This window comes from Podarcis cretensis (genome assembly GCF_951804945.1).
Source record: "Podarcis cretensis genome assembly, chromosome: 6".
Lineage (NCBI taxonomy): Eukaryota > Metazoa > Chordata > Lepidosauria > Squamata > Lacertidae > Podarcis > Podarcis cretensis.
In genome coordinates this window covers 28470789-29325840 of record NC_137175.1, presented here as the reverse complement: position 1 = coordinate 29325840, position 855052 = coordinate 28470789, and the positions used below count along the sequence as shown (strand labels likewise).

Genomic DNA, 855052 nt, shown 5'->3' with positions numbered 1-855052 from the left:
GATTCACTGGGTACTATTTATTTTCATTGTTGCAGAAATCAATTTTGGGAGGGGGCATCCCACCAGAATAGGGCCTCTGTCCCTTTAAGTCTGCAGCTCTACAGCCCTGTGACACAGTCTGGTTGTGATGGGGAAACTACACCTCAAAGCTCTGAAAGGGCTGGAAGACCCGATCTGTTTAAAATGTGGATATCACCTCTTACTACCACTTAGTCTTACAAGCTGTAGGTGAAATTTATTCCCACCATCTATGCTTCATTGTCAGTGAATCATGATTTACATTGTAATTGAACTTTTGCAAAGAGAGACTTCTGAAAACACCTGTATTCCAAACAGTGGCTTCAAAGACTAGATGAGTTTGGAGCCTCTCCTTCCTTCTTTCCCCATGTCCTTAAGAATTCAAACTGTTTCATCTCTCCAAAGGAACGTTAGAAAGTCCATTTTTCTAAGTAAAAACTGGATTAGGTCACTTATTTACCTTTGCCTTCAATGCCCCTTTCTGTCCCCACCTCTGCAACATGTCCAAGAGGTTCTGACACCTTAACACAGAGATGGGGAACCAGTGTTGTTGGACTGTAGCTCTCATAATCCCTGAACACTGGCTACGTTGGCTAGAGTTGATGGAAGTTTGAGTCTTACAAGATCTGGAGGGCCACTGTTTCCCCATCCCTGCCTAAAACCAACACACCTAGAAAAAATTATATTGACTTCAATGGGATATTCTTGCAGGTGTTCTCGGGGAAGGGGGGCAGTCCCAGTGTTAGATTCCTTCTAGAGATGTTGCCCTCCTCTGGGGGTCAAAAATTATGGCAGTGTTTCACTCTGAGCAAAGGGGCCTGGCTTCTTACTTCGTGCCCCATTAAAATTAGCATCGTATCTTTGACTACAACCTTAAACATGCTACAGTAAGTTGCGTGATAACGTCCTCTGGTGATACCGTATAACTGGGTGACTTTATTATGTGAGCACTTGCACCTTTCGATTGTTTCTGCTGGTTTGGTGCCTTAGCAGTGCACACAAAGAAATGCAGACAGTGGTTAACAGGAAAAAGAAGTATTGTACTGGCACAATTTTGCAGGTCTTCCCACCATTTTTCAATTATACTTGAGCACTTGGCCTTCGAAAAGGCTCCTAGGGTAGTGGCACTCCTTTCACAATGAGTGTAAAATGATGATGATGATGATGATGATGATGATAAATACTTTAACAGCTCACAAGTTGTTGCCCATTAATGATACTCCAAATCAGCTGCTTGAAGCAGCCGCCTCACTCTGCCTAATTAATGGCAGTGTCAGCCCTAACAACAAGTCCTTATCCCATAATATTATTGCTTCCACTCTGAAGACTATTGCGAGCTCAGCCTGAGCTCAAAATATGCCCTGTGTAGTTTATGTTGACCACATTCGTGACACCATCCATGCCCCAGGCTTAGTTTTTAAAAATGCTGGAACAGGTTTTTAATGTTTTTAATATGCTGACAAGTGGAGCACTAGAGTTTCATCATGCTAAAGGCAAACGGGGCTATTGCATCATGTCCTGCCAGTGAGCTTCCCTGTGGGATTTTCCTGGCTAACATCAGAGACAGATCGGTGGGTTAGAAGGACTCTTGGTTTGATCCAGCAAGACAGTTCTTACAATGCAGGAGAAGCAAAAAAAAAAAAAAAAAGGCATTATGAGGCAACAATGCTACCTAGAAAAATAAATAGCTTTGCTGAAGGGCGAATAAAGAGCTGGATGACATCACCTGTCACCCTTTCAAAACTTGATCAGTTTCATAACAAAAACCATTCAACCATGTTTTCTCCTTCGCATGCTGGCCATGATCCAACATCACTAAGGGGGTAATCTCTCAAAGGTGCAGAAATGTAACCAATTTCTTAAGCTCGTAGAACAGTACCGATTTTGGGAAGGAAAAAAGGTGCAATGGTTGAGTGTGTGATAGCTGAAAACAGAAATTCAAGCTATTTTCTCTCTCTCAGATCACCTGGATCTAGTTCCCATCTGTGAAATGGGAGCCTCATAGCCATGTTCTGAGAATAAAACAGGATCTAGAGTTCTTATGGTAAACACAAAAACCTCCTTACTGCAGAGCGAATTCCAAAGTCTAATGATAAAATGTTAACCTGCTCTTTGTCTACATCCTATAAACACTGTAATTTAAAACACCTGTATAATGTCTGCATTGTTTTTGCTGTCACTAGCAGTTCAGGAAAGCCATCTTAACATTCTCATCCTGGCAAGTCAGTGATCAGTCCCAAGAACGGTGTTCAAAAATACAAACTACATAGTGCTCTCCTGTGTTAAGCCGAAGGAAAGGTGCTTAAAATATTAACTTCTATGAGTGTTTGTGTATGTGGGTGTGCATTCACATTTGTAAATATGTTACAACAATGAGAGGATGCAAGCATTTTTTTAAAAACTTCAACCATTTAAAAGTTGTGACTAGCTGTAATGCTCCTGAATGAATGGCTGGGAGAGTGTTGCAATGGCATTGTTTATGGGATAGGCCAGGGGCAGCCAATGTAGTGCTCTCCAGATGTTGCAGGATTGCAACTCCCATGATACCTGTCCATTGGCCATACTGACTCCAGTTCATGGGAGTTGTGGGCCAAAACATCTGGAAAGCACTGTGTTGGCTTGGCTACCCCTGGGATCAGTTGAGTTCTAACTTCTTTTTTATTTGTATAAGGAAAATTTACAGCATGGACTCAGGGACAAAACAAACAATGTTGTTACCTTAAAAACACATGTTTTGGAACTGTTAGATTTGGATGGGTATTTTGTCGTTGTATGTATGAGTCTGTTGATACAAATCTGCATGTCCTAAAGAAATTTACGAACTTGATAGAACTGCTTTTTTGTTTTTCTTAAAAAAGAAAGATATACCTTAGCATAATTTGTGAATCATACTCTGCAACTAGCTGCTGCCTTTTGGTCAAGGAAAAAGGACTTGATTGCCACTGGCTTGGCTATATAACAGAATTAAAGCCAGTCTTTGGGATGTGGCCGTTTTTAACAATGGCACGGCCATACTGCGATACTCCCACACAGCACGGTGTGGATGACAAGTTGGAAAAGTGAGAGTGGCCATTTGTAACTCACTTCCTCTTTTAGACCTGTTCTCTTGTAAATACTGTTACATACGTACAATTATATAATATAAATATATTTAAGCAATATTTTTTGTCAAAGTCCCCAAGTGTTTTGAGGGGCACAGAGGAGGCAAAGTGAGCCAAGGCCTGTGCTCTGGAGAAAACCATAGCCAAGCCTATCACTGAGCTACAAACCATGGGGGAGCTCTTGCCCACCACTGGAAGTCAATGAGAATGAGGTAGAATTTCACTGGCAGAGAATACTCTGGGATGTTTGCAATAAATGGCATAGGGAAGGGACACCTCGACATTCATTTGACTTGTTTAGTGATAATGTAATTAGTCAGTTGCACTTAAAAGCAAAAAGAAAAGCAAGGAAGGCTAAAGCGCTCGATGGCAATCATACATCATGACAGAGATTTATTTTCCCAGTCACATTTAAATGAGTTTTGTTTTTGTGTACTGCTAGCAGCTGTAGACCCTTCCTGACTAGGCAGTAAAGAAGAAACTGAAGTCAGATGCCTAAACACACTATCTAGAAAATAAGTCTCATTTAACTGAGAGAAACTTGTTTCTGTTTGGAATGGATGGTCAAGGCCATCTCAAACATTAAAGGGGGAAAAATAGGTCTCCACAGTGTTTCATTGATGTCTTTGCTGTACGATTTCAGAGACATGAGTAAGCCCCAATTTAAATAATAGGAAGAAAAGTTTAGTTTGATAGGCCAAACTACATATAATGGAAACCTCAGTTCTATTGACACAGTAAGCAGCCATCTTTACTGTGAGGAAACACAGTAGGATAACTAAATTTAAATATGTGGTTTTGTTATATCCATACATCTTTATTTCAAAATATACAATTGGTGATGCCTTTTAATAATCCAACAGAGTTCAAAGTTCCTACCTCAGAAAACCTTTTCTGTATTGATTTGTTTGATGCAGAACACGTGAGTGTTGCAGAAGATTCTGGAACACATTCTAGGGCCCACAATGGATGCCAGAGAAGCCTGTTGGGCCAGTCAACCTATGCAAACTAAGAGTAAATTCTAGACTATATCCAATAATCCCCACCTGTAGTTATACATTGCAGAGAAAGTTTGGTAACCTTGTCACAGAGCTCATAAGAAGCCTTCTGAAAAGAACAATCTTTATTTGACCATAATGTCACATAAACCATGACAACTGCCCTGTAAGGCCATTTGTTTCATCCCCCACCCCTTTAGAAACAAAATCACATTAATTTGCAGCCAGATGCACTAAATGGAAAAATGTAGTTTCCCCTTTCACTCTTATTTTCTGGCAGTTCCTAAATTCTTACAGAAGGGTGAATCTTACGTACTGCAGGCAGCCAGCCAATATCCAATTGCTGATTTCAGCACTGATTTGTAGGACACAAAAAAGCTAGAGCAGGTGGCTAGGGATACCATTCTTTTGATTACTTAAAGCTTAATACCCATTCATTTCAGGACAGATCCAAGAGAAGTGGATTGTGCTCATTTCAGCTCATGCATAGCTCAGGAGCAAACTGATAGAATACAAAGTAAAGCCAGAGCAATAAAAAACACACAGCCCTTTCCCATTTGCTGGAATAATTGGCTGGTTTTTGCTAGTGACATGATGCATGCTTCCATCTTGTTTTTCAGTCCTCTTTCCTTTGTTTTTAAGAGAAGGTGATTTATTTTATTTTATTTTAGTTCTTTACATTATTCAGGCCTCCATTTTGAACTGAAGTTATCCTCAAAATTGGTCATGGTCATTATATATATATATATATATATATATATATATATATATATATAATTATTATCCACATAATTTTCCATATCGCCCCTTTTACTATTTAAAGTGACATCTCACTGAAACTAAGAAATAAATCTTAATGTAAATAATAGACTAGAGATGGGAAATGTGGCACGTTGGACATTGTTGGACAACAACACCCATCATCCCTAGCAACTGGTCATGCTGTTTGCAGGATGATGGGAATCAGAGTTCAAAAATATCTGGTTCCTTATCCATGTAACAGTCTAAGGTAGATTGCACATGGCAAATCTCCAGCTACTAATTTTGCAGGGAAATCTTACACACCAGATTGAAACGGTTATGCTAGAGGAATGTGCCCAGAGTGTCTATAGTGTTGACATTACAGCACCTTTTGTGATATGCGATTATCATCACAATTGCTGTACCATGTGTAAACATGTAGCTGCATGTAACATGCTTTTGGATAAAGCATTCAGAGATTCAGAACCACCACTGCCATTAAAAACAACAGCCCTAGCCCAGCTCCCTCATAACTTTGTGTCCTGTATGGTGAGGACAGGAAACCTATGGACTCCGAGATGCTGTTGGACTCCAACTCTCATTATTTCTATTCAATGGCCATGCTCTCTGAGGCTGGTGGGAGTTGGGAACCCAACAGTTGCAGAGCCACAAGTTTCCTATCCTTGCTGTATGGACGTCCACATCAAAACACATTTTCATACTTCGTCTCTAATCTGGAACTAACAGCACACACTTCTGACACTGCATATGTCTTGGACAGTGTTGGGGATGCACACTTCCATCCTGAAGTGCAAGGAAACAAACTTCCTTAGTGATATACTGCATTTCTGATGCCAGTTGGAATGGATGTTTCAGATTCATTAATGTTAACAGGGGTAGAGGGGATGACTAACTTGGAGGCAAGGCCAAAGACAGGTGTGGAAGGTACCCAGAGGACTCAAAAAGGGTATTCTAGTCTAGGCCCTTTTCCTGAATTTACTAGGGAAATGTTAAGGCAGAGATGAGAGGCACTACTTTCCACATTTGGATTGTGGCTCCAAGTCTCCCAACTGCATTTTAACTCTTTCCTCAGTTGTTCTTCCTTATGATGAAAATATAGTTTATTCACCTAACAACCACATTCCTAGTCTTTTCCTATTATAGCCTAATTTGACCTGTCAAGTAGCATTTGAGTGGTACAATATTTCCTTATAATCAGCCCTGCTTTCTACTCATATTGCTTCACTTCTGCATTATACATCTTCACACTGTATTTATTATAGATTTGTGCATCTGTCTTTCATACACCCCTCACCCACTTTCCCATGATTTGGCTTCACTATTCTCTAAGGAACATATACATCAAAGAAATGACACAAATTGATTCAGGCCACCATAGTTAATGTCCTACTACACAAAGATGGCTGCAGATTAAATGCTACAAATATATGTATGGTGGTTTTAAAATTGTAGGCTTTTTTTAAAGCATACTAAGGGCTTGATTTGATAAATACTGTATTTTACCAAGCTAAGGGCCTTTGGGCAAGTTGCAGTTTTGTTCCTTTGTTCTCAGCATAAGTAATTTTCAGGATGAGAGTCACAAACATGAAATACAACACAACACAACACAACACAACACAACACAACACAACACAACACAACACAACACAACACAACACAACACAACAATACAATACAATACAATACAATACAATACAATACAATACAATACATGGCCAACCTTTCAACATGAGGTCATCTATACCTTTAGCAAGTACATAGGTGGGGATTTCAACAAGCGCAGGTTTTTAGACCCCTTCAGCACTGTGACATGACAATAAACTATACCTGCTGGAATTCCACTTCTACACGACCATGGAACATACATAAACCCAGATGCTGAAAGGTTAGGCCTCCTCCATTTGTACCCATGTTTTAATCATGCTTCCAGACAAAAGCACACTGTGAAACCAGGAAACTCCTGCATAAGTCACAGAAGAACATTGTGATTTTGGTTACAAAAACGAGTCATTTGACTGCTTTAAAAAAAAACAAAATGTAGAAAGCAGCCACCACTGATTTCCACAACCTGTCAATGGAGCTAGGGACATTTCTGCAGCATAGAACCATAAAGAATATGGATCCAGCCACCTTTCCCATGGAAAATCTTTGCTACATTCTCAAATTCTCACATTCTTACACCAAGCCAGGGCGTTGGGTCCACCTTGCTCAGTATAGTTTACACTGACGGCTCTCTGGGATTTCAGGTGGGGGTCTCTCCCAGCCCTACCTGGAGCTGCTGGGGAGTAACAGAGGGTCTTCTGTGTGCAAAGCAGAGGCTGTACCACTGAGCTACAGCCCTTTCCCTACCACCAGCTTTTTGTCAAAATCGTATTAGGGTAGCTACCTTTTGTTTCTTTTCCGAAGGCTTTTCGAACCAAAAAGTGCTGTTTGGTTTTAGTCTTAAAAACCCCATTAAAATGTATTAAAGCATTTATTTTATTTTAGACACACAAACACACTTACCCCCTTCTCTGCTGTTATAATGCCACTTCCAAAGGTGGGAGGGGGAACCTTTGCATTTCAAATGCACATGCTAGAGAGGCAAATTCATTTCTGGTTATTCTCTCTGTTTTGTTCTGCTGACGGGGAAGCAGGGGCATGGTTTTTAAGCAATGATCCTTATTGTATGCCTTACAATAAAGGGGTTGACTAGATGGAAGTCTGCCCACCAACCTTTTCCGCATCACTTATACGATAGAACAAATACCTTGTTTAAACAAAATGTGTCCTTATGTGTTTGTTACCTGCTGAAGAAGTATATGGAAGGAGGAAGCCCATTGCTTGTAGGGTACTGTTTAGGCATTTGCAAGGAGTTGACAGAGCAAAGGACACAACTGCCTCAAAGTGTTCTGTGGTGTGCCTGTGTGTATGTAATATGGTTTTGATTGTTAGACTGTAATGGTGTCCTCTTTTGGGGGGGTAGGGGTGGGACAAGAAATAAAAAATATATTTAAACCATAACCGATGTGTTTACTGGATTTCTTAAAATACATGACACAGTGATATAAGGCTTCTAATTAGTCAAATGCCCCACTTAAGAAAATTTGTTTAATAAAGCCTCCATTCTATCAGTGCTTATAGCAAACTCTCAAGATATCTGAAACCCTGCATGAATGAGACGTTATGTGGTTTTATAAATGGGATAAACTTGAGGAAACACTTCAATACAAGCCAATTTAGTCCTAGTGGCTACAGCTGGAATAAACCAGCTGACATTTCTCTTGTTGGTTTGGCAATTGGGCCATTTGGCAATTGAGACCCAGGAAGAGAAAGCAGATACATACTGGTTAATTTGCGCAGGATTTCACATGCCAACCAAATAGAGATCAAAATGAAATGAACCTTTCTGAATGGGTGGGCTACAGATCTAAAAATAATGGAACCTGAGCTAAAGCTTTCTCTGCATATTTACATGGCCAAGTCCTTGCACACCATTCTACTTCCACATTGCCTCCATTTTCCTTCCATTTGCATATGGGCCTCTGTTGCTTTGCTATCTTTTCCCATGTGTTGTGAGCTGCCTTGCCACGGAACAAAGAGTACTTTACCATGTGCCAAGCATGAAAATATTCATGAACATTCCTTGATAGTAGCAGATATATGCTAAGATTTCACTTTTTCCTTTTTAAAGACACTTCTATTCACAGTTTTAAGAATGCTTTGGGTGGGAAAGAGAGACTTTTTAACTTGCAATGATCACTGCTCAGCAGATGCTCACAACAACCACACACTTGAGTAGTACACATATACATTTCAAAAATGCTAGTTCTACTTCAGGGAATTTATTTCAGTTTCCCCTAGGAATTGCCTGAAGCACTACAAAATCCAGCAAAATGGGGTTTGACCCAACTGGGACAAGAGACAAGCAAAATTAATGTGACCGTGATAATCTACAATTCTGTTTCCAACTCTTGCAGAAGATATTATTTGTATAGAGTAAAGGAATAAAGCATAACACATCTACTGTGAGAGTTTAAGTTTGTTACATGCATGAGGACAGGAAGATCAGTGAGAGGAGCAGAGGCACATAGTCCTGAAGTGTACTTTTAAGGCATGGTGAGCTAAAGCGATGCCCTCTAGACTTTGTTGCACTATTTCTGACTACTGGCAATGCTGGCTGAGAATGATGGGTGTTGTAGTCCAACAACATGTGGAGAGTTCCACATTGGTTACTACTGCTTTAAATGTTCCCAGAAAGCAAGCATTCCTGAGAAGCAGCCTCCACTCTCAAAACACAGGATATAGCTCAGCTAGTGTTCCAACACTCAACAACCAACAGAAAATGGTCACGTATACAGTATTACTCTGAAGACCACTGGTCTTGCTAGCTAGGGATGATGGGAGCTGTAGTCCAAAAACAACTGGAGACCCAAGTTTGGGAAACATTGCTCTAGACCTATATCCTTGGTTCCACACATCACAAGCCTGGCTGGAAGTGAACCAAGTAAAGGAAGGAGTAACAAAGACAGTGAAGGACGAGAGATTTGAATAGATCTGCCCTATGATACCAAGGAGTTCGGCTGCTTCATATTTTTTAAAAACATGGCTTAACAAGTTATTGAGGTTCCAGAACTAGAAAGCACTTCTCCTACTGATGTTGTCCCTGAACTCCCCAGTAACCCATACCCAATGTAAAAGGATGCTGGTGTTAAATAACATACAATACAAATATAGATCGATGACATTTATTTAGAGCACTAGGTAATCCACATTTCACAAACTCTCTCATTTTTTTCCACTGGTCCTTTTCTACAACAAATACATCAAGCCTACTATATAATAAAACTATTTACATTTCCAAGATTGGGCCATATATAACCCTTTTAACTGCTATTCACATACAGTACTTGACCAACAGCACAATACATCATTTTTATATCTAAAAAAAACATGACAACCCTGTACTCTAGTTTCTCCTATGAAAAGTGAAAACGTAGATAAAAATTTACAATTATCTCCTCAGATTCTTTACAACACGCTAAATCTAGTGTGCTATGTATAGACTTTATAAAACCAGAGAATTTAACAAATAACCTGATTCCCCCAACTCATCATTTAGTCTTCAGAAAAAAGAAACTTTGCATTTACTGGGAACAGGATCATAGTAAAATTAATTACTGTACAGAATTTTAGAGTTTTTGTTTAGTTTTTGTTTTTTGTTTGTTTTTTATATATAGTGAGAAATCACAGCTCAGAACTGCTATCGGTAAAAAAATTCACACATGTACAAGCCTTGAATATCCACTCAGTACTTCATTTGGATTTTCTTCTTTTTGACTGCATAACACTTGCATTTGTTTCTGTTGGGGGGTGAAAGCAGTTTGGAAGATTATTAATTAAACAAATAAAAAATAAACTAGAGGGAGAAGGGGATCATGCTGTATTAACCATACTAATATTTTCTGTTTTAAGGTTTGTCCAGTCAGTCTACTAAGTTTTCAGAAAATGGTCTTACATCTTGCCTCACAGGTGGACCGGCCCTGTCTGGAGGGCACCAGGCTGGGGAACACCTGATGCAACAGCACAGTTTGCTTTCATGTATACAGTGGTGCCCTGCAAGACGAACGCCTCGCAAGACGGAAAACCCGCTAGACGAAAGGGTTTTCCGTTTTGGAGGCGCTTCGCAAAACGAATTTCCCTATGGGCTTGCTTCGCAAGACGAAAATTTCTTGCGAGTTCCTGTGGTTTTTTTCCCCCTTCCCCCCCCTTTTCCTAAGCCCTAAACTGCTTATCAGCTGATCCGCTGATAAGCCGCTTAACAGCTGATCGCTAAAAGCCGCTAAACCGCTAATAGCGCTAATCCGCTAAGCTGTCAATGGGCTTGCTTCGCAAGACGAAAAAACCGCTATACGAAGAGCCTCACGGAACGGATTAATTTCGTCTTGCGAGGCACCACTGTACTGATGTCTACAGACAAGCATGAACAGTATAAGTAAATTCATTCATCTGCAAAACCAATTTTGCAGAGAGAGGCAAGGTTTTGTCTTCTGCCTTTCATATTTTAGAGTGAAAATATTTTCTAATCCTTAAATATTCCATCTATTTAAGATTTGCAAAGTGACTTTTCAAGCTAATTGCTGTGTTAATGGGCACTGCATATAATATTTTAGAAGACCTTCAGAATGGAGAAGAGAAAGGTAAAAAAACAATAAAACTGGATGCAATAAAATTGTTTCCTTTTCATTCCTAGTTCTATAATTTTGACACCTCATTAAATTAACTCTAAGCCAAAGGGAACATACTGGGTGAACACAACTGAGCATCTTACCTTTTGCAGTGCTGGATGCCGATGCTGGTCTGGAGGACCTCTTGCGCTGCCCATTCTCTACAGTCTCCTGCACTGCTGAAGATTCCTCCGTCCTTGAATTTCTTCTGCTTGGAGTTTTAGCCTTTTCGCAGCTCTCCTTCGGCTCATTTCTGATAAAAGTGATACAAGAGCTGTGTGTTAACATACAATTCATGGTACAAGAAAAACAGGAAGATAGCCTTGCAACATCAGCACTAAAGTTTCTTGCTTTGTATGCTTCAAGAAATATTAGTAGGTGACAATACAAGGAACCAAGAACAGAGCTACTTTTATAAATAAAAACATAGGTCCGGTCATTTGAACATATGGAACACAGTGCCAGGACTAGTGTCCAGAAACTACATTCCTCTTTAAAATGAAGGGATGTCAAGTATCATTATTTGGAAGCAAAATGATCTTGCCACAGAAAAGCCACAGAAAAGCCAGGCAAGATGCATTTTGGTCTTTTGAGAAAAGAACCAAAGGGAGAACGTTCAGCCCTTAGTCCTAGATGGTTTGGTCCAGTCTAGGCGAAGACTGTATAGTTCAGTACATTTGACTGAAAGGTATAATTATGAGTGTTAGGTTATTTAACAGAATGGGTTCTATCTAGCTAAATTTTACTCGTAGACCTACTGAAATTAATGAACCTAAGAAAGGCATGCTTATTAACTTGAATGGATCTGCTCTGCGTAGGACTAACGTTGGATACAATTAGCACACCCTGGGAAGATGCATTCTTGCTTTCATAGGAGCCCTAACCTATGTCACTAACTGAAATAAATGCAGGATGCTAAATTAGGTTCACATGCAAGTCTTTGCAGGAATCAGCCACCAGTTTGCACTTTTCCTCTGTGTTAGGCAGATTTCTACAAGGCCAAGGAGAGAGAAATTACATAACGCTTTAAAGTTATGTAATACACATTTCTACATAAACCAAGAACAGAAATTATTTCTCCTTTACTATCATTCCATAGTGAATTACTTACGTAACCAGGCCAGAAATAATTGCAGAATTTGCTTCCAGTTCTGAAAAAGATAAATGGAGGGGTTATTCTACTGCTGAAGCATATAGAAAAGAAAAGAAAATGGGTATCATTAAGAAATCTAACTGCTCCTCTGAGAATAAGTGATAGGTAGGTGGCGCTGTGGGTTAAAGCCTCAGCGCCTAGGGCTTGCTGATCGAAAGGTCGGCGGTTCGAATCCCTGCGGCGGGGTGCGCTCCCGCTGCTCGGTCCCAGCGCCTGCCAACCTAGCAGTTCGAAAGCACCTCCGGGTGCAAGTAGATAAATAGGGACCGCTTACCAGCGGGAAGGTAAACGGCGTTTCCGTGTGCAGCTCTGGCTCTGGCTCTGGCTCTGGCTCTGGCCAGAGCAACGATGTCACGCTGGCCACGTGACCCGGAAGTGTCTCCGGACAGCGCTGGCCCCTGGCCTCTTAAGTGAGATGGGCGCACAACCCCAGAGTCTGTCAAGACTGGCCCGTACGGGCAGGGGTACCTTTACCTTTACCTTTATAATACTAGCAATATTTCATCATGAAAAATCTAAGTAGATATTAGTAGCCTCATCATGTATCACATAATTCTTGATCTAAGGAAATGGAGGTCACTTCAGACTTCAATGGGCCTGATATGCACAATTCACCAGATCATCTTTGCAACACTTCTGCCCCTACCAACTCCCATTCCCTGTCTAAGTAAGTGCTATAAACTAAGCAGAGATCAGATAAAGTGCAACCCTGTCAACTTTTAATCAAAGTGTAGTACAGTAAGCCTGCAACTTATGCAGGGGTTACGTTCCAGGGATCATACCTAAAGCCAAAATCATGTGTAGTATAGTCAAAACCCATTGGGTTCAAGGGGAGGTGGGACTGCCAAAGTCATTTTTCCTGAAACCCCACCCCCTTCCTGATGTTTTTATTTTTTATTTTTGCCCCACACTTAAAGCTGAATGTGCACTAGTTAAATGTGTGTTAAGCTGACGGTTCACTAGAATACATTTACCTACTTTTAAAGAAAAGAAAGCATGCTTTCAACTTGTAATGTTTTATCACTGTTACATTTAGCTTTGAATTTTGAGTATAACTGCAATGTCCATATTGCTAGATGCTGCCAGTTTTATTATGGAGCTTGATCACTTGAGATGAGATCAGATAGTGTTCCCCAGATCATCCTCTGAAAAACAGAATGTCTATCGCTCCTCACCCCAAACAGCAGACATAACCAACTTAATTCAGGTTCTTCTTTACCTTGTGATAAACTGCTTCTAATCTCATCCCCATAACTCCTAAATTTATTGCTCATTTTAAAATAATTTGTGCATAAACAATCCAAAACTAAAACAGCTGCAAACTATTGCAGTACACTCCCTTTGCTCTGACCAGTGTCAAAACAGTGTCCATGTGATACATTATTTTTGAACTCTTCAGTGTAATACTGTGACTACATACAGTATTTCTTTCAATATAAATTAAAACTCCATCTTGCAGGTAACATAAAATACAGGGAAGAGTTTTATGCACATATATATTTCCCTATAAACATATATGCTATTTAGTCTAAGGGAAAACATACCTGTTCTTTGAACACTACTTTCTGGTGTTGCAATTGGAGTCTGGGATAAAGAGGCTGAAACAAGATAGATAAGAAGCTACCAATGCACTTTTCAGTCTTAAGAAATACAAACAAGGAATACAAATATCTGGAAAATACAGACTGTTCTGTATCACACTGCAAGATATGAATGTCCCCAAAGTGGAAAACCCTATGCTAAGCAGAAAACTAAAGGTATATCATTGATAGCCCAATAAGTCAAGGAGACAAAAGTATCTGAAAACAATAAAACAAAATCCCCCCCCCAAAGCATTTAAGGCTTTCTTAGTATCTTGTTTAAGCAATGGGGGGGGGGGACTATTGTATAAACATGGATACTATGGAATGCCAATTCTATGCACTGATTTCACTTTGATCCATTATTATAGTGTTCGGTTTATTTACAAAATTTAGTATAAAAGCAGACATTTCCAATATCCCCAGTATCTATGGAACATTTGGATTAGCTTTCTTCATATGTTACTTTGTTCATCAGAGGTATGTCTTTTCAAATACACATCACATTATTTTACTTGTTACAGAGGACAAATGAACCTGAGACAAGTGAGAAACCAGAGGAGTCAGAGGCATTATATAAAGATCTTTCCACTATGCTGCAGAAGCAATAAATTTGGAAGGCTCTCAGATTACACTCTAGAACAGAATTCATCATTTGAATAGTGTTGTTCAATACGTTATACAAATGCTATTGCACTGCTATCATTACTAACGCTCGATCAGAGGGATTTGCAATACTTTGACTAAAATGCTTTTTAAAGCAATGTTTAAATATTGTATTGTTACATTAACTTGAGAAACAAAGCTTATTGTAAGAGATTCCTTCTTCCAGTTGTTCCAGTTCTACTGTTCTAGGCCTCAACACACACACACATGCCCACACACAACTCCTTCCTCGTCACCATGACCCATCCTTAATTCATATTTGCAGAATTGGATTCTTGGCGACAGAGTGAATGGAATAACAGCCCAATATGTTTATGAGTACATACCCTTATTCTGTGGCGATTCATGATGGTCTTCTGTTTTCTCATCTTCTGGTCCAATCCCAACCTGCTCCGCAGGTAAACTGCAGGTGTTACCATTAGTGCTTGGAATTGTGGTTAGGATGTCAGAGATCACTGGAGTGGTTACAACTGAAAGAACGTTAGTGGAAGGAGTGCTACCTGGTAAGCTTAGAGATACAGCGGCAGTAGTACTAGCACTTAAATGGCCAGTTCCGGAAGTGCTTTGTTTCAAAAGAGTGGGACCCGGAGAGGCCACCATATTGTCTTCTAGTTCTACTGGTAACTGTTCCATTTCCAGACTGTTGATGATTGAAATGTCTTGTCCTTGACCTTCCACTTCTCCTTCCACACCGTATTGATCATCCCCTTTGTCAACTGAGTCTGTGACTTTCTTGCAAGCTTTGGTCAGCAAAAACTGACCAATTCTGTCCACCTTCCCTTTTCCCTTTGTAGATGAAACTGGACTTCGTCTGTTGACGGAAGATCCAGGGCTCTGATCACCAGATGGGGAGGCCACAGCTCCAGGCTGTGAGGTTGCTTCAGCATTTGAATCAGATGTTGACGTCTGAGAACTTAACTCCTCTGGGTTGAAATCTTTGACTTGCTGAATGGAAGGATGCGGAGAAGTGCTTGAAGGAGCCATTAATGAGGGAGAAGGAAGCTGAATAGGAGATGGCAATGAATTAATAACCACTGGCCGACTTGTTGGTATACTTGAGATAGGAGTATTAGAAGACGAGCAAGGAGGAGCAGGCCCTGATGAGAATTTTATATTCTGGGACAAATGCAAAGGGCCAACAACTGCAACAGACTGTGGTATTAAATTAGAATTAGAAGTCATTGGGGTTGCAGGAATTGTACTTGGCTGGGATCCTTTCATAACCTGAATTATTGAGGATGAATTTATAAAAACTGGCGTAATGAACTGAGGCCGAGCATTGGACTGAACTGTTGTTTGTCCTTCAGAAGCAATAACTTTATTGCCAACACTAGGCATGGTGACGACAGCAGGCATTAATGTAGACTGTAGATGAGAGGGCAATGATGCAGGCGTGTTAGATGATGATGTAATAGGGTTGGAAGTTACAAATACTGTTATCTGATTGGGTGGGAGTGATGTAGAAATAGAAGCAGAGCTAACAGGCCTCTGTATTACTGGAGAAATATTCTGGGAAACACTTGAATTTATGTCACCCAGATCTTGTTGCACTTGAGTTGAACAGGCTTCAGTATTTGCAGGTAAACTTAGGGAACAGACAGAGTCTTTACTAGAAGGAGGCTCCTGTTGGGGAGGAGGAATGGCAGCAATCTTTTTGAATTCATCTGCATAAGTCACTGGTGGAGGCACTTCAAGGCTAGGGAGACCAGGAGGTTTAATGGTAACATTAGGAGCCCCAGAATTGTCAAGAAGTTGACTTAAGGATGTTGGTGCCTCCCGCATAGCTGGAGAGATAAGATTCTTGTTTTCTTCCAGACTGGGAAGCTTGTTGGATTCTATAGGAGGGACCTCCCTCTTCTGTTGCTCTTCATGGACCAGTATTTTAATTTCTTGGCTGGGAACGCCTTTCAGCTCAATGTTGCGCTGATCTTTGTTCACTGGGGCAACCTGCATATTCTGGCACACACTCTCTTGGGGGGCGCTAAAGCCATCTTTATTATCCTCAGGAATGCCACTCATGACTGATACAGGGATTGCAGGATTCTGGGCAGCTATCATACCATTATTCTGAAAACTTCCAGGCGTAGGCATTTGCAAAGAGGCTGGACCGACCATCATACTTCTTTGTAAATCTATGTTTTGCATGAGCCCTGGATTCTGCTGAGATGTCAAACCTAACTTGGTTGCTTTTGAGTTCTGCCTCCCAGGGCTTGGTGTTGTTTTCCTACTGGATCCAGGACTGGACCTTCTGCTGTTACTTGGACTGGCTCGCTTTGCCCCACAAGCATTGGTTTGCTTTCCTGAATTAATAGCCATGGAGTCCAACTTATGTGCTTGTGGTGAAACAAAACTTGATTGGCTATTCATTGCAAGATTTGAGGGTGCTTGCCCAATAGCCTTCAAAGTGGTTGGATTAAGACCCTGCTGATCAAATCCTCTATTAAGATGGGGCCTGGGAGGCAAAGGAATATTAATCTGAGGAGGAAAGAGGCCTGCAATAGAAGCATTGAGCCTCTCTGGAGACAAACTTATTTCTGATGGCTCTGTGCTTGGTGGACGGTTATTGGGAGTCTGTGGATAGTATGGTCTCGGACTTGCCCTGTTTGGAGTTTTGGGTCTCGATGTTTGTGATGTGGTAGGAACATTCTGAAAATGATGTGGGTGAGGGCCAGTAAGAGAATTAGACTGCTGCTGAGGGCTTGTGCCTTGGGGAGCTGACATTGGAGAAGGTCCAGGTTTTGGCCCTGCCATCATTAACTGGTTTTGTGAAACTACTAAGTGGGGTGCTATATTATTTTGAGGCCCAGATGCTAAAGGGACTTCAGGCCCATTTCCTTCTGAAACAGAGGGCACTGATGAAACTTCTCCCAGTGGAGAGCTGGTTGGATTCTGTGCATTATCTGGGTAAACCATCTTTCGTGCACTGTTCACAAGAGGCTGGTTGTTTGGCATTGGGATCCTTTGCTTGTCAGGAGATTGAGGCACTGAACCAGGACCTTGAAGATTAACCATCACCGACATGTTGCCCCCCTGCTGCATTGACATTCTTTGTGAGTCTACATTCAGAGGGCCTCTAGGTTGATGGACACCTTGGGAAACAGGAAGCCTGACAGATTTAGGGTCTTGCTGCATCATGAGCATCATCATCATCTGTTGCTGCTGAGACTGTGTCTGTTGAGGTGTGGGCGGCTGCTGCTGCTGCTGCTGCTGCTGTTGTCCATGCTGCAAAAGCTGAGGAGGTATTTGCTGAAGAGCTCTTTGTTCCATTGGCTGGGCTGGGTAGCCTATAGAGATAAATCGAAACATTCTTTTATCAAAAATCTGCAAGATGTCACTAAAACTGGCCTCTTTTGTATTGTCGAGTTATGGCAAATATGGAATGCAAGTTGTGATACTGGATAACAATGTAATGTTTGTTTTGTTGAAAAAAAACAATAAAATAAGTTTGAAGTGGGTGAAGATATGCTACATGGACCCGATTAACTAACATGTGATGCAGTCCCTGTCAGTGTACCTACAAGCAGTAGGAATACCAAATTTAAGTTCAGTCTTAATAAGCAATGAGTGAAGCACAGTAAATGATAATATTGTATATAAAGAGTACATTAAAAATAATGAAAACATGTTCATCACCTGGTGGCCTGTTTGTGAAGTCCGAAAGCTTATGTCCAGTGTTATCCAAATTTATACCTTGCTCTCCTGGTAATGGTGGCTGATCTGACTCTTCAAGGCCTGCCGGGCGTGGTTCTGAAGCACTAAAGACAGAAATGTGTATGACTAATGCAGTTTGAGTTCTTTTTTAAAGAAAAGAAAGTAAGCTGAAATTCATTACATTATACAATGGGGGAAGTATAGCACATTCATGGCATTTCTCTTATACCATACTTTTGATATTATAGCCAGCTGTGTGTAACCAGGGGCGGACTTTGGCTGAATATTTATTTGGTGCCTTCCCCACTCTTTCCTTCCATTCTGTGCATGTTCTCAAGTGCACTACACATAGTGGGAACTCAAGTGCCGCCTCGCCTCAGTGCCCTGTGTAGAGGAGTCACCTGCAGCACCCTAAATATGTTGCTGGTGTAACATACAACCACCTCTGGACACAAGTAGTATTAACAACCAAGGTCACTGCTTATTTTGTTCATTAGTTTAAGGCAGAGTTATTTTTCAGCCCTAGATCTCAAAATACTTATATCAGGTAAGAAGCAAAAAGGACTCTTTATCTACCTTGTAGCTACCTTTGCTCAGGATTCCCCTCAAGCCTCAACTGTGTCTCCCATTTTTAGGCCAAAGCACAAAAAATGTAATGCAGAATATGGCAAAAGCCTGCTCAAGTTTATTCAGAAGCAACTTCCAACATGTTCAATGGTGCTTACGCCCTGGTAAATGTGTTTAGGATTGCAGCCATAGTCGCTCAGGTGAAGCAGGGAGGCTAATACCACTTCAAATTAGAATTACTGAAATCTTTAAGAACCTTCCATCATGAGACAAATGACAATGATAAAAATATTTGGTTATCAAATATGACTGAAACAGACTCTGGACTAGAATCACCAAGTTTAGTCAGTCTTGAATCAGAAAATGGTCCATCTCGGCTAATATTGCCTATGAAGCCAGCAGCTGTCCAGTTTCAGGCAGAAATGTTTGGTGTTTTCCAGTTCTGCAACCCATGAGCATTTAAGATAGCTTTAAGCAATCCTTGGGTCCCTAGATGATGTTGGGACTACCATTCCGATCGTCTCTGCCCCTTGGCAACGCTGACTGGATTTGACAGGCATTTAGTTAAACATATGGGGACTCAAGGTTAGGGAAAGCTGCTTTTAAGAGATGTCAGATAAAGATAATAGACCTGGCACCTTGAAAAAACACAAGCTCTATCCACTGAGCTGTGGATCTTCCCTTTGAAGGCCATTCACCACATATGAAGCTGTTATTTTTAGATTTGGGAGTGAAGTAACAATACACACAACAGAATCACTGTAAGCCAGCCATCTCCTGTCTTGTACGCTACAGCAATACAGTTTCCGACCCAGTGTGATATGGCCTGCATAGGACATGATTAGTTTTTCCCAATTAGACTTTAAAAGCCAGTGAGACAGAACCACTGATATAGCCTTTGATCCAGGGGAAGGGTGAGGCCTGAGAATTCCCCACCTCTCACCATCAAATTTCCTGTTCACTCTAATCACTGCCTATTTCTCTGCAAATAAAACAGCTGCTGTTGAGCCCTGCCTCTCCGCAAACTGATCACAAGCCCTTTGATGTGGCAACAGGGATGCTGACTCGCATGTCAATGTTACACATTACAAGCTTTCTGTAAATTTCACTTTTAGCGCGTCTATTAAGAGAGCTAGCTCATGTATCCCCAACTTTCTACATCCTTTGTAGCTCTGCTTTAGAACTAGGAAATTGGATAAAGAAGTTACCCAGGGAAGTTACAATTGAGAAGTCTTATCTCTATGGACAACTTCCCTCCTCATTTCATGCAAAATACAAAAAAAGTGGGGGAAAAACCAGGAAATTTGTTATAGCAAGAAAAATGCTGAGCATTTCTAGGGTAAACACAATTACTGAGAGTGGCATATACTCTATGTCTTTTATACTCCTGCAACCTTGGAAATCAGTGGTAGAGATTAGCACTGAAATCCCTACTTGATACTAGCCCCAAAATTCCACATGACTACCCCAAGGCATGTGGAGGGACCAAGAGGAAGTGGTTTCAAAAGGAAAACCAGCTGAACCCCACTGAGAATGAACAGAGTTATCAGACACTCTGTGACATACAAACACAATTGCACAGAAATCTGCCCCATTTCCATATCCACCACGGATTCTTCCAGAGTGCCACTATTTTCAATCACAAACTGACTAGGAAATTTAGGTTGCACAATTAAAGTGGATATGTTGTTCTTGCACAACAAACCTGCTTTCTCACCCCCAAAACTGAACTTTTTGCAATAAGGAAAGTGATGGGAAAATGCACTGGGAATTGCGCGATAAGATTTGCTTGACATAACAGTATCTAACCTCCCTACCTGGGCTGGCCCAGGATGTTTTGCTCCTTGAGGCAAAACTGAATATGCCACCTGGCTCTTCCTCCTCCTCTGCCACCCCCTACGCTGAATGCAGTGGGGGAGTAAAAGGAGGCTGGAGAGGAATAGGTGGTGGCACACTGCAGTGACACACTCCTTGGAGGTCAGAACTGCTGCCTGAGGCAACTGCTTCACCTCATCTCATGGGTGGGTCGACCCTGCTCCCTGCAAACAAATCAGAATGAATGCTCAGTAGACAATTCTGAAACATGGGATAATCCAGGGCTAGCAAATGCAGTGACCACTAGATGTTGTGGGCTAAAACACCTATCAGCCTTAGCCAATTGTTGCAGTCCAAAATGAGTACCATGTAGGCTAGCCATGCATTAATAAATGTAACAGAAATGTATTGCCAGTTCTACATGAATTTATTGGATATAGTATCTTCCAAGTTTAAACCTGAACAAAATAAAGTATTTGTCTCAAAGGAAGGTTCCAGGAGACTAACCATATTAGTCTGCTGTAGCAGAGATTATAAACAGCCTTACTACACCAAAAGAGAGGCTCTTTTATTGCATCATCACAATATTTTATAAGCTGTTGAGAGCAAGTGTTTCTTCATCATGCCTCTGATGAAGTAATACTCTCACTTGCGAAAACTCCTGCTGCAATCTATTAGTTTTTTAAAATGCTTATTCACATATCATTTCCAGAAGCAAACAAAGCACAATACAAACATGAGATGTTTTAAGGTGTTGTTAGATTTAAAAGCAAGCAATGGGTGCTAATCTCTCAGCACAAGAGACTTGCACTTGTGTAACAGGACTTTTTTGCTCTTCTGCCTCTCGCACTTGGCACCACGATCCCCCAATATTTATTTGAGGATTGAGAGACCTTCCAGAACACATGGGAATGCAGAGCCATGGGGAAGCAGACATGCTGTCATGTGAGTGATGTTAGATGTCACCCAATGGATATTTTGTTTTGTCTTCCCCAAATTCCCTGCCCTAACATTAACTGCAGTGCTCACCTGTCCAAATTCCACATGGCTGTCAAGCATGTGCCATCTGAAAACTGAGTCTCAGTACTCTTTGCAACTTTGCATCGTACTGGGGCTGGCATTCACTCACGTTTATGCAGAGTTTGACATTAATACACCTAATTTAGTCATGGTTTAGTTTCAATGAGTCAACTCTGAATGAAAAAAATAGTTGAGTATCACCCCATATCTTTAAGGCTACTGTGCTGGACAATGTTCCTTGCTTTTTCACATTTAATCTGCCCTAATCCTTATGGGTTGTGTCTAACAATGCTCAAGAAATTTTTTTGCTCACACAATGGGACTTCTCCTTCCTCTCCCCACATGCACATCCTAAATCTGCTCCACAGGGTCCCCTAACCCATTGAATCAGATTTTGAGGGTGTACAAGGGGCTGCAGGAAAGCAAGGGGAAGTTCTGTTGAACACATGGAAGTCTGTTTCATGAATGGCTATAACCCTATACCTTTAATGAACTCTAGGTTTTTTACCGATGGATTTCTATACTCTGTCAGAGTCCTAAAATCACACACTTGCAAAATTCCAGTTAAGTGTTTTCAACTTATTTGTGGTTAAAACTGGACATCAAACCTGCTCTACTGTTCTATCTCTTACCATCTCCATTCATTGTTTTACTCAGTAATACATACCGGTAAATGCATTCTCCTTTCATTATTAGTGGGCTATACATCGGACATTTTTGGTCATGGCTTAGGATTTGCTTAAAAAACAAAAGAAGACATGCCTAATCAGTACATAGCCATGTGATCTTACTGAAACTTAACCTTGCTGGGTTTGAGGTTGCTTTAAAAAAAAAGTGGCAGAAAGGCCTTTGATTCTATGGATTGCCAAAAGGACAGGGATAGAAAAGGTCTAGAAGACAGGGTATGTCCATAATTTTCTCTTCCGCAGTCAGGAGGGAGGAAGAGTTAGTAAAAAGTTAGTGCCTCCATAAAACTCTTCGGCTAACATTTTTTTTGCTGAAGAAATCCTAAGCAGGCTGAAAAGGGAGAAGGGTGCAGAATTAGAAGTGGGTGTGCTGTATTTGCTAGTAAAATTAGTTTCTTCACATGCACACCATCCTATATCAACTGTAATCATACACTGAAACATACTGGTTGAGATATTCTCTCTCTTACTCTTTCACTTTCCTCTAGTGATTTTTTTTTCACTTCTGCCATACTCACCAAACAGAAAGTTGGCCAGCGGGGTGGGGATAGGGCACTTTCACTTTACATTTACCTATGTATATATCTGCACCATGTTTCCCGTAGTAGAAATCGCAGCCAGGTTTCTGACCAAATGGAAAAGTTTTGTTCTGGTAGTTTTCCTCCACAATCTAAAACACACTATTGACTTCTTAGGAAACATTAAACAAATAAAATCAAAAAAGGGATCATATGCTTCAAAATAGGTTTTTTAACTTTAAAACTAATTTAATCTCAATTCTGTGTATGGTAAGAACTCCAGTGAATGTGCTATCTTCTGTTCAGGTATATTTAAGTGTGGAAAGTATTAGGAACTGGAAATTGTCAACAGCTTTATACAAATGCTCTAGCTTTCACCTGTATCCACACAATCTTTTTTTCTGCCACCACCAAAATCATTGCCAATGAATTCCAGGGGGTTTTTTGGGGGGGGAGGGGATCAAATTAAATTCAGAACAAAGTGTGAAAATTTAACTTTATTCAAGTTTATGACCTCTTCTTTCGTTGCTCAGATCTTGTTGGGGTCACTCTCCGATTCTCTGTTGTCTCCCTCTCAGCCATTGTTCCCAGAAGCAGTAGAACCAATTCTGGACTGAAACCCATTAGGAGAGTAGGTGTAAGCTGCATGGCTGGAAGTAGAGGCTGTGTGTGCCTATATAAATGTGTGGTAATAGAATGTGGAGCAACTTGCTTGCTTATTTTTTTCAGTAATGTTTTACTTCGCTTCAAGTGTTATATTTATTTATTTTATAGTATTTCATCTGAAGCAGGTACAGTGGTGGTGGGAGAAATTTCTTTCCCCAAACAGCTATAATTTTTTGCCACTAATAGTCACTGTGCTACCCTCTCCAATCTAGAATACATGAAGGCTCCTTTTAGGGGAAGAACAGGATATATATTTAATAAACAAACAAATATGCTTATCTTAAAAACTCGGAAAAGAGACCTCTGACTGTTTTCTCATTCTGATTATGCTTATGTTGAAAGGGCAGCATACAACCTCTGAGATAATTGTTCAAATGTTGTCAAACTTGCTTATTTCAGGGAAACATTTGTGCATCTACAAAAGCAAACCTATCCAATAAGCTTTAGCAAGCAATGTCATCTACTGTTGCCATTACCAGTTTGCAGAGAGAGGCACAAAGCACTAAAGCTGTTAACAACCACAAATATATGTTCTAATGCTCTCATGATATATCAAAAATTCCAGTGTACCAGTGAAATAAGAAAGCAGAATCAGGAGACCCAGAATGTTAACAATCAGTTATAAGGTATGGGTTTCTTGGTTTAATGCATATTAATCAATAAATGAACTGCACAGAAGTCTCAACTGAAAGGAGAAATCACTCTGGAAGTTTCTTACTCCATCAACTGTACAGTGGTGCCTCGCAAGACGAAATTAATCCGTTCCGTGAGGCTCTTCGTATAGCGGTTTTTTCGTCTTGCGAAGCAAGCCCATTGACAGCTTAGCGGATTAGCGCTATTAGCGGTTTAGCGGCTTTTAGCGGATCAGCTGATAAGCAGCTAATCAGCGGATCAGCTGATAAGCGGCTTAGGGCTTAGGAAAAGGGGGGGGAGGGAAAAAACCCCGCAGGAACTCGCAAGACATTTTCGTCTTGCGAAGCAAGCCCATAGGGAAATTCGTTTTGCGAAGCGCCTCCAAAACGGAAAACCCTTTCGTCTAGCGGGTTTTCCGTCTTGCGAGGCGTTCGTCTTGCGGGGCACCACTGTACTTCTTTACCTCCAACAACATCATATCTCTGATGCCTGCCACAGATTATTGCTCTTTATCAAGTTATTTTAATAATCTCAATTACTTGTACCAGATTTTCCTTTTGTCTCAGAATCTACAAACTGCTAATCAATTCCCTCCCGATAACTGTTTTGCTATGTTCTGCTTCAAACAAGTTTCCTAAAGGAGTGAAAAAGCTTGATAAGCTACTTTTGTATTTCCACCCAGAGAGAAAGAACTTACACGACTGTTACATATATGCTACGCTAATTTCATTAGCACAGCGTATTAGCAATTAGCAACAGGATATTAAAACTACACAATTTCCGTATTGTTTACTATAAGCTTGATCCAGTGCTTTCACATTGGCGCTCACCTACGCTAGACTGCTACATGAAATAGGAGGCCTATGCATACCTTTCATATCTTTAGTGACTAAAAAACCTGCTTTTGCAGCTCATCTGTGACTGGGGTTTTTCTTGAGTGCAGTGATACCCATAAAATACTGAGATTGGCCTGTGGACTGAAGGTTCCTCACCCCTGCCTTAAGTATGTTCTTCTGCTGTGCTCCTATTCAGTCAAGGAACATGAGCTGCAAGTTTGCATTCTGTGATTAAGCAGAAGGGACTGATAGGGGATATGGGAAATGCATACAGAGGTCTCTGAGTGATATCTTAACACAGCTATGTAAGAAGTGCAACTTATATTGTTCTTGTGATGTCATTCTTGAGAAAGCAACGATTCCTTCCAGTGCTATAAGGTTTAGAAAGGCCTACTACTATCTAAACCATACTATACAATACAATACAATACAAGCCACTAAGTTTAACACATCACTGACTTTAGACTCTCTTTTCAAAAGCTACAGAGAATGTCAGGAACGTCATTAGTTGCATAAGGAAACTTTACAAAATCAAGCTCTTTGCACAACAAAGACAGCTCTCCCCCTCCATGTTCTTCAGCTTATTCCCTTTCTTGACCCCCAACTAAACACAACCTACACTAGAGGCTAACTTGAAAAATATTTGTAATCTATTTGGAAGTTTAAGTTGTACTGACATCACATAGCTGGGGACCCGTCTTGGTCAAGTACCTAATTTCTCATTGTTTGCCCCACAGTTTGCACAGTAAGAGCAATAATACTAGTGTATCTTACAAGTGCGCCAAGGTTTAGCAATACACAAAGCACTTCAAACACTGGAAGTTGCTGAGTGTTAGGGTGTTTTTGAAGGAGTCTGAAGGTGACAGAAGTTTGTAAAAGCCACAGTCAACTTAAAAGTCAGACAGCAGACAACAGTGTTATGATCACATGAACAGCTGTATTCATTGCCTGTATTGCAACAGACTAAGCTAGCCTACCCCAACCAAGTCCCTTTCGACTGTTTTGGCTTACAGACTATGCCGGCTTGGACTAATGGCAGCTGTAGTCCAAAACAGTTGTAGAGTACAAAGTTGGGGAAGGCTTGACTGTTTGACTATGGTCAAAATCTCAGAGGTCCATGTGGCCTTGTGGACTTAAAAGATACATTTAAAGATTGATGCTGTGCATTTCTCTGCCACCCATGAAAAAACCATGTGACCATCACCCATTTATAAAAACAGGCAACCTTGCTTTCCCCCCCAAGTCATAACAACAACAGAATTCAGAAAATAATATCTTTTCTTATAATTGTGTCGTTTCCTATTAATGTGTTATAATGAAAAGCCATACACTGCAATCTATTATTATATTCTGAAAATCTAAATGTATGTTCTCAATTTTTAATGATTGATACTTTCTATCACAACATTTTTCATTACATGTAATAAGGTAGAAAAGTGAACTATGGAACTGTGGCCTACTAAACACTGCATGCAGGAAATCATGTGACCAGGGCATCCACAGATACAGACATAAACTTGATCCCCACTTTCTCCTGTTCCTTTTAGGAGGAAAAATGCTGTTGAAATTAGGAAATTTGTGAAAATCCTGACTCACAAATTCACTCCTTTGTGCAGAGGCAGGTAGCACAATCCTGAGACCCACTTAAATGCCCTATGGCCTACTGTAAGTAGAATATTTCTGGGACAGCTACCATACAATTCAACACATTGTATGGAATGAGCATTTTGTTGTAGGAATTACTCTAATACTGGAATACTGTCTCCACTGAACAAATCCACTCATGAACATGTTAGTGTTATGTAACCAATTGTGAAAATGAGGTTTTATCATTTGTGTTACAGTCTAGACACTTTGTTTTTATATAGTTCTACCTAATGTAGTAACAGGGCAACAGTCATTTGTCCCATCAATGATCCAGCAAGTGTCATCAAGTGGTAGGCAAGGCTCAAGGCCTCCTTCCCATTAGCAGTGTGGCTTTCATGTGGCCTGGTCTGGCAATTTTTTTCCAGGTGAAATAGAGAAGGAAATAGTATACTATTTATCAATATAAGCATATTTTCTGGCCTGCAAAAATGGTGTGAAACACCATGGTAAGTGACAGGGAAAGGAGAGCTGGTATGTGCACTTAAGGAAAGAGGAGTGGGAGCAAAGTTAAGAGAGTGTACTAGCTGGCTGTGATCCAATTGTGTCTGGGGCATTTTGGCAGCAATGTCCATAGGCACAGCCCCATACAAAAAACTCCTCTTCCTATAGCCAGCCCTGATTTCTCATCATTCTGTAGACTGCACTGAAAGCCTCAGCAGTGACAAGCACACCATGTAGTAGCATGTCTGAAAGTGCTCTTCAATCATTTATTGTGCCTATAATTCAACTAAAAACCTGTCACTGAGGTTTCTTTCTGGTGCTGCTTTTCTGAGTTACTTCTACATCAGCCCTATTTTTAAAAAAAGAGTTTTCACCTGAAGAGTGACAACACTTGGGGTTCTAACTTAACAACTAACACAAACACAGAATGAATTGTTGGTAAAGTTACTTCTTTAATTATCTTCTCTTTATTTCTGCATGGGATGGAGGTGTAAATTGCAAAACTGGCATTGCTTTGTGAATTAAAAGTATTTACTTAAAAGAACTGCTAGCAAATGCAAACCTTATGTTCAACTGAAATAGAAACAAACTTGGTTCAGTTGTGTAGGAAACAAAAATGTTAAACCTACTTAATTTGTTCTACTTGCTGATTATTTTTCTTCTTCCTTGGAGGTTTCTTCTTCTTGGGTTTATTGGCATTTTGATTGTTCGGTTTGCTGTTCACACCAAAATGTCCTGCAGATATATCACTTTGCAGCAAGTTTACCAACAAAGGGCTTGTTATTGTGACATCCTTGTTGACAGGAAAACCTGGGTTTTGTCCACAGGAAATCTGATTCCCATTTTGAGCTCCACTAAAAGGAGTACTAAAAGGCATCCCATGCCCAGCAAAATGGCTCCCTGGTGTATTGTTGTTTCCCTGCATCCCTTGCAAGTGGGGAGGCACCATGTTTCCTTGTTGCATAGAAACATCAGGTAGCATTTGTGTCAAGTTCACATCACTGTTTGTAGTAGTGGTGGTATCACCCAGTTGCTGAGACATGTGAGGGTTAGTTCCTGTGGGTCTCAGAACTTGTCCTTGAATCCCCATAACCTGAGAAGGATTGCTGTTCACAGAGCCTTGCTGGGCCATCATCTGTCCTGTGAATTGCACCATGTTTCCCTGCATATTGGGGGTTGGTCCTCTCATTATTTGAGCTGGCCCCGTCATAACATTGGACTGGCTTTGAGCACCGAACGGCTGCTTATTTCCTTGCATCTGATTGGTCATCATCTGCTCCATCATTGAATTTTGCTGCAGCAACACCTGGCCTTGCGGTCCCATCATCTGATTATGTGCAGCCATCATCTGTTGGCCTTGCTGGGGAATCATCTGCTTGGGTGGTGTCATTCTTTGTTGTGATGGACCAAGATTTTGGTTCTGAGATGCTACCATCATCTGGCCTTGTGGCATGAGCTGAGCTCGAGAAAGTATCATCTGGTTTTGAGGATTTAGAGATCCCTGAGGCTGAATGTTCACCATCTGTCCTTGGGAGGACACTATTTGTTGGTGCATCCCCATTAGCTGAGATTGTGGTCCTTGTGGAGGTTGTCCCTGCATGTTGCCCATATTAACTTGTGGAACTCCACTGGTACCTGTCTGCTGGTTGCTCATATTTCCATGAAGACCCATTAAGTTGGTCTGCATCATATTTGATGGGCCATGTTGAACTTGCATCTGATTCTGAGGAGGACCATTTCCTTGACCACCTTAAAAATTTTAATAGTTCAGGTTAGACAATTGTAAACTGAATTGGTATAAGAGCATGTAAATTAATAAACTAGTCCAGAAAATTTTCTCTGTGTTTAACATTTACAATACTGTACTATCAAAATTCCAATATTTGAAACATGGTCTGAAAGTATTTGTGAATGTTGGAAATCCTAAGAATTATTCTCTAACAGCATTTCTGCCAATCATACATGATCAGAACATGCAAAAGAAAGAGGTAACAGATCAGTGGTAGACTAGAACAGGGGGGCAAAGCAAATAGAAGTTAACAGCATAATATATTATTCAGCAGAGTCATATATAGAATCTTTTACTGAAAGGCAAATAGGGTTTTATAATGTTTCCAGGGCACTGTCTATGAACAAAATATTTTTTACAAAAGGGTGAAAGGCTCTAATTGGTCTTCCCAGTGTTTCTCTCTCTAAACCCAAGGCCTCTATTGCACCTACTTTACCTAAGACAGCTGTTTACTGTCTCCACAACAGCAAACAGAAGAAGGCAATTTTTCAAAATGGCACTAAATTCATTGCACTATCCTTTCAGATAAACTTAACTTTTGATGTTGACGGTTGTGTCATTTAACACAGCAGTCACGTTTCTACACATACAAAAATTACTACTATTGAAAATACAACATCATTTGCCAAGTAATGTGGAATGTCTCTAATGATGGCTTTGTGCTTGCACAAGGTAAGGCACCAGATTTTCACCAATCCCTCCTATGTTCCCCACTACCACGCCCAAAAAAATTCCCTTGAAGGTTAGGGGCCACTCAAGATTGGATATGGCATAAAGTGCTATAATTAGTATGGGGGATTGGCAAAAACTGAGTGTGTCATCTTGTACTAGGGGAAGCAGTTCAGCTACTCCTAAACCACCGCTGGATACAACACTGTATTGTCATTTGAAGAGTGAGCTTCCATAAATGAGAAAAGCAGACCAATAATCTATTAAAATTCAGCTACCAGACCTGTGTGCTGCACACTCTGACTTGTTTGCAATTGGGGTGTTCCACTATTTGCAGGTGTCCCTGGTGCTGTAGAAGGCACCTGACTTTGCATGAAGTTCTGATTTGCCTGTCCTGCAGGAAAGCCAGGTGGGAGACGCTTGGGCATTCCTGGACAGAAAAATAACTTTGTTTATTAATTGCATTGTATATTAACATTGATTAATATATTCTTATCATGATACAGTTAAGAGGATAATAAAGCAGGAAAAATGGGAGGGGGGGGCTATGTTCCACCCTCCATCCCCAGTAGCCTTAATAAGTGAGCAGCAGCCAGAAGAAATGGAGTGGGGTGGTCTTGTCTTTTGACTCTATGTATGCAAAGGTTTTTTGGGATAGGGGTGTTAATAGTTACTACTACAGTGGTGCCCCGCAAGACGAATGCCTCGCAAGACGGAAAACTCGCTAGACGAAAGAGTTTTCCGTTTTGGAGGTGCTTCGCAAAACGAATTTCCTATGGGCTTGCTTTGCAAGCTGAAAATGTCTTGCGAGTTCCTGTGGGTTTTTTTTCCTTCCCCCCCCCCTTTTTCTAAGCCGCTAAGCCACTTATCCGCTTATCCGCTTAAATCCGCTAAAAGCCGATAAGCCGCTAATAGCGCTAATCCGCTAAGCCATCAATGGGCTTGCTTCGCAAGACGAAAAAACCGCTAGACGAAGAGAATCGCGGAACAGATTCTTTTCGTCTTGCGAGGCACCACTGTATTACAGTGGAACCTCGACTTGAGGACGTAATCCGTCCCGGAGGCACACCCGCAACTCGAAGCGTTTGTATCCAGAAGCGTGCGATTTAGCGCTTCTGCGCATGCGTGAGTGGCGTAACTTGGAAGTAACCATTCCGGTACTTCCGGGCTGCCACGGGACGCAACTTGAAAAGACGTAACCTGAAGCGGACGCAACATGAGGTATGACTGTATTAGCTTTAGAGATTCTATGGAATATTATTTAGTCTGTTAGTAAACTTTGTGCTAATTTAATTTAATTTGATAAATTTTAATAAATTAACTGTTGAAACGCAATAGGAATATTGTAATTTTAGTTATATATTGTAATTATCGTATTATTGCATTCGGACTGATTTTCGGCAAACCACTCTAAGCACAAATCTGTGAAAATTGTGATGTATAAAGAAACTGTCTATGGACTCAATGACTATGTCAAGTCATCAGAGGCTTGTTTGCCCAACCTAGAAAAAAAAAAGATTAGAAATGCTAATAATGTTTTTCACTATCAGAGAAAGAATAACCATGTTTGAACAATCATATCACTGCTTAATAACAAGCTTTTTAACTACACGTGCACCCTAAGGCATGAGCAAGAAAATAAACCAGGAAGACTTCAACAGACTATTTTTCCATTTTGTCCAAATTGGGAAATTATGGTTAACAACTTTAGAACAAGCTAGGATATAGTGTCAAAATTAAGCCCAGGGCTAAATATCCTGGCTTGTTCATTTGAAACAGAAAACTAGTTAACAAAAAAAATTCCTGGTTTGTTTGCTCTCAGTATGAAGGGAGGAGTAAAGCGGCTGCATACACAGCCAAAACGCTACATCTCAGCTTATTAACCCAGAAATGATAATCAAACTCTTCTACTGAGTAATTGTTTATTACTAATTATTAACTGAGGACACATGAGCAATAGATTTACATTACAGGGAAAGTTCCCATTTATAAAATTATTTCAGCAACTGTACAATTGGCTTAATAATGTTGCGGTGTCTCCTCCCTTGGAAGATTTCAAGCAAAACATGGCCTGTTAGGAAAGCAATAGAGATTTACAGTATTTTGTCTCAAAGCACTGGTTTGGGCAAGGTGATATTTCTTCCAATTCTTATGCTTTTATAGTAATAGCAAGGCAACACACAAAACATATAAACATGTGCAACCTGTCCAGGAAAAACAATGACAAACATTATTCAGCAGTTCAATTCTTTAATATATCAACAGGAAATTCACGTGGTGTTGCATATTAATTCAGTGTTCATAGGTAACTTATTAATTTGCTGTAAAGTCTAGGAACAAATATTTTGCAATAAAATGATTACTTACCTCCTAGCCCGGGATGTAAGCCCTGTGGACCCTGGTTTTGCTGTTGCATTACCATGAAGTTTGGAGGTACATTCCCCTGCTGTACCATAGGATTACGGCTAGGAGAATTAATAGGCTGTTGGAATCCTTGGGGGAGAGTATTATTCTGGGGAGGCCTTGGTCCCATCTGCTGCTGTGCTTGGTTAACTGTTGGGGAAGATGCAGGAGATCCTTGCTGAAAAGAGGAGGGAGAGGAGGCAGGAGATTTGTTGGTCAGGTGGGGTTGTTGTAGTGGTGTAGGGACCCGTGAAGGCCCTCCCTGAAGATTCTTCATCTGAGGAGCAGTAAATTGGCCAGAGTTGTTCATCTGAGGAAAGTTTGTGTGTGCCTGAGAAGCTTGTTGGCTTCCAAAAGGGTATGGGGGTGGAGGATGGGAGGGTGTTTGTACCGTTGCCAAAGATGGTCTGACTTGGAGTTGCTGTTGTATTTGTCCAGGCAAAGGGCCCTTTTTCCAGCCCTGGTTAACTGTCAATGTACCCATTGTGCCTTGCGACGGAGGAGGCTGAACTATTCCAGAAGGCACCTGGTTCCAACCAGGAGAAACTGGAACCTGAGTTGGGGTTGTGAACGAAGGACGAATACCCTGTTGTGGTTGCTGGTGCTGTTGAGGAGGCCGTGGCTGCAATTGTTGCTGTGGTTGCATCTGTTGAAAGTTGGCTGGGTTTATTTGCCTATTAACAGAAACTGGCTGTACTGAATGGAGCTGAGGCACTACAGATCCAGATGGATGATTTTGCTGTTGGATAGCTAGCCCTGACAAAAGTGGATCCACTGAATCTATAAAAAGAAATGGAGAAGAAAAAGAAATATCGTCTGTAGTTATTCTAGTAATATTCAGAGAAACAAGCATTCTCTTTCTGTCCCTCACAAGCAAGCGCACACACACACACACACGTGCGCACACACACAGCTCAGGATATTTCTCAATAATTTTTTACCACACTTCATATATTTTTGTGAAAATTGTTTTGCGAGAGATGGGGACTAGGCAATAACAACATGAAATCCGCAATAGTATTTGAATATTTTAAAAGTGCAGCTCATTCCATGCAAAGAGTTTGGGTAAATACTTTAGAATGCGTTTCCAGATTAATAAGCAGAAGCCAGGGGAAATAAAACACAAATTCACATTTCTCCAGATATATTTATCAAAGTAAGATCTAAGCTGATTACCTGACTGAGATGTTGGACAAGGTGTTCTAGGTTGCAACTCTGTGTTAGCTGCACTCGTCATCATAGATGATGATACATTCCCACTTTGCTGCATCATCACTGTTGCAGGATTGTTTATTCTTATTAACCCTAGAAACATAACCATATTTTTCATTGTGCAAAGATACAAATTGTCAAATTGCAAAGTACAGCATTGCACAGAATGAGAAAAGCTTCAAATCCTGCACTGAAATTTTGAAGTTGTTTTTGTGTGGTATATTTATTTATTTGATTTTTGGAAATATATACAAGAAAGCAGAAATTCTAACAAAACTGTTGTCTCTGTGGCAAAAGCCACTCCAATGTGGATCGATAAAGGAGAATGAATTGCTAAAGGAAACCATATTGTAGATATCTAGTGTGTTGTAGGGGCCAGAGGCTTGGAAGAGAAGCTGGGAGACCAGTGTTCAAATCCCTATGCTGCCATGTGGCTTGATAGGTAACCTTGGGCCAATCACTTTCTCAAAGGGTTGTTGTGGGGGAACAATGTATGCCACACTGGAACTCCTTGGAAGGGCGCGATACAAATGTAATGATAAAAAAATAAAATATGAATGCTAGATCATACAAATAGGAACACATTACAAATAAGAGTATCAAATGCATATGTTAAGATATGTATGGCCTTCATTGTTCTCTAAAAAGGGAGCATGGCCAACCTTGTTCCAGAACACCAATAAGCAATTTAAGAACCAAACCAAAAACAGCAACAAATCCACAGGTACTGACCCTTTGTCTTCTTCCATTTCTCTTCATGGCTTGTTAAGTTAGTATCATAAAAAAATTCTCCCAAGAAGTGTTTCTTTGTCTATATTATCTGCTTTGTTTTCCTGATTCTACTTTTAATTTTTCCATAGAATTTTACATATTATTTAGCTTTCTTTTTGTGTTTTTCATTATCACTATTATCAGCGGCAAAACAAAACCAATTTATTTACTTTTTTAACTGAGTCCAATGGGTGAAATCTGACATTGTGCAAACAGATTTCTTCTCAAGCAATGGGACATTCTCTTTCCCTATTTAAAAACATTCCTGTTTTTAAATAAAAATCAGGACCCTCAAGAAAGACACTTACACAGGCTTCTAAACACTGATTACAAAACTTCCTCATTAGAAGTTAAATTATGTATTATCTCTGTATGGTTATAAGAACAGCATCTATCCTTGAAGGGAACTTTGGAAAATCTGCCATGTAGGATCTTAGAGCAGGCTTTCTCAACCTTGGCCCTCCAAATGTTTTTGGCCTACAACTTTCATGATCTCTAACTAGCAGGACCAGTGGTCAGGGATGATGGGAATTGTAGTCTCAAAACATCTGGAGGGCCAAGGTTGAGGAAGCATGTCTTAGAAGATAAAACATCAAAACAGGCTTCAAAAACTATACTCTATACTTAGTTATAGTAAGAAAATTTGCACATGGCAATAAATTGTTAGCAGTCTATAAATGTTCCCCAAAAAAACCACAAACATGCCACAAACATGAAAAATCAAGAAGTGAAAAGTCTTTGGAGTTGTATGAAAGAACAGTTGCATATTTCACAAAGTAACTTATCACTAACTTTTAAAAAGCTGAACTTGCCTTGGTTTCCTGGTATGGGAAAGCCTGTCTCCATTCGTACTGAGTTGTTTTGTCCAATAGGCCCATTAATCCTCACACCTTGGCCTCGGTTTTGAGCCAATGACAAATTGATGGCACCTTCACCTGAAAGAAATTATTAACATTCAAGTCAGAGCATAAATACTGCTTCAATATGGCAGGGGAAAAACTACAAAGTAGCATTTAAAAAGGACTGTTGAAAAGTGACATATTGGATTCAGATCAACAACATGCATTTAAAACAAACAAATAAGAGGGAATAGAGCTTGCACACTTCTTGGCTTATTTAAAAAGTCACTTGAAAGCTTAATATTGAGAGTTCATCTGCCACCCTTGGCTCCTTTGGGAAGAAGTGTTGGATAAAAATTTAATAAATTAAAAACAAACAAATAAGGTTGTTTATTCTAGTTGCTCCAATCCAGCAATTTTTTGTGGGTGTAGATGCTATGATATGTATGTTGAGTTTTCCTATTCATTTTAAATGGAGAAAACAATCCACGCATGTATTTCTTCTGTGCAAGGATTTTCTTTCCTTCAAGCCAAGAATGAGACAGCTAGAAAGCAGAAATATTCTTATATTACCAAAGCAAAGCAGCTGTTATTCAAGTACAGCTTCATCTTATCATTCTTATCAATGAAGCAGTGGGAAAATATGCAAAATGTAAGCAATAATAATTTGGATCTGCCAGCAGACTGGCATTTTCAAGTGCATGTGAAAATGAGAAGCAGTATGTAAAAAGTCATAGGCTGCCATCATTTAATACCATTTATCAGACGAATTCTGGTTCTTATATTGCAGGTTTTACCCACTCTCTCTAGCAACCACAGATGACATGGAGAAGGGGCACGGAAGCTGGCTATTTGATGGCCAGAGTTCACGAGGCATGTGCTGCTAAAGGAAACAGCTGGGAGAAGGGTACACACATGAAGGGTACACATACAAAAGTGTAACATGTAGTCTATCCCTGAGGCAGAATATCAGGATGCCAGTGAAGAATACTATTATTTAGTACTCAAAAAGCTAATGGAAATATTTATTTTTCAAACACTGTGTTTCTCAAGTATACTATACAGTTCAGGAACAACTGCAAAAGTATTTTCAGCTACCTTCAATTTGAACTGAGAGGATTCCCAAGTCTCTAAGTTGTTGGTTGTTGTTCTGAGCCAGCAATCGTAGTCGCTCAGCTGCTTCACGAGGAATATTGAAAGTAACACGTACACTGTTCCAGGGTTCCACCTTTTTCAGTTTTAACTTTTCAGATTCTTGTTAAAAGGGGGGAAAAGAAGACAAACTTGTTGAACTACTACAGAGAATGTACATGGTTACTCAAGTACAATAACTGATATCAATATGTAATAGTAACTCGGAGCTACTTCACACAAGACATTTCAACCAGCAATTCAGATGTACACTGTAGACTTCAGGAAGAAGAGTGGGATATATATTTTTTCGCTAAAAATAACTAGTAAAAATCTGCAATATTCTAGAGCAATTTAACTTTAAATAAATGAATTGCAATTTTACATGTCTAATTCTAATATTTAAAAGTTAATTAAGAAATCTTTAACTAAAAAAATACAAAAGAGTGAAATACCCAGGTGTAAAAGGCCAGGAACATTGTTCAAAATGATGTCCAATTTCTGTTTGAAGTCATCATCATCAAGATTGCCTTTAAAAGCTACAAAGATTGTGGAATCTTCACAAGGGCTCTCATGTTTAATGTCATCTTCCTCCAGTCCAGAGTCAAGATCCACATCCAGGTCTTCCATGGTTGAAGAATACGATGAAGTGTGGTTATCTTTTAATTTAGGCATATCACCCCAAACCATGACTATGTAATTTGCTGAAGGAAGCTAATCAGGTATTAAGACAAACCTATAAAAGAAAATACGTTTAAACTATATTATTTATATATTTAAAATATATTGTTTATAAATACATGCATACATGCACAATTTTACATCTATACAAGCACAGCTTATTGTTAATACTATTTCTATTTTGTTCTTACCTTGTTTAGATCTCAAAACGTATTATGTTCATAAGCTGCTTACATACAAACTGAGGCTGAAATGAACCCCCCACCCCCTAAAATAAGAATAATCAAAATCACCACCTCAAAACTCTCCCAAAGGAGTCTGTGAGAGAGTCCCAATGACTTTCTCAAAACCCATTTCATCACTCTGCCCCCCCCCCCAAGGAAAGGAAATTATTTAGCATTTTTTAATGGTGGTGGGAAAGCATACTGTGGGGGGAACTGACACAGGATTTGTCTTCTTATGAAACCACAAGGGTTCTTTTAGCAAAGTCATTCCCCATTTTTCTTTTAGAAAATAATTATGGAATGCATGATAAAGTCATCTATTTATCCAGTTAGAGTGTAGTTTTGGTCTAGTACCTGGAAGACCAGGGTTCAATCACCACTCAGTCATAAAGTTCACTGGGTGATCTTGGGCAACTCACTGCCTCTCAGCCCACCCTACGTCACAGGGCTGTTGTGGGGATTAAAAGAGGAAGGAGAGAATCATGTATGCTACCTTGAGCTCCTTGGAGATTAAGGTAAAATGAAAATGCAATAACTAACAAATGAACTAAATATATATATAAATAAATGAAGTGTATTTGGCATTTATATACTGCTTGATTGTAAAAACAAAAACAAACAACTCCTCTGAGTGGTTTACAAAAATATGAAGTAAAACATTAAAAAATATCCATTAAAAACAGTTACAACTGAGTATATAAAATCTTTCAACGGTTTAATTAAAATCAAACTTCCTTAAAAAAAAGAAAGATAAAATACACATAACTTCTACATGTAAGGATAGGCTTGTCTAAACAGAAATGTTTTAAATAGGCACCAAAAAGAGTACAGCAAAGGTGCTTGCCTAATGTCAATAGGCAGGGAGTTCCACAGCTCTGACACAGCTTTAGCCAATAGTCACTGGCACATCGTCTGGCGCTCCTACAGCTGCTGTGAATCACTGCTCCCCAGCAATGGGGCTGCCAAATGCAACTGCTGTGAAACCTCTACCTTCACCACAATAAAAACTACTATACAGCTATACAATACTGAGCAACTACAGTACAATTATTATACAATAATACAACTATTAGGGAAAGCAGTGACATGAACATCTACTGGATGGTACCCATGACATCGCTGACATACATACCAAAGCTTTTCTACTTTCTTCAGACGCTGTGCATTTACTAATATAGTACTAAAGGAACAGGTTTTCCTCCCCAGAGAAGGCACCTATCTAGAAAGGCCTTAGCAGATATAAAGTAAATCCAAAAAAACTAATGTTTTCATTTATCATGTATTAATATATATTGCTAATAAAAAAATAGCTTACCTGGAGATCCTGTATCAGAGGCTGCATGACAATTTAAGCTGACCCAGAAAAATTGAGCCATAGGGGCATTCAGGTTGCTGGTCTGCTTTTGCAGACAGTGAGAGTCCAATCCTCTGAAAACTTCAGCTGTAACAAATCTGCAGATGTATCCAGTTAAAATTAATTAAGGGGTGGGGTTTTTTTTGCTCTGAACCAAATCAAGCATGGACATCATTATATTAGTTCCTAAGTGTTTCACCAAAAGTCAACATAATCCTCCAAATATTTTTTATCAACGATAAAAAGTAAAACCATCTTTTTTTAAAAAGGATATCCATTCATTGATTTAGTTGGATACATCCCTATATCTGGTAGGTAGAGTATAAAATGCGAGGAGTGATTTTTAAAAAGTTCTTCATTTACACAGGAAAGTCTCCATTAAATTTGCGTATATGGTAGAGGCATTTTTCCGTTTAGCGATTAACCATAGGGCTAACATACTTACATCTGTATTGTTTAATGTTAACTTAGTTATTAAGAAACATAGTAACAAATAATTTTAGAATGTTAAAAAATCAAATAAATAAATGTTTGTTTGTTTGATCTGCGCTGAGGAAGTCAGCATGTCATGTTTTATTTCCCTAATCCAGGGAGAGTTTGCAGAGGCAGAAGTTTACAGAAGGGGTTCTAGAAATCTATTAAATAAATAAATAAAGCTAACCAAAATCATTTTCTGATAATAAAGTAGTCTCTCCACCCATACCAAGATAAGACTTGGCAAATTATATATGAAATTGGTATACAAGTATTTATGCAGCATAGGAATTTTAAATATCTGAGGCCACTCCCACATACTGAACACACAACATTAAGGTTGAGTTTTTCCTTCTTTATGCTGATGACTTTATAGCTCACTTAGAACATGAGCCTATGCATGACTATTCACAAGTTAGTTCCACTGAGTTCAACAGGGCATATATGCTTAATGTTTCTTTATTAAATATTATAATTATTTTATAAGGTTTTATCCTATACAAGCATGCATGGCAGTAGGTTACACTTAGCTAAATGAGACTTATTTGCAAATTAATATGACTGGATTAGGCTACATATCTATTAAATTCTGAACATTTGACAATCTGCAACTGGCATTTGATAATTTCTGAAATACTAAAACCATTTCATTAGTGAATAATTTTATTTGTACATAGGTTATCTGTATTATTCTCGGCTATATCTGCATAGCAAAAGCTCACACTACAGACATCAATGGCTTGCTAACATTCTACTACTTGTTTTTCTAAGAGGTTGGATACCTGTTAGTCATAACTCCACAATTATCTTAAGTTGAATGACGATCACGTTATCCACAAAATCATACAACATGGTGCTGATCTGGATTAGATTCTGGGTGAGGTCCTGTTGCCCTTCCTAGATAACAATAAACCTAAAATAATTTTTTCAAGAAGAGGGGAAGAATAATTAACTATCCACAAGCCTCTATTTCTTAAAAAAAGAAAAGAAAATACATTAGCAAACTATATCTCCTTTCAGCTGTTTGTTGTATGCTATCACACTCTAGCTACTGGTAAACAAACAAGAGAATTGTGGAGAGCATTGAATTTAGACCTGTGAAACTTTGATTTGAATCCATGGGGGTGGATTCATGCCTGCTTGCACAATGGGGCTTTCCCCCTCTCCTCTCTGTCACATGCCCCCCAAGCTTGGCTAGAGCGGGTGAGCCCCCAGAACAGTGCACAGGGGAGAAGAGGGGGGATTGTTTCATCTGGCAATGCTTGCACAGACAAGATGTTTGCAAAACCTAGGGTTCACATATCTGGAATATTGCAATGTCCGGGCGGAAATTGGCAGAGTTGTTTTTTTCCGATTTTTCTCAGAAATAGCTCAACAACTTTGCCCTCCCAAAAAAGCTCAACAACCTTTTTGAATCCCACCCTATGTTCATGTGCTATCTACTCATTAAACTCCAATATATATAATTTGTTTAAAGAAAGTAAAACCATTTTAGTTTTAGAGTAGAGGAGCAAGATTTCCCTATCCATCATTTCCACACTACAAATTCTCTTCTAGTGGCTTTCCCTATAGTTTCTAAAAAGTACTTGCCTAAAACACACCTGTCAGTTTGGCATATAGCTATAGGAATTTTCACACAAACCCTCTCACATGTTCAAGAAGTAACAAGGGCATGACTGTAAGCTGTACCACAACTAATATGCTCACTAGCCATACCAACCAGCAGACCCTAGACTTTCTCCATACTAAAGAGAATGTCACTGAATTTGTGATGGGGTACTTCAACACCTCTTATAATAAAATTTCCAATTCCAACAGCTAGACCAACAGGGTCACCAAAACTATGGAACATAAAGTAAGGCATAAAGAAAAGTACATATGATTAGCAATACATGAAACCAAAAGAAACCCTTTTTACTTACCAAGATGAACTTTCAGAGGCTCTTCATTATATGTTGTTTAAAATGGCATTCATTAATCTCAACCTAACAAGCATTTTAGATGATCGTGTCAGCACACTTTGAGTTTAACCCTAAGAAGAAAAACACACACATGTATAATGTTGCTTATGAAAGTAACTTGCACAGTCAGACTACTTGATCAATCTAACCCTCAGACAGGTAGCAGCTCTCCAAGTCCTGCTATCTGAGGCCGAATCTGGAATATTATGCATGCAATGCATCCTATGTATTGCTGAGCTATGGCATCTATCCTTTACAAGCTATTTGTCCAGAAACTGAGTAAAATGTCCCAATTACACATGAAGTGTAATCTAATGTTTGCCCTTTTTTTGGATCCATATAAGGCCAGACGAACACACAAGCAGCTTGACATAATTTTATATAAGGTCATTAGTGCCATAAGCATATCAGACTATAATACTTCTGCCAACTACAAAAATAAAATAAAATAAAAGGTGTGCCCAAGTTTTCCCATAGGTGTACAGTTCAATCCAAATTGTCCACAACAGATGTCTAACTACCCCTTATCCAAGAAACATTATTCTCCTCCTCTTAGATTAATTATCAGGAAAGCCCAGTTCAGCTTACCAAATTTCCTTTATTAGAAAGGCCTGACAAACATATAGAACTTCTTGCATTCCGTGCCTTTGTATTAAAGTGGTGGTGTGGTCAGACTGGCATTGTGCCCAGCTCAAAGCCACTACAGATGGACTTGGGCCACTGTCAGAACCATTGGGTCTGGTCCTATGAGATCCTAAGCTGAAATACATAGCACCTCATAGGTTCAGGCAACCTCCACCATTTATTTTGACGGTGTCAATCTGCTAAGGGGGTCCAATATGATTTCATTTCAAAAGAACACCAAGCTAACATAAACAGTCTCTCTCTCTCTCTCTCTCTCTCTCTCTCTCACACACACACACACACACACACACACAAAACCTATTAGGGTACTTTGGACCTCTGTGACAGAGAATGACCTCTAACCATTCTGTCTCTTTATGAATTCCCAACTATGCCCTAAGACTCTTTCTTCCATGATAGTAAAACAATCCAATATGTCCCATACATGTTAAGTTGGCAACTACAAACAGGAAACAAAAAGAGCAGCTTTCTCCTACTATCACTCCCTAACTCTAACGGGCATTCAGAGACAGTATATATCTGGTCCTCCAGATATTGCTGAACTTCAACTCCCATCAGCCTTAGAAAACATGGCCAATTACCAGGGGTGGTGTGAGTTTCATTCAGCAACATATGGAGAGTCAAATGTTCCTGGCATGTAGCCATCAAGATATAAGGAACACAAATGATGTAACTCTAAGCAACATGCATAGAATTTCTAGACAGACTCCCTTCCAAATGCTTACCAGATCTAGAGCTGCTTAGCTTCCACAAAACTGCTACAACATGTGCCTTCACACCATGGGCTGGGACCAACATAGAATGCTTTCATGCTTATAGTTAACTAGAACTGGCAGATCCTTAAAAACCTGTCTATATAGCTGTGTTACCTGCCAAAACAGGTAGATGTAGGTGAGAATACTGTCTTGAGGTTCAGCTAAAAGCAGCAATACAGTAATGTTATAACTGCATCTGATTTATTTATTTTTACTTTTCTGCTTTATAAATATGAAACATTGTTTCATTAGACTGAGAAAACAGTAATGGGCATTGAAACTGTAACACTATTCTTGTCAGTGTTAGAAACTCAGATATATAGTCACAGGAAAAGAAAGCACGCCCTCTTTGAATTCTGTGGTTTTACATATCAAGACATAATAATAATCTATTCCTTACCAGGTCTTAAAATTGGGCAAAGTCAACCTCAAATGAACAACAGCACATGACATCACCCTCATAACTCAAAAATGGGAGGAGATAAAAAAATAAAATGTTGGATTTAAACTTAGTTTTGATTGTTCAATAAGTGCACAAAATTTTAAGAAAATTGGATGACATGAAGTAAAAAAAATCATTAAAAATTTGATCACTTGATATGGAATGACCCAGTAATATAACTGAGGCACCCAGCACTGTTAGTCAGGACTGCTTGATCACACTTCTCCAGTGGTGCAACAGTAAAACTGCTAGCACATTTTCAAAGCTCAGCAGGGTTAAGGATGATTTCAAATTGGATGTCGGATGGCGTGTACTAAAAGTCTCTAATTCTCTAATTCTATGATTCTATGTGTCTATGTATGGGGGTTGCATTTTAAATAATTAAAAAGGTTTAAAGTAATTTTTAATTAATTAAACTAATAGCCAAAATCTAATGCATGTTGACTTTAACATGTGAATCCCTGCTAAGTCTGAAAATAGTTGTTTTGCCCAATTTTTTGGAGTACATTAATGTATGTACATTAATGTATGTACATTAATGAAGGGACGCAGGTGGCGCTGTGAGTTAAACCACAGAGCCTAGGACTTGCTGATCAGAAGGTCGGCGGTTCGAATCCCTGTGACGGGGTGAGCTCCCGTTGCTCTGTCCCAGCTCCTGCCCACCTAGCAGTTCGAAAGCACGTCAAAGTGCAAGTCGATAAATAGGTACCGCTCCGGCAGGAAGGTAAACGGTGTTTCCGTGTGCTTCTCTGGTTCGCCAGAAGCGGCTTAGTCATGCTTGCCACATGACCTGGAAGCTGTACACTGGCTCCCTTGGCCAATAAAGCAAGATGAGCGCTGCAACCCCAGAGTCTGTCACGACTGGACCTAATGGTCAGGGGTCCCTTTACCTTTAATGTATATTAAGTGTTGATATTCAGTGATGTTTTTCTCAAGTTTTGACATGCACAATGTTTGTCTACCATTGTTGACACTTGCTAAATCTTAGACATCCATTGTAACACATGTCACAGTGCCAGACAAGTACATTAAACTTCAGGCTAATTTACTTAACTAGATGCTCATTTTAAGGATACAACAAATAAAAATATTCAGGATTTGTTCAGGAGGAGACTTTAAAAGTATCCAGGTCACAAACCATTTACAGTGCTGGATTAAACCCTGTGGAGGCCCCTAGGCACTCAAAATCGGGGGGAGGGCGGCTCACACATTATCTCAATACGTTTTTGTAATTTTCTCTCAAGATCAAATCAATTTTATTTTGATCCATTGTCATGGGGCCCCTAAAAGGAAAGGCCCATAGTCTGGTGCCTACTCTGCCCATTTGGTAATCCTGCACTGACCACGTAGGGCACAGGTGGACAACCTACATCATAGGGGAAATTTGACCAGACACATAGAAAGTAAGAAAAGGAAAGAAAGAAAACTGATAACAGGTAAGTGTGCAGAACATGAGAATGTGGGGGTTGGGAACTGAACAGCCTTAGCTCTAAGGACCAGAACCTGGTGTAGCAAAAGACAAGAAGTCAGTGCATGTCACATTTGTTTTTAGAGACCACAAAGCAAGTCTGGAGCAATAGTAGCAAGATGCAACTGCTGTAATATAAGATGTGGGTGAACAAATGTTTGGTCGAAGATGCAAAAAGTGAAAGGGACAGATCCTTTAGCTATGCAAAGCAGCAACCAGGATTTGGCAAAGACTGCAAAAGGTTAGAGAAAATAAAAAAGACGATAAGTAATCCCACTATGTATCTAAAATTTCTTTGTTCTAGGATAACAGTAGGGAATTATTGCAAACTGCTTCAGTCAGGTTTTTCTACACAAATTAGTACTGTACACAAAAATCCAAGCACTCAACAGGTAGACTGAAACATGCTACACCAACTTTTTCTAAACATGCAATTGTGGCCAATTACAGCTACACTATATGTATGGAGATGTGGAATCACCCCCAAATGAGCAGTATGAACATCAATGCTTTCCCTATAGGAAAACTTTAATATCTGAAGTGGCCCTACCAGGACCACTTTAGATGTTGTATTAAAGAATGCAAACTAGATCTGTGAGTGACCTATGCAGGTGGCACATATTTTACAAGCAAGTTCTTCTTCAGACTCAAGAGAGAAGGAAGAACAGAAGGTAGAAAGTTGGTTTCAAAAAGTGATTTGGAATTTCCAACAGACCACAGAGACAACATAAGGAACGGCATCAGTCACTTTTAAAGCCATCTTTTCGCCAGTTGGCTTTTTGTTCTCCTATTAGTATTATTGTTAGTTTATTCCTTGACTAAATTTTACCTTGTTTTGGTATACGGTTTTGTCATACTGTAAACTGCCTCAGGTGAGACCACCACAAAGGTGGGCTATACATTGAAGAAGGTCTTTTCTTTGATATATAAAGTCCGAAATGGTATTGATCCAACATACATGAAAGATCAACTTGTCCCAAACAGACCAAACTAAGAGGTGTTTTCACTGTGGGAGGCCTTGTTAGCATTTCTGTTGCCCTAGAAGACTCAAGGCATGGCAGCACATGGAAGAAACTTCTTTCTAGTGGCCTCCAAGGTCTGGAACTCCCTCTCCCAATGTGTGCCTGGCACCTATTTTGCACACATTTCAGAACCATGCCAAGGAGCATCTTTTTACCTGAACTTTTGGGGATGGCTGAATCTGTTTTCCCTTTTGTAACTGATACTCTACTTTTTTTTACTGTGAATTGGTGTTTTATGCATTTTTGTTTAGATCTTATCATATTTTTTGTTGCAGCCCAGTCCACAATGGGACACATTGTGTCCCACATTGTGAAGAATATGTAACATATATGGACAAATTACACAGTGTAATAAATAATATTTGCAAAAAGATGTGTGCATCTGCCAAGCCAAAACAAGGATCCTAGCAGTTTTACTCTTTCTCAGTTCAGCTGCTTGCATAATATGTCATAAGAGTCTCACCTTTTGAACTTTAAAAAACCTCTCATATACAGCAGCAGAGATACAGAATAGCAACAAGGGCATTTAAAATAAATTTATTTGGTATATTTGTATACCACCCTTTAGGCAAACAACTCCCATGATGGTTTACAACAAAATGTTTACAATACAGAAGAGTTACACCCATCATAACAGAACCAGAAAGAAGTCAGGAGTTGGATTAATTCATAGAAATGAAAAAACATTCTGTTGCAAAAATTTAAAACTTAACATATTAGGGAATGTATGAGTGGTGGAATATTTCACAACAAATAAATGGAAAACAGAGACCAGGCTAAGGGAGAAGCACCAACAAAAAGTACTCTGATGCCCGGTCAATTGGTGTACTATGAAAAAAGCACAATGAACAGTACAACACCACACATGACTACTCAGAAGTAAATCCCATGAAATTCAGTGAGTCTTATACCATGTGTGTATAGATTGCAGCCCAATACTTTTTTCGATTAGATTATGAAAAACAAAAACTTGCTCAGTAAGAAGATAACTGCTAGATAAAGTACCATATTTTATGTAGAAGACCAAAGGCTGCAATTCACAGTGATTTGTTATTCCAAAATATTTTGCTGTGTAATAAGTTACAATTCTTTTGTTTAAGAGCTAAGGCTACAACTCAGAAAGATAATTGTGTTGGTACATTCTTTTAGCATTTGTAGCCACACAGTTGCATTTCTCCAAGTTCCTACCCACTCACAATTATTTACCAGTGAACGGTAATTTTCAACAATCTCCAGAAGTTTATAGATTCAGCATATTTAAATACTGTATTAAATATTACGCTCTACATTACATACCTGTTACATTTTATCCAATATTGTTTAACAGAAATTTGTATTTCCCATTCACTGTTTGACTACAGTTGATGTTATTTTAACTTTGTACACTGCTATGAAATTTTATGTGAACAGTAGCATACACACACACACACACATTTATATATATATACTGAAGCACTGTAATACTAAAGTATATTCCAACAAAGTTGATCCCTTGTCTGTAAATACTACTACTTTCCACATCATATTCAATTCACTGGAAACTCCACTTAGAAAGGTTCTTTCAGTTCCCGCTCAAACCCATATATTTTGCGTCTTAACCCACAAAATACATCCAAGTACTTATGTGGGGGAATTGTTTTGTTTTGTTGTAACTATTTATTTGTGTTTTTATCTTGTATTTTTATCTTGTGAACTGCCCTGTCGATCTTCAGATTAAGGGCGGTATATAAATATAATAAATAATAATAATGAGCCTCTGCATTAATTAGAGAGAATGAGGGACCCTTTCTACCCTCCATTTTCCTTTAAAAAAAGAGTGCCAATAAAACAATTGCTCATATTAAACCAGTATTTTGCTCAAGTTGTTATTAGGGGTTGTATTTGCACCTATAAGGTAATTTCTTTAGACAAAGAGAAGGCATATCAAATTTAAATGCAAACAAAGTCCAAAGCTAGAATTCTCTTTCCTGTGTTAAATTTGGCAGCCATTTAAGTTACACTTTGCCACCTGCAAAACAACCCTCAAGAGTTAAGACTACAGGAACAAGGGCTGAACAAGCAGAATAATTAGCCAAACTTTAAACCACCAAAGAATCTCAAACCCCCAACAGTCCCAAGCAATTTGCAGAAGTTACCACTATTCACAGGTTACATCATTTGTTATTTCAGTGACATTTCCAGCCAGTAGTGATATGACTGAATTTTCTTGCATTTTAAATGGTAATGTGAGCGCTCTATGACCAAAACAAATGCTTACAATATGTATCGCTGATAGTTTTTGATCATTTGTTTTCAAACAAATATATAAACCCAAAGGAGTAAAATGTGCCATTCAAAATATTCTATAAAGAAGGAACCAATAAGCTTTAAAAACTAAAGTACTGATGTTCTTAGGGTTCTGGGTCCCTTAACTTAGGCCACAGGGTCACCCTCAGACAATGTTCTTTCCCGGGGTTATTCTAGGATAACTTTGCTGTGTGAACAGCCTCTAAGACCAAGTCGTTAAGTGCTACCAATTCCCATACTTAACAGTATATGACTTACTCTCCAGTTTTTAAGATTTCAAAAGGTTTCTTGGGATAAGGACCCCTTACTTGGAACATCAGGTAAGAGCCATCATCAAACAGGATACTAAAACTTCCATGGATACATCACATGTTATTTCATATCCAACCTATCCTGCTTATGTGACACCAGCAGGACCATTTGAGATTAGTAATTTTTGTCTACATATCATGTCAAAAAAGTACAGTATTGTGGTTCTAATGAGATTTGTTAACCCCAAAGGGCAGCCCACCTACACACAATGAGCCCATCCATATCAACTTTTTCCATTATCCCGATCAATCCAAGTTATAAACCAGCAGCACAACTCTTTGTCTATCTGATAATTCTGAAATAGACGTGTGTGAATAATTTAGTGAAAAAGTCAGGCTACAGATAAATTATTCAGCCTGAGCTCTTCAGGGCTTTAAGAGAAGCATAAAGCCCGACTACACATACCACTCCGGGCATCTTGAAAAGAGACGAATCCCACCTCAAAGAGCCTGGCACATTTGACAAGCGATTTAAAAACAAAACAATTGCTGGAAATGTAGTTTGGAGGCCCAGACCCAGCGAACCCCTGCTGCCAACTCCACGTGTGCACTACCAATAACCAAGGGAAACCAAACGAAGCAGGAGTTTTGTACCAAAAAAACAGGACTGCCTAAGAGATTGGGCGCTGCGAGGCAAAGGGGCGGCCATTGTGTTTTGTCCTGGAGGTCCCCCCACCTTGTGTCTAAACCTGGGCCATTCTCTCGTAGTCCAAGGGCATCTAGTAAGCCGGGGTGGGTGGGTTGCGGGTTGAGAGACCAGGCCCGAGTACGAGGACAACCCCCCCCCCAACACACACACTTTCCTCCTCCCAAGTCCGGGCTCAGCCAATAGGCTGCTTTTCCTGAAGCACATCCTCCCCCTGTTCCCAAAGACCTGGCACCGTCCGTCACTCGCCCTCGGTAGTGCCAGGCCTCCCCGGTCGCCACGCACGGCCCTTGGGAGGCCCCCGCCCCGCCCCCGCCCGCCTTCGTCCCGGGCGACCCTGACCAGGCCCGTCCCTCTCAACGGCTGTCACCAGAGCCCCTCCCACAGCCGGGCCCTGCTCCCCTCGCGCCTGCTGGGGCTGCCGGGCAACTGCTCCTCCGCTCGGCCCTCCCGCCCCCCCCCCCGCCGGGAAGCCACCCGCTCGGCCCCGCCTGGCACGCACACACCACACGGAATCCGGTCGCGCGCGCTCACCTGGTGGCGCTGCTGCTGCTGCTGCTCCCGCTTAACGCGCCCGCTCCCGGCCCCCGAAAGAAAGCAGCGGCTTCGGGCAACAACGCCGCCGCCACTCTCCTTCCGCCGCCGCCGCCGCCGGTTGCCCTGGCGGGAAAGGAGAAGCGGGCGGGGTGGTGGGGGGCGGAGGCTGAGGGTGGGGAGAGGTCAGCGCGAGCCCGAACCTCCAGGACACCGACCCTCCAGCCCGGCCGCGGCTCCGCCTCCTCCTCCTCCTCCTCCTCAGGGAGGCCACGTGACGGCCCGGCTGCGCGCGCGTCGCCTTGGACCGGGAACGCGCCTCCGGTTTGGGCGGCGGCGGCGGCGGGAGCGCGCTGTTCTATTTTTTTTCCCCTCCCCGCTTTCTCCTTTCCCTCACGGAGGGAGATTGGGGGGGGGGGCGGTTGGCGCGCGCGGCAGTAGTATCTTCTCTCGAGCGGCTCGGTTAACTTTACAAATCTCGGCGGCTCGGAAAAACAGCACAGAAATGGACTTGTTTCTCCTCTCGCGCGCTCTTAAAGCCAACTTCCTTGCTTGCCGCCTCAGAGAGCTAGGAAGCCTCCGTGTAAAAAAACGAGGTTCCTCAAAAAGAAAGATACTGAGGAGAGCTTTCTCCATCTCCGCTTGCCTCAGTTATGCTACAGTCCTGATTCTCTTCAGGGGATCCATGGCTCAGTCCCCTCGGAGCTGTTGTCTTTCAGGATCCCCCACCCTTGGTTCATCCAATATAACCCACATTAATCCTAGAGGGAAATTTTGTCACAGGCTATAAAACCGCTTTCTCTGTCTGGCAGTAGTCCAGTACATACTTAGCATGTGTTGCTGTTGTGTATGCAGCACCATCATGCATACCCTCCAATATTTCTCCCATGACAATAGGGATGTCTTATTCCATTATTATTATTATTATTATTATTATTATTATTACTACTACTACTATGGTTGGCTTCCAATATATATAGAAAACATAATAAAACATTTAACATTTAAAAACTATACAGGGCTGCCTTCATATGTTTTCTAAAGGTATGATTACCTACTTATCTCCTAGGCTTGGGGCTCGAATCCATACTTTCCAACATTTCTCCAATGAAAATAGGGACGTTCTAAGGAAAAGCATGAGGGACGCAGGTGGCGCTGTGGGTTAAAGCCTCAGCGCCTAGGGCTTGCCGATCGAAAGGTCGGCGGTTCGAATCCCTGCGGCGGGGTGCGCTCCCGCTGCTCGGTCCCAGCGCCTGCCAACCTAGCAGTTCGAAAGCACCTCCGGGTGCAAGTAGATAAATAGGGACCGCTTACCAGCGGGAAGGTAAACGGCGTTTTCGTGTGCGGCTCTGGCTCGCCAGAGCAGCGATGTCACGCTGGCCACATGACCCGGAAGTGTCTCCGGACAGCGCTGGCCCCTGGCCTCTTAAGTGAGATGGGCGCACAACCCCAGAGTCTGTCAAGACTGGCCCGTACGGGCAGGGGTACCTTTACCTTACCTTTAAGGAAAAGCAGGACATTCCAGGATCAGAAACCAGGATGGCTTCTGTAAATCTGGGACCGTCCCTGGAAAACAGGGACACTTAGAGGGTCTGCATCATGGGCTCCATGCGTTGTTTATGGGCATCAAGCATTATAGAGTAACGACAATTTTGCCCTGTCATAAGGCGTTTGCTGTTTATATAGTTGCTTGAAATAGAGGAGGCAACAGGAAAAGTAGAGGAAGTGGGTGCAAATGGGGAGAACGTGTGCAGTCAGTACTTGGGAGTAAGCCCCGGTTGAACTCTGCGGAAATCACATCAGCAAACATGCATAAACATGCACAAGGCGAGACAGGCTCCTATTTTTTGATCCTTCCATAAAATCCCCATCTCAGCCTTTTCCATTCTCATAATCATAGCATGAAGAAACATGAGCCTCTATACAACATTTCCTGTATAAGCCGTCATTTGCTTCCTTCCAACTGGCCACTATTGGAACCAGTATCCTGGACTAGACCAACCTTGGCTGATCCAGTAATGAGCCAGTGTGGTGTAGTGGTTAAAGTGTTGGACTAGGACCTGGTCTCTGCTCAGGCATGAAACGCGATAGGTGACTTCAGTCCAGTCTTTCAGCCTAACCTACCTCACAGGGTTGTTGTGAGGATAAAATGTAATTATTGGGTTACAATAATATGTAATATGGGCTACTGTAATAGAGGGTCAGAGCCAAAAGGGACCCACTCCCAGTATCTAGTTCCCAGTGTAGATAATCTACCAGGGGGCCTGAAGCCATTTCCAGTTCCAGCCAAGTTGTGGATTTTAAATCAACTGTGAGCCAACTAGTCTACGGCCATACTACCCTGAACATGCCCAATCTCGTCTGAACCTAGTAGATTTTTCAGATCAAAAAACAGGCTATGAATATACAAAATATATATTTAAACAATGGTTCAGACCTTGACATGCATAGGCCTCAACCTGCTTGTTTCTATGCTACATAATATCCTTGGGTGGGTGGTGATTTTGGAAAACTCTGAAATAAAAAAGGGAATCAGTCTTGATATTGACTCTGCTCTTGGTGGTGATAAGCACGCCTCATTACCTCACATGCTAAAGTGGTGACCGCAACCCAAGTGATTTACTAGTATTAGCCTTGCTCCTGTTCTTGTGTGCCAAATGACTGGGACTGGAGTGGCAAAGCTGCAAAACTTGAATCAGAACTACAGTATCTTGAATGGTGCAGTTCAAGACCTGCCCTCATGTTCAGCACCTACAGCATAGAAATAAGGTACAGTGGTACCTCGGGTTAAGTACTTAATTCGTTCTGTAGGTCTGTTCTCAGCCTGAAACTGTTCTTAACCTGAAGCACCACTTTAGCTAATGGGGCCTCCTGCTGCTGCTGCTGCGCCACCGCTATACGATTTCTGTTCTCATCCTGAAGCAAAATTCTTAACCCGAGGTAATATTTATGGATTAGCGGAGTCTGTAACCTGAAGCATATGTAACCTGAAGCGTATGTAACCCGAGGTACCACTGTATTTGGAATGTATTCTGTTGCATCCCATTACAGAGATGACCTGTTTTCAGTCTTTTCAGACCCAGAATGCACTTTCAACCCAAACATGCTTTTGGGGACCTATCTCTTAATCTTTTACCATATATTTACATGGTGGTAGTGCTCCTGTTGTGACCCACTTTGGATCAGGCCATGACCCACTAGTGGGTCCCGACCCACTGGCTGAACACCAATTTCCTAGATCCACAAGCACAAGGATTCACACTTGTGCAATGGATCTTACTCTTCCTCTCCTTTCCCCACATGCCCCACACACCCTCCCCCAATCAAGTCCAAATGGTTGAGGGAACCCTTAGAACATATTTAGTCTTTAAAATTATCACACACACATAACGCCAATGAATTATAGTAGCTTAATCATGTGAGCAATGGGTTTCAAAACTATAGCTGTAGTAAGAGAAAAGCTAAAGAGGATGCAATACCTTTGAGCGTATAATACAAAAAGAAAAGTGTTTTTATTTCTGCCTTTTTGTTATTGGTGGGAAAATGCATGAACATATTTCTTGTCTGTACAACCAAAGTCAAAGTTGTGATAACAATGCATTTTGTGTTACTTGTTTCAAAATAAAAATGATGCTATACAGTAAACATGTCAACTTTACAATTTGTATTCATGAACTCTGTTTTTCAAAGTATACATTGTGTTTTTTTAAAAAATCCCTCTTCTTGCAATTTACCTTCTGGTAAAATTAAACTTTAAGCATTTTGGTTCCCAGCAACAAAGTAAGTTTAGATGGTGCTTCAGACATTTTGCTCAGTGCCTAGAAGATAGGTGGGGAAGTCCGCTGAGTATTTTGCTCTTTACAATCCACATGTTGATCAATCTAACACACCACACTACAATTTGCTTAGAAAGACACTAAAACAATATGCAGTCAGTCACAGATTAGAAAAGGAGAGGCCAGTTCTTTAGTGCCCTCCTGCAGTAGGTGATCTAGAAAGGGATCCCTATTGCTGGAACAGAGCTACAGTAGAGTGACTGCACACAACTGAGGACCAGTGTCTGAAAGGATAACATTCACTATTTTATATCATATATGATATCACATCCTTCCCCCCACTGATTAACTTAAATAACTGCCATATCCCAGTGCTATAGCATACACACCATAATGAATTCAATTTTGAATCCTTGTTTCACCCTTAAGCAGGCACTGAGCAGATCATTAAATACTCTCTCTTCACTTGGGAAAGTTGTGGTCTTCTAGATGTTACTGAACTTAAAACTTCCATCATTCCTGTCCATTGGCCAACTTAGTTGAGACTGATGGAACGTGGGGCAGAACATCTGGAGGGTCACTTGTTTTGCACCCTTGTTCTAACCTCTCCAATTTACAGTGCAGTCCTATGCATGCTTACTCAGAAGTAAGCCCTCATTAAATTCAGTGCCCCTTACTGCCAGGTAAATGTATATCAGGAACAAGCATTGACCAAAAATTCAGAAGAACCCCAATCTGATACTTAAGAAAACTGTCCAGTTAGATCCAAAGCACTTTGGAGGTGGCCTGATTCAGTTTGGCTCCAAATCTCAGTTTGGAAAGAGTCAGCTTAAGACAAGCCCTGAATCTGTCCAAAGTATTCCACTTCACTTCAAGATATAGGATTCATCTAAATCATCTGCACACCCCTAGCTTGTATAGGGTTGCAGCTCTGTGAGCTCATCTTGACTTGGGGTCACCAACCCACAGGTGCACAAGTACCAAGTGAGGCCTTCCTCAGCACCCACAGCTTTCTCTCCCACCCCCCGCATCATCACCTTTCTCTTGTAGGAAAAGAAGGCTGTCTTCAAACCTAATTTGGGTGCAGGGGTGATGACAGCATTTGGAGGGGCCACAGCTACAAGAGAAGGCTCCTTTCAAGTCTAATTCAATGAAGGAAACTGATTGTCACAGCTGGGAAGGGGACAGTTAACATGGGGAACCATACTTGGCCAGAAAGCTGGATCAGATTGTGCAACATTTGACAGGGGGGCAGAGATACCAACCTGATGTCATAGGATGTCAGGTAGATCCAACCCCAGCAGAAAACAGCTCAGCTTACATTTGGTACCAAATTTAGTGCCGAATGCAAACTGTGCTTGCTAAGAAACAATTGAAATGCATTCTAAGGCTATGAATGCTCCTTTGCAAGCACAGCTCATCCCACTTTCTGAACCTTTGTAGTGGCTATGATAAACCTCTGTGTGAGTGTAAGTGTGTGTGTCAGTGTGTACATGTGCACTCTGTGTGCAGTATGTTGCCTCCTCAGAGCAAAAATATGGATATATCCCTTCATTTCATCTTATCTTCCCTCACTGCAGAAATCCACACAAGTGTTAACACATATATGTGGAAATAGCTCTAAGGGATCCATTGTAAAACTTCTGACTAATAATCTTCTATGGCTTTGTATTCATGGACAAGTTTCAAATTTTTCTCTTCTTAGCCCCCCTAAAATCCACTTCTGTTCCCATGAGGAAGAACAAATATGCCAGTTGCTCATTCCAGTTTAATAAGAGATTTAACAAAATGTCTTGTCATTAGGACAGGCAAGTGTATATGGAGGAAGGATCCTTATATCAGGGATCTCTAAAAATCTGTACAAAATCAGTTTCTGTGTACTCTGTGCACTAAGATGCACTGAACCTTGCTCTCCTGATATTGGAGGCTCGGACCTCAGTTTTGCCCTCACCAGACAGCTGTTCCCAAATGGAGCCCTACCCTTTCCCTGAAGAAAAGTGAACAACACTCAGGGACAGTAGCCGGGTGAAGACTCCATTATCTATGTCCAAGACTCTCACTCTGTACAGTCCCACTGCTTCATCTCAATCACTCTCTCCTAGCACCTGAAGAGTTCCCCAAAATGGCAGACCTGCCCTCCTCACCAGGGAAGAAGGGGTGAGGAAAGATCTACATCAGGAACAAGGGGAGGGGGGAGGCTGACATTGGGATCTGCTGCCTCTGTGAATCCTGCAGCCTCACTTTGCCTCATTCATGGACTGGCCCTGGACTTTGATACATAAGGCAGACTGTAAGCATATGTTGGTACATGCAGCCAGTGGCGTAGCGTGGGGGTGCCACAGGGGCTGTTGCCCCATGCACAGAATTCTTAGGGTGCAAAATTTCTGCTCCTCACTCACCTGAGGCCCTGAAGCCGCTGAATTGCAGTGCCCGCATGGTGTTTAAGGTGGTATGGATGAAATCCCCTCATTTTATTATTTCCTCTTCTTGCACCCTCTTGTGTAGGCAGGTCACCGATTCTCCCCAAGCCCTCCTCTCCCCGCACCCTCCAGCCACCCCTCTGCACTATGGCTAGAAAAGGCCGCATGCGCTTTTGCCGGAGAAGCACCACAACTCCTGAACTTCACGTGGGGTATTCGTTTATGTTTTCTGGGGTTTTTCCCCCTCTTTCTGAGGAGGGGGCACAATACTTGCCTTGCCCCGGAAGCTGGCAACCCACACTACACCACTGCTTGCAGCTTGGTTGATGTTGTCATACAAACATTAAAAAATCTCACATAGGCCATTTAGCAACTTATAACAGAACAACTGAATGAGCCCTTAACTAGTGAATGATTGTAAACCACATTGAGGTCATCAAAGGACAGTTAACATTCAAGCATAAAGCATGAGCAGTGATGGCTTCTGCAGTGTGTTTGTTCATTTATACCTCCAACATTAGGAGGGGCCATTCTTCGTATTAAGTTGGTTTTCTGTCATGTAAATGTGCACATGAACAAGACAGTATTCAGTCAATTCCAGTTCATGGGATATAAGATCTGGAGCACCAGCACAGCTATTAGCAGATATGCATACAGAATATGTACAGGAGCCATAGGTACAATAATATGATTGGGGAAAGCAATAAAAGTTATGCACTTTAATTTAATGAGAAATCAGTATAGGGGAGATATTTTTGTGGGTATGCATTTAATACGTCAAGTGCTGTGAAATTACATCTTGTTAGGGAGGGAAGTTGTTCAAAAGCTTAATGGAAGGATTCCGTATGCTGATATAATTTTTATTTATTGATGGAGCCAGAAGCAGAGTTTTTCTGTGGTTTATATGGTGTAGAACTGTGAATTTGCTTTCACATTCAGAAGAGGCCTTCATGCAATCAGTGAATACATGGCGGCGGGTGGGATCATTTATTCCATTCACTCCACCAATGTGCACATTTTTTAGTTGAAGCTGTGCCTGCAGCTGTATACACATTGGCTCTGTCAGCACACTCAGGGATCCAGGTTCCCACATCAGGCAGATAGAACTTACACCAATGCAGTCCCTGACATGTTGGGCTCCCTATGCATACCTTCCACTGAGCATGTAGAAACTGAGGGCAGAATGTGCTGCTGTGGCATGCGCCCTGCCTCCATGCGTTCACTGACTGTCTATTTCACAACAAAAGAATTGTTTTGATGTACCCACTATCATCTACACAGAGAACTGAAATATTTGTACATATCTCAAAGTGCTCCCGATGTGAGGTCACCTTGATTGATTTCTGACATAATAAACTGAGTGTGTCAGCACCCATGCCTAGAAATAATCTGGAACACTTGCCCATGTCTGTTTGTGTATTTGCCTCTAGTTTTAATAAGCAGCAGTTGTTCTTCTGCTTCAAAAATCAGCCTAAGACAGACTGATTTGGAGGATGTGTAAATGTAACTTTGGGTACATCCTCCTTGACACCAACGGCATCACTTGGGTAGGAGACTTTCAGTGTTATGCATAAACTACATTTCTATTGATGGTGTACCTTTTTATTGCCTAGAACTTTGTTTTTGTCCTGGATTCTATCGCATTTCAGTGAAACACTTTCTTTGTATCTCTTTAGCACTTTGTAGGCAATGTTGTTGGCAATTCAGATGAACAGGGTAAACTTTGCAAGAGCTAAGCAGCTGGGTCATATCTGTTTACAAAAAAACTCCACTTCGAATTTATGAAGGGAAGTGAGATAAACTTGGCAAGAAGTCAGCTATAAGTCGATTAAGATTAGAATTTACAATATTTTCCCCGCCCCATTAGTATTTACAGCCAAGCCTCAAAATGCATTAATATAAACTGTCTTAATATTTTTGTTCTTAGTTTACATTTGAGAACGACAATGGGGTGTGTGTGAGAGAGAGTAATATGCAATGTCTTGATCTAGTTTTATTATCTGTATTTTCAGCATAGATTAAGGAAGAAACGAGTACACTGGGCCAAGGTAGAAAGAGTGAATATGAATGCAAATGAGCCTAAATCTTCTTCTCCTCACCCCCATGTTTTGCCAGTTGTTTTTCAAAGTTAATGATTTGAAAATTTCAGTTAACATAACATTTAGGTGAGAAAGGATGGCCTTTTTGTTTATTTTGGTTATGCTGGGCCTTGCTTTATGATTGGGTTGCCGTGGTTTTGCCCAAGAAATGCAACAATAAGCTGAAATGGAACTGCAGCACTATGGAAAGCCAAGGTTTCAGTTAAATTATTCAGTAGAAGATTACACTGGATCTGCCTGAGTTCTTTCTGCATTAAAATTTGCAATGTTATTACGCTGGTAGGGCTACTTTGGACAGTAGCACGAGAAAACTGAAGCTCAGCTTTCTCCCCAGTATAGATGTACATAGCATTATAATCCAGATCCAAAGTAGAACTACATAAATGTATTGTGTCAAAACACAAGGGGGGGGGGACCTGCAACATGTTGAAATAACTGGCAAGATACCATAGCACTGATGCCACCAAGAGGACACCATTGGGGCAGAGAGGCAAAATCAGAATTATAAAATCTTTCATTAATATGTGCAGAGGAGCCAATATCCTATTAGAACATGTATGCTGGTACAAATCATTTGACTGACGGGGAACATCTGAGAATGCCCGGGGCTAACTTAACCCATTGTTCTTATTCTGTATTCATCTACTTGAGAAGGAATCGTTCAGAGTTGACTAGTACAGTATCAGAAATAAATGCACTGGACACAGAAATATCTTTGCCTCATCTTCTCAGGTGAATACAAAGGTACCATTTCAAGAGCACTCAGACCAGTATGTGTGGCCCTAGCACACAGTGAAGCTGAAACATCCATGACAAATATACATATTGGTAGGTGAAATGCTGGATCAGCCACTGTTTAACCTTTTTTAAATGAGTCAGGCAGCCTATCCACTTTTTTAAACAAGCAGCCTGTACACACACACACACACACACACACACACACACACACACACGCACCTCTCTCTGTGTTTATCCTTGCCTTACAAGGGGGAGAGGGGGACAGAAAACATTATTTTAAACTGCAGAACTGTTCCAGAGATTGGAGGAGACGGAGTAATGTCACATATATTAGCCAATAGGCACCCGCCACAGATAAGATTTTTCTCATTTATCCCATTCAGACTCAAACCTGTGAAACTGTGATTCTTTCTTTGCCTTTTTAGAGAACTTGTCTCAAAACAGAAGTATGTGTATTTACAGAGGAAGGAACCTGCCACCACTGCTCTCAGAACAGCACATTTGTACACAACCAGTGGTTTGCTTCCTGAATGTTCCCAGTGCTTAGTTTAGAAATATCTCTCTGTGCATTAAATGGCTGGAATCAACCATTGACAGGGTGCTGCTGAAATTAAACCTATTCCCTGTGCTCATATTATAATAATGCCTGAGATTCTTTTAACTCAAGTTCATAATAACAAAACAACAAAAAACTAAGGTCTGTATTGTGCCTTTGTCAGCCTTCATTGCTGCATTGGTTTTAGCATAGAAGTGCAGAGGGGTCTATTCAGCAGTGGAGAAACCAATAACAAACACTGTTTGTTCCGCCTCAGGGGGAATGATAAAGGGATTGTTTGGGAACATGCACAATGTGTTTTGGAAAAAGCCTTATTTCATGAAGAAACCCATCTGGGAGTTGCTATAATATTGTGGCTCCTGCTGCATCCTCACTTCTTGGGTCTTTCACACCAATTATGAAATTGTTGGTTCTTCTGGCTCCGTGAACGAGAGAAAGGACCTCGATTTTGCTCACCGGCTGACCCCTGCTTGTAAAGTACTTGATATCTTCTTCAGGAAACTCACCTGGTGGAGAATTTTAGAAAAGATTAGTTTTATTGAAAGGGTTGGCAGCAGTCCCGATCAAGGTGCTGATCCATGTGCCAACTGGTACACAAGGAAAGCAGATCCCTGGATCCACCCTTTCCCTCCTTATGCAGAGGAATCATGTGCAGTCTTGTGTATGTAGAACATCTGTGTCAACATGTTCACGTTTCCTAACTGTAGGATCAAGGCACAAGTGCTTTAAAGGAGTTGTGGGGCTTGGTGTATTAATAAGGGAAGAGAAAAGTTGCTTAGGTACCTAAGCTAAATAATAGGAAAATGGCACAATAAATATGCATTTGACTCCCTTGACCATACAGTTAGGGGTGGTCAGACACCAGCCCATGATTCTGATCTGGCCTGTCAAGTTTTTGCGGGGGGGGGGGGGCAGTCACAGCCCTATTTACTAGTTGCAACAGCACTGACTAATGAAGCACATTTTCTTTGTCACCTCCATTTAGCACCCAAGTGCCATGATGGGGAGGAAAATACCTTCCCTTATTCCTCTGTTGATTGTACCTGCCTTTCTGCTGTTGGAGAGCAGATCAAAATGCTTTACAAACATGAAAGAGAGCTTGGATCTCCCCCAAATTTCTTGAGTCAATGCTCAGGAAAACATGGTAGCAGACTGAAGAGCTCATTCCCATTTCCGGGGGAAAGGCCATAGCTCAGCGGTAAAGCCTTTGCTTTGCTTACAGAGGGTCGGTGTTATGTACTGAGTCAAATAGGATCCAAACTGCAGCAGTCTGATTGGTCCTAGAACAATAGGATCCAAAAGGCAGCAGTCTGATTGGTCCTAGAACAATAGGATTCAGAATGCAGCAGTCTGATTGGTCCTAGAACAATGCAGCAGTATGACTGGTTGGCAGGAACCACCCAGTCATGCTCCAGGTTGAAGTGAATCCACAACCTGATTGGCTTACAGTAGAATTCCGGAATTAGGCAATCATGTGCAGCACATTGTGTAAATAATGTATATAAAGCAGATACTTTGAGGGGACATTCATTCCTCCTCACCACTATGAGCTGAATAAAGAGCATGAAATCACTTTGCGACTCTGAGTATATTTCAGTCTGAGGCTCAATCCCTGGAATATCCAAGTAGGGCTTGGAGAGTCTTTTGCCTGAAATCCTGGAGAGCCGCTACCAGTCAGTTCCAAGTTAGATGGACCAGTGGCCTGACTCTGCATAAGGCAGATTCCTAGGTTCATTCTGCCAACATTGCAGAAGAGGAAAGGTGGCTAATGTTGCAGGTAACATAAGCAAAAGAGCAGAAGCATTGTTTCCACTTCACCAAAGCACTGGCATACAGTTTCCTTTTCAGCTTCTGCAATGTAAAGGTACCCCTGCCCGTACGGGCCAGTCGTGTCCGACTCTAGGGTTGTGCGCTCATCTCACTTAAGAGGCCGGGAGCCAGCGCTGTCCGCAGACACTTCTGGGTCACGTGGCCAGCGTGACGAAGGTGCTCTGGCGAGCCAGCACCTGTGCCGCACACGGAAACGCCGTTTACCTTCCCGCTATAAAGCGGTACCTATTTATCTACTTGCACTTAGGGGTGCTTTCAAACTGCTAGGTGGGCAGGAGCTGGGACCGAAAGACGGGAGCTCACCCCGCCGCAGGGATTCGAACTGCCGACCATACGATCGGCAAGTCCTAGGCACTGAGGTTTTACCCACAGCGCCACCCGCGTCCCCAATGTAGTCTGCAATGTAGTCAGATACAAAAAGATTCTCCCATCTTACTACAGCCATACGATGAGGTTCAACAAACCATGTCAAGATGAGGAAAAATTACAGAGTAATCTTAGATGTCTCAGGGGGAAACCCTCACCCTGTATCACTTGTGTCTGAAATCACAGAAGTGAAATAATAAAAGTCCAGACTTCAAAGATCAGTGATCCATACTTACTGTCAACTTCCAGGATATTAGACTGAAGTTGAGGATGAAGCCGGCCTAGCGAAAGACTCTCACTCAGGTTCTTGTTGTAGGTCAAAACGTTTACTAAAACCTGTTAAAAGAGCAGACGAAGCAGATGCTAAGGTTTTTGATGAATTGTTCGTGATGGAATCTTGAGTCTTGTTCAAATACTCAAAGTGAAGATGCAGGAGCATGGCTGACACACCTGCCTTCCACCTGTCTGTGGGTATGTCTGCATAGTGGCTGTCAGGGAACTGCCATCGGCTCAGGGGCGAGAGGGGAAAAGGCGGATGGATTACAGAGAGCTCCCAAAGATCGTGGGAAGCAGCACTTCTTCAGCGGAGGAAGGAAGCCACCCCTCTAGTGGGGAGGAGATGCAGGGCTCAGAGAATGCAAGGTGGTGCCAGGACACCTTGCCTGAGCAAAGCGGGGAAGAGGGAGGTCCCCCTTTACCCAAGCCGTCCTTGCGCAGTAGGCTTCTGCACAGAGAGGGGAGGTGCAGACTGGGGGTCAAGAAACTACTCTGCTGGGGAAGATTTAAGGACGGCCCACTCTCAGATTCTGCCAGTGAATGACCAAGACATGGAATAGAGGCGCTCTGCATTGCAAAGGTTTTTTTAGCACCAATAAGAAAGCTTTAGAACAGACTAGTGAGGCATCTTGCCTGATTGCTCTCGAGCAACCACCCGATACCCTTAACAGTGGCTTATGCTTCTGGACCTCTACCTATGTACGCATCAGTTATGTGATCTGTACACTAGAAGAAATAGGGTGTATGGATCACAATATTGGTTTCTGCACCAAATCATCTTTCAGGAACATAACAGCAGCCTGCTGGATCAGGCCAATGACCCATCTGGTCCAGCATCCTGTTTTCACAGGGGCCAACCATTCTGCAAACCTGTCCTCCAATGTCTGGGAGTCAGCTATCCTGAAGGGATAGCATTATATTCATGATCACACACTCCACTTATGCATCCACTATGAACTTATTCCCTCTCCCGCCCCAAAAAAGATAAGTACTTCTATGCAGTCAAAGACCTTAAGACCAGTGCTATTTTTCTAGAGAAGGAGGTGCCAGAATTCACCGCGAACACCTCCCTTGTTCTCTTATAATGGCAATGGCACCCATCTGAGAGGTGCCAGAGCTGAGTTCCAGTGAATTCCAGCTGGAAAAAAAGCCCTGCTTAAGACTAATATGGTGCTCACATGCTGACACTGAGTGACAGTATTAAGTAGCACAGTTCGAACCACTTTGCACAGTTCAAAGCCAGTTTACGACTTCAGTAAAAACTGGGCCCAAAAGAACTGTAGTGCCATCCCAAGGCATTTTACTGTCAGAAGCAGAATCAAGATGGCGCCTATACCACACGCAAACACACAGGTCAATGTTTTTTAAAAGTGTTTTTGCATCAGCTCAGACATTTGTTCTTGCCTTCATCTATCCCCTCCCCCCCCCCCCACCTGCCCCTGGCAGGGCTGGTCCTGGAAACCCAGTGCTTTCTCTTGGTAAGAAAGGATATTATATTGCAAGCATCCAGCAGTGCTCAGAAGACTGACCTGTGTTATGCTGCTCAAAGCTTTGTCGCCACCATTGGCTCCCAAACAAAGGTAAGTCCCACACATCCCTTCTGATGGCCGGACAACAGTGGGTAACAAGAAAGACAGCGGCCTTTTCCCAGGCTGAATAAAGTTCCTCTGCAGGAAACATAATTTTGCAAAGCATTGTTAAATATACCAATAGGAGCCTTTCCCCCTCAAGCTTGTTTCCTTGAATCTCTGAGGTAATAAATACCATTACCCCATTACCAGATAGGTTCAAATCATCTGAATGTCAGAAGCCTGTTTCAAAGAGCTGGGCAAGATAGCACTTTGAAATGGTATTTGGAAGACATCTTCAGAAACCTCTCTCAAAATGCTATTTTGCAAAGCACTTTGAAAGGGCCTTCTGAAGATCTGAATCAGCTGGCTGTTGGATTTTCAGAAGCCCCTTTCAAAGAGCCATTTTGCAGAGCTAAGAGGTTTTTACTTGCAGTACACCATGTTTTCAGTTGAGCCATATATGATGTCAGGTGTACAGCAAGTGGGAGTGGTTTGAGGGAGAAAGGTTGTTTTCTGCTGCTCCAGAGAAGCGGACACGGAGCAATGGATCCAAACTACAAGAAAGAAGATTCCACCTAAACATTAGGAAGAACTTCCTGACAGTAAGAGCTGTTCGACAGTGGAATTTGCTGCCAAGGAGTGTGGTGGAGTCTCCTTCTTTGGAGGTCTTTAAGCAGAGGCTTGACAACCATATGTCAGGAGTGCTCTGATGGTGTTTCCTGCTTGGCAGGGGGTTGGACTCGATGGCCCTTGTGGTCTCTTCCAACTCTATGATTCTATGATTCTATGGTCAAGATGGCCTCAGGAGCCAAATGGGGAAGCGAAGCAGCCCTAAATAGACTCATGGGCCAGAGTTTCCCCACTCCAGCAACAGGGTATCTTTCACAGCACACACCCAGATAATATCACATCACATTTATCTAACAACATTCACTGCAGGAAATCCAAGGCTCTTTATGGAAAAATATTTATAGTAGACACACATTGGAAAGTCAAGCGGCTCTGAAAACAGGTTAAGAGCTAAAATTGCCAGCCCAGCTGTAAAACCACACATATAGTGGCAAATAAAGGACTCCTAGATCTTAATTATCTGATGGATACATGCACTTCATCAATCATTGGTGCCATGCTCACATACACTTACTATTCATTTGACTATTCATGTCAGACAAATTCATAATTTATTACCAAGCCAGAAGATGAATGGCCTTCTGTTTCGTTCATCCAAGAAAAATCCAGCATCTGACTGTTTAGAAGGATTCCAGAAGAAGTCATTATTCCACTTCCAAATGGCCGGTTCAAGGAACTGGAAACGGACACACACAAAAGTTTGTGAGAATCCAAATCCACAAAGTGATTCACCTGCTGCCCCAGTGCTTATGGTTCTCAGGCTCCTTGTTCTTCCCAGTTCCCTGATACACCCTTGCTCATGTCTGAAACACCTTAGGCAATAAAGAGAGTCCTGCTGGATCAGACCAGAGCTCAGACTAGTCTGGCATCCTTTTTTTTCACCAGATGCCTATGGAAAATCCAGCAGTAGGGTATGAGGGCAGTAGCTCTCTCCTGCTGTTGCTTCCCAGCAACTGATATTTGATGTCATGTTGCCACTGGAAATTCATCCATCATGACTATGAGCCGTTGACAAACTGATCATCCATCATTTTGTCTTATCCTCCTTTAAAGCCATCTATGGCTGCATTCACACTGCAGTTTATTCAATTTTCCCAACGCTTCCCTAGCTACTAATTTTCACATCATATCCAAATTTCACATGACATAAAAACCACTTTCTGAAATATAGTGGAATATAGTGCTAGTTTTGTGCACCATGTTAGTTGCTTTTTAGAACAGAGCTCTCACTCCCAGGTGCTGAATTTTGCTAAAATCCACCTGATTATAAAGCATTTGTTTTTAAAAAATCTTACTCCCTCTTTCTAAGGGAATGTCCACAGCAGCATTTCATTCCAAACAGGGAAGCTTAGTGCAATTATTTGTGCCAAAAGAGAAATGTGCAAGATCTAAATGTGGATGTGCAAGATCTAAAAAACAAGTGGAGAAGGAGACAAAATGGTCGCCAACCCTTGAAAAACTATTGAAAAATAATCATGGAACAGACTGTGGACAAATGTACCATACAAATCCATATTGGCAACAACCAGGGAAAGAGCCCTTAAAATGTGCATGCCTGGAACTTAGCACCTAGACGCCTAGCATATATAAACTGAACATTTCTCCCATGTATTGGAAAGGATGTACTACTACAGGGACATATCAGAACATGTAGTGGGGGTGTCCAGAAATAGAAAAATTATGGGGGGGGGGGGGAGTATTTACAAAAATATATTGGATTACAAGGCAGACAGTCCTCATGACCCCAGGACTGGCTCTAGTTAACCTGTATAGTCACAATATATTGCAAACTAGAAATGAAATAGTCATAACACATATATTAACCGCTACAAGATCAACTATTGCGAGGGCATGGAAATCATTAAAATCATTAACTAAGGACCAATGGTATAATGCAATTTGGCAAACTGCATTATTGGAAAAACTGACACAAAAAATTAAAGGTAGCAGGAGGCCAAAAGAAACAAGATAATTTTTATGCAGTCTAGTGTGACTTTATTGATTACACAAATAATGAGGCATGTGGTAGAACAGAACCCATAGTTTGCAGCACAGTCTGATGTGCATCAAGTATATATTTTGTTTTATCCCCCCCCTCCCCTCACTCCCCCTTCCTGTAAATTATAATTGTTGTTGATACAAAATACCTTTTACGTATGGTCACCAATCTAAGCAGTACATCATTTCATATCTGTAATAACTTTAATAGTTTTGTTATATACACTTTGACACAATTGTGTTAATATGTTCAGAAACATTTATCTGAGTGTTTGTTTCATTTTTCATTTTATGTAATTGTTGCATGTCACATGCTGTAATGTCAACAAAGATATATCTCAATGCAAGCATGTTAAACTGTGTTGCCCGCCCCAAATGCTTTACCTTACAACTGCAACAATGTAGTCATCAGGTCCCATGACAAGGACCTGACTTGCAGAGGGTCCACTTTCCATGGAGAAATGTGGAATGCCATGATCAGAGGGGAACGACTGAGAGTCAATCTGTTGTCGCAGGAAATTTGCCTTGGATTTACTGCATTGACAAGGGAGGGGGGGAAAATAAATTTTAAAATCATACTGTGTTGGGGGAGCAGGGGATTAGAACTAGGGAAAAGAGGTATAAAAAATCTATCCCAAAAAATTATTTAACAACAAACCAATGAAACAGAAGAAGTATGTTTTATTCTGTTGTGCTTTTTGAATTTTAAATGTGTTTTGTCCCATCCGCCTCCTTCACAACTGGTGATGCTGTCCGGAGCTAATGGAAACTGTAGTCCAAAACATCTGGTGAGTACCAGTCTGGGAAAAGTTAGCATATAGCAACAACAACCTTATTCTCCCAAATATGGAAGAAGTAGGTAGCTAAAATGACACCACCACCCCATACAGAAGAGGGAGGCATCAGAAATGTCGAAGGGATCCCAAAATTTTGCAGAAGTACAAAAAAACTTTTTTTGGGGGGAGCAATAACCCCAGGGGGTGTGAAACTTGCCCCCAAAATCAGGTCAGCATGGCTTAGAATACTGGCTGGCAGCTAAGAAGAAAAACAGGGTAGGTGGGATGGAGCAACCTGGAAGATGAGATGGCTGACTGGCTGGAACCAGGAACAAGGACCCTTCATATGGCAACATCTTGTGGCAAGCCCCACTTCTCTCTCAGGATGCAGAATTCCTCAGCTTCATCCCCCAGTCAATGACATCATATTACCTGAGTGCTAGTTTTCTGTATCTGTGAAGCCTCTGTTGCCAGGCAACATCAGCTCTCCTAAAGTCTGGCCACCCACAGCAGGTCAGACGGTCTCGGCCTACTCCCCATTGCCCAGAGGACAGAATGACCCAGAAGAAGTCGGCTTCCTCTAAACTAAATGACACAGAATATGTCAACATAAAAAATGATTGTTCATTATGAATCTAGACTTACCTCATCATGTCTTCTACGCTGTGAGAAATGGACACATCGTAGAAAGGGTCCCCCAAGCTGCTAGCTAGTGCCAAGACAACTTTTAGTGTCTACATTGAATAGAAATGAAGACGAAAGGAGTCACGTTATGAAGTAGTCCACCTATTCCATCTCCACTTATCGCTCCGCTCTCTCTATTATACAGTAATGAGTCAGACTAGATGAGACATTAGCTACACATTTGGATCCCATGACTAGGATTCTTCCATTCCAGATCATACCCAGCATGGCTTCTGTTAGTTTCAAAAAGAAAGGGGCTGTGATTTGTGTGCTCACATGAACAACACACATTTAAAGCACATGGCTCCCCCCCCCCATACTTTATGCTTTTAGCATCTTAGGAATTGTAGTTCTTGGAGGGTAAACTGCTATTCACCAGATTCTTTGAAGGAAGCCAAGTGCTTTTATATACATATATTCCAAATTATTACTAATCAAACCAAACTACTTTAATTTAATACAATTTCTTAAAATCGGGTTTCCCGCTCCTGTTGCAAACCTATGTCAATCATTTCCTCCCATAGCTGCATCATTTCTTATTTAGTGTCCAGTGTTCATCCTTATAAATAAAAAATCCAGTTCACATGTGTAGTCCTTCATATACATTTTTGCTCCGGACCTGGTGTCTGGAGTTCGTTACTGTCTTCCATTGTTCAGTTCTTTGCAGTGCTTATCTGGAAGGTACAAGATCACATTCCATTCCTTCCGCTGTTTACAAACTAGCATAGGAGCCGCTGCCATAACTAACTAACAGTGTGCACTTCCAGCTTCTGCCATTAAAATTCCCCTCTGGAGTTCTTTCTTGGCACACAGTTAAAAGCAATATCTTTTCTCAAATTCAGCCTCTTTTCCACATCTGTTCGGGTGCAGCTCATTCTCCCACCCCACCCCCTCCATTCCTTCAACAACACTCCAGTCCAGATAGTCATAGATAAAATCCATTCAGCTTTGATCAAGGGGGGGGGCACAGCAAAACCAAATTAAATTCTTTATTGAGCATAAATCAAAAGCCTCCCCCCTCTTTTTTGAAGTTTCAGACAGAGTAACAAAGCAGGGGAGGAGAAGAAAATAAAATACAATTTGAAAACCATAAGAAAGCACAAAGCATCTTGTCCTCCCCTTTCCTTTCCCAGCTGTTGTAGGGATTCCCAAGTTTCAGAAAAGCATTAAAATGCCTTCAGAAAGCCAGGCCCGGTCCTTTCGGCAGCTGATTGATTGCAGGCCATTAGCATATGTCGGTCCAGGAGTGCCTCTTGATTAAAGCCAATAGTCCAGATGAAGGAGGAACCATCCACAAATTATGCCAGTAATGGAGGCTTGCCCATGGCAGGGACACACTCCCAGGTCACTCCCACTCTGCCATTGAAGTTGACAGACATGTGATTGCGTGGCACTGAGGGATGCAGTGAACTCCCTAGACCCCACTGGGGAGCATGCAAAGATTTATGCCTCATACCGGTAAATCCTCTTTTCCCCCTGCCTGAACTTCCTTGCAGCCCCCAGAGGGCTACGAAGAACAACCACCATTGATCATGGGCGTGACCGGAAACTGTAAGCCAAGTGCTTTTAATGTGCATTTAAATTTGTTTTAAATGTATGGTGTGGGTATGATTGTTGGGGGGGGGGGTGACTTAATCTTTGCCACAAACCCCTACCCTTAATAGTGAAGCTGCTGTTTTCTGCTATTTGTTAAACATAGCAGCTGGGGAGGGTGTGTGCGACATTTTCAACAGACATAGTCATATGGAGAAAATGTTTTTTTTCTAAAAAGCCTCTCATCCCTTCTGGATCAGAGCCACATCACCCAGAAGATCGCAGCCACAGAGATAAGAAAAGAAGAGTCGTTCCATTGTCTGGAGAGGTCACTTCCTGGTCTGCATAAAGAAACCATTTTCAATGTGGCCCAGTGATGGAAGTGCACGGCTATATTGAGGTAGCACCGGGTGCTGATATTTTGGCACCTCTAATAATTTTGCACCTGGGACAAGTGTCCCTGTGGCCCCCGCCACACTTCATCACTGGTTGCAGCAAAAACAAAGGGAGTCTTGTGGCAACTTAAAAGCAGATAGATTTGTTGTGGCATAAGCATAGGCCATATGTTAAGGTATTAATTAGTGTATAGCAGGCATAGGCAAACTCGCCCCTCCAGATGTTTTGGGACTACAACTCCCATCATCCCTGACCACTGGTCCTGTTAGCTAGGAATGATGGGAGTTGTAGTCCCCAAACATCTGGAGGGCCAAGTTTGCCTATGCCTGGTGTATAGTGAAAAACATGGAAAGCAATGGGCCCAAATGTCCATGAAATGCAAGAAGTCCCATCTGTGACAGTTCTATGCAAAGCTTAAAATTAGCACCTGTTCAAAACAGCAGTAATAGTTTACAGTTTTGCTATCCTAATTTGATGCCTGTTGTATGTAGTAGAAGAAACCACTGTCTCAAATAAGGACTGCACCAACAGAATCAAACTTACTGCTAAATTCTAGTTACAGATAGGTAGCCGTGTTGGTCTGCCATAGTCAAAACAAAATAAAAAAATTTCCTTCCAGTAGCACCTTAAAGACCAACTAAGTTAGTTCTTGGTATGAGCTTTCGTGTGCATGCACACTTCTTCAGATACACTGAAACAGAAGTCACCAGACCCTTCTATATAGTGAGAAGGTGGGGAGGGGTATTACTCAGAAGGGTGGTGGGATTGGGTGATTGGCAGATAGCTGTGATGAGCCTGTTGACGACTCTTAACGACTGCAATAGGTCTTACAGGAAAAAGCAAGGGGTGAGAAGGTGAAAAATGGCTTTGTCATGTATAATGAGATAAGAATCCAATGTCTTTGTTCAGACCAGGTCTCTCCATGGTTTTAAGTTTGGTAATAAGTTGCAATTCAGCAGCTTCTCTTTCCAGTCTATTTCTGAAATTCCTTTGTAATAGAACAGCTACTTTGAGATCTTGTATAGAATGTCCTGGGAGATTGAAGTGTTCTCCTACTGGTTTCTCTGTCTTGTGATTCCTGATGTCAGATTTATGCTAAATTCTAGTTCCACAGTTTTTAAGTTCCTTTGTTGAAAAATTGTCTGTTACTAGTTTCTAAAGTCTGCAATTCCTTGGTCAGATTTGGTTCCCTTTATTCTTTTAAAAAATATGGTTGCTGAGCTGCATGTAATACTTATCTATATCCACTTTATATAAAAACTGGTGCCCCTTTGAAAAGGTGTCACATTCAGAGGCCACTGAACCTGATCACTGATGTCTGTAATAATGTTTTATGCTACTGGCCAAATTTCCCATGATATGCAAGATGCATGGTTAAAAGATACGCCACAAGGAGGTGCTTTTAGCTAATACATGTCAACTATTTGCTATGTTTGCCTTGAGGAAGAGAGATACCAAAAAAATAGCAAACAGCTAGTTCATATTCTTTTCTCTTCCAAAAATCTTGTAGTTTGAATCAGCTGACTGAAGACTATAATGTCTTCATGCAAAGACCACTAGTTTAATTATTTTCTTTTAACAACAAGCATTAGAATGCAGCAAGCTTCTGGTATTTTTATGTTACTAAATCCATTCATGCAAATGTACAAAGCCACATTCACACCATACATTTAAAACACTGTGACATCACTTGAAACAGCCACGGCTTTTCCCAAAGAATTCTGGGATTTGTAGTTTGCTAAGGGTGCTGACAGTTGTTAGGAGAGGTATATTCTTCCCTGCGTCAAACTACAATCATCAAAGTTTCCTGTGAAGAAGGATTGATTGTTAAACCACTCTGTGGATTGTGAGGGTAATAAGGGTCTCCTAAAAACTCTCTGCACCCTTAACAAATTACAGCTCCCATAATTCTTTGGGGAAGCCATGGCTGTATATAGTGATATGATACAGATTTAAATGTATGATGTGAATGTGGCCCAGGGTGGTGATGACCACATTAAGTGCTGAGTATTGTTTTTACTACAGGATGCGGGTGGCACTGTGGGCTAAACCGCTAGGACTTGGTCGGTGGTTCGAATCCCTGCGACGGGGTGAGCTCCCATTGCTTGATCCCTGCTCCTGCCAACCTAGCAGTATGAAAGCACGTCAAAGTGCAAGTAGATAAATAGGTACCACTCCAGCAGGAAGGTAAACAGTGTTTCCGTGCGCTGCTCTGGTTTGCCAGAAATGGCTTAGTCATGCTGGACACATGACCTGGAAGCTGTCCGCCAGCTTCCTCGGCCAATAAAGCAAGATGAGCACCGCAACCCCAGAGTCGTCCGCTACTGGACCTAATGGTCAGGGGTCCCTTTACCTTTCTTGTTTTTACTAGAGGTGTTTCCATGGAAGGCTCACTAGAAGAAATTTTAACCAGCAAGTACAAAATAAGGCTTTTAGGACATAACAAATGAAATAAATTGGATTTCAGTTCCAATGAGCATTAACTCAAAGCCCATGATGACAGAAATTTTGTGTTGCATCCAATGCTAATCCTATTCAGAGATGATCCATCGAAATAAATTACCATGACTCTCTTAAGAGTATTAATTTCAGTGGATCTACTTTGAGTAAACCTTTGTTGGATTCAACCCTTTTTCACTACATAATAACCCATTCAAGTAACTGTGTTGGTTTATGCTGAATTACAACCATTTACAGTTTCTTTTCCTATATGACTATCCCAAAAGTTCTCAGAGAAGGCACAAGACCACATCACACCATTCCCAGAAACAAAATATTCTGTTAAATGAGTCATACCTCTGTTATCCAGTGGAGAATATTTTCTCTGGCTACCTGACTGGTGATATTGAAACCCTCAAGGATGTTCAGAGCTGTGATCAGGGCAGGACCTACGTGTGGAGGTGATGGACTGAGAACAAGGTGGCCTGTTACAGTAAAGGAAGAAGAAAGGTAGGTATTTCCACCTTTTGTCCAGAATCCATTGAAATGACAGTTCTATGAAGCCAAAGAGCACTTCATGTGCAACATCTACATGTCTACTCAGAAATAAGCCTCACTGGGTTCCGTAAGATGGCAACTTTGGACTTCATTTTCCCAGATTGCAGTGTGACAGTATCTGATGTGTGGAAAACTGTTTTGAAACAAGCGTTTGAAAAGCTGCTTGTGCAGTGGACCGGGATAGGGGCATAGCTGTCAACTTTTCCCTTTTCTTGTGAGGAATCCTATTCGGAATAAGGGAATTTCCCTTAAAAAAAGGAAAATGTTGACAGCTATGGATTGGGGCTTCAGATGAAACACTGTCTGGATCTGCAACGTGACCTGCTTCATTCAAAAGCAGGACACACAGGTTAAAAAAACTTGTCTGGGTTGCAACCCTAAAATAAACACAATGATAAAGGAATCCATAATGGCCAGGGATGATGGAAGCTGGATTCCAGAAACGTCCAGAGAGGATACCATCTTGGTCAGCTCTGTGCTAGAGAGTTTCATGCTATTCTATTCCTGTGGGATGTAGAAAAGCCAGATTGGATATACAAGGGTATGAGGCAGGGGAAAGTGAGATATTCACCAGGGATTACTTATTTACAATTCATGGTGTTTCACAGGTCTTAATTTCTGCCAGAAAGTTGGGCAGAAGAAAAATTAGTTATAAAACAAAAACACCCCAATCTATGCCAGATGTTTAGAAGGCTTGACTTAGCACCACAATTAGTATTTGCATTACAGCAGCACAGGTGAAGTCAAGCCTTGTTTCATTTTGTGAGGGTTTCATTAGCTACTGTTTTTTGAGGACTATGGGAGGCGGCAGCGGCAGGAGGGGTATACATTTTGATTAAACTTGGGGGAATCAGGGATTGGGCTTGTGGGTTTCATTAGGGCCTCCTCCTTTTAGCCTGTATTCCAAGCATGATACTAATTAGCAATAAAGTGCAGAAAAATGTATCTGCTTCCTAAACCTATTTTTTATAAACTTAAAATAGGGGGGACACTGGGAATCAATCACATGGCATAAAAGATGCCAACCTAGGTGTCATAGATGTACCATTTTACCTTGATATACTGTGTGGACTGGATTTTCCACCAAGACAGTGTAGTTACTGAAGTCTTCTTCAGACAAGGTGCCTCCAAAGTTAAGGACCTAGGCAGAAAAGGATCACAGCAATGTATTTTCATGCATTATGCTAGCAATATTTGAAATGGACATTTAAGCGTTTTTCAGCTGCCTAAAGAATTGCAGCTATTGATGGTTCCCGGTTTTGGGAGGGTCATGGGCAAGATACTCTCTGAGAGGGCCAACCTTTCCACCAATTTCACTGCCACTGTCACAAATTTGCTTGCCTTTTCCCTCTGACCCCAACCTGCACAACCAGAGGGAATGCAAAGCAAGTGGAAGAAGATACTCTCTCTTCTTGTTACTGCTTGCATGCTTGAAGAAGGCAGGACCATGGGTAGCAACAGGGCAAGGAGGAGAAACAGAATGGACTGTGAAGCTCCAAAAGTCATCTGTGGGCTTCTATAGAGATGTGGGTCTCAGAAGATTCCCAACAATGCTGACTCCTGGTCCTGGCCCCAATTTTTATTCTAGATCAGTGGTTTTCAAAGTCTCTATGTTCAATGAACTCTGTCCACACCAACCTATTTGTTGAAGAACACTGACTTTGCAGATAATTCTGGGGTCTAATCTACGGTCTATGTGTGGGATAATCAGTCTCAAATAACCAACATCCTTTATTTGATTATAATTAATGCATGAAGGGGTTAAGACCATAGAGTAAGCTGTCCTGCCAGGCTTAGCTATGGAACTCATCCCCACATAGAATCATAGAATCATAGAGTTGGAAGAGACCACAAGGACCATTGAGTCCAACCCCCTGCCAAGCAGGAAAACCCCCTGCCAAGCATAACAGCCTATATTTCCATGCTTTACTTTGCTGCATATTTTGAGATTTTAAATCTCTGCTGGGGCTTTCTCACCAAAGAGTACTTGCCCAAACCTGCAACTAGGCATCCAGGGAATTCTCATTTTTATTACCCCAAGTATTCTATTCTTTGACCAAAACGAAAATCAACAGTGCACACACTAGTTAGCCCTGCATGTTGGACCTTAGAATACAACCAGCATTCCCCACTGCTAGGGAAGATAAGCTGTGACTGTTTTTCCCTAGGAAATTTGGATGTCACCATTACTAATCTATAATCCTCATGAAGCTTACAAGGAATCTTGGCCAGAACACAGTTTGAAGCCCACCATTTTCAATTCATTTAAACTTGAATAAGAATCAAATCTTCTTGCATTTCCTTACTTACATCAGACTCTCTAGGACATATTCTGTGGACTACCATGAATATGCTTCATTTTCAGGATAGTTAAAACATTGTAAATATCAATGTGTTTGGCTTTTAAAATCCAAAATGATACTTGAATCCTGTGTTGTTTGGTACCATCCCTGCATTTTGCTTTTGTGTCTGCAAAGCTAATAGCTTGGGGGCTGGGGATTTAGAGCTGAAAAACTGTGCATGGGGGAAGGGGCTAAATATTCTGTTGCCCCTAACCAGAACAAAATCAGAATCTCGCCACAATCGTATCCATTTCAGCCTTTTGCTTCAATAATGCTATGGGATCAAGCATTCCCACACTATTTACCCTAGTGCAGTGCCACCTGCATGTCTTTGACTCGAATGCCCACCGCTTGGTTTCAATGCCAGGTTTTTTATGACACATTGCCTCATCTCAGTTCCTTGTGTTCTTACAAGCATTTGATCCCTAGCGTTTCTTTATTCTATGGCAGCCATTTTATACATTTCGAAAAGGACAGAGGTAGTAAAGCGGGGATTAGTGCAGATTAGTTAAATGTAGATATCTGAAGCTCTCTCTCTTGCAATGTCCCTTCGCCTTCCCAGGAAACAAAGAAGAGAGAGGGGAGGGGGAGATTTCCCCTGGGATTTGGCAACCTTCCAAAAAGCCGCTCTCTATGTTTAGTGCTGCTTAGAGTTTTCAGAAATGCTGGTTAAAAAACCTTATGAGGGGTGGTGTTTGTGTGTGTGTGTGTGTGTGTGTGTGTGAGAGAGAGAGAGAGAGAGAGAGAGAGAGAGAGAGAGAGAGAGATGCAATGCACTTTTTCCCATCGTGATTATTAAAAAAACAGGCTGAGGGGACCTGAAAAGTTGAAATCATGCTGCATCATCTAAATGCAGTATTTATGCCTTTGGTGTTCATAAGTGGGACCTGCACAATGAAGTACTCCTGTTCAGTGTCCTGTTACAGGGTACTCCATTCCATCGCCCCTCCTCCCCATTTTCTTTATAACCCGAGTCCAAGTCAGCCAGCCTTCTATGCCTACTGAATATGTTCAGATCTCGTTAAGTAGTTTTGGGATTCACCTTTTTAGGTATCCCTCCCTGTTCACATCCTTTGCAGAGGCACTTCAGGAACACAAGGTATATTGCCTCATACCAAACGATACCTTTGGTCCACCTCACTCTCTTTTCTTTCAATCTTTATAACCAGCTAGTATCTACTGATGTTTTTAATTATGTTTTGTGGATATTCATGGACTGAAAGCAGCATGTTGAGGACGAGCGTGAACAATTCTGGACTTAGAAAAAGTATACAGTGGTACCTCGGGTTAAGAACTTAATTAGTTTCGGAGGTCCGTTCTTAACCTGAAACTGTTCTTAACCTGAGGTACCACTTTAGCTAATGGGGCCTCCCACTGCCGCCACACAATTTTTGTTCTCATCCTGAAGCAAAGTTCTTAACTTGAGGTACTATTTCTGGGTTAGCGGAGTCTGTAACCTGAAGCGTCTGTAACCCGAGGTACCACTGTATTTCTGTACTACAAATGGGTTAGTGTGTCACTGAGACTAAGCTGGCAGCCAGTGCCACCTCTTGTAAGTAAATAGGGAGGCAGGCAGGCAGAGACTGGCTGAGATTAGTGGGACAGCACCCTATTCACCCAAATGGTCCAGCCCCCACTACTTTCTAGGACATTCTGTAATGAGAACAAATCAATCTGGTATCAATGCCTCTCTGGCATCAAATGCACATAACAATCCACACAGAGAAAAGAATCGGGTTGACTCACCTCTGAAATAATCTCTTGTGTTACATTTCCGCTGTAGAAAGCTGAGACCCCTGCCGACCCCAGCAAGTCGAGAAGAGCAGCCAGGTCTGGTCTTCTCACAAACATGCCAGGCAACAAGGGCTGGCCATCTGGAAGGAAGGTCTCTCTGAATTTATCTGAGTAGTTTTGCTCTTCCTTCATTTCTTTTATAGCCGTTGCTACAACAGTGAGAGAGACAACAGAAGGGTGAGTGGCAATTACCGCAAAAGATGCTCAGATCAACGTTTTGGGGGGAAAGGTCTAGGAAGACTGCCCACACAGAAAGGATCTATAGCCTGCATGTGTTGAACATGCCCATGATTAAGGTCTTCAGCAAATAAGGCCCTTCTTCAGAGGTAAAAACCTTGGTGGTGGTGGTGCCTCATTTGCTGAACGGCTTCTGCACATCTACCCCCTAATCACCTACTTTGCCAGCATTTATGTGCCAGGTGTTAAGACTGTTCTTTTTGCCAGGTCTTGACTGATAATTGACCAGCTGAACTACTGTACTTTTCTGTCTATAACATACCCCATGTATAAGACGCCCCCTATTTTTGGGGACTCAAATTTAAGAAAATGGGGGGAGATGGCACAGAGTTGTTGAGACAACCCAGGGTTGTTGAGCTTCTTTGAGGGGGTGTGTGTCAAAAATCGCTCACCAACACACATCGCAAAATCCGACTCCCATCTGTCCCATTGCCCGCCCAACTACCAGAGTGTCAGCCAATCAACAGCAGCCATTGAGGCAGCAACAAATAACACGCACAACACACAATAGCTGCTGACAGCCGCGGCAGCAACCAATCAAACGTCCACCCTATGCACTACCCATGTATAAGACGACCCCCACTTTTTGCCATGATTTTTACAGGAAAAAAACATAATCTTTTAAGGTAAAAGTACTGTATGTTGCTCTATGCTGCCTTCTGTTTAGCTGCATTTTGTGTGGTGGCAGTGTTTAGGATTCATCATTTTGCTTTATGATTATATTACTTTAAATGAGAAATGAATAGGCTGAAAAGAGTTTAAACATATATATTTGTGCATATGCATGAGTGAGAAAAAGAATGGAAATATGTGTGTGAGAGTGAGAGATTTTAAGTATATGAGGGTCTCTGCTGTATCCTATATTGCAGGCTACTATGGTATGGTTCATAAATACATTTAGAAATAAGGGCTTTTCCCTGGTCCCAGATGACTATAAGCAAACATTCCCCATCAGATTTTGCTACCATTGGATCAGGAAAGCAAATCATGGACCAGGTGCTGCCCAAACATTTTTGAGAACCGGACTGGCACAAGCAAATAATGTCTTCAGCCATTTTGTTTCTTAAAGCCCCCATATAAAAGCACCTGAAAACTACTTCAGTGAGGTGGAGCTTTATGGGGAGAAATGTAATGCTAGAACTTTCCTGTAGCATCCTTTCAGTCCAGTTGTGTGACATGACTCCACACTAGTGGTTGCCAAGGATGCTTCCAGACTGGCTATTTGGGGTTTGGATTCAATCACACACTGGCATCACATGGCACCCTAAATTGCACATCTGGAAAGCTGAGGTCACTACACAAGGAACCAGGGAGGGAAAGAATTGAGAACAAGATTCTTTGGGGCACTTCCACACAGTTGATATTTTCAGGTGGGATTCAATCACATCCTGGCAAATTCTCAGGTTGTACAATTATGGTTGACTGTGAGGTGTTCGGCAATAATCCTGCTTCCACAAAAAAATCAGCCTTTTGCAATGAGGGAAAGGGCGCTGGAAAGTGTGGAGTGACACTTGCTTGGACACAATATTGTCTAGCCTTCCCACAGTCGGAATGAATACACTTTCAACAGCCAAAGTCATCAAATCTACCAGCAAACAAATCAAGATTAATGTTCATTAAACAGATAACCTGGAAGCACCCTAAGAAAAGATGACATAGAAAAAGGTGGAAGGAGGAACACCTAGTACATTCCAGTTCTGAACATCATAGCTGAGAACGAACATTCATATTTTTCAATGGCACTTTAAAAAAAGAAAAAGAGGGGGGAAAGTATGCAGGTTTGAGCCTGTAGTCTCAGCCTGCAAAGACTGAGGAATTTTGCATTTTCTAAGATCAAATCATGTGAGACAACGTGTACATACAACCTTGCTTTGCACCTTTTGTTCCATAAATGCACTCACCTAAATCATGTGTGACATTGAATCCATCCTGGGCCACATCTGCAGCAAGGCCCAACAACTGTCTCCATGGCAGTCTGGCAAACACAGAAACATGCATGACATGGCAGCTGGCAGATAGCTATATAACAGTTAAAGATTGCTGCATGTGTTGCAGGTGAGCTGTCTTTGAAAACGGAATAAATTGCTGTGTGGTTGTAGCCCTTGAGTTCCTTACAGGAAAGGCAGGATATAAATGTAACAATAAATAGCACACCATTATTACATGCATGCATCAGTCCTCCAACTGGAGCTGAACAATAGAATGCCTGAGCATAGAAAATGTTCATACCTCCCATAAGACTGATGTGCTTCATGAAGTCCTTTGATCATGCCTGGAACACCAACCAGAAGACCTGGCTGGATAAAAGGAGGAACAAAGGGAAGCATAAAAAGAAAACCAAAAGTGCCAATTGCACTATTGAAGCCGAATCTCTTAAATAAATAACATTAAAATAAATAAATCTCCAGATGGAAAGCAAGAAGAGCAATGTATTGAGGAGATGAAAGTTTTTTAATAGTTGCAAGCCCTAATGGGCTCTGGAAGAGGAAAGTGAGGTTGAAGATACCAGAACAGGTAAGTTAAGGGAGAAGAAATTGAGATAGTTACCAACCAACTACCCCCCACAAACAACAGAGGCTCTCTCGCACCTTTGTTTCCCAAGCCTTCCTAAGGCTCTCTTCTTGGATGCTGAAAGGGGCCGTCTCTCGGAAATCAATCACCCGGCTCTCATTCTTCCTGATGTCATGGACCAGCATTACTCCTCCGCTGCAACAACAGAGTAATACCAGAGTGAAACACACATTGAAAATTGCTTCAGCAACTATGGAATGACTTCTTCCTAGGCTGTGCTCCAGTACAAACCATTGCTACAGCATCTTAAAGTAAGCACAATTTTAAGCCTCGGCCCAGTATACCTGCAGGAGCGTCTGTACCCCCATCGTTCAGCCCAGACATTGAAGTCCAGCTCTGAGGGCCTTCTGGCGGTTCCCTCATTGTGAGAAATGAAGCTACAGGGAGGCAGGCAGAGGGCCCCCCATCAGATGTCAAAGAGTTAAACAACTACATGACTTTCTGGAGACATCTGAAGACAGCCCTGTATAAGAAGTTTTTAATATCTGATGTTTTCTTGTATTTTTGCATTCTGTTGGAAGCTGCCCACAGTGGCTGGGGCAACCCAGTCAGATGGGCAGGGTACAAACAAACAAGCAAACAAACAACTGTTCCATCAGTACACTAAGCAGCTGGACTGTAGCCAGCTAAATAGTTCTGCTGGTGTAAAGCCTTTAAGCAGTGCAATAGAACTTCCCCACTGCAAAGCAATCATCTTTTAAAGCAGTTTTCATTAAAATGGGGGAAGAGATGGGGGGGTGGGGGTGGAGAGAGATCTGGGTCCCAGCACAAAAGATCTGGGGTTCAGTCCCCTGGCTACCCTCTAGCAACACCCCTCTTAATCTGTTTGTTAATCCTTTGTAATGGGTATTAGTGACAAAAAAAAATCAAGGACTTATTACACAGGTAAGTGGTGAGGAAGCCAACAATTAGGTGTGGGGAAACTTAGATCAATATTTTTAAAAAGAACTATGGAGAGGCTGTTTTGAATGCAACTGCACAAGTTGCATTAGGCAGTTTTGCAGAGAGAGGTACAAAAAGATTGTCTTTTATGCTTGTGCGAAACAATTCAGATATCTTGTTTGCTGGGACCTGTTGGTATAAGCCTGGCAAAGCGTAGAATCATTGGGTTGTAGCCAACAAGTTTTACTCAGTAAACCCATTTAAATTAATAGACCTAAGTTAGTCATGTTCATTAATTTCAGTAGGTCTACTCTGAGTAGGACTAGCCATGAATGCAACCCATTCATTCAACCACAACATGATGTAGATAGAAGCATTGTTGCTTTTTTAGAGGTTCTGTACCTTTAATAGGTGCAGGACAATGTTATCAGCTTTCCCAGTCTCTTCCTACTGAGAAAGCCCTTCCTCTCTGTGCAGCTGGTGGTGTAAATCAGTGCCTTGGCCTTAGGGGCTTTGTGTTCATCAACAAGTCCATCACAAAACCAGGTGTGATGCCAGCATAGAATTGTAACCAAAGAACTTTGCCCTTCTGAACCATGCAGTTCCCTTCCTCCAGAAGTACATATTTGTGTCGTCACTAGTTGTATAACCAAGGCATAAATCAATGATGCGGACATCCATCTCCACACCCAGTCACCAAAACAAAATGCTAACTTTGTGCCTGGGCGTTGTCAACTCAAGTAGACAACTATTTGTTGTGTGCTCATTGCAGCCTGCCTTGCGTCAACTGTAGACCTGGGAAGTGACTTATCCCTGTCATTAATTTTAAAAGCTGTTTCTTGATACTTGACCCTGAAATTTAAGGACCTTTTGAAATCTTTGGGCTACCTGGAATCGGATGAAACAAGTGTTTCTGCGAATAGGAAGTGCACTTCCCTTGTTGAGGAATCACCAGAGTTGGCCTGTATACTATAGCCAGAGGGCAACAATTACAGTTCAGAGACTCTCATTTCCAAACCATCAACAAGAGCCAAATTTCAACATCTGTTCTTTTACACCTTCCTATAGGGGACTCCTTTGCAAGCTGTCTTGGGGGGGGGGGTCTCTTGAACGAAAAGTGGCATAGAAATAAAATGGAAAATCCATGCTTCACTGCTGAATCGGAATGAATGGCAAATGGGACTGTGGATGAGCTTAGTCTTTAAGACCCTCTTCCTTGCAACTGCTTTAATAGACTAACCCTGTTACCCCTCTGAATGTTGTTATACAGGTCAAGCTTTCATCAGAGTACTGTAACTGGGAAACATGCCTAACAAGCACTTCTCTACTTAAACTGTTGGTGTTCACCTGATACTTTAATCCCTATTTAAAACAGAGCAACTCTATGCATTAAATCAGCCAGTACTTAACCTTCAACTAGCCTTACCGTTGTGATAATTTTGGTTGCTGTTCTTTTTTGCTTTTGTTTTTTGTCTTACTCCTGAACATATGTTTTGATTAAGCAGCTTGGGTGGCAAACTAGGGTTTCCAGTTTCAACAAAGGTTTTCTCAAATCCCATCTGATGGACTGTTATTGAGTGTCTCTGTTTATGTAATATGCTCAAGAACTTCCTGGTGTTCTGGCTATCAAAACACTTGAAATCTCTCTTGCATAAAACCTCTTTAAAACAAACATTCTGATGGCTGAAAGGAGGCCACAGCTATGGGCAGAGGGCCAGGTGTTGAGGAGGTAAAGGTTGATGAAATTTGCAGTTGAATCTGGCCTCTGGAATGCAGAAACTCCCCTGGCTTAAATAAATGGCAGGGATGAGCAAACTGTAACATGTTCCAGACGGACACATGCTTGTCTTTTGGAGGAAGATGCATGGCAGTCCTTCTATGACGCTATACCCAACTGACCTCCAAAGCCACTTTCAGATTCACAGAAATCTATCTCTGGTCGGCACAGCTTAGAATACCAGGAAGTACCAATAAAAACCTGACTGTGGAGATTATTTAATATATTATCATCCCAGGCCATTTTCCCAGGTGACCCTATCCTAAACTCAACATACATAGGAAGCCTCTGCCCTATGATCTGTTAGAACAATGGGTTGATCCACATGCCCTTTTTACAAAGGCGTACATAAGATCGGCCTCACTGACGGAAGCAAAGAATAGGTTGCCTCCTTTCAGTATAGAGCAGGATTGAGTAATCTTTTCCAGCCAAGCAGCCACATTCCCTTCTGGGCAACCTTCTAGGAGCCACATGTAAATGATAAGAAGAATCAAAGGCAAAACTGAGCAGAGCAACAGGTGTGCACTTTACTTTTGTACAGTAAACTAGTTTATGTACAAATTCAGAGATTCCTCTCTATCCTTCATCCAGGCAAGCAAAGGCACTGTCAACATTCAAGGAACCATTCAAGCCAGGCAAAGACACTCAAGGAAGGTGTAGAGCAGGGGAGGGTATGTGGTGCGGCAAGATTCCTGAGGGCCAGATAGAGTGACTTGGGGGCCGCATTTGGTCCTCAGACCTGAAGTTTCCCACCAGTGGCATAGAGTTGCCAGAGGTCACTCCCAGCACTCATTTTCTTCTGCAGTAGAAACAAATACAGTAGTGAAAGGAACTGGCAGCTGCCATTGCCTTTCACCAGCCATTGGAAGAAGGAATTGTGCTTCCTTTTCCCAGAGGACAATATAAACAACTGTGGGCATGATGTCACACATTTCCTCATTTAAGACGGCAATGTGTGAACCAGCTCTTGAAGCTTGCATTAATTATCATTCATTAGAACAGTTTATATGGCACAGTATCATTAGTGTACAGTTATTGGTTCAGTAGGGCACATTTACACAACTTCTTTCCTCCACAATCCACTGCAGAAGAGCCAGTCAAAACTTGCGGAAGGCTTCATTCAACTTTCAGGCTGCCACATGAGCCTGGATTTGCCACATGCAAATCTTAAAACCAGCATGGACTTCCTCACCACCACATCAGACAAATAAGGCCCGTGTGAGAACAACAAGACCAATATCACCGTGGAGCATTTGCAAAGGTCGCTTCCCCAACAGTCGTAGGAGTTTGCCCAGCAATGGCAACAGAACTCTCTTTTCTGATGAGGGCCAGGAGGCTTCCTAGGGTGACACAAAAGGATGACAAATGATAAGCAAAGGAGATCGTGGCGAACACCTACCCACCAATGCCGGCCGTGTGAGGGTTGATGATTCCTGAGCATAAGGCTGAGGTGATGGCTGCATCCACGGAGGAGCCTTGCTTGTTCAATACCTCGATCCCCAGTGCTGTGCAGCGAGCAGCGTCGGTGACTACGGCACCTTGATGGAATATCTGTGGGAAGTCACATTATGAGACAAAAGCTTCATGTGCTGAGGACTAGGTAGGTCCAGAAAGGTCCAGCCTCCATCATGTGTTTACGTTAAAGAAAGGATGGGGCCCTCCAGACATAGCTAGACACCAATTCCCATCAACCCAAGCCAACATGGCCAGTGATCAGAAATGATGGCCGTTGTGGTCCTACAACAGTTGGAGGGCAGTGCTTTTTTTTTCTTTCTAAAAAATGTTTAGGGGTACTCTCATTTTCCTACTCATATTGAAATACTGCCCCTCAATGAGGCCAAACTTAGATTCACAAAATGTTTAGGGGCATGCGTCCCCCTGCATCCCCCCAGAAAAAAAGCACTTCTGGAAGGTTTTTGTACCTGCTTTAATGCCCAAAGAGAGCAACTTACTTAGGACTTTAGATTGTTTTCACAGGTAATGCTGTTGACTGCTTTTGTCATGAATCATTACTGAGGAATCATTCAGACGGAGGCTGTATGTAGCAGATGGGTCATTCAGGTCATATCATAAACAAGTCACTGGCAACATTTTTTTGGGGGGGAGGGGAAGCTTGTCAGTTTTTCCTCAAGAAAGGTAAATCCAGATTAAATGGAGAGAGAAAAATAGGGAATGGCATTCTGATGCAGCACGGATCCCACAATAACCACCTGTCTGGAAGAACCCCGAATATTAACTGAGATACAGGAAGCGAAAGAGGTTCTCTTCTGAATCGAATGCATGTTTTGAGCCACGAGGCTTCAGTGAGGAAAGAGAGCCAGTGTGGTGTAATGGATGTTAGACTATGATCAAAGATACCAATCGTATAGTGAAGAGACAATAGCTCAGTGATAGAACACATTAGTTGAATGCAGAAGGTCCAGATTCAGTCCCTAGCATCTCCAGAAGAAAGGATCAGGTGGTAAAGAACACGAAAGATCTCCACCAGGGACCTTGGAGACTTCCTGCCAGTCACAGGCCTAGATGGACAAATTGTCTGACCTGGTATAACACAACTTCCTCTGGTACTAGTTCAGCTCCCTGTTTATCCATGAAGCTCTCTAGCTTTTCTTGGGTCAGTCATAAAGATGGGATAAAAATATAGGTGAAAAGGTTTCAGCTCTAGTACAAAAGCATTAGATGTTGCCTCTGCAGGAGCAGGAACAACAGAGTTGCAGTGGGACCATTCCATCTTGCGTAGAATATGCCCAGTTACATTTAGGGCTTATCCACACTTGCCTTTCCTCTATGCTTTCCAGGCACGGTCCACACTTTAAAGCTCTGTGTCCGGGTGCCTTTTTTTTTTCTTGCTCCAGAGCTTTCCCCACGAAAACACACTCTTTACAGCTGAATTGGCACAAACGGCAATCTGCGAAAAAGCTGTTTGTCGTGCTTCAGCTTTAAAGGGTGGGTTTTCATGGGAAAGCTCTGGGATGGGGAGAACACTTGTACACAGAGCTTTAAAGCACAGACCTGTGCCTAGAAAGAGCATGGCAAAAGGTAAGTGTGGATAAGACCTTACATGCTTAGAGCAGCGCATGACAGAGAGGAACCCGCACTGAGAAAGTGAGGTTCCGATGTGCGGCTCACCCTTTGACAAATGGTGCATTCAAAGTGCTTCATGCTCATGGTGAGTTCGCAACACTGAACGCTACTGGTAACTATAGTAACTATTACATTCACTATTATAAGCAAGTAGTTATGCAATTTGTAGTTGATCTTGAACTGACACAGTAAGAGAAGTGTGGCAGTTCCCAACACAGCACTTTGATTCCCGCTGCTACATGCAAGAATACATCATGATTAACTGTAGCAAGCAAAATTAGAAGCTACCATTATTCGTGAAAGGCAGGTTCTTCCTACTTCAATGCAAGCTTCCCTATCAAGAGAAAAACAGTCAAATACCTCTTCTTACCTGTGGGTCTCCAAAGTAGATCTGCATGATTAAGGCCACCGTGACTCCTGTAGCAAACGTTAGGCAGGCGGTGATGATCACAGTCAGACCGTCCTGGCGACAGCTGCAGTCCCCAGAGAATGGGTCCTTGCTGGTCTCCCGGAGAGGCGAGACGTCCTGGCTACCCATTTCCGATGAAGATGAAGGCAGGCGCTGAAGGCGAGCTGATTTTAAGAAGGAATCTGGATCTTCATTCACAAAGGAGAGAAAAGCAACGGACACAGGAGTGAGATGCTGAAAAATACTAACTCAGAATCAAAATCATACACAAAGACTCACTCACAAATACCTGTTCCTGCTCCAATGGTATTGTTTTTCTGCTCAGCCTGAGCATTCAGAAAGTTTTCTGGCTCTGGTTCCACTGTTATGGGATCACGTTACACATACTTCCCTTTAACTCTTGGAAGTTTAATGGCAGTATTAAATTATGAAGTGGGCCACTCTATACCTTGGAGACGACCAGTTTACCCATGCAGCTATGACTCATGGTCATTACTTCCACCCCACTTGTCATGCCTCCTTATGATACTGGGAGGGTCTACTTAGCATCAGGAAACATAGTACAGTAGTAGCTGCAGCGATGCCATTTCCCATTTCTTTAAGGAGACAGGGTATTCTCCACAAAAGTTAAAATACTGGTCTTTAATATTTACAAGATTAAACTGTGAGGAAGCACTTTGTATTAAGAACATTTGTCTTGGTACCTCATAATAACTATAGCTATGTTATCAATGCAAGAACGCAGGGGGTGTACACACAAAGCAGTTGGGAGTGGGTTTGATGCAACCCATGTGTGTATGTTTTTCACATCATCTGCATAACACCATCTTCATCCAAATGGCAAACCAAACTCCCCCACCCCACCCCATTTAATCCAATTTTTCAAATTTGTGGATAATCCAGTAAGGGGAAAGATCCAACATAATGTTATGGGTTAGAGGGGAAACAGGGATCCCGCAGATCTTCCCTTGGGAGTGAGGCATCTAATCATAGCCTGCATTTTTATTAAGGCTTGATCAGGGCCTGTATTTTAAAATGAGCTTAAAGATTTTCAAATGTTCATGCCAGGCAGAAGACCAGCTGCCTAAGAACCCTGGCAAGATGTTTATTCTCCTGGACAAGGGGGCCCCCTGATTTATAGCAGAAAACAATTCTCAAAGTCGTAAAAAGGGAATTACAGGCTGACAGCCAAGGTTACACTGACCCTACATATTACAGAAGATAAAAAAGCAGAGAAAAACATAATTAAGAGTGGGTAAATAGTAAAATAAAACCATGTGCCTCCCATTAAACTTGAGCCATATTTTCCTAAGGTTGAAAGGTCAAGAGCAGTGAAAAAGGCAACTGGCTTGGCTGGAGAAGAGGTTTTCTTTCTATCTTATTTTGAAGCTGGAAACTGTTCCTTCCTTTTTTACTTTGAAAAGGTTTATTCTTCTAAAAAGCTATCTATGTTATGTATTAAATATATTGGCTTAAATGTAATTATGCAAAGGAATTAGAAGCTAAGAAATGTTAAATCCTTATGCTAGATTCTTATTTCATATAGTTGGAAGAGATCACAGGGGCCATCAGCCACCAGCCCAGCCCCCCTGCCAAGCAGGAAACATCATTAGAGCACACATATGGTTATCTGTTTAAAGACCTTCAAGAGAAGGAGATCTTTCAATGATGATGTGAACTCAAGATCCTTGACATCTGTTTAAGATAAAAATTTAAGATTAAACCATTTGTTTTGGAGGGCAATAGGGCGAGGTGAGCTGGTAATTAAGGTTCCTTGTTGAGACACATGTAAGATATATTTCTACTTATTTGTCATTTATAGATAGAAGAATATATATCTTTTTGTTTCCCATAAAAGGACAAGAGGAAATGGGTGTATCTTTTGTGATTGGTTCTAGCAAACAGCCAATAGGAATTTCAACCAGGCTGATTGGACAGAGGCAGCCACAGGAGGAGCAAGGGGGCTGGATTAAGGAAATATAAGTGCTGGCCAGAATGGCAGGAGGCCAGGCCAGAGCTTGGTAACCATATACCACTGTGCCTCATATTTATTTGTCTGACAAATAAATTATTATTTTAATTTCTCTATTGCTGCGTTGAATATTTCATTCCAGCTAAGCGTTAACCACAAGCAGGGTGCTACAGGAGAAGGGAAGGAGTTGCTTAGCAAGAGGTTTTCTGGGAAGGAGAAATAGGAAATAAGTCAATGTGGGGCCTAAAGGTCAGAACCATCTTGGCAGGCTGGCTGAAGGCAGGCTGGGACAGAGACAGAGAGGTCTTAGAATCTGATGCTACGCTGCTGTGTGGAAAAAGCCTTCCTTGAGATGCAACGCTCTGAACTCTCTCCAAAGTAGACCCAGGTGACAATGTGTGCACAATAAACCATATTTTTTAGAAAACACACACACAACAGTCTCAGCTGCGCCTTGAATCCCAGCAAAATCGCCAACCCTAGATGAGCACCTGGAACACCCTGCAATCTTGCTACCGCTTGGAAAGATTGGGGCTGGCATGCAACCTTGGTAGCAATAAAATTGTGTGTGGATACACTGAAGTACATTATTTTGGTGGGTTGGGGTTTTTGTTTTTTAAAACATGCATGGCAATGTTTCACTGGGTGCTGTCTATTGCCACACACCATTACTTCCGTTTGCTGATCTCCTGAGCACAACATGGCCATTGTGCTTCCATCAGCTCAAAGGAAAGAATGCAGCATGCCTATTTACGCTGGCTATTGCTTTTTTTTTTTAAAAAAAACAAACCTCTCCCCGAAAGGCAGCTCTTTCCACCTTGCCTTGGCTGTGTGTGCTTGTGTGTGAAACATAATGTTTCTACTCTTCTCTAAGCCACACCACAGATTTCTGTGTTGGGTGGAGTGGGGAGTTCCGGAGATCAAAGGCACCTATGTCTCCACCTGCCTTAGAAATACACAGAGGTGTTTATGGCAGGCTCTGATGTTATTGCTCAAAGCTCTTCCCTCCAGAGGGAGTGGCAGAAGGAACTGCAAATCAGCTCACAAGATGGGTAATGGCAAAGATGTGAAGCCATGGAAGAAGCAGTCCTTCCATCGATCCACAGAGTGCTCCGGTCCCTGTCCAATCAAGACATTGTCCAGGTCTGAGGTTCTTGCCTTCAGAGAGGAGGAGGCAGAAGGAGCTACAGATCAGCATTGGATAGCTCAGTTGGTTAGAGTCTAGTGCTGATAACGCCAAGGTTGCAGGTTCCATCCCTGTCTGGGACAGCTATATAATCCTGCATTGCAGAGGGTTGGACTAGATTGTCGTCAGGGTCCCATTCAACTCTACAACTAGACTGCAACAACCACAGAAGCATCCCATTTGATGATCAGCATAGTATTTTGGTCCTTGTCAGTTGATGCTTCCCTCTGACCTTTTCAGTAAAGAAAGTGACAGGAAAATTGCACAGGTTTCTGTCAGATGGACCTGTGAGTTGGATCCAGTCCTTTGTTTCATGTCCCATTTATAATCACATAAAGTCCATAATACAGGGAGATTATTTTGGAAGGTCCTTTTTGGGGGGTCAGACAGCACAGACAAAATGGCAGGCTCATGCTTGTAACCAAATGATAACATTATTATTATCATTATTAAAACATTTAATGAAATGCTTTTCCACTGAGGTATAAATGCTCTTTATCACAGCCTACAGAAACTCATCATGTGTTTCTTACATGGCTATGGGCTTTCCCACACTTCCTCTTCTCCCACTGCTTTCCCCCAGGAAAGCTGTTGATAGAAATTTGTTACAATTCAGCAGTAAACAGTGGGTTTTCCCAGGGAAAGTGGTGGGACAAATGAAAATCCTCTCAGACCCCCATGCTTTCTAGGCACAGGACAAGTGGAAGCGTGGGCACGCCCTGAGAAACACAAATATTACTGACCACCATGTGAAATGGAGAACCAAAGCCCATTTTGGTGGACTGGAAATTTCCTTATTCTACATAGTTACCTAGCAGCAAAGAGTATAGAAAGTTCGGCATGTGTTAGGAAGACATCTGTGCTTCTCAGAATGTGAATTTTTGGGCATGCAATGTGTCTGTGCACCTGCTTCCATGCTCTCAGTTTGGCTCTTTTTCAGAAGCATGGGAAATCACCTATGGGAGAAGCCAAATGCCATTTATTCCCAGTTAATCCCATGCTAATACCACTGAAGTGATTTGGGGCTAAAGAAGACAGATTAACGTCTTCTAAACTCTTAGCTTGAACCTTGTAAGTCCTGACACTAGATCTTCATGCAAAATAAGGTAAACTTAGGCAATTTACTGCCTCAGGATATTATGCTACTCCCCATTTACACCGAGATTATGTGCTGAGGTGACGTGTGTATCAGCAGAACACACGTAAGCCCAGCCCACCCTGTTCTGCCCCTGTCTTGCCCATTTGCACTGCTGAAAATGGTACGCTTGTCAGCAATTACATGTGTGCCAGTCACATACAAATGGGAAGGTGCCAGTACTGCTTTTGGGCATAAAGGACACCGAAGTGGTGATCAGCAAATTAATACAAAATAACAAAATAATAAAAGTACAATAAGTAATTCAAAACAATACAAAACTACAAAGCACCCACCAGTCACATTGGATATTCATGCTCTCGCCACAGACACAACTTGCCAGCATTGCACCTCTCACTTGGAAGCCAAATTAACTCCTATCCTCCTGTCAGCTGCTCCAAACTTTCACCAAGGAGCAAGCACACTCAATTACCTGTGAGGAGCACCATCCCCTTTGTCATGCTCCAAAAGAAAGACTCAAAGGGATTATCTCCCCCTTGGTGTCTCCCCCTTCAGGACCACCGTACCAGGGCTGGCTACTGGCAGTGACCCATCTTCAATGGCAGCCGCAATATAAACAGGCTCCCTGCTCCCCACCCCCAACAAACCAGCTGTGGTAGTGGCAAAGTTCTTGTTCTTCATGGGCTGGGCTAGATGGCCAGGCCTTCTGGCTCCTCCAATATGCTATTTTCCAGATACAGGGGAAAGACGGCCACATCTTAGCCAGCAGCAGTCTTGCAACTTCTACCTGTCTCCTCCTGCTGTGATTGTCCTAGCTTAGATGGCTTTTACAAAGGGCTTAGGCAAAAGCTTCTGTGGAATTGATATATCAATAACTATTTGCAATGGCAGCTAAAATGGAAGCTGTGTATTCAGAGACAGTATAAATTCCTACATCAGGAAGCTGGTTGTGTTCACCGCATCATTCAAACTGGTTATGCAGTCTCCTTTTTGCTGTGTACAAATTATATATTGACTGCACATTTGGAGCACAGTCTTTCCCTCAAAGAATTCTGGGTGCTGTAGTTTAGCCTTCACAGAGTTACAATTCCCAATAGTCCTTAATAAACTACAGTGCCCAGAATTCCAGAATACTTTGCCTTCAGAGGAAGAAGCTGCTTCTCTGCTACGGGCAGGAGAGGGAGAAACTGAGCAATTACAATTGGAAGATATGGCCTCAGGAGCAACTGCTTCTATTTTAGAGAAAATTTATGAAAAATTGGAATCCCTGGATAAGAAAGTGGAATCTTTGGACAAGAAAGCTGATGAACAAACAGCTAAAATCGACCAAAATACAGAATGTTTAAATAGATTAACTGGACAAGTATCCCAGAACGCACAGGCAATTGGGCAGTTGACGGAGGCCACAGTAGAAAATCGGAAACTGGCTGAGGACACTAGCCAAAAACTAGAAAATTTAGAACAAGAGGTAAGACCACTCTGCAAACAAGTAGGGGAACATCAGACTTATTTATCTATGATAGAACTGCGGAACCGGGAGAGTAACTTAAGGATAAGGTCGATACCAGAAGTGGAAGAAGGCAATCTAGCTGAGTTTTTGACTAAAGAATTCTCCAAGTTTTGGAACCTAGAAGAAAAGGACTTTAAGATCGTCTCAGCTTTCAGACTTGGAAGACTAGTAAAGAAAGAGAAGCCCAGAGACTGTTTGATAACACTGAGATCAAAGGAGGAAAGGGATAAGATTTTGGGCCTACACTACGGAAAGTCACTGGACATTTTGGATAAAAGAATTGAAATTTACAAAGATATTCCTAAACAACTGTTGGACCTTAGATCTGACTATTTGGAACTGGTCAGACTGCTTAGGGGCAACTCAATTATCTTTAGGTGGGAATTTCCCCAAGGATTATCCTTTACTTTCATAGGGAAGAAGGTGAAAATTAGAACATTGGAAGATAGAGACAAATTCTTGACTGCATACGGAGAGGACCTCCAAAAAGGAATTGAACTACCCTTTGGGCCTGGAGCACCGGCGGTACCAGCACCCTCGGAACCTGAAGATCCAACGAATAAGATACCACCCCGGGAAGAATAACCAGACTATTTCAGGATGTCTCTGCAACTTTTGAGTTGGAATATAAATGGCTGCAACATCCCGGAAAAAAGGAGGAAAATATTTCACATATTAAAAAAAGAACAATTGGATATTATTTGCCTGCAAGAAACACATGTGACTAGGCTCCACAGAAAAGTGTTAATAAATAAAAGACTTGGCCAGGAATTTATATCTTCGGATAGAGTAAAGAAGAGAGGTGTGGTGATATATGCAAAAGAGAGCCTGTCACCCAAATTCTTATTCAAAGACGAACATGGAAGAATTTTGGCAATTGAGATACAATATCAAGGAGAGAAGCTTTTGATATTAGGAATCTATGCACCAAATGAGGGGAAATCGGAATTTTATAAGAAGTTGCACGAGACCATGCTGGATTATCTGGATTACAACAACATCATTATGATGGGAGATATGAACGGGGTCGTATCAACTAACATGGATAAGTCACAAAGCCAAAATGTTACAAAAGACGGCAGACTACCAAAGACTTTTTTTGAAATGACAGACAATATGGATTTGATTGATATCTGGAGGACAAAGAACCCCTTGGGAAGAGAAGGAACGTTTTTCTCTGAAGCCCAACTGACTTGGACAAGAATCGACCAAATATGGATATCTAGAGGTCTGGCACCGAAGGCCAGAAAGGTGGAAATCTGCCCAAAGACCTGCTCCGACCACAATGCGATTAAGATGGACATGACACTATTACCAACCGGCTCCTTTAGATGGAAGATGAATGACAATCTGTTTAGAGATCAGGAGATTTCTAAGAAGGCCCAAAAAGTTTTAAAGGATTATTTTGAGATAAATATGACCACTACGGTGGAAAAAAGAATCATCTGGGACGCAAGTAAGGCCGTGATGAGGGGGTTCTTGATACAACAAAATGCTGTAAAGAAAAGGTCACAAAATGAGAGGAAAGACAAAATCTTGGAGAAAATTAAAGAATTAGAGAAGAAGTTAAGATCAAATCCGAAGTCACAGCCGATTCTGAGAGAAATTAAACTTCATCAAGCACAATATTCTAAATTGATAAACCAGGAAATAGAGTGGAAGATTAAATTAATGAAACAAAAAACTTTTGAATCAGCGAATAAATGTGGAAAACTGCTAGCTTGGCAGTTGAAGAAGAGACAAAAGCTAAACACAGTCACAAATTTAGAGATTGAAGGAAGAAATATTCAGAACCCGGTGGATATTAGAAAGTGTTTCCAGAGATACTTTAAAAAGTTGTATACCCAAGGGCCGCAAAATGAGATTGGGATTAAACAATTTTTGGAAAAAAACGGTCTACCAAAATTGTCACAAGGAAATAGATCAATCCTGAACTGCAAAATAACACGACAAGAGATTGAACAAGCCATTCAGAACTTGAAATTGGGCAAATCTCCAGGGCCAGGTGGGCTGACCTCCAAGTACTATAAGACATTAAAAGACTATTTGATACAACCACTGATGGAGGTCAGCAATGAAATTATGGAGGGAAAGAGGGCGCCAGAATCGTGGAAGGAAGCCTTCATCACATTGATACCAAAAACGGAAGCTGAAAAGACACAACTTAAGAACTATCGTCCCATCTCTCTTTTAAATGTGGATTACAAAATATTTGCAGACATTTTGGCAACTAGATTTAAAAAAGTTCTAAATGAAGTAATTCACAAGGACCAGGCGGGCTTCTCCCAGGTAGACATTTGTTTGCCAATACAAGGAATATTACTGACATTCTAGAACTTTTGCAAACAGACATAAACACAAAAGCAGTGTTAATTTTTATTGATGCGGAGAAGGCCTTTGACAACATCTCCTGGAAATTTATGAAGGGAAATCTAAAAGAAATGGGAGTGGGACGGGGGTTTGAGAATGGGATTGATGCAATATATTCAGAACAAAAGGCTAAACTGATAGTTAACAATGTGGTTACAGAAGAGTTTAAAATCGAAAAAGGAACACGACAAGGCTGCCCTATTTCCCCATTGTTATTTATTTCGGTTCTGGAGGTGTTGCTGAATATGATCAGAGGGGACCGGTGGGTGGAAGGAATTCAGGTCGGAGCCAAACAATATAAACTCAAAGCTTTTGCAGATGACCTAGTTCTGACCCTGCAAAAGGGCGAAAGATTTATACGATCTGAAGAGAAACCAGAGTATATGGAATACTAGTTCTGACCCTGCAGGAGCCAGAATCTAGTACGAAAAGAGTATTACAATTGATTCATGACTTTGGTCGGGTGGCGGGATTTAAATTAAACAAACAGAAAACTAAGGTATTGGGAAAAAACTTGACGAATGCAGAGTCGGAACGGTTTCAGAGAGAGACAGAATTAAATGTGGTTAAAAAAGTAAAGTACCTAGGGGTAAACATAACAGCAAAAAATCTGAGTCTATTCAAGGATAATTATGAAAAATGTTGGTCAGAAATTAAGAGAGACTTAGATAGTTGGACAAAATTGAAACTTTCTTTGTTAGGCCGAATTGCTGCCATTAAGATGAATGTATTGCCAAAAATGTTGTTTTTGTTCCAAACACTACAGATTGTAGACAAGACGGAGTGCTTCCGGAAGTGGCAGAGAGATATCTCTAAGTTTGTCTGGCAGGGCAAAAAGCCCAGAATTAAGTTTAAGATATTAACCGATGCGAAAGAGAGAGGGGGCTTTGCCCTGCCGGACTTAAAGTTGTACTATGAGGCTGCAGCTTTCTGCTGGCTAAAAGATTGGCTACTTCTCGAGGACACTGACGTGTTGGACCTGGAAGGTTTTAATAATGCTTTTGGTTGGCATGCATACTTATGGTATGATAAGGTTAAAATCAATAAGGCCTTCAAAAACCATATTGTCAGGAAAGCAGTGTTTAATGTCTGGACAAAATATAAAGACTCATTGGAAAATAAAACTCCGAGGTGGCTATCGCCTCTGGAAGCTAAGGCCCGAAAAAGACTCAATATGGAGGCCAAATGGCCGAAACATTGGGAAATTCTAGAAAAAGACGGAGACAATTGGAAATTGCAGAGTTTGGAGAAAATGAAGGATAAAGTGCGAGACTGGTTACACTACGCTCAGATTAAGGAAGTTTTTAAAAATGATAAAAAGTTAGGGTTCCAGGTGGAGAAATCGAAATTGGAAACAGAATTGTTAGAACCTAAGACTAAGGTACTTTCAAGAATGTATAACTTGCTGTTAAAATGGAACACACAAGATGAAATGGTTAAATCGGCTATGATAAAGTGGGCACAGGACATTGGGCACAATATTATGTTTGAGGACTGGGTAAGGTTGTGGACCACTGGGCTGAACTTCACTGCATGTAATGCTTTGAAGGAAAATATAATGAAAATGATATATAGATGGTACATGACCCCAGTTAAACTTGCCAAAATATACCATTTGTCTGATAACAAATGCTGGAAATGTAAATGAAGGAACATTTTTTCACCTCTGGTGGACATGCCCTAGAGTGAAAGCCTTCTGGGAAATGATATATAATGAGTTGAAAAAGGTATTTAAGTATACTTTTCCCAAGAAACCGGAAGCCTTTCTCTTGGGTATGGTCGGCCAGATGGTGACAAAAAAGGATAGAACTTTTTTCCTGTATGCAACAACAGCAGCAAGGATACTCATCGCCAAGCATTGGAAAACTCAAGATTTACCCACACTGGAAGAATGGCAGATGCAACTGATAGACTATATGGAACTGGCTGAGATGACCGGCAGAATCCGAGACCTGGGAGAGGAGAGGGTTGAAGAAGACTGGAAGAAATTTAGGACTTATTTACAAAAATATTGTAATTTGGTTGAATGTTAAGAAGGATGCTAGATCATAAATAATTGACCACCACTAAACTAGATGGAATTAGGACGATAAGTAGATTGAGGAAAATATAAACCATTTGGAGAACTATTAGACCATATTTAAAAGAATGGGACCTAAGAATATAAACAAGATGACAATTTGCTGGTTAAAATTTAAGACGATGTAAGTGGGAGCGGGAGATGTGAGGGAGTCCAAAGAGGTTTTGAAAATATGTTATGATATATGCTATATTGTTGATTATTTTTGCATTTGTATTTTAAAAATCTTAATAAACATTTATAAAAAAAAACAAAAATAGAATTCTTTGAGGGAGGGAACATGCTTCGAATGTGCTTTAAAGGTATAGTGTGTCTTACGTTATCCATGTGGACATGGATCCATGAGGGATAGAGACCTCAAAGCATGTGGATTGGAGTGATCAAAGGTGAATTGCAGGAGTGCACCTGATCCCTTAAAACTCCCATGATTCCTGCATTGCAAGGGGTTGGACTAAATGACCCTTGGGTCCCTTCCAACTCTTTGTTGTTGTTGCTGTTTAGTCGTTTAGTCGTGTCTGACCCTTCGTGACCCCGTGGACCAGAGCACGCCAGGCACTCCTGTCTTCCACTGCCTCCTGCAGTTTGGTCAAACTCATGCTGGTAGCTTCGAGAACACTATCCAACCATCTCGTCCTCAGTCGTCCCCTTCTCCTTGTGCCCTCAATCTTTCCCAACATCAGGGTCTTTTCCAGGGAGTCTTCTCTTCTCATGAGGTGGCCAAAGTATTGGAGCCTCAGCTTCAGGATCTGTCCTTCCAGTTAGAACTCAGGGCTGATTTCCTTCAGAATGGATAGGTTTGATCTTCTTGCAGTCCATGCGACTCTCAAGAGTCTCCTCAAGCACCATAATTCAAAAGAATCAATTCTTCAGCGATCAGCCTTCTTTATGGTCCAGCTCTCACTTCACTACTGAGAAAACCATAGCTTTAACTATACGGACCTTTGTCGGCAAGGTGATGTCTCTGCTTTTGATTCTATTATTCAACTTGCCCAGACATAGCCATGCACAGTCAATTCCATCCCTGCACCCGCTTCCTTTTATTTTAAAGCCTCCCAAACATGAGTTGAGATACATAAAAGGTCATCTTTAAGCATCTGTGCAGATTTTTTTTAATCCAGTAATGTAAATTTACCCAACACTTGGCTGCACCAGAGCCAGTGATGCATTGTTTTATAGAATGAAATTAGTGTTACACAATAGGGGGCAGGAAGAAAGTGAAATTAATGTTGCATGCAAATGTATTTCAATGTAACAGTGATATACTTTTACTCTGTTCTCTTGACAGCCCCTGCTTGATGCCACAACAGGCAATGGTGTTAAAAATGTCACAAACGCCGCCGCTCTCATTTCAAGCAATAGTTTGATGCTTGAATATGGGTTTATCTACAATAAATTTATATACATACAATGTGCGCACACACAATTTCTTTTGAGCCTTAAATCATCAAATGCTGTTTGTGTGCCACAATTTACTGTTGAGAAATCAAGTAAGCTGTGTCCTAAAGGTATGTCTGTAAATTAAGTGTATACCTGAAGGAGCGTCTCCACCCCCATCATTCAGCCCGGACACTGAGGTCCAGCTCTGAGGGCCTTCTGGCGGTTCCCTCATTCCGAAAAGCAAAGCTACAGGGAACCAGGCAGAGGGCCTTCTTAGTAGTGGCGCCTGCCCTGTGGAACGCCCTCCCATCAGATGTCAAAGAGATAAACAACATTTAGAAGACATCTGAAGGCAGCCCTGTTTAGGGAAGTTTTTAATATTTAATGCTGTATTGTTTTTAACACTCGATTGGGAGCTGTCCAGAGTGGCTGGGGAAACTCAAGCCAGATGGAGTATAAATAATAAATTATTATTATTATTATCATCATTATTATTATTATTGCTTATGAATGGGCATAACCAAATTGTGACTTTTTTTCATGCTGTGAAGAGGTACAGTATCTACCAGCCTGGCATGTTGTAGCAGTTGGTGTGATGGGATGGCACTTCTCACCTGACCTCTGGTTAGTTGCATTGCTGCTACTTACTAGGAGATAGAGGGGGAGTTGGCAGCAAGGTCAGCATAGTGCAAACGTACTGGCAGAAGTACCAGATTGACTGTGTTTGATGCATTTGCGACAGTCCAGCCTCACTGCTGCCTTGACTTCCTCCCCTGTAAGCAGCAACATAACCAAACACAGGTCAGGTGAGTAGCAGCAGTCCACCACACTGTTCACTGCTGCTAAGAAGTAGTCATTTTCTCTAAGGATTCAATCCTACATACACTTACGTGGGAGTAAGTGCCATTGAACTCAATGGAACTTATCGTGATGTGAATCACAGGATTACACTATTAATATATTACACTGTTTGGTCCATGACATCCACTGCTGTCAGAATGAAAAAGTATTCCTAAAGCTCCTATGTGCTTGGGGTGGGGGGTGGGGCTTGACATCCAAACCAGTAATATATATTCTATTTCCCTAAATTTCCTCTTTATATGTAAAATTTATCACTCCAGTTGAGGGGTGTGAACGAGCTGCTCCTGCCAAACAGGTCGTCAGGGTACTGTCAGCTGACAGTGCTGAGCAGGTGTTCCTCTCCCTGCCCACTGAGTCAGGGAGAAGAGTGCCATCTCATCCCTCCAATCAGGATAATACAGGAAACTCTGTCCCACCCCTTGCGATGACCACCAGTGCAGGCAAGTAATGGGATCAACCCTGTTTCCTCTCAAATCAGCCCATACTTATTTGCTTCTTTCAAAGTCACTATCAACAAGAGACATTATGGCATAAGTGAAACACACCCAACTTTAACCTATCTCTGCTAAATAAAGATTTGTGTTTCCCTTCTGTTAAAAAGGGGGTGGTATTCAACTACTACTGAGAGCAGACCAACTAAAATTAATGGACCTAAGTTAGGAATAGCCATTAATTTGACCAAGGTTTTGGAGAAAAATCTGACACCTTTGGAAATAGATGGGTTTCAGAAAGAGACAGAGTTAAATGTTGTTAAAAAGGTAAAATATCTAGGGGTAAACTTGTCTGCCAAAAATTTGAATCTATTTAAAGATAATTATGAAAAATGCTGGTCAGAAATTAAGAAAGATTTAGAGATCTGGTCAAGATTGAAACTGTCCTTGTTGGGTCGAATTGCAGCTATAAAGATGAATGTATTGCCGAAGATGTTATTTTTGTTTCAGACCCTACAGATCGTGGACAGAGTGGAGTGTTTTGGGAAGTGGCAGAAAGATATCTCTAGGTTTGTCTGGCAGGGCAAAAAGCCCCGAATAAAATTTAAAATATTAACGGATGCAAAAGAGAGAGGGGGGTTTGCCCTGCCAGATTTAAGGTTATATTATGAAGCTGCGGCTTTCTGCTGGATGAAAGATTGGTTACTCCTTGAGAACACTGATGTCCTAGATCTGGAAGGGTATAATAATGTTTTTGGATGGCATGCATATTTGTGGTACGATAAGGTAAAGGTTCATAAAATGTTTAAAAACCATATTGTCAGGAAAGCTATATTTATGGTCTGGACAAAATACAAAGACTTATTGGAAGGTAAGACCCCGAGGTGGTTATCACCAGCGGAGGCCAAGGTTCGAAAAAAACCCAATATGGAGGCCGGATGGCCGAAATACTGGGAAATAATAGAAAAAATTGGAGATAATTGGAGGCTGCAGAGCTTTGAAAAATTAAAGAATAGGGTGCAAGACTGGTTTCATTATGCTCAAATTCAAGAGGTTTTTAAGTCAGACAAAAAAATAGGATTCCAGGTGGAAAAATCGAAATTAGAGACAGAACTGTTAGAACCTAAGACCAAGGCGCTTTCGAGAATGTATAACTTGCTGCTTAAATGGAACACCCAGGATGAGATAGTCAAATCAGCCATGATAAAATGGGCTCAGGATATTGGGTACAACATTATGTTAGAAGACTGGGAAAGGTTATGGACCACTGGAATGAAATTCACGGCATGTAATGCCCTGAAGGAAAATATTATGAAAATGACATATAGGTGGTACATGACCCCAGTCAAACTTGCAAAAATATATCATCGGTCTGATAATAAATGTTGGAAATGTAAGGAGGCTGAAGGGACATTCTTTCATCTCTGGCGGACTTGTCCAAAAGTGAAGGCCTTCTGGGAAATGATCTATAATGAGTTAAAAAAGGTGTTTAGATACACCTTCCCTAAGAAACCAGAGGCCTTCCTCCTGGGCATTGTGGACCAAAAGGTGTTAAAGAAGGATAGAACTTTTTTTATGTATGCAACTACAGCAGCAAGAATACTCATCGCAAAATATTGGAAGATACAAGACCTTCCCACGCTGGAAGAGTGGCAGACGCAGTTGATGGACTATATGGAACTGGCTGAAATGACTGGCAGAATCCGAGATCTGGGAGAAGAGACAATGGAAGAGGACTGGAAGAAATTTAAGGACTATTTACAAAAACATTATAAGTTGTATGAATGTTAAGAATCTGCATGACTTGGAAATTTTAGCTCCTGCAATTAGATTAGGAAAATAGAAAGTTAAGTTATAAGTAAGAAAAAGTTGAAATTTAAAGTTATTTTATGTATTATCTTAAGGTATAAATATTTGACAAAAGGTACTTTAAATTTAGAAGTAAAACACTCTGAAAGATATAAATAAGATACGAAACAAGGTAATAATTTGCTGATATGTTTATTGTAAAGAACGCAGGGTGAGGGAGATGTGGGGAAGTCCAGTTAGTAACCTAAAAATGTATTTTGAAAGTTGGATTATTTTTCTTTCTTTCTTTTTTCTGGTTTGTCCTTCTTTTTTTTCTGTAAACTGAAAATGTAATAAAAATTTTAATAATAATAAAAAAAGGAATAGCCATTAATTTGAATGGGTCTACTCTGAGTTGGTTGAACACACCCCAAATATTCTACTTAATAAAACGATACGGTAACTCAGACTCAAACTAATCTTTCTATGTATCCTTGGGGAAAACCACTTCCAACTGCATTTCATTTATAACAGAAGATAACATTTACTGCTTACATCCCCTCCTTCTCAATATAAAACAAATGCCTGAGAATGTGTTTTGATGTCCCACAGCATGGCAATCAATTGTTAATGATACAAAATAGTATCACCATGCTATTGGTGTAGCAGAAAACGTAGAAGTTATATTGTACACTGCAACTTCACGGCCAATACTTACAACTTTGTTGACATACACGTGTGTGTGTGTGTGTGTGTGTGTGTGTGTGTGTGTGTGTGCGCACACACACACACACACATATATAACATTAATATATAAATGTTGCTGAATTACAATGCCTGTAACCCCTGCCCTCTGCCCACACTTTCTGGTGCTAATAGGATGTGTAGTTCAGCAATATCTGGAGAACCAAAACAAACATAAACTGTGATAAAAGGTATATCTGGTGCTTCATGCTTGGTGGCTACCATTGGCAGGGAAGTTCAATGTCTGGCAGCATATTTAAACATGCATAAGGGAGACAAAAAATGAGGACTAGATCCCAACAGAGAAACAAAATATAGATCAACACAAATGCAACTTTGTCTATGAATTATAATGATTACTGAGATAAATTATGTTGAGGAGCTTTGAACATTTGAAATGCACAATATGAGCAAAAAAAAAGTATTATAATGAATAACTAATAACTAATGTAGTGAAATGCAAAGGTTTTATAGGCATAGATCATTTTATTAATATTTATGCAGAGGGACAGAAATAGCCCAAATATTTATTTAAAACTTTTTTTTGCAGTTGTTGTATTTTCATGCCAGCTACTAGTTTTGAGAGCTTGGAAGAACCTATCATGTAAAAGTGTCATGCTGGGCACAGAGGTTTGTAAAGATACTGGCAACAGATACCAGTTAGGAGAGTCAGTAGTTTAATGCACTGACAAACAATGAAACAAAATTCAAATGAGGAAACACTCAGGATTCTAACCAATGGATACATATGCATCTGAAAAGAGAATCAATAAACGATTGACATATAATCATGGGGGTGCCAAACTGAAACGTTTATTTAGATTTTGCAAATTTCAGAAGCTTGGAGTGAGCAGACCAAATGGAAATGAAAAATATGAAAACACAAGAGTGGTGGTGAGTCAGGATGGGACAATGAAATAAAAGTGAAGCACTTCTTTTACATATCGGTTTCAGTGTCCTGAATCTTCCAAGAGATCCTTCATATGCTACAAAGGGGGGGGGGGAGCCTGCTGCTTCCCTCCCCCCTTTGCTTCTATTTTAAAGTGGAGAGCAATAATTTTGTCTAGTAATGCAAGACCTGTAAAGTCCAGAAGAGTATTAGACTCCCAAGTCTCATTCAAGGAAAGATTTGTGTGTCTCACTTTCCACATTATAGTAGAGGTAGAGAAAGAAAAGCTCATGGTTCATGCTTTTGCTTTTACTACGTCATTGCTACACATGAAGCAACCCATAGCGAAAGGGAGTGGCGAAAACATCAAAACACTTATCTGAACTACTGGGGATCTGTATCAGAACCAATGAGTTCTGTTGACTTACCTCAGCATGTTTTAGATGGCATGTCTCTACAGATTCATATCAACATATTGGCTTTTTCATTCATTTTTAAATTGTTGAATTAGTGATTTGAATCCTCTAACATGTGTCCCAACTGAGGATTTCTCACAATGTGATGAGTCTGTAAGTTCACTGCAGGAGGATGTACCAAATTACAAATCTGATACCTGTTAGGTCTTTCAAAAATCTGGTTACAAAAAATATGCCAAGTATGGATCTTTCTTGCTTTCCTCTTGTGAGTTATCACCAGTATCTGAGATTCACAGTAGTTATCTCTGTAACATGGAGGTTCTATTTGGCTATTCTGACCTATCCACCATAAGTCTGTTTAAACCTTTTTAGAAAGCAATATAAGCTGATGGCAGTAAACTGCAAACATAACTGCACACTGAATGAAGGAGTACTTCCTTTTGTCAATCCTAAAGCTTCTGCCAATCAGTTTCAATGGGTGGCTCAGAGAGCTCCAATTATGAGACGAGGGCAGCAACCAGAAACTCTACTTTGCACATTGTTCCTGTACAATCGCAAGAACTAGTGGAATCCGCATTTAAGTTGGATACATCTTGGCTACATCTGCCAAATTTCACCTGGCTTTTGCAGTGCAGATCTGATACAAAAATAGTAAAAGTCTCCAAGGGCAGTCTTAATGCTTGCCAATAGCTGGTGAGAGAACAGAAAACTCTGCCCTTCCTTGCTATGTTTTCCAATATCTTCACAGAGATAAAGGGAAGGACCTCTGTCCCCCATCCCTCCCCATTTTTCAGGCATTACAGAACAAAAGGATGCCACATAAAGTCTCAGCATTATGTAGGATGGGAGTGACTAGGCTCGGTAATTAACTTGGCAGTACTGTGAAAATCAACATTTTGGGGAAAGCTCATCCAGTCACCCCCACCAAAAGGGGCGGAGGTAAAACCATGAGATGCTGATTTGGAGCTTTCAGAGGAGGTGGGAGAGTTGGGAAGATAATGAGGGTGGAGGAGGCTGCTTTAGCACAAAAGGGTATTCTGTAGAGCAGCAAACACAGGGTGGGTTGCAAGATCTGGAGGGGTGGAGGACTGGAAAGCCACTCACTTTCTTGTCCCGACAGGGGAAAGTAGCAGAGCAGAAAGGGAGAGGAAATGAAATGGGAGATGGGGATGAGAAAGGTGGAGAGCGGCAAAGACAGGAGGAAGGGAAATGGCAGGGATGTGCAAGGAGTTGGTACCCAGGCGGGAGAGCGATGCTCACGCAGCACCATCCTCCGCTATGGGTGGGTGGGGAGAGGAGGCTGAGGAGTCAAATATGGCCGCAGAGAAGTGGGGTCCCGATCCCCAGGACCGCTGGGCTGGGACGTTCAGAGGAGGTGAGGGATGGCTGCTGCGCCATCCAAATGGGGAAGGGGAGGAGGAAGGGATGGCGCAGCAGGGGGGCGAGATGCGGGAAGATGCTTGCTTAGGACTTGTGGACGAAGGCTGGAGGCAGCGGAGGTGGATGGGAGGATGGAGCATGGAGTCATGGTCGGATGGAGGGTGCAGGGAGCAGGCAGGCAGGCGGCTCCCGCTCTCACCCGTGTCCTGCTCGGCCAGGAACGCGTCTTCCTCCTTCCTGGAGCGCAGGCAGCTCTCGGGGGCGCCGCCGCCGCCGCCGGGCTCCTCCTCGGGCAAGCGGGGAAAGCTGGTGATGCTCATGTAGTCGACGGGCGAGTAGGCGCCCAGGCTGCTCTGCTGGCTCGCCTCCTTCTCGGAGGCACCGGCCGCAGACGACGCTGCAGACGCGGAGGCTGCTGATGCCGCCGCCGCCGCCATCCTGCCTGCCTGCCTGCTTGCCTGCGCCTCCCGGGCCGGGCAGCCGCCGCCTCCGAGCCAAGGACCCCGCTCCGGAAGTGGCGGAAGGGAAGCCGAGAGGGAGGAGGAGGGCTGGGCTGGGCTGGGCTGGGAGCCCAGGGACCGCCCACCTGAGCCAAGGGGACCGTCGGGCTGATGGCTGGTTATCTCTTTTCTATGCCGTTTAATAGATTGAAGACCATCTCTAAATGGTGTACAGGAAACAGATGCAACAACAGGCAACTTAATAATAATAATAATAATAATAATAATAATAATAATAATAATAATAATAATATTTATTTATACCTTCCCCAGCCAAGGCCGGGCACAGGGCGGCTAACAAGCAATAATAAAAACAAGTTAAATGAATACATCTTAAAAACGAGATTAAAATACAACATTATAATATTGAAACATTAAAATATTAAAATGCAGCCTCATCACAGGAGGAGAAAGGAAAAATGTTAAGCCAAACTTAAGCCAAATATTGCAAAAATGCACAGTTATACACAGTATAAAAATGAGGCATTAATACAAAATCATATATCTATAATCTAATCTATATCTGTCTATCTGTCTACACACACGCACACACCAGCTTCAGATAGAATGGGCCCCCTCCCAAGAAAAGTGGGGGGAAACAAGTTTTGGCAAGCACAGGTGTGGCAAAGACCATAATTACAGGTGCAGGGATGCTGATGGTTAAGAAAGATTTGTATACCACTCAATCATTAAATTATTCTTGAATATACAGCTTTTTTTTTAAGGACAAGTAGAGCATATAGGGATGTGGGTGGCACTAGAGATGCAGGTGGCGCTGTGGTCTAAACCACTGACCCTGTTGGGCTTGCGGATCAGAAGGTTGGCAGTTTGAATCGGTCCCTGCTCCTGCCAACCTAGCAGTTCAAAAGCACACCAAAAAGTGCAAGTAGATAAATAGGTATTGCTCTGGCGGGAAGGTAAACGGTGTTTCCATGCGCTGTTTTGGTTTTGCCAGAAGTGGCTTAGTCATGCTGGCCACATGACCCGGAAAAACTGTCTGCGGACAAACGTCTGCTCCCTTGGCCAGTAAAGTGAGATGAGCGCCAGTAAAGTGAGATGAACCCCAGAGTCATCTGCGACTTAACTGTCAGGGGTCTTTTACCTTTACCTTTTTAGAGCATACAGAAGATGATCATCTGTAAAACACAGATTAAAATTGGTGAAACGTTTAAAACAGACATAGATAACTAAATTATATTTGCATTATTTAATAACTTGTTAAGCCCACCTGTCATCAACAAGCAGACCCAAGGTGGGGGTAAAATAAAAATCATACAGTTCCATCAAATCATATGAGAGAAATCATTTTATTTTATTTTGATAAATGTATTTGGATAGGAGTGCTTCAATTTGAAGGGTTTCGTCCATGCTATATAAATTACATATACTGTGACTGCAGAGCCGGCCCTACCAGCAGGCAAAGTGAGACCACTATCTCAGGCCACAGGTACTGGGTGTGTGTGAGGGGGGGATGGTGGCAACATATTAGAGGACAGAGCTGCATATACCATGCAGCCTGCCCTGTGCCCACCCTCAGGGCTACCACTTGCTGAAAACCACAGGTGGGGAGAGTTATGTTCATGTCCTACTCGCAAGCTTCCCACTGGAACCTTATTGGCCACTGTGAGAGCAGGATGCTGGACAAGGTGGGCCATTGGCCAGATCAATCAGGCTCTTATTATGCTCTTATGTTCTTATTAGCACTGTAATTGAGCATGCCCCATCCATCACTCATGACACAATATTGTATCCCCAAGGAGCAGATGGACTGAAATGTTTCAAGGCAAGCTTTTTAAGTATACAGTGGTACCTCGGGTTAAGTACTTAATTCATTCCGGAGGTCCGTTCTTAACCTGAAACTGTTCTTAACCTGAAGCACCACTTTATCTAATGGGGCCTCCTGCTGCTGCTGCGCCGCCGGAGCACGATTTCTGTTCTTATCCTGAAGCAAAGTTCTTAACCCGAGGTAATATTTCTGGGTTAGCGGAGTCTGTAACCTGAAGCGTATGTAACCTGAAGCGTATGTAACCTGAAGTACCACTGTACTGTACAGTGGTACCTCGGGTTAAGAACTTAATTCGTTCTGGAGGTCCGTTCTTAACCTGAAACTGTTCTTAACCTGAAGCACCACTTTATCTAAAGGGGCCTCCCACTGCCACCGCGCTGCCACCGCATGATTTATGTTCTCATCCTGAAGCAAAGTTCTTAACCCGAGGTACTATTTTTGGGTTAGCGGAGTCTGTAACCTGAAGCGTCTGTAACCTGAGATACCACTGTAATGGGTTGCCTACACAAGTAGCAGTTATATGGCAGAATTGTTCCTGGCTTGTACCACTTTGAACTGCAGATGGGAGTGAGGAACTATCACATATCTGAGTGCTTCCCTGTTTTGGGGGGCAGGAAGGGATTATTTTGTGCGCGCGCACGCACACACACATGTGCACACACTACTAACATATCAAGGAAATGGGCAAGGTATTGCCTTTCTTTCTCTCATCTAGATTTCCATGCACCTAGGTGTGTGTGGGGGGGGGGAGGAGTTCTTGATGTTTGTGGTTGACTCTTCAATTAAGATTGGATGTGTGCTCCAGCAATGAAGAGGAAGAATGCACAGCATTAAAAGAACTAAATTTTAATGGTTCACCCAGTTGCCACAGTGGTAATGGACAGTCTTACCACTTTGGTTTTTTAAAGGGTTACTTGACTGCTCCTGCTTGAGTCCTATATCTAGTCAAATCAGTTCTTTAACTTTGTTGATCAATTAATTAACTATAGAACAAAAAGAACTGCATGTCCCCACTGGTTCCCCCTAATACTAAACAAATAGACAATAAAACAGTTCTGAGATATTAATCATATAATTACAAACATAGATGGGTTGATGTGTTATAAGAAAAATAATTTGGATCCTGGGTTTCTGTCACAGAAACTTTAGAGCATTTTCAAATGTAGGCACTTAGAATGCATTTGATATTTTGTAAAGTGCACAGTTGTCTTTGTCCATGGAAAACTCAGCAGTGGCCAGAAGATTGGAGAAGATCAGTCTACATCCCAATCCCAAAGAAGGGCAGTGCCAAAGAATGCTCCAACTATCGCACAATTGCACTAATTTCTCACGCTAGCAAGGTTATGCTTAAAATTCTACAAGGAAGGCTCAAGCAGTATGTGGACCGAGAACTCCCAGAAGTGCAAGCTGGATTTAGAAGAGGCAGAGGAACCAGAGACCAAATTGCAAACATGCGCTGGATTATGGAGAAAGCTAGAGAGTTCCAGAAAGACATTTACTTCTGCTTCATTGACTATGCAAAAGCCTTTGACTGTGTCGACCATGGCAAACTATGGCAAGTTCTTAAAGAAATGGGAGTGCCTGATCACCTCATCTATCTCCTGAGAAATCTCTATGTGGGACAAGAAGCTACAGTTAGAACTGGATATGGAACAACTGACTGGTTCAAAATTGGGAAAGGAGTACGACAAGGCTGCATTTTGTCTCCCTGCTTATTTAACTTATATGCAGAATTCATCATGCGAAAGGCTGGGCTGGATGAATCCCTAGCCGGAATTAAGATTGCCGGAAGAAATATCAACAACCTCAGATATGCAGATGACACAACCTTGATGGCAGAAAGTGAGGAGGAATTAAAGAACCTTTTATTGAGGGTGAAAGAGGAGAGTGCAAAATATGGTCTGAAGCTCAACATCAAAAAAACGAAGATCATGGCTACTGGTCCCATCACCTCCTGGCAAATAGAAGGGGAAGAAATGGAGGCAGTGAGAGATTTTACTTTCTTGGGCTCCATGATCACTGCAGATGGTGACAGCAGCCACGAAATTAAAAGACGCCTGCTTCTAGGGAGAAGGGCAATGACAGGCCTAGACAGCATCTTGAGAAGTAGAGACATCACCTTGCCAACAAAGGTCCGTATAGTTAAAGCTATGGTTTTCCCAGTAGTGATGTATGGAAGTGAGAGCTGGACCATAAAGAAGGCTGATCGCCGAAGAATTGATGCTTTTGAATTATGGTGCTGGAGGAGACTCTTGAGAGTCCCATGGACTGCAAGAAGATCAAACCTCTCCATTCTGAAAGAAATCAGCCCTGAGTGCTCACTGGAAGGACAGATTGTGAAGCTGAGGCTCCAGTACTTTGGCCACCTCATGAGAAGAGAAGACTCCCTGGAGAAGACCCTGATGTTGGGAAAGATGGAGGGCACAAGGAGAAGGGGGCGACAGAGGACGAGATGGTTGGATAGTGTTTTCGAGGTTACCAGCATGAGTCTGACCAAGCTGCGGGGGGCAGTGGAGGACAGGAGTGCCTGGTGTTCTCTGGTCCATGGGGTCACAAAGAGTCGGACACGACTAAACGACTAAACAACAACAACAAAGTGCACAGTGTTCTGGGTTTGTTTGTTTATTTATATTTCCTAGCTTGCTCTATCTCAGAGGTAGGATGCAATCGATTTAAAATATGCATCTTAGCTGCCCAATTAAAACCAGCTAATGTGATGTTGAAAGGTAAAATTCCACACCAACTTAATGCCAGGCCTTAACTGCTTGCCCAATTAAAGGTTTTCCTTTTTTAAAAAAGGGCAAGAACAAATGCCCCTAAATTTATTCTATAAGTTTCCCCAACTCTCTGGAGCACATTTGGGGAGAGTGTGAGGTACACATAGGGGGAGGAGAGTGGGAAAAACTTGTTGCACTAGTGGGAATCCTTGTGCTAAATTAGTGCAGGCATAGGCAAACTCCGGCCCTCCAGATGTTTGGGACTACAATTCCCATCATCCCTAGCTAACAGGACCAGTGGTCAGGGATGATGGGAATTGTAGTCCCAAACATCTGGAGGGTCAGAGTTTGCCTATGCCTGAGTTAGTGGAATACTGCCTCAAGTGCTTCCCACAGTACCCCACTATCCCAATGGCACAGGAGTGCATTGGGTGTGAGGCCATGAAACACAGGAGAAATGTCCATCAACATTTTTAAGGGGAAGCGTTTCACTATATATGTAAATACTCCACCCTTCAATGACCCAGTTCTCAATTTGTGACATGATTATGGGTTACTGTAGATGCACCCTGTAGAATATAACGCACCAGCTGTGGTGAATGAGGCAGAATAAGCCTATTGCAAATAATAATAATTAACTGAGCCAGCAACGTATGTGTGTGTGTTTAGGTTGCGTAACTGCAAATTCTGTGAGGTCACATCTATGTCAAGTTGACCTAGGAGTTCCTTGTTAGTCATAACTTTGTCTTGCAACTACGATCTTCTAATGGGGAAAAAATGTTAGTATCTCCTTTTTTAACATTTACAGTACACATACCTTTGAAATGAGGATTAGATGCATCAGAACTGGGGGGTGGGGGGGGACCAAAGGGTCAGGAGCCTAGGTCAAGTGGGATCAAGGAGAGAGAAAAATGCCCTCAAAGCTGTCCAGAAATGCCAGCTGCTGATTCCAGCCACAGTACAGATGGTCAATTTGTGGTTGCTTCTACATGACCTCATTATTGAGCATTCTCCCTGATTTGTTTGTGCAAGGTTTGTTAGATAACATTGGCTATTTATTGAGCATGCACTCTGATTAGTTTGCAGGGAGGTTGTTCAACATTGCATCAAGCAATTGTTATCCCACTTTGTCCCGGCCATTTCCCCATCTCTTTCATTATTGCACAAAGTCCAATTTTGTCATATATATATATATATATATATATATATATATATAGTTTAAAAATTACAAAAAGAGACTTCCGGAGGCGGCGCCATCGGTAATGGCGGATACCCTCTGAAACGGAGGGGGAAGCTCCGCAGAAATCGGGTCCACCGCTACAGCGAAGCGGAGGACCCTCAAAAAACCCGCAGGCGGGAGAAGCCTGGGGCCGTGGGGCTCAGTGGGCACGCTTTGCACCCCCCCGAACTGTCAAAGGAGCCCTGAAAAGAGCTCCGGAGCGGAGCGGGGGTGTAGCGCTGTGCTGGAGCCGATCGCTACTTCTGCGGAGTGAAGCTGCATAGCAGTTACCGGAGAGCGCTGGCCTTTTCCCTGTGAAACGTCGGATTAAAACAGCTATCCGTGAGTAAGAATTTGGAATCTGGAAAGATCAAAGTTAAGACCAAGTATTGGACTTTGAATTTGAACTTGAAACTTGAATCTTTGATCGGGACTTTGAACTTGAATTTAAATTCGGACCTGAAATCGGCAAAGTGCAAACAGGAAGTCCGCTTTGCTGATCTTGTAAATAGAATAAAAGCAAGGGACAAGGGAACTTTGAACCATTGACTTGTTTTTTATATAGAGCTAAATTTCACGGTCAGAGCAAAAGAAACCCCCCCCCCGAAGTAGGGAAGGGGGGGACAGAAAATCCACCACTTTATTTCTGACACTGATCTGCTGGTCTGTCTTAAACAATTGCAAGGCTACCGTGAAAGCACCGTTTATGGACATTGTAACTTTTGCTGCTGAATGCTGAGAAGGACTGGTAACAATTAAGGGAGCTTCCAAGTTTGTAACTCTTTTACTCTTTTACTCTTGCAACAAATTGGAAAGATAACTGGGGAGCTGATGAAGTTACTGTTTAACAACCATTGATGAAACAACTTGGCATTCTGCTCCCCTAAAAGGTAAAGGTACCCCTGCCCGTACGGGCCAGTCTTGACAGACTCTGGGGTTGTGCGCCCATCTCACTTAAGAGGCCAGGGGCCAGCGCTGTCCGGAGACACTTCCGGGTCACGTGGCCAGTGTGACATCGCTGCTCTGGCCAGAGCCAGAGCCAGAGCCAGAGCCGCACACGGAAACGCCGTTTACCTTCCCGCTGGTAAGCGGTCCCTATTTATCTACTTGCACCCGGAGGTGCTTTCGAGCTGCTAGGTTGGCAGGCGCTGGGACCGAGCAGCGGGAGCGCACCCCGCCGCAGGGATTCGAACCGCCGACCTTTCGATCGGCAAGCCCTAGGCGCTGAGGCTTAACCCACAGCGCCGAGCTAAAATTAAACAACAGCAGCAGCTGCAGGCACAGCAGCAACTCCTGCATAGAAGAACATCATCAGCAGGACTTTCTGTCCCACAAGCTACAGAGAGGGAAGAATCAAAAGGAACAGGATCGGATTCTGCAACATTAGACAAGATCTTATCGGCCCTACAAAATTTGACAGCTAAGATTGACCAAAATACTTCAACTATTAAGGACCTGGGGCAAAAAGGAAATGACTTGGGGATGAATGTGAATTCTAACACCCAGGCAATTGACAGACTGCTGCAGGAGTCTAAGGAGACAAAGAAGACAGCGGAGGAAGCTAAAGAGAGGGTACTGGCAGTAGAACAAAAGATACCACCAATAAATAAAAAATTGGACGAATACAAGGTACAATTCTCTTTGATTGAACTTAAAGAGAAACAGACCAACTTGAGAATCAGAGCGGTCCCAGAAACAGAAGAAGGAGACTTGATAGAACTGCTCACATCGGAATTTGAGGAGTGCTGGGACCTGGATCCAGAGAAAGAAGAATTTAAGATAGTGAGTGCTTTCTGATTGGGAAGGGTTAAAAGGAAAAATAGGCTGAGAGACTGCTTGATTGCCCTAAGGTCAAAAGAGGAAAGAGATAAAATACTGAGTCTACATTACCAGAAAGCACTCGATATCCAAGGGGTGAGAATTGAGATTTTTAAAGATATTCCGAAATACTTACTTGACCTTAGAACCAACTACGGAAATTTGGTGGACCTGCTAAAAAGAAACGGAATTTTGTTCAGGTGGGAATTTCCACAAGGCCTCTCGTTTACATTTAAAGGAAAGAAAATTAAGATAAGATCAGAGGAAGATAAAGTGAGTTTTTTGAGAAATTTTGGAGAAGAATTACAAAGAGAGGCCAGAACAAAAGACTCGGAAATATTAGGACTGGGACCACTTGACTTAGGAAGAGCCTCCTTGGGACTGGACCAACTAGAGAAAGAGACACCGCCGATAAACCAAGAGCAACTTCTAGGAGCAACTGGTGGAACATCAGAATAACAACAACATGTCTCTGCAGATGTTAACTTGGAATATTCGAGGTTTGAACTCCCCCAGCAAAAGGAAGAGGATTTTTCATATTTTGAAAAAGGAACAATTGGACCTAATTTGCCTACAAGAAACACATATAACAAGACTCCAAAGGAAATTATTGATAAATAAAAAGTTAGGCCAAGACTTCATTTCATCAGACAAAGTAAAAAAAAGAGGAGTTGTGATCTACGCAAAAGAGAAACTATTACCAAAGTTCCTCCTTAAAGATGAACATGGACGATTCGTGGCAATTGAAATACAATTCCAAGGAGAGAAATTAGTAATAATTGGAGTCTACGCACCTAACGAGGGGAAATCAGAGTTTTATAAGAAACTGCATGAGACGTTAATGGACTTCATAGACCAAAATATCATTTTGATGGGAGACATGAATGGCGTTGTCTCGACATATATGGATAAATCTGAAAGACAAGTAGTTACAAAAGATGGAAGACTACCAAAGACCTTTTTTGAACTGACAGACAATATGGACTTGATTGACATTTGGAGAACTAAAAATCCCCTAGGCAGAGAGGGGACCTTCTTCTCTGAAGCCAATTTGACTTGGACTAGAATAGACCAAATTTGGATTACAAGAGGGATGGCACCCAAGATCCGAAAGGTGGAAATCTGCCCAAAAATCTGCTCCGACCATAACCCAGTGAAGATGGATATGAAACTAACACCGACTGGTTCCTTTAGATGGAGAATGAATGACACCTTGTTTAGAGACTCTGAAATTGTGAAAAAGGCCCAAAAAACACTAAAAGACTACTTTGAAATAAATTTGAAGACTACTGTGGAGAAAAGAGTAATCTGGGATGCAAGTAAAGCTGTAATGAGGGGGGTTTTGATTCAGCAAAATGCCATAAAGAGGAAACTTCAAGAGGAGAAGAAAGAAAAGATTTTAGAGAAAATTAGAGAAGGCGAGAAGAGATTAAGGATTAAACCTAAGTCACAGGATATTCTACGAGAAATTAAATTACATCAGGCACAATATTTGAAAATGGTCAACCAGGACATAGAATGGAAAATTAAACAAATGAGACAAAAAACCTTTGAATCGGCCAATAAGTGTGGAAAGCTGCTAGCTTGGCAGCTGAAGAAAAGACAGAAATTAAATACTGTCACCAATCTTGAAGTAAATGGACGAAATATACAAAACCCACGGGAGATTCAAGACTGCTTCCAGAGATACTTTAAACAACTGTATTCACAAGGGCCACAGAATGAGATCAAAATCGAGAAATTTTTGGAAACAAATGGATTACAAAAAATATCTCAAGAGAATAAATTAACACTGAATGACAAAATTTCTGAACAGGAGGTTGAAGGTGCCATTAAGAACCTGCAACTAGGCAAGTCTCCAGGCCCGGATGGGCTAACCTCCAAATACTACAAAGACATGAAAGATTATTTAATTCAACCTCTAATGGAGGTTGGCAATGAAATTATGGAAGGGAAAAGAGCGCCGGAGTCGTGGAAAGAAGCTTACATCACACTTATACCGAAAAATGAGATAGAAAAGACACAACTAAAGAACTACCGCCCCATATCCCTACTTAATGTGGATTATAAAATTTTTGCTGATATTCTAGCTAGAAGATTGAAAAAAGTCTTAGCAACAATGATTCATAAAGACCAAGCTGGCTTTCTCCCAGGCAGACAATTGTCAAATAACACGAGAAACTTAATTGACATTTTGGAAAAGCTACAAGTTAATATAAACACAAAAGCTGTCTTGATATTTATTGATGCGGAGAAAGCCTTTGACAATATTTCTTGGAGTTTTATGAGGAAAAAATTGCAAGGGATGGGGGTTGGAGAAAGGTTTGGAAACGGTATAGGTGCGATTTACTCAGAACAGAAGGCGAAATTAATAGTGAATAATGCAGTTACGGAAGAAGTTAAGATAGAGAAAGGGACACGACAAGGCTGCCCAATTTCCCCTTTGCTTTTTATTTCAGTCCTGGAGGTCTTGCTGAACATGATTAGAAGGGACCAACAGATTCAGGGTATACAGGTCGGAGTTAAACACTACAAACTTAAAGCCTACGCAGATGACCTAGTATTGACACTACAGGAGCCAATCCCTAGTTCTAAAAGAGCACTGGAAATAATACAAGAATTTGGTCAGGTGGAAGGTTTTAAATTGAATAAATCTAAAACTATGGTTTTAGAGAAAAATTTGACAGCAGTAGAGAAGGAAAGGTTTCAGGAAGAAACAGGTTTAACATTGGTGAAAAAAGTGAAATACCTAGGGGTGAACTTGACTTCGAAGAATGTAAATTTATTTAAAGATAATTATGAGAAGTGTTGGTCAGAAGTGAAAAAAGATCTTGAAATTTGGACAAATTTGAAACTTTCCTTACTGGGTAGAATTGCTGTTATCAAAATGAATGTACTGCCAAGAATGTTGTTTTTGTTTCAGACGCTACAAATCATTGACAAAATGGACTGTTTTGAGAAGTGGCAAAAAGAAATTTCTAGATTTGTCTGGCAGGGCAAAAAGCCCAGAATAAAATACAAAATTCTTACTGACGCAAAGGAAAGAGGGGGGTTTGCCCTGCCGGACTTTAAGTTATATTATGAAGCAGCAGCCTTTTGCTGGTTGAAGAAGAAGAAGAAGAGTTTGGATTTGATATCCCGCCTTTCACTCCCTTTAAGGAGTCTCAAAGCGGCTAACATTCTCCTTTCCCTTCCTCCCCCACAACAAACACTCTGTGAGGTGAGTGGGGCTGAGAGACTTCACAGAAGTGTGACTGGCCCAAGGTCACCCAGCAGCTGCATGTGGAGGAGCGGAGACGCGAACCTGGTTCCCCAGATTACGAGACTACCGCTCTTAACCACTACACCACACTGGCTCTCACCAATTGGCTACTTCTTGAAAACACGGACATTTTAGATTTGGAAGGATATGATAACGTTTTTGGGTGGCATGCATACTTGTGGTACGGTAAGGCTAAAGTGTACAAGACATTTAAAAACCATATTGTCAGGAAAGCATTGTTTAATGTCTGGATGAAATACAAAGATTTATTGGAAAATAAAACCCCTAGGTGGCTCTCACCTATGGAAGCAAAGGCCTTGAAAAAGCTTAATATGGAATCTAATTGGCCAAAATATTGGGAAATTCTGGAGCAGGAGGGAGATAAAGTGAAATTGCAAAGCTATGAGAAACTTAAGGATAAGGTGCGAGACTGGTTACATTATTTTCAAGTAAGAGAGGCCTATCATTTGGACAGGAAAATTGGTTTCCAGGTGGAAAAATCAAAGTTGGAAACAGAATTGTTAGAACCCAATGCTAAGATATTGTCGAGAATGTATAACCTGCTGTTGAAGTGGAATACTGAGGATGAAACGGTAAAATCTGCTATGATAAAATGGGCACAAGACGTTGGTCATAACATTATGTTTGTTGACTGGGAACAGTTGTGGACCACCGGTATGAAATTCACGGCATGTAATGCCTTAAGAGAGAATATTATGAAAATGATATATAGGTGGTACATGACCCCAGTCAAACTTGCAAAAATCTACCATTTGCCCGATAATAAATGTTGGAAATGTAAAGAAACTGAAGGGACATTCTTTCACCTTTGGTGGACGTGCCCAAGGATTAAGGCTTTCTGGGAGATGATATATAATGAACTGAAAAAGGTATTTAAGTATACCTTCTTGAAGAAACCAGAGGCCTTTCTTCTGGGCATGGTCAGCCAATTGGTGCCAAAGAAGGACAGAACCTTTTTTATGTATGCTACAGCAGCAGCAAGAGTACTTATTGCAAAGCATTGGAAGACGCAAGAGCTACCCACTCTGGAAGAATGGCAGATGCAAGTAATAGACTATATGGAACTGGCTGAAATGACCGGCAGAATTCGAGATCAAGGAGAAGAGCAGGTGGAAGAGGACTGGAAGAAGTTTAAAGTCTATCTACAAAAACACTGTAAAATCTTTGAATGTTGAGGACATTGAAAAGGAAAAGAAGGGGTTCTAGTTACTGAGTTAAATAAGAGCACAAAGGGAGGGATCAAGAATCAAAATGAACAAAGATTGAGCTTGCTGAACTAATTATTACATAGAATACAAGATCGGGAGGCAGGTGGAAGTAAGGAAAATAAGGTTTTGAAGGTTATAATTGGAAAGTGAGTTTTTTTATGTTAAAATCTCTTTTTTTTCTCTTCTTATTTTTGTCTATGTTTTCTTTTCTTTTGTAATGTTTGTGAAAATTTGCTTTTTTGTTCTTTTTTGTGAAAAATGCAATAACAATTATTTTTTAAAAAATAAAAATTACAAAAAGAAAGAAAAATAATTAAACAAATCAATATAATACAAAACAAAAACAAAAACAAAAACACTACATAAAACATTGAATTAACAAAACAAAACAAGAACAATTAAAAACACTTCCAGTATTTTTAAGCTTAGCTTTCATTCACTTGTTTCATTGACTTCCTCACGCCTCCCTTTTTGTATTCCACTTCAATTAACTGTTTCAGCAACTCCTTTCCATCTTCCTCTGTTTTCTGTCCTGTAATTAATCTTAACATATTCTAACCTTGGTTTTTCCCTTTAATACATTAACAGTCTATCTGTACCTAGTTCCTTATAACATTTCTGCCAAAGCCATATAACTTCATTCCATCATTTTTCTTAAACTCATTAATATTTCTGTAAATAATCTTTAAATTTTTTCCAATCTTCTTCCACCGACTCTTCTCCCTGGTCTCGGATTCTGCCAGTCATTTCCGCCAATTCCATATAGTCCATCAACTTCATCTGACAGTCTTCCCGGGTGGGTAAATCTTGTGTCTTCCAATACTTCGCGATGAGTATTCTTGCTGCTGTTGTTGCATACATTACAAAGTCCAATTTTGTCAAGGTTAGGAGAGAAGGCTTGCTGTGCAAGAGCACCAAATCAACTTTTATTTACGCTACCTAAATCTGGCATTATTTGATTGAATCCCACCTGGAAATATAGTAGTAACAGCCCAGAAGCACCCTTTAATCCAACAGGGTGATTTCTGTTTTGATTTATGATGGCACTAATATTTATCTTGCAACAGGAGTGCAGTCACTGTACAATACTGGTGTAATAGTGAAGGCAGGTGGGAGCCTTGTAGTGAGATTAGACTTGCAGAAGACAAAATCCTGTTTACTCCTTTAAGGTTAAGGAGGGATAGATAGTGCATTGGTACGCACACACGCACACACATTGTTAAGCACTTTGCACATTGGAAGTGCTTATTTGTTGCCACACTTTAGAAAAGCTGTGGGTCTTCTTTCCAAGGGCGTGACCAGAAGTTAGATATGCCAATGTTGTTCTGTGTCTTAAAATCCACCCTGGAGGCTGTACTGTATTGCTACAGAAAAAGCAGGACACACCCTTGCTGCTATTTATAAAAAGAGCAAAGCCGGCTCTTTGCAGTGACTGACAAGCCAGGAATCAGATCCCTTCCAAGGTCAGGTAAGCAAAGCTGCGTTGTAGGGCTAGATGTAAAAGCGACTGACAGACTTTGTATGCAACAAATAAAAAATAATGAAGCTAGTAAATTGGTAACTTTCCACTTTCATGACTTTGTCTTTAGGTTGATTTGGATATAACAAAAGCTGGAGAGCCAGGTGTGAGGAAATAACATCCAGCCAGTATTTTCTATAATGTGTAAATGAAAGTTTGCATTCAAAATGTCAGACAAAAATCTTTCCCCTCTAAACATTGGATTGTTGTTGTTTAGTCGTTTAGTCGTGTCCGACTCTTCGTGACCCCATGGACCAGAGCATGCCAGGCACTTCTGTCTTCCACTGCCTCCTGCAGTTTGGTCAAACTCATGCTGGTAGCTTCGAGAACACTGTCCAACCATCTCGTCCTCTGTCATCCCCTTCTCCTTGTGCCCTCAATCTTTCCCAACATCAGGGTCTTTTCCAGGGAGTCTTCTCTTCTCATGAGGTGGCCAAAGTATTGGAGCCTCAGCTTCACGATCTATCCTTCCAGTGAGCACTCAGGGCTGATTTCCTTAAGTGTCTCCTCCAGCACCATAATTCAAAAGGATCAATTCTTCGGCGAAACATTGGATACACTGAAATAAATGCATTGTTTTACAATGCCATTCAAACCCAATGGTGATCTTCATTTCAGTTATTTCAGAAAGGGGGAACCTGAAGCACACTTTCAGCCTCCCCCCAAGTGTCCCTATTTTCCAGGGACATTACTGTTTTAGAGAAACCATCCCGGTTTCTGATTTGATCCCGGAATGTCCCGCTTTTCCTTAGGATGTCCCGCTTTTCATTGGAGAAATGTTGGATGGTATGGAGTTATCCGACCCTCAAGCTTTCTGAAGGCAATCCTGTATAGGGAAGGTTTTTTTAATGTTGAATGTTTTATTATGTTGGAAGCTGCTCAGAGTGACTGGGGCTCCCCAGTAAGATGTGTGGGGTTTAAATAGTAAAATGATTATTATGGAATGGGACGTCCCTATTTCCATCAGAAAAATGTTGGAGGGTATGCAGTTTTCCACATTCAGCATTTGGATTTTTTTTCAAGTGTACAATTCCCCCTTTCTGCAGTTATATAAATAATATAATGATATCTCCCATCTTACCATGTGATGAGTTCAAAAATTAGGAAATAGCAGATTTGAAAGAGTCAGTGTAACTTTAATCTGTACTATTAACTTACATCTGGCAAAAGTTTTGTGGGTAAAGTTAGCTTTTCAGAAGGCTGTAAAAACGCAGGTGTATAGCACTTCTGAGCTAAGGGTGCATTGATTGATTGAGCTGGGGCAGAGAGGGTCACTAACATAGCCTTAAGGTCCCTGAGAAAGAGAAAAAGAACATGAATAGGGGCTTTCTTATTGTTCATTCTGTTCATTGAGCACACTGCCTCTAATATGTGCAGCTGGGAGGTGGCGGTGATGGGAGGTGAGTGAGCTCTCTTGGGCTGCATGTAGGAAAAGAAGTGCATCGTGTCAACCATCACGTTTTTTATCTTAGAGAAGCAGCTGTCCCTGGCCAGAAATCTGAGCTGAAATCCTGCAGTTCAAAACTAAGCTCAGCAGGCAATCAACTGTTGTTTCTGTTTCCCATTTGTCAATATGGAGAAGATATTGGTCAAATTTACAGATTCTTGTAAGGGTGAGGAGCCTGAGACCCTCCAGTTTGGATGGACTAAAACACCCATCATTCCTGACCATTGCCACTGGTCAGAGTTGTGGTCCAACAACATCTTTAGGACAACACAGGCGCTCTATCCCTGGACTACTGAAATATTGTATATGACGTTTGAGCACTTAGGAAATGTGCTATAGAAATGCCAGGTCATTATAATATGTACAACTGCATTGCTTAATTGACTAAAGCTGCATTCCTAAGAATACCTACTTACCTGGGAGTAAAGCCCAGTGAACCCAATGGAACTTAAATCTAAGTAGAAATGGCCTTTGACAATTAAGGTATTTTGTTTTGGAGGACCCATCTATTTTGCTGAATCTATATTGTTCTATTTTGGTAAGAATAGTTTGTGTTACTCATTTTAAATAATTGCAACTGTCCTACATGTTTTTATAGCTGTATATTGTATTATTGGAACTAACCTAAGATTGTAAAGGGCAAGTAGGAAACCTTATAAATAAATTATTGTAACTGATTAAAACATTTTTGATAAATTAAAATTATATTCTAAACTAACAGGGCAATAGATTATTTAAAAATATAATTTTAATATAAAAACTAGATAAAAAGTGATTTCCTAAAAGAGTCTTCTTTTGTCCCACACACAAAAAAATGGATCTAAGGCAAAACTTGCAACACACTTGCATGATTTAAAAATAATGGAAGTATTCATTCTGTTTCCAAACTACTGCTTTTACTTATATACAACTGTATGCAAATCAAGTCAATTAGTCTGCAACTATAATTAATGAACATTAATTTCTTCAGTTGAGCAACAGCCCTGGTCACACTATAAAACCCCACCAACTATTTATGACCCGAGTTTGTCTCTTGCAAGCCTCTAAGGCAATCATCTCCTATCCTGATTTTTTCTTTTTTTTAAATAATTTTTATTAACAGGCCAATCAAATCACATTATTTCCAAATCACATTAGTTCCAAATTATACAGCCAGATTTTTAAATTTTGTTGGGGGTACCCATACTTCAAGCTCCGAACAGGGGTCCAAGCATCACTTATATTGCTGCTTTAATTAGACAATTCTATCCAGTTCTGTCCAGATAGTCTCTTTATTACTTTCTTCATCTTCTTGTTGTTATCTTATATTCCTTTCTTTGCGATCTCTGATAATCTTCACAAGTGGGTTGGAAACAAGCATCCTCTGTGTGGGTTTTAGACTCTTCCAAAAATCATATCACGTAGGGACAGATGCCATTCCACACTTCCGTAAAGAATTTATCCTCGGTCTGTCCTTTAATTTTCCCAGGCTTGCCAAGTATATCACAAAGGGCTCTGTCAGGTTTAGATCACATTCCAATCATCATTCACATTCTGATGATCCTGGTCCTCCGCCCCCCGTCTTTCTTAGACAAGCCTGTCTTAGCGAGACGCCATTTAAAACTGCGTCATAAAAACTTTCCTATGTTATCCAATGTTTACCAGTCCTCTCTTTTGATCAATAATTCACTCCACACAGTTCTTGAATTCCTGCTTGTGATTAATAAAATGCAACGATCTTCTTTCTGGGGTGGAGGGTTATTAATACTCACATAAGGCAAAGAAAAGAAAAGTTTTTTCCTCCACCCCCCTTCTGTTTCACTCCAAACATACCAGTCTCTTAATGGTGATTCATCACTTGATTTATTTGTCCCGTCCGTCGCTCCGGTCACAGAGATCCATTAATCAGCAGTCTTATCTCCCGAACTTCGCGTGATGTATGTGCTTTAGCTTCTTTCCAATTATATGTTTCCAATTATATTTTCGAGCTAAAGCGAACCCGGGCGCTGATTGGAGACAGCGTCAGGAAGAGCCAACTTCACCAAGGGCTTGTGCCAAGTGACCTGGCACCCCCTTCTTTCGAGTCTGGGGGTGCATTATGGACACCGCTGGCAAGGCAGTCCCCCCCCCCCATCTCCTTGGGAGGGCGGGAAGGCTGCATACTTCCCATAGCAGCCTCTTAATTACCTCGTGTGGGTCAGAGAGATGTTATTGTCAGCCATCTTCCAATGCGCCACCTGGTGGCCCCCCTCCTATCCTGATTTTTTCATGTTTACAGGTTGTATTCGCTGCCATGGATTTTGCTCCAGAGAAGAAAGAGGCCTTCATCGTAACTCGAGAGATCTGTGCCGGCAGGAAGAAGATCCCCTTGGGGTCCATAGGATGCTTTGTGGAGGGCAAGCACAGCAAAGGTCGTATAGTTGACATGAAGTCCAGGCCTGTCATAGCCCTGATGAGCAGCCACATAAGACCTCTCAGTCAACACCAGGCTGCCCTGTTGCTCACCATTGAGAGCCCACAAAAGAGGCATAGCCTGTTCTGCAACGAACAGCTCTTCTCTTCCATTTGCTGCCTGAGGATCCACGATGTGCTTCAACTAAGATATGGCAGAGTGGCGACTGTTGGTATTGTGAGGGGCTTCTGGGAACGGCGCAGGAAACCGGGCAGTGGAGAGCTGAGGATGGTCCTCATTGAGGTGGAGTTGCTGGTGAGGCCATAGCAGGGCTTAGCTTCAGGGTATTCTGGTACTGTTCTGCTCCTGTTAATGGCCAAGCTTTTAGTTGCTGTGGAGCAAAGCCTTCAAATTCCCCATTTTTCATCACAGGTCCTTCTCTGAATCCCCTAATCCTTTAGCCTCTTAGATAGATGCATCTTTGCATCCCTTACTCTTTATCACCTATCCTTAAATACATACTTTATGAGACCCCCTATATGACCATTCTTAAACGCATAAGGCATTACCTTCGGCAAATGGAATTGTCCCTAAAATAAACTGGTACTGCCATTGCAGCAACAAGTTTGGGAGGGAAAATATAGATCAGGGGTGTGGTAGCTCCCATCAGCTCTATCCAGCATGGCCAGTGATCAAGAATGATAGGAGATGTAGTCCAACTGATACATGTTCCCCATCCTTGGTATGGATTATTGCTTCAAAAAAGCAGTATTCTCAACACCAATTATTATTTTCTTTGCTTCTTAAACCAGGATCCAGGAATTATTGCCCTTGGTAACAGCTCCTCCAGGCTGAAAATCGATGCAAGCAAGATTGTCGCTGTTAGCTCCAGCATTACCAACCCCGTTTGGTGCAAAGAGATTGGCCAAAGATCCCTTAAGAAAGGTAAGAGTAGGTGATGAAGTTGCAAGACCTCAGCCCCCTAAAATTTCCAGTTTGTTTGCACAATATTCCTTATTAAAGAGATTCATGGTTTTGAGATCATTGTCCCCTAATTTCTTAGTTCTTGTGATATCCGGGAAGATCACAAACAAATGAGTTCTGCTTTCATAGAATCATAGAATCATAGAGTTGGAAGAGACCACAAGGGCCATCGAGTCTTTGTGCTTTGCAATCTTGTTGTGGCTGGTAGTGTGTTTATGCACCTGTAAGAGACGTGCCTGTTATGTAATAGAAGTGCCCTTCCCGTCTCTGGGTGTGGCTCCCAACATAACTCAATGGGAAGGAGCTGGAACCTTGGTCTTGCCTGGGCAGTGAGTCCTAGCTAGTTGCTGTTAAAAATAAATACAACTACTGAAGTTCCCCTGACCTCCTGCTGCCCTCCTGCCACTTTCTGTCATTAGGGCAGACCCACTGCAAATTTTCTTTCCCAAACTTACAGGGCAAGAGCAAGCAGCAATACCATGTGATCTGAAAGGGACTTCACAAGATCTCTTCCAGTGCCACAGAGAATGCTGGGATGCAACTCAAAATCTGGCCACCCCAGGCAATTGCTTGGGTTGCTTGGCAGTTGGGCCTTACAGTCCTCAGGGATCTGAAATTCTGATCACAGGGAGGAGAGCAAGAACGTTACTTTCAGGTTTCCCTGGGGGTCTGCAGGCCCTCAATGTTAAGGTTGCCATATTTTGAAAGGTAAAAACCAAGACACCCCAAAAGTTGTTGAGCTTTTTTTAGTTTACTTGCCAAAGATCCAGGACAAATTGCCCCCCTGGACATCACTTCTGCCTTTGAAATCCCCATAATGTCCAGGAAAATCTGGACATATGGCAACCCTACTCCTTGTTGTAGTTGTGGGACTACAACTATCATCATCCCTGACCATTGATCATGCTGGCTGGGGTTGAGGGGAATTGGAGTTCAGCAGCAACATCTGGAGAGCCGTGTGTTCCCCATATGTCTTGCTTTAGGTATTTTGGCTCTCGTGGTGAAGGTAGGGTTAATAACAGGACCATCATTTACCATACCCCAACTGTTCTTCTAGCGGGCAGTTACATAATGGAGCACTTGGCAGAGGATGATGCTGAGGCAGCATGGGAACATGACGTCCTGCAGAAGATGGAAGGCATCATGAAGGGCATCCAGGGGCATTGCAACTCCTGCTACCTAGACACTACCCTCTACAGGTCTGTTCAGTGTTGGCTCTAGTTGGGGTCCAGCTCTGTGGTCTCTCCATCATTCCACACTGCCCCCTGCATTCAGCAATGCATTCAGCAAACCCTTCTCCCCTTTATTTTGCTGCCTTTCTCTGATCATAGTGCTTTGGTCTTTTTTGCAATCTTCATGGTCCCGTCCTTCCTGCAAAATTGCCAGCTAGACCAGGAGTAACCAACATGGGCCCTATAGATGGACTCCACATTTGGAAGCTGTATACCTCCGAATGCCAGTTGCTGGGAATGGCCAGGGCGGGGAGATTGCTGTTGCGCTCATGTTCTGCTTTCATGCTTCCCATTATGGCACACTGGAGAACAGAATGTTGGACTAGATGACCCATTGGCCTGATCCAACATGGTTCTTTTTAGGATTGCGATTTCCATCATCATCACCACCACTGACCATGCCTGATGGAGCTGATGGAAGCTGTAGTTTAGCAGCATATGATGAGCTGCTACACATTGACTACTAGACGAAGCCAAAATGGTACCCAGCCCTTGGAGGGCCAGTTCCATCAGCAGCTACACTAGGAAGTAGCAGGCCATGGTACCCATTTTGCACAAGGGTGATGACCTCCCTTTCTATTTCAGTTCATGTGTTTTATGTGCACATTTTTTTGCAGTTTATTCAGCTTCTCCTCTGCCTTGGATGGCATCCTCTATTCATCTGAGGTGCGCGATGCAACAGTGCAGCAAATCCTGAGGCAGCAGATTGTGCTGCCTTTGAGACAGTAAGTTCCATTGCATGTTCAAAGTGTTTGTACTCTATCTGTGGTATTCATGTGCTCAGTGATGGACTATAATTTATTATAGGTATAAGGGAACTTTGGACTGGACTTTTCATCCTGCCTAATTAAGCAGGTCAATAATAGAAAATACCATACTGTAAAGGTAGGGGACAGCTAATGGGGCCAGATCCTGTTCTCCCCACTCCCATGGACCATGTTGATTACACGATAGCATTTCAAGGATCTCTCTAGTGCTTGAGATCCTATCTGGGCTCGCTGTCACCACTGATAAGCCAGTTGGCACTGCAGCAAGCCTCACTTGTCAAGTAACAATTGTGAGTGCACTTAAAGGCTCCCAGCGGTTTCTTTGCAGCCGTGTCTCTACCTGCCCCACACCTGATGTCACCTGTTACCTTTGGGGGCAATGGCCTTCTGGGCCAAACTGGAACCTATGCCAGGCCTGATTTAGCCCACAGGCCAGAACTGCCGCCTTATTTGTTTTAGGAAATGCACAAAGAGCAAGAACTCCTTCCCCTGGCCAGTGAAAATTAGTATGCAGAGTGGTTGAAAGAACTGATCAAAATGTCCACAGAAGTAATTATTGGTGTGATTACGACAGCTGCTCTAAGAGCAAATTGCTGGCCTGTGTTAATTAGTACAGAGCAGGGGGTTGGGAAGTGAATCAGGCTAAACTCCAAGAGATGATATTGTCGCAGCATGCCCACTTGCCCCACCGCTGCTGGAGAAGTAGCACTGGCATAAACGCTGACTTCTGGTGACATCTCACCAGAACTGCTGCTGCTGCTTTGCACCAGAGAGGCACAACCTAGGTGAGGGGTGCAGCAGGGGTGCAGCATAATAGCAGCAGCTGGGTGGGGCAGCACTTCCCATTTCCCCCCAAGCCGTGAAACAGGATGCACCACCCCATCTTTAGATGCTGCTGCAGTATCACTCCTCTCACCCCTGACCAACAGCTATGATGAATTGCAGCTTCCACCAGCACCAGGCAACATCTGGACAGCCACATATTCCCCACCCATGCTTTCTAGTGAAGTCGTGCATTTCATTGCATTATATACATTTCATGGAATTCATAAAACACCTTACTGTCAAGAGAAAATAGAGCTATAACCTTAATTTTTTCAGGTAGCCCTTGAAGGAAATATCCTTTTTCTCATGCAAACACCAGCACATCTGCTTCCAGGTGCAGATTTTAAGGATCTTCTTTGCACCATTGAATGAACCGGCTTTTCAGGAAGGCATGAGCTGATGTTTAATGGCTCATCTAGTATTTTCCCTTTATACTTTCCACTTCCCCAAGTGATAGGAATTTGCAGGGCTGTCTATTACAAGGTCAGTTTCATGGAGAGAATGCAGGCTGTTTTGTGTTGTAGTTGGTCAAAGAGACTAAACAACATGTTTAGCTTTTTTAAAAAATGTAATTATACACATTGAACATGGACAAGACACAGCAGGATTAACCTTGAAACAGCACCAGTTTCTGCCAAAGCAGCTGCATTCCCTTGCAGCTCCCTGGGGCTGGTTTTTTCCCCAGGCAGTCCCAACAGCACACCTTTCTTTCTCTGGCTAAAGACAAAATTGTGAGCAGGCATGTGCAACCATCATTCCTAGATGATCTGGGTTGCCCATTAATGAGCATTCATTGTAAGCAGGCGAGCACATAGTTCATGCAAGTATTGCTCTTTCCCAGGCATGGCTATGTGGGAGCTGAGAATGTGATGAACTTGAGGAGGTCGCTGCGATGTGACAGCTTTGTTACAGAAGAGAAAGGTAAGGGACAATGTCATCATAGTCTATTCAATGCACTTCTGGGGGCACAGGGAGGTCACTTTGCCACTGCTTGCTTCCCTCCTCCCCTAAAAAATACACTCAGACACTTTGAAGTATCTGGAATATGTCCACAAATGAAGAGTGTGCAAACTAGGAGTATAGTTCTGCACATTGCTGCAGGCCTTTTGCTATCCTAATGGAGACTCCTGTTGACAGATCCAGAGGAGTTTCTGAATGTCCTTCTCAGAGAGGTCTTGGCTGTAGAACCCTTGCTCAAAATCAGGTATGGCTTTGATCTGTTGATCTTTTTTTTAAATCTTGGCTCTGAGGGCCAGTCACCAAGGCTGTATATCTACCATGTGACTAGGGATGCCAACTCTCGGATTCATAAAATCTGGTGACTAGGCAAGGCCTGGGATTGGAGCCCATTTCATTGCAGCACTGGGTGTGGGTGGGAGCCTAGCTGTGTCACATGGATGAGGACAGACGGCATAGAGTTGAGATAGGTTGGGAGGTGAAGTTTTTCAGTAGGAAGGAGCCCAACACAAAAGCTGTTAATTTGCCTAAGAGGTACAGCTTCTATAAATTGGCTGAAAATGAGAGGGCAGGGAAAACAACTTGAAAGCAAGAAAACAACGGCCTGGTCAATATTATACCCCAATAATGACATTTTTTAAAAAACATGGTGGTAGTAGTCAAGCCATACACAGCTACTTGTGCTGTTTTGATTGGGAAGGTATGGCTTGACCCAGATTCTTTGCCTCCAGGCAAACACTGGAGAAAAAAAGCTATGGGTTGCACACAGCCACCTCCACAGTTAAGCCTCCAGAGGTAGTATTTGTTGCTCTCTCTTGTAATGCAGTGAATATATTCCTGCAGTAAATCTTGGTGCTGACAAATGTGTGTGGTTTTGCTGGCCTTAGAGTAAGTGATTCATCCTCCATGCCACTTTTGTACAGACTTTTACTAGACAGTGCACTTGTGATAGTGGGTTAACATTGGTATACATCTACACGTACATAATATGCTTTGAAACAACTGAGCTTCAAAACTTCTCCCCCCCCCCCCGAAAATTTAGGTCAGACAATGAAGTGCTAGAATATAATTGCTACCAGATCCTTGCAGAGAAAGATGCTACAATCAAAGTGCCCACTGTGCAGCAGCTACTGGAAAAATCCCTGCTCTCATATGGCTTAAAGCTGGATGAGGTATGCAACTGGCTTTAGGTAGCACTGTGTATATTTCAAGGTTAAAATATTGGAGTCTTGGTATTCTAAAGACCTAACAACAACCAAGAACGATCTATTCAGGAGCAGTTCTATTTGGACCACTCTGTCTTGAGCCAACTTACAGCAAAACACATACAAACACTCTTCAAAAAGGTCCATTTCTTCCAGATTCCTTCATGCCTCATCTTACAGATGCCTAGGTTTGGGAAGAGCTATAAGAAGTTTTCATCAGTGTATCCCTCTCTCGAGCTTGACCTCACAGATATGGTGGAGCAAGGTAAATCAAAGATTTGATACTGGTTGGTTTTGATGTTACTAAAAACCGATTGAAGACTACTGTAACAAACCTGGGTTCTTTTTCTATGATTGTAGCTCCACGGGTGTGTTGTGTTTGCGGAGGAGAGGCAGCCCACGGATGCTCACGGTGCCAACTGGATTCCCTCCTGCATCCTAAACTCATTAAACTATTTGAGAACCTTTCTAAGGTACAAAGGAGCAATGAATGATTATTTCATGATAGGTCAGTGGGAGGGTTCTGTAATGACATTGGCAAGAGTTGCTAGCAGGTAGCCAAATGGTCCATGTGAACAATGAGCCTTTGTCCTTAGGTTTTTTATTAAATTTTCATAACTTTAACCAATTAATTTCAAATCTGTTACACATTTCTGTTACAATTTGACTTACCACCTTTCATTCCATGCTTTTTTACACCCACCCCTTTCACCTACTGCGTAATATCACACATTTCGACTAATACATAGTCCTCTATTTCATATATTATCATTTTCTTCCTCTTGCTCAAATTTCAAATCCTGCTCACAATTTCATTTGGTCATCACATTTTTTCAAATAACCCAAAAAAGGCTTCTACTCTTCCATAAATTGTCCATCATATCGATCTCTTACTTTCACTTCTAGCTTCCCCAGTACCGCTTAGTAACTATGAGCCTCTGCCTTCATCTTCAGGGATTTATTGCTACAGCTTCTTGCACACTTACATGTGGAGTTACCCACCCACCAGGCAAGCATGCAAAAATTAGGCTTGCCAGCTTTGGCACAATTTCAACAAACAACATTCTCCCTGTAGGTAGAGATGTGCATAGTTTTCTCTGCTAGATTTCTGCTGGTTGTGCAGCTGAAAAAGGCACGGCACCCTCCCTGAAAAAGTTTGTAAATTTACCTCAAGGACCCTTCCTTCAGAACTCTGTAACCTGCATATTCTCCTTCCTCCTCCATAACATGATAACTTGTATTCTAGGAAATAACATATTCTCCCTATTGGGAAACCCAAAAGTATGTCCCAACTGGTTAGCCTCCCAGAATCCTCTTTGCACAATAAACATTCCAGGTACCTCAGGCAATTTCTTGGCCAAGATTTCCAGTTACAGTGAAAAACCAGCTACGCAAATGGCACAGTCTGTACCAGGCTGTCAGCTAGGGGTTTATTATTATTAATTCATTTACAAATTTGCCTTTTACGTTTTTATGTCTCAAGGCTATTTACATAGACATGGCTAAAATGGTTTTTTAAAACAGTACAAAGAAACCTGAAAATAGGTTTCAAAACAATGCAAAGTGAACACCTGAAGCAGCGAGGTCTTTTCATGCAGTTGGAGAAGCCTGCCAAAACAAAAATGTCTTCAATTGTGTCTGGAAAATACAGGTGGTGGCCTCCTGCTGTAGTTCAACAGGTTTGCAAAGATCAAGCCTACATTGCTGGACTGCACTGAAGGGTGACACAGTCAAAGTGTGACACCCAGGATTAGCACAAGGAAACAGAACATTATAATCACCACTTTAAGATGCGGAAAAGCCCGAAAAACAGTATCGAGTTCTGACTAGCATTCATCTGTTTCTTTCATCCAGCCACCATCTCATCGAATTGGACCGAAGCATCTTTACAAAGGACTAGGACCCAACAGCCTTCCCACAAAGCAGCACACCTTGGATCTCTTCGCTGTCCTTTGCATAGAAAGCAGCCATTACGTGGCTTTTGTTAAATACGGCCCATTGAGACACTCCTGGCTTTTCTTCGACAGCATGGCTGGCACACTGCGTAAGCAAGGATCTTGGGCCTTATTTGTGGGGGTTATTCTAAAAACCAGAGCTCCGCCAGCTTCAACACGTGTTTCCAAGGTTTTCTTTCCCTTTCCCATTAGTTCTTACTTCCTCGCTATTTTCACTTGGACATAGCTTTCTTCAGCACTGCTGAATCATGGCAACAAATATAATTACTGTCTTGCTCTTCACAAGCTCACACAATGCTTAACTACAGGCATCCACCCCCACCACTTACGCAGGGGTCACATTTTGGGCCCCCCGTGAGCCTAAGTGAAATTGCGTAAAGTGGGGGGCACCCTCTAAAAAGCCTCTAAATGCCCATTTCCCGCCTGCTCTCCAGCTCTCTCTCCACACACAACTCTCTCTCCAACTAGAGTTGAAGTTCTGGGGCCAGCTGGAGGAGGCACAGAAAAGCAGCAGCAACATGCAGCAGCTGCGCTACCCCAGGCGTCAGCTGCTAGGTGAGGAGGCTGAGCAACCTAAACAAAGCCTTGCTGTGCCTCCAGTCTCTTTGGGGCTCCCTCTGTCCTCACCGACGTCTTTTGGGGGCTCTGGGGAGGGTCTCCTCGTGTGTCACAAGGACTCTTCAGCTCTCTTCTGCCATTTCCTGGTATGATTCTATAAATAAAAAATGCAGATGCTATATGTACTTCTCCATGTTTCTTTGTTTGTTTTGTAACACAATACAATCTCTACTGAAAACTAATAATAATAATAATCTTTAGCTGACTCCTTTTAAACTGTCCCTGTTTTTCTTTAGAAAATGAGAAAGGAACTAACATTCCTGTGGTCAAGGTCTGCCCTCAGATTGGAGACTATCTGGCTATGACACCCGAGGAATTTGCTACTGTGGACACCAAGCAGATGGATGCTTTTTCCAGAAGATTTTTCTGCGATGCTTACACATTTATGTACCAAAAGCCACAGCACGCTTCTTACAAGTATTGGTTCAGAAACTGAGCTCCCTCTGAGCCAGATCTTGGAGAGAGAATTTAAAAGCTCACAAGGACCACCATCTTTCTATTGGGAGACAGAAGCATGAATGCTGGAACTGCCAGGTTATAGGCTTCTAATAAACCCCACCTCCAACATAACAGCATTGGTCTGTGTTATAGCAAGCCATTGCTTTCAAAGCCATATTTTCTGGACAATCATTTTCTGGAATTATCTTCCGGCTTACACACTGGTGTAAAGGTGGAAACCCCTCTCCACTTTGCAAGATGCCAAGGAAGACTGCCCAAGTGATTGTGGTGTGTTTCATCTCTACAACACCTGCAAAGTGAGAAGAGATATTTTCCTGAAGGAACATCCCAACCTACCTTGAGGATGCTATACCTGTGCGCCAGGTGGGCATCAGCCTTGTTCACTGAAGGCTTCTGAAGCTGCTTTCATCAGGCACTGAAAATGAGCTCTTACTCATACATACAATTTATTTGTTGAACATTCATCCTGATTTGCATCTATAAAGCTTACATGGAGGTTAGATTATATTCTTTATTGAGCTTTTATTCCAATTTCTTTGTGGGGAGGTTATAGGACAACTGGCATTCATCTCATTTTATTTGTGGAGTGTTTATACATCTTCTTGTTAATTGTTCACTCATTCTACACTTTACAATGCATTTTCTCACCACCTTCCTCACAGCTACGGTAGTGACAAGAGCACCTTAATTGCTTGGATCCCACCTGCAAAATACTGACAATCTAGAGGTGCCCAAGGTCAGTTCATTTGCAACCATTACCCATCTCCCACCCTGAGACCTTTCCTGTCCAGCACCCTGCATATGACTTCATTTAGATCCTGCTGTTTTAGCTCTTATTGTTTTGTAGTTTTTATATAAATGTTGTTTTTAAATATTCTTTTTGTATGGTGTTGTCTTGGCTCTATGACTGTAAGGGTGGTTTATAAATAACATAACAAAATGAAAACACATAAATTCCCACACAGCCCTACAAGCCACTTTTAGAGAGCTTTTGCTTTCACCTATAATTCCTGCCAACCATAACTTTTCTGAGTGAAGAAAAATTTAGATTTTTAGTGAATGAGTTGGACTGGTAGTGTGGGAAGGGTGAGAGAGGTGAGAGTCAAGGATTGGTCCTCAGAAAGGTGGGTGATAGCTTCAAGTGTTCAGCTGTGCTAGAGAGGATGGTTTGACAAACTTGTCAGCTGGTAAGAGTTTATTTTACATAGCCATGTTCTTTTCCAAGACAAAGATGGATTTGCTCAGTGGGAATAGAACTGGAAGCAATCTCCCTTGGGATATGTGGCTGGAAGCTAGGATATAGTGATTACTGAAGATAGGGGTATGAGATTTCCCTTAAAGCTGCTACAGGATGGTTAACCTATCTGAAAGAGAAACCTTCACATATTCTGAACAAATTTTATTAACAGCTGATTAAGGTTGCAGTCTGAAGTTTGCAGCAAGATATTTTGTTTCAGAGGGTTGGAAGGAAAGGCTTAATAAATAATGGCAACAAACTTCTGTGGGGGGGGGGGTGTGACAGGTGGAAGAATGTTTTGATACTGTGCTTGGCTCAGGGTGTGTGTTCAGACAGAGGCTGTGTGTTCCCTGTTATGCTTCTGGAACTGCCCAATGGAAAGATGTTCAGGGTATTACCAAGGTATGTGCAGGGAGGGCAAACCAATATCAGATGAAGCATACCACCAGGTGAGCCTATCCTAACTTGTTCAACAAATCCTAGTTAAAACAAAGCATGGATGCATTTGGATAAAATGCTAAGCCATTAAGTGTTATCTTCAGTGTTCTTGGTCAAACACTTTAGAAATGGTTGCTGGTTTGGTCTCCTGTTCATATTTGTATTAACAGGCATTGATTTGGAAAAATAATAATCAGGCACAGCATCAAGGATCGTGTTCTTAGCACACCAATGAGTAAAATCCACATCAAGCTGACTCATAGATAGATGTCTTCAAAAGTCTGGGCTGAAGTTGGTCATTCCACTTCAGTAGACTGAAGCACAGATGAAACTGTGGCACCACATTTCTGAGGGCAACGGAAGAACGATTTCCCAGTAACAAGTTATTGTTTCCTGACTGTGAAACCTCAGTGCCCAACCAGTATGAAATAAAGTCAATGGAATTACACAGAGTGCATAACATAAAGCAAGAGTAATGATCATCCCCTCATGATCTGTAAATTATAACACAAAACCAAGATACTCTAGTGAGCGACTTTGGGTAGATACAAAGGCTCACATATGCAAATGGAAGTTTTGCTTTTTGTTGCCTTGAAGGCTGCTTCTGAAACTCCCCAATTTTCATTTGGGCAGAGATGAGGAACCTGTGGCTATCCAAATAATGTTGGACTCAAAGTCCTACCATCTCCAGCCAGCACAGACAACGATCAGGGATGATTGCAGTTATACTCCAATATTAGAGAGGGCCACAAATCCCCCACCTCTGTTTTAGAAGTAGCTTGCCAAGTGGTGGCAGGGCTGTTTGTAAATCGCCTGGATGCTTCCAAACCCAGCATCATACCTGTACTGAGAGCGCCTGCCACAGGCAGTATGCATCCAATGCAAAATGTTTATGCAAAATCAATGTATTGTGGGAGTCAGGCATGAGAAATCACACTGCAAAAGACCAAACACTCATAGCACAACAACAGATTACTTCAAAGAAAACAGGAGAACTTCATTCACTACATGATGAGAACCAATTTTTAAGATCACATAGGCTAGTAATACTAGTCATCCTTTTTAATCCAGTAAGCAAGTATTAAGGGAGAAGTCAGCCCTCAATATTTAAGCCATTGTCTGAAATAAGAGCATGCCAGTACAAATGAAAAAGCAACATACCAGCTTCTTAATCATGTGACATTTATTAGAGAGCTTTCATGTATAAAATGATGTACTGTATTTGGTAGGTGACTGAAAGTGTAAGTAAACAAAATCAGATGCTGACTGAGAAACGGAATTTTAAACCCAGCAGAGATGAAAATTCTGAGGAGAAAAAGTGACTCCTTCTGGTTGATGAGGCGAATGAGAGATTAAATCCACAAACCAGATAAGCAGAGGCTGTTAGTTGGCAACGAAGCCTGCAAGAGCAGCACCTGCCATGGCTCTCAGCACATACAGTACTTCAGGCTTTCATTTCTTTTGGCAGAATTCTAACAACTAACCAACGAAGAAGAAAATAGCAGTTTAAGGACAGTACATTGAAAGTGACCTTGCTAAGTCAAAAATGCAAAAATGAGGGCTTAACAGAAGACTAAGAAGAACTAGGAATTAATCCACAGTGTGTTAAGACTCAAGTCAGGTTGTCACCATAAGGCAGTCTTAGTGCAAAGCTCTTCTCTCTGCCCATTCATCTGAGATTATGATGAGAACAGACAGGTATGGTCCTAGAAGAGACTACTTCCTAAATATATCCATGGAGACTGTAATGCATATTTTAGAAAAGATCTACAGTTAAAAATCGTAAGTGACCTAAACTAATGTACAGCCACCAACATGGTTATATTTAATGTCTTTATTTAATAATCAGAAACATCGAAATTGAAATTGTAGATCAATCCACTCCCACCCTGAAAGTGTTAATTTTGTGTACAGGACTTTAGCTGCTTTAATTATTCCGCGTGTTGTGTTTCAACTTCAAAATCCTAGAAAGATCCTGAAGTAACTGAGTTCTGAAATACGTCTTAATTGTTTTGTGCATTTAGACCACTGAACTCTGAGGTAGGCTCTGAGAACTGAATTAATTTGTTAACTGAACCATTATTGTGTTCCTAAACCATGGTTACTGTTTGTGAAAGTTCAGTAATTAAGCCAGGTAAATCCAGCACTTGCTCCATAAGTAATTAATGACAAAGTTTTAGGAAATAATCTGAAGATTCTGGTTATAACACTGTTAAGCAACCAAAATTTAAGTAACCCTGAATGAACCAGTTAAAGACATTAATACTTAATACAATCAATTATCAGATCAGATCTTTAATTTTCTTAAAACAAGCCGAGGACAACCATTAAACTCTATGCTCTTGTAATCATTTCTGTAGAGTTCGCCTCCAACCAAATGCCTCATGATGTTTATGGTTTTAAAAACATACGTCTAGCGAACGGAAGACAAGTCACAAACTGATTCGATCTCATTCAGAGAGGGCAAGATAATGGACACAAATTAATTAATAAGGTCACCCTTTTAGAATACAGAAGTTTGCCGTCACTGTACCAGGCAAAATCACAGAGAAGGTTGAAAGGTCGAACAGTCTTGTATTGTTTGCAAAACATTGTGATGGCTTTTTAAAAAGTTCTGCAAAAGCAACATTTCTTTAAATAATCAGACAGGCTCAATTTCTCTTCTTAGAAGCCATTTGGCTTGTCCCATCTCCTTGGACCACGGGTATAAAAATGGGCTTATTTTACCTCCCCCCAGTTCATCAGAGGCTGCTTCTTAAAGTATTATTCAACTTATGAATACAACTGATTTGGCCGACTTCATCAATCATAATGGATGGCAGTGTAGAAGATTATCCAGACAACCTGAAAGGAAGTACAAACAAGATGACATCAGCAGCGAAGAACCTGATTTTTGGATTCAGTATTTTGCTTCCCTCTTTTTGAATAAGACTGAAACAATACAGGTCATAAAAAGCTTTATAATTAGCTCTGTACTATAATCTGTACATTACCCTTTTAAATTATTGCGCTCTTAAGTAATTTATACTGTTTGTTCCCTCACTCTGATTCCTTCCCATCTAGTTAAATATATTTATGCTTCTTAGGTGGTGATCTGTCACTTGTTTTACAATATGTGCTCAGGGCCAACAGTCAACAAATAAGGAGTATAGATTACCAAAAACAATGCAAAAGATGTCATGAACCCTTCTTTCGTTAGTTCCCAAGTTCCACCATACTCTTCTTCATCTATCTGCTGGAAGCTACTAAAATAGAGGTACAGGACACCAGCATTTATCAGGCAGAATCTGGAAGGGAGAAAGAAGCATATTGGAAACCATCACTTTCAACTTGCACAATGTAAAGACATCAGATGTGTCAGCCACACTCCACCAGGGTGTTTTCTTGTGCAAGCTGCACTGAAATCAATGGAAGATGCAGAAGAGCACTACTATGCTCTTATGTAGCTCTTATTCCTTTCAATAGAGCATTAGCAGGACAGCCTCTGGTGGTGTGTGGTTCATTGGTCAGTTTCATTTCTTCTACTCTGCCCTTTTCATGGCAGGGCTACCTGTGAGGACACAGTATATTTTTATACTAATTAATATATTAAATATACAATATTAATATTAAATTTACAAGACTGACAAAATATATTTATCTTATTTTAAAAATTGTATGCTACCTTTCTGTCTCAAACAGAAGGGTTCAAGATGGCTAACACCAAAAAGTTAATATTTTTAAAAAAACATTCATACACACACAAGACAGCAAATGATAAAAACAAATTCTCAGGTGGTGCAATGGGTCACTGTGTCTGGCTGTTAACCAGAAGGTTGGTAGTTTCAGTGTTAGAAACTGGAATAGGAAAGATAGGAGCCATGTGGGACCTGGGTTGTTGGCACTAAAATAAAATATGCCGCCTAGACATTTTGTTTTATTTTATGCTGCCATGCTACCCAGCAGACCACCTGATTCACCTGGCAGCAAAAAAAAAAAAAAAAAAAAGATGCATCTTGTGCTGCTGCGCTGCCACACAAATCAGCTGGTCTGCAGGGTAGTGCAGCAGCAAAAGATGTGCATCTTTTGCTGCCGCACAGCCAGGCAGGTGGAGATGCTAGGCACCAAAGGTGGTGCCTGGACATCTCCATCCATTTGCAAAAGGACGGCTAGTTTCAAATGCTGGGTGGTTCAAGCCCACCTACAGATGACTGTGGACAGGATTCCTGCATTACAGGGCGTTTGACTAGATGACCCTCGAGTCCCTTCCAAATCTATAGTTCTATGATTCTATGAAATGGCATCAAGAAAAAAAAGATCTGAGTCAAACACCCAGTAAGCCAAAGGCCTCCAAGGGGTGGGGGGACAGAGACTTTAAACATCAAGGACAAGGGTAGGCAACCTAAGGCCCATGGGCCACAAGCGGCCCACGGGGGTTGTTTAACCGGCCCACGAGCTGCCCCCGAACTGAGCCGCCCACTCGGCAAGTCCCTACACGCTGCACTAAACCAGCGCAGCGCGGCGCAGTGCGGGGACTTGCTTCCGCGGTGCTGGAAATTGTGTCTGTGCAGATGCCAGAAATCGAGGCCGCGTATGCGCAATCCGGCCCACGGAGGGATCTCCGCTGGAGTGAACTGGCCCAGGCGAGATAAACCTTTCTGACCAGAGCAAGGAGATTGAAATATCCCAGATAAGGTGTTTCTTAATCTAGGCTTGGCAACAAAGAATATTAAAGATTCCCACCGACTGAACTTCAGGTGGAAGAGCACAAACAACAGGGGCTCATCCTGATCTCAGAAAGCAGGCATACCCAACAAGCAAAATATCCTAAATCGGATAAAGGCAATAATTGGCAATACTGAACTGAGCTTAGAAACAAACCAGAAATCATTACAAAAATCACGTCGGATGTTGCAAATAGCCAGCTCTAGTCAACAATCTTGCCAGGTGAAATTTCTAGGTCCTTTTCAAAGTCACCTAATATGAACTTCATGACTGAGCAGAGATTTAAATCTTCGGTTCTTTAAGATCAGTATGCCAATAATTACACCACAATGGCATTCAAGCTAAGCTAAACTGATGAAGCAACTGAATTTCCCCACACTGAATTTCTTTCTCCCTGACATTTTCTACCCTAATGCCCTGAAGTTAAATGTGGTTATGAATTTGCAAGCAAGGCCACAACAAGCACTAGTCTGAAATCGCCAACCTCCCTCCCAGCACTCCAACAAAGACCTCAGAGTTTACAAAAATGGATGACTAAGACATGTTCAAGAACTTTAAATGGTATATTGTTTACTAACTTTATATTCCTTTGTCACAGCTAAGATGATACAGCACATTCTTACCAACCAACTTCACAGACAAAAACATTTCTAGGCGCTATTCATGTACAGAACTGAAACATTTCAAATATCAAAGCAACTATATTAAGGTCTACCTGCCTTTGGACATCTTTGGGAGAAGTAAAGGCTAAGGGCTAAACCGTACAGAAATTCAGAGTGGAGTCCCTAAGACAGTTCAATAGCATCTTGTAACACCTCCTTTGGCAGCTCAGCTGGTGCCAAATGTATTGCTCTGCTTTCCTCTGGACCACAGTGAAGCCAAGAGGGAGGTCTTGTCATTTGGGCAGCCCAGAACCTCCATACACCCTACCCAGGCTTGTGCCCTGGAATGGTCACTTTGGTGCTGCTAAGGCAGCAAAAACAATGTAGGATGCTGCAGTTACGAGTTACTGGTTTCTGCAGCCACAGCAGCCACTGTGATTCTCTGGTGGTTTGACTTACCCCAGAAATATATTCCATTGTCTCTTGAGACAGAGAGATGCCAAATATATGTAGGTCTCTGAGTTGCTAGTGTTACTGTACGTTGACTGCATAAAGCACTACATATAAAAAACCCCCACTTGTTTTCCTCTAGACATTTCTGGGTATGTGTGTCCAACTCCCCCCCCCCTTTCCCCCCTCTATCCAGTGAAAGAAAGACATTGTTCTCTATTTTCCCACAAAATACACTGCAAAAAAATTGCAGGCTCACAATCTGGGAGTTGCCAACTCACAACGATTTATAATGCAATGTGTATGGGAAATGAATTTCAGATCTAGGGTTTAGAATTATCCATCTTGTCATTTCAGCTGTTTCCAATTTCTTTTGACAACTTTTCCAATATATAACAACAAAAACAAGAAGAAACAAAAACTTACATTGCTATGCCCACAAATCCTTTCAATGGAACAATGCCCCAGATCACTCCCAAAATAACAGCAATGATCTGCCGGAACCAGTAAATCACATCTAGAAATTCATCCTGTGGAGAAGAGACAAAAATCAAAGTTCATATGGATCTGTAATTCATGTATCTTACAAAATGTCCCTTTGGACAAGAAGAAGCAGCTCTGAAGATACATTTTGGGCTAGATGAGATGGAGATAATAAATAACTGTACTTCCCACTTAATAAAGGATAAGTCTTAAGTTTCTTCTAATGTATTAAGGAAATATTCTAACATGAAGTAGTAGGATCCTGAACTGAATCACTAAGACCAACACTGTAAATGTCAAACGCTGTGCATTTCGTACTTGGTTCTGTTCTATGATATTTTTATAAAAGGAAGATAAGCCACTCAACGGGCATCAGGAGACAACAGAAGAACCAAAGCCAAAGGACCCTACCAGGCACCCTACTTTTGGAGGAAAAACGGTAGTGTTTTGGGATGATAAAAATTTAACACCACTGGTGCTACTCACTGTCAAATTTAAAACACTTTCATATGTGTTGCCCAACCCTATTTATTTAAAAGACCATCCCACAGAATTCAGTGGGTTTTGCTCCCAGGCGTGCTATACTGTCAAAGCTCACTGACTACGAAGTAGTTTGTCAGAGGACTTCCTACAAGGCAACAGCAGAGCCAGAATCCAGATCAAGTATTTCCAGTTCCACAGCCTGCCTCCAGCAGGCGGGGGCGAGGGGGTGGTCAACAAAATAACGTAAGAGCAATCTGAAATTGACAGGAAAGGATTTCCAACGCCCAACTGTTTAACCACCACAGACTTTGAGCCCTGACAGTCAAGTGTTGGAACTAGGAAGAGACGTGCCTTTGGCTCCCCCCACTTTTACTATTCTGCACGCTGTGTTTATTATAAGCCGCCTGGTAGTGATATTTACTAGGAAAGCCACTTGAAAAAATATATATATTCTAGTAGTGGATAAATTGTATTTCTGAAATGACAGGTGGTGGTGATGGGGGGAGTAACCAGCCGTGGCTTTGGGGGCGTAAGGACTCAGGACGGGAGTCAGGATCCTTCCCCCTTCGCACTGGACTCCGGGGGGCGGACCTCGGGAGTCCCGTCGGGAAGGAAGCAGAGAAGGTCCCACTACGACCCCGGGAGGCCGCAGGTGCCCCTCGAGTCGCCGCCGCAGCCGAGGCTCCGGCCAACGCAGCCCCTCCAGGCCAGGGGGCTCCCCGTCGCCGAGGCAGCGCGGCCCGGCCTAGGCCTCACCTTGTCCTCCCAGGCGGAGTCGCTCCGCAGCGCTTTGCCCCACAGCGAGCCCTTCAAGGCGCCGCCGCCGTTGGCCACCAGGTGCTGCTGCGGGTGCGACGTCGGCTCCTCCTTCCGCCGGCCGCCGCTCATCGTCCTCTGCCGCCGCCGCCGCCGCCGCCCGCCGCCCTCCCTCCCTCCCTCCCCGCCGGGCCGCCCTCCCCCCGCAACACTCGGCGCTCTCTCGCAGCACCGAAGGCACCCCGCGCGGCCACGTGAGCGCCGGACCGGCGCCCAACCAATCGCGTTGCCCCGCTCGGGCCCACGCGGCTCCGGTCACGTGGCCGGAGCGCGCTACGGCGATAGAGAGAGGCCATATCGCGGCTCCTTCTGGGCTCCGCCGGCGGAGGCAGCGCAGACTGGAGGAGGGAGGAGCACGTGGCTGCTGAGTCGCACGGTTGGAAAGGGGACCCCTGAGGGTCATCTAGTCCGACCCGCTGCAGTGCAGGAATAACTGAGGGGAGTAACACTGGCAAAAGGGGCGGAGCAAGGCTACTTATATATAAAAGACTGTGTGTGTGTGTGTGTGTGTGTGTGTGTGTGTGTGTGTGCTAGTTACAATGTGCTTTTATTAATTCTTTCCCAACCACCAGGGCTAACCCAGGACATTTTGGCACCAGAGGTGAACCACAAAATGGTGCTCTCCTCCGTGCCAGGGAAGAAAGGAGGTGTGAAGATCTACATCAGGATCTGCCACCCCTGTGGATCCTTTTGCCTGAGGCGTTGCCTCACCTTGCCTTCTAGGTGGCCCTGACAACCAGAACCCGTTTGAATGGCCTTGAACATATTCTTCCAAGCTTCAGACATCTTTTTAAAAATTAAATAAATAAAAACTGTGCATTCATGATGACTTGCACTGCTGATGCCATGTAGGTTGGCCATAGGGCATCCATAGGTGCAAAGAGCCCACACAGCTTTGTTTCCCCATCAGCGCATCTCCCATAACTTTGTACTAAAATCCTGCAGCTTTTTTATACCACAAATGTATTATGTTTGGTAATACACACTGGGCTCAGGTAGGATGAGAGAAGGGAACTGGAAATGGGTCTGAAGTATGAAATGTTTGCAAAATAGTAACTTAATACGTAGAACAATCCTATGCTTGTCTGCTCAAGAAATCCCATTTTACAAAAAACAAAAAAACCCACCAAAAATAAAATATAAATACAAAAAACTAAAATAAGTTAAAAGCCAAAACATCATAAAAGCACTATAACACTGTCACAGGATTAAACATCTACGTCTTCCCCAGCATCAAAATATACATGGGATTGTGCCAAGTCTCCAGTACAGTATTCTGTTTCAATTTTTTTATATAAAAAGGGAGTTACAAAGGCTGAGCAGTTCTCTTCATACACATTTGATTCTTTAACAATTTTAAAGAAGACACCCCAAATTATCAAGGCTGAAAGTGACACAAACAGGTGTTTTGAAACAATGTATCATATAGGTACACTTGTTGCAGAAAGGCTACAGGATCTTTTTGAGTGTACACTCAACCCATGCGATATGTGAAATGGTCATATAATATTGCTCATGTAACAAGTGAAATGGCCCTCTGGGAAAGGGAAGCCCTACTCCAGCCCTAGTTATACATAAGTAGACAAGGTAAATGCATGTGCCCAGTGGCGTAGCATGGGGGGTGCAGGGGGGGCCGGCCGCACCGGCCGCAACATCTGGGGGTTAGGGTTAGGGGGCGCAAATCTACGGGTTAGGGGGTGCAAATTACTTGCCTTGCCCCGGGTGCTGACAACCCACGCTACGCCACTGCATGTGCCTTGTGCATCGAAAGCTGAAACCAGCCAATTCAGCGGGGCCTCAGTGCATATATGTGTTTGCATCTATACCTACCATATGCAGTAAGTAGGCTGCCTTCTCACTTGGGTGGATTTCCCTTTCTGGCTCAAGATTCAAGACTGCTTTCAAATAGGATCCTAATACTATGTTCACTGGCCGCAAGGTGGCAGAAAGTTATTGTCTTCCACAGCTTTCACGTGGGATCTTCTTTCCCATGGGATCACAAATATAGCCATGAAAGCTAAAAGGCACTTGGGAATTTACACTACAGTGGTACCTTGGGTTAAGTACTTAATTCATTCCGGAGGTCCATTCTTAACCTGAAACTGTTCTTAACCTGAAGCACCACTTTAGCTAATGGGGCCTCCTGCTGCTGCCACACCGCCGCTGCACGATTTCTGTTCTCATCCTGAAGCAAAGTTCTTAACCTGAGGTACTATTTCTGGGTTAGCGGAGTCTGTAACCTGAAGCGTATGTAACCTGATGCGTATGTAATCCAAGGTACCACTGTATTTGCTTAACTCATTGCTCTCACAGTGGGAATATGGCTCCTAAAACTGCACTGCAATATAACAAAAACTATTAAACACATAACCATAGCTGCAAAGCATCAAAGCCAAACCCAGTGGGCTTACTTAAATTTAAAAAAAACAAAACCCTTCTGGGTCACAAATTGGTGAAGAGTCAGAACAAAAGAAGAGAGAGTACCTGTTTATCATACTGGCAACTTGGCAGGAGCCTCCAGAACATACCTCTGGAAGTATGTAGTTCTTTATTGTGCTTTCAGGTCATGGTATTTATTGACTTTGTGCCCATTATTGCAAGTTTCCTACATACAGTGATGCCTTGGGTTAAGAACTTAATTCATTCTGGAGGTCCGTTCTTAACCTGAAATTGTTCTTAACCTGAAGCACCACTTTAGCTAATGGGGCCTCCCGCTGTTGTTGCGCCGCCGCTGCGTGATTTCTGTTCTCATCTGTTCTTAACCTCAGGTACTATTTCTGGGTTAGCGGAGTCTGTAACCTGAAGCGTCTGTAACCTGAGGTACCACTGTATTACTACCAGTGCAATCTCAAGCATGTTTCGTGAATATGTTTAGGATAATGGCTAAGAACATAGTTTTGCTGGCTTAATTCAAGAATTGAATTATTATTATTATTATTATTACGTTTCTATCCCACCTTTCTTCCAAGGAGCTCAAGGAGTTCTTCCCGCCTCTCCATTTTACCCTCACAACAACCTGTGAGGGATTAGGTTGAGACATGGTAACTGGCCCAAGGCCATCCAGTGAACTTAATGGATGAGCAGGGATTTCAACTCTGGTCCCCAAGGTCTTAGCTTGATAATCTAACCACTATGCCACACTGGTTCAGAGAGCAGGACTAGTGCAGTGGGACTGCCACCCAAGTAAAGAAATATTAGGCTGCAATCCTAACCCAGTTCATCCAGGAGTAAATAATAACTGGTTTTTACTTTTTGCATTGTATTCTTGTAAACCGCTTAGAGACTATTGTATTTAAGCGGTACATATATAAGCTCTTTAAATAAATTAATCGATCAATTATCTTCCCCAGTCAAGTAATTAACTAATAAATTGTCTAGCACGTGTGCTTGTCCAAAAGTAAAACTCATTCATATGCAGTGGGGCTTTCTCCAGGCTAGTATGCAACCTAAATTCTGCAGCCCTAGTTAAGTGGGTGAGTGGTAAAGCTAAAATCCCTAAAATTTGATTAGTCATAAACTCCCTAAGGCTGCAATCCTATACACGTTTAGCTGGGAGTAAGTCCCACTGAACTAAGTGAGGCTTACGTCTCCATATAAGTGCATACAATTGCACTGTAAGTGGTGCAAGCCTGTCCGACTCAGCTCCCTCTCTGTAATAGGAAGCTAATAATGCCAACCTACTGTGCAGAGTTGGTGCGAAGATTGAGTAGATAATGTATGTGAAGTGGTGATGGGGATATTCCAAAGCAAGTGTGAGCAGACTTCAGGCTTGGGGGATCTGTTTTGCTTTTTACTGGAACCCTGAGATTCACAAAACAAACTGGGTGCAAAATATTGGCAGTGGGTGGAGACAGATTGGAAAAGCTGGTTTGGGGGCAAAGTCAGTTATCTACCACAGGAGGCATACACTGACTGGTAAATAGACATACAAGTCTACATCCGAGTTACTGTAAATCAGATATTCTAAAACACGATATCTTCTTATTGCTGCTATTGTAAACAATTGCTATTCAGAACCCTTCATCAATCTACAACAAATCATCCAGCAATCTGCCAGGAGATCCCAATCAATATTTGCCCAGCTGTGCTGTAGACAGTTCTATAAATGTTAAAACTATAATTATGATCTCACACCGTTACAATGAATTTTGAAGTCCTGCAAATATATATTCCTGAGGAAATGGTTAGGAAGCAATTGCCATTTATTTGTTGTAAAAAATAAATAATTGTAAGTCTTGCCTTTCAGCTTTGAACATATTTCAAGGCAATTTGACAAAGCGTGACATACATGTGTAGAAATGATAATATTTCAGTGCAAAGGCGTTCTGTCTGGGTTTTATGGAAATGTAATGATTTGAAGTTGTTGTTTCCAAAACACTTTGCATTGTATTTCATCAAACTTGCTCACTACAGCATGACAGGCCTATTACTTGCAGTGCATTCCTCTGCGTGTCCGTGCAGAAGTAAAGACCGCTGAGTTCAGTGGGATTTGCTCCCAGATAAAGTGTTACAGAATTTCTGCCTGGACAAAGTGCCCTTTGCATTGGAAGCCAGCAAAGGTGGCGAGGAACCTGAATATCCAATCCTACGAAGAAAAGCTGAAGGAGTTGCAGGTGATTTTTAACCTGAAAAAGAGATTAGTAAGCAGTATGCGAAAAGCCATCTTCAGCTATTTGAAGGGCTGCCTTATGGCTGATGAGGCACATTTGTTTTTGGTTGCTCTGGATAACAGGTTCCACCTCCAGGACTGAAGGTGGCATGCCTCTTGAATTCCAGTTGCTGAAAATAACAAGCAAGAAGAGCGATGGTGCACTCATCTTGTCAGCCCCTGTGAGAACAGGATGCTGCGCTAGATGAACCTTGAACTTGATCCAGATGGGACTTCTTAATCTAATTCTTAATGGAGGGGAAAGGTAAAGGGACCCCTGACCATTAGGTCCAGTTGTGACCGACTCTGGGGTTGCGGCGCTCATCTCGCTTTATTGGCCGAGGGAGCCGGCATACAGCTTCCGGGTCATGTGGCCAGCATGACTAAGCCGCTTCTGGCGAACCAGAGCAGTGCACGGAAACGCCGTTTACCTTCCCGCCGGAGCGGTACCTATTTATCTACTTGCGCTTTGATGTGCTTTCGAACTGCTAGGTTGGCAGGAGCAGGGACTGAGCAACGGGTGCTCACCCCGTCGCGGGGATTCGAACCACCGACCTTCTGATCGGCAAGTCCTAGGCTCTGTGGTTTAACCCACAGTGGCACCAGGTTCCCTACTGGAGGGTAAGGCAGCCTCTAATTTCAAAATTTAAAAGTACCCAATGGATGGAAATACCGCAACAAGAAGCGTGCTGCAAAACATCAGCGTCATACAATTCTCCTCTTCGGAGCTCCTGCATGTTTGATTAGCAAGTGAATAATCCCCCCAACCAAAAAAAGAAAAGAAAAGTTCAGCGTCCCTCGACTGGGCGGAAGCAGCCCGAGGTCATCGCGGCTGCGATACCAGCCTGCGCCACAAGGGGGCGGGGCCGAGACTGGTGTTTGCTTTAACTGCGGAGGGAGGGATAGAGTGGAAGAGGAAACTTAAAATTAAAAGAAAAGTCGGGGTGGGGGAGATTTTCCTGTGTCTATGCTTTTATTTCGTACGAGGAGAAAACAGAAATGCTGGAATTCTGCGCAGGGAAAAGCTGTGCGTTGGGGAAAGAAAAAAATGCCAATGATCCCTGCGCCCAGGAAGTTTCTGGCTTTTAAAAGTTTCTTTAATAGCTTTGTTTAAACTCCTGCACCCAACCAGCATGGAAGGGCGTCCTTTGCAGCCTTAAAAAGGAAGCTGCGTCTCCATCCTCTCCATCGGCTGCTCCCGGCACCGCGAAGCCTCTGTTGCTTCTCCCGGTTCTCCTCCTCCCCAGCCCGGACATCATTTCATCTATATAAGGCAGAATCCTCGCTTGCCGTCCTCTTCTCTCCGTCCCCAGCCCCGCGTCCCCCGGCCGGGCTGCTGCCACCCGCACAGCTCGGCATTCTTTCGCCTTGTATGGCCAAATCCTTTGGGGTGGGAGGGAACCGTTTGGGCAAAGTCTCGGCTCCATTGGCCGCCTCGTCCGCCCGATCCCGCTCTTTCCAGACCAGGGCGATTGAAAACAACACAGCTAGAAGTCGCATCTTCTCTGCGGGGATCGTGGGGGAAGCGCTTTTCTCTGCCGGCTTGGAAGAAGTTTCTGTGTGACAGGTAAGCGCCCTTCTTTGGATTCCCCTTTGTTCCGTGAGGACGGGGCTGGTGGGTGGTCAAGACCAGGGTAGGGGAGAGAATGCGGGATAACTTGCTGCATATGACCCAGCCACTCATTAATCCGAAGTAACTAGTCCCTGTTGTCTTTGCTGCGGCAAAAGTAACTAGTCCCTGTTGTTTTTCGCTGTAAGAAACTAGCTGGCCTCCCCTGGTAATTTACTGCCTACTGGTTTCAAGACGCATGAGGTGTATGAGGAATAGTGACTCTAGGAAGGGAAGGTTTCTGGTTATTTATTTCAGCCTTCCCCAAGCTGGTGCCCCCCTGGAGATGTTTTGAACTACAACTCCCAGCAGCCCCCTTGCCGTACTTCCATGGGAGCTGTGGCCCAATGCATCAGCAGTGCTCCAGACTGAGGAAGTTTGATTTCCTTATTGTTCAAGGCAGCATACACAGTCCTCGCCCTCCATTACACCACTGCAACAATCCAGTCAGTTAGGTTAAGCTGGAAAAGAGAGAGGAGATGGGAGGAGAAACTGGTCCCGAGCCACACAGTGAGCATCATGGCTGAGCAGGGATTTGATTTTGAGTTTCTGCAGCGCAGGTTCAACACATTAACCACTGCACCTCACTGTCTGAGGATGAGATAGTTGGACAGTGTTCTTGAAGCTACCAGCATGAGTTTGACCAAACTGCAGGAGGCAGTGGAAGACAGGAGTGCCTGGCGTGCTCTGGTTCATGGGGTCACGAAGAGTCGGACACGACTAAATGACTAAACAACAACAACCTCACTGCCTCTTAGTGGTGGGGTGGGGTCCACTTTTGCCACTCCTTAAGCACCTTGCTTTGAGCATAGCAGCGTTGTCCCACAATGCAGAGCCCTCCTGATGTTTCGGACTACAATTCTTTCAACTCCAAACAACTAGAAGTATGGGAAGACGGTTGAAGTTTACCCAAGAAGTGCACAAGCTGTGGGATGTGATGTGGCCATCTCTTGATTTTTTGAAAGGTTCCCCTAACTTCCAGCATTACCCCCCCCCACCCTGGGCAGGAGAGCAAAGCAATGTCTTGTAGCCTATCTGTTCACCTTCTCAATACAAGAAATCTGGAGTTAGAGCATCCCCAAAACATAGCACCCCATCCTCTGCAAGCGACAGCCCCCCTCCGTACCCCAACACGGGAAAATGTGTTTCAGAGAAAGAAATGCCAACTGATACTGGAACAAGCGAGAGTCAAGCTCACTGGGGTTGCACAGGACCCATTTGCTTGTCTCCAGAATCTGTCACCCAGCCTAGCAGCAGGAAGCCTCACAGGTCAGTGACAGAGCAACTGCTTGGCCTGCAGAAGGTTGCAGGTTCAGTTCCCGGCAGCTGCAGTGCAGGGCTGGGAATGCCAGTCAGTGTAGCTCTGCTGCAAGTCAGCAGTCAGTTACATGGACCAGTGGTCTGACTTGCTACTGTATGTTCTAGTGATAAGCACAATCAGTGTTTCACGTTGAACTGATATACCTGACATTAAACAAATAATCTTCTAGCGGAGGGCACCCTTAAAAGAGTCCTCAGGTACACCCCTGGAAGACCTCATCACTAGTCCTCCCCTAAGTGTAGAATCTTGGCTGGCTGTGAGGGATGTCTGCTTACTCATGCACTCTGCCCATGCTCAGAAGGGCCCTTTTTATTACTACTTTGCATGTTCAAAAGTCAAGAGAAACACTGAAAAGCAATTCCAGGGCTGATCCCCAGAAGCAACTGAGCTCTGTTGACAGTGATCTGTGCAGTGCACACAGCTGGCTTTGTGGGTCTGGAGCAGAAATGAAACGGCTCTCTTCTGGCCTCTACCCCATCCTCCCATTGCAGGCCAAACAAAAAGCAAGGAAAGACATTGATCTGAAGAATTATGACACACCACTGCCATACTATGAGGTTTTCTCTGTCCATCATCAGAGGGGAAGGGGCATACCTCAGTGGCAGAACATCTGCTCTGCATGCACAAGGTTCCAGGTTCAATCCCTGGCATCTCCAGGTAGGGGTGGGAGAGACTCCTATCTTGCTGGAGGTTGGGCTTGATGACCCTTGGGGTCTGTCCCAACTCTATGACTCTATGACTCCTTGTATGAAACCCTGCAGGCTTGCTGCGAGTCAGTATTGAGCTAGATGGACCAATGGTATGACTCAGAATAAGGCACTTCCTATCTGGGCAGGTAAGCGACGCAGGTGGCGCTGTGGGTTAAACCACAGAGCCTAGATCTTTCTGATCAGAAGGTCGGCGGTTCGAATCCCCGCGACGGGGTGAGCTCCCGTTGCTCGCTCCCTGCTCCTGCCAACCTAGCAGTTCGAAAGCATGTCAAAGTGCAAGTAGATAAATAGGTGCCGCTCCGGCGGGAAGGTAAACGGCATTTCCGTGCGCTGCTCTGGTTCGCCAGCAGTGGCTTAGTCATGCTGGCCACATGACCCGGAAGCTGTACGCCGGCTCCCTCAGCCAATAAAGCGAGATGAGCACCACAACCCCAGAGTCGGTCACGACTGGACCTAATGGTCAGGGGTCCTTTATCTGGGCAGGTGGCAGGGAAGGGGGCATTTACTGAATGAATGCATACAGCAAACATGGGATGTTACCAATAATAATAAGAATAATTGCCTGGTGTGCAATGGGATACCCAGGGGGTGGGGATGAAGTGTCCTAACTCCACAGAAGCAGATTTTTAAACAATTTCCAATTAAACTTTTTATTGCACTAGCCATAGGCCATGGCATCATTCAGAAGGAGAACAAAAAAGAAACAGAAAAAAAGAACAATAACCATAACCATAAAAATCATCGGGCACAGACATACAATAAAACCACAGTCACGGCTACTAAAATTATTTGTTGCATTGAACAGAATAGAATAGCAGAAGATTCTCAGGTAAGATGTGCCAAATTAAATATCTGAATCCCCTTTGCAGTTTTTCGCTATTTTGTCTAGTTCCTTCCTCCTGATCTTCTTAGTTGCCAGCGCACAGTGTGCTACTTTATAAGTAACAAAGTCGTCGGTGTCGCTCAGCAGCCATTTCACCCTTTCCACCCTATTCAAATGTGTTCCATTCGTAAACAAGGGTTTTATAAATCAGTCTCTTGGGTCTATGTATAATGGGCGCTGCAATAAAGAATGGCGCAGTCCTCGACGCAGGGTTGTCCACACAGACAGAGTCTCTCTTCATAATGTACTTTGCCGTATAGTGTATATCTGGAGGGATGGTGTGGTGAACAGCATGTCTGATGGAGGTTCAAATCTCTAGGACACAGGAGGGCAGCTCACAGCCCAAAGGCTATATGCAGCCCATGCAGACCCTCTCTGCTGCCCACCACAAGTTCACTATCCCTCCCCTGTCACCCCCTTCTGCTGAGTGACACCATTGGTTGATTCAGCCCAGTGTTGTGTACATTGGCCACAGGTCTCTGGGATTTCAGACAGGGCTCTCTCACAGCCTGGAGATGCTGGAGATTGAAGCTGGGACTGCCTGCATGCAGAAAATGTGCTCTGCCATTGAGTGAAGTGTACAGATGGGTCAAGGGAAGGGAAGGGAAAGGAAAGGAAAGGAAGGAAAGAGAGTGGCCGCAGCAGTGAATGGCCAATTCAGTGTCATTTTGAGTTTGCAACCTCACATGGTGCTCTTGACCTGCTCGTGTGGGTATACCAAAATCCTGCTGCAAAATAATATTCTTTGGCTCACCGTGGATTTATTTTTGTCTCAGCTGCAAAAGCAACAGGTCAAATTCCTAACATCCCAGGCCTATGACTTCAGTCCAACAAAGGCAGAACAAAACAGTGGCTTGCAACACCACTGCAAAATCAGCATCTAACCTGGGGGGGCGGGGAGCCCAGTATACTGATACCGTCAGGGCCATGCAAGTTCTTTTGGGTGCCAGCACAGGACATTTTACTCCCTGAAGCCAAGTCCTAATGGGGCCACCTGCCCTGCTGCAGTCACTATTCTTTTTTAAAAAAAGAATAAAGCATTGATACACTATTCAGGTGCCAATTCCTGTCTTCATCTATCCCTCCTCCACCTCAGCTATTGTCTGTAAATTCACCCTACTGCATGCTAAGGCTGGTCCAGGTCTTCTCGATGGGTAGAAGCAAATGAGCACTCTCAGTAGCGTAGGAAGGGGGGTGCGGTGGGTGCGGATCGCCCCGGGTGTCATCACTGAGGGGGATGACAAAATGGCAAAAAAATGTGTTTTTGAAAAAATAACTCCCGCACCCACCACACGCCCCTTCCTACGCCAAAGCAGGAACACTCTCCCCTCGAGTGATTTCCAGAAAGCAGAAGCATTGCTGCCTCCAACTTTGCAGGCAGAGCATAGCCTTTATGGCTAGTAGCCTTCAACAGCCCTCTCCTCCATGAATCTGCCTAATCCAGAGGCATAGCTAGGTGAGGTGGGGGTACTGGGCCTGCAGCATGCCTGAGCCACATGTCTCTCCTGATTAGGGAGGCAGTGGGTAGACTGCCTGCAAGCTCCACGGTGCTTTTTCAAGCAGCTCGGGCTTGTGTCTGCCCACCGCCTCAGCCGCCCTACAGCTGAGGGGGAGGCTGCAGAGAGGCTCCACACAGCGTGCCCTGCCCTGGCTCACCCTGCCCTATGGGTGGTTTGTGCTGCCCCCAGCTGCAGGGCGCGCACGCCACCCCAAGCACCCGATCAGCTAGCTATGCTGCTGCTCTCATGCAGCCAGTGTTTTTTATCAGGGAGATGTATCATTTATATTCTCCATTTGACAGAAGAAAATACTTGTCCTGTAGCCAGGAGCAGGTCATTTAGAATAGGTCAAGCTGAGTTGAGATACCTGCTTATATGGAGTATTGACGAAAGATATTATTTTATTTTTTGGAAACGTTTTACTTTATTTTGAACGTTATGCACACGAAGTATTGAGAGCTAGTGGAGACCTGATTAGAATCTCATCTTTAGCACAAACTTGTTTTGATCCAAGGATAGATAGGGGAACATGCAGGCCTCTGGATATGGTTGGACAATAGCTCCCATAGGCCCCAGCCTGTTGGATGGGATCTGTGTCACCTGCGATTCAGTAGGAAATATCCAGGGATACTGGAGAGCTGGAGACAAATCAAGGTAGTGATACAAAAACAAAATGTGTTTCTGGGTGCTTCCCAGACAGAAGCTTAATAAAGTACAGTGGTACCTCGGGTTACATACGCTTCAGGTTACATACGCTTCAGGTTACAGACTCCGCTAACCCAGAAATAGTACCTCGGGTTAAGAACTTTGCTTCAGGATGAGAACAGATATTGTGCTCCTGTGGCACGGCAGCAGCAGGAGGCCCCATTAGCTAAAGTGGTGCTTCAGGTTAAGAACAGTTTCAGGTTAAGAACGGACCTCCGGAACAAATTAAATACTTAACCCAAGGTACCACTGTACTGTAAATGAACCATTCAGATGTTGCAAACTGGTTGTTGGCAACTTAAATGCATTTTTCCTGGAATGGGTGAAATCCAGATTAAAAGTGTGAGGGAAGAATATGGGGTGGCATTTTGATGCTGCGTTTTTTTTTAAAAAAAATCCATGCCTGAGGGGGACCACCAATCCTACAACTGACACCCAATCTGACTGCACCCTGAGTTCCCTCTGTGACTGATGGGAGAAAGATGTCTGCACGTGGTCCCAGATGCACTCTGATCAACTGCCTCCATGGCACCTGTTTGTGCCTATGGAACCTCTGCCTGAGTGTGTTTCTGAAGGAGGAACCTGCTTCTCAAGAGGGACTGCAGTAATGCAGGTCCCCCAAACACAGCCCCTAAGGAATGCAGGAAGGGTTCCCATCGCTCTTGGCTTCTGCTCCCTGCAAGTTCCTCTGTGATACGGCTAATGGAAAGGAGGCAGCTGGTGACAAATGTAATGTTGGGTAAAGTCCCACTCCAGGCAGGAGGACAAAAAGGCTTTTATCCTCTTTGTAGTGGGAGGTGTATCGAAGCCTTGAACTAATCATCTTGCCCCCCTTGTCTTCCTGGGGCTGGCAGAAAAGAGCTCCTCTCCTAGCCTGCGCTAACAAGCTAGCCTTTGAGCTCGGCAATCATTGTCTGGGGGCAGGGCTGCTCTCCCTCTCTCCCTTCATCTACCCTTCTCAGGATTGCTAAACAGCAACGCACTCCCAGCGTAACTGCTGGGCATGCTCTTATCAGCTACCTAAATGCATGGTGTTGTTGTTTTATAAAAAAAAAATTAATTCCCTGGAGTTAGAGAAGAACAAGGAGCTGGGCATTTTTTAGTCCTTGAATGTGTGTGCCTCTTTAGCAGGTACACACACACACACACACACACACACACACACACACACGGAGGAAGAGAGAGAGTGAGAGTTTCCCACAAAGGACTGCATTGCACAGAAAGTAGCATCAGGCCTGTACTAAGACTCTGACCTAGCATCCCTTTCCACTAGGAAGGGATTTACACACACACACACACACACACACACACACACACACACACACACACTACTAAGCTTCTCTGGCAGCATGGAACTGGGCATAAGCAGACCTGAATTTAGTTTGCCATGGCAGTTTCTGGAGAGCGAAGGAAATTGTTGTGTCATGCCTTCTAGACACTGACTAAGCTTGAGAGCAGGGCTGGCCCTACCATTAGGCAGAGTGAGGCAACTGCCTCAGCCAGCAAACGCTTGGGGAAGGAGGCAGCAGCCTCCTGGCTGTTTCTCCTGAACCCCTTGGCTGGAACCCCCTGCCTGCACCCACTGGCCTTAACTGGCTTCCTGCCAGTATTTATATAAGATACAATTGCTGGTCCAGTCTGCATTTGGACTGAGGTGCCATCTTGCCCTTCAAGCAGCAAAATGTGCCTTGAACCAGTCCTGCCTGAGAATTACAGAATCGCAGAGTTGGAAGGGATCACGAGGGTTATCTAGTCCAACTAGTGCAATGCAGGAATCGTTTGCCTGATGTGGGACTTGAACCCACAACCCTGAGATTAAGAGGCTCATGCTCTACCAACTGAGCTATCCCAGGAATGGAGCAAGCTAGTCCAAGCCCTGAGTGGAGAAAGGCTGCAGCTAGTGGCAGACCTTTGCACACAGAAGGTTCAATCCCTGTAGCTTCAGCTAAGGTTAGGAATGTTACCTGCCTGAAACCCTGGATAGCCATTGCAAGTCAGTGTAGACAATTACTGAGTTAAATGTTGCCAGTGGTCTGCCTTGGTAAGTGGTCTGCCTATGTTCCTGTGAGGTCTAAAGTGTGTGTGTGTGTGTGTGTGTGTGTGTGTGAGAGAGAGAGAGAGAGAGAGAGAGAGAGAGAGAGAGAGAGAGAGAAAGAAAGAAACATGGCATACGTACATATATACAATACAGATATAGATATTTTAAAATTCCTGCCCGTTCTTCTGATGAACTGGGAGGGAGCCTCTAATCCTTATTAACAAGCTCTAGCTGTAGGAAAGAGCACAGATCCACATGCCACACTCTGCCTGGCTAGACAGAGCGGGTGGGGAATGGAATGCTAAGAATCTGCTGGGAACAGATAATTTCCTGCTTATTCCGGAATAGGCCCAGCGCCTGCATCTTACTTGCAAGCCTGTCCTTATGAAAGGAGAATCAAAGAAAGACAATTTAGCTAAGGGTTGGTTCTTTAGAGGGAAGGATCTCCTGGTGAAAATTGCCCCAAGTTTCTGAAGGTATTGCTTCTGTCTCCCTAAGAAATCAGACACCAGCAGTGTAATGCTCTACACATCTGCTTAGAAGTAAGTCCCACTGAGTTCAATGGGGCTTACTCCCAGGTAGATGTGTGTACTAGGACTGGAACCTAAATGAGTAGCAAGTAGCATTGCCATTTCTCTTTCCCTTATCTGCCCCCCCCCATGGGTTTGTGTATCTTTAACAGCTGATTGTCAGGCAGATATTGAACAACAAAGGCTTTCACTATCCCCTATAGCTGCATATGTTGAATTTCCTGGGTAACTCTCAGGCATTAGGCTAGATGGGAACAATGTATATGCATGCACAGGGTAGCTCTCCCCACTCTAGCAATGGTGAGTTCTGGTGCAGTGAGCTGTCCGAAGAATGGGAAGTGGTCTTCATCACAGGTTTGTTGCAAGGCTGGACACAGTTTACGCTGGTGATTGCAATGGGCCACCATTTGTGTGCAGGCATGCTTTTTCTGTTGCTTTCAAATGTCTCAAATGTGTCATCATGATGCAAACCTCCCCATCCCACCGAAGGCAGCCCTGTTGAGGGAAGTTTTTTATATTTAATGCTGTATTGTGTTTTTAATATTTGGTTGGTAGCCGCCCAGAGTGGCTGGGGAAACCCAGCCAGATGGCGGGGTATAAATAAATTATTATTATTATTATTATTATTATTATTATTATTATTATTATTATTGCAGAAGCTCAGAAATGGATTCCCAGCTTGCCTTGGATGGTATTCGCAATACAAAGATTTGAATAGTTTACCAAAACTCTTCAAGATGCCATTTGAAGATGGTTGTTTTAGTCATGAGATTCAGAATGCAGCATTTGCTGAAGGCAGGGAAGCGGGGGGAGGGGGGCAGTATTGTGGCATCAGATCTTAAATCCTTCAGATAACATCTCCAAAATGTGAAATGATTAAACATTAGGGCAACCAGATGGAATGGAGGAAAGGGCTTCTATCATGAATACAGAAGGAGTGGTGTATTGGAACAGGGATGAAGCACTCTCACTTATTACACAGCCAGGACAATGGTGGCATCTCTTGGGGCTAAACTGCCTTGGTCCGGTATACCTGAAGGAGCGTCTCCACCCCCATTGTTCTGCCCGGACACTGAGTTCCAGCACAGAGGGCCTTCTGGCGGTTCCCTCACTGAGAAGCCAAGTTACAGGGAACCAGGCAGAGGGCCTTTTCGGTAGTAGCACCCACACTGTGGAACACAGTGCACACAATAAATAACTGCACACAATAAATAACTGGATGTACACACAATAAATAACTGGATGTACAAATGAACCCATTAACATGAATCCATTTTTTAAAGATACAAGACCAGAACGTCACAATTTTGTCAGGGGTTTGTTAACTGCTGCTAAAACATTAATTGCTGCTAAACGTGTGCTCCAATAATTCCAATGAACTGAAAATGGTTTATTAAAATAACGAAATTAATGTTTAAAGGAAAGTAGGCACAAAAGTGATAGCAGTGAGTGATTTGAGAATTGGCAATCTACCTTATTTCGTACATGAAATCAGAACATGTTAGAATTAATAATTATATATATTGTTATTGAAAGCCTTTTCACTGCTATCAAAAGTAATTATCTGATTACTTACTTACTTACAAGATAGAAATGATATAATATTTCTAAAATGAGGTAATAGTATTTTAAAGAACATATTATCTGTATTTGTGCTATATAATAGTGAAGATACAAATTTAATGTAGAATGCTCTGGTAGTAAATTAGTGAACATTCAACTGTAATATGTATTATGTCATCCATAGTCTGTAAACTTTGTATATTTAAAAAGGCTAAAAGAAGAAGTATTGTAAGCAAACAGTCTGTTTTGTTTTTCCTAGTCCCCTTCCAAAAACTCCACCAAGATGTCGAGCAAACGGGCCAAGGCGAAGACTACCAAGAAGCGCCCTCAGCGTGCGACTTCCAATGTCTTCGCCATGTTTGACCAGTCGCAGATCCAGGAGTTCAAGGAGGCTTTCAATATGATCGACCAAAACCGTGACGGATTCATAGACAAGGAAGATCTGCATGACATGCTGGCATCTCTCGGTAACAAAGCAGCATTGAGTCAAATGCAATTTCATTGTGAGCTGGCGTGGCTCCAGGGCTATTAGTGTGAGCTGTGAACCAGAAAGCCCTCCCTTTCAATCTCACCTCGGTCAAGAACTTAGTAGATAATCTTAAGGCAGGGATGGGGACCCTCTGTCTCTCCAGAGGTTGCTGCGCTACAGCTCCCATGATTCCCAACCATTGACCAGGCTGGTTAAATAGTTAGTTTGCTTGTTTTATTAAGCCTATATTTAAATTGAATTGGGGGAAGTGGTTTTACTGTTGCTGTTGCTTAAACAACCGGGTGTCAGAAACCTTTGCAAAGCTACTGCCAAGCAGCCAGACATCTACCAAAGATCTTCATCTGCTCAAAGCAACTAGAGATGTTGGTTCCTCATCTTGTAATGATGGTGCCAATACCTTTACATTAGTGATGAGGCTCCTGTGGCCCCTGCTTTAATCTCATGTTGCCCTAGAGGCACCTTAGACCCATTCTTGCTCTCTGGATCACAGTAGAGGATGGTCCATTGGGGTGTCAGGCACTTTCCTACCAACTCCATTCTGCCCCCAGATAGCCTGCACTTGCTTGCCTTCTTACTTTCAGCCATTCCAGGCACTGCCTGTCATTTTACGTGCCCTTGTGGAATGGATTTAGCGCAGCGCAACCAGTTCTACTCCACTGGGCGCTGAGCCTAGGAGGAGCCACAGGGTGTCATGACTATGACTGAAATATACTCGGAGTTGAGTGTGGATTTCATGTTCTTTATTCAGCTCATAGTAGCGAGGAATGAAAGTTCCCCCACAATATCTGCTTTATATACATTATATAATTCCGGGATTCTCCTGTAAGCCAATCAGGTTGCGGATTCACTTCCACCTGGAGCTGGATTGGGTGGCTCCGGCAGACCAATCATACTGCTGCATTGTTCTAGGACCAATCAGACTGCTGCATTCTGAATCCTATTGTTCTAGGACCAATCAGACTGCTGCATTTGGGATCCTATTCAACTCAGTACATAACACTGACATAGTGAAATGAGCAGAATGGAAGGTGAGAGACGGGGGCATGCACCAAATTTGGGGTTCTCACAGGGTATAGCTGAAATTCAAAAGACCAAAGTCTGCCCCTGATTAACAGGGCGGAGGATGGGGACAAAACTAGAATTACTTGGCTCTGTTGGTTATTGGCTGTGGCTCCACCTACTGCCTTTTGCCAGTGGCCAGCACTGATAGACAATCCCTCTGGGAATTGCTTCACCTCCTCCATTGTGTGTGAGAGAGGGGGAGAGAGAAAGAGCCATGGCTTTTATGCAGTGAATCAGGAGGTAGGGTGGGAGTTTTGCAGCAGAGGCAGATTTAGGGCAGCGTGACCGGTTCACCCACACTGGGTACTGAGCTGAGGGGGGCGCTGCAGGGCATTGCAACTGTGATGTAATGCACACACAGAAAGGAAGGTGAGAGGTGGGGCAGGGGGAAAGCCACCAAATTTTGGCCTCACACAGGGTGCTGCTGAAATTTGAAAGATCAAAGAACATCCCTGCTTGCAATAAGCCATGGAATATGAGGCAATGTTGGATTATTCAGCATCGACAAAAGAAAGTTCTTCGCACATAGTGAAACTATGAAATCTGATCCCACAAGTGGCAGTGATCCACATCTTGAAACTAAGATTTTAACAAGCCGAAAGAAGTCTGATGGCCAGGCCTAGCCTCTTATTCCCAGAAACTCCCCCTGCCCCAGATACCCAGGTCAGTTGCTAAATCAGGCAGGGCAGGGCTGACCTCAAATGTCACTCGGAAGCCTGAAGCCCTTGACCAACTCTGCAAAGCAAATCTTGCTCAAATGGCCAAGGGTGAGAGATGATGGGAGCTGCAGCCTAGCAACATTTGGGGAGCTACGGGACCCTCATCCCCCTTGCTCAAGGCTTCAGACAGTTCTGGGTAACTGTTGGACTTCGTGGTTTGCAAAATAGGGGTCAGCCATTGCTTCTTCGTCCCAGAATCCTAGGTGCAACCTGAGGCCAGCAGCATTTAGCAGACACTAATCCAATCCAATCCAATCCAATCCATATTCAAATTAAGGTTGTACGCACAGCATCCGTTTAAAGCACATTTAAAATATATGACTTTTCCTCAAAGAATCATGGGAACTATAGTTCGCTAAGGCTGCTGGAAACTGTTGCTGTATGAGGCTTAAACTGTCTTTTTGTGGGGTGGGGATGTGCTTTAAATGTATAGTATGTACACAGCCTGAGTCTAGTTGCGATCTTATGGGTGCCATGTTGTTTATTTATTTTGTTCTCCTCTTTAACCCCTGCTTTGCATAATCCAGCCTGTGAAAGAATTAGGAAGAACTCAAAATTATGGTCACTATTTTGTGACTTTCTGGTTGGTCCTAAAAAAGGGATTGTCCAAATTGTGGATTTTGAGACAAACAAGAACAGATTTGGCTTCTGGCAGACAGGCTTATAGTCACCCCAGGCAGACTCAGTCTCAGTGTGGTGACAGTTGTGGGATGAAAGGGTCCTCTATGAATATCCAGATCACAAAGGCCAGCCTGCATTCTGCACACTCACTGAACCATTGTCAAGCTCATTTCAAGGCCAGTAAATTCATCCTGAGTAGAGAGGTTGTGGAGACTATAAATCAAGGAAATAAAATGGTTGAGAGAACACCTGAATGCATGGAGAGGAATCAGGAAGTAGTCATCAGATTAGTACAGTTCAGAGTTTTAAATTATTTTAAGCATTGTATTTGTACTGATGACCACTAGAGGGCACTTAGGTAGATAAAAGTACATCTTGGTTTAATGTAGAGACTGATGAGCAATCCAGGAGAACTAAGTCATCCTGACTTGGCAGTTTTTCTCTCCTCCCAGGGTATTTTTCCCCTTTCAGACAGCCGTTCCTTTTGACTCATCATGCTTGTCTCCTAACTAAGCCATAACCCCAGGACCTGGTTTTATAGGCCATTTCCAGGGAAGCTCCTAGGAAACGTGTCTTCTTCGTGAGCAAAGGGCCCTTTCACCTTTGAGGATAAGGTCACAGGGGTGTTTTATTGCCCTGGTTTAGTTACGCCACTAAGAAATGTTTATATTCAGGTTTCTGTTACGAATCCCTTGCAGAGAAGGAGCAAACTTCACACTGCTAGGATACAGTCAAGGCAGCTGACCTGGACTGAGCATACTGTTAACACTTTTGGACACTTCCCATCATTATGATTCCTTCTATCATCCACATCTTGTACACGAGTACAAACTGAGGTTGCAATCCTATGCCCACTTACCTAAAAGCAAGTTCCGTTGAACTCAGTGGAACATACTTTTGAATAGGATTGCACTGCAGCTCATATCATCCTTGACCCCTGGGCCTGATGGAAATAGCAGTCCAACTCATCTGGGTGGCAAGAGGTTCCCCATTCCTGGTGTAAAGACAAATGCTTACCAAAAAAAAGCATTGTTGTACAGCCAGAACGAGAATTAATCTTGAAGAGACAAGTGCAAGGATGGAGGATTCCAATATATTTACATTCTCCTCCTCCTCCTTGTTTTTGTTGCTGCTTTGCTAGGTGAATCCAGTTCCAACCCCTCAATTTTTCTCTCCTCTGGTCACAGACAGAGAAGGCAATGCAGTGGCCACATCTTGTGGGGCTCAAGCAGTGAGCTTGAATTGCTCTGCTGGGCCAGGGCCTTTCAAACGTGGACTAATCTCTCATCCGACTTGTACCTTTCAGGGAAGAATCCTACGGATGAGTACCTGGAGGGCATGATGAGTGAGGCACCTGGGCCCATCAACTTCACCATGTTCCTCACCATGTTTGGAGAGAAGCTGAATGGAACTGATCCGGAAGATGTCATCCGCAATGCTTTTGCTTGCTTTGATGAGGAAGCCACAGGTATGTTCCATGCAGACCACCTCTCCATTGCAAACTGGATAGTCTAAGATAGGTTGTGGCAGCAGTTAGAGCCAAACAAACATGCTGCTGTGTGTCAGTAGAAATCTTCACACATATCTGAGGCCAAGGAAGGATACAGCTGGCTCTCCCTTCTTTCATTCTGCTCACTTGCCTCCTCCACAATCAGTTCAGACTGTAAACTCCTGGAGGCTGGGATCTGTGCCTTTGGATTGTACTACTCGGTGAAGCACTATGTACACTGTTGTTGCCAGCAAAATAACAATAGTGATTCAACCCTTAATAAGTGAGGAGGTATGCTTATTGGATGGGACGCAGGTGGTGCTGTGGGTTAAAGCCTCAGCGCCTAGGACTTGCCGATCGAAAGGTTGGCGGTTCGAATCCCTGCGGCGGGGTGCGCTCCCGCTGCTCGGTCCCAGCGCCTGCCAACCTAGCAGTTCGAAAGCACCTCCGGGTGCAAGTAGATAAATAGGGACCGCTTACCAGCGGGAAGGTAAACGGCGTTTCCGTGTGCGGCTCTGGCTCGCCAGAGCAGCGATGTCACGCTGGCCACGTGACCCGGAAGTGTCTCCGGACAGCGCTGGCCCCTGGCCTCTTAAGTGAGATGGGCGCACAACCCCAGAGTCTGTCAAGACTGGCCCGTATGGGCAGGGGTACCTTTACCTTTTACCTTTTATGCTTATTGGAACGGAGGCTGTAATGAGACGGAAGCTTACTGGCCTCCCTTTGCTTGGAAATGAATTAAATAAAATAAACCCTAAATATTAGGCAGGAAATAGCTATGGCCCGGTGTGGATTATTTTAGTTCAAATAAAATTTGTCTGCCCAGTGGGACATAGGCCCACAAACCCTTGAGAAACACTCAGTAGTAGCCAAAGCCAAAACATTATTTATCTTAGAGGGCCACCTCAGAAGTGACCTTCCACTAATCTCAGATTTGGTTCTCCACCCCCACCCAATCGTCTCCGCCATTCATACAGGTTTCATTCATGAAGACCACCTGCGGGAACTGCTCACCACCATGGGTGACCGGTTCACGGACGAAGAAGTTGATGAGATGTATCGAGAGGCCCCCATTGACAAGAAAGGCAACTTCAACTATGTGGAGTTCACCCGTATCCTGAAGCATGGAGCCAAAGACAAAGATGATTAAAACTAAGAGATTCCGATATGCAGTTGCCCCTGTTTAAGTCCCATTCCCCTTACTCTTCCTCAAAGATTCCCTGCTGCCATGGTCAAGTGTCAGAGTGGGCTAACCCTGAAATATTTCAACAGAATTAGCCCTACCTCTAAATAAAGAATAAGATTTTTGCATGTACACCCCCACCCACTTCTCAATTTGGAGGTCTCATTGAGTAAGGTACTTGTGAAATTTGTCTTTTCAAAGGAGTCTAATTGGAAACATTTTTGAAGAGGAAGGTAGAAGGGATTCTGAAGATGCAGCTCCCTGTCTGGCTGTGTTCAGCACATCTGTTGGGGGGGGACCCACCCCCACCCCCACCCCCACCCAGCACTGGATCTAATATAAGTTAAGGAGGCCTGATTAAATTGCCCTTTGAGTCTTTACCTAGAAAACTGATGCTTCTATTATTACCACTATTTATCACTTATACAGCACTTTAAACTTGTAGAGTGACTTCCCATCTGCCACCACAACTCTGTGGGGTAAGACACTGTTATTCCCAGCTGAGGCAGACATGTACCCAGAGCCGCACACAATACCTACAGAGGTGAGACTTGAACCCAGCTCTTCCAGATTCTAAATTGAACTTTATTATGCTAGACCATATCAGCCTTCCTCGCTGTTTATCTTGCACCCATTCAAAACCCACTGGGCATCAATCCAGCCTTGGGGTTGTTGTCTATCCTGATTTAGATGGCCTGGTCTGTTTTGCCCTTGTGATCCTTTGTGCACAACTAACACCTTTTCATTTGAAGATTGGCAGAGCACATTCCACACACCCCACACCTGTGGAACAGAGATTCACTTGACTTTCCCTTTGTTTTCCATTTCATCCCAAATTTGTGTTGCCTGTTGGGTTGTGGCACTGGTTAAAATTAAAATGACTGCTTCACCAAGTCATCCTCTCTTTGATCTCAAATCCAGCATTTTGTGATTTCTTGCCGGCTACCTGAAAAAGTTGAGCAGGAAGAGCACAAAAATTAAAAGCTCACCTATCCACTCTACATCTACCTTGATTTTGGAAGAACTTGCTATCATTAGTCCTTTCCATTATGAAAAAGTATATTTTTTTGAATATAGCAGAAGACCATCTATAACCCATCCTGGCTAACTTCCCAGTCAATAAAATAAGGATGTAGCCTGTACAGTTGTTTGTTGACAATCAGACCAAAGATTTTGAAACTGAAGGGGGGAAAGGAAATTGCCTATAAAGAGTATAATACGAATATGTTCTGGCTCATTATTTGGTTTTCTACTTTTATTGGATGTGTTTGAAAACAGATGTATTAATTATATACACTTATTATATCTAAAGAATGGAACAAGAACTCCTTTTAGCCTTTCATGCAGCCTTCAATTTACATGCCTGAACTGAATATAGCCTAAAACTAGAAGCCAATATTATTGGGTGGTTGTGCACAAATTTGCATGATCACCTAACTCAAGGAAACTCAGACTATGCAAACACTCACACCTACTAATTTGCTGAAATTAGTAGGACTAAAACCTCAAACCTATATATGCATATTCAGGAGGAGATCACATTTGAATTCAATAGCGCTTTGCTCAGATAAGTGTGCACAGAACTGCAGGCCACAGTGAACCGCCAAACACTTAAACACCATTGGCTTTGATGGTACACCCAGCTTTCTCTAAGCATGGTCAATGTCTTTAGAATCAGGAGGTAAGTCTAACATTTTCTGTGAAAAGCAGAAAGCTGTCTACAACAGTTAGGTCAATAACTAAACTTTTAAACATATTTTGCATTAGAGCAAAGGTCGAAGGGCCTCATGGCGCTCTCAGCTCTGCCTATTGACTGGCTCTCATTGGAGCTAGAATACAGGCAAAAAAAGCTTGTTAACCCAGTCCTCCTTACTGTGAATGCCAGCAGAGGCTTATGCACCCACTAGGCATTCACAACAGAAAAGGATTATTGAATTCCTGCCAACAGCGTGAGCTGCAGCAAAGGTTCTATCTGTTACATCCTTGAACCCACCTCCTTATGCAATGTAGCACCTCCTTTAGGCCAGTGCCTTGACTCTTACGGGGTGTGAGTAAGTGACCGGTATGATAAGGGGAGAATCCTTAGGGGATTTCAAGGAGGGTGGGCAGGTGGGACTCTCGGGCTGCTAGTTGCCTATCCCTGTTTCCCCAATTTCCCCTATGGCTGTGTTCTGTCACCTAGCAACTCAATAGCATGTTAAGCATACAGAGGTTCCTCTCTCCATCTTCTTACTCCAATGTCCAGTGTATTTTACCACACTAACTACAACAGTCACCTCTAACCTTGCCCACATATATTAGAAATGACAATATATGTAGAGTTATAGAATTGTAGACTTAGAAGGCATCTAGTTCAACCCCCTGCAATGCAGGAATATGTAGCTGTCCCATACAAGGATTAAACCAGCAACCTTGGCCTTATCAGCACCATGCTCTAACCAATTTAGCTGGAGTTTGCCATAATGTGTGCAGAACAGGTTGGGTGTTGTTTTTTTTGGTGGAAGAGAATCTCTGGCTTTTGTCTGACAGGAATGTAGCCTATAATGTTAAGTCTACATCCATTGCTCCACTCAGTTTTTTTGTCTCTGACCCTGCCCATCTGTGGTACAACACCTTAAGAAGGTAGTCCATGTAGAAAAGTGAACTTTGGGTTGAAAATAATGTTTCCTCATCCATGAAGATTATGGAGGAGGCTCTCCACAAAAGGCGATCTAGCTATCTGTTTGAGGACAGAAGGGGTGTCATTTCCCACCCATTCTGTCTGCACCTTCAGCTAAAATAGGTAAAGGGACCCCTGACCGTTAGGCCCAGTCATGGCCAACTCTGGGGTTGCGGTGCTCATCTCGCTTTATTGGCCAAGGGAGCCGGCATACAGCTTCCGGGTCATGTGGCCAGCATGACTAAGCCGCTTCTGGTGAACCAGAGCAGTGCACAGAAACGCCGTTTACCTTCCCGCTGGAGCGATACCTACTTATCTACTTGAACTGTGAGCTTTCAAACTGCTAGGTTGGCAGGAGCAGGGACCGAGTAATGGGAGCTCACTCCGTCGTGGGGATTCGAACTGGCAACATTCTGATCAGCAAGCCCTAGGGCTCTGTGGTTTAACCCACAGCACCACCCGCATCCCTCATGCACCGTCAGCTACTTCTGGTTAAATGCGAACTACACAATAAATAGTCCAGGCATTTTTCAGGCTGCAGAAACTTCAACACCACTCAAATGTACAATACACAAGTGGGGCATCACTCCTGAGTCTCCCGCAGCCAACACTGTGAAATGCCACATAATTCAATTTACATGGCACTCAACCCTGCCGTGAGGAAAGGTTACAACATTGCAGGCATTTTGTCTTGGAAGAAAAGGTTGAGGTGGGGACATGAAGGAAGTTTATAAATTTATGTGGAGAAAGCGGTGAGGAGAAGTTTTTCCTCCCACTTTCATAACACTAGAACTCAGCGTCATCCAATGAAGCTGAATGGAGAAAAGGTCAGGGCAATCAAAATGAAATGCTTCACCACACGGCGTGGAGTGAAACCTATATAATTTCCTCCTATTTATTTACTGTATTATATTTCTTTCCCACTTTTCCTCAAAGGGAGCTTATAGTAGTGTACATTGTTCTCTCTTCCCCACCCCCCACCCTGGCTGTTTTGGGTTTCAAGCATCTCATTTGTGAAGTGCTGATGTTCTGAATATGGCAATATGTACAAAGTGATCTCCACCCCCACAAGTATGCATTCCCGCAAGGATGCATCCCTATCTTTTAAACAAGGCTGGATTAGAAGCGATAGACAGGGCCGGCCCTACCATTAGACAGCGTGAGGTGGCCATCTTAGGCAGCTGATTTTCAGGGTCCTAAAAGGGCAGCAATCATTTACTTACTATTTTTATTTAGTGTGAGGGTGGGGTAGAATATTCAGGCACAAGGGCTGAATGTGGCCCTCCATGCCTCTCAATGTGGCCTTCAGAACAACGTCTTCTTCTTACCCCACCCATCCTAGGCCACACCCCTCACTGGCCCTGTTTTTGCCTATCTGTAATGTGTCCTTAAACTCTGATGATGCCTCTTGCTTGTCTGAATGGAAGACAGAGGTGGGTGGGTGGGTGAGTAACTAGCCTACTGTACAAAGATAATTTTTTACATTAATTGCTCTGTGGCCCTTGGAATGTTGCCTAGAAGGGAATGAGGCCCTAGGGCTGCAAAAGATTTCCACCACCCTGCTGAAGTACAGGGAGATGCTTTGACAAGCAGAGAGAGGGACAAGCAGAGAGTTCTGTTTGTGGGAAGTTTCATGCCAGAAGGTGCAAAGGGGAAAGTAAGAAAAACAAAGGGTTGCCACCTTCATTGTCCTGGCAGATGTCCTGTACCTTTAGCAGCTGAGTGACAGGCAGAAACACAACAGCGGCACCTTTCCCTCATTTTCCGCCAGAGTAAAAGACGGATCTCTTGGATTTCTGACTGTCATGAAGTCAGAGTTCTCCTGGGAGTACAGAGAAGGGCTAGACGTTAGAGCAAACATCCTACTAACTTGAGTTACACTGAAGAACAATGGGCTTAACTGAAACTACTGACTTATCCCCCATAGCGTAGGGGGATGGGAAGAGAACTGTGCCTGAGGGGAATTTTTGAAAGGGATTTGTGGTGTAGAAAGCCAAGGATGTGTCCTAATTGTGATGCATGGATTTTTTTTACATTAATTCAGAGATTTTCTAGTTTATGTTTAAATCCTGAATACTCAATCCAATATGTATTAAAGGGAACTATGTCTCCTGAAGGAGCCTTAGCTGCTATCTAGATTCTAGAATATATACTGAGGATCACCTTCTTTGCTGGTTAAGAAGATTTGGCCAGGAACTTCTAGAACTGAGAGATTTTTTACAGCAATGCATTTAGATTTTAACACCCTCAGAGTTCATTGACCATGAATGTATGAAGAAAAACAAGAGGAAGTCAAGGTAAGCAATTGATAGTTTCAGAACTACTTCCCTACTTTTGAACTTTGAAAATTGTGTTGCTTGGGGGGGGGGAGGCGGGGAAAGCCTGGTAACTTGAGTTCAATGAGTTATTTATTTATAGGAATGGTGTTAATTTGAAGTGATTTCCCCTCCCACCTTGCTTGTAAAAAGTTTGTTTTTTTCCTAAATGAATTTTATTCTGAACATTCTAACCATTGGAGGCAGTTAGATTTAGAAGTATTGTTTACATGTGGCAAGCTGCTGATACTTACAATAAAAAATTCCCCTGTATGAGATTTAAGACTTAATTTTAGAAAGGTATTTCTCAATTTATTATTCAGAAGCAAAACTGAAACTTCATAAATTCAAATGGTGAAGTCTTGCCATATTACAAAATTTTGGATAGCAAAATTTTGGATCTGCCTTTATTGCTGCTGGATTTATTTTGTTGTTGCTGTGTTTTAATGGATTTTATTGTAAACTGCCTCAGGTGGTATGTAAATTCATTTAAGAAATCTCTATAAAACTCCTGGAGCACCGCACCACTTCTGCATTAGTTTTCAAATGTTCATTTGTGTATGAAATACTGTTATGACAACAGCAAATGAAGCATTAACTTAATGCAATCATTGAGTCCCAAGGTGCTACTGGAAGGAATTTTTTTTGTTTTGAGTCCCATGAGTGAGTGTTTTCATTTCTACCTGGTTTTATCCACTGCAACTAAAATCTGAATAGCTAATTTGCTAAAGGGAGCTAAAATCAATTGAATCCAGATGTAAATCCACTCATGTCCTCTATGCAAAGATTAACAAAAGAAGCTATCTATTGAAGCAGCTCAGGTGACTAGGAATTTGAGATAAGGAATTTGAAGACTGTTCAAATTCATTGAATTAAAATGGGTGTGTTGAGGCAAAAGAAAAAAGTTTCAAAGCTTGCTCAAAGGAAATCAAGGAGTGTTAGAAACATTTCCAGTGTGTTTGGAATGTTATGTTTGTATTCTTATATTGAGTAAAGACAGCAAAACTGATTGTGTTTACCATTTTCCACTGTTGTGAGTGGTCACTTGGCTTATCTTCAGAAATGTCACAGGCTATTATTCTTTTTCCTTTCATTCACATTTGGCCTCATTTCCCACCCTCTATACTTGTTACCTGGAGATAATTGCTTAATGCATCTGATGAGGTGATTCAGCAAAGGTTTATGCTGCAATTAAATCTGTCAAGATTTTAAAGTGACAGTAACACTCCCTATTCTTTTGGGGCAAGTTATGGTGATTACCTGGGGCTACAGAAAACTTTTAAGGATGCTGGAAATGGTTTGACAGCAGCATCACTACCTGTGATGAAGGTACACACATTTTGTTCCTTTATCATCTGATTGGATAAGTTTTGTTTACAATGAAAAAAACGTGTAGGCAACAGTGGGTTGTTGAAATTACAGCAAACTACCTTAAACACTCTGAAATACATGATGTCTTGATGCCTTGCTCTACCAAAAGATATTATAAGAATAAATGAGGTCTTGGAAGGCTAAAGGTTACCCACATCTGCCCATAGCTGTCAACTTTCCCTTTTTTTGTGGAAAATTCCCTTATTCCAGCACCGTTTCCCACTGCTTCCCGCTGCTATCCCTGATTGTTAGATATCCCGTAGACAGTCCCCGGGACAGGTGAGGCTGCCGATCCCTTATTTTCGTGGCTGCTGATCCCTTATTTTCAAAGTTAACAGCTATGCATCTGCCCTGCCTTATTTTACAGATTCAAATAAAGTAGGGCAAGTGTGGGTAATCTTTGGCCCTCCTGGTGTTGCTGGACTGCAACCCCCATCACCACTGGCCATCGGCCATTCTTGGTGGTTTCAGTGATGTCTAGAAGGCCCAAAGTTGTATTCTTATATTGCCCTCCAGATGTTGTTGGACCCCCAATGCCCATCAGCTCCCACTGGTATGGGCAATAGTCAGGGATGATGGGAGTTGCACTTCAGCAACGTCTGGAGGGCTGTAGGTTCTCCACTGCTGCTGCTGAAGATCAGTCCCATTAATTTACTTTTACTGCTGCTCTCCCTCCAAAGAACCTAGGGTGGCATACGCCTTCCCCCATTTTATCCTTGCAACAACCCTGTGAGGAACACAGGAAGACAGGAAGCTGCCTTGTACCAAGCCAGACCATTGGTCCACCTTACTCAGGGTTGTATACTGGCAGCAGCTCTTCAAGGTTTCAGATAGGAGGTCTTTCTTAGCCTTATCTGAAGATGCGAGGGATTCAACCTGGGATCTTTTGCATGCAAAGCAGATGGTTTAGTACTGAACTAAGGCACTTGCCCCCAATCAATCAGGAAGCTTTCTGTTTGGGTCTCCCTTGTCCAAGAAACTATGCCACACTAACCCTATCTGTTAACTGCCAATTGAATTGCAGAACTTTATGCAGAGTCCTTACCGCATTTACCTGCCTTCAGAGTCTTTATATTTTTATTCATGCAACCATCACATGCAAGCACCATCTTCTGAATCAAACTGAGCGGTCATTTCTTGTTATCTCTCTTCAAAGGTTGTTTAAAATTAACTGCTTCGAAATATCAGGTAGCCTTAGCATGGTCTTCTCAAATCCATTCATAGTCTCTCTAAACAATTTATATTGCCACCGTTTTGGTTGCTGTTCACACCATAACCTTAAAGTACCCCACAAAGAATCCTCACAAGGGTACAATTCCCAGCAATTCTTAACAATCTAAAATTCAGAGGTTCTTTTGGGGGTGGGAAATGTGCTTTAAAGGTATGGTATGTACACAGCCTTTGCTATATAGTGGACGCTTGGGTTGCGAACGTGATCCGTGCGGGATGCACGTTCACAACCCGCAGTGGCGTGTCTGTGCACGCGCGGGTTGTGATTCGGCGCTTCTGCGCATGTGCGACCGCTGAAACCTGGAAGTCACCCATTCCAGTACTTCTGGGTTTTGGCGGTTTGTAACCCGAAAAAACGCAACCTGAAGCATTTGTAGCCTGAGGTATGACTGTAGTTGTCAATTTTAAGCAAACATTGCTAACCAATTATTTCATTTCTGATCTTGAATACTTCATTCTTGCTGGATTTACCTTCCTATCATCTTTGTTCAAGACATTGGCTATGATAATGGGAAGATGCATCAAAAGGAGGGTTTTTTTGTTATTAATTTTATTCAAGATTTATTCTGATTCTGCATTGAGAAGATGCTGAAAAACTGTGATGTATCAAAATTTTATGTTGTTGTTATATATTATACCCTCCCCATCTGGCCGGGCCTCCCCAGCCACTCTGGGCAGCTGCCAACAGGATATTAAGAACACAATAAAACATCAAACATTTAAAACTTCCCTAAATAGGCTGCCTTCTGATGTCTTCTAAAATCAGATAGATGTTTATTTCCTTGACATCTGGTGGGAGGGCATTCCATTAGGTGGGCGCCACTACTGAGAAGGCCCTCTGCCTGGTTTTATATCACTTTGATAAAATAAATCTTATTTTAAACTTTTATATCTGTTTCATTTTAAGGCTGCAATCCTACATGTACATACATGTAACCCCTGCTCCCCTTAAACTAAATGGAGCTTCCCCTCTGAGTAAACATGCATAGGATTAGACTGTGAGCCAGTGTGACAAAATGGCTTTTGCTGGATTAGGACAATTGAGGCTGAGGTTCAAATCCCTATTCAGCCACGAGACTCTCAGGGTGATGATAAACCTGTTACCATTGCTCCACCTAACCTACCTCACAGGGTTGTTGTGTTGATTCTCCTCTTCCCCCATTTTATGACATCTTCTATTCTTTGAGAGTAAATGGATAAAAATGTAAGAAAGAAATTGTTTTTTTAAAAAATCTTTCAAAACATACATAAGAAAGGTTCTGCTAGACAAGGCCCAAAGTCCACCAGATTTATTTAGCATAAAGTGGCATGCTCAACATGCAAGCCCAGGAGATCTTCATCCTGGTATTTCTTGTGAGCAATACCATCACATTCTCCCATATAAATAATATATTATTATTATTATTATTATTATTATTATTATTATTATTATTACCCTTTTGGAGAGGTGAGCCACAGCTGCCTTGCAAATACACTTGCCCAGCTCAGCATTGATGGAGGGGTTGTGGGTTATAGTGGAGCCCAGGTCGACAAAATCTTCTACCACTTCACAAATGTGGTCACCAGTGCTGATGCGTAGAGCGCTGGTGACATCTTGACCCAGGATGTTGGTCTTTGTCAGGTTGGTGGTAAGGTCAAACTCCATGCAGACTTGGGCAAGACAGTTGATGAGACTCTGTAGAGCTTCCTAAATTAAGCTGAATGCTGGAAGATTTATGATGGAGAAAAGGACACAGTGAAAGTATGAATTTTGCTACTACTGAATGGTCAACAACTCAGATGGATTGAAAAGGGAATTAAACAAATTCATGATGGATAAGGTTATTATTAGCCATGGTGGCTGTGCACTACCTCCAACACTGGAGGCAGTAACGACCCTGAATGTGGAAATCGATCAAGAGAGTGCCACTGTGCTCATGTGATTCTAGTGGACGTCTCTCTTGCAGGTGGTTGTGAGAGAAGGATGCTGAGCCTTGGATTTGATCCAGCAGGCAGGGCTTTTCTTGTTAGGCTGCCACTTCTTACTATCAACTTGCTTCAGATGGGCTTTGTTAGATCCCAAGCCTATGTCTTCGTTTTTCCATTCGTTAGATTTCCTCTTAAAAATAATTACCCCATTCAGCCTCTCTCTGCATGTATACTGAGGCATCATGGGATCTCTTGCCTGGCTTGGGTGAAATCTTCATCAGCCCAGCCTTTCTCTTTTACCGCTTGCCCTTCCATCTTCAGCCCAGAGTCACTGATTAACTGGTAACTCTGCTATCTCTGTCACCCTGTATCCCCTCAGCCCCAAGAGGTCAGAAAACAAACAGGGAGCTTGCAGGCAATGATTTCTCTACCAGCTTGACTGGAGACAAAAAACCAAATGAGCAAACACAAGATGGTGGTGGAGCCACCATTGCTCTGTGAATAGCAGTGTCACAACTAACCATAACTGTGCCCAATGTGGGATACATATGGTGTCGCCCCTCATGTTATTGCTATATACGTAGATATCTATTTAAATTAGATCCACAGATTTTAAAGTAAATAAGAAAAGTTATTATCAGTGCTGGCTGGTAGCATTTTGACTTGATAGGGTTGCAATTGTTTAACCTTGCTGTTTTCAGCACGGTAGGAGTTGTACAGCATTTATTTATGAAAGTGTGTCATCAGGTGTGTAAAGTGCCACTGTCCCCTCACTAACCCCACCCCTGTATTCTGTGAAAATCTATCGTCAGGGGAAGAGTCTCCATTTAAGAGGACCCAAGTGTGATTTTCAGACAAGATTTAACTCCATTGCTCTTATTTAGAAATTAAGCCATACCACATGACATAAGATTCTGTATTCATGTATTGACTACTCTTACATATCCATTGCCAAACCTCATCACAAACACACAAATGGTTTTTTAAATGTGAGCAGCACTTGCTTCCAGTTTCATGCAGTTTTCCTTCCCTCAAAAAACAACGTTGTAATTTTTCCTTATCCAAAACACATTTTTCCTCTAAATTAAAAGCATCATTTTTTTAAAAAAAAAATGATTGTTTGAGCCAGGGCACATGAGAGCACATCACAATATAGTGGAAATGCGTGGCTCAGTCCTCAAAATGTCTCTGCTCAGGGGTAGAGTACATCACACCAGTGTAATCATAACCAGCCTTTAAAGTCTGAGAGTAGGGTGAATATCTTCCAGCTTTGGGGGATATGGAGTCTGTCAGTGTGATACTCAGACAGGGCTAGACACCAATTTTTTCCTTTTAGAAATTCATTGAAAAAACTCATCAGATTACAGGGGGTTGGATTAGATGACCCTTAGAGTTCCTCCCAACTCTACAATTGTATGATTCTAAATAGTAACACCATTTCTCTTCCTTTTGCATTCAATGTATTCTGAAGTTAGACAAGAGGAGGGGTTTGTTGGAAGCAGAACCACACACATTTTGTGGAAATACTCTAAAAAATATTCCGGAATTGCACATGGCTTAGAATCAGTCACCCTGTTACCACTCAGTTAGGTACTGCAGCTTTTAATGAGTGTATGCAGGAAAAAGTTAATACAGAATGTGTTGCAATACATACACAAGTCATCCAATATTCTCCTCAACAATCCAGTTCACAAAAATAAATATAAAATGAATAAGTAGCAAAATAGATATTTACTGTAGAAAGAAACATACACTTTGCCCACTGTTGCTTGCTTGTGCGTTCTCTCTCTCTCTCTCTCTCTCTCTCTCTCTCTCTCTCACACACACACACACACACACACACAAGTTTTACAAAGAAAATACCAAAACCAAATAAAAGCTCCTCAAAGCAGGAAACACTCTTTGCTGCTTCTCTGGTTACCAGAACTGGCCAAAAGCTATGAGGAGATATGGCCTTCAAGAAACAGCATGCTCAGAGCATGCTCAGAACAGATTAAGGAGTCTGATAGGCTACCATATGATGCAGGGATAAGCTCCAAGGCTTTGAAGCAGTCCTCCCTAATTTGACATAGTGGCTGGTGGCTAGCCTTTGTCACAGCAGAGTGGGAGCCTGCTCAGCACTGGCTGAATGGTCCCAGTCACATTTTTTCCGCCTGCCCAAAGACACATGGGAAGGCCATAGTTTTGGTTTAGGACTGGCTGAGTGATTCAGAGTGCTGATTGACAGAAACGCCTCCACAAGCATTTGTAAGTTCAAGGATTCTCTGAGTGGTGCAAAGAGCTGATTGGCCAGAGAACAGGAGATTGGCAGAAATGCCTCCACAAGCCAATGCAAGTTCATGCAAGTACAAAATTGGGGGCGGGGGCAGGAAATATTGTGTGTGTGTGTGTGTGTGTGTGTGTGTGTGATTTGGCAGGGTGGGGGGTGGGGAAGGACTTTTATTTTATTTTAAGGCTTGATACACTATTGGGAGGGCTGTGCCTCAGTAACTATAATGGATTGCAATAATGGTTACAGTACCAGACTATTGTTTTATAAAAATGAGGAGCTTGTTAAGGCTGCTTGGAATTGTAGCTCAAGGAGGGGTAAAATACAGTTCCCATAATTATTTTTTTTTGTGGGGGGGGGACATAGTGTGCTCTAAATGTATAGTGTGTATGCAGCCTGAGTCTATTTGCCAATAAGCAGAATAGAGAGGTCACATTACATATAATCACTTATGAGCACCTCACCATCCCTTGATTACATTTTCTCTGCTGTATTGTTCCTTAAGTTCAAACTGGAGTCCAATTGTTAGCATTTGAATGAAGGCTGTGTTATACTGTAATGAGCTCAAACAGCTCCTGGAAAACGGGTGTGGAAGGTGTTCTCATGTAGCCAGAGGCCGTTCTCTTTAGACAGCCACAGGCATTAATAGTTTCAAAACTCCTGAAAGAAACAGGCACATCACTGGAGCTGGCAAATTTGTTTTCCATGCAATTTCCTCCTCTTTCAAGGTGAAGCTTCTATGACGAAGATTATCAGTTTTCTTCCATAGTTGTGGTTGCAAGAAGCACACTAGGAAAGAGGCTAGGGTTGGGTTTTTTTGTTTTTTGTTTTACATTTCTGCCCCTTTGTGTTTTTGTGGAATTTGCATGGATGAATATTTTTTAAATCTATTTTAAACTGATGTAATGATACTAAAAGGGGCTTATTTCTGAGGACTAATTAGTGCTTTGTAGTTCAGTGCTAGTTAGAATAGTTTTACTGCATAGGATGGGCCCCTGAAGCTGTTTTCTGATGTCTCAAATCATTGGCCCATCTAACACAGTAGCACCTCTAACAGGCCTCTGGGAGGACCATCTTTCTGGGTTCAGCTACTAAGATTTTTTAAAAAGAAAGATTGGCTGGAGATACAGGGATTGAACTAGAATGTGAATTCTGGGCCCTTTTCCTAATAAAGTCAGCCAGTGAGGAGAGTATCCATGCAGCAATCTCTGGTTCTCCAAATGTTTTTGGACTCCAACTCCCATCAGTTTAAGTCAGCGTGATCAGTGGGAATGGATGATGGGAGGTTAGAGTTACACAAGATCTGGAAGATCACACAGTCATCTTAAGCATGGTAGCTATTGTAAAGCAGTTGGCTGAATGGTTCATCCCAAACACTGATCACTGGCAAATCCATGTACTGCAGAGCCATTTTAAAAATGCAGTAGTTCTGTTTGCATGGACTTGCTGTGCATTTGACAAGTCATTGTTAGGAACAGCTAGCTCCATCAAGCAAATGGCCCATCTAGTCCAGCTTCCTGTTCTCTTGGTAGTTAACCAGGTGCTTATTATTATTCTTCCCAGTTGTGATTCCCAGCAACTAATATTCAGATGCCTCTGACAGTGGGGGTAGAACATACGTAGAAGCATAGCTAGGTATCTGAAAAAGTGTGCAAGAACAAGCTTAAACCAAGAACAAACTTAGTTGGTCTCTAAGGTGCTACTGGACAATTTATTTATTTATTTTGACTGCATCAGACCAACACGGCTACCTACCTGAATCTAGAAGCATAGCTAGGAGAAATTGACAACCACATCCTCCGTTAATCCTTTGAAACCATCCAAGTTGGTGGCCATTACTGCCTCCTGTGGGAGTGAGTTCCACTGTTTAACTATGCACTATGTGAAAAGTATGGGGTGCGGGTGGTGCTGTGGTCTAAACCACGGAGCCTAGGGCTTGCTGATCAGAAGGTTGCCAGTTAGAATCCCCGCAATGGGGTGAGCTCCCGTTGCTTGGTCCCTGCTCCTGCCAACCTAGCAGTTCGAAAGCATGTCAAAGTGCAAGTAGATAAATAGGTACCTCTGTGGCAGGATGGTAAACGGCATTTCTGTGCGCTGCTCTGGTTCGCCAGAAGCGGCTTAGTCATGCTGGCCACATGACCCGGAAGCTCCCTCGGCCAATAAAGTGAGATGAGTGCCGCAACCCCAGAGTCGTCCACGACTGGACCTAATGGTCAGGGGTTCCTTCATCTTTATGTGAAAAGTAAATTATTTGCAGCAAATCTTCCAGACGATTGCTCTGAGCATAACAAAGCCAGATTCTACAGCACCAAAGTTGAACTGATCCACATGGCAAAATATCCACAGCTTGACTCTAAATTACCGCACTGCACTAAAAGGGAGGCTAGAAGCTCTGTGTAAAGACTCCTGCAACTGAAGCTGTAGATCTGGTAGGTTAACCTGATGCTATTAAATACCATAGCAAGCAATAACTATAAAATGCACACACACTTTAATGACTGAAAATATGCTATTGAATCTCCATCAGGAAATGGGAATAATTGCTGTGATGAGGAAAGGAAGGCCGACTGAGGTTTGGCAACAGTGCCATTTATTTATTTATTTTTATGTAATGTTATTAATCTAGATTTCCAAGACAGCCTACAAAAGAGAGCCATAAAACAAATATAAAACAGATCAAAAACATCAGAAACAAAAGCAATTATCGTTGCACAAGTAAAAATACAAAAAGCAGTACATATAAAATCAGTTTAAATCCTGGGCAATTTTTTATTTTTAAAAAATATCAAAACATTTATTTATGACATGTACATCCCAGCGTTTCTCCAAGGAGCTCAATGTGGTGTACATAGGTCATCTCCTCCCCATTTTATCCCCACAAGAACCCTGTGAGGTAGTTAGGAGTGAGTGACTGGCCCAAGGTGACCCAGTGAGCTTCAGTGCCAAGTGGGAATTCGAACCCTGGTCTCCCAGGTCCTAGATGGACACTCTAACCCCTATACCACACTGGCTCCAATGCTCCACACAGATGTTTCAGGCCTAGCCATACCTACATTTTGCCTTGCAGCCCTCTATTTGTGGTTGAATTAGCTCAATAATGTTAGTCAACAAATTTGTGCATGTCAGGGTCCCCTGATTCTCTACTTCATCTCAGAAAAGATGTTGAAATGTTTTAGCTTGTTAATGTTCGTGGGATTGAATTATCTCCACCCTTTTCTGTCCCTTAGGGGGATAGAACAGCTGTTTTTAGAATCAAGATAATAGAACTTGTGGGTGGGGGCTCAAGAAACATTTGCAGCCTAGTTCTGTGCATGGCATTGTGACCTGTTGAGGGAATACCAGAGCCTTTCAGTGCAGCAAACATATGCAGGATCAGTGCTGCGCACCAGCTACCCGGTTTCAGGGACTGCTGGCGATAGAATGGTGCCACAGCTACATTTCTAATTAGTACATTTATTTCTGTCTGGGGCTCTTGAATCTCTTTAGGTCACTTGTTTTTGAAAAGGCGGAGTGCCTAAGATCTACTTCACCTCTGCTATGCATTGTCCCTTCAGTTCAGTTCTCCTTACCAAAAAGAAAAGAGGGGTTGCGAGGAAGGGGGGGGGCGTCTTCTCTTCTGTATTCCTCTTAGTTCAATCCTTTGCTAGCCTCTTGCTTCTAGCTAATTGCACACCATCCTCCACACACACACACACACACACACACACACACACGTATATTTTTATATATATGTTTAGTGTCAGAACTAGATCAACAGCACAATTTACCATATTTTTTGCTCTATAAAACTCACTTTTTCCCTTCTAAAAAGTAAGGGGAAATGTGCGTGTGTGTTATGGAGCGAATGCACGCTGTGCAGCTATCCCAGAAGCCAGAACAGCAAGAGGGATCGCTGCTTTCACTGCGCAGCGATCCCTCTTGCTGTTCTGGCTTCTGGGATTCAGAATATATTTTTTTTCTTGTTTTCCTCCTCCAAAAACTAGGTGCATCTTATGGTCTAGTGTGTCTTATAGAGCGAAAAATACGGTACATAGTAATGATAATAATAATAATAATAATAATAATAATAATAATAATAATAATAATTTATTATTTGTACCCCGCCCATCTGGCTGGGTTTCCCCAGCCACTCTGGGCGGCTTCCAACAAAGATGAAAAATACACTAAAATGTCACATATTAAAAACTTCCCTGAACAGGGCTGCCTTCAGATGTCTTCTGAATGTCAGGTAGCTGTTTATCGCTTTGACATCTGATGGGAGGGCATTCCACAGGGTGGGTGCCACTACCGAGAAGGCCCTCTGCCTGGTTCCCTGTAACTTGGCCTCTCGCAGTGAGGGAACCACCAGAAGGCCCTCGGAGCTGGACCTCAGTGTCCGGGCAGAACGATGGGGGAGGAGACGCTCCTTCAGATATACTGGACCGAGGCCATTTAGGGCTTTAAAGCTCAGCACCAACACTTTGAATTGTGCTCGGAAACGTACTGGGAGCCAATGTAGGTCTTTCAAGACCGGTGTTGTATGGTCTCGGTGGCCGCTCCCAGTCACCAGTCTAGCTGCCGCATTCTGGATTAGTTGTAGTTTCCGGGTCACCTTCAAAGGTAGCCCCACGTAGAGCGCATTGCAGTAGTCCAAGCGGGAGATAACCAGAGCATGTACCACTCTGGCGAGACAGTCTGCAGGCAGATAGGGTCTCAGCCTACGTACCAGATGGAGCTGGTAAACAGCTGCCCTGGATACAGATTTGACCTGTGCCTCCATGGACAGCTGTGGGTCCAAAATGACTCCCAGGCTGCGCACCTGGTCCTTCAGGGGCACAGTTACCCCATTCAGGACCAGGGAATCCTCCACACCTGCCCGCCTCCTGTCCCCCAAAAACAGTACTTCTGTCTTGTCAGGATTCAACCTCAATCTGAAGGTCTGAAGTGGGAGATATTTGTGGGTTGACCTTGGGCCATTCATAGAGCCTCAGGCTCTCCTACTTCACAAGGTCATTACGATGATAAAAATAGGGAGGAGAACCCCATAGTGTCACTCTGATCTCCTTCAGGTGGGATATAAATGTAATCATGCATTTTTTTTGCATCAAAACAATGGACTAGAAAGCTCACTTCAGGTGGAGGAGGAGTCGTCTGGATTTGATATCCCGCTTTATCACTACCCAAAGGAGTCTCAAAGCGGCTAACATTCTCCTTTCCCTTCCTCCCCCACAACAAACACTCTGTGAGGTGAGTGGGGCTGAGAGACTTCAAAGAAGGGTGACTAGCCCAAGGTCACCCAGCAGCTGCATGTGGAGGAGCGGGGACGCGAACCCAGTTCACCAGATTACGAGTCTACCGCTCTTAACCACTACTGCTACGTAACCATGTAAGGAGGGACTATGGGGACAAGCACCAGATCTCTGTCTCCAACCTCATTTCTTGGAGGACAAGCCTCTGTAGCTCACGGAGAGTATGATAAATGCTGCTCATAAGAAGAAGCTCATTTAGCATAAGGAAGCAAGCAACTGTGCTTATTCACAGAGATGGCTTCACTTGTCAGTTTCTGCCCAATATGCAACTTTAAATCAGGGATGGGGAATCCGTAGCCATCCAGATGTTGTACCAGCTCCCATCAGCTCCAGCCAACAGGCCAACAATAGCCCTTGTAGTCCAAAAACATCTGGAGGGCCACATCCCTATCCCTCTCTCAGAGACACAGGGCCTCTGCATAATATAGGGGCAAGACTGATTTGTGATATCTGCCATCACTGACAAGAAAGCTACCTGTGTGTGTTGGAAATTAAATTAATGGAACTTCCTCCTAAAGCAAATAGGATTAAGATCTTATTTCCATACTTCTCTGTTCTTTTTATGGAAATTCAAAATTCTACATGGTAGCAAGTAACTGGAATTCACACACACACACATATATCACGGCAAGTGAGCGTGCATGAGATCGCACATGAGAGGCTGAACTCTGAGCTGGGAATAAGAACCACTAAACTCAGTCATGCTTACTTCTGGGTAAACAAGTATAAACTGAATCTGCATGTCTTTTCAAAATGCAGGGTGCAAGCTTTTAAGACACACAGGAACCTTTTTCAGAACCTGAGTCCCTTTTTCTCCAAAAGATTGCTAGCCTGATTTTTAATTCTAATAACCGATACAAATGTACAGTTCGGTTACATTTGTTGTGAGAGATTAGTGTTGAGTACAGTATAAGGGCAGGAAAGAAAAGGAAAAAAGGCAGGGAGAGGAGGGGGGTGAAACTTATTTTCTTTCTTATAGTGTACATGTGGTGTTTGTCAACTGGATAGGTTCTCTTTCTATTTGCTTGTTACATTTCCTTGGCTGGGGACTGCATTCTGATTGGTGGATGACAATCCCATGCTGGTTTCACTAATTTGCAATCTGACCTATCACAACAATTGTGAAGTTTGACCACTCTGATCTCCTTGGAGGAAGGTAGGATACAAATGCAAACAGATATATAGCTATAGATAGATGACAGTGAAGGCCTAAATACCACTGATTAAAAAAACCTAGTTAAAACAAAACCTCAAAATGCATTTAATAAACAATGGAAAACAATTTTGGTAGGAGGAGGTTTGAAGCAGGTGAACTTAACCCCTTTTGACACCTGCTAATATTTCACACACAGGCTCCATGATGTAGTGCAGAATTAGATACCGTATTTTTTGCTCTATAACACGCACCCAACCATAACACGCACGTAGTTTTTAGAGGAGGAAAATCCGTAGGCATGCCACCTGTAGGCATTCCCTCCATAACACACACAGACATTTCCCCTTACTTTTTAGGAGGAAAAGAGTGTGTGTTATGGTGCAAAAAATACGGTATATGTTTTTTAAGCCCCACTGCTTTCAACTGAACTTAAGGCTACAGTCCCAAATCCTAGGAAGTCCTTTGGAATTCTGTGGCACAGTAAACATTTCAAGGGGTCAGCATCACTGTGCACTAGATTGTAGCTATGATATGTCTTAGCAGCAGGGGCCATAATTATTTCCCTTTTAAAATTTGTCCTTTTGTTTAGTTGGTGTTGTTTATGAATGCATTTTTTTAAAAAAATGATTATTATTTATTTATTGCATTTATATCCCACTTTTTTCACCAAGGAGTGCAAGGTGACATACAATGCTTCTCCCCCACCCTCATTTAATCCCCACAACAACCCTGTGAGGTAGGTGATGCTGTTTCCACACAAGCATTCTAGTATTGCTTTTTGTTGTTGTTGAATCAGACAGAGCCTGTCTTACCTAGTTACTGGACGAAAAATCAGGAATGAACAGTGCAGTCCTACGCATGTCTACTCAGAATTAAATCCAATTGTTTTAAATGGGGCTTACTCCCAGGTAAACGTGCAGAGGATTCCGTCAGCACTGTGTGTGCTATGCATGCCTACTCAGAAGTAAGCCCCATTGATTTCAGTGGGATTTACTCATAGGTAAACGTGTATAGGATTAAGGTGCCAAGAGTCTCTGTTTGCAGCCTTGGAACTAAGGGATGGCAACTTTAAAAATTAAATGTTGCAACCATAACTTTTTTCCCCCAATGTCAGCAACTGAACACCGTAAACGAGATTAGATTTTCTTGTTCATTTAATGAAGAAAACGCTGATTTTGTTATAGGTCTTTGATCAGAACTCCCCCTCCCCAAAGAGTGTTAATAAAAGCAAACAGTGGCATGTAAGCGTGGGCTTTTTCTTATCTTTTCGGGAAACTGCTTTAAAAGTTTCACTGGAGTTTTATTTGAAAGCAGAAGTTTCTCTGGTCTGCAAGTTGCCCCTTTTTTCCGGGAGTTGTAATTTTGTTTTGTTTTCGTCCCGGCTGGTACCACCCACCTTCCGCCTGTGCCCCCTCCCCCACCTTTTCAAATTATCTTGGTGGGTGGGTGGGTGGGGGAGGGAGGGAGGCGAGCGCAGAGCCTTCCTTTAAGGGCGGACTGGGTTGGATGGATGAGCAGAGCGGAGGAGCGGACCCTGGGAGCGGGGATCTGACGTCAGCGCAGAGGTAGTTTCCCTCGCGAGCTGTCAGACCGTGTGGCAGGTTAGGTATTAAAGGCACTTCGAGCAGCGCCGAGACCCCTCCTCTTGAGCGGCCGCCGCGCGCGCACACAAAGAGAAGTCCCCATCGCTGCGTCCGGCAAGGATCCACCACCAGCTGCGTCAACGCTCCCTTTTCTTGCCAAGGCGTGGATTGAAACACCGCCGGGAGCGGAGCCAGGAGCTTGAAAGGGGCGGGTGGGAGTCGCTGCGAGAGGAAGAAAATGAAACCGACCGGGAAAAGTAAGTCTGGGAAGTTGCTCGGGGTGCATATGCGCCCCCCCCCCAGTTTCTTTTTGCTCGGCAAAACTTTGGAGTTCTCCTTTTTCTTTTTTGCAAAAGCGCGTGGGGCATTCTGAAGACTGGAAGAACTTGCAAAGGGGGCTCGGGGGTTTGGTTTTTCTTTCCTTTTGCAAAACCGCTGTCTGTTTTCTCAAAGGCAAACCGCAGGCAGGAGAGGGGGGCGGTGGAGGAGGAGGAGGAGGAAAGAGTTTTCGTGGGCGTCCAGAGAATGGAGCGCCCTCGTGGAGAACCGGGTGGTTTGTGTGTGTGTGTGTGTGTGTGTGCGCGCACGGAGAGTATCCGATCGGTGTTTGCAAAAACTCTTCAACTTTGCAAAAAAAAAAAAGTCTAGTGGGCGGGAGAGAAGAGGGACAAAAAAAGCACCACGAGGAACGAGGAGCGAGGGGGGGACGGACGAACGAGAAATGCCTTCCAGGCACTCAGCTATGCAAAAGCGAGCGAGAGGCGAGGGAGTCGGGGAAGAGGATCTTTTGTTCGGTAACGTTCAATGCAACATTGCGCGAGAGATCCAACTTCTTTCCTGCCTTTTCTCTCTGAATGGAGGGTCTTCTGTTGCCCCCCCCCCGTCCAGCTTTCTTTAAAGGAAACAAACACAAACCCTTTTTTTTTAAAAAAAAAAAAGATTTCGAAGGTTTCTCCTCCCAAAGCTGCTTTCTTTTACTTTTACGTGCTTCTGTTCCCTCTTGATCCCAAAATGGCAACTTTCCCAATTTTTTTTTCTTTTGCAAACTCCTCCCCACATCTGCTGCCCCCCCCCCACCCGCAAAGAAACAAACCCCTGGCGATTTTGGACTCTGCAAATTTAGGTTTCTCTTAAAAAACAAACAAAAGCAAAACCTGATTTCAAGTGCTTGTAAAATGACAGCTTTTGGGGGGAGGGGGTGGATTTGTTTGGAGCAAAGCCGGGGTAACGCGTGCTCCTGTGGGGGGGGGGCGAGTTCCTGTTTCTTTTGGAACAAAGAGAACTCTGTCTAGGCATCTGTCACTCAGGGAAAGAGACACAAGAAAAACTTTTTGCGAGAGCGTTTCTCGTCTTCCGATTGCTTTCGGCGCTTGGGTGCTGGGGACCCCTCTTTTTTTTCGGGGGGTGGGGAGGAGAGGAGGTCTCTGCTTATTTCGACCTTGCCTCTTGGTCACCCCCCATGGAAGGGATTCGGAGGAGGCGGTTTTGGGGGTGAGAGCGGCGATGCAACTGGCAGAAAACATGGAGTCCAGGCTTGTTTTGTGTGAAGTGGGATGGAAGGGATTTAAAGAAAGAGGTTGGCCGGGGGTGGGGGGTTGAAGCGAGGTTAGCTTCGCTCTCCCACGTTACTTTTCCCTTTGAAACTCCAGACCTGAGTTCATTATCAAACCAGCGCCGGTGGGAGTAATCCGCGAGGTATTTTCGTGTGTGTGTATATGTATTTTAATTGCTGCTTTACTAAGTAGCAAACTTCTGACACGTGATTTGTCTCGCTTGAATTCAAACGGAAGAAAATGAAATGTTTGATCTGCCTTTTCTCCTCCCTCCCCCTTTTCCGCCCCGGTTCGGATCTATTTCCAATTGCATTCTCTTTGTGTAGGAATGGACACGGCCGAGGAGGCAGCTTGTTGCTATTTTAACTTCCTTTTGCTTGCATTTTGAGGTTTGGGGTGGGTAGGTGTTTTGATAAAGTGGACGATACGCGGGGCAAACGTAGCTGACCAACCCCCCCCCCAAAGCAAACCAAAAACAACCCGTGCTTTTAGCCTGACTCTCCACCGACCTTCCTGAATTGTTTGCATTTAAAAAATTTTAAATTATTATTTCGCTCTGGGCTGGATTTTGTCGTTCCCATGTGCAGCTGGCGGTGTCGGCAGTTCAGGGCCAGGAGGAAACGGCAGCAAAAAAAATAAAAAAAATGCTCCTCCTCCTTCTCCATCCCTGATGAGATGCAGACTTGAAACAGGAGAGAGAGAGACTCCCTCACATAGCCAGCAGCTCCCCCCTAGCCCTTCTGCACTCGGCGTTGCCTGGAGGAATAGGAGGACGAGGATCCATTTGCTTTTGCAGCTTGCTTTTTTTTTAACAGGCACAAAGTTTTGCCCTTTTCTCTTCCTCGCGGGTGGGTGGGTGGGTGGGGGGCCGCGTAGAGGAGAAGCGAATGCGCGCTTGCATTTCAATGCACTTGAATTTGCCTGGCGTTTTTCTGTGTGTGCGCGCTTGCTGGGGGTGGATGCGGACGTGTTGATCTCCGAGTGCCTCCCTCCAAACAAACTCGACCGCATGTCTGGAAAAAAGGGCATTGAGCTAACCTTAAGCAAACTTGGAAGTCTTGGCGACTGCTTGGCCCACCAGTTTTATATAAAAGTTACCTCTGTCGTCCTCCCTCCCCCCCACCCCTTTTTGGGGGGAATGCAGGGAGAAAAAGTCTCTACATGTAAAGGGCGTTGGAGATAAACTTTTAAGAGCTGTAAGGCTGCAGCCCCCTGGGAGTCTTTAATAGTGGACACTTGCTTTTTCAGTCTGATCCCCCTGCAAAGTAAAATGCATCTTAATTTCCTAACATTTTGTGCAATGCACTTTTAACATGTATTGGACTTGGCTCAAAAACATATTGATGAATGAATTTTAGTTGTTGTTTTTTTAAAATAATTCTGGTGTAGGTTGGGGGATTGAGGTCCAAAACAATTTTTTTCATTTGGAAGGGGAAGCCATAAAAATACCCCTTTGTCAGAACTGGGCAAAATTGTTAGAAGTGTCAGGAGTTTCACAGTAAAGAAAGGAGCCATATTAGGAAAAAATAGTTATGGGTTTTCTAATGAAAACAGTGTCATTAATGTTCTTTACAAGAACTCTATAGTTCTGTGATTTTAATACCAGCAGTCTCCTTCTATAGAGCTTATGGCACAGCTTCAATTTTAAAATATTGTAGCTGTGTAGGGTATGTAGAACACAACTCTGTAGAGTTGAATGCCAAGCACTGCTTTGAATTTGACCATAATGCAGAGTATGGATGAGGAACCTGTGAACCTCCAGTTGTTGTGGTTTGATTACCGCTCCCATCTCCCCAGGCTGCATAGTCAAAGAATCATAGAATTGTAGAGTTGGAACAGACCTCAAGGGTCATCTAGTCCAACCTTCTGCAAAGCAGGAATCTCTGCTAAAGCATCAATGACAGATGGCCATCTAACCTCTGCTTAAAAACCTGCAAGGAAGGAGAGTCCACAAGCTCCCTAGGGAGACCGTTCCACTGTCTGTTTAGTTGGAATCTCCTTTCTTGTAACTTGAGTAGTCAGTGGTCAGGAGTGACAAGAGTTGGAATCCAGTGTCCTTTGGAGAGTCAAATGTTCCCCATCCCTGCTGTTGAGGTTGGCCTTTGCACAGTTGACCATCTTCTGCCTCAAGTTACCCATGTGAAAAGGAAGATGAGCAAGATGCAATCAGTAAAGGGATTTCCACCTTGTTAGGTACACCTGCAGTGACTGTTGAACACAACATGCCTTCTTGCAGCTCTTTCACACCTGTGTAATTCCACCTGTGACCCATTATGTCTTGCATTGTTTCCCACATCCCAGGCTTGAACCAAGACAGATCTGCCAGCAGTTCCACCATGTCTGATAGTGACTTTGGGGAGGATGATGGGAGCGTATCTCAGGATCCGTTGCAGCCCGGCAAGAGAAAACGAAGGGGCAACCTTCCTAAGGAGTCTGTGAAAATTCTCCGGGAGTGGCTCTACGAGCACAGGTTCAATGCATATCCGTCTGAGCAAGAGAAACTCAGCCTTTCTGGGCAAACAAGCCTCTCTGTTCTTCAGGTATGAACTTCTGTATAATCCTTTCCTAGCAGGTTGCCCAGTTATGATTTCTTGCATACACAGGATTGCCAGGTGCAAAAAAGGAGAAGGCTTTGGTACCTTTAATAGCACTGCAGAGGAAGGGATTTTGGCAGGTGTAGGTTGAAAGCTGAAATTCCTTCTGCTCAATTGCTGTTCAAGGGTACTGGAGTCTTCACCTCTTGTGCCTATGTATAAGAAGTTGCAGATTTTTTAAAAAATTAAAAAACCTGTTAGCAAAAACAAATCCAAAAAGTAAAAACGAACCAGCTTTTATTAGGCTCAACTAAAATGTCAAAGTAATTATCAAGCTTTCCTGTTCCTTGGAGCTGTTCTTCAGGCCGATTAAATCTCTTCACCCCCCAACACAAAAGGAAGGAGAAGCTGGGCATGATGGGAAGAAGTCTCAGGGTCTTAATCTTGTGTTGGCCTCCGCCCTCCAACCACTAGGTAATACTATCCAATTCGGCCTCTCTTGACTCTTCCCCCCCCCCCGCCAGTGCACAAAAATTAACCTCCAGCATTGTTAACGTAAGGACTATCTTGTTTTTCGTTACTTCTGTTCTCTGTCTTCCAAGGGACATGCACATTCTGCTTAGTGATGGGAGCAGATGCAGGTAATTGCTACTTTTCATACCTTTAAAGGGGTGGGGGACCATGATCATTCTGTGTGTCCCTGTAGCTGCATCTTGGAATCTGTTTTATTCCCTGCATGTTAACTAATTAAGTCTGAAGAATGCCTCATGTACTTCATCTTAAGGTTGTTGGATAATGCAGATTTTGAAGAGTTTCCACCATTCATCTGCCCTCTTCCTCCCTCTTTGTTTTGTCTGATATCCACCCTGAAGAAGAATTCTGAGGAGATCGAAAGCTTACTTGCTTTCCTTCGGCATTTTAGTTTTTCCTAATAAGGTTATCAGTTGCATTCTGTAGCTAATGTTCAGCTCCACCTTTTGCTCTGAATTTGAGTTAGATGTTCTTAATGATGTTCTTAATAAATGTAACAGGAATCGTAACTTCTCACCCCCTTTTACAAAGAAACAAGTTGGGTGTCCCTTTTCACCTGTGTTAAAGATCAGTAATCTTAAACCTGCTTTCACAAGTTAGCTGAGTTTAATTAGTACATAAACAGATACACAAAATGATTTTGCACCAAAGAAGTCTGAAGGACTGGGCAGATCTGCAATAAGTTATGAATTTAAGAATGCCTTATGGGCCAATATCTGTAGCTATTTATTTCTATTGGGTTGATTTTGTTTGGTGTGCAATCTGAAGCACATTTTATAAATATATGTGCACGTGAATCCACTGAAATAAGTAGTGCTTAACTTGCAAGTAGAATTGGGGTGCCAAAATACTCTAGGCTGATTTGCAATCCTATGCTATTGTAGTAATGCCACTACGTGAATTAATTCCAGTCTTTTGCATGTATTGGGAAGAATCATAGAGTTGGGAGAATGTCTTGTAGGCCATCTGGTAACCTAAACCGTTAGACCTAGTTCTGTCCTCTGGGGCAGTGGAGAACAAATCTGCCCTTTTCTATGGACTGGTCTCTCCAGGTAGCTTATGCATAGCTGAGTGTGAATTTTAACATACCAAGAAAGATCTCCTTAACAGCACAAAATTAAGTTACATTCTGCAACAGCAGATAATTTGTATGGGAAAGTGAGACAATAAACTATTTAGTGATTGTCAATCTGGAATAAATTATTACTGGGGGTATTAGGGTGTGCATGACTCTTAAAAATGATGGCTAATCTTTTTTTGGGGGGGGCCTATAAATGCCCCTTAAGTGGACTCTTAAGACAAGTTTCTAGTCTGGCTTGCTGTAAACCATCATTTAAAATAAACAATGGTTTAAAACAAACGTGTGTGTTTCTCCTACGGGGATGAAGATTACAAACCGGAGATTGGCTTGTTAACATGCAGGGTAGCACTTGTGGCTTGTTTGTCTCCTCACAAACTACTGTGGCAAGTCAAGAACACACTTGGCTTACCACCGTGGCTTGTTAGGACACAAAAGAAATGCAAGTGGTGGCTCTCATGTAACAGTTTGTTTGCTTTCTGGCATGTTGAAGAAAAGTGTGAAGCATTGTCTTGTGAGCAGTGTGCACCAGGACATTGCTCACTCATGTAAATCCATAGTTTATTTCATGCTAAAGTATGGTTTAACACGGCATGTTAATGGGGCCTATATGGTTCTAGTCAGGATTCCAGAAGACCTCCATTCTTGGATGGTCCATCCCTGGTCTTCTACTGGATTAGTAGGGCAGAAGGCACTGAGGGTTGAAGAATTGGGCTGCAATCCATCTGTATTGATGGAATCAAAGCATTTTAAATTTATCCATTTTGTGCTTGCCTTATAAGTGTACAGATTTTCTAAGGACCCCAGTGTACTGCAACACTGCACAGGGTTTTGAGTGGGAATCTGTTTATGACCAGCAGATCCTTGCAAGGTCTCAAGGAATGTTGGGCAGATAGGCCTTTGGGAACCTATATTAATACTGTTGTTATTACTGTTGTTTATCTACTGCTTTCATTTCAAAAATAAATACCAAGGTGGTTCACAAAAAAAAAAAAAACAGCAGCAAAATAGCAAAAACAAAAAAGCCAATGATAAAAATAAAGCTATTTGGTAATTAAAATAAATAGTAGAAGCTAAACATGTATTAGAAATTAGAGGTTTATGCGAAGCCTGTATAATCCTCAGCGACTTCCCTAGGGTGAAGTAGTATTAATAGAAGGGTAAGATTTCTCCATTAAGTGTCTGGGCTTTGCTTTTCACTTCCTCATCCTTCACTTTAAGGCATTTCTTGGCAAGTGTGTGTGCCTTGAGGGGGAGTGAAAAGCAGGATATGAGCCTAAATGAACAGTTGACTTGGTTTTGGGAACAAAATACCCAACTGCCCCAAAGGTGTTCCCGTCTCTTTCCTCCTCACAAATGCTTTTTGTCTGTGGTTGTACTGGGGGAGGGGGAAGGAAGCATAATTTAGAAATTAAGAGAGAAAACACTAAACAAATCTAACCCAGTCCTTAACAGTTTTAGCTGAACTGTGTTCTGTGCCACCCACTCAACACCTGATGTGAATTTAGCCATTTACTATTTGCATGGAATCAAGTACAGCTGAGGGGTTCCTTTCTGTGTGTATTTGGTTGTTGGCCTCAACTTTGGGCAAGGTGTGCTTGCCCTTGAAGGCTTGTGAAACACACCTAGCTTCCCTATCTGTCAAATCCTTTCCAAGGATTTGAAGGAGAGGCCAAGGTTTTCGGAAATAACTAAATAAATAAAAGATATTCTGCTGGGTCAGTCTAGTGTCAGGAGGGTAACGAGACTTCTGCTTCACCTGGCAAGAGATGCAGGAGCTAGGAAAGGAATAGAGGTGTGGCTGAGGCCAAGAGTGGGGTTTCCCCTGCCCTGATTCATCCTTGGCTACAGAGTTTGTTTTTGGAAAACAGCATCTATCTTCAAAGAGCAAGCGTCAGATTTCTACCTGTGCCCTGCAGAGACTTTTAGAAACACAGATGTTTCTATGCCAATGTTAGGTGCTTGTCACCAGGTACCTGGAAATTTTTTATTTTCTGGGTCTGCTTTGGGAGTAAGGGTCTTGCCCTAATACTGAAAACCATTGGCCTGTTCCATGGTGTGAAACCAGGGCTTGCTGTGTTTGACAAGTACCTTAAAAACAATGGTTGGAATTCAGTGTTGTATTAGTAGAACAATTCTGTCTGATCTCCCCTCCTCATTCACTGCTCTGGGGGTTCTGCTGACTCCCCTCTGAGCCAGCTTTAAGGGGGCACTGGGGATAGAGAGGGGGAAAGCCCTTGCATAGGACTTCTATTGACAGGGTTCAGTGTTAAGCTGGTTTAGGACCCAGAATTGTTTATAGAAAGAGCTTCTCATGCAACCTGGTTTAATATACCATAGGAATACTTGGGTGATGTGTGTGTGTGTGTGTTTATGTTGGTGAGGGAATCAATTTAAAATATTGTTAGATATATGAGGACAGTAGGCTAGCTTAGATGGTGCAGGGCAAGGCCTGTGTGGCACATGCAGCTCTGTTTTCCAACATATCACAACCCACTACCTTTTCCTCAACATCTGCTATGTCTAATGGTAGGACCGGCCCTGTCAGTTCTGTGAGAAACACCTCCAGGGCATGCATATTGGTTGCTTCATGTAAAAGGAAGCTTCTTAAAAAGTAGTGTTCTAAAGTAAAAACCAGTTTCTTTCAGGTGAGAAAATCTATCTTGTATTTTTAGACCTTCCTTACTGTAACACTGTTCTATCAGTGCATGCCACATTCCAGTGGATTGGGTTTAATTTGGTTAAACATTCAAATTGTGATTGCATGAAATAAGAGACTAAATTGTGCACGTTGTACAAAGCGAAATGGCCGAAATGTTAGCTGTATGCACTTTACATCCTGAAAGCTTAGTGATGCTCAAATACATGTTTGGTTGGTTGTTTCTAACAGGTAGGTATAGTAGCGAACAACCTTATGGTTCAGCAAAGAAACCAAAACAAAATTCAGACTGCTAGGGCAATGCCACGTTAGTTCCCTTCACTTGAAGGGAATGTTTTGATTGTGGAGATGAAGGGCCTCTCATATGTAGGCTGCTTCCCGATAAACAACCTTGCTGGGTCCTGGATATCTGTAGGTGGGGCCAGGAGCAAGTAAACGGTGAAGTGGGCTGTTATGCGGTGGCCTTTATCCGTTCTGTTGTGTTTTGCAAAGTCTTTCTTTATGTGGTTTGCCTCCCCACAAATCACATTTGTTTACAGTTTAAATACAAAAATGAGAGGAAGAAAAAGGATGAAAGGGGGGCTGTTGGTGGTTTCTTTAAGAGCCTCTGGCATGAGTTCCGGCCTTTTGGGTTTCTCTTTTGCCTTCCCCGCTCAGGACAGAGGTCCTAAGTCACTGGGAAGACAGGGGAGAGGCTGTCCCAGCTGGACTCTCTTAAAGGAGCTTATAACAGCCCAAGTCTCCCTGTTTCTAAGGAAATACCTCCAGGTGTCATGATTTAAATGAATCTTACAGGAAGCCCACTATCAGGGCTATAGCCCTGACCTGTGGCTTCCCCCTCTCACCCTTCCAGCTTGGAGCAGATGGCCTTAACCCCAGTTGCGTACATGTTGTGGCCTTTGGTACTGGCAACAGAGTACAAAACCAGTCATCAGGCTTGTTGCCATTCACACAAACGCTGCTTAAGCTCTCAGAAATGAGGTGAGCATACCACTTTTGCTCATGCTGACAAGAATTATTCATTGTCTTCACTTTAGTTACTGGAATTGCAGTCTTAACCAGCTGCTCAGCCTATCTAGAATGCACACTTGATTTCTGAATCTGAAAATTCTCCAGCTACAACACTTATATTTGCTAAACAAGCAAATTTAACGCCAGCAAACTAGCTGAGCAGTGCTGCACGGATCCAGACAGCCCAAATAGAAATCTAATACAATGGATAGATAGATTTCTGTTTGGGCTGTCTGGATCTGTGGAGCTCAGCTAGTTTTGCTGGTGGACCCACTGACAAGATTGCATGAGGGTAAGCCTCCCAATCTAGCTTGTTGCCAAGCAATATCACTTTGGGTTTGGGAGGTCTGCATGGTGCCACCCAGATTTGTTCTGGGGGGTGACCAGTTGCTTGTGGCATTAGAGCTGGCATAGTTCATTGTGTGTGTCCCGGGGGGGAGGGGCGGAATAAACAAGCATGGATTTGGATGTAATATAAGGACATGGAAACCTAAGGAGTGTTGTTGTGGTTGATCCAAAATATTCAGATTGTTTGATCGATGCTGCTTAGTCTTGTGAAAAGGACAAAAGTGCTTTTTAGAACTGACTATTCGTGATCAGTGCATTTTGGCCTCTCTTTCTCTGTAGCAGAGAACTGTCCCCACATAACTGGGGTCACTTGGGTGCCTGACTCACTGAACAGCTAGTAGTATCCCTTGCAAAGTTCTGAGCTTCCTTTGATAGTTCCCATCTCTCTCTCTACTGACCAAGCTTGGTGCTCTTAGCTGGGATCTGACTGCACAAGAATGCTTAGTCTGTTCTGCTTGGCTTGCTGTGAGCACAAATATTCCGATAACAAGTTGCAGCTCTTGCTTGTATGCAGAGAAGGAGTTGGCTTGCTGAAGACCATCTAGATATTCAAGGTCACCTTTTGTATTTCTAAAAGCAACATAAATTGCACCTTTTTCTGGTACAGTGTACTTGTGCACAAATGTAGCTGAACATAAAAGTGGCTGTGAGATTTCTGCATGCAAATGTTTACTGGGACTTAATGATTGGTTGCTTGTTTTATGCAGTTAGAATTTGTGTGCAGCGGTGCCTCAGTTTTTCTCTGCATATGGGGCATAAAAGGTGTACAGCTCATTGAACCTGGAGTCTTCTAATCAGTAACTGGTAGGATCCCTTTTCTCCTTGCTTAAGGGGCTTTTAAATTTGTTTTTTTAGCAGTAAGACTATGGTAGGGTTGAGAGCTGGGTAATTTCCATTGTGTTAAGCATCAAGAATAGTGTCAAGACTTTCAGAGCATCTTTTTTACCCATGATGGCTATGCCCTGCCTCTGTGGTCAGAGCCAATATGCTTCTGAATACCAGTTACTGAAAATCGCAGGAGGAGAGTGCGTTATTTGTGCTCAAGGCCTGCTTGCAGGTTTCCCAGGTTTGGCCACTGAGAGACCAGGATGTTGGATGAGATAGACATTTAGACTGATCTAGCAGGTCTTCTTCTGTTCTTACCTCTGAGGCATTGTACAACATTGGGGGGGGGAGACCCTACCTTTCTTCTGTTATGGAGAGTCTTCACACTTGTTCAGGCATAGAAGAGGGGCAGAAGGGTCTCCTTGGTGGTTCTGTGCTCTTACCAGGGCAAGACGGGGGAAGTCCACATTGTGAATATGCCTGCAGATGTCTTCAACCTAGAAGTGTTTTAAATGTAAGCTGTGTTGAGCTGCCAGCTTCTGTTTTTAAGTCTTGTAAGTCATGTGCAAGGAAACCCCCAACTTCTTGCTCCACACGAATGGAAAAAACTATGTATACTTGTGAAAGGAGACCAGTTTGAGGCTTTGGAAACATGGTGATTGTTTTCTTGAGGCGGGTGGGGAGGGGATTAAAAACAGGGAAATTATTGAGTTTGTGTTAACACGTATCCCCAGGGAAAATATTTTACAGAGCTGCTGATTTGCAGAAGATACATCAGTCTACTTGATTTATTTACCCATAATTGTTCTCTTTGAAGCACTCTTTCATTTTGGTTTGGCTTTCAAGAAGGAAAAATTCTTCTACACCCTTGTGTGTGACGTGAAACAAATTGCACAGGCAGCAGCTGTGCTTCCCAAGGTCTTGTAACCAGCTCCTCATGGTGTTGCGCTAAGATTCCTAGCGGGCTTCTTTGGCAATGCATCCAGAACTTTTGCTAATTTGCCAAATGGAAACGTGATCGTCCCTCTCTCTTCCAAAGAGTGCAGTTGCACATGTTCGTACTGTGCAATCCAAGCTGGTGCCCTCCAGCTGTTCTAGACTGCAACGCTAATCAGCATGGCCACGCTAGCTGGGGCTGATGGGACTTGTAGTCCAAAACAACTGGAGAGTACCAGGCTGGCAAAGGCTGCTCTAATATCCTAATTTGTTCCTTTACAACTGTAACCAATCACTGTGCTATTGTGCAGTGTGGCTGCTTCATGAGCAGTTGCATAATGCTGTTGTAGGTAGAGGACGGAAGAAGGCTAATAATAATGATAGGCCTCGAGACCTGAGAGACTTAGTCTACAGAATGGTCCAGAATTGCACAATACATTTCTGCTGGAGTGAAGTACTACCTTAGTGGGAAATAGGATGGATAAACATGGTTAGTTCTTTAAATGGTGAGTTCATTGTTTGCAATAATTGAGCTTAGGTAGGTAAAGGACCCCTGGACGGTAAGGTCCAGTCGATAATGGCTTTAAATGAAATCTTTTGTTGTTGTTCAGTCGCTTAGTTGTGTCCGACTCTTCGTGACCCCATGGACCAGAGCACGCCAGGCACTCCTGTCTTCCACTGCCTCCCGCAGTTTGGTCAGACTCATGCTGGTAGCTTCGAGAACACTGTCCAACCATCTCGTCCTCTGTCGTCCCCTTCTCCTTGTGCCCTCCATCATTCCCAACATCAGGGTCTTTTACAGGGAGTCTTCTCTTCTCATGAGGTGGCCAAAGTATTGAAGCCTCAGCTTCACGATCTGTCCTTCCAGTGAGCACTCAGGGCTGATTTCCTTAAGAATGCAGAGGCTTGATCTTCTTGCAGTCCACGGGACTCTCAAGAGTCTCCTCCAGCACCATAATTCAAAAGCATCAATTCTTCAGCGATCAGCCTTCTTTATGGTCCAGCTCTCACTTCCATACATCACTACTGGGAAAACCAATGAAATCTTAGCTTTATTACAAGTATGTTTTCCCCTTTTGTGACCCTCATAGAAAACTCATTCATATTAAAAGATGAGGTGCACGCAGCAAGAACGGTGGAGAGAAAAAGGGAGAGAAGGAAAAGAGGTTGGGCAGTTCTAGAAGGAGTACAGTGGGTGAATTGTAAACAGGAATTTAATATCCAGTTTACTTTCTTGAAACATTTCTACACATTCTCCCACATCAGTCTTGTGGAGGCACACAGCAACTTTAAAATGAAGGGATGAAAGCAGCTGGTAACCCAGTGCAGAATTTTTTAAAAGTATAAGAACGTGCTGGGGCCAGAATGATCTCCTATTCCCAGTGGTCTTTCTTGGAAAGAGGTGTAGCAACTGACCCAACAGCCAGGGATGGGGAACATTTTCAGTTGGAGGCCATGTTCCCTCTCTGGCTGCAGGCCAATGGAAGGGGCCAGTGTGTGTTCCTGTCTTGTATTTATTTATCGTGAGCATCTTACTGCACCCAGGTACTAAGCATTCATGGCAGGTATGAAGACAGTAGAGATGTTGTCCTGCATCTAGGCAAGCTCGTCTTGTGTGCTCTTCTTGGTGGTCATACTGTTGTTGCTTTTATTATTCTGAGTCCTCTAATCTACATAACCTCTGCAAAATATTTCCATGTCTCAAATTATGAATATTTATGACTCAACCAACCAGCTTGGAAACTTCAGTTTCCATTTCATGGAGAGTTGGTGTTCTGCCCAGTAAGTACCAGCCTTCGCTTCTGGAAAGTTTTGGACTTGCTTTAAAATTACGTGAACTTGCTCGGATACCTTGCAATGTATCTTAGCAGAGGCCCAACCAGATACCCAATAATTTTCTGGTTTTCCTTGCCCACTTGTGTTTAACCAGATGCAATTCTGTAGTGTGAGAGGAATGTAGACTGCACCGCTGAGAAGTTTTTGAAATAAGTTGCCAATTAATTTGCGAACTGCTTGATCACAGCCGATTGGTATGCACATTTGTTCACGAATCTGTGAAATGGGAAAATTTCATTTAAATCAGCAGGCTATTCTTTCTATGCCAACCTACGCAACTTGTTGTCTTTTGTGTTTAAATTTCACAGAAAACAATTGCACTTATTTTAGTGGGGGATCACTTACCCTGTTTCCTGGGGATTATCTTTTGCTGGATCAAGGTTCTTGTCTATAGAAGAGTTTTCCACTCTTGATTACCATGTACACATGCATGTATGTGATTGGTTTTCACTAGCTATATGCCTAATCAAACTATACATTTTTTTTGAAAAACGATGGGGGCGGGAAACAGCCATTGCTGTTTCTTTGCAGTCCCTGGCGTCAGTTTTGCCCCATGCAAGCTCTTCATCATGTAATGACAAAGGGAGCCAATCCCAAGCTCCTGGAAAACGTGGCTGAGGGATTGGCCTTTGGGTCCAGCAGATCTGCTTCTCTGCAGGCAGAGTGGGAGCTTCACCCCCAAAGGCCTCTTAGCTGCAGTGGCAAGCTCTGCCACCAGCGTGCCTCTGCAGATGGTGATCTGTCAGTAGGGGCAAAAATGGGTGTGTTGGGGGAGCCTTTGGATCCTCAGGACCCAACAACTCCCACTCCCTTTACAAGGGAGAGCCCTGGAGCTGGCATAGTTCTCCACTCCCATTGCCTTTGAAACCAATGCATTGGATATTTTCTGTCTTGGCTAGTATGGGCTTGACTTGGGTTTAGGAAGGGGCAGTTCCTTCTCCCTCAAACCCCCCCCCAAAACCTCTGTCAGGTTGCTCTGCCCATCTCCATGAGACTTTTTGTGCCGTATCTTAGACTTGTTACAAAGTGTACACCAGACTTTCTCAGCTTGGTGCCCTCCAGATAGCTTGGACTACAGCTCCCATCACCCCACAGCTGGAGGGCACTAGGCTGGGAAAGGCTGCTGTTGCTCTTTCAGTTTTTACCTTTGACATCCAGCTCCGAGAAGAGTTCTGGGAAATTGGAAAGTTTGCATACCAGTTTGTTATATTTTTGTTGGTTGAAATAAAGGTATTGTCCGGTTAATACTTTTTGGTCTTAAACCTCAACTGCTCGTACTTCTGAGCATAAGGGACAGGAAATGCTCTGGTACAAATAATTCAGTAGATCAGTCTTTGGGTACTGTATTCATGAAAATAAAAATAGTTGCTGAATTATAACTGACCAGAACTGGAGTGAAACTTGAGAGAGGTGCACATTTCTCTATATTGGCTTTTTAATTTTTAAGCCCTAGATTGCAATGTATAAAGGAAACATCCTACATACTTTCTGTTCACTCCTGGACAGATCTGGCAGGAGAAAAGGCATGTCAGGAATCTTGGAATAAATGGTCTGTGCTTTACCCTACACTGGCTGGGCAGATCCCAGCTTGTAACACTGTGAAACAGAAATTCAGGTGGCAAGAGAATAGCTGTCTTCTCCTGGCTTCTCAAAGTGACAACAGGTGGCAAGGATAGGATGCTGGAGGCAGAGAATGAGCCACTGCCCCTCCCCAACCTTTTAAAAAACCTGTGGGAAGTGCAGTAATGTTCGATTTGCAACCATGATGCTGTTAAACCTATTTCCTATTAAAAAAAAGGGCTACATGTAACTCAGCGGCAAAGCACCTAGTTTGCATGGAGAAGTCTCAGGTTCAGTCTCAGGGAGTTTGTGAGAATAAAAGGAGTTTGTGAGAAGAAAGGAAAGAGCCACAAATGCTTTTTTTAAAAAGATAATTTTCATTATAACCATTTCCAGAATCACATTCAGATATACATTTCCATCGATTTCCCTTCTTCCCTTCCCCGATTGCTTTAATTTCCCCACCATTCCTGCATATTCTTATATATCCATTCAGATGACTCCCCCCCCCTTATTCTTCCTTTATTATATATTCCCAGTACTCTTTTTAACTATTTTGCATGCCCTTGGAGAAATGGCTGTATAGGAGCAGAAGAGGAGTCTTGTTCTTCTTGCCAGCGGCCCATCTAGTCCACAGCGGCCAACCAGCTGCTTCTGGGAAGCCAGCAAGCAAAACCAACAGCACTTGCCCTAGTTGTGATTCCTAGCACTTGGCATATTGCTTCCAACAGTGGAAGCAGAACATTGCTGTTCCGGCTGGTAGTCACGGACAACCTTATCAGTTATGAAAAAATACAATTGGCTATTGAAGCCTCTGCATTTCTCTCTCTTGCTCACTCACCTCTTCTTAGAAAAATGTGCCCCTCAACTTCCAGTGTAGCAAATGGGCAGCCTCAACTCTGCTCTTCCCTGAGAGTCTTAAGTCTAGCACCATAGCTGCTGCGCACCCCCAAGTCCTTGTTCCCTGGCATCTAACCGAGCCCTGTGCATTTCTCCCTTAGATCTGCAACTGGTTCATCAACGCCAGGCGCAGGCTCCTCCCAGACATGCTGCTTAAGGATGGCAAGGATCCCAACCAGTTCACCATTTCTCGCCGCGGTGCCAAATCTGCTGATGTGACACTGACCCATGCAGCCGCCGCCACAGGGTCCGGACTCCTCATGGTGCCTCCGGCCTCCTCCGCCTCCTCCAAGGTGCTCTCCATGTCGGTCTGCTCTCCCATGCCCTGCCACCCTGCCCGGTCTCTGGCCGGCAGCTTGACTGTGGTGACGAGTGAGCAGGAGAGCCCTCGCCCCACTTTCCAGCGGGTCAAGCTCGAGCCTCACCCCAAGCAGCCGCAGTTGAGCGCGACGGGCAGCACTCTGGCTCTCCTGACCAGGGCAGATGCCGCCAGTCCCACCAGCGGACTCTTCAACACGCCGCCGCCGACTCCGCCTGAGCTCTTCGGAGAGGACTTCAGCAGTTTCCAGTTGCTGGTGGAAGTGGCTTTGCAAAGGGCAGCTGAGCTAGACTCGCAGAAGCTGAGCGGGCAGCTGCCTCCGTCGCTGCAGAGAGAGGCCACTGCGCCAGCCCTCTCCAGAAAAACCAAGTAGCTTTCTCCAGCCACTAGCTCCTTTTGGAGGCTTTGGGGGTTCCCCTGCTCCTTCTCCCGAGTTTTTCTGTTGGCCTCTGCACTGAGGGTCCTCCCTGCCAGATGTTAACGCTGTGATATGGCTACCCCTCAACCAAGAGCAAAACAAGCCGAGGCTTCCTTGGCCGTTTTGACGCTGTGCTGCCAGCTCACCTCGGCTTCTAGAACGAAACTGTCTCCGCCGCAACGCAGGAGGACAACACATTCTTTGGCTAGCGTTTCACTTTTTCTGGACCTTGGCAGCATCCTTTCCTCCTGTTGAAGCTGCGTGGAGGACACTGTCTGACTAGGGGGGTCCCTGAACCACGCACAACCTGCTCTTGAAAGGACCGAGAGGCCTTAACGTGCTCTGAGAGAACATGGCTGGTGTTCTGTTACTGTGACTTTGCGATTTATTTTTTTGCTGTGGAGGATCCTTGTGCAGAGGTCCTTCTCTTCTCCCACTTTTTTTGAAGCCTGCTGACATGGAAGAGAACAGAAAAAGGGTCCAATACATAACGGAGGAGAGATAATTAAAAAACAAAAAAACCCAAGTACCTTAAAAATACGAATTATGGCGGGGAGGCGAAATGAGTGATTTCACCTCTGCCCAGAGAATCCTAACGTGTGTCCTTTTTGGGGGCGGGTGGGTGGGCAGGGGTTGTTTCTGTTTTGCTGTTTCTGTAGCATATCTTCTTTGACGTACTCTCGGTCTGGTGTGCATGAGTGGCTGGCCCCTGCATGTGGCCTAACGGGAGTCCCTGGCATGAGCAGATTTAACTGGAAATGCTAACGTTTGTGGCATCCCTCTCTCTTTCCACTGGGAGGTGGAGAGGGGGAACAATCAACGACCACCCTTCGAATACTGGTGCCAGTTAAAAAAAAGTATGGTGCTGTTTGAGCAATTTTATTATTATTATTATTTTAGGTGCTGGCTTTTCGTGACTTCATCCATTCCTCTCCCTGTGTTTTCCCCCATGTCATGTTTGAAGATGTGCAGATGTGATCAAAGTGGCAGGGAAGGATGCTCTGCTGGCAGGATGCTGGCTGAGACACAGCAATAGGGCATTTCAGAGGTTGGGGAGGAGGGATAGGATCCGAAACAAGACTCTTTGACTGTGAAGTTGCTTTAAAGAACCCTTTCTTCTTCGTTTTTCATTTTGAATTTTGTTGGTCGTGGACTGTAACTCGGGAAATCTAAGGTGTCTTTATGGATGTGCTGACAAAACTACCTATAGAGGGGGGTGGAAAACACCAACCTCCTGACTTTGTTTTGGATCCTTGCTCTCATCATGCTGAATGTAGTTTCTCTTTTGCTGATGGAGCACAGGTGCCCTCTTGTGGCCAGGAAGGGAGGTTGAACAGAGTAGGGTCTTCCATAGTGAATTACCTCTCCTGCAGACTACAAGCTGTGTATGACCCTGAAATTGCCTCCCTACATGATTTGATGTGTACCCATGTACTTGGCAGCCTTGGCAGAAATGTAGACCCACCTGATAGTATCTGATCCCCCTTGAGCAGCATTTTCCAAACTTGGGTCTCTAGCTGTTTTTGAACTACGACTCCCATTATCCCTGACCTGATCCAGCTAGCTAGAGATGATGGGAGTTGTAGCCCCAAAACAACTAGAGACCTACGTTTGGGAAACCCTGCCCAAGAGAGAGGGTGTGTGGAAGCCTGTGGCCCCAGCAGATGTTGCTGGAGTTCCAACTCTCATCATCCCTGACCAGTAGCTGGGGGGCATGCTGGTTTGGATGGGAGGGAGTTGGGAGCCCCAGCAGCATACGCAGGGCCATATATTCTTCATCTGTGGTCCATGCCCTGGATTTAAGGGGGTGGGAAGCTGGGGGTTTGCAAGACTGAACTGCCAAGACATGCATATATTTTTCATTGAGTTACGCCTCCCTCCCCCCTTTGGCCTGAGACCAGGAACTTGCAAAAAACAGAGTGCCCTGGGTGATATGAACATCCACCTTTTTTTATTTTAATAGTGCTGTTTCACTGTAAATGTAAGTTAAATAGTGATCTATTATATACACCTATATATCTTGAAAAACACTAATTTTTAGAAGGTGTTAGCCTAATTATTACGTTGCATGAATAGTAAAGCTAAAAAGCCCAGCAGGATGCAACTTTTCACATTTTTGTTCTCAAACTAGGTGTGCAAACCTGGTGTCGAAAAATGACAAGGACGGCAGTGAGTGCATTGGAGAACTGGAACTAATAGGGTGGGAATTGTTATGGCCTTAATGGAACATTGTGGTGTGCCTCCCCCCTTTTGCAAATTACAGATTTAGGGCTAAGATTGGTACAACCTGTAATTGCTGCTGCACAAATAATTGCCTGCTTTCCTTTTGTTGGTACTTTTTGATCTTTGGTGATCCTATATCAATCAGCAGGGTTAACTCTTGTCTAGAGAGCTGCTGTTTTGACATATTGATCCAGAAATTTGAAAAAGCAAATACATTGCCAAATTGTGCTGCTTTCTGTTTTGAAAAGCCTGAAGAGCTGCCTTGTAAACATACTTGGTTTTTTGTTTGTTTGCTTAATTCTAAAATCTTGTGGATTACTTTGACTGTTTGCATTGAATCTTTGGAAGGTGGCTCCTTCCATCTCCTTCTCAAGCTTGGTTCCTGTATTGTTTTCTGGATTGTGGAAGCAAAACTTGACCTTGCTTTCCCCCCCTCCAATTTTTTTTATTGATTTTCCAAAAATTTTTAGATAGACAAACGAACATAAATCTTAACTGTACTTAATCCAATCTTAGTAACATTTTTAAGTGACTTCCTCGAATCCCCCTGGCTCAATTTCAGTGTGTATTATTATAACAGTTTTCTAAAATTGACCTTGCTTTTTATGGGTTTTCAAGAATTATGTATCCCTTCAAAGTGTCACTGAAATTGGCGAGATACTTTTAAGCAGCAGCATCCCAACTCCAACTGAAGATACTTAGTCATGTTCACAATCTTAATTAAAAATGTTTGAGTAGTTTCCCCTCCTCTACCCTCAATTAGGCCCCCTTGACTTGGATTGGCAGCCGTTTGATTAGAATTGTGCCTCCATTAAATGAAGCAGTTTGAACCTTCTTTCCTGGCATTGCAGGAAACTTAAGCAGAAATTGCTGCACAGGGTAACAAGAGCAACATTTCAGTTCCTACAATGCACTGACTGTTCTTGCTGTATCTTATTTGTCCAAACAATATGGAGACCTTGTTTTTGATGGGATGGGAAGTTAAAAGAGGACGAAAAAATAAAGAGAGAATATTCTTTTGTCTGATGTTTATGAAGCAAAAAACTACTGTAAATAACTGTTTTGGATTTTTTTAATCAATAAAGTTTTTTTAAAAAACACACCACACCTAGTTTGTATGGTCTCCGTGCGTAAGAACTCTGACCTTCCCCTCTGGCTCTTTGCATCCAGTGTTGTGTGAATGTACGTACAGATGCATATAGTGACTGCCCTTACCCTAGGCAGAGGGTCATAAAAGCAGACAGCAGAATTCTGTAATGTAGAAGCTTGATTGGTGAAGGAGTTTGGCATATACAGAACACAACTTAGTCATTTCTTCTTAGCGGCAGGTGTGCTAGCATATTGAAAAGGGGAGCTCTCACTGACAGAATCAGAGCAACAATCCTTGATATTTCTAAAGGAGGCCACGTACGGTTTTTGTACAAAATACTTTATCCTTTCAGTGCCCTCTTTTTTTAAAAAAAGTCACATTGGCACTTGGTCCCCTGCTTCCTGAACAAATCAGTAGCAAGAGGGTTGTGCCCCTACTTTGGGAGAGGGGGTTGAATTTTTTTAAGTGTGATATACATATTAGGAGAAGAGCAGGCAGGCAAATGCTGCACTGCTAGATAGAGCTCTGCCTTCTCTGCATCCATGGCTACTAGTTCTTCCTTCATGTTCACAATTACGACTAGTTGCTGGAAATCACAGGAGTGGGAAGAACAGAAGGGACTCCTGTGCTCGGATCCCGCTTCCCAGTTTCCCACAGGCTTATGGCCACTGTGAGAACATTTGCAAATAACTCCTCTGGGAATAAAAACAAACCACCTGGTGGCAGGCTAAAGGCCTGTCAAAATGAAAAAGTGGTGGAAACCATCATGGTGGTATGCAAGCTGGACTTGCAAAAGGCTGGCTATAGACCAAAGCAGAGGAGGTTAGTCACTGCCAGCCTTTAGGAGTAAGTTTCCTGCTCTGATGGTCTGAAGGGCATTGCAGAGGGACCTGGGTGCACCCCTGGACCCAGCTAAATTGGGTGAAATCTGGACCATTGACCCCAGTCTCTCATAACAAGAGTTTTCTTAGACTCTTGGATTCACAGCCCAGTTAGACTGGCCAATACACACTGGACTGAGCAGCCACTTGATGTTCGAAGGCTGCCCTGGAAAAGGTACTTACCAGCACCTATTCCAGGAATGTGGTCTAGGTAAAGGTAAAGGGACCCCTGACCATTAGGTCCAGTCGTGGCCGACTCTGGGGTTGCGGCGCTCATCTCGCTTTATTGGCAGAGGGAGCCGGCGTACAGCTTCCAGGTCATGTGGCCAGCATGACCACTTCTGGCGAACCAGAGCAGCACACGGAAATGCCGTTTACCTTCCCGCTGGAGCGGAACCTATTTACTTGCACTTTGACGTGCTTTCGAACTGCTAGGTTGGCAGGAGCAGGGACAGAGCAACGGGAGCTCACTCCGTCGCGGGGATTCGAACCGCCAACCTTCTGATTGGCAAGTCCTAGGCTCTGGTTTAACCCACAGCGCCACCCACGTCCCTCCAGGAATGTGGTCTAGTTTGTCCAAAAAAACCAAAGTGTTGAGAGACATTTGTTCTATATTAGGCAAGAGATTGATAAAAGATCCCAAATCATGTCTGCAAAAATAATGAAGATTAAAATAATCCTAGGTTCTCTCAAAGACAAACTTGGATGGGTTTTTTTCCCCGGGTGGGGGAAGCCTATGCAAATTCATGCACATTCAGGAGGATCTATTTTCGCTGTAGTGTATCTTAACTCCTTGGTAAAAACAAAGCATCTGTGTGTGTGTGTGTGTGTGTGTGTGTTTCGGGGAAAGGGGCAGAGAAGAAACCAGGGATGATTCCTAACATTCTAAACAAGCCCATGGGCTGGTAAGGGTTGGCAACCCTTATTACAGAAGCATGCTGGAAAAAGCCTGCATCAAAAATTAATCTGAGCATCCTCATTCCACACATCAGACAATAGTTAATTGTAGGTGGCCAACATGAACTTTTGCAGAAATCAAAACAATTCTGCTCTGCAATCTCAGGACTATCACTCAGGGTCTCCCGTTACTTCCTATTCCTCTTACATTTGATCTTAAAGATCACCGCTCTTTGAAGAAGAGCAACAAACTAAATCGCCATCCTTTGTGAACTAAGCAGCTCTTCTGAGTGTGTTCTGGGACGGTGGCCAGATATGGACCCATGCCTCATTGGAAATGCTACATTCAGCCAATAAAATGATCTCAAAGTCAGAGTAGGGGAAAAGTTATAATTACATTTGAGAAGATTGCTTCAGCACTTCTTACCTGGCTTCCTTTGTTTCAAGTGAGTAATATGCAGAACCAAACTGAGTTTACACTCTGGTATTACAATATCCATAGGAAAAAAGGAGAAAAAGAACACCCACCTGTGTTAGATTACCATGAAAGTCAATAAACATGAGTTTATAAAATGCTCTGACCAAGGTTATTTTTATTTTTATTTTATTATTAATGATTGATTTGGTCATGCCCTCACGGGTGACAAAAACATTCCCTAATCTAACTAAAACCCTTGGTTGTTTTAGAAACATGATTTCCCGACCCCCACTTTACTTGTTGTATCTGGTTGCCTGCTCTAGAATGGAGTTCAGAGAGTAAAGATCACAAACTGCAAGAGACTGAGGTGTAAGGGCACAAAAGAGGCACCTTTCTTTGTTTTACTGTCGTTTACAATGGCAGCAAGGTTTCCATTACAAGACGTTGGGCCGCTGGGTCTAGATACAAGTTTTTTTGTTTCATTTCCTTTAAAAAATATTGCCACAAAGTTAACCACTATGGGGCTAAGCAATTCTTTCTTCCTGCTTTCCCCCCTGCTATAAAACTAAGGGAAGCAGGTGAAATCACTTTGGGGGGGGGGGGCGGAAGGGTCAGCTTTTTTGTTTTCATAGTTGGAAAAACAAAATCATGTTATCGATCAAAGCACTATGGACATTGATTTTTACATCCTCAGAATTATTAGATAATAACTATAAAAGCATTTTTGGAGCAGTTTCACCAAACAGGGGCATCTCAGTGATGGTTCTTTTTGGGTTGTTTCTTGAGGGGAAAACACCCCACTGACCCATAATCTTTCTCCAGAACTATTGCTACAACGGATGAGTAAATAAGTCACAACAATCTTCCTAGCCTTGTTACTGGGAACAAATCTGTTTCTTTTTATGCCTTGGAACAGCATGGTGCGGGGAGAGAAGACTGGACCAATATAAGGACAGCTGAAACAAATGAATTTTGCAATCTACTTAACAGGCCTCACCTGGTTGAGGGCAGGCATTGGCTGCATCCTCCTTACACCCATGCAGAAGTCTTAAAAGCTCCATTTAACCAAGCTGCTAACTTTCATGGCATACAGAGGCACAAATGAAATTTAACAGGTTTGGAAGTTTTGTTCCAGAAGCAAGGTTGCTGTCTCCCCCCCCCCCACCTACTGGGCCCCCTGCTGAGACTGTAGAGCTCTGGGTGTCTGGAAAGACAATTGTTTCATCCCTGGATGCAAAAGTTTCTGTCACGAAGAGGGTAGTATTGGTGAACTACCAAATGTAGGCCATTTGCTACCTTATCACCCTATTAGGTAAAACTAATTTGTACATAAAGCACTTTCCTCAGACTGGGCGAAGAAGTCTTCTGCAGAGGTGGGAGGTCTATCAAAGCAAAGGACAATTGACAGTTACACTGATCCAGCCACTGCAATAATCTTTATGCTTCTATGTCATTTCATGCAAGTGATATCCGTCTTTCAGTGCTGTCTTGCAGCTCAAGAAGCAGTGACTACTAATTACACTACTTAAAAAAAAACGCAGAAGAAAGAATGCTCAGAGCTATAAAATGAGGTGAAGGTTTATTGAAATCCAGTCACTTGTAAAACCAGCCAACTGCTTTTGCTTTGATCTCACCCCACCAACTAGATGAAAGCCCACACCTATTTCCTACCTATGGTTAGCAAAGCTGAAGACCTCCGGAGAGATCTCTGTTCATGACTCAAGCTTCCTTCACAGTGTCTTTTGAATCCAGTACCACTTCTATTCTTATTGCGACAGACTGAAGCCACTTCACACACCTTTTTTAGGTGTACACATTAAACACTTTTTGAATACACCTAAGATATAAAAAGGACAAATGTGGTAAATACATGGGTTGTGTGGGTAGACATGCCAGAGAACAGGGAATCAGTCGTGTTCTCTTCTATGTATACATGTGTGTGTGGGGGGGAAACATTTGTTTGCTGCTACATAATTAGAAGCAGCAGCACTGAGGCAGGGGAAGTGAAAGGTTGCTTAGGCTGCTGTCCATAAAAACCAATTAAGGTGGATGTACGTAGATTTAACGTTTAATCCCATTGACTTCAAGCGGGAATCTCCGAGCTAAAAGACACTCACCAGCAACTGAGTCCATCAAGCAATTACCTGCCTAATTCCCAAGATTGCTGCCTTTGGAAACGTGAGTAAAACAAGTAGCATTCCACACATTTCAAATTTTAATACAAAGAACTGTGAAAGTCAGCCATTTGTTTCAAAAGTCAGTCAAGGACTGTCTACCATTGTTATAAAGACATTTGAGGTAGGGGAAGGGAAAAGAGGGGAATAAATCAAGCTTGATTTGAAGCCACGGTCTATATGGCCAAGCTTCCACAGGTTACAAAAATGCACATTATGTGGGCAGCTGGAGAAATCTGTAACACTCTCTATGCATAGACACTGTACACAGCATTCACTGACATGATTTAAGTTGTAGCGTTTTATCATCACCTCCTTAAATTACTAATGCACCAGAATAAAATTCCTTTGGAGTTTTGACCACCTGAACAACTTCTATCATCTTCCACAATGGTAGTGCACAGCTTTCAGACAAATGCACACTTTTTTGTGGGGGGGGGGGGAGGAGGGGTCGCAAGGTGGTGGGCAGAGGAGAATGTTGGAATTGGCTATTTGACTCCTGGCTCCACAAAATGAGGCCAAAATGGGAGAGGAGAAAGAGAGGAGGGTCAAACTGAAGGTTGATGACAGCATCCCCAAATAAGATGGGACACAGAGGGGTGGGATGGGCAAGAGGAACCTGAAAATATGCAGGGTATATATTTTTGCACACACTTTTACACACATCTAGCTATAGTACATGTAAAAATATATGCTATACATACACCCACCCTCACCGAGGTGCTTTTTAAAGACACCCTCTGAATGCGTGCATGTGTGAATGGGTACGCATGTGTGTGTGTGTGTGTGTGTGTGTACGAGTTAAATATACAGATCCTACTAAGTGTATATGTGCATATGTACACATACATACAGGTGGGCAGGCAAACTGCCAAGTCTCCATCAGCTACCTCCTCTTTGATTTTCTGTACAAAAGCCATTGTCCTCCACTGGAGAATATTACACACCCCTTTGATACAAGTCCCTCCCCTTGTGTAGCAGCTGCTTTCTTATACACAGATCTTTGCACACACAAAAAAACACACATAAAAATTGCAGGGAGGGGGGGATTGTAGGAATGAGAACAGAAGAGTGTGGGGGGACGGGACCTATGAATCCATGCTGTATTTCTGACTGAGCACCCTGTGCGGGAAATCTTTCTGTTGCAGCACCATTCAAGGGAGTGTGCACAGGCCACAACAACTATCTTATTGCACTTGTTTTGCTTCCAGGCTGTGTTAACATCCCACTCCATTTACATCCCACAGATCTCACCCTCGCTTTACATAATTAAACCAAAGCCACCCACTGCCACCCACCCCACCCCGGGCCACCTACTCCCAAACCCACCTCTAAGGGAAAACAATACATAATAAAATCAAAAGGCTGCTCGCTAGCAGAGTGCAACAACAGCACACACTGAACAGGGTGTTTTCTTCTGGAGCTCTGTGGAAGATTTTACTTCTAACACAGTAAACGACACCATGCAGAAAAAGGATGACAAAGAAAGGGGAGCTAAGAACTATAGAACAGGAGAAAAACTAGGAGCAGGAGTAGAACAAGAGCAGAGAGGGGGAAAAGAAAGACTTTGTGGAGGGGAAGACAGAAAGAATACAGTGAGGAGAAAAAAGCGCAGCATGGCAAGTGCCCAAGGCTTTGTTTCAATTTTTGTCCATTTCATGTAAACAAGCTAATAATTCTCCTTAGATAGAACAAGTAAAAAGGTTGCAGTTCCAAGTCTGAAGGGCTGTGTTTCCAAGAGTCTGTTCCACCACACCACAGCCAGTGTGAAACAGGGTGGGAGAGAGAGAGAAAAACCCAAACCACAGAACCAGGAAGGGATTCTCCTTCAAAATTTTCATTACTTAAAGCTGGAGAGGGGAAAAAAGAAGAAGAGAGAGACAGACAGAGAGATAGCCAAATTGGGAGCCCTTTGTACGATTGGCTCTGTGTCTCTAGACCAAATAAATCGCACTAAATTTAGTGAACCTTATTTTTCCTTTTTAATGGCATGAAAAAGAGTGTGTTTTCTTCCTCTTCCCCTTGCTCAAAGACGGGTCTGTGCCTCAGGAACGTAGATTTCAATGCTGTCCGCGCTCTCGGTGGCAGAGTTCTGCCGGACTGAGGCAGCGCGCTTGGCTGCCATGAGGCGCTTGCGGGCTTCCTGGCGCTGTTTATCCACCGAGTCAGAGGCCTTGTCCCGGTTCAGCTGGGATTTAGGTTTGGCTGGCTTCTTTGGCACAGGAGGGGGCGGCTTCTTCTCTTCCTTCAGGGAAAAAAGAACAGCAAAACATTAAAAGGAACTGCAGGCAGATCTGTTCTCTTCCTCAACAGTTTTGCCTGTAATCAAAGTTCTGCGCCAAAAATTTAGGCTGTTATTCAGCACATAGGCTTAGGGGTTTTTTTTTAAAAAAAAATGCTGGTATCCCCGCGACGGGGTGAGCTCCTGTTGCTCGGTCCCTGCTCCTGCCAACCTAGCAGTTTGAAAGCATGTCAAAGTGCAAGTAGATAAATAGGCACCACTCCGGCGGGAAGGTAAACGGCGTTTCTGTGCGTTGCTCTGGTTCGCCAGAAGCAGCTTAGTCATGCTGGCCACATGACCCGGAAGCTGTACGCCAGCTCCCTTGGCTAGTAAAGCTAGATGAGTGCCGCAACCCCAGAGTTGGCCATGACTGGACCTAACGGTCAGGGGTCCCTTTACCTTTAAGTAATGTGAACACATTCAGTATTGGTATTAGAACCACTGGAATTCACAAAGTAAGGTACCCTTGACTCACAACTGTGAGAAAATACAGTTGGGGCTTAAATAGACTATTTGCAGTAAAGCAGCATCAATTTATATCATTCCCTAGTGCTACAATTATTCCTTGTGCACCCTATAGGAGCACAGATCAGAAGTGAGATGGGAAACATGGGGAGGGAGATTTGGACAGGAGGATCTGACTTTTAATCTAGCATTTTTACACCAATTTTCTTATACTATTTCAGAATGGTCTAAACACTTTCTACCATTCCCCCCCCCCTTGTCAGGGGAAAACACAGACTCCTGCAGTCCGTGTTTTTAACAGCAAACAGGGAATGTATCAAAACTTTCTACAACCACCTCTAAATTTTGCAAGATGCCTGAGGACCCCAATATATGCAACATTATTATTTTTTGTATTTAGTCTCATTTTTGTAAAGTGCCTTGGAAGCATGTGCTCTGTGTGTGTGTGTGTGTGTGTGTGTGTGTGTGTATTTTGAAAATCAAACAATAAATCAAACAAAAACTGATCAGGCACATTTACTGGAAGCAAATCCCATTGGTTAGAGCAGCAGGTTTAACTTCCAAGAAACCTCTTAGGATTATGCTGTAAATTAAGCTACCTAGCACAGACCAAGCCACTTTTCTTCTCTTTTCAAATGCTCCAACTGAACTTGTGCTGCTAAGCACCATTTCTTTATAAACTCCATGCTCACCTTCTTCTCCGGTGGCTCCGTTAACTGCCAGCCATTAGCCTTTAGGTGGTACAGCTCATCAAATTTCATGCTGATGTCTTCGATGGACAATTGTAAGAGATCCCAAAAACCAGCAAGGTCTTGTGCTGTGGGCCTGGGATTGGAATTGGGGTTCTGACAGAAAGAGAATGTGAGTTAATTCAGAGTTAATGTTGAAGATGAGACTTGAAGGTCGTTTTTAAGTTCACGTGGAAACATCTGAATCTCCTGACTGCATTCAACATAGCACTAAAGCCGGAAACTTATCTTCTCTCTCCCCCCGCCCCTCCGCTGCACTGCAACATTGAAAACTCTTAATTGCCTGCTGCAGATCCGTATACTTTTCAAGTACAATTTAACATACCGTATTTTTCGCCCTATAGGACACACTTTTCCCCCTCCAAAAATGAATGGGAAATGTGTGTGCATCCTATGGGGACGCGCCGGGCTCCGGAGGGTTGCGCAGAGCTTCCTGAAGCCGGCGCGGCTCCCTAGGCTTGCGGATAGCAGGCTGTTCTGGGGGCTGGGGTCGGGGGAAGCTCGGGCTTCCCCCGCGCCAGCCCCATGCCTGGGGGGGGGATATTTTTTTCCCTTTATTTCCCCCCCAAAAAACCTAGTTGCGTCCTATAGGGCGGTGCGTCCTATGGGGCGAAAAATACGGTAATTTGTTTCTCCTGGTTTACTTGGTCAAATCTGTGGCTGCCTCAATCACAGCTATGTCCTCACATATCCTCTTTGATCTACATTACCATATGGTTTTAAGTTTTGTTTTTTTAAAAAATCCCATTTAACACTGTGGTTGTATGTGGATTGGTACTGGGGAAGAGACAACTCATCCAGGAGTCTCTCTGGGATGGGAACATGGCTGAGTTAAAAAACTGCACTGAGGTACTTGGCAGAAGAGAACTGTAGGCACACTGCCACATTTTTTACTTCCTATGCAAAAGCCTAATAAGTGACCAAATACTCCCCCCGCTTAGACACAATTTATAGCAATTGCAGAGATTTCCACACTCACCAAGTTTTGGTCACAGAGGCCACGGAATTGCTGGAACTTCTGTGACATTAGTAACTGTGCACTGCCCACTGCACTGAGGACTTTGCCTAAGACTGAATTAGAAAGGTATATTTTAGAAGATGAAGTGCTTTGAAAAATAGAACATATAAGGATATTTGAGGTGAGAGTGGCTCCCTTTGTCCTTCAGATTTATCTTCCTTTCCCTTCAATAACCAAAGTGTTTTTCATTCGGAGCCATTAATGACAAGCCATTAGAAATGACTCATGGCTCCTTTGTGAGGGCATGTTTTGTTAGCCCTTGTTCTACTGCCAACAGCAATACCCTGTACAGCAGCCACCATCGGGAATGGCAGACAGCCATACTGCTGCCAGTTTCTTTGTTTGTAATACAGTGCTAGTGAAGTCTAGCAGGGATAGCGAGAAGCCTTATTTAATATTCTCCCAAAGGCCCCTCCATAGCATTTGAGGACACAACGCCATCAAAGAGCCCAAGATCTCTGAGTGCAATTTACCCTCATCACAGATTTGTGAGCAACAGCTATTTGCTAGCCTATCTCCACCCAACACTGACTTCATTTCAGTTTTACCAGGTGCAGTGTTTTAGTTGTTTTTTTTAAGTCACACATAAAAATGTGGTTTTTGAATACATCCCTGATGTGTTCCAAAAAAATGACGCTGAAGTCCTCTGTCTACCCACTCTGCAGCCACATTTAAAGGTCTCAAGAGAGCATTCTCATTCAGGCTCCATTTACACTTTAATTTCCTCAGAATAGGGAATGGAGTGACATAGCTAAATGTGATCTCAAGGAAAATTAGGTAGCAGATTCTCTCCATAGTAGCACTGAAAACAATGAAGTGGAAAACACATCGGAAGAAACTATGGATTGTTGCCACTGTCCCTACAATATTGAAGAAGAAAAGAATTTGAACAAGGCTCTCCACTTCCTTTCTCTACAAGATCCCCAGTAAAAAAATACGAAGTGTTCCTTTCAGTAAGTTCCTATTTGGGCCCAGCCTCACACTCATTCATGAACACTGTGCCAGGAAAAGATTTCACCATTTCAGACTGAAATCTCCTTTACCACCAGAGTCAGTTTATTATCCATACCAACCTTCTTCAGAGAGATTATTCTCTTTGGTCTCTTGGTCCATCTGACGACACCATCCTTCTAACCTTTCAGTCTCTGCCTGCAGCAGCTTCTGAAACCAATACCCGTCCCTTCGGCAAGCTCCCGGCTGTGTTGGTTCTGATGGAGTGTTGGTGGATGTTTCAAGCCAGGGGTCCGGAGGAGGAAGAGAGGAAGGCTCTAGGGCTGGGTCATTGCTATCTCCATAGGAGAGGTTTCTCTTGATCTGGGAGGGCATGGCTGTTTGCCTCGTACTGGCATCAAGGCTGTTGGAGTTGTTGCATGGGGGGCAATCAGCAAGGCTTCTCTCAGGTGATTTACAGGTAGAGTTGTTCGGTTCTTGTGAATCAGAATCTGTATCCTGCTTGGCTGACATGCTGTGAGAGTGGCTGTTGCTACAAAGAGAAGGAGGGAAAGAGAGAGAATCAGAGGAAGCAGCCCTTGAGGAGGGCCGATTCGTTACTTGGCACACAGACACAACGATCTGCATCTGTTCGGGGCACCTGCAGCTGAACTGCGTTTCCTTGCCCCGTTCCTCTCTGCACACAGACACACACGCACACATGCAGACAGACAAAATTATAAGGTTGCCTGCTCACTGCAATAGGCCATCCAAACAAAAAGACTGGCACACATCTATAATTACATTTCCAGTTCTATTTGTATTTTATTTTTTTATTCCAGGTTTCCAATGATTCACCTACATTACTAAGCCAACATGCTACTACTGGGAGAGGTTCTGCAACCCATCAATGCTCAGTGATTTGAGGCAGGAAAAAAGAAAGAGGGAACTAAACTATAAAATGGGAAACTGCAGCTGGACGAGGTTTTTTTTCAAAAAAGCCTGCGTCTTCCACTTACCGCCACTCGTCCTCTACCTGTACCCCGATGGACTGGAATTTGGTGGCTGATGGAGGGGGCTCCTCTTTTGCCACTGGCTGAAGGCAGTCAACCTTATTAACAAAAAGATACAAACAAAAAAAACAAAAACACAAAAACTTGCTGCTAGAATTCACATTTGAAGGAAGGAGGCATGCACGCACACAAACACACACACATGCACTGGTCATGCAGACACCACACATCAAAAGGCAGCACATTTTCTTTTCTTTCTTTTTCGCTATGGAGATGGGGAGAGAGAGAGGGAGGGAAACGAGGCTGCTGGCACCATAAACCAGGCCAATGCCATCCTATCTAAAGCTAATTTCAAGGCTGTTGCCATTCACAGTAGATTTTTGTTTAGTCAGGGATTTTTAACTGAATAGTTATGCATCTGCGATGTGAAATTTTAAACTGCTTTAATTTTTTTTATAAAAAAAAATATACTTTCTTGGTGAGATGATCCTAGAGGGAACTTTAGAAGCACTGGGATGGGGCAAAACAGAACTCTTAATAGGAATATTGGCTTTATTACACAGTTATTTGTTTATTCATACCCTGCCTTCTTCCCTGATGGGACTCAAGGCAGCTTATGGATAAAAACAAGAATCACTAATGTTCTTGTATAGACACCAGGTGAACTTGCTATTAGGAAGAAGGCACAAAGATGCCATATTTATCCTATCCTTCTGCTGCATATTATTTAGACTGTTTTAAGTGGCTGGAGTATAATAAAGGAAAGGTTTTAATATTTTGATATTATACTTACAGCTGCTCTTAAAAGGACATTTTAAAGATGGCGTTTCTCTGTAATTCCCCACCTATTCACCAAGTATTTGGGAATGGGATGGGAAAAAACAAACAACCCAGAGGGAACACAAGTTATTGCTTGCATAGGGAAGAATCAGTGTCAAGGTAGTACTCAGAACTGCTGTAGACCTCAGCAATGCAACAATTTATAGCTCCGTTTGAAGACTTTTGGTGAAGGCGAAGTGACTGCATCAAAAGCTCCCAGCAGGCAAAGCAATGCAAATAAAGTGTAAAAAAGACAGTATAGCACAGACTGGTGTTATGCCTTGTAGGAGGAGATAACTTCCTAGCTTCAAAGATGCCAGCAGCTTTAGCCAATATGAATTTGCATAACCTTTGGCTATCTAAACCCAAGACAGTTTTCCTTTAGTGCTTATATTTGCGCCAGTGCACTTCTAGGAGCACAAAACTGTATTCCCATGTGTACTGTAAATAGGCAGAGGGTGGGATAAAGAGGAAAGGAGAGTTGGTACAGCATGTCTCAGAGGGATGTGACTGATGCAGGATAGAGGAAGTACACAGTTTCAAGCTTCCAACGTGAAATGTGAAGAAAAGGTAACTAATAATAATGGTGGAGTGTTTTACAGAGTGTGGGAAAGAAGCAGCTTTGCTAGCGCCCTGTTGTAAAGAGCTACACAAGTGCTTTTGCAGTTGTGATTCAGCAATTGTACTATTACATAAGCTATTTTAAATTATTCTTTAAAAAGCCAACTAAGTGTTAACATAAAATGGAGTGGGGACATAGGACAGTTCTATTATGTCGCAGGCATTATCCAATGGGTGCCTGTGATACCAGTATCTTCACAACCAACATCTCAGTATCTTCACAACAGAAGCACTAACTTGTCTTTCTGCTGCTAGATTTGGTGAGATTTCATCGATTTGTGGAGTTGGAAGGGCCCCTGTGGATCATCTGGCCTAACCCTCTGCAATGCAACAATATGCAGCTGTCCCGTAAAGGGACTGAACCTGTGTTTTCATTCACTGTTGTTTCATGCTTGCGTTTTAATATTTGCTTTTTTATTTTAATACTATTGTTAACCTTCTCTTGAAGGCTCCTTTTAGGTGGATGAAGCAGGGTACAAATTATCTCATGAATAAACAAGCCTGGAGGTAATGTGCCTGGATCCTTTGCAACAAGTGAACAACTGTATGCTTTCTCTGCTTTAAGAAGCATTTACTCTATGGAAAACGTATTTTAAAAAGAAGAATACTCTTTCCTCCTATAATGAGACATGCACAAACTGTGTTTTCAGCCTCTGCTTATAACGTTTCCATTCATCCCGGACATTTCTAGCATGTCACTGGCCACTGTGTAATTCTGCCAGATCTGTTTTATTTGTATTTGTTGCTGTGTAAGAATTTCATATTTGTATCTTGTTGTACACTGCTGTAGTTAGTTTTTTTTTTAATGAATCAGATGATAAATATTCTGAATAAATAAATAAGTTGGGTAACCTAGAAATACTCATTGTTCGAAGACCAACACACAAAAGGTTTTGTGCAGTAAAGAACATGTATTTGTTCCTGCTAACAACAATTAGATTTGCACTCAGGTACTTTCTTACTTGGGTGAGCACAAGTCTTTGGAAGCAACTGCAAAGCTTCCAGTAAGGAAGGAATGCGTAGCTGTTCTGGAAATCTGACAGCAGAAGGCAGAACATTACTTATTATTTAAATGTTCCCCAAAGTAGCTTTCTTTTCTGCATCATGTACAGCACTGCATGCATTCCTGACTATATTTTAACATTGCCATTGGATTCCCTGTGAATTTACAGGAAACCCAGGAACCAAAGAATCATTATTTGACAGAAAGCCAATGAAATTGTATGTTTAAGTACTTAGTATGCCACTTCCACAATATTTGAACTTGCATGTGTTTTTGCAGAATTCTGCAATCAGAACATTTGCCATGCAATAGTCGAAATCTTACTGAATAACAGCCAAGGTTTACTACACTGTGTGTGGCATATAGGAAATTGATTTTTTTTTTAATATGGTAAACGTCTCTTGATTTAGAACTGGGTTGATTCAATTGTACAATGCACATCTTAGGATAGGGCTGAACCCTGTGATTCTTTAGCATGTCTGCCCTGTAAACACCTCTCTCTTATGGGCTTCAACAAGTGGACTTGTGGTGCTACCAATACGTGGGGGTTATCAAAGAAGAATTTTCCTAGAGGCCTGTTTGCTATATATGCCTTAATTAATTTCTTCTCAAGTGCCCCTGGACTTTTATAAAGTCAAAGTTCAGCAGAGGCACACCAAGCGGGCACAGATGCCAGAGCAGTGAAACAAGGATGCACATGTAAAAATGGTTACATTAAGAACATCTTCTAGTGCTAATGAGAACAAACAATTCCATACTTGTATTCCTATAGATGACAGCTTCCTTTTGGGGATATTCTCCACCTTTGGCTCCTCACTTGTCAGGGTCCCCTTGTCGCTCTTCAAGGTTGCATTTTTCTGGGGTAACTCAGGAGGCTCCCTGGCTGGAGGCACAATGCTCCCTCTTGTCACGCTGGGTGGTCTGGTGCTGTCTAAGCTATCCGAGGAATTGCTCAGTCCCGACTGGCTGTTGACCTCGCTCTTGTGGTCCTGGTTGTCCAGGTAGTTGTCTTGTGCCGATTCGGTGCTGCTCTGCACGGTGACAGAGATGAACGGCTTTGAGGTGGTCCGAGGTGGGACTGGTGGCGGTGTCTTTTTATAGCCCACTAGGCATGCCGAACCTGCGACAGCGGCAGCGAGAAAGTGTGGAGGGAGAGAAGGGAAGCAGCAAAAACCCAGTGAGTTGAGAGGAAAAGCAAATTGGTAACAATGTTTAGAGAAGCTAACAAGCATAGATGCAGAATAGGTCAGCCTATGCACGGAGCAGCCCAAAGCACATTAATAGCCAGCACTACCCTGCTGTGAAATTCAAAAGGAACACGATAACACAGACTGGAAGATAATGGAAAAAGTGAGGAAGAACCCTCCAAAAAGCTATAAAGCAAGCCACACTTGAAAGGGGCTACACAGTAGTGGGGTTGAAGCCTGCAATTTTGCTTTATATAGAAGGTCCTGATAAAACCACCTCTTGGTGTTTGAACCCATCAGTGGAAAGTTTCAGTATCTTGACCAACCTGGCACTTGGACCTAGAAAATGAGAAATGCCACAGAAAGATGCTGTGAGACACCAGCCATGCTCACTTTTGTTGAAAAACAATATTTTTGAGAAATAAAGCTCCAGGCTTACTAATAGCCACGCAAATTTTGGAGCTAGAACAATGGGGCATTCCACAATTTTCTTGATGTGGAACTAAAACTTCATATAATAAACTTGCTATATAGTTTCAGTAAATAACAAAGCATTTGTAGCAGCTTAAAGACAAAAGAGCCTAATTGTGTGAGCGGAATGACTTCCATTTACTCAATAGGACTTTCCTCCCTCTCCTCCCTCCTGCGTGCCCCATGACCTCCTCAAATTTGCTCCAGAGGGTTGAGGGAACCTCTAAAACAGATTTAGGGGGCACATGGGTGAAGAGAGGAGGTGAAGCTTCCATTATGCAAGGAGAAACCCTTTCAGTGATGGAAAGCTCACCACAGAGCTACAATGAATACAACTCGAATCCATTTTGATGAGGCCCAAGCTTTCATGGGCTAGAGTCAACTTCGTCAGGTGCCAGCTTTCTTTAGCAGTAACTACAGAATCTCTAGTATAGACATCTGATGAAGTGGAATTATAGTTCTTGAAAGCTTATACTTTAATAAAATTCCTAGTTTGAAGGTGTCACAATAATTCATTTTTTTTTCTATAAAAAGGCAGCTCCTGTCAGAAAGCGATCTCACAAATAAGATGAACTTAAAAATAAATAAATAATGCCACCGACACATCCATATTCTGCCAGTTTTACAAGGACCTGGATCTAAGCTAACTGAAAAGTGATGCACATGTGCTGAAATTTGAGAGTTTAGTGCATACTTGTAGGTGGGTGTCGCTACAAGAGCTTATAAGGTGGATTCCAACTTCCTTTGGCAACAGTTACAGAATAGTTGGCATATAAAGTTAACCTAACAATAAAAGTCTTTACTCCTATCTAGGGACTATATTAAAATTACCTATATATTTTAAGCATGAAAACCTGTTTTTATTGTAAACCAGCTTCTTTGATTTTAATATTTTATGGTTTCAAATATGTATTTTGTATATTTTAAACAGGCTATGTGTATTTGAAATTATTTTAATCTTACTTTGTAAGTCAGCTCAAGCATTTTATATAGAAAAATGTAGGGTAAGCTACTGTTTTGCTTGTTTACTTCACAACTCTTCAGCCACTCAGTGGCCAACTCATTATGTATAATTATGTCAGAAGGCAGCTAACCAATGGTTTTTGTTGTTGCTGACTTGTTTCAATAAGCCACAGTTAAGATTAACCATAGTTTTTCCAGGTTCAGACGTAAGGCTAAACTATGGTTAGATGAAAACCGTTTCCTTCTTTGGCTACACTGGAGAAAAAATAGGAGACGTGGATCATTCAAGCACAAGCCTTGCCTTTTCAACAATAGCCCATAATTTATCATTATGTCCAAACACAACCTCCTAATCCAGTTGATATGAAATACTAGCCCCAAAGTTGTTTCTCTCTGAAGTAGTACCAGAAGACAGAGATGAATAAAAGAAGAACATACTTGATATTGTTTGTAAGAAAGGTTTGAGTGTAGGCAGTTGTACACTCTGTGCTTCAGTCCACTGAAATATGTGCATTGCATGTGCATTGCATCCTGATTCTCCCTCTTAACAGTTAACTAAAGCAGTCAGTACTGACAGAAACAGAGTCAAAACAGGACTACAGAGAAACAAGAGGGAGTAAACTGTATACCTGGGGGAACCCCAAGACATACATTAAATTTATTGACCAATCCTGCCCCTACCCAAAGCCAGTCCAATGAGCATGCTCAGTAGCCACAGAATGTTGCGTGTCCATTGTAAAAGCAAAGGTGGAAAGGAAAGAACAGAATTATTTGCTAGGTGCAGCCATGGCTGCCTAGAAGGAATTCTGAATAGGACACACCTGTGAGAAGAACACACACTGCAATATTTTGTTGCAAGCCATACCTACTTGAAGCCCTCATCTTTTCCCTGGTCTGTTTTCAGCATTCATTAAAAAGCGACCTTGCATTACTCAAAGGGCACTTATTACAAGGACTTTCCCAGGCATTACATAATGAATACTGATTTTCCTCCTCATAATTAACTCTGAATAAATACTGTTTGTGGATGGTATTGAATATAAACTAGAAGAGGAGGAGGGAAATACACCTCAAAAGACGAAGGGAATTCTCACATTGGAAAATGGCTTTTGATAGTTTTGTTATGGATGTAAAGCATACACAACACATCTGCATTGGAAATATTTCTCCTTCCTGGGATGTTAACATAAATAGCCTCCCAATCATTCCTGCTCTTTAAGCCCCAAATGAGCACCTAAAGAGGAAAAATACTAAATTTAGGAAGCCAGAAGTGATTATCCTTCCTCTCCTCACAGAGCCATCTATCTTTCCTCAGAATAATCTGCTTCAGAGCCCCAGAGGACATGAGGCCACAAACCTGTGACAGAACAGCAAGAAAAGCATCTCAAACTTTTCATCAAAACATTAATGCCTAGCAAGTGTTTAGCTCAATACACAAGAGTCTGGTAAAATATGGTGTTCAAACTGAAACCTTGGAAATAATCACCCCTACAGTTTGTACATACCATAGTATGGACAAATAATGGCTAATCTAATTAGTTTTATTTGTTAGCTATTCTCTAGCATTTAGTAGCTCAGAGGAGCACCTGTCTTATCCTCTATTTCATCTCTAAGTTCCAGAAGGTATCACCACAAGAAGTCAGTTATTGAGTAAACCTATGGTCTACTGCATGCAGTAATAGTCCATCTAGCTTTCTTTCAGGCAGCGGCGTTCCAACTTCTTAGGTAAAGGTCATGTGGAGTCTTCCTACCCAATATCCAGGAACTGGAGCTGCAGCATCAAACCTGGGATATTTTGCATGCAAAGCAGGTGATCTATTCTGCAATATGAAGTGTACTTTTAGCTGGAAACTGGGTGAAACATTACAGGCTCATGGAACGTTTAAAACTCACAGATTTCCTTCATCAGCACTTGGGGCCATAATGTCAGAAGCAACAGACATGAAGAATTAGTAATTCTGAATTCTTACTTTCTCTTAAGTATAGATAAGCACAACACTAGACTTATTCCAGTCAAATGAAATTTCTTTTAAACCTATATAAACAGGTTGCTTACTTTTGATATATATGCTGCTTAGCTATTTGTCATTTTTCTGGCAACAGCTATTTTCAGAAAATAGCATTTCAGAAGTTGGTACCATCTATTTCGATTAATTATTTCCAGGCATTCTTGGTTGCCTCCAGTCTTGGCCAACATTCAAAAGATTGCTGGCAGCTGGCCAAGATTATTTGAATTTGTGTGTGAAGATGTTAAAAAATGGTTTAATCTTTAAATAGCAGCGACTTCATATTAAACAAGTCAGCACAAGAATGCAGAACTAGTATGTATGTACCACACACCTTTTTTAAACAACAACAACAACCATAACCAAAGTTAAATTTGCACGGTTCTTATTTTTTAAAGTGTTTTACTGTAGCAGAGAACAAACTGGCAGTAGAACTTGACTTTACATCTAAAAGACTTGTTTGTTGCAAAGCTGGCAAAAACAATGCTGCAGAGAAAGAAATGGGCTTTTTATCTGGAGCCAAGAGCATCAGTCAGCTTATTGAGGAACATTTGTTTACTTGGGCAAGAACTCAGTCACTCACAATCCAGGAAGACAGACACAGTTATGTGTGATGCTCAGTGCAATGAATGAACAAATAAGGAACCATAATTGTTTCAAAACAATTGCTGACTTGCATTATTCTGTTCTACCCAGTATCACAAACCCTTTGAGTTTGTAATGGTGGATCACCAATATATTAAAAAGTAGAATACCTGCGATTTAAACCAATCTAGTCCCATGGTGGAAGTGGGATAAAATCAATACATGGTTGACTATTCCAGCATTACTGGATGATTAATTATGATACCAGTTGAGTTCACTAGGTAGTGTCTACACTCTCATCCTTTATAAAGGAGGGACAGATACATGTTGCAAATGGGGGAAAGAGGAATTCAAAACGAGCAATCCAAATAATCATAGGGATAGATTAATAGTTTAATCTTAAGCAGTCACCATCACACACAAAATGCAAACCAAGAAAGCACAAGCTACTCATTACTCCTGTGTAGTATGTGGAATGATAACATGGACATCTTGCAAAAGCTAATTTACTGATATCTCCTAACAGCAGTTTGATAACATGCAGTTGACTTTGTAAAATTCCTCAATCCAAAAGGGTATTGCAGTTTGATAATGAACTCTGTATCGTGCATTACACTTGAGACACAAGAATTTCAAGATATTCTGTCTCCACATGTGCATAGTTTACAAAGCCATGTACTATTTTACACTATTTTACAGAGGACCCACTCACCTCTCCCCAAAAAGCCACACTGAAAGGAAACAAACTATCTAGTTTAAAGATGATCGTAGATACAAGAACAAACATGGCTACAAAATAAACTCTAATACATTTGGGTTATATGGTACTTCAAAAGGCGAAAATGTAAATTTCAGGATGTATGACATTCCAGAATAATTTCTCAGGGAACACATTGGGTATACATTATTGTATATTGGGTAATGAAATTAGTAAAAAAGATGTGAAATTAGTTTTGTATGCAGTTACAGCAGCCAGAATTTTGCTGGCGCAGAAGTGGAAACAGGAAGAAATGCCCACAAGAGAAGAATGGAGAATGAAATTGATGGAATACGCAGAAATGGACAGACTAACGGGGAGAATCAGGAATCAAAGAGACCAGAAATTCACCGAGGACTGGAAGAAATTTACAGAGTATATCAAAACTGTTTGTGATGATCAATTGCTAATTGTTGGTTTTCAAGAAGCTCTGTGAAAAACATTGATAGAAATATTGCTTTAAAAATATGTTATGATTAAGATTGGTAAAGTGCAATATAAAATTGAGAAATGTGAGATAAAGAGATAATATGGAGAATTGTCAGACATGCTGATGGAAGTCTAAAAGAATAATTAAGTGAGTATTGGATGGTTAATTTGGTATAAATTTATCCTGGAAAATTAATAAAAATATTAATAAAAAAAACAAAATAACTTTTTTATTGGGTTCATATCAAAATCTGACATATTCAAGAAGGATGTTGTGAGTTTTAGGGCTGGACTTCCAACTTAATTCTACAAAATGGTCCATGCTTGATTGAATTGGCAAAAGTCTATTTAACAAGTTAAATGTAGCCCTTGGGCATATTCAGATTTAACAATGTGAAACCCATTGACCTAAACATATCACCTGCAAAAATACCAAATTTAGACTTTTCCATTTGAAGGGCCTGGGTGTCTTTTTTCCAGTGTTCCGTCTGTTCCACCCTAAGAATTACAGTGGTGCCCTGCAAGACAAACGCCTCGCAAGACGGAAAACCCGCTAGATGAAAGGGTTTTCCGTTTTGGAGGCGCTTCGCAAAACGAATTTCCCTATGGGCTTGCTTCGCAAGACGAAATGTCTTGCGAGTTCCTGCGGGTTCCCCCCCCCTTTTCCCCTTTCCCTAAGCCGCTTATCAGCTGATCCGCTGATAAGCCGCTTATCAGCTGTTCCGCTAAAAGCCGCTAAACCGCTAATAGCGCTAATCCACTAAGCTGTCAATGGGCTTGCTTCACAAGACGAAAAAACCGCTATACGAAGAGCCTCACGGAATGGATTAATTTTGTCTTGCGAAGCACCACTGTATGTCTGCTCTCCATTAGACACAGCAAAAACACTGCAGAGTATGCTGCACAATGGATTTCAAGCAAATTATTACCATAATGGCAATTCCCTCAGTACTCACACAGGTAATATTAAGCTATTTTGCAATATTTGCCTCTTAATGCCCTCATCTGTAGAGTTGTACAGTGTTTCACTAAGGCTGTGATCCTAAACACAGCTACTTGACAATAAATTCCATCAAGATTTGCTTCTGACAGGTGTGCAAACCAGTGACAAATCTGGTATAAGGTATTTGATTTCCAGTGATGAGCTGCCCTTTGCTAAACCTGCTATTACAAGTTAAGATAACATAATGTGCAAGTAATGAGAGACTATTAAGAAGGTCACATTTCACATGGATAATTTGCTCATATTCAAGGAAAATGATAGCCTTCATTCTGATGGGACTGATTTCAGGGAATCCAAATGCTTGCTTGAGCTTGGAACAAACCCATGTACCTTTTAACCCCATGCCACCTTGCAGGCACTTTACTAATTTTTGCTGCAATGGCTTAGGTAAAGGTAAAGGTACCCCTGCCCGTACGGGCCAGTCTTGACAGACTCTGGGGTTGTGCGCCCATCTCACTTAAGAGGCCAGGGGCCAGCGCTGTCCGGAGACACTTCCGGGTCACGTGGCCAGCGTGACAAAGCTGCATCTGGCGAGCCAGAGCCGCACACGGAAACGCCGTTTACCTTCCCGCTGGTAAGCGGTCCCTATTTATCTACTTGCACCCGGAGGTGCTTTCGAACTGCTAGGTTGGCAGGCGCTGGGACCGAGCAGCGGGAGCGCACCCCGCCGCAGGGATTCGAACCGCCGACCTTTCAATCGGCAAGTCCTAGGCGCTGAGGCTTTAACCCACAGCGCCACCTGCATCCCCTCTGCAATGGCTTGGTATCCCTTTAATCAGATGCAGATTATTCTAAGATTTGGCTCTGCCTGCAAGTCAAACAAACAGGGTGCACCCTAAGCATTCTTGATTCCATTCATCTTTCAGTGAAATGGATTGTTAGGCAACTGGTACAGAGGCTGGGAGACTTAATAGAACATTAGAATGCAAAGGTCCTCTTTATAATACAATGTGTTCCTTGTAGCAACCACCCACAGAGATGGATACAAGGTGGCAAGTGCTTAAAAGGTGTGCTGGTTTGTTGTGTGGTCTAAACAAGCTAGTGCTATATTGAATGTACACTGAGTTTTTCTTTCCATGTTCTTTCATGCACCATGGCAGAAACATTCATTTGAGCCTTGCCCATGAAACACCCAATGCAAGTATGGTACATCTGTACTAGAGAACAGCAATTCATTAATCAAAAATGATTTCTAAAAACTATTTTGGAAGGCACACACAAAATTGGGTTTAGATTTAAATAAATGTTTCTATGGCAATAGCTACTCTCTCAAAATAGAATTTTATTGCTCACTCTGAAACACAGGAATGATTGCAGCTTTCTAAATTTAGACAGGGGACTAAGATAATCAATTCCATTTTAGAATAATCCATATTTTTTCAGTGATTAAAAGATCTCTGCTTGTTCAGCCTTTGAATGCCTGAGCCTATACTGAGAAGACTGGCTGAAAAGTCTTTAAATATATTTTAAATTCATTAATTATCTGCAATATGCAGCACCTTAAAAAAAAAACTGTTCCCCAAAGCACATAAATGAGATGCAGAACTGGTGGCGTTTGCCTTTGTATAGGGCAAAGCTGCAAAAATTGTTTGCTTCTGTTGCTACAACATCAAAGGAGGAATAGCAATCAGTATGTAGCCCGAGACACCTCTATTCCCAATTAGTGATGACAGCAGTTCTAGAAATTGTGATGACAGCACAGAGCATAGCTAACAAGAGTCTGCGAGAAGCAAAGAAACTGGGAATATATAGATGAAATACTGGGTTGGATTCCAAAATCCAGTCAGTGGAGTTGTGCTGATGTAAAAGGCACCACTGGTGTCTGTAATGCAAATGGAAAGGAGGCATTGTACTGACAATTCACCCCCTCCATTACAGCCCCCCCCATCACCTCTTAAGCTGTGCTGGAGGGTCCACCAACCTTTCAAAGCAGATGGGTTCAAGGGGTGGTGTTGATAAAATCAGTGAGAAATAGCACCTAGCACCTTCCATTAGTTGATCCTCCACTGGATCAAAGACAAGTCATGGAAGGAGTCCTGTGAATGAAAGGGCAGCTTTGGATCCATTCTACTATATAACCTTATCCTTCCCCCACTGCAGCCCACCATCTCATAAGTTCCAAATGGATGGGAAGATTCAACAATCCCAAGCAGCAGCTGCTACTACGAATACAAGTCAGTTTCTTTAAATCCACCCCCCCCCCATTTTGTTCCATAATGTTGGATAATGGCTACGTTTCACCTTAAGGCAATTAGCAACATCTCCTCATTTTTGGAACAGAAGATCAATAAATTCTAATACTTATAAAAGTTTCTCTTCTTCTATCTTTACAGGCAACATATTTTATTTTCCTCTGGGAGCTCCCACAATAATTTCATCAGCCTACAAAAGGCACTGACCTACATTCTGCCTCTCCCGTTGCTAGGGCCTATATCAGGTTTCTTAACAGCTAACTCTTATTTCGGCTACCTTGATTTCTTTTTCTGGAATGTCTATTTGTCATTGTTTAAAAAAAGAGAAACAAGCCAGCACTTATGAATTATTCCCAAGGAAGCTGGCTGCAAGCTAAGGAATATTCATAGTAAATCTTTGTTTCTATTATCAACACACCTATTTTCATCACTTTGGAAGAAATGCCATATCAGTATTATTTGGGGATGGAGGTTATACCTTGGAGTAGATGGTGGGCGGTGCAAGTGAAATTTCTGTATGAAGAGGGATGCGTGTAAAGAAAACCAGTGTGGTGTAGTATTTAACAAGTGGGACTAGGGGTGAGGAGACCCAGATTCAAATCCTCTCTCAACCATGAGTGACTCACTGGGTGCCTTTCGGACCAGCTGTTCTCCATAACATTCCTTGGAGGCTGGTCAGGCCGGGAAAACAACACAGAGTAGGAGGTGGGGAGAAGAAGAAAAGGCAGCATGCTACACCTTGAGCTCTTTAGAGGAAGGGCAGCATAAAAATGTAATTAAGTAAAATACTACAGTAAAATGGGCTGGAAAAGAAGAAAGGAAAGAACTGGGAGCTCGCTTAAGAGTGTGCTCTTGATTCTTTCATTTTATGTTGGGTAACCTGATATCATGGTCATGTCATGCGACTGACAGGTGGATGGTGCCACCCACTTGTCAAAATAGCCACAGGGGTGGAGGAGCCCTTCTGGCTCACCGGCCAAATCCTGTTCCCCACTGCTGATCTAGCTCTTCCTCCATCAGTGCTAACACACACCAATGTGATCTTTTAATGCATAATAGCAGTGAGCTGGCTCTGTCCCAACCATGAGTCACTCTAAACACAGGATGAAAGAAGCTTCACTTGGATGCCCTGAAAGGAAAAGAAAAGCTGCTGGAGGGAGCTGATGTTTTGAGCAGTTACTTACAGGATATCATAATTCGCTCAATGAACTCTACTCAGCTGATTTCAATGTCCTCTACAGCAGGTATCTTTGACCTTTTTAGACTCATGGCCCACTTTTAACCCAAACATACATTTGGGAACCTATTTCTTTATATTTTACCATATATTTGCATGATAGTAGTACCACTGTTGTGACCCACCTTGGATCAGGCTATGACCCACCAGTCAAAGACCATTTCAATCAGGACAGTGTACATTTTGTATTGACACCCCCCCCCGCCAACAAACCCCCCATGTGAATACAGCTGTGTGGTGGTGTTGAAACCTGTAGCAGCAAAACCAGAAGCCTTTATCTGCTCCAACTGCAGTAAAAAATATCTCTTCTATATCTGTCTCTACAACCACAGCAGGTGCTGAAACTCTCCAAATGTTTGACTTTACCCACAAAGGTGCACTCTTCCATAGTCTCCCAGGTAAGACGTACGCCAACAAAGATTGTCCCAATTTGCTTTACCAGCATTTTAATTGTTCCTGTATTTTCCTTTTATGCATTTTTCCTTCTGGGAAGAGAAGTCTTTTCTTATGGAAGGCCAATATAGAAATTTGAAATAAATATTTAAAAAAAATTTTTGCCCTAACTAGCAGAAGTTAAGAGTTATGCAGAGTAATGACACCACAACTCCCTCCCCCCAAGAAGTATGCTTATCACCCAGTCAAATTTGAAAGCTGTGAGTGGCTCAAGGTCACCAAATGTGCTTTGTAAACTTGAGTGAGGGTTTGCACCCTGGTTTCCCAACACTCTAACCACTACACCACATTGGCTCCTAGGCCAGTGGCAAGCATCCCCTTCCTAGGTAAGGTGCCCAGGAAAGTTGTCGCTAACAAGCTTGTTACTTTTGGATGAAACTGATTTTTCAACCATCTCAGTTAAGGCTTCAGGTTTGAGTTTGGGACAGAAACTGCCTTGATCACTCTAGGAAGGAGAAAGCAGGAATAAAACACTGTTGATTTCCTTGGACCTCCAAGTGGCTTTTGATGCACTGGCCACAGTACCTTTCTGGGAAGGCTATCTAAGTTGAGCGTTGGAAGCACCACTTAGTGGTGGGTCCCATTCCTATTTGGATAATTGATGCCAGAGGGTAGTGCTAGAGGAGCATTTATTGACCCCTTGGCAGTTTTACTTTGGCATCCTGCAGGGTTCTGTTCTCTACTCCTTGCTGTTCAACACCTACACAAAACTGCTGAGAGAGGTCCAGAGATATGCAAATGACACTCAGCTTTCTCAAATTCAGGTGCAGCTGCTGGTGTCCTAAACCAGTGCCTGGGCATGGTAATGGACTGTATGAAGGCAAATGAACTGAAACTCAATCCAGACACAATTGAGATAATGTTGGTGGGTGATTCATCACCTGGGTTTTAGACCTATTTTGAAGGGGGCTGTACTGCGCGCTAAAGAATATCAGATAACACAGTTTATATGTGCTCATTCATCCAGCATTGCCATTAGAGTCCTGAGTGGCCTCTGTTGCCTGGAATATCTTTTATCAGCTATTACCATATGTAAATTGAGATAATGTAGTTACAATTAACTATGCACTGACAACCCATCTATATTGCAGTGAGTTGTACAAATGGCTGCTTCTGTTGTATACAAGGGGCTGCTTTTGAAAATAATTTGGAAACTGCACTTGATCCAAAATAGGCCTGTATGATTGTTAACTGTATGATTGTTAACTGGACAATTAGATCATATTATGCTAGTGCTTCATTAGCAGCCCCAATTGCCAAGTCTGTCCAGACGCAGTTTAAAGTGTTGGGCAACTGAAACCTCAAGATCTGCTCCAGGTGGCTGTCAAGCAGTGGGCCTTCTTAGTGCTAAGATTCCTGTTCTATAACACCCTTCCCACAGAAGCTCATCCAGCACCTTCTTTAAGTGCATGCAGGTGAAGACTTTTCTCCCAGGGTTTAAAATCCAATTTTAAAGTGTTTAACTAAAAATGTACAGCACATAAACAGTGGTTAACTGTTTCTATTATCCTCTCTGTTGGAAAATGTTTATGCTGCAGACTGTTGATTTTTATACTTTGTGTTTACAGTATTTTATCATTTGAATTGTGAGCTAAGGAAAGAAAAAAGTGTTATTGGGTAATGTTATATAATCATAGGAATAAATGCTCTCTGAATAAACACTCTGAACAAACATTGCATAGAGTGGAAACATTGTAGACCACAGCTGAAAAATCATGCCACCAGCATATTAAGATAGCAAGTGAACAATTTTCGCAGAAGAGAGCAGATAAAACTCTTAAATCATATGCCATTAACCTTCAGGGGGCTTGCTTCTTCGTTCTGGACTAAGTGTTTAAACTCTGCTTAATAAGGAACCCAAAGAATGACTATGCTGGGACAATTTTCTCCTTGGGAAGGAGTGTCACAATTAATAAGAAACTATTTCGACATCCAAGCTACCAAGCCATCACCTGGAACACAGTTATTCAAAGAACAAACACAAAATTTTATTTTTCTAATATTGGAAGCCCTTTTGCACCCACCCTATTAATTTACAGCAGGTTTACAATCTGCAAGCTGTTCTGAAGACTGTGGTTCTCACTTGGAACCCTAGTTTAAGTTAGCATTTCACATGAAACAGCAGAAGCGGATGTTGCAAATACCAAAGGAGCTGACTCAGCATTGCCTTTGTTAAATTAAATGCAAAGTTTCCCTTGCTTGCCACAGTTTGAGTGATCACCCATTATATGCCCTGTACAAAACCAAGGAGTGTAATTGTATCCGATGTGGCTTTTGCTCATGAAAAACTATCAAGGGTGAAGAATTTTGTATCAAGGCCAGAGCTTCCTTTCCCTAATCTCCAGAAAGGAAAACTACAGACAGATGGGTCCAGTCAACAGCAGGAAAGCATGAGTCAGTTTCTAGGAAACCACATTAAATTTAATTAGCCATTGCTTCCCTATAATTGGGGAGAAAGTAGAGAAGTTTTAGATCCCTGCATTCCATATACTCTCAGTTGATAGATATTACAATTTATAGAGAGATCAGCAAGGGAACTTTTTCCTCTGCAAGGAAAAAAATACTGACTTTTGCATTCTTTAAGAAATCAGCATTAACAGTTTACATTGGGAGTTATGATGAAATTTCCTTTTGCTACGATTTTGATCTTTATTGTGGTGCTCATGTTTTGGTGGGGAGAGGCAGAATTTGTTATTTTTAAAGTATTGTTGGATGAGCACTTTTAGGAACTTTATTATTCTCTAGGTTATTTATTTCTGATTTTAGCTTTTTTCATTTTATGTAGTTGCTGATTTGCTTTAAGGCATCTTTTTGTATAAAGCAACTAATACAATAAATAATAATTATCCTTGCTTCAGACATGCAGGAAAAAACCTTCTAATACTATAGAATGTTTTGAAACAGTCATAGACCAGCATTGTTTTGCAGTAAATGCCCCCTACTCCATTCCCAATGACACAAAGATACTGAAAGCTTTGTAAGTTGAGCAATCTCCAGCAAATTTACGGTACTATGTGAGCCAGACATATTAGAAATGTGCAGTTTAAAGCAACACATATCTGGGTAAGAAATATGAATGTCAGATTCTGACTGCAGAGACACATTTTTCCACTACCCAGCATTATTCTAAGCATTCTACACTGGACAACAGAACATGAAAGGGAGGTATTTTTTTGAGTGTTTTATTTGTGCCCCAGGAAAAGTTTTGATATATTTTTTAAATAACAAGGTTTAATGTACAATCCAAGTTTCAACTAACAAAAGACAAGCATCAGATAAAAGCCTTTCCCAAGCATACCTAAGACTATGACTATATCCCAAATGGCAACAAGCCAAATCTTTTTACAGCCCAATTTCTCCTTTACATGTGACTAGTACAAAACGTTTCCCTAGATTCAAAACATTAAGACTCTCTGCTTCAAAGTTTCAGACAGGAGAATCTTACAGACGTTTAGCCAAGTAATTAGAAATGCTTTACATATGTGCCTATGGAAGATGCTCAAACATGTTTAGTGCACCCCCAATCAAAGCAACAAACTCCTCATTTGCACACTGCACAAGCCTGAGCTACAGCTGTTTTTGAAGATATAACACTAAACAGCAAAAGGCTGGCAGTAAGCAAACGCTAACAAATGTTTCTACTGCCTCAGTCAATTTAGGGGATCCAGCTAAGTAGGAAATTAGACTGAAAGGTCATTTCCTCAATGTGACATTCCTGAGACTATTATGTGTCTACTTTTTTCATTCCAATGGTCGAGTCAGATCCTCCCCCCTTCCTTTTCTGGTAATGGGCTTTCATCCTGCCATTATGAATTTGGAGTCTGTTCCTTGAGTTACTAATTTTTTAGACTTTCATAAAGAGCAAGTAGCTTCTAAGAAGTTTTGCCAACACTGCCATTTAACCTTCAACATAAAAGGAGCTTTTAAATCCAGAGTGAATCAAGCAATACCACTGCCTCAAACATTCTCAAACATTAAGTCAGAAAGGCTAAACTAGTGCCTACAGTTATTCACAAATCTTGTTTACAGAGGCATATACATAGCAAAAAAGAACAAAGCATTGCAGTTAACTTCAGAATGAACAAAGAACTTGCTGCAAACCATTTTGAAAGCCAACACGACCTGTTTCTTCATGTGTAAACGTTAAAATTTTTGAGAGTAGCTCCCTCTTTTCTCATTTAGTTAAGAAAACTCAGACAAAACAGGTTTATTTTCAATATTCATAGAATCACAGAATTGCAGTATTGCAAGGGACCCAAAGGGAGCTCAACAGCTTTCAGAATGCTAGTCTGGTGATTTATTTATCCTCCACCACTGTAGCTTTCCTTTTGGTACTATAAACTATCAAGACATCTATCTAAATGTCTATGCATTTCCACACAAAGCTATCAAACCAAAATAAAACACAAAAGAAGGTTTTTTCTTAACCTGAACATACAGGCACACAACACAAAGCAAAACGAAAAGAGGCAATGTATAGGATAGGTCTGCCTCAAGACTCAGCTTGATACATGGATAGTTAAGAAACTCTGAACATAGCACCACAAAGCTGTAGCGATTGAAAATGTAGGCTCACCTAAACTTGGAACTTACCAGTGTCACTCGGGATGAGAAACTAGCAAGAAAGCAACAGAAAACCTCAGCCCTATAAACAGCTACACTGCTATCTCCAAGGAGACCATCAGCAACATAATAATGAGACTACAGTGACCAACAGCTGTGATGTATCCTTTATTTTCTTTCTAAAAAGAAGAAGAAGAAAGGAGATGGCTATTTGCTTCTTGCCCGTGACTTCCCTTCCTCTTCCCACCCCACTGAAATTATCTTGCAGTCACCTAGCTACAGAAATAAATGTAGACACCACCACCCCAAAATCAGAAATAGGAATTGTACTTCATCCAGCACCTTCCACAAAGAAAAGTACATGAATGTTTCTTTTGAAACAAGTTATCACACTTAGCTATACATAGGAGCAGAGTGGTTCATTTCCAAATGGCTTTACTTAATATCATATCAACCATTTTAAAGATTTGTTGCCAAATGCTTTTTCAGCCAGGCAACAGCATATCACAATGGTTTGCAAGCCGTGGCTCTTATGCCAAGAGCTGTTCCTCCAAGGCAATAGATAAGGATAAAGCAGACAGACATTACCTACTATGTGCTCATCATACCTTCCCCTCCACCCATTTAAGTGCTGCCTTATGTTCTGTGTGACACAACACTATCTAAATGTGGTTTCACTAACCTGGTGCCTGCCATATGCTTTGAACTACAACTCTTACAGCACAGCTGGGCTGATAAGAATTGTAGTCCAAAACACATGGAGGGCACCAGGTTGGCAAAGACTGATCTGAATGCTAACAGATGTTTCTTGGCATTAAGATACAAAATGTTGTGCAGGAATCAAACTCTGAGTCTGGTCATACCATGGCACAGTAGTCAGAGCCCAAACATTCCGTTTCTGGCACAATTCATAGATCACTTGAAGATTCTATTAATAGTTTAGACAAGAATGTTATATGCAAGTTATGCTTGCAGAGAACCAACATCCCAAATAACTTGACTTTTAAACATTCAGTACAAAAAGCTTCTGGGAGATACCAATTGCTTCCATACAGGAATCTCTCCCTCTGTTTATGGATATAATTGGGGGGGGGGTGTGGTTAGAGGCACTAAAATATTGCCAGTTTTCACAACGGTTAAGAATGGTGCTTATTAAATGCAAATGAGAGATACTTTTTATGGAGACACCCTTAAATACTGTATACAAATCTAAACAGTTACTGACTGGATCATTCCTTTTTCCAAAATACTACTTTTCAGTACCTGTGTACTTAATAAATATAAGGAAGTGAACAGGAGATGGGTGAAGTAGAGAGATACATCTTGTAAACTAAAACCTGTATCTCCAGGAGAGTTTGAAAGATGCATTAGGAAAAACATACATCAAATTTGTTTTATTGGGTATGTGCCTGCACATTACAGACATGCACTTTGAACAGTTTTCTAGACTCTTCCCTGTAGTCACCTAAAGAATTAAACACAGAGGAATGTAACATGATAAAGTCACTAAGCAGCTTGTGAAAAGCGATTGAAAGACAAAATACTGCCAAGCATACTTTTGGAAACACAGGATATTTGGAATTCAAAAGACAAGAGGAAAGATGTCGTTTTAGGGCTGGTGGAATGAGCACCATTTCACTTGGGCTTTCCAATTCTTGCGGGTTTCAGAATGACATAAAACTGCTGAAATCCCTTGAAGTGTCTTTGTTCCCAGCTACAACTATATGCTATCTCTTGGCCAACCAAATGGTTGGTACATTCCAAGAAATACAAACTAGGTTCCAGATGGCTGTTGCTTAGCAGCAGCCCACATGCTTAGTTGCTCAGGGAACAGGTTCCTTGCATTCTCATTAGACAGCTGCCTACTGAAACTGCTACGTAGTCCTGTCTGGGAAGATTTCTCATACTCAGCTACAAGCTGAGACAAGGATTTCAGTTAGAGCTACAGAATATGAAGAATACAAGTTAAAAACAGGACTCCAAAGCAATCATCTGACCTCAAAATGGTTTTAAAGCTTGGACATGCATCTTATTTCATCTTACAAAGCAAAATGGAACAATGTTGCCACCAACATCTATTAAACACTCCAGACTGGAGACTGTGTGATAGAATTTGCCTGTAACAACGCATTATTCATCCAAACAAAAAACCAAAATAGCAACATGTTTGCCTGGAGATATAAGCACTGATGATCAAAATGTTTTCAAAATATGGGAGCATCATCATAAGGAGACTCGGAAGACAAAGCGCTCCTAGGATTATTTGGCATCAAGATTCAGTGTATTACTCACCCATAGGATTACTTGGTTAAATAAAAAACCCTAGAATTCCTTTTATTTTCTGTCATATATATGAGATACAGGGTTAATACCTTTTAAATTATCTTAACAATTATTTCCATAATGGGTCTTTAAACCAAGTTACTCAGTATTTGTTAAAAAACCTTTATTTGCATGAAATACCCTCAGTTCATCAACAGCAGCATCTGAGTTTTTCACACTGGTGTCCAATGAAGCACCCCATACTTTGAATTACGTGTCAAGTTTTCATGTCCCATTACACTACTGAGGATAACACAACTGAATACTAGGAAACCAGGTTTACAGATTTAAGACTCACAGCGAGAAGAGAAAGGAAAACACTGCAATTTGATCTTGGATGCCTTCATGCAGTTTCCTTACCACGTAAAGTTCTCATGAAAGTTAACTTTAGGCGACAACACTACCCACAGTTACATGGGAGTAAGCCTCAATGAATTTAAATAGGAGTTACCTCCAGGTACATAATGCATTAGATTGCAGGTGTAATCAATAAGAAGAACTCCAAAAGTGCTTAGTAGTCTTCTGCTTTTAGAGCAAATATCGAAAAAGAAATATTGCTGCTTGGTGCATTCAGTGGGTTTCTGTCCAGCCTTCAGTACAATCATTGTTCCCTTTCTCCAACAACCTGGTGTATGCCCACTGCATGTTTGGAGGTGCATGTCTCCCCTCTACATTTTACATACTGACCACAGCAAATGCTGGTGGACACACAATGTCCATTACACATAAGCGTAAAACTAATGGAAACAAGTTATTTAGAACTACACTGGATACAACCCAAAGTTTCCAAATATAGAAAAAGCGTGGAGATAGTCTACGCCTAGCCTGAAAATGATGGTATTATTTCTAATGGACAGTGCTTACGACTAAGCGCCAGTCAACCGCCCAATGGATTTAGAGCCTGAAATTGCAGAAAAAGGTATGTCTTACCTTTTAAGCATCAAGCAATAGGAAAAAACTGTACACTTACTTGAGATGCAACTAATCCTACTATCACACTGAATGACATCCAGCAGATTTGCAAAATATCTTCAACTGGAAGTAATACTTATGAGAGTTCTTCATGCAAGAACACATCAAAGAGCTTTGCCAGAGAAATAGCATTGCAAGGTCCTTGAGAATGAACATGAAACCCATTTGTCCGCTAATTTTACGTAGCATTTGTTCATTCTGAGAATGCAAACAAATTAAAAATACAATCTCATCCAAGGGAATACAAGTTAGAATTGAAGAGACTTGAACTATGGATTCTTTCATAGTGTGGGAAGGCAGAGGTGGGCATGATTCATGTAAAGGGCTTTTTAATCAGTTCCCACTCTGGATGGTTTTTAGAAACAGCATTCTTTTAAAAATAAAAAGAATAAGCAGGAGTTTCTTTATGTTATTATTAGGGAAGCCCATCAAAAGCGATTTCCTTTTGTTTGGGGCTTGCTTCCTGTCTCACCTCTGATCCTTGTTTGTGAGAAGTGCTAAGAGGTTGGGAACCCCAGATTAGATCAAGACCACATGGTGCAGGCTTTTAAAAAACGCTTCTCTCCTGTGCCATTTTCCTTATCTAACTTGCTCTCCCTCTTGAAGCAAAGGCACATGTTCCTCGCCCCACCCCAGGCAACTTCTAGCATGGGAGAAAGCAACTTATATTGTGAAAATACAAGAAGATAGATTTAAAACCTTGCCAGTACTACAGCCTCAATCCAATGGGGATGGGGGCTTCCCCATGGCTGCATTTTAACTCAAATCACAAGAGAAGTTGTTGATAAATGGCAACTATACTATCTCTTAATTTTCCTAGTATGTGGATACTGTTTCTTATTGTAACTTCTTTTTTTCTATTTATAATTTGTGTTTAGAAAATTCAATAAATGTGTTTGTGGAGGGAAGCACAGAGGAAGTCTGATTGTGGATCTCCCACTGCCTTGAGTAGTTTGGTCTTTGCAACGCCTTTTCATCTTATTGAAAATGATATGAACCAATATTATTTAATAATCTTTTGAACATATGACCACGTCACACAATTTGGAATGCAGAGTTTTCCATGTTAGACTGGAATAACAGGAATGTAAAGTGATGACAGCATCAAAGTAAAATTGCTCTAAGCTCCTATGTATGCATGCGCCCCAACTATGCTAGATTGTTTCTGAAGTTGGTTCCCAGCCAAAATGTGCCAAATTCAAGTTCAAACTAGCTGAGAGGGGGGAAACAGAGTGGTGTGATGTATGCATCACTTTGCAAAGGCATAATACCTGTTATTCTTAAGGAGGAGGTAAAGTAACACCCTGGACCCAGGGTATTTGACAGCTACTGTCTGATTGCCGATACACCCTTTTGGGGGATAGTGACTGAGAGGGCAGTGGCAAGCCAACCCAAGTACTTAGAAGAAACCAGTTATCCGGATTCATTTCACTCTGAGTTCAGACCTGGTTTTGGAAGTGAATCAGCATTGGTTACCCTGACAGGGGCATGGTAGTGCAACCCTGGCATTTTGCTTGAGCTCTCAGTAGCTTTTGATAACGTAGTCACTGTATCATGCTGGACTTGCTCAGTGGGTTGGAAGTAGGAAACACTGTGTTACAGTGGTTCTGCTCCTACTTGTAGGGTTGGTATCAGAGTAGCACTGGAGGATTGTACCTTGGGCAGCTCGGCTACGGAGTAAAGCAGAGTCCCATATCATCTTCAGTGCTGTTTAGCGTCCATAGGAAACTGCTAAAAGCAGTCTTTAGAGGATCTGAAGCAGAACAACATCATTATAGTGATAATACTCAGCTTGATTTCTCCATTTGAATCAGGCATGGCCATACAAGTTCTGGATCGGTGTCTGGATGTGGATTGGTGTTTGGGCACAGCAATAGGCTAGATAAGGGTCAATAAGCTGACGTTGAATACTGGCAAGGGTTCTGAAGGAGTAGGTATGTAGTCTGGGGGTGCTCCTGGAACCATTTTCGACTTGGAAAGCCCAAGAGGCTGTAGTGGATAAAAGCATCTTTTACCAGCTTAGTGAACTATGCATACACAACCTCAAGACTTGATTACTATAATGCATTTTATGTGAGGCTGCCTGTCAGGGAACTGACATCAGAGCGAAAAGCAGAGGCAGGGCTCCAGAGCGATGCCGGAGAGGGAACCAGTCAGGGGGAAGGAATTCAGCGTGACACCAATAGAGAGGAGATGGAGGAATCGGTGTCAGGGCTCCAAGACCCTTCAACCGAAACCAGCGGAGAGAGCGCTGGCACGCCCTTGCCATCCCCTTACTTGCGCAGACGCGTTCCGCGCAGGGAACATAGGCGGAGACTTGGGGTCAAGCAGCTTTTATGCTGGAAGAGATTCAAGAAACGCCCACTGGCAGATTCTGCAAGTGACTAACAGGTCACGGAGGGCGAGCTCTAACCCTGAACATGTTTGAACAAACCATCTAATCGAAGTGGAGGCAGTTTACGCACGAGTAACCACACTATACCATCACAGCAATCTGCCAGTCACTTGCTGTTACTCGTGAGTAAGCAGTGGAAACATGAGCCAGACAGGAGGCGCCGGGGCAGCGGAGGCAGCTGCGGGGGCGCAGGACCTGGTGAAGAGGAACCAGGAGCTGGAACGGCATGTAGCACTGCTGATGGCGCGGCTGGACGAGAGGCGCACCCAGGACGCGCAGGTGAGACCCACCCCAGTGGCAAAGAAGGTGCCCGGACTGGTACACAAGTTTGGGGGAAAACCCCAAGAATATAATGGATTCCGGACAGAAATAGAGTACGCACTGCAGCTGCAGCATGATGATTTTGCTGACGAGGCGGCGCAAGTGGCTTATATCGTGGGGCATCTTGAGGGCAGCGCGAGGGAATGGGTTAGACCCCTAATGGCCGCGCATAACCCCGCCATGAAGGACGTCCGGAAGTTTTTTCAGGCGATGGACGCTATGTATTCCAGCCAATTGGGGGAGAGTGTGACCCAACGGGAGCTGATGAGATGTAAGCAGGGGGACCTTTCCGTTAGAGACTATTGGTCCCGCTTTGCGATGCTAATACACAGGCTCGAATGGGATATGGACAGCCCGCCCATACGAATGCTGTTTGAGGAGGGGTTGTCCCCAGCCGTTAAAGATGAGCTCTCCCGCGCGCCCCGCCCGGAGACTATGGATCAGCTGACAAAATCTGCGCTGGCGATAGGCTCTCGCCAGGAAGCGCGCGCTTTGGAAAGGCGGGAAGGGAGAGGGGAGCGTTGCCCTGACTACCGCATTCCTGAGATGCCAAGGCAGCCTTCCAATGACGTGATGCCAATGGAAATTGATGGGGCGCGCGCACGCGAGGTGCCGAGCGCCCACCAAATAGTCAAAAGGGAGGCAAAGGCTGGGAGAAACTCCAAGAAATGTTTCCTCTGCCAACGGCCAGGACACTTTGCCAGGGTCTGCCCACAAAGAAAGGCTTGGCAAGGGATGGTGGGGGCCGCTGGAAATGAGGGGGAGGGGGCAGAAGACAAGGTGCAGGAAAACGCCAGCGCTTGACTGCCCACAGGGGGGCGCAGCAGCCAAGCGAGCAACTAATTGAAGTGCCCCAACCGGACCCACCCAAGGTTTCTATAGCGATAGAGGTGACGCTAGAACTCCCAAATGGACACCCAGTCAAGGTGAAGGCAATGTTGGACTCAGGGAGCTCCTGTAATTTTTTTAGTAAGGAGTTTGCGCTGGAGCACCAGATCCACTTGCTGCCACTGGATTTCCCACTCCAAGTCACCACGATAGATGGCAGAGAGTTGCTAGGGGGAGAGGTGACACATCAAACCCCGCCAATGAGAATGAGTGTGTCCAGGCACACAGAAACCATAGCCTTTCATGTGGCCACACTGGCGGGACCCCCAATAATACTGGGGATGAGCTGGCTAGCGCTACATGATCCAGTGGTGGCGTGGCACCAACGCACGGTCACCTTCGGGTCAGCCCACTGTTTGGAACACTGTCTAGGAGGGAAGAAGCCCAGGGTGAGGTTGGCCAGAGCAGCAGCAACCACGCTGGAGCAGAAAGGGAAGGTGCCGCCACAGTACGCAGACTTACAAGAGGTCTTCAGCGAGAGGGAAGCGGACAGGCTGCCGCCACATAGGCCCTTCGACTGCCAAATCAACCTTCTCCCTGGGGCACAGCTGCCGGTGGGTAAGCTGTATGCCATGTCCGACAGAGAGATGCAGGAGTTGCGAGACTTTATAGACAAGAACTTGAAAAGGGGGTTTATAAGAGAATCTAAGGCAGTGGGGGGCAGCCCTGTGTTTTTTGTGGATAAGAAAAACACGGATCAGCCGAGGCTCATCGTGGACTATCGAAGATTAAACCTGGTATCAGAACCCGTGACCTTCCCAATGCCCAGAATTGATGATATTCTGACCAGGGTAAGGAAGGGTAAGATTTTTACCAAGCTGGACCTTAGGGGGGCCTACAATCTGATTCGAATGAGAGAGGGGGACGAATGGAAAACCACCATGTTCACCCCCCTGGGGGCCTTTGAATATTTAGTTATGCCATTTGGATTACAGTCAAGCTCTGCCTGTTTTCAAAGCTTCATGCACCATGTGCTGGGTCCCCTGCTGTACAAGAACTGCGTAGCATTTCTGGACGACGTCCTGATCTATTCGGACAATGAAAAACAGCATGTCCAGGACGTCAGGGAAGTGCTGAAAAGGCTACGAGAGCACCAACTGTGGGTCAAGCTGGAAAAGTGCCAGTTTCACGCCAAGGAAGTGGAATTTCTGGGATACAGGTTGTCAGACAGAGGCCTAGCCATGGACCCCGGCAAGGTGCAGGCAGTGCTGGAATGGAAGGCTCCCAAAACCCGGAAGGATGTGCAGAGGTTCCTTGGGTTCAGCAACTTCTACCGGAAGTTCATCAAGAACTTCGCCCACTTAACCGCACCCATCACGGATTGTCTCAGTAGCAAAAAGAAGTTCGTCTGGACGGAAGGGGCCCAACGTGCCTTCGAGGGGCTAAAGCAGGCGTTCGCCTCGGAGGAACAGCTCCTGCACGTGGATCTGCAGAAACCGATGAGGCTAGAGACCGACGCGTTGGACAGAGCGATAGGAGTGGTGTTGCTCCAGCCGGGACCGGCCCAAGACACATGGAGGCCGTGCGCCTTCTTCTCAAGGAAGCTGAATGAATCGGAACAGAACTACACGGTGTATGATCGTGAACTGTTAGCTATTTATGCCGCGTTTCGCCAGTGGAGACATCTCCTGATAGGGGCTCAGCACAAGATCCAGGTTTGCACTGACCACAAGAACTTGGAATACTGGAGGACAGCGCGAGTGCTCAACCAGCGACAGATTCGGTGGGCACAGGAGTTCTCCAAGTTCTTCTTTGAGATCAAGTACGTGCCAGGGCAAGAGAACGTGAGAGCAGACGCGCTTTCACGGAAACCGGAGTACACGGAAGGAGGAAGACCACCGGACGCTCGACATGTGTTCCCTGAGGAACGATGGGTTTGTGGGGGGGCATTGGTTGGGAAACGAGAACTAACCGAGTTGATTCGCCAGGATGAATTTGCCCAAACCAGAATCAGGGAACTAAGGGAAAATGGGAGAGACCGGGGGGACTTCGAGGTAAGGGAAGGGTTACTGTATTACAAGGGAGCAATGTATGTGCCCGGGGGGGCCTTACGGGAAAGGGTGCTCCGACAACTTCACGACAACCCTACAGCGGGACACTTTGGGCAACACAAGACCATGTTACTGGTCACTAGGGAGTTTTGGTGGCCGAAGGTGAGGGAAGAGGTACGAGAGTATGTACGAGGGTGTGACCGCTGCCAAAGAGCCAAGGGGGAGCGGGCAGCCCCGGCAGGGTTACTAGAACCCTTGCCCACGCCGGGGAGACCCTGGGAGGTGGTATCAATAGATTTCATGACAGATTTGCCCAAATCCAGAGGTAAGACAGCAGTCATGGTAGTAGTAGATCTGCTAACCAAGATGTGCCATTTTATAGCATGCTCTCATGCGGTGACAGCCGAGGAAACCGCACAACTGTTTGTTCCTCACATCTTCAGGTTGCATGGAGCTCCTTCAAGGGTTATCTCTGATCGAGGGAAACAATTTACCTCGAGGTTCTGGAGGAAGCTTATGAGCTTATTGCAGGTGGAGGTGGGATTCTCGACGGCGAGGCACCCGGAAACTAACGGGCAGGCAGAGAGGGCGAACAGCATATTGCAGCAATATCTCCGCTGTTACGTCAACGAGAGGCAGAACGACTGGGTAGATAAGCTAGCACTGGCCGAGTTTGCGTATAACAATGCGGAGCAGGTGTCCACAGGGATGAGCCCATTCTTGGCTAATTATGGGTGTCACCCCAGGGCCTTTCCCGGGAGGGGGAAGGAAGAGTGGAGCGTGCCCACCGCAGAGCAGTTCGTGGAAGAAATGGAAGCACTGCACCAGCAGCTTAAGATGAATCTGGAAAGGGCCAAGGAAGAGTACAAGAGGCAAGCGGATAAACGTCGCCGGGAAGGAGAGACCATTAGGGTGGGGGACCGGGTGTGGTTATCCACTCAAGGATTGCCCTTCAAGGGTGGGTGTAAGAAACTCCGGCCGAAGCGGCTGGGGCCTTTCGAGGTGATACACCAAGTCAACCCGGTGGCATTCAGGCTCAAGTTGCCAGACAACATGAAAATCCACCCGGTATTTCATAGGTCACTGCTCTCGCCGTACCGAGGGGAGCGGAGAGTCCGGGAGGTAGGAGGAGAAGGGCTCAGACACCCACCACTGGAAGAGAAGGAACACCACCAGCAGATAATGGAGATCCTGGATTCGCGGTGGCGGGGGCGGCAGGTGGAATACCTAGTAGCGTGGGAGGGGGAGCCCGAGTCAGAAAACACGTGGGTTCCAGAAGGGGAAATAGATGGTGGGTATCTAGTGGAAGAGTTCCACAACAGGTATCCGAGGAAGCCCAAACCTCTGGAGAGATTCTGGGAGGAGCAATTTGCCACCACCGATGATGAGGAGGAGGATTTTGTGGGTTTTCCAGCGTCGCCAGAGGAAGGAGGGGAGTCGTCAGGAGAGGAGGAATCAGATTGGGAAGCCCCTCCCATCAGAAACCGGGGCGGGTGGGAAGCGGGGTTTGAGTCCTCGGACGATGACGACAGCTCCTTTCGAGGGTTCCCTGCATCGTCGGCTGAAGGTGGGGACAAGGTCACGTCACCGGGTCAGGCCGGGGGTGGAGGGGGTCCTGGGGGGGAGGTGGATGTCAGGGAACTGACATCAGAGCGAAAAGCGGAGGCAGGGCTCCAGAGCGATGCCGGAGAGGGAACCAGTCAGGGGGAAGGAATTCAGCGTGACACCAATAGAGAGGAGATGGAGGAATCGGTGTCTGGGCTCCAAGACCCTTCAACCGAAACCAGCGGAGAGAGCGCTGGCACGCCCTTGCCATCCCCTTACTTGCGCAGACGCGTTCCGCGCAGGGAACATAGGCGGAGACTTGGGGTCAAGCAGCTTTTATGCTGGAAGAGATTCAAGAAACGCCCACTGGCAGATTCTGCAAGTGACTAACAGGTCACGGAGGGCGAGCTCTAACCCTGAACGTGTTTGAACAAACCATCTAATCGAAGTGGAGGCAGTTTATGCACGAGTAACCACACTATACCATCACACTGCCCTTAAGCTTAGTCCAGGAGCTGCTGTTAGTACAGAATGTAGCTACTAGGTTGTCAAGTGGAATATACAATACCACTATTAAAAGAGCTACACTGGCTTCCAGTTTGCTAATCGGCCAGGTTTAAGGTTTGGTATCAACCTACAAAGCCCTAAATAATTGGGGACTAGGAATCCAAAGGAATGCCTTCTCCTGTACAGACCTTCCTGGTCATTAGGGCCATCTGCTGAGGTCTTCATGGTTATGTGGAAGCTCATCTTGCAGCAACCAGGAAGAGGGCTTTTTCTGTGCATTTACAGTGCATGCTGAAACTATATGTCTTTACTGAAGGCTTTGCTGGCTATTGACAGCAGTCATTTGTCATAACATTTATGTTATATTTTGAACTGCCTACCAAAGCTGTTAAGTTTATTTTTCTGTTATTGTATTTTAATGGATTTTATTGTAAGCTGCCATGAGATGTTTTTATGATATGTGGTATGCAAATAGATTAATGGATGCAAGGTCAGAAAATGGGGAATATCCTGATGTCAGCTTCTTGGGCTCTTCATCAGATCCCCCCCCCCACACACACATCCAGAAGTACAGGAAGACACCTGGTCAAATCAGGGACTTTAACTCCCAAGACACTCCCGCAGGGACCCTGGGAAGCCAGCTGTGGATGTTATACAACCCATGACACCTTCCAGCCCTTCTGTGACCTATATGGATAAGAAGAAAACCAGCACAGGCTGAAGAATCTGGTACATGTAGGGTGGATAGATTTGATGCACTGCACCAGTGTCACAGACCCCTAAGACAAACACGGATGCAGTTTATTTAAATCCCTTCTAGCTCTCTAACAAAAGGGTATTAATAGGCCAATTATTCCCTATAACTCACTTTTCTAGCTTCGTTACCCAAGACTGAAAAAATGCATAAGCCAGTTTTTACAACCACACTAGCTCATCCTTTACGACATGCAGCAAGTCAAATCGCATTAGTGTCTGTGACCTCATCACATTACACAGGTCTTGGCAGAGAGTCCAATTCATCATGTGAGTAAACATGACGGCTGCCGACTCTGAGATACTTATACAAGGACTGTTGAAAGGAAGCGAATCGGAAGTGCTTCTACCGTGTCCTACGCTCTTCAACAAGTGAAAATGAAAACTTGGAAGAGCTCAGCAAGTCTGCTACTAGTTTGTACAGAGGCCAAAGTCAATCATGTATCAAATGCTGCCAATGGAACTCAGCCTAACAGAAATTTAAGACAGTGCACAAACAAATGTTTGTTAACAGAGCTTCAGTCAATAAACAGCAGCTGAAGGTTTTTGAGCTTCTGCCACCTTCAGTAAGCATAGCCGCAAAAATAGAGGACATCTAATATTTGCCAAAGTGTGTAAGGCCTCCACCCAGCCCAAAAGTGTATAAGTGCCTCCACCCAGCGCAAATTCCAGAGTTTGGGAAGAGAACTGCAACTTGGCTAGATACCATATTTAATTCCATTGAACCCACTGAACCATTTCTGCAATTTTGCAAAACCAGTCTAAAATGAGAAAAAGCTTAGATGCAGAACCAGACACCTCCTGTTCTACACATTCAATGATACCACAAGTTTGTGACATGACATCACTAACTGTTTCTGTAGCAACTGTTTCCGACAGAAATGAATCAGTCAAACAGGAGGTGGCCAATTAGAGAGCAGTAGAACAGGCTTTATGGGCACACAAAGACTTTGTAACTGACAAAAATAGGAAAGCAAATTATAGAACGTACAAATAACTTAATGAGCTCAATCTAATGGGTTTCAGGAATGCCTTCTATATTTAGATCTGCCCAACTGTATCTTAAAAAGCAAAACAAAAACAGTGTTCCATAATGGAAATGGTAAAAGCTTTAAAATACATTACTAGTTCCTGTAAGCTCTCTCTCTGTGTGTGTACACACACACACACACAAAATAAATACACAGAATACATGGAAATCTCTATAGTCTTTGTGGGGGAAAATCCCCTGGCCAGGAGAGCAAGAAACAACCTCCTTTTCTCTGAATTCTGATTTCAAAGAATTTTTTAAAATTAAAAACTACATACTTCCTAAATTCGTTTCCTTGGGGTTTTGGGGGTGAGGAGGGAAGGGAACAATGCCAATATATTAATCAGTACTGTTCTATGCCAAGTGAGCAAATAGCAGGTCCAAGCATTTCAAAGCATGAGAATAGAAATTAAAGTAGTATTTTCTTGTGCACAAGAGTTGCCTGCCACAGTGTCCTCTTTACAGCTACAGGCTGGGACCTACAAGCCAGAGAAAAAGCCACAGCAGTAGAACAGTAGGATGCTCCACAGGATTGGAGAAGGGCTGAGTGGGAGAAGACGAATGTGCTGCTCAAGTGAGCTGATGATGAGCCAGGCATAGGCCACTAAATCCGGATTCTGATATGCAGCTCTTAAGCTTAAGAATCTGGGGAACCACAACAAAAATCAACCCATAATAAAATACCCAACAAGAATACAATCCCCAAGATATACTACTGAAATAGTTTTGGGGAAGGCAGAATAAAGAGGTAGACTGAACCAGTGGGCTGCACTATCATAACTTATACCACACTGACTCTCCTCAAATCCACAAACTCTGTATTGCTCTGTCTTTAGTAGATGAGATTGCTTAACCTACTCAGTGTTCCATGGACACATGCAGGTGAGCAAAGCGTTTTTGGGGATGGTAATGTCCTTAAAAGCAACAACACAACAGACTTCAATAGTACTGCAGCACCTCAAAAGTGTCACCGATGAAGGCTTCTGATAAAATGCTAAAGCCCTCTAAAGCTGAGAAACACCATGCAAATCTTATTTTATAATAAGAGTGTGTATTGAATGAGAGAGTTCACCCTCAAGAACCCAAGATCCAGTAGAGAAAAGACAGAAACAGGACTACGCTCCTGTTTAGTTTTAGTAGCTCTAGCCAAAAGCTATACCTCACAACAAGTAATTAGGATGTTAAGACCGCAGGGTGGAGTAGCAACTTTGCAGCTGCAAAATTAAGTGGCGCTGCACAGGGTTGGGCAAGGAAAAAACCCATTTCATGTATTGGCTATAAAGGACATACTTTGCAGCTAAAATTCAAGTTCATACAATGCTAATTTCAGATTGTCTGGAAGTTTAGCTCACATAACTGTAGGCTCTAACTTGTTCAGTTCTCAAGAGCTCTGGACTACAAGGCAGACTTATTTCAACAGCATCAAACATACCTGAAAGTATCTGCAGGAAAGGGTTATGGGTATGAGAAATCCCATTAGGAATGGTGTTGGTCTACATAGGAAATTTATTTTGAGTTATCACAACCTAAACTTTGGAGACAACATCCTGTAGTACAGAAGTTTCACAGTGCAAGGGGGAGCAGTTAAGGCAGTGTATAAAAGTAACAGAAGAAAAGCTGGAGCGAATTAATGCAAAAGGTACAGTGTTAATGCTCCTTTTATAAGCCTATGACTTTTTTGTCCTATCCAATGATGAGAAGGTAGAAAGAACTGAAGGAATACAGAAACACTTACCTTATTTAATGATCTGTTCACAGACACTCAATCAAAGGGAGTGTAGCTAGAAATAGAAACTGCAGAAGAAAGCAGCCTCCATACCTGAGATTGACAAAAATTACTTAAAAGCAAACTCAGCCGTCATAAAGGACTAGCCCAGTTCTGTCTTTGGACTCAAAAATATACCTCAAAGCTTGTGCTAATGAATAATGAGACACTACTGCATGCAGTTATTTCACTAGAAATCATGACTTCAGTATAAAGAACAAGACAGTTTGAACCACATTTGAGATAACATGAAATTCAGTAGGCATTAAATACAAAGTATATTAACAACTGACAGCACTGTGGTCAGTAAACACCCATGATGAACTGAGTTCAAAGGAGTTTTATCCCCATGCTCTACATGATGAATTCAAGAAGCACATAACATCCTATTCTGTAATGCATCCTGTAACGGAACGTAAGCAAATATAACTGAAATAGCCACGTATTCTTCCTTGCTCACCCCTGCTTTTGCTTCCCCATGTCAAATGTTAGATCTAGCTCCAGGGGCAGGGACCTGCCCCCTGACTTGCTGTCAAGTGCCATGTATACCAAAGGAGGTAAGACAGGGCTGCAATCTGAAGTACACTAAATTGAAAGTGCACCCCACTGAACACAGGAGCAAACACAAAGTGTTGGAATGAGTAAAATACTGCTGCATAGTTATATGCAACTGAAATGCCTGCCAATGCCACTTTCCACTGCCACCTATACAAAAGAAAAGCTATATATTTATCTAAGTAAATTCTGTATTTACAAACTGCAGGGCGGGGGGGGGGGAGCTCATGTAAAAGACAAACTTGGATGGGATACAACTCAGAAGGTGCTAGAATACTGAGAGTTACCTAAATACCAAGTTGCCAAGACCGCTTGAAGCAGCTAGTTTAAAGATGGGGACACAGGATCAAAGAACACAAAAATCTTCTTGAAATAATATAGAGCTACCGTAGGTTGAAGTTTGACTCAATGTACATGCAACATATGTTTGGCAGGTAATCACTATCCAGTAGCATGAGTCAACTTTCCCTTTAAATTGTCTCAGTATCATAAGACTGGAAATGATGAAGGAGTATGCTAGAGGGATGGAGTGTGATTTTAGCCCAGTTTTTGCTAACCTAGTACTGTATCCTTCAGATGTTTTAGACTACAACTCCCATCAACCCCAGCCAGCACACGCACTACTAATACTCTAGAGATGAAGCAGATGATTGCTTTCACTTTTTTGCTTTCAGTTTTTGACATAGTCACAACCCTTGGGAGTCAAGCTCCTTTCACTCCTCCTAAGCTACCACACTTATTAAGAACACATGGTTAGCTCACCGGTAATTACATTGCAACACAGAGACACCATTAAAACACACCCTCTCCAAAACATTAAAAGCCTGAAAATGGCAAACTAGGAAAGTGACTTTACAGGTTTTTGAAGAATGAAAACAGAATTCTACATGCAATCATTTAAGGCTTAAAATGACATGTCAAAACTGGCAATTCTGAAATATTTTCACTTTTTAAAAAAGGCAGTCCTATATTGTAAAATAAGATCTCCCCCCCCCCACCCGATCTTATAGGGGCTGTGGCTACAGTTTAAAGGTATCCTAGTAACAGCAGCAGCGACCAAGAAATGCCATTACTTTCCTGTGGTCTACCCCGGAAGTTTGTTTTTATTAATTATAATTATATACGCTCCCATCAATACACATCCCTTGGGAGCCGATCACCAAAATTAAACCTAATTAAAAATCAAAAGTAAGAGAGAGAGAGAGAGAGAAAACAAACCCCAACATACCCAAACGACCTCATTTCCCCTTCCACAAAGGCAGCCCAAAACAGTCCAGATGCAACTACAGCGGCGACTTCCAACTACCGGGTGGCGGAATTTAAAAGGCCCCACTCCCAAATTTCTCTCACAACCCGCGTGCTTCTTCTTACCCTCGTGGGATTGAGGCCCAGAGTGGCGCTTCCCGGCTGAGAAGTTTCCATAGAGAGAGAGAGGAGAGGAGAGGAGGGCAGGGTGGCCTTGCCTGGCTGCCCGCCGGCCCACGGGTGGCGAAGAAGAGAGGCAGGGCAGGCACCGCACCGCCAGAGGCTGGGGAGAAACTTCCCTTCGCCCTCCTCTGTTGAGTCAGACGCGCCGCCTCACCCCAAGGAGGGACAGAGGGAGGCGCTGCTCACCAGAGCCCTTCCTCCCCCCATTCACCTCCGCCGGCCTCCACGCTCGCTTCCCCGACGCGCCCCGCCCGGGCCCTGCCTCCCTCAGCCGGCGCCGAGGCGCTACTACGCCGGGGAGGAGAGGCTTCTTCCTCGCCCGGCCTGGCCTGGCTGGAAGCGGCGCCGGGGCCGGCCGCGAGCCCTGCGTTGGCAAGGCGGGAAGCCCCGTTTCTCCGCGGGACACAAGCGCCTACCTCGCCGCCGCTGCTTCGCGGCCTTGCTGCAAAGCCGCCCCTCAGCCCCTCCGAGTCCGGGGCGAGGCCTGTGCTGGCGAAACGCGGTTGGGGCCCAGCCCGGAGAGCAGCTTCACGCTTCCGACCCACGAGTGGGTGGGGAAGCGCTCAGGGACTCCACGGAGGGTCCCCCCCCCCCGGCCGCCTCTTCGGAGTGCGGTGGGAACGCTGCCATTCAGGCCTTTAATTACCCAATCTATGGCCTTTAAAACTGTGTAGGGGAGGGCGGTTACTGTTTTTGTTTGTTGCTACGGCTTGCATTTTCGTTTAATTATATTGTCTACCGCCCTGTGATCCTCAGAGGAAGGCTAGTATGGAAATTTAAGGATTCTGTCCCAGCAGAATCTGTTTCACTGCTGGTGAGAAAGAAGGGGTCAGCATCTATTGGTAGGGTTGCAGTTAAGATCATCAAGGTTTTCTGACTTCCATTTTTTTTTTCTGTTTTTGCCCTCCAAATAGGCTGCCAGAATGAAGAAAGCTTGCGGGGGAGGAGGGCACCAGGAATGGCGTTCTGATTCTGAAAATGAATTCCTGGGCCAAAATGTTTATGTTCAAAAAGTCCTTGGTGGTTTTGACCTTGTTTCCAGCTGACTGGCCTCAAGGTGGCAAGGGGAGAGGGGTGTTGATCCCACCTTCATACACCCCTGGGTTAGGGGGTAGGCCCTGCTGCAGTAGCCCATTTCTGGCAGACCTCTTTCTAGTGGTTTCTGGGATTTCCCAAAAATCCTGAGCCAGGCGGACCTTGGTTGATCCTTCATTTAAGATGCATTTACTGCTTTAATGCTCATTATTTGCTACCCTGGACTTCTTTGGGAGGAAGGGTGGGATATAAATTAAATAATAATAATACTATGCATTACATGTTTAAAACCTAATCTACACATGCAGAATGAGATGTTAAATTAGAAGGCCACCACAGGCTTTTGAACACTCTGATGCAAAAAACACAAATCCACCAACTCAAGCTAGCATATCAGGGAGAATGGACTGTAGTCTCACCCACTTCTCACCATGTTAGTTCTATCTCAGAAAGCTCTTAGCACACGTTGTGTGCTGCACTGGAGACCAAGACCAAGCAAGAAAGCATACACAGGATAATTTAGCACAGATTAATTATGCTGCAACAAGCAAGCAATTCCAACTAAGTCCTATTGCTTTCTGACAGAGCAATTCAAACCCCATCTGGGCAAAGGCAGGGTGTGATGAAGCAGCAATCACCACTACAACTGCAGCCTTGTTCATTGCTTACACCTGCTGGGGCAGAAGGTGGAAGGACAGGCAGAGTGATCACACCTGATGCCATCAGATTATGCCAGTTGGAATGGCTCCAGTGGATTGTAGTCTGTTCAGTCCTTCCCTGCTGCCACAGCACCCTATTTTAGAGCTTTCCAGGTGATATTCTGCACTTCTAGTAGGCAGAACGGAGTGCTCCAGGCCAGCAGACTGACACAAGTCAGGAGACTGACACCAGCTTTACTGGTCTCCACACCATCCAGCACCCACCTCCCAGTGCAGCAGATCAGGAGTTTGGACTGTACCCTAAGTTTATCATGTAACTGGTGGTGCAAGAGTTTTAGTTTTAAGTAGATGGTACATGTCAACCCACTCCTGTCATAAGATACAGTGACAAAAATACTTTTGAGAATATAGTTACTATTCCTTCACCACTGACAATATCCTGAACCTCACCCCTACTTGAATTTTGACACTTTTAGTATTTTAAGTTTGCTTTAGCACATGTGTACCTTGCCTTTCCTTCAAGGTACTCAGGGTAGTGTGTGGGGACTTATTCCATTTTATCATCATCTGCAAGGAAGGCGTTATTTATTTGATAGATTTCTATTGTACCCTTTCTCTAAAATGGAGCATAGGTAGCTTACAGCAATAATAAAATACCATAATCAAAAGAAAATACTCAAATAAAAACAAGGAACATGTGATAAAACTGTAGAACCTCACCACAAATACTACTTCAACATCTGAATGCCTGGACAAGTTCAACTCCTTTTACTTCTTCTTCTTCTTATTATTATTATTTTGCAGTGGCTGAATATCAAATGCCATTTGGGAGGGAATTTCAGAGGTGAAGGGCCACCACTAAAGAAGCCCTGCCTTATGTCACTTGTCCTTTCAAATAACAGTCAGTTACTCAACGCCACCCAAGAGAGGACACTTTTCTCAGATATCTTGGTCCAAGTCCAAAATAATCCATACAGATTCCCCAATGAACTGAATAGGCCAAGTAGGCCATGGTTAATCCTTTGTAGTGCTGCTATGCAGTCCAAACAAGCTGGTATTTTTAATTCCAAAAGTAAGTAGTAAGGCATTTGCGAGCCTCAATTTTGAAAGTATTTGAGAGAATAGGTTGACAAGCAGAAGCACAGCTGCTACATTCTTGTTCACTGCTGTCATTAGGGCACCTTATGGAAACCTAGAATCTTTAAAAAGCACTTGTTTTATAAGGATTTTAAACAAGCTAGTAATAAATCAAAACAGGGTGTTAAATTTTGACTACAGGGATGTTCCTACAGCCTTAAAAGGACTTGAGGCAGGACCATGACACACATTTACATACAAGTTTGTTAATGCAAATGTATAGTGCAAATTAGGCTGACTCAGAGGGAAAGCTGCCCTGTAAGTAGATTCAAATATGAAATAAAGGGGAGATACGGGGATGGATGGACACCAGATCTAGGGTCTACTGCAAAAGATCCAGGGCCCAGCCCCCCCATAGCCCCTCCCAACACCACTGCTTGACCACCGTATTTTGTATTGTTACAAATAATGAGACCCCGAAAAGTCATTATATCCAGAAATAACAGGTGGGAAAATAAGAGACAAGGTTTCAAGTGCAGCACTTTTTAGGTGTGTCACATTTTAGGGCAAATTGGACAGGTGTCTTCTACACAAACAAACCTGAAACCTACTTCATTATCTCAGTCAGAACATATTGTAACTAGGGCTGGGCAATGTTAGATTTTCAACATCGTGATGTATCACCAGCTAGACATTGCAGTTTGGCGATATACTGCGATGGTGAAACAAAATCCATTGGCCCCAGCCAGCTAGAGGCAGGGTGAAATTGCCACAGCTCTTGACGCCGGAGCTGGAACCCTTTCACCTCAATGTCTTGCAGGAGGGCCAATGCAGCTGACCTAGGCCACTGCTCAGCTGGGGGGCAAGAGGGCTCCCCCCCCCCAGCTGAGCGAATCCGGACGCCTCAGCAGCATTGGGCTTTGCTCAGCTGTGGCGTAGAAGCCTCCCCCAATCCCATCTGCAGCATCGGATCACTCGGATGGGGTGGGGGTGGGGAGGCTTCTTTCACTCTGCATCTGAGCGATCCAACACCGCAACAGCATTGGGCTTTGTGCAGCTGGGGCGAAGAAGCCCCCCCCCCCAGTGATCCAATGCTGCTGGGGTGTCGGGGGTCGCCAGTTTCACATAGCCCCCACCCCGCTGCCAACTTGGGCAAGCCAGCACTGGACAGGGGGCACCATTAAATGCTTGGCTGAAGGGAGTGGCAACCGGGTGCCCCTCGGCCGAGCCGTTTAAAGATGTGGAGGGAGGAACAAGCTGTACAGGCACCTTGCCAATGCAGCTTGTTTCTCCCTCTGTGCTGTATGTGGGCAGACCGCAATGTCAGTTTCACTCAGCAGTATATCGCTGGTGAAACAGCTGCACTTCAGAGTCCCTCTGCTAGCAGCAACCCCTGGACGAAGTTACGCTGCTAGCTGAGGGACAAAGGAGCGTGGCCGTTTCATCAGTGATATACCGCTGAGTGAAGCCAACATCACGGTCTGCTCCTCACACCAGTCCTGGGCGGTATATTGATATACTGCCCAGGCCTAATTGTGACCTACAGCAAACTAAGTACTTAGGCTGTGCTCCACTTGTTTCTAGACACGAGTGCTTTTGAAGTTCAAGCACATTGTTCACGCAGAATGGAGAAAATTTATACCACCACTGTGAATATGGCACCTGCCACAAAGTGGAATGCTCGGGCAGTGTATAAAAGCTTGTTTTGAAGGTATGCAATTTTTACAGCCCATTCATAGTTAAGAGAACCAGAGTGACACCTACTGTACAATGGTTGGGTTGTAAGCAGAGGCTGCAACAAAAGGCTTTTAGCAAATCGGGAATATTTTCCAGCACTTAGAGTTTCTAGTAAGCATATTGGCGCAGCATCAATAAGCATTCTATAGTACATTATACCTACAATTAGCTGTGGAAATAATGAATGAAATGATTAATTTCCATGTTCCAGGTCTAGGTTTCCAGCTAAAGTAGAATCCAGTGCCATAAAGGTCCTCTTCCACTCTACTTGTTTACTGTACTATGTTTGTATTTGCTGATGCAACAAGCAGTAGTAGTCATTGTAGACACGTCTTCTACAGCACAATCCTATACATGTCTAATATTAAGTTCCCTTGATTTCACTGGGGCTTACTCCCAGGTAAGAAGATAAGAGTGATGCCTTTGTCTGCCATTTGGCAGATGACGTTGTTGTTGTTGGCATCTGTCTGTTTTGAGGGACAATGGAGTGTGCTTCTGAGGCACAGAAGTGACCACAATTACATTCATACTATTTAGTCTTTTGAATGGAATCAGATTTTTATTACATTTCCATTACAGCAAATCAGGGGGAAATCTGGCTAACAACAAGATCCAAATGTATTAAAAACAGGCTAAAGCCCAAAATTTATAATCTCAAACCGAAACCATGACCCTTTTCACACAGTCATAGAATTGTAGAGTTGAAAGGGACTATGTGGGTCATCTAGTCCAACCCCTGCAATTCAGGAATATTTTGGCCAATCTTGAATCCACAACCCTGAGAGTGAGTCCTATGCTCAACCAACTGAGCTATAGCTATATCCTACAAACTGAGTTAATGCCTGACTTTTGTGTGTGTAAGAGAAGAAAGAGAAATCTGACTTTTCAAGGTCCTTAATAAAGGATATAATGAATCATGCACTTATTGTGGGCTTCCTACTAGAACCAGGGACTGGCCAAACATGGGCACTAGGATCTATGAGACTCCATCCTGCATCACCCCAGAGTCTTCTGCTAACTCCACCAGAGTGAATGGTATATTCATTTAATGACCTCTAAATTTCCTAGCAATTCATCCAGTTCTGCATTTCTGAATATTTATGACTTTAAAAATAAATGTGCTTATTAACAGTAATCTTCTAGAGCAAGGCTGGGGACCTTTTGACAACGCAGGTGTAGTTGGAACTACAACTGCTATCCTCCCTGACCATGCTAATGGGAATCGAAGAACATCTGGAGGGTCATAAGATCGCCAGCCCTATTATAAAGAAAACACTGTTCTGCCCAGTAACTTTCCATCATTTCTGTTAAGTTCAATGCTGTTTGATAGGGTTAAGTCACCTTGGCAGCATGGGAGTGGCAGGAGTGCTGTTCCTTCCTGTATCAGCAGCATAGTGCAAGCACTTCTGGACTACATGCTGAAGCTCTTCCCAATGCCAGCATTAGCACAGCTTTTAGACAATAAACGCTGGTGTGGAGAGGAGCCAGTGTGGACTCCTCCCATAGAGCATTATGCTGTGGCTCAGGGAGCAGCAGCACTGTTTTTGCAATGTACAGACTTCCAAGCAGAAATCAGCTACATGGTTGCCTCCCTTTGTCACGAAGAAACAGGCATAACTATGATATTAAAGGCATATAGGCTGCATTATCAAAGCTTTTGCATAACAGGTAGTTTTTGCATACCAGTGATGGGCGTGATCAACTCGCACTTTCTCACACAGGCCAACAATTCTGACCCTCCTCAGCTGGTATATGCAGCCACTAGAGAAGGGAAGTCATCACATGCTCTCTGCTCATAAGATACGAGGGGGCAGGATGTATCCTTCTCAGGACAGTGGGCTCCACCTTCTCCAGCACAGTGTCTACTTCAATATTTTTCTCTTTCTGCAGCTATTAAAATTAGGTTGGGGGACAATAATATGCCTGGGGGGCCAGATCAGGCCCCATAACTGTGGTTACCTATGCCTGCTCTATTTAGCTGTAAATTATATTTTAATCGTTACCTCGACCAATGTAGGCATATATGTTTAGGAAGTATGTTAATTTTACAATGTGAAGCATGAAATAAATTGTCCCTTGTTTTTAGTTTTGTTTTGCAATCCACTCATATAGTATGAAGTTGTTGGGTTTATTTTCCTGTGCAGGCTGAGAAAGTCTGCTCTTTCTGTCCCTTGTTCACTCCTCTTTCCCCCAACCAAAATCAATCTGTCTGGAGTGACTTCTTTTGCTATCTTTCTAGTGACATAAAGGGAACTGACAGGCTTAGCCCAGAGTGTGCCAGCAGGGTTATAAGTGTAACTGTTCTTGTATGCACGGCTTGATATGAAGAAACGGCAACAGGGCAGGCCAAGGCACTTTGACTGACACAGGTACAGCAATTCCTCCTCCTGCTTCACAGCACGGACCACGGCAAGACTCCACAAATCAAAGCCCATTACTGCTTCATTGCTGCAGCACATCAGAGGGCAAACTTGAAAGCTAGCTTGCAGGAGAACAGAAGTTCTCTCAGGTTATTCCTCCTGATAAAAGACACTGAATTATTTAGCATGCATTATGGAAAAATTAAGAAACAGAGCTGCAGTATGAAAGATCAAGGCAGTTTCAGAAGCACTTATCCCAGGCAACCAAACCTACTCATGGCTACAACACACACTTTTTTTTACCTTGAGGGAGTACTTAATACAGTTGCTTTCTTCAGACTGCGTTGTCAGTGGCATTTCATACTTCTAGTATTTTGGGGGGTCAATCACCCAGAGAGAGTGGGGTGGCCTAACTAGAAGACAGTAGGGCAATAACACGCCACCCACCCTGTAACTTAAGCATGACATAATCCAAGAATAGCACACGTTTGCATGTTACTCTCTCCAGTTGCACCTTCCTTAAGGGTTTTGCCTGGCTGCAATATGTCTTTAAACTCTGATAATATTTCCTTAGATGGAAAGCAGCTAGTGTTCAAAATCAATTGCTCTGCCTACTTTTGCCCTTGGACCTATCCGACACTGGCATATTCCCCCCTCAGGGAATATTCATGTGATCCATATGCGTTAAAGTAAGTAGTTAGGAGCTGGGTTATTTACCCTGCCCTGCATGGTTTCACAGGGATTCTGTCCCTTTCAGGATACATTTGAAGTCTGGATTAGTCTTTTAAACAAAGGGTAATCTGGCATCACCACCCTAGAACCTTTAATCCAAATTTCCCCAAGATTATTGTAAATGGTGCTGCTATTTTTTATTTTCCATTTTTTCTTAAAGAAATGTTGCAAATCTAGCAATACAGTACATAATAGTTAGCCCCATGTTATTGGCTTTCATCACAACCAGTTTTCTTGCAACAAGGCTGGTTTTGCCTTTTGAAAGGCTTCCTAGTCCCATTTTCTCTGCTGCTGTCATACTGGGGCCCTGCCCAAAATTACTAACTCAATCAAAACACACCTCCAACTTTGTATCTGCTGTCCTTCCTCCCCAAGAGAGACTACTGTTGCACACCCTACACTCCCATTTAAATAGGACTGCAGATTGATTTAATATGCTGCTCATCAGAGACAAAGTGCCCATCATTCATTAAAAATGCATGACTAGTGGATCAGGCAAAATTCCCAGTCTCCTCGTTAAACCAGCACATTTACAAACACTGTTTAAGAACACATTTAAACAAACGGACACTAATGGCACATAATGTTTTCTGCCACATAGCGGTGTCAATATCCGCACAATCCGCAATTTTTAGGTAAACCACTCCTCCAGTACTCCCGCTAGAAAGGTTTTTATGCCACTAATCGAAGTTGGAGACCTTGATCATTGTGCCTTGAAAAACCATCTTCACTTTGTCCTCTTTCCAGACAGCAAGTCTGTTTTCAGAGAAAGATTCCAGCAAGGTTTTTTCTTTTCTTTTTTGCTTCCTGGAAATTGCAATTGTAGGCAAATTCACCAAATATCTTCATGACCAAATGTGGACTTATGAAACAAGGCCACACACTGTCTAAACTTCATCCTTTCAGCTCACATATTTGCAGCGATTTGCACCGCACTGAATCCAATTATGCTGCTTCAGCCCATGGAAGCAAAAAAATAATAAATAAATAAATAAATGCTAAGCTGCTACCATGAAGACATAAAGAACAGAAGTGGGAGGGACAACAACCAGAAGAAGTCTTTCTGCAGTTTGGTTCAAAAATGTTGCCTCTGGGGACAGGAATGTGTGAACCATCATTAAAAGATTTATTCAGCACTATGTCACAGCCACATGGAATGCCTCCCTTTTTTACTAACAGTGGCTTGGTGAATATAAGCACAAACATCAGTCCCCCCCTTTTAAAAAAGGTTCGTCTGTAAATGCCTCATAACAACAACAACAACAGTGAAATCTCAGCCCAAAGGCTTGGCTGCAAGAGATGCAAATGGGGGGAAATGGGATTGCTTAGAGTCTCTCATTAGAGACAATGAGTTAAACTGCTAGTGCACAAAGTCAGGTAGTTTATGTCCTTGCACATTATGAAGTATTTGAGCAGGAGTGAAAGACAGTATAAGGAGAGGAACAGGTGCACTGGCAAACTGAGGACAGCTGCAAGTTCTTTCATGACTGAGTCAAGGAACTGCAGTTTACTCAGAGGCCTCACCCATTTATCCACAAGCCAATCCCTATAAACAGACTTTCCGCAGGCTGAATTCTCACAAGCAGAGAAGCCAGTGCTGGGAACCCTGTGTCTGGGCTGTACCACATCAGGCGGCAGGTGGCGACTCAAAACATGGCTGTTTACCTAAGCCTTTTGAAATGGCTATGTCCATCTTGGAATTTTTATAGGTGGGCTTGGCAATTTCACATTTATTTTATTTTACCTGGTTGCATATTTTGTTTGATCTGTAATAATTCTTAATTGTGCCTTGCTCCAGGCTCTTATGATGAAAGGCAGAATATAAATAAATCAGTGCTCCTTGGCACAAATGGATTATCTGCTTAACACATACACAAGAGGGAGAAGGGATATAATCTTAAATTTCCCCCTAACATGGCTTTTCACATGCAGGGATATATTTTTAAAATCAGCCCAGCGCAAGCTTATGATTTTGACTGGGAGAACCAAGCCCCATTTCCACCTTGCAAATCATGATTTGCCCTGCAGAGACATTATCCTCAAATGGTTTTCCTTGGCTTGGTTGTGATATGGCTAAACATATAGTAGTCATTCCAACTGATATCTACCGAAGGGCCACAAAAATGGGGGGTGGCGGCTTTCAGATATGATTCATTACCACTAGACAACTCTGCCTTTGGGCTACCATATAAAACAGACCCTCTTCTATGCATGAATCAGGGCCTTGGTAACTTTTAAAGTAAATTTCTAGGCTTTAGGGTTATTTGAAGGTGTGATAGCAAAAGTTTACAACATTGTCGACAGTATCAAACAAGCTGCCATCTCCTGGCCTCAATGCAAACAAACAAACAAACAACAACAACAACACACTTTAGAGAAATCAAAGCACTTCACATAATCTCTAAAGCAAATTTTTCAACGGGCCTGGGAAATAAGCCAGCATTTATATTTCCACATAATGGAATAGGTGGTGTGCCTAAGGATATCCATGGGTTTATTAGATAAAGTGAGTTTTTAAACGAGGAATCAAGCAGACCCCTCTTTACAACACTTTTCACCTTCTCATCTTTTAGCACGAAACAGGTGAGGTGAACCAGTGGTAAAGTGAACCAGTGCACCTTTTACTGTTACAACAAGCCCTTTCAAAGTACAGTAGAACCAAGAACATAGTTGCAGAGTCTGTAACTAATGTGACTAGGATAGCAATATTGATATTTTATTTCAGGGTTTTTAAAGGTAATCTGACAGCATGTTCAGAGACCCCTTTCCAGCTTCATGGAGCTTTTATCTGGTCATGCCTGTATCTTATTTGCCACAGGTTGTGTGGCTTTTTGTGGGGGAAGGGGAACAGGTAATTCTGAACCTTTTTGAACAAAATTCTGCTCAGACATAAGAGATACAGTATATTGCACTAAACTTGTTGGTAATCACCCTTGCAAAAATTAAGTGTGTGGGTGGGGGGGGGGGAGAGAAGGAGAGTCCATTAACTCTTGCATCTTGTCTGTTAGTTGAATTAGGAATACAATTTGGAGCTCTCTTTTCCTATCTGGTTTCAACGTTAATGCCTCAAATCTGCAGTGTGTTTTAGGTAGCCACATGTAAAGTAGTTTCTAACAGAAATTATTTTTTATTGTATTAGTTTGAGGGGGTGAGCTGGCTAAGATTTCCTACCAGAAATGAATACTGCATTTGCTAAAGACAGAAATTATTTATTGAAAATTAATTGGCTGCACCAGTGTTGTGGAATACCATGCTCTGCGAAGTGCAGATGGGTTCCTCTACCAGCCAGCAAAAGCCACAGACGTTTTTTCATATTGGAAAGCAGTATTATTTGTGACGGTCATTTTTACCTGTGCTCTCCAACACAGCTGCCTTTTAACGTGCTTAAATGTTTAACGTGTTTAAATGTTTAATTTGTGTATTTTTATTGCTGTATTACATTTTTTATTGCACTGTGATTTTAAATTTTGCAAGCCAATTTAAATGGTTCATGAGCTTTAAAAAGACAAATGTTTATATGGGTAACAACTAATACAGAATTGGTAAGCTAAATTAGAAAACAGTTCACATAGCAAGATGAACCAGCCTTTGAAAATCTACAACAAGCCTTCTTGCCTTCTCTGTTGCCCCGCATGACGACAATTTGCTAAAATAAACATGGGTACAGACTTCAGTACTGTATAAGCAAAGGGCTCTCGTAAAAGCCTCCCCCCTCCCATTGCTGCTGTATCCACACAACACAAGTTAGGGCAACATAGAACCAGTTTTCCCAGGAGTTCACTGTTGTGTCCTTCCCCAACTTTACCAAATTTTTCTCAGCCAGAAAAAGTTGCAGGACACCACCAGCTGAAGAATACCAACACCAAAATTTAGAAGAGGAATGGAATACAATGCATGAGACCATGGGTCGGTTTTTTAAAAATAATATGTATTACATATGCTAGCCAGAACTTAGTTTTACTCAAAACTGACTCAATGAAATGAATGAACATGACTTTGGTTCATTAATTTCAATGGGTCCACTCTGAGTAAAACTTGAATACTGTACTGCTTTAAGTATCCTGAACTTTTGCATAAACTTATCACTCAATGTCACCAATTTAGTTTCAGGCAAAAGTAGTAACTCTACCTGCAGAGTGGCACAACACACCAATATCACTTTATGACTCTGCAACAGTCTCCTCAAAGTATCTATTTACCAAAATATATAAATCAGCCTTTTATTGCTTAGGAATCACCAGGCAGTTTCCAACATAGTGTGGAATTCAATATCATGCTCTTCCAACCATTTTGACTGTGCATGGAATTATCCCCCCTCTTTCCCTCCTGCATGCTGTTCTGAGGGTTCTCTCAACTCCCCTCAAATCCAATTGCAGGGTAGGAGAGTGCAGAAAGACCCACTGCAAAAGCTGAAGTCAGACAGAGCTTCTTTGGCGAACTCTGCCCATTATATCTCAACACATGATGCAATCAAACACAATGTACAGCAGCAATGAGATAACTACTAACCCCCATTCAAATGCTGACCTAGCTTGACTCCACTTAGTTTACAAGGCTGACAAAGTTTTAAGTTTAGCTTCAATTGTACCATTTCTATAGTATTTCTGCTAAGTGTTCAGATTCTCAACAAGGGATGACTATTCAACCATGTGTGAGCAGACTTCCTCTCCTCCTCTTTACAGCCCTTCTGAAATTTGCTCCAGAGGGTTACCCAACTCTCCGGAGATGTGGAGAGTGCACAGAGGCTGCACGAACACCCAAGTGGCTTGAGAAGCAGGGGTAAAATGAGGGCCCCAGCATGGAATCACAGAATTGTCAAGCTGGAAGGGACCACAAGGGTCACCAAATCCAAACCCCTGCAATGCAGGAATCTTTTGCCCAATGTGGCACTCAAACTCATGACCCTGAAATTAAGAGTCTCATGCTACATATCTTTCTGCTAATTTTTCCTGGTCCTCAGGCATTCTCTTGCACATAAGGTGTCAGTGCAAAGACGATTTCAGCTTTTGTCAGATTTAACATTTATGATATAAGGGGCTTTCTGAAATTGCCTCTACTGACATAAGGGACATCCAGTCCATTACACATGGCAATTACCGTATGCCACAAGGATTATTTGCCTATTCAGGCACACCACCTGGCTTCCTTACAGTAAGAACACACTCAGGTCCTTGAATTACTTTGCTTTGCATTCTTACACAACAATAAAACCATTCTGCAAGCCCAGCGTTGCTTTAGCAATTCTCTATTTCCGGTGAGCATCTCATGAAGAAAAGCCAGGCCAGGGATTACCAAGCAATAAAGTATTCTGGCCAATTAAGGACTCATTAGTTCAAAATAAGCAGCACTCCAGGCATACTTTCCTCTATAAACACAGTATGTCATTGCAACACCTTCTGCTGCCGTTGTCAAGAGGCTATTTTCTTTTGGGAACCAGTTCACATAGGCAAGCCCCAGGGATGGAAAGGGCTGACTTCAAAGCAAGGACAGGTTTCCCTTCAGTAAAAGGGAGAAAATAGTTCACTAAGGAGAGAAAGAGAGAAGAAGCTCTAGATCTTTTTATGTCCCTCTATGCAGCTGTATACTGATGACAGGACAAGCAGTTTAATTTTAGCATCACTTTATGTACCCAGGAATTTGTTTCATAATGAATAAAGATCTGGCAGGGTGGAAGATGTGTTCACGATAGGAGAGGAAAAATAAGCAAACCATATTTGGAAACTGAATTCCAAGGTGTGTTAGGGCTGTAAAAACTTTACTCATATATCTACCCACAAGTCTACATGCATTCATTAATTCTGTCATATTATCATCATTTAAAGCTTTTTTTTTTTTAAGTACTCTCTAATTTTGCAATGCCTGAGCCACATGCTTAAGGGCAAAATCACACACTTTCAGATAACTGGGCATCTCAATGGAAAATTTCTTGTTTTATCAGCCACTGGTTTTTATATCTGTAATATATCCTTATATTTGCTTAGGGCTCCTTAAGAAATCCCTAATGAGTTCATTTCTTGTAAGTTCTTTCAGTTCTACAAGGGAAAGAGGGTGTCCTTTCATGTCACCTTTCCTACTACTTTGTGGCTTTCGGCAATATGTGATGTGAAGAAGCCTTAAATCAGCAGTTTTCCCCCAACCCATTAAGAACACCCTGTTTCCTAGCAGCCTTCAGGAGCAATCTGTGACAGGATACATCTCAATCACAACTGTACAGGTTTGCACAGTTTGTGCCCAGACAATTTTTATGTCACACACATGGAAAATATTAGAACTTTTAGTACCATTTTTTAAAAAAATATTAATAAGATAACACAAATGCTCAACTAACAGCAGTGCTATTAAGGAAAAAACTAGATGATTAACCCCCAATCTGTGTCTTTTCATTACTCAAGCAGACACAAATGTGCATATGGCTCACGTTTAGTCTGGGATGGCATAAATATAGGAAAGTGATTTCATATCCTGTCATGATCTGGAATGCCACGAGTAGACTAAATATATCTCAGCAAAAGTGACAACAATTTCTGATCAAGCACAGAGCCATGCAGTGGGGAGAACCGGGCATATGTGCCATCAACCTCGCCTCCCCCCCCCCCCCATTAATACAAGCCAGTCAAGCTCAGGATTTAGCTGAAAATGCAACCGGATAGGCAGGAAAAAAGGGAAGCGGGTAAGCCATTGAAAAAACCAAAGCCTTTCCCACATCCAAGCAGGCTACCCTCAGCACCCGCCCACTTACTCGGAGCACTTCTGTATCCGAAAGCAATTCGCTCACAACAGGAAATGGGAATGATTTTTCCCCCTTTTTGCATTTAAAGGTCTACCAGCTAGAACATTATGCGATATATGCACAGAACGGATGCATTCAAAATGACAGCCCGACAAACTGAAAACAATACAGTATATATATATATATATATGAAGCACAACCTTGAGCGGCCGCTTGCAAAGCCTTCCCGAGATTTGCATGCCATAATGGAAAAAATCCCACACGCAATTCAGTACACTCACATTGTTTAAATAGCTCCAGACACAAAGCCATGACACAAGATGGGGGGTGGGGGGGGGGCTAAAAAGGGAGAAAGAAGGGAAAGAGAGAAAGAGAAAAGAGGAGAGAAGACTGTTCTTCCTTTCGCCTTGAAAGCGAAGAGAAGGAATCGCACTACGGCAGAAGGGCAGAGCCGGGTTTCGCCCTGTTCATTGAGAAAAAACACACGACAACAACAACAGCAGCAGCAGCAGCGAGCAGCTCCCGGGCGAAGAAGGAGGAGTGGACGACGGGCGAGAGACCAGAGCCGGGCCGGGCCTGCCCTGCGGAGATCCGGGCAGCGGCTGCTGGGCGACGCTGGAACCGGCGCTGGAAAAAGACACAAAGTAACCGAGCCGCGCAAGCGAGCTTTGGCCGCGCACACTCACCCTCCTCCCTCACTCAGCCAGCCCCATCCGCTCCCGTTATGTACTTCCAAGGGGAGGAGCGTCGGGGGGCTGCGAAAGCCCCGGGTTCGCCACGCCCACCTTCGCCGGGCCGCGCCCGGAGACCGGAGGAGGCAGGCCCCGAAGGCGGCCAAGGGCTGCGGGCGGCGCGGCGCAAGGGCTGAGAAGACCGAGGAGGCCGGGCTGGAGGAGGAGGAAGAAGAGGAGAACACCCTGCCGCTCCCGACGGCGGGGGAAGGAAGCCTGGCCGGGGCTGCCAATGGCAGGAGAGGGGAGGGCGCTGCTGCGCCGCCCGGAGCCTCGTCGGCTGTGGCGAGGCGCGCAGGACGAGCCAGCCGCTCCTTGCAGCTCACAAGCGCCCTCCGCGAAACCAGTTCCAGCTAGTATTCCGCACATGCTCACAAGGCGCCCATTCGCGCGCTCCCTGTCCCCCCCCTTTTTTGTGGGGAGGAGTATGTGTGTGCTGTGGGGGGCAGAGATGTGGAGAGCGCGTGAAGGAGGTGGGGGCCTCGCGAGAGGCTCCTTCCCCCGCCGCCGCGGTAGGTGTGGCGCCCGGGTGGGCACCCACCCGCGCCCCGCTACACGCGCGCCAGCTTCGCGAGGCTTCCTTTCCGCGGGGGCGGGGATGGGCGGGAAGGACGAGCAGACGGGCGACAGGTGTATCTGCGCGCGCGCTCCCGGGGAGGGGAAGGGAGGGGGCGCTTCCTGGCAGCGCGGCGAAGATGCCGATGGCGGGAAGAATCGGGGCGGAGGGAAGAACCATGCGCGACTCCGAAGCAGCCCTGAAATAGCTCCGGATCTCGCCGACGGATGCTTTCCATCTTTGGTTGCTTCCAGGACAGCCGCCCAGAGCAGGCGCCCTCCTTCCCACCTGCAGCTCCCACGCCATTTGTTTTCATCCTAGGAGCCAACTCGTGGGAGCTGAGATCCCATTGACCCCCCCAATAAAGTATTTGAGGGGCCAGCCCCCCACCCCGAGTTTATAGGTAAAGGGACCCCTGACCATTAGGTCCAGTCGTGGCCGACTCTGGGGTTGCGGCGCTCATCTCACTTTATTGGCCAAGGTACAGCTTCCGGGTCATGTGGCCAGCATGACTAAGCCGCTTCTGGCGAACCAGAGCAGCGCACGGAAACGCCGTTTACCTTCCCGCCGGAGCGGTACCTATTTATCTACTTGCACTTCGACGTGCTTTCGAACTGCCAGGTTGGCAGGAGCAGGGACCGAGCAACGGGAGCTCACCCTGTCTCGGGGATTCGAACCGCCGACCTTCTGATCGGCAAGTCCTAGGCTCTGTGGTTTAACCCACAGCGCCACTGGCTATTGCCATTCAAATGGTGTGTGCACACCACATTTTGTGATTGATCATACAGGGTGGGGCTTATCTGCCCCCCCCATATTTTATTCAAGTCGGTACCCCAATTTACCATCAAAACCAAGGGCGGAGGATGGTGCCAGCTTCATTGTCCCCAATGCCGGTGAGTCTAATTGGCCTCATCTCTGTGTGGATTAAATTTCAGGCACAGTTTTGTGCCCTGTGGCTGCCCCTTCCATGGGATAGCCTGAGGCTATCATTATTAAAATACTTTTATACTAGCAGTTTATCTCTGGAGTTTATGGCAGGAGTAGGGAGCCTGTGACCCTCCAGATCATTGGACCACAAAGCCCTGCTGGATCAGGCCAAAGGCCCATGTGGGCCAGCATCCTATTCTCACATTGGTGAGCAAGTTACCTATAGGAAACCATCAAGCAGGAATGGGAGTGAAATAGAGTGCTCCTCACTTGATGAGACTCCCACTTCCATCAGCCTCAGCCAGCAAGGCCAATGGTTAGGGAGGGTGGCAGTTGTAGTCCAGCAACATCTAGCTGCCACGTTGGCAACCCCTGTTTTACCAACCAGGCACAAGAATACTTCTGGCTTCTTTTTGCAAACTGCTTTGAGGGCTCTTTTTTAAAAACAACCCCCCCCCCAAAAAAAACACACAAACCAAGTCAAGCCGTGTATACATTTTAAGAAATGAAATATTGTGGGGGGAGGTATACAAATCTGGCCTCTAAAAAGTCAGAGCATTCAGTATGACCTTGGGAAGTCAACATCTACTGCACAGGGCTATTACAGTGAGTTAAGGGAAGCCACACAGGCACCTTGACCTCCGTGGAGAAAGGGAGAGTTAAAAATAGAATGAATGAACAAGAAACCTTCAGTCCCTGCTGCCTTAACAATGCCAGGCATCTCTTCAGACAGTTCGTGAGTAAACATGCTGGATACACACCATAGTAGGGCTGGGAGGCTTACCCACTGAATTTTCAGCTCCCATCAGCATAGCCTGTGGCCACAAATGATGGACAACAGCTGGGAGGGCCACAGGTTAGCCATCTCTCTGCTAAGGAAAGGAAGAATTGAGGGGAGTGGGGAGTAAGCCAGACCCTGAAAACCTACAGCAGTTCACTTAATGAGCATCCAGAGGCACTGAGTTAGTTTCAGCTAGACACAAAAATGCTTTTCTAGGTGACCCTCCAAATAAGCAAGGCAATAAGAGGAAGAAAATACAAATTGCCTTGCTCTGTCCAAGGACCACCAAGTACACAGCGTTTTGTTTCCAGCTGAAGTCAATCCAATGGCTCTGGATGCTTTCAAATTGAGCACAGTCTCTGTTGTTTGTTTCTGCATCTGACATTCATATATACCTATACTGCCTCTGTACATGGAGGTTCCTCTTTCAAGGCTTAGAAAGGCACTTAGCTATCATGAGAATTCTGCCCGCATTTCCCCTGTCTTTGTAACCATAACAACAAAAACTTGGAAAGAATAATGGCCTTTTATAAGCAGTTTATAGTCTGATCCAAAATTCCATGCTTGCACAGTGAACTATAGAACATTCACAAAAGCTGACTTATTTTTCAATGGAACCGTAGTGCCTTAGCATCCAGAACAGACACATTGAAAGCAGAATCAAGCACAAGTTTCTAGACTGGATATTTCTTCAGCTCTCTGGTACAGCTTGATCTTATGCATGTTTACTCAGAAGCAAGTCCTACAGTTTTCAGTCGAACTTGTGTCCAAGTAGGTGTACATAGGATTCCACATTTGCTTTGAAAGCACAGACTCCTTGACTTTGGAAAAGGGGAGGGGTTGTTTTCCAAACGCTCTTGTGTATCAAGAAGATCTCCATGGAGGAAACATTACAATAATAAATTTAAAATAATGGGCATGTTATCAAAATGGAAAGAGTTATATAAGAGGAATGTGGCTAGTGGTCATTGAACTGTCAGCAATTGGTTTGCACTGTAGGTTTCAAGTAAAGTACTCTATATGCAAGTAAAATGATAGGTGGTTTTATATGTATAACTAAAAGGCCCATTAAGATAAATTTAGAGCTGCTTGCAGTATAAAACGTACTTTATATTGTGCTGCAGAAATAAAATGCAACATATCCCGATAATGTTCTGCTTTTAGATTATTTGTTTCAGCTATGTCTTCTTGTTTAAATCAGAGATAAGCATACATTTTTCACTATGGCTGCAATATATTTTACATAAATTAGTCCATTGTTGTGAGTGTACTTCAATGTATTTTAAATTTTTATTTCAAGAGATGAAGCCTGTCATCTTTCAGCATGTTATAGGTGGAGTGGTTCTCCTGCAAGGACAAGACTTTTCTATTTTGGGGTGGATAAAATAGAAACCACTTAACCTCTCCATGCGTTTTATGGGCAATAATAGGCTGGCAATGAGCTTTAAGGGACAAGCAGGCTTACTTGAGTGGGGAAAGAGCACCAAACTTAAAAGCGGGAGAAAATTTTAATAAAAAAATATTAATACCGGACAGCAATGATTCAACACAGTGAAATTACAGGTACCCTAAAATGAAAAGAGGAGTATAAAACTTTGAACAAGTAAGTTAAAACTGGGGGTGAGGGTGGAAAGAAAAACACAAGCACACAAAGAGATGTGAGGACTCGCGAGAAGTTTTCACAAACTAACCTAAGGAAAAATAAGAGAAAACAAATGGCATGAAAAATGAAATAGGTGTTTGTTGGAAAACAGAAAGTGATTAGAATAAAAAGAAACTAATTACACAAAAAGCTCTACAACTGAACTGAGGGAGAGGGAAAGTGGGGTGACCCTATGCTGAGCTCTCCTAAAAGTCTGCAGACTAAGAACCAGATTAACACAAATGGGGGAGAAAATATAAGCAGTGTAAAAACAAGGTGATTGAACTGATTTTAATTGTTTGGGGGGAAAGTGATTTGAGAAGGATGCCAGTAGTCCACTGCTCTTCTGCACACCCTGCTTTTCCCAGGCAGAACATCTATTTCCCAAATCATGGTAATTGGCATGCCACGGGGAAACAATTCACTGCAATGAAAACCTAGAGCTGTCCATCAAAACAAAAGATCTCTCCACTCAATCTCAGCATTTCATTCACCGGCTTGGTTTTGTTTTAAAAAAAATATGTGCAGCTTTATTCTAAGTGACAAAATTCAGGATTTTTTTGGACGCCAGAGACCACAGAACAACTTGAGACTTGAGGGAGTCCCTGAACTGACTTGAGGCATCCTGCTGAAAGGCACACTTTGACTCAGGCAGGTGGAAATGTCCTCCAATCAGCCCATTTGCCTTGTAATTCAGAGTGCACACAGAGCAAATGTGCACCTCTCATAAATACTCTTGCCATTCTTGTGGTTTCTACTACATTTATTTAATCCATGGGCTGGCACAGTCCTCTTGCTGACCTTGGAAGTCACATCTAACCTTCTGATGAAACTTGATAGGAGCGAGGTATCCAATGGGTGAAATGACCTCGTAATCAAGCATATACCAATAGCCTTCTTCAAACGGCTGATGGAGCAGAACTGAACATCTCAGACAGAAACATGACCAATGAAGATGGTTTTTCCAGATGCTGTCAAGTGGGCTTGACAATCAATCTCGTTCCTTGAACTGGATTAGGGAGGAAGCATATGCATTACCTAAACTGCATGCTCTTCAAAAATAGCTAGTTAGTTCTGTAATTTATTTATGATTCACTGATGCACTACTGCTCTGCAGAGATGTGTGAGGGCTGACTTTTAAAGGGAAGGAGATCAGCACACAGTGGAGAGACTATCGAGTCTCTTCCAAGACAAGCACTCAGAATTTGTTCCTTGGACTATCTCAAGATTCCATCCATGCGTCTAATACACATTAATCAATCTGACCTCATGTTGAAAAATTAAATAGCAAGATATAAATCCTTGGTTGGGATCCAATAATCCTATTATTGTTATGGACGAGAATATATCAGTTTGGAGCATGGGCTAAGCCATCTAGAATGATTATACTGTCTTTTGAGCCTCTGAAGAAAATGCAAAAACATGAATTCCATTCTTTTCTGCCTATGTAAAAATGTTTAATAATCTCAGGAGCTGTACAAATACGTATTGTACAGATATTTAAAGGGGAAGGCATTTAGAGAAGAATAGTATCAGTGATTCTTGTTGATATCTTTTGTGTAAACTAATTCTTTGTGGAAGGGCTGTAGCTCAGTAGCAGTTTGTCTGCCTTGCATGTGGAAGATTCCAGCTTCCATGCCCAGCGTCTCCAGCTATGGCCAGGAATGTCCCTCTCTCAAACTATAGGGACCTAGGGTCAGTCAATGAGAACAATATCGTGCTCAAGGACCAATGGTCTTAACTCTGCAAGAGGCAGCTTCCCAAATTCCTAAATGCTCAGAATAATCATGTTCTTCTTTACAGACTGTGTGGGTTATTGTAACTATTCTGAGCACAGAGTGGGCAGCTTGTTCCCTATGGCTTGCATGCCATTGTGCTGGCCAATTCACATGAGGACGTAGCTGACTTAAGTCATATTCAGGGTACATCCATTGAGATCAATGGGCTTGACTAACTTAAGTCTATCAATTACAGTGGGTCTATTCAGACTATGGCTTAGTCAGTTACAGTCAACCGAGTCCTATCCACGCAGTCTCCTGCTTCCTTTCCCCACATGTAGTGCAATAGGTCAGTGTGTCTGGTTGTTAACCAGAAGATTGGTGGCTTGAGCCCATCCAGGGATGGCTCTGGGCAGGATTCCTGCATTGCAGGGGTTGGACTATTTGACACTCCAGGTCCCTTCCAACTCTACAATTTCATGATTCCATGTTCTTTGGCTAACCGTGCAAATGCCACCAGTTTGAGGTATCCAAGGTCACTGCCAAATAGCTCTGCCATTCTTGAGACATGACCCCTTTCAAACAGGATAGAGCTCACCAGCTTCGATAGCTAGAGCAAGCAGAAAGACAGTGGAAATGCATAAAGGTGGTGGTAAGCTGGATGCAACTTTCTGAACATGTATTGTCAAACCGGGACACATCAGAAATGATGCTATTAGAATATCAGCCTTGGTGAGGACAGACTTTCATGGGATTTGCTGGGGTTATGATTTCTCCATCAAAACAGGTTCAGATCTAGCCTGCTCTTTGCAGCATGTGCTTTTACGTCTCAGCTCCATTTGCTATGCAAGGCTTCTGCCTGCTCTTGTACCCTAACAATAATGTAATCAACAAAAATCAATAATCAATATTTTAACCAACAGGGGAAGTCCTGTTGGTTAAAATATTTTTATCTCAAATTCCATCCTCTTGGCTTATGGGTACTTTTAAGCATAACAATTTTTCCTGACTCCATGGTAGATGAACATATACTGCCTCTCCCATTGCTGTTATGCCAATATTATCTCTGAAATTGTACATTCCCCCCCCCCCCCCCTCATGCCAGTATGGAAGATAATGGATGTTCAACATTTTATTTCTTGCCTTGTGTGATCAGTTTTAGGTTTGGCCCACATGCTTGGAAGTATATCAGAGACACTTTTCATGCTTTTATTACAGTGCAATATCCTTGCATGCCCTGAAGACAAAGCACGCATGTTCTAGATTTTGCTGTCCGAGCATCTGTGGTGAATCACTGCTCACTTTTTACATCACAATGTGGGAAAGGATCTGAAGATGAGTTGGAAACTCTGTTGTGTTTCCGTGGGTGACACCATTCTGTGATCAATATAGACAGTTGTACGGTGTAAGACACTCTGTGATCATGACTCATAATAAGAGTAGGCTGTAATACATCGATCCAAGTTAGAGAAAGTTATATTTAACAGGGAAACTCAAGTTGAATAGGAGTGTGAGTGCTTTCATGGATCAGAGAACTTTCCAGACCGAGATTCATCACCAGTGCTTCTGTCCAATGAAGAATTATGTGGAACTTAAGAGTACAGTTAAACCCTTATTCAGCACAGCAACCACTGTCTCTAGTGCTGACTCCAGGGCTTGGGGAGGAAGGGGTAGCACATCCTGTTTTGCCGCCTGAGGTGCTACTGCCTCCACCTCCCTTACCTGGGTTACATGGCAGTGCCTGTGAAGCAGTGGTGGTGGGTTCTGGCAAGATCTTTTGCTGGAACCTAGTGCTGCTGCTGCTGCTACCCCACCAGTGGTAGGGCAGATGGGTTGTCTGTGGGTGCACCACTTCCAGGGCCTCTGCTGCCTGAGGTGACTACCTCACCCCAACTCATGGGCCAGCTGGCCATGTTGGGAGGCATCCTTGAGCAAGGTGTCCTTGATAGAAGCCTCCTCTTCTGTAGCAGTAGCCAGGGTTTTCCCCCCAGCTAGAACTCATTAGAACTTAGTTCTGGCATTTTTCAATTGGGTGCCATTGCCATTATAAGAGAACGATGGAGGCATTCATGGTGAATTCTGGCACCTCTTTTTCTAGAAAAATAGCACTTCTTCTGAACTATGTGTTCACACAGCGCATAGTTAAACTATGGAATTGGTTCCCACAAGACGACCACCAAACTGGATAGCTTTCAAAGAGGATTGGACAAATTCCTAGCCACTATTAGCCAAGATTGCTGCATTCTACCTCCACTGTCATAGGCAGTATGCCTCTGAGTAAGAGTTGCTGGGAATTGCTTTTGGAGAGAGTGCTGTTGCACTCTGGTCCTGGTTTTTTTTATTGGCTTCCTATAGGTTGGCCACTGTGAGAACAGGATGCTGGGCCAGATGAGCCTTTTTGGCCTGATCCAACAGGCTCTTCTTATGTTAAAAGCTTTGGGCAGAACTCAATGTTGTGCTTTTCCAAACATTCCATCTGTGTAAGCACTGCAGCCTGCCAGGTAGAATGACTCCTCTACACGCTGTTCTGGGGGTCCTCCAGACCCCCCTCCCTAAACCAATTCCAGGGGGTGCATAGGGAAAGGAGAGAGGAAGAAGCCCCTTTGTGCAAGTGGAAGTCCTTGTGCAGGGTTTCCACTAAGGGGGTTGGTTAGGTGAGTCTCACCCTTTAGTAGATATAGCAAGACTTCAGTAGCTGTAGCAAGATCATCATATAATTCCATTGATACATGTCATCATTTCATTTCCCACCTTCACAAAAGAATGAATTGATGTAAGAAAAGCCTCACCTGACTTTAATCCAAGATATATTGTTAATTTTTAAAAAAATCTCAGAACAAACTGAATACAAATTTGGGACATACAATTTACATTTAAGTTCTACTATACCCCAAGGCATCATCTTAAACACAAAATTAATACAGGCATCTTTAGAAAGGGCTGCCAGTCCTGCCAGTATTTCTTAGGATATTTCTGCTCCCACCTCTTCAAATATCAGGCAGATGAAGGAAAACTCAATTTGCTGTGTACAGTAGAGAACACTGAGTCGCTCTTTAAAAACAAAACAAAACCTTACACTACAATGCTATGCAGGTCTGCTCAGAAGCGAGTAACACCAGGTTCTATGAGACTTACACCCAGGACCACAACTTTAATGGTTCAAAGAGAACAGCAAATACCCAGATGCATGTGATTCTTAGGCTGGGGCCAGCTCCTAAATCTGATCTATACGGGTTGGGAGATTTCTAGTTACTTCAAAGACATTTGGTACCACCAGGGTAACGTAACAGACCAATTGAGTAACATTAGGCAACCAGATGGTCAGAAGGCAGCGCAGGCTGGAGACAAGAGATTGGAACGCATATGAGATAATTTCACAGCAAAACAGAAGATGCATGCCAAAGCAACTGCTAAGAAACAGCTGACGTGCCAGAATTAGAATAAGTCAACACAAGTCAATATTAAGTGTCTGTGCAACCCTTTTGCTTGTGGAACCCATACATTACTCTAAAAAAACAAAACAAAAAACAAAAACAAAAAACAAAACCCACCTCTGACAAAATGTGAGAACACAAAACATTTTTGGAGTGTTGGGTTTTTAACTTCGGCTCAGGATTTTGGAGATCTGGCACATAGACTTTGAATGCCAGAACTGACATATGCATGAAGTGCTCTACAAAGCCTCTGGGTGCATCCGGGAATTTTATTGCTTTATTTATTGTATAACAAGCAAGTCTTGCCTAACTTAGGTGTCCTATCATGGGTGTGGCCAAGGGGAGACAGGGGACGGGCAGCTGCCCTCCTAAATAAATAAAAACCAATCCAAATCAATACAAATCTGAGGTTCTACCCTCGTAACAAAAGCCTGCCCCCCCCAACAAAAATCCTGGCTATGCCCATGTGTCCTATCTAATGCTATTTTACAGGAGAAGCCTCTGCCTTATGTGTGGATAGAAGTGATTACAACAAAAACCAGCCAACCATAAGAACATGCTCTTTTGAATCAGGACACAATTTCCCCCACTGTTGTCCTTACCTCCCACCTTAGTAGAATTATTGGCCACTATATCAACCACAATCAGGCAGGCTTCATCCCAGAACAACAAGACATCATCATCATCATCATTTCATCATTTATGCAGGTATTTAGATTTGCACAAAATGCTTTACAATCCTTGCCAAAGCTGGAAGTTTCCATTGGTTCGAACTAGTCCTATGAGCACAATAGATATTGTTGTCTGTAAATTACTGTTTTCATAAGGCACAGTAGGAAACCTGTTTCAGCACACGGGGTCACCTTCTGGTGTCTGCGTGCCAGTGATGGGCAGGGCTAGAGACAAATTGGGAGTGGCCAGAGCAAAGGGTGTGACCCTTCTTAACACTGTAGACTAAGCTAATTTCTAGCCATGCAAAAGCCAGAAGTTTGTACACACACAAGCCAATGCACCATCCTCCTCCATCTGCGCAAGCAAGAGACATTACCATCGTTCACATTCCAGCCATGCAAAAGTACTCAAGGAGGGTGAAGAGCAGGGCTGTTGTGCCTAGTGGCCTGGGCAGAAGGCTGAGGGCTGTGTAAAGAAGCCTGGAGGGGCACATTTGGTCCTGAGGTTCCCCACCCCTTTCCTAAAGGGTTCTGTGTACTTTAAATGGTACACAGAAAAGGCATTGCCAAAGCATAGAAATATTTAGGCTACATTACAGCAGAAGCATTCCTAGGCAGGGACTACTGATTTGCAGCCTTCACTCACTAACAAATCACAGCTTGCCTCTGTTTATCGACCCAGATGTGGGGAAACTTGTCTGACTAAATTATACAATAAACCCCTTGGTCCGGAGAAATAAATTTGATGCATGTAGAGAACATAGGCTGAATATACATCTTGCTCTCACAGGTACATAGCTATAATAGAACCAGCTCTTCTTTATCTATACCAATATACACTATGTGTTAATACTCCCTGCCTTCCTTTCTCCCACACAAATACTGGAGACAGAATTAATCAAAAAGGTCGCCTTGCAAATGAGTGCTCACCTACCCACAAACCACACATGTCAACTGCACAATCCCCTGCCTACTTCCAGAGAAATCTATTTCTGGAAATGGAATCTAGGGCAAAAGAAGTAGAAAGTCTTACAGGGGAAAAATAATTATTACAGACACGGAAGGTGATGTGGGGTCAGAGCTGGTTGATATGATTAGTAATGGGCCTCTCTGTTGAACTTTAGCATCTCATGGATAACCACTGAGCTGTGCTCTGTCAGTGGCAAGTTATTCTTTGTCTATGAAGTTACATTATAATTTATAATAAATAAATCAAGCCAAAAAATCAAGCCAAAAAAACCCCCTCCGGTGGGGGGTGGGTGGGAATTAATGTACAGAATGGCAATTTATAAGAACTATCTCAGTCCAAGTACTTGCATCCAGTTATGTGGGATCAACATCTTCTGCCTAAGCTATTTTGATAGGATCCCCCAAATCCCACCACATACATCTATTTGTTCTGAGGAAAGAAAATCAAAACTATTCTTCATTCCCCCACTCCAAAATGCAGAAGTGCAGAGAACTCTGGATGTCTTTATTAAAGCCGGAGATACAAATAGGCTGACAGCAGAACGCCTGCCAAGTAGATGAGTAGATTTGACTGGCTGTATTCCCCTTCCCAGTCCCAGTCCCAGTCCCAGTCCCCCCCCCTTAATTTGCCAAGGTACAAAAGCTTTGTTTAAGGCACTATCCAGGGCAGGCAGTAATCTCTGCAGCTGTCAATCCTGGTGCTAACTTTCATGTAATATGTAACCCGAGCTTGAATTTGCAGAAAGAACAGGAATGTTGGGCTGCTTATTATGATTGCTGTCAGATTCTGCCCCTTCAGTGTGTGTGTGTGTGCGCGCGCACACACAAACATATCTTAGTTCACAGCAAACAGGAGGCACAGTCCTCAAAAGAAAGATGCTAAGCCAGGGGAGACAGACCGACAGAGAAACTCAAATGAACCAATGAGAAATTCAGCAAGAACAAAAGTCACAGCAGGAGTGAAGAATTCTAGCATTTGTTGTTGGAATGCAAAAGCCACCTTGATTAGCCCCCCCCTCCCATGGCTCTATTTGAGTGATCAGTGGTTCTCAAATTCTCTACGCACAAGATCCAATTGAAATGGCTGAAAATTACTTAAGGCCCGCCAGTCACAAAGTGGTGATTCAAGGGCTAAGCCAGTGACAAGATGGAGGCAGAGACTGGCATAATCATCTGGCAATTACTGATAACAGCTTCTCCTGATATCTAATCCATCTTTGGAAATTGCTAAAGTTCCTTCCTTGTGGCAAGGAATTCCATAGCTCAGCTTTCATCATGCTAAGTACCGACATTTGCTCTGGAGATGTTGAGACTCAGCCTCCCCATTTTAGGCAGAATTTGCTGATTCAGGGCCTCAACGCGGAAATGAATGACCTTTCCCTTCCACATGCCTCTCAAAGTATTTTTACCCATATCCTGTAATTTCTCCTCCCCTTCTCACTGCTTGTACCTTATGTTCTCCCCCTCTCCAACCCCTTATCCATGACTACAATGGTACCTTGGTTGTTGAACTTAATCCATTCCGGGAGTCTATTAGACTCTTGGAACTGTTCGAAAACCAAGGTGTGGCTTCTGATTGGCTGCAGGAGCTTCCTGCACTCAATAGGAAGCCATGGAAGCTGAGTGAGACATTCAGCTTCCAAAAAACGTTTGCAAACACTTCCGGGAGCCGATTTGTTCGGGAGCCAAGCCGTTCGACAAGTATCACTGTACTAGCCATAGTGGCCATGTTCTAGCTCCACTGTCAGAGGCAATATGCTTCTGAATACCAGTTGCTGGAAAATGCAGGAGGGAAGACTGCTGTTGTGTTCAGATCCTGCTTGGAGGCTTCCCACAGGTATCTGGTTGGCTGCTGCAAGAGCAGGATGCTGGACTAGATGGGCCTTTGGCTCGATCCAGCAGGCGCTTCTTATATCCTTAACCTTAAGAGCCAGTGTGGTGTAGTGGTTAAGAGTGGTAGACTCGTAATCTGGTGAACTGGGTTCGCGTCTCCGCTCCTCCACATGCAGCTGCTGGGTGACCTTGGGCTAGTCACACTTCTCTGAAGTCTCTCACCCCCACTCACCTCACAGAGTGTTTGTTGTGGGGGAGGAAGGGAAAGGAGAATGTTAGCCGCTTTGAGACTCCTACGGGTAGTGATAAAGCGGGATATCAAATCCAAACTACTACTACTACTACTACTACTATTCTTCTTCTTCTTCTTCTTCTTCTTCTTCTTCTTCTTCTTCTTCTTCTTCTTCACTTTCTTTCCTTCACCCTGGTTCTTTTATAGTCACTTGTCCCTCTTATAATAGCTTTCCACTTATCTCCTCTTTTTCTGTTCCCATTTTATTTATTTAACAACATCAGCAACAATAACGAATGGTGATCTCGTTTCTCACTTTCTAATTTCCTTCCACATGTCCTTTGGCTTCTCTACTGCAGAGGAGGGAAACTTCCCTTCCCTCTTCCCCCTGCCTGAACTTGGCCCCCTTTACTCAACATGTAAGGATTTGCTGGTGCTACCACTGGTCTAAACAAACTGTTATGGCACAGGGATAACAGTGGGGGTTGGGGGTAAGGAGGAGGAATCTGTGGTGCTAAGGCCCATCTGAAAGTACCCCCAAGCCCACTGTCACTGCCTGAGAAGCACTGGGATAGGTGTAATCATGTGTCAATCCCTTTTAGGTATAATATAAAGCTTTCCAAACTTTCCAAATCTGACCAAACTGCAGGAGGCAGTGGAAGACAGGAGTGCCTGACGTGCTCTGGTCCATGGGGTCACGAAGAGTCGAAGAGTCGGACAGGACTAAACAACAACAACAAAGCTTTCCAGCAGACTTTTAGAAAGGTTAACCCTTTAGCTGAACTTTGCCTGTTATGCAGCTCTCAAAGGCCAGAGTCATTGCCTGCAAACGACAGAAATCTCAGCCTACAAAAAGCTGTCATTGTAGCTGAAAAAATAAAAAAATGCTGAAAGTGTAATTGTAGAGCAATCTGCGAGCTTGTTAACGCAGCCCAATGTTTAATATATGCCAAGAGAGTCTATTCAGATGTCGGGGGCACATGAGGCTGATGTCTTCAGCCAACAGGAATTTAAATCCTTTTCCTATTCCGTCAAAAGGAAAGAGCAGAACAGTGTCTTAACAGCATCAGAATTTATATCTCACTGCCAAGTGCAATTTATTTTTCACGAGACAAGCCATAAATCCCCAAAAGCCACAAATCCCATGCTGATTGCAGCCTGAGCAGCTTTCTTTTCAGTGCACAACATCACAAATTATATGCTCTACAATTTTAATGCAGTCGTCCAAACACGCAAGCACAGTGACAATTGCAACCGTCGTATTACATATGCAGGAAGAAAAATATTTCAGGTTAAGCTGTCTTCTGAAGAACAGCAGGGAGACGTAGGAAGGATGCCATCCTGTCAAAGTATTTGAAAGGCTAAACACACCTTTGAGTTTAGGAGAACTAGATTTGAGGAACACTCATATAATAGAATCCTTGGACTAATCTAGTGTCATTTACATGGACTGTACTGGGCAGAGTGGGTGCTGAACAGGAAATATGTAATTAACAGCTTGATCCTTTTGCATTTTTACACAGAAGTTCTTCGCTAGAGCTAATTCCAAAGTAAATGTGTGTAAGATTGCAGCATTTGCCTGGAGTCCTAGGAATATTTCCCACAGGACAAAATGAACTAGATAAACAAGACTAGAGATAGGACTGTAATTCTGATAGTGTTTAGACCAGCCTTCCACAGCCTTGTGCCCACCAAAATGTTTTGGACTATAACTCCCATTATCCTGGACCACTGGCCATGCTGTCTGTGGCTCATGGGAGTTCAAGTCTAAGACACCTGGAGGGCACCAGGTTGGGGAAGGGTAATGACAGACTAATAATATGGGCTCCTCTGTGTATATACCGTATATATTTAATGTCAGCAAAGTACCAGTCTGCTATCTTTCCTTTACAAACAGTGTTTAATGCAAAGAGGCTTCAAAATGTCATCGTCTTTAAAGAAATTGTTTGTAACAGTCCCTCCTTATGACACATCTTGGCCATGTTTTGACATTTTGCTAAGTGAGACAGATTCACACTCATAGCTAAGTCTCTTTCTAGACATCTAAGGTGGGATGTTGAGAGAAGTCCATTAGCACTGACTTCTCGGTGATGTTCCAAATGAAATCAGTGGAAAAGCACACCCACCCAACCCAACTATTGTCTGGAGAGACAAAATGAAGCAAGGACTGGGCTCTTAGCTTGCTGTGTGTGTGGCCCCACCCCATCTGTGGGGAAAAAAAAGAATCCTTTGCTGTGAGTAAGAGGATTACGGGTGGAAAGAGAGACCTCTTGGCATCGTATAGTACTTGACCAGCTGTTTCACGAACATTTAAAGTCACGTGCCGTTGCTAGCTTAGCTACGTGATGAAGTTTCATCAGCATCCAATAAGTGGTGATTAAAATCTTCGGCAGACCCTGTATTAACAGCAAGTCAGTTTCCAAGATTGTTTTAAACTTGTCATGCCTAGGAAACCAGCCCTTGATGGTGGACAAGATAAGATTTGAAACCACTGCTGGTTTCAAGCATGGTGCTCATAATGCCAAGGTCACAGGTTCAATCCCTGTATGGAACAGGTGCATATTCCTGCATTGCAAGGGGTCAAATTAGATGATCCTCAGGGTCCCTTCCAACTCCATAGTTCTATGATTCTCCCAAATACATGAGGAGGAGTTATTATATATACTCCTTTAGTATATCACTACAATCAAACAATCCCATTTAGATATATTCATACTAGGGTATGGAAAAGAAACATTTCTATGCCATACTGAAACAGAAAGTGCCTAGCAATGTGGCATAAAGGGAATACAGAGGTACCTCTGGTCACGAACTTAATCCGTTCCAGAGGTCCATTCGTAACCGGAAATGGCTTGTAACATGAGGCGCGTTTTTGCTAATGACGCCTCTCGCTGCTGCCGCACAGCCGGAGTGTGACTTCCGCTCGCATCCTGGGGCAAAGATTGCAGCAAGGGGCATCTACTTCCGGGTTAGTGGAGCACATAACCTGAAGCATTCATAAGGGCGATTCATAAGGGCATTCATAACACGAGGTACCACTATAGAGGAGAAAGACTCCTCCATAATACTTAACTTTGGCTGGATTGCACTCTATGATTTTTGAGTCAAATCATTCTCTGTAGTGCTGATACATAAATAGAATATAAGATATAGATAGATAGATAGATATAGATATAGATATAGATAGATAGATGATAGATAGATAGATACATGCATACATACATAGGTCAACTTCTACATGCTTACGTTAATTGAAACCAGATCCAAATCCCCCATTTAGTGTGTATGGAAAAACCCAGTCACTGCTTCTTTGAAGCAACACCGACCTGGAAATTTATGTTGTGCTCAAAACTCTCTTTACAATGTTCATCACACTCTAGCCAAGCCATGTCTGGCTACCTCCTCCAGTTCCCGCTTCCCCTCCACTCCAGCCCCATATGGCCAGACTTACTGCTGTTGCTGGGAAGCGTCCGACTGCCACTGATGCTGTTGGCTGGGGGTGGAGAGAGAGATCGCACCGAGATGGTGTCCTCCTCTTGGGAGCAGCCTGCCTGGATTGCTCGGAGGTAGCTGTGGCTCCGGGAGCGAAAGTAACTGGGAAGAGGCAGGTCCAGGACTTCTACAGTGGCCGATTCTGCTTCGCTGTAGGCTGATTCGCACATCCCCTCATATTGGTCGTTCAGCTCTGGTTCTCTTGCCTGCAAGAACAAAGCTGGTCATTCTCCTGCCAAAAGAACTTCCCAGATATGATATCATGGGTTCCCCCTCCCTTTTTGCTTGAATGCATTTATTGTGTTGGTAAAATGTATGAATTTATAAGTGAGTATGTGGAATGAAGTGGTTGAAGGCTCTTCTCTACAAATCAGAAATGGGGAACATATGGCCCTCTAGATGTTGGTGGATGACAGCTTCCACTATCCCTGGCCTTTGGGCCCTGCCAGCAGGAGCCAGTGGGAGTTATTGTCCAACAAGATCTGGAGAGCCACAGGTTCCCCATTCCTGCCTTAAATAATGTACTGTTGGCTTTTAACACAGGTCCATTTTTTCTTGACTTCAAAGCAGAAGAAGCACAACTTGTAGCCGAGATAGCGACACAGGCCACCAGCTCTGCTGCATTCTTGTTTGTGAGGTGCTTGTCTGTACCTGTGCTTTGGCATTGCCAATCAGGCAGCAGAAGAGCCAGGAGGTTCACCAAGCCTCTGATGGACCACCACCATACATTGCTTCTGGGTTGTACTCAAGCTTGGTGCATCACAAGCTGGGCAAGGATGCCGTGAGACTAGCTTAATGGTGATTTAAAGTTATTTGAGATCCTCAAAAGATGGGGACATGGAATTTCTGTGAATGAGGATGTTACAATGCCCAGGTAAGCTCATGGAGAAAGAACCCAAAAGCGGATTAATCACTCTGTGATGCTCAGCAACTCTTAAGCTTCCACTTATGTCCCCAAATCTAATAATCTATTCCTGGGTCATGTTTATAATTGGGAAGAATTGATTCTATTCATTTCACCAAAGCCTATCATATTTACATCCAGTTCTAGGCTAAAAGATTCTTCTCAGATTATGCAGAGGAACACAGCAGGGGCTAATGTTTTCCATCCTATTCCAGCTGTTCCTACATAGCATTTGTCCTAAAGCCTTTTCAATATGATGCTGATGCTTTCTCATGTTTGTTAAGCCCAGTTTCCGCCACTAACCTTGGTGTGGCTGACACCAGTTGAACAAGATATCCATATATTTAAACCTTCGTAGGGAATCAATGCATAATAAACAACAATTTAAACTGAAGCAGTAAGGGCCACTTGTTTTCTTAACCTAACCCAGTTTATTTTTTGTCCTTTTTCCTGATCCCTCCATACAGGGCATAAATCTTTAAGATGGGTTCCTTCTCTGATTTCCAAAGGTATCCTTCATATCTACTGATTTTGAGCCAGGTCAGACCCTGTCACAAGAAGATTTAGCTTGAGCCTCACTCCAGCACTGAAGGGCAACAGGGAACATCTGCCACCACCAATCCAGACTCTCTGCTACTTCACTCAGCTCACCCCAGTTTCTCTTACCTCCTCTCAACAGGCAGCCCAGCCTCAAATATTGTGCAATGGTCTCCAAAAGGCAGCACAACTATTCAGAAAGTTTGATACCCAGTAAGCACATTAAAGTGCTGGGAGAGAATCCTGCCTGGGACTTTGGAGAGCTGATGCCAGCCACTGCAGCCAGTGCTTAGGTAGGTGGATCACTGGCCTGGATGTATAAGGTAACTTCCTTTGTGCATGTAAGGGGCAGTAGAAGATTTGTCAGATGACAGTACCTGCTCTCCTTGTGTAAATATCTGTGGGATAAATGAGGGTTGTCCAAACATCTGGAAGAAAGAGTTGGAGAAGATTAAAGCGTGAGGGATGGGGATTTCACTGCTTCTGTACAGAAGCACTCTACAGGGATCAAAGAGTGACAGTGGTGACCATGTAACAGTTTTGGTCCATGACGTCCAAGCCAAAGGCTCATGAGGAAGCTAACCAAACACAGTGAAACAAAAATCAACACAAACAAAACAGACAAGAAGATCAGCCCCTGGTTACAGTGAACACTTTGACAAAAACTAATTTTAATACAAGGGTGATCAGCCAACCTTTCACAGTTTGCAACAAAAGCCTACTCCCCAACTGCCATGAATAATACAAAATCTTGAAGTCCAAATAATAGGAATTGTCTGGGAACTGGAAAAGAGTTTCCAGTTACAGAGCTCCACAATGTTGGTACTTAGTTTCTGTTGCCCAATTTGAATCGTTACAGATCTTAGCATTCTATATGCTCTTCTAACAAGATCATCCAAAAATCATGAGCACAATTCCTACACCCAGAACAGCTGTGTTTGTATATTGATTAGTTCTTCTCACCACCAATAGACTGGTCCTCATCAAGCTACCACTGATACTAGTATTTTCAATTTAATCTACTAGGATACACATAGTGCAGGTATTACATTGATTGCTTCGTCAGGCCCTTACCACCACATTATGAAGATCTAGTCAAAAAACAGCAAAACACCTGAACCCATTGTAGGCAAGATGCTCCTTTATCATAGCTATGATACCCTGTTTAATGATAAACTCCTCACCTGAGTTATTTGTCTCAGCAAGTAACACACTCCCCAACAGACTGGTTGCTGCCAACACATTACATTTCTCTCATTCTTTCCCTTTCCATTCCTACCGGCCATTCAGATCTGTATAGAGTTAACCTACAAGTCTGTGGAGAATGATTATGCTAGTAAAGCATAATCTAAGTAGAAGAGCTTGGATTCAGAATTCTTAATAAAAGGACTGAGCCTGTGTATATTTACTTTGGAGGAACTTCTGCTGAGTTCAGTGGGACTTATTCCCAAAGAAGTTTGTGTAGGGTTGGAGCCTTAGATGGGGTTGTACATCCCACCTGGACTCAGCAGGAATAGCTGTGTGGTCCAATTTGAGAACTCTTAAGACTAGGTGCATGGGGTAGTTACTCTTCATTAAAATGGAATTGATGAAGTAGATTCCAGAACTTCTCATTTCCCTCATGCTGGAAAAAATCTAGGAAAGATAATCCAAACTGAGCCATTGAGAAATGTATTCAGAACAAAGGAAGTTCCTTTGCAATTTTATTGGTGCTGAATTAATCAGATTTGGATAGGAAAATACACCCATTCTCATTTTTTCTTGTTGTGGAAAAAAGGCCACATAAGCCATTTCTAAGTGCTTGCTAGAGAGATAATACTGTTCAGAAATGAAAGCAGGTTTGTGCATATGGTAGGAAATGAAGACCTTTTGAAAATTTGAAAATTAGCATTTGGTTTAAAACGACAATCTAAGAACCTGCTTGCTACAAATGGCAAAGGTTAATGTTGGTATATTGTATAGATGCCTATCTCTTATCATATGCATATCAATTTTCATGTAATTTGGGTTTAACAGCTCATGAGTAATTGTATTTCCTTCTTTCTCGTCAGGCATTAGCAGAATCGCTAGGATGCAGCTTCTTTATGGAAAGCCCTGAAGAAATAAAATCTCACAGATTGCCTCACAGCAAGAATAAAATTCACAATGTTTCAACTACAGCAGAAGCACATGACCATGAGCAAAATTTGAGGGCTGGGCTCATGGATTACTGGTAGACTGGCTCAGTGGTCAATTGTATCAATAGAGAATCATATCATAGTGATCTCCTTTCAACAATGCTGGCAGATTTCAAACAAAACTCCCCACAAAACACTACTACAATTGTGAATCAGGGCTGGCTCCAGGTTTGAGAGGGTGGGCCTATGGATAGTATTCAACTGCTTAGAGTAGACCCATTGAAATTAATGAACCATAAATTAGTTATGTTTGTTAACTTCAGTGGGTTTACTATGAGTAGGATTACCATTGAATGCTACCCTATGCTTTCGATAGCTTGTGCATTTTCATTACCCTGTTTTTGCTCTGGCTGTAAATTGCTTTGGGTGTGTGTGTGTGTGTGTTGGGAAGTGACAAACCCAAACCTTTCTGCTACCTGAGCCTTAGAAGAATAATGTGCTTGCTACTCTTAAAGGAGTGATTAAAGGAAGTAGTAATTTAGCAAAATGAGTTTGACGTGCTTGATTTGCAACATCCAAGACATGGTTGCTGATTGTTTCTTATTGGACAAATATAATATAGCCTCTTTCCTGAGGATCTCAAACAGCTTCACAAAGTATTTTTTTTATAAAGGGAGAGACACCAGACAAATGGAAGGTATAGACAAATATCACAAAAGCAAATATTGTGCCTGTATTTGAATCTCACATGTGATCCATCCCTTGTGGTACAGAGTCAATGCTGGTCTTCCAGCAAAATGTATTAATAACTTCTGCTTGGTGATGTGTTTACTCAGTATACATGAACACAGGATTTTGATGTCATTCTTGGTCTTGTGAAAGTTTTGACCAGCCGGCTAAACCCAGTTTTCAAAGACTTCACATACATACACACACATCAGACACAAAAGAAGACAAGGCTCCTGTGCTTTGAAGAGCTGGCTAGAAGAGGGATACCTGCCCCCCCCCCAGCACCTGCTGGGACCCACCCCCTTCTACACAACTATGAAAGGTGCAGGCCCCTCTTTTTCACTTAATTGCCTCAGTCACTCTTTCAACATGTGTTCAAGTAGTGTAAAGCTAATCACCATGCCACAAGATCCAACCCTTGGTGCTAATGATTCTAGAACAGCTAAAGAGTGTGTGGGATAGCCCTTTGCATTCCTCTGTGCAAGAGTGTCTGTGAGAGATATACACAGTGTGTGAAAGAAAGATGTGCGGCATGTATGCATGTGTGAGATAGATGTGGGTGTAGTGTTCATGCAAGTGTGTGAGGGAGTGTGGAGTAGCTCCATCCACTGCCAGCTTTGACCTCACCCACTTTAGTTTTGTTCCCACACAGACAAATTCAGGAAGTTAAGTCAATAAGTGGCTGTTAGCTACAGGGAACCTCCAGCTTCAGGGGCCAGTTGCCGGGGGACAAGCAAACAGAAGGGGAAGGTTGTCACCTCCATACCTTGCTGGCTTCCTAGAGGCATCAGTTTGTCCATTGTCTGATCCAAGACACTGGATTAGATGGAACTTTATTCTGATCCAGCAAGGTTCATCTTATCATCCTATATACTAGTATGAACTGATTCTCTCTGTGATAATCCTTATGCAGGCCAAACAGCACAATCCACACACACACACACACACACACACACACACACACACACACACACATGTAATAGCCAGCTTGGGGAAATACCAAGGTTTGCAGAAGAAGCAGGGGCAACTCTAAAGGGAAAGGAAGGACCCTAAAACAACCCAATGAAGACTGAGAATGCTCAGTGGCCACAGAATGCTGAGTATTTATTGGGGAGGATAGAGTCAGTATAATAATAATAATAATAATAATAATAATAATAATAAAATAAATAATAATAATAATAATATAAACAACACATATTGTCTTTGAACCTCTTCTGAGATATTTGTGCTCAAGTACTGTATTTACAGCAATCGGAAGCAGAAGAGATTGACTTCACATTCTGGCCAATGTGGGAAATGCAAAATTTGTTTTGAGCTGCAATGTGAGCAAATGATCTTATATAAAGCCACCTCCCCCCACCTTACTGCTCCTTCCCCACTCTCAGGCTGGTCCTCCTTGGTGCTGTGAACTGCTGGCTCTTACCTGGTTGATGCAACTGGACTCATTAAGGTTGTCTGCGATCTGGTTGTATTCTTCCTCCCAGCTTGGGAATTTTGGAGGCAAAAGGATCTCCACTGAATCAAGGCGGTCCAGACTCCTGTGGAATGAGGACAGAGAGTCTGAGATGATGATCACATGAACAACAGGAGAGGCAAAATCAGTTGTGGCTCTCGGTGACAATCGGGTATTGCCAGAGCTCCCTGCACACTGCAGATTTGTCAGAGTTACCAACTAATGCATCTCAAGCCTTGCCTAACACAAATCATCCTCTGCTCTACTTAACACTAGGCTGTTTTAGAAGACATGGGAGCAAAAACAAATAGAGCATTTAAAGATTAATCAATACACTTCAGCCATGTGACATTAGGAAGGCATCCTCCCAAATCAGCCATCTAGGGCCTTCCGGCATGACCATTTTTGGTGCTATAAATACACATTTGTTGCAGACAGTCTGCAGGCAGATAGTCCCCCCCTGTTTTTTTTGCTTGGTTATTGTAGTGTCCAAGCACTCAGAGTGCAATATTTTGTACCTAGGGAAAATGCTGCACTTTCCCAGAACAGTAAATCACTATGTAGAATACAGTTGCGCAGGTCTATTAGAGGTTGTAATTAGTAATCAGCTCCTCCTCTTTCAACATATGGATGTTGTTGATTAATAGTTTTGCTTTGTTTACCATTTCCCCTCAGATCTGCTCTTTTTTCATTGTCCTGCCCTTGTGCAAGAACAAGCAAGTTGTCAGATGTTTAAAGGGGAACAAACAGCAGCATGGCCAACTTGCCAGAAGCAAGGCTATCCCTTCCAGGATGTACCAACAGCATATTGTGCTAGGTCCCTGGAAAAGACCCTGATGTTGGGAAAGATTGAGGGCACAAGGAGAAGGGGATGACAGAGTACAAGATGGTTGGACAGTGTTCTCGAAGCTACCAGCATGAGTCTGACCAAACTGCAGGAGGCAGTGGAAGACAGGAGTGCCTGGCATGCTCTGGTTCATGGGGTCATGAAGAGTCGGACACGACTAAACGACTAAACAACAACAACAAAAGGTAAAGGGACCCATGACCATTAGGTCCAGTCACGGCCGACTCTGGGGTTGCAGCACTCATCTTGCTTTACTGGCCAAGGGAGCCGGCGTATAGCTTCCAGGTCATGTGGCCAGCATGACTAAGCCACTTCTGGCGAACCAGAGCAGCGCATGGAAACGCCATTTACCTTCCTGCCGGAGCAGTACCTAGTTATCTACTTGCACTTTTTGGCATGCTTTCAAACTGCTAGGTTGGTAGGAGCTGGGACCAAGCAACAGGAGCTCACCCCGTTGCGGGGATTCGAACCGCCGACCTTCTGATCGGCAAGTCCTAGGCTCTGTGGTTTAAGCCACAGCGCCACCCGCTTATTGTGCGTATTGTGCTACTGTCACCTAAAATCTTGGTTATGGAAATAAATCACACAATGGATAAAATGTACTTATGGAACCAGTGGTGGGATTTTCTTCAGAAGCAAACAGCAGTGTCAAAGGGGCAATTTTGATCAGGACTGCAGCATGAGAGACAATGGTTAATCTCCCCCTTCTCATCTGCTGCAACGCCAGTGGCTGCTACTGGTATTTTTTTTTTAAGCAGGCTGGTGCATTAAGGCAAATGGGGGCACTATCACACCAATTTCAGCCTGCCTGTGGCTATTCTCCACCTTCCTGCCTTCTTTCTTATAGCCAGTCAGAGGGTGGCGCTGCCTGCCATTGGCTCTGGCTCCAGTACCCATCAGTACCCATGGCCACCAGTCCTTGCTAAATACACATTTAACACTGCATCTTGTTTGGCCCTCAGTTGTCGCAAGGAAAGGCTTACAAGAACAGACACACAAACTAGGCAGAAGAAGAAGCACAAAATGGCCACTGGGTGACAGCCACGCTCCACATACAGCCAGAGCACATCACATAATAGCTTGTACTTGTCATGCTGAAGAATGAAGCTGCAGGGGAGCTCTTGCTCTCTCAAACTCATTTTGCTAAGCACATCTCCAAGACTCCAACAGGCTGCATTTAAAACAAAACTCATTGTTGTTGCTAGAAAACTGATAGCTGAGCAGGGCCGTAGCTTGGTGGTGCAGTGCGTGATCCGATTGCAGACAGTCTCAGCTTCTGTCCTGAGTCTTTCCATGCAGATGTGGGAAAGACTGTGTGAAATTCTGGAGAGTGCTGCTAGTCGCTGTCCATCATTCCCTAACCTAGTGCCCTCCTGATATTTTGGATTATAGCAAGGCCAAGAGTCAGAGATGACAGGAGTTCAGAACATTCTGAAGGCATCAAGCTGGGGAAGGGGATAGTGGGATATATAGACTAATGGCCCATCTCTTTGCAAGGCCGATATATGAGAATTGTTTACTAATAAGTGTGCTTAGGACTGAAGTGTTTACATTATTATCGTTATTATTATTAGTGTGATCCTAAACGTATGTGGCACTGTGGTCTAAAACCACTGAGCCTCTTGGGTTTGCTGATCAGAAGGTTGGTGGTTTGAATCTGCGTGACGGAGTGAGCTCCCGTTGCTTTGTCCCAGCTTCTGTCAACCTAGCAGTTCGAAAGCATACCAGTGCAAGTAAATAAATAGTTACCACTGCGGCGGGAAGGTAAACAACATTTCTGACTTACATCATGGTGCTCTGTTGTGCCAGAAGCGGTTTAGTCATGCTGGCCACATTACCTGGAAAACTGTCTGTGGACAAATGCCGGCTCCCTTGGCCTGAAAGTGAGATGAGCGCCGCAACCCCATAGTTGACTTTGACTGGACTTAACCATCCAGGGGTCCTTTACCTTTACCTATTATTATTAAAGGTAAAGGTAAAGGTACCCCTGCCCGTAAGGGCCAGTCTTGACAGACTCTGGGGTTGTGCGCCCATCTCACTTAAGAGGCCAGGGGCCAGCGCTGTCCGGAGACACTTCCGGGTCACGTGGCCAGCGTGACATCGCTGCTCTGGCGAGCCAGAGCCGCACACGGATACGCCGTTTACCTTCCCGCTGGTAAGCGGTCCCTATTTATCTACTTGCACCCGGAGGTGCTTTCGAACTGCTAGGTTGGCAGGCGCTGGGACCGAGCAGCGGGAGCGCACCCCGCCGCAGGGATTCGAACCGCCGACCTTTCGATCGGCAAGTCCTAGGCGCTGAGGCTTTAACCCACAGCGCCACCTGCGTTATTAGTGTGATCCTAAACATGTTTATTCAGAAGTATTTTATTTATTTAGTATTGGCCTATTTGCCCAATCCTCTAGGTCAGCAGTTCTCAACCTGTGGGTCCCCAGATGTTGTTGGACTACAATTCCCATCATCCCCGAGCTCTGGCCTTGCTAGATAGGGGTGATGGGAGTTGTAGTTCAACAACATCTGGGGACCCACAGGTTGAGAAAGGCTGCTCTAGGTGATACACGACACAAATCAAGCAATCCAATAAACTATTAAATTGGAAGAAATAACATCATCACACACACACACACACACACACACACACACACACACAGAATAACCCCATAGGACAAAAATAGAATGCTATGGTCAAAGTAGAGACTAAGCTAATAATATGAGATTTAAGAGATAAAAAAAAATACAGTGTTTAAAAAGCCAGGGTGAACATAAAGGTTTTTGCTTATGCCTAGGTACTTGTGCATTAGATTGCAGCTGTAAACACATTGTATGTGACTTCTGTCATTGGCAGATATAACTCAGTCAATCTACCATTGTTCTTTTCAAGGAAGCTTTTTGACTCCTTAGACTTTTGGAACCAAAAGGAAAATAAGAATTGCATGGCCAAAATTATTGGCTTTTTTTGTAAATGGCAGGACTCTTATGTGCACACAGACCTCCATACATGCAGGTGTTGCCCTATCAATTTAGAATTGATACCTACAGAACTGATACCTTTATACCTACAGTACTGTTAGTCAAAGCCGTAAAAGTTTTAGGAAAGGGCAACCAAAACAAACAAGGGGATGGAGTGACTACCCTGTGAGGAAAGGTTGCAGCATCTGGGATGTTTTAGATTGGGGAAGAGGCAAGGGCTCATCCAGACTTCACTTGGTGCTATGATTTCCAGGCACGAGTCTGAGTGGTTCTTCTTTAATCCCCGCCACTTTCCCTTGGAAAACCCACTGTTTTTCGCTGAATCTGAACAAACATGAATCCGCTGAAAACCCACCTCCCGTTCATTCCAATTCAGCAGTAAACAGTGGCTTTTCCTGGGGAAAGTGGAGGGACTAATAAAAACCACTCAAACTTGTGCCTGGTAATCACGGCACAAACAGAATCTGGATGAGGTGACATGACAGAAGCAGGGCTGTCTTAAGCATATCTGGCGCTGTGGTGCAAAGATCCCTCCGGCACCCCACCCCCGTTTCCCAGAGTTGTCGACCTTTTCCCAAGCCTCTGCACCAATTGCTCTCCTCCCGTGGAGGCAGCCATATGGTTGACAGGCTGCAGCTGGTAGCGTGCAGGAGGGAAAGGGGAGGATACCAGTAAAGCCGCACAGCTCCCCTACTCGCTGGGGCGCCCCTGAGAGGCCCTGGCGCAACATGCAAGTAAACCCAAAGGGAAAGACAGCTCTGGATAGAAGTTTATCAAATAATACAAGGCATGGCGAAGTGGATGGAGAAAAGTTTTTCTTCTTTCCTAACCTGGGGACATATGGACATCTGAATGCTGGAAGATTCAGGACAGATAAAATAAAGTACTTCTCCATGCAGCACATAGATAAGCTATGGAACTCATTCCCCCAAGATGTAGTGATGGCCACTGTGGCATTTGCCCTCCTAGGTGACATCATGCTGGGTCATAAGGAAAGGGTTAAATGAGTGGGAAGTCATTGGCCAGTGGGAACCCAAGGGGAGGAGTTAGAGTTAGAGTTGTTAAGGAGTCAGTCGGGTGTTAGAGAACAGAGAGGGAGGATAAGTCTGTGGGTTGGGATAGTTTGATGTGAGAGAGTGAGAGAATCTGTTAAGAGGAGTCAGTCAAACAGTTGAGATAATCAGTTAGAAGTTATTAGGAAGGTATAGGCCAGTAAAGAAACTAAGAAACTGACAAGAAAAATTCCCTGAAACCATAAACTTGTTAATGCTTATAAAAGAAACTTGTTTATTTGGTTTAATGTTAACAACTGTCTGGACTCCGTGTGTACCCGAGAGAAACGGGTTGGTGGCAGCGGGGAAGTGAGCACAGTGGTGGCAATAGCCCGTCAAACGTCCGGGGACCCTGTGTGATCGCCACAGCCACCAACTTGGATGACTTTAAAAGAGGATTAGACAAATTAATGGAGGAGAAGACTGTCAATGGCTACTAACCACAATGGTTATATTCTATCTCCTCTGTCAAAGGAAGCATGCCTCTGAATACCAACTGCTAGGAATCAGAAGTGGGGAGAGTGCTGTTGTCTTCAGGTCCTGCTTTCAGGCTCCCCAGAGGCATCTGGCTGCCCACTGTGAGAGCAGGATGCTGGTCTAGTCGGTCCTTTCCCCCTGACCCACCAGCTTCTTTTTATGTTCTTATGCCCTCAAAGTTGCATCTATCCAAGCCGGTCAGTCTGGGTACATAGAACCTTAAGTACTTCTCTTAATTTAGTTAATGTATTTGTGATTTTATAAACACCCATTCCCACAACATCCTGGGCAACGTGGTCCTCTTCGTGCTGGTATCTTGGCAGCTTGAACTGGGCTTCACAAAACCAGTACTGTACTTAAAACACAGAAGCAACATTTATTTCTCAGTGGCCAGCAGATGGCACTAGGTCTTGCATTTTTACAAACTAGCAAGACAGGTGACTTCCTTTATTGGCCATTTACTAAAGCTATCAACAATTCTGCTGGAGCCTTCGCTACTACAGTGTACCTCAGGTTAAGTACTTAATTCGTTCCGGAGGTCCGTACTTAACCTGAAACTGTTCTTAACCTGAAGCACCACTTTAGCTAATGAGGCCTCCTGCTGCTGCTGTGTCGCCAGAGTACGATTTCTGTTCTCATCCTGAAGCAAAGTTCTTAACCTGAAGCACTATTTCTGGGTTAGCGGAGTCTGTAACCTGAAGCGTATGTAACCTGAGGTACCACTGTACATTTCGCATATGCAGGTTCTTTTTGAACTGAGATCCCCTCTGCCCTCTTGGGGTGAATGAGTAGGGTACAGACAGGAGAAGGATGGGAAGGAAAGTGTAGGACTTTAGACCTGCCTGTGGACTGTCTCGCCAGAGTGGTGCATGCTCTAGTTATCTCCCGCTTGGACTACTGCAATGCCCTCTATGTGGGGCTACCTTTGAAGGTGACCTGGAAACTACAACTAATCCAGAATGCGGCAGCTAGACTGGTGACTAGGAGTGGCCGCCGAGACCATATAACACCGGTCCTGAAAGACCTACGTTGGCTCCCAGTACATTTCCGAGCACAATTCAAAGTGTTGGTGCTGACCTTTAAAGCCCTAAACGGCCTCAGCCCAGTATACCTGAAGGGGCGTCTCCACCCCCCATCGTTCTGCCCGGACACTGAGGTCCAGCGCTGAGGGCCTTCTGGTGGTTCTCTCACTGCGAAAAGCAAAGCTGCAGGGAACCAGGCAGAGGGACTTCTTGGTAGTGGCACCCGCCCTGTGGAACACCCACCAGATGTCAAGGAAATAAACAACTATCAGACTTTTAGAAGAGATCTGAAGAGTTCAGGGAAGTTTTTAATGTGTGACATTTTAATGTATTTTTAATCTTTGTTGGAAGCCACCCAGAGTGGCTGGGGAAGCCCATCCAGATGGGCGGGGTACAAATAATGAATTATTATTATTATTATTATTATTATTAATCTCTTCTATTTATCTACATGGAGAATAAAGTTCAGTCGTAGTCACCTTCCAGTCCAACCCACAGGAAACTGTCAAGGGCCACTTTGCGTGAAGGAGGTTGTTCACAGGGATGCAGGTGAAATAAAATACTGGAAATAGGAGGGGCACTAAAGTATTTTTTTATACTAGTCCCCATGCTGACAGCAGGGCATGGAAACTTGTAGAATTCTATATATACTGGTTGTTGGAAACCAAAGGAAGGGAGAGCGCTCTTGTGCTTGCCACCTTTCCACGGGCATCTGGCCTGATCTAGCAGGTTCTTCTTATGTTTTTATGATGTCATTTTACACATTACAGCTGTGCTGGGAATCACAGCATGGAAGCTATTTCCAGGACCTCTCATGTGGTGAATATAACTTATAGACTGGCTCTCAGTTTGTTTATTTTTGTCTGAGGTCTTGCAATCCCTCTGTCCTAGCAGCATAGCTGTCAACGTTTCCTTTTTTAAAAGGGAAATTCCCTTATTCCAAATAGGATTCCTCGCAAGAAAAGGGAAAAGTTGACAGCTATGCCTAGCAGGGAGTAGGCACACATCAACATCTTGTTCTAATAATTTTGTGGAAGTTCCACCTCAACATCTTTTGCACCCTCATGCTTCTAACCATGACCAGGAAAATCAGCTGTGAAATCATCTCAGCCCTAGCTTAAGTGTACAAATGCACTTTAATCAAAGGTTCTGCGGGACCCACTATCGGGTACTAAATATGTGAATGGAACAATATATAATGTGAAAAGCTTGGTCCTTAGGGTTGTGAACAAATGAGTCACAGTTCTAGGTCGGCTTCAGAATACTATTCATGTGACAATGCCATTCTATCACCCACTGGTTTCAAATGGTCATATGGTCTCCTTCTTCCCTACAGCCCTTTAAGCATCCCTGAGAAGGAAGAAGATGGATATAGCTCATACTAATTTCATTGATTTGGATTAAATTGTGATAAACCTTTATATATATATATAAAAAACCAAAAACTAATCAAACTCATTACATATGTTAACTGACTCACCAATGCCAGGATTTTTGTACTATCAACAACTGTTTTTGTGAATGAACACCATTAATGATGCAATTATCGCCCTCTCTGTCCCTTCTGCATTTCTTTTCCCTCTGAGCCCACTGTTTAATCTCAGCTCTACCCTCCACCATGTGCCTGTAACCCAGTAATAACCCATCATGCATTGGACAAACTGAGCAGTGAAATCTAGGAATGCCACAGTAGATGTCAGTCTTTGAGGCACCCAAGGCATTACCAGCGTGCCAAAGATGCACGTATTCACAGAGTACCAGGTAGCACTGAAATAAGAAGGCAGTACCTATGGGTGGTGCTCTGCTCGCTCAGTGACTGTTGAGTGGCCTTGAGGTAACTCTGCCTCCGTGCTGCAGTTTTGGGGGATGGCTTGGGGCTGGTTTCCGAGTCTTCGCTGTCATCGTCCCCCATGGCTTTGATATAACTCCCACTCCGCATGCGCCGGCATGGGATTTCATTGTCCTTGTCCCTAGTCAAGGTATTATTCCAGTCTCCCTGAGGCACCTGCAAAAAAGCAACAGAACACAGACATAGCATTTGGTAAGGAAAGGAAAAAAGCAGGCGATGGAGGGACCATCTACAGAAGAGCAGGTCATCAACTCATCCAGTCCAGCCTCCCGTACCTATTTAACAGTGACAGGTTCCTGGCGAGGCAGACTGATGCAGGTAGGGAAGCCTTTGTAAACAACATGCATGTTACTACTAATGCTAAATGGAGTAAGCACAAAGCAATTTCTTCTTGGTCAGCTTAGGCTGTGAAGCCTGACTTTTAGTCACCTCTTAGCCTATATTATCTGTCTTAACCTTTATAATGCCAGCTGTTAGTTAGTTAATCCTTAGCCTTAGCACGAAGTACTTGAAGTGAAGCATTTTGTGTTTTTGTTTTTTACTGATCCTAAAGTCTCTGGTCCATGATGAAATGACAGAGCTGTCTTTCCTAGCACATGGTCATGGGGGAGAAAAGTAGTTTTATTTTCCCATCATGTGCTAGCTAGCAAATGTCATCCTTGCTATATGTAGTTGGGGAACTCCCTGCTGACCTGACCAAAGGCTGATATGAGACAAAAGCAAAGAGAAGGACAATGCATTGTTTGAGGGGTTGCAGTTTTCCGTTCATTTACCTGGGAACAAAAAATATTGAACTTAGCAGGACTTATGTCTGAATAGACATGTAAAGCATTGTGCTGTAAGTGTCCAAATGAATTTTCCTTTTCTAATGTTGTTCCAGTGCATAATAATGACCTTGTCCCCCACCCTTTTAAACAGATTAAGAAGAGTTGTGCTGGATTGGACTAAGCATCCATCTCATGTAGTATGTTAGAAATGCAGAAAGCTGTCCTGCCAGCTTTTTATGGCTGCATTCACATCCATCCAACATTTCCCTAAACTGTTAATTTCCACATTATATTTGAGCTTTCATATGACATAAAATGGACTTCCAGAAAATTAATGGAAATTAATACATGTTTAGTGCTCATTTCAGATTATTATTATTATTATTATTATTATTATTATTATTCCAGCAAAATTCCATTTGCAGCTCCTTTAACCTGGAAAATCACTGGAGTAAAGTGATGGAATCTGGGGCAGTATACCCACATACAGTTCTTTCATGTTGTTGTCATTTGTTAATGACGGGGGAACAGAAATACACAGGTGCAGAAAGAGTAGGGGAGCAATGACATTACCCAATGGTGTGAATGAAATTTAGCATGACATGCCACAGTTCCATAACACAACTGGTACTGCAGTATGAAAGGAACTTTAGAAAATGGAACAGAAGCACTAGCTTTATAATCAGAAAAAAACCTAACATAATATTCCCCATATTTCAATGCACACTCTTTGTCCAACTAGCCCAGTTCTTAGGCGTGGCTGGTGTGATGAACCTGCACAATTCTAACCTCACTGCCTCCATACCCTACCCCTACCCTGTTCCAGTAAGTGGCACAGCTGCAACACTGCCCTCAAATTAAAGGGATGTCCACTATAAATCAGGACACACACATAAAACATTGACATTTATTTTTAAAAAGTTCAAAGAAACATAAATATGATTCTTTAAAATCTATTGCAAGGCACATGCCCATCCTGATCACAGATGAAAGTCGTAGTCTTATATGATACGGATGGAGAACATGTGGTCCTACAGAGGTTGTTTGATGACAACTCTCCTTCCTCACCATGTTGGCTAAGACTGATGGGAGCTGGTGCTTAACAGCATCCAAAGGGCCCCAGGCTCCTCATTCTTGACATATGAGATCTGTGCAGTCTCAGCACACAGAAAATATCACAAGGTTGCCTATTTGCATTCATTTCTTGTGCATCCTCCAGGGCCACCAACCACCTGCCTCTACAGAGGATGGGAAAGTGGCAGCAAAAGAAGTCCATGATGGGCTTGTGGATGTTGCATTCTTCTGCCTGTTCTTGTAGAAAGCAAAAAGGCTCCAGTGACAGATCTCCGTAATAAGACTCCTGTATCTTGTTCTCCTCAAACTACCGCTGGGGTGATTGGCTTTGACCTTTCCTAATGAAGGAGACACAAACCTTCTGAAAGCACTTTACCACTAGCTGCCTTGGAGTCATGTCTGACTGGAGATTAGACCATTTTTTTGGGGGGTGGGGCGGAGATTTCCGACCTGCCTTTGCTTCAACTTGTTAATTTCACACCGGGAGGGGAAAAAAAGAAGAAGAACTGCCTGCCTGGAGATGAAAAGCAGCTCTCCCAAGTGGCAGTACGCACTGCTGCATGACCAATGTAAGGCTGGGGGAGGGAAAGCGCCGTCAGGTGTAATCAGGAAACATCCGAGACCAGAGAGAAGCAGGCAGAAGGAAACCGAGGAATCTCTTTTGCCAGCTGCTCGCAGTCGAGTTGGAAGCTGCTTCTCACATTACACGTTTAGGTGAACACTTCCCAAATCTGAAATAAATAAGCGTCAAGTGTGAAGGAGAGAGCCGCATGTTTAGGAAACACGTGCATTTCTTTCCAGAGGGGTAGCCAACTTAGGCTGTGTACACATTACCGGATGAAAACGCAGCAAGGTTGTGTTTTTTCTCTCCATTAGAATCAAAGCTGGTTCGAGGGGGAAATGCATCAAAATCTGGCAATTCATAGGAAACAACAGGATGAATACATGATGGATGTGGATTGTGGTTAACACTGTGTGGATGCTGTTTTCCTGTGTGGCAGGAGTGCACTGGATGCAGAGGAAGCAGGATGCTCCACTGTCAAACAGCTCTCACCATCAGAAAGTCATTTTGACCAAACTCTCTCTCTCTCTTTCTTTCTTTCTTTCTTTCTTTCTTTCTTTCTTTCTTTCTTTCTTTCTCCCCCCTTTTCTTCCTCACTTTTTCATGTCTAATTTTACCCTGTGCACTATAGATATAGATATATTTCAGTAAAGGTAAAGGTAAAGGGACCCCTGACCATTAGGTCCAGTCGTGGCCCTCCCTCGCTTCATTGGCCGAGGGAGCCGGCATACAACTTCTGGGTCATGTCACCACTAAGCCACTTCTGGCGAACCAGAGCAGTGCACGGAAATGGCATTTACCTTCCCGCCGGAGCGGTACCTATTTATCTACTTGCACTTTGACGTGCTTTTGAACTGCTAGGTTGCCAGGAGCAGGGACCGAGCAACGAGAGCTCACCCTGTCACGGGGATTTGAACCGCCAACCTTCTGATCGGCAAGTCCTAGGCTCTGTGGTTTAACCCACAGCACCACCCGTGTTCCTCTATTTCAGTATATATCAATAAATAATAAAAAGGAAAGGAGAGCAGAGCTCTTGAACTGGGGCACTAGACTTTCCCACTATGGCGAGATGTATTTCTGCTTCAGTCTTAGTAATTCTTTCTAAACTTGCATCTGTAGATATAAATTAGCATGTACTAATCTGTCTCCTTTCCCCCCCCAGTGATGCATTTCCTCTTTGTTAGTGATGTGTGTATAACCATCATAAGTGGTCTTCCATTCTTCCAAACCATGTTTCTGAAGGGCTTTCCTGAACTGAATGTGTGACTTTGCTTTCTAGGAATGCATGTAACATATATCTATGTACATATATTTAAGTGTGTGTGCACAGACTTTGCAGACTCTCTGAAAGAGAAAAATTAAATCATAAGCTTTATCAGGGGGAGAAAAATTCAACAGCCATTCCTTTCTCACAGTACTCTCTGATGTTCTCTACCAATTAGGCACAGTTCCTGATGGATGAAGAGGGAGGAAACTGAGCTGGAAAAGGACCAAATATATTTTGAGTGTGCAGCAGCAAGGAAGTGAGTGAAAAATGGAGAGATGGGAGACCAGCATGGGCATATCAAGGTCAGAAAGCTCTTCTACTAGAAACTAGATCAACTCCATGCATATGGAAGGGAGCAAATGGTGCGGTTTGCTGAAGACTGTGACACAGAGAGCCAGTGGGATCTCCCAGGAGCACAGTTTGGGTCTCTATTCTCAGCAAGGGAAGTGAGTCTCATTTAGTGGGACTGGTGCATAGAACACTGACCTCAGTTTTTATTTTCATCATCTGGGATTCTGCACACTGAAGAGAACCACCCTGCTATAGATACCTTAATGTTATGCAGCCTTGTATTTAAGGACAAGCCTTGCAGTCATAGGTGAGAAGGGACTGAAGGCAGGCAGGCAGGTAAATGTCAGAATCTCATGCTGGTGAGTGTACAGGCTGGCAGAGAAGGGCTCTGATCCTCCTTTCTGCCTGGTAGAGAAACCAAGCAGGCTACCAGAGAGGGAAAAGCCCCTCCCATATGAAATTGCTATCTCCAGCAGGTGGCACAAAGAAAATGAACACTAAGGGATTGGGGATCCATACTTGGAATCATTTACATGAAGCACATACCCAGTGCCACATACACCTGCCAGTTTTATTCTGTATCGACTTAAATTGTATTTTTTTAAAATACCCTCCCATAAAAGAAATTCAAAAAGAGAAAAGGAAAGGCCAGTCCCCCACATCCAGCTAAAAAAGGCAGTGGGCTGTTGGAGGAAGGAGAAATCTCTCCATCCCTCCTTTTCCAGCTGCCAGCAGGATAGTATTTTATTTATCTGTACATTTTGCTGACTAGTGCCTTTCAGTGTTTCAGAGCAATTTCAGACGGTTGCTGTTTTGGGGTGGGGTTCAATCACATGCTGGCAAATGCAAGTTGTGCAATCAACGTTGATTTAGATATTGAGCAACAAAGCCACCCACAATCCCCAAATCAGATTTTTTTGCAATAAGGAAAGTGATGGGAAAATGCACTGCAAAGTGTGGGATAACATTTGTTTGATGCAACATCATCTCCCAGCAATCAAATCATAATGAATGTTCAGTCAATACCCTATGCCGTCTGATCTCCCTGCAAATAAATCAGGACAAATGCTCCATAAGCAGGTTGTCTGGAAGCAACCTTATTTACAAGGCTGCCTTGAAACCAGCTGTAACATGGACAAAGGAGAGGGAAGAGGATTCTGTTGCTGAGGATATGCACCTCTGTTGTAATTTTTTTATTTATTATTACACTTTTGACAACTTCTCTTTTCATGGTGCAAAGAATAGTTCCAATGATCTTAAATGCACTCAGGCTTCACATCAGAGCATATATTCTGGAGCTTCTCAAAAACATCCCTGCTCACTTCTCTTAATTCACACACTCTGCCCTGCTAGCATTCACACAGAAATGCAGAAACCTATAGGCAGAGACATACTCTTTGAAATGTGCCACAAAATGATTACTGTAGATGCAATCAGCAAACAGGGCTCCTGCCTCTTTAATATTACACTGAACAGAGATTTCCCCAGCTATAGCTTCTTTCACTCTGGTAGCACAACGCTATAAAAAGCTGTCTCTGATGAAATTCCTTCTTCTAAACTACTGCAAAAACTCGACCCTCTCTTGTAGCTGCTCACCCTACTGCAAAGGCTTGAGTCATTCTGCCCATGGCACTGGCTTAACTATCATGATGTAGTTGGCTATGATAATTGAAACCAGGGCTACCACTCCATGCTGGAAGCGCTGTTATGGTCATTCATAAATGCTTTCAAATCCTGCCATTCTATTGTCAAGAATGGGGTAAAAATAAAAAACTAAAATAAAAAAGTCAAATTATCTTCCGAATTGTAATTTTGAACCACAGTCTGAACCTTGAAGCATATTTATATCTCAGTCCTGCCTCTCATCAATATTTCCATATTTCCATATCTTGATTTTATCTCTCCAAACTTCTTTGTCTCTGGGTCTGCGATCCTCAATCATGTCAGAAATCAGATAACCTTTTGTCCGTCGATTTTTATTGGATTATGATTTGATATGTTAATTGGATGTCTTTTATTGGAAAATTAATAAACGTTCTAACAACAACAACAAAAAGAATGGGATAGACAACTCTCCCCCACTCCGCATTGAGGACCACATTCTACCTGCAGTAGATTTTTTTTGGGTCACATACTGATTGTGGGCAAAACTGAAGCCCGCAATCACTGGGCCAGAACCATAAGTGCATGGAGTTACCATTTTCTCACTTTCTCTGCTAATCTCAATTCTCTCTTTCTTTCTGCTACCTAGCAGCAGTCAGTGGAATGATGGTGCTTACATGACCTCCCATCACCTGGCATTACTGTGGCTTACTGGGAGGGAGAATGGCAATATGGCAGTGGGGTCAGCGTGGTGCAAACACATTGGCATGTTTCCACTGCACTGACCTCACCACCAACTTGCCCTTTCCCCTCTTCCTCCTGGTAAGTTGCAGTGATGCTGGTGACAGGAGGTCAAGTGAGTACTGCTGTCTCACGGCCTGCTAGTGCTGCCACCCGCTATTCCTTATCTCTTTTGTCTTTTTGATACCTTCTTCTCCCCTCCCCTATTTCCCCATGGGCCGCCAGTGGAGGAATAGGTCACCCTTGCCAGAAGTGTGAAGCAATTGCTTGCAGAGGGCTTTTGACAGTGGGCCACAGGTTGCACATCCTTGGCTTAGATTAACAATGCAAATGATGGAATTCCATTGAGTTTCAAGGTGGGCATAATCTAGATTTATGAATAGTTTTATGAATAAGGGCCATGTTCCTTAAAGAGACAGACCATTCTCTTTCACATAAACCAGAATCTATTTTTTAAGCTAGAAAATAAAGGCTTTTTTCAGTTTATAAACAACAGCCACCTAGCTAATCCCTTTGAGATTTTCAGTTTGTGACTAATTTTCAGATTTCTATTCATCTCTCCCTGGAAAACATCTATATTAAAAAAAACCAAAACCCTGCCTTGATTGTTTACCTGGGAATATGAATGATGGTGTGTGACATCATACAATGGCTCTTTCAGCTGAACAGAATTTGCATATAAAATAGGCATGCATTCATTTTAGCCTGATCGATTAATACTTTTTCTTGATTTGTCATTCATCAAACTCCTATGGAACCTTTTGCTTACAGTCAAAGAACGCTTCATTGGGAAGGTGAGTTCATGAAAATTGGGAACCTGCCTCAATAAGTGCAGTCCCAATCCAGGAATATGATTAGTAGAGTTGCTAGTCAGCTAGGCATGCGCCAGCACTCTCAAGGAGAGGGAGGCTCATTGGGGAAATAGTGAGAAGACTCAAGGAAGAACACAAGGCACAGAAATGGCAACACAAAAGGCAAGGCAACAAGAACTGCAGAGTTCACCCAGTACATTCTGTTCCACTACATGGCTCTATCATGCTACTGGGAAGTAGACAAATGGGGGGAAGGCTTGAATGCAAGTGGAGAAGAACTCCAGGTGAATCAGCCAAAAAACCCAAAATACAACCAAAAACGAAGTACTTTGCTGCCTCCATTGTATCCTCACTATGCCATCCAGGGGAGCTTTTCTGGGTAGTACAGGGCCTTTTATACTTTGGCCCAAAAGAGGTGGAGGAAGTGACAGTGGCCCACTGTGACTTGCTTATGAAGCCATTCAGTTAAACTGTATGAGAAGTTATGAACTTTACTGCAGATATTTTGTTCCAATTTAGTTTTGTGGCTACATCCTAGGAGAAGGAAAGAAATGTTGTTGTTGACATGCCCAAGTTTTTGAACCTAAGCATGCCAACCGAGTTTTCTACTGTATACTTTGCTCCCCCCCCCCATTCCAAAACCCTTCTTGGTGCACTAAGGATGCTATGCCTTCAGCGCATGCCTAACTGACCAATCATCTCTGTGGAAGCTCGGCACCAAGAGGATTATTAGGCTCAGGAAATGTATGCTTCTCGAGAAGTTATTAATTACCTATTATTTCTATCCTAGGATAATGAGTGGGTTGGAGAAAGGGGGGGGGGGAGAGAGAGGAGGAAGCTTTGAGCACTGCAGCGAATCTCCCATTGCCACAAATGTGCCAGGAGCATCCCCTGATCACCCAAAGAAACAGAGCGTAAACAGAAAGAGAGAAGCAGCTGAGTGGAAAATCCACCTTCCAATCTGAGGGCTTTTGCAACAGAGAGACTCTCTGGAGTCAGCTAGTGAAGAAAATTTAAGGATAGGATTCTCTATTTATTATACAAAGAACATGTATCTGGATTCCCACAGATACATGTTATGGAGAATATAAGTTGAGTGTTTAATTTGCATAACAACCAGCCATTATGCACATTCACCAGACCTCATGGAGAATGTGTATATAATCTATCCATGAAGAGGAAATTGTACACATTCTCCAGATTCTTGGAAATTATGCAGAATTCCCAATAAGCTTTGGTGGATGTGAACATCTCAGTTGAATTTTGTACATTATCAGGCTAATATGCATAATCTCCAACAGATCTTGGGGGGGATGAGCATATGTCAAAGCTATGGTTTTCCCAGTAGTGATGTGTGGAAGTGAGAGCTGGACTATAAAGAAGGCTGATCGCCGAAAAATTGATGCTTTTGAATTATGGTGCTGGAGGAGACTCTTGAGAGTCCCATGGACTGCAAGAAGATCAAACCTATCCATTCTGAAGGAAATCAGCCCTGAGTGCTGACTGGAAGGACAGATCCCGAAGCTGAGGCTCCAATACTTTGGCCACCTCATGAGAAGAGAAGACTCCCTGGAAAAGACCCTGATGTTGGGAAAGATTGAGGGCATAAGGAGAAGGGGACGACAGTAGACAGAGGACGAGATGGTTGGACAGTGTTCTCAAAGCTACCAACATGAGTTTGACCAAACTGCGGGAGGCAGTGGAAGACAGAAGTGCCTGGCGTGCTCTGGTCCATGGGGTCACAAAGAGTCAGACACGACTAAACGACTAAACAACAACAACTGCACTTGGTACATTCTCCTGGCAATATGGACACCCTCAATTTAGTATGCATAATCTCCAAGAAACACATTTCCCCCCTATCTCTTGTTCAGAAGTATGCACTCTGTGAGGTCAGAAGGAAAGGAAATTCAGAAAAGTATAGAAGGTAATAATTATGTTTTGAACAATGGTCATTCACAAAATGACAACACAGACATTTGGTCATTAGCACATTTAGTGCTATAACCTCCTCCAACCTATGTACCTGCAATATGCCTCATGCATCTGATGTAGTGGACTGTGGTCCAAAGAAAGCTTATGCCATAATAAATTTGTTAGTCTTAAAGGTGCCACAAACCTCTTAGCTGTAATTTGACAGTGACAGTGAGAGTGAGCAGACAAACTGTCTCAGTTAAAAAAGAAAGCGAGCAATAACCCAGATTGCTTCAGGTTCTAAATTCAGTGAAGGATTTGCTCCCCCCCTCAATTGTATTGCCATGTAGCTGCATTGGTTGAGTATATGATGTCAATCACTATATTGATGAGGTGATCCTTGGTTGGTTGGTATCACACAAGAGAGAAGCCTTTCACAGATAAAACAATGGGAGACGAAGCAGCCACAGACTGAGATTGCAAATTGGCAGAAAAATATTAAACTGCTACTTGTCCATCTCAGGCTTTATTCTGGATTGACAGGACAGAGGGCATTCTCAGATGATCTCAGGTGGGTCCCCCCCCCCCCCCGTATGCATGTATGAAACCCAAGACATTTGATTCTGGGATGTTCTGTCCCTTAAACATCAAGCCTCTTATTTCCTAGGCTCCCAATACACCAGGGCCCAACATACATATATTCCTTCAGATGAAGATCAGCATCAAGGTGAAAAGAGGAGGGAATCTTGCTAAAGGCAAGGCTGAATAGCTAACAGCACTGGCAATGCAAAAGGTCAAAACCTGGGACCTGGAGCTGTGATGTTGCGTCTCTGGAATACCAGTGCCTCATAGTTAATTGGAATGTCCACTAGAGTTTTTATGATGCTGACTAAGGATGATCCCTTAAAATGGGAACTGTCTCTTGAAGCAAGACAATATTAAAAGCTAGTTTGGGTCACTTTCAGGTAGTGCTCAGAGGCACAGCCTGCCCAATGCCCCCCAACCTGCTTACCCCATCCCCTAGCTGCACCCTAGGCTTCTAACTGGGTCAATGCCAGTAGCAGCAACTCCTTGCATGCTGAGTAAAGGAGCAAATGTCTGTACTTAGTTTGAGAAAAGCTAAACTATGGAACTCCTTGGTGCAAGGAAAACACTGGGTCAAAGAATTTAGCAGTTTCCAAAGAAGAAATAGGTATCAGTAGAAAGTGATGCCAGCAATTGCCAACTAATTATGCCAAACTCTGCCTCCATCTGCTTCCATTTTGAGACTGGCTCTGTTCCTGCACCACCATTCTGTAACTGGTGAGCTTCAGTAATTTTCAGCCGTCTCAAGTGGGCCCTAGTTTAAAAAGTCAGAACCACTGCTGTAGTCTAAAGGCATATCCACAGTCCACACTATAGACTTCAACCTGGCTGATCAGTCATCCCCTCTTTCCAGGAAGCATTAGAAGCTGTAGTTTTATAAGGCCCTCAGGATGTTGTTGGACTTCAACTCTCATCAGCCCCAGACATCATGGTCAGGGATGATGGGAGTTGTAGTCCAGCAACACCTGCACATCACTAGTTCTCTACCCCTGATGTGAAGTGTCTAGGTTCTCCAACAGAATTCTGAAAACCTCAGATAAAGTCTCACACAACTTAGGTTCTTGGACTTTCCCTGTCCAGAAAGGTTCTGTTTCATTGCATAAGCTCACGTTTCTGTCTCATAAAGCAACAACTGGGACTTCATTCAAAAAAAGAATGCCTAAGGATTCTGAAATACACTAATGTGCGCTGCTGAGAGCACGAGAAAATTATCTCTGTTACCAGTATGTGAATGCAAATAGGTTAAAGCATATTCACTGTATACAGGAGTATTAATCTCTCATAAGTAGCTGTGATTGATGTACCCTTAGGTCTATACTTGAATCTTGCATGCATTCGAGGACATTGATATGAGAATGTATAGTGACTGCAGAACAACTGCGGCTCTTATATGAAAAGAGTGAAATGAACTTTCCAGAGAAAGTATGTGGTCAGACAGTGACAGATTAAGAAGCACAGAGGAAGGAATTTACCAAGTCATTTCCTGAGGCTCTTTGGGTGGAATCCAGTTGGTGCTTTTGCAACTGCAGAAGGGTTTTTTCACCTACAAAAATCCATTTCAGAGAGTTGGCAGACTCTCCAGAACACGATGGAAGACAGCGCTGGGTGTGTGTATGCTTTCTATAGTTGTAAGGAGGATTTAGCAAAAAATCCCCTCCCTTCCCCTCCATTAGCGGACACCTCCACTGGATCAATAGAAACACAGGCCATTGGTCAATCTAGCTCAGCACTGCATGCACTTAATGGCAGTTGCTATCCAGTTTCTCTCCTTGCCCTACCGGGATATGCTGGGGATGGAATCTGAGACCTTTTGCATGCAAAGTATGTACTTTAACATTGAGCTAAGGCCCTCTCCCAGCTGTGAGCACAAGAGCTTCAAATGGAATCCAATTGGATCCCATCTTCTGCCTTGAAACATGCAGCCTCACATCTACCACCATTTGCTCATAAAAGCCCAGGCAATTGTATACATTGTCCATCACACATATGATCACATGCAGAAGCCCAAAAAGTTCTGCTCCATGTATTCTTCCCTGTCCTGAAAATTAGTATTTTGCACGACAGAGAATCCTCTACTCGCCATGGCGGTCAGGCTACCGTTGGTTTACATTTGCCTCAAGCTGGGGAGATGCTTAATGCTGCCCTGCTTTATGATGAAAGAACAGCAGTGCATTCTCAGCTGCAAGGAATTTGAAAGAAACCTGGTCTGGGAGCAAAATGAACATGCTTTTCACATTGGGGAACCCTAAATAATTAAACCACAGCAGCGGGGGCCCTAATTGGGCTGGGTCCCTGCTCTGTGGTGTGCTTAGCAATATGGTTAATGAAGCCCTGTTGTTAAGCAAGGAAATGGCTGCCTCCATGAAAGAAGTGAAGGCAAGGGAAGGAATGAAAAGAATCTGACAGGCAGCTCTCTGGCTGGCCCGTTTCACAAGATGGCTCCGCAGAGCATTATAACAGTGGCCTGGCCAAAATCAAGAGTTGAAACAAGAGACAAGATGGCAGCCATGGAGAATGTAAGCGATCTGTTGTTACCATGCAGGTGCATTGCCGAGGGGCCATCTTTATTGCTAATGCCTTGACCCCTGATGTTACTTTCCAGCCAATTCTGGATGATGCCCAGTTTCTGATTCATTCTTTTTTTGAAAAAGGCCACAAATCAGCCATTTGGAAGGCATAGCAAATGGAACACGTGCTGATACTGCCATCCTCAAAGGAATGAGGGAGCCGAGGGAAGGGGCGTGGCCTGAGTGAAAGGGGGTATGGCCTGCATGAGAGAGGCATGGCCTCCATAAAGATCATGTTCTGATTTGCCTCACTGGGATGTTGGAGGGTGTGGTCTCTCAGCAGCTGACAGGTGTTTTTACTGGTAGATGTTGGAGGAAAGATTCTGCTCCAACCTTCCTCAGTCCAGTGTCCTCCAGATGGTTTGGACTACAGTTCCCTTGCTGATGGGGGCTGCTGGGAGTTCTGGTCCAAAACATCTGGAAGACACAATGCTGTTTCTACTCCTTATGTGACCAATGCAACATCCATGCAGAAGCCTACCCTACAATCTAAATGTGGTCATTTCTTTTTCAGATTGGCAGCCTGACCATGGAAGAGAGTCATAAGGAAAAGGGACTCATCTGGCCCAGTTATAAGCCTTCTAAGGGGAGCACGCCAGGCTGAAAGAGGATGCCTGGATCACCTTGTGGGAATCTTCCTGCTGATTCAGTTACTAGTCAGAAGAGACGGGCGGTCTAACACTTCCCTCCTCCTGCCCATGGTACCTGTACAGTTAGAGGCTCCGAATGAGATAAAACAGTGTTTTGATAACATCTCACTTCTGTTTAATATCAAGCCTTGGAGATTTCATAAATAAAACAAGTGCTGGCTGGGAGTTCTCATTGGCTCGAGAGCTCACAGCTTTTTGTCAGTCCCTGTCACTGCTATCTTGTCCCCAGAGGACGCAGAGAGATGTGGACACTTGCTAATCAACCGGCACTTCTGCATCACCCGAACCCCACAGTGAAAATCCGTTGCCCGTTCCTTGCAATACTTGTATGAAATATTTTGTGCTTGTTTGACAAAGTAATAGCACCTAACACCTCTGGTTGCAATAAAGATTCTGGGCTTTTGACTTATTTCCCACATCCCTCACTAACCTAGCACACAAAATGCTTGTGAGCTGGGTCTGTGTGTCACTTTCTTTCAACCATAATAAAGAGCTGCTGGATAGACAGGCTGTTGTTATGCAGCCTGGAACGGTCCACCAGTCTATAGGCTCCCTGCAAAAGCCACCAGTGGTGGCTGGTGCCCATTGGAACTGATGCAGTGTAAGGCAGGAGGCCAACACTAGGTGGAGCCAGAGCCAGAGCCAGAAACAAGCACAACCACAGCCATTGAAAGGCCTGCTTAGGCTGCCATGAGAGAGTCTGGAAGGCGTCACTGTAGGTACTTGTTGATACTAAAGTGGTTTGAAACGCAAGAATTATTTTATTAAAACCGTTTAAATAGTTTTTATTGGCAGTGTTTTAAATAGTATTTTACTTGGTGCTCGGGGGGATTGGTAGGGTGGAAGGCAGGGAGCCCAACAGTAGGTGGCGCCAGAGCCAATGAGAGACAGAGCTAATTCATTTTAGTCCTTGCTCCCATCTTCCTCCTTGCTGAGACTAAGGATGGGGAAGCTGGCAGCCAGTGCCTGGATCAGAGGCACATAAGAAGGCAGGCAAGTGCCCCATTTGCTCTAATAATAGACCAGCCTCCCCCAGTGTTTTGGAAATTGCCCTTGATGATTGAATGAAGGGCTGTTTAAAAGTTGAATAAATGCTTCACTTAAACCTCTTCTCTGTACTTAGGAACAACAGACCAGTGGGCCATCTAGTCCAGTAGCAGATCTTCAGCATTCTCTCCCAGTCCCACTTGGAGATGCCAGGGATGGATCCTGGGAATTTCTGCATGCAAAGTGAATGCTCTACCACTGAGCCATAACCCTTCCTTGAATAATGAAGAGGTGTGCAGCCATGGGACACTGAGTCTTTCCTCTTCCTGAGGAGTGTTGGTTCCTTTCTCCTCCCTGGCCATGTGCTGCCACTTTCTCCCAGTCCAGCTCACACCCAGTGGCAGTTTCTGCACAGCTCTTTGAAACCTAGCACTTCAAGCTAAGCCTAGAAATCGTCGAATGAAGATTTCATAAATCCTCAGTTCTCTTTTTCTATATTGAATTGAAGCAAATCCCACATTTCCCACAGAGACCATTGTTCCACGATTATTTTCCCAGCTGCAAATATACTTAAAACACACACACACAGCTTCCACTTTGAATGTTTCTATTCTATATGACTGCACGGGGAAAGGTAGAAGAAGCTTATCCACCCAAGGCAAATAGGGGGCAAGTATAGATTTGGATATTTTTATCTTGAATTTTTCATACCGCTGCAATAAGCTTGCAAGACCTGGTTCATAGTTTTGAACCTATTACGTTTGCAAAACTTAAAACCCCATTGACCTCTGGAACGGGGAGGCCGAGCTCTAAGCCTTGATCTCAGCAATGCTCCTCATCATATCCATTTCTAGTTTTAATCAATAACCCTGAAATGCACAACTGTGGCACTGTGCTCCTGTCTAGTGGTTTCCAGCTGACTGCTCAGGGCACAGAAGTCTCTTGTGAGGCAAGGTTAGGTCATTTCAGTCACTGCACTGTTTCCCCAGCTTCTAGAGTGGTGTGTGTGGCACTGGAAACAAATTTAAAAGCAACGTAAAATGTAAGAACAGACACAAAGTCAATGCGCCTACTTTGTTTTTGTGCATGTCCTTGGTAGAGATGATTAGTCAACAGAGGGCATGACCTCTCTCTGTGCCCATTTTATCCCACAGTATCCAAACTTGGAGGATGTCCAGGCTTAGAAGCTTCAGTTCCCTGGGAGGAAATCCTTCTGGACTCAAGGGAGCTTATCTCCGCATAGAAACGTAGACAACTGTGCTGTGAATTACCAGTTACTGGGGAACAATAGTAAGTTAAGGACGTTGCATGCTTCTCCTGCTAGTAGCCTTTCCATAGAGCACTACTGGAAAGAGGATGCTGGACTAGATAGGCAATGGGTCTGATCCTTCAGGGCTCTTATCTTCTTAAGTCATTTTAATTCTTAATGGGAGGAGTTCAATCCTGCACTCTTCTGATCCTTCTGTTCTGTTTCCCAGACAGAATGATTCTTCCTCTTCTCTGCCTGTGCATTGTTCTGTGGGGTGGTGGGATCACTTGACCTTTCAGAGAGGATTTGGGGGAGAAACAGGGGACATGGGGGGGACCCATTGCACTAGTGTGAGCTCTAGTGTTGGCTTCTGCTAGCACGATGGGTTAGTTGAATCTGGGGCTTTTAAAATCATTAATCACTTTGAGGTAATTTCATGGGAAGTGATTAATAATACTAATATTAATATTATTAATAATAATAGTCTTCTCATCACTATTGTTTCAATGCTTTTTCAGCTTTACCATCTAGATTTGCTAGATGTGACTTTCTATAAGGGTTCTATAACAATGCAGCTCTGCATAAAACAAATGCCCCTCAAAAACCACATGGTAATAACATGGTTATGTTATTACCATGGGGACGCAGGTGGCGCTGTGGGTTAAAGCCTCAGCGCCTAGGGCTTGCCGATTGAAAGGTCGGCGGTTTGAATCCCTGCGGCGGGGTGCGCTCCCGCTGCTCGGTCCCAGCGCCTGCCAACCTAGCAGTTCGAAAGCACCTCCGGGTGCAAGTAGATAAATAGGGACCGCTTACCAGCGGGAAGGTAAATGGCGTTTCCGTGTGCGGCTCTGGCTCTGGCCAGAGCAGCGATGTCACGCTGGCCACGTGACCCGGAAGTGTCTCCGGACAGCGCTGGCCCCTGGCCTCTTAAGTGAGATGGGCGCACAACCCCAGAGTCTGTCAAGACTGGCCCGTACGGGCAGGGGTACCTTTACCTTTAATAACATGGTACAGTATTCCTGGGACTGTGCCAATTTAGATTATAGGTGGAGGAATCACATTAAATTATTCCATTTTTTAAAAACCTGCCTAATATAAAGGATGTGCATTCTCATTTTCATGTTCCCGAAATGGATAATGTACCCCAGCAAGACATTACCCCACCCACAATCCATTCCACAGGGACTGCTTATCGTGCTATGAAGGATTCCCATAAGGGCAATGCAAAGGAAAATGATAGCTCAGTCATATTTTAAAGAATTGTGCTGACTAACCCAAAGATAAACCCATGGAAGATAGAAATGTGCCTCTCAGTACAAAAGCTAAGATTCTTATGTGTCAAACATCTGAAAGAGTTCAGCAAAGTGCAAAAATCACAAAACCTGGTGAGGCAACAAAGCTGGAGGGCTTGGGAAATATATGGTAATGATCAAGTTATGTTTGTAAGTAATAACATCTCCCTGGAGCAAGGTGGGTTGAGAAGAATCATTCATACGAATAGGCCAATTCACTGTAATCAAGGATCTGCTCGGATGATTGGAATTCAAAGGTTTTTCTTAAAGGACAAAAGCTTTACATAAGTGTCTTGGAAAAAAGAATATATTTGCAGTGAAGGTGTGTGTGTGTGTGTGTGTGTGTGTGTGTGTGTGTGTGTGAATTTAGGCTTGTGTACTTACAGCTCATAGTACTTTGAAGCCAAGTAATAGTAGCAAAGCTACTATAAGCAGCCAAGACTAAGGAGGCAGGCCCAAACAAGCCAATGGTATCCTATTAGCTCCTCTGGTCATGAGCTCCAGCTCAAATGAAACTGCAGTATACTCTCTGGCCATCTTCAGTGGTGGTGCTGGAGAACAGCAGAGATCAGGCCAGCAGTAGACTCCCTCTGCTTGCAAGCCGCTGATCTTGTACATCAGGGAATAAGGAGGGTAGACCTCTTGATGCCCAGATCCTTAGCTCCAGACACCTGGGATCTTGTGCCCTAAAACAGCTTCTTAACGCACATGTAAGGTGGTTCACAAATTGTTATAAACATGCCCGGAGTTTCTTTTAAAGGAAACCAATTCTGCAAAGGCTTCTTTGCACTTCTTGTGGCTTGGGGAAGGCAGAATAACACCACCTGCCACCCTCTGCCTTATCACAAATATTTCCACCCAATACCTTAACAGTGTGTCAAACTCACATCAAACTAAAAAAAGCCACTGATTTTTTTTTTTTGGGGGGGCGTATTTTAGGGAGACCCATTGTGCAGTGGTGAATTGAAGTTACTGTATCTTATGGCAGATCCGATTTCCATTGCAAACAGCAGCAGCAACAATCACAGCAATAAATAGAGGCAACATCCATAGCTGCCTCTATGTGTGCCTGTATTGAAGCAGATGCTGTTTGGGGTTTAGGGATGCATGAAACTCTCCTATACTGTATGAAACAGGGATTGTCGGGCTAAGTAAAGGTAAAGGTAAGGGGACCCCTGACCATTAGGTCCAGTCGTGGCTGACTCTGGGGTTGCGGCGCTCAGCTCGCTTTATTGGCCGAAGGAGCCGGCGTACAGCTTCCGGGTCATGTGGCCAGCATGACTAAGCCGCTTCTGGCGAACCAGAGCAGCACACGGAAACGCTGTTTACCTTCCCACCAGAGTGGTACCTATTTATCTACTTGCACTTTGACGTGCTTTCGAGCTGCTAGGTTGGCAGGAGCAGGGACCGAACAACGGGAGCTCACCCCGTCACGGGGATTCGAACCGCCAACCTTCTGATCGGCAAGTCCTAGGCTCTGTGGTTTAACCCACAGTGCCACCGTTAATTTCCTAACTATACATCAATGCAATTAAGAGGAACATGGACTTTGTTATGTAAATAGCAGCAGAGGGAAAGACTGAGCTGCCTCTGGATTGTGGGGGATGAGGAGAGGAAGCTTAACTCTTTCCCTCCCTGGCACAATCCTAACAAAAAATTCCACTCTGAAGCTGCTATATGCAATTCAGAAGACTCCACAAGTGTGATTTGCAAGTTTCCCTTGAAAAGCAATGGTAGGTTTGGAAAATGGAGAGAAAGAGTTAAACCTCTCCTCTCCTCACCCATGCTCTGCTGTCATTTAAACAGTGACTGTTAATTGCACTTAGCTTTGTGTCTTGTATGACTTAATTGTGTTGGAGAATGAGACGGGATCCTGAGCTGCTTTATACTGATGCCCAATATAACATAACTAAGTATAGTGGCTTTTTTTGTGGGGGTGTTAGGGGACTCAGGATCTGCAGAAACTGGAATCACACCCGGAATTATCCAATTTAGCATCAATGCATTTGGATCAGAAGCCCTTTCTTCCAAGACAAACTCATATGCAAGATCCAATTATGGTATGTTATTCAAGCACGTCTCACAAGAAAGGAAACAAGGGCCATTGAGAAATAAGGAACTTATTTCACACTTCAAGGATCTGGCCAATTGATGTCAGTAGCAGGGCAGAGTGAGGAGGTTCACAGGGCTTCTGTTGAATTATTTTTAAGCAGCTTTGATATCCTGCTTATATCTTTCATTTAATGTCAATCAGTTGGGAGTTTTCTGCACTTGCCTATAATTGTAATGTTTTGACACAAATGGAATAGAAAATACAAATGAACGTACTTTTCCTAGTAGGTCTTCAATTGAGTAAAGTCTCTCCCTAGTTTTTATTTGCAAGAACTGCAGGAGGGGGAACTCAACTCAACCATTTAGGAACAAAAGCTGGGTTAACTTATGTCCAGGGCAGCTTTTTACATTATACTGTCAATAATGTGCTTTTATGTCTCAAGGACAACATTCAGTCAATATTTTTGTATTACAGAAGGCAACCATTTTAGGAGAGTCCACCTGATGCATGACCACTGCTGCACAGATCCTTTTGTATTCAGAAGAGGGAAGAATGGGAGCGGAATGGGTGTAATGGGGGCAGGGTGTGATGGTGTTGGGTGGGTTTATGAAACATGCTTTGACCTGGAATGCAAGCCCCTCGGAAATGGGGAGTTGCCCGAACTCTATAGGCGTGTATCTTATGCCACCTAGTACTTTATTCAAATAATGCTTTTGTGTTCATAAAGATGATTCCTTTTATTCCTTTCCCACAACTGATCCCTGATAAGTAAAAAAAAAAAACCTTTCCAACTATAGTGGTACCACGGGTTAAGTACTTAATTCATTCCGGAGTTCCGTACTTAACCTGAAACTGTTCTTAACCTGAAGCACCACTTTAGCTAATGGAGCCTCCTGCTGCCACTGCGCCGCTGCTGCACAATTTCTTTTCTCATCCTGAAGCAAAGTTCTTAACCTGAAGCACTACTTCTGGGTTAGGGGAGTCTGTTACCCGATGCGTATGTAACCTGAAGCGTATGTAACCTGAGGTACCACTGTATGTGTATGCGAGTGAGGACACTCTCATCATGAATCATGGCCTTTTGATTTTTAATAAATAAATTTTCACTGGAATTGGGAGGGGGGAAAATGTCAAGTAACGTGCATGTAACTTGGTAAGAAACTTTGTGTGCCTCGTGTCAAAGGTCCATAAGGGATTCTATAGGTACAAATAACTGCTCCAATATCTTTGGTAGAAAAAGGCTTCAGAGGCTTGTTAAACGTTTTCTCCCTGTCATGTACTTCTGTCTTGTTATTTAACACAGTTTCAGACACTGAAACTCTCCAATAAAATCACACTGACAGACAAAGTTAATGGAGATGTTCTAGGGAGTTATTTCCAGTTGCCACAGGTTCATTGTCTCTTAGACTGAGAAATAGGCCTCCCTTAAGAGGACACAAATTTGATAGGGTAAAGACACAGAACCTTTTCTTCTTCAGATCAAGCACAGTTCCTACGTATATTTTTATTAACACAGAAGAAAATTTGCCCCTTTCTAATCAGTGAAATGTCTGAGAGCAGCCAAGGATAACATGGTCCCTTGCTTGATTTTAAACTTCTGTATTTTATACTCTCACGGGGACGCAGGTGGCACTGTGGGTTAAAGCCTCAGCGCCTAGGGCTTGCCGATCGAAAGGTCGGCGGTTCGAATCCCCGCGGCGGGGTGCGCTCCCGCTGCTCGGTCCCAGCGCCTGCCAACCTAGCAGTTCGAAAGCACCTCCGGGTGCAAGTTGATAAATAGGGACCGCTTACCAGCGGGAAGGTAAACGGCGTTTCCGTGTGCAGCTCTGGCTCGCCAGAGCAGCGATGTCACGCTGGCCACGTGACCCGTAGTGTCTCTGGACAGCGCTGGCCCCTGGCCTCTTAAGTGAGATGGGCGCACAACCCCAGAGTCTGTCAAGACTGGCCCGTACGGGCAGGGGTACCTTTACCTTTACCTTTATTTTATACTCTCATGGTGTTCGTCCAAATGAGTTCACAGGATTGCATCTAACCCTTCAGTGACTCTGACTGTAAGAATGCTAAAATGGCCAAAATGATTGGATGAGTTTAGTGGAGTCCCTTATGTAAGAGAGAATAGCTGATAGTGGGCTTTATAAGTGGCGAGCAAAAGTCTTAATGGGATGCTTTTCCCCACCTAAGGAGAGCAAGCTGTTCAGATCTTGTCCAGGCATATCTCTACATTACCTAAATAGTTATCCACCTTGTGTAGTCCTTTATGGTTCACACTTTAAATGTGCAAATCTAAGGTTCTGGTATGGGCTTGAATCTGTCTTGCAAGATACCGACAGTCTGAAGGGACCCTGAGTTATTACTTTTGTCATAACTGGGGAGTTCAGACTAGAATATTTCTTCACGAGTCTAACCTGAATAGGAAAGCCTCCATTGTAACTTTCCCATCAAGCTCTATTTGTGACCATGCAAAAATAGGGTAGGATGGCTTGAATGGATGGAAACACAGAATGAATTATTTATTTTGCTGCAACCCTGTTACTTCTCTGCAAACCAGACTGCTGGCCACAGTGAATCAGAGTGCCCTTTATGAAACATTCATGCAATGAGCACAGCACCCACCTGCAAGTACTGATAGGCTAAATCTTGATGGCAGGACTTGGATTTCAGCAAAGCTCTATCGATGGTAGCGGAAGCCTTTTGGCACATTTCCCGTGCATGGCTGAGTGTGAGCGTGGACCAGGAGCCTCTCTTGATGTAGTTGGACTCGCTGCTGATGGGGATGTTGGCACAGGGGGTGACCTTGAGGTCATTATTGCTCTTGGAGGATTTCAGCATATGTTCGCTGATGGTGTTGTAAGCATGCATGAAGTACCTAGGCTGGCTGTGATCAGGTTGTCTGCCTAGGGTCATGAGGCCCATAGGGTTGCGATAGTTGCAGGTGTCGCTGTCTAGATTGTCATCTGAGCTCCACCAGCCCGATATGTTGGATCTGGTCCTGCGTTTCGTCTCAGTGGTTTTTGCCCGGTCCTTACTTTTGCTCCTGCGGTTCTGCTTTGAGTCCTCAGTGCCTTTCTTGCCATTCATGCTGCCTTTGGACGCACCTTCCAGGGATTGGGACTTGGCAAAAAGCTTTTGGACCGAGTGAACCAAGTGCCGGATCCTCCCGGGGCTCTCGCTCCGGTGTTTGGCGTCAGAGGTTCTCTGGAACTGGAGGGTGCTGAAGCCATCTCTGTGGACAGGCAGCTGCTTCTCAAACTGGTCCAGGAGGTTGGCAGGGAGCCTGTTGATCTTGGTGGCTTGGGCATGGCTTGGAAAGGGATTCTCATCGGGCACTTCAAAGTGAGAGTTGTAATGGATCCGTGGAAATGTGCTGCTGTTGGAAATCTGGTTGTTAAGTGGAAGGAGGCAATCGCTGTGGAGAGAGTTGGGCGTGGGGAATCGAGGGTCCATTGTGTAGGAGTCTGTGGGGCTGAGGAGATAGGGATTCCTGTCTTGGGTGGCATAAAGAGAGTCTTGGGGGGAGTCCAGGTTATCAGAGAGATGGCGGCTTCTGTTATCTCCTAACCCCTTCATGGTGCAAAGGTTTCCTAGAGCATTGCTTCTGGAGGATGGTGTTGTGGATAGTTCAGCTCTGTTCCTTGGTCACGCTCTCTCCTTTGGGAGATTGCCCTAGAGTCAAAGAAAGACAAACAGACAGGTTGTAACTGATGGAACATGTTTTCTTTCCAATGTTTAGGCAGAAGTGTTCTTGTTTATGTAGCCAAAACGTGCACCAGCGAACAAGAGACAGCCATCTGTAGGCTTGAGAGGAACCCCAAGCTTTGCAGAAGTTAAAAATAAATAAACAGAAAGAGGATAAGGCGGGGGGAGAACTTAACACAACAACACTGAGCATGCTCAGTGCCTATAGAATACCTATTGGCTGTCTTAGGGGGTGTCAGGCAGAAAACCATGGCTGGAGGGGGCCAGAATGGCTGGAATCCCGAAGAAGGTGTACTTCATGTTGCACCATTGTTTAACAGGTCCCAGATGTAAACATAAACACCATTGGCAGATCAAATGGACATTATGGCATCCAGGATACATATAAACTGGGACAGTCAAAGCAGAATAGGTTTAAACTGCTCTCTTTTGATTATTCCCCTCCTCTCACAATCTGAGAAGAAAATCTGCTTGGTTTCATAGATGAATCTGTAGATCTCCCAGCCTATTAAGCTGACTCCCATGAAATATGTTTCCAGTTGTTCTCATCTAGCACCATCAACTCATTCTAATTAGCTGGGAATTTCAAAATATCTTGCTGCTTGCTTGAGGGCATATGAAGTCATAGATCCAAAGGAGTGAAAAATCTATGCTCTCTTCATTCAGTCACTTCACCCCAACTTTATAAATGGGAGAGAGCTCTAGAATCACCTAGAAAACCCATAGATTAATCATTCTTTAAAGAAAACCTCGGTGATCAATATTAAGAGCCAGTTTGGGTTAGAGGTGCAAGAAGGATTTCAGTAGCATGATTCATACCCAATTAAACCAGAAGCACTAAGATTTAAGCTGATTTAATCTAACTGAAATCAATGGGACTAAACAAGCTTAGATCCAAGAATCAAGCTGTAAGAAAAACATGTATAAAGGGATCAAGTAACTTTCTTCCCTTCCCTTATGAATTTGTTCCCGATAATGTTGTCTATGAGTTTTATGAGGATGGATCTAGCCTCATATCACAGTCGGAACTACTGGAGCATGAAAGAGCTGTGACTTGATAAGTGCTTGCGGAAATATATGAAAGGCAACGTTATTCTTTTATTCTTTTCCTCCCTTACAAATCCCGGCTTGCCAAGGGCTTTGGCTTGGCTCCTTTTCCATTCCTCATCATGCTATTGTGCATTAGGCACTCCAGAGTTTAGAAGCAAGCAGCTGCGAGGCACTCTCCAGCTCCCTGCGATTGCAATGATAAGGCCGTGAATGAGGAAGTCGCCGAGAGAAGATGCAAGCGACTTGAAGGGTGTAGGCAGTTGGGGCAGCATAGCAATGGGCCATGATTCCGTCTCCCCCCACCCCCTCAGCAAAGCTAATTGGACAAGCAGAAAGGTCAAGGACAATTCAGGAGCATCAGTCATGCTTCTGTGCTCTGGAACATCCATATGGATCTGCCCATAAATATGTATATAGGAGAGGAGGAACACAGAGTCCTCTGCACACAATCCCACATTAGTAAGAGCATTTGCAGCTATTCATGCTAAGATAATAGCCATCAAATCTTCCTTCCTGATTGCTGCAAGCAATTAGCTCCTACCCCAGAGCAAAGAGATGCTTTCATCCTTGCAGAAATAGCTGGGGTAGGCAGGTGCATTACTGCATTTTCATGCCTGCTTTCTTTAGAATTGCTAGGTATTTGGGCCACCATCATTAGAAGTGGGAAATGATATTGATGGGCCATCTGGTCAGGCTTGGCTGGTTTACAGGATCTCAAGTTTTAATGTCCCGATGTAGGATAAGGCATATGCTTTACGCACTCCTCTACATGCCACAGGTGGAAAGCCTATTCTTCACACAGTATTGAAAGCCATTCCATGCCTCCCACTACCTGATAGAAGGGACAATTAACCAGGATGTTCCTTTCCCCAACAAGCCTCATTAGGAGAAATAACAGATGTGCAAAAGCATTGTGTTCCTTTCCATGGAGCTTGCTGGGTAGAAGAACGTCCAAGCAGATTGTGACCAGATTCATTGCTTGCCTTCTTTAGCAACCCCTCTTCATCTGAAAAGAGTGACAAGATGTCTCATTCTGCTTTACTGATGGAATCTTTTGGCTGCTGTCAGGCCAGGTCATTGCTCATGGGGACTAGGCTTTGGCTTGTGATGGCCTGGTTCTAGACATCAGGTCCACATAACTTGCAACCCTGTAAAGTAGTCTAAGGCTTGCAGCTGGAGGAGGTCACTATTTCGGGTGGTAGATCAGCGCTATGCCTTTTAAGAGCTGCCATTTGAAAGATTTGAGCCATGCCATGGAAACACTCCTCCCAAAGCAGCTTGGTGAGGCTGCATGAGAAGAACACAACAGCCATGGGCCCTGGATCCCAGCCTTTTCATGCCGCCCTCCCCAAACCACTTTGCGAGGCTGGGATCTGATCAGATCCCAGCCTCACAAAGCGGTGCAGGGCTGGCTCAGGGAGGGCAACATGAGCAGCATGCCCCTTCCCAATGCACCTGGGGCAATAGCCCCAGAAGCCCCCATGCTACACCCCTGCCCTGACATACATACATTCATTTGAAGTTCTCCATAAGGTCTATGCATGTGAAGCTGTACGTGAAGAGAAGAAGAAGAAGAAGAGCTTGGATTTGATATCCCGCTTTATCACTACCCAAAGGAGTCTCAAAGTGGCTAACATTCTCCTTTCGCTTCCTCCCCCACAACAAACACTCTGTGAGGTGAGTGGGGCTGAGAGGCTTCAGAGAAGCGTGACTGGCCCAAGGTCACCCAGCAGCTGCATGTGGAGGAGCGGGGAATTGAACCCGGTTCACCAGATTACGAGTCCACCGCTCTTAACCACTACACCACGCTGGCTATATACTAAGGTGCTGTCTCAATGTTGTTGGACTACAACTCCCATCAGTCCCAGCCAGCATGACCAATCAACAGGGATAATGGGAGCTGTAGTCCAATGACATCTGGAGACCATCACGTTGGCCATTCTTGCTCTAGACAGACCTTCAAGTTAATGGTAGTGGGATTCCCAGTTGGAGGCAGGGACTGCTGCTGTGGCGCTCTCTCTCTCTCCCACACCACCTGGGATTAATTTGGGGAAATCTCAATAGGTGTTAATTATGATAAGCATTAGTTTACACATAAATAGGCCTATATGTTGAGTTACAATAGCTACACATTCTCTGTATTTTCCAGAAACAACTCAAGCCATTTTTGTTTTGGAAAGACTTTCCTGCTAGACGTTCATTTTGCATTGGTTTCTAAATTTAGCTTCAGTTCTTTTTTGTACCGACTATTTCTAGCTGTTTTTATGACATTTTTTACATGTAAAAGGTGAAAATTAAATATAATAATAATAATAATAATAATAATAATAATAATAATAATAATAATATAGAGCACTTGGCTAATGTTTTTCTCTTTGCAAAAGTATAATTCAGCTAGACTGTCAAGCAGTCCAGCTCTCTGTTGTGGGGATGTTTTGGGGTGGGAAGGCAAAGCTCATAGGAAAAGCACTTTGCCTATTTCTCTCCTTTCAGCCATATCATGCTTCCAAAATCGACCAAGTGTTTTCCTCACAGAGCAGGCAAAGAACTCTGCAAACTAAGCAAGCAGCCATTAAAGTGGGGCTAATGAGACAGAGCTGGCAGAAAGCCAGTAGCACGCTGCAGATTGGGGGATCTTTAGCTGACATCTTGTCTATTCTTGAGTCCTTGGCTCAGTAGGTGACTTGACCTTGGCCAAAGGCTTAAGATCTGTGGGTGCCTGTCAAACTGAGCTGCATGGTTGGGTGGAAACAGGAGCCCCACTGAGAAGCAGCAGCTGCCTCTGAATTGAGCTTCCCCAAAGGCATGAATCACACACACACTTGAGGAAAGGGCGATGGGGAGGGCGGGGGAAAACATGCACACACACACCAGAAATCTATAATAAACAGAAGCAGAAACTTTGATCAGCATGAGGTGAAGTACACAGTCTTAAGCAGCCAAGTCCAGTACTCAAGAGGTGCTGCGTCAGGTATGCAACAGAAATGTCAGGCTGTAAGCTTTGAAACAGAGGGCTTGGGGCTTGTTGTTTTCCTTTTATCGGGAGCAAGTAGGACTAGCAAGAAAATGTTGCAGTGCTGCTGTCAGGATTCCAGCCATGCCATTCCTATCTCCCTCACTTCCCCAACAATTAGCCATCATCACTGAGTACCTCGGTCCTTGTCGGGCTGTTCTGGGCTTCCTGTTCCCCCCTGCCCTGGCCTTCTGTGTTGATACCTCCCTCTTGGGTGGGTGGTCTTGTTACGGCCACATAAATGATGACACTCAAAGCCTGAGCACCAGCAAGGTGGCCATGTGTCCTACTTTACAGAGGACAGTACTCTGATTGAAGGCATGCTTGGTTTTCAGGGCTGTCCAGTCCAGATCCAGTTTAAAGATAAAAGAACCATTAGAAGGGAGGAAGAAGAAGAAGAGTTTGGATTTGATATCCCGCTTTATCACTACCCGAAGGAGTCTCAAAGCGGCTAACATTCTCCTTTCCCTTCCTCCCCCACAAGAAACACTCTGTGAGGTGAGTGGGGCTGAGAGACTTCAAAGAAGGGTGACTGGCCCAAGGTCACCCAGCAGCTGCATGTGGAGGAGCGGAGACGCGAACCCGGTTCCCCAGATTACGGGTCTATCGCTCTTAACCACTACACCACACTGGCTCTCTGGAAAGCAGGAGGGTCTTCCAATACTTAACCTGGGAGCGGGCACAGAGGTCACTTGGTTACAGTCTTCTCCACAATGGTGAGATGTATTGCATTGCCACCTGAAGTACAGTAATTAATTACAAATTTGCATCTTTCTATATATGAACTGGCATATGAAAATGTTACATAGATCTGCGGACTCTTTCTTGGTGGCACATTTCCTCTATTTTGGTGATGTGTAAGAGGCCATCCTTAAGATCAGAATCAGAGGGTACAATGATGGCATTTCAAAAGACCCAGAAGGCGAGGGTTCAAATCCCCATACAGTCATACCTCTGTTTACGTCCGCTTCATGTTACGTTCTTTCAGGATACACCCCGCGGTGACCCTGAAGTACTGGAAAGGTTCCTTCCGGGTTTTGCCGCTCACGCATGCGCAGACGCGCAAAATGATGTCACGCACATGTGAAGAAGCAGCAAATCATGACCAGCGCATGCGCATATGCGGGTTGTGTTCTGCTCATGTTGCGAACGGGGCTCCAGAACGGATCCCGTTCGCAACCAGAGGTACCACTGTACACACATAAAGCTCACTGGGTGACCTTGGGCCAATCACTATTTCTCAGTCCAACCTACCTCACTAGGTTGTTGTGAGGATACACTGGAGAAAGAGAGAGCTATGTACACCCCCTTGAGCTCCTTGGAGGATAGGTGGTATTACACACACACAAAAATGCACACAAAATTAAGTCTTTGTAGAGAGCATCAGCAGCACAGTTCTGGAATTGTTACTGGTCATGTTGTTTCCCAACTAGCATAAATAACTTTTGCTTTCAGTTTTAAAAGTGTAAATCTTTAGTGTTCAACTGGCACATAATATCCCACAATAGAATATACCCCATCCTAAGGAGTGCTGTGCTGTTTTCTATTAAAAAATGCTTTTAAAAATTAAGAATGGGGAGGGCAGAAGAGAGGGATTATTAAAAAGAGGAAATACGGACAAAGATAGTAAAAGTGAAATACTGAAGTAGTTTCCATGCTGCAGGCTTACAGTTGAAAGCTGGGTGTGAAATAGTTGGACTACTGGTTTTGATAACTACATGGAGGGCAAATCTATTAGTGAAATCATCCATTTTCAGAGCCATTACTTCTGACTGCTAGATGCTGAGCGTTAGCAACAGGGGGTCAACATTGCTCCATTGCACTGCTTGCCAACTTCCTTGAGACATCAGCCACCTAATGTGGTCTGTGTGGGTAGACAGAATGCTGAGCTGGACGGATCATTGAGATGGCCAGCGTACGAGCTTGTCTTATGTAGCAAGATATTACAGTACTTTGGGGAGCGCTGTGCTGCATATTCTTCCGCTGTTTCGGGAAGCAACAAATGTGCATCAACGCATGGCAGCCTCAACTCTGCAGCAGTGAAAAAGATGCTAGCAGACACTCTGCTTTAACGTAGGACAGAAGCTCAGACAACTTGTGCTTTGCCTTGCTTTTTCTTAATGTATGTCCAAATTGGACCTCACACGTGGCTCCAACAAACTAGGTATAAAGAATATAAATTTAAATTTAATTGGAAGATGAAAAGATAAATTGTGGATAAGTAATATTTTAGGATCAAGCTTCAATAAGAGTATGTTAAATCCCAAAATTTGAGATATTAAATATTGGAAAATTATATTATATGAATTAAACTAAGTTAATAATTTGCTGGTAAAATTTATGAGTTTAGAAAGCAGGAACAAGGGGTGTGAGGAAGTCCAAAGATGAATATGAAATGTGGATATTGAAAAAGACTGTGTTATTATCTATGTATTTTATTGTTAAACTAAAATTTAATAAATATTATAAAAAAAACATACAAATTGGACCTCACACGCCCCCTGCCTCTCCCTGCCCAGTGTGGTGAAATGTGCACGGGGGCAGGGAATATCTCAGACACTACAAAGAAGAGCACAAGGGGAGGAGTAGTTCTCATAGCCTCTCTGTAACATAAGAAGCTGATCTCTGCGTGCAAAATGAGCTGTATCTTCCTGTTCTTGTCCTTTTATAGTTTGAAAATAAAAAAGTGCCTTGGCACAGCAGCAATTAACTCATTTATTGCTGCTTACACAGGAAGCTGCCTTATACTGAGTCATATCATTGGTCCATCTAGCTCACTACTGTCTACATGGACTGACTGCAACTCTCCCTAGATCATAGGGTTGGGAGTTTCAAACAGGGCCCCCTCTCTGCTGTACCTGGAGATGTTGGGGAATTGAACCTGGGGTAGGTGGGCATGGTTTGGGGGGAATGGTCTCACAGGCCCAATGCTGGTGGGCCAAATTTGGCCCATGGGCTGGAGGTTCCCCAATGCTGGTATGGGGTTTCTTATGACTTGGCAAATTCAGGTTCCATATCCTCCTTTTCACAGCCCCCTTAGGACACCCCTTTCAGCTCTTGAGTGCTACACTACTGCAGTCAAAGTTCTGGCTAGCAATTACAAGCCTCTTAGGTTTATTTGAGCATACAGGTCCAAAAGCCCTTCAGTTTTTTCTTTCTTAAGCGGTATAGCATCACTTGCCAATGGCAGTGTTTTATAACATTCCCAGGGTGGGGGGTGAGGGGTTAGGACCTTGAGATCTTTGGCAGATTATCTTTTCCAATCTGGATACTTAAGGTTGTTGTTTGTTTTAAAATGGAGAAGGCACAGATTAACCCTGGACTTTTTGCATAACACAATTTCTTTTCTAAGTAATTGATTGAGAATGGCAAAAAACCCAAAAATAAAACAGAGGATAAATGCCCAGTTAAAGTGTTTAATAATCTGGGAAACTGTGGGTTTTTATTTAATGCTCTTGAATGTCTTTCCACATTTCACTAGGAAAGTCATTTATAATTCACAAGAACAGCTTTCCAATTTCAGAGAAGAGGTCATTCAGGAAAACCTTCATTTTCTTCATTGGTATAATAGCAATAAGTGCAAGAATGCTTAACATGGGATGGTTCCAGGTGTTACTGGGCTACAACACCCATCATACTTGGCCATTGATCATGCAAACTGGGACTGATGGGAGTTGGAGTCCAAGAACATATGGAGGACTACTGATGAATCTGAAATAGTCCAGGCAAGGCCACTGATTAGCTACTCCTGGCACTTTTGTACAGATTTACGCTTATATGCACATTTTTGTATGCAATTTTGCCCAACGTGCCTATTTCTGCAAAGCAATATCCTTTAATATTTCCTTTTTTGTATGTTGTTTTCACTCACATGTATTTTTATGCACACTTTCCCCTATTATATGCATTTTTGTACATAATACTTGGTTGGAGAACTGCATTGCAAAATTCAAGAAGTGAGGATTCCTAAGGACGGTTGTGTTTTAGTTTGCACATTGTTTTGTAATGGATTTGCCTTTAAATGGGAACTGAATCAAAGATGTTTCCCTTCACTGCTCCTGGCTTACCACAATCAAGTAAAACCAGTGTTAGCCGTTGGTCTGCATGAGCACCTACACCTGTCTTCAGCCATTCAATGTTTACTGACTAGTTTCTAATCTCTGGGCCAATTTATATGCTAAATGGTGAAACTTTGTTGGACTGCACCACTTCAGGCAGCAGGTCAGGGGTGGCTAATATGCTCCTCTCCAGGTGTTATTGGACCACATATCCCATCAGCCCCAGCCAACATGGCCAGTAGCCAGAGTATGTAGAAAACTACCCCATCAAAGATAAGTATTCTCATGATTTTTCTTTGTGCAGGAAGGTGGACCTGTACTCTGTTGTTGTTTTCTTTTGGCTTGAGACATGCAGTTTCCCACTCCTACAGCTTGTAGTGGTACAGCCAAGGAAAATATTTCCTACTGGTTTCTGCAGAACGTTTTAACTTGAGCTGAGACATACCTAGCACATTGTCTGCACACACTTTTGCACATCACCTCTGGATTCTGTGCAGTCCCTTTGTCACAGAGGGCGAAGGACAGCGAAACAAGTTAAAATTGCCTTCACTGGTATACCAATGACCCAGGCAACAGGAGCATATCAAGAGAAGTAGCCTACAGGAAAGTGTTAAGCTGTGAGCTAAAATACTCTCTCCCATTCAATTTGCACTTTCTACTGGTTTCCCAGCATGCATGTTTTGGCTTTTCCAACACCCTCACACAATGAGTGTGAAGAAGGAGTCTTGCCACTGGGGAGGAAAGATGGGCTTACATCACCTTTCACTTTGGCTCTTGGGTGGGGTATAAGTGTTCTGGAACACTCCAAGGCTAAAAATAACTCTATCAAAATCTATTCTAATCTTTGCAAGCAAATCTCATCTCTTTGTTACAGAACACCACCACCTCCTGATTCACTAAACCTTGTGCCAAAAAGGTACTTGTCTGTTTTATGCAGTTTGTGGGCAGGTGGGATCTCCTCCTTGTCCTGTTTCAGTATTAAACACAACTTCTGTAAATGTCTGAAGCTTTGTGGCAATTTAGTTTTGTTCCTCCATTCTTTGGTTCAATCACCCAACAATACATGTGCGTTTATCACATATATCCCTAGCTGCTAATAAAGGATTACAGAAGATGCTGCATTTGAAACAGGAAACGATTCAATAGGTACTCTTTCAAATGACTTTCTGTGAAGTCTCTTGAAAGATGTTTCCTCTAGGATGCTGCTCGAAATTGCTGCCAGATCTTTGACTGGCAATGAAATAAGGACATTTTCAGTGGTGGATCCATCAGGAAATGAAATTGTTCGCGTGAATGCAGGTTATGTGTGGGGCTTCCTAAAGTTATGCCACCAGAAGAGATATCCAGCTTTTAAGCCAGAAGAGATATCCAGCTTTTAATGTATTAGTCATTACACTATCTATGGCAGGCTCCACAGCACATTCATTAACCATATCTAAGGCCTCAGAATGACTGTTAAACCACTCTGGGAACTGTAGTTCTGTGAAGGGAATGGGGCGGGGGGTTTGTCTCCTAATAACTCTCAGAACTATAATAATATAATAATATTAATTTATTAATTATACCCCACCCATCTGGCTGGGTTTCCCCAGCCACTCTGGGAGGCTTCCCTAAACAGGGCTGCCTTCAGATGTCTTCTAAAAGTCTGGTAGCTGTTTTTCTCTTTGACATCTGGTGGGAGGGCATTCCGCAGGGCGGGTGCCACTACTGAGAAGGCCCTCTACCCGGTTCCCTGTAACTTGGCTTCTCGCAGCGAGGAAACCGCCAGAAGGCCCTTGGCACTGAACCTCAGTGTCCGGGCAGAACAATGGGGGTGGAGACGCTCCTTCAGGTATGCTGGGCCGAGGCCGTCTAGGGCTTTAAAGGTCAGAACCAACACTTTGAATTGTTCTCGGAAACGTACTGTTAACAAGCCTTTCCCTTTATGAACCAACCCAGACTCTGTGATCACCATCTGAGGCCCTTCTTCATGTGCCTCCTTCAGGAGACATCCAGAGGGTGGCAACACAAGAAAGGGCCTTTTCTGCAGTGGCTCCCCACTAATGGAATGCTGTCCTCAGGGAAGTTCACCTGGTGCCTTGTTACATATCTCTAGGTGCTAGGCAGAAACATTCTCCTTCTCCTAGGCCTCCCACTAATTAAACAATCCATGGCCTTTTAAACTGTGTTATTAGGATTTGAACCAAAAACAGGGTCACAGAGAAACAAGAGAAACAGAGAAACAAGAAACCTCAATCAGAATTGGGGAACCTTTGACCCTCCGAATGCTGCTGAGCTAAAACTCCCATCAGCCCCAGCAAGCATGGCCAATGGAAAGAACAGCAACCTATGGAGGGGCAAAGGTTTTCCATGCCTGCCCTAAAGTATAGAGAAGTATGAAACATATTTTAAAAACAAAACCAAAGAGGGCAAACTCCCCCATCCGAACAGTCTAGTGATGACTGACCATGCCTGGCAGCCCTGCAATGTTGACTATTGGAAAAGAAATATGGGGAAGAGGAAATGGAATGGAGTTTCCTGGAGGAGAGCAAGGCAGGCTGGAATTACTATTTGGAGATGAGAGGGATACATTGCAGATCCCACCTGTACATGTATCTCTGTGTATGTATATGTGTGTCTCTATACACATAAATACAGACACAGGCATGCCACTCCTCTAGAAATCAGGAGTGCCAGGTTTCTACTAACTGAGCTCAGTGACAGTGGTGATTTAGAGGTATTAAAAGGTATCATAAATAGGGGCATGGGCATTCTTCCAAATAAGCTGCCATCTTTTACTTTGGAAATTAAACATCGACTCCACACACTTGGATCATAAATCCTGAAATATTTCTAGATCCCAGTATTTGGGGCATGTCGGCAGGTGGCTGTTGATGTGCAATGACTGATGCAGTGGGGCAAGTACTTGAATTAAGTACTTGGGGACTGTTTGCACTCAGATAGTCAAGACCATCTAGCCTCTTGCTTAATGGGATGGAGTCTGGAAGTCTTGGCTGTCTTCTCCTTGTCCTTTCCCTACCCTTTTGGCAGCCACCCCAGTAGGGCAGAAGGGGAAGCAGGCTTTTCACAAAGCAGACCCCCCCCCCGAGACAGATTATGTTGTTTTCATTACATTTCAATTCCGTTTTGCAATCTATGATGCATTCCAGAGAGGCACAAAGGAGAAAAATCATTTTCTTCCATTTTCTTTTTTTAAAAAAATTTGGGAGGATGAAAAGCATAAAATTAATTTTCTCAAATCCATGATCCCTACAGCTTGCAAATTCATCAAGGTTTGTGAGCGAAGGTTTAAGTCACACACTGGTTATTTCTGATAAAAGGGCTTTGTGTGTGTTTAATTTCAATCTTACTGGGTGCCAATTTCTCCCCTGATGAAGAAGAAAACTGTTGAAATAAGCCCTGAAGTCTTTCAATTTATGTACATCTTAGTCCTTCCTTTTGCCTTCTTAATTTTGCTCCTGAGAGGTAGGTATCTGGCATTATCACATATTTAATTGGCATGTTTTTCAGGGAGCAATCCTAAGCTCCCAGGAAGGACAACTGGGATCTATCCCTTTGTTTGCTGCAGACCTTCATCTCCATGATTGGAGAATGATGTTCCTGGCTATAGCTAGAAGTCAGAGGTCTCCCTGGCATGGATAAGAAAGCTCCACCATTGCTGCTGATCCTCAGTGTTCTGAAAGACGCTAGAACAAAAAAGGGTGTTTCTGGGGTGTGTCAAGACAGCCTAAAGCTCACATATTCTCTAGGCAGGTTCAGCCCTGGACCAGCCATTTTCAGAGGTAATGTATTTCTAGTTAAAACAACACTTGATGTAGTTATAACAGAGAAAGCACCTCTTTTATTGCTTTGTTTTACAGTGTGTATGTGTGTGTGTACACACATACTCTCTCTTTAAAAGAACCTGTTAGGAAAAATAGAAAAAACAAACCAACAAACCCAGCAGAATTGTGGAAGCGTGGGTTCTCCAGTATGGATTCCCACCCCACATTGGGTTGTTCTGCCCAGTATCTGCCTATGTTATGGTCCCAGTCTCTGTCTGGTTCAGCCCTGCTAACACTCATTTCCATTTAAAATGCCATTTGGAATTATGGGCTATAATACATTCTACATTCAACTTCTACACACCTGCCACCCCCAATTTCAGGATGAAAACTCTCCTAGGACAGACATAGGGAACCTGTGACTTTCCAGATGTTGGACTCAAACTCTCATCATCCCTGACTATTGACCATGTTGGCTGAGGCTGATGGGAACTGGAGTCCAACAACACCTGGAGGGCCACAGGTGCCTTCCCCCTCCCCCTGTCCTAGCAGAAGCTTTGCTTCTGCTTTTTTTTTTTAAAAAAAACACACACATAAAAAACACATCTTTTCTCTAAATGCAGCGTGTTATTGCTTATCCACATTGGTGAGCATTTTCTGAATTTGATGAAGAAGGCTCTGACCCATGAAAGCTTGTAACATAATAAATCTGTTGTGCTTTTAAGGCGCTACAAGACTCTTTGTTGCTTTCACTGCCATGGACTAACACAGATACCCCACCAGAATTGGTCACAGATAAAATGGCTCTTCTGCAAGCTAAACTCGGCTCATTTTCAAACAAGGTTGCAGAATGTCAGTGTGAGCTCTTTCAAAGAGGCAGCGTTCAGGGCAAATAAAAAAGGATGGGGCAGGGACCAGGAGCGAAACTCAACTCTCAGCACACTTTCAACATACTGCATGAAAGCAGCTATTTAATTTGCAACAGAAAGGCTTTGGAAGATAGTATGTTTTTTGAGAAAGGAAAAATGTATGTTCCTAGCTTTATTAAGTATGAGAGAATCTTTTATAGTAAAGAGTCCCCACGGGTGCAGTTCTATATACGTGTACTTACAACTTCCAATAAATGCAATGGGGTTTACTTCTGAGTTGGTGATTGCACAGATCTGCACTGTTGCTGGCTCTGCCTGTCATTGGCTCTGGCTCCACCTACTGTTGGTCTTTCTGCTTCCCCCCCCTGCCAGTGGGCACCAGTCACCACTAAACCTCACAAGTTTCTACACCAGACACTCCAGCTGTGCCCAAAAGCACAATGTTTTGAATCCTGAGAGAAAGAGGGATGCAGCAGGATATATACTATGTGCAAATCCTAAACACAACATGCAAATCAGCGCAGGTGATAGTCACAGACTGATCCACTGAACTGGCATGATATTCCCTTACCGCAACACCTCATTGCACTCTCCAAATCAGCTGCCTTGAGAATTCAAGATGTGGATAATCTGATTACAGTAGGCTTTGCTGTTTTTGCAGCCTCCGCCTGCGGCATGTTGTGTTCCTTTCCTAGTAGACAAACTGGCCTCTGTGTCCTTTGCTCTCTGTCCTCCAGATGTTGTGGACTCCAGTTCCCATTGCCAGCACAGCCTGTCACCAGTGGTGATCGGAACTTGGAGTCCAAAACATCTGGAAGGCACGTTCCCTAATATAGCAGCCCATGCATACCACTGGTCTCCTTTCTCTTCTTTCCTTTCCTCCTGTGATTCTGAGGAACCAAAATAACAGAGAAATGAGAAAAGGAGAGAATCCATAAACCATTCCCATTACACAATACAAAAAGAAGATTCCTGACACAGATGTGGATGACTGTTTTAAAAGAAGCGAAAGAGCAGGAAGTTAGGGTGTAGTATGGGCGATTCGGCCCTCCAAAATTTGATTTGGCAGAGAGACCAATGATCTGACTCAACATAAGGCAGCTTCTTATGTTTCTATGCTATGCAGTACCAAAAAAGAGTTAATGCATCAGCAAAAAGAGAACAAAGGTTGGTACAGATCTGCGTACAATTTGCACATAATTAATATGTATAGATGCAAATTCAGAAATAATTGCTTTAGTTTAAAGAGAAACATAATACACTGAATTACAAAATATCTGGTCCATTGTGATGCTGATCAACCTCAACCTCCCATAAGCAAACACATGTAAATCAGCCCCATAAGTTTATGGAGAGATGGATGTTTTTTTCTGATCTAACACGTACAATGACAATGTACAACCATATGCTGTCTTCGATTTATTGTAAGGCTTTTAATTTATTGTAATGTTATTCGTTGGAATTTTTGTTCTTGATATGTTAACATAAAAAAATTACACACAGTATTTAAAAAATGCATCTCATCATGGTGAGGAAGGCCATAGTGACCAAGTGACCATTGTGTCTGTTCAGACTGCTGTCCAGGTGCTGATGATGGACAGCTTCCAGGCTGTCCTTTTTAAAGGCTCTTTATCTTTAAATCTGAAGCATCCCTTCAAACAAAAGGGACGCAGGTGGCGCTGTGGGTTAAAGCCTCAGCGCCTAGGACTTGCCGATCGAAAGGTCGGCGGTTCGAATCCCTGCGGCGGGGTGCGCTCCCGCTGCTCGGTCCCAGCGCCTGCCAACCTAGCAGTTCGAAAGCACCTCCGGGTGCAAGTAGATAAATAGGGACCGCTTACCAGCGGGAAGGTAAACGGCGTTTCCGTGTGCGGCTCTGGCTCGCCAGAGCAGCGATGTCACGCTGGCCACGTGACCCGGAAGTGTCTCCGGACAGCGCTGGCCCCTGGCCTCTTAAGTGAGATGGGCGCACAACCCCAGAGTCTGTCAAGACTGGCCCGTACGGGCAGGGGTACCTTTACCTTTACCTTTATCCCTTCAAACAGAGACTGTCCACTGCAGCCTTTCAAATCCTGTAAAGTGGAACACATTCCACCCTACAGAACACATTTTGCAGCTGCACCGTTAGACAGAGTAAGGCAGCTGATTTTGGGTGCCACGAGAGAGCAGCAAATTTGATTTATTATTGTTGTATATTTACTTCCAGGGGATGGTGCTTTTTGGGGATTTTCTGTTTTAGGTGCACAGATAAATTGACCATCCTTGGGTACTATGCAGCTTGATTTGGCAGAGAGGAGTCACTGCTGTTCAATCTCAGGCAGCAAAATGTCTTGTCTTGCCCTCTTGCCTTAAGAGGACAAGGAGTCCATAGGGCATTTGAGTTAAGTCCTGCCACATCCTGAATCTTTTATTCCATGCCCATTGCTGCCTAATGTAAAAGAAGAATAAAGGCCCAGGCAACTGCAAATATCTAAGGAGCCAAGTCAAACATGAAAGTTGCCTGTGCATATTGAGAGAGAAAAATCCCAGGAGCACAGCAATCTTTAATTATCTCTAAGATTCCAACATCTCCATCTGGTGGCCTGGACAAATGTGTGCACGTGCAATGTAACAGTATGAAAGAGCCACTACAAGATGCAGCCTGGTTCTGTTGTGCTTCCTGAGAGCAACACCCACCACCTCCTCTGACTGCAGAATGAGAAAGCTTTATAAATACTGTTAAGTTTAGAAAGTGGCTTTAGTGAGAAGTGGTAAGCAATGTTACATTCTTAGAACTTGAGCACCAAACTAGCTATTCTAGTTTGCTTCTGCCCTGGTAACTTCAAACAACAACAACAAAACCCCCACCAAAACCAAAACTTCAGTGCTAAACACTGCCCAGTGATCCTACAAAAAGCTAGTTCATAGCTGCTCTGTCCAGATGAATGGAATGGAACTTAGATTTCAACTGATTTTAATAGGATTTATACAGACCTGCTGATATACAAGGCAGAACAAGATGGCAGAATTCAGTTCAGACTCAAGTAGGGGCAGGTGATATCTCTGAATGATCTTCCCCATTAAAAACAACAACCTTGTGACTATTCAGTAAGTTAGCACACCAGGAGAAAGGTTTGGCAGAGTTCTCTATCTGACATGGTTTTAGTGCAGTGAGTTCTTTCACATGAGGAGCATTCAGAAATATCACCATCCCCCACTTGCAGACTTAAGTAGCATAGTCCAGAATTTTACCACCTTGTTCCAAGTCATGCATAGACCAGTTCTCAGGCCCATCTGCATTGTACATTTAAAGCACCATGGTGATATTTTAAACAGGCATGGCTTCCCCCAAAGAATTCTGGGCATTGTAGTTTATTAGGATGCTGAGAACTGTTAAGAGAATTGTTAACCCCACTCCCCTCACAGAGCTACAATTCCCACAGTGACTGAAAAGTGTATCCCTCTTTCCAGTGACCTCTGAGAATTGCAGCTCTGTGGTGGGAACAGGGATTTCCTATCAACTGTCAATGCCCTTAACAAACTATGCTTTCCAGAATTATTTTTTTTTTTTTTGGGGGGGGGGGTAGAGCCATGACTGCTTAAAATGGTTTGATGTTGCTTTAAATGTAGTGCCAATGGGGATTTAGTCCTGATGTAAGTTTTTGGATTGTGTCAGGTTTGATACAAATATATCCGTATCTATAAATACATAATAGTCAGCTAAGATTAGCTAGATCAGTCAACATTGCAATATATTAATAAATTGTCAGATAAGGAGCAAAGGATGTGATGATAACAAAACGGGCAATTCTTCTCATTTCAGAAGTTAAAAAAGAATTACAACCGTGGCATGTCTGACGTAGGTCTGCCTACACACATGATTTCAAATACTCCCCAAATTAGCCAGGAACACTTAATGCAGCATTCAGCTGAGGCTGTAGCTTGCTTCTAGGGTGTTACATTAATGATGATTCAAAGAGTTCAGAATCTAATCACAGGGATAAAAATAGAAAAAAAAAACTCTACTTATAACAATTCATTGTACAACAGGTCTTCCTCCAGCTTTCTCATTATCTCCCTGTGCAGTTCCTCTCAGCATCAGGGGTATTTTCTCTTGATTGCAAAGGAAGACATCAGTCTTCTGGGGTTTCTCTATCCCCTCCTCATTTCAGGGATTGCTGTTGATACTGCTGCTCTGTGATCTCATTCCATTTCTCCTTCTGGGTGGTTTCAGGCTTGGTGCAGTGTAGCTCAAATGTGCTCTTGTGCTCAGGTCCTACTTGCAATTTTTTCATGGGCACCTGTCTGGCTACCGTAAGAACAGGATGCTGGACTAGATGGACTACTGGCCTGATCCAGTAGGCCCTTCTTATGCTCTTTGGTGTTTTGCATAGGCCCATTGTTGGCATGGTTGGGCAAATCCTGGGAGTTCTGGGCTCCAGAAGGCCCGCTGTAGCTGGCACCAGAATCCCCCCATATATATATATATATATATATATATATATAGCAAAGCTCAGGGGTATAGCATACGCTTTGCATGCAGAAGATACCAGGCTCAATCCCTGGCATCTTCCAGACTCCTATATGTAAGCTCAGAGAGCTGCTGCCAGTCAAAGCAGACAGTACTGAGTTGATGGACGTGTGGAGGAAGAAGGAAGAACTCAAGAAGGATTAGGGACCCTGTTGCATTCCTTTTCTGGCTGCAATGGTCCAACAGCATCCCCCTTCCATCCTCCCCACCTGTTGAGACTTGCTACTCCCCCCCCCCTTGGAGAAAAATGGCAGGGCATGTCTATGTCCCTTATTGAGGATGACAGAATAGCTGCAGCTTCCCTTGCAATCAGTGGTGGCACCAGAAAGAATATTCAGGCAGAGGGATATAGAAGTATATTTCTAGATGGGAGAACTGTGTCCTACAGGTGCAATGTAGTGGTGAACAAAAGAATATGGTCTTTAAAACCCCCCAATTAAGCATCACTTAATTGTGCAAAAACTTAACCACCTTTAATTTTCTGAGTTTCTGTGCATGTTTGCAACACCGTGTTAGATGCTTTGTGTGTGTGTATTTGTTTGCCATCACTGTCCTACACATTGCAGGTTCCGTCTCCATCAGCCTTTGGGGAGAAACTGTGCTTGAAAACATTGGGATGAACCTGCTCTGCTTTGCCTGGGACCCTTGTAATGAGCTGCTGTCTGAAAAGTGGCTGCTCATGAGTGTCTGCCTCAGGTACAGTAACCCTTTGGGAAGATTTTTGTGCTCTGTTTTGCCATTTTGCTGGGGAATGGGCAGACTAGTTTCTGCTTTCAGGCATGGGAAAGGATGTTTTTGTGTTTAGGTTCTTTGTGCTAATGTTGTTGTTGAGATCCTGCTGATTTATATTTGGGCTAAGTTGTATTTTGTTTGAAAGAACGTTGACTTCGTGTGTTAACCTTTGTGAGCTGCTTTGAAGGCCTTTTTGGCCAGAAGGCAGCATAGAAATAAACTACAATGTAGGATTTGTTTTGCCTTTGCCGGGTGCTTCTAAGGAGTCAAGGCCTTTCTCTCACCCTCCCCCCGACATTGTATCTGTCCTTCTTCTCCCCCCTTTATCTCTTGTGTTAGTGAAATTCTCAACAGCAGAACTGATTGGGCAAAGTGAGGCAACCATTCAGACAACAGATGCTTGGGACCACAAAGAAGCAGCAAAGCGTTGGAGGAATATATGAAGCTGCCTTATATTGAGTGAGACCATTGGCCCATTACTATTGTCTACAGTGTCCGGCAGATGCTCTCTAGGATTTCAGGGAGTCTTTCCCCAGCCCTTCCTGGCAATGTCAGGGATTAAAACTGGGACTTCAGCATGCAAAGCATATGTTCGGCCACTGAGCCACAACTTTTCCTTGCAGGTGTTTGTGCTGTGCAGCCAGCCTTGCACCCCCACAGAGTCTTTTGGCCTTGGGTGCTGTCCTATTGCCAGTGCTGAATTAAGATTCAGCTGCAAGTCTGTTTGGCTTCTGCACACGGAATGCGTGCTCAAAGAATTGTAGAATTGCAGAGTTAGAAGGGATCCCATGGGTCATCTGGTCCAGACACAGGCAAACTCAGCCCTCCAGATGTTTTGAGACTACATTTCCCATCATCCCTGACCACTGGTCCTGTTAGCTAGAGATGATGTAGTCCCAAAACATCTGGAGGGCCGAGTTTGCCTATGCCTGATCTAGTCCAACCTCCTGCAATGCGGAAATCTCAACATGTGCCCCTAAGCATGAAGTGGGCAAGGGTCTAAGGGCTGCAACTGACTAGCATGTGCTGCCAAGTGTTTAGGGCAGTCTTGCCAACCTGGAGCTCTCCACATGTTTTTGAGTACAGCACCCATCTACCCCAGCTTGCACAGCTAGGGTGCATGGGAATTGTAGTTCAGAACTTCTGAAGGGCACCAGGTTGGAGGAGGCTGGCTTAGGATCCTGTGACTGCCCTTCACACTCTACATATTTACTGTAGGACATGCAGATATGACCTTAAACTGGAGACAAGATTGCTGTTTAAAGTGTGAAGCAGCTTTCGGCTAGGTCATATCCCGGTCATCTGTAGTAACTGACGCATAACAAATGCTTTTGAATTCAATTTCTCCGCAAAGTTTTCTCAGGTGAAGTGGGGAAGGAGGAGGAAAGAGCCTCCCAATTCTTTAATTTGTTTCTGTATATCTGCTTGTGATGCTTATCACCTGCCAGATGCCATCAAGCCCTTTTGTGTATGTGCAGCTGGCTGCTGGGTTGGGGGGGGTAAGTGGTTGAAATGTGACAGAGGCTTTTTGACTTCAGGTGTTGAGTAAGCTGCAGAAGCAGATGAACCCTTCTGAAAGAGAGAAGAACCTATTTTAATGCAAATGTCTCCGGGAATAAAATGAAATCCTGTGGGAACAAAAAAAACCTTCGGAATCTGCAGAAGCTGCACAATCTATTTGATTGTCCCTAAATAGATATATTCTTTCCCTCCTCTCCCACCCCGCTGCTGCCAAAGTTATCCAAGAGATGTCATCTGTTCAGTAAAGAGAACGCTCACATGCAAAGTAGGTCAAATCAGAACACATACACACAATGTGAAAAACAGGGAAACACTAAGCTCAAAGATGGCAGGGTGGGGAGCTCACAAAGAACTGCATGAAATATTAACATTTCACTTACAAATCTGCATAGGCCCTCATAAACAATGGAAATGGCTGAGGGAACAGGTAAATATTTGAGTGGAATGAGGTGCTTTTGTCTGGTGTGATGGGCGTAAATCGACATTTTTCATAATATTAAGGCTAGCCTGTTTAAATGGGTAGTAACCAGGTTTTTTTTTTAAAGCCAGAACTCGCTGGAACTCAATTCTGGCACCTCTCAGGTTGGTGCCATTGTCATTCTAAGAGAATGAAGGAGGTGTTCACGGTGAGTTCTGGCACCTCTTTTTCTAGAAAAACAGCAGTGGTAGTAACTGAACAGAATCAGTCCCACCTCCAGCACATTCAGTAATTAGAGGACTCAGGGAAGGTTTACAGCTTTGGGGCTTTACAGTGAGAAGGGAGGCGGAGATACGACCTATGCATACAATTGTTATCGTAGAGAAGGAGAAAGGGCTCCTGACAAAAGCAATGCATGCTGTGGTTAGTCTGAAGTAGGCAAGGGCCACATTCACACACTGAAAACACTACCATACCACTTTAAACGGTCACAGCTTCCCCCCAAAGAATCCTGGGAGCTGTAGTTTGTTAAGAGTGCCAAGAGTTGTTAGTAGTTTTGCTCCAAGAGCTCTAATTCCCAGAGCGGTTTAACAATCAATCCCCCTTCAAAGAAATCTCTGGGAATTGTCACTCTCTGAGGGGAATGGGCATCTCCTAACAACGCCCTCAAATCACATCTCCCAGCATTCTTTAGGGGAAGCCATGACTGTTTAAAGCACCACTTTAAATGCACGCTGTGGATGTGGCCAAGTCCTTTCTTTAAAGGAGGCCTTCCATTGGATCAGGCGAGAGGGCTCAAGTCTCTCAGCATTTTCTTCCTAGCCAGACACAAGAGCAGTACAGAACAGATTGTAAGATTAAGAACACTTGGTGTCTGTGCTTGTCTCAGTGGCATTGTTCTGAAGGACAGTTCTTACACCAGCAAACTGTTCAGGACAGCTGGTGTGATTTTCTTCCTTTGCACTGTCAGGATGTCCTTGGCAATGTCACGTGGCGATTTTGTAGCAATTTGGCTTTCTCATTGGGATTGGCTCTACCGTCATTGTCATGTGATGTGCCTTCTGGTTTTCTGATGGGCTGAGCACACCTGCTACAATGCAGCGGGATGCTTTATCCAACTCCCCCTCCCCCATTTTCTACAATGAAACTTTTAATCTAAAGGAGAGGTTGAGAACGTGGTGGCCCTCCAGATGTTGCTGGACTTCAGCTCCCATTATCTCTGATCATTAGCCATGCTGGCTGGGGATGAGGGAGTTGCATTCCAGCAAGCTCCCAAGCTTCGCACCCCAATATAAAATAACAAACGTGCTGAGTCATGCTTTCCTTCAGGTCAGTTGCTTGAATTCAGTGCTGTCTGAAGCGGTGACTTATCTGTTCTGCTCCTGTGGTGTCATATGGCATTAGGGAATAGACAGGTGGGTATAAAGGTAAAGGTAAAGGGACCCCTGACTGTTAGGTCCAGTCGTGACTGACTCTGGGGTTGCAGCGCTCATCTTGCTTTACTGGCCAAGGGAGCCGGCGTACAGCTTCCTAGTCATGTGGCCAGCATGACTAAGCCACTTCTGGTGAACCAGAGCAGTGCACGGAAATGCCGTTTACCTTCCCGCCAAAGTGGTACCTATTTATCTACTTGCACTTTGACGTGCTTTTGAACTGCTAGGTTGGCAGGAACAGGGACCGAGCAACGGGAGCTCACTCCATCGCGGGGATTCAAACCACCGACCTTCTGATCGGCAAGTCCTAGGCTCTGTGGTTTAACCCACAGCACCACCCGCATCACATTGGGTATATGTTGGCTCAAATAGCCAAGTGGGGAGGTTTGGCAGATCTAATTAGCTCCATGGGCTAGAATTCCCCATCTCTGCTCTATAGTGTATGACAGCCCACAGGCACACACTGGCTGAAAAAATGCACTGAACAAATCCATTCATTCTCTCTCTCTCTCTCTCTCTCTCTCTCTCTCTCTCTCTCACACACACACACACACACACACACACACACTATAGGCTAGACCAGAATAAATAAGCCATCCACAAGAACAGTGGAAAACTATATCAGCTTAGCATAACACAGGGCAGGAGGTGATAGATCTGCTTGCTACTGAGATTAACCCATCACAGTATCGTGAAAGCCCCTCTGAGGATAAAGCTCCGGGTGACAAAACCTGGAAAGCATTTTCTTCCCTCCCTAGCTAATCAAACTAAATCACTGTAAACAAAGCAAAAAAATGCCTCTAGACAGCTATGAAAGATTTCAGTCTACAATGCATTTAGGTATTAGGGGACCCTTCCTTTGTCCCAAACTAGGTCAGTTATAGACGAGATGTTGCTATAGTAATTTTCATACTATTTTATCATTCTCACTCCCCCCTCTTGCAATTTACATGGATTGTAGGCTACAGTGAAGGCTGTTATCCTGTCCTTTGAAGATCAGCTTTAGCCCAAATTTAACATGGTATCTTCTTCAGTTGTTCCTTGGCCTGCTTTCCTTTGTACCATGAGAACAGAGAACAAATGTGCACCATTAGCACAACACCCACTCCTCACCTTTGTCCTAATTTCACACAGAATATTTGTCCAGCTAGCCCAGCAGCTGACACGAACTGCAGGGCCCCAGATAAGCATCACTTGCCTTTTTTTCTTTTGTTTTGTTCACATATCTGGAAATGCCAGGTATTCAATAATTTGGAACTAGGGATAGGGTAAAAATTTGGCAAAAGTTTGCATTTAAAGGCAAACCTACCAAATCCAGACTTTTCAAAAGAATGCACAAATCGAGACACAGACACCCTTCAAAATTTGCACCCAAATGTGCAATACAGCTCTCCAGCCAAGTTATGGGTGAAACCCCCCTGTCCAGTAAATAGTAGGGTAAAATGTGTGTGTGTGTGTGTGTGTGTAATTTGTAAGAACGACATACAAAGATGTGTCATATTAGAGATCACTTGCAAAAATTGCATACAAAAAGGTCTACACTAGGATAAATTTGTGCTAAAATGCTAATGAATTTTCATGAGGCTATTTTTTTCAATTACAAATTGCTGCAGGAATGAGAACTGGACTTTAGACTAAAAAAGAAGAAATAGAGAGAACCAACATTAACCAATCAACTCATCCCTACTTGGAACCTTCTGCATCCAAATTGTGTTCTCTACCACTGAGCTACACTCCTCGGTCACAACTGTGCAGTTGCAGAAAGAACAGCTGAAAATGCAGACCTGGGCCATGCTGTATCTCTCATGCCTCCCTGTAGCTCAGGGCTGAGTCATTTCTGTCCCTCTGAATTCCAGGCTTGGTCCTCATGAAGATCTAGAATTTCAAGATGAAAAAAGGGTTTAAATTATCTTATTCTCTTTTTCGCCTGATAATTGGGGGGGGGGGTGAGCGAGGGAGAGAGGGAGGAGGAAGTTTTATGTGTTGATGGAAAACTGTGGTCCAACTGGAAAACAGAGCTATCCAACAAGGCGTTCTCCAGATGTTGCTGACTAAAACTCCCACCAGCCCTCACAAATTTAGCCAATAGTTAGGGATGCTAGGATAGGGGCTGTAGTACACCAGATCTGGAGGGCACTTTGTTGACTTCTTTGTATCTTAGCAAATTTGCACAAGTCACAGAAGGATTGAAGCTCCCCCCCCCTTTCTTCTTCTTAGGGACACTGCAGAATTCCTTGGGGAAAGTTTGTTGCAGGGCTTAATTATTGTGCTGAACTCCAAGTTGCAGGGCTTTGAATTTTTGCTTATATGCAAACTTATTTGCTGTCTAGTTCTATGCACATTATTCCTTAAGGGAAAACAATGTCCTGCTGACATCAGCTGTATTCTTTGTGCTAAGTCACTGCACTTCAGCTTACAAATAACTTTCTGCCCATGTTCTCTTATCTGTTATCTGACCAACCTACATCTTGCCCTCAGGGGGGAAGAGAGAGAAGGTGGAACAACCTGGTGGGATGCCCACCATGTAAGTTCCTCGTATTCTAGCTGAGATGTCCTCTCTCCCTCCCAAAAGCTGCTGCCATTGAGCTCGTACTCCAGAGCCATCTTGCCCTGACAAGAGGAGAGATCTGGCTTTCCAAAAGTTCCCTTTCTTTGCAGCTTGTTTTTGCTACTTCCTTATATTGGTTTAATAATTTTGTGTAAATCTCTTTGTGAGGTTTGCCTGAAAAGTCGTATAGGTAATATATTAAATAAATATCATGCTCATTGATTTTATTGGACACTGAGAACAAAGAAGTATCCAGAAACAAAAGCTTTAATGCTAATACATTGGGGGAGGGATTGGCAACCCGTCATAGCAGTTGGTGGGGATTTGGAATTCTACTTCTTGACTCCCCCATTTTGTGGATCCAAAGAAGAAGTCACCAGAGCATGGAGTACAGTAGCCAAGTCATCTCAATCTAAAAGGGCTACTGAGTCATTGAGGTCACCTGAGCCTCCAGTGACAATGTTGGATCCAGAAGTATCCCCCAAGCTATGAATCTGCTTCTTCCAGGGCATAGCAAGCCTGTCCAGAGCAGGCCATCTCCCCATCTCTTTGATCCAAGAATTCAGAACACATAACACCTCTGTCTTATCAAGATTTGGCTTGAATGTATTGGCACACATCCATAGTCTCAGAGGCTGCAAAAGGAGAGTCCAGTCTGCAGTGTCTTCCTTCCCCGTTGACTCCCTTGGATTACATAAGGAATAAACAGAAAACAGCAAGTGCCTAAGAAGTTGTTCTATTGATTTTCATGTATAATGTTACTTCTTTTTCCGGCTTTTTTCTGCACTTTGCTCTGCTACTGGTTACAGCTTTCTCTTTGTTTTTGGCATTACTTTGGCTCCAGTTTATGATTTATTTACTGTTTTATTTTAGAAGATTTATATCCCACCTTTTGCTCTCCCCTTCCCCCTCCCCCAAACCCACACAGTCAAGTGGTCCTCTGTTCCCTTATCAATTTGTGAAGTCTAGTGCACATTTTCCCCAACAGTTCAGCAATTTTTATGTAGTGAAATATACTTGGGCCTGGCTTCACCCATTACTGAAAACCTATGTAGACATTTCCTCTGTGTAGCAAACTGTAAAGTGTGAAGTTAGCCAAAAGGTGACTCACTGCAGATGCAACAGTAGTGCAAAGATAATGGTCTTTTGTTATAGGAATGGAAGAATATTAATCCTTGACATTGATTACTGGTGCTCCTAGTCACAGTCTGCAAAAGCATCACTTCCTCCTTCTAAAGTTCCCAACTTTTTAGAACAGAACCCCAACATCCATTGCTAATCATGTCAGAATGTATCCTTGGCCAATGCTATCAGCATCCTTTAACATTACTCCTCAGATTTGTCACTGTTGCCATTAAGTATTCATGGGTACTTTCATTCATACTACCAGCATCCATCAGCCACAGTTCCGGCACTCATCAGTAATGCTGTTACTCACCATCTATTAGCAACACAACCATTGACCCTCACCAAGGCTACCAACATTGTTTATCAACAGCACTGGCATTCATCATTAACATTACCCACTTCCATTAGCAGAGCTATGGCCATCTATCACTGTTCTTTCCCCATCTTCCCTCAATACCAGTACTCACTAATACTGCAGCATCTTTTATCAGTGCCAGCAACACATGTCACCAACATCTATCAATACTGGCATTAGCATCTATCTCTTGTGCCACCCATATCCATCACTGATACTGCTGGCATCCATCAATAAGGCCACCAGCATCAATTGCCAGCACAGTTAGAAGATGTTGCCAATGCCCTCCAGCATCCTGTCAGCAACAGCATCCCATGTGGATGCTGTTGGCAGAACTCAGCTACCTTCTAAAGAGGGAGAGCCTGGGGCTCCATCCTTCTACTCACCTTGGAGCTTTCTCAATTTAAAATGCCCCACTGAGACAGTGGAGGAACAAGCCTATTGTTTGTAATTCTGCTTTTGTCTATGCATGCTACAGCAGCTCAAATATAGCTGTGCTATAATTAACTTTAATTAATAATCATCAAGGCAGTGCATACGAGCAATTGTGTCTGGGTTACGCTGACTGCTAAATGGCATTGTTTCCCTTAACTCCACTCCTTGGGAAGTTAGATTTCTGCGTAGGCTCACCCAGTTGCATGGATTCAGCTGGCATGTGATGAAGACAACAAAGGTAAGTATGATATTACAGGTGTCAGATTAGCCTTGGCTGGAAGAATTTGCACCAATGAAATGAAAAAGAGTTCTGTGCATCTCTAGGCTCCCTAGGTCTCATGAGTCCCATGTAAATGCCCAGTGAATAACACTGATACCATCTAATAGAGAGCTGACCTTTTCACACAGACGGTCAGGTTAGTGCAATGTTACAATAACAATGCCTGAAATTTACCAGGGAGACATTGTTAGTGTACATTAATTCTCTTACATTTATATCCCACCTTTCTTCTCTCTATAAGACCATAAGAAGAGCCTACTGAGTCTAGGATCCTGTTCCTACAGTGGCCAACCAGATGCCTATGAGAAGCTTGCAAGCAGGACCTGAGCACAACAGCACTTTTATTATGTGCTTTCCTGCAACTGTGGTTTCCAGCAACCAGTATTAATTAACTTTATCACAGAACCCAATGCAGTATACATATGAGTCTCAGGCAGCCAGCCACTCAGGTACTGACCACACCCAGGCCTCCATAGCCTCAGCAATAAACAACAGTATTTAATGACAAAATTTGTTGAGGAAAAGATACCTGTCATGTGACCAGCAATCATTACAGTGGTACCTCGGGTTACAGACGCTTCAGGTTACAGACTCTGCAAACCCAGAAATAGTGCCTCGGGTTAAGAACTTTGCTTCAGGATGAGAAGAGAAATCGTGCAGTGGCAGCATGGCAGCAGCGGGAGGCCCCATTAGCTAAAATGGTACCTCAGGTTAAGAACGGTTTCAGGTTAAGAACGAACCTTGAGAAGGAATTAAGTTCTTAACCCAAGGTACCACTGTATTATTAGTTTGCTTCCATGTTATTTAATGTTATTTAAATAGCTGTTTGAAACCTAACCCCCACCCTATTCCAAGAGAATCAAAGGAGTCTGGAGGACTGCCCAGACATTACATCCACTTTTGGCTTGAATGCACTTATACAGGGAGAAGAGCAGCGAACCTGCTTCAGTCACAAGCTGAGCCACCTCCTGATGCACAGTGAGTATAACATCTGAAGAACTTATGCACTTGCAAAATGACCACAGACCATGTGCGCATAGCCTATGCATGCGCAGTCTGTATGTGCACAGATGTCCTGTTTCACCGCTTGAGATGAGACAGGAAGTGCTGGCCCCACCATACTGCTTAGACTCATCTCATGGGTGGGCTGGGCCTGGTGTACAGAATCTTTCTGAATTTATGCCGAATGCATATGTGGAGGGGGTCTGGACCAAAAGGCATTTACACATACACCTATATGCATTCAGTCAGGATGGGTCCTAACATCTTCCCAGTTCCTAGACATAAGAACAGCCTGCTGGATCAGGCCAATGGCCCATCTAGCACAGCATCCCAGTCTCACAGTGGCCAACCAGATGCCCCTCACAGCAACTTGTTCTTGTGGGTATGTGCTACACATTGTGCCACACTTCCCATAATGGGGGGAAGAGACATGAAGGTAAAGCCAAGTGAACCTGGGCAGTAGCAGCTGAAAGAAAGATTGAGGAGTTATAAAAGAACTCTGAATGTGTCAGCACCTTCAAGCCACATGGCGAAACTAGGATTCACCTAGTAGCTGACCAAAAGCCCAAGACACCACCTACCCATACAGCCCATACACATCACTAGTCATTGCTATACTCCCTTCCTTCCTTTGACATGACTGACAACTGCCCACTCATATACACCTTCATATGCAGGTAGAAGCAAAAGTCACCTCACTGTGACTGCGTGGCAACATTTAGCACAGCCCAAGGTAGGAAGGGAAGTGCACTGCTCTCCTCTGAACAATCCAACGGCCAAGGATGCTCATGGCCTCTAAATAACCTAAACCTTTGCTTTGCTTGAAGATTCCCCTCCTTTTCTCTCTATTTCAGTCTCCTCCCTCCTTGGGACTTTGATATTGTGGAGGTCCCCTCCCTTTGCTTCAAATCCTTCAGTTCCGCAGTTGGAACAGCTAAATTGTGAGCCCCTGAAGCACAGGATGCAGTAAGTATAGCCAGGAGGGTGTTTAAGTAGCTGGATCCTTCCCCTGGATAATATCCACTAGCAGAAGTTTGATGGGGAGAATGTGTTTCTTGGCTTGATGAGTCCATTTAGTGTTCAGAAACTAATGACAGAAAATACTTCCATTAGAGCAAGGAATGCCCTCAACAACTGACAGAAAAACAAGGCAGATGTGTCAATTACAGAATGATTTGTTACCAAAGACTCTAGATGCTGATGTTTTGGATTAGCTGGAAAAAAAAATATTTTTGAAGCTTTATTAATTGTTACCAGCCTTTAGACTCATTAATAAATGCAATAAAATGTGATTAATAGCATATGCTGTATAAATTAGGGAAGAAAACTTGGGGTCATCACAGAAAACCATTTCCTAAGTGGGAAGTTGGCATGGTGCATGTGTAACTACTTGGTAAGCCAGTAACTTGTGTGGCCCTGTTAATTAGGGAGTCGACTCCTAACATTTTGCGGCTTTTCTGGATGAGCAAGCAGACACAAGCTGCCAAACAGTTGCACGGGAAACTTTATCATCCCATGATAGATTCATTGTCTGTATCATACTGCAAAGTTGTGTGGTGATTTCCCAAGACATCAGGTGTGGCAAAATGCTTGTCTGTATGGGCTTGGTTTCTGGTAAGGTGGAGGTGTGGCAAGATTCTCCTCACCATTTGACAGGGCACTATGGATAACAGACTTACCATGTAGCTGTGCACACTGGGATATGTTAACCACTTGGTAAATGATAATCTGTGTGAACTGTATTGGCTTCAGATAGTTCAAAATATGGCAGCCAGATCACTGACTAAGGTAAAGGGACCCCTGACCATTAGGTCCAGTCATAACCGATTCTGGGGTTGCGGCGCTCATCTCGCTTTATTGGCCAAGGGAGCCGGTGTACAGCTTCCGGGTCATGTGGCCAGCATGACTAAGCTGCTTCTGGTGAACCAGAGCAGCGCACGGAAACGCCGTTTACCTTCCTGCCGGAGTGGTACCTATTTATCTACTTGCACTTTGACATGCTTTTGAACTGCTAGGTTGGCAGGAGGAGAGACCAAACAATGGGAGCTCACCCCGTCACAGGGATTTGAACCACCGACCTTTTGATCGGCAAGTCCTAGGCTCTGTGGTTTAACCCACAGCGCCACCCGCATCCCCCGATCACTGGCTAGAACAGTCCAAATTACATTGAGGCACATATTGCTGGTAGTGAAATGTCTCTACCAGCTACCAGTTTATTTCTAGGCACAATACAAGCTGCTGGTCTTGACATTTAAAGCTCTGTTACACCTTGGTATCTGAACAGTGGCACTGGTGAAAGCAGCCCCTGCCAAGGGAACAGGCCTCCCACAATACCTGGAGCCCCCCTGGCTAAGCACTCCAGTTATCTGCTTTGCCTGCAGAAGGAATCAGCAGGATGGAAAGGGATATTCAAAGTGGCTTCCAGGCAGAGAGCTCTGTGGGTGCCCCACAAGGTGTGATCCTCCTGTCCAGACAACCTCACCTGCTTATCAGATTTTTTTCTGGTGAGCCCTCCCCCTCCATACAGCTCCTTGCCAAGGGTGCAAGGGACCCTAGGTATGCCTCTGTATCTGGATGACTTCTTGCTCCCATATGAGCCTACTGGCTCTTTAAGAGCTACAGCAGAGATCTTATTCTGGGTCCTGCCCCTTTCAGATGCAAGGTCTAGAGTGACTGGAGGCAGGATATTTTTAGTGATGGCCTCCTGGCTGTAGAATACTGTTCTCACTTACACTAAGCTACTGCCTATTTTAATAGCTTTTAGATACCAGATGAAAGCATTATTCTGAGATGTTAATTTTTGTGATTTCTCAGCTTTATAAGTGCTTTTACTAGTGTTACATATACACAGCCTTTATTGCTTCAATCCAACAGTAGGCAGAAGATAGATCAGGATCTACTCATAGATCTCTGAATTGTTAAACAAGTGGAATAATTTTTGACTTCCAATTGTTTCAGAATTGCAACATCTACCCAAAATTGATTGCTGAAAGAAAGCAAGGAAAGCTTGGAAGAAAAGCAGGAATGGATGTTTTGTGTAACAGGACAGTAAGCTCAGTTCTGGTACTGAAAAATCAAATTATTGAGCTGAGATACACTCAGATGCTTCGTTTCACAATTATAAGTGCACATTTGCTCCTAAGCCTAAGTTTTGCCCTAGGTATCTGGGTTCCAGGAGGGGAAAAACCAAAATAGATCCTGCAGGATTAAAGCCACTCTGCTTTAATCTAATGTTTATTGTTAAATTGTGAATGTTTGCTCATTGCATTTGACATTTTTGCAGAAAGGTGGGATATAAATGGTTTAAATAAAGAATACAATAAATTAATAAACCCACTCATTATTAGGGAGGGGGGAATGCCAGGAATGTTCAGATTATTCACACAAACATCAATGTATGGAATAAAAATAAATGATTGGTTTTTCTGAAGAGCTTCCAAACTAGCCATATCTTTGCTAGCTTGTGTCCCCTCTTTAATATGACCCTAGTGAAGAAAGCTGATTCTTCCTCTAAACTCTCTTAAGTGTCAAACATTTGGAAATTAAACAAGTAAGCTGGTGAAAGTATCATGAAACTTTAATGACCCAGAAGGCACATTTCAATTCAGGGAATCCAGAGGAAATAACACACAAACAACAACAACAGCCCTGGACTAAAGACTTCCAGTTGACAAACACTTTAATTGGTCACCATGGGCACATTTGGATTTCTCAGCAAGTGCCATGGGTGCTACACATCTCCCCACTTCCCCTGATCAGTCGCCTCACCCTGCCCTGAGACAGAAAGGGAGAAAGCACACAGGCTTACATTTTGCTTTTCTAAGAGCCCTGAGTAAAAGTCAGATCCAGGAGAATTAACCTGAGCTTTGGAAAACCCACAGAGTTGAAAAAGGAAATGGGAAAGAGTGCCACTCTTCCAACTTCCTCTCTTAGTTCTATGTACCTTACAGGGTCAAAAACGTAAACATCCTTACTGCCTCATGACAAAGGGAGCAGTGAATGGGGTATGTGTGTGCTCTGAGGTTTTGTGGGCACCAGGGGAAAACCTCAAAGATGCCATCGCACTCACAGGTGCAATGTGGGTGACCCCATCGTTAGGAAATCCTGGCCTTTCAAAAGGGTGCTCACAACTTCTTTTTGTCTCCGCTCCTCTTAGATGGCTCATTTGACTGTAGGACTGCAAACAAATTGACCTGCTCTTCTTCAATATTTCACAATTAGAACCGCTCTAGCTGGCCATGGCAGGTAATAAATTAGAGAGAAAGCATCTGTATTACCTGACCAATATTAAACTGTGGCATGCCTGAGTAGCACCAGCTCAAGAGTGCTGTGATTTTTAGGATGAAGTACTGTGGGCAAAAAGCCAGTTAGCCTTATGGCATCTAAAAAGCTAACACCATGATTATAGTGTTTGCATTTGTGAGCCACTGTCCACTTCATCATGCACCTGATGTTTTTTGTTTTTTTTATAATAATTTTTATTAGTTTTCCAATTTTAAAACAAAACAATAACAACGACATAAAAACATCCACCAATACAAACAAACACACAAATATAAATTCTTAACCTCATTTTCATAAGCCTCCTTTCTCGGACTTCCCCATACCTCACCTTTTTTGCATCCTTATTTTACAGTTTTTCAGCAACCCTTTTAGCCAATTAAATTTAAATTTGTTATCTTTCTCAATTTCACCTTAAATAACATTTTCAGCTGCAATTCTGCATCTTCCTTCCCCTTGACATTTTAGCACTCATTAATATTATAACAGTTCTTAAGATAAGCTTTGAACTTCTTCCAGTCTTCCTCCACCGTCTCCTTCTCTTGGTCACGGATTCTGCCAGTCATTTCTGCCAATCCCATAAAGTCAATCACTTTCATCTGCCATTCTTCCAGTGTGGGGAGTTCTTGTGTCTTCCAATACTTTGCTAGAAGGATCCTTGCTGCTGTAGTGGCGTACATAAAAAAAGTCCTATCCTTCCTTAACACCAATTGGCCGACCATGCCCAAGAGGAATGCCTCTGGTTTCTTGTGAAAAGTACATTTAAGTACCTTCTTAATTTCATTATAAATCATTTCCCAAAAGGCTTTAATCTTTGGGCAGGTCCACCAAAGGTGAAAGAAGGTACCTTCAGTCTCATTACATTTCCAACATTTATTATTGGGCAGATGATAAATCTTCGCAAGCTTAACTGGGGTCATGTACCACCTGTAAATCATTTTCATAATATTTTCTCTTAGGGCATTACATGCCGTGAATTTAATACCGGTGGTCCATAACTGTTCCCAGTCAGCAAACATAATGTCATGTCCAACGTCCTGTGCCCATTTAATCATGGCTGATTTAACTGTCTCATCTATTGTATTCCACTTCAGCAACAAATTATACTTTCTTGATACATTCTTAGTATTGGGTTCTAGCAATTCTGTTTCCAATTTCGATTTCTCCACCTGGAAGCCAATTTTCCTGTCTTGTTTAAAAGTTTCCATTATTTGATAATAATGAAGCCAATCTCGCACCTTGGGCTTTAATTTCTCAAAACTCTGTAGTTTAAATTCACCGCTTTCTTGTTCTAAAATTTCAGAGTATTTTGGCCATTTGGATTCCATATTAAGTTTCTTCACCTCCTTAGCCTCCATAGGTGATAACCACCTAGGAGTTTTATTTTCCAACAAATCCTTGTACCGAATCCAAACATTATATAATGCTTTCCTAACAATATGGTTTTTAAAACCCTTATGAACTTTAACCTTGTCGTACCATAAATATGCATGCCAACCAAACCTATTATCAAATCCTTCCAAATCCAGAATCTCTGCATTCTCAAGAAGTAGCCAATCTTTCAACCAGCAGAAAGCTGCCGATTCATAGTACAGTCTCAAATCCGGCAGGGCAAACCCCCCTCTTTCTTTAACCATCATGCACCTGATGAAGTGGATTGCATCATAATAATATCATGGCTTATGCCAGCACTTCCCAAACCTTTTTGCCCATGGATCACTTCAATATTTATGAGAGTCTTGGTGGACCACTTAATGCTATAGAAATTGTAAAGTGCTGTGCTAGATTCTGTATTATTCCAAACGGTCTTTTTACAGGCATACTGCAGACAACCTGAATGAAGTTCATGGACCATTGGTGGTCCATGGACCAGTTTCTGCTTATACCATAACAAGTGTCTCAGTTGCTGGGAATCAAAAGTGGGAGAGTGCTGTTGTGCTCAGGTTCTGTTTGTGAGCTTCTCATGGGCATATGGTTGGCCACTGTGAATTCAGGATGCTGGACTAGATGGGGCCTTCTTATGTATTTAAATTTGTTAGTCTTTTAAGTTTCCACAAGACTCTTTGTTGTTTTTAAACAAAAGCACTGAGTCTGGCTAGAGCCACACAAAAAAATATAGCCAACAACCCAACAGCTTGTGTGCTTACATACTATTCCCCACTCCCCAGTTGTAACACAGTTGCTTGGACACCCATCATCCATAGAAATGAGGAATATTTATCCCAGCCTTCTGCAATCATGCTGGGGTTGATGAGAGTTGCAGTCCAAAATATCTGGAGAGCACCAGGTTGGAGAAGGCTGCTTTATATCCCATGGCATGGGTACTATAAACAGCACAAGCCACAGGGATTTATGCACTACTGGACTGGAGCAGGAGTCATGCAGGGCTCCTGACTGCTGCTGGCACAGCTGCTGCCTGCTCCTTGGTTCAGTAGGCAAGAAGAAAATCCACACAAAGGCACAGAAGGCTTCAGATGTGCTACACTGCACACTACAGCTGCACTACCTAATACTTTGGACTTGACCTGTGGCACGATTGTCAAAAAAGTTGGCTGACAAACGCTGTTATATAGAGACAAGTTTTTTTCCATCTGACACACAGTCCTACCACCCAGAGGCGTGAAACTCTGCTGATTCTGTATTGGAAGATAAATGGCTGATTGGAATGATTTGATCTGATGACCTGCTGTAATGTAATGGCTAAGAAGCTGCACTGTGATCCAAGGGGTTGCTGTAATTAATTAATTAATTAATTAATTAATTAATTTTGTAGACAGTCCTTCATCTGAAGATCACAGGGCGGTTCAAAACATAAAAAATAATAATGAGAACACAGAATACATAATAAAACAAAAACAAATCAATAATCCCCTTCCCACAAAAATAGAATGTTAAGGCCTTGCTAAATAGTCATGTTTTTGCCTGGCAGCTAAAGCTATGTAATGAAGGCACCAGGTAAGCTTCCTTGGGAAGAGCATTCCCCAAACAGGAGCCACTGAAGAAAAGGTCTGTTCTCATGTTGTCACCTTCCAGACCTCTTGAGGAGGAGGCACATGAAGAAGGGCTTCAGATGATGATTGCAGGGTCTGAGTCAGTTCATATGGAGAGAGGCGGTCCTTGAAGTACAGCAGTCCTGAGCCATTTAAAGCTTTATGGGTAAAAACCAGCACCAATTGGCAGCCAGTGCAGTCAGGCTAGGATTAGTGTAATATCTCCAATGTCTTGCTCCAGTGAGCAACCTGGCAACTGAATGCTTGCACCAGCTGAAGTTTCCAAACCAACTTCAGAGGCAGCCCTACGTATAACGTTTTGCAATAATCTTACACAGAGGGTACCAGAGCACAGATAACAGAGGTTAGACTATCCCAGTCCAGTTAATAGGGCAGCTGGGCCACAAGCCAAAGCTGATGGAAGGCACTCTGCATCACTGAGGCCACCTGAGCCTCAAGCGACAGCAAATGACCCAGAACTACCCCTAAGCTACATACCCACCAAGTATCCCCATCAAGAGCAGGCCTCCTCCCATTAATCTAGCCTAGGGAACTACCCACTAACAGAACCTCAGTTTGGATTGAGCTTCAGTTTGTTGGATCTCATCTATTACCAAGGCAATACAACAGTGCTGCACATCCACCGCCACACCTGCAGATGTAATGGAAAAATAGAGCTGTGTGTCATCAGCATATTGCTGACAATGTGTAACTCCAGATAACCCCACTCAGTGGTTTCATGCAGATCAGGCTTGCTCAAACTCAGCCCTCCAGATGTTTTGAGACTACGATTCCCATCATTCCTGACCACTGGTCCTGCTAGCTATGGATCATGGGAGTTGTAGGCCAAAAACATCTGGAAGGCCAAGTTTGAGGAAGCCTGAGGTAGATACTAAACAGAATAGTGGATAAAACTGAACCCTGAGGAACCCCACATTGAAGACTTCATGGGGCTGAAGAGCACACCCAAAGCATCAACATCTGAAAATGACCATTCAAGTAGGACCAGAACCACAGCAAAGCAGTACCTCCCACTTCTAACTCAGACAGCTGTTTCAGAGGGATACCATGGTCGAGGATCTCAAAAGCCACTGAGAGGTTGAAGATAATTAATCCTTTCTTGGCACAGGTCATAGTACTGGGTGACCAAAGCAGTTTCTGTGACAAAACTGGGCCTAAACTCCAATTGAAATGGATCTAGTTTCCTCCAAGACCTTCTTCCACCTTAAGAACCTTGCCCAAGAAGGGGAGATTGGCAACTGGCTGGTAGTTACTAAGATTTCCTGAATCCAGGGAGGATTCCTTGCCTCAGCCATGAACACACCAGGTGGTCTTAGGCAAGCCCTTCATCTACAATACAGGAGTAAAACTTTACAGGGCTGTTCTAAGGGTTAGGTGATAATGTCTGTGAAATGCTCTGAAAGCACCATATAAATGTTTAAATACACCAGTCATGTTCATTTAAGTATAAATAACCACATAAATGTTTAAATTCTTAAATGCTGCTTAAACACTTGAGGTTGCATCTGTCTAAATCATACTCATAGCAGACCCACTGAAATTAATGGACATAAGTTAGTCATGAGATGCAACCTTTAAATGCTAAGTGTTACCAGCATAATTGTATGGAGGCCTGGTGTCAGTTCATTGTTACCAGCTGAGAAGATCTGGGCAAAGTCTGGAGGCAAAGGGAGCAGACAAAGTTTCCTGCATCCCTCCTATGAAGACAGTGTACAAGCCTAGGTTGTAGGATGCTTGGTCCTTGTGACTGTCAAGGAATTTGGGAGACAAATTCTAAGGTCAGGATTACTTAAAGCACCCACCACCACATCCTCCCACTCACCACCCAACAGCTATGCACTCATGAATGGGCTTATCTAGCCGTGCTGTTACAGGAGAAGAGCTGAAGGGACATGAGGCTTATGTTTGGAATCAAAATTGCCTAAAACTATGAATGGGTGTTCCCCACTGGCTGAAAATGTGCTTTGCTGCTGAATTTTTTATTTTAAAAGATTAGTTGATTGATCGACTGATTAAAGGCTGCTGCCCTACTGGAAAGCCATAAACGCAAGCAGAATTCCAGAAAAACTGAACATGTGAGATATCCATCCACCTATCTATCTAATGAAAGCAGGAATCAGAAGCCCTGTTCACATCGCCAGCTGGGTACACTGAAATGCATAGGATAGCTTTACCCAGCCTTGGGTCTCCCAATGCTGTTGGACCACAATCTCTATCATCCCTGACTCCTGGCCATGCTGGGGATGATGTAGGCCAAGCCAACAACATCTGGCCATTCAAAGTTAGAGAAGGCTAGTCTAAGGGATGGGGCAGTGGCAGTAAGTCCTGCATTGCCTTACATTTATTTATGAGCAACATGGTTAAGGTTTCTGTGCAGAAGAAGTGGCAGACGCAATTGATAGACTATATGGAATTGGCTGAAATGACTGGCAGAATCCGAGACTTGGGAGAAGAAACAATGGAAGAGGACTGGAAGAAGTTTAAAGATTATCTACAAAAATATTATAAGTTGTATGAATGTTAAGTATTTGCACGATTTAGAAAATACCAGCTCCAGCAAATAGGCTTTGTAAGATAGAAAATTAAGTTATAAGTAAGAAAAGGTTAAAATTTAAGGCAACATTTTGTTTAATTTTAAGGTATGAGTAACTGATAAAAATTACTTTAAATTTAGAAGTATAATATTTGGAAAGTATAAAATAAGGTATGAAATAAGGTAATAATTTGCTGATATTTTGATTATAAATAACGCAGGGTAAGGAGATGTGAGGAAGTCCAGTTAGTTATATAAGAAAAGCTTTATTGAATGGTTGGTTATATTTTTCTCTTTTTTCTGTTTTATTATGTATTTTGAAAATTTAATAAAATATTTATTAAAAAAAAAAAAAGGTTTCTGTGCAGAAGAGGCAAGGAAAACACTGAAGCAGGGATGGTGCCTGCCACTTCAGTCTCACTGGAAATAAAACTGCTGATATCATCAGGCTGTTATACAAATCTATGGTGCAAACACATTTGGAATACTGTGTACAGTTCGGCTCGCCTCACCTCAAATAGCGTATTTTAGAACTGGAAAAGGTTTGGAAAAGGGCAACCAAAATGATCAAGGGGACTCTGCGAAGAAAGGATGCAGTGCGTGGGACATTTTAGTTTAGAGAAAATGTGAATAGAAGTTTATAAAAATTATGCATGGCATGGAAGAAGAGGGAGGGAAATCTCCCTCTGTCATAGCACTAGAACTTGTGTACACCCAATGAAGTTGAATGATGGAAGGCTCAGGACAGATAAAAGGAAGTACTTCATGCAGCACATAGTTAAACTACGGAGCATATCCTCACAGGAGGCAGTGATAGTCACCAAGCTAAAAGGGTAAAGGGACCCCTGACCATTAGGTCCAGTCATAACCGACTCTGGGGTTGCGGTGCTCATCTTGCTTTACTGGCCGAGGGAGCCGGCGTACAGTTTCCGGGTCATGTAGCCAGCATGACTAAGCCGCTTCTGGTGAACCAGAGCAGCACACGGAAACGCCATTTACCTTCCCGCTAGAGCAGTACCTATTTATCTACTTGCACTTTGATGTGCCTTTGAACTGCTAGGTTGGCAGGAGCTGGGACCGAACAACGGGAGCTCACCCTGTTGCAGGGATTCGAACCACCAACCTTCTGATTGGCAAGTCCTAGGCTCCGTGGTTTAACCCACAGCGCCACCTGCGTCCCACGGTCACCAAGCTAGATGGCTTTAAAAGAGGCTTAGATAAATTAATGGAGGAAAGGGCTACTGAAGGCTGCTACCAAGATGGCAATGCTCTGTCTCCACAAATGGATTCAGGAATGCTTTTGAACACCAATTTCTGGAGACCACAGGAGGGGAGAATGCTACCATGCTCAAAAACTGTTTGCAGGTTTCCCATAGGCATCTGATTGTCCATTGTGAAAACAAGATGCTGGACTAGATGGGCCATTAGCCTGATCCAGCAGCTTCTTCTCATGTTTCCATGTTCACATGCTCCTTCACTTTTCTGTGTACTCTGTTGGTTGTGTGAACATGGCTTTAGTGGTGGTCAAACAGGAATTCTGCTGTAGAGAAGACAAGTAAGATCTAAAAAGGCTGCCTTCCATCCCAGAATCTCCTTGGAGGAATCACAACAGGGCAGGCTGCCGAAGTTGTCATTGCAGAAAGGTCGCCACTGATCCTGTCCTTGGCTCTCCCACAGGGAGTCATTAGAGCGATAAAGTGTAGCACCATTTACTAAATCTGCTATAAAACAAATATTGTCCCCTCTAGAATGACTTCACTATTGATCACGAAAGGAAAAAGAATAAAGCACAGATATAAGGCAGCACTTCTGTGCCCGAGCTGTGAAAAACTGGCATTTGCTTCCTCCAGTGTTCCTTGCCGATGAGTTGCATCACAAGGAGGTCACCAGGGACAGCTTTGGAGGTCTGTACTAACAAAACAATGCTGATAAAATCCAAGTTCAGGCCAATATTGAATTATAGGATTCTTCCTGGAACACTGAACTACACAGATCAGTACAGCCAGACGCCTCTCTCTCTCTGCCTTACAGAGGGAGGAGAAACAGCCAAGTCCTTCAGGGGTTCTGAAGCTATAATTGTTCTCTTCTCTGCAAGGACAGGATCACGATTCCCAATTAATAGTGAATAGTGAAGACCCCTCTGTTTCTTGGCTACACCTTCCAGGAGGCATTCCAGAATCACAGCATCCAAAGACACGATTGGATTCATTTACAGAAAAATCATTCACAGGGTTCCACAGCTACAAACAAAAGCAAAACAAAAACATCTGTACTCCCAGGCCAGACAAAGAGAAGGCGACTTTAGGAACAGAGATATGATAGATTCTGGCGAGTCATGTTAATATCCTTCCTGACTTATGTGCAGCCATACTATGCCATATTAAGCTTACCAAAGATTAAAACTGTGCCATCTTGATTGGGACGTGTGTATGGCTAGCCTTTCGTAACTAAACTGTTTCTAGTAATCTGCCCATAGCCAGTATCAGCAAGGCCAAACAGTGAGGATAAGCGACTAGTTTTGAGGTAAATTGAGGACCCTCCTCCACTAAACCCCTTCTAAGTTCCAACCCATAGCTGAAGAACATGGATCTCATAAGGCAAACTTGCTGGCCTGAAGATGAGCAGTTCTTTGCCTTTATGTGGCCTGGAGCACTCAGGTAGATATGGTAGTGCAGGAGGCTATGAACCAGTGGCTTCAGGTCCTGATACCGCCTTAGGCATCAGGAGCTTGGTCCAATTCCAGTTTACAGGGAAGGGCCTAAGCTCAGTGACAAAGCACATGGTTTATTTAATTAGCCAAAGAGCTAGGAAAAGAGGAATGTTTTTTTTTTTGCCTGTGCAAAATGTGCCAGAGAAAAGTATGTTGTTAATATTTATAGCAATATTAATTTGGGGCACCATATTTTAAACAGAGAACTGATATATGGATTTTCTACCAGTGCCCACATACTCAACATTTCTGTATTCCCAAAAATCAGTTTATTATTATTATTAATAATAACAATAATAATAATAATACACATTGCAAGTAATAACATAGGCCTCTGAGCTACATTCATTCACACTGAACTTCCTCACCATTCTCTTATAGCCCGAAGGAACAACAGTTCCCTAAGAATTAGGGCATCTTAGGAAACAATAATCAAAACCCAGCAATTCTCCTAAGAAGAGTTGCATGTTCTTGCTATCTCTTCTTGTCTTTTGCTGGGACGTTTTGTACGGTTAAAAGGAAAAGTAGCTCAATAGTCTGTGAAGGAAGCTATGGCGCTTTCAGAAATCTGAGTGAAATACAGCATAATCCTTTCACCTCAAATAAGAGAGATGTTTGCATTTGGGAATATAGCTGATGCTTTGAAACATCTTTTTGGATGGAGATTCTTGTCCATTTGTTGATCTTATGAAAGGATTAGCAGCTTCAGTCCTATCAAGCAGACTACAATTGACCTCGAGGCAGATGGCCATTCAAGGCTATCAGTGTGAAGCTGGAATCAAATATAGAACTGAAGGATCTCTTACTCTGTCACAACCCTGCCATTCTTGTCATGTTTGGAGGCACCCCCTCTAAGTTCCCCTGCTGCCTAAGGTGAGCTGAGTGGCAACTGGATAGAGGACCTCCTTAGGTTGTGGTGTCCTATTTATGGAATATTTTCCCAAAGTGGGTTCAGCAGGCACCAACTTGCATGTCTTTCTAGTGCCAGGTAAAAAAGCTTTTCATTTTCCCTGGCTTTTCAGTGACACTGTTCTAATTGCCACTTCTATCCTCTTTAATTACTGCTTTTATCTGTTTTCATAGTGTTGCTTGCTACTGTTTATTGTTCTATTGTTTATATGTGATTTTATTTTTTATTTTTTTATAATATTTATTAAGTTTTTTTTAACAAACAGAAGAAAAAGAATAAGCAGTTAACAAAAATCACATAAAGAAAATCTAAATACAATACAAAAAACAAGATTTAAACATAAAAAGAAAAAAAGAAAAAAAAAGAAATAAAAATCCCTCTTTCTGATGTCTTCCAATCATTTACTTATTTTCCTGACTTCCTCACACCTCCCTTTTTTGTATTCCATTTAAAAAATTATTCAGCAAATTCATACCCTCTTAATTTAACCTTAATTATTTATCTTCACATATTCTAATTTCAAATTTTCATCTTATATCAATCCCTTCATACATATTCTTATTTTTCCTTATTGCTAGAACCACTTCCTTTCATTCCAACGTCATTAGCATTCAATAATTTTACAATGTTTCTTTAGATATATTTTAAGTTTATATGTGATTTTAATGGGCGAGATCCAATATTGCAGCAGTGGACTCATTCCCCCATGCTCTCACTACGCTCTGGAGGATTCTGCAACTTTCCAGATCACACTTTGGGGACACATGGTCAGAGGGGGCCTGCAGAAGGAAAGAGAGGAAGGGCAAGTCCCGTCCCCCGTCCCCCGCACAAGCAGAAGTCCATCATGCAAGTGAGACACCACAACCATCCATTCTTTTCATCTGATGGGCAGATACCCTGGGAGTAGTGATAATAAAAAGCAGGACAGAAATATGTTAATTCATTAAATAGAGACCTGTCAGTTTTCAGCTGCTGCTGAATCGAAGGGCTTTGTTGAGTAAGCGGTATCAGATATTACAAACATTAGAAATAGGTAAATTTAACTTTAAAGCTAAATGGGAAATTGTTTTGAATCTCTGCAACAGAGTGACCTTAAATGAATGAGAATGTAACAAATGTTATATCAGCCAACCTTAAATAAAACTTTCATAAAATGCAATAATAATGCTAAATTATAGAATAATAAGTATTGGTGGTGTCAAGCACAATGGGCAGATTTAATGCATGTATTTTGGGTCTTCTCAAAGCATTCTGGCAAGAGGTTATGAATATAATAAAACAAAACTTATACATTACCGTATAAGAGATTTAAAGAAGGATGATTACCTCTTCTTTATGGAAAAGTGTTTTTTATATATACAAGTCACCAGAATATGAAATCCCAAGATAATATTGAATCAATTAATAAATTTATTTTTTCATTGCTATAAATCTGACCTGTATTGTTCTTGTTGTAGAGTCCATGTACAATATGAACTTTATTATATGCTATACATTTTTTTGATTAAAGGATACAATGATTGATTGGTTTCATTTTTTTGTATGTATGTATAATAGTAATGAAAAGATTTCGTAAAAAAGAAAAGCATTAGATAACCTGTGGGGGAACCTTTAATCAGTGGGAATTAGTTGTCAGGATCTTGGAGCCGGAGAAAAGCATTGCACTATGTAAGGAAGGATTCATATCCTGAAAGATGGAACATGAATTGTAATAAACAGTGCAGTGAGGATCCTCCATCTAAATCTGTTTTGTGTTGTTTTTTTTGCAGAGAAATGCTGTGAAAAGGGTGAGGAAACAACCTTGGGAACTCATAATGATTTGCACTATATTGACTTTTGGATTGATAGTGTGCGGTTGCCTCTTAACTCCTACTATTATATTGTGTTGATTCTGCATTGTGTTGTTTGTATTGGTGTGATGTGACGAGTTGCACTGATTGCACTGAACCACAATTATTTCTATATTGTATTTGCACTGGATATTTATTCTGCTGAGCTGGTACAGTTGTATGGGAAGCCCTCTGTCTTGCAGCAATAGATCTCTCCAGGTATCTATGTTTAACAAGATGAGTAATACCCTTTCACTCCTTTAGCCAGCCTCTTTTCATTAGTGTAACAATTGTCTTCTTTAGAGAATCACTCTTTCAAGGAGGACTTTATACTGCTTTTGCTGTTATGGAATGAAAACAGGTGTCCTGCAGATTTTGTTTTCACTTTCTTAACAGGCTTATACTGAGGTGGGCTTTGTGGGACACCAGGAAATTGCTGAAGACATACACTTCAATTGAGGCATATGAGGCAGCCTGCTGAGCCCTTACTTTGGGGGCCATGATTCTGCAAGAGAAAAGTTAAAGAGAGAGGAGGCGGTTTTGGGGTAGTGCAACTGATTTGGCCACACTACATAAATGGGCTCATCAGGTTCATTTTTTGAGAGGCTTGGTAAAAACTGACACCTTCTGTGTTGTCTAGTATCCCTTTATATCACATATTCATAAGAAACATTTTCTTCCTAGACTCCGCTTAGTCTATTAATCTTTTTGAAAAGACACAGTTGGCTAAACTCATTTTTATGTGCTTACTGTTTAGTCTACATGATAACCTTCATCTATTTGAGAATATGATGTGCTTGTATCTGGTGGATGTGATCTCTTCATGAATTTATGCTGATCTTTTGTATTCCTTTCACTTTGTAGATAAATTCATTTTAAAAAGGAAAGGAAAGGAAAGGAAAAAGCTTTAGCAGCTATGACCAGAACCCTATCCAGTCTTTCTCTCTGCCACCCCAACTGTTGTTGTTTAGTCATTTGGTCATGTCCGACTCTTCATGACCCCATGGACCAGAGCAAGCCAGGCACTCCTGTCTTCCACTGCCTCCCGCAGTTTGGTCAAACTCATGTTCGTAGCTTCGAGAACACTGTCCAACCATCTCGTCCTCTGTCTTCCCCTTCTCCTTGTGCTCTCCATCTTTCCCAACATCAGGGTCTTTTCCAGGGAGTCTTCTCTTCTCATGAGGTGGCCAAAGTATTGGAGCCTCAGCTTCATGATCTGTCCTTCCAGTCAGCACTCAGGGCTGATTTCCTTCAGAATGGATAGGTTTGATCTTCTCGCAGTCCATGGGACTCTCAAGAGTCTCCTCCAGCACCATAATTCAAAAGCATCAATTCTTCAGTGATCAGCCTTCTTTATGGTCCAGCTCTCACTTCCATACATCACTACTGGGAAAACCATAGCCACCCCATTCACCACAGTTCAAAGTGGGTGTGGACAGGACATGCCTGTTCATGAGATGAGGTGGTAGTCTCAGGTGGCAGATCGACCCTCCTCTGCCACCACTTCCCGCTGTGCCTGTCTCCTCTACCCTCTACTCCATGCCCCCATCCACCTCCTTCACTGTGCTTGCCTGCTGCCATGGATGCCTCTTCCACAGATGGGCATGGAGGAGGTGGGCATGGTGGGTGGTGGGTGGGTAGGTAGAGGCAGCACATGAGACAGCTGGGCATGGAGGAGGTGGCCACAGTGGCAGGTAGAAGCAGCAGTGGCAGGCAGGTGCGGAAGAGGCGGTGGCAGTGTGGTGGTGGCATTTTCTGTCTTGCTGAAGCAACAAAATGTCCTAGACCAGCCCTATGCGCCCCTTGTCCTCCTCCACCAAACATCTCTGTCTCTGTCCCTGCAGCCACATGTTTGGGGCAGAACATCAAGGATTCTAAATCACACGCAAAACCCACTCCATTAAATAAAGCTTCCTGCTGCAGACATTCAGCCTCCAACACAAGGAGGGGAGGGGGTTCAGGAAGTTTGATGGGGATGTGCAGGAAAGAGCAGAGGCAATGATTTTATTCTCTCTTCCTCACATGATGTTAAATGACTGAACTAGGATATGTGTGGGAAACCTTTGGGTAGTCAGATGTTGTTGACTGCAACTCCCATGACCCTAGTAAGCATGGCAATGACCAGAGATGATGGGAGTTGTGGTTCAGCAACATTTGAAGATTGGAAGGTTCCCCACACCTGGGATAGAGCTTCAGTAGAACTACAGCACATAATAACTGTGATTATTGAGTCAGACCATTGGTCCATCTAGCTCAGTGTTGCATTCACTGAATGGAACTAGCTCTCCAGGGTTTCAGGCAGGAGTCCTTCCCAACCCCAACGGGAGATGCCAGGGATTGAACCTGGGACTTTCCAAATGCAAGGCAGATGCTCTCCCAAAGGAACATCCAGCACAATGATAGCCTCAGTTTCACCTAGGAAAGAGAACTGCTTGGAGTGGTAATGCTGCTGAATATTTTGCTTCTTTCCAGGGCATTAGCTAAATCACAGACAGAGAAATTATCCACAGAAGCATCAGTATTAGTTTAAATCTGTTCTTGTTCTTGTGAGCTCCACTGCTGGCTGAAATTCACAGGAGAGATCTTGGTGTGCCAGAGGAGACTCCTTTTACCCACTGACCCAAGACATCCACTTCTCTTATGGACAATTCTCTCCCACATTTACTTATTTATTGCCAATTTTGGATGTCTGATCAGAACCATAGCTACATGCTTTCCAAAGGATCAGTAAGCTGACCTATGCAAATCCCTGCTACTGTCTTCATCCACATGAGGAAAAAGTAAATAAGCTATGTAATCAAATTGTTCTCTTTGCAAATATCCTTCCTGTTACTTCTATTCAGCATGCTGATTTTGTGCAGGCGTTAACTGTTCATACCATTCATCACATTTTGATCCAGTTTAGTCTTTCTCTTTAGTTTGTTCATTCAAACTTTGAGAAATGGTGAGCTGATCGGTTCGCAGCTTGTTTGGTAACTAAGCGTTGTAGCAGAACATTCTGGGTGGAATGTCTTTAAACTGGTATCTCTCTAACATGCAGATACAAAAACATTTACTTGGGAGAAAAGTTCAACTCACACTTTAGCCTCTAAATGAGGCACCATATGTACAAAGCCACCATATACCTGTAATAGTGATATATTTTGACAGCTGCTACAGGCACCTGTAGCTGAAGAGTCTCTTTCCAGAGTCTCTTTCCAGCCTTCTCCATAGCCCATTCTCCTGTTAAGGAGAAGGTTGCTGCCAGTGTTGCTCACTTACATTCCAAGAGGCACCCCATTTTAATGAGCAGCTTTGGAGGAAGGAGGACAATTTTGCTTCCATTTTCCTTTTTGCTCTGCTTCAGATCTTGGTCTTGAAACTGACAAGCCCTGTATGCTACTTGGGATCTGCAGTTTGTTGGTCACTGCGGACATCAAACCCACAAGCTAATCTCCTGTGACAGTATATGATAATCATGTTTGGACAAACTGAAATTAGTTACCTTCAACATTTCACTAGTTTTAAAAGTCACATTTGTCTAGCTTAGCCTCTTCCAACTTGGTAATCTCTAAATGTTTTGGACTACAATTCCCATCAGGAGGGCACCTGGCTGGAGAATTCTGGGCTAACCGTTTGAGTACAATGAAGTGTGGGTGTTTACTTTTGCTCTGTGATGTCTATTTCTTTTGACACATTTGGAACTAATCTCTCTTCTGGTGTATGAGCGTAAAATCTTCCAGGGCTATCAAACATATTCTGTACAAGTGCTGAGACTTAATTAGTTTAGAAAACAGATGTCCAAAAAGGGACATGACCAATTGGAGATGGGGAACCTGTGGTCCTCCAGATGTTGTTGGACTCCAGGTCCCCAGCAAGCATGGCCAATGGTCAGGGATAATAGAGGATGTCGACCAATAACATTTAGAGGGCCCCAGGTTTCCCATCCCTATGAGAGAGGTTTATCCAAGTATGAATGGTGTAGATATAGTTGATAGAATGTTTCCCCTCCTTTCTTCAAAATACAAGAATGCATAACCAAATGAAAAGGATGAACAACAGAATCAGAAAAACAAAAGAAAGTACTTCTTCAAACAACACATAAGTCACTAACATAATCTGTGGTGATGATGTGATTATGACCATTTGCCTGACTTTAATGGAGGATTAGACAACTTTATGTAGGCCTATCAATGGCAAGTCATTATAACAGCAAATACAGCCTTCATGTTCAGAGCCACAATGGGTAGGATCTAGATGGAGTTAGCTGAACTTTATTCCTATTGAAATCAGTGGGACTTAAGTCAAGACAAAATAGTCCCATGGATTTCAATGGAACCATCATCCATCTGATATGCAGTGTGCTCATATATACACCCAATCAGAAGCAAACCCAAATGTTTTCAATTAGGCTTGCTCCTGTTGGGTATAGGATTGTAGCCCCCATTTGGATCCAGCCATCTGGAGCTGAATACCAATTGTTGGAGGCAAACAACAAAGAAGGACTGTTGCCTATGGGACATTGCAGTCAACATAGGTTCTTCTGATATGTATGGATAACTGTGAAAGTTATCTGAGTGCACCAGCATGAAAACATACCCTCTTCCCTGCTCAGTGTTTCAGCACCAAAATGGAAATTCAGGAAATGCTTCCTCCCAAGCTTGGCGGCATCACAACATGGATCTTGTAGTAGGTATACATGGGAACATAGGAAGCTGCCTTTTACTGAGTCATACTACTGGTTGATCTAGCTCTCAGTTTGTCTACATGACTGGCAGCAGCTCTTCAGGATACAGGATCCCCCCCCAGCCCCACCTAGAGATACCAGGTATTGAACTGAGGACCTTCTGCATGCAGAGCTGATGCTCTAGCACTGAACTATGACTATTCACCAGTGTATGACTAACCATGGCATTGCTGTAGTCCACTTATGCCATGAATGCAAGTGTGGGCTCTTGTGTGGGATTAGTGAGGATTGGAGGCACTAAATGAGGGCATCAAAGTTCTTCACAAAGCCCTGTGTATAGCTAATCTAGGCATACAAACAGAAGCACTATGTACTTTTATAGTGGTGGGATTTTCCTTTTCCTGGAACAAGACAGTCACTTTCCACCAGAGCACCTCTGAGATGATGGCTTGCAAAGGGAGCCAGGCAGCAAAGGGTTAACACCCTCCAACAAAGCAGAAATGCTCCTGGTTCCATTCCTTGCTCTGCATCCAGCCTGGAAGCATCAGCAATGCCGCAGTCCAAGTCAGCTTGCTGAATTCAGGAGCAGATGGAGAGTGTAGCTCTCCATGCTAGGCCAGACATTGTGTAAATTCCCCCGGTCCTCTCCCAAACAGCTGCTGATTCTAGCTGAGGCTCAGCTCCTCTCCCTTCTTTTTTGCATAACTTGTTTGCCTCACTCTTCCTATGATTTGGATCATGGAGGACAAAGGGGGCAAGGGGGCAGTGGTTAGTCCAGAGCTCACAACAGCGTGGTTGGTACCACTGCTTAGATGACCTGTAGTCTTGGAAAATAGCTATCTGAAAGAGAGAGACAGCTCACTTGAATTAGCTTTATGAGTCGATTATGCATAGGACAGGGAAGTTGTCCAAAAGCTACTGAAAGTTATATATTTAGTGCCAGGTGGATGAAAGGAATGTAGGTCAGAAAAACAGAGAGAAACAGTGAATCAAGAAAGAAGGAAGAACATGGCTTATCCCCCTGCACTCCTATAACACATTGTTGTCACCTATTCATCATTTTTGTGCATTTTCATATTTCACGAGTTCTCTCCCTATTAAATGTGGGAGAGAATTGTCCATAAGAGGGGTGGAGACAGACAGTGTGGTTCTGATTCCTTTCTTACTCTGCACATGTACAGATACTTATAGGACTGTGGAACATGTTTTTCCAAAGAGCTCTTGTGCAAGGCACTGGTTTAAAGAAAAGAGGCAGGCAGCACTTAGCAAGTTCAATTCCTGTGTGACCTAGAGTGGTTGGGTGGCCAAAGTATGCTAACTGCAGGCCATTAGTGGCCTCTTTTCTAACCCTGTATTTAATAATCAAGGCTGTGCACCACAATTACACCAAAGTCCCCATAAGCCCCTTGACAATTTTGCCCCACTGTCCATAATTTCTCAAGTAAAAAGGTGCCAACTGTAGGTAGCTAACAAGGAAATTAATAATAGTAATTTCAGCCCATGTGTTTTGTGCAGTTCTTCAGTTGGCACAATTTGGTTTTTAATTGAAGAGGGAAACTTTTCATTTTTATTTGCATTATAGCCAGTTTTCCTAGAAAGGTTTTCAGAGCTGAAGGCCTTCTGATTTGGGTTCTTTGTTCACCTCTATCTGTTTTATCGATGTTCAGCTTGCTGTATTAGTGTAGAACTGTAGTTTGTTATGTAATCTTGAATCTGACATTTAAAACGTCAAGCCATTACCAAGAGTGTCCTTCTAATACTTATACAACTGCTGCTATCGGGCTAGAAAAATGGAATCATTTTATGATTTTCTCCAATGAAGAGGAATATGCCAGTTCCCTGTAAGTGGGAGGCTCAGCCCTTTATCAGGAACTGCTTATCTCCGCTCCATGTGGAGGAGCACATGAGTGCAGCCTCCTGGGGAAGAACACTCTCCAGACCTCCTCTGGCTTTACCAGGGAGAGAGGCAAGGAGGCAACATTGTTGGCGTGGTGCAAATGGACCTGCAGGAGTTCCAGACTGGCTCTGCCAGGGTGTTTGTACCACACATACCTCTCTGTCTCCCTCCCAGTAAGCAACAGCGACTCAGCTATTGAGAGATCAGGTGAGTACTGCTGCCCTACCATTCTATCTGCTATTGCCTGTCCAGTAGCTGGCCATCTGCATCTCCTATGCAGGAATGGGTGTTAAGAGGGCTTCCTGTGCTCATGGTGCTTCATTTGAACAACAAGGTCTACTTCAGTACTGGTGTGCCTTGTGGTTTTGTTCTTTGGTGCTACCACCTGGTTTGCCCTCTACAGTAATCATGATTTGTTTTTGGTCCTGGGCTTGCACTTCCTAGCTACTGACGTGCTGCAGACTGCAAGCACAGCCCTGATGCAGAGAAACGTGATGCAGGGGGGCTAAGATGATGATGGAATCTTGTCCTGTCTTTTGGACAGGAACCAGTAATGTACAGAAAAGTGTCCATTGTGGAAACAGAAAAGGAGAAACACATAGGAGACTAGGTTGATACAGGATAATGGGAAAGAATAAAAGAGGACTTGTGCCCATTCCCAGAAAGGAAAGCAGGAAAGGTTGGATTTTCATCTCTGCTGGAAAAGAGCAGAAATGACCTTTCTAAGCTAATTGGGCGGCTCCCGGCAGAACACTAAAAACAGAATAAAACTTCAAACATTAAAAACTTCCCTAAACAGGGCTGCCTTCAGATGTCTTCTAAAAGTCAGATAGTTGTTTATTTCCTTGACATCTGATGGGAGGGTGTTCCACAGGGCAGGCGCCACTACCGAGAAGGCCCTCTGCCTGGTTCCCTGTAACCTCACTTCTTGCAGGGAGGGAACCGCCAGAAGGCCCTCGGTGCTGGACCTCAGTGTCTGGGCTCAACAATGGGGGTGGAGACGCTCCTTCAGGTATACTGGACTGAGGCTGTTAAAGGTCAGCACCAACACTTTGAATTGTGCTCGGAAATGTAAACTGAGATACATGCCTGAGAACAGAAGCCAAGGAAACCTGGGTCTACATCCCTGTTCTGTAATGGAACTCACAACATTACTTTAAGGCAGTCACTCTCTTCCTTCCCCCCTTAACCTGAAACTCCCATTTGGAAATCTAAGAAACTATTGTGGGGACCACAAAATACACATTTCACAGAAGGAAAACTGGTGTTGCTCGGTATCCTCCTCTAAACAGCTAAAACATCTACAGAAATGACCAAAACGAATAAAACACTGACAAACAGCAGACATCCCCTCACAAAACAGGCAACACCCAAACCAAACAAAGGAAACCAAACAAACTCAAATCTGTCATTAAAAAAATTAAACTTGTGAGTGGCCTTGGAGAGCAATGAGTGTGTGTGTCTTGAGGGCACAATGAGCACTTTTATATCCCACTGATCTACAATCAATCAATCAATCAATCAATCAATAGATCAGTTGGCTTAGTTATGTCAAGAATAATACTTTTGTTTCAAAGAATGGTAGTGAACTAGGAACTAGATTGTGGAACAGCCCCCTGCAGCCACAGGTTAACTGAAAGAAATCCCAATATCCCATATCCAATCAGAAATAAGATCAGTTCTATAAAATGGGGCTTATTCTCAGCTAAATGGGTACTGGAGTGCAGCTTTAATTTCTTTTATCATCTTGCCTCTCATTGGTTTTAAGTCTTCAGATCAGGTTACCAGTGCAATCCCACCCATGTTTACTCAAAAGCCCTATTGAATTCAGTAGGGCTCACTCCCAGGTAAGTGGGGTTAGGATTGCAGTCTTAATCATTACGTTCATTCCCAACATGTGAACAACTGGATCCCCATCATACAGGAATGTGTGGAGAAAAACACCTGTTCCAAGAGGGCATTATGGGCTAAGCCTTCCATGTAATCTAAGGTGAAGTCCAGCACAGAGCTCTTGCCAGGTCATTAAAGCAGGTTGGTACAGTAATTAATGATCATTTCGGAGCTGTGTGTGAACAAGGAGGTCAATTTCCAATTTCCCAACTGTGTTAAGCCAGTTTTAAGGAAACCAACTGTGAATAAATCTCTGTCAACCTGATTAGTCCTTAATTAATATTGCTAGGAATGATACATGTATTCCTTCACCCCAATGGGGCGAGGACTCAGCTAGCATTGATTCTCTCCTTTGGAAGAGTGGAGCAAAAACATTCTTAACCCATTCATAGCTAGATTTTTTCTGATCTCCTGTATAATGGCAGAAGCTCAGTTTGTCCGGAGTCAAATAGAAGATATTTTAAGATGGTTTTAAAATTCTGGGTTCACTCACCACTCCTTTCCAATTCTCCAAAGTTCCCCGAGAAGGAGGATTGATTCTTCATCCACTCTGAGAACTGCAGTTTGGTATAAGGGCCTTCTAACAACTCTCACCACCCTTAACAAACTACACTCTCCATGATTATTTGGAGGAAGTCACCACTATTACAAGTGGTACAACACTGTTTTAAATGCTTAGTGCAGGGGGGGGGGTAATTAAGACATACTGAGTAGCTAACCCATGCCAAGTTAAAAAGGATTACCCATAGAATTACCCCAAAAGTGTATTATTCTAACAGAAAGGATAATGAAATCAGGAATAATAAAGTTTTATATTTGCATATATACTGCAGTACATAAGGGAGCATGCAACTGAAAAATAATCTAACTAGAACATTTATCTTGCAATAAATATATTTACATATGAAATATCTTGAAAATATTTTGATTTCTTGCTTAGCCTATATAGAAATGTTCAATGTACAGCAACACAAGAACAGTTGCACACACAGTTTAGCACTAACTAAATGGAAGAGAAAAATACAACATGCATACCCTGCAAGTGTCCTGGGAAAACCGGGATGTCCTGCTTTCCCTTGCAAGAAAACGGTGCCTCAAGAGCACGGCCCTGAGAAAAAGCATGTATTTTGGGCTCTGTGATCTCACACAGTTCATCTCTAGATTTTCCGCACATCTGATAAGATCCAATTCAACAGGTAGGATTCATTCCCCTGGGTGAAACCACAGCGATTTCTTTTAAGGCTGAAGTCTAGGGTGTGTGTGTATTCATTCATTCATATATATATATATATATATATATATATATATATATATATATGAATGAAGCAGGAAATAACAGTCACCTAAGCAACACATGCAGTTACTCAGAATGGCCAGATGATTGCTAGTGTAAGAAGTGCAACAGTGTAATATTGACTAGCATAATGGGCCCAATAGAAGCTTGACTATAAAATTCTGCTATGAAGCATCCATTCCTTTGGAGCTATAAGCATTTATCCTGAATTGAAGACACATAGATTATAGGCGTTATAAAATAGCCCAGAAGCAAGCTCATCTCTGTATAACCTCAGTGCACCCTCACACCCTGTCGTGTTTTATTCTCTGCTCACTCCATCCATGAATTTAGACTCAAACTGAGTTTCTATTTAATCTGGCTTTCTGATCCACTCGGGTGCACTGATGTGTCTATATCAATCAGGCAGGCAGTATATCAAGTTCTGGGAGAGCATCCCTGTTTATTCAAAACTGGGTACTCCCATGTAGCTCACCTGCTACTATTTGATATGTGTTAGATACAATAGCCAGGGTTTCACTGTTAGAAACTCTCAGAGGATAACACTGAACATACTCCTAAAGTACTCCAGTGGCACAATGGGTCAGTGTGTCTGGCTCTTAACCAGAAAGTTGGTGGTTCAAGCCCACCCAGGGATGGGTATGGGCAGGATTCCTGCATTGCCGGGGGTTGGACTAGATGACCCCTGGGTTCCCTTCCAACTCTACAATTCTATGATTCTATTAACTATGTGCATGTGCGCATGCATTTGTGTGTGCCTGTGTGCACATTTTCCAGCCATTGGAATGAAGGAAAGAAATGGCAGCAGACAGCCAGTGCTCACTTCTCAGTGCAATAATGCTCATGCTTATAATGTAAGCTTCAAAGCAGTGTGTGGACATTAGCGAATTCATTACTTCCGTACAAGAGAAGCAAATTTACCACTTGCAATTTATGCTCCTTACAAATAAGAAAGGCTTGCCTATAAGTGATGATTGCCTATAAGAAGAGGAGAGATGATTGCTTTTCTCCAGGCCTTGGTACTGGAAGGTTTTCACCAACACTGTAAAAGCTGCCTCAAACAACACATGTCTGCTGTTATTTATTTCCATTTATAGTGGTTTCTAAATTAAAAATTCTGCAATTTTATTCTAGCCATCCCATACAATCCCTAGAACAGTCATCAGGCCGCATATGACTAATAAGTAGCATTATTAAAAACGACACTTAAGTGAGGTAGCGCAAGATGAGTTTTAATTTGTTGTCTCTGAGCTGTTTTTCATATTAAAAGCACTTTTGTGGATCTCTGCCAGGTGTTAAAAATATGCATGTGTAATGTGGGAGCATCAGCACACAATGCTGTTGTTCTGAGTTTCAAGGGTAGAAATTATTCACTGATATATGTTTGTGGATACATCTCCTCCCTGAGGATGAAAATCTCTCTCCATCCATTTTTGACCTATCCCCCATCTGTCTTGCCCATCTGGAGTGGCTTGTAAGCTCACTGGAACTGTTTCTTCTGTGCTCTATACAAACACCTAGAACAAATGGTGCTGAATAAATGTGTGGTAGTAGTTGGTAGAAGAATAGCCTCACCATGAATACTAGAATCTAAAACTTAAATCACACTTTGCTTCAAAATTCTTCCGGTGGGAGGGGGTGTGTGAATGTCTGACTCGGAAAATTGGGGGAATTTTGAATATTTGTGAATATGCATTTTAGCTCAGCATAGAACCACCCACTCTACACAGTCCTGATACCTGTGGCTTGCAAAGATGGGGCAAATGCACAAGGAAAAACCATATGTTCAGAGCAATTTGCTACAGACAGCTTGAGCTAGGAAATGAAGGCCACATTCACATACTTTTAAAGCATTAAGATACCACTTTAAATAGTTGTGACTTCCCCCAAAGAATTATCGGAACTGTGGTTTGTTAAGGGTGCTGGAAGTTGTTAGGAAACCCCCTTGCCTCCTCCCAGAGCTACAGTTGCAAGAGTGGCGAAACAGCCGATCCTTTTTCCAAAGGAACTCTGGGAATTCTTTGGGAGAAGCCATGACTGTTTAAAGTGGTGCCCTTGTGCTTTAAATACATGGTGTGAACGTGCCCTAAGCCACATGACAGGGAAGCAATGGCTCAATTCCCAGTTGTCACAACAGTAATTTTTTTTGCTGCTGTACTCCTTCAGATTTGCAACACTCATTTTGCAGGCCATGGATGATTAGTAGGACAGAAGGTATAAAATTATTACCGGTTTTCTATGCATATGTAGGTACATGCCCAAGAAGAGAGTGCGTGCTATATGACTGATTCTCTATATCTACTTCCTGCATGTTGATCCCCAGTAAATCTAAACACCCCCTGGAGTACGTTACTTACTCCAGATTCAAGACTGAGCTAGTCGTGGAATTGTTTGAAGTTCTACGTTTTTCCACCCGAGCAGTATAAAGGAGATGAAAACACTTCCCAATGAATGCCCCCTTTTGTTGGGGTGGGCCAGCCCTTCCATGGAGGAGTTAAAAAGAACTAAATGCCTGCAGCACATCACATTGTACAGGAGAAATTAGCACTATACAGTTGCAATAAAGCGTATTAGATGAAATGAATGAAGGTTATGATCCTATTGAATAGTAGATCTCAGAAAGCAGTTGGAAACAGTCACTTCTCATCAAATGGGGCTGGTAAAATGGGGATCACTACAGAAGCTCATTAACCAACACTTCATTCATTAAGTTCCAAAATTTTGCTAAATGTTTGCCCAATATTAGGGATATCAAGGTGGTTGTCCCCATCAGATGGTAACTACTGTGAGTCTATACAAGCATTTTTCATGCACATCCAAATGATCCTAATTTTAGGGATTGCTTTTTAGTGTCTCCAATCCCCATAACCCAAATATACAGAGCGTTTGCCCTGCGGTTGTTCACGTGCTGGGTCATACAGCTCTACAAGATTATTGCTGGCTAGGAGGTCTAAAAGGTTGACTTCTTGAGCTGTGTGTGGGCATGTCCTGAGTATTGGGGTGGGGGAGCTTCCTGAAGCATAGTGCATGGGATGGTGACGGGCAGCCTGTGGCAATTTTTGCCATGTACATACTTTAAGAACAGCTGGGTGGGTGTGTGCTCCTGGACTCAGCCCTGAGTCTAGATGCCCAGGTCTCTGCAGTGGCAGTTGCAGAGTTAAATAATGACGACAACAATTTATTTATACCCCACCCATCTGGCTGGGTTTCCCCAGCCACTCTGGACGGCTTCCAACAAAATATTAAAATATAATAGTCTGTTAAACATTAAAAGCTTTCCTAAAGCTAGTGCACCAGCATTGCCAATTCCTTGAGATGTTTGATTTGACCACAGTGACACATGCCATAGCTACATCCCGTTTGGATTACTATAATGTGCTCTATGTGGAACTTGTCTTTGAAAAGTGCTCAGAAATTTTGAAGAGCTGCAGCCAGATGGTTGACTGGGACTGGTTATAGGGAGCATACAACTGACTTTTTACAACAGCTCCACTGGCTGCCAATCTATTTCCAGGCACAATTCAAAGTGTTGGCTATGACCTATAAAGTTGTATTAGGCTTAAGACTGGATTCCCTCATACAAACAGGCTCTGAGATCTTTGAGGGTGTTTGTGTGTCTATGTCTTGGTCTTGTCACCCTCACAGGCATGCTTGGTAGGTGGGAGAGGGTCTTCTCAGTGGCTGTTCCCAGACTTTGAAACCCCCTCCCTAGATTATCCATTTATTTATTGCATTTATATCCCACCTTTTTCTCCAAGATGCACTAGGTGGTGTGCATGGTTCTCCCTCGTCTTCATTTAATCCCCATAATAACTCTGTGAGGTAGATGAGTCTCAGGGGCAGTGACTGGCCCAAGGCTACCCAGTGAGCTTCATGAATGAGCAGGGATTTGAACCCTGGTATCCCAGGTCCTAGTCTGACACACTAACTACTACACCACACATTGTTTTGTACTTCTGCCTACAGGTGAATACTTTCTTGTTCCAACTGGCTTTTGGAAACTGACTATTTTTAAGGAAAGGGCTGGTGCACGAGTAATTTTCCTTCACACTACTAGGGTATGAGTAGTTTCCCCTCACTCCAGCAATGGTTTCTTTTCTACTTTGTTAAATACCAGGAATCCTCTTAATTTTGGAAATTTATATGGCTTTACCACCAGACTGAAAGAGAATCTGCAATACTAGGGCATGTCATACTTTGTTTCTCCAAATTGTATGATTAGGGTTAAAAAAACACCCCTGCATGTTAAATATATCAGGCCAGAACATACAGCAACCAGTGCCACCTCATCAATATATAAATAAACCCACAGAGTTTGCCATGAACTGAGTGCTGCAGTTAGCAAGCTCCTTCTGGCAGAATGCCGGCAGAACCTCCACTTCTTCTTGTGTTCACTTGAGTAACCTGCGAGGCGCTAAGATGCCACAATGATATTTGTTGTGCAGCAAGATAGGAGGAGAGGAATGGCCAGTGGCCATTTGCTGACCTTGCAATCCAAGCAGTAAATGAAGAAAAAGCCTCCAAGTGGCTGACAATGACCTTGGCAGGCAAGACGTTTGATATACCAGGCATACTGTTAAGTTCCTATTAAGGGTGGTTATACTAGACAAATAAGGGATGCGGGTGGCGCTGTGATCTAAACCACAGAGCCTAGGGCTTGCCGATCAGAAGGTCGGTGGTTCGAATCCCCGTGACGGGGTGAACTCCCGTTGCTCGGTCCCTGCTCCTGCCAACCTAGCAGTTCAAAAGCACATCAAAATGCAAGTAGATAAATAGGCGGGAAGGTAAACGGGGTTTCCGTGCACTGCTCTGGTTTGCCAGAAGCAGCTTAGTCATGCTGGCCACATGACCTGGAAGCTGTACGCCAGCTCCCTTGGCCAATAAAGCGAGATGAGCTCCACAACCCCAGTCGGTCACGACTGGACCTAATGGTCAGGGGTGCCTTTACCTTTACCTTACTAGACAAAAAAATATATAAAAGCCATTGAGGACAGTTGGGAAAAATGAAGAATTGCATGAATGGAACAGCTGGGTTTTAGCCCCACCCCTTATAGAGCACCCATATAGTACAATACTTTAGGCGCATGTGGTGGGTAAATGCCTGCTGTTCCTACTACGTGTGCATGCTTAATAAGCAAGTAATATCAAACTCTGCACCAAGAAAAGTCCAGTTTATGCTGCATACATGCTATATCTTTAAAGAATATATTCAAAACATATTTTCCCCCGAAAGAATTCTGGGCACTCCAACAGTTTGACTTCACCCTCAAAGGCGCACTCCTCCATTGTCTCCTGCGACAGATGGATGCCAGCTTTGTAGTCCCCAACCCCTTGTTACAACTCCCATCAACCTTTAACAAACTACAGTGCCTGGAATTCTTCTGGGGATGGGGGTGGGATGCACTTCACATGTGCTTTGAATGGTTAATGTGTACAGTACTTTGCTTATGTCTTCCTGTTGCTGGCTGGAGCCTGTATATAAAGGGGAAGAAGAGTACAGTACCCTGCACAGGAGAATCAGAACCGTGGAGAGCTCCCTGGGGAAAATTAGGCCAGACCTTTTTTATTTTGCAGTTAGCAGGGGATGTTAAAATTTAACTCTCTCTGGATTTCTATAAGGACTGCATCTTGTGGGGAAGTTTTAACCTTTCCTTCCTCAGCCACAATCCTGATGAGAATGCCCCTTCACAGCAATTAGTATTGGGGGGGGGGGACTCCCATTGCTACCAATAAGGAAATAAATAACACATGTTACCTGATTGATCAGGGGCACATTTTTTCATAAATAAAAATCATTTCCAAGGATTAACCTAACCCAGTGGTTTTCAACCTGTGTGCCATGGCACCCTGGGGTCAGGGGTGCTGTGGGCAACACTGGCCTCTGTCCCTCTTTCTTTCCCTCTCTCCTCTGATGCCTTCACGCGTCTCTGCCTCCCAAAGGCTTGCACACCTGTTTGTTCCAGCGGCCCTGGCTACAAGCTCCCCAGGCAAATAGTGCCTCTGGGACTGGCCAGGGGGTGCTTCCCAGGCCCTGTGGGGCAGTGTGAAGAGGCACCTCTCTTTGGGGCAGGGGGGACAGTTTAGAGACCAGGGGTGGCAGCAGCAGCTGCCTAGAGGACTCCCAAAGGAGAGGGGAGAGAAGAGGAGGCTGAGGGAACTCTCTACAAGGGAAGGTGTTCAAAAAGGGTGAGAGGCTGCCAGCTCTTCAGGCAAGGGGTGACATTACTGGGCTCCTGAGTGCCACGGGGTGCCGCAGAAAGATTGCAGTTGTTCAAGGGAACCTTGGACTCAAAAAGGTTGAAAACCTCTGACCTAACCAATTAAGCAACCGGATGTTGCAGTCTCTCTAATTCCTTTGAACCCCTCCTGAAAATCCCTGTTCTCCATCCTTGTACAATCCTCCACTTCCTTTACCCGACAGCAGAGGTAGCTAGCATGGACCCTCCAGCGGCAGACTAGAACTTCATCCCTGACCATTTGCTGTGCTGGATGGGACTAATGGGAGTTGGCTATCCCTTGCTTACTGTAACTAAGCCTGCATCTAAGCCTATGGTCTCAATTCTATACACCTTTTCACCTGCAATGCCCAAGGTGGCTATTTCCCCCCAGGCTACTTTTGCCTGCATGTCTTCTGTTATCTTCCTTGCACTGAATTTGGGTTCCTTGAGACAGGAGCCTGTCCTCTTATACTTTGGAAAGTGCCTTGCATGCTAATATTGCTAAACAAAGGCACACATGGACACACCCTTCTTGAAATAGCTGAAAGTACAGGAAACAGAAGGGATGCGGGTAGCGCTGTGGGTTAAACCACAGAGCCTAGGACTTGCTGATCAGAAGGTTGGCGGTTCGAATCCCCGAGACAGGGTGAGCTCCCATTGCTCGGTCCCTGCTCCTGCCAATTGAAAGCACGTCAAAGTGCAAGTAGATAAATAGGTACCGCTCCGGCGGGAAGGTAAACAGCGTTTCTGTGTGCTGCTCTGGTTCGCCAGAAGCAGCTTAGTCATACTGGCCACATGACCCGGAAGCTGTACGCCAGATCCCTCGGCCAGTAAAGCGAGATGAGCGCCACAACCCCAGTCGGTCACGACTGGACCTAATGGTCAGGGGTCCCTTTACCTTTACCTTACAGGAAACAGAGTAGTCAGGTGGTGGTGATCCTGCTAGAGTTTGGCTGTTGCAAGGTTAATAAACCAAAGATGATCAGAATTCTGAGGGGCCCAAAAGCATCCCAGGTAAAGCTGAGGTGGCCTTTCCCTCTGCAATCCCATATTTGTACCTAGATCACAGGAAACAGGCTTATACCAAGTCAGACCACTGCCCATCTAGCTCAGTACTGTCTACACTGACCTGCAGTGGCTTTCCAGGATTTCAGACAGGGGACAGTCCCAGGCCTACCATGCAGATGATCTCCCATGGAGCTACAACATTTACCCAGGCTCCTTTTGCCTGAACTTCATTTCAGAACGAAGCACAAAGACTCTGGGAATTAATCCACCAGCACTATTAGCAGCCCGTCCCCACTGCCATTTTATAACAAACATTATAATTATAAAGCAATAATCATAACTGTAATTACATCTCATTATTACTCAAATTTATTACGGCACTATCACAATTGCAATGTCACTGACAAGATTCATGCTGCAATAAGCTAACACGGTCTCTTGAGCCTCGCAAACTGGGGCACACCCCTTCCGACTATGGGCTGGCTGCACAAGAGCAGATCAGTGGTCCATTTCACCTCAGCATCCTCCTCTCTGGCTCTGGCGGTGGCCAATGCCTCCTGTTTTTGAGGAAGGCATAAAGCTCCTGTAATCACCTAACCGCAGAGCCCCAAGCTGTGTGCATGGAGCAGATTTCTTCCTGGCGCAGCTGGTTATCGTCTTATGACCTGAAGCATGAGGATTAATAAGCCTTTTAATTTTCATTCTAGTAGCAAGTGTAGCTGCAGCTTCTGCTGATAGCTGCAGAAATATCTAATCATTATCGGCAGCCCCCTGCATGAACTCTGAATCAAAAGCACCACATCTCATGACAAAGGAGTCCCCATTTGGGGACCTGGAGCCTCACACACTTTCAGCTACTTCAAAAGGGACGGTTGCTGCACTTGGGAACGTTCCCTGAGGTACCATGAAAAAGTGTTTCAGACTTCTGTGGTGCTGAGATAGCAGAAGAGAAGAACAAGAGTCATAGAAGGCTCAGAGGCCTGTTCTTAGAAATTGTCAAAAAGCAGTGCATGTTTTGTTGTTGTTGTTGAGACCATTGGGGTTTTTTTTTTTTGGGGGGGGGTACTTTTTAAGGATTGTAATAAGCACAGATATAAGTGTCTGTGAGAAGCATTTGCATTGCATGCATGTGGAGCTTGAAATAATCTTTACCAGGTGAGATATTGGCAAAGGACTGATCCAAGAGATACTTGAAAAGTTGGATTTGGGAGGGAAGCTGCCACCAGTGAGAGATGTGTGGCTGCCACCCCATGTGTGTAGATTAATTGTGGAGAAAGTGATGTTGCCTTTGTGAAGTGGTCATACTTGGCCTTGTATGAAACCTATTTGTTGTTTCTCCTGCTAGGCTTCATTCTCAGTCTTGTTTATTTCAAGCTGTTGGATTGGGTCTATTTATTTTATATGAAGCTGCACAGATAGATCCTTTGTTATTATGCATTTACTTATTGACACTATGGGTGATATTCAATAATATTCCTGCATTGCAGGGGTTGGACTCGATGACCCTCATGGTCTCCACTATACAAATTCTATGATTCTATATAATTATTATATAAATTATGTAAATTGCATAAGTTACATTGTCATGATATTATTCCACCCCAAAATGCAAAGGAAATGCACATGCATGAGGGATGTAACAGATTATGTATTGTTTGCAGACTGAAAGCAGCAACTGTGAATACTGGCCAGATTCTCTTGAATCATTTCCCCATTCAGGTCATAGGATGAATAAGCGAATTGGCAATTTTTCTCCAGTTTCTGTTTTCATGGAAATTCTCTGACATCCCAACCTATAGGTTGCAGGTTTGATCCTCTTAAAAATTGATCTCCTGCAATTCTGGGGGTTGGACTAGATGATCCTCAGGGTCCCTTCTAACTCCATGATTCTATGAGATGAATCTTCTATTGTAAATTCTACAGCTGCATATTCCTGTGTGGTAGTGGAGCAGGAGCGACTGGAGGGGAGACTCTGAAGATAATGGAAGAACCACATTCTCAGACCAGAGCAGTGTAGAAAGGGGTGCTGAGGGGGCCCCCTTCAGTCAGGTAACTGGTGCTTCCCCTGAATCAGTTCTCCTCAGGCCAATATTGGGACCCTGAGGCAGGAGATATGATACCTTCTTCCTAAGAAATACACAAACATGCCAGCAAAACTGAGCACTGACTGAGGCCAAGACAAGAGGAAGGAGGGCACTCTTTGCCAACCATTTTGTCAGTGGCAAAAAGCATTCCTTTATTTGGGTGAAAGTGAGAAAAAGCATTTGTCCATGCAGAGACAGAAGACAAATTATCCAATTATCTTGGATCACCAGTCCAGAATTAATTGTCCTCACTTTCAGTTGGATTTGTTTGTCCACCACACAGTCACATCTGATTGGCTACGTGACACTGTAATGTCATGGAATTCACTATGTGGTCTTTCATTCTCTCTGATCACTCCAGGAAGGAGAGAGAAGCCCTTATCAGACAAAAAAGGGCACTAAAGCAGAGGAAGAGAGGGCAAAACAAACAGCAACAAAACAGACTCACAAATAAGAGAATATGAGCATTAAGAGATTTGGAGGAAATAAACCCCCACCCTATTTCCCCAGCTATGTTTTGGGCTCCAAAATCAAAGTGGCTTCATTCTTTGCTCTGACTTCTTCTCATTTCATGTTGGGCTGTTGCAACAAGCCACTCTGGCAGAATTCTGCATTCCTGCTGGGCAATGTCCTCTGCCTACATCGAGGTTCAGTGGTAGATACGATGCTATCTCTTGCTCTGTCATTGCACTGATTCAAACACTTCATCATCACTGCAGTTTTCTGTTCAGCCTGTGCTTTGGCAAAACCATTTGTTGTCAGGACACAGCTCCTCCCTCTGTTTTTTAGCTTGCCCTTCTTTGGCAGCAAGTAAGTTTCCAGTGGGGATTTTTTTGCCCTCATCTATAGTTTACTTTCTGTGGCTGGATCACTTGAGGGAAAGAAACAACTCAATTTTCTCTTTTTCTCACGGAACATCACAGAAGTTAGCTCTGCAATGAATAGGAAATTGTATTTCCCTGTCAACTCTATTTAGCATCTGACGCCACCAGAACTACCCTTTAGATTTATAGCTCTGGTTCTTGAAGGCATTGGCTCTTTCACTCTCTGAAGTGGCTGTTTCAAAAGTTGAGCACCTCCCGCTCTGATTCATCCCCCTATCTCTGCAAGATTTTCAGCTGGACATCATATATTCTGCACGCCAGAGAATGTTCTACTGAGCACATCCTTAGCTGGTCTTGAACAATGAATCATAAAGGTAAACGTGAGGCAAGTTCCATAGGTGGAATTAAAAGCCTGCCCCGTGTTAGCAGTACAGTCCTTCACAACCTGGAGAAAGGACATTCTGATGCAGCAGACAGCTATTTTTTCTGCAATAAGCATTGTTTAGCATTTATTTAACTAAGCCCAGCAGAGGAACACAAATGTATGCAGCGTAACAGCAAGTCAGACATACCTTGGGATCCATAGCGATGCCTTCAGTGACAACCTCCTACTCTCTCTCTTTTTCTCTTGTTCTCTCTCTACCCCCTTGCTTCTTTCTTCTGTTGCTAGGAAAGGACTGTTGCCAGGTGATGAGATGCTAGATCCAGCATGTACACATAGAGAATCCAGAGTGATCTCAAATACGAAAGGGGACTCCCTTCACCTCCATGCTCCCAGAGAATGTGAGGTTCCGGAAAACAGAGGCTCAGAGTTGGCTGACTGATTGGCAGACAAGCTGCCGACCCAGACAGAGTGAAACCATCAAACTTCAGGCCGTAGAAGACTGCTGCCCAGCCACCATTGGTTTCAGTAACTGCAGCATGATGGCACCTCCCATTGAGAAATGAATAAATGAAAAGATGCACACCCAGCAGGTGATGGGTAGCTGCAGTAATGAGCAGCACTGCAAAAGAATTTTTATATTTCTCTTGACTCAGCAAAGCAAGGTCATCCAAAGTTCCCCTGGAAATGTAACCAGTGTTCATTGAGAAGGGTTTGGCTTGACTTAACCACATGGTTGGATCTGATGTGCATGCAGGTCTCCTTCCAACAGTGGGTTTACTTATCAACCTTTCATTCAATGCATGCATGTGTAGGGTGCCAATGGGGTTCTCAAGACTCAACTATGCTGATTGTGCATCTCAGGGTAAGGGCTTGCCACTGCATTCTTAAGGGACTCTCCATGCATACAGTACATACCCTGGATATAGAACGCAAGTCACACACTGTAGTTATAAAATGCTATAGAATCAAAACATTCACACAGTAAACATCTGCAAGATTGGACTCTTTACTATCCGTAGCCATAAGAAACTGCTTTACAGACCCATGGTCTGTAGGTAGTGCTCTTAATCCACAAGCAGAGGTGTTGTTGTTGTTTAGTCGTTTAGTCGTGTCCGACTCTTTGTGACCCCATGGACCAGAGCACGCCAGGCACTCCTGTCTTCCACTGCCTCCCGCAGTTTGGTCAAACTTATGCTGGTAGCTCCGAGAACACTGTCCAACCATCTCATCCTTTGTCGTCCCCTTCTCCTTGTGCCCTCCAAGCAGAGGTATTTCTTGTCAAACGAGATGCCGCAAAGGAAACATCAGGATCCCAACCTGCATTTCTCTTGTCATACCAGTGTGGGGTGGCAATGAGGATGAATTTTGCTGCAGGGATCTTATGGGTAGGAGAGAGTGCTTAACCCTTTCTCCATCTTCTGATTCTCCTCTGCAACGTTCCCCACAGGTAGTTTTGAATCGTCCCCCAAGCTAGATCACAAACCAGAAGTCATTTAGGAGGACATTTATAGAAGATAATTGGTAGGTGCAGGAGGGGGTCAAGTACTCCCCTCACTCTTGCACATTGAACTATCTCACCCTCCAAGTCACAACTTAACAGCCTTGCAATTCTTTAATTTAGAGGTTGCTAACACCAGGTAGAGGGCCTGATCTGACTCCCTGAGCTCCCCAATTTTGAAAGTGGCGACTAAAAAAAAAAGTTACCCCAGCACTGTGGTGGGCAGAGCCCAATGCCCTGATGGAGATGCAAATCACCAGAATGATCATTTTGATGAGCAGAGAGTGACAGCCCCACTCCTTAGCTGATCTACACAGATCAGCCACAGATGGAATTTCTCTCTCTCTCTCTCTCTCTCTCTCTCTCTCTCTCTCTGTGTGTGTGTGTGCATGCAAGGATGTGTATGCAACTGTGGGACATGCAGACGCCGGAAGGTTGGTCACGGGTGAACGTGCCCCATGACCCCAGAAAAGTTAGCTACCTCTGCTTTAATTGTTGGTGCTAGGGAATGAATCTACTGCTATAGGGGGAAAAGTTGTGTTATACAGAGGTGGGAACAATTAATAGAATCATAAACATAAGCCTTGAGATTCAGAGGGAACCAAGAGAGCAGAACTGAACATTACATGAACTCCCCCATCCTATTTTGGGATTCCAAAAAGGGCTTTCATAAATGTCTGCTCCTGTTAAACCATCTCTACTCAGCAGATGAGGCAATGGCTTCTCTTTGAGTGACCATGCCTAATAGTATGTCAAAGAGCTTCAGCAGATGAGAAAGTGAAAATTTGTTACATGGGCAGGGAGAACACCCTCCTCCAACTGTTAGCAAAATTCTCTTTGTAGCCGTCTATAGCAATGATTAATTATGTCCTGAATATTCCCTCTCTGTGCAGATGCATAAAATTATAATCACTTACATGGACATTATACAAGTCGCTGTACTCAAATCTTATTATGCATTTTATTTACTGGAAATACATGTGAGCAACATTTGTTTGTGAGCTCATCTTATTTTTTTCTGATGACCTTTTGAACTGTGTGAATTCAAGCCGCTACCAGCACTCTCCTATCCATTATTCAGGGCCAATTTCCTTATTTATACAAACTCACTGGTCCATGCCTAGTCCTACTTGGGCAGCAGGGGTGTAAACAAACCACAATTGTCTCTAGGCCATTTTAGGACAGAGATCCCCTCAGAGAAGAGCCAGGCATATCTTGCTGACTGTGCCCTTTTCTCTGCATGTGGTTAGAGCAGCTTCTGAAGGGGACGACCTGTCACTTCAGCCTACATCTCTCATCCTCCCCCCAGTTGTTCATAAGGCCTGGATAGAAAAGACACATTCAATAGCCTTCAGCCTGGAAAACTCATTCCCAGGCATTTATTTCTATCTCTCATTGCTAAGACACGATGTAGGAGAAAAGGACATCTGATCTGCTCTTCCCATGCCCTTTGGGCACCTTGAGGGAGCCCAGCAAATTTTGCAGCTGTAAGATTCTTCCAAGAAAAGTGCCATTTCCTATGCCTAAGGCCCCGTAGCTCAGCATAGGAAGGGTTAAGCGCTATGTGACCCTCCACAACCCAACTCTGAGATGCCTGTGAGACATCTTCTTGCCAGAACTCCTGGTTCCCACTTTTCAATACTTAGATTTTAACTATGTGGGACAGCAGCGCTCCAAAATGATGAATGATCCAATGTGACTGTTCAAGTCTTCCTAAATGCAAGGCAAACAGAGATTTCAGTTGGAGAAAAGGGATGGTGTAGCAGGGTGGACCTAGGACCGTAAGAGAGTGCAAAGAGATGAATGGCTTTGGGAGAAGAATGATGGTCAGTCTTGTTGATTCTTAGCATTCTGAAAGCTACAATGTAATGGTTTTTCTTCTTGTATAAAGCCCAGTAAGAAAGTTGTGTGTGCACTTCTGTAAAGTGTCAAATTTGAAAAGGAGGGAAATGTTTATTTTGCAATAATTACGTGCTTGGAAGCTGTGCACTTTCAAACCTATGCAGTCCCACCACATCTGAGATTATTTCAATGAAGGAAGAAAAGTAATGTGCAAAGAAACCAAGGCCACATCCACACCATACATTTAAAGCACTATGATACCATTTTAAACAGTCATGGCTTCCCCTAAAGAATTGCGGGAGCTGTAGTTTGTTAAGGGTTCCAAGAGTTGTTAGGAGACTGGTATTCCTCTCCCAGAGCTACAATTCCCAGAGCGGTTTAACAATCAATTCCCATCCACAGGGGGCCCTAGGAGGGGAATACGGGGCTCCTAACATCTCTACATATAGTGGACTGAAACAATCAAAAGTCACAATAGAAATACAGGACGCTATCCAACTAACTCATCTTGTCAGTGTAAGGATTTGTATGTGACTTCCCTCTCAGTCTTATATTTTCTATCACAAAGGAGCATCCCCAGGACATTGGCAGCCTCTCTCATTGGTGTGTTGTGTGGATCATCTGCACACTGATGCGCAAATAGGAAATGGAGACTTGTACTATGCATTATATGGCCACTATGCGGTAAGTCAGCTCCTAGAAGGTATTTCCAAAGATAAATAGACCAGCTCTTAGGTGCATACCAGGAGAGTTCATGAAGAGGCTTCAGTCTCACCTGCTAACAGTGTTCCTCATCACCTGAGAGCAGCTGTTTGAGTTAGTGTTGTCATGAAGTAGTGATCCTGCGAGAAAGTACTGCTGGGTGGGGCCCCTCAGGCAGGTGGTAACAATTACAGTGGTACCTCGGGTTACATATGCTTCAGGTTACATACGCTTCAGGTTACAGACTCCGCTAACCCAGAAATAGTGCTTCAGGTTAAGAACTTTGCTTCAGGATAGAACAGAACTCGTGCTCTGGTGGCGCGGCGGCAGCAGGAGGCCTCATTAGCTAAAGTGGTGCTTCAGGTTAAGAACAGTTTCAGGTTAAGAACGGACCTCTGGAACAAATTAAGTACTTAACCCGAGATACCACTGTAGTCTCCCAAAGTGAGAGCATGTGATGTGTCTGGGTGGTTGCCAGCACCTCCCCAACTCGTATAAATATGCGAGTTAACCTGCCAGGGGAGAGAGAGAGAACATGCCGTGTTGATGTTCTGTAGCTGGTGCCAGAAAAGAAGCCCATAAAGCCTGGTAACCCATTTGGTGCCTGCGTGTGATTGATTAGCAGCTTAGAGGGAGGACTCGGGAAAGCGACCCCCTCTTGACAAGTGTCTCATTCCTCTCCCTGCTCAAGTCATTTTCCTAAGACATTTTTGCCAAGCCTTAAATGTCTCTTCCTTTAACCTTTTTCATATCCTCACCCTGCACTATGTCGTCAAGCTCAGATTGGGTGGCATGTCTACAGGGGGGCTGATAACACTTGGCACTGTCTATGCTTCTGTTGATTCCTACAGCAGAATTTCCATTGACCTCAGTGGAGGGAATGGCTCTTAGGTGCTGCAGAACACTATTTGGGGTCAGGGAGCCACTGAACTGTAGTTAACAGAGTGTTGTACATGGACTAGAAAAACCTGAGTTCCAATCTTTGCTTAGACAAGAGTCTCACTCTGCATACTAGGACCTGGGAGTCAGGGAAGCCGGAGGCCATTCCAACTGGGCCAGAAGGAGGTGTGTTGCCAAACGAAACAAAAACCGAGTTCCAGAAGAGCAACTTGACCGAGCAGCACAAGAGCTTAATCAGGCAGTTCCTGTTCCCATGAGATGCTGCTCAGAGAGGGGAGCACTGAGGCCAGGGCTTTATAGGGTCTGCGGAGCCGGGATTGGCCCTTAGGAGCAACTGGATGAGTGCCTAGGCTGGCTGATACTGCAGCCTGGATAGCACTTTTGAAGAATAGGGATAAATCTACCAGTATATACTTGCAGAGAACAAGGGATATTAAAGCAAAGCAAAGGTCCTGCTAAAACAAACCCCAGGCAGTAAACTTCAAGATTCTAGCATAAGACAGAGCTATTCTGCCTGGCCTTTAATTTGAATTCAGCCTGATCTTTTATTTCCCTTCTCTTCCCTCCCCTTTTATGAAGATCACCCACTCTGAGACCCCACAGCTAATTCTCCCCTGGCCTCCTCGCTGGCCCAAGTAGGACCAATCCAGCCAACTAGCCCTGGGGATTATCTAATTGATTTTTGATTTTTGATTTTTATTGTTATTCATGTTTTTATACTGTATTTTGTGCTGCTTTTAAAATTAAGTGTTTTAAAGTGTTTTAAATTTGTTGTTAGCCACCCTGAGCCCAGTTTTTGAACCGGGAAGGGCGGGGTATATAAAAAAAAATATTATTATTAAGAAGGTTATCAATGCCTATTAGCCATTGTGGTCATATTCTACCTCCACATACCAGTTGCTGGAACCTACAGGAGGGGAAAGTGCTGTTACAGTCAGTTTCTGCTTGCTAGCTTCCCATGGGCATCTGGTTGGTGACTGTGAGATGCAGGACCAGATGGGCCTAATCCTGCAGGGCTGTTGCTTTGTTCTTATGCTCTTAAACGAACCCAGCAACTTCCATGGGTGACAGTGAGTTAGTCACTCACCACTCTCTCAGCCCAACCTACCTCAAAGGGTTGTTGTGCTGATAAAATGGGACAGCCTCATGTAGATGCAAAGATGGCCAACATGTTTTTAAGAATCTGCAATATTTCATGATATTGAGGGGCAGGGAAGAGACCATGAGCATCCACCTGGAGGTCTGACTGGAGAAGCAGCCGGATGAATAACAGAATCCTCCAGCCAAATCTGAGAACTGTTTTAAAATTATAGTATTTTGTATTTCTAGATAGGAACAAAGCCAAACAATCGCATACAGCAAAGGAAATACAGCAATAAAAGGGGGATTATCGCAAGCAAGGCTAAATTCTATGAGAACAAGAGACCTTAGAGTCTGTTAAGGCAAACATTAGATTCTGTTAAAACAAACCCAAGGCGGTAAACTCCAAGATTATAGCATAAGAAGATTATAGAAATACAATATATCCATCCTATTTCTCCCCGACTTCGTAAACCTATTTAGCACTTTCCCTTTCAGATAGCACTCCAGTGACAGGGATATTGCATTTTCACAGCATGTAAAACCCAGTATTCACTTGCTAGAAAAATGTGATCCTTATAACTGGTAGCACATCCTTTACTTGCTGTGCAGTTGCGTGGACTGCAGCTGCGCCGGTGTAATGGACAAACATTGGATAGTGCATGCAAGATCATAATAGCAAACGTCACCCAACTCCCTCGCCATGCTTGCATAAGTAAGTGATAGAATGGCAATAGTATCAATAACAACAATAATGGTAATACTAAGGTTGTGATGAGCACTACTCCAGGCAGGACTGAGAATGATTCCTGCCTGAAGCCATGGATGGCTGCTGTCAATAAGTGTAGACCAGCTTTTCTCAACCTTGGGTCCCCAGATGTTGTTGGACTACAACTCCTATACAGTGGTACCTCGGGTTACATACACTTCAGGTTACATACGCTTCAGGTTACAGACTCCGCTAACCCAGAAATAGTACCTCGGGTTAAGAACTTTGCTTCAGGATGAGAACAGAAATTGTGCTCCGGCGGTGCGGCAGCAGCAGGAGGCCTCATTAGCTAAAGTGGTGCTTCAGGTTAAGAACAGTTTCAGGTTAAGAACGCACTTCCAGAGTACTTAAACTGAGGTAATCCAAACCAGCAGGGGCAACATCTGGGAAACCAACATCTGAGAACCCAAGGTTGAGAAAGGCTAGTAAAGACAACACAGTGGTACCTCGGGTTACAGACGCTTCGGCTTACGTGTTTTCAGGTTAGGGACGTGCTGAAACCTGGAAGTATCAGAATGGGTTACTTCCGGATTTCAGCACTCACGCATGTGCAGAAGCGCTAAATTGCACTTTACGCATGCGCAGATGTGGCGCTGTGGGTTGCGAACGTGACTCCCGCACAGATCACGTTTGCAACCTGAGGTTCCACTGTACCAAGCTACATGGACCAATCTAAGGCTCAGTGTAAGGCAGCTATGTTTCAGCACTCTTCACAACATTCAAAATGATGGGAAATGCTGGCAAAGCTACGTCCCGCTCACAACATAATCCCATCGTTTTCTCAGGGAGTCCATCAGATGTAGGCAATTCAAAAGACCCTCCTTATGTGTGCCTCAGTTCACAGCCACTATGGATAAATTTGGTAAAAGCTTTCCTATATGGCTGCTCTGGCTCCATGAACAAAAATAAGAGAAAAGGCCAATTGTAGGTGGGTGGCAGGTCTAAAGGGAACAATTGAGGTGCAGTCCCTTGAATGTGCAGAGAAGAACCAAAACTGGCCTGCAAGTTCTCAGAGGACTGACAGTGACCCCCAAATTTCTGGTAGCTGTTGCACACCTGTTGTTTTATCTTCCTTAAATTAAAATTGGAGGCATACTTTCCCTTCACATTTACTTTTAGATTGTGGAAAAGTAAAAATTGCCTGCTGCCAGGGGAAGCCCGTGGCTAGTGCTTCTGCATAGGTGACTGTTTTGAGCAACCTTGATTGGAAATACATTGGGCACATCCCTCTGAAAGCAGGTAATATTACAGTGTATTTGCACCTGGAGTGTTGGAACGATGCAATCACACCTGATTTGGAGACACTACAGAATTACCCACCTGCCAGCAGAGGCTATTTGGAAGGGGAAGAGCAGAGCAGTATATCATGCAGAATTACAATAGGCAGCCTCATCAGAAGTAGTGCAGTATAATTGCATTGAGATTGACTGAAAGTGGAGTCACATCTGATCCAGAGACTCATTGGAGACTTACAATAGCAGTTAACCATACAGAGGCCCTGCAGCCGGCATTGTGTAGAATAGGTGTCTTTTGATCTGAATTAATTGTTTGCCTTTGGGAATTAGTGGAATTGGACTTCTCACATGACCTACTGATGGATCCTAAATGTTTGGCTTGTATTCTTGAAATGTACCTGCCCTTTGGCCATCCTGAGCTCAGGGATGAAGCAAAAGTTATATTTTGCTTGACCTCCCCACCTCCCGCTGGTTCCCAACTTAAGACTCTGCAGGCCATTATTTGTCTTTTTGCCATCACTTTAATTATGGCAGAGCTCTGAAGTTTTCAATAGCTAGCAACACTCTGAACTGAGCCACGGTTGTGATTGGCTCTGGGAGGCATTATTGACTACACATCAACACAGTTCTCTCCATTACTCAGAGATAACTGGATAACTAAAAGTAGGTGAAACTTCAAATCTGTGGTCACTATGTCAGTAGGTCCATGTTCTTTGGGCAGCTCCTCAGTTAAAGAATGACAATCCTTCTCTCTTGGGAAAAGGAACAAGTTTCCTCTTCTAAGGAGTATAGCATCTGATCAGGCCAGGATTTTATAAAATGATTTTTATTTTTTGCATTTGCAAAGGTACCTCCTATGCTACTTTGGTGCGTTAGAAATCCAAAATGGAGTCACAATGGCCAAGCAAACAGTGAGAAGTAAAAGGGCATGCTAGCTAAAAAGCTCTGTGTCAAACAAGGCTTCAAAGCCAAACTTTAATAAAGCCATATGCACTCCTCTTTGTTCGCTCATATAGGTACTGCACAAAATCATCCAGGGACAGAAATTCTGTCAGTAAAATTTCCCATGTACGCAAGTATTTACAAAACCAGCACGAAATTGCCAGGGGCATTTGTTTCAACCAGGGACATTTGTAGCATCCTCGGGAATCTGCCAAGGTGAAACTACTACAGGCGCATTTATCTACCCACACAAATGAATATTGCAATAAAGCTCAGTAGTAAAAGTTGAAGCCAAGTTACAGCTCTGGCAGGATGGCCCAGGAAACATTGCCAGGAAAGCAGATTTTGGCACCTGATGTTATATGTTAATGGGCTTAACATAGTGATGATCATCAATCTTTCCTCACCTAGCCCTGGGTTGTTGCTTTTAAAAAATAATAATCGTAACTTATTAAGGCAACTTGTGCTGGGGACAAGGTGTCTTTAACAGCCAAGAGGCTCTTGGGCCATATTATTAGAGAGCAAAGGACATCAGAAAAGCAAGCAGTGCTGACTGCTATACAATGCATTTCTTAAATTTGCCTGGTCACAGAATGTCAAAAGGGTTAGAGGCTTTAGCCTAGTACCGAAATAGATTTTTCTTTGTGTGTCTCCCTAACACATTAGCTAATATTATCTTGATGAGCTTTGTAAACTAACAATAAGGAGAGAGGTGTAAACATCCCATCAGAATTATCTTGGAGAAAATATTAATATTACAGGAAAGACTAAGTGCAGGAGAAATCAAAATTGACAGATTCCTTAACCTGGAGAGGTCTTCCTTCCTGATTCTCAGTGGTGTGAGTACTTAGATCCTAAGCATCGAAACAGAATATTTCTGGAACATGCCTAGATTATCTCTGTGCTTCCTGTGGCAACTTTTGATGCTTTAAAGATAGAGTAAAAACCTTGTTTGAAAGGGGAGAGGCCTTTCTAACAGAAAGAAAGAGCACTACCGAGTCATTATGGTGAATTAAATACTCATTAGCCATCTTCAGGCATTAGAAAGCTGGGAAAGTAAACATGTGTTTGCATGGGGAGGGGACAAGCATGCAGACATCACCTTGTTCTGCTGCCATTTCTGCTGCCTTCCAGCTCATGGAAAGTGAGAATTTGAAGTAGGGAGACTTTCATAACCAGGGAGAAGCCTGCATAATTGGGGTTCTAAAACACATTAATAGGTGTCTCCACAAGTCTGGGAGGCTCCCCAAATGTCATTTTCCATGAGTTGCAGACCACTGGCGAGATGGTTTGCAGAATGAAATAAAAGATACTGCTAAATACCCCTTTGTCACTGCAAAAATAAAGTAGTGATGACAAAAACCCTGTACTCCACCCATGATAATTTCACTGACATTTTCTTTCCCCTTTAATATTGTTTGAATGCAATTTCTTTTCATGGAGAACAGTAAAAGCAAAGTAAAAGTACATATGAGAACTATTCATCACAACATTAGAACAGATAGTTTCTAATTTCTACAAACAAACAAAAAGTGTTTGCCTTGCATGGCAGAGAGAAGGGGGAAAGGTAGAGATGTACATTAAAAACCATTTCTGTCCCTTCCATTTGGACAGCACACTGAATTGTTGCAAAAATTATGTGATGACTGATCAAGCAATAACTGCAGACACTATCTGTTCTTTCCATTGGATTCCTCATCTTTGGATACAGTGTAGTTTGGAGGCTAGCAGAGCAACCCAACCTCCCTTTTTGCTGGGCTGTGAGGGATATCAGATTGGGAAGAGGTGTCTCTCCACCCAGCCCTGCCATTCTTCATCAGCATTATTTAACTGGCATGGAGATGTTCCTTCTGCCCACTGAACTTGACAGCAGAAGTGCTGAAAGTAGGTTCTTTCCTAACGACCGCCAGCCAAAAGCCATGACATGGGCTATTGTATTTTTTTTTTATAAAATTTTTTATTGAGTTTTCACATTTTATAAACACAGACAAACACACACAGACAAAGACAACACATATAAAGTTTCATATCCTTACTTTCCTAACCCCAGTTCTTGACCTCCCCCCACCCCCCCTTCATACATCCTAATTCAATTAAATTAGCTCAGCAAGTTCATATCTCTCATCCTTTACATATTATTATTATATATATATATATATATATTTAAAGAAATACTTGATTCTTATTACTTGGCCAAATTTTGCTTATCCAATTTTCTTATAAATATTAAATCCTTTTCTAAGGTCGACTCAAATTCCTTCCACGAATTTCCCTTTTATCTTAAAAATAGGTCATAATAATCAAACACAAAGGTCATAAACATTTTTTAAAAAATTCTTTCTCCCCCCCCGCCCCGGTTTCTGTCCCTTCCCAATGTCCCCATGTCCACAAAAACAGTTTTTAGCCTGGATTCCTCACATCTGAGGCCTTTAAGTCTCTATCAGTCTCTCTCTGCCGATTTTGTTGGTAGCCCTCTTTGTTGGTCATCAGGTCTCGAAGGAGTTCTAGCTCAGTCTCATCAAATTTTCTTCCATCCAAAGTACTTAGTACCAGCTGCTGCGAAAGGTCAGCTAATCTTCCATACTCGAAGAGGAAGCCCCAATCATATTTCTTGTTTCTTTTAAATTCAAATATTCCAAGTGTTCCAGGGGCTTCCTCCCTCCTCTTTCGCATCTTTCGCAGATTTGTAATCCAAAGGTCTTCTTCTTTATGTTCTGACAATGTAGGCTTCTGGTTGGTACTCTCCATCTGTACTGGCTCCACTCCTTGTTCCCTCTCCTCCTGTTCCGAAGTTATCTCTTCTAATTCAGCTGCAGATTTTTCCCCGGTCAAGTCCATTGTGCATTCAGCAGAGTCACTTATTTTAGAGTTCAAGGTTATAAGTTGTTTATTCATAGCCGTAGTCTGCTCCTGCAACTTACTTTCCCACGAGAAAAAACATTCTTTCTATCTCTGCCTGTAGTTTTCCATCTGCAGCCATTGTAGTGTTTCAATGTTTCCCCTAGGGGGATTCTGGTTACTTAATAGTCTTTTTCCAACAGTCCGTTACTTTGTTATTTCACTACTTTGTTCCCAACAACTTTAATTCAAATATAACAAATTTAGTCCAGAAAGGTGTTAAATAATAAAATTTTTAACTTTCACTGCCCGTTTGACAGCTCCTTTGACAGTTGTCAAACTCCTTGTTCCTTTTTCTCCAGCTCACATACAGGACACTCCCGGGTCTGGGGGGGGGGGGTTTAGACAAAGGCTTCTAAAATTCCACTCTTACTCTCCAGCACAAATCTTCTTCTGTCAAATTCATGAGAATATCATCTTTTAAAAAACACCAAAAAGAAAAAACTCTCCACCTTAGTTCTCCGATCCTTGCTTTAGATCTTCTGTAAATAGAGGGGGTGCGGACTTCCCTTTAGCACATCCCCCGGTCGTACCGAATTCAAAGGTAGAAATTTTAAAGTCCAAATTCCATTCTACTCAAGGATTAATTAAAGTCCAAATTTCAGGGAAGAAAGTCAGCGGTCTCCGGCCATGGCTCGCGGCTTCGCTCCACTCACAGCACCACGCCGCTCCCCGTACCCTCTCCGCAGCCTTTAAAAAGGCTCTTCGTGGGTCGAGTCACCAAGTCCGCAGGCTTCAGCGCCTGCGGTTTCTGAGGGTCCCCGCGTCGCCGTCGCGGTAGAACCCTTCTCCAGCGGAGCCGATTTCCTCCGGAGCTCGGAGGGAATCCGCCATTAACCAGATCGCGCTAACCCGGAAGTCCTGACATGGGCTATTGTAGGAGTGGGGCTCAACTTTTCTGGGATTCATTAGATCCCGGACTTACCCCACTACCAACTCAAGGCAACATTGGTCTCCATCCAGGCTTGATTGCTGTACCAGCTCTGCCTAGTCCCTACATCCACACTGGCTAGCATATTTGGCAGGGCTGTGGATGCGGTGGTGGTTCTGCTGCTCCATTAAGCCCTACTGGGAAGTGGCTGGGATTAGGATTGCATCCTTGGTCTGTAAACCTCCCCTCTCATTCTGAATAGCAGGTTCATTAACCAAATGTGGAACACTCAAGCCGATTGGATTCAAAAACTGAGTGTTGCCAGCACAACACCAAGACCAGTTCCCTCAACTTCTCCTACCATCCCAGGCCTTTCCATTTGGCCCCCCAGATGTTGCTGCTCATCCTTGGCCATGCTTTCTGGGGCTGATGGGAGTTTTAGTTCAACCACAGCTAGTGGGCCAAGGGTTCCCCATGTCTGCACTAGAACAGATTGTGGTTGACTGAGAGGAAGCTTCCTTACCATGAGCCATCCCTGTCAATGTCACAGAGCTGTTTCAGAACAGGCTGCCATTAAGACACTAGAGCTTGTTTAGTGCTGATTAGAAAGACCAACAGAGTGGAAGGGGTGGGCTGTTGGTCCAGCTTGGGAATGAGTTTCTGCATCAGTTCTTGGCAATTTTTCTGGGCATCTGTGCCTGTAAGCTTTCATCTGTTAGCTGCCCAGAGTGTGCAATTGAAATCCGATGTACAGGCAGATGTTTGCTCAAAGGGCACAGAAAGGAGGGAGGAAGGAAAGGACGAGGTCCAGGTCAAGTCAGTTCTGGGAAAGCTACATTGAGGAGAGGTGAGATCAGATCATTGTTGGCCAGTGAGCATCAGCTTGCTCATGATGTCATGTCTAGACAGATGCATTCAGGGCTTCTCAAACTTTGTTACAGTGAGCTGATCTAAGTCAATGGAGTGGGGGGAGTATTTGAGCCTCTAAAGATTTGTAAAGATGGGCAGTTTCAGCATCTCTTTCACTTACATCTAAGGGTTACAGAAGAAGAAGAAAAAAGGAGGAGAACGAGCTCTATCTACTGTATAGTTCCATAGTATTCAGCTCCGCTGTGGAGGTATACATGAAAACAAAAAACCATGACAATAAATACAGCTTGTTTATTGACAACATCATCTATCAGAACTGCAGGAAGCAAAAGATACACATAGAGCTAGTGTTATGAAGTGGTTAGACCTAGGTTCTATTTACCACTCAGCGATGAAGCTTCTAGAGGATCTTGGGGAAGTCATTATCAGCTGCACTATAGTTAAAATAGACTTCCTTGACAATGCCACATAGTGAATCAGATGCACTTCCTGACGTCACTTTGAATGAATGAGCATTGTTTGTCCCATTTCTCAGGCTGGCTTAAAAAACAGCCAAAATGTGTATGATTCATAGAAAGTGATTTCTATATTTTTGAAGGGGGCATTTTTTAAAAACCGTATTTTAAAAGCAAATTTCACCTCCTATATTGGCTTAGCTTCAGAAAGGAGATCAGGATCACACATCCTAAGCTAGCAACCCTGCTCCAAACCTGACATACTAATCCATAGGAAAGCAGGGTGACCTACTCAGTCTTCAAAAGCATTTCCTGCTGCATCTTCATTGCAAATTCCATGAATAATAATATGCAGCTTCATGGCCTAGAGGGCTTTACATTTACATCTGAACTGTTAAGATGGCATCTAAGGAATGTCAATTTCAAATTTATCCCAGCTAGTAATGTACTCACCATTGCAACTTTGAAACAACACTGTTCATTCTGGGTGCTTTATGTTATGGGTGGTCATTTCCTATCCCAAACATTTAAGGAAAGCAGAGAATTAAAAGTGTGTCCTTGTCTCCATGACTTTTTCTGCCCTGGTTATTTATCTCTATCCATCTCGGTTGTAAGCCCAGAAGGGGATCTTCTTCCATTTTCATACCCAACCAGATTCTGGGCCTTGTGGCTATAGAATGGGTAAGGAAAGGCTGAGAGGATCCTATCCATACTGAGTTGTGGAGTCAGCTGGCTGGATTGTATTCTTATGCATCTGTGCTTATAAAAGTCTGCTAATGTATCCAAATGCCAGAACTAGAAATGCAAGAAAAGAATGAATATGCATGTTATACAGAGAAAGAGATAGCACAGCATCTTCTCCCTAACTACCTCGTATTTTGCCTCTCCAACAATTTCTGTACAAAGACAAAGTACCAACACAAAGGCACCTTTCCTCCACCCCCCTGCCCCCAGACTGAGCGCATCTCCAAATCAATGGGATCTGTATATATGCACATCTTTATAAACAACAGTGCAGAAAGCAGCAGAGACAAATTCCCTAAACGGATCTGATTTGACATCCAGATAGGGGAAAGGCAAAGGGAGGTCGAGAACTGAAGGCAGTGGCTGGGGTCAGAAAATAGACAAAATAGCAGGCCCAGGGCTGCTGGAAAAAACAGCAGCCTCGTGCCTCTTTCTCCCCCTCTTGCTGGTAACACCTAGGGATACAAAACATGTGGTTTAATGCTATTGCTCTGTGAGTTTGTTTTCACCCACAAACAGCAGCCAATGAAGTGAGGCGGAGTGAGGAAAACTCGCAGCACAATCATGTCACATTTTGTATCACTGGATGTTACGGAGGAGACAGGTGGAAAAGCAGCTGTGTAGATACCGTTGTTGTTGGCTGCAGTCGCATGTCTGCTACAATATCTAGGCTGTGCACGCGTTACCAGTTTCAAAAGCAGGAAGGACATATTGTCCGCTGTGCTTCAAATCACATTTGCAAGTCATTGTACAAATTAGTCCAGTTGGGTATGTTTCCAAATCTCCCACTGTCTGACCACGCAAGTGGGCATGGATGTCTTCACAGGGCTTATGTATTGAAATCTGACTGAAGTTGATTTGTGTGCAGGGGAGGAATACATCAAAACACAGTATTGCTCAAGGAACTTCAGAATAGATGTGGATTGTAGCTAACGCCATGGGTACAGAAGCCAGCACTGGGAGTGCAATGGGAGTTCTGCCCTAAGCCCTCTGATGTGCTGAACCATGTTGACATCACTTGCCCCGCTTGGATTTGTAGTCTCATGGCTTTCTGCGTAAAATTGCTCAGTATCTCTGCCAGGATACCGTGTTTACAAGCTCCTCCCTTCTGCAATTGGTAAAAACATCCAGGGGCAGTACCAGAAGAGTTAGTTTCATTTAGAAGAGAGAGAAACACTAGAAATCTGAAATACTTTTGTAGTGCCTTCTATTTACACACATACAAGCATGGCAAACCAGAAACAAACACCAAAAGCACAACCACTAATGCTGCTTTAGGGGCTAAAAAATGCAGCATATGTCACATGCACACCACACATTTGAAACACTATGATACCACTTTAAATAGTCATGGCTTCCCTCCAAGTATTATGGGTGCAGTAGTTTATTAAGGGGGCTGAGAGTTGTCAGTACACCAGAGCTCCCTGTGAAGAAGGATTGGTTGCGAATTGTTGCTCTGGAAAGGAATGGAGTCACCTAATAATTCTCAGCACTTTTAACAAACCACATTTCCCAGAATTCTTTGGGGGAAGCCATGGATGCCTAAAGCAGTATCATAATGCTGTAAAAGGATGATGTGAATGGTGCCTTAGTCGATTCCAGCTAAAAACTCCCAGCTCACACCTTTTGTGCCTCTGTCCAATTAAAACTGCAGCCACAACTATTATTTCAGTTCTTCTATTCCTTCTTCAGACCCTCAGGAATGCCACATTCCAAAGAATGGCTCCAGGCCATTAAGGGCCATACAGTTCCTTTTTTCCAGCCTCCAACCACCTATTAGGCTAGTCAGGCAAAAACCATAGTAATAATTTCTATAGTGATTTGGTACAAGATAAATTTGTAGAGCATCAAATAGGACTAGGCTCACAACCACTAGGACTACCAGTTATGGGGGGGATATCATATGGTGGCATTTTCCAACTTGGGGGGGCAACCACACCTGTATCTCTTTTTGAGGGGACCAAGGGGGTGGATAGGATACATCTCAAACATCCTCCATCCAACAAATTTTGGTGGGGGAAGAAGATACAGACACACATACAGGAAGAAATTTAGATAGCAGCTCACTTTCTTATAACTTCATTTTTGCCTGATTTACTCTTCTGAATACTAGTATAGGGGGAAAAGAAACAGGTTGCAACACTGTGGAGTCCCACTGCTTCCTGACCTGTGGAAGGAAGGAAGAAAAGTGGACAGTCTAACCATTCTGTAATTTGCTGTTGACAAACCCAGACTGTGATAACATTATCATCTACCTGACTTTTCATTAGTGCTTGGGTGCAGATGTTGCTGTTACAGCTTTGACGTAACAGTGTTCATTTATCTTCATCAAGAAAATAAGCAAGCTGCCCACAGACCCAGGCTGGCATTTGGTACTGTATGTCTCTGCAAAGCAACACCAACAGCTGACATTTAAAGGTTAGCTTTCCCAGCTAGTGGATGGAGGAAGAGAAAGGTACCGTAAATTGCACCCAGCACCTCCGATACACGTCCCCTTTTGTTATCATGTTATCAGACACAACCTGGCCAATACTATTAGGCCCTTCTTACACCTGCCAGCATGACAATGGCTTTATAAAATTTAATGGTGTATGCGATGTGCCTTAACAGTGTCACAACACAAGTAAGGGTCCCTACTTGCACTATATAAAACCCTACTCAACAGAAAGAAGTATGATTTAGAATATGATAGACAAAAATGGAGTGAAGAGTTAGGGGTACAGATAACAAATGACATATGGTAGTCAAGTATAAAATCAAGTATAAAATCATAGCTTCTATGGATCTAAGACTTACGTATTCAGCAGAAAATAATATTCAGAGTCCATTGGGCTCCAGCAAAACTTTACCAGAAGAAAATAGCAAATGCAGACAACTGCTGGAGATGTGGAAGTAAAAATGCAAACTTAGTACGTATGATGATTAACTGCCCGATCATAAGATCATTTTGGTGCGAGGTAAGGATATATATAGCAAGAGTAATAAAAAGAAATTGTTATTTAGGGGATTTGAATTTAATTCTAAATTATATACCGGAAACGTGGGAGATTACAAGGGGTCAAAAAAATGTACCGTGCCATATTAGAAGCAAAAAAAATTGATGGGCTTACCTCCAAATATTATAAGGTACTGAAAGACTACTTGATACAGCCACTAATGGAGGTTTGCAATGAGATTATGGAGGGGAAGAAAGCACCGGAAACGTGGAAAGAAGCCTTCATCACATTGATACCTAAATCAGAATTGGAAAAGACACAACTTAAGAATTACCGCCCCATTTCCCTTTTAAATGTGGATTACAAAATTTTTGCAGACATTTTAGCAAACAGATTTAAAAAAGTTTTAAGCGAAGTGATCCATAAAGATCAGGCAGGCTTTCTCCCAGGGAGACATTTGTTTGCCAATACAAGGAATATTATTGACATTTTGGAACTTTTGCAAACAAACATCAATACAAGAGCAGTGTTAATATTTATAGATGCGGAGAAGGCCTTTGATAATATTTCTTGGAAATTTATGAAGAAAAATCTGGAAGGGATGGGAGTGGGACGGGGATTTGAAAATGGGATAGATGCAATCTATTCAGAACAAAAGGCTAAATTGATAGTTAACAATGTGGTGACAGAAGAGTTTAAGATTGAAAAAGGAACACGACAAGGTTGCCCTATTTCCCCTCTGTTATTTATTTTGGTCCTGGAGGTGCTCTTGAATATGATTAGAGGGGACCGGTTGGTGGAAGGAATTCAGGTCGGAGCGAAACAGTACAAACTTAAGGCTTTTGCAGATGACCTAGTTTTGACTCTACAGGAGCCAGAATCTAGCACGAAAAGGGCACTACAATTGATCCAAGACTTTGGTCGGGTGGCGGGTTTTAAACTAAACAAACAAAAAACTAAGGTATTGGAAAAAAAACTTGACAGCTTCAGAGTCAGAAAGGTTTCAGAAAGAGATAGAGTTAAACGTGGTTAAAAAAGTAAAATATCTAGGGGTGAACATAACAGCAAAAAATTTAAATCTATTTAAAGACAATTATGAAAAGTGCTGGTCAGAAATTAAGAGAGATTTAGAAAGTTGGTCAAGACTGAAACTTTCCTTGTTGGGCCGAATTGCTGCTATAAAAATGAATGTATTGCCAAGGATGCTGTTTCTATTTCAGACTTTACAGATTGTGGATAAAATGGAGTGTTTCGGGAGGTGGCAAAGAGATATTTCTAAATTTGTCTGGCAGGGCAAAAAGCCCAGAATTAAGTTTAAAATATTAACTGATGCTAAAGAAAGAGGGGGGTTTGCCCTGCCAGACTTAAGGTTGTACTATGAATCAGCAGCTTTTTGCTGGCTGAAAGATTGGCTGCTTCTTGAAAACGCTGATGTTTTAGATTTGGAAGGATTTAATAATGCTTTTGGGTGGCATGCATATCTGTGGTATGACAAGGTTAAGATTCACAAGAATTTTAAGAACCATATTGTAAGGAAAGCAGTGTTTAATGTCTGGACAAAATATAAAGACTTATTAGAAAACAAGACCCCAAGGTGGCTTTCACCTATGGAAGCCAAAGCTGTGAAAAGACCCAATATGGAGGTCAAATGGCCGAAGTACTGGGAAATATTAGAAAGAGATGGAGACAATTGGAGATTGCAGAGTATGGAGAAACTAAAAGATAAAGTGTGAGACTGGTTACATTATGCTCAGATTAAAGAGGCTTTTAAATTGGATAAAAAGTTAGGATTCCAGGTGGATAAATCGAAACTGGAAACAGAACTGTTAGAACCTAAGACTAAGGTACTTTCAAGAATGTATAACTTGTTGCTGAGGTGGAATACACAGGATGAAACGGTTAATCAGCTATGATAAAGTGGGCACAGGACATTGGGTATAACATCATGTTTGCTGACTGGGAAAAGTTATGGACCACCGGTATGAAGTTTACGGCATGTAATGCCTTGAAAGAAAACATTATGAAAATGATATACAGGTGGTACATGACCCCAGTCAAGCTAGCAAAAATATATCACCTGTCAGACAATAAGTGTTGGAAATGTAAGGAAACTGAAGGAACGTTCTTCCACCTCTGGTGGACTTGCCCTAGGGTTAAGGTCTTCTGGGAAATGATATATAATGAGTTGAAAAAGGTATTTAAGTATACCTTCCCTAAGAAACCAGAGGCCTTCCTTTTGGGCATTGTTGGCCAGAGGGTGTTAAAGAATGATCGAACATTTTTTATGTATGCAACAACAGCAGCAAGGATACTCGTAGCTAAATATTGGAAAACTCAAGATTTGCCCACCCTGGAAGAATGGCAGATGCAACTGATGGACTACATGGAGCTGGCAGAAATGACTGGCAGAATCCGGGACCTGGGAGAAGAAGCAGTGGAGGAGGATTGGAAGAAATTTAAGGACTATTTACAAAAACATTGTAAACTATATGAGTGTTAAGAAGGATGAGAGATTCGAAAACAACAGGGCACTATAAAGATAGTTGAAAAGACTACGAGAATGAGTGAATTGTATGAGAGTAAAAATTTTTGAATAACTACTATTTTAAAATTTGGCATTTAGGATTTTGACAAAAATATTCAAAGTTATGGATAAAATATTGGAATTCTGTATAATAAGAATGAAAATAAGGTGATAAGTTGCTGGCTAAAGTTTTATTAACCTGGAAAGTAGGAGCGAGAGACGTGAGGAAGTCCAAAAGGAAAAAAAAATGAAGAAAATATGGCTATTACAAGATGTATAATTTCATGTTTGTTTTATTCTTTGTTTCTTTTTTGTTTATTCTGTCTTTTCTTTTTTCTTTCTTTATTGTATTAACAAAATTCTTAATAATTTTTTTTTAAAAAAAATAGAAGCAAAAAAATTTGATTTGATGAATTGGAAGAGCTGCAAAAAGATTCCATTGAGCACATGGATTGACAATATGGACAGACTAGTAACACACAAATGACTTGCATATCGACGCAAATTAAGAATGGATATATATGAAGAAATCTGGAAGGAATACTTAAGTGATAAGGCGGAAAGTGGTGGGAAGTAGGGGGAGGAGAGGTGGGGAAATATTGTTAAAAAGGTGTAGTTATAGGTATATCAGTACTCAAATCTGAATTGTTAAATTGTGTTATTAGTGTTATTGTGGTTTTTGTTGTATGTGTTTTTTGTGGTTGCTGTTTGTATTGAAAAAATGATTAAATAAAAAAACCACAAAAAAACCCCCAACAGAAGTAAGGGTCCCATTACGCTCACATGTCCAAGCTCATTTTTTTTTTTTTTTGTCAGTCAAGCTTGATGGACCTTTTTGAAAACCATCTGCTAACTAATCAATAGGGCACAGCTGGAACAGCTCTTTAGACGTAATGGTAACCCTGAAGCACAGATGCAGTTCAAGTCAAATGCACAGTTTTCACAGTTGCTTATGGTACATTCACTCACATTATGGCCACAATTTCCCGGAAAGACTCTTCACCTGGGGGGGAAAAAAAGCCAGCTTACTTCCCAGATCTGGATGCATCACAAACAGAGAGGGCAGGGACTGGGATCTAATAGTTGGTTTATCTATAGGTTAAGAAAACAGTTAAAACCAGTGGGATCTGCAACATGGTGTCCTCTTGTTCAGGGCTTAAGCCAGCCAGTAAGTCTGTCAGTGTTCTGAAAATGCATAGGCATCACTTGGTAGTTTTAGTGGTTCTCTCCCTAAGGGCTTTTTTTTAAGTATCTCTATAAACTTTGGGTCCCCCTGATTCTCCTCATACCTTATGAATGGTGCCTTTTGGATACATAAGGAGTCAAACTCAGAGAGCCGAGTTTGCTATCAGGATAAATGAGGATTGCTCAGGCCATTCAAGAAAGTGAACTATGTTTCAGAAGTGACACAAAAAGCAGAATTCAATTCTCAAAGAAGTAGTCATGGGGCTCAATCCTTCCTAACAGAAGCATTCTTAGTTCTGAAAGCTCTATAGTTTTAAGAGAAAGATACTCTGCTCATACCTGGAGGCACTGACCCTCAGTTGCATATTATTATTTCACTTACAGCAGAATTGAACCCAGATACTTAAGGTAAGTTCCAGGCAAGATACCACCAGATGAAAACTGGTACAAGTTCATCCCTGGTAACACCACAGAGGAGCAAAGGTCCAAGGTACTCATTGGATTTGAATGCATCTGCCCCATGTGGTAAATCACCAAATTGCAAGTTGCAGCATCTGTTTGTATCCTACACTGACTCCACCCAGCCAGGTGTCCATTGGTCACACCTGAACAAGGAGGAGTACAAAAGGTTTTCCTGTTCCAGTTAAGCCCTGCCTGAATAACACAGACTTCTGGAGCTTTTGGTGTGTTCTTTCATTGTTGCTTAATCCATTGGTGCAACTGGTTTCTGACTCATCTGAATTTAGCTCTGACAAAAGCACACTGATTACAATTCTGGGTATAGCAAGTACTTTTTTTCAGAAGCTTGTTGTGATATGGAAAAGTGTAAAGCAGTGAGAGAATTCACAATCACTTCTAATAGTAAGGGTGCAAACAGATGGCCAGTAATCATTTCACTGCTGCTTTAAAATGCATCACATGGGTAACTGAACTGTGTGTACAGATGGACATCATGTGGTCTCTCCAATATTACCACCTCATTTAATTACTACAAGATGTGAGGATAGGCACCAAGTCAGATGGTTTTGATGAAACGCTATGGGAGAAATATATTAAATCTGAAGTTGGAATTTGCTGTGATGATGTGATATTACTTTCAAGCACCATCATTTCATGTGCAGCTTGGGAGGAGGGGGAAAAAGATCAATAGCTGCAGGTTTGTAATCTCACCCTATCAACTTTTTCTCCCCATCTGTTCAGTAGCATAGAAAAGGTGTCATTTCTGCAGTTCTGATTGAGGCCTTTTGGCTTTCAGTCAATATATTTCAATAACCACTGAGAGGGAGGGATAGGAAGATGATAGATAGGTAGATGATAGATAGATAGATAGATAGATATAGATATAGATATAGATATAGATATAGATATAGATATAGATATAGATATAGATATAGATATAGATATAGATATAGATAGATAGAATGTCAGACAGACAGATGAGCAAGCATTGATGCAGACATTAAGAGATGAAGCAGCAGCTGGATGTAGATGTTACAGCAGATGTAGAGTTGTTGCATGTATATATACATTGGAGAGAGGAGAAGATAGGGGCCTACTCCTTTGGGCAGGAGTCCCAGGCCTTTTTTCAGCCTAATAGCAGTGGGATAAAAATATGCTCCAGCTTCACACTGAATAGGCAGCTGAGCACACAGTGGTGTCACAGCTCCCTTAGGAAAAGAAGCATCAAAGTTTAAGGAAGGAGATTCTTAAGAGACCCTTTAGTTCTGTAAACAATTCATTGTGCACGCATGGTGGCATCGCCAACCCTAATGAAGTGATTTGGCTTTAATAGCACATCCATGGAGGCTTCTATATCTGAACTCAGCAGCATTGTGCCTAGACACACAGACCTTGAAATTAACAAAGAAGGGCAGCCTGGGCTGAATATGTAGGTCGTATTCTGCTCACTGGTGTTGGTTACAGGCACTTCCATCAACATCATTTGTGTTACTCCACTGCAACATGTTACAAACCTGGGCCCCAAACAAAAAAAAATTTCCTGGGCAAGCTTAGAAAGCATATAATTGAGTCATTTCCTTGGGATGCTAGGACTTCACTTTACCTCTAAAAGGTGTACAGGGTGCAAAGGACATTTGGATACTATTTGCATATAAAGAGATGTTTTAACATTAGACGACAGGAAACATTCAGAGGACAATCTTCTAAACCCAAGGAAGGGCAAGAAAAGAAAATCAACACTTAGGAGAAGACCCACATAGAGGACCTTGACAGGGCTTGAAAGTATATCTGTTGATTTTCCCAAACCCTGTTGTATGCCTGTAAAGCAGTAGTGTCCTCTTCCTAGGCTTCCCCCTACCTTAGATGTTAGACAGGGATCTGCACTGGCTGTGAAATCTGTACAGTGGGCTTCATAGTTTGAAGTGAAGATGAAGTCCTAAAGGATATTTCATTTAGTGCAGGAATGGGGAACCCCAGGCCTATAGCCAAATATGCCCCCCCTCCATCCTCACCAGTCACACCCTTCACCAGCCCCAATTCACACCCTCCTTGAGTGTCCTTCAACTCTATTCATGCTTCTCACTTGCCTAGGAGGAGAAAGATCCGGAGATCAGGCATAGACAAACTCGGCCCTCCAGATGTTCTGGGACTACAACTCCCACCATCCCTAGCTAACAGGACCAGTGGTCAGGGATGATGGGAGTTGTAATCCCAAAACTTCTGGAGGGCCGAGTTTGCCTATGCCTGTGCTATATGGCTGCACTCATAAATAACCCAACCAGTTATCAGCCAGGATGGGGTGCAGGTGAGAATCCAATTCTCCAGACTCATCTCATTCCTGCTCACCTTCTGACTAGCCCTGGCAAGACATCTCCAAGGGGCTCATGACGATGTTTGCTTTTAAATCTAGTCACTTAAAAGACCACGTCATTATCCTTTTGAGTGCCTGGGTTTTACATTTTTCACATTTTGTCTTAACAGTGCCTGGGGAAAAAATGTCAGAATGATTGCAGCATGCCCACCAGCTGTGATCTGGCCATCCACAATGCTAGTGCAAATGGCATGCAAGGCATGCCAGATTCTCACAATCAAATTATGCACATCAGATACAGCAATCAAGCATATGGGGAATGTTTGCAGCACTGTCCTGGGTGCTGAACCAGTTGTCCACTCTTGCCTTCAGTGGTCTCAGCATGATACTCTTCACTGAAGACTTTATATTCTACTGTCCACCAAACTTATGAGGGGGATAGATGAAAAGTGCTATTTGCATTAATGTCAGTACCAAGCACTAATAATGTTTTAATTCCACCACGTGTAACTGGCCTTTCTTTCTGTATCAGCAACTGATACTACAACTGATACCACACAATAGGGGAAGCTGAGTGGTGAATTCACCTCTCTAAAAGGTAACATAGTTCAGGTTTGGGTTGATGATCACTCTGGGGCATCTTTGCAACATGCTACAGAAATGCTGGCATGTTTTATAACCATTATGGTTCATTGCAAAAACTGAGTTCTTTAATAACATTTCTCTGCCCCTCCATTTTTCCTACCTTAATCCAGTCAACTTTTTACAGTCTGTTTCAGAGTCATTGAAATTCAAGACTATTGTTCAGTCCTCTACCTAGAATAATCATTCCTGGGTTCACAGATACACTCTATTCTACTTTATCTTTTGTGTCTGGGAAACTGCTTTAATGACGTGAAGCTCTCAAAACAAACAAACAAACAAACAAACAAACAAACACACCCATCAGTGCCAAGACAGAAGCTCTGTAGGATATCTTTGTGCACTTTTAGGCTAGTTTCACTGCTGCTATATAAAATTCTAAGAAAGCTGGAGACAGAATGCAGAGCATGCTTTGATGGTTTGGTGGCGTTGGCTTATTTTGGCACCCATGGAAATAGGAATATTTTATATATTTATTCCAGCTGTGTGTTTTTTTTAAAGCATCCCAGAATCTATTAAAAGTGATTTAGTTATGATTATATTGTACAACAGAGAAATAGAAATAATAAACATTGTAGCATATCACCACAGGCCCCATCCTAGAGTCATTGTCATTCTGGCTGCATGCTATTGCTTCTAGTGGTTTGCTCTCACATGTTGGAAGTTTGATCTGGAAATAGCCTCAGTAGTAATAGGTTTAATGAAGCAAAACCAGCCCTGCAATGGATCAAGGCATATGACATATGTGGTCAATCTTCTCCATCCATGTAATAAATTGAAAATGGAAACTGGGCAGTAGATACTGAGACAGGAAAAGCCTTGTGTTGGGTTAATATATGGCCAATTTCAGCTATGATGAAAATATTTCAATAGATTTTATTTACACTCTAATAATAGATTGAGAGATTGCTCGTACAACATGCTTTTTCAGCTTCTCAGTTGTTCCATCATTTGAATGCTGGTTATTATGTATGTCAAGTGAGTACATCACTAGGTATCATGTTCAGTGCAACCACATTTTGGAAAGAAGCCATAGAAAGAGTTATTTATTATGTCTGAAACCAATTTCTGGTTCAGAGACTTAGAACTCTCCATTTTCTCTCTCTCTGTGTATCACTGTAAAGATAACGCTAATGGTTTTGTGCCCCACGTTTCACTCTATTAAAATGTTCATTTTTATTCACTCTAATATTAACTTTCCACAAGCATTTCTCTACTTATTTTCCAGCTTTTGGGTTCCCAACGCCTGAACTATTTCTTCCTCAACGCTAAAGGAATCATTTGAGGAGCAAGCGCCTTGCTCAATTACTCCACCTTTTCAATTACTTTTTGTCTGTCTCTTCCAATGGTACTAAAGTCGTTGTTTCATTCTTATCAACGCATATAACCTTTGTCAGGGACTGGCTGGCCACTGAAGAGTTGTGGCTGGATACTGACGAGTGGGCACTGCGAGAAGGGGGTATGGATGCTGACTTGGAAGAGGGGATCAGTGATCTGGGGAAGCCTGAACCAGCCATGAGATGAGAGGAAGAAGTGAGAGAAGAGAAGTGAGAGTGAAGAATACATGCAGGAGGGGGAAAAGATTGGTCAGGCTGGTGCAGAGTCAAGGGCTTTCACACTTTCTCCTCCTGCCCCCACCTCTTCTGCTTCACTGTCTCCCATGACCAGGAGAGGAATGAAGTGGGAGGAGCAGAAACAAGTTACATGCCGGCATAGTCTTCACCTGCTTGTGCGCTTCTCGGCTGGGGGGAGATACATAAGATGAGATTGGGACTGGGGCTCTCTTGCTGCAACAGCCTCATCAGGTGCACACCCAGGAGTAGCTGAGAGATGTAAGTGTGGCTTTGAAAATAAAGAATTAATTCCTCGCTGTGGACATTCCTTGCCTGACAGTGCCATGACAACCCTCTAGCAAAAAGCGTTCCAGCAGCCTTGTGAGACTGACCCCATACTTCATGTACTTTCTCCTGGAACAATTGTATTTGGCTATCTACTTTCTGAGCAATTTATAAATCTTCAGTGGTTGTACCCGGAGCATGACTTAGTTGCAATACACACCACAATCAGAAATCAAACATCCTTTTAATTGAATTAGGACCATGAAATCCAGCTCTTATAAAACCTACATTCAAATATGCAAGTTTTTTCGCTGCTTAATTACTGGCTCACTTCTGTGCAAAGCAGCATGTAGCCCTAGGGTTGTATAATATCTGTTTACTAACTGTCTTTCATATAGCCACACAGATGACTTCTCAAAACCACCCTAAATATTTTATAAATCTTGATGTAGGATATTAATCTTGAATATACTGTATGTATGGTGTAAATATCACATTCAATCCCCCCCCATAAACAACAATACCGCAGTCATGTCACACTGATGATATTTGCCACAGAACTAATGGGATTGCATGCACAGAGCATTGCCTAATGGCGAAGAGAGATGGGTAATCTTTGTTCAAACAGAACTTGGGTTTATTAATTATTATTATTATTATAGATCCATGAAGCTTTCAGTTATGGCCTGTACCTTTAACAAGATGTAAATATCATTGCAGCAGGATATCAATGTACCATTCTACCATCAATGGAGGTGTTAAGGTTAATGTGAGATCTTCTGTATTTAACATGGCTGCTAGCAGTGGCAGCAGGACATTTCACAATATTGTGCAGTATTAGAATAAATGATGTGTGTTATTGCTGTATGTTTCCAAATAATCCTATATTTCACAGCTAATAACTCTCCTGTGATTCAGAATATGCCCCTCTTGTCTTTGCATCTACCAGGATCTCATGTTTAGTTGGTTCTTTTCCTCCTTATAGCACTGATTAGGCACTCTTTATTAGCTTTCCAAAGAAGAGAAGCAGCAAAAATACAACATTATTTCCAGGTTGCTGAGTGAAATATTGCGGAGTGTAAGGAGCAAGCAAAATTCCATAAAATATGACCTTGGCCATGCCTTTGTTATCAGATAGTTCTTGAGAGGCTGACTGTAATTCTACACTATAGACACAAACATTAGCAAAACAGTAAAAATTGGGAAAAACATAAAATGGCTGAATAGGTGTTTGAAGTACGTTTTAACTCTGTAACCTTAAATTGTATATTACACAGTGCTTTGACAATAACCTATATCTGAGAATTCTGGATGTGTGCGCACAATCATGAACCCTGGAACAGGAGCATTTAAAGAACAAATTATTAGGTACTGCACCAGTGAAATAAAAATTAATTAGGAAATCAACATGCTGTTATTAAATATGGGTTTTTATAGGTTTTTATGCATAAAAACTCAGGTTTCATAACCTCTAAACCCAAGCTCTGAGCCTGAAATCCAAATTTCACATGGCATTCATTATTTTAAGGATGTTACTGTTGTAATCAGTTATTCCTATAAACAAAAGATTGCAAGCCATAGAAAATAATTTCTGCTTGACTAAGTTACTTGACTATTTTTAGCATGACTAATTTTCTCGGGATTGGGGTGAAAGTGCCTTGCTGTTCTTATCACAGCTACCTTAATAACAATCCTGTGCAGCAGGTCAACTGAGAAATATCATCTTATCCATGACAGCCCAATAAGTTTAATTGCTGCTCAAAAATTACTTGCACCTTCATTAAACGAATGAAAATGTTCAGCAATAATCAGTTCGCACATACCATGTCTACTGTGTTTTCAGTAGTGATTGTGCCTGAACTCTGTCCTCCAATTTCTCAAAAGCTTTCCCCTCTGCAAAAGAGACTTCATTGTTTTCTGCTTCATTCTCAGGGCACCTTAGAATTTCAGTGGGAATTTAGAGCTCATGAGGTGGCCAAGGAGGTTTGGGTCTTCCTTTCCTTTCCTTTCCTCTCCTTCCTTCCATTCCCTTCCCTCTTTCCTTCTTTCCATGCCTGTATTACTTTCCAACAAACATTTCTCCAGAAATCTGCATCCTTCCTGACTACCCAAGCTTCCTGATATAAAAAAAATCCCATAAGAGGAAATCACCTCATGATGCCCTTGACTGAACTTCCATTGAAGTGTGGGCACCAGGAAGGCTGCAGAGTACAGATCACTGATGAGATGATTTGGCACAGAAGTGAAAGGGCATGCATGATAAACCCCATTATCCCCCACTCATAAGAATCTCACCAACTGCTTCTCTCTGCTTTGATCATTTTCTGTTATGGAAAAATCTAGGTGTGAAGCTGCTCAGTCACCCAACTCATCAGGCAGAGCCTGCAGGTCCCTGCAGAATAAAGGAAGGAGTACAGCCACCAACCAGACCAAATAGCTGTAGACCAAAGTTTATTCTGCAACAGGTTCAAAGAGGAATTTTGAACCCAGAGGATGGGGTGACCATGACTTTTAAAACTTTCCCACCATATCCCAGAATGCAGTTCGTACAGCATCATTGATACATCATTGCTACATCACTGACATGTCACAAAAGGGGAGGGGTAGACAGGGGTTACACTAGTTTAACCTTGGCAAACATGCCCAGACAAGTCCTTGGTACATGTCAGGGCAAGACCCAGGTATAAGATTAGCATAAGCAAACACCTCTGAAGTCCCACCACCCAAAGTACAATAGAACTTCCTTTGCATGTCTGGGCCCCTTGGCAAGTTTGGTGATGGGATTAGGCTTTCCTTGGCCAACAATCAGCTCAGCAATTGTCATCTCTGGGAACTTCCTGGAGTCCCTTTTCAAGGGGGAAATAGCTTTGGAATGGAGGAAACTGGCAAAGGAGTTAATTTTATATTATTTTTAAAGCTAGGTAACTTCCCTGAGCTGTCAAGTTGAAAGGATACATTCAGGCATAATATTTGTAACATTTAACAACTTTAAAGATGTGCCCCCCCCCGTAATTTCCATAACATTTTCAAATGTAGTTTTTTCCTCATTCATTGATGGAGAATGATTTTTTGGGGGGGAGGGAGGACCAGGAGAAATTCTTATCACAGCATTAGTTTTTAGCAGAAAGTTTAATATAAGGAAGTACAGTGGTACTTCAGGTTAAGTACTTAATTCATTCCGGAGGTCCATACTTAACCTGAAACTGTTCTTAACCTGAAGCACCACTTTAGCTAATGGGGCCTCCTGCTGCTGACGTGCCGCCAGAGCCTGATTTCTGTTCTTATCCTGAAGCAAAGTTCTTAACCTGAATCACTATTTCTGGGTTAGCGGAGTGTGTAACCTGAAGCGTATGTAACCTGAAGCATATGTAACTCGAGGTACCAATGTAACTTTGTTCTGGTCACCAATTTACATCTGAAGTTGAGTGCCTGTTTTTCAGCACTTTGGACAGGTCTCAGTGCATCGTTAAAGGACTGCAAATATTTGAGCCTACTATTCAATGCAGGATGATAGAAGATGCTTTTATATATTTGTCTTCATCATAAATGCAAATACTTCTCAGGATTTGTTATGCAAATAGTTGCCAATAAGTAAACAGAACAGGTGAGACACAATGAGAAGAGTTCAAGAATTCTTCACATTGCTACCCCATTTTGTCATTTACATATTATGATTCTGGTATTTAAAGGTAAAGGTACCCCTGCCCGTACGGGCCAGTCTTGACAGACTCTGGGGTTGTGCGCCCATCTCACTTAAGAGGCCAGGGGCCAGCGCTGTCCGGAGACACTTCCGGGTCACGTGGCCAGTGTGACATCGCTGCTCTGGCGAGCCAGAGCCGCACACGGAAACGCCGTTTACCTTCCCACTAGTAAGTGGTCCCTATTTATCTACTTGCACCCGGAGGTGCTTTCGAACTGCTAGGTTGGCAGGCGCTGGGACCGAGCAGCGGGAGCGCACCCCTCCACAGGGATTCGAACCGCCGACCTTTCGATCGGCAAGTCCTAGGCGCTGAGGCTTTAACCCACAGCGCCACCTGCGTCCCTTGGTATTTAAGTATATGTAAACTGAATGCAGGGTCACTGGCCAAGCCTCTGAATGCAGACTCAAAAGAAAAATAAAGCAAATTTCATTATTCTTAATTATATATTTATTTAGGTTGTAATTCAACAAGGTGCTCTTCCAATCAATCAGTCTATGCAAGTATTCCTGCTTGCCAGACAGTTCAACCCCCCTCCCTTTTGGGGGTTCTCCTAACCCCCCGAGTCCATTTCGTGGGCACGGGGTGGTGGTGGTGGAAGCTCCATACTGCATGCAGAAGTCCTTATGCAAGGCTTCTGCTCATGGGACTGCTTAGGTGAATCCCATCCAATATATATAATTATATAAAGCATTCCTAAGTATAAGTGGAGCCCAGCACTATTTAGAGAGCTTTTCAGCTTTTCTATCCCACCTGTCTGTAGTAGAGCAAAAAGGCAATATGGCTTCTTAATGTCTGATCTGTTTTCATTTTAATGCAGTTCATAGCATTAAGTATACTGTTGTGTAAGTTCTAGAGCCATAATAAATGCACACATATAGTTTTCATGGTCCTCTTACCTCCCCACCATGCACACATTTTTATGGAGGATTTGAAATGCTTTAATCGTTGCCATTATTGTAATTTCATATTATCTTTTATATAGTTTTAAATTGTTTGAATATTGTAAGCTGCCATGGGAAGATTGTATTTTGAATGGCTAATAAATCTCTTAAATCAATCAATATTAAATTAAATAAAGGTGGCAAGCTATGGGAGATCTGGAACCTTATTACTAAGCAGTATGGAAACCAATGGGATAAATGAATTGGTTTCCATGGGGATGAGCTTGAGACAGAGATGGCAAACCATCTAAAGCTCAGTAGAACAAAGACACTCCTCCCTATAGCAGGAGACACGCAAACAAACAAAAAAAAGGCAAACTTCCCAAACAAATGCATGTAAACACAGTTGTTTGAAATTGTATCTCTATATGAGGATGGTACCGCCCTTTGTCCATTACTGCTCTCAGTACACAGGTGCAAATAAATAAATAAATAAATAAATAAATAAATAAATAAATAATATTTTTATATTTATATCCCACCCATCTTGCTGAGATTCCCCAGCCACTCTGGGTGGCTTACAACATATATTTCAATTCAATTCAATTCAAAATCCTTTATTAGGCATAGGGCATCACACATTGACAAACAACATATACAAACTGTATAAAACACGGGTACAGCAAACACAATTTATCCTAGTCCTATTCTTAACTCCCAGAAATTAATCAATTTACATGAATAATTTAATACAATTTAATATAAAATAATAATACAACACAGCAACATATATAAAAACACAAAAAGCACCAAACATTAAAAAACTAAATATCCTATATGAGCAACAAACCAATAAATAAATAAATAGAATAAATAAATAGATAGAAACCAATAATAACGACGATAATACAGTGGTACCTCGGGTTACATACGCTTCAGGTTACATATGCTTCAGGTTACAGACTCTGCTAACCCAGAAATAGTGCTTCAGGTTAAGTACTTTGCTTCAGGATGAGAACAGAAATCGTGCTCTGGCGGCGCGGCGGCAGCAGGAGACCCCATTAGCTAAAGTGGTGCTTCAGGTTAAGAAGAGTTTCAGGTTAAGTACGGACCTTCGGAACGAATTAAGTACTTAACCCGAAGTACCACTGTAATAAGCATTTTGCAGTTATACTCAAATTAAAACAACTGCCAACTCCAACTAAATATTTAACCAACATCAACCCAACAAAAACAAAACAGAGGAAACAAAATTAGAACTGTTTAAAACATTTAAAAACATTTTAGCCAGTTGCCCCAACCCAAGAGTTGTTTCAGCAATGTCCCTCCAGCCTCCCAGGAGCCTCTTTTAGGAAGGACACAAAGTGACTTCAAATCAGTGTGAGGGTAAGTAAAAATATGCACCCATAAATACAAAGAAATAATACAAAAATGACATTAAAACAACAGCGACAATGTAAATTTTAAAAAATATATTGCGTATTTTGGGTCTATGGACTGCAATAAAGTTGTGCATGTGTAAATTGCATGAGCTTGCAGGGCAGCAGCTGAAGAAGGAGCAAAAAGGGTTTTCTTGTGTGTGTTTCTTGTGGCTGATTAGTTGCTCTCCCAGTGCAAAGGTCAGAGGGGGCAGGGTTTCTGTTGAGGTAGGTGATTAGCTGTGGGAGGAGCTTATCAGAGCTTGCAGGGCAGCAGCTGAAGAAGGAGCAAAAAGGGTTTTCTTGTGTGTGTTTCTTGTGGCTGATTAGTTGCTCTCCCAGTGCAAAGGTCAGAGGGGGCAGGGTTTCTGTTGAGGTAGGTGATTAGCTGTGGGAGGAGCTTATCACAGCTTGCAGGGCAGCGGCTGAAGAAGGAGCAAAAAGGGTTTTCTCCTGTGTGTGTTTCTTGTGGCTGATTAGCTGTTCTCCCTGTGCAAAGGTCAGAGGGGGCAGGGTTTCTGTTGAGGTAGGTGATTAGCTGTGGGAGGAGCTTATCAGAGCTTGCAGGGCAGCGGCTGAAGAAGGAGCAAAAAGGGTTTTCTCCTGTGTGTGTTTCTTGTGGCTGATTAGCTGTTCTCCCTGTGCAAAGGTCAGAGGGGGCAGGGTTTCTGTTGAGGTAGGTGATTAGCTGTGGGAGGAGCTTATCAGAGCTTGCAGGGCAGCGGCGCGCGCCTAGCGGCGCACGCAGTTTAATCCATCTCTTAGATTTAAGGGAGCTAGTCTCAAACGTTTGTTGGGGGAGACCTAGGGTTTTTTGGGGGGAGTTATTTGTCCTTTCTGCACGCTTCTTATGATGGAGGACCGCTGTAGCCACCCCCAACGACGCATTCTCAAGATGGAGAGTGAGGGAACAGCTGCAGTCGCCTGTGGTTCCTGCGCAATGTTTGCCATCTTGCCAAAGGTTGCAGGCAGCTTTACCTGCAGCAATTGCATGTTGGTTGCCCTCTTAAAAGACAAAGTCCAGCAACTGGAGGAACGTGTAGCTACGCTCCAAAGAATTAGAGAGCTGGAGCTCTTTTTGGAAGCAACAGAGCACACCGTCTCCACCAAAGAGGAGACAGGGGACTCCCCTGAGAAGGAGGCTAGTTCACCAACACAGGAACCAGATATATGGAGAAACGTGACTCAAAGAAGTAGGAGGCCCAGGGTTCGCTCTGATTGTTTAGAAATACACAATCGCTTTGAGGTCCTCTCCCCTAGCATGGAAGACGAAGAGCAGACTCCATTTGAGGATCTCTCCCTCATTACAGTCGATCAGGTATATGAAGACAAGCAGCAAAGTCAGTCCTCAGGGAATGTGCAGGCGACCTTGGAACGGACAGCTCACGGAAGAACCCCGACCAAACCTAAGAAGAGGTGTGTAGTGGTGATAGGGGATTCCCTACTGAGGGGAACAGAAGCAGTGATCTGTGGGCCTGACAAGATGTCTCGGGAAGTGTGCTGTCTCCCCGGGGCTAAGATCCAAGATGTAACTGAACCCACTGACAAATACCCCTTCCTCTTGGTTCATGTGGGAACCAATGACACTGCAAGCAATAGCCTCCAGAAGATCAAAAGAGACTATGAGGCTCTGGGCAGGAAATTGAAGCAATTAAATGCACAAATTGTCATCTCATCTGTCCTCCCAGTTGAACGACGTGGCCCAGGGAGAGAGGGAAAAATAGTGGAAGTGAACAGCTGGCTTCGCAAATGGTGTAAACAGGAACGGTTTGGATTCTTAGATCACGGACTGCAGTTTCTTGAAGATGGACTTCTGGCAAGCGATGGGCTGCACCTCACAACGGTTGGGAGGAATGTTTTTGCCAAAAATCTCGGAAACCTCATCAGGAGGGCTTTAAACTGACTAATGTGGGGGAGGGAGACAGTGCTCCTGAAGGCAGGAGTCTATCAATTGATGAAGATGATCATCCAAATGTCATAGACCGAATGGAGCAAACAGCACGCAGACCTAGTGGTGGGAGGAAAAAATCCTTAAATAAGAGACACGGGGGAATGATTAATGGACTTCAATGTCTGTACACTAATGCGCAAAGCATGGGTAATAAACAAGATGAGCTTGAGCTCTTGGTACAGCAAACTAAATATGACATAATAGGCATCACTGAAACTTGGTGGGATAACTCCCACGACTGGAATGTAATAATGGAGGGATACAATCTATTTCAGAGAAACAGACCAGACAAGAAAGGAGGAGGAGTGGTGTTATATGTCAGGGATGTGTATACCTGTGAAGAGATCCAAGATTTAGAACCTCAAAGTCAAAGTGAGAGCATTTGGGTCAAAATTAAGGGACAGAAGAATAACAGGGATCTCATTGTGGGAGATTACTATAGATCCCCAAGCCAAACGGAGGACATAGATGATGCCTTCCTGGAACAGATGGCCAAGCATGTGAAAGGAAGGGAGATAGTAGTAATGGGGGACTTCAATTACCCGGATATTTGTTGGATGTCAAACTCAGCCAAGAGCATAAGGTCAAACAGATTCCTCACTGGCCTTGCAGACAATTTCATTGTCCAGAAAGTGGGAGAAGCAACAAGAGGAACAGCCATTTTAGATCTGGTCCTAACCAATGTTGATGACCTGGTTAGTGGGGTAGAAGTGGAAGGATCATTAGGCGCGAGTGATCATGCTCTTCTGAAGTTTACTATATAGCGGAAAGGAGCAGCCAAGCATACTAGGACTCAATTTCTTGACTTTAAGAAAGCCGACTTCATAAAACTTAGGGAAGTGCTGGGTGAGATCCCATGGACAGTAATACTAAAAGGAAAGGGAGTTCATGATGGCTGGGAGTTTGTTAAGAGGGAGATAGTAAAAGCACAACTTCAGGCAATACCAATGAGACGGAAACATAGAAGGTGCCTAAAGAAGCCAGGGTGGCTATCTAAAGAACTTTTAACTGAGTTAAGATTAAAAAAGGATGTGTACAAAAAATGGAAAAGGGGGGAAAGCACCAAAGAAGAATTCAAACAAATAGCCAGCACGTGTAGACACAAAGTCAAAAAAGCTAAAGCACAGAATGAACTCAGGCTTGCTAGAGAGGTTAAAAGCAACAAAAAAGGCTTTTATGGGTATGTTCGTAGCAAAAGGAAGAACAAAGAAACCGTGGGGTCACTCAGAGGAGAAGATGGTGAAATGCAAACAGGGGACACAGAAAGGGCTGAACTCCTCAATGCCTTCTTTGCCTCAGTCTTCTCCGATAAAGAAAACAATGCCCGACCTGAAGAATTTGGAGCAAATGATTCAGCAGAGGAAACACAGCCCAGAATAACTAAGGAGATAGTACAAGAATACTTGGCTAGTTTAGATGTATTCAAGTCTCCAGGGCCAGATGAACTGCATCCAAGAGTATTAAAAGAACTGGCAGATGTGATCTCAGAACCACTGGCAGTCATCTTTGAGAATTCCTGGAGAACAGGCGAAGTCCCGGCAGACTGGAGGAGGGCAAATGTTGTCCCTATTTTCAAAAAGGGGAAAAGAGAGGACCCAAATAATTACCGCCCAGTCAGTCTGACATCAATACCAGGGAAGATTCTGGAGCAGATCATTAAGCAAACAGTCTGTGAGCACCTAGAAAGGAATACTGTGATCACCAATAGTCAGCATGGATTTCTGAAAAATAAGTCATGTCAGACTAACCTGATCTCGTTTTTTGACAGAATTACAAGCCTGGTAGATGAAGGGAACGCAGTGGATGTAGCCTACCTTGATTTCAGCAAGGCATTTGACAAGGTGCCCCATGATATTCTTGTAAAGAAGCTGGTAAAATGCGGACTTGACTATGCTACCACTCAGTGGATTTGTAACTGGCTGTCTGACCGAACCCAAAGGGTGCTCATCAATGGTTCCTCTTCATCCTGGAGAAGAGTGACTAGTGGAGTGCCATAGGGATCTGTCTTGGGCCCGGTCTTATTCAACATCTTTATCAACGACTTGGATGATGGACTCAAGGGCATCCTGATCAAATTTGCAGATGACACCAAACTGGGAGGGGTGGCTAACACCCCAGAGGACAGGATCACACTTCAAAACGACCTTGACAGATTAGAGAACTGGGCCAAAACAAACAAGATGAATTTTAACAGGGAGAAATGTAAAGTATTGCACTTGGGCAAAAAAAATGAGAGGCACAAATACAAGATGGGTGACACCTGGCTTGAGAGCAGTACATGTGAAAAGGATCTAGGAGTCTTGGTTGACCACAAACTTGACATGAGCCAACAGTGTGACGCGGCAGCTAAAAAAGCCAATGCAATTCTGGGCTGCATCAATAGGAGTATAGCATCTAGATCAAGGGAAGTAATAGTGCCACTGTATTCTGCTCTGGTCAGACCTCACCTGGAGTACTGTGTCCAGTTCTGGGCACCACAGTTCAAGAAGGACACTGACAAACTGGAACGTGTCCAGAGGAGGGCAACCAAAATGGTCAAAGGCCTGGAAACGATGCCTTATGAGGAACGGCTAAGGGAGCTGGGCATGTTTAGCCTGGAGAAGAGGAGGTTAAGGGGTGATATGATAGCCATGTTCAAATATATAAAAGGATGTCACATAGAGGAGGGAGAAAGGTTGTTTTCTGCTGCTCCAGAGAAGCAGACACGGAGCAATGGATCCAAACTACAAGAAAGAAGATTCCACCTAAACATTAGGAAGAACTTCCTGACAGTAAGAGCTGTTCGACAGTGGAATTTGCTGCCAAGGAGTGTGATGGAGTCTCCTTCTTTGGAGGTCTTTAAGCAGAGGCTTGACAACCATATGTCAGGAGTGCTCTGATGGTGTTTCCTGCTTGGCAGGGGGTTGGACTCGATGGCCCTTGTGGTCTCTTCCAACTCTATGATTCTATGATTCTATGAAATAAAAAAAAATACATGCTATGCATCCCGAATTCTAGCAACATAGGTGTTACGCTGGTGTTTCTGTCAGCAAACAGGGAAATGTGGATGACAAGCCTGCCTTTTCAAACACCTGTATAGTCATTCTGGGGATTCCTACGCCAATTAGGGTTCCAGGCTCATGTACACAGGTGTTTAAAGACATAATTATGACTTTGGGCATTTGATTCAAGAAATGGTGCACTTGCTGCAGTCATGTCTGCCACAGAAAGTGTGGAACTGTCCTGAGTATATTTATGCCAAATGCCTGCTGCTTTTGGTATAATTTGACTTTTACACTATTAACTTAAATAAATTCTGTTCAAACAGAATGTCCTGACAATTAGCATTCATGCCGGTGAATGCAGTCAGCATTTAGACAACTTTTATTTTAAGAAAGAAGCAATAAAGCTGAACCCAGATTATCCAAAATCTCCCTCCCCGAGAATGTGATTAAGCCATAGGTGTCCAGAAATGGAAGAATATCCTCCTCCATGAGAATGTATAAGTAACTAATGACCATGTATTAAAAATGTTATTGTCCTGTGGATTATTATGCTGGTGATCTAACAGCTTACTATAATAACTTACTATAATAGCTGCTATTTAACATTTTCCTCTAGCATCAAGCCAGCCAACCCCATCGATCATTGCATTGTTTGAGCATACTCTTCCATTTGAATAATATTGCTGTAACAGGTGCATCTTCAGTACTTGAGATGCAAATGGTGTGTAAGTATTTGAAGAGACATACCGTATTTTTCTGTCTATAAGATTTTTTCTGTCTATTTTGGGGACTGAAATTTCAGAAAATGGGGGGAGATGGGATGGCAAAAAGTTGTTGAGCTTTTTTGGGGGAGGATTGCCCAGAGTTGTTGGGGGGGGGGTTTACTGGGGGTTGTTGAGTTTTTTTAGGAGGGGTTGACAAAAATCGCTCACCAGCACGTGTCGCAAAATCCACCTCCTTTCTGTCCCCTTGCCGGCTGAAGCTGCCAATCACCCGCCCTGTGGCCGCAGCATCAGCCAATCAACACCACCCATTGACACAGCAACCAATCACACACACAATAGCCGCTGACAGCCGCAGCAGCAACCAATCAAACGTCCACCCTATGCACTACCCATGTATAAGACAACACACCATAGATCCTAAGCCCAACAATAGTTTCTGAAAATGACATGCATATCAGATACACTACTGGTTTAGGAAAGAATCAGGCACTTCACTAGCGTGGCAATGAAATACTCCAAGTACTGGTGCCATTCTGTAGATATATGTTGCAGTCTTACTATCAACTAGATGTAATGTCTCCTGCATTTTATTTAACACATTAATTTGTATCATGCCACCTCCCTACCATCAAAGCGGCTCACAGCAACAAATGCCTGAAAGAAGCGGGGAGATGATCAAAGTTAAATGATAAAAACTGCAGCTACTAAGGGCTTATCCACACTTCCTCTCATCCCACTGTTTTCCCTTGGGGAAAACCATTCTTTAGTGCGCATTTGGAGCAAATGGCAATTCAGGTTTTCTCCAGGTTGACGTTTGCTCTGATTTAGAGCTAAAAAGTGAGTTTTCCCAGGGAAAGGAGCAGGGCAAGAGGGAAATCACTCAGACCCATGATTTCTTGGAACAGGACAAGTAGAAGTGTGGACAAGCCCTTATATCAACAACAGAACTTTGTGGCAGCTGTGGAATCCCCTCCCCACAGAGGTGAGAGGTGTGTCTTGCTTCTTCACTATGCAGCTTCAAGTGAATCCTGAAGACATGTCTCTATACCTTTGACACCTGAAAGGCATGTTTTCAGGGTCCACCCTATTCCTTTGATTGTAATCTGCTCTAACTGCTTTTGATTTTTAATTGTTGTAACATGCCCTGAGTCCTGCTGGATGTGTAATAAATGTACTATTACCAAGCCTTTCCATTTGCACTCTGTTGGACTGTGACACTCTGCATCAGGTTCTGCTTCCACGCTGCCCTGAAATGTAGCCCCGTGCAAAGTTTGCCAAGGTGAGGTGCCATGCCTAATTCTTTTCAAGGAAGGAAGTTCTTGGTATCCATGCCTTGTCAACAGTGTGAGAGTTTACATCTGCTGGTAGCAGTCACTATGATTACGGGTGTTAATGGAAGCCAGCATTTCAAAGGACTCTGTGGCAGCTTCCTGAATCACGGCAACAACTGAGAGTCAGAATTCAATTTGACTGCAGAAATTGACTTGGATCAGGTCAGGACCTCATCTACTTAATACCCTCAGAAAAAAAAATGCCAGTGCCCCTCCTTGTTCCCAACTGTTTCATTTGAGAACTGAAGAAGCTTAGCACTTGCACAACCACAGCCTCTGAAATGAACTCTTAAACTGTTGCTTTTAAAAGGTAATGATTTGAGTGACAGAAAGAGAGCAAGGGGGACCTGCTATAAAACGTTGCCGTGTGAAATGCTTTTGGTCAGTCAGCCACAATGTTCTCCAGCAAACTTCAGTCTGTTCCCCTTCCCACTGAGTTTCCCATTCTCTTGCATTAGCAGTCAGCATTCTGTTTTGAGTCCCACCACTATATTTTTTGTCTAATTTTGCAAATGTTGTTGTTTTCCCCAAACCTGCTGTGTGCGTGCACACGTGCTGTATGAGCAATGGCACTCAGCTCCGATAACTGAAAACAGGAAATAACTTCCGTATTTTTTAAAAAACCAAAGTTTACCATTTAGGCCTTTTCTGCTCATCAGATCCCAGAAAGAGTGCTTCTCAAATAAACTCTCTGTCCTTGCATGTGCTCCAGCCTGGTAGGCCACTTATAACATCCTTTCAGTATGAAGTAATTCCATGCTGCTAATGCAGATGGATCTGTTTATCTTTGAGGGGTGGGTGAAGTGTTCCTCCAGGCTTTCGCAGCTGAACCAGAAACCTTACATTCATTTTAATCATTTAAAGCTTGAAACACTTTGCTTAGACTACCATTGGAGATTTGAAATACTCTGCTCCAATTTCCATTTAACCAGTGGGTTTATGCATTTTTTGCAGGCCACGGATGAAAGCTTCCCCACAAGCTCCTCAGCATACCTTGATGCCATTTCCCATATACATCATCCCCCAAGTTCTCTCTCTTTTCTCTCTATTTGAATATGAGTCCCTGGTTCCCATTATGACTGTCTTGTTAGAATCAAAAGCTCTTTAGTACTTATGTGTGGTAATCAAGTCTTAACCTCTTCACCTCCTTTTGATCAGCTAAACCAGCTGATTTGCTTAAGACTCTCATGGCAAGGCATTCTTCCTCAGCTTCCAAATCATTCTTGTGTTTCTTCTTTTGCACAGTTGAATTACTATACCCAACAGCGATCACTGCTAGGATATTTCAATTTCCAAGAAACTCTTAATTTCATATTCTTCCAAAAGAGGAGGGGTGGGGAATCAAGCCACCCTCTGCTTATGTGTGCCAATGTTTGCTGTCAGGAGGGTACAGTTTTAACATCGAAGTTACATAAGCTCTGTGGAAACCAGTGTCCTTGGAGATGTCTCGATAGCAAAAAGATCATTTTGCAAAAGTACTCTTGACAAGTCAAGCAGTCCTCTGCAGACTCCGCAAAGCTTGTTTTCCAATGGGTAGAGAGGATCCATAGCTCAGTGGTAGAACACGTTACACATGCAGAAAACACACACGCCATTCAAATGGCAGTGCCCATCAACTTAGGGCAGGTGGTCCCCACAAATATTTTATTGAGAGGACTGAAGGGACCTTGGTCCCTAGGAGTTGGCTCCTATGGTGTTATTTAAATAGCTTTGCTAACATGCAGCTTGGTCTAGGGTGAATGTGGCCCTTAGGCCAAAAAAGAAAAAGAAAAAAATGCCCTCATACCCCACTCTATACAAAATAACAATGCCTATGCAAGTCTGGTAGCTAAGCTGTGTGCACTGGTCAGGAAGGATGAGCCTAGAATAGCTAGTCTATTTCCTTTCCTAATGCGTAATTAAATATGCTTACTTTTCCAGCAGGGAGACAGCTTTGTAAATACTAATAAGAGAAATAAATGGAGAGCAGTGATGAAATGAGATTTCTATTTGAGAGATGAAGGGCCAAGCAGTCAGGATTGCCAGAGCTATTTGTGTTTTAGAAACAGCTAATGGCTAAAATGAATTCCAATGAAAAAGAGAGAGCGAAAGAAAAAGAAAAAGCCTCTCTGTGTTAACCAGATCAGTAGGTAGCAGTTTCCTCAGCCATAATGGCGGAATATAGATACAATCTACATGTTTTTGTTATCAGCCAGCCACCACCCACCCCCAAATTACTGTAGGAATGTTTTTGATTTATTTATGCTGTCTGATGGCAGCTCTGGAACAGTTGGAATTTTATGCTGTTCTAATCCTTTTGAAACTATAAAAAACAATTTATGTCTTTTCGCAGCATATGGTTCCCCACTTACGACAACAGACACCAGAACTTTCAATTAACTTTTTGGATACAGTGGTGAGATGCACATGACTCATTTCAAAAGTACATTAGCTAGTGAAATGATCCCCATTTGATAAATTTTTCACATTGAGAGACAAACAGTATTTGGCTCCTTTCCCCTCTTCCTCTTGCCATCTTTCACATTGATGAAAACAACAGCACTCCCTCTCCATCTCATTCCTGAGCAGAACTTGTCCAGCTAAGTATTGTAATATTATATAATGATCCTGCCAACACTGAGTTGACTAATTTGACGTAATGTGCCATTCTTCAAAGATTGCTTTTCAATCTACCCAAACGTTTTGGGAATGTGTTCCTCTCAGCTTGAGAATGGCATCCATTTCAGACAGTACCACATACTTTCCCATAATGAATTTGATGTCATTCTCTTGACACAAATGAATGTGTGTACACACAGAATACAAACACAAAATGTCATGTAAACATCTTGTTAAGATGACACACATCTAATTATTCCTTAATAGTTATTCATCCAGTGCTGTCACAGTCTTGGCAACTGCATCCAAGTACATGCTCCCTTGGAAAGGGGGTAAGATCACAGTGGTGGTCCTCCATTTAAGGTGAATTGGCTGAATTGCACCCCATTATTATAAAGAGAAATCTGGGGGTGGGAGAGTAGGCTCTATGGCTTATAGTTAGAAAAGGGTTCAATGTATAATGGTCCATGCTGCATTTGGGGTAGAACAAATAAAAGGTTGACAAGTTGTGCGCACAAGCACTCTGGGCTTTGCTGGGATGCTTTCCCCAGAATGTTTTCTCTTTGGGGAAATAGGTTGTTGTGTTGCTTCTTATGGCTGCTACAAGCAGCCATGCAGCTCTCCTAGGAGCAGCAGCAAACATGGAAGTTGTGGAGAATGGCAAGTAGTTGCTAATTCTGCTGCTGCTTTTCAAAGCAGCAGCATTGTCAGAGGACAAGTGAATGAACAAACAGGTGAGGGATGAAAAGGTGAGTGGCTGTAGCAGCTGTCTAATAGATGCTACTGTCACCTGGAGGCTTCTGACATTCCAGAGGTTACTGAACTAAAACTTCCCTCATTCCCAACTTTTGTCCATGTTGCCTGGAGGGCACTACACTGACTATTCCTGACACAGAGCTTCTGTTTAGTGCTGAGGTGCGAACCTGGGCTTAATAAGCTAAAATATTTCCCCTTCCAATTCTAATTTCCACAAATTAAACTTCTAACTGCCACTGTCTGCTATGCTGCTATGCAGTGATCAGCATGAGGTTTTGGAAATAAGCTTTCTAAAGTTTAAACTCTGAGCAGAGCAGAAGAGAAGTTGTCAACTAAGCAGACTCTGCACAGTGGGCCATCAATAGTACAAACACATTTGCAAAATGACCAGATAAAGTAGGAGCTGTTTTGATCTGTGGAGACAGAGTTTTTAAAAAGAACAACCATGACCTTCTCATCCATGTTTCTCCCCTTCAAACATGTCAGCACCCAATAAAGCTCTTTCCCTGTACATGGAAGCAATTTTGACAAATTGCACAAAAAGGCACATTGAAGAGAGAAAGCTGCTGTCTGGTTTTGTGGTCTTGCTAGCAGGGCTAATGTAAGAGAAAGAGCCAGAACTGCACTTGCATGTGTTTGAGTGAAACGAACGAAGGTCGCTGTTCTCCTTAATTTATTCCAAACCATCACTAGCCTGGCTGAGAAATAAAATATTTATGAGACCTATGATTTTTGCAAAGGACATTAAAGATGAATTAAATTGTTAGATGGCTGTAAAATTTAACTGGTTTCAGCATGTCATTTGCATCTGTGAAGGAAAAAAATTTTTTACTAGCCAATACAATCAGGGATATTAAATGTTCTGGTTCAAGCCCTGCTGTGGCTGTGTATGACAACATACATACCCCACAGATCAAAGGCTGACTAGGTGGACTTTCAAATATTATTCTTTGCTCTCTCCCAACTATTGTTGGAAGATCTTCCAGAATACATCAGAACAATAAGTTAATATAGTGGCTTTTGACATAATGGGTGGGATCCAAATAAGTTGTTGCACAAACAAAATAAGAACTTCCCCCACTCCCTCCTGCATGACCCCAAAGTTCCTAAATCTCCTCTGGAGAATTGAAGGAACTCCAAGAATATGTTTAGGTATGAGGGAAAGTCCCACTGCATGAATGGACCCAATTCTGCTCCAAATAACTCCATTTAAGCACTCTTAAGTTTATAACTCTGGCAAGAGCAATCTGTTGGAGCTGTGTTGGGAGTATAAGGGAGTGAAAGGGGGGCAGAAAGAAAGGCACACACACACACACACACACACACAGAGAGAGAGAGAGAGAGAGAGAGAGAGAGAGAGAGAAAATGTTATCTGAAAGAGGATGTCAAAGAGAGGTATTAGAAAGAGAGAGAGGTGTGTGTGTGGCCAAACTCCCTTTGGCTCCAGCCTCACCCGCTACCAGCAAGAATTCCCCCAAACAGAATACCTCAGAGAATGTAGCCCTTGACAGAAAGCATATTGCCCATTCCTAATTAATCTTAAATGTCTATGTATGAGCAGGCTACTCCTGCTTCATTAAAGCTGTGTCTGGGCTGTACCACCTCAGGCCCCAGACAGAGGCACACATGAATGAATTTTTGGAAAATATACTGCACTTCAAGAATGCCATGGGCTAAGCAATACTAGAACTATTCTCCTGCACATCTCCTTTTCATTGTGAAGGGGATTTTGTTATTTAACAGAGGAGCATTCATCGCTTGCCTGCAGCTTGAAGTGGTACAATGCAGACACACTGACAGACAATACCTCTGTGAGGGGAAAAAAAAGAGGCCTCTCTATTTGTTCTCCTCTCATATACAGGGCTCAGAATGATTCAGACAGCTTCCATAGGCAAGTAAATGTCAACCAAGCTCAGTATCAAAATAATGGTAAAAAACACACAGAGAATATCACCTGAAAAAATATATAACTAAAATTATATGTAGGAATGCAAAAGCACCAAGAGGCAAGCTACACCATATCAACTGGCCAAGTTGGAAAAGGAGCAATTTATCATGAAACTGCAAAAATAAAAAATAAAAAAATGCCTTCATCTACCAGCATGTTTCCAGCATCAACCAGCCAGATGCCCCTGGGAGCCCATAACCAGATCTAGCTCAGCAATAGAGTACCTACTTTGCATGAAGGATGTCCTGAACCCCTGGCCTACCTGGCAGCAAGTCAGAATGTCAAGTCCAAAGTCTGGTGGTCAAGCCACACAAGTAAAAAACAAATTCCAAAGGCCAGAACATGGAGTCCAGGGTCAATCCAAGTAGCCAAGTCTGAGGTCTTGCAGTCAGGATACAGTCCAGAGTCAAACCCAAAGAACAGTCCCATAGAGGTCCAAGGTCCATCAACATGGGCAGTTGAACAGACAGCTCCTCAGCTCCGCTTCCCTTTTGTACTTTGCATGCTGATTGCAGAATCTGGGCTTGATGAGGCATGTGACCCTCAAATGTTCCAAGCCAACTCCAGCTGAAGAATCATACCCCTCCTCCCAGAGCTAGCATACCCCACCTGGCCAGCTAGGGAGTTGGGCTGTGGGCCCTTGCCTGCTTCAGTCCCTTAGAGCACCCCTCCTGCTGCTCCTTATGCCCTCTGTTTGTGGGGACGGGGGCCTCTCTGGCTCTGATGATGGGTCCTGTTGCTCTGGTTCCTGTGTATTGACCTCCATCCCCTCACCACCCTCCATCAACCTGTGAGTACTTCCTTCCCCATCCCCTGCTTGCCCTGGCATGTCACAGCCCCAGCTAAACCCCTTGCCAGGTTCCTCTTCATCCTCTCCATTGTCCTGCCAGTTCATGACACAGGCGTTTCCAGCTTCAATCCTCAGCATCTCCAGGTAGGGCTGGAAAAGGTTCTTGCCTGAAACATTGGAGACTTCCTGTCCATTACTGCTGAGCAACTTTGCATATGACAGCCTCCTGTGTTGCCTAAATTGATATCCATGCCCTTGCTAATGAGCCCAACACCTGATATTCAGAGGCAGACTGACTCTGAAAGCAGAAATACTATTTATTTAATTATCACCATTAATTACAGTTGGTTAGGAAAACAACTGGAATTAGAAGTTATCCTGCCCTGTGAATCTGTGAGGCTGCCCAGTTGTAGGTGCTGCTAACATTATATTTCACATTATATTGTTTTCCTGATAGAAACCAGCTGTGTAGCTCTTTAGTAAAAGTGCCCATTATCTTCCTCACTCAAAAGACACTTAATACTTCACAAGGCCCAGTAGGAATAGAAAGAGGGCAATTTCTACTAATCACAACCTTATTACCTGCCTGATTCTAATCAGTTCGTACATGTGTTTGGATGTTATGAAGTATGGAGAATGGATAGTAATTCCAGTAGACTCCAGATTTGATTTTAGGTGTATGTCAGATAACAGAGCTCCTCTGACGCATCCTCTGCTGTTGGCTCAGATAATGGATTTCTACAGAGCCATATGGTAATACATATACAACACCTCTTCTAAAAACATTAGATACCGCTTATCCTAGGTTAGCATTCTAGTACCCTCCATATATTTTGGACCACAATTCCCATCATCTCTGAACACTGGGGAAATTGTAGTTCAAAGTATTTGGAGGACACCAGGTTGGCAAAAGCTGGTCTTTGCTGAATGGCAGAGGCTCTCCACGGTTTCAGGGAGACATCTCTCCCAGGTGTGGCTGAAGATGCCAGGGATTGAACTTGGCGCTGGGATCTTCTGCATGCAAAGCATAATCTCTGATTGGGAACAATGTAAGAGCAGAATAGCCCTCATTCATTTCAATAGGGATTGTGCAGGAGAACCTCTTTGTGGAGTGTACACCTGGTCTCTAACAGCTGTTTCTTCTTCAAGTACATAGTTCAAAAGTTTCCAACAGAGAGACATCACAAGAATGAAGAGTGAAAACACCTTCATCATCTAATCTGTCTGTCTCACTCCTTGTATAACTGGGCCTTCCCTTCCTTAATTAATCCAAGCACAGCCTCTTCCTTACCACCCATCCACAGGTACACAAATTAAGAGGTGCAGACATGGTGTATACACACGTTGAGACTGGAACATTCAAAAAATCTGTAATTGTTCAAAGAGCAGGCAGTATTGAGGAATACTGGTTATAGAAACTAGGTTCCTAATTATTTTGTGCCAGTGCTACAGATAGGGATAGATGAGTCAATCAATGTTGGTTTCTTATATTCCCCATTTTAAGTTCAATTCCACATATTTCCACATCTGTTTTTGAACTGCTTATCTAAAGTCCTCCTGAGACTTCATCAGCATTTTAGTGTGCATTTTTCCTAATGCATTCATTTTCTATGCAATTTTGCCTGCACACATTATTCCAACCACTTTCCCCTGACATAATGCATATTTTTATGTTATTTTAACAAATACATGCATTTTTATGTGCACTTTCTTTTAATGTACACATTTTTTGTACACATTAGTTACTTGGAGGGAGAAGCACAAATTTCAGATAGCTACGCTTCCGTTTGTTCATTGTTTCAGGGAGTGCGAGTGAGGTAGGGTCACGTCAAATGCAAACTGAATTTCTCCCTAATCTCTACTTACAGAAAATCACATCTTTCCACCTTCTCATTTAAGAGTATGCATTATCCTTCTTTCATGGATTCCCTGAGGTCTGAATAAACTGGAAGTTATGGGCAATGGTGCCATTCTAACCTCCAGAAAAGCAATTGTTGTGTTTTGGTCCTTCAGGCATGGTATTTGCTGACGGTGTATTTGTCAGAAAGTCCTTGGCAGAAAGTCTGGGGCTAGACATTATTCTCAGTTTGTCAGTGTAGAATACAGAGAGGGACTGAGCTTTGTTGACCTTCAACCCAGTTGATCTCAGAATGTGCATTTCTGCCTGTGAGCATTGTTGGGTGAACAGAAATATCTCCTTATTCTCTAAGAGAAGCTGAACAGCTGTCAAATAAACACCTATGTATGTGTTATCCTACCAAGTTCTTCCAAAGCCTATGGAATGGGCTGCTGCCTCCCTCAACAGCTGGGTTCCTGAGGCTTTACAGATTTCCTTTTTCATCCAATCTTGTCAATAAAAACTGACCGGTTTTGCTTTATGATGAATCTCTTTTATTTTCATTCTGCCTTGGAGATTTCAGTAAACATCAAAGAGACAACTCTTTGTTTTCCAGCAGTCCAAAACTTCTCCAAGTAATTGAATAACAAAAGACATCAGGACAGTATGTCAAATTAAATCTGACCAAATGACTAGTAGATGTAGGGAGGAGGTTCAGAAAGCTCTTCCTGCAATTGAAATTATCTGCTTTTAAACGTTAGATCTCTGTTAAGCTCTTGGATCTGATTCATAAGATACAATATGGGGGGGGGGGGGAATGGAGCAAAGACATGACCGAGATACGAGCAACTGGACAGGTTCAGCTCTCCCACCCCAGTTAAATGACTTAATATGGCAACCTACCCACCATTTGATCATAGCATGGACCACTTTGTCAACATGAGCAAATATTTCTAAAAGCCTACAAATAAAAAAAATAAAACGACAAAACAATTGCAAAGGGCAGCATTTTGGCTGTAAGTTGCTTTGGGCAAGATAAAGTTATTAATGAATGAAATAAATAATAATAAAAGACAAGACTGGATCTGTTAAAAAAATTCTACTTATGTGAATTTCAAGCATGAGGATCTCTAAAAGATAAGTCTGGGAGCTACATGGGAGTGTTTTAATTAATTTGCACTTAATTAACCATTTGGTCCCCCCTGGAAAATGCACATCAAAGGAAACAATCTATTTGTGTCACTACAGAACCACACATGCTTACGAAAAAAGCAACCACATTCTTGAAGGGAATGTTGCAAGTACATCATATTATTATCTTGTCTTCTGTAACCCTCTGTCATGCTTGGTGAGATGTCTTTTGATATCAGGCTTTGTGAAATGAAATGTATGCAGGTGCCAGTCATGAAAGGAGAGAGCAATTTACCAGACAACTCTTGAGTGCATGACATTAGACAGATCTAATGTAAGCGAATGGGAAAGGAAATTCTGGGAGAAGAAGGTGAAGGTGAATAGGAGGTGTTGAAAGTACTTTTTTCCTGTTGCAATGGGACCTGGGTTTGCTATTTCTTTGGAGATAAGTTGCAAACTCATCAACTGCCCACGCACTCTCTGCACATATTTTGTCATTATCATGTGATCAGCACGGTTGTGTGAACCAGTCTCTAAAGATCCCTTTCACGTAACAAAACAGCCTCTGATTTGGAGAGTCGGTAGAAAGGTCATAGCTTAGTTTGGCTTACAAAAGGTCTCATGTTCAATCCTTGGCATCTCCAGGCAGCACTGGGAAAGTCTGAAAACCTGGAAAGCCACCAAAAATTAGTGTGTAGACAATGCTGAGCTAAATCACTAATGGTGTGATTCTGTTGTTGTTGTTTAGTTGTTTAGTCGTGTCTGACTCTTCATGACCCCATGGACCAGAGCACGCCAGGCACTCCTGTCTTCCACTGCCTCCCGCAGTTTAGTCAAACTCATGCTGGTAGCTTCAAGAGCACTGTCCAACCATCTCGTCCTCTGTCGTCCCCTTCTCCTTGTGCCCTCAATCTTTTCCAACATTAGGGTCTTTTCCAGGGAGTCTTCTCTTCTCATGAGGTGGCCAAAGTACTGGAGCCTCAGCTTCAGGATCTGTCCTTCCAGTGAGCACTCAGGGTTGATTTCCTTAAGAACAGATAGGTTTGGTCTTCTTGCAGTCCATGGGACTTTCAAGAGTCTCCTTCAGCACCATAATTCAAAAGCATCAATTCTTCGGCGATCAGCCTTCTTTATGGTCCATCTTTCATTTCCTTACATCATAGAATCATAGAGTTGGAAGAGACCACAAGGGCCATCGAGTCCATCACTACTGGGAAAACCATAGCTTTAACTATACGGACCTTTATTGGCAAGGTGATGTCTCTGCTTTTTAAGATGCTGTCTAGGTTTGATTCTATGTACGGTGTGATTCTATGTAAGGCAATTTTCTAAGAGACATAGCTGCCGTTCAGATATGGAGGGGTGTGGGATAGCGGGGAAGGGGGCATGTTGAATCCCCCTTGGTCCATGGGTTCCATGTAATGTTCCTCTGGATCTGCACCAAGAGAAACCTGGAGGTAGACAGATCATTTTTGCATCAGCAACATCCAGACTGTGAGAGGGTCCAATTTAAATTGAGTTGTGTTTTCCCTTTTTATTTCTTTGAAAAAGTTCATCAAATAATGTACCATCAAATACCATTACCCAATCAAAATGGGAGGGCAAACTCATATAATAGTTTCCCTCTTTGAGCTCTGTACTCCGGTGGCTCCTGTTTTGACTATTTCCCCCTGGATTTCTGTGCTGCTTTGTGCCCATTATTCTCTTCTCTCTGTCTCTCTTCTCCTACCCTTTTGTTCCCATCTCTCCATGCCAGCTGCACATTTCTCCCTGGGTGAGCTGGTGTGCAGATATGAGAAGAAAATGTTTACAGAGAAAACTTATTCCAGCCTAGTGTTGAGATATCAAATTCATCACAATGTAAGAAAATGGACTGCAGAAATGATTCTGTATCAAAGAACTTTTTCTTTTGTAGCAAACCTCTATGAATTGCAAATTCCAAAGCTCAGCTCTTTCCTCAGAGACATATTTAGTAGAAAATGCATCAGTGTAGCCAGGGGCAACATATTTGTTTTCAGAGCTATCTGCCCCCTGCTTCCCAAGCCTGCAGAATCACAGAGAAAGATCCTATTAATATGAATCTTTCGTTGGCCTTATATTTTTGCAGTGGGGGAAAAAAGCCATGCAGAACATAAGCCAGGGTTTAATTTTATAAGACAAATATCAATAAACCAAAATTTAATCATTCAATGTATCAATTTCTTCTCTGTGGGAGGCTTTTTATTGTGGTAAATAAAATGTACCCCACAGCAGCAGTAATTTCATACATGCTCTAAGAGGGAACTAGGGGCATTAATATATTTTAGTACAAATACGTTGATTGGCCACTAACCATTAACAGTTAAACTATTGAGCAAATGTATCATAAACAGTATGGATGCTTGTGGTGGCAGGCAAAAAACACATTGTTACATTTAACCAGTGGCAGCCCATGAAGTGGGCTGGATGGCAGGAGCCTCAGAATAGCAGTGAACATATTGGGACCTGGATAGCTCAGTTGGTTAGAGCATGGTGCTGATAATGCCAAGGTTGCAAGTTCGACTCCTGTATAGGACAGCTGTGTATTCCTGCATTGCAGGGTGGGTGGACTAGATGGTCCTCAGGATCCCCTCCAATTCTATGATTCTATGAATGCTTCTGAAGTAAGAATGAACACACCCCGGACATTTATTGTGGATTTGCCATGCTTTGCCTGCTTACTTTTTACGGAATATCTGCATGGTGCAGTGATCAAAATATGTTTCACCCATGTTTTTCCTAGTCTGCTTCTGGTATCGGCCCGTCACCCCAGCTCAGAAAATCAAACTTTTTTTTAACACAATAGAACACCTGCACAATTTCTCTTGGGGTACAAGGCAAGCCAGTGATGGTCTAGAAAGCCAAGAGAAATTACATTTGGACAAGCCAAGAGAATATTTCCTTATTCCAACATTCATTTGCAGATTGAGGGCTGTGTCTTGAAAGCAACATCAATATTAGGCACATTTGGAAGGGATCATAAACAGCTGTAAAAACACTGCTGAAGAACACACACGGAAAGGCTGCAGTCCGAAATCTAGTTGCCTGTCAAATAAACATGATTTAATTCAATGGGACTTGCTTCTGAGTAGACATGACCCCTTTCCACACTTTCCATTTATAGTGACATTGTTGTTTGATCCAACATTTTAAAGAATGATTTTGTAGCTGATTGTCTGCATCTTTGGTCACATGCCACTATTACTAGAAAGTGAGTGCATGTGAGATTTTCCTTTCCATGCTAATGGTGAACTGTGCCCAAATTGAGAAAAGGTTCCTGGCAAAACTGACATACAAGCTACGGGACAAGGATAACTGTGACTTTAAGGATGAATGGGAACCCTTTACAACCCTTTACTTTACAAAGTATCTGAAGATGCAACAAAGCGAACTGGACTCCTTGGCAGGTTTTGAATAAACATTCACAAACTTTTTATTGATAATAATCAGCTAAATAGTTTGAGGATCTATACAACTTTGTAACATGCAGAAAAGAGCATTCTTAGAGAAACCAAAGACTGGAACTGAGGAAAGTCGGGGGGTGGGTGGGTTTTTTTTTGGGGGGGGAGGAAAAATGGGGGGGGGGGAACAAGGATGATATGTTTTTGGATAATATGTCTTGTTATAATTTTGAATTAAAAAAAAGAGAGAAATAGTTAAAAGGCTGTAGTGACACAGCTTACATACTCCTGTGTTCCTCCAGCCCGTAAATGTCAGAGTTATGAGTATGAGCATGGAGATAGCCATTTCACAAGTGGTTTTTATTATTATTTAATGCCTGTTATTCTGGAATCTTAATCTTGTGGGAACACAGCAGACTAGAATAGCATCTACGTGTCTGCCTAAGCTATGGCAAACCCAGTTATCATGATGAAATTATGTCTGCAGATAATGATTGCTGTCATGGGCAGTACTTTGACTCAGTATCATCACCTCTGCCTACCAAATATCTGCTCTGCAAACTCACAGCTGGCAGCAGCCAGAGGGAAGTAGTACAAGACAGATGTCTCCAAAACCACACCCACTAACCCCAACTCCTCCACACAGAAACCAGGACAATGCTTATACATATGCCACACATATGAAAATATTGAGGATCCATTCTGGATCTTTCACAAAGGTCAGACTTTTTGCAGTGTAGTTTTTAAAGTAAATGATTCCGGAATACTGGCTCAATAATGATGACATTATTACGCGGGTGGCGCAAGGGACGTGGGTGGCGCTGTGGGTTAAACCACAGAGCCTAGGACTTGCCGATCAGAAGGTCGGCGGTTCGAATCCCCACGATGGGGTGAGCTCCTATTGCTCGGTCCCTGCTCCTGCCAACCTAGCAGTTCGAAAGCATGTCAAAGTGCAAGTAGATAAATAGGTACTGCTCCGGCGGGACGGTAAATGGTGTTTCCGTGTGCTGCTCTGGTTCGCCAGAAGCGGCTTAGTCATGCTGGCCACATGAACCGGAAGCTGTCTGTGGACAAACGCCGGCTCCCTCAGCCTATAGAGCGAGATGAGTGCACAACCCCAGAGTCAGTCACGACTGGACCTAATGGTCAGGGGTCCCTTTACCTTTACCTTAATGATGACATTGTATAGCAGCATTCCAAACCCTCCTCACCCCTGAAATAAACCAATAGCTTTTGGTATACATGTCAAGTGCAGAAAGGCCCATGGTTAGGACTGCACTATAGGGGACTGGAACATTTTAACCTGCTGGTGGAAGACTACATGTCTGAATGCTTCTCCACTAAAAATAATAATAATACAAAACTCCCCATGGCATAGAGAATAGGGCCCACACATACAAAATTAGAATGTCACCTTTGTACCTACAAAGAGTTAACTTTTCATGAGATAGCACTCAAAGATGTAGCTGTCCAGTAATTGCATGAAGTGACACAGTGCAGTTTACCAGTGCATTCTGTATAATTTATATATACCCCACAAGAAGGATCAACCACAGTGATATGAGGAAATCCCAGAAACAAACAAGCAAAAAGGAGGAGATCAAAAACAGCTGTAAAACACTGCAGAAGAACATATACAAAAGGCAACTGCAAGAATTGGTAAGTTTCCAACTCATTTCAGCCATATTGTTATCAAGGGAAAATATCCATGCATGAAAACAATCAGAATAGACAAGAAAACATTAGATACATATTAGAAGATCAATCAAATGGCTTAACTTGATAAGAAAACATTGTCATGAAGGAGTAATGTCATTTTAGTTTCTTGTGAACTTTACATGGGTTCTCCATGGATTCTATGGAGGAGGGTCTATTTTTCTAGTTTATGAAAAATCTTACTTTTTTATTATGATAAAAATTTTTAGTGGGGTTATTTTCTAATGAGTTTTGGATGAATTTATTGCACATTTTAAAGCACACTGAGTTGGCTTGAGAATAATTATTCATGTGGATTTTTCTGTAGCTCATTTAGGATGTAAGGCTATTTGCATGTAAATTATAATATGCATGCTATGCTTTATTTATATATTCTACTTATTTTGACAGAGGAATATTTTCCCTTGATGAAGACATTACTCAGATGTTTGGGGAGCTTACCATTCATTGCAATTGGCTTATTTTGCGAGTGATATCCCAGAAAGCATTACTCTGGATTCCTCCACAATTCCTTGCAAGCAACTTCATGAATATTATTCCTTGCAAGAGGTTCATGAATATCATTTATTTAGATATTAAATTAATATACCATCCATTAAATCAGACCTCTGGGCAGTTTAAAACATTATTTTTTTTTAAAAAAAATCCTCAACATACATAATACACTACAGTTGAAAGAGCTATAACAGAAAGCTGCTTCTGAGATAAGTAATCATTATGCTGGAAGGCGGAATACTATGGGAAGGGCTACAGTGAATCCTGCTGTTGTAATTATGTTCTTACATACACACAAAATAGTTACAGATTAGGCGTACTTCGTTCTTTTGCAAGATGAGCAGATATCCTTCCTTTTCTCCACAGAATATGTGCTATAGAATGTTACGGGTGCCTTACTCATCTCAAAAAACTATTTGTGAGTTCAGACTCTGTGTAAACATAGATGTCTTCAGTGTAAGCAAACTTGTTCCAAAAAATGTCATGATCTAGACACTCAGCAGCATCTTGGCCAGTGACTCAGCAGGAGAGGGGCCAGTTGAATCAGGATGTTGGTAGCACAACCCAGAGGTGCTGGATCATGACCCACTGAGCTTTGACTCCAACAATCAAGAGCCTTAAGCCTCCCAAACCAGACACCCCCCCCCGAATGTAGCCTCTGAGCTAGACTGAGGGGACAGTATGCTTGACTCCAAGAGCATCTTGTCTGAGTCTGCATTTGACCACAGGCAATGTGTCTAATGGAACTCAGCAAAGAGGCAACGAAGTGCCAGGTTTCAGGCCAGGGGGCTGTGCCTTTGAGATCTCCATTCTCCAGCAACAGGGAAGAACATGGAACAGGTAATCAGGCAGAGGGATAATATAAGAGCCCCATGAGCACCAAGCTCTTGTCAGAACAAATCTTCTCCCTGGGACCTGTCTAGGGTTCTAACTAATCTGTCATTCACCACTGTTGTTCCATAACTCTGGGTCTTGCCCTCTGTAGTTAAGTTGCTACACAACCACCTTTGATTGTTCTGTACTTCACAATGCTAATTTGTTTGGTACAGTACCCGGTATGTTCTTTGCAACCAATCAGTTTACTAGGTAGCACTTGGAAAGGAAACAAGTGCAGACATGTTAAGCTGTCCTCCCACTGCAGAACAACCACAATAGCCGGGGTTGTCTTTTGAAATCCTGAGCGTCAATGGAAATGGCATGCCCATGCTGGTTGTTTCAAGGGAATCCAACATTTGGCGCAGCGCTGAAGCCTTCTGACTAAATGATGCTTGCATTATCTGCAGGGCTTAAAAATGGAATGTGTCTAGATTGGAACATTTTTCTTTACTCCTGTAATTACCCATGTTACAAGTGCTAGATTAATGCAAGAGCACTGACACTTCATTGAAGTGTGTTGCCCTTTAATTCCTTCCTAGCCAGCTGTGGGGGTTGTCATGGAGACGTTACATCTGTCGCCCATTTTTCCAGAGCCTATTAAAATTAGCCAAGGCTGGAGGAGCTTTTCTCTTCCCAGTGTGTGTGTGTGTGTGTTTGTCCTGGATTTAGTCATCCCCCTCCCGCTGCCGGCCTATCTCCGTCCCCAATTTCTATTATGCAGGGAAAGTTAATAATCTTCCTGATGAGCCTCTCCAGCTGGGGTAAAGCAGAACTCAAGCCCACATTGCAAACTCATGTATTAAGTTTGACCCACACCTTGAACCTTTGCTTGGCTATCTATTGGATACTGAATTGAAACATCCATTCACTTCACTGTACGGCAGCCTTGTCTGGGGTGATGATGACTTGGATAATCTAGGAAAGTTACTTGCTGCTTTAAGTAAAAAAACAAAAAAAAAGCAGGAAAGCAATTTATTCTTAAACCTCTTAGGGAAAGACTTTTCCCCAAATACACTCATTCTGCCCTCATTTGTAGTGGAGTCAATTAAAATGCTTCGGACCTCATATTGGAATAGATGAGAACACAACTGTGCAGCCCCCCCCCCAGTCTTCAATAACTCAAAAATCCTGCTGATCAAGGATTATTCCTTCATCACCCAAAGATTTTATGCTCTCCTCTTCCTTCGTTCATCTCATATCTCTCTCTCTCTCTCTCTCTCTCTCTCTCTCTCTCATACACACAGAGACACACACATCCATCCTGACATTGTATTGTTGAAAGACCTGAACACTCACAAAATACCATTAAGTTTTCAAGCAGGGAAAACTGGTGCTGAGCCCATGAAAAAGTTAAGGAGACCTGAAGAAGAAGAAGAAGAAGAAGAAGAAGAAGAAGAAGAAGAAGAGGAGGAGGAGGAGGAGGAGGAGGAGGAGAAGGAGCCAACATTAGAATCTTGGACCTAAACTATTTTTTAAGCAATTTATTTTGGGGAGAATGGGGTATTGGACCCCCCCCCTCAAAAATCCTTTAAGAGGACAGATACAGTTTGTGGACCATGAGTTACTCTCAATAAACTATGATATACCAAGGTCTATAAGAAGCTATCAAACTGTTCTTTGGACTCTACATTTCCTAGTAAATATGAAGGATCTCATACATGTGGGAGTGTAGCCTAATTATATTTGTAAGAAAATAAACAAGAGTCAATTCCGCTTCCCTCCCAGTTTCTCCCCTGAAAAATGAATAGGAGTAATATTAAATAAAATAATATGGTGTGCATCCACATAACATAAAAACTGTATATATTTTTAAAAGTTTTAAATTACTCATTCCCTTGTAAGACAAACATACCTCTTCCTGATGGGTTTATAAATCAGGAATATGGCAACCATGGGCAAATAAATGCATTGCCTTTCTATAAAAGATAATCAACTATCCTACTTTTAAAAGACACCTGAAGGCAGCCCTGTTTAGGGAAGTTTTTAATGTTTAATGCTGTATTGTGTTTTTTAATATTCAATTGGGAGCTGCCCAGAGTGGCTGGGGAAACCCAGCCAGATGGGTTGGATATAAATAATAATATCTTGTTGTTGTTGTTGTTGTTGTTGTTGTTGTTGTTGTTGTTCCAGCAAAATTCCATTTGCAGCTCCTTTAACCTAGAAAATCACTGGAGTAAAGTGATGGAATTTGGGGCAATATACCCACATACAGTTCTATAATCAACCCTACTAAGCATCTTCTAATGCAGGAGTAGGATACAGTTGATCTTTCAGATGTCATTGGACTCAAGCTCCAATCAGCCTCAGCAAACATGGCCAGTGGTCAGAGATGATGGGAACTGTAGTCCAGCAACATATGGAGGACAACGGTTTTCCCACCCATGCTCTGAAGACATAATTTCTGGACCATTCTGAATGACCATCCCAAGACTATCAGGAAGTTGCCTTACACCATGTCAGACAGGCCATTGCTCTATCCAGTTCAGTATTATCAACAATAGTTGGCAGTGGCTTTCCAGGGTTTTTAAAGCAAAGTTCTTTGTCAGCCTGACCTGGAGGTGGCAGGAATAGAAGTTGGGTGCACTCTTCCACTCAGCAACAGCCCTTCCATTCTGACCAATGAACCCTCTGATGAACACAGTGGGAGAGGTGACTTCGAAACCTGGTCCCAAACATCACAGCTCTTTAGCAATTAAACTCAACCTCTTGAATTGCTCCAGGCATCAAACTGGAAATCAATGCAGACTGCAGAAAAACGGTGTGATACGATTTTCTGGCATCCACGTTCTTTGACTGCAAAGCAGCTGGATGCTGTAGCAGGCAGCTGAATTTTCCAAATAATGGAAATAATAACGGCAGTGAAAATAATGATAGATGATGGGAAGTTTAACACATGGGGGTCCTTTTTAGATCTTTCTACTGAAAGTGGTTGAATGTGTGCCACATGTCACAAAGCAAAGTGGTAGTGATCCAACAGTGGTGGTTTACAATGCAACTAAACAAGATGCAGCAAAAGAACAAGGGAAAGGGATCTGATCCTACTGGAATCAGTTCTCAAATCAAGGCAAAACTACTTATTATTGCAGATGTGTAGCTACAGTCAAAAACAACAACTCTGCATCTTGTTTCTCCCTTGTAACATGTATTAATGTGAGATGTGTGATGCACCTATGATTTTTGTTGTTTTTGAAATGTTGATGTGTGTGTTGCCCTAAGCTCATTTGGGAGGAAGGGTGGGATATACATTCAACTAACAACAACAACAACAACAACAAGTTTTGGAGGAGGAGAAGTGGTGCTGAAGATTTTGTAGCAGCTACCCATCTCCTGTAAGACCCACTATTTCAAACCTCACTGTGCTGTCTGCTTCTGTATCTATGGGGAGATCTCCCTCAATGCCTCTGCCCTGGCAAAATAAGGATGATTACATTAGAAGCTGACACCGAAGGCTTCGTATTTATGAAGCCTTCTGAAGTGTCTGAATGGGAGATGAGGGGCACTGTTTAAATGCAAAATATTCATTTCTTTCCACAGCAGCCTTTCCAGATACACTTCAGGGCCAGTAGCAAAAAGAGACCCCCTCACCCACTGTTGAACAGCAGAAACAATTATAGTCCAGCACGCAAAAGAACTATGGTGTCAAAAACAGGTCCCTGGAAAGTCTCTCTCTTTAGTTAATCTCAATGGATCTATAGTAGCCAAGTGGTGAATAAACAAGGACCACCAGCTTATTTCCTTGAACTCTACTCAGACATCAGGGGTTTGAAAACTGGCAATGATTTCCACTTAACCTTATTTTCCAGCTCCTAAAATAGTAAGGAAAGTTATGAAGCCCCTTTACAGTTCTATTCACACTAGTGATGGAGACCTTGACCATTCATGGTACAATTTCCATCACTCTTTGCTCCCATTTAGTTTATGCAGTGCCTGAAATGAATGGAAATTGAATGGAATCATATTTTTAAAGAAACTACAGTACACACAAATGCTAGCCACTTACTCCAGGTCCCCTTGAATAAGTTTGTCAAATCATAACTCAAAATTCATGCTATTTATTCCCTTTAAATCGCCAATGAAGTACAGCCACAGTTTCTCCTTCTTGTTCCTTTCCAGTCCATTCTATGTCCAGTCTTTTTAATCTACCCCATTCTTACCCATTTTTTACTACAGCTAGAATCCAGTAGAAGAGATGGGTGAAAGGTCCTGAGGTGGAATGGGCAACGGAAGTCCCAGTGACCTCATCTCCTGCTCATTAATAATCAAGAACTGTAAAGATTTACAGATTAGAGAACTGGGCCAAAACAAACAAGATGAATTTTAATAGGGAGAAATGTAAAGTATTGCACTTGGGCAAAAAAAATGAGAGGCACAAATACAAGATGGGTGACACCTGGCTTGAGAGCAGTACATGTGAAAAGGATCTAGGAGTCTTGGTTGACCACAAACTTGACATGAGCCAACAGTGTGATGCGGCAGCTAAAAAAGCCAATGCAATTCTGGGCTGCATCAATAGGAGTATAGCATCTAGATCAAGGGAAGTAATAGTGCCACTGTATTCTGCTCTGGTCAGACCTCACCTGGAGTACTGTGTCCAGTTCTGGGCACCACAGTTCAAGAAGGACACTGACAAACTGGAACGTGTCCAGAGGAGGGCAACCAAAATGGTCAAAGGCCTGGAAACGATGCCTTATGAAGAACGGCTAAGGGAGCTGGGCATGTTTAGCCTGGAGAAGAGGAGGTTAAGGGGTGATATGATAGCCATGTTCAAATATATAAAAGGATGTCACATAGAGGAGGGAGAAAGGTTGTTTTCTGCTGCTCCAGAGAAGCGGACACGGAGCAATGGTTCCAAACTACAAGAAAAAAGATTCCACCTAAACATTGGGAAGAACTTCCTGACAGTAAGAGCTGTTTGACAGTGGAATTTGCTGCCAAGGAGTGTGGTGGAGTCTCCTTCTTTGGAGGTCTTTAAGCAGAGGCTTGACAACCATATGTCAGGAGTGCTCTGATGGTGTTTCCTGCTTGGCAGGGGGTTGGACTCGATGGCCCTTGTGGTCTCTTCCAGCTCTATGATTCTATGATTCTATGATTCTATGATTTGTCATGAATATCTAGGTTGCAACCTAGGTACGCTACTCATAAACCCAACACCTTCCTAGATGTGTAGAGCCTATGAGAATATTGTTATGTGCTCCTCAATGACCCAAGCAGTGAACATTCCAGGAGCAATACTACTACAGTGGTACCTCAGGTTAAGTACTTAATTCGTTCCGGAGGTCCGTCCTTAACCTGAAACTATTCTTAACCTTAGCTAATGGGGCCTCCTGCTGCTGCCGCGCCGCCGGAGCCCGAATTCTGTTCTTATCCTGAAGCAAAGTTCTTAACCTGAAGCACTATTTCTGGGTTAGTGGAGTGTGTAACCTGAAGCGTATGTAACCTGAAGCGTATATAACCCGAAGTACCACTGTACTCGGGTTGCCTCCAGACAATCACTATTTTGTGGGGATGGGATTCAAGCGCATACCAGAAATACTTACAGTGGATTAAAGCTCTCTGTCACCTTAGCACAACAAAGGCACTTTAAAAAACAACAGACTGTTTGTAGTTAGGAACATGGTGGGGAAATGGAGTGAGAAGTGTGAGATGAACAAGTCACTACTGGGAAGGCATAAACGCCTCACAAGCAAATCAGAACTGGGGAGCCTGTAGGACCACTAGCAATTCACTTTCCCAAAGACTGTAATGATTGAGAAGAGATGTAACAGAGCAGTAACCTGAGGCATCTTGCACCCAAGATGTTAAGAGCTTTGTAAATTCATATAAGAACTTTGTACCTGGCCCAGTAGCATACAGGCAGCCAGTGCAAGCTTTTGAGCACCAGAGACATGTGCTGGCAATAGTCTGCCCCCATCAACAGTCAAGCCACAGCATCTTGAACCAGTTGGAGCCTTCATACCATGCCCAAGGCAAAAGAGCACAATGCAATGACTGAGTCTTGAGGTTAGCAATGCTCAGACTTCTGATGAGGTAGCACATGGAGGTGGTAACCTTTGAGTATTAGTGTGTTGTTCACACATCTAGGTGGTTTTGAATTGTGTTAAGGACATTACAGATACCACCTCTGCACTGCTGTACCCCTGCATTACAATCAAGATGTTTTATACATATTGACAAATACATCTCAATTATTATTTATTTGTGAACAGAGGGTCTACCAGATTAGTGAAGTAGTTTTTCCAAGTGTGGGCAGGTTAAATCAACATCCCTTATAGTCTACTGGCTTCTTATAGAGCTTCCCTCTGCCTGCCACATTCTGAGAATAGCCTTTGGTCTTGGAATTATCATAGTAGAGTGGCACTGCCAAAGTGTTTTTGCCAAAATTTTAACACAGGTGCATTCTGTCCTTGGAGATGAATTGTGCCTATGATTGGATCTATCGTTCGCTCTCTTCTGAAGCCTGCTCTTTAAAATTAGATTCTAAAGACAAGCAGCTTAATGAAAAATTCAATAGATATAGTAAAATGAAATGTCAGGAAGGAAAGCATGGTTTGTTATATATCCCCAATCAGTGTTTAATTGAGTTGTTTCTGCACTGTGAACATTCTCTGCTCCTTGGTGTGATGGATTCACCAGTCACTCCACCAGGGTCAACTAGGGTGACCATCTGCACCACTTTACAGAAGAGAGCTCTGTATTTGAAGGTGAGTCCTATTTGAAATAGTGTCTGGTCCAACTCTAGTTTAAAGTTAAAGAAGCATCTGAAGGAAGAGCAGGGGTCTTGAAGTTGTCCACCAGCAGTTAGTACCTGGACAGTAGACTGAGCAGGCACCAGGTCACTGGTCACAGTATTCCCTATGATGGCAAGGTATATGGTGTTTCTACTATACACTATTCTACTTATTTGCATCTATATATAAATCAGTATATGCAAATATGTCCCCTCTTTTTTAGGTGATGCATTTCGTCTTTGGGGAGGACTGCAGAAGTGGTTAGCCTAGGACTAACCATTGCTTTATATCTGTAAGTATTTGGTTGAAGAGCAAAAACACTTTACCCTGTGCATTCATTATATAGAGCAAAGTTGGCACCTCATTTATGCCAGAGAGTTTATGCACACCTAGACAATGGCAGGTTCTTGTTGTTGTCCCCATGATCCCATTGCCATCTATAACCAATGATTACAAGCTGTCCTTTTATAGATCATTATCCATAGTAATGAAGTATAGTTCAGCAGTTACCTACACATGGCAATTATTATGTCGTTCTGTAAGGTACTTTGTACATTGATGGTGCTACATAAATAATGCATGGCAATAATGCTCTTAAGTACTTTGCCAATGTATTCTTTTTATAAGTACTCCCTTAGTAGTTTTTATTATCATGGCAACGTGTCTGCTGCAATTCCATGTTGCATTGTTATAAAGAAGACAGACTGTCAGATTCTTTCTGGTGGATGGGGATGTTGGGAAATGATTGTCTTTAGCACTGGAATATTCAATAATGCAAACATAGCAGTATCAAGCAGTATATGTTGAATTACTGGAAATTACATGTTGCATTTTTTAACAGCAACAAGAGAATAACTACAGTATCAAAAAAGAGACCTTATCCTATGGAACTCTGCAAGTACTGGTCATACACTGTTGTCACACACAGAGAGCTAAAATCAGTTAGTCTTCAAAATGGAATGCTGCTTACATTTGGCTTTAATGTCCTTTGGCAGCTCCTGCTGCTGTTGCTTTCTTCCTGTGACTAAACTCAACTGCATTTAACTCTTTTAGAAGAGAAGCCAATGCTCTGATATGGAAATTACAAACCATTATGTATAATACACAAAATCCATACTTCAGAAAGATATTCCTCCAGAGCAAATGCCAAAATAGCTACAATATAGTGCCCTGAAGAACATTTGCTAAAACAAATTGTCAGGCAGAATGGGGAAAGGCAACAGCTTCTTTTGTTATCTTGCACGATGATTTGGAAACGAAGTTGGGGATACTAAGCACTCAAAGTTTTATGGATTTTCTTTCAGTAGTGCCCAAACTAAGACCCCCCAAGTGTGTAGCCCAATGCCCCCTTTAAATGAGGAAAATGTGTTTCCTATAGAGCTGAACTTAGATGTCCAAACAGATAGGGGGCAAACATTGTTTTATTACATTTATATCCAGGTTTCTTCAGTGAAACCCATACAATTGGGTCCCCAGTCCATTTCTCATCTGGGTGCTAATCAGATCAGAACCAGTCAATTAATCTGTTGCGCCATGTGCCATGCCATGCCATGCCACAACCTATTAGCACTCTTAATTGTTCTCTCTCTGCAATGTGGAGTCTTTTACAGCACAGGAGATCCATGCACAGATCTGATGAGCACCTGCATTGCAATGGCGACCCAGAGGCTAGCCATCCAATGTGACCCACACCCATTCTATCGATGCAAATATGCTTTCTCAATGATTTTGCAGTGCACATGGGAATCTGTATCACCATCCACAGTCTTGGCAAACTGATCACCTGACCTTCTTATTCCCCATCACTTTCTCTGAAGTGGGTCTACAATATGTGTAGTCCTGTAAACAAGCACAACTCTGTTGATTGGGGGAAGGGTAGGGGGCATTCCATGTACTTGGAGATCCAGGTGGTCTTAATGTGGTATTCTAAGCTTTACTTATGAATGTTGTAACTCTCTCTCTCACACACACACACATGCACACACGGAATGGATGGGATTTTTTTGGTCCATTTCTTGAAAAACCACTCTTAAGAGACATCAAGCTGAGCATTTAAAAATGGCTTGAAAGCATATGGTAGGATTAGCATTTTATTTCTGCCTTCCAGCTTTACATGTGTTCTTGTGCTGTCTGTGCCATTCGCTTTGTTAGATAACCGAAAGTGATGGATTAAATCCAGTGAGTTGTGGAATGAACCTCCTTGCTGGAGTCAGTTTTAAGGATTATTGAGAATTATGTAGATAGGAATCAAGCGGCAATCTCTGACAAGATCCAGGGTCTCCAGGGGGAAATGCTGCTGTAACTGTGTTATTCAGAAAGTTTACTCTGATCTAATTGGATGTTCAAACAGAGGCTTGTTAGCCTCCCAGCTATTTCACTACACAACACCCATATTTACCTTTCCCTTCTGTTAAATCAGGTTTGCATTGACTATGTAAACAACCAGTACAGGATTAGGGGAAGCAGCCTGGATGTGTCGTATTCATTGCTATGCTCTACTAGGCCAATACCAAAAAGAAAAGAAAAGAAAAGAAAAGAAAAGAAAAGAAAAGAAAAGAAAAGAAAAGAAGAATGCTGTATCATGAAAACACTACTTGAAGTGACTTCAATGGAAAGTCATAGGCACATCTCTGTGCCAAGACTAAAGTGTGGTGGATACGCTCTCTTATCAGACAGATGTTTGCAGATGACACAGCCTTGACAGCATACTCCGAAGAAGCTCTACAGAGATTCATCAACCATTTTGCCCAAGCCTGCAGGGAGTTCGGCCTTACCATCAGCCTGCAGAAGACAAACATATTGGGTCAAGATGTCGCCAGCACTACATGCATCAGCGTTGGTGAACACACGCTTGAGGTGGTAGACAGTTTTGTCTACCTGGGTTCCACCATAACCAGCCATCTCTTCCTCAATTCTGAGCTGGACAAGTGTATTGGCAAGGCAACTACAGCAATGGCTTGCCTGTATGGGTATGGGAGAAAGTGATGCTAATGTCCGATACCATCAGTGAGCATGAAAGCCTATCCATCTGTAATAATGCGTTTCCCTTCACATATACGAAGTATATGCCCTGATGTTGTAGAGACTGCCTGGTCTATGGCATTGCGTCTTCCCACTTGCAAATATTGCATCATGCTGTCAGGATGCTGGTCCATCCAGTTCAGGATTATTTGCACTGAATGGGGACAAGTCCCCAGAATTTTAGACAGGAGTCTTTCCCCAGCTCTTCCTCAAAGCAGAGCTTCTATTCTCATACCAGTAGCTTATTCCCAGTCATTCAGTAGTATGGGAATCATGCAGTTTTTACAAATTCATGCTCTAAAGTAGAAACAGCATGGTGGGCAGCACTCCATCTAAAATGTCTGCAGCTTAAAAACAAATTACTGGCAAACTTCCCAGGTTACAGAAAGCTCCCAAAATCTCTGGAAGAGACAGTCAGAAAAAAATATGAATTGAAATTTAGAATAGAGATCTGAGATCCATTCTCAATATCCATAGCAAACTCTATTTAATTAAAGTTGTGTGCTCAAACAATGCCAATATTAATTTGATGAATTGTCAGATGGGGAAGGTTGTGGCCTTTATGCTTTGCTTGTAGGCTTCCTGGAGGCATAAAGTTGGGATAGCTAGAGATGATGGACTAGATCAGAGGTAGGTGACCTGTGATATGTTGTCCAACTCCCAACAGTTCCAGGCAGCAATGGCCAATGGTCAGGATATTGCAGCACCAACATCTGAAGACTCCACTGGATTCTCCAGTCAGAACTAGATAGCAGGAATCTTCTTAAGATTTTACAATGAGCTTTGCTAATTTGGAGGAAATGGTGAGGTAATAAAGATACTTTAACAGAGAGAGGCTAATACAGTGACGAAGGTTTCGGAAGCATAAGAAGTTTAGGTAGCATGCACCCCTTTCATAGGAAACTTGTGGAAAGGGGTGTATTATTGTGAAGGTGGCTCCAAAAATACATATCTGCCCTACTTTGGGGTTGCAAGCAATATTTAGATGCTTAATGAGATTTTTCAGTCAAAAACCTTTTGAGCAACTGCAAATATGCTCCCAATTGGTCAGGCAAACCATTTTTTAATACATATACTTGCATAAACTGAGATCCACTTTCTGAAAGAGTTATTCTGCTCTTCTTTTCCCCACAGGAGAGAACGCCTCTTCTAAGATGGTGGCTGCAGTCACATGTCCACAAATCATATGAAAATGTTCTTTCCCCCCTCTACTATTTGAACACATCTACAAATGTTTGCAGATTTAACTAACTACAGTACAGTGGTACCTTGGGTTAAGTACTTAATTCGTTCCGGAGGTCCGTTCTTAACCTGAAACTGTTCTTAACCTGAAGCACCACTTTAGCTAATGGGGCCTCCTGCTGCTGCTGCACTGCCGGAGCACGATTTCTGTTCTCATCCTGAAGCAAAGTTCTTAACCTGAAGCACTATTTCTGGGTTAGCGGAGTCTGTAACCTGAAGCGTATGTAACCCGAGGTACCACTGTATTCATCGATGTAAACTCATAAACTGACTTCAATTTCTTTAACTGTCCAATGCCTCAATGCCACCATTATCCCATTTAATTCCAGAATGACCAATGGATGGAATGCCTTTAATCAAGGCTAGTCAGTGCATGGCAAGGAGCTGCGTTCCCCAAGGCATGTGACATCAACTTGCAACAGGGGTAGCCAAGTGATGCCCTCCAAATGTGGGACTCCAACTTCCATCAACCCCAGCCATTATGGGCAATGGTCAGGGATGATGGGAGCTGTAGTCCAGCAACATCAGGCGGGCACCACAATGGCTGCCAATATCCTACAACTTCATCCTCTCATTAATGATCCTGCCTTAAAAAATCAACACAGAGGCAAAAATACAGGAAGTAGATACAGGATCTTTTCTCTGGCTCACAGTGTGATGAGTAAAATGTTACTCTTCCTCTCCCAATTCCATATTATAATTTCAGCTCTAATATATTCATAAAATAAACTGCTCTCAGTAAACAGCTCCAGGGGCTGCTTCTGAATCTTCCCAAGGCAGGGAATTCTGCAGACTGATGCTGCCTTTTTCGCTTCTCTCCATATGAATCTTTCCCCTCCCCGCTCTGTTGTTTTCTGCCTTCCACTTAAGTTTACTGGGATATAAAATAATCAGTGGCAAGAAAATGTGCCAGCAGGCAGAGCTAATTTGTGCATGGCTGCAGATGGCACATGGCAGCAGCCGCCCCCCTCACACACACGTCAAACAAGGGAGCCTTCTCATTTATGTTTAACCTCACCTGAATCTTCTTCCACCACAACCGCTGCAGGTCTCTCAAAAAAAAGTAAAAGGATTTTTTTCCTAATCCACAGAAAGCAAAACTGCTTTGCTTTTGTGATTAAGAATAATGCTAAAACTACGTACAAAAACAGAAGGCAAAGTATCCTCTATTAGGTTTGTGCATATGATTATCATCTTTCTTTCTTTCTTTCTTTCTTTCTTTCTTTCTTTCTTTCTTTCTTTCTTTCGATTTGTTTACATGGGACTGCCCTGGTAAAGTGTTCAGAAACTGCACCTAATGCAAAATGCATTCTGCCAGAGTACTGACTGGAAAAAGGCCACCAAAATAGATTATATACATTTTGTTTCTTTCTGAACCCAATTAAAGATGCTAGTTTTAACGTTTAAATATCCAAATGACTTGGGATCAGGATACCTTAATGACTGTGTTCTTTCATTTCTTCTGCTCTGCATGGTCCTTTCCTCATCGTATGCCCTGTTCTGGATTCCTCAGCCATGGCTCCTGGTAAGAAGTAGTCCCTTGAGAAAGTAGTAAGAACTTTTCGGTGGTGGCGCTGACCCTGTGAAATGCCCTCCCAGGTGAGATTTACCAAGCCCCAACCCATAATGATGCAGGTGGGCAACCCCCAGTCCAGAAACTACATGCAACTCAAACCTTATTTTGTATCTATGTGTATATATATATTTACTGGATATTGTTCTACTGCTATTTCTCTAGTGTAAATGAAAAAATATTGTTTTAAAAATAGTTTGGCTAATGCAACACACATACAAACAGTTCCTCTTGTACCTAATAGATTTCTTGATACCTGCCATACTGCATTTAGAATTAGGAAAATGCACCTGATAGTCTTATATAGAAACATCAAAAACACGCCACATATAGGGACATTAATAAAGGGAGGTGTTATATTCAGTCTCTCAAGAATCAAGAGGCCATGACGAATTTATTTCCAAAATCTATTTCTAAGAGTTTATTCATCCTTCTCTTTGGAAATGTCAGCTCAGAGGTTGGAGCAAAAAAGATTCCATAAAATCAAAACATATGGAAAGAAGATGACATTAGCTTCTTGCTGCCAGATTTCCTGTATGAAGCTAAAACTCTCTCCTGAGTTTCTAAGTTCAGAGTTTCCTTGAGTGGAGTTGCCTGAACTTTACCTTTTACATTAGCCGATATAGTTAATATATGCATTTTCACACTTGTAATTGATATCCAGCTCCCAACTGAAAGGGTGATGGGAGTGCTGCTGCTCTGGCTTGCTTCACATGTAATGATTCCACACCACGTTTTACCATTACATGGACAAACTATAGCACACCTTGGGTTCATATGTTCCCCGCTTCTTTCTCTGAATAGCTACAATTTAGTGTTACAGTTAAACCCTAAACTGCAGTTAATCTGACTAGAGTTTCCTGGGAAAAGCCAGTTTACGAAACCACAGTTTGACCATGGTTTGAAGCTGGATTGTTTTCACATACCATAGTTAAGATTAACCATAGTTTGTCAGTTTCGGACAAAGGGCTCATCTGGTCCAACATCCTGTATCCCACTGAGGCCAAACCAGATACCTATGAGAAGTCCTCAGGCAGGAATCATGAAGGCAATATCTCTTTCTTCTTGTTACTGTTCCGAGCAACTGGTATTCAGAGGCAGTATATAGCCACCTCATGAGAAGAGAAGACTCCCTGGAAAAGACCCTGATGTTGAGAAAGATGGAGGGCACAAGGAGAAGGGGATGACAGAGGACAAGATGGTTGGATAGTGTTCTCGAAGCTACCAGCATGAGTTTGACCAAACTGTGGGAGGCAGTGGAAGACAGAAGCGCCTGGTGTGCTCTGGTCCATGGGGTCATGAAGAGTCGGACACGACTAAACAACAACAACAAATATAGCCATAATGGCTAATAGTCATTGATAGCCTTATCCTCAATAAATATGTCTAATCCCCTTTTCAAGCCATCTAAGTTGGTGGTTGTCACCACTTCTTATGGAAGCAAATTCCATACTTTAACTGTCTGCTGTGTGAAGAAGTACTTCCTTTATTCTGTCCTGAATCTCTCACCATTCAGCTTCATTAGATGACACTGAGCTCTAGTATTATGAAAGAGCGAGGAAACACCTTCCACTTTCTCCATGTGTATTTGCATATACCACTGTCATTTTATTGGTAAACTCATTTTATTGGTAAACCAAGTAGCCACAACCCTATCCTTTTAGGGGAATTGCTCCTAGCTCATTTTGGTTGTCTAGGCTCATTATCATGACATTAAACTGTGGTTTAGTGTTAGATCCACACTAACTCTATATGTGCAAATATGCAGAAACATGTGCACACACCACAGATCCTAGCAACACACTTAAGTACCTCCACAAGTACATAAAGATAATCTACCAGAATAATGGGAACGAGCATGTCGAAGTATTTAAAGGAAGACAAAGTTTTGCAGCAGGGACAAATCCCTTCCCGTTGCCATGGTTACTGACTACATTACATTCCTGAGCACTGACCAGACCATCCTTCAGCTGTAAACCTGCCTTGAAAAAATTGAGAGGACAGGGTAATGGAAGGGTCCTGGACAGGCTCAAAAAGTAGGAAGTTAAAGCAGCCCATTTTTGGAAACACTTTTACATATGTTGAGGGTGCATATTTTCCTGCACTTTAAGTGACCATATCGTTCTTTCTTACCCAAATCATGAATCACCACAGGCAGAACTTTCATATCATTTAGCAGCAGGGCAGAACCACTGAATTTTATGAGTCCATCCCTGGGTTCTATGTAGGTTCAGGCTCAAAATCTTTTAGAGGTTTGGATTCCTTCCTGACAACACTGGAGCCATCCCCAGTACTTTGCTCTTCAACCAATTCAAGGCAGGGAGCAGCAGTAGAGGTGGCTTCAGAAACAGTTCCATCAGGCTGTAGATGCTTCTGCAAATGTAAGTAGCAAAATCTTGGGCCAGTGGAACCACAGCAAATATAATCTCCATGGTTCCTAACATCCCTAGATGTTCCTGCAACAATGGGTGGGTGCAGCAATGCCTCAGGATATCAGGAACCATGAGAATTATAATTCCCATGGTTCCTAGTGCAGTGTATGTTCATAACAGAACTGAGGGCCAAATAGAGCCTCTGCTTTGGCACTTACCATAAACCACCCACACCGCTACTGCATTAAGGTAAGTGAGGATTATGTTGCCAGACATTTGGAGGATGTTTTGCAGTGTGATCTGGAATCATTTCTGATGTTGAATGGTAGTGAGGGCCTGCCCTTCATTAATATTGCCCAATGTCAATTGAAATATGCTTACTTATTCGGCCACATGGCAGCCAGTGCTAAAAGACAAAGTGATGTATATGAATGTGTGAGCCACCTCTGGCATTTAGGGGGTTACGCTAGATGATCCTTTGGGTCCTTCCAACTCTATGATTTTATAACTCTATGATTCTGAGAGACTTCCCCAGTTTTATACCCCAATCACATTGGCCATGGTGGCTGGGGCTGGTGAAGTCCAACAACATCTGGAGGGCCACAGGACCCCCATCCCCAAATCTGAACAACAAGGCATTATTAGAGATTCTTCAATTTTCTCCCTCTTGAGCCTTACCAGAGTTCAAGCTTCTTTTAGAATTGGGGAGAGGGAAAGAGGGACAGGGAGAGAGAGAGAATCTATTCCCCTAAGATTTAATGGCATGCATCATTATTGTGTCATAATTCCTAATTTTTAATATTTTGTGTGTGTGTGGGGGGTTGTAACCCACATCTCTGAATAGGCAGGTTATACTTAGATAAATAAATGAAATTTACCCATGGCAGACACACTGTGATATGCTTTAGTGATGAAGACAGCATGAAGACATTAAACTGGGCACAATGCATTTTTTTTAAGGGATCAGAGAAAGTGCCAGTTGGGCTTTGGTTCCCTGTGCGATTGTAGGAAAGCTACTTCTCCATAGCAATAAATCTCTTTTTATTTGAGCTGATATTACTATATTGAGAAGCAATGTACACACAGAAAGAAAGAAATGCAGCACAGAATTCTATGCAGTGGGAGAAAAGGTATTACAGAGAAGCTTAGGCTTGGATTATGAGGTTTTTTACATTGTTCTGACTCCTCCTGGCTTTTTGTATCATTGCAGAGTGGATCCTCTGAATGCAGAGTAGATCCTCTGAACTAGCCAAAAATCAGGACACACTGATTTACTGTTAGCTAAACTGTGCAGATGTTATGGAGTGCTGCAAAGCTATCCTATAGCTTTCTCACTGGCTTCCATATTTATTTATTCTTGTGTAGCTACACGCTACCAGCCAAACCTATTGAGGTGGCTTACCAATATATTTAAAGGAAGGGAGGCCTTGTGCATGCTTAAATGTTTCCTCAGAATCTGGAATCCTAAATAATCAAGGTTCCAGATTCTGGAAACGCCTTCATGGGCTCAACTATATGCATGTAGCTCCCTCCCCACCTACATTCATGCTGCATGTGCAGTTATCAGGGTAGGAGCATACACTAATGGGGGCAAGGGCTACTTGATACAGCAATACTCCCATGTATTGGCTAATAACACCAAATACGGATATGACCTAGGAAAGCCAAGGACAAGAGAGCAGAAGGTTTTGCCTTTTGATTTCTGCCTGTTTGGCCAGATGTGATTGGTCTCAGTTGGAGGAGTGACCACACTCTCCATGCAGCACAGAAGCATTGAGAGGGGGGATAGTACTTAGCTTTTGATTTTTCAGTGCTCACATGCAGTGTCATCCTATGCATGTTTACTCCAAAGTAAGTCCTAGAACATTTTCTCTAAGCAAGTGTGACTCAGACTGAAGCTTTAGAATGCTTTTAGCTGGGCATATGTAATCTTTGCTGCACCAACAGCACACTCAGGGCTTTTTTCAGCCAGAACTCTCCAGAACTCAGTTCCGGCACCTCTCAGGTGGGAGCACTGCCATTCTAAGAGAACAAGGGAGGTGTTCATGGTGAGTTCCAGCACCTCTTTTTCTATAAAAATGGCACTGAGCACACTAAATTCAGAGCAATACTGGAAGCTGACTAGATGAGCCACACAAATGCTGCTTACCATAAAAAGTTGTCTTATACTGAGCCAAACTATTGGTCCATCTAGCTCAGACTGGCCATGGCTCTCCAGGGTTTTCAGACTGGAGACAATTCCAGCCTTATTTGGAATTGCCAAGGACTGAGCCTAGGATCACATCCACAGCATATCTTTAGAGCACATTTATGCTACTTTGACACTCATGGCTCCCCCCACCAAAGAATTCTGGGAATTGTAGTTTACCCCTCACAAAAAACCCCAGTTACCATCCTCCTTAAGAAATGGCAGTTCACATAATTCTTTGAAGGAAGCCATGACCTTAAAAGTGGCATAAGGGTGCTTTAAAATGTATGGGATGGATGCGACCTTCTGCATTCAAAACAAATGAGCTATGATCATTCCTCTTCCTTGAAGTACAAAGGATCATGACCAAGGCATGAAACTTCTAGAAATGGAAATCATAAGACAACCTAGTCTGATGATTCACAAGAACAAGATCTAAGGAATGAGGATAACTCAGGCTTTGTAGATTCCGGATCTGATTTCCTGTTCCTCTCAGTCTTTGGAAAGTACACCAAGCCAACTGTGCTGAATTATGAAGGTGAGACTTTGCTTATGTCATTGCCAGAAGATTCTAAGCCAAGAACATCATGACTACCATGTGGAAAACAAATGTAGCGTATGAAAGGGCAACATTCCCCCCCTCCCCGATCTGTGCTAATGGTGCATTCCTTCATTGTCAATTAGAGAGTGGCACTAATAAACACACCTGGTTTTAATGCAGCTTTTCTTCCCAACAGATGCTCTCGCCAGAAGCTTGGTATTGGCCTGTCTTGGCAGGATAAGCACAGGGCAAGGCATAGAGCCATACAGAGGCAAGGAAGGAGGCAACAAGCAGCAATCAGGGTAGGGAAACATCTGTTCCGGAGCTGGCATGGTGAAACCAGGCTGCACAAAGCAATGCAAGGTAAGGCAGTCAGCCAGACCCAAGGTCTGCAGAACTTGGACAACTCCCAGGCAGAGAACTTACGGTATTTCAGTGAACTGAATCCTATACATTCCAGCAGGCTCTGAAGAGAGCCTAAAGCAGGGGTCAGCAAGGTTTACCTCGCCTGGCTCGGTTCACTCCAGCAAAGATCCCTCCGTGGGCCGGATCACTCGCACACATGAATGCGCGTGGCTGTGATTTCCGGCGTCTGCGTTTGTACAGACACAATTTCCGGCATCTGAGCATGTGCAGACGTGATTTCCAGCACCATGGAAGCGAGGCCCTGTGTCGCACTGCGCTGCTTTAGCACAGCATGTGGGGACTCTCTAAGTGGGTGGCTCAATTTGGGGGTGACTCGTGGGCCGGTTAAACAACCCCCATGGGCTGCTTGTGGCCCATGGGCCTTAGGTTGCCTACCCCTGGCCTAAAGCCCTGCCAGCAAAGAATGAAGCACACACTGCTTTGGAGTCTAGCATTCCTTTGACAATCTGTATTCTCTCGGTAGACATCTTGATATATCAGGTGGGAAAGGATAGGTCTTTGGAGGGCCATCTGGCTAGGCTAGATGTTCCAGGGTCCACCACAGTTCTTCTGTGCAAATTTCCAGTTGCTGCTTCAGATCCTGTAAGATCCAAAGACCCCAGGTATGTCTGTGGATCACTAACCAGGTCTAGTAACATTGTTTTCTGATTTTGACTCTGGCTGAGGTGATGACAGGCATGGCCTTCCACGTTACAAAGAATATATCTGATCCATTTTGCCTCATCTGAGCCAGCCAGAATGTACACCTTTTCTACAAAATCTATCTTGAAATTCCTCCAACTCTATCTCCCCCACCCTACACCACCCATCCATCTCTATATTTATCAGAATCTATCCTGCCCATTTCATTTGGGGTTGAAAACATCCATCCATCAAGTCCTTTATATGCAGTTCAAACCTTTCCACCTGTCTAAATCATTATTTATCACAAAGAATAGCAAGCAACTAGGGAATGAACCCATCGATCAGCTCAGATTTTTTTTATTGGGATCTGAGATTCTTCACAGGAATAAGAATATGCTATGACACTGGATTCCAACTTAACTGGAGATGTAACAGGCTACATATTGCCAAGCATGTTCTTATTATTGGCTTTAATATAAGCCTGATTTCCCCCACATGTCTAAAATGCGACTTGCCAGACTATTAGCTCATAGAATTGCAGAGTTGGAAGAGACCCTGAGGGTCATCTAGTCCAATCTCCTGCAATGCAGGAATCTCAAGTAAAGCATCTATGACAGATGGCCATCCAATCTCTGCTTCAAAACTTCCAATGAAGGGAGTCCATTTCACTGTCACACAGCTCTTATTGTCAAAAAGCTTTTTCTGACATTTAGTTGGAATCTCCTTTCTTGTAATTTGAAGCCACTGGTTCAGGTCCTACCCTTTGGAGGAGAAGAAAGCAAGCTTGCTCCATCTTCCATGTGAGTGTCATTGAGATATTTAAAGATGGCTATCTTATCTCCTCTTAGTCTCCTCTTTTTCACCTAAACATACCCAACTACCTCAACCGTTCCTCATAAGGTTTGGTTTCCAGACCCTTGATCATCTTGGTCACCCTCCTCTGCACAAATTCTAGCTTGTTGATATCCTTTTTTAATTTTGGCACCCAGAACTGGACACAGAACTCCAGGTGTGGGCTGACCAAGGCAGAATAGAGAGGGACTAATACTTCCCTTCATGTGGACTAATACTTCCCTTCATGAGGCAGTCTATAATAGCATTAGCTCAACACATATATGGTCCATTGACTGGTGTGGTTAAGGCATGCAGGTTTGCCTGCTTTTCAGTTCTGTGCTGCTAAGATAACCCACCTTAGTAGAATATGATGCAAGGTCAAATGACAATCTCACCTGTCTTTTAGATAGAAATACATCTGTGATGTAATTACACAGCCAACAGAGATCTTTCAAATGTTTATGTATATGTGGAACAAGAGACTGGATTCCTTTTATTATAGCCTCTTCACCAAATAGATTCATCTATGCAGTCTTTGGAATCTTGGCCTGAAGTGCCTTTTATTAGGTTCCAATGTTATGACAACACTGCCTTTTCCTAAGAAAACCAGATCTGTTAAAAACTGGATCTGGCAGCTCTGCTCTGCTATTGTCAAGCGTAGATTGCTGCAATGTATTAATTATACATAGGGCTACATTCAGGACTGTTTGGAAACTTCAGCTTGTTCAAAATGCAATCACTTGCTGTTAGCTGTATCTTGTAAACAGGACCATGTTAATCCAGTGCCTAAAGTTCTACGGAGGCAGGCAGAAACATCAAGATTTAACAAGAAGTTTGTTTTTACTTGGCTGGCTGTGTACATGTACAGTAATTTTAAGAGGGCTGCTTTTGCTCTGTTGAAAAATGGTGGGCATCAACATTGCTGAGCGTTGTGAATAATGATGAGCCATGTAAAAAAAAAATCTGCTTCTAGATTAAGGTCTTGTGACTGCTAGTCACGCTAACAAGCCCGGTACTGACAAGTTATATGGGGACTGATTGCTCCTGTGTTGGATGCTGTGAGTTCTAAGACATTATAGGATTGGTGTTGGTGCAACATCCCAAATCAGCAAGTGTAGCACTAAAACTAGTTCAAGTTGACACTACTTTTTGGTACGGGTACCTTCCCATCACTTCTTGTTTAGTAGTCGTAGTAATAATAATAATAATAATAATAATAATAATAATAATTTATACCCTGCCCTCCCCAGCCAAGACCGGGCTCAGGGCAGCTAACACCAGGTATAAAAACAATTGACTGAAATACAACTTAAAAACAAGATTAAAATACAACATTAAAATGCAGCCTCATTTCAGTAGGAACTCAAATCAAAAACTAGTGTGATGGTTGCTGGAGGAAGGACCTTTTGAAAGAACCATAGAGCTGCCATTTGCATACAAGATACTTAAATCCTATTGACTAAAATAGATTTCAATGGGATTTCAGTGTCTTAGCTATGTGCAGGATCTGCGTGGGCACAGAGACACACAAACCAGTGGAATTTACAGTAAGTGATGCCTATTCCAGCTTTTCAGCAGTTTTGGAATGGCTGATTCATTGAATGTGACATCCTTAGCACAGTTAATGACATACATTTTCTTGCATGTCTTTGTTCACTTCTGCACACAGGATTTTACACACACACACACACACACACACACACACGGTAAATATAATGGGCTGTATCCAAAGAGTAACACTAAGTAACTTATTCCATCATCCCAAGGATTTCTGCTTGCTTAATGGAACTTTCTACTTCTACTTCCATGCTCCCCTAATCTGTTCTGAGTTCCCCCAACCCTTCAGAACAGATTTGGGGGGAGAGGGAAGGAGAGGAGAGGGGCACAGTTCTGTTGTGGAAGTATAAATCCTTAGGCTAATGGACTGAGTGCATTAGATACTGCCCAATGCTCTAGATTTCATGGATGTGCATGTACACACACTCACACCAAAAAAAGGGAGGCACACAACCCCATAAGAAGAAGACAACAGGGACATGTGAACAGTGATGTGTCACTGGTAAAATGCTGGATATCTTGGGGAGCAATATATCTGGACATAACATTTTACACCTCTCTGAAAATATGTTTTGTTGATTATTGCTCTTTTAGCTTATTAGCTGTGAATTAAAAAATAGCTGATCATAAAGAAGGCTGATCGCTGAAGAATTGATGCTTTTGAATTATGGTGCTGGAGGAGACTCTTGAGAGTCCCATGGACTGCAAGAAGATCAAATGTATCCATTCTTAAGGAAATCAGCCCTGAGTGCTCACTGGAAGGACAGATCGTGAAGCTGAGGCTCCAATACTTTGGCCACCTCATGAGAAGACTCCTTGGAAAAGACCCTGATGTTGGGAAAGATGGAGGGCACAAGGAGGAGGGGACGACAGAGGATGAGATGGTTGGACAGTGTTCTCGAAGCTCCAAACACGAGTCTGACCAAACTGCGGGAGGCAGTGGAAGACAGGAGTGCCTGGCATGCTCTGGTCCATGGGGTCATGAAGAGCTGGACACGACTAAACAACAACAACAACAACAAAAAAATAGCCAGACTGTGAGCCACCTAACCATGCTTTCCTATCATGTAGGAAATATCTCATAGTAACCTACACAGACTCCCAAAAGTTAAATTGCACTCTGCCAAAAACAACTTTCCTTAAAACTGGAAACAGAGTTTCTTTTTCCATCTTTTCTTTTGCAATGAACACATAATTAACCTGTGGAAATGGTGGCCTCGAGATATCATTGAGACCAAGGGCTTAATAGGATTTCATAGACAGCAGCAGTGGCAGGAGATGTGACAAGTTATCCCTGGTGAAAAGTCTAATTGAGAAATGATACAGCTTTGATCTCAGTTGGTGCTCCTCAGTGCTGCTGTATAATATTAATAATAACTGTGACTCCAGTGCTGTCAAGAGAGTTACGCCTGATTTACATTCAAGTTAGAAAGGAATTAGGCCAGAATCTTTATCCTTTCAAAAGGACAATCCCAAATAAACAGAAACGTAACACTGCAGGTCCCTACCCCACTCAGTCTCATTGGTTTCACTGCCATCTACCACCCAGCTCACATATAGATTCTTTAGGTTTCAGTTCCTGGGACGTCTCTTTCTCCTCATTTCTGCATAAAGCAGCAGTTACTGTGAATCAATACTACTAACCCCTAGGCTACTGGAGCTTTATGTGTCTTTCAGGAACAAGGAACATGGGACACTGGGCCAGGTCTAAACATCTTCCCCAACTCATGAATTCACTACTCCAGGACAGAAATGGTAGGTTAGTGAAATCCGGCAAGTTTCATTGTAATTACAAAGGCATTGTTCTCATATAGCATGGCCACAAGCCATACTTTACACTAAACTATTTGAAGGCCTGTCTAGTCCAAGTCCAGTTTAAGAAGGAAGAGCAGGGGGTCTTGAAGCTGCCTGCCCACAGGAGTACCTGGAGAGCAGACTGAATGTGTTTGGGAAAAGGTGATTTGGTCACTGTATTCCTCACCATGGTGAGATGTGCTGTATTTCTATTGACATTACAGAATTACTTATAAATTCAAATCTATACACATAAATTAGCATATGCTAATTGTATTCAAATCAATGTCTTTTTGGCGATACATCTTTTTCTCTCTCTTCGGTGACTTGTAGACACCCTATTGTCATAGTAGGCCTCTACACAAGGTTAGTTAGGCCTTCAGAAATGATGGTGCTTTGGGGCCTCCTGAAGCTGGCACCCAAAATTACTAAATGGATCACAGCATGGATTCCAGAAGTTTGGCAGAAGCCGATCTGCCAAATTTCACTTACAGCAGGACCTTCTATACTTATCCTTAGTTACACCTTCAGGAACAGTATAGCAATGCAAGTTTAGGCTTTAGGGCCTTAGGCCTTGTCCACAACAGAACAAAATGTGGGTTCACACATGCTTGTCTCTTCATTAAGCTAGGGGCATCCACATGACATCCCCCACAACCCAGTGTTGTCTCAGACTTTAAATGCAGGGTTTTTCCAATGTATGGAAAGTATGAAACAGAAAGGATAAAAAACACATTTAAGAGGTGGGGTCCAGGATGACACTGTGGTGATAAGGACATCATGTGGCCCACACTTATGTTAATGGGGAGGCAGGCAAATGCGGTCCACATTTTACTCTGGTGTGGACACATCCCAAGTTCAAGTACATGCTGCATACAGAGTAGCCTTGAGCAAGTTGCTATGTGTCTCAGCTTTAATCCCCAATCACTAGAAAGGAGGGAGCATTAATAACTTGCCTCGCAGGGTTGCTATGGGAATGAATGTAATTAAAAGTTCAAAGAACTTAGCGTACTTTATCTGTGCTACAGACATGATCAATAACATTGTTTCCTAAATAAGTAAAGGAGTTATGTGCTCAGTCCTAACAAAACTGCTGAGAGGATTGAAATAAAGCAGAGGGGGTTTTTCACCCAAGAGTTCAGACTTAGCATACAGATGTGTAAACTTTTATTGCACTGCAGGTTTCCCCATTCCTATGAGGCGACATTCTTTTCTTCCACCTGCCATCACACAGTGAATGCAATATATTGAAAAAGACGTCCCCAAGTTAGCTTAAGTGCAAATAAGGCTTGGCAACCCCAGGTCATAGGATGGAATTGGGGAAAATACACGTTAAATATTTTAGATGCTCCCCTAAAAATATAAAGCGTACACCGGAAACCAAAATGTGAATGGAACAAACATAAGTTTTCAAATATCCATAACAGAAGTACAGTCATCAAAGAATCACAATTGGCTGAAGTTACCGTATTTTTCACCCTATATGACGCACTTTTCCCCCTCCAAAAATGAAGGGGAAATCTGGGTGCGTCCTATGGGGCGAATGCAGGCTTTCGCTGAAGCTTGGAGAGCGAGAGGGGTCGGTGCGCACCGACCCCTCTCGCTCTCCAGGCTTCAGGAAGACATCCGCAGCGTGGGGAGCCCTGCAGTAGTTCCCCGCAGGGCTCCCCACGCTGCGGATAGCAGCCTGCCGCCTGAGGCAGACATCGGCCAGCCCCACAAGCTCGGGGGACAGCAGGGAGGCGCAGCGCCATTCCTCGACCTGGTTCGGTTTCCCTGACTTGCTTTTGGGGGGGAAATAAAGGAAATTCCCCCCTTTATTTTCCCCCAAAAAACTAGGTGCGTCCTATGGGACGGAGCATCCCATGGGACGAAAAATACAGTACCTATTTAAGTGTACCCCTTACCTGGTGTCATATCCAGGTTTGCCCTTGAATAGCGTGTGAAATGGCTCTAGTGGATACAGGTGAATTGAATTTCAAGGTGTGTGTGGGGGACACTGGAATGTAATTAGAAGATCAGGCCTCTGAAACTGTGGTCAAGCATTCAATTCAGGTTGAAAGGTTAAGTAGAGAGCTTGGAGTAGGCTAGCCCACAGTTTACAGATAAGGATAGCCAAGATAGTGTCCTTGAGTTGTTTCAAACTACAGATCCCATCTGCCACAGCAAGCATGGCCAATGGTAGAAGTTGGCTCTGCCTGATTCAGAGGCTGTTATTAATGCATATGGAGATTTTTAGATACAAACAAATATAAATAATACTGAAGACATAAAAATATATAAATAATATTGCTACATAACCTTTGTTTTCTGTGTTGTTCTCCCTGTGTTGTACACCCCCTGTATTTTTTTAATAAAAACCTGATTTGTAGGTTTTTGGTTTTTGGTTTTTTTGTTTTGCAGTAAAAGTCAATTGTCTAACCAGCTCAATGTGGACTGGCAAACAGCTATTCAGACTTTAAGGGCTACTGTTACCATTAAATGTTTCCTGTTTGCAGGTTCTGCCCATTTTATTGCTTTCTGTTACCGGTATGTACTGGCTGGGGAATTAGTGATAAATTCCCCTTTAATTATTTAGCTTCTGTTTGCTACAAGGAAACTAGTTTCCTGGCATTGCCTTCCTTCCTTCTTTTGTAGCAAAACAGTGCTATTGCACTGCATAAGAAAGAAAAGGGAAAATGCAAGTAAATCAGTAATTAAAGCCTCTTGTGGAGAACAGAAGCTGAATAAATAAGGCGCAATTCACCACTCATCAGCCATATTGAACAGGAAGCAATAAAATGAAGGGACCTGCAAACAGTAAACTTTTAATTAATATTGCGGGGACCTCTGTTGAACAGAACTTGCTTGTAAGTAGGCATTATGTACAGCATGAAGAGCCAACTGGTAATCCAAGGCTCAAATCCAGATCCTACCCACAAACCCAAAACTGTTTTGCATATTAAGAAGGCAGTTCATGTGCAGGATTAAGCAACTATGGTCCAGACTCCACTACTATTGCTACCACAATTACGGAGATACCTGCTTAAGAGGATCAGTTAGTTTTAAATACGACCTCCTTTCACCTTTTGTCAATAGAGAGCAATGGCAGCTCACAGAAATCATCTTATACTGGATGGACTCATTTTTCACCAGTACACCTGGAATGGAAGACTCTTCTGGTGAAGTAGTGTTGCTGGTGGAAGAAGGGCCAAAACAGGATGAATGGCTATTGGACAGTCTTAAGAAAAGCTGTATTTTTAGGCATTCAGTTCACACTCTGCATACTCATATGTTATTGCCATACAATGGGAACTGCTGGGTGCTCAGCACTGCCAAATGTAGAGCTCCCATTTTGGGTGCTAAGCCTTTGGGTTGTTTTTTTTTAAAAAAACAAACAAACCCAAGTTTGCTATCATTTGAAAATCTAGCCATATAAACTCAAAGACAAAAACCAAACCAAACCAAACCAAAACAAAACAAAACACGCTGCCTTAGAGAAATGAAAAGAACCCCATTAGTGTTTTTGGTAGAATTCTCAGTTGTATCTTTTCAAGTTATTTTGGTACTTGAATCAGCATGATTCAGTCCATTTACTTACAAAAGCCTTATAAATCGTTGGCGATTCACACCTCCAAGGCATCTTTCTGACTCTACTGGAAAGACATGTCATCGTTTGTGTCTCCTGTTTCTTTTAACTCCTATCCCATTCAAGACAAGTCTCACTTTTATTTATCTCCAAACTAATATGGCTGAGCTTATGAATTATCAGTGACTGTCCCTGAATGCAGCATGTTACAGAGGCAGGGTCTGCAACAAAAGTGATGAGATGGGCAGAGATTTCTTTTGCTTCATGCTTGCCAGCCACCCTTATCCATTCAATTAATTCAAGTCATGCCCCCCCTCCCCAAAATCAATTGACACTGAGAGACAGAAGCACCATTATGAAACCACAGAAACAATTTCCCCAGCGGGATCTCCTTTTTGTGACAATTCCTTGGGCAGACATTCAATTCACGCACACACATGCACAAGAGATCTATCACAAGGATGGGTTAACCACTTTGCTCAGTATGCTACAGAGTAGGGTCCCTAACCGAAGAAGTGAGAGTGAAATGTGAAAGGAACACCTGCTTTGTTCAATATGCTGAATGTTCCATTATTTAGTATATGGGACAAAGTAAGAATAAGTTTGTGTCAGGAGAGTCAACTGCGTGCTCTTGGAGTGTTTCAGCGAGCTCTGGCTATAGGCCAGAGGTAATGTAACCCTCCAAATATTGTTGGACTGTAACTCTCATCAGCCCTGCCTGTTAAGCAGAGCGATTTAATTTACTAAAATTGGAAATGCTTAAATGTATTACTGTGTGTTTAATTCTGGAATGTTCCCCAGTAACTCTTGTGTGATTGGTTAACTCTGGCCACATGGGAGGTATCTTATTACATTCTCAATTTTGCTTTGCTTGTGAGTGACTTGATTGTAATGGCTGCATCTCCATGAATGCTAAAGAAGAGACGGTGTTAGATAATGCTCTCTCTAAGCACAATAGAAGAGTGCTGATGTTTCTGTGTGAATGTATGTGACAGAAAGTAGTACAGAAGTCGATGTTCTCCCAAAGAAGCAATAAGGAGAAGTCTGCTGGAAGGAGAAAGTGGAAGCCGCTCAGAAGGAACTGCAAGACTGAGTGCAAGTACTGGAAAGAGAGAAAGACACAGTTTGTTTGAATGTTTAAGGAAGAAGCAGAAATCTTCAACTAAGAAAAAGTAAGCCTATGCTTGGATAAGCACCTGAATGTAAATACTTTGCATATATTCTTCTTTGGTTATATGTTCTGCAAGTAAAAGCTTTTGAATATTTTAACAAGTTTTAATTTCAAGAAAAGAGCCAGTACTGCACATGATTTGGTTTCCTAGCTGCAATTTAGCTACTCTGCCAACACTGCCCAGCCTTGGATCCCCTTCCAACCCTAAGCGTTGGCCATGCTGGCTGGAGAGTTCACCAACTCAGGGACGATGGACGTTGCACTCCAACAACAGCTGGAGGACCACACATTTCCAATTCCTGGCATAAGCCCACTCAGTGAGGCATTTCAATAGCAGACTTCAACCCTCCCATTACTGAATGGAATTCTCACCACCATTTAACTGCCTTGACATGTACTTAACTGCCTGCACTTTTCCAGAATGATGATTTAGCTTGAGATGAAGGACGCTCAGTGTCAAGACCTCTCCATCCATATGGGCTGAATTGAGCTGCTTCAGATGACAGGGCATGCTAGCTGGCATCCTCCGCCCCCATCTTGCAGCAAAGAAACAGACTAAAAAGACGTGGAAGCTATTGGTGCAGAGGTAAATGGCAGCATTTCTGATTCTGTAGCAGGAGTGCCACAGGGAGAAAGAGGGAGGGGAAGAAATACAACGTGGCAGGGAAAGGCACCCTCAAGTCTCTGATAAATGTAAACGCCTCCCGGGGATTCGGTAGATAATTCACTCCCAAACTGATCTAAATGCTTGCCCAGGGCTCCCAATCCTTTCCATTTATTCTTGCTGAATAATCAACTTTAAAAGCTGCTGCAAGCATTTGCTTTGATTTCTGTCACAGATCAAGGGATGATATTTGTGAGCTCTGGAAAAGGGAGGAGGGATAGAAGAGATGTATACTAGGCATTGCTGGGAAATGTGAGCTGCAGCAAAGGAGCCAAAATGGTGCAGCGCTGGTGTTAGATGGGGCCTTCACCTGGATGCTATGGGAGGTTGCTTGGAAATTAACAAATTACCATTGTGGACAGGAGTGCCAACTTGGCCCCACGACCATGGGTGCCCGTGGGTTCCATGCAGCGTGCATGGCCCTGGCACTGAAATTTTGTGGGTGCCTGACCCCTTCATGGGGAATTTTGTGGGTGCTTGGGCCCCTAGGGCCCCAGGGAGTTGTCATCTATGATTGTGGAGAAGGGCTGTAGAATAAAATGCCTGTTTCTAAAACTTCCTCAGCCCTGGAGCCCCATCTTCCCTGACCACTGGCCATGGTGGGTGGAGACAGTACACAAACAACAGCTGCAGGTGCAAGGCTGGGGAAGGCTGCTTTAAAAAAATAAACATGGTGTACTGGAAACACTAGCTCAGTTGGTTAGAACGTGGAGTTGATAACGCCAAGGCTGCAGGTTCAATCCCTGTATGGGACAGCTGTATATTTCTGCATTGCAGGGAATTGGAGTATAGATGTGGCGTTTGCCCATTCCTTGTGATTATGTTTGTACAGGGGGGATGGAAATGGTTAATGTAGGATGACCAATGAGAAAGCTCAGAGGCGGAGCCTACCTGGTTTTGAGGCTCAGCCCAGGGGTTTACCATTGGGAGTTAGAGGAGTGAGGGTCAGACAGAGGCAGAAAAAGTCGAACATAGTGGTTGTGACAGAGTGAGAGACAGGGATAGAACAGGGAGAAGAGTGTGACAGTGTGAGATAGTGCTGAGGGCGCACATTTGAGAAACCATTCTGAACATATTTAAAACCTGTTTGTTCTTCAATAAACTTTAATCTTCGTTGTTGACTTTACAACCTGACTGAGACTCAGTATTTCACCAGAAGAAACCTGGTTGGTGGCAGTGGAAGAATAAAGCAGTGGTGTACAGGTCAATAGTCCGTGAAATGACCGGGGGCTCTGTATGAACACCACAATATTACTCTCAGGGTCTTTTCCAACTCTACAATTCCATAATTCCCCATTATATAGCAACCTATCCAACATATTTCAAACATCCTCCATGCTCATACAGGCTAGAAGTCCTCCCCTCCCCCTGGCGGTTCTTTCTACGAAGAGTGGATGGGAATATCTCCCCACTCACACGTTTCCATTCCACCTTCCTGGATTGTTGGAAGATGCCAAAGGAGTATCTGGATGTATGCTGGACACACCATGTCCCATGTATCAACACCTTGTGCCCAAGGTGAGCCCAAGTTAGGAATTTTAGTTCCTCTCTGGTTCTCATTTTTTCCTATTTCCTCAAGTTCAGTTCTCCACTTAAAAAGAAGAAGAAAATTCATTAGCATCTTAGTGGAAATTTCTCTTCACATACATGCTTTATGCAACTTTGCTTAATATTCACCAATCCACAGAGAAGTATTATCACTTGATTCTCCTGACTGCAGCTGAGGTTGGGAACAGGGGAGAGATAAATGCAGACTGATGAATCCAGAGAAATTCCAATCCAGACCTGAATTTGCCTAATTCCTGACTTTTTCCCTGCCCATTTCCCTCCTCCTCCTCCTCTCTGGCTCTCCCACTCTTAGTTGCCAGTTGAGTCACACAATGGAACATAAGGTGACAAAGCAGCATGAGGAGTGCTCTCCCTGTTTTTTGTGGGCTACCTGCTGTCGTTCAGGCATGTGGCACAGCTGCCCTTCCTCGAACAGGATGAAGGTGGGACAGAACAGGATTTGCCAGCTCCATCCATGAGAAACAGCAGGATTCTGCAAGCCTTGTGCCAGAGCACTTGGCACCTGCCTTGAGGATTCCACGTGGCTTTCTGTTCTCAAGTCAGCAGCGCACACACTTGGCTCAAACCAGTGACACGATTTACCTTCCAATTTTCAAGGAGCTTCTGTCAGCCAAACAAATGAACCCTAACAATACCCTGCAACCTTTTTTCAGTGTGGCACCAGAGCATCCAAGCGGACAAACAATAACAGAAGCTACAACTCAGGAGGAGCAGGTTGGCAGATCTTAACAAGTTGGGATCATTAGTTTTGATATTATTTTTTAATGCGAAAGCATGGAGAAATAAAGCAAACCAACGGCTCCAGGATCTGCGTTAATGAATAAATGAAATGCATCTCGGGAGGATAATTAAGTGCTTGGAACAAAAAAATGTGCCACCTAAATAGTAATAGAGAAACCGTAAGAGAGAGGGAGAGAGAACACAGAAAAACAAATCAAGCAATTGTAATTAAGAGGAAAATATACACGTGTAATTATTTTAAAAGGCATCTGAGGTCCCTAGGAAGGAGGAACAGTTTGAGGAACGAGGTTCCTTCTTGCTGGGGAACACCCCAGTACTAATCAAGGAACCATTACAATGATAACTGCAATCAGGAGCTACAGCAACACCTATCAAAACCCCAGCCTTGAAAATGAGGAGCAATTTCATTCAGAGCATGAAACAAGATGGCATGTGCCACCTCTAGCGTGTTTAGCAATTTCCAATCAGCCCTTTTGATTTTCTTTTAAGCAAAACACACATCCCAACAAGTGAAGAAAGAGAGAGGCGGTGTTATGTGTGACTATTAAAAGCAAAAAGGAAGAACAATACTTTCTAAATTTTATCTGTGCAGAAACGTAATTCATTTACATGCAGAGTTATTTTAAATGGGTCTTACATAAGTTGCAAGCACTTGCTACTTTCGAAATGCTATATTTATAGTGGTACACAGAGCTATATTCAGTTTGGTCTCTTTGCATCAGCTTCGAAATACACACAAACAGGCATGCGTATTAGTTGCAGGTGCTTAACATTGTTAACAAGGTCTATTAAAAATCCCAACTGTTATTTAGGGTGCCTGATAATTATATTCTTCATGCACCAAAGAATTTTTTCCAAAAAAATCAAACCCTCAGACAATCTCCTTTTATCCAGGCAGACTATGATTGGAGTGGATGAGGGGAAAAGTCTCTCTTGGGTCTGGGCTGAGGATTAACAGTTATTTAATATTAGGAAGGGTAAAAATGCAAAGGAAGCACTGGAGTTAGGGAACGAAGAGAGACAGAGAATGTGACTTCTGGCTCAAGTGTTCCAAGCATGCAAACAGACAGATAAATCAATGTTGAAAGGCTAGTGTTTGCAAATATGCAGATCATATGGTAACGTGTCAGGGAAATGCGGCTCGTTGTAGCTTGCTGTTGAGTGTACTCATTATAAACTTAGGTTTTCCCCCTTTGCAATGTGAGAAATGGCCTTGAGAGGGTTCAAGGTGTAAAATGTGCCTGAATACATAAGCAGAACTCTGTTGCGTTTGGGAAATAAACACTCAGGAGTCAGGCACATCTGCAGAAGGTATGCTCAGCACAAAAGCTAGCATCTAGCAGTTTGAGGAGTGGCTGGTCCCAGTAACAGGCATGGTATCTGGGCTTGCCCTCTCTCTTTCTCTCACACATAGAAAACCACACTGGGCAACAATTTGTTACTTTTTGAATGTTGTCTAGATTTCTACAACTGATTTAGGGTATTTTTGCACTGCTGAATCAGGAAATGGCATCCGTTTCTTTCCATCAGGTCAGGTTTTCTGTAAACTGAATGGTGGGCATTGATAAAGGTAAGTACACGTAAATTGCATGTTGCTTCACCATTTTTCAAACTTCAGGGCTTGAACTTCTGTTTCTTGGAACTCCTGGAATGCTCAGCAGCACGGAGGTCTCTTTTCAGATTCCAACAGTAGTCAGCCATCATGACTGCGTCCCAGCGACCCTGATACCTGGTCTCCATCTCTTTCATGTCCTGATGGAATCTCTCCCCCTGCTCATCACTCATTGAACCCAGGTTCTCAGGAAACCGGTCCATATGTGAAAATAGGTAGTGCATCTTGACGCTCATGTTGCAGCCCAGGTTTCTGAAAGCAGTCAGCATGTTGTTGACAAGTTCTGCGTAGTTTTGGTCTTATTGTTGCCAAGAAAGTTCTTCACTACCAGAACAAATGCCTTCCAAGCTTCCAGTTCCACTTCGTTCACTGAGTTTCAGAACTCTGGATCTCTGATGAGCTGACGGATCTGAGGACCGTCAAAGATGCCAGCTTTCAACTTCTCCATGGTCAATCCTGGAAAAGCCTGGCACAAGTAAATGAAGCAGTCACCATCCTTGTCCAGAGCCTTGGTGAACTGCTTGATTAAGCCGAGCTTGATGTGCAGCGGTGGGAAGAGTATTCTGTCTCTGTCCACCAGAGGGTCATTGATGACGTTCCTTTCTTTGCAAGGCACCAATTCCTCCCGCACAGGCCAGTCCTTCTTCATGTAATGCTGAGCACGGTCCTTACTATCCCACATGCACAGAAATCATGGGTACTTGGTGAAGCCAGACTGTTGTCCCAACAAAAAGTTCACCATCTTCAGGTCAACACAAATAAACCACTTATGCTGATCATAACCAATTTTCTCCAGCACATACTTCACCGCTTCATAGTTCTCCTTCAGTGTACTCGAGTGAGCCAGGGGTATAGAGGCAAACTGGTTGCCGTTGTGTAGCAGAACACATTTCAGTGATCGCTTGCTGCTGTCAATAAACAGTCTCCAATCTTTGGGTTCGTACTGTGGCACTCCAAGCTTGAGCAGAAGCTGCGCAATATCTGCACAGTACACCAAGTCCTTCTCTTCCGAGAAAAAACGGAGGTACTCTTGATGCCTGTTGCGCAAGAAGCTGATGTGAGCACTGTCAGAGAGGAGGTTTTTTTCCTTCAATCTGGATGCCAACAGTTCGGCAGAGTCCTTTGACAAGCTGAGGTCGTGAACTAGATCATTCAACTCCTTTTGGGAAAATGGATGTAGAGCATCATCTTCAAGAACCACTTCTTCTTCTTCATGTCCTTCAACACTGGAGGCATCTTCGTCACTAATGTCAGGAAGTTCTCCGAAGATAGGCACTGAAATTTCATCACAATGAGCTACAGGACGACGTGCTGATTGAAGATCAGGATACTTCGTGGGGCGGCTGCCCCATTAACTTAGTTTTGATCCCCCAACTTTATGCTTTGCTGGACCAATTTATGGAAGATTTCGAGGTTTTATGACTTCAAACTGATCCCTTTTCGACATAATCACCCAGAACTATCGGACCTGAATACTTCTTGTCATTAAAATAATCATTTCCAATCAAAACAATTATTTGACAAGGCATTTTACCCCCACCAACTTCTTCTAAAAGGCTCCACACAAGCGTACATGTGAACAAAAACGTAAAAAAAGACATGTGGCCATAGCTCAAAAACTTGACCTGATTGAGCAAAACCAATGTGATTTTTGGATTCAGCGCATCAGATTCATCCTAAATCAGCTGAAAAAACGCAGACAACAAATTTGTTGTTGACCAGTGCCATTTTTGTGTGTGGCAGCAGTGGTTTCAAATCAATTCTATACCAACTTCCAGCTATGGCAGCCATTCATTTAGGACAGGGGTCCCCAAACTAAGGCCCGCAGGCCAGATAAGGCCCGAGGGACTTGTTTATCCAGCTCGCTGTGACCCCCGCTGCCCACTGCCATTGCCCGCTCTTACCGGCACTGTGCTGTGCAGCTGCCCACTTCCGGGTCAGAGGAGTACCAGAAATAGCTTGTGCGCACGCACTAGCGTTATTTGCGCATGCGCAAGCGTAATTTCCAGTGCACATCCAGGTCAGAGGAGGCCTGTGCACATGCGCACAAGCTATTTCCGGTGCTCCTCCGACCAGGAAGTGCGCCGGAAATAGCGTGTCTGCACGCGTATGGGTACGCGCTCCCCCGCCCTCCGGCCTGCGCTGGAGACACTGGCCTGAGGCACGGTAAGTTTGCTGACCCCTGATTTAGAATGTCTCACTCATGCAAACAATGCATGCAGAACTCAAGACACATTGGCTTCTTGTATCCTGCTGTAGAGCAGCTTCTTGGTGAATCAGCCCAGCAGTATGCAGAACATCCCAAACTCACTGATTTCTGCAGGCCCCAGTGACATTCACACAATGGCCTCTTCCCACACATGTAGTTTGTGGCCCAGAACTTGAGTCAACAAATATTGACTCAAAAACCCTAGCTGCCACAAGTAGAGAGGATCATGAGAATGGGCCTTACTTGGTTCATTTTATGAACAGTGCTATTTAATTAAAGAGGTACTGACTTGCAATTTCCTCGTTTATTAGGGACAATAATCTTAGGACTCTTGGCTGCCAACAACAGGATGAAGCATACCACTTATAAGAAGGGACATGTGTCAATTCCCAACTTGTTGATTGTCAGAAACACCAATTGCAAATTTGCTCTGGTGCATGATATAGTGTCAGTTGGGGTGATGCGTGTTGAGCAAGTTATCTGTTTCTGTACTGCAAGTTTATATTACATCTCATATGTCATACCTGGGACAGGATTGTAGCAGCCCCTCACAGTATCTTTGGGTTAGAAGTTGGACTAATGCAGGCATAGGCAAACTTGGCCCTTCAGATATTTTTGGGACCAAAATTCCCATCATCCCTGACCACTGGTCCTGTTAGCTAAGGATCATGGGAGTTGTAGTCCCCAAACAACTGGAGGGCCGAATTTGCCTATGCCTGGACTAATGCTTCATAGGCAGTGCCCACTTTTCCAGTACGTCCTTCTGAAGGGGGAAGAGCATGACAGAAGATTATGCAAATACTAACGTCTATAAATCCACCATCTGCATAATTCAAGACAGAAGAAAACAAAGTTGTCTTTCATTCAAGACAGAGTTAACTTATATTATTCAACACCACAAGATGTGGCAATGGCCATTACCTTAGATAGCTCTCCTGACATTTTGTACCCTTGATCAGTACAATGAAAACCTCTCAGACAACCTCTCAGTCAGAATGCAACAAATTCCTATATTTCTTGCACTTAAGAGACAGAGACTGCAGCTATGAGCTGTGACAGACCCACATTTACTCTATGAATCAGGCACAGAGGAGGATGTGTAATACAACACCTACATATTTTGTTCCCATCTATAATGGCATGCAGAAGAAGCAAAGGAGCCGAATGCAACATGCTGGATAGAATAATCCAGGCGACAAATCAGACACTTGATTCTACATATTTTGTTTCCATGACATACTCTTATTTCACTCTCTTTTGTTCCTAGTCCCGCCCTTGACTGTGATGAATGTCCATCTTCTAAACAACTCATCATAAAAATGAAAAACTGTCTTCTATGCCGAGTGTACATGCTCAGATATCATTCATTTCATGTTGTGTTTCCTCCACAGCTGTAAAACTCATAGTATTTTTAATACCGCAATACATCTCACATGAATCACAAGGTGATCCGAGAATCCCCTTGTTTTGCTGATTCACAAGGTTTTCTTTGCCTTTGTTATTCAGTGGTACCTCGGGTTAAGTGCTTAATTCATTCCGGAGGTCCATTCTTAACCAGAAACTGTTCTTAACCTGAAGCACCACTTTAGCTAATGGGGCCTCCTGCTGCCACCGCGCCGCCGGAGCACAATTTCTGTTCTCATCCTGAGGCAAAGTTCTTAACCCAAGGTACTATTTCTAGGTTAGTGGAGTCTGTAACCTTAAGCATATGTAACCTGAGGTACCACTGTAGTTAAAATAACAATAAATGGTTCTGAAAAATAGATGGTGAATGAAAGGAACATAACTGTTATTTTCCATTAATTTAAACAGTTTTAAAGAAATTAATTTTGTTATTCCTTGCCCAAGGAAGAAATTCCTACTCTGTATTAACAGCCCCCCTCTACTCAACCTGAATTTCAAAAGGGTAGCTGTGTTAATATCTCTTGGAGCAAACCCAATGGAGTACTCCAGCACTTTAAAAATTGGACAAATTCATTGATCAGAAGCCAAAGAATTACTTTACATGTGCCCAAGGAGCTGGCAAGCTGGCGGGATTTTTGAATTGTATGTGGAGGAAGCGGGGCAATGTTTAAGTGTGCCTGAAAAACGTAGAGGGGCTCTTTATAGCTTTGTCAGGCTTGCAGCTGCAATTTTTTCAGACTGTTCTAGTCTCAGGGGATATGTGTGTATGTGAGAGAGGGAGAGAGGAAGCAGAAATGTTCGCCACCACTTTTTTGTGATGGCTGACATTCCATTTCCATCTAGGAAATTTAAAAGTGCAGCCACCAGCTCAAAAAGGTTTTAAAGAACGCCAGTAAATTTCCCCTGCGATGATATTCCCCCAACACCCCAAAAGATGAAAAAAGAGAGACATATTTACTCCTTAGAATACAGTTTAAGATGAAGCCCTGCAGCATAAGGCCAAAGGTCTATCTAGTCCAGCAGCCTCTTTTCACAGTGGCCATCCAGAAACCTATGGGAAGCTCACAAACAGGACCTAAGAGCAACAGCAGCCTCTTCTCCTGGGGTTTCCAGCAACATATTCTGAAGCTTGCTGCTGCCAACAGTGAAGATAGGTGTGCATCTGACTTAGTAGCCTTCTTTGATATTGAACTCTACACGCACACAACATTTGTGCTGACCTTTCATCCCGTGATAAGTTCTGCCCAGCGATATCACACATGTAGTGGGAGAGGGGGCAGTCTAGCCAAAGCAGCTTAGCCTACTCTTCAAGTGGAAAAGGCTCCCAGAGTAGCTTGCAAATGGCCAATGGAAACAATATCAGAGTGCGGGGGGGGGGGTTTGCTGTTCAAGAAGCACGTACCTCAGCACTTTCTGGGGAATGCAAGACATATTGGGCATTTGCTTGGATTGCAGCGCTAGCTTTTTTGTGCTAGCATGAACATATGTATGTGTGTTTCTGTGTGTGCGTGAACACAGATCTACTTTATGCAACTATCTGGTAGAGCGCATTCTAGTTCAAGAAACTATATCTGAAAACATTTTGTTTGTGTTACGGTGCCATAGGCCTCAATTCTAGTACTGCATGCAGGGATTTTTATAATATATATTTTTATTAGCAACAGCATAAAACAATACAAACAACAAATAATGGGTATTCATCATCAGGTAAAAAGCAAAATTCAGGCATGCCATGTATAAGACAGAAAATAATACAGCATATTAAGTTAAATAACCAAGCCCAAAAGATGTATGCATTACAGGGGGTTTAGGTTCCCCTGGGGTGAGGGTTAATAAAGGAAATAAATATAAACCAATCAGCATCAAAAGTATTTTTTTTTTGTCACCACTTTCTTTTTTGTGGCAAGGCAAGGCAAGGTTAAAGAGAACATGAGCAACGATAAAGGGTTTGAAATGAATAATGTACCGAGCAAGGTTGAAAGCATGGCAAACTAGACAAATGGGCAAAGGCATGCCAGCAAATGTTAAATCTCCTGGAGGTGGACAGGAAAAGGAAAGGGAACTTTTGTCAGTGCCATTCAAAGATGCTTAAGAAGCTGAGAAATCAGTTTTTGGAGAACAGATTTAGGATTGGAGGGAAGTCCTCCAAGCTGTAAGAAAGTTTAGACAATGAAACAAATGCACCAAATGTGGATGGAGTCGTGCCCCCGCCCCTTCTAAAAGTGTTTAAAAGAGGAAACTATTTGAGCATGGAAAAGGGATTTTACATGAAGGAGAGCCTATGAGATGACTCTCAAGGGTGGGACTTAAACATTCTTACATTTAGCCCTACAAAAAAATGAAACAGGAGCTGCAAAAAAAGAGAGGGCTTATACAATGGATTGTGCCCCCTATTCCTATCATCACTCTGGTTAAGTAAATCTCTCTCATACTTTTAACTCTGGAAGTTAGTGGAGGCTGATCCATTAGGGAGAATGGGGCACCGCTCTATCAAGCTCAGTCCACCCTAAGCTGGGTCCCATTTATCTACCTCCATCCTTATCAATAATTTAGAGGGAGGGCACTGGCTCTCAGCTTCCTCCTCATTAGTGACAGATTCAAACTCGTAGAACTCTGTAGGGAGGAAGCTGGAATTAGTTGGTTTGGCCTATCAGTGTCTCTGGCTCCATCTACTGTTGGCCTCCCACCCTACTGATCCAATGAGGACCACCTGCCACTGCTAGAGAGGAATTTTACATAGAAAGCAAGGAAGGAAACCTGCTTCTGAATACTAGTAACATGTTTCCTGAAAACACATGTTTTCTTAAAAACACATGTTTTGTATCTACAGCATCAGATTCCCAGGCAATGAAAGTGATAAAAACAAAGAAAAGCTGCTGCACCCCAAAGTGATAGCATGGGAAAAAAATATTACTGGATGTTACAGCTTTCGAAAAAGACTCTGTGCTGCAAGGGATATCAATTTAAAAGAGTCTCACCAAAAAGCAATTGAGCATATCACTATAACAGGCAGTCAAGGAGGAATTCTGATACAGCCATTTCCCCTCTTTCTAGAAGCTTGCTTCTTTAATACCCTTTTCTTCTCCTTTCATCAGCCTTTAAGGAGTGTGGCTGAACCATGCTCACCAACATTCCAGCTCCTTATCTTATGGGTCTATTGATCCATAAAACGACAAGAGACCTCTGTATGGCGCTCAGAATCTTTGAGACATTATATTTTGTTATTGAGATTTCATGTGTGCTTCTTGAAACTTTGCTCTGCACAGAATTGCTCTATTGATCTGAGGGTAATGAGACAAGAACTTTCAAAACGGGCAGCTTTTCTGTAACATTGAGAATACTTAGTGCCCTGCACTCATTACAAGTGCATAGAGACTTCCATCATGGCATCTGCCAACAAATCAAAGCAAGGTTCCCACTTTGGATTTGAAACGCTTCTGGGCTGTCACTATTTTCAGGTGGGACTCAATTACTTACCAACAATTATTTATTTATTTATTTATTTATTTATTTATTTATTGTTTAGATTTATATACCACCCTTTGTCATAAGATCTTAGGGCAGTTCACAAAATAAAATACAGAATAAAAACAAGTAAAGAAGTAAAACAAAACAGCAAAACAATTCAGGTTGGGCAAGCAAAGTTGATTTCCTTGTGCTACTATCTCCCATTCCCTTCCCTCCAAAAGTGTGGGACAGCACTTCCTAGATGCAATGTCAGCTAACCTCCCTGCAAATAGACCAGGATGAGTGCACAATAAACTTCTGACATTGTCTAACCTCCCTTCAAACAGCCAGGATGTGATCAACAAAACAGGAAGCAACCTCCATCCTCAGGCCTATCTGCCAAGTTTATATTTCAATGTAGACATGACCTAGGAGTACCCAGCTATTAACAGTATTGCAAATCCAGTGATCCCAACCATTATTTTGTGCCATGTGAATGCAGTTTTTCCAGTTCCACTAGAAGGCACCTGAAGCTCACACTAACACCAGACTTACTAGCCCTGTCCATGTGGGCCAAACAAAAGATAATGAATGCATTGGGAGGCAGGAATGAATATACAGCAGTAGGCACCACCACTGACCTCCCTGTGTTTATGGGCTCTTCTATACAGCATCAACATGTGTGTGGTCTGGAGGCACATGAGGCTGCTGCCTTGCCATAGCTAAGCAGATCTAGGTCTGGTCAGTACCTGAGCACCCAGGAATCACATTGTATGTCCAACAGCAAATGGCATGGTGGGATTCTGCCACTCGCACCACCTCTGTGTGCATGTGTGTGTGTGTGCATGCTCTCTCTCTCTCTCTCTCTCTCTCTCTCTCTCTCTCTCCCACACCCACCTACCCACCCATACACCTGCCATGTACTTCCATATGGCGTACGCAGCCTAAGCCTTCCCTCATTATGGTCAGAGGTTTTCTCTGCAATGGGTTATTACCATCTGGATCACCAGAATGCAATATTATACAGAAACAAAAGACAGAAGGTTTTGCCACTTCTTCATAGAAAACCTTGCTTCACATTGCTCTAAGTGGAAACAAGTCAACCATGGAATACAGAACAGACAAATGCCCTCATTTGTGTAATTATAATAGCTCATTGAATCAGAGATCATCATAGCGACCATCCTAACTTCTCAAATCAAACCCCAAAAATTCAATTCCACATAACTATTTTTCCTTGTGTTATTCCTGTTTCTAGGGTGCATTAAGGAGAAAGAACATTTCCCCCCTTTGTGTACACTCTTCTAATATATATTTTTAGGCTAATAAAAATGCACTGCAGAGTTACTTAAATACGTAATTATCCAATTTATCCAGATCATAATGATGGTACCAGTACAAAAGTTGAACAATGTTATATACCCCTATGAAAAAGCACACACCATTGCATGGTACTCACCATAAGAATGGTCATCCAGGGATTCAGTTTTTCTTCAGGAACAATCCTGCTTGTAACAGGAACCCCGTCGGTTCTGCACACACAACTGCTTGCTGTGTGGAGACTTGGTTGGATAAAAGGAGGAAACGGTTGTGGTTTGTTGGTGATGGTCACACAAGAGCTGGCTGAATAGACTCTTTGGTCTGGAGAAGAAATGAAAAACACAGGTTAGAAAACTTAATAGCACAGAGGTGGTCTACCAACAGGCCTAGCTCCCCATAGAGCAAATCCTTGCCACCTTCCATTTTGTGTACATGACTGAAGGTGGGTAAAAAGGGATATGAAGCAGTCCACCAGTGTTGAAAGATGGTGGCAGTAATCTCAGGATACAATAATGGGTTAGGGTGTGTGGCTCATCCCACACCACAAACCCAGAGAGCTCACAATGTGGATGAAGGGCAGTTTTTCTATGCATTTAAAGGCCAGTTTACCCAGTAACAAGATTAGAAAGGGCACACTGTACCTAAAGAAAATGGAAATGAAAGCAAACTGCTGGACTAAAACTGCCTTGAGCCCTGAAGATAAAATGCCACAAACAGGGAAGAAATAAGACTGTGCTGCTGAGCAGTTCACAATTCTTCTAGCTACATGTTTGATAACTTTCAAGGCCAATATGCACCACCACCTTTGAGCCTATATTCCTTCTGTGGTGACTTTCTGTCAGACTGGGCAGATAGCAAAGCAATTGTCTGAGTGCTCCACTGGGAGCCCAGGTGTTGATTAAGTGCTTCATCACCCATGATTATGAGTTTGTACTGATGTGTTAAATTGGCACATGGATCCTTTGTGGTATGTTCAGGAAATGGCTATGCCAAAAATGGAAAACAGGTCTCAAAAAGTTGTCAAGAGAATCAGCTCTGAAAGTTGCTGGAGATAAGAAACTAACTGCAAATTACATGCAGACCTATGTGCAGTTTTTGGAGAAAGATTAGGAGCAAAGAAGTGGTTGAAGAGATGCTTAACTCTTTCCACATCTAAAAGTCCATTACAAATCATGTCCCAACATCACTGCCCCCCCCCCGAATTCCAAACACACATTTCATTCTCCAAACCTAGTGTTATGAGTTTGGTGGTGGTAAGCTGTATGCCTGAGCCCACTTCAAATTCCTTGATCCAGCTCAGATTCAATTCCTGGAAGTAAGGGCTATCAAGGTAACAAAGGAAGTGGCTCTGTGCCAGACTGAAAATGGGTGGGCTACCCTCCCTCATCTTGCTGGTAGGTAGAAAGACAGAGGCCAGAGTTGAGTTATGTGAGCTAGAATGTAGAAGCAAGGCTGCAGGCTGGGTGGTTGGGAGACAGAACCGTGCCTGAAATACAAGACTGTGGATATGGGAGAAGGAAGACCCTCTAGGGGTGTTAATGCTTCTTTGTTGTAAGCTTGGGTTGTATATATGTGCAAATAAACCATATATTATACACACTCCACAGTCCCCACTGCTTCTCATTCCAAAGGAAACACAAACCCTGGGTAAGCGCCTGGAACCCCTGGAATCTCACACCGCTCAGAGATTGGGGTAGCATGCAACAATATGTTTGGTGCTCCATAGGGCAAAAGCAGATAGGGGAATCAATTTAGAGCAGATCTCTGATATGGAAGAAGAATTAGGCACTACCCCCTTGCCCCTTTCTCCACTCAAAATCTGCCTTTCCTCGTTTTTCTTACGTTTTTGCAGTACTCATCTCCGTGCAATGTATAGTTCTGCTCGAAATGTGAAGATACACAATACATTTTTAAAAAGAGGGATGTAGCAAGATAGATGCATCAGTGCCCATAGGGCAAATACATCTATTTTGTTTCACTCTAATCTCTGGTCAAGGATGGTTTTGAAGCACTGACAAAGTACCTGGAACCTGTGAGCAAAAGATAATAGTGGGATGAATGTACACACCATGAGCAATGATGCCGTCAACTCTGCAGAAAAACTATCAAGTCTGCAGTCAAATCAATTGAAATAGTTGTGGGCTATTTACAAGCACAGGTTTTTTCTGTTCTATTGAAGAATTCTTGATGGGTTTTACCCCCCCCCATATCCTTCAGTGTTGTGGACCCACTTCTATGGAATGCCCTCTTAACTGAGATTGGACAGCTCTCCTTCCTGTTGAACTCTAGGAGCTTAACAAAGACTTTTCATCCTCAGCAGGTGTTTTAAGGGAGCTATCCTGTTTTTGTGATTAATTGTATTTGGTTTTAGCCATTGTATGTTGGGGGGATAAAGTTTTATTGACTTTAGCCATTGTGTGCTTTTAAAAAAAGAATTATGTACACGGCTTAGAAATTCCTGGCCATTTAGTAGTATATAAATAGTTCAAATAAATAAAATAATCAAGGCAAGGGAGGCATAGGAAGCTGGCTTAAACCAACTGACTACACTGACTGATAGTAGCTCTCCAGGATTTTGGACAAGGGTGTCTGCAAGATCTTTGGCAGATCTTTGAACCCAGCACTCTTTTGCAAACCATGAATGTGATCTGCCATGGAGTTACAGTTCTTCCCTTCACAACTCCCTTCCCCATGTTTTCTGTCTTACTTCACGCCCACCCCATACACTTAAAGCAACCTGGGTATTGTAGCACCGTGTGGGGTGTTCTAACAACTCTCACCACCCTTAAACAACAGTTCCCTTAATTCATTGGGGGTACACCGTGACTGGTATATGTAATGAATTCTGCTCATATTGATCCAGAGCAGATTCCAACATATAGTTAGCAGAGTAAAAACATAAACATTGCAGGATTACCAAAAATAAACCATTCTGGAAATGCATAGCCGGACCTCCTCAGCACTCTGCTCTGCCTCACAAACCCATCGGTGCAGCAAAAAAATTCTGAGCGCATAACCTGTCATGAATTTTGCTGCATAAGAGTGCTTTAAATGTATGGTGTGTGTTATGTACTAACCTTGGATCCTAGAACAATAGGCAAGTAGGAGCCTAGAATGCAACAACTGATTGGCCTGCAGGAAAAGACCAATCAGGCTCCAGGAGGGAAGCAGAATCAGCCAATCAGACAGGACTCATTATGTAAATAATGTATATAAAAAGCCTGAGGTTTGGGAGGCAATTCAATCACTGTTTTACAAGCTGCAATAAAGAGCATAAAATCACTACAGGACTCTGAGTATATTTCAGTGTGGGTGAGACATTAGTGCAAAATACCCACCACAAGTTCTCACTGTATCCATTTGCTTAAAGTTATCTGGCCACCTCCAAGTTAGGCTTGGACAAATTTGTCCTCCTCTGCAGAAGTGGATGTTGAGGGATGAGGGGAGAAATTAGATGCAGTTCACATTTAAAGGCAAAATAGTAAAATATAAGTTCTGAAACAGCTGTCCATTGAAATTTGCGTTTCTTCTAATACTGCAGTGCAGTTCTAAGTAATGTGTGCAAAAATACATACACTAGGGTATAATGTGCATAAAAATGCATGTATTGGTGAAAATAGCATACAAAAAGGCATTAAATTATGGAAAACAGATTTGCAAAAATGTGTATATTAGGCAAAATGGCATATGAAGATGTGAATATTGAGAGAATTTTGCACCAAAATGCAAAATTTCCATGGGGATTTTTTAAAAATCACAAACTAATGTTGCAGAAAGGGGGTGGGATGAGAAACTGTGTTAAATAAAAATTAACAGATTCACCCATGGCTGGCTAGGGGTTACTGCAAGTCTCTGTCACAGTTCCTGAGAATAACGTTGCAGCCATAAGAAGATTCTGTTGCACATTCAGGAAGAGGCAAAAAGCTGGTTGCTTTCTGAGCCAGCTCCTGCACAGAGAAAGGGGGAGAAAGCAGGGAAAACCTCCTGGGCATGGTTTTATTTGCTTTTAATCATCACGTGCTTGAGTGTGCAGCTTTAGACCCGCTATCACTCTCTGACAGTGAATGGAATAAAGCCTGCACAGTTTATGTAAGTAATTTGTAAAGCAAGAGACAGCTGGATTAGAAAGGTGAAGGCAAAGAAGCAGATGAAAAGAGAATTGTTTGTGATGGATGGGAAAGCACAAACTACAGCCCTTTCTTCTTCCTGGAAGGAGGGAGAAGAGCTCCCCTATAGAGATAATTCAAGGATGGCCGAGATCAAATGCGAGTAAAGTCAACTAAGGGGAAAGGCGGCAAAGGAAAGAGCCAGGCAGGGCTTGACAAGGCAGCATGTCAAGGGCACAACTTGGAGCAAGTGAAAGCACCAAGAAGAAAAGGAGCTGATTAGCAGTGCATACATACTCCTCCGCAAAAAAAGTGAGAGCAAGAAAGGGGAACTGTAGCCATCAATCCTGTAGGAAACTTTGCCTTATCACCTGCAAGTCTTGCATAAAGTATTTTTTTTACAAAAGATGTCCTGCTGGCCTTTCATTATCGACAGAGAGGGTAGACTATTTTATTTGAGGGGGGGGGGATAGAAGAGTGAAAGTGTATTGCATCTTTCCTCTGATAAAAGAGGTCCATGTTAACCCCAAAGCTTGCATATTCCAGGACTAACAGAAGTTGGCTCTGTGCCAATGGCTGAGTGGTCTCTCAGCTCAGTTGCTGCCTTTCGTTCATCATGGTTTATATACCTAAGATTTCCAGGTGGTATCTGATCCAGGCACTGACCACACCCAGAGCAGCTTCTTTCCATCCACATTCATGTTTCATGTATCTTCAGATCACACCCTCATCACAAACAATGGGTGATATCCAGCTGAATATATCTGCTAGCTCAAGGCCTTTAGGTTGCACAGAGGATCTTCTCCTGCTATTCCCTCCTCATCATGACCCCCTAAATCTGTTCTGAGGGGTCCCTCAATCCTCCTGAGCAAAACTGGGAATGGCCCAGGGGACACACAAGGGGAGAGAGGGGTAGTTCAATTGTGCAAGTGGAAATCCTTGTGATAGCAGATTTATTTGGATACATCTCATTATCCCAGCACAATGCAACTCCCCCCCCCCATGGAGCAATGCTTTAAGGCCAACTCTGTGCCTGCTTCCACCAAAGCCTTTGCTCATGCAACCTTGAAAGTGTGGGTTAATGTCACATGCGCTGTGGTTCAGCATGCAGTGAAGCGATGGTGTGGTTGCCTTGCATACACATCCCTTTCTGCCGCCATGTGGCTCGCTTAATTTGCTGACTCACCTGAAGGCATTTGATCTGCAGATGTCTTTCTGCAGTCCACCTGCTTTCTGCTGTGCCACACTGTGATATGCATTGCATCAACTGATAAGTGCATAAATGTTCTTGTCTTTGGGCAGGTGACTGAACTCTAGGGGAAGGTATCCAACAGTGTTGCTCAGCTGGTGGTAAGACTTCCATCAGCAGAATGTGGAGGGAAGCAAACCTCAATGATGTTCTTTCTTCCCTGCAGCTCCCAACATCCCCTCTAAAACTGTTCAAGAGGGTTGTGGGGAAAGGGCCCCATTGTAGGTTTAGGAGGGTGCAGGACTGGGAAGTCCTATCAGAGAAAACTGCCTCCCTTCCTGCTCTGCTGCCAGAACTGGTGAGTAAAAGCATTGGAAACAGCCATTGGCAATATGTCCTTTCTGGTTGGAACTTTTACCAAGACATCAATGGTCATTTATTTGAAGACTTTGCAGTGGCAAGGGAAAGCATCAATATGCAATGAGTTATGAAGACTTTGGTGTGACCTACAGTATTTTTTGTTGCCATCATTAAAAACAAAATAATTAACTTTTAAAGAACATGCACAAGGTGATATAAACAAAAGACTTCACTTTGAAATAAAACAGGAAACCCACCAGCTACTTTTATCACACAACTTACAGATCACTTTTCAATAGCTTCTTAGGTCCGTGTGACTCAAGAGAACCTATCAGAATAGATTTTATCTGGATATTGGTGAAAATAGGAAAGATAGCATAATTTCAAGTGAAGATCTTGATCAGAGATGGCAGCTCTGGAATTATGTCGCAGAATACAGGTTGTTTCCTAATACAGCAGTGGGAGCTTGAGGAGAGGCATTTTGCGCTTACTCTGCAACAAGATGCTGATAATTGCTTCAGATTGTTTGATTGTGCCTTCCACTTTGCTTACACAGCATGCTGGAGCACCTGAATGTGCAAGTTGTTGGTTTGCACTGATTAATGACCACATTGATAGCAAGACTAGAATCAGGGAGATGGAGGGATAAAAGATGGGAGGGAGCAACTGTGCAACGAGAGCTTTTGCGGGCTAAAAATATAGTAAAGGTACTTGCACCATTTGATGGTCTTTAGTATTGAAGTCTGATGAGACAAACCCTATCTGTACATTTGCTTTCACCTTCTGTTGGGATAACTGGTCCAATTACCTATTGAAGTCCTTTAGGAAACAGAGAAAGTAACATCAGGCTGGCTTGAGAGAAGACCCCACCCGTTACACACAGAGATGTGCTTGTGGGCAATGCATGACTTAGACTAGAATTAGAAACCATTTTTATCCAACTAGTCTAGAGTGGAACAAGGCAGCTACGCTTGCTCCTTCATTCTCTCAGAGAATAGATCCAAGGCGATCTCTCAAGGCTTAGAAAGAAGTGGAAGGAGAGCTGTGAACAGAATACAACCTAAGACATAGCAGTCCAAACAATATAGAGAGAGGGAAGTAAGCCAAGAGGTTAAAGTTACAGGAATAGACTGTGAATCTCTGTCTTAACCCCCTACAAGTCCCTCTTCTGCAAGCTAAGGTGCCCCCCAAACTCCCAACTATTTCCAGGTAAGCAAACTTTAAGGGAAAATAGTCCACTGAATGAGGTGTGCTTCCTTGCCTGCGCTTACCCTCTTCAGGATAGCTCCTTTCTTTACATGAGGCCTGCAGCTGGTGGGGCACCCAGGCTGCACCTGCAGATGTTTTGTCTCTGGCTCAATAGGGACCACAGTGCATTCCTCTTGTTTTACTTATCTCCCTTCCTACACCTCTCCTTTTATAGAAGAACCTTAAGCATTTTCAGCATCACCACAGCTGTATCTAACTCCAGTGGTTTGCCATCTGAGTCGCTAAACATCCTCTGTGGAATTTGGCCCTGATTCTGCCTTCAAGCAGGTAGGAAATGTAATGTGCCGCAGTGAGGTTCTTAGATGTCCCTCTTAGATACATTTAGAATTGTGTCGCTGGAATATTGACACTCACAGACTACTCCACCTTGACTGAGACTGCTACTAGCATATCAGTGAAATTTTGAAGGCCCAGAGTTTTTCTTAGCTCCAGGTAGGTTTTTGTCACTTTTCAGCTACTGGCTTCATTCACTTTTATGGCTCCCACACCTCCCTACAACAACCTAATTAAGAGAAATGATCAAAGCCCTAAAGCAAACATTGACAAGAAGGATGTGCTCTGTTAGCATGAAGTGGAGGGGCAAGGCAAATAGATTTAAGATGAAACAGGAGCTAAGAAACAGCTAAAAAGAACAGAAACATTTTGTTTGGCGGGGGGGGGGGGAAGGAAATTTCTGTTCCTTTCTTACTTGGTCATCTTCACAACCACTGCAATTTCTCTTTTAGCTCCAAGGTGTTAAACATTTCATGGAGTTCTTGGAACACTTTGAAAACTAACGAAATGTCAAAGTTTCAGTTCAGCCGAGCAAAGGATGCAAGCAAATGGTTTGAGCTCTACTTATAATAGGGATTGACTGTGATGACCTTCAGGGAAATTAAGGCTGCTCTTACCTGGGAAGAACCACAATGGACTCCAGAGGATTTATTTCAGATGGGGGGTGTTCAGTAGGATTTTTATTAGAACCAATGCACAAATAAAAATGCCAGAGAGGGCCCAGGCCAGCAAGGGGAGGATACTTTATCTGGGCCTGGAAGTCCAGAATTTCAGCCTTAGTTGCAGGCCCTAGCCATAAACAAGGGCAAAATATGCACCACACATTTAAAGCACTGTTATAACACTTTGACTGTCATGGCTTCCTCCAAAGAACCCTGGGAGGTGTCATTTGTTAAGGGTGCTGAGAGCTGTTAGGATACCCCCTATCCCTCTTCCTCCCTCCCTCCTAAGCTCGAATTCCCAGAGTGGTTTAACAGTCAATCCCTCTTCTGAGGGAATTCTGAGGATTGTAGCTCTGTGTTACTGGACCCTTAAAACCAGCACCCTTAAAAAACCAGAGTTACTGGAATTCTTTGGGGAAAGCTATGGCAGAGTGGTATAATAGTGCTTATGTAGGGACGCGGGTGGCGCTGTGGGTTAAACCACAGAGCCTAGGACTTGCCGATCAGAAGGTCGGCGGTTCGAATCCACATGAGAGGGTGAGCTCCCGTTGCTCAGTCCCTGCTCCTGCCAACCTAGCAATTCGAAAGCATGTCAAAGTGCAAGTAGATAAATAGGTACCGCTCTGGCGGGAAGGTAAACGGTGTTTCCGTGCGCTGCTCTGGTTCGCCAGAAGCGGCTTAGTCATGCTGCCACATGACCTGGAAGCTGTACACTGGCTCCCTTGGCCAATAAAGCGAGATGAGCACCGCAACCCCAGAGTCAGCCACGACTGGACCTAATGGTCAGGGGTCCTTTTACCTTTCTATGGTGTGGATGTGGCGATTGAGGCTAAATTGTAGATCATACTTGACAATGTTTCTCCAAATTTATTTCTCTGTATCTGTATGGAGTTTCCAGGACTTGTAAGAGTTGCTGGAGCGTTTCAGAAGCAGCATTAAAATAAGGAACATCCTGAATCTGCCTTTTAGACAGAAAATCCCTCTTTGTGCACTGACCAATCACATGGAGATGACTGGGGAACAGAGACAACATTTAGATGCCCATTGGTTTGCCATCCATGCTACAGGGGAAAGGGTTTTAGGAAGGGCTTCAGACAGCGCTGCTCAAGAAAAAGTGGAAAAGTTGACAAGTGTGATCAAAAACCAGGTGCTCAGAAAATAATGGTTAAGGAGACTCGGTTGCATTCTTTGCAAGCTCTTTGATTTTAGGTTGTCTTTATTGCCCAGATGCTATTGCAAGTCAGATTCTAAGTCAGGGAGGCTCACCTGGTGCCTTTGTTGCATATCTTTAGGCACCAGGCAAAAGCATTCCTCTTTGACCAATTAAACAATTTATCACCTTTTAATCTGTAGGGGTGGGGGGTATTGTTTTTATTTGTTACTGTGTTGCATATTTTTGTGTTTTCATATTGTAAACTACCTTGTAATCTTCAGATGAAGGGTGGCATCAAATTTTAACAACAACAACAACAACAAATTACAGAATCTCACTGCTAAAAGCTAGGTGTATGTTTGTTTTTCATTCCAACCTCACAGGTCTGATTTCTGCATATCAGCCTGATACGTGCTCTCTCACATTGCAAAGGATGAGAGACAAGTGAAATATTTTCACACAATTTGCTACAGAAATCAGGCAAACATATGTCCCAGTCTCTACCACATTCCATTGTCTGTATCCCTTTGCTCCTATTTAGATTCCCCTTCCTGGTTTTCTCTGATGAAAGCTCCTGCCAGGTTAAAGTGGTACAAATCTTCTTCTCACTGTTCATACAGTCCCTATTTCTGTCCAATAGTTACCATTGCATTCATGCACCTCTTTACCCAGACACCGTAATAACTTTCCCTGCCAATTTCTTTTCAGCAGAAATAAAACCAGGCATCTCCACTATCCTGAAACTCAGATACATCATCTGGGGTCAAATGCTATGGCCATGCTGCTGAAGCTAAGAAGACCTGGACCTGGGCAATGCCTTGTTAAGAGTCTGCTTGGGTACCCAATGCACACCCACCCAACCCTTGAATTGCATGTTGGAAGAAAGGGGAGAGAAAAATAAATAAATACAGTCAAGTTTGCATACACACCACTTGTAGTACAAATATTGAGGTTAGAACAGTGCAACCCCACACAGGTTAACATTTTGTTTTAAGTTAAAACTGATTTTAATATTTTATTTTTAAATGGTTTTAACATGCTCTGGAAACCTCAAGGCAAAGGGCAAGTAAGAAATCCAATTGATTAATTAACTAAGATGATGGTGATGGTAATGGTGATGATGATGATAAGTTGTTGATGATGACAGTGATAAACACACACACACACACACACACACACCAATCAAGAGGAAAAATCACATGTGATGTATACAGGTCCTCGGACAACCAGGAAGAAACACACAATGAAATATGATGACAATTGGCGCTGATGCCTCCCAAAGACTGGCGTGGGGAGGGGAGAGAAGAATCTTCTTATGTTGAGAAACTACCAACCCCAGCCATAGATGCCAACGCCCTGGGTGCTCGAGCACCCACAAAATTCCCCATGAAGGGGCTGGGCATGCACAAATTCCAGTACCAGGGCCAATCATGCTGCATGACACCCACAGCCCCAGGGCACCCACAGTCAGGGGCCAAGCTGGCTCTCCTGACCCCAGCTCATTATTCTTTTTGCCTACTAATTTTAGCACTTTCCCACAGAACAGGGCAATCCTAAGGACTGCTCAAGCAAACAGCTATTACATACATTGATCCAGAAGGTGCTAAAGTGTCTCTTCTTTTGCTGGACTTAATAGGAGATAATGAAGTTCAATATTTCACAAACCCAGGGCCAAGTTAGTTCATTATACTCCCAGAGGCACAAGTGTATTTTTAGCATCTCACTTATGTGAGATCAAGGGCCTGGGTCAAATACAGGGCTTACTTGTAAGCAAATCCAACATAAATTGTTGCTCCAGTTGCATCTGCTATATGACCTTCACCCTCTAATAACACGGAAGGAACCCAGCATTAAATGGTCCCATCTAGAGTGGTGGAAAGCGCATTTATTTTAATGGCACATTACTCCACCTACTCAGTTTCAGACACACAGGACAGGAAAGATCATACCCTTCAGTACAATTTATTCCTCTCCAATCTGACAAAAGTAAAATATGTGTAAATAATAGTTGATTGTCCGCATGTTCTGTTTTTTAAAAAAGCAAAAACAAACAACTTAAATCATGATAACTAGCAACATCCGAGTTTCTTCTTCGAACACATTCACATGGAGATAGTTGCTAAATAACTGCAGGGAGCGGAAGTACGCAAATTACAATTGCAATGCTTCCTATGCAGTGGAAGAACATCATCCAGAAAGCACAGCATCTCACGATGCTCTGAGACAAAGGGATATTCCTAGGAACAGCAGAAGGGTGTTGCTTTGCTTCTTTCTCTGCTGCAACTACGTTATATTGAAGCTGCCTTAAACTGAGATGACTGGTTCATATATATCAGTATTTTGAAAACTGACTGGCAGCAGCTCACCGGGATTTCAAGCAGGGGTCTTCCCCAGTCATACCAGGAGATGTAGGGACTCAATCTGAGACATATGAGCCATGTGTTCTACCACTAGGCTGCTGAGCTGTTCCTGAGAAGCTGGGCATGCATGTGCTTATGTGTGTGAGTGTGCAAGATGGCCATTCTCACTGTCGGCTCTGGCCCCAATCTCTGCTGGCATGCAGTCGTCAGAAGACTCCTCACCCCAAAATTGAGCTCGATGGTTTGACTTGGTATAAGGCAAGCCCCCTATTGCTCCATATCAGGAAGTCCCTAGCACCAGTCTTGTTCAGGAGCAATACTACAGGCTATGTAACATCTGGGTGTGCCAGTCTGATGCCTCCTACGTAACAAGTGTAGTAAGCACACATATTCTAGCAGTCCTCTGGTTGCCTGAGGCAGAGAGTTATGCTATGAGAAGGAAGGCAAATTAAAAGGGAACCTGTTGCCTTATACCAGTAAAAGTCTAGCCTGACCCCCTTCTTCAAATAAAGTCCACTATCCACATTAGCTTCCCAGTAAAGTGCTGTAGCCTTCCACTTGGTTCAAGTACAGACCTCATTCTAAAGTCCCTTGTTATATCAAGAGCAGGTCTAGCCATCATTTCCTGCTCTGCCCTGGTGTCGCAGAAGAATGTCCCATACAGAAGGGCCTCATGAAAAAGCCAAAGAGTTTTATATTAATTGAATTAATACAACATTCTAGGCAGTCTAGCAACCCCTGACCTAGATTTTCTGTACAAGACTGGCAGGTAATGTCGACGGGGTCTTATCAGCAAATCTGAAAGCGCACCTTGCCTCTACTGCACAAATTGCTTTTTCTAATAGTGCACGGCCGAGCTGGCGACAATTGCTAATCATCCAGATGGGAATTTGGCTGTTTACATGCTCAGAATGCTGAGGTTGGACAAGCAGCTCAGGAGAGGAGGAAGAACTGGACTTGGAATCAGAAGCTGCCAAGCAGCTGTTCAGGGTGCTGGCTGTGGGTGCCTGCCATTATCCGGATGCTGTACCAGGCTGTTCGCTCCATCTGGTGATCCTGGCAAGTTTATTTTTGTACTTCCAAGTTTGTTCAAATCAACTCTTCCATTTAAAACTAATGGGAGCACTGGGCTGAAACAAACACAATCTGTGCAACAAAAGGAGTTGGGAATGATAAACGAGAAGAGGGCTTTTTGGGGGGAGGGGGCAGCCCAAAAACCTATTGGAGGTTTGCAGCTTCCTCAGGGATGCCAAAAGGGAGCATCACAACAATAAAAGCAAACAGCAAAAAGAAAGCTTGCCTCATGCTAAGGGATTGTTGATGAGGCATATCACCCATTAGGGAGAGGAAGTGGGTAGCAACATTGCAAGAATGTGCGGCAAGGGAGGCAGGAACAGCATTACTTTGGTGATAATAGGTAGCATCTTGGCTTGCCCTTGATTAGCCTTCTTTTCACATGACCTCACTTGACCTAGACATTGCCTGGCCTACCTGAACCCTGCTCTTTGCAGTCCTCATATTTTACTCTGCCTCTACTTCACAGAAGGACACTTTCTTCCCCCAATAACACTTCCTCCATGATGTCTGCCAAGCATCTGGCTATATAGAACATGCAGTCTTTATCCAGAATTTATAAAACAGCAAGACTTTGCCCTCCTGCTCTGTTTCTTCCCACTTGTTTGATTTCTGTACATGCCCTCTTCCCTTGCCACTTCATCTCCAGAGTCCAGGATGATTGATGAACCAGACTGATGGCAATAAGGGACTAGCAGTAAGGGAATGTTCATTTCTTTCAGCTAACCCAGAGGAATAATGGCCAGAAATCCTGAGCATTAACTAGAAATAGGCCTGAACAATAAGACATACAGCATTATTTGCACTTCTTCTGAGTTGGTGCTGCATGCAACCTGGGGGGGGGGGGTTGTGCCTGTCTACTTTGAGAAATCATACATTAATATTTATTTGCATCCTTCACTGAAGGGCTGTAGTTCAGTAGTAGAGCATCTGCTTTGCAGGCAGAAGAACCCAGGTCCAATCCGCAGCACCTCCAGGTTGGACTCAGACAGACCCATTTGAAACCCTGGAGAGTTTCCGCCGGTCGGTGCAGATAATATTGAGAAAGGGGGACCGACAGTATGACCCGGTCATACTATGTTGCTATATATCATATTTTGCACAAAACTGCAGCAGGAGAAAACTTTCATCAAGCAGCAGGATTCTGCATGTGTTGGGGAAGGTGGCAAATCAGAATAATTTCTGGTGACTCAGTGCTGACAAAACAGTTTGCATTTGTCTTAACTAGCACGAGAAACCTAAGATGAATTGCAGATTCCCTTCTGCCATATCATGCACAAAGCAAGCTGATAAGATGAGGGAGGGAGCCTGTTTACCAGTTTGTTTCCAGATTCAATTCAGGGTGTGATTTCTATTTTTAAAGCTCTAAACATGGGGTCCCCAACATGGTGCCATCAGACATCCTTTAACACCTTCTGAGATGCCCTGCCATCCCCCGGTTTTTCGATGAATGGTGTGTTTTTATTTGGGGGGGGGGAGTTGCTTGATTAGGAGGGATTGCCTGTTGTTTGGGAGCATTGGTGGCTTGGGGGGGGGTCTATGTTGTGTTTATTTTCTTTTTGGTATTGTGTAATTGGTTTTTTTTGGGGGGGTGTACTCTGAGCATCGCTAGCTTTTCTTCTGTGAAATGAGGTATCTTGTAGTGCCCATGATAGTCTAATGGATTTCCAAATGTGCACATGGGAACAGAAAGTTTGGGGGCCTGTCCCTAAACAGGCTGGAGACTGGATATCCCACATAAGTCTCCATAAAGATTGGCTGGTGAGATCATGCTTGCAAGACAGACAGACTGGGTTGCATGAGGAGCACAATATTCCCAGAGCTCTAGAGATGCCAGGCTTATTCACTGGCATCTCCAGGCAGGGTTGAGAGAGCCACTGCCAGTGAGTACAGACAATATTGAACTAATGGTCTGACATCCTGTAACACAGCTGACAAAAAGCAGCTTCCTGTGTTCCTAAGGATAGGTTAGGAAAGCCTTCACATGCTTTCTGAATGCAAGTAAAGGTGGGCAACTGCCTGATTTCCCCTGGGAGGAAGTTCCACAGCTGAGGTGCCACCACCAAGAATGTCCTGTGGTGGGACATCATATTTGTTAGGGGCTTCATGCATTAGCCATTCAATAGTATCTCCACATCAGTACCTGCCACTGCCAGGGATGTTTGGTGCTGATGTGTGTAGACATTTACACAGCTGGGCAATCATACGGTAAGCTCAGCACAAAAGTTATGCGCCAACATGCAGGGCATTGCTACTAAAATGTGGGGGTAGGGGTTGGGGGAGTTTCCATATGTGTATTATGCAGGAAAGGCCGTACATTTTTATTGGCTGTATCAAGTGCATGTTATTGCTGCAACAGGCTCCAATGAATGAGGGATATAAGCGGAAATGTTTTAATGATCAGCATTAATTGATGCGAATCTGTTGGGTTGGTGTGTTTTTTTTAAAAAAGAACAAACAAACCTCTATCCATGCATAAAATGAACCAGATGGGAAAGGCAGGTAAGGCAAGAACTGAGCTTCAGCTGCTGGTTCTTCCTGCCGCTAATGAAATGAGATATGCCAGTGGCATTGCCTCAATCTTGAAGACGCAGGATGCTAAGATAATATTTACCTTTTTACTATGGAATTTTCACAACATGGTCTGTTTGTGTTTTGGGCTCTCATGGCCCTTCAGCTCTGCATCCTGCCATGGTTTGGATCCTGCCTGTGACTCTGGGGTGGGGGGGTTGCCCCAGTGACAGTTGCCAGGACAATGGTCACTGGGAGCTCCCTGCTGACAGCTCATCTTGCTGGCAGCCACTCAGCTGCTTCTTCGGCTGAATGGTCCATTTGGTCTGCAGCCACCAAAGAGTGAACAGCCTGTTAGAGGAACATGCTGCTTGCATTAGAGCAGCTGATACAGCAGGGGAGTTGGTAACAGTAGCAGTGGCTACATATTTCTGCAATTTCAGGTTCCCAGGTGAGGTCAAGAGGAGAAGGGCAAGAGAAGACTCTATAACGGCCTGTTGATGTATTTTGATCCCCAGTGGGCAAGGAGAAAATAAGTGCATGTCCGTATTAAAAAGTTAAAGGAGCTTCAGATCTGTTCAACCATCATGGGGATACAACCTGTACAATTGTTTCAGAAAATAGTCTTTGAAGAAGTTTCTTCTGTTGCAGGAGAGGCGATGCAACTAGATTTGAGGCTAACTTTATTAAATCTGTTTATAGATAACCATAAGAATTTATAGTTTATATACCTACTTTTCATGTCTGCAACCAGAAATAGAACACCACAGTACTGGAAAACAGCTACTAACGTAACTCTCAAAGCATGGTGGGATAGACTGTGGGATATAGACCTTATAGAAAAACTAACAAAGCATATCAGAGTGCTCAGGAACAAAGATGACTTTGAAACTATGTTGTACATGTCTGGGACAATCTATTAAGATGGAGAGTATAATACACCTAAGTGATGTAATCAGGTTCTATACTATTTCCAAACTTACTTAATAACTGGCCGTATTATTTACATTGTTTATGAACTAAAGGTTTCTTGGGGAGGGGGTATATGGGGATCATTTGTTTTGTGTATTTTTAGAAATTGAAAAATAAATTTAAGAAGAAGGAGGGCACCACCATGGTTTGCACACTATAGATTCTACAAGCATGTATTAGCCTGTGTCCATAACTCCTTCTTACAATGATCATCCACATCATGGTCGGGACCAATGGAAGGGTCTCCCAACTCCCATCATTTAGAAGAGGCCAGGTTCCCTGGTGTAGACCATGCATTTTGATCTTGCCCTGCTTTTCCCTGATATGAAACAAAAACAAAGCACGCTTAGCTTGTCATTTGCCTTTCATAATATATGTGAAATTGAAAACAGAAAAGGATCAGGGACCCTGCTTTTGTGTCCTTTGTCACAACTGATGTGATATACTTGCACTTTGTGCACAGGGAGTAGTTGCTGAGTACTAAACATATGTGTTAAAAAGCCCTCAGAGAGCCAGGGCACGCAGTCATCCTTGAGGTGACAATTCTATGAATATTGCAGCTGTGGTTTCACTAGGAAGGTGTGCCTGTCTCCATCATTATTAACTTTCAAAGGGAATTTGAAAACTTTCCTGCTTACCCAGTCATTGGGTGGATGAAGAATATTATTCCTGGCAACTCTGAGATGAATGGATCTGTAACTTGTTTTAGAATGTGGATCTGTTTGCCATTGTGGGCTCCTTCGGGAGGAAGTAGGTGGGGTATAAATTCAACAATGAATAATATTTCATTTCTGCTATGCCACCTTTTGAATGTGAATGTCTCCTATGAGCATTAGTATCTAAGGAATGGCAAAATGCCCTGCAAGAGAGTCTATGCAAGGATCAAATTGGCTTGCTACCTTCCATATGCACATTAACACTGTCTGTCCAGTCTTATGAAGTTCTCCCCATCAGCCTTGTTATGTTGCTTCAGGAGGCAAGTTTCCTGCTGTTTCTTCATCATAATAATAATAATAATAATAATAATAATAATAAATTTTATTTCTATCCCGCCCTCCCCAGCCGAAACCGGGCTCAGGGCGGCTAACAACACTGAAATAGTGCAACATTATAAAAATTAATTAAAATCAAAATTGATGGCAACCATAAACCAAAGTTTTGTAAAGATTGCCAAAGGAGGGAGTCAGGCTGCGCCCTGACCAAAGGCCTGGCGGAACAGCTCTGTCTTGCAGGCCCTGTGGAAAGATGTCAAATCCTGCAGGGCCCTAGTCTCTTGTGACAGAGCATTCCACCAGGTTGGAGCCGCAGCCGAAAATGCCCTGGCTCTAGTTGAGGCCAGCCTAACCTCTCTGTGGCCTGGGACCTTCAAGATGTTTTTATTTGAAGACCGTAAGTTCCTCTGTGGGGCATACCAGGAGAGGCGGTCCCGTAGGTACGAGGGTCCTAGGCCGTATAGGGCTTTGAAGGTTAAAACCAGCACCTTAAACCTGATCCTATACTCCACCGGGAGCCAGTGCAGCTGGTATAGCACCGGATGAATGTGATCTCGCAGCGGAGACCCCGTAAGGAGTCTTGCTGCGGCATTCTGCACCCGCTGGAGTTTCTGGGTCAGTCTCAAGGGCAGCCCCACATAGAGCGAGTTACAATAATCCAGTCTGGAGGTGACCGTCGCGTGGATCACAGTGGCTAGGTCAGGGCGAGAGAGGTAAGGAGCCAACTGCTTAGCTTGGCGGAGATGAAAAAATGCCGCCTTTGTAATAACTGCAATCTGCGCCTCCAGAATGATATTTAGTTGAGAATACGTGGGTTCAAACGCTTAACAACCCCAATGCCAACAGCAATCCACGCTTCAAGTTAGGTGATCAAGAGAAACCATCTCTTTATAGACTGCGACAAGGAGATTTAGTCCAAGGAGTGTGTCATTACTGTAGACTGCTTTTCCATTTTTTACCTTTTCCTCTTCCATTAAATTTGCAGGAGTAATTCATAATTTATGAGAGCTCATGAAATCTGCCAGCAGCTTAAAGCAGTTGGGCTAGATGGATGAAGAGACAAATCAGGGCTTGTTCGCAAGAGAATTCTGATACAGAGAAAATGCTTGTTCTGGATTCACATCTTGTTCTGGACACATCTCCCGATAAGCACCAGGTCTGCAGCTTATGAGTGATCCTGGACACAGCATTGTCTCTGAATCTCCAGGCAATAGCTGCGGCCAGGGATGAATTTTCTTTTCAGCTTCAGCTGAAAACTGTGTTCTTTTCGGGAAAATTAGGACCTGCCGATCACTGACTGACAAGGCCTAATAATCTCCAGTTGGTTACTATAAAGTGTAGTATGTACGACTGCCAAAGGCAGGCTCAAGACTTGAGGTGGCCCTGGGAAAGGTGTCCTTTGATCTCCTCCATGGATGGGCCTTGACAGCACACTACCAGTAGCACTGAATGGTCTCGCCACCATTTAAACTTATCGGTGTTCTGGATTGCTCCTATGTCACATTGTGAGAAATTAAGATGGTGGTCACATGCAGCTGCCCAAGGCACTCAGTTTATTTATTTGGAGCAGAGGGGCATTGCAGGCATCAGTGCTGGTCCCTTTAGCAGACTGCCAGTTGCCCAAGCATGCCAGCCCTGAAAATGAAAGATGCAGCAGGTCTGGAACAATCACCTTCAACCTTTTCAGAACCAGGGCCTCTTTAATTTAAATTTATTGATTTTTTAAAATTATGTATTTGTTAGGTGGTAGTGCCGCTATTGTGACCCACTTTAGATCAAGCTGTGGCCTATTTGTGGGACCCGACCCACCCATTGAAGAGAGAGGTAGCACAGCTACATAATGCCAGTCCTTTCCCCCTTTTTTTCTTTTGAGAATTATAGGTTACATATTTGTGTCCAGGTTAAGTTCAAGATACTTGGGGTTTTTTTATTTGCAAAACCCTAAAGTCTGGGGTACATTAGCAAATGCCTTATTTGGTATGTACTACAACCCTCTATGGACGCAGGTGGCGCTGTGGGTAAAACCTCAGTGCCTAGGACCTGCCGATCGTATGGTCGGCGGTTCGAATCCCCGCGGCGGGGTGAGCTCCCGTTGCTCGGTCCCTGCTCCTGCCCACCTAGCAGTTCAAAAGCACCCTTAAGTGCAAGTAGATAAATAGGTACCGCTTTATAGCGGGAAGGTAAATGGCGTTTCCATGTGCTGCGCTGGTGCTGGCTCGCCAGAGCAGCTTTGTCACGCTGGCCACGTGACCTGGATGTGTCTCCGGACAGTGCTGGCCCCCGGCCTCTTAAGTGAGATGGGCGCACAACCCTAGAGTCGGACACAACTGGCCCGTACGGGCAGGGGTACCTTTACCTTTACCTTTTTACAACCCTCTATGAGACATGTGGGACTCCACTGCCTTCAATGATGGAGTGATGTAGAAGATAGGGCTTAGTCTGTAGAGACACCTGTTTCTGGGATCTCCCTCCCTAGGCTCAGCACCATCAAAATTTTTAAAGATTGATGAGAACTCACATCTCTTGCCAGGATTATTGAAGTTTCAAGGAAGGAAGGAAGGAAGGAAGGAAGGAAGGAAGGAAGGAAGGAAGGAAGGAAGGAAGACCTGCTGCAATTTCAATCCTTTTCGAGTTATATCATAGCAAACTGATTTCTTTAAATTTCTTTATTTTTTCTTTTAATTTATTTAAGGATAAGGAGCTTTGTGGGATCTTTCTTTGCAGAACACTGCCCTATTGATTCAGATATAAATACATAAATGCTTTCCATCTACGGAAATAAATAAAAAAGAACTAGGGCATCTGCATTCATTTCTGTGATGATTAAAAAAAAATGTTTTAAAAAAGCAAGTGGGTGAACTCCAGCAGATGTGGACTAAATATAGCCATGTCAGAATATAGATGCCATGGGTTTTGCTCCATACTGAGCTGGTGAATCCAGAATAAGTTATCTTAAAGCAAAACCACTCTGGGAGGCAGTGATTCACTTCTATGGGAAGGGCTTGCAATCCAGCCAAGGTGCCCCCTAACAGAAGGGTGGGTGATTTTGCCAGCCCCCCTCTTCCAACAGCCTCCATTTCTGGAGGGTTCCTCAATTGGAGAAGCTCTTTAGGATTCACTAAGGGGTGCAGGGAGAGGGGAAACTGGCAAAAAATCCCTCACTATTCAATGAATGAATGAATGAACGAACGAACGAATCTGCTTTATTGGCAAAGAAGAAGTGCATTGTATACATGGATCAGAACAGAACACAATTAACAAAACATAGTAGGAGATACTTTAGGATAAAACGGTTCCGACATCATGAGGTACAAAAATGGCTCTTAGGACCTTTGGTGACATAATTTCATGGCATCACTAAAAAATCTTGCCACATTCTCCATAACGTCATTACAGTGGACCCTCCGGATATGCATTAAATTCGTTCTGGGGGTCCGTCCGCAACCCAAAAAGTCCGTAGGCAGAGGCGCCGCTTCTGTGCATGCACATGGTGCGATTGAGCACTTCTGCGCATGCACGTGTGGCAAAACTCGGAGGTATACACTTCCGGGTTTGCCACGCTGGTAACCCGAAAGTTACATATCCAGAGCAGTACGTAACTAGAGGGTCCACTGTACTACAATTGTTCAGCAGAGTCAGTGCAATAAATCCCCTCCTTCAATAAGGGGACCAAATACTTATCATATATTTGTGCATAAAATGGGCAACAAAACAAAATGTGTGGCCTCACTATTCATTAGTGGCTACCTCTGGTCCAGGCCCTCTCAGAGGTTCAGAGAGGTCTGGACCACTTCCAACTTTTGAGGCCCACAGCTGCCATAATAATTATAATAGTCATAAAAAATTTAAACTGAGGCATGCCTCCTGACAGCCCTTGCAGGAGATGACTGTAAAGGAGGAGGTGTGGGCAACCTTGGGAAAACTCAGTTCCAGTTCAAATGAAGGCCTTCTGAGAGGTGATGTCCTTCACTGAAAAGCACTTAGCCACAATGAAACAATTTGACCTCTATTCCTGTGGCCATAGCAATGCATTTGTTTACTACTGACAGTAGCCTTGGGATTTTTTATTGTGTCATGCTCAGTGCACAAACATGAGAGGAGTTTGAGGGTCTGAAGAAAAGTTGAATGCTGGGGAATTTCCACCTTGTTATGTGATTAAGGTTTGATTCAGCTCAGCCTCCTACAGGATTGCCATAGAAACAACACTTGAAAGTATTTTGTTCTTCTCAGAGAAACATCTCCAGCTCTTGAAAGGCAATTTATAGTTACTGATCTTGTCCCCAACTCATTTCCTTTTGGTTTAGTCATGCTGCTAAATCCATGGAAAGTTTTTTTGCACTAGTAGTTTTGCTTTCTGAACATGCTGTGCTACAAAATATTGCAGCCTAATCTCCATCTAATTATTAAGCTGAAGTCTGTCATAGACATGACTGAAATTGTGATGGAGCACATGAATAAAGGGGGTGGGAGGTGAAGGTTATGCCCTATGGAGGGGGGAATTTTCCCATATTGTTCAGCTAGCACAACCTGGATTGACTTCAGTAAGTAACTAGGCTTAAAAGAGATGCATTGAATAAGGTTAAAATTAGATATGCATTTAATATGTGTGTCGCAGCTGATCCTGCATTAGGTCTGTGAGCAACTTCATAGGAGAGGCTACTGCCAGGAAATGTAATGTTGTTAATGCAAATCTTGTTATATATGTAGCACTGAAATGTTGTGGTTTTGTATGTTGTCGTATTTGCTATGATGTTGCTGCTTTATTTATATATTATTAATTACTTGTGTGTGTGTGTGTGTATGCATACATAGTCTCTGTTGGCAGGACCTCAGTTGCACAGGGTTCCTGACTGTGTCCCATTGTCCAATACCCATTGCTTTGTCATAGCGTTTGAGAGGAAAGCTTGCAACGCTTCTGCATCTGGGATTCCCAACTGAGTGAAGAACCTATGTATGCATAAAGGTAAAGGTAAAGGGACCCCTGACCATTAGGTCCAGTCGTGACCGACTCTGGGGTTGCGGCACTCATCTCGCTTTACTGGCCGAGGGAGCTGGCGTACAGTTTCCGGCTCATGTGGCCAGCATGACTAAGCCGCTTCTGGCGAACCGTTTACCTTCCCGCCAGAACGGTACCTATTTATCTACTTGCACTTTGATGTGTTTTCGAACTGCTAGGTTGGCAGGAGCAGGGACAGAGCAACGGGAGCTCACCCCGTTGCGGGGATTCAAACCGCCGACCTTCTGATCGGCAAGTCCTAGGCTCTGTGGTTTAACTCACAGCGCCACCCACATCCCCTATGCAACTATGTGTGCATAAAGGTAAAGGTAAAGGTACCCCTGCCCGTACGGGCCAGTCTTGACAGACTCTGGGGTTGTGCGCCCATCTCACTTAAGAGGCCAGGGGCCAGCGCTGTCCGGAGACACTTCCGGGTCACGTGACCAGCGTGACATCGCTGCTCTGGCCAGAGCCAGAGCCAGAGCCAGAGCCGCACACGGAAACGCCGTTTACCTTCCCGCTGGTAAGCGGTCCCTATTTATCTACTTGCACCCGGAGGTGCTTTCGAACTGCTAGGTTGGCAGGCGCTGGGACCGAGCAGCGGGAGCGCACCCCGTCGCAGGGATTCGAACCGCCGACCTTTCGATCGGCAAGCCCTAGGCGCTGAGGCTTTAACCCACAGCGCCACCTGCGTCCCACTTATGTGTGCATAGTTCCTCTTTAATATGTCATATGGACACCAGGAGGAGGGCAGCAGAGTGCACAGTGTTATGGGCAGGGCTGGTGAGCACACCCCTGCTCCCCGTTCCATGCACTGAATGCACTTGTGGATATAAGGTTATTTCACCATTTACCTCACTGTGCCAAGGGTTAGGATCTGGTACAACACTTATCATCCTGCCAAGATGCCACAAGAGTTTTACAACACATCAGGTACAAATGTGGTAAATTGTGGAGCAAAATGGTTGTGTCTTTCTACCAAAATCACCCCTTTCCCCTTCTTTTTCCTATTATTCTACTTTTTTTAAATTTTGCAAATTACAACAGGAGACAAAAAAACTCCCCACAATGGCTGTGCTCTGCCTCCACGGTTGGAGGCAACAATGCTTATGAATACCAGTTGCTGCAAATTACAGGAGAGAGCACTCAAATCCTACTTTCCCAGAGGTATCTGGTCAGCCACTGTGAGAACAGGATGCTGGTCTAGATGGGCCACAGGCTGGATCCAGCAGGCTCTTACGTTTGCAAGCAAACAACAACAACAAAAGCACTAAAACTGTATGGAACACAAAATCTAGCAAAAGACAAAACAATTACAATATTTAATTTTTTTCATTTGACAAGTCCGTACAATAATTCCTTAGTTTAAGGAAATGCCTCATTGCATAGGAAATATTTCAAAATACCCTTCTGTTCTATCCCTGAGCCTTTGTAACTATTCCTGTTACAACAGCTCATTCCCAAACCCACAAATGTAAAATCCCTGGTAGACAAATCGCTGACTGAGAATAGAATTCAATGTCTGCAAAGGGCTTTGAGAGTCCCTTCCAAGTCAGTTTCATTTTTTTGCTTGAGCAGAGACTGCTGCAGAGAGCCCTGCCTTATTTAAATAGGAAATTAAAAGTCGCTATGGATCTTCACAGAACATGTGACTGTTCTGTGTGCCTTCTGCGTAAGTTTCTTGCATGGACACGCAGGACAATTTTGTCCTTTCCAAGCACTACAATTCTCACATAATCCAATAATCAACACTGGAGACAGTCACTGCTTCTTGGCTGTTGGTTTTATGCTTCTGCTGGCTGGTTGTTTGCCTTGGTTAATTGAGAAAAGTGACTCTGCTGGGCTTGTCTGCATTTTCTGTGCAGCTGTGCACAAAAAAGTGTAATGCACTGGAAGGAAAGGAAAGGACTGGGTTGATATTTGCAGCCACTGATATGGTATTTTCCTCCCTGCTCAAGCAGACAATCATTTTTGAATATTCACGGCAGCTTAAGAACCCAATAGCAACCACAACCACATCTGCTAGTACTTGGTTGAAAGGTTAGGAAAGAGCTCGTCATTTCTGTGCAGAGAATTCTGACCCACCTCTTAAAACATTATCCCAGTCCAACCAAAAACTTCATATGCTCAGAATGTAAAACCCATTAAGAATTTCACAACAATTCCGTTGCCATCAAGGCAGTGATTTTTCATGGACCCTACTTACAAAGTACAGGGGAGGGGGTGGCTAAACACATTTACCTGGGATTACGTACTAGTTGTGCACTTTAAAAGCACAAACCCCTTTGCTTAAAAGGAGGCAAAAAGAGTTTGTCATGCATGCTTTAATTGAGATTCCTGACCCTCGGATTCCTTTCCAACTCTAAAATCCAATGATTCTAACCCTTTACACACCATACCACCACCACCCCCGCTCTAGACCAGAGATATAACAGCAGAGCTATGCGTCATCTCCCGAGCTACTGAATTACACACAGTTGTCCACTGCAGTACAAATTCTCCACTGTCTCTTAAATTTAAAAATAAAGCATTTCCCTTGAGCGCTCTTGGCCCAATTCAGATGGGCTCTCTTCTATGGTCTCATTATCAGGAAAAAAGACTCTGAAGTGCCCCTGGGCTGGTGTTTGCAGTGCATCCTCAGGAGGCATGACAAGCGATACTTTCTGAAAGGAACTGAGATAGGAAGGACATAATAAAGCCAGCACTTACAGCAATTACAAGACACAAAAGAAAGGGCACATAGAAATAAAGTGGATTAAGAAGAAAAATGGATTCTTGTAAATTACCCCCGGGTATTCATAATACAACTGGAAACTAAGTTGTAAAAGGCGAAATGACTATAAACATCAATACAGAACACAATCACAGTGTCTATGAGGAACCTCATCTGGTCTTTGAGCAATGCCTCATTGGCACAACAGTCTGGGAAGCATCAGATGACCTAACGCATGATACCTGGATCATCACCCTGTTGTGGTGAGTGGGCTTGCATGTTCCTATGACCCTTGTGAGCAAACCATTAGGAATCTCACACTCCCAGCAGGGTCACCCAAGGTGGTAAGGTCAAAGGGAAGGAGTTAGACAAATAATGATCCAAGAAGTCCTCAGCGGCAGAGCAGGTGGATGATAACAAGTGGTATGTTACAACAGCTGTGAAGGTGGATGAAGGCTGCAGCAGATAGGAGTCTACTGGTTTGATGTGACTACTTCATGGCATCGGAACAGAGCCCTACTGCGAAGACTGTGCGTTGGTCAGCGTGCACTGATCTACACACATAAAACAAATTCACACACAGGCATCTTCCAAAAACCCAACCCAAACCCCAAAAGTCCCATGGCAATCGGCAATTCATAAAGGGGGCAGGATCATGAACCAGCACATGGGCGGTGGATACAGATTCAGTCGTTCTGACTCAAGGAACGAGGCAGTTGAGCAGCTTGGCAGCTGTATCCATGACTGAGCAGCCCTTTTTAGGATCCACTCTGCTCACCCCGAAAAGGCGTGGGGGCTAGAAAAGGTGCCCTAAACATAGTCTGCTTCCCTTTTTCCCTGACTGGATTACTGCCCAGTGGGATCACCACCTAGCAGCCGTAAAAGACAAATGAACTTTGGAACATGGAAAATACGAACTTTGTCAGATAACACAGACAGTGAGCATCCTGAACACAGAACTGCCATCATTGCAAGAGAGCTGCGACGTTTTAATATTGATATTGCAGCGCTTCAAGAGACTCAAAGAGCAGGCAAGGAACAACTGAAGGAAGAAAAAGGAGGCTACACATTCTTCTGGAAAGGTCTATCTGAACAAGAACATCAAATACATGGGGTAGGCTTCCCTATCAAAAACGTCCTTGTGAAGCTCCTGTCAGAAGTCCCTACTGGCATTAATGAGCGACTCTCAACCCTTCGAATAAAGCTCACCAAAAATCAACAGGCCACTATTATAAGTGCTTATGCACCAACACTGAATGCCAATGAAAACATTAAAGAAAAAATTTACTCTCAGCTGGATACCGTCCTATCAGAGACACCTAAGGAAGATAAAATTATCCTCCTGGGTGATTTTAATGCAAGAGTTGAGTGAGATTTCGATCTGTGGCCTGGGACTACTGGAAAAGAAGGAGTTGGCAGCAGTAACCAGAACGAAATCTTACTTTTGACGATATGTGCAGAGCACACCCTTGCTATTACCAACACACTCTTTCAACAGAAAAATAAATTAAAATTTTCATGGAGGCATCCTCGGTGAAACCACTGGCACCTCTTAGACTATGTTATTGTCCGTGCTAAAGATCGCCGTGATGTGCTCCTTACCAGAGCTATGACGAGCCTGACGACTGCTGGACAGATAACTGACTAATATGCTCCACGATGGCTATCAAGATTATACCTCCACACAGGCTTCAAGGAAGGAAACCAAGGTGCAAAATGAACACTCAAGCCCTTCAAGATCCCATTAAGCGGGATTGCTTCCAAACGACTCTTAAGGACCATCTGCTTTCAGAATTCCCTGATAATATCGAGGAACACTGGACAAAGCTATAAACATCCATTATTGCAGCCTGTGAACAGTGGACATGATTTCCACCGCTTGACAGCTTCAAGAAAAATGCAGAGAGCAAAACTAACCCTTGTATATGGCGTTTATTGGCCTGACTAAGGCTTTTGACACTGTAAATTGTAATGCCCTGTGGACTGTCCTTCTGAAAATTGGCTGCCCAGATAAGTTTGTAAACATCATTTGGCTCCTCCATGATAATATGACAGCAACAATCGCAGATAACAATGGCTCTCAAAGTGAACCATTCACAGTGGGATCAGGTGTTAAACAGGGTTGTGTTATTGCCCCAACTCTAATCATTATTTTCATTGCCGTGATCCTACATTTTGTCAAAGGGAAACTCCCCACCAGAGTAGAAATCATATATTGAACAGATGGAAAGCTCTTCAATCTGAGCAGGCTGAAAGCAAAGAGTAAGGTTACCGTAACCTCCGTCATAGAGCTTCAGCATGCTGATGACAATGTAGTGTGCGCACGCGCAGAGGATGACCTCCAAACCATCCTAAACATCTTTGCAGAAGCTTACGAAAAGCTTGTCCTATCACTCAACATCCAAAAAACCAAAGTGCTGCACCAAGAAGTACAAAATAATCCCTCTGCAGCACCAGAAATCAAAACTCAATGGTGTAAGGTTGGAAAACATCAATCACTTGTCCTACCTAGGCAGTTATCTTTCCACAAGGGCCAACATTGATGCCAAAATCCAGCATTGCCTGAGCTCTGCAAGGGATGGGGAGGGGCAAACTGGTAGTGAGATCAACATGGTACAAGCCCAACAGTGGAATCAATCTGGTGCTGCTGCCAGTGTGTTCACAATGCTGCTGCATGTTTCAAATGTATGGACCAGTGCCGTGCCAAAAAACCTGTTCTTGCCAGTTTTCTTCACCTGCAAAAGAGGCTCTGGATTTTCTGCCTCTTTCCCAAGGTGCTTTAGAATTTTGTTGAATGTAGGACTGGGCTTTCTTTACAACTGCAAGGTGGCTGCGGGTGGTGTGTGTCATTTTTCTTCCTATTACACACTTCTTCAGCACTCTGCAGCCTACCCATCTGCCTGTGCTTCCCAGTCTCAAAAAGGCTGATGGCCCATGATGTCTTTCTCAGGGTTTTAACTGAAGTATGGGAGAAAGCTGTTAGACACCTGAGCAGTGCACTCACCTACTTTTAAAGGTAAAGGTAAAGGTACCCCTGCCCGTAAGGGCCAGTCTTGCCAGACTCTGGGGTTGGTGCGCCCATCTCACTTAAGAGGCCAGGGGCCAGCGCTGTCCGGAGACACTTCCGGGTCACGTGGCCAGCGTGACATCGCTGCTCTGGCCAGGGCCAGAGCCAGAGCCAGAGCCGCACATGGAAACGCCGTTTACCTTCCCGCTTGTAAGCGGTCCCTATTTATCTACTTGCACCTGGGGGTGCTTTCGAACTGCTAGGTTGGCAGGCGCTGGGACCGAACAACGGGAGCGCACCCCGCCGCAGGGATTCGAACCGCCGACCTTTCGATCGGCAAGCCCTAGACACTGAGGCTTTTACCCACAGCGCCACCTGTGCCCCCACCTACTTTTACTCCCCCCCTAAATGATACTGCAGATTTATTTCCAACTAAAAAAGTTCACTTAAAAAACAACAACCAATGAGCAACTGGTCAGGCACATAGCAGGCAGCACAGCTACGTTTTGCATTTACAAGAAACTCCAGACAAGCATAGTTTGTGGTTTACAGGAAGTGTAGGCACCTAGTGCAGAGTGCCAGAGAGATGATTTAAAGAATGAATATGGGACAAAGATGGGGTGCTGTCCCTCTCTCCCTACGGTGTGTAGACAAAATGCTGGGCAGTGGCTGTATGAAATGCTTGCAACTATTTGTATCCAATGCTATTCCTGCTCAGAGTAGACACATTCCAATTAATAGACATGAGGTAGTTCTGTTATTGAGCAGGATTTAGTCGGCCATAGGCCATTGACTCTGCTGTATGATTAGAGGTATCTGTTGTTGCTGTTGTTTAATCCTGAAGATGTCCAAGATGTCCACTTTCAACCTTTCTGTAAGTGTTCTCACCCACGGCAAATATCACTGCATGCTTAGGAAAAGTGAACCCTAATTGTATCAAAGTGGGGTATATATATTTTTAAAAGCACAATGGTGGATACAGTTTACTCAGAAAGAGAAAGAGAAACTGCAATGATGCCAAGTGCCACCCTCTTCTCTCTAGAAAAAAAAAGGCCGTGTCTGGCATGTCCTTTTCATGCCCTATGATTCACTCTCTCAGGAACTGGTGCCCAAGAGAACAGCCAATGCTTCTGCACCTGCACAGTTCACATCCAGAGCAATTTACAACAGTAGACATTGAAATATTCCTATTCCAGGGGATTACAAATTACTGTCTGATCCACTAATTAGGAGCAGGAGACTAGAGCATCTTTTGACAGCAACTGCTAACAGCCATTCAGAAATCACTCAGAAGTGATTTAGATATTTAGCACACACTGGTGTAGCTGTTCATATGCTTCTTGAGACAAGATGAGCTGTGAACACACAAGGTTCCCCATTTGTCCCAGTACCCCAGCGTTAAGTTTTCAGTCCTGAGCCTATTCAAATGTATAGTTTATTTGGAGGGGTGTGTGTGTCTGTGGAGCATTTGCAGAGAAGTTAGCCACGTCTACTGAGCTGAGTGTTCTCCTAGGATGCCGAGAGGCATCTTGGCTCCCATCTCTGCTGCTGTTACATTATATTTATTTAACAAAATTAAAAACTGCTTAGCCGGGCAATCTGAGGCACAAGAGACAAATTGAATCTTCATGCTGCTTCCAGAGTGAGGAAATATTGTACCGAGACAGATAAGATGTTTGCCTGTAACCAGCCACATGATCCTCCCACAAGGGGAGTTGGAAAGGCGCCATCCCCTGCTTTACAGTATTTATCTAATTGCACAATTACAGATTCTCCCCAATGCCTTCTGCAGCGGTCAGATCAAACACTTGGTTATGTGTAATTAGGTTGAGGAACTCATTTCCACAGGATGTCGCCAAGACAAAGAATTAACGGACCGCATGGTTGACAAGAGCATCTTAAACCCTGATAATAATAATAATAATAAATTTTATTTATATCCCGCCCTCCCCGGCTGAAGCCGGGCTCAGGGCGGCTAACAACACTAAAACAGTGCAACATTATAAAAACATTATAAAAATTAATTAAAATCAAAATTGATGGCAACCATAAACTAAAGTTTTGTAAAGATTGCCAAGGAGGGAGTCAGGCTACGCCCTGACCAAAGGCCTGGTGGAACAGCTCTGTCTTGCAGGCCCTGCAAGCAACATCTGCATTGGAAAAGTTCAGCATTGGAAAAGTTACAACAACATGACTCTTGGCTCATCATTCTTAAACTGTTAGGGATTTGGACAGGATCTTCATTTAGATTGGAGTGAATTATTTGCCCTTAATATAGGTTTCTGTACTTGAGGGCTGGAAAGGCTCCAAGATAACCTTTTTTAAAAAAAAAAAAAACAATGCCTCCCCCATGCCTGCCTGCCTTCTCTTCCATGCTGCTACTTTTATTTACAGTACTGATCAGCTTCCAAATCAACAAGGACACAGCCACTTCACTTTGCTTTTAGAATGAACAATAGTCATGGAGGCATGATGACACATCAACCACCTCCTTTCTCGAATGGGCTTGGGAATCATACAAGGGGGTTATCTTATTTGAACCCCATCACAACCCTCAGAAATTAGGCTGAAAGATAGTGACTCACCCAAGCTAAGCTTCATAGCTGAGTGGGTATTTGAACTTATGCCTTCCCTACCCCCACTGGCTCACTTTCATGATGTCTACTTTCTATTAGTTTGTAAAGGGCCGTAGCTCAGTGGCCGAGCATCTGCTTTGCATGCAGAAGGTCCCAGGTTCAATCCCTAGCATCTCCAGGTATGAAATCCTGCATAATCTCTACCAGTCAACAGAGGTGATCCTGAGCTAGATGAACCAGGTCTGACTCCTAAATCTGCATGTGATGTGGAGCAATAGGGGAAGCAGGAATGCTTGGGCTAGCTTGGAACCAAAGACTAAGGTACTTTCGAGAATGTATAACTTGCTGCTTAAATGGAACACACAGGATGAGACTGTTAAATCAGCCATGATAAAATGGGCTCAGGATGTTGGGTATAACATTATGTTTGAGGACTGGGAAAGGTTATGGACCACCGGAATAAAATTCACGGCATGTAATGCCTTGAAGGAGAATATTATGAAAATGATATATAGGTGGTACATGACCCCAGTCAAGCTTGCAAAAATATATCACCTGTCTGATAATAAATGTTGGAAATGTAGAGAGGCTGAGGGGACATTTTTTCACCTCTGGTGGACATGCCCAAAAGTGAGGGTCTTCTGGGAAATGATCTATAATGAACTAAAAAAGGTATTTAAATATACCTTTGTTAAGAAACCGGAGGCCTTCCTCTTGGGCATTGTCGGCCAGAAAGTGTCAAAGAAGGACAGAAGTTTCTTTATGTATGCGACAACAGCAGCAAGAATACTTATTGCAAAGTATTGGAAGACACAAGACTTGCCCACACTGGAAGAGTGGCAGACGCAATTGATGGATTATATGGAATTGGCTGAAATGACTGGCAGAATCCGAGACTTGGGAGAAGAAACAACGGAAGAGGACTGGAAGAAGTTTAAGGACTATTTACAAAAACAATATAAGTTGTATGAATGTTAAGTATCTGCACGATTTAGAAAATCTCAGTTCCAGCAAATAGATTTTGTAAAATAGAAAATTAAGTTATAAGTAAGAAAAGGTCGAAATTTAAGGCAACAATATGTTTAAATTTAAGGTATGAGTAAATGATAAAAATTATCTTAAATTTAGAAGTATAATATTTGGAAAGTACAAAATAAGGTATGAAACAAGGTAATAATTTGCTGATATTTTTAATATAAATAATGCAGGGTAAAGGAGATGTGAGGAAGTCCAGTTAGTTATATATAAAAAAAATTGTATTGAATGGTTGGTTTTTTTCTTTTTCTTTTTTCTTTTTTATTTCTTTCTTTCGATATGGTTTTTTGGTGTATTTGTTTTGGCTTTTTTGTGTACTATTTTTTGGTGAAGGGATCTTGTATGAAAATTTAATAAAATATTAAAAAAAAAAAAAGGAATGCTTGGGCTAGCTAGACACATACTCATCTCCACAGTGCTGAGTGCCGCAGGTAGAAATTCTTGGAAAATGTAACAGCTAGGAGAAGGGAAAGAGATTTAGCAGCCATTTCTTTGCTTAGTGTTACCTTCATATCTTGGTTTCTAGAAAACACTATCTAGCAGTTTGGTCTTTTTTAAAACACTTTTTTTAAAAATAGACTTTTCACATTAACAGCTTTGAGAAATATTTCCACTTGAGAGGTCTAGATGTAAAAATGTGTAATGGCAATAAAACAGATCTAAAACATTTCCTTCTAAAGACGATAAGTCTCTCTTTGCATTTTAGCAGGAGGGAGATCAGAACCTCATAGGCCAAGGGTGATGGAAGCATCTTGACACTGTAGCTTTTCCTTCAGTTCACGGGAGTATAATGTTACCCTCCATCCCAGTCCAGGCTTAAACAAAGCAGCATGAATCTCCCTCCCCACCCCCCAAAAAAGTTTGAAACTTGATTGAATGAAATTAAGCAAAACACAACAAATGAAGGACAGAAACAAAATAAAAAAGCATCATAGTATTACATCTGCAGTGTTAAGGGGAACGGAAGGAAGAGATAAAGTCTACAGATAAAAAACAAAAACAAAATATTTTCCATAATGGGAATTTTTACCAATGAAACTAAACATATAATACTCACAAATGTTGTCAAGTAAAATCATACTTAGAAGGAATGTGCCATTCATGAGATTGAATAGTCAAGTAAGTCGCAAACAGCCAACAAATGGGTGCAAAGTCCAAAGGGTCAAGCATTGCCCTTTGACAGCATGCAGGTTCTGAGTCAATATTTCAGAGATGGCAATAAACACAACTTTCTTGAATCAAATGAAAAACATGACACACCATCCATCCTTGGGAAATCACTAAAAGGGCAGCAACCAGTAAATATGAAATTAACTGTTTATAAATGAGTTTATACTTTGGCTATGCCCATAACTGGCATAGGAAGCTTTTAATGTTTAATAGGTTATTGTATTTTAGTGTTCTGTTGGAAGCTGCCCAGAGTGGCTGGGGAAACCCAGCCAGATGGGCGGGGTATAAATAATAAATTATTATTATTATTAATATTAGGCCCTCAAACAGGTAGCTTACTGTCAATGTCACCTTTGGGCTGTAAAAGTTTAGCTATCCCTGCTGTAAAGTACCACCCAAGAGCTGAAGGTAAGCCTGGGGAAGAGAACAATGGAATTCTAGCTTCAAGATCCATATTCCAATCACTGGGCAATACCTGCTCCTTACTCCTGAGTAGGCCTTCTGAATCTATTTCCTTCAAGTGCCTTAGACTGAAGGAGGATGAAAATCCAGTGAGTACTGTATATCTGCAAATGTCACTTTGCAGCAAGGCTTCAAATCCATTTTAAGAGGGGCAAAGGAATTGGTTCATCTCACTCAAACCACAGAAAAGGTGGGGAGGGGAAACATTAATGTGATCTGAAAAGTTATTGGAGATCAAAGAAGCTCCTCATAATTGAGCAGAACAGGATGAACCACAAGTCAGGGACCTGCTTTTGTATAGTTTGATGTGAAGAAAATAGAGTTAGATCTTATCTTCTCTTGCTCAATGAGGGAGAGACCGAAATAGTCACCTTTGTGACAGCCAGCATCAAAGTCAAAGCTCATCTGCAACATCCTTGCCTGCATGGAAAGAGCAATATTGCTTTGATTGTTAGTAGTCCAATACTTTCCCTACCAAGCTCTTTTGGCACTGAAGTTCCTGAAGAAGAAAATGACATGTTAGAGTGAGAGGGGTTTCCTCCAAACTTTCCTCTCTTCTTTGAAGGACAAGTCCTACAGTAATAAAGAAGAGCAAATGGCCATCTTTGAGAGCCCATCACCATCGTTCTGTGGCATAAAACAAAACCGCCCAGTAACTAGCATTTTAAAGGACTTGCTTCCTTCTCTATTTTCTATTTTTGGCCCTTCTTAACTGTTCACTATGTATACTGTAATTTCCCAAGATACCCATGTCACAGAATCTATCAGAACTGCAATTTCTGAAGAAGCATGAAAGTGAAACCTGATTATGTGAACAATATAAAATAATTTTGGCATTTTCCATGTATTAATAAGATCACCTGTTTCTCATGGGAGACACAAATGGATTGTGAGCAGGGCAGAAACAGCAAAATATAAGGCATCAGGATGCATATATGTTGTAGAAGGTGTTATGAAGAGGATTTGGGTGGGGAAAGGACATAGGGTAGTTGTCACTTTCAGTAGTAGGTGGTTTATCGAAATATTTTGTTTCACCCCAAGTTTTAAAGTTTAGCCAAACTTCTTTAGAAGTAAAATTGGCTATATTTACCTAGCAGTTATAGGGAATGTTCTGATTGGCTTCTATTACCACCACCCCCTTTCTTAACCTAGTACATAACCTAAAACCCTAAACCTAAAATTGAACTCTGCCTCTCCTTATATAAGGACTGCCTGGTTACTCTTTAGTCCTGTTCTCTACCTGCTAAAGAAACTTCTCAAGGATGGAAGCAGAACTGAGTAACAGCTGGTTGCTGTATCCATAGTTAGAGAATGGGCCAGTATGAGTTTCTTCTTCCCAGGAGACTTGGATAAAACCTGAAACCTGCAAAGCAGCTGAAAGGGTTTCATTTGATATAGACCAGATTACCAGATATAGACACAGATAGTTTAAAAAACATTTTCTCTCTTCCTACTTTTTTTTTTTAACCACCTAGCCAGATGAAGAGTTCTGGAGAACTCAAAAGGCTTGCACACCATTTTATGGCATTTTGGTTTACCTAACAAAGGGTTTGTAATATAATGATTCTGGAGTTTTTCTTATAGGCCAATATGTTACCTTTATTTTGAGGTTTCTAAACGTTTGTTATTCAGTTGTTATCAGTATCATGAGGTATAAGGAATGAATAAAGGTTTTGGAAACCCTAGATTTCTATTGGTACTACCCAACTGCATTAAAAGAATATCAGCACATTCACATTAAGGAGGTGGCTAACCTGTGTCCCTAACAGATGTTGCTGCATTACAACTCCCATCGGCCCGAGCCAGCATAGCCAACAGGGATGATAAGAACAATAGCCCAGAGGTTAGCCACCTGTGCATTAAGGTTTCAGTCTTAAACCTGTTTATTAATAAACAAGTCCTATTAAACACTGTGGGATTTATTTTCAAGCAAACATGTTGAGGATTGAACTGTAAACTATTTACTAGTCCTGTTTACAAAAAGAGAAAAAAGAAAAGACAGAGTGCCCAACTTATAAAATACTTCTGCCAGCCAGTGATGTAACATCTGGCGCCAAAAAGAGACGCAGCCATCTGGTACCTTCTATCTATGCTAAGCCACTTCCAGAACTCTAGGATCCAGGTGTCTTCATTTGCTATTTTTTAACTGTGGTGTTTCTATTGGACAATTTTCTTCCTGTTGTATAGACTCCTTAATCTCGTCAATCGGTTAAACTGCACACAGCTTCAAGCCATTGCAGATCTTCCAGTCATTGGTTAAACACTGCATCTCTCTTTATTATCTAATTTGTAATAGAAAGGTCTGAAGGTTCCCCCCCCCCCGCTGCTGCAACGTATGAGTTTTTCTTTTTTATTCTGCAGTGATCAGTCATGATCACATTTTTATCCCCTCTACAGTAGGAATGCAATTTCTAACCCCCCCCCTCACTTGCTGGCTTTACTCCAACCTACAAAAAGGTGTTCTGTCCCCTGTAAGCCTAACAACAGTCTGCTTCCTTTCACACTTAATAGGTCTGCAAAGTGAGGCTGCATCTTCCAAATTTGTACACAAAGAGGATGTTTGCTTTCAGGGCAGTACACTGCATGCTTGGTAGTAGTTTATTGGTCAGGCAGCTCTGGAGTCAGGCCAGGAGTCTACTGATTGCAAGACCCTTGTCCACTTGGTATTAACATCACGTAAGATAGAAAGAGTGCTTGCAGTTGTTGTCTGCATTAACAACGCTTTGCCACTGCAGCTGACCCTTGAATATACTTACAGGGTTTTCTTCATCCCCACCTTGATTAGCAACATGATTGAGAGCCATAGCAAATGCTGCTTGAATGCTAGACTGAGTGTCATTCCTCCAATTATTCTTTAAACAGCTAGACTGGCTAGATGTTACAATGTCCTCTACTCTCACCTGCACTCTGTGGATCTTTCTAGATGATCAATTTATGGTGCAATAAATGCACAGTTACTAGACGTTTGTTGCACATGGTCTAGATACCATGATTTGAGGGGTTTATTTATTTTTTACTTTTATCTTACTCTTTAACCAAAAAGTTCCTGAAACCAAGATACTACCATTTTTTATGCTCCCGCATTAAACAGTATCTCCTCCCTGAACTTCTGGTGGTATAATCCAAGAAGGACTTTAGCATGTGAAGAAGAAGAAGAAGAAGAAGAAGAAGAAGAAGAAGAAGAAGAAGAAGAAGAGTTCGGATTTGATATCCCACTTTATCACTACCCGAAGGAGTCTCAAAGTGGCTAACATTCTCCTTTCCCTTCCTCCCCCACAACAAACACTCTGTGAGGTGAGTGGGGCTGAGAGACTTCAAAGAAGTGTGACTAGCCCAAGGTCACCCAGCAGCTGCATGTGGAGGAGCAGAGACGCGAACCCGGTTCACCAGATTACGAGTCTACTGCTCTTAACCACTACACCACACTGTGACCTTGATGAGCACATAGATCGAGGTAGCCAAAATGTTGTCCTCCATATGTTGCTAAACACCAGCTCCCATCAGCCCCAGACAGCATGGATGGTGGTCACAGATCATAGGAGCTGTAGTCTAACCAATTCTGGAGGGCCACAAGCTAGTCATTCCTGATGTAGCAGAAGTATTGGAAAGAAACATACTAATTTCTGATCTGTTCCACTGGGATAATTATAGGGCTCTAAGTTAAGGGTGAGCTGGCTAACTTCTGCCATTATAATGAGAAATTGAGGGGAGGGGGTTATACAGTTTGTGCTTAGAAAGAGATTCAGTGGACTGAAACTTGGCAGTGTAGGAGAGGTAGGTCTGAGGACGGCCCATGCCAAATTTGGATTAGAAAGGGTAAGAAATGGCTTGTTTTGAATGAGTTAAACATTGGACGGGTGACTTTGAGAAGTTGACAAGTGATGTGCATTTTTCTTCCTTTGTTGGGATGGTTTTGAGTGACGTATCCACATGTACTGCATCATTTGGTAAGGCTTGCAATCTAAAATGCATAACACGCATGAACCCAGGGGCCAGGGAGGGAAGACGAGACGGGGAAACAAACTTAGGAACTAATTCTTAAAGTTACATAGTAGTTCTTACAATGACCAGCTGGAAACAGTTAAGGGGCAGGTGATGCCTCTCGGAACTGGTCTTTAAGCAGAGCTGATGGAATACAGTAAGCCTTGCTTCCCATCTCTCCCACTGAAGGCACTTGCTGGAACAGATGCTACAATGGGACCACTGAGGGAGAGGAGGCCTGATGGAGCTGACCCTGATGCAGTGAGCCCTGCTCCTCATCTCTCCCACTGAGTTTTCCACCCAGTGTCTCGTTTTCAATTTCAAGTTCGCCTGATGAGAGAGTGGTTGGCATAGCCTTCTCAAAACATGATCTCTTCCCACTCTGTCATTTTGCATAGATGGTATTGGTATTGGTTGCCAGTTGTGTACTTGCAATGTGGAATGACAGCGTCATTTGCATAGTTTCCATGCATCTATTCAAATTAAGAAACAAATTTGGGACTTAGACCCACCACTCTGCCATTAACAGCCATCCAGCTCCAAGGTAGTGTTGAAAATGGACCTAATCATAGGATAGTACATCCTGTCATATCAATATTGCCTTTTTAAAAAATGCCTGTTAACAGCATGGTCCTTAACTGCTATAATTTCCTTGCATTTTGTAAGGCTCCCTACAAAATTCTTGTTTTTATCTGTAAGTTGCCTTGAGTCCCATCAGGGGAAAAGGTGGCGTATAGCTAAATATATTATAATAATAATCTGGAGTATCTGAAAACAACACACACAGCATGGAATGCGAAGAACTGTATCACTTATCAGCAAAGCAAATCTTCCTGTAAACAGAAATATTTGAATTTCTGCAGAAAGCAAAGGTGGGAGCTGAGGAAGCTGGGAGGCATCAAGCAGGGATCAAAAGGAGAGAGATGCAGCTAAATAAATGGCATGTTAGGCCTCACTCAGGCAGCTTGCAGGATAAAGCACTCACCCTGAAGGATACAACATAAGTGATTTGGAACAGAGCTTGCTTGGAGCAAGCCCAGGGGCTGCCCTTCCTGGCACCAGAGAATCCTCTCTTCAGGAGGGGAATCAAATTACCTAAAGGATAGGTTATGAGAAGCACAGGAGTAGCAAAGAGGGGAGGATCCTTTCCTGTGTAACTGTAATCGTTTTCCCAAGGAAGGGTTTAGTTTTGCCACCTAATCAGTTCCAAACCTCCTTGGGCAAGCACTTGCTTGGATAAATCTGTCACATCTGTATCATGCCCTGCAAATTGTCCCATTTTTTTTATTCTCATAACAACCCTGTGAGGGAGTGTAGACCGACAGAAATTGATCAGCCCATTCATGGCTGCGGCTGAATTTGAACCCTCTCCAAGCCTAACTCTCTGTTAATTAGAGACCTCACTGGTTGCAACCCATGAACGGATATGGCTGACAGAAATTCTGATAACTGGAACAGCTGGAAAACATTGACACCATAAATCATGGGAATGGTTGCCAGCCATGTTTATGAATGCCTGGTTAACTTTCCATGGTATGTTTTTCCAGAAGCAGTGGAGGCTCTAATGTGGAGTAAAAGGAGAACGTATTGTTTTGAACAGGCTTTTTGGAAAGACAACAAGATGGATTCTGGCCTTTGGAAAATGTTGAGTGTGAGGGCTCCTCCCCGCATCACCCTTTCTTTTCTGAAGCAAATTAACTAGAAGTTAAGTGTGGAAAAGCCCATAAACATGGAACAAAACACAAAAGAAGCCCAATGTGAAAACGCAAGCACTTCAGGGTACACAGAAAGGTTTTGGGAAGAAATCGATAGGCTGTCACTTAGTGCCTAGATTTATGAATGGATTACTATGTGGCCATTAATCAATTCACACATTAGCAATCAGCAGTTGCACTGTGTATGTGTGCGAGAGTTTTCTAAACAGCCTGGCACAGATGCAAAAAATGCCAAAATCTAAGCACAAGCCTGTTGAGCATTTTCTTTGCCCTATGCAAGGCAAGGCAAGGCAAGGCTGTTGTTATAATCATCAGCATCTCCTCTCAGAGAAAATTAAAGAACATCAAGGGCTGAACTAGGTTAGAATAAACTTTGCAATGTTTCATTCTGAGAGATGTGACAGTCAGCTATGTAGAAGAATTGCATCATAAAACTGCACCTCTGATAGTTATCTCAAAAGATCATATTGCCCCCCCCCATAACTGCACAAGATGCAAAAAACCATGATAATCCCAGAGAACATGGGTAAGCAAACTAAGGCCCAGGGGGCCGGACGCGGCCTAATCACCTTCTCAATCCGGCCCACAGACGTTCCGGGAATCAGCGTGTTTTTACCTGAGTAGAATGTGTCCTTTTATTTAAAATGCATCTCTGGGTTATTTGTGGGGCACAGGAATTCGTTCATTCCCCCCCCCAAAAAAAAAATATAGTCCGCCCCCCCCCCCACAAGATCTGAGGGACAGTGGACTGGCCCCCTGCTGAAAAAGATTGCTAACCCTGCCATAGAATAACTACGATATTATAATGATACAAAATGACATTACAAACAAAAGGAGCTTTGAGTTCGGACTTAGAGATGCCTGCAGAACAAGCAATTCAATGCTGCTATTGCTATCAGGCAGAAACCCTCCTCTGGCACCAGTGAAAGCTTTACTCCAGATGCAGATAGCACTGTGTGTGTGTGTGATGTTTGATGGGGCTGTGGCAGGGAGCGAGGGTTACATTCCCCCTCTCTGCCTCTACAGTCCTGATCCAACTCCCCCCCACCATCAGGGACCCCTGACCATTAGGTCCAGTCATGACCAACTCTAGGGTTGTGGCACTCATCTCACTTTATTGGCTGAGGGAGCCGGCGTACAGCTTCCGGGTCATGTGGCCAGCATGACTAAGCTGCTTCTGGCGAACCAGAGCAGCGCACGGAAACGCCGTTTACCTTCCCGCTGGAGCAGTTCCTATTTATCTACTTAAACTTTGACGTGCTTTTAGGTTGGCAGGAGCAGGGACTGAGCAACGGAGCTCACCCCGTCTCGGGGATTCGAACCGCCGACCTTCTGATCAGCAAGTCCTAGGCTCTGTGGTTTAACTAGATGTATTCAAGTCTCCAGGGCCAGATGAACTGCAGATGAACATTAGGAAGAACTTCCTGACAGTAAGAGCTGTTCAACAGTGGAATTTGCTGCCAAGGAGTGTGGTGGAGTCTCCTTCTTTGGAGGTCTTTAAGCAGAGGCTTGACAACCATATGTCAGGAGTGCTCTGATGGTGTTTCCTGCTTGGCAGGGGGTTGTACTCGATGGCCCTTGTGGTCTCTTCCAACTCTATGATTCTATGATTCTATGATTCTAACCCACAGCGCCACCCGCGTCCCTAGATGCAATTAATGCCATGCAATTAACACCACCCAATTAACACTCGGTTTACCCCTGAGAGTAGTAAACACTCAATATTCCCAAAGCACTGAGTTATTCCCCTTGCCAAAAAGGGGATCCTTCTGTTACTAGGTGCAAAAAAAATCAGACCAAAAAGTTTGATGGGATTGTCTGAGATGAACCCCTGGTATTCAGCAAATTCAGATGCACAGGGAAGCTGATTAAGACTGAGCATTCAGTCTAACTTGGGGGCTTCATGTTATCTGGCTACTCATTCATATTTAGTCTCATTTAAGCACTGCCCTCCTGTTCAAGTTCTGTCCATTGATTTATTCATCCTTCTTCCACCACGGGCTTCCTGCAAACAATGGACCGTGGTTATATATATATAATATCACAATTCTATTAATTTTACTCAGAAAATTTTACTGATCAAAATGGGACTTAGTAGTAAATGTGCTGAAGATTGTAACCCAAGAAGTTCTGTTAGTAGACTGATGGCATTTAAAACAAAGAATTAATAATTAAATTTATTTGAAATAAATTTGATTACTAAAGGTCAGGATAAGTATCATTTTGAGATGCGTTAAGGCAACAGTTGTTCATTAAAGTGTAGGTTATCATTCATTGTTAAAAATGACATTTTAATGTGTTTTTATGCCCTGTTACAGTAACACAAGAACAGAAATAGTCTGAAAACATAAACAAGGGTTTTATAAACCCATGACAGTTTCTAATATATCCAAATATGCCCCCAGCCCAAAATGTTTGGGGATCCCTATTCTAAAAGGATGGGTAGATCGATTAGCAATCCTAATCCAGTCATTTAATTTTTTTGATTAAATTTTATTTATTTCTTGACAAATGATACAGAAAATAAAAGTAAAATAAAGAAAAACTGACACAAAATTGACCAAAAGAAGAAAAACATATACACCATACACTACAAAAATAAACCCTAACCCCCCCCAGTCATTTTATTTATGATTCTCTGTTGCTTTTAAGGGTTTCTTATGCCCTTAAAGGGTTTCTTATGCTGTGCTGATGTTCTTAAGCTGATCTGAGAGTGGTTGGTGTGTGTGGCTTTCTCCCGATTGAAGTGCAGAGTGTTTGAGGACCAGGAGATCCGCAGGGAAACCAAAATGCTTGTTTACAAAGCTATTGTACTACCAACCTTACTATATACATGGACCACTTATACACGCCACCTCCAGCTCCTCGAAAGATTCTATCAACAGTGTCTCTGAAAAGTTTTATACATCACTTGGGAAGACAGGCGAACTGATATCAGTGTACTGGAAAAAGCAAAGATCACCAGTGTTGAAGCAATTATCCTTCAACATCAACTTCGTTGGTCATGTTGTGCAGATGCCTGATTATCGTCTTCCAAAGCAACTACTCTATTCCGAACTTAAAAATGGAAAGCGTAATGCTGGTAGTCAACAAAAGAGGTTTAAAGACTTCTCATGGCAAATCTTAAAAAATGTAGTATAAACACTGACAACTGGGAAACACTGGCCTGTGAGTGCTCCAGTTGGAGAACAGCCTTTACCAAAGGTGTCATGGGCTTTGAAGATACAGTGGTCCCTTGGGTTACATACACTTCAGGTTACAGACTCCACTAACCCAGAAATAGTACCTCGGGTTAAGAACTTTGCTTCAGGATGGGAACAGAAATCGTGCTCTGGTGGCGCGGCAGCAGCAGGAGGCCCCATTAGCTAAAGTGGTGCTTCAGGTTAAGAACAGTTTCAGGTTAAGAACGGACCTCCGGAGCTAATTAAGTACTTAACCCGAGGTACCACTGTACTCAAACTCAGGATGCAAGGGAGAAACATGGTAAGAGGAAGGCATGCTTGGCAAATCCACACCGTGAACAACAACTGCTCAGAAACCAATATCCTCACTGTGTAAGGACGTGTGGTTCTAGAACTGGCCTCTACAGTCACTTACGGACTCATTGTTAAAACCGTGTTTATGGAAGACAATCTTACTCAGCTATGAAGAAGTGTGTATCCCTTATGCCCCCTCTACTTGTCAAACAACTATCATTCTCAGGGGTTTTTGGTTGGACCACATGACAGTTAAACCTTGGGTGAAAGTAGTTTACATCCATGGCATTGCTTAGTTTCAAGCATTTACAAGTTGCAACACTTCTCCATCCCTCAGGAATTCCTGTCTGAGTCTTTATTGGGTAGCAGTGGCTGAAACAGGGAGAGAAATGGCCTTTGGCATTTATTCAGAGTAAAGTGTTCAAGGAGCTTCTGTTTAATATGATAGTTTTCGTACTGTTTGTTTCTGGTATTTAAAGGTTTGAAATTTCGTGAAGAATAAGCTTTGGAATATGAGTTACATTTCTTTGTGGTTTTAGTTCCTCTGTCTTCTTTTAGTCCAGCTGTTATGATGTTTAGTCACTTTATTAAAAAGCAGGTGGCCTATCTCTGCTTTGAAACTTTAAAATAGTTTATTTTCTGAGGCCTGCCAAAGCCATTATTCACCTTCCTGCCCCCCCCCCAAGGGACAAAATTAAGTTAAAAAATACAATAGCCTGACTTTAACTGCTGTTCACCCAGGAGTTTTATGCACAAGCTTGTCATATGGAAAGGAAACTCAGATGAGGTGTCAGCTATTAAATATGTGAGTGACATTGCATACATCCCCCTCAGCCAGCAAACTTTCTTAGGTGTGCAAGTGCATTAATATCAACTGACAAATAAACCTTTTAGAGCTCTGTGAGTTTTACTCCCAGTTAAGGGTGCAATAAACTCATAGCCACCACAGAGAAAGTTTGGGAGGAGGGGCAGGTTGATTGGGACTTCTCCAGGGATAGTTTTTAAAAATTCTGTAATATACTATTTGAAGTATAGGCAGTTGAATTGGGAATCAAACCGAGATAGGAGAAAAAGCAAATGTTCTTTTTAAAAAAATATGTATATACTCTACTACCCTTTCACACAGATATTAGAGTGCTGCACAACAAAAGGTCAACTATATTAAAATTCCACTAAAAATACAATTAAACAGCAAAGGGGGACCACTGAGCAGAAAAAGAAATTAGAATCCAGTAAATGCTTGAGTGAATATAAATGTTTTTAATTGCTGGCAAAAGCATACTACCAAAGATGCTTCTAGATCTCTGGGAGGACACTCCCATTATATAGGCACTACCACTGAGAACTATAAATGGATTATGGTTGTTTGACACTTAAGTTGTATATAAAGTTTTTCAATGTAGGTGGGTGCTAAGCTTATGTTTTTGATGAACTTTGTAGAGATGTTCTGTTTTTTGGTGAATGTCAATTCAAATTCTGTAATTATTAATAGTTAATTTTTAGAAGCACTTTCATCCTGGTTAAAACATTTTTAATGTCAATGTGCCCTGAGCCTTATTTCTCGTATTCAGGGATCCCCCTCCACAACCCCATCACATAAGTTCCACCTCCACAGAGTTGTCTGTTGGCTTCCATTACAACTTTTTCCTCACCTCTCATAGACTAGCAGCTAGAAGCCATTTTAGACATTACAGGGGTCTATACATACATATGAACAAGATGTGGTAGAACAGATTGCATCACTTTAGACTGGAGGTGGGGAGGAGTTCTAATTTTGAAGCTCCTCAACATTTAAAACTAACCCCAACACCTGCAAATAGAAAATGATCACATTAAGGAGGAAGGTGCTATCACAGGCCTTTCCTAGCTGTTCTGGATTTCCATCTGCAAAGAGTTTTTAATGTAGGAGAGCATTCAAAAATGCAATCATCTTCTGCAATAGCACAGACCTAAGAAGAAGAGCCTACTGGATCAGGCCAATGGCCCATCTAGTCCAGCATCCTGTGACTGACCTGTGAGGAAAACACAAGCAGGATGGGAACGACAGGGCACGCTTCCTCCCACAGTTTCTAGGGACTAGTAATTCTGCTGCATGTGTAGATCAGGCCATCGTGGACTCAAGAATTAGAATTCTGGACTGTTTCACTTAAGAACACAGGTGAGGGGTTCAGAAGTGGCTGGTGCCCATTGAGAATGGTAAGAAGGAAGGCAGGGAGACTGTCAGGAATGAGCCAGCTCCTAGAGAAGGTTTGCAGCCAACTGCAGAAAGCAGCCAGGAACACAGAGGCTTTGATGATGGGAAGGGGGGAGCCGGCAGCTGCAGAATTTGGCTCTTCCTGACCTTGACAGGGAAGCTAATAAGGCAGTAGCTGAGAGCGGGCTAGAATGCAGTCAAAGTTTGCTGGAAGCACAATCAGGTGTGAAAGAACTCAGAGATAGCCTCTCAGAAAAGGAAGAGGTGGGGGCTAATCCACTCAGTCTGAGGAGTCAGCAAATGGGAGGGCTGCAAGACAGGAAGTAAAACAAGAGACGTAAGGTTCATAAGTTCAATTACTTCTGGCCATGGCGGAAGAAATCTTCAGAAGGGTCATCTTGTGTGATGATGCTAGAGGCTTTGTTAGAGCCGTCCGGAGCTATCTGTTTGTTTTTGTAATAAATCCTCCTTTTTAAGGAGCTACGCTTACTGTGTTATCAAGCTGGGAACCTGGACTCCTGACAGAGACCCAACAGCAGTTGAAGCCAGAGCCAATGAGAAGCAGGGCCAACTAATTCTAATTTTGTTCCCATCCTTCTCTCAGTTTTACAAAGGTAATACTAGGAGGAAGCTGACAGGCAATGCCTTCCCCTGGACTGGTTGCAAGCAATAAGGCAGGAAGTGGGAACTGGCTGACGACAGACTGAATCTGGTGGAGCAGCACCCTGTCACCCTAATGGGCAAGCACTGGAAGCATCAGGACTGCCTGCTGAGCCTGAAGGGTCCTGTCTGCCTCTTTCCACCTGGCTTGGGGGGGGGGCCTGGAGGACCTATAACGGACTGCTGCTGCTCGACAGAGATGGCTCCTTTTTTTAAAAAAAAAATGTTTTTATTATCTGTCATTTTAAATTGTTATTGATATCAATGTTGTATTTTTTAGTTTTAGATTTTATGATTTATGTGGAAATTGTTTTGCATTTGGTTGTGTACCTTTTGATGTGCTTTATTTATTGTTTATGACTTATGTTGTTCCACCAGGCCTTTGGTCAGGGCGCAGCCTGACTCCCTCCTTTGGCAATCTGCACAGAATTTTTGCTTAATGGTTGCCATCAATTTGATTTTAATTAATTTTTATAATGAAATGTTTTTAGAATGTTGCATTATTTGATTGTTGTTAGCCGCCCTGAGCCCGGCTTCAGCTGGGGAGGGCGGGATATAAATAAAATTATTATTTATTTTTATTATTATTATGTTAGTAATTATGTAAATCTTGTCATGTTGTAAGCCGCCTTGGGCATAGTTTCAGCTATGGAAAGGCGGCATACAAATAAAATGGTGATGATGATGATGATGATGCAACACTGCTTTGACTTACCTTGGCATGAAATAAATTAGCAGACATAGGAGAGGACTACACTGAACAGGTTCCACCCATGTGCAAGTTTACCACATGGAGCCAGTGTTTTTATATGGAGTAATATTCAAAAACGCAATGCCCCCTCTTGCAATCTGAGATGGTTCTGAATTCTACCATGTGTAAACTGTCTGTAATGTGACAACAGAAAACCTGTGACTGGGACTGAAAAGGGTATCTTGTTAATCAGTGAAATCATATCTTTGGTAGCAAGCTGTTCTGTGATCATGTCCTGGATAAGCAGCTGAGCCTGCAGATCTACGAAGGACATCTCCATGACACCACTTTCCTATTAAAATGCTGTTTGCACTATAAATATATTAGGGAGTCTCTGCAACTGAAGGACCATCTGGACCAGTCCAAACTTTCACCATTGGTTCTACAACCACCTTCTGTTATCACTTGGAACCATCTGGATTTCATTTTTTTCCTCCTAGCAATGTCTAAAATGCCAGTACATATTTTCTGAAATACATGTGCTGCTGGATGTGAGAAGGCAGGCCAGGACTATGTGGGAAGAGCATTTTTCTTTAGCATGTTTTCCATTTTTTTGTCCTGAGCTACTTAAAACGAAGAACTTAAGATCCTTGCTGGTTCAGACCAATGTCCTTTGTGAGTTACCCAGAGAATTCCTGCTAGGGAGTGGCTATATAAATGCAGTATATGAATGGATACATTTAGTCTAACATCAAGTTATTTGCTGCAATCTCAAGTTCTCCTTCTAGGACAGCCATAGTCAGTTTACAACCCATCAACGTAGGTCTGAAATTGGGAGATTTCACTTTACACTTATGTCGAAGCTCTTTTGCTGTTTGGTTGCCCATTCACCCAGCTGGGAAAGGTCCTTCCAGGAACTTGTTATGGTCTGCTTCAGTTGGTTTTTCACCATGCTGAACAATTTGATGTAACCCACAATTGTTCATGACTAACCTTATGACTACTACATTGTTCATCACAGTTCTATAAAATTTAATAAATTCACTAGCATTGTTTCCTTGGTGGACTCCACTACTTGCTCCCCTCTACTGTGAAAACTGTCTTGTTTATTTCTACTTCCTGGCCTTTGATCAGTTACCAGCCCACAAGATGACTTCTTCCACTAATGGGATGACTGCTAAGTATACTCAGAGTTCTCTGGTGAGGAAATCTGTTGAAGGGTTCCTGAAGTCCAAGTATATAGCATCTACTAGATCAGACTTCCTCAACCTCAGCCCTCCAGATGTTTTGAGACTCCAATTCCCATCATCCCTGACCACTGGTCCTGCTAGCTAGGGATCATGGGAGTGGTAGGCCAAAAACATCTGGAGGGCCGAGGTTGAGGAAGCCTGTACTAGATCATCTATGTGTATCTTTGACATTCACATAGAATTCTAAAGGGTTTGCAAGACAGGACTTAAAGTTCTCAGATGCTATGCTGATCATTCTTGAGCAAGGTTAGTTTTGTATTTGCTGGGACGCATCAGTGGGAGTGGTTGGTGGTCTTTAATCTCTGCTTGATGGCTTCCCTGAGGCACAGCGCTGGCCATGATGGGAAGCACTATGTTGGACTATATCATAAATGGGGAATATGTTGGAATACAACTCCAACCATTCCTGATCATTGAACATGGTGGCTAGAGCTGATGCAGGACCAGAGCTAGATGGACCTTTGGTGCGATCCAGCACTAATGTTTTTGCTTAATTCTATCTTTAGCAATGCATTCAATCAAGATACCTGGGAAAGAAATTGAGCTAGCAAAACTCTAGAATACCCTGTCTAAAGACTATTTTGGATAGTTTTCACAAAAGTTGCCTATTATTATTTGATTCAGTCATTTGTTCAGTTGATAGCTTTTTAATAGAATTTTAATGGGGTTGTTTCCTTTTATTTATGTATTGTTTATTTTATGCGTTGTTATTTGCTTTGAGCTGTGGTTTATAATATAAGTACATAAATAAATATATTTTCTTCAGTGATGACCCACTTTACAGATTCATGTCAGATTGGCTCCTTTCCCATCCCTGACATGAAGGTGTTATGGAGTTTTAGTAAGGTGCATTCTTTTGTTCAAATAATTCAACTGTGAAATTGTTGGTCATTTAAGAGCTCTCACATAGCATTCTGTTCTGCTGAGCCGTCGATTTGTCACTTAGTACTAGAACAGGGGTCCTCAAACTTTTTAAACAGGGGGCTGGTTCACTTTCCCTCAGACACTGTTAGGGGCCGGACTATATAGTTTGAAAAAAATATGAACGAATTCCTGTGCACACTGCACATATTTTATTTGTAGTGCACCAAAAACAGGAAAAACAATACAATATTAAAAATGAAGAACAATTTTAATTTTATGTTAATTAATGACATACATATTTAGGGAAGTTTTTAATGTCTGATGCTGTATTGTTTTTAATATTTGGTTGGAAGCCGCGGGGTATAAATAATAAATTATTATTATAAATTATTATATGCACAAACATAGTGTGTGTGTGTGTGTGTGTGTAGAAAAAATAATTTTACAAAATATTTGTAATGCACATAAACAAAGAGCAGGCTAGTGTATGCTTTTGGAGGTTACTTTTAATGCGTGGGAGGTGATCCTGGAAGGTGCTGCGCCTGTTAACAACTTCCCCAAACTAAAGCCTATGTTGCTGTTCATATTTAAGTCATATTCCAAGCTTTATCTCACAAAAGTAAATCAGGGTTCCCACATGAACAGTGCCAGCAACAAGAGGGAAAAGCCAGACAGAAAGCAGACCTGAATAAGCAAAGGAAGGGAGAGAGGAAGGAAGGAAGAAATGAGAGAGGGAGGAGGAGAAAGCAGAAACAGGGGATGGGAAAAAAGGGAAGGGGCTCTCAGGTGGTGGGAAAAAGAGCAAGAAGAGGCAGGAGGGGGACAGGGTGTCCTGCAAGCCAGGATCTGATCCCACGAGTGGAAGGGATGATGCAGGGCATGAGGGGGAGGGGGGAGGAACAGGGTCCTGGCACAGACCGCCAACATTCAAAAAGCCAACATCTTCCGCATGGAGGGCTGGATCTCCTTCTGCACACACCAGAAATAGGAGACCCGGGGGCTATAGTGCTCTTCCTGACTCAGGAGGTTCTGTAGGACCCAGTGGTACCTTAGCAGCTGCAGATCCCACTTGGCCCAGTTTCTGAGCAGGGAGGGAGGAAGGCAGAGCGCGGGGCTCACCGTCTGGCCCCCTGTTTAACTGCCACCATGCTTCGTCCCCAGCTGATGCTGACTCGGGCCCAGGCGTTGCATGGCTGCTGCTGCTCCTTGCAGCTCTGCCCCGGTACTCCAGGAAGCCAAGAGTGGCTGGGGTAGGGCGTCCACTGAGACCACAGCAGGAGAGGGGAGAGGAGGAGGAGGAGGTGTCGGCCGGAGTTGCAACTTGGAGGGGCACTGGTCTGCTCTCCTCCCTGGCCAAGGGATGCTGAGCATGTGCTGGTCCAGCTGAGCGTGCTCAGTAAGCGGCACTGAAGTCGCCTGCCCACTTCATTGCCCTTCCTCGGACTTCAAGGAAGGGAGTCAGCAGCGGGTTCTGCAACTGGCAGGTGGGCCGGATCCAGAACCTTGGTGGGCCGGATGCGGCCCTCGGACCGTAGTTTGAGGGCCCCTGTTAGAATTTCATTTCTTGTTACCTTCTGCCTTGGTCACTCCACACCTGGAATACTGTGTCCAATTCTGGGCAACACAATTTAAGAAGGATATTGATAAGCTGAAATGTGTGCACAGGAGGGTGACTAAGATGATCAAGGGTTGGGAAACCAAGCTTTAGGAGGAATGATTTTGATCCAGAAGGCTCTTATATTCTTAAGTACTTAATGAATATAATTCAGTACAATTAATCTGAATTATCTCCCACAAGATGTATAGATGGCCACCAATATGCGATAGCTTCAAAAAGGCGTTAACAGATTCATGGAGAATAAAGCTATCAAGTATCAGAGGTAGTTTACCTCTAAACACCACTTGCTGGAGAGTTGGACATTCTGAGAATGCAGGAATAGATGGGCCTTTGGTTATGTTCCTGTTGACCATGCTAGCATCCTCTTAGAAGTTCGTTCTCTCTCTGTCCTTTCCCAAGTTTGTGACATACATTCTAGCTGAGCTTCTATTATCTCATCATGTCTTTAAATAACCTCCAAGCATCTTGAAGAGATTTTACCCTCTTGACTCTTCCTTTCATCTAATCTCCTTTACCTAATCTCCTCAATTTTGAGAATCATTTGAAATTAACTGTTTCTGTGTTGCTAGGCAGCATTCCATTTACATATCTGGTGACTCTGATAGATGTGGTCAATATTCCCCACCAAGTCAACAACACTTACACCTCTAACCGGTTTCCAGGTTGAATTAAAGATTAAGTCCAGGGTTGCCCCACCTCTAGTTGGTTCTTTGCACAACTGTTCCAAGGTGTTGTTGTTTAGTCGTTTAGTCGTGTCCGACTCTTCGTGACCCCATGGACCAGAGAACGCCAGGCACTCCTGTCCTCCACTGCCCCCCGCAGCTTGGTCAGACTCATGCTGGTAACCTCGAAAACACTATCCAACCATCTCGTCCTCTGTCGCCCCCTTCTCCTTGTGCCCTCCATCTTTCCCAACATCAGGGTCTTCTCCAGGGAGTCTTCTCTTCTCATGAGGTGGCCAAAGTACTGGAGCCTCAGCTTCACAATCTGTCCTTCCAGTGAGCACTCAGGGCTGATTTCCTTCAGAATGGAGAGGTTTGATCTTCTTGCAGTCCATGGGACTCTCAAGAGTCTCCTCCAGCACCATAATTCAAAAGCATCAATTCTTCGGCGATCAGCCTTCTTTATGGTCCAGCTCTCACTTCCATACATCACTACTGGGAAAACCATAGCTTTAACTATACGGACCTTTGTTGGCAAGGTGATGTCTCTACTTCTCAAGATGCTGTCTAGGCCTGTCATTGCCCTTCTCCCAAGAAGCAGGCGTCTTTTAATTTCGTGGCTGCTGTCACCATCTGCAGTGATCATGGAGCCCAAGAAAGTAAAATCTCTCACTGCCTCCATTTCTTCCCCTTCTATTTGCCAGGAGGTGATGGGACCAGTAGCCATGATCTTCGTTTTTTTGAAGTTGAGCTTCAGACCATATTTTGCACTCTCCTCTTTCACCCTCAATAAAAGGTTCTTTAATTCCTCCTCACTTTCTGCCATCAAGGTTGTGTCATCTGCATATCTGAGGTTGTTGATATTTCTTCCGGCAATCTTAATTCCGGCTAGGGATTCATCCAGCCCAGCCTTTCGCATGATGAATTCTGCATATAAGTTAAGTAAGCAGGGAGACAAAATGCAGCCTTGTCGTACTCCTTTCCCAATTTTGAACCAGTCAGTTGTTCCATATCCAGTTCTAACTGTAGCTTCTTGTCCCACATAGAGATTTCTCAGGAGACAGATGAGGTGATCAGGCACTCCCATTTCTTTAAGAACTTGCCATAGTTTGCCATGGTCAACACAGTCAAAGGCTTTTGCATAGTCAATGAAGCAGAAGTAAATGTCTTTCTGGAACTCTCTAGCTTTCTCCATAATCCAGCGCATGTTTGCAATTTGGTCTCTGGTTCCTCTGCCTCTTCTAAATCCAGCTTGCACTTCTGGGAGTTCTCGGTCCACATACTGCTTGAGCCTTCCTTGTAGAATCTTAAGCATAACCTTGCTAGCGTGAGAAATTAGTGCAATTGTGCGATAGTTGGAGCATTCTTTGGCACTGCCCTTCTTTGGGATTGGGATGTAGACTGATCTTCTCCAATCTTCTGGCCACTGCTGAGTTTTCCAAACTTGCTGGCATATTGAGTGTAGCACCTTAACAGCATCATCTTTTAAAATTTTAAATAGTTCAGCTGGAATACCATCACTTCCACTGGCCTTGTTATTTGCAGTGCTTTCTAAGGCCCATTTGACTTCACTCTCCAGGATGTCTGGCTCAAGGTCAGCAACCACACTACCTGGGGTATATGAGACATCCGTTTCTTTCTGGTATAATTCCTCTGTGTATTCTTGCCACCTCTTCTTGATGTCTTCTGCTTCTGTTAGGTCCTTTCCACTTTTGTCCTTTATTATGGAAATCTTTGTCCGAAATGTTCCTTTCATATCTCCAATTTTCTTGAACAGATCTCTGGTTCTTCCCATTCTATTGCTTTCCTCTATTTCTTTGCATTGCTTGTTTAAGAAGGTCTTCTTGTCTCTCCTTGCTATTCTTTGGAAATCTGCATTCAATTTCCTGTATGTTTCACGATCTCCCTTGCATTTTGCTTGCCTTCTCTCCCCCGCTATTTGTAAGGCCTCATTGGACAGCCACTTTGCTTTCTTGCATTTCCTTTTCATTGGGATGGTTTTCGTTGCTGCCTCCTGTATAATGTTACGAGCCTCCATCCATAGTTCTTCAGGCACTCTGTCCACCAAATCTAAATCCTTAAACCTGTTCCTCACTTCCACTGTGTATTCATAAGGGATTTGACTTAGATTGTATCTTACCGGCCCAGTGGTTTTTCCTACTTTCTTCAGTTTAAGCTTGAATTTTGCTATAAGAAGCTGATGATCTGAGCCACAGTCAGCTCCAGGTCTTGTTTTTGCTGACTGTATAGAGCTTCTCCATCTTTGGCTGCAGAGAATATAATCAATCTGATTTCGATGCTGCCCATCTGGTGATGTCCATGTGTAGAGTCGTCTCTTGTGTTGTTGGAAAAGCGTGTTTGTGATGACCAGCTTGTTCTCTTGACAGAACTCTATTAGCCTTTGCCCTGCTTCGTTTTGATCTCCAAGGCCAAACTTGCCAGTTGTTCCTTTTATCTCTTGACTCCCTACTTTAGCATTCCAATCCCCTATAATGAGAAGAACATCCTTCTTTGGTGTCATTTCTATAAGGTGTTGTAAGTCTTCATAGAATTGGTCAATTTCAGTTTCTTCAGCACCAGTAGTTGGTGCATAAACTTGGATTACTGTGATGTTAAAAGGTCTGCCTTGGATTCGTATCGAGATCATTCTATCATTTTTGAGATTGCATCCCAGTACAGCTTTTGGCACTCTTTTGTTGACTATGAGGGCCACTCCATTTCTTTTACGGGTTTCTTGCCCACAGTAGTAGATATGATGGTCATCCGAACTGAATTCACCCATTCCCATCCATTTTAGTTCACTGATGCCCAGGATGTCTATATTTATTCTTGCCATCTCATTTTTGACCACCTCCAACTTACCCATGTTCATGGTTCTTACATTCCAGGTTCCTATGCAATATTTTTCTTTACAGCATTGGACTTTCCTTTCGCTTCCAGGCATATCCGCAACTGAGCGTCCTTTCGGCTTTGGCCCAGCCGCTTCATCAGCTCTGGATCTACTTGCACTTGCCCTCCGCTCTTCCCCAGTAGCATGTTGGACGCCTTCCGACCTGAGGGGCTCATCTTCCAGCGTCATAACTTTTATATGCCTGTTGTCTTTGTCCATGGAGTTTTCTTGGCAGGGATACTGGAGTGGCTTGCCGGTTCCTCCTCCAGGTGGATCACGTTTGGTCAAAACTCTCCACTATGACCTGTTCATCTTGGGTGCCCTGCTCGGCATAGTTCATAGCTTCTCTGAGTTCTTCAAGCCCCTTCGCCACGGCAAGGCAGTGATCCATGAAGGGGGTTCCAAGGTAGTGTCATGTATTGCCCATAAATGTAGTTTATGAATACTGGGTACTTCAGTTACCCTCACTTTGACTGAGTGCATGTTCGGATTGCAGCAAACAGGAAAAAATACATGTTCCAAGGTAGTGTCATGTATTTTTTCCTGTTTGCTGCAATCCGAACATGCACTCAGTCAAAGTGAGGGTAACTGAAGTACCCAGTATTCATAAACTACATTTATGGGCATTGTGAAATATAGAAAGATTGTAACTAAGAGGTCCCATTGTCTGAAGTCTACCCTGAATTAGACTATCTAAGAGAGAGGTATGGATGCTGTGGTTCTCTAGATATTGCTGGACTACAACTCCCATCATCCCTGACCGTTTGCTTTGCTGGCTGAAATTGATGGGAGTCTAACAATGATTATAGGGCCACAGTTCCCCATGCATGCTCTATGACCTGGATGCAGAGAGAGGGGATTAAGCCAACAGCGGTCAACTGGGAGGGAGGGAGTGTATGTCTATGTACCCAAAGAAGGCTGACTCATCACAACAAGACAGATTAAATATCCAAAGCAAGTACCGTAATAAGGCATTGCTTTCTCAGAAAAAAAGGAGGAGGATGGCCTTTCAGCATCTCTTAGCAACAGGAACAATAAAATGGAGCAGTCAAAATATGAGGTGTCAGCGGGATCTGTCACGCAAACAGCATGTGCAGGTTAGCCCCCACCAAACCAACTGAAGGGGCAGAGCTATGATGACAAAAGGGGAAGATTGAGAATGCCAAGTGTTCTGTTGTTTCATCACCTTATGGGATGCAGTGACCTTTGCATTACATAAAGGTGTGGGATGGTGCTCAGAAAAGGGCAGGAAATGGAACACATTTCCAACTAAGGAAGTTCTCATATAAGAGGCTTAAATCATGAATGTAAACCCAACTTGGCAAAAACAGAATTCAGATTCTGATCCACATTCCCTCACACATTATCAGCATACTGTTATGAATTGTTGGTGCCAGACACCTATAATCCTAGCAAGTGTGAAAAGCTAATTAAGCTAGCTTCTTGACAAGGTTGACAGGCCATTAAAAGAACAAAGGAAAGGTGATGGGACACTACGAGAACCAAGGAAAGGGGGATCTGTGACAGATGACAAATGAGTGGGACCCCTCCTCCAGCTCTCAAAAAGTTAGAAGGACAAAGCCTGAGTTTGAGGGCAGAGTTTGCTGTGATGTGACCTACAGTGGTCTTATGCCTGCTATTATCATGGACTTTCTTCCCACAAGGTAGCCTTCTTTCCATACTCTCCTACCATGCATCCAACCAGGTTGCAGAGCCAAAACCAGTGTCTCAGGGTAGTGCTGGTGACCACTGAAGTGTCAACCCCAAGGGGATTTCCACTGCAGGAATACTCCCACCAAACCAACCACCGCCTCTGTAGTCTTAACAGAGCTCATTATAAGAGTTCTCACCAAACATTCTCACCGGGATACATAAGATTTCTCTTCCAGCAACAAGTTTTCTTAGCCATTACACTATAGTAGCTCAAACTTTTTCAGCTGCAGTTGCCCCCGTCCCCCATCATCTATTCTTCCTTTTACTATTCCATATTTATTAAATGCCACTAAGAGTGCACATGGGGCTATAAAGAGCACAGAAGTAATAATGTCCATGTCTTCAAGGCTTAGAATCCAAATAAAACAGAGATGACAAACCTGAAGGAGAGGTAGTTAAGCACTGATAAACAAGATTTAAGAATAGAGCAGCCTTTTCTTTCTATTACAATTGCATTAAAAAAACCTATCCCCCACCCCCTTAAGTAAAGTAGTCTTGTAGCCTAGAATCAATCTGCTTCTCTTCTGGTCCCTTGGTGTTCATGCTAGCCCTCAAGGAAGAGGAGCCCCTTCCTTTGTCATCAGCACTGAAAGCAAACAGGCTGATAGTGGAACAACAGATTGCTCCATCCCTTCACCAATCTTTTTTTTATTATTATTATTAGCCTGCTAAGACTCTAGTAGTCTGCATTTCCATGTTGACTATTAGTAGATAAATAGGTACTGCTCTGGCGGGAAGGTAAATGGCATTTCTGTGTGCTGCTCTGGTTCGCCAGAAGTGGCTAAGTCATGCTGGCCACATGACCTGGAAGCTGTCTGCGGACAAACGCTGGCTCCCTTGGCCTATAGAGCGAGATGAGCGCTGCAACCCCAGAGTCGTCTGCGACTGGACTTAACGGTCAGGGGTACCTTTACCTTTACCCTGCAGGCTAGCAAGTTGTGTGAGCTTATTTCCAAGCCCGTATGAAAGAATTCATAATTTTCTCTTATTCCTGGGCACTGTATGACTATCTGCTAGCTGAATTTAAACTCTGATCTGGCCAGGTCCCCGAATAAGGTAGAGGGACATCATTGCTGCATCAATGCATCATGGCTGTATTGAAAGACAAGTCTCTCAGGCATTTCACATGCTCAAAATGATTTGAGACACCTTTATTGCAGTTCACCTTTATTGCACACTCACACTTGGACTCATCTCCACTGTATCCTTCAAATTCCCCAAACAGTCCTTCTGGAAGATCCTTCAGCCTACTGTCTTCTGACTTCTTTTCACGAAAGCATTTGTGGGGGAATAATTGGAGGAAGGTGTTGCAAAGGAAAATAAGTGGTGGGTGGGGCAAGGGTTAGGCTCACACATTTGCCCACACTTGCTGAAAAGCAAAGACAGGGTCGGAAATCTGTCAAACACAAAGTTCCAGCCTAAGTCTCATTTGGTTTGGTTCACTGCCAAACACGTAATTCCAGCCTAAGTCTCATTTCTGGTGCCAGCTTGGTCAAAATATTAATTGGATGAAGTAACTCATTAGCAAGGAAATGTAGCTTCCAAATCTTATGGTTAAAAACAAGAAGCCAAAAGCAACAACAACACATTGCCATTAAAATCTCTTCTCCTATGATATACTTATAGCCTATTTCCGTAATAGCTTGGCAAGGGAATAACATTATGGAAGCTATAAATATCTCCCAGGGTGCTGCTTTGTTTCTTGCTAATGCTGCTCTGCTGGACAATAAATCCAGGAAGGGTGATGCCTGCTAGTGTAGCAGGTTGGTCCAACAACAACCACTGCCACAAGTGCAGCTGAGTCTATATCTATCAGTGGAGCATATAAGGGATGGAACCTGGGAAATTTGAATGGTCAGTCATCATGATGGCTGATTCTAAGAACTGGCAGAGCCATGTTGGGAGGAGCCATTAAGTCAACCAACCACGCCTTTTCAACTCTGCTGAGACAGAAAACAACAACAACTAGCCATTAGGTAGACAACATCGTACCTCCCTCCACAGATGTTGCTGGACTACAACTCCCATCATCCACAGACATCATAGCCAATGGTCAGGGATGATGGAAATCATTGCCCAACAACTTCTGGAAAGCACCTCATTGGCTACCCCTGAATTAACAAGAAGAGCATTTATTTTTGAAAAACATTTAAATATCATCTCTCACCGAAATGAGGTGCTGTACATGATGCATAGATAGATTTGATAAATACAACACTCACACATACATACAATAAAGCACAGCTGCAATCAGATAACTGACTAAAATTTTTTTTAGGAAGGTGGCAGAATGCCAGCAAGGATGATACCTAACTAAGTTTTGGTTCCATACAAAAGGTGCTACAACCAAAAATGCTCACCCCTAGTGGCTGCCAGTCAAACTTTTATTACCTGTGGCACCACCAGGAGGGTCTCACTAGATGACTGTAGTGGAAAAAACCAAAAATGATCCTACAAAAATCAGAACAGATGGACATTTCAGCCAGGCCTGTCAAAACAGCAGCACTTAAGTGGCGACTGAGATGAGTGGTTTTATCCTCAAAATGCCTGGGAGATTTGTCGCAGCAGGTTCAAAGGGTTGCCAAGTCCCGTTTTTGGCTTTGATGTTACTAAGGCCTATACTATTTTGGAAAGTTCCTGCAGAGACCTACTTGAGGCCACAATGACACCAGCATCATGTCCCTGGATCAAGTCAAAGTTTCCCTTCTGCTAGTCCCTTCCATTTGCTCAAAACAATTAGCTATTCTCCATGTATACAGAGGGTGCTTGTGAGAGTTCAACATTGCAGAATTCCAGTTTTCTCATTGTTTTCACCATGTTCCACCTCATCTCACTCTGGATCCATTTATGCGGTCTCATATTTATTTATTTTTAAAGGAAGGGTGAGCCTTTTAAAATGATATGGACCTACAGAATCTATATTACATCAATAATCTTATTTGGTATCCTGGACTTTTAATTGTACGTTCCAAGGTTCATGGACAAGCACTACTAAATTAAGCAACCTAAGTTATGACTTTACACCAACATTTTCCATTTGACAGCTAGTTAGAGTTAGTAATTTTGAACTTTATTGCTGAGGTGTGGGATGGACAGGCCTTCTCATAAGGTGATATAATTATTAATCATTATAATTATGATTAGCTTTCAATGATACTCAGATCAAAGACATGCAAGTTCCCCACATACTACTGAAAAAAGTAAAGAGATTAGCACTGATGCTGCTCTGTTATTTTGTCTAGATGCTCAGGTTGGTAATGCCATACAACAACTGTTCTGTACACTTTGTCCTTCTCAATACAGACTACAGAGGTATAGAATTCATACACATCCTTCTGTTCACCATACCCCAGAGGGGTGTAATTCATTGCTTTCATTCAGCTCTACATAAATGTCAAGGCAACATTATCACATGTGGGAATATAAATGTAATTGCTTTGAACTCCTGGGCTATAGCTTCGTCACCGGAAGAGGAGTACAGATATGACCTGGATACTAATCCAGTACGCCAGAGATTTGCCCTGGTGCTGGAAGTTGATCATAACTAGATCCTTAATTATTTCAAACATGGAGGGTATTGGAAGAAAGAGGTTATAAGGCAAATAAAAGATTCTTTCCATAAATATTGTTTCACCAACATGTCCCTGAGCTAAGAATATGAAATTGTACAATATGCATAACCAGAGTTGCTTCCAATATTATTCAATATTTGCAACACGGTGATAGGAGATAATGCATCTCACTGCTTGGAAAAGCATAAGACAGTATCTGTTGTAGTATTAATAGCTGCTAAGCAAGTCTTGAACTGATCAATACAGACCAGTCATGTTCAGTGGTAGAGCATCTGCTTTGCATGCAGAAGGTCCTGAGTTCCATCCCTGGCATCTCCAGGTAGGGCTGTGAGAGACCTCTCTGAAATCCTAGAGAGCAGCTGAAATCCTAGAGACCAGTTAGTGAAAGCGACCCTTTGCTAGAAGGACCAATGGTCTGACTCATGCTCCAGTATCTGAATAAGAGTTCCAGTCCTAATTGTTCAAGTCCAGGGGTCAGCAAAAATTTTCATCAGGGGGCCGGTCCACTGTCCCTCAGACCTTGGGGGGGCGGACTATATTGGGGGGGGATGAATGGATTCCTATGCCCCACAAATAACCCAGAGATGCATTTTTAATAAATGACACATTCTACTCATGTAAAAACACACAGATTCCCGGACTGTCTGCGGGCCAGATTTAGAAGGCAACTGGGCTGGATCCGGGCCCCGGGCCTTAGTTTGCCTACCCATGTTTAAGTCTTTTCACAAAAATGGATGAGCTACTAAACGTAGTCCAACTTTCCCCAAGCTGAGAGGAGCATGCCTAAGTAAGAACTCAATAAGAAACATAACTTTTGGTCCACTCTGAGCTCTTCCTCTATAAGGTTTGGAACTTGGGCCCTCTAATTGTTTTCTTTGATGCACTGTGCAAACCTAGACATGACATTCATGAGAAATACATATCCTTTCAGTTCCAGCAAGAAGAGATGTTATCTGTGGAGGCATCCAGCCGAGTTAAAAAATAAAACCCTGAAACAGCAGTTACAAAGCATAAAATGCAAATAACACGCTGCAAAATGACAACATTTCGTTGCAGGAGGGACTGAATTCCTAGAAACAACTAGCCAAATATGAATTTTATATCAATGGGCCATTGCAAAATTGGCATTTAAGTAAAAATCCAGGCTCATAGGTGTTGGTAGTATCAGAGGATGAAATGGTAAAATTGAACACTATGGGAGTATTAGGTTGCAACTAGGAATGCTGTTGACTTCTGATAAAAAGGGAAACAGGAGCGTAAATTGCTGATGTTTGCTTATTTCATGTCTAGAACTATTTTCAGTTCACAAATATGTAATTGATGACATTTGCCCCCAGTTGCATTGGAAATTGTTTCCAGTCATTGGAAAGTGTTTCCTTTACATTGAAATGAATGGAGCCAGTGTGGTGTAGCAGTTAGAGTGCTGGACTAGGACCTGGGAGACAAGGGATTGAATCCCCACACAACCCCGAAGTTTGCTGGGTGACTTTGGACCAGTCACTCACTCTCAGCCTAACCTACCTCACAGGGTTGTTACGAGAATAAAATAGAGAGCAGGAGATGTATATATGCCACCTTGAATTCATTGGAGGTGGCATATAAATGAAATTAATAAAATGCTGTGGAATAATGTAACAACACAATTAACTGTCTTTAATTACATAAAATTCCTACATAGTGGACAGCTAGACAAATATTGTAGTTTTTGATGGAAGCCAAACTGCAGCAGAATGGAAACTGCGCTGCATGTGACAAATATGGGGTGGAATGAAGAAAGAGGTCTTCTTACATCTCTAACTGCAACTATACTTAGCGTTATACAGCTATCAGTGGGATTTCTCTATAAGCAGACATAGGATCAGAATGTTAGGCTGTTTCCAGGCAGAAGATTTTGTTATCAGGCACATTAAATATGTGTATCCAACACATTATAGGTTATTTCTGAATGCCTTTAGTTGCTGCTGACCCATTCTATTTCATATTTTCTGTGTTAAGGTCCACCCCAGAAACCTGAGAGAGAGCCATAGTTTAGTGGTAAAGCACACACTGTGAATGCATAAGGTTCCAGTTTCAATCCCTTCCACTGCCCAGCAAGGGCATTATGATCGGCAGTTTTGCCATGGCTTGATGATTATTGGTGTGTGGTAACATGGTGGTGGCACCAATGTTGTGGAATGTGCTCCCTGCTGAAATATGAGTCGCACCATCACTATTGGCATTCTGCTGGCTCTTGAAGACCAATTCCCTCCACTTGAACTTGCACTTATGATCCAGTTGTTTTATTTGCTTTTAAAACTAGTTAATTGTTATGCTTTTTAATAAGCTTATTTTATTGCATATTTTAAATATGGATGCTTTTAATGTTTTGATGGCATTGCTTTATTGTGTGTTTTAATTATGCATGGGTTTTATAATTGAGTTTAAGCTTGCAAACAGAAGCCATTACGACATATAAGTGGAATATCAGTGTTTTTCAAAACTTGGACTACAACTCCCATAATTGCCGACCATTTTTCTGGCTAGCTAGGGATGCTGGGCATTGTAGTCCAAATGCAGATAGAGACCCAAGTTTGAGAAATACTGTTCTATAAATCAGTAATGATAATCTCTGGTATTTCCAGGTATAACTGTGAAAGACTCCTGTTATGGAGACTTTCCCCGAGTCCTTTTAGATCATCTTTTCCCAACATGCTGCCCTTCAGAAGTTTTAAACTACAAGTCTCATCAGCCCTAGTTCAAAACAGGGGGGCTCCAGGTTGGGGGAGCCTAGTATAGATGATACAGTGTTATCAGTGACTCTCTAGAAGACATTGGATTCTGTTCTAGAAAGTAAGATTCCTCACTTTGACTTTCAGTGAACAAAGGTCCCTTTTCCACAAGTCTGTCATAAGTCCAGAATTAAATGCATGCTATAGGGAACATTGTGTCCCTCCAACACCTTGGTATTTTTATCTAGGGAAAGTGGATGGAATGGCCTTTGCTGACTACAACTACAGTGAATAATTTACTCAAAGCCAGCAAGAACAGAATCCATACAAGGTAGATAAAAGGCAGCACTTTGAATTGGATCCAAAAAGTAAATGTGAGCACAATTTTAAGAGAACTATTGTGCTATATTACCTGCAATAAAGGACTTCTGAGTTAAGTTCACATAGATACCAAGGATGACCTGCTTTCCACTGGTTCCTTACTGGATTAGGAAAGTGCTCCAGCAATTCCACCTCAATATCATTTCATGCATGTTGAGACAGCAAAACAACACACATGCACACAAACTGAACTTTGGCTATTTGTCCTTGAGAAAAACAAGCTAAAAATCAGTGCTCAGTAGATGCCTGATTGCAGGCAATTTACAGAGTACATAGAGTGCTTACTTCTAAACCTGCCGCACAATTGTCTTTGACTGAAAAATAAAGCAATTTTATTGTTCTTGGTATCTGGAAGAATACGCCAAGATATAAGAAAAATTAACTTTTGCTAACATCCATCAGATTGATCAGACTAGGGTTTTGTTTGGACAGTCCTTAAAAGGGAAAACGATCACTGCTGCTGCTTATTGGGCTAAACATTTTTCAAACAGCAAGGCTACTCTGATTTTATGAATCACTACACTGACTGATAATAAGGATTTGGGATGGATCATAATGGCGGCTGCATGCCCAGAGTAATGGAATGAATCCAAAGCAGCATAAGCGGAGGGAGAGCAGCTGCTAGCACTGTCCCATAAAATGCTTGCACAGATGCTAAGTGGAATGTCCTGTTCTGGTCTTGCAGAGGCCAAAGGACAAGGCGGCAAGGCAGGTTGGTTGTTGCAGCACCATGGAGAGTTCCCAGTTGAAAGTGATCTGAAGCTTCTAAAGCCTCAGTTTCCTGCCCACCTCCACAAGGCTCTACCCAGTTCCAGAGAACTCAGTTTTCTATGGGTCAACCCCTGAAGTCAGGCACTTCTCCTGAGATCTGTGGCCTCCCTGAGATCTGTGGCCTCCCACCTGGTGCACTTCTACGGTTGGACAGATGAGGTTATGGAATGACTTGTCGAGCAAGACTGCCCATTGCTAAGGCTACATCCTCAAAACATTGTGTACATGCACAGTGAGGAGCCCATTACTGGAGCAGCCATTCTCACCAGATGTGGCACAGTGATAATGCACAAAGCAACTGTAAGGCGCAAAGTGAGTTGAAGAGGTTATGTAATAGGAAAAGAGATAGAAATGAGACACCCACATTCCATTTCGGAAGAACAGCAAGCAGACACATACCTCAACCCTCCTGCTTAAAACCACACACAACTGTTACTCAGAAGCTCCAGTATCTGGCCATCACATTGGTACTACAAGTAAAGTGAATGTGTTACAAACAATTAACTGGACCCAGATACCAGATGAGCAGGCAAGAGATACAGATCTATTTGCTTTTTAAGAAAATGGTGAACTTTCCCCCCTGTGCTGATTGCACTGTGCTAGCTATTATGAGATTTAAAAATTATTTTAATTATTTGTGTAAGGGTGGTACCTAACTAAACAGTGAGATGAGCACAATGACTTTGAGCTGCATAGTGTAAGTTCCTCCTCTCCTCTCCCAAGACCTGTAACCCCACTGCAAGTCCTCTAAATCTGCTCCAGTGGTTCCCCCTAACCCTGTAGAGCAGATATAGGGCAATGTGTGGAGTGTGGAAAGGGCAGGGGAGTTATGTTACACAGATAAAAAAATGCTGCACTGTCTTAACCGCTGGATAGCACCCAAAACATTTTTTTAATATATCAAGGGAGCTTACATAGAAGACCCAGATGTCTTCAATTAAGACTCAACCTACCCAGCTAGGTCACTGCATTACATGCTTTCAGACTGTGGCCTGGAATGTGCTGCTTTTTAAAAATGAACATATTATTCCCTCTAATAGCAAACTCCAGTGGTAAGTGGCAACTTTTTGTTGCAAGTCTCCCTTGTGCTATTTAAACCTGCATCCATTTAACCTTGCATCCAAGGGCCTTGAGACATCTTTCCCTCCTCTGCACTGAAATCTTTTGTGGGTCTCGCATCCTACAGCCAAAATCCTAAATGGAATCCCTGCCTTCCTCTATGCTTTTCAAACACCATGTGCCTAAGATTTTAAGGAAGAACTGAAATAGTTTTCTACCCAATGGCAGCAGACATGCAATGAGACAGGATGAGATGGACCAGGCCAACTTGCCTCAAGTAAGATGCCGTTTTAATTACGTCTCTGTCAACACCAAGTATCCTACCATAGCTAGAGTAAATTTGTAATACTGGGGCTTGAGCCTGGACAGAGAAGATAAAATAATTAAATAATATGGGTTACTTTAGTCTGGGATGCGGGTGGCACTGTGGGTTAAACCACAGAGCCTAGGACTTGCCAATCCGAAGGTTGGTGGTTCGAATCCCCACGATGGGGTGAGTTCCCGTTGCTCGGTCCCTGCTCCTGCCAACCTAGCAGTTTGAAAGGACCTCAAAGTGCGAGTAGATAAATAGGTACTGCACCAGCGGGAAGGTAAATGGTGTTTCCGTGCGCTGCTCTGGTTTGCCAGAAGCGGCTTAGTCATGCTGGCCACATGACCCAGAAGCTGTACGCTGGCTCCCTCGGCCAATAAAGCAAGATGAGCGCCGCAATCCCAGAGTCAGTCACGACTGGACCTAATGGTCAGGGGTCCATTACCTTTACTTTAGTCTACATTTTGCAGTAGATATCTCGGATTAAAGCTAAATAATTTCTTGTCCAACCCGTAATTGTCTAATGACTGGGAGATTTCTCATCATTAGTATTTCAAAAAAGCAACTGTTGAGTCATCATGTGCTCCTCTTACCTGGAAAATGTTTATAAGAGGAGAAGGCAAGCAAAACTTAATATCTGCAATCACTGAGTATTTTTATTTTTAAGAACATGAACCCCGATGTAAACAAACCTGAAATAAAATTCAATCAGAACCCATTCAAGAGCAGCCTCAAGTGTTATGATTTGTCACTGAAGAAGACCAAACAGTCAAAACACATTTGGCAGTCTGAATTGTAATCTGCTTAAGCTGTGGCTGGCTAGTTAAATCATTCTCCAGCTTATAACAAGCATATGTATTTTATTAGTGTGTTGGAAGATTTCATATGTTTTGTATACTGCATTTTTATATGTTTTATGTATGATAAACGAATTGAGTAAAATTTTCTGGATTTTTATGGTTCCTGGTTATTTTTGTGTGTGTCTTAGATTTGAGCTTGATCCATCAGCCAAATGCTTTTGATATGCAGGTTCTGTTTTTGCTCCTTCACTCTGTACAGCTTGCCAAACACTCCCTATTTTGGAGAGGTGCCTCTTATTTTAAACAGGTTTCACCCCTTTATTTTTAGATCATTACAAGGCCATAGAAGGAAAAAAGAACAGACAGCAAAGTGCCACAGCATCCCTCATTTCTGAAATGCCATTCTGGCACCCTGAACCCTGCAGAGGCACACAAGGCTCGCAACACAAGGCACTCTGCGCAAGAAACGAGTTTCGCTTAAAGCTCCTCTGCCAATTTGTTCATTTTAAAGACTACATTTCAGAGACATGAAGGGCTTGGTATGTTCCGCACAAAATGTACCCGTGGAGTTAGAGGACAAATGATCTATCTTTTGTATACCTGCATAAATCCCCTGAAGTTAATGGAACGTTGCTAATTTACAGCAGCTGGTTCCAGATGTGGAAAAGATCTCATGCTTCACACAGTCCGGATCATTATCAAGGAGACCAAGACAGGAGACACTCTGTTCCCAAACTGCCAACCATTATCATCTGAAGTATCTCTTTCTCTCTCTCACACACAGCATGCCATACATTTTGCTTTATCCGTTTTCAAAGGGATCTGCAAATACATGCAGTTCATCCCCCTAGGATCGTGTTTTATGAAGGGTGGTATATAAAACTCCCTAAAAAACAGAATAAATAAATACTTGGTAAGGGATGGTGTGTGTGTGTGTGGGGAGAGAGAGAGAGAGAGAGAGAGAGAGAGAGAGAGAGAGAGAGAGAGTGCGCCTGCCTTCTGAACTATCGCAATCTCATTCCTACATTTTCTCTGTAGTGCCTGGCAAAGTACCGGTGATAAGTAAATAATCCAGAGTGGCAACTGGAGTAAAGATAAACCTATTGCCTTCACTTGCATGTATGCATATTGAGATTTGCATTATGATACTATAGGCTAACTATATATATATATATTTTAAAATCAATTGAAGGATTTTTGTTTGGGGCTGGGTGAGTCTTGATTTTTAATCCCAGGGGTGGTGGAGGAGAATTCACCCAACGAACTGCAGGACTTAATTATATGTGGAACATGAAATCAGACATGGGGAGTGAATCATATGTTGGTGGGGTAAATTAGGTGCTCTATTGTAGCACACTTCGGACCCATGTTACTCATGTGCAGGCCTACTGATAAGTTGGATATGATATTACTATTTGACTATTAGAGGAAGAGTTGTAGCTCAATGGTAGAACATCTGCTTTATATGCAGAAGGTCCAGGGTTCAATCCATAGCTGTCAACTTTTCCCTTTCCTTGCAAGGAGTCCTATTCAGAATAAGGGAATTTCCCTTAAAAAGGGGGAAAAGTTGACAGCTATGGTTCAATTCCTGCTGTCTCCAGGTAGGGCTAGGAGAAACTCCGACCTGAAACCCTGGAAAGCTGTAAAAATCAGCATAGATCATAGTGAACTAGACGGACCAACGGTCTGACACATTTTTAAAAAATAAAACAAAATAAATAAATGAATGAATGAATTGTATTAATATTATGTTGTGACAATATGTAGCAAAAACAATTATACATCAAATACCCTGGTTTCTCATACAAAAAAGGAGAAAACAAATGAAATAAGAGAAAAGGAAATGACATTTGAAGAGAAAAGAAAGGCCACATAACAATCTCCCTACAATAACACCAATAAAATTTAAAGGAAAAATATTGTCATTTACTTTGTCATTCCATGAAATGGAAAAAAACAAGGCCAACCTCTCCATAAATTTATTTCCTTGATTATTTAGTATGTGTTTCCATCATGTGTAAGTTTTATCATTAAGATAGTTTGCCAAGTTTTCCTTAATCAGTTATTATACTGGGATCATTATTTTTGTGCAACACACTGGTCACACTCAAGGCAGCTTCCTATGATTCCCCAACTGAGGGAGATCCTAGGGGGATCGTATTACTTTGAGGGTCAAGCTCAAACCCATTTCTGGACCAGAATGCCAGTGTGGTACAGTGGACAGAGTGTGGAATTTAGATGTTGCAAGCCAAGTTCAAATCCCCACTCAGCTCTGAATCTCACTGGGTCACCACAAACAATTCAATCAGCCTAACCTAAGCCCCAGGGCTGTTGTAAAATGCTACTGAGTGCTGGGAAAGGAGTTTGTAACAAAATAATGAAAAAGCCATTGTTGCAAGGCAGTGAATGGGGGCTCCTTCCTTCACCGTGTGCCAAATCCAGGCCACATACTTCATTCAGGCCACATGTTTACAATAGTTGTGTGAACTGACTCAGTGTAACCTTGGATAAATTGCTTCTCTGTTCTCCCCTGTGCATCTTTTACCCCCCATGGAGGACATGAGAAGGGAACCTGTGGCCTTCCAGATGTTGCTGAACTACAACTCCCATCATCCTTGGCCATTAGTCAACTTTGCTGTGGCTGATGGGAGTTGTAGTTCAGCAGCATCTGGAGGACCAAAAGTTCTCAAACCCTGCTCTAGAATGAAGTAATAGAGGCACCATTTTAAATACACATTTCCCACAAATTTGCAATGTTTCCATATTGGTTGAGTTTGGCTTTTTGTCAAGGTATGATCTTTGTTCACCAGCAAAGGGATCACCTGTCTTTTCTTACAGAGATACCACCCACCTGCTTGTACAGTAATACAAGAAAACAGAGACAACAAAGAACAGGAACCATAGATCTAGAATCATAGAATCATAGAATCATAGAGTTGGAAGAGACCACAAGGGCCATCGAGTCCAACCCCCTGCCAAGCAGGAAACACCATCAGAGCATTCCTGACATATGGTTGTCAAGCCTCTGCTTAAAGACCTCCAAAGAAGGAGACTCCACCACACTCCTTGGCAACAAATTCCACTGTTGAACAGCTCTTACTGTCAGGAAGTTCTTCCTAATGTTTAGGTGGAATCTTTTTTCTTGTAGTTTGGAACCATTTCTCCGTGTCCGCTTCTCTGGAGCAGCAGAAAACAACCTTTCTCCCTCCTCTATGTGACATCCTTTTATATATTTGAACATGGCTATCATATCACCCCTTAACCTCCTCTTCTCCAGGCTAAACATGCCCAGCTCCCTTAGCCGTTCCTCATAAGGCATTGTTTCCAGGCCTTTGACCATTTTGGTTGCCCTCCTCTGGACACGTTCCAGTTTCTCAGTGTCCTTCTTGAACTGTGGTGCCCAGAACTGGACACAGTACTCCAGGTGAGGTCTGACCAGAGCAGAATACAGTGGCACTATTACTTCCCTTGATCTAGATGCTATACTCCTATTGATGCAGCCCAGAATTGCATTGGCTTTTTTAGCTGCCGCGTCACACTGTTGGCTCATGTCAAGTTTGTGGTCAACCAAGACTCCTAGATCCTTTTCACATGTACTGCTCTCAAGCCAGGTGTCACCCATCTTGTATTTGTGCCTCTCATTTTTTTTGCCCAAGTGCAATACTTTACATTTCATCTATGTGGACCAAGATGTGGACCAAGATGCTAAGAGATTATCCAACATAGATTTATACTCACATCTACCCACATCTACAAGACACTCTATGTCTCTCAGTCATCAGAATACTTTCAATCTCTTTTTGATGAGATTAGCACTTTACCCCACAGCACCCCCTGCTGATCTCCTAGTCCCCCAGCATGCATTCCCTGTTGCTGCAGATTCTCAGAGAAAATCCAATGGAAGCTGTAACCGGAAACGTAATCCAAAAAAATAAAAGGGGGAAATAGATGAGTGATATAATGCTGTCCCTGTTAGTTGCTTCAGCATGCAAACTGGGACTCTGCAGGCAACAAGTACCATGATCACACATTTTGCAGTGCAGAGAGGGCTGCAATCTGTACTGAAACATGAGCCCCGTAGTATGGGAGAAAAACAGAGAGATCCGGAAAATGGAATGTCAACAGAGAAACTCCACAGTTAATTGCCTCAAATCTGACCTGGACCCCTCTCTGTTAACCCTTGAAGGAAACTCCTTCCCTTAGTGAATTTACACTTCTGCCCTGCTCTGCCTTTCCAGCCCCACATTTGCCTTCCATATCACCTCCTGAAGCCCCACTTAAGGCTGCATGATTGGCATGTGCTTCCAAGGTCACAGCTAGAATGGAAGCACAAGGATGCACCCGCCCCCTCCGATCTTTCCCAATTTCTTATCAATGTCTACTTTTACCAGCAGAACACCTGAAGTGGGAGTTAGTAAAACAGTAGCATTTCCTCCCTCCTTTTGGAAAGCAGCCCTCCCTTCCCCACCTTCCCACCTGCGTGCTAAATTTAAAGGAAACATTTGTGAAACGTATTGATGAGAACCGCCATCTACCATTATTCCACAGCCCGGCTTTATACCCTCCCACTCCACACTGCTACAAGGTGTGGAACTGCCGCCGGCTGACAAAGGTCTGCTCGACACAGGTGGCACACTCCCCCACTGCAACTCCCGTGCGTGCACACAAAAACACACACGCATAGAACATGCAGCATTGCTCATCACATTTCAGCACACGAGTAAGTCACCACATGCTCAGCTAGTCATCATGTAGACACACACACAGAGACATGCATCCAGGAATATTACATGTCACAGATGTCAAGTGCCACCATCCTGTTTGCATGCACACCCCCCCTCAATGTTTGTTTTTAGACACATAACACAGATATATGCTCGATAGTTTATGCAAAACACTAATATACAGTGCTTAAGAGCACAACGTCTTCCTGGAGTGTGCTTCAGGAAGACTGCAGAGTACAACCGAGGAAATCGGAACAAGGCTTCGAACATGAGTCTCAGCCATGTGAGTTGGCAAATATCCTAAGTTTTCTCCAGCTACGCAGCACATCTCCTCCCAGCCCCCAGAAACAAATGCTTCTACATTCAGGCAGGTTATTGACCTGGCTTTTTATTCATTTTTCTGTCTAGAAATGGTTAGTTTTAAGTGATTTCACCCACAGCCTTTGTTCCTCGTTATCATGTTTGGTTGGATTTCACATCATTGTTAACCACCTTGGACACCTTCACGGCAATGCAGGATATAAATCTCTTCAACAAACCTATAAATCCATCATTAGGTCTCCTCCAAAAGGACTCTCTCCCACCCTATTCCTTATGATGTCAAAACACAGCTCGGGCTATTCAGACACTCTCTACCATCTCCCGACAGCAGAATGAAACCAGTTGTCCTCAGTCATGCCTGCCCGTCTTTTTGGGATGTTACCGGGGGCTAACTTAGTGGGCCCAAATATGAACCACCCACCCACCTCGCTGCTGCCCATCACCATGGTATCTGACTCCGTGACGCATAAAATCAATAGCAACACAGAACACTCAAATCCTGCTGCCAAGTACAATCACATTCAATGGCTCCCTTTTCCTCAACACTATATGTAATCTCTACAAAAACACACACACACTGTTGATGGCAATTAACATTCTCTTCCCCCAGCCCTCATATCAGGAACCAGGTACCAGGTACCAAAAGCACGAGCAGGTACATTTCAAGGTCTTAAGAACTGTGGAGTAACCAAGAGAATTGCCAAGGCTGGCTGGGGCTCTGTATTGACAGAAGCAAAACAATCACTGGCATTTGGGGGTGTTGCACAAAAGAGGTAAATAAGAGGGAAGACGACTCCTCCGCATACACACACACACACACACACAAAACACAAACAAACATCCTATCCATCTCACTTGAAATAGCGAGTACAGTAAATAACTGTAGCGTCTCTCCATTTCACACTTCATTGTTGAAAGCCAACACTCCCCAAGGCACTTGTGCCATTGGTTAAGGCCCTATACAGCTGCTTTTTCTTCCACCGGCACAATGCTGGACTCACCTGGGTGTCAATGGAAGGGACAACAGCTGATGCCCTGGCAGACGCTCCCCCTTGCCATGGAGTACTTGTCCAAAGAAAGCTTTGCGATGAAGCCTGGCTTAATTGCTGTGGCAGGTCTTTCTTCTTTCCCTTGTCTTCTTCCCTTTCCCACCCACCCCCCTCCTTTAAAATAAAAAAAGGAAAGAAAGAAAATCCTCTTTATGCAGCAGCCACCGTTCTCCCCATAATGATCACTGATGCGATGCCCATTCATTCAGCTTTTCCTCCCCCTTCCGCCTCTCTTTCCCGGTCTCCTGGATTGAGGTTGTTAGTGATGCTGCAGCAGTGCTGAGTGAGATCCCCCTGAGAGTACAGTGAAGAGAGGTTGGGAGGGAGAGAGGGGGGGGGAGAGAAAAAGGCAGAGATGCAAGAGAGAGAGAGAGAGAGAAGAAGAAGAAGAAGAAGAAGAAGAAGGCAGGCCCCAAAACCAGATCTGGATTTGTAGGAGCCTGGAATACTACAAACACACACACACACACACACACACATTGATATAATGGAAACTAGGGCAGGAAAAGAGCTGGGCCAAAGCTGCCGCTGCACATCGTATTATTGTGCCTCTGGCAACCTGAATCATGCATAAGGTCAACACACCAGAAAATCTGAGGCACTCAATAAGTTATTAGCAAGAAGATGCAGGCAATATAAAGAGGCAGGCGACAGACAGACCCTGCTCGGTTGGAGGCTTAGTCAGTGCTTTCACAGCACGCCTTGATTTTTAGAGATGGGTAGAGCTCCCCGGCTGGAATAAAATAGCCACAGCTCAGCAGCAGGTGAAATCCGGCACGATAGTAATAATAAAAAGCCAATCCGCAAGCAATTGCCGTTTCCTTTCTTTTGAGGCATGTATTTTAAAAAAGAACAAGAGGGTGGGGAGCCGCTTGCTATTGTTGTGACTGTTCCACAGGCCAGAGAATGACAGCCTGACAAATTAGCAATAATGACCATGACAATAACTCCTTGCATTTCCCAGCCCTTCTGTTTGCAAGCTGCACAGCAGAAAAGGGCAATTAGAGGCACAGTCCTCAAGTTTTTTTTGGTTTCTGAGGAGCTTCATTGAAGGCTATGGGATTTTGCAGTAGACGGTGATTGAGTCATGGCATGGTCTGCTTATGCACAATGTCATATAAAATTCCACTGTTAGCAGCAGTGAAAAGGTGTGTTTTGGGAGGTTGGAGGGGGTTGTGCTATTTTGCTAACCCACTTAATTTTACATGTGCAGCATATACTGTAGTCCACCATGCCCCCCATGCCCACTGTGTTTTCATCCAGAAGTTTATAAGCAATCGGAATTTCATTTGCATACAACCAAGGCTGCAGATAGTAAAGGCATATGTTGTACAATCAAAATGCTCATAAGCGGAGTTCAGACATGCAGACAAACAGTTAGAAAATAAGGGCTGGCCAGCCCAGCCCCTCTCATTCTTCCATTGCCCATTCAGAGTGGCAGTTCTAGGTTGATATTTTAGGTCAGTCACTAACTTGCCCTAGTTTTTGAGCTGAAACAATAGTAAAATAGATCCAAAGCTCTCAAAAAGTAAGTTGCAACGTGAGCTATTGATTGGTTCAACTACTTCTTGTGGCACATCACTGGCATAAATGAGATTTAAACATACTTTCTAATCCATTGCTTTCATCAATATTTATTTGTAAGATTTATACATTGCTTAATCAAAGAGCTCTCTGAGCAGTGTATAATGTATATTTTTATATTTATGTATGCTGTTGTTGATATGGAGTTTGGGGCACATCCTAACTGCTGCTGATTTTGTGTCGGGCTCAATCGGCAAATTCTATTATAGTTGTTTGGGAGGTGAGTTGCAACAAACCTGCTTCCCTAAAAGATCAGGCTTCTTGTGATAAGGAAAGTGACATAAAAATGCCTTGAAAAGTGTGGGATAACACTTGACACAGTGTCATCTAACCTCTTCACAAACAGATCAAACATTAAACAGACAGCAACATCCTGCTTCCCTGCAAAAAAAATAAAATCAGGATGAATGTTCAGTGAACAGGTTGTCTGGAAGCACTGATAAAGCAAAAGTAGAGGCTAAATTTAGAATAACCTGTGAAAAGAAGCTTTTAATACACATTTTTGAGAGCTATTCCAGTCAGACTACATTTTGGCCTGTATTGATTTATTCACCATTTTATAGATTGCACTCTAGCCATTTCCTGCTCTGCGGTCCATCTCACCTCCCTAGAAATCAACTCTGTCATTTTAACACTTCTCTTTCCAACTAATACAATATTAACTTTATATCTGTTTCTCTTTTGGAGTGGGGACACTTGTGGCCTAGCCTAATGCTGGATGCCATGAAAAAAGTACCCAGACCATGGATAGCTCCATGTGAGTAACAGACTCTGACAAAGGATGGGAACAGACTGCAGCTTTTTAAGCCTCTATTTTCAGATTACTTTGTCCAGATTCCACCCCCTTGCAGAGAACTTCAGATCTTCAAAGGACCAGCCCTCAGGTCTAAGGATGGGCACTCCTCCAGCATTCTGCAGACTGGTGATGTACAGTGAGAGGCATCTGGTTCTTCAGGCTGAAGGGAAGGTTCCTGTGAGGACCTGAGCTCTGGCCTTATAGAGCCTGCAGGTCCCCCCTTATAGAGCCTGCAGCTCTGAGCTCTGAACCTGACCCATCTGATACTGCAGCAGCCTCTGAGTCAGTGTCCAGACCACTGCTAGATTCAGGATGCCTGATTTGGAGTGTGTGTGAGGCACCCAGGGCAAACCCCACCCACAATGTAGAGGGGAACATACATTATTGTTTGTTGTCACCTGGCACCTTCTTACACATGACAACATCTGTCTGGAGACCACAGGCAGGTTACCACAAAATCAGTGCCTTTCAGCGACTGCTCCAATTAAGATGCACCTAATCTGTGATTAATGATATAATAAACTAATCACACCTATTAATTGGGTAACTTTTATAATTCAACCCAGTTAAAGTTTGCCAACTACTCCAGCATCCTCATCAGTATTGACTCATATGTACACTGTTTCAATGATTTTGGAAGCTTCAGTCTCAGAAAAAATGGAAACAGACTGCCGTTTGCCTTTCTATTGTGGATATAGGTTTGATTCCAGAAAAGTGCAGGTATATTTGCCGAACTAATATCTGAAACAGGGGTGGCTAACCTGTGGCTCTCCATCAGCGGCAACCAGCAATGATGCAGAATCATAAAATTGTACAGTTGGAAGGGACCCTGAGGATAATCTATCCCAACCCCCCCCCCCCCCCCGCAATGCAGGAATCAAACTTGCAACCTTGGCACCACACTCTGACCAACTGAGCTAGTTCAGCAATAGCTGGAAGGCCACAAGTCAGACATGTCTGATCTAAACAGATAGTCATTTGCAATGGGGCAGCAAAGCTGGAGAGAGACAACAAATAAAGCTCCATATCCATATTATAAGTAATCATTTCAAGAAGGAAACTCTCTCCCTATTCCCAGTTTTGTGATGAAGTTTTTATCTTTCAACCCAGCGAATTATGGACAGCCAGGTAATTTGTTGCTTAAGTAGAAACCATGATACCCTCAATGATATTCTGTGAGAGGAGATGCTTAAGGCTGTGTGGTCTACTTATAGGAGTGGGACTTGCATTCACTGTGCTCTGCTCATATATCTGAATAAGAAACATAGGAAGCTGTCATATACTGAGGCAAATCATTGTTCCGTCTAGCTCAATATAATTACACTGACTGGTAGCAGCTCTCCAGGATTTTGGATGGGAGTCCCCACACCCCAAGCCCTGTCTGGAGATGCTGGGGACTGGGTTTTCTTCATACAGGGCAAATGTTCTACCACTGAGCTATGGCCCTTCCCCCAAAGTGTCAAAGACATCTTAAGTTTGCAGTGCCCTCTTATCCAAAGGATGCTAAACCTGTGGCTCTGCCCCTGGCACTTCCCACCACTCAGTAACAATACCCTCCCTACCTATTATGGACAGAGTTCCTAAAATATAAGCAGTTTGATACAGTTGTGAACTGATGGCAACACTAGATCTGTAGGATGGCTGAAGTCTTTTTGCAGAATCATAAAGAAGAAATGCTGCCACAACAGTTATGAGGCCTGTTATATCTAAAGTAGCTTTTGTTTTTAGGCTGAAATTTGCAGGTTTTTTGTCAGCAACCAAGGTTGGGGCCTTGAGGAATAGTGGGCAAAGGCAAATCCGATTTAATGGATTTCTTCCAAAGGTAACTATCAGCATGGCTGCAAGGTACATTAATGCCTTGGCAAAATGCTACAGGAAGAATTCTAACTTTCTGGTCTAACAGTAGCTGAGAGGACTTTATAGATTCTGCAGAGCTGGGTTTTCTATTCATAAGATTCTTCTGAAGTTTGATGTGTTATTCACAAATAGGTGTGGGGATATGAAGATAATACCATTCACTAGGTATATTTTGAACCTGCTGGCCAGGTTGAAGGAGAACCTGCTGGGCTTTCCACACTTGACCCTGGCATTTATAGGCAGAAGAAACCCAGTACAGCTGCCTAGCTGCATATTAGACAGGCATTCTCAGGTGGATAAATTGGCCTTTACCACCAATGTCTGCTTGTTAGGATTTTAGTCTCATTTCAAATGCATTTGTTGTTTTTATCCTTTTAACTATTTTTAGTTGTTTTATGTGTAAATTGCCTTGGGGCAGTGGTTATAAGACGGTTAATAAATAGGTATTGTTGTTGTTTAAGATGATGATGCCGATATCCCTCGGGTCAGAAATACAAGTAGGCTTCAAATAGCTGTTAAATGGAAAGACAGCAGGAGCAGCAGAGCAAAAGACCAGACAGAAAAAGAACATAGAAATGCCACAGTCTGAGCTCCACACTTGTGAAAATGGCTTTTGTTACAGGAAGGCACTTCAATTTTAGCCTCTTTATGATAAACTGGCGGGGGGGACAAGAGGGGAGAAAGGTCATTGTCCATTTTGCTGACACTTTGTTCTGGGCATTTCCGACTTCCTTTAAGAAGTTACCTCTTCTTCCACAGAGTTGCTTTCTCCTAGGCCCAATCATGATGCAACTGCTCCCGGAGTCTCAGACCCCTTACCAAGTAGATGATGAGAGAACAGAGTAGCTGCCAAGGCAAAGAAAAGGAGCGTCTCCACCCCCATCATTCTACCCGGACACTGAGGTCCAGCACTGTGGGCCTTCTGGCGGTTCCCTCACTGCGAGAAGCCAAGTTACAGGGAACCAGGCAGAGGGCCTTCTCGGTAGTGGCGCCCTCCATGTGGAAAGCCCTCCCACCAGATATCAAAGAGAACAACAACTACCAGACTTTTAGAAGACATCTGAAGGCAGCCCTGTTTAGGGAAGCTTTTAATGTTTGATGTATTACAGTATTTTAATATTTTTTTGGAAGCCCCCTAGAGTGGCTTGGGAAGCCCAGCCAGATGGGCGGGGTATAAATAATATATTATTATTATTATTATTATTATTATTATTATTATTATTACTTTGGGAGCAGTTTCATCATGATTGGGATGGGTAAATACATCAATTCTACTGAGCAATTTCCACATTTACAACAAGATGTGAGAGAGAGAGAGAGAGAGAGAGAGAGAGAGAACAGCAACAACCCTGCCAACAAAAAAATCCCAAACAATACCCCAGCTCAAGAGCAGCATCCTCAGCTTTTGTAGCTGGAGTCAGCCAGGGCCTTGCCCTCCCAGGCCAGGTGGGAAAAAGCCTGCAAGGCAGGGAGCGAGTCTTCCAGGACTCACAGCCAAGACAATTATGTTGAAGAAGCAATGCAAAAATATCAAATGCTTGGACATGTCAATTGCTGCAAATTTAAGGTACGTTCATGAGGTGGCTAAAAGCAGCAGGTAAACTCTCAATGAGCCCAGTGAACAGTGCAGATAAGGACAATTCAGGGGCTCAGGTGGCTCTTGACTGGCATTATATACCTTAGGGCATTTATACAGCATAGATTAGAAATTAGAGGGACATGAGAAAGCTGGTGCTTTAATCACAAGGGCTTTTTAATTACCTAGATATTGACTGGGAGGTCTGCCAAAGCAAGATGCATCTACTGATAATGCCAGATATGACTCTCACATGGAAGCAGCGAAGCTGGCTGCCCAGCAAGGAGCCATAACAAAGCTCCACTTAAACCTGTTATGTTATGCTATAAGAGGGATAAGCAAGCAGTAAAGGGGCAGAGATTTCCTGCTGATCTAGAGGTTGCACCAACACTCAGTTCATAAGATGCAGGAAGAAGCACCAAGCAGCATATCCAAGCTGAGCTGAACTCATTGTGCTGATCCTTTGGAAACACGTTTGAAGTTTTGTGGCAGCTCCTTGCTCATCTTTTGGGAGCCATATCAGTTTGGCAAGTCTAGAATGAATCAGCTGCCTTTTGCTGCAATCCTAAAGCATAGATTGGAAAATTTGCAATGAAGTAAACACCATCAAGAACCTTAAGACGTGCCTCCATTGTGAACATGGTTTGAAGTGTGGTGTATATTAAAGGTAAAGGTACCCCTGCCCGTACGGGCCAGTCTTGACAGACTCTGGGGTTGTGCGCCCATCTCACTTAAGAGGCCAGGGGCCAGCGCTGTCCGGAGACACTTCCGGGTCACGTGGCCAGCGTGACATCGCTGCTCTGGCAAGCCAGAGCCGCACACGGAAACGCCGTTTACCTTCCCGCTGGTAAGCGGTCCCTATTTATCTACTTGCACCCGGAGGTGCTTTCGAACTGCTAGGTTGGCAGGCGCTGGGACCGAGCAGCGGGAGCGCACCCCGCCGCAGGGATTCGAACCGCCGACCTTTCGATCGGCAAGTCCTAGGCGCTGAGGCTTTAACCCACAGCGCCACCTGCGTCCCTTGTGGTGTATATTAGCCACCTCAAATGTCTCTCTTAAGATGTGGCACAAGTATACTCACCAATATCCTATCAGACAAGGACAGATCACAAACAATCTGTCCATGTAATAAAGGTAAAGGTAAAGGGACCCCTGACCATTAGATCCAGTCGTGACCGACTCTGGGGTTGCGGCGCTCATCTTGCTTTATTGGCCGAGGGAGCCGACGTACAGCTTCCGGTTCATCTCACTTTATTGGCCGAGGGAGCTGGCGTACAGCTTCCGGGTCATGTGGCCAGCATGACTAAGCCACTTCTGACAAACCAGAGCAGCGCACAGAAATGCCGTTTACCTTCCCACCGGAGCGGTACCTATTTATCTACTTGCACTTTGACGTGCTTTCAAACTGCTAGGTTGGCAGGAGCAGGAACCGAGCAACGGGAGCTCACCCGGTCATGGGGATTTGAACCGCCGACCTTCTGATCGGAAAGTCCTAGGCTCTGTGGTATAACCCACAGCGCTACCCGTGCCCATGTAATACTTGCCACTAAATATGTGATGGAGAACTGTGATGAAGAAACTGCTTTCTAGATACATTTTGATACCCAAGTTATGCAAATGGTACCCAATGTTTCCATGTGTCCATTTGATGTCTGAACAACTGGCACACTTGTTCCAAGGAGGGAAGGCTGCTTTCTCACATCCCAGTCACAACATGTGACCTTCCAGACAGACAGACAGTAGTGGTAGCCACCAACTTGGATGCATTTAAAAATGAATTACAAAATAAAAAATAAAATAAAAAATCATGGAGGACAAAGCCATCAATGCATACAGGTCATGATGGCTATATATTATCTCCAGTCTGAGAGGAATTATATTCTGAATAACCAGTTGCTGGGGGAACAATTGGGAAAGTTATTGTACACAAGCCCTGCTTAAGGGCTTCACACAGGGATCTGCATGGCCAATGTGGTAGACCAGAAGGGGCTTTGCTCTAATCCAGCAGGGCTTTACTCACAGTCTTAAACTTAAAGCTCACTTCCTTTTTGTCAGCTCCTGAATTCACAAGTGACAAAGCCAAACCCACTGGACCCAGCTTCAACAGGCAAAATGCCAAAAATCAATCTCTGTCTCAAGATGTTTTTGTTTGTTTGCTCTACAAGTTTTTCCATCTTAGGGGATAGATCAGAAAGTACCCCTCTAGGGAATATGCCGTCCACCATGGCTTCAACACTGTTAAGAGGGTATGAACTGAGACTCAGCTAAGCAATTTTCTAAAGTACTTTCAAAATGAAAGCAGAGAAGTTAGAAAATATTCTGTTATTTTATTTGATAAATTTCCCTTTTCTCTCTGGGTTAGATTCATGCTTAGAATAGACCTAGTGATTTCAAGAATCTACTCTAAGCCTGGATGCAATCCTCTGTGTTCAACAACAAAAAAGGATTTCTACTGATAAACTGTTCTTGCATTGTGTAACTCTGCAAGTTCAATAGAAACTCACTTCCTTAGACTCTTATGTCACTACATAAAATAGAATTGGATACTGGGCTGGATGAGACTGGGCAGACCCACACCATAAATTTAAAACACACCCAATGTGCATTTAAAACATGTGACTTTCCCCAAATAATCCTGGGAACTGTACTTTAAGGAGAGGGATTCATAGCTCTAAGTAGGAAACAATGGTTCCCTGTGCTTTAAATGTATGGTGTGGATCTGCCATGGAAAGACCACACCTGCAGACAGTAAAAGATAATAGGGGTAATAGATTTTCTACCCACAATCCTTAGCAATAACTCCAAGGACAAAACAGTCATTTAGGGGGTTTGATGGCCGCTCTTTGCCTCTGTGGTATACTCCAAGGGAGGAGATTTTAAGCTCCACATAAAAGGATGCGCTCAAATGCTCGTGACACCTTTCAGAAGTAATTTTCCTCTTACTAGTTGCCATTCACAATCCAGTTACATTTGACACAGCATTTTTCTGTATCCAACCAGTAGCTTAGCAACCTTCACAGAAATCCTCAGAAGCATCCATTCATACTAAGAAATCATTCTGGATCAATGAGAGCGGTTATTTCTACCTACATAGAAATCTTGGTAGGTAACACAGGAGAGGCTTCTTAAGCAACTTCATCATTACAGCGGTATACTTGCTATTGTTTAGCACAGGATTAATGTGTTCCTCGCTTTCACACAAAACCTTATGAGCCATTTAGCAACATTTAGGGGGTAGAGGCAGGCCTGTGCAGATCTGAAAGGGGGGTGTATATCAGAGTGATGATAATGCATAGTCAACCCAGACACTCTACTTAACATGCACCACACCTGGGTGCTATCACTCAGACAAGGAACTGCTAGTGCACACACAGCCTTGGAAACTGTCATACAAAAATGATAGGAGCAGGAAAGGAAGTAGGAGGCACGGTGGCTGTACCAGTAGAGAAACCAGCAACTTAGGATCTTGAGGTAACAGTATGGCAAGATTATCTCACACCTTGTCCTGAGCCCCTGGCTTACCTGGCAGTAATTCAGCATGCAAAGTCCAAAGTTCAAAGTCAATCCACACAAGCAAGGTCCAAAGGTCAGGAAACACAGTTCAGGGTCAAACCAAGCAGCCAAGTTTGAAGTTCAGCAGTCAGGATACAGTCCAGAGTCAAACCCAAAGCACAGTCCTACAGAAATCTAGGAGCATCCAAGCCAAAGTCCATCAACATGGGCAGTTCAGCAGACACTGTACCTCAGATCTGCTTCCCTTTTGTACTTTGCACTCTGGGCTTGATGAGGCATATGACCCTCAAATGTTCCAAGCCTACTCCAGCTGAGGAATCACACATCTTCTCTCAGAGCTAGTGAGTCCCACCTGGTCAACTAGGGAGCTGGGCTGTGGGCCCTTGCCTGCCTCAGCCTCCTAGAATGCCCCTCCCACTGCTCCAGAACCTGCTGTGTTTGTGGAGTCAGAGTCCCTCTGGCTCTGGGTCCTGCTGCTCTGGTTCCTACGCACTGACCCCCATCCCTTTGCCATCCTCCATCACCCTATGAGCAAGACTCTCAAGACAAATCTAAAAAAAATGTAGTATGAACACCAACAATTGGGAAACACTGGCTTGTGAGCACTCAAACTGGAGAACAGCCTTGACCAAAGGTGATGTGGACTTTGAAGACACTCAAACTCAGGACGAAAGGGAGAAACAAGCTAAGAGGAAGGCACCTTTGGCAAACCCTCACCATGATCAACTCCCACCTGGAAACCTATGTCCCCACTGTGGAAGGACGTGTGGATTCAGAACTGGCCTCCACAGTCACCTACAGACACACTGTTAAGACCGTGTTCATGGAAGGCAATCTTATTGAGCGATGAGTGATCACCAAAGAAGAAGAAGAAAGCTTTCCTTCCCCATCCCCTTCTTGTCCCAATGTGTCCCAGTCTTTTCCTGGCTACACCCCTCACCAGAATCCTCTTCCTCCTCCCCTTGCTCCTGCCAATTCATGACACACCTCGAAAAGGAAACTAGAGAGCTGGAAAAGGTGCAAAAAATGGGAATCAAAATCACTCTCTCAACATTCCAACTTCCATACAAGGAAAAGTTACAGAAAACATTTGGAATTTTTATGATTGGGGGGGGGCGGGAGTCAAGTAGGAGGGACATGTTGGAGGTGCATAAAATTATGCACGGTGCAAAGAAAGTGGCTACTTTTAAAAGAGGATTGGCAAATTTGTAGAGGATAGGGCTACTGGGCTACTAGCCATGATGGCCGTACTCTGCCTCCATGGTCTAAGGTGGTAATACTTCTTGAATACCAGTTGCTGAGAACAGCAGGAGGGGAGAGAGTTCTTGTGCTCAGATTCTGCTTGCTGGCTTTCCATGGTCATCTGGCCAGCCACTGTGAGAACAGGATGCTGGACTAGATGGGTCACTGGCTACTCTAACAATCCCTGTGGCCCTCCAGATGTTGCTGAATAACAACTCCCATCACCCCTTGGCTATTCCCTTCCTGATATAAAAAGAGACAGGACCGCGAAATGGTCCACCCCACAGCAGCCATTTTGTGATTAGAACCCATGGCACTCTCTCAACATTCCAGATGTATTCATTTGCCCCAAAAGGTTAGCAACCCCTTTACTTCTACTGTATATAGTTGACTTGTGTTTCCTTTTATAAATGCAGAGTAGTTTTAATGGGATTGTTATACTGCATATTTTAATTATGGATGTTGGTGTGTTTCTTTTCCAAATAAAAGGTGGTATGTAAATTTTTCATAATAATAATAAGTTTGTGTTTAATAGAATTATTTTATTATGCATTTTAATTATGCATGTTTCTGGGCAGCTTCCAACAAAGCACTTAGAAGCCTATTTTGGCATTAAGTGGTATATAAATTAAATAATAATAGTGTAAGGTATAATACTCCAAGACACACTGTGACACTGAGCTAAATATCTCATGAGAATCGGTGTGGCGTAGTGGTTAGAGTATTGAATTAGGACCTAGGAGACCAGGGTTCAAATCCAGAGTTTGCAAGTATAAAATGGAAGGTGTGTGTGTGTGTGTGCACTACCTTGAGCTCCTTTGAGAAAAGTTGGGATATAAATGTAATGATAAAATTAAAATGTAGTAATAAAGATTACATGTGTCAGTTGAGTATGCAAGTACACATACATGTTCATATCTCAAGGACCACCTCTCCTCATATGAACCAACCCAGACCCTGCAACCATTTGAGGTGGCTCCCCACTTGTGGAATGCTCCCCCCAGGAAGACTCGCCTTCATTATACATCTTTAGGCATCAGGCAAAAACTTTCCTCTATAACCAGGCCTTTGGCCTTTAACTATCAACAACAACAAAGTTGAGGAGATATAGCTACAACTGCAGAACCTCCGGCATACAACAAGACAGATAATTCCACCGATTCCCTTGCAAGGGAGGCACAGTTCCTAAATGAAGTTCCCAGCTGGCCATTCAGAATTCAGACAAATAGCTGGTAGAATACGCAGGACTCATCTACTTGATTTGCATAAATGCAGATTAGGCTGCCTGGATTCAGGGACCTGGAATTTTGCAATTTGATTTCCTACCGACATACTTGTAGCCAGGTACCCAAGGCTCAACATACAGCCTGGGGCAACATATGTGCAAATTACAGAAGAAACGCAATTGCACACACAGTTTAATTTTAATCTTTCTTGGATGCTCTTGTTTTACAAAGTCACCAGGGCCTGGAAAGGATCCAAGTGAAAATAGGGAAGCTTAATAATAATAATAATAATAATAATAATAATAATAAAAATAATAAAATTTATTTATATCCCGCCCTCCCCAGCCGAAGCCGGGCTCAGGGCAGCTAACAACACTAAAACAGTGCAACATTACAAAAACATTATAAAAATTAATTAAAATCAAAATTGATGGCAACCATAAACTAAAGTTTTGTAAAGATTGCCAAAGGAGGGAGTCAGGCTGCACCCTGACCAAAGGCCTGGTGGAACAGCTCTGTCTTGCAGGCCCTGTGGAAAGATGTCAAGTCCTGCAGGGCCCTTGTCTCTTGTGACAGAGCATTCCACCAGGTTGGAGCTGCAGCTGAAAAAGCCCTGGCTCTAGTTGAGGCCAGCCTAACCTCTCTGTGGCCTGGGACCTTCAAGATGTTTTTATTTGAAGACCGTAAGTTCCTCTGTGGGGCATACCAGGAGAGGCGGTCCCGTAGGTACGAGGGTCCTAGGCCATATAGGGCTTTGAAGGTTAAAACCAGCACCTTAAACCTGATCCTGTACTCCACCGGGAGCCAGTGCAGCTGGTATAGCACCGGATGAATGTGATCTCGCAGCGAAGACCCCGTAAGGAGTCTCGCTGCGGCATTCTGCACCCGCTGGAGTTTCTGGGTCAGTCTCAAGAGCAGCCTCACGTAGAGCGAGTTACAATAATCCAGTCTGGAGGTGACCGTCGCGTGGATCACAGTGGCTAGGTCAGGGCGAGAGAGCCAACTGCTTAGCTTGGCGGAGATGAAAAAATGCCGCCTTTGTTATAGCTGCAATCTGCGCCTCCATGGAGAGGGAGGTATCGAAGATTACACCCAAACTCTTAACGGACGGTGCTGGCACTAATTGCACCCCCGCAAGAGATGGGAGTTGCCCCCTCAATCCCATATCGTCCCGTCCCAGCCAGAGGACCTCTGTCTTCGAAGGATTTAACTTCAACCGGCTCCCACGTAACCATCCAGCCACAGCTTCCAAGCATCTGATCAGTGTGTCTGGGGCCGAGTCAGGATGGCCATCCATCAACAGATAGAGTTGGGTGTCTTCAGCATACTGATGGCAGCCCAGCCCAAAACTCCGGACAAGCTGGGCGAGGGGGTGCATATAGATGTTAAAAAGCATTGGGGAGAGTATCGCACCCTGGGACACTCCACACACCAAGGAGTGGCGGGATGACAATTCCCCCCCAAGCGCCACCCTCTGTCCCCGACCAGAGAGAAACGAGCGCAGCCATTGAAGGACTGTGCCCTGGATCCCCACGTCGGCAAGGCGGTGGTCCAGGAGTTCATGATCGACCATGTCGAAGGCTGCTGACAGGTCTAGAAGAATCAGCAGCCCCGACCCGCCTCGATCCAGCTGCCTGCGGAGATCATCTGTTAGGGCGACCAGAGCCGTCTCGGTCCCATGACCAGTGCGGAAGCCGGACTGGCATGGATCCAGAGCCAATGTTTCATCCAGAAACCTACCAAGCTGTTCAGCAACCGCTCTCTCAATCACCTTACCCAGGAATGGAAGATTCGAAACCGGGCAGTAATTGGATAGATCTAAGGGATCTAATGATGTTTTCTTTAAAAGCGGGCGCACCACTGCCTCCTTCAGTTCCCCTGGGAATGTCCCAGTGCCAAGGGACAAATTGATGATATCCCCCAGGGGGGCCCGCACCTCATCTGGACACACTCTAATCAGCCAGGACGGGCATGGGTCGAGAGGACAAGTGGTGGGCTTTCCAGCTCGGAGGAGTCTGTCCACATTGGCTGGGGATATCTGGTCAAAGTGGTCCAATACCGGACCCGAGGACAGTCGAGGGGCCTCCAGTTCCTTTATTGTATCCAAATTGGCAGGGAGGTCATGGTGGAGCAACAGGACCTTCTCCGCAAAAAAGCTCGCAAATGCCTCACAGCTGTGTGTCTAATTGTTATTTAAATTTGGCTGTCCTTCAAGGGACGTTAAAGACCGAATTATACTAAATAATTGCGCCAGGTGAGAGCTAGCGGATACAATGGAGGCCGAGAAGTAGGACTTCTTAGCGGCCTTCACTGCCATCTCATAGGTTTTCATAAAAACCCTATAAGATGTTCTTGAAGCTCCGTCACGGGCACCCCGCCATACTCGCTCTAGCCATCTGAGGTCCCGCTTCATTTTCCGGAGCTCCTCGGTAAACCAGGGAGCCTGGTTTCTGCGGGGTGGCAGAGGGTGCTTAGGTGCAATCTCATTGATGGCTGCCAGGAACTGGGTATTCCAGTCCTCAACAAGCTCAGTCAATGAGTCGCCAGGGGGAGAAAGGTCCCGCAAGGCTTGACGGAATCTATCAGGGTCCATCAGCCTCTGCGGGTGAGCCCAAATCGGCTCGCCACCTAAGCAGGGTGGGGGTGGAACATCAATCCTGGCTTTCAGAACGTAGTGATCAGACCATGGCACCTTCATCGAAGGAAACATGATCACATCTATACCGACGCCAAAGATCAAATCCAGCGTGTGGCCTGCTTGATGTGTGGGGCCCGAAACAAACTGGGAGAGCCCTAGTGTCGCCTTGGAAGACACCAGGTCCAGAGCCTGTGAGGAGGGAGTGGCATCAGCATGGTTGAAGTCCCCCAATACCAATAGGTTAGGGAACTCCAAGGCCCAGCCGGCCACCGCCTCCAGAAGGCCTGACAGGGTGGCTGCTGGTGTGCTAGGTGGCCGGTACACCAGCCAGACAGCCAAGCTCACCTCGGAGCCCCACACTAAGCCAACACATTCAATGCTGGGGATCGATGGCGATGGTAGAGCCCTGAAAGAACAATCTTCCCGGATTAATAATGCCACCCCTACCCCCAGGCCCACAGTCCGCGACTGGTAGAGGACGGAGAAACCCGGGGGCACCATCTCTCGTAAGGTAACAGTATCCCCTTCGCGCACCCAGGTCTCTGTCACACAAGCCAGGTCGACCCCCTGCGAGATGAAGAAATCTCGCAGGGTGGCGGTTTTATTGCCTATAGACCTGGCATTGCACAACACCAGTGACGGAGGCGAGTAATCCTTGCTCACCCTACCCTCGTCTCTCGGGATGGGGCGCAGATTGGAAGGGGTACGAGCATATCCGTATCTCGATCCCCTTTGCCTATGACATCTGCCCCCACCGCCATACCTCCCTCGCCCCTCCACAGTAGGAATCCCAAGCCTCATACTCGCCTCCATTTACAAAATATAAAAGCAAACAAACAAAAAACAATTACACCAAAACAAAACCAATCCCCACCCCACTCAACAACCATCCCACCCCAACCCAAAATAAAACAAAACAAAACAAAAATACATGGATAAAAACCACCGTTTATGGTGGTACAACAAAGTAAAACGTAAAAACACTTTTAGAACACTTTAAAATATATAAAAACATTTTAAACATTTGCTGCAGCAGCACCAGTGTCCTTAAAGTTGTGGCGGTGGTGAGTGTGGGCCCTGCCCCCCGGGCCTGGTGGAGAATGGGCTTGCAGGGGGAAGAGCCCTCCCCACAAACTCACGGCAGAGCGGCAGCAGCAATGTCCCGAGGCCTCCTTGGAGCCTTATATGCTGAGGTGGAGTCTGGGGCCCGCCCCCAGGCCCAAGGTGGAGAATGGGCTTGCAGGGGGAGCGGTCCTCCCCAAGACCCACCGGCAAAGTGGCAGCAGCAATGTCCCGAGGCCTCCTTGGAGCCTTATATCCTGAGGTGGAGTATGGGGCCCGGCCCCAGGCCCAAGATGGAGAATGGGCTTCCAGGGGGAGCGGTCCTCTCCACAAACTCACGGTAAAGTGACAGCAGCAATGTCCCGAGGCCTCCTTGGAGCCTTATATGCTGAGATGGAGTATGGGGCCCACCCCCAGGCCCAAGGTGGAGAATGGGCTTGCAGGGGGAAGAGCCCTCCCCACAAACTCACTGGATGAAATAATTGAGTGGAATAAATAAATTGGGCAGCACGACGAGCCTCACATTTGCATTGTGCTGAGGCAGCGGAACAACTGACAAGATGAGGTGGGGTCATTACCACAATCTACAGCCATTTCAAATGATTATGGGCACTGGGAGGAGGTGGTGTAAGAGATTAACACACAATACCTTAGTAAGATTCACACGCACAAAATAAAGGATTACTAGGGATTTGTACAGAATTGGCAGGAATCAGCTAAGGCAAAACACAGCACTGGGGATCCCACTTCATATCGTGAAGAGACTTGTTGGATTGGCATAAGGATAAGGCATCCCAAGGGACCAGCGACCAGAGCAGCAACATCAAAGAGTTAGAGAGTTGGCATTTTAAATCAGGAAAAGGGAAACCTTTATGTGTTGTTGGACTACATCTCCCATCAGTCCAAACGTGCATGGCCAATGGTCTAGGATGATGAGAGCTTAAGTCCAGCATCTTCCAAAGGGTGACAAATTCCCCATCCTTATTTTGCATCATCCCATGCATTCACCAGACAGTGCTACACACACTCACAAATCTTATGTTTTATTACGTTTTAACTTTATTACACTGCCACCTGCCTTTGAAATATACTGCCAGGCATCAAGGCAACATATAAATATTTAAAGTAAATACCAGCAATACCCTCTCTCCTTCCTTTCTTTTTCTTGAAGTTTGTTGGCACAGGAAAGCACGACAAGAATACTTCACAGGCAGAAAGTGTCCTGCTCATGCACTTATGAAGAAACCACCTGGATCAGACCAAAGTCCTATACAGTCCAGAAACCTGCCCAGAAGCAGGACATGAGCACACCTACATTCTCTCTGCTCTGTATGCCTCTGATACTGGAGGTAATATACACAGACATCATAGACAGTAGCCATTGATAGTCTTCTCCACTGATTTTCTAGTCCTCTTTTAAAGCCATCCATATTGGTGGCAATTAGTACAGCTTGTGGCAGTGAATTCCATAGTTTAACAATGCATAAGGCAGGGACGGCGAACCTGCGGCCTTCCAGCTGTTATTGGACTACAAATCCCATCATCCTTCATCCCTTACCATTGACCATGATAGCTGAGGCTGAGATGAACAGGAATCTGGCAACTTTTGGAGAGTCACATGACTCCCTTCTCTGGTATAAAGTATTACTTCCATGTAGAAAATTTCACACTGGTATAAAACAGCCTTAAGCACATTACTGTATGAAGAGAGGACAGTTATATAATTATACTGTGGCTAAGCTGTAGAAAGCAAAGGAGACTAATGCTAAGGTGGGGGGGGGGGGAATCTAGAATAACATCTATGCATAACATAGGGATGGAAGAAACTCCCAATTTCATTTTTCTTAATTTCTCAATTTTTCAATCTTAAATTCAGTTCTGCACATTTCTATAGTCATTAAAATTGCCATTAAAATTATTCTGCATTTTAATGTGAATGTCTTCAAATAAAAACATGTTTGTATGCAGTTTTGACTAATGTACACATTTTTGCAAGCAATATATCCTAATATAATACATTTTTGTATGTTGATTTCACCAATATATTCATTTTTACACACATTTCCTCCTAATATAAACATTTTTGCTTGGCTGGAGAACAGCATCGCAAAATTCAGGTAAGTGTGAATTTTGGAGGCTAGCTGTGTTTCAGTTCTCATATTGCAAATTTGACATATTTGGCTTTACAATGAGAATTGAATTGAATCTTCACCCCCCCCCCCCCCGCCACAATATGAAAACATGAAGAGTATAATGGGAGTTATTGACATTTAGTTTATCCATAGCATTACAAGAAGAAAAAATAGCCAGAAAAACCAGCATGGTTCTGTAAATCTGCCATGATTTATCTTAGATGGGATTTGAAGAGCACTTCACTGATAAAGACTCTTGACACTTTGATGGGTTAGGATCAGAGTACAGTACAAAGGAAACCCCTGAGGCTTTGATTATTCCTCCCACCCCATGCAACATATTTCAGAAAGTTAAACAATACTCACCCACTCCAGAAGATCAGGGCTTCCAGGGCAACTTCCAATTCCAACCAATGGAATCAACTTTTCCAGGTTCGCATTACAATTCAATGGGATTTCAGTGCTTAAGACCTTTGGGGATCCCCTGAAATGCCAAATCTATAAACAGAGGGAGATAAACAGTGGAATGAGTTCAGGCAAATTACAGTAAAATTAATGCAGAATCAATTAGCAGCTTTAAAATTATTTAATTTTATTTATTAGATGTATATATCGCCCTTCCTCAAAAGATCTCAGGGTGGTTCACAAGATAAAAACATGAGATAAAAGCACAAATAGTTAAAACAGAAACAAAAAACAATACCCCCACACACATTTAAAAGGCTGTAGAATATTAATCAGCCAAAGGCCTGGTTAAAGAAGAGCAACAGATGTGATTCATACCTTTCTACAATAGGCAACATTTCAACTACATAAAGGGCAGGGGGTTCAACACACACATCTTCATCCTCCCTCCAGGTTAGCAAAGGCATTATCCAGGGCTTTTTTATCAGCCGGAACTCAACAGAACTCAGTTCTGGCACCTCTCAGGTGGGCACCATTGCCATTATAGGAGAACAAGGTTGCCAGAGACGGGGGCACATAATGGTGCAGAGCGATTGTTCTCATACATGGCTTGTAGGTCTCTGTGAAACACTGGGCTTGCCATTGCTGGAAAAGTATGTTGAACTAGATCAGGGGTCTGCAAACTAAGGTGCGCAGGCCGGATCAGGCCCAATGGCCTTCAGGATCTGGACTGCAGACTGTCCCTGAATCGGCGTGGAGATTCTGTTCTTTCCGGCTGCCATTTTTTTCTGCACCATTCCATTCCCCCCCCTCTCCCTCAAACACACCATGGCGGCGCCTCCTCCCTCCTTCCTCCTGGCTTCTCCCTGCCCTGCCTAGAGGAGGAAGGGGGCTGCACTGAGCTGGCTGAGCACCATTTTAAGCAGCCCCTCTCCAGAGCCAGCCCTTTTGTGCCGCTCATCTTCCCTCCACTGCCAATGCCCCCCCCCCAGTGCTCCTGTGGGTCAGATAGCGGAGCGGACGAACTCACTCTACCTACCCACGGGAAGCAATGACAGTGGCGGTGGCAGTGGCAGCAGCAGCCTCTGGGAAGGTAAGCACAGCAGCTAGGGCTGGGGAGAAGGACTATTTGCCCCCCCCGCCTCTTCTTCCAGCTTCCCCTCCCCAGTGCTGCTTCTCCGGGCCGCCACAAGGTCTGAGGAACAATGGATTGGCCTGCGGCTAAAAAAATTTGCCAACCCCTGAACTAGATAGTGTTCTGGTATTATCCACTGGGGGCTCTTAAGTTCCTTTGTTGCTTTACCCAGTGTGAATCTTGCGTGTGTGTTTTCCTGATTGCTTTGTTTCCAAGGTATCCCTTGCTTCTGTTTCCCCCCATACAGTCCCTGAAAACAAACATGAGATGGAGTCCAGTTCAGTTTGTTGTCTTTTTAGATAATTTGTAAAAAGCTCCCATTTTTCTCCGTAGCAGGTTTTGAATAAACATACACAAATTTATTGGTTGATAACATGGTAGACAGATAATGTAAGGATATGTATGATTTTATAACATGCAGAGAATAATATGTGCTGAGAAATGAGAGATAGAAGCTGAGGGAAGTCTGAGGGGTGGATTGGGGGGGAGGGGAAAATAATGAATATGATATGTCTTGATATTTTGTTATGCTGAAATTGTTAAAATCTTGAAAAAAAGAAAAAGAAAACAAACATGAGATAAAGTAACACACATACAAAAAGGAGATGAAGTAAACTGATAGGGCAAGGCATTATGCCTCTCTAATCAGTGCACTCATAGACCACAGTCCAAGAGGAATCACTAGCTTACTAGGTCCCCCTCCTTTTTAGCATCCACAGAAAACAGATGCTAATAATATGGCAGCCAACACTGTCATTAGCACATAGGAACATGTCAGACCATTATTCCACTGATGTCACAGATCTCCAGGGTCTGAGATGGGAATCTTTCCTAGCCTGGGATCTTCTATCTGCAATGCAGATGTTCTGCCATTGTGTTATGGCCCTTCTCTAGTAGCATGCCCATGTGTCCTGTTTACAGCAGATAGTCCTCTATTTGAAGGGTTGTCTGGTTTAAGTCTGATTTAATGGTAAAGAATCCTTTGGAAGGGTCATCAGGGGCCTTGAAGCTGTCCGTCAACAGTTAGCACCAGGGCTGAGTAGACACAAAGGTCACCTGATCACAGTGTTCCCCACCAAAGTGAGATGTATTTATATTATTTAAATCAGGGTGATTATCCCTAAATATGTATCTACACATGTAAATTAGCACACACAAAGTTTATGCAAATCCGCCCTCTTTCAGTGGGAATGTGTAAATTGAGCACTCCAGTCACCAGATATAATTTGGAGTGTTGTTTTCCAGTGTCTTATTGGGAGCGTGCATTTCCGGCACTTTTTTCACAGTAGGAGGGATAGGATAATCTTCAGGAGCTATACTTACCAGTGCCAGGTGGGGATGGGGGTTAGAATACAGGGTCTGAAGAGTAGGGTACAAATATTTCAAATTAAGAATTAATTAAAATGAGTGCTAAACATCTGCTAGATTCCACTAGATTTCCAAAAGCAGCTTTTACATTATATGAAAAAATGCATAAAACAGGAAAATCAACAGGTAAGGGAATGTTAGGATTACAGAAAAAGGTGCTGTCTGAATGCAGCCTGTGATTGGTCCAGCGAACTGGTCCAGTGAACTTTCTAGCTAATCAGGAATGTGAACTCAGTTCCCTCCAGCCAAACTCCATGGATCAACATAGCATCTTGAGAGCCCACCTGAGATGGCTGTCATGGACAGCTGCAGCATTTTGGAATTTACTGCTATGTCACTGCTGTTTTCCCTTGTGAATTTCCTTTGCTGGTTTGTCTCCTGCTTCTTTGAGGCAAAGCAAAGATTCAGAGACTATGTAGATGAGTTCAAATCCCATTTTAATGCCATCCCATCATCCAGAAGAGCCTTACTATAATAAACAGTAAAATCCTCCTTCTGGCTGCCTTTAAAATCAGTAATAAAACAGGATGGAGAACAGTAGCTAATGGCCCCAAATGATGTCACTTTCTAGAAATATCAAGCTTTGACAGTCAATAAGGGGCTTAGGAATATCAATTGGTACTTTTAAAAGCCTTTTTATTTTGAATTAGAGTTCTCTGTTGCTTCAGGAAAAGTGAGGTTTCCCAGCAGCTGCTTTCCCCGCCTCCTGAAGGGGTTCTGATTAAGAATAAAATGTAAAAGAGTAGATAAGAAACTGATCATACAGAATGTGCTATAAAAGAAATGGCTATAACAAACATCTCTCTCAGGGCAAGGAGCATAGGCCATTTTCATTAAGGAAGTAAGGGTGGGGAACCTCAGTTCCAGGGGTCTCTGTCTGGCCCTTAGGACTCTCCCAAGACCAAACCACCTCCTCGAAATGTTGACTGCTGTTTTGGGGGTAGGGCACTTCTGGGCACCACTAGTTTTTCTGCTGTGAAATTGGCACTTGGTGGTTCCATCAGTTTCTTCATTTTCCAAATGTGCCCCAGGAGCAAAAAAAATGAGGACCCCTGGGAGGAATTCAACATTGTACCATGTTGATGGTTGCATCTGGGCAAGCATTTCTTCTCCCCCCTCCACATGCTGTTGTGTGGGTTCTCTTGACCCCCCGTCACAAGTCAATCTGGGGGGATGGGGGCATGTGGTGCAGGAAAGGAGGAAAGCCCAATTTTGCAAGTGGAAATTCTTAAGTGAGCATATGCTGATGAGACTCTTGAACTGAATACCACCTGTGGTCTATAACACCTCAAATTACTGAAACAGCACAAAATCAACATCAGAGGAAGTACTAGTACTAGTTACATATACTTCATAGAATCATAGAAACGTAGAGTTAGAAAGGACTCTGAGGGCCAACCCACTACAATACAGGAATCTCAACTAATAATTAGAAGAAGAAGAGGAGGAGGAGGAGTTTGGATTTGATATCCCGCTTTATCACTACCCGAAGGAGTCTCAAAGTGGCTAACATTCTCCTTTCCCTTCCTGCCCCACAACAAACACTCTGTGAGGTGAGTGGGGCTGAGAGACTTTAAAGAAGTGTGACTAGCCCAAAGTCACCCAGCAGCTGCATGCGGAGGAGCGGAGACACGAACTCGGTCCCCCAGATTACGGGTCTATTGCTCTTAACCACTACACCACACTGGCTCTATAATTTGTTATTTATACCCCGCCTATCCGGCTGAGTTTCCCAGCCACTCTGGGTAGCTCCTAACAGATTAAAAACAGAATAAAACACTAAAGCAGATGGCCATCCACCTCTGTTTAAAAGCCTCCAAGGAAGGAGAGACCACCACTTTCTGAAGGAGTCCGTTCCACAGTCAAACAGCTCTTACTGTCAGAAAGTTCTTCCTGATGTTTAGTCAGAATTTCCTTTCTTGTAACTTGAATGCATTGGTAAGCCAACAACTTCCTGTTATAACTTCCGATTATAAGATTAAGCTATGATGATCTGTAAGGAAGTTTTGGTTCTGTTTGGTAACTCTACGTTGACCAGCATTTTTCCCCCCACAAGTGAAAACACAATAGGAGGTGGATTTTTGGCTGAAAAGTAGCCACTTTTCCCTTTTCTTGCGAGGAATCCTATTTGGAATAAGGGAATTCCCCTTAAAAAAGGGAAACACTGACAGCTATGCACAGAAGATGGGTCAAGCAGCCTCTCCTCACACCATCTTGCTATTTATTAATTTTTTTAAAGAAACTGGGACAATAATGTAACTCAACTCAAGGATAACATTTGCTTTGTTGTCTGAGAGTAACAAAGGCAACCTGCAAGCAGACTACATCACAATTACCAATACTGATTGCTAGAAGTTATCAGATAATGCAGAAAACAGAGGCGGGGGCAGTCTTCAATAGAAGTAACAAGAATTCATGGGAACCCTATTAAGAATTACATAAATACGAACATATACAAGTCAAGGCCACTGAGTAATAATCATCAGAGGCTGTTATGTGAACCACACTCCATTTTTCCAGCCACTGCAGCACTTGTAGACAATTAAAGAATTCTCTGAACAATACAGGAAGAGGTCTCCAGGATTGAACCTCATTTTGTACTTCAACAAATGGAGAATATGAATGGATGGCAGCTATTAATCCCTTCTTTTTCTATGCCTCTAAATACTGTTGTGCATTGAGGGTAGGGTGTGGGGTAGGATGTATGCTTGAGCCCCGTCTAATTTCTGGATCCAGGAAGGGTTAAAATCCAAGGAAGGAATCAATTGTTGGAGTATCCAGCCCAGCATCTTGGTGAGATAATGACCCACCACGGTCTCTGTTGTAGTCTCATTCCAAGGAAACTGAACCCTGGGTTAGCGTTTGGAACACCGCTTGGAGAGGGGGGTGGCATGCAACAATAGCAACTGCTGGGAATCACAGGTGGGTAGAGTGCTGTTGCATTCATGTCCTGCTTCCGGGTGACCCAGAAACTACAACTAATCCAGAATGCAGAAGCTAGACTGGTGACGTGGGAGCAGCCGCCAAGACCACATAACACCGGTCTTGAAAGACCTACATTGGCTCCCAGTACGTTTCCGAGCACAATTCACAGTGTTGGTGCTGACCTTTAAAGCCCTAAATGGCCTCGGTCCAGTATATCTGAAGGAGCATCCCCACCCCCATTGTTCTACCCGGACACTGAGGTCCAGTGCCGAGGGCCTTCTGGCGGTTCCCTCGCTGCGAGAAGCCAAGTTACAGGGAACCAGACAGAGGGCCTTTTCGGTAGTGGCGCCCACCCTGTGGAATGCCCTCCCACCAGATGTCAAAGAGAACAACAACCACCAGACTTTTAGAAGACATCTGAAGGCAGCCCTGTTTAGGGAAGCTTTTAATGTTTGATGCATTACTGTATTTTAATATTTTGTTGGAAGCCACCCAGAGTGGCTGGGGAAGCCCAGCCAGATGGGCGGGGTATAAATAATAAATTATTATTATTATTACAGGCTTTCCATAAGCATTGGTTGGCCACTGTGATGCTGTGCTATTTGGGCCACTGGTCTGATCCAGCAGGTTAATCTTTTGGTCTTATGTCTTAAAAATGCCAGAGTCTTGACTACCAATTAGGCTGTGTTGCCAATTTCCAGGAAAAGGGGCCACAAACCTTTCATTATGGGGCTGCAAAATAAGACACACGGTTGTTTCCTTCATCCTGTGACAGTTAGACAAGAAAAGTATGAAATAGAGGAAGCAAGCATTATTTTTTACAAGATCCCAAACGAGGTGGGCTTCCTCAGAATGGCAATGCAGTAAACACAACCGTGCCTGGGATCACTGAGCCATCACAGAGCAATTAGCTTAACATCAGTGTGGAGGAAACTCAGGAAACATTAGAAGCTATTTTGGTAAATGGTCTCAGAGAAGGGTGCCTTGAGAGCCATAAATTAATTAGAGTCTGCTGCCAGGGTGGATTCTGGAGAACATGGCATGCAGCGAAAGGACAGCACCAATGTCAGTTTGAACTAGATCTGAAATGTTGCTTATTTTTCAAAACAGCAGTTTAAATCCCTGCTGTCATGTGCTGCTTTAACAAAGGAGCCACCAGGTATGGCTGCAAAATCCAGAGGTGTCTGAATACCCATACCCACATGCATATCCTCCATCCAGGCATGGTCAAAGTTCAAGGGCATATTCCAGCCAGGCCAAACCACTCAAGGAGGATGCAGAGCAGAGCCAATGAAGGGTGAAGTCTACAGGAAAGGAGGTCAGGTTGGGGAGAGCCCCAAAGGCTACAAAGAGACCTGGAGAGCCACATTTGCCCTCCAGACTGAGGTTCCCCACCCTGATCTAAGGGTCTATCATAAGGAAATATTTGACACTGTTGAAAACAGATGGTAAGGCAGGCAAGATGGAAAAAATCAATACATCCATCATTAGATCAGGTAGGTTAGCACATTGTTCAGATTGTGCTGGGCATTTTTTTATGTGACACTCTTTCTTTTTTATGCAGAACCAACTTCTATGTAGGACAAAAATGACCAGGTTTAGAATCCAGTAGCCAGATTGCTCACGAGAGAAAGGCAGTTTGAGCATGTCACACCAATCCTGGTCCGACTACACAGGCTGTCAATTAGTTACCAGACCCAATTCAAAGTGCTGGTTTTGACCTATAAAGCCTATAAAGTGCTGTAATTTTATTTTGTTTGATTGCTTATGTGAAGACTATTGTGTTGTTTTATAAATTGTATTTTTAAAAACTACTATATTGCACCCTGCAATCAAATTTATGAAGGCTGGTTCAGGAAATATCTGAAGAAATAAATATCACAAAGCAATCAAACTGCAATCATATCAAATTACCCAAAGATGCCAAGTTTCCAGAAGATGAGGTGCTCTTATTTTAAATGAACATGACCATAGCCAGGAATGAGATGTGGCAATACAGGCCTTAAACATTTTTACACCTGAAGCAAAAGAGTCAGAATGAAACACGTCAGTGCAAATGCCCCATTCATATTTGTTAAGTAGCAGATTCCAAAAGAGGTTGCGGGTTGCAAAAATAATACCTCTTCCACAATTTGCCACCCAAAGTGACTGATTTATGTTGTCGGAAATCTTTGCTTCAAGGCTACAGAGAGAAAGAGTTTCCAGGTTGCAGTGAAATGAAAGTGTGAGAACTAGAGAATGACATTCTCAGAAAAATTGAACTGGGAGGTATACATTGTTGTCCCAAACTGATATTTATAGCCTGCTAGTGAGCTTTCACTTGATTAGAGTTTAAGCTTTTCTCTATGTGACATATGTCAAAAAGGAGTACTGCCTCACAGGTGTGTTTTCCGCCTCCTAGGCTCTGGCAGAACACCAGTCATTAGCCTTCAGTTCCATCAAAACCTTTTTAGCAAGGCCAGCCTTGGTATTTAAATAACAGAGCAAGATGACATTAATTCTAATTCACATGTTGCCTCAGGTGAAAACCACCTCTGGGATAGCGTGAGAGACCTGGCCAGTTAATTGAATTAACTGGATTTAACGGTAGCCAGCTAAGGGATATACCGATCACAAATACATTTATTTAGATAAAGTCTCACATCAATGGACCAAATTGCAAAGTGTGCTTATGATTGCATTTAGCGGACATAATATCAAATTTAAGAGCCGTACTAACAGCAAAATTGGGGAAATCAAACTGACTTCAAGAAATGCTGTATCAAATCAAGGTTCAGCAAGAAGATGTTATATCTATAGTGTAGCCAAGGCAACAGTGAGGTTGTACAGCTCCAGTACATATCTATAAAATCTTCTTTTTTATGATATCCATAATGTCAACTCTAAAGAATATAAAAAATACCCATAAAATGTCTGTATTGAAACACATCTCACCCATCTTTTTCTTTTTTGTATTTATTCTTTATTAAAATTTTCAGAACTTCAAAAACGAAAGCATAGTCACATACAGAATTGTGGCCTTGTTGATGTATTGTATATCTTCTTTTTTCAGTCTTCCAGAGAAGTATAACAGAGATGGGGATATTACAATACTGAATTCTGTCAAAATTGTCCTTTTGCCGTAATGAAGTCCAAATCCTTTTATCTGCTCCCTGAACCTTCTTGTTGCTACTTGACTTGTTTGTGCATACAATAGGGTTGCCATACATCCGTTTGCAGATTTTCCAAAAAAATAGCTCAAAATAGCTTTTTTTTGGACGTGGGCAAAAAAATATATTTAAAAAATGTCAACCCTAGCATATAATAAAGTTATCACAGTCCGCAATGAAATTGCTTGTGTGTTTCTTTCTTTTTAATAAGGAAATATATTCATTTAAGGCAGTCTGCCATAATTTAGCATACCAGTATCCCATTTACTCCTTTCTATAAGTATCACAGTACCAGCATATTTGGGCCCAAACTATAAAGCTAATGAGCTTAGAGACTTCAGCAGTGCTTAAGCTGTATTCCCTCTTTTCTTCTAATCATGCAAGAGCAAAGAGAAGAGGGGTGAAAAATATTCTCCCCATCAGGAGTACCAACTTGGCCCCATGACCATGAGTGCCCAGGGCTGTGGTTGCATGCAGTGTGCATGGACCTGGCATCAGAATTTGTGGGTGCCTGGCTCCTTCATGGGGAATTTTGTGGCACCCCGGGCCCCAGGGAGGTGGCACCTATGCTCCCCATAAAGTCGTTATGGTGTTTCCCCTTCCTCAGGTACATGAGAGATTGAAGCAAATACAGGCTTGGCAGCCAGGAAATGTTTCTGTTCACAAAACCGAGTAAATGAAGTTTTGCTCTATGCTGTTTCAACAATCTGAATTCTGTTACTAAATAATTCCTTGAACCATACAAGGTCTAGTGGCACAAACCACATAACCAGATTTGTACCCCAATTTGGTGCTTTGTAAAAGAGCCTAGTTTGATCCCCATTCAGTATTATGGAGATTTTTAAAAACAAACAAACAGAAAACTTTTTTGTTTGTTAAAAACAAACAAACAGATTTATATTTTTTTTTACAAAAATGGACGAAATTAGCAGACTTAGTAGTATCTCTTGATTGGAGAAAGCTAACTTCCAGGCAAATAGGTTGAGATGCTTTGTTTTGTTTTGGACACCTGTAAAGCTTAATTTGTAAAAAAGGGACTGTTTATAATCAGGGCAGCTAACCTTTTTTGGGGGCAGGAGTCACAATGACACATATTCCACCCTCCAGCGAGTGCTTGTCAAAGTGGGCATGGCCAAAGTCTAAGAGTTGGCACAACCAACTTATTTCTTGCACAGTACAATGCACAGTATGGTGCAGAGTTTTAAGGTATAAATGTAGGCAGGTGCTTTGGTAGTCTCGCCTTAAGCAGGGATTGATAACGGTGAACTTCACACACCCTGTTCTCTCTCTGTGTGTGTTTTTTAATTATATAGAGTACTTGTTGATTCTTTTTGCATTTACACTCACAGCAGCTCTGCAAGGTCAATTAGTGGTCATTTCTGATTCACACAAGTCAAAAAGAAGTATTACTGTGTTATATAGTCACAGATGTATCTTTAACATGGGTACAGATAATGCAACATTCTTATAAAGGTAAAGGTAAAGAGACCCCTGACCATTAGGTCCAGTCGTGACCGACGCTGGGGTTGCGGTGCTCATCTCGCTTTATTGGTCGAGGGAGCCGGCGTACAGCTTCCGGGTCATGTGGCCAGCAGGACTAAGCCGCTTCTGGCGAAATGCCGTTTACCTTCCTGCTGGAGCAGTACCTATTTGTCTACTTGCACTTTGACATGCTTTCGAATTGCTAGGTTGGTAGGAGCAGGGACCAAACAATGGGAACTCACCCCATCAAGGGGATTCGAACCGCCGACCTTCTGATCGGCAAGTCCTAGGCTCTGTGGTTTAACCCACAGCGCCACCCGCATCCCTCCAGCATTCATATACTTACACGTATTAACCTTTATGAAGCCTGTAGGATGACACTGTATGGTGTTACAGTGTAGATGTGTGATATGCCTGATGGCTACTATACATTATGCTGGATTGGCAGGGGACTATTTATGAAACAGAGGTCTATTTGTTGTGCATCCATGTTTTAATTGCTACACGTATTTATAGTGCAGTTCTTATGGATTTTAGCATATCAGCACTTCATAGTTCCAGGCATAGACTGAAAGCATTGGCACCGTCACATGCGAACAATAGAAGGGGATAGATTGCTATCCAGCCACGAGGTAAGATGAATGGCCTATGCATTTCAGCCAGGCATTGTCTGCTTAGCATATATATGAGAAAGCCAGCTGAACAGGAAATGGCACACTTCCCTCCAGCCTCCATCCTTGTCATGAAGTGAAGGTTCTTGTATCTATGCTACAGAGTGCTCTATAGGGAGCCAGGCATGTAACCCTCTAGCAAGATCTTCATCTAGGTGGCAGCTCAGCTGTCTGGGCATCACTCAGTAAGGAGAGAAATGGATAGTACAGAACCTTTGCTGTAGGAAAGAAGGGGTATCTGCAACATAGTAATGTGGAGGGGGTGAGGGAAGGACACCTACCAAAATTCTTCACAGTGCCTTGGAAAATAAAGACATGATTATCAATATCCCACAGCATACAGCAGCCCATGTGGGAGTGTTTTTCCAAACTTTTTTGAATTTGTCCCCAACCCCTGAACTTACTGAGTCGACACAACCAGATACCAACCATGTGTTCCAAAGCTGAATGTTTTCTTTGAACGTCGTCTCATGCAGACAATCTGCTCCATTAGAAAAAAGGAATCACTCTAATCGCCACCTAAAGCCACCAAAAAGGAAGCATCAGAATAAAGTAGCAGCCCATGCCAAATCCCATTCTTCCCAAATCCCATTGGGATAATGGGACCTTAAGGATGCAGTTGCTTCACAAGGTGGATCAGAGAGGGACCACCATCAGGGGATGTTCACTCTGTCCGAATATTGACTGGGCCAGGGAGTTGCCACCTGTTCCACCATGTGATCATCCCTGAAAACTTCACACGGCCTCCTCCCACAGTTTAAGAATCATTGCTAGGATGTGGAAAGAATATGCCCTTTCTGTGTTGGGTATTTTAGCTCTACAAAGATTTTTCTTTTATTCACATACACCTGGATTACATGCTAGAATATGGCTGGTCCAGCTATGCAGGCAGATAGATAGATAGATAGATAGATAGATAGATAGATAGATAGATAGATGATGATAGATAGATGATGATAGATAGATGATAGATAGTTAGATAGATAGATGATAGATAGATAGATGATAGATAGATAGATAGATAGATAGATAGATAGATAGATAGATAGATGATGATAGATAGATGATGATAGATAGATGATAGATAGATAGATAGATGATAGATAGATAGATGATAGATAGATAGATAGACAGATAGATAGATAGATAGATAGATAGATAGATTTGTTAATCTTTACGGTGCTCAAGGCTTTTTGCTTATTTTGATGTTGTTGTTGTTTTTGTATGTTGTTGGGGGTTTTTTTTGCTGAAATGGAGTAACATGGCCCCCCTCTGAATCCTTTATGTACTTAGAAGTTCCCCATAGCTCTTTGAAGGCCCTTCCATACCAGAAAGACGTTGCCTAGAGGTACCATGTGAGACTTCAGCTGTTGAAGATGAGATATGAAGAAAAATATAGCCTCAATCAACATGCTAGAAAGGGATTTAGGAATACTGTAAGTAGCTGGGACTTCCAATTCCTTTGGAAACAGAGCAGAAATTGCCTCAATTCACATTTTCATCACTGTAAATCCATCCAGCAAATATTATCAGGATTCACTCAAACCATTCTTGGTTTTTTGTTTTGAAGGCCTAAACTGATACATAATTAATTATGTGTGTTTTTAACATTGTTTTGACATTTCTTGTAAATTAAAATGAACGGTCTGGAAATAATCACACCTTTAATTACTTTTAAATCATAACTTATGTAAATTATGTAACCTATGATGTAAATTATGTTAGATAGCAGATAGCAAAACATATAATGTAACATTTGGTGGGAACTGGACTGCAGCAGTATGGAAACAGCAGTGATTGCGACCATGGCTGGTTGACATGGAAATTGCTGCCTTCACTTCCTTATAGTGAAGTCTAGGGCGGGGGCAAAACTAGGCTTTATTTCATCCGGGTCGAAGACCCAGTTTGGCACCACCGCTACGCGCATTTGCGTACATACACACACACACACACACACACACACACACACACACAGAGGCTGGGAGCCTCAGTGGTGCCCCTCTGGAGGCTTCAACAGGAGCAAACTCCCCACCCCACCCCGGTAGCTATTTTTCATCATCAAGAACAATTCTTTTAATACTATATTAAATAGTATAATGAATACAATTCTCTATTTAAGCAAAGGCTTGGATAAGTCAGTTGGCACTACAAGCTACAAGAATTTGCTGAAATGGCGCAGTTAACAAATACCCTGAGAGGCAATTCAAAACAAAAATTTACGGAAAAGTGGGATAGATATAAAACATATGTTCAAAAATACAGTAAAGGTTCGCTATCTATGCTAGCATTTGGTTGACGTTGGAGTGAGACTAAGTTGAGAAATAAGACTAAGAGCACATATTGATATAGAAATGTATTAGATAAAATATAAAGAAATATTCAATAATAAGAGTACATTCATTTGTAAAAAAGGAATATACAACGGGATAGACAGGAAGTCTAGTGTGTTGGTATGTATATGATTTGGGGGGGTTGTTTTTGTTTTTCCTCTTTGTTCTTTCTTTCTTTTGTTTCATTTTCTTTCTAGGTATATAAAATTTGTATATAATTTTTGCATACATGTTGGAAATTATATTATAGTAAGTGCTGTAATGTAATATGACGTTTCCCTAGGTAATCTAAGAATGTTAACAAATAAATAAAATGCAAATTCAAAAAAAAAAAAAAGGATAACTCAGTTGGTTAGAGTGTGGTCAAGGTTTGTTTTTTTTTAAGTAATTTTTATTGGGTTTTCACATTTTTAAAAAAACACACAGATCAAAACAAAAACAAAACATGTATAATTTCATAACCTTACTTTCTTTACCCCACTCCCTGACTTCCCCCCACCCCCCCTTCATACATCCCAAATCCAATAATTAGCTCAGCAGGTTCTTATCTCTCTTCTTTAACATATTATTGTTATTTTTAAAATTAATTCTTATTACTTGGCCAAATTTTACTTATCCAATTTTCTTATAAATATTAAGTCCTTTTCTAAGGTCGACCCAAATTCCCTTCCACGAATTTCCCCCTTTTTATATTGAATGTAGGTCATAATAGCCAAACACAAAAGTCATAAAAGTTTTAAAATTCTGTTCTCCCCTCCCTCCCTACCCCGGTTTCTGTCCCTTCCCAAATAAGTGTCCACAAAACAGTTCTTAGCCTGGATAATGTCAAGGTTTGGTCCTCATATGGGGCAGCTGCATATTCTTGCATTGCAAGCGGTTGGACTACTAGATGATCCCTCAGGGTCTCTTCCAACTCTAAAGCCCATGATTCTCATATACACTTTTTAACCATTGAGAGTCAGTCCTGGTTGCTAAAACACACTTTCTTTTTGTTTTCTTCTTCTTCTTAAAAAAAAAAAGGGAGTTTTAAATCACTCCATCAAAAAAAGCTGCTTGCAAAATATGTTTTAAATAGATCTCAGTTCCCAGAGTTCCCAAATAATAAAGCATCACACCAACCTGCTTTGGTAAATAAGGCAGATACAGTACACATAATGAGAAAACCAATACTATTAAGCTGGCACATTAAGCATGAAGACATGAGTTTAACAAGATATTAGATTATCTACAGACTGCATTGTAGAAGATGCATGTCTATGCATCAGTTCATTTTTTCTAAGCTCTGAATAAAGCTGAGTTGAGGAACATGGTTCCTCATGAACCATGTTCGTTCTTCCATTACTCCTCCCCACACACGTTCACAGCACACATTAAGCTGAATTCTTTTACAACAAGCATATCAGTACCAAGGAACAGGTCCAGTTTTATTGTTTCAAGAAATATACAGTAGTACCTCGAGTTACAAACGCCTCAAGTTACAAATGCTTCAGGTTACAAACTCTGCTAACCTGGAAGAGTTACCTCGAGTTGAAAACTTTGCCCCAGGATGAGAACGGAAATCGTTTGCCGGTGGCGCAGCTGCAGCAAGGGGCCCCATTAGCGAAAGCATGCCTCTAGTTAAGAACAGTTTCAGGTTAAGAACGTATTCCCAATAATTTCCATACCAGTTAATTGTAACAAAAACCCACCACTAAGCAGCTTAAAAAGGTAAAGGGACCCCTGACCATTAGGTCCAGTCGTGACCGACTCTGGGGTTGCGGCGCTCATCTCGCTTTATTGACTGAGGGAGCCGGCGTACAGCTTCTGGGTCATGTGGCCAGCATGACTAAGCCGCTTCTGGCGAACCAGAGCAGTGCACGGAAACACCGTTTACCTTCCCGCTGGAGTGGTACCTATTTATCTACTTGCACTTTGATGTGCTTTTGAACTGCTAGGTTGGCAGGAGCAGGGACCGAGCAACGGGAGCTCACCCTGTCGCGGGGATTCGAACCGCTGACCTTCTGATCGGCAAGTCCTAGGCTCTGTGGTTTAACCCACAGTGTCACCCGCTTCCCTTAAGCAGTTTATATAATATAATATCTATATATTAAAATTACCAATGAAAAATAAGAAATTAAAAACATGTAGACCAAACAACATTTATGTACTTAGAACTGAGGCTGAAAAAGAGGACTGCTGGAATGGTCAACTGTTTCTTTTGTTCAGTAAACTGCCCTATCCAGGTGGCAACCAAATGCCTATGGGAAGACTTAAAGAAAGCCATGGGCACAAGGGCACTATCCCCTCTGGCATTCAGAGGCGTACTGCCTCCAACTGAGGACGACAAACATGTGGATATAAACTTTATCTGCCTTTACTATTTCGCCCAAGACCTGTCAGCTCAAACAAAATCCAAACCAATACAGCACCTAAAAATTATTACACAGGCTTGGGCAAGTTTTAGTTGGGACAGCGTATCTGTGGCAAGTAGGGATTGGGAGAAATTCAATTCAGGATGCATTTGAAGCCAGAACTATCAAATCTGCGCTTTCCAAACCAATATGCAAAGCGAAACACAGCTCACCTTTGAAATTTACACTTATCCAAGTTTTGCAATGCACTTTCCCAATTAAATTATGTTTACAAAAAATGCATATATTAGGGGAAACTGCTTGCAAGAATGCATGCATTAGTCAAAACTGCATGTAAAAATGGGTTTAGTTGGAGAAAGTCACACTAAAATGCTAAGAAAGTTTTATGGCGATTTAAAAAACAAGCAAACTATGAATTGCAGCAAAATGTGGAGAATTAAATTTAAGACTGGAAAAATGAAGAAGTGAGAGAACTGAAATGGACAGATCCTTCAATTTCTAGAGGCCAACAATGACTATGAATATACTCCCAGTCGCAGAAATCCTAGATCACTATTTCTCCTGTGTGGAGGCAGCTGTGGTCATAACAAATCTGTGTGCAAGATGATGTGAACAAGAATTTTAAAAAGAGCGAGCTATAAAACCAATGTGATTTTGGGTCCCTACCAGCACAACAATCTGGCACAGTGACATCTAGCAGTCGGGGAACATTATGGGCAGCTGCAAAAGTAAAGTGCTTTGGAATGGTCCAATGTCTGTAAACGCTGTTGATGAAACAATACAGTACTGAAGGCCAAATGCCACTTGGCAGTGGGACAAAAAGCCTGGGAGCAAGTACATGATGCTGACAACTCACAGCAGCATGTGTGTGTTGTTACCTACTTTGCTAGACAAATGACAAAGACAATGCCATGCCCAAACCCCTGCCAGTCTTCCAGCTGCTCACACATGAAGGAGGCCTCGTGCATCCAGGGCAGAGACACATGGAACACATGCTTGGAGAGAGGACTTCAACATTATCTTCAACACCCTGCTGTGCTTGGAAGCTTAGGGAGAACAGTAAGTGCCTATTATTAGTCATGTTAGGTTAAGTACAAAGAAGCTAATAGATTCTGTGCCAGTGGAATCCTCCTATATGTATGCTAAAGAAGAACAGAGCTAAAGTTACTGAGAACATGTCTCCAAAGCAAGGGTGGTGAATCTGAGGCCCTCCAGATCTTGTTGGACTACAACTCCCAGCATCCCTGAGCACTGACCATGCTGGCTTGGGCTGATGAGAGTTGGGAATCCAACAACACCTGGAATGCCATCAGTCCCCTATCCTTGGTAAAGCTTCAGACTTCAGCTATTGCATCCTACTTCAAGTGTTTAGATGTTCTCAGGAGCATGAGAGGATTTCAAGGCGAGTGAGGCTTAGGCATGACATCTGGGCACTTTTCCCATCATCAGTATCTATTTCTTTTAATAACTATATTCCCCACAGGCCACAGGGATGGTTTTCAGCATGTTATATTAATATAATTTTAGAACCTACCATTTTTCTTCATGGTAATAAACAAATCTAGTGTGTGCAGTGATCTGATCATTCATTCCATAATTTATTTATATCAAAGATGTTCAGCATCTGAAGCAGTCACAAAACCTCTTCACCTTTACTGGAGTACACCTGTACTGAGAATCAAAGATTTCTTCCACATCGCCTCACTATTATAAACACTTTTTGGTTGGAAAGTAAGCCATAAAATCTAATTCCTTGAATCTAACAATCCTTGAGCATCCTAGGAGAGTCGCTCAGCAAACATAACCCAAGGTAGTCATGGCTTTTTTCCAGCGGCTTTTGATTTGTAGAGGCAAATGCCCTTGACAAATGACAGTATAATTTACCAATTCATATGATCAGATTTGGCATCTACAAACCTCCCCTGGTACACCTAGGCTGGCTTGCATTTCTATAGCTCACTTGACTTGTTCTGATTGTGAATATTCTTTACATTGTAAGGAAACAGACTGTGGCACTGAAAAGCTTTGTTGGAACATAAACCTATGGAAATTATGGCCAAGAGCACTTAAGTGGGATGCAGACTCTGAATTTTGAAGAGGATGTTCAGAATCTGTGTTAGATATAGAAGCATTGGACTTGGGAGGTCACAAGTATCACAAACTCATTAGCAGCACAATCTACTCAGAAATAAGTGCCAGTAAATTCATGTGTCTGAGGAGAAACAGCTCCACTGGTGTTTATGGACAAGGTTATAGCCAATAGTGGACTACAACTCTAATAATCCATGACCACTGCTCATGCTGACTGAGGCTACTGGGAATTGGACTCCAGTAACATCTGCAGGGTACCCCACTGGCTACCCATGTTGGTTAGGAATGGTAGCCCTTTCAGGTCTTAGCCAACTGCTTCATATATATATCAGTATGTACATTTTACTGTCCCAATAGCTTGATTGTTTGTAGGGAGAAATATTGTAGGTGATGTATGGTTTGGGATGGACTATTTTCTCACAATAGCATCGTTTTCCTTTGCCATGATCCAGGAGGTTGATCCAGCCATTTTTTTCTAACGCCTCCAACATTAAGTCCCATAAAGAATTAAATGGGAATGTCAAACAGCCTGGTAACAGAAGACACAGGAAAAGTAGGACTATGGAAGTTCAACAGATGTTCAGTAAAATTCCAGGATATGCACAAAAAAAGCCATGCAATTACTTGCCATATGACAATTTGCTCTCTGCTAAATGTCATGATAAAGTCAGAATTTCAAACATTCAAAAGGCTGGGCAAAATGGTTGGAAAGAAATGTTTACAAGCTCATGATAACTATACCCTCAGCTCCATGGAGCTTCCTTTCTTTCTGTGCCTGTGATACTATCTCCATTTATAATGGCCAAGATCAAGAGATAAAATGTAGTGGCTTTATTAATGAAGGGTTGCACTCGGAGTGCACTCTTCCAAAGATCCATCATTCATGTTCCAGAGCCAACAAAGGGAGAAACTCATTTCCCTCTTGGTGAAATCCACTTTTGCTTTAGCTGCAGATGAGACATGAAAAGATCCCTGGTGTTTTTTCCGCCTACCTTTTAGCTTTTGTACTGATCAATCCTAGCAGAGCTTGTAGCTCTGTATCAGGTGCCTGTCAGTACTGGCACTATATCTGCCTAAGTAATGATATGACTTTCTGTCAATTTACCCAGACATTTGTGTTATTGCCACTTGCCCATCAGCTAACATGTGGTTTCTCTAATGTATGTAGGAGATTGAGTGGGAGAGAAACTGTACTAAGGGCTAAAAACACACTGTTCCATTATTCATCACTTCCTTGGCTTGCTATCAAGCTTATGTAGAAATGGACGGTATGTAGAAACATCTAGCAGTTAAGCACTGGGAACAGTCAGGGAGCAATTCTGTGCTCTATCCTAATTTGTTGCCTCCCATGATGCATTGTCTAATTTGGATCCATTTGGAGGCATTTTGTCCAAACAGCTGCTGTACAATCCAGGGCTGTGCTGCTTGGATTCAAACCTCAAGGGGGGCAGAAGGGATGTACCCAAATAGCATGAGGATCTGGAAGACAGGCAATGCACATTGCATGTGCAGAGACACAAGAATGAACCTGGTGGGGGGAAAGGTCATTTTGCTGAAGTCCTAGTGAAAAGTCAAAGCAGCAAATGCCACTCAAAGCCAAGCTTACTATATTCTGCAAGTGTAATACCTTCCAGACAAATGAGTCACCAACAGCTAAAATCTGCTGCATGGGCAGGCCATACTATTCAGTAGCATCAAGAATGGAAAGGGATATATGAAGATCTAAGGATGGGCCAACCAGACTACTTATTTGCCAAGTCACAGACCTGAAAAGGGTCTATGGGTGCCTGTTTAATAAAAATGCATTGTTGAGCTGAAATTCAATCTAGTTCAGCCTAAGGTAGGTTCTATCCATATTAGTCTTCCTCTAGATTAATGCATGCTGGACATAAGCCCGCATACCTTATGGAAATGAGGCACTTCTTATTTTTAACTGAAACTCAACTTCAGGAGTTTTTAATTACCGGTATGCTGTGGAATTCATTTTCCTTTTCCTTTTCCTTACTCTCTCAACTCTTTAATCTCTTTGTGATCTCTTTCTCACTGTATCGCACTAAAATGTCAATCAACTTACATGTCTGTACCTATGCGTGAGCCCTACACGCGAGAAACTATTGGAAAATTTCTTCTTTTGTGGCAATGCCCAAGAGGTCATTTGTGCACAGTGCTACTTTCAGAAACCCATATTAGTTTAACAACAGATATGCTCAGAGTTTCTAGCAAACTTAATTGTAGCATAAAAGGGAGGAAATGATGAAAAACCATATTTACATTAGCTCCCCATTCTTAACTCACCCAGATGGTAATCTTAGCTGCAAGGGTTATATAGCTGATGTTTCCAAGATTACTTATAAATCCATTCCTTGAGCATTAAGCAAAAGATACATAAATTCCTAGGACAATTTCTACCAGCATCCCTCCTTCCACTTAGCTAATCTCTCTCATGCAGCCTTCAAAGGCTGTTCATGCTTATGAGAAGCTGGGTACTTCACAAAACATTCAGTTTTCTGAACCAATGTTGATCCAATTCAGATGCGTCATAGGATGAATTTCCCCAGGAACTAAATCAAATTAATATATAGAACTCAAAACACAGGAACTAACAGAATCTAGCTAGCAGTATCTCGTTAGCAGGAAGTAGCAGGGGAGAAACAGATGGGAAATAAGCATAGGCATGGTGGTGCTTCCACAAGGAAGTCATTTGCTTTTTATCCACATTGTGGTATCCAAGACACAACGGCTAGTAATGACACTGCATCTACATTGCCTAGGACAAACTGAAATTTCTACAATTAGAGCACTTTTCTTTCATCTTCAAAATTAAAAGATCAGGTATTATTATTATTATATATATATATATATATATATATATATATATATATATAATATTAGGGTATCAAACACCCCAACATGTCTAACAGATTTTGAGCTAAAAATCTTAAAAGAGAAAAATATTTTAAACAATTTATTCAGTACTGCTATCAGTGCTAAATCCTTGGAGTAGACTAAGACTGCAATTCTATGCCAAATTTCCTGTTAGGAAGCCCCTTGGGATTAAATGGGAGTAACTTTTGAATAGTTTTCTATAAAATTGTACAATTGAATGCTAAATAAATAAAAGGGATGTTCTTTGGGTTGAAGATTATCCATACGTGGGCTGATCTCCTACACATTGCTGATAATTTGCTATAGAAAATGAATGACTATATGAACTCAAACCCAGAATCCCTTCTTCCTATCAGATCTGAACAGCATGGAACTTTGTTACATTCTGTTTCCACTGTTTTGTTGCCCTGTGACCAAATTAAACTGACATCCATAACACCTTTAATTCTGCATTGCAATACGCTAGTACCTTGTATTTCACATTCTGAGTCTCTGCTTCTATTTGGTTTTCCAGCACATTTACGTTGTACTCGTATGTAATGTTCATAGTTCTCAGCATTCACTGCCATTTATGTTAAATGCGTAGTTTCACTTTGTGCTTTATCTCTGAGCGTAATCTCATTTTATGCTGTTTCTGCTTTAATACTTCAGCGTTTCATTTCACGCATCTTGGATTTGCCATCGCTCAAGCCAATAAAGCTTTTGGAATGCTCTTAAATCTCATTGTCTCAATCAGCCTCCACACAGTTTAAAATTAAGTAACTACAGCATGGTCTTGGGACCAAGGGAATTATACCCATTGTACTTGTACTTGTAAGCTTCACTTGACAAAATACCTCTTGGATAAGGGAGCTTTTCTCACTTCTTTCCTGCAGGACAGTTGCTCATAGATTGCCATGCAGAGGGAGGAAGACCTTGTAGATGGAGGAAGCGTCTTCTTCACCTGCTTCTCTATCATGAATGCCAGCACAGGAAAGGCATTTCCAAAGACTTCACATGAACATCTTACATTTGTAGGTGCACACATAAAAACATAACCAGAGGCTGGCAGCCCAAGATTTGGCTGGTAAATCCCACTCAGAATGTGAGAAATCACTCAGGATTCAAGGAGACAAAGAAAGGTCATGAAATGACAAATTATTGCTTTGTGGGGGACGGATCCCTTTGATGTTAACCTTGTAATCTCTTTTCGAAGGGCTGCATGTAACTCTGTAGTAGAGCAGCTGCTGTGCATGCAGAAGGCCTCAGGTTCAATTCCTCACACCTCCAGGTAGGGGTAGCAAAAACTCTGCTCTGAAACCCTAGACCAGGCATAGGCAAACTCGGCCCTCCAGATGTTTTGGGACTGCAACTCCCATCATCCCTGACCACTGGTCCTGTTAGCTAGGGATGATCAGAGTTGTAGTCCCAAAACATCTGGAGGGCCGAGTTTGCCTATGCCCGCCCTAGACAGCCATTGCTAGTCAATGCAGACAATAATGGACTAGTGCTCTATCTCAGAATAAAGCAGCCTCCTGTGTTCCTAAGCTACAGCAGGAGGTGTACATACCCTCCAACCATCCTCAGCTGAAAATAGGGACATTCATAACTCCCCACCACCAAATGACCCTCCTCAACCCCTATTTTTTGTCTGCCCCCCTGCCCTGCCCTGCAAAGCTTTTCGTTTCAGAAGAAGGGTGAGTCCCAAAGGAGGAGGCTGGCAGCGATGGCGGTGGAGAGGTGGTAGGGTGCTTCTGGTCATTCAGGACTAGTACCAGCTCATCCTCCCTGGGCTCAGCATCAGTTGCACTTGTAGGGGAAATAGGGACATTCTGTTATCAAATCAGAAGCCAAGTATTCACCCTGATTTCTTTGCACCACCTTTGAAGGGTGGTGAAACAACATTGGCTGTTTATTGATCATTCATTCTGATTAAATTGCAACATTCATCAAGCAATTGTTACCCCATACTTCCCAGTGCATTTTCCCATTGCATTTCTCAAGTCTGAGCAATTTGTTTTGCAGGAGTCTAAGAGTGCCATGGTCACTTTAACGGCGCAACCTGAATGTGATCCGAGCTTAAATGTGATCCGATCACACCTGCAAAATACCAAAAGTCTGGAAGCAACCATTATTGCAACTGATGTGTTAGCTTACAAGAAAATCTACATTCTCCCAAGCAATAATTGTTGTTGCTGCTGCTGTGGCGGCAGCCACTATGGGAAACAAACAGCACTACCTTGGAGGGAAAAGAAGTGCATGATCTGCAACAACTGAGTAAAAACTGTGCCTTTAATGTGCCGCGAAATGATCATCTGGGTAACGTTCTCAGACAGGGCATGGCCTTCTTCACTGCCTGACCTGCATTTCTCCCTGAGACCTGACAAGGAACGCATGCTTCTCCCCCCGCTCCAAACAGTACCACCCACTGCAAATATTCTAGCAGCATGAGGGGGATGTGCAAGGCATAATAGAACAGAGTGTAGTTCTTCCTCACACAGTAATGACAGCCATAAATAAGCTTTGCCATCAGTTCACTGGAATAAAGGTAACATGTCAAGAACAGAAAAAGGCATGTACAATACCAATTTTGCAGTCAAATATCTGATTGTGACTTTGTTGTTACTGCTGTTAACATCTCTCCACTGTTCACAGATCAGAGGTCGATCTGATAAATGAAGATGTTAAGTGATTTCCTTTCCATAAAAATGTTTTACTGACCAGCCATTACTAATCTTTTTTAAAAATATATATTATTATAGCTCCTAATTCCCAAATTATTGATTGCCACCTACAACAGCATATGCCAATGATCTACTAAAACAAAAACAAGAACATACAAACACAGGGAGAGACGTATTAGCCAGCATTAGGTTGGGATTCAGGAGACCTGCAGGATCATATCTACGCTGCCATTAGGTTACTGATGAACACCAAGTTTTCATCTTACTGTTTCTTCCTCCTTCTGTATAGCCAGATCTTAACGGTTTCTTGTCCTTCTATATGACTTAGCTGTGTCTCTCCAAAATAGACTTTGAGGGACCCCTGGGTGTACTGTAGTTGATAAATATCCCTAGAACTGGAGAGCAGGAGGGAAGCATTCTGACTTGGATTGGGACTGCAACACTAGGGAAGGGATGTTAAAAATTTAAATAGTATAATATTGTACTTCCATGTTTTCCACACTTAAAACTGCTCCCCCAACCTGCAATTTTTACCACTGGGAGAAAAACGTAAAAATACTCAACTGTACATCTGCACTAGATCTCCAAACTTGACCATGCCTAAATTGCTGCATTTTGCTGTTAGGGGTTTAACCACTGCATTGTGGTGATGCAACCCTCTACGTGCCAGAAATCCAAGGATGACTTGGAAAAGTTCCCCTTTTTACCTGAGAAATGTATACAAAGCCTCCCCTTAGTGAAATGCTCATGAAGGGAAGTGTGCCAAGAATTTGATTTCATACCCTCCAGCATTTCTCCAATGAAAATAGGGATGTCCTAAATAATAATAATGATGATGATGATGATGTCACCCAGTAAACTTTTTAAAACCTCGATATACAGGGCTGCCCTCAAATGCCTTCTTCTAAAGGTTGTATGGTTACTTATCTCCTTTTCTCGGGGGTCGCAAAACTCCATACCCTCCAACAATTCTCCAATGAAAATAGGGAAATACTACCATACCCTCCAACATTTATCTGATGAAAATAGTGATGTCCTAAAGAAAAGTGGGTCATTCTGGGATCACATCTGAAACCAGGATGGCTTCTATAAATCTGGGACTGTCCCTGGAAAATAGGGACACTTGGAGGATCTGCGATTGAGGTATTAAATTATCTTCCCTGAGTGAAAATTCAAATATTGTTTCTTTTAAAATTTTGACATCCTGCCTTTCTATTTGCTGAAGGGAGCATTTAACATAAATTTTAACACAATGAAGTTTTAAGAAAACAACCCACTCGTATCAAATGGGAAGTGCTGGACCAAAAGAGAGACAAAGTGGACATACTTTTTTATGTCATGCACTTACTCTGGTGTTTGGCTCAAAACAGATTTTAGAGGCCCCCTTCAGCAAAATGTTTCTAGAACTTGGTGATATAACAGCTTAATAGCTCTTGTTTCCTTCCTCCCTGCAGGGCAAGATGCAGGCCTATATGACACGAGGTCAGAGAAGTGAAATGAATTTGAGGAAATGAAGCCATTCCAAACAATAAATGTTTGTCAGTATCAAAAGAGCTATTTCACAACATGCGATGAAAATAATTGCTCAGGGAAACCTGCACACTTGAATAAAACTTGGAAAGGAGGGAGTGATGTGTAGGTCAGGTAGCAGTAGATGGATGCTGCTATATTTTTCTGTTTACATAAATGGATAATATTGAGCAGACTGCCCAGACACAGTGGGAGCCAATTACAATGTTTGCTTAACAGCTTCCAGTGCCTTCCTTTACACATTCGCATCCGTTTTGAAATGTAGGTTGCTTGACACAAGGGTTTCAAGCAATTAAAGGAATATTACTTTATTTCTGCATAGCATCCCAAGGCAGAACGGAATAGCGAGAGCCTGAACGCTTTAAGGAGAGTTTGATAGCTTATTTGCAGAGAATGGGAAAGACTCAAAGGAAACTGCAGCGTGTGCTGAAAACTTTGGATGAACGTGAAAGATTTAGTTCCTAGGTCCTGCTGCCTATGTGGACATCAGCTCCTGGAACATCAAATACTGAATGGTATTCTGAAGGAACGACTATGAATGTTGAAGGATTTACTTATCAAATACAGGAGAGTGAATATGTGATCTGTAGTAGAAAAACCTGACTTGCCTGCTCATAAAAACAGTATTTGTCATTGGCCAATTCTCAAATCTGCTAGTAACATATTTGGTACAAGATAAATAAAATTACACTAAGAGATCTATAGCCATTAGTTTGGCTATATTCGTTTGGAATCGAGGACTTCCATGTTAGCGCCATCAGTTAATGGCGGATTCCCTCCGATCCGGAGGGACTAGCTCTGTGGAAATTGGGTCTATACCGCTACGGCGAAGCGGGGACCCTACAGAAATCATAGGCGGGGGAAGCCTGTGAACGTGGGACTCGGCGGGCACCCTTTGCGCCCCCCCAACTTGCAAGGAGACCCGTTTACGGGCATCGGAGCAGAGCGGGGTGAGCGGCGCGGTGCTGTGAGTCAACTGCTTTTTTCGCGGAGCGAAGCCGCATAGCCGTTGCTGGAGAGCGCTGACTTTTTCTTGTGGACAATTGGATTTTAAACAACAACCCGTGAGTAGAACGGAAATTGGGCTTTTAAAGTATTTTTAAATTGGCACCGATCGGGGAAGGTCTAAACAGGAAGTCCAACTCCCCTTTCTGTAAATAAACTGAAGCAAAGAATTTGTTAACCAAGGTCGTGGAGAGTCTTACGTAAAGGATTTAAATTCCACTGATTGAAACTACTATTAATATTTTTTTTTAGAAGCAGGGAAGCCTGCAGGCGAGGGTTAAAATTTGGGAACTGAAGCGCCACTTCCCTAAACCCGGGAGCGGTCTGTGAGAGCCCGTTGATGGATAAATCTGACAGCTGTCAAGCTAGCTGTCAAGATACAAGCTAGCTATCAAGATACAAAAGAAGGACTTTGTTTCTACTGTCCGTCTCTGTATTTAAAAAGAAGGAAGGAATTGTTACAATCTTACGTTTGGGACCTTTGGGACTCTGCTGGAAGGAGTGATAAAAGGAACTTGTGTCCCTCTAGAGGGAGCTTTGGGATATTGTCGTAAGGATGCAGCTGGGAAATTGCTTTTAAAGATAAAAGCTCTGAGAAACTAGTTTTGACCTTGGACTTTTTAAGGATGGCGGTCGGGAAGGAAGCTGAGTGTGAATTGAATAGAACATTTTATCTGTTGGGAAAGCTGCAAGACCAGATAAATGTTATGGCTACCAATGTTGTAATCTTGGAAACAAAAGTGGGCATTAGTAAAGAAGTTGACAAGAACCCGGCACAGGAATCTTTTCCAACTGAACAAATTGAAGAATCTGAGAAGGAGAAATTTGTTGTGATTAAAGTGATGAAAGGGGGAGCCGTAACCCCACAGAGGCAAATGGTGGATTATAATTCGAGGCCTTACATGATGGCAACTAGGAGGAGCCAGTTTTTGGAGATGGAAGCCTGGCTTGGTTTGGAAAATGAAAGATGGAGAGATCACCCTATGTGGAGATCAAATGACTTCTGGGATACAAATCTGAGTCAGGTGGAGGCTGGAGCTTTTGGGATCTCTGGATTTGAAAGGAGTGTGAAACAAGATTTGGAATATCCTATAGGCCCTACTTTTAACTACGGAAGTCTGGCATACCTGCTAAGAAGGAATATGACTACCGATGGGTTGGAGCTTCCCCAAGATCTGTTCTTTAACACCAAAGACTATCAAAAAGACCGGCAGAGGGGACATGAAAGAGATTTAAGAGCCTCAGACTTAAGATCTCTGGGTTGATGGTTTTCCAAGATTGATGGAGCTATTGCTAGGGGCCGAAACCGGGGAGGGGAGTTGGTGAAAGAAAATTGGGAATTTAAAATGTATATATTATAATTTGTTTTTTTCTTTTTCTTTTAATGAGAGATGGGGAAATCGTGGAATAGAATTTCTTCTGACCCTAGGGGAAACGTTTCAAGAATAAGTTTAGATATATAAGTTTTAATGAGTAATAAGATTAAATAAAGTAAAAGTGGATGGTTAATTGGTGAAAGAAAGAATGGAAAACTACAGTATAATAAGATAAGATATACGGATAAAAATAAGGTGAAGGATTTGCTGAAATATCTATATGAATTAGAATACAAAGAGGGGAGGTGTGAGGAGGTCAAGGAGATAAGTTAAGAAAGGGAGTTATATTAAGGTTTAATTTGTTCTTTTTCTTTTTTTTCTTTTTTGGATTGTATCTTTTTTCCCCTTTTTAGCTGTTTTTGCTTTATCTATTTTCCTATTTTTATTTTTTTTCTTGGATATGGTTTGTCTTTATATATTGTGTTCTTTTTTGTAACCTTTTAAAATTTGAATATTATATATATATATATATATATATATTCATTTGGAATCAAAATAACGATGCTAATATTATAGCTGGTTAGAGTATTACCTGAATGCTTTCAATAATGGAAATATTTTGTACATATGGGAAGCTGCCAGTTCCAGGGTTAAAAAAAATCTGTTGGAATGGTTTCTTCAATGGTCTTGCTACTTACCAATGAAGTAATTCATACATCTACTTTGTATGCACCAGGGGAAGTCATAGGGCCATAACATCAAGATTATTGCAAGCCTTTGATGTAGTATCATATAAAGTATTATATTACAAACAGAGTAGAAACCATTCTCCCATACACTATTTGTGATGTTAGAAATCAAAGGATTAATTTAGCATCATGGTAGCCTTAGCTGATGAAGGTATCCCATTCTTATACAGTGGTACCTCTGGATACGAACTACCCCCCTGTGCAAATGCTTCGGGCTACGCACACGGCAAACCCGGAAGTAAAGGAAAGGTTTCCGCCACCCGCACCTACCCAGAACAGCATGCCTCTGGATACGAATGTTTTGGGGTAAGAACGGACTCCCAAAATGAATTAAGTTCGTATCCAGAGGTACCACTGTATCTAGTGACCAATGCAATTTCATTCCACAAAACAACTCAAGTCACTTGCAGTATTCCAAGACAGAATGTGAACACACCAACTCTTTAATGTTTGATGTTTGGTTGTATTCTTTTATAGTTTGCTGCAAGCTACCCAGAGTGGCTGAGGCAACTCGGTCAGATGGGTGGGGTACAAGAAATAAAAAAAATAAACTTAATAATAATAATATCGTCATCTTTGGGGAAGGGGGTCACTAGGCTTACTTAGGGGGCAATCCTATTCCTGTAAATGGCAGCACGGAGGAAGAACATGTCTACATTCTTACCTCCCCCCCCCCACTTGAATACAACAGGCACCTATTCCAGGACAGGACCCAGTGTAAGTAGTTCCCCTCTCATTTACTCCAACAGGCACTAACAGGGTAAAACAGAGCTCCTTCCTCCCCCCACACAATTCCTGTTTCCCTCCACCCCACCCAAGCTGGGGTGTGGTGTGCCACCTGTGGGGGTGTGGTGCCCAGCACGGTGAAGGGGCTTGAATAACTCAGAGAAGCTATGAGCTATGCCATGCAGGGCCACCCAAGATGGACAGGTCATAGTGGAGAGTTTTGACCAAACGTGATCCACCTGGAGCAGGAACCGGCAAGCCACTCCAGTATCCCTGCCAAGAAAACTCCATGGACAAAGACAACTCTGGAGATACTCACAATCTAATGATGGGGGAGTATTCCAAAAAGGGCATTTTTACTTGGTACTAAATCTGCCAGTTAAAGCTTGTGTCTCAGACAGGGATGGCAAAGTGTTAGAAAAGCTAGAGATTCTTTAAGTCACCCAAACTTTCTGTCTTCACCGCCCACCATCTACAGTTCTGTCTGATCGTATAAACTTAGCATTTGACTAACTCAAGCAAAACAAGGCCAACAGATGGCCAAAGGAAACCTCACACACAGTTAGCTCAAGGAACATGTCTATGCAGTCCCTCTAGTTCATTAATTGAACAGCCAGCCTCATTCAGGGAAGCTTAGAGACAGGCAAAGAGCCACAGGGCAAACCTAGCCTGTTCTTCGAAGCCTGGCAATTCAACACACAGCTCAAGCAGGAATAATGCAAAGTGAGTGACCCCATAAAACACAGCATACTGCTACTAACTCAGCAGCAGCAACAGACCTAATGGGAAACACTGAGAGTATTTGGCCTTGAATAAGTGATGAAAACTCATGTATAAAAAATTGGCTGCTTCTCATAGTTGCTTCTAATATTATTATTTTGCAAAGTTACTATGGGTTTTGTTTGGTGTGGATTAAGTTTATATATATATATCACAAAGCTCAAAGGTGGCTAAACAACAGTTTCAGGATTATATATCAAACTGAAGCATTTCAGTTTTCAAAACTGCTTTTTTTCCAGCAAAGCCTTTAATTATAGGAGAATTCAGCATAGGAGATCAACATGATTTTTTACCCTTCCCCGCTCCCCTCATTCCAAAACCTATGGTTCACATGATGTTGCAGAAAAAGGAAGCATTCTTCATCTTTGCTCTTTTAGAGTCCAATGCTGAATTTATTTATGCAAATGTAAGTCCCACCAAGTTTGATAGGGATTACTTGCAAGTAAGCATGCTGAAGCCTGCTCAGATATGTCATTAGTTTGGACATCTCTTCTGTTCCTTGTAGGCTGCTTCCCATTTTCCTAGTTTGTTTCCAATAACTTTTGCAGGAAACTTTCAAAACCCAACTCTGCAATACAACTAATGTGTTTGATTTCAATGGGTGACTGATTTCAGCTGATTTTCTCTGAACCAAGGCAGTCAACTCTGTTCTCTAGCTCTCCTGCCATGGGCATTTTTAAGCGTTTTCATCCACAACTCAGTGCTGAATTTGGTGCACTTCAGCTGATTAAAATTGTTAGACCAAACAGTGCCTAACTCAGAGTGGTATCTTCACACATTTACTCTTTTATTTTGAATGTGGAAAGGTATAGGGAATTCTGACTGGGGGCCCCTCCAGACTCGCTTTTTATTGCGGACATATTCTGCAGCATGTTCTTGACACAATAATGCTCAGTGGTAGATTTGTTTTGCTTTAGTTAGTTCTGCAATGCTTCCCCAATACTGTCACATTATTGCTGCCCTGGGGGACTATAGCACAACATAAGTGGAACAATAAACAAAAACATTTGTGGTACTGTATAAGAATTACAGCAGGAAGTTATGAGATGTGCACTGATTGGAAATGAAGCTGGACGACCATCCCAAAACTGTTGCAGGCACAAGCAATACTGAAAGCGGGATAGTATGTGATGACCCCTATTGCAAAAAAATATGAAAGCACAATAAAAAGGATGCCTTGAAAAGCCACACATCTCTCTGTGCCACTACGATCAAATGTCAAATAAGGCAATGTGCTGGTCTTATCCGGAATTGGAATTAATGTACACTGGGCCAATTGACCTGAGAATTATGCACAGATTAGTACACCCAAATGCCGAAATGAGAATGTCCAAAAATTTGGATAATGGGTCTCTGAGATCAAATGAAAACCATACAGCATTTGAACAAGTAATCACTGTTTTTGCTGCAGCTAGTGTTTTAATTATAACAGTGTCTCCGGTCTTCAGCACAAACTTAATTATACCTTAATTATCAAACGGTGCTTCCATTTATTGTGTTTCTTCCCCTATAAGTAGTGCCTAGCATCACCTCTGGTTTTCTCTGTATCAGGGAGAATGTGTATTTTCCTCTGTAAAAGCCACACACACTTAGAGATAGCATTACAAACGGAATATGAGTAAAGACAGAAAAGAGCATGTTTACCTTAAGGATCAGAAGATTAAGGAAGGACATGATCGATTGCTCTGTAGGCTTCATATATTTTAAAAGGAAGCCACGAGGAAAATAATATATGCTTACAGGGACTAATAAGGGAATAACTAGAAAATGTAGGTTCATGTTGATCTGACTGCAGGAAAGCTGGTCTACATATCATGAAACATTTCCTTAGGGCCTTTCCAGATTTTGTCCTGATTATTTTTTAAAAGCAGATGTTATTGTTATTGTCATACTCTTGGTCGCTCAATTCAGCACCAGCAATGCAGTGTAGCTTTAACAAATAATGGGGGCAGGGGGAGAGCTCTTGCTCCAAGAATGATGGCCATATTGGTGTGTCCTGTTTACTTATTGTTGTTTTAAATCTGGGAATTGTTCATTGAAGTTTTAGAATGAAGGTGCAGAAACACCTGTGTATATATGCCCAGAATGGAAAAAGGCAGTGATGCACTGGCAGGAAATGACTCAGGAGAGGGACCACGCCAAAAATCCCACCTTCAAAATCATTCCAGCATATTCCACCCAGTGGCATGGACAGCAATTAATATCCATGACAAAAGAGATTTATTGTGAACATGCAAAAAAAGAAAAAGAAAAGAAAATAGGATCTGAATGACCTGTTTACGATACAAATTCCCCACCAGAAAGAACCCACAGTCTCAGATGTGTGCATTTACGAGACATTTAAATGTATGTGTTTTTTTAAAGACACCATGGATGGGTAGGTGTGAATGAAAGCAAATGCCACAGAAATGTAGCTCTGAAGAGAAACATAAGTTTAATTTCCACTTTTAAAAACAGAACAGAAATTGCATAGCCACAGGGCAAAACTGGCAACAGCAGCCTTTTCTTGGTTAGCTACTTGTCCTATCTGGACTTACACCTTTTTCTTTCCATGGCCCAAATCATTTTTTAAAATCATTTTTCAAGAAGCCAGATATAAACATAAACATAAGCATAACATTATCCAAACAATTGGTTTCCTCCCTTCCACCCCTCCCCCAGAACAGAAGACTAATACAGCAAATTTTCCCATAGATCTATAGGTGTAGTTGGTGGGTGTCAGTCATCGGGGTGTTCATTTGAATACTTTATGAAGGGATACTATATTTTAGCAAAATTGTCCATATCCGTTGTATCATTCAGGGTGTGCACTCTTAGTTTCTCAGATAACGCAATTGTCCATACTTCCTGTTTCTATTGTGTGATATGTTGATGATCAAGTCCTTTCCCATTTTTATTTTTATTTTTTGCTATGAGCAATTGTGCTGCTACAAGAAGAAAGGGGATAAGTTCCTTGTGCAATGATTTAAGCTGAGTATCTTTAAAAATTGTTAATAAACCAGCCCAAATCATATTTCATGGCATGTCCACCCCAAAGGTCATTCTCAGGTCCACATCTCCCAAGATGGAATGTCAATCCTGACAAGCAGTATCAGACCAGAAGAACACTCTCCCTTCCTGTGGCTTCCAGCAGCTGTCCTACACGGAAATCTGTAGAAACCATCTTGAATCCCATCTAGAGTTTGTGATGAATGTATACTCTATTGCACTGAGCACACACATGGTGAGATGTCACTGCAAAACAGCTGGGGAAAAGTAAATAAGCATGACAGTTGATTTGCGGGAGCTGGAAAGCTTCTTACCCAGAAGTATCTTTCACATCAGAAATGCATGTTGAGCAAACACACCCTAACTCATAAGCTCAGTAGCCAAGCCTGCACTTATCGTCAGGAGCAGAAGATACAAACAGCCCCTATTCCAGAATGCTAAATTGGCATCACATTGTTGTGTTTTACTAGGAGTTGCGTCCATGAACGGGAAAGAAAACCTGCACCCCTGAATGGTTTCAACAGCAACAAAGCCAAATGCAAAGATTATCTCCTTCCCTGCCATTTTTGAAAATAATTTCATTTACTTTTTTAAAAAAATGTATACCACTTAATTATCAAAGCCTCTAAGTGGTTTACATTGAACTTTAAATATACATTAAAATTATCAATAAAAGTCAAAAGTTAAAAACAAGTTGACAGAGGAGAGGAATTCCAAGTATACATAAAATCAGAAGAGATATATAGATATATAGAAAATTGCCTATTAAAATGCATGTCAACTTTACATATAAGGAAGAAGGGTGAATGGATAGAAAACAAATCTGGGGTGAATCTGTTGCAGAGTGAGCTGTTTGTCTTATTCCAAGGAAGACAAACACAGCTATAAGATTTAACTAGCTTTGTTTTACTGAAGTTGATCAGCAATTAAATGATAGAAACAGAAATAAGGAAGAAAGGCAATACTGAAATGCACAACTTAGGAAAATCTCTCCTCACCCCAATACATTAACACGTTAGTGCATTTTTCTTCTCAATACAATGGGTATTAATTAAAGACTGTTGCCTGTTCCAACAAAATCTAGGATGCAGCACTTCCAGTTCAGTGCATCCATTCACTCTGCAAACTGTTCTCTCTCTCTCTCTCTCTCTCTCTCTCTCTCTCTCTCTCTCTCTCTAAAACTCATTTACCTCTATGCAAAGTGTCATCTCATTCCACCTCCTTTTAAATTATTGATCTTGACACTGAGGCTGTAATTGCCACATGGAGCTCAGCGAGCTATTCTTGTCTGTCTTGAACTCCTTCATTAGAGAGAAGCCCCTTGTGTCTCATGCTAGGAATTGGGGTGTGTGTGTGTTCTGGATGGGATCAGGGAAGAGGAGTTTGCACAGTTAAGGGCTACAGAAGATGGATCATCCTAGAAGTATTAAAACACCCCCGACAATTATTGTGATCAGCAACACCTGACTAAATTCCTTGATGAGCAAAGCAACCTTTAACCCATCTCCAAAATCTTTTGTACCAAAAGCTGCATTTATAGAGCTTAGTCTCTGACCCCACATTTGCTTCTAAAAGGCGATTTCTACTTGCTTTGCATAGTAGCTTGGGATATGAAGGGACCAGTGACAGCTACAGAGAAGAATTGATACAAACCAGCCTAGTGATTCAGCCCAGGGAGCACCACCTGGGTACCGAAGCCAAACTGACTTCTGGCGTAAGAGAAAATACACATAATAGCTTTGTGCGGCAGAATAAGGTAATAGGGGCTGAGCAGACTATTGTGCATAGGGAAATTGGAACTGCAAGGATGAGCCGTCATTTGCATGTGCTAGTGAATCTTGAATGGTGTCAAGAGAGAGGGGAGAGGGAACCTTCCCCCTCTCTCTTATAATACTGTTACTCAAGGTCACCTTATGAATTTGTGCAGGACTGAGAAAAGGAAATACTTCCTCATACAATGAATTCTTAACTCTGGAATCACCAGCATGGCACCTGCATGTGCAATATGCTCTTGAGACTTTACCTGGTGCCTCTGGTGCCTGTGAGCACTCACACACTCATGCCTGCTTTTTCCTGGGGTGGGGAAGCACTTGGAGCAGAAGAAGGAAGTTGGAAGAATGGCATTGTTTCCCACTTCCTCTTTCAGCTCTATGTGCCTTGCAAGGCACACACTGGCCAGCTGAGCAGAAAGCTGAGTGATCAAGTTGAAAACAGAGACCAGAGGGAGGCAGGGATTCATGTGTTTCTCGTGCTGGAAAGCATCAGATCTGAGATTCTTACAATGCAATCTAGTGATGTAGTGTTTAATCTGATGGTGGTAGGGAGATCTTCCACATGTGGAAAGCGCAAGATTGCAAGATTTTCATCACATGAGTTGCTTTTAAAGAAGTATCATAGGCCAAAAGTGATTTTGCAAAGAGAGGAAGCAGCAGTTTCTGTTTACCAAAGTAGTTTTCAGATAGGATTTGTGGTTCTCTGTTCTACCCCGTTCCTTGCTAAGGTAAAAAAGATCAATCAAGAGATAACAGTAAGGGTGCCATCTAGAAGCCTAAAGCCAGCCTTACCTTTAAGCTCAGGTGGCAGATGTTTGAAGGCAGTGGCAGAAGCTCTGGGCTGTTCTTTTCGAGCTGCCTAGCCATTGGGGATTTTAGTTAGCCAGAACTTGCTGGAACTCAGTTCCAGCACCTCTCACGTGAGTGCCATTGTTATTATAAGAGAACAAGGGAGGTGTTCGTGGTGAGTTCTGGCACCTCTTTTTCTAGAAAAATAGCATTGCTGGCCATTCCTCTCTGTTGTGGAACTGAGGTGCAGGTGATGCAATCCCACGGACAGAATTCAAAGAAAATTCAACCACCAGCCCACTCAGATTATGCATGTGGAATGGTGAGGAAGCACCATCTTTTCCTTCAGCAAAATGTTTTGGAGCAACCCTATAAAAACCCACCTACAGCTATATGGGGGTGAATGAATTTCTATTACTCACCTCGCTCAATTATGCCCCAAAGACCACAACTTTTTAGGGTAGTGCAATACTGAATGCTGCAATAATATAAAGATACCCTGGGGATGTTGAAGTGACTCAGAACTGAATAAGCTAAAAGCAAAATACTCTGAAGGACAAATACCTTCTAAATGTTGGGCCTTTGAACTAATATCTCTTTGAACTCAAAACCTCAGAGATTAATACAGGAGTTCTGTGATCAAGGCTATTTTTAGAGGGCAACCCAGCCTCTTTTTGCAGAGTTCCCCCCAAAATACAACACAAAGAATCCATAGAATGATACAGAAGATGGAACCCAAAGTAGCCCTTCATCTATAAAGAAATAGACAAATCTTCAATCACATCACCTCTGATACATATTCTGTGAAATACAAGTATATTATGGTTTGTTACAAGGCAATAAATAAAAAAGAACTACAGTGGTACCTCGGGTTACAGACGCTTCAGGTTACAGATGCTTCAGGTTACAGACTCCGCTAACCCAGAAATAGTACCTCGGGTTAAGAACTTTGCTTCAGGATGAGAACAGAAATCGTGCTCTGGCTGCGTAGCGACAGCAGGAGGCCCCATTAGCTAAAGTGGTGCTTCAGGTTAAGTACAGTTTCAGGTTAAGAACGAACCTCCAGAATGAATTAAGTTCTTAACCCGAGGTACCACTGTATATTATATTTATTTAAAGGTGTTGCATTTCATAGTAATTTTTACTGTAAGAGTACTATCAATTTCCCAACAGAAAATTTGTTAGAAATATGTGTACCCCATCTTTCCACTTACCTGAGTAGTGCTAGAGGCAGCTAAAGTTGAATGCTGAATGGAAGACAGCAACATTGCAGCTGACGTTTGGGGTTGGTGGTCGTACGACAGACCACAGAATGTAACAAGGACTGAGAGATTGAGGGGGGGGAGCTCGTTTAATCTCACTGTAAACAAGTGGTACAGTGACAAAGTATTTCTATTTCTATCATTAAAACTTAAAAAAAAAAAACAGAAAGAGCATAGCATTGAAGCAGTGGAGTTGGCTGAAATAACAAACATTAATAATAAAAAGCCACCTAAACAAAATTATTTTCACTTGGCAGAAAAAAGCTTTTAAAAAGAGGGGGTGTCAATGTAGTTCCTGTGGAAGACAGTTCCATAGCCCCACTAAACTAACATGCACCAGGTCAGGGTTCAGATCTTAAGGTGTAGGTAGGTGATATGAGATGATGCAGTCTTGCAGGTACCCTGTACTCAAGTCATTGAGGGCTTTATGGGTAATAACCAAACACTGGGCCCAGAATCATTTTGGTAACCAGTACACATGAAATGGGTCTAGTAGGCTTATTCATTCAACCATGTTTCTGTGAACATCTTTGTTGATTCATTCTGGACCAACTGATGTAACAGAGGTATTTGTAACTGTGGGCATAGCATGGGCATAGCCAGGATTTTTGTTGCGGGGCAGGTCTCTTGTTGGGGGGGGGGACCTTAGTTAGCTATGCATTTTTATTGATTTGGCTACGCCCATGGTGGCTGGGTTCAGCCTCCCCCAAAGTAGGTGCAGTTGGTGTACCAGCCCATGCCCAATGCATTTTTCTGAGCATCCAACAGCAAGGCCAGGTCCAAGAGGATTGTCAATCTGCAAACCTTGTATTTTAAGCAGAGCATTACCTCTTAGAAACAGACTGAAACAGCCCTGCTACCAAACCAAAGAATCATCAGATTTTGTGAAGATGCAACAATTCATCTCTTTTATGCCCCATCCTCAGTAATGATTTGCTGGACCAATGTATTCTAAGATTGGTTTTTTAGTCGATGGCTTTAAGCTCATTACAGACAAATGATCTAAACAGTTCAGGTTTTCCTGTAAACTCATGTGTGTTCATAATTAAAGTCCTGCTTTAAAAGGTTTTATTCAGATTGTCACCATGTTAATATAGACAAATGTCTTCTTTGTAAGAAAAGGCTATTTAAAAAAAGAAAGAAAGAAAGAAAGAAAAGCCAGTGTGTCACGTTTTCAACATGCTGAGGCTTTCTCATTCCGACACCTTTGCAGAAGCAAAGCAGGGTAATTTTATATGCATGGCATAAACTAAGTTTGCTAAACTATTTCATCTCTTTCTCTCTTGGAATCCTGCCTCTAATCCCACCAAGAGGCTATCAAGGTCAAACATTTCCCTTTTCTAATTTGTTTGCAACAATCCCCGCCTAGCATCAGAACAAAAATATGAATGCAGGTGCGTGTCTACGTTTTTATAGCCTTAGCAGATTTGCTGCATATTTGTTGATGAATATTGCTTCGTAGCTATCTGCATATACTACTAGATTGGAATAAAGCAGCACAAGCAGGTCGAATCTCAGCTGCGACTGTTTATTCTCAATTTGAATAATCTATTTAGGAAAGGCCGAAAATAAAGCAAGAAGTTTGTTGTATAGAGTTTTCTTTGCCAACAGCTTGTTTGCTCAGATTCTAAGAGTAATATTGTATCAAATGAACTAAATTTCCGTGACAGATACAAAGCGAGTCTTCATTAGTTTTAATTACTTCTAGAAATAAACTAACCCCAGGTACTCTAACCTAAATCATTAATGTTCACTCATCCATACACTGTGCTATGCAACTACCAAAGGTGAGTTACAGCAACTATTGGATAAGCTAATCTCACATTAACCAGTATGTGTTCATCAGAAGAACAAATATAAAATGTCGAATTATCAGTTTATTCATTCAATATTCATTAATTCATTAATGAAAACAATCCCTTTGCTAACATCATCTCCCAAGCCTAGAAGCTGAATGTAGATTCTGGACCTGAATTAGCAAATAAGAATCCAAAAATGCAATAAATATTTGATTTGATTTGAATGTTTATCTTAGTTATTCACCAAGTATTTGCACAAGCTTATGCTGAGCACCAGCATATAAAATTTGGAGAGACGGAAAACCATTTTTGAAAAATTGTGCTTGCCAAACTACATGTTTTGCATCATCTAGCTATTTCTTCATCCAAGCCATGAGTTCAGATTGATTAAAATTATTTATTAATATTTGGGTGTGTTTTTTTTAATTCATTCCAGATAGCTCAGTTCCTACACAAGACCTCACTACTTCAACATTTCCTTAAGAATGAATCAAATTATCAGAAGTATGTCCCATTGAATTCAGTAGAGTGTACTCCCAGGAGAGGGGGTGGGGGTTAGAAATGCAACCTGAGTCATACTTAGAGTAGACCCTACTATTATTCTATGCTGCTTTTCATTCAGATGAATCCCAAAGCAGCTTACAAATAACAAATAACATGATAGAACATAATATTATAGAATAATATAGAATAATTAACAAATCATCAGTGGACAAGGAATTGGCTTCACTCCTTCATTGCTGACTACAAGTAAGGTCTAAATCTCCCTCTCCCTCTCCTCCAACCAAGTAGGTTTACTCGTGAATCAGCACCCCCAGCGTGTGTAGAATCTTCACGCATGCAGCCATCACTAATGAGAATTTCACTTTGGATAGCCACCAGTTTTAAGCAGGAAATGGATTCAATGAATGAACGAGACCTCTAATAAATATTCAAAAGCGGCAAAGCAGATTGCCTTCAGCTAAATATGATTACAGTACAGTGATGGTAAAATTAAGCTGCAGGTTTAATGCATAAGAGAACAAGGAATTAAGAACACACAGTACAGAGACAGCTAGGTTTAGACAAACCTAACAGTGTACACCACACTAAAATAAAGTTCCTTCCGTAGAAGGAATGATGAGGAACACTGGATCTTAGATCTCAGTAAGGTTTCTATGGAAACACTATCTTTTAATTTTTTTTTAAGAGATGGCAAACGCCTTTGAGATAACAGATATATTGAAGATCTAATAGTATGAAAAAGGTTATAATGAGCAAAGGAAATATGATCTTGTGTTGAGGCAAGGACAAATTTATTCAGAAGAAAAACCTCTACAGTACTCATGATGTCTTGGAGCCCAGATTTTTACAACTGTGACCAAAGTCTGATATTTGTTGAATACACCCGCAAGGACTGAGACCAGATGTGGTAGGACAGAGGTTCTAGCTTCTCTTTACTGAAGTTTTTTTAATGTTGTAGGAAATGTGGTTTCTTTATATACATTTGTTCCTAGCTGTACTTTATCAACACATCAACACCGTTAGTCTAGCAGTTTTTATTTCTACCCTGTATTATTTATTCACATGGGAGATATGCCAGGAGCATATTGTTAGATGAACTATGAAGAGATTCAGATCATACTCACACAACTTGAAAGGAAAAAATCCCCACCTACAGGTTGGGATCAAAAGTGTAAAGTGATTCTCCAAAAATGTATCTTCAGGGTGCCACAATTATTTGCTGGATTGTGGTGGGTAGGATGGCCAACATTTTTATTAGGCCTTATTCTTGTGCATCGAAGAACAGTATGATCTGCAGTCAGTTGCAGGTGGAATCCCCATGCCATGAAACAGCAAACTAAGTGGCTATTTAAAAAGTATAGGAAGAGGGGTGGGTGGGTGTTTTGGATCAGGTTAGCCATATTGATTTGTATGCTGTTGGTGGGTTATTGTAATTGTCTTGTTGGGCTGTGTATGTGATAAAGGGGAGCCATACCGGGGTAAAGGTGTCTTCTTCTGTTTGTCCCTGTGTCAGTTTCAGTTTATCGGTTAATTTTTCTGGTAAGGCTGTCTCCCATACTGTTTGGTACCATTGGTCCATGCTTACTCCTGACAGGTCTCTCCAGTGTCTGGTTATGGTGTTTCTGGCTGCTGAAAGTAGGTGGGTTATGAGTTCTACACGAAAACAAAGATCACCACAGCCAATCACAAACAAACAACCACACCCTAGGCCAACCCCAACCTCTCTCACCACCAAAGAAACACAAATGAATAGCAGAGAACCAGCACAAGCAACACTGACACGAAACCCTACATACATTAAGCAAAACAGAAACATCGCCACCTGACCCCACCCCCATCCACCTTCCCCCCTCCACCCCTTTCCCCCCCCCCACTAATGTCTCAACAAATGAAACTGATTTGTAAAAATGTTACATGGGAAAAATACGAGAGACATTAAACATACTTCTGTAAAACAAGAAAATCTTTAATAATAAAAAAATAAAAATAAAAAGTATAGGAAGCAGGAGCCAGGAAAACGGTGGCAACCCTATAAAGGACAACAGATATAACTACTGTATTTTGTTTCACAAAACCACTGGCACTTCAGTGCTGTTTTTGTATGGATATTCAGACTCTATATTTGAGGAGAGGGGAAGAAAGGTTGTTGTGAGAATAAAATGGGCAAAGGGATCATCATATGATTGAAATCCTGGAAGAAAAGCAACAAGTAACTTTTGGGTTGTATCCAAAGCAGCGTCAGCGGAGTTCCACTGGTGTACCAGCACTTATGCTACCTCTCTTTCCCCCAGCCCCTAAAAATTTTCTCAGGAGGGTCTCCCACCCTCCCCACAACTGATTTTGAGTGTGTACTGTGGACGTCAGGAAGACGGAGGGGAAAGTTCCATTCTGCTAGAGCAAATCTCTTCTGCTAGTGGAACAGGAGTGCTGGATAATACCCAACAAATGATAATCTAGATGAAATGTTTATAGTGGCAGCGGTTGTTGAATAATAAATGTAGAATATGGAAACAACTTATGTCCACCCTACTCGAGACTCAAATCTGCTGTCTGCAACCTTGTTCATGCAATCATGCAATATTTGTGGATGCAGTCACAGTGAATCTGAGGTTGCCGGGGGATGGGGACAGGAAGTAATAAATGACATGACAACATTTTGGGATTGAAATGGCCACAACTTTGTTGATCATAGATGTCAGTAGGCTTTGGCATAGGGTATGTAACTCGAAACAACCAACACAATTGCTGGCTGATTACTTCATCAGGGTCAATCTTGGGTTAAGGATACCATATGACACACATAAATACGAGTCACCCACCCAGGATGCAATTTGGGGATTCTATGGCCCATCAGCCCCCATCTGGGCATACAGACATAATCCTTTCCCTTGGACCCCTTTACCAGGGTATCCTACTTTGATCCAGGTGGTAGTGGTTAAAAACTCCTTTCCATGCCACAAAAACAGTAAGTGGTCTTTATTATATTTGTTAATCCCATCTTGACAAAATTATCAAAGTGATGTATAATAAATCTAAACCAAGATAGATTTTATTCTGGCCATAGACTAATAAAAGCAGATACACACAGGAAACTTAATTAGTGTAGTAAAATAACAGATACATTTCACAGAGGAGCCAAAGGGAATTTCATACTTTACCATCTGCTTCCTAATTTGTATTGAGGACAAAAAGGAAAAAAAAGTTACCTGCTTGCTAATGTAAGAAGAGTAATCACTTAAAGAGTATCAGGATTTCAGAGGGTTTTCCAAGTAGAGTTCTTGAGAAATGAAAAATCAGCCTCCCTCAAGGTTCCTACCAACTACAATATAAAAGAACATGATCCACAGATTCTGTTTCTCTGATTCCACAGAGACAGAAACATTCATTAAGCAGTATTAAGCATATTAAGTTGGTCAGTTAGCAAAGCAAAAAGGAGAACATCAAAATGAGTGAGCATAAATGAAATAAAGAGATAAATCCTACAAGAAGCACTACAAACTGAAGTGAGGGACAGGGAAAGTAGAAGGAAGGAACCTGTACCAGGATCTCCTAAAAGTTTGCAAAATAAAACAACCAAACCAGCACAAAGTGAGGGCAAAGAAAAACATGCAAGCAAGCAGAGAGAGAACAAATTAGTTGAAATATTGATTTTTAATTTGTTAGGAAACAGAAAATGATTGGGGAGGATACCAATTGTCCACTGCCTTTCCTAGGCAGACCTCACAGAAGATGATGAACCTAATGGAAAACAAGCATCACTACAACATTCCTCCCCTGTGGAGTGCCCTGGAAGGGAAAAAATGCCTAGATTTATATGTCAACATGAAAGATCCACCCACCTATCTCTCCACTCCCTTCCTGCTGTAGCTTATGGCATTTCCCAAAAATGCAGCAGTCACTTTAAATGACAAGGTGGTCTCATCTTCAATCCAGCCCCACAGTAAGTTGTCTGTGACCCTGAACATTTGCTGTCTGACCAGCCAGGGCAGGTTCCAATAATTTTTTTAAATAATATGTTACGTGCCACTTTTCCATGGTGCACTATTCCCAAATGACCTCACATTGTATTAAAATGCAGTATCATACACATAAGAACATAAGAGCCTGGTGGATCAGGACTGGCCCATCTAGTCCAGAGACCTGTACTCACAGAGGCCAACCAGAAGCTAGTAGTGGCTAATTGTTAAGTTGTGGGTGAACATATCAGATGACACAGCGATTCTTCAAACAGCTCTTGTTTATTCACAGACCAAAACAGAACTGAACTGAAGGGTTCAGCCAGCCTGCTTATATAGAGCTCCACTAGAACACAACAGTAACCATTTTCTGTAACTATCCAATCACTGAACGTCACTTTCGATCTCTTATTTGCATAAGTGAACCTAAGTGAAAACTATCTACAGTATCCCCCCTGCTGGCCCAGGGTGAGAACCTCAGTACATAACACTAATAGCCATTGACAGACTTATCCTCCATGAATTTGTCTAACCCTCTTTTAAAGACATCCAAATTGATGGTTCACCTGTGGGAGCAAGTGTGATAGTTTATGCACTGTGTGAAGTACTTTCTTTTCACTTTCCTGAATCTGCGAGTTGAGCCCACGTTGAGAAATGTGCCTTGGCTGTAGCCACCACGCCCCTTGAATATCCTCATAAACATGGATAGCCTTTTCGTGGCTTTGGAATGGTGGTAGAGATTTATTTATTATTGCATGTATATACCACCTTTTTCTCCAAGGAGCTCAAGATGGAGCACATGGCTCTTCCCCTCTGCAATTCCCACAACAATCCTACATTAGGCTGAGAGGGAAGATTAACCCAAGGTCACCCGGTGAGCTTCATGGCCAAGTGGAGATTGGAAAGCTGGTCTCCCAGTCCTAGTCCAACATTCTAACCACTACATTACACCGGATCTTAATGCCTCGTGTTCTGGGATTCTAATCTTTTAGAAGGGTAGGAGATTAGAAGAGGAGCTATACTTTTATCTGATCCATGGCAAACCTGGTTATTGTGATCAAGATTTCGTCTGCACCTGATGGTGGCTCTCATGGGCAGTACTTTGACTGAGTACCATTGTTCCTCTCTGCCATATCTCTCCTACGAACTGAGTTTGCAGACTGACTGCTCAGAGGGAAGTGGTGTGAAATAGCCTCCCAAACCCAACCACCCCCGAACCACCCCTCCTCACAGAAACTGGAACAATGCTTGTTCGCATGCAACACAAATGAAAAAAATGAAGTTGGTTGGGGGTTTTTTTTGCTGTAGAAGAAAAAGCAGGCTTTTGAGTACACTATTCCAGAATCATGGCTGAATAATAGCAGCATGCCCTCCCAACACCCCAAACCTAGCAACTGTACAATTAGAAATGGTATATATGTTTGCAGGTGTATATATGTTTGCAGGTGTATATGTGTAAAGGGGACCCCTGACCGTTAGGTCCAGTCATGGACGACTCTAGGGTTGTGGCACTCATCTCACTTTACTGGCTGAGGGGCTGGCATACAGCTTCCGGGTCATGTGGCCAGCATGACTAAGCCACTTCTGGCGAACCAGAGCAGCACACGAAAACACTGTTGACCTTCCCGCCAGAGCGGTACCTATTTATCTACTTGCACTTTGACGTGCTTTAGAACTGCTAGGTGGGCAGGAGCTGGGACCGAGCAACAGGAGCTCACCCCGTCGCGGGGATTCAAACTGCCAACCTTTGGATCAGCAAGTCCTAGGCTCAGTGGTTTAGACCACAGTGCCATCCATGTGCATGAGTGTATATGTTGGCAGATGTATATGTGCCTGGATGCGTTCCATCTGCATTTTATCTGTCTGTATCTGCTCTGTTCATGTTTTTTTCCCTTTTTCCATGCAAACGTATCTCAGTTTATCCTAATACAAGGGGGCGGGGGAGAACCTAATGACCATCATCTGGTGGACCTTGGGAATCAGAGCTGAGTGCAAACATTTGTTAATTTGATGCCAAATTTTCACATTTCAAATATTAACCCATTGCACCAACCATTCCTACTACCATCACTTTGCATTTCCTCAAGAGACATAGTAGTATCTCTGAAGTGTCACAACACCCGATATTTTTAACAACCTATTCTTTCTCTTAAGTGCAAGTTTGCAAAGGGGGAAACTGAAATATGTTAATTGCATTTTTTTTCCTGGGAGCTCATTACTACCAGGGGAAGCAAAAGAAGACCAAGACAATTTAGCAGGAGTACTGCCTGCTGTCTCCTCTATTTTGAGAAATCCTTTCTGGCTCATTTCCATTTATCTCTACTTAGCAATTCCTTTCTCAATCAACACCTTTGCTGACTGGAGAAACACTCAGGAGTACTGCCTCTCTCTCTTTTTACTAGAGTTATTGCTTCTTTATCATCTTATAAGTCTATTCACTGCTCTAACCTCAGAGTGATTTTCACTCACACCTAGGCCGTAAGATAAAGTTCAGGAAGAATTTCTTAAAATATAGTAGTACAGCAGCCTTACACCCAGCCTTCTTTGGGAATTCTAATAATACCTCACCCCCAAGAAAAGTGTCCTTTTGAAACCATTGGTTAAAATATGTGCAGTTTTGAAAATCATACACAGCTGCAGAGAAAGCAGATATGGAGATGCTTTCTATCCCTATCTTGAATACCAGAACCTGGGATCATCCAGTGAAGCTAAATGGTGGGAGATTCAGAACAAAGAAAAGACAGCACTTCTTCATACAATAGCTCTGGTCTACATCACTTGCTATAGCAAGATGCAGTAATGTCCACCAATCTAAATTGCCTTAAAAGGAGGTTAGACAAACGTATGAAGAATAAGGCTATCAATGGCTGTTAACCATGATAGCTGTGTTCTATGCCCCATGTTGGAGAAAGGAATGCTCCTGAACACCAGTTGCTGGAAATGGTAGGAGGGGAAAGTGCTGTTGCACTCATGTCCTGCTTATGAGTTTTCCATAGGTAACTGGCTAGCCATTGTGGGACCAAAATGCTAAACCAGGTGGGCTTTTGGTCTGACCCAGCATCAGCAGGGCTCTTTTGTTCTTCTGCCAGTCTGCGCATGCTTTATGGATTTGGCCATTTATCAGCCAGTGGACTGTATCAAAATAATAGAATTTTTGAGATGGAAATAATCTTGGAGGCAACTTAGTGTAGCACCCTGCTCAGTGCAGGACCTGCAAGGCAGGATGCAGCTACAGCATCCTCAAAAGATGGCCACCCAACCTCTGATTCAATGCTATCAGTGATGGAGAGCCCACCACCTCTCCAAGCAGCCTGCTTCAATTAGCTCTTACAGTGCTACAATTTCCAACGTAGGTTTGTCACTTGTCAGAATTAAAGCTGTCACGTGCTTCTTTGAGAAAAGGAACATTTCACATCCATTCAGAAGTCCCAAAATTTGCCTGCTAGGGAAGCCATTGTCAACAACTGATGAGCTGAGGATTCATAAGCATTTGAGAGCTTTAGTTGCAGCAGAGTTAATAGTGCTTTGAGCTGCTGGAGCAAAAAGGCATTTTCAATGCCTGGAAAGCAGGCCAGAGCTGCTCAGCTCTTCTTTCCTTGCTTGCTTGCTTGCCAAGCAACCCACTCCTACAGGAACATTACAACAACAAAACCCAAAATCAACAGGAACCATCTGAACAAAGGATTCTCAACCCCAGTCACTCAGTTGCTTCAGAAGATGTTTGTTTTGCTTTCTGTTGATGACACCTCACACTTCTTCCATCATGAAGGCATGCATGGAGCTCTCAGGCAATCTCCCATATAGGCATTTACCAGATCTAGGCCTACTTGGTTTCACAGAGGTCAAACAAAGTCTTGGGTCTTAAACTATTCCAACCCCTGCAGCATTTGACTGTTGGGTAGTGCCTCACTGCAGCTCAGTGGAGCTCTGATGGGGTCTCCTGTGCTTCGGTGAGCATTTAATGTACGCATTTATTTCCAGTTCTGTCAATTTGCCAGCAAAGGAGACCTCCTGCCCAAGCCTGGGAGTATAGCAGCACTTCAAACAATTGAGTCATAAAGCATTTCTTGTGACAACCTGTTTATTGAATCATTTCTGTTTGAACTGGCCTTCAAATCACTGCATGTTTTAATTCAGCTTCTCAGGATCAATTCCTGCAATGGAAAATAGGACCTTCAGCATCCAGTGAATCACTTTGCATGCTGCAAGTAGCCATGTGGCGAGGAAGTCAGTGCTCCACCATGATCATAGTTTATTCTTAAGTGACTGGTGAATGAGAGTTGCTGCCTGAGACAAGGTATAAAGGGCCATAGCTTAACAACAGGGAAGAGTTGTAACTTCCTGTGCTTTGCATGCAAGAGGTGCTAGGTTCAGCCCCCAGGATCTCCATGTAGAACTGGGAGAAATACCCTGTCTGAAACCCTGGACAGCTGCTGCAAGTCAATGTACACAGTACTGAGCAAGATTAACCAATAGTCCGACTCAGTATAAAGCAGCTTACTTCCAGCATTCGAAACTCCCATTGTTCTAGGTGCGTTTTGTGACTGGGAATTTCATTAATGCAAGCAGTTTCTGAACTCTGGGAGCAGTACTGAGCCTAAGATTTCAGGTGAAAGCTGCAGAGTGGAATGAAAGGAGGACCTTTTTCTGTCTCCCCACTTCCAACCACTCTCTTAGGCCTGGAGAAGGGACCCTCATATGAATATTAGGGGGACAGGCAGGGGAAGTATGGCTTTGTTTTTTGCAGTCTTCAGATGAGGACTAGACCATGTGAAAAATGAATACAGTGGTGCCCCGCAAGACGAACGCCTCGCAAGACGGAAAACCCGCTAGATGAAAGGGTTTTCCGTTTTGGAGGCGCTTCGCAAAACGAATTTCCCTATGGGCTTGCTTCGCAATACAAAAATGTCTTGCGAGTTCCTGCGGGGTTTTTCCTTTCCTCCCCCCCTTTTCCTAAGCCCTAAGCCGCTTATCAGCTGATCCGCTGATAAGCCGCTTATCAGCTGATCCGCTAAAAGCCGCTAAACCGCTAATAGCGCTAATCCGCTAAGCTGTCAATGGGCTTGCTTCGCAAGACGAAAAAACCGCTATACGAAGAGCCTCACGGAACGGATTAATTTCGTCTTGCGAGGCACCACTGTATATGGTTTGAGCTGCAATTCACTTATTTTCAGCTTTTTATTCTTGTTATTAAAAAGTGCACCTAGACACTTCATTGCAGTGCCCATAACCTAGGTTTAAGGTGCCATTTAGCTCCTAGCTTTCATATCTCAGCTTCTAACACTGCTTCCTTCCTATGTGCTTTCATTTAAAGTTTAATTCAACATATATTGTTGGTATCCATCTATCTCAAGAAACAATGGAGTTCACCTCTCTTGGCTCTTTAAAATAGCACTACATAACTTAACAGCTGTGCTTGCTACTGCCTGTCATCTCTTCCCCAAACACTGAGTTGGATCCAGAGTACATAGGAGCTAGGTTCAACTAATGCTATTGACATTAATGGAACTTAAGTGAAGTCATGACTAACCTGTCCCATTTCTTTTAACACAAATACAGTAAGGTAAAAGGTAAAGGACCTCTGGACGGTTAAGTCCAGTCAAAGGCAACTATGGGGTTGCGGCACTCATCTCGCTTTCAGGCCGAGGGAGCCAGTGTTTGTCCACAGACAGCTTTCCGGGTCATGTGGCCAGCATAACTAAACCACTTCTGGTGAAACGGGACACCGTGACAGAAACCAGAGCGCACAGAAACACCATTTACCTTCCTGCCACAGCAGTACCTATTTATGTACTTGCACTGGCCTGCTTTCAAACTGCTAGCTTGGCAGGAGCTGGGACAGAGCAACAGGAGCTCACTCCGTTGCGGGGATTTGAACCACTGGCCTTCTGATCGGCAAGCCCAAGAGGCTCCGTGGTTTAGACCACAGCGCTACCCGTGTCCCTGCAAATACAGTAACTAACAGGCACAAGGCAGAATAGCAAAGATTGCTAAATGAGATCACACCGTGACAGAAACCAGAGCGCACAGAAACACCATTTACCTTCCTGCCACAGTAGTACCTATTTATGTACTTGCACTGGCCTGCTTTCAAACTAACAGGCACAAGGCAGAATAGCAAAGATTGCTAAATAAGATCACCATAGTCAGGGACATGCCTTTATTAGATGTTGGAGACAAACAGAGACTAATCATCATTAACATGTGTGCCCCTTTCCACCAGAGCTCTGGAATATGCCTGTGGCTGTCTTGTGTTGCAAAGTACTGAACTGTAGGTTGCATTCGTCTTAGTGATGGCTCTACTCGTCCAGGCTCACTTCTAGATTTGTCTGGGTAGGAAAGAGTGCAAAGGGTTTCCTTTTCCAGCCAAGCCTTGCTTGAACAACGACGTCTTCCTAGGCTCTGGTGTGTTCCTGTGTTCTTGGTTGTTCATTGGTCCCAACTCCTGACTTCAGTCCTGCATCCTGGTTTCATCACCAGTTCTGATTTGTTATTCAGTCTTCTTTCCTGGTTTGGCCCTGACTTGCTGTCTGGTTCTTCGTCTGACTCCTGGCTTGGTCCTCAACCTTCTCTCCTGTTTTGTCCTTTGGCCTTGCCTTGCTCATTGGCCCTGACTACTGTCTCCTGATTCCTGACTACTGGGCTCACCTCAGGCTGGTATCAACATCCCAGTCCTCAGAGAGCGATACAGGAGATCACAAGCTGCAGGAGGAAGTACTAAGCAGGGAGCTTGAACCAGCCAGGAAACTGTCCAGCAAGAGCATAATGTTACTTAGGAAGCCTGGTCCAGCATGATTCCAGCAGAATAAAAACAGGTGGAGCTAAGCCTGCAAAACTGTGCAAATCATTTCCCAACAGAGCTATTGCACCAGCACTTAGCATCTAGAAGTTGGTTTTATTGTGAACCTGGTGGCTCTGTTACTTTCAGGGCTCTGATTTAGTACACAAATGAGGATTGCCTCCCCCTCCAAATAGGCTAGATGAAGAGGGAATATTAAGCTTCAAAAAAGAACTTGCTGCACCAGATTTGAGTTTTGATGTGGGCCTATTGTTTCTGACACTCCTGAGATAATGAAGGAGGGCTCAGAGCTGGGGTCAGTTTTGGGAGGGTGGGGTCTAGCTGGGAAGTGGGTGACGACTCCTTGGGGTTCCTGTCTGTGCTGGAAACTTCCATAGTAACATTCACCTCCTTTTTGTTTGCCTTTGCTGTTTCTTTTGTTCCTCTTGTTTATACAGACTATATATTAAAATAAATTGTCTTCTTAAGACATTTTAGATAGATCAAGTTGGGAACCAGAGCATAGATGAACTTGAGAATCAGGTCCCAGGCCTGAGCACTAGTAAAACTTGACAGCTTTGGTAGAACAGAAGTTGGAACTGGACTTTGGTTTGAAAGCAGTTATTATGTTCTCATTAGACAAGTCTTTCTACAAATGTCAGCCAATAGCATGAACTTATGGCTACAGATGTGACTGGGTAACCCAGGAAAAGTAATTGTTACTTCAAGGGAAATGATGAAAGCCAAAGATGTCACTATCTGAAATGACCAAGCTACAAAGCAGGAAAGAAAAACCATTTCAGCCACATAATTCCCCATGCCTTCACAACTGGGATACTTGCCCTGTCTGGGACTAACCCAAAGATCAAGGGGACTGGTAACATTGTTGATTCCTAAGGGATGGGAATTAACGAGGTCCGCCTCTATGTGTTGTCAAGGGAATGAATGGAGCCTTTAATCATGAAAACACAATTGAACAGACTTATCTCTGCAGAGGGAAAGGTGGCTGGGTTCCTGGCACAGCTTGGGATAATTACACAAGTCACAAAAAAATGCAACAAATGAACCTATAAATCTCACAACCTGAGTCATTGGCCCTGAAAGAATAGAAGACTGGAGAGCAACTCCAGAGCAAAAGGCTTAGTGTATCACAATGTCTCTGTAGAAATGAATGGGCTGACGGGAGAAAAGGACAAAGTTTCTGGAATGTCTTCTTTTTATATTTTGATTGTAGAGAAGAGCCCTGAAGAATCCATCTATGTTAATTTAATACCTTATACCAGAATCTTAGGGGTTCCTTTGAAAAGAGTTGTATTCATTCATTGCACTTGCAAGGTTCAGTCTCATCTAACAACATGCTGAGAGGTTTAGTAATTTATTTCAAGTGTATTGACAAAGCATGGCCTGAAAAAGATGCATTTGAACAACCAAACAGGTGGCCTGGTGGAGACCTGCAGTCATGAAATGGTAGGAACAAGGCATACAAGGAGTCTGATAGAAAAGTATCATCTCTTGGGATTTGCTGCCTTTTACAGTCAAGATACCCAATTCCATTCGGTAAGCTTAATAAAGGAGCTGCCTGTGCGACCAGCTTCAGAGGTTGTTCACAGGTCCTTGTTGTCATCAGTTGACATACTGAGGAGGTCTGAGGAAGCTTCACTACATATTATTCAAGAAGAGCGTGACTTTGTATCAAGGCTACTCTCAGAAACATGGCAGGCGCCAAGTCAAAGACAAAGCCAGGAGACAGAGCCAATAAATATGTCAAAACTATGAAGACCTTGTGCTCAGGTAAGAGAGAGACTTGGAGGCCTGTACCCAATCCCTCCACCCCAGGCCTGAATTTCCTCAACCCTGAGTTAAAAGAACATATGTTGAAATCCTGCATATTTTATATCTTCTTCTTTCTTTGGCAATCACTTGTAGCCGAGTAAGATTGTCTTCCATAAACATGGTTTTAGGAGTGCTTGCAGGCAAGTGTTTCCCAATTGCTGGTGTTTATACTACATTTTTTTAGATTAGCCTTGAGACAGTCTTTAAACATCTTTTGTTGACCACCAGCATTACGCTTTCCATTTTAAAGTTTGGAATAGAGTTTGGAAAACAATCAGGCATCTGCACAACATGACCAGTCCAGTGAAGTTGATATTGAAGAATCATTGCTTCAACACTGGTGAGCTTTGCTTTTTCCAGTACACTGGTATTAGTTCACCTGTCTTCCCAAGTGATGTGTAACATTTTTTGGAGACACTGTTGATGGAATCTTTCAAGGAGTTGAAGATGGCATTTATAAGTGGTCCATGTTTCACAAGCATACAGTAAAGTTGGTAGTACAATAGCTTTGTAAACAAGCATTTTGGTTTCCCTGCAAATGTCCAGGTCCTCAAGCACTCACATTGATGATCTTTCTTCCATAGAACTCAAAACAGCATCCCTAAGAGTTCCCAGACAGTCTCCCATCCAGATCCAAACCTGCTTAGCTTCAGTGGTTACTGAATCACGTGCCTTCAGAACATGCCATGGTATGATAAGCACCAAGAAAAGAATATCACATCAGAACGTGGCTTGACTTGCTTGCATGCATCTTGGTAGAAGGTGCTGGAATGGCTCTTCAGTGTGCATGTTGGACACCTGCTCTTTGCCTTATGGATCAAAGAGGATCATTGAAGGTTTCTTGTCCAGGGACCATTTGAACTTGTGGATGCTTCACATTTAGGCCTGACAGGGCTCTATTTATTCAGGAGAGATGGCAACACCACCCTCTGCAGCGGGAGAGCAGCCGCATGAAAATGTAGCAATTCATTGTCACATAAGCCAATTGAGTTCCTCTTTAGCCAGCTAATTGTTTTGCATATGCAAATGAGAAGTTAGCTTGTACAGTGCTGGAGTTCGTTTGTTCATCTCCTACCCAATCTTAGGGGAACGTGCAGGGTTTGATCCTCATCTCCAAAACCACACATTGCTTTCTTGGCCACAAATGCTTATTAAATATCACTTACTGGCACCTGGTGGTGTGCTTGAAGCTTAGACAACATTTTCTGAAATGATGATTAGCCAGCATGTGCTTTGATTCCATGGGATGACAAAGTCATCAGTGGTAGAACTCCATTTAAACTTATGCCATTGCACCATCTACCACTGCGATTTTCAGAGAATGATTTGTGATTCATCTGCCTGCATTTACTCTCCTGTGGCACAAAGTTGTAAGAAACAATACAGATCCTGCAGTTAACATGTTGGCAGCTGAAACAAAGGATTTCGATTGTATGGTGGTCAAAATGCTTCCAACTGGGGGGAGACTTTTTTATAATAAACTAAACTGGGATTGTTAGTGTGAACTTTTTAAACTGTAAAACAAATCTGCCACATTTTCAGTTAAAAAGTAAAACCAAAATGCCCCCCCCCCAAAAAAAATTATTTGATTTTTAAAACATAGTAGGTCTCTTCACAAGTTATGTTCAGAGCAGGTAAAATTGTTTATACAGATCCTACACATGCAGTGCCAGATTTACATATAAGCTAAACAAGCTTAGCTTAGGGCCCCACTCTCTCAGGGGCCCCCCCAAAAAATTAAAAGAAAAATAAAACTGAATGTACATTTCCAAAATATAAGATAAAAAACAAATAAAATAAAACCTACATACAGCAACAGTGTTTTGTGTTGTGTAGACTCCTATGATGTAAGTAATGGGCCGCGCCTGCTATATAAAGGGCCCCATTACTTTCAGTAGCTTAGGGCCTCATCAAACCTAAATCTGGTCCTGTACACATGTACACCTTTAGCTGCTGTTGTTATATTTATATCCTGTCTTTTCCCCTGACAGGGACTAAATGTGGCTTACAGATAAAATAATAACCACTGAAAACATTGGTGGAGGACAATAATTTAAAAATAGCATTTATAGAATTAATGCTTCAAAATCTATTGAAAACATACAACCACAACAAAAACAACATGGCACTAGCCTCCTGATTAAAAGCAGTCACTTTCCAAAAGGAAGGTCTTCACCTGCCAGTGGAAGGACAACAAGGAGGAAGCCAGTCTAGCTTCTCTAGGGAGGAAGTTCCAAAGTCTGGGATCAACCAATAAGTGGGTCAACTCCTACATCCCTACCAAGCATGCATGTGAGGGTGGTGGGACCCTTTCATAGGCACAGGCTCTTTCACACTGGCTTGGCCAGATGAATATAGGAATGCTTTGTTAAAATGGATTGTAATGATTTATTTTGTGGAATATTAAGTATCTATTTGTATGTTTGCAATGTCCCTTTGAGCATTTTATCCTTAACTCTGTTTTCTCTTTGATAAGGAGACAACAATCTTTCCCCTCTTGCTAAATGAGCCACTGGCCTGATCTTACAGTCTCTTCTGATATTCTGAGGCAACAAGAGTAAGACGAGCAATGATGTCAGCAACGGAGTTCAAATTGTAAACATCGAAGGAACGATAATAAACAGTAGTGACATTTTAATTGAATTTTAAAACCTTAAAAGCCGAAACTTGGTCATAAATATAAGCACCAATTCTGTGAATTGGCTATATTTTTACTGTTATTTGTAGCTCAATACTACTTATAATGTCATATTTTTATAAACTGTTTTCTGGTCATTGACAGTATTAAAGATATTTGATTTGGTATTCTGAGGGAAGGAAGGAGACTCTGTTTTCAAAGTCCCATTCAATGACACATTTCAAGTCAAAACTAAATTCTGAGCAAAGGAATGCTACAGTAGATGAGCCTTTGGTCTGAACCGGCAAGGCTCTTCTTACAGTCTTAAGTAAAGACACAGTTTCCATTGTAATTACTTTCTGTGTTTCAGAGATGAGCCTGGAATCAGGCTCTGGGTCTACAAAATGAAGGCCCTTAACATAAACTTGAGGATTTGTCAAAGTTTCCTTTTCTGTATGACATTTACCTATCAATTGCATGTATAACCCAACCTGCTTGCAAGCCATTCAGGAGAGTTGTTTCTCCTCCTTTTAGCTGGACAATAACTTTGGGAGGGAAGTTAGTGAATCGCTCAAGACTACCTAGCCTGCTTCACAGTTGCATGGGAATTTGAACCCAAGCCACTGCACCACACTTGCTCTCATTGGATCAATATTGTCAGCACAACACATTTTGTATTGTAATGGCCATTGACATCATTGTTATTTTTCTTTTTAGAAGATGACAGCAAAGCCTGGACTTTTCCCAAAAAATGTTATTTTTCACATTCCATTTTATTCTGGAATGGAGATTTGGTGCTCCAACAAGTCACAAAACAATAGAGGCTCTGAAAACTGAAAAAGCATGATTTTAATAGCTATGGAACTTGGCAGTCAATGTCAGAGGTGATCCACAGAAAGGCTCAGGTAAATCTCAGGCTTGCATGTCCTTAATAATAACTTTATCTAATCTGATTTTTTTACCCTGGGAAAAGTGTGACACTTTTCAGTCTGACATTTGTGTTTAACATTCCTATTAAGCCTGTGGCAATCTGGAAATAGCTACTCAAGGGTTGAGGTGTGAATGAATCAGTCGATATAGGAATGCTATGTTTTTCTCATAATAAGAAGGACTGAAGGATATAACCACAGCCCTAGGAATAAGCCCTAGTGACTCAGCAGACAATTGAATTTACAAGAACATGTTTGTGGGCATATTTATTGTCTACGAAGAAAGCATTTAAACCCTGTCTTAGGTCATGAAGAACACCACAAGTGGGTGGTCTTCTGCTCCTTTTTATTTATTTTTAAATGTTCTATTCCCCACACACATATTTTCCAAAAAAGATTCCAGGTGGCTTAAAAACAGGAATAAAAACAATAAAATACAATTCCCTCCCTCCAAAAACTGCCAATACCAATTAAAAATAATAACCTGATATGTGCTGCGATTAAAGAAAATTATATGAAAATGATGCATAGATGGTATCTAACACCAGTTAAATTAGCAAAAATGTATAAAACTAAGGAAAGCAAGTGTTGGAAATGTAAAATAACAGAAGGGACATTTTTCCATATGTGGTGGGAGTGTAAAATTATAAAGGAATATTGGGAAATGATTAAAATGAAATGAAGAAAATGTTTAAAATAACCTTTGTCAAAAAACCAGAAGCTTTCCTACTAGGCATCACAGGAGTGGACTTATCAAAACTACAAAATAATTTATTTATGTATGCAACTACAGCCACACGGACTTTACTAGCACAACATTGGAAAGAAGGTGTCCCAGCTAAAGAAGATTGGCAAGTCAAATTAATGGAATATGCTGAAATGGCAAAATTGACAATGAAATTAAGAGGAAGAGATGACAACAAATTTAAGGAAGAATGGAAGATGTTTATTGCCTATATACAGAAGTATTGTACTCAGGTTAATACATTAGCAGGGTTTAAGATTACTTGTAATTTTGTTATGAATGTATAATAGGCAATTTAAATAGATTTTAAATTTAATAATGGACATGCAGCAAGTTGATAAATAATAGAACCAAAGAAGGGACTAGAGGGAAGTCATTTTGTTGTGTTTTGTTTTGTTTTGTTATGGTATTATTGTTGTTTTTATTTTTGTTATTTTTTGAAAAATCAATAAAATGTTATCTAACAACAACAACAACAACAACCTGATAATTTAACAAATCACAGCAGCACAAGAATAAACAGAAAGCAATAGCTTGGTTCTCACCCAAGAGATATCATGCAAAAGTGAGGAGTATGTTTCATGATCTTCCCAGCATTTCATGATATAAAGAATAAGACACAAGAAAACTACAGATTGGAGCTTTTTACATCTACAGTCCCTTAAACAGTCTTAATGACATTGCTACAGAGCAGTTGAAAAATCCAGTGAGGCAATATCTCCTTCTCAGCCTCTAACCTCACAAACATCCTTTCCTACTTGACCCCAAGGTGGCTTTCACCTATGGAAGCGAAAGCTTTGAAAAAACTTAAGATGGAGGCTAAATGGCCAAAATATTGGGAAATTTTGGAACAGGAAGGTGACAAATTGAAATTGCAGAGTTATGAGAAGCTTAAAGATAAGGTGCGAGACTGGTTACATTATTTTCAAATAAGAGAGGCCTATAACCAGGATAAAAAAGTGCGTTTCCAGGTGGAAAAATCAAAGTTAGAGACAGAATTGTTAGAACCCAATGCTAAGATATTATCAAGAATGTACAATTTGCTGTTGAAGTGGAACACTGAGGAAGAAACGGTAAAATCTGCTATGATAAAATGGGCACAAGATATAGGATATAACATTATGTTTGCTGACTGGGAGAAGTTGTGGACCACCGGGATTAAATTTACGGCATGTAATGCCTTAAGAGAGAATATTATGAAAATGATGTACAGGTGGTACATGACCCCAGTCAAGCTTGCAAAAATATATCATTTGCCCGATAACAAATGTTGGAAATGCAAAGAAACAGAAGGTACATTCTTTCACCTTTGGTGGACGTGCCCAAGGATTAAGGCTTTCTGGGAGATGATATATAATGAACTAAAAAAGGTACTTAAGTACACCTTCCCTAAGAAACCAGAGGCCTTTCTCCTGGGCATAGTCGGCCAATTGGTGTTAAAGAAGGATAGAACCTTTTTTATGTATGCAACAGCAGCAGCAAGAATACTCATTGCAAAGCATTGGAAGACACAAGATCTACCCACTCTGGAAGAATGGCAGATGCAAGTAATGGAATATATGGAGATGGCGGAAATGACTGGCAGAATCCGAGACCAGGGAGAAGAGTCGGTGGAAGAAGATTGGAAGAAATTTAAAATTTACTTACAGAAATATTGTAAAATTTTTGAATGCTAATGGCATTGAAATGAATTGAAGGGGTTCTAGCAACGAGGCTAAAAATAAGATTGGATGGATAATTAGACAAATTAATTGGATATGAATTTGCTGAATAAATTTATAACAGGGATACAAAAAAGGGAGATGTGCAGAAGTCAAGAAAATAAGTGAATCAAAGATGAGAAGTAAAAAGAGGGATTTTTGTGGGTTTTTTTCTTTTTAAATGTGTTTTTTCTTTTCTTTTTTGAAATTATTTTTCTTTCTTATGTATTTTATAACTTTGTATTTTTGTGTACTTGTTTTTCTTTTTTTTGTTTGTTGTCATCTTTAAAACTTAATAAAAAATATTTATAAAAAAAAAAAACATCCTTTCCTACTTGGTGCCCTTTAGTGGTGTGGGATCAGCTTATCTGGCATGTTTGTACAAATCTCACCTAGACAGCTTAGCTAGATCCTACATGCTGCATCAGCACATTTTGCCACAGCAGAATTAGATTCCCAGTCACCAATGAGTTTTTAATTGCAGATTACAAAGTCAGCAATTATGAGAAGTCAAGTCAACATCTGCTAAGGCATTCTGAGGTTTACATTCCATTAGAATATTTGTTGAAAGAAACTGAATAGTGAAAGCAAATGCAATAAGCAGCAGCCCCGTTGCCCACACCTCCTTTATTCAAAACTCCCCCCCATGCATAACCATGCAAGCACCACACCCACAGTACATTGAACAAATGGCTCTGTGTTGCTTTCAGCTCTTTACCTGGTAAAGAGCAAGCTGGGTACAGAGGAATGCAAGAAGGTATCTTGTCCAAAGGCGACATATATGAATGAACATGTATTGATTGCTTCATTCATGCATTCATACACAGAATCATATTTTGAGCTGGCCATTTGCTCACTCTTTTGTTGGAAAGGTCAGACTGGCCATTTTACAATCTCAGAGAAAAACCAGATTGGCTGCATCTGTCTGTAACATGCCAGGTCATTGCTTCACATCACCTCTGATATCTTCCTTTGAAAGACTTCGGGGTTTTGAGAAATGAGAGGTTAAATAAAACTGGCATTTGGAATTACAAGAGCAAGAGCATCTGTGTGCAATGCTTACATTTGGGTTTGGTCCGTCCCCTAACTTGACAATTCCATGAGTTGATGCAGGACAGTTCCAGACCATAGGATCAGCTCCAGACCATAAGAGTTACATGTATGAAGGACCAATTCTAAAGAAAAGTTCGCATGCTTTCATGCAAAATGTAGATGCAAGAGAACCAGGAGGACCACTAGAAATTAAAATAATAATAATAAATAATAATAATAATTTATACCCTGCCCATCTGGCTGGGTTTCCCCAGCCACTCTGGGTGGGTTCCAACAAAATATTAAAAATACAATAAAAGACCCAGCCCAAATAGGAAGCCTTTTGTAGCTCTCTTTGCCTAAGAAGGCCCAATGGCTGGTGCAGGTTGACGTGATCAGTCCACAGCCGGAAGCTGCAGACACAACATACATTTAAAGCACATGACTCCCCCCCCCCCAATCTTGGGAATTGCAATTTGCCCCCAACACAGCTACAGTTCCTAGAACCCTTCAGCTACAGTTCCCAGGATTCTTTTAGAGAAGTTGTGTACTTTCAATGTATGGTGTTCATGCAGCCTGAAAACATCTTACTGCCCAGGAGGACAGTCCATACGGTCATCCTTGCTGCTCACCAAACAGGGGAGCTGTTCACAGCGCAAGTTCCAGCTCCAGTGGCTCCTGGGAGGTTGTTGTGGTGGGGCTCTACCATTGCAGAAATCACAGCAAGCAAAATCTCCCAGCACGGGGTTTCATTTGCTGAGTTTGCAACAGTAAATGTAGTAAGAGTATGCAACACCAGGAATATTCCAACCTGCTTTTGTCTTTGGACTAACAAAATGCTTTGACAATGCTCAGTGAAGTGGTTTCATTCCTCATTCTTTTGCAAAGGGTTAGGCTGGGTTAGCCATTAATATAAATGCCCTGTGAGTGATGAAGTCTGCTTTCCTCAGCACCGCATGGCTTGTGCATGCAGCAGAGCAGTGCGCAGTATTGTTACTCTCATCCGTCTTCTCCCTTTCTCACACGATCGATGGCCATATGTCTAAATGTTCCATCTTGTTAAGAAAACAAACCCAAAGCCAAAATACAAACAACATCTTGCGGGTAGGAGAATGGGTCCTCTCTCTCTCTCTCTCTCCCCCCCCCCCCCCATGAATGTGAACAACTCAGGAGCTGGAGAGTGGGGAATGAAGGCAGGATTTAGGCATTGCATTCGACATATCAGCAGCGGGCAGTTCTGGAGTTCAGCCACCAAAGCAGATCATACTGCTGGTAGATTTGTCTCTGCAGCTGGTGAGAGATACTGTATATACTCGTTTATAAGCTGACTTTTTCAGCACATTTTTTATGCTGAAAAAGCCCCCCTTGGCTTATACTCGAGTCAATACGTTTTCCCAGTTTTTTGTGGTAAAATTAGGTGCCTCAGCTTATATTTGGGTCGGCTTATACTTGAGTATATACGGTACTTTGCAGCAAGAGAAAGGAAAAGTGTCGTGGTTGAAGGTGATAAGGTATACATTGCCTCCCTGTTTCAGCTAAAACTGAAAGCCAGTTCCCTCATCAAGCCACCATTTTACCCTCAAACAGAAAATAAATTCTCCCTTCAATTTAATTTCTAAAATGTGCACTGTGCAATTTTATACCTCCAGTGTTGCACATTTCCCATTTCAATACATGATGAGAAGTTTCAAGGGGTGTGCTACATGGGTTTGGTTTCCTTCAGATGAGAGAGTCTTTAAAAAATAAAAATAAAGCTTTACTTGCAAGGACAGCATAAGCCCAAAGCAAGCTGCAGATACTCCTGCACAGTGGTAGATCTGCTACTTCACATCATACCATGGTCAGCAGCAGCGGCTAGCATCCTCAGGCATCTGCAAAGGTTCAGCAGGAGCTACTACTGGTCCTGGGACCTTTGCATCAAGTGTCTGAGTCTGCAAGCTGCCCACTGTTTTAATTTCCAACAATGCCCCAGAAGTATATCAGAGGCATTGTGGGTAATTAACCTAGCAGGTTCGTCACAGCTGCTGCTGTACTGCCCAGCCTCACCTCCACTAGCAGGTAAGTCCACCAGAGAGGTCCACTGATGTAGGAGGGAGGATATTCAAAGACCAGGCTGCTTAAAACCTGGAAGTGGCACTACATCAGAATCACAGAGAGAGAGACACTCAACAGCCCAGGATGCCTTCAGACAGTTGTCAGGTGTATCTCTCTCCTAAACTGCTATTTCTACACACACACACACACACACACATGGGGGGGGGAGCTCTATTTGCTTCCTCCCCTTAGCTGGAGGGTGTCACTTTCTCTAAGCTCTGATGGACATCTCATTCAAACACAGAGATTCAGAGCTATCATATCTAGCCATTAACTCTTATCAGCCAACCATACAGAAACCTGCCTAACAAAGGAATAATACTGTAGTGCCACATTACAAGACCTTAGGCTCTCTAATATCTTGAGAGTGAAATGCTGTGTAGCAAGAAGAAAAGGAAAGTATGGTGCTTTCTGGATCACCGAAAGAAATGTACAATTGGAATTCGGTATCGTCAACCTTCTCCGCGGGTATGGCAAGAGCTATAATTTGGGGGCCCTCTGTTCATATTTTTGGGTAGGAAAGGGAAACATTGTGGTGGGGAGCATCTGAACCTTGAGGTGGAAATCCCGATTGCTGCTCTATAGAAGGGATGGGGAACATTTTTGACTTGGCAGGCCAGATCTTTCCCCACCGCCGACATGTCTATTTGACCAGTGGGTGGGACAAAGTAAGTCATCAGGGTTGGAACTCCAGGTCACTGTTGATTTGTAGCAGTGTCCAGTGCACAGCGGAATGATGAGGAATACGTGCCAACATGCTCTAAATTGCTTTATTTACATTTCAAAGCTGGTAGATTACAGAAAAACATTTTTCCTCTGCCGGAGCAGAAAAGGCATCCTCTCTCCTCTGAAGCACAGAGAGAATCACACTCAGAGAACTGTGAAAAACAGGAAACCAGTGTACGTCACATCCAGTCGCCCTTTCCCGTGGGAAACACAACAGCAATGCTGTCTGTGGAATGTAAACATTGTCTTGTGACAAGCCTTTCGCTGCACAGTGAAGAGAGCAGAAACCAACATCCTCCCCCTTTCTGTGAACATCACTGGGCAGCGTGTTCGTACAATATCAGTACAAACCCAACTTCTGCACATAGGTACAGTGTTGATCCCTTGATACAATCTTGGACAATACATCAGCAGGAATTTCATTACCTGGCATATAGGACACCGTTACGAGTCCCTTCTCAGTACGTTCCCTAGCATGTTGCACCTTCAATTGCAAGTGCTTCGTGCTTTGCTTACAACCTTCAGAATTCAGCAAAGCCAAACATGCTTTGTTGTCCTGGTAAACCTGGATTGGACATTTGACAGGAATTTTCATGTCTTTGCACAATTGTAACAACCATTCACAATCCTTAAGTGAATAAGACAGTGCATTCAGTTCAGCTTCACGAGTCCTTAAGCTAACTGTTGTTTCCTTCTTGCATGACCAATCAAATAGAGCCTGATTGTACATATAGCAAACTCCAGACGTACTTTTCCTGTCTGTTGTGTCACTTCCAAAACTTGCATCTGCAAATATCTCAAGACCACCAGACTTCTGATTGTTAAATCTCAGTCTGTAATGCATAGTGCCTTTCAAATAGCGCGCTATACGTTTCAGAGCTTTCCAATCCTTAACAGTAGGATTGTTGACTTGTCTGCTTAGCAAATTACAGCTAACAGCAATGTCCGGTCTTGAACATCTGGCAATGAAGTTTAGCTTGCCTAGCACACTTCTGTAGAGTGTAGTGTCAGAAAATGCTTCTTCAGTGTCATCTACCTGATAACCTGTTATCAACGGTGTGTCTACAGGGTTAGCATCCATCAGGTTTAGTTTGTTTAACACATCAGCAATTTTCCGTGACTGGTGTACTAGAATGTTACCATCTTGATCTCTCTCTATTTCCAGAGATAGGTAGTTGTTTACCTCACCAAGATCTTTCATGTCAAAGTGTTCTTTCAGTTGAGCTAGGGCGTTATTGTACATTGTGACATCGTCCCAAAAGAATAATAAATCATCAACATAAAACAAACAATACAGTTTCTTTTGCCCCTCCTCTTTGACAAATACACAAGGATCAGCTTTCCCTTGCTGAAAACCTAGAGAAAACAATACCTCAGTGAGTTTTGTGTGCCAACACCGTGCACTTTGTTTGAGACCATAAAGGGACTTTTTCAGAGCACAAACAAATCCCTGTTTTACCTGTACGCCATCAGGTGGAAGCATATAAAGTGATTCATTTAGAGATCCGTACAGAAAAGCTGTATTTACATCGTGGTGACTAATGTGTAGATTCTCCTCTGCAGCTAGCTTGAGCATAAGCCTAATGCTCTCATACCTCACTGTGGGTGAGTAGGTCTCGTGATAGTCTTCACCTGGTACTTGTGCAAAACCTCTGGCTACCAATCTGGCTTTGCCATTTTGATCAGTCTTCGCTTTGAAGACCCATTTGCTTCCAAGCAGTTTCATTCCTGGAACTATTGGAACAAGTTCCCATGTTTTGTTCCTTTCCAAGGAATCAAGCTCAGCCTTCATGGCATTTAACCATGGTTCAGCTTCCTTTGAATCCAAATCCTGGATTTCTTGCAAACTTGAAGGTTCAAATACCCTCTTGGAGCTTTTAACAGCTGTTACTGCTATCTTGGCAAACTCATCAGCAAATCTCTTTGGAGGTCTGCCTTTTGTGGCTCTTTGTGACCTGCGAATTAGCCTTAGGTCTTCAACACTCTCCTCTTCCTTCTTAGGAGAAAAGCGACCTATTGTGAACAATGGTTCCTCCAATTCCTGATCAGAGCTTTCAGAGGGTCGCATAGAGGCTTTCGCACTCTTGAAATCCTCTGAATCACCTGATTCAGTTTCAGACACAGAATCAGAACTTTCATCAGTGGGTGTGGGTTGCTGTGGTTGCTTTTGACTATCCTCAGTCTCATCACTGTCATCAGGATAACATTGGAAAATTCCCACATTCTCCCCCCACTTGGCATTGTACTCAACACTTCTTGTGAGCTTAATGGTCTTAGAGTCGGTCATCCTTATTCTGTAAGAACCTTTCTCATAACCTAGAAAGATACCATGCAAACCACGCTTGTCTAACTTGGAGTTTTGCGGTGAGTAAACCCACATGTCAGAACCAAAAATTCTCATGTGTTTGATGTATGGCTTCTTGCCAAACATCTTCTCATAGGGGGTACAACCAATCGCTGAAGATAACCTGCGATTATAACTGTAAGTGAAACATGAGAGAGCTTCGGCCCAATAACTCTCTGGAAGATTTGCATCATGTAGCAAGGTTTTTAACCCTTGAAGCAATCTCTGATTTGCTCGTTCCGCAAGTCCATTCTGCCATGGCGAGCGAGGACTAGACAAATCGTGTTGAATTCCTTTCTCAGACAGAAAAGCTTCAAACTGCTGAGAAGTGAATTCTCCCCCGCGATCACTGAAAAGAGTCTTTACCTTCTTACCATGCACATTTTCCAACCAAGCACAGAATTCCTTGAACCTAGGAAAAGCCTCTGATTTCTGCTTGAGATTGTACACATAAATATACCTGGAAAATGCATCAATGAGAACCATGAAGTACCTATTTCCACCCAAAGAGGGCGCTAGTGGTCCAACCAAATCAGCATGAATAATTTGGTATGGTTCTGTAGCTTGCCTACTAGACACCTTACCTTTCGCAGCCATTTTCACCTTGTTTGCTGCGCATGCCTTGCACTTCATGTGGTACCTGCAGGGTTTAATAGTCATACCTTCAACCAAGGCAGGCATTTTAGATACTGCCTCAAAATTCAAATGACCAAATTTTCGATGAAAATCATGAATACATTCTGCATGCAAACTTTCGTTAGAACCTGCAATGCAACAAGTGTCATCCTGCACAACATCATCATAATACAAAACATATAAACGATCAACATATTCAGCATACAATACATAATCATTTTTCTTTGTGATGATGCACCTTTTGTTCTTAAAGGAAACGTCAATGTTCTGCTCATTCAGCTGTCCAACGCTGAGCAGATTATGTTTGGCATCCGGAACATAAAGTACATTCTGTATTGATAAGTTCAAACTGTGAAGAACAACAGTTCCGTAGCCTTTACTGGGAATTGTGTGGTCATCCGCCTGGTGAATCGCACCTTCCTGCGGTGTAAAAGACACGAACAGTCGCTTATCGTTGCACATGTGGTGCGTAGCCGCTGAATCAACAACGAAGAAAGATCTAGACGTCTTCTGGACCTCTGCAACTTTTGGAGTGAAGCGTGAGACCATTGCTTTGTGCTGCGTTGTCCTGGACACCGGACCTTTGCCTTTGCTCTGGCCTTTTCCACGCGATGAGCTTTCGCTGCGCTGCTCTGTCTTGGCCCTGGGATATTTGCATTCCCTCTTCATATGGCCTAGACGTCCACAGGAATAGCATTTCACTGCCTTCAAAGCTTTGGCGCCATCTGGTGGTTCCACTGCACTATGGGATGACGACTGTGAAGTCTCCCCCTTTCCCATGCAGCTATCACCCTGGCGGTGTGCTTTTTTCTCAATCACGGCAGTATCACAGGCTACTCTGAGCTGAGCATGTGGCTGATTGGCTTCAGATTCCCCACTTGCATCAGCCAGCCTTCTGCAGCTAGCCATCTTATGCAGCTTGTTAAAATAAAACATGGTAGATCCAGCTTCTGTCCTCAAGTGGGCCTCTCTCAAAGCGTCCCAAATTTCTCTGGCTGAGGTCTTATCACGCAATAGACAGAGCTCTTCTGGGGATACTATCAATGTAAGAGTTCCCCTTGCTTTGGAATCTTTAGCTTCCCATGCATCTGTAACTGGAGCTGGGGGGGTGTCTGTAATAACTTCAAACAGACCCTCTTTCCGCAGAATAGCCTCTGCATAGAGAACCCAGTCCACATAGTTGTTCTTATTGAGCTTGGGAATCCCACAAGCATCCTGAAGGGCCATCATGACTCTGGCATTAGCCTTCTGTGTCATCTCTGCTGCTTTAAACAAGCTGCTTTATACAAGCTGCGTCTCTGCTGCTTCAAGCCTCATTCCAAAGGCAAGTTCAAAAGTGCTTTCTCTCTGCTGCCCTAAATCATGCTGCGTCACTTCTGCAGCTGCTTCAGCCCTTTTAAAAGTTACTTTCGATTTCCCCAGCATAGCCGCTGCCTGTTCCCGGCAAACGGACATAAAAGTTCAAAGTCCAGCCATAAAGCCATTAATTAGATGCTGGCAGGCTGCCCGGAGCAGTAGCACATACCTCATCAATCATCTTGACGCGCAGAGCAGATACCGTCCGATCCGTCCCTTTGCATTCCGATCCTTTTGCCGGCATCAGATGACTGCGTCCTTCTTCTGGGCCGATAACCAAAATGTTGATTTGTAGCAGTGTCCAGTGCACAGCGGAATGATGAGGAATACGTGCCAACATGCTCTAAATTGCTTTATTTACATTTCAAAGCTGGTAGATTACAGAAAAACATTTTTCCTCTGCCGGAGCAGAAAAGGCATCCTCTCTCCTCTGAAGCACAGAGAGAATCACACTCAGAGAACTGTGAAAAACAGGAAACCAGTGTACGTCACATCCTGTCGCCCTTTCCCGTGGGAAACACAACAGCAATGCTGTCTGTGGAATGTAAACATTGTCTTGTGACAAGCCATTCGCTGCACAGTGAAGAGAGCAGAAACCAACAGTCACTACATTATTTATGGAGAAGAGGGAGGATCAAATGCTTCAGGAACAATCTGCACCTCTCCAAAGGTGCATGCTGATAGTCCTCAAGAGTGTGGTGTTATTGAATTTACACTGTATCATAAATCACTTGCTCCTATTCAGTATTAAATAATAATCTCATTTTCTTCCAACTCATAAATTAAAGACTGTAGCCTTATTGGAGTTCACCGATTGGGTCTGTGTTGCTCCGGGACAGGAGGAAGGAAGTCAAATGACACCGAGGTTGATTCAAAGAAAGAGTTTATTCTACTCTCCGGATAGCAGGAGGCACTTGCGTGATCAAGTCCACAGTAAGTCCAAAGAAATGACAAGTTTCATGCAGTATATATATCCTCCAGGCACTCTCTCCCTCCTTCCAACCACGTCAGCCTATGTACACAGGTTGACATCACATACGTTCTTGCTCTGGTATTCTTAACCATAAAAGGGAATTCCTTCCTGTACTTCTGACCATAAAAGGATCTTCCTCTCTTCACTCTTCTTGGATGAAGAGGTAGTCATCTCCGAGAACACGCTCTTGGTGTTGTTCCGGACTTAGGTCTGTGTGTCTTTTGTGGTCAGCACATAAGATAAGGCACGGACGTGTCTTCTCTGTTCTGCTGGTGCAGTCAGGGTCATCCCTGCGGTCACAAACTGATAAAGGAGAAGGCTCTGAGCACAGCCGGGTTTTTGTTTATACATTGTCTCAGAGCTCAAGTTAATGGATTTTAGCTAAGGAAAAATAGGGATTTTGGTGCAGTTTCAAACTGCCTTCACAGTTAGTTTTGGGTTTGGGAAACCCATTCCTTCAAGGCAAGTCATCTCCACACCATTATTGTGCCAAAACCCCACGTTACCCCCATCTCACCAAGGTGATAAAGGCCTCTCCTGTTCATTTTCTTTTTGTGGCTCCCACTTCTCCAAGAAGAAAAAAAGCCTGCTCTTTCCCCCCCTATATCTCATTCACATGTATGAAAATGTCAACGCATTTTGGTGACAGAAAATTCACTAAGGAAGCACCAAAGAAAGCAAAAATAAATGTCAGGTCGATCAAAATCCCAAATGCATCACATTTGCTTTCCACCTCAGTCCCATAGGAGACTAGTTGTTGCCCCTAATCCACCTTACTGCTTCACTGAGGCAATATTTAATCATGTTCTCTCAGTCTTGCTAGCTTAAAGAGCAACACCTCCCTTATGCCCTTGCATCACATAGCCCATGCTTCCTCCTTGATAAAGCTGTATCATCAGATGATTATCAAACCTGCACCTGATTTTCTGGAACACTGTGTCCTCATCAAGAGGTAGCTCAGCACTTGGTTTGTTGGAACTCAGACAAATTTTATTACAGTGAGCAGCATAATGTAATCGCTCTATCCATCATCTGAGGTGGGCTCACAAATGCACAGCTGCCTGCTTAGGTATTGCTTTCAGCTTTGTGATTGACAGTCTATTCTCTCTCTTTCTTTCCCTCTCCCTCCCTCCTTCCTCCACTCTCCGGCTTGCATCACTTTCCCAACCTTCCAACTCATAGTCTGAAGCACTGGAAGGTAACATCTGAATCAAGCCTACAAGTGCCCCTCACTTTTTTGGGAGGGGGCAGATTAGAATTACTTTTGTCTTTGAATTCCAAGCCATCTGATTCCTTAAGAATAAGCCTATTTTTAATCAAGTGTGGTGGAGTCTCCTTCTTTGGAGGTCTTTAAGCAGAGGCTTGACAACCATATGTCAGGAGTGCTCTGATGGTGTTTCCTGCTTGGCAGGGGGTTGGACTCGATGGCCCTTGTGGTCTCTTCCAACTCTATGAGTCTATGATTCTAACCCTTTCTCACAAGAACATATGGAGAGCCTGTCAATGGCCCATCTAGTCTAGCATCTCACAGTGGCCAAACAGATGCCTATGGGAAAGCTGCAAGCAGGATCCAAGCACAGAAGCACTGTCCCTTCATATGAATTCCAGCAACTGGTGTTCACAAGCAATGTTGCCTCCAACTGTGGCAGCAGAGCAGAGCCATCCTTGCTAATAGCCATCAATTGCCCTCTCCTCCATGAGCTTGTCCAATCCTTTTTTAAAAGACATCTAGCTTGGTGGCCATTGCTGCCTCCTGTGGGAGAGAGTTCCATAACGTAACAATGCACTGAGAAGAAGAAGAAGAAGAAGAAGAAGAAGAAGAAGAAGAAGAGTAGTAGTAGTAGTAGTAGTAGTAGTTTGGATTTGATATCCCACCTTTCACTCCCCTTAAGGAGTCTCAAAGCAGCTAACATTCTCCTTTCCCTTCCTCCCCCACAACAAACACTCTGTGAGGTGAGTGGGGCTGGGAGACTTCAGAGAAGTGTGACTGGCCCAAGGTCACCCAGCAGCTGCATGTGGAGGAGCAGAGACACGAACCCAGTTCCCCAGATTGCGAGTCCACCGCTCTTAACCACTACACCACACTGAGTGAAGAAGTAGAAGTGATTTCTTTTTATCTGTCCCAAATCTTCTAACATTCAGCTTTCCTGGATGTCCACAAGTTTCAGTGTTATGAGAGCAAAAGAAGAAATTTTCTCTGGCCACTTTCTCCGTGCCATGAATGATTTTATAAACTTCTATCACGTTGCCTCTTGCATTTGTGTAAATAAGGCCTTTGTGTCTCTCTCACACTCTAATCGTTCAGAAATAAATCATGTTATGTTCAATCTAGTACTATGTAACCTGTTTGTATCTCAGGTAGTATATACACTATACCTTTAAAGCACATTTGGAAATAGTTCTTTCCCTCAAATAATTCTGCGCACTTTAATTTACCTCCACAGTGAGAATTCCCAGCAACCCTTAACTAGCCACAGTGCCCAGAATTCTTTGAGGGAGAGAACGTGTTTCGAATGCGCTTTAAAGGTTTAGTGTGTACGCATCCTCAGTGTCCAGAACTACGCCAATCATTTCCGCTATATATTTCAGTAGTCCCGATGAAACCTATCATTTCATGAAATTTCTGAACTATCTATAATTATACCCATCTTATTTTGTAGTCTTCTTGCATTCATGTTAAAAACATCTACATTTTGTTCACATTAGTTCCAGACCATTATGCATATCTTTTAACCTTCTCGGAGTTCCTCAGCTTTCTTCTGTAAGGCTCAAAATGACACTTGTAGACAAATGAAATCTGTTCATTTAGGCATACAAATCCAGTTGGGGCCTTAGACTCAGTCTAATAGATGTTTCTACCAAAGTACTAGCCACATATCCCACAATATATTTAAAATGGGGGGGGGGAGAGACACCAAAATTGTAGTAATTGATTGCCACCATTCCAAATGAACACTCTCATATATTTTTTGTTTGACCATCAGGCATTTGGACATGCCTCAGCTTTTCGTATAGTATCAAAGTAGCCATTTACCAGTAGTATAGCAAAAGAAAATTCAGAGGCAGAGTGTGGCTGCTGTGAAAAAGGCAAATTTCACGCCAGGGATCATTAGGAGAACTTAAAATTGCTGTTATCATAATGCAAAGACAAATATATGGTGCTACTGTATTTGGACTTCTGTGTCTGGTTATGGTTGCTTCGCCCCTCCAAAAAGTATATTGTAGAAGTGGAAAAGGTTCAGAAAAAGGCAACCAAAATGAACACGATAGAAGTCTATAAAATCACGCATAGGATGGAGAAAGAATACTTTTTCTCCCTCTTTCATAACTAGATCTCACGGACATCCATTGAAGCTGAATCTTGGAACATTCAGAACATTCTTATGTTCTTAAATAGTCGATGAACAAGTGAATCTGCTCCTGGACTTCAAATCACAGGTGATGAATTGGTGGTTGACTGCTTCCTTGCGAAAGGGGAGGAGGACCACAACACAGCACACCCCAAAATGATGGCAAATGATCAGGAATAATGGGCTTTGGAGCCCAATGGATCTGGAGGTCCTCAGATTTCCCATCTCTTTCCTAGGGACACAGGGGAGACTGCTGGTGTGGGCAGATGGCTGGCTGTATGTGCCAAAACATCTGCCAATGTGTTACCAGGCCAGGTTCAAGCTACTCATAATCATATACAAAGCCCTGAACAACTTGGGTTCAGAATACCTACCACCTGGGCCCTTATATCCCAGCTCAGTCACTAAGATCATCCAGAGAAGTGCCGTGAGCTGTCCATGTCTCAGATGCCCACCAGGTTTCAGCGAGAAGCAGGACATTTAGTGCTGCCCATCTCATGGTGTGAAATACTCTGAGATTCAGTTGGCATCCTCACTGCTAACTTTAAAGCATCTCTTGAAGACTTTTTATTGCTGATAGTTCAGCTGTTTGAATCTTTTTTCCAAGTTCCATGGTCTTAAGGTTAATTACAGCTGAGGATGGCATAGGGTCATCAAAGTATGGAAGGACATTATTTTACCTATGTGGTCTCCTAGCAATTACTCTCTTTCAAAACTGTCCCCTATCCCCCCCCAAAAAATGAACAATTAAAATGTTTTGTTAATAACTGTCAATGGGCCAAAACCTGCTCATCGTGTACCAGCTGCTGTTCCTTCTGCTGGAGTTGAGCATGTGAATCCAAGAGCAGAATCTAGGATGATACACAAAACCCGTTTTAGTCACATATTAAGTAACGGAGCTGATCTGCCAGTGGAGGGATCTGAAATGCCAAGAGGAGGCGAAATGAAGATGAGAGACAAGCAATGATGGAGAACGCCAGTTATGGCTGTTCTTCAGGCGGCAAGCAAGAGAGTCAGGCTGGTGGGGGGAATGGGATGCAGGGAGAGAAATGAAGATGACAACTGCTGCCCTCTTAAGCAGCTCTGAGCAGGATAATGTCATTCCACATCTAATTGCTCATTTCCTTTCACCAAAAGTGAACTGGAGGGATTTCCAATCCTCTATCCGCATGTGCAGATGGTCCTTTTCCATGGCCCATGGAAGGGAAGGAGAATGAGTATGCCGGGAAGAAAGCTATTTATGTAGGATGCGTAGGTGGAACAATACAGCAGGGGTTTTTTTCTTCTACAGGAGAGTCTGTTCTTTACAGAAGTATTTCTTCCTTTTTAAAGTGTGAGAATTAATGTCTCTGTAATCCCTCTTTTCCCTCACCCCTGCCGTTGTCTCAGATGAGGAAAATGGGCTTGTCTCCCCAGCAGAAGCCCTAATCAGATGCATCAGTGGAGATAAGGTCCAAGTGACAGGGCAGTGTTCCAGCTGTGCTTTCTACAGTGAAGTCCACAGGCATGATACTCCCCACAATTCACATGCATGTTCAAAGCAGTTATTTCTACCAGCATGCTTAGCTTTACACATAATACACTAGAGCCTCATACCTGCTTTTCAGTGGCATGTTATTAGAGCCACATTGCATTATGTATCCAGGTGCGCCCACAAAGCACCAATTTCTGGCACTCTGTGTGGGGTTTTCTTTGCACTTGATCCAGTTAGTGCAGAGTGTGGTGGCACAATTGCTCACAGGAATGAGCATATAACACCTCCCCTAAGAAACCCAGGCTGGATCTAGACACGTCAAAGAAGCAATTCAGTTAATAATAATAATAATAATAATAATAATAATAATAATAATAATTTATTATTTATACCCCGCCCATCTGGCTGGGCCTCCCCAGCTACTCTGGGCGGCTTACATAAAAACCAAAAATACAGTAACATATCACACGTTAAAAACTTCCCTGAACAGGGCTGCCTTAAGATGTCTTCTGAATGTCAGGTAGTTGTTTATCACTTTGACATCTGCTGGAAGGGCGTTCCACAGGGCGGGCGCCACTACCGAGAAGGCCCTCTGCCTGGTTCCCTGTAACTTTGCTTCTCGCAATGAGGGAACCGCCAGAAGGCCCTCGGCGCTGGACCTCAGCGTCCGGGTAGAATGATGGGGGTGGAGACGCGCCTTCAGGTATACTGGACCGAGGCCGTTTAGGGCTTTAAAGGTCAGCACCAACACTTTGAATTGTGCTCGGAAACATACTGGGAGCCAATGTAGATCTTTCAAGACCGGTGTTATATGGTCTCGGTGGCCGCTCCCAGTCACCAGTCTAGCTGCCGCATTCTGGATTAGTTGTAGTTTCCAAGTCACCTTCAAAGGTAGCCCCACGTAGAGTGCATTGCAGTAGTCCAAGCGGGAGATAACCAGAGCATGCACCACTCTGGCGAGACAGTCCACAGGCAGATAGGGTCTCAACCTACGTACCAGATGGAGCTGGTAAACAGCTGCCCTGGACACAGATTTGACCTGTGCTTCCATGGACAGCTGTGAGTCCAAAATGACTCCCAGGCTGCGCACCTGGTCCTTCAGGGGCACAGTTACCCCATTCAGGACCAGGGAATCCTCCACACCTGCCCGCCTCCTGTCCCCCAAATACAGTACTTCTGTCTGTGTCAGGATTCAACCTCAATCTGTTAGCCGCCATCCATCCTCCAACCGCCTCCAGACACTCACACAGGACCTTCACCGCCTTCACTGGTTCTGATTTAAAAGAGAGGTAGAGCTGGGTATCATCTGCATACTGATGAACACCCAGCCCAAACCTCCTGATGATCTCTCCCAGCGGCTGCATGTAGATGTTGAAAAGCATGGGGGAGAGGACAGAACCCTGAGGCACCCCACAAGTGAGAGCCCAGGGGTCTGAACACTCATCCCCCACCACCACTTTCTGAACACGGCCCAGGAGGAAGGAGCGGAACCACTGTATGACAGTGCCCCCCGCTCCCAGCCCCTCAAGACGGTCCAGAAGGATGTTATGGTCGATGGTATCAAACGCTGCTGAGAGATCCAGCAGAACTAGGAAACAGCTCTCACCTTTGTCCCTAGCCCGCCGGAGATCATCAACCAGTGCGACCAAGGCAGTTTCAGTCCCATGATGAGGCCTGAATCCCGACTGGAAGGGATCCAAATGGTCCGCTTCTTCCAGGCGTGCCTGGAGTTGTTCGGCAACCGCTCGCTCAATCACCTTGCCCAAGAATGGAAGATTTGAGACTGGGCGATAGTTGGCCATCGTGGCCGCATCTAAAGATGGTTTTTTAAGAAGCGGTTTAATAACCGCCTCTTTCAGCGGGTCTGGGAAGGCTCCCTCATGGAGGGAAGCATTCACCACCCCACGAAGCCCATCGCCCAGTCCTTCCCGGCTAGCTTTTATAAGCCAGGATGGACAAGGATCCAGGAGACAGGTGGTTGGTTTCACTCATCCAAGCAGCCTGTCCACATCCTCGGGGGTAACAGATTGGAATTGATCCCACTCAACTTGACTAGACAGAACTCTAGCACTCTCCCGCCCTGGTCCTGCTCCCACGGTGGAGTCTACTTCTTCCCGAATCTGAGCGATTTTATCTGCAAAAAACTTTGCAAAATCATTGCAGGAGAACATGTTGTAAATGCGTTGTAAACTCATACAGGGAAATCTGGTAGGGAAAGATGGGACTCCACAGCACTATCTGGTGTCACAGTGTTATATCGCATATACAACAATCGTGGTAAAGATTGCTCTTTACCAGTCTAGCCGAGTCCCTGTACTGGTTCCAGTTTGTTTCTGAGCCAGGTTCAAGGTAGCAGAATATAAAGCCCTTAACAGCTTGGGACCAGTTTACTTTCAAGATCGCCTTACCTCAGAATTTCCCACTTGACCATTTCGATCTACAGAACTGCCACTGCTAGAGGTGCCACATAATACTTGTTCTGCATTTGTAAGAGATGGATCCTTTAGTGTGGCAGCACACAAACTTTGGAACTCCCTGACTATTGACATCAGACAAGCACATTCACTGTCCTCTTTTTGGTGCCTGCTAAAAACATCTTGTTTAGGCAAGCATATTCAGACACGCAGAATGTTGACATGTGTTTTAATCTGGGTTTAAGATGATCATTGATTTTAAGTATTTTCTGGATCTTTTTAATAGTTGATTTAAACTGTTTTCACTGACAGTTCCGTTGCTTTTTTGTTGCTTTTTTGGTAAACTGCTTTGAGGCTTTATTACAGTTAATGAATAAAATAATTTTCTCTCCCCCCCCCACCCTTTCCTGGGAGCCACTGCTTGCTGCGAAACAAGTGGTCTATACAATTATGGAGACACATGTACAAATGCATATATGCTCCCAGGGCCACTGGTTCAAATACTGCAAGATAAAAATGCATTCCACCATGGCAGCCAAGATGGTGTCCTCCAGCTGTTGCTGGAATACAGCGCCAGTCATTTACCATGTTGGTTGGGCATGGTTGGATTTGTAGCCCTTGAGGGCACCACGATGGCTCTCCCTGCATTTCACAAACCCTTCGCCCAGATATTGGCTGGGAAGATCTGGGGCAGGATGATCCTGAGGCCTCACTGGTCACTGAGAAAGAGCCAGCATCCACCTGGCATCATGGCCTGTAAATGAGTCATCAAGGTCTTCACCAATGTCTGAGGGTAAGCACACAACAACAAGGAGTGAGGCTGTAAACCATGATATTAAACTATGTCTGAACTGCATCTGACCATGGAAGCAGAGTCTAGCCATCCAATATTGCTGCCCAACCCCTCTCTCTCCAATGGCACTGGCTTCTCCTGGTCCAATTGACATAGGAGCATAGGAAACTGCCTTATGTGGAGTGAGACTATTGGTCCATCCAGCTCAGTATTGTTTAAACTGCCTGGTAGTGAGACTCCAGGAGTTCCAGGTAGGATTTTCTTCCTGTCACACCTGGAGATGTCGGGGATTGAACCCAAGACCTTCTGCATGCTCTACCACTGAGCCATGGCCAGATGTTCCTTCCGACATTTTCTGGCTATCGTTTGCAATGTTACAAAATGAGCAGCATGCAAGGTTATCAACTGCATATAGGAAGAACACAGTCCTCTCTCCCACTTCTGCCAGCCATTTCAGTTAAGTTGCTGGTAAATGTGTATGTACAAAAAAAATCCCATCAGAATCCTTCCCCCCACCCCCTGCTGCCTGAACCTGCTGCCTCACCTTGCTTATGAAGTCAGGCCAGCTGGAAAATGCCATGTGTGTCTTTGCTTTTTGCAAGATAACCTTCTGAAATTAACTTGCTATGCACATTTTAAGAATAAGGAGGCAGTGGGCGGCTTTGATGCATTTACTATCAGAAAAAAATAGGACTTAGAGCAATAGGAGAAACTATTTTTGAAACAGAAATCCTCCCCCTAACACATACTGCATCAGCAGCATATGAATCAGGGCTAAATAAAGTGCAGGAGTCAATTCCTTCAATAATAGGCCAAATCTTGCTTTCAAATGATGTTTGCTCCCAAATGGTGGTAGATCTCTGGTTGGAAATCCAACAGCGTTTCTGACAAAGCTGGAAGCTGAAAAATTTAACTGAGTAATCAGACAGTTGGAAGAGACTTTGGAGGTCATCTTGTCCAAAGTTGTGTTGGCAGGATGCAGCCACAGCAGCCTTGTCAGATGACCAGCCTCTACTTAAATACTTCCAGTAAGAAAAGCCTACCGCCTCCCAAATCAGTGTGCTCTGCTGTCGAATAGCTTTTACCATTCAGAAGTCCCTCCTGATGGTCATTCAAAAACAGCTACCCTCCAATTCCCATATGTAGGTTCTACTCCTGTCCTCTTAAGTCACATAGAACAAATCTGCTCCATTTGTTCCATCTTTTGCATGACAGTTCTTCAAATACTGTATTTCAGGACTACTATCCTGTCTCTCCTGAATCTTCATTTCTCCCAACCAGTTGTGTAGCGGAGCAGGGAGAGGCAGGGATTAAGTGCTGCTACATTTCTCAGCAAGGACAACAACAATGCCATCTCCTGACACACTAGTTGCAAATACTTTGCATACCAAATAATAAGGCAGGTTACCTTAGCATGAATGGTTATTCTTTAAAATACCAAAGCCCTTCTGTGATTACCAGGCAAAGTGTCACAAAACAGTGAGCAAACATATGAGTCCACCAGAGCTCATCAGGTTAGATGCTCAGCAAAGTAGAAGGTTAAGGGGGGAAAAACTGTCTTGGTATTGAAGCTATAATGTCTGCACTGGTCAAGACTTTGACAGTGGTTGTATAGGCTGCTTAGAACCATGTGAGGCTATGGTGATTCTCATGATGAGGGCCTACACTTCAGAATTTACCACTACACTGCTGCTCCCATGTTAATATGCCCAGCTCTTTGAACCATAGGGTAGCTCCTCAGCATCCTGATCACCCACCTCTGGAGTCTGGACTGGTGCTCCAGTTTGTCAAGAGTTCCTCTTGAAATGTGCTGCTCAGATCCACAGTCTGCTGAGCACAGAATAGAGCAGGCATAGGCAAACTCGGCCCTCCAGATGTTTTGGGACTACAACTCCCATCATCCCCAGCTAACAGGATCAGTGGTCAGGGATGATGGAAATTCTAGTCTCAAAACATCTGGAGGGCCGAGTTTGCCTATGCCTGGAACAGAGTGAATTTGTCACTTGCAATCTGGGCACAATGCTTCTATTTATGCAGCTGAAGATTGCTTTAGCTTTCTGAGCAGCTGCAGCACATTGCTGGCTCATATTCCTCTTCAGACCAGCTAAGAGTGGGGTCCTGTTCTCAAGTACTGCTGCCAAGATAGGCCTCCCCCATTCTAAACTTGTGCTGTTGATTCTTTGTACCAAAAAGTAGGACTTAACATTTGGCTTTGTTGAATCTCATCATCTGAAGCCCACTTCTGTTATGTCAGTCACTTATTTACATGTATTGTGTGGGAGGGAGCAGTAAGTGACAGGCTCATGCTAGGATGCAGATTGCAGATGCTAACTGAATGCAACACTGTTTAGATCATATATATGCAACTTTCCCTCACTTCCTAACACAAATATGCTCGCTGCACCTGAGATGAGGAACCTGTGGCCCTCCCTATGCTGTTGGACTATGATTCCCATCAGCTCCAGACAACTTGGCCAACGATCAGGGCCACAGGTTCTACACAAATGACTCTGAAAACAGTGTTTTACATGCTTATCTTGGAGTAAGTCCCATTGAACTCGAAACTTTTGAGTATACTTGTGTGTGATTGTGCCATTAGTCTACTAAAAAGGCATCCCTAATTAAAGGCTGCAACCTTAATATTTATACTTTGTCTTTCCCATCCAAAGGAGACCCTTAAGGCATATTACAGTCAACATAAAACTAAGACTACAGTAAAACAAGCACAACAAGCAGCAAGAGAGGCAATGAAAGGGATAGAAAGAGCCACAATACTTAAAATGATCAATGAACTCCTGGAGTTTTCTCTGCCATCAGAGAAAAATGTGTATTTTTATCTGTTGTGTTTGGATTTATTAGAACTAATAATTTGGTTTTCTATTCTCCCAGAGTGTGGGCATAGCCAGGAGAAACACCCACACAGTAGGTTGGACAGCCTAAGAAAATCACATGTCTCATCGTTGCCAAGCTGACTCCTTTGTCCAGTTGCCCCATGTTTAAAGGTCAGGCTGATTTTCAGAGAAGTGCGTAATACTAGACTAAGAGGTTTTACCCACTATACTACTTCATAGATACTGCTAAACTCCAGCACTTCAGATGCTACTTTGCTATTGAAGCCCTGCCTGCACCAAGGAAGAGAGATCATTATATTGCAATTGAGAGAGCTGACACTCGGCAGACTTGTCAATTGTCAGAGGCTTGACCTCAACCTGAAGTTCACCTTCTCAGGGAGGATCATCCATCATCTGTAGGCCGAGTGCAAAATGTAACCACGTTCTCCCCGAGGTGGGCCAGGACCGCTCAAGACAGCTGTATTTAAGGCTTGCTTTGATACCTCCAGTGGATGGGGAGCAGCAGAAGGACAGTTATGCAGAGACAGAGATGACATTCAGAGTCTCGTTTGTTTTTTCAATTGGCACCAGCTGCCCAAGAGCTATTTCTGCCTTTGGAAACCTATCCCCTGTTTTTAAACGAATGCATAAAATTGTGGTGCAGGTAACATTTATAGAGCAAACGGGAAGATCGATAGGACAGCGAGGTGCAAAAAGGCTAGAATGTTTGGATTTGAAGAGCACCTTGTAATTTCTTTTCTCCCACAGATCCAGGGTGGCTTATACAACCTTATTTTTTCAACATAAAGTTAAACATAAAGGTCTCAGGGTGTGGCCTGAGAGTATGTGAGGCTTCCAACTTGCTTAAGCTAAGCAGGTCAGTGCTTGGATGGGTGACTGCCTAAGAACCACATATACACTGCCTTTTGTTCCATGATGGAAATAAGGAAATAAATAAATAAAACATTCCTATCAGTGATTACAGGAAATGCAGGAATTCCCACAAGGATAACACAAGGTCAGTGTTACTCTTCGACATAAAATGAGAAAAGCATGACTTGAAAACACATTACTTGATAGGAATACAACACTGATAAGGAACCTCAGGCCTAAGGTGATGAATGTGGCCCTCCAGACCTCTCTACCTGGCCCTCTGCTGCTAGGGGTTATTAATTATTAAAATTGTTCACTTTTTCTTAAAGTCTTTTTGTCAGAAACTTTTTAACTTGTTGCCTTACAAAGCCTTAAGTAAGAGCATAGGGGGGGTTTTTTGGAGGGGGAGTTTCTGGGTCATTGCAATTAACCACTTGCCTGTGTCCCATACTCAACCCATCATTGCAAGTGGATTGGGCTGTTTAGTCTAGGCAACCCAAGAAAAATAAAGATAGGCATGTGGAGACAGCAGTGAAATTAACCGCGGGGGGGGGGGGGGGGGGCTTGATTTGGTTACCTCCCCTCACTCTCACTGCCCAGCATTGCCCAATCTTGTATCCTTCAAATGTCTTGGACTGCAGCTCCCATCATCCTTGACCATTCCCTGGCTTGAGAAGATGTGGTCCAAAGAATCTGTGGGTGGCGGGTGTAGGCTATAGCCCATGCCCTCAAGGCATGCTACAGAGCAAGATACTGTATCAGCAAGGAGCAACTGCCATTGTGCAGACATCCAGCCATTATTTGGATATAGACAAAAAGTTAATAGGGAGCCCCAGGACTATGATTCAGATCAATTAAGAATGCAGTCCTAAATATACTTACTATGGAGTAAGACCCTTTGAACAGAACAAGAATCGCTTTGGGGTATATATGCACAGAATTGCATTGTAAATAATGCACACCACCAAATCTGAACCCATTTGTTTGCTTGTTGGCTTGCTTAGGGCTGATGGACCCGCTGCATCTCAACACATCCATATTTCCTACTCTGTTTTCAGCAGCAGCATCAGCATCAATTTCTTTGTTACTTCAGAATCAGAAGGAAACTCACCTGACTCTCATTCCTTCCGTTCCTTGCATATTTCCTGAGCTTCCCCAGAAAGCTCTCCCCTCCCTGTTCTCCAATAAGTCACACAATTATCTCCATCAGTGAATCACTATATAAAGCAGTCACTCATCACAATAAACTTTCCATTGTTCCCAGAGGAAGTGACATTTAGAGCACACATAGACAGCTACCTGACTTGAGCTAACCTCTCACAGGCATCCCGTCACTCATTTACAGAGAGGTGATGTTTTTGTTACCATCACAGAGGGCAATGAAGCTCATCAGACATCACTGCGCATCTGAGACCTTCATAGGCTGTGTCACATGTGTGACACATACAAGAAGGCTTTTACCACGGTGGTTTTCTTTAAATTCAATGCAGTCCATCAGGTAGACCCTCTTGATGGATCCCCTACCCTTAGAGAAGGGGGGGGGCGGAGAAGCCACTGGAAAATTAAATCCCAACAGGAAGTTATCTCACGAGGACAAGGGAATAAAGTTGTAGCATCCTCAGACACAGATCACCTTCTTTTAGGGTTGCCATATTCCAAAAGGCAAAAAAAAAGAGGACACATTTGTAGGGGGGGCAGGGGCAGAGAGGAAGATAAATGTTAGTAATAGTGCAAAATATTGAATAATGGTACAGTGGTAGCTCGGGTTAAGTACTTAATTTGTTCCGGAGGTCCGTTCTTAACCTGAAACTGTTCTTAACCTGAAGCACCACTTTAGCTAATGGGGCCTCCTGTTGCTGCCGCGCCGCCAGAACACGATTTCTATTCTCATCCTGAAGCAAAGTTCTTAACCTGAAGCACTATTTCTGGGTTAGTGGAGTCTGTACCCTGAAGCGTATGTAGCCTGAAGCGTATGTAACCCGAGGTACCACTGTAATTAAAAAAGAAAATGCCATACCCTCTTAACATATTGTGAGTTCGTCCCGCATCCATAGATGTCAACCTTCCCTTTTTTTGCAGGAAATTCCCTTATTCCAGCGCCCTTTCCCGCTGCTTCCCCCTGCTATCCCTGATTGTTAGATATCCCATAGACTGTCCCCGGAACAGGTGAGGCTGCTGATCCCTGATTTTCGATTCTGGAAGTTGACAGCTATGCCCACATCTGTGAACCGCCCTGAGACCTCCAGGTATAGGGCAGTATATGAATTCAAAACATAATAAAATAATAATCTCTGTCGTTCACCCCTCCCTGCCGCTGACCTCTTCCTTGTGTCCTCCTTCTTTCCTCCCTCTTACCTTTGCTGTCTTCAGCCTCCTGCTCACGAGATGCTGCTTCTCCAGACGGAGGCAGTGCAAGATCTCTGGAAGGCTGTGCCAGGCCTGGCGGCCCCCGGAAACCCCACAAGGCCTAGAGCGGCCTGGGGGCGTGGTGTGCCACTCCCCCTGCACGCCTCTTCCTCCACCAGTGGAAGGATGTGTAAATTGTTGGGGCATGCACCCATCCTAATGCCAGCAGAGTGTGCCGAAAGGAACACTAGTTCTAGGAGGAGTCAGTTGCTTTACTGACAATAATGCAGTTTTCAGTTATACCCAGTTGTAGATACAGTCTCCTTACATCATACAGATTATGCTCCTGCCAAGGGCAGGGGAAAGTAGCAAACTTGCCTTAAACACAACAGTATTTATACTGTAGATTGTGCTGAATCACTTTCACATGCTTGCTGACTCATTCACACATGGTTAACTAGCTGCAGGTGCAGGACAAAACACACCCAAAATAAACAGCAGAACCAACTTAAACCTTTCTTCTCCTTTTTCTCTGCATGCATAAGCCCTTATACATTGACTCGACATTCTTGGGGCTGAAATGTAGGCTAATGGAACCTATGAAAGAGAGAGCTATGTTTGTCAGCCGTGATTATAAGTTATTTTATTTCTAAGAAGCTGAGCCTGTGCTAAACACGCACGTGATCTTATGGAACTGTTTGGATGCATCATTTACTGTTTTTTCGCTCTGTTTTAAAGAAAGTTCTGCAAGTAAAGCCTTGAATCAAACTTATGGACCTGGACAATGTTGTATTCCAAAAGGAGTCAGTTTTTATGCATCCAGTTGCTTCAAGCTGCGCAATATTAAGATCTGCAATATCTTCAGCACCCATGCTTCTGATCCTTGTTATGGTTTCCTGTGGCAAAAGTTTGGGTCTAAAACAGATGGTATTAGTGATCCTTAGTATTAGCAGAGAATACACCAGGGGTGAGGAACTGGATCTGAGTAGAGGGCCTGATCCTTAATTTCCCCATCTGCTGGACAGCCCCACCCACCTGTCAAAATTCAAAGACATTCATTACAGCAAGTCCCTTCAAAGCCCATTTTTTAAAATGCAGCTTGGATTCAAACTGTGCCTGCCAAAGGGCAAAACAAGGCTCGTTTTTGACAAATGACTGGCACTGACAGCAAGGTGCACTATATCAGGGCTTGCCAGTGAAAAACCAGGAGCTCACTTTAAGCCTCCGATTGTTCTACTGTAAGCACATCCTTACCTGTCCTACACCTGACAACCGATATGACCTCAGGTGTGAAGCAGCACAGGAAAACGGCATCAAGTGCCAAATTTGGGCCAGTGCCTAGTGTAATTAGCTGTAGATTCCCCTTTTCTGGTATACAGTTTACTGTGCTCCCTAACAACATAAGCACTTATTTAGGAAAGCTCTATCTGATATATCAGGTTAATGCATTAGGAATTTTTTTTTCATTTCTCAGAAACTCTCCCAGGTGCAAGAAGAGAACCTGGGCTGGAGACCCTGGCTATAAATAGACCTTTTGCTGGAGTTTGGCATATGTTTCCCTCCTCAGCCTTGCAACAGCAAGGGTATTACCCAATCACTTTCAGTGTTCTGCCTTCTATATTTATTTGTTATTACGAGTTAGTTCCTTCCCAAGTGAATTTACAGCCCACTTCAGCTGAGTGCGGCTGGATCCAAGCTGGGACATGCAGCATGAAAATGGAAACTGACAGCAGTAAAATCACTTCCAGCAAACTCATTTTGTATTTATTTCGCACATCTGAATTTCCGATAAACAGTTACCCTTCCACTCCCTCTGCCCAGGAAGGGTGTTTTAGCAAGGGCCTACTATTAATGACATTAAATAATGAAGGGTGTCACATCGATGGAAGGTAAAACTCGCCACCCTTGGTGTGATAACAACACTGCGCGGAGACGGGGTGATGAGTTTTCCAGAAAAGCATATTAAGTCAAGCCCACAGGCTTCCAAGTGGGCATCAGGGAACAGCGGAAGCAGAGGGATGTGCTGCCACCTGCTTACATTTCTTTGTCAATGCATGGAAGAGAGCAAAGGCAGAAATCTGATGGAGGATGGCAGCTTGAGATTCTCCACAAAAGTCAGAGAGCAAAGGTAGGGTGGATTGTGGGCTACTTTTCAGAGGAGACAATGTGTGCTTGAAGGTATGCACACTGTTTGAAGGTTCGCCTGATCTAGGTCTGGTGTGAAAATAAAGAACCATCAGAAGAGAGAGCGGGGGCTTGACAAAGGGCCTGGAAACCAAGCCTTATTATGAGGAATGGTGGAGGGATCTGGGTATGTTCGGCCTGGAGAAGAGGAGACCAAGAGGTGACATGCTAGGCCTCTTCAAATATCTGAAGGGCTGCCACATGGAAGATGGAGCTAGCTTGTTTTCTGTTGCTCCAGAAGGTAAGACACTGACCAAAGGAAGCCAGTTATAAGAAAGGAGAGCCTGGCTAAATTTTAGGAAGTAATTCTGATGGTAAGAGCTGTTCAGGTTATGGACTCTCCTTCACTGGAAGTTTTCAAACAACAGGTTGGATGGCTACCTGTTCTTTAGCTGTGATTCCTGCATTGCAGGGGCTTGGACTAGATCAGTGGTGGCCAACTCTCAAGAGACTGTGATCTACTTATTAAAAGCTGGCAGTGATCTACCCCCATTTGGGGGGGGGGTTCAGCTCAAAGCTGTTGAGCTGTTTTGGGGGGAACTGCCGTTTTTGGAGGGGTTAAAGGCAAGGGACAAAGGGGTAAAGTCACTCACAAAAAGATTGCTATGGATGAAAACAGCAGCACAGAGAAAGCTCCCTCTTCCCTTCCAGAGATCAAACAACAATGGAGGGCAGAGCGAGGGGGTGGGGCAGGATGATAAGGAAAGGGAGCCAGAGATTGACTGTGATCTACCAAAACCTCACGGGGATCTACCAGTAGATTGTGATCGACCTGTTGGACATCCCTGGACTAGATTATTCCTGGAGTCCCTTCCAAATCTATGATTCTGTACCCATCAGTCAGTGGAAGCTGATCGATTAAGAGAGGGTTGGGGAACCTTTAGCCCTCCAGAAGTTGCTACAACTCCCACCAGCCCTGACAAGCATGGCTGGAGGGATGGCAGGAGTTGTAGTACAGCAATATCTGGAGGGCCAAATGCTCCCCAAGCCAGCATTAAAGCAAATGCAGCAGTGCCCCAGTAGTCTGAGCTCAACCATCCACCACTTGCTCGCCTTCCTACATACAAGTATTCAGCAAATTCTGTCATTGGTTCTGACTCCGACTGTGGGTCTCCCTTGCCTTACACCCTTCATCTTGACTGTGGATACCAGCCACCAGTGCCATCTACACTTAGCACCTGGCAGCAGACTGAGCAGACATCTTCTGTAGTCATGGCCTTTACTGTTGTAGTGAGACGTCTTGCATTTCTTAGATATTTTGAAAATATTCAGTGATACATAAAAGCTTTTTATTTAAATAATTTTATATTTGAATTATAGGGTGGGATTCAATATAGCCCCAAGGGGGGCATGCAGGAGTGGAGCAAGGTCCACCAGCATGGCCGTACTCTGCACCCTGTGTGCCCCCTGCAATCCCCCAAAACCTGTTCTGGGCCCTCCACCCACTCTCCATTGCATGAGTGAACCTCATTCCCCTTACACAGCAGCTTAGTTGAATTCTGTCCACAGTACTTATTTCTAAATGTGCATCTATACAAATGTAGGTCCTTTGTCCTTTCTAGGGCCTCCATTTGCTCTTTATTGGCGACGTGTAAGGGCTACAACGGAAGAAATAATTGACAATAAGCACTTATTGATAACTAGCCCCAGCCAATTCATGGGTAAGGCGTGAAGGTCCTGCACAGCCTTGATAAACTGAAGGCACCCCAGGCCATCATCCATCTACTCCTAGATTCATTCACCATCTCATTCATTTATGGAGCAGATTAAGACACAGGGGGAGGGCAGAGAGGTACACAACAGCAGCAAAGATCTCCCAGCTTCCTCCTTATTGGATCAATAAATCAGAATGATTCAGACTTGAAGAGATAGAATCAACAACAGTCTTTTTCTTTGTGTCCCTCCCCTGCCCATGAAGGAGAATGTGGCCTTGTAGCATTGAATACAGGGCTAGGAATGAAAAGCTGCGTGTGCCTTTTTAGAGAGGGCAATATTAGTTTATGAAACAGTGTGGAGCTCCAGGAAAATGTGTGGTGGGGAGCAATTGCTGTGTAATCATCGAGAAGCTCTGATACGGGGAGAGTGTCTCATCCCATGCCTTCTGCTGGGTTCCCCACACTTCTGAATGCTGCAGCTGGTACCTTGAGATGGCAGTAGAGCTGTCCCCATATTTCAAGGTGGGTGAGATCAAAGCCATAGCGAGGTGATCTTGCACCCCTGGCAGAACCGTCCAGATTGCACCCCCTAGCCACGGACAAATTAGCTCTTCTTTCCACATCTCCTCCAACTCCCCCCCTCCACCCATTCAATTCACCTTCTATTTCTTATGAGGCAATAATCGATATTTAATAATAATAATAATAATAATAATAATAATAATAATAATTTATTTGTACCCCGCCCATCTGACTGGGCTTCCCCAGCCACTCTGGGCGGCTTCCAAGAAAAAAAATTAAAATACTCTAATACATCAAACATTAAAAGCTTCCCTGAACAGGGCTGCCTTCAGATGTCTTCTAAAAGTCTGGTAGTTGTTCTCTTTGACATCTGGTGGGAGGGCGTTCCGCAGGGAGAAGGCCCTCCCTTATAATTATGGACATATTTTTAGCCGATTTTGCACTCCCCAATTGCCTGCACCCCTGGTGGGGGCCCACCTCACCACCCCCTAGCTATGGCCCTGGGTGAGATTCCAGAAATATGAGCAGTCCGGGCAGCCTGTGGATTAGAATCCTTCCTAGATTGCAGGATGTTAAAATCTCTATTTTATTTTTTTTATTTTTTTGTCTATGTTCTCTTTTTCTTTTGTAATGTTTGTGAAAATCTGCTTTTTTGTTCTTTTTTGTGAAAAATGCAATAAAAAATTATTATAAAAAACAAAAGCAGGACAAAGTACCGTAGCTTGAGAACTTCTCTAGGCCTGGCCAAACTATTAGGCAGAGTGTGGCAACTGACTCAGGGATCAGATGCTGAGAGTGGCACAAGTAGGATTGAGGAGGTGAAGACCATTTGGTTTGACCTGTACCAAGTGACAGTGGAGCAAAGAGGGCAGTCCCCGGGCGCGCCTGGCCTTAAATGGGCTAGGCCACGCCTCCCCCACCCGCCAATTGGCGGGCAGGGTCGCAGGCACACCCGGGGATTCCCTTGTTCTTGCGGGGGCAGAAGGCCAGCCCCCGCGTGTGTGGGAGGGGGTGGCCCGCAACCCCCTCTCATCTCAAGTTCGGAAATGGCTTTATAGAAACGTCTATCATGTCGCCTCTTACTCTTCTTTAAAAGTCCCAAATGCTACAACCTTTCCTTATACTTTGAAATGCATTTCCTGTTGAACCTGTTGCAACCCTATTTGAAACGGACTACTTCCCTTTCCCAGGGATATGGAAGTACTTTTCTCTTGTCTGGATATCTAGAAATCTTATATACAGCCACTGTTTCCCACAGGATGTCTGTGAAACACATTTTTTCACAGAGTCAGTTAATAGCCATTCAGTTTGACGGATCAGGCTGGAAGATATTTTATAGGTCATCCTTTGAAATTCCATCCTGTAATTGGCTCAGCCTGCATTTACACTTAAATAATGTAGATCAGGTTTATTTATTTACCGGGGCAGCAGAACCTCACATATAATTAGTGGTCCATTGGGGCAAATGGGGCACTGCCCACCAAGCTCTGTGTGCCCTCAGCCAGCCCCCACCTGCTTCTTTCGTTACTTACAAACAGACTAATAGGTGCTACTGGCTGCCAGCTTCCTGCCTGCCTTCTCCTTAGTGTTGCTTTTGATTCAGCAGGGAGGACAGGGACAAAAGCAGAATTACCGTAGTTGGCTCTACTTATCATTGGCTCCATGGGCTGTTTCATTACCTGAGGTGAAAGAAGAGAAGAAGAGGAGGAGTTTGGATTTGATATCCCCCTTTATCACTACCCTAAAGAGTCTCAAAGCGGCTAACAATCTCCTTTCCCTTCCTCCCCCACAACAAACACTCTGTGAGGTGAGTGAGGCTGAGAGACTTCAGAGAAGTGTGACTAGCCCAAGGTTACCCAGCAGCTGCATGTGGAGGAGCGGGGACGCGAACCCACTTCACCAGATTACGAGTCCACTACTCTTAACCACTACACCAGTGCCCCTGCCCTGGCAGAAGCCTTGCTTACAGGGGCTGTGCAGCAGTGGTAAGCTCAGCTTCATATAACTCTCGCAAGATCTTGCAGAACTCCCACAAGCTCCACAAGAGCTCACAAGATCTCACTGGAAGAAGCTGCTGCACAACCCTGGCAGGGGTTGCACCCATGAGGGCACCACTTTGTGGGATTCTGGCACCCAAGGCTGCCGCTTCATCCCACCTCATGGGTGGGCCGGTCCTGGCTCTGGTCTCACTGCTTCTGGCCTCCTTGCCTTCCCTTCTAACAGCCCCAGTGAGCAGCAGCCCCCACTGCTTATAATATCACGACAGTGGCAAAAGGGACTTCCAGAAGTTGTTGCGTTCCAACTCTCCCATCAGTCCCAGCCAGCATGGCCAATGACCAAGAATGACAGGAGTTCTAGGATACCAATATCAGGAGGTCAACAAGTTCCCCACCCCTACTTTGAGGAGATGAAAACATTTATGGCCATTTCATAAAGCTATCTCTGCATTTGCTATTTCATTCACGTCCTCTTCCTGTAACTTCAGCTCTCATTGGAAGTATTTTTGTTTACATGGGGACTTCTCTCAGTGTCTTGCTGTTTACATGATCCACCCCATAGAGAATATCTTAGAAAGGGAAGAGAAAAACTGGCACAGCCTCTTGGACAATTGCCGCAATACAGCAGACTCCTCATTACATTTACTTACACACACACACACACACAGCCTCCTTGTTAGGTAAAGTGAATTAAAGCCTCTTGGGAAACATGCCATAATAGTAACTAAACTTAAGAAAATGAACTGGATAAATGAATAAATCTGTTTAGCAAGAGCATCTTCCCGTTAATGTGATGCACGTTGGGCCACGCAGGAATGAAATAAAGCTATTAAAAGTCAGAGCTGAGAGTACACCAAAGGGGGATTTGTGTTTAAGAGGTCCCCGTTGAATTGCAAATAGAAAGTGTTTTAAATGTCAGTAACATGGACACCGAGCAGCTTTCACAATCCATCTATAATTTTTAAAGCGCTGGTTCAAATTTAAAATGGGGACTACAACATTTTGTGCAAAAATTAAAATTAAAAAATAAATCACTTTGTGAACCAACCATGAAACTATGCAGAGGATAGTAGCTCAGTATTTTTTCAGATCTGGAATGCAGAAAGCTGCTTTATACGGTTACAAAAGTTGAGCACCACCCCCACTCTGCCAAGCAGAAGCCAGACTTCAGGCACTAACCCAGGCGTTGGGCTTCTTTGGAGAATTGAAGATGCGGTGGGGACTGTCGTAGCTTTAAGAAATATGATTTATTCACATATTTACACCTTCAGTCTGTTGTACCTCATTCCGAAACATGAATCCTGGGTAAACGCTTGGAATCCCTGGAATTTCACACGGCTTGAGGACTGGGGCAAAGTGCAACAAAGCCCCAGTTCTATCTCATACTTTAAAATCTTATTTTTCCTATATTGTTTTACGATGCCTTCCTAATACAGCAAAAACCTTCTTTGCTTTTTACATTAGCTGGATTGGAAGGAAGGCGCTAGGAAAATAATTGCTTTCTTAGACTTCATTTTTCACTTATAATTTCTTGTTATACCTTTTAGCAGCTAATGCAAATAGCTCTATATTTCTTCCACATGGTGCTTGTAGTAGCCTCATTGTAACTGCTTCATTTATTCGTGTAATCATTTCTTATAAAATTTACTGTTTTAGCACTTCTGCATCATTTACTGTTTGTTGCATAAATGAATATTTATGATTTTTCATCATTTGTCAGTTGTTATTTTTTAAATACATTTTAAATGTACTCTTTTTTGTTGTGGTTCTGGCTCTTTAATCACTATCAATATGTTCACTGTAGCAAATTAATATAGTCTGAATTTAGAACCCATTTTTCAGAGCCAAGCTCAGTTTCTCCCTGTATGGGCGCATACTGGGTCTTTGCTAGTCACATCAATTCCCACCGAGAAGTGAGAAGCGAGGCTAAGCCAGACTCTCATTAATGTCCAAAACTGCTCTGTTTGCTGCTAGAGGGAAAGAGAGTTGCCTTACCACCTGTCCTAGAGGAAAGAAAAAGGTGACTCCCCATTAGCCTTATGTCCTCCTTTAAATATATGCAGATTTGAAATGCTGATTTGGCTAGCAATGAGAAAGAGGAGGAGGAGAAAAATTGGATCATAGGAGGCTCCCTTACACAAAGTCAAGCCATTGGTCTATCTAGCTCAGTATTGTCTCATCCCCTCCAACATTGCTCTGATGAAAATATCGAGACATCCTAAGGAAAAGCGGGGCATTCCAGGATCAAAGCAGAAACCGGGATGGATTCTGTAAATCTGGGACTTTCCCCTGGAAAAGAGGGACACTTGGAGGGTCTGTTTCTGACTGGCTGCAGTCCTCTAGGGTTTCAGACGGGTGTGTTTTACCAGTCCAATTTAGAGATTTAACCCAGGACTTTCTCCTTGAGTAAGTTAGTTAAAAACCTGTCTGGTGGCAATTCCAGAGAAGGAAAATAATTTTGCAATTTTGCAATTTTCTTTTTCCTATTTCCTATTTTCCTATTACTTTCAGGGGTTTTTTGTTTTTGTTTTTCTTGTGTTGAAATGTACAGTCATACCTCGGGATAAATACACTTCAGGATAAGTATTTTTGGGTTGCACTCCGCGGCAACTCGGAAGTAACAGAGTGCGTTACTTCCGGGTTTCGCCGCTCGCGCATGAGCAGACGGTCAAAATGACATCAGGCGCATGCGCAGAAGCGGCAAAATGTGACCCACGCACGTGCAGACGTGCAGTCATGTCTTACATTCTGTTCAGGATGCGAACAGGGCTCCGGAACAGATCCCGTTCGCATCCCAAGGTACCGCTGTATCAGAAATACAAAAAGGGAAGGAAAAAGAATTATGCCTTTTAACTCAGCAGCCAAGGAACAGGCCAGCTCATTTGCCATGGACTGGTTAAAAATAATCTCAGGAGCAGCAATTCAAAAAAACAATGTTTTATCAGCACATCTGTTTTAGAAATGTATGCTGTAGCATCACCCAATTCACAAGCACTTACACATTACCGGAGGCGGTCGTTTCAAAACCAAATGTACCTTTTGTTCATTAGTGCTTCTGACCCGCTACTTTTAAATGTGCAGAGCCAAGATTTAGAACCTCAAAGCCAAAGTGAGAGCATTTGGGTCAAAATTAAGGGAGAGAAGAATAACAGTGACCTCATTGTGGGAGTTTACTATAGATCCCCAAGCCAAACAGAGGACATAGATGATGCCTTCCTGGAACAGATGGCCAAGCATGTAAAAGGAAGGGAAATAGTAGTAATGGGGGACTTCAATTACCCAGATATTTGTTGGATGTCAAACTCAGCCAAGAGCATAAGGTCAAACAGATTCCTCACTGGCCTTGCAGACAACTTCATTGTCCAGAAAGTGGGAGAAGCAACAAGAGGAACAGCCATTTTAGATCTGGTCCTAACCAATGTTGATGACCTGGTTAGTGGGGTAGAAGTGGAAGGATCATTAGGCGCGAGTGATCATGCTCTTCTGAAGTTTACTATACAGCGGAAAGGAGCAGCCAAGCATACTAGGACTCAATTTCTTGACTTTAAGAAAGCCGACTTCATAAAACTTAGGGAAGTGCTGGGTGAGATCCCATGGACAGTAATACTAAAAGGAAAGGGAGTTCATGATGGCTGGGAGTTTGTTAAGAGGGAGATAGTAAAAGCACAACTTCAGGCAATACCAATGAGACAGAAACATGGAAGGTGCCTAAAGAAGCCAGGGTGGCTATCTAAAGAACTTTTAACTGAGTTAAGATTAAAAAAGAATGTGTACAAAAAATGGAAAAGGGGGGAAACCACCAAAGAGGAATTCAAACAGCACGTGTAGACACAAAGTCAGAAAAGCTAAAGCACAGAATGAACTCAGGCTTGCTAGAGAGGTTAAAAGCAACAAAAAAGGCTTTTATGGGTATGTTCGTAGCAAAAGGAAGAACAAAGAAACCGTGGGGTCACTCAGAGGAGAAGATGGTGAAATGCAAACAGGGGACACAGAAAGGGCTGAACTCCTCAATGCCTTCTTTGCCTCAGTCTTCTCCGATAAAGAAAACAATGCCCGACCTGAAGAATTTGGAGCAAATGATTCAGCAGAGGAAACACAGCCCAGAATAACTAAGGAGATAGTACAAGAATACTTGGCTAGTTTAGATGTATTCAAGTCTCCAGGGCCAGATGAACTGCATCCAAGAGTATTAAAAGAACTGGCAGATGTGATCTCAGAACCACTGGCAGTCATCTTTGAGAATTCCTGGAGAACAGGCGAAGTCCCGGCAGACTGGAGGAGGGCAAATGTTGTCCCTATTTTCAAAAAGGGGAAAAGAGAGGACCCAAATAATTACCGCCCAGTCAGTCTGACATCAATACCAGGGAAGATTCTGGAGCAGATCATTAAGCAAACAGTCTGTGAGCACCTAGAAAGGAATGCTGTGATCACCAATAGTCAGCATGGATTTCTGAAAAATAAGTCATGTCAGACTAACCTGATCTCGTTTTTTGACAGAATTACAAGCCTGGTAGATGAAGGGAATGCAGTGGATGTAGCCTACCCTGATTTCAGCAAGGCATTTGACAAGGTGCCCCATGATATTCTTGTAAAGAAGCTGGTAAAATGCGGTCTTGGCTATGCCACCACTCAGTGGATTTGTAACTGGCTGACTGACCGAACCCAAAGGGTGCTCATCAATGGTTCCTCTTCATCCTGGAGAAGAGTGACTAATGGGGTGCCACAGGGTTCTGTCTTGGGCCTGGTCTTATTCAACATCTTTATCAACGACTTGGATGATGGACTCAAGGGCATCCTGATCAAATTTGCAGATGACACCAAACTGGGAGGGGTGGCTAACACCCCAGAGGACAGGATCACACTTCAAAACGACCTTGACAGATTAGAGAACTGGGCCAAAACAAACAAGATGAATTTTAACAGGGAGAAATGTAAAGTATTGCACTTGGGCAAAAAAAATGAGAGGCACAAATACAAGATGGGTGACACCTGGCTTGAGAGCAGTACATGTGAAAAGGATCTAGGAGTCTTGGTTGACCACAAACTTGACATGAGCCAACAGTGTAATGCGGCAGCTAAAAAAGCCAATGCAATTCTGGGCTGCATCAATAGGAGTATAGCATCTAGATCAAGGGAAGTAATAGTGCCACTGTATTCTGCTCTGGTCAGACCTCACCTGGAGTACTGTGTCCAGTTCTGGGCACCACAGTTCAAGAAGGACACTGACAAACTGGAACGTGTCCAGAGGAGGGCAACCAAAATGGTCAAAGGCCTGGAAACGATGCCTTATGAGGAACGGCTAAGGGAGCTGGGCATGTTTAGCCTGGAGAAGAGGAGGTTAAGGGGTGATATGATAGCCATGTTCAAATATATAAAAGGATGTCACATAGAGGAGGGAGAAAGGTTGTTTTCTGCTGCTCCAGAGAAGCGGACACGGAGCAATGGTTCCAAACTACAAGAAAGAAGATTCCACCTAAACATTAGGAAGAACTTCCTGACAGTAAGAGCTGTTCGACAGTGGAATTTGCTGCCAAGGAGTGTGGTGGAGTCTTCTTCTTTGGAGGTCTTTAAGCAGAGGCTTGACAACCATATGTCAGGAGTGCTCTGATGGTGTTTCCTGCTTGGCAGGGGGTTGGACTCGATGGCCCTTGTGGTCTCTTCCAACTCTATGATTCTATGATTCTATGATTCTTTATGAAGAACACAAAATGACAAAATGTTACTTCAGAGTTGGGTTAAACCCCCTTAAGGGCATATGGATGGGAAAAGGTGTCACTCAATCAGGCAAAAGCTGTTCACAACTATTCTGCAAAACATATTGTCATATTTTGCTCTTTCGATGAAAACAGCACCTTGCCCTTGACCCGTTGTCTTCAAAATGTCCAACATGAGATAAATAGCTTCATTCCCTTTTCTTCCTCCCCATTTTATCAAATTTGTTTCCATCTACATCCCTACCTACCGCAAGCTTTTGCTTTTAAGGGGGGGGGGGCAAAAACAATGGGCTTAGCTGTCATCTGCCTCCTTAACTTGCATCTGAAAGAGACACACATATTCCAATAAATACAGACTTTCAACCTTTCAGACACAGAAAGTGGAAGAGGTACTACTTTAGCTATTATTGTGTCTATGACTTTGACCACACACACCCCAATTTGTGCCTGTCACCATGGTAACAAGCAATTTCCTGTTGCTGGATCCTTCATAAGGCCATTCTGGCACCAGCGAGGAAACAATTGTTGAAAAGACAGACTTCTTGCAATTAATGCTTAGAAGGAAGGTGGCTGAAAAGTTTACTGGTAGTGAAAGACTGACACTGCAATGAGCAATAGGGGAGCCCATCACCAAATCACTCCATTCCCTCTGGCAGAACAGCTTCTGTGATGAATTGCTGTGGTAAATCAATGATAATTATATCATCTATCTATCTATCTATCTATCTATCTATCTATCTATCTATCAATCATCTCAGCTAGTCTATCAAGACATTTTGTGCAGGATTCGGCTAAGTGGTTGTGAGCAACAAACAAGGTCCTCTCATACAATGGGACCTCCCGTTCTCCTTTCCTGGATGCTCCCCGCATGCCCTAAACCTGCTCTGGAAGGCTGAGGACACTCCCAGAGCAGGTGGTTCTTCTCCCCTCCCCCTAAATATGTGTTGGAGAGCCCTCCAGATCATAGTGGGGCAGTGCTGGAGGAGAGTATCTACAGAGTGGAGGAAGCAGCACCAAAAGGCTAGAGCAGGCATAGGCAAACTCCGGCCCTCCAGATGTTTTGGAACTACAATTCCCATCATCCCTAGCTTACAGGACCAGTGATCAGGGATGATGGGAATTGTAGTCTCAAAACATCTGAAGGGCCGGAGTTTGCCTATGCCTGGGCTAGAGGCAGCGCCCCCAATCTGGGCACCAATGAGCACCAAGAACCTGTAAGCATTGGATTGGTGATCCCTAACCCATAGGTTCTGTTCTGACCTTCAAATCAGGAACACAAATAGGTGGGAGGTGAGGTCTACTATGAACGGGGTGTGAACTTGGTACACTGAATTCAAACTGAGGACACGTTTTACTCCTGCCCCCCAAAGTGTTTGCCTTTAGACTGTATTAGAGTGAGTGGAAGCTGGTCTATTAAGGCAAATGGGCCACTGGGCCACCAATCTCAGCTGGTCCTTAGCCAGCCCCCATGTTTCTACCTTCTTATTTAAAGCCACTCCAAGGGGTGGCACTGTCAGCTTCATCTCAGTCCTGCCCTCCCAGAACTTGAGAGGGGACAAAACCAAAATAAGTTGGCTCTAGTGGTCATTAGCTGTTTTGATGCCCGACCTCTTCTCTGTATTATGCAGCATGTGGGCGCTTTGAAGACTTGAGCACACTTTATTGTGTGGAAATATTAAATGTTTAAACAGATCTCCAAGGATGTTAAGGTATCTGGAAGGCTGGTTTCATAAAAAAACAACACAAAAAGCTTTCCCCACATTTGAGACAGGGACTGCCAGCTCATTCAGCCTTTAAAATAATTGCTGGGAAAGTACCTTTTAATTTTTGTGTGCTTAAATTGGCCTATTGAAACAGCTGTCACATTCAGATGAGCGTCCTCGGCTGCTATAAATTAACCCTCCATCCGAGGCACCTCTGTTCCTTCTTTCCCCCTTGCCTAGAGAAATTTCAGAGATGTCAGTCGCCCATTCAACTTGGGAGGATTCGGTGACACAAGCGAGTGCAGGCTCTTTGTTCCCAAGCCCCAGGGGGCCACAAAGCCCTTCAAGCTGAAGTTGATGAACGCCACTGGAAGCTGGAGATAAGCTCCACTGGGAAGCCAGCATGCTCAGCCCTGGCACCTGAATAGCAATGCCTCGGTGGGTCGACCTATTTCTGCAAGCTCCTGAGCCCCGCTGCCAGTCTTTGCAGCTCATATTTATGCAAAACCGTCCATGCAAATTAATCAGTCGGTCCCCCTGCAGGGACAAGGAGAAGGAGCACACAGCAGAGAAATCCAAAACTATCGTTTTGGGAATTTGAACATATATCAGCTTCCCATATTGACCAAGCTATCCCGTTTAGAAATACTCTAGGTAACTGCCGCATGACTCCTTTACCAATTCTTAATGAGGTCTCTGTGGTCAACAACATGCTAATTATGTCATAGGATGAGCTTGGATGGAAGATCCCCCAGGCATGCTCTGTTAACTAATTTCCTAGTAAAAAAACAAAACAAAACCCATATCTGTAGGAAAGAGCAAAGGCTAGCTTTAATCGTCCTAAAGGCTGCAAAGGGCTAATGTTAATTATCAATAAAAGAGAAAAAGAACAAGGATCAACAAGAGCCAAGGTAAAATGCTTACACCCGAAATTAAAATTAGAGAAGGCTAAAATGCATAGTGCTTTTAACGCAAAGGGCCTATTTTAAATGAGCTTTTAAATGCATATTTTGACGGTTTCAGGATTAGTACAGTGGTACCTCGGGTTACAGATGCTTCAGGTTACAGACTCCGCTAACTCAGAAATAGTACCTCGGGTTAAGAACTTTGCTTCAGGATGAAATGAGAACAGAAATTGTGTGGTGGCGGCAGCAGGAGGCCCCATTAGCTAAAGTGGTACCTCAGGTTAAGAACAGCTTCAGGTTAAGAACGGACCTCCAGAACGAATTAAGTTCTTAACCCAAGGTACCACTGTATTTGCAACTCCACAACTGCTTCTTTTTAAGATTGTACAATTTTTCAGGATTTGAATAGTACATTTGGATTGGCTGTTACTGAATACAGTGAGAAAATAAGGCATCAGAGAATGTACCTGGAAATGGTAACAATGGACAGGAAAATGGTTTGTTGTTGTTTAGTCGTGTCCAACTCTTCATGACCCCATGGACCAGAGCACGCCAGGCACTCCTGTCTTCTACTGCCTCCCGCAGTTTGGTCAGACTCATGTTTGTAGCTTCGAGAACAGTGTCCAACCATCTCGTCCTCTGTCGTCCCCTTCTCCTTGTGCCCTCAATCTTTCCCTGCACCAGGGTCTTTTCCAGGGAGTCTTCTCTTCTCATGAGGTGGCCAAAGTATTGGAGCCTCAGCTTCATGATCTGTCCTTCCAGTGAGCACTCAGGGCTGATTTCCTTAAGAATGGATAGGTTTGATCTTCTTGCAGTCCATGGGACTCTCAAGAGTCTCCTCCAGCACCATAATTCAAAAGCATCAATTCTTCGGCGATCAGCCTTCTTTATGGTCCAGCTCTCGTAGCCCTACTGTTAGAATTCAGTGGAATATAGTTCCAAGTAAAGCATACCTAAGTGCTGAATAGATGGACTCAGGACCTTACCAGATGAGACAAAGGAGACCCGTAATCCCATCTTCCATCTCTGGTTGTGTGTGTGTTGAAGGGTGGGGGGCTGTCTGCACAAGATAACAGAATCATAGCATCATAGAATTGTAAAATTGGAAGGGATCCCAAGGGTCATCTCGTCTAACCCCATGCAAAGCAGGAATCTCATGGCTCTGGGGGAATAGGTGCTTAACTCTTTCCTCTTGGGCTATTTTCCTGATCACCCTCACCCCATTTCTAGCTGTCACATCAAGCCAAGAGAGATAGACATTGTGTACATATAAGTACCTTCTAATGGGCCTAATAGCAGTTTTGACAGGAAGGGGCAATTAAAAAATAAATAAAAAATAAATCGAGAGAACAGCCCAAACCTAAATTACACCTCCTTGCCACAACCACCACTTGAAAATGTTCATTAAAAAAAATCCGTAGCAGCTGTTTTGGCAAGCAAGCAAATAAAACTGCATTAAAAAATAGAATATTTGAGACTCAAAGGAAAAATATGAAGAACAGAGGTTTTGACGAATGGACTACCAAAAACGCATGAGGCAAAAGGTGGACGTCTTTTAAAAATATTTTAATTTAGATAAGGATATGATGAAAATACATAATTGAACATAAATATAGATTGGAAATGGCTGTGTATAGTGAATACTTATCTACTTTTAAAATTCTCATTCTTGATCTTATTTCATCATTTTCTTTATCTTCTTCTTGTTCTCTTCTTTTATATTATACCTTTCATTTCTTTTCTTTATTGTGACTATTGTTTTGTAGAGGTGTAAATAATTGTAAAAATGAGAAGAGCTAAAATGTTTTCTAATTTTCTCTTGGTTACATGTACTTTCCTTTTTTGTATATTTGTATTTTTTTCTAATTTTTACTCAATAAAATTATACTATATAAAAAATAGAATATTTGATCAGAGTTCTGCCAACTCATCTAGTTAGCATAATTCAAATAGCACGTTATGGCTCAAAGGGGAAAACACTCTAGTGTTCAGATTCTGTTTGTGGGTTTCCCACATGCATTTCTGGTTGGCCACTGTGAGAACAGGATGGTGGACTCGGCCTGATCCAGTAGACTCTTCTTATGCTCTCAGAGCAAAACAGGAATAAATTGTTAAGGAAAAGCCAGATGGAGAAATAAGACTTTGTCTGGTGGTTGAAGCTGTAAATCACTCGGAAGGCTTCATGCAAGAGGCAGCAAAATTAGCAATTTACATTTCTGTCCAATTGCATGTCTGACAAAAGTTGATTGATTCAAAATCTGACAGGGAAAATAGAAATGAATGCCCCCCCCCCCCCCGCTTCTTCACACTTCCCTAACTGTGAGATGTCATCACATCACTGTGACAGAGAGGCATTTTCATTATGGGGGGGGGGGCCTAAACCCACCTGACTTTTATCTTTACATTGGCAGGATCGTGAGGTGAAAAGCAGTTTTCCTTTTTAATAAAAAATGCAAGATTAACATGTCAAACCATTTTGGTAAATTGACAGAAATAACATATTTCTACTCCTGCAGCAACAAAAATGTATGAAGAAAATTGTCCCATATTAGGGTTCCTTTACGCCATCTGTGTTCGCCACTTAGCTTGCATCCTAGAACTCTATGTGCTGTATACAGTTTCTAGGCAGCCCTGTTTAGGGAAGTTTGTAATGTTTGAAGTTTTATACAGTTTTTAGTGTTGTGTTGGGAGCCACCCAGAGTGGCTGGGAAAACCCAGCCAGATGGGCAGGGTATTTAGTTATTTATAATAAAATAAAATAAAATAATTCCATCTAGGCACTGGCTATATCAATCTTCCCCAGGCTGCTGCCTTCAATTTTGGACCACAGCTGATGCTTACTCACAGGCATGTATAGGGCTGCTGCATTACCTGCCCACACTCAGACATTGCAGTTTCAATATGGATCTCAAAGTTCAGCCCTGGTCATTCAGCAGACCACTTCAAGCACCTGAAACAGCTTCAATCCCACCACTGATTGAACTCTACACGCATGCCTTTTTGAGTCCTGTCACTCAGGAGAAGGCAGGTTTGTGCACCACCCTGATGTTTTATATTATGATTGTGGTGATTATAATTATTGTTATTTTGGCAGAAGGAAGAATACAAATGAGACTGATAATAAAAGTGTCCATAAGAGGCTTCATGAATCATATCTGTAAGACAAGACAAAGAGTTACTCATATCCAAAGGGTTCTCTAGCCCCTAAACTATTGAAAAATCCCCTTTTCTTTGGGCTTTAAGATCTTTTATTATTAAATGTTTCCCATAATACAATAAGATTACAACTACCAAAGATACGAACTGAAGAAAGGAAGAAAAGGGCGATAGAAATAAAGGAAAGAGAAATAATAATAATAAAAAAACAATTAGCAAAAGATACAAAAGAACTTCCTATTTTCCATCTGCCAGTTACATTAAAAAAAAGTTTATTAAAAACCTTTGGTCCATACAAACATCATCTTCTCCACTTTCTGTTAACCTTTTTTTATTTTTTTAGTCAAGGGGTCTCAGAATAATTTTTCTACAAGAAGTCCCAACTGTGATCACACATTATGGGAAAAACCCTTTTTCATAGTGATAGCAGGTCTTAAGGCTTAGCGTTTTATTTTGTCAAACCCCTGCTCACTGGCTGTAGGACATTGGGAATGGCTGGATCCTCCTTCTGACTTCTTGGTTGTTCAGTGCCTGCAAGGATTAGGACTGGAAATACTACACAAGCAGGAACTGCTGAGCCACTGAAGGGTGTGCAGCAAGAGCATGCAAACAGACACTCTGCATACATGCATGCAGCCAAGCCTTTGCCGTATCTTGATGGCAGTAGTGCCATCAGATCAGAATGCTAGCACATGGGCCCACTAAGCTGAGTGAGCCAGAGGACCCCCTCATATAACCATCAAGCCCAGAGTCTAAAATGGAAATATTTAGTCCTACTTTCTGCTAAGCACATTTTGTCACCATGGCGGAACTGTGACATGTGCCTTAACTATGGTTTATCCAAACAAGGCAGGATTTTAAACTGGTTTGACGTTGACTTGTTCACACAAACCTTAGTTACTGATAGCGACAGTTTGCCCTGGGTCAGACACAAAAACAAATTATAGTTGGGGTGCTACATGCGAATCCAGATGACAAAAGCCACCCAACAGTGGTGGAGTTAGGTAAAGCTTTTCCGCCCAGCCGTGCAGGAGAGTAGGTGAGCAGTCATGGGTATTTAATGAAAAATTATGGCTTAAAATCTAAGCCTCAGGTTTACATCTGAACAAGGCTGTTATGTGTAATTATAGAGGTGAGTCATCCTGGATTAAGTTAGACTTGCCTTCTTATAGCCAATTTCTGTGACTACTTTTATACATATGAAGGGACAGAAACTCAGGGCTTTGCAGACCATGAATGTTAACTTATATTAATACTAAAACATAGCACTTGAAAACTAGCTACACTTGGGTATGAAACAGACAAGGTGGTAAGCAAGATAAAGAACATTTCATCGCCATCACAGCCATGTCAGCAACCACCCAGAGCACACCTTTGCTAAAATATTTCACACAGAGAAGACTTTAGGGACATTTTGTAGGAATACCTAACGCAGGAACATTCATTGTGTGCTGAACGCTAACACACAGGTTATCTTGTCAGATACACACACCAACTCTTGACGGAGCCTGACACGGTAGGGATTCTTATTTGAAAAATGTACCAACATCCCTGCACCTCAGAGAAAGCATTAAAAGATAACAGGCAGCATGCTTGCTGCAGGCTGTTTTATAGCATTTTCATTGCTCTGAAGTAACAACAGGAAGTGCTTGTCTGTCCTGAGAGAGGATATAAGTAAAAAGAAATAAGAACATTCCATGGAGCTTTTTAGTAAAGGCTCAGACAGGAAAGTGCCATTGATTAAATATGAAATTTCTCTTTCATTTCACATTTGCTCCCCCTGGACACTTCTATTGCTCTGGAAAGTGGTAAGGAAATCCTCCGCCAGGCTAAAGAAAGGTAGGGACAGAGTATAAAAGTGATGGAATGAAGAAGAACGATAGGAATAATTCTAGTAACACCACAGTAAAAGCAAAAGCTTGGAGATTTACAATGAATGACAACCCAAGTTGTGTAGGCTAACTCCATTTGAAGTGTTTATGAAATATCTCTACACAGCATTGTTCAGTTCTGGCATGTATTAGAAGATGATGCACAAAGTCTCCTGAACACGGCCATCTGGCTTACCAGTTATGGAACTAAAGCAGCATGGAACTAAAGAATAAACAAGTCAAGACTTAAATACCACTATGTCACATGTGGTTCTTCAACAAAGGAAAGTGTGTTAATCAACAATCAAACATTGCAATCCTGCACATGTTAACAAAGAAGTACACTCTATTGTTTTCAATGGAGCTTACTTCCAGGTAAGGGTACAAGGGTCCAGGTTAGTGACAAAAGAACTGAGTCACAGCAAGCGTTGGAGGTCAAAATGATTCAATCCGGCATAGAATCTAGACATAATCTAGTCTGTATCTCCCAGAACTTTTATTTCCAGCAGGAAGGAAGTTGGTAGACTTTCTGGATTTCACAGTTCTGTCTCCGTGAAGGGAGGAGAAAATAGAAGTGTAGAACACAGAATCAAGTATGGTACAACAGTTCAAAATACTGCTTTAAAAACAAAACAGGAAAAGGGAAATTGCCATTCAGTCCACAAGTGCCCCTTCTGGAAGCTCAACTACTATGGGGGCATCGTCTTCAGGCTCAGCCTCAAAGTCCCACTTGAACTTCTTGGTTAGGTGGACTTTAAACCTCTCTGCCTTCTTTCTCAGAGTCCTGTCAACAGTTGGGCTGCAGGTATAGGAGAAGAAGACCTAGAAAAAATGCAGTACAGTCCGTTAGTAGAATAGTATAGAAGACATACTGGGTTGTATCCAATGCTAGCCCTACCTAGAGTAGACTCACCAAAGTTAATGAACATGACTAACTAGGGTACATCAATTTCAATGGGCCTACTCTGAGTAAAACAGCATTGGGCACAGAGAGAGGAGAAACGTGACCGGACTGCATACATATAATACTAATAATATAATAATAATTTTAAGGAAAAAATGTCAAAGGTCAAATCCCAACCTAATATGCTCCTGCATCACAGAGGCACACACATAAACCTGATACAAACCTAAGCACAATTCACTTGAAAGGTTTAGAGTTGTGACTTAAAGAAGCAATGAAGTCAAGCCATGTTCAGTTATCCATAATACTCTGTTTTGGATATTGAGAAGAAACAGAATTCTGACATTCTTGTACAGAAAAAAAAGATCTCAAACCATATCAGTTATAGCAATTCCTGGATAAATGGGAACTGTTACAGGATACAAGACACCTTAGTCCATTAATCATTTCAGATTTACCCAATTTACTGGTGATCAATTAAGCCTCCAAAAATCTGTATATGAAAACATTTCTGAAGGGGGAAATGCTTTAGATCGTGCAGACATGCAGCCTTGCAAAGAAGCCCACAAACGTTGTTAGGCTGCTACAAGGTAAGTAATGTTATTTCATATTGGCCCTCTCCATGGCCAGCATAGAAGTGCAGATTAGTTTTTTAAAAAGCAAAAGCAAACTCTACTTTCTATCAAACAGGGTGTGAATGTGCAGGTGAGTCCAAGCTAGAACCTTCCTCCACAGAAAGGAAATCAAGTAGGCTGGAAACGTGATAGAGCAATCCATCCCTCCTCTGCCACCCTGATCCGTCTCCCTTGTGTCACCTATGCCAAGCAGGCAACTATGAGGTTGCCCATATGCCACAACAGGCACAATCTTAAAAGCCACATTCATAGAATCATGGAATTGTACAGTTGGATGGGACGAGGGTCATCTAGTCCAATCCCCTGCAATGCAGGAATCTTTTGCCCAGAATGAAGAAGAAGAAGAGTTTGGATTTGATATCCCGCCTTTCACTCCCTTTAAGGAGTCTCAAAGTGGCTCACATTCTCCTTTCCCTTCCTCCCCCACAACAAACACTCTGTGAGGTGAGTGGGGCTGAGAGACTTCAAAGAAGTGTGACTGGCCCAAGGTCACCCAGCAGCTGCATGTGGAGGAGCGGAGACGCGAACCCGGTTCCACAGATTACGAGATTACGAGACTACCGCTCTTAACCACTACACCATACAGTGGTGCCTCGCAAGACGAAAAGAATCCGTTCATCTCTTTGTCTAGCGGTTTTTTTGTCTTGCGAAGCAAGCCCATTGACAGCTTAGCGGATTAGCGCTATTAGCGGTCTAGCGGCTTTTAGCGATCAGCTGTTAAGTGGCTTATCAGCGGAACAGCTGATAAGCGGCTTAGCGGCTTAGGAAAGGGGGGGGAGCGAAAAAAACCCGCGGGAACTCGCAAGATTTTTTCGTCTTGCGAAGCAACCCCATAGAGAAATTCGTTTAGCGAAGCGCCTCCAAAACGGAAAACCCTTTTGTCTAGCGGGTTTTCCGTCTTGCGAGGCGTTCGTCTTGCGGGGCACCACTGTACTGGCTCCCAGAATGGGGCGGGATGCCACAACCCTGAGATTAAGAGCCTCCAACTGAGCTTCCCTGTTGTGGAAAACAAGAGGAGGAATGCCTCTAACACCTGCTGCCCACAATTTTTAAGAAAGTAACCGTTACTTCCAAATTATCTGGGTGAGACCATTTTCTTTTAAAATAAAAGTATTCAAAAGGTTTTATAATCAGGTAATATGATTCATTCTATTTATGAATAACTTGAGCCTTAGAATTAACCATAATTTTGAAAGGGCCACGCTCTCTCAAATTTAAATCTCTTAACTTTTCACACACAAGGGGATATTTCCTGTTACTTTTGACCCATCACATGTGTGTTCGATTAGAAATCTCATCTCTAAGCTCATCTCTTCTGCCACTGTGCTAAATTTGTTGCACATAATTAATTTCCAAGGCAACCGACTGATAGCCAAAAGCAAAGACATTTCCATTGCAGGAACACACAAAGGAGAAACTTTGTAATGCAGGAGGAAAGCTTGTGCTGTTGTTGCTGCTTTTTAAAATTAAAAAAGACCTACAGACAGCAGGGAAAAGCACAAAAAGATCAAGGTGTGGTTCATTGCTTTGTGTCATTTCGCACCTTGTTTGTCATAGTGTGAAGTGCCTTCTCCTGCTAAACTAATTACAAAGTAATCCAGGCATTAGAAAACGAAAACCCTTATTTTTGTTTTGTTTTACTCCCTTCACCAGCACAGTAACATCCACATGAAAAATGAAGTGTCCAGTCACTGCATTTTGAAAAAAATCATCCAGGTCCTGCTGGGATACCAAAAGCTTAGCAAATATTAAAAGGTGGTCCGGTAAGAAAAAAGGTAATAAAAAAAATCTACCTTAAAGCAATGCCGTTGCAAGGCCAACCAAAATGTTACAAAATAGTTTTGAGTTCCCCAGAAGTCTTCATCAGGCTAGATGGCAAGAAAAAGGGAGAGCAGAGGCGAGAGAGCTTTGGGCCAGTGTTCAAGCCATCCACACAGCTGCACCTGGTTTGGGAGGTAAAGGTAAGGGGACCCCTGACTGTTAGATCCAGTCGCGGACAACTCTGGGATTACGGCACTCATCTCACTTTACTGGCCGAGGGAGCCAGCGTACAGCTTCCGGGTCGTGTGGCCACCATGACTAAGTGGCTTCTGGCGAACCAGAGCAGCGCACAGAAACGCCGTTTACCTTCCCGCCGGAGCGGTACCTATTTATCTACTTGCACTTTGTGAGGTAGCAGGTATTTAAATGACCCCCACCTTTTTTATGCGCTATGCTGGGCAGGAATCAAGTTGCCTTGTGGCCTCTTGAGAAGGAGAAACAAAGCAACCTGCTGCTACTCAGTTCAGCTCATTTAATGATTAAGCAATAATCTTTCTGTCTGCTAGGCAGCGCGAACAGGTTATTTTTTGCATGTGAAGAAGGGTTTGGCTTGTGACACAGAATCTGACTACTTATCTATCTATCTATCTATCTAAAATAAATCAAAATTTCTAGCCCACATGACTGTGGAGACATGTTTAAAAACACTTCCAGATTCCAATGTTCAAAGGCCCTATTTGACATGCTTCTCTTCCACAAACTAAACAGATTCTGTCCCGCACAAAGAACCCCACAGTGCCTCAAATGCTTATCTTCCCCTCTCTTGCCATTCTAATTTATATGGCCTCACACAAGACATAGTCTTTATTTTCTTTATCTGTCGTTCATGTAAGAATTTCTTTTTTTAAAAAGCCAATGTTAATGCATTTCCATTTTTTTTTTAAGCCAATGTTAATGCATTTCCAGTTTAGTAACACAGTTTTCAGTCTCAACTGGCATTACCTTCTTTGGCCAGAATTTCTAATTTCAGCCCAAACTAAAGCACTATTATTAAGAAGAATGCTGCACCTAAAGCTCAGAGGTACAAGATGATCTATTTCCCAGTTATAATAACAAGAGTGGAAAAGGCTTGCCTAACAAGGTGAAAAGACACAAAACCTGACATTGTTACTTGACATTCATGCTTTCAACAAGTTCTCTGACATCCAGAAAGCTCTATGTTTGGGCCAGCCATAAAAGTGATAAGAGGGAAGCACAGCATACATGCCACTAAAATAAGGAAATGGTTCTGCCAGAATTCAGTTTGAGAAAAATTTGCTATTAACATTTATGAATGTAACACCTCCCAACCATCAGTGAGCACTGAAAGTCTGAGATAAATGAGTAAATGCATATTGCACAGCTGCGTTCTAAGTCATGGGAATGCTCTACAAATAATTCCTGTATCTGACATTGCAGTCAAAGTAAAATTGTACATATGTCCCCATAAGGAGGAGGAAGTAAATTAAAGCCTCACTAGTTGTGTGGGGACAATGTGCATACAAAACAGTACAAGAACAGCGTCACACTTCTTGCTTGCAAATAAGCACACAGAAATCCTTTCCACCTTGGAATTTTATTGCCTATATACCTTTCCCTGGTGATTTCAGAGTTATCCATCATATTCAGACAATACTCCTGCAACATAAGTTAGGCCAAGAAACGGTGAATGACCAGGGTGACCCAGGGAGCTTTATGGCTGAGCAAGGATCTGAAGCCTTAGGGTGGTATTGAGCTAAGTTTTACTCACAGAAGACTCATTGAATAAATTGACTTAACTTAGCCATGCTCATTCATTATAATGAGTCAGCTTAGTTGAATAGCACCTCTGATGTCCAATGCAGCATACTGTTCTAGACATAGATAGAAAAATGATGACATGAAAACTCAAACTGTCTTCTGCAAGGTTAGCTTCCCTGAAGGCCCTCAAAGCAAGCTTTCATCAGGAAGCAGCAGCACAATGTAATTTTCTTAGGTCTTGCAGACAAACATACACAAATTAGCTAATGGGTTACTTGAATATCGGGAACTGCCACCTGCTGTCAACAACTCTTGTTTACAACTATCATAAAGCAACTAGGAGATGCTTCCTCCAGCTGCCTCGTGTGTGTTTTTTAAAAAATGTACTGCTTCTGTTCAGCTTCAAAGCTGGAAAGAAACAATTATCATTATTATACAGCCTGATTGAATTTCAATTTGTTGACAAGAGTGTTGTCAGTCCTCCAGAATGAATGACACACAACAGCTAAATTCTATGGCCGGGATCCAAGAGGCCATGCTCAATCTTTCATGCACAGATGCAGGCTTTCAGCTCTCTTTGCTACAGCAGCGCCTCCTGCCCTGCACAAAAAGCTGATCCCAAATGCCTACAAGCCTTCTGCAGTAGCAATGGTTGAGACATGGAGGGATGCTGATAGATGGGAAGGGTGACTGCCACCCTTCTGTGATCACATAGAGAGGAATTGTGCATGTACTTTGGCATCCTGGTCCTCTGGAACAAATGCAGCACTCACTCGCATAGCCCATCTTGCTTTATTTTATTGCTGTTCTGGGTAAATTTGCCAGAACAAAGTCTAAAAGGAGTCTGCCAGGACAAAGCCGGAAAGGCGAAAGGCAGAAATCAGAGAAAGCTGTGGTATCTCCTTCACTGGAGATGCTCAGGCAAAGGCTAGACAGGCACCTGAAATGGATGCCTTAGGCATGGAGTTTTCTTTCTTTCTTAGGGTTAGATCCTTCCTTTGCATTATATTCAAAGTGGCTGGCAAAATCACCACTAGGTGAGCAATACGAATGCATAGAGTATTGGAAAGCAAGAAGAACTTGAGCTCTTAATGAAGGATGGCAAATATAACCTAATATGCGTTACTGAAACCTGGTGAGATGTGACTCATGACTGGAAGGTAGAAATTGTGGGGTACAACCTACTAAAGAAGGAACAGTTCAAACAGGGAGGAGCAGTAGCATCTTCAAATATACTTGGAGGATGGAGCAAGCTTCTTTTCTCCTGCTCCAGAGGCAAGGACCCAAACCAACGGATTCAAGTTACAAGAAAGGAGATTCTGACTAACATCAGTAAGAACTTTCTAACATTAAGAGTTGTTTGACAGTGGAACAGACTCACACAAGAGGTGGTGGACTCTCCTTCCTTGGAGCTTTATAAGCAGAGGTTCGATGTCCATCTGTCAGGAATTTAGCTGCTGTTCCTGCATTGCAGGGCGGTTGACTAGATAACCTCAGAGTCCCTTCCAACTCTACAATACTATGATTCTAGGTCTCCACTAATTTCAGTATTGTATCATTCACAACCTGTGGCTTTAATTCTGGGATAGCAGCAAAAGTTTAGTTTGATCTATTGAAAAAAGGAAAATCTCTCTCTTATGTAAATATCTCGAAAAGGAACCCTGAATCAACCATACAGTTTCTGTATCCCTACAATTACATCACTTTCTCAGTCAGATTCACCAAACAAGTACCCACTCACTTTGTTTGAATCAATCACAGAAGCTACTACATCTTTGGCTAGAGAGATGACTTCATCTACTTATAACATCCTCCAAAGCCCAATCTATCCTATGCATGGCCATGGGAGAAACACTTTCTTTGGAAGAAAGGGATTGACAGAGTGGGTAGAATTCAACACAGAGTGGGGTATGCATGAGCAGAACAGGGTCTACTTAAGCAACAAGACTCTCTCTCCCCCCCCCCCCAACCTCTTCTGCAGCCCTTTTGCAAATTTAGCAATTAATACCAATATAAAGAAAGATAAAGAAAAAGTTCTCAGTAAGTGGTATATTATCCCTGTAAGGCTTTCTATTCAAACATATCAGCATTGTTGGAAGGGATGAACTCGCATTGCTTAATGCTTTCACCTTTAGTGGGAACGCCCAATAGTGCAGGAGTTTTGGGACATGGTTGCTGTTTACCGCACACTAAACCACAGCTATCTCCGAAATCTATCCTCCATCATCATTTTGAATGAACTACCATAGATTCCGGGGGGACGCAGGTGGGGCTGTGGGTTAAAGCCTCAGCGCCTAGGGCTTGCCGATCGAAAGGTCGGCGGTTCGAATCCCTGCGGCGGGGTGCGCTCCCGCTGCTCGGTCCCAGCGCCTGCCAACCTAGCAGTTCGAAAGCACCCCCGGGTGCAAGTAGATAAATAGGGACCGCTTACCGGCGGGAAGGTAAACGGCGTTTCCGTGTGCGGCTCTGGCTCGCCAGAGCAGCGATGTCACGCTGGCCACGTGACCTGGAAGTGTCTCCGGACAGCGCTGGCCCCTGGCCTCTTAAGTGAGATGGGCGCACAACCCCAGAGTCTGTCAAGACTGGCCCCTACGGGCAGGGGTATTAAAAAAAAAAAAAAAAACCATAGATTCCAGCACAAAGACTTTCTTAAGCAATTGTATACAGCTGGGATAACAACAACAATTGTGCCCAAGCCACTCTGGGGTAATTAAAATCTAGAGACTATGCTTATATACAAACTTACTCAGCAAAATCCTTCAAAAAGGTATTATGATATCATGGTTTCTGTTTATTTCCTATGTGGAAGGCCTCCAAACTTCTCAGATAACACCAGAGAAACAGCCTGGTGACCTGCCACCACCCAGCTCTCAGGGGTGGCCCCTCTCTCTCCCAACTGCTACCATACAGCTTTTGGAAAAACCATCTTGCCCTGATGGAAGTGGGGAAAATTATAATTCACTCTAAACAAGCAGTTTTTTCTCTCTTTTGTTTTAACTCTTTTTAAAAAGTGATGATGATAATAATTTATTATTATTTCTACTCCGCCCATCTTGGCTGGGTTTCCTCAGACACTCTGGGCGGCTTTCAATGGAACATTTACAACAGAATAAAACTTCAAACATTAAAAACTTTCCTAAACAGGGCTGCCTTCAGATGTCTTCTAAAAGCCGGATAGTTGTTTATTTCCTTGACATCTGACGGGAGGGCGTTCCACAGGGCGGGCGCCACTACCGAGAAGGCCCTCTGCCTTGTTCCCTCCCTAAATTATGCTTACTGCTGCAATGTTTCCCCTCCCTAAATTATGCTTACTGCTGCAATGTTTCTTTTGTAAGATTCACATATAAAGTAGTATATAAATACAACAATAAAAACTGAGTTGTATGTGAGAGTGTATGCATGTTCTGTGGCCAGTATTTTTAACTCCATTTCAAAATAAAATAAAATTTTCATTATTTAAAGAAAAGGAACAGGGTCAGAAAAATACATGTAACAATGTTACATCGGACATTTTAACAGCACATTATGGGAAGAGAAAGGATTGTAACATAGGTTTTCAATATGGGGAGGCAAACCTCATGATAGCTTGCCATAGTAGTTTCGTCTCAAGACAAAAACTGGATTTTAGTTTGATTGGCTGGAGAGTGGGGAGCTTTCTTACTTTTTAAAAATTTTAATGGTATCAACATTCAAGCAAAAACCATTCAATTTCACATTGTGAGAACTGCCTCTCATTATGACGCTGCATTATGCACATGCATGCAGTTCTTGGGGAAATTCTCCCCACTACTGCTTCCCAACCTCTACAGTACCAAAACCAGCTCCCTTACCTGCAAGGTGCTGGTTAAAAAGTTGTCCTGGGAAACAATGTCCACAAAGAAGTCTGCTGGGATTTCACTGAGCTGATGGTACAGGACCGAAATGAGGTTAACGAACAGGGCCTGATGCTTCACTATGGCATCCTCTGACCTGCATAAGAGATTCAGGAGTTTCTTCCAGTGCTCAAAGGCATCATATACATTCCCAATCAAGAAGCAGATGAAGGCAAACTGCAGTTCCCCTGAAAAGGTCACACACACACACACACACACACACACACAAGAAAAAACAAGAAGGTGTTTGTTTAGCTTCAATTCTGGTAGCATAACAAAAGGGTACACTGCTTTTATTATTTATTTAACTATTTTTATAACACCATTCATACTTCAAGGAAAATTTACAAACACAATAATACAGTTAAAAAGTAAATACAAAAAAACCCCATAATAAACTAAAAGCCACAATATCGTAAAAGCACCATGAAGGAGTCATCAGGATTGAAATGGTGTCTAAAAATACCAGGAAATATTTTTTTTTTTCAGGCATCAAAAGGACAATAAGGTAGGTGCCAGCGAATATCTCTGAAAAGAGCATTTCACAACTGGGATACCACCACCATGAAGTTCCTCTCTCTACAGCCAGCCACCCAACAGCAAGGGCATTAGAGCCTCTCTAATTAAGATCTTTACATGGAAGCCTTGGCTATAATATAAAGCAGATCTGAATAACTTGTGAACACAGCCCAACAGCAATGTAAGGTGGCCCACTAGGGCCTCCGTAAACCTGCTTTGGGTGCATGCCTAGAACTTCAAAGAAAAAGAGGGCTATATATTTGGCATTCCCACAAGTAAGCTCCACAGTGGTATTCTGCCTGCCTCCTCCCTGGCAGAGAAAGCTTGTGATAAAACCACATTAAGGTACAGGGGGCTATATAGCTACTGAACTAGGCACTAGAGCAGAGTTCTCTCATGGTTTGGATTTGACATGAGCCACATTTGGCAAAAAGATTAGCCATCACTGTTTACCTACCCTTCCTCATGTAACGGCATTGCCTGATTAAGTTTCTATACGGCTTAATGGCTTGCATACTTATACTCCAATGCTCTGCATAATTTCTATTATTGGCAATTACTGGTCCAGGGCTCAGAATGAGTTCCAGCATTTAAACATAGGTCCACAAATATTGCTTAGCTGCTGTTTGTACCCAACCCCTTCCCTCTCTAAGGCCTCCAGCATGTGCAGAATGCTTGAGGGACAGGGATTTCTCCCACTTCTGCTGAGATGAATGGAGAAGGTAAGAAAGAGCAGAAGAGGCTTCTTAGCTTTGAGATGTCAGGAACTGTGGTCACTTTTATCACTAAAGGGTCAGGGCCACTTAAGCTCTGCAAGTGGATCTGTAGATGCCAACATGTAATGCAGATAAATCAGTAATGAAGGAAAAACTTAAACCTTGCAATGCATGAAAATCTTAATTATTTGCAGAAGTGGTTAAATTGCGTTCCTGTGGATAGTTTCAATACCAAATGTTATATTCTGTGAAAATTAGATCTAAACAGAGGATTTTATTATAATTACTAAACTAATCTTGAGAAGGCTACTGTCATCCCAGCTTGATTTCATGGTTCTCTCCCCATGATATCTATAGGATTTATTCAAGAACACGCTCCCTAGGGTAGCAGACGTCTACAGCTTTCCTTTGTTCCAAGGGTGAGAGCTGATAATTAAGGTACCACTACTGAGAGACAGCAGCCAATTGTCTCTAATAAGTTATTAAATAACAAATGCCTTACTTCTGAAATCTGTCAAAGCAGAACCCTAGCTTTACCACTAGAGGTCACCAATATCACACATGAAGTTTTTGGTTTCTCAATTAACCTACTGTCTTTTCTATGCAAACATGGTTGTTTAGTGAGAAGGGGGTGAGGGAGACTGCACCCTACCCAAATTTATCACTTAGCCAGATATAAATGTTATAAGTGAAGTCAGATTTGTTATCACAAAAGGCTACTTTTCGGGTTACTTCTGAACAGTATAGAAGCATTCATGAGTGGAACTGAACTGTTACCGTATTTTTCGTCCCATAGGACGCTCCGTCCCATAGGACGCACCTACTTTTTTTGGGGGGGGGGGAATAAAGGAAAAAAAATTTCCCTTTATTTCCCCCCCCCAAACCAGGTCGGGGAACAGTGGGATGGCGGCGCTGCGCCTCCCCGCTGTCCCCCGAGCTTGTGGGGCTGGCCGATGTCTGTCCGGCACGCGGGGCGCTCTGCTTCAGGGCGCCATGCGCGCCGGGCGGCAGGCTGCTATCCGCAGCGTGGGGAGCCCTGCGGGGAACTCCTGCAGGGCTCCCCACGCTGCGGATGTCTGTCCGGCGCGCGGGGCGCTCTGCTTCACGGCGCCCCGCCCACCGGGCAGCAAGCTGCAGACATCTGCGCGAAGCACGGGGCGTCCTCCAAAGGGCGCCCCGTGCTCCCGCCCGCAAGCCCTGCGCGCCATGGGGAGTTCCCCCGGGCGCGCAAGGCTTGCGGACACCTGCGTAAAGCACGGGGCGTCCTCCGGAGGGCGCCCCATGCTCCCCGCTGCCGCCCGCAAGCTGTGCGCGCCCGGGGGGAGTTCCGGAGGGCACCCCGTGCTCCGCGCTGCCGACTGCCGCCCGCAAGCCGTACGCGCCCAGGGGGGAGTTCCCCCGGGCGCGCAAGGCTTGCGGACACCTGCGCGAAGCACGGGGCGTCCTCCAAAGGGCGCCCTGAGCTCCGCTCGGCCGCCCACAAGCCCTGCGTGCCGGGGGGAGTTCCCCCGGACGCGCAAGGCTTGCGGACACCTGCGCGAAGCACGGGGCGTCCTCCAAAGGGCGCCCCGTGCTCTGCGCTGCCGGCTGCCGCCCGCAAGCCCTGCGCGCCGGGGGGAGTTCCCCCGGGCACGCAAGGCTTGCGGATAGCTTCCTGGAGCCTGGAGAGTGAGAGGTGTCAGTGCGCACCAACGCCTCTCGCTCTCCAGGCTTCAGCGAAAGCCTGCATTCGCCCCATAGGACGCACACACATTTCCCCTTCATTTTTGGAGGGGAAAAAGTGTGTCCTATAGGGCGAAAAATACGGTATATTGATGACAGATGCAAGCACTGAAAAAAGCCCTACATACCTCTTCAAAACAGAAGTATGCATTACAGTTCAGAAATTTTGTTTCCAGACACATTTTGGCATGCAAATGACACCTGAGGGATACTTTGATAGCAACAAGAAAAGCAATTTCTGTAAAAGCAGGCTAACTCACCAAGCACATCCTGGGAATTGCTGGCATACTGTTTACTGATCACCGTCTCCAGGGCATAGCTAAGGTCCATGCTATGCCTAGTAACTTCTTCAGGGGTAGCACCTTCAGGGTACATTTGCTTAGGTATTTCTGTAAACCTGATCTCAGTGCCAGCTTTCAGCTGCATTTTGGGCAGCCGGGCCAACCCCTCTGCATAGCTTTTGCACTCTGTGTCATACCGGGGCAGGTTCTGTTCAACTCGATCTTTAGTAAACCTCCCAGGCAAAATAGGAAGCACTTCTGAAAAGGCACATATCTGTCCACTTTCTGGCTGTAGTTTTTGCATCACAAATTCATTAATGAAATTAGTGAGGGAAATCCATTTTTTAAGAGTGTCATATGGGTAAGGACCCAGAAATTGGTCCATCTCCTGGAGGTTAGTCCTCATTGCTTCAGTCTCATTTTCAGAAGCTGGGGTAAGGTCTACTTCTTCCCTGACGGGATCCCAGTGTAGCACTCGCAGATCACGCGGCTGCAAGTTCATGAAGAAGCCGGTGCGAGGGCCACTCTCTTTGCGATTGTTCTTATCAACAGAGCTGTAGTGAAGGAAATGAATTCCAGGGGGTATCATCTTGACTCCACGGAACTTGGGGCCCACTTGCCAAGTGTTGTAGTCAATGCCAAACTCTGTTCCTTCTGGCACATTCAAAATGATGACTGTAGCGCCCTCAAAAAAGAGCCGCTTTGCCAGGTCTTGATCTATCTGCATTTCTGCTTCTCCCTTGGTCACACTACAACCTTATGAGAAATCTAGAAGAGAGCAAACAAATCTCATCTGAATACACTTTACAAGCATGATACATATATGACTAGGCTCTTGCTAGACTAGTCAGTGCCAAGCTTGATGGGCCACATTCCTGACTCATTCTATAGAAGCCAGGCAAAATAATTTTCCAACTGAATTTATCTTCACTGTCCATGGGACAGAAGTTACAACTACCTCCATCAGGAAACAAGATTCAAGTCCCAAAGTAAATAGGATTTAAACAACTTACATGTACAGGCTTTCTGACTAATGTAGGCTTGAAGAGAAACTAGGAAGCTGCATTATAATGAGTCAGACCATTGGTCCAGCTAGCTCAGTGCTGCAAGGAGACTGTGTCAGGCATAGTTCACCAATAAAAAACACAGTGACGTTAACTCATTACAGTGGTACCTCAGGTTACATATGCTTCAGGTTACATACACTTCAGGTTACAGACTCCGCTAACCCAGAAATAGTGCTTCAGGTTAAGAACTTTGCTTCCAGATGAGAACAGAAATCGTGTTCTGGCGGCGCAGTGGCAGCAGGAGGCCCCATTACCTAAAGTGGTGCTTCTGGTTAAGAACAGTTTCAGGTTAAGTACGGACCTCTGGAACGAATTAAGTACTTAACCTGAGGTACCACTGTATTCAAGAAACCAAAACAGCACAGGCCTAGTGATCCCAGCAACTCTTCCCAGTAGGTCTTGCTCCAATGAGGCAACTGCAAGGACTGGAGGTCCTCACTTTTCCCCTGCTCTCTAAAGCTCCTTCTCTCCAGGGTCTTTCCCAAGCAGTTGAAAACGGCATCAGCCCACAATCAATCTCTGCTCTTTGCTCTTTTCCTTTTCTCCTGTGTGTTTTTTTACGAGTCTGGAGGTGGGGGCTGGGGTGGTCACAGCGGGAGGGGGCTACTCCCTGGATTCTTCAGCAGCCTGCCTCAACTCTGCCTCTTAGCCAACCTCCTCTCTAGCATCTGCTTCAATCTCTGCCACAGCCTCTTTCTGCTCACTAAACCGTTACCTCTTCTGCTTCTGACACCACCACCTCCCAGGCATCTACCTCTGACCACTCCGCCACCACCCTAATTCTGAGTCTTCTTCCCCTAGGGTTCCTTGGGGGATTCCTCAGCTAGTGCCTCCCACCACTCCTATGCATCCAGGCAGTCCATGACATTCACACAGGCAGGAGGAGCCTCTCCCAGCTCTACGTGGGGAGATGCTATGAGTTGAACATGGGACCTTCCGCATGCAAAGCACGTGCTCCAGAACTACATACAGTGGTACCTTGGGTTAAGAACTTAATTCGTTCTGGAGGTCTGTTCTTAACCTAAACTGTTCTTAACCTGAGGTACCACTTTAGCTAATGGGGCCTCTGGCTGCTGCTGCTGCTGCAGCCCAATTTCTGTTCTCATCCTGAAGCAAAGTTCTTAACCCGAGGTACTATTTCTGGGTTAGCAGAGTCTGTAACCTGAAGCGTCTGTAACCCGAGGTACCACTGTACTTGCCTCTGCGGCCAACAAGGGGGGGGGGGGAACAAAAGGGAAATGAAAAGGAATAGTGGTAGAAGAGTTTCTGGCAACAGGAATTTAGTCGCATGAGATTCTCCATCTCAGAGTCGTGGGCTCACGCCCCACGTTGGGGAAAAGATCCCTGCGTTACAAAGGGTTGGACTAGATGGCCCTCGTGGTCCTTTCCAGATCATGTCTCTCAATTCACTTCTATGACCCTTCTCTCCGACCGCAACTCCTGTACCTTGAACTCCGGCTGCCCAAGGAGCACAAGTTCCACAGGTGACGCTTTATTGCCTTTATTGCTGCACCTGCGGGCTTCTAGACTCCTCGCGCAGCTCTGTTAAAGTGAGAGCAGAGGCCCTGCCCGGGTGGGAGGGAATAGAGAAGAGCAGCCTCAAGGGAAGATACTGGGGAAGTTTAGCCCGGGCCCACCGTGGGAAAGGCGAAGGGCAGGGGATGCCACGCCCGCCCGACGCAGCCTTCGCCCACTTCTCACCTCCCTTCCGCGCCCCGAGGAAGGGAAGCGCAGCCGCCAAACTCGAGGAACTCTCGCCCCAGCAAGCCCCTGGAAACACTTGTCGGCAACTTCCGGCAACGGCGTTGGATATCCGGCGACCCTAGAGATAGGGGAAAGCGAACGACGTCCGGTCCCTCTCAAAAAGCAGTCCGGGTAGGTCCCGCGGCAGCGCCTCAAGACGTTCCGCTCTGGATGCTGAAAAGTAGCCTTTGCCGGTTGAGAGACAAGTTGGGTAAGAGGCGGCGGCGCGACGTGTTTGCTTGCTTGCTTGGAAAGTTGGCGGGATTGCGGATGTTTAATCCTCCGTCCTTTCTCCGTACCGAGAGGCTCGGCACTGTGCCAGCAGCTGCACCAAAGAAAACGCGGTGACTCCTGTGCAGGTTTCTCCGGCGCTGCGATGAGGTGTCCCTGCACACCTGCGGGCGGAGAGGAAGGTTTCCGCGAGAGAAGATAATCAGTCAAACAGAGCATAAGGGATCTACTGGCCGATCTCTGGGTTATTCGCCATGGACTAGAGCAACAAAGCGTTTCTGACTCCCCGGTGGTTTTAGAATAGCAACGTCCTCCCATCAGTTTAGGCAGCTGGGGTTTAGAAAGCATGGGATAACCAGGTATGGTCTCTTGTGTGAAATGGCTTTGCGCCTTGTTCAGTTCTGGTCCTGGAACCCCTTTCCTAGGTCCAGATTGTGGTCGGTCAGAGGCGCCTTGTTTAATTCAAACTATTGTTTTTTGCACCTGGCTCTGGTTGGAAGATCTTAGGGTTTTTCTAGTGTGAAACCATATCTATCTGACACCAGTTTGAAGGTTTTAAACTAAGGTTACCAGATGTCCCTGGATTTACAAAGCAGCCCCCATACAAAATTCTATCATTCCTACTGAAGTTGAAAAGTGTGCCCAGATTCATTAAAAAAAATCTGGTAACTTTATTTTAAACAAGAATTCATGAAGGCTATTGGTGACTACTAACCCTAATGGCTACGTTCTGCCTCCACTGTTGCAAGCAGTGTGCTTCTGAATAATAACAACAAAGTAAAATACCAGCAGCTGGAAACAGTAGGAAGGAAGAGTACTGTTGTGCGATGGTGGATGTTGTAATTTTCTCAAGGGCCACAGGTTTCCTGCTCCTGCTATAAGGTCTTGAAGTTATAGGTTTTTAAGAGGGTCAGATACATCTGCGTAGCAAACACCAAAACAATAAAAACATGAAGTCTTTTAAAGTGATAGAGAACTCTTACTTTAGGCTCCAAGCAAGGTCCTCTGCCCCCTTCATAAAAGCTCCGTTGACTGCTCAGAAGTTTTCCTTCCAAGGACTTGGGCAAGGTTGTTTCCCAGCCCTGATATGCAAGCTTCTTTTAATTAAAGTTAAGGTAGAGACACTGTGCTGGCCATCAGGCAATGGCTTTTCCCACCTGCCTTGCCCCACCCTCCAGGCCTAGAAGCCTTTCCCAGACCATGACTTTGAGAACAGCAGAAGCATCTGGGAAGAGAGGAGTTCAGGGATATTTAAAAAATAATAATTTCGTAAGTTGTGAGTCCTTGTTTCTCAGTTTAATCCTTTTTCATCGTTTTTCATGTTTTGTGGTATTTGTGTGTTTTTGTGGTATTTTATGCATTGTGTCTTGCTGATATTTTTATTGATTATAGTTTAGTAATTCTTTACTGTATTTACTGTATCAGCCTGAATATAAGCCTCATCCCCCCCCCCAAAAAAAATTCTGACCGTGAAAAGTTAAAGTGTGGCTTATATTCGCAACCTTGCGGTATGTAGCCAGGAGCATGGGGCAAACAGCTCTAGGGGCACAGCAAAGTGGTGTCCTCTTCCCCAAGGCTGGGAAGGGGAAAGGCCGCCAACAATGCAGCGCCCCCCCCCCCATGCAGCCAGGAGCAGCGAGGAATGGAGTGGTTTATATTCGGGGTTTTTTGTTTTGTTTTTCTCCCCCCCCCCCCAATTTTAAAGGAGTGGGTTATACAGTGGTACCTCGGGTTAAGTACTTAATTAGTTCTGAAGGTCCGTTCTTAACCTGAAGCACCACTTTAGCTAATGGGGCCTCCCGCTGCCACCGCGCCGCTGGAGCCTGATTTTTGTTCTTATCCTGAAGCATTATTTCTGGGTTAGTGGAGTCTGTAACCTGAAGCGTATGTAACCTAAAGCGTATGTAACCTGAGGTACCACTGTATTTAATTTTACTTTTTACTATTCTAATGCATTATTGGATAATTCTTTATTTGATATAAGTTGTTTCTTTTAAAGTTATGTTTTTATTGTGACTTTTCTGTATTGATTCAAATTGTTATTAGGTGTGTGATCTTTGCTGTATATTTTGTTGTTTCTTTGGCTTGTAAGCTGCCTTGTGTATAGTAATATAGAAAGGTGGTGTGCAAATTAAACTAATTTTTCATTTCATCTCACTTTTAGCTAAAGCCCTTTCCACAAGCTTTCCCATTCATTCATTCATTCATTAATACATGGAAGAGGAGTGGAGCCATGCCTGCTGGTCCTGTCCCCAGCATGAGTGTACCCACTTATCTCACCACCATGTGCAAAGTCTGGACAAGGGACCCTACATGTGTACAGCTATACAGGTGCAGGTTCCTCTACATGAATAGAACTCTGTACAGTTTCCCTAATCCCATGGTGGTATCTTAGGGGTCATTCCACGTCATTTCAACGCGGTTATGCCACCCACTGTCTTGGATTTTGATGAAACTTGGTGTACACCCTTCCCTTATGGTTGAAATATACTTTTGTTGGGGGGGGGACCTGTAATAACCAATATTATTTTAGATTTTAAGAGGAACAACTTTGTTTCATTAATTTTTTCTATTACAGCTATGGATTGTAGGAAAGTTGTATCCAGTAGCCATTCCCCCCCCCCCATGATGTCCAAAAAATGTAAAATGTTGTTACAAGACATAAGAGACCATTAAATTTTATTCTTTGTTGAGAAAGAGCATGTCTTTGCAATAATTTTCACCAAAACTTTAGATTCCATCGTGCCCACATGCTGAAAATTAAGGTTTTCTAGTTTTCCACCAAAAAACTACATTTATACATTTTTTAAGGCATTTATGAAATCTTTTGAGTGCCGGTGTATTTTTTCCTGAAATCCTCATCATGTTATTGAGCTTTGTGTAAAATTTCAAAGAGATCTGATCATTGATTATGGAGAGGAAAAAAACGTACACAAGGCCGAGGATCTCAAGAGGGACAGAAACACAGATATCATGAAACTCTGAAGTGCTATAAAATCAAAACTGTGATAGAGGGAAAAATTAAAGGGGGTTTCTTTCAACCATAAGGGAAGGATGTACACCAAGTTTCATCAAAATCTGAGACAGTGGGTGGCAAAACCCTTGTCTTTTGCATTGATTTGATGTGGAATGATGTTTAGGTTTTAAAGCTGGATGTGTAGGCTCAGCCTGGGTAAATTTGTGGCCCTTGCTGGGCATGCCTGAGCAGCAGGAAAGCCAAACTCATCGCTTTACAAGATGGCCTTAAAAGAAGTCGTCAGGTAGGATTTTACTCGAGTAGAATTAAATACTTAGTCCTTGCCCAGTTGTTTTCATCTCACACAAGAAAATCAAGTATATGTCCTGTGGCAACTGAGCTTCCAGAATAGTAAACTGTCCCTGTAGAACATGTATTTTAGAGTACTTATGCTTAATTAACACTTGCTGCACTTTTATAATCTACTATCAAGGGGTCTAAAAAGGGTGTGGTTGTTATTTCACTTTCAGTGCCTGCTTACTGACTGAATTGAAATTCCAATCCCATTCTGTTTTAATGGCTGTAACTGCAACTAGGATTTGGAAGGTCCTATTGTGGATTAATTCATCCAGTGTGAGAATATTTGGTGCCTGTGAGACGCCTGGTTGTTTCCATCCTCACATACCAAATTCTTGCTCTATCCTCTTTACCACAGACGGCTGTTTTCCAGTTTATGGGGGTTAAGCTCATGTGGGATTCCTTGATGAGATAAATGATGACAAGTAAATTTGTCTACTGCTTCTGGTCTTGCTCAGTGCAGCCACTGGGGAACCTAGAGATAGTGCTTAATTCAGGGGTAGCCCATGTGGTCCTCCGGAGCTACAGCTCCCGTGAGCTCTGACCTCTGACCATCCTGGATGGGGATATTGCGAGTTGAAGCCTCACACCTGGAGACACTACACTGGCTATCTCTGGCTTGGATAAATTTCAAGGAGGTAGGAAGAAGTATTTTCTTGAGTTACTTATTGTCTTTTTATTCTGTACTTCCTCCAATGAGCTCAGGAAGAAGGGTAAACATTTCCCTCCGTTTTATTCTCGCAGCAACTCTGTGAAGTAGGTTAGATTATTTGAAGAAAAAAAACATGCGCAGGATACCATAGTCATCAGGTTAGGGAGGGTTTCTTTGTCTAACACCACTCTCCTAAACATGGATTGCATATTTCTCTTATTGCAGTAGACCTTATGGCAAAGTAAATGCATTTGGGATCAAAGCCTAGGTGCATATACACACATCCAGCAATAGCATGAAAAGAATAAATCGACAGACTGAAGGAAATGTTTCTAACAGATGTGCCCTGTTACTTCCTTATATGAAGCAAGATGAAATAACATGTATATGTTGCGTATAAACAGTGCTTTTTTTCTAAAAAAAATGTTTAGGGGTACTTTCATTTTCCTACTCATATTGAAATACTGCCCCTCAACGAGGCCAAACTTTGATTCACAAAATGTTTAGGGGTATGCGTACCCCTGCGCCCCCTCCCCCCCAAAAGCACTCTGTATACATTTGTTGTTGTGGCAACAGTAATCTCTAATCCTGTTAATTATTTAATTTAAATTGTTCATATTTGATCCTTCTTAACCTTGGCTAGTGACGGCGAAGTTCCTAACCTTGGCTAGTGACGGCGAAGTTTTAAGCTAAAGGTGTCACAAGACTCTGTTGCTCTTGCTGCAATAGATTTAACACAGCTACCCCCCCCCCCCCCGGGGTGGGGGGCAGAAAACAGGAGTCACCCCTTGTTGGACAGTACACTTTGTTGTGTCACTCATAGAAGCTTCACTCATGGAACAAACTCAAGGAGAACCAGTTGTGAGAGTTTGAAGCAGAAGAGGCTGTGCTGAGCAATGATTGGCTGGGTACCTGTGATGTCACAAAGTACTCTTCCCCAGAGCAGTTTTTCATCTTACAGCAAATTTTCTTAAACAAACAAAAGGAGATTAGGGGTGCATTCTTGTTCAGATGTGTCATTGAACAAACAGTGCTTTAAGCCAAGGATGGGGAAACATGTAACCTTTTAGATTTTGCTAAATTACAAGCCCCATCACCCCTGACCAACAGATCCCCCACCCATGCTTTTAAAAAAAATAGATCACCTCTGCCAGCCTGAAATTGGCATTTGCTGTACAGGCATGTGTTATTTGAAGAGTGAAGTCAGGATCAATATACAGGGTGAAACAACCCCTCGCCCCCCCCCATACTGTCTCATTTTTATGTAGCTATGTATGCACCCTAGATTTTGTTGTTGGTTTCAGATGCAGGCCTGATGAAATAGTTCATACTGAAAAGCCCATACAATACATACAGCATAACCTTCCCACCACAGAGATCTTTTTTAAAAATGTAATAATTGGAATGGCAGGAAAACTGGAATAACGTATCCCTTAGAAATACGACAGACAAATGGGAATAATAGCAGCAGAATTGAGCATGAGCAACTGAGGACAAAGAATAGGCATGGGGAAGAGGTGAGCTCAGAAATGGGAGCTGGAAAACTGGAGACTTAGTGCAAGAGTGCAGACATATAGGGCAAGACTATCTTACGGTGTCCTCACAATCTGGTGCTCTGTCGTCGTTGTCGTCCAAGCAGCTCTTCCCATTTAAGTCTGCACCCTTCTGAAGAATGTCCGAACCATCTCTCAAAATCACTGGGACAACAGTTCGTGCCAGAACGTAGGGTCCTGAATTCCCAAGCTAACCCCCTTGAGTCTCTCCACTGCCCTTCTACTTAGGAGTAAAGTGCAAGCCACAAAGTGGTTGAGCATCAAACACATTTATTTCACTTTTATTGAATACAAGAACAGTGAGCACACACGCATACACCACCAAGCACTGAAAGAGGATATGATTGAAGGGGGGGGGGGGACAAAAAGAGGAATGGGGTGCAAGATGGCCAGAGGAATTAGTGAGGAAGGAATGACAGAGCGTTGCAGTTGGTTGGTAAAGTGCTTCTCAAATTAAAAAGAAAGAAAGAATATAATTAGTAATATTATTCATGCAATTGCAGGGCAGTTTCGGAATCAACTTAAGGGATTTGGCGCAAACAATCAGTTTCGTCTCCCACGCCCTTCAGAAGGAAATGCCCAAAGAAAAGAAAAAAGAGTGGTCAGCTGCGTCTGATGGAAGCAGTAGTGAAGATTAAGGTAAGAGGAAGCCATAAATTTAAAAATTATGCATGGCTTCAACACTACCACAGATAATAAATATTATATATATTTATATATATTTATATAGATGTCTATATATAAGCCACATCCTGCTAGGTGAACCAAAAAAACCTATTTTTTTTGTTAATGGCTACCCATCGGACAAGCTGCAGGAAGAATCCGAAGGAACAAGTCTATTTTAGCTTTCCTCTGATTGCCCAGTTGGATTTTGATCTTGAGCATGTTGGGCTTGATGCTGTTTACCTCCACAGATTTGAGTGGCTGACTCACTTATCCCAATGTATACCAGTGTAAGTGGGATTGTGCTTTCCATCTAGCTACTCAACAGTGACTTTTGAGCTGACGTTATTTTCTTTTTTTGAAAGTCAAAATCAAAATGCAAAGTTTGAGAAGGGAGGGTTACCTCTACCCCCAAATTCCCTGTAACAATGTCACCAGGATCCCCCTGTGTCTTGGTTATTTTTAAAATTAAGAGCACAAGCTTTTTTGTGTTCTGTTAAGATCAATTTAGAGTTCTATGTATTTCACATCCATATGTGCTATTTCTTTGCTTTTCAGTTCTGGGGTATTACATGTTCCCTATCAGCAACAGGAAGTGAACAAATTAGTAACAGTCCTGAAATAAAACTCAGGGAGAGAAGCATATAGTTGGATACAGAAGTGGCAATGACTTCTACATCAAAGAAAGAAGTCTGATTATGTTCTCAGTGCTTTACGTAGGACATGTCTGCATGCCAGAAGCAGATCCAGTTTTAGGGAACTGTAAAGACCAACGACCCAATGCTTTCTATTGTAGCAGTTTACTGTATAGGAAACATCCACTTGACTATATTCAAGGAGCCCCTTTACCCTAAGATCTCTAGATCCCAATCACAGACACTAATTAAATGTCCTTCTCTAGCTATCATGTGTGTTGAGGAGGGAAGATGTAAAAAGGCAAGCATGGTGCAATATCTGTTGGTCTTTCTCTAATGTCTGGAGCCACCGGCTGCTTCACTTGGAAACTGGTTCATTTTGGTTTGTTCCCCTTAACATTATGCATCTGCTGTCTTTCCCCCCTCAAACAATGGATGAAGGCAATTTGTGGAAAGCAGAGAAGGAAACCTTCCAAGTACCAGGTTCCATTTGTAGCAGAGCAAGTTACATTTGATGCCTTCCTCATCCACGAGCAGCGCCTGCCCTTATGTTGTGCACTGGTTGTCCCCTTACTGTAACTGAATGGATGTACTTTCAAAGAGCCAGTGCTTCACTTGTCCTCTGGTTCTAGGTTGACAGTGCTTAGAAGGAAGCCATGATGTTTCACACTGGTTCCCCACCTGCCGGATACTCTCTACAAAAGCTTGTGTCACCCTGGCCAAACATGCAGCATACAGCAAGCAGCATGGGGATGCCTCCTTGTTTGACCTGGACACTCCCTTTGGAGGGCTATCAAGATCCATTGCAGATATAGGTCTGGAGGAACCACTTAAACTGACACACAGGGCATCTTTGCTACAGGTAAATATTTAGGTCCAAGAGATCAAAGCCTACTAGATACTGAAAGGCTGTGAATGAAGCAACCTGACCTCATGTCCCCAAGGTGACCTCAGTCTCCTGGGCCCAGGGGAGGAGGGAGACCTTGGCACACTTAAGTGACTAACTGGGCTGCAGTAACACTGATCCATTCTGTCTTCCTCGACTCCCTCTCCAGGTTGCTGAATGGTGCCTTATCACCAACCAACCAATTACAAACACTACTGTGTCACTATGTCAGTCCCTTTAGCAAGAGCACAGAGCAGGTGAGTGACAGACAAATATGGCCAGCAGAGATCATTAGTGTTTGTTTTCTTCCTACTCTGTTTTCATGGGATATTGGCATGATCTAAGAGTCTTATAATACATCAACCACGGTCAATCAAATAATTATAATGTAAAAATGCCATTGTCATACTTATCAGCACTGTTTAATTTGTTTTAATATCGTTCCCCACCCTCCCCAGTTATATATAATATACATAACTTAAAAGCACATCCATATGAAACCTTTACAGGCTGCATTTTGATCAAATATAGAAATCATATACATATTTTGATTTGTTTTAAGTGAAATCCAGTCTTAGTGATCTTCAGAAGAACAAAGAACCGGATGTGGGGGGACGAAAGGTTGAGAAAGGAAGGGCAGTTTGGGGAAATAACAGAACCAAAGATGAAGCAACAGAAGTGGCATGGAAGTGGAGAGAGAGGGTGATCACCACACATCCCAAATCAGAAAATAATTAAACAAGAATTATACAAGTGAATGGTTTTTGATTCATTCCTATGCAGGGAATCATTTTGTATTTCTGCTTGTTTTGCTTGTTGATTTCTTGCTTTGTTGCAAAGCATTCTTGCTTTTCCATTCAGTGTGCAACAAATGAGTTATGTATCCTTTAAATGTAACATGCAGAATGGTGGTTTATTGTATTGTTAATAATAATATTATTACCATCGTGACTTTTTTTTCTTTCTTTTAGATCAGTCCAGTCAATTCTTCAATTTATTTGAAGAGGTGGTTGGTTTTTGTTTGTTGCTGATGTTGTTGTCTGTAATTCATCTCCAGCATATAGCAGCAGTGCAAGGATGCATTTTGTTTCCTGTATATATAATATATAATATATTTGCTATTCCTTTTTTATTTTTATTTTTTGTCTCTCAACATTATTCTTGCAGCCAGGACGTTCTATGTCTCATTGAGGAATCCAGCATAAAGGCCCCTTCTTTTTCTCCAAAGTTAAAATAGAGATGCCAACTTTTAGAAACACGAAGGTCAAGATTCCTGTACCAGAATGAAAGGAAGGAGGAAGCAATAGTAAGCACAATGTAAGCATTTTATCAAAACAATAAGCAAGACTGTCTCTAGCAGTTTGGTTTTCTGTGACACCTTTTGCTATAATGATGCAATGGGGCGCTGTCATTTGGGAACCTGTTGTAGAGAGGTAAAATCTAGGGCACTGAATCTTTAGACTTCCCACCTGCAAGAAAACTCTTTGCATGTAAATTCACTCAACAGGGAACTTGTTGCACATCAGCTGTGGAATTTCTGCATGTTGCAGAGGATTCTAGAGTATGTTCTGGGGTGTATCCTCAGTCAGCACAGACTTTCAGCCGGGCCTAGCTGTTGCGCTGTGTGACGTGCTGTAGAAAAGGCCCAACATTTTTCTGCACCTGCACATCACAGAGAAAGTGCAATAATGATGAGCAAGCTGTCTGCTGGGAAGCTTGGTTCTGGGAGCTAACTTCCCAAGGAGGCACCTCTTCTAACCATTCAAGGAACCTCAGGGTTCCCACTGAAAATTACTGGTCATCCAGTTGCAAAGGTTTGCCCTTTAGTAACAAAGCTAAATAAAAGATAAAGCTTTACGCTGCAAGCTCACCACTTTGCCATGGCCATGATAACCATCTAGCCAAGCACATATTGGTGTAGCTGAAGTTTGGAGGGCTGATGTCTTTTGAGGGGAGGCACTGTTTCTCAGAGGGACGCGGGTGGCACTGTGGGTAAAACCTCAGCACCTAGGACTTGCCGATCGTATGGTCGGCGGTTCGAATCCGCGTGGCGGGGTGAGCTCCCGTCTTTCGGTCCCAGCTCCTGCCCACCTAGCAGTTCGAAAGCACCCCTAAGTGCAAGTAGATAAATAGGTGCCGCTTTATAGCGGGAAGGTAAATGGCGTTTCCGTGTGCTGCGCTGGTGCTGGCTCGCCAGAGCAGCTTCGTCATGCAGGCCACGTGACCCGGAAGTGTCTGCGGACAGCGCTGGCTCCCAGCCTCTTAAGTGAGATGAGCGCACAACCCTAGAGTCGGACACGACTGGCCCGTGCGGGCAGGGGTACCTTTACCTTTACTTTTTACTGTTTCTCAGTAGAGGTCTGCCTGTTTTGACAACTGCAACATATCCAATTCGTGTATCATTCTTTTATTCTCCTATGTTGCCTGGCCTCTATAGTCAGCTAGATGTTACATCTTATAGGGCCATCTTCCCACATCTTTTCATACCTGAGGCTTCTTGTCCCTTTCCTCTGGAGATGGTTCTGTTTCTCTATATACTACGGCTTTGGTTACCAGCATGTCAGGATGCTGCAGTTTTGCCTCCTTGATTGCCAAAGCCAAAGCCTATGGAAACAAAACGCTGAATGTTAAATGGCGGCTCACGTGACTTGCTGTAAGGAGGTAGCAACTGAAGATCATGTGGAAACGAGGAAAAGGTATGTTACTGAGGATGCATAGAACTCTATTCATGGTTCAAGAAATCTTAACATTCTTGTTGTAGATTTCCCATTCAAACCTGTGGCTTGGATCTTTGGAACCACAAATGAAAATAAGTTCCTAGGAGGTGGCTTTAGCGTTCCCTCCTCTCCCCCTGAATTCCCCGCAGAGGGCTGCGGGGAGACTCTCTTGAGTAGCTTAGGATGGATGCTGGTGGAGGAAGGGGGTCACCAGCCAAAATTCAGCAGAGGAATTTCGCATACACTTAACTTCACTGGTGCCCAATTTTGGACCATTATTATTTCCTCCGTCAGCCCAAAGCCCCGTTTCATGCTTTTCAAAAGAGGCATCACAGAGAGGAAGGAGTGGGCAATCACCTGCCTTCCGTTCACAGTTTGGAGGGAAACTATGTCCTTAAGAAAATTCATCTGCAGTTGTAGCCCTCTGTTACTGTATGGTGCAATCCCAGCTTACCTCTAGTGTATTGCAGTATGACTGGACTGAAATTGCAGTTGCACCCCCTAACCTACACTTACAGATCTGCTTCCCTTGTAACAGTGATTACTCTGAATGGTCAACATGTTACAGAACAGTGCTGCAGGAGTTTAGAAAGTTGAAATTTCCTCTTCTATGTGGCTACCAAAAGTATAGAAGTTCTAGTGTAGGCTGGAGCTTCCCTGTTCTAATATGAAATATTGCAATTGTTTTATCTTTTCTTGCCGGATATTATGATGTATGTGATTTTAGTGCTTTTTTGTTATTTTTCTTTTGTTTCCATCTCTTATAATTTACAAATTTTGAGTAAATATAATTATAAGTAATAATAATATGAAACTTTAAAAGAGTGCATTTGATTATTATTCTTACTACTACATCTTCCAGAGGCTTATGGTGGCACTCATTTCAATTTATCCTGGCTTTTTAGTTGTTGCTGTTTTATAATTATTTACTATGAAGGAAGCCTACAATGGTTTTACTTAGCTTATTGTTGATTTTATTTAGTTCATAATTAGGTTTTAGTACAATCAAGTGGTATTTAAATGCTAGTAAGTAAATAAAAGGCATACCTCTGGATTTCTTTTGTGTTATTGTGACAGTAAGTCTACCTGTCACAGGGTGATCAGTACTGCGATTTGCTATATACCAGTAAAAATATGTGAGACTCTTATTTCTACCACTAGCTTTCTATGTATAGGGAAGGATGGATCTGGGGATTCTGGCCTCATTAAGCTTTCCGTCCTTGTATTTATGGAAAGCTTATTTCTAACATTACTGACAGCCTCATTCAGAGTTCCTTCACACCTGGTCTTGGTCCACATCTTCATCTCCTGTTATGATGATTCGCTTTTCTATTCTGGTTTCAGAAAATCCTCCTTTCACAGTCTGAAATAAGGAAAACAACACATTGAGTGTTTATACAGCACTTCCAATATTTAAAATGTTTTGTAAGTTACCTTTTCTCTCACTCAGCCACTGCAATTCTATGAAGGCTATCACATTATTTCCTATTTTATAGATACAGAGTTGGGAATAAGAAATAATAATAATAATAATAATAATAATAATAATGTCTTCTTGAATAGCTTCCACATGGCTCTTAATTTTGCAGTGTCTCAAGTTGAGTGGTCTTACTTGGCACACATGCTAGTATTCTGGTACTCCTGCTCCAGTCTTACCTTGGTAACATGAGTGGTTGTGGAGGTGGAGAGGGTTTCTGCTGTGGCACCAAAAAGACTGGAGAAGGCTTCTTTCCCAACAGCACTGCTGGTGATCTGCAAAAACATGCAAAGCACCATCCACGTCAGCAGACTGCCTTTTTTATTAAACATGCATACTGGGGCGAAGGTTTATCATGTAAAAGTGTCTGGGCTCTGATTTTCTATTTTTAGGGGGGGAGTGGTGGGATCTGTTTGTTATTAACGGAGGTCATAGTTCAGAGAGAGAAGATGTTTTGCACACAGAAAGTCTCAGGTTCACTCTTGGGCGTCGCTTTTGAAAAGTTCTCTTTGCAAACCACTATACCAGTCAAAATCACACAGTACTACTGGGTGCTAAATAAGCTGCTATGACATTGTATACAGCAACCCTGATATCTTCATTGTATTCTAGTATTGCATTCATTTGCAGATAGGTAGCCGTGTTGGTCTGCCATAGTCAAAACAAAAAAAATTCCTTCCAGTAGCACCTTAAAGACCAACTAAGTTAGTTCTTGGTATGAGCTTTCGTGTGCATGCACACTTCTTCAGATACACTGAAAAAGAAGTTTCCAGACCCTTCTATATAGTGAGAAGGTGCGGAGGGGTATTACTCAGAAGGTAATACTCAGAAGTATTACTCCCACCACCCTTCTGAGTAATACCCCTCCCCACCTTCTCACTATATAGAAGGGTCTGGTGACTTCTGTTTCAGTGTATCTGAAGAAGTGTGCATGCACACGAAAGCTCATACCAAGATCTAACTTAGTTGGTCTTTAAGGTGCTACTGGAAGGATTTTTTTTTTGTTTTGCATTCATTTGGTCATTGCTTATTTAAATAAATCAGCTAACTGTTGTCTACTAGTGCCTATTTTGTTAACAGTGCAATCTTATGCATGCGTGCTTAGAAGAAAGTCCCATTGCGTTCAGTGGGGTTCACACTCAGGTTAAGTGTATACAGGACTGCAGCCTGAAACAATAACGCCAAGCTAGACACAGTCAGAATTCAGATACATCGAGTAGACTATCTGAAGAACATCTCAGCAGCATTCTAACAGGCTCACAAGGACAGCCTCTAGCAGACATTTCCAGGTAAAGTGGAATTGCAACAGAGAAAGCTCTGTATTATCTCCTAACAGGTTTCAACACTTGAAAATAAAAGGGGCCCGCAGCGGGCCTTAATGAGTAGGAAACACACTATAATTTACTTGTACAACTACAGAAGTATCAGATAACCTTTACATATTATGTTGGCTTTCTACTTCATCATTGTTTTCTGAAAAAGGAAGTAAAACACGGAAGGAACCATACTAGTAAAATCCAACCCCTAAACTTTCTGACTGACAGAAAGTGACTGACACTCACAAGTGTCACAGGAGGATCAGAGCACCTATCAGCACTGTCAGACACATGCCATTATATTCTCATATGAGTAGCTGCTAAGAAACAAGTGCATGAATCAGATTATAAGGGCAGAGAGACAGTAGTTTGTTTGCTTGCTTGCAGTCACTGTATGTTTCTCTGGAGGTTGATGGCTGCCAAGAATGATAGAATAGTGGGTTTATTGGTCTGCCATATGTGTTTTAATCATTTTGTGCAGTACCAATGACCTCACAGTTCACCTCAGTGGGCTTACATTAGGCATGCTGAAGATGGTGTACTATTCCTATTGCTTCTGTTTTACAAAATCGCCCTGAACCTTGTTCTTCTGCTACTGATGCTAGAAACAAGATGGGAGGGGTAGCCTTAATAATAATAATAATAATTTATTATTTATACCCCGCCCATCTGGCTGGGCCTCCCCAGCCACTCTGGGCGGCTTCCATAAAAACCAAAAATACGGTAAAATATCACACATTAAAAACTTCCCTGAACAGGGCTGCCTTAAGATGTCTTCTGAATGTCAGGTAGTTGTTTATCGCTTTGACATCTGCTGGAAGGGCGTTCCACAGGGCGGGCGCCACTACCGAGAAGGCCCTCTGCCTGGTTCCCTGTAGCTTTGCTTCTCGCAATGAGGGAACCACCAGAAGGCCCTCGGCGCTGGACCTCAGCATCCGGACAGAATGATGGGGGTGGAGACGCTCCTTCAGGTATACTGGACTGAGGCCGTTTAGGGCTTTAAAGGTCAGCACCAACACTTTGAATTGTGCTCGGAAACATACTGGGAGCCAATGTAGGTCTTTCAAGACCGGTGTTATATGGTCTCGGCGGCCGCTCACAGTCACCAGTCTAGCTGCCGCATTCTGGATTAGTTGTAGTTTCCGAGTCACCTTCAAAGGTAGCCCCACGTAGAGTGCATTGCAGTAATCCAAGCGGGAGATAACCAGAGCATGCACCACTCTGGCGAGACAGTCCGCAGGCAGATAGGGTCTCAGCCTACGTACCAGATGGAGCTGGTAAACAGCTGCCCTGGACACTGATTTGACCTGTGCTTCCATGGACAGCTGTGAGTCCAAAATGACTCCCAGGCTGCGCACCTGGTCCTTCAGGGGCACAGTTACCCCATTCAGGACCAGGGAATCCTCCACACCTGCCCGCCTCCTGTCCCCCAAAAACAGTACTTCTGTCTGTGTCAGGATTCAACCTCAATCTGTTAGCCGCCATCCATCCTCCAACCGCCTCCAGACACTCACACAGGACCTTCACTGCCCTCACTGGTTCTGATTTAAAAGAGAGGTAGAGCTGGGTATCATCCACATACTGATGAACACCCAGCCCAAACCTCCTGATGATCTCTCCCAGCAGCTGCATGTAAATGTTGAAAAGCATGGGGGAGAGGACAGAACCCTGAGGCACCCCACAAGTGAGAGCCCAGGGGTCTGAACACTCATCCCCCACCACCACTTTCTGAACACGGCCCAGGAGGAAGGAGCAGAACCACTGTATGACAGTGCCCCCATAGTAGATATGTGTGTATGGTTATGCAGGATTTGGAGGTCATTATATGGCTACAGGAGGGATGGGGAATGTGTTCTGGACTAAAACATCAATTGTCTCTGACCAGTAAGCATGCTGGCTGGGGCAGATGGAAGCTGGAATCAAAGAACATCTGGAGAGCTACAGATTTGGCACCGCTGGTCTACCGCGCTCTAACATAGCTATACCTCAAAGGCCCAGGAATGTAAAATCACTCACTGGAGAGATGGAGCGAAGTTCTGTTGTTCCCTTCCCAGCCTTGGTGCTGTGATCCTGAAAAACACAAGGTGGGTATGGATATAACTAAAGAGAGAAGTGAGGTGTCCTATTCACACAGATCCCCCTACACACGACAAAAGTTTGCACATTGGGGTTTCTTTATGATCTTGAGCCACGCACAGTTGTTGGAAGCAGACAACATGACACTGAGGGCATGACTAAAGCTGCACCTCACTCTAGAGTCAACACAATTATGCCCTACACACAAGCAATGTGTGAAATAAGGCTTACATTGTTGCCAGATGTGGTTTGGAGGGATGCAATAGAACCTTCAACCCCAGTAAGGGGTACTTACTGAGGTTGTTGATATGGTTTCTGTGCTGACTATGTGGGAAGTGGTTATTGTCTCCTTTCCGCCTGTGGTGGTACCATCAACCTAAACATGAAAAGGGAAATACGGTAAGTCAATAAAGTTTACAGACTAAGCACAAGCGGCAGTCTCTAAGAAGATTAAAAAGAAAACACTTGCCCTGATTCACATGCCAATGAAGAGCTTTAGTGAAATTCTTCACCCAGTTAAAGTAAAATACATGAATTTACATCCGCTAGACCAGGCATAGGCAACCTCGGCCCGCCAGATGTTTTGGGACTACAATTCCCATCATCCCTGACCACTAGTCCTGTTAGCTAGGGATCATGGGAGTTGTAGTCCCAGAAGATCTGGTGGGCCGAGGTTGCCTATGCCTGGTCTAGACTCATCCCACCTAATTGGACTAATAACTTGGGTATTACTGCACTGGAAGTGTCAGAAAAGATGGCACTCTTCTGAAAATGCAGGCATGCTACAGGCATATAAATGAACCATTCTTGTTTGATAACCTTCCAGTGCAACTCATCTGAACAGCACAGCAACCCCTACATTTAAACAAATGCAGTGCAGATGTGATCTTCATATGATGTGTTGCCACTAGAGATATGCAGTGGGCCCATGTTTCATGTGCTTTCACCAAGGTGCTGTGCTGCAAGATAAACAACTGCAATAAAACAAAATAAAATATAAATGTTACCTGCGTAATTTCTGTTGCAGTGATTCTATGCTGCACAGAGGTTTCCGATTCTGCTTTTTTCACAGTTTCCGTTTTCATGGAGGACTACCAAAGGAACAAAAGAATTTAGCAGAAATCCAACCTGCATTTAACTGAACAAAATTTCTGGTTTGTGCACAATTCCCTCGCTCCACCTTGCACTTTGTAGGCTGTCATGGATGAAGTTATTTTAATTGCACAGAACTTGTTTAGCTTGAGTTCAAGCGTTCTTCTATTGAAAAGAGCAAGTGCAGTTTTCAAACAGCAGAGAGAACTGACTGAAAATATGAAACTCAAGGACGTTGTAGAGGACTCCAGTAAAGGTAAGAGAATGGAATTAAAATTCAAACTGGCAAAGTAAGATGATAACTGCAGTAACTTACAGTAAAAGGGGTGGGGAGATGAATTTAGAACTTTGCATTTTAATGCAAATCTCTGCAGAACAAACAATTCCATTGGAAGGAGTAGATGCACATAAATACAAACTGTCTTGCAAATATAGGACATTTGGTGAAGCAAATTTATAGGACATTTGGCTTAACTGTATATTCCCACAGACAGTATTGCTTTCACCAGCATTTGCTCTGTTTTGTTTTAACTTCTATTTTTTTCAGTCAGTCTGGAGAAAGTTACTTTAACTATTCTTGCTATAACCATTTCCCCACTGCACCGAATCTGACTTAAATAGAAGCAGAATAAACTATATAGTCATTTACCTCAGCTCCCATCCTAGAAACTATTCATCTCATCAATAGTCACATCATTATACATAAATGTCTTCAATACAAATGTTATTTGTTGATTCATGCAACATAGAAACTTGCTATGGTGGAACAGCAAATACAGTGGGGGTTAAAGGTATGATGGTAACTTCACGGGTTAGGAGATACAAAAGGACACACTTAACAAAACACACATGCACTTGGGTGTCAAAGACATGCAAACATGACAGCAACATTCATGAAGGTAGATAAAATATTCTAGTTTTTTTAAAAAAAAAACAAAAACAAAAAGACGCTGTTTGGAAATAGACATGCTTCTCCAAACAGGTGTGAGACAGACAGTCCATCGAGCAATGCAAATGCCAAAAACAGACAACACTGCAAATGAGGACACTAAGATACAGCCGTGCACCATGGCTTCCTTTTGTACCTCTTCTGGGATTACTTGGGGAACCTTATCCCCTTCCTTGGCAACATCTTCCTGCACGGGAGCTGGCTTGTCCGATTCCTCAGAAGAAATCATGCCCTCTGCTTCTCCCTCGCTCTTTTCCTTGTCAAGCTCAGGCAAACTCCGGGAGAAGTCTTCGAAGGCGGCGCTGTGGTAGTCGCCAATGACTGTGAAGTCCACCTCAGCCTCAAGGCTGGAAGTTGAGCTGACCGTGATGCTTGAGCACTTGCGCTCGATGGCCAGGTGGTTGTCTTTAAGGAAGACAGAGTCTCTCTCCTGGTCTTGCTCCTCGTCCCCAGTGTCACTTTCGGGGGCCCTGTGCCGAGGTGGCTTAGATTTCTCCTCTGTGCCCTCCCTCAATCCCGCTCTCTGAATGAGACAAAAGGGAGGAAAGACGCTATGGCTGTAAGTGCTGAATGACAGGTTACAGCGATCAGGCCCCGTTGGTTTGGGGTGGAGAGGGAGAGAGGAAGCATCATCGAAAGGGTATCAAGCACATCCCAAGCATGAAAACCAAAACTTCTCACAGCAAAAACTCTGCAGGGAGAAGGGTTTCTGATTTTACCTGCAAAACTGCAAGGAGGAAATAAAACAATGACCTTGGAAATATTAATCCCAAATAGATGAGTGGTACTTGTGGCAAAAGCAGGTGTGTGCAAAAAGAGGAGATGTTGTTAAGACATTAATAAAGAAGTTTGGACTCTCACTGACCATTGGGGAAGCAGGAGGACAGAAAAGTGGAGGCAGAGAGTAGAAAAGTTTGGGTGTGGGGAAAAAGACAAAAGGTTAAGGCAAATCAGCTGCACATATTGCAGGAGAAGCAAGAACATTTGTCAATTTCACTGAGATAAGGTCATTTGTTATTTTCTGCCACTGTATATACCTCACTTCGCTTTGTAAGGCTCCTTTTAAAAAGCACGCAAGGAACAATTCGGTGGTATCCTGAAATATCACAGTGTTTGTGAAAGGGCGTGTGTTGTGAGAACTCACATCTCTGGATTGAGTATGCCACCAGAGGAAACCTGTTAAAAGTATGAACTTTTCCAGGGTAGATTTTTAATCAGTGTAATTGACAAGAAAAAAATCAGAACAAAAGGACATCGTTCTCCTAGCTCCCCCAAAAGCTACACATACCTCTCAACTGCATCAATGTGGAAATTCCACCCCCAAACTGGCCTATATTCCTAAACCGTATCGAAGCACCTTCTATTATGAATTCACAAAGAATTGCTACTTGTTAGGGATTGAGCCAAAAATTACTATGGTCAATGGAGATTCTCCTCATGGCACCAGTGGGGTTTGGACCATCCCCCAGGAAGTAAATGCTATTCTTTAATTTAGATGCTATGATGTCCTACTTCTTAATGCCTGGTTTTGTCCAGGTTTCTGGTATGTTGAGAGGTATGAGAAGAGATAATTAAAACAAACAGAAGAGGAGCATATATATGTGTGTGTATATACATATATAAAGATATATAGTAGCTCAGTAAGCTGGGGAAGGAGGTGTGGCACACGGCTTTCTAGGGTGAGGTTTTACACCACAAAAGCAAGCAGTTAGTAAAACATCATTGAGACCTGAGGGGCCACTGGAGGAGCAGCCATTAAACTCTCTTCTTTCGGGGAGGCTTTTACTGATGGGCCTGATAAATCCTTTTCTTCCCAAGCTGGTTCTTGAAATTTGCTCTAGATTAGAGAAAAGGGGTTAGTCTTAAAAGAGCAGAAAGGAACTCAGCTAGTGCCTTGGTTGGAGCAGTGGGAAGCTATTTTTGTCAGCCAGCCACTAGCTTGCCAAAGGCAGGAGGGGAGGAGAGGAGGGGCTCACAAGCCAAGCAAAAGAAGGGATATCAAAATTAAGAGATGCAAGAAGGAAGAAGCTGGAAGCGTGAGAATGTTGCTGCTAGGTGTGTGCATGGAGGTATGGGAGAGATACAAAGCTCTCAGCGCGTCATCCTTTCCCACCCTGCCACTGCACGATTCCATTCACAAAACTCATTTTGCTTGGATTTGAGTTAGCAGCTGGCACTCTCCAAGTTAGCCAAACCTCCAGGAGTTCTCTCTCTCACGCACATACACACACACAGAGAGAGAACAATCCAAAAGCTGATGAACTGCCTGGGCCAGCAAGTTTGCATTCAGCAACTGAGCCAGGTCACACACACACACAAAGGACAGGGGATGCAAGCAGCGGCTCTCGGTCAACGGCCATGTTTGAAGCCATGGCACATGGTGCATAAAGGCAAGTCACACAACATGCTTTATGAACTTTCCAGTGGGACAGTTCATTTGAGAGGTTACCACAGCTTCTGCCAAAGTGATTTCACAGCCAGAATCAGGAGAAGCCAGCTCAACATCCCCTTCCGGTTCTTGCTCTGATCCGACAGAAATATCTTCCTTCCAAGATGAAGACTGGGATGGTTCTCCCTCACTTGTTCCTTGTACAACAGCTAGGTAGTTCACATCCAGGGCTTTGCCATCCAAAGTGCCCGAGGCCAACTCAACATCTGCACAGCTGTTCTCTAAAAATATACCTGTTTGTAGCTCTATCTGCATCCTTGATAGATCCTTTGGTGTCTCATTGCCAGTGCAACTCTCGTACAACCCCTTTGGAGTTGCATGTTGCTCACCAAAAAGTGGGCTATATACTTCACCTTGTTCAAACATCCGGATTTTAGAAGCTACGGAGACTTCTTGGTCCATCTCATTTCTATACTCAAATAAACCCCCATGGTTCTCTACAGGTGCTGCTATATCCTGATGTTTTTGAAGTGAAGTAGTTGTATCTGTGCTAAATGCCATGTGATTCAGTGGCTCTAGACCTGGTTTCCCTTCCTTGATAACAGTGTGCAGTTCTTCCCTTTCCTGTGCTACGGCATGATAAGGATGTGGACATTCTTTGCTCCTTTTTGCTGGTTCAATCTTAGGAGAGAGAGTATGGGTGGCCTCAGTTCCATCTTCCAAAGAAGATTTATCCTGGAATATCTCTCTTGATTCTGGAGGTTTAGTATCAGGAGGGCCAGCCTGGGATAAAATGTCACCCCTGGATGGCTGTTTCAAGTTGGAGAATTTATCTCCAGTGAGCTCTTCTAAGTCTAGAGTTGCACCCTCTGTTTCTTTGAGATGATCTTTGGCTACCTCTTCCATTTCATAGTGTCCATCCAAAGCTGAGCCTTTCAAGTCTTCAATTTTATCCTTACTCACCCCTTCTGCTTTTACGTGCCTATCCAATTCTTTATCTTTAGCCAACTTATCCAATACATCTCTGTCTAACTCTTCAGCCTCAGAGGGAGCACCCTGAGTTGTCTCTTTCAACTCTGAGAGATTATCCAAAGTTGATGGTTCATCTTTAGTTGACTCTTCAGACAGAGTAAGCTTATCTTTCATCATCTGCTCCACTTCAGTATGGTTGGCACTGGCTGCATCTTCCAGTTCTTGGAGTCTCTGTTTATCTACAACTTCCAATTCATGGTTATCCTCTTTAGCCAACTCTTCCAATTCAGGGTGTTTGTCCTTGGAAGAGATTTCTGATGTGGTACATTTACTTTGAACTTCAGAGAATTTGTCATGGGGAGGCTGGCTTGAATCAAGAGTTTCATCCTGGGGCAATTCTCCTGGTTTTGCATCCTGTAGTTTACTCTGCTCTTCATCTGAAATTTCTGTAGTACAGGAAAGCTGCTGTAGTGAGAAACCCAGGGTGGATTTCGTAATCTCTATGGCTTCCATTTGAAGGAATATTTGAGAAGTTTCAGTTTCTTCTAATTTATTAATTTCTCTTTGAGTTTCTGAAGTTCTGAATGTCAAACCTACTTTTTCCATGGCAGTATCAACTTCCTTCTTGTCAGAGTCTTCTCCACCTTCTTGGAGAATATTGTGAGTTTCATCTGCTCCCTGTAAAATCTGTGGCATCGATAAATGGAAAACTCTTTGGCTGAATTCTTCTGTAGAATGATGTGCATTGGATTCGCTGTAAACTTTTGTTCCATAATCAGTTGGTTCCACTGAAGTTTTTTTCTCTGGAGTTGATGAATGCTCTTCTTTCTCATAAGCACATGACTCTGCGGGATGTATCTTTTTACCATCCTCTGTAACTTTTTCAGGCAAATCTGATTTTATAATTGGTTTACTGAGCTCCGATTGTCCTCCCCTGTAAGTGGACGACCTGGATTGGAACTCATCATCTTCCTTGATCTCTGTTGCACCGGAAGCTGGTGCAAAACTAGGGCTCTTCTCTTTTTCATCTAATGACTCTGTTTGGTTTTCCTGCCTGCCTTCAGATGAGCCGGGCTTTTCTCTGGCAGGTATTGTATTGATCTTATCACCATCTTTTTCATCAGTTTCTTCAGACCCCAAATAGATTATCCTTTCTGCAGCAGAAGATACCATTTTCACCTTAGTTCTAACAGTCTCAGAATCTGAGGTAGTTTTGAACACTTCTTTGTCTGACAGAGTCAAAGTAGTCCTGTGTTCTTGTATTATAGTTCTGCTTTGTTTGTTTGGAGATTCTGAGGCATGTATTTGCCCTTCTTCAACTTGGAAACCTTCAGGTATGGTACTCTTTTCTGTTGGTCCTTCAGGGTGGTGAGCTGGTTGCTCAAGAGTGGTAGAAGCCACCACTGCTGCTTCCATTTTGTCTTTCTGTTCCCCTTTCTCCTCAAGTTTAGTGGAAGCTACCATCACCGCCTCTCTTTGGCCTTTCTGTTCTGCCTCCTCAGGATGAGTGGAGGCTACCATGACTGTCTCCATTTTATCTTTCTGCTCGTCTCTCTCCTCAGCAGACTGTCCATCTGTCTCAGAAGAGTGTTTCCTGCTATCTCTCTCGTACACATCATCATCCCATAACGAGTCAAAATCTTCTGGGCTGGCTATCATCTTGGCTTTTTTCCGAATATGTGCTCTGCCTTCCCCGCTTGCTTTCTCCTCTTGCTTTGCTGCTGCTGCTTTGAGTTCCCTCACTGCAGTGGTCACTTTTGTTAAATCCAAATCTGGATGCTTCTCTGAAGGACCTGCATGCGCCTCTTCTTTTTGGGTCTCAACTATTTGTTTTAGTGCTAGCTCTTCCAGCCCAGAAGTTTCTCTTTCTATAAATACCCAATGCTCTGAACCCTGCATTGCAATTGGATCAAGAAGAGTTAGCATTAAACATTAATTTCCTGAACAACTCATTATTAACATGCAGCAAGAGTCTTGCCAACATCCCTGTAATCATTAAATTGTATTACTACTAAAGAAACAACCTGGAGGTAGATGCCTTTAAGGAGGTGTTTGTTATTGACTTGAATGCATGCTGAAATCTCAGAAGCACAGTTCTGAGACTGGGGCTGAGAGCTGGATTTTAACAGACAGTATTTCTCCCTTCCCGTTTGCAAAAGTCTGGTGCCAAAAGTTTATACAAATCATGAGCTACATAATCAGCTATGTGTGATTCTGACTGTTGAATTGATGATTTGGAAATTCAAGGTCTCGTTATCAAATCAGAATTCTAATGTAAGCTTTAGAACAATATTCAAACATTGATTTAAATTAACCACATGTTAATTATCTGTATACCTAAGCAACGAACTCATGCATAGTGCATAGTTATATTCACATCTAACTAAATCACTTTGTAAGCTGGCAAGTCAAGTTACTGTAATGAGACTTTCTCTTTGGTGCCTAAATTTTCACAATGAAATTTATCCAGATCTTTCATATCTCAGTATGTCTGTGTGCAAGAATGATAAACATCTTTCATGATGGGAATGGGAGGAATCCCTTTTAGTCTATAGTCAAGAGCAAGACTACAGACTGAAGATCCTGTTGCACCCTGTTTTTTTAGGCTCCAGCAGCATCCACAGGTTCTCCACACTGAGAAAGCAAGTGAAATGGTTGAGACACTTTCGTTCCTTCACATGGTATTACACTGCTCTGGACAAACTTGAGTAGAGGCAACAATTTTGGTCCAGTGCCCCAGTTAATACGAACCCAAGACCAATTCCATTTAAAAAAAGGCAGATCAGAGGGCTAGAACTAGGAAGGCATTGCTAAGAAAGTAAATGGCAGAAACTGTAATGCGAACTGCTTTAAAAGGCAGTACAGCAAAATGTAGGAGGCAGGGAAAAGAAAACCTACTATTTAGTGCATCAAGTAGCACAGCAATACCAAACTATTTAAACACTGTGTATGATGCTACGTATTAATATGTAGTGATTTGCTTTTCATGTCGTGTGTTTTATCCAAGCCCATCACCCACTGAGCGTTCAGTCATTACTGTAGAAGAAAGCAGGAAGACAGAGCACGTATTGATGAAATGGTGGCAGGAGGGGTGGGACAAAGAGTTGGGTTGAGTCCCTGGAATTATGTGCTGGGGTCATTTATAAATAATAATAATAATAATAATAATAATAATAATAATAATAATAATGTTAAGCCCTAGACATACAGCAGCCCATAATTGGCTAGTTAAATATCTTAATTGTGGTTGGAGATGTTACTGGTGATTTCCCCAAAAATTGAAAGAATGCATTGCAACAGAGAGATTTTTCCTGCAGCCTCACAATGGCTTCTGATCTGGTGGAGGCAGCTGTGATTTGCTCTAGTGCCATGCACTACATTGTGGTACAGTGCCACGAGTCAGTCTGAGAGGCTAATTACACCACAGTACTCTTCAATACTGGAAGGCAACTATGGAGCAAACAATTGTGCAGGTCTGAATGTATGCACAGAATGAAGTACCAATCATTTACAGCTGTATGCTCAAACCTTGCTATAGAAAAATTTGTGTCAACTGCACTGATGGGAATAAACACAACATGTAACACTATTTGCCTTGTCCCATTAAATATATCTTCAAGAAAACTCAAATGTAAGAATCCGCAAAACATAATTTCCATTTCTATCATTGCTGAGTCTCCTAATAACTAGTGCTGTGACAAATGTTCACTCATTTCAACATTGAAGTAGTATTTTCAAAGCAATCAGAAGCATATCCTAAAAAAGTCTTAAATGTGCACGTGGTCATCTTTTTTTGAAGCTGGCATTGTTTCCTCTATCCTTTTTAGGAACATTGCAACTTAAGGCTTCCTTTTCTTTCCTAGAGTGATCCTAGCAAATCAGGGATCAAACCAACACCTTGTGAACTATTAGATTTGCCTATGTGCTTATGTTAAAAGGGAGAAACAAAAATGGATTCAGAGTGAAGGCAATCTTTCCTGGAGTGGTCACATGGGTGACCCTAACCAATTAGAGATCTTGTAGTGAATCTGATGACATACATTATATGCACAGTGCTTCAGACACTTCAATCATACAATCTACTGTACTCTGCTGTACAAAGGGAAAACTCACATTCATTGTTCTGCCTGCCTTTGTTTCTGGCCTCACCACTCAGGAAGGTTGCCAAAAAGAAAATGCAGCCCCTTGGGCTGAAGCGGTTTCCCCCCTCTTGGAAACCAACTATTATGCTGCATGGCATCTGCCTTTATTGCCATGCCCTGAGGACAACTAAGCACCCACACTCAAGTTTGATTGTCTCTCCATAATACAGTTTCTCTAACTATCTTCTCTCCCACTGTCCACTAGAAGGCACTTCTCTGTAACTTGGTCCTGGGCCATGCTGATACAGTTAAGGCCCAAACTAACTTTCGTAATCTTGAGAGCTATGCCAGAAACCACATTCAGAACTGGCATGAACTGTGCATGCTATCCATCCTAAGATAGGAACTAGCTTTCAGAGTGCATGGGTTTGACAACTATGGTGCCTGTGCGAACAACTATTGGGTTGTTTATTATTGGTTGTGAAATGCCACAACCATTGCTCAAGTTACAAGCTGCATATGCATGCACCTCCATTAACTGCAAACTGAATACAATATCAATATTACTTTCTACTGCAGCTGATTTTCATAGAGTTATCCTATTCAAGTACCAGCTAGGTTCAGACACGCTTTCAACAAACTTTACCCCAATAGTCAGTTGAAGAGTCTACATATACCACTGTCAGGACAATATTCAAAATCAACCCTTAACACACCAAGAATTACTAGCTTGGATGGAATAACTTTATAACATTGTTTTGAATAAATTTCAAATGAATCCCCAATTTACTGACCATTGCTAAATATGGCTGATCAACTGTAATTAACAGTGTGATCTTATACATGCCTATTCAGAAGCATATACCACTGAATACAGTAGGTGAGCATGTATAAAAGATTGCAGCCTAAACCTTTCTTACTGCAAATGGAAACAAAAAAGAGAAGCAGATACAGAAAGAGAGAAAAAGGAAGGGTGGTGATAACCTCAGGAGAAGAAACAAGGCTTTTCTGTGTAAAAGACTCCATGATTAAGGCAGCTCCATGCTCAGATGACAGATCCTCTGGAGAATCCTCTTCTGACATCTATTTCAGCAGGGGAAACCCAAGACCCCAAGGCAGAGAAAGAGGCAGAGAAAGAAAGAGAGAGAGAAAGAGAAAGAGTGAGAAAGAAAGAAATAAGTAGTAGGAGAAGAGACAATGAGAGACAGGGAGACAGTAAATAAAGTATGGAGAATACACTCCATTCCTAGAGCTTTCACTTTCATCTTCCACTTTTACCTGACAACTTTTCTAGCATGAAAACACCCTATCCTTCAGCTTCCATCATTTCCGTGTCAGTGACAATAACAATGACCTAATGAACGCTACTTCTATCTCCTATAACGCCTGAAGACAAAGAGATCCACCTTGTTTCCATCATAAAGGTTTCAGCTCAGTTCCAGACAGATCTTGCTCAATGCACAACCTTTGATCTAGGAATATTCAGCAAACTATGAACCTAACTAGATGTGATGGGTGCACTCATGGTTGTTTATTCCATGTCTACTACATTCACAGACAGAACAGATGGGGTGTCCAATTTTACTATCAAAAGTGGCATGCAGTAAGAAGAGTTCAGCCTTCCTCCTCCTCCTATGCCTTTGCTTCAGACACCTTTGTGCCTAGGCTGCTTTACATTCCTTTTATTGGAGCTGAGTTGTGAGCAAAATTGTTCTGAGCAATGGAGTGTGTGTGGAGAAGTAGGTGGGGAAAGACTCAGTTCTCCTCATCTATGCCTCTGTTTTGATGTAGAAGCAAGACCTCCATCCCACCTTATGTGCAAACAGGACAGACATATAATGACAAACCTGGCTGCCTCCATCAATTTGGTCCTACCGCTTTCAGCCTCCATTTGCTTGTACCTTTGCCCAGAAACCACTGTTTTAAAGTACCAAGAAGCAGAATGCACACCACACTAACACTCAAACCACATAGTGGTGGGTGATCCATGTCCCAACCATAAAGGCTGGAGAGAATTCAAATGCAGTAGATGCCACATAGCCCCTGATCAGACTGATTCTGTTATGCTGTGAGCAGATAAAGTATCAAGTACGAAGCCACACAGAACAGCTGCATAGCACTGATATGCAACAGACAAAACCTTCATAATATTAGAGCAAAACAAACCTCGTTGGCCTTCTCTGGGGTTCCCCTTGGTGTCTCATCCTCATGTTTGGGCGAGGAAGAGGCAGGCGAGGAAGGCAGCCTCCTATCCCGGTCCCTGTGCACGAGTTTGCTGTTAGGTTCCTTCAGGGTCCTCTTCAACTCATTGATGCTGGCCTGGTGCTTTAGCAAAACATCTTCCGGTTTGTCTAAAAACTTTTGGAGGGAGAGGGGAAGGTAACTACTGAGGTGAGGATTAGAGGAAGGAACATGAGTGGGACGAGTGATCTTTTCCGAGGTGGAAGCTTCACTGAGTTTAGAACCTCAGAGGCTGTATTCTCTGTAAAGTGAAATCTCCACTGCAATGGAGACTTTTAATTTTCATGAAACCACAGCTTAGGATGACAGTTAGGGCTAAAAGACTGGCCCTGCCACTGAACTTAATCAAGCATGATCCTGTTTTCCTTGAAGTAAAGTCACCCTGGTCAAAGAGATTCCATTTTCCAACCCTTTTTGTGTAAACTTTATGGTAATCTATAGCAGAATTCTCTTTCTTGACTCCCACAGGCCTAGATTTTATTTTATTGGAATGTTAGTCATTCTAGGGTCAACAGCTTAAGGAGCCAAGAGACAGATTTGTTTCTGTCCAGTGTTTCCAATTTTGTATGGTAATTTCCACTCGATATCCTCAGGAACATCAAGTCTGCAACTGAAAAAGCTGAAGATTTAAAATCTGAACCAGGAGCCAGATATAGGCTATTTCAAATAGTAAAAAAAGATGAAAACAGGGCTCTAGGTTTGGTATAAAATCAAGTGGGTTCAGGGCCAGAATTATACGACTAAATCATCCCCTTTTTATAAAGTTTTTACTGTGGTTAAGTGAAGTTCCACCCTGTTGGATTGTGCAAACTGTTTCAAAGAGAGGAAGACCATAAATATGTGTGCCCAACTCAAATAAGAATTTAGGTCCTGTTCCCTACCTGTGATATTCTTCTCTGATGAAAGTCTCCCCTCCCTGTATTTCCAGATTCCACAGAGATGCCACAAAAACCAGTCATCAGCTTTAAGTCCCTTCAAAGCGGAGCAGCATTTCCCAAACTTTTTACAATCAAAGGACATTTTTCTTCAGAAATAAAATTGGAGTCACACTGAAAGTTTTCTGTTCTATCTTAAGACTAAAAATAACTGGGAGTGCACTTCTTGTGCTTCTGTTTGAGTCACTGTTCTGGGTGTCACTCCCAACTACAAAGAAGCACGCCAAGAACAGTTATTTATATTCAGTGAAATCCTATGCATTTCTACTCGGAAGGAAGCCCTAATGATTTCAGTGGCACTTGCTCCCAGATAAGCGTGCAAAGAGTTGCAGCTGAAGAGATGCAACTTTTGAGGATGAGTCTATGAACTAGGAGAGATTGAATGATTAAACCATCTCCAATGCTGAAATTCAGCAAAAGTATTTTGCCTGCAGTGGAGACAGAGCGCTTTGGGGCTTTCTATAGGCATCTGTCTGACCACTGTGAGAACAGGATAGTGGACCAGAAGGTCCTTAGACCTGATCCAGCACGGCTCATCTTGTGTTTTTAAAAAGGCAAGGCAATAATAGCTAGGCATGCAGTCTCCTTTGTGAGTGGGCAATTAAAAGGACCCTTTAATTGGTATCCTGCGCCAGACTAGCAGTCCTCTTCTGCCATGCTAAAGAACATATTTGGGGAATGATTGCCCCAGAGGCTGAGAAACTAAGAACTGGAAGTGTGAGCATCTCTGAATCAGTTTGCCCCTTGCCCCATTCATGTACCGGTGAGGTTGTCAATAAGGACCATAAAAGGGTTGCAATATGGAGCATGCAAAAGTAATGGATGGTAAAACAACACAAAGGGAACAATAGCCGGCACTGAAGATCAGGTGCTTGGAGAATTTGTGTGTCTGTGTGGATGGATGGACAGCCAGGCAGGAAATCAGTAGCTGATACACCTTGGCTGTCTTGGGAAACTAAAACTGTAGCATGACAACATTAGTATGCAGTGACAGCATTTCATTCTGACTGTGGTTTGCTTTCCAGTTTTGATTCTAGAGCCCGATTCAAGCCTGCTAAAAATAAATCAACCAAAACCATCATCATGGGATTCAGGCTAATTTGAATGGAAACCCTATAGTTCTTCTCTGAAGGGGGAAAAGGTTGAGGAACAACTCTGCATAGTAGGAGAAATCTGCAAATAATAAGCTGTGTGGAAAGAAAGAGCCTTAACCTTCTTCTTCACAGCTTGTGCAAGATACTTTAACAGCCTGGCTGTTTATTTTTAATTCACCTATCAAATGTCACTCAAGTTCATCATCCAAAGAAAAAACGGAGGGCAACTTGGTTACATTGCTTTCTACTGACTGGCAGCTTAGCAAGGTGACCAGGTGAAAGCTCCAATTTCAGTTCTATCCTAACCTGCACAAACTTCAATGATGCAGATCTTCTGACCTGCCACTGAGTGGTGTACATTATTGTCATAACTATTTCTGCCTCTGAAATACCTGTTTCCTACCTGAGGACATCAGGGCCGGAAAATGGAAAGAGAGACAATGGGATACTAAGAAAACACAGGAAAGTGTCAGTTGGGTATTAAAATATGGATGATTTCCTAGGAAGCAAGTAGCTGAAGTGACCTGGCTACTGCTCGCAAGGAGGGCTACTTGTGGAATAAAAGATGCTTCCAGTCTGAATACATCTTGTATCCCAGTAAACAGGGGCACAATCAGTGTGGTTGGCATGTTTAAAAGAGGATGAGCACTAGAATGCACTGATGAAGCGTTAAGACATTCCAGAAAGAGAATACCTCCTGCTTGTGCCTTGGGGTGGTTTCTTGTTCCGGCTGGCAGCAAAAAGAAGGGGGAGGGAAGGAACTAGCAGAGTCAGTCAAGGGAACTCATAGAACACACATTATACTGAGGTTATAACTCAGGAGCCAAGAAAAATATCATCTGTAATGCCATGTGGTTTCAGCATGGAGTTGTCAGCACTGGAAAGGGCTCTCTATGGTGTAGCCTTTTTCTCTGCAAATGAGGAAACCAGGAATGGTGTGTGCCATAAAAATCTACTGATGAAAATTTGGGAAATGGAGAAGGTCAGAGGAAATCACAAGGGCAGATTATTATTTGTTAAATAATGAATTAAATCCCATTTCATATATTATGAGCTGAGCTCCAAATCCCTGAGAATTCAAGGTTAAAAATATGTCGGCTGTTGCCGTTAGCCAGCCTTCCTTGCTTCCACTATCTATGCCAAGCAAAGCTACCCTTGTGAAAGGGGTATGGAGCTGGGAGGGCTCACTAGAGATAGAAAAGGACCTATAAGCTCCATCCATTCATGGGGTGGGGAACAGCTTGATTTGAAAAGCCCGATTCTGAATTGAGATGAAGGGAGTTTGCTCCTCACTTAATTCATCCCTTAATTCAAAGAGTAGGGGCCAGGGGGCAGATAGGACAGAAACCTCCCTTCAGGGGCAGATCTCCCAAAGCCTGGATGTAGATTTTGTACCTTTAGCTCCTTGATTTTTGTTGGGGTGGTCACCTCTTCATCCTCGGTCTCGGACCGCGTTCTTCCTCCATACCTGCTGTCTTCGTCTCTCCTGTCTGACTCTGTTCCTCCATCGTGATTCTCGCTGACTGAAGCTGGGCGAGAGAATTCTGCACAGAAAAGAGAGAGGAACGGAGGAGCCCTATTTTGTCCCATTGAGTCCAGCCAAAAGCAAGAGCAGATTTGTTCTGCACAGGCTACTGTACCTGCTTTTTAATACTAGAAACAATGTAATCTCAATATTTAAAAAAGGTGCAGAGCTCCCCTTTCCCTTGGTGGGGGACACCCCACAGGCTCGTGATCCAACACTGCTATAAAATCAGCTCTGGGATTCAAGTCTTATTTTGATCTTTGTTTTCCTGAGATTCCTTGGGTCAAGTCCTTGACAACCCAAAAACATCACCACTCATCTGCACTGGGGCTGATCATCTCTTGCTTAGCACACTGTATAATAAGTGGCTTACTTTATGCTACATCTATAGAGGAATTATCCACCTAAAGTTTACAGCATGTTACACCCTGAAAGAGAACTTCATGAAAATGCTTTACTGTTGGTATCTAACTCCATCAAAGTTGGCAAAAATGTACAGAACAAGGTCAAGCATTTGTTGGAGATGTAGAGAGGCAGAGGGTACGATGATACACATGTGGTGGAATTGTAGGAAAATAAGGGAATTGGGGGGCATAATATATAATGAGCTAAAAAATATGTTTTGAAAAAAAAAACCCTGAAGCCTTTCTACTGGGTATAACAGGTATGGACATTCCCAAAAATATGAGGAAGATCTTTCTATATGCAACTGTGGCAGCAAGAATTTTAGTAGCCAGAAATTGGAAAGGAGATTCCATCCCGACCAAAGTGGATTGGCAGACAAAATTATTAGAATTTACAGAATTATCAAAGATGACAGGAAGAAATCAGAGATAATACAGACCAAATGTTTATTAGAGAGTGGGGTATTTACATAAACTATCTTAAACAGCATTGTAAAAATGTGAATTCTCTGACAGGTTTAGAATGACCCCTGCAGAAACATAGAAAATCTTATAAAAACAGAGATATGGGAAAGGATTGGAATGATAACGAAAAGTGTGTTACATAAAAGAAACCTGGGACCCTTGATGGTGTGACTGGAAGTCATAATAGAAGTTGTGTTGTAAGAAATTTATTTACTCTTTGCAATTTTCTATATCCTTTGGTTTTTGTTTGCTGACTTTTTTCTTTCTTTTTTAAAACTAATAGAGCAATTAAAAATAGAGGGTGCTATATAAGGAAGGCAGAAGAGGAGGCATATCACCTGCTCTCCCATATTGTGGATCTATTCCTCAGGAATGCGTCTATCTCTGGTCAGCTCACTGTTTCTACATAGTGACTTATTATATATTAGCCCCATGAAGTAAGAATGCATTGCTAACCCCTTTGCTGAAAATTAATGGGGCAACTGCTTAACCAATGTTGATCACTTTGCTATAGTTACTATAATATATATATATAAAGCAAGTGCAGTAAGCGCAGTCGAAAAGTGCTGCTTTTTGCATTCTGATCTTAAGACATCCAAGAGCTGTTCAAATCTTGCTGAGAATCTTGCTACCAACCTCCCAAAATCATAAATGGAGCTCCTGTCACCCACTTTTTTAGTAGCTTCTAGGTTTACAATAGTGCAGGGGGACAATGCAACATGGCAGAAACGTGGTGAACAAGACCACTCCATTGTTGTAGTTCCTCATCCTCTATGGCACAGAATTCCCTTTCTAGGGCAGTTTTTCACTTCTGCTCTCTGCTTCTCTGTTTCTTCAAAAAGAGAAGCTGAGTTGCCTTGGGGAACATAATATTTCTAACAACACAGGAAGAAAAACCTCTCCAGCATTCACCCCCCCCCCAATATCTCATGTTCAGAAGTTTCAGGCGGCAGCTCAGGTGAAGTGAAAGGGCTAATGGAATCATCTGCTTCTTCATTGCTGAGTCCCTATTTTAAACAAGTCCTAAAGTAGGGAAATTCAGCCCTCCAGAGCAAATGAGCTCGGTGGTTTAGACCACAGAGCCACCTGCTCCCTTTACCTACCTTCTTAAGTTCATAACGTGATACAGCCCTATGAGTCATGCTGTTGTGCATGTGTGTGCATCTGTATGTACATATGAGTATTTTTTTCTGCTATAACCAACAGCTTTTTGCACATTTGAAAGAAAATTTTCCTTAAAAGCAATGGTCCCCAGACTAAGGGCCACCAATACTTTTCTCCTTGTTTGGGTGCCACTTATAAGCATAATCTTCTCCATGGGAGCCAAAATCCTTGCCCCATTTTGGGAAGCCTGGCAACCCACCCAAGGGACTCCTATGAACCATTGTTGGAAAAAACTGCTCTTGAGCCCAACACAGCAAGGAATAGTAAACTTGCTCCGCTAGCCCACAACCACCCATCACCCCAGTCGATGCCCCCATCCTTTGAACATTAGCCTTCCCATGCCCACCAGTGAACCAATCTCCCTCCCCCTCCCCAATTTGGGGCATACCTCCATCGAGGCTGCGAGACATGGTGTACCGTTTGCTGGAGGAGCGCTCGAAGTAGGGGGCAGGACGATCGATCAGGGCGCTGGCCTGTCGCGTTTGAGCCTGTGTTCGCCCACTGTAGCGGAACTTAGAGCCCATGACTAGGAAGCCCTTTGGGGGAGGCTCCGGGGACACTAACCTGCAGAAGGGGAGGAGGAGGAGGAGGGAAAACATTGTAATGGATTAGTAACCCGCTCAGCAATAGGATGCAAAGTACCAGCTCTGAGACAAAGGGAAAGCAGGCAGCAGTGGCAACATCTCAAAGTTTGCAGATTTTATGCTGTGAACTGTTTCGAGATCTTTGGATGAAGGGAGGTATACAAATTCAAGAAATATAAATGAAATATATTTATATTTATATTTATATATTTATATTATGTTTCATTATGATATTATGATCAAATATGTTTAGCCAGAGGTAGCTTACAATCAGCCTCAAGGTTGTGAGTTGCACTGTCTGTCATACAGGGTTCTGAACATGGAAATCTAATGTCAAGTAATTGTTTACTTAATCACTCTTTCCAGGACAAGTACCATTAGATGAAATTTGTGGCTTCATGTGCAGACATCATGCATGCATCCCCCCACCAAAAAATTTCAAGGTGCTCATCCAGTCAACAGATTAAAAGGTAAAGGTAAACGGACCCCTGACCATTAGGTCCAGTCGTGGCTGACTCTGGGGTTGCGGCACACATCTCACTTTATTGGCCGAGGGAGCTGGCGTACAGCTTCCGGGTCATGTGGCCAGCATGACTAAGCCGCTTCTGGCAAGCCAGAGCAGCGCACAGAAACGCTGTTTACCTTCCCGCTGGAGCGGTACCTATTTATCTACTTGCACTTTAATGTGCTTTTGAACCGCTAGGTTGGCAGGAGCAGGGACGGAGCAACGGGAGCTCACCCTGTTGCGGGGATTTGAACCGCCAACCTTCTGATCGGCAAGTCCTAGGCTCTGTGGTTTAACCCACAGCACCACCTGTGTCCCTAGCCAACAGATTACATTCATCAATAAACAGTGATTCTTACTTGCCAGAACAACCTTCTGCAAGTTAATTAATGTAGCTATGTGCTCCTTCAAACCATGGTTTAATCGGACTTTGATACCCTAATTTTGAAGAAAGAACATTTTACTTGCCCTGGTGATGTAGCAAGTGAGATTGATCTGAAGGTCCCTTGACTGTGACAATCTGAAACTTTGATGTATCTGTGTTCTGTGCTGCCTTGCTAAACATTTTGATTTATTCTACACATTAAGCAGAGTCGAGTGATAGATATCTGGACTGTGCTCCACAATACAGGGAAAGGTTGCATTTATTTAATGTCCCTGCATGTCAAAGGCTCCCTATTTTATAATAAACCAACATGTTTGAGAGTATGCAACATTAAACGTTTCTCTTGGATGTGCAAGTTTTATGAGTCCCCATTCCTGCAGTTGCAACTGCTACAGTCCAGAATTCTACCCCATTAGATTGACAAGTCCTTCTGTGTAAAGTGTAGAATGGCTCTTATGTTTCAAGGCAAGGCAGCTATGCTATCTCAGTTTCCTAGATCTCCACTACTCATTTGAAACTATGTGCTTCCCCGCCTGAAGCATCTCTTGTGCCTTTCACCCCAAAGAAACTGTTTGCAATGTTCACTTGCTGACACACACACACACACACACACACACACACAACTATACATAAAAGAGTTGTTTGGATTTGCAACCTTTTCATGGTACTACAAAACACCAATGTTGGGCATCTCCATCACCCTGCAATGGGATCACTCTTGATATGCGTACAAATGTGTTTATGGGGAAAGTAACATTAAAAAAACCAATAAAGAAGGCCTATTGAAAAAAGAAAATATGGCAAGCACAGCGACTACATTTTTTAACGAATGCTGACATATTCCTGCAAAATGTGCCTGTAGCAGGCCAAACATCCAGGTCTTATTTTAATATGATGTCTCATTTAGTAATTGCATCTGAATCTCACCCCTCCTTGAAGGAGTTCACAATACTGAGGAATATCCCATTTCCTCCCCACAACAACTCTGTGAGGTAGGTTGGCCGGGGTGTTGTTCACTGGTCTGAAGGTCAATCATAGACTTGTAGGGCTGGAAGGTACCTCAAGGGACATCCAATCCAACTCCATGCAACACAGAAAACTCAGTTAAAGCATCCATGATAGATGGGCATCCAACCTCTGCAAACCATAGAGCTTTGTAACCAGGTAGCTCTACATGGGGCTACCTTTGAAGGGGACCTGGAAACTACAACTAATCCAGAATGAGGCAGCTAGACTAGGAGTGGCCACCAAGACCCTATAACACTGGTCCTGAAAGACCTACGTTGGCTCCCAGAACGTTTCCAAGCACAATTCAAAGTGTTGGTGCCTTTAAAGCCATGAACAGCCTCGGCCCAGTATAACTGAAGGAGAATCTCCACCCCCATTGTTCAGCCTGGGTACTGAGGTCTTCCTCCAAGGGTCTTCTGGCGGTTTCCTCACTGTGAGAAGTGAGGTTACAGGGAACCAGGCAGAGGCCTTCTTGGTAGTGGCGCCCACCCTGTGAAACGCCCTCCCATCAGATGTCAAGGAAATAAACAACTATCTGACTTTTAGAAGACATCTGAAGGCAGCCCTGTTTAGCAAAGTTTTTGATGTTTGGTGTTTTATTCAATTTTTAATCTGTTGGGAGCTGCCCAAGGTGGCTGGGAAAACCCAACCGGATGGGCAAAGTAATAATAATAATAATAATAATAATAATAATAATAATAATATTCTTCTTCTTTGAATCCTACTTGGAACTTTCAATCCAAGCCCAGCACTCAATCCAACACCATACTGGCTTTTTTTTATATAAAATGGTTATGTTTTATGGCATATAAATCAAATCATCCATTATCACCTTCCTAGCCTACCTGAATGTCACAATTCTTCTGCTTTGGTGAACGAGCCAGTTGAAGAGCACTACATGCAGCTCTCTGGGGCACTTGGCTTTTCTAACCTTAACTAAATTTTTAAAACATTCTGCCTGCCAATGCCTAAGATGTTCCCATCATTTAGGATTAACTAAATCAGTGCAATCTGTAGAAAGTTAACCCGTGACGAAGAAGAGCTTCCGAGCCAACTCTCTCTTCCATGCGTTCCCCAAGGGCTTCCCTGGGATGTTAATGGCTGGAGTGCCAGAGGAGGGGCAGGGAGAGCAAAGTCATAACTAAGCAGGCAAGGAGCAAAGGCCACAGGTCTTATGCTGGAACATGTGTTGGTTTAGTGTGCAGCCATCTGCTGATGCAGCTCTTTGGGGAAAGATGTATTTACACTGCGGTAAATATATCCAGTTACTAGGCTATGTTATTATGACAACATCTGCTTCCAAACATCTGTTATTCTATTAGTGTGAATAAAGGATTGGTAGGAAGACCTCAATGATTATTTATTTATTTATTTATTTGGGGGTAGTTTTAAGAACTTTAAAACCATCCTGCACTGCAGGGGGTTGGACTAGTTGACCCTTAGATCCCTTCCACCTCGATTCTATGACTGTGACAATGGCAGGCCCATGTGCAGCAGAGGAGGGGATACAGAGACAACATCAGTGCGTGCAATGCAGTTGGGCTGAACCAGGAAGAAAAGAACACGCCTACCCCTGCTCTGCAAACACAGAAAAACTTAAGTGTGTATTTTGTGTGTGTGATGGTTCTCCACTTCAAACTTTTGTCCACTTGCCCCAGCCCTTGCCTAGAAGAGGAGAAACAAACCTATCATGTTCAAGGCCTGGAAGGCACACCCAACTGGGTTCACTTAACTCCCCCTCCAATAGAATCCATTTCATAAGACTGGGAACAGAAAGCCATCTGCATACAGTGACGTCTCAACTCAGGGTGTTATTAGACTGCTCTTCACTAATGCTCAAGGTTTTCCCCCAGTCACACTCCTGATCCCTTATCATGTCCCCAGTTCCCATTTCTCCTGTCTCGAGTTTTGCCCAATGGTCTTATTGATTCTAGTTGACTTTATGACTCTGCCTCTTGATTGTTGCGTGGATTAATGGCTCTTGCCAGCTGCAGACTGAAGCCCTGCACTTGCATCTTTGCCAAATCCTCACGTAAGCTGAATTCTGACACGGTGTCACTTCCCTGTATTGCTTTGTTATCAGCTAGATGCACGGACGGTTTATCCCCTGAAGCTCTCTAGTGCTCTTTCTCATGTGCTCTCCCACCCCACCTTGAAAGAAGAGGAAGTTTTGGCTTTGTGGATGCGCCCAATTTCGGAAGATTGTGAGGAGCACCGTATGCAATTTATGGATTCCTTGCGTTATGTGGAAGCCACACAATGTGACAAAGAAACCCACAGTTGGCCCTACTTGCTTTTTGTTGTCATCTGAACAAACAAACCTTCTAAATGCATCTAGGGATGTTCTGCCAGCTGCTCTGCAGTGAATGTTAAAGGGGAAAAGGATGTCACAGGAAATGTGCAGGGTAAACGATCTGGGACTATGTCTTGATGTATAAAACATTGGCCTGTCAGGATAGGAAATGTTTCAGAGGCAGACAAGTAGAAAACCTGCAAAGTGTGTGACCAGGAGCAGGGAAAGGTTGCCTCAAAGCCTTTGCTCCTTTAATAGAGCTCAAATGCCCCTGGCAAATGTTCCATCCATTGGAGATGGAGTAAAGGATGTGTATGGACAGCTGCCTAAGAAACAGTAGCTTACAGAGTCATAACCAGTTCTGTTAGTCTCAAACAGTAAAGGCAGATCTGCATACATTTTCTTTTGCCAACGATAAGAAGAAGAAGAAGAAGAGGAGTTTGGATTTGATATCCCGCCTTTCACTCCCTTTAAGGAGTCTCAAAGCGGCTAACATTCTCCTTTCCCTTCCTCCCCCACAACAAACACTTTGTGAGGTGAGTGGGGCTGAGAGACTTCAAAGAAGGGTGACTGGCCCAAGGTCACCCAGCAGCTGCATGTGGAGGAGCGGAGATGAGAACCCGGTTCCCCAGATTACGAGACTACCGCTCTTAACCACTACACCACACTGGCTCTCGATGAGTAACTGTCAGGGCCCTGAAACTAAATATCCTGGTTGGCCCATGCCTGGCACAGCTTACTCGTTTCCCAGATCATCCTACTGAGCAGAACTCTGAAAGTCTTCCTTTAACCGTGGGTGTTGAGATTATCAAGATGCTGAATTGAGCACCTGATACCCAATTCTGCCCATGATGTGAACATTCAACAGCTCAGATTGTAGTGATCTACTTATCTGAGCTGCCTTAATACTGGAGAAAGGAATGCAAACCATGCTATATATCAATTTCCACAAGCAGCACATGAAACCCATTCCCGTGAGTGGGAATTTATGACCGGAGATACTGCATGCATCTCTCCTTCACAAACAAATGAAGCACAATGCACTCCTATGAGCTGTTAAAAGCTCATAGCAGCAGCAGAACGTGACATATGAATTGACTCTTTGAATATTTACTGAAAAGATACAGATGAACAGCGGCTCATTGGACAGGTAAAATTCATGACCTCTCCCTTCTTGATTCATAGCTAGGGCTAGAATAAAAATGCATGCAAACTCAGAGGGCCTGGTTGGAACTATAATCTGGGAACTAGCAACACCAAGTCAGCAAAACGATTTTTGCCTTCAAGAGAATTCTAAACCTAGTTGAAGTCTTACAGAACACAGAACACACAAAGCTCATTTCTCCCTCTATCTTGCCCTACCCTGTAAACTGTCTCAGCTACCAGTATGCTTCATATTCTACAGCTGGAAACAAGATCACTGTAATAAGGCAACACCAACCATGCTGTAAGCTGCAAGGCTGAGGTTTTCTTTTTTAAGAAACCAGAGATTCATATCTGGGAATCCTCCACAGTAAAGATCATATCTGGCAGGGACTCTGTTCTACAGGTTGCTTCCTGCTCAAAAACATATTTAGATTTCCAGGTGGGTGGCAATATATCTTTATCTGAATTTATTTTCACAACAACCTTGTGAAACAGGCTAGACTGAGCGAGAAAGGATCCCTAAACCTTTCAATCTTATCTGTAGCACCTCCTTCATGATCCCCACCCCCGACCCCGGTCTCACCTGAAGAACGTGTGGTGCTCAATGCAAACTTTCCAGAGTCTCTTGGCCGAGCGGTGGTTGGGCAGCTTGAAGCCAATAGTACTCTCAAACTGCTCATACTGAAATTGCAGGGAACAAAAAACAGACATTATGACCAAGAATCAAGTCAGCCCTTACCAACCCCCCTGAGGGAATGATGGAGAGAGAGGGAGGGAGGAAGGTAGGTGCCAGCAAAGATGAAATGAAGGTCTGCTCTAGTTGAACAGTCAGTCTCCTGTTTTCCCACCAGGGTCAAGTTACATCATCCGTCAGCTTCTGCTCCAGTGAGGCTGGTGGTTGGGATCAGTTTTTGAACATGTGGTTCTTGGTGTATTTTGGCCACTCTAAGAACAGGATGCTGGGCCTTTGATCTGATCCAATAGGACTTTTCTCATGTTCTTAAAACAGATCTTTCCAACTCCAGAATCCACAAACTCAGTTGTAAGTGTGACTGCCCTTCCCATCCCACCCCCTGGTTGCTCCTGCTATGGACACCCAGCAAAAAGATCCCTTTCCTTTCTCCGAGTTCTCTGAAAACTGCAGAAAACTCAAAGGATGGGTGGTTGGAGTTTTTCACTGTGCCAGGCATGAGGGACGAAGAAAGGTCCCTGATTGCACAAGATGTTCTAACAACATTCCAAGGGCATGTGTTTAAAAATGCCCAGCAGACTTTTCCTTTTCAACATGGGCTAAGACTGGAGACATAGAGTGCATGTGGAAATGGGCTCTGGGGCACACTTTGCATGGCCAACCCTGCTTCCCATCTACAGACCCAGTGTTCACATGTTCGGGCAAATGTGAGCAAAGAAACTGAGAGACAGAATCTTCCCATCTGGCACTTGGCTTCAAATAAAACAGAAATGGTGAGCATCCTTCTCATTCTCCTGCTTCTCCAAAGTTTGTTTCAACGTGAAATATACATCCCTTCTTTGGTAGAGGACTCAAGAGAGGGGACAAATCAGTGGCAACCAGAAATAATTGTTGGCCATTATGTCAATGCCAAATCTATGGACCTGCTGAACACTCATTACCCAGATGAGGAAACTCGTGTTTCTAATGTTCAGCTTCTCCCCAGGAATTGACTGTCTGCTAAAGAGTGAACTTTTTTCTTTCTTTTGGACAGGGGACACTTGGGACACTTACCTCACCAGGTCGAATTTTGATGTAGAAATTACTCCTCTTGTATGAAATCTTGAGGATCTTGGGCCAGGCAAAACGGTTTATTCTCAGCCTGTCCCTATAAATGAGAAGGCCGTTGGCACACACACCTAGCATGATGTCAATGCCTTCTGAATCCTGCGCAAGAGCCAAAGCAGAAAACAAGAGACAGAAAGAGACATACGAAAACCCATCAGTGCAAAGTCAGACATTCAAAGCAAATCCTCAAACCCTGCTGGTAAGTGCCAAGGTATTATTTTAAACCGGTCAAGGATGTGAAAGCAGGGAAGGAGCAAGGGCAGGTTAACACACCAACCTCCTAAATTCCAAGTGGGTCACTTGTCTGCCTTTATCCCCATCTAACTCATATAGAAACAATTTCAGAACTTGAAAGAGATCATCTGACCAGCCACAACTTTAGGAATATGGTCTCTACTGGTGAGCCACACCTCCAGTTCCAACTCCAGGCAAAGGAGATCTTCCTGGTTTAGGCCTGAGAAAAGGGCGTTACTAGGGGGAGCATCATGAAATGCTTTTCTTCTTGGAAACACCATCAGGAATTTTGCTTTAGGAAAGCGGGCACACTAAGAGTGCATGGCATTGCGTGTCTTCTGTCATTCTCTATGCTTGCAAAAACAGGCTGCAGCATAGCATAGCTACTTCTTTTCCCTGGGCTAATGTTCCCCAAGCAGGCAAAAGTTGACTGCCTAAGTATTTAAGACACAACAGCAGGGGATGCTTCACTGGTGAAAAGGACTGCAGGGACTGAGGCACCACAGCCAAGGTTTAAAGGTGTATTCCCCATTAGGGGATTCTTGTGGGGAGCATATTGCACTAATCTCATAAAATGCGCTTCCTGATCCTGGGAAAAGTCCTGGCCAGCAGCACAAGCCTGCCAACAGCATTTGCTTGCAACATCTATTTATTACAAAGGGGGTGGGGGTGTTGGAAGCATCCTCCCATGTGCTCTAACCCATAGACAATTTTGACGCTAGGGGACAGCAGAGTGCTGTTCAGACTGCTATCCGGAAACCAGCAGGCTCCCAGAGTTGTGGGTCATGATTTAGAGAGCTGTTGTAATCAGAGGGATCAGATATGTGGCCCGAAATTCAGTGCCCTCCATCTTCTCGAGGCTCCTCTGCCTCTTTGAGCACACCAGGAAGTTTGCTAGAGAGCAGGCAGGTGAGATTTTTCTGCGTTCAATTAGATCTGGCTTTTAAGGGATTAACTTCACCGCATCAAATTGGGTTGCTGCTTGTAAAGCATGAAACTGTTCTAGCTGGAGAGGCCAAAACTTGCTGTCTTGGCAGCCAGATCATGCATGGATATGGACGAAGAGAAAAGTTGTGAAGGTAAGAAATACAGGAAACAGAGACAGGAGAACAGAAAAATGGTAAGAAATACGGGAAACAGAGACAGGAGAACAGAAAAAATGGATGGAATTTTAACTGTGTTAGGATAAAGGAGAAAACATGTAGGAAACTACAGGTAGATGACTACTAAATAGGCGTGTGTGTGGACCACTGAAGGCGTGTGTGTGTGTGTGTGTGTGTGTGTGTGTGTGTGTACCAAGAATCTTGTTGTGTGCTTTTCCTTAAACACACACACACACACACACAACCTGCAAAAACTATGGAGTAATCAGCTTCCATGGAATAAAATCTCCACCTTCCACTTGTGACAGAAAAGGTCCCACGATATGGCCGCATGGTACCTTAAAGTTTTGGTTTTTTGTTTTGGTTTTTGTTTTTAAATACAGCTCCAATCTTAAACATTTGACAGTTTGTATTAATCTGTGTCACCAAGATGTTTTCTGATAGGGGAAAAAAATGATGGCAGTGCCTCATCTTATTATTAGATGAGTCCTAGGAAAATTCGCACCACTAAACTGATGCATCCTGTGCGCTGGTGCAGAGTTTGGCCAGGGGTGAAGAGATGATGCGGCAATTTCTTCAGGGCATGCAACCCAACCCATCCTGAGGGCTTCTTCACACACTACAGGTCTGCCGTACCTTGGCATGATGCAGGTCAACTCCATACATAGAAAGCTTCTTGGCATTCTCCAGGAAGTGAATTTCTGCCTCTCCAGGTGTCATGCCCCTTTGAAAGGAAAGGGAGAAATGGCAGAAGTGTCAACCATCAGCTCCTGACAGCTGGGCAAAATGCTGGTATTTCCTTCACTGGGCTTTTACAAGACAGGGGCAGAAAGAAATAGATTGCACAGTGCTATCTGCTCTCAAACAACTGTCAGAGAACCCATTTCCCAGGTTTCGCCTGTTCTCAGGACAGAAGGACAGAAACATACTCACCGGTAAGTCTTATGCAGCTCCATGATACGCTCTTCCAGCTCCCTAGTTTGGTTTGGAGCAAAACGAAGCTCACCAACGTAATTGCCCACGTGCTCCTCGACGTCATAATCTCCCAGTTCAGCTTGTACAGCATAGGAGCCCAGTAATGCATGCGTAACGAAGGAACATGGGAGGCGCCCACTGATTATGTCTGCTCGGAGCTGCAAGCACAGGTAGTATCTAGGGTGGGGAGGGAGTCAAGCAGTTGGGACAGCCGTGAGAAAAGCAAGCAGGAAATCAGGAACTTCCTTGCAGTCATTTAATAAGGGGTGGGCCGTGTTTACTTCTTAATACAGCAAGCCATTTGTTAGTCACAAAGCCAAACACAGCCCGCCATTGGGGCAAGGGTGGCTAACCTGAAGCCCTCCAGGTATCACTGAGCTACAACTCCCATCGGCCCCCTGCCAACACTGGCAGCAGCGAGGAATGCTGAGAGTTAGCTGCCCCTGCACTAGAGGGTTTTCAGACCTCATAATTTGGTTGCTGTCTGGGATTGCAGTCATAATTTTTAATCTGAAGGCATTTAATACCTGGAAAACTTCTAGGTGCAAAAGGGGTATCTGGCCCACCAAGCCAGGCACAGCTTGATGAACATCCAGTTTATTAGTAGTCCAAAACATCTGGAGGGCATCAGCTTGGGGAAGGCTGCCTAAAATCAATTCCTTCCTTCCGGAAGAAGATATTAGGTTGCATCCTTCCAGTGGCCAGTATAAGCAGTGGGGATGGAAGCTGAGGAACGGTAGTGCTATTTTGTTGCTTTTGATTTTGGAGGCAAGTCCTAGGACCTTTAAAGCCCTAAACGGCCTCGGTCCAGTATACCTGAAGGGGCGTCTCCACCCCCACCATTCAGCCAGAACACTGAGGTCCAGCTCTGAGGGCCTTCTGGCAGTTCCCTCACTGCGAGAAGTGAAGCTACAGGGAACCAGGCAGAGGGCTTTCTCGGTAGTGGCACCCGCCCTGTAGAAGGCCCTCCCATCAGATGTCAAGGAAATAAACAACTGTCTGACTTTTAGAAGACATCTGAAGGCAGCCCTTTTTAGGGAGGTTTTTAATGTTTGATGTTTTATTGTGCTTTTAATATTCTGTTGGGAGCCGCCCAGAGTGGCTGGAGAAACCCAGCCAGATGGGTGGGGATATAAATAATATTTATTTATTTATTTATTTATTTATTTATTTATTTATTTATGCATGCTGTTGTTGTGGTTGTTGTTGTTGTTATATAGGACCATTCTCCAGTAGTGATCACCTCTCTCAGTCATCACCAGCGGAAGTCAGCTTGATGTCAAAATGAGTGGCAGCGGTGGGTGGTTGAGGCTTGGTGTGTGTGTGTTTTCAGCTCAACACATTCCATTGCTTAAGAGGGGAATATGTAGCTTTGACTCACCTCGTGATGTCCTCTGTGAGCTGGGCAGGGTCTGGTGGGTAAAACTTGACGGTGAAGGCAAAGTTCCAGGGGCCACCTATGTAAAGGAGAGATGGAGAAAGGGGGAAATATGATGGAGTAGACATACTCAGCTGAGGTATCCTTTCCTTTGTCTCTCACACTTGCACTCATCTCCGATTCCCGCTTCCGTGACTCCGACTGCCTTGCACTGCCTCCCGTTTGCTATGCAAGGAAACTATTAATGTGCCTCAAAAAAGACAAACTCCTCAGAATCAGCAGGGATCTCTGCTTGACTGGATGTACACGGCTGAGGCACATGGCAGGGTGCGCTTGCCTGCTAAGACCTGCGACCCAGCAGAACAGCCTTCGCCACACAAGAGAGGCTACAACTTGCTGTTGCCATGGAAACAGGCTCCTGTCTCCCAGAGGGCCTGCTGTTTGGGAAAGACCTCCTGCGGTATCCGTGCAAACCGCTTGTGCAGCAACACTACCCAATAGCTTGCTACTCAAGAAGCCAACTCCCAACGGAGGGCTTTCTCCTCCCCGTAAAATGAAAGGAGCATGGGAGCCAATATGACCAAGGGCCTATGTCCAATCACCACACTCTCCTGCCTTTCTACATCAGGGCAGAGTGTGCCGCTTGCTTTACCTCAGCCTACCCCCAACCCCCAGCCATGGGCATGATGGCTGGGGCTGGTGGGAGTTGCAGTCGAAAAGGAACCAGGTTACAAAAGTGAATGGCCCCCACTGCTTGGTGCTCCTATCATATAATGTGTTTTATACAATCATGAGGTTCTTCACTGCACTCCTTTCTTTCAATGATAGTTTGCAGTTACTATTATTTCCACTCTGCAAAGAGTGACCAAAAGAGGGTTTCATGGTCGGTAACAATACTACTGTATTGGTATAGGCACACAACACTCTAGGCATAGAATAACACTTCATACAGGTGTCAGTGGCAACTGGAACACTGGAGAATGTTAGATCCTTAAGGCCTTATTCTCCCTCAAGCCTATATTCTTCTCAAGTCCGTTCCTTTTCATGCTTGGAAAATATTTTGAATACAACAATCGAGTTGCTTACTAATGGCATCTTATGGACAAGGGGAGAATTCCCACCCATCTACCATAGAGGCCCAGTTAGAAAACGTGGGAAGCCTTTGAGTACACGGGCTTCCAGCTACATTACTCACTGCGAATCTGTTTCTTTATTTCCTTGGAGGGATCCAACCAGTTCTGAAATGGAAAGAGAGAGCACATAAGAGGAAGTCTTATTTAATCACAGCTTCTTGAATAGACACAGCGCAGGCCTCTATCAGGGCCACCCAAAACATACCTTCTGACTATCCGAGTCGCAGAATGTAAGTCCAAAATAATCCTTCTCCAGGAGGTTGAGGTGCTCACAGACTAGGTCAAAGAGCACCTGCCCCCGGGCATGTTTCTGCAAGACAAATAAATATAGAAAGAGTAAGAACTAAGAGCACACCTAGAAGCTATTGTCTTCTTTCCAATGCCTGCTAGGTAGGACAGAAGCAAAATTGTGGCTTCTTTCCTTGTTTATGCAGTCAAACACAATCATTCCTTCTTCGTGGACATGTAAGAAGCACTTTCTGATCTTGTGGATGCTGCTAAACCCACAAAACTATGAGCGGCAGGGTAGAATGTTAGGCATCTTCAGGTGCTGTTGGACTACAACTCCCATGATCCTTGATCATCAGCAATGCTGGCTAGGGCTGAAAGGAGTTGGAATCCAAAAACTGGAGGCCAACAAGCTCCCCACCACCACCACTGATGCAAGGAAATGATTTAAGGAAGGCCAGAATTATATTTATGCTGCAACCCTAAACACAGTTGCTAGGGAGTAAGTTACACTGAACTGAGAGGGGCCATTTACTCACTGGTGTGTGTGCATGGGTGTGGGTGAGTGAGTATGCAACATTTGTTACAGGTAAGTAGTTAGATGTAGCATTTTCCCTAGGTTACAAAAATGAAAGAAAACAACACAATATACTTCCTGACCAAGGGAAAGACCCAAGCAGCAACATGGCAACTGCACAAATGGAAAAAGAGAGCACATGCAGTTGTCAGAGCAAAATACTGTTATTTTCTAGCCCTTATAACTGGGAGGGGTGGGGGTTAATAATACGCCAAGGTAACTTCTTATCAAGTTGAAAAGAGTTGCTATGGGGCTTGCAACATTCAAACAGCTGGTCCTGATGCAACAAGTGGACATAAAGGTCCCGGTAGAGCAAATGTTATTGGGAAAAGATATCGGAGAGTTGCAAGTTTTGAGGAAAATTTGGGAACAAGACATCCAGAAGACCAAAGACTCAGAGTGGAATGAAGTTTGGGGGAGGAAGCAGTTAACAATGACCTCTGCCCAAGTAAAGGAAATTGAGTTAAAAACAGTATCTTGTTGACATTATACTCTTGCATCAGTAAGAACCTGTCTCCAATTTGCTGACATTGCAGAGCACGCCAGGGAACAGGTGGGAATGCCCTTGTGCAGCAAATTTCTAGGGGAAATTAACACTACTACTAAACAATTAATATGAATACTCTTGCAAACTATCTTGTGTCTACTTACACCCTGGCTTTGCTAAACCTTTGGGATGCACCAAACAAAAAATATTACAAGGATATTCAAACTTTTGTCGTTGTTTAAAATGGCCACTTTCCCCCTCTTAGTATCCATCCATCCTTTACTCACAACTTCTGCTGTTGTTTAAAATTGCCATTTCCTTCTCAGTTCCTTTCATCCCGACTTTACTCAAACTTTTGCCATAGTTTTAATCACCCACTTACCCCCTCTCAGTGTGCCTCCCTTCTTCCTCCAACTGCATGGCCACTCGTGTGTGTGTGTGTGTGTGTGTGTGTGTGTTCACACTCACTCTCATCTGAGTTGTAACCAAAATAAGCAGGTGCTGGTAATTTTGTTGCACAGTAGGATGTGTGATCGGTTTTGCAACAAGTTTTTTCAATTGTTGCATTGGATTCTTCAGTTGCACAATACAGTGGTACCTCAGGTTACATACGCTTCAGGTTGCAGACTCCACTAGCCCAGAAATAGTGCTTCAGGTTAGGAACTTTGCTTCAAGATGAGAACAGAAATCGTGCTCTGGAGGCGTGGTGGCAGCAGGAGGCCTCATTAGCTAAAGTGGTGCTTCAGGTTAAGAACAGACCTCTGGAACGAATTAAGTACTTAACCCAAGGTATCACTGTATTTAAACTCACCTATCTGTTAGTGCAAGAGTCCTCATACCAGAGGACAGAGAACTTTGGATACAGCCCTCTGCTTTCAAAAATAAAGAATATATATTTGATTTTATTGCATTAGCCATGTGGCCATAGCATAATATACATAGAAATAACAACATGGAATAGGGGTGGGGAGATAAAAGTGGGTGTCGTCCTGGGCAAATACTTTGAAAAAAATGGAGATAACAAAAGTAACGGGGGATTTAAAACATCGAGTGACTGAGAATACAAAAACAGATTCGATTGTGCGGCGTATCGATTACATCTGTGATATTAAAGAAGAAGTTGGTGCCGCTTTCCTCTTCATCACACTAAGCAGGAAATTAGCTGTCATCTCGGTAATCCAACAGTCAGAATCCTGCAGAAGAAGGGACACTATCCAAGGCTGGATTGGGAGATGAAGCTTGTTCACGAGAGGAGTTAGAATAAAGATAAATGATAGGCCTGTTATCCTCACGAAGATTTCTCCAGAGTCTTCCCAATGACATGGAGATGAAAATACTTTTGATAATAGTGACAATAGCATCACAACTTAAGAGCCAGATCCTAAGACTTGATATGCCAGCACTTAGATTTGCAAAATGAGGAGCAACAGCTATACAAGCAAGAGGCAATAAATGCCAACAGAAACCTTTTTAAATTAAGCAATTAACTTTCTTCCCCACAAAATCACTTCATTGTATGGAGAGACTCCTCATTAACCTGGCACAGCAAAAGGCAGTGAATCAATATAGGCATTTAACATGGGCTTTTTCCAGTCTTCTTATTTTAATTGAAAGCAGGTTCAGATCAGCTTTCCTGAGTGACAGCCTGCACTGTACAACTAAACAACAATGAATGGGGGAGGCACCAATAATGTGTTTGGTAGAAATGCTGGTTTCTAAGCTGCTTGCAGGAGGAAGAACATTGATCAAGAAACTGCCAGATTTTTCATACTTATTTGCTGTCAGATCAGAAAGCCTCTCTACTAAACTAATCTTTCTCTCCTGTTGCTATGATTAAGTCCGCCGTTTCCTTCAGCCCCAGAACTGGTCCTTCCATCATGCTTCGGATCCATCTCAAGATTCTAGTCCTTAGATTAAAAGCTCTCTGCCAGTCAACCGCATACCATCTAACTTCCTCACTGCTGCTTATATTCCTTCCTGCTGTTGTTCATTTCTTCTCCTTTCAGTCTCTGTTTGTATGCACCCTATGCTAGAATACCCACCACTACCCACATTTCTACTAATTTCCATGTTAATTTCCCCAACAAAGCTTCTTCTAAATCTAAACCATCTGAGCCTCACCTTGCCTGATTCTCCATTATCTTTTGAAACTCTCATCAGATGACACTCTAACCCTAATAAAAATCACACTCACCTAACATAGACAATAAACTGTATGGGAATAGAGCAAGCTGCCTGTTATTAATGGCCCATCTAACTGGGGCCTTCCCCAGATTTACCTGGAGATGGCAGGGATAGGGATGGGCAAGAACTGCACTTTTGTTTACATTTTAATGAGAAACTAACACGCCTCTAACCAATACATGAACAGAAAGACAGCTATTCTTTGAAATTCACACATCCAAATTTCACAATGCAGTGCTTTAACCCAAATAATGTGTACAAAGATGAATTCTTTTAGAGAAAACTGCTTGGAAAAATGTGTGCATTTGTCAACTCTGCATACAATACAATATATATATATTTATTGGAAGAAATTCACACTAAAATGTGAGCAAGTAAAACAATACAAAAAAAAATGTGAGCAAGTCTTTCATGAGGATTTTATTAATACTACAAAATTCACAAATCACTGCAGAAATGGGGAGTACTGAATGTAAGATAGGGAAAAAATGAAAAACTGAGAGCACCAAAATTGACAGATTTGCTCATCCCTAGCCAAGGACTGAACCTGGAACCTCCGGTTTGCAAAGCTTTTACTTTGCTAATTCCTAAGGAATGTCAAGGGTGTGCATTTATTCGGGGTCCTGAGTTAGTAAACTTGGAAAAACAGAATGACAGAGATTTCTGCATGTTCTTCTATGGACAAATAACAGCCACAGTCTTCACAGGATGACTAATTCCATGAGCCCTTTTATGCCTTTGAAAAAGCCCACCTTTTTAGCTTTGAAAGTTCTTGGGATAATCTATTTTCATCCACCACCCCCTCCCCCTCCCCATTTTTGGCTGCTTAACAATCTGTAACAATCAGTCGCTTTGCACTCAGTAAAAACTCACTCTTGAATCTCACTGTTGGGAGTTGTCAGCTAAAGAGCTGGGCTGCAGGAGTGCCAGAGATCAAAGCAACAGACGTCTCTGATCCTTTTCACCTCCTCTCAGTCCTTTATTTCACTTTATTTATTTAGCCCATCCCTCACTCTGCTTCCCCACACTCCCAAATTATTCAGACCAGCTTCCAAGGTGCATTAGAGAAATGATTGATGAAAACAATCAATAGATCATAACGTCTAGGAACAAAACCAGTTTCATCATTATATTGGTCTGTTTAAACCAGGGGTATGAAACTTTCCAGGCCCCACTGGTTGAGGGCCTTATACTGTACACTCGGGGGTAACATGTCAGGGGGCAGCATCCAGGGCCAAAGCCAAATGTGGGCAAAAGGATTTAACACCATCTTCTGAACACCAGGTAACAATGAATTCTGGTGAGTCTCATCAGGGGGGAAGTTTTAGAATGCAGGGCCCATTACTGAAAATGCCCTTAGTATGTCCCTGTCAGTTGTCTCTATTCCAGAGATCCTCCAGGATTTCGACAGAATCACTTGCCAAGGTGACAGGAAACTCCCCAAGAGCCATCAGGAAACCACCCAGCTCCATCCTACTCCTGGGAAGACCATCCTAATCAACTCCTCATCCCTGCAATGGCTGTGAGTTCCAGTGACCCAACCATGACAAATGAACTATTCTTCCACTCTAATATCATTACCATCCAGAGTGTGCCCTGCAGCATGGGAAGGGCCAGGTATCCTGAGACAGACCCATGATTGTCATGGTGGACATGAACTTCTGAGCCACATCTGTGATAGGGGATCCTCAGAGTGTCCCAGGCACCCAACTTCACGCACACACACACACACACACTTGAATCCATCAGACTATGGGAGAGGGCAACTGGTCAGAGTTATGCAGTCACAGTAGCCCATTGCAACTCAGGAAGAGAGTCTGCCAATACATACAGTGCCCAGCCTGCTTAGAGATTTAAAAGTCATAGCTAGCACAAAGAATAGGGTATGGAAGTACAAACAAGACTTAATCCCAAGTTTACTAGCCACTCAGTAAATGCCACCACCAATCAAAGTCTACTTTATTTAGGGGGGCCACTAGGTGGCGCATCGGAAGATGGCTGACAATAACATCTCTCCGACCCACACGAGGTAATTTGGAGGCTATGATGGGGGTAATTAGCCTCCTTAACCCCCCCCCCAGGATTATGGGGGGACGGCCCTTGCCTGCTGTGCCCTATACCACCCCCGAATTTGTGGGGGTGGGGGCACTAGGCACAAAGCCCTCCTGTGGGATTTTCGGCACTCCTCGACGCCATCCCCGATTCGCGCCGCTGGTTGCAATGATCTTTAAAAGAAATAATTTGGACATGATTAATTGCACATACATCAAGGAAAAAGGGGAGTAAATACTGCTGACAGAAGAGATCTCTGATAACAAGACAACAATAAAATACGAAAAGAACGTCAAGATACGGTAATGACTGAGGGGGGAGGGGGGGAAAAACCTGCCTCTACCTTTTTATGTGATTTAACAAGAATCCCCCTCCCCTAATGAGTCAGAAATTAAGGACTTAAGCTGTGGATTTAAGGCTGTGTGGAGGTAAACTTTCGATCCAAAGCAATGTTTCAAGATGAAGCTGGAAAGCTAAGAGTTTTGGAGCGACGCAGTCAGGAAAAAATGCCGTTCGCCATTTTGTGAAGGCATTGTGGGAGCTCTTGGGTCTGGGAGGAGAAAGAGAGAAATAGAGTTGTTTACATATCGTGAATCAACTCCTCGGTGGGACTTAAGAGCGACAAATGCCAAAATTTACAATGGATAAAGTGATGTTATCTACGAAGGAGATATATGGAAACCATCTGGACTTAGTGGAGGAACGGGAAATCCACACAGGATTATTACACTTGCTATCGGCTTAAGGAGACTAACAGAAGAGATCGTAAAGGAAAAAGAGAAATTATACGAACAAGATATGATGTGGCAACACCAAGATAAGACTGGATAGAATTATGAACTTTGTTTGGACTGATTGGGACTGATTTGGACATTAACGCAGTAATAAGAAGATGATCTGAATTCCCCTTTGGATCTTGAAGTATGGGTTCCCCCAACAAAATTTAAAAATTTGGCTTTGTAATTCGGAATTTATATGATGTGATTTAATTTGATGTGATTGGCCAGTTAATAAAAATTATTAAAAAAAAAAAAAACAAAGTCTACTTTATTTAGTCTCCAGCAAGCCACCTACCTATTAGCCAGATTATAATGAAGATTGCATCTCCCAAGATTTTGTAAAAGAAAGGAACAGGAACTGTCCCAGAGAGAGAGAGAGAGAGAGAGAGAGAGAGAGAGAGAGAGAGATGCCACAATCCCATGCATTTAATGCACTTTGGTCCTCATTATGGGTTCCCCACAGGCATCTGATTGGCCACTGTGAAAACAGGAAGCTGGACAAGATGGGCCCATTGGCCTGATCCACCAGGCACTTCTTATGGTCTCCTGCAGAGAGGATTGCACGGCACAAAGGCTGGAACTAGTCAAGGTAAAAGCTGTGTGGTGTCCTCTCCCATCAATCTGGGAGGGTCTTGGCCAACTTTGGCTGGCTAGAGGTCCCCCCTTGTTTGTAGAAGCCTGCATACATTATAGCAGCAGCACAGGGCGGCCTTAAATAGCTCCATGTGGCAGCTGTTAAGTAACCCATTTCTATGCACAATGCATATAGCTAATTTTGTCTGTATATGCACACGCTCCCCAGTTTGCATTGTTGTGGAGGAAAAAACCCAACTCATCTGCACACAAAGTGGAAAGAAAAACATTCAGTTCTTGATTCCCCCTAAAAAGACCAACACAAAATGGCAACTCAGCACAAATATATTATGAACCAGGGGTCACCAACCTTTTTGGACCTCAGGGTACATTGGGAAATCTAAGAAACTAATTGGCAACATAAAATATCCATTTCACAGAAGAGTAACTGCCTATGTTCAGAGTCCTCCCCCACGCCCCAAGAAATGCTTGCACTCTCAAATACAGTGCAGACAAACAAAACCAGGAACCTTCCAAAAAGAGAGGCAACCTTTCCCAACCAACCCCCCAAAATTAGGAGAGGCAGAGGTCCTTAGTGAGTACCAAGGAGATACCTGTGGATGCCATGGTGCCCATGGGCACCACACTGGGGACTCAAAATATGGATGTATCACAACCCAATCTACCTCCAGCACTAAAAGCCGTAGAAAAGTAGTGGGTCTATGCAAAGGGACTGATCTTCCATAACACTAAGTTTTGAAATTGTACTAGATACACCTGCCCAGCTTCTACATCCCTTGTGTTCCTTCATCCTCCACCTCTCTCTCTCTTTTGCACACACATTTCCCCCTCTGCCTTCTGTGCATGCTCTTCTCCACTGCCACTTCCATCCAACTAAAGCCAGCTAGGCTCTCCAGATTCCATGGACTGTCCCAACTCTTCCTTTTTATAGCAATACCAGTAGGAAACTGAACCCTTAGCTTTGACTGTTTGCTGACTGTTTACCAGCTGTTCCCTCCTGCTCCACCTCCTACCAGTTTTTGAACCAGTATGTCTTCGGACTTCCAACTCTGTATGGCAAACCTAATTTTTTACGGTGATCACATTATAGACAACTGGGGTCTGGATGCATTTGGCCAAAGGCAGAGATGAAGTGAGAACGTGCCCCCAGAGGTTCCTGCATGATCTCAGAAGCACATGCTCTCACTTGGTTCACTGCAGGCAAAACCACTTGAGGCAATTTTAACGCATCGTAACCACAGCACAGCTGGATCCCACCTAATACGGCTTCCTCTTCTCACAGACGCCAACCAGATGCCTATGGGAAGCCCTCGAGCAGGACCAGAGTAGAACACTGCTCACCTCACCTGTGACTCGCAGCAGCTGGAATCTGGAGGCAGACTGCTAGTGTCACTGGAGGTAGCACATAGCCATCATGGATAGTAGTCACTGGCAATCCTAGCATCCATGAATACTGCATAATTAGGAAGTATTTAAAATATCCCATTTGTGATGCTCCTGAAATCATAACACTCTCCCCACTTGTGATTCCCAGCTACTGGCGTTCAAAGAGGAGGCATACGTCACTTGCATGTGCCTACTTATAGCTCTGTGGTTCATATGGTGTGAATGCCTGCTATAGATTGTGGGAGAACAACAATCACACCACACTGTTGCTGCTCCGGGCCAACAGAAAAGTCTTAAATTTATTTGTTCTCACTGGAACAGCAATCACATGGTACAGACTGGCCTTCTCCTGCTCTAAACTGCATGGGTATTGAGCCTTCATTTTGATAGTATGGACTTGCTGGTGGTGAAAGCAGCACCAGATTTAGGGCGGTTTGGGTGGTCTCCCCACAGAGGGTGCTGATCTGAGGGGGTGCAAAATTGAGAAGACCCATAATTGAGAAGATTCATTTGAGGGTGCCAAATGTTGGCTTTGCACAGGGCACCGTAGTATGAAAGATTACCACAGTCCACCCCAGGTGAAAGACAGGAACACCAGAAGAGTTGTCCTTGTAGAAGATACAGAAATACAGAAGCCACAGATTTTCTGTGAAAAGTGATGAAGGGTTCTACATACGTTAAATACAAATTCTATAATAAAATGCATCTCCTTGTTGCACTGAAGTACAAACCCATTTTTTAAAATAGTAATATGGAGAGGCTAGTAGCCACAAGTGATGATTGGAGCAACATCCCAGGAACCCAGCTGCAAACATGCATGGATGCCACAGAGAAGTTCAGTGTTCACTTGCAGGTGCAAAGAGATGAAAGAAAATCTAGTAAACACTTGATAGGGGATACTGTAGGTTCTGGGGCCAAGAGAATGTGCAGCAGGGAGCAAGAGGATCCCCACTCCCTGCACCATTAATGCTTCCCAAAGTGTCGTTTATTCCAGGGTTCTTCAACTTTGGGTCCCCACATGCTGCTGGACTACAACTTCCATCATCCCACCCGCCTAGCCAATGGTCAGGAATAATGAGAATTGTAGTCCAACAACATCTGGGAACCCAAAGTTGAAGAACAAAGGCCTGATCACTTTGATGAGGAGCAAAAAGACTTTGCATTACAGACATTCTTGTGTTCATGTTCTTCAGTGAAGGGCAAATCTCGTTTCCTCTCCCATCCAAGATGTTCAAAAATGAAACCCTTTTTCTTCAGCGATCAAGTAAAGAATGGATTGCTCTCCATTCACTTGATACAGAGCAAGGATTTTTGTCTCCACAGCGATACAAGTCACTATTTGGGATATCATTCCATCCTGCACAGAGGAATAAATGTCGGTGGAAATGAAGCGAGGGATATCATACAAATGAGGTTGTGCAATAGGCTTTTTATAATGCCTAAGCTTCTCCCTTGCATGCTATTAATAATAACCTTCTTCTCGAGGGATCCCAGTCAGGTTAGCAGTTACACAAGCTCTCTCTCTTTCATGCACACACATTGGCTACACTTCATTTTTACCAAAATACACAAATAGCAAGTAGCCTATGCTCAGAAATGGATGAGTCACTCACACCTGTCTTCCATGTGCATCTCTATGGGGAGTTAAGTGCGCACGCACATGTGTCTTTGGCAGAGTTGAAAGCATTAATTGTTGCAAAACACTGATTACGGACTTATTCTTTTATAAAAGGTGCTTTTTATTGGGTACCATTCCCAGAGGAAGGGAACTCAGGCCACATAAACTTTGCAGGATACACTTATCTGGATCTCAACAGTCAGCCAGTTTGTTATCTCCAGCCCTTGCAGGCCAAGTTTGGAAGGTGAGCGATGCCACCCACCAGTCAATCACCTGACATCACAATGACATCAGGTGACCCTTGCAAAGTGTTGTCTTGTGCATCGCTTTGAAAGATGATTGCTGGGTTTTTAGAAACCCCTTTGGAAGCACCGCCTTGCAGGAACCACGAATCAGCTGATCTGCAATACTTTCAACTCCCTCGTTTAGTTTAGCCAGGGGTTTACTTGCCCCACACTTGACAATGCATCAGGTGAAGAGTGGGAGGACATGCATTTGCCAAAAGAGGAAGCTTGGTGGATCTAACCAGGCTTTTGGCCTGTAGATTCCCCACTAGTAGCTTAAAAGGTCAAGCAATCTAGTCCCCTTGCTTACCTCCACTTCACATTCATACTCTGAGGCATCAAGTAGGGTCACTCTGCAGATGGCACTCTTGAGCTTCTTGGTGACTTTCTGAGGGGATTTCTGGGTCTTGCTGGGAGTGGTTTTCTCAGATATTCCATCTGCTTCACTGTAGTCTTTTTCATCCATGTCCACAGCCTGGGATGGGGGAAGAGATGCGAAGCAGGTACAGTATTGTTATTCTTTGCTCATGTTTGGGCCCTTTGAATTATGAACTAAGCATCCTCATTCTAACGGGGAACCAGGATGTTGGTTCACAACACTGGGGTCGGGGGGTGCCCAACCTGCAGCTCCCCACTGCACTGCTGAGCATCACCAAGAGTGAAACTTAGAATCACCTGAATAGCAATTCTTCCCACTCCCCACAGAACACCACAACTCTTCTTATGAGAAAACCCATCCCTGCGAGACTTCTCATCTTGCAAAAAGTCACGCAGGGCATGCAGTCTGTGCTAGTTTATGCGAACCATGTGTGGTGGTAGACTAGCCAGGTGGGTCTCAATTACTCAGCCGGTGTGTGGGCAGGTGACTGAATCCACTGAAACAGCATGCCCAGACTCCTGAAATAAAGAATAATTTCACTATGCCCAGAAACTGGAGGTGGCCTATAGCTCCTTTCCTCAACTGGGCAACCAGGATGATTACTCTTCTCTGCTCATCTTCCCTTTGCATCTATCCCCAGTTCCCCCAATTCTCTTGTCTTTCCTTTTGCAAGCCTGTGGCAGGGCCTGTCTTTATTGTTATATTGGCAATACCTATTACGTGATGGAGGGATCTATGCAATCATTCTGGTATTCAGGACCACAGGACTTCATTGTCCTATACAGCAGCACTAGCTATATAGCACGGCTAGCAGAAAAGGGGGAAAATGCAAAACAATACAGGCAAATGTATAAGATTTGCATCACATGTACAAGCCACATCCTTTAGCTTTCTTCAGCATAACATGCTCTCCCCTGAACACACACCCCTTCAACAAGTGCTGTGATCTCACTTCTTTCTGGTAGTGGTTTTATGGTGCTGCCCAGCAATGTCTTATCTGAATGCTCCCACAGTAGGGTGGGGGGAAATAAGAAAACCAAAAAGCAATAGGTGAAGTCCCAAGTGGGCAAAATAACCTCTGATGGGCAAATTGCTTCTTCTATAAGATAAGAATATATGTTATATGATTTTTGGAAAATATATGTAAAATTAAATAAAAAAATTAAAAAAAAATCAGAATCAGAACACTGCATATTGCCACTGGCTTAGCACTCTCCCAAAGTTAACTGCTGTGATATCTCTGGGTGGAAAAGGCAACTTTCTGTCAAAAAATAAGCTTCAACCCACACAGCAGCTTTGAAGGAGAAGTGTTTCCCATTGGTGGTGAACTGGACATCAATCCAACCCTTGGTGGTAAGATCAGAGCTGCGTTCTCTTGCAATTCCAATCCTTCACAATTACAGAGACACATTCGACCAAGATGAACCCCAGGGGGAAAAGGGGACTGGCGGAAGGTTAGTTTTAGCTGACAATCTCTAGCCTGCGACAGAAATACCTAGAGAGAGAAGCTTACACACTGGAGATGCAGCCTTCTTGCTGGGCAGTGCTCACTGCCCTCTATAAAAGAAGTGCAACATTCACTCATCCATAGCTTCATTTGATTTCCCCTGGCAAAAAGAGTCTTCTGAATCAACATACAGAAGAACTATTGTCTCTCCTTTTGTGGTTTTCTAACGCATGAGCACTTGAGTGCCCCCAAGCAGATCTTTCCTAACTTGTAGCTGAAGAAATGTTTACTTCGAAGTAAATTTCGCTGAGTTCATTGGAACTGATTTCCACGGAAGCACGCTTAGAACTGTAGCTTAAGGTGATTTAAACAGAAACAACCTTTGACCAACAGCAGATGTTCAAATCAGCTCTGGACAACTACAAGTAGCTTTGAGTGCATTTTCCAAACCAAGCAAGTAGCTGCTCTGTGTTTATCAAATGCAAAGTGCTCTCAGGTGGCCCAGAATCATTCCAGATAATTTCCATGCATATCAGATAGAGTGGACTTTTGGCAGATGATGCAGCATCTGAGAGGGGCAGATTTTTCCCTACTCAATCCTCACATTTTAGAAATTAGGGCTTTGAGGGTATTTTGAAAAATTGGGAAGGGAGGTTAATATTATCCTAGCCACTGCATCCCACGCCAAGGGCTTAAATTATTACTTTTCACCCCTGAAGAAAAGGACCCAATGTTTATTTGCCAATCCATTTATATGATCTGTCCACTTTGATTCTGCTTTCTGGCTTTCCCCTCCACCAAGCATGGCATACTGAATGAGCAGCAAGTGTGCCCTCCCCAACCAAGAATAAATTTTCATAAAGGGATTTATAATGGATTTTAGGATTGGAACAACATCTGAATATTATGCTACTCAGCTACACTCCTTGCTTCATTATATTTCAGGGGCGAAACAGGGCCCCTGTATATAAATTAAGTTTAAGGGAGAATTAAATATCTATCTGGCAGATGGGCAAGGTCAAACATATGACCTTGATAGAATAAAATCCATATGGATTCTCCATCACTATAAGACTTCCATGCCGTCTCATGTATCTTTGTATGCAGCAACAAGACAGTGCCACAGGCTGCTCACTCATCTGTAATGGAAAACAGACCACGACCTTCCTACTGCACTGATGAGGAAAATCCTAGTTTGGAGATTAATCTGGGAGATGATAAGGTGCCTCTTTTGCTTTCACAAAGGTCCTTGGTTTACCAGAGGATGAAGGCCATAGCACTTTTCATTATTATACCTCAAAAAAGGCATTCCAAGCAACTCAGTGCCAACTCTGGGACATGCAATTGGCCCTTTCATCACTGTCCACCAAACGTCAGAGCAACCGCTCCATCAGGCCATTTAGCTTCTGGTCTCTGGGTGAGACAGGTGCAATTCCTTCACAGGTATTTTCTGAAACAAACCTGGGAGCAGTCATACCTGGAATTTTCATCCAACTAATGAACTGCAGCCAACAGGAAAACAAGGAGCTTATCTTACACAGTTGGTCAGTCTAGCTCAGTACTGTGTCAACAGACAAAAGGAAACTCTAGGTTTTCACACAGGAATATTTCCCCAGCCGTACCTGGAGAAGCCAACAATTGAATCTGGGACCATTTTAAATGTAAAACATGTGTTCTACCACTCAGTTACAGCTCCTCCCCTGCAGGGTTGAGAAACTCTGGGACACCACTAAGGAGCAAGGCATCTTTATAGGAAATCGAGTAAAGAAAAGGGATGATGACTAAAAAGGAAGCATAGATGTAGGTGGTGTTTTCTTGCATTCTCCATGCAGTAACAGGTTGAGGGAAAATGGGGGCTGGGGGGGGGGGCTGAGAGTAGGGAAGAAATATCAACCAGGTGGCAAAGGGCACCCTGGCATTGAATTTGTTTATTAAAACACTTTTATCCCCCGCCCTTCTGGTACAAATGCACAACTCAGGGTGAATTTAAACATTTAAAACTGCAGTTTAATAAGAGGAACAATATAAAGCAACCTACCCATGAGAGACAGGAACAGCAGTTAAAACCAAGCAGAGGAAAAAAAATTATCTGCCACATACAACAAAAGCCTGCCAGAATAAAATGGTCTGCTAAACACAGCATAAGAGGAACAACGTGGGCAGAAGTCTTTGCACATGTAGTTCAACCAGCAAACAAGGAGCAAGAAGTCATGTTGGATGGGGAAGTCATAAAAGAACTCTTAGGCAACAGCCCCTGCCATGCTCCAAGATGGAAGAAGAGTGCATCCCCCGCCTCCCCGCCTCCCCGCCCCCACAATATACCATTCCCAGGTGAAGAATAGATTTTAGACAGGCTTAAATTCTGGCATCGCTAGGGGAGGTGGGGAGAGAGAGAGACTTGTCTACAGCTATATATCATCATAATCAATTTCCCAGACACTTTAATATTCAAACTTCTAAATTGTTTTATCAGCAGTTCATGCCTCCTATTTTATACTGTTATTTATTGCTCTTTATTGCATTTTAGTTTTTTATACCATTAGCTGCCTGGAACGTTTTATTAGACAGGGAGGATGCATAACCCACCCCAACCCCCTTTACAAAATATACCAGATCTAAGCCTGCCTAGAATCTATTCTCTCCAACATGGGAGTTCCTCTCTTACACAGCAGAGCACAGACTGACCACTGGCATTCAGCAGTGAGTGAAAACAAGGGCCCCTGCAGCAGTTTGAGCCCAGGGCAGGTTTTGGTCCTGTGCTGACCTCCATCTGTGTTGCTATGTACCAGGTTGGACATAAATCTGCCACCTTCCACACCCTGAGCTTAAACCCAAATCGGCTTCTGACACTCAGCTGCAACTGCTTGACATGCTGAAGTTGGAACTGAGTGAAGAAAGCCAATCCAGGCTCATCTCAAAGCTGCAGCTGCAATGGACTCAAACTAGGGTGTCCTACTTTACAGAGGATTCTCCTTGACTTGAAGGACTGTCAAGTCTAAGTCTAGTTTAAAGATGAAAAACCATAAAAAGGGAAAGAAGGGGCTGTTACGTTGACCATTAATAGTGCCTGGACAGCAAATCGGGCAGGCAGACAAGTCACCTATTTAAATTACAGCAGTGACTTCTAAAGTTGCATCTATACATACAAATTAAAGGTAAAGGGACCCCTGAACATTAGGTCCAGTCGTGGCCGACTCTGGGGTTGCGGCGCTAATCTCGCTTTATTGGCCAAGGGAGCCAGCGTACAGCTTCCGGGTCATGTGGCCAGCATGACTAAGCCATTTCTGGCAAACCACAGCGGCGCACGGAAACGCCGTTTACCTTCCCGCCGGAGCGGTACCTATTTATCTACTTGCACTTTGACGTGCTTTCGAACTGCTAGGTTGACAGGAGCAGGGACCAAGCAACGGGAGCTCACCCCATCACAGGGATTCGAACTGCCGACCTTCTGATCGGCAAGTCTTAGGCTCTGTGATTTAACCCACAGCGCCACCTGCGTCCCTATCAAATTGGCACGTGCAAAATTTCTGCATATGAATGAGTCTTCTTGTTGCTCAAAGGCACTCTCTTCTTTATTGCTTGAGAAGGACAAGGGCTGAGCTAGGCACTGAAAACACTGTCTAGGTCCGGGCTCAGCACTCTCAGCAGCCATCTCAACTCACCCGCTCTGCATGCTTCGAGTCGCTGTGAACACCGGGCTTCTCATTCGCCTCGGCTTCCTGGCTGTTTGCTGTGGGTGTGGAGCCACCGGTCACTGCGTTCGGCCCACTCGCTGCCTCCTCTGGAGGCTGCTGCGGAGTTTCCTCTTGGGCATTTTTCACCTCCAAATCTGGTCCCGTCTCTGTCGTCATGGTTACTAATTATTCTGCATTTGCAAAGGTAAGATGAGAAGAACAAGGAAGGGATTAAAATGTGCAATCCTGGCTATCAAAACAATTGCTTTCTGAATCTGTAAGGACGCACTTGCCCTCCTGGTGATGTCTCAGAACCAGGAAATTGCACAGCAGCATCCCTGAAAAAGAGGCTTCCAAATCAAATCTGCACAATCATTGAGTCTGCCACTTGGACACTGCAGGCCAATCTCAGACACCCCACCCTGCTGAGATGCTGCATTGGAGGATGGGATATCTTTGCAGTAAAGATCTCCTGGTGGAATGAGATTATATCTACACTTATTATTGCTTTGGAACTCAAAGGCGGGGCTGCTAAATCGGTATTCTTTCAGGTTAAGCCAAGGTTAAGGAACCACCAGCTCTCTAAGTTGTCATTAGACTCCAACACCCATCAGCCTGAGCCACCATGGCCAATAGTCGGGGATAGTGGGAACTGTAGGACAACAAGATTGGGAGGGTCAAAGTTTCTCAACCCTGGACATCCATGCAGAAAATCAGGGCCCCACAGAACCCAGTGAGTACTCCTTTCAAAATGACCGAGCGTCATGGAGATCCGGAGAACAGGCAAGTCAGCTCCAGGGTGCCCCATACATTTCAAAGCTTATCTAGCACTCCTAGGTGAGGGAACTCCCCCTGGGTGACCTTGGGAAAGATACTCTAAAAATAACCAACCTTAAGGATTGCAAAACTATCTTCTATACCATGGGTAGGCAAACTAAGGCCCGGGGAACAGATCCGGCCCAATCGCCTTCTAAATCTGGCCCGTGGACAGTCCGGGAATCAGCGTGTTTTTACATGAGTAGAATGTGCCCTTCTATTTAAAATGCACCTCTGGGTTATTTGGGGGGCATAGGAATTTGTTCATTCTCCTCCCCCCCCAAAAAAAAAAACAAGGTCTGAGGGACAGTGTACCGGCCTCCTGCTGAAAAAGTTTGCTGACCCCTGTTCTATACAGCATGGGGTGTTGCATTCACCTTCAGGGGGCAGAATGACAGCAGTGGGTGTGGCCACCCCACACATTCTCACATGGAGGGAGGGGGTGCACACAGAAGCAGACCCCCTCCTTCATCAGTTGATCCATGCTGAGGTGGGTGGGTGATCTTCCCCTCTCTGCTCATAACATTATCCATGTGGTGCCTAGGGACAGAGGTGATTTACCAGAGCACTGAGCTTCATTCTCCCCATCACCATGTCTACTTTAATGGATGGGATTTTGGAGGGCCAGAAAAAAATTCCTTGAGGGACAGTGAGGCTCCCAAACTGGGGATTAGCCATCCCTGCTACATAGAAAAACTCTTCTATAAAAAGGAAGGCAATCAACAATCATATTCAAAGTTGCATTTTGAGGAGCTCAAGAGATGAAGAGTAAGCCAAAGATGCTCTCTCCGCGTGAACACTTATTTAAAAAGTGTGGCTTCTTGCTTATGCTCCTGAAGGACACAGCTTAGCAAAATATCACATGTATTTATGGCAGTATTATAGATGCAATACTATAGAAAGTCAAACTGAGCTTACATTTTGGTAGGTAACAGGTGAATGTTTTTCACGCAACCTGTGCTAAATTTCAGTGGGTAACAGTAGGTGGCATTTTCAGAGCTGGTGTTTACCGGTAAGACCAAACAGAGCAAGTCTTCCACAGCCCATGCTTCAGATCACCAGCAATCTTACTTCTGCAGTGCCTGTATACTGATGCGCATGGCCCACCGACACACAAATTTAGAACAATTAGACATGGTGTGCCTGGATGCTTGCTAACCCCATCTGCGGTTAGGTTGATCTGGAACTGCTGAATTCTTGCCCAGCCACAAATGCTTATAACTTCCAGTTGAGGCTCAAGCGCAGCAGGAAGGATATCAACAAAATTTCAGTGCAGAACTCAAAGCCAGATCATTTTCTCTGAAGGTTAAGGAATTGCAGCCTCACTTGATGCCTTATATCTAGCCAGTGTCAAAGCTCACAGCATCAAATCTTTCCACTCCATTGTTTGGGAGAAATGCAATCCTCAAAGATATTAGAATTCAAAAGCAAGGACTTGCTGGTTGCTAAGCCCTGACTCATAGCCGTTGGGCTGACCCTATCCCGTACATTGTCATCTGGGCTTAACGAGATGGCAGACGTAGCTGCACATAAGGCCATGGATTAATGCGCTGGTGTCTGTGCCAAGCCAGCAACATCTCTCCAAATGACTAGTATCGTTGATCAGTGCCCAGCACTAAAGTTCCATCCCAGGGACAGTACAGTCAGCACAGCAGGTCTCACAGTTGACAAAGGATCTTGAAAAACAAGATTTTAGTAGACCAAATGCTGAACAGGAATTAACAGTGCGATGCATCACCAAAAAAAGCTAATGCTATTCTAGGCTGCATCAACAGAAGTATAGTGTCCATATCAAGGGAATTAACAGTACCACTACTACTGAACTAGATACACCAATGGTCTGACTTGGTATAGGAAAGCAAGGCTTGATCTTTTTAGAGAGAGTGAGAAAAATATATCAAGGTACCAACACACCTCTTTGGGGGATTTCATGAAAACCTGATGCGAATGAAGCTCTCATCTGATGGGACTAGGATGTAGCAAGCTAGAGGTCATAAGATTAGAGCTAGGCGACAGCCACAGATATTCAATAGTACAGCACAGAAATATATTCAACATAATATATACTTTGCAATCTCTGCCTTTCAGGGAAGAGCTGCAGATCAGGGGCAGAGAACATGCTTTCCAAGCAGAAGGTCCCCATTTAAAACCACAGCATCTCCAGGTAGGAGTGGGTGAGACTCCATACCTGGAACCCTGGAAAGCCACTGCCAGTCAGTGTAGACAGTACTGAACTAGACAGACCTGGTCTGTCTCAGTATAAAGTGAGAGATTTTACTTTCTTGGGCTCCATGATCACTGCAGATGGTGACAGCAGCCACGAAATTAAAAGACGCCTGCTTCTTGGGAGAAGGGCAATGACAGGCCTAGACAGCATCTTGAGAAGTAGAGACATCACCTTGCCAACAAAGGTCCGTATAGTTAAAGCTATGGTTTTCCCAGTAGTGATGTATGGAAGTGAGAGCTGGACCATAAAGAAGGCTGATCGCCGAAGAATTGATGCTTTTGAATTATGGTGCTGGAGGAGACTCTTGAGAGTCCCATGGACTGCAAGAAGATCAAACCTCTCCATTCTGAAGGAAATCAGCCCTGAGTGCTCACTGGAAGGACAGATTGTGAAGCTGAGGCTCCAGTACTTTGGCCACCTCATGAGAAGAGAAGACTCCCTGGAGAAGACCCTGATGTTGGGAAAGATGGAGGGCACAAGGAGAAGGGGGCGACAGAGGACGAGATGGTTGGATAGTGTTTTCGAGGTTACCAGCATGAGTCTGACCAAGCTGCGGGGGGCAGTGGAGGACAGGAGTGCCTGGCGTTCTCTGGTCCATGGGGTCACGAAGAGTCGGACACGACTAAACGACTAAACAACAACAACAATGTCTCTATGTATCTCCTGCTAAACGGTATTGGAGGTCAGAGAGATGGCAAGAGGTTTATAGAACCATAAACTGTTCTTCAATGTGAAGGACAACAACAGTAGACACACTTCCCCGAAATACAACTTGTTCACCACCATGGATCTTTCCCTCCAACATGCAGCTAGTGATGGATGCCTTTTAGCACACTGACAGCCCAGATGAGGTGAGAATGAGGGGCAAAGGCCTGCTCAGCCCCCACATAAATTGAGGTTGTGCCCTCTAAAACATGCCTTGGAGCCACACAGGGTTATATATACAGAGATTCCTTGGAAGACAAACACACAGATCGTGCTGAAGTTTACATTTCCTTGGCTCAGAATATGAACCCTGGTGATCTGAAACGCTCACCTTAAACAGAAGGTGAGCATTAATGAAGGTGAGTGTTACATTGCAACTCCCCAAGTTCTTCTCTGTATTGAATTTAATCCAAGACAAATAACAACTCAACTCTTTCCTCCTGCCCCTCCCAAACACCCAGCCTCCAGACTGGCTGCTCTGGTGGGCAGGAAGGAACTCTTTTCTTCATTCCCTATTCCCGCACCTGGAGTGCAGATAGAGCAGTGACCCATATGCCAGCCACGCTGTGAAATGCTGCTTTCCAAGGGCTGCTGATATTGGAAGGGGATGGAGAAAATTGCAACTGCCAGAGCTGTTGGCCTAACACAGCCCGAGAGGAAGGAGTAGAGGATAAATATCTCCATCTTGCTAGCTGCCACCATAGCAGACTCCAGATAAGTGGATGGGAAGGATAGAGTGGTGGTGATTACAGCTCATGAGAAAGTGGAGGAAGGATCTGACCCTGCTGCAAACTTATTGGTGCCCAGCGCCCATTCATGTGGATTTCTGCTGTAGTGCTCTGGGGCACGTTTTTGTGGAAAAGCAGCATAAAATTTGAAATAATGACAATAACAAAAATAGCAGCAGTAGTAGTTGTCCTTACTAGGCTTGACATAAATAGTGTAAATCCCTCACTGCACCATGTTGTCTTTCATGCTGGAACAACAAATTCTGCTTTCACTACCAATGGAGTGCTAACCAAAAATAGTTTCTCAGAACTACAGGTGATCTTCAGGGTGTTGTTGTTTTTGTTGTTATGGTGTGTATTTTTGTGTTTTTATGTTGTAGACTTCCCTGTGATCGTCAAATGAAGGGCAGTATAGACATTTCATTAACAACAACAACAACAACAACAACAACAATAAAAATAGCAACAGCCTTTATATAAAGCTAAACACTTCATTTTGGTAATCCATAATTAATACTCCCAAAATTGATCTAGTCCCCAGTCTCTTAAAGACAGGGTTGTTGCTAAACTGTTAGGTTTGAAAGAAGCATTCTGTTGTAACCAGTAGAATTGGTTGTGGTGTGTGTGCTTGTTGCTCATGATAGAATTACCAGTTTGCAAATGTACCTATGAGACCACAAACGTTGGCAAGCCCTGCCCTATTTGTTAGGAAAATAACTTGCTTTGCCAAACCGTGTAACAGATTTTTTGGGGAGGAGGGGTGAAGAGATTTCCCCTATCTCTAGAAAGGCAAATGTGGAAGTGGTTCTCTGAGAAGAATGATGTTAAACAGATCAGAGACCTGACTCTATGTAAGGCAGCACCTTATCTAATTGACCCATCAGGATGAGTGCTTGTTGTGCAGAGCATTGGGTTTAAATGTCAAATTGCTGTTGCTCACTGGAAAGCCTTGGTTGAGTTACCACCTCCTATCCTAATTTATCTATGGGTAATTACTATCAAGGCAGAAAGTAAGAAAAATATATTTTGAGATGACCATGAGACAAGCATCCAAGCTCCCTGGAACTTTGGCTACTTCCAAATTCTTTTCAGTTCTACATGGGAGGTGGGAGAGATGTCAAAAGGAACAATACATTTCCAAGCCTGAAATGTTGATATGAATAAAGTTGGTATTATTGAGGGAATGGCATGTTTGCACATGTCAAAATAACACTTTTTTCCATTTCAAAATGTCACTTTGAAGCGACATACTTTTAACTTCTATTACTGACAACCCATAAAAAAGAGAGGACAATATTTCCTTAAGTGCACCTTTGACATTGACGAATCCCATTTTCCAGGTAAAAAGCTAATGATGTTTTAGCTGCAAAGCTACCAAGATTTTGTACAAGGCTGCAATCCTAGTCCCACTTACCTGGGCAGAAGCCCCACTGATTCCAATAAAACATTTGCATATACATGGTTAGAACTGAGCTGCCAATCATGCCAGCTGGGTTTCTGCACAGAATTTCTACTCTTGTTCAATATATATGCCTGTGTGTGTGTACTCACACTGTATGCATATACACCCCCCACACCAACGAATACACACATCTTATTAAAAATGCAGGAAAGCAAAAGCTGAACAAATCCACTGCTATATAACCAGAAGGTGCAGTCATCTGTTAAAGCAAAGATGGAGCACCTTTAGCCCTCCCAATGTTGTTGGAGTCCCATCTCGGACTACCATCTCCCACCAGCCTCAGGCAGCATGGTCAATACTGATAGGAGTTGTAGTTCATTAACATCTCTCAAGGGTCACTGGCTCCCCATCGCTGAGCTGAAAGAACAGGAGATGCTGTCTACTTTTACCTACTGCAACTGGGATGGGATGTGAGATAACCATCTAGGTATCTGTGGTGCAGAGGTAGTTTGGTTACTAACTCTTGAAATGAACCATTTGGGTGTGGTAGATGGGACATGGGGTGTAGAGCCCCAGGAATGGAGCCAAAGGTGGAGCTCACAGGGGTTTACTGAGCCTGTGGGTGGACTTCAGCGTTTTGGACAGGACATGGGATGAAGCCCAATACAAAAGTTGTCCATTTACCCAAAGAAAAAACAAAACACCTCAGCCTTGCTTTATATGTCCTGCAAAGGGTACACAAAGAAAAGGAGGAAGGGAATCCATGGTGAGGCCAGTTCCCTTTCATCCCACCTGGTTCGGCTGGAAAGGCTAAGAGGTAGCTGGCCTATTAGTAAGTCGCTGGAAATCACAGACACAGGAAGAAGAAGAGCAACAGTGTCAGTTTCTGGAGGAGAACTCTGTTTTTTTTCCCCCTATTTGGGCTGGTGACCCACAAGAAGGTGCCCTTGCTTATCCCAAAATACCTTTTTTGCAGTGAGATTTTCACACACTAAAACTGCCATGCTGTGTCCTCTTACCACAGTAGGGTTCACACACAGCATGTGCTACGCTCACCTAAAATGAGCTTTTGGATGATCCCACATAAGGTTTTGCCTTCACACTTCAAAGCAGCACTGTGAAAATTTCTGCTCTCTGAAGAAAATATCCTGTCCACCTGCTAGGTTTGCAAGGCTGCAGTCTGGAGATTCTCTATCTGCTACTGAACTGGGAGACTATGGAGTTTCTTGCTTGTTTCTCTTTGCCCCAGATTCTCTTTTTAAAAAAATAAATAAATAAATCCGTGCCCACTTTTCTGGCTGTAATAACATGCAGGTAGATTAGGAGTAGAGATTTTATGGTGCAGCAGCAACATCCAGGTATAACATGCAAGGCTTCTGGCACTTCCAGACTGCAGCTCTTTTCTGATAGGATTGAACCACATACCGGGAAATGCAGTTTGCACACTTAAAGTTGATTTGAAGTGCTGGAGCAAAAACAACCACCACCACCTTCCACCGAAGACTACCAACATGTGAAGAAGTACAAGATGTCTTCCACTCAGATCCCCAAAGGAAAGATGCTGAGTCCTAATTATGGGGTTCCTCTATCAGCTGCCAGCATAGGAATCTGCTTTATACCACACCAGGCCATTAATCCATCTAGCTAAGTATCGTCAACATTGGCTGACAGTGGCTTTCCAGGGTTTCAAACAGCCTTTCCCCCACCCCAACTCAGAGACGGCAGGGATTGAATCTGGGATCTTTTGCATACAAAGCACACACTCTACTACCGAGCAACAGCCCTTCCCCAAAGGTTCATCTATTCTGCATGTGAAAAATGATGCTGTAGCAATGCAGATTTATCGTGGGAGTAAACTGCCGAAGTACCAGAAACTGTTCATGCCACAGAACAGCAGCCTTCGCTACTATCCACCCATACCATTTTACTAAATCATGCTGAGCTTCCTAGTGAGGATGGGCAGCATACCAATAACCTAGAATTCACCTCAAGAGAACAGGGTGTGAGTTCTGTGTTTTCCCCACCTTTGCCCAGCGCTTCCAACCTAACCTCACTTTGCTCAGAACATGCGCCTGGTTCAGCACTGAACACAATGCACGGTGTTGACAAACCCTGCCCACGCCATCAGTCTGTGCCCTGGGGCATGGCATTTGATTAAGCAAATACTTATCTTTACTTGTGTGACTACACATGTCAGCCAGGCTCATATTACCCAGCCCTTCCCTCTCCTCATTTTAAAATCCAGAGTTTACTTTTTTCCTTAAAAAGCTCCTGCAGCACATAATTCCATTGTGAGTTCACACCCTGTGCAAAGTCTTTCTGCCTGTTGAAGGAGAAAGCACCTGCATTCAGGTCTTTGTAACTATTGCTTTGAAAAGTCCCTGGCGTGGGCCTCGAGTGGTTCCCTCCGCATATTAGAGGCACACAAACCTGCCTTGCTTCATTTTGAAGGAGTTGTTTAAGGGGCCAAAGAATGAACATCCCAAAGGAGTGAAAATTATAGGCTTCTGGCAGATGTACATATTACAGTTACTGTTAAAAAAACCCTCAGGCGAGATACCAAGAGTTTTGTTTTTGGGTGGGTTTCTTTTTGCAGCAAGCATGTAAAGTTAATATGTAATGTACATCCTAAAGCATGTGCCCGGAAACCCTGATTTGACCAGGGCACCTAAAAAAACTGTTACTCCTATGTATTAGACCCACACTTAGTAGGTAATACCCAGTGCTAGTCCTACTCAAGACTTAAGCCCACTGAAATTGATGGAATTGTTAGTCATGTCAATTAATTTCCGTGGGTCTACTCTAAGCAGTAAAAGTATTCGATACCACCCTATGTGTTGGCTGCAAAAAAATATATTAAAAAATACAGTTTCTTTTCATAGCAATCAAAACATGCAAAGCAGGCTTTTACAGGCACAAGTGGAAGATTATAGGACAGAACTACACATGGGGACGCAGGTGGCGCTGTGGGTTAAAGCCTCAGCGCCTAGGGCTTGCCGATCGAAAGGTCAGCGGTTCGAATCCCTGCGGCGGGGTGCGCTCCCGCTGCTCGGTCCCAGCGCCTGCCAACCTAGCAGTTCGAAAGCACCTCCGGGTGCAAGTAGATAAATAGGGACCGCTTACCAGCGGGAAGGTAAATGGCGTTTCCGTGTGCTGCTCTGGCTCTGGCTCTGGCCAGTGCAGCGATGTCACGCTGGCCACGTGACCCGGAAGTGTCTCCGGACAGCGCTGGCCCCTGGCCTCTTAAGTGAGATGGGCGCACAACCCCAGAGTCTGTCAAGACTGGCCCGTACGGGCAGGGGTACCTTTACCTTTTACTTTTACACATGACAGCAGAAGGCCACATCTTCGAAACACAGGTTGCCGACACAAACCTGTAAAGTAGGAAGTGAGGCTGATTTTGCCTTCTGCCTTGGCTTTTCAAGCATCCTGTGTTAGGAGTGATGGGCAGTGATGGGGAATCATGTACAGTTGTGCCCTAAATGCAAAAACATCCTGTTGTCACCGTAAGGCTGGATCTGTACATACCTTTAATAGAAGAGATTCTTTTAACTGGCACACACATCTACACAATTTATTCTGGTAGTTTGGGAACATATATCATAATATGCCCACAGAAAGCCCACATTGAAACACCTGTGGCTAGAAAAAACCTTACATGGTAAAATTCTAAGTTCTGTACAGTTCATACAAATCTGACCCACTGCAACAGAATCCATGTTTTTACAGGGAACACTTAAAAAAAAAAAGTTTCGTATCTTATTTGGCAGGTTCCAACACACTGCTCGTGTCAGACCAAGGAGGCAGCATTTGGGTGTATACAGTCAAAGAAAATGGCAAACAACGGAACAGATCAGCATTGGGAACCATTGTTCATAACTCGTTGTCTTCCTGTCTGCTGTGATAAATGCACCCATCTAAAATAACACAGTTCTAATAAACGTATCATGTACAGACGACTGTGGTTTCTCCAGTGAATGTTGCATTTCTGCCACGCATGAAGGAGAGCAGCTGACACCTACCACATATATGCCATCAATGCCTGGAGAAAATATAGCAGGGTGTCTACTATGGGGAAGACTATACACACTCAACCAGGAGTAAGTCACATTGAACTCAATGCAGCTGTCACATGCAGAAGTGCACTGTTAGTAGTTGTGTGGAAGTGAAGGGGGTATTACCCCTCTCCCAATGATCCCTATCTAGAAGCAAGATAGGCAGGTTTTGATCTGCCAGCCAGAATATACATGCTCCTTGAGTATCAGGCAAGTGACAGCAGAGTACCACTTTATGTTTATATAATTATTGTGTTTCTTTTTCTTTCTATGTATAGTGTCCCCTAGCCAACTTCGAGAGCAATAAGTAAATGCTGAAAGTCATTGTGAGAAGCACAGAGCTGCTGCTGCTGCCCTGTGTCTGTGGCTCCCTCTTGCTTGCAACATCTGGGTCTGGTTGCTGGGGGGTGGGGTGGGGGATGAAGCTCTCCAAGTCTCTTTATCTGGCAATATTTCTTTCCCAGCCCAATTTCATGCACCCCTTGAGTGCTTTTGCCTGGTGTTCTTGAATTCTGATGGTGCCATTTACTTGCCTAGATAAAGGATAGAGGGATGCATGACTGTGTGGATGAACTAACCTACTGTACTAAGGTAAAATTTGCATGATTTGCTCTGCCTATTGATATGCTGCCCCCATGAGGTTGCACAGGAGGAAATGCAGCCCTCAGACTGAAAAGGGTTTCCCCACCCAATGGAGGTAAATAAAATGTGTGCTGTGATGTCATATTGCCAACCAATGGAGCAATGCACAGCACAATGGCACCATGCCACAAATTGTGCCTACTTAGATGTTATAAGGAAGAGGGAGAAAGGGATATGGAGCAGCAGCAGCTTCTTGCTTTTTCTCATAAATGGCACGTTAAGCAACTAAAGTTACAGCTTTTGAAAGGACAGCTCTTCTCTTACTGCAGAAAAGTTTTCTAAATATTCCATCGTGCATGTTTATTTCAGCACAGAGAGCACAATGGGATTTAATCTCTAACAACCAGGGCTAAGACTGCCACTTTAACCTATTGCATTGATGGGGAGAGAGGTTGAGAATCTACTTTAGCTATTTGAGGTCAACTGCAACAGATAGCCCAGGCTCACAGCTACCAGCTTAGAATCCTTAACCAGCTTAAAGTTAAGTAGCCTTTCTCTCTGAGAGCTGAACCGGCTAAAGGGAGATTTCCCTTTCCTTAATGCAGGAAAGCTAGATATGTTGTTTGGTGCATATTTAGGGGTACATGTGCAAAACGTGAACCTTAAGAATTAATTTCCAATTAAGGAGATCATCTTCAATCAGTTGGTAACTTAATAACTGACTTGCTAGACCAGGACAAAAGTCCATGTAGCTCGGCTTGTTTGCAGCAGTGGCCAACAGGGTGCTCCCGGAAAAGTCACAAAATGGGATAGCAGGGAGCCATTCTCTGCTGTTTGCTTCCAGTATCTGATATTCTGAACATGGAGCTGCCAATTAGCTATTATGCCTAATAGCCATTAACAAGCCTATCCCTTCATGAATTTTTAACCCCTTTTAAAAGCCATTTATGCTTGCATCCATGCCTCCCAACATCCCACGACAATCTTCCTGTTAATTATGCATTGCTTAAAACGGCACTTCTCTTTGTCTGTCCTGAACCTACTGCCAATTAATTTAACTGGATGACCTCAGGTTCTAGTGTTTTGAGAGGCAACAAATAATTTCTCTATTATGTTTATTCTCTCCCCAAAGAGTGCAGATCTTTATAAACTTCTAGCATCTTTCCTCTTAGGAGCGCTTCAAGTTTTGGGGTGTAGATATGCTTCTACTGTGTAAGCCACATGCGTAAATGGTGAGTGCTGTGACAGTGAAAGGGAGAGAAATATCATCAAGTGTGTGATGAGCACATGCTAGGGATCTGGATCAAATCATACATCCCTGCTTTGTGTCTCCTGTGTGACTCCTTCAAACAAAGCGGAGCTCATAGTACAACACATGGTGGACACAGTGGAAACACATCTTCTGTCCTTGCCTTCTCTCAGAACTCCAACAGCTGATGCCTTTCTTCCTAAGAAATATCCTCCATCTCATCCCTGCCTCCAGCCAGCTTTAGGCTATGCAAATGCCACACACTTAAAGCACATGACTTCTCTTGAAGAATCCTGGGAACGATAGTTGACTTCTCACAGAGCTACAATTTCCAGCAACCTTAAACTGGTTCCCAGGATTCTTAATAATAATAATAATAATAATAATAATAATAATTTATTATTTATACCCCACCCATCTGGTTGGGTTTCCCCAGCCACTCTAAGCAGCATCCAATCGAATATTAAGGGAGCCACATGCTTTAAATGCATAGTATGCATGCAGCCAAGGCTACTCTTTCCTGTCCCTGTTTCATCTCTACAATATATATATTGTGAGGTAGAACATGAAGAACTGTATGTTGTTGGGCCAAAGATGCATGGACATCTATCACTAAATTATTCCCAGCTCTGGATTTGCTCTCTCTCTCTCCCCCCCCCCCATAACCCTGTGTCAGGCTTTGGGGAAAACGGCTCCCTCCCACAGGGCAGCCCAGAATCAGAGAAACAGTAAGAGTTCTTACCAAGTCATTTATTCAATAATTCACAGAGAACAACGAAAGAATGCAGCCTTCCTAAAAATGGCGTTGCTCCAACTGAGCTCCTCCCCCCCTCCCTTCCTAGCAACAGCACTTTCCCTTACAGTGGCCACCAGGGGCTAATTGTCTCTGAGTCCTTTGCTCTTCCACTTTCAATGCATGCCAAGTTTTGGGAGAAGGGGGGTCAGGAATGCTCTCCAGTGATAACGTGTCAGCTGGTTGTTCAGTCTCTGTCTCCCCCTTCTCTTCTCCCAACACCTCCCAGCGCCTCTGTTCACCTGTCTCTGAGCTGTGACCTTCCTCAAACCACTGCTGTAATTTAATACTGCTTTCCTCTTCTTTGGGAAGTTCAGGAGGGGTGGCGGTCTCGACTATTCCTCCTCAGTCTCGTCCCCCTCAGTCCACTCCCTGAAACCCAGAACTCAGAAATCGCCAGTGAGATGTTGCAGTCTTTCTTGAGTGCTTTCAGCTGATTTAGGCCCCCAACTGCAATGTGAAGAATTAGAGCCCCACTTACAATGTGCTTCTAAAGATGCTCATCTGCTATCCTATTGCCCAGTCACCTAGCCATCAGAAATGTGTCACCAATAGCCCCTGTTCTCCAAGAGTTTGTGCATCTGCTGCCTTGGGCAGGTTTCCAGTTTGCACCCTTAACCTCTTAGCTGATTTCTCCCTTTGAGCATAGCCTATGTCTCAACCTGTGGTTCACACAGATCTGCCAAGCACTGAACTCTAAAGGAGTAATTGCAAAGACAGCCCTTGAAGGGCTATTCCCCAAAGGGAAGAAACCAAAACCTCTTAATAATTTAAAATCATAATAAAGCTACACTCATGCCTTTAACCCCCTCACTTCAAAGAGAGTCTTTGGTCGGCGGCAGTGACAGAGAAAGCTTGCCGTGGAAAGTGTGCGATACATGGCTGTAAGATGCTTTTTTAAATTTAGCGGGCAAGGTGCTGATGGTTGGGGAAGTCGTATATAGGAATATGAGGAAGCACACTTGATATTGGGGCTGGGTGGACAGGATGCCACTGAGAAAGAGGACAGGCTGGCTCAAGTCAGACGGCAAGCTTCTGAAAATATCTGGTGACACAAAGAGGGAACTCCACATTCTGAACTGGCACAGCTGCACTTCTATCCTCTTAACAATGAACTGAGCCACCCAATTTATAAGATCTAAAATAGCTCAGAGCTCAGTGGCAGAGTATGTGCTTTGCAAACAAAGGGGGGGTTGAGGTTCAGCCTCCAGGTTTTGGAACTCAGGTAGCAGAGCCAGAAAAGACATCTACCTGGCAGTAACTCTCCAAAGTCTCACTATCAGTGCAGAGCTAGATAAATTGGGGGTGGATAGAAGATCAAACCTATCCATTCTTAAGGAAATCAGCCCTGAGTGCTCACTGGAAGGACAGATCCTGAAGTTGAGGCTCCAATACTTTGGCCACCTCATGAGAAGAGAAGACTCCCTGGAAAAGACCCTGATGTTGGGAAAGATGGACGGCACAAGGAGAAGGGGACGACAGAGGACGAGATGGTTGGACAGTGTTCTTGAAGCTACCAGCATGAGTTTGACCAAACTGTGGGAGGCTGTGGAAGACAGGAGTGCCTGGCGTGCTCTGGTCCATGGGGTCATGAAGCATCAGACACGACTAAACGACTAAACAACAACAACAAAACAGATGGACCTCAGTCTGGAGGCTTAATGCCTAGCCCCGCTGCATAGACCATCCCCTGCTCACTACAAGCCACGCCCCTCACTCTCAAGTGCTTTTGCCTGGCTGAAATTGGTCCCTGAACTGGATGGAAGGTGTTGTGTATGTGAGTAAGCCTCTGATTTGTGTGGGGCTTGAATGGAGTCTCCTGTATCAAAGGTAAGAGTCACTCTACCCACTTTGGTCCACCACTGACATGCCCCCCCCCCCAAGTTTCTCCATGACAGAGTGTGGCTTTTGCCACATCTAAAATAAAACAATGGTATCACATATCAGATTCACAACTTCACTGAACCCCCAAAGAGGTAGAATCATAGATTTGGAAGGCACCATGAGGTGTTTATAATGTCTTATTTAAAACTGAAATTTCTACTTTTCCTGTCCGACAGAGGCACAAAACCCTGGAATCAACATCAGAATTAAAAAGCAACAGGAATCCACATCATTAAAACCATGTACAGTGGTACCTCGGGTTACAGATGCTTCAGGTTACAGACTCCACTAACCCAGAAATAGTACCTGGGGTTAAGAATTTTGCTTCAGGATGAGAACAGAAATCGCGCAGCAGCGGTGCGGCAGCAGCGGGAGGCCCCATTAGCTAAAGTGGTACCTCAGGTTAAGAACAGTTTCAGGTTAAGAACGGACCTCCAGAACGAATTAAGTTCTTAACCCGAGGTAAAAGGTAAAGGTAAAGGTACCCCTGCCCATACGGGCCAGTCTTGACAAACTCTGGGGTTGTGCGCCCATCTCACTTAAGAGGCCAGGGGCCAGCGCTGTCCGGAGACACTTCCGGGTCACGTGGCCAGCGTGACATCGCTGCTCTGGCGAGCCAGAGCCGCACACGGAAACGCCGTTTACCTTCCCGCTGGTAAGCGGTCCCTATTTATCTACTTGCACCCGGAGGTGCTTTCGAACTGCTAGGTTGGCAGGCGCTGGGACCGAGCAGCGGGAGCGCACCCCGCCGCAGGGATTCGAACTGCCGACCTTTCGATCGGCAAGTCCTAGGCGCTGAGGCTTTAACCCACAGCGCCACCTGCGTCCCCTTAACCCGAGGTACCACTGTAATATATAGCACAATGAGAAACTAAAAGCAGCAGACGATGATTTCAAGACCGTCAACATACCCAAACAACAGCAGAGTTCAAAGCTTGCTGAAAGAGAGAGAAGAAGTCAGGTACCAGCAAGACACCAGTAACAGGGAAGATAACCAGAGTTTGGGGTCCAGGTAGTTCCACATGTAGATTATCTCTCATATAAGGCAGGAAGTCTTACAATCTCCCTAGTTTGGGTCACTTTGTTGCTTTTTAAGGGATTAAAGCAGATTAAATCTTTGTTGTGTTCAAGGGATTAAAGCAGAAGTGGTCATCCAAGTGGATTCTAAGATCTCAGAGGAAGATATGACATATTTTTGCCAACTCCTGTGAACTGATTTTTCGGGCGGGGGGGGGAGGATCAAGGTGAGCACTCCGTTTGTTCCATTACTTCTGGTTCCAACATGTATTCCTACACACACACACACACACAAACACACACACTTCAAAATCACTCCCATGGAAGAAAACATTACTTCAGAAGTATCCTCCTGTGAACTTCCAGCCTTTGGCCAAGGAAGAGTGGCAGGTTACATACCTCCTACCGGCAAAGCTGCCAGAATGGCCAAGGCCAACCTGCCAAGCAAACATGGTCGGCTTTGCAATTTGAGGCTCCCAGTCTCAATGGTCCATTCTGAAGGGGCGAACTCACATATAAATCCAGTCCCTTCAAGTTCTTGACGATGTCACTCACCCGCCAGAAGCTCTCAGACTAACTGCCAGTACCAGGAAAACACTGTCCAAAAACAACAGCCACCTTGTTTGAGCCAGTGTGGTTCCAGGGAATAGAAAACTGGACTCGGACCAAGAGAAGCTGGGCTCCAAATCCCAGCTGAGCCCTGGACGCACTGTGTGGCCTTGGTCTACCCCTTTTATGCCAGGGACTGAGAGGAATCAGGGGAGCTAGGAAGCTGTAGCATAAAAGGCCATTCACACATGTACACAGAAGCTGCAAACCTGCTACAGGAGTCCAACGTGTGGTTAAGGATAAAAGGATGTTGGGAATATTATATGTGAGGATGCAGAAGGTTAGCAGCATTGGGGAAGAGTACTCCAAGGGAGACACTGGCTACTTCAGAAAGTGACAAAAGCCAAAGCGAGCCAAGAGCCCTCCTGAGGCAAAGGAAGAAATGTGTTTACTCTAAGAAAAATAATTATTGACATTTATTAAGGACTGGAAACTTCTTATGGACTTTTTGCATGAAAGAGAAAATTAACTTCTAACATCTGGATTTAAAGATTCAAAAAATACTGGTTTCTAGAAAACAAAATAGTTGGATGCCAATTTGAGTGAATACTTTGAACAAGTTACTATATTTGGCTGACAGAAAGAGAATCAGAAGTCTTTTCATCTTTTTCTTTTTCAATTTTTCTTCCCCCCTTCCCTTTCTTCTGTTTCTTTTTCCTTCTCTTTGCCCATTTCTTTTTAGATTAGATGTTAAAAATATTTCTTTTATTCTGGCATACTATAAAAAAGATACTTTGTATTAGGTATAAACTTCGGCTTCCCCCAAAGAATCCTGGGAACTTCAGTTTACCACCCTCAGAGCACCCATAAGCAAACTGCAGTTCACACAATTTTGAGAAGGAAGCCATGACTGTTAAAAGTGGTGTAATAGTTTTTTAGATAGCTGTGGCTTCAGTATTGCCTCTCCTCTTCTTCCTCGTTCTTTGTTCTTCCTCTGTGCCCTGAAATTGTCCATGGATGCTGGAAAACTCCCAGCTACACAAATTCACAGCTCCTGGTTCCCTTCAGCCTATCATTATCCTTTGTTCCTCTGCATCAGCCTGTCTCTCACTGACACCCCTCCATTCCCCTCCTGCTCCTTTGCCCTGTTTTCCCAATGCTGTCCTCCCTGCCTCCATCTCTTCCTGTCTGTATCCCTGACTCTCTGTCTTGCACATGTTTCTCACTTCCATCTCCCCAATCCCGTTACTCACAGCTCAAAGGCAGGAACTGCTTGAGAGCTTTAATCACAAAAGTTCAAAAGAAAGAGAATTCATTTAATAGAGTTGTCATGGCTGATATTCTGCGATGTGGACACTGTAGCCCCCTGGCAGCAGAAGAGAAAGACCATTTCCTGACTGGAGCACATCTTGACACCTCTGTGACTTGGTTTCAGCTATCACAAACTACATCAGTCCATTTCAATCTGTCTATCACAAACGCACAAGCAGCCTCTCCGGAAGAGAGAGCAGCTTTTTCAGCTTGGGTTTCCAACAGTCTCCCTCATATGAGGCTCTACAAAATCTAACCCAGGCTATAGGCCTTGTAAATAAGAGTTCTGAGCTATTCCATGTGTTAACATTTAGCTCATGAGGATCAATGCCCATGTAACAATGCCCAAGATATGTGGGATCACAGCTTCACCTTGAAAAACATACACAAATTTTAGTTAGAGGTAGGTAGCCATGTTGGTCTGCCATAGCCAAAACAAAATTAAAAAATTCCTTACAGTAGCACCTTAGAGACCAACTAAGTTTGTTATTGGTATGAGCTTTCATGTGCATGCACACTTCTTCAGATACCATTGGTATGATACCATTCGTATCATACCAATAACAAACTTAGTTGGTCTCTAAGTTGCTACTGGAAGGAATTTTTTATTGTGTACACTAATTTGAGAGGGAGGGGCCATGATCACAGCTTGCAAGCCTATTGCAGGCAACAGCCACAATTTACACAGATGCGCCAACACATAATGATGCTCCGCATGCGTTACGTGTTACTTGGACGTCACAAAATGCAGGCACACAGGAATCATTTGTGTATGCAGTCTAGCCAAAGGTTAGCTGCAATTAATATTGGGACATTTTAATATTGCGACAATTAATTCTACCTCTCAGTCCTGTACCCACACCATAAAAACACTTGCCTATCAAGAAGACTGAAATACCAGGAGTCCCCCCCCCCCCATATTTGCACACCTAACTGCAGATTTCCAAACAGTTGGGTGGGATACATCAGAAGAAATCCTGACAGACTTGAGTACTACCAGCCTCCCAATGTGACTGTGTGGGACACAATTCTCAAGTGTAATTAGGATGAGAGAGTAATCTCTTCCAGTACATGGGATAAGGCCAATAGGAAGCTCCTCCATGCTAAGTCACCTTCTATTTAGTGTCCCCCATCATGATATGTTTTGGAACAGCTGATTCTAACCATTCCTTGAAGCTCCCCAAGCCCCCACTACTGAAGTTTGGGTCTTGCCACTGGACATTCCAGCCAACCACAGCCAGAACCCCTGAACTCTTCTTAGCACTGTCTCTGGTTCTGGCACTGAAGGAAAGGACATGTGTCCAGTAACCCCTACAGAGGGCAGAAAGAGTGAGCCTGCAGTAGCAGTAACTTGAGCCACAGCAGCCCAGCACCATTTCCAACAAGCACTTGTGCAGAGAGCAACTGTCTTCTTCCAAATTTAAACACAGCCAGCTCACTGTTTATATTGTAGATTCTAATTCTGATAGCTGCTAGTGAGCAAGGTTTTTTTTTGTTAGGATTAGCAAGTACTGAATTCAGTGTCAGTTCTCTCTCCTCCCCCCCCCCATCTCTCTCTCTCACTCACTCACTCACACACACACACATATTTGGCCAACACCTTTTGATTTACAGGCTGAAAGAATATTTGCATATTTTCCATGACAAAGAAAAACCATTTTCTTCAGAGACTGATCGGCCCCTAAAGGGAATCTTGGTGCTTCTCATATATACACCCTGACCTACAGGAGTCCAGATAATGGAATTATTCATTCCAAAGAAGGGAGGCTTGGCAAGACTGTTCAGAAATAGCAAGAAGCAAAATTATTTCTGAGCAAAGCAAAACAGATGCCCCCCCCATGCTCCTTTCACTCACCCACCTGCCTAGTTTTACCCTGTTTCATTCCTTCCCTCTTGTTCCAATCCAACTGCACACATAAACCCCTCAAGGAAGCACAAACAGGATCCTGGGAGCAAGACAGTTACAATATTCTCCCTATGATCTGGGGCTGCTTGTTTAATGTAGCAAATAAAATGTGATCACAGAGCTGTGACAATCCTGCTCCAAGTCCTCTAAATTCAATCTGGGCTTGTGCCCAGGACTTGACTGTTTTGAGACTTTGAATTTACGTTTTTCGAACCCTCGTGGTTGCAGGCAGAGAAAACAACTGCAAAAGGTCAGGAGCGGTTCCAGCAATTCCACACTATGCATCATGAAAAGCCCCTCCCCACAGCTGCGAGCCCTTCCAGTTACTAAACCCACACACCTTGCCACCCATGACAGATGAACTGCTCCTGCAGCCCTTGGGAAAATACTCCAAATTCTTTGGAAACCCAAATATTATGTTCCAGATAATAGGCTTATACACATTAAGCAAATACAGAGGAATTTCCATAAACTACTCTGTTCTTATTTCCCTGGCATATAATTTTGGGCACAAAAATTATTGACATTGTAACTGGGGAAGTGCTGCAGCTTCACTCTCTGAGCTAAGAGTTCTACTCTTCTGGTGCTTCCCAGTTAGAACGTCGTACATATCTAAAGGACTGTCGCATGGAAGATGGAGCAAGCTTGTTTTCTCCTGCTCTGGAGGGTAGGACCTGAACCAATGGTTTCAAGTTACAAGAAAGGAGATTCCAACTAAACATCAGGAAGAACATTCTGACAGTACGAGCTGTTTGACAGTGGAACCGTCTCCCTTGAGAGATGATGGACTCTGCTTCTTTGGAGGTTTTTAAGCAGAGGTTGGATGGCCATCTGCCATGGATGCTTTAGTTGAGATTCCTGCATTGCAAGGGGTTGGACTAGATTAAGTGTTTCCCAAACTTGCGTCTCCAGCTGGACTACAACTCCAATCATCCTTATCTAGCAAGACAAGCAGCCAGGGATGATGGGAATTGTAGTCTGAAATCAGTTGGAGACCCAAGTTTGGGAAACACTGGATGATCCTCAGGGGTCTCTTCCAATTCTATGATCAAAGGGCAGCTCTGCATTGCCTCATCTCCTGAGCATGCCTTCACTTGCCCTCCCTGCCTCTCACCTCAAGCAGCTCTGCCCACATCCACAGAAATCAACAGGGAGCCCCAGTGGTCTGACCCAGCCCTGTGGCCAAAAGGAAAAACCAATCAAGCACCTATCAGTCCACAAGATCCAGATTGCACATTCATCTCCAAACACAGCATGCAGTAGTAAGGCCCGCATGCCATACAATTGCTTTGTATTATTTCTGTTCTATCCTGGCTGACATGTCTGCTTATGACAACCTGCAAGGGAGGTATTGTAAAGAAACGCAGCATTCAGAATGGAGGCACTTGCTGCCGCTCCAAGCAGTAGAGAAAGGTATCAGGGCAACAGCAAGGACAGGAAAAGATGGTGGCAGTGCTTGGACAATCTGATGAAGCCCTGAAGCTTCTTGCTGAGGAGCAAGGCCTTATAGCCAGACAGAACTTGCATTTCTTGCAGTGTAATGGGAGAATTACAGTGAGAAGAGATGATAAAGAAATTTGGTTCAGATGTTAATTGAAACCTACCTAAGGCATGCTTTCCGAAACAATATGTGAATCTAAACACAGCTATCCTTTAAAATTCACACTTCTCCACGTGCCACAATGTAGTTTTCTGGCCATAACGTGTACAAAATGTGGGTTATCAGGAAAAAGTGTGCATTAAAATTCAAATATTAGTGAATGTAACATTAAAAAGGCATTATATTTAGGGTCAATTTCTGGCAAAAAATGTGCAGATCAGACCAAACTGCACACAAACATGCGAGTATCAGGATTATACTTTAAGGCTGATGAATTTTCACAAGAAAATTTTTAAAAGAAAGAAAGGGGAAAAGAGAAATCACAACCCGATGCAGAAATGTGGAGAACTGAACTTTAGCCTGGGGAAAAAATGAGAAAGCAAAGATGAGAGATTCATTCCAGTGACAGGAAGAATTTGCCCCACACGATGTAGTAGGAGTGGGGTTTGCATTTATTTTCAAGGAAAGCAAGAACAGTAAACAAATAGGGGTTTAATTTCCCTCCCTGATGAAGTGCCCCTCCCTTGAATGAGAAAGAATAGCCTATGTCTCTCCCGCTCACCCCATCTGGTCTGCCTAGGCAGCACCAAGCTGCTTTCAGCTCTGTCTATCGGTCCCAAGTCCCCACATACCGAGCCCAGCCTGCAGTGCTTAGGCTCCCTCTCCTTCTCCCTCCAGCCATCCCCATGATCAACTTCTTTCATTAATAATGAGTGTCTGGTTTTTATCAGCTCCGCTCGCCCCAGGCTTAGCCCATAATACACTAAAAGGGAGCCAGGCATTGGCAGCTGGCAGGTCCTGGCGAGACAAGGAACCGCAAAACACGGACAAACAACTCTCCTCACAGCTCTCTGCACACACAGAGCAGGGTTACAGTCCCAGCTAAGAAGAGCTTGGTTGGTTCTTTATGTCCTTTTCTTTAAAAAGTGCATTATTATAATGATACCATCTGCCTAATTTGCAGATGAAACCTCTCTATGCAAAATAAACAGGAGATTAAAAACAAAAACAAAAAACCCAGAGGAGTCTTGAGACATCTATGGATGCTTCTGCCACAATAAGCAAGCCATCCTTAAACAAGAAATTTATTGTGGCATGAGCTTTCAGAGGCTCTTAATTTTTGTTAGTTTCTCTCTTTTTTTTGCAGAGTCACAAAACTCTACTTATGTTACTAACATGGATACCCTTCTCAATGAAGAAGAGGAATCCACAATCTGCCATTTAAGTGTGCAACCCAGTTAACAGAATTCCAGAAATTCCAGACGTCTCAAACATTTTGCCATGTTACCACTAACCCACACTGTCGTCAGGCAAACAGAGAAATCAGTACAGACTGCAAAGTATACCGAATGACCCATACACTGTCTTTTAAGCTACAAATCAAAGTCAGCACAGCTACTGGATAGCCCACTTGGAAAACATGGTATCATTGTTACATTGCCATTATTCGGATTGGCCAGGATTTCAATGCCTCTCTTGATCTGGTTTGCTCTAAAAGGCACAGTTTGCTATAAACCTGTCATCTTGTACTCTCTCAACACATCAAATCATAAATAAAGTCAGCATACTAAAGAAACAGATATGAAAAGGTTTTAGAACTTTACAGACATTAAGTCTGTGGCTTTTGGCTCACAGAATATACAATGATAACCAAACGGCCTAAGGTGGTTTCACAACACTGAAATGCAGACAGTCTATAATATCGCATCAATGAATTCTTTACAAAATTTTCAAATCTGGTCATACTATATCACAGAAATACATGATGTTTCTATAGTACCTTGACTTATTGTATTCGTTTGACTCTAACACTTTTTGGGGGACTTTTCTGTGATGGTACCCTGGTTGTGAAATACTCTCCCCAGAGAAACTCATTTGAAACCTATATGCAGTGGTTTTTATTTTTCCAGGCTTTCTAGCTTAAAGAACATGCTTCAGTGTTTTACAGACCTTTGGCACTTTGCTGTTTTCATTCTGACACTGTCCATGTTGGGGTTAAAATAATAATAAACTTCTCAGATAACTTTATCAATGGCTGGGTGGTATAAAAACGCTTTCTGCATCATGCTCTCAGCTAGCCCTATGGCAAAATGAGGAGCCAACGTAAATGACACTGTTGCATATTCAGTGTTTCAAAGCAGAACAGTGCGGCTTCAACATTTTCAAATCTCTGTCGAGATTTGACATCCCTGAGAAACTGTGTTCACATTTGCACGCCATATTGCCACACATAACAACAGTAACAGTGCTATCAGTAAACAGCATGTCATAGCAACAGCTGAACACGGCACATGAGCTTAGTACCGTAGATTCTGGCGTATAAGACAACTTTTTAACCCTGGAAAATCCTCTAAAAAGTTGAGGGTCGTCTTATATGCTGGGTATGGGTTCGCTGGGCAGCGGAAGTGGGCAGCGGGCTCCGCGCCGGGAGGAAGCCGTGTATAAGACTGAGCATATAAGTTGACCCCCCAAACTGGCAGCTGACAATTTGGGGGGTCGTCTTATATGTCCAGTCACCTAATACGCCGGAATCTATGGTAGTTTTATGCTGTCTCACAGCCTGCTGCACATGATCTTGCCTGGAAGGTTTAAAATGAGCAGGGCCCATCCTCAACACTGAAAACTGAAAACTGGAGGGTCCAAACCTCCACTGCCTTGTTGGATATCTTTGGGAGAAGAAAGGGCTGAGGAGTAAACTCTACACAAATCTGGAGTAGAGTCCCGAAGGATGGTCCCTTGTACGCCTCCTTTTAGCAACTCCTGCAGCCAAGCTGGTGGCCAATGTATTGGTCTGCTTTCCTTTGGACCACATCAGTGAGGCAGAGAGAGTTTTTTCTTTCTTTCTTCTGGTCGCCCAAGACCGAATTCCCCCCAAAATTTTCAAGGAGGCGCATGCCAGGCCCCCTCAATATCCCATGGCCTGCAGTGGACCCCGTCAGGCCTTCGGCAACAGGCTACACTGGGCCTCCTCATGCCACGTAGTGTTACATGCACATGCTAGCCCCCCAAAAAACAACTTGGGCAGAAAAAACTTGTGTGTGATGCACACTGCCCAGGCTTGCATCCTAGGCATATCATTTTGGTGCTGCTAATGCAGTGGTTTGACCTCACCCCCAGAGGCACAACCCATTGCCTCTTGAAACAGACAGATGCCCTCATATGCCCACTTTGATTAAGTGGATAGAAGCTTTAGTCCCGACAAACACTTGGGCACCCAAGATTGAAGAACACTGCTCTAGCCCATGGAAGGTTATGCCAAAAAGAGTTTGTTGGCTTACAACAAACAAACAAACAACAATAACAACAGCAATTTATTATTTTTACCCTGCCCAGCTGACTGGGTTTCCCCAGCCACTCTGGGTGACTCCCAACCGAATATTAAAAACACGATCAAACTTCAAACATTAAAAACTTCCCTAAACATGGCTGCCTTCAGATGTCAGACAGTTGCTTATTTCCTTGACATCTGTTGGGAGGGCGTTCCACAGGGAGGGTGGTAGGAAGAAGTGGAAGGTGGGCTGATCCCTTAACTTAAAGAGTTTGGAGCATGGAGAGAATTTAACACCCGATTGCTGCAAGTGCCAGCCCCGAACCTAAGCACAATCGTACTATAAAAAAAAAGGAGATGTGTTAGGGTTTGTGTAGGGCTCCTGAGAAGAACTGGTGTTTGCAAAGCAATCTGTACCATCAAGTCCTGAACCAGAATGCTGCTATATATAGCACCCAAGGTTGGTGTGAGAGGTTTGGCCTTGGATACTTTTAGCACTCACAACCGGGCCTTTGCCATTGTTAGGTGTGAAATCAGGTCAACTCCAAAGGACTGGAAGCTGACTAAGGCCATCCTCTGATCCATGTTCCATTTCCATACAACTCCACAGCTGCAATGAAGAAAGTCAGGTGAAGGGTCTCCCACTGCGGAATAAAGGCCAAACTTGGTAAGGCAAGTAAAATATTTGTGATTGCCCTCTCCTGACATTTTTTAATGGAAGGGAGAAAAATGGTACTTATATGTTTTACCCTGTTGGGCAAATTACAGCTGGCAGGGATTTCAACTGGGGAAGGGGTGAATGGAAGAAAGGCTTAATCCCATCCCCTTCTCATGGGCATCATCCGGATTATCCTGTCACCTGCCACTTTAGCATGCACATGCATATATATATATATATATATATGGAGATCCAATCATAGATTTTCCTTCACATCATCCAATTTGTCTTCTGGAAGCCTGAAGACATCCTGGCTGAACACCATTTCATTTAGGGATCTCTTTAGACAGACAGCTAACCTGCAGCACAGCCCAGTGAAACAAACAAAACAAGCAATTATTGGCAAGGGGAAGCATTAGCATGCACTGCAGCAAAAACAACAGACAGCCTTGTGGCACCTTAAGAAGACGACACAAATATATTATGACATTTATAAAATTTCTTCATCGTGAACACGGGGGGGGGGGGGAGGAAAAGGTCCAGATATAGTAACTGCAGGATATTCATCCAGTTTAGTTACTGAGCCAGTTCCAAAGATCCCGAAAACTTCCTTTTAAACCCATTAATAGGACACAAATTGGATGCTGTGAATGAATGTAAAATGTGCACCTACTGAAACATTCACCCAATGCTGTAGCTGGGGGGGGGGTAGCCCCAGGTAAAGCTTCCATTGACGCTCCCAGCCTGTGTGTGTGTGCAAATGTGTGTGAGGTAGGTATCAAACTGGGTTTTTGACCTGGGTGAAATAAAGCCTAGTTTTGCCCCTGGATTCACCTAACCAGCCCCATCATTGGAAGCCCTGAACAATAGGGTTTCCTCGCTTCCACCACACCTCCTGCAAAATTGGTTTGGGAGTGGGTCAGGAGAACCCTCCAACCAGTTTGTGGAAGAAGAAAGCATCATTCCGTCTGGCAAGCCGGAATGCCTATGCAGACAGGACAATGGGAAGAACACAATGCTGAACTGCACCCATAAATTCCAAGCACCACACTCCACTCTGTTTTTGGTTAACAATATAATGGGCCCATCCATCTGCAAATTCAGGAATGGCATCAGCCAAGCAGCAGTTTTGAACTTTGTTAAACAGAAAGCAAACTTACTGCACTCTCTGATATGAATAATGTTTCGAAATGAAGGAAAACTGCACTTTCCCCCAGGAGGTTAAGGGAGCGCTTAATTTTTGTAGGCTAACATCCGCATTTAATTTATTTACTGACTGACTGATTAGAATAATTTCTTTACTACTTTTCATTTAAAAAACAATTCCCAAGGTGATTAGCAACCATAAAACAACAACAAAATTAATAAAGCATACAAATACAACAGCACAATTATAGAACTAGAGTGGCTAAAAACTGGCACTGATGGTCTGGCAATCCCTGTGCAAAAACAGTGGGTCTTTAGTGCATGACAGAAGCAGACCACCACTAACTTACAGCAAAGAGTTTATTCCAAAGTGTAGGTGCCACCTCCAAAAAGGCCTGCTTCTACATTGGTCCAATACAGAGTTCTGCAGGTTGCAGCCCAACAAAAAGGACTTCCTCCAAACATCTTAGTGAACAATTCTTAGACAACATTACAGAGGTCCTAATGTGCTGAAATTGACTCCTGTTTAACTGTTCCCTAGCCTTTAACCACAGGCTGACTCCCTTCCTTGTAGTATGTGGGTCACTGGTGAAAGGAGCATATTTTCATGTTTCAACTCAAGATGCTTTCTTCCAGCTCAATAAATACTAATCCCCTTTGAAACTATTATCACATAACTTCTTCTGTTTGTAAGAACATAAAAGAGCCCTGCTGGAGCGTGTCAGCGGCTCATCTAGTTAAACATGGTGGCCAGCCAGAGGCCTCTAGAAAGCTCATAAGTAGGATCTCAGTGCAACTGCACACTCCTCACTTGCAGTTCCCAGCAACTGGGATTGCAAATGGCAGTAGAACATAGCCATTCTGGCTAGTAGCCAGTGACTGCCTTAACCTCCATGAATTTGTCTAATTCTCCTTTAAGTTGGTGACCATCACTACATCTTGTGAGAGCGAGTTTCAGTGTTAGATGATGTGTTGTGCAAAGAGGTAAGGGATGAAGCTGCCACAAATATTGTAACTCATGCAAACTCTCCTTTGAAAAATCTACTATGGATCAACACTGTCTCACCAGTGTCAGGGATGTCACCCACAACTTAACAAAGAGGAGGAGGACTACGGTAATCTGCTGCTCCCTGCCCCACTCTTTGCCTGCCCTCCATTCCCCCCAGCTGTGGGGCAACAAAGGAGTTCTGTTTACTCTTGCAACTAGGGAGAGGAAGATGAATGAAAGGACTAAGGGAGAAGCAGGCTAGGAAAAGCCACATCTCTATCCTCCGTCATAGCTGAGGGGCTGTCCCTTTAAATCAGGGATGGGGAATCTCTGGCCCATGGCCCGTTGCAGTCCTTAGAGGGCACCCATTTGGTACTGAGGCCTCTGCTCCTTGCTCACAACCTCATTTTTTACTATGCTGCCACAGAGGGGAGGGGAAAGCAGCAAATTGCAGGTGCAGCCCACTTTCTCCCACTCTCGCCTTGCCTTACTTATCCCGTGGTTTTTCACATAGTGTTTGGTCATCCTGCTCAGGTTGCAAAGGCCAACAAGTCCCGAGTGAGGCTTTTTTGTGTGTCTGAAAGGATGGCAGGTGCGAGATCATGCCTGCAACAATGCTCCAAAAATGAGAGGAACCACCAAAAGCCATCATCCAGCCCCCCACCCACTTCCTGCCATGCAGCTATTAAAAGCACAGGAGCTCCTTTCCAGACTTGGCACTGACAGAATTCTATATTTTTGATGTAGCCAAAAGCAGAAACCTGGGGGCTTCAAAGGAGTGTAGCCTTGGAAGAGGCCATCTCCTCATGGATGCACCTTCAGGTGCTTACAACACAGCGGTGGCCCCAGCACTACTTTACAGCTTTACATGTAGCACCAAGGGAACATTTCATAAAGGGAAGAGCAGTGCCCTAATTATGGAAGAAAATGGAGAAGTTCTTTACTAGAACCCATAAACCTCACACCTGGACTACTCCTGCTTTTAGACAAACCATGACCCCCTTTAGCCTCCCAAAAGCAGTAGCAAAGTGGGCAGGGGAGAGAAACAAAACCCTCCCCCCCCCCCCCATCCTGCAAGTTTGGGAGGGCAACTGGAAAGAAGGGGAAAGGGCATAGCTCAATGGAAGGCAATCTGTTTTCCCTGCAGAAGGTCCCAGGTTTGATCCCCAGCATCTCCAAGTAGGGCTGGAAGAGACTTTCTGCCAGAAATCCTGGAGAACCTTTATCAGTCAGTGTAGACAATACTCAGCTAGATGGAGCAATGGTCTGATGCAGTCTAAGGCAGATTTCTACACTCCTAGCTCTCAGAGCATTTCCAGAATACAGCATATTATGCTAGGAGCCATTGGGAGCAGAGACAGCCCCTAGCATACCCTTCTAAAGAACCTGAATGCAAGAAACAGAAAACCAACCCAGGCTTTCTCCATCCCTTTTTTGCTGTAAGGGCTTGAGGAGCTGCATTGCACAGGCTCAAGGTTACCATGGTGCGGGGGGCAACTCAAGAACTCCAAGCCCAGATGTGTACAACTGTTTAGTCGAGGAGGCAGGCTGGCCTGAAAAGAAACAACGGGGCTAAGAAGCCTCCGGAGAAAGCCTACATTACAAAAAAAGAGAGAAAAAGAAAGAGGGAGACTCTAGTAGTCCCCTTCCCTAACCCCCCCCCCCCCCGGCAGCTGAGCCAGTCCTACCTTTGAAAGGCTCCCCATCTCTGCTGCGCTGCTGCTCTCCACTGGGCTGCTGCTGTGTGCACAACACACTCCTTTCCGCAGAGCAACCTCTTCTAACTTTAACACCCCCACACATTGATTGATGCATACTGCAGTCGCTGCAAACCTCACAGTTCACAGCTGGGGGGTGGGGAGGAAGAGAAGAGTCTGGGATCCCCTCCCACATCGCCAGGCCAGAGCCTCAGTGACGGCACTGCCTCTCTCCATGTTTCTCCCCCCCCCTCTCCCTCCCCCCCCCTTGGGATTTCCCTCTTTTAACACAAATCTAGCAGATGGCTTTAGACTAATAACAGAAATGCTTGTTAGGCACCCAGCGGTGTTCACTGAGCCGCCGCCTCTTCCCTCTGCGCCCCCGCCACTGCCTTCCGTCTCCCTTAGCTGTAAACATCTGGCTGATTTCAGGGAACAAATCGCTGCTTGCTATCCTCCTGGTATCACACCTTGCTGCTGCAAAAAGCAAAGAGGGGAAAGGAGCCAGAGCGTTCCTTTTCTAGGCTTCAAATGGGTCCACATATCTCCACTGGTTTCAAGTCTTCACACTCATATTAAATTACCTTGACCAAATTAATAAAACAATTTTTGGATGTCAGAGCCATACATCTCAGATGCTGCCATTACATTTTGCCCAGATATATACTGGAACTAGAAGCCAAACAAAATGGCTATTCAATCGCTACCACCCGTGGAATGGCACCAAGGCAAGGGAGGACATTTTGGAAGCAAGGGAGACAACATGCAATGGAGGGACAGCTGTTGAAAATGGCCTTTGCTGCAACAGACTATTATGCCATAAATTAGGCGGAAAGAACCCTTTTTATCCTGGGGGACATGAATTGCCATCCTGAGATGATTTGGGCGTGGGGAGTTGGAATTGTAAAAAGTGAAATTAGAGGGAAATGAAATGGAGAAAAGTACTTAACAGTGGCAATTCACAAAACAATTTTTTAATGGCACATACATCCTGGAATTGGTAAGCCAATTAACGCATTTAATGTACTACAAATTATTTGTCTTGGTTCAGTCCACAAGTGACAGTACTGAAACTCTTGATCTTTTGTAATTCATCAGTTCTGAATTTTAGTTGTGCGGTCTATCCTATCATGCTTCACTGCCTCTTAAATGTTGTTCTGACCATGTTTGGTGGTCTTTATTTCATGATCTTCCAATGTGCTGCATAATTCCAAGACACTGAAGGTTTAAGAAAAACTTATTTTTGCTAGTAGAAAGTATCAAGAAATGGCAAGAATGTTCAGCAGTAATGTCATTACGGGGAATGGTGTGGTTAAAGGAGCACACCAACTGTAATTCTCAGCAAGCACCATTAGTTCATCTATAGTAGCTGACAGAGAATTTCAAAGCACTTGCTAAAATAGAGATCTAGTTCACATGGGATTTTGAAGAAGAATTATGCTCACAGATAAAGAAATCCCAAAATATTATATTCCCCGTAGTCAACATGAGCGCTCAAAATAGTGGAGGCTTGGAAATAGTGCTGTCTTGTAGCTTTGCCAATTTTACCTCTGCCCTAATAATAAGCAGACTTGACTACTCCTAGACAAGGTGCTGCCCTTGGAAATTACTCTGAGACTTCAACTGATGGGAGCTGACCTCCCAGATGAATTGTTGTTGCATATCAAGAGAGGGAGAGATGAGGTGGCAGTGGGAAAGTGTCAGTTCACCGGCTGAACTAATCCGGTGCTCCTGCTGGTGTATTTGCACCATGGCACCCGCTCTGCTGCTCTTCCTCTGCCCCTGCAAGTAAGTAGCAGTGATTGACCAATTGGGAGGTTGGGTAAACACCTCCACCGTACAATGCTGTCTGCCACTGCTTCAGGGGGAAGGCAACAGGCAGAACGTGCATGTATCATATATAATTAAGACAGGGAGATGTGTGTGTGCATGTGTTACACACACTGCAGTAAATAAGTAAAGAAAAAAGAAAAAAGCTTCCATTGTAGAAATCAACTTCTGCCAGTCAACTGATCTTTCCAGCAGATGTGCCTTCCATCTGTTCGTTACCAGGCAAAACACAAGAAAGAGGCTCTGCCCTCTCCCTCTGCTGCCCCACCAAATATTACCTGGATGCCCTTTCAACATTCAATTAGCTAGACAGTTACGAAGTAGCAAGGAATAAGAGTGGCCATTAGGCAGTCCCCTCAAATAAGTCACATGTGACATTGCTGCAAACACCGTGGCTTGTAAGTAACCCCATAAACATGACAATGAGGCTATTCTTCCATTACCAAGTAGTTATTAGTACATAAATAACGACTCCTTTAGTGGGGCAGCATGAGAATGTGCTGAGAACTCAATGCAATACAGAACATCCAAGAACAGCAGGATGGGAATGAGGTTTGCTCCCCATTTGTTTAGTCCTACTTGAGGAATCCCCCATCCCACCTGACACAATTATGATTGTGAAAGGAACTGAGGGGCACAGCTGGGCTTCCTGGTCCTGCCCCCTCTGTCACATCCTCATCACCTGATCCATGCACCTCTCATGTCTTGCAAGAACAACTTGCAGTGAGGAACTCGCAAGTGTGTAGGCTCCCTGTAGAATTTTTAACCCAGATCCTCCACCAATAGCTTGCCAGTTAGAGTTAGCTGCTATCTTCAACCATGTCACACACACACAAAGAGATCTGAGTGTGGGTTCCTACTGCAGGTAAGATAAAATACACCATTGATCTAATGGATACATCTCTTAATATTTAAAAGAGTCAACTTCCCCCCAGGATTAATTGTAATAGTACTAATGGTGAACAAAAACTGCAGAGTTATACACTGATCAACCTTTTATTTTTGCACAGTCAGTTGAATGGCTGCTTTGTGAAGGACTTGGCAATATGGCTATATGACACAGGGAAAAACAACCGTGATTGTGCAAGTTGATACTAAAAGCTTTTACCTGAAGAATACTGTGAGAAGCTCATTACCCTTGAGGTTTTTCCAAGGGTAGGAAACCACACTTTTTAGCCACTGAGAATAAAGCAGGAAGCGCAGATCTATGCACTGCTTTACTGACTATGTTTTGGTCAGTTTCTTCAACCAAGGAGACACCCAGACATATCTAAGCAAGAGGAGTTTATTTAAGTTGCCCATACCAAACTGCAGAAGTTTAGTACCCGGGAGCGCAACAAGTCACCTGAAAAATTCACTCAGGACAGCACTATGGATATCACCAGAAACTCAGCCAGCTGAAAATCTGATCCATCCTTGGTTGTATCAGTGATGCAGTCATGGGTCTTTATGATTTAGATCCCACATGAGTAAAGTCACATCCACACCACACATGTAAAGAATTCTAACACAATTCTAAGTCATAGATTTTTCCAAAGAATCCTGGGAATTATGGTTTGTTAAGGGCTTCCGAACAACTCTCCAGACCTTTAGCAAACTACTGATCCCAAAATTCTTTGGAGGAAGCCATGACTGTTAAAAGTGGTATAAGAGTGCTTTAAGTGTAGGGTATTGATGTGAACTCTGATCAACCAGACGGGACTGCACCAAGTCCAACTGCTATGGTGAATAGGGCTGGGCAATATCTGGTTTACAACATCACAATACATTACCAGCTAAATATCAAGATACCACAATATATCACAATATATATCTGCGCCAGCAGAGGGCCTTGCTAGGCCTCCTCACGGAGACAGAGGGTCCCACTATACCTCCCCGCAGTTTGCCATGCCTTCTCCTGGCGGCAGAGGGTCTTGATGTACCTCCTGGCAGGATACCTCCTGCAAAGTATCTGTAAAGTATCGGTTCAGGGGACCTAACCCCTGGGGAACTGTTAAGTCTCCACATTTGTTCACCAGTATATTGCCTTGTTGAAACACTTATCACTATGTTATTTCAGTACTGGTATGGCGACTTATCTCATAGCCCTAAGGCCAAAGAGCAGAAATAATGGCAACAGAATGGGCATGGATGGCCATCTTGCTTGTTCATGTGGGATGCTGTCCCTGCCACTAATTAGAGCTGCATCGCTAAACCAACCATGGAAGAAGCTACCACAAAGGATGTCGTCATCATCATCCCTCCTCCTTATGAGTTCACTAATCTTATTGAAACTCTGTTTAATTTCCCCAAAGCTCCTTGAAGCAAGATCTGATGGCTGGCCTGCCTAAAACAATTTACCATTTGTGTATGTACCTAGTTATGATGCACTGGGGGACTTCTGGCCCTCTAGATGGTGTTGGACTAACTGGTAGCATGGCCAATGACCAATGTGAGTTGGAATCCAACAAAATATGGAGGGCTACAGCTTCTCCACTCTTGACCTAGAGTCTACCAAGCCATGAAATCTTCCTTCCAGTGCTTTTGTCAAGAGATTTGTTGCAACTGTTTATATGATTCATTATATAAAGTCTAAGCCAGGGTCCATAACTAAGTTTGTAGATACAAAACTGAAAATGCCTATAAATATTTCACAGCTATTACCCATCGCCTACAGATGCTGCACAGATATAGACACACACAATAAAATGAATGGTGTAGTCATCAGAAACTACACATCACTGACCAACTCTTGGAAATGTTAACAGCATGAGGATGGAAGTTAAAAATAGTCCTGGACAGACAGATTTGTGGGCAGAGGAAATTATTTAAAATTATAGAAAGGAAGCAAAAAAAAAAATTACTCATTTCTTGAGAACCCATACAAATACACACAGCATATTAATTTCTACAAACCGATCTATAAGTGTGTTTAAGTGTTTGATAAGAACAACAAAAATATATGCATACTATGTAAAACAAAATCTGTAACCCACATGTAGTGCATGATTAATCTACCCCCCTGGAAATGGAAATAAATTTCCATCAGCAGAATCTCTCTCTCTCTCCTCAGCAGAATTTTGCATCCATGTTTCCAGAGCAGCTTAACAAAATGGCTACATATTTTGCATTGATTTTCCTACATGAGGTTTCTATGAGCTCCGCTCACTAATTCAGTGCAGAACGAACTAGAGAGGGTAAGGCAGAAACAATCCCTTTGCGAGGCTTGTTTTGTGGTCAGAAGTGACTGTGTTCCCTGGGCACAAAGAGAGCCATTCAATGCGTTGCTAGTAAAGCTCTGGTGTTCATTATTGCCTTGTGGCTAGTGTTGTGCTGAGTAGAGACACTGTTCATTTATACCGCACGCATAATGCTGACAGTGGACAAGTTTCATTCTTGCAGATGAGATGCTGCACGTTGCAGTTTGGGATGCTGCCAGGAGATTATGTCTGACAGCTTTATATTTACATCAAGACATTAATCCCAGAGGATCTACAGATTCATATACATAGCAGAAATAACATCACGGAGTATTGAAATGAAGCCACTGCTGTCGTTGCTCAAACAAGGAAAAGCAAAGAGTAATGTATTCTGCTAAATTCACCGAGATGCTGCAATGTCAGAACAAGCAAGTTCTGCAGTAAAATGCTGTAGTGCTCCTGTTCAGGGGTCCAGCCAGCCTGCCATATTCTCTGTAGGAATACTCCATTTCATCCCCATACCTTCTATCAGTCAGCCACTATTCTGGGGCTACAGCATGCCCAGTCTCCTTGGTCTGTTTAGGGCAGGGGTCAGCAACCTTTTTCAGCCATGGGCTGGTCCACCATCTCTCAGACCATGTGGTGAGCCGGACTATATTTCTTTTTTTAGGGGGGGGGGAATGAACCAATTCCTATGCCCCACAAATAACCCAGAGATGCATTTTAAATAAAAGGACACATTCTACTCATGTAAAAACACGCTGATTCCCAGACCGTCCATGGGCCGAATTGAGAAGGCAGTTGGGCCACATCTGGCCCATGGGCCTTACGTTGCCTACCCCTGGTTTATGGATTCCACAAACACACACTGTTCCTCCTTGTGGATTTTTTCTCCTAAACATATTTTGTACTTCTGCAGACCTTGGGGCTCATCCAAGCCTGTTTGTATTTCATTCTTGCTTATGGATTGTGTCAGTTTGGCTACATAAATGTCAACACTTGGGGAATGAGACGGCTATTAGTATACAGGCTGCTATCATTTACTAAACAAGCATAGAATTTGGTCAAGAGCAAGTGAAGAATTTTATGTTTCACGGACTTCTTCATCAGAACCACTAAATATCTATGAAACACGGGTTTACATACTTCTAACCCCAACCCAACCCAGCGAAAGATATAAAAGTACTTCTACATATTAATTATTGAAATGAGCAATTTAAGCTGTTAATCTCTCCAATAAGACAACAACACTTAATATTGTTTGAATAAAACACTTTGTGTCTTCTGTTCCTTTGGGTCAATAGCCTGATCAATAGGGATCAATAGAGCTGTTGCATGGAAGATGGAGCAAGCTTGTATTCCCTTGCTCTGGAGGGTAGGAGCTGAACCAATGGCTTCAAGTTACAAGAAATGAGATTTCAACTAAACATCAGGAAAAACTTTCTGACAGGTGTTCAACAGTGAATCAGACTCTCTCTGGAGGTTGTGGGCTCTCCTTCCTTGGAGGTTTTGAAGAAGAAGCAGAATCAGAATCAGAGGAGGAGGAGTTTGGATTTGATATCTCACTTTATCACTACCCTAAGGAGTCTCAAAGCAGCTAACAATCTCCTTTTCCTTTCCTTCCCCACAACAAACTCTCTGTGAGGTGAGTGAGGTTGAGAGACTTCAGAGAAGTATGACTAGCCCAAGGTCACCCAGCAGCTGCATGTGGAGGAGCGGGGATGCGAACCCGGTTCACCAGAGTACGAGTCCACCGCTCTTAACCACTACACCACGCTGGCAGAGGTTGGGTGGCCATCTGCCATGAATGCTTTAGTTGAGATTCCTGCATTGCAGGGGGCTGGACTAGATGACTCTTCCAACTCTTTGATTCTATTATTCTATGAGATCATCAAGCAGAACATTCACAGAACATAGAAAGCTGCCATATACTGAGTCTGACCATTGGTCCATCAAGCTCACTTTCATCTACATTGACTAGAAGTGGTTTCTCCTACCTGGAGATGCCAGGGATGGAAACTGGGACCTCCTGCATTCAAAGGAGATGCTCTGCTACTGAGCTACAGCCCCTTCCTCAGAGAAATATTGATGCAAATCCTTTAAACGTTCTAAGTGGGATCGAGCAAGGATGGTGGGAGCACAAATCGTGTTTAGATGAAATCAACTGGCATACTTTGAAATGGGATTATTAGCTTTATTGAATTAGTTCAATGAAATGAAAGGTCTCAGGGAGATACTGATCTGCAAAAAAGAAAAGAACGCATCACCTTAATTTGGTCCAGTTCTAACTACTTCTGAAACTCAGCTAAATGGATGTGAAGCCATTTACAGTACTTTCGTAACTTTTGATGCCACAGATAACAAATCTGGCACTCTTTAAAGTACTAGATTGATGTGATTCTTAATTTATACATATGGAAGTCACATGGCAAGTGGACTGAAATGGTCACTGCTACCCAGTCAATAATATAAATACTGGCCACAATTCACTGCACCGTTAGACACACTTAAGTCCCATTGATAGGAGCCTGGCTGAAATATGCCTAACTCAAGAGGCAAATGGCCACTGCACAGTCAGTCAAGTCTGGGCTGTTATACCCCAGGAGCATACTAAGAACTGAACAGCTCAAGGAAGCATGGAACTGCTGTCCCAATGCAAGTCAAGCTGCGTGGCATGGCCAGGCGAGCAAGTCAGATTAATCATTCCCAGGATGCTTTTTTTTTTTACTTTGCCCTTTCTTCAATCAAAGAAAATCTCCCACTTTGCCTTACTTGCACAGTTCTACCTCCTCTCCAAGAGCACTGTGGGAATGATTCATCTCAACGCTGGCAGGTGCTGCTTCACTCACCGCATTAGCAATCAAGAAAGTGTCAGTCACAATCTAGAAAAGGAGAGCTGCTGCTATTATGGAAAGGAATTCCTGGGTGCTGCCCTCAGGACTGCCACCAAAAACAGTCTTCGTTGGTTTCTGAACTTTATTCATTTAAAACACGTGTTAGCCACCCAATCAACAAGACTGAAATTGAACTAAAAATATTTCTCAAAAAATCAATCAACCAATCCCATTTCCTGCCTAAACAAGCCAGCAGAAATAATCTGTTCCTAGAGCAATAAATAAATAAATGTGGCCCTAAAAGGACTTTGGTGCCAATAGGATCTGAATGTAAGCTTCATTGGTGTGACCATTTCTTAACCAGGGTGACACCATTTCTTAACCAGGGTGACACCTCCAAAAGGGCCTCTCTTTAGTAACCATCTGTCTCACCTCTATAGGTACTGAAATCTGAACTGCTGAAGTTCAGCTATAATTTAGCTATTAAATTTGCCCCTGGTTTCTTTAAATTAAAGGGCAACAGGGGCAAGTGAGGTGGACAGCTGTCCTTTCTTATCCCAGAAAGCCCAGCATTTCTTCCAGCAATGTCTGCCTGGGTATCATCTTTTGAGATTTGTCCAATATTGGAAAGTGTCCAGTAGGTGGTAGTTTTGTCTTTAACTTAACAAGCCTGTTCATCACTAAAGCAGCAGATCATTGGGGAGAGGGGCAGCAACACTGCTTGTGTCTCCCCACCTTTCTTGTTCCGCATTCCGCACCTCAGCTGCAAAGTGGTACCCATCCCTCATCCCCTGCACAGCTCCAGCTCCAGGTGGGAGAAAGGCAGGCACCAGGCAAATACTGAGTCTTCTAAGGTCACGCATGCACTTTGTGATGCCACACAGGTGCATCTGTGCTTAATGACTTTGCTAATAGCTTAAACACATAAAACTCTATTGAGACTGGCAGCAGAAGCAGGGAGATGCCTGGAAGTTAGGTGAAAGGTGGCTTTCGCTATAACAAAGGCTAGGTCTGCCTCCGTGCCCCTTCTCTGATATCCACTCTTTTGATGCAAATCAATGCTAAGTTCCTATTACGTGTGATCTAATACATCAGCACTAGAGTTTGTGTAAGGCTTTTCACACAGGCAGTCGGCTTAATTGAAAAATTCAGCTTTGACATGTGTGCAAATTGTGAATTGCAGCATTTTATATCCCCAAATATTAGGTCCCTCTCATACTTGCAGCCGGCTGTAAATCTATTTTTGTGTTTGTTTTTACTCTACTGGTGCTCTTAATATATCCAATTTGGTGAAGTCGTTTTGTATTTTCTATCTACTTTGAATGTTGATACATTGCTGGAATTTTATAATACTTGCAGGCAGAATGTTCAGGGTTGTTAGCTTCCTTGAGTACCTTTGCAAATATTTCTGATTTTGCATCTACGCATATAAATTGGCATATATGAGCTTTATGCAAATTTGTGTCTCCTTTTGTTCTATTTTTTGGTGATGCATATCTTGTATTTTGGTGAAGTGTAAGTGGCACCCTGGGGAAAGTTTTAAGAAGCAACAACTCTGTTCATTAAGCAGAGAAAATACAGTGCTAAAAATGTGGTTGCCAAGACAAGCACCTTCTATTTCAGGAGTGAAGGGCCTGTGGCCCTCCAGGTGCTGTCAGACTGTGACTCCCACCAACCCCAGCCAGCATGTTCAGTGGTCAGGCATGAGGGGAGCTGGCACCCAGAGATATCTGGAGGACCACAATCCATTTTAACACTCTTTAAATCAGACTTGCACAATGTGTGACCCCCTCCAAGCAGGAAAAAACCCACTATCCATATTTTCTTCTCTTCCAATTACTGACAACAACCACCAGTTGTTCTTCCACAGTGAAACAGTTCAGTTGGTTAGCGCATGGTGCTGATAACATGAAAGTCACAGGCTCATTCCCCATGGGACAACTGCATTCTCCGGCTTTGCAGGGGGTTGGACTCGATGATCCTCAGGGTCCCTTCCAACTCTACAGTTCTATGATACTACCACCTGCACCCCTAATTCTGCAGTCCCTGGAAAGTGGCATAAACCAGGAGATTCACAGAGCACATGCTGTGCCACCATATATGGTTAGCGAGTGGAATTTGGCTTAGCGGGTTGTAAGTGGCGCAGAAATACTCTTGATGCAGCAAGCAAAACCTGTTGCACTTTAAGGCCTTTTTACAGAGCTGTCAAAACCACATAGCAGTTTTCAAAATCCAAGTGCTTGTCAATTTATTGTCAAAATAAAGATTACACTATCGAAATACAAGTGAGGTTTTGGTGATACTTCTGATTATGTATTATATTAATATTTTCTCTCAAGTGAGCCCTGACAGAACACATTTAGTACTTGGAAATTTTTCTTTTTTAAAAGCACTGCCTGAGACCCAGAGGCATGTAGTTTATTCACAGCACTGCCATCTGTCACAGGGGGTGGGGGGACTTCAATTAAAATTCAAACTCTTGCACTCTAAATGCAAGGAAAAACCTAGGTAAGTTCTAACAATGCATGGTAAATTAAGAGTCTTTTTTTAAAAAGTCCCTTCTGTCCTGTTAGATAAGATTAAAAAGTCAATGGGGCCCAGATACCATGGCTGTGGCACCTCCCTTACTCAGCCTCCAAGCAATTTCTAGAGATGCCTTTACTTGTTGAACTGAGCATTCAGGTATTGATAGCTGTCTGTAATGGTTCTAGGGGTTGCTTGTGCATAAATCGGCGCCACACCTGGCTGGGTTGCCTGAGTGAACCCTTTCTGTCCGGACAGCCACTCACCCGTGGCTGTCTCAATCGCTGGCAGAATCCGTCAGTGGGCGTTTCTTGAACTTCTTCCAGCAAAGAAGCTCTTTGACGCCTAGTCTCCGCCTACTCTCCCTGCGCGGAAGCCTTCTGCGCAGGGAGGGTGTGGGCAGCGGAGGACCCGTGCTCTCCCCGCTGGTCTCCGGCGAGGAGTCATGGAGCCACCTCGCCGATTCTGCCCCCCTTCTCCACTGGTGCTATGCTGATTTCCTTCTCCAGAAGATGGGCTGTTTCTCTCCCTCCCGGGACGCTCTCCAGAATCCCTCTGGAGCCCTCCCTCTCCCTCTGGCTCCGATGGCAGTTCCCTGACACTGTCCTTCCAGTGCTAGCCCAAGACATTTTGCTGCCTAAAGCAGAACCCCAATCCCTCACTCTCCACCCCTACACCCAGCTACGGCAATAATAATAATAATAAAGTCTTGCCCCAGGCCCTGCCTTCATCTGTTCCACCCTGCCTCTTGGTACCACCCAAAGCAGTTGGCTTCCCTTGCTGCATGGTATGTGCCTGTCTAAAGAGGAACACCAGAAGAAGGGAGATTCTCCACAGCAGTTTTGGAGAACCTCCAATCCACACAAGCCTATTTAAGCCTGACAGGGGTCCTAATTTAGATGCAAGGCCATTTCCCCCAAGTCATGCCCACCTGCTCTAAACACCTGAAGATGTGGAGCAGGTAAAAAGGCATGGATGGCTCCCTACTGAAAATGGGGTTAGCAGGGATCACCAATCGGCTTATTGTTGGCACTTGCAAAGCCCTGTACTTTTGCCCAGGTGGTTTTATTTCAAACCATAAGGACAAAGGAAAATGTGCCACCTGACATGGTGATGTTAGGTGACCGACAGGTTGGTGGCTCTGCCAATCTATCAAAATTGCCCATGGACAGGTTGGGTGACCTACGTAAGCATGCAGGGGAGGGGGGGATGGTAAATAGCCACAAGTGCCTTGAAATATAGGTAAAGGTAAAGGTAAAGGTACCCCTGCCCGTATGGGCCAGTCTTGACAGACTCTGGGGTTGTGCGCCCATCTCACTTAAGAGGCCAGGGGCCAGCGCTGTCCGGAGACACTTCCGGGTCACGTGGCCAGCGTGACATCGCTGCTCTGGCGAGCCAGAGCCACACACGGAAACGCCGTTTACCTTCCCGCTGGTAAGCGGTCCCTATTTATCTACTTGCACCCGGAGGTGCTTTCGAACTGCTAGGTTGGCAGGCGCTGGGACCGAGCAGCGGGAGCGCACCCCGCCGCAGGGATTCGAACCGCCGACCTTTCAATCGGCAAGCCCTAGGCACTGAGGCTTTAACCCACAGCGCCACCTGCGTGAAGGCATGTTATTAAATTATCATATGCAAACATGGCATGAGCAAACTGTAAAAGTGAATTATATAAAGGTGTGGGTGGGTGCTTAAAAAAACCAAGAACCACAACCACCACCCCCCCAAAAAAAGAGAAACCTGGTCATTTTAAAACCAGCTGGGTTGCAAGACCATATATCTATATATATAGACAGATAGGTAGATAGATAGTATTTCTCACTCTATAAGACGCACCAGACCATAAGACGCGCCTAGTTTTTGGAGGAGTAAAACAAGAAAAAAAATATTCTGAATCCCAGAAGCTAGAACAGCAAGAGGGATCTGGCTTCTGGGATAGCCACGCGAAGCCTCTCCTGGGCAGCGGGATGAAGGCTCCCCTTGCCCAGAAGAGGCTGCGCACAGTTAAGCCAGAAGCCAGGACAGCAAGTGGGATCTGGCTTAGCCTCCGCGCGAAGCCTCCACAGGACTGTGCAGCACTCCCTCTCGCTGTTCTGGCTTCTGGGATAGCCACGCAGCCTGCAATTCCTCCATAAGACGCAAACATATTTCCCCTTACTTTTTAGGAGGGAAAAAGTGCATCTTATAGAGCAAAAAATACGGTGTGTGTGTGTGTGTATATATATATATATATATATATATATATATATATATATATATTTAATAAAAGAACACCAGGAGACCCTGTTAGCTCCCAAATATATTACTCAGGAGCAAATCAGATAAATCTGAACTTTGATAGCATGCCTTTGGGGTTGAAGGAAATCAATCCTTCTCCTTGAAACTTCACATTGGCAGTAGATTGTGAGAAAAGGATATAGCAGGCCTAACAAGATGGGCGTGTGTGGAAATAACCTCAAGCTAAATATATAATAACATAAAAAGAAGAAGAAGAAGAAGAAAATAATAATACGGAAGAGAATCACCAGCTGCAGAAGAAAGCAGTGCAACCTACACGGAACTAATGGGGCAAAATAGAACCAGAAAATCTGCATGAGGAAGCATATAGGAAATGATGTACTCTGGGAATGTGGGGAAAGAGGCCAGATGGAGAAGAGAGATGTCAAGGTCACTCGGAAGCACATTAGGGGGTAGGAAGGCTAGGCTTGTTTACTAATGGCTCTAATTACAAAACCAGCATCCAAAGAGGATAATAGCAGCAGTAGCTGAGTCAGGTTGTTCCCAATGACTAGGCAATCTACTAGACCCATCACAAACAAGCTGTCTGGGAAGAAATACATTCCGACAGATGCAATTTTTTCCCTTCTTTCTCAGGCCAGAGCTGTCTGACCTCTTGACGGCTGCTGAGAGTCAGAAGGCTCAGGGGAGAATTGGTATTTTCCAAACAGAAAGAAGCAAACGCTTGTCTGTTATTTGGTGCATTATCCTCTGTCAAACTTGGGAGTGATCATTACAGGCTCCTTCTTGCTCAGAGTCAACTCCTGTGTCCCCAAATGGGTGCCGATGAGATGAGCCAAGTTGGGCCGGGTGTCAACGTAGCTGGTTACTGATGCCTGCGAGACACCAAAAGGTACCAAAGCAGAATCAGTGGGCTGTGGTTGTTTGTGCAGCTGGGAAGCAAGAGAGCAAAATGTATTATGGAAAACAGGAGGTGGGAAATTAAAGCTAGCCTGGTTCAGTTGTCAGAATATTTGACTAGAAGCCCAAAATTCTGGATCTGTTTCCTTTAGGGCTTTAGCCACACCTGGTGCTTGTGGGCATTTGCACCCTGATTGGTTGCTGGGATTATTCAGCAAGTCTCCTGGGAAATCCAGACAGGTTTCAGAGCAGAAATCCCAGCCTTTCAGGTGGTGTGGCTGCTGGTTCAATGCTTCCAGGCTGCTCTTACCATCTGATTGTTGCCTGGAATATTGTCTGGTATTGGCTTGGTTCTCCAGAGCTCAAGTTCTACCAAGACTGAGATGATTTGCTGTGTGCTCCATTCCTAGGGCTACTTCCAGCCCACAGCTCTGGGGGAAGAGTCCCGCCAGCATGCCCCTGATGCCATGCGCTCTGTTGGCCTTTGAACAGAATCGTTCCTGGCTTCCCCATCTGTGAAACAGAGATAGCAGCGTCCTGCCTCCTGGAGCTGTCTGGAGGGCGAACACAATATAGATGGCAAAGAATCTTGCAAATTCAGATTCAAAGCACTCCATTAAAAAAAGGACAGAGAACAGTAGCAGCAATTATCATGCTAACCACGCACATCATCTGCCTTCCAAAAGGCCTACAGATTTGCTTCGTACAAAAGCAATCTGTTGCCTTAGCAAGGTCTCCTGGTAAGCAGACTCTGTTCTACCACCCAGATCAGGTTGGCAAAACCTTGTGCCATGCTAGGCTGTCAGAAAATCAAGCCTGTTCTTCAGATGCCATTAAAGTGAGGCAGCCACAGTTGGTCCTTGCAATCGGTATGTATTAGTATAGATATTAGTATACCAAGAAGTACTTCTGACATTGCCCGGCAGTTGGGCTCCGCTCACCCACATTCCAAACAAATGTCACACTTAACTGGATTGGTTCATCTCCATGGGATCTTTGAGCAAGGATACATGGATTCTCTCTCCTCAGCCATCATATTAAATGCAGGCATTGAAATGCTCCTAACCATGAAATCTCTCTGATTTTATCCTTGAATGGCCCTCTCTCAAATTAGTGCTGCTGTCCAATGAGAGACCCCACATGGAATGTACTAGCGGGTTAAGGAATGGAGCGACTTCAGAACTCGCCTCAACTAAGAGCAGCTCCACGGGAGGCGACGCCCACACAAGAAGCGTTCCTTTCACACCGCTGGAAATGAACACGCAAGCTTCCCTGGCCATGCTGATATGGTTGAAGGACAAAATAAATTTTCCTGTGTCCTTGCAATCGGTAACCTATGCAGGAGCCCGTCATTTGTATTCTCTGTGGCAACTGGCAGCGCTTTTGGATGACTCAGAAGCTCTGTAGCAAAGGCGGCAGCTCCCTCCTGGCCTAATCGGAACACATCGCAATATCAAAATTCTTGGGAGAAGCCTTGGCTGAAATAGAATTTCAGTTTACATTTAAAATTCTGTAGTCAGAGCTCCTGAGACCCCAGCTGGGGCAGGCTTCAATCAACCGACTGCAGACTACCTAGCACATCGCTGTCGGGCCTGAACCGACAATTTAAAGGACTCTGCCACTCTTCAATGCGAAGTACATGAAAACCTAAATGTAATCAGTTCTAGCGTAATCTTTCCAACTTTTGGGATACTTTGGACAACATTACATCCTGATGTCCTGTTCTTCCTTTCCCCCCAACCTAAGCTCAGGAACATAGCCAAGATTTCTGGGCATTGCTGATGCTTCTGGGATTCCTCTGTGCATGTCACCTGTAGTGCTTAGCAATGTCAAGACCTCCCAATCCATCCTGACTTCCTCCTTTATGATTATGACATTTCCTCTTTCTAGCACAGAAAGTAGGGGAAGGGGGGGAAATCAAGGCTGCATGAGATTTCTCTGCACCAACAGGAGAGATTCATGGATGCATCTCAGCACAATGGCTTAATTTCTCAAGTACAATTTAGCCCTCTAATGGCACACCACTGTGGCATTCATTTTCAGAATCACTAGGCTAACTCATTTAATTGGACAGTATCACAAGCCCTTTCCACATGTTAATTCCGTGAAGGGACCTCTGGGGATTTTGAGGGCCAGTGGGGCGATGCAACTGGCCTGCCCCAGCTCTTCCCCTGATGCCAACACACTGGAGCATGGATGTCTACAGCAAGGAAGCCCACGTATGTAGATCTTTGCATTGGCAGGCTTCCCCACTCAATGCACAGACACTGGTAGCACAGCCAGGAAAGCTGCAAGAGTAGGGGCAGGAGCAGCACTGAAGCCCTGCAATGCATGGAGTTTGATTAATGCATGAAGGGAGCTACAGTCATAAGGAAGCACTTGAGATGCTTAATGTGGCTCCTCATCAGTGCTCTGCCAAATTTCTGGGGTGTTTTGCATATGGCTGACCTGCATAAACTTGGGACTCGCCCAGCAAAATGCAACCCACAAGCTATGCATATCAACCTCCAAAGTGCTAAATCAGGAGTGTTCTACAGATGTCGTTGGACTGCAACTCCCACTATCCCTCACCAGTGGCCTCTGGGCAAGACAAATCTGTCCAGGATTGCAGAGAGAGAGAGAGAGAGAGAGAGAGAGAGAGAGAGAGAGAGAGTTATCAAGCACCTGGCAGGACACTAGATTGCTAATGGGGTGCATTTGGCTTCATTGGGTCTAAATTGTGTAGGTCAAGTGTGCAGTTAGACATTACCTTGCTGAATGAGAGACCCCACTTAGAAACTAAAGTGAGGATTGCAGCGGGCTTGGCCTAAATGGGACTGCAGAAATTAGGCCAGAGCTTTAAGAAAATTTTTTACAAATGGAAAAAGAAGAGAGAAAGGGTGTTTGTTTCCTTAGTACTACTTTTGCTACTGCCCTGTTTAAGTCTGTTTGCTGTGGATGGAACTGTATTACATCTAGGAGGGTGCTAAGAATCCAAAACTGAGATCCTACCAGAGGGGGTGTTGCCAAAATGGGAGGGGGTGGGAGGAAAAAGCTCTGTTGCTTTAAAGTCTGGCCTGGAGCCAGCCTTAATATGTAACCACGGTAGCTATGATTCAGTGGCTTTTCCCGGCATTCTTCTGTTTGGGCTGCCTGGAGCAAAATGATCGAAAACGCTTGAGCAAACATACAGTGCTATACAAACCAAGTAGGAAGAAAACAAACACACACACACACACACACACACACACACACACACAGAGTGAACATTGACGTGTTTGGGTTTTCCCCCCCTAAAGCAGAAAATTATGCCCATTATGATAGCATGCGAAGTCTCAAATTCATCTCTGTTTTTGGAACTTTGATTCCATAATCATTTGATATTTAGCCGAGAGAGAAGGAGTGGGATGCCTGTTGCAGATATGCAGGTCCTTCCTACCCCAGGCATCTTGACCCTCTCTCCCACCAGGCTTTGTGCTTCCAGGAGCACAGCTGGCCAACAAAACATTTCACAGGTGTGCACCTCACCCTTCTGGTTTGGCAGGCAGCCCAGTGCTTCCTATCACCAGGGATGCAACAGTCATACTGCCTGCCTTTGGATCCATCTGCTGGTATACTTTACGCTAAAAACACAGTGCTAAAAAAGAGCAGATGCGGCAAGGTAAAGAAAGAGAAGCCAGGGAAGTGAAACGTAAATCACAATCTCCTCCCTCTTCCAAATCTTAGGCTCTGACCCTCCCTCTCCTGCCCCCTCCCCAATTTTTTTTTTGAAACTGGTCAGTGTATGCCCTGGGTCTGGTCCATTCCATATCCACACATTTAAACCACTGTGAGGTCACTTTAAAGTTTTTAAAAACACTAAAAAGTGATGCAAAACAACAGCCTTTCAGACAGTGAAGTAGGCCTACTTCACACGTGATGCTAAACCAAACTATGACTTGCTGTAGCTCCAGGAAGAAGTAACGGCTCCTTTGTCCCTCCCTGGTCATTCTGCTGCTCTGCTGAGTTAAGGCAGGGTTTCACTTAGCATATAATCTGATGCCAGGAGCATGAATTTGCTTCCTCCACGACAAGCTGTAGCCAACAGCTCATGGTTTGTCAAAATCATGGTTTAACACAGCACAGCAGCAGAATGCCTGGGAAGAACAAAGCAGCTTCAAACTCCTCTCTGGACTCTCATGTGGTTGTACCAAGCCATAGTTTGGCTTAATGCGGTGTGCAAACCAATCTGTAGTCTAGATTTTCTGTTAAAAAGTAAGAAAGTAAAAAGGCAATTTAAGAGAAAAGGGTATGCATGGAAACAACTACCGTATTTTTCGCTCTATATACGCACCAGACCACAAGACGCACCTAGTTTTTGGAGGAGGAAAACAAGAAAAAAAATATTCTGAATCTCAGAAGCCAGAACAGCAAAAGGAATCGCTATGCAGTGAAAGCAGCAATCCCTCTTGCTGTTCTGGCTTCTGGGATAGCTGTGCAGCTTGCATTCGTTCCATAAGACGCACACACATTTCCCCTTACTTTTTAGGAGGGAAAAAGTGAGTCTTATAGAGCAAAAAAATACGGTAATTTGTGGCAATATTTCTGTCTCTTAAGCAATCCTGATGTCAGGAAGAAGAGATTTTTGTTACTGATTTACTCTCATCCTTTTTCCCTTTTCATTTTTGTATAGGAAACACCACCACTTTTCTATTTTAACATATGGGGGGGGGACAAAATTGAGGGACAATCAGTAGGGAAATGCTCCTTTTGCCCCCTCCAGTAGCAGAAATTGGCAATGGTGCAATGAAGAGAGGCTACTGACGGGGCAATGAAGAGGCTATCCATCACTAATCCCCAACCCACACTCATTAAGAAGCAATAATCCAGGCTAAATCTAGAAGGGAGGATATTTTAATTAATGTTCCAGGGCAGCTTCTTTTTATATCATAAAATTGTTGCTTTATTGCAGCTTAATGGCTATGACGAATTTATCGTTAGGCATTTCGATGTCTGTTGTTGTTTTTTTCCAGTGGAAAGGCAAAACATACACTGTGCTAATGCGTAAATAAGTACATTTTGCTGAAGGGCAAGCTAGCTTTATAGCAGGAGGCTGGGCAACAGAAAATGGCAGTGTGTTGTGCTCCACCACCCAGCTGGTGTGGAACCTCTGTTTTAATTCCACTTCCAGCTAAATGCTGAAAAGCACTGCCTCAGTGCTAAAAAAAAGCACCATTAAGGAGGAAACCCTTGCCGAGTACCAAGTTAAGATTAAAACATGGGGGCTTGCTTTCTTCCACTGTTTGGATAGTTCATTGTTTCTGAAGAAATAGGAGAACCTCCCTGATCTCAGCTGTGTAGAGCCCAGCATTCTTCAGCTTATTGAAATTCCAATGGCCCTCCCTGCTTTGCCAAGTTATTTGTCTTCTAGCTGTTTCCCATGGCATGCATATGTCTATGACTGTGCATGGGTGTACGGATGAATGCGTAGCGTGGGTCTCTGTGGTTATCAGTACTCACCTGCTGCAGAAGCATCAAACAACAAAAAGCCCCAACAAATGGTAAGGAAATGATATGAACACACAGCATAGCTACCCAAGCCAGTTTCTTTCTTTCTCTCTCACACAATAGGAAATGCAGGGCTCCACCATTTTCCATGGCTCCGATGAAGAAGCAATTGCCATGTAGCTAGCTGGCATGGACCAAACTGGGCTACTGCTGCTAATGTGTTCTGTTCCACCTCCTACAGATTGAAAGCAGAACTTCTCTCGCTTTTCATTAAGTCTGAATTGGCTGCTGCTCCCCTCCCCTTGCAACAAAACCCAAATTTGCATGCAGTCCGGGAACAGAGAATCTGGGAACCAAGGCAAATACTATCACTTCAAGCCTAGAAACAAAAATGTCATTGCCCAATATTTTGAGACTGTTTAGTCAAGTCAGCTCTGTTTCCCCTCTTCTTTGCAGCTTAAGCCCTCTGACAATAGCAGGGTAAAGTATCATCTGCACAGAGATAAAAGTTTCTTTTTTCTATACCAGTAATACTGAGCCGGATTTTATATTTTCAAAGGGGGCGGGGGGAAATCCAATAGCTCTTGATGCAATCTGGAATCTATTCTGCACCTAGCGCAGGGCTAAACTAGACATTGGTGTATGCTTTTAAAAAATCCAGGGGATGATAATTATCAGAATCACAGCTGGCAAGCAGGGGAAAGTTTTAATGTTTAACTATTTCTTCTCCCTGCCATAGTTCTAACAAAAAAAAAAAAATCACTCATTCATAGCTGCTACTTGGAAGCTTTCCTAACAATATAAATAGCAGCCTCAGAAAAGCGGTTTTCATCAGGGCTGCAAGCCTAGGAGGAGATGTTTAAACTCCCCTCCCTGCCTGCTGTGATCTCAGTAATTATTACACTCCCCAACAGCTGCACATTCTTGCATTTTAAGAATGTGCACATTAAATGCAGAGACATATTTAATGTCATATCTAGCTTGGCCTGACAGATGGCCATCCAACCTCTGTTTAAAAACCTCCAATGAAGGAGAGCTCATCACCTTCTGAGAAAGCCTGTTCCACTGTCACACAGCTCTTACCATCAGAAAGTTCCTAATTCAGTGGCGTAGCGTGGGTTGTCAGCACCCAGGGCAAGGCAAGTAATTTGCGTCCCCTAACCCGTGGATTTGCGCCCCCTAACCCTAACCCCCAGATGTTGCGCCCGGTGCGGCCGGCCCCCCCTGCACCCCCCACGCTATGCCACTGTCCTAATTAACTGGATTTACATCAGGAAAGGAACTAAAGTCAACTGCTTATGGGTCATTTATGCTCCAATGGTAGAGCACTTAGCTTTAGCCCTAAGTGGGTAAACATACCAAAAGGCGATTGCCTGAGGAAGTGCCATCTCACAGCCAAGCAGCTCACCATTGCCTTGTTATACATTTCAAATCAATTAAAAATACAAAGGTGGTGGGAGGTTTATAATGGCCTGCCCACATATTGAGACTCTCTGAGGTGGCCTTTATGGTATAGGAAGCTACTTTGGCCTATGTAGCTCAGTATTGTCCGCAATGAGTGGTGTTATTTCAGGCAGGCGGCATTCCCAGCCCTACCATGAAAGGCTGTGGATTGAACCCAGGACTGTCTGCGTGCAACACATTTGCTCAAGATTCATTTGTTCACCCAGACATTCAATGCTTGTTAATTCAGAGCTATAGTCACAATTCACCTGCCAACTGTGAGTGAAACTCTGAGGGGTTTTGTTGTGGTTATGCTATTTTAATCTGCTGTTTTATTGTGCCTGCGTATTTTATAGCTGCAAATTCCCATTAATGATGAAGGGTGGTATAGAAATATTTTAAAATAAAACAAACCACCACGCTGTTCCTCAGTCCTGCTGTCGCATAAATGTGCCCTGCCCCCAAATCACTAATTATGCAAAAGCAAAACAAAAGAACCACCCTATACACTGAGTGTTACATTCACAATATGCCTAATCAAAAGCAGTGGGCCTTGCTCCCAAATAGGTTATGTGCACAACTGTAGCCTAAAGCAGGCAGCTCCTATTTCGAACACACAAAAAAGCCAATCACAGAATTTGAGTTTGCTCGGCACAGAACATTAACAGCCCAGACACAATCTCCTCTCTCATTGCCTGTTTTCTCACACAGTGAGATGGAAACAAGGGTCTCAACAACTCCCAGGAGAGGGATTGTAGGGAAAAGATTAGACCAGGAATAGCCAATACAAAGCTCTCAAAATGTTGTTGGACTCAACTCACATCAGCTCTAGCCAGCATGTCCAATGGAAGCTGGAGTCCAACACATTTGGAGGGCACTAAGTTGGCTATCTTTGCTTTACAACCCTCCTCCTGCCTATTACATCTCATCAGCGAAATTGCAGCTAGGCATTTGCAGTCACGAATTGGCAAGCAAAGTGTAGTTCAAAGCCACTTTGCAGGGCACATTTTGGTTCTTCCACTGTGGCTTTGGTCCTTTGTCCTCTACTTGGACAAAAATCCACAGCCTACATGGGCATCTGCCTTTTTTCCTTTGGATTAGTATAAGAACCAACATGATGCTCAGCACAGAAGTATAAAAAAAAAATTAATGAGGTGCTGTGACAGAGCAGTCAGATGCAAATAAAAGCCAGGGAAGAAATCAAAAGCCATTGCTCCCACAGCTCCCGCAACTCTTCTCTCCATCACAACTGCAGTGCTCTGAATTGGTGCAGAGACCATTACAGCGGGGAAATGGAGTTGAATTATGTTTGCTGTGGGAAGCGCTACAGCTTGGAAATGCCCATGTTTCAATTACTTCAGTTGCTCAGCATCCTGCATAACTATCTACTTGCTATAGTAGAATAGCACTCTCTCACATTGGCAATGTTAGTTGGGCATTGATGGAGGTCCAGAATTCATTTAATGGGTTGCTGGCCAGATGCCACCCATTCATATAAACAGAAAATAACTAAGTAAATGAAGTCCTACTCCCCTGTCCCGCGGTTGGTGTTCATTTATTTTGGTGTTGCGTTTATTGGCAATGCAGTAATCTGACTAATTAGGAGGATGAAATTGCAGAGGGGTGGGGAATGGCTGCAAGTGGGTCTCCCTACCACCACCCTACATACTTTTTGTTATGTACTGAAGTTCTCACCCTGGGCCAGCAGGGGGATACTGTAGATAGTTCAGGTCCACATATGCAAATAAGGGATCGAAAGTGATGTTCAGTGATTGGATAGTTACAGAAAATGGTTACTGTTGCATTCTAGTGGAGCTCTATATAAGCAGGCTGGCTAAACCCTTCAGTTCAGTTCTGTTCTGGCCTGTGAATAAACAAGAGCTGTTTGAAGAATCGCTGTGTCATCTGATATGTTCACCCACAACTTAACACTTTTCTAGTCTGCTTGGGGACTGCAGTGATAGAAGACAATCACGCAGAATGCATTGTCTTGTCTTAGTTTACAGAAAGGCAGGATCAGAAAATGGTGCTCACCTATGACATCACAAACTCAAACCTGTTAAAAACCAGGGAGCACCAGGGGAACATCAGAAGCAAAACACAGAAGAGGGAGAGGGGAAACTAATTATATTAAGAACACTTGAGATTAACTCAGCAGCCTTGTTAGGCTAACCTAAGTCAAAATCAGTTATACCACCTCACATCCATGTGTGTGGCCGAAGTTCCATCATTACCAGGAGCAAAGCTATAGCTATGTGGTCTCCCCACCTTACTGAATCAACTAACCTACTACTTGGCAGTGGAAAAAATACCATAATACAATACAATAATACTCTACTATCATGTACAACTTGGAGCCAAAGACAGAACAGGCAACTACATGCAGAAACCACAGGTCTCTTTACTTGCTTGAATGGACATGCAAAGCTGTTCAAGACTAATGAGCTAACAGTTCATTAACACGTGTTGTATGCGTTTTTGGAGAGCTATGCATTTGTAACATGTCAGCAGTTTCCTGCAGCCTGGACATCTGCTTCTCATCATGCACAAATGAGGCTGTTAGACATATGACCCTGCAGTATGCACTATGTACCCGCAACACTTCCTGCAAAAAGGATGGTCCACAGCTTGCCTTATATGGGCACAAAGAAAATGAGGCTTAAAACTTGCACAAAATTATCCGGGGTTAAAAAAAACCATTGAACCTAATGAGACTTAGAAGTAAGTTTCATTGCTTATAGGGTTGCACTGTAAGAATCCTAAGCAGTGTCAGGATGAGAAAGATTTGTTCAAAAATCATTTCACTGGTGAATTCCAGAATGAACAAGACAGTGTGTAAAGATGCACATATAGGAGTGAGAGGCCAATTGCCATGTAAGTCTTCTTCCACAAAGGAATCTAGAGGGAAGCATTTGCTTAATAATAATAATAATAATAATAATAATAATACCATCTACAATTCCCATGAGACAAGTTTCTCACGTGTGTTCCTTTCCTGCAGAATTCACGCCTACAGTATTTCACATTCTGGCATAACATTTCTGAGTGGCATTTGTCTGTGGAGGGTGAGCATGGAGGTAGCCTGAATGTGGAAATACTACAGCAGGCCTGAAATAATTTGTGGAGCACTGGGTACAGCAGTTTAAACTTGGGTTAGAGCTCCCATGCCTGCGTATTGTGCAGCAATGTACTGTTACTACTGTGTTTACATTCCGGTGCCCCCACAAATAAGTAGCTTTATCGTAATACAGTACTGTTATAGCCAAGAGATTTCACAAAGATAAGAATCATACAATCACACTGACTAGAGTGTATGGGGAGCCTTATAGGTTCTCTAGATCAGGCATAGGCAAACTCAGCCCTCCAGATGCTTTGGGACTACAATTCCCATCATCCCTGACCACTATTCCTGTTAGCTTGGGATGATGGAAGTTGTAGTCCCAAAACATCTGGAGGGCCGAGTTTGCCCATGCCTGCTCTATATACTTTTGGACTACAACTCCCAAGAGCCCCAACGAGCATGACCAATAGACATGGGAAATGAGAGTTACCTTTGGAGGGCCACAGGCTCCCTATCTCTGGACTGGAAAGTAATAGCTCCTGCAGCAACACTGGAATAGACTACTGCAGGATGAAGTCATTAAATTAATAAATGTGTTCTGCCTGTCTCTGCATCTACTGCCTGTCTAAACTCCACAATACCATATTCTGGCTTTGGGCATCAACAGGATCCTCCTTACCTTATGATTTATTACACATATAAGCAAGGGCCTCAAATACTTTTCTGTTTTCTTAGCTGAAATGACAGCCTGCATTCTGATGATGCTGAGAAGCAAGGCTTTTATTCCCAAGGGAGTGAATGTCTTACTCACTACTGGTAAGGAATGAGTCAAGTCTTCCTGAAGCGCACAATCTATGCAAAATACAAGGCACATAAAATAAGAGATCGTATGCCCATATTACACTGGACTTCCAGAGGAGCTAAAAATAGAATCTAGTCTGCTGCCTCCCTCCAATCTCTATTTTAGAAACACTATTCCTAAAATAATACAAAAATTATCACCACCACTCTTTGTTCTCTCAGTTTTCAAGACCTTCATTCCTCATACTTCACACTGCACACATACAAAAAGCAAGTACTGGTACTGGAGGAGACTCTTGAGAGTCCCATGGACTGCAAGAAGATCAAACCTATCCATTCTGAAGGAAATCAGCCCTGAGTGCTCACTGGAAGGACGGATCCTGAAGCTGAGGTTCCAATACTTTGGCCACCTCATGAGAAGAGAAGACTCCTTACAAAAGACCCTGATGTTGGGAAAGATGGAGGGCACAAGGAGAAGGGGACGACAGAGGACGAGATGGCTGGACAGTGTTCTCGAAGCTACTAACATGAGTTTGACCAAGCTGCGGGAGGCAGTGGAAGACAGGAGTGCCTAGCATGCTCTGGTCCAAGGCTTGACAAAGAGTCGGACATGACTAAATGACTAAACAACAACAACATTAGGCGCACCAGGATGCACGCCCTGTAAAGAGGGATGATTTCACCAGTGGAAGAGTGCATGAAATTGTCTAAAGGGTTTCTGATTCATGGCTCTCACATCACCTAACATCACACCACCCGGCCTCTCCAACAACAGTCAGGGCACGTATCAGTGAACAGAGTAAGTTTTTGCCACCGACCCTGGGAACACTCAAATGTTTGCTTAAGATTCAGCTTGCAGCCTTAAGAGTGTCACAACACAACTGAGAAAGCTTCAGTGCCCAGCTCTTTCTCAGTAAGTACCCCAGGGCCATGCCAACGGTATTGATCATATCCTGGCATGAATCCCCAGGTTCACAGAACTGCCAAGACCTGTCAACAATTCTACTTTTAGTAGCAGGAAGTAGTTCAGGAACTGTATAATTTCTAGAAGAACTGTGAACTTCAGAGCTCTCCTACAAGTCTTGGAAGTATCTGGCCATAAATCACCATCAGCAAAGTTAACTTTGTGCATTTCATTTTCTGGAATACTTCAGTGCTCTCACCCAAAGGGCACCTTAACACTTTACAAGCACAAAGCTTGTAAAAAGGACTTCCATTTTAGAAGTGGGGAGATGGAGGGAAAGCAGAGAGAATAGTTAACACATAGTGAAAAATAGCTACGTTTCTCAGAATGGTTTTAACAGCCAGTGCCTCTTCCTAGGGAACTCTTGAGAAAAATAGCTGTGAGGGGAATCACGGTCACCTAACAACTCTCAACACCTTTAACAAACTACAGTTCCTTGGATTGCTTGGTGGAAGTCCTGACTGTTTAAAGTGGGATGATACTGCATTAAATGTATATTGCAGATGGGGCCTTATTCAGTCAGATGGATTCTCTGTTCAGGAAATTCCATGTCCACACTATCAGCATTTGTGCATCCTGACCAACTTCCCAATGCAATTCTGGCAGCTTTGTGTGATGCTCGTGAATGACAAGCATTTGAGAAAGACCCTGTATTCCTTAAGTTAGAAATGAAATATAGCTCTCAACCTTTAACTTGCCAATATCAGGCAGCCACAATTATCACACCCCAAAGGCTAGAAAAGGAAAACCACACCTAGCTTAGTAGTGAATCAGCTGAATTAAGGTCATTTGCAAACCAGACAGACACAATACTCTGGGTATCCAAACAGCAGTTGAGAGGCTACTGCCTCTGACAACAAGCAATCTCTACCTTCACTGGTTGCTTAGCAACCATCCTTCCCCCAGGATATTTACCTCAACCCTTGTACCTTCCCCAGCTTTCATTCCCCTGACATACAGTAAGCTGCATCTTAGCTCACTGGAACACCGCCCAGTCCTTCTCCGTAGGATGCCTTAAAAACAGATCCAGTCGGTTTCTAGTTTCATTCAGTCCAGATGAGCAAAATACATTTTATATATAAATAACAGTAATTAAAACATGCGGCAGCAGAACAGTCACAGAGGCACCTAGATAATGTGTCTTTCCTCACTGCTAAATAAGGCTTTCACTGCCTATTTAGGGGGCAGACAACTTTCCTGATTCTGATGGGTGAGCTTCATTTGGAAATTTACCATCTCTGATTGTTCTCTTAGCTCTCTGTAGTCTTTGACTCTGTAGGGCCAATGAATAATGGGCACCAGGTTGGGTTAGGCTGCATAGAAGGTGGAGTATTATTGCAGCATGCTTAACATCAGCGGGAGGAATGAGGCTTCTTCCTGAAAGAAGCTGCACTCTTCTTTTTAAAAATGGTACGGTCCCAGAAGCTTGTCATCAGTAACGCCTTCTCTGCTGTGTCGTTTGAAGGGTTAATATTCAATATTTTGTCACCATTATTATTTAACATTGTTTTCATTTTAAAATTCAAATGTTTAGTGTTTGTAGTATCTTGCTGTTGTTGTTTAGTCGTGTCCAACTCTTCGTGACCCCATGCACCAGAGCACACAGGGCACTCCTGTCTTCTTGTAGTATCTTAGTTATGCTTTTATTTATTATTTTGATGTCCTTGGGTGGTGTAAATGTTTTAGATAAAAAGCTCTTTGGAGCAATCATTTGGAGCAGGGTGACATCCTGGTGACAGCCAGCTCTAGGTTTTCTCAGCTAAACAGCTGGGAACCATAATTGTGTCATCATGAAACAATGACTAAGGGATGTGATGAGGAGACTGATGCTTAACAAACTGAAACTGAAGGTGATATCAGTGAGGAGATTAGGGATAATCTGCAGAGTACTGTCAACCTGTGATCTAGGTGTGAGCCTTGCCCATGTAAAATAAGACTTCTGATAAGTTCTCCCAGAAAAGTAGGTTGCAGCAGAATACCACTACCTACTTCCTGTCTAGTGTAAGACATATAACAACAAACATTTAACCAACAATATTGAGTCAACAGTACTGGCTGCCAGCTTCCAGGCTAAATTTAAAGCAGTGGTTTTTGACATTTAACGCCACTCATATCCCCAGGTTCAAGATACTCCAGACAGCCTCTCTCTCCCTTTCTTTCTTTCTTTCTTTCTTTCTTTCTCTCTCTCTCTCTCTCTCCCCCCCCCCTCTCCCCACGAGCCCCCAACCACCAATAACTTCTAAGCCCCTGCTCCAGTTCCCTCCCTACAGTAAGCCCCAAGGTCATCTAATGATCTCCCAGAAGATGTGCATTTTCCTTCTCTGCTGGTAGAAGAATGCAAAGCCTGCTTGTTCCACAATGCTTTTAGTTAACAGCTGGGGCTGTGTGATTATTAGACCAATTAATTATGACGGATATCATTAGCAGTTACTGTGCTGCTGTTTTCCTTTTTTATTGTTTTAAAACATGCATTTTTAACCTGAAAGTTATTTTTATTTACTTGCATCCAACCTGGACAGCTTGGAAAAGCGCCAATGAAAATGTTTTTTATGAGTTTTAAATAATAAATGCACACCCAAGGATGCAAAGTGACAGTGCACTGATTCTTTTCCTTCCTCTCCCCCCAGAACTCCCATAACTGCCTTTGCAGATGATAAATGCAGCTGAGTGAGTAAAAATCACTACTGTTCTATAATGGATACAACCATACCCATTCTGTAATAAATATAACTAGATTAACAGAATATGGAAACATGCTGTTTCTGGGTTTTTAAAACGGAAAGAATCATGGTCATTTTATTTAACACATCCTGCTGCAGAAGCCAGGGCATGCTATTGCACGGTAAAACAAACAGAATGCACAGCAGACAAGCTAACAGTATGTAATGGTGGCAATTTTTGGTGTGAGGCTGCTACAAATGCTCAGCTGTCTCTTATTTTTATTTGAACTGTTGGAGGGTATGTCTTCATTCACCTGTACAACAATTGTTTTCAAGTCTATCCACCATGCAGCTTCTACCGACCCTACACTGCAGCACGACAAGGTCAGCATGGGGACGCAGAACAAGAGCAGAGAATATGCTTTGCTTGCTGAAGGTCTAGGGTCAGCCTCCGGTACCTGTGGTTAAATATAAAGGAGCACCATGCAGCAGGTGATGGGAAAGACCTCTGTTAGTCAGTACTACTAAGATGGGCAGGCAAGGAATCTAGTCTGGCATTAGGCAGCTTCCTATGTTCCTGTGACAAATAGGGTCACCCTCCCAGGCTCTCCCCCAAAAGTCCCAAGTCAGGTTTCAACTACAAAGGCCCTCAGTGGTACAAAAAAATAAAATCCATTTTCACATTCAGTGACAATTTTCCTGGTGTGCCTTTTCAATAGAGAACACCAAGAGCTTTTCCACTAAAAACACAAAAGCTCTCCAAAGTCATCATCAAGTCTCCAAATATCTTCAGGCTGTCTTCTCTTTCCACAAGCCAGTGCGGCACTCTTGCCAGGGAAAGAGAGGAAGGGAAATGCAAATGCAAATACTGTGGTAATGGGATAGGAGGTTGGGGTTCATCAATAAATTAAGAACCTAAGAAGAGCCCTGCCAGAACAGACCAAAGGCCTACCTAAGTCTAGCATCCTGTTTTCTTCCATGGCGGATCCAAGGCTGATAGGAAGCCCCCAAACCAGCCAAGAGCTCGTCAGCTGTCTCCTGCTGTTGTTTCCCCAGCAGCTGATAGTCAAAGGCAGGGGTTGGCAAACTAAGGCCCACAGGCCAGATCAGGCCCAATTGCCTTCAGGATCTGATCCGCGGACTGTCGGTGGATTGGCGTGGGGATTCTGTTCATTCGGGCTGCGCCATTTTTTCCCTGCACCATTCCATTCCTACGCCCCACCCACACACTATGGCAGCGCCTCCTCCCTCCCTCCTCCTGCCTTTACCCCGCCCTGCCTAGAGGAGGAAGGGGGCTGGGCTGAGATGGCTGAGCACCATTTTAAGCAGCCCCTCTCTGGAGCCAGCCCTTTCACGCTGATCATCTTCCCTCTGCCGCCATCCCCGCCCTGGTGCTCCTGTGGGCCAGAGAGCGGAGCGGATGAGCTTGCTCTGCCTACCCACGAGAAACAACAGCGGCAGCCCCAGGGAAGGTATGTGCAGCGGCTGGGGCTGGGGAGAAGGACTACTTGCCCCCCTTGCCTCTTCTTCCAGCCCCCCACCCGGTGCCGCTTCTCTGGCCCGCCACAAGGTCTGAAGGACAGTGGACCAGCCCGCAGATAATTTTTCTTTGCCAATCCCTGGTCAAAGGTATGGTCCCTCTGGTATCTTGGAGGCAGCATCTAGGCATCATTCCTAGTAGCCATCAATAGCCTTAACCTCCATGAATTTGCCTAGACCCCCTTTTAAAGCCATCTAAAATTGATGGGCATCACCGCATTTGGTGGTAGAGAATTCCACAGCTCCACTATGTTCTTTCTGAAGAACTTCATTTTGTCTGCCTCTCACCATTCAGCTTCATTGGATGATCCTAGAATCCTACTATTTCGAGGAGTTGAGGGAGGCAAGTTCTCTACCCAATTTTTCAGTATCATGAATCGTTTTATGCATCTCTGTAATGTCTCCTTCCTTACTCACTTTTTCCTTAAACTAAAAAGCCCCAGATATAATAAAGTTCCCTCACAGGGAAATTGCTCCAGCACCCATTTCATTTGGGTTCTTTTCTTCCTCACCTTTCCCGGCTTTCCAGTATCCAAAAGGAAGCAGTGTAGGTGTTCAAAACACAATTTAGGTTTCTGCGTCATTTCAGTTCGCCTCAGAAATAAGATTACCATATTGTTCGCTCTATAACACGCACCCGACCATAACACGCACATAGTTTTTAGAGGAGGAAAATCCGGAGGCATGCCACCCGTAGGCATTCCCTCCATAACACACACAGACATTTCCCCTTACTTTTTAGGAGGAAAAAAGTGAGTGTTATGGTGCAGAAAATACGGTAATTCACTGGCTGGGGAGAGTTTTTAAAAAGTGGTACACTAATCACAGCAAACCAAAAACTGGAAAATAAAATCTGCTGTGTTTGATTCAAGAGACAAAAACAAGAGAGCGCTGACATATCATTTGAACAAAAAACTAGTAAAAAATGAGAGTACAACACGATTTTACCACTACACTAGTCTATAAAAATAAATTATCTGACCTTTAACTGGCAAGATCATCACCACCATGTTAATAAGTGCCCTGTAGAAAAACATGCAACTACAGGAATTGTGAATAAATTGCTGTGTTTTAAGTAGCCTGGCTACTTATTGCTTAAAAAGCGGAAATGCATCTCCAAAAGAAGATAAACAAGGACTCAGAACGGCAGAAAAAATGCATATGCTAATTTATATGTATATATATACAGGGAAGGGGAAACGTTTTAAAGTCTGAGAGTCCAATTCCCTTCTGGACAACCTTTCAGGAGAGCCAGAGTCAAAACTGGGAGTACGAAGGAATGGAAATACTACCTTTGTACAGTAGGCTAGTTTCTACACAAACTTACGCATATCCATTTTTGCAGGAAAATATCCTGATTTGTACAGTATTTGCACTGATATAATCATTTTCATGTGCACTTTCCCCTAATATAAGCTTTTCTGTGTGCAGTTTTTGCTCACAGAACTACATCACAAAATTCAACAAAGTGCAAATTTCAAAGAAAAGCTGTGTTTCTCTGTTCAGTCATTGGTTCAGGAAGCGTGAATGAGATAATTTTGAACCAAAATATTCTGGTTACAAATTGCACACAAGCATGTATGTCTTCTTGACTTATGCCCAGATCTCAGTTCACACGGACCAAGGTTTGTATGCTGAACATTTCAATATAAGAAACAAGACGGATGTCAATATGCAAATACTTATTTTTCTGTAAGCATTTCTAATGCCAACTTTCTAAATGTATCTCTTAGAGCAGTTGCAACAATTAAAATCACAGTATCACCATAAAGCCTTAATAGCAAACAAAATACAGTGGAGCCAGGCCAAAACAAATAAAAACACACACTTCAGGTAAAAAGTCTCCTGCACAGAACAAAAGCCTGCTGAAATACAAAAATCTCTACTAGTTAGTAGAAGGTGGATAAAGAGAGGTTTCATCCAAGTTTCATGGGGAAGCTATTCCAAAATCTGAGTGCTGCAGCCATTGAGAAATGTGTAACTCTCGCCAGTCAACCATGTTCCCACCACAGGTGGGTCACAGAGAAGGCTCTCTTCACTAGTCCTTAGGCAGTGGACAGGCTGTGCAAGAGAATCTACTCAATCAAGCCAGAGACCTATTAAATCCAGAACTCTGTTCTTGCATTGGCCAATCAGATGTCTGTGGGAAGCCCAACAGCAGAACCTGAGCATAACAGCACTCAGATTGTCCTATAGGTATCCTGAACCCAAGGCAGTGAGGGAATGAAACCCAAGTGAATGAAATAGTCCCTTCTTACCATCTGAGCACACATCATTGTAATGTAAATTGGAACCGCTGAATCAGGGCCTTTTTTATATATATAGGTGCCATTTTGAAGGATATATTTCAGTTATAAAATAACATAATCCAGCTCACCAGCTGCATATTCCTTTAAGAAAAGCACTAAAATGATACCAACAATGAACTGATATCTGTCCTCTTCATCTTTTTTTTAAATAACAGCCTTTGTTTCAGGCTTTCTGCAGCCTTCCATTCTTGATGAACCGCCGACTTCTACCGCTCCATGTTTTGTAAGAGCTGGACCAAACAGGGCTTTTCAAAATTGCAAATAAAATGTTGGCAGATTGATTTCCTTTAACAAACAATGAAATCCGTACCCCTCGAGGCTGTTCACACAAAGCTTAACTTTGTTTTATTAGACTGACTTTCTGCAAAGAGCCAGAGATTGTAACATGAATGGTGTATTACTGGAATGTAAGACAGACTAGCTGACTAGATAACTGAGCAAGACCACCTTTCCATCACTCTCCTCAACAATAGCAGGCACCTTATTTTATACAGAAAAAGGAAGAGCGGTCATTATTTTTCTTAAAGAGATTTAAGAAATGATCGCATATTATGTGCTTTTGAGCTCTCTGCCTTGCTTGGTGTGGGGGAGAGGCAAGACCCTTTCAACACACCAGGTCCAGAAGACCTGAGATGCTCAGGTAGGGGCAGTTCCAAGGGTTCAAGTATATACGTTTTTGCATATACATGAACTCTTGGAACCGAACCCTCCCCCCATGAGATACAATCGTACTGCATTGGTTTTATAGCAATACTCCTCTAAGGAATCTTGAGAGTTGTAGCTTGTCAGAATAGTTGCAGAATAGTCTCAGCCAGAAATCCCTGGTCTGTTACCTAGCAGTATGCAAGCCACAATTTTATAAATAATTGTTGTTGTTGTTGTTGTTGGAATTTATATACCATCCCATACCCAGAGATCTCAGGGTGGTTCACAGAACAAAATCAAAATATAAAACCACAAAAGATATAATCAAAATAAAAATAACAGCCCAATAACACCCCCCCCCCAATAATAACCCCACATTTTAAAAGGGCATAGGATCTCAATCAGATCAACCAAAGGCCTGGTTAAAAAGAAACCTTCCTGCCGGAGCGGTACCTATTTATCTACTTGCACTTTGATGTGCTTTCGAACTGCTAGGTTGGCAGGAGCAGGGACCGAGCAACGGGAGCTCACTCTGTTGCAGGCTAAATTCCTGAACAGCTCCTTTACAAAGGTCCAGCAAGCGTTTTATAAACTACAACCATGAATTTAGGTTTCTGAGAAGATCCAATAATTCCCTCCAACAATTTAGGATATGCCAAAGCACTCAAAAGCAGATGGCGCATAAATAGATACCAACAGGTGCTGCAACTGAAGATACTGCCATTCAGTATTTAAATCACAGAATAGAAAATTATAGATGGTATAGGTCCTTTCCTGTTTATATATATACTGAGACCCCAAAGCAACCCATCCTAGGAGGGGTGCTAAATAATTTCTAAAATTACCCATAGAAATATTTATAGAAAAAGAAACTTGCCTATCATTTACATGAACTAAAATCTATGAAGGGACGCGGGTGGTGCTGTGGGTAAAACCTCAGTGCCTAGGACTTGCTGATTGTATGGTCGGCGGTTCGAATCCCCGTGGCGGGGTGAGCTCCCGTCGTTCGGTCCCAGCTCCTGCCCACCTAGCAGTTCGAAAGCACTCTTAAGTGCAAGTAGATAAATAGGTACCGCTTTATAGCGGGAAGGTAAACAGTGTTTCCGTGTGCTGCGCTGGTGCTGGCTCGCCAGCTGCAGCTTCATCACGCTGGCCATGTGACCTGGAAGTGTCTTTGGACGGCGCTGGCTCACGGCCTCTAGAGCGAGATGAGCACGCAACCCTAGAGTCGGACACGACTGGGCCGTACGGGCAGGGGTACCTATACCTTTACTTAAAATCTATGACTTGTGAGGTAAACAAATATTTTTTTAAAAATAAAATCCTCCCAGTATTGGTAGTTGTATTCTCTTGAGAAGCAGAGCACTATCCCAAATAAACTTCTGAAATATACCACAGATCTTTTGAAGAGACACTTGAGGAATACATAAAGAATTATCTTGAAATACATAGATTATCCATGGCAAAATATCCCTCTTCAGTATATTAACATTACGCTAAACACTAAATTTAAGTGATGCCCATCTTTCCAAATCACTGGAAATAACCTGGAGTTCCTTTTTAAAGGAATGCATTTTATAAAAGGAAAAGAAGAACCAGATATATGAAAAGCAGAAATATCTCATCAATCTCCTTTCCATCATCACCATTGAATGAATCGCCACAATAAATGCACTCTGAAGAATAGTTTCATATGATTCTAGGGAAGACGATGAGGGTGTTAATATTTCTAGAGAATATGAGGCAGGCTGGGTAAAAAGAAACGGAAAATGGTAATATACATAGCCTTGTCAGGAAATAATTTATAGTGCAGTTTACATGTGAACAGCAGTGACTATGTCTGCAGAGTTTATTGCTAATATCTGGAGTCACCTGAAATCATTCAACTTCATGCTGGAAGATGCCACACACGGCTTCTATTCCACCATTTGGAAGTTGGTTTGGACACTAATATCAGTTTGTTCACTGTGGTGGGACTCCTATTTCTCTGCAATAGCTTCCCAGTGCTCCGTGTGGAAAGGGGTGGAAGGCCAATAATTTCTGCAAGGAACCATAGTGTGCCAAAAGCACAGAAGTAAATAAATCAGTGCAAAACTTGGCTACAGAAATACATATCCAAGCAATTTAGCATTTTAAAATGCACATTTGAATATATACCCTGAGGATCTCATCCAATGCATATATCTGGGACCGAAATTAGAAATGCAGATAGATAGACACACACACACACACACACACACACACACACACCGTTCAATGGCTATACTCAGCTTATGAGTCATTGCCAATTCCACCCCCACTTCACACACCCTCTACCTACTTCTGTGCCATATCAGGGCTTTGTAATAGCTGTTGCAACAGCATTGCACCACAGTGACAGCCTAAAACATTTGGCATCTAGCACTGGCTTGACTGAATGCCAAAGTAACGCTGCACTGCATTAGCAAAGTGGCCCTTGCACCCAAACCCAATATATTCATTTGTCAATGCAGGTTATCTGCAGGCATGGACCATCCTACTTTAGCAACCCTGCTTCTGATGCAATAAAAAGTAGCCCATATTTTAATGCACTATCCAGTAAAATTGTCGCCTACCAGCTGACTAGTACCAAGGTGTGAAAAGCCACTAAAAGACATCATCCCCCAGGCTCTTAACAGGCTCCACGCATAGCTTGCCAAGTCTCATTCTTACTGTGCCCTTGACTTGCCTGATTCTTCTGATCTCTGTCCTTATCTATCTGATTTTGTGATTGCCCATTTTGGATTTAAAAAGTGCAAGGCTGGACCATTCTAGTCCCTACTTGATCCTAAGGCTAAAGCAGATGTGAAGAATGGAGTATGGCTGGTGGACCAGGTCGCTATCTCCCCAACAGCCCTTTGCCTCCACAGTCTTAAATAATCACCTTTTGGCTGAGCTAGGTCTTTACCTTTTCCACACCTGACATCATATATGATAACATCAGGGATAGGGCAGGTGGCCGCAGCCCAAATGACCTTGCACTGTTAATGAAATCTCTTGCAGGCAAAGACAGAGGAATGAAAAAGATTCGAGACAGGGAGGTTAACAAATCTGTACAGTGCTTGATGCCATTACACAACTTAACACCAGTAGGTGGAGGAGGGGGAAGAGAGCTTAAATGTTTTTCTTCAAAGCCCCAAAATTCACGGTACACAGAATGCTGGCAAAGCAGGTCAGGCAGCCGCCTCTCATAAATGAATGATTGTTGATGGGTATGAAAGGACACTACCATTTACAAAGCAAACTTTCAGAAAGCATCAGAAAGGCTGTCAATCTTGTTAAAAGGTACAAGGTATTTGTGTTAAAACAAGAGGCTGTGGGAGTGAAAATAACCACCCAATCAGAAGCCGAGGTCAACCTGAACACCAGGCCTCTCAGGGCAAATTTTGGGGCTGGAGTGCCTGACTCGGGACTTTAAAAGGCTGCAACTACAGCCTAGAACATGGGTAGGCAAACTAAGGCCTGGGGGCCAGATCCAGCCCAATCGCCTTCTGGGAGTTTTTACATGAGTAGAATGTGTCCTTTTATTTAAAATGCATCTCTGGATTATTTGTGGGGCATAGGAATTTGTTCATTCCGCCCCCCATAGCCCAGCCCCCCACAATGTCTGAGAGACAGTGGACTGGCCCCCTGCTGATAAAGTTTGCTGACCCCTGGCATAGAAGATCCCTATTTAGTCATGAAACCCTCTGGATGACATTTAGCAACTTCTTGCATGCGTTTACTACAAGAATGAGCAAGATAAAAATTGCAAAGCATTTTGCATAATAAGATGTACCTGCCTGGGTGTACAATCAGGTGAGGATGCCTTCTTAATAATGCTGCATTTGCTGAATATGCACTATGCAGCAACAAATGAGGGAGCATTCTCAATATCCACTTCCACTCCAACTGTGGAGTGCCTTACTCTCACAATTTTACTGGCAGCCCTGATGGCTTTTTCAGCACCAGTTAAAAACACATTTACTTACCCAGGTCATTGGCTAAATTATTTGTGAAGCTAGGCAGCTGGCCCTCATTAACATCAGAACTGTTCCAATTGAGGCCCATTATATGTTTTATTGGTTTAATGAGACTTTTTGTGTATTGTGTGTTTATATTTACACTGTAGCCTGCTCCAAGAATATTATTTTTTAAAGAAGAGTAGGGTACATTTTTTTACCCAAATAAATAAGAGAAACCTAATGAGGGTAAATAAAACACAAAAAAGAGAGTATTTCACAATAGTGCAGATTGAGAAAGTGGAGAGGTCAGCCTCAACTCAACTATTGCAGGCTTAGCATTCAGTGAAAGTTTCAAGCTCAGGTTGTAATGTTTAGCTGATAAGCTGAAACGTGGGCTGAAGATCAAGTTAAAAGTTCAACCTTTGGCTCTATTTTAAAACCAGTTACAGATTGATACGTTTGTAATCTCTTGGCCCCAAAATGAATGTGAAGAAGACTTGTATTGTCCCTGGGATATGCAGGTTTTTCACAAAGGTGAGCAGGTGATTTGCCTTTCACACAAAGTGAAACAGAAACAGTGCAATATACTGGTGGTTTTGTTGGTGCCTGGTGGGGGTTGTTGCTGTTGGTTTTTTTGTATCTTTATTACGTATCTTGTGATGTACAGTATATGGAAACTGTTCAGTTTGGTTACGTATGGTTTAATGTTTTATTTATTGTTTATGACTTCTTTTGCTATGTTTTAGTTATGTATTCCTTTCATGCTGTAAGCCGTCTTGAGCATAGTTTGAACCATGGAAAGGAAGTACAGTGGTACCTCGGATTAAGTACTTAATTCGTTCCGGAGGTCCATTCTTAACCTGAAACTGTTCTGAAGCACCACTTTAGCTAATGGGGCCTCCTGCTGCTGCCGCGCCGCTGGAGCACGATTTCTGTTCTCATCCTGAAGCAAAGTTCTTAACCTGAAGCACTATTTTTGGGTTAGCAGAGTCTGTAAGACAAATAAAATTAACTATGTATGTATTGTCACCAAAGCAACGAGGAAATGCCAGCATCAAATGAATAACCTACCATGTACAGAAGGTAATACTTTAAAAAGCAGAGGACCATGCATTTGTCTTGTCATTTGTTAAACTCACAAGCCATTCTTGGACACTGCCATTGCTCTAAGCATGAAGAGGCTATCTCAGAACTGATAGCTCATTTTAGGTTTCCAGATATGTTTGCACAGTGTTTGGATGATGCTTCAGCTGGATAATAAAGAACAACTCTGTGAGCAAATAGGCAGCAGGTCAGGCCAGTAAGGGCTTGAACCCTTAGCCAGCACCCAACCTGGCTGACCGCTGGGGCCACGGCAGACATTATGATACTGGCAGCTGTATTTTCAATCCCTTTCCTAATGATCCCTAACATGGAATTTGCTTTTTGCTCACCTGCCAGACACTAGGTCAATATTTTTAAGATGTAAGCTCCTTGCCTCAATTCTGCTCACATGCCTAGCCTTTCTCCCGCTGCTACTCTGATCTCTTATCCTGAAGACAAATGAAAATCACATTGGGAAAGGCAGCTAGGGTAGCAACCAGCAGAGGGCCCCAATCAAGACTGCAGGGTCTTGAACATTTTTATTTCCTGCCAGGGAATCATGATTCTGCAACAGGAAAGGGCACTGTCTACTCACTTGCCAGCAGATGGGCAGCCTACTAGGATTCTCTATCCCTAGGTGATGCTTGAGCATGAAGTTGAACATCTGGAGAGTGAATACACACACACACAAACACACACACACACACACACACACACACACACACCGCTTTCCAAGCATTCACTTTAAACTCTGGAAGGCTACAAATGATTTTGGGGCAAGCGAAAGGCTAGTCACCTATGTCTACATCAGGCATCCGCAAACTCAGCCCTCCAGATGTTTTGGGACTACAACTCCCATCATCCCTAGCTAACAGGACCAGTGGTCAGGGATGATGGGAATTGTAGTCCCAAAACATCTGGAGGGCCGAATTTGGGGGTGCCTGGTCTACATGGCACACACAACTTTAAAAAACAATCTCCGCTCATAAGTGGCTAAGGAAAAGCACCAAAGGCCTCAAAAATGCTTTTTGGGTTGCGCATGATAGCCTCACTTTCTAAAATCCCAAATAAAAAGCCAGTGCTGCAGTTTGCTCTCCCGTCAACTGCTTGCCTGAGCAACTTTTGTGACTCCTGACTGTTGAGCACTGGTGTGAAAGTAATGGAAATATATGCTACGGCTAAACAGGTTGACAAAAGGATGCATTAGTCCTCTTTAGAGGTCCATGCTAAAAGATGCTTTGGATGTGCAAGTCATGGACACATCATTACAAAACTTGCATTGTCTGCTGGTGACAATAACTGGGATCATTCCATTACTTAACGCCACATGCTGGCAAAAACAGAGCAGAGGGGGGTTAATTCATTTTTAAGAGAGAGAGAGAGAGAGAGAGAGAGAGAGAGAGAGAGAAGGGGGGAGATAAACTGCAAAGCCAGTAGTGATTCCTAATAGACCCAAAGCCTTGGTTACCTTGGCAACTCACACAACGGTCCCTTATTAGCAGCAGCAAAATGATCTTGTGCAGAATAAGCGGCACTGAATCCATAATAGGATTACAGCAGTCCCTTCCTTTCTCTACTACTCCTTCTCCTTTTCATCCGAATTCCATGATTAATATATAATCCTTTGCAGAGGGGTGGGGCTTTTTCACATCCCAAATTGAAGGTGGGAGGGAAATTACAGTGGTACCTCGGGTTAAGTACTTAATTCGTTCCGGAGGTCTGTTCTTAACCTGAAACTGTTCTTAACCTGATGTACCACTTTAGCTAAAGGGGCCTCCCGCTGCTGCTGCGCCGCCGGAGCACGATTTCTGTTCTCATCCTGAAGCAAAGTTCTTAAGCCGAAGCACTATTTCTGGGTTAGCGGATTCTGTAACCTGAAGCGTATGTAACCTGAAGCATATGTAACCCGAGGTACCACTGTATGTTGGGTTTTCCTGAACTAGTCTTGAAGCTTATTAATGCCATGGTGGTCTTGCCCACATGAGAGCCTGCCAAACAAACAAACTAATTAATTAATATTTTTTAGACCAAGAGATTGTTTGCAAATGAAACTTCCTGGCGGATCTGATGCAAATCCTTGGCAATTTTAATAGACCACTTAAGTTTTGAGTTGACCCTCTCTATTCACTCCTACCTGTCTGGGAAACCAACAACAACAACCTGTTTCTGTGAGATCACAGAACCAGTGAGTATGCGCTCAGCTACAAGAACTACCAGGGTTATTTAAACAGTCTTATTTCACTATCTTATTCTAACAGCCCTACACAGGGGGGGGGGGGTTCTGGCTAGCGAAGCCACTTACTCATGATCAAAAAAAGGGAGAGGAAGAGCATTCCTAAAAAAAGAAAAAGGACAAGGGCACAAATCTGCATAAAAATTGCACATTCTAATTGATATGTACCTATGCAAATTTAGCAAGGAGATAGATAATTTCAACAGAAATACATTTCTCTACAGCAGGGAAGGTTGGTCAGGTGACCTACCTGCTTGCTAAGTCAGCTGTTCAGGTATGAACAGCTGATGGACAACTTCAAGGCCTCTCCTGCCCTCCATTCTGGTGGTTCTTTATCTTTAAACTGGGCTTGGACCCAACAACTCTTCAAACAAAGGACTCCTTAATGTAAAGGTAGGGTTGCCATACGTCCATTTCCTGGACATATCTGGAGAAGCACAGTTGTCAGCAGCATCTGGGTGGGAATTGGTCAAATGTCCGGGGAAATCTGTACATATGGCAGCCTACATTGGCAGTGCCGATTTTGCCTTAAAATAGCTCCGACAACCCTTCAAACAGAAGACAGTCCTCTAAAAGAGGGCACATGGCCACTCTATTTCTGGCACAGGTCTCTTAAAAACACATCACCAAGTGAATTAATTATAGCCTGCTTACTGCCATTTCATGCAAACAGCATCTTCACAAACTGGCACCCCAGACAATCGTGACTGCTTATGTAACACAACAAAAGGCAATCAAGTCACATTACAAACCCAATTAAACAGCATTTTAACAAGAGGTGAGGAAATACAGAATGCACAAAAGCAACCTGCTGTGTGTGTTGTTGGTTTTTTAAAAAAAAGTTCTAAGAAGTTTTATAAAGGTATGGGGCGAGCCATTTATGGAAGTGCCTGAACACAAAGGAGGCCCGAATACCCACCAAATTAAGGCAAGATGGTGGGATTCCACAAGTACTTTTCTATAGGCTGTGTGCATTCCATAGGCAGCAGTCATGGCTTCCTCCCTCAGTTGTGCTTTTCCAGCTAGTTCCCCATTTCCTGATCTAGTTCTAAATATTCTGAAAGGAAAGAGTAGGGGAATAGAGTAGAAAATATTGGTTCAGTATTCGCATGAACTACCAAAATTCACATGAACTACCAAATTAGCTCTGAGCTGCTTTCCCAGTGGTGGGTAATATTAGTAATCTCTTAAATAACCAAAGTGAACTGGGTGGACACCATGCAAGAACATCCTCAAGGAAGGTTGGGTACTGTTATGTACTGAGCTGAATCCTAGAACAATAGGATCCAGAATGAAGCAGTCTGATTGGTCCACAGGAGCCACCCAATCCAGCTCCAGGTGGAAGTGAACCAGCAACCTGATTGGCCTAGCAGCCCGGAATTAGCCAATCACATGGGGCCCATTGTGTAAATAATGTATATATAGCTACACATTTTGGGGAAAGATTCATTCATTGCTACTCGGAGCTGAAATATTTTAGGTATGCAGGAGCAACAACTGTTTGGGTGAATTGGTCCTCCAATCTGCAGACCAAAATGCAAACTTGCTGAGGATATTTAAAAAGGATGAGGGGCGTGGCCCCACTGGCTCAGGCTTGAAACATATTCTGCTACAAATTGTTATTTTTCTACAGCTGTGTTCCTTGATTATGAAGCAAAATGGCATTTCCCCTCCTTCATAGGGGTGCGGAGTTCAATTAAAATTCATTGAAGATTGTGAGGTGTGGCAGTTCTTTAGCACTGGGACCCGATAAAAATGGACAGCCAAACAGTGCTACTTTTACTAATATCTAAATTTATGTGTCCCTTTCTCTTTATAGAACTTCAGTTTGAGGCACAGCTAACAAAAAGGATGCCACTGCAATGTTTCTCAGTTAATGGGGAAGGATGAGGAGAAATCTCTGCTCTCTGATACACACAATTTCTTTTCTTTTTTTTTTAAGTGTTTTTAAAAAACTGCTAAAGGTGTGCTAAACAGAGAAGAGGAAAAAGACAAAAAAGAGAAACAGATTGCATGCACATATTACATTTAAAACACATTCTCTTTCCTAGCCCCTCAGAAAATCCTGGGAACTGTAAGAGCCCTGGTTGCTTCTGACTGTAACTCAAGAAATCCATTATGTGTGAAGAGACTTACCAACTCTTATCTCCAACATGTACAACAGTGAAAAGAAGCACAGTGCTTCAGCTGTGGAGAGATAAGGTAGCCTGTCTGTGCACATTCCTTCATAGAATCATAGAATCATAGAGTTGGAAGAGACCACAAGGGCCATCGAGTCCAACCCCCTGTCAAGCAGGAAACACCATCAGAGCACTCCTGACATATGGTTGTCAAGCCTCTGCTTAAAGACCTCCAAAGAAGGAGACTCCACCACACTCCTTGGCAGCAAATTCCACTGTCGAACAGCTCTTACTGTCAGGAAGTTCTTCCTAATGTTTAGGTGGAATCTTCTTTCTTGTAGTTTGGAACCATTGCTCCGTGTCCACTTCTCTGGAGCAGCAGAAAACAACCTTTCTCCCTCCTCTATGTGACATCCTTTTATATATTTGAACATGGCTATCATATCACCCCTTAACCTCCTCTTCTCCAGGCTAAACATGCCCAGCTCCCTCAGCCGTTCCTCATAAGGCATCGTTTCCAGGCCTTTGACCATTTTGGTTGCCCTCCTCTGGACACGTTCCAGTTTCTCAGTGTCCTTCTTGAACTGTGGTGCCCAGAACTGGACACAGTACTCCAGGTGAGGTCTGACCAGAGCAGAATACAGTGGCACTATTACTTCCCTTGATCTAGATGCTATACTCCTATTGATGCAACCCAGAATTGCATTGGCTTTTTTAGCTGCCACGTCGCACTGTTGGCTCATGTCAAGTTTGTGGTCAACCAAGACTCCTAGATCCTTTTCACATGTACTGCTCTCAAGCCAGGTGTCACCCATCTTGTATTTGTGCCTCTCATTTTTTTTGCCCAAGTGCAATACTTCACATTTCTCCCTGTTAAAATTCATCTTGTTTGTTTTGGCCCAGTTCTCTAATCTGTCAAGGTCATTTTGAAGTGTGATCCATGTGCAGAATTTTGCTTGATGCAAACATGAAAAAAGCCCAACATGCATGCTTTCTACGGCTTTTAGTGATGTGCCTTTCCGATGGTGTATGCATGGTAATGTTGGTACTATGTGAAAGTGCACCATAAGACCAGGAAGAAATGGTACTGCAGCCAAGAGTGAGTAACTACTCGTGTATGTTCTGTTTATATCACCAGTGTAATGGCAGAAGACTGAGCTCATGCAAAGATTACCCCTTCCCTTCTATGAACAAGAGGAGGGATTTTGAAAAGCCACAACTGCAATTTTGTGCTTTCAACGGTCACACAAGTAGGCCACGTGGGGATCATTACTTGCAGGACTTGGCCAGCTGCAGAAACATCTGCACCTTCTATGAAGTCTGTAGTCATTACACACAGAGGAAGACAGATAATGAACATCTATAATGCTAAGGAGTTACATTTTTGCTATTGGCTAAAAAAATAACCTCAGTGCGCCAGCCTCCATGGGCATCAGGCTGGTATATCTAGAGGGCAAGGAAGAGATTAAAGTGCCTCAGGGAGAATGAAATTCAGGTTAGAAGGACAAACATGCAGCCTGTCTCCAGGCAGTCATGTACTCAAATACGGCTGCAATTTATTAGCACCTTATCCTCCTTCGTGCCCTTGCATCTCAGACCATCATCACACAGTTTGCTGCTGCTTATTTGAGAGGACAAAAACAGCAGGTTCTATTCTAAGGGAAGCTGGAAGTACATGACCAGAGCAGTAGCCCAAGGCAGAGTAAAAGCAGCAGGAAAGGATAAAAAATGAGGAATGAGATGCATAGACAGAACTGAAGGAGGCAGGCATGGGGACACACACATAGCATAAGTCCAAGGTAGTTAGCAGGCAAAAAGAACAGAAGTGTGCCTGCAAAGCGAAAGCCCTGCTCTTCATTTTAGATTCCAATTTCTGCAACATTCCTATTCATTCCCCACTGCTACTGAATGGTTATTCTCCTCTCTGCACAATCAAATGTACCTGCACTCTCACTTATTTTTCCAATATGAAGGAAGCAGAAGAAACAGCTGCAGTGTTAACTCATGCATCAAAACCAAGGAGGACTCCGTTGCTCAAGTGATTGCCTTGGATGTATTCTGGCTCCTTTGATCAATGTGGGCCAGAAGTGTTGATTGGCCACCAGAATTGTTCAGCCAGAATTGTTCAGCCAAAAAGGACACACAGCCAGAGAAGAGATGTTGTGCAGAAGCAGCTCTAGCTTTCCTACAGGAAGCTCTCTTATCAACATTGAAAATCACACATCTTCCCCTCATTCCTCAAGTAACTCCAGATATTGGTATAAAAAAAAGTCACCAAGGGTGAATTCGTATGACCCCCCCCCCAGGCATTTGGAGTACACAGATTCTGTGGTTCTATGCAAAATTCAGCAGAGAAGCACAAGATAAGATAAAGATAGGGTGTGCTCACCATGGCAACACAATTAATTTTGGGTTTGGGTTACATCCCTGCTATTTTTTTAGCCTCAGTTCTTAGGGTATTTTATTGCCTTAAATCTTGGCATCACCAGCCTTTGAAGGCCAATGAACACATCTGCATTTTTGAGTGAGTGCTGTGGGCACCACACCATTTGATCACTTCTCTTTCTACTCCCCCAGTTCAACCCACCCTCCAACACACAGCAGGAAAGAAAGTGTGTGAACACAAATTTTGGTTTGTACCTCGATAAACGCTGGATGCAGCAGAATTAATCTGAGTCTGGAAAAGTGCATCAAACAATTACTATTATTATTTATTATTATTATTATTATTATTATTATTATTATTATTACCCCGCCCATCTGACTGGCCTTCCCCAACCACCCTGAGCAGCTTCCAACAAAATATTAAAATACAGTAATGCATCAAACATTAAAAGCTTCCCTAAACAGGGCTGCCTTCAGATGTCTTCTAAAAGTCTGGTAGTAGTTGTTCTCTTTGACATCTGGTGGGAGGGCGTTCCACAGGGCGGATGCCACTACTGAGAAGGCCCTCTGCCTGGTTCCTGTAACTTGGCTTCTCACAGCGAGGGAACCATCAGAAGGCCTTCAGCACTGGACCTCAGTGTCCGGGTAGAATGATGGGGGTAGAGAAGCCCCTTCAGAGGAAGTGGGGAAGACTATTATCTTTCTAACTCCCTATTCCAGCTCTTTATATTATCCAAGGAAGAAAAGGGTAATCACCACCACCACCTCATAACCAAGAAAGCACTGAGCGACTTTGAAACATCTTGGACACCATGGAAAACTTCAAGGTCATCATTGCACCCACAGGTGCCAACATTGCCTGGACACAGAGTTTTAAAGCCTGGATCTTTGCCTAGAAATATGCCACAAAAGGCAGTCTGGATAAGCCCAAAGTTGGGATCCTAACAAAAAGAACTACAGAGAAATGTCTTTAGAGACTATCAACTAGGAACTTCAAGCAGAACAGGGGACCAGTTTTTAGCATCCTGCAGGCACAAAGTAAGAGCTTAAATTCTGAAGACGGAGCACCAAAAACCATTTAAATATGACTTGGGTCATATTCATCACTAACGTCACATAATTGTAAAATAGGTGTGAGTTATGTCCACACGTGTGAGCTAAGCAAAGTAGGGTCTGAAAAGAAATGAATAAAAAGGACTATGGAAACCACTATGCTTTTGTATTTAGCTGTTCAAACAGTTTAAGTGGTTAGAGTGGCTGCTGCTAGAGTTTTACAGTGAAGTCTTGATATGTAGTCCCTCTGTATTTGAGAATGTCCTTGCATGCCCACAGTCTAAATGAAAAGCAGTGTGAAGCGGAACTAAGGAAACTTTTCAGCTGATTAAGACAGTCTTAAATGGAGGGTTAGAATTTCTTGTAATGAGGTTGGTGTCTACCAGCACTTCTGCCTTATCAAGGACCCAGCAAAACAGGAAATTAAGAAGAAAAGAATTACACATTCATGAGGGACAGGGTCATCAGCATGACTGTCTATACTTCTTCTTAAATATAATAAAAATGTAGGAATGTCATCACGCAGCCCCCAGTGGAGGATCTGTAGTGCCACATCAGAATCCTGGATTTCCATGGAGTCAAAGCACAGTCCTCACTGGAGGAATTGTAGTTCCTCATCACAAACCCCTTGTAGCTTGTCAAAAAAACAACAAAACGTGAACGTCTTCCACTGACTTCTATGAAATCAAGAAAAGAGGTTGCAAACAATCAAACAATAAACCAGGGAGAAGGAAGCAATACTTGCCCCACCACCCCAGATACTGATGCTGGTGAGGGTGTGAGATGTGACACACAGATAGCAGTCAAATACAATATTCCCAGAGTGGACATGTAAGGGGATGTTTGCTCCAGCCAGTCGGAACTTCCTGTTTCCTCCTGAGCTAGGACAAACTTCCTCTGCATGTGACTAGAGGTGGGTGTGACCTTACCTGCCCAGGTAACAAAAGGGCGAGACAGGCAGCACACACACTCGCTTCTCCATCTTGCTTTTGACATGTGAGCAGCAGTGACTGCCAGTCTGCAGTCACTGGGACTAACTCCCTTATGGGTAGTTCCACATGATATACTTTGTAACCTAAGTCTGCCTTCAGGGATCCATCTGTGAACTGAATGTGTGAGTAAACTTCTTTTATACATTTTACACAAGATTGTGTTGTATCTATTCTTTTCAAGGGGGAGATAAGGGAATTACCAGGAATCCTATATTGAGAAGCTTAAACAAGCTTGCAACAAACTAACCGCTGTGTGTTTAAAAGGGGAATGTACTCTGCTAAGTAAAGGGACTTGCTAACACCAGTTAGAAAGGATATTATTAAACAATATATCCTCTCCTGCCTCCCTGAACATTCCCACAGAGGGAAGATACACACTTTGTCTACACTGCAAAGGTTTTGCCATTTGCTCCATATACAGTGGTACCTAGGGTTACAAACACCTCGGGTTACAGACTCCGCTAACCCGGAATTAGTACCTCGGGTTAAGAACTTTACCCTCAGGATGAGAACAGAAATCGCGTGCCAGTGCCGCGGCAGCAGCGGGAGGCCCCATTAGCTAAAGTGGTACCTCAGGTTAAGAACGGTTTCAGGTTATGAACGGACCTCCGGAACGAATTAAGTTCACAACCAGAGTACCACTGTAACTCAACGAGAGACCACAGACTTTCCAAGGGAGAAAATAAGTTATCTGGAATTGAAGACAGGATAGCAGGGAGTTCTAGCTATTGAGCCCAGAGTCTAGGGTAGGTGAAGGATTTTGCCTCCACCTCAATTATTTTCTTATGTGCAGGCAGAGAGTGGTGCTGGTAGTTAACAGGAACTCTCTGCCCTTTCCTACTCCTACATCAAACTTGACAGGATGAGTTGGAGGTCTGTCATCAGAGCACTAATTTATTTTAAAGGTGCTGTGGGGAGAGGGAAGGGAATTGAACTGGGGCCATAGAGCCATGAGTGGGGAAAGTAAAATGCTTTCCCCTGCATTGCTCTCCTGATCTAGCAGCCCCACCCGCCCACCGCTTTTTGTCCATTTGGAAAACATGCATCTATATTTTTTTCATTGAAGAGGCAGATAGCAGGTGGGAGATTAGATGAGGAAAACAGTTAAATCTGCTTTCCCCACAACACCATGGTTCCAATCCAGTTCACACACTCTCTTCTGAAAGAAATTAAGACAGACAGAATATCTGGTTAAGGCTCTCCAATGTCTCATCTAGTTTGGCTCTGAGAACATGACTGACAGTACCCTTTACGTAAACCTCTTTATCAGTGATTTTACACACTTCAGAGGAAAAGGGAAATATAACTCCGAGGAACAACATATAGCAGTTCTTCATCAATAAAAATATATACGTATCAACTGCAGCTATAAGGGGACTTTTAAAAAAAACCCAAATTAATTAATACTCGGAATCCATTGGACCAAGAAGTTGAAGCCTTTTCCCAGCATTCAAAAGACAACTGTGTGCTACACCTCCTTTGAAAGAAATATCATCAAAGTGAGTAACAGAGAAGTTCAGAAATGAATATTTAATATACACATACCTGCCTGACAGGTGTGTATTACTCCTAACCACCAGTTTATCTAATTTTGTCCTGGAGGGAACCGCATCGTAAGGAGCAGGCTCTCATCAGGAAACCACTGTGGAGAAGACAAACACCACAAAAAGTAGCATCTAGAATGTGCTAGAACTGAGACTTTGGCGGGGGACAAGAATCAGCAGTGATGGAGGGATTTCAAGAACTAAGATCATTCTTCCTTTTTCTAATTAACCGTAACCATGCTTTTCAAGTGAATTTCTCTTGCCTGCCCACTAGCAACAGACAAGTTCACAGTTACATTCCCTTCATAATTCAATATAAAAAATATAGCTTTGTGCCCAAGAAGTCAGGATGTTTTACATACAAAAGTTCAGAGTATGCAGCCAGAACTTTCATTACGCTACACCTCTCTACCCTCAAATTATTAAGCAAACCTTTAACTCATTAAACAAGGAACACACTGCCATTCATCTTTCCCTCCAGGCAATAATGCCAACTTCTCAGCAACTTCTCGCCATCCTAAATAGTTAGTATTTTTGACACTGGCCTTCAGCAGTCAGTTCCAGAGAAGTCAGCTCCTTTGTAGAAGCATCTGAGGAATAGATGTGGTGCTGGAAGCCTACAAATTCAATTTTTTTTCAAATGCCATGCCAGCAGGCAAAGATTACTTATAGGCATGATGCATTTCCAGTAAGGGCTGCAAGATCTCTTTTTGACTCAGTTGGTTGCATACAGCAATCAATGCAGAAATGATGTGTATTACAAACTTAGTAGGCTTTAAGAGAGTCCACATTTATTTCACTTTCGAAAATCTGAACATTTTCAGAAAAGCTCAAAGTCCCAGGATGTAGACAGTGCATCTATAAATATGAGAATCATATTAAACCAAGCAAAGCATAAAACGGCACCTGAATGCTGTGCAGGTTCTTGTGTCATTTGCCTACACAAACAAAATGGCAGTTGAATCATTATGGGAATGGAGCTGGGAGGAAAACACACCTGCATTTGGGCTCCATTTCCCCCTTTATTTTTTATTGGGCTGTCACCATCTCTGAACCTGACCTACATCTCAAGGTTGTTATGAGGATAGTATGAGAGGAAGTCCATGTGCATGGATTTGAGGAAGGGAAGTACGGCATTAATGAAACTAATAAAATATAGTCCCAAGTTTGGGTATCTGGGCAGTTCTACCGAATCATCTGGATTTCTGGGATTAACCAGCTAAGAGTGACAAGTTTGTCTGGCTTAAGAGGGGCAACAGGTGGAAGAGGTTCTGTAGAACCTGCAAAGCTTACAAGTTGCTTTGAAAAATGCAAAGCACATGTGGCATTTTAAGAATTTCAGGCCATTCCACCAATTTTTCAAATATAGTGGCACTAGTGACTAAGTCTACCACAGAATGACAAACCCACAAAACTGATTTTACAGTAGAAGAGGCAGAGGACGCGGAAGAACAGGGGGGAAATGGTACAGTTGGAGCTGCCAGGGATGTTAAACCTGCAATCCAAGAATGTAGTCCTGGCATGGAAGAATTAGAAAGAGGAATTTAATTTGTATGTGGAGATTGAAAAAGCAGATAAAGAGGAAGCAGTGAAAATTAAACTGGAGAAGGATAAGTAAAATATTGTGTACAGACATCCCACACATTCAGTGTAGCCTGACTGTGATAATGGTCTGTTTGACGTTCACTGCAACCCAGAAATAATGGAAGAGAGGCGATAAATACTTTTTCCATCCAAAAATCAAGGAACAGGAGACAGTATTGATTGAGAACTGCATCAGCTTAAAGACACTATCAGTCAGTTGCAATTTTAGAGATATTGAAGATTCACTGATAAGGGACCAGACAGTGTGGGATTCAGGGCATATGATGATCTAGAGTGGTTGTGGGGGGGATTTATTTGACTTGGCAACATGCAGAACAAATGAAATATCCCAAGACAGTCAAGAAGTCAAACACCGAAAGTGAAGGCAGTGGAATCTCTGCAAACAATTCAAGAAAAGGGAGAGAAAGGAATCAGAAACAAACAACAGAGGACTCCTTAAGGTGATGCAAATATTACTTGGTGAAAATATGAGGAAAACAAAAGCTGATTGTGGAGGAGGGAGTACTACTGCAATTCAAACAACATTTAACTATTTTGCATCCACAATGTTTATCAAAAATAAGGAGTGTGGGGAGATGAAGTGAAGACTACATACACACTACAGTGGTACCTCGGTTTAAGAACAGTCTGGTTTAAGAACAATTTGGTTTACAAACTCCACAAAACTGGAAATAGTGTCTTGGTTTGAGAACTTTACCTCGGGGTCTAAGAACAGAATCTGAACAGTGGAAGGGCCTCATTAGGAAAAGCGCGCCTCAGTTTTAAGAACGGTTTTGGTTTAAGAATGGACTTCTGGAACGGATTAAGTTCGTAAACCGAGGTACCACTGTATAAATATTTGGCAGATAAAATGGTAAACACAGTACAGATATTTTTTAAGGACCAAAACCAAATTTAGCCATGCTGTTGTGGGTCAAAAACCATGTCATTTCAATCTGACTGTGCTGACATTAGCAACATCTTCCCCGAATGCCTTGTGAACCTGGAACATTCCATTGGAAGAAACTAACCAGCTATTAGCCATGTTAAAGCCAGTGGCAAAATACAAACACAAAACACATAGGCATTGTGACCCCAGAATCATACTCCGTGGATATAGCCATGGACCCAAGAGGTGGTGGTGTTGAAGTGGAAAGGGAGTTGCACTCAACTCTGACTCAAAAATGATCCCAGTTCCCTAGATACAACATATCAGGAGCCCATTTTGCCACCACCTCTGTAGCCTGAGGTTACATAATGCCACCCAAGTTTGAGAACTCCATCACAGGAGCCACCGTTTCCTCTGCACCTTTTGGAGTCAGAGTCCCTTTAAAAAGACAAGGCTCCTTTATTTTAACCAGAAAAGGCTTGTAACAGTAGTGACCGGGTTAACCAACCACTGAGCTGAAATCCTATTTAGGTCTAAGTTTGGGGTTGTTGGTTGCTGAGGCAACATTTTAACCTGCTTGGACGAGTCTCCAGCCAAAGTCCATGTGGAACTATCCAAGGTGCTAACTGAAACAAACTTTCCTTTGCCTTCCTAAAACCTTTATGTTGCCCTACCAGAACCAGAAGTTCACCCTGCTTTGGGTCTACTATGACAGAACCTGAATTCCATGGCTTCATAAACCACATGACTTCATAAACCATTTGTTTAGCAGGGCAGACACTACCAGTTGGTTACATTTATTAGCCCAAAGCAAAGGTATAGATTAAAATGCCATGTGCAGAAATACAGATAATAGCTCAACAATCTGAGATGTTGGCTTCTTATTCAATGCTTTTTTTTGGGGGGGGGGGGACAGGCCTTGTGGCTGACCTGAACCAGTGCTTGGTACAGTAACACAGTGTTTCCCAACCTCCCCCCCCCCCCCGTCCTCGTTTCCTTCCTGTGCCCCGCCCCCCGGTGCAAAAAGATATTGTCATCTGGAGGAGCCCTGGCTGTCTAGATAAATAATAATAATAATTTATTTATACCCCGCCCATCTGGCTAAGTTTCCCCAGCCACTCTGCGCAGCTCCCAATCAAGTGTTAAAAACAATACAGCATTAAATATTATAAACTTCCCTAAACAGGGCTGCCTTCAGATGTCTTTTAAAAATAAGATAGCTGCTTATTTCCTTGACCACACCCTTATCTGGGAGTAAGACCCACTGAACTCAGTATGACTTTCTACTGAGTAGACACTGGTGGCAGCAACAAGCAGCTCCAGCTCATCCAGCCCTACCCATTGTCACCCAAACACCACATTTACTTAACCTGGGGGTTCTGGATTGCTGGCTCTACTGGTCAAAATGGGAGCCTCAGAAATCACCCTCTCCTACTGGAAACAAAACAAGACTGCTCCAAGAAAACACACGTGGCAAAAAGGAGCACTAGTCCCTTGCCCCCTTGTGATTGGCCAAGCGGATAGCCAATCAGGATTTTTTAAGAAAACAACTTTTTTCTTCACTTCTCACTTCCCTCAGTGGCCCCCGAGCCTTATCCTGTGGCCCCTTAGAATATCTTGGGGGCCCACAAGGGGCCATATGGCCCCTGGTTGGGAAACACTGCAGTAATAGACCGGAGGAAAGTGCTGGGGGGAATGCTAATGGCTCCTGCAAATGGAGGCCAGGAAACAGGGCCTATATAAGATGTGTTTAGTGCCAGTTTGTATATATTTAAGTTTGTCTATCAGTTGGGGAGAAAGAGAATGAGAGTTCCAGGAAACATGGAACATTTCAATACAAGCCATTGGTTGTGTCTTGGAAGTTTAACAGGTCAGGCTATGCACTGGGCATCTTAAAGTCACATGGGAATTCCATCTGTCCAAAGAGGGTTTTCCAATCTCACTCTGGTATTTAAGGTTAGAGGCCACAGACCAAGGAAGCTCTGTTGAATCTGTACTTAAATGTAAAGCGGCTTGAAAAGTAGAGTCCCTTTAAGACTTTTTTTATAGGAGACTTCTTAACCAACCCAACAAACTTCACACATCACCAACTTCAGACTTGCAACTGTTGTGTGTCAAACCATCTTACCAACTATCTTGTTGGGAAATTCAACGGCCTGCAGACAGGCCAGAGCTATCGTTTCTCTGCAAGATTAAAAATGCTTAATCTGTATGTGTACTAGCAACAGCTTGCATGAAAAAGACACAATCGTAGGGAAAAGTACACCAAAGACACCAGGCCTTTTCTTTATCTCTTTCCTGTTTGATATACAGACACAGTCACAAGCTCTACATGATAGTCATAAGACAGATTAATATACTAGCAGTCCTTGAGCTGTAGAATGAAGCCTGAGAGAGATAACGGATTCATATGCACAATGATAAGCGTATCACCCCACTCCTTGCACGGATCTTGAAATGCTTTCTTAGAATAATCATCAACCAGGTAGTACCTTAGATCAGGGAGCTGCAACAAAATCAAGACTGAAAACATGCAGTCATATAGACAGCAGAGATTTTTCACCCTATATTCTCACACTGAAGTTAGGGCTGGTTTAGATTCAAGCAATTATGTACATTTGTTGCAACTAATAGCTCAGTGAGCATGTAATACTGTTTTGGCATTAAAGGATCTCTAAATTTTTATAACTGCACATGTTTAAGAGCGGTGTAGAAATAATACAATACGAAGACAGTGCAAATTTTATCTCTTGCATGTTCTCTTGCTTGAGAATGCCCAGTTCCATGTGTTCCTGAGGCTTACCAAGGAAGCAGGCAGTGTTCAGGAAGTCAGCAGGTGAAAGACTGGTTGGAATAGAGGGCAGACAAAAACAGGACCTTGGATAGCTCCAAGGGGGCCCAGCTACCTGAAGCTCTCTGCTCATAAGGCAGCTATGGGAGCATGTTGTCTCAGCAGGAACTGAACCGTGATAAGCCCCAGCTCTATGAAGGAACTGGCTGCATGGTTTTAAAGTCCTCACTTCACTTTGTAGTCTTTGACTTCTGCAAGGCTGAGAAGATGGAGCATAAGATTCTTGCAATACCTCTAAGTTAGATGATGGTGGCAGCACTGTACTCTGACAGGGAGGGCACCAAATAAGCAACTAATGGGTTGCTATTCAAGGAAGCCATCTGAACCTCATACTTAGAGTCCTCCACTATGTAGTGGGCCATGAGATCACAGCAAAGGAAATACATGTTCAGAAAAATGCACTAAAGCCTTTCTTGGACTGTATATCATTTTGGAGTGCAGGTGGGGGGAGACATGTAGAAATCTACCATATCAGAGAAAACTAAGCCAGAACCTTTCTACCTGGCAGATCCATTTTCCACTAAGAGGGAGTTTTGATGTAAGGGATTGTGGGTTTGGGGTTTTGTAAAAATGCTATTACTCCCAGCAGCCTGAAGGGGTGCAACGCAATATCAGTTCAACTATCCAGCAATATTTCTGAGTGTGTCATTTGGCTGCAAACTTCCAGTATGTGGTACCTATTTCAGTTTGTGTGCAAATGAAGGACAAAAATAAGCAACGAAAGACTTTGATATGAGATCCTGGGGGATGGAACTATGGTATTGCATCAGGAAAGGAGGTTACTGGGGCTCTACAAGAAAATGAAGCTCAACCATAGAGTTTCTGTTACTGGCTATAGTGAGCTAATACCGTTACAGTCCTGACAACTACTGTATTGATGGTCCTCCCAACCCTGCTCCCTAAATAGAATCTGAGCAAGGTACTTAAATGAATAACACACCCTTTGTTGTCAGCATAGCAGTTCCACAGCAGCTATAAGAATGTGCTGTCCATCTCTTCTTAAAATAGTGGAACGGAATGTTCAATTCACACTCTTTGTCCCCGTTAGCAGCATCACATGTCCCCATCACCGCATTCCACCAGCATCCATGCATCTGCAGTAGGGAACTTGCTGTACCCATGGAAGTTCCTCAGGCAATTCAAATCCCCAATCATGCAGGGTTCTAAGTCACATGGGGAGCCTCCACAAGTACATCAGGTTCCCTGTTTCAGGAGCTTGCCCTCCAACATGTGGAAGATCGCTGGCGCTGAGGAACAGGGATGTAATGCTACTGTATTCTCCCTCTCTCCCTTGTTGCAAGATAAAAATGCCTCAACAGGGGTATTGCTCCCAAGTAATCCATTGGCTAGGTGAAAAAAATAGAAAAGAAAAAGAAACGAGCATGAGGGGACATGGCATCATACTCCACAATGGCAGGATGTACCAAAACGAAACGCCTGCTTGAGCATGCACACATCTCACCACGGCAAAGGTACGGTACCCCAATGGAAACCAAGCACACAAGTAAATCTGTCTTCTCAGATCAGAGTTCAGGCTCCTTGGGTTTCTTCATCTCTCCTGCAACAGCTGTACATTCGGTGCAGACTTCCTGGGAGTTCCCCCAGGCTGACAGGGCGACTGTCAAATTAGTTCCTTTGTAGCTGCACTTTTTCTTTCCCTTGCTGACACGCTAACACCTTGGAGGTGAAACTAAGTGTACTGTACAAATTGGGAAACCTAAAAAACAACAAAGGACTTCAATCATAGGACTTGTAGTCAGGCTCAAATTATAGGCGATCTGACAGGCTCGGTTTCTATTCTTCAGGCTTGCTGCACTGTTAGTTTATTCAAAGATCCTGAAGACAGAAGCGGCCTCCTCCCTCCCTTCTCTTCCACCAACTTCACATGGTCTGCTAATAAATTGCTACTCTCTGCCGTACCAAGAAGAAAAGATGCTGGAATCCAGGAAACAGAGAAATGCTGAACCTTAAAGCCAGACTCAAAGGGACATTAGGTAATGCAGAATCAAACTCTGAATAAAAGAGGAGCTTTTTCTAAATAAGCACATTATAACTGAAATATCTTTATCACTAGGAGGACTCAACTTGCAAATAGCCAATACTATAGGCATGTATAGGACCAGCAGAGCTTGAATCCTGGGAAGACAAAGGCCTTATGGGTGGTTGGTCCCAAAGTCTCAGCCATGGATCAGTCATCTGTTCTGGATGGGGTTGCACTCCCTCTGAAGGAGCAGGTCTACAGTCTAGGAGTGATCATTAATCTATCTCTAGAGGACCAAGCAACCACTGTAGCTAGGAGTGGGTTCCACCAGCTCTGGCTGGTACACCAGCAAAAACCATTCCCGAACCATCATGGACGGAATACAATGGTCTACACCATTTGCTACTGGGCAAGGTTCAAGGTTCATGCGTTCATTCACAAGCCCTAAACAACTTAGACTTAAAGAACCCTAAGGACCACCTGAACCCTAATGTTCCACCAGGATCACTGAGATCCTGTGATGGGGCAGCAAGCATCAGTGCCTTCTTTTAGACATCACTTAGAAACGTCGCTTATTTAGAGGTGCTTTGAAATGTGCATTTTCTTTTACCCAACTAGTGTTCATAGAGGTTTTTTTAAATTGATGTTTTTATTGTTGCAATTTCTGTTTGTGCACACCACTTTGTACTTTTACAAAAGGGTAGATTATGAGCAAGCAAACAAACAGAAATTCTATGAGGACAGAGTGGTCATGATAGCACAGATAAAGAAGCTATGTGGGTCTAGTTTTATGAGAAACAAGGGGCATGCGGGCGAGGAAAGAAGAACTCTCCTCCACCTGTGGTTTACCTTCCTGAAACTTGTTTCCCAAGGTGATTTTTCTCTGATACTGGAACTGTGCCTGGCTAGTTTGAAATCACCATGGTGGACAGAAAATAACCGCTCCTGTTAAGAGTCAGTGTATCAAGTCCCCATGAGAATTTCTTACCCACCTGTCCTCAACTTGACATTATATTTAGTGTCAGGTGTGGGGAAAATTAAGACAGGGCTTGGAGAAAAGGAGATTTTCACAGAGTAATCCTCAGATTGCCAATGCTTTGCATACTGTTTTGCCTACTGGGCTACAATAGATTTCAAACTATACAGGCATTTTGACCTTCACCTTTTCCAGAAATGTTGCAAACAGATGTTCAGCAGGAAAATAAGGTTCACGGCACTAGAAGGAATGCTGAACTACCCAAGAGGTGAAGGTGAAATATGAAGTTTGAATTAAAATGGGCTTCCACTACAATAGTTTGGTATTTATCATTGTCTCAGTAGGATCACTGATGCACAGAGTGCTGCATCTTCCTCTTAACCTTTGGTAGAACAGGTCTGACAACAGTTCAGAAGCAAAACAAAATGCAGTTATTGGGTTTTAAACATGTGAGATTGACTGTGAGCTATGAAGCACCCAAGGCACTGAGATGGGTGTCTAAGACCTGGTCTGTCTCTCTTCCCTTGTTTGTTTTCCTTGTGTGTGTGTGTGTTGATTATCCTTGTAAGACATTGCTAAGTGCCAAATGCTTAAAAAACAAAACAGAACAGGTAAAAAATTAGTGTGGGCTAGCATAGATTGGAAAGAGGTAATAAAAGAAAGGGGAAAGAGTTTGTGGCTCATCTCTAGTGAGATAAAGTCTTTCCCTTTGCAAAGGCAGTCTTCTGTTTGAAGCAATACAGAGCAGAGAATAGGGGTGGCCAACCCCTAAGCTCAGGGGTCAGATAATACCCCCCAGCGCTAATTTAAATTCCACTCAAAACCCCTTTTGGCAGTGGTACAATAAAAGGTGAAGTGGGCAGTAGCACTGGGTTCAGCAAAGATATTTAAACCTCTCCATCAACCCAGCACCCTGATAGGGATGCAAATCACCCTCTCCCCTTAGGTAAAATATTAATAATAATAAGCCACCAATGATGTAGAAGATATTAAGAAAGAGTACCTATTCTTTTCTTTCTTTCTCTCACTTTTTAATGAAGGGAAGGGAGTAATCTCAGGGTTTACCTTTCATCTTTCTTATTCTCGCTCAGTTGGATGTATATCCTGTTCCAAGTGCATTTAGAGCTAAATATCCACAACCAAATATTTGAATACGTAATGGGTTTGATTAGGAATTGCAGTGATCATGTTCCAACCCAGAGAGACAAGTTTTTTTAAAAGGAGGAAGATTATAGTATTGTCTTAGTTATGTGTTCCTTTCCCCCCCCCAGGAAAAAAATGATCACAATCATTATCCATAACAGGGAGCTGGGGGTGGGTGGAGGGAAAGATGTGAACTAAGCCATGCCCCTGACCCAACTCTTGCAATAATAAAATGTAAGGCACTTGGCATTACAGAGTAGAAATTGCCCATAAAAATTTACAAGCCACACACTCGAGAGAGAAAAATCTATCGCCCCTGAGGCATGTGCATGCATTTTATCTTCATCCATGCCACTGACCCATTTACAGCTCTCCTCAAAGACATGGATTTCCCTTATGCTACTAGTGTGATATTTATTTTCCCTGACAAGACTGCAGTTACTGCTACACAGAGAGAGAGAGAGAAAGAGAGAGTAGGAACCTGCCTCCTGCACGAACCCCATTCAAAAACAAGAGTGTTTTCCCAGGTCAAATTTCATCTGAACTGCATCTGAGCTGCAACAGCATCCTCAGATGAGCATTCCCAACACAGGATCAAAGTGTCAGAACCGAGGCAGATCTGACAAGGATCTGCAGATCACTTTAAAAATGGAAAGTGCCCATGTTTAAGGACTATCCTCTAGTTTACCCACGGAGGAAAAGTTGTACCAATAAGAAGCTCCATACTTTACACAGTCCTCGTCTTCTCTACAACATGCACATCAAGCGGGTGGATATGTGCATTTATTTTTACTTTGTTATTTATTAAAATAATTGTATACTGCCCTTCATTTGAAGATCACAGGGCAGTTCACAACATAAAAATACAAAATGAGAACCCAAAATACATAATAAAGACAAAAACAAACCAATAAAAAACCAACCCGCAAACACATTTAAAAGGGCAAAGAAAGTTAATCAGTCAAAGGCCCAGTTATAGAGAATTTTTTTCGCCTGGCACTTAAAGATATGTAATGAAGGTGAACCTCGCTAGGGAGAACACCCTACAAGCAGGGAGCTACTACAGAAAAGGTCCGTTCTCATGCTGCCACCCTCCGGACTACTCATGGGGGAGGCACACAAAGAAGGGCTTTAGATTATGACTGCAGGTTCTGGGTCAGTTCATAAAGGGAGTGTTGGTTATTGACGTATTGTGGTCCTCAGCCATTTAAGGCTTTATAGGTCAAAACCAGCGCTTTGAATTGGGCCTGGAAACTAATTGGCAGCCAGGGCAGTCAAGTCAGGATCAGTGTAATGTGCTCAAACTATTTTGCCCTGGTGAGCATCCTGGCTGCCGAATTCTGCTCCAGCAACCCTATGTTTAATGTATTGCAGTAATCTAACCCCCGTCATTCATACACATTAGTCACAGAACACACTAGCATGATCCCACACATTATAAAGCTATTTGCTGTGTGTAAGCAAGTGTTATTATGGTGTCAAATTATTTACAGTAAACATATAAAGCATAGAAAACCCTTCAAAGCACCCGTGGCTGAAAATGTGTGCTGGTAAGGGGTGAGAAATCATTTTTTCAACTAGTTTATCTTGGAAATACTTTCTGTGCACATCTGTCTGAGTGCATGAACTTGTACACATCTGTTTGCTTGATTGTTATCACCTCAAAACATTGTTCTTAATTATTACAATATATCCTGATCTACCTTCACTCTATTCTGTATGCGTCAAAAAATTGTTTACTACAATCAATTGTAGAAAACAGCTCCAGCAGCTACTAATATGGAAGACCACTATGATGTGTCATCAACAGACATGCACTACTGTGGCAGAAAGGTAAAAGGACCCCTGGATGGTTAAGTCCAGTCAAAGGCGACTATGGGGTTGCGGTGCTCATCTCGCTTTCAGGCCAAGGGAGCTGGCGTTTGTCCACAGACAGTTTTCCGGGTCATGTGGCCAGCATGACTAAACTGCTACTGGCACACAGAGGACCGTGACAAGTGCCAGAGCACATGGAAACGCCACTTACCTTCCCGCCACAGTGGTACCTGTTTATCTACTTGCACTGGCGTGCTTTCGAACTGCTAGGTTGGCCGGAGCTGGGACAGGGCAACAGAGCTCACCCCATAGCGGGGATTTGAACTGTTAACCTTCCAATCAGCAAGCCCAAGAGGCTCAGTGGTTTAGACCACAGCGCCCCCCGCGTCCCTACAGTTTGAAGGTATGTCAGTGCAAGTAAATAGGTACCGCTGCAATCCGCCCTGGTTGCATTTGGCCTCTTCCCACATGTATCTCTTAACTTATCTAAGATGCCAAACTGCAAGCAACTCAGTTTGGAGGTCCAGTAGCGCTTGAAGCTGCTTGCAGGTGAGCAGGGTATATTCTTTGTGGTTTTTGAAAGCAAACACCTTTTAAGCACTAGCGGAGGAGGCAACAAGTAAACTACAAGATGGTACTTTTAAAAGAGTATTTGAAAAAAATGATAGAAAGACCACAGTCACTTTTTTTTACTGGCAAGCTTCCATTTAAAGAAACAAAAGTGAAGGGTTTGATGAAAGACAATTAAATGGTTATAGAAAACTCACCCAGTCTCCAGCTGCTGTTGGACTATTTTATCTCTGTTCAAGCACTGTTCAGACACTAGAAGGAGAAAAATGAGAGTGAGAAATGGGAGGAGAAAATGTAATGCTGCCTTTGCAAAGAACAGAATTGTCACTGCAAAAGTTGTCACTGTTAATATGCCTCTCATTTCTTCATAAGATCTGGGATTGCCTCTGTTATCTGAACATTGCAAAGCAGTGATGGGAAACCTCTGGTCTGTGGGCTTAATTAGCCCCACTAGGTTTCTCTCCATTTGGCCCATGAGGTCATTTTGGCCAAGTCACACCTGACATCATCGTCAGGACTTCAGAGCAACAAGCAGGACTCTGTGCAAACAATGACCATCAGCTGATGGTCAGGGTTTTCATGGAGCCAAGTGCAGCCTTTGAAGGAAGTCATCTGACATCATTTTGGCATCAGGTGATTGACAGGAAGGCAGTCTCACTCACATGTGATAGGGGAGACAAGGATCTGGTCCAATGGCCAGAGCCAGTTCCCTACCCCTGCTGCAAACTGTAAGCAGCTCCGTGCAATATGTGGCAATTATGTATTTACCATAGAGACCCTGAATTCCTGGTAGTAAACCTGAAGAGTCTGAAAAATAAATATATCAAACATCCAGGTACATACATTGGAAAGCCATGAGCCAATCTCATCTCCCAAGCACATAATTACTTAAGGAAGTACACCTGTCATTCACCCTTCAGACATTTGTTACATGAAACGCTGATGAAACCAGTATACCCACAATAATGCTATAACTACGTCCTGAACAATTGTGTATTTACTACAACCAAGAAAATTCCCTTGTGGGGTATAAATATGCATCTTTTCACTGACAAAAATGAATGAAACAGCAGCATTTTCTTCAGTCAGCCAACCACTGTGCATTCAAACTTATTTATGAAAATAATAGAAGTATGTATTTACTAGATCCAATCTTGGGAAAACAATCCACCGCTCAGGAAATGAAATGGATACTTTTTCTGGCCTGCACAAGGAATTATTAAACACATTCTAATTTTAGAGCCATCTGTTCTGCGTGCCATTATCTTCTCATTATATACATTAACTTCACCACTGCTGTTCCAGCAGAGACACCAAAGTTCTGGAAGGCAACATTTGGCCAGCGGAGTTCATTACCGACCCAGATGTGAAAGCCACAAAGGTTGGGTCTTGGACCTTGAAGGATAGCTTAGAAGTCAACCCTTCCATCTGCAGCCTGTGAAGTTTAACAACAACTTGATTGAAACAGTGTAAATAGCATGCTACAATGGCCTGCTTCTCACATTAGTGAGCTTCTTGCAAAAGGAAAGAAGAGCATTTGTACAAGGGCAAGGAATAAAAACTGCCCCCTTTAGCCAGGCTGCACATCTTCATTCTGTCTGTGCAAAGACTCGATGGTACATACAGCTCTAAAAGAGCCACTGTTCTAAGCCTGCAACTTACGTGGGGGGTTACATTCCAGGGATTGACAATATCATGTCTAGTCAAAACACATCAGGTGCAATGGCGGGTGGGATTGCCAAAGCCTTTTTTTCCTGAACACCTGCTCCCTTTTTAATTTTGTCAAGTGCATCAAGCTGAATGCACCCTAGTTAAATGTGCGCAAATTGTGGCTTACTGTTTTTACAAACAACCAGGGCAGTGTAGATTTTCCACCAAGAAGCCTTCAGCCTTAAAGGTTAATTTGATATGACCTCTTGGATATAATGCTTTGTTAGAGGAGAAAAGCTTGCTTTCATCTTTTCATCCTTCCCAAGTGCAACCATGACCTGTACACCTTTCTCTGCATATTTCCTGCATATCTCCTCCCATTTACAGAGAATCATTTAATCAGTGCAAATTCATGCAAAGCTAATAAGAACCCTATTTGGGTCAAAAGAGTGTATTTTTGTTCTAGCTGTGGAATCCAAGGCTATTTAAGCTGAGCTCTGGATTTCTGTGGCCTACCCAAATGAGGGAGAGGTTTTGGTATCAACCCAAACTAAGAGGAACAATTATTAATTGATTGAATAGATTAGTCTTCATTTGCCACACCAACTCAAATTGACATACAATGCTTTAAGCAAGCTTACATTAAAATCAGCATTAAAAAATCTAAAAGGCAATTCTATTTTAAAATGAACAGCATACATTAAAACATCCCACTCATGCAAAAAGGCTATAGATATTCAAAAGCCAAAGGCCTGATAAAAAAAGGAATGAGGGAACCACCACAGAAAAGGCCTGTTCTTGTGTTCTCACCCACCAGATCCCCCTTGGAGGGAGGCACACAAAAAAGGGCCTCAGATTACCACCGCAAAATCGTGGGTCAGTTAATTTAGGGAGAGGAAGTCTTTGGGGTATTGGTGTCCTGAGCCACATAGAAGAGAAGAAGAGGAGTCTGGATTTGATATCCTGCTTTATCACTACCCTAAGGAGTCTCAAAGCGGCTAACATTCTCCTTTCCCTTCCTCCCCCACAACAAACACTCTGTGAGGTGAGTAGGGCTGAGAGACTTCAAAGAAGTGTGACTGGCCCAAGGTCACCCAGCAGCTGCATGTGAAGGAGCGGAGGTGCGAACCTGGTTCACCAGATTACAAGACTACAGTGGTACCTCTGGTTGCAGGCCCATTCGCAACATGAAAAGAGCGCAACCCGCAGTGGTGCATCTGCGCACACGCGGGTTGTGATTCGCCACTTCTGCGCATGCGTGTGACATCATTTTGCGCTTCTGTGCATGCGCGAGCTGCAAAACCCAGAAGTAACCCTTTCTGGTACTTCTGGGTCGCCGCGGGACGTAACCTGAAAGAACGTAACATGAAGCGGATGTAACATGAGGTATGACTGTACCGCTCTTAACCACTACACCACACTGGCTCAAAACCAGGACTTTGAATTGGGCCTGTAACCAAACTGGTACCAGGTGCAGTTGGGCCGTGTCGCACATAATGCATTGAAGTAAGCTAGTCTAGTCTGGAGGTTACCAAAGCGTAAACAAAAGAAGTTAGGCTACCCCTCTCTAGATAGTGGCTGGGCCACCAACCCAAGTTGATGGAAGCCACTCTGTGCCACTGAGGTTCCAGAAATACCCCAAGCTATGTACCTGCTCCTTCAGAGGGAGTGAAACCTCAGGCTACTGCTTCCAAAATGCCACACAAGACAGAACTGCAGTTCTTTGGGTGGCATCTTCTCTGTCAGGGATGACTAACCTCTTGCAGCCCGAGGGCTGTATTCACTCTTGGCCGACACTCCTGTGGGCACATGCCGGCAGTGGGTGTGGCCACCCCTCGCTCTACTACACTGCACAGTTTTAGAGCGAGGTTTGCTGCTACCAGAGTCAGTATATCTCTGGAAGACCAGAAATATTTGCTTGGGGGCTGGATGAGGTCCCCTATCTGAGGTTAGCTATGAATCAAGAATTCTGTCGCAGGAGCTGTACCAGTATACTTTATCTGCACCTATTTTATAAACCGTACACGCCTGCAGGAGAATAAATACATAACTAACCTTATTATCTGCTGGCTACTACACAATACCTTATTAGCATGATATTTAATTCAAGTGGCTACATCTTTCCAGTCAATTAGAGACACTTTTGAATTACAAAAGGCAGTGCAGTGTAGTCTGAGCCCTAAACAAGTCAAAATCCTGCACTATAGTAACACAAAAATCTGCAAAATTCATTCTGCAACCTTTCCACATATATTTGCTCTGCATAATTTACTCTACTTTTGCTAATCTTAAAAAAACGGCCCAAAATATTTATGTTCCTAACACTTTGGCACTGGAAATCTTATTCATTCTCACACTGGGCTTCTGAAATTGCACTAGCCTTTGCCTGCACACACTGAAGTTTATTTTGTAGCCATAGAGCAAGTATGGCAAACTGTGGCCCGGCAGATGTTGCTGAACTAGAACTCCCATCACCCTCAGCAAGCATGACCAAGGATTATAGGGAACTGAAGTTCAGCAACCTTCAGAGGGCCAAAGGTTCCCTACACCTGCCATAAAAGCTAGAAATTTGCTTTAAACCATGGGCATAGCCAGGATTTATTTGGAGGGGGGCAGGCATTATTTTGGGTGGGGCAAGCATTATGCTTGGGGGGGGGCGCAGAACACAATTGGTCAGTTAAATATTTTTATTTATTTACCTGTTTTAGGAGGGCACCTGCCCCCCTCCAGCCCCCTGGCTACTCCCATGCTTGAAACTAAAACAATTCTCAGAATGCACCAAATTCTGCATGTGCACAGACTCTTAAAACTCCACCCCACCTATAAATGCCAGTTGGTTAAAACAGCAAGCAACAGAGAAAGAAATAACAAACAAAGCCAAGAACAGACAAGAGCAAAGGGGCAGGGGCAGTGCAAGTAATTATCTATCAATGGCAAAGCCAGCTATTCTTGATATTCCAGTTCTCCACCTCTAGAAGCAAAGCCTGCCAACTGTTTTCTAAATAAACATAGCAACATACACTGCAAGGACAAATCCTCAAAACACACTTGTAACAACATTTCTTTAACACAACAGCAGCTGCAGAAGAATGATTAATGCAGTGCCGCAGACACAGCAGTCCATCTATAGGACCTTAATAAAAGTTCAGGAAGTGGCAATGGCAAGTTAAACAGGTAGTATCTTGGAGAAAACACGTTCCTTCTTGTGAAACCTCTTTCTGGGGTTTGGTTTTGCTTTGTTGCTGTTCTCATTTTACTGTGACATCTTGAATCTTATTATATGTTTATTGTGACATTTTTACTTAACTCGCAATAAATGGCTTCCAAGTGGAAATCCACACGATCAAGTCTTGGTTGTAATTGTGGCCAGCAGTTTTACGCACAGGCAAAAACAAGAACCCTTGCCATACAAACAACTACAATTCAGCCAGCGTGTCACCTTCCACCTGACCCTTTTTGACTCCTTATTCCTCATGAGCATCTCGGTTTCAACAAGCCTCTTAACAACAAAGGGGGATGGGGCGAAAGGCACATGGCAAAATTACATCACGGTATTCTGCTAATGAAGACCTTGAACAACACTGCCTCCAGCTAAGTTGTACTAGCACTCATACAGTGAAACTCAAATATACACAGTAATATTAATGAAACCACTCGTCGAGGTAATTCTTCGTGTTACATATACAACAGCCTAGCTCAAGAGTTGCCAATGTGATGCCCTGATGATGACAGGACCTTGTCATTTCCAGCACCACTGCTCTGGAACAACCTCCTGGGAGAGGCTTGCTTAGCCCCAGCACTGTTAAAGTTTTGTCATTGGCTAAGAAGCAGTACAGTGGTACCTCGGGTTAAAATCATGCTCCAGCAGCAGGAGGCCCCATTAGCTAAAGTGGTGCTTCAGGTTAAGAACAGTTTCAGGTTAAGAATGGACCACCGGAACGAATTAAGTACTTAACCCGAGGTACCACTGTACAAGGCAACTTCAGGCAGGGGTTTTTGTACTGTGTGATGGGGTATGCGATGTGGCACTCAATCTGGGTTGTGTTTGATTGCTGCTTTGGTTTTAATGTGGTTTTGTTGCTGTTTGTACTTTCGGGAGATTGTTTTTTTTTTTAAAAAAAATGTTAATGTTAACCGCTTTTGATAAAACAAGAGCGGGATATAAATGAACAGACACTCAGTGCTCAAAATCAGCCAGGCGCCTTTTGCACCCGACATCTCCACCATCTGGAGGTGCGTGCCTGGGGATCATTGGATCTGGACTGTATTCACACACCAATATGACACCCTGTTGAATTCTATCAGTTGCATTTCATCCGCACAATCAGAATGAATTTCAGTTAGCAAAGTGCTTTTGTGAGCAATCTGAGCAAGAGTGGCAAACAACGCTATAGCTGTTACAGCTTGTCTTCACTTACCCCACCCCACTGCCCTGCTCACAGTTGTGAAGAATATTCTTACATTATGAATGGTCCATGTCACCATTAAGAAAAGGAGACACCCCAAAGAAACAGTCCTGGTGTTCTTTTTGGCTTCATTCCAGGGGGGAGGAGGAGGAGGAGGAGGAGGAGGAGGAGGAGTGGAGTTTGGATTTGATATCCCACTTTATCACTACCCCAAGGAGTCTCAAAGTGGCTTACATTCTCCTTTCCCTTCATCCCCCACAACAAACACTCTGTGAGGTGAGTGGGGCTAAGAGACTTCAGATAAGTGTGACTAGTCCAAGGTCACCCAGCAGCTGCATGTGGAGGAGCGGGGAAGCGAACTCAGTTCACCAGATTACGAGTCTACTGCTCTTAACCACTACACCACACTGGCATTCATGACCCAAGTTCAATATCACCTGTTTCTCCTGACATTTTATGATCCCAAACTAATTAATCTGCTTTGTCCAGAGTTGGCAGTTTACTTGGAAGAGCCATGAAAGCCCTTTTCCAAAGCACTGCCCTATTTGTGAATTCACTGAAGAGAACCGAGTCCTCATGGGTGCATTTGCTGTGCTCAAGTGGTTTCAAAGCCTTGCAATCTTGCACCCATAAAACATGAAGCAGCCCACTGGAAAGCAATTGTGTTGAAAGAGATACCTTATCCAACATGACTCAGTGTTTAAAGTGTAGCTAGTAGAGGAGTGCTTTTGTAGCTAGTAGAGGAGACAGAATCTTGATCCAGTGAGATATATATATGAGATATATTCACCCCACAAAGGTGAAGAAGAAAAAAATATTCTGCAGTTCAATTCTATTTTAGAATTAAGGAAAAGATAAAACAAGTCTCCATGAAGCCACATGGGTAAGCAGCTCAGCTGCACAGGTGTGATCTCCTAGAAATTGCACTGAACTGCTTCAAAATCCTGCTATTCCTGCTTTTGCACTCTTGAATCCACCTGCCTAACTGGTAATAGGGCAAAGTACAAAGCTCAGTGGGAGACAGACTTTTGAGCATGTTAAGTTTAGACAGAGATGGAGAACCTGTAGCCCCCTCTATGTTGTAAGTATGTCTCCCACCAACCTCAGCCAGCAGTTTCCATGGAGGGCCACAGCTTCCCCATTCCTGGCTGGAAAAATACCTTGAAATGCTTTTCTATTAGGGAAGGAAAATGCACTAGATCACATGGTTTCTCTTGGTGGAATTTCTCCACAAGCTAGAATTAGCCCTGGAGCTGACCTTGACACACAAGACGTCTGCAGAGGCATCTATTATATTCAAGACTATGTGGGTTGGGGAATAGAAAGGCCAGCCTTCCCTCTCAGGAAGGGCAGGTGGCACATCAAAGGAAATGTTGCCACAAGATCCATGGTTCTGATCTAGCAAAGCAAGGCTATGAACAGACTGTTAGATTGTTGGAGACCATCCTGGCTGCGAGTCCTGGAAGACCTGTTCCTTGTCTTGCAGGCATTTTCCACCAGGCCTGGGAGGGCAGGGCCCTGACTGACTCCAGCTACGAACGCTGAGGCTGCTGATCAGACTCTTAGGTGTTGTTTAAGGGATTTTGTTGGGGAGGGGCTGTTGCCACTATTGATATATATATATTTTGTATCGTCATTTTAGATCTTATGATTTATGTGGAAATTGTTCAGTTTGGTTGTGTATTTTTGAGGTTTTATTTATGACGACTTTTGTTATGTTGTGTCTATGTGTTTTTTCCATGTTGTAAGCTGCCTAGAGGATGGTTTGGACTATGGAAAAGCAGCATACAAATAAAATTATGTATGAATATATGTTAAGAGCTAGGGCAGTAGGAAATAACTGAGTAGGAATGAGCTCCTAGACCACTGAAAGCAAGATTGGGGAACCTGCCTCCCTACAGATCTTGTCCAATCCAACTTAAAACAATCCAACAGCATGGCCAATGGTGACTGGGGATTCCCCATCCCTGAACAAAAGGTGGGATGCAAACATTGTAGTTACCATGACAAGTTCATTCTCTGTAGGGGAGAATTGGGATCCATTATGTGGGCTGTCCCCGCCCTTCTCACCACTGGCAGGAAGTTACGATTTTGAGGAATACACCAGGAGGCAAGACAATCCCTTAACTCCTGTTCAACTCCTGCTTAAGCAAGTAAGTGCATAATCACAGCATAGGGAGTAAAGGATAGGAAAAGGAACACTGTTGTTTCAATGGGACATGCCCCTCTATTCACTGAATGCAGAATCCCTACTGGCCCCTGGAACCAGCACAGGTACAGAGGAGAAAGGAAAACCCTGATATAGGCTGAAGAGCAAGAAGGCTGAGAAGGAAGACAGGAGGCCTCTGGAGGGAAGATGTCCCACGCCCCTCCAGGCAAGCTTCCCAGATTCAGTGTCCAATAGCCTCCCCTGTGCACACAGTGGTACCTGGGAGGGCCAGATCCCAAGTCTCCCTACAGAGAAGGAACTTATCATAGTAAATACCGATGTTCGCTTCTCCCGTAAGGGAGAATTGGGGTTCATGATGTGTGATGTATCTCAGCAGTGTCCAGATCAGGTGGGGAGCCACTGTGGGCCCTACCTCCTCACTATGAACCACCTGTTGGAGCACCTAAGGAGGCCTCCACTGTGGTGCAGGTGTCCCAGAAAAGGCTCTCCTCCTGAGAAATGGGCCCCTTCCACTGTGTTTCAGCCTTTTCCTAGGCTTCCCTCCCAGGCACAGAAGTCCAGAGGCCTCCAAAGGGCTGTATGCCCCCAAAAAGGCCTAGGGGGTAAAAAATGGATTGAGAGGAGGGAGAGAGAGAATGAAAACCTGGTACAGACAGCGGGAGAGAGCTGAAAGAGGATGCAAGAAACAAAGACAAAGGAAGGAAACAAAAGGAAAAATCCCTTCCAAGATGGCGTTCCTGCCTTTTTCTTTTGCCATGCCTAGAGCAGGCAAGAAACCTCCTAGAAGTGGCGAAGGCGGGAAATAGTTAGGGGGTTGTCCTGCCTCCTGATGTATTCCTCAAAATCTTAACTTCCTGCCAGAGGTAAGAGAGGTGGAGACAACCCACATGATGGATCCCAATTCTCCCCTACAGGAGAACATGGGATATCCTGCCTGATATGCCATTCAAACAATATATACATCACCAAGTAATGCTTTCGGTGTTGCCAACAAGGCCCCTGTGGTGTCAGAAAGCCTGCCAGCCAATGGTGGGCTGAGGGGAGAGAGAATGCCCATGTTTTGTGGCCCCTTCTCTTCTGCGCTTTTAGATATGGCAGCCATTATGCCTATTCACCAGGGCAGCCCTTTTGTGACATGGCACACAAAGCAATCTTTCAAAACACAGAATGTGCCCACTGGCCCAAAAAGGTTGGCAACCGATTACAGTAATGAGATACCAACTCCAGACATGTGCAAGGGTGAGCATTTTCTCTGATCTACACTTATGGCTAGTTTAGGTATGTGACCACACCTACATAATATTTGTATGGGGCAAGCAAGCACATATCTAATAAAGAGTGCACACAGACCTGTTTTGGGGGGTTTTTTTGCCATAAATGTGTGTTGGGGAAATTTATGCATCGTTCCACTCTATGCAAGCTTAATGTTATATGTTAAATATCTCTGAGTGGAAAGGAGGCCTCCATCTTTCCTTCAGGCATACTCCCACAATATACCAACACCTATAAAAGCTCATGGGAGTTTGTGAAGGAGATTAAAGGCTCTTCCTATCACCCTTTGCCATCTCATTAGAGTAGGTGAATTTGCTACAGTTTCTGCACATATCCACCTGCAATTAACAATACACCAGATAGCTTCCAACACTACTGTGTTCAATAGGCATGTCCCTTTAGTGACTGCTCCTTCACACTGTTTGAGGGGAATGTTATCACCTCACTTGGGAGACACCAAAGGGCTAACCAGATATTTAATTGTCTGGCTTGAATCTCCCTTCCCTCACGTGCAATTTCTGAAGGGACACAGTAGAGGGTCAAATAACTTTTGGAGCACGGAGATGGAGAAAGTGAACAAGAAGATTAAAAGGCAGAAGAAGACACAGCCACATCAGGAACAGGTCACCAAAGACAAGTTGCCCTTTCTGTTTTTGCTTCACTCACCATCACAAGAGCAGTTGCCCATTTTGACCACGGTATCAACTGACAGGGTGGGAAATCAAAGCATTCTGATCAGAAGGGGAATGCAGTTCCATAAAGTCCGAGGTTTTATTTGTCTGGACAATCAAAGTAATGACTGCATTTAGCTCTGCTGCACTGATGCCTTAGCCACAATGAGAGGCTTGCAGGCATCAGGTGGAATTCAACATTGCACTATTACAAACATTTCTTCTGTGCAAGAGTATCAGCTTGCCAGGCAGAATGGCCTCCCTCTCCTCCACCTGCATGCTGTTCTTCTGACTCCCCTCAAACCAATTTCTGGGGGTGTGGGGTATGAAGCAGGGAGAAAGCTTTGTTGCATAAGTCAAAGCCCTTGGGCAGTGCTTCTGCTGACAAGGTTCATTAGGTGAATCCTGCCCATAGTGGAAATGCTGATGGAACATTACTATTTTTTGTCTCCCTCATGGGGAAAGCACCAAACTAATTTCCTGACCAGCCCTGGTACATATGAGATCATTTGGAATACTTTAGCATATGGCCTTTTAATAAGTAGGCCAGTCTATACCCTGTTCCTCATACCTTAACTGTGTTTGGAGCCTAATTGGTAGGAATGTTCATTACAGCCAGTGGGTTGTAGTGGTTAAAGTTTTGCACTGGGACCTGGGAGACAAGGGGTGAAACTCACTTGGTGACCTTGAACCAGTCACTGTCTCTCAACTTAACCTACGACAGAGAATTGTTACAAGAGTACAATGCAGTAAGGGAGCACCATGTATGCCACCACCAGCTCCTGGGTGGGGCGTGGTGGTAGAGCATAAAATAAATATATGCCCTCTAGACATGGCTTGCCCAACTTCATCCTTGCAGCCATAATTTATCGGACCATAATTTATTTAAAAGAGTTGTTCCTGTCTTGTTCAGAATTTAACTAAGGTAGCTCATAGATAGGCCTTGCCCTATCATGAGGCAGAAAGAGGCAGGTGCCTCAGGCGTTGGCTGCTGTAGGAAACAGCCCTCATCATTTCCCCAGGGTCTCTTAAACTAGCTTCCTGTTCTGCCCTCAGGTACAATGAGGGATGTTGCTCCATCATCACTGCAACTGCTCAGGTTCTCCACATGGAATTGGGTGGGGAATGCCATCTTGTCTGCCTCAGGCAACAAAATGTATTTGGCCTGCATATATAAATAGAAGCTGGGGGTGCACACATGCATTTGTTGTTTGTTGTTTTGCTATGTATTTTGTGGTTTTTTAATACAGTGGTACCTCAGGTTAAGAACTTAATTTATTCTGGAGGTCCATTCTTAACCTGAAACTGTTCTTAACCTGAAGTACCACTTTAGCTAATGGGGTCTCCCGCTGTGCCACGCCGCCACCACGTAATTTCTGTTCTCATCCTGAAGCAAAGTTCTTAACCCGAGGTACAATTTCTGGGTTAACAGAGTCTGCAACCTGAAGCATCTGTAACCCGAGGTAACACTGTACTGTAAACTGCTCAGATGAAGGTATTTAAATTTAAGTGATATTAATAAGAATAATTAAAACATCACAAAAAGATGGAAAAAGAACCAATGTTGCCCAATCCAATAGATGTCAGTCCCTTACACCAGTGGTTCCCAAACTTTTGTAGGCCTCCTCCGCCTTTGTTCCATAAACTCATCCCCAGTGCCCTCTACCCCATAAAGAGTAATATTCAGGATAGTGGTTCACACGACCCACAAAGAAAGTTTATAACACAATAAAATTCAGAACCGTAACAATTAATTGCACATTTATTCAATACCCAGTTAAAACGATTTAGTTTAATTAAGTCAACAAAACTGATGAACTTGAGCTAGTGATATCAGCATTTCAAAATCACATAGTCATTGACACCTCCAGCACCCCCATGCCACCCACTTGCCTCTTAGCATCCACTAGGTAATCCCCCCCCCCAGGGGTGGCACCACCCACTTTGGGAACCCCTGTGTTAGAACAAATGTAGCACTGCCCAAGCAGCCTCATCCTGCCCTCAGCCATCCTGCACCTGACTGGCTTCAGTCCAGGGAGTAGTGCAGTCTGTCACCTTCTTCCTCCTCAGCCTCAGCGTTGCCCTTGTAGAATTCAGGAGGACGTGGAGAAAGCTACTACAAGTCTCAGTGGGCAACAGCCACCACTGCTCTGACCTAAGAAAGATTATTTTTTAATATTCCTAAAAAGAGGGACTTCACAGATGAAGGGATATAGTTTAGTGGTAGAGCATGCGCTTTGCATGCAAATATCAGTATTTCTGCCAATATAATATGGCCAAGCCCCTTTTTAATAAATAGATATCAGCTCTCCCCTTTTTTTGCAAGGCACCAAAGCCCAGGTGGGCAGAGAAGGAGAGAGAAACCGCAGACACCTGGACTGCCCAGCAGTGTGTGCCATGTTACCCAATATCGACAGAAACTCCTGCCAGCAGAAACGGCGCCAGATCAATAGTGCATCTAATTAGAGCACTTTAATTGCTTCCATTGTTCATTCGGATCCATCATCCCCACACTGTAGTTCCAGAAATATCCAACAACGCCTCTTTCATCCTCCTCCTCTCTGCCTCTTCAACATTTGCATTAATACGAGAAAGCCACTTTCCAGATTCCAGACCTCTGATGGGAGAAATGGTGGAGGGGGGGCGGTTGAAACCAGCAGTCTGTTGCCTCCTCTGCCTTCAAACGCTTGACATCGCTCCAACTTCACCTGCCTCACTACAAAAAGCAGCCCTGACAGACACTCATACCTGGCTGCCCCCAGCCAATCATGCTTTCCAGCAGCACTAATGGCAACAAACAAGATTAGTCCATTACAAAAAGAGGTGTCATTATAATGCACAGTGGGGTTTTGCTGGGCCTTCTTCTTACAAGTCTCCATCCCTCCCCCCCCCTCCACACACACACACACACGAGCAATGAAATGACTCTCTCTCCACCAAAACGCAGCTCCCGTCAAGATCCTGCACCAAGGAAGAAATCAAAGCTAAAAATATCCACTGAAAGGTGCCACACTACAGAGACAGGCATAGGGATAGGGAGGGCCATGAATTTATTATGAGCCCCTAACACAGCTTCAAACAGCCTTTGATCTCTCCCCCATTTATTCAAATTTTAGGGGGAAAGGGGGAGAAGAGAAGACAGACAGAAAGAAAACAACATTTCCTTTGTGCAGAAGGAGACTGCTCCACCCTGTGCATTTGCATTCAGATCTGATGCATGGTAAATACCACTACAGAATACATCCCAGGTCTCCCCAGCTTTGAATACAATGGAGGAATGGGAAAATGTTCAGCAATAAAGAGATGAGATTAAAGAGTTAAGAGCCCATTTGAATCTGCAGAGCACTTTGGGGTCTGTTTAACAAACAAGGGTCTCTTTTTTCAAATATGAATTGCAAGGAGAGGCAACAGTAGAGGCTTTCCAAATAATTCAAGAGAGAGGAACCTTTTCTTCACTCCGAAGGCCATACTTTCCTCTTGTCAACCTTCTGGGGGCCACATGCCAGTGGTGGCGGATGGGGTCGGAGACAAAAGTGGACAGAACAGCTTGTGTGAACCTTACCTAGACAACAGGCTAGTGTCTACGTGCAGCTACACCCCTATCTCTAACCTCCACCCAGGTAAGCAAAAATGCATTAATCAGAATTCAAGGATACACTCCAGTCAGGCAAAAAACACACAAGAATGCTGGAAGTAGGGCCATTTATGGGTGTGGCTGGGGATACAGCATGTCTTAGGTGGAATCCCAAAGGCCACCTAAGAAGGCTTAGCCCAAGGTTCCTCTTGGAATAACTGAACTGGGGTTGCAGAAGTCAAATTAATACCCTAGGTGGAAGAGAACAAATGACGTGCATAGAAGCTTATTGCTACATTTAATTCTGTGCATCACAGCTGTTACTATTACCAAAACTAGCAACACTCTTGCTGTGGTGCTTAATCCAAGCTGGTAGACATTTTCAACTGCCTGAGTTATTGTGGAAATAGAAAGTTGCCTGCAAAAAGATTTACAGGTGGTCAAACGGAGATCTTGCTCAAAGCCACGTGGAAATACACAAAGAAAAAGCGAAGCAACCCTTTGCACCTAGGAATCCAGGTCTGGATTACGTAATCTGCAAAGCAGCCTTGCCCAACGGGTGCCCTCCAGGTGTTTGGAACCGCAAGTGCCATCAGCATCAGCCAGCATGGCCAATGGATAGGGACAATGGGAACTATAGTCCAGAGCAGCTGGGGGGTACCATGTTGGATAAGGAGGCATCAGAGCCTTCTTAGCAAGAAAAAACTCAAGGGAGTCATGTTAGCACCAGTGTGGAAGTGTTTGTACCAAAGGATGGAACCTGCCATCTTTCACCATTGCCTTCAACACAAGAGCATGGCTAACATAATAAACATCCTGATGTTTATTGCCAGGGCGCCCTGACACAACTGTCATAACTTTCAATAGCTATCAGCCAGCTCCTGCAAGCAAGCATTTATTTAGATGGTTGCACTAATCCTTGCAATGGTTTTGGTGGCAATTTTCTTTCATTCTGCAAAATACAGCGGGAACCTGCTGACTCAGAGGCATCTGACTGCTCCGATGAGAACAATGGGCTGCTCAGCTACATCTGTCAGATGCACTGTGCACAGGAACTTCCATACAATTTTCAAGACAGCAAATTTACACATGTATGTAGGTGTGCATGTGTGCCATACGTTTTGAACAATGTAATTCAATAGCGGGGGGAATTCTCTCTGCTTTATTCTGTTCACTATTCCCAGCAAACCATCACTCTGGAACAGAGACCTGTGTGTGTGTGTGTGTGTGTGTGTGTGTGTGTGTTTATTTGTGTGTAAGGCCTCTAGTGCCAAAACACAGCTTTTCATCTTGCAGGGAATGACCCAATCACTTCAATGAAAGGGGCACTAGTGGGTGTACAAAAACTTGCCTCCTTTATTGAAGTGAATGGAGAAGTCCACGTGGGTGCTTCAGAGTACATAAGGGGCTCTGGATTTAGGACAACACTACTGTGTTAGAAAGGAATCTCAAAAAAGGGGTGAGAAATGCTGAAATGATGCCTAACAGATACAGAGCTGCCAAACCTGTCCTGTAAAAATTACAACACACCAAGGAGTATATTTTCATTCAAACACATACACACACTTCTCTATGAGGCAATGACATGATTCCCCAGGTAACAAAATATTAACATTGCATTCCACTTCTCCCCTTTTGCAAAACGTCAAAGCAAAATCATGCAGCTTGCTAGTGAGTTTCCACAAACACCATGAGAAAGAAAGTGAAATCTCTTAAGCCAATACCTTCGGCATCAGACCTTCCAGTTTCCCAAGAAAGGTAAGACATCATGGGAAGTTTTCCAAAGGCAGCAACTGGGATTCAGGTCTCCAACTGATCTCCATAGTTCAAAAGAAAAACAAAACGTGTCTTGCCAATGGATCAAAATGGACATGGTTTGCAAATTTTAGTTTTAAGAGTGCAAATTCATTCCCAATGAAATCAGTGCTGCAAAGATCCACCTCTTTCATTAGGGAAACCCCTTGGAATGCAACTCCCCTCATCGAAATACTTGGAGGAAGAGATGTACAAACATCATTGTTGTTTGGAAACAAAACACACTGGTTCTCCTCTCCCAGAGCTAAGAGTTAATCAACCACCTATTTCTGCAGCACAGCAGAGCAGTCAAACTGCACCATCCTCAAGATGTATATGTGCTCCCATTGCAGCGGGGATCACAAATGCTTCATCCCTATTTATGGAAAATGCCTGATTTAATGCCTCTGCTACCATCCAAAGTTGCTGTTAAAGCAATAAACGCAACCCAGTGGTTGCAAACAGAATGGGGACATTTTTCACTGCCATCAATGGTGGGCACAAGGGAGGTACACACTGGGCACAAAGATAAATGGGCAGGAGAGAGAGAGGAAGTATCAGTAAGGTTTAACACGCCAACTCACGTTTCTCATTCTGCTCTGAGGCTGAAAAAAAGCTATACTGTACCGGGCAAAAGATTTGTTCCGTGTGTACACTTATATTTATTACCACAACACCTGTCGTGCTGATGGGCAGGGTGGGGAAGTGAGGGTGTATACCTGCAGTACATCCAACTTGCACTTTGCAAAAAAGTTATTATAACCCCTTCCAGCAGAGCACACCAGCACCAAGAAGGAAGGCAGGTTTTGTGCTCACTGCACCAGTGTACTGAGGGATGCCACTGGATCCTAGGCTCCACTCTCATAGTGGTCCAAGTCATTCTAAATTAAACTGCATGCCAGCTGTACAGACCTATCCTGGGTTCCATTTTTTTTCTTCACAATAGAAATTGATGGATGCAGACTGTCCAAATGTAAGGAGGGAGCACCATCAATCCTTCTTACACCTGCCTTTGAAATCCAGAAGCATATTACCAAAGGGTCCAGAGTGTTGTTCAACCTGCAAAGCATAAACCATCTAAGAACTGGTGCTCCTATCAAATAATTATCTGTGTAAACAAACTGGCTCTGGGCCACCAATGGCAGGAGGGGAAGGTTGCATGAGGCCAACTTTTGAAGATTCCACACAGACACTCAATATCCAGCTTTTTCTCTTCTGCTCAAGTTGCTTAAAACTTACCTTGCTGAATACAACACAAAGGAACATCACAAAGCCTGTTAAGAGTAAATCCTTGCTTGCAGAATTGCACCTCACACCCCCACAGCAGGAGAAAAAATAGCAAAATCTTTGACAGGCAAAGAGGGTTTGAGCAGATTTTAGAGAAACAAAACACAAAGGAGGGGTGAGGAAAAGCCATGTGCTGAATCTCTATAGTACTATCAGTATCCTATTCAGCTTCAAAATGTGCCTGCATATTTAAAATTGAGCACATGGTCATTAACAAGTCATCTTCTGTTCAATTCTCCTTTCCTCTACAAAAGCTTCTCCTGATACTCAAAGTTAGTTAACAGCCACAAAGGGAGGATGAGAAACAAAGACATCATATCACACCCAAAATATCATCAAGGGATTCAGTCAATCATAATGAACACAAAGAGGAGTTGTGCAGCTTCAAACTGCTGCATGTCTCAAGTAGATGACAGGAAAAATCAAGGCATGACAGGTACAGAATACTATCTTAACTCATTTAGGCTGCTAGTCTCTGCACGCTAACCAATGACAAAGTCCCACTGAACTTAATGAGACTCATATTCAAGTGATCGTATATAGGACTGCACAACACAGAACATGCAATGCAGAATGAATTCAACTAGGCAAGCTTCCACACATGGTGGAACACAATAAACTGCCTTATACAGAATCAGGCTATTGGCCCATCTAGCTCAGTATTGCAAACTGAAGGCAACAGTTCTCCAAGATTTTCTGCAAGAGTCATTCTCAGCTCTCCCAGGAGATGCCAGGGACTTTTCTACATGCAAAGCATGGGTTCTACCATAGAGCTCTCATTGTTTCATTGGGTCCAACTACTTCATGGCTCTGTTTTGGTAAATCTGCTTGTCTGAAAGAATGGTGGCCACAGAAACCATGGCAGGCTTGAAGCCTACATAAAGCCAACAATATTATGGTAGTCAGCTGCAACAAAATGGGAGGCAGGGAAACCAATTTGTTAGACTTAGCTTTTAAAGTGGTCCAGTGATGGAATGCTAAATTATTTTGCCTCTCTTCTAACAGAACAAAAATTAAATCCACTAGGTTGTTGCAGCAGAAAGTGAAAGAAAAAAGCAAGATACAACTGAGCAAACATTCTTGGCAGCAAGACTAAAGATACTCCTGCTATCATGCAAGTTTTGGGAAAACATGCCAGTAAGAGGTCTAGAACAAAAGAGGGGGTGTGGCTCAGAAAACTAAAGGTATGGTCATCATGGGGGGGGGGGAATTGGATGTGCCTGCCTTAAATAATGCCACAACAAAAGCCACAATACACAGAATGGATTACAGCACAAACAGCAAAAAGTGAAATACCTCAATGTCTATTACCCACATCAATCAATTGCCAATGACTCAATTAGGAAAATGACTGGTTCACTTCTTGCCATATGATTGTATTTCATGCTGAATATTATGATATTCAAGAAATAGAAATATGCAAGGACCCATCCTTATCCTCCTGTACATGCTTGTTTCATGTTTCAGCATTACATGTTTCAATGTAAATTACCTTCCTGAAATCAACAGATCTATTACTGTTTATGAAGGGCAGGAGAACAACTACAGTTCTATGTGAGTATCAATGGTTGGTCTCTACACCAATCTCTATTATTTTACTGGGCCACTCCTTCAGTGTGTCTGCAGCACAGGATCCAAGATTCACAGGCGTTCTCCACACAGCCACTTTGAATGATATAGCAAGACAGCAAATGCCAGCCTTTAACTCCTTCACTGATATGTAGCCTTAATTGTCAGGTATCCCTCAGTATGAGAATCAGGAGCATTGCAGGAGATGATACTCTTAAGGATTATTTTGCAGATCATCTGCAACTAACTAATTAAACATTTACAGGGGAGAAACTCTACATTAGAGAGACCCAGTTCCTGCACAAGAGGCATGCAGCCTCAATCTGCTGAAGAAAATAAATGCAGATCCCTCCCAAGTCCATGGCAAAAATGTTCAATGAGCTCAGAGATACAAGATGGAGGCCCTGGTGTTCCAAATGACAAAATGCAACAGGAGGCGGGGATCACAAATTGCAATTTGCCAAGTAAACTTACAACCTCTCCTCTGGCAAACTTCCTACAGTGCTATGGATTCCTTGACATGTTACATGTTGGCATTCGTGATTAGCTATCAGTTAGCTATGGAGCATTGATCAGCATATGGCAACAATTCAAACAGTGTCTCATCACCACTGAACGGTATCTGAAGCACAGGAGTCAGCGATTTCCGTCTTCAATGAATGGTGAATAGCACAAACTGCCACTTTTCTTGCTCCCCACCGAGAAGTTTTAAAGTCACTAACTTTACCTTGAACTACAAGCAGAACATAACAAAAATGATAATATCTCATTATAAATATGACTAGAGCCTTCCCAAGCATTGCATATCTATTTTATGGGGGGGGGGTTGGGGGGGGAGCCTAACCAACTTGTACTCATATCCTATGCATATTAATTCAGATTTAAATCCCACTGTATTTAATCGTTTTCACTGACATATCAGCATGTCTAGAACTAGGTTGCCTATTAATTAGACAGGAAGCTCCACTGTGCTCAGTGGGGACTTACAACCGAGTAAGGACTTTGAAACCAGACACTCGATTTACCCAGGCCAGCGGTTTCTCTCCCAAACCCTTACAAACCACAAGCAACTCCTTCAAGACTGTTGACAGTTTCAGACACACATCTACTACAGGTGCTACTGGTAGAACAGCATCATTACTGTTCTGAACAAACGCTCAGCGAAGCCGTAAGAGTTCCTAAGATTTCTCAGGACTTCATCAGGAGAAGTTATTAAGCCTTCAAGCCAAACACATATAAGGGGGGTGGGGACGTAAAAAAGTAGTAAATATGTTTCCCCAAACACGATGTTAATATGGAATGTGTTTTTGGCACTCTGCCTGCATGGGCTTCAAGGCTCCGGCCGCACCTAGGACTGGAGTTGGCATTTGGGTGTGGCCCCCAAGCAGAGTCCCCCCTGAAAAGAGGAATTTGTTCCCGGTGCCATCTGAACTTGGCGGGGGCGAGGGATGCCCTAGCGGTAGAGCACCTGCCTAAGGGGGTAAGACTGAAATAAAATAAATATAAGCAAAGGGAAGAGCAACGCCCTTCCAAGAAAGCGCTCCCTCTCCGCCGAGGCTACCCACAAACGCCCCTTTTCCTTCGACTGAAAGGGAACCAGAGTTGGATCTAGGAAGGCGCCTCTGGAGTAAGCGAACTCTTTGATATCGACGCTGGGCAACACATTTTTGCCAGTTCCGAGTTCGCCGCGCGGATTAGTTACCAGGCTTGTCTTTCACAACAGACGGCAGCATTTTATTTTTTTTAAAAGCAACCTGTACCCAGCTCCGCCCTCTCCGTAGATTAAAAAAAAGGGGGGGAATACACACACACACGCCTGCAGAGTAACAGGAATCCGAGATTCGCCCTTTGATCGACTTTGCGAGCGAGCGTGGGGGAGCCGAGCAAGGGAGCAATCGAGCAGCGCCCCCCCCCGCACGCGCCCCCCATATCGCCCTTTCATAAATGTCCAATTCGCTTGCCCGTCCTCGGAAGCGAGCAAGGCATGCATGTATTAAAAAAGAAGGGAGGGCGCTCAGTCCCAGGAAGGAGACATTTCCAAAGGGGCGGGGGCAGTTAAAGACGGATTGCTTCCCTTTACACAGAGAGGATCAACAGGGCGCAAGCACACCTGAACGTCTCTGGCCAGGCTTTTCTCTCTCTCCGTCCCCCCCTCCCCAACTCGGCCACCTCCGTTTCCAGCAGGCAAAGCAGCCAAGGGCGGCGGGGGAGGCGCTGATTCGCCGTCGAGAGGAAAGAAAGGAACACACCCCTCTGCCCCTCTCGGAGGAAAGGAAGATGGGGGCGCTGCACAAGCGAAAAGGCATGGAGATGATCCCGAGGGATGCAAACGAGCGGGGGGGGGGGGAGTTGAGAAGGAAGGGGAAGGAATGTCACCTGGACACGGTCGCTACCGAAGACGCGGTGGGAAAGAAGGAAGCGAGTTTGTAGTATCGTGAGAAAACGCAGACGCGTGACCAGGTCGCTCCCTCCTCCCACTCCTACTCCTACTACCACCGCCGCCTCCCCGGAGACCTCCACGTGATCCCGATGCCCGCCTGGCTCCGCAGAGCTCCAGCCACACTGCCGGGGCGTCGGTCGCCCCTGTTGCCCCGAGTGGCTCCAGCAGGCGGGGCGAGGGGGCGAAGGCAAGCGGTGGCATCGGGGTAAAGGCGAGGGGAAAGATGGGGGTGGGGAATCGTCGGCATGGCTAACCTTTTTCTTTTCTTCCTTTCCCCCGAGTAATCCGGAGTCAAGACGTCCAAGGATCCAAGGAAACGTTCATCTGGCGAGGAGAATCACAGGCTCCCGAGCCTCTTTGCAATTAATTAAAGGGACAAAAAATGCAGATTCCGACGAGTAATGCGGGGGGTTGGGGTTTTAAAAAGCAGCCGCTTCTCTCTCTCTCTTCCCCCTCCCTGCTGCTTTCTTCCTCCAAGAGCGGCAAGAAAAATGAATCAGGCTGGCTTGCAAAGCGGCGGCGAGGGAGGCGGGGGGGGGCTAATAATGCAAGGCAGCTGCAGCGGGAGGCAGGAGCGAGTGAGCAGGAGGGCTGGCAGCTCAGCGAGAGAGGCACGTCATGAGCAACTGAACCAGCCTCCGAGGGAAGGGGGGGGGGAGCGAAAGATCATCTATGCAACCAAACAGCCTTTGCACGGGCTGCGCTGCCTGCAGCCCGGAGTCCTTTCCCCTTTCCCCAGCCTTTCAAAGCGGCGGCGAGGCGCTCGCGGCAGATGCAATCGGATTTCGGAGCAGGTAGGTGGCCCTCCGCACCTGTGCGGATGCATCCGGGGCGGCCCACCCACTCCAGTCCTTTGGCGCGTCCCGAGTGTGAAAAATGCAAGGTTTGATCGGGTTGCTGCAAGCCAATTCCGGGCTAAGCACGCGCTCCCCCCGCCTCCCCGCCCGGTCTGCTCCCAGGCTCCCTCTTCTCTGCCAGTCAGAGAGATGCAAATCAGCTAACCCCACCTCCTCGCAACTCCCTTCTCATTGTTCCGTAAACCAAGGTAAGCACACCACGCCCAAAAATCACACACGGCTCAGTTACTGTTAAGGTCACCGGCGTATATCCGGGGAAGGAGGCCAGAGCTCATGGATCTGTGGGTTTTGTAATGTGCTACCTTACCTGTGGCGATGTGCTGCGGTATAACTATATCTTAAAAGCACTGTATTTTCCTTCACGGTACTTCTGTGTGCATAAAGTACCTTGCAGGGTCTGAACAATTTGCATCCCAGTTTGAAACCTTGGCCGGCATGAAAATTGGCATCCCAGTTTGAAACATCTGCTTGCATCAATATTTACCTCCAAATAAGCAGCTTTTAAGTGTGGAAACCTACAGCAAGTTAAGGCGAAAGCAGTGGTTATATTTCTAATGATTTCCATGCTGCCATTCCAAGGTGGCTCATAAGAACGAAATCAAAACAAGTTGAAATGCATTTTTTTATAAATCTCAATCCTGGGCCACCCAGTGAGCTTTGTGGATTTTCAACTGCAGTCTTTTCCACCTCTTCTATTGTGTCTGCGGTTGTATGGCCCAGCCACACCCATGTGTACAGTATTGTGTGCAGGCGATACTAGCTGGCATACATGAAGACAAATTGCAAAACTGGGGACACTAAAATATCAATTACGTGATTCCACCTTTTGTGATGGGCTGCATAATCCTATACTCATATAACGCCATTCCACAGGTATAGCAGCAACATAGCTAATACATATTCTGCCTGGTATGGGAGGTCACAACCATAAAGCCTAGGGAATGCAGAAGCAATGTAAAAATGGCAGACACGCCCAAAGCAACCCTGGATATCGCCACAGTCCACCGTTTAGGGATTGTGGTCAGCGTAGAAGCCCAGACCCAGAGCAAACCTGCGCAGGCCAAGCCAGGGGTGTGTCCATCACACTGCCATGCCCCCAATACTCAAGGACCATGGGGTAAAGCAAGTGTAAGGTGAAGGTAAGGTAAAGGACCCCTGCACGGTTAAGTCCAGTCAAAGGTGACTATGGGGTTGCTCATCTTGTGTCAGGCCAAGGGAGCCGGCGTTTGTCCACAGACAGCTTTCTGGGTCACATGGCCAGCATGACTAAGCCACTTCTGGCACAACGTGACACCATGACGGAAACCAGAGTGCATGGAAACACTGTTTACCTTCCTGCTGCAGCGGTACCTATTTATCTACTTGTACTGGTGTGCTTTCGAACTGCTAAGTTGGCAGGAGCCAGGACAGAGCAACGGGAGCTCACTCCATCACGGGGATTTGAACCACCGACCTGATCGGCAAGCCCAAGAGGCTCAGTGGTTTAGACCACAACACCAAGTGTACAGCCAAGGCAGCCCTGTGGTGCTCTCTGTTAGAACAATGGCAGACACATTTGGGATGTTTTCTTCCTCCCCACCCACCTACATTGAGGAAAGGTATAAAACCAGGCAGCACAGGGCTTTTGCACACAGCTTTGCAGGTAAACTTCCTTTCAGCTGAGGCATGTCTATACTTGATCCATATATGACATCAGGTGTAGGCAGAGGTGTACCTGTGCTCCTTTGCACCCTCGGCAAGGATATTTGGCTGCCCAGAGCAGCAGCATGTGAAGCATGCTGGTGAGACAGAGCAGAGAGGCCAGATTTTCACATGTTCCTGGGCCTGTGTCTTTGGCAGGAGCCCAACTGACCAACTCCTAGGTGTGCCTGTGGGTGTAGGGCAGGTGGGCCTGGCCAGAATGGGTTCACAGGCCAAATGGTGGACCTATTTAGATCCAAATGTGGGAGGTTCCTCAGCCCAAGAGAGGAGGGGAAGGAGGAAACTCGCATCTTGTGGCAATGGTGAGACTGGCATTCTGCCAACAGAGCAGGACTTCTGATGAACCTCTCAGCCAGCAGTGCTCCAGTACAGATTTGCATCCTAAAAAGCTAATAAATGTAAAACTCAAATTTTAAACCAGAAATTTACACCTAGGGATGTTATCACTATATACTAATACTAGTCTGAGGGGGTTAGGGTTAGGGTTGAAAAAGATAAATATGAGTGGGAATTGGGCAACTTACGGAAAATTAATACAAAAGGAAGGGAGTAAATGGAAGATGAAGCCATATGAAGAAGTTAAAGCTGCACTATCGCCAAGTCAATGAAATGTTTAAACAGGATTTTAAGGGAAAAGGATTTGATGAAAATAAATCAAAGTTTGAAGTAGAGATATTAAGCAATAAATATAAAACTTTGTCTAAAATGTACAAATTGCTGCTTGAATGGCATTTGAAAGATGAGGAGGTAAAGTCGGTTATGATACATTGGGCTAAAGATTTTGGGTATAATATACATTTAAATGATTGGGGGAAACTATGGAAAGAAGGTTTAAAATTTACTGCATGCAATGCCTTAAATTGTGATGAAAATGATGTATAGATGGTATATTACACCTGTTAAATTAGCTAAAATGTACAAAGTGAGTAATAAATGTTGGAAATGTAAAGAAAAAGAAGGAACATTTTATCATATGTGGTAGGAATGTAAAAAAGTGAAAAACTTCTGGGAAATGATATATAATGAGATGAAAAAAATGTTGAAATATACATTTATTAAGAAACCAGAAGCATTTTTACTTGGCATTGTAGGAGATGATATAAATAGAAAGGATTGCAAATTATTTTTGTATGCAAGAATATTATTGGCACAAAAGTGGAAGCAAGAAGAAATACCGTCAAAAGAAGAATGGAGGATGAAACTGATGGACTATGCAGAATTAGATAAATTACCGTATTTTTCGCACCATAGGACGCACCGGACAATAGGACGCACCTTGTTTTAGAGGGGGGAGAACAAGGGGAAAAAATTCTTCTGCTCTCTGCCCAGCGCCCCTTCAGCGAAGCGGCAGGAAGCGCTGCGCAGAGAGTGGGAGAATTTTCCCCCTTTTGTTTTCCCGCTCTAAAACAAGGTGCCGTTTAAGGTGCGTTCAGGTGGCTACCTTGGAAGCCTGGAGAGCGAGAGGGGTTGGTGCGCACCGACCCCTCTCGCTCTCCAGGCTTCAGGTTCCTTTCGACCTGCTCTTTGGGGCTGGCAGGGGAAGCCCACCACCAGCCCTAAAGAGCAGGTCAGGGAGCAGTGGCCATAGGCGTGCGTCACCTCTCCAGCCGGGAGAGGGTCGCGGGGGGGCTGCTTTAGCCCCGTGCGTGCTCTCCTGGCTGGAGAGGTGACGCGCGCCTATGGAGGCTCCTGCCATATGCGCGCAGAACAGGACCCAGAGCCATGCCGAAGCTGCGTGCAGCTTTGGCATCGCTGTGGGAGCTTGCGGGGCTGGGGGAGGAGGAAGCCCTGCGCCAGCCTCCAAACCATGTCGGGAGACAGCGGGAGGGCGCACTGCGCCTCTCCCGCTGTCTCCCGAATTTGCGGGGCTGGCGACGGGGAGGAGCAGGCTTCTCCCCCCCGCCAGCCTTCTAGCCAAGTCGGGGGACAGCGGGAAGGGCGCGCTACGCCTCTCCCGCTGTCTCCCGAGTTTGCGGGGCTGGTGATGGGGAGGAGCAGGCTTCTCCCCCCCGCCAGCCTTCTAGCCAAGTCGGGGGACAGCGGGAAGGGCGCGCTACGCCTCTCCCGCTGTCTCCCGAGTTTGCGGGGCTGGTGATGGGGAGGAGCAGGCTTCTCCCCCCCGCCAGCCTTCTAGCCAAGTCGGGGGACAGCGGGAAGGGCGCGCTACGCCTCTCCCGCTGTCTCCCGAGTTTGCGGGGCTGGTGATGGGGAGGAGCAGGCTTCTCCCCCTGCCAGCCTTCTAACCAAGTCGGGGGACAGCGGGATGGCGGCGTTCCGCCTCCCCGCTGTCCCCCGAGCTTGTGGGGCTGGCGGTGGGGCTCTCCTGAAGCCTGGAGAGCGAGAGGGGTCGGTGCGCACCGACCCCTCTCGCTCTCCAGCTTCAGCGAAAGCCTGCATTCGCACCATAGGACGCACACACATTTCCCCTTCATTTTTGGAGGGGAAAAAGTGCGTCCTATGGTGCGAAAAATACGGTAACAGGAAGAATTTGAAACCTGCGGGACCAGAGATTCACAGAATACTGGTGTAAATTTACGGACTACTTGAAAAGTAATTGTGACGATCAGATTACACTTGTAGGTTTGCAAGAAGTTTTGTAAGGCAAACTATTTGAAATATTGCAAAAGAGGTAAAGAGGGGAACTGTTAGTTAAGATAATTAAAGGCAATATGAATTTAAGAAATGCAGAAGTGATAAGAATGGAGGATCATCAGAGGTGCTGATGGAAGTCCAAAAAGATTGTATAAGAAGTGAAGTTCTGTTGTATGATTGATAATCAGTATGTTAAAATTAATAAAAATTATTATATTAAAAAACAATACTAGTCTGGGGGGTCGGGGATAGCAGGAGAGGAGTATTCCACTCATGCCTGCTTGTGGGCTTCCCATAGGCATTTGGTTGACCACTCTGAAAAAGAGGATGCTGGACTAAATGGGCCTTTGGTTGTTTCCTTATCTACAATGTTGTTAATTGCATAAAGAAATAAAAGGCTTGGCAATTAGCCTCTTGGTACTTCCACCAAGTGTTACTGTTCAGGCTTCCAAGTTACAGTGAAAGCTATTTGCTCTTTTGTGCTTTTACCAGATGGGTTTGTTTCTGCCCACAACCTCCTTGTTTGCTGACCTTTGGGGGCTTATTTTATTTTGTTGTCCTGCTGGTATGTTTTGATGTCCGAAAGAACAATGCCTTCAATGTGAACCATCCTTGGCGTGGCGTGTGTGCATGTTACAGCCCATCAGTGGCCTAGAATTCCACTGTATATTTGCACAGAAATAATTTGCATTAGTTAAATAACATAAAGTCATGCATTTTTAAATGTGCGCAGGCAAACATTCCAGGACTGTGAGCTCCCTAGATATGGAGAATGAGTGCTAACAATGGAGATGGTCCTGCACATTCAGCATCAATTGCGTGTAATATGTTTGTCAATTGATATGCAAATTTGATGTCTCTATTTTGCCTTTGGCCTCAGGCTCCTGACTAACTGCCAAGATGGTAACAGGTGTTGCTAAGTCAATGCCACTTCTTAGATGGCATATTATGTTAGCAATAGGATGCAAGCATTTTTAGAAAGCTTACTATGTTATGGGTGTGGGAGGGTTAGAGTTAGGGTTTTTAAGCGTACAGCTTCCGGGTCATGTGGCCAGCATGACTAAGCTGCTTCTGGTGAACCAGAGCAGCATACAGAGACTCCGTTTACCTTCCCGCCAAAGCGGTAACTATTTATCTGCTTTCACTTTGACGTGCTTTCGAACTGCTAGGTTGGCAGGACCAGGGACCAAGCAACGGGAGCTCACCCCATTGCGGGGATTCGAACCGCCGACCTTCTGATCGGCAAGTCCTAGGCTCTGTGGTTTAGCACACAGCGCCACCCATGTCCCTTGTTCGGTACCACCCATTAAATGCATGTGGACAGGCTCTCTCTAAGGGAGGTCCAAGTTTCATCTGTGCCCCTGCTCACACACGCATGGAGAATCCTGGAAATAAAAGGGTAGGCTGCAAGGCATCTGTGATGGATGCTTTCTGGTGTCATGTAATGAGCCTTAAGTCAGAGATCTGGACTAGATGGGGTGGCTAAGGAGATTCAGTTTCCTCACTAAGTCATCAGCTCCATGGATAAACTCTTGCAAGTCACTTTGCTACCATGACAGGTAATAAAGCATAATGGCAAAAATGGAAAGATAACAGGAATCACCATATAAAAATCAAGTTGTGCTTTAGGGCAGAGCATTAAGGAGGAAACCGATAGATGTTAACTAGTATCATGAACTCCCCCTGCAGTTTCAATAAGTTATTATTCTCTTTGAGCTAAAAAGCCTTGCACAGTATTGCTGTGCGCTATAAACATGCCACATGCGCCATCCAAAAGCACTGAATGAAGTTGTGCTTGGCTAAATTGGGAAAGGACTTCATGAAAGATATTGCAGATTTCTATTGCACAACATACACAATATGGCTGTATTAGCATAAGTCCTTACCCTTAAACTGTCCTCACAACTTGGGGCTGGATTAAACATAGAGTATGTCAAAGAATATAATAGCCCTCTTCTGATTAATTGATTTAACACAGCTTTCATCTCTCCCTCTCTCTCTCTCTCTTTAGCATTCCTCATAGATCAGAAAAGGGTGGTCATTTCTCTCTGAGGATAACAGTTGCTTCGTACTCAGTGGATAAATGTAATTTGCTAGTAGCCTGACTCAAGTGGAGAATGACCACATTCTCTGATGGCAACACAATTCATAGAAACATAGAATCATAGAACTGTAGAGTTGGAAGGGACCACCATACAATGCAGGAATCTCAACTATATGATGGGTGACCATCCAATCTCTGCTTAAAAACCTCCAAGGAAGAAGAGTCCACCACTGCTCATAGGAGTTTGTTGCACTGTCAAACAGCTCAAACAGGAAGAAAGTTCTTCCTGGTATTTAGTCGGAATCTGCTTTCTTGTAACTTGAATCCATATATTTGGGTCCTGTGCTTCAGAGCAGGAGAAAACAAGTTTGCTCCATCTTCCATGTGGCTGCCCATTAGATATTTGAAGATGGCCATCTTATCTCCTCCAGACTCCCCTTTGCCAGGCTAAAAATACTCAATTCCCTCAACTGTTCCTCATTAGGCTTGGTTTCTAAACACTTGTTCATCTTGGTCACACATTCCAGCTTATCAATATATTTTTTTTAATTGTGGTGCCCAGAACTGGTCACAGTACTCTGGGGGTGGTCTGACCATGGCAGAATAGAGTGAGAATATTACTTCCCTTGATCGGGACACTATACTTCCTGTATGGCATGAGTATGAATGTGTGCATGAGGGTTCTAGGAATGGCTAAGTAAGCTAGGTTTCAGAACATGGATTAGCATAGGACTATGATTTCCTTCATTCTGACCATGTCAATGGTTACTTACAAAGGTTGTTTTTGCTTCTTAGATGACATCAATCACAGTTCCAGGACTGGGTCAGCTATATTAAGCTAAGTATGTACCAGAGTGCCTATTATAATGGAATTCAATAGCACATTCGCACTGTGCACAAAATCATAACCCACTATTTTAAATGTGTTCAATGTTGTTTACATGGGGTAATCCGATGTCTAAAAACAGGTTGTAGGCAGTGCAGGCCCAACCCTGTCAATGTAGAATTGGAAGGGGCCACAAGGGTCATCAGTCCAACCCCTGCAGTGCAGGAATCTTTTGTCCAACATGGGGCTCAAATTCATGACTCTGAGTCTCATGCTCTATCTACTGAGCTAGCCCAATCTCCCATAGGAAAGAATCTGCAGGAGATTTTGTTGCCATTAGCAGAAGAGAAGGAAGATTATGAGCTGCTTCTGAAGTGACATGCAAAAATATCCCACCCTCATGTGCAGGATCTGCCTAAAGAAATGTGGGAACAGAATGTGTTCCTAACTCTCACTGCTAGCACATGATTTAGAAATTACACCCAGCCACATGCTGTTGATTATTTAATAATAGTCAAAAGACCTTTCCCCTCTCCAAGGACTCGCAAATTCTCTATGCCAATTAAGAAAAGTATGCATTTGGGAAGGGTGTATGTTAATGTTTATTCCTTCCTCTCCTACAAGATGTAACCACCCTACAAATGCTGTTCAGACTAGTGATTTAGAAGAGATGAGAAGATAATTTTTGTCTCCTTGAGATCTACAGAGTTTTTTTTAAAATTTCTCCTCTCGTCATCTATGTGTACCTTTCAATTAAGCTGTCATAATGCTGAGCTTAGCACTTGCCTTCTTCCAGACGGGGTTTTAACAAACTGGTTTCTTCAAAGACTACGATCTGACCTAGTGTGAAGATGGGGCAAAGTGTGGGTGTTGATTTTTTTCTCTGCCAGTTCCCACTGAGATGGATATACACAGGTACAAACATGGCAGCGAGTTAACAGAAAACCACATTTGCTGCCTGGTCCTGTGGATGCGGGTGGCACTGTGGGTTGAACCACAGAGCCTAGGACTTGCTGATCGAAAGGTCGGCGGTTCGAATCCCCGCGGCGGGGTGAGCTCCTGTCGTTCGGTCCCAGCTCCTGCCCACCTAGCAGTTCAAAAGCACCCTTAAGTGCAAGTAGATAAATAGGGACCGCTTTCTAGCGGGAAGGTAAACGGCGTTTCCGTGTGCTGTGCTGGTGCAGGCTCGCCAGCTGCAGCTTCGTCACGCTGGCCACGTGACCCGGAAATGTCTTCGGACAGCGCCGGCTCCCGGCCTCTTGAGCGAGATGAGCGCGCAACCCTAGAGTCAGTCACGACTGGCCCTGACGGGCAGGGGTACCTTTACCTTTACCTGTGGATTCTATGGCTGGCGAGGAAGGGCAAGTTCCCTGGCACTCTTCTTAATCGGATAGTACACCTCAGTTATGACTCGTGTACATTTGCAGCAGCCTCCATTATTGCATGGCAAAGATAGCATATAGGAAAACTACCCCATTGCAAGAGGCATTATGCAACACAACAGTAGTATACAACAGTAAGGGATGGAGCACATCTACACTAGACTGCAAGCATAGTTTCTGCCCCTTAGCTGGTATAATGGCTCTGGCTCTGCACTATGGATGAGTTGTCTCTTAACAGTGACATTATGGCCGTTATGACACAGCCTAAGTGCCATAGCCTCACCACTGCAGTAGAGAAGATTGGAATATCAGAAGCTTAGGATGGTATCCAGCTACGTTTTAGAGTAGACCCGCTTAGTCATGTCCAAGAGCTGTTCAGCAGTGGAATAGACTCTCTTGGGAGGTTGTGCACTATGTCTCCTTGGAGGTTTTTGAGCAAAGGTTGGATGGTCACCTGCTATGGATGCTTTAGTTGAGATTCCTTCATCGCAGGGGTTGGACTACATGACTCTCGGGACCCCTTCCAACTCTACAATTCTATGATTAACCTCAGTGAGTCTACTTTGCGTACAACTAGCATTGGCTACAACTGCCCTTAGCTTTTCACTGCAACAACCGGCCACATAGTTCAAGATAACACAGAAAACCATAAGCAGAAGAATAGTATACAAATTTAGGATAAAAATAGCTTGAATGAAAAATATGTTAAATTATAGAATTGTAGAGCTGGACTTCAAGAGTCATCTAGTCCACTCCCCTGCAATGCAGGTATCTCAACTAGATCATACATGTTGAGAATTAATAATATATAATCTCTGCATATTTGCAAGTCAGGCATGTGTAGCCATAGCCTGGATTATCTTCTATTTTTATTTTTAATGGTCAATACCATCCAGTGGTTGTGAGGTACAGTACTATTCAGGGCAGGATCAATCTTCGTAGTCCAATATCTCTGATAAAATTGCATAAGATTATCACACATGTTTTCTACTTCTGTAAAATGTGAGCAGATTGCCTTTGACAAGTCAGTCCCTTTATATCTACTGAAGCTTTGCCAAGGGCCTCCCAAGAGGGTATGACAGATTCTGCAGCTAATGTTCAAACTCAAACTCAAAATCTGTTTTTGTTTTTTTATTTAAAAAAACCTTAGTCTTGGAAAGTTGAGTTTACTATTGCTTTATTAGGTTTCCAAATGGGAATCCAAATCTTGAGTTAACTCATGTAAAGGTTGACAAGATTTTAGGCTGCCAAACTATAATTTGTAACTTGATTTACATGTTGATAAATATTTTTGCATAGTATACCATGCCCAGTTTTGCCTTTTCCTTGTGCCATGCTAATCTATAGACAGACTAGTGTACAATGTACACAAGGGGGGAAAGTGCACACGATCCTGCCGTGAAATACAGAAGCTCCTGCAATTAACTCAGGTCTTCAAGGCTGCAAAGCAGTACAGATGCATCTGGGAGAAGTCAAAATGAACTTGAGGGGGCTTACCTCTGAGCAGACAGGTACAGGATTGCAGCATAAATCGTACTGAATGTGAAGAGTGGCAGAAAATCAATCATGTTCCGGATTGCAAGGAAAGCTTAAGCACTGGCATTTTGCAATCCTAAACCAGACAAGTCAAGAATCCAAACAATTAAGATCTATGAAAGCAAAACAAATGGAAGAACACAAATATGGTAGTCATGTGTCCTGCTTTAGAGAGGACTTTTTGAAGGTGCCCCCTATTTGAACAGTTGTCTGGTCTAAGTCCAATTTAGTGATAAAGAGCTCAAAGAACCCATCACTTCTAAATTTCACACAGATCCACACCCTCTTTTGTCCACTTTTTTTCTTGGC

The 855052-nt window shown here is 43.3% G+C and overlaps 9 protein-coding genes and 2 long non-coding RNA genes across 36 annotated transcripts; 5 read left to right on the top strand and 6 right to left on the bottom strand.

Annotated features, from left to right (window-relative positions):
• Positions 1-9590: 9590 nt before the first annotated feature.
• On the bottom strand, positions 9591-48798 carry NCOA6 (nuclear receptor coactivator 6). Of its 6 annotated transcripts, none has more exons than XM_079978798.1 (18): positions 48199-48348; positions 41843-41986; positions 40434-40543; positions 39294-39424; positions 37999-38135; positions 36234-36514; positions 35746-35901; positions 34621-34743; positions 33002-33130; positions 31790-32605; positions 29706-29852; positions 27594-28713; positions 18118-18239; positions 14811-17768; positions 13783-13836; positions 12197-12236; positions 11190-11338; positions 9591-10221 (listed from the first exon to the last, which is right to left on the bottom strand). In XM_079978798.1, exons 6-18 carry the CDS (start codon positions 36466-36468, stop codon positions 10175-10177), a joined length of 6096 nt encoding a protein of 2031 aa, XP_079834924.1. In that variant the 5' UTR covers positions 36469-36514; positions 37999-38135; positions 39294-39424; positions 40434-40543; positions 41843-41986; positions 48199-48348; the 3' UTR covers positions 9591-10174. The 6 variants fall into 6 exon arrangements, with proteins under 6 accessions (XP_079834924.1, XP_079834928.1, XP_079834923.1 ...); XM_079978802.1 differs by lacking the exon at positions 48199-48348 and adding an exon at positions 44612-48180 and having other exon boundaries at positions 37999-38185; XM_079978797.1 differs by lacking the exon at positions 48199-48348 and adding an exon at positions 44612-48180.
• Positions 48799-52069: 3271 nt separating this feature from the next.
• Positions 52070-102933, bottom strand: GGT7 (gamma-glutamyltransferase 7). Of its 2 annotated transcripts, XR_013839635.1 has the most exons (16): positions 102623-102933; positions 84285-84511; positions 82230-82381; positions 78189-78306; positions 77830-77897; positions 77502-77575; positions 75316-75512; positions 72281-72368; positions 71027-71154; positions 66263-66351; positions 65226-65375; positions 63402-63519; positions 62172-62309; positions 60603-60702; positions 53223-58676; positions 52070-53185 (listed from the first exon to the last, which is right to left on the bottom strand). XR_013839635.1 is itself a non-coding variant. In XM_079979261.1 (15 exons), the coding sequence occupies exons 1-15, from the start codon at positions 102858-102860 to the stop codon at positions 58513-58515; spliced, it is 2049 nt and encodes a 682-aa protein (XP_079835387.1). In that variant the 5' UTR covers positions 102861-102933; the 3' UTR covers positions 52070-58512. The 2 variants fall into 2 exon arrangements, 1 of the variants encoding a protein (XP_079835387.1); XM_079979261.1 differs by having other exon boundaries at positions 52070-58676.
• A 13388-nt stretch (positions 102934-116321) lies between these two features.
• On the top strand, positions 116322-133813 carry LOC307217691 (ubiquitin carboxyl-terminal hydrolase CYLD-like). Of its 2 annotated transcripts, none has more exons than XM_079979399.1 (12): positions 116322-116422; positions 120178-120606; positions 121104-121236; positions 122333-122474; positions 123125-123232; positions 124941-125020; positions 125237-125303; positions 126099-126228; positions 126418-126526; positions 126622-126734; positions 128116-128305; positions 129071-133813. In XM_079979399.1, the coding sequence occupies exons 2-12, from the start codon at positions 120193-120195 to the stop codon at positions 129268-129270; spliced, it is 1686 nt and encodes a 561-aa protein (XP_079835525.1). In that variant the 5' UTR covers positions 116322-116422; positions 120178-120192; the 3' UTR covers positions 129271-133813. The 2 variants fall into 2 exon arrangements, with proteins under 2 accessions (XP_079835525.1, XP_079835526.1); XM_079979400.1 differs by having other exon boundaries at positions 116366-116417.
• RAB5IF (RAB5 interacting factor) lies at positions 133248-138614 on the bottom strand. The gene is made up of 4 exons (XM_079980123.1): positions 138447-138614; positions 137151-137254; positions 134126-134255; positions 133248-133812 (listed from the first exon to the last, which is right to left on the bottom strand). The coding sequence occupies exons 1-4, from the start codon at positions 138576-138578 to the stop codon at positions 133771-133773; spliced, it is 408 nt and encodes a 135-aa protein (XP_079836249.1). The 5' UTR covers positions 138579-138614; the 3' UTR covers positions 133248-133770.
• Positions 138615-144560: 5946 nt separating this feature from the next.
• MYL9 (myosin light chain 9) lies at positions 144561-160799 on the top strand. The gene is made up of 4 exons (XM_079980085.1): positions 144561-144721; positions 154272-154479; positions 158211-158372; positions 159371-160799. Exons 2-4 carry the CDS (start codon positions 154296-154298, stop codon positions 159541-159543), a joined length of 519 nt encoding a protein of 172 aa, XP_079836211.1. The 5' UTR covers positions 144561-144721; positions 154272-154295; the 3' UTR covers positions 159544-160799.
• Positions 160800-179343: 18544 nt separating this feature from the next.
• On the top strand, positions 179344-559124 carry TGIF2 (TGFB induced factor homeobox 2). Of its 4 annotated transcripts, XR_013839648.1 has the most exons (4): positions 180057-180149; positions 183210-183448; positions 195228-198094; positions 559114-559124. XR_013839648.1 is itself a non-coding variant. In XM_079979898.1 (3 exons), the coding sequence occupies exons 1-3, from the start codon at positions 179594-179596 to the stop codon at positions 195816-195818; spliced, it is 849 nt and encodes a 282-aa protein (XP_079836024.1). In that variant the 5' UTR covers positions 179344-179593; the 3' UTR covers positions 195819-199601. The 4 variants fall into 4 exon arrangements, 3 of the variants coding, with proteins under 3 accessions (XP_079836024.1, XP_079836023.1, XP_079836025.1); XM_079979898.1 differs by lacking the exons at positions 180057-180149; positions 559114-559124 and adding an exon at positions 179344-179612 and having other exon boundaries at positions 195228-199601; XM_079979897.1 differs by lacking the exon at positions 559114-559124 and having other exon boundaries at positions 195228-199601.
• Positions 202288-541026, bottom strand: DLGAP4 (DLG associated protein 4). 6 transcript variants are annotated; one of them, XM_079979044.1, is made up of 13 exons: positions 540904-541026; positions 470802-470983; positions 311064-312113; positions 289976-290193; positions 281793-281907; positions 277898-277948; positions 276039-276285; positions 213204-213565; positions 210009-210100; positions 209133-209542; positions 208021-208112; positions 206985-207137; positions 202288-205791 (listed from the first exon to the last, which is right to left on the bottom strand). In XM_079979044.1, exons 3-13 carry the CDS (start codon positions 312015-312017, stop codon positions 205573-205575), a joined length of 2913 nt encoding a protein of 970 aa, XP_079835170.1. In that variant the 5' UTR covers positions 312018-312113; positions 470802-470983; positions 540904-541026; the 3' UTR covers positions 202288-205572. The 6 variants fall into 6 exon arrangements, with proteins under 6 accessions (XP_079835170.1, XP_079835171.1, XP_079835172.1 ...); XM_079979045.1 differs by lacking the exons at positions 470802-470983; positions 540904-541026 and adding an exon at positions 335296-335386; XM_079979046.1 differs by lacking the exons at positions 276039-276285; positions 277898-277948; positions 281793-281907; ... (2 more) ...; positions 470802-470983; positions 540904-541026 and adding an exon at positions 259375-259603.
• A 98020-nt stretch (positions 559125-657144) lies between the features above and the next one.
• Positions 657145-673849, bottom strand: AAR2 (AAR2 splicing factor). 3 transcript variants are annotated; one of them, XM_079979752.1, is made up of 4 exons: positions 673718-673849; positions 670929-671717; positions 667670-667899; positions 657145-659582 (listed from the first exon to the last, which is right to left on the bottom strand). In XM_079979752.1, the coding sequence occupies exons 2-4, from the start codon at positions 671674-671676 to the stop codon at positions 659415-659417; spliced, it is 1146 nt and encodes a 381-aa protein (XP_079835878.1). In that variant the 5' UTR covers positions 671677-671717; positions 673718-673849; the 3' UTR covers positions 657145-659414. The 3 variants fall into 3 exon arrangements, with proteins under 3 accessions (XP_079835878.1, XP_079835880.1, XP_079835879.1); XM_079979754.1 differs by having other exon boundaries at positions 670929-671705; positions 673711-673820; XM_079979753.1 differs by lacking the exon at positions 673718-673849 and adding an exon at positions 673463-673672.
• A 5912-nt stretch (positions 673850-679761) lies between these two features.
• On the bottom strand, positions 679762-843843 carry EPB41L1 (erythrocyte membrane protein band 4.1 like 1). Of its 9 annotated transcripts, none has more exons than XM_079978814.1 (26): positions 843742-843843; positions 823170-823224; positions 734810-735012; positions 729632-729796; positions 719338-719442; positions 719195-719237; positions 718003-718078; positions 716580-716798; positions 716283-716370; positions 714256-714408; positions 713095-713192; positions 706979-707154; positions 704428-704576; positions 703727-703762; positions 700929-701120; positions 699747-699845; positions 693769-696573; positions 693049-693156; positions 691456-691842; positions 690286-690369; positions 689574-689654; positions 689219-689272; positions 686066-686161; positions 685692-685772; positions 684180-684296; positions 679762-682965 (listed from the first exon to the last, which is right to left on the bottom strand). In XM_079978814.1, the coding sequence occupies exons 3-26, from the start codon at positions 734996-734998 to the stop codon at positions 682957-682959; spliced, it is 5610 nt and encodes a 1869-aa protein (XP_079834940.1). In that variant the 5' UTR covers positions 734999-735012; positions 823170-823224; positions 843742-843843; the 3' UTR covers positions 679762-682956. The 9 variants fall into 9 exon arrangements, with proteins under 9 accessions (XP_079834940.1, XP_079834942.1, XP_079834943.1 ...); XM_079978816.1 differs by having other exon boundaries at positions 700929-701087; XM_079978817.1 differs by lacking the exon at positions 703727-703762.
• Positions 682883-685463, top strand: LOC307218032. Its single transcript, XR_013839668.1, has 2 exons — positions 682883-683009; positions 684154-685463. It is a non-coding gene; the product is annotated as an uncharacterized lncRNA (long non-coding RNA).
• A 174-nt stretch (positions 843844-844017) lies between the features above and the next one.
• Positions 844018-851110, top strand: LOC307218189. The gene is made up of 2 exons (XR_013839868.1): positions 844018-844599; positions 850967-851110. It is a non-coding gene; the product is annotated as an uncharacterized lncRNA (long non-coding RNA).
• The last annotated feature ends 3942 nt before the right edge of the window (positions 851111-855052 follow it).

Bases quoted from the DNA above. Each gene is read 5' to 3' on its own strand.
- NCOA6 (XM_079978801.1), bottom strand. From the start codon at position 36,468: ATGGTTTGGGGTGATATGCCTAAATTAAAAGATAACCACACTTCATCG. The intron at 13,837-14,810 runs GTATGTACTCAT...ATCTTGTTTCAG, and splicing joins TGAATCGCCACAGAATAAGG to CCTCTTTATCCCAGACTCCA. The intron at 10,222-11,189 runs GTAAGATGCTCA...ACCCCCCAACAG, and splicing joins GGCATCCAGCACTGCAAAAG to AAACAAATGCAAGTGTTATG.
- GGT7 (XM_079979261.1), bottom strand. From the start codon at position 102,860: ATGGCGGCGGCGGCGGCATCAGCAGCCTCCGCGTCTGCAGCGTCGTCT. The intron at 65,376-66,262 runs GTAAGTCTAGAT...TTGTCAATGCAG, and splicing joins AGCGTAGAAGACATGATGAG to TAAATCCAAGGCAAATTTCC. The intron at 62,310-63,401 runs GTAATAAATTAT...TGTTTCCTGCAG, and splicing joins GCCATTCATCTTCTGGCTTG to AGGAACTTTATTCAGCCTGG.
- LOC307217691 (XM_079979399.1), top strand. From the start codon at position 120,193: ATGGATTTTGCTCCAGAGAAGAAAGAGGCCTTCATCGTAACTCGAGAG. The intron at 123,233-124,940 runs GTAAGTTCCATT...GCTCTTTCCCAG, and splicing joins ATTGTGCTGCCTTTGAGACA to GCATGGCTATGTGGGAGCTG. The intron at 126,527-126,621 runs GTAAATCAAAGA...CTATGATTGTAG, and splicing joins CACAGATATGGTGGAGCAAG to CTCCACGGGTGTGTTGTGTT.
- RAB5IF (XM_079980123.1), bottom strand. From the start codon at position 138,578: ATGAGCGGCGGCCGGCGGAAGGAGGAGCCGACGTCGCACCCGCAGCAG. The intron at 137,255-138,446 runs GTGAGGCCTAGG...TCTTCTCCACAG, and splicing joins ACTCCGCCTGGGAGGACAAG to GATGAATTTCTAGATGTGAT. The intron at 134,256-137,150 runs GTAAGTTTTTGT...TCTCCCTTCCAG, and splicing joins GGATTTGTGGGCATAGCAAT to ATTCTGCCTGATAAATGCTG.
- MYL9 (XM_079980085.1), top strand. From the start codon at position 154,296: ATGTCGAGCAAACGGGCCAAGGCGAAGACTACCAAGAAGCGCCCTCAG. The intron at 154,480-158,210 runs GTAACAAAGCAG...TGTACCTTTCAG, and splicing joins TGACATGCTGGCATCTCTCG to GGAAGAATCCTACGGATGAG. The intron at 158,373-159,370 runs GTATGTTCCATG...CCATTCATACAG, and splicing joins CTTTGATGAGGAAGCCACAG to GTTTCATTCATGAAGACCAC.
- TGIF2 (XM_079979897.1), top strand. From the start codon at position 180,077: ATGCCTTCCAGGCACTCAGCTATGCAAAAGCGAGCGAGAGGCGAGGGA. The intron at 180,150-183,209 runs GTAACGTTCAAT...CCCACATCCCAG, and splicing joins GGAAGAGGATCTTTTGTTCG to GCTTGAACCAAGACAGATCT. The intron at 183,449-195,227 runs GTATGAACTTCT...TTTCTCCCTTAG, and splicing joins CAAGCCTCTCTGTTCTTCAG to ATCTGCAACTGGTTCATCAA.
- DLGAP4 (XM_079979044.1), bottom strand. From the start codon at position 312,017: ATGAAGGGGTTAGGAGATAACAGAAGCCGCCATCTCTCTGATAACCTG. The intron at 281,908-289,975 runs GTACTGCCTTCT...CTCATTCCACAG, and splicing joins GAGCAGAGCACCACCCATAG to GAGTCTGGACCGCCTTGATT. The intron at 209,543-210,008 runs GTAAGTGGAAGA...TTCTCTTTGTAG, and splicing joins CAGGTAGAGGACGAGTGGCG to CAACAGCCACTCTCACAGCA.
- AAR2 (XM_079979752.1), bottom strand. From the start codon at position 671,676: ATGCAGATAGATCAAGACCTGGCAAAGCGGCTCTTTTTTGAGGGCGCT. The intron at 667,900-670,928 runs GTGAGTTAGCCT...TGACCTTTTCAG, and splicing joins CAATTCCCAGGATGTGCTTG to GGGAACTGCAGTTTGCCTTC. The intron at 659,583-667,669 runs GTAAGGGAGCTG...CATTTTTTCTAG, and splicing joins TTTTAACCAGCACCTTGCAG to GTCTTCTTCTCCTATACCTG.
- EPB41L1 (XM_079978814.1), bottom strand. From the start codon at position 734,998: ATGACGACAGAGACGGGACCAGATTTGGAGGTGAAAAATGCCCAAGAG. The intron at 714,409-716,282 runs GTACGGCAGACC...GCTCTTGCGCAG, and splicing joins TTGACCTGCATCATGCCAAG to GATTCAGAAGGCATTGACAT. The intron at 689,273-689,573 runs GTAAGTACCCCT...TGTGTTTTTCAG, and splicing joins AAACCATATCAACAACCTCA to GATCACAGCACCAAGGCTGG.